General features: G+C 47.4%; 1 protein-coding gene across 1 annotated transcript; it reads left to right on the plus strand.

The window, feature by feature from the left end:
- Nucleotides 1-180,552: 180,552 nt before the first annotated feature.
- RPRD2 (regulation of nuclear pre-mRNA domain containing 2) lies at nt 180,553-888,772 on the plus strand. Its single transcript, XM_069649727.1, has 11 exons — nt 180,553-181,175; nt 343,558-343,687; nt 467,105-467,205; nt 469,127-469,195; nt 510,463-510,518; nt 557,424-557,550; nt 558,795-558,970; nt 559,294-560,098; nt 630,658-631,092; nt 746,588-746,785; nt 883,343-888,772. Exons 1-11 carry the CDS (start codon nt 180,986-180,988, stop codon nt 886,024-886,026), a joined length of 4,971 nt encoding a protein of 1,656 aa, XP_069505828.1. The 5' UTR covers nt 180,553-180,985; the 3' UTR covers nt 886,027-888,772.
- The last annotated feature ends 150,920 nt before the right edge of the window (nt 888,773-1,039,692 follow it).

Here is a 1,039,692-nt window from a genome sequence, read left to right on the forward strand (position 1 = left end):
ACTAAAGACCTGTTCTGGGCGGTCAAACATAGTTTTTAGTACTTGAATTAATCTATCATAATCATCCAAAAGAGAATCTCCGGTGTTAACTAATGGTGTGGCCCAGGCTAAGGCATTCCCGGAGAGGTGAGAAATAATAAAGCCCACTTTAGCCCTGGGGGTGGAAAGATAATAAGGTTTAAAGGTAAAGTGGACCAAACAAGAATCCAGGAATCCTCAGAGGGTTTTTGCACAGCCGTCATATTTGTCAACAATGCCGCCCAATAGCACGCTGTCCTTTGAGGCAGAGTCGCGTGAGAGTACCAATTGTTTCAGCGCGGCGTTCTCCGCTTTCAAGTTCTGTACTTCGGTCGATAGTTCTTGCATGCCATGCATAAGATCCTGGATGGCCGCCTCCATGTCTTTATCGACTTCGGTCAGGTGGCGTCTCAATCTGTCACAGGTTTCCCCCCTTCTCACCTGTCTATGTTGCCTGATGTCCTCCTTTGGTGGAGTCTTCTTTCGTATGGTTTGGGACTTAAATAAGCCCGCTCGGCCGTCCTCGGCTTCCAGATTATGTTCAACTTCGATGTCCAGGATCACGGGAAACTCCAGGAGTATTCAAGAAGGTGTTGGATGCGCGCGGAAGCGGCACAGAGATTCCAGGAAGTAGAAAAGAGGGAAGAAGTCGAAAGAAGGGAATCCAGGGGCCAGGGGATAGCAAGTAGCACTAGAGAAGGTTCGGAACACACGTCCGATCACAGCTAGTAGCAGCGTTGAGACACGCAGGGCCGCAGGGGTGTGGCTTCTTTATAGAGGACGCTGCGTAGAACATGAAGACTGGCGAGCAGCGTGCTGAGCTTGCCGCCATGTTGGTAGTATTATGGAGTGTAAGGCCCAACGTGATAGGGACCAGGAAGCCCAGAAGGGGCGAGTTCGATGGTTCATGACACATTCTAGTCCTTGTCAGCCAAAATAATTGCCTCAACATTTAAATACCGATGATACATCAGACGAGACGTCATCTGGGGGCTCATCCTTTGTGGATCACCCATTCCCTAAAATCAGGAGAGCCCTTACTGCCACGGGCCATGCGGCACGTGCAACTGATGTGCCAAGGAACGATAAGGGTGCCCGTGTGGCCCCTTGTGTGCATGTGCCCATAAATGACTTACAAGTGTCCTTGACTTCTGCGATGGCAATCTCACTGGCACCCTTTACTAAACTTTATGAGGCGATTAATGACAACATGAAGGATGTAACAACATTAGTAGCCCTAATGAATTCAAAACTACTGCATTTAGAGGAACTGCAAAGTGTGCATAGCTATAAACAAGATGAAGTAACACACAAACTGTTGGCAGCCCTCTGTGATGCTGGAAATGCATCGGAGGGAAAGGGCCTCCGTATCCTTGTCCTTTACTGCTTTTTATCGTGTGTTCTGTCGTGTTTTCCGCGCAGGAGTTCATGTGGGACTCCTGGCGGTGCAGCTCGCTTTCTTTTGGTTTGGTGAACGGACGCGTGGGATATCCTTATGGCACCCATGGGTGCGGGTACAACCCTGTGCCCCTAGTGTATGTTTTTGGGCACCTGTGGGTGGCCCACAGAGCAGGGTATGGGCTGGTGGCAGCTCCATGCTGAATTTGACAGGTATTCTCCATTTTGGGATACCCCGGCCCTGCCATTGGGATCAGTTGATTCCTGATGGAAAACAAGATGGCCCCGGTGGCCTCTTGCTTCTATTACCCATTACCTTGTTTTCCCAAAGTCCTGGGAAGCCCTGACTCTGTCCCTTCCCCCTGACTGGCTGTTGGATGGAAGTGCCATATATGGTGTTGTTGTGAAGGCCCAGTCAGACTAGCTGGAGCCTTCCCGGTGATGTATGTTGCGGTTACCTCCTGTGGGTGGGACCTGGGTGAATAGAGTGTGTGACGAATATGCATTCTGTGTTGTGGGTGTCTAGTATCTGGTGGTTGACACAATGACCGAGACAACCCTGCCCCAAACCGGTATGAATGCAGCTTGGAGTGTTGAATGGCTTGGTACTTGTCCCAATACACATAACTTGTTGTGAGTGTCTGGAGAGAAGTGAATGGCCTGAATACCTCGTGTGCCTGATTGGCTGCCTGCCTGCATGAATGCCCGTAGTCGTGATTGGATGCTTGAGTGTGACCCAGCGGAATGAATGGGAGATCAACAGTATATCTGGGGACCTCTCACTGCTAGGAATCGTGTTCAGAAGCTGAAGTCTCCACTACGGCGAGTAACTGGATTAACTGACGCTTGACCTTGAAGCCCTGCTGGACGAGAAGAATTGCTGTTGCTCTCCTTCACAATCTGAAAGCTGCTGTGCCTCCAAGGACTGACCCACAGAGGTCCTGGTAAGGCGCCCTCTTCCCGATCTACGAGGGACCATCATGCACAGCTGATCTTTGCCAAAGCTCCCTGGTAGACAGACCTTCGACAGGCTGCCGACCCGATACGGGGACTGCTGCGGAACTCCAAGGAGAAACACCCGGACTGTTGTCCGCCACTGTCGACGACCGCCGTCGGCGACCGGAGCCGCCGTGCTCCCGTTTGCCTAAGAACTTCCCTTGATCATCGGACGCTCTCGTCTGCATCGTCATCCGCTTGTCTCCCGCTGGAGAAGGCCTGACTGTCGACGCGCCGAGGAGCATCCACCGGTGGGTTTCCCGCCACCTACAGACCGCAGAGACGACGACGACTCGACGCCCTTGCTGGGCCACAGTTCTTCATCATCTCTTTGCGGTCCAGAACTATTGTCACGAGGTGCCCTGCACGCCTCTTCCTTGCAGGACGCCAACGCTCTGTCGTCGACGAGCACCGCTAGGAACGAAGCTGCCACTTCCCTGCCATAGTTCACCCTGTTCACCGTCGGACGTTCGACGACCCGTGACTCCCGCACTCAAGAAGGGCCGTCGATTCCCCGACACCGAACGCCAAGTTCCCCGACACCTCTCGACGATCCGTGGCTCCCGCCTGAAAGGGAGGCACTCAAGAAGGATCGGTCGGTGCATTGTCAGAGAACTCTACTCCACCAGGTACATTGGGGGGTAAAAGGTTAACAGGAAGAAGTAAGACTATGGAACATTTGGACTGGGCTTGTGCTATATATCTTTATTTACAGGTTGCCCAGGTGGGGGGGATCTCCACACAGAACTGTGTCTAGGTAACGGGGCCAGTATTCTGCCTATTGTTTCAACCATCTTACGTTTCGTTCCCATCTCTATTGCTGGCTTACTCGTTATTGATCTGTGTGACATTTTAACCGTACAGTTGATGCACTTCAATGAGATTTGATAACATTAGTGGTACCACTCTAGACGTGTATATATTTATCATTATTGACTTCCAAGTACAAAGTGCGTTATTGTGATCGTGTACATACCTTTGAATATTAATTATATAAAGACTGTGTTTTCAGTAATACAGTGTGTGGACATTCCTTCGTGGGGGTTCGGGGACTACACTGTACTTAAGAACCAGCCTGCATCACCTCCTGAGAAGCTAGGCCTTGATTGCTCGTCCATTGCTACCGTAATAGAGAATCTTGGCTGGGGTCTGCTGTGCTGTACAGACACCCCCCCCCGGTCCTTTACACCCTCGCCTCGGCAAATGACCTAAAACTCAATGACACGATCGACAAAAAACTTTTTGCTGAAGTGACAAAGGAGGCACTGGCCCTCTTCCGCAAGTCCCATATGGGCATAGGAGGATTTGAGCAGCCCGGTTTGTTAAACGCTCCTCACACACTATCATCAGAGCCTCTGTTGCAGCCGATGGTATCGTCGCTCTTGCCAACTAGTGCAGCGGTATCGGAGGATGAAGTAGTAAAACATCAGCTAACTCCACCCGAATGCAAACTTGGCCAGACGTCCAGTGGCCCGGAAAGCGCTCTGTTGACACCCACACGTCCTATTGAGCCTGAAGTAGATGTACAAACCGGACCCTCGAAAGTCGATTTGTCAGGACCCCTAAGCACCAGTGACTTAGCCTGTGAGAACATTATCCTGGAACCCCTAGCAGAAACTTCATTTAATGCAACTTTTCTTCAATCGAGAAGCTTAGCAAACCTTGCACAGCTTGATGTTCAAATTGCGGCTGGCTCTGCCCCCCTAACAACAGCTCCCAAACTTGCTATTGACAATAAAGCTGTGGCTGTTGACGTTGTAAAGTCAGCAGGTATGTTTCCCATTTTTAGTGGCCCTGAAGTTGCCCAACTAAAAAATGCGGAAACGAAGAAACCACAATCACTGCAAGGAAAGAAGCAAAAAAACCTGCCAGGGCGAAAGAACCACCATCTAAGAGGTGCCTGTACATTTCTAAGAAATATTAACGTGATACAGATTGTAGTCAATGCAATCAATACACAGTCGCAATCACGTTTATCAACAAAGGAAAGCAACAAGCTGCCAGTTGCCCCAACGGTCATCTCACTTCGAGAGGGAGTGAGCCAGATTGACGATGCCTCAAAGAAAGACCAAGATGTGCTTATGGAACTGTCTGTATATGAGGACTTCAACTGCGGAGACAGTGTGCCACCTATGCCACAAGCAAATGAGATTAACTTGACAGGAGCAACGGCTTTGCCTAAAATACAGCGTGAGGTTAGCCCTGCAAGAGGTTCAAAAGACATTTGGGTGAATGTCAGAAGGAATCAGCCCCTTTCTCCACGAGATCAACAAAACAGATCTGCAGCCCCTAAAGGGGGCAGAACCTGTTTAATAATCTCGAATGCTGCCATAATAGCTAAAAGGGACCTTGCGCCTGCAAGCCCTGTGTTTTCTACCTTGCAGGAAAAAAGAGACCCTTTTAATGGCTCATCTGTAAATGAAGCAACCAGAGGGTTTGAAGTTAAGCGACTTGCCCACTAACTCTGTCAGCTTGGAAATAGATAGTACCGCTCCAGGTTTTTCAATTCTGTCAACGGTTTCATCTGACTCACAGAAAAAGGAGAGTCAACTGCTGAAAGTAATGGATAAGATACAGAAAAGTAGTAAAGGGCACGATGCAGACCGACATCTGGATCATACCTTGATGGTCAAACTTATGTTGCAGAGGTTAGAGTCAGGCGATAAGCTAATCCTGAATCGAACAAATTTATTAAGATTACTTCATCATATTCCACGTCTATGTGCACTGGGTTCCCAGGACATCAAAATTGTCCAGTTCCCTGATGAATCTCGTAATGCCAAGGTTGTACTGCACGTTGAATCCATAATAATTGCAAATACAATCCTTGAAGCCGGGGAAGACATTCTGTCTTTGGGATTTGACATCTTTAAAATAATGGATACTGCAAGCATAAAAATTCCAGAGAACTCGTCTGCAATGCTGGCAGTTTCAGATACACAGGAGACCAAATCAGTCACTCCGGCGACGAAACAGCTAATTTCTCTGGTTGTCCAAGCGCCAACAATCCAAAACTTAATGAGTGAGCTTGTACAACAAGCTGGGCCAACCTCATTTGACCCACATAAGGTCACGTTTGTTGAGCCGGCTTCTGCTCTGAGATCCAGTCCAATGGACAAAATTTGTATCACCATAAACAGTCTCAGATCAGTGGACGACAGTGCGACTGTTTTGTTTAGCAGTCCAATACCGAAAGAACATAGTCGCGTCTGGAACGGGCTCGCGAAAGCGCTGAATGACAAACCCTGAAGCTAATGCCCGACGGATAGAGCCGCGCAAGTCAGCACCTTTGCCTTATGGAACACGCGTGGCTTTCTCCACTTGTTAAATAATGACTGGCTACAAGGTACTTAGCTAGTTAGGCTCCAGGAAACATGGATGAGTGAGATTCCTGTCACCTCGGAATTTGAATGCGCCCTGAATCCGGCAATTAAGGCAGAGAAGGGCCAGCCTACGGCTGGCCTTTTAACCTTGATCAAGTGTTCTTCAGGTTATCGCCTAATAAACTCTACCAACTACACGCCGTACATTCAAGTTTCTGAGCTAGGTAAGATCAATCTCCTGAAGAACGAAGTGGATGCAATTCAGGTGATAAACCTGTATTGGAATCACGGTCATGCAGGGTCTTAGCCTTTCATTGACCAAGTAACAATGATTATCGATAATTTGCTTGAATCAAAACAAAGGGCCGGAATAATAGTATGCAGTGACTTGAATATCGATCTTTTCAAGTCCCAGACTCCAGATAAAGAACAACTAGCAAAAGACTGGTTGGAAGAACTAAATGCATGAGGGCTATCGATGTTAAATGGTTGTACTCAAGGCGACATCCCTGCAAAGTCAACGTGGCAACGTGCCGACCAATCTTCAACAATTGACTATATCTTTACATTTGATACATTGCATGCACGCGTAAAATCCTTCAAAGTCCTTGCCATGAAGAACAGCGATCACGAAATGTTGCAATTGAAATTTCTAGCATCCGAACCTGACTCAGGACGAAAATGGTCAACGAAGGTTCAGGTCGAAGCGAACCGTCTAAGACTAAGGCTGGATTAACATGAGGTGTTTCATTTCTGCAAGCAATTTAAGACCGAACCTAAGGAGGTTGAATATGCCTCATTACTGTCCCAATTTAAATAAAAAAAGATTGGTTTAAAACAATAGTCGTTTCGAAAGACTCTTTGTTTCGATCTGAAGGTGATGCAGCGCAAGAGAGTGATGCATGCTGAGATTCGTAGAAACAATCAAGGGTCACCAGGCAAAAGATTGTCAAGAAACCGAAGAGCCACAAATATCTTCTACATCAGCAAGACACTGAGGCTATGTTGAAGACCCTAAAAAATAAGAACAGTGGGGAGTTTTGGCGAATTATAAATAACATGGAAACGCCGCAGAGTGCTTTGCAAGATTGCCTCGTGACAGAGCTGGAGTGGGTGTCTCATTTCAAGACATTATATAGTAAAAACAAGGTCAGCACTTTATCATCAGTGCAGGAGGTAACACCGTGGGACCTATCTTGATCTCGAGAGAGAGAGAAGAAATTTGAGATATCATAATGAAAGCTAAAAACTCCAGGGCACCCGGACCTGATGGGCTAACGAATTTCACCATCAAAGAGTTCCCTGATCTGTGGGCGGATCTGTGTTTCGATCTATTTGAACAAATTAATCTCCACCAACAGACCCCCTCTTCATGGGATAATTGTCCCAATTTTTAAGAAAGGCGACAGAACCTCCCCTAAAAATTATCGACCGGTGACATTACTGGATGTTTTGGGAAAGATTTATGCCTCTGTGCTACAAAACAAATTGACAAAATGGGCCCAATTAGCAAATCGAGTTGATGAAAGACAAGCGGGTTTTGTGAAAAACGTCAGATGCTCCTTGAACTTGCTAATCTTGAATCTCCTGAAGATGGAAGCATTACGCACGAACACTAAAGTATATCTTGCTTTTGTTGATTTTTCATGTGCATTTGACAGTTACTCTGGCAAAAGCTGAACATGTGGGGTTGCCCGGCTGGTTTGTTAGAGGCCATCAAGGAATTGCACACGGATACTTCAATCACAATCCGCTTAGATCAAATAGGTAACCTGTCTGCTCCGATCAAGACCCACAAGGGGGTGAAACAGGGATGCCCGTTGGCAGCTGCAATCTTCAGTCTTTCTATTTCAGACATTGGTGCTGCAATAAATTTGGTGCGAGCATTTCCACCTAAACTCCATCTGTCACATGTTAGCTGGGTACTTTATGCAGACGATCTGGTCATTTTGGATGTAACCCCGATTGGCTTACAACGAAAACTCGAGGCAGTCCAAAATTATGTGACCTGGAATAAACTGAAGATCAATGCAGCTAAAAGTGAAATCTTGGTGTTCAACAACCTAAGTGCTTTACAACATGCAAAAGTTTCAAAGTTTGTATGGAAGTTAGACCACGACCCATTACGCATCTCGAAAAGTGTAAAGTATCTTGGCATGATGCTGAATTCCAGCATTTACGATGACCCATGGATTCTAGAGTCTAAGAGGAAATGCGGTCAATTGGCATGTCAGGCTCTACTTTTACACAGAAGGTTCGGAAAGTTCTCAATGAGACCATTGAGAAATTTTTACGAACAAAAGGTGTCGCCTATTCTAACGGACGGAGCAGAGAACACTCTGGGCTGCTCGTACAATCACTGGGCATTGTTAGAGAACACTTGGACTAAAGCTTTAAGCTTCCCTAGCGGCATACCGACTATGTGTATAAGATATGAATTGGCTCTAATTTCTTTGCACGCCCGGATCAGTTGGAATCTGTTGGCCCTATTTCGAAAATCACAAGCTAGTGAGAAAATCTTTCAATTCCAAATTCTTCATGATGCCCCCTCAAACAGAACGGACATTGTCTCTCTGTGGGTAAAACGCTGCGAAAAGCTATTACTTGAGTATGACATCAGCGTGGAAACTCTTCACTCTAACCCCACGGCGGCGAAATTGAAGATCTGGCGAGCAGATTGGGAGTTCACGTGTGCTGAGAGATCTGCGGCTAGAGTGATGGGAAATTCACCTGTTGAGGCAAGAGGCTTCAATGTTCTACAAAAATATTTACATCTGTTCCCGAATCCCAAAGCGCGAAGACTTTTCATGCTGTTTCGCTTAAATGCTCTGAAAACTAAAGAGCAGACAAGTACATGGGCGTGTAATGTAGGCTTGAACCTTTCTTGCTGACTTTGTGACAGCGAAATCAAGTCACTTAAACACTTGGTGTTGTTCTGCCCTAAACTGAAAGACGCACGATCAATTCATTTGGGAAGATGGAGCGGGGAACATCCTTCTTTGTGTGCGGAAGAATGGTGGTTGAGAATGTGTAACGGTATTGACATGAAATTAATAATGCCTCTGACATCCTTTTTAGCTGTAATTGAAGCCAGGTTAAACCCACGAGAGTAATTTCAGTGTGATTCAATTTAAGTGGAGATAAGACAGACGTTAATCATTGGGAGGCTGTTTTGCCATTTAACGAGGGGATGGGAGGGATGTGTGTGTTTATGTTTTGTGTTTTGTGTAATATTTTAAAGGTTTGTATTGAAAACAATAAAATTATAAATAAATCATTTTAAAAATAAATCTTACGGGGTACGGGTATTGGTTAATGATGGTTACTACATATACACTCTGTAGGGGTTAAACTTCTAATTGGGTAATGCTTGTCTGATGGCTCCTCCTGAGACCACATCTAAATTGATAAAAAAGACATAGGGCCTCATTAGGAGTGTGCCGCTCCGGTAACAACGGTGCCGGTAAGCTACCGGCACCGTTGTTACCGGACCGGCACACTCCAAGGTCTGCAGGCGGGTGTCGTCCCACCTACCAGACTTTGACGGAAAGCACCGGCACCGTCATTAACGGTGCCGGTGCTTCCGTCCTCCCCATTCCCATTGAGTCCTATGGGATCAAATGGGAATGAGGGGTTACATTTTCCGGCGCCTGGCTTCAGGGACCGCCAGGGCTGTAATGCCCTGGTTATTCCCTAAAGCCAGGCGCCGGAAAAAATACACGACTCCGGTGGCAGCCTGCAGTTTTTACTGGGATGGCTACCGCCGGGGTCGTAATGAGGCCCATAATTTCTACAATAAACTAATAATGCGTAATGATCAGCATAACATTAGGGCTTTTCATTGGTTGGCTTCGTATTACCCAACTTTGGACAACTGATAGGTCGTCAAGACATGAGCTAGACAAGAGTAGGGGGAGAGAGGTCCACAGACTGCTTTCTTTTCAATTAAAAAAGATACCATCCCTCATTTCTAGGCCATCAGCCAGAGGGATCTCTTAGTAATTGGCCTTGTGTGGCATCTGGTGTCTGGGGATATGTGTAAGGAGAAAGGCGGGTGTCTTATCTGTATTTGTTGCTAATGAATATGCAGTGTTCTTCCATTATGTGCCACGTATGATGGGACCGTGTCTTTTACCACTCGGGGCATTCATGAGCTATTGCCCATGGAGTCTTTGGTCGTATAGTTGTAATGCACCTGGCCAACAAAGGCAGGATGTTCTCTTATAAAACTTTAATTTGGGAGTATCCTTCTTACATCCTGGGAATTGCTATATCATGCTTTCACTGGAATATTCTGACCCTCCCTTAATTCACGGTTACCTTGGCTGTGGTTGTCAGGTCCTGTCTGAGCTCTACATGGATATGTATTTTGTTATTTCAGCATTTTAAGTTCTCGTTAAGCCTTTAGGCCTTTCGTTTACTTGGAGTCTTGTTGCTGCTTCCATTCTGGAAAAGCTGACTGCCCATTACTGTTGCATTTCTATGTTAGTAAACTATATTTCACAAATCGTTCATATTGCATTCAGATAAAACATTACTTATGTTACTATTCTTCATGTCTTGTGGATGCTATGTAAATATTTTTCATGTATAAACGCACGTGTTACCTAGTGTTTGTGCTCTAAATGTTGAATGCATATTTCCTTTGTGTCTAGTGCATGCACTTGTATTGTCATAACGTTGGTTTGGTCTACTCGTGCATCTTCAGCTTTAGATTGTGTCCATCGCCTGCTGTTCCTGCCTGGTATAAGGGCGGTACGGCTGCCTTAGTGAGTAACGTTTCTCACCTGTGCAATATTGGACTGGGGGCAGGCAGAAGCTATGGATGACATATTCATCTGCCTCTTAACATTTCCCCCTCTGGTCAAGTCTTCGACCATACTCTTCCTTCTGCTCTCGCCCACAGGGTTCTTTGGGTATCCATATCTTAGTCACTCCCCTCAAGCAGCCTGTATGTCTAACATGTTCGTCCACTCTCCAGGTCATATAGCAGCATTCCTGTTTTTGTTTTATGTTTTGTTTTATTTATTTATATCTGTCACGCTCACCTGGTCTCCCTCCACGGGGGCGTGCTCGTGTTCGAAGAATGATGTCTGCACTGGTGTTGATCTGCTTAATGGAGGGTGCTAGCTCGCGTCTTCCCTTCGTTCTTGCCTCAGGAGATGTTCGTCTGCAAGTCGAAACAAGATTTTAGCCAATTGAATGGAGCTGGTTTTGGTTTTCCCCTCCTTCCGATTTTCCCTTCTCTTCCTCTGGCTCACGGTGGTTTTTTAATGGGCGAGCTCTCCGTCCTGCACACTCTGACAGGGGCGCGGTTTCACAGTCTTTCCAGGATCTAGTTACTTCACTGATCCGATGGAGATTGCTGAAGTGGAAAGACCGGCGTAAGCAGGTAAGTCTCTATTCCAATAACTCCTTGAAATAGCTGTCTTAAGTCTTTGCCCAAAATATCTAATGTTCGTTCTTGTCTTTCAGGTGCGGCTTTAAGTGGTTTTCGGATGATGGATGACTCTCCTGACGATGATGAGCAGGATTCCAGCTGGTAAGTATAGCGCTGTGCGGGGCGCGCTAATTGTTCTCTGTATTTAGCTTTCCTTGCTGTATACGACTAACCTGCTTTGTCAGTTCTGTTCGGCAGGTGCGGCGCAGTTCCAGGAAGATGATGGAAGAGCCGCTCGACGGGTTGAGTTGTGGCGCGATGCTCGAATGATGAAGAACTGCTCGATGGAGTTTCTAGAAGTGGCTGCTTTCAGGTGAGTAGCTACCCGAGAGGGTACCTTCAGTTCTGCTCTTCTTTAGATGTGGCGGTCCGTGGGTAAGCAGAAGGCGGGATGAGGATGTTCTGCAGGTAAGGCCTTTAATGCTTTTCTAACTCCTGTTCTTCTTTTTTTCTCAGGTGCCAATGGAAGGAAGACTCAGGACGGGCGTGGCAGAAGGGAAGCAAGAGCTGAGCTGACACGGTGAGCGTTACGCTGCAGGAGTGCAGAATAACGCGAAGCGTGTTCAGTTTGCTGGGTGCGGTTTAAATAGCCTTGCAAGTAGTGCCTGGAAAATAGTTCCCCTTAACCGTATCCTGTCTCCAGGTAAAGTAGTCCCAAGCCACACCCTGTACTGAATGGCTCAGCCTCTCAGAGCCAAGTATATGGCCCATGTATTTAGCACCTACCATGAGCCTGGCGCCAGGGCCGCAGGACTGTGTCCAGGTGAGCCTAGCTGGGGCCTGGGAAGTCCCCAAGGAAGCCAAAGTCCGGGATGGGCTCACCAGTTTCGGGGTTTTAGAAGCATGCACCGTGACAGCACTCCCTCCCAAAGCCCCCCTAATGGCAGACTCACCCATTGGTCCTGGTTTGTTTGGGTGATTACGATGGAATCTTTTTAATAACCGTGGAGCATGTACATTCTTGCTAGGTTTCCATGATCTTTCATGTGGTCCGTATCCTTTCCAGTCTATCAAGTAAAATAGTTTTGATTTGGTGATTTTTGAGTCAAGAATTTCTTTAACCTCGAACTCAGGTTACCCGTTTACTGTGACCGGTTTTGGTGGTTTCACAACTCGTGTTCCAGGTTGCACTGGTTTCAAAAGTGAGACCTGAAACACAGGATCAATTTTCATGTGCGGGGGTAAGTCCAGTTTCATAGCCACCGGATTGATAATGGCCTTAATGGTATATGGAACTAAATATCTGGGGTTGAAGGTACGAGGCCCTTTCACTGGTATGCGCTTTGTCGCCAACCAGACTTCATCCCCAACCTGATATCTTGGAACTTCACTTCTATGCACTTCGGCTGATTTCTTGTACCTTTCCTTAGCTTGCTTCAGATGATCTGTCGCTTGTTTGAAGGCTTGGGAGATGGTAGAATGCAAACTTTTCACAGCTGGCATTTCCAGAAGTTGCGGCGGGTCAAAATTGGAAGTTTGTGGGTGTAATCCGTAGATTGTATAGAACGGACTTTGACCCGTACTGGAATGTAGGGACATACTCGGTGATCCATAGAATATCCTTCCAGCTGCCTTCAGTTTGGTATAACATGCACCTGAATATTGCTCCTAGGTCTGGTTTGTTCTCTCTGTCTGGCCATCAGTTTGGGGATGGTGACTGGTGGAAAGTCTTACGTCGATTTGAGCTTATTCGCAACATTACTTCCAGAATCGTGATATAAACTGGCTGCCACGGTCTGAAATCAGGATGGATGGAAATCCGTGAATTCTAACGATCTGCTCCAGAAATTCTTTAGCCAGAATTGAAGCTGAGGGCAATCCTTTTAGTGGGACGTAAGGGGCCATTTTCAAAAATAAATCCACCACTACTAAAATTGTGTTGAACCCGTTACAAGGAGGAAGGTCCGTTATAAAATCAAGAGATAGGGTATGCCAAGGTGTAGGTGGGATGTCTAATGGCTGAAGCAGGCCTGGTGATTTCTTTTTCTGGACCTTGTTTTGAGCGCAAACTCCACAGGATAGTACAAACTGTTTGATGTCTTTACGCCATGTTGGCCACCAAAAATGCCGTTTGACCTTGGCCTCAGTTTTTGCAATTCCAGGATTGACTTCTACTAATGAATCATGGTAATGTGAGACGACCTTTTCCTGAAGTTCTCTGCTGGGTAGATAGAGACGTCCCCGAAAATAGGGTAATTGGTTTGTAACTGAATGGTGAGGACCTTTGGTTGGCCAATTCTTTAGGGTGTTGGAATCCATGAGATTAGAGATTCCCTCTTGAATGTCTTCTAGCGTTAGAGACGTAGTAATTCCAAGAATCCTTTTACCAGGGATGATGGGCATGTCATGATGCCTACCCCCAGGCATCCGGATCGAGTCCATCAGCCCCGGGAGCAGGCATTCAGATACTCATTAAAACCCCAACAGCCCCGGCTGGGGGCTGTTTGGATTCAGTCCTGGCGCCTTAGGCGCCAGGTTCATCATAGAAATCAGTCCTGGCGCCATAGGCTTTACTTACCTTATGCAGACCATGCTGCAAATGAGTCCAAGCCAACGTGAGGCCTGGATGGGACTATTTTATTACAGGGACTATTTTTCACTCGGGTGTGGTTCTGGGGAACTTCTTACCTGGGACTACTTTGCAGGCTATTTAAACCACGCCCGAACAGCAGCCCATGCTTCGCGTTATTCTGCATCCAGCAGCGTGACGTTCACTGTGTCTGCAAGTCAGCATCCAGTCTTCTGCCACGCCCGCCTCGAAGCCGGAGCTCCTAGACAAAAGGAAAAGAAAGGAGAAGAGGTTAGATCACGGACATTGTTTGATTCCTTACCTGATTCCGGACCCAGCACATCTCTGAGCCTGGAAAGGACATTATTTCAGCACGCGTCGCTTTGCCAGCAGCAGCGCCGCGTTATATTGACCAGTCCACCGCATCTTTCGACTCGGCGCTGCCTCCATCATTTTCTTCATCGAAACCCAGCACCTGGGGGGAAAACAAAAGGAATAACAAGGTGAGCCGAGAAAACCGACAAAGACAATCTCTTTGCCACCATAGACTTACCTCCTTTACCACCGGAGGTATTATTCTTTAATTCGCTGCATCTTCCTATGCCGCACCTTTAAAGGGAGAGAACACAGCAAGTTAAACTCATGCAACTTTTACCGGACAGTGTTTGGTAATACGGACTCTTACCTGAACGCCATCAGCTGCCTCCAGGCAATATTATTTTGGACCCAGCTGCAACCTAACAAGGGAATGGAACAAGAGTGAACATCGGACATATTGAACTCTTTGAACTTTATAGACACTGGAGTCAATATTCCTCCGGAACTCCTCCAGCACCTTCAACCCAGTGAAGTAACTGGTATCTACGCGCCCCTGCATGCCATGCAGGATGGAGAGCTCATCATTTAAAAACATAAGGTGAGGTTACCAAAAGGGGATATCGGAGGTGATTAGTGGGGAGAACAAGAACTGTTGGGGGGCCATCACTAAAGTCCACGGGTGGCTAAATCCCTTTCTCCACTTGCAGGAGAATACTTCTACAAGTCCAGCAGACAAGATTAGGCGGGCCAGTCCAGACTGTCATCTCTTCACTACGCATCACGTTGGTGGAGACTGCAGCTGTCCGGGTCCGATAGACGCCCCTGTGGGAACCAGGTGAGCGTATACGGGACAGTGCATCTGTCTTGTCATTTCGACAGCCAGGTCGGTAAGTAATTGCAAAGTCAAACTCAGCAAAAAACAATGCCCATCGGAGTTGGCGAGATGATTGAGCTTTTGCCACCTTCAGGTACTGTAAATTGCGATGGTCAGTGATTACTGTGATGGTGTGCCTAGCTCCTAAGAGGTAATGCCGCCAGGCTTTGAAAGCCGCCTTGATGGCTAACAGTTCCTTGTCCGTAATAGCATAATTCAACTCGGGAGCCGTAAACGTCCGTGACCAAAAGGCTACTGGGTGCAGTTGACCAGTTTCGGGGTCCCTTTGTGACAGGACTGCTCCCATTGCCAGACTCCAAGCATCCGTTTCGACCACGTACGGTAGATCTGGACAAGGGTGTTTCAGGATTGGTGCTGAGATGAATCTTTGTTTTAGCTCCTGGAAGGCTTTCTCAGCCTCTTCGGACCATTGAAAACGCTTGTTTTTGCGCAGCAGAGTGGTGATGGGATGCACTAGATGCCAAAATCCAGGAATGAAACGACGATAGACGTTTGCAAACCCGAGCATACTTTGAAATCCTTTAATCGAAGTTGGCAACGGCCAGTTGAGAATGGCATCAACTTTTTGTGTGTCCATGCACACACCATGAGGGGTTAGGACAAATCCAAGGAACTCGACCTCAGTAACATGGAAAAAACATTTTTCCAGCTTTGCAAATAGTTTGTGTTGTCGAAGGTTGTCCAAAACTGCCCGGACATGTTTTACGTGTTCTTGCTCTGAACGGGAGTATACCAGAATGTCATCGATGTATACTACGACGCACACATCAATAATTTCTTGTAAAACATTGTTCATGAAATACTGGAACGCCGCTGGGGCGTTGCAAAGGCCAAAAGGCATCACCTGATATTCAAATAGCCCGTATTTGGTGCGGAAAGCGGTCTTCCATTCGTCCCCTTTTCTGATCCGCACCAGGTGGTATGCTCTGCGGAGATCTAACTTGGTGTAAATTCGGGCATCTTTAACTTGATCCAATACGTCAGGAATCAGTGGCAACGGGTAACAGTTTTTAACAGTGACCTGATTCAATGCGCGGTAGTCGATGCAAGTCCTAAGATCACCTTCCTTTTTTAGGCACGAAGAATAAGGATGATGCCGCCGGGGACTTGGATGGGCGAATGAAACCATTAGCCAGGTACTGGTCTAGATATTTTCTGAAATGCAGGTTCTCGGGTTCTGTGAGTGCATAGATTCGACCGCACGGAATCTGTGCTCCTGGTACAAGGTCGATCTGGCAGTCATACGACCTATGAGGGGGCAATGTGTTGGCTTGATCCTTTTGGAATACATCCTGATAGTCTTGATATACCAGCGGTAGAGAGTTGGTTGGTTTCATGATCGTGGCCGCTCCAGTGACCAAAGGTCCTTTAGTCGGATAACAAGTTTGGGCACAGTTGACTGAGAAGGTCAGCCTCTTGGCACACCAGTTTATGCAAGGATTGTGTGATTCTAACCATGGCATTCCCAGAATTATTTGGAATTGTGGAGCCTTGATTATATCAAACACTATGGTTTCCCGATGGCCGTCTTGGCACAAAAGAGTCATCTCTGTTGTAGAGTGCGTTACTGGACCTGAAGCAATTTCAGTTCCATCGACTGTGTTGACTAAGTCTGTTGTTGCCTTTCGCAAAGGGAAAGGTTCATCCTCGAAGCCAATTCTTGATCCATATAATTTCCGATGGCTCCACTGTCAATGTATGCTCTGACTGCATGCATTCGAGACAGTTGTCAGTGGTTTATAAGGACCATAGGCAAAACTAGGTGCAAGGTCTGGGAGTCCTTCTTTTCGCTCGGCAAGCAGACCTCTACACCTGCCAGGCGGAGAGGTTTTCTGGTTCAGACTCTGTTTCAATCTTACCAGCGACTCCTACTCCCTTTTTAGGTGGCTTCACTGTGCACTTTCGAGGAAATACCTGGCCGACCCGCAATACAAACACAGCTGTTGTTGTCTTCTCCTATCCCTTTCAGCCTTGGACAACGGCCCTCGCACTCCTCCGATTTGCATGGGTTCTGACACGTCAGTGGTCTTGGAGGCGTTTTCCTTTGGGCGTACAAATACTCTAGAATCGATTCTAGCTCGATCTGCCTTGCGGTTCTGCGGTCTGTGGTCAAGCTGGACCACTAAGTCTATATACTCAGCACAGTCTCTGGGCGGGTTAACCACTTGAGCTAAAATGTCCTTTAACTCCCCTCTCAGACTGCAGTAAAATAGCGTTGTTCTTTTGTCATCCGGCCAATCAGTTTCCACAACCAGTCTGTTGAAGTTTGCAATGTATGTTAGCAGATCCTGGTTGCCTTGACGCAAAGACAAAAGTTCATTGTCCAATGCTTGACCTTGGCAGCGTCGGGCAAACAGCTTCTCCATATCCAATTGGAATCTTTGGAAGTCTCGCAAGATGGGGTCATCCCGACTGACCAGCATTACCGACCAGTCAACAGCACTGCCACTGAGATATGAAAGTACAAAAGCCACTTTGGACTGGTCGTTTGGAAAAGCCCCTGGCCTACATAGGAAATGTAGACGGCACTGATTCATAAACACTGCATACTGTCACGGAATTCCCCCCTTCTCACTTGAGATCGCTCCTTGCAGGATTTCTTGGAGGAAGTCTTCTTGCGCACGGATCGGGTTTTGTACAAGCCCGCGCGAGTCTCCTCTGACTCCAGCGTGCGTTCAGCGTTCCAGGATACTCGGATGCTCAGGACGTCCAGGAGGCAAGGAAGTGTACACGAAGGAGGTACACGAAATCCAGGAAACAAGGTAAGAGATGAGGGAGGAATGAATTGGGAAATTAGATGGTCAGGGAACCAAGGACAGGAGAATAGTTCAGCGAACTACAGAGCACACGTCTAGTCACTACCAGCGATAGCATTGAGACGCGCGGGGCCGCGGGGCGTGGTCTACTTGTAGAATGTGCTACGTCCGACGTGGAAGCTGGTGCAAGGTACCAAGTTAGACGGCCATGTTGGGAGTATCAAAGAGTGCAAGCCCCGTTGTGACAAGGACCAGGAAGTCCAAAAGGGGCGCGTTCTGTGGATCATGATACATACCTCTTTGGATCCCCAGCGAATCGTTCAGGGGGTGCCAAGGGTACAGCTCCTGGGAGGACCACCTGAACTGGATTGCTTGATGCGGTGGGTACCATTGACCCCACCCCAGGTAGCAGCACTTGCCCCGCTTGTGTCTGGAGCAACTGTCTGGCGAGATCGTCGGTGCGCTCCTTGGCTACAATCAGTTCTCTTCGTAAGGCATTTGTTTCCTGTCTAGCCGAATGTACCTCGGCCCTGAGTTCCCCCAAAAGCTGAGCTAGTTGATCCGTTTCCGAGGTTTTCATGGCGCCCAGGCAGAGAATTTGTGTAAGGCTTTGCGTTCTGTCATGCTCACCTGGTCTCCACGGGGGCGTGCTTGTGTTCGAAGGATGATGTCTGCACTGGTGTTGCTCTGCTTAACGGAGAGTGCTAGCTCGCGTCTTCCCTTCGTTCTTGCCTCAGGAGATGTTCGTCTGCAAGTCGAAACAAGATTTTAGCCAATTGAATGGAGCTGGTTTTGGTTTTCCCCTCCTTCTGATTTTCCCTTCTCTTCCTCTGGCTCACCTTGGTTTTTTAATGGGCGAGCTCTCCGTCCTGCACACTCTGGCAGGGGCGCGGTTTCACAGTCTTTCAAGGATCTAGTTACTTCACTGATCCGATGGAGATTGCTGAAGTGAAAAGACTGGCGTAAGCAGGTAAATCTCTAGTCCAATAACTCCTTGAAATAGCTATCTTAAGTCTTTGCCCGAAATATCTAATGTTCGTTCTTGTCTTTCAGGTGTGGCTTTCACCAGCTTTCGGATGATGGATGACTCTCCTGACGATGATGAGCAGGATTCCAGCTGTTAAGTATAGCGCTGTGCGGGGCGCGCTAATTGTTCGCTGTATTTAGCTTTCCTTGCTGTATTTGACTAACCTGCTTTGTCTGTTCTGTTCGGCAGGTGCGGCGCAGTTCCAGGAAGATGATGGAAGAGCCACTCGACGGGTTGAGTTGCGGCGCGATGCTCGAATGATGAAGAACTGCTCGATGGAGTTTCTAGAAGTGCCCGCTTTCAGGTGAGTAGCTACCCGGGAGGGTACCTTCAGTTTTGCTCTTCTATAGATGCGGCGGTCCGTGGGTAAGCAGAAGGCGAGATGAGGTTGTTTGCTTTTCTAACTCCTGTTTTTCTTTTTTCTCAGGCGCCGATGGAAGGAAGACTCGGGACAGGCGTGGCAGAAGGGAAGCAAGAGCTGAGCTGACACAGTGAGCGTTACTCTGCAGGAGTGCAGAATAACGCGAAGCGTGTTCAGTTTGCTGGGTGCAGTTTAAATAGCCTTGCAAGTAGTCCCAGGAACATAGTCCCCCTTAACCATATCCTGTCTCCAGGTAAAGTAGTCCCAAGCCACACCCTGTACTGAATGGCTCAGCCTATCAGAGCCAAGTATATGGCCCATGTATTTAGCACCTACCATGAGCCTGGCGCCAGCGGCGCCAGGACTGAGTCCAGGTGAGCCTAGCTGGGGCCTGGGAAGTCCCCAAGGAAGCCAAAGTCCGGGATGGGCTCACCAGTTTCGGGGTTTTAGGAGCATCCACCATGACAATAACGTGCTGAAACAGAGCCCTTAGGCATAGAAAGTGCAGACAAACAAATACAACAGGTAAAAGAAAAGGCTTCCCATCAGGGATAAATTATATGAGAAAACAATTCATTAAGAAGAAAGAAACTATGATCTGACTGTAAAAGACACAAAATAACTATTAACCAGAATTAATTAAGCACAATTCTTACATTCGAATTAATTGGAACATTGGTCAAATTATTACATAGACTCAAAAATGTAGGAAGGCTGCTCTGGCCACAGCCAATTACAATAGTTAGTGTTGGTCTTGGTGCACCTTTCTTTAATATGTGTCCTTCGTAGAAGTCTGAAATCTCGACCTCTTACACAACCAGGGACCACTTTAGAGTTAAGCCAAAACAAAATCTTGTTCCTGAGTGCCTCTGTGGATTCCACTCTCTCTGGCCTTTCAACATTGGTGATGATAATATTCCTACAGTCCATAGCCAGAACTCTATGAGAGACAGCCGATATTGCAGACATACCTGCTTTCCTGACTCAAATATCTCTCCCAGGAGCAGCCATGCTCATTCTTGGTGGAGGCTGGTACTGATTTTTAGTCTTATTTGGGGGTGCAAAAAACCTTCATGCCCCTACCACATCTGTAGGGTCCATATCATGGGACTTGCTATTAATCTGAGGTATTTTGATCTCGTTTACTGGATTTTCCTCATTAATAATCCTGGACATAGGGGTTTGGCAAGCTGTATCCATCCTATTAACCTCTGGCTCTCTCAAATCACATTGCCATGCTTTGTCACTCTTATTCGAGGGGACGTGTGGGATAATCTCCTCAAATTAACCACCCAGTTACCAAAATCCTGATAAGATGTACATTGGTTCAGATCTTGATTTTCCATTGAAATCACAATATACCCATTGCTCAGTGTAATTGTGAGGGTCCTGGGGACAAATATTTTTTGATCCTGGAGGGGCAATAGGGCTTTCCATTGCTTGGGCACGGGGAGGTCATCCATTTGGGTGTACTCGTGTATGTGAGTATTCAAGTTTATTGAACAGTCTTTTTGAACAGCCTTTGCATAGGCTTATTGCAATTCTTAAAACACAGAACGTAAATAATACTAGTACTAAAATGGCCACCAGAACCTTGAATGCATTAGCTAACCAAGAAGGGATCCATGAGAACAGGTAATTAAACCAGTCATCATCAGCAATATTGTCTACCTCCTCCACCATTCTTGTGTGTATTTCAGTTAAGGTCGTTATGGCCTCTGTGAGGGTTCCATTCTTCTCATAGTGGGCGGTTAAGTATGTGCTGCAAGAAGGCCCAATTTCTGCGCACACCCCCCTCTATGTCCATTATCAGATCAAGAACTTACCTGTTCTGGAGGGTCATTCGTCTTATTGGCCTCAGCTCCCTTTTATGGCATTGAAGCCTTTTCTTGTTGTTTTTGTCATCTGTAACGGCTCCCAGCAGGTTATCTGCAGCCATTTTGTATTCGTGTTGGCTTGTAACCTGGCAGTAAAGAGAGCTGTAAAGAACATCTCAATTCTACCAAACAATTTATGCTAGTCTGGTATGGCGTCATATGCCTCTTCCATCTTCATTAAGTTATACCTGTTCATCTTCATGCGTACCAGTGTGAGGGACCTCTTATTTCATTTGTGTGTGTGTGTGTGTGTTCATTTTGGGGAAATCACCAATGTGCACCTCACTCTGGGGTACTACCAAGGCTGGTGCACTTATAATCACCAAGCAGCATAGGCCTCCCCAATTTGGGGGCAAGTTGCATGTAGGCTTTGGCATCACAAGCCTAATAGTGGGCCCTTATGATGGCTGTCTCTACTTACATGCCTGGTATGTCAAAAATACACTTACACTTTGGGTGTGTTCCAACACGCACTGTGCCATTATTTCTGAAGCACAAGGTGGCATATTTCAAGGGTATTATTGGTATTATGGGTACTGGTCCTCTTTCATCTTCTACCCAGCTAAGCAATTTGGTGTATTTGGGCCATTCCACAAGGTATACTTTATTAGAATTTTGCACAACGTCTTCAGGCTGCTCTAGGAGTGCTTTGCAACCTGTTTATCCTTCCCCCCATCCTTCTGTCCTGAGTATGTATCCTTTTATTTATAATTGTCCTCTGTCCCAACGCACAGGTATTTATTTTCCTTGTGCATCATTACATTGTAGCATTTTATGTTTTTCTATTTCGATCCCTCCCTCATTTTATTTATTTATTGTGCATTTGTAAGGCACTCATACATCAAGTAAATTGGGTTTCAAAGCGCCCACAGGGCAACGTGGAGGGAACATGGGAATGAAAGGCAAATATAATAACAATGAAGAGAAACAAAGAGGAGATCCTAGTAGCCCTTGTGAGCATTCAGAATGTGCAAGTGCAGAGAGAGAGAAGGGACGGGGCCGGGGTTAAGTGCTAGAAGTTCCACAGAGGGAAGCGCTAGGGAGTAAGTTGCAAGCAGCTGTTAAGTGCCTGGCAGAGATCACTTGGTAAGAGTGGTCAACTGCCAATACAATAAGTGCAGTCCTGTGAGACAGCACAGGCCAGTGGGCGCCCAAAGGCAAGTGCTGGGAGTGGGCGGAGGCTGAAGGTGATTGTGGGGGGAAGGCCAGGACCTAGAAGGACACATAAGGGCCCTGGTCACCAATCTCAGCGTCTGTGGGGTTTATCAAAGGAGTGAGAGTGGGAAGGAGGAGGTAAAAAGGAAAGTCTTGCGGAGCGTCTGGAATTTGAGGAGATCCAGCTCAAGACGGAGAGGAAGGGGAAGGCTGTTCCAGAGAAGGGAGCCAGCCGAGGAAAGAGATTGACCACCAGTCACTGTTTAGAGAAGCGCATGACACGCAAAGAGTTGGCACTGGAGGAGCTTAAAGATCTGGAGGGAGAGTATTTGGTGAGAGCCAGTTGTAGAAAGCATGGTCCCTGGCCCCAGGCAGCCTTATGGATGATGCAGATGGATTTGAATTCGATCCTTGCAGCAACCGGGGGCCAGTGGAGAGATTTTAGGGCTGGAGAGATGTGTCCCATGGGCTTGAGGCCAAGGATAAGTCTCGTAGCCCTATTCTGGATGGGGGATGAAGAGAGGAAGAGGGTAGATTAAGGAAGAGGCTGTTGCAGTGGGGCAGCCTAGAGAGTACCAGAGCTCTAGAGACATTGAGCTTCTGGGGGAAAGTGAGGAAAGGAAGGATTCCTTTGAGGAGGTGGAGTTGAAAGTGGGCCTTCTTGGCAAGGTCCTGGATGAGAGGGAGGAAGGAAAGAGAGTCGAAGATGACGCCAAGGTTTCTGGCTTCAGATGAAGGCAAAGGGGGAGAACCCATAGAGGGTAGCTAGAGTGAAGGGAAGAAAGAGGGAGCAGGAGTCCCAATGGGAAGGATCTCAGTCTTGCTGGCATTGAGGCAGAGATCCGTGTAGGCACACCAGGACTGGATGGCAGATAGGCAGTCGGGAATGATGGAGGAAGTAAGGAGAGGATCAGAAGGAAGTTTGAATAAGAGTTGTGTGTCATCTGCATAACACTGGAAGTAAGGGGAGAAAGTGGAAATGAGGTGTGGAAGCAGAGCAGGATAGGTGTTAAAGATCCGGCGAGAATGTTTGGAGCCCTGGGGAGTGTCATAGGTGGAGATAGAGGTGGGAGAGGAGAAAGAGCCCAGGATAACCTGGGAGGGACGGTCAGTGAGGAAGGAGGTCAGCCAGTTCAGTGCCTGCTCTGAGATACCAAGAGTATCGTGGAGACGCTTTATAAGAATGGAGTGGTTGACCGTATCCAATGCAGAGGACAGACCAAGTACAATGAGAACAGCTGGAGAGTTGGAGTCAAGAAATGCAAGCAGTTCTTCACGGGTGTTCAGGAGAGCAGTTTCCGCGTGTCATTATCCCTGCACAAACACCTGTTGACACTATGACCGAACCGCAGGCACACACAGTAGGCAGGATCTGGACCCAACATTTGGCTGGCTGGTGAAGGCAGCAGTGTATGGACACTGCAACCTGCACCAAGATGGCTGCCAGATCAGGATGCCATATAGGACCCAAGATGGCCCCCAGATATCCATGCTCCAAGATCCATGGTGGTTTAGTGGTGCTGGGTGGAGCCCAGGGCTATTTAAAACCCGCCCTGGGCCACACCCAGCACTTTGCGTTTTTCCTGGCTGCCAACCAGTCAGCGTAAAGCTTATCCTTGCATTCCAACCTCTCTGCATGCCTTGGTTCAGCACATGATCTGGACCTGATTCCCAGCTGGGCAGCCCCAGCTGCATCCCCGCGCCGGAGTTACCTGACCTGCATCACAGCAAAAAGCTCTGGCTGCATCACGCTGTCCGATTAGACCCGTCCTGCATCGGAGGTCATCCGGAGCTCCCGCAGGCTCATCCTCTTTACCGCGGCCCGGGGAACGCCTCAAACCCATGGCGAACGGGTGACTGCAACGAGAATTGAGAAATACAGTGAGCATTTGTCTGCTACCCCGACCACCTGCATACTTCCGCTACCAAGACCATCTGCATACCTACCTCTGCTACCACGACCCGCTTACCGGCAAGGCTCATCATGGGTCTTTGTTCACAGAACACAGCATCATCACATGTGTTCCATTCCGCCACACCTGCTCCCGCGCCTGCAAAGGAACAAAGGCAACCATTAGTACCAGACACGTGTTGCAGTAGACAGCACAGTAAGACATTGCCACTGCAGCAGGCAACACAGAAAGACATTGCTGCTATGGAAGACAATCACTAAATGACTATGCAAAAGGACATACTTACAGCAGGACTTGCTGCTTAACAAGGACAATAAGAATACTTACCTTCAACACTGCGGGCCTCATTACGACCCTGGCGGAACGGGTTAAACGGCGCCGTAAAAGGCTGCGGCGCCGTTCAACCCGTTCCGCCACATTACGAGGTCCCCTCGCGGGACACGTTAAGCACGCCTGGGAAAACCAGGCGTGCATACCGGGTCCCGCGAGGGGAAGAGGGAGCAAACAACGGGCCATCTCGTAATGGCCCGTTGTTTACTCCCTCTCCCATTCAGCCCTATGGGGGCTGAAATGGGAATGGGGATGAACCGTGTCCGTGTCCTCGAGTGAGGAATTACCGGGCCATCCGAACTCGGAATGGTCCGTTAAGTCCTCATTCTTAGGACACGGACACAGATGCGGTTTTGCCGGCAGCCATGCCGCAAATTGCGGCATGGCTACCGGCATAACTTGTAATGAGGGCCTGCATCTCAATACAGCATCCTGTGTGCCGCAGCAGGCCTGGGCCACCCCCAGTGACGCAACTGGAACCGGATGCCGATCTTCAGTGCTCGAGCTTAACCCAGCTATAAGGTGAGTCTGAGCCAGTTCCCAGCCAGTCAACTAGTGCACCCTGGGAACCACAGGGAGGTGGGGGGACAGTGTACATTGTGCATACTCAAGTCCTCCTCTTGCAGACCCACGGTCACCCAGCAGAGACACAGTGAGGCTCTCACCAAATCACTGTTTGTTTGCTTGTTTGTTTGTTTATTTGATAATGCGCACCAAACCCTTAGGTAGCTGGGCGCAACAGAACAAGTAGACTTAAGGCTTGGTTACAACAAATACAGTAAGTACAGCATACAAATATAGATTTTGTAGCCACTTGCGGGTTACAATACAGCAGTGGTACTGGGGTCACATATTGCGTAGAGTGGGTCACATAGATACAGTGATTGTGGTAGAGCCCTGGGCCGACTCTACCGGAGATGACAACAATCAATAGTGGAGAAGAAGCTGCAGTCACATTTCAGGTGGCAGTCTTGGTAGGGGCAAAGTAGATGTTAGTGATCATTGGTGCATAGCCAGGTTAGCATATTACATCTGAAATGTGGGTATGGTTGTTCAATTCTTAATGCTGTGGGGAGGGCATTCCAGGCTAGGGCTGCTTTGACCGGGAAGGTGGAGCCTCCGGCTTTGGTAAGTTTGAGTCTAGGGATCTCTAGAAGGTGGGCATTGGCAGATCTGGTTGGGCGGGTTGAGGTTCTCCTATTTATTCTTTCTGAGAGATAGGGTGGAGCTATGTTATTCAAGCATTTGGAGGCGAGTGTCAGGATTCGCCCATGGAGATTATGGAATAACTGGTGACTCAAACGATTCCTTGAGAACTTGACACAGCTGTCTAGTCCTCATCCAACATGGCGGCTTAGACTATAAATATTAGCCACGCCCCCTGCTCTGCATGTTGTATCTGTTTCTCAACGCTTCAACGCTGTGTACACTCCGAGTATATCTCTTTCTGTGTTTCCTTGCTTCTTAGGGAAATCTACCCCTTCGGTTCCGTACTCCGTACGGTTCATCTCTCCTGTATTTTTTCCCTCTTCTGCTGACTCTAGCTCTGCTTCTGTTATTTCATTCCCTCTTTCGGTCTCTTGTGGCTGGTTGCTTACCCTTTACTTCCTTATTCTGTTTCTCCTCCCTTGCTTCTTGTTTCTTTCCGCTTGTTGTTATTATCTTATGTACTTATCCATTTGCTTTCTTTTCGGCTCCGTTTCCATCCTTTCCTTACGGAACTACTTCGCCGGCTCTGCGGCACTCCTTTAGGCATTGAACTGTATCACCTGCTGTTCACGGATCGGTCAGGTACGGTTCTTCATTCTTTCTTTCTTCCTTTCTGACTGGTGTTCGGTAATTCTTATCCTTCATCTTACCTTTCTCTGGTAACACGACCTTCCTTACGTTTTCGGTGGTAGCAATCCTGCCCTACTTACCGTTCCAGTTCTTACCTCCTTGTTCTATCTTAAAACGCTTCCTCCTTTGTTCAGTGCTGTTCATTCCTCTGTGCTAGCAGTACTCTGTGTTCTGGATCCGGATCACTGTTCTGTTTCTACTGATCTGCTGTTAACCGTAGCACTTCATCTGAGGACTTGTCATTGCCACCAAATTGCGGTCTTGCCTCTGTACGGAACATTTATCATAGTCATTTTGAAGACTCTCAGGTTTTTTTGTGGCCAAGGCTTTTTTTCCTGTTCTTTGGGGGTCTAGCTCAGGGTTCCCCTATAGCAGGTCTCACTTCCTGCCAAGGTGGCATCTGAGGGAGCTAGACCCTATTTACATGATAAGAAGAAGAAACCAGTCAAGGAAAGACTAACACCTGACATACGAAAGGCTCGGAAGCATACCACCACCGAAACCAAGGATTGTTCTTCTGAAGGCCCAGGTGAGGAGGAGGTTGGGGAGGCCCGATTAATATCTGACAGTGAGTGAGGTTGTCTTGAGAAGAATCCTGTTTTTTATTTTTAGCCAGCGGACATCTCTTCTGAATATGGAGATGTGCTCTCTATTGGGAATTTTCAGAGCTGCTCTTAAGGCGTTGTTTTGTAACCTTTGAATTTTATCGAGGCTGTATTTATTAGCGCCCACACAAAAGGCATTGCAATAGTCCAATCTGGACATTATAAGTGCATTAGCCAAGGTGATGCAGCTAGTTTCGGTAAGAAATGGTCTGCAAGCTCGGATGAGTTTGCATGTGTATGTGGTTGACGATGCCAGTGAGTTAACTTGTTTCTTGAGGGTTAAGATGGAATCAAGGGAGAAGCCTAATATTTTAACTACTTGCATCACCTTAATTGTGTTGTTGTTGATGTTGAAAGCGGCATAGTTAGGGCTGAGTTTTTTTAGATTCGCCTCTGAGCCCAAGATCAGAAGCTCTGTTTTATCTTCATTTTGAGGCATGTGTCCTCAAGAGAGTTGCCGAACGGGGAATGAGGATCTGGGTGTCATCTACATAATTTGTGTAGATGACACCCAGTCTGTCCAACTTATCAAACAGGGGCTTGGTAAAGATGTTATACATCGTGGGACAGACACAGGAGCCCTGTGGCATGGCGCAGGATGTTTGGGTAGGGTCGGCGGAGGCTGAGGGGGAGAAGACTCTCACAGTGCGGTTTGCTAGAAAGGACTGAACCCAGGTTATGGCATCACTTGAGAAATGGGCAGCCGACCTGAGGTGTTTGCATAAAACTGCATGGTCCACCAAGTCGAAAGCTGCCGATAGGTCAAGGAGGAGTAGCATAGCTGTTTTCCCATTGTCCTTCAGTTCATCAATTTGGGTCTTGAGGGCTATTAAAGCCATTTCCGTACCATGTAGTGGGCGGATGCCAGACTGACGGGCGCCTAGTAGATGGTTGGCTTCAAGGCACTCCTGAATTTGAAAGTAGGCTACTCTATTGATTATTTTGAGTAGGAAGGGGACTGTGGTGATGGGTCTGTAATTAGTCGGGATAGCGGGGTCTAGAGTTTGCTTTTTTAACAGTGGGAGAACCCAGGATTCTTTGAGGTTGTTGGGCACTATGTTAGTCTTGAAAGAGGCATTAATAAGCTTCAAGATGAAAGATCTCTTGCTGCATCCTTTATAATTTGTGCCGGGCAGCTGTCTCTCTGACATTTTGATGGTTTAAGGGATAGAATGATTTTCTCAGTCTCTAGGATAGAGATTTGAGTGAATCTTAAGTGGTGGTAGTTGTGTCTGGTGTAGATTGCAGCAGGGGTTGCTGCTCAGATGGTATCAGCAATGCCTTTTTATTTGCTGTTTTGAGTTGGAGGGATGCAATTTTATTAGACAGTGCGTTTTGTATGTCTGTGCACCATGCTTGTCTTTAGGGATATTATCAGAAGGAGCGATAGGTGCTTCCATTTCACGGAGTATGGTGAATAGTTCTTTGGTATTGGAACTGACCTTGGAGATTCAGTCGTTAAATATATATTTTTTTGTGCTAATTATTTCTTTTTTGTAGAATTTGGCATGGTCGGTTAGCTTAGCTTTATTCTCATCCATGGGGGCATGACGCCAAGCAGATTGAAGCTTTCTTTTTGGAGTCTTAATTCTTTGAGGTGTGGTGTAAACCAGGCATTAAGATGTGATTTCTGTTTGCCTTTACGGAGTTTAACAGGTGCAATAATGTCCAGTGCCTTAGACATAGAGTTGTTAAAGATCTTCACTAGGTGGTTAGGGTCTGAGTTGCCGGCAGGGTTGTTAATAGAGGGGAGGAGGTGAGGGAGTAGTTTCTCAGCAGTAATGTCCTTTTTGCTTCTAGTTGGGAGTGGAGGTGCCATGACAGTAGTTTTGGGTCTAAGGAGTTCGAGTGTGGATGAGAATGTGATCAGATAGTGGTCAGTCCATAACTGTGGATCAGTAGATCTGTGAGGAGTCTTTGGTGTTGTTGGCTAAAAGGCTAGTTAGGTCTTCCTCGAAGGTTCCCAATGGGCCAGGAGGTCTATATACTGAGGTTACACATCCAGCACCCAGGGACCCATTTCCGACAATATGGAATTGGCACTCCTGCAGGGCACCAGAGGTAAGCGTTACAGACTCTGGATGCTCCGAATCCAGATTGATGGTCGCGTAGGCAACCGACAAGCTCAGTATGCTGGGTCAGTTGGCAGATAACAAAAGTCATGAACACTAATCAATCATGCTTGATACCCTTAATCAACCTATCAGGGTAATTTTTAAAACACGCTGGTAGTTTTCTCTGCAGCAGCAATTCGTCTCCTGCAGGGCTATCCAATCAATTTGGCAAAAATCATTTCAATTGTTTTATAAGGATGGCTTGTTTCTGTTCTTTTATGATTCATGTATATATTGTGTCTGTTATGTCTTTTCTTTCCTCAATATCGTTATCAAATTTATGTTAAAAAAAGATTTGTATTTTCGAAGAATCTAAACAAAATAACACTTTTTTTCTTTGTATTAAATTTAGCTTGCACTCTACAGACTTATTTCTTTGGTTTTTATGTGACTCTTGAAGCACAATTTTTCTTTCCCTTTGATAATAATTGAAATTAATGGCAAGAGTGGTGTTTGTCATAAACGTGGGTACCTCTTTGTTTGAATATTGAGTATAATTTTGCCCCACCTCACGTCTGCACATAGGGGCACCTCTATTGTTTGTATAATGGGTCAGTTGGGGGAAGACCAGCTTCTCCAACAGTTTCCCAAGAAAGGGGGTGATAGAGATGGGGTGGTAGTTAGCCGGACACAAGGGGTCGTGGCCACTGGTGGGTATTTTACTACTTTTTATTGTGTATCAGCTTTTATCATTCATGGTGTTATTTTGCTTTATGAAACTATCCTCCCATGGAGACTTTGCTTTTGTACACACTTTATGGAGGCTGTCACCCCTTAGAATTGCCTTCATGTCATACATAGTGCAAGGTGTGTTATACAATGTGTTGTATTCACAGGTACTTCTGTGGCTATGAACATCCCAGAAGCGCTCACAGAGTAGGGAGTGAGCGAACACACAAAACAACTCTCATCAGACATCTCTCTTCCCACTTTACTCATGTGATTATTTATTTATTTTATTTATTGCATTTGTTACACGCCCAAACCCTTAATGCCACAGCGAGGTTACAGACAGCTTGATAAAGACATTTGGTCGCAGACCCTTACAAGGAAGATAGTGTTACAGATACATAATATTTACATAATATTTACAAAAATAGTGTTACAGGATATACACAAATAAGAATGGAAGCGAGTACAATTAGTGCAAGAAATTTTTGCAACTTCTGGGCACCCTATGCTATTTTATTATTGTTTAAATAGCCAGGTTTTTAGCACTTTTTTGTGGCCTGAGAGGGTTACCTCTTGTTTGATGTTTAGTGGGAGGGAGTTCCAGTGTTTGGATGCTACGTATTGGAAACTGCTGCCTCCTGCTCTAGCACATATTGTTGGTGACTTGGGCAGACACTTCAATATATTTGGTCATGTGGATTGAGTCATCTAGCACACTTCTTTTTAATCTTGTAATCTGTGTGTTAACTACGGGGAGTTCTTATGATGTCATTTCTTTCATTGTTCATTGTTAGTGCTTATACTCATGTTTACTGGTCTAGCAGTATTATAAATGACAATTTCTATTGCTGCAATAAAAATAATTATATAAACACTACAAAATGTAAAAAGCATTGCTATTAATATTATTGCTAGGGTATTGTGAGGAATCCTGCAGAGTCATCACCAAAACTCAGCCCAATGTCTCCTCCTATGTGGCCATGGGAAGGCAGACGCTACCTGATTCTAACCCTGCGGGTGGTATCAGGAGGGAGGATCACATGGGAGGAGACTGCTATCAGGGGGAAGTGGTGACTCTGCTGGAAGAGATGCAGTATTCATCCTCTTCTGAGCATGAATCATATAATTCCCAAATACATAATGGTGTGTTGTCCATGTGCAGGTCCCTCCCACACAACTCCTCAAAGAACCTGTTGTGAACAAAATTATCTAGACAGAATAAGGTTGGTGCCGTGGGGGTTCAAGAACTAAATGTGAAATCCTTTAATTGCCATAATTCTGCCTCCGGTAAAAGTCTTCACTTTTACCTCAACTCACAAAACATTCTCACAACCTCCCTTCACTCTGATAAATCTCAGTAATTAAAGCAGTCACTAAAAATGGAGTATAAAAAGATCAATACCTCTATGTACTTCAATACCCATGATGCTTGGGGTACTGGGACAAGGATTTGGAGGCAGTGAAGATTAAAGGTGCAGTCTAGTTGTTACAGGGCAGGGCACCTGAGCGGGACATTTAAATCCCGAAATAAGTTACAGCTGAAAGAAGGAGATGGGGAAAGCTTTACGAAAGAAGTAGCTAAAGCAGAGGTTGTCCAGGGTGCAGGAACGGCTTCAGAGAATAGAACGCCACTTGATGCCATGGCTAAGAGTGAAGGCGAGCAGCATTGAAGAGAACGTGCAACAGGAAGCAGCGTGTGGAGAAAATGTCCAGCTGATGGGGAAAACATGCTCCCAACTCAGCACACTGCGTGCCGGTGAACGAGAAGCCGTGGAAGATTTCCAGAGCTGTCAGAGCTCCAGGGGAGAGACACGCAGCCCACCGAAGATATGAGGAAGCTGCAGAGAGAAGCGGGCACGACACAGGAAGTCTGCCGCAACAGATGCCAGCAAAAAGGAGAAGCCGTAGAGAGATGGTGAGTTGGCCAGATGCTAATGCTGACTGCAGGGCACTCCGAATATGATAATTGTTGAAACCCAATCATTTTGAATACCGAACAGGTAAAGAAACCGAGCAGAAGTGGCACGGATGTACGTTTTCTGACATGCGACTTCAATTTGTTATAAATCGCACTGCCAACAACCAAGAGGATGTGAGAAAAACACATTAAAGAGTCAAGGACATAATTCCCCTTATAGGAGATATGAATTGGGAAAAACCTATAACTTGCATTGCCAGCAGCCAAGAGACTGTGAAACCATACAGAGGCAGCAAGGGCGCAATTCCCCATTTGTCACGCCTAGAGGTCGCCACTTACCCTATGGGGCCTGGTGCGTGTACCCACATTGGTGTGCCACTTTCTGATCCAATTAGGCGATTCAGGGTTGGCGAGGCAATTGTGGTGGGCGCTTCATCACACGTCACGCTGTGCACTATGTGCCTCTGGGACGTTCACTGTGCTCCTGTGACGTTGCCATGGAATCCAAAGACAATACCACGGAGCTCCATAAAAGCTTCACACGCCTGGAATACGGCGCATCTTAACGCACCATTCAGGTCACTCCTTATAGTTCCTGGCCGTGCCTTCAGCCCATTTCTGCCTCCCCCTTCCTGCCTTTACCTTGTATTTCTCTTTCCTGACAGTTCTGATTTTCTACTCCTGCCTTGTCTTCCCTGTATCCTGGTTCCTTCCTTTTTTTGTTCACCTTCCCTGCTGGTTTCCTTCAGCAGCCCTTTCTTCTTGCTTGGCCTACCGTTACTTTATTGGCCTATTGATTCTCGTTTCTTGCTCTGGCCCTTTTTGCCTCCTGTGTATTCTTTCTTTGCTCCATTGAATACATGCCAGGGTCCTTTTACCTTCCGGTGGAGTGTTTGCACTGTCTTCACACCACGGGAATACCAGAAGGCAAGCCTGTGGTGTGGGGAGCCTGTGTCCAGTCACTCCTGAGTACCAACATCTCAGGGTGGCATGGGGTTGCTTTCTCCTGCTGCACAGTCATCTTTTCAAAACCTGACTTCACGACACACCCGCTCAACGGTCAAGATCCTACGCACCCGACGACCAAGTGATCGGAAAAGGGTCTGCAACAGAAGACCCCACACCCTTATCAGCCTCCCCCAATATCTATCAGAAATCAGCACCTCCAGCTCTGCACGTGAAGACCACCTACCCACAATCAGCCCTGGCCACCCACTTCAGATCCACCCACAATCCAATCCAGAAACAATCTCCTCTGTTTGTGCACCTGGACCTCTACCCCCCACACCCACCCCCAAAACATTGCATTCGCTCACCCTCAGCGGCCTCTCCTAACAAGCTACTCAAATGCACCCTGATCAATGCCAGATCAGTTCCTGTGCACGCCCCCGAGATCCACAACCTCCTTACCTCCAATGATCTCGACCTGCTTGCCGTATGCGGGCCTTGGCTCCACCCTGCAGCAGGCCCTGCTCTTTCCGTTGCTATCCCCCAGGATACACCATCATGCGCAATGACAGAACCCAAAGCAGAGGCGGCGGAGTCGCTCTTATCTACAAAAACACTATCACCATGAGGGCCACCAACTCCAGCCCAATCCCAAACTGCAAAATGCTGTCCACCAAACTCACTGGGCCTCATTATGAGGAAGGCGGTAGAGGGTTAACGGCGCCGGTAGAGCTGCCGGCGCCGTTAACCCTCTACCGCCTCATTATAAGGTCTGCTCGTGGGTCCCGCTAAGGACGTCTGGTAAAACAAGGCGTCCTTAGCGGGACCCGCTAGCAGACCAGGATGCTAACAATGGGCCCGTCATTAACGGGCCCGTTGTTGGCATCCTCCCCATTCCCATTGAGCCCCATAGGGGCTCAATGGGAATGGGGATGTACCGGGTCCGGGTTCCTGGAATGGGGAAATACTGGGCCCTCCAAGGTTGGAATGGCCCAGTATTTCCCCATTCCAGGAACCCGGACCCGTTACCCGGTATGGGGGTAGCCATGCCACTAAAAGCGGCATGGCTACCTCCATACTGGTAATGAGGCCAACTGTCTCATCCACCAACACGATCAACCTCCATCTCATCTACCGCCCACTAGGCCCATCACCTCCTTTGAGGAAGACCTCATGTTTATTGTTAGGAAAGATTTCACTTATGTGCAATTTTCCCTCCATTTATGGACCCTCGAAACATTTTGCTCTTGTTTGGCTATCCTAACCTGACTTTTTCCAGTGGAGCCCAGCCTTCAGCTCCCCTGGGCTTTTGCTCACTTGTTATGGGGAAACTGACACGTCCTTCAGACTGTCAGTACTGGGAAACATTGTTTCCCTTAGTCTTTGACTAAGTTGCCATTTCTTGGTAACTTTTTAACAGTGCACAATGTACTTTACGGTACCCTGCGCTGGGTTCCCTTTTTTTTTTATGACCCTAGACCTCCTCAAAGGATTTTTTGGTGATTGTACGAGTGTGCCTGGAACCAACTGGTGGAAGTAGTTACTTTTCATAATGTTTTACTTCTTTTGACTGAGTTAAACTGCGTTTACTGCATTTGGCTCAAGACTGTGGCCAGGCCCCAGGCCCGAAAATGGCCGAACCACAGTCTTTTCTTCTGTCCCATGGCCATTTTGTCCCTTGCCTTCACCAAGGTCGAGTAACCCGGGTTTTCCTTATTTGGGCATGCAGCCTCCCGCAAAAACAGATCTCTTTTGCAGGCTTCTGCCTGGCATGTATTTGTGCTGAGGAAGTGGGCTGGGACTCTCGAGTCCCAATCCACACTACTGGTGCCAGGATGTCTGGAGTTCCTGAATGACTGAGACCACCGTGGGCCATGATTGGTCCATGTCTGGGATGCCTGCAAGAGAGCAGATCTTCTATTGGAAGTCCTTGATTTTGGCACAAAGCTAATCTTGTATAAGAGAAGGGGCTCTGCAGCCACTCCAGGTCGATCACCTGTGTTCTCACAGAACTACAGAAGGAGCCAAGTCTCCTACACGAAGAAACAGACTTGTGAAACCAGCAGAGATGCTTTGGAAGATTTTGGCACCCTTTGCTCTCTGATGTCCCGTCGGACCCCTGCTTTCTTCTTCTATCAAGAAGGCCTACCAAGGCGCTTCACCCCTTTGGAGTAGTGGGAACAACTACTCTTTGCGCCCCCAGCTTACCCACCGAACAAGCCCCTCCGGAAGTTTCCCTGGGCCATCCAGCGAACTGTGCAGCTCTACCTCAGGGTAATTTGCAGCCCTGCCGGCGTCTCAAGTGCAGACCTGAGACTTGGGAAATCGCTTTCTTCTGGTCCCGTGCATTCTCCTGCCAAAGTTTGCAGGCCTCGCTCTGCTGGGTCCCGAATAAGGAGAGTGCGTAACGCTGCCTGCATCCACGATTCCTGTGTCACTGCCTGGTGGTGACGGTCGCTATAGTTCCCCTGCTATTCTGCCCTCCTGTGCCCTGAAGCCAGCTGCACCAGAAATGTCTTCATAACTCCTTTGGAAGCTGAGAAAAGGAAACTGTCCCATCATGGATGATCGATCTCCATCGCAGCCGCTGAGAGCCGGCGTGCCATGAAACTGCAGGACTCGAACGTACTAGCGACCTCGACTAAACTGGTGAAGTTTGGTCTGGACTGTGCTGAGGGTCGGTGCGTACTTGTATAACTTACGGGTGACCCCCTGCCACAGCCGAGTGTTTTTATGCACGAGTATCCCTTAAAGGTATTCGAACTTGGCTGGGATAGCCTCTGCTCCCTAGCTATTCTCACCATTTAAACACTGCTTCAGCTCCAAGGGTAGGGCCTACTCGTACAGTGGGAACCAATTCTTCATGTCCTCAAGCCACTTCCTGACTTGCTTCAGCCCCTACAAGAAGACCCGCGTTTTGTTCATCTGCGCGATCCTGCTTTTTTACGCACAACTGTACAGTTGAGTATAAGGCTCCTCACTTCTTAGGGTTGGAGTTGGAAGTTAGGGAACGAACCCTGAACAATTACCTTATGACATTTGTGTGCTAACTTAACCCTCTCTTCACAGGTTGTGGTTATTTCTTCTATCTGAAATTGCATTAGGAAATGTGTTGTGTATATATTGCATGGTTAAGGTTTTGTGTGATAGCTGTTTGTCTAATTACCAAAGTGACTGGTGTCTATTTGGTCCGGCCGACAATAAATGTGTAGATATTTTTCATATACACTTGTCCAAGAGAAATGTGTGGTTCGTTGCTGTGTGTGCTGCTTTCACGCCTCCTGAGACTTAGTCTTGACCGCCTGCCAAGCTACCTAGATTGGTCTGGCTTGTCCAGAAGGTTCCCATGTTTCACTAAACCGAGGGTGGTCTCCTAAACTTCTGCCCACCAGGTCAGAGCATAGAAATCCATCTTAATATTTATCATCAACTACACCATCAACCCCAGCTCATAGATCCTAATCCTGGGAGACCTCAATCTTGTCCTCAATGACCCCACAGACCCACATGCTAAAAGCCTAGCCACTACCCTCAATCACATTGGTTGTGCCCAGTGAACCACTGAACCCACCCACATCCATGGCCGCCCCCCTGAATGGATCACCAACCTTAACTGCAAAGTGTCAAGCCTCACCACCACCATGGTCTGACCACCACACCATCACATTCAACCTCCCCATCAATAAGAGGCCTGTTAGGCAGAATTACATGCAGTACCCTTTGGGAACACTACACACAATTAAGACTACAGGTGTAAGCACAATCTCACCTTTGGTATAAGTCTATATTACATAGTTTTGTGGTAGATGGGCTGTGCAGCCAGGTTTATCTCAAGAGGGATGTGAGCAGTACAAGGGGTTACACAAAGGACTTGCAATCACAGTGGTTCAAAGCAACACTTAATCAAGATTTCTTGGTAAAATAATATTAATTTATTTACACAGTTAGTTAGAAAACATTCCACTAGTAATTAGCTGCTCAATATCACACTGTAATACACTCCAGTACCAAACCAATACGTTTCTGAACAAGTTAGGCTCCCCTGAAGTGGGAGCAAAATAGCACTTCAGTAACTTTCAAAAGGGGTAAAAAGACACAGGTTATAAGAATTAAACACAAATACTTTTCTCAGGCAGGGCAAATAGTTTCAGTTCACTACAAGAGGCAATTCAATTCAATAGCTCTGGGCCAAAGTCAATGGATCAGTGGCTTGGATAGGATAGCACAGTTCTGGTAGTAAACAGTGAAGTCTTTGCCAATGTTCTTAGAAGTAGTTTACACGAAAAAGAGTTGTGTCGGATTAGGAGCGAACAAGACTCCAAAGTTGGGAAAGTTTCACAAACTTTCACTGCGGCAGAGAGGATTTCTCAAACGCATTTGCACAGTACCTTTGTAATGAAGAAAAGCTGTAGCTGAGGCAATTGTTCCTGGCAGTTCCTGCAGATCTTGCTGTTCCTGAGCCTCAGTCGTGGGGACAAGAGGGAGGATGTTGGGAGGTTCCTGCACTGCACAGGGACGGATTCACAAGCTTGGCAAAATGTCGGTTTAAGGTGTCGGTGAATTGAAGTCCACAAGCTGGTATCCTTCTCACTGGCTATCCGGTTTTCAACAGCACTCTGAAGAAAATTCGACCAGTATGGAGACGGTTTCCAGGTGGCTTGCGAGTTGATTGTTCCCACCAGCTCAAGAGAAGAAGTCGTCATTGAAGGGGCTTCTCTGTCGAGGGAGTTTCAGGCAATTTGGCCCTGCAGCAGGGCTTCACCGGGCAAACCAACGGTCCAGGAGTTGCAGCAGTCGTTTTCCTTCAGCTCGTCTTTGGTTTTTTCATTCCAGTGGTCGACTCTGCCTTCCAAGTCCCAGAGACCTGCTTTTAAACAGTTTTCTCCCATTCATTCCAGCCTAGCTGTCACTCACCCAGCAGGGTGGCTGTCCTTGCCGGACAGTCAGCCAGCCAATCACGCCATAGTGCATTCAGGTCTCCTAGGAGGCTAAGCATAGGAGTTTCGGGCACCTCCCTCACATCCTGTCCACCCCAGACACTCAGGCGCCAGAGATGGGACTTCAGTACTGAAGCCCGCCAAAGGCAAACGAACAAAGGGACCAAACCTGGTTTGGCACGCAGAGACAAACACTAGAAGGACTTTTCCAAAAAGAAATGGAGGCAAAAGTCGATCAGAACCTGTTTTTACAGAGGGGGCTCAGACGCCATCTTGAAAAACATGGCTCCGGTTGATTTCAGCTACCGGAGCGTTTGAACTGGTCGCAGTCGGGAAAAATCATGGTAATACCACTTCCACCAGCCATTCTGAGAGGAAAGGGTAGCTTTTGAGGGCTACATGCATGTTCTAGGCAAAGGGAATACTAGGTAGGCAGTGTGTGCTGGGTCTGGCAAATTAAAAAGACTAGCAAAGTCAATTTAACTTTACATTCACTGGGATACAGTAGTCAGTCCCAGAGAAGGTATTTAAACCTTGCGACGTCTGAAAGACATCCCTGTGCCACTGCACTGAGGGTGCTGTGTGACACACAAGAAAAAGATGATGCCTATGGCGTTGTCTAAAACTCCATATCCAAAGAACATAAAAGTAAAACACACATCAAATCCAGCAAAGTTGCTGGGGGTCTCAAAAGGAAAGGGAAATTAGCACATTTAGGAGAATTCTCCCTAGCAAGGCCCAGCCCCCATCACCTAATTTAACTGAAGTCTTAGCCTGTTGTACCAAAAACCTTAACAAGGACCACCTCACTCCCCTCCTCTCAGCCCTCAAAAACCCGTCCAACACAGACAAGAACCCAGAGTCCCTCGTCAAATTATACAACAACACCATTGCTCTAGCTGTCAACACTCTAGCCCTGATTAAAAAGCGCAAAGCCAAACAAACTTGAAAAAAGAATGCCTAGTTCACCCCCAAACTCCTTGCCTTCCGTGCCAAGAAACGTGGTGCAGAATTGGCGTGGAGAAAAGACCCTTCCTCCATTTCTAAATCCCTGTATACCTCCCTAGCCAAAGAGTACAAAAGAGCAATTCACAATGCCAAAGCCTGCACCTACAATATCAGAATAAATAACGCACACTCCAACACCTGCAAACTCTTCTCGATCCTACGCGAACTTGAGTCACCAGTCTCCCCTCCCTCAGACATCATAGATGACACCTGGTGTACCAAGGTACAAGAAGCCCTCACAGGGAAAATTGCCTCTCTCCAGGCAAAAATCTGTGCTAAGCAACTGGCCATCCTCGCCAAATCAACCCCAGCTAGCCTCTCGCCCCCACTCCTCCTACCATATGACCCATCCCCCAATTTGACTTTCGCCCAGTATCGGAACCCGAAGTCACTAACAATCAAAGGCCTCAAACCCTCCCAATGCAAAGGAGATGCCTGTCCGGCCCCTATCATTAAAGACTGCTCTGAGACGCTTACAGAAACCAAAAAGGTGATGGGTGGAAGGTTTTCAATTCATCTGAACCACTGGCGTTGCTCTGGACAACCTTCCACACCACTGTTTTTTAGTCCGTCTGTGCCATTGCAAAAGGGGTCCAGCCATATGCAAATCAGTCAGGTACTGCCACCAATGGGAGCAGCCCTGCCCGAACTGCTAGGCTAGATCCCTTCTGCACGGAAACACAAGCAACCCCAGACATGTTTCGGCCTTGTTGGGCCTCCTCAGTGAGGTGCACCTTGGTTCCCTATGGCGCAGCGAACAAGGGACCCACGTCTGGGCATACCCTCTCTCACATAGGGAGACAAACTGAAACCAAAAAATTGATGGGTGGAAGGTTTTGAATTGATATGAACCACTGGCGTTGCTCTGGGCAACCTTCCACACCACAATTTTTTAGCCCATCTGTGCCATTGCAAAAGGGGTCCAGCCATATACAAATCAGTCAGGTACTGCCACCAATGGGAGCAGCCCTGCCCGAATTGCTAGGCCAGGTCCCCTCTGCACGGAAACACAAGCAACCCCAGACATGTTTCGGCCTTGTTGGGCCTCCTCAGTGAGGTGCAGCTAGGTTCCCTATGACGCAGCGAGCAAGGGACCCACGTCTGAGCATACCCTCTCTCACATAGGGAGACAAACTGAAACCAAAAAAGTGATGGGTGGAAGGTTTTGAATTAATCTGAACCACTGGCGTTGCTCTGGGTAACCTTCCACACCACAGTTTTTTAGCCCATCTGCGCCATTGCAAAAGGGGTCCAACCATATGCAAATCAGTCAAGTATTGCCACCAATGGGAGCAGCCCTGCCCGAACTGCTAGGCCAGGTCCCCTCTGCACGGAAACACAAGCAACCCCAGACATGTTTCGGCCTTGTTAGGCCTCCTCAGTGAGGTGCAGCGAGCAAGGGACCCACGTCTGGGCATACCCTCTCTCACATAGGGAGACAAACTGAAACCAAAAAAGTGATGGGTGGAATGTTTTGAATTAATCTGAACCACTGGCGTTGCTCTGGGCAACCTTCCACACCACGGTTTTTTAGCCCGTTTGCGCCATTGCAAAAGCAGTCCAGCCATATGAAAATCAGTCAGGTACTGCCACCAATGGGAGCAGCCCTGCCCGAACAGCTAGGCCAGGTCCCCTCTGCACGGAAACACAACCAATCCCAGACATGTTTCGGCCTTGTTGGGCCTCCTCAGTGAAGTGCAGCTTGGTTCCCTATGGCGCAGCGAGCAAGGGACCCACGTCTGGCCATACCCTTTCTCACATAGGGAGACAAACTGAAACCAAAAAAGTGATGGGTGGAAGGTTTTGAATTAATCTGAACCACTGGCGTTGCTCCGGGCAGCCTTCCTCACCACCGTTTTTTAGCCCGTCTACGCCATTGCAAAATGGGTCCAGCCATATGCAAATCAGTCAGATACTGCCACCAATGGGAGCAGCCCTGCCCGAACTGCTAAGCCAGATCCCCTCTGCACAGAAACACAAGCAACCCCAGACATGTTTCGGCCTTGTTGGACCTCCTCAGTGAGGTGCAGCTTGGTTCTCTATGGCGCAGCGAGCAAGGGACCCATGTCTGGGCATACCCTCTCTCACATAGGGAGACAAACTGAAACCAAAAAAGTGATGGGTGGAAGGATTTGAATTAATCTGAACCACTGGCATTGCTCTGGGCAACCTTCCACACCACCGTTTTTTAGCCTGTCTGCGCCATTGCAAAAGGGGTCCAGCCATATGCAATGGGGGTAGGATAGGACCAAGCCTGATTTGCAAATGGTTTTTCTCCTTTTGTAATGGCTTGGCAGGCTGAGAAACGATGGTCTGGAGGGTTGCCCAGAGCTTTGCCGTGGTTATGATTAATTCAAAACCTTCCAGCCATCACCTTTCTGTTTTGCTAAAGTCACCACGAGTGGGACGGGTATGGCCCAGACGTGGGTCCCGAGTCTGCCTGGCCTAGAGACCCAAGCTACTCCTCACTGATGATGCCCAACAAGGCTGAAACATGTCTGGGGATGCTTGTGGTCTAGTGCAGAAGGGATGTGACCTAGCAGTTCGGGCTGGACTGCCCCTTTTGGGGTGGGACCAATCCTGATTTGCATATGGCTTTTCCCCTTTTGTAATGGCTTGGCAGGCTAAAAAACAATGGTCTGGAGGGTTGCCCAGAGCTTTGCCCGTGGTTATGATTAATTCAAAACCTTCCAGCCATCACCTTTCTGTTTTGCTAAAGTCATCCGTGTGGGACCGGTATGCCCAGACGTGGGTTCCGAGTCTGCCGGGCCTAGAGACCCAAGCTACTCCTCACTGATGACGCCCAATAAGGCTGAAACATGTCTGGGGATGCTTGTGGTCTCATGCAGAAGGGATGTGACCTAGCAGTTCGGGCTGGACTGCCCCTATTGGGGTAGGACCAAGCCTGATTTGCATATGGCTTTTCCCCTTTTGTAATAGCTTGGCAGGCTGAAAAACGATGGTCTGGAGGGTTGCCCAGAGATTTGCCTGTGGTTATGATTAATTCAAAACCTTCCAGGCATCACCTTTCTGTTTTGCTAAAGTCACCCTGAGTGGAACGGGTATGCCCAGACGTGGGTCCCGAGTCTGCCGGCCCTAGAGACCCAAGCGACTCCTCACTGAGGATGCCCAACAAGGCTGAAACATGTCTGGGGATGCTTGTGGTCTCGTGCAGAAGGGATGTGAGCTAGCAGTTCGGGCTGGACTGCCCCTTTTGGGGTAGGACCAAGCCTGATTTGCATATGGTTTTTCCCCTTTTGTAATGGCTTGGCAGGCTGAAAAACGATGGTCTGGAGGGTTGCCCAGAGATTTGCCTGTGGTTATGATTAATTCAAAACCTTCCAGCCATCACCTTTCTGTTTTGCGAAAGTCACCGCGAGTGGGACCGGTATGCCCAGACGTGGATCCCGAGTCTGCCGGGCCTAGAGACCCAAGCTACTCCTCACTGATGACGCCCAACAAGGCTGAAACATGTCTGGGGATGCTTGTGGTCTCGTGCAGAAGGGATGTGACCTAGCAGTTCGGGCTGGACTGTCCCTTTTGGGGTAGGATCAAGCCTGATTTGCATATGGTTTTTCCCCTTTTGTAATGGCTTGGCAGGCTGAAAAACCATGGTCTGGAGGGTTGCCCAGAGCTTTGCCCGTGGTTATGATTAATTCAAAACCTTCCAGCCATCACCTTTCTGTTTTGCTAAAGTCTCCCCGAGACGCTTACATCCATCATCACATCTGTCATCAATTCCTCCTTTGCAACAACTACTGTGCCAAATTTCCTGAAAGAATCCTGGATCTTCCTGATTCTAAGAAAACACTCCCTTTACCCCTTCATCCCCATTAACTACCACCCCATCACCACCGTCCGCTTCATCCTTAAAATCCTCCACTGTGCACCATATATCCAGGTCTAACAACACCTCGAGGACAACCACATCCGGGGCATCTGCCAATCAGGCTTCCGTCCAAGGCACGGAACCGAAACCGCCTTACTGCATTTAAAAAAAACAGCTAGACGATATCAAAGGCTCAGGCAAACTCGTCCTGCTCCTCATGCTAGACTTATCAGTAGCATTCGACCTCGTCAACCACCAGACACTTTGCAACCACCTCATCACAACAGCTAACTTCTCCCCAGCAGCAACAGACTGGATCCGATCCTTTCTAGCAGACAGATCCTCCTGTGTCTTTATGGACGGCCATGCTGCCCTACCGACACCAGTAACACGTGGAGTCCCCCAAGGGTCCTGCATCTACCCAACCCTATACAACATTTATACCAAACCCCTCTTTGATCATCCAGATGCCCTTGGCATATCCTACACAAATTATGCCGATGATGCCCAAATCCTCCTCTCGTCTGTGGTTTCTATCACCTTGATGCCACAACCATCAACTCAGTTTGCCATTTTCCAAAACTGGATGGCAACCCATCAGTTATGCCTCAATGATGACAAAACGGAGATCCTCATTGTAGGCTCGCACTCCACCCTATGAAGCATTCACCCAGCTTAGAATGCTTTTGTCATTGACGAAAACCGGATCCAAACATCTTCTGCAGCCAAATCCCTAGGCATCTACATAGACGCCACCCTTGACCTCTCTCGCCAGGTCAACGCCATTGCTTCCTCCACTGCCTACACTGCAAAACTGTTGAGAGCCAGCAAGCCATTCCTCACTACAACTAACCGACTCACCATAGCCAGAGCCAAATTGCATTACTGCAACGCTATCTTTGTAGGAACCTCCGAATGCAACTTGTGCATGCTGCAAACCATCCAAAACAATGCCCTCCGAGCAGCTCTAGATTTGCCCAAACACGACCACGTTGTAGAGGCTAGGAAAGACACCCACTGGCTCCCGATCCGTGAAAGGATTACATTCAAAACCCTCTCAATCATACACACGTGCACCACGAACATTGCACCAGCCTACTCAACGGGTGGAGAAATACTCCCCCCCTCGGCCTCTAAAATCCGTGAACAGCCATCTCCACAGAGTGCCCACCTTCACCCAGAAGACCGCAGGAGGACAGAGTTTTTTTTGTCACAGCCGCCAAGATCTGGCACAGTCTCCCCATCACCCTGCGAAAGGAACCCTCTGACTGGACCTTCAGAAAAAAACGTACTAAGACTCTCAGATACCTGTCTCCCCTCCTCCACCCCTGCTCCTCGAACCAAGACTTTTAAGACACCATGAAACCCCTCCCTCTCTGTCGTGTTTTCTAGTTTGTTTCTTGCATTCACTGTATTCTGTATTTAATTTTTTGTCTCACAATGTAACTAGCGCCTAGATACCCAAGGGTTCGGTGCGCTGCAACAAATGCAAAAATAAATAAATGAATGGTCATGTATTTCACAGGCTTGACACCATTCAAGGGTTACCGATCTGGGGAAACTCGCATTGCCACCAGTCAAAAGGTTGTTTAAGAGAAGTAAAAAGACAGCAAGGGTACAATCACCCTTTCAAGGGATACCTAGCTGGGGAAACTTGTAACCCGCATTGTCACCAGCTAAGAGGTTCTGATCAAGAAGATACAAGAAAGGCAACATGGGTGCAATCCTCCTTTTTTGGGACACCAGTTTGGTAGAACCTGTAACTCACCTTGTCATGAATCCAGCGACTATCAGAAGAGGTTACCAGTGTGCAGCCTTCCTCACAAGGGATACTGGTGGGAAGAACTCTGGAACAGTTATTGTCACTGAAATTGTTTGTAGTTGTAGGAATTTATCGTCCTAGCAGGAGAGTGAACCAGCAAAGGGATCATTACTAGTTAGTCCTGGCAGGTGAGTATACCAGGAAAGAAGAAGATACTTTTTGAAGAATTGTTGTTGTGACAAAAAGATGTTGTTGAAAGAAGTTATTACTTGTGTTATCATTTAACAAACTGGTACATTACCAAAGGCAGCAGTGTGCTATCCTGACAAGAATATTTCAAGTGAAGAATAAGTGTGATGTGCTAAGAAGTGCCCTGAACTTGAAAGAAAACAATAGCATTGGTTTGAGAACGCATGTTTTGTCGAAGAGACACTTTGTCTTATCAAGAAGGATGCTGTGAATGGGAACCAGTGTTTGATTTTTGAATAAGAGTTTGTGAAAGAGACACTTTGCATCATTCACTGGAAGGACGTAGTTGAAAGAAAAAGACGTGTGTGTACTAAATTGAATCCAACTTGGTTGAATCTGAACTGTGTCTAGGATATTCCTGAATTTACCCAGGGGAAGGAAGTAAACCCTGCTCACAAGGAGTACTTGCTCAAATGTATAAGTTTGAACTTTCATTCTGTTTTGTGGAACTAAAGATGTCCAACCATTCCTTGTTTGTTTTGATGTATGTATTAGTGTGAGGGTCAGAGACTTTTTGGACATTAGGTCTTCATTTTTTAGTTTAGTTTGTTAGGTAGGGAACTTCTCATTAGGATAGGGAAATATAGGAGCGTATCCCAGATCTTTCTATTTGAATAAATGGTGAAATTTGAAAACGGTGAACCTTTGTGTCTGTCTCGCATTTCTGACCCCTCACAGTATTTACTTTCTGCAACTTTCTGCGAGTAAAGACTCTTGTAGGTGCTAAAAGACTGTATCTCATCTCAATGAAGGTACACATATTTCTTTTTTTCGTTGGAAACCAAGTGTTCACAAGAAACACTTTGCCAAAATTGAGAGAACATTTCTTTCCAACACTGTGTAAACCTTTAGAATGAATAGTAATATTTTTATGCACAGGTTCTAAGCTCCTAAAAGGGATAAGTGTTCATAAAAAAGGATAAAATCAAGAAAAATATAACTGTTATAGGAAACATCTGTTATTTTTCTTTTACTCTAGAGGTGTCAGACATTGTTTCGGGCAAGCATAGTTGAAAGAACGTTGAACTGTCTTGTCTGTCCATCTATGAGGACAATTGTTTTTTTAATTCTTCTTTCTGCTGATTGATTATCGTCATAGACCTTGTGTGGACTTTTCTCACATCCTCTTCATCATCGTGCTCAATGTTGGCAGACAGGGGGTCTCTCTGTCAAGACGTGAACTTCCATTTGAATTAAGTACCTCCATCCCCATGCACCAGTCAGAGAAGCGCAAACCAGTACCTGACCAGGTATTAGGGCCACAGGTGGACTGGAACCACAGCACTAGAATCCCAAGTAGCTGGAAAGAAAAGAATGGCGTTAGCTCAATGATATGTGGTATCAGGTAAATGTATGGAGACAGGTAATGTGACCTACCTAATATAGTGCCAAAGGATGAACCATGAAGTAAATGGAGGAAAAACCCCAAAAAGAGGAAAACACTTTTCCCAGGGGAACAAGTGTGCAGCAGTTGAAAGGTTCCAGTCGATGTTCCAGAAGAAAGTTCCATAATAAGCATCCAACAGAAGCAAAACTAAGTCCAAAGTACTTGTAAAGTTCAAGAGTGTATCCAGGTCATCAAGGCAGAAGTTAAATTCAGTAGCAGTCCAGAGTAGAAAAAGCCAATATCAAAAAGCACACCAGTTCAAACAGTAAACTAAGGGTAATCCAAATAGCAATCCAGAGGTACAAAGAGCCAAGGCCGTAAGCACAAAACACAGGTAAGCAGATTTCCAAGAAAAACTTCACTCGACACAACAGCTGAGAAGCTCCGAATTAAGGGTAGCTGTAGCTTTTATGGAGCACTTCCTGGTCGTGTAACATCACGTGACCCAGCGGCGGTCATGTGAGCGAGTCGTGCCGTGCTCTCGCTGTGCATCCAGAAGCCGCCATGGCAACTGCCAGCAGAGACGTAGCAGACGTAGAAATACTGTGAGGGGGAACCGTGGCATCTCAGAGTCCCTTGCAAAAGTGTAGACGGAGCAGCAGAGTGGCCCCAGAGTCAGTGCCAGAATGAGAGCCTGCAAGGCGCCCAACTATGAGAACGCAAATGCGGTAAGTGTGTTACACTCTCCTTTGTACGATTTGACATCAGCGAGGTGCAGCCAGGCACGCATTCCTATGAGCTTTACCGCTGCCTGTGTCACTGCTTCCACTATAAACGGTCCCTCGAAATGGGGTTTATGTCACTGTTTCGTAAAATTCTTGCACAGGACCTTATCCCCTGAAAACAGTACTAGTGGTCTTAGTAAGGTGTCAGGATCAACTTGTTAATTTGCTTCATCAGTCTTTTTTTTGAAACCCCACTGGCGCAATCACGTCTGTCGAGACATACATTTCAGAGATTCCGTCATAGCTGTCAAATAATTCAGCATTTCTTGCCCTAATACAGTGGCAGCATTTTCTGCATCAGTGCAAGCTTCAGTGGGAGGAGCAAGGGGCATATGCATGCAGCGTCCCATCACCAGCTCAAGTGGAGGTGATGGTCAGAGCCAGGCTGATTGCGTAATGCAGAAAAGGGCTAAAGGAAGAAAATGGATCCAACTTTTTTTCAGTGTCTTTTAGTTTGGAAATTGGGGGCCATTGAGGCGCTCACAAATGCCATTTGCTTGTAGGTGGTAGGGTAATGAGAACTTATGCTTAATACCCAACAGGATAGTGATGTGCTCAAATACCTCATTTACAAAATGGGGTCCATTGTCAGAACAGAGCACTTTGCGCACTCTCCATCTTAGAAATACCTCTCGTATGAGAAACTTTGCAGCACATGTGGCATCAGGATGTATGCATGGTGTGAGAAACCAGAAGGTGTCATACCCACTAGTGCCCTGTGATCGGTCATCCAGGTGGCCAGGACATGGCCATATCTTTTGGATCCAGTTCCTGGGGGTGGACCAGTGCGGGAGGATCACATCGGTGAGGGGTCTTCGGGCAGTGGGACACTGGATGGTGAGACGCGGTATCCCCTTCCTTGTAACACCTTTACCCCATCCTACCCAGTAGAATATTTAGGATCTCCACACTCCCCCTTTTACAATACAAACACTTTCTCACTGACCACCCACTCTAAGGGAAAACAGACTAACACCAGAGCCATGTACCTGACATGCCCCAATACTATGGTCAGGCAAGGTCAGGCAATTATCGACAATCACTCACACCTGACTTTCATTACACTTACCCCACATGGACAAAAGGCGCAGTATGAGAGCACACTCTGAGCGAAGCAAAACACATGAGGAAACAGCAGTTTTAAGATGGCAGTTTAATGAGAGAAGAAAGATGGTGAAACAGAAAGGGATCCCAAGGACGGAGGTTCCCTTGACTTTCGAACAGGAATCATTGCTTTCATGAGTCCTCGAAATTGGAAAGCATAAGGCCAGGAAACCAGACTGAAGAATCCTGCATTGTGTGTCGGAGATACCCGCGGCCCTCCCGCATCAATAATCAAGACAGGGAGAATCACCGGCCACCGTGGTGGTGTCTTTGACTTCAAGAACAAAGCTGCTTCAGTGAAAACAACACAGCCGGTGAGTTCGGGAGACCAACACAATACCGGTCTGTGTTGAAATCAAGGTTGCAAGAAGCAACATTGTATGGCAAGCGCTGGAACGAACATTGTTAAAACGTGTGTGATAAGAGACGCGAGTGAAGTTAAACTGCTGATGAGTGATTGAACTTTAATGTAAGCTATAATACCTTTGACAGAGTGGTCCGGCACCGTGTGGATGCTCAGTCAATGGTCTCTGTGATGTATCCAGCTGAGGAGTAATGAAAGTAGATAGATTTGACCAGAGTCCGGCAGAGGGAGATCATTTAATAGTGAATGAATAAATGCAAATTGAAGTGGTGATGCGGCAGGTCAAGCAAAATCCTGTGCGGAGTCGAAGGTCTTCCATTTTCATGAAATAGAGAAAGTTTGGAAAAATACACGAATCTGGTAAGAGCCTGGCAGAGCGAGACCAATTGAAGATTTTGTGTTAAAGTGGGTCTGAGCCTGGCAGAGGGGGACCCAGGGTGAATCAGAAATCACCCAAGAAGTTGTACATGAGAATCCCGAGGAGAAAGGAAATATTGAATGTTTGTTGGATCAGGCCCTCTGAAGTGAGAGATGTTGGGCCTCATTACAGGTATGGCGGTCTGGAAATAGAGGTATCGGTCACACCATACCGGTACCCTATTCTGGACCAGCATGCTAATAGTTGCGATGCCGCAAACGCTGTCACCGCAAGTGACATCCACATTGTTACCGTATTCGGCAGCACTGTGAACAGAATCTGCAGCATGACCTGTAGGCCGGGCCTGAAACACAGGCACAGTGGTAGTATGGGCACATTCTGAGTACCGACTTCACGTAAATACCACCATAAAAGTGGTGGTGGCACTGTGATCACCGCACCGGAAACACTGGCATCGCAGACCAGATGTTAAACAGTGTCAGGTGTGCAGGAACAGGCCACAGGTGGCCAAAATCAGCCCAGCTGCACACCATGCGCACTGTAAATGCACAAAAGGACCACTCCATCACCCCTTTCAACACAACCATGCTGGCAGCTGCAGTAGCACTAATGGAGCTGGAGGCTCTGTTTGCACGGATACAACTGGAAGATGCAGAGGGGCAGAGAAGGCGGCAGAGGCACAGTAGGAGGAGGAGGATCATCATGGCCATGCAGAATAGCAATGGCCAGAAGGTAGCACCCCACAGGCAGCCACCCATACCCTGCATAAGGGCCACACCCTTCAACCTCACCCAAACACAGATCCACACCCTCTACAGGCTGGAAAGGGACACCATCACCTACATAGTCAACCTGATCCCTGACGACATTGCAAGCCTCATCCACATCCATACTGCCACCCCCCCTTGCTCAAGGTAGTGTCTGTGCTACATTTCCTGGCAACCAGCACCTACCAACACACTGTGGGTGAGCTGCACGGGCTATCCCAACCCTGTTTTTCAAGGGTCATTTTTCAGGTCCTGGATGCCCTCCTATGGCACGTGTCCGACCACATTGCCCTACCCAGAACACTTGCCCAGGTTAATGCCACCAAAGTTGCGATCCATTCCCTGGCAGGCATACCAACGGGATTGGTGTGTTGGACTGCATACATGTGGAGCTAGTGGCCAGACATGCCATTGAGGCAGCCTACAGGAACTGGAAACTGTACCACTCCCTCAATGTGCAGATGGTGTGTGATGCACACCACCTCATCAGCCAATCCTGTGCAAAATTTCCAGGATTGACACACAATGCCATGGTGCTGAGGAACTCCACGCTGCCAGGGTACATGGCACGTCACAGTGGAGAGCGTACCTGGCTGTTGGGTGAGTTGAATTACCAATGCATGTGCACTGTGGAATGGGGGGCTAACTGTCACCAGTGTATGAGCGTAATGCAATGCCATACACACAAATTACATGCATGAGTTGAAGGGCATGACTCATATGTGTGAAATGGCCAGATGGAGCACACCCAATCATTATTACTGCATAGCTTTCCAGGCACATCAAATGCACTACAGGTACCAGAATGCATTACACCAATGCTACGTACCCCTGCCAAAACAAACTGAGCACAACCCACACCGCCGGCAGCACAGACAAGTTATACCAATGCAACCCACCTCCACACCACCAGTGTACCCTATAGCATGTAGCCTGTTCACCTGCCTGTTACAAGTGCACATACCCATATGGATGTGACATGAATGCAACCAAAAATGTAGCACATATGAATGAATCATTGAGATGACCATTGTACGACATGCAAACGGAACCCGAATTGGCACACGCAATGGGCAAAGTAGAAGGTGGTGTAAGTATAGGGCAAGGTGGGTGTGAATTGGCAACGGAAAAGTGATTGCAAACCAATGCATAGGGACCAAGGCATTGCCTACAATACCAATCATTATCCTGCCATCTCCTTCACAATAAAACGAAAACCATGATACATACTTTTCTGTGTATCCATCCACATTAATAAGTTTGCATGAATCATAGATAATTTGCAACCTCTCCCATGCTCCATTTCAAGCTTTAGAAAATGCAAGTATGACAGCACGCATGTAGCCATTACCTGAATAAATGCTAGTTAAAATGGATGCTCATTAACAAATGATTGGTCCTGTGACTGCTGCTGGCCAAAGAAACATGTCAGCAATCTCAAGTACTAGGATGCTATTTCAATGCAAGCGTCACACCCACCATGCATGAAATTTGCAATTATGTTGGCCAGCAATGAATGAGAGACATTAAGGGGAACCCGAACAAGGGCCTCATCACAAAGTTGGTGGTAACCTGCCAGTGATACTAGTGGTGTGATGTCAAACACATGATACTGTTTCTGGCACCTGGCTTCACAGTGCCACTGGGACATAACAAATCCCGGCGGCACGCGAAGGCATGCGCCTGACAATGTAAGTCACCATTCCTGTGGAGTCGCATTGGATTCCATGCGAATGTGGACTCAGAATCACTGTCACTGCCAACAACGGTGCCTGTGCTTCTGTGACAAGTCTGCCTACCAGGTCTGCTGTGCACGACAGGTTCAGACCTGGCAGCCGCAGCGGCAGGCCCAATTTTAGTTTGCGAGCCCGGAAACAAGGCTTCTGGTAAACCCACCGGCACCCTTGTATCCGGACCGTCAAAATTACCAGTTCCACCATTTCATTCCATTTATATGTATGTATGCAGACAGAAAGCAGGCAGATCACAGAATCAACGTCTAACCATCTGTAGAAATTGGAAACTGCAATTATCATTGACAATGCGCTGACTAATAGGGTCATCTGTGCCATTTGCTATGTCTTGTGCCAATCCCATGTGACAACAACCTACATACTAACTTAACTAACATGACACTGGCACCATAATGATTCTGCCCCCTTTCTGTCTCTCCCATGCAGGTGATGCCGGATACCCCTTGATGCCACCATGGCTGATGACCCCCGTTAGGCAATCACATGGCCAGCACGAGCAGGGATACGGTTGCTCACATCAGGACACGGTTGTTAAAGGAAATGTTCCGCTGCCTGAGCAGATCGGGGGTGCACTCATGTACAGCCCAGTGAAGGTGGGCAAGATAGTCCTGGGCTGTGCCATGTTGCACAACATGTGTACCAGGCGCAACATACCACTTCCCCCGGATGTGTGCACCCAGCAGAGGCAGAGGATGAGAATGACAGTGATGACGAACTGCCATTGCCACATCGCAGGGATGCCATGGATGGCCGTGATGCACGCGATGCACTTATTCGCCAACATTTCTGAGCACATCACACAAGCACATGGCCTAGGCCAGCAAACACAATCTGCACTGTACAGGGAATAAAACATTCACTCACACTAAAAATGAATGTCCAATCAGGATTTCTATGCAACACCAAGTGTAATGTAATGAATATGATGCAATAACAGATGGACCAACATCCCCTGCCCCAACTACCCCTCCCCACAACCCCTCCCCGAGTATCCCTCCCCACTACCCCACCCCAACTAACCCTCCCCACTCACCCTTCCTAACTATCCCTCCCCACTCCCCCTTTCCAACAATTCCTCCCCACTCACCCTCCCTAACTTGTGTGACGTTGTCCATGTAGCCCCTGCCAAAGACACATCCAGGGCCAGGGATCAAGTCCTAAAAATTAAAGTGGGGGGACTTGTCAACAAATGCAATGGGGTGTGACGTCACCAGAAATTAGCATATCAAGGTGAAATATGCACATTTCATTACATTTGTTTTGCATAACCACCCAAATTGCACAGGACGAATGTCATTTGTCTTTCATAAAAACAACACACACACAAAGCCCACAGAGGATTTTATCTTCTAATAGTGTTTTTGAAAACGTTAAAATATGTGCATGTTTTAAACTCCAAGAACCAATAAAAATGCTTTCCCTGGGAATTGGAGTATATTTTACATTTTGAGACATTTTACCTTTAGTTGTTTGTTATTTTTCATCAGATTATATAATGCAGTGGTGAAGTGTCAGGCCTACAAATCTGACGACTGTGGTTCGATCCCTGTGGTTGGCTTTAATGCATAAATTCAAAGAGGACATGCACTGTTTATCATTTTAGCTGGGGGGACTGAGTCCACCCTCTGAAAAAAGTGGGTGGACTCCGCCTCCCCGCGTATACCCTCGACTTGAGCACATATTTATCCTTGGCCTATTTACGGGCCCGCTTGCCACCAGGCGTGCCACTGTGTGGTATGGCTGACAGGCGCATCGACCTCCACCTTGGGCTGCTATGGACAGAACTTGCAGGCATGGAGCTTGTGGAAGCTCTGTGTGTTGCTCACTGGCCCGTCTATCCAGGGACACCTGAAGGGACATTGCCATGGTCTCTGCAATGGAGGACATTATGCTGTTCCCCTCGTGGACCCTCCTGGCCAACAATACAATGGCAGTTGTAGCATGTCCAAGGGCACGTGTATTGTGACGGCAACCAGCCGGCACACTTTCCCAAATCAACTGGACCTCTTCAAGGTGCTGCTGCACTAGGGCAGTTAAGGCATCCTCCCATTCCTCAATATGGCACAGACGTCTGTCCATTTCACTGACACTGGGGAAGGGCGGGCGTTGTGGGCTTATGAGGTCGATTGGGCTGAATTCAGCCCGCTCATAGCTAGTGTGGTCGCTGGTGTCCCCTGTGGTGTCTCCAGCATTGTCAGCAGCAGCCGCTGCACTGGAATCCTGGCCACGTGCATTTTGCTGCTGTGATGGGGGTAGTGACCTTCCTCGTGCTGCTTGCCTTGTGGGCAATATCAGCACTGCAGGTAGTGCTGCCTGGATGAGTGCAGCAGTAGTGGTGACCACAGCAGGTGGTGTTGCCTGGATTGGTGCAGCAGCAGTGGTGATCTCAGCAGGTGGTGCTGCCTGGCTGGGTGCAGCGGCAGTGGTGACCACAGCAGGTGGTGCTGCCTGGATGGGTGCAGCGGCAGTGGCGACCACAGCAGGTGGTGCTGATGGATGGGTGGGGCAGTTGTGTCGGAGGCAGTGGTCGCTGCGGTGTCCTGGGTGGTGGTGGTCCATGCAGTATTGTGCCAGCATCGTCTGGTGCCCCTTGAGGTGCATGGTTGGCCTCCTACACTGGCAGATGATATTCCTGAGGTATTTAGAAAGGCATGATGTTAGGGACCGGTGTGGATTCAAGAAGCACTGATACATGCATTATGCTGGTTGTTGCCATGCTGTAGTGGGTAAATGGCATGGTACGGTGCACACATGCTTCTTTTGTGCATACTCATTTGCAGAATGTGGGATGTTTGTACATGGTCGACTGCTGTACTGGGGCTACTGGCGTGTCCTGGCACTTGATGTGTACAGTGTTAGGGGGGTAGCCTGTCAGGCTGCGGGGTGTTGGGATGGGGAGGGGGTTGGCATGGATGGGGCAAGCCTGGGCTTGATGGCTGACCCAGTTGCAGGGCCAGTATGTGCATTAGGGAGCTGGGATCGGCCTGTCAGGGACATGGGTGACACATGTCATTGCCATTGCGTGTGAGGGTGGTCATCTGTGGTTGTCGATGAGGGTCAGCATTGCTGTGTTCTAGTGGCAGCACGGCGGGCACACATGCAGTACGCTATGTGGCATTGTGATGTGTGTCTGTGTGGGGCAGATGCTTGTACACTTGGCAGTTCAGGGTGCTGGTGCGGAGTTCAAAATGTATTTCAGGCATGGGTCCTTGTTAGGGTGCCAAGGTGTATGTCCACAAATGTAACCTGGGTGTTGGTTACGGTGCGGGGGTGTGTGCATGCAGAGTGTTTGGGGGGGTTGTGTATGGTGAAATTCCCATTTCAGTGATATGTTGGTACAGTGGTATGAGCAGGGTGGCCAGGGCTGATGTTCATTACATTGGGGTTACGTGTACTCACCAGCCTCTTCGGTTGTCCCGGCTCCGGCCTCCACAGCATCAATCCCTTCTATCGACTCCATGTGCAGCACACTGCTGCACTTCTCCTCCCAGGGCATCAGACGTATTGGCGAGGAGGTACCACCACCTGTTGCCATGCTCTGTCGACCGTGTGCAGAGAGGAGGTTCTGGACCCTCTGGCGGAGGTCTTCCCAGCACTTGTGGCAATCTCTCACCGTGTGTGGTGTTGTCCCCACTGCCGACACCTTCTGGGCCACCTCTTCCCATATTGTCTTCTTGAGCAGCTGGGTTTGGCAGCGCTGATCAATGGAGAATAACTCCCCTGCATGCAGGGCAATGGTATCCGCAAGCATCTTCAGCTCTGCCTCCGAAAAGCCCGGCTTACACTGGCAGGTCTCACGGACACGAGATGACATTGTCCTTGTGCTATTTCTTCACTCAGGAGTGGTGGATGTCACCTGGGAGTTGCAGATTTCAATGGATTGTGTTTTAGTAATGGCCGCTGGCCTGTTTCTTATTCCTGCGATCACTTTGTTTCCGTTCATGGTAATTGCATCACCACAGTTTCTGGCGATGATGGGTCCGGCATCGCAATGCCGGATCAGTGGGCACCAGCACCACGGTCAATTGTGTTGTCAGTTTTGGTGACTTTTCACAGTGTTTCTGTTGATTCCGGAACCATTGGTTACCGGAAACGGTGGCACCAGCATCATGGATGCCCTTTGAATGGCAAAGAGACTTTGGTACAGAAGGCCCTGATACTGAGATTTGAACTGAATCCTTGTGATAGAGAAGCCAGAAACTGTGCTAAACTCGAGTGTGCCGCCTTGTCCGGTGCTGAAAACGTGGGGAGGGGAAGCCAACGGCTTGAATATACTGTCATATCATTCCTTGAACACTTTTCTTTTGCCTAACATTGTTTCCCACACTATTTGTATTTAGAAGTAAGGATTGGCTATAGGTTTATTAGTACAGGCCCTTCAGACACCACTAGGACTGCGTTATTATTATTTGATTACCGTAGCTTGCTCACATCTTTAGATTAGATAGGCAGTTTTCAAGCCCAGTTGAAGTTCAATAAACACCCTTGAACTTTGATCACTTTGATTACCATGCCTTCCTTACAATGGACCTGCTTCGATCCCTCAGGAAAAGGGACACATAACTACTAGCATATACCTGTAGCCGTTACAAACTTGGAGCATATCTACATAGTATATGTGCAAATGCTGAAATGGTCCAGTTGGAAGGGGTATTGCTCCTCTCAATGTTCGCAGAGTATATCCAGCAGTAAACCTCTGGCATGTTAAACAATTTACAGCAAAATTTGCAACATGTTCTGGCAAATTCGGGGAACCCAATCTTCCGAAATCAGTACCACAAGACACTCTATTGATATGTGTCCTAGGTAATGCATGATTGGAATCCCAGTGCTGTCCTGCCGCCACATTGCATCTGTGGGGGACAATGAGCACCCCCTCTGTTTCCATAATTCTTGCTCTTCTTGTGGTGCCCTTCCCTGCAGTTCAGTTACTTGTGCAATGGGTAGTGTATTCAAACCCTCCTTCATCACTATGTTGCGTGCACGTGTGTATTTGTTTGGTGCGATCGCAATGTCAGATATTTTAGGAAAATATGCTGCTCTTTTTGCTTCCAGGAGAGTGGTCTTGTTGCCGTGAGAAATCAAATCTGCCCGTTTGGTATGCGCTGTACACTTCACCACGACTGCTGTTCCGTCTGCATGTAGGATGCCACGCCTCTTCCAACGTAACAGTCCTGCATGTACTGCTGACGTCACGTAGGCACAGTTGGTATACACTGCTACCGCCTTTTCTTCATGTGCTTCAAGGGCCAAAATCAATGCTACCAATTCTGCTGCTTGTGCTGAGAAATGCGCTTGCAATCTCGCACTTGTCACTTTCTCAAAGCTATCATTCTCCTTTGCCTTCACTACTGCTGTGCCACTGTGCCTTTCGCCAGTGCTCTTATCTATTGACGATGACCCATCAATGAAGACAATTATCCCACCTCCTTGGTCATTTTCTTTGAAATATGGTATTTCATCATAGTACTCAGTGTACTTAGTGCAATCATGCACGTTGTCTCCTTTCTTTACTGGTTCTGCTATAAATCTGGCTGGATTTACCATTTGGCACCTGACAATTTTGATCAATTGATTGGATATAATTACTTCATAACCAGAGGCTCCCTGTGTGGTAAATGTGCTTTTGGGTTTTTAAAGTATGGCAAATAAGGCATGCTCAACATATAATGTAACTATACATCCCATTGTTATACTGACAAATTTCTCAATTGCAAAGGCTGCTCCCCCCAATTCTTGTTCACATGGGTAATGGCCTCTCATTACGGGATCTAAAATCACACTGTAGAATGCTAATGTTTTGTGTACCATCACTACTCCATTTGTGTGGGAGAATAAAAATGATTATTCGGTGTAATCAGGGATCCCTAACACGGGAGATCTGCTAATTGCTTGCTTCAATTCATCAAAGGCATCTATCATCTTGCCTGTCCAGGCTACATTACTGTTTTCTTTCTCGCCTCTTTCACTCCTTTTGAAAGTGCCCTTACATATGTGCTTTAGTCAAAAGCCAATGCCCTGCAATAGTGGCAAAGACCTAGAAATTGCTGTAACCCTTTCACTGTCTCTGGTTTGGGTGTCTTCATGATTGCTTTGGCTCTTTCAGGTGTCACCTTCCTTCCTTCTTTTGATATTAGCTGCCTATACATAGTACTTGTTCATGGCAATATGGCATTTTCACTTTGTCAACTTTGTGCCTGTTTTCAGCCATTACTGTCATCAGCTTTACTGAATCTCTCCTTCACTCTTCCTCCATGTTGCTGCATACTAAAATGTCATCTAAATATCGTATTACATTGCTGTCAAGTTGAATGTTTCCCATGTCCATCTGCAGCTCTCGATTAAAGACTGAGGGAGATTCACAGTACCCCTAGGGTTACAGAGTATGTTTTAATTTAATCCTGTGCGAAGTGAACAAAGTCAAATACTGGGATTCATCAAGCAAGGGGATGGAAAAGAAAGCATTCTTTAAATCAATCACTGTAAAATCTTTAACTTTGGATGGGATGTTACATAATATTGTGGCTGGGTTTGGATCCAATAGAAACTCTGCATCAACAATATTGTTCAAGGGGCGTAAATCCTGAATAAATCTCCATCACCCTCCTGTTGCTTTTTTCACTGGGTACACAGCCGTGTTACATGGGGATTTTGAAGGCACTAATATCCCTTGTTGCTCTAAGGCGGCAATAGTGTCATAGATACCCTTGTCAGTTTCTTTTGACATGGGATATTGTCTTACTTGAGGTAAAATAGCCCCTTGCTTCAATTTGCTTTTGACTGCCCCCACACCTTTCAATTGATGAACGTAATATGGAGTGCTGGTCCACAACGTGCTTGGTACATATGCAAAATCCTGCTGGAGAAAGGACGGTAGCTTTTTTATTAGTGACATTCTCTGAGGCATCTCCCTATTTTCAATTTTTAACTGATATTTAAGACTTATATTGACCATCACTTCGTCATCTGAGTCATTCTCTGTAAACAAGTTTTCATCTGTTAAGTCATTCAATCTGTGCTCTTTGTCAAGATCTATCACTGTTCTCCAGTTTACCCCTTCCTCCTCAACCCCATGTAAAATGACTCCCCTCACTATTGCTGCTTCTAACTCAATTGTAATTATCTTACCTTCTTCCATGTCCGTGATTACTTCTGGTTGAAACAAAAAATGTTGTGGGTAAATGCAATAGTCGTTCCTGTATTCTTGAAAGCCTTGCTAACAATATGTGTACCACGTAAAGGAATAATTCTGGGTCCAATGGCACTCCTCTTTGTGCTTACTGACCATAAAATGTTGTTATGAATTCTTGTGCATTCACATAGTGAATCCCTCGGGAAGAACATGTCCCCAGGTCAGTAAATGAGACTGTAATGTTTAATTTGCTCATCAAATCTCTCCCCAATATGTTAACTGGTATCTTGCAGGAATATAATAATGGCATGGTAATGTTGTGTTCTCCTATGCTAATGAGTAAAGCGTCTGTAAAAGGTACCGTAGTTGTACCCCCAGAAAATCCTTGTGCATTCATGGCAATGCCTGATATTGGGAACCATCCCTCTTTAACACAAGATAGAGTCGCGCCGATTCCACTTGTGGGTCTGATGTAATCGATAGCATGGATCACATCACGTTTTTCTGTAGGTTGTCATATTGTGCATATATGTCCAATCCTATGGTGGTGAAAGGGTGAACCTGCACTACTGTGTCACCTCATATTCTAGGTGTATGTACCTGTGGCAATATATTTGCATTCTATGGTGTCACTGCATTCTGTTGTACTAGCGCCTGTGTCTGCATTGGTGCTGGCTGTATCTGCATTGGAGCTTGTTGTATTTGCATCAGTACTTGCTATGTTTGGGGTGGCATCCCTTGTTGCGTCTGTTGTATCGATGGCTCTTGTGCCTGATACTGCGTGTGATCCTGGGCATAATATTCAGGTGGCTCTGCACTCTATGGTGGGCGTATGCTGTCCCCCCTCTTGGACCAGTTGTTTGCCAATTCTGTTGCATCCCTCACCAGTTTCTGCATATGGGTGAAATGTGCCCCATCTTCCCACATGTCCGACATTGCTGTATCTGTGCCCCAAATTCAGGTTGCCCTCCATTAAACCCTTCTTAAAAGTTCCTGTTGGCTGCTGGCTGTACCTGCTGTGTCCCTTGTGCATTAAATCCTCCCCCTGTGAACAAACACTGCCTACAGTCTCCTCCCAGGCGGACATGGAAAGGCAAACACTTTGTGATCCGGACCCGGGGGGAGGGGTGGTTTTCTGTGGGAGGATGACCTGGGAGGAGAAAAGGCAAAGGCAGGTGAGTGGAATCTGTGGGGTGAGACGCAGTATTTGCCTTCCTCTAGGGAAGAAATATCACAAATGCCACAGTATATAATCGCTTGTTATCACAACAATCCAGTTGTTCCACATGTTGAACATCTTAATGTTGGAGAAATCAGTCAAAATGGTATAAAAAGGGATAAAATCAATCCTCAAACCCATAAGAGCTCAAAGCTGCCTTAACCCAAAAGGCGGAAATGGAAGGAAATTTGGAAATAATAATCGCTGCAAGTCCAGAAAGCTGTATTCCTCTTTCCAAACAAAACTAATGAACAAATTGTGCAATACTTCAATATTGTAGAAAGTGGAGACCAAATCAGCAACGTGGAAAAGATTAAGAGAACTAACTTTGTTGAACGGGACTTCAAATCCCATAATTCCCTCAGTACTGGGACGAGGAAGAGGGATGCAGAGGAATACCACTGTAGGAGCGGTCAACTAATTAGTGTAGATGACCTACACCTCAGGGAGGCATAAAAATCCCCCTCAGTTGCAGGCAAGGAGATTAGCAGGAGAGGAGAAAGCAGTGCAGGCCGTGTATGCAGCTCAAGGGGAAGCTACAGATGAGAAAAGGCTCCAGGACCATGGAGAAGCCAGAAGCTGTGGTGGGTCCTGAGAGGGTCTTTGCCTCAAGTTGCACTTGTTTCTGATGTTGCGCAGCAGGAAGCATGAGAAGAGAACTCTTCCCTATGCCAATTCGTTGCGCAGAGAACGCTCAGCAGGAAGCAGAAGCAGCGCGAGAAGTGTGCCCTCACTAGAGGTTCCAGGTGGTTGGGTTGCAACTGAACCTCCACAAGCAGCAGAAGCTCCAAGTTCAAGTGGGGTGAGCAGAGAAGGGCCAGAAGAGGCTATTCGCCTGACCGCGGGAAGCCACAACAACACAAGAAGACCTGTGAACAACAAGTGGAGCTAGAGCGGGCAACTTAACTGGTTATGTGGGAAACCCAAAGGTGTCTCACTTACTATTCCCCAGGGATCTGTCATCCAGGTGGCCAGGACACGGTATCGCTATTGGATCCAGTTCCTGAGGGTGGACCAGTGGGGGAGGATCACTTGGATAGGGGGTCTTCGGGGAGTGTAAGTGGGACACTGACAGGTGAGACGCAGTACCCCATTCCCTGTAACACCTTTTTCCCATGCAACCCTGTAGGATACTTAAAAACTCTACCACCTCCTTTTCAGACACGAACACTTTCTTACACTGTAACAGACAACTGACCAACACCAGAGCTGTTTACCTGCCATGTCCCAACACACAGGTCAGGCAGAGTCAGGCAATTGACAATAACCACACACACCTGATGGCCCTTTACCTTCCACACAGGGGTAAAAGGCAGATCATGAAAGCACACTTCGAGCAAGGCCGAACACACGAGGAGTCAGCTACACCGAACCAGCAGTTCAAACGAAGGAGAAAGGCGCGAGACCTGGAAGGACGACGAAGGGGGATATACCCTTGCCCTTTTCAATTCAAATCCACAAAGCCTCCAAAAGGGAAACCATAAGAACGGGAGTTACAGCTGGTGTGTGGAGGAGCAGATGTCAACGGTACATGCTGGCTACTGGGGTACCGCCTTAACTCCAGTGGTAAGACCAGACAGTGGGTTCAACACAGCTGGTGTGTCTGAGGAAGCTGATGGCAAACCGACGTGTGTTGAGCCCAAGGTTGCAAGTGGAAACATTTGATGAATGCAGGAACCTGAAACAAAGAACTTGTGTGTATGCACATTTTTGTGGAAGCACAGAGAAGGGCCACCGGCAGAGTGGTCAGATGCCATAGGAGTGCTCAGTCGAAGGACTCTCGCTGGCCCCTTGATTGTTGAAAACTGCAAGTACCAAAAGGCCCTAGGAAAGGGTGATGTGATATGTCAAAGTGGTTTTACAAAGGTCACAACAAATCCTTTGTACAATCGAAAGTCTCTGACTCAAAGTTGAGAGAAAGCTAGGGGAAGAGAACCCCGCGTTCTGAGAAGATTGTGAGCTATGAAATAAGGCAAGTGTGAACCCGACAGAGGGATGCCGAAAGAAAGCTAGGAAAGGGGAACCTGCGCTTTCTGACGAGAATAAGCAAATCATGAACTGTGTTGAAATTACATGAACTGTGTTAAAGAAGGACATAGTGAACTCAGCAGAGGGAGGCCGAACCTGCAAGAAGGATCCAAGCCCGGCAGAGGGAGAACCCAGGGGCCGAAGAGCAATCGCCCAAGGAACTTTTGTTTGTTTGCCATTTTACGAGGAGGGGTGAAGAATAATACACCCGGGAATAGTGTGTCGACACGAGTGAACATTGTTGTTTGATTAAACGGATATTAAAGTTCCTCAAGATTATGAGCGACATCTGAGAGGCCATAGTGAACCCGATGGAGGGAGTCCCATTTGGCAAAGAGGATCCGAACCCGGTGGAGGGAGGTCCTAGCGGCGAAGAGCAATCGCCCAAAGATACAAGATTATCATAGGAACTTTTGTTTGTTTGTTTTGGTCCATCAGACCTTCTAATCAAGAGACCTTAGCAGGAAGAGTCTTGACCTTTGAAGGTTTTGATATAGTGGAACTGGAACTGTAAGCCTCGTGCTGGAGAGGCCCAGGAGCGGGCTGTGCTCAGGAGTTCCGCCTTGTCCTGTCCGTGAAACGCGGGGAAAGCAGACACAGCCATACCATCCTAACTTATCATTTTGTGAACACTTTCTTTTCTGGTGAACACTATTCCACTCTTTTTGTAACTTAGTGGTAAGGATTGTCAATAGTTTTCTTTTTAGTATAAACCCTTTTTATTTGACAAGACGCCACAAGGACTGCCTTATTATTATTTGAAGGTTGTAGCTTTCTCCCATCTTAGCTTTAGGTTTAGTTTAGGTGTTTTTCTCACACGATATAAAGTTCAATAAACACCCTTGAACTGTGATCACTTGTGTCTGTATTTACTGTTGCCACCATGAGTTCCTTGTGTGAGCGACTCTGGAGCGCTCTGACACTGTCTGTGTGCTCAAAGCAGGCAGATTTGTTTGTGTGTGAGTGAAAGAAGTACTAGTTATAATCCTAAACACTGACCTTTCGCAAAAGAATGAAAGTTGCTTTTGTTGAAGCAGAATGAATATGCAAGCAAGCATGTGAGTTGGTGGAAGACCAAAAAAAACATTTGGAAAGCTTAATTTAAACCAAAAGCCTACCAGCAATACCCAAGCTAAGAGGATTTAAAATCTAAACAATACAATACAATAAACATTGTTTAGGGCGAGAGGGGAACATTGGGGGACCAAAAACTGTAAGTCTTGCTACTCATATATTGTGAAGTACAAATCACCAATTGACACAAATACCCATTGCCAAAGCCAAGACAGAAGCAATGTGATACGATATCCTAGTCACTATTTGATTGTTGGTGTAGATGACAAAGAAAGGTGGCACATAGGCTTCCCGTCTGGAGAAGAGTATCCAGAGGGAGAGAAGCATAGTTGCCAGAGAATCCTAAAGAACATTGATGTTATTTCTTGTTTGCCCGAAATTGCTTTAAAAGATTAATGCCACAGAAACCTTGTAAAGGTGGAAGTTACCACTGAAGCACACTGTTATGTTGTGAAGCTTTGGCCAGGCAGGCAAATATACCCGCATTACAAAGTTGTGAAAGTAGAATACCTGAACTGTGGTTTTTACAAAGGCAACTAATTTAACTTGATGTAGAGAAGACACTGTTTATTTTGAATCTAAAATTGTGGCAAGGCAATTGTTGTTGTGCAAACCTGTTCTTACTCCAGGAGGAGTTTGAACACACTATTCCTTTGGAAATCCAAGTTGTGGCAAGTCACCCTGACAAAGACAACTGTTGGTGTTTAAACCTGTTCTTACTCCAGGAGGAGTTGGAATATACTTATGCTATTGAAATCAAAGTTGTAGCAAATCATCCTTAGCTCCTCCTAACTCCACACCACACTGGCCAATGCGTTAGTCAACACTCGGGATCTGGGCCCCCGCGCTCCACTCGACCCCTCCATCCGCCAACCCTGATATGACATTACGTGCATGCATGGCTGACACATCTTAGCAGCGCCATACCTCCACCTACGTATATACTCCATTGTGTTTTTTAAATAACTCTTGCCCCCCCAGGTGACTCTTTATCCTACAGGGCATATCCCACCCCCACCCAGATGGGCCACCATGACTTCCTGGGCACTCTTCATGCCTAATACAATGCCTCTTGTCAGGTGCCTCACGCCCTGCGCCCACCCCCACCACATGTGCCATACCAACTAGCACCCCCATGTGACAACCTGCACCTCACAGTTCAGGCATTTCCCTCCACACGCTCACCCTTAATGAAAGTCTCCACTCTGTCACAAAAATCTCCACCGTGCCACGGCAACAACCATGCCCATTACGGTACACCACACCTCCTTGCTTCTGCGCTACGCATCAGCTACATAGCACCACTAAATCCTAGTAGCACTCCTCATTATGCATTATCCGCCCATATGGCTGCTAGCCAGCCCCCTAACCCAGCAATATCACTGCTGCTTCAACACCCTTCACATCCGCTTGTTATTAGTCTTCTCCCTAGTTGCTACTCAGCTTCCTTAACTAAGGATTAACAATCTACAATACCCATTCCAGTCAGAACCACCACATCCCTTAAAATTATTCCCGGCATTGAGCACTATCCAGTCTAACCTCACTTTTCTCTTTTCTTCCCGTTCTCTGATGCAACCTGTTATATTATCATATGTACCCAACTGGGTCAATTATAATACAACTATTACCTATGTATAATCCTTGAAACTGTACATGTACTTATCTGTCACACCACATTCACCTTGCATGACCATACTGTACATATGACAAATGTATGTCTGCATGTCACCTGGCAATGTATTCTTTTACAAATCACATCACAACTCACGGCCACTCACCACTCACCACATCATCAAATGGCACTCTTATCTTGCCACAACATCACAGCCTTGATAAAGACCCTTTGGTCGAAACACATGTTGGCTTTCTCCATGTGAATGGCACTACAGGTGCTCTTAAAACTGTGGCAACTATATGCCAATTAAAATACCATTACACGCATAAACAAGTTTCAAGACTCATCATTTGCCTGTGCTAGACACACCAACGTATATAGTGAAAACTATTGGTATTCAGCGCCAACACAGACGGGGCTCCCTTCCACTTTCTATACCTCACCATATGGGACCTTGGAGCAGTGTCCCGCATGAACCCTGGACTTGGCAACAGGATGCACTATAGAGCTCGGACAAAAGACCAGCGCAGGGATCCGTGTTTCCTTTAATTCTCTCACCATTACCTTCCATACATACCCAGGAATAGGATTTATGCTGCTATAGATCTACACAGTGCAACATGACAGACTACCTACTATCTAGAAAATATGATATTAAAAGCCTCTTTACACCGAGAGGCCCAACAGTGCATGCTTTCCCAACAAGACCAAATGCCCAGGAGAATCTCTGACGAAAACCCAAACCACCGAGTGACCAACCGAAATTCATACAGCCAGTACGAATATTAATAGAACCAAAGGATACAACTCTTTAGATCAGGTAAAGAGATACAAAAAAGGAACAAGAACACCAAACCCCAAATGTGTACACTTCCAGTACCCTTTAGTAGAAAATACACCAGCAAGAAGAGAAATGTGAGGCAGGAGAGGCGGATATCAGAAACACGACATCAGAGTACGAAAACGCTTTAAAGATCACAAGATCACAAACGCAATTACAACAAAGGGAACCAAGATGCTAAACTTGGTTCTCAAACTATCATGTTATCCTCTTAACTCCACGAAAACCAGTATGCTCAATAAGGATAAGGGATTCTCCTTTGCACCAACTGCAAAAGCTGATCTTACAGAAGCACATATCGACCTGTTTAAATACACCAGGAAACAGAAACTGAAGAAATTCTTCGCCAAGAAGTTTGCATGGAATCCGGAAAGGAAGACCAAGCCAATAATCAGCAACATCAATATGGAAAATATAGAATTCACGCACCTCCTCGTCAATTTGGAGAATGGCGAAGTCAGTGTTACGCTCACCTGGCTCCCACAGAGGCGTCGATCTGGACTGGACTACTGTGGTCTCCACCAATGTTATGCGTAGGGCCGAGATGACGGACTGGACTGGCCCACCTAGCTTCGTTTGCTTGGCCCGTAGGAATATTCTTCTGCAAATGGAGAAAGGGAATTAACCACCCGTGGAGTTGAGCGTAAATCCCCCCACCCCGCTGTTCTCCCCACTGATCACCTTGGATGACCCCTCTTATAGTCTCACCTAATGATTTGAAAAGATGAGCTCTCCATCCTGCATTGAGCGCAGGGGTGTGTAGATAACCAGTTGCTTCACTGGCTCGAAGGAATTGGTGAGTTCCAGGACAATATTGACTCCGATATTCCCGGCAAGACGCCGTAAGTATATAGTTCGTAAGAGTTCAAATGCCTGACTTTCACTCTTGTCCGATTCCTTGCATGTTGCAGCTTGACCCTACTGAAGAGTTCTTCGTGGCAACCGGTAATGTTCTGGTAAGGATTTGTATTATCCAACACAGTTTGATAAAATAATGTCCATATGTAACCCTTTTTGCTTTCTCCCTTATTCAGGCGCTGAGAGAAAGTATGAAGTCTCGGGGAATAATGCCTCCGGCGGTAAAATCAGGTAAGGCTTTTGTGGTGAGGGGGGTTCCCCTTGTTAGTCCCTTGTTTCACCTTGCTGACCTTTTGTTTCCCCTTAGGGGCCGGGGTTCAGCTAGGATGCAGTGGAAGCTGCGCCGACCCGTGAAGAAGAATAGTACCCCCGGTGGTAAAATCGGGTAAGTCTATGGGGGGTATTCCTCTGTGTATTCTCTTGGCTCACCTTGCTGTTCTTGTCTTCTCCTTAGGTGCCGGAGTGCGGCGGGAACATGCAGGAGGATGCGGTGAAATGTGAAGATGCTGCGAAGGCCGGTGAGTACAGCGCGACGCTGCAGCAGGCGAGGCAACGCGCATAAAATAACTTCTTTCTTCCAGCTCGAAGGCGCGATGGATCGGGAATTCAGGTAAGGATCAAAGGTATTGCTCTTGTTGTAACCTTTTCTCCTTCTTTCTCCCTTTTTCTAGGAGCTCCAAACTCGAGGCGGGCGTGGCAGAAGACTGGATGCAGACTTGCAGGCACGGTGAGCGTTACACTGCTGGATGCAGAATAACGCGAAGCGTGTGCTGCTCTTCGGGCGTGGTTTAAATAGCCTGCCAAAGTAGTCCCAGGTAAGTATTCCTCCCCAGCCCCACCCGTGTATAAAAATAGTCCGTAGGTAAAATAGTCCCTTCCAAGCCTCGTTTGGCTTGGAGCTCTTGCAGCATGGTCTGCATCAGGTAAGTTTGCAGCATGGTCTGCATCAGGTAAGTTTTAATCTATGAGCCTGGCGCCTATGTTGCCAGGACTGACTCTCCATATGAGCCTGGCGCCATAGGCGCCAGGACTGCACCCAAATATCCCCTAGCGGGGGTTGTTGGGCTTGTTTGGGGTAACTTGATGCCTGCTTCCGGGGTTGCTGGACTTGGTCTGGGTCCCCGGGGGTAGGCATCATGACAGTCGGTCTGACCCATACTAAAAGAGACATTTTAAAAGACCTAGATATTGAAGAACATAACCTGAACATACCAGAACTAAAGCAAAAATCCAGATTTACGCCAAACATACAAGCAGACAACGCGATTTATATCTTCCAACAAGCAGTCACCCACGACCTCCACAACCTGGAGGACAAGATGAGACGTAAACATGAAACGAAACACAGTTAACCTTACCTCAGAGGAACTACAAGCATTAAAAACTCTGAGGCAGAACAGATCAATAATAATCAAAGAAGCAGGCAAGGGTGGAAACATAGCAATCCTTGACAGATCAGACTAAATCAAGATGGCCACAACACATCTCTCAACTCCCGGATGCCAGGAACAACTACCAGTCAACCCAAGCACCACCATTGTAAGACAAGCCAAATAGCTCTTCACCAAATGGCACAAACGTGGACTACTAACAGATGATAAACATAAATAACTCAAAATAGACCATCCAAGAATGCCAACTATGTACTTCCTCCCAAAAGTGCACAAGAAATTCACGACAATACCAGAAGGAAGGGCTATCCTTAGCGCCATTGCTTGGGTAACTGAACCTATCGCCAAGTATATTAATGATATACTTGCCCCTGAGGTCCCTAAAATACCCACCTACCTGAGAGACACGATGCACACACTACTTAACCTTCAAGATGTGATCTGGAAAGCTCACTACTTATTGGTCACTTTGGATGTCAAGGCACTATACACTGCAATCGATCATTCCTTGGCTCTCAAAGCAATTGATTTCATGTACGCCAAAGCGTCGGCATCCTTCTATTCCAACTTGTTAACTGACAAAGGAATTCTTGGAATTCTCACTAACGAACAATGTGTTCATCTTCCATGGAGCTTACTACAAACAGACCAAGGGAATCGCTATGGGAGCTACATATGCACCAGCGATGGCCAACCTTTTTATGAACCAATATGAACAAGTCCATGCTCTTTCCAACTCAGACTTCAACCACCTGATTACAAAATGGTACTGATAGATGGATGATGTCTTGATGATATGGTCAGGCACAACAGACCAACATGACGCCTACAAAGAACACCTGAACAATAATCAGTTTGGGATCCAACTAACAGGGTCACACAGTGATCATTCGATTGACTTCCTAGACATCAATATCACTATGAATGACAGAGAACTGAAAACCACCACCTACAGAAAACCTACTGACGTTAATTTGGTTCTGTATGCAACATGTTGCCACCGCAGAACTGTGATGGATAATGTCCTCAATGGGGAATTCATTAGAGCGAAGAGAAATTGCAGCACTAAGGAGGCGTTCCAAGCGGAATGCAACTAATTACAGTAAAGATTCTCAAGAGGATACACTGAAAAGGTGATTGAAACAGCAGTCACCATGGCAACCAACAGGGCTCACGAAACGCTACTAACTCCAAAAACCAAAACCGAACCACAGGAAGATGTAATTCGATATGTGGGCAGGTTTCACCAGGAGAGTCACCAGGTGTAGAAAATACTCAGCAAACACTGGCACCTCCTAAGTATCGACACAAACATCCAACCATGGATACCGGCCAGGCTCCAACTGTCATACACCAAAGGACCCTCGCTGCGTACCATGCTCAGCCCATCATTTATGGCACCCCCGGTAACAAAGAACCTTAACTGGCTCTCATCAACAAAAGCTGCAGGTTTCCATAAATGTGGCCCTCATGCGTTGAATGCCAAGTCAATAAACTTTAGTGAAACTCACAGCCACAAAGTCACCCAATTCATACACTGGAAATCTAAATTTGTCATATATGTTATTATTTGTACCTGTAATCAGAAATATATTGGTAGCACTATCAGGGAACTGAGAACCAGGATCAGAGAACACCTGGGTCTACTGAACTCACAGGACGCAAGATATCCCTTGTCGTTGCACTGGCAGGAAAAGCATCAATTGGACAAAAAAGAGGATATCCGATTTGTGGGTTTTGAACGAATCAAATGCGATCTGAGAGGCGGTGACAGGGAACTCAGACTACGACAGCGGGAGGCCAAGCTCATCTGTAATTACAGAAGTGTCAGCTTAGGCCTTAACTCTGATCACCTGCTCAATGTTTTTCTCTGAAACCACTACTGTTGCAACGGCCTGTGACTAACCTCTGGTTCCCTAATACTAGACAGACACACCCCACAAACCTACCTCGGAAACTCTACACGAACCTAGCTTTTGTCTCCCCCCTTACATTTGCCATTACATTACCGCGCTAGCCCACTTTTGACGCTGGCATGACAGCCACACCACTCAGGTCAGCACGCTAGTCAATTTCCCTACTACCAACTTGTCCCCTCCCCCCCAGACACCCTCCACAGTGATAGGTGCCCTCCATGGCTCAACACCCTGCACCTGCATTCATGCGTGCCGAGTTGTGCTCACATGATCCGTCATCGACAATCTGGCTACTCTGAATACCATGAGGTCATCACCCAGTCCCCCACTTAAATCAATCACCACCCCCTTCCTGCCTTCAGGATCCATAAGTCTTGGTCACAGCCCAAGCCCTGAGCACACATTGTGGTTTATAATTGTAATTACGCAATACTGCACAATAACTTTGCCAGCACTGTTTTTGTTTCTTCCTCAGAAACCCGGCGGCCATTCAATTTCCACCTGCCTTCCGGCATCTTAGTCTTGGTCATAGCTCAAACCCTAAGCATCACACTGTGTTCTATAATGCAATTACTTAATACTGCACCACACCTCTGCCAGCATTGTTGTCCCTATTTTTCAATGGAAACCCTGGCGGGCCAATCAGATTCGACCTTACATCTGCTGGCTGGCAAACCGGCACCCGGATAGTGTATATCTAGGGAAACAACATGGCAGTTGGGATCGATAGATTGCTGTGACCGCTCATCTCGTTTCCGGAGGCCTCTGTGGCCACAGAGTCAAGTCCCTACTCCACAGACATGCTCCCGTAATTTAGCAGCCCGATTGTAATTGTTGTAATTGTTTATTCATTTATATAGACATCCGGACGCAGGGCAGGTTACAAAGTTACATATGAAATGATATAAATATACAGAATATATACAATGTGCAGATATATACAGGTTAAAGTGGCATGAATGTACATATATACAATAGATAGATTTCTTAGTTACTGTTTCTTATTTAGGTGAAGTCTGTAGAGAGAGGTACCAGAGAACAGGCCAGGGGGTCAACGGTCTAAGGAGTGCAACCACATCTTGACGTTAGTCTTAAAGCAGTGGAAGGGAGATATGGCTCTTAATGAGTCAGGGATAGAGTTCCATAATTGTGCAGCCAGGACTGGAAAGCTAGCACCTCCTGTTTTTTTAAGCTTGAACTTGGGTATTCTGAGACTGTTTGGATTGTGCTACTCTGTGCTACTCTGATAGGTCGTGTAGAGGTGTGTTTGGTAAATCTGTCCGTGAGGTATAGGGGAGCCTTGTTGGACAGACATTTATGAGTAAGGTTGCGTGTTGGCAGCCAGTTGGTATCACGTCTCACGTGAGAGATGTGCTGAGTTTTGGGTATGCCTAGAGCCGCTCTTAGGGCATTGTTCTGGATTGTCTGTAGTTTAGTGGTGTTGCATTTGCTGGTGCCTAGGTATAAGGCATTGGAGTAGTCCACTTTGGAAAGGATTAAGGCCCTTGCAATTGTAATAAAGCTTACTATGGACACGAATGGTTTGCATGCATAAATCAGTTTGCATGTATAGTTGATGGCCGACGCTGTGGCGTTGATTTGTTTATTGAGGTTGAGAGCCGAGTCTAAGTAGAAACCTAGGGTCTTGACCTCCTTAGAGACTTTGATCTTACTCCATCGATGAGGATGGAGTTATACAGGGTAGGTCATTTAGTCAGTTTTTTTGGCGACCCAACGATTAGGAGCTCTGTTTTTTCGTCACTGAGACATAGGCCGTGGGTGGCCATCCATGTTTGTATAATTAGATACATTTTGTTGATCATGGTTACGTCTTCGTCATAGTCGCCTAGGATAGGGATGAGAATCTGGGTGTTGTCTGCATAGTTGGTATATGAGACACCCAGATTGTCAAGTATGTCAAACAGGGGCTTTGTAAATATATTATACAGGGTTGGGGGGACGCAGGAACCGTGTGATACTCCACATGTAATAGGTACTGGGTCTGCTGCTGCGGAGGGTGAGAAGACTCACATGGATCTGTTGTCCAAGAATGAACTTATCCAGGTGGTGGCTTCTTTAGAAAAATGGGCGGCTGATTTAAGGTGATTGCACAGGACATTATGGTTGACAAGGTCATACGCGGTGGACAGGTCTAGCAGGAGAAGGATGGAAGCTTCACCTTTGTCTTTCTGGTCGTCTAGTTGATTCTTAAGGTCAATGAGAGCTGTCTCGGTCCCATGTCTAGGCCTGAAGCCTGATCGGTGAGTGCCCAGTAGGTTGTTGATCTCCAGATAAGCTTGAATCTGGAGATAGGCAGCTTTATCAAGGATTTTGAGAAAAAAGGCTATGGTTGTGATTGGCCTATAGTTGGTGGGAATGTTAGGGTCTAGGTTAGTTTTTTTTTTAGTAAGGGTAGTACCAAGGTATCTTTGAGATGGGTGGGTACTGAGCAAGATTTGAAGGAGGTGTTCATAAATGTGGAGATGAATGGAGCAAGGTTTTTAGCGGCTGTGTCCGCTAGGCATTTAGACGGTTTTAGGAACTAAATGATTTTTTCAGCCTTATCGGTTGAGATATAGTTGAATTTAAATTGGGGACTGGAGGAAGTTTCTTGCAAAATTGCTTCTTGAGTTTCTAAGGCAATCTTATGTAGGGTGGCTTTTTTGGCATTCATTCTTTCTTGGAGCAAGGTTATTTTGTTGCAGAGGGCATTTTGGATGTCTCTACACCAGGATTTATTTTTGATGCAGGAGTCCCTGGAAGTGACCGGGGTTTCTAATTCTCTTAGGATAGTGAAGTTTGAGCTGGCTTTTTCTATTCTATCATTAAAGGAGTCTTTTTTGTGTGGATGATTTCCTTTTTGTACTTAGCGGCCAGGGAGTTGAGAAGGAGCTTGTTCTGAGCTGTCGGGTTGTTTTCCCATCTAGTCTCAGTAAGTCTTTTCTCGATACGTAGGGCTTTTAGGCTGGGAGTAAACAATGTGTTTAGGTAAGCTATGGGTTTTTCTTTGCTGAGTTTTAGTGGTGCAATGGTATCAATAGCTGAGTTAATGGTATTATTGTACAGGTCAACCAGATACGTAGGATTGGAGGGTAGGTTCAGAAATGGATTAGTAGCATGGTAGATATTGTCCTTTTCGAAGGCATCTACATAAAGATTAGCCAAACTGGGGGCTTAAGGTTGCCCCCATGGCAGTGCCTGAGATCTGTTGATAAAAGGTGTCATTGCAGGTGAAGAAATGTTTAGTGAGAGCTATCTCAGCTAATTCTATGATGAATGTTAATGGTACTTGGTAGAGTTCAATACCAGAGTCAAGACGTTTTTTGACAATCGAAAGAGTGGCTGTCTGCAGGATTTTAGTTCAGAGAGACTCTATATCCATTGTTCCCATCCATTCTTCTGCTGTATTAAACAGCAACAGTACTAGCATTGCGGTGGAATCTTTTATATGCGATTGCATCTTGGGGACTTCTTCTTTAATGAAAAAGTCCATGTATTGTAAAAGGGGTTCTAGCAAAGATTGTATGCCGGAAACTATGGGCCTTCCTGGCGGGGGCTGGATGCCCTTGTCTATTTTTGGTGTCGCATAGAACGCTGGAATCCTCGGGTGGCTGGGACAGAGGAAAGCTGCCTCTTTAGTGCTCAGAAACCCTTCTGCTGCTGCTTCTTCAACAAGCGTATTGATCATGTTCCTAAGTATCTGCGTCGGGTCTTCTGGTAGAATACGGTAACTGGTTCTGTCTGAAAGAAGGTTGTCCACCATAGAGTTATATCCATCAAGACTACGCACCGCCTTTGTCTGCGGGTTTTATGGTTATTGTATGATCTTTTGCCAGAGCAGTTTGTGCATGGAGTTCAGCCTTTGTGCAGTTAGAATGTATGAAAGGTATATTTTCTTCCATTTTTGCCAGACTCTTCAAGAGGGCTTGTTCGAATTTGGCAGATTCGACCGTGTTGGTATGTATAGGTGGAAAGAATTTAGACTTCTCCCTTAGTCCTGTGATGTCTGGTTCTTTTTCTGTGGCATCTTGCAAAAATTGTTTAAGGCGTATCTTCCGCATGAGTTGGCATATTTCATTTCTAGTTTGGAAGGGATCGTAGGTCGTGGTGGGTACGAACGACAGCCCCTTTTGAAGAAACAGATCTCTATCTGGCATCGGTACATTGAGGATTTTTTTATGATCTTTAAAGGCATGAAACAAGAACTGTCTCAATTTCACACCTGGATCAACAAACGATAAATACACCTGCATTTTACCATCAAACCCAGTAAAGAAACCATCAATTTTCTGGACTTGTCCATTACCAGTGAGAATGGCAGATTGATTTCCAAGGTGTACAAAAAAGACACCGACAGAAACTCTCTTCTCTCGTTCTCAAGTTATCATCCAAGGGCCCTTAGAGACAACTTGCCATTTGGGCAATTTCTCTGGTACAGACGGACTATGTTAGATAAGCAAAGGAACTCAAAACACAACTGACCAACAGAGTATACCCCAAACAGATTGTTAATACCAGATACAGACGGGCACGGAACATCCCCAAAGCTATCACCTTGCAACAACATCCTAAGCCTCCAGCACGAGAGACCATCACGGCAGTCTTCAGTTATTCACCCCTCCTTAATCAAATCAAGCGCAAAATCAAAACACTTTGGCCCATCCTTAACACAGGAGAACAACCTGTACAGCAGCCCTCCTTTGCCTTGAAGCACAGAACGAATGTCCGTGACAAACTGGTTAAAACCCTACCAGAACCACAGAATAGGAATTCCACACAAACAACACTCTGGAATACCGATCCTCCAACAGGGCATTCCCCATGTGGAAACTGCACTGTATGTTTACAAACATGTTGGAGTACACAGATTGATGTAGGGTTAAAAACTCATTGGATTCAAAAGACGCTCACCAACTGTAACACTTCGTTAGTCATCTACCTTATCACCTGCCCCTCTAATTTACGGTATGTAGGTATGACACTAAGGAAGGTCAAGACCAGGATGATAGAACACAAATGCTGTATATGAACCAAAAAAACTTCGGCCCCCCCTTGTGAATCATTTTTTACAAGCCGGACACAGCGCAGACCAGTTCAGATGGACAGTGAACAAATACAATGGAATGAACTGGCCGTGATGGATGGAAAAGTACCCTGCTCTAGGGCATGGTCATATTTCTAAGTAAGTACAGGTAATATGAGTAACCTAGGGACATCAACTTCTTCTCCATGACCCGGAACATCACCATTTTTATCCCTATGCAGGCACCCTACTTCACGGGCATCTCCACGCACATCAATGAGATCTTCCCGTAGCAGTTCACTTATGCCACATATCTGAGATGCTTTGATCTGTGGGCAGCTTTGGATGTCCCACAAGGCACCCTCACATGCCTGTCCTTCCCACAGTGGCGCAGCTTCACCACTCTTCGTGAGGGCAAACTATAGATATCAGGCAATTTCAGTCAGTCCAGGTGGCCCTCAGCCACCTCAGGAGCCTATCCTACAGCTAGGCAGAACTCTGGCCTCTCCTCCTTATAGGTCAGTCCCTCATACCCGGACTTGGGCCACCTAGCCCTTATCGCCCCTACAGGGGATTCAGCTGACATAAGGACAAATAAACGACCCATGCTGTATCCCGGTATTCGTTCTAACTAAGTATTTTTTGCACAGTTTTATTCCAATTTTTTCTCATTTTACACACCTTTAATCTTTACTACGATGCGCACGTGCACAAAACTCTAGATATTACACTGACAGTATGTAGACTGAAGCAACATCGCTCAAGATGTAGACTGAAGCAACACCGCTCAAGATGACGGCCGGGCAATGCGGCACATAGCGCAGGATGCATTTCTCGTGCACTCTGCATCATTGCATTTGCTGGCTCGGGCTCAGGCTCGAGTTGACACTCATCCAAGATGGCGGTCGGGAGCACGAGGAGGAATTCTAGGTTTCATATGCTCTATGCTTCCCTCACCGCGCACGGCACAGGAAGATATCAGATCGCCCCACCCCTGATGGGACACACGCAGTGCCAGACCTCACGCTGACTTTGAAGTGACAGGTAAGATTAACACAGAACCGCGGGCTCACTGGGCACTCGCTGCGGGTCCGTGAGACATTCCTGAGACACCCACAGAGGGAGTTCACTCCCCACTCTGTCCCTGTCTGTTTGTTTGTCACCCCACAGGAGCATCTGTAGACGTGCTTCCTAAGCAGGCAGCACAGACGCTTGGCTGAAATTAAGACTAGCCAGTTACCTCACCTCCACTGCACTTGCCATCAAGGTAATTCAAGCAGCATAACAGGGCGGGATTGAGTTGCAGCGACTTTGGCCATAAACTTATATTGGATTGGCTCTCCTATTTTTACTATTTTTTAGGAGGCAAGCACTGCTGACATTTCACCACTCATTTGGGCATCGGCACCCTGATACTTTCGGCCAAGCAACTGAGTGATGTGGCCCATCTAGCCACCAGGTAACACATTCTCTGAGTCCTAGATTTGATACTGGCAGCATGCTACACACCGGCCGTAGTAGTAACACCTGACACCATCACAGCACAGTCCAGTTCACTTACCTGGTGTTGAGCGTGTTCTCTAGCTGCACGCACCCCTTCTCCCACCCCCCCCCCCCCGGGTCCCTTTGTTTGTAAGTGCATGAACGTGGTGCCCATTGGTGGGTCCCGGTGGCTTCATAGCACATTGTCTATCTTTTTATAAGAAGCACAAAAATTTGAATTACACTACCATACCCGTCACCATGTTAGCTTCGGGAACTTGGTCAGAGGGCTATCTACTACTTCTGAAACCCTGCTTTTGTGCCTTTACCCTTAGGTAACAGAAGTGCTCCAGAGACGAGTGTCTCTTTAAGGAATTCATCCACCTCAAACAACAGGTCCTGAAGAAGATGATCAAAGTTACGAGAATCATTAAAACCGGTCGACCACACAGGGCATGAGCGACCTCATTCTGTAGACAATATTCCACCGATTTGGACACGGATATGTCTCACAATTGAATGACATTGTTTTTTAAATCTTGTAAACTTACTACAGCCTATTTAGGCATGCTCTCTAGCAAGGGCATTTGTATAGCGCTGATTACCCAGGATGGGATTATAATGGCTGTGTCTGCCTCTCAACAAATGGTCAATTAAAATACAGCACAAATTCTTGAAGCGATGACAGCACATCATCATTTGATTAGAGATATATATAATGTACATTATGTCTCTAGAGTATTAGCTGCCAACAGCCCATACTGGTGTAACGTCTTATTACTAGTTGAATGGTTTAGCATCTGACTTGGTGTATTGACAAGAAATGGTATGAAAGAAGTTTAGATAGGGTCAGCCTCTCTCCTATCCCTGTTAGATCGGCGTTACAACACTCAGACCCTACGGATAGAGGGCACTACATAGGCAGGGATAGGGTGTTCTTCCGACAGGGAGAGCAGTCTAGTGTGAATGAAGACGTGGTACCTAGATACCACATGGATGAGAGCTCTCTGTTCTAAATAATCCTTCTCCAGTGACCGTTCCCCTGTGATACAAAATATTGGCATTAACGGTTGGACAATGTTTCTGGGACTATGAGTCCCCCCACTTATGAGCTCTTGGTGTTTTTGAGCCACTTCAAGTTCCTCAATCAATACTACTATACCCCGGCCCAGCCAAAGTATTATTTTCCCCAGAACACCGGGAATTGTATCAGATGCAGGCAGGCCGTGCAGGGTTTCTCCATGTGGCATGGGACTGCGACGGAATCAGGCAAATTTGGGGTCAAGTTTACAAAGTAATTGGGGATATCGTGGGAAGGGTGATTACACCAGACCCCGTACAGGCTTTGTTGGGATACACTAAATCGATACCAAGAAGCACTAGGAAACTAGTAGGACTCCTCCTGATCCTGGTCAAGCGGAGAGTGGCAATGGGCTGGGGAGGGAAACGATGCCCCACGATTACCAATTGGTCTGCGGACATTTCGTATTGCAATGACATGGAGACTAGATGGGGCAAAATGCAGGGTAACAGATGGGGGGGACAGACAAATGCGGGACGCATACACACTTTATCTGCTTAAGCAATCTGAAGCTGAAGACATCAAGCCTCCTACGCCATCTAAGGCATCCCAGCAATCTTAAGAAGGGGGATAGTGATCATCGGGACACCACCATCCCACTCAAGGAGATGTATGAACTTGGGCTCCAAGATCTTCACGTATCCGGGATCCCCTGAGGCGCATATAAACTCTTTCGAATTCCAGGTGGACCTCGGACTATAATCTGCAGGCTCCACATATGTGTCATCCTATACTGTGCATCGAGGCTCGTCATTGAAGCCACACTATTCGAGACTATGAACCAAAATCTCCACAATAGTGCCTTTTTTCAATGTTTGTACCAGGGGAGGGCAGCGAGGGGCAAGAAAGTTATGTGATTGGTTGATGGCTATTATGTAAAAAGCCAATAAATAATTGTTTTTAAAAAAAAAAAACAGTATCGAAACCAGAAGTCCCTTGACGTCACCCACTGCCAGCATGTGACCCTTCGTCAGTTTTTCCATCTCATAAATCAATTTCCCAGCCCCCGCACTTAGTGATGGTAATCTGCACTTAACATTTTCCTTATCTGTATGCTTCCAAGGCACATACTGGGGTCTTGTTGCTCCCCTTTCTAATAGTGGCATCTGTGAATACACTGCCCTCTCTTCTGGCATCCTTCGATACTGTCTGATTTGAATAGGCCCTCTCTCGTCCCCAATGTCTGTGCATATATTCACTGGTTCCAGGCTAGGAACTCGTTTGCTTTTGTCATAAGTTCTGGACTGTCGCCCTTGTGAGTGAGCTATTGCTGTTTCCTCCCTTCTCCACCCTGGGAGGTCTCTGAGTCTGTTAACATATGTGTTGTGTGCCTTGCATCTGTCGTTCATTTGCTGCACTTGAGCTCCTTCCTCGGCCCCTCCTTCTTCCTGTCTCTGCAACCTACTCTCCCATGACACCTTATCGTCCGCTCCCGTGGAATGGAGTCTGCCCTGCTCCCCGCTCTCGCCATCACTGCCTGTGTCATCATTGTCAGAACCCATGTCCATGTTGCTACAGAAGTCATCCGCAAAGCTTAGTCTTCTCGATGTTAAGTCTGTGTTGGGGTTTGTGCTAAGATCGAGGTCTATTAGATCATACTTGCTGCCTCCGGCCCAGCCCCTAGGCCTGCTCCGTTGCCCGCTGCTGTACTTCTGCCCCGCGTATTTGTGCTATCTGGTTCCACTAGTCTCTCTTCCTCATGTTTGTTTCTCTCCCAGTCTAATGCTACCTGCCTTTTTATCTCCCTTATTGCTCGCTCCTCTTCCTTTTGCACGCTCATTCTCTTGCCAATCTATCCAATTGCAACTTCCTCTGTTCCCACTCTGCTAACTTATGTTTTTCTTGCTCTGCTATCTCTCTCCGTCTCTCTCTGCCTTCTATTTCTGTCTCCCTTTTCTCTCGCCAGTCCCTACTCACAACTACTACACTAAAACATACTAGGGTACACTGAAAAACAATACTTTGTTACTATTTAACAATACCCACCGCTATACCCCACAACATTCAATACCCTCCCTTACCATTACAATTGCTATTAGCCTGGGCCAATACTTACGTTCCGTGCTGCACTGGTGCTGCTCGGCTGCCGGCTCCCCCGTCCTGGTCTGTGTAGACAACTCACCGATTCCGGGAGGGATGATTTCCAACGTGCTCCCGACAGCCTTTTCAACGGGTACACGTTTCCCGTTCTTCTTGAAATACGTCCAAGGGTCCCACAGCCTTTCAGGTTCAGCGGTGAAGGGGTCGGATTGGCGCCGGGCTGGCGCAGGCAACCATCCTCTGCCCACCAACTTGTTAGGGCAAAACTCCCCGGCAGGTCGAGAGTTACTAGGCGTTTGCGGACTCAGAAATCATGGAAGGCCTAACTCCTTTCCTTCCCCAAAAGGAACGCAGGCCCAGACAGACAGCAATTCAAACTGCAGTTTATTACAGCAAAAACCAACAGGGATCTGTACATGGAAGGAAAAATCCAGGCACGTCTTCAGCGATCACTGGCTCGCAGGCCAGTTTTGGAGCACTGTTGCATCTCACTGACATCATAACCTGGCCCCTCTCCAGAAAACCAATCGTACCCTGTGATTAGGCGTTGACTGATAGTCCACCTATAGCGGACCTTATGTCTGTTAGTTCACTGGCTCTCCCATGTCAGGTGGCTGGCGTGGCTCTTCCCCGATTACCTAATACTCTACAATGTTGCAGTGTGAGGGTCTCACCCATTGCCACTCACCCCTAGGGTCCTGAGCTGTGATTGGCTAGAGCTGACATTCCACAGGCCTAAAATGGTTCTCAGCTCGAGATGTACCTTTTCAAGGTAATAAGAACAATTATGTGTCTGCATTGTAACCTGTGTGCACCACCAAACACTATGAGAGCGCCCGTTCTCATCATGCAACACTCCGCTTCTTCAGTAACGATTTTGTTGCAACCTCTGCCTGGATGTGTAAGACTGCTCCTCTTTCCCAGCGCTAGTTTTTGTTCATTACCAGCTCAGCTGGGTCACGTGCTCAGAGACCGTGTTTCGGAGCTCTGCAGCTCTGAATTAGTCCGATATTATGAAGAATTATTGAAGAATTGTCCACGTCTACTACGCTGGTGTTACTGCAGTTCAGGGAGTGGAATGTCACTCGTATCTTGGTGGCCTTGGCATCCGGCCCCTGTCCCACACGGTTGCTCTCCTGTTTGCGCTGAATTCAGTTTAGCTCAGCCTTTACTGAGACGGTCGTGGCCTGTTGTAATTTTTCTACGCCAGACACGGCTTCTAACATGCGTGCTGCACTATATAGTATCCATAGGTTAGTTGTTGTTGTTTATGGCACTGTCAGGTCCCTCGGGTGCTCCTGCAGTCCCAAGGGGTTAGTTGCATATAAGTATCTGCAAGCATTTGCACAGGATCTCTTGCTTCTTGCGGTTTCTGTGTTGCTGCGATCAAGCTAATGACAAAACAATAAAAGCAATGACTGTATGTATATGTATCGGTCCTCTAACTCATAGAACTGATGCCTGGTTTCTTTGTGCATTCGGGTGCGTTATTGTGTCCCAATGTGCGGATGGCACGTGTGCTTCATGTCTAATGCTGCTATGTCGTGGTGTCTCTAACGACATTGAGCATGCCTTTTTGGCGCTTTAGTCGAGACTGTCAATGGAAGTATTCTCAATTGCATCCTGGTGCTCCTCATCCACTCTGGGCAGCGGTTGTACTGCTCCTGAGCTGTGGGGCTGGCTGAGTGGGTATCTTTCAATATATTTCTCTAACATCGGTGCACTGGGATTGGTCCAAAATGGTAAGAGCGGTCATGGTTCCTTCGGTGGTTCTTCCGGCTGGTATGCCTGGTAGGAGGGGAAGCGGGGGAAGAATCCGGGCGCTCCTCTTCAATAGAGATCTACCCCTTTCATGTCTGTGTCAGCACAAGCCTTACCTCTTCTTACCATTTCTGCAGTGCTCTCCTGTCCACCTGACATGGTTGTTCCACCTGCTTGGGTCAGGGGAAGGTTAGTAGAGAATACAGTGGTATAACTAGCAACAAACAAAATCCTCCACAATATAAATGCAACAACTCCACTTGGAATAATGAGACACAGCATTATAATCACATTCTTTATTATTTCACTCATCTTTACTTGTGATGCTTGATCCTTGTGCAGCCTGAAGCTATAGTTGCCCGCCTGAAATGCGCGAAGGTGAGCGTTATTTGTTAGTATCTAGTCAATTCTTTAAGCCTCACGAACTAGATAGTTGTTGATAGCAAAGATGAACACTTGCTCCCACACTGCCCTTACTGCTGGGTCTCTCAGTATGGCCAGAATAGGAGTGTTGCCTTGTTCGAGTTGTGGGTAAGCTTGGGCCAAATGTTCTACAAAGGCGAGATAATACACTCTGGGTGTTCGGGCTTGAAAACTACTAGACCTTCTCACATAGTGGACAAATTGGTTCGAGAAAGTATCAGGGTGATAGTCAGCAGGTAACATGAAGAAACATCAATTATTGCAGTTGACTTTCATGAAGAATGTTTGTAGAGATTAAAATAAGAAACAGACAGTGGGCCTCATTCCGAGTCCGGCGGGTTGCCGCCAGACTCGGAATGAACTACCGGCACCTGACTTTCCGGTGCCACCGGGCTATTCCAAGTCCGGGGGCCTGGAAGTCCGGCGCCAGCAATTTTGTGAATCCCAATTCCCATAGGGTCCTATGGGAATGGGGACACAGGAGCACCGGCACCGTTAACAACTATCACTCAACGCCAAATTACAGGGTGTGATAGGTTTTCTGGAGAGGGGCCAGGTTATGATGTCAGTGTGATACAACAGTGTTACAAAACTACCAGTGATCGCTGAAGACGTTCCTGGATTCTTCCTTCCATGTACCGATCCCTGTTGGTTTAGGTTGTAATAAACAGCAGTTTGAACTTGCTGCCTGCCTGGGCCTGCCTTCCTTTTGGGGAAGGGAAGGAGTTACGCCTTCCATGAGTTCTGAGTCCGTGAACAATTAGCAACTCTCGACCTGCCGGGGAGTTTTGCCCTAACAAGTTGGTAGGCAGAGGATGGTTGCCTGCGCCAGCCCGCCGCCACGCTGATCCCTTCACCACTGAACCTGAAAGGCTGTGGGACCCTTGCACGTATTTCGAGAAGAACGGGAAACGCGTACCCGTTGAAAAGGCTGTCGGGAGTCGGTTGGAAATCATCCCTCCCGAAATCGGCGAGTTGTCCACACAAACCAGGACGGGGGAGCCGGCAACCGAGCAGCACCAGTGCAGGCACGGAACGTAAGTATTGGCCCAGGCTAACAGTAATTGTAATGGTAAGGGAGGGTATTGAATGTTGTGGGCTATAGCTGTGGGTATTGTTAAATAGTAGTGAAGTATTGTTTTCCAGTGTACCCTTGTATGTTTTAGTGTAGTAGTTGTGAGTAGGCACTGGCACGGAGGTAGAAGTACCCTTTTCTATGTTTGGTCACTTTCGTTCTTTGAGGGCTTTAGATAGTGAGAATCTATGAATAAAGGTAATCCTGTGAATTGAGTGTTTTAGCCTGGATCATAGATGATGGTGCTCCCGTGATAAGTCTGCCTACCGTGGCCATGACGCCCGGCAGGGTCAGACCTGTTGGGCACAGCGGCTCCGGCAGGCAGACTTGTAGTTTGCCGGTCCAGAAACAACAGTACTGGTAGGCTTACTGGCACCGTTGTTTCCAGACCGGCAAACTTATAATGAGCCCAGTGTATCCTCACTCTAAGTCAATCAAATGTTCAGTCCCTAACTCTGCTGCCCTTGAGCGAGTAACCAATGGGGGCCCTCCACTCAGCAGTATAAGTTCAAAATCGTTTGGTTGCTCTCCTTGGTGCTGGTCGTTGGCCCTGTTGAACTCGTTGCCAGGCGAGGCTGCTGCTTCGTAGGGCTTGATGTCAGACAAGTGATTCCATACAGTCTTTCCTTCGAGTCGGACAGCCTTATCTGCTACTGCTGCGATGGTGTGGGGGCCTGTGAATCTGGGTGAATCCCACTTCCATATAAAATTATATAGCAGGACCGTATCTCCAACGTCAATCTGTCCATTTTACTCCATAGTTTTTTTGTTAGTTGTCACCGTTGCTTTCTCTATGTCCTTCTGGGCCTGCCCGGATTCGTTGTATCTGGCGAGAGATAAAGAAAGGCTCTAGCAATCAAGGAAGTGATGTATTCATACATTTTCTTACCTAACGCATCTGCGCTACTCTCAGCATCTTTCAAAGCCCCAGTGGAAATAGCCAGTGGGAGTTGCATGTGCCGTCCTGTTACCACTTCATGGGTTGTTAAATGGTGGTCAGACACAGGCTTGTTGCGCAATGCAATTAATGTGAGTGGTAGGCAATGCAGACAGTTTTTCTTGTTGCTCTGCTTTGTTTTAGCTGTTGCCTCCTTCAGGAGGCCATTCAGGCATTCACACACTCCATTTGCTTGTGGGTACGCACAGGAGAACTTGTGTTGAATGCCCAGCAACGTGCTTGGTGATGTGCTTGAACATCACATTGGCAAAGTGAGGGCCGTTATCAGACCACAGGACCTCACATACACCCCATCGTGGGAACACTTCGCGGATCAAAAACTTGCTGCCTTGAGGGCATCAGAATGAGAGCTGGGGCCGTCTTTGATCCACAGAGAGAATGGGTATACAAACACTATCATGTAGCGGTACCCTTGGCACACTTGGATCATGTCAAAGTAGTCCACATGTGGATGCTGAAATAGACATGCTGGATGTGGTATGGCTCCTCTCACAACTCTCAATGTATGTCCTGCTGTAAACTGTATACAAGACAATTGTCAACAAATTCAGCCATGTGTTCCGCCAAATTAGGACAGATCCATGTTTCGCCAATATGGGCGGCAATTACCTCTTTTCCTGTGTGTGTGGGATAGTGTAACTGTGTTAATGCTGTGTTCAATAGTGCCAGAGGCATCGCCACCTTCCCTGTGTTCTTTTCCCACCATAGGGCATCTTCTTGTCCATAAATCCTTCTCTTCCCTGGGTGCAGCTCCCTTCAACTCCATTATATGTGCTTCTTGCAGTACATTGTACCCTACATTGGGGCGTGAGGTGCAGGGTAGCCGATCGCAGAGAGTGGAATGAACAATGAGACGCAGAAGGGTGAAAAGGAGGGGCTAGGGGGAATAGTCACGGGCGAATGGATAGGAGGAAAGATCCTCCTAAAGCTATATGGGGAAGGGAGATGGGGAAGAGAAAATATTCTCCTCACAGTAGCTACACTTGCTGTGTTTGGCTTGCTGAGATCGGCTCTTCTTTCTCACCGTGGGTGTCTGTCCATTGTCTTGCTTGGCTGCATCACGTGTTCAGAGACCACAAATTTGAGCTCTGCAGCTCCTAATTAGGAGGATTTATTCTGACTTTCTGCAGCTGGTCTATTTGTCGTCTGGGGATTGGAATGTGTCTTCATATCTCTGACCTTGGCTGTGGGCCCGTCTGATGGGTTGTTTTACTGTGGATGTAATGTTCGCAATGGAAATTACTGCAAGAAAAATGTCCTTTGTACAAAATTGTTCGGACATTTCCAGTTCGTACATCCACGGTAAAACAACCTCAAATCTATAGAAACACAAACCCCCACCCACACACCCGTCCACCCATCTCCCCACCCCCACCCACCCCCTACTTACCTTTCATTCTGACACGCTGTGTCCCTGCAACGCTGGATCCCTTTCACTTTCGTGATCGGGAACCAGCGCCACAGGGTCCTTTACTTTTTTAAAAATTGTTTTTCTTTTTTTCCGTGATTGTGGGGCAGCTGCGGGGGACACCCCTGCAGCCCCCAAAGCCCTTTTTTTCTTTTTTGGGACAGCTGCAGGCAGGTCCCCTGTATTCCCCGCTCACTATAGCTGGGGTTGTGGGGGACACCACTGCAGCCCTTTTTTTTGGGGTGGCGGGACGACTGCGGGACAGCTGCAGGGGACACCCTGCAACCCCTGCTCACATTATAGTAAGCAGTGGTTAGGGGGACACCCCTGCAGCCCCCGGAGCCCTAGACCGAATCCAAATGACCTACCCAACCAAAGGTCGAACCTTTGCTAGGTAGAACATTTGGTGGTACCTATTTTCGAACTGTTAGATGGTTCGGTCATTTGGATTCTGTCTTTTTGGCCGAAACCAGCCCATCTCTTGCTTCTTGCCCTCTGTGCAGCCTTAGTCAGCTCTGTTCGTCTCCTGCTCAGTGGCTTCAGGCTGGCTGTAATTTTCCTAAACCGGTTTCTTCATTGTCCATGTTATACCATGTTCCCTATGGGTTAACTATATGTGGTTCGATCAGGTTCCATATATACTCCTGTATGTCCGTGCGACCATTGGCTTTAAGCATCAGCAAGCTTCCTCAGGATCTCTTGTGCCTTGTGGTTCTTCGTTACTGCATTTGGCTAATGGCAAAATAATAAAAGCATTGACAGTATGTATGTCTGTCCTCTAGCTATAGAACTGTGCGCTCATGTTTTTCATGAGTGTGTGTTTATGTGGTGCAGTGCAGACTGCATGTGTGCTTCATGTCTAACACTGCTTTGTCGAGGTATCACTAATGACGTCAGTACCATGGCTTCTTGGTGCTTAGTCGAGGCTGTCCATATAGGTGTCTCTGTCCACGATCACTGGCTCTTCTCCCACACTCAGGAAGACTTGCATTGTATTCGGCCTGTATTGCTGGCTGAGAGGATATTGTTCAGTGTACTTGTCAATCATTGGTGCACTCAGGATTCGTGCAACATAAGATGAATGGTGGCAAGCATTTCTACCTTTTCGTCCTGGCGAGAACTTGGGGGCATGGAGGGAGGGTCTCGGGACTCACCTCTCCAGTAGGGTCACCAATCACGAACATAGCAGAATCAGATACTCCAGTTACAAGCAGCTGAGGGTTATAACCCCAGGTTCTCCAGATCATTGGGTCGAGGTTTTACTTGAAAACAGGAAATTGGCAGCGGTAGCAAAACAGAGGTATATCACATTTAACTGACTCATTAAACATCTACTGAGACATATAAACTTATAGCTGGTAGAGCATTACCCAAACCACAGGCGATTCTGCTTTTGGCACTGTACATTCGTCCAACTACTAACCTGCTCTTTGAGCCATACAGATGACAGCTTGACCCAATGCAGTGGACTACATCAAACCAACCTGATCACCAGTTCTTCTCTCACAAAGCAACTGACTCAGCACTGATGTGAGATTTGCTGGTTACCTCTCACTCACCCTCTCACACCAACTCAAATCCACTGAAACATTGTTTTGCTGCTGACTCAACTGCCGAATCAATCCTTTGCAAGCCATCGACTTGATCTTCTCAACGCCAACTTAGAAGCCTGGATTGATGCTATTGAGCCCTTAAGTCAAGATACAAAAGGTATTCTATTTGAAGTGTCCCTCTACTCCTGGTCCAACTTAAAGGACCATAGTTACGTTAAAGCCCCCTTCTATTGCCTTTTTAAAGACAGAGGGCCTGATCACGACTTCGGCAGTAATGCGGCGGATTATCCGCCGGACGTAAATAGCACTAACGCCAAGGCCCCCGGCAGACAATCCGCCAGATCACGAGTTATCGTGCACGCGCCCCGGTCCATGGCGTTATCGCGAATAGCGCAAACCTTTAAATCTGGCGCACCGTGCACTACCACCATATCGCGCTCATAGCGCGCGCTATGAGCGCGCAGGAAACGCGTCACCACAGGAACGGGAAATAAAGCAGCGGCCATCTTGGAAATCACAATCCGTCGGATATCACAGCCCCTGGAAGCCATCCAAGCCCAAAACATGTCTCAGGAGCGGACTAGGGGCAAGACCGCCCTGGACAGGGTGAGAAAGCCCAAATTCAGTGACCAGGAGCTAGCAGTACTGGTCGAGGAGGCCGAGATACACCACGAGGAGCTGCAGCAGCGCAAAACAAGTGGCCAGCACAGAGCACAAATATGGTGAACCATCAGCCAAAGGGTCAGTGCTGTGGGGCGCATGCCCCGGGATGGGGAGGATTGCCGCAAGCGCCTGAACAACCTGAGCGTGCGAGTCTGTGGCATCCTGTCAAAGCACAGGAGTGCAAGTAGGGCCCCTGGAGGAGGTCCAACCCAATCCAAATTCACACATTGGGAGGAGAAAATGATAGCCCTGATAGATGTTGGCACCATCAAGGGCATTGGTGGAGCGGAGGCAGGCACTGGCATCGACCCAACTGCAGGTGAGTCCCACCCCCAAATACATACAGCTGAAAGTACCACACATGCAGACCCTGAGTGAATGAATGCGAAGAAATGTGTGTGTGGTACTGCATACACCCATAAGTGAGGCCTACATCCATTGAACCGTAGTGCTGCCTAGACGACCCTGCACGTGCAGTGCATGAATGACAGGGCCAGGGGATAGACATCCATAGCCATAGGACAGCTACGTAGAGTTTGAGTGTGCATGAATACACCCCCAAAACCCAGAGCGCAGTGCACCCCAACCACGCATGCAATCTTGTCACTCCGACATTCCCATGCAGTGTACCTCCATACACACTCACAACAAGCACCACATGGCGACTGAACAGAATGCAAGTTGAATGCGTCATTGTTACTGTCTTCAATCACACTTGTTGGCATGGCCTGCATCACACAAATATATGTAGCATTGAACTCAAACCACACCCTATGTACCCCACAGGCACATGTCGATCCCAACGGGAAGAAGATGATGGGGAGGAGGCCACACCAACAGAGCGCCCACGGCAGCGTGCCTCCACCAGCACCAGCACCCCACAAAGAGGCCGCACGGAAGGGAGACGACCCAGGCCAACACCCACTTCACCCCAAGGCAGCACGACCACACAGCAGCAGCAGCAACATGGCCGCAGGGAGGCGACCGCCAGCTCGCCCCAAGCCACCAGTCACAGCCCCGATGCTGAGGGACACAGGTCTGGATCGGAGCCCGACGTGGGAGCAACACCTCCACGTGGCCATCATGCCGGAGGACAACAATCTCCTGGAAGCAGTGAGGCCGAAGGGATGATCACACCCCAGGGAAGCCCAAGCCCAGGCACACAGCATGCACAAAGGCGACATGTGCCTATGCGTCGTGTCCGCACACCGCAGCCGGACGTGGACACGGCATCATATGGCAGCCCAGAAGACCGGCACTCTGAGCCAGGCAGCCCATTGCAAGCTGGCGCCATGTCGCCATGCAGCCCCCCCCCCCCGACAGCACACAAGTCGCAGGCCACCACATGACACACCAGGGGTGCCCTTTGTCACTGGGGCAGCAGTGATGGGCCGACTTGACATTATTGAGGCCAAACAGGCCAGGGTGGAATCGATGGCCAAGGTGCAGAGCCGGCACATCAAGGCTGTGAGTGCATCTGTACGGCATGGGTGCAAATACATAGCGCAGGACAATGCGCGCACACGCCGTGTCATTGAACAATGTACCGCTGCCCTGACAGGCTTTGGCCAACGAGTGAGGGAGTTGACGGAGGCAGTCTCAGCACTTGCTGAGCAGACAAGGGAGGGAAACAACCTCATGCGACAGTACATGATGGCCACTGCTTCAGTCCCTTCGACATCGACCACACCCACAGAGGGTTCCCTAGAGCCATCTCCTAGGTGCCACCTAAGGGCACGCACACCAGAGGGGCCCAGAAAAGGAAAGCGCCCGCGACCATCCTAGTGGTGCATGGCATCGTTGTTGGTGCCCTGATGAGACACATGTGCCTATCTTCACAGTTGGGGGTAGTTCACTGAGGGGAGGGGGGATTGTGTGCTGGTTGTTTACTGGGGGGAGGGGGGATTGTGTGCTGGGTGTTTACTGGGGGGAGGGGAGGATTGTGTGCTGGGTGTTTACTGGGGGGAGGGGGGATTGTGTGCTGGTGTTCACTGGAGGGAGGGGGGTTTGTTGTACGGAAAATAAATCACGTTGGAATAATCACAATGCATGGACAGTAGTGATTGTTACTAATGCTATTTAATGTTGAAGTGACATATTTCCAATTTACCCATTACCCATTTCTAAAAGAATCCATCAATCAATCCCTGTCTGGCCAACCTCCCCTCCCTCAGCCCATTCCTTCGTGCATGTGCAACATTTTCTGGCACTTTATCGCCCTCACTACCATCCTCATGTGGCTGCATTTCTGCGACAGCAGATGTTGTGCAGCATGGCACATGTCAGTACAATTTAGCCAACTTTTTCTGGTGCATACATCATTGTCCCTCCCGTGCGGTGTAGGCACCGGAAGCGTACCTTCAGCAGTCCAAATGCCCTATCCACGCAGATCCGTGTACGGGCATGGCCAAGGTTGTATGCCCGCTCCACCGCCGTGTGTGGGTGACGCACAGGGGTCTTGAGCCACGTGTACTGGGGATATCCAGAATCACCTGCAGGGGAGAGAAAGCCGGTATGGGGACAAGTTAAGTCCAGTGGGTGTACAGAGCTCTGTCATCAGTGTCATTTTGCCATTTTTATCATTTGGCCTATAACGTTGTGGAGTGTGCTGTCCTACGGGCACGATTGAATCAATGGGGTACTCTCCACTTGGTACCCCTATGTATCTGTATGTAACAGTGCTCATTCACTTGTCGTAGGATGAGGGGGCCCTTCCATCTACTTCTGCATGACAGAAGTGGCTGCCTCACGTTTCATTGCAAATCCATTTGGCTAATGTTGCATTTGCTGGTCGTCACTATTCTGTACTGTTCTCCATTCATTTCCCTGGCCATTTTGGGGACAGTGTTCGTGGGATGTACATTGTCATTACTCGGCCTACTTATGTGTGGTGCGTTTGTGGATGTGCCAGCTTATGGTTTGGAATTTCATTACTGTCGGGTGGGCAGGGTGGGATTTCTGTACTGTGTCAGTGTTTTCGGAGCCATGGTGCTACGCACACAGGAGGCTTTATTGTGGTGGGGCTTCCATATGTCAGTGTGCCGCCACATGTCTTACATCCTGCATGGGTGTGTTCTGCTGTGTTGGACATGTCCAAGGTTTATTGTGCAAGGTGCTGTAATGTGAATGCTGCAGTAATGCTGCTGCCTATTGGGAATAATGGATTCTGTGACAGGCACCATCTGTTGTGGATTGACATGCTTTATGGTATACATTGGTACTCACCCAGTAGCCATGTGTTTTGGCCTCGATGCCTTTCCATGTATGCCGGCAGGGTACTGTTGCGCAGGACCATGGAGTCGTGGGTGGATCCTGAGTAGCAGGCACAGCAGTGGATGAAGGTGTGGTCGGGACCACATTTCATCTGCACGTTGAGGGAATGGTACTTTTTCCGGTTTCTGTAGGCAGCCTCATGTGCCTGGGGTGGTATGAGTGCCACATGTGTGCAGTCCAGGGCTGCTATTACATTCGGGACTTGGGCAATGGCATAGAATTGACCCTTCAGCTGGTGCAGCTGTGCCTGTCTGGCTGGCAATGCAATGTGTTCGTTCACATGATTCAACAGTGCATCAAGCACCTGTCCCACCTCGGCACTGAATGTGGACTGGGCCATTCCATGCATCATGGCAACAGTATGTTGGTAGCTGCCAGTCTCAAGAAATTGAAGCACAGACACGAGCTTCACTAGGGGAGGTACTGCCGTGCTGGTGGCTATGCGGCTGCCAATGTCACCCTGGATTGTGTCCAGCAACTGGGTGATGGTTGCCCTGTCCAGCCGATATTCTGTCACCAACTGACCATCAGTCAGGGCCCAGGGTGTTTGCCTGACCCTGGGGATGGCTGGCTGCCTTGCTGGTGCTGCTCTCCTCCTCCTTCTCCTCATCCCCACTGCCCCCTGCACTCCCAGGGCCCTGGCCTGGTTGGCTGGCCTCTGTAGCTCCAGACGCAGCAGGTAGAAGTCAACATCAAGGCTCCCGGCTCCAAATGGCAGCATGGTGTTGGGGAGGGTGTGTTGTGCATGGGTGGGTCCTTTGTAGGCCTCTGATTTGCAGTGGTTCCACCTGGGTCCTTATTGCTGTCTCCTCCCTGCTCCTGCTGGTGTAATGGTGTTGGGGAGGGTGCGTTGTGCATGGGTGGGTCCTTTGTAGGCCTCTGATCTGCAGTGGTTCCACCTGGGTCCTTATTGCTGTCTCCTTTCTGCTCCTGCTGGTGTAATGGTGTTGGGGAGGGTGTGTTGTGCATGGGTGGGTCCTTTGTAGGCCTCTGATTTGCAGTGGTTCCACCTGGGCCCTTATTGCTGTGGCCTGTGTTCTGTTACCTCCAGCTTTTTGCTGGAGGTATTTTTGTCGGATTGTCCGCTGCTTTTCTGGCGCTAATAGTGCCTACGCCGGACTCGTGATTGCTGATGTTTTAGCGCAAATGGTTCCTGGCGCTGTTATGGCCGGCGCTTGTACAACCGGCTGTACTTGCGTCGGCTGTAATGGCGCCGGCGGTATTTGGACTCATGATCCGACCGACCCTTAAAATCGGCGCTAATAGCGTTACCGCCGATTTTAAGGGTTACCGCCAAAGTCGTGATGAGGCCCATATTCTGGAACATTGTCATTGCTGCTGAATTCCTTTTGCCTGAACACCCCTGCTTATCAACCCAGAATTTCCTTTCAAATCAAAGTCTGCATTCTATGAGTTTCTCTTACAGGGGTGGGCCTTTAGTGTTTTTAATTATTTGATTGCATAGATTGTTTTATAAAAGTCCCTGTTTTTATAGAACCTTGGTTGGACATTGTTTTATTTTAGAACTATTGTGCTAACGCTCTACGAATTGCTACTGTTATGAGCTCACATCCCTCCTGAAGATATAGCATTCCCTTGGCCTGTGCTACCAAAAGAGGCAAAGGAGATATACCCGTCACGCTGTTCCTGTTTCCCCTTCATCTTCATGATTGGGATCTCTGCTGGTTTAGTAGTAGTGTTGGGCTGAGTAGGCGGTTTAGCCATTGCCCATCCCTGTTTTCCTGCAGAACAGTAGTCATTTATTCATACCCATGACTGTGGAAACTCAGAGAGTTGCAGAGTTTCATTGGCTTCTTTAATTATTATTATTAGTGCCTTGGCTTGCCGCAATAGCATGGCCACTCACCGGGCTCACCAAAAGCTCCCCTGAAGTGCAGAAGAAGGCCCCTTGTCAAAGAACAGCTAATAGGCACTCTACCACCCACAAGAGCCCTTTGGTCTGCAATGAACCCCAGGGTGGCCAAGCCTTTGCCCACTTCAGAAACAAACTCTATGGTACTGGCCTATACTGACCCCCAGCTGCCCTACAGCCTCAAAGTACATGCCAGTCTGGACGTCCTAGGTGTAGTACTGTACAGGGAGGTTGATGGTGCCACAAAACCAGTTGCCGGCTCCATGCATCGGAAAGAACCTATGTGGCACACAGCTCGAATTCCTGGCGATCAAGTGGGCAGTAACAGAAAAACATGACTACGTTCATGGGGCAAGCTTCATTGAGTTGACGGATAAATCTGCTTTCCTACATCTTGAGGTCCACCAAACAGGATACCACTGCACATCGCTGGCTATCTGCCTTATGTCATAGATGGCTTCAGAAGCGTGAGGAGACAGATATGGGGTTTAGGTGTTTTTACTGTTTACGCTTTTATTTATTGAATTGTCAGGGTTATGAGGTACCTCCCAGCACTCCTCCTCACCTGGATCTTCAACAGAACTCTCCTGTGTCTCAGATTCCTTCTTTCGTCGGTTCTTCCTCTGTTCCGTATGCCTTCTTTCCTTCTTCTGATGAAGGTAGGGGGGAGCCCCCTCGCAGGCCACCTTGACCTGATGAGGTTCCAGGTCCAGGGGACCTCCAAGGAGCAAGCTCCCGAAAAAATCAGGGAAAAAGCCTCGTAGGTGTAAAAAACCCTGGAAGATGTAGTGCTGACAAGACTGTTTTTGTTGTTGTTGTTGTTGTTAAGTATAGCTGTATTGAATAGTCTGAGCGATGCTTGGCTGTGCAGTCTCTAAGATAGATCAAATAAGTCTGTGAGGTGTCTTAAAGTACAGGTATAAATATGAAAGGAAGTCCTCCAACTGGAAGGTAGTAGGCGGCAATGGTTACCAAAAATACTGTCTCCAAGCAGATAGATGGAATGAGCCAGTACACAAATGTGAACAGAAAGAGGGTAAGAGACAGGCTCTCAGGAAAAAAGGAGAACTACACAGAACCAGAAGACACTGCTGAGAGAAAAGAAAACCAGAACTGGAACACTACAAAGAGGAGGAGTATAAGGAAGAAATTAGAAAGGCAAAGAGCCCCGGAAGGAAGATAAAAATAAGGCAGCATTCTTGTAATTTAAGGAGATGGGAAAAGAAAGAATGCACACGAAGTTACTTGAAACAGAACTTACACTGGAAGCAAGTGAACAAGCAGGTAAGGTGCGGCAGTTGCCGTAAAACGGAAGTAAACAGAAAAGTAACGAAGGATGCAAACACAGAGGAAACGGAGCCCCGCTGCAAGATAAGAGCGAAAAGGAATACAAAAGGCAGAAGCTGAAAAGGGTAAATGAAAAAAGGGAAACAGACAGGCAGAGAGCCCCGAACGAAACCTGATAGATCAAAACTCACCCGAAAGTGCAGCAAACAGGAAAGGAAGTAAGAATGGAGCGAGGCAGAATGAACAATAGATAAGTAGCTGGCAACACTGAAAATAACAGGCGCAAGCAGCATGAAGTCTGAAAGACGATACAACACAAGGAGGAATAAGCTACGCCTATCCTTATAGTGAAGCTAGCCATGTTGGAAAAAAAAGACTAGACCGTAACATTGAGATCAGGACTCCATGTTACGAGAACCTCCACCTCTGCCAGCACTTCCAAGGGCGATTCATGACAGTATGCCCCCTTCTCTACATCGCTCCTCTGGGTTTCCCCGGGTACAATTTGTGAAAACGTTGCACCAATCTGGGAGCGTGTATATTTGATCTTGGTTCCCATGTTCTCTCAGATTCGGGAAAACCCTTCCAATGAATCAAATACTGTAAAGTACTGCTTCTGTACCAGGAATCCACCAGTCTGGAAACCTCATATTCCTACTGGTACGGTCGAGGTGGTCTTCCGGATTCTTCTACCAAAAGGATCCACCACGTAAGGCTTGAGTCGAGAGGAGTGGAACACAGGATGTATTCTTCTTAAGTGATGAGGTAGCTGCAATCTAAAGGCTACCCGGTTGATCTTGGATAAGATACGATAAGTACCAATGTACCTTGGAGAAAACATGCCCAGATGAGTCCAGCGTGGTAGGTATCGTGTCGATAGCCAGACCTGCATACCTGGCTGCCATTGAGGGTTGGCACCTCTCTTATCATCAGCATACCTCTTGTAGATTTTATGGCTTTCTACCAAGGATCTTAGAGCATCCTTGTGTACTCGACTAAGTTTTGAGAGTAGGCTGTCTACTGCTGGAGTCTTGGATGTAGACTGACCAATCTTAGGGAGATGATGAGGATTATAACCATAGGTACATCGAAATGGACTCATCTTAATGGCTGTGTGGTAGGTGTTGTTGTAAGCGAACTCAGCTATGGGAAGTACCTCAGACCAGTTATCTTGCTCCCGATTGCAGAAACAGCAGAGATGCTGCTCGAGGTTGGCATTCAGACGTTCCGTCTGACCATTAGTCTGAGGGTGGTACCCTGAAGAAAGAGCCCTCTGAATGCCCAACTGCTCACATAAGGATGACCAGAATTTGGAGGTAAATTGGCTCCCTCGGTCTGTCACAATGGTTTGGGGTATACGATGTAATCTTATTACATCCTTGGGAAACACCTCAGCAGTTTCAGAAGCCGAAGGTAATCCAGGTAAGGCTGAAAAGTGAGCTAACTTGGAGTATGAGTCAACAGTTACCAATATAGTGGTCTTCTTGCTGGAGTGAGGCAGGTCTAGCACAAAGTCCATAGACACATGCTCCCATAATCTGGAGGACAATTCTGTCTGTTGAAGAAGTCCCAAGGGCTTTTGTCTGGATGTCTTGCTGGCCGCACACACAGGACAAGAAGTAACATATGGCTTTACATCTTGTCGAACTGAAGGCCAGCAAAAATTACTCAGGGTGAGCTCAAGGGTCGCCTTCTGACCCTTGTGCCCTGCTAGGGGCAGGTCATGACAGAACTGTAAGGCATTGGTCTGTAAGGACTTAGAAGGCAGGTATAGGGAAGCCCCGTTGAATAGAAACTGTCCCTTATGGATGAGATTGTAACGCCTATGATCAATAAGTTTGCAAGTTCTCATGTCTGCCTCTACCTCCTTAAGGAAGGTGTTGACTACTGCCAAGAACTTCTTCTTGGGTAGTAAAAACTCTGTACTAGGACAGACACTAGGATACTCTGTCCAACGGCGCGAAAGGGCATCAGCAACGGTGTTCTGTGATCCTGGTATGTAGGTGATATGAAAGTCAAAGCCCATCTATCGTGCCTAGAGTTACGACATTCCATCTGTTGTAGAACCTTGAGGTTCCGATGGTCAGTGCGTACAATGAAGGGGTGAGAGGCCCCTGAAGAAGATGTCTCCATTCCTCGCATGCTTGTCTGATAGCCAACAACTCTCTCTAGGACGGAGTAGTTCTTTTCACTAGAGGTTAGGGTGCGAGAGTAATAGACCACCGGTTAGTCTGCATTATTCTGGTCCTCCTGTAACAAAACTGCCCCAATTGCCCCTTCTGACGCATCACTCTCGGGGTAGAAAGGTTTAGACTGATCAGGTTGGATCAGAATGGGTGCTGTTGTGAAAAGTTCCTTAAGTAGTGTGAAGGCAGCCTAAGCCTCAGTGATCCATTTAAAGGTTACTCCCTTTTTGAGAAGGGAGGTGATTTTCAATACTACATCAGAAAAATTGGAAATTAAATGGCAGTAAAAATGTGCCAGTCCTAAGAATCATTGCACCTCCTTCACAGAGGATGGTTCTGGCCAACGTATTATTGCCTTAACACTCTCTGGGTCCATTCTCACTCCACCAGAAGATAGGATAAACCCCAAATATGAGACCTCTGATGCTTCAAAGATACATTTTTCAGGTTTGACGAATAAATGATTGTCCTTGAGATGCTGGAGAACATTGGAGACATGGATGCGGTGTTCACCCAGGGTACATGAAAAGACCAAAATGTCATCTATATATACTACTACAGAGACATAAAGTAGGTCCGAATTTTTTTTATCTATGAACCTCTGGAACACTGCCGGGGCATTGACCAAACCAAAAGGCATCACTCTGTATTCAAACAACCCCAACGGTGTCCTAAATGCTGTCTTCCACTCGTCACCCCTCTGGATTCTCAATAGATGATATGCACCCCGTAAATCCACCTTGGTGAAAACTCTAGCGCCTTGGACAGCTTCAAGAATGTCTCGGATTAGTGGCATGGGGTATCTATCACGTATAGTAATCTCATTAAGACCCCTGTAATCTATGCAAGGACGTAGTTCGGAAGAGCCCTTCTTGGAAACAAAAAACAAGGATGCCCCTCCTGAGGATTTAGATTCCCTTATGAGTCTATTCTTCAGATTGGCTTCAGGGTATTCTTTAAGGGCTTGTCTTTCCGGAAGGGAGAGAGGATACATTCTGCCAAAAGGAAGAGGTGCATCAGTCTTAAGGTCAGTGTTACAATCTTTAGGCCGGTGAGGTGGGAGGAGTCTGGGTACAACATCTTCAAACACACTGGCAAAGTGTTGGTAGTGTACCGGAACAGATGAAACAATGGGTACAGGCAAAGTGACAGAACCCTCTGTTTGGATTTCGGCTACAGAGTCCTTGATACAATGTATGCAACAAAATCAGAGTCAAAATTTAGTTTGTTGGCACCCCAGTCAATACGAGTGTTGTGTAACCTTAGCCAGGATATTCCCAGTATAACAGGGAAATGCGCGGCCCTGATGACATCAAAAATAAGTGTTTCTGTGTGGCTTTCCATTGATATCTGAACTGGACCGGTCCTGAGGAGAGCGGTCTACCATCAACTCCTTCAACCGGTATGGCTCTTTCCTTCTGCTGAAGGTATATATTGTTCTTCTTAGCCCAGGTTGCATCAATGAAATTGCCAGCGGCTCCACAGTCTAGCATGGCGAGAACCTGTAGAACGGTACCTGGGGAAGAGGTAAAATAAATCTGAAAAACCATCAAGTGGTTGTCTCCTTGGTCTTCTGGTCTGGTGCTGTTGCAAGGGCTTGGACTGCCTTCCCCGTTGATTCCCTTGGGTAAGTATGGGGCGCGGCGTTTCACTGGAATCGTGGAGGTACATCGGGACAATTTCTCAAAACATGATTAGAAGAACCGTAATACATACAAAGATTGAGCTGTCGACGTCCCTTCGTTTTCTCAGAAGTCAAGGGGCCTCTTGTTGCACCAATCTGCATTGGTTCCTCAGTTGCTATTCGCTCCTTAGAGACCGTTGCTTGGCTAAACAAAGGGGTATCACCCCTACCTCTCTTCTTCTCGTGACGTCTCTCTGCCAATCTGAATTCATTTTGTAGAGCCAACGTAACCAGCTCCTGAAAAGTATTAGGTCGAGTAACCCGGGCAAGCTCATCTTTAATCTCTCCCTGCAGAACTCTGCGAAAAATTGTTTTTTTGCACCGTGTCTGGCCATCCTGCACTTAGAGAAAGTCTCTGGAACTGCGTTACATAAGACTGTTACATAAGACTGTACATCCTGAGATCCTTGTTTGATGTCGAGCATGGCTTCATATGTGGAAAACTGTACCTCAGGACATTCAAAGCGAGCCTTAAAGTTCTAAACAAACCGGTCGTAATCATTTACAGACGGATCTGAGTTTGTAACAAACGGAGTGGCCCAGGGTAATGCACTCCCAACCAAATTAGAAATCAAGAATCCAACCTTAGAACAACCAGTTTCAAAAGTCTTTGGTCTAAATGAAAAATACACAGAACAGGCATCAAGAAATCCCTTCATCTGCTTAGGACTACCATCATACTTGCCAAATGTGAATGGCATGGCGGGGAGATATCCTCTTCCTTCATCCCATGTAGCCACCTGTTGGCGAAGGGTGAGATTCTCTGCGTGAAGAGTTTGTACTTCAACCTTTAATCCTTGTATGGCATTGTACAGTTCCTGAAATTGCTCCAGGGATGCCATTTTATTCTCTTGGCGTTGTATACTGTCAGGGTTATGAGGTACCGCCCAGTGCTCCTCCTCACCTGGATCTTCAGCAGTACTCTCCTGTGTCTCAGATTCCTTCTTTCGTCGGTTCATCCTCTGTAATGTAGGCCTTCTTTCCTTCTTAAGATGAAGGAAGGGGCGAGCCCCTTCGGAGACCACCTTGACCTGACGAGGTTCCAGGTCCAGGGGATCTCCAAGGAGCAAGCTCCCGAAAAAATCAGGGGAAAAGCCTCCTTGGTGTAAAAAACCCTGGAAGATGTAGCGCTGACAAGACTGTTCTTCTTGTTGCTAAGTATAGCTGTATTGAATAGTCTGAGCGATGCTTGGCTGTGCAGTCTCTAAGATAGATCAAATAAGTCTGTGAGGTGTCTTAAAGTAGGTGTGCAGTTATAATGTCGACTGCAAAAAGTCGAATGACAAAAATGCCGAAAAAAATGTCCGAATATGTCATTTTTTATTTTACATGTTTTTTTTGCTTTCGTGCGTTTAAAAAAAGGGGGGGTTAGAGGGGAACCCCACCCATTTCTAACAGAAAATTTTAAAAAGGACATTCGAAAAAAACAATTTCGGACATTTTTTTTCAACATTTTGACTTTCAACATTTTGTAATTCGACATTATCGCTATAAACCCTTAAAGTACAGGTTTACATATGAAAGGAGGTACTCCAACTGGAAGGTAGTAGGCTGCAATTGTTACCAAAAATACTGTCGCCAAGCAGATAGATGGAACGAGCCAGTACATAAATGTGAACAGAAAGAGAGTAAGAGACAGGCTCTCAAGAAAAAAGGAGAACTACACAGAACCAGAAGACACTGTGGAGAGAAAGAAAACCAGAACTGGAACACTACAAAGAGGAAGAGTATAAGGAAGAAATTAGAAAGGCAAAGAGCCCCGGAAGGAAGAGAAAAATAAGGCAGTATTCTTGTAATGTAAGGAGATGGGAAAAGGAAGGAGCACAGTGGGGAAAAGAAAGAATGCACAACAGTTACTTGAAACGGAATTTACAGAGGAAGCAAGTGAACGAGCAGATAAGGTACGGCAGTCAACCTAAAACGGCCCTCCACCACTGCCAGCACTTCCAAGGGCGATTCATGACATGAATAATTAATGACTTAGGAAGGCCCGAATCTTGCCCTCAACCTTCTCTCTCTGTCCTAGCCCAGGCATCCCTACTTCCTAAGTGGATGTCTTACTGAAACGCTAGATACAGCTACCTCCTGCTGTGTAGTTCTAGCCTAGTCTTCACTGTAGCCTTTTCTATCTGGCCCCCTCATGGTCTTTCTAAACATTCCTTACTCTGACGTTTCTCTGATGTTTCTCCAGTGTCTGCGTCAATGATTGTAGGTTGTTGTCTCCACACTCTCACCCACTCTTTCGCCCTCTACCTGATCTCTCTCTTCTCCTAGACTCCGTTCCCCTCTCTGACCCTGACTCACTCCCTCATCTATCTCTCCTTCCTCTTCTCCCCTCTGATCTATCTAGATCCACTGTCTTCCTCTCCCCTCTTTCACACCTGTCTCCCTATATTTCTTCTCCTTCCTCGGCCTTTCGTTACTCTCTCTCCTTTTCTCTCTCGATGACCTCCTTTAGGTCTATTCACACTCATTTCTTGCTTCTCTCTCGGCTCCTTCCTACTCCCTGCTAAACTCGAACCTCCCCTACTAGGCCTACCTCTTGTCTCATACTGCCCTCCTCTCTCTGTGACATGCTCTCTCTCTTTCACTCTTTCCTTATCCCAGCTACCTTTACTCCCTACACTTCTTTCACACTGTCCTCTCCACCTTTCCCCTCTCTACTCACACATACACTAAACATTATTTTCTCAATCCTTGGTGCCACTCTCTCATCCAACGCACCCACAGCACTCTCCTCCACTCTCTGCTCTCTGTCGCTAGGTCTCCCATTTCGCCCACTCATCTCTTCTCTTTCCTGGTTCTCACCACTGTTTAAATCCACCGTTCAAGCACTGGTCCTATACCACCTGGATGGGGGCAATGCACTCCTCGAAGGCCTCCTGTCCTCGGATGTGCCCCTGAGAACTGTCATACACGCGGATGCATGCCTCATCAAGGATCTACGCAGATACAACCACGTCACCCCGGCCCTCATCGACCTTCACTGGCTCCCACTGCACCATGAATCACCTTCAAGTATTGCTGCATCATCTATAAGGCAGTCCCCCTCAAGTTACCCAGCTACCTCACGGAGTAACTCAGCATCTTTGCGGACAGCGCACCACCTGAAGCCAGCACACGTGCAGACTTGAAATCTGCCGTTGCAAAAAGGAAAGAACCAGAAAACAAGCCTTCTCTGCCTATGCCCAAAACTATTAAACCTCATCCCCGTCCACATCAGACTCGCCTCCATGCTCCTACAATTCAGAAAAGTACTCAAGACCCACCTCTTCAAAGAGTCTCTCCTCCTCAAAACCTCGGCCATCACATTGCCCCTCATGCCACCTGACTTGCTAGATTCCGCCTGTCCCTCCCCTACCCACAACTCGGTACAGCTGTACCCCTCCTCTGTGCTCCTCTGTATCCTACCCCCACTCTATATCTGTTCTGTTGTTACCTCTGAAATGTGCTCCGTTATACAACTATACTGTTGTATACCTCTGTAAAGTGCTACGTTATGTATCTGTATTGTTGCATGCCTCTGTAAAGCGCTCCGTTGCTTCTCGAAGCTAGGTCTGCGCTCAATAAATACCATAATAACAATGCAAATAATCATCTCACCCTGTGCTTTTCCCTGGGAATTGGCTTCCCGCCACTGAGGTGTCAAAATATGTATTAGCCCCTGCCCCCTCCCTGCTCACCAGTGTCTGCTCTCTATCAGCTCGTGAATGTTTGACGTTGGCGGGTTTGCCTCCTTACCACAATGCTGTAAAGTTGGATTCTCAGCAGGCGGTCTGATTACTGCCGTGACTTGGTTCTCGCACCAGGGAATTTACAGCTTTCGCCCGGCTCACTCTGGACTCGATTTGGAGGTTCCTGGGTTCTGAAGTCCTGTAGAAGAACGAAAGGAACTAGTGGGAGGACAGTGGTAGCAGTGGACTGGGACATGACGAGGGAAGTTCAGGCATCCCTACCTGCTCTGCCGATGGCAGAAGTGCTGGAACTGGAGACAGCAGTCTGCCCCGGCACAGGAGAGTTTCACACAGTGAGGCTGAGTAGGTAAGTGCTGCGCGGCTCCACAGAAGTGAAGCAGAGCCGCCTAACACAGGACGAACATAGACAAGAGCCAAGGAGAGCAGCCTGAAGACGTAAAGGGACCCGAGAAGGAGGCTAATCACCGGGAGCCATGAGAGAAGGTGCGGGGCTGCCCGGGGACCTCTGGGTCTTGAGGGAAACCAATGTAAAGGGTTCTGGAACCCACATCTGAGAATACAATATAAAGGGGGTTGGGACCCGTATCTGAGAAGCCAATGTAAAGGGCTCTCCAACGCACATATAAGAAGCCAATACGAATGGGTGTGTGACCCATGTGTGCAAAACCATTGTGAAGGGGTCTGGGAACCAAGGCAATCCCTGGCAGGAGAGTAAACCAGGGTTGCCAGCTGAATGGTTGTAAGCAAACCTAAACAAGGCCTGGCGAATTGAGACATTCCCCCAACCAAATGAGGACGTACCTGGCAGGAGAGTATACCAGGGCTGTCTGTTGAACTGTTAAAGTAAGCATGGGGAAGGGAGACATTCCCCCATCTTTGTTAACACCCCCCCCACCACCACCACATTGAACTGAGAGAAGCCTGAGAAAGGTCTGAGGAAGTGAGACGTTTCCCCAACTGCATGTAACTGCCAAGAGAAGCCTGAGAAAGGCCAGGGGAAGGGAGACATTCCGCCAACCACATTGCACTGCCAAGAGAAGCCTAAGAAAGGCATGAGGAAGGGAGATATCCCTCCAACCACAGTGCACTGCCAAGAGAAGCATGAGAAAGGCCAGGGAAAGGGAGATATTCCCCTAACCACATTGAGCTTCCAAGAGAATCCCAAGAAAGGCCAGGAGAAGGGAGATATTCCCCTAACCACATTGAACCGCCATGAAAAGCCTGAGAAAGGTCAGGGAAAGGGAGACATTCTCCCTACTTTGTGAACCATTCACGTCCAGAAGAAGGGAGTCATTCTTCTGGACCCAGAAGAGACAAATCTAGTTTAGTTTGGTTGCAAGTGTAAGGGACAGAAGTAGGATTTTGACGCTGTGCACTTTATCTTTGGACATTCCGACATTTCCTTGGTGTTTGGTTGAGGCTGGGAAATCCCTCTTAGAGTTCAGGATAACTAGGTTTCTTTCTTTCTTTCTTTTGGTATAAATAAAAGTATTTGCCTAAAGCATGCACCTGTGTGTCTGTCTCCTCCTTTGGCACCCTTACAGTAGCGAATTTCAATACATACACAGTTGTTTCCCTTCCTTGAGGATATTTGTCAAATATGTGTTTGATCCAGCATCCTTGCTGGTTTGGCTCATAATAATTTTGCATATACAGATTCTCAGTTGTGCTCTTTTGAACGTTCAGTGGGAATCAGGCTTTTTTATTTTCAGGTTGATTTACAATGGGGGTTTGGTGCTTTGGAAGCCAGGGATCCCTTACTCAGGTGGCCAGGGCATGGCCATTGCCTTTGGATCCAGACCCTGGGGGTGGACAAGTCCAGGAGGATCACCTGGGGGAGGGACCCTTGGGGAGTGGGGAACGTCTAATGGCGAGTCATGGTATCCCCTTTACAAATACCCTGTCCCATCCTATGTTACTTCCCAGATTCCGCCCCCCTTTTTCTACACAATCACTGAGCCGTAGAAAAGGAGGTCTAGGCTAAAAGGAGTACCACCCATGTAATACATTGGACATGTCCCACTAATAAGATCAGGCAGGGTCAGGCACTTGATCCTAATTACATACACATGGGACTTTTTAGCTCTGCCCACATGGTTAAAAGGTGGAACACTGAGACACACTCTGAGCAAGGTGATGCACGAGAAGGAGCAGTTCATCCAGGGCGACGGCAAACCAATTGGAGCAGAGCGACAGGCCGAGGGACAGAACCGAGGTACGGAGAAACCGTGGACACCCCGGCAAGAGATCGTTCCCTCCAAAGGGCCTTGAAAGTTGCACAAGGAAGCTGAGCTAGAGAGAAGAAACAAACCTTGTTTGTGTTTCAAGGATACCAGTCACCCTCCTGAGTGAACCGCAGAGTAGGGGAGGTGCAGCGGCAGTTGTGGATCAGCCTTGACTTCAAGATCAAAGCTCCAAAAGACGAAAAAGAATTAACACAGCCGGTGAGTTGATGAAAGCAATGAAAGTCTGGTCTGTGTTAAATGAAACTTGACGGCAACAGTTTCTCACAAATGAAGGTTATTCATGTGCTGATAAGACGCGATAGAAAGCAAAGCCGTGTAAAGAACTGTAAATTAAAGATACAAAGTAACAGAGTGGTCTGGCGAACGAAGATTGCCCAATCGAAAGTCTCTGTGAAATGTCTGATGCCATAGAAGCGGCAGGAAGAGAAAGAAACTGAGATACAAGATTTTAACTGTTGTTAGGTTTGATCCCAGCAGAGGGAAACCTAGATGTGTGAGATGTCTTTGAACTGTTAGGTTTGATCCCGGCAGAGGGAAAACTGGATGTGAGAGATATCTTTGAACTTTGAAATAAGTACTGTACTCAAAACTACAATTACCAAGAGGCCTTGGTGTAGGAGAGAAAAAGTGACATTTGAGGAAAAAAGGTCGAAGTGGTCATGCTGAGGGAAAAAAAAGCAAAAGCCTTGCAGTTTCGAAAGTCTTTGTCAGCTGAAGAAAAGTGAAAAGAGGCTTGAGCCCGATGGAGGGAAGCCTATCAAGGTGTCATTGAAGCTTGGGGAAAGGAACCCCACAAATTGTGATTGAAAGACTTGAGCCCGAATGAAGGGAGCCTATGTGAACTGTTGCAGGCTTGGGCCCGACGGAGGGAATCCTGTGAGAACTTGTGATTTAAAGAGGACATTTTGCAGGCCCAAGCTCAACTGAGAAACTAGTGACTTTTCATGGAAGGTCAAGCGGGCCCTGGTCCATGAAACAAACTGCATCCTTATGTCCAAAGTTAGAGTGTGTTGCAAGGTCCAAGTGTGCCAAAATACAAATACAAATACCTTACCCCGTGCTACAAAACGTGGGGAAGGGAGTTTACTCAGCCATACTGACATTTCATTTGAACACAGATTTTCCTTTTTGCATTACACATTCCCTTTACACATGTATTGTATTAGACAGAGGGCAGGCATTAGGTTTATTAGTATGGGCCATTTTATTTTGACTAAGGACTGACTAGGACTGTATTTTCTTTTTGTTTGATGGTCGAGAATACTCCCATCTTAGTTATAGGGCAAGATAGGAGTTTTCCAACCTCTTTAAACCATCAATAAAGGTTTTGAAACTTGCAGCTCTTGTCAGTTTCTACTTGTGATACTATGCCTCCCTCACAGAAGTCAGCTTTACTGACAAAATCGTACTACTATAACTTTTGAAAGACAACTATGCAAAAAGCATTGAACGTGGATGATGAGGGAGATCTAGGGAGTCATTACGAGTATGGCAATATTTCCTGGAAAAATACTGCCATACTCATTTACAGTTACTGCCACTCTGTAAGTACGAGGGCCCAGACAGCACAGGAAACACCAGCAGCTGGCAGAGGAAGGGTTTATGAGCCTGGAGGGGGTGGGACCCAGGAAGTCGGTATGCCTGTTGGGTGCTTTTCTTTTTTGTTGGAGGAATTAACGGCGTTCGTGTGTGTGCTTTGATCCCCTCAGGAGCTGTGTGAGGGAAAGGAGGAACCACTAACATGGTCGTACTGAGACGCCAGAAGAAGGAGAAGAAGCCGCGAGTTGACAGCCGTGTAGAAGGCTGAAGTTGCCGTATTATACAAGTTTTCACTGAGAGACACCCTGGTCTCCCGTGACATTCTAAAGATAACCAACATTGCGCAGAGCTTCAGAGAGACGCCCCGGTCTCCTGTGACATTCTAAAGATAACAAACATTGCACAAAGCTTCAGAGAGACGCCCCGGTCTCCGATGACATTCTACAGTTAACCAACATTGAAAGAAGCTTCAGAGAGGCGCCCCAGTCTCCCTTGACTCCCCCTCTACTACCTGTATGTGCAACTCTGAAAAAATAAAACAAGGAACAGCCTTACCTGTTATAAACCTACTGCTCCTTAAGAGTAACCTGTAAAGAAATAAAGTGGGTGTGCTTACCATTAAAGTTGGTCTGGCATTATTATTGGCAACAAGTGCTGTGACAATTGGTGGCAAGCGGTGGGATACGAAAAGAACACCATGGAAGCCCTATTAAAGTCACTAAGTGAAGGGCAACTCAGCTACAACAGGTGTTGCAGATGTAAAATCAACAGGCCCAAACCGATAGACACATTTTCCAGCAAGCCATACAGCTTCAACAAACCCAATTGGTGGAAGCGGTTAATTTGAGAAGGCACACGGAAGTGCCAGCCACAGTACTGCAAAAATATATGCCAGGGGAGGACCCAGCCCATTTTTTGGTGAACTTTGAAAAGGTGGCAAGCAGTGCACTATGGCCAGTGGACAGGTGGAGTCACTTCATTACCCCTCTCATGATGAGGGAAATGCAAAGTGCATACCAGGCAGCAAACCCGACAGTGGATACACCCTACGTAGATGTAGAAAGGGTGGTACTAGAGCGGCTGCAACATGGTGAAGAGGCATACCGAGTGAAATTCTGAGAAACCAGGTTGAGGCCAGAGGAAACACCCAGGCAGTTATTCTATTGGGTAAAAGAACTAGCTGAAAATGGCTTCAAAAACCCACTACCACAACACATGAGATGGCTGAAAGAATTGTGTTGGAACAGTTTGTCGAAGCCCTATCCCCACTGATACAGCGCTGGGTACGGCAGCACCATAGACCCAGTCTATGAAGGCTGTCAATATTGCATCAGCTTATCAGAAGGCGGGACAAGGAAGATTGATGACATTTGGTTCGTCGAGGAGAATACTGGGGGAGTTGAGACCGGTCTCACCTGTAGCACGAGTCAATGGAGGACGATGGTTGAACCCCATGAACAGAAGAATGGAGGCAGAGGGCCTAAAAACTTGAACAGGAAGTGAAGGAGGAATACTGAACCGACCTAGCCGTATGATGTCTAGGAGGCCCCAGTGTTTCGAATGCAGGGAATGGGGCCATGTCGCCTAATATGCCCAAAAAAAATAAGGTGGAGCCGATGGACTTTGGGGTCATTGATGCCCTAAGAGAAGGGGACTAGCCAGTTCCTGAAGGTCCCCAACGACCTTCATATGATATGATATGGTATTTATAATGCGCCTATGCACAAGTGTTTCAAGGCGCGACGAGGCACGGGAGGGGGAACAGAGGGAAGACAGAGCCAACGATCTTACTAGACCAAGTGATATTGAGATCGTGCAAGTGCAGGGGAGGGAGCTAGGGGAAACGTGCAGGGGCAAGTGGGAGGGGGCAGTGCAATACATTGAAACAACAGTAAAAAATAATAATAGAATAAATATATATTTTTTTTAAACCAATAAATAAAAGTGCGGCCAACTGGTGGCAAGTATACCAGTGAGGCAGAGTTGGATGGCCAGCCCTCTCGAGCCATGATAGACTCGGGAAGTCTGCAGACGGCCGTCAGCACCGATTTGGTAGGTGATATGTGTGAGAGCAATCCAGGCATTCCTATCAGGGGCGTGCATTGGACTGTGATGAGATATTTGTCGAAAGATATACACATTAAGCTGGCGGGGGAGCGAATAGACTTGAGAGCGGCTGTATTACCTGTGTTACAAGAACTCCTACTTATTGGCTCTGATGTTACAAATATGTCCCAAATATGTCCTGCATCATTAAAAAAATCAAACAAGAGTGGCTAGAGAGCGGCCCATTTTATGACACCAAGATTTACCATCTGCCTACTACCAAGATACCTAGAAGCCGGATGGAGAAAAGGAACCTACAACGGAAATGGCATGAGCAAGCTATACTCCAAATAGCTGTGGACTGGAAAATAGATGAGCAAGGTGATAGTTTCAGGTGTTCAGGAGTTAGACCCAACGCTGAGGTATGCCCAGACAGCCACACATGCAACTCAGAAAGAAGAAGGTCCCTACTTTGAGAAAATTAATGCACTGTACTATAGGGCCATGAACAAACCAGAAGGGGGGATCGTCGGGCAACTGTTGGGGCCCGCTAAATATCGAGCCACTGTGTTGGAGGTAGCTCACCTACAAGTGGGAGAGGGACACTTGGGAGCCGAGAAAACTATACAGGAGATCCTGGGAAGGTTCCTCTGGCCAGGGTTCCACGGACAGGCGACTAATTTTTGCCAACAGTGTGCAGAGTGCCAAAAGAAAAACAAAGCCAATACATGTGAGTTATGTCTGCAATATAGTGATGGGGATATTAGTAGATTCCCCCCTAAAGAAAATACGTACCCTGCCACAATATTTGGTGAAAGCACCAGCAGTGTTCTATCGATTGGGAATACTACGCTTGCGCTTTAATTTATGGCCCACAAAGGATATTAAAGCTAGTCGCGAGTTACTATTGCCCCATCTGAATTTCTGTCGCTATTGCATGCAGGTGGATACACGGGAAACACTGGCCCACTTGATTACAGAATGTGTCATATTGCGAGGGCCGAGACAGATTAATTTCATTCGGCACTGTAAGTATTTGGGAGGGCTAACAAGTGATCAAAGTTGGCCGTTGATTCTTTCATCATCGCATATGCCTATTCAAATAGCCACCATCAATTTTCTGACAACCTTGCAATTAGAGGATACATGAAGTGAAACAATCTGTAAATGTGGCCATTTCAAATGCACTTATTTCACCCAAACTAACCTATTTTAATTTCAATTGCTCCGTATTTGATGACCCAAAATCTCAGCTTCTTTCTTATCAACTCCAACATCAGTTCATTAATTTTTATTCTTATACTTTTATATTTTTTACCATATGAATGTGTATTGCCTGATGTTGTATATTTTGTATTTTGTGTTGCTTTCTTATTGCAGTGTATGTTTACTTGGAAGTTATCAAGTCTGTGAAACCCTACACATAGAACAGTTGGGAATGGCTATTTATCATCCACAGACCAATGTGCTGGTGGAACGGTATAACAGACAATTAAACAGATGTTGAGGAAGACCCTGAAACCAGAGGAAAGACATTGGGATCGACTGGTTCCGTGGATACTCATGACCCTTCAGAACACACCGCAGTCCTCCACGGGGTTTGCCCCTTTCGAACTATTTGGAAGACCAGTAAGATCCTTCTTGGACTTATTGAAAGAAAGCTGGGAAGAGCAACCTCAACAAGAGATCAACCTGACTGAATATGCGGCCCAGTTGAGTGAGAGAGTGGAGAACTACAGACAATTGCACAAACCCACCTCCAACAAGCTCAACAGGGACAAGCGAAACAATATAACAAGGGCACCCGAATGCAAATGTTTCAAGCGGGCGAAAAGGTGTTAGTACTCCTACCCACCTCCGAGAACAAGACGCTAGACGCATGGAGAGGTCCGTACACAATAGAACAAGTAATCGGACCGGTCACATACAGAGTACGCCAAGAAGACAGGAAGGTTCCCATACAGACATATCATGTCAACCTCCTGAAGAAATGGGTCAAGCCACCTCTCTCTGTAGCCATGATGAATACTGAGAAAAATGATTTGGAGTAGATGCAACAAGGTGAGATCACATCGGAAAGGAGGCCCTAAACATTAATCTGTAGCTACAAACCTCTGAGCAGAAAGAGCTAGATCAGGTTATCAATGAATTTGCCACAGTCTTCTCCTCATTGCCAGGGCATACTAACAGGGCCTACCACAGCATCAAAACGACTCCGGGGAACACAGTCAGGTTACGACCCTACAGGATCCCGGAAGCCAGAATCCAAGCTGTCAAGCCGGAAATCCAGTCGATGCTATGGATGGGAGTGGTAGAGCCATCCCGTAGCCAATGGTGCTCCCACATTGTATTAGTCCCCAAACGTGACGGCAGTGTCCGGTTTTGCATGGACTTTCGCAAGCTCAATGAAATCTCCAAATTTGATGCCTATTCCGTGCCCCGAATTGAAGACCTTTTAGACAAATTAGGAGGAGCCAGGTTCATCACCACCATAGACCAGTCAAAGCGATACTGGCAGATTACATTACAACAGGAAGACAGGGCAAAGACCGTCTTTGCAACCCCTTCTGGGTTGTATCAGTTTACGGTGCTGCCATTTGGCCCACATGGAGCCCCGGAAATGTTTCAATGACTAATGAATACCCTGTTGAGAACACATCACCAGTATGCAGGAGCCTACCTGCATGACATAATCTTCTATGCACTTCCTACGGTAGTCGTCTGTCTGTTTCCATTTCCTTCCCTCTCTCCCCCTACCTTATCTATATCTTAGCTCTTGCACTATCTGAAATGTCAGGCCGAGTACGATAGTTAATTTCACATCCTTACTGTTTATGGCCTGTAAGAATGTCATTGTATTTTCCCTTGTTCCCTACCTTGTCTTGAAGCGCTTTGAAACACATTGTGTATAGGCGCTATATAAATAAACTATCATATATAATATTGTATACAGTCCAAACTGGGAAGAACACGTGTGTAAAAGAGCAGCTGCATACCTCTGCACGAAACGCTGCCCCCCTACCGCCCATATGTTGGGGACCTGAAATTGTGCCGTTTTTTACACCTGCTGTTGTGCCAATACCCCAGTGTGGGTCTAAAAGAAGATACCCGTTGAGACAACCCTACTGAATGTATCACTGAAGTGATGACATCCTAAGGGAGGAACTCCATGAAGGAATATGAAAAAGAGCAAAAAAAGAAGCTAGTGACGCCACAAAAGACATAACACGACGTCCCGAGATACGGGCTGAAGATGATGTATGGATCCTGTAGAAACTAATGACGAAGTAAAGAACTAAGTGAACTTTTTAAATGAGAAGAAAAAGATTATACGTGCATTAAGTGTTGTAGAAAAATAACCGTTCAACAATTGTACAGATGCCTAAACGCAAGTAGACTAAGTCATCATAGAAGCTGGCTACTTAGTAAATAGAATGCAGGCAAAGCCGTCATTGTATAGGAGCTGGACATCGGTATCATGAATTCAGTAAGCCAAGACCTATGTAGAAGGAAGGGAAAAACTGTGTTGCAGCAAGAATAATCTGAATCGTGGAGCTGCATGGCGATGTTGTCTGGCCTGAAGTCCAAATTGAAGCAGCCAAGGTGAGCTATCTATTCTGGAAAGGAGCGAACGTGCAAAGGATGAATCATCCATTGTTAAGGTGCAAAGAATGAACACTACGAGTGCCAAGTTTTATTCATTTAGAGCATTTAAAAACCTGCAAAATTGACCAAATCGTGGTCTCTAGTTACGTGAGACAAGGATGAAAATAGTGTTCGGACTTGAGGTCCTAGGTCAGAATAGTGGGAGCTCTCCCATGTATTCTAAAGACAAGGATACTTTTTCAAGGCCAAGTTCAAAGACAATCTTCATGGCAGACAGCATGGGTGATGAGAGATGTTGGGCTAATTGGGTGGGGAGGTAGAGTCATGCCCCATCTCCTTGCACCTGGGTCTGGGCTTACGTGCTGCTAAAGAAACCAAATGTTTCAGACATGGCACAAGCATGCCAACCAATTGTAGTGGTCCATATAATGAAGGACCTTATAGTTTGAAAAACCAATGAGAAATCGTGTATCTAATGTTTCTGAAGATTACATGTTTTAGAGGTAGGCATATGTTGTCCACCTGATAGACAGCCAGTCACAATCCTAGTTCCTATAGAAGATATACTTAGATGTTGTCCTTGAGCCAATGCCGATCCCTAGTAGGGTTTTCATTATTTGCCACGTAGTATGACGTCACCTCTGATGTATTTTTAAGTATAAAGTCTATGTTGTGTGAAAAGATCGGTGAGAGAAATCGACACCCCTGATGTATTTTTAAGTATAAAGTCTATGTTGTGTGAAAAGATCGGTGAGAGAAATCCAGCGTACGTCTGTTGATGTTCCTTGTAACTCCCTGTTTTAGATAATTGTGAATAAAAACAGTACTTTGCCATCTTCCTGAGTTGGTTCGGTTATTTGGACTTAGTTATTCTGGCCGATCCCATCCATTGCATGCCCTAAGCTCATGTGGTAGCAGTGCGGATGGTTCAAAGATCCAAACTAATTCAGCTCCAGATTTTCGGACGGTAGGGCATCCTCCACCATTAGATGGAAGATCGCAGAGTTTGCTGTGGAGAGCGGCCGAATAGAAGTAACCTTGCAAGAAGCACTGAGACGGTGAGCAGGTCCCCCTTTGAAGAAATCCCAGCTCGGTTTCCACGTGTGCTCTGCGGACAGAAGGCGAAGTGGTCGGATTGGAGACGAGCCGATACAGAAGGCCTTGAGTCGATTAACAAATTAAGGGGAATGCCAAAATAAAGGAACGGGATTGTGATAATTTTGAGAAACAGGAAATAATTGTAGCGATAAGAGAGGCCTAAGAATCCTAATTGAAGGGAATTAGAAGGGGGCATTTCAAACTACAGTAGGAGTAGGGTGAAATATAAAATGCGCAGTCAGGACTGCATAAGGTAATATCTCAAACCCTGGTAAAAAGTAAAGGCGAGGAAAGAAGTGATCACAGTGTTTATAATGTGTAAATGTCTGACTAGTCTAGATGTTGTTTGTTGAATAAAGTATCGAGGAGCGATAGAAATTGTGAAGAGCTGAGATGGTAACAGTGATTAAAGATAGTATAATAAGATTGATTGGCGCCAATCAAGAGAATAGATAGGGCATTGAAACAAAAGGATTGAGCAGCTATTGATGGTGCTTTGTGGGATGTATTGACCCACTGTGCTGTGCTATGTGGAATCACCCTGCTAGTTATGGCACAAGAAACTGTAACAATGGTGGCAAAACTCTTGTGCGTGCCAAAAACCTACAAAAACCGCGTTCTCAAGCACACAAAAGGATGGATGCACAACCAGCCACCCATGATGCATGTGTGGTGGAATAGATCACACCCTACAGAAAATGTGCCAGTGAGCTCCATGACCAGCAAACAGAGTGCAGAGAGAGAAGCAGCACTTTGCAAGTGAAACCCCAAAATGCGCCTATAAATGACATTTGCTTTGTTGCTAAAAACTCCAAAATGCCTATAACACAACACTTCTTAACATTCCAAATCTTGCTTGGCGCCAAAATTCATGTAATCTAATGAAGCATTGCGAACATACAAAGTCCTAATGTGAAGAGCAAAACATTCATCAGACAAACTGGATTGTCTGTAAACTGACTGCCCCTGCCAAAACCTGGGTGCAGCACCTTGGGCTACCTGAATGACAGCTGTCAGATGAGTAACTGATGAAACTTTAAAGTGATCTAAACTAAAATGTCTGCTGCATTAACAAACATAAAAAGGATTGTGGTTAAAAAGGAATACAGATCTCAGTTGCTTTTTATCCCACAAAGTAAAGCTAAGAAAGTAATGTATTTATGTTTGATGCAACAATTTTGTTTTTTCCTGGATTTTTAATTAAGAATAAATTTAGCTTGGCTGAGCTGCCACCCTTTGGAAGTGGACAAACAGATTTTTCCGAGGGGGAGGGATATCCTCTCAGCTGTAACTCACAGGGAGGTCCTAATTGTGGGTTGCCCCAGACTTTTGTCTATAGAAAGAGAATGAACAATATCAGGCCCTTCAGCCCAGGAAATGGAGGTGTGAGAGGGTCATAAATGGCTCCTGGAATGAACTTCCCCAAGGAGGGGGATGCTACTGGACTCCCAGGAGAGACAAAGGGGTCGAGCCAAGCGACCATCTGCTGTTAAACTTCAACAAAGAACAATTTTTAAAGACCCATAACTTGGGGTTCAAAGTGGTGAAAAATATACCAAGGACAGAGTTGTTAATCTAATTTTTGTGACATGTTCTGGACAGGAATGGCAATATATGTGGTTTTATGTGAAATGTATAAATCCTAGAATTGTGAAATGTACACACACACCCCTATGTTAAACACACACATTTGTGGAAATTTGCATAAAGTTTGGAAATCGTGTTCATAGCAAAAAGGACAACATTCTGTAGAAAGTTGAAACAAGATCCTACAGCTGCGAGATTTTGGCATATTTGTGTGTGATTTGTGTAAAGGTGACCAATGTAGAAATGGGTATTTAGTAGAAAATCCGATTTTGAGACCAGTAGCTAAAAGGAGGTCTCTGAGAACTGTAAAGCAAACCATAAAATGTGAATCATCCGGCCTTGATCCAATCACTCAAAGGCAAGGCGGAGATTAATTTTTGATCCAATCCCAGCTCACAAGGGCAAGTTTAGCTAAGCCGGCCCATACACCCACTTTGTGATGTCATTTTGAAGCATAAATAGAGACAGCTGACAACACATAGGGACTTACTGATCTAATCACTTTCCTGATTCCGGTGAAGCACTCTGATCCAGCATTCTACATCCAGCTTTAACATCCTACCAGATCCAGATTCCAAGACTCTTGCAAGCAGTAGAGAACTATTGACTTTTTGCATGGCCTAAATCTTCAAACTTATTCTTGCCACCCAGTGGAGCGCTGTGATGTAAAAAGGCCTTTTGAATCAGTATCCTGAAATTCTCTGGCTTGCTACCACTAGGGGTTGCCTGAGGAATTCGCCATCCAGCTGATTGAAATATCCACAAATAAGAAGGATAGATCCTGTGCAAATTCGGTGACCGGCATAGCTGATCCAGTACCGTGCCTGATGTGCTGTTCTTCCTAGACCAGATCCAATCCATGACCAGAACTGACGGTCCAATTTAATAACTTATTTTGTGAGTATTAATAGGAAGAAAAGTGACCCTAATATATCTGCATTGGATGATCCAAATCTCAAATCCATCCCATCTGTAATTCAGAACCATCGTATTGCAAGAACTATCTTTGCGCTGACTCTTCTCTCATCTGTGTTCCTAAACCCTAACTTCGAAGGGATTGTGTCCTCCGACGTATTCCTTATCTTAGATATCTCTTTCCAGCTTTGCTGGCCTCGGAAATTTTTTCTCTCTAGAGGGCGCTGCACGTCGACGTCCGCCGAGTCGATGTCCCTCGACAGCCGCCGTATCGACGTCGACGTCATCCTGCCTATAAAGGCTGCGCGTAGCATCCGTTGCTCAGTTCCGTTTTTCCGCGCATACTCAGTGCCTCGGAATATCGTTGCTCAGTTTCGTAGAGAATTATTCCTATTTCCTCGAGATATTCGATCCATACTCGATGGCTTCCTCGTCTGAACCGACGACCCCTCGGTCCGGCTTCAAAAAATGCCGAGACTGTGGAAAAAAGATGTCGCTGACTGACCCTCACAGAGTCTGTCTGTGGTGTTTGGGAGCTGAACACCATTGTTCGGAGTGCGAGGACTGTATGTCCATGACAGCTAAGGCCCTGAAGGAGCGTAGGGGGAAGCTGGAAAAAGGTAAGACTTCTAAAGCTTCTTCTTCCTCGACGAAGTCGAGACATTCGTCTCCTCGTCACCATTCGCGCTCCAGGTCTCGAAGCGGGTCCCATCACTCCTCGAGATCGAAGCACTCGAAAAGGAGACGCCGGAGACCCCCGGGCTGAATGGGAGGAATTCCGAAAAAATATGATGAGCGTCTTCGAGAAAGCGCCCTCGACCCCCTCGAAGACTGCCGAGAGCGATGCTCTGGCCGAAAGACCCGAAGGTCCAAAACGCTGCGAGTCGCAGTACCCGGCGAAGGAAGCTTCTCGAGCGCGTCACGAACCCTCGAGTAAAGCAAAGATCTCGAATCCTTCTTCGAAGGTTCCGTCGACGCTGTCGACAAAGGTTCCGTCAACGCCGAGGTCGGTGTCTTCGACGACGTTGTCGAAGGGACCTTCGACACACGGGTCTGTCGACTCAACGCCATCCTCAACACCGGCGTCGACGCCAAGGAAAGTCACGGTTGCGGCGCACCCAGTGGCTATTCCCAGGTCTTCGATGACGATGTCGTCGAGATTGTCGACATCCTCAAGCAGAATTCCAATTCTATCGAGGACCTCGAGGCCTCCGCCTTTGTTTTCGACGCCACGTTCGAAGCCTTCGGCGTCGACGACATCGACGTTTTCGAGGTCAATTACAACAAGTTTGGCACCCTCTGCCTGGGAGATGGGTTTCACACCCTTTGTGAGTTCAGACCAATTGAGAACAATGTCCTCAATTATGGAAGAGGGAGAACTATCTGACCAAGAAGAGACATTTGAGTTGCAGGGATCTGCAACCCCAGTTCAAGAGGAGTTATCCTCAGAGGAACGCAGATTGAAGGAAATCCATGATTCCTTACATGAGGCAAGTGGTTTAGACACTTCCCCAGAGGTGGAGTTCGCTAGGCCAGACCCGGGGGAGCATGCTGAAACCTGTTATAGAGCCTTAATGGCCAGGATCACAGAATTTATGGGGTGGTCAACACCTTCACAGGCTTTCCAACAGGATGACCTCACGAATATTCTTGACAAAGGTCCACAGGAGGATCCTGTAGTACCTTTTCATAAAGCTCTTCAAAGGAAAATCATGACGAACTGGGAACCCCCAGATGTCATCCCGGCAGTAAATAAAAAACTGTCTACTAAATACATCTTCTGCAGACCCGGAGTTTTTGTCCAAACACCCATCCCCAGAACGTCTGGTGGTACAGGCAGCATCTTCTACTGACATCAAGACTGCTTACCCTACCGTCCCACAGGACAGGGACGATAACAAATATGATGCTATGGCTAAGAAAGTCTTTTCGGCATGTAGCATGGCGTTAAAATCTATTAATGCTACTTGCACCCTTGCTAGATTTAGCCATACACTTTGGGAGTGTGCTTCTACAGCGGCTGACTGCAACCCAGAGGGAGAAGAAAGGGAGGCGTTCCTAAATATCATAAAGGACGGTAAAGACGCTATGTGCGAATCCCTCCAGACGGGCATTGATTCGGCTGACAGTATCAGCAGAGCAATGGCGGCAAGTACAACAACCAGGAGATTTGCTTGGTTGAGAAAGTCTGGTTTTGCCCCAGATGTGCAAGCCAGGCTCTTGAACATGCCATTTGATGGCTCTTCTTTGTTTGGGAAAAAGGTGGATGACAGTTTAGAAAAACTGCAAACATCAAAGGCAGCAGCAAAATCCCTAGGCGCTGCAATCCGTCAGACACCTTTTCGTCCCACAGGAACCTCTGCGAGAGGCAAGTCCTTTTGCTTCTACTCCGCATTCGGAAGAGGTAGAGGACGACCGGCTCAAAGGGGACAAAGAAGAACTACACGAGGTGGACGGGGTAGATATTCAAAAGCCGCAGCAACAGCAGGTGCCTCTTTACCATCGGCATCTGCCGCCCCAAGACCACTCTGAGGACTTCCCTCACAAGACACCTGTAGGAGGCAGGTTAACTCAACATCTGGCGGAATGGCAGGCTATCACGTCAGATGCTTGGGCATTGGAGACAGTTGCACAAGGCTACTGCCTGCCTCTCCTACGCAGACCTCAGAGTCATCCACCGGGGATCAGCTCTCAAAAAGCTCCAGATCCGCTCCTCTTGCAGGAAATTTTAGACCTGCTAGAGAAAGGTGCCATAGAACCGGTACCTGTAGCGGAGAGGAACAAGGGCTGGTACTCCCCTTACTTTCTCATTCCATAGAAAGACGGAGGACTGAGACCCATCTTGGACTTGCGAGAATTGAACAAATTCCTCAGGAAAGACAAATTCAAGATGGTAACTCTTTCTCAGATCCTTCAGGCCCTTCAGTTCCAGGACTGGTTGGTATCTCTGGACCTTCAGGACGCTTATTTCCATGTGCCAATCCATCTCAAACACAGGAAATACCTGAGGTTCGCAATTGCCAACTCTCATTATCAATTTCGAGTGCTGCCATTTGGGCTGACCTCCGCCCCGAGGGTCTTCACCAAGTTAATGTCGGTAGTGGCTGCAAGTCTAAGGAGGGAAGGGATTCACGTCTACCCCTACCTGGACGATTGGTTGATCAGAGCTGTATCTTCGGAACAAGCTCAGATCCAGCTAGATCATGTTTGCCACTCCCTTCACAGACTGGGCTTCTCCCTCAATTTAAAGAAGTCCCAAATGATACCATCGCAGAGACTCCAGTTCATCGGAGTGATCCTGGACACTTCCCTGGGAAAAGCCTCGCCACCAGAGGTGAGGGCTCAAGATATTCTACAGATGGTTACCAAGTTTCAAAATGCCCAACGTCTCCCAGCCTTCGACTTTTTGAGGTTGCTAGGCCTCATGGCATCCTGCATTTTCCTAGTGCCAGAGGCTCGCCTGAGAATGAGATCCCTCCAGTGGGCACTGAGAACTCAGTGGTCACAATTCTCAGGTTCCTGACAGGGTGGCTCGAGACCTTCAGTGGTGGGCCTGTCAGGAGAACATTCTGAAAGGAGAGCAGTTTTGGCAACCCTGGCCGGAGATAACAGTAGTCAAGGATGCCGCACTCACGGGGTGGGGAGCCCACGCCAACGACTTGACCATCAGCGGTCGTTGGTCTCCATCGGAGTCCAGACTACATATCAACCTGTTAGAGCTGAGGGCCATCAGACTTGCGCTGAAGGCTTTTCTGCCATCTGTACAAGGAAAGAATGTCCTGATAATGACGGACAACACAGTGGCCATGCATTACCTCAACAAAAGAGGAGGCGTAGGATCACTACCTCTGTGCAGAGAGGCGATGCAGCTCTGGTTTTGGCCAATCCAAGAAGGAATCTCTCTATCGGCAGTTCACCTAGCCGGAGAGAAGAACTTGACAGCGGACGCTCTGAGCAGGCAGAGCACAGTCTCCCACGAGTGGGAACTAGCTCAGGAAGTCCTTCAAGAGATCTTCGCCCTTTGGGGAACCCCTCAGGTGGATCTGTTCACCACCAGTGTCAACAGGAAGTGCGATCTGTTCTGTTCAAGGGAATTTCCCCCGAGAGGAGCTCTAGGAGACGCGTTCATAGTGGACTAGGAGTTTCCGCTCCTGTACGCGTTTCCACCGGTCCCTGTCATTCCTCAAATGATCAGGAGGTTGAGAAGATTCCGGAAAACCATGATCCTAAGTGCCCCAGATTGGGCCAGGAGAACGTGGTACCCGGACCTTCTAGACTTGTCCATCTGCCCGCCAATTCGACTTCCACTCAGAGAGAATCTGCTCTTACAGAAGGGAGGTCATGTTCTCCATCCAGACATCAAAACCCTCAACCTTCACGCTTGGCTTCTGAAAGGCTGAGGTACAAGGTTTGGGACCTCCCTGATGATGTTATGGAGGTGTTGCTTTCGGCAAGAAGGCCAGCAACAAAATCTTTATACCGCTGCCGTTGGAACAGATTTTGCAGCTGGTGTAGGGATAAGAATATCGATCCCTTTTCATGTGGTACACCAATGGTTTTGTCCTTCCTACTTTATTTAGCGAATTCAGGCCTTCAAGTTGGCACCATCAAGGGCTATCTCGCAGCGCTATCCATCTTTAAGTGCACTGCGGAAGAACCATCCTATTTCAAGTTACCCTTGGTAATACAGTTTCTAAAGGGGTTAACTAACGTTTATCCCCCAATGGGATTTAAATTTAGTCCTAACTTTCCTGATGGGCACACCTTTCGAACCACTCCACTCTTGTTCGTTAAGATTTCTTACCCTTAAGACTGTTTTATTAGTAGCACTTACATTTGCTAGAAGGGTGAGCGAGTTACAAGCTCTTTCTTGTAAACCCCCTCATACAATCTTTCACAAAGATAAAGTTGTTCTGCAAGTGAAGCCTAATTTCCTCCCAAAGTTGGTTTCTGAATTTCATATCACACAGAATATTACCCTTCCATCTTTCTATCCTCCTCCCCATCCGGGGAAAGAGGAAGAGAGGTTACACAGGCTGGACCCAAGAAGGGCTTTAAGTTTTTACATTAGTAGACTGGCTAGGATAAGACAAGCAGACCAGCTGTTTGTAGGCTACGCAGGTCACAAGCTGGGGTTACCGATAACTAAGCAGACCATTTCCAGATGGATCATTTTAGCCATTTTGGAATGTTATAAACTGGCAGGAAAAGAGCCCCCTCAAAATCTTAGGGCTCATTCGACCAGAGGTATCGCAGCTTCATCGGCCCTCAAAAGAGGAGTGCCGGTTAGAGACATATGTGCGGCTGCCACATGGTCGTCCGTCCATACCTTTACACGGTTTTACAATTTGGATTCCTCCTCCAGTCAAGAGATTAGGTTTGGAAGGGCAGTATTGCACTCTATTCATCAATAAGAGGAAGCATGAAGTCAGTACTCCCACCTCCAATAACAGAATACTGCTATGGTAGCCTATCTAAGATAAGGAATACGTCGGAGGACACAATCCCTTCGAAGAACAAGTTACTTCTTACCTTGTAACGTTCTTTCGATGGGATGTTCCTCCGACGTATTCCTTATCGACCCTCCCATCCATCCCCGCAGTACTACTTCCCTTGTTGTTGCAGTTTACGCTCCTTCAGGGTGATTAGTCTAGTCCGGAAAGAATTATTGTGGGCTACAAAACGGAACTGAGCAACGGACGCTGCGCGCGGCCTTTATAGGCAGGATGACGTCGACGTCGATATGGCGGCTGTCGAGGAACATCGACTCGGCGGACGTCGACGCGCAGCGCCCTCTAGAGAGAAAACATTTCCGAGGCCAGCAAAGCTGGAAAGAGATATCTAAGATAAGGAATACGTCGGAGGAACATCCCATCGAAAGAACGTTACAAGGTAAGAAGTAACTTGTTCTTCTTATTGATTGATTAAGAAAAGTAATTCCCAAACCAAACGGAAACTAGAGTATCACACATGAATTGTTATGATCGGCCGTGAATGACCTTCCTGGGTGGCATTCTCCTTTTTGTAGTCCTTAATATAGCATAAGAAAACCTACCTGTTATTTCTAAACCCGAATTCTGTTTCCCATTCTCGCGCCTATTTTATAAAAACGACCTTCACTAAAACCTCTATAACTCCCTCAGTGTTTATGATAGAAACGAAATGTCAACTCCTACTTGTACCTAACATTCTTAGCTATCCATAGAACCGCAGTAAAACAGTGTGATTCTCCAGTTATAGTGAATATCGCGTAAGGAAAAGTTTGCCACATTTTTTATTCTGAGACATTTTACACGTGTGAAATAGCTTTAATGTATTTCCTACTTGGACTTTGAGATTTCAAAAGTGTTCTTCTGACTAAAGGCCTCATCACGAGTTTGGCGGTAATGCAGCAGTTTTCCGTCGAGCGTAAATAGCGCTAACGCCAACGCCCCCGCGGATAGTCCGCCAGATCACGGGTTTTCGTGCACGCACACAGAGACATGGTGGTAGCGCAAATAGCACTCGACGGGTAGTCCCGTAATTCCGGCGCACCGTGCGCTACCGCCATACTGCGCTAATAGCGCGCCATGAGTGTGCGCTATTAGCGCGTGGGAAACGCGTCATCGCCGGAACGGGAAACAAAGCGGCGGCCATCTTGGAAATCACAATCCGTCAGATATCACAGCCCCTGGAAGCCATCCACTCCTGGGAACACCGAATCATGTCACAGGAGCGCATTAGGGGCAAGTCTGCCCTGGACAGGGTGAGGAAGCCCAAATTTAGTGACCAGGAGCTGGCCGTACTGGTGGAGGAGGCTGAGATCCACCATGAAGAGCTGCAGCAGCGCAAAACTAGTGGCCAGCGCTGAGCACAGATTTGGCGCAACGTCAGAGTGTGAGTGTTAGGTTTGGAAGGGCAGTATTCTGGGTGTCCTGGGATGGCGAGGATTGCCCCAAGTGCCTCAACAACCTGCATGTGAGAGTCTGCAGCATCCTCTCACAGCACAGGAGTGCAAGCAGGGGCACTGGAGGGGGGCCACCACCACCCCCACTTAAACTCACACCCTGGGAGGAGAAGATGACTGCCCTGATTGACATCGGCACCATCGAGGGAATTGGTGGAGCGGAGGTAGGCACTGGCATTGATCCGACTGCAGATGAGTCCCACCCCAAATGCATGCAACTGAAATACCACACATGCAGACCCTGAGTGAATGAATGTGAAGAAATGCGTGTGAGGCACTGCAGACACCCATAAGTGACCCCTTGATCCATTGAACCGTCGTGCTGCCTAGACTACCCTGCACGTACAGTGCATCAATAGAAGGGGCAGGGGACAGACCTCCATAGCCATGGGACAGTTATGTAGAGTGTGAGTGTGCAAGAATACACCCCCAGGACCCTGAGCGCAGTCCACCCCAACCCCGCATGTGATCTTGTCACACAAACATTTCTATGCAGTGTACCTCCACACTCACACATCACACCAAGCACCAAATGGTGACTGAACAAAATGCAAGTTGAATGCATAATTGATACTGTCTACAATCCCACTTGATGGCATGAACTGCTTGATACTTATGTAGGTTGCCTTGAACTCAATCCACACCCTATGTACCCCACAGGCACACGGCAAACCCCACGGGATTGATATGATGGGGAGGAGGCCACACCATCAGGGCGCCCGAGGCAGCGTGCCTCGACCAGCACCACCACCCCACAAAGGGGCCGCACGGAAGGGAACCGACGCAGGCCACATCCCACATCACCAAAACACAGCCCAACCAGACCGATGCAGCACCCATATGTCCGCAGGGAGTCCACGGCCAGCTCGCCCCAAGCCACCAGGCATAGCCCCGATGCAGAGGGAGTCACCTGTGGATCGGAGCCTGACGTGGGAGTGACACCTCCACGTGCGCATCAGGCAGGACGTCTGCATTCACCCAGAAGCAGTGACGCTGAAGGGATGGTCACACCACAGGGGACCCCAGTGCCAGGCACAAAGCTAACACAAACCCCACCTGTGCATGTGCATCGTGTCGGCACACCACAGCCAGACGAAGACACGCCACCATATGGCAGCCCTGAAGACCGGCACTCAGAGCCCGGCAGCCCAATCCCAGCCGGCAACATGTCCCCATGCAGCCCTCCCCCCAACAGCGCACATGTGGCAGGCTGGTACCTTCCACACCAGGGGTACCCTTTATCACGGGGGCAGCAGTGATGGGACGACTTGACGTGATTGAGGCCAAACAGGCCAAAGTTGAATCCATGGCCAAGGTGCACAGCCGGCACATCAAGGCCATCAGTGCATCCATACACCATTGATGCAAGTACATTGTGCAAGACAATGCGCGCACACACAGAGTGGTGGAGCAATGCACCGCAGCCCTGACTGGGTTTGGACAAAGGGTGAGGGAGTTGTGTGAGGCAGTATCGGCACTTGCTGAGCAGACAAGGGAGGGGAACAACCTTCTCCGTCAGCACATGCAAGGAACCCGGTCAGTCCCATCAACCTCCACTACACCCACGGAGGGATCCCTTGAGCCGTCTCCTAGGCGCCGTTCAATGCGCCACCTGAGGTCACACACACCAGAGGGGCCTGGACATGGAAAGCGCCCACGACCATCGTAGCCCTGATAACAAACATGCACCTACCTGCACTGTTGTGGGGAGTTCACTGGGGGGTGGGGGGATTGTGTGCTGGGTGTTCACTGGGGGGAGGGGGGGCAATGTTGTATGCCCGCTCTGCTGCAGTGCGTGGATGACGTACAGGGGTCATGAGCCATGTGTACTGGGGATATCCAGAATCACCTGCAGGGGAGAGAAAGCAGGTTTGGGACAAGGTAAGTTCAGTGGGTGTACAGGGCTCAGTCATCAGTGTCATTTTGCCATACTTGTCATTTGGTCACTAACATTGTGGAGTGTGCTGTGCTACGAGCAGCATTGAATCAATGAGGTACTCACAACTTGGTACGCCAAGTATGTAACAGTACTCATTCACTTGTCACTGGGGAAGGGGGCCCTTCCATCTGCTTGTGCATGCGAGAAGTGGCTACCTCATGTGTCATTGCCATTCCCTTTGGCTGCTGTTGCATTTGCTGGTTGTCACTATTGTGCACTGTTCTCCAGGCATTTCATTGGCCATTCAGGGGACAGCGTTTGTGGGATGTACATTGGCATTACTCAGACTACTTATGTGTGGTACATTTGTGGATGTGGCGACTTTTGTGTTACATTTGCATGACTGTCGGGTGGGCAGGGTGGGATGTCTGTACTGTGTCAGTGTGTGAAGCCATAGTGCTACTCACCCAGGAGGCTTTGTGGTGTAGGCCTTCTATATGTCACTGTGCTGCCACATGTCTTTTACATCCTGAATGGGTGTCTTTTGCTGTGTTGGACATGTCCAAGGTTTCTCGTGCAAGGTGCTTGATTGGAAATGCTGCACTGATGGTGCTGCCTATTGACATTCAGGGATTTCATTGTGTGTGACCAGCCCCATCAGTTGTGGATTAACATGCATTACGGTATACATTTGTACTCACCCAGCAGCCATGTGTTTTGCCCTCGGTGCCTTTCCATGTATGCTGGCAGGGTACTATTGCGCAGGACCATGGAGTCGTGGGTGGATCCTGGGTAGCGGGCACAGCAGTGGCTGAAGGTGAGGTCAGGGCCACATGTCATCTGCACATTCAGGGAATGGTAATGTTTCCGGTTTCTGTAGGCTGCCTCATGTGCCTGGGGTGGTACGAGTGCTACATGTGTGCAGTCCAGGGCTGCTATTACATTCGGGACTTGGGCAATGGCATGGAATTGACCCTTCAGCTGGTTCACCTGTGCCTGTGTGGCTGGCAATGCAATGTGCTCATTCACATGATTCAACAGTGCATCCAGCACCTGTCCCAGCATGGCAATGAATGTGAACTGGGCCATGCCATGCATCATGGCAACGGTGTGTTGGTAGCTGCCAGTCCCGAGGAATTGTAGCACAGACACGAGCTTCACTAGCGGAGGTACTGCTGTGCTGATGGCTATACGGCTGCCGATGTCAGCCTGGATTGTGTCCAGTAACTGGGTGATAGTGGCCCTGTCCAGCCGATATTCAGTCACCAACTGCCCATCAGTCAGGGCCCAGGGTGTTGGCCTGACCCTGGGGAGGGCTGGCCACCTTGCTGGTCTGCTCTCCTCCTCCTTCTCCTCATCCCCACCACCCCCGCTGCTCCCAGGGCCCTGGCCTGGTTGGCTGGCCTCTGTATCTCCAGGCGCAGCAGGGAGAAGTCCACATCAAGGCTCCCGGCTCCAAATGGCAGCATGGTGTTTGGAAGTGTGTGTTGTGCATGGGTGGGTCCTTTGTAGGCCTCTGATTTGCATTGGTTTCACCTGGGCCCTTATTGCTGTGGCCTGTGTTCTTTTACCTCCAGCATTTTGCTGGTGGTATTTTCGGCAGATTGTCTGCCGCTTTTCTGGCGCTAATTGCGCCTACGCCGGACTCGTGATTGCAATGTTTTAGCGCGAATGGTTACTGGTGCTTTTACAGCCAACGCTTGTACAGCCGGCTGTACTTGCGCCAGCTGTAATGGCGCCGGCGGTATTTGGACTCGGGATCCGACGGACCCTTAAAATTGGCGCTGATAGCGTTACCGACGATTTTAAGGGTTACCACCCAACTTGTGATGAGGCCCTCATTGCTGGTGATTGTTTGCAACTGTTCCAAGCGGCTCCCATAGGAAGTTATGACAATTTAAGTATTTTTGACCACATTTGGTGTTTTTGCTCAGCCAATTCCAATGACAATTCAAAGCCCTACTGACAGCTGAAAAGTCAATTCCGTTTTTCTCTTGTGTTTGAAGGGGGAAGGTGTGACTGAAATTCTGTTTGATTTGTGCTATTCCTGAATACCTGCTCTCTCCTCCCATCTCTTTACATTGCCTATCGGGGGGTTGAGGGGTGTTGCAGGGGGAACCGCTAACCATAGTGCTATCTGTCCAAACCAACACAAAAGTATTCTGTTCTGTGCAGCATTTGTTTTTGTGCTCATTACTTGATTCATAGTGTATTAAAGATATCATTCAGTGTTCTGTCACCCCACTGGTGATTGTTGTTTACCTATTAAAAGATATTGTGATTACATTTTAAATGCATAAATAAATATTCACCCTTGCAAACTAGCCTGATTCCTGGTTCAGTGTGACCGGGGGGGGTTCCAGGAGAAGGGTATGATATGAGTGGTATATCGTTCAGAATATTGAACTTATAGATAAAAATAAATAAGGGTTTCAATTGTGTACTACACGCTGGGCGTGACTTGGGTGTATGCCGGATTGAAATCACTTATAGCTTGCTCATATTTGTTGTTTTAAAACATTGGAAATAGTGATTTAAGTCAAGGCAAAGGGTTTATTTTATGATCTGGTAAGTATTGACAGTCAATTGAGACTTGTCATTATGGGGGATACTCCTCTCATGCACCTATGCAAGACACTGGCAAAAAAACTTGCCCAAGCTCAAACAGTACAGTGCAGAATGGGTAAAAGGCAACGCAGATAACATTTTCATGCCGTGGCCACAAGGGGGATCATTGTCAAGAGTGCTATTGGAACACATGACCACATACTTGCACGCTGAGTACACAGGGGAGAAATTAGAGAAAACCTAGCGAATCTAGAGCTTTGGAAGATGTAGCAAGAAGAAAGGGAAGACCCGCCACTTGAGGAATGGATACTTAATCAGCATAAGGGGGAAGGCGTTGAGCCCTCAGCTCCCTTTACCTTGCCTGAAGTAAAGTGTGTTGCTACAGAAGAGATAGGAGTGTATCCTTTAAAGGAACTAAGAGCAGCAACATGTTACAGTAATCCGATATATGAACCCCCTGCTTACAGTAGTGACGATAGTCTGGAAGAGAATAAAAGAAAGGAAGATATGTATAAGTTCATACAAGACAAGGAAGAAAAAGGTGAGCGGTTGAATTTATCAATGGATATAGACAGAGAAATCAAGAGATGAAAAGGAGAAATATATAAAGCTGACGAAATAGCGTTCGTGCAAAACGAATGGATGGGAGGACAGATCTTACTCAAAATAGATGGGGAAAGTATTGAGGAAGTTAGGCAAAGAGAAGATAAGGACGAACAAGAAAGGGAGGATAAGAAAAGATTGAAAGAGGATGAGTAAAGAAGGAAAAGCAGGGAACGACAAAAGCAGATATAGCAGGAGGAACAAGAGAAAATTGAAGAACAGGCAGAGTAACAGAGAAAGTACGACAGTAGGCAAAGAGCGATAGAAGAAAGGGACAGAAAGGAAACAAAGACAGAGGAGGAAGAAGCACAAAGACTAAGAGACAAAAGATTACAGATACGAAGAGATGAAGAGGAAAGAAGGGAAGGAGTAAGGAGAGGAGAAGAAGAAAGGCAAGAGGAAGAAAGAATTAGAAGGGATGCAAGAAAGTGAAGGGAAATAGATAATGAAATAGAGCGAAAGAGGAGGCAGCTAAGTTCGGATGCCGGTCTCATTCGTAAGGAACAAATGACACAGAGGCCAGAAATACAATGGGACAGAGTGGAAGAGATTGTTCCGATAAAGGAAGTAACACCAGCAGTATCTCGAGTAGCGCTAGGAGAAGAAACGTTCAATGAGGAAAGCATTGGAGAAAGAATCAATAAGGTCTATCAACAGTTAAGACAAGATAGTGAGTACGGAGCTCAAGGGAACGATGATCAATCCCCAGTATTTCAATCACAAAGTGATGATGAACGTCAAGCATTGTCTTTGAGCAGATTGAACTTAGACAAATGTGAGGAGGATGTTAGCCATACTAGCTGGGACCTAGACATGTTAGACGAGGAAAGAGAGCATGATCTCGGGGCCGAAGGAGGGAGCGCGTGCTCCCTGAAGGAAGCCTGCAAATGGATAAGGAAGAGAGATGGTCAGATCTGGAACAGCCTAAAGATGGAACGCCAGATCCCATAGCATATCCTGAGCATCCCAGAGGACGATCACACAGTGAGAGTCTTCACTATATGCCATGGATAGACTAATAGTAGAATGTGATTATGAGATGAGGTTTACACAGTTTCCCTTGTTAGAATAAAGAGGAGCAAGACCGCAATACATTTCATGGCCACAGATGGATAAGGATAACTTAAAGTGTAAGCTCCATAGTTTGACTTCGGGGGCTGGGAAATGTATATATGAATTAGAAAAAAATGACAGGAGTAAATACGTTGCCTGCACAAAACACAGCGCATGATGGAGCGCCGTTTAATAATTGTAGAGCAGATGTTTGGGGGGCTGTAAGGGTACAGTATCCTGATACATCAGATATGGGTGCAATTATGACATGCAAAATGAAGGAAGATAAAGACCCTATTGCTTACATTCAAGATATTCAGGAGAAATGGCAGCTTGATACTTGCGAGCTGTGGGAAAAGACAGTGGCATTATTTTACCATATTTAATGTCTGGGGTTGCCTGAGCCAGTACAGAGGCATATGAAAAAACAAGTGGGGATGGAAGCGTAGCCTTGGGCTGGGATAGAGTTGACAGTAGTACACCATTGTTGGTTATTTCAAGAAACAAACAAGAAGAAAGAGGAGAACATAAAGATTGAGGAACCCAAGTTAGTTCAGAAAAAGTTGTCAAAATGTGCCATACAAGGTGCAGTGTTTTACAAGCGGAGAAGGAATAGGAATGCAGTAAGCAATGGGTACATCACAGGCAAATAATCTGCACCGAAGGACCAAGGTGGGTATGGATTTATGCCACAAGTTAGAGGTATAGGTTATAGGGAAAGAGGAGGCGGATTTCTGTGGGTGCGATTTCTCGCCGTCACCATAACCAGTACAATGAGGGACCCTGCAATAACTCAGACAGAAAAGAGCCGAGTAAACATTACTTTATTAATGCACAAGCATTCGCGAATGGGCCGCAAGTTCAAACGTCTCGCTAAGCAAGTCGTCGAAGTGCCGCGCCTTCCTCTACACATCGTGCTCTTTTATACTTTTCTGTTTACATTGCCTTGCACATAGCACACGTCCACCCCAGGGCGGATCTCCAGTTGGAGTTTATCTGAAGTATCCAGTTGGAGTTTAACGAACAACCATTGCACATTTGCTATCGTGGTTTCCTGTTATCCCGGTCTTAGCATTCTTTCGTGCCCCTTTGTGCCCGTATCTCTGTGCTCGAGGCCATGCTTACTCATTCCTTCCCCCCACCCGTATTCTGCAGATAGTTTTAGCAGGCTCAGCATGCTTCGACATACAGTGGCCAAACACAATTCTTCTGTTAAAAACAAGTTCTTGCCGGGTCAGCAGGTCTTAAACGCCGCCGTATAAAAGAGAAGGCCTCTTCTTTTAGCAAAAAGTACATTCATTTAACGCATATGGTGATTAGTACAAACTCCAAGTGTGAGCACAACGTTACATATGCATGCATACCTTCAATCCACCCTTTGCTCACACTTGAGCATCAATCTAAGCAGTCCTAGCATAAGCAGATGGCAGGAAAGCAACATCATTACATAATGTATGTACCATAATCTTCTCCAGGCCTCCCATGTCAAAAAATTCCTGTTGTACATGGCTTTTATCCATTGGATTTAGGCGCGTTATGCTGGAAGAACACATGGAAACACAGCACGACACACATACCGGGAAGCATTGGATGCAGAGACAAATTCCTACAACTATTGCCGCTAGAACCAGTATGGGCGTAAGGAGCTGCCACCCGATTTCTTTTAGGAGCTTCATCTACCAGCTATCTCCTGACCCTTCCTCCTGGTGGATACTATCCGCTATTTTATGTAGTTTGTTTATTCCATCTAAGATTCCTGTACTTTCTTCTGGTATGTAAACACAACATTGGGACCCCACCATGAAACAGACCCCGCCCCTTTCTGCAGTGAGTATGTCTAAGACATACCTATTCTGGAGAGCCACTAGCCGAATTGCTTTCATTTCATAAGTGATGTTTTCCATTAGGTCTGCGGATTCTTCGATTACGAACTCAAGGGCCCTGCTTAGCTTTTGGATTTCTTGACTGTTCATAAAGATGCCTGCTGGAGGAACCAGGGCCCCCATCAGATCTATAAACGTTTCCCATCCTGTAGGTTGATACGTAGGAATTTTTGGGTTTACTGCTCGTTTATTTCTGCTGTGTATTTCTTTATGCAGAGTAGACGGGGCATATACCATCACAGCCGGCATTATTCTGGCTATGTAACATACCCCAACAAAATCTTTCGCTAACCACAAATAAGCCCTCTTGTTACAGACGTAGGCATGTCCTTCTATCTGTAACAATCCCTTCGTGTAGTTATTTAGATTCACCATTTGACTGCACCCTGAGATCATTCTTTGATTACCTCTTGCGCTTCTCTTAAAACATATATTCTTTGGCCTAAACTCTTGTGTGATGGTGATAGGGGGAGGAGGTTCTCTTACTATCTGTACCATAGCAGGTGCAAGCCCGATTCCCTCAGTTTTGATTTTATAGCGTATCTTTTCCATTAGAAGGGTTTTGTTCTCTCCTCTAACATAGCAAGCGGTATTCGGTATCATGTATTGCTGTGCTGACACTATTCTCATGTAAATTAATGTACACCCGGCATCCTCAGTAACTGGCGACGCGTACACTGGGATGCCTTCACTGCTATGTCGGGGCATGTGGGTGCAGATCCAGCAATCAGTTTTATTCACTACCCCATATGTTGTGTTTATTATCTTCACGTATTCATTTTTAGCATAGTCTTCCGGGTCGTGTTGGTCATAGGCATCTCGATTCCTGCTCTTGACCCGATCTATTCTCCCTGTTCCGTTTGACACGGGTAACAAGTTCTTTAATTCATATCTAGATGGATGTTCCAAATACCAGAATAATATGGCGAACGCTATGAATACTACTATCGAGCATACAAAAAATAAGATTTTGTTCCTTGTGGTGCAAAGTGGTGTTTTTCTCTTACCTTCTGTGTTTGGGGAGCATACATTTATCTGCTCAGGGATTAAACCAGCATATACGGGTGCAGACATAATTCAGTATGTGGCTCAATTATAGGTACGTATGCGTATCAGATGCAACCTAGCGATATAGCTGTATTCCCTATTTAAAGCACCAGTGTCCTTATTACTCTAATAGTGGTAGGTCTCACTGAAAACCTTCATCCGATCTGTCCCATGCCTCGTAGTGCCTGTCCCATGAGGGGAACGCCGGAGGCCCTTCAGGCTACAAGCCCGTTGTCTTCAGTAAGGCACAATCCTGCTAAAACCAACAAGAGAGTCCAAATGTTCATCTCCCTAATGATCAAAGTTCAAAACAGTGTCCTTACACGTTGCTTGGCACATACACGTCACGGGATTGGAGACGATGGGCACACCTACTAATGGCGTCTGGCAGTACAGTTGCAACCTGGGGTTGGTTGGTTCCCTTTTCTGGAGGAATCAGTAGTGGAAGCGTCTTCTTGACGTGATTCACGTGGTACCAGTGCGATTTGCCATCAACTTTTACCGCAGTTTGTGTCGCGAGGAGCACTTGAAACGGGCCCTTCCATCTGGCTTGCAGTCCGCTGGTGCGATCGAAGGCTTTTATAACAACCCAGTCACCGGGCTGCACGTCGTGACCTTCTCCTATCAGAGGAGATGAAGCTACTGCGTTCACCTGTGCATTAATAGAAATCAGTCTATTAGTTAACCCAATACAGTACTGTTGTAATGCAGGCCATGCTTGCTCAGACAATCTCTTAGGTGATATGGGGGTCCCAATACTTGGTGGACGCCCCATAACAATTTCGAAAGGAGATAAACCTTGTGTACGCTTAGGCATAGTACGCATACTCAATAATGCAATAGGCAATGCATCCGGCCATTTCCGTCCCGTTTCAGCACAAGCCTTTGCCAGTTTGTTCTTCAGTACCTTATTTGTGCCCTCTATAATCCCAGCTGATTGAGGATGAAAAACTGCATGGAAGCGTTGATCAATACCAAGGGCCTTGCAAACTTTGCGTACTACTTCACCAGTAAAATGAGTCCCATTGTCAGACCATAGATCTGGGGACCGTATACAAGGGCACCCAGTGTTTCAATATGCATTGTGCTGTGGAGGTGGCACTATTGTCCCGCAGGGGATATGCTTCCACCCATCCTGAGAACCCACATCTCATCACCAAACAGTAGGAATGTTTATTTACAGGCTCCAGCTGTATGAAGTCCATATACACCACCTCAAAAGGGCAGGTGGGTAACTTACTGTGGCCCGCCGGGGCTGGTACACCTTTCCCCACATTGTATAGAACACATATTTCACATTGTTTTGCCCATTGACGACAATACATTCCCAATCTTTTGTTGTACCACACAGCACTCAAAACTTCTTCCATAGTCCTTGCGTTAACGTGAGTTGGACCATGAGCCACACTCACTATCACAGGTAAGTATGCATCAGGTAGTACCCAAGTATTCGTATTGGTATGTGCCCATAGCCCATCTACCGTCTCCTCGTATTGATCATCCTTGTGCCAAGATAGTCTTTCTTCAATGGTTGCATCTGCTTGGATTTCCTTTACGCGCTCCTTCGTCCCTTCCATAGTCACATCCCTCCCCACTATGAGTTGTCGGGCCTCCCACCGTGTATCCCTTGTGGCAGCTAGTTTAGCCATCTGGTCGGCTAAGGAGTTTCCTTGCGTGACATAATCTAGAGTCCTTTTATGCGCTGGGCATTTCACTATGGCCACCATCTTGGGCAATGTAAGGGCTTGTAATAATTCAGCAATCAATTGGGCATGTTTAATAGTATCACCTTGGGAGGTTAAAAACCCACGCTCTCCCCGGAGTTTACCAAAACTGGAAACCACCCCATGAGCGTAGGCTGAATCAGTATAAATTGTCACTTTCATACCGCTGCTTAACACTAATGCTCTCGTTAGCGCAATCAATTCTGCTGCCTGGGCCGATTTTTCACACACTTTCCCACTCTCAATCAACCGCTCCCCTGTGGTTACAGCATACCCTGCTGTTGTCTCCCCATTTGGCAGTTTGAAACAGGAACCATCACAGAATAATATACCCTCATTATCAACCAGCGGGGTGTCTTGCAGGTCTGCTCTACCCTTAGTGTGTTCTTCCATTTGGATCACACAATCATGCCTAATGTCATTAGGTGAGACGGGCAAAGGAAGCAGTGTCGCTGGATTCAAAGTGTTACATCGTTCGATTTTTACATTACTGGCAAACAGAATCATCTCATACTGTGTGAGTCTAGCTGTGGTCAAATGCTGTGTATGCACTCTATTCAGGAGAACGTCCACCGCATGTGGGACTTTTACTGTCACTTCGCTCCCTAGGATGATACCTGCACTTTGTTTTAGGGCTGCCGCTGCTGCGGCCACTGCTCTCATGCATGGGGGTAGGCCTCGAGCTACTGAGTCCAGAGCACTGGAGAAATATGCACATGGTCTCTGTTTACCCCCTTGTTCCTGCGTTAAGACTGACACAGCGCAACCTTCCTGTTCATCAACGAAAAGGCAAAATCTCTTGGTATAATCAGGTGTGCCTAAGGCCGGTGCGTGGCATAGAACATCTTTCATAGCTGTCAGGGCTTTTTCCATCTCAGGTGTCCATTCTAATGGTCCGTTTTCTTGTACTTCTTTTAAGGCTTTTAGCATGGGCTGGATCAATACAGAGAATTCAGGAATCCAGTGCCTACAATAGGATAAAACACCAATTATCCTTCGGAGACCTTTTGCCGTGTCGGGGCCTTTTATGGACTGTATCAAAGCAATGCGATCAGTAGACAGAGTTCGCCCCTCTTCGGACAACTCAAAGCCTAAATAATGGACCTTTTGTTTTACATACTGCATTTTGGCTAGGGCTACCTTGTGCTTATTCTCTGCTAAGTGCATTAGCACCAATCTGGTCACATAATGGCATTCCTCTTCGGTGGCTGCACATAAAAGCAAATCATCAACATATTGTATCAGAGCAGTGTTAGCGGGTAGGGCTAGGTTATCCATCTGTGTTTTTAGTGCTTGGCTGAATATGGCGGGACTTTCTGTATATCCCTGCGGGGCTCTAGTAAATTGGTACTGTCTATCTCGAAGAGTGAAACTAAACAGGTACCTGCTTTCTTCGGCAATAGGAATGCTGAAGAAGGCATTTTTCAAATCAATTACCGTAAACCATTTTGCTGTTTTGGGAATTAAAGTGAGTACACTTGCAATATTAGGGACAACTGGATATCTGGGTTCTACTATTTTGTTTATCTCCCTCAAATCAATAATGAAACGATAGGGTACTGCTTCATCACCTTTCTTGTGTACTGGAAGGATCGGAGAGTTACAAGGGCTATCATTTGTTGGCTCTACCACCCCTAACCGTATCATATCCTGTACTATTTGATATAGTGCCTGCTCTCCCTCGTGTGATATGCAATATTGTTTTATCCTGGGCAACCTGGCACCGGGCTTTAGTTTGATTACTACTGGGGAAACATCCAACACCCCTACATCATTCCCATGAGTGGCCCATAGTTCATTCGGGATGTCTTGGAGTTCCGGGGGCAGGGTTTGCGTTACTCCTATCATACCCATAGGTTTGCTTATAGTCATTCTCACCCCCTGAGGGGAGCAATATATTGTGGCCCCTAGTGTCTTTAATGCATCAATACCTAACAAGTTTTCTGGGCAATGATTGGTCAATAGCCACCCATTCTCCCATTTTACCCCATGAAGTTCCGCTTCTACTATTTCACTTACAGGAGTCTTTATTGGATTTCCCCCAAATCCAACTGATACCTTGCTTTTATCCGATAATGGGACAGCGGGGACGGCTCTGATATTCACGGAACTGTTTCCAGCTCCCGTGTCTACCAGACATCTCAAGTTTCGGTGGGGGCCGATCCTAATGGAGGCATAAGGCCCCCTCTGATCTATAGGTACTTGTACCACTCCCGCTGTCTCATTTCGGCCTCCTCAGGACATATCACTTGTGTTATCCTGGAAGTCGTCATTATAGTATACCCCTTCCCCACATCCTTCGCCCCGGCATACACCTTGTACTTGTGTTGTTTGTCATGGCTGATACAGTAGATTGGGGGGAGGCGGGGCCGGCCAGGGAACATCCCCTCTTGCTTGTCCGTCAAAGGCATTGGGTTGAGGGGGTTTAAACATTCTATTGTCTTGGTTGCCGTACCCACCAGTCCTATTTCCTGGGGCAAATGTTGTCTGTGAAGGGGGCCGTACGCCCCTTCCTCTCCCACCACTCTGGGGACACTGGGATTTCCAGTGTCCGGGTCTCTTGCAGAAGGCACATACATCTTGGGGTAGCCCATCCCTCCTCCCATATAGCGCACCTCCTTGCACTGTACCTCTACCTGTCCCTTGGCCCCCTATCATGTTGCTACTATAGCCCTGTGACGGGCCATTATTATTGTAGTTATACCTGCCTTGGGGCCCTTGATGCAACTGTTGCATCAACACTTTGGTTTTTAGATCCTTCTCTTGTCGTGCCTTTTGTTGTCCCTTTACTCTTTCCCCTCTTTCATAATACCTGGCCATTTCGAGGAGATCCCGGGGGTTTCTAGTCATCCACGTACTTTCTGCCTTCCTAATGTTCTCCTGGATTGGCCCGTGGAGCCCTTCTATAAAGTTTGTGGCAAAGTACCGTTGGCCCGTCTCAGACCCTATCTCTAGCCCACTGTGTGCTTTAAATGCTGCTTCGTAACGCAGGAAGTACTGTGCTACTTCCTCACTTGCGCCCTGTATCACAGCAGACAGTTTCTCCACATTCACATCAAATGGGGGTAATACCTTTTCTAGAGCCCTCAGGACTGCCATGCCATGCCCCCTTAGGGGTTCGGGATATTCCTCATGCAGTTTCCTATTTTTACTCGCCTCCATTACATCTTTCCATTTTATTGTATCATTGTCTTTGGCACGAAAGGGGGTCCATATTTCCTCTGGGACAATAGCTAACAATATGTTATCTACATCCTCTACAGTAAATAACCCGGGTCTGAATAGCTTTCCTACTTCTTTGTAGAATCCTGCCGGGTCTATACGGGGGTCGGGGATGGACTTGGTGATATGCATCAATTCTATTCGAGATAAGGGGACATACACATAGGTGCGCATCATGTTACCAGTAACTGCATCTATGGTGGGTTGAAACTCTCTCATTGGCATTGATAGTAACTTTTCCGTGTTTGTTTGTTCACTTACAAGGGCCTCCACTGGTGATGAAGCAGAGGACTGGTGACTAAGGTTTTTCTCTTTTATTTTTTTATAATCTTTTAACAGTTTCTCCACCTTAGCCATTCTCCATTCTTCCGCCCCAGAATCATCCACTCTTATATTAGGTAGCAGTTTCTTATCCAATTCCGTCTTAATCCTATTCCACTGGGACACATATCTAGGCTCCTTTTCCTCTTCTATATCATCCACCCTAATAAGATATTTAATTACGTTTACTTGTATAGGCCAGCCAAGGCCCTCCATCAGACTCACCAGGGTGGACATGGACTGCGAGTGTATGGATGCTATCATACGATTAGCTACGTTATGGCCCGCCTGGTCTGCATCTTTGAGTTTAGCCTCTCTTTCCCTCACCTCTCTTTCCCATGCCCTCTTTTCCTTCTCCCATTCAACACCGCCCCTTATGACTTCCGCTATTATGTTGGACATACATCCCCATAACTGAACACTGGACGCAGTCACTGGTAGTAACGCGATAGCGTCCTGATATGCTGAGGGCAGATCCGCAGTACTCTGTCCTCTCAATTTACAGTTACCCTCATGAAAGGTATATAGTTTAGTGGCCACTGTCCTAAATTCCAAAGGTGTCAAACGCCCCAATTGGTCCCGTAGGCTGTCATTGAGGGGTGTGCCATACAGCCCGGTCATAAGGATTTGCAAGTCTCCATCTCTATCCTTTTCTACAGTAGTCGTTCTCCTATGGTCTATCAACCTATCTGGGTCTCCATACTTCATTGGGAATTCCGCCCTCTCACCCTCACCTTCTCTCGGAGGAGCCATAGCCCCTGGAAATAACAATTCAGTCGTTGTTTGTTCTGCTTCTAGTCCTATCACATCTTCATACCGAGGCGCGGGCAAGGCAGGATACATACCCCCGCTATTCTTAATCATCATACGTCTATCCAACTGGTCTAGTTTCTCATCCTTCTCTTTTATCTCTAGGTCACGTAATTTTTGATTTACTGTTCTCTTCTGCCCCTTTGCCTTTTGTTTGTTCTGAGCATTGCGCCTGCGCATTGCTTCTACCCTCCATAGTCGTATAGCCTCAAACTGTGCGGGTCTGACCCGTCTTTTTACTAATTCTATTTCCACTTTGGATATGCGGTCCACATCAAAGGACCCGGTGTCTGGCCATTTATGCTCAATCAAATCTTTTGTATATTCAGACCACTCCCTTAAGAACAATGTTGAATTCAATCCATGTTTAATCAACATATCAAATGCAGGGGTTCCTTCAAGAGGGGCATAGTGTCTCTTGCCTATACCACTCTTGCTGGAAGCCGCTTGACCCATTTTGTTGGTATACCGCAATTGCCTAAAAAAACACTCACCTTTCCCAAATGTGCATTAATAGGCTAACATTAACAGTACATCCTCCTGACATATATCGCCATACCAATATCAATACATCACCGTTTCATCATTATTATTACATAGACGGACATACCACCGTCCTCTTCATAAACCCTAAATCGTTATTTCCTTATTCCATCATGCATCCATCCATACCACTTACCTTAAGGGTCCCGCCAGAGTGTTCCGGACCCGAAGGGCGACACCCTGCTGTTCCACCGCCGACGGAGCCGGAAAAACAAGGATGACGCGTTGGTTGCAATCAAAGGTGCGGATTCAGTTGTTGGGGCCCCGTGATCAATTCCTTCTCCCGTTCCGCGGCGGCGTTCCTCACCCAGTGACGGACTGTCGCTCCTTCGCATCCCACTTCTGACACCAAAATTGTGGGTGCGATTTCTCGCCGTCACCATAACCAGTACAATGAGGGACCCTGCAATAACTCAGACAGAAAAGAGCCAAGTAAACATTACTTTATTAATGCACAAGCATTCGCGAATGGGCCGCAAGTTCAAACGTCTCGCTAAGCAAGTCGTCGAAGTGCCGCGCCTTCCTCTACACATCGTGCTCTTTTATACTTTTCTGTTTACATTGCCCTGCACATAGCACACGTCCACCCCAGGGCCGATCTCCAGTTGGAGTTTATCTGAAGTATCCAGTTGGAGTTTAACGAACAACCATTGCACATTTGCTATCGTGGTCTATCGTGGTTTCCTGTTATCCCGGTCTTCACATTCTTTCGTGCCCCTTTGTGCCCGTATCTCTGTGCTCGAGGCCATGCTTACTCATTCCTTCCCCCCACCCGTATTCTGCAGATAGTTTTAGCAGGCTCAGCATGCTTCGACATACAGTGACCAAACACAATTCTTCTGTTAAAAACAAGTTCTTGCCGGGTCAGCAGGTCTTAAACGCCGCCGTATAAAAGAGAAGGCCTCTTCTTTTAGCAAAAAGTACATTCATTTAACGCATATGGTGATTAGTACAAACTCCAAGTGTGAGCACAACGTTACATATGCATGCGTACCTTCATTTCAGAATAATCAAGATGGGTTTCAAAATACGCAGAAAGAGAACCAGAGCGCTCAGGGAGGATATAACCAAAGAGGGATTAACAGAAGGATTCCTCCAGTATGTTGGAATTGTGGAATTACAGGACATATTGCGCACGTGTGCGAGAGCCAAGGGAATGTACAAAATGGGCAGTTTTCCAGAGGGGGGACAACTTATCCTCCTCCATACAGCACACAGACCAGAGAGGGCTTTCCCCAAGATCACACATCTTATCAGGCACAAGCACCTCAAGTACAGTAGGTGCAACAACAGGGACAAACACAAATGAATCCACCACAAGGGCAGTCACAACAAGCCCCTATGCAGACAAAGCAGTATGCTAATACAGGACAAGTATTGACAGCCAGAATAGGAGGTGTCACTGTGGTAGGAGGAAATCCTTTCACAGGGACAGGGATGATCTTGTACTCACAATAGGACAGCTCACAGGGTGACTTGATGTGTTCAGTACTATCTGTGACACCAGACCCCCAAGTGGAACGAAGGGTCGATGTGACGATAGGAGGAAAATCCTTTTCTTGTAGACACTGGAGCAACCCGTTCGTGTATACGTGAGGGAAAATATCCAATGTCAGGTATTGCCATGAATGCTCAAGGGTTTTCTGGAGCTACAAGTCGAGTTCCTTTTACTGATAAATTACCAGTCTCCATAGAAGAATGTGACATATCTGTTCCCCTGTTTTATTCACGACAGACACCGGTTAACATTTTAGGAAGAGATTTAATGACAAACCTTAACATGACGATTTTATTTACTGATCAAGGAATAGTGTGCTCCACTCCAGGAACACATAATGTAAATGTAGGAGAGTTCATAATGGCTTTCACAGGGCAAGTGGCTCTATGAGGCATTCCAGTAGATCCAGAAATGTTTCTATATGGGGTAAGCATTTTACTGACATGGCTACCTAGCCTGGTAGTAAAGGTTGTGAGGATACCTGATGCGTTTTTATTTAGACCGCAAATACCTATGGATGAGGAAGGTGGACATACTATTCCTATAGAGTTGGAAGCAGCTATAGTACAAAAAGAGATGGCAATGCTTTAAGGTGTAGATGATGAGGGTAGACTATGGATAACAGTGATAGCTCTTGAGGAGGGGTGTAGATTGTAACTGAATTCTGATAGTGACATAACTGATAATGACATGTTCGGGGAGGACCGAACAGATGATGAAGTGGTGTTCTTTATGAGCATCACATAATGGATAAAAATAGAAAAAAGGGAATTTCCACAAAGAATGGCGATAATGCGGCAGCGAACACCATTTTTTCAGGAGGATCTTGAAAAGGTGCTGAGTGCCCTATGGACCACACGCCATTATAACATAGGTTAACTGATGGGGATAGGGGAGGTTAAAATAAAGCTCAAGCCAGGAGCAATGTTACCACAAACAAAACAGTACCCTATGTCTCGAGAGGCAGATGAAGGTATATTTCAGACTATTTCAGCACTGATGAATCAGGGGATACTGGTGCCATCAGATTCATCGTTTAATACCGCAGTGTATCCGATTAAAAAATCTAAGGGAGGATTGTGGAAATGTATCCAGGCTTTGAGACCTCTTCACTAGATTGTAGATGCTGAGTTTTCTTCCTATTCCGGCGACAACATTGTGTAGTATCCCAGTAGAAGCTCAATACTTCACGTGATCGATTTGAAAAATGCATTTTTCCCAATCCCATTATATAAGGGCTCCCAAAACTTGACTTCACTTACATTTCGCCAAAAGAACTAAAACATACTCGGCTGCTCCAAGGGTACTGTGAATCCCCAGCAATCTTTAACAGAGTCCTGCAGATGAATCTAGGAAATATCGATCTTAAAAGCATGGTGATACAGTACGTAGATGACATGTTGATTTATAGCACCACAGAGGATGAGTGTAGGCAAGATTCTGTTCCACTAATTAATATTTTAGCAGATAAAAGATATAACGTAGACAAGGAGAGCTTGCAGTACTGTCAAGAAGAAGTGTTATACATAGGTCCGTTGATTTTGCATGAAGGAAAGAAAGTGGTACCTGGGATAGCTGAGGCAATCATGAAAACATCAAAACCAAACACAGTGAGACAAATGAAGCAGTTTCTGGGTTTGTTCAATTACGTTGGAGCCTGGGTGTTTGATTATAGCACGTACACAAAGCCACTTGTGCGAGCATTAAAGAAAGCCAAGCTGGTAAGATAAAAATAGAATGGACTGAAGAGATGGAGAAGGGATTTGAGGAGGTGAAACAAGCAGTTTGTACAGACCCATTTTTAGGGATTCCCAATTATGGTGAGGAATTTTATGTTTTCACACACAAATGAAACAGTCATGACAGCAGTACTTACACAAAGAACCACATTGGGGTACAAACCTTTGGCATATTCCAATGGGATTTTAGACCCAGTCATGAGAGGACGCTTTCCTTGTGAACAATCTTTGGCAGCCGCCACGTTTGCAATGGGGAAGTCCACAAGTATTGTCATGGGCTGCTCTATTAACCTTTACGTGGAGCATGCTCCATTTGCCATTTTAGAAAATCCAAGGGCACATTGATGTCCCAAAGAGCTTTGGCTTATGAGGTAATGATTTCCAACCCAACTATTAAATTGTAAGATGTTAAATAGTGAACCCAGCCACATTCATAGTTGAGCCAGTAGAAGAAGGTGATCATGTGCATGACTGTGCCAATTATGTTGAATTTTATGATGATACACCCTGTGTGAAGAAGAATGCTTTAGCCAGAGGGGAGATTATTTTTATTGATGGTTCTTTGAAAATGTATCAGACTAGTGGGGAAAGGCATTCTGGCGATGAAGTTGTGAGACACTGATTAAATGGAGGATTTGAAGTAGTGGTGAGTGCAAGACTACCGTCTCACTTTTCAGTGCAAGCAGCAGAATTAGTAGCGCTTATTGTCGCACTTTAGAAACATGAAGGGGAAGAAGTGAAGGTGTACAGTGACTCCGCCTATGTGACGTCAACCGTAAATGAAGGGTTGTCAAGTTGGAAAAGGAGGAGCTACCTCCCCGCAGATGGCTCACCAGTGCAGCATGCGTCCTTATTGGATAGGCTCATTAATTCACTACAACTCCCAGTAGCTATAGCAGTTGTTAAATGCGCAGCGCATACTAAACAAACAGATTGTATCTCTTGCGGGAACGAAGCCGCAGATGTAGAAGGCAAAAGAGTTGCATATACTCCAGAACTTTCGAGTTTTGATACTGAGAGTATTGAAGAGAATTCAGTTACAACTATGTTGTTACAAGAGCGGTTTAATAAGTTGTCAATAACCCAATTAATAGAGATTCAAGGAGGGGCACCACAGGAAGAGCAGGAACTGTGGAAACGAAAGGGGTGTTCTCTATCCCCCATGGAAGATGTATGGTGACAGGACAGCACTGGAAGTCAGTGATGCCAGTAACTTTATTGAAAGTTGCGCGCACTACCCTGCGCATGTAACTAGCGAAAGTCTAGCTGTCAATATTACAGAAGACTGGTTCATTCCTAATTTGTTGGAACACATTGCACTATTTATGGTGAATTGCATTGTGTGTCAAAGGGTTACTGCTGGGCATACACTGAGAACGATTAGAGAAGTGATACTTCGATCGAATGGTCTGTTTCAGCATTTACATATCGACTATATCTATATGCTGCAGACATGTAATGGATATAGGTATCTACTCGTGGTGGTGTGTCCCTTTTCTAGGTGGACCGAGGCAGGTCTGTGTGCACACCCTGATGCCACTTGGGCAGAAAAGTTTTTAGCATGCGAGGTATTCCCGAGGTGGGGTGTTTGTCAAGTACTAAGATCCAATAATGGACCACATTTTGTCAATGAGTTATTTTAACAGATAGGGCTTCTATCAAGCATAAAACACAAGTTTTCTTCTGTTTATCACCCACAAGCGAATGGTATATGTGAGAGACTCAACGGCCTCCTCAAAGAGAGGATTGCCAAGATTAAATTGACTTTGAAAAAGGGATGGCTGTATTACCTACCCCTAGCCCTACAAGCCCTTCAGAATCAGCCAGGGTCGGACCACCACCTCACCTTGCATGAACTAGTGACAGGGCTTCAAATGAGAACACCCCTTAAACCTCCATCTAGGATTAGGAGTGATGCCCAAAGTGTAGCCAAAACTTTAGGTGATGAGATGCATGATTATTTAACATGTATGACTACCAGTATTTCTTTCATTTCAGATCAAGTCAAGCATCGGGGGGGTCGGTCTAAGAACAGAGAAGAAGATAATTCGGCAACCAATCCAAGTGAACTATTACCACCCCCCCTAAGTTATATGTTGGGGACATAGCATTAATTAAACATTTCACCAGGAAGTGGCATGAGCCATGTTTCAATGGCCCTTTTGTTGTTGAGGGAGTGTCTGCAGTTAAGGTACAAGGAAGACAAGCTTGGTTGCACCTAAACGACATGAAAGTTTATAAAGGCGAGACCTTCCCTCCCACCGTTGCTGATCCAGAAAGCAAGACATCAAGGAGAATTTCTGCGCGTGCAGACCCAATCGATGACTAAGAAGAAGGACGATAAAGCAACGAGTGATTAACATACTTTATTTGGACTGGAATTCAATAGACACTCCCTATATGTATTTTAGCAGAGAGTGCGAGGACTTGCCTAGAATTCCAGAATTCGAAATGAACATTTAGAAATAAATTGAAGTGGTGACCAATGCATCAGAGTTATGCCTAAGCGTCCGCTTTTGATTAGAAATTGGAAGAGGGATCAGAATCCAGATTCATTTCATGGAGAGTATCTGTTTTAAAAGTGATAAAAACACATGGTACATGTCAATAGCGACGTTCATTGGCTTGTGGTAGCTGTTGTTTTGTGTGTACTTCAATCCTACCCTGCTCTTGTCAGCAGACATGTTAATAGTCACACTTTTTTACAGGATCCAAAAAATGGTCCAGTGATAAGAAGACTTCTTATTGCTATAATTGAACACATTTTACAGTTGCAAATATAAAAGAACTTGATGATTGTATTAAAAATGATGAATTAAGAAAATGGCATGATCACAGAGAATGAACAAGTTCAGCAAGCAGTAGGATGGTGCGAGAAATGGTTGCCCAGATTTCTATGCACGATATATATTTGCATGATTGTTCCCGTTGTCTTTTTGTTCCTTATTTTTCACAGTCTCTGTCATCTCAGTACTTCTGCTGAAGAAAGGGTTCCTATGGTTCTCCCCACTATGAAAACAAATAATGACAAATGCAAGAAAAGAGCCAAAAAGGTAGTGGGAATGAATGTCATGGTTGATGTCAAAATCGAACCAAATGCCAAAGAGCTGACTGATGATGCCTTCATGAAATACATAGAGGCCTGCATCGTAGCACCAGAGGGAACGAAGTTTCTGTACCCAAGGAATCATAAGGTGTACGTGGGACAATGGGTGTAGTGTACCCCGAATGGACACTACATGACCTGGAGTGTAGATGAACATATTAAATCAGCACGCACCCTGAGGGGGGTGATGAAAATATGGATGCCGTAGAAATATTTCTTTAAGAGAAAATACCAGGATGTGGAAACAATTGAGGAGGTGGTCGAGGACTCGGCCAGAGGGGGGGGGAATGTAGAGGAGGAGATGCATGCCTCTGCGGGAAACTCTGCCCCCCTACCTCCCATATGTTGGAGAACTGAAATTGTGCCTTGTTTGACCCCTGCCATTGTGCCAATACCGCAGCGTGTATTCGAAAGAAGATACCCGTTGAGACAACTCTATCGAATGTATCCCCAAAGTGATGACAACGTAAGGGAGGAACTCTCTGAAGGAATATGAAAAAGAGCACCAGAAAAAGCTAGTGACATCACAAAAGACATAACACGACATGCCAAGATACTGCCTGAAGAAGATGTATGGATCCTGCAGAAACTAATGATGAAGTAAAGAGCTAAGTGAACTTTAAAATGCTAAGAAGATTATATGTGCATGAAGTGTTGTAGAAAATTAACTGTTCAACAATTGTACAGATGCCGAAACGCAAGTAGACTAAGTCATCATAGAAGCTGGCTATACTTAGTAAATAGAATGCAGGCGAAGCCGCTATTGTATAGGCGCTGGACATCGGTATCATGAATTTAGTAAGCCAGGACCTATGAAGAAGGAAGAGAAAAACTGTGTCGCAGCAAGAATAAGCTGAATCGTGGAGCTGCATGGTGATGTTGTCTGGCCTGGAGTCCAGATTGAAGCAGCTAAGGTCAGCTATCTGTTCTTGTGCCTGGGTCTGGTCTTACGTTTGCTGCTAAAGGAACCGAATGTTCCAGACATTGCACAAGCACGCCAACCAATTGTAGTGATCCATACAATGAAGGACCTTATAGTTTGAAAAACCAATGAGAAATCGTGTATCTACTGTTTCTGAAGATGACGTGTTTTAGACGTGTTTTAGAGGTAGGCATATGTTGTCCACAAGACAGTGGACAGCCAGTCACAATCCTAGTTCTTATAGAAGATATACTTAGATGTTCCCCTTAAGCCAATCCTGATGTCTAGTAGGTTTTTCATTATTTGCCACGTAGTATGATGTCACCTCTGACGTATTTTTAAGTATAAAGTCTATGTTGTTTGAAAAGATTGGTGAGAGAAATCGAGCGTACGTCTGTTGATGTTCGTTGTAACTTCCTGTTTTAGATAATTGTCAATAAAACAGTACTTTGCCATCTTCCTGAGTTGGTTCGGTTATTTGGCCTTGGAGTTATTCTGTGCGATCCCATCCATTGCATGCACATTACTAAAGGGCCTTAAGCTCACTTGAAACATCTGAGAGCCATCCTAAGGACATTGCTCCAAGCTGGGCTACAAGACAACCCTCAAAAGACACAGATGGCATGTTTTCACACACAATACTTGGGATACTTTGTGTGTGAAGGTACAATTCGACCCCCAAAAGGAGAAGATGGAAGCAATTCGAAAACTTTGGTTCCCCACCAATTCTAGACAAGTGCGAGCCTTCAGGGCTTTGTCGCATACTACCGACGCTTCATTTCTCATTTCTCCACTCTCACCCCCCCTCTTACAGACTTGTTGAAGGCGACCAAGACAAAAGACCGAGCCTGGCGAACAGAGGAGAAAGAAGCCGCCTTCTTGGCCTTGAAGAATGCACTAACCGATCAGGCAGTGCTACAATGCCCAGACTACACAGCCCCCTTCTACTCACACACCAATGCCTCTGGGTCCAGGATAGGAGCAGTCCTGTTTCAGAACAAAGGAGAAGTGGAAAGACCCATTGTGTTCATAAGTAGAAAACTCCTACCACACGAACTGGGCTATGCTACCATTGAGAAGGAGGGCTTGGCTATCAAATGGGCGGTCGAATCCCTGTGTTACTACCTGCTAGGATGGCAGTTCACCTTAGTAACTGACCACGCACCCTTGGTCTGGTTGGGCCGAAACAAAGATACGAATCAGAGGATTCTGAGATGCTTTCTATCCCTCCAACCATATTCTTTTCGAACATTCCACCGCCCAGGGAAAGCGATGTCTGTAAGGACGAGGGCCCAGACAGCACAGGAAACACCAGCAGCTGGCAGAGGAGGGGTTAATGAGCCGGGAGGGGGCGTGACCTAGGAAGTCCATGTGCCTGTTGGGTGCTTTTCTTTTTGTCGGAGGAATTAACAGCATTTGTGTGTGTGTGTGTGTGCTTAAACCCCTCAGGAGGTGTGTGAGGGAAAGAGAACCGCTAACGTGGGCGTACTGAGATGCCAGAAGAAGGAGAAAAAGCCACGAGTTGACAGCCGTGTTGAAGGCTGAAGTTAATGTTGCAGAGGAACAGAAGCTGCAAGTTGACAGCACTGTAGAAGGCTGTAGTTGAAGTTGCCGTATTATACAAGTTCTCACTCAGAGAGACACCTGGTCTCCAGTGACATTCTAGAGATAACAAACATTGCACAGAGCTTCAGAGAGATGCCCTGGTCTCCCGTGATATTCTAAAGATAACGGACATTGCGCAAAGCTTCAAAGAGATGCCCCGGTCTCCAGTGACATTCTAAAGATAACAAACCTTGCGCTGGGCTTCCGAGAGACGCCCCCGGTCTCCTGTGACATTCTAAAGTTAACAAACATTGAAAGAAGCTTCAGAGAGGATCCCCCGTCTCCCTTGACTCCCCCTCCACTACTCATATGTGCAACTCTGGAGGACTAAAACAAGGAACAGCCTTGCCTGTTATAATCCTATTGGTCCTTAAGAGTAACCTGTGAAGAAATAAAGTTGGTGTGCTTACCATTAAAGGTGGTCTGGCATTACAATTGGCAATGAGTGCTGTGACACACTCCTACCAGCTGTGAATTTGCCTGATAAGGAGTGGTGGTAATGTGGCGTGTGTCTCCATTCAATGACTTCATTGGGAAGTTAGAAGAATTACATTAGGTGGTAATAACACCTGCAGTAATTCCTCCAGCAGTTTTTGGAGGCAATATAAGACCTCCTGCCAAGTGCTTGGTGCATTTTCTCCCCTTTACCTCCAAACTCTTAGTATGGTGGTGTGGTAAAAGTGGGAAAGATCCAGGGAGGCAAGCAAGCTCCACATCACTCTAAGGGGCTAGAAGAGGGTGGTGCTCCCCAGCCTGCCGCCTTCAGCATGTACAACTCAGCACAAGGACAAGACACTCCGCCTGCACCCGCACCTGCGCCCCAAGGGAGAGATGTATTCCCACTGCCATCCCTGCTTCCTTTTTACACCACTGATACCACCAGCCTAGGACCAAGATGGAATAGGTGGATGAAGGAATTTGATGCTGTCTGCCTACAAGACAAGCACATCATAGGACTGCTTACTGTCACAGCTGTCCCGGAAGTACAGGACAACATCTTTGGGCTTTGAGCTCTCCTGCTGTCCCCTCTCCCCTTTCCTTTACTACCTTGCCTCCCCCTTCTGCTTCCTCCTTGGCTTCCTTCCCCCCCCTTCCCTCTCAGGCTCCTTCTACACCTCTGCAGGGCGTACCTCTGATCTGTACCCCTCCCTGGAAGTCCTTCAAGGATGGCAACCTTCTCCAAATTGCCACACTAAACTCTTGCTCTGCTGTCAAACACTCCTCTGATATCTGCCGCCTTCTGGATGAACTTGACCTTGATGTCCTCGGTCTCACTGAGACATGGTTCACAGGCCAGCTCTTTCACAAGCTTTGATACACACCCCCTACCTGGTGGCTACAAGATCCTCTCCGCTCCCAGGGCCAACCGCGCTGGGGGTGGTGTAGCCCTGATCTTCCCTGAGTGGATTCCTGCCACTGTCACTCCTACGCAGGCCTACTCCTCTTTTGAATGCCTCGTCTGCAGGCTCTCTCTCTCCCCTAGCCGTTCCCTTACTGTGGCTACTATCTATCGGCCACCTGGTCAGATTTCCTCCTTCCTTTCAGAGTGGGCGGACCTCTCCTCTTCCCTCCTGGTCACAACCACTCACCTCCTCCTTCTTGGAGACTTCAACATCCACCTGGATGCCTCCTGTCCACCCTCTGGACTCTTTTGTGACCTCTCCGTCTCTCTCTCACTCACTATTCTCCCCTCTGGCCCGACTCATTCTGCAGGGCACACTCCTGATGTTCTGATCTCCTCAGACCTCCCCCTCTCTGTTCCTCTCACCACTCCTCTCTCCTGGAGTGATCACTTTCTCCTCTCCTCCCACCTCACCCTCCATACCCCTCAGGCCAAGCCACTTCCATCACTGCCATCCACCTTCTCGGTCATCCGACCCATGAAGCATGTGTTAGCTGGGGCCTTTGCTGCCACCTTCTCACCCCCCGCACCCCACTTTGGCTGACTCTTATCCTGACACAGCCCTTTCCACGCTCCACTCTGCTATATCTGATACTCTATATATCCTTGCCCCTGTCATGAGAATCCGCCTGAAGCCCAAAGCCAAGTGCAACTCCTGGTACGACTCCGACCTCGTCCCCCTAAAACGCAAGTGTAAGGTGGCCGAGAGGAAACAGCATGCTTCATATACATCCTCCGACAAACTGGCCTGCCGCCTGCTGCAAAGGCAATACCGGCTCTCTGCCCTAACGAAGAAGAGAGCGCATATCCAAGCCCGCGTCTCTGCGATGTCTAACAACTCGGCAAACTCTTTAAGATCTGCAAGGAACTGGCCAATCCTGCCACATTCTTTACCTCTCCAGTCCCCTCTCAGGCCCTCTGTACGGCACTGGCTTCTCACTTCATCTCTAAAACTCAGGACATCCTGTCCTCTCTCTCCTCCTTTCCCCTCCCTCCCCCCACTCTCTGCTCTTCCTGTAGCCTCTTTGCAGCCACCTCTCCTCCCTCCTTCTCTGCTTTTCCCCTGTTTTCCACAGACGAGGTTGCTAGACAAGTCCGATCTATGAAAGTCTTGTCAAAACAGGTTCACCCCTGTTCCTCCAAAGCTATCAAGGACCACATAGACTCCTTGGCTCCTGCCCTGGCTGATTTCCGCAACCACTCCTTCGCCACTGGAGTCTTCCCATCCCCCCTGAAGAACTCCCTTGTGCACCCTCTTCTTAAGAAACCCACTGCTGGCACCTCCTGCCCAGCCAACTACCGCCCAATCTCCATCACTCCCTTCCTGGGCAAGCTCCTGGAGAAACTGGCCATCTCCCATCTTAATCTCCACTCTGAATCTTCATGACCATTAGTCTGGCTTCAGAGCTGCCAGAAGCACGGAAACTGCTCTCCTGAACATCCGTGAACACCTGCTCTCCAACCTTGACTCTAACACCCCCTGCGTCCTCATCCTGCTTGATCTCTCTTCTGCCTTTGACGCTGTCAACCATGCCATCCTGCTCAACCGTCTCTGTGATAACCTGGGTATCACTGGTCAGGCTCTGGCGTGGCTGACTTCTTTCCTCTCCGACCGACCCTCCCAGGTCCAACTTGGGTTCTTCCTCTCTGCTATCTTTTTCTATACCTGTGGTGTCCCCCAGGGGTCTAACCTCTCTCCCTGGCTGTTCAACCATTACCTGGCACTCCTGGCCTACCGCATCGCCACTCTCTGCCCCAACTTTAAGTGCTATGCGGACGACACCCAGTTCATCTTCAGGCTACCCTCGGCCTCCTCCACTTCCCTCATCTCTGACTGTCTGTCTGCTATCCAGGAGTGGTGTGCTGCCAATGACCTCTGCCTTAATGCCAGTAAGACTGAGACCCTCCTCATCGGCACACCCGCTCCCGCTCCCTCCTTTCCTGTAGCTCTCTGGCCGGCCTCCCTTGGCCCTCTTCCTGTTCCCACCTGTAAGGCTAAAAACCTAGGGGTCATCTTCGACTCTACACTCTCCTTCTCTCCTCACATCTCTGACATCTCTAAGAAGTCACACTACCAGCTGCACCTCCTCAGAGGTATTTTTCCTTTCCTCTCCTTCCCCCAGAAGCTCACGGTCTCTAGAGCTCTGGTTCTCTCTAGGCTGGACAATTGCAATAGCCTCTTTCTAAATCTGCCTGCTTCTACTCTCCGCCCCCTGCAACTTATCCAGAACAGGACCACAAGACTTATCCTTGGCCTCAAGCCCGGGGATCGTATCTCTCCAGGACTGAAATCTCTGCACTGGCTCCCAGTGGTTGCGAGGATTAAGTTCAAAACCCTCTGCATCGTCCACAAGGCCTTCTGGGTCCTGGGGCCTCAATACCTTCAACTCTCTCTCTCCCCAAATGCCTTCCTTCTCGAGCTCTTCGCTCATCTACCTCAAACTCCCTCAGGGTCAGTCGCTTCTCCAAGCAACGAGTTGGTGGCAGTTCTCTTTCTTCGGCTGGGGCCTCCCTCTGGAACAGCCTCCCTGTCTCCCTGAAACTTGAGGAGAATCATCTTCGGTTCCGGAAGCACCTCAAAACCTTTGTCTTTGCTTCTGATTTTTCTCCACCTCTCCTTTGCTGACTTCCTGGCTGACACTGAATTTGCACTGGTTACCTGGTCACCCTCTGATCTCGGGCCCAGGTCCCCTCCCCTGCCAATCGCACTCCTGCACTGCCCTCCTGGCAACCCCCGCACTTGGGGACTGTTTTTGTATCCCTACAGTCCCACTACCAGCACTTGGTGTCAGCACTTATCCTTGCACTTGCCACCTGCTGGCTGTACTTTTACTTACTGTTTAATTTAGTTTTTTTCCTTACCCCATGTACTGCACTGCCCTCTCCCCTTTCTCCCTCGCACTTCTCTTCCTTCCCCTTCCCATGCACTTATGTTATCTGAATGACACCTGGCCTAGTAGGATCGTTGTCTGTCGTCCCTCTGTTCCCCCTTCCTTGCCTCGTCGCGCCTTGAAACACTTGTGTATAGGCGCGTTATAAATGCCATATCATATCATATCATACCAGAGGACGTTGAATACAAATACCTAGAGCTCAAACAGATACTGAACGAACACTTTGCAATACATAGGAACGTAGACTATGAGAAACACGTGTTCCACACTACGATGCACCTTCCCAGCGAGAGCATGAACAAGTTTGTCACATGCCTCAAATCCAAAGTGAAGCATTACGAGTTCCATCTATATAACAATGAAGAGGCCATCAATTTGCAAGTAATAGCGTGGTGTGAATCACTACCCTTAAAAAGGAAACTATTGCAAGTGCCACACTCGCTAGCAGAAATCCTCATGCTAGCAAGGACGACATTGGCGCTAGACTTACAAATATCCACCCTAAGTAAAACCAACATCTCTTCAACATAAAAAAGAAGCTGTGAAGAAACTCATGGTACACCAGCATTCATCCCAAGACATAAGAGTGGAGAAACAACAATGTATCCGGTGTGGCTATGATCTGCCACATAATGGCTCATGTCCATCTATCAGCCAAATATGCTCGGCTTTTGGGGAGAAGACCACTTCCGAGTGATCTACCGAAACCCCAAGGTCTCCAGATCTAACCATTTTGACCAAAAACAACAGTGATACAAATCCCCTCCCCGCCAGCGTAGGGAAAAGAGACCCAGATTATCTGAGAGAAGATATCACAAAGGGAGGAGTCACACTCCGACAAAGAACTCCCCGTTACCAGACGACCGTCGCAAAGGGAGGAGGCGGATCCATCACCTACACACGAACACACCGTCCACAAGTGAGTCTGAGTCCCAATCCAGCACGGAACAGAGGAAAAGAGGGTATCTATATGCCATTGGCAACCCCACTGCTTCCGAACAGAGCCCCACACTACCAGTGACGATCCAGGGAAAGGACTTTGATTTCCTTGTCGACTCAGGTGCCACGATCAGCGCAATGCCTGAATGCGAATACCGCAAACTCACTCAAAGCACCAAACTGAAGAAAGCATGTGTTGCCATCTACGTGTATGGAGCGAAAGAACCACTTCCATGCCTCGGAGCCTTCACAACCTTGTTCAGACACAAAGACAAACAGGGCCGCATACTCATACACACCCGCACCACTGAGGTCACCAGCGGGTTTGTAGTGCATGTGCGAAAAAGGAGCAAAAAAGAACATGGCGCTGATGGGTGGCCATTTTTGGACACTCACTTCCATTACTGCAATTAAAGTCTATATTCTCGTGGACCCAGTGAGTAGACGTGCATTTCTGCAGCTGAGGCAAGGTCACATAATAGTGTTAGTTGAACTGATTATGGAGAATAGTTGTTGTATTATCTGCTGAAGGACGAGCCAGAAAGGGAGTTGCAGCATTCTACAGGTGCAGTGATAAGGGGACTGGGAAAGAAAGAAGGGGACGAGAAGCCGGGTTTTTCCACTTCTAGCTGGAAATTTCCACTCTGGGCATCTCATGCTTATTGACTGCTATTCGGCCGAGGGCAGTCTGGTAACCATTGAGGGCCAGGGATCTACCCATAAAGAGGAGAGGTATTCCTTTGGGAAGACAGATAGATTTGGACTCCCGGGAGATGCAGCCTCACTGAGAGGAAGGACGTTCCGCTCCAGACACCCTTTAGTACGAGTGATCGAGTGATATCTCTGCCTACTTGCTCTGGGACTAAGCAGTGTTGTGTGGGCCGAGATGAAGGTGTCTCCTGCAACTATTATAACAGTGATGCTCTTTTTCTATGTTTACATCTAATAGAAGATATGTTATATGTTATGTGTGTATGTATTAAGCGTGAATAAAGGGCCTATATCAAGCCATTTTATATTCATATAACCAGTGATTTATGTGGGTGTTGTTTGCCTATTTGAGTACAATAACTTGTCATGTTGGGTTATGGGAGGGGGCGGGCCGTAATTTGGAGGCACCTACACGTGCCCAAAAAAAGCCAAAAGAAAGACATTTTGGCGCAGTGAGCAGGGCGTTTGTGCTGAAATTGATGCCAAAGCATCCTGCTAACTTGAGAACTTTATAGTTTGGGATTCAGAAAAGCAATAACTTGAACGGTGAAAAGGTGTTTTGTGAAGTATTGATAATAGGGACGTGGGATATCTATTTGATACCATGAGTTCCCTATTTAGGAAAAAATGTAGCTCTGCAGGCGGAGACTGTCCTAAAGTAACCACTCCAGGATGGACTATGGGCCAGTATGACAAAGTCGCGCAGACCTGGGCGTGTGGTCAGGGTGTAAGTGAATCTTGGGACACTAGTATAGGCGAGGCGAGTCTAGCTGAAATGGTGAGCTGCCTGCAGCAGGTGCCTGTAGAAAAAGGAAAGGAGGCTTCGGCCCTAGGTAGAAGGGGCTGGATTCTGTTGCATGCTTTCTGAAAGGTGCACCAACAAGATGTGGAATTACAGGTGAGTGTCCTGCGATTGGAAAAAGAGCTGGCGGCTGAGAAGCAGATTGCGTTAATGCAGCAATTCCAATTGAAATTTTATCATGACAAGGCTGATAAATATGAAGCAGGAGCTGAGCGAGCTGCTGTGAGGGTTGCACGTTACAAATATTGAAAGAGAAGAGGGAGAGGGAATTCTAGTGATGTGGCAACTGTAATTGCTTCTGCAGGGGTTGATTGGGATCCCGATCAGTTGGATGGAGATTAATTTGACAGTACTAGCTCAGGTAGCGGGTCGGAGAGAGAGGCACCATCAGAACCCGAACCTGATAGGAAAAGAGTGACCGCGAATCCGATTTTACATCGGAGAGAGGGAACGCATCTGAATAATCCTGGAGGCGGCATGGTGGTTATGACCAGGCTGGAGGACTATACTCAACAAGAAATTGGGGAAATAATGAATGGGTTGAAACAGCGAAATGGTGAACCGTTGCTTACGTGGATGGTCAGGCTATTGGATGGAGGAGCTGCGGGTTTAATGGTAGACAAGACGGATGCCTCTCGGTTCCTGCCTTTGTCCCATGAAACCCACATACAGGAAGCATTGCGTGAAGGACCCTCAGCCGATGGTCAAGGTGTGGATCAACAAGTTTCGATATTACACTTAGCGGCTCAAGGATGTAATCGAAAGTACCCAGTAATATTGGATTGGCCGAGTGAGGAGAAAAATAGTATACGTTAAGGGAGGCAGTCCAAGGGTTAAGGGAACACGCCCTGAAGGAGGCCATTTATATTGATGCTCCCAATCATATGGGGGTTGTTCAACTGTCAGTGTTAGCCAGAAATGGCACCTCCGGCATATGAAAACATCACCATGACGTTGTTAGTTGATATGGCTGGAAAGATGACCGAGAAGGTGGTGGAGGCCATTAGGCAGCTGTCAGAAAGGGCATTACAAACAAGTGAAGCGACAGGAGGTACATAAGGCGAGGAGGGACAGGTTTTTTCTGCGCCCCCTCCAGTGGAAGGCGAGGATGAGTCTTTGGGAGCGCCTCCCCTATCCCAACCGAGCGTGATGGTGGAGATGGAATCTAAACACATGCACTCAAAGTATGAATAGGTCAAACTATTGGTCAACCTCCGGTAACAACTGCCCATATTAAGGTAGACAGACAACCTCATATTGTGAAGTGAAGTTATTTTGCCAGTCAGGGAACATACAGGAGGTATGCGCTTTAATTGAAAAGCGGGGTGGAGGCCTCATTAATACATGGAAATCCTTGAGGTTTAAGGGAGACATTTTATGATCACAGGTTTGGGGGCAAAAGAGACCTCTGCAGTTCAGATTAAACTTGACATGAAGATCGTAAAATATAAAAAGGGACACCTGTCAGGTATTGGTGGTTCCTATTCCCGAATATATCATTGGATTTGACATCCTAGAGGGATTAACACTCGGGTTGGGAGGAAAACTTTATCAGTTTGGGGTGAGTGCTTTAATTGGTACTGCTGTGATGGTAGGAACATTTAAAATGCCCCCAGTGCAGGTTCCAATAGCCACTAAATGAGTATCCCTGAAACAATATCAAATTCCTGGGTGGCAGAAGGAAATTACGGACACCCTTAGAGTGTATGTAGAAGCTGGTGTATTACGCCCCGTAACCATGGCTTGGAACAACTCAATCTGGCCTGTCAAAAAACCGGACGGAAGTTACCATATGACTGTTGATTATCGCGACTTGAATGAATATACTCCTCTCTTAATACCTGCAGTACCTGATGCAGTGACTTTAATTGAAAATGTACAGAGGTTTGAGGGAGCTTGGTATGCAGTGTTAGATTTGGCTAATGCCTTCTTTACCTTACCAATTTCTGATGAATGTCAAGAACAGTTTGCATTTTCCTGGAATAGGAGGCAGTATACGTTCCAATGCCTGCCTATGGGATATATGCATAGCCCGACAATCTGTCACCGGCTGGTGGCAGAACACTTGGATAAAATTCCATGGAAGCCGGATGTGTAAATTTTGCATTACATTGATGATATTCTGATACAGGGCAAGGATGAGAATAGTGTAGGAGTGCACTTAAATCTTATCATGGAAGGATTATGGAAGGAAGGGTGGGAAATGAATGAGGCCAAAACCCAAGGTCTGGCAGAGACTGTTATCTTTCTGGGAATTCAGTGGCATAACGTACATCGCAAAATGGTGCCAAAAGATAAACAAAAAATACATGAGTTTCTAACCCCGAGAACGAAAAAATAAGCTCAGCAGTTGTTTGGATTTTGGAGACAACATATACCACATTTGTGACAGGTTTTGGCACCTCTTTACAAAGTGACACGCAAAACATTTGAATTTGATTGGGGTGAGGAGCAAGACAGAGCATTCCAACTAGCAAAAGACACTATACAGAAAGTGCTTGATTTATGGCCATTGAGAAACGGGGAGGTGGAACTGAATGTATCTGTACAAGATACATATGCAAATTGGAGTTTGTGGCAAAAGCAAGACAGGAAACAGGTGCCTTAGGATTTTAGAGTCGGAAGTTGCCTGATGCAGGTGACAGATATACTCCTTTTGAGAAACAATTGTTAGCTTGCTATTGGGCACTTGTGGATACAGAACAGATGACAGTGGGCCATGATGTATTGATCCGACCAGAAATACCAATTATACAGTGGGTACTGAGCTCCCCTAATACACATCAAATGGGCATGCACAAGAAGCCAGTATTATCAAGTGGAAATGGTACATTTGTTACCGCGCCAAAACAGGGAAAGCTGGAGCGGCGAAATTACATGAGCAGATGGCGGGGGTTCCATTAATGGATCTGTAGCCCGGGGAGAGTAAAAATACTTATGAATCTCCAATGAAATGGGGAATTCCCTATGGAGAATTAACGAGTGAGCAAGTTGAACATGCCTGGTTCACTGATGGTTCGGCTAAATATGTAGGAATTGAGCGACACTGGCAAGGGGAAAAGTAGCCAATTCGCTGAACTGCATGCCGTTTACCAGGCTTTAAAGCAAGAGTCACCTGGGTGTTGTTACATCTATACAGACTCATGGTCCGTTGCAAATGGGTTGGTTGTTTGGCTGCCTACTTGGCAAAAGAATGGATGGAAAATTCATACCAAAGAAATTTGGGTCCACTGCCCATTAGCCGAGGATGTCACTATGCATGTACGATTGTGGACACATATTCCAGCTATTTAATGGTGTTGCCATGCAAAAGAGCCACGCAATTGAATATGATCAAATTTTTGGATCAAGTTCCTATGGGGTACCTTTGCAGATTCAGAGTGACAATGGGTCACATTTTCAGGGAAAATTGGTACTGGATTACTGTCAGGAAAAAGGTATCGAATGGATCTTCCATGTCCCCTACCATCCTGAGGCTTCATGGTTAATTGATAGAATGAATGGATTGTTGAAAGAACAGTTGCAAAAAACTGGTGAGGGCTCCCTGAAAGGGTGGCGAGAGCGTTTGTTGAAAGTGGTTCAGATTCTCAACAACCGCCCTATTGCAAATGGTGAGACTCCATTTATGCGCATGTTAATACCAGCCTTACAAGTCAAACCTAATAAAGTCATAGAGACCCTGTTTTATTGGGAAATGTCCCCTGGGGCATTTGCTCCTTAACGAGCCACCCCTGAATCTGCTAGGGTGTATTTGCATGCAAGGGAAGAGATCCGACTTGAACCCAGGGTCATTATTGTGTTTGAAATGGGGATTGGGATACAAATTCTACCTAATCATATGGGATTAATTGCCCCCAGATCTGAACTAGCCAGGAGAGGTATTCAAGTACTGCGAGGGATTGTGGATGCAGATTATCAAGGAGAAATCAAGGTATTTCTCATGAATAGTGAAGAAAATCTGCTGCCGATCCATAAGGGAGATAGGGTGGCACAGTTGATATTGATACCTGTGAAATTGTCCAGGGTGAAGAAGGGAGAGCCGCCCACTGGAATGACAACTCGGTGGGACAAAGGTTTTGGCTCATCAGATACAATGATTCTGGGTGCTAAAGTGTGGGTAGAGAAGCCCACCGGTCTGCCTGTCCCGGCGGATGTGATTGCATCAGGGAAGGATCAAGTGGTTCTTGTGATGGAACCTTGAAAAAGAAAATGGACCAATGTTCCCACTGACAAATGTTATTTAAGTGAGTGATGTACTCCACTGATATCTTGTTTTTGAATTCTGATTTTTTAGATCCTGAGCATGCTCATTGTTTGTTTGGATCGAGGTGGACTGTCTTCGGGAGGGTCCGTGGACATGTTTGACGAGGTGGCAAATGTCTCCATTCTGCAAATGAAATCGGAATTTGGATGAAGACTGATTTGCTACCACCTTTGCACCAGAGGACGCATCCGTTGCAGCGTATCGAGGTGCTTTGAGGAAACGACGGGGGCGTAGATGTAATGCTTCACCCCCATCTGCAGTTTCTATGTCATTTGTGCAACAAGGCTATTCAGCCATTGTAGGGCAACCTGAGAATATTTTGATTTATTTGGCCCGATAAGTATTAAACATTTCTGTTTAGCGGATGTACACGATTCCGCAAATCTGATCTCCACCTGCCTTGTGGCTGTACCAACACCTACCCCGGTATTGTGACACTTGTTCGGGGTATTGTATGAGGATTCTCTAGTGGAGAATTCCGACATACAAAGCTCTTTTTCCATCTATGAGTATTGTAAATTGTGTGTGGACACTGACCGCAAATGGAAGAACATGACTCATATTATCACTCATGACATTGCTCCTGCTGATGTCTTTTATTACATGACTTGTAATCCAATTAATATTGGTAAATGCCAACAATTAGATTTGAACAAACTTGATAGAAAAACAAATTCTGAGCAGCACCTATGTGCGAGATCTACAAGGGTGTGTTTGGATGTATCTAATAAAATGCTGTGTAATCATACTGTTTTAACTGCTAGTCACCTGAATCACGTGAAACTTCCTATGGGTCCTTTGTTCTCCTGTGGGAGCTATACTTATTCATATAACCCTGCTTATATTTCGGGTGGCCCCTGTGCTTTAACACGTCTTGGTTTAATGATTTTTCCCTTGCAGCCTGCTGTTCGGCGGTCTACGCAAGCCATTCATTATACGTCCTATCACCTGATTGTAATTCTGAGGTGCATTTGTTATCTGAAGCTGAAGTGTTGGTGTTGGCCATTTCACTAGTAGGGATTTGGGGCCTAGCAGCTGGGGGATAAAAAACAATGATTAAACTTGCTGGCTTGGTAGAGAAGGGGTTTAATGAGACTTTGCAGGCTTTAGCTGAATTATTATTAGATAATAGACATTTTAGAAAAGCTATTTTGCAGAATAGAGCTGCCATTGATTATTTGTTTTTGAAGCATAATTTGGGTTGCAATTGCAATGCAATGCAATGCAATATGTGTTGTTTTAATATGGAGGATCACTCCCGTTCTATTGAAAAACATATTGGTGCATTAAAAGACCTTATTACCCTAGTAACTCAAGATAGAGACAGGGGTTGGTGGAGTCAGTTGTTTGCATGGATTCTCAGAGCATTGCGTTCTGCCTTTATTTGGATTGTGGGGGTTTCAGTTATTTTGGTCTGTTGTTGTTGTATTTCCTGTATTCCAAACTTATGGAGGATGTTTCATAAGTTTTGGAAACCATCTTTTCGCCCATTGGGTTATGGTAGTTGATTGTCCAAAGGGTGTAGTGTAGTGCGTGTGCGAAAAAGGTGCAGAAAAGAACATGGCGCCGAGACGCAGCCATTTTTGGACACTCACTTCCATTACCGCAATGAAAGTCTATGTTCTCGTGGGCCAGTGAGTAGACGTGAATTTCTGCAGCGGAGGCAAGGTCACATAATAATGTTAGTTGAACTAATTATGGAGAATAGTTGCTGTATTGTCTGCTGAAGGACGAGCCAGAAAGGGAGTCGGAGCATTCTGCAGTTAAGGGGACTGGGAAAGAAGGAAAGGGACGAGAAGCCAGGTTTTTCCACTTCTAGCTGGAAATTTCCACTCTGGGCACCTCATGCTTATTGTCTGCTCTTCGGCCGAGGGCAGTCTAGCAACCATTAAGGGGCGAGGGATCTACCCATGAAGAGAAGAGGTATTCCTCTTGGGAAGACAGATAGATTTGGACCCCCGGGTGATGCAGTCTCGCTGAGAGGGAGGATGCTCCGCTCCAGACCCTGTTAGTACGAGTGATTTCTCTGCCTACCTGCTCTGGGACTAAGCAGTGTTGTGCGGGTCGAGATGAAGGTGTCTATTATAACGGTGATGCTCTTTTTCTATGTTTACATGTAATAGAAGATATGTTATGTGCGTATGTGTTAAGCGTGAATAAAGGGCCTCTATCGAGCCATTTTGTATTCAAATAACCAGTGATTTATGTGTGTGTTGTTTGCCTATTTGAGTCCAATACCTTGGCCCTCATTACAACCTTGGCGGAGGACCATGGTGCTATTAGCACCATGGTCCATGCCGCTAAGGTTACAATTCCGCCATGGTGGATAGCGGAATTACCGCCCCATTACAAGGTGAGTGGGGCGGTAATTCCCCATTCACCAATGGCCCCTTCCCCATTCTTGCCCCATAGTGCATAATGGGAATGGGGAAGGCGATAATAATGGCACCGTAAATTACGGTTGCCGTAATTATCGCCAAGGTCCCTTAGCGGGTTGGTTTTTAACACCTGCAAAAAGCAGGCGTTAAAGTCACCATCCCGCTAAGGGACCTTGTAATCAGGCGGTAAGTGTTTAACAGCGCCGACGCTCTTTACGGCGCCGTTAAACACTTACCGCCTGGGTTGTAATGAGGGCCCTTGTCTTGTTAGGTTATGGGAGGGGGAGGGGTGTAATTTGGAAGCCCCTACACTTGCACAAAAAATGTCAAAAGCAAGACAGGGTGTATACTAATTTTCAAGTCAGTTGGACGGATGGGACTCACTACTATACCCAGTAATGGCGGACAGATACATATCTCCCGCCGCCAAGATAGTGGCAAGATGCCCGAGACTCTTTAAAGGAATAGGAAAACTAAAGGGACGGAATATCCAGCTGTACATAGACAAGACGGTGAAACCAATGGCGTAGCATTTCTGAAATACAACACCTCATGGAAAAAGAACTTCTAGCCCTCTTGGAAGCCGACATAATAGAACCAGCATCAGGCCCGACCCCATGGGTTTCACCGGTGGTACCAGTACTGAATAAGGGACCAGAAGGACAAATAAGACTGTGCATGGACATGTGTGTGCCCAACCAGGGTATACTCAGAGAAGACCACCAATCACCACGCATCACTTACATGATGCACCTACTCAACTGTGTAAAGGTCTTCTCATGTTTGGATTTCAACAAAGGCTACCACCAAATAGAACTCTGTGAAGAATAGCGGTACATTACTACCTTCACCACCCATTTTTCCGGTATAAACGCCTTAACTTTGGAATATCTTCGGCCGCAGAGATATTCTAAGAAGAGATTTGCAAGATCATCCCCCATATACGGCACTGCATTAACTACCATGACGATATCCTCGGCCAATCCCAGGAGGCCCACGACACGACACTAATGAAGGTTTGCTCAGCACTCAACAACGCAAACCTAACGCTCAACAAGGACAAGAGAGCCTTCAACAAAGCCACTCTCAAATGTTTTGGACACATCTTTAACAGAAGCACCTCGCCCGACAAACATTGCACAGGTGAGGTCCTTCCTGTGCCTGGTAAGCTAGTCTACTCAATATTTGCCAGACTTTGCCTCCACTAGTGCTTCTTTGTGCTCCTTAACCAAGCAAATCCAAACATTTGAATGGGGATTGACACAACAGAAGGCTTTTGAGACGATCTGGAGAGACATTGCAGCGGCCGTCTGCATGTCCTACTTCGATCCTAACATGCACACAGAGATGACAGTGGATGTGAGCCCCGTGGGCATCTGAGCCATTCTTGCCCAACATACAGGCAGCAAGCATGCACAGAAACACATAGTGTTGTATTCCTTTGGAATCCCCTGATGTCTGGAGGGGCAGAAGCCCACTCCCTCCACTACCACCGCCAGCCCTGGAGCTCCGCACCGAGCGAGGAATTCAGACACTACAGATGTTAGGGTAAGCAGACTCACTGCTCTCACCCTATACCCTGAGCTTGAACCAACTACAACTTGACTGCTTCCACATTATTTTGGCCCCTCATCACGCTATAAGCAGGCCCGACACGAGAAGCCATTAGAAAATGGCTGCCGCTCATTTCGCATCATGGTTGCCTAGCAACCAGGCCCGCTGCTAACGTCTCACGATTGGTGACTGCTGCTACTTCCGGATCCACAGAGCGCTGGAAGGCGAGAGCCGGCACAACACCCAAGGATCCCTTAAATAGCACGATTCTGTCCGCACCCACATCCTTTGGAATCCCCTGATGTCTGGAGCGGCAGGAGCCCATTCCCTCCACTACCACCGCCAGCCCTGGAGCCCCGCGACGAGCAAGGAATTCAGGCACTGCAGATGTTAGGTTAAGCAGACTCACTGCTCTCACCCTATACCCTGAGCTTGAATCAACTACAACTCGACTGCTTGCACGTTATTTTGGTCCCTCATCATGCTATAAGCAGGCCCAACACGAGAAGCCATTAGAAAATGGCCGCCGCTCATTTCGCATCATGGTTGCCTAGCAACCAGGCCTGCTGCTAACGTCTCACGATTGGTGGCTGCTGCTACTTCCGGATCCACAGAGCGCGGGAAGGCGAGAGCCGGCACAACACCCAAGGATACCTTAAATAGCATGATTCTGTCCGCGCCCACATCCTTTGGAATCCCTTGATGTCTGGAGGGGCAGGAGCCCACTCCCTCCACTACCACCGCCAGCCCTGGAGCCCTGCGACGAGCGAGGAATTCAGGCACTGCAGATGTTAGGGTAAGCAGACTGCTCTCACCATATACCCTGAGCTTGAATCAACTACAACTCGACTGCCTGCACATTATTTTGGCCCCTCATCACGCTATAAGCAGGCCTGACACGAGAAGCCGTTAGAAAATTACCGCTGCTCATTTCGCATCATGGTTGCCTAGCAACCAGGCCCGCTGCTAACGTCTCACGATTGGCGGCTGCTGCTACTTCCGGATTCACCGAGCACCGGAAGGCGAGAGCCGGCACAACATCCTAAGGTCCACATTACAACACACGATCCTGTCTGTGCCTGTCGTTGCCTACGGAGCCAAGGGGCCAGCCATGTTGCCCGCTCGCCAATCTCCCCAAGAAGGTAAGCGTTTGGCAAATTGATAATAGGCATCCACGTACATAAAATGCTCAATTCAACTTACTGAACACCGGTGCTATTTCAACTAAGCGCAACGCTAAATCCACATTTCCGATCCCTCCCACTTTGGGCCACCTTTGTCCGCCGCCTGCACGCCTTGAACGAACCTACTACGGTAAATAGTATGGCATCTACACAGACTTCCACCTTAACTTTGATTCTGAACACTAATGGCACAGTACCCTATTGCCAGTTTACAACGGAATAATATATTGTTGCATAAGTGTTTACTCTGATTTTGCCTGTTATGACAAACTGCATTAAAGCCCATTGCCAGTCTATTTCAGCATACCTTACTACTGTGTGCGTGCATATTTGGCCCACTACACTGCATAATTGGAACTAGCCTACTACTAGATATTGAGTGCATAGTTTGAACTAGCCTACTGCTAGATACTGAGTGCATAGTTTGAACTAGCCTACTACTAGATACCGAATGCATAATTTGAACTAGCCTACTGCTACAGACTGAATGCGTAGTTTGAACTAGCCTACAGCTAGATACTGAATGTATAGTTTGAACTAGCCTACTGCTAGATACTGAGTGCATAGTTTGAACTAGCCTACTACTACACACTGAATGCATAATTTGAACTAGCCTACTGCTAGATACTGAATGCATAATTCGAACTAGCCTACTGCTAGATACTGAATGCATAATTTCAACTAGCCTACTGCTATATATTGCATTGCACCCCGCCGCCAGATCATATCAGAATAGCCTACTGCTGCACTGCATGCGTGCATAATCTGAACCAGCAGCCCACCTGCCCCATGCACCTGTTTTCACCCTCTATATCCAACTAGCATAGCCTACCTATCCTTTAACCTCCCACACCATACCATACCCCAGCACATCTTACTTAATTGCCTAGCTTCCAAACATGGCCTCACTAAGAAGAGTGACACTCACTATGGCCACCGCCCTCCCTCTATTCCACAACATATCACCCTCCGACCTCCCACCTAACACATGGGACAAAGCACGTCCTACTATACCTACTGGAGCCTCACCCCGCCTACAACCACTTCTTTCACCTGCAGAATGGATCTCCAAATTTGCCACCCCACATACACCCCTTATCCCTTGTCCCACGCATCTGAGAAACGCAAGACTAGGCTCTCGCTCTAACACGCCCAACTTCACTAATCTCGATGTCGCATGTCCCTTGCATTTGAGAAATGCTAAACTAAGCTCCTGCACGAGGCTCAAGCCTATGCCCCTGAGAACTCCCACCTTACACTCAGGGGACATCAAATCGCTGCCCCTCACTCCACCAGCTACTTATACTGACAAGATCAACGACCACAGCCCCTCCAAGTCACGTGATCTCACGCTTGATGATCTAGCGGCTCCTGACGCCACCTCAATCAAGGGCGCCCTCATCAATGCACACTCATTAGTATCTCATACTATTGATATCGCAGACGTGATCGCATCTAACAACCTGGACTTCCTCACAGTAACAGAAACTTGGCTACACCCCGCTGCCGGACCCTCACTCTCAATTGCCATCCCAGAGAACTACTCTATCATCCGAGCAGACAGAACATCCGGGATAGGGGGTGGGGTAGCCGTCATTGCAAAGTCCAACCTAAACATTAGAGAAGCCACCAAGCCATATCTTTTAAACTCCCACTACCTAACTCCCGAACTATACTTTTTCACCTCATATACAGACTCCCAGGTGCAGTCACCTCCTTTGAGGAGGACATCTCCCGCCTACTGACTTTCAAAACAAAACCAGGCTCCCAAATTATCCTAATGGGCTACTTTAACCTTGGCCTTCAGGACCCTAATGCTGCAAACCCCTCCTTGATTAATGACACTATCATTCAATTAGGTCTGTCACAACGCATCAACAAGCCTACACATGCCAAAGGTAGAACTCTGGACTGACTAGCCGACGCCAACTGTCACATCTCCTTGACTGCCATCATACCATGCACCTGGTCAGACCACTACCTTATCACCTTCACTATACCCAAAGCTACTCAAAAAGGTGATCCTACTACGCTGCATTGCAAACCCTAGCCAGGAACAATCGCAATATTACCATTGAGAATCTCAGACCCCTACTACATCCTATCACCTTGGTTGATCATGCTATAACCAATTCAAACCCTACGTCCCTAGTCAAACTCTACAACGACACATTGGAACAAGCTGTCAGGAATCGTGGGTAGAAGCTGTGGCATTACTGGAGACATTAGGCATCTTTCTCCTTCCCCGCTCTAGTCCTCATTCAAGATGGCGGACTCGCGTATTTAAACAGACTCCGCCCCCTACTCTGGGCATTGTATCTGTTTTTCCGCTTACAGTGCTCCGCTGTGTACTCTGTAGTTTTCTACCTGCGCCTTCCGTCGGTTCGTCCTAATTTTTCCTTCTGCAGTACTGAGTTTGTTCCTGTTCTTGTTCTTCTCTACTTTCTCTGTCTATAGTGTTCGTAAGCTTACTGTCTTTCTCGGTTATTCTATCCCTTGGTGTTCTACCGCCATTCCACTCTTACCTGATCCACTTCTCGGATTCTGGCTCCTCTACACGGCATTCCGTGATTCCTTCTGATGCAAGGGTAAGCGTTCGGCACATCTCTCTCTGTTCAGATGCTGCCCGATTTCTCTTATTTTTTCCGGTTTTCACCGACCTAGCTTCTTAGCCCTCCTCCCTTCTTCTATACCTCTCTAGACTCTATCTCTCTTAGATTTCTCATGCTTCCATTCTGAGGAGTCGACATTCTACTTTACTTTTTCTGTTAAGTTCTGTAGTCACTTGTTACCTCCTTTTGCTTTTGCTCAGATTCTCGTGTTCCTCTTACTTTGTAAATACTATTTGGACCAGTTGCCACTTAGATATTTCAGATCCAAACTCCGGTTAGTTCTTGATCACACCCTTCACTGGCTACCGCCACCCCAGACCACGGACTCACCACTTATTTCTGCATCTGCTTAAAAACACGGACTTCCGCCTTCTATTCTGTGAGGTTGGACATCAGGGTTTTTTCAGCCTCTCTGCTTTTTCCCTGAATTTGGGGTTGGCCCCCCGGGGCCCCCAAGGGCAGGTACCAAATCCTGCCAAGGTGGCCTCCGGGGGAGCCAGACCCTAATTATACGATCGGAGGGACCGAAAGCCTAAGGAGAAACCGTCACCAGACAAGAGGAAATCCCGCAAGAAGTCTTCTTCAGTTACCAAGAACAAATCATCAGAAGAATCATGTGAGGAGGAGATTTGGGAAGTAAGGCAGAGGCCTGACACAAGCTCTGAACCAAATAGCACCACTTAAATTAAGAAAAATGAAATCAACTGCCCATGTGAACAAATGGTTTCTGGCAGAATTAAAAGCACTTTGTAATCTCAAAAGAACAGCTGAAACTAGTTGGAGAAAAGCCCCCTCTATCTCCACTAAAGAAAAGTTCTCATCGGTAGCATCCACATACAAAGCTGCTATTGTGAATGCTAAAAAAGAGATTTTCAATACTAGAATCCACAACGCCAACTCCGCCACGAAAGAGCTATTCTCTATCCTAAGAGAAATGGAATCACCTGTGCCCCCAACTGATGACTGCGTCAAGGACAAAGTTTGGTGCAACAACATCCAACAAGCTTTTTCTAATAAAATAGCTCTCCTCAAAGCCAAAATATAGTCTAAAAAAGCTAACCTCGCCGCCAAAGGTCCCACTAGCTACACACATAGCTCTCCCCATCCTGACTGCCACCTCTTCTACTTCTCACCAGTCACAGAGGACGAAGTAATCAACATAATTGCCAGCCTAAAACCATATAATTGTCTAGGCGACCTATGTCCTGCCTCAGTTATCAAGGATGGGGCTAAAGACCTAGCACCCTTAATCACCACCTTGATCAACTCCTCGTTCAAGAACTCTGAAGTCCCGAATAACCTCAAAGAGGCATGGGTCCTACCTCGTCTCAAAAAACCCAACCTAGACCCTAACTCACCAACGAACTATAGGCCCATCACGACCGTCCCCTTTCTTTTAAAAATACTAGACAGAGTAGCATACCTCCAAATATGACATTTGGAAGACGAAAACCTTCTAGGTCTGCGACAATCTGGCTTTAGACCCAGGCATCCAAATGGATGAAACCAAAGGCAAGGGCCATCTGGCCATCCTGCTCTTGTTAGACCTGTCTGCAGCCTTCGACCTAGTTGACCACCAAATACTCACCAAACACCTCTCTTTGGCTGCTGCATTCTCCCAGAATGCCACCAATTGGATTCGGTCCTTCCTATTAGACAGAACAACCAGGGTCTTCGCCCCTTCAGGCGGCGCTGCGGCGAACCCTGTCCCAATCTAATGTGGAGTCCCCCAAGGATATTGTATCTCACCTACGCTTTACAATATCTTCACTGAGCTCCTCTTCGACCGCCTTGATGATCTGGGTGTCACATATACAAGCTATGCTAATGACACCCAGGTCCTCATCGCACTCACCGGGAGCTATGAGGACGATGTTGCAAAACTAAACGAGATATACCTTGAAATCCAAGCATGGATGGCCACCCGTAGCCTCTGCTTAAACGATTACAAGACAAAACTACTTATCGTTAGTTCCCAGGCTCGTCTCAACAAACTCGACACTAGATACAAATCCTTACCATTGATGGCAATATCATAAGTGTCAAAAGAAGTCAAAATGCTGGGTGTGTATCTTGACTCCACTCTCTCACTCAAAAAACATGTTAACGTCACCATCTCATCCACGGCCCATACTAATAAACTTATTAATGCCTGTAAACCATTCTTATCCACCAACAGTTGTCTCACACTGGCTAGGGCCCTCATATTGTCCAAATTGGACTACTGTAACACACTCTTCCTTGGCTCCACTAACCACAACCTGAACAGACTTCAGATACTCCAAAACAACACCCTCAGATGTGCCCTTAATCTCCTCTGCAAGGCCCACATCACCACCTTCTGAAAGGAGTCTCACTGGCTCCCTATCCGTGAGAGAATTAAATTACGAGCACTTGTCATCACACACAAATGCCTTTATTTGACAGGCCAACATTACTTACCAGACAAATTTACTAGACAAACTCTACCAGACCAACTAGATCCCCATACTTACACCAATTTAACATCCGAAGTTCAACCTGAAAACGGCAGGGGGAGCAGGTTTCCCTGTGTTAGGAGCAAAATGCTGGAATGCGCTACCAATGATAATCAGAGCTGACACCTCGTTCTGGTCATTCAGAGCCAAGGTGAAGGAACTGCTCATAACCCAGCAATAGACTGTTACCTGCTCTTAGCTAAATCTTGCATCCTTGTATTCTTGCATCAAATGTGTGCCACCACTGCGACGGACCAACCTGTAACCTGGTCCCGCTACAAATTGACTATGCCCTTTTTATCATGGACCATTCTGTAACCTGGTCCTTCATGCTATTCATTGTACTGTATCATCTTCTGCTGTCTCTTGTATGTGCAACTTTCTGTAACCAATGTCGTTCCTTAAGGCTAAAGCGCCCAGTTACCCTAGGGTTTGGCTGCGCTATACAAATAAACAAACTAAACTAAACTAAACTAAACTAAACTGCCAGCAAGAGCTCCACTGAGGCGGAACAGCATTACTTGCAGGCTGAAAAAGAGGCCCTGCTGGTCGTCTGGGCCTGTGAACATTTTCATCTATTTCTGTATGGCAAGCCTTTCACCGTCATCACAGACCACCAGGCCCTCATCACCATTTACGGGAAACCGACCGCCCAGATGCCACCCAGGATAGCAAGGTGGGGGCTCCATCTCCAGGAGTACAAGTTCATCATTATTCACAAGCCTGGAAAGGACGAAAACCCGGCAGACTTCCTTTCCCGCCACCCACTTGCCAGACCTCAAGTGCCCAACAACCGGGCAGACGGATACATCAACTATGTCATCCATCACGTGGTGCCCCAGGCCATCGACACAGAGGAAAGTACGAGGTGCACCACAGAAGACGCAACGCTGGCTCTAGCAACCGCCTGCATCCTGAATGGACGCTGGAACTCGGGGGAGGCGTCCATCAAGAACAACCAGCCACTAGACGGCCAGCTCTTCACAGCTCTCGCAATGTCAAAAGATTAACTGTCACTGTCCCCCCTTCATTAATACTCAAAGAGAGCCGGAACGTACTGCCCTCTTCTCTCCACCACCGGGTGATCGACATCGCGCATGAAAACCACAGAGGCATAGTGTCAACAAAACATGCTCTGGAGAAAAGGGGGGCCCCCTCCATAGACATAATGATTGAGTCGACACTGAAGTCATGTCATATATGCCTCAGCCTGCATTCTCCATTGTTCCCCGAACTGTTGAACATGACAACGCTCCCGGAGGGTGTATGGGAAGAGGTTGCGATTGACTTTTATGGCCCGCTAAAATCCGGCAACTATATACTAGTAGTGCTTGACGTATGGAGTCCACAAGGCGGTCAAGTCTGACAATGGCCCACCATTCACCAGTAAAGACTTCCATAATTTTGCCCACTACATCGGGTCCCACCACAGGAAGGTTACGCCACTATGGCCCCAGGTGAACAGGGTGGTGGAACGCTTCATGGCCAATGTCAAGAGGGCCATCAGGATAGCCAACATCACTCATATGATTATCAAGCAATCACTGTACCAGCTCCTGCGGGACTACCGGAACACGTCCAATGACTCCAACGGAGTATGCCCAGCAGAGTTTATGTTTGGCCGACCCGTGCGCTCTCGATTACCCCAGGAGGACCAGTGGGAGGAGAGAGCCCACAAGAGCAGGACGCGAGGAGCAGGGATGACAAGGCCAAAGACAAGATGAAGGAGTACGCAGACCAAATGAACCATGCTCAGCAAATGAATTTAAGGGTCTGCGATTATGTCCTTGTGCGACAGGCTCAAGCTCACAAGGACACACTGCCATTTGACCCCCTACCACTGACCATCACCAACATGAAAGGATCTATGGTCACTGCAGAGAGAGCCGTTTGCACAGTGACGAGGAACAGCTCATTCTTCAGGAAGACATGTCACAGCGCTCCAGAGGTTGATCAGTTCGGAAGTGAAGACGAAGTATGGGCGAGGGAAGTATCTGGATACTCAGGTGATGGAGGAATCGTATATAGAGGGACAAGCACCTCTCGAAGGAGGACGAGGTGAGGAAGATGCACAACCCCGAGCAGATAACAGACCATGCCGCACAATCTTGAAGCCGAGACGGTGGATCAACGAAATGGGGTAGGACCATGTTATTTTGGGGGATGGTGTAGCATTGTGTGTGGTCACCTGACCCCAGGGACACGCAGCGATGCATCTGGTTGATCAGCTGACCGATGGCAATGTAAGCATGCAAATTGCGCCAATAAAGTACTTTTATGTTTGATGCCATCCAGTGTGGACGTGTCTTCATCACGCCGGCGCGTATGTGTGTGCACCGAGGTCTGGGATCGGACAGCCCCCTCCCTCAAACTCCACCCCGGCCATAGTGGAATCCCTCCTTCAATGTTTTCCATTTCCACCACTGGTTAGTCATCTGCATGCAATAATTGACAGACGCGTCTTGACACTCCGGGGTCCCAGCCACAACTGCCCGCATGGACTTCCCATTTATTAAACACGCATGCGCGAGCCCGAACGAGGCTCGCGCATTCGTACAACTGCGCATATCACTTCGTAACATTCCCTCTTTTCTTCAAAGAACAAACAGAGGATAAACAGTATGTTCTCATAGGGCCCAACAGGGGCAACCACGTGCAATACACTCATACAATTAACAGTTGGACCCAACGTGGGCCATTACCATCGTCCCTGCGATTCAGGGACCAGTGTCCATTATAAAGTCTTGAAACCGGGCCGGACATCGGCACCTTTCCCGACTTGGGTACCTCCGACTGCCGCACAGAGACTGACCGGGAGGGTCTGTTGGTGGTTGTTCCCTTCCGCCCCCGCAGTCTCGAGCTGCCGAACTGGCACTCGGGATCGTTGGATCACTGCCTATCTGACTCCTGTCGGATGGGCCGGTTTCAAACTTTTTGAAGGAGCAGGCATTCTGCGTCACGGCCCCTCGTGCATCAGCGGCTGGCACCATTGATCCGTTGACGAGGGTTACATCCATGGGCTTCGGTTCATAGGTGAGGGACAACTTCCCTTCAGGGTGTCGATTGCGCACTATCACTGTGTCCCCCACCGAAATGTCAGGTTGTTGGAGGTTCCTTCTGGCGCTCTGTCGCTCATTGCGTCCCTGCCGCTCGACCCGTACTTTCTGGTCGTCAATAATCCCCGGCTCTTGCCCTTCCAGCTCTGGTAGGAGGCCCATCGGGCACCGCTTGACGAGGGCCTGCGCGGGCGCTACACCAGTGGTTTAGTGAAGGGTTGCTCTGTATTCCCGGAGGTTTCTCCTTAATTCCCCTCCCTGATTCTGAGATATCTTGAACACCTTATTTAGAGTGCACATGAACCTCTCTGCCTCACTGTGATGCTGGAAATGCATCGGAGGGACAGGGCCTCTGTATCCTTGACCTTCACTGTTTTTTATCGTGTGTTCTGTCGTGTTTTCTACGCAGGAGTTCATGTGGGACTCCTGGCGGTGCAGCTCTCTCTTTTGGTTTGGTGTACAGACCCATGGGATACCCTTTTGGCACCCATGGGTTGGGGTAGAACCCTGTGCCTCCAGTGTATGTTTTTGGGCACCTTTGTGTGGCCCACAGAGCAAGGTCTGGGCTGGTGGCAGCTCCATTCTGAATTTGACAGGTGCTCTGAGTATCCTCCATTTTGGGATACGCAGGCCCTGGCATTGGAATCAGTTGATTCCTGATAGGAAACAAGATGGCCCCTGTGGCCTCTTGCTTTCTATTGCCTGTTACCTTGTTTTTCCAAAGTCCTGGGAAGCCCTGTATCTGTCCCTTCCCCCTGACTGGCAGTTGGGTGGAAGTTCCATATATGGTGTTGTTGTGAAGTCTAGGTCAGACTGGCTTGAGCCTTCCCAGTGACTATATGTTGTGGGTACACCCTCTGGGTGGGACCTGGGTGAATGGAGTGTGTGACGAATATGCACTTCTTGTTGTGGATGTCTAGTTTCTGGTGTTTGACACAATGACTGAGACAGCCCTGCCAGAAACTGGTATGAATGCAGTGTGGAGTGTTGAATAGCTGGGTACTTGTCCCAATACACATAACTTGTTGTCAGTGTCTGGAGAGAAGTGAATAGCCTGAATGCACTGTGCACCTGATTGGCTGCCTGCCTGCATGAATGCCCTTCTGACCGATTGGTTGCCCGAGTGTGACCCAGCAGAATGAATGGGAGATCAACTAGTATATCTGGGGGCCTCTCACTGCTAGAATTCATGTTCAGAAGCTGAAGAGAAACTGGAGTTGAAACTGAAGCTTAACCTTGAAACCCTGCTGGAAGAGAAGTCTTGCTGCTGCTCTACTTTGTCAATCTGAAAGCAGCTGTGTCTCCAAGGACTGACCCAAAGAGGACCTAGTTAGGCGCCCTCTTCTCGAGCTACTAGGAACCATCGTGCACCAGCTGATCTTTGCCAAAGCTCCCTGGTAGACAGACCTATGACAGGCTGCCGACCAGAGACGGGGACCGTCGCGGAGTCACAAGGGGAAGCGCCCAGACACTGTTGTCCATCACCGTCGCCGACTGCCGTCACCGACCGGTGCCGCTTTTGCCTAAGTAACATTTGATCCAAGGACGCTCTCGCCTTCACCGTCGACTGATTTGTCCCTCCGGAGAAAGTCGAGGCCGCCAACGCGCCGAGGAGCATCCGCCGGTGGGTTTCCACCACCTGACGACCGTAGAGACGCCGGACGACTCGACGCCCTTGCTGGGCCACAGTTCTTCACAATCTCTTTGCGGTCCTGAACTATCGTCACTGAGGTGCCCCGCATGCCTCTTCCTTGCAGGACGCCAACGCTCTGTCGTCTACGAGCACTGCTAGGAACGAAGCTGTCAACTCACCGTCGTCGTTCAACCCTTTTTCCTCGTGGGATCTCGATGATCCGTGGCTCCTGCCTTAAAGGGAGCCTCTCAAGAAGGATCCGTCGACGAAGGCACCACCTGTAAATCGGGAACTGCTACTGATGCAGAGGTCAACGCAGAGAGCGTTTGATGCTTCCTAAGGGGATGGACAAACTAGGATTCTTCGGTATTGCTGAAGCTCAGGTCCGTCACAAGGTGTGATGACCATCCTGGGGCAAAACATTTGATTCTTAACTGTGGACTGGAATGTTCTATAGTTGGCTCTTGAAGAAGAGAATGGATTCTCGAAACGCGTCAGCCAGCTTAATTGTTTATTTACCTACAAAATCCATTGTTCCTTTGTGTTGATCTTCTGCATCCATGAAACTAATGTGATAGAAATCAAATAAATAATTGCCTTGTTTTATGAAGATAATGTTTTGAAGGTCATATGTTCAAAATATGCTTATTCATTGATTAACATACACTTTGATATGAATAATTATTGAACCGTTTCATTTACGGACTAGCAATAGTGTGCAGGAGACGAGAGGGCCCCAGAATTTTGGACCTTCTTTTCACCCTCTTAGCATTAACCCTTCTTCCGAGATTGATAGTTCATTTCGGGCTCGCCACAGCGCCTGCAGATCTAGTTGCACGCTCCTCTTTCTCCGGGTATTGTTCGCTAGCACTCCCTTCCAGTCTCTGCTGGCCATTGCGGACCTGATGAGCTAGAAAACCCTGTCTGCTTCAGACACTTCCACCAGCTCCGGTATGGTCAGCGCTATGGGCATGGCAGTTTCCAATACTTGACGGATCGCCTCTGCACCGTCTTCCTCATCTGGTCTCTCCTGCGTCTGGCCCGGACCTGGATATCGGGACAAATAGTCTGCCGGATTGTTTGTGCCTGGCTTGTAATTGAGTTTCATCCCATATTCCATCAGCGAGAGCATCCACCTCTCGATTCGCAGGGAGGTTTGGAGGACCCGCCCGCCATGATGGGGATCAGTGGTTTGTGGTCGGTAATGACTGTCACTGGTTTGCCTAATATGTACAAGCGAAAATGCTTGCAACCCCACAGAATGGCAAGCGCCTCTCTCTCCATCTGCGAGTACCTCCTCTCGGTGTCCGTCAGGGCCTTGCTGGTGTATGCTATCGGGTGCATCTGGCCCTGTGTGTCTGGCTGTAGCAACACGCTCCTAGCCCCACGGGGCTGGCATCGACTATTAGTCCCGACTCCCATTTGGGACCAAAGTATGCCATGGTTTCTTCCCCAGTCAGGGCCTCCTTGATGGCGCCGAATGCTTTTTGTTCCCGCATTGACCATTCCCATGTGGCATAATTTCTAGTGAGGGCCCTCAGTGGTTCTGATAGCAGGGCCAAGACTCAGATAAAACAACCACAATAGTTGACCATCGGCAGAAAGCTTTGAATGTCTGACAGGGATTCTGGGGGGCTGCCTCTCGGATATCACTTATTTTCTTGGGGTCCGGGCAAATGCCGCCAGCATGGAAAACAAATCCGAAGAATACTATCTTGTCTCGGAAGAACTTGCACTTCCCTTTATGAAGTGTCAGGCCTAGGTCTCGGATTCTCTCAAGGGCCTTATCCAGTCTTTGCATATGTTCTGCCTCGGAGGATGCGAACACAAGAATGTCATTACTCAAGTTTATAACCCCTTTTAGGCCTGCCAGTGCACCTTGGATTACATTCTGAAAAACCTCTGCGGCCGACGAGATACAAAAACTTAACCTCTTGTATTAGTATAAGCCCTCATGCGTCATAAAGGTGGTTATATAGCGGGATTCGGGATGCAGCTCCAATTGATGATAGCCTGATCAGAGGTCAAGATTGGAAAATACCTTGGCACCCTGGAGTTCCCCTATGATATCGTCAAGCGTTGGTGTTATGTGACGCTCACGCCTGATAGCCAAATTGCACAGCCTCATGTCCACGCAAATGCGCACTGCCCCTGGTTGCTTGGGTTTTTCAGCCACTACAATCGGGGAAACCCAGGGGCTAGGACCTTCAACCCTCTCAATTATGTCCATGTCTATCAGTGTTTGTAGTTCCTGCTCCACCTGGGCCCTCAGGTGAAAAGGGATTTGTCTATGCTTTAGGGCCGTCGGCCTTACAGATTTGTCGATGTGAAGACGTATCGGGTCGCCCTTCAACTTGCCTATGCCCTGGAATATGCCAGCATACTTCTCTGTGATGTTGTGTATGTTGGTCAAATACACAGACATGGCAAAGTGTACAATATTCAGGGCCTCGTACGACGCACAGCCTAATAGGGAGTGCGGGCTAACCTCTGTCACAAAGAATTTGGCCTTGATGGTGTTCTGGCCAAGAGTGACAGACGTAACTAATCCCCCTCCTAGAGGTATGGGGGTGTCATCTCCAAACGTGTAGATTCTGGCCTTGGTCCCTTCCGAGTGTCGGTGGGCCCGGTAGGGCCTTGTAGTGACCTGTCGCCAGGACACACACGGACGCTCCAGTGTCTATCAGCAAGGGTGTTGGTGTATTTTCAATGTTCACCACGCAAGTTGGTTGACGTCGCTTTCGTGGATCGGATTCAATGTTGGAAATGAAGAACACTTCCTCGTCCTCCTCCTCCTCGATGTCCAGCTCCTGAATCCCTTGTTCTACTGTGGCAACACTTTTTTGTCTCCTCGGGCCGCTGCTGACTCTTGCTGGGCCCCTCGATACAGCAAAAGGGATTGCTGCCCTGCACACTCTCGCATAGTATCCCGACACCCCACAGCGTCCACACACTCACAGCTTCGCAGGGCACTCACCAGTATGTGGAAGGTCGCAGCCGCAGTATTGACAGGGATGTGGTTGCTCAGATCTTTGAGGTTTAGGTCTTTTCGGATTCCACTGTGAGTTCTGAGCATTGTTCATCACCGAGTGACCAATGGCAAACACTTCCTCACTCTTACTGGGGTGGACAGCAGCGTCCATTCTGACGCCTCTGCTTTCTGCAAGCTCATAGGCCCTTCCCATTTCCAAGATCTGGGCCAGCGTCAGGCCAGGCTTGCGTAACAACTGCCGTCTGAGTTTTCCAGAGCTACACCCCTGGAGGGGCTGATTCCACACCATTCCCTCTTCGTTCTCCCATCTGCACGTGCTCGCCAATTGTCTCAGCCTCCCACAAAATTGGTCCAAAGTCTCTTCCCCAGATTGTCTCTCGGCACACATGACAAACCTGTCGAAGTCCTGGTATACAAGAGGTAGAAAATATTCTTGGAAGGTATTCTTGACGTCAGCATACGTAGTTGCTTGGGAGTTTAGCGACTGGAATATTCGATGTACCTCTGACCCTGTCGAGTATAGCAAGGTCGCCACCTTGGCATCATCTTCAGTTTCTCCGGTAGCACGAAAAAACATCTCCAACTTTTTGACCCACAAGAGCCACTTGGGGCCAAGTTTGGACGGGGGTCCTGATAGGTCAAATTCAGGCATGGGTGCCAAAGTCCCTTGCTGTCTCCTTGGAGGCTGCGGTTGGGCTGCAGCGTCAACTGGATCATCCATGTTCTCAGACCACACAAGCACCTCACCTTAGCTTCGAAGCCGCAAGTCTGTCCCTCTTGTGGGAGATGTTGCAGGTTAGGTTATGCAGACAGTCGTAGACCAACATCCAGGGTGTGTACCACAGTCCAGGATGATGTGGAGAAGATCTTTCCAAACAGCACTCGTGTGGAGGGCCTTGTAGTGATCAAAATGAGCTTGAGGCCACAGCCATCCTTTAAGGTACAGCTGTAGAAGTTCCAAAAATTTGCCCGTTAAATAACACGAACGGCGCACGAGAACCCTCTCGAGCCGCAACCGTTGTGTAATTTATGAAAAACAAAATGGCGGCCGCGAGTGCCACGTAAGAGTCGGCTTCTAGTGGGCGTTGTGAAAGTAGCCTCCAATTTTTAAGAATACTTCCCCCCCCACTCAGGGCCTCCTCGTCGCCAATGTTAGCTGTTGAATCATGTCCCAGGCCGCCCAGTAGTCCTCGTATGCATCTGCACGCAATAATGGACAGACGCGTCTTGACACTCCAGGGTCCCGGCGGCAACTGCCCGCACAGACTTCCCATTTATTAAACACGAATGCGCGAGCCCGAACGAGGCTCGCGCATGCGTACAACTGCGCATATCACTTTGTAACAGTAATGTGGGCACAGGATGGCTAGGGTGGTGATTTGAAAGATCAAATGAGTTTGTGTCAGAGACATGAAGGGACATGGCTGTGACGTCCCAGTTGTGTTTAGGGCGCATGCGCGGGCCTCGTTATGGTCCCGCGCATGCGTAGTTGAATAAAGTGCGCCCGTGTGGCAGTTCCCGCCGGGACGCGGAGCAAGCAGCATCGCGTCCCGCGTATTCTTGTGTGGTCTGTGTTTGCGTGTGTGCGTGGGCCCCGCGGCCATATACAACATCTGGCGACGAGGCGGGATCGGCCCCACAGCGCTCGCCCCACGAATGGGGGCGTGTGACACACGTCACCGGCACGAGAACGCAGGACGAAAACATTTGTTTGCTTCGAGGCAGTAGCGGCCTGCACAGGTGCTCGTGCGCTGCCACGGAAAAAAAAAAAAAAACAATTTTTGGAACTTTTGTTGTTCCCAGCAACCTGGGGACAACCCGAAAAAAAAAAGAACCGGACACGCGGCCAGTGACGGAACACAGCGGAAGGTGTGCGGAACAGCGCGTCAACCAGGTTAGCGGCCTCTATTACACCGAGAGGTGCCTGTGCGACCTGTGATAATGTCAGGCAGTGAGGATGAAGCAGAAGTGGCGACAAGAGTGGTGAGGACACAACGGGGTTCGCTGCTGCCCATGCAGGAGTTAGACATGTCGGGGCCCCCGTCCAAGTTGGGTCCCAGGTGGCTCCTGTGGGTCAAGAAGTTGGAAATGTACTTTACTGCGACGGGGACGTCGAATGACGACGCAAAAAGGGCGACCCTTCTGTATTCAGCTGGCCTGGACGTTATGCGAATCTATGAATCATTTGCCCTACCGGTGGTCACGTATGACACGGTCAAGACCGCGCTGGAGAACCATTTCATCCCACAGTCAAACGTCGACTACGAAAGGTTCCTCTTCTGCAGGGAACAGCAGAGGGAGGAAGAATCTCTCGATCAGTTCTGCGCCAGACTGAGAGTGATTGCCAGCACGTGCCGCTGGGACAACGACGAGCTGATGATAAGGAACCAGGTGCTCCAGGGCTGCAGTTCGGGCAAATTGCGACGTCAAGTACTGAGGGAGCCAGGATGGTCACTGCAACAGATACTTGACAGTGGGAGGACGTACGAGCTAGCAGAGTCCAGAGGTGCGAGCATGGACGCAGCGGTCAGGCCAAATGTGAGGGAGGAGGCCTTTGCCGTGTCCAAGAGAACAAAGCAGAAAGAGAAGTGGGCCTCGAAGGCATCGGAGACCAAGCATCCGTCCGTGCCTGGGACGATTTGTCCGGACTGCGGATATGACGTACCTCACGTGGAGGAGTGCCCCGCCAAGACGAGGTCGTGCGGGCGATGCAATGGTCTGGGGCACTATGCTCGAATGTGCCGCGCACCGGCCCCTGTCCCCACACAGAGAGGTCCCGCGAGAGCGAGAGGCGGTGGATTCAGAAGGCAGCGCAACCTTGCTGCCCTCGAACAGGAGATACGGAAACTGCAGCTCGCGGAGGAAGAGGAAGAAGAGGACGGGGACGAAGAAGAGGTTTTCTTCATCTCTAACATTGCCTCGGGGAGCAAAAGGAGGAGGCAGCCCAAGTGCGTGGTGGACATATTGGGTGTGCCGACCCAGATACTGATAGATACAGGCGCGTCGGTGTGTGTGCTGGCAGAGGAGGACTATCAGAAACTTCCAGGCCCGCCGCCACTGGACATGTCCACGGCGAAGATATTTACTTTTGGAGGGGACACCCCGCTACCACTCAAGGGTGTGTTCGTGTCACCGGTGTCAAAAGGGGGCAGGAGCATCAAGGCCAAATTCTTTGTTACTGACGTGAGTCCCCACTCACTTCTCAGCTGCGCGGCGTCAGAAGCCCTTAACCTGGTTCACTTTGCATATGGTGTATACCAGATCGACATTGAGACACTGCTGGACAGGTTCTCGAGCATTTTCGAAGGCATTGGGAAACTCAAAGCACCCCCCGTGCGCCTCCACATCGACGAGTCGATCAGACCGACGGCCCTCAAGCACCGCAGGATCCCGTGTCACCTGCGGGAGAAAGTGGAGGAGGAGCTCCGATCACTAGTGGAGATGGACATCATTGAGAGAGTGGAGGGGCCTACGCCCTGGGTGTCCCCGATTGTGGTGGCCCCCAAGCCAAAGCAACCAGGGGCCGTGAGGATCTGCGTGGACATGCGCCTCCCAAACGCCGCCATTAAGAGGGAGAGGCACCTTACTCCCACTCTGGATGACATCATCGGAGAGCTTCAGGGGGCGAGAGTGTTCTCGAAGTTGGACCTAAGAGCGGGCTACCACCAGCTCGAACTACACCCGGACTCTCGGTTCATAACTACGTTTACGACGCATGACGGCCTCTTCCAGTTCAAACGTTTGAGCTTCGGCATCTCATCAGCCGCCGAAGTTTTCCAGAACACCATCAGAGGAGCGTTGGCTGGTCTCAAAGGGGTGCTGAACATGAGCGACGACATTTTAGTCTTCGCGGACTCGGAACGGGAACACATGAAGAGGTTGGAGGACACGCTCCTGAGGTTGAAGAACTTGGGGCTCACCCTCCATCGGCAAAAATGTGAGTTCTTCAAAGACCGCATTGGGTTTTTCGGGTTCATATTCCACGCAGCTGGTGTGTCGCCCGACCCAGCCAAAGTGAAGGACATTAAGGAAGCCCCCGCCCCCCAGTCCCCTACGGAAGTGAGGAGCTTCCTGGGGATGGTAACTTATTGCGGGCGCTTCATCAAGGGGCTGGCGTCGCTGGCGGAGCCACTCAGAGTGCTAACAAGGAACGACGCTGAGTGGAAATGGGGGGCCAATGAGCAGGAGGCGTTCCAGACTCTGAAGGATGCCCTGTCGGATGGAGACACCATGGCCTACTTCAACCCCAAAGTAGAATCCGAGGTGGTGGTTGACGCTAGTCCGGTGGGAGTGGGGGCGGTGCTAATGCAACCTGACGCACGTGGAGACATGCGCCCCATCGCGTATGCGAGTAAGGCCTTTTCGGACACGGAAACAAGATACTCACAGATTGAACGGGAAGCGCTAGCCATCCTGTGGGGCTGTCGCCATTTCCGTTTGTACATACTGGGCAAACCCGTAGTGGTGGTGACGGATCACAAGCCACTCCTGCCCATTCTGGCAGGGGGAGCCTCCAAAACCCCCCCCAGGATCGAGAGGTGGATGCTTGCCCTGATGGAGTACGGGGTGAATCTCATATACCGACCAGGCACGAACAACCCGGCCGACTACCTGTCGCGCCATCCCAACAAGGAGAGCGCTGTCACCGACATCGGTGCGAATGAATGCCACGGGCTGTTGTGTCAGGTGGTGGAAGGGTCCCTTCCGATGGCAATATCAAGGCTAGAGATGGCAACGGAATGCTCCAAGGACGAAGTGTTCACCATCGTCAAGAATGCTGTGAGAAGCGGCGAGTGGAGGGAAGTGCTGCAGGACAACTCCCGCCGGCAAGCGGAGGCGCAGAGTGACCTTCGAGCGCTCTGGAGGGTCAAGGATGAGCTCTCAGTCGCGGACGATGGACTCATTCTTCGAGGGCGGCAAATTGTAATCCCACGGGCACTGCGGTCAAGGATCCTCGAACTTGCCCACATTGGACATCAGGGGATTGTCAGAATGAAGGCTCGGCTGAGAAACAAAGTCTGGTTTCCGGACCTGGAGGGGCGAGTGGAGAGTTTCGTGAGAAGGTGCATCGAATGTCAAGCGGCGGCCCCGGGTGATAGAGCTCCGCCGATAAGGTCGATGGAGCGCAGTTGCCGTCCGTGGGAAACCGTCCATGTGGATTTTGGCTCGACTGGTCGGGGAATGTACTTTCTGGTGGCAGTGGACCAATGGTCCAGGTATCCCGAGGTGGAGGTGGTACACTCGACGGCGACAGAGTTTACAACGAAAGCACTGGACAAAATGTTTGCCACCCATGGATTCCCAGACCTCCTGTGCTCGGACAATGGACCACCTTTCACTGGCAGCCAATTCGCGACCTACCTCCGTGAAAGGGGGATCCGGCATCGCAGGGTGTCCCCGCTCTGGCCGCGGGCCAACGGGGAGGCCGAAAGAATGATGAGGACTCTCAACAAGGTCCTGAGGATCTCCGCCTGCGGCGGTGAAGACCTGGAGAGGAAGCTCGTGGAGTTTCTGAGGGAATACCGCACGACGCCCCACCAGTCCACGAGAGTGGCCCCAGCTGAGGCACTATTTGGGCGATGCCCAAGGGGAATGTTGCCGGAGGAGGATGGCCGGCTGCCCCGAGTAATAGACGACGATGGTGTCCGGGACGTACGGGCCAGGCGCAATGATAAAGAAAGTGAAAGGAGGGGCCTGCAAGAAAAGGAGGTGCGAGTGGGTGACGCAGTCTTGGTCCGGAACAGGCACCCCGAGGGGAAGTTGTCCTTGCCCTTCGAGCCGCGCCCGTGGAAGGTAACGCACGTCAAAGGCACCATGGTGACGGCAGCCTGCGACCGAGGGACAGTCACGCGCAACCGGTCGTTCTTCAAACGCATTGAAAGACCGGCAGAGAATGGACCAACAGAGGAAGGCGCAGGGCAGGCTGGTCCGCCAGAAGATCTGGAGAGCGGGCAGGCGGGCCAGCCAGGTGGTCCGAAGAGGGGGCAAGGCGAGGAAACATCGAGGCGGGAACATGACGATTCTCCTCCGCCTCCTGCCTCACCTAGGTACCCTACCCGCCGTGAAAGGCGATTGCCCGGGCATCTCAAGGACTATGTCCTGGACTCACGTGACTGAACTGAATGAGGCAAGGTGAGACTCAGGTGGTCATACGGCCGTCCGGAATACCTGGAGTGCAAGGTGATGCGCGTTGAACTGTTTACGTTTGTTTTGGTTGAAGTTAAAAAGGGATGTGATGTCCCAGTTGTGTTTAGTGCGCATGCGCGGGCCTCGTTATGGTCCCGCGAATGCGTAGTTGAATAAAGTGCGCCCGTGTGGCAGTTCCCGCCGGGACGCGGAGCAAGCAGCATCGCGTCCCGCGTATTCTTGTGTGGTCTGTGTTTGCGTGTGTGCGTGGGCCCCGCGGCCATATACAACAATGGCTAAGATTGACATACATCCTGCAAATGTAGTGCAATACAACAAAAGATCCAAAGACACAGCAATCGCCTTGATATAAAGCTATTGTTTCTATTAAAATGACTTACTAAAGTAAAAGTTACCATCTTCACTTTTTAGTTGAGTACACTGCATAGCTTGTTGAGTAAACCCCAGCCCTCCTCCTCCCCAAATTACTAACTATCCTAAGCCCCTGGTATTGCAGAGATCTATCTGTAGGGAGAAGGACGACTTTAAAATAGTAACCTACTAACTAGATATGTTGTGTTGGCAAGTGTACGAAAGGCCTTTGGCTGTCTATCCCAACACATTTTTATTTACACTGATTTTCATTGACAGTGAGTGATTTTATACGTTTGCTTTACGATTTGAAGTGGACCACTAAGCAATGACATAGGATCCCACATAATGGTTTGGCCCACTCGTCGGACGCATGCGCAGTAACCCAAACTGTCCTTGTCCGTTCTGTTAGGTGGTACGGTCACTGAGCGTGCGCAGTGCTCGCCGCACATTGGTGGAGGTGGTCAGTCACGAGAGAGACAGCGGGTCCGACGTAAACATAGGCCGTACAAACGCACACGGCACTAGTTTTAGAACCTGTTATCCATGGACGCCTGGAGAAGGCGTGTCTGGCAGGGGGCGGGGCACGTAACGAAGGCGGTGCTTGTTGGCTAAAGGACAGTGAATGAGAGGGAATAGTGGACTCAAAGTGGGACCATGCTAACTGCCTCATGGCACCCCAGGGGTGGGGTATGAATAGGGGCGTTGCCAGCCGTGTGTAGCTTCCTCTGCCAGTCCCAGTTGCGCAGGTGGCTGAAGCTCAGTCGCCTGTCGAGCACTGTAACTAGACTTGAGTTTCACGTCAGGTGGCGTGCGCGCTTCGGGTTTCAATCAACGTGCGCGTTTCCGCTAGTGCGGTGGAAGATGGCGGCGGGGAGCAGTTCTTACACCAAGGGCCGGGCCCTGTCCGGGGCCCTAGAGATCGCTCTTGACCGTAAAATGCAAACCGTGACAAACACCATGGAGTCTATTCAGAGCTTAAGCGCCTGGTGCTTGGAGAACCGAAAGCATCACAGCATGATAGTGCACTACTGGATTAAGTGGGTTCGGCGCTGTGAGTATTAACAACATAGCGATAGAAACAAGTAACTAGTCCTGTACCTGATCGCTGTCTGAGGATGCTCTGTGTGCAACCCTGTATTTCATTATTGTTATACCAGCATGGACCGGGCCCATATGTGTATTTGGTCTTGCAAGTGACAGTATCTGTCAAAGGGCTTCATCGCTCGTTCTCTGGTGGCTTCACTACAGAGGGACTCTTATCTATTGGGAACTATATTTTTCCGCCTGCACGTTTTATGTAGTAGTTTATCATAACCTCATAACGTGTTTTTCTGGCACTACATAAGTATCTCAGTAAATTACCATTACCTTATTTAGTTTCTGCAAATGTAGCTACAGTAATGTGTGATGTGCATTACTGTTTGTGGCGTGGGTCAGTCCCTGTCAATATCCACTAATGTCTGTGTACATCCACCCTGCAGAAAATATTTAACTAGTGACCACCTGTCAATGTAGGAACCGTATTTTTTCATGTTCATCTTGTGGACATCAAACCCAACACCACCTTCTTGCACTTATGTTTTATGAATGTCGTGCTCTGACTGCTCTGTTAATGAGATGTCGTGCACAGTTGGTAGCTCATATGAGCTCTCGGTTATTGGGTCTACCCCAACCTCTAATTTTATGTGTGTGCTATATTAAATATCACACGAAGACACAATTCACGAATGCATTGAAATGGTCTTTTAACTCTACTTTGACACAACTCTGACATCCGAATGTTATTTGGTTACAAAGCATTTCCTTTCCATATTGCTCTCTGATTTGTTAGATGATCTAATCTAGTGTGATCTCAATCGCATTCCTGTGTTTTAAGTACGCACGTGTAGTATTGTGTTGCAGAAACTTCTTGATGTGCTTGCCACTTCTCGTCCCTTAACACTTCCCTTTGCTGATGCATAATTCCTTTGTAGCTTGATCACAATGTGATGTTTCAGATCGTTGAAATGGCATGCGATAGCAAAGATACGACCTTTAGCCCAAACGTGTGCATTTTGAATGATTTGTGAACCAACAATTCCAGAAAGATAGGTTATTTAACCTTTGCTGAATGCAACGAAATGTAGGCCTACATATTTTAGTTGAATTATATATTTTGAAGCACATTTGTTTTCTCCTTAAATATATTCGCAATTCCTGTTTTGTATATAATTTGCTTTCCATCTTGTAGGGTCGTGTATATATCTGTTTGGATAACAATGCTTGCTTTTTTGAATTTCTGACTCCTTACAGAGTTTAGCTTGCCCATTCAGTGTTTTTTTTTTTATTTTTTTAAATGATCCACAATACTTGTTTCCATACTTTCTGTTTCATTATTTCAAGTTTAACAATATCATCACGTTTTAGCTAGTTTTCATGGTGGATACCTCCCTCGTCCAAGTGTTACTGCCTAAATAATGATATTGTAATATAATGTAAAGTGGTCTTGTGTAGCACATCACTGGAATTTGTGTTGGCCTTGTGGCATGTGGATTTACTAAAACAAAAGAAGGGATGTTTATAAGGGAGATGCACCTACTAGACACGCGATGTTCTTGAGTGCAAGAACGAAAGTACCATAGTGCTTGTTTGGCTTTATGTGGATTGTGGCATTGGTACTTGGGTATAGTAGGGCCAGGCGATATGGATCAAAAGTCATATCTTGATATTTTTGGGCTGATTGGCGATAGACGATATATATCTTGATATTGTTTATGTGGGTTAAATGCTCAGTAGTAAGCCAACAACTACATGTGAGATGTCACAATCACCTTTTTAATTATAAGACATTGGTCAAAATAAATTGCAAATACAGGGTTCCTCTTCCTGTTTGAGAATATACACAGCTGTGTAAATAACTTGTAGTATATGTAATGTACTTGTCTAGATGTAAACTATATTGTCTCATCGCAAGGCATAAAATAAGCGGTGTTGCGTAGCAATTTGCTGTCCAATTTTGTAGGTTTTCTAATCAAATGGACACTTGTGTAGCAAAGTTAGCTATTTAAGTTGCCCTCCTCAATGAAAGCACCGCTCACCCTTCATTCCATTTTTCTCTGTTCACTTCAAGTGCTAATGGAGAGAGAGTGCAGCAGTAATAGTCTCCTCCACTCTTAAGTGCCAAAGGCATGTGTGGGCGTACTAGACAAAAATGTCCTTTTCAAATAATTGCAATCCAGAAATAATTGGGATGATGCTTTCTATATTCTGTCTGGCAAAGACCAGTATGTGTCAATTTTATATATCTTTTAAAAGACTGTCATCCAATTTCATTCCTAAAATGTAATTTGTTACATAATGCATAATTGCAATATTACACTGCATCTTCTCCATGCTTTACAATAAAGTTCAGGTTAGTATATCTACATTTAATGGCGTTAACTATATTTTATTTTGTTGGGCAAAGATGCATCATACTGACGAGTGAACACTTTTGAAAATGCACATGATCGCATGATCAAATGCTTTTGATGGCATGCCTAATTCTGTAACCTACAGTTCGCATAAATCTTGCAACTGGTGCTGAACCTATGAGCGAACTCCAACTTATTGACATTCTATATTATCACCATGTTGCTTTATACCAGGTACCCTGAAAGTGAGATGACCATAAACTACAAAATTCCACCTTGTTTGCCCAGTTCTCTGCCTGCTATAAAGCGAACTAAATGCTTACGCAAAGTAGTGATCAATAGTTCCATCCAGTCTGTACATCTACAGATCTACTGCAATACCAAACACTGTAGTTAGGCTCCACAGCTCGCTTTGCATTATGATTGTATTATATATTACCACCTGCAGGAAACAACTGGCCAAACTGTTATCATATCTATTTGTGTCCATTCATGCAGCTAACCTTTTACATTTTACGGACCCTCATCTATGGCTTGCAAAGTCTTTTCGCCTCACTTGCATAGTCGAGTACATTTTATGAAGGGCGAGTAGCATTTACAAGAGATATTTGAAACTTTCATTTAACATTTACTTAATTTATTTTTTACATTTGTCTAGCGCACATATAGCCCAAAGGCATTATGGCACTGTTACTTGTGGCAGACTTAGTTGCGCAAGGTTACATACATAGGGATACAGGGTTATATACATAGGTTACATGTCAGATGACGGGTATATGTTAACATTGTTGTACATTGAGAATTTGTTACACAGTATTTGTTACCCAATTATTCAAGACTATTTTATGTTTAGGGCACCTTGAAGCGTTCCAGTGAAGGTGGGGTGCAGGCTAGATTTAGTTGAAGAGCATGGTTTTCATAGATTTTTGGAATGCTAGGTGAGAGACTTCTGCTCGCAGTGGTGGTGGTAGGGCATTCCAGTGTAGTGCAGCTAGGTATGGGAAGCTGGCCCCACCTGCTCTGGCTCTCTTGACTCTGGGGGTCGTGAGCATGTTTGTGTATGGGGTTCTGGTAGGCCTACGTTGTTTGCACTATATGTGAGATACATGTTTCACTGTCCATGGCTGGGCTCTGGATGGCAGCAGTGTGCCAAAGTGGTTTTGTAGTGGCATGCACCATTTTACAGAAATAGCATTTTAAATGTGTTGTCTGCCGTTAATATGGGTTGAGTGCATTTATCTTAGTTTTAATAGGTAAACTAGGTTACCTGACCTGCAGGTCAGGCTGAAGTTTAAAGAATTTGCAAGGTTTGACTCCTCTCACTAATGTCTTATTCCAGTGGTTTGCAAAACTGCTGTATTGTTGCTCATTTCATGTATTCAGTACAAACATCTAGTGACATTAACAATATTGGAGCAAAATTGCTAATCAAATGAGTCTGTTTGCTAATCAAAAAAACTTTAATTAGCAAACTCTGCTATCAATTTTTTAAAAGTAATTTATGCCTTGCATCCTATATTGATTTGGAAAATATATTGATATAGCGCCCAGCCCAAGGTATATGTTATGTCTAGAAGATGACCCCACTGGGGGAGCCCCTGGCAGAGCGCATCATATGATGGAGCTAAAGATGTAGACAGCTATGCGATAAGCTCATGTTGATTCCCAGGATTCCCGTGGTTGTGATGGTGCAATCCGGCATAAATCTGCATGTTACATTGCTTGTGTTTAGTTTAAAGTGGAAGGTTGAGAAAGCAGGAGGTGATTTGGCTCTCCTGAGCTGCCTTGTTAGAATTTTAGGGTTACACTGAATCAATAGAGTTTAAGCTGTCATCCACCTGGATGAGGTGGTGGTGTTATTAATCCAATAAACACTATGGAGTGACCCGAATTGAATAGGAAAGAGGATGCATCGGGTAGAGCACACCTTTTATATAACCAAACCCTCCTTTTCCTATAATTAGTTATGCTTACAAAGTCACAACCAATTATTTACTACCAGCCAAAGACACATTATTTTGTTTTCATCTAAATATATAGTTTGATTCGTATTTTTAGAGATTACTATAAAGACTTGGTCTCTCGCATACAAATCGCCACAACAATACACTATACGCACAGAAAACCTATATGTAGAATGTAAAAAATGAACAACAATGCCACTAATCCATCACAAGGTGACTTATGTGCAAAAATGCTCCTAGTATGCATCTCAACCATCCCAATTTAAACAAAAGGCAGGACTATACATAACCCACACATAACTTCAAATACAATTTCACTAGAATGAATCTCAAATTCTAAAAGAGTAGCACGGTTAATACACAATAGATGCCGTTCAACTAGCCCAACATGTTTCTGTTCTTTATTTGTTGTGGAACAAGGGCAGATGATATAAAATATTAATTTTTCCATGACTAAAGTCTGTGGCGAACTCCTCAGTGTTCTGCAACGTAGTGAAAATGTATGCTTGTTTTTCTTAAGCTTTGTTTTGAAGCTGGCAGTATATTGGAAGAACAGTCTTCCACATATGTATGGATTATACATTTTCATTTTCTCCCAATAAACTTTCCAGGCAATGCCTGGAATGTTCCTGGATGAGCTAGGCCCAGTCCCTCCACAAGTATAGCTATGCCTCTCCTTTAGCCCAGGCCTCTCTCAACATGTCAACCAAGGCGCAAGCTGAGGCCCTGGATGCACAGGAGGTTAAAAACACGACTGCTTTACTGGAAGAGATCCAGGCAGACATCAGCAAAAGGCTGGTTTCTTTGGTTAAAAAAGTGGATTCCGTTGATGAGCGTTTCCAGGCCCTGGAAGCGAACCAGTCCTCAGTTGACCTTATGGAAACTCAGACATGCACTTGTCGGAGCCGGAGAGAAGGGAGGAGAAGTGCGCTCTTAAGCTGGACGATTTGGAAAATAGGGAGCAGTGGAGCAATCTGAGATTCCTCGGGGGTCCCGGAAACTGGAAGGGAAGACCCAGACAAACATTCCCAGTGATCAGTAAACTGTTTAATGAGGGCAACACCGATGAACCAACGATTGACAGGGCTCATAGAGCGCGTGTCCCCAACAGAGGGCTTAGATCGATCCAAGTGAAGTTTCACTACTATTCGGAGAAGACTAAGATTCTCGATCTGGCAAGGGAAATGGGCCCCATCACTTGGGAAGATACCAAAGTCACGATATATCAAGACCTCTCAGCTTTTACTTTGGACCGCCGACGCCTGTGTGGTCCCCCAACGAGATGGCTTCAGTCTAAAGGAATGAGATACAGATGGTGCCACCCTTTCTCCCTTTCATTTAAATTTGACGGTTTTAAATACTCCTTGGTCACTGAAGATGATATTCAGCGAGATTCTGGGTGATTCCCAAGCCGGGGGACAACCAGGAAGGCGAAGGAATAGACTTGTCCCAGTCCCGAGCCCCCAGCGGGCCTTCTGAAAAGCTTCGAGTGCTGGGTCATAGGAAATATAGGATGGTGCCCCAGATCTCGCCTGGCGCGTCTAAAGTCTGACCTTATCTGGCCTTCTGCTCGCACTCAGATCAGTTTTGTGGGGGCCATGGCCTTGTTAAGGTTCTTGAAGGTTATGTAGCCGCCATTGCTCCTTTTTGTTTGAAGGGATGGTATTGCTGGGATGCTTTTTGCATCTCCTAGGGATCTGGGTGTGGGAGGCGAGAGCGTAGTCTTCTGGGTTGATGCTTTGGAGAGCGGGAGGGGGAGCTCAATTTTTGTGTCATGTGCATTCACTCCTCGGAGGTGGACGCTGGTGGTCTGGCTTGGTGACAGCCACAATGTCACGTGTAATCCATGCGCTTGGGGAGGGGGAGGTTGTTGGGGGTTATTCAATTGATGTCTTTGGAGTTGAAGCTTATTTTATTTCCGAGTTGGAATCCACTTCCTTTGGAAACTTTTTTTGGTTCTTTTAGAGATCGGAGGATAGGGAGTTGTCTGGGGAGCACGGCTCATGTGCGTCTCCCTGAGGGAATGTTGAGGATCGATTGTCTCCCTAATGGCTGACTCCAACCAATAACTGACCCTGGGTTCACTAAATGTCAGAGGTTTGAATTCCCCTCCTCCCCCATAAAAGATCCTTGGTGGTTAGGGAATTTAAGAGGTTGAAACTTCATGTGCTATTCCTAGGAAACTCACTGGGCGAGGGGTAGGGAATTGCCTCCTTAGAGCCAACCTTGTACAGTGGGGGTCTTTCACGCTTCTTGCCGGACTAAAGAAAGGGGAGTAGTGATAGTTATTTCCTCGAAAGCTCAATTTGTCCCACAAACACAGCGAAAACATCGAGGGCCGTTTTTTGATGGTTAAGGGGGAAATCGGAGATAACAAGGTGACACTGGTTTTAGTCTATGCCCCGAATGAAGCCCAAGATCAGTTTTGGGAAGTGACTAAGTCGAAATATCATGGAATTTACAGAGGGGTTTCTCTTGGTGGGAGGTGATTTTTTAACATGGTTCTCGATCCCGATGTGGACAGAAAAACTGAACATCCGTGCACTATCTCTCGCAAGCTGAGGAAGATTTCAGCCTCATTTCATAACACAAATTCTGCCCTGGGCATCTCTGACTCCCACTTTACACGGAAGGGATGCGCTCCCCTCTTCACCAGAGACATGCCACTTCACCCTCCATTCAATTAATCACTCACAGATGGTTCACGCAGCCCATCTTTTTGACAGAATCTTTTTGTCAGAACCTTTGTTTAAACTTTACGCATCCGTCGTTGTCCGGATTACTCACTTATGTACTTTACCAACATCCGTGCTCTCCACCTGAGTTCTAGTCATGGCAGCCCACTGTACACAGGTTTTTCAGCCTTCGCATAGTCGGTCATTCCTTCCTTTTTCAAGCATGACCAATCACCACTTGTTTTCTCAACCTTACTAGTCATTCGTTGACTCCTTTTACTTAGATTTGGGCTTCTAACTCCTGCAGAATGCCGGCCCAGTCGAATTTCTAGCAGCTGCAAATAGCAAGACCTCAGCCATGGCATCAACCAATTTCAACATGGTATGTCCTTAGCTTTACTTTTTTCACCATTAGTGGAAACCACCCAGTTCAGTTTTTAACGCAGTCTCCTCTCTTATTATAGGATGACCCCCTTCCCAAGTAACTCAGTCTGACTATGACCTTTATGTCCTGAAGACAGTTCGGTACCTACCCTGCAGCGCTGCTCCACTTCTATCAGCCACTGCTCTTTGCCATCCATTCACCGAACCAGACACCAACCTAAGTGTCGACAATGTTAATGTATTGTGATATCAAACAATACATGAAATGGACTGTCACTACGATGTACTAACTCACTATTATGCAGACTACAAATGTTCTTTGGTATGCATATGTGTTGTGCTACGGCGCACGAACACTCTGGAAACATGTCTTTCTGTTAAAATAAATCTGTTTTTTTGTACCTCAGTTATTTCTTTTCTGAGCTAACAGTTTTCTAGCTCTCTTGCAAGGCCTTGTTGACCCCCTGTCATGCCTTTGGCCAGGGAAGCTTTTGACTCTTCCCACCCCCCCCCTATAATTCTGTACTTCTCAACCCTCTAAGTCAGGCCCCCGAAAAAAGAGGGTTCCGCCCATATATTTTTCCTTGAAGATCAATCTGACAAAATTATGTTGAATGCCAGTGGGATCGGGCTCCCGGGGCGTTGAGAGAGGGGATATAGTGCGGGACATTAAAGTAGTACATAACACCATTCTACACCTCAAGGTCCACATCCCTAGAGACATGGGGTCCCTCTTTGAATAAAATTTCCCACGATCCTTTCCAAAATAAAGTCGGATCTAGCTAGGTGGGCTCCCCTGACCCTCTTGTGGTTCGGCCGAATGATGTCCGTCAAAATGAACATCCTCCCCCCGCCTTCTCTATCTCTTCACTTCCCTCCCCACTAGGATTCCAGAGTCTTATTTTAAGTCCATGCACTTCATGATTCAGCGTTTTATTTGGAATGGTAAGAAACCCAGGGTTAGACATGACTCCTTGACTCTCACAAGGTCCTTTGGGGGGTTCCGTTTAAGATTTTGCTTATATTATAAGGCGGCCCAGTTTAGGGTCATGTTGGAGCATATGAGAGATGAGATGCGCACCTTTAGGTCTTACATCGAAGATACCCACACGCACCCTACAAAAAAGTTAGAGACTTGTTGTGGTCCCCTAGCAGTGAGCTCCCCCTCAGGGTGAAGGCACATCCCACACTCATGGTTTTATGGGAACTCAGGAGGCCCTCCAGGGAGAATCTTGCCCTTTCCTCCTGGCCTTCCCTTCTTTCTTCCATATGGGGTCCCTCCCTCGACCTAGGTAAAAGGGGTCTAAGAAACATGCAGAAGTGGTCAGACATGGGCCTGGAAAGGGCTCCCCAGCTGTTCCGACAGAATACCTTCATAGAGTAGAACAGCCTGGTTGAGGTGATTGGGGGGGATAGCCTGATGACAATATTTGATTATCTATGCATAAAAGGAAACCTTAACCCCCCCCCTGCCCCCGAGCAAGGTACTAGCACATCCTCTCGCGCCCTTCGAGAAGGTGATTGTAGAGTCCTTCTCACGGAGGGGGTCTCAAGAATTAATGGGGCTTTGATTACGGCCCAGCTGCAAGGTAGACAACGTTTTAAACATTTCTGGGATGAAAAACCTGGGTTTGTACTAGAGGACTCTACTTGGTCTAGAATATATGAGGCTCTTTTTTCGGGTAATTTGTACACTGCAGCGATGGAACACAATTTTAAGATCCTTTATGCATGGCATCTGTCCCCCGGACATGCTGTCAAATGTTTCCGGGGCTCTCCCCCTGTGCTTTAGGGAATGTGAGGAATGAGGTACATGGTTTTATAGGATATAATGGGTTTCTCTGTGGCCAAGAGTCCCCTTGAAATACTTTTTGGTGTTCCTACCTCGGAATAGGACTCGAGTGGCTTCCCGCAGGTAGTTCAGGGCATGTTGAGTGCGGGGAGGTTAGCTCTGGGGCAGAACTGGAAAGGCAAACTAACGCCATCCAAATCAGAGTGGTTATCAACATTTTGGGCGATATTCACATGAGAAATTGTCAGCGTTGGTGCATGACAAAAATTGTTCTTGCTGGATTGGACTCCGGTTCTGTTACATGAAGACTGTGAAGCACTGAGACTTTGGGCGTTTTTCAGATGCATGGTTCTTCCCTCTGCTCCCCGTTGACTTTGAACAGAAACATGTTGGGCTAGTTGAAAGCCATCTACTGTGGAGTATCCGTGCTAACTGTTTTGAGAATTTGAGATTCATTCTAGCAGAATTTTATATGAAGCTATATGTGGTTTGTGTATAATTTTGTCTTTTTCCATATATATATAATTTTCTTTTTTTTGGGATTGTTGTGATGCGTACTAAGAGCATTTTTGCACATAGGCCACTTGGTGAAGGGTTAGTGGTGATTGTTGTTCATTGGTTCACACTACATATAGGTTTTCTGTGAATGCTGACATATTTTGGTACAGCCAGCATGAAATGTTTTTTATTATGGAATATATTGTGGGAAAGGAATCCAGAAACTTTTGTGTTGGGGGGGAAATGCTCATGTGTGCTGTTAATGGATTGCATCTGTTGGATTTTTTTTCATGCGAAACGGTCTGGCTTTTTAGCCACATGTTTCACAAAGTTTGCTGTACAATGCACCATTTCAACCCGAAAACATTCTCTGGTGGGGATGGAATCCCTCCCCGTCCGTGTGTCCCCTTTCATTGTTTTCAACTACTCAATTGACTGAAATTGCAGACCAACGAAGACCACGCAATCGGTCATATCTGGCTGTTTGAGATAAATAACGTTAGAAAAGTAACTATATAAGAGTAACTTAAGATTAAACAGAAAATCAAGATTAAGTCATTATAGAAAAGTTTATACATTGAAAAACACGATTGACCAAATAGGCCTTGAAAAAGACGCTGAGGTCGAAAACATGTGTTGGCTATATTTGGCAAATAGACATTGAATACTTTTCCAGCAGGAACAGGTATCAATTTGTCACCCCGCCTCCCCTACATTAACTTGCCCACAAAGGCATAACAGTCTATAGAATGCCCCACAAGTGGATCTGGATCCATTCCATCCTGGCACATCATCCCCATCCGCCTACTCGACCACTATTGTACTGTTCACACCGCCCTGCACATCAGTACCACCCAACTGACCACATGCACAGAGGGGTTGAGAGAGGAGAGAATGGAAAATAAGCCTAATGGATAAGCTCCCAACTTGGTAACCAGAAGAAGCTATTTCCCCGCAAGTCAGGATTTTGTGATCTTGGACAAATCGCTCTTTCCCCAGTAACAATTGAGCACCAATAGAGAGCACCTTACTAAATAAGGGTGGCCAAGAAAGGAGGGATATGATCTTTTGGCTAAACTGTAGACATTGAGCCAATAGAGCTTGGGTGGGTAGATGTAGAATGCCCAGTCGCTAAAACTGTTGCTTGCCTGTCATCTTGTTTTTGTTGGGTTGCGTTACTTTGATGTGACTTGCTACTTACATTGTTTTAATGTTTGTATATTGTATTTGGTTAAAAACAAAATATGATCCTTTTACAAATGACATACACACACACTAATCAGTACATACAATAGGAATTCATTGGAAACGTGATTAAGGAATTATTTTAATCATTGAATATTTAAAAGCTTTAAACCAAAGAAAAGTACAATTAAAGCAATGGATACCTGTTCCCCATACAATATTTGCTGGCATACATTTTCAACATCAATAAAATCCATTCTATGGACCAATTGTTTAAAGTGCCTCGTGCAAGAATGGCATGACATTTCATGACCAAATGCTTCAAATTCTCTCTTTCTGTCATATTATTACAAAAGCGACAGTAGGCTAACTCTTTAAGAAGCTGGTTACAAATGCAAAATATTCATCTGGTAGGCAGTAAGTTAAATCTAAAGCTCATGAAGTTGCCATCCTATGAGCATATAGGCTATAAGTACGAATATCCGGACAAGAATCAATCCAATCCTTACGTGTTCCAGCCAATTCCACCCCACATGGATTCTGTATGAGTGTTTTGCATTAAATCTCTTAATTCCTGCAATAAATGCATACAATTTGTGGCGTATGCCTTAACCGGGTTACCTTTTGCGTTCTAAAGCCATAACAGGAAGATCAATTAAAGGAGTCCCATGATGGCTCTAAAAATGCACGATAAAAGAGCAATGGCTTCTAGGCTTCATGAGCTCTTAGAGATAAGAGACCCGCTTCGTAAAGGATTACCACTACAAGTTCACAAAGAAGATTGCCCAGGCTTTGATTATATGAAAGACAAAGAGGGGAGCATTATGCTTCTCTCTTTTTTTTTTTTTTCTGCCATATCGGCACTTCAAAACACTCCAGAAAAGGGGTAAATGAAATAATCTCCCCTTCTGTTATTACGAGTCCCGTCAGCCTCCTAGTCTCTGCTAGTCCTGCGGCTCCTCTCCTCCACCTGTCAAGTGCTTGTCTGGGGTATAAGAGCCTCCTGCCCTAGGTTCTTTCCTCTTTCTTTGCCCAACCAACAATTCTTTTTGAACGTCCAACTTGCTTCAAGCAAACTAGTCCAGCACCAAGAACTCTCAACATGTCCCTCGAAACGTCGGCTTCACTGGTCCAACGGGGCAACGTGGCTTCATCAAGATCCAAGAATTAATTCCATCAGCTTCCTCAAGACGCTTTCTGATAGTCTCCTACAAGGAATGAAAAAGACACCATGAGGGTAGGAATGCGCCAAATGTCTTGTACAGTGCACACTTGCATGAAATCCATCAAGACTTTTGCGATTCTGGTTGGGATATAATGCTCACCTCTGTGTCTTTAATAGAATCAAGACTACCCTGCGCTGTAAGCCTGGGCAATCTTCATTCTATGTCAAGACAGGAGGCGAGCATTATGCTTGTTCAAAGCTAGCTACCACCCTATTTATGTCTGATACAGGCTTGAAATAAAATGTCTTAAAAGTCGACTCCGAAGACCAATCAGCTGACTTCACAATGTCTTGAAATGAAACACCAGCTGTGAAAGCTCTAGACGCCATTGCTCCCCTAACTGAATGTGCGCCAAACAAAGACAAGTCAATACCAGCCCATTGCATCACCTCTTTAACCCATCTAGCAATAGTCACTGTGGCTACGGCGTGATGGGGCTTTCTACGCGATATAAACGCGTTGCATTACCCTGTGTGATCTAAGATGCGCTGTCGCCTCCTCATAATTCTTTATACATTGCGCTATGCATATTTTCTCATTCTCTGCAAAATAAGTGTAGGAAATGATTCTCAAATTGCTCTTCGTTCGCTTCGCTATGCTAAAAGCTACCCCTTCCGGATAAAATATCTTCTAGTCTATGGCTATGTAAAAAAAAAAAAAAAAAAAATTGTTGAAAAAATGTTTATTTTAAACCAAGTTTGGGTGAGCACGATGCCACTTAAACAAGACATATAAAGCAAATCCACAAAATCAAAACAATACCCTCCAATCCTCCAGGCGCCTAGTCCAGGGGCGCCTCGCGTTAGTCTGTGTTTTCTGTGTCTGCTTCTGCCAGGGCCCACCGGTTGTTGATAGGCTTATATGTCAAAGCTGGAAATTTCAAGTCCTACTCCAGTACTGGGGCCCAAATGTTCTGAAAGTGGTGGAGGATTCCGGCCCTTGCTGCTGTTACCTTTTCAGCAATCAGAATGTCCCATATTTTCCCCCACCATTGAGACATGAAGGGGCTGTCCGGGGTTTTCCAGTAACGGGCTATCACTATTTTCCCTGCCAGAAGGCATTGGGTCAGCAGTTTGGCTCTGCTTCCGGAGCGCGGATAGATCCCGGGTATCGGGTCCCCCAGGAGGACGGGCTCAGGCTCCAGAGGGAGGGTCGTCTGGGTGATCTGTTCGATAATGGCTGAACATAGCCTGCAGAATTGTTGGGTCTTTGGGCATGTCCACCACATGTGGAAAAAAGAACCCGATCTGCCGCACCCTCTCCAACAGAAGTGGTCGAGGGATTGGTTCATATGATGAAGCCTGAAGGGGGCGTAGTATTAACGTAGCAACATTTTGTACGCACATTCTCTGTTGGTGACACAGTAGAAGATGTATGTGCTCGGGTCCAGATAGCCTCCCAGGCCTGGTCCTCAACCGGGTGTCCCAGATCAGCCTCCCATTGGGCCATACATTGAGTTTTTGAAACAAGGAAGTCCCCCTCCAGAAATTGTCTGTATAGGTTGGAAATTCTGCCTCGGGCTGGAAGGTCCTTGAGAGTTAGCTTGAGGGGAGTGAGAGGGCGCGTGGCAGTTTGGGGATGGGAGTACCAGTGACAAAGCTGAATGTACGTGAATCTGTCTCTTTCTTGGAGTTGAAACTTTTCCTTACATTGTTCAAAAGTGCAAGGTATGCCTCCCGTATACAGTCGGTACAAGGTTTCGAGGCCTCCCGCTATCCAGTTCTGGAAATTTCAGGGGTTTGCCCCGTGCGACATCGGGTTGCAACAGATTGGGGATAGCGGGCACAGTCCCCTCAGGATTTCCTTATGCTTCAGCGCCCAGTCCCAGGAGTTCAGGGTGTGCTTAGACAGCAGCAAGAGTCCTCCCCATCGTTCCCTGAGAGAGGGCGAGATGTGTGGAAGAAACCGTAGGGGGAGCGGCAGCGGTGATTGTTCTATTTCCACCCATCTGGGTCGATCAGTGGATATTTGCCATGCGAGAATAAGCGCTAGTTGCGCTGCCACCCTATAGGATTGCAGGTCGGGGACCCCCAGTCCCCATAGTCTTGCGTTGCTCAGCATTGTTTTTTGGTGGGGTCTTGGCCTTCTTTCCCCTCCAGATAAATCGGAGCATTTTTCTCTGCAAGTCATAGAGGGCAGGGGCTGGGATTGCGACAGGGAGGGAAGAGCAGGCGTTAGGAATCTTGGGAGTAAGTTCATTTTACAGGCAGTTATGCGTCCCATCAGGGAGATTTCTTGGGTCGCCCAACGCTTCATATCTCCTAGTTCTTTAAAGAGCTGTGGAAAGTTGGCCTGATGTGTCCTTCGGATTTGCGGGTAAATGGACCCCCAAGTATGGAATAGCCTTCACCTTCCATGCAATTGGACACATCGGGCCAGTGCCTCCAGATCCTCCGGGGAGAGGCCCACACCCAGGGCTACCGATTTGTTGAAATTGAGGAGCGGGCCTCCGAGATCGTGAGCAACACGTCATCTGCGTATAGGGCAATTTTTGTGCTGAGATGGGCTGACCCGGGGGCCCTTGATCTGGTTATTGCTTCTGATCTTATGAAGGGTTCCATGATGAGGGCAAATAGCAGTGGGGATAGCGGCCAGCCCTGTCTGGTACCACTGGTCAGCGGGATTGGGGCAGAGAGTGAGCCATTGATCCTGAGGAAGGTCTTTGGTGATTTATAATTGTCCAGAACCATTGCTTGGAACGCCGGGCCGAACCCAAAGGCCTCCAGCATAAGGCTCAGTCCACCCTATCGAATGCCTTGGTAGCGTCTAGGGCCATCAACACCAACCCCTTGGAGTCTCGAGAAGTGAGGTCCACCAGGTCCAGGGCTCTGCGGATGTTATCTCCTGCCGGTCTATTCAAAATAAAGCCTGCTTGGTCGGGGTGAATTATGTCGGGTAGTATGCGTGCCAGGCGGTTAGCGAGAACTTTGAAGTATAAGTTAGCATCAATATTCAGCAGGGATATTGGCCTATAGGAAGCCGCGTCTCTCGGGTCTTTTCCTGGTTTGGGCAGGGGGATGGTGATCGATTGTTGCATTGAGGGGGTCACCGTGCCCGTTTCCTTAAAGGAGTTGAAGAGCGCCACCAGGGAGAGGGGGGGAACCAGCTGGGGTTTAAACATTTTGTAGAACCCAGAGGAAAATCCGTCATGCCTAGGATGTGAGAGACTTGATGGCTTCCTCGACCTCCTCACCTGTGATCGGAGCCCCCAGGCTTTCCCTAGATGAGTTGTGTAGGCGGGGGAGGGCCGCTTCCTGTAGGTATTCTTTTTGTTTAGTCAGGTCCTGCGGTGGTGCCGTCATTACCTGGACCAAGTGGCCCGCCACTAGTTGTTTTTTTCAATTCCGCATGTTGCCACTCCATGTGGGTCTCGTAGTTCAATAATGGTGCTGCTGCGCTTTGCTTTAGGCAGTTTAGCCACCAGCAACTTGTTCGCCTTGTTCTTGACATAATCAAATTGTTTGGTTTTAGCCAAAAGCTGTGCTTTGTGTTCAGTGTAGTGGGCCTCTAGCTTCTTTCTGGCGGTGCGGGTGCCCGCTGTGTCTTGGGGGGACCAGCCTTTTTCCTTGCGAGTCTCCCCCGCTGCTTTAAGTTCGTCTTCAAGGAATAAACAAGCCTGTCACCTACTACGGTGAAATGTCACTCGCTGTGCGATCAGTTCTCCCCTGATCACCGCTTTCAATGCATCCCAGTTGATTACCGGGGAGGTGTCTTCGACCGGGATTTCCCTGAGAAAGTTTTTAATTGATGTTGCGATCTTGTCCCTGAGTGGCATTTCGTTAAGAATTGGATCATAAAGAGTTCCATCTACACAGAGAGTTAGGTTTGGGTTCATATGCTCGGATCTCCAGGGTTACTGGAGCGTGATCAGACAGGATTCGCAGGCCGATCGATACATCATTGGCGTAGGCGAGCATCTGGGGAGATGTCAGAAGGAGGTCAATCCTTGAAAATGTTCGGTGAACGTAGGAAAAGAAGGAAAAATCTTTTTCGGAGGGATGGAGCACCCGCCACGAGTCCACTACTTCTAGCGATCCAAAACAGGCGCAGAAGACTAAGCGCCTGAGTGTAGTATCCGGGGCTGTGGGGGTGAGATTTGTCTTTTGCGGGATCTGGTACACCATTGAAGTCTTCCCTAATTATTACTTGGCCTTCTGTGAAGGGAGCAAGCGAGGAGCCCAGTGAATCATAGAAAGCTGCTTGCCCAGAATTGGGGGTGTATACTGAGACAAGTGTATAGGTCTCCCAGCAATAGGCATTTGACTGCAACAAATCGTCCTTACAGGCATGTTTTTGTTTCCAGGACCTGAGGGTTCAGGCCTTTCCTGAAGAGGACTGCGGTGCCTCCCTTCTTAGAGCCGCCTGAGGCAAAAAGCTGAAGTGGGTAGGCTCAGGAGTGAAGAGGCCCGAAGTCCATCGGTAGTAAGTGAGTCTCCTGAAGCAGAGCCACCATTGCGACCTCATACTGAAGCTTGTGTAGAATCGATTTACATTTGGCGGGGGTGTTCAGTCCGTTGACATTGAGGGTAAGAAATTTAGGGTTTGCTGCTCCTGTGTTGGGTCCCTCTCCGTTGCGCATCTGGGGGGCGAGGGGTGTGAGTTAGTCGCCATCTTGGGAGAATGCTGGAAATATGTCACCCTGCACTTGGGGTTTTAACACAAGACCCCAACGGCGGGCCGTAGCTTTAACTGGTGGGGGGGCCGACATTGTGAGTACATCCCTTCCCATGGCCAACCGGGCCAATCGAGTAGGTAAGAGTAACATGGGATTCCAAGGACTCATAGGTGGGATGTGCCTTGGAAATGGGCATAGGCCGTGAGTGCGGCCCCGCTGCATTAGTAATAGTTGTTCTTAAGTTGGGTCAGAATCGGTGAAGTTCCTTTGAGATAGTTGAAGAAAGGCTGTGGGTTCGCAAGTACGGTCTGTGCGCTAGTAATCACTGATTGAAATAAAAGTATTATCAAAAGAATTAATAAAATATCAGCAGCATTACCACCTACACAGCCAGACCACCCTGGCTGGAACTAAAAATTGGTAGAGGATAGGGTGAGGTGGAGATGCGCTAGATATTGCAACAATAAGGCACACAAATAATATAGTTGATGTTTAATAGTAGCAGAAACAGCCGACACGTGTTTCGACACGCTGGTCGTTCTCAAGGCGTACGCAGAATGATTGTGTTGATAAATCGTGAATGGGGGATCCCTCAATATGACTCGTAAATCGAGCGGACAATTAACACGGAGAACTATATTATTTGTGTGCCTTATTGTTGCAATATCTAGCGCATCTCCACCTCACCCTATCCTCTACCAATTCCTTTGAGATAGAGCTGGGGGGGGGCGGCGGTGGAAGTGTGAAATAGAGTTCCGCAAGTTACGGTTCTGCACCAGCCTACCTCTGCCTGCTGTTCCGTGGCACCTTCGACCAGGAGGACCGCCTAGGTTTCGGGAGGGAGACGGGTCCCACATCAGTAGTGTCCTCCGATCTTGGTGATGTGGCTTCTTCGGGTGAAGATGGGTGCATGATTTTGTTGGTGTCTTCAAGGGGACTAGTTCTACGTAGGGTGCGGTTCTAGGAAAACTGCAGGGCAGTCGGGAATAGCCATCTGTAGCGGATCTGATGCTCCTGCAGGAAGGGAGTCAGAGGCCGGAGAGATTTCCTCTTCTGGAGTGTAAGTAGCGAGAGGTCTTGGTAGACCTGAAGAGGTGAACCCTGGAAGGAAAGTTCGTCTTGAGAGCGGCTGATTGCAGAGATGGCCTCCTTTTGTAGTGGAAAAAATGCACTCTAGTTATGACATCAGGGGGGAGATCTGAGTCAACTCCCCGGCGTGGGTGCAACCTGTGAGTGTGATCCAGAAGGAGTTGAGATTTATCCAGTTTTGGGAGCAGGGATTGGAAGAAGTCACCTACATATTCTGCCAGGTTTTTATCCGGGACTGAGGTTGGTGCCCCTCGAATTCGGAGGTTGGTGTGTCGGGCCCTATTTTCAAGATCATCTTGTTTAAATTTGCTGATTTCACATTTATCCTGCAAAGTTCTGAGCAAGCATTGGATTTCCTCCAATGTGGTTGCGTGGTCCTGGGAGCGGTTGTCTATCCCCTCCCGTCACCCCCCACTCCCCCCCAGCCTTTGCTCTACCTCGGTCACCCTTTGATCAGTGTGTTCCAGCTTGGTGGTGAGCTCCGTCATGCAGGATCGAAATTCAGACTTAATATCGGCCATAAAAGTCTGTATGTCTTTGGTGGCCAGGGCATGTGTAACCTCTTGGGATTTCTGTGGGGTAAGCTTAAAGGGGGGGGGGTGCTGTTTTTACCCTTGTCGGTCAACGTGAACATGGCAGTGATATCTGAGTTCTTGCCAGCTTTTAATTGCTTTGTCATTGTGGCAGATGTAGTGTAAAGTGGGGGAAACTAATGGCTTAGGTCCGAGTCTATAGATTATTGGAGTGAGGGTACCGATTCCTTAGTTGATATTTGTGGGGGTAGGTGCTTGCGTAGCCAGAGGCCTCGCAGAGCGAGAAGGGGAGAAGTGGGGGACTCTGGCTTCTCCAGTGAGGTGTAGGCTTATCCATGCTTAAATTGCAGCAATTGCAACAATGTGATCAAAGGAGGATTAGTCCCACATCCTTACACTGGAGAAAAAATAACAATCAGATGTTACGCAACTTGCAACACAGAAAATTGCATCTACTGCATACGTTGCCCATGTGGACTTTACTACGTGGGGGAAACAGGACGTAAACTGAGAATTCGAATAAGTGAACATCAATCCTGTATACGCAATAGCAACACCAACTCTGCGGTCGCAAGACACTTTTGTGAAAAGAAACACAACATCCCTCAGGTGAAATTTCAGGTTTTAGAAACCATTGAAGCACAGGGTTCGCACTCAGATGTGAAGAAAAGAAGACAACACAGAGAAGCATACTGGATAGATCGCTTAGAGGCACTTTCCCCACGAGGACTCAACAAAGAATTTGATCTTAATTGTTTTCTGTAAATAGTATTGCTATTTTTGTTTATGCTAAACATGTGTTGATGTTACAAATACAAGATGATTGAAGAAGTGTATATATGGATTCACACCACATGAACAACCTGTAAATGGGCACTACGTGACATATAACACAACCATGATTTACACCATATAAGAAGTGTAGTATCTTTGCTTCATATACAAGCACTGCGAGAGATTCCATGATCGCGAATATGTAATTTACAATTGAAACACTAATAATAATCAATTTTTATTGCAATTAGAGCGTACTATAAATTCTTTCCAATTAATATTTTGGTTTTTGGATAACTGCATTAGTAAGTCATAAACACACGAGCATAAGCGTGCCCCTTCCAACATGGCCGATGTGTTCACACACGCGCGCCCATTTTGATACTAAGCGTAGTCTTAGCAACGCGTCCACAGACGCGCTGGCATTTTGGGAACAAATGTAGCTATAGTAACGCTGCGTGTAGCAACCAGGTTTACTGATCGCGGTTGCAGGAGCAAGACCGAGCTCCCTCCACCCGAAGGTAAGATCATCAGCAAGATAGATGGAGCGCACTTAAACTGTTACAAAGTAAAGAATAGTCAATAGAAGGAGTACTGAAATTAAGCATCTGTTATTTAGCATTGCATCTCGATCAACATAACACGGAACTTAGTGTGCAAGCTACCAAATACGGCAAATGGGTCAGTCACTCCGGGTGCATAGAAACATGCACCATCACGAATTCTTTAACACACAGAGTGGATCAGTTCACTAATGGAGTAATTGATTACAATAATGGGGCGCACGGCATGCCACATCCACTAAAGCTAGGGAACACAGTGGAGACAATATTAAGCCAATGCTAAATTGCTAAAACTTTTAAAACACAGAACTGTGAAAACACAGAATTGCATGTATATAAGACATGGAATCATGCACGCTTATTTGAACGGTTGAAGGATATATCTAAATTGGACATTGGTGATCTCATGAAGAATGTGGACGAATCAAGCCTATTTTACACTCCAACCAATTTGTTTACTCTTTTCTGTTCCAAGTTATTCATTGACTTATTTTTTTGTGCTTGTGGGGGCCCTGTGTAATTTTGAAATATTGCTACGCACACTGTTATGTTACATTTAAATATGGAATTATTATTTGGATTTGGTGCATCGCACTATTGACATGATATTCTGAATATTACTTTGTTAGAATTCATAAACGGGCTCTGAAGAAGGAATTACTTCGAAAATGCATTAGCCCAACAAGTTACTGTTTGCTCCAGTCACTGTGCTAGCCTAATTGAAGAAATTAACAGGCCGATTCATGGAATTAATGTGCGCTGAAAATTTCTGCGCAAGCGTGCGAAACGCAGCACAAGTGCCAAAATCGCAGCGAAACCCGCGCACAGCGATTCATGGAAGTCGGTTCACATGTAAATCCATGGATGTGCGCTAAAATCCTGCGTGGCGCACACGTCTTCAAACAGTGTGCGCTACGCGCACACAACAAAAGTAGGCGTAACATAGGGCGTAACACGCGGAATGGGGAACAATGTGTGAAAATGTGGGCGTCACGGGGGAAGTACAGGAGGCAAATGCGCAGAACACCCACACGTGTGCCTACAACACGTATTCATGGACTCGAACGGGGCTAACGTGTGTGCCAAAAAAAGATGCGCTAATACGGAAACACGTCCACCTGCAGGAAGCAGGTGTACGTGGACCCACGCAGCATAAAAGTGCACGCAAACAACAAACAAGCTCAGACGAATATACCGTTCCTTGCAGTGGTTGGGGGATGGGGATGGGGATGGGGATGAGGAGGAGGAGGAGGAGGAGGAGGAGGAGGAGGAGGAGCCATTGGCTGCACCCATGTGGCTCTACGTCCTCCCAGGGCAACTGAGCACATCTACAGAATCCGCAAGCACTGGCACTCCATCAACGTGCAGGTAGCATGTGATGACAAGGGAATCATCACCTCAGTATATGCCAACTATCCAGGGTCCACCCATGACAGTTTCATTTACAGAATGTCAACCCTAAACTGGGACCTAGAAGCTGGGCGGCATGGCGATACATGGCTACTTGGTGAGTATAAATGCCCCTGCACATGCATGCATGTCAGATACTGAGTAATGATACCCATCATCACCTCCCCAGGGGACAGTGCCTACCCTCAGAGCACCCACATGATGACGCCAATTCGGAACCCCCCACACCGCCCGATGTAAGATCCAACACAGCCCATATTGCAACCCGGAGCATAGTTCGGAGTGCTCAAGTCACGCTTTCGCTCCCTTGACAGCTCTGGTGGGCAGCTGCTATACGCGCCCCCAGTAGTGTGCAGGATCATAGAGGCAGCATGTGTCCTGCACAACGTTGCAACACGCCGGGGCCTGCCGGTGGACATGGTGATGCCCCCACATCCCCAACCACAAGCATGGCCGCTGCACATGGGAGGGGAAAGGGCACGTGGTGAGGCAGCCCGTATGCAGCTGGTGGCTAATTACGTCTCCTAAAATCACACCCCTGTGGAGGGCACACAGCCCTGGCACATACCAGCTGACAATGATAATGACATAAGGGACAGTCAACTGTCACAACCATACCAGCCTGAGATTGGTCACCTGGAAGTGTTACATTGTGTGCATCCCTACCTACCCAAAGACAACCAATGCTGTGTCACAAAAAGACACACATTTATGCTGCATGAATGACTACCCCCTTGCAAAATACGACATTAAAATAGCGCCATGTCACCCAACCCCTCCCCATCTCCGCCACCCAACACACCATGGCATGTCCTGCAATGTGAAAGCAAACAAAGGAATGCACAACACATGACACAAGTGTCACAAAGTGCACTGTCCCAAATGGAAACAGGCCACAGACAATATGCTCCCAGTAATCAATAACAAACGGCACACATAACCAAATACTTACCAGCAACACAATACAGCATGAAACATTGCCAAAATGACAGTACAAACTCAAAGTAATGTAAGTCATACAACCTCAATAAGCCAGCACATCGACCCCTTCCAACTCCAGAGTGTTGTTGTCAGGCAAATGTGTCAGTGTACTGCATACAACATGAACTGCATCTGCAAAGGAGACGGCCTTGTGAAGACATGAAGAAGGTACCTGCGGATAAGGAGGAAGACATGGATCCACAAGCACATATCAATACACCATGCAGTGTTCAATACAAAAACAAACCCCACTAGGGATGTCCGATGTCCACACAGTTATGACTACAGACTGCCCACACAGCTCATGGGAGCCCAATGTCACTGTCACTTGGTCACACCCTTTGCGAGCCCATGGAAACGGGAAGCGGGAGGTGTGTGTGTGTGTGTGTGTGTGGAACCCAAGCATCTAACCCAAACACAGGACAAGCCTACATGTGCCCAACCGGAATACACAGTGGATGCCCACGGGAGCCACACAAGACAACACACTGTATTAAAAAAAAATAAGAAAAAATCAAAAATGGGCATGTGGGGGTCGGGGGGGCACCCAGGAGGTCCGAGGACAAGGGTGCACACCAACACCCACCTGTGTGGATGTTGCAAGAAAAAATAACACCTCCATGGGCTCATGGCCTACACGGCTACGCTACTGTGGGAGAAGTGCTGCTGTTGCTCTCATCACCCTCTGCTGCTGCATCAGGAGGTGGTGGTGCTATGGGAGGCAGCCCACGCAAAGCCCTGGTATGGTCCTCCATGGCAGCAAGCATGCGGGTGTGGAAGGTCTTATTCTGGAGGATGATAGTACGGAGATCCCCATGCAGCACCGGACGGGTTGCCTGCATTTCTGCACGTATGGCCTCCGTGATGCCCGGATCGCCTCCCGAGTTGCCTGCAGCTCAGCTGAGCGCGAACGTGTGAGCCGCTCCAGCTGCTGTTCTGTCCTCAAATTTGTGGAAGCCTCAAGTTCAACAAGAGTCTCCCTGAGGTTATGGAGTTCTACCCTCAAGGCTTCCGTGTGGCCCTGTGACTCTATAGAAATGGCTTCCCGCAGAGTCTCCAGTGCCGCCCGTCGGTCCCTGTTGGATGCCAACATGTCTTCCCTGTGTGATTGGTAAATGGAGTCTGTTGCCTGTTGTTGCTCCGTCTGTCTTTCAGGGGGGATAATGGAAGTGGCCACCCTTTCCATTGCCTGAGCCATCATTTCAACTGATGTTGCCTGTTGGGTTGCCATACCGTACATAGAGTTTTCCCATACAGTATTGTCTGGTGGCGTACGGCCACCTCGTCGGCGGGCACCACACCTGTTCGGGGCAAGGCGATCTGCACCTTGCTGTGCTGACACTGCCTGAGGCTGCAGGACTGCATTCCCCCTCTGATCTGCTGGCCCAGGAACAGGATCAGATGTTGTGGAGTGTGGCATCCGTAACCGCCAAAGGCGGACTTACTAACACTGACATCCCCATAGAGGGTTCTACCCCCTGGTGCAGGTGGGTTGGACGGAACAGAATCCCTGCCAGAAACACTCCCCTGCGACGGGAAAAAGTCTCATCATCCGATTCAGCACCTGAATAGAGGTCTGGTGAGGTGTACCCTGAGGCACCCCTGGACAGTATGGTCTGCAGTAAGATTGGGTTTTCACCCACCACCACACCACGTCCTCCACTGGTGCCCGGTCGTGCCTGAGATACCTACTGGGTCTGCACCATCTCCTCAACCTCAACAGAATCAAGTGCGTCATCACCTGCAAAAAACATGAAAGACAAAAAATGGAAACGGTATTGGCACCATAGCGCACACATAGACCTGAGAAGCTAGAGATCCAGTACATGATTTACACATGTCCCACTTGACTATAACCCTGGCCTGCATGCACTGTCACTGAGTTGGAAGGGGAGGCAAAAAGCAGACAATGATGACACCAAGATGGAAAAGCAACACATTCGCTGCATGCTGGGTAGCACTGGCATCACATATTAGCCTGTGAGTGGCATGTCCAATACACATACATGACCCATGCCAGCACACAGATGGCATGTAGCATAGCCATGGTACATTTCACAAGTACAGCCATATGTCAGTGAATGAGTACTGTCAGCCATCCATGTGAGATGGACATGATGAGCTGGAAAATGCTACATAGTGTGACAAAATACGCATGTGCCACTCACTGCAACACATCCAGTGTACAAGAATACAGTGATTGCAGGCAGATGTACACATCAATGGTTGGTCACTTAAACTTCACAGGAAACAACTATCATGTACCACATACAAACGGGCACCAAAAACCAATGTGAGCAGGCCAATACTCAATCAGCCTGAATGGTCTAATCATTCACATAACAAGGTAACAAATGTGGGCCAATGTGGGGTGTAATCAGTGACAGAAGCATGTCACATATGTGACAATAGGGCTGAAAAATGCGTTGCAAAAGTGGAAGAATTAAAACAATCAGCCTGAATGAACACTGAAAAATTCTGAACAATGTTGTTGCAAGATGACAGTTCAAGGGCAACTGCAGTAATGTGGAGCTAAATGGCTACTGTGGGCAGAAGGGATACTGTCATACCCAAATCCAAGGCCAGTGAACGTTTTGGAGGAAGCACATGGGTGACCCATACCACTCAGGTGCACACACCCTCACCTGGCACTCAATCAGAACCTCTCACCCACACAACATACACATGGATTACACGCACATGCATGGGCACTCACCGGACAATGTGTCGTAATCTGGTAGGTCTCCCACGCCTTGGATCTGTTCCTCTGTGACGAAGGTTCCAGCAACAGACTCATATTCAGTGAGTTGGTTGTCCTCTTGTGGAGACCCACCGCCAGTCACCAGAGTAGAAGCATGATTTGAGGCCAGCTTGTTCTTTGCTCTGCGTTTCAGGTCATTCCTCCGCTTGTAGCAATCATCAGCTGAGCGCCTCACAAATCCAAGGGCACTAATGATGTCCGCGATGGTCTGCCAGTGTGCCTTACGTTGGCCAGGTGTGGTCTTGCACCCTGCAGTCACCACCATTTCGCGGCTATGTGCCGACACATAGGCCACTAGTGCATCAAGTTCGGCGTCATTAAAGCTAGGCTTCCTTGACGTGCCGGAGTGTGTAGCCGTGTCTGGGTTCTCAGCCTGTAGTGCAAGAGCACCCTTCTTCCTCTTTTTCAAAGGTCGTGCAGATCCTGAGTGGACTGGGTACTAGGAGTGTGCGAATGCACAATGACCATAGGTCTTGGTGCAGGCATTGGCTGCAGGGTGATGTTGGCAGGGGCAACGTCTGTTTGATGGACCGGGACAACACTGTACCAGCTGGGAGACTCGGAGCTGGGGTGGATAGAGCTGCAGCTGCCCCTGCAGCCTCCCCGCCCTGCCTACTTGGGGCAGCAGATGACATAGCTGCTCCAGATCCACCTGGCCTGGTGACACCAATTTGCACCGCCACACGTGGCGTAGACTTGCTGACCTGGAAGTCATCCTGTGCCGGTTCAGGTGCCACAATGGGCTGGTCCAACAAGGGCTGAGCTGGGATTGTGCCAGCTACGTTTCCCACAACCCTGGGGGCGGGGGGGGATATGGGTGTCCCTGATTGCTCCTCCACACATGGGGGTCTAGGGGCACCCTGCAAATCCTGGCCACGTCCCCTACCACGCCCACCTTTTGGAGGACGGCCACCTTTGCCCCCCTTACCGCTTGGTCGCCTCCCAACCATGGCACTGATGTTGTTGTGCGTATGGGAGTAGCAGTAAACGATTGTCCTGGGCAATTGAGGATGAAAGGGGTAGGGTATTGGATGGAATTCATACACTAGTGCTCTAGCAAGGCTGTCTGTGACCCCTGGGGGAAGATGACGGGTCACGCAACGCACAGGCACCCCAAAAACAAAAAATAACGTGCACGCAACCCCTTGTAGACCACGTGCGTGGAAAAATGAACCCGCACTACGCTGTGGCACGCAGAAACACAAAAATAAGCGTACGCGTTTTGCACGCAGTGTACAATGACCTCTGAAGGGGTACGCGACACACGGGGCAAGCACAGTTGGTAAATATGTGCGTGACTCACCGTCTGCCTGGAAAAAGAACGTGAAAAAGACTAGCGTGTGCGCGTTGGCAACACCCCCGCCAAAAGAATTGTACGCTGTCTGAGGAGACAGGACAAAAGAAGTGAGCGCTGTTGTAAGAAACCGGCCCAACAAAAAAAATGACCGCTGTCAGAGGTAACGGGGAGTACGGACTTGAAACGCTGTGAAGTAATCGCGTGTGAACCGACAAGTACAGAATTCTCCCACTCGCTCTCCACGAAAAGCACGTACAAGGAAATGGCGTCCTACATGTACTAAACGGGCCCACAAGTACAACGTCACTTACGCGTGTATGCGCTAAGGCCCTTTCCTCCAATTACACGAGCTGACACTCGGACGTGCAGTTTTTGCACGTGTACGATCAACATAAACCCGTGTTGATGGAAACGTCCTTGCGTGTCACGTCACAGACGTGTAGGCCCTTTCCTCGGATTACACGCATTCACGCAATTTTTTCACGCACCCTGAACCACTAGGCCCACGTCACGAGGGAAATGCCCGTGCGTGTAACGTCACAGACATGCTTACACGCTAAGGGCCTTTCCTCGAATTACATGCAGATTTTTTAAAAAAAGTTTTTATTAAATTTTACAAACTAACAATAAAAACCAAATAGTGCATGTTCCAAAAGTTTCATTACACTTTTCTTAATTCCTAACCACTACTCCCTCTAACCCACCCTCCTTGCGAGTCTATTGCGTTAAACCTTCAGTTTCCGCATCCTGTGGTTCGGTCTCCTCCTCCACAGGCTCAGCCAGGTCGGCTAATGACCCAAACAGTTCGGCTATCGGTGATTTCCAGGCCATCAGGGACTCCTTCTTCCCCCCCCCCATTGCTACACGCTTCTTGCAATGCCATGGTTTCAGCTTCTGGCCATTTTTGCAAGTCTTTCCACCACACCTCTATCTTCGGCACATGGCATGACTTCCATCCCATGGCAATCCTTCTTTTTGCAAGCACATAAGCCAGGTCCCTCAGCTTGCTTACATGTCTGAGCTTCCGCCGTCTGGGCAACCCCCCCAGCAGACAGGCCCACACCGTATCCACTACTATCTTGACCCCTCTTTCTTCTAGTTTCTCTTTTACTCCCCTCCAGAACCTCTCTATGATCGGGCATGACCAGAACATATGCACCATGCCCGCGTTCTTAGTCACACTTAGGGCATGCTTGCCGTCCTGCATTTTCAAGCCTCAATATCCTCCAAGGCGTCATATAAGCCCTGTGTGTTATGTACAGCTGTATCTGTTTCAGCCTCGCGTATCTAGACACCTTCTTATGATACCCTTGCACCCGTTCCCACATCCCATCTCCCATTGGGGCCCCAACCTCCATTTCCCAGTCTAGTCTCAACTGCGTGACCTCCTTCCCCACTTTAGACATCAACATCTCATACAGTCTGGAAATCTCGTGACCCCCCCCCCCTCAGCTATGTCATATATCACGTCTATGGTGGCGTCTAATTCTTCCTCCAACACAGTTTCAGGCCATGTTCTCTTGAGCCTCTGTACCACTCTGTGATACGTAATGTACTGGCCTTCGTGAAACCCAGCTTCTTCCCGCAGCCCCTCAAAAGTAACACTTGAGCCCCCCTGCCAAATATCATCCATCGTTGCCACCCCAGCCGGTTCCCAGTGGGTCTGGAGTATCATTCGCAGCTGAGCGTCTGCCCCCGTCAATACAACCAATGGTATCAGCGGTGAGCATGGGGACGGGTCCCCCATCATTTGACATGCCCTGGGCCACACCTTCCACCCCAGTAGCATCATTTTAGGGCGCCCCATCATTTCCGCCCTGGGTGCCCACATCACCTCTTTCAAATAAAAAGGTGCACAATCACGCCCAAACAGCCTAAGTTCAGAGGTCTCTTCATCAGAGAGCCATTTGGCAACATACTGCAGCTGGCTTGCCTCATAGTTAGGCAGCTTTATTCCCCCTTTGTCATGGAAGTTCTGAAGCTTCCATAACGCCACTCTGTTTTGCGTGCCATGCCACAAAAAAGTCCCCACACATGCTATTCAGTTTGGTGAAGAACCCCTTAGGAATCAGGTACGGTATATTCCCGAAGTAATGTAGGAGCCTCGGCAGGACCACCATCTTTAGCATCGCTTCCCGCCCCATCATCGCCAAAGGCAGCTTTGCCCAAAACCGCATGCACTTATCAATTTTTTTGATAGCTACTTCTGTATTACACCTATGCTCCTCCTCCACGGTGTGATATATGTCTATCCCCAGGTACCGAAAAGTACTAACCGCCCACGGTACCTGCAATACCGGTAACCTCTCCGCTGGAATCCCTATGGAACCCCCTCTCCCCCCAACGGGAACAGGCTAGACTTCTGGGGGTTCATCGCTATGCCAGACAGCACAGCGTATCTCCCGAGCACTTCCAAAATGTACTGGAGGTTTTCCTCTGGGAACCGCACGTACAGCAGCATGTCATCTGCATATAGGGAGATCAAATGCCGCTCCCCTTTCACCTCGATGCCTATGATGTCATATTGCTGCCTCAGATAAATCGCGAGAGGTTCCAGGGCCAGTATGTAGAGCATAGGAGACCACGGGCATCCTTGTCGAATACCCCTGCTAAGCTGCCACCTCTCTGATATCACAGATCCTGTCTTAACTCTAGCCAGCGGTTCGCTATACAAAATCTTCACCCACCTTACACAGCCAGGCCCTAACCCGTAGTGTTTCAGGGCCGCCAGCAGCCATGGCCACTTGACGGAGTCGAAGGCCTTGATCGCATCCAAGGACACAATTGCCATTTCCTCATCACTTTCTCTGCCAAACTTAATGATTCTCTGGAGTCGCCTATGATTATTGGTAATGTTTCTATGGGGGACATAGCCCGTTTGATCCGGATGTATTAATTTGCTAATGACCCTCTTCAGTCTATTCGCCAAGACAGCAGTTAATATCTTGCCGTCTTGGTTCAGCATTGACACGGGTCCAAAGGAACCACAGCTGCGCCCAGGTTTATTAGGTTTAGGGAGAGGTACTATGACAGCCTCTCTCAGTGACTCCGGTAAGCGTCCCATCTCGAACGCTTCGTTTATCATTTCTAGCAGCGGGGGGGAGGACCTCTTCTATATATACTTTGTAAAATTCGCTTGGGAGCCCATCTGTCCCCAGGGTCTTACTAGTAGGCAGCTGCCTCACCACCTCCCCCAGTTCTTCCAGGGTAATCGGGGTGTCCAATTCCTCTTTCTTCCTCGCTTATCTTGGGCAGCCCCATATCATCAAGCGTTTCTTCCATCATTACACGGCTACTTTCCCCATCTTCTCTGCATAACACTTTATAATAATCCACAAACGCTTGATTAACTCCCTCCTGGGTGTCCTCTACGCTACCGTCTTCGCTCTCTATAGTTCTAATTGTGGCTCTGGGGGGGTCTCGCTCTTATATAACCACGCCAAAAGTCTCCCCGGTTTATCACCTCCCGCATGCTGTCTCTCTGTGCATTTTTTATAGTTACACAACCTCTGCACATTTTTGCTGTAGCCTAAGTATCAATTCTAGCTTCTCCGCTGTATCGTCTCCGGCTTTTAAGGCCTCTTCCAACTTCCGTCTCCCGCAGTTCAGCCGAAAACCCACCCTGTATGCCCTTGGATTTCGATATGACTGCACCCCTCATGACAACTTTAAAGGCCTCCCATAGTGTTCCCGCCGAGTCCACACTCCCAGTATTTGTTTCAAAATAGTTTACAAAATCCTCCCTCAAATCCTCTCTAAAGAAGGGGTCTCGCAACGCCTCCGCTCGTAGGCGCCATGTCGGGATCCTCGCCCTCGGGGGGCAGTATTGCCACGCAATAATCAGGGGCTAGTGGTCCGAGAGGACCCTGGCCCTATACTCTATGTGCAATCTCCGCTATCATTTCAGGTGATGCAAAGACATAGTCCAGCCTCGTTGATAACTGCTGTGCGGCAGAATAATGTGACTATTGGAGGGTGCCACACTCTCCATGCATCTTCCAACCCAAAGTCATCAAGCAGTGTCTGTAGCGCCCTGGCTGCAGGGGCCGGTCTATCCATTTTCCCATCCGATCTATCCACCCTCGGGTTCAATACGCAGTTGAAGTCCCCTCCCCAGATCACCGCGCTTCCCACACATACGCTCAGGTTCGCACTCAATGTCCTAATGTACGCCGCTGTGTTCTGGTTCGGGGCGTACGTGTTAACAATACTTATCTCCCTGTTCTCTACCAGTCCCCTCAGCATAACCATCCTCCCGTCTGTCTCAGCCACCACTTGCAATCGCTGAAACGGGACATGTGGCGCCACCCATATAAGTACTCCTCTTGCGTAGGCCGAGTACGATGAGCCCGCCAACACCCCCTTCCACTTTCCCGCAATCATGTCCATCCTCTCACGTGTAAGGTGGGTTTCCTGCAGCAATGCAGTATTTATTTTCTGCCTACGCAGATAAAGCATAACCTTGTTCCTTTTCAAATAGCTATTAAGCCCCTGCACATTCCATGTGAGTATTTTAAGGTCCCCCATGGCCTGATATAATCCCATTCCCTCCCCTCCAGGTGCAGTTTAACTTTGAGTTCCAATCCAATCTGTATAGGCTCGCAACCCATTCTAAATCCCCCTTTAACCAAAAACACACCAAACTCCCCGCTCCCCCCCCCCCCCACCTCCCATCCCTTCCCCAACACCCCCCACACCCCCAACTGTTGCCCAGCTCCATCCCTGGATCTCAGGCTCCCCCGCATCTAGCTCTTTCCGGCTCTCGCCTGTACTCGAAGCTCTGCAGGGTGAGGCCGCCCTAGTGGCCAACCTACTACAACTATAATTCGGGGGGGTAGGGTGCTTTCGCCCTGCCGCTCCCATAGCACATCGGATAACTACACATTGTCATACAATTTATATATATATATATATATATGTACCCGCCACTATATTCCAGTCCATCAAGTCTCTCACAATCGGCGCTATTTTATTGAATATCAGCCTCCTACAGCCAGGCCCAATGTTCTTAGCCTTCGCCTAGGCACCCTTGGGATGTTCACACGCCGCCATAACAGTATGCATACCGTATCTTAGTCACTTATCGCGTCCATCTTGGGTCTCTTCCGTGTCTTGTTCCGGGCAGCCCTGCAGATCCAGCCATGTTGTTGCTTCCTCCGGAGTGTCAAAAAAATGCATTTTGCTCTTATGCACCACCTTCAATTTTGCAGGGTACAGCAACATATATTTTATCCCAGCCGCCCGCATCCTCCTTTTGATGGTTACATAGCTGTACCGCTGCCTTTGGACCAGCATAGTATAATCCGGGTATGCCGTGATAGTGCTCGAGGCCCTCTCGATTGTTCCGCCTTTTCGAAAGTACTCCAGTATTTTCTCGCAGTCTTTGTAGTTCAGTATTTTGGCGATTATCGCTCGTGGACGGGCCCCTGGTCTCGTCTTCCGCATGAGGGCTCTGTGTGCGCTCTCCACTACAAATCCCTGCGAGTGTGCCGGCCCCAATTCCTTGTAGGAATAAGTTCTCAATGTAATCAGTCGGGTCCTGGCCCTCCTCACCCTCCGGCAAACCCACCACGCGGATATTGTTTCTCCTCGCTCTCCCTTCTGCTTCTTCTGCTCGAGACTCCAAGTTGGCCACCTGTTGCTTAAGGACATGGATCTCCTTTGCATTGTTGGTGCTGGTGTCCGTGTTAGTTTTCACCACAACTTCCAGGCTGGTTGTGCGTTCTGCCAGCCCCCTGACATCTTGTCTCAGCAGGGAGACTTCAATGCCCACTGCTTAAATTTTAGCCTCCAGGGAAGTGCGCAGATCCAACATCGCAACCCCCCCAAGATTCTTTCAGCTCCGCAATGGCTTCCAAAATCTAATGATTATCGGCCGCTGTGATGCCCTCAGCTTGTGCCATCGGGCCTTTGGGTGCGATGGCCGCAGGCGACTGTTGTGTTTTCGCAAAAATATCCATTGTCGGTTGTTTGTTCTTATTCATGCCCACGGCCCCTCGCACCGCCATTTTCCAGCCTTCGTTGGGCCTCCCATTACGATTCACCGTCCGCGTGTCTCCCCAACCGTCTTTTCCGCTCTTATCGGCTGTTGTGGTTATTTTCAGGCAGTCGCGACATCCACCTCCTCTCACCACTGCTAGTTGCTCATCAATGCTGAGCGAGCGCTTCTCGTGCCTGTCGTGGTGCGGCCTGCCTTTTCACACCTCTGCTGCCCTCGGGCTCCTGCCGTCCGGGCCAGCACCCAAGCCTTCGCGACCCAAGGCCCACCGCCCCAGGGGTTTTGATCCGTCTTCACTTCGCCATCGTCATTCTTTCCCCGTGGCCGCCGCCTCTATTCGTCCTCTTCGGGTGCCCTAGTTTCGTTCCCTTTGTTGTCGGCCATCTTGTGTGACAATGGACCGACCAGCCGCCGTCGTTCGTTGAGCAATTCCTCCAGAATTCCGCTTACGATTCTCTCGATCTTTATACAATGAGCAGAGCATACATTCCCGTGCGTGTATGATCAATTCTGGAACCAATGGCGCACTTTCAAAGGTAGTTTTCACGGATCATCTGTCGGATCCTCCGGAGCTACACGGGAAGCCCGTCCTACTCCATGGCTGCTCAAGCCACGCCCCCTTACACGCAGATGTGCAAGATTTTCACGTGCCAGATCACTCCGGATCAAGCTGGCCACGCAACAACACAGGGAAGACCACGCTCCTGCCCAGAAGGCCGAATTACTGCTCCCCAGGCTCCCGAGCACGCTCCCACCTGCCATCTGCTGCTGCCTACGTGCCATGCTATTTGGTGCCTGCACGTCAGCCAGGGTTCCAGTTGCTGTGTGCACCCCTGTTGGAACAGAAGACTCCCGACTGGGATACCATCGCTGCCCAGCCCCAGGACCCAGTTGCCCACCCACGCCTGCCTCGGGTGTCGCCATGTCGGGGCAAACACCATCTGAGACCACTGGCGACCCCCAGGCAGAGGGCCACCCGCTTCAGTGTGAAGGAAGTTGGTGTCCTGGTGGAGCATGTCCTGGGGCATTTTGATGCCCTTTTCGGAACATCACACGCCAACAAGGAAGGACGGGAGAGGATCTGGGACGATGTAGTGGTTGCCATCAACGCGGAGGGGGTGGCAACCCGCGACATCAAGCACGTCAAGAAGCGCTGGGAGGACTTCAGGTCCAGGACCCTCTACAAGGTCTGGCGCCTCACGGAGGGGGGGCCGGGTCAGCATGAGTGACATCCAGATGAGGGTCCTGGAACGCGTATGCCCAGCGCTCCGCGCCAAGATCCTTCTGAGGAAGACCCGTCTGGAGTTGAGCGTAAGTGGCCAAGCATTGGTGTGTGAGACAGGGCATGTTGCAGTGTACTGATGGTCTGATACTTGCCTGTATGCGTGACATAGGCCATGTATGGATGTGTGTGTGCAGGGACATCATGGTCATGCATGTGAGACCAGTAATGTGTGAACCACATGGTTGGTGCATGTGTTACAATGCAACATGGGGAGCTGTATGCCAAATGCACACCTGAAAGCATGCCAGTCTCTGTTATTGGACATGGAGGGGGTGTGAGGGATGGGTGCTGCTGTCATGTACATGTATGGTGCACGTGTGTGTGTGTCTGAGAAGTGTGTGTGTGTGACTTTGAAACGCCATAGATGCATGACACATGTCCGTGATGTGTACATTCACTCATGCAGTGCGGTCACCTTGTATGCACTGTGTCTGTGGTGTACAAGCCATGATGCATGACCCTCCGGTGATGTGTGTGCATGGGATCAGTGTGAGCCATGATGCACATGCAACATTTTGGTTAATAGAGGCCTTTGTACATGGATGCTGATGTTGATTACAGGCGCCGTGCCTGTTTCTGCATGTGTTGTATGCATTCACCCATGTGTCGTGGAGGGACAGGATGGACAGGATGGAAGTGACGTTTGACAGTGCCACTCATGTTATTGCTTCCTGTCTAGTACTGTACCCTGATGCTTGTGTTCTATGTCTCCCTCTACGCAGCGTCAAGTGAAGAGGGCGGACGGCGCTGTGGAGCCAAGCGGCGGGGATGCCTCCACCGGGCGGCGACGCAAGGCCCAGCCACCCTCCTAGGACTTGCCATCATCCGGGAGTGAGGGGGCTGGTGCCGCGTCTGCCACTACGGCTGTGGCGGAAGGGCTGGGTGAGCCCCCACAGGGGCTTGCAATGGCGGAAGACGGTGTGGTGACATCCAGGTTTGTGGTCTCCACAGAGGAGGAGCCCGCTACTGAGCCGAACATGGGGCCTGGTGGGGGTAGTACCACTGGTGCAGTCCAGGGCCAGGGTCAGGAGGCAGCACAGGTCTTCACGGTGGGGCCTCTGCATGTTGCTGTCCTTGACCCTGTGACTGCACCACCATGCACCAGCAGTGATGCCCCATCCCAGGCCCGTCCGCAGGTAGGGGAGAGTGCCATGTCATCTGCCTCTCCACTACCTGCGGACGAGGGGTCCCATGAATGTATGGGCTCCGTCCTGATTGGTGTCGCGTTGCGCACGCGTGACATTCGTGATGACGTGCGTGCTTCCTGGGCGGAGAACGCACGCCATCGCGATCAGCAGCGTTGCGACGTGGCACTGTTGGGAGGGGCCCTGGTCGGTGGGTTCCTACATGTGACGGGCACTCTGGCGGACCTCTCCTCCTCTGTGGAGACTATGCGCCAGTCCTTCTCCCTGCCGTCTTCCGGCCCAGTTTCCACCAGGGCCCCCTGTGGACCTGGCCTGACCAACACAGCCAGCTTGGTGGCGATCCCATCCCTGCCACAGTCGGGAGTCGGCGGTCCAGCAGGTGTGGACACCGCAACTGGAGACCAGCTGATGGAGGATGTGCAGGCATCATCGGACATGGCACATGGGCAGCAGCAGCAGCAGGAGCAGGCTCTAGGTGGGAGCAATGATGGCTCGGGCCATCGACATCGGGGGGGCAGGCATCGGCCAGAGGGCAGGAGGACCCCGGAATGGGTGTGTCTTCTGTGTGGCTGCCGTTGGGCCAGCAATATAGCTGCGGAGCGGCGGGTGGAAGAGGCGTGGCTCACCATGGTCAGGGCGGAGTTCTCCATGCGAGGCGGGCAGAGTGCCTCGAGACGACTCGCAGGGAGTTGGAACAGGCCATGAGTGCCTCCCTGCGAGACCTCGGGGCCAGGACAGAGACCCGCCTCCAGCAAATAGACATGGAGTTTGATGATGCCCTGGCCGAAAACATCACTGAGTGAGCCACATTGCAATTAGTTTATAGTGTTGGGTTTCCTTATTTTTTTTATTTTGGGGCTTTTGGACTATGCCCCACATTTTTGTATATAGTTTTTTTGTTAGGCAAGTTATTAGATAGGTTTCGTTGGGCTCATGGACCCTTGAAAATTGGATTGTACATAGTTGGACGTTGGATTTATTTGGACATTTTAATTTAATTTCACCATGGATCAATGGATTTACCTTTTTGCGTTTCATTTGGATTTGGTTTGGTGGACAGAGTTTTGGCCATTTTTCATTTGGATTACTTGGGTTTTTTTGAGGAATATTTTTTTTTATTTGGACATGCATTTCATTTTTACCATTATTTTATGCTTTAAGTACTTTCAATTGGTTTTCTTGTTAATACATTTTGATCTTTTACTTCAATGTGTGGGATTCGCTCATTGGGTTCATGCATTGGGTTCATGCATGTTGACATGTGGGTTGTGTGTGTGACGGACATGTGTTGATGTACATAGTTGACTTTTGGTTTGTGTCATGAGATGGGCATGTCACTGTTGGGTCGGTGAGTAGGTGGGGGGACATGAGTGGGGGCCTGCTGGCAGGTGCCCCCTCACTGATGGGGGGGGGGGGGTGGTGGTGCAGGGGGACATGAGTGGGGGCCTGCTGGCAGGTGACCCTCACTGCTGGGGGTGGGCGTGCTGGGGGGGGCATGAGTTGGGGGTCACTAGTGCAAGGTGACATGTGGCCTGGCTGGGGGCATGCTCATGGTGGATGGACTGCCTGCGGGACATGACCAGGGGTGCTGGGTAGTCCCCTGTGGTGTGGTGTGGTTTGCCTGCAGGGTCCGTGGAGGGGGTAGAGGGCACACCTGTGAGAACCCACACTGCCAATTGACGTGTGGGACTCCCCGCGCACCCCCCTGGATACACGTACCCCGCTCGCAAAGGGCCTATCGCGCAGCGGGGTACGTGTATTCGGAGGGGTGCGCAGCGAGTTTTACAGGCGTTTTTGAGGTTGTGAGCCTGTGCACCATGTACGGGATTTGTGCGCTGTACATGGCACACGGGGAGGGGTTGGGGGTGTAACTGGCGCTGCTGCAGGGTCGCTGCGCTACGGCTGGTTTTGGATGTTAAAATCCATGAATAGGCTGTGCGCGGAAATGGATTTTAGTGCAGGAAGTTGCACGCGCACACTGTGCGCCAGCCGCGTGCGCCACTTGTGCGCAGAATTCTATGAATTACCCCCTGAATACTTAATTTATGATCTGACAACCCAGATCATTATCTTTCAAAAATAAAACCAGATTTGAATGGTTACAGTGATTTTGAAGTGTATATTTACGCACAAAACAAATGTTTAAACCCTTAGTGGGTAGAAAGGGTGTGCGGCCCACATGGAAGGCTATTGAGCCTAGGTCTCTCTTTTTTGTTTCAGTGTAGGCTTGAAGTGTCATCCCTGGTTTCTTAGCGTGGACCTAGGAAGGGGGGAGGTAGAAGAGTGGGCTGGGGCACCCCAGGAAGGAAGTTGAGGGAAACAGAGCAGCCTCAGGCTCACCCCTGTTCAGTGAAGCCTTGTCAGCGTGGAGTGCGAGAGCCCGATTTGTTTCGGGTTATGAGGAATCCCTGGTGGCAGTGAGGGTCTCCTCCAATATCCCTGCCTTGTGTTGGCTTGAGTGTAAGGCTGGAGGAGCTGGAGAGGCAGGGTGCCCTGTGCAGAAAGCTGGAGTTGAGGTACGTCACAGCCCGCTGGTCGTGTGCCGTGATCAGGAGCTGGGCAGTTGCTGGGGGGGGGAAGAAAGCCCCCCCCCCCACTCCCCTTGGTGTGCAGCATCGCGGACTGGGTCCGTTTTGGGGATGCCAGGGGTTTTGCCCCTAAGATATAGCCTGGGCTGGGTGCACGCCCGCAGCCGTGCCGCACTGCGAAGCTCGGTTCGATTCCTCCTTCCCTTAAGTGGGGGGAAGTAGGGAGCCGGTATGTGAAGCCGGCTCGATGCTGGGCTGGCGCTCTGTGGGGAGCGCGGAACGTTACTGTTCCTTTACAGCTGGTGGCGCAGACTTGCGGGGCCTAGGGCAGGGGAGGGTGTGGGGGGGCGGAGAAACTTCGACTCGGCTCCTCGGTATCTTCATGTGCCCCCTATGGTCCAGATACCTAGTGCTGCTGGAGGGCTCCTCTTCTACATCGCGACGGCACAGCCCAGGCCGAGGCTCTCCCCAAAAGCCTATGTGTTGCGTTGGGTGCCCGATGCAGGAGGGCTCGACGCTGTCAACGTGTCCGGCGGCAGACTGGGTCCCCAGACGGGGGTCGTGGTTCTTCCAGAGGCTTGGAGCGCTCACTACCTCGTGATGTTGCAGGCTCTATCAGCTCCGCCTGCCATCTTGGAAGGAGGCGGCGGTGGGGCCGCAGGGTTTGGAAGTTTGTAAAAAGCCTTCCTGTAGGCCGCCAGCCCCGATTTATGCTTCTTTATATGCTGTAGAGCTTCCGACATCCTAGGTAGGGTTTTAGCATTAGTTTAATCGCTGGAACTTCACCCCCATTGCATGTGCAGCGGCCCCATCACGGAGGCCTCTAGGAGAGAATCCGCAGCGCTAAAGATCCAGGCCACGCCCCCCTCTTCTTGTCGATTTCTAACGCCCTGACATCTGACACTCTCTGACATACCGCTAAACTTAGCAGCATCGCCGGCTTTTCCCTGAAAGTTGTCAGGGAGAAAGGCTATCGTTCTCTGGCCACCTGAGAAAGAGGCGAAATACTAACATCTGATAACACTGCATATTTAAGCTATGGCGGTCTCTTCAGCTTTATTCCTTTGAGCAGTCGCACGACTACAGGGTGTTCCCCTATCGGTCCCTTTTCTACTTTGTCGTGACCTGCTGACACTGCTGACCTGTAGACTCCTAGTATTGTATAAGCGCAGCCGTCTTGAAACCTATTTATGAGAAAGTTAGAAAGTTGAGGACGTGGACTACAGGTGCTGAAACAGGATCCAGACCAGGTTCTGTGCATCATTGGGCCAAACGGTCCCAAGCAGCGCCATAGCTCTGAATGGTGGAAGCCGCCCAGGAGTCTAATACAGTCTGCACCGCGTTGTGAAATGCCTGGTAACTCCCATCTCTTTCTGAAACCCTGCAGGCAATCAAGTGTAGCGTGCCCGCTTCTTTCAACGGTTGAGGTAGGTCGGTTGGACCAAGCAGAAGGTCCTGCCGAAGAGGAACTATCCTCAGAAAAAACTGAAGAAAGTTCCATCTACTGGAAACCAGGCCTAGGATTTCCCAAATGGTAGCATCATCACCAACTCTGCTTCCTCTCGGCGGACTTTCGCTAGGGTTCTCGTGAGCATGATCAATGACGGGAAGGCATAGTTACTGCCCCGCTCCACGGGTGCAGAAAGGCGCATATGTCCCCGCTGCTCCTGGGGTCTATCCTCCAACTAAAGTACTTGCGCGTCTAGTCTGGATGCAAATAGATCGGTATCTAGGGGACCCCAAATCTCCTGCAACTGTCTGAATACTTGTGGATGTAGCTTCCATAGCTGGAGTCTACAAGATACTGTGATTTCCAGTCCGCCACTCTGTTCTTAGTCCCTGGTAGGTACTCTGCTGCTACTGCAATCTGGTGTTGAAGGCAATGGTGCTCCACTAGCATATTGGATCTGGTTCCTCACTAGCTTGTTTATGTAACATACGGCTGAAATGTTGTTCATCTTGAGCAAGACGCAACATATGACCTTGTCTTTGGTGAAGGCTTGTACTGTGAATGAACCCTCTACGAGTTTCAAGACAGCTTATATGTAATTTTAATTCCTCTGACCATTTCCCTCTTCGGCTCGGTTGCATCTGGCTCTCCAGCCTGACCTGCTTTCGCCGGACTCTATCCCTCTGGGACATCGCTGGCTGTTCCAGGCTTCCATATTCTGAAGCCACCAATGCAGTTCGGTAAGCGCCTCTTGGTCTCCAGTCACTAACTGATGGTAACCTACTCCGCCCTGCAGATGTCTGATTTGGAGCCACTGCAGGACTTTGTAATGGAGAGGCCTGGTAAAAAATCATCTGAATCAAGACTGTGAGCAGTCACACTATCCTGCAAATTCTAATTGTAGCCCTGCTGTCGCTTGGAGCACCCACGCACCGTTTGATAGTGCTCCACACTCGCTCAAAAAGTGCAGGGTTGGCCCCTCCCTTAAATCCCCTCCCCCCTGCTTCTGGTGGGAAAGAAGGTGCTTTCCCTCCCGATATTGGGTGCACGGGCCTTGGGGTCTGCGTTGGAAGTTGTAGCAACTGGATGACCATCATACCAACCCCCCGCCCCCCCCACCCCCCCCGTACCAGCCCCCTCCCCAAGTGGCGTCAGGTCCGGCAGAAATTCACCCCAGAAATGTCTTCCTAATGGAGCTCTGTGCTATTTCCAGTGCTGAGTAAATCCAGACAAACCGCCATCTCTTTTGCAAATGTTTCTCCAAATAGCAGCCCTTAAGCATTTTACCCTGCCTCGTAGGAGGCTAGATCGCCGAGCTTTCCGTCAATTTTCAATAACACCCCTCTCCTTCTCTGAGGAGAGGGCACAGTTGGCATTGCCTGAGAGGCATACTGTGTGCTGAGCCCAGTATTTGGGCATCTACTGGCGTTTGTGTCTTTGGCCTTTTCCGCAAAGTCCATTATTTTGGCCAAAGGTCTGGCTAGATCCAGGACCTTATATTGACACCCCCCTCCAGGCACCGTCCACACCCTTCCTGATGTCTCTTGCCGCTTTAGTCACGAAGGGGACTTTCTTTGGGTTGAGGTCCGCTGTCTCTGCCAGCTTTCCAGGCAACTCTGGCCGTGGACATTCTGTCCTCATCCAAGAGCGCACCTCCCTGTCCAGGGGCTTTCTGATGTGCTGTGCCATATATCGAGCGACTCTAGGCGATGGCACCCATTCCGAAGACTTAGGGTGTCTGATGGGTTCAGGGTAAAAGATGTCCCCTGTGTCGTCTTCTTCCTCTGGGGCAGCGCTCTTTGATGGGCTCTTTGAGGATGTCCTTCTCGTCTCCACCTTCATTATCAGGCGAATAGCCCGCATTGTCCCCTGCATTATTCAACCCTGGGGCAGGGGGTCTGTCATGGTGTTCTGCCGTTTTAGCTAGGAAGGCTTTCTTCAATCTGGCGATGGGCTTGTCTTCTTGGGGAACATAGTTTACCCTCTTCGCTTTGCTCGGGGGTGGGGGGGGGTCAAAAAGTCTTTGCTCTTCCCAGCCATTTTACACCCCTTCTTTTCAACCCCTCCCGGGGGGTGTCCAGCTGACATGCCTTCTCCAGGGCTTTCTGCCTGTCTTTTACTTGAGGCTAGTTGCTCTCTTTGCTCAGCCATCAATGTTTCAAGTATGTCTAGCCTCTGTGCTAGGGTTGCACCCCTTGGGAGACTGCCTGACATAGTGAGTCACCCAGCACCTTTTTAAAACTGAGTGACAAATCGGTCTCTTACTGGAAGGGCTCTTCCACCCATTCTTCCTCACTCCACTCTGGAGTTGATGATTGGGACCTTCTTGGATCTTCATAATGAGCCATGCTCTCCTGTGGTTGGCAGGGCCAACTTCTCACTGTCGGCTGTAAAAAATTAGGCTCTCCTGTAGAGAGTAGAAGTCAACTGACCACACTCTAAGCCTTCTGTGTACACTTCGTAAAGAAATGCGGTTTATATTTTTTAAATTTTTATTTTTTATTTATTTTTTTAAATTTTTTTTTTAACATTTATTTTGAGCTCTGAAACTGTTCTTTGTTGCACGCGTGCTGTGGTGTCTGCGCACTAGGCAGCAGTTGGAACTGACTCGTTGTTCGTTCTTCTCAGCATGGTACATTAATACAATTGAGTAATCCCTCACGCAGCTAACTGCTGCCCAGTCAATATCTTGAAGCGTGCTAACATTAAGCTAATAAACCAGCAAGAAAGTTCTATGTACATGTATTAATGTTTTGCCCACAGTTTAATAACTCATAAGTGATTCCATGTTTAAGAATAGTTTATCTCTTCGGCAGCAAAAAGAAAGAGGAAAGAACCTAGGGCAGGAAGCTCTTATACCCCAGGCAAGCACCTGATAGGTGGAGGAGAGGGGCCTCAGGATTACCAGGGACCAGGTGGCACATGGGACTCTTAGTAACAGAAGTGAAGATTAAGGAACTTTTAAACATTTAATTTACCCCTTTTCTCAGGGTCCTACACAGTTTAAGTGTTTTGAAGTGCTGATATGGCAGTAATAAAGAAAGATGAGCATAATGCTTGCTTCCTGTCTTGATAAAGAATTAGGCAGGATTAATGTTTTACGCCTATATCAAGGCTTCAATATGATCTTTATCGACTCCATACATTAATTTGGGCACTACCATGCACACATTGAATTTGATTAAAGGAATTGAGAACTTTCCGTGTTGCCTATTAACATTTCCCATTTGGGCAGCTAATAATGTGGCTTTATGATGTAAACACTCCGCAATGTAGGTTTTATTCGATATGAAATGGCATTTATAACGCGCCTATACACAAGTGTTTCGAGGCACGAGGAGGCAAGGGAGGGGGAACAGAGGGAAGACGGAGAAAACTATCTTACTAGGCCAGGTGTCGTTCAGATCGCGCAAGTGCATGGGAACGGAAAAAGTGCAGGTGGGAAGGGACAGTGCAGTACATGGGATAAATAGAATACATAAAATAATAGTAAAGAATTACGACCAGTTGGTGGTAAGTGCAAGGGTAAGTGCTGACATTTGGTGTAAAGTGCTGGTAGGGGGGACTGTAGGGATACGGGAAAACAGTCCCCAAGTGTGTGGGTTGCCAGGGTGGCAGTGCAGGTGTGAAACTGGCTGGAGAGGTGACCTGGGCCAGTGCAGTTTCAGTATCAGCCAGGAATTCAGCTGGGGAGAGAAAGCCGAAGCAAAGAGGAAGGTTTTGAGGTGCTTCCAGAACCGAAGATCGTTCTCCTCAAGTCAGGGAGACTGTTCCAGAGGGAGGCCCCCAGCCGAAGAAGGAAATCTACGGCCAAATCGTTGCTTGGAGAAGTGACTAACCCTGAGGAAGTTGGAGGCAGATTAGCAAAGAGCTTGTGAAGGAATATATTTAGGAAGAGAGAGTTGAAGGTATTGAGGCCCCAGGCTCCAAAAGACCTTGTAGACAATGCAGAATGTTTTGAACTTTATCCTCGCATCCACTGGGAGCCAGTGCAGAGATTTCAGTCCTGGAGAGATGCAATTCGTGGGCTTGTGGCCAAGGACAAGGCTTGCAGTCCTGTTATAGATGAGTTGCAGGGGGCAAAGAGTAGAAGCAGGCAGATTTAGCAAGAGTTTAAATCAAAGTAAACCAAAATGCCAGACAAAAAATGGAGTGGGGAATAGGGAGGAATGTCAAGGGGTCAATAGGTAGACAAAACCACATTTTTGTTAGTCAATGTTACTTGTAGTGTCACATCGAAAATCAAGGAGAGTTGGATTCAAGTTGTCTTTTACCTTATTTTCATCTACTGCCCCTTATGGGTTAAAGCAAATGGTAGTCTCTCTTCGATTCTCGGGTTGGATCCCTTCGAAAAAATACAAATCAAAGATGTCGCCTCCAATTGTGTGTGATGGCTCACCATAGTTATCACCTAATATTGCAAGATAGTAATTCTGTAACTACCAAGGTAAATGTGTTTCTTTTAATTCTTAAGCGTTAAAATATTGTGAATCCTGTGCGTTATCAATTTCATACATACATTTTCAAGAAAATAATGCCCTTTCATTGCCTTTCCCTATCTTGTGCACTCGATAGCGCCACGCATGGCAAGACAATAGTAGTGCTGCCGAGCATTTACAACTTGGTCCCGAAGGGACGGCAGGCATTTCTATCAAGCGCAGCGTGTGCTGCACTTGCAGGACCGCCTCTTACCTGACAGCCTTATTCTCGCGTCTAATCGCATGCCGTAGATTCTCCTGAGGGGGCAGCGACCGGCGCCTAATCCCTCATTATTGTGTTCATGTTGTCATGGAAACGGATCCTAGCCCTGGTCCGTTTTCTAATTGAATGACAGCACTTCTCCTATGTTCTCGTGGCGGCCATTTTAAGCTAGTGTTTATAACGTTACTTTGGTGTATTTCGGACATGTTTCGTGTTAAATTTCATTCGCCGTATCTTTTTAATGTTTTCTGAAATTACTAAAACTTACTATGCCATGTACTGCATCATTCCGAAGATAGATTAACAATGTTAAATACTCACAAACTTTTTAAGAAGCCCGTATTCTTTACAATTACGTAATGGTTGCATGCTTGTCAATGAATCAAATAAAAAGATACAAGAAAGGTAATAGGAACTTTCCAACCAAACAGGTCAGTTTTCAGTTACCTGGGAATACAGGAGCAACCATCAGTATACCAGGAGGGGGGGGGGGGGCACAAGATCCAACAATTCCAGGATTACAAGGAAACGCAAACAAAAGGCTTACCAGTGCGAACGCAAAAGAACTAAACAGAACCAAATATCACCAAATCTTGTCCTGAACCTATCCAGAAGAGAGATTAACACCTGAAGAAAAACAGTTACTCAATAAAGGATTGTCATTCGCCCCTAAGGTGAAACGTAATGAAACAGACTTACGTATAGACCTATTCAAGTTTGTACGTAAATTGAAATTGAAGAAATTCTTTGCCACCAAAGCACCAGGGAATTACCAATCACAACCTAAGATACAATGGAGCGATTTGAGTAGTAAGGAAATAGAGGAGATACACCTACTCGGATCCATTGCAGAGCCCACGAACTATGATATTAATGAAGTACTAAGAGACCTTAAAGGATAGTTCCGGGACTTTTTTTTTATTGTCCCTACGGTTCGGCCATGTGTTTTTAAGCATAACTCGGTAGATTGTAGAAAACTTTCCTATGGACCTTACCCGACTTTTCGTCCATTAACGCACTCGAAATCAGCCGCCATTTTCTGATAATCCTATCATTTCCCCCCATCGACCTGGCTCACCTGCTTTTGCGGCACTAAATCAAATCCCCCGCCCCTGAAACAGACTTTATCAAAACATTCATATTCCCCGCCTCTATCCGTGACGTGACTGTGCTGCGTAGGCAAACGTGCCCAGGCGTCTTCTACGCGACTCCACACAGAACCCGGAAATCAACACAGATCAGCTCACAACACAGCGCGCCACAATTGGGAATATGAAACTGTACTTTTAAATCAAACCGCAAGATTGTAAATTTGGTAAAGTACATTTATTTGACATCAAATGTTTTGAGAATATTCGGCGATTTTCATTTTATTTGCTCACGTTCCAAAAAGTTCGTTTTGAGGCACGCGATGTTCCTTTGCTGTACACAGGGTCTTAGATCATCTCACAATACAGCGCCACAATTCGGAATATGAAACTGTGGTTTAAAAGCAAACGGCAAGATTGTACATTTGGCAAAGTACATTTATTGGACATCAAATGTTTAGAAAATATTCAGCGATTTGCATTTTTCTTTGCTCTCGATCCAAAATAGTTCGTCTTGAGGCAAGCGATGTTCGTGTTCAGTACACCGGGTGTTGGTTTACGATAAAATAAGCTCTTCGGTCGCACTGATAATCGCATGGCTGTTCCAACAACGAGGCACTAGGCCACCACAACGGTCTGTATGTTGCATCTAGCCGTTAGTACCGCGTAAGGGCATACTTGTACTTGGCGATCGTCCCATAAAATGGTCAGGGTGGTAACGTTGTTCACGCGGAGAAGCAACTGGCGGTTATAAAAGCCATCCGCCGGTGTCTGGTACTCGTGACACATACAATAATGAAGGATGTACCTGTTTTAAAAACATAAAAAATGAAATTAGTCTCACCATCAGATCTTTATTAAAATTATTCATTTTATATATTAGGTCGGGAAATTATTTCATAGCTAGGACAGTGCAACTGGGTATTATACGTCATTTGCAGTAACCCACCCCCTCTCCTCTGCCTTTTTCAGAGCCGCCTGAGCGCCAGTGGACCACTTCGTCACTGATATGATATAATATGGCATTTGCAACGGGTTGACAGGGAGGCAGTGCAGGTGGAGAGTGGAAGGGCCCAGGACCGAGGTCGCAGACAGTGGACCAGTTGTAGCAGGGGAGAGGGAGACCGAAAGCAGAAGCAAAGAGGAAGGTTTTGAGGTGCTTCCGTAAAAGGAGATGGTTCTCCTCAAGATAGTGCGCGGTACAAAACAATATGCCACATAGAACGTACAAGTACAACTTAACCCGTCTTTAAAGCTACTGTATAGTAATTAAATTGCGGTATAAACTCATCTAAAGAGTTACTTACATTATATTTGCATTTTCCATTGTGTCTGTGCGTAGGGCAGCCCTGAAATACCACTCCTTCTATGCCGACGTTATTTCTTCTAATGAACGAACATTAAATGGCTATCGTTTCTGAAATTTTATTCATTATCGTTTCTTACGTTATTGCACCACACCCCCAAAAAGTCTTTCGGGATGGCCCGGCCTGTCAAGGTCAAATAACAATAGAACCTTATACTGAGTCGTGGGCCATTCCGGCACCCGAGCAAAAAATCAAAGCAGCTGACCTTCACTTTGAACGAGCACACATTCCTAGTTAGCTACATTCAGTGTAAGGCCATCTCACAGGACTTGAAATTTACACTCCATCTTTGCATTTTGTCTGCGTGCTTTGCAGCCCCAGAGAACCATAAATACGAAGACATTCTATATTTTTTGAAAAATGATTTATATTACTGTTTGGTTTAATTTAATGCGCAAATGAACAAGGTTGGATAGACACATTGCATGTACACTGAGCAATCACTTTTATTTACACAATACATAGCTACACATATTCAATGGGCCTGCGACATGAGGAGACTCGAGAGCAGAGTCACAGGTGACACCCGGGTGGTTCGGACTACTGCACGGTGAAGGGAGGGGCAAGGGTGGAGAGACACATTGCATGTACACTGAGCAATCACTTTTATTTACACATTACATAGATACACATATTCAATGGGCCTGCAACATGAGGAGACTCGAGAGAACAGACAATCAAATTACAATCATTTAAACCGTGATGTGTATTTCTCAATGAGCTCTGCTTTAGGTGGACATGGAACAGAGGCAATGTTGGGTGGCAATGCAGTTGTCCCCTGCACAGGTTTGTTCACAACTCCATGTATGTGCCTATCTAGGACATCAACAATAAGTCTCTCAATAAACCCATATTGCATATCCTCAAACACTGGTTTGATCACCCATTGTTTACTTCTTTTAGTGAAGGCCTTATTGTAGCGAAGCGTCCCTAAAGTTCCGGTCGTCCTACTTTGTTGACGGCCAACATTATGGTTATGTGCCAAGACCGCTAGAAGAGTCCGATTTATCATGCCCTCCATGCCAAAATGCAATCGTTTTGGCCTGTACTTTAGGCACATATTGTGGAACACCTCCAAATCTCCTGTGTGGCAGAATTCCGTGAGTCCCCTCAAATCTCTATTTATAGTTTTATCAAATACAATCTTTTCAATGGCTTTGTGAGTGGGTGATGAAGGAATCAACCACTTCTTCTTCCGTGCCTCTTCTGTGGACAAATGGCCATGTTCACAATTGTGGAAATGTTGGTTTGTGGTCCAGCGGTGAACGTTGCTACAGTGTAGCATTACTGACCGCCATTTTTCCAGTAGAATTTCCAACGACCCTCCACATGTTTTTGAGCTCCACCAAAGATGGTTGCTGATTGACTTGGACCACTGTGAAATACCTTGCATATCTTTTTTTTTACCTGCAGCCGACATTTTTTTATTGATTGTTTTTTGCAAGATGCCAAACGTCAAATTGGTGATTTATATTTTTGTACTCTTCTCTCATTGTCTTGGCAATTGAAACGTGTCTGTCCGTGGCTATCAGGTCGATCACCATTCCCCGCGATTGTAGTTCTTGCAATGATGCTACAAAGCCAACTTTCTCCATGGCCACTGAGGATGTACTTTGTGACACCTGCACGACCACCGAACTCACAATTTTCTTACTTTCCATGTCCTGAAAGTGGTAGGTGCAGTACTTGGCTGAAAATCCTGGGCTGTCGCACTGTCCATCACCGGCTAGCCTGAACCGTTTGCCCGCGAATGTACTATCAATAGACATTTTTTCCATTCTCCAAGCTTCGCTAATGGCTGGAAATAGATAATCGGTTTGGTATTTGTAGAACTGAGTTTTCGCAATGAAATGGATTCCCACAAACTGAAAGAAAGACTCTAACTTTTTAAAACTTGAACCACTAAAAAGTGCAGCCGCTGCACAAAGTAGATTGCCTGCTGGCAGTTGCCCCAGCATGGGTTGTGCAGACCATGAGAAAGGATGATATTTTGTACAGGTGGCATGTATTTTAAGGTTAGTGCCTCGAATTGCACGAGTCACATTAATCAATGGCTCCCCACATACTTCCCCACCAACCGAATGCCCACATTTCATCCGAATAATAATATCAATCAAACAACTATCGAATACAATGAATTTGGCCTCTTTCCTTATACTGTCACTCTGCATCCCAGCTGGTTCGGCCTGTAACGTTGAGGACATGTCACTCACATGAAAGGTAGAATCTCTGATATCGTCTTCCGCTATGTTCAGTGATATTGATGGTGTTTCATTGTCGTCCACTTCATTCTCTTCCATTGCAACATCTGTTCCTTCTCCGGCGATGGGTGAATAAAACAATTTCTTCAACTTTCTCGCGGTCTTAGTTTTTGCGGGTGTGGATTCTGTAAATTGATCTCCGACTGCATCCGAACTACCAGGAGGACATTCACTATCAATGGCTGGTGGTGGTATAGCTCCGTTGTCAATCACTTCATATTCTTCCCATTGGCACGATGCATCTCCAGTCTCAAGTCCCTGCCAAAAGGTTTGACAAGCAACATCTCTCGTTCGCTTCACTGTCTGTGTAGATCTAGTTCGTACACCCACTCGCAACTAGAGGACAGATTGGAAAAGGGATGTTCAGTTTAAACACAACTTACAGTATTGAACTATTAACAGTGAAAAACAACATAATATAGTGACCAGGACACTAACCTTCTTTTGCTTTCTTTTCTTTGAAACTTTCTTGCCTCGAACTTCAACATCAGGACGCTGTTGCTCCGACTCGTGTGTGCATGTCTCCACTTCCTCTTGCGCTGCAACGACTATATTTTCATGATAAGCACATCCATCACGCATTGACGCTCCATCGACTCCCTGAAACATAGAACTTTCATTAGTATGTATAATAATATTGAAAACACAAAATGTACTTGGGGACCAATACCCACGTACATCTCAATAGAAAAACACGAATGAACGCTTTGTGTAGAACATTCAAACGACAATTATTCACGCATAGTTGATCTAGTTAGATGGAACTGTCAAGATCCATACCTCGGGCTCCTCATAGACTTCCATTGATGATATTATTGAAGATGATGCTTCAGTAACTCCCTGAAACACAGTAATTGCATTAGTATGGTTTTCTATTTTGTTAAAAAGAACATAAACTTTGTGCAGGCGTCAACGGCTCATCTAAATAGACCTGCACAAATGATCAGTTGTCTAAAATAAATAATGGATATGTAAATATGATTCGATTTTCTCGATCGTTGGAAGTGTCACCACCCAGAGATCTGCATCAACTACTAGGGGTGATGTTCTTGTAGAAGAAGCTCCGTCATCTCCCTGAAACATAGTACTTGCGTTAATAAAGAAGGAAGTATAGCGGATGTAATCACGTCATATGATTTCGCTTGATCGAACTGTCAGTATCCATACCTCGAAATGCATAAGAACATCAAGGGACGATGTAACTGCGATGCACACTTCTGCAAGCTGTTGCGCCGACCCGTAACTGCATGCTCCCCCTTCTTCTTGGACTAATGCTCCATCGACTCCCTGAAACATAGGACTTTCATTAGTAATGAACACAATATTGAAAAAAGAAGACACATAGGAGGGCGACGACAGAAGGACATATCAATGGCTAAAAACGAAAGAAACATTGTGTGTAACAATCACGCTACAAGAATGCAAGATCTGATGATCTCCATCGATGGAACTGTCCGGAAACGTACCTCGAGCACCTGAGTGACATCAACGGTTGTCGTCAATACGTTGGACTCCTCAGCATCTCCCTGAAAGACAGTACTTGCATTATTTTGGATAACAATAATTATAACTGAAAACAAAGACTAGAGGACGAGTACAAGGGTGTACCATTAGGTAAAATAATTACACGATAAATTAAAACTATTAATTTACATGCCTAAAACAAGTCAGTGGCAGTATAGCCAAGTAAGATTACCCGACAGGCGCTTGAAGTGGCTGATGACTGCAATAACGACACGGATGGAGAATCTTCCGCCTTCATATTGAGTGGATACATAAATGGGGAAATTATTGTTAGCTAATGCTACACACTACCGCAAGGACGAGAGATAAATACGTAAACTTGACTCACCAGTGGAGGGATGTGGACAAATAGAGTGGGAATAGCGGTTGAGAGCAATTTTCGCCTCGCTCGCGGTGTGTTCTTCTTTATTAACAATGATGTGGAGTACATGTCTGAGCTAAAGTGCCTGCTGCAGATGCGGTATCGATCACCCCTCTTGTCCGCAAAGACTTCTAGGACTCTACTTTCAAGCTCAGACGGTGGATATCCGCAATATCGGACCCATTCTCTTATCTGATCTATTGTCTTAGGGAAAACATGCATTATAGTACCTTCCGATTTATTATGGGTCTTCGAAGGGCAACCGCCAATGGAACAGGCAGGCATTGTGGAAAGTTCTGAAAAGTAAAGATCAACAATTCTCTATGAATACCAATGTGTTAAAAAATTAAATGACACATAAAAGGTTCAATGCAAGGTTCGTTTTGGTTCTTGGAACTATACACGTTATTCACATGCCGAGAAGTATTTGAATAACTTTAAAAAAATATAAAAATAATTTGACTAAACTCAGAACATGTGACTAGTTCCTTGCATGTACTGTCTTGAACGAAAAGAAAACATGGATGCAATTTGATGACTACTAGCAAATAGATATAAATTAAAAAATTGGACGCAAAATGATTATGGTACATGGCCTTACCTTGACGAACAAACAGTTAGATGCAGGGATCAGAGTAGTTTCTTGTCGTAGAACAGGGAGCAGTTCACAGGTTGCAAACTGACGAGTTTGCTCGAAGTGGTCACGGAAGTTCACAGAGACGAAGAGCAGATAACCAGCACCTTCACGGGTTGACTAGCAAAGCGCAAAGAAGTTCTCATTAGAAATATGAAGTGGGTTATAAAGAATTCGAAACAGGGGTGTGTTTGTGAATGAATGACGTGTATATGTCGTGGCATTATGCGGTTTGCAGGGGGCCGTCCAGCGTGAGGGGGGATGCTTGGCAGGAGACACGGGGTCTGGAGGTAGACATGGGAACAACCCATGCTCTATAGACCACTTTGAAGTGTACATGGTCTTTGGCACCTCTTGGCCTTTATCGCTCCCTGACAGCTCCACTTGCCAGCACAAGTACCCCGGTGCGAACTGCCTTTGATAGGGCGGGGGGGGGGTGGATTGGGGCGGTGGTCGTGCAGACAAGACTCGTTTGCCGCAGGGCCTCACCAAGGAGAGGCCATCTAACTGCATGTAAGAGGCAGGCTGCAGGATCTAGTACATGGAAGGCAGGGGGGTGAGTTTATAAATACCTCACCCTCCCAGGAGAATATATGGGTGCAGTTCACCCTGGAGACCCTGGATGCCTAGGCAGTTAGTCAGCAGCAGGCTGGCCTGTGGTGGCAAGGCGGCACGGGCCAGAGGGGGTCATCTCTGTACCCGGTGCCCAAAAGGATGATTTATTATGATCAACCATATTGATTATTTACCTATAACCATGTTTTGTATCAATAAAATCCAACGGCCTTTTATTGCCAACGCTTGAACAAAGTGGTGTGGTAAGTATTTTTGGGGGAGGAGGCAAGGCCGGGAGGCTTGATGCCAACCCGCAAAATAACATATGTATGTCTGCTGCATATGGGTTCAACGGTTATGTGGATTGAAGGTGGGCGGCCAGCGTGAGGGAGGATGCTGGCCGGAGACATGTGGTGTGACAAGACAAGGCACAGGAAGACTATTCAATGGAGACACACTAGATTCATTTAAAAAATCAACCATTGTTAAAATATAAGTTGGGTTTTATTTTAGATCTTAATTTCAATTGAACATAAATAATAAACATTACACATTGTAAAGTTCCGGTTGCAGCACATCCAGGGAAAATCCGCGGTATTGTCCACTGTCGCTGGGGAAATGTTGTCTAATGGCAAGTACCGCACAGGCAGGTATTACTCTCCGAACGCGGTGTCCGAGCCTCCCGTGAAGCCACCAAGTGAAGCAACGATAGGCCACCAGCCTGTACCACCTGTGAAAATGAAAGATGCAAACTGTATTAAAATGACAAAACTTTCTTATCACTGTCGATTCAGGTAAAAAATGTCATTCTGCTTTGAAAAAAATTCGATCTAGAAAATGCACAATATGGAACCAATTTACATGCATTCGAATGATATGTAGATGTAATTTTATATGTGGGAGACGACCATGAAATAGTAGTGGCATCACTTACATCACAACCAGAGTATATTTACTCGTTACTCGGATTACGCGGACGAACAGTGCCGCGCAGTTCGTGCATAAGCACCATCATCATCCTCAACACAGTCCGTGAGAGGCAGGCTTCCCTGAACTCTGGCAGCTCGGTGATGCATTGCGGACTTGGCTCGCCTTCCGAAATGTAGGCCAAGCACCCGGAATTTTCACGGCAGCAGCAGTTCTCCTCAGTTGGCATTAGCTCGCACCGATTGCACGTGCACCAGGTGGAGACGCCGTCCATGCGACATGGTCCGGACCTTCATCCGTTGACTGGTCCTCCCAACTGCCGTCCGAATCCCCATCGTTTTCGCGTGCTTGCCTTTCCAGTAGTTCTTCCTCGGTGTACTCGGGCTCGTACATATACGGCATTATTGTAGCCATTGTGTGGTAAAGAAAGTAAAATAATTTACAGAGATGGTACAGGTGTTGACAAGGCCTAGAAGCGGCGAAGGTAGCTGACCAGAGCACAGAAACGAGTCACAGAATACTCAAAGTAACACAGAGAGAGTAATGGAATCGAAAATCTGCTGCTGTGTGTTGTGAAACGGTGTGTTTATACTTATTGAGGAAAGAGGCGTCCTGCCATTTCCATGGCGACACTTCATTAGCTGAGGCGCAGCGATTGTTGACACGAAACGTGCTTTGGCGTTGGGAAATGGGCGGTACGCGTCTGCTGATGTCAGGCTCAGGGGCGGGGGATTTGATTTAGTGCCGCAAACGCAGGTGAGCCAGGTCGATGGGGGGAAATGATAGGATTATCAGAAAATGGCGGCTGATTTCGAGTGCGTTAATGGACGAAAAGTCGGGTAAGGTCCATAGGAAAGTTTTCTACGATCTACCGAGTTATGCTTAAAAACACATGGCCGAACCGTAGGGACAATAAAAAAAAAAGTCCCGGAACTATCCTTTAATGTGGAATCAGACACGCTATAAACTAAAAAGCTTAAACCTGTCTCCAAATTTGTACCACAATTTGCAGCGGATAACATCATAGACACCTTCTACAAGGCGGTATCACAATTGTATCAGACGGATTGGAAAAGGCAACAAACGAGAACCAAACATAACTTGACCACACAGGAACAAGAAGCTCTTCAGACTTTAGAGACTGACCGCTCAATTGTGATAAAAGAAGCAGACAAGGGGGGAAACATTGTCATTATGAATAGAGAAGACTACTTTGAAATGGCAAGAAAGCATTTGAGTACCCCAGATTGTTATGAAGTTCTACTTTCTATACAACGAAACAAATAGTACTTAACTTGGAGCAACAAATTAAGATCTAGCACCACAAAGGTCTACTTACGGATGATGAAAGGAGCTATCTCACAATTAAAGAACCCACAATACCAATCATGTATTTTTTGCCCAAGATACATAAGAGATAAGAACATATACCAGAAGGATGACCTATCCTGGGCGGAATAGGCTGGGCAACAGAGAACCTCTCTCAATATTTGGATAACATCCTAAGACCAAGAGCAATGAGATTGAAGTCATATATAAAGGACACTACTGATGTCATCCTAAAGTTGAGAAGCATAAATTGGGAAAGCAATTATCAACTTGCGACTTTGGATGTATGTGCACTTTACACATCGATCCAGCATACATGGGCCTTTAAAGCAATTGATCACACCTTTTAAGGAGGATTCTGCATCGATGTACCTACAAATCCAAATGGTGAAAGAAACGTTGGAATTGCCCTTTAAAAGTAATACCTTCAACTTCGGCAATAACTTTTTTAGACAAACAAAGGGCGTAGCTATGGCACTAAATATGCCCCGGCCCTAGCTAATATCTTCATGGGCCTGTTTGAAGATACAATCATCTACAAAGACAATGCATATGAGAGAGAACTTGTGCATTGGATGAGATACATTGACGATGTATTAATAATATGGAAAGTTACAACCTCAGACTTCATAGACTTTAAAGACAGAATCAATCAAAATCAAATGGGAATACAATTTATGGGCAACTGCAATGAGACGAGCATAGATTTTCTCGATCTCACAATATACATTGACCACAATCAGATCAGAACCTGTACATACCGGAAACCAACGGAAGTGAATTCAACTCTCCACGCAGGGAGCTGCCACTATAGACCAACAATCTTGGACATACCTACAGGTGAATTTATAAGAGCAAGAAGAAATTGCCAACAAATGAACACTTCGAGAAGGAATGCACTCTATTAACATCCAGGTTTCTGGAAAGAGGTTATTCAGAACAATGTGTCAAAATTGCATTAGAAAAAAGCTTAACACTAATTCAAGAGCATACACTAACACTAATGAAGACTAAAGGGATGGAGCAACCAATGATAGGCTTTATCACCAGATACCGTAGTGACCACAGAAATTTGTACAAAATACTAGCAAAACAATGGCACCTTCTTAAACTGGACGAGATCGCCACAAATAATGTGGACGACAAACCAAGGATTATATACAAGAAGGCACCAACCATAAAGAATAAATTGAGTCCATCAAATCTACCAGACCTGACTAGGGAAGAACCAACAAACTGGCTTAAAACATCTACAAATGGCTTTAGAAAGTGTGGTACATGCACAATGTGCAAATTTGCACACAACAAAACTGACACATTTACTGGCACCAATAATAAAACACTGAAGATTTTACAACCAATCAACTGCAGATCAAACTTTGCAGTGTATGGAATTGTGTGTTTACAATTTGGTCTACATTGGTAGCACAATCAGATAACTTGGGATACGAGTCAGAGAACATCTAGCCAAAATTGGCTGCCAAGATCCGAGACTACCATTGGCCTGCCATTGGCAGGAAAAACATCAGATGGCTAACAAAGCTGAATTACGATTTATTGGCCTTGAGAAGATCTCAATAGGCAAAAGAGGTGGAAATAAAGAAAAGAAACTAAGACAAGCAGACTGTCATGATCTCTGCTTCCAAAAGGTCAGGGTTTTCCCAACTCCCTTGGAAGCAGATCCATAACCCAGGTTCCGAGTGCCAACGAGTCCCAATTGGGACCTTTTGGACCCAGTCCTGGCGCCAGTGGCACCAGGCTCATAAATATGCCCAGTCCCAGCGCTGGAAGCGCCGGGCTCATAATGCTTGGGTGGACTTACCTGCAGCAGACCATGCTGCTTACTTGCCTGCCAGTTGAGCCTCTGATCCTCTTCTGTTTGGAACTACCTTTCCTGTTGGGTGGGGCAGGAGCCACTCCCTAGATTTAGAACACTGGAACTCTTCTGGAAAGCAGGAACTCTTTTCTTACCTAGGCATGGCTGTGGAAGGAGACACCTAAGCACTACAGGAGGCTATTTAAACCACACCCGATGGATGAATCTTGCTTTGCGTTATTCTGCATTCTCTGCAGCAGAACGCTCATCGTGTCTTCTGCATCTGATCCTGGGCCTAAGGAAAAAGGCTTACCATCCTGAATCCAGTCTTCAGCAACACCTATAAAGACAAGAAAGAACAGGTTAGCATTACGGTCTTCAGTGACAGCTCTTCACTTACCTGGTCCATCGGCTGTCACCAACGCCTCGCGCTGCATTCCGGCATCTGAAAGACAAAGGCTTACCAACTCTTCGCACGCTCCGGAGGTCTTCACACTGCATTCCGGCATCTGAAAGACAAAAGCTTACCAACTCTTCGCACGCTCCGGAGGCCTTCGGCGCTGCATCCCGCATCTGAAAGACAAAACAAGGTGCGTTTAAAGACATTGGGGAACTCTAATACTCACGTGCCATTACTCCTTTCCACATCTAACCCAGTGGGTATTCCGGCACCCTGCAGCCGCTCCGAACTTGTACCTGCAAAATAAAAAGACAGTTGGAGCGCATCGTGAAGCAGGCAACAAGCGCTTACTTACGTGCTTCCAGGCGCTTCTATTCATCACACGGGCTCCATCTTCAACTCACTTCAGCCCGTCATCCGCCATCGCCGGAACCCTGCAAAACAAGAGACATCATTACTAAAGACTTTAAAGACATTAGGATTACTCGAAACTTACCGTTCGTGCAGTAAACGAGAAAGAGAAAGGGAAGAAGAGAGAGACATTCAATAACCCAGTTCCTTAATCCCATATTTTCTATCTGCAGACATCTTACCCTTCGAGTCAGACATACAGTGCACAGAGGTCCAGCCCAAAGAGCCAGCCGTGTGTTACACATCACCTTTGGAGATACGGTATACGCCCAGTCAAGACAGGCGCCTCTACGGGAATCAGGTGAGCGTTACACAGAAGCGAGAATAATTTGCAAACTGAACTCTACAGTACTTGGATTAAACACTGACAATGAAATGGTGTCCTTTCTTTAGAGGACCCATTTCTCTTGCATAACTTTATTTGTCCCAATGAACTATCATGAACATTTTGTAATGTGTATACTTGTACTTATCTCTCTGGACAGGTTTCAGTACGGCATTCTAGCAATATATTTTCATATGAGAATTGTAATGCTCCTACTGGCAGTCATAGGAAATGATAACAGTTAATATAATATTACACAACTGACCTTAAGCGTTTACTTGTGTAAATAATAACCCATATAATGAGACTAGAACCCATTATTGACAAGCATGCAACCATTACGTAATTGTAAAGAATACGGGCTTCTTAAAAAGTTTTGTGAGTGTTTAACATTGTTAATCTATCTTCGGAATGATGCAGTACATGGCATAGTAAGTTTTAGTAATTTCAGAAAACATATTAAAAGATATGGCGAATGTTAAAGGTCATTTGTACCGCGCACTATCACCACCGGAGTGGTCCCCTGGCGCTCTGGCGGCTCTGAAAGAGGGAGGGAGGGGTGGGTTAGTGGGTGGAGGCTGGAAAAGTGCAAGAGAGCAGTGATGTGCTGTTGGCAGCCTCGGCCCGGTGGTTCCGTCGGCTGGGCCTGGGGTGTATGCGCCCGGTAGTCGTCGTGTGCTGATGTGCGAGTCTGTGTGTGTTTTGTTGTTGCAGTGTAGTGAAGTTGCGGTTTGCTGCGCTAGAGGTTTGTGGTTGTGTTTGATTTGGAGTTTGAGAGGTGTATGCAGAGAAGGAAATTGTTAGTGGTATTGGTTAGTTGGTATCTCTATCCTGGATTGAGCCAGTTGGGCTCGTGTAATCTTACACGGCGGAATGCTTGTACGTCCTGTGCCTCAGGAGGTATGTGCCCGTTTTTGCATTCGAGGCCGTTTGAGGGTTTAGCAGTCCCCTCCGCCCGCTCCCTTAATAACTTTGGATGCTCCTCACCCCCCTACATGATTAGCGCAGCTGCTAGTGTGCATACTTCCGATTGTGGGGTCATTGGTGGTATCTCGTCCGTTCCACAGCCCTGTGGTACCTAGTTGTGGCTGTACGGGCGGTGGGGGGTGGTACGGGTTGGCTGGAGTTGTTGCCTCCGTCTCCCTGGGTCTCGTGGGTGGACCCTTGTGTCCAGCGTCAGCCCTACTGGTGCTTGGAGTACTTCTGTCGTTCTATGGGTTTGTCAGTGTCCTTTTTTGAGTCGTTTGTTTTATTGTTGTTTCGGTTTTAGTCTCTGGTGTTGAAGAGGTAGGTTTTTAGTAGTTTTCTGAATTTAAGGTGATCTTTGGTGTTCCTTATTACTTTTGGGGTGGTGTTCCAGGTTTTCACGGCTAAGTGGTAGAAAGCGGTGCCTCCGAGTTTCTTTTTGATGTAAGGTTTTTGTTCCAGTCGGATTTCGTTGGTTGATCTGAGCGGTCTCGTAGGCTTGTAGATTATTTTTTTTTGTAGGAATTCTGCTCCTTGTCCGCTGATTGCCCTGTGCGTTATGCACATTGTTTTGAAGATGATACGCTGTTTTACTGGGAGCCACTGTAGTGTTTTTAGGGCCGAGGTGATGTGGTCTCTTCTGGATAGTTTGAGGAGTAGTCTGGCTGCTGTGTTTTGGATCCGTTGTAATTTCTTCAGTAGGTATTCCGGTATACCGAGGTAGAGGCTGTTTGCATAGTCGATACTTGACATGATGATGCCGACGATGGTGAGTGTTTTGTGTGTGAAGGAGAGGAAAGGTAGTATTTTTCTTGCCGTGTGGAGGAGGAAGAAGCATTTCTTGACTGTTGCGTTTATTTGCGGTTCTAAGGTTAGGGTGTTGTCCATCAGGACTTCCAGATTTTTTACTACCTTAGATGGTGATGGTGCAGATCCCATTTCCGTTGGCCACGGGATGGCGGTTCCCTTCTCTTGGTCTTTGGATATGATCATGATTTCGGTTTTTCCTGGGTTGATTTTCAGGTTGTTGGCATTCATCCAGTTGAAGACTTCTTTTAGACAGTCGGTTAAGTTTGAATGATCGGCTTGGGTGTCTTCGATCTTGTAGATGATTTGAATGTCGTCTGCGTAGTTGTAGCATTTGATGTTGTGTTTCTTGAAGATTCTGATTACTGGGGTTTGGTAGATGTTGAAGTACAGTGGTGATGGTGAGGATCCTTGTGGTACTCCACAGTCGTTGACTCGTGGGGTGGATTTGAAGGGTTTGATCCAGACGGTTTCAGTTCTGTCTGCTAGGAATGATTTAGTCCAGCGTAGCGCTGTCTGTTATGCCTATGTCTTCTAGTCTTTTGGTTAGGGTGTCATGGCTAACTGTCGAAGGCTGCAGAGAGGTCGAGCAGGATAAGGGCAGATGTTATGTTGGAGTCTGCGTTTGTTTTTAGGTCGTCCCAGATGGATAGTAGAGCTGTTTCTGTACCTCTTATGGGTCTGAAGCCGACTTGAGCTTGGTCTAGCAGGTGGTGTTCTTCAACGTATTCTTGGGTTAGTTTGTATACGTAGGTTTCGAGGAGTTTGGCCGGGTACAGGATGTTGGAGATTGGTCTGTAGTTGGAGAGGTCATCTACGTCCCCCGCTTGTGTTTTTCAGAAGTGGTTTGATGTAAGCCGATTTGAAGATCCTTGGTACTGTTCCTGTTGCCAGTGATAGATTTAGAAGGTTTCTGAAGTATTCTGCTGGTGTTCCTTGTCCGAGGATTGATTTGTAGATGTCCGGGGGGGCAGGGATCCATCGGTGAGCCCGCTTTCTTGCTGTGTTTTATCAGCATTGCGAATGCCTCTGCTGATATTTCTGGGTAGTTATTGAGTTTGTGCAGCGGTTCTGATTTAGGTTCGTTTGGTTGTAAGTCGCTGCTGATTGGTCTCTGTTGGATGGTTTGTCGGATGTCATTGATTTTCTTTTTGAAGTGGTGTGCAAGGTTGTTGCATAGTTTCTCCGAGGGGTTTGGGGTGTTGTCACAGCCTGGTGGGTTTCTCATTTCTTTAATAATATGGAACATTTCTTTTTGTGTGTTGGTGGCATTTGGGATTCTGTCATCATAATGCCTTCTCTTTGCCTTTTGAATTTCCTTTTTGTATGCGCAAATTTGCTTCTGGAACGTTGTTTTTATGTTTGGGTTGTAATCTTTCCTCCATTCCATTTCCATCTTTTTGTTTTCTTTTTTCATGGTGCTTAGTAGTGGGGTAAACCATTTTGCCATTGCTCTTTTTTTGATGGTGTGAATGGTTTTTCTGGGGCCATCTTGTCAATTGTATCTGCAACCCATTTGTGTAGTATCTCAGCTTTCCCGTCTAGGTCAGCTAGGTCTAGTTCTGTTGTTGAGGGCTTGGTTAACTCCAGTTGTTCGAATAGGTTGCCTTTTTTGACATCTTTCCAGTTTCTTTTTGTGGTGGCTGTGAGTTTGGGAGGTTGGATGTAGGCTTGAGTAGGCAGAGTGATTACGAATGAATGAAATTTAATACGAAACATGTCCGAAATACACCAGAGTAACGTTATAAACACTAACTTAAAATGGCCTCCACGAGAACATAGGAGAAGGGCTGTCATTCAATTAGAAAACGGACCAGGGCTAGGATCCGTTTCCATGACAACACAATAATGAGGGATTAGGTGCCGGTCGCTGCCCCCTCAGGAGAATCTACGGCACGCGATTAGACGCGAGAATAAGGCTGTCAGGTAAGAGACCGTCCTGAAAGTGCAGCACATGCTGCGCTTGATAAAAATGCCTGCCGTCCCTTCGGGACTAAGTTATAAACGCTCGGCAGCTCTACTATTGTCTTGCTGTGCGCGGTGCTATCGCGCGCACAAGATGGAAAGGCAATGAAAGGGCATTATTTTCTCCAATGTATGTATGAAATTGATGGATAACGCACAGGATTCACAATATTTTAACGCTTAAGAATTAAAAGAAACACATTTACCTTGGGGAGTTACAGAATTACTATCTTGCAATATTAGGTGATAACTATGGTGAGCCAGCACACACAATTGGAGGTGACCTCTTTGATTTGTATTTTTTTCGAAGGGATCTAACCTGAGACTCGAAGAGAGACTACTATTTGCTTTAACCCATAAGGGGCAGTAGATGAAAATAAGGTAAAAGACAACTTGAATCCAACGCTCCTTGATTTTCGATGTGACACTACATGTAACATTGACTAACAAAAATGTGATTTTGTCTACCTCTTGACCCCCGACATTCCTCCCTATTCCCCACTCCATTTTCATTTTTTGTCTGGCATTTTTGTTTACTTTGATTTTAATAACTGATGTTATTTATTATGGTTTGCTTTAACCCATCAAATACTGTAATAATTGGTTAAACATGTGAATGAACACTTCTATTTTCTTTTAATTTGGCTTTCATATTATTTTGTAAATATCTGTTTCATTTTGTGACCTTCTCTTTTGATTGATATATAAAATTAGCCCTGATTTGAGAAAGGTCCAAGAGGGACCGAAATACGTGTCATCACAAAGGGCATCAATATAATAAAACACTTGTTTAAAAACACGGGGCGCAGTCTCAACTTGGGATCTTTTCTCTTTACTTAACCATTTATATGTGGTTTTCACTTGGCTAAACCACCACGCAAGGGGACGCGACCGCAGGGAATCTGTTGCAGAGAAAAGAGCATTTTACTCATTAAAGATGTCACCATGTTAGACCTGACCAAGATAGCTAAGCTCTTCTAAAACTAGATTTAGCTAGAGGCTGTTGCATTAGTCCAGCCTAGAGAGAACCAGAGCTCTGAAGAAAGTGAGCCGCTCGGGGAAGGAGCGGAAAGGAAGAATACCTCTGAGGAGGTGCAGCTGGTGTGATTTCTTTAGAGATGTCATAAATGTGAGGAGAGTGTGGAGTCTAAGATGACCCCAAGGATTTTAGCCTTGCAAGAGGAGGGCCAAGAGAGGCCGGCCAGAGATTGACAGGAAAGGAGGGAGCAGGTGTGCTGATGAGAATGTTTCACTGGCATTAAGGCAGAGATCATTGGCGGCACACCACTCCTGGATAGCAGACTGATAGTCATAGATGAGTGAAGGAGAAGCAGTGGCTGAAAGTAGCCTGAAAATAAGCAGTGTCATCCGCATAGCACTGGAAGTTGGGACAGAGAGCCGCAATGCAGTGGGCAAGAAGTGCCAGGTATTGGTTGAACAGCTAGGGAGAGAGGTTAGACCCCTGGGGAACACCACTGGTAGAAACGGAGATAGAGGAGAGGAAGGAACCAAGTTGTACCTGGAAGGGTTGATCAGAGACGAAAGAAGTCAGCCATGCCAGGGGCTGACCGGTGATACTCTGGTTATCACAGAGACGGTTGAGCAGGTTGGCATGGTTGACTGTGTCAAAGGCAGAAGAGAGATCAAGTAAGATGAGGACATGGGGTGTTGGAATCAAGGTTGGAGAGCAGGTCTTCACGGATTTTCAGGAGAGCAGTTTCCATGCTTCTGGCGGCTCTGGACGTCGAGGGGCGCCACATTCTCTCTTCCTGTCCACTTGTGCAAAGTCACCTTTCAATGGGCGTCTTCCCACTTTTACCATACTTTCTGCGCCTTGGCCGCACATCCTCTGGCCGTGTATACCCTGCGCTCCATTGTAACACAGATGTCTACGTCTGTCATCCATTGTCCATAACTCAGTCATCTCCAACCCCCATTTTTGAGAGATGCTTCTTTTGATAAGTGCGGTAGTGGTGAACACAAACAACTTTTCATATCTTGTCAGGTCAACTTCGTCTATTCCCAGCAGTAGTAACTTAGGTTCTCTAGGAATCTCTTTGCCTATGACTCTAGATAATTTGTTACAACATGCGCCCCATAATTGTTGAATACATGCACTTGTTGCATCGCAGACAAGTTGGGTCGTTTATCCTTCCCCATTTATAGAGGGCTACTCTAGGATAGTATACTCTGTGCAGTATCTTTAACTGAATCAGCCTAAGCCTTGACGATATGGCTACCTCCCTAGGGAACATCAATGCCATGACCCATTCTTCCGGTAGTATTGTACCCACATCAGTCTCCCATTTGGTCTGTAGTGCTAGCAATTCTGTCGTGCCAAAGGAGGTTATGACACTATATAGGACCGACGTCACTTTTGGGTGATTCGCTCCGGGAAAAGGTTCCTTTCTATTGGGGTAAATTCCGGCACTGCGGTCATATCAGGGAGGTTGCCCTGTAGTGCGTGTTGCAATTGAGTGTAATGGTAATGTTTGGTTTGGGGAAGTGCAAGACGGAGAGCCAGCTCCGTGAATGGGATTACGGTGCCTTCTCTCATGACGTCACCCAATGTAAGTGTTCCATGTTGAGACCAATGCGGCCGTTTGGGAAGATTGTATTCACCCGGGAGGTTTCTGTTATTCCACAATGGCTGGGCTTGTGACAGCTTATTGCCCCATCCCACAAATTTGTGTGTGTCCGTCCAAATTTGGGTTATATGTGTCCGCATATTGGATGTATTTGGTTGGGCCCTTTCAGGATATCCTTTTTAAGCTTCTTCCTACCAGATTTAGTGAGGAGCGCAGCAAAGTCGATAGTGAAGCAGTTGGAAAAGATGGTAGAGATGGAGGGCTCCATAGAGAAGGGTGGGGCAGGAGAGTTGAGGAAGGGGGGAATGGCTGCGAGAAGAACACTAGGGAAGGACGCAGGGAGGGTTGCAAGCGGACAAAGGGAGGTATGGGACAAGTGGAGAAGACTCAAGGCGCTCGGATGCTAGAAGAATGCTTTGTTTAGAAATAACCACGGAATGGCACTTTCAGTGTCGTTTAGATACTGGGGGTAACGCACACAGTCTGAGAGTCTTGAATATGGGGAAAGGCCTAGGTTTCACAAAGCAATTTTAAATACTTTCACAGAGCAATTTTGAAAACCTGGGAAAACGCACCGAAGTATGTGCTATTAGGCAGGGTTGTCGGGGTAGAGTGTGCATTTATAGAGCAGTACAAATAGATTGGGTTATTCATAATTTCAAGTTTTATGTTGTCAATAAACCATGCAAGCCGTGCACTCTTTTCCATGTTAGATAATTGTAGTATTTTTGTCTTTGTAGGATTTTATTGTGAGATAGTCCTCCTTGAAAAATACACATAGGGAATCGAGCGCTATAATCCGATTTGTGCACAAATGGAGGAAATTGTATATGCCAGCGAGATGAATTTAGATACAGCTAGCCTTGGAGAGACGAAGCAGCACTCTCAAGATAATCTTTTAATGTCTGACACGTAAAGATAAAAAATGCAGGGGGCCAAGACACACACTGCCTTAAACCAGTATATGTAGGGATATTTTGGCAATTTTGGCCTGCCTGATTTAGCCCAACCTGTTTGTTCGAGCCCTTATGAAGATGAATTATTTTCGATATCCCCCCGCACCCGCACAAACCAATTGAAACTAGATCAGATCTGTTAACTAGATTGAATTCAGGCGATAGAGATCTATTGACGTGGTTCCATGTGTAAAAATTGCGGCAAAAAATGCTTGTGGACAAAAAATATTGTGGCAAAAAGGCTGTGGTTTTGTGAAGTGCAATCTGCCCCTGTGCTGGATAGGCAAACGTGCAGGGAAATGTATTGCGTTGACCTTTCTCTCAGTAGCTTTTTTTACCCCCATGAAAGATCCTGGCTTCAGTTGCACTACATAGAAATGTTGGGGTAGATGTGCACTATACCCAACTAGAAGCGCAGCAGGCTACTTTCATTCGCCAGCAGTAGTATGACAGTTAAGCAGTCTCACAGTGACTGGCCTGAGGAGAGCCCCTGGATTTGGCCTTGACTTTGGTGTTCTATAAGGACGTTCCACCACAAATAAGAAAGTCTGCTTTCTAAGCAGCTCCTTATGAAGGGCCTCTAGTTTGGTTTCCATGGGACCATGGGCAAGTTGTTCTGGAACTCCTACAATACGGATGTTATTTCTCCTGGAACGGGATTCCGGGTCGTCGCACTTGTGTTTAAACGACTGTAGGTAGTCTTCTGTTGTTCCAATGCGGGTCTCTCCTTCCATCACCCTGGTATACACGCATTCCATTTTAGTGTTGTGATATTTGATGTTATGCCATCTAGTTTTCGTTCATGGATGCAAATTGTGTTAGCATGCTCTCTAATATCTGACGGTCTGGAGTGTCCTGTTCCTGAAGCCAAGCCTAGGCCTTACACTGGGTCCAGGGTTTGATTCCGACCATGATTTGCTATTTTGGCAGGTAAATGCATCCATATTGCTTTTCTTTTAGTGTTGCCACTACCCTTCATGGTAGTTGCTAATGGTATAGGCACAAGGGAGGGGTTCCATGCACATCCTGGGTTGTAGGGCTTCACTGTCAGGACTAGGAACAGGGTGAATGTGAGCCGTGTAGTAGTGGTGGCGCTGCAGCTTACTTGGCCAGGTGGTATCTGGCAGGAGTCTGGACAACCACAACCACTGGTGTACTTGCAAAAAGAGCTGTGGTCTACAATTCCAACTCGCTTATTAGCACACACCCATCTGTGTGCCAGGCCATACACGTTCACTGTAAGAATGGCCTCCCTCCAAGTTCTTACCGCTCCAAAATGACTCCGGCTTCCTGCGCATGTGCCCCTCTCTAGACTCCCGACCACAGTACTTTGCTTCAGGTACTCAACACTAAAGCCAAAGCATCCTACTACTCCCATACCCTAGAAGCCGCCTTTAACAAGAGCAAAGCTCTCCTTGCTGTAGTCAAACACTGCACCAACCCCTACCTGACACAGAAATATCAGAATCCTTGAAGAAATGCAACTGAATCATTTCTTTATCACGAAAAATGTACATAATTGGACAACACATCGATACATCTAAATCGGTCATACTGTACATAACTAACAATGCCACCTCAATAATCGCAAACCTCGGTTACCTTGAACCACCCCCACATCCCTCCTAAGGCTCTTGACAAAACTCTCGATTCGCTATAGCAACCTAGCATGCTCTTCTCAAAACAATGAATGCTTCGGTCAAGGCATCCCAAATTGCTTAACAAGAGGACTAATCCACCCCGTCAAAAGTTGATCTATCCAGATACCTTGGTGTTTAGCTGGGATGATTTGGTACTAACAAATGATTGCAGTCTACATGCAAAAACCTACAGGCCATGTGCTTAAATTATGACCTGGAACATTTCAGCGTTTTATCCATTCAAATGTCTGCTTCACGATCAGATGGATACCTGTGCTATTTGTTTTCATTGACTTTTATGATATCTCATATAAATGTTTTGTTTCTGCTTTATTTCGGTAATTTCTAACAAAAGGGCCAACATATATAAAACCGAATATCTCATCAGATCTGAAGGACACAACTATAATCTAAATCAAAGAAAATCGCAAGGCTCTGCAGTATAAGGGATCATAATCTAAACTCTTTTCTTTTTTGCCCTCTCAGATAACATTTGGTCAGCAACAGTCTTTGAAAGTTGCTAATGTGCATTGTATTTTGCAGGATACATGTAAATGCTCCATGTACAAAACATCTTCCAACAAATGTGCAACAGGCAAAGCATCACATAAATGCTACCCATTCAGTTGCAGCAGTGGCCCGGTTTAAAATCCACTAATGTGCATGAATGAGATTCTGTATCACGGGATCCAATTAAAAGATCGATGTATTGGTCAAATTCATACAATTCGAAGTGGAAGATGCCTTCAATAGGGAATGGTTCATATAGGCACTGGGCTAACCCTTGCAGACCCCCTAGTTTCCTGTGGGTATTTCACAAATGTGGCTCTTCTTGGTCAATCCCTGATCAAATGCATCCCCGTTGTAAAAGTAACAAGTCTATCTTTAGCTGCTAGTTAGTGTTATAGCCTCAGTGGAGGTAGTGACTTGAGCACAGGACGAAGATAGCTTTTTAATTTTCCTTTCCTCGGGTTACCATAATTGGGGCACAGCAGTAGGAAGTGGACCATGTCTCCACTTGTATTTAAGCAGAAAGGGCAAAACGGGCTGACATTAATAATCCACCCTGACCTCAAGGCGGCTATAGGGAGTATACCCAAGTGAGCTTTGAGGAAAAGAGATCTCACCTGCTTTGGGTACTTTATGTCCCGGTAGTCTTCATAGCCCTGGTTCTGCTTCAAGGACCAATATCTGTGGAACTGAGACGACGTCTGCAGTCTCCTTCAAATGTCTCCTTCTCTTGCAGCCAGAAGGGCACGCCGGACATTATCCTTGGATTTACCTTTGATGGTACTCGGGTTCACTCAATGGTCGGAGAGGGCAAGTGCTTGAAATTCCTTCTTAGAAATAACTATGGCAATCTCATTGCACCTTCCTGCGTTATTAAATTCCCTCCCACCCACAGTATTTATGTAAATTCCTGTTAGTCCACATCCATAGCCAGTAAAAGAGTGGTTTTGTCATGCACGCTTTTTCAATCGGCTGTAGGTCTACCTCAGGGGTTTGGGGGGAGTCTGACAATCTGGTGTTGGGTTGGGTAAAGACTGGAGTTTCTTCTGGAGTTCATTTTCACCTCTGTATCTGGCTAGGGACAGGCCCATCTTTACCAACTGATTTGCCTGACCCCCCCCCCCCCCCCCGGTACAGTCTTCGTTAACTTGCACCAAGGTAATCCTAAATTATAACCTGCTCAAGTCACGCTTCTCCCAGAGCAAGGTTAATTCTAGCTATTTCTCTCCCCCTAATTTCCTCTGAAGACCATGGCTTTGTTTTTCTAAATGTTAATTGGTAGTCCTTTTCCCAGCAGAAATCCTCAAAACATCCGGCTAGTGACGTAGTCTGATGGGCGTCGATGATAATAGGACTGCGTCATGGGCAAATATCAGGATCCCATCTACTGCCACCAAAGGAGCATCAGTGGGAGTTTTAAAAAGATTGACATTTGCACCTTTTTATAAATGGAAGAGTAGATGGGCCAGGATGCAGCCCTGGCGCACCCCCATCTCGATTTTAACCGTTCTGGACAGTGCCACATCGGAACCTTGCACCATTACCCAGGTTTAATGTCCCAATGGCTTTTAATAGGTTCTTGGGATACCCAATTCCATCAGGATCAGCCATAACCTTGCCCTCGAGACAGTGTCAAAAGCCATCTTTGAATCTATAAAGACAGCGTTAATGGCCATTTTTCTATGAGTGACGTACGTGGCACAAAACGGACGTAGCTTCAGTCACTGGTCCACCATACTGGTGCCCTTTTGAAACCATGCCTGCAGATGGTTTAAGACTCCAGCCTCCCGGACCGAGGCCTCCAGATGTCTCAGCACAGCCTTTGCAAAAACCTTGAGCCCAAAATACAGGGGCCATGCCTGACAACAAGACTACATTAAAGAGTCTGGTCAAATATGGTACCCAGAACATTGGTTCATTAGCAAAAAAGTTAACCAGGCACTTTTCTGGGCCTGGCTCCTTCCTGTTCTTTTGGCTTTCCAGGGCCAGCTTAACCTCCTTCCCCGAAAACGAAGTGCAAGTCAACTTGCTCAAAGGCATTCAGGTCGACTACTTCACAAGCTCTACTCTGGCTCTCAAAATGAACTGCCCCAAGTATCATCGGGAATGGCTCCCTGGATTAAATTGTGCCCTATGGGACGTCCCTTGCTTACCAGCTCCCAGAACTTGTTCATGTTCCCGGTTATTATTATTATTTTTTTTGCATTAAGCATTGGTATACAAAACAAGGATAAAGTAATGAAGACAGATTACGATGTTATGATTATTCAGAATTGTTTAAGTGGCCTATTAACTGATAAATACACCAAGTAGGAAGTGCGCACCACGAGAGCCCACTGGGGGAATAAGGGGCTCCCACCTGAGCCAGCCCCCCCCCTAGTTTCTCTAAACGCCTAAAGAATGCCCAATTTAATGTGGATAACATTCCCATAATTCAGCAAAGCATTGCATCATTTCATGTACAAATATTTTTTTATATTGTCTACAGTCAGCATGAGGGTGAAACAGTACAACGGAATCAATATGAAGTAAACCAATGCCAGAATTCACATGCAAAATAGACATTTCCGGGTAAACATTTCAAGTTGCAAGCTTCTAGGCAACCATGAAACGTAGGCCACCACCTCAATTCTAAACATACACGCACAACGCACCATTTCTGGTCAATTATCAGTAGCCAATGGCTAGTGGAGAATGGACATTGTAAACCCTGGAAATAGTATCTGCGCTGCTGTCTATCCAGTTTGTTACATGAGGAAATCCCTCGCAGCTTCACGAGACCACTACTGCTTGTCTATCACTGATGAGTTGACAGATTTCGGGTTTGCAATGACCTTAAAGTCCCTTGCAACTAGAGGTCCTTTTGAAAAAAAAATGCATTTTTGTAGTAGCTGGTGTCGACTGTTTCCTTTTGGTTCTGTTAAGCTCTGAGGCAGCGTACTGCTTGGTATGTCTTCAGTAAAGTAAGGCCTGTGGCAAGGAGTGGGGGACAAGAGGTATTGGCCCGATTACGTACAGTAATCCTCATTATTTCTGGTCCTCCCAACTAATCACAGTCCTTATGTTCCACTCTCCCCTCCCTGACTGTCGGTCTTCACTGCTGAAGTCATTAAAAACACAGGGAAGAGGGAGAGATGTGCCTTGTAGGCTTAATAAGGTACTATAGGTTTGTTCCCTCCCAGCCCCCTTTTTTCCAGTTCATTGTAAAGATTTTTAATGTGGGGTATTTATTTTTTTTTTTTTTTTTTTTTTTTTTTTTTTTATTTTCATTTAGTTTATACAAACTTTAGAAAATCTTTTTGTATCGAAACTTATGTGTTTCTACAGTATGCAATATCCAATTGCTCCCTCAGCTCTATCCAGGGCTCGAGTTTCCCTTAAAATTTCTCTATTTCTAATTCTTCTCTTCATTTCTCAATGTCAATGTGGGGTATTTATATTATCATATGTTAATCCTAACTGTACGAATGTTTGTTTTTCCGCAAGTGATATCCTCTAGCAGTGTGTGCTTGTCCAGAATATGGCACAGTTCGCATACCAAAAATGCTGACAGGTTTGCGGCCATGCCCAGAGGACACTATTTTTAGGGATAATACAAACTGCGCCCACTGACGTCCCTCCGGCACATGGCACATACCAAGAGGGCCTATTAGACATAGCTTGTGCCTGTGCACAGTGAATACTAGCTTTGAACACCACAAGACTGCCCACTGGGCATGACTCATGACCACTGATCCAGACACAGACAACAGTGCCCAGATGACATTGTACTTGGTCAATGGTCTTCGGCCATGCCCTGGCCACTGTGTAAAACATGTTGGATGGATGGATGGGCAAGGCCTGCAGCCGTGCCCAGGCAGTGCACATAGTGTCTAGTGGGCATGTCATGTGGCCACATGAGTTTAGTCTTCAGTAATGCATTGTACACATACAGCGTTCACTGGTCATGGCTTGCATCCATGCACATTTTGTACTCTAGATATGTACACTGGGCCTTGCCATGTCATTTGGTAATGTCCCAGTAAATTATAAATGGGCATAGTTCCCAGTGCATGTGGCGAACGGTCATGCTCGGGGACTCTGCATGCGGGATGGCCTTCAGTAATGCTGTGGGCACAGTGAGTTGTATATCCATCCAGGCCTGGTGTTCTATTTGTGCACTCCATATACAAAATCGCACAATGGGAAATGTTCTATTGTGGCCTTCTCGCCAGCTTAACTTCATGCAACCTCAAATCAAACATTGGGCCGAGTATGCAGTATGGGATCTTGCATTTGGTTTATTCATTGTGGGTGCACATTTAAAATGGAAATTCGTGGCAGCTTGAAACTGTTATAAGCTGCCACAAATTGCCTTTTTTTAAATTGGTAGATGGCACAGAGTTTTTCATGAGAAGCAAATAGCGTAGCCCTGACATTCATGCCTGCAAATCTCCTGGGGGCTGCTTCCCTATTTCAGATTAGTTTTTCAGTGCAGCATTTGGATCCAAGATGGCATCCAGTCACATGTTTTGTTTCTGGTGGGCAGCAGCCAATGCATTAAAGATTCTTATTAATTTCTTGGACTCATTGTCTGCTGCTCTTCAGCATTTGAGTGCCATTTTCTTTTTTTTTCCTGCAATGTTTGTAATGTTGAAAATGCGTGATTGTATGTTCTGAGGCAAACGTCAAGGGTAAGTTCCCTATGTATGTCTGTTACTAGTTTTGGCTCCAAAGCCATGTTATAGATCGCCACAAACTCGCAATTCTGATAGCAGTTTCAACAGTTTTTATTAACGAGAATTGCTTCACCTTGTCGTGATGGGTTTGAGACTGCAAGGGCTTGTCTAGCTAGTCTCAGCCTTCTGTGGTCTTCCCTCCAACATAACACAGGCTTCTCTATTGCCCCAGATCACGGTGAACACTACAAGTTGATAACCCTAAGATAGTTTCTCTACTATGGAAGGGCCTACAGGCCCTGGCCTTATCCGTCTCATTCCATCAGGGACCTGCTAGTGATTCCCTGCTCTGGTCTTACCCAAATCTTACTAGACCAGTGACATTTAAGAAAGCGCAAGCGCATGGTAAAGGGAAAAAGGAGAAAGTGCATGGAAGGGGGGTACTGGAGAGTGCGGAACAGAGGAGAGAACAGAATACTTAATAAAGTAGATAAATGAATAAAGGGCAATAAGCCATGGTAGTGTGGCCAGCAAGTGGCAGGTGAAAGTTAGTCCGATAAGGGATACCTGATAAGTGCAGGAGAAAAGTGGGAGGGTGACTTTATGCATACAGATACAGTACCCCAGTGAAAGGGGTGGCCCGGAGGCAGGGAAGGAGGGTGGCAGGGTGAGCAGGTACCTGGGCCCAGGTAACGGAGGGTGGCGAAGTGCACGATGCCAGGAGAAGAAACGTATCAACAGGTTGAGAAGGGGGGAGGGCAGAGGCAAAGAGGAAGGTCTTGAGGTGCTTCCAGAACCAGAGATGGTTTTCCTCAAGTTTCAAGGTGGCCGGGAGGCTGTTCGAGGGAGGCCCCAGCCCAAGAAAGAGATCTATCCCAGCTTGTTTTTTTGCAAACCGACTAACCCGGACGGAGTTGGAGGAGCAAAGGGCTCGAGAGAGGAGGTATTTGCAGAGGGATAGTTGAAGCTATTTTGGACCCTGGCCCCAGAAAGCCTTTTGGACAATGCAGAGGGTTTTAAATGTAATCCTTGCATCCACTGGGAGCCCTTGAAGGGATTTCAGGGCTGGAGAGATACGATCCCAGGTCTTGAGGCAAAGGACAAGTCTCGCAGTCCTGTTCTGGATTAGTTGTAGAGGGTGGAGAGTGGAGGCAGGAAAACTCAGAAAGAGGCTGTTAACAGTTATCCAGTCTGGAGAGAACCAAAGCTTGGTAGACAGTGAGCTTTTGAGGGAAGGACAGGAAAGGCAGAGTGCCTCTGAGGAGGTGCAATAAGAAGTTTGACTTTTTGGAAACTTCAGAGATGTGAGAGAAGGAAAGTGTGGAGTCAAAGATAACCCTGAGGTTCTTAGCCACACAAGTGGGGGGTAGGAGGAGGGCCAAGGGAGGCCGGCCATAGAGTGAGGGGGAAGGATGGAGATGGTGTACCAATGAGGAGGATCTCAGTCTTTTTGGCATTTAGGCAAAGATCGTTGGCGGCACACCAATTTTGAATGGCGTGTAGACCATCAAAGATGAGGGGAGGAAGCTGAAGGAAGCCTGAAAATGAGTTTGGTGCATAGCACTGGAAAGTTGAGCAGAAAATAGAGATGCAGTAGGCAAGAGTTGCCAGGTATTGGTTGAAAAGCCATGGCGAGAGGTTAGACCCCTGGGGGACACCACGGGTGGAGAGGGAGATAGAAGATAGGAAGGACCCAAGTTGTACCTGGGAGGGTCGATCAGTAAGAAAAGAGGCCGGCCAGGCCAGAGCCTGATCAGTGATATCCAGGTCGTCTCTGAGACGATTGAGCAGGGTGGTATGGTTGACTGTGTCAAACGCAGAGGAGAGATCAAGTAGGATGAGGACAAGGGGAATGCTGGAGTCGAGGTTGGAGAGCAGGTCTTCACGGATGTTCAGGAGAGCAGGTTCCGTGCTTCTGGCAGTTCTGAAGCCTTATTGATGGTCATAGAGGAAGCCAATAGTCGGAATGAAGCTTTAGCTGGTAGATGGCCAGCTTTTCCAGACACTTACCCAAAAAGGGAGTAATGGAAATTGGACGATAGTTTGCCGGACATGAAGGATCAGCAATTGATTTCTTGAGGAGAGGATGCACAAGGGAGTGCGTAAGCGGGGAGGGGAAAGAGCCAGAAGCAAAGGAGAGGTTACAGAAGTCGGCAAGGACCGGAGCAAGGGTGTCTGTGGTCGTTGATGGACCTGTTTTGATGAGGTTTTTATAGATCTGACTTGTCTAAATACCTCATCGGGTGACAAAAGGAGGAGAAAAGGAGTGGGGGGGACTTGATAAAGGGGGGGGGGTCAGCCAGCCGAGAAGGAGAGGAAGGAGTGGGAGAGGAGAGGGAGGACCGGATGTCCTGGGTTTTAGAGATAAAGTGAGAGGCAAGGGCATTGCAAAGAGCCTGGGAGGCGGGGTGGAGACTGTAGCAGGGTTGGCCAGCTCCTTGCAGATTTGAGTTCGGCCGAATTGTTAGATGCCGCCGAGACGTGGGTTTGTACGTGGGCTTGCTTCTTAGTGCAGACAGCGAGTCTGTATTGGTTTTGGAGCAGGCGGCAGGCCAGTTTGTCGGAGGATGAGCAAGAAGCCCTCCATTTCCGCTCAGCCGCCCTACACTTACGTTTAAGTGTAGCTAGGTCAGTGTCGTACCAAGAATTGCACTTGGCTTTGGACTTTAAACGGATCCTCATGACAGGGGCCAGAGTGTCAAGAGTAGCAGAAATAGAGGAGAAGAGAAGAGAGAGAGGGCTGTGTCACAGTGTGAATCAGCCAGGGATGGAGAGGGGGCGGGGGGAAGTTTGCAGCGAAGGGCTCGACTGACGCACATTTCATGGGCCGGATATCCGAGAAGGTGGGTGACCGTCTTGGAGAGGGCTTGGCTTGGGGGGTGGGGGGGAAGAGAGGGAGAGATGAGGGGAGAGGAGGCAGTGATCACTCCAGGAGAGGAGGTTGGTAAGGGGGGGAGGTGGAGAGGGGGAGGTCAGAGGGGATCAATACATAAAGTGTATGACCAGCAGAGAGGGTCGGGCCGGAGGGAAGGATAGAGAGGGAGAGTGAATCGCAGAGGTCGCAAAAGAGTGCAGATGAGGGACTGGTGGAATCCAGACGGATGTTGAGGTCACCCAGGAGGAGTTGTTGAGTGGTTGGGGCCAAGAGGGAGGAGGAGAGGTTAGCCCACTTTGAGAGAAGTGGTGATTTGACCAGGGGCCCGGTGAAGAGTAGCAACAGTAAGATAGTGGCTCGGCGAGAGAGAGAGCCTGCAGACTAGGCATTCAAAAGAGTAAGCCGGAGTGGAAATGAGAGGCAGGAATCCACTCGGGGAAGATCAGGGCTACACCCCCTCCAGGTCGGTTGGATCTGGGAGCTGAGAGGATCTTGTAGCCGTCGGGGAGGAGAGTGTCGAGCTTGTGACAGAACTGCCCGAGAACCAGGTCTCGGTGAGACCGAGGACATCAAGGTCCAGCTCTTCTAGGAGGTGACGGATGTCGGAGGAGTGTTTAACAGCCAAGCAAGAGTTGAGAGTGGCAAGAAGGAGAAGGTTACCAGCCTTAAAGACCATCCGGGGAGGGGTACAAATCAGGTTCGCCCAGCGGAGGTGTGGAAGGAGCTTGAAATGGGGAAGAGGAGGAAGTCGGGGTAGCCAGAGAAAGAGAGTAGGGGACAGCTGGAGTTGATAGGAAGTTGTTGAGGTGAGGGACCCGCCTATCGAAGAGGAGATTAGACTGAGGGTCCTTGCACCATGACAGTGCAATTTAGATGGACCTTAATGAAGACTCTGGAGGAGTCCAAGAGATCCATACAGACTTCCCAAAGGGTGCCACCTTTAAGGGGAGAGTAGGAGACCGGACAGAGCAAAGAGATCATATGAGGGGGTCCAGAGATCTGGTGAGGGAACCAAAAAAAGAATGTCAATGGGGGTTTTTCTGGCAGAGGCGCTGGAATGGGTATCAGCAATGGGGAGACCTGGTTGGAAACCAAGATAACCTTTTCGAATTTCGTCTTACCAGACTTGGTGATAAGGGAAGGCTAGATGATGGAGAAACAGTTGGAGTAGATGGGAGTGACAGATAACGCAATGGGCAAGTAGAGCGAGGAGGTTATAGGAGAAATGTAAAGAACAAAGGTATTGAGCAGTCACTGGGCTAGCAAGTTATAATTAAGAGCCAAGTAAAAATGTAAAACGCAACCAAAAAATTAATTACAGTAACGAACCCAAATTTGACTTTACCGAACACACCCAAATTGACTTTCCCAAACGCCCCAAGAGGTGAAGGAATTGAGTAGGATTATAGGGGAGTGCGGAGACGAGCGTATAGAGGGAAGACCAGCAGGAGCAGGAAGAAGGTAGAGTGGAGGACAATGAAGGGAAATCAAAAGGGTGGGCAGAAGGGGGTAACTAAACCAATAGGAAGGGAAGGGAGAGAGTCCTGGTAGTCCGCTTTCATAGCTGAGTTTGCTGGCAGCCCCAGGGAGTGGGGGGGGAGGGGTCAGGCTGTGGTATCATCCTGTAGCTTCACAGTAAGCAGATAGGGAAGCTGATGGGGTCCTTAGAAGTGGGCCTTAGAACATAAGTGCGGCTCCCAACTCCCGGCCCAGATTGGGAGTTATTGCACAGGCAGCCAATTAGCAAGGGGCTAGGGAAGGCTGCACAGGTAGAGCTGCAGAATCAGGCAGCCATCTTGGATGTGGTGGTCTGGCAAGATGAAGATGGCCAAAGTTCATGCAAATGGTCACAAAGCCACACAGCAAAACACTGGCTGAAAGCACAAAGAATTAAAGACGTGCTTTCCTGAAAATACTGAGATTGATATGTGCAGCTGAAAGATTTTCTAAACGTTTTCTTTTTCTTATTTTTCACCTTGAATCCTGAGGCAAAAAGAGTTGGCTCACAATTTACTCATTAAGAATTCCAAGGGGAGTCTGTTCCAGGGAGCAGGGACAACGAGGCTTACTGAATTTGCAATGCGGGCGTCGATGTTGGAGGTAGTGCTGGAAGCAGCTGATCGATGTTTTCAGCAGCGTGAAGATCGAAGGGTGGAAGAGTTGTGGCAACAGCTTATTGAAGAAATTGTGAAAGCTTGTGGTGAGCACGAGGTCTGCAGGCTCAGCTGAAGCAGCAACTGATGTAAAAGAAAGTTTCACAACAAAGTTTCAAGCAGCTGATATTAACTTGGAAAAAGCCCACGGAGAGCGCGAGGCCTGCGGCAAGCAGTAGGAAACCAGTTGTTGGAGAATAACTTAGTTTACCTCCTAACCTAACAGAAAAGCACTTGACCGACTACAACCATCCATACAGATAAGGGGAGGAACAGCTACTTTTACTTGCAAAAAATATAAATAGTGAATAAAAATATTCCCAACAAAAAATGGGGAACAGACGCATAGGACCTTGTGCCCCTGCTTTCACTCGTACAGCACCACGGATGATATTGGACCAGCAGTGCACGTAGTACCTCGGGAAGAAACTGATATTACTGCTTGAACGGAAGAAGTAAACTTGTTTCTGATGCTTGTTAATCTGCTTATATTCACATGCTGTGCATATAGTCCGACATCCAGTGGTCACCGCAGAGTATTGCATCTTGTCTTTCGACAATCGAAAGGGGACATCGACATGAGCGTGCCTGTAATACTATCCCTATCGTGACGTGTAGTGTACCCAAAATCCCTCACGTGTCGAGGTCCCTCAGATATTCTTTCTTTCCGCCCAGCATACTGGTCGCCTTAAGCGGAGCTTGTTCAGAGACATTGCAAATTGTTCGATTGACATTTTGGTCGTATATATTTTAATAATATTTAAGATCACTCTTATCGTCCTTCCGTTCGACTGCTGTTCCGGATCTCAGCCTAAACCTTCGACGGACGGTGATCCAGTCGGCGCTGCCGACCACGTGGATGGGCCTTCCATCCGGCCTACACAGTAGGGAGAGCGGGGTCGTGGTGGAAATTTCTGTAAAATCTGAGAATGCCTTTTTCTTTCCTCTTTGGTCTTTGTCACTTTCCCTATCCTCAGCTATGGAGAGGACTCCGGTTTAGGTTTTGCCCCATTTACAAGGGCAAATTTCCTTGGAGAGATGAGCATCAATGGTGTAACCGTTGCTTGCCCCTCGATCACAACAAAGAAGGTTATGCAGCTTGTAAGCTCCTCCGTCCTAAAACATTGAAGGAGCGCCATATCAAGCGGTGGGCGGCCTACAGGATGTCGAAGGCCGAGTCATCTGCTGCCGCAGAGTGAGACGAGGGCAATAGTGACTAGCATACTTTCGACAAAGTGCTCCCGTTCATGTCGTCTGTCCCCGGGCCCGCCATGCACGGTTCAGGCACTGCTATGGGGAATATACAGCCCAGCAACAAAGACGAAAATTTGCAAATCACTAAACGCACCACCCCCGGCCAGTCTTCATCTAAGTCGAAGAAGACCACAGTGCCAACAGGCACACGGAAGGTTCCGGCCGTGTCCGCTGACCGTCACTATCGGCAGCCCTCCCCGCAGCCGCATATGTGCCTAGCGACTGGCCACTCGAAACTGAAGGGCGCTACTCCTAATATTCCCAAAACTGACAAGTCCCGGCTCTGCTGAAGAAGGCGTCCACTGACGTCAAGGACCCGGCTCTGCCGAAAACTACACAACCACAGACCGAGGCTACCCACCTCCCTACTGCAGAGGAGGTTGCTGAAAGCATTGCCAAAATGTTTCGCCGGACGCTCGAGCAGCATTCAAAGGATTCGCAGAGGCCTACAGAAAAGGCTAAGGACCTGTCGAAATCCAAAGATAGACTAAAGGGAATACCGGAACCCTCGGCCAAGCCTAAGGAGAAGCACAGGGACACGCCACCTCTGTCGGTTCCCAGAGAAGAGTTTTCGAAGGGCGAAGAAGGTATTTCTTCAGCATTGAGACAAAAATCTCAACGGCTGGCGGCAGAGGATCGTTTACAAGAGCCCTTTCCATATCTAGACCCCTCTAGGTCTTCCGTTTGAACTAGTGAAACATTTGAAAATTGTATGGAGAGGCTTGACAGGTTTGTAACCCTCTCGGAGCAATCCACCCCAAAAGACCACGGGAAGAGGCTCTTTCAACCCTGTGGCTAAATTCCCAAGACTCTTTGATCCCTCTGTGGAGGAGGATGTGTACACTTACGACCTCACTGAAGAGGAAGTTCCTGCAGACACTTGGGATGATGATCATTTCATCGATCCTAAGGATATGCATGACCCCTTGGAGGGGTGAGGGGGGGAAAACTCTGATATGGGTGACCCTCAGCCCTGTCAGTCTCTGAATCCTTCGCCAGATCCTGATGCCCTGTGTTTGGATTGCCCCCAGACTACACCCACTAGACAACTCTCTCCAGTGGACGATCAAATGACGTTTAACGCCATGTTGAGCAAAGCAGCAGAACATTTTAAGATCACCACCGATGAAGCTGTTCCCGAGGCTGACTTTGTGGAGGGTATTCTTAAAGAGAAGCCACCGGCCAGCCAGGCTATTCATCTTCTAAATTCAATTAAAAAGTGTCTGGCTCCATCGTTGGCAACACCTGCACTCAAGAGCAATTAATCCGAGGATGGAAAGCTATTTTGGCCTTCTCCCTCTGATCCCCTTTATATCAGAGGTCACTCCACCCCAGACTCACTGGTGGTGACCACTACAAGGAAAAGGGCAGGGGTTCCTCTGTCAACCGGGAGGCTCCCCTTGACAAAGAATGTAAAAGACTATACGCCCTAGGAAAGAGGGTCACGGCCGCAGCTGCTTTTTCTACACGCATCGCTAACAATGCTACCTTGTTAGCCAGCTACGCGGACGTTCAATGAGCCATGTTACAGGAAGGCCTGCAGAAGATTCCTGGACCATTACGGACTCGTCTTCTGTCCACGGTAACCGAGGGCAGACAAGTAAACCAAAGTATACTCGAAAACTTTGGATTCCGCGGAGACAGCGGGTCGATCTTTGGCTCAGGGCACCCTCCTAAAGAGACAGGTGTGGCTAAGAAACTCTGGGTTCAAGCCAGAAATGCAAGCGTCACTTAATAGACCCGTGGAAGAATCCATCCTATTTGGAAGAGCGGTCGACAAACCTCTCGAGACCGCAAATAAGGAGCACGACACCCTGAAGACGCTACATCAAATCACACAAAGACCCTCCACAAGGCGAGGATCTGGAACCAGAAGTCTTTTTCGTGGCCAACGCTTCCCTCAACATCAGTACACCTTGGGAAACAATTGGTTCCCTCCACAGGGAACCAGCGGATACACCACCCTGTATCCCCAAAGGGGTTAGCGTCGTGGGAAAGGAAGGGGCTGGAACTCTACCCCTAGAGGCTCCCCAGCCTCAGGTTCAAAATGACACAAGATCTGGGTCCCCCTCCGTGCCTCCCCGGTCGGCGGGCCGGCAAACATCTTTCATTCAAGCATGGGAGGGGATACCTACAGACCAGTGGGTGCTGAAGACCATAGCCAACGGGTACTGTATAGAGTTCTGCCGGTCCCCAATGTTCAGACCTCCACGCGCAAGACTGACGCCAGACCATCTGCGTATCCTTTAGGAAGTAGAAACACTACAAGGAAAGGGAGCCATAGAAGTCGTACCTCTTTCACAGGTAAACCAAGATATTTATTCAGTGTACTTCCTTGTACCCAAAAAGGATCTCGCCATGGCCCTGTATTAGACGTGCGCCCAGCAAACAAGTTTGTAAAGCCACAAAAGTTCTGCATGGTCACTCTGCAGGAAGTCATTCCCCTGCTCTCAGAGGGGGATTACATGGCAACATTGTACATGAAAGATGCATAATTTAATATTTCAATGTTGCCGGCGCACAGAAAATACCTCATTCATGATACAAGACGAACACGATCAATTCAAGGTACTACCACTCGGCATAGCATCCGCACCAAGGGTATTTACAAAGATACTAGCAGTGGCAGCAGCACACTTGCGCAGACAATCCATCCCGGTTTATCCTTCCCTCGATGACTGGCTCATAACACGGGACTCTTACGAAACCTGTCTGTCAAATACCCCAAAAACTATCTATTATTCACTCTGGGATTATCCATCAACGAGAAGAAATCCAGCCTAGACCCCAGTCAAGTCAAACATGTTCCTAGGGGCTCTAATTCAAAAAAAAGGACGGCCTAGTCTTCCCCTTCAACGAGAGGGTCCAAACATGCTGTTTAAAATCCCTCAACATGTAGCCAGTCGAGAGGTGATGGTACGCAGGGCTATGCGACTGTTAGGAATGATGGCATCTGTATTTATTTGGTTCCTAACGCGTACTTGTGTCCAATGCGGGAGTTGCTCAACAGCCAGTGGTGTCATACCAGCGGACAATGGGACGATCTAGTGGTTGTCTCACCAGTCCTCGTCCTCTCGCTGCTATGTTGGTCGAGGGGAAAACCTCTCGAAAAGGAAATCCTTCAACACCCCCACAGTGCAGGCCCCTCTAACTACAGACGCATCTCTCACAGGGTGGGGAGCTCACCTGCTTCGACAGTGCAGAGAGTCTGGTCGTCAGACATGGCATCCAACCACATAAACCTGTTGGAACTATTGGCAGTATTCAAAGAACTGAAAGCTTTCCAGACACAACTGCAGGGAAAGACTGTCCTGTTCCTCGCAGACAGCACCACGGCCGTGTACTATCTGGACAAACAACGGGGCACTCACTCTCCAGGGCTGTCCAAACTTTCCCAGAACATTTGGAAGTGGGCTCTCGAACACATGTTTCCTGTTGTTCCAGGGGAACTCAATCTCGTACTCGGCAGAGATTTCTCACTACCCATGGAGTACGAGTGGCGATTACACGAAGCGTCTCCAACGTTTTCGCAGAATGGGGCTTCGCAGAGATCGACTTGTTCGCAACTCTGGAGAACGCTCAATTCCAAGATAAAGCCTCCAGGTACCCCAGAACCGTTCCAAGGGGAGCGGACGCTGGATAACATGGTCAGGGGAAATTTGTTTACGCTCCCCACCACCCCTCTACTCCCCTTCTCAACAAGATAGTGCACCAGGAACCAGTCACAATGTTATTGGTAGCCACTATGTGGGCCCACCAACCCTGGTTCGCTCATCTGATGGAGATGTCTCTATATCCTCCGTTGAAACTGCCTTGCCCTTACAACATGTTACAAGATTAAGGGGAAACGCTTCACCCATGCTCGCAGACATTGAATTTAGCAGCCTGGCTCTTGAAGTCATAGCGTTTGGGCACCTACAGCTCCCTCAAAGATGTATTGACATACTCAGGGAGGCAAGAAAACCTAACACTCGATATTGCTATTCCAGTAAGTGGAAGCGGTTTGTCATCTGGTGCAACTCTAAAAGCATCAACCCTTTTGACTGCTCTCCCACACATTGTTTTGTACCTGATTCGGGCCTGGTCTTTAACTCTCTAAAGGTTCACTTAGCTACACTTTCAGCCTACACTACATCACAACAGAAGTTGTGTTGTGTTGTGGTAGAAGAAGATACCAGTTATTAAGGCTTTCAGTAAAGAGTAATTCACCTCCTCCCGGAATTGACCTAAACGTGGCGTTGACTAGACTTATGGGGTCTCCTTTCGAGCCCATGCATATTGCGAGTTTCAAAGATCTCACCTACAAAACTGCCTTTTTAATAGCTATTACTTACATTAGGAGAGTAAGTGAACTACAAGCGCATTACAAGCGCTCTGTTTTAGACACCTTTTGTAACAGTTCAGAGGTAAGGTGGTGTTGCGCACTCACCATAGGTTTGCGTCTAAATTCATGTCAAAGTTCCATGTGAACTAATCCATAGAACTGCCAATGTTCTTTCAAAACCCAACGAACATGAGAGAAAGAAGCCTGCACACAATTGATGTACGCAGAGCAGCCACGTTTTACATGGAAAGAACTCGACCACTAAGAAAGACAAATCAGTTTTTCGTTTCAGTGGCAGCAGGTAGAGAGGGAGACCCCGTCTCCAAATCTACTATCTCTAAATGGATTGTCCAATGCATCACACTCTGTTACACCCTTGCTAAAAGAGAGCTGCCCTTCAAGCCTAGAGCACATTCTACTCGAGGCACTGGGGCTTCCATTGCATTAATTGCAAATGTTCCCCTCGAGTCCATTTGCAAAGCGGCAACCTGGAGTTCTGTACACACCTTTTACAAGACACTATTGCATAGACACTCATTCTAGGTCTGATTCTCAGGTGGGACAAGCGGTACTAAGACATCTTTTCACTACTGTTCCCTCTCGCAACCAACCTCCAACACCGGGTACTGCTCGCTAGTCTATGCATAGCACGTGACTCTAAGCAGATTAACAAGCATCATAAGACCTGCATTACTTACCATAAAGCATTTCTGATGATTGTATCTGCTTAGATTCACATGCGCCCACCCTCCCCGCTCGGATAGAAGGAACATAGACGTCTTACTACTTCTCTCTTTCTGTATTCACTCACGATGGTCATTGGCTCCCTCACGGCAGAAAAAAATACATTCGAAGGGACCTCGAGGGATTTTGGGTACACTACACGTCATGATAGGGATAGTGTTACAGGCACGCCCATGTCAACGTCCCCTTTTGATTCTCGAAAGACAAGATGCAATACTCTGCGGTGACCACTGGATGTCGAACTATATGCACAGCATGTGAATATAATTGGATACCATAATCAGAAATGCTTTTACGGTAAGTAATGCATGTCCTTTTAATCTGTATGCATAACTAAGTGCAAAGAAATAATAATTATAAAAACATGTCTGTTTCCCAAATGTGTACTCCCAAAGGGAGTTGGACTTCCATTTTTACTCCCTAAAAAAAAAAAAAAAAAAAAAAAATCATTTTACTACCAACTTTGAAAAATGGTGAGTAAAATATTCCCACTTCAAAATCTTGTCAGGAGGTCTGACAACAAATTTAAATGCGCTTTCTGTAAAGTGGTGCATGTCACTTCAAACCCACGTTGTTTGTCTCGCTGCTGCCACCCAGAGGCCAGCCATGCACAATGAAACTTGTATTGGACGTTTACTGCAAAAAAAGTAAATGTTAGAAGTTTCAAACGTCCACTGCAAATGATACTCGCTCTTCATAAAATCTATTTGACTAATCTAGTGTGCGAAAATACTTTGCGAGCCTTGGAAGAGTGTCTATCAAATGTAAAAGGTCAGCTTTATGAATGGACACAAATATATAGATATGATGAAGGCTCTGAAAAGTTTGTCCAGTTTTCACCCACAGGTGCTGATATATAATACAATCCTAGAGCAAAGCGATCTCTGAAGACTAGCTACAGTTTATGGTCGTGCAGTAGATCTGTAAATGCACACACTGGATGGAACGATTGAGTAAGAGACTCAGCTGGGTGGCTGGCGTAGCAGGCATAAAAATGGGCAAACTAGATGGAATATTGTAGTTTGCAGCCATCTCATTTTCAGGATGGCTAACCTAAAGCAACACGATGGAATGTCAAGGAGTATGGGATCGGACCATGGGTTGAGCACCAGTTTCATAGATGTATGCAACCAGCAGGTTACAACACTAGGTTTGCCGTCAAGCACGTTTGACTGTGTGATCATGTACTTTTTCAAAAGTGTTAACTCGTCAAGATGATATATAGTTGTCACTATGAGATTTAGATCCACTAACCTAAACTTTACTGAAAAATTTGAGAATTAAGTGTTTTACAGTAGCAATACTGTAATTATGCACTATAACTAACAGCTTACATTTTTGGGAATGGAATTGCATGACTGTCTTTTATAAAATTAAGTTAACATATATGGGTCTTTGCCAGACAGGATATATTAAGCTTAATAAAAGTATCATCCTGATTAGTTCTGGTTTGCAATTATTTGAAAAGGAAACGGAAATCTTGCCTAGCACTCCACACAGGCCTTTGAAAGTGGAGAAGATGATTACTTTTACAGTCTCTCTCCATTAGCCCATTTTGAACTTGCAGCGTAAAGAGAGCGGAGAGTGCCCTGAAGGCAAGAAAAACAAATAAGGGCGAGCTATGCTTTCACCACTTAAATAGCCAACTTTGCTGCACAAGTGGCCATTTAATTAACAAACCTGCATAAATGCATAGTAGATTGCTATGTGACACTGCTTATTTTATGCCCTGTAAGTTGATTTTATATAGCATTGTTAAAAACGCAGGCAATTGGAGCTTGCAGTACAGGTGGGATCCCTGTACACTGTTCATCTTTTTAGGGGGTTCCAAACATAATGCATTGCCAATTCACAACAACCAGGGTACCCCTACTGTCTGCTCTATATTCCTGTGCTGGGGATGAGCCAAAGGCTGTGGCCTTATCTTGGACTGCCTAGATTACCCCTTAGATTACCCCTTAGCCTAGTCTGGCTGTCTGGCATCCTTTTCCTCCAAATGACTGTGTCTTTACCACTCTCCTCAACCATTATCTGTGTGTGTCTCTCGCTACACTCAGTTCCTGGTTTTACTTCTCTCTTCCCTTTTCTCCTGTCTCTATCTCCTTATCACCACCTCTCATTACACTCCAAATATCCCTTACTGCAACATTACCCCAACCCCTAAACTAGCTGAAGTCACTGTCCCAACCTTTCCCCTACTCCCTCCAAATAATCCAAGGTCTCCCATCTGCTGCACCATCCTTTCTGGTCTCCTTTTCTGTTTCCAGCTCCACTGACCTCACCCAAGCACCTCTTACCGTTAGCCGACTGCTGACTTTCTATACTCCTCTGCCCCTCTTTGCTCCAATTTTTTTCTCGTTTTTTTTTTTTTTTTTTTTTTTCCTGGGTAGATCTCGAAGTTATCCCTTTGAGTGACGTGCCTTCTTCATAAGCACCTCCAACCCGCCTCCTTTTCAGCCCCCAACCATTTTTTTTTCTTTTTTTCCTTCGCTGCATCAAGTTAGTTTATGTACTAGGTCTGTGTTGGGCTCTGTTGCTTCCAGCTCTGCCCAAGTATTTATTTGTTTTTTTATAACACGCCTAATACCATACCTGAGTTCGGTTTCTAAGAGCGAATCCTCTTGTTTCTGTTTGGTTCTTGGGCGTTGGCCTATCTGCATTTTGCTACTTGTAGTCCCAGTTCCTCTCTGGATGTTGCTGCCTCCTGGGAATAACCTAAAACATAAGACCTGGCCAGGGCAGAGGTTGACCGGCATCAGGCCCAAGGCCGATTCACCAATGTACATGCACAGCTGCATGCATACTGTGGGGTCTGTTGAAACTCTGTCCTGCCTCCTCACTCCAAAATCCTCCTACCCATGACACGGTCTCAACAAGCACTGGACAACCTTTGCTGTGCAACGACTTGTGCACAAGCATTTTGTCCTGCCACGGTAATGGGTGCTAGTGTGCAGTCAACCTGCTTTAACAGAAGTGATTATTTTTACCTGATCTGCCTTTGTCTATCATCTCATCCCTGAGAGATCAAAGTAGCATGTTAGGGAGAATGTTCCTACCTGTGCTAATTCCCTTAAACCTTAGAGACCCCAAGCTCTTTTGCTGGATTTATGACTTTTACATTTTAACTCCTGAGTGAGTGGGACCTTCTTCTCACTGTTTTTTTACCGAGTTGGTTTATGTGTTTTCACAGTTTTTGGAGTCTGACAAACTCCATAGGCATCTGTTTTTGGTATGGTGATGCACAGCTCCTTCAGTGCAGTGTCACCCATAAGGTTTAAATACCTTTTTTTTTTTTCTTCTTGAGAACTACAGTTCCCAAGAATAATAAAGTGAAGTTGTAGGTCCAGCGCGCACCATCTTATGTTGAGTACTGGGGGGTTACTTAGTAGCCCCTTATCCTACTTTCACATGTAACATTTTTGTTTCCCTCACTACTTTAAATGGCTGGTGGCAGTGGTTTAATTTGTCCTATCACTGTGCTTTTCTACCGCAGGCTGAACCCTCGGCTGCAGTACAGCACCCATGGGTGACCATTTTGTCAGCAGGGCCCGTCTTCTTTTTTTTGCCATTTTCTGTTTGTGAAGTCTTTCTTGGCCCTTTGTTTGTCTTGCCTTTGGTGGGCTTCAGCCCTGAAGGCTGCCCCTGGCTCCAGTGTGTCTGGAAGGACAGAATGTGAGGGATGGTCCCGAAACTCCCCTGTCCTTTGTCTCTAGGAGTGCCTGAACAAAACTAGTCCTGGCTGGCTGGCTGGCTGGCTGGCTGGCTTGCTTGAAAGGACAGCCACCCTGCGATGTGAATGATGGCCTAGGCTGTGCATGAATGGCGAGAAACCTGCTTAAAAGGTGAGGGTTTTGGGACTCCAGGCAGAGTCGACCAATGGAAGAACATTTGAAGAACAAACCGTGAACGAAGCTTGGTGCAACCTCCTGGACCTTCAATTGCCTGTAAAGCACTGCTGCTGTGCTGACCTCCTTTTTCACCTCGACGGAGAAGCTCCGGACAGTACGACTTCTCCCCTTGGGTTAGTGGGACCAACTAACCCTTAGAGAACCCCACTTGGTGCCATCGCCGACTTGCTGTGCCTCTGTGTTGCTGCAGAAGCCCAATGCCAGCGGTCGAGTGTCCATAGTGGAGTGCAACGTCGACCGTGGAATGTATCTGGCCAAAAGCTCCAGGAATCTCCTAAGTACCTTCCAGAAGCAGTAAATCCCGATCCAGTGCAGGACTGAGGGAGCACGGAAAGTTCAACCATTGTCCAACGTTCTTCATCAGTGCTGTTTACAAAGTGCTGAAACCGCAAAGTGCAGCTGAAACAAAAAGAGACCATAGCTGCTGTCGACCTTCCCGGGTACTGCCGCAGGAGCCCTCCCGACATCCTCCCTCTTGCCCCCACAACTGAGGCTCAGGAACCAGGGTCTGCTTGGCTGTAGCAAAACGGAATCCAGCTGGACCACCTTTTCTAAAGAAAAAGAGCATGTTCCCCGTTGGGGAACTCCCCTCCCTGCACACTGTCTTGTGGCCTAGAAAAGCCAAATAGTTTCTAGTAAGTTGCAAGCGGTTCCTAATGAGGAACAAAACTTGCTACTTATCAATTAGATTAAATAAAGTGATTTGATATGCAAATTTTGAGAAGTTCAGATTCCAATGCTAAAACAATATTTGAATAACAATTCAATTGTAAATGAATTCATGTATTTAATGTACATAGTCCTCAACGTGTTTTGAGTAAACTCTTCATCAGGGGCTTCTAATCGCAAGATTTCTACAAAAAATTCAAACGGATAACAAGTCACATTAATGTTTGTAACATGTTAAAGTACAAAAAATAATATATTGCATGGATTGTTTAAAATTACTTCATATTTGGAAAATAATAATTATTACAATAATTGTGTATGCAAAAATTATTACTAAAATTCACAGGTTTATCACATCAATAGTCACTCATGGACCTAAAGGGTATATCATTTTCAATGCCTTTTTTTTTTTTAAAGCCGAGGTTCTAAGGTCCTAAATATATGGCTGATTCACATATTTGTCTGCCTGTATTCTGATGGCACATGTTAAATGGGTTCTGAAACACCTAATTATCTAGTAGTGGTAAATGTTAGCAGAAAAGTACCTGAACATCTATTGGAAAGCAAGAAAATATTCAAACCTTGAGTTATGTCCACATTGCTCCATGGAATTTTGTGCGTTATTGCAACAAATTCACCATACAGACTGCTTTCATGGAAATCAAATGTGCTATATATATATATATATATATATATATATATATATATATATAATTCCTGAGGCTTGTGGAATCTGCTTAGATCACATGCTGTGCATAGGCTGACATCTAGTGGAAGCTGCAGAGTATTAGTTTGTTTTTCGAAACTCGAAAATTGGCGTCGACACAGGGCGTGCCAGTAATACTATCCCTAGTGTGACGTCCACTGTACCCATGATCCCTCACATGTGTAGGACCCTCAGATTGTTTTTTTCCGCCATACTTGACGGAAGCATTCCGTGGAGTTCCCTGGCTTTCAGCCATATTTTGCAAAATATCAATATTTCCCCGTTTCTTCCACTCCCACGTCGAGTCATTGAGGTTTGAAGTTCGACGCCGGCCCGGAGAAGAAACAACTGTCGAGAGCTGCACGACAGACTTTGGGCCTTGGAAGGCTGCTGGCCTCGGCCCGTGCCTGGGAAGGCCTCTGGCCTCGGCCCGGGCCTGGGAAGGCCTCTGGCCTCGGCCCGGGCCTGGGAAGGCCTCTGGCCTCGACCCTGCAAGTAGGGAGAGTGGGGGGTGGAAAATACTCTACACTAATTATATATTTTCCTACACACGCTAGCCCGCTGCCACAGGGTGCGTATGGAGGTTACCCCTTTCAAATCCTGCCCCAAGTGCAACCACAAGTATCCTTGGGTTGACAAACACGCCACCTGTAACCCCTGCTTGCCGAGGGACCATCCCGAGGCGAACTGTAGAGTGTGCAGCCGGTTCAAGGCTAAGACACTAAAGGACTGTTCGACCAAACGTTGGGCCCAACACGCCAGGCAACACGAGGCCATGGAAGCGGAGGGCACCTTCAGTGATGGCAGCGACGCCGTACTTTCGAACGGCGAGGGCTACGAGGCGTCGAAAGATGCCCAAGCGCAAGTCCCCGACCTCGGAAGGCTGTCCGGCAGGGCAGTTATGGGAAACACACCCGGTGACGCGAGCGCTACCCACACCACTTCCACACCTAAACACTCGAAGCCCAACCGAGACTCGGCGCGCATGTCGAGTTCTCAGAAAGAGGCACACAAAGAGCGGTCCACCGAATTGGTGTCCTCTGGGCGTTCGGTCAAGATCGTCTCACGACACCAGGCAACCATCCACAGTTGTCAAAAGTGCCTCATTCACCAAAGTCATGGAGGTACGCTCGTCAGACGAAGCCGACCACCAGCCCCAGGCCCCTCACCAGGAGTCGGCTACAGCAGACCGTTCGGCGCCTGCTTCTGAATCCCGACGTCCTCGCTCTAAGGAAAGGGACACTACCCCCGAATCTTGATGCCAGGCGTCGAAAAGCACTGAGAGGGTGAAAACACCAGGGAAACACTCTTCCACTCATGGGCACTCAAACGGCAGAAGAAACCATCTCACCCTTCTTCTGCACCACAGCTACAGAAAGACAGTTCTGAGTCTTCTGATTACCAACTAGCCAAGACGCCTGCACAGGCCCATGGGTCCAGTCAGGTCCTAGAAGGGGGACCCCTCTCAAGAAAGGGTCTTTCCCAGCTCCAGGAAATGGACCAGTGAGGATATAGATAGGGTTATGACTAGAATGTCCTCCCTAGCAGACCTCTACTCCAAGAACCCCGAACACTTCCTCGCCTATACCCCTGACGGTGCTACTACCTCAGGATCTAGGGACCCGCAGCCCCCTGGTAAGAAACTGCGGTTTGAGACCCCAACGCAAGGTCTGTCTTCAGACCCTTTTTACATCCAGCCTTACACCCAGTATAGTGAGGATCCACTACAGGATGAGGATCCAGACTTGGTAACGTTGGACGACCAAACTGGGGTGGACTATTATGGGGATGACGAGGACCAAGAGGAGGAGGAGGAAGATGACCCAGAAGTCTACAGAATAGACTCCCCTGTAGGCAAAGAAAGAACCTCAAGTTACTGACTCTCCAGTCGACAACCAGCCCCTCCTAAATGAGGTCTTAACTAGAGCGGCAGACCACTTCTGCATAGACACTCAGGGAGCACAGGAGGAGAGGGACTTTGCTGAGGAACTAGTAGGGGGAAAAGAAACCCATTCCCCAAACCATTCCAATTCTCAAGTCCATACAATGGAGAATTGATCCTTCCCTTCTCAATCCTAACCTCACCAGGGCAGTAAACCCAGAATCGCGCCCAATCAGACCTGCTTTACATAAGGGGTCAACTGAAGCCCGACTCCCTGTTAGTTACTAAACCCGGAAGAGGGCGGGAAGACCTCTCATCTGAGCCCCCCCCCCCCCCCCCCCCCGACAAGGAGAGCAAGAAAATCTACGGGTTGGGAAGGAATGTAGCTTCCACTTCCGCTTACCAGGCAAGGATTGCCAACTCGACCACTCTGCTGGTTAGTTACAACTGCCACCAGTGGGAGCAGGTAGCTGCCCTCATCGACTTCGCACCACAACCTTTAAAGGGCCAGTTGGCCCATGTCGCGTCGGAGGGGAGAACCGTGTCCGGTTGCATCCTTAAGGCAACCTTTGATGCCGCAGATAACGCCGGCAGGGTAATAGCAGAGGGCAATGTCATTAAGAGGCAGGCTTGGTTAAGACAGTCAGGGTTTAAACCCGAGACACAAGCATCCTTAATCGACATGCCAGTGGAACCTAATCTACTGTTTGGCAAAGTGGTAGAGGACGCATTAAAGAATGCCAAAGACGAGTATGATACTCTGAAATCCCTGGGACAGTTGACCAACAAGCCCCCTAATCAAAGAGGCAATAGTAATTTTCGTCGCCCACGGGGCCAAAATTCACAAAGAGGCTCCAATTATTCACAGGGGCAGGGTACATCATGGGGTAACAACCAACAGTCTACCCAAACTTGCAGCAGAGGAAACAAGAGGGGCCGTGGTAAGGGTAGAGGCAGCCCCAGCAGAGGCGGCACGCCTCCTGCAAAACAGTGACGACGCGCTCAGGGTCCCTTATCACGCATCTCCAGTAGGGGGGGCGCATTGCCAACTTCACCCAAGCTTGAGAAGGGATCACTTCAGACAGATGGGTGCTGTCCACAGTGTCCGCAGGATACTGCATAGAACTGTTCGAGCGTCCCCCGAAACCACCCTCAACGTCAAAAGATACATTCCTCAGACCACCAGAAGATCCTCCTCTTCTAGCAAAGGACGCGATAGAACTCTTTCTGGGCAACCAGGTAAACAAGGGTATTTATTCAACTTACTTCCTTGTGCCAAAAAAATGTGACAATGCGCCCAGTATTGGACTTACCCCCTGCAAACAAGTATGTCAAGCCCCAAAGGTTTTGCATGACTACTCTCCCAAGAGGTAATCCCCCTCCTAAAAAAAAAAAAAGGATTACATGACAATATTGGATATGAAAGATGCTTATTTTCATATTTCCATGTTCCCAGCGCACAGAAGATTCTTGCGCTTCAAGGTGGACAGTCAGCACTACCAGTTCAAGGTGCTGCCCTTCGGTATAGCCTCGGCTCCAAGGGTATTAACCAAGGTACTGGCGGTGGCGGCGGCACACCTGCGCAGGGAGGCAATCCCGGTGTACCCTTACATGGACGACTGGCTCATCACGGGGGAGACCCCAGTAATTTGCAGGTCAAACATTCAAAGAACGATTCACCTCCTCTCCGAATTGGGTTTCTCCATAAATGAGAAAAAATCAAGTCTGGTGCCAAGCACCTCCAAACAGTTCTTAGGAGCTGTCTTAGAGGGGTTGGCCTTTCCATCAGAGGAAAGAATTCGGAATCTACTACTGCAAATTCCTTTTTACAAGCCCAGTCGCCAGATAAGGGTGCGCAAAGCGATGCGTTTGCTAGGCATGATGGCGTCATGTATTTACCTGGTCCCCCACGCGCGCCTGCGCATGCGACCCATGCAAAAATGGTTGGCGAAACAGTGGTCTCAAGCAAATGGTCAGTGGGACGATCTAGTGGTCGTTTCGCCAACACTTGTTCAAAGTCTTCACTGATGAACAAGAGAGAACCTGTCAAAGGGGAAACCCTTCCACGATCCAGAAGTATAGGCTGTAGTCAATACAGATGCATCCCTGTCAGGGTGGGGAGCACACCTCCTCCACCACACAGCTCAGGGTCTCTGGTTTCACACAGTAGCCAAGAATTATATCAATCTGCTAGAGCTTCTGGCAGTATTCTGAGCGCTTCAGGCATTCGACCCCACCTGTTGATCCTGACGGACAGCACAACGGTGATGTTTTACCTAAACAATCAGGGAGGGACTCGTTTGCTAAATCTGTCCAAGCTTGCCCAGAAAATTTGGAGATGGGCACTCGGACGGAACATTTACTTGTCATCTCAACATGTTCCAGGGGATCTCAATTCGCTAGCCGATGCTTTGAGCAGAGATCCCCTCCCAAGAGAACACGAATGGTGTCTACTCGGAGAAGTCGTAGAAGACATCTTCTCACCGTGGGGTTTCCCCACTACAGACCTAGTTGTCACAAGCGAAAACAGGCAAGGCCCAGAATTTGCATCCAGGTTCCCCCAGCCAGACTACAAGGGGAACGCCCTGTGGATGAAATGGTAAGGAATGTTAGCCTATGCTTTTCCACCAACCCCTCTCATGAGGAATGTGGTCAACAAGATGCACAGGGAATCGATGACGCTCATCATAGTTGCTCCCATGCTTGCGAGGCACCGTGGTTCCCACACCTACGCAGACTAGCGGTGTGCGAACCCATCAGGCTCCTGTGCTGGTACAACCTACTGTCCCTGCACCAAGGTTAAACAGTGCATCCTCAACCCAACTCAATGAACCTGGCAGCATGGCTCCTGAAGTCCTAGTGTTTGGACATCTCAACTTACCACAGAGATGTATGGACATCCTAAAGGAATCTAGGAAACCTAACACAAGGCATTGTTACTTTGATAAATGGAAAAAAATTGTTATCTGGTGCCGGAATAAGCAAATCAACCCGGTTGATTGCACTCCTTCCAATATTGTCCCTTACATACTCCACCTGCTGGATGCAGGGCTGGTAATTTACTCACTCAAGGTACACCTGGCAGCGCTGTCAGCCTACACCACTTCCCACAACAAGGTTTTGTGGTGAAAAGTACCAGTGGTTAAAGACTTCATGGAAGGGGTAAAGAGACGCCACCCTCCAATTTCTAACCCAACACCTGGTTGGGACCTTAATGTGGTGCTCGCTAAGCTCATGGGCCCACCCTTTGACACTGGCTTTATGCATGGGTTCAAACACCTGACCTATAAAACTGCCTTCTTAGTAGCCATTACATCCATAAAAAGGCTCAGTGAAATTCAGGCTCTGTTAGTGCAGGATCCTTTCTTTACTGTCCATAAAGATAGACTGGCTCTACGAACACACCCTAGGTTCTCACCATTTATTTCTAAATTCCACGTTAACCAGTCCATCGAGCTTCTGGCCTTCTTCCAAGAACCCAAAAGCTCTGCTGAGGTGAAACTACACACACTAGATGTGCGAAGAGCGGTCCTCTACTATGTAGACAAGACCAGACCGCTAAGGAAAACAGACCAACTGTTTGTCTCCGTAGCTACAGGCAGAGAAGGAGATTGCGTCTCTAAACGTTCCATCTCCAAATGGATAGTCCATTGTATCCAACTATGTTACTCCTTTCTGAAAAGTCTCTGCCCTTTACGCCAAGAGCCCACTCTACAAGAGGCATTGGGGCCACTCTGGCTTTCATTGCAAATGTACCCCTTGACACCATTTGCAAAGCAGCTACATGGAGCTCTATTCACACTTTTACTCAGCACTACTGCATTGACACTCATTCCAAGACAGATACTCAAGTGGGACAAGCGGTTCTAAGACATCTATTTGGTCATGACCCTTATCACATCCCACCTCCTAACACTGCTCGTTAATCGATGCACAGCATGTGATCTGATCAGATTCCACAAGCCTCAGAAGGTATACATTACTCACCGTAATTGTATTTCTGATGCTTGTATCTGCTTAGATTCACATGCGACCCACCCTTCCTCCCCTCTGAGAGAAGGCGCATGGATGGTTGTAGTTTTATCTTTCTTTCTATCGGCTTGGATAATCTGTACTCGCGCTACTCCTCATGCTACGTCATGTTAGAAAAAATACAATCTGAGGGTCCTACACACGTGAGGGATCATGGGTACAGTGGACGTCACACTAGGGATAGTATTATTGGCACGCCCTGTGTTGATGCCCATTTTTGAGTTTCGGAAAACAAACTGTAATACTCCGCAGCTTCCCCTAGATGTCAGCCTATGCACAGCATGTGAATCTAAGCAGATACAAGCATCAGAAATATGATTACAGTGATATATATATATATATATATATATATCAATTATATTTCTGATGTTTGTTAATCTGCTTAGACTCACATGCTGTGCATAGGTCCGACATCCAGTGGTCACTGCGGAGTATTGCATTTTGTTTTTCGTAGTCGAAAAGGGGACGTCGACAAGGCGTGTCTGTAACACTATCCCTATAGTGACGTGCGGTGTACCCACAATCCCTCACGCGTCGAGGTCCCTCAGATTGTTTTTTTCCGCCCAGCTTTTGGTCGCCTTTACGCGGAGCTCCTCAAGAGACATTGCAAAACATATATTTCCTGGACCTTGGTCCTTACTTATTACAGTAACACATAGATCCCTCCCCTCGACGTAGCTGCAAAGCTGTTTATCCGCCGAACAAGATCTTCGACGGAGGAGACGAGACGGAGGAGATCCTTCGGCGCTGCCGAACACGTGGCCTGGCCTCGCCGGCCAACATACAGTAGAGAGAGTGGGGGTGGAACTATCTTGTTTCTCTTCGAGAATGCCTTTCCCTTTCCCTTCCCCTCGGGGTTGTTATCACCACAAATTATTGCCTCAGCTATGGAGAGGGCACCCTTTAGGTTTTGCCCGTGCTGCAAGGGCAAGTACACCTGGAAGGACAAGCATAAACGCTGTAATCGTTGCTTGCCTCTCGATCATAAAGAAGACGGCTGCGCGGCTTGTCAACTTTTAAAACCCAAAACTCTAAAAGAACGTAGAGTCGAAGTGGGCGGCCTACGCCATGTCGAAGTCCGATTCCTCACCCGCCGTTCGCGGAAAGTGGCGAAGGTGATAACACGACCTCCGTTGCGGAAGTCTTAAACCTCTCGAGGGAGCACTCGAGCTCCTCGACGTCCATCCCCGGCCCCGCCTGCTTATGGGGATGAACACCCCGGCGACAAGGACGCACAAAAGACTCACTCCCATAAGCACACGGCTCTTTGTCGAAGACGAAGAATCCATCAGCGCCGAAGGAGACGCAGGGCACCCTGGCGTCTACCTCAGACCGTAAGAGTCTAAAGCCCCACTCGCAAACGCAGCCGCGACCAGAGACTGGGCTTTCCACAGATAAAGGCGCTACCCCAAAACCATCCGACGTAACGCTCCATGTAAGAGCGCCCGTCGCAGTACAACACTCAACGCCCGTAACGTCGAGACGAGAAACCTCCACAGACCATTTACTTGTCGAGAGCCTAGCGAGGATTGTTTCCGCCGATACCCATAAGCGGACGACGAAAGACACATCGAATACCGCGCAAAGGGTTAAAGACACACCGAAAAAGCCGAAGGGGAGCCAGGAACTGCCCCCTTCATCTAGAGGGACTCCTGGCATACCAGAAGGCTTTTCAGACGGCGACAGAAACCTTTCTTAGACGTTGTGGGAGAGGTCAAACCGTTTCCAGGCAGAAAACACTAATCCCCCCCCCCCCCCCCCCCCACATAGACTACTCAGGGGTACCCCATGAAACTCTGGAGAGACTCAATTTCTGTATGGAGAAAATGGAAAGGTTTATGGAAAACCAAAACCTACCAACACCCAAAAGACCAAGAGAAGGACCCCAGGGTCAAATTTCCTAGGCTGTTTAATCCTTCACATGAGGAATTGGATGTGTATGACCTCACTGAAGAGGAACAACATTTACAGGAAGAGGATGAATTTTTGGGTGTAGAGGAAGAACGAAACCTAGAGGAGGAGGGTTTTCAAGAAGATCCAGATACAGGTGCATGGGGCTTCGGAGAAGAACTAGAGATAGTTGCCTCACACCCCTGGCTGTCCCCATCAGCGTACTCTGACCCTGATGCCATAACACTATCTCCTCCCAAAGACTCGCCTATTAGGAACACATCTCCTATAGATGACCAGCCTACGTTTAATGCACTGTTGTGCAAAGCAGCAGCGCATTTCGAATTAGACACAGGGGAGACCTCTCCTGACATTGACTTTGCGGAAAAAGTAATTAAGGAGAAACCCCCTGTCAGTCAAACCATTCCACTCCTTGCTTCAGTAAAAAGAAGAATCGCCCCTTCTCTATCCACTCCTGCGTTGGTCAGAGGGGTCAACCCTCGAATGGAAAAACTCTTCAGTCCATCTCCTTCTGACCCTTTATACGTCAGGGGCCACTGCATACCAGACTCCCTTGTAGTAACTAATACAAGGAAGAGGGCAGGGGTGCCACTGTCACCAGCGAGGCACCTCCAGACAAGGAGGGGAAAAAGCTGTATGTCCTGGGGAAAAGAATCACAGCTTCCGCCGCTTTCTCAGCAAGGATCGCTAATAACAACTCTTTACTAGCAAGCTACGCAGACGCACAGTGGAGCAAGCTACGTAGCGTCGCTGAAGAGGCACCAGAACCCCTGCGTACACACCTTCTGGCCACAATCGCAGAAGGGACACTAGTGAACCAAAGCATTGTTAAAAACACTTTAGATGCTGCAGAGACTGCTGGGCGTTCCCTAGTCCAAGGGACACTCCTCAAACGCCATGTCTGGCTGCGCAATTCTGGGTTTAAACCTGAATCGCAGGCTTCCCTGATCAACAGACTTATAGAGGATACCTATCTCTTTGGTAAGGCAGTTGATGAGGCCCTAGAAAATGCTAAAAAGGAGTTTGACACTATCAAGACCCTTGACCAGATTTCTAGGCCCCCTAACAGACGCGGCTATGCCAATAAGCGCTTTTTTCGTGGCCAACGCCAGCAGCAGAATCAACAACAATACTCTGCCAACAACTGGTCCTCTAACCAGGTAATAGTGGCCAGTACAATCGGAGAGGCCAACGCTGTGGCAAGGGGAGAGGTCGGGCCTCTACCCCTAGAGGCTCCCAGGCCAATAACAGCAAATGACCCGAAGATTCGGGTCCCCTCCCATGCATCGCCGGTCGGGGGCCGGTTAACATCGTTTCTTCCAGCATGGGAGGGAATAACATCAGACCGTTGGGTACTATCAACTATAGCCCGCGGCTCCTGTATAGAATTCAACAGTTCCCCAACATACAAACCCCCACGGGGGACGACGCATGACACCAGAACACCTCGCCATCATTCTACAGGAAGTGGAACAGCTACTGGAAAAAGGAGCTATAGAGTTTGTGCCTCTATCTCAGGTAACGGAAGGTATTTATTCAGTGTACTTCCTTGTACCCAAAAAGGACCTAACCATGCGCCCTGTATTAGATCTGCGCCCAGCGAACAAATTTGTCAAACCCCAAATGTTTCGCATGGTAACCTTACAGGAAGTAATCCCCTTGCTATCACAAGGGGATTACATGATAACACTGGACATGAAAGATGCATACTTTCATATTTTAATGTTGCCAGCGCACAGAAAATACCTCAGGTTCATGATAGAGAACAAACACTAGCAGTTCAGAGTGCTACCCTTCGGGATAGCATCAGCACCAAGGGTATTCACGAAAGTACTGGCAGTGGTAGCGGCCCATCTGCGCAGGTTGTCCATCCCAGTATACCCTTACCTCGACGATTGGCTCATAACAGGGGATTCTTACAAAACATGCTTCTCCAATACCCAAAAGACTGTAGACCTTTTGTTCCAACTGGGCTTCTCCATCAACGAGAAGAAGTCCAGCTTAGACCCCAGCCAGATCAAACAATTCCTAGGGGCTCTAATTCGAACAAAGGACGGCCTCGTCTTCCCCTCCAACGAGAGGGTCCAGAACATGCTGTTTCAGATCCCCCAATATGTGGCAGGTCGAGAGGTGACGGTACGCAAAGCAATGCGCTTGCTAGGAATGATGGCGTCATGTATTTATTTGGTACCTCACGCGCGCATGCGCCCAATGCAAGAGTGGCTCAACAGCCAGTGGTGTCAGTCCAGCGGACAATGGGACGATCTAGTGGTGGTCTCGCAGGCCTTGGTTCTCTCGCTACGGTGGTGGACAAAGGAAAACCTGCTAATAGGGAAACCTTTTGCCACACCCGCAGTGGAAGCCACTCTAACCACAGACGCAGCCCTCACAGGATGGAGGGCTCGCCTATCCCATCAGACTGCTCACGGAGTATGGACTCCGAGCGTAGCATCCAAGCACATAAATCTACTGGAGTTACTGGCGGTGTTCAAGGCACTGAAAGCCTTCCAGGAACACCTACAAGGAAAGACGGTGATGGTCCTCACGGACAGCACCACAGCCATGTACTACCTCAACGAGCAAGGGGGAACCCACTCTCCAGGACTGTCCAAGCTGTCCCAGAACATCTGGAAGTGGGCTCTCAGACACATGTTCCTACTGTCACAACATGTACCAGGGGAACTCAATCTGCTAGCAGACGAACTCAGCAGAGATTTCCCCCTGCCCGCAGAGTACGAATGGCGGTTACACGAAGACATCGTCTTCGACGTCTTCACACAGTGGGGTTTCCCAGAAATAGACCTGTTCGCAACTCTGGAGAACTCACAATGCCAAGATTACGCCTCCAGGTACCCTCAGAACCAGTCCAAGGGGAACGGTCTATCGATTCCATGGTCAGGGAAATTTGTTTACGCTCCCCCCCCCCCCCCCCCCTGACTCCCCTTCTCAAAAAGATTGTGCACAAGAGGCACCGGGAACAAGCCACCATGATACTTGTGGCCCCTATGTGGGCCCGGCAACCATGGTTCGCTCATCTGATGGAGATCTGTCTCCACCAGTGAAACTGCCATGCCCGTACAACATGCTGTCACAGGACAAGGGCAGGACACTGCATCCATGCCCTAAAAACCTTGAATTTAGCAGCCTGGCTCCTGAGGTCATAGAATTTGGACATTTACAACTTCCGCAAAGGTGCATGGACATCCTCAGGGAAGCTAGAAAGCCTAACACTCGTCACTGTTATTCTAGCAAATGGAAGAGATTTGTGGTGTAGAGGAAGAAGCATCAACCCCGTTGACTGCTCTCCCACACAAGTTGTCCTGTACCTGACCCATTTGCTGGACTCAGGTCTAGTATTCAATTCTATTAAAGTCCACCTAGCGGCACTTTCTGCATACACCACTTCCCAACTCAAAGTGTCATGGTGGAAAGTCCCAGTTATCAAAGCCTTCATGGAAGGGGTAAAAAGGATACACCCTCCAATTGCAAACCCAGCTCCCGGCTGGGACCTAAATGTGGTACTCGCCAGGCTCATGGGTTCACCCTTTGAACCCATGCACAAGGCAACTCTTAAAGACCTCACTCTTAAGACTGCTTTTCTAATAGCTATCACCTCCATTAGGAGAGTAAGTGAACTACAGGCTCTTTCTGTTCTAGACCCCTTTGTAACGGTTCACAGAGATAAGGTGGTTCTACGCACACACGCAAGGTTTGCACCGAAATTCATCTCGAAATTCCATGTCAACCAGTCAATAGAACTACCAACGTTCTTTCAAAATCCTTCAAATCTAGGAGAAAAGAGCCTGCATACACTTGATGTGCGCAGAGCTGGTCATGTTTTATATGGAAAGAACCTGACCACTGAGAAAGACTAATCAGTTCTTTGTCTCAGTGGCTGCAGGAAGAGAAGGAGATGCAGTATCAAAGTCCACTATATCTAGATGGATTGTTCAATGCATCACTCTGTTATACTCTTGCTAAGAGAGAACTACCCTTCAAGCCAAGAGCACACTCTACTCGTGGCACTGGGGCATCCATAGCATTCATCGCAAATGTTCCCCTTGAGTCCATCTGCAAAGCGGCAACCTGGAGTTCTGTACACACGTTTACAAAACATTACTGTCTAGATGCCCACTCTAGAGCTGATTCCCAGGTGGGACAAGCAGTATTAAGACACCTTTTCTCTACTGTTCCTTCTCACAGCCCACCTCCAACTCCGGGTACTGCTCGCTAGTCTATGCACAGCATGTGATTCTAAGCAGATTAACAAACATCAGAAGACAATGCATTACTTACCGTAAAAGCATTTCTGATGGTTGTATCTGCTTAGATTCACATGCGCCCACTCTTCCTCCCCGCTCGGATGGAAGGAACACAGACATCCTTTTATATCTCTTTTCTGTACTCACTTACGTCTAGAAGGATCCCTCAAGGCAGAAAAAAATACAAACAGAGGGACCTCGACGCGTGAGGGATTGTGGGTACACCGCACGTCACTATAGGGATAGTGTTACAGACACGCCTTGTCGACGTCCCCTTTACGACTATGAAAAACAAAATGCTCCGCAGTGACCACTGGATGTCCGACCTATGCACAGCATGTGAATCTAAGCAGATACAACCATCAGAAATGCTTTTACGGTAAGTAATGCATTTATATATATATATATTTTAAAAAAAGCTGGTCCTTAACTTAATGGACTACTTATAAAGACCAGAGTCTTACCATAAAACTCTTTGCTAATGGTACAGAATCCTGGTAATGTGTAGTGCAGAATATCTTCGGATAAGTATGGCAAATAGAGCGCCCAGGGCCTCTGTTGAAGCCAAGAAAAGGTGTCTGTCAAGAAAAGGTATTCTTAGTACAAGCTCTCATGGAAATAACTTGACTGCTAACGTTGTATGGAAGTAAAAAGAACTACTTACAGGATATAGTACGTCAAGTAGTGTAGTCACGGTGAAACTGCAGTCAGATAGTCTTCGCTTCAATTTATGGTGCTCGTGCGCGAGGCGCATGTGCAACGAAAAAATGAGGACTGTCAATAAATGAAAGTTTTCCCTGGAGGTGTGGGAATGTCCTAGTTGTCAAAAAGCTTTATCGCGAAGCAGATGGAAACAATGTAGCTACTTATTAGGCAGTTTGTGTTGAAAAATGATGCAGGGAGAATGCGAGCTGCATACTGTTAAATTATTCAAAATGGCAGCACATTTCTAACATCGTGTAATCGTGACGTCATCCCGCACGGACGCATGTGACTTCATATGTCAACATGGTTGATTTTTATCCAATCTTTATTAGTATTAGTTGTGTGATCGTAATTCATGTCCAGGTAGGTTTACTTGTGTGCCTTGGTATTGAAAAGGATCATGAACATGCTCAGCCATACAAATGAGGCAGTTATGGAAAGAGATCTATAAGTGAGTGCATGAGCCATGCTTTAATAAATAATTAAATAAATCACTTCAAACATTGACAGTAAGTGTGTTGGTTTATAAAAGTCAACAGCGCCAATGGGACCAGTAGAGGTCGTCTGATGGAGCTATTATTTGTGATGTTGGACCTGTACTTAGCCCATATTTTCAATATCTAAGGATCACTACTGTGAGTGGCAATGTATCGACCCATTCGTAAGACGGGGAAATCCTTGTCAAAACCTAATAATGAAAGTGGAATTTTAGAAGCCTCTCACGTTAATAGGGATATGGAGCTAGAGGTGACCCTGAGGTGTTATACATTTCTAGTGTAATTCGACTCCGTTGTTAGATGATGTGTAAGGGTTCAGAGTAACTAACCTAAAATCAAAATGGTGGATTTCCCTGTGATACCAAGCTAAATTAGTTAAGAACAAGCTTATGGATTAAAACAAATGGACTATTCAATTTTACCAACAGTCCGTGTTAGATCATATCTTGCTGGATGATCATATGGTGAAGTGACTAAGTGAAATTAAGATGTCACACGATCAAAGGTTTGATAATTTCATCCAGGATAGGTGGTCCTGAAGTGGACACTATAGTGTAACAACCTATCATAATAGAGTTCACATAAAATATTACAAATCACATTCATAAATTATTACAATTTCACCTGATCTCGTAATGGTGTACCTTTTAAATACCTCTAGGAAATAACACTGTTATGAGAATACTAGGCTACTAGCATCCTATGAGCCAAATACTTTAATTTGATTGTCTCTACTGAGTTCACATTGTTATGGTCTAATGTCTGCTGTAACAGCCTAATATATTAGAGTGTATCGATGAGATTCCGAATTTGATGACATTAGGATGAGCATGGCTGACTCTTTTAGAGTTCACACTCTAAAAACCTCACAGGAATATACATGTATCAAGTTGTTTCTTCATCACCAAGTCTAGTTAAAGATAGGGACCCAGAAAGTACTCTTCATTGATCCCTAGTGGTGTCCTGGCATCTAACTTGTGGATCCAGTAAAGCTCACGTTGTGAGTCTTTTAGACAAGTCACCTCCTCTTGGAAGGGGGTGTAAGGCCTCTAGCATTATACATCTTAACTGTGCGATAGTATGTCGATTTTCTTTAAAGTGTCTAAATACAGGTGATTAGTTATTGGCAGTTTTAATGCTGGATTAGTGCTCCGTCCATCCCTCTTTGGCCCTTCTGGTTGTTTTACCAACATGGTACTTCCTTCATGGACACTGCGATGCATAAATGTTTTTCCTGTTGCAGGTAGTGTAGTCTTTGAGAGGGATTTTCTTGCCGGTGCTAGGGTATCATATGTAGTCAACGTTTATAATACTAGTGCAATGCTGACAATTGAGGCAGGCACAAGTGTGACATTTAGGCTTACTCAAGGTGATTTGTCCAGTTTTCTTGGGTCTTTCTGCTCTGATCGGAGTGTCAAGTTTTTACCCCTTTTGTATCCGAGCATGGGAGGTTCAGGAACGAGCCGATTTAAGAATGGAGTCTCCCTTGATAAGATTCCAATTTTTTTTTGAATGCTTCATTTGATTTGGTAGCTTTGACTTGAGTATCTGAGTTTGCATCTCCTTGTAGGAGTGTTTCACGTCTTAGTGGTTGTGTTCTGATGTTGATGATGGCTTTGTTGAGAATGTCTTCTGGAAATCGTCTCTCAGTGAATTTCAACTTCATAGTATCATATTCCCTTTTTAGATTTGCAGAATCTTAAGTAATCCTCTGGAGTGGCTGGCTTTCTTGTTCTGGTTTATTTATTTGTTAAGACGCCTGGTGTTCCACAAGTCTAACACTTTCAGCACCGAGCCTAAATAAGAAAGAATAGGAATACCAAATAATGTGTCTTTCTGGAATTCTATACAATAATTGCTAGACTGTTAAAAGGTTTATTTAAGGCACACTTCAGGGGGTGAGTCACTGGTTTAGTCTGGTCTTTAAACAATTCAACTCAACCTTTCATCCTTCTGGGGTTGATAAATGAGTACCAACACAAGTTTGGTGATATTGGGTGTATATTTTTTCTTTATAAATCGCTTACGTGTAAGTGCTATATAATAACACATCATTATCATTTGGCCATGGACTTCTGCTTACATTCATAGTAATTTGGTAATATGGGTCTATACACAGTGATTCTTACAATACATATGGCGATCCATTCTTGTATGAAATGTACATCACATTATAGTGATATCCTGATCATATATTTCGTAGTGTACTGGGGGGGGGAGGGTGAGGGCGGGGGTGGGGGTGAATGTTATGTGATGCCATTTCCTGTTTTGTCAAGGGGTGAAAGGTTGTTTTCTATTGCTTTCTGTGATATCACTTCGGGGTGAGGTCAAATGACATCACTTCCTGTGTTATCAGAGGTCAAGGGTCATGTGATGTCACTTCTGCTACCCCTGGCATTTTAGTGAAATGACGTCCCTGCCTGTATGCTTCCTGCCCTTCCACTAGACTCTTTCTATTACTTTCCCCCGCAGCCCCCCTCGACTCACTCTGCAGGGCACACTCTGGATGTTCTGATCTCTTCAGACCTTCCCCTTTCGATCCCTCTCACCACTCATTTCTCCTGGAGTGCTCACTTTCTTCTTTCCTCCCAGCTCACCCTCGCTACTAGCCAACTCCAGCACTGCCACCTACCTTCTCGGTTATCCGACCCATGAAGCGTGTCTCAGTTGAGACCTTCTCACCCATCCCCCTTGGCTCACTCGCACCCTGACACAGCCCTTTCCATGCTCCACTCTGCTATATCTGATACGCTCGATGTTCTTGCCCCTGTCATGAGGATCTGCTTGAAGCCCAAAGCCAAGTGCAACTCTTGGTACGACACAGATCACGTCACCCTTAAACGCATGTACGGGGTGGCTGAGAGGAAATGGTGTGCTTCCTGTTAATCCTCCGACAAACTGACCTGCCGCCTGCTCCAGAGGCAATACTGGCTCTCCGCCCGCACCAAGAAGAGAGCCCATACCCAAGCCTGCAGCTGCGCTGCATTTAACTACTCGGCCAAACTCATTACAATCCACAAGGAGCTGGCCACTCCTGCTGCAGTCTCTACCTCTCCTGTCCCTTCGCAGGCCCTCTGCACGCCCCTGGCTTCTCATTTCATCTCTAAAACCAAGGACATCCTATTCCCTCTCTCGCCGCCCCACTTTTCTCTGGTTCTTCTGAGTTTTGTAGACCAGTCCGGTCTATGAACGTAGTGTCAAAACAGGTACACTGCTGTTCCTCCAAAACCACCAAGGACCACATTGACACCCTGGCTCCTGCTGTGGCTGATTTCTGTAACCACTCCTTCACCACTGGAGTCTTTCCCTCGCCCCTGAAACACTCCCTTGTGCACCCTCTTCTTAAGAAACCCTCTGCCTGCCCTTCCAGCCCAGCTAACAAACATCCAATCTCCATCACTCTTTTCCTGGGCAAACTCTTGAAAAAGCTGGCCATCTCCCAGCTTAATCTTCACTCTTAATCTGTTGGACTGACCATCAGTCTGGCTTCAGAGCTGCCAGAAGCATGGAAACTGCTCCCCTGAACATCCGTGAAGACCTTCTCTCTAACCTTGACTCTTACACCCCATGTGTCCTCATCTTACTTGATCTCTCTTCTGCCTTTAACACGGTCAACCATGCCATCCTGCTCAACCGTCTCTGTGATAACCTGGGTATCACCGATAAGGCCCTAGCTTGGCTGACCGCTCTCTTCGATCGGCCCTCCCAGGTCCAACTTGGGTCCTTCCTCTCCTCTATCGCTACCTGTGGTGTTCCCCAGGGGTCTAACCTTGCTCCCTGGCTGTTCAACCAATACCTGGCACTTCTTGCCCACTGCATTGCAGCTTTCTGCCCCAACTTTCAGTGCTATGCGGATGACACTCAACTCATTTTCAGGCTCCCTTCTGCAACCTAGTCTCCTTCTCTCATCTCTGACTCTGTCTGCCATCCAGGAGTGGTGTGTCGCCAATGGTCTCTGCCTTAATGCTAGTAAGACTGAGATTCTCCTCATCGGCACACCTGCTCCCTCCTTTCCTGTCATCTCTGGCCGGCCTCTCTTGGCCCTCTTCCTGCTGCCACCTGAGGCTAAAAACCTTGGTCATCTTCGACTCCGCACTTTACTTCTCTCCTCACATCTCTGACGTCTCTAAGAAGTCAACTACCAGCTTCACCTTCTCTGAGGTATTCTTCCTCTCCTTCCCCCAAAAGCTCACTCTGGTTCTCTCTAGGATGGACTACTGCAACAGCCTCTTTCTGAATCTGCCTGTCTCTACTCTATGCCCTCTGCAACTCATCCAAAACAGGTCTGCGAGACCTGTCCTTGGCCTCAAGCCCAGGGATCGTATCTCTCCGGGACTGAAATCTCTGCACTGGGGCTCCCAGTGGCGGCGAAGATTAAGTTCAAAACCCTCTGCATTATCCTCAATACCTTCAACTTTCTCTTCCTAAATATCCTCCTTCTCGAGCTCTTTGCTCATCCGCCTCCAACTCCCTCAGGGTTACTCACTTCTCCAAGCAGCGAGTTGGTGGTAGATCTTTCTTTTGCTGTGGCTCCCCCTGGAACAGCCTCCCTGCCTCTCTGAAACTTGAGGTGGTGCTTCCGGAACCGGAGATGGTTCTCCTCAAGACCTTCCTCTTTGCTTCTGCTTTCTCGCCTCCTCTTGCCTGCTGATCTCCTGGCTGAATCTGAATTTGCACTGGTTACCTGGCTACCCTCTGATCTCGGGCTCAGCTCTCCTCCCCATCAGTTGCACACCTGCACTGACCCCCTGGCAACCCTTGCACATGGGGGGGGGGGGCGGCTGTTTCTGTATCCCTACAACCCCCTGCCAGCACCTGACACCTGATGTCGACACTTACCCTTGCCACCAGCTGTTCACACTTTTGTCTTTATTTTACTGTTATCCTATGCACTGTACTGCCCTGTCCCCTTCCCCCTACCACCCCACCTACACTTGCGCGATCTCGATGTCACCTAGCTTAGATGGATCATTCTCTGTTCTCCGTTTTGTTTCCCCTCCCTTGCCTCGTCTCGCCTTGAAACACTTGTGTATGCTCTATCATAGCTTATCAAAACAACTCTAAGAAACTGGTGGGCACTCATGCACCCTAAAAACCATCTGCCTGTTGGTACACCCCGAGCTCACCTCCAACAAATGCTCAATAAGAGCCCCAGAGGAAACGGTGGCACAAGAAACGTAGACCTGAAGATCTTGCCAACCTCCAAACTCCCTGCGCCAACCATAGGACTCTGATTACCGAGACCAAAACTGCTTACTACTACACCATCGCGGCAGCCTCTAACAGGAGCAAAGCCCTCTTTGAGGTAGTAGAGCATTGTACTAAAACTTCACCCAACCCGAGGTGCCAGCAACTCAGCAAAAATGTAACGGAATCAACAACTTAAAACAAACCAAAGACAATATCTGACAGATTGAATCAAACTCCCACAGCATTAGCCGCCCCCACCCCCTGTACCGCAGCCCTGCTCCTTTGCAATGAATACTCTCATTTCTCCCCCTCCCCCCACCCCACACACGGACCTCTTAAAAACAATTGCCTCCCTCAAACCTATTTTCTGCTCTGAAGTTATCCTCTCAGCTCCATCATTAACCAATTGATGGCCTGGCGCTCAACGCACTCCTCTGCATCATTAATACCTCCTCACAAAAGGCTAATTAAAAGATACTGTAAGGTTGAACTGGAGGCAGCTTCAAGGTTCATCTAAGATCTTTATTCAGGATGGAACAGGCCGATAGTAATGCTGAGGGACTAGGCCCCAAAGGGGTCAGTTCCCCAGGAGAGCACCTCACCAACACTCACCACCCACCCAGGCAGGCTGGCTTCAACTGACAAGGGAACCTTCACTCATACCTAAATATTCCATGCACACTGCAACATTCCTACTCTGATCTCCCTCACGCAGGGAACACCAGGCAGACACTGGGATGCAGAGATAAGATACCCTCAAGAATGGTCTTGTATGACCGCTTTTGAAAAGAATAACCCTAGAGCTAGATAACGTGGCCATCTACCGGCCAATTTAAGAACCTACGTTTATTGGTAAAATCTTAGAAAAAGTAGTCTCTACACAACTACTCGTCAGAATCTAACTACACTTAAATTACTATAAGTCGGGTTCCACCCCAAGCGTAGCACCAAGACAGCCACTATGTTTGTGGTGGATGATGCCCTCCAAATCATGGATAAGCGCGACAGGCCTCCTCCTCAACCTACACCGCCCGGCTGCATTCAACACTGTTAACCCACTGCATCATCATCATCTTCCTTGCCAAAAGGATGTGATTCTCTGGAACTGTCCTGAATTGGTTTAGCTCCCAACTCATGGGCAGTCACAAGGCCATCCAGATGAACATGTTGAATTCTAACCAACTCCCATTCTCCTGTGGAGTCCCCAAGGCTCAATTCCCCTCACCAATCCTGTTCAACCTTTACATGGAGCCCCTGGGCATGCTTTTCAAAGATCCCGATATAGCCATACACCAATACGTGGACGATACTTTGTTTTCTCCGCTATAACCTAGCTGTCATCCAGTCCTGGATGCCAATTGCCTACCTCCAAATTAACACATCCAAGACTCAAATAGTCTTAATTGGTTACCCTCTAAGCAACAATTTATCCAACAATGGCTCATTGATATTTGCCTCGAATTATTTGCTCTGCAGCCCTCTGATTCAGCAAATTCATTAGGCTTAATTATTGACAGCAGCCTGTCCTTCCCGCAACACATAGCCAAGAAAGCTCAAAGGGCCTGGCTCCAAATCTCCACACTTCACCAAATCAAACCCTTCATCCCACCACAGGATTCCGGACCGTAGTGCAAGCACTTCTGTTCTCGAACATCAATGCGGGGGAAATGCCCTCCTGATGGGGCTCCCAGCTGGTCACTTGGCGCTCCCCTAAAAGCAGTACACCACGCTGCAGCATGTCTTATTAAGAGTGCGTGAAAATGACTAAATCGCCCCTGTCCTAAGCAAACTACATTGGCTTTTTAGCCAGGCCAGGATACTGTTCACGACTGCATGTATCATCTGCAAAGCAGTCGAGAGTAGCACCCCAGCGTATCCGGTATCTTAGCTCACATATATCAGGTGGCACGCAGTCTTCTTGCGGCAAATCGACCAAACAGCTCAAATGACAACTCATCTTCCCTCTATCCAGAAATCACGCTTCTAGGTGTCTTGTTTTCTACTGTTTGCTGAAACCTAGGCCTTTTCCCTTTATCCTGGACACTTGATTCTAGATTGTTACATTGCTGTGTGTTGTAGTTCGGTTTTCGGCACTGCAGTTTTTCCCCCTCTCACCTTGCCTCCACAGCCCCTTCCATTTCTATGCACCCTACCTACCTCCATGGTGCTTTCAATCTGCCCTATATTCTCTAACTTCTATTCTATCACCTATACTTTCTTTTTCAAAGTTGGGAAGGAAAATGTTCAAGAAGGATCTCCTAGTCTCCAATCCAGGCCTGCCCATCGCTTACACCTATGTCAACGCTTCTTCCAGGCAGACTGTCACCGACATCCTCTTTGTCATTCCCTCGCTGGACCTTTGGATTTCCCATATGGTCTCAGTGCTCTGCCTTTTCTCTTCCTCTCCCATTAATGGCAGCACCTGCTGGGAAGTACTCTTCCTTTCCTCTAGGGCCATTATTAATAGCTACCGGAATGGCACTGTCATGGTCCAGGGCTCTCGGCCCAAGCTCCTCCTCCTTGATAGGGGTTTTCCGTATCTTCTCTTCCTTCCTTCTCCTGCCACTCCTCCTCACTGATGGGTGTACTACATTCCGTTACCCCTCCTCGGAAGACCTTCAAAAGTGGCAACCAGCTTCACTTAGCTAGCCTTGACTCTCGCTCTGCCGTCAAACACACATCTGTCACCTCCTTGAAGACCTTGACCTCGACGTCCTAGCCCTCACTGAGACGTGGCTCACGGTTAGCTCGGTAAAAAGTTGTAACACGCTCCTCCCAGATGGGCTGCAAGATCCTCTTTAAGCCCATCCCTAACCGGTCCATGGGTGGAGTGGCACTGATCTTCCCTGAATGGGTTTCTGCTACTATCATACCCACTCGGTCTTATTCCTCCTTCAAATGACTCGTCTGCAGGATTGGTGTCTCTCCTATCCTCTTGCTGACTCTGGCCACCATCTACAGGTCCCCTGACCCGGTCTCCCTCTTCATCTCAGAGTGCTCTGACCTCACCTTCTCTCCTGGCCTCCACCTTCAAGCTTCTCCTCCTCGGAGACTTCAATATTCACTTTGACTCTCCTGATGTGGCCTCTGGACTCTAATGCGTCCTTTGTGACTCATTCCGTCTCCATTCTTCCCTCCGGTCTGATGCACTCAGCCGCATACACCTTGGATGCTCTCATCTCTGCACACATCCCCATCTCCAACCCGCTCACTACACCTCTCTCCTGGTGGATTATGCTCTCCTGTCCTCTCACCTTGGCCTCCTGGGTCCGCCAGCCGCACTACCAGTCTCCTCCGTCATTCGAAGCGAGTCAGCTGCTGCTTTTGCACCCACCTTCATTCCCCCTCCAACTCCTGCCATTGACTCTCACTTCGACACAGCCCTCACTAACCTTCAACTCTCCATCTCCAACACCCTGGAAATACTTGCTGCTGTCATCAGGATACGCATGAGGCCTGTCTCCAAGTGCAACTCCTGGTATGACTCTGACCTGGCCTCTCTGAAATGCAAGTGCAGAGCTGCTGAGCAGAAGTGGCAGACTTCGAGTACAGCCTCTGACAAACTGGCCTGCTGCTCCTCCAAAGGCAATAGAAACATTCCATCTGCTCGAAGAAGAGGGCATATATCCAACCCTGCATCTCTGGGGCCACTAACAACATGGCTTAGCTTTTCAAAATCTGCAAGGAACTCGCCAATCCTACCAGTCTTCATTTCTCCTCTGCCTTCCCTGGCCCTCTGCACTGACCTCTCAATTTGTTACTAAAACTCACTCTTCTCTACACCGCGCCCTTCCACTTGACCCCCGCTCGGTTCTCCATTGGCTCCCCTAACCCCTTCCCTCCTATTCTCCTCTCTCCCATATCACCTGATGAGGTTTCTAGACCAGTCCGCTCTATGAAAGTCTCATCCAAACAGGTGCTCCTCTAGCACTATCAACAGCCATGCCCCAGCCATGGCTGTTTTCTACAGTCACTCCTTCGCCACTGGATCCTTCCCGTCACTTCTCAAGCACTCTTGAGCACCCTCCCCTCAAAAAGTCGTCTGCCAACCCTTCCTGTCTGGCTAACTACCGCCCTATCTCCATTACCCCCTTCTTCGGTAAACTCTTTGAGAAGCTGGCCATCTCCCAGCTGATCCACCACACTGAATCTGTTGGTTGTGTTCACGATCACAAGTCTGGCTTCAGAGCTGCCAGAGGCACGGAAACTGCACTCCTGAACACCCCTGAAGACTTGCTCTCTTTTGATAACAACTCTCCTTCTGTTCTCACCCCTTTTGACCTTTCCTCTGCCTTTGATACAGTCAATCAGGCCACCCTTATAAACCAGTTCTGATATACCCTTGGCATCAGGGACCTGGCTCTGGACTGGTTGACCTCTTCCCTCTGGCCGACCTAATTCTCAGAAATGTGCTAATTCCTCTGTACCTTAGAGACCCCCAGCAACTTTGCTGGGTTTTGAGGACTTTAATTTTTAACCTTGAGAGAGTGAGACCTTTTTTTCCCCACTCATGTATTTTAATGTGATTTTTGAACAGCGTTTATTTGGTTTTGGATTCTGACAGACGCCATAGGCATCATCTTTTACACTGTCACACTTCACCTTCAGTGCAGTGGCACAGGGCAGTCTTTCAGATTTCTCCATGGTTTAAATACCTTCTCTTGAATAAACTACGTTTCCAAGAGCAGTAAAGTGAAATTGACTTTACTTTCATTTGTAACTTTCTAGACCCAGCACACACCATCTTAAAATAGGGTGCTGGAGGGGTTACTTGGTATCTGTGTTCGCAGCTGCAGTAAAGCACCCAAGGGTGCCATTTTTGTCAAAATGGCCCGGTCTTCTTTTTTCGCCATTTCTTTGTGGAAAGGTCCTCTTTGAGATTTACTCTGCACACCAAACCAGTCTTGGCCCCTTTGTTCGTTTTGTCTTTGGCGGGATTCACGGATGAAGACTGCCTCTGGCTCCAGGGTGTCCGGCAGGGCAGGAAGCGAGGCAGGTGCCCGAAACTACCTGTGCTTAGTCTCCGGCAAGGACAGCCACCCTCCTGGGTGACTGACAGCTGGGCTGGAATGACTGGAAGAAACCTGCATAAAAGTTGATGCTTTTTGGCTTGGAGGGCAGAGTCGACCAATGGACGAAGGAATCCGAAGAACAACTTGGGAAAGAGACGGCTGCTGCAACTCCTGGACTGTTGGTTTGCCCAGTGAAGCCCTGCTGCTGTGCTGAAGCTCTGAATTCGTTACAACTAGAGAAGCCCTTCAAGGACGACGTCTCCCCTTGAGTTAGTGGACCAATCAACTCCAAAGTAAGCCACCTGCACATCCTCTCGAAGCTGGTTGAATTTACACTGCAGTCCCTGCTGGAACCGAATAGCCAGGGAGTGGAACACCAGATCGTGTGCGTTGCTTTTAAGCTGGCCAAGAGCTCCAGGATGATCCTCCGGACTCCCAGGAAGCAGGAGTGACCGAACCGGAGCCACCCAACAGTGCTGGACCCCAGATGCAAGGAAAGCCCATCTCGACAGCCAGGAACAGCAGTGTTGCTATTTGCGGTAACACCGAAGTGCCACTTGTTTGAAGATCGCTGGTTGCGGTCGGTGACCGTCACATTGCAGTGCAGGAGTCCCCAGAAGTCCTCCCACTTGTCCTCACGACTGAGGCACAGGAACACCAGGATCTGCAGAGCTGCACAGGAACAGAAGCCATCTGCTGCAGTTTTCTTCAACCTAAAGGTACTGTACAGTTTTAGAGAACTTACCTCTCGTGTCACCTTGCATGAACTCAGTTGAGACTTGTCTCGGTTGCTCTTCTAGAGTTGCTTGCATCTTCTACTACTCACAGGCCTAACGGCTTGTGACCCTTCTTTGATATCTTTTTATTCTACAAAGACTTCTAAAACATTGCGCAAGACTTTTACTCACCTAGTAAAGTGCTCCAGTTCACCTTGACTTTTGCTAACTTAACATTGGCTGGCCTGGCTTTCTGAATGACTCTTCTCTGCTTATGTTTTGCCTTCCCTCCAGGAAAGGGTTAACTGACTTTGCATTGGGTGGTTATTGAAAGGACTTACCTGATTAAGAATAATTGTGTGAACACTTGTCTTATTCTGAAACCTCCTTTTCTTGGACACGCCTCTTGTACATTCTAAATGCAACATTGATATATTGATGTCCACACCACCCTTTTTATTGAAGTTACCTCAGGGTGTAGGTAGAGCCATCCCGAAAGGGTATTTGCTGATTTTGAAAACTTGTATTTTTGAAGTGTATTTGTATGTTGCTCCCTTCTGAAGAAGGCTTATTCAAACTGACTGTTAAATTAATATTTTGTTTAATCAAGAAACCTTGTGTCTAAAAGTTTATTTGAATTCTTGTCACTGTGAATCTATGTATAACTCCCCTACAGCGCCCATTGTCCCCTCTTGAGATGAGCCTGGATACTCAACCACATTACCAACCTGTGTAGTACAGACTTATAACAAAGGTTGGGTTCCTATTGCCAGGAGGTCAGGGTTATTGTAGTGCACCCAAAGGGTGCTGCATACAGTCTTGCCTAACAAGGTTCAACTGTGCACTTTTCTCTCCTCCATCTCACTCTCCATTTGTGGTGTCCTTCAGGGCTCAATCTTCTCGCCTTGACTTTGCAACATCTACCCTGCTCCTCTAGCCCATTTGATCGCTGCCTTCTCTCCTAACTTCCAGTATTATGCGGACGAGACACAGCTCTCCTTCAAGCTGCCCTCCTCTTCGACTATTCAGGCATGGTGCACTGCTAACAATTTCTGCCTTTTAATGCCAGTAAGACTGAGTTCTTTCTCATTGGGACCCCAGCTCCATCCTACTACACTTGGCTCTCCTCCATGGGCCCTCTCCCCTCATCCTCCCGTGAGGCAAAAATCCTTGGTGTCCTCTTTGGCCCCTCTCTCTCTCTCCCCCTTCTCGACTCAAATCAGACCTTGCCAACAAGGCCCACTTTCAGCTGCACCTCCTCGGAGGCATTTTCCCTTTCCTCACCTTCCCCCAGAAACTCAATGTCTCCAGAGCTCTGGTCCTCTTCAGGCTGGACTACTACAAAAGCCTCTTACTGAATCTGCTTAACTCCTCCCTTCGCCCCCTTCATCTAATCCAGAATGGGACTGCAAGACTTATTCTTGGCCTCAAGCCCAGGGATGGCGTCTCTCCAGCCTTAAAATCTCTCCACTGGCTCCCGGTTGTTGCAAGGATCAGGTTCAATACCCTCTGCATTATCCACAAGGCTTTCTGAGACCCTGATGCATCCAACTCTCTCCCCCTAAACACCTCCCTGCTAGAGCCCTTCGGTCTTCTAGTTCCAACTCTCTGCAGATCGCACGCTTTTCCAAATTGAGTGTGTGGGTAGATCGCTCTCCTCCACAGGTGCCTCGCACTGCAATGGCCTTCCTACCCCTCTGACTTGAGCCAGATCTCCTTAAATTGCAGAAGTGTCTCAAGACCTTCCTTTGCTCTTCCCCCTCCCCTGCGAATGTCCTCCTCTGCATCTTGACTGGCTGCCTGGTTCCTTCAGATTCTTACAGGGCACCAGGCCTGCCTCGACCAGTCTACCCCTGCACTTGGTCTCACCTGACCTCAATCCCCTGCCCGCCCTCTCCCTCCTGCAATTGTCCTTCTGGGACCACTCCCCCAGCACTGGCCTGGCTGGGCCTGCACCCCTTGACCCCTTCCAGCCACGTTCCTCGCACTTTACTCGTGGACCTCCATTCCTCTGCACTTTCTGCACTCCCCTGGCTCTGGCCTTCCCTGCACTCTCCTACTCCCAGCCCCCCTGCGCTTCTCGTTACTGCACTTTCACAATCTGAATGTCACAAGGCCTAGTAGAACCTTTTTGTCTTGTTATCCTGTCCCCCCCACCCCCCTTGCCTTGCTGCGCCTTGAAAACGCATGTATAGGTGCATTATGAATAAATAACCTCTGCAAACAATCCTTTGAATGGATTGTGTCCTCCCCAGTATTCCTCATCTATGATATATTCATATCTCGCCAGCTTTGCTGCTTTGGGAAAAAAAAAAACATTCGGCAGAGGGTGCTGTGCACGAGGTTGTCTCGTCGATGTCCCTCGAGGGCTGCCGTGGCGTGTCGACATCGCCAGTAGTATAAATAGCTCGAGCTGCGTCCGTTGGCTTCAGTTCCGTTTTAACAATCGCTTCGAGATAACGGCACGCTTCGTTTTTTCCCTCAAGGTAAAATGTTTTCATCTTCAACCCATTTTACCCCTAAGTCAGGGTTTAAGAAAAGTCACAACTGTGGGGCAGAAATGTCCATCACAGACCCTGACCTTGATTGCCTTTGTTGTTTGGGGCCCGACCAACGACTGCGGCTCCTGTCAATCTGACTGAAAAAGCTTTACGCAAATGAAAAGGTAAATTGGAGGTGGGGCGGGAAGCTTCGAAGGGCTCTAGGAAGAAATATTTAAAAAACATTGATTCCAAAGAGACTACTTGCCATAAACAATCGAAGCGGTCTCAATCGAGGAATCGGTCGAGACAATCTTTGTCGTTTTCTAGTAAGAAGGTGAAGAAGAGACGCCGCAGGTCTCCCCTTCTTCAGACACCTCCGGAGGTTATATGATGCCAGACTATGTTGGATTCCCCCAGCAATTGGAATGCTTTTAGGGTGGAAATTATGCGAATGTTTGAGAACGCGGCCAGGACCACCACAAAAAAGCACCGCAAGACTCAGACCCTGGTTGCTCCCTGGACGACTCTGGGAAGGTCAAACTACTTGGCAAGTAGTAAATTGGATCATCATTCTCGACCCGACTCTAAAGGTTCAGCGGTTTCGACCCGAGAGTCGAGTCGGTTTGCATATGGGTGGCGTAAAAATAGAACTGAAGCCAACGTGTGGTGCGCGTCGTATTTGTACTCGACAATGATGCCAACCAAAATGGAGGCCCTCGTGGGACAGCGGGTCCACAGTATTGATGCACAGCACCCTCGGCGGAGAATAAAAAATTCTGAAGAAGCTGGATACAAATGTCAGAAGATGAATACGTGGGAGGAACATCTAATCGAAAGACAGTTAACCAGGGTTAAGTAACTTGTTCTTTTGAGAGATTGGCACACACCACCTTATGTGGAGTGCCAAGGGGATACTTGGTATCCCCCTTCTCTGCTCATGTGCTATTTTAGTCACGTAGACAACTCTCTCGTTATGGCTGGTGGCAGTGGATGTGTTCTACCAACTATTGTGGTGTTTATTACTGCAGACTGTGTTCAGTTTGTTATGCACAGTAGGGTCACTTAAGTAATAACTTGGTGGCTTCTTTTTCTAAATTTTTTTTCTTGCCATTTCTAGCGTTGTTTTCCTTTGTTGGCTCTTCTCCCATTCTGGGCGGGGACTGCCTATTCTGTGTTTTTGCTTTTGGCGGGAACCCTTGGGTGTCCCTGCTTGGGCTCCAGTGTGTCTGGGCAGGCAGGAAGTGGGCGAGTTTTACACTCCCTTGCCCTGTGCCTGAATGGAACCAGCTACCACTGGGGGTCTGGCTGTCCTGATTGGACAGCCTCTTGCCCCTTTCGGTGAACTATTGAGATTGATTATAGAGGATTGTGTGCTGAAACTGAATAAAAGGTGAGGCTTCTAAGGGGAAAGGCAAGTTAACCACTGAAAACTGAAGAAAATTACCAGAGGCACCTGTAGACCCTTTGCAACACTGTGAAGCGACCACTACTGTTCTGATGCCCTTTTCTATGCGACAGAGGATCTCCGAATAGAGGACGACTCCTTCCCTTTGACTGGTGAGGAAAAACCAGTCCCTAGCCAAACACAATCTGAGCCATCTTCCGAGGTGCTTTGCCACTCCAGAGCTGCGGACCGCATATACCAGGACACCTCTGACCCAATTGAAGTGCATAGTCTATGAAAGGCTGAGTCTGTCCAAGTTTTTGCTGAGCTCCAGGTGAACCTCCAGAGACTGAATCTGACTCTCCTAGATCCCCTAACCAGAGGGCTGGACTTTAGGAATCGAAGAAGATTGACTGAGCGACTCGTGTCCTTTGTTGGTGCTGAAGAAAAGTTGCCAAAACCCCAGCCTGACCAGAGAAGCTGACATTTTTGCTAGGGGTCCTTCCTCGCGGTTGCTGTTGAGATCACGTCCATTTCCCTGCCTTTCGTCAGCAGACCATGGAATACGGAGGTTGGGTCCACCGTTGCCACATTGAGAATTCAGCCACAAACCTTTCTTCAAACCTAAGGTTCTGTGGGGAAAAAGGAATCACTTACCTTAATCCGAAAGGTCGCTCCATAGTGTTGTAGTGCATGTACAGATGTCCAAGGTGCCCCCCCTCTTACCTCTGACCCAAGCTGCTGCTTGTGTTCCTTTTGCAAGTCCTTTAACAGGGTCTCCGTTGTTAATCTTCCAGCATCTTAAAGACTATACACTAGAAAGTATCCACAGGAACTTTGTTATTCTGCTTCTCGACAAGACTTTGAGCCTGTCCGAACTGCCTTTTAGCTAGGGTTGTGAATTGGACCTTGAAAGCCTTAGTGTGTGAAGAAACGGCCTCTAGAACCTTAAGATCTGCTTCTGTTTGACTAACCAACTGTTTTCCTTCCATAAGGACTGCATCTTATGTGGTTTTGCTAACTAAATGTAATTATCGTATTTCTTTTGTCTTATGAGATTGCGCGGTAGATTGCGCGGTATTACCGATATGGTAGAACCGTCGGTGTCAAATACTGTAACAATTGTAACCGCGAGAAACTACAAACTAAGTAGTTGCCTTTGAAAAGTATCAACAAGTAATCTTATGTGTCTTGGTTTAATGTGCAGAGAATATTAAAACAACTCTTGTGTAAATGTAGTAAATGGATATTTTAATAGGTTTGTGTTTCTTTGAATTGTATTACTAACTGGGTTCAGTGTACTTGCGTATAGCTCACATCTTCCTCTTACGATGCGCCTGTCTGCTCTGCCTCTCTACCAAGGTTCCATGAGTGGAACAGACGGATACTAAGAGTTGAGGGTTCTAAAAACCACTGGGATAGTTTTGTAAAGTCTTACTTCACAGTGGACTTTAGCTAAACTCCCCTAACGGGGACAAGAGGGAGACGGCCAGTTAATGGTGGGACAGCCCATGAAAGGAATCGAATACAAGAACAAACAATTTGAAGAAGGCTCAATATTGTATGATGCGCTAACCAATGTTCAGATGGTGGAGGAGTGATGGAGGTTGTTGAGTGAGTGAGTTGCAAAGTTTGTACTTTTTTGGCGTTAAGAGTAGAGAAAAAAGCCTAAACTGAGGCAGACGCTGTACTCAAGGCAGTGAGCTTTTGACAGAGGGTGAAAGGTGGTGGTAATGTGTGATTGCGGGGAGGGTGCGGGGTGGTGGTTCGGTGCTTTGAGGATGGTGTAAATCATTATGGAGTTATACCTACTGCTGGACATTTGCGGAGACCACAAGTTTGCAGCAGTTTAAGCTCAGTGAAATTGCTTGCTTGAAAGTCTTATGCAGACAGCTAGTTTCTTTTATATTAAAGTCCCTGTGTATTTCTTAGGTTTATTTTTACATTTTATTTATTTGAATTTATAAAGCGCACAACAGCCCGGGGGCATGGCAGCGCTGTTATAATGAGCTTGCTTGGTTATAGTTACATGGTACATGAGAAGAAAAACTTGTGGCATTACATTTAGATAAATACAGTGGAGCCTTTCAGACAGACATTTAACGAACATGATTTAGGCAAGTCTTGGGGTTACAGTAGGACCACGAGATCTTTGTCAGCAGGCTAGTTAAAGAGCTTGGTTTCAAGTGCTTTCCTGAAGGCTGTGAGGGATGTCCATTTCCTGGACGAGGTGGGCAGATCAATCCAGCTTTTAGGTGTTGGGAATGGGAAGCTCGCATCCCCTCCCCCCATTTTGGCTCTTAACAGTCGAGACGAGGAGCTGGTTGGAGTTGACTGGGACTGCAGAACTTACTACGCGTTTCCCGATCACTGTGTGCTTTGGAGTCTTTTTGCAGTGTCTACAACAGTGAGGGCGGGACATTTGCTTAAAAACCCTCTTTCCTGCGGAGCGGCCGCAGAGTGGCAGTCTCTGCAGTCTATGGCAGCTAGGGCAGCAAAACCTGCTAGCAGAAAAGCCTGCACTTTTTCAACTTTTGCCTCCGCCAAAAAGACACTAGCATCTGATTCAACCCATCCTGCTCCCGCCCCTACTCAGCTTGAGACGAAGGGCCCCCGACTACGGAGAGCAAAAACAAGTATGGCCCTTTCGGGGCTATCACCATCTCTGTTGGATCAAGAGGTGGATCCCCCCGCGGTGAGGCTGGCAACCATTGAACCTGGACGTGATTTCAGATCGGAACCCAAAGCCCGCCAGCTGGACGTCCCGGGGACTCACCCCACCATTCTTCAGTCTACTACGGCTGAGCTCCTCCCTTCCGCTTGCCGTCTCTTGCCATGTGAAGCGAACGCAGTGTCGCCCCTCAGAGGAGAGGAAACGCTGCCAGCAAAAGGTGAGGAGGGGCAGGAGGCCGGGGACGGGGGGAGAGGGGACCCTGACTTGATTAAACTGCCTGATCGTTTGCCTCCCGGGCCTGCGGCTTGGGAGCCCGCACCCTTAACCCCCCCACCAACCACCGCCCCCCCCCCTGTTGCGGAGGGGCTTAAAGAGCGAGGTGGGGAGGTGAACTCCAAAACTCCAGAACTGTGCTGCAAGTCCGAACCACTGTATAACGGTTCCTATTCTACACCACTCTTCCCGAGTCCCGGGAGGCTCAGACGGTGGGGGTTCTACCCCTGTCCGACTCGGTCGAGGGTGAGCCGCATATAGCACCAGTTGAGGCTGAACAACCTGAACCTTCTTCGCCTGAAACCCCCACAGGAGCCACTTCAAAGGACAGCTATACCAAACCCTCACACGCTTCTGCAAACTCCCTTCACCAAAAGAAGGGAGTGCCGGCGCGTAGGAAACGATGCGCCCACCAACAACAAGTCGGGGCTTAAAGCTCAGCAGACTAAGCGCCAAACACTCCCAAATGCGCTTGACAGGCTCCAGAACCCATCCCAGAAGGAGGACACGACTCGGATGTCTGGAAACAGGTTCTTCGCAAACGTCTCAAAAAAGAAATCAACAGTCTTGGAAGAACTCTCCGACTCTGAGATCCTGAAAGTGGTCTCGGACCAAACTCCTACAGTTAAGAGCCTCGGAGGGGCTACCGGCGCGGGACCAGTATTTTCGTTAGAACCAGCACGCTTCTCATTTACTAGCATGGTCCCTGATGCTAAAATCAGATGGCACTTTGGTTCACTGAGACCCAGTGACCCCCCCTACCTAGTCGGTCCACCACCACTTCAAATGACACGGAGGAGGTCACAAACCCCCCCCCCGTTTTCAAAGCGCCTCGAGGTGACCCCAAAGGCCTCTTCAATTTTGCAACTTTGGGACTTCATTCAGGGGAGTTTGCTGCTTTGTCTCTCACCCCCGTGGCTACACTGCCCACATCTAAGCCTTTACTGCAGAACTGGGGGTCTCGGCGACCTACGGTGAAAGCCATCGTCGAACTAAGTGCCATCGAGTATCATTCGCCTGGCTCGCCCTCGCTTGTACGAGAGGCTTACGCAGAAGAATTGGAAACTATTGACCTTACACGAACTACCCCTCACCCAGGAGTGTCTGTGGGGGAACCCCGGGCGAGAACCGAGGACCCCCCAACATCCTCGACAGCTCAAGCTACAGATACTAGAGAACTCTCAAGGCCAGGTGGGGGACCGGTCCTTGTTGCTTCAGCGAGCCCTGCGACTGGCAGAGCTTCAGCTGGGACCCAGAACTTTAGCTCCCAAACTGCATTCAGTCCAACAAGAACCCGACGCTCTAGTGAGATAACAGGAAATCCATTGAAAGACTCCTCGCCAAAGAAGCAAAGAAGACAGACCTAAGGGTAATCATGTCCACGGTAACTCTGGCTATGGCTCTGTTTTGCAAACTGTATGAGTCGATAAACGACTCGCTGAAAGATCATACCCCCATCATAGCAATGATGAACAGTCGCCTGATCTTCTTGGAAGGTTACATAAATGCACTTAACAACAAAATGGAAAAATGCCAAATGGACGAGGAGTCTGTGAAACCCCAAAATGCTGCACCATCCACGCGAGTCTCACTTCTTGACTCAAGCTCTCAGACCCTAGAGCTGTGGTCGACCCCCTACCCCGAGGAGCACACGGAAGACCATGGCCCAGATCCCCCGTCTAGGGGCCCCACGAAGATGAAAGCCAAGCCGGCTACCGCAAATGCAAACGGAGCAATCTTTAACAAAATCATCTCCATCTTACCTGACTGTGAGCCGACTCACGACTCAAATGTAAAGGTAAATGTACCTGCAACGAAAGGTCTCGCTACCCATCAAAATCTCCCCCAAACCTAACAGCAGTAAAGAGGTGCCCTCCAAAGAGAATGGGGGGCCCCGCATATGGACTGAGAAACTCTTGTACGCGGAATCTCTGAGAACCCTCGTCGAGCAGAAATACCCAAAACAGAAGAGTGGCGACACCGCCGTGGGCAGCCTACCAGTAACTAAGGAGAACATTTTAGAAGTGGATGAGGACCTACTAAACCTTAGCGTTTATACGCTACCTGACGATCAGGAGGAAACCAGTAAACCCCTCTATACGGAAGAGGAGACCTCTCCTTTCGAAACCTTAAAAAATCTCTGTAAGAAGCTTATAAAGAAGTCCAGTTGGGGGCGGGACCTCCGAAGTTTCGGAGTCAAGAACCACATCGAAACCCGCACAAAGGAGCTGAAAATGATCAGTCCAGCTTACAGTACTCCCCCCTTCCCCCCCCCCCCCTCAAGAAGGAGGACTGAAAAAATCGCCTCTCCGCCAGGACAGAGAACTATTCCAACGACTAGATGGGTGCATGCTACACGGTCCAAATGGCTACCAGAAATGCGAAATCACTCTGAAACCAATAACAAGGGAGAGAAAAAGAGGAACAGCCTTAAACCTAGTCCAAATCAAGTTCCTAGGAGTTTGGCCCTTGGCCTTAAAACAGAATGCAACTTTAAGATCGAACAACTGCCGGATAACAAAAAAATACGTGCTACTGAACCGAGGTTTCCTACTACAACTTTTCAAATGTGTGCCGACGCTCCGTAGAGTTGAAACAAAAGACCTAGCCCGGGTCGAACCGTTTCACAAAGGTAACATCGCCTGTGCCTACCTGCATGTGCATACAAACTGGGCAAAAGTTAGGATCTCTGAGGCAGCAGAACACTTACTAAAGCTGGGATTTGACCTGTTCGAACTCGAAGAGAGTGCACTACCCGCCTCACCACGAAAATCATCCGAGACGGCCGGGTCTAAGAAATTTTCCCACGCAACAAACCTCAGCAGTAAACCAAAATTGTCTGGGGAAACATCGGATTTGAAGGGCCCTGAACAGATAGTCCAATTCAACGAACCACCTTCACAGGATTTCTATACACAGGGTTTGTCCCCGAGTTCTCACCGTGAAGCAGAGGCTCGTCAACCCACGAAAGATGCCACAAGAAACAAAACTGCCTATAAAGATCCCCTAGGAATAGGCAGACGCCCTGCCGGTCCTATGGCAAAAATTCAACGGACTGTAAACCAATCCCTTGATTCAAAGGATCTAGGCTCTGAACAAACTCTCAAACAAGCCCCACTATCGCAACTATGGGCCTGGCTACCGAAGGCCCTCACGCTCAGTAAGAACAAATAGCAACTCTCCGTACCCCTCTCTGTACCCCTTTCCATCAGACAAACCCCTGGAAAAGCAGAGCTGTCTTTGGGGTCCTGGAACACCCGCGGAGTCTACACCTGACCAAGAAAGGGGACCTAAATCTTGGGTGCTTCGATATAATCTGCTTACAAGAGTCCTGGATGATTGAACGTCCCTCCATGGACGGATACGACATGGCATGTGCTCCAGCAACTAAAGGGATTTTTGGCCGCCCCTCGTCCGGCCTCATAATGGCCATTCGGTGTGGCTGTGGACTACAGCTCAAGAAAACTCTGAGATCTACTACATACCTGCTTGCCATGGAAGTAAGCTGGGACAGTTTTGAGGAGGAAAAGGGCAAGTTCAAACCGCAGCCCTTAATCATCATCACCATCATCAACGTTTACTGGAACCCTGTAGCCATGAATGATTCGACTAGAGAGACTATTGATGAAGCTCTTGTGAATTGTCCAGAGGCCCTGTTGATCATTTGCGTCGACTTGTTCCCCACAAGAAACGACTGGTATCCCGCCTCCTTCATCACCCAGAAGCAAACGTGTAGGAACGTGGCTGTCCCTGATGTCGTCCAGAGACTTGCTCTGTGCTGACGACCTATTCCCTAGAGAAAAGAGGCCACCAACCTGGGAAAGAGGCAACTCTCATGCGGACATTGATCACATTTTCATCAGCAGATATCTGGCACCTTTAACCATCTCGTTTGAAGTACTGAAGTCCACCGAGAGCGATCACAACTTGCTGGTCCTGAAATGGAAGACTAGTCCGACTCACAATTCATACTTGCCTGCGCAAGTGGAGCCAAATGACCAACAAAATCGCCTAAAACTATCGGCAGCTTCAATTCTGAAGATAAAGTACCATTACTTAAGTAAAGGAAGCGAGCCTGGTCAACAGAACAACCTGCAACTACCAGACTATCAACCTCTCCTGGTGCCATTCAGTTCTCAATCCAATGGCTCCAGACGGAGAAACAAACCCGCTACACATGAGTACAGCAAAGAATTAGCGTAAAAAGGCGCCTAGTGAGGAAAGCGAGAAGAAAACTGCGCGTTTTTTCCCTTGGCAGAAAACCAAGCAAGCTTCAATCCGGTCCAGCGAATCTACAAATCTTGGATCAGGCAACATCGGATTCACCTATACCAACAAGACGCGGAAGCCATGCTGAAGTTGGTCTGCGGTCATCATCCGCGAGAGTTCTGGTCCCTCCTCAGATCAACATCTGCTCCCTTAGAGGAATCGACAATAAACCCGATCTGTGAAACAGACTGGATGAACTTCTATTCAAACCTGTTCCAGACGCCCGCAGCCTCAAGTCCTCCGGCGACCAGTACTAAACAGGAGCCCTGGGTAGACCTGAGCAACGAAGCAGAAATCACCAAAGTTCTCGAAAGACTTAAACCTTCGAGAGCCCCTGGCCCGGATGGAATCACTAACCTTGACCTCAAAAAACATCCAACAGAATGGGCCACGCTGATTAGTGAAATTTTCAAATGATGTGAAAAGGCCAGGCAAATTCCGTCTTCATGGACCACATTAATTGTAGTGCCCATATTTTAAAAAGGGCGCAAAGTAGACCCAAAGAATTACCGTCCTATAGCACTTCTGGACACTGTCGGCAAGGTCTTTGGCTCACTCCTACTGCAACAGTTTCAGCGATGGGCAAGAAATGCAGAGTGTGCCGACCCATTTCAAACGTGATTTACTAAAAACAACGGCACAACGACAAACCTCATGTTCCCCAGCGCCTTAAAAAGCAAAGTCCTCGGCGGAGGCCCGAGAGTGTTCCTGGCATTCATAGATCTGGCGCAAGCTTTTGATCAAGTAAATAGAGAGAAACTTTGGGCAAAACTGAGTCTTTGGAAATGCCCTACAGAATTTCTTCAACCGATTCAAGCACTACATCAAGACACCAAACTGCGTGTGAGGCTAAATCAAACCGGCTTATCGGCAGAAATTCCAGTTGGTAGAGGAGTGAAACAGGGCTGCCCATTAGCCCCGGCCCTCTTTATTGCTTATCTACGCGATTTCAAGGACTCCGAACTACCTATTCGCTCCTTTCCACCGTCAATGGGGAAGCAAAAAACCACAAGGCTACTATACGCGGATGATTTAATTCTAATGGACATGAAACCGATTGGCCTCCAGCGCCAGCTTGACAACTTGGCCGCTTATACCCAAGCAAATGACTTAACCATCAATGTTTCCAAAACTAAGATAATGATCATGGAAAAAAACAAATGACCACAAGAAAAACTACCCTGGTACCTGGAGGTGGTCGCAATAGAAAGTCTTGAGCTTCAAATACTTGAGAGTAACACTGGACTGTTCCAGTATAAACGCAACCCTCCAGAGCTGCTTAATGAACAAAGTAAAGAAACTAGTGGCACAAGCCCGCGCTCTGGATAAGAAATTTGGACGTTTCTCCTTGCTACCAATGATCAAATTTTACCATGTGAAGGTGGTTCCGTCACTCAATTACGCAGCAGAAGCTCTTCTTCACACGCCAGTGCATTGGTGGCTGAAGTTAGAGGGCTATTTCTGGCGCACGGTACTAGGCCTCCCGAAGTCAACATCTGCCCCACTCATCAGAAGAGAGCTAGGCCTGCTCTCCCTGGAAGGGACTACGGAGATAAAATCCATGATGCTTTATAGGAAAACGCTGCTCCCGGACTGCCCGCACCTGTTGGCCATCATACGTACTGAAACCCTGGCCGCACGCTGTAGTGTGTTAAAATCTTGGGAAACGGCGTGCAAAGCGAAACTACTGGAAATTCACTCCTCAGAGCAAGACCTAATCTGTAATCCGACGAAAATAAAAAGAAAAATGGGCGAGCTCGACTGGATTAAAACCTTGGACAATGCAGCAAAAGCAAAATCAGTCGGTCATCTTCCGCCCCATCAAAGTAAATTGAACACTGTTCCAAACTATCTGAGCAAGTTCCCCAGCAAAACAGCCAGAAACTTGTTCTTGAAAGCACATCTAAATTTACTAGAAACCAACGAGATCTTAAAACTCAGCGGACAGAGTAATTCAGACACGTGCCGCTTTTGTATGAATGACACAAAGGTGGAAACCATACGCCACTTGCTCTTAAACTGTCCAGGAACGAGAGAAATAGGCGAGAAATTCCTGCTACCACACCTTTCGGCATCATATACTAAGAAAGAGGAACTGTGGTGGAGCCGCTAATGAGCGGAGAAAGGAACACTTGGACAATCGCCACAACACAGACTCTTAAGATTATTCTATCTTTATGAAATCTAAACCACTACTCAAACTACAAACTTAGCCACTAGAGCGCTGTTGCTGACACAACTTCTGCAAAAACGTTTTTCTTCTTGATTTCCTTGGTCTTCTTCTGTTACATTTTGAAAACACTGATCGTCCTTCACATGAATCTCTTCCTTTGTTATGCAGCTTCTTTTTTTTTTTCGATAAAGTTTTGATAGTTTCTTCTACAATGTTTTGTAAAAATCATTAATTTGATTAAATCAACTAAAATAAATAAAATTAGCCATCAGTGCTACTACATAAGTAAGGATTGTTTAACAGTGTCTCATAAAAATGTTGTTGTGTACGTATACCTGGTATAGATATGCATGCGTTTTCTATTAATACACACACCCTATTTGCAGTGATGATCTCCCGCCAAATAGTGTGCACAAATATTCATAACTCCAACGTATTTGAATGATGTTGTTTTGCTGTACGTGTCGAAACGACTTTCCATAAACCTTCCTTTAACTTTATGAAGGGAGCTCAACAAGTTAGTAAATACTAGCCACAATAGTGCAGAATAAAATGGGAATCACCACATTAATTTTCTGACACAAAATAGCCATCCTCTCCTCAATAAAGAAAGCGGACTCTTCGTTTGGCCTCAACATATTCCTCGACCAATCCTCCTGCCCGCTGCTGAAGTGTGCTGGACACTTACCAGGCAGAGATCAGCTCAGCACAGCATTGACTGCAATATGTTCACGACAAACGGTACACTGCTTGCGTTTCTTTGTTCCCTAAGTTGAAGTCCTTACGGGTAGCCCCTGTTTTTTGTTTATTTTTTGGTCATCCATACACTGTTAAACCCAAGCAATGGCTGTTCAAGTATTTACTGACATTGAAGCACGTTACTTCCTCCAGGCCTTGCAACGCACCTGCTGATCCAATCCCAGGCACAATGGAGTGTCCACTAAACTGTGCCTGCATAACGCTCCCCTGACCATGCACACCCTACTGCCTCCGTCCAGTACACACTTTAAAGTAAACACTTTTTGAAACGCACAGGCAGGATTTTGGGCACAGGCCCATTTTGCTAATCTCATTCCAGGCGCACATGCATGATTCTCCTCTGGTAGTTCGTTCATGCATCTACTTGCTTCCATTGCAAATGTAAAGCTGTGCTTTTAGCAATGTCCGAGGGAGAGCATAAGAACCTCGACAACAGAAGTCGCACAACAGACTTGAAGGAAGCGGGTGCATTAGGAGGGAGCAAGAAAGGGGGCGGGGGTCTTCTCCCTCCCACCCCCCCCCCCCCATCCCTAGTGCTCATATCTCTCGGGAACAACTCCCCAAGATAAGTCAACTTCAGTGTATTGTCGCCGTGTCAGCAAACAAGGCTTCGACCTGTTGCTTGTTAAACTGCAGTGCCACCTAAAGGAAAAAATAGGAACTTAACAAGAAACTGCTGTATGCTGCCTGCGTAAAAGATACGCAAGAAAAGGAATGAATTGAGTGTATAGTCATGATTTCATTGATTAAAAAGGCACAGCACGCCCCTTATCTCGAGGGCTGATTACATGTGTGCGCAGTGAAAAAGGGGTCGGTCCTTCGACTAGTTACTGTTTGATGGGGTGGGGAGAATCCATAACCCTTGCATTTGTCCATTTGTACCTATAAGTCACATTTTCGCTCATTCGTCCGTTCCTTTCCCCTTAGTAACTTGCAGGATGAGACTGTTCTTCAAAATGGCAAACTTGGCCGCAGATTTATTTTTACAACATAAAGAATCACTGCACACATTAGTGAAAATAGTCAAAGTGTGGAGCCTGCACCGTGTCCAACACCTGCTTCCCCCTGTTCCTGTTCACCAAGTCCATAGTAGGCCCAACTCTTCCAACCCCTTGTGCCTGAGCCCCGCCTGCCCTTGCAGGTGTTTGTGGGCGGGGAGAGCGCTGTTTCTTTGTTACCACCAGACACCCCTGCTGTTCAGCTCCCAAGAGGCGCTGGTCCGAGAAGAGCGAAGACCCTTCCAGCTTCCTCATGGCTCATTCGGAGTCTCTCTTGTGCTTGATCGCCCAAGCACCGCCACGCCACAGGTGGGTTACCGTCCACCGTGGCTCCCTCCTTTCGCTTATCCTACAATTCCAGGAGCTTTGTACACAAATTCCAGTAAAAGAGTTCCATCCCCATTCCCGATAAATTAACTCCATCTTTCAGGTAATATTCCGGGGACTTCAAGTTAATCAAGTCATGTCTGATTTGCTGGAAGCCTCCGTCCCTGCAGAATTTAGACCTAGCGCAATTCAATTTCTTCCTCGATCTTTCCACCGCAGTGTGGTTCTCTGCTCCCCTCCGTTCCGGCCTGGGAATTATCTCCGACCACAGGATCTCTGTCTCCCATAGCTGTGCCGACAGTTCCTGCAATAAGAGCATCATGTCCCTCAACAAAGCCCCCTTCCCCAAGCTAGTCAGGTCATTCCCGCCCAGGTGGGTCACCAACACTTATGGCTTCTGCTGCTTACCCAGCAATTTGCGAACAAGCCCTTGCAGCTGGGCCCAGTTCATCCCTGGCACCCCATGCCACCATATCCGGTACTCGCCGGCCGTCCGCTCCTCCTGCTGTGGTGTCCAGCTTGCCCCGGCCCTTGAAACAAAGGAATGCCCCACTCCCAAACAGAACGCCTCTTCCTCCTTTGCGAAGCTGGTAATTGGAAGGAGACGAGAAGGTGGCATGTTACTTTACATTTTTTCCAGCCTGATGTATCTTTTAAAACGCCCAGATGACCACCTCCCTATTTGCTTGATTTCCTCGGCCCCTCAGCCCCTAGAATCCCCAGCCGCTGCAGAGGTGGCAGCCCTAATCCTGAAAGAATGGGTCCCGAACACCCTGTCTGTCAACCCCATCTTTCCTAATGCCAAGTCCATAACCTTTCTGAACTGGAAGCGGCTCAGTGCGGACCCATCCCCGTGCAGCAGCAGTGGAACCCCTGGTTCAGACGGCGTCCTTTGATGGAGGTAGTTAACCATGGCCGTCACCAGGCATACTATACTTCCTTGGATGGCCTGGTGTCACCACCATCACCCCCCTATCCCCTTTTGGTCGGTTTTTGACTTGCGTATGTAAATTATCCCCTGCCCTCCTTGTTCTGGGGGACTAGCTCGCTCACCCTGAATGCCCCCCAAGAACGCTACTGTGAAGGCTGCTGTGAATAGCACCCTCTCCGACTCATTTCTGCATACTACATTCAGACTTTTAATTAAACCATGTAATTTCACCACGTCAATGGGCTGCCTCTCATCAGGCTTCTTTACTGTTTGCTTTGCCCAACCTCTCATGGCCATTGTAATATAATGCTCTTTAGTGGGGTCCCTTTCACCCTGTAGTTTAGCATAATGGGCTATTGCTGCCAAGTGGTATGTCATCCATGCTCTGGTTTTCCCAGTCCGCCAGCACCAACCCACAAAGGCCCGTACTGGTAACTCTTTCTGCCCTTCTGGCAGAATGTCCCTTTGAAATACCGTGAATCGCTCCCAGCAGGCCCTGTACCTTTTTTGCTGTGCCTGGTGCTAGGGTTGTGTCTATCAGGGAACTCGGATCACCCCAATCATCCCCCACCAGTGTTCCTTGAACCGGGACATCACCTTCCTTGCTTCTGGACAGTTGCCTCGAAACTTTTCCCACTTTAAACGAGATAGAGAATCAGCGGCTGTGGTTTTTACGCCGGGGATATGCCGTGCCCTGACCTCTGTTTAATGCCACTAGGCTCTTTGTAAGTTCCCTAAGTAGTTTCAACACTCTTACACTGTTGGATGACCCCAGATTGATGATCTGCACCACCGCCAGGTTGTCTGACCACAACGACACCTTTTTGTTTTTCAGCTGAGTCCCCCACAGTTTAAACGCTAACACAATGGAAAATAGCTCAAGCAACGTGATGTCCCTGGTGATCCCCTTCAGATGCCACTCTGTTGGCCATGCCTTACTGCACCACCTGTCCCCCAAGATCGCCCTGAAACCGGGGGACCCCGAAGAATCGGTGAATAGTTTGAGCCTTTCGCTGCTGGCCCATTCTCCCCTCCAGAGTAGCACACCATTGAACTCATCCAAAAACTTTTCCCACATCCGGAGATCCTCTTTTACCTCGGATCCTAACCGGACATGCTGGGAAGCATGCTGCAGTCGCACTGTTTTTAGCTCTATACCTGTCATGATCTCTGCTTCCAAAAGTTCAGGGTTTTCCCAACTCCCTTGGAAGCAGATCCATAACCCAGGTTCCGAGTGCCAACCAGTCCCAATTGGGACCTTTTGGACCCAGTCCTGGCGCCAGTGGCACCAGGCTCATAAATATGCCCAGTCCCAGCGCTGGAAGCGCCGGGCTCATAATGCTTGGGTGGACTTACCTTCAGCAGACCATGCTGCTTACTTGCCTGCCAGTTGAGCCTCTGATCCTCTTCTGTTTGGAACTACTTTTCCTGTTGGGTGGGGCTGGAGCCACTCCCTAGATTCAGAACACTGGAACTCTTCTGGAAGGCAGGAACTCTTTTCTTACCAGGAACTCTTTTCTTACTTAGGCGTGGCTGTGGAAGGAGACACCTAAGCACTACAGGAGGCTATTTAAACCACACCCGGTGGATGAATCTTGCTTTGCGTTATTCTGCAACCTCTGCAGCAGAACGCTCATCGTGTCTTCTGCATCCGGTCCTGGGCCTAAGGAAAAAGGCTTACCATCCTGAATCCAGTCTTCAGCAACACCTCTAAAGACAAGAAAGAACAGGTTAGCATTCCGACATCTGAAAGGCAAAGGCTTACCATCCTGAATCCAGTCTTCAGCAACACCTATAAAGACAAGAAAGAACAGGTTAGCATTCCGGCATCTGAAAGGCAAAGGCTTACCTACTCTTCGTGCGCTCCGGAGGTCTTCACACTGCATTCCGGCATCTGAAAGACAAATGTTTACCAACTCTTCGCACGCTCCGGAGGCCTTCGGCGCTGCATCCCGCATCTGAAAGACAAAACAAGGTGCGTTTAAAGACATTGGGGAACTTTAATACTCACGTGCCATTACTCCTTTCCACATCTAATCCAGTGGGTATTCCGGCACCCTGCAGCCGCTCCGAACTCGTACCTGCAAAATAAAAAGACAGTTAGAGCGCATAGTGAAGCAGGCAACAAGCGCTTACTTACGTGCTTCCAGGCGCTTCTATTCATCACACAGGCTCCATCTTCAACTCACTTCAGCCCGTCATCCGCCATCGCCGGAACCCTGCAAAACAAGAGACATCATTACTAAAGACCTTAAAGACATTTGAATGACTCGAAACTTACCGTTCGTGCAGTAAACGACGGACAGCAGTCCTCTGAAGTCAAGAGGCCTGCGCTACCTATCCAGTGAAGAAACTGGTTACAGCACCCTGCCCCGAGGCAGATGGAGAGCTCGGCATTCACTTACCTAAGGTGAGAGCGTTAACCTTTGGGGGTCTACAGGAGAGGAGAAGAGGAAAGAGATAGGGACACCCCAATAACCCCAGTTCATTAACCCCATATTTTCTATCTGCAGACATCTTACTCTACACGTCAGGCATACAGTGCACAGAGGTCCAGCCCAAAGAGCCAACCGGGTGCTACACATCACCTTTGAAGATACGGTAGTCGCCCAGTCAAGACCGGCGCCTCTGCGAGAATCAGGTGAGCGTTACAATACCTCTGGCAAACACTCTCCCAGCAAAATTGAGGTTTCCTGCCAGCGACTGCAACTCCCTCAAGGTTGCTTTGTTCTTACCCTTCAACACCTTCATTGTTTCCTTCAATCTCTGCACTTTATCCTGCGGGAGCCTGCATTCACCTTTTGAGTCAATTCAATCCCCAGAAATGTCAATGTTGTGGCTGGGCCTACTGTCTTCCCCTCTGCTAATGGGACCCCCATGGTCCCCATCAAGCCCTAAAATGCGGTCCTGAGTGTCACGCACTCCTCAGTCCCCTCCTTACCAATGAACAAAAAGTCGTCAAGATGGTGCAAGACCCCGCCCTTCAGCACCTTTTCCTTCAATGCAAACTCCAGAAAGGAGCTGAATGCTTCAAAGTAAGAACATGAAATGGCACAGCCTATTGGCAGACATTTATCATAGAAATACTTGTCCTCCACCTTGAAACCCAGCAAGTGATGAATTTCCTTGTGGATCGGCAACAGCCTGAAGGCTCTGACTTTCCCATTAGAGCCCCCCTCCCTGCAGCTCTCACAATCTGTATCGCATCATCCAAGGAAGAATAATGTACCCTACATAACTCCTCTGGTATCCCATCATTCACGGATTCTCCCTCCAGGAAGGAGAGGTGATGGATCAAACAGAATTGGCCCCCTCCTTCTTGGGCACCAGCCCCAATGGTGACACAACATTTTCCATAGGGGGAGAGGGAAAAGGGCCTGCAACTGTACTCAGCTTGATTATTATTTTATTCCTCCTCCTTTTTGTGCCACTACCTCCAGCCTTTCCAATGTCGACCATAAGTTGGTGGCTTCCCTGCCACACACGTTTCCCGTAAAGGGGATCTTGAATCCCCACCTGAACCCTTGCCACAGCAATTTCGCATCAGCCCTGTTGTGATGCATATTAAGTGAAGGAATCCTAGCGAGGAGATTAACTGGCTTGGGTAAATGTTGTTTTAATCACATTCTTGCCTCTCAATGGTTTGTCAAACTGAATCACGCATGGCAGTTCCTCAATCTCGCTTTGACTTTTCTTTTGACTTGGCACTGCTCTCATACTTTGCTTTGCCTGAGGAGGAGCTGCACGCCCCTGAGCTGCCACCCTTTGGGTGCTTGAATCGCATGTTTTACCAAAGGGGCAGTCCCCTTCTGCAAACCACCAGCTCCTCCAAAGTTTCTCCTTGGTGACACATGGGATGTGCCACACCAGTGAGTTCACTGCCACTTGCCCTTGTGCAAACCCTGGCATTGGTCTTCCATACTGGGTTACCTGCCCCCAAACTCCTCCCAACCCAAGGTTGGGGTGGGACTGCTGTAGTTGGCTGCGCACCTTGGTTCTCCCCACTGACATTGTGGACCCCGGGCCCTTGCCCCCACCATGCCTTCCCTTGTTGCGTTCCCACTGGAGAGTTTGACACAACTGGCTCACCCCTCCCACCCCAGTACTGGGCAAACCAACTGACTGAAATCCGCCTGCCGGGATTGTCCGCACTTGGGATACCTGGCTAGCCCCCCCTATTGGAGAAAAGGCATGATAACTTCCCCTTCCAGGCCCCCCTGTACCCTGGTTCAGCACCTGATAGTTAATCATCCCCATATCATTTACCACATTTCTAACCACATTGTCATTACCACACAATGTCTGCCCATGCCCACTTTCCCCCATGCCTGCATGCACATACCTTTGACCATCTCAAGGGATGTGGGTCCATCCGCAGCTACTTCCACCAGTCTGGTTAAAGGAGTGCTGGGCGTGCCACCACGGTTCCCTGGAGCCTCAGCAGGTGTAGGTTCCGGTAAGGCTACATCCTCCTGCGCCTTCCCTTTTCCTCTTGGTTTCTTGTTGGTCCCGGCTTGTTTGCTCGCCTTGGCCTTCTCAATCATGGTCCTTTTTTCCTTTTTCCTTTTGGCTGTCTGCACCTCCTCTTCCTCAGTGTTCCTCTGCTCCTTCATCACCTTCCTCCCGCAACTCCACCTCAGCCAGCGCCTCATCGCTGGCACTGTCCATAAACGTTAGCGGGGAGCCCCTTCCTTGACTGGGACCAGCTGTTTGCTGTTCTGGTTGGCGCACCATTGTGTCAATCCAATTGGGCCCATGTGTTGCTGCCGTCAACCTTGGCATTTGTTAGGAGTTCTTCCAACTCCATCCCTTCTGTTGTGGCAAATTACCCCTTGCCTGTTGTTGCGTCACATCTTTCTACTTCACTCCTTTGTCCCTGCAGTACTGCCTGTGCTGCATCTGTTTTAACACCTTTCAGATGTCCGGTGCACAAAAATCCTTGTACCTGCTTTGGAAGGGGGGGGAGTAGGCCAAACTCGCGCTGCGCTCTCTTCCCCTGTTCCTCGTTTCACCGCAGCACCCTGTGGCCGAAAGTGTACAATCCCTTCACCCGAGTCGTCTTGGCTTTGGCCTGTTCAGTGTTTTCCCCCGACAGGCCTCTCCCCCTTCCTCTTGTTACTTCCGCGTGTTTGGGGCTGAGCCAAATCCCTTGCAAATTGTTCACTCGCTCCCTTCTTGAAGCGAGGTTTCACCCGGGCGGGCCGTTCCCTCCAGATGACCGTCCTAATGCAAGAAGATAGTCTGAAAGTGTGGCGGTTTTCATCCAGGCGGCCTGGTTCAGGCCAACAGTTTCTCAGTCTTTGACCCTTAGCAAACCCGGGTCTCCGGTCCGGTAAGTGCACGGCCTCCTTATGCTCCCTGCCGCTCCTTATCTGCAACCGTGTCTGTTCCCGCCTGCTCTGTCAACCGCTCGCTTCCCTGCCGCCGTTCCCCTCCTTCCGGGTCCACTTCAGTTCAGTGACGCCTCTCGGGTACTTCTGTGCTGCTTCTCGGTCCTCCAACGCCTTCCCTGTTCACTAAATGTAGACGCCTGCTCTGCTGGGTCTTGGGCTCCAGCCCTCTCTTCCTCGACTGCTCTGACAAAGTCCCGCCTTCCTGCTGGCTTGGTGCAAGTGGTGCTTGCGTCCACCTGACTTCGATCCTTAGTATTTCTCCGGGCAGCACTTTGAGACGAAAACAGTCGTCAAACGAAATCCTTTTCTCCTCCACGACGGGCGTCCTACTGCAGGGGCTGGATGCTTCCTGGTGTAGGACTCCCGTCAGTTATAAAGAGGGTTACCAAGCCCCTTTCCTTTGTTGGCCCTTCGCGTGCTTTGGCAACTTTGCAGCTTCTTTTTGGCCTGCATCCTCCCCCTTACCCAGGGTGAGGGGAGGTAGAGGAGTACCCTGCCAGGGTTATCGGGCCGCCTGCTCCATTATCCGAGCTTTTTTTCCGTCATCTTCAGAATGCCTTGAGGTTTCTAGGAGTTTGGAGAACGGTTACATATAGACTTGTATGTCGACACAGCCGTGCAGGGATCTTTTGGAATTGTGGTGGCATTTTGAAGATACTGAGGGTTTGGACAACCATTCCAGTGTACAGAGCCGCAGATGGACACCAGTCTCTCTGGAATGCCAAGTCTTTTAAGAGGATGAATAACCAGGACCAGAAGAGGCGAACATGGGATCGTTAGCCAGCTCTCCTAGCAGTCCAGCGTGGAGAGAGTAAGATAGAACAGGAGCTGCTCCCTGCAAAGCACTGCCCCAAGGGAGGTGTAAAGGAGTGAGCCCCGATTTTAGTTTGCCAGGCAAGGACCTTAAGAAAGTAGATGGAGTATTCGGGTGTTGAAGCCCCAGGCATGAGGAGTGCAGAGCCCTTGAGCTATCCTCCTGATACAAGTTGTGATAAACCCAGGGATTGTTTTCCCCCCTCTCCCATCCCCTTATATAGATGGGTATGCCCATTAAGCATAACACCCCCTAAGGGACAGGGAAAGTGGGATCCTACTAGGAGTGACCATCCCCACCTCGTAGAGGACAGGGCATCCCTTAACTGGGCATCCCTTAACTTGGGATATGTATCTTCCACCACCCACTTGCGCAATCCCCACATAACCCATAAAAACATGATCTGCCTGGGACAAGACCATTCTGTGAAGCTTCATACTGAAGTAGCGGGTGAGGTCTGGCATGAAGACTATGACCAATGGAATGCTGCTTTCCCTCGCATAGATGGAACAAAAACGACCTGTCAGGCCGATATGTGGTAGTAGAGCATGAGAGCAAGTACGGGTTCCATGTAGAGGATGCCCGGTCCCTTCTTCGAGGCAGAGCCATGAAGGAGTGTCACTGAGAAGGCATGCTGCATGGAGGAGCGAGAAAGCCAGTGGAGCGCTGCTGCCTGGAAGGAGCCCGGGAGCGGGAAAAGCCCAGGCCCTCTGCCAAGAGAAGAGACACTAAAACTGCTATTCTCTTAGTTTATCACACAGGCTCGTTAACGAGTTCCTGTTCAGAACTTTCTCTCCAATGAAAGCTTCTGCCCCTGCGTGGGAGCTGAATGTGGTACTCTCGGACCTAATGGGGGGGGGGGGCGAGGGGGACACGGTTTGAACCTATGCATCGGGGCCTCCTTGAAGTTTCGATCTTGGAAGACCTTCCTGGTGGCTATTACTTCTGCCAGTCTGGTTGGGGGGAAATGCAGGCTCACTCATGTAAGCCTCCATATTTGTTCCACTCTGCTAAATTGGTTCTATGGACACATCCTTCCTTTATGCCAAAGGTTCCGTCGGACTTTATTTGAACAAACCTTTAGTTCTGTCCGTTTTCTTTACTAACCCTTCACCTGCTGAACAATCTTTGCATTTACCAGACGTTATGGGTGCCTTGAAGTTTTATGTGGCGCGCACAAAGGACTTTCCAAAGACTTCTGAGCTTTTCGACAATTTTGGACCTATGGGGGCATGATGTTTTGTAGGTATTGGTGCAATCCAACTGGTGAGGGACTACACAAGACTTCTCTTGGTATTAGGTAACCCACCTTTTTATATTGGCCTGTACTGCACAAGTTGGTAGTGTGACTGAGCAGCCAGGCTTATCTTTAGAGTAATGTGAGCTGTACAATGAAATCAGTAATTCTGATGCTTTTTAATCTGCTTAGAATCACATGCTGTGCATATGGTCCGACATCCAGTGGTAACCGCAGAGTATTGCATCTTGTCTTTCGGGGACCGAAAGGGGACATCGGCATAATCGTGTCTGTAACACTATCCCTATCGTGACTTGTAGTGTACCCAAACTCCCTCAAGTGCCGAGGTCCCTCAGATTGTTTTTTTCCGACCAGATACTAGTCGCCCCATTGTGGAGCTCTTCATAAGAGATATTGTTTATACTCCTACGTCCCGTCCCCTTTCCTCCATACTTATGGGACATCTCTCCGTCCTGTGGGACGGGACCGGAGCACTTTGTAAAAAGCATCAACATTTTTTTCAAAAATGTGTGTCCCCCCCCCCCTCTCTTTCCTGTGCGGGCCCCGGCACGCGGCCGTTAACCCCGCCCACCTTGGCTCCGGGGTTCGCCCTGAGGTGCCTGTCGGGCCTAATAATTCTACCGGAGTTTTCTCCGAGGGTCTCCATAAGGGCCCGGAGTTCACCGGAGTACGCTCAAGGCTGTTTGTAGACCCAATTCTACTGAGTCGTGGGGTACCGGAGCTTGCTCTGAGGCCGCTTTTTCGGCTTCCCTCAAAAACAAAACCGGGGTGCGCCCCGAGGTCTTGGCTGGGCTTGAGGTTACCAAACGGATGTTCGAGGCCCGTGCCGATCAGGCTTCAACCGGGCCTAGGTCCGAGGTCCCTCGTACAGAGGCTAAGGATACCAACACTTCTGAGGGGCCGGGCAAGGCCCTGTCGGTGAAAGCGGTTGCTCACCATTCCCGCTCTTGTGGTGACACCAGATCTGTTGAGGGGGGCAAAGAAGAAAGTTTCTTCTTTTACCGGCAGTGCCGAGGCCCTTCCTTTGAAGGCTGTTGGCGGTTAGTATGTTGCAGAAACATTCCAGGCCTCATAGTACCGGCTCTGCCGAGGTTCCTCACGTTGAGGCTAAAGTTAAGACCCCTGACCCATCGACGGGGACCCCTGACTCACTTCCTCACGTGCTGCAGTTCCCCTCAGATGAGGACAAAATGGCAGCCGTTCACGCCACGACCACGGCGGCCATTTTAGGTACTACCCCTACAACTATGCCATCGGCCCCTGGTGTAGGGTTCGGTCCTTCGGGTGAACCTAAGGTCCCTTGTGCGCATCCTTACCGGCCGGTTTATGATTGTGTGGAAGAGGCATCCGGGCATTCCAATGTTTTGTTGCCCACGGGGGCGGCTCCCTTGATTTATGTGGATACGTCGGTGGAGGGGCTGGTGTGGCACCCTTCCCCGTTACGTCCCTGGATTTGTCCACCTCATGAGAGGCCTCCTCAGGTTCCGAAACAATATTCTGAGGATGCCTTTTTCGGTAAATTTCAAGCGCTTATGCGCACCGACCCCATGAGAAAATATTTCAAAGGGCTTTTCATGTAGATATGTCCACCTGCGCCTCCGGCTCCACCCGTTCCGCCGGTGGTCCCGCCGGCGCCTCCCTTGCCCGTGGTGCCTTCCCCTGCGTTTCCGCCTTTGCCACCATTGTCCCCAGTGGACAAGGCGGTGCCTGACACGGCTCAGCAGGATCCTGACCTGTCAGATGACACTCAAGGCGATCAGGACAACGAGGAGTTTTCCATGACCGGGTGCTGGACATGATGAGTTTCTTAGATGTTCCGGTGCCCGAGGCACCCGCTCCGCTGGGGCGTTCACCTTGTCTCCTTTGAAGCGTACCGGCCTGTTCTTGCAGAATGACGTTCTGGCCGAGGTCCGAAGAGTTTGGGAAAAGCCACACTCGAGACTTTTTGTCAATAAAATGATTGACGCGAGGTACAGGCTGCATTCTTCGGAAGAAGTGGCCTTGTCGTCTTGTCTGCCTCCCCCCTCCACAGTGGTGGCTGCAGCTACGTTGCAATCCAGGCCTGCAGCATCCTCCTCCGCGACGGCTACTCAGGTCTTGGGAAAGGAGGACAAGCTCCTGGACTCCCTAGCGAGGAAAATCTTTGTCAATTCGGCCTTACAGCTCAGGCAGGCCAATGCAGAATTGATTTTGGCGGGAGCTAACATGCGAATGTGGAGAGGTCTGTCGGAGTTTGAGGAGCACATGCCGGTCGAGAAGTTGGAAGATTTCAGAGGGGGCCTTTCCGATGCTAGGGTCTTGGCCCAGGATCTCCTGGAGGCTGCGGCTCATCACGTAGACACCTCGGCTCGGGGTCTGATGCTTGGGGTTGATACCTCGCGGCAAGCGTGGCTGCATGCCGCTAAGTTTTCGAGTGCAAGACAAGGTTCTGGACCTTCCATTCGATGGTAAGGAGCTTTTTCACTCTTCTACTGATGTAGAGCTCACCAAAACCAAAGATAGCACTCGGACGGCTAAATCATTGTCTGTTCTGGTTAAAGCTCCCTTCAAGTCTCAAAGACTGTTGTCGCAAAGTCGACCTTCCTCTGGTTTTAGGGGCTTCGTCGACCGCAAATCTCGCAGAATGGATACTCCTGCGGGGAATAACCGCCGTAGACAACAGCGTACGTGGTTTTTCTCCCGCTCCTCAGCCTCCTCATCAGGTTCAGGTGGCACTGCCACTGATGAACCTGCCAAATGAGGGTTTTCCGCGCTCGCACGAGACCCCGGTGGGAGGACGCATTGCGTCTCATTGGGAGGCGTGGCAGACCATCACAGAAGACGGATGGGTCTGGTCAGTCGCTCGAGCGGGCTTCCGCTTACCTTTACCCCCTACCCCACCCCTCAACCCTCCTTTTCAGCTGTCGGGCTCACCCTCCCTCAAGGCTGAGGTTCAGAAACTTTTGCACCTCAGAGCTGTGGAACCCGTTCCCCTTGGGGAGCGAGGGGAGGGTTTTTACTCCCGGCTGTTTACGGTGCCCAAACCCAACCAGGCTGGCCTGCACACCATCCTAGACCTTTCCCAGTTCAATCTTTTCCTACCCCAAGAGAAATTCAAGATCACGCCCGGCCAGATTCGCTCCTCTTTGCAGATGGGCGATTGGCTCAGCGTGGTGGATCTTCAGGATGCGTACATGCATATCCTGATTTGGAATCCACACAGGAGATACCTCTGCTTCTCTTTGGGAGAGGAGCACTTCCAGTTTCGGGTGCTTCCTTTTGGCCTCAGTTCGGCGTTGTGTGTTTTCACGAAGATGATGTCGGTGATTGCAGCCTATCTTCGTCTCCAGGGTATCCATGTGTATCCCTATTTGGACGACTGGCTCCTACGCAGCCCTTGTCCGTTGGCAGCAGCGGGCAACCTCCAGTCTCTCCTTCAGCTCCTGTTCCATCTTGGGCTGTCGGTGAACTGGCAGAAATCCTCCATGACAGTCTCACAGGACCTGACTTTCCTGGGTTTTCGTTGGAACACGATCGACTGCAGGGTGTATCTGACCGGGGACAGAATGGCGGATCTGTTGGCCACGTGTCAGATGTTTACGCAGTCAGAGAGCATGTCGGCCTGGTGGTTCCAGAGGCTTCTGGGCCTCATGGCCTCGTTTGTACTGGCTCTTCCTCTTTCTCGTCTCAAAATGAGACGTACCCAGATGGCTCTTCGGAGTTCCTGGCGTCAGGCTGTGGACCGGGATTCCAAGCGGATGATGATGATTCCGGATTCCATGAGAATGGACTTGGACTGGTGGTCATCTCTCAGCAACCTGTCGGTGGGCGCGGGGGTTTCAAGACCCAGCCCCATGGTGACGATCACGACAGACTCCTCCCTTTTGGGGTGGGGTGCAACGTTAGATCTTCTTCAGGTCTCAGACCTCTGGTCGCCTCAGGACAAGCTCCTGCACACAAATCATTTGGAGCTTCTGGCGATCTTTCTGGCGCTCAAGGCGTTCAGGCCGCTCATTGTCAACAAGGTGGCCCGCATAAGAACGGCAATGTGGTATCAATGAATTACATAAACAAGCAAGGGGGAACGAAGTCTCCCCCTCTCGTGGACCTGTCCATCCAGATTTGGGAGTGGGCCGTGCTTCATGGGGTCTGGCTGCTTGCAGTGCACATCCCGGGCCAGCTGAATGTCAACGCGGATGCCCTCAGCCGGCGGACAGTGGTCAGCTACGAGTGGGAGTTGAAGGCGGAGATCCTCTCATGGATTTTCTCACGTTGGGGCACACCAGAGGTGGACCTCTTCGCCACGGCGGTAAACAAGAAGCTTCTTCAGTACGCCTCCAGAGGGGGGCTGGGAGCCTCCTCTCTGGGGGACGCTCTCGAGATTCCATGGCACAACATGAGAGCTTGCGCCTTCCCGCCTCTTCCCCTAGTTCATCGAGCAATTTGGAAGTTGAAGAGCTCGGTCAACTGTTCTCTTCTACAGATAGCTCTGTGGTGGCTGGCCAGGTTTTGGTTTTCAGAACTTCAACACCTGTCGGTGTGTCCGCCGATCAGTTTACCAGTAACTCCCGATCTTTTTCACCAAGGGGAACAGCAGTTGTGGCACCCCTCCCCACAATCGCTCAACTTGGCGGCATGGTGCCTGAGTTCATGTCTCTAGAGCGTTTGGATTTGTCTGCGGATAACATGCGCATTATCCAGGCAGCCAGGAAACCCTCGACCAGATCCCAATACAAGAGTAAATGGCTCTGGTTCTGTCATTGGTGTTTGGAGAAAGAATTGGACTCGAGGGTGGCAACGATTGACACGGTACTGTCCTTTGTATCCTCCCTAGCAGAGTCAGGGGTTCATGTTCTGTCTTGCAGGACTTATCTCTCAGCGGTTTCCACTTACCTCTCTAGAGACCGGTGTTCTTATTCTTTAACTAACCCGGTGGTGAAGAGACATTTTGCTGGCTTGACACGCATCTACCCTCTGGTTTGTAGTCCGCACCCACCTTGGGACCTAAATGTAGTCCTGATGGCGCTGTGCCATAAACACTTTGAGCCAATGGCTTCGGTTGACCTCAATTACGTGTCCTGGAAAGTGTCCTTTCTGGTCGCTGTTACGTCAGCGAGGAGAGTGTGTGAGCTCCAGGCATTGTCGGTGGAGCGTCCTTTCTTGGTCTTTCACAAGGACAAGGTAGTCCTTCGGACGAACCCAGCTTTCTTACCAAAGATAGTGACCGAATTCCATCTGAATCAGTCGAATTCCCTTCCGGTCTTTTTTCCGAACCCTGCCTCGGAGGCGGAAAGGGTTCTACAATGCCTGGATGTCCGAAGAGCTCTTAAATTCTACCTGGACAGGACTTCCGAGCTTCGGAGTTCTTCCCAACTTTTTGTGACCTTCGGTAACCCTCAGGGCAGGCCGGCGTCTAAGGCATCTATTTCCAGATGGATTGCCGCCTGTATTGCGGAATCTTTCACCGTCCAAAAGCTGAAACCTCCTGAAGGTATCCATGCACACCTGGTGCGGGGCAAGGCAGCCGCGGTTGCTTTTCAGAAGTATGTTCCGTGGGAGTCCATCGCTAAAGCGGCTACTTGGGCCTCCCCATCTGCTTTCTGTAAGCATTACTGCCTCGATATGAGTTATAGAGCGGACGCTCAGTTTGGCCAGGCTGTGCTGAAGAAACTGTTTCAGTAAGGGGTATTGCCATCCACCCATAGTTCCTGTAAGGAGTGCTTGGGAATCTCCCATAAGTATGGAGGAAGGGGGACGGGACGTAGGAGTATTACCAGGTTACTCACCGTAGTGACCACCTTACTCCTAGTCCATAGTCCCCTTTCCTCCATACGCCCGCCGTCCCCTCTAATAAGGTTCCTCTGTTATTGCTAATGGGTCTTTGACCCTGCGATAGAAAAGGACTGATGGGCGATGCGCGGGGCGGAGCCAAGTTGGGCGGGGTTATGGCCGCGTGCCGGGCCCCGTGCAGGAAAGAGAGGAAGGACACATTTTTGAAAAATTTGGATGCTTTTTACAAAGTGCTCCGGTCCCGTCCCACAGGACAGAGAGATGTCCCTTAAGTATGGAGGAAAGGGGACTATGGACTAGGAGTAAGTTGGTCACTAGGGTGAGTAACCTGGTAATCCTTGTTTATCGACTTTGTTGGTTATTTCCCCTAAAGTGTTAAGTAATTCTGGCTATAAACTCAGTTGAGCTAGCACACTACCATCTCCACATATGGTACACAAGTATAAAAATACGAAATTCTACCTGGTCTTCAACGGTCAATTGTGCACAGGAGTGATTCTCCTGGCGTCTTTCCACAGTGCCGGTAAAGTGAGCACAGTGTGAAAACACCAGGGAAACCTTTGAGGGGAAGAAAACCCTTGATGATGGTGTTTGTGGTAAGTAGGACGCGGGGTGTCTCAGGTGGATGTCTTCTGGGGAAGGCTAGTCACCGTCGAGTCATAATGAAGAGGTGAAAGAGTGTTCCCGGTCCCAGAACTGTCTACAAAGAGAGGGGATAGTTAACTTTGGTGCAAGGAAACAGGTAAGTTCAAATGTTGCATATAAATACTACCCTTGATGTTTTAGTTGTAGTCGGAGCTACTGTTGGTTGAACCCTCAAAGGATGGTGAGAACGAGGAGCTAAATGGAAACACAAACACTTAAACACATTCAGAGAGGACAAAGGAAGAGGAAAAGAATGAAGGGGGTATTTTCGTACCAAAATCCTGAATGGAGGATGAAAGGAATGTTTCGGAGAAAAGTTCCGTGATTAGGTCGAAGTGGCGACCGGGAGTTGTAGTTCGAACTTTCCCGAATCGGGTGATGTGCATTACTGTGTTCGATGCCGGAAGTACTTTCGCGTTGTGGATGGGAGGAGCCAATTCTACTGCTTTCAGAACCTCTGTACCTTCACCCTGTGGTATAGCGGCCATCTTGGGAGTAGGGATTTGGTTGCTCGAAATACGACGCCAAAGGCACCACAAGGAATACTGTTGAGAAACCCCATGAGGGATCGTAACAAAGTCACTTCGGTGCTTCAAATAATACAACGAAGACTGTGGGAACTATCGACGGCAGTGGCCCTCGACGCCCAAGATCTGGCAGCAGTCATCCACGTGGCCGGGTCTTCTGGCTGGCCTACACAGTAGGGAGAGTGGGGTCGGGGTGTACTTATCTTTCGCTATGTCTCCTCTTTCCCCCCTAGGTCTGGTCATCATTTTCATTACATTTCACTATGGAAAGGATACCATTTAGGTTTTGCCCCTCTTGCAGGGTCAGATACCCGTTGAAAGGACGAGCACGATAAGTGCAATAATTGTCTGCCCCTTGACCACGACGAAGCACAATGCGTGGCTTGTAGACTCCGACCTAAAACACTTAAGGAGCACAGCGTTAAGCGGTGTGTCGCCTAATGCATGTCGTGGGCTGGATCTTCTTCCCCCACCGCCGCACCTGCTGAAAATGACGGGGGCACTAGTGATGACCAAGCATCCGTATCGGATGCCAGCGACCTTAAGACAGACACTTCTAGGTCTGCCACGCCCGTCCCTGACCCCTCTAGTCCTGACGGAAGTCGCGCTACGGGGACCACTCCCGGCGACAGGGGGGTACAAAAAGCACACACAAAATGCACAACCCTTTACCAGGTTTCGAAGGTTCAGTCGAAACAGGTGAAAGCGCCAACAGGACCGCCGAAAATTTCGACAGAATCCTCTGATCTTGAAGATCAACAGCCTTCCCTTCATCCGCAGCAGCGGCTTTTGACTGACTGGGCCTTTGAAAATTAAGGGTGCTATCTCAATCACATTTGGCCGGCGAAGCTCGCTCAGCTTACACTCCAATGCCCCCTAAGGCCCCGGTAGGACAAAAATCTACCGCTCAGCCTCCTAGTCAATTGGTAGGCCCCAATTCGCCGGACAGCGGCGAAAGCATTGCGAGGATTACTTCGGCAGTAGGTCTGAATTTGTGGTTTATCTAAATTGACCAGGGAAAAATTTGAAGGGTGCATTAACCTCTTGGAAAGGATTGTTGCTTTCAGAGCACCCTACACCCAAGAGGCCTCGGGAGGATCCTCTTTCTGTGTCAACCTTAAGGTTTCCTGGATATTTAGAATCTTCTCAGGACCATTTCACTTCTCTGCACCCTGAAGATGAAATTCAAATGGACACACATCATAACATTTATGATGAGGGAGAAGATACTACCTTCCTAAAGGACTACACTGCAGATGACCAGGCGGATGCCACGGACAACTGGGAGGATACTCATCAAGTTGAGACGGAGCCATGGGCACTCTATACTCACAATCAGGACACAGATGTCCTGTGTTTGGACTCCCCTCCTTCTACCCTGGCCCACCAGGCTTCACCAGTAGACGATCAGATGGCCTTTAATGCCATCTTAAGGAAGGCAGCCGATTACTTTCAGATCGCCACCCAAGAAGCCATACCTGAACAAGATTTTGTGGAGGACATTCTTAAAGAAAGAACCCATCCAGTCAGGGCATTCCTCTCCTAAACTCCATTAAAAGGAGATTGTATCCTTCTCACGCCACACCAGCCCAGACCAGGGCAGTAAATTCAAGGGTGGAGAAATTATTTCGGCCATCGTCTACTGCCCCTCAATATATTCAAAGCCACGCCACCCCCCGATTCCCTTGTGGTTACCACCATCCGAAAAAGGGCAGGGTACCCCTTGCTACGGGAGAGGCACCTCCCGATAAGGAGTCAAAAAGATTATATGCCTTGGGTAAACTTATTACTGTGGCAGCTGCCTTTACAACGCACATAGCAAACACCACGTTGCTTGCCAGTTTTGCTGATGCGCAATGGAACCTTACACAAGAAGGTCTCCAGGAGGTCCCTGAACCCGCAAAAACCAAATTACTCTCCATCGTGGCCGAGGGCAGGCAAGTCAACCAAAATGTTTTAAAGAACACTCTGGATACTGCAGCGACGGCAGGAAGATCTTTGGCTCAGGGTACACTGCATAAACGGCATGCTTGGCTCAGAAACTCGGGCTTCAAGCCGGAGACCCAAGTAGCCCTTACTTACAAACCTATCTAAGAGTTGCATCTTTTTAGTAAAGCAGTCAACGAGGCTCTGGAACCTGCCAAAAAAGTGCATGAGACTCTAAAGTCCCTGCAACAGATCACACAAAAACCCTCTACCCGAGAAGGGAAGCGGTTCCCGCCAGTCCTTTTGAGGCCAATCCCGTTCCGCCCAAAACATGTGTAACACGGGAAACAACTGGAACGCGGGTCAAGCATCCAGCACCCCCGCCAACTATCCACCTAGGTTGTCAGTGACGCAGGAAAGGCAAAGGCCCCAACCCCAGGGGTGCCACAGCCTCTGGTCAGAAATGACCTACGGATCCAGGTCCCCTCCCATGTCACCCCGTTCGGAGGGCACTTATCTTTCCTCTCGGCATGGGAGGGGATAACATCAGACCAGTGGGTTCTAAAAACGGTCACCCACGGGTACTGCGTGGAATTTGCCAGGCCACCACAGTTCAGACCGCCCAAGACAAAGACGCCTGCCGCCAGACCATCTGCGAATCCTGAAACAAAAGGTGGAAGCACTTCTGGAAAAGACGCCATAGAAGCCATCCCTATTCTTCAGGTAAACAAGGGTATTTATTCAGTGTTCTTCTTTGTACCCAAAAAGGACCTCACCATGCGCCCTGTACTAGACTTGCGCCCAGCGAGCGAGTTTGTCAGACCTCAAAGGTTTTGTATGGTAACTCTGCAGGAAGTAATCCCACTGTTGAAACAGGGGAATTACATGGCAACTTTGGACATGAAAGATGCATACTTTCATTTTTCAATGTGGCCGGCGCACAGAAAATACCGAAGGTTCATGATAGAGGACAAGCACTATCAGTTCAAAGTACTTCCCTTTGGCATTCCCTCAGCGCCAAGGGTGTTTACGAAAGTCGTGGCAGTGGCACACCTGCGCAGACTATCCATCCCTGTATACTCTTAACTCGACGACTGACTCATAACAGGGGACTCTTACGAGACATGCCTAGGAAATGCACAGAAGACAATATACCGCCTATTCAGTCTGGGATTCTCCATCAACGAGAAGAAATCCAGCTTAGACCCCAGTCAAGCCAAACAATTCCTAGGTGCTCTGATTTAGACAAAGGAGGGTCTCGTCTTCCCCTCCGAGAGGGTTCAAAACACGCTTTCTCAGATCTCTCAATAGGTAGCTAGTCGGGAAGTGAGGGTACGCAAGGCAATGCGCTTGCTGGGTATGATGGCGTCCTGCTTTTATTTAGTTCCCCACGCGCGGCTGCGCATGCGTCCCATGCAAGAGTGGCTCAACAGCCAGTGGTGTCAGACCAGCAGACAGTGGGAAGATCTGGTAGTTGTCTCGTTAGCCCTTGTGTTCTTTGCAGTGGTGGTCGAGGGAAAACCTCTTGACTGGGAAGACCTTCACCACCCCCGCAGTGGAAGCCACTCTCACGACAGATGCATCTCTCACAGGGTAGGGGGCGCACCTGCTTCAGCAGACAGCGCATGGAGTGTGGTCCCCACAAGTAGAATCCAACTATATAAATCTGTTAGAGCTGTTAGCGGTATTCAAGGCACTAAAGGCCTTTCAGATACAACTACAATGGAAGACAGTTCTGGTCCTGACATCACCACAGCCATGTATTAGCTAAACAAATAGGGGGGCAGACACACTCCAGGGCTATCCAAGCTGTCCCAAAATATTTGGATGTGGGCTCAAACACAAGATGTTCCTGTTGTTCCAAAACATTACAGGGGAACTCAATCTTCTAGCGGATGGGCTCAGCAGAGATTTCCCACTGCCCTTAGAATACGAATGGCGTCTGCATGAAGACATTGTCTTCAACGTCTTCGCAGAATGGGGCTTCCCAGAGTTAGACTTGTTCCCTACTCAGGAGGATGCCCAATGCCAAGACTATGCCTCCAGGTACGCCCAGAACCGCTCCAAGGGGAACGGACTCTGGATAGCATGGTCAGGGAAATTTGTCTACACTCCCCCTTGCCTCCCCCCCCCCCCGCCGACTCCCCTTCTGAACAACATAGTGCACAAGATGCACCAGGAACCAGTTACCATGATACGGTTGGCCCCGATGTGGGCCCGCCAACCCTGGTTTGCTCATCTAATGGAGATGTTCCTCGCCCCCCTGTGAAACTACCCTGCCTGTACAACATGTCTCAGGACGAGGGGGAGACACTACACCCATGCCCACAAAGTCTGAATTTAGCGGCCTGGCTCCTGAGGTCATAGAGTTTGGACACCTTCAACTCCCTCAGAGATGGATGGACATACTCAGGGAGGCTAGAAAACCTAACACTTGTTGTTGCTATTCCAGGAAGTGGAAACGTTTTGTCATCTGGTAAAACTAAGGGCGTCAATCCCATTGACTGCTCGCCTACCCACATTGTCTTGTACCTAACTCATTTCTTAGACTCGGGTTTGGCTTTTAATTCCCTAAAGGTTCATCTAGCTGCGCTATCATCCTACACTACGTCGCAACAGAAAGTGTTGTGGTGGGGGTTAAGAGAATTCACCCCCCCATTTCAAACCCAGCTCCCAGATGGCATGTGGTTTTGACCAGACTCATGGGGTCTCCCTTTGAACCAATGCATAAAGCAAGTCTAAAAGATGTTACTTATATGATAGCCTTCCTAGTGGCTATCACTTCTATTAGAAGGGTTAGCAAACTACAGGCCATTTCAGTTCTAGACCCTTTTGTTACAGTCCACAGGGATAGGTAGTTCTGCGCACTCAAACCAGATTTGCGCCTAAATTCATTTTGAAGTTCCTTGTGAACCAATCAAACTACCCATTTTCCTGTTTTACCTGGAAAGAACAAAACCACTGAAGACAAACTAGTTTTTCGTTTCAGTGGCAGCTGGTAGAGGAGGGGATCCTGTCTCTAAATCGGCTATCTCAAGGTGGATTGTCAAATGCATCACACTGTTATACTCTTGCTAAGAGAGAACTGACCTTCGAGCCTAGAGCACTTTCTATTCGGGGCACTGGGGCTTCCATAGCGTTCATTGCAAATGTTCCCCTTGAATCTATTTGCAAAGCGGCAACCTGAAGTTCTGTACACACCTTTACAAAACACTATTGCCTAGACACTCATAGATCTCATTCTCAGGTGGGACAAGCAGTATAAGAAATCTTTTCACTACTGTTCCTTCTCAAAACCCAACTCCAACTCCGGGAACTGCTTGCTAGTCTATGCACAGCATGTGATGCTAAACAGATTAACAAGCATCAGAAAACCTGCATTACTCACCATAGTAGCATTTCTGATGGTTGTATCTGCTTAGATTCACATGCGCCCTCCCTTCCTCCCTGCTCGGGGTGGAGGGAACATAGACGTCTTACTACTTTCTCTTTATGTACTCACTCACAATAGCTTGGGGCTCCCTCATCGCAGAAAAAATAGAATGTGAGGGATTTTGGGTACACTATACGTCACGATAGGGATAGTGTTACAGACACGCCTATGCCGACGTCCCCTTTCGGTCCCTGAAAGACAATATGCAATACTCTGCGGTTACCAGTCGACAAAGCGTTGGGCCCACCACGCCAGGCGACAAGAGGCCATGGCCGCGGAGGGTGCCTTCAGCGATGGCAGCAACGCCGTACTCGTACTTTCGGAGGGCAATGTGGCGTCGATGGACAGCCAAGCGCAAGTCCCCGACCTCGGAAGGTTGTCCGGCAGGGCAGCTATGGGGAAGACCCCCGGCGACACGAGTGCTACCCACACCACTTCCAGCAAACAAAAGTCCAACCGAGACTCGACGCACACGTCGAGTTCTCGGAAAGAGGCACGTAGAGAACGGTCCACCGAGTCAGTGTCCTCTGGGCGTTCGCGATCGCCTCATGTCACCAAGCAACCCTCCACTGTTGCTAAAAGTGCCTCGCTCCCCTTGGTGACTGAGGTTCGGTCGTCGGAGGACGACGCCGACCTCTACCCCCAAGCCGCACTCCAGGAGTCGGCGTCTGCAGGCAGCGGTAAGGCTGCTACCGAATCCCTTACACTCTCCAGAGACAGGGACTCTACCCCTGAATTTCGACGCCAGGCATCGAAAAGCTCTGATGGGGCCCAAAAGTCGGGGAAACACTCTTCCACCCACTGGGAGGGGGGAAAACAACGAAGTAAGCAGTCCCAGCCTACTCCACCTAAACAGACGGACAAGCCTCAGTCCCCTGTCCCTAAGGCCCCTGTTCAGACCAGTAGGTCTAGCCTGGACAAATCTCAATCTGTTGTCCCTAAGACGCCTGTTCAAACCAGTAGGTCTAGTCAGCATAAAACAGAGAAAGCACTCCAGGAAAGAGTTATTCCCAGTTCAAGGGAATGGTCCAGTGATGACATAGACAGAGTAATGTCAAGGATGTCATCATTGGCATATTTCTATGCCAAGAACCCGGAACACTTTCTCTCTTATACCCCAGAAGGGTCAACTCCCTCAGGCTCGAAGGATCCAATACCCCCAAGTAGGAAGTCCCGGGGTGAAGCACAATCTTCAGACCCCTTCTATAGACCGCCCTATTCTCAATACGAGGAAGATCCATCCTTTGTTGAGGATCCAGACGTGGGCATGTTCGAAGAACAAACTGGGACAGGCTATTATGGGGATGAGGAGGATGATGAGGAGGATGATGAGGAGGAGGAGGAGGAGGACGAGGAGGAGGACGAGGAGGAGGACGAGGAGGAGGACGAGGAGGAGGAGGAGGAGGACGAGGAGGAGGACGAGGAGGAGGAGGAGGATACATACAGGGTAGATTCCCCGGTAGAGAAAGAGCCCGCGGTTACCGACTCCCCTGTCGACAACCAACCTCTCCTGAATGAGGTCCTGTCCAGAGCGGCACAGCACTACCACATTGACACCCAGGGTGCTCAGGAGAGAGGGACTTTGCAGAGGAACTGGTGGGAGAAAGGAGACCTGTTGCTCAGGCCATCCCTATCCTTAAGTCAATACAAAGGAGGATAGACCCTTCCCTTGTTAACCCCAATCTCACTAGGGCAGTAAACCCCAGAATTGAAAAGCTTTTCAGGGCAGCCCAATCTGACCCACTATACACAAGGGGACATCTCAAACCGGACTCCCTGGTTGTTACAAACACCCGTAAGAGGGCGGGAACACCCTTGTCATCGTCCGAAGCTCCCCCCGACAAGGAGAGCAAGAAGATTTATGGCTTGGGCATGAAAGTAGCCTCCACTTCCGCCTACCAGGCAAGGATTACAAACTCCACCAAAGAAGTCGCGGCTCTCATAGACTCCGCCCCAGAACCCTTAAAGAGCCAATTGGCACGAGTTTCGGCAGAGGGGAGAGCCGTGTCAGGTTGCATTTTAAAATCAACCTTTGATGCCGCGGATAACGCCGGCAGATTAATTGCTGAAAGCACGGTCATCAAGAGGCATGCTTGGCTACGGCAGTCTGGTTTCAAGGCCGAGACCCAAGCATCATTGATAGATAAGCCGGTGGAGCCGGATCTATTGTTTGGAAAGGCGGTCGAGGACGCGCCAAAGAATGCCAAGGACGAGTACGAGACACTCGTCCCTAGGGCAACTAACCAACAAACCCCCTAACCAGAGAGGGAATGGCAATTTTCGTCGGCCCCGCGGACAAAACTCACAAAGAGGCTCAAACTATTCCCAAGGCCAGGGTACTACATGGAACACTAACCAGCAGTCTACCCAGAGTTAAGGCAGGGGTAACAAAAGAGGTCGTGGTAGGGGTGGAGGCAGTCCCAATAAAGGAGGGGGCACGCCTCCACCAAAACAGTGACGCTCCGTTCAGGGTCCCTTCTCACGCATCCCCAGTAGGGGGACGCATTTCCATCTTCACCCAAGCTTGGGAAGGGATCACATCAGACAGATGGGTGCTGTCCAGTGTCCGCAGGATTCTGCATAGAACTCCTAGAGCATCCCCGAAACCACCCTCCACGACAACGAATACACTCCTTAGACCACCAGAAGATCGTACTCGAAGAGATCGAAATTCTTCTCGCAAAGGACGCGATGGAACTCGTCCCGGGACACCAGGTAAACAAGGGTATTTATTCAACTTACTTCCTTGTGCCAAAAAAAATTTGGCAATGCGCCCAGTATGTCAAGCCCCAAAAATTTCGCATGACTACTCTCCAAGAGGTAATTCCCCTCCTAAAAAAGGGGGTTTACATGGCAACATTGGATATGAAAGATGCCTATTTTCATATTACCATGTTCCCAGCGCACAGAAAATATCTGCGCTTCAAGGTGGACAGTCAGCACTACCAGTTCAAGGTACTGCCCTTCGGGATAGCCTCTGCTCCAAGGGTATTCACCAATGTACTGGCGGTGGCACACCTACGCAGGGAGGCAATCCCAGTGTACCCTGATCTGGACGACTGGTTCATCACGGGGGAGACCCCAGTAATTTGCAGGACAAACATTCAAAGAACTTTTGACCTCCTCTTCGAATTAGGTCTCAAGTTTATGGAGAAGCCCATCTCAAACATCTCCTACCCAGCAAAACTACTAGAAACGAACACAGGAACATGTAGAAAAACACCAGATGCTGGACCAGACAGAAGTCTGCTTTAGACCCATGAGAGGAACAGAAACGGCACTCCTATCCATCTTGGATGACCTAAAGACCAACGCAGACACCAACACAAACTCTGCCCTAATACTACTCGACCTTTCTGCAGCATTCGACACAGTCAGCCATGACATCCTCATCAAGAGAATAGAAGAAATGGGAATAACCGACTTGCCCCTACTCTGTATAAAATAATTCTTAACAAATAAAACGGAAACTGTTTGGATAAAACCCTTCAAATCCGCTCCACGGGACACCGACTGTCGAGTACCACAAGGATCATCCATATCTCCACCGTTCAACATCTACCTGGCTCTGCTAATCAAGATCATCCAACACAACCTTACCCGCTACAGCTACGCAGACAAATCGTCTATAAAATCGAAGAAAGACCTGAAGAGAACACAATGCTCGGAGATTGTCTCAAAGAACTCTACGACTGGATGAACACACACAGCCTAAAGCTCAACGAAGCCAAGAAAAAAATCATGATTGTATCCAAAAACCAGGAAAATAACATTTATATCCCATGGCCCACAGAACTAGGAACAGCACCCAAACCATCAAATAGTCAAAAACCTAGGAATCCTAATGGACAACACGCTTACATTAGAACCACAAGTAAATGCTATAATAAAGAAATATTCTTTCCTCCTACACTCGGTAAAAAGAATCCTACCATTCCTGTCATTCACCCATAAAACACTGACCATCATCGCCAACAGCCTCTACCACGGAATGCCAGAACACCTAATGCGTATGCAAAACGCAGTCGCCTGACTCCTCAAACTATCACGAAGAGATCACATCCCCCCCAGCGTTGAAAATGTTACACTGGCTTCCAATCGAATATGAATCGCATTCAAAGCAATGTGCATAACACACAGAGCAATCTACTACCAAGAAGCAGAATTCCTACAAAAGAAAATGATTTACCAAACGACAAGAACACTCAGATCAAGCAGCGACATCCGCCTAGAAACAGAACCTTACACGAGGAAAAAACTGGGGGATCCTCATTCTCTCACCTGGCTGCAAGAACTTGGCGCGCCCTCCTGAAAGATATACGACAAAAGACCGCCTAAAAATCAGAACACCATTCAAAACCTGGCTCTTCACCACAGAACCAGAATAAATCCGGCACCTCCAAAGCCAAACCCCCCTAGCTACCTTAAAACCAAGGGACAGAGACCGTTGCTAGCGAAGGAGCTGTAAAGATTAGCTTGCGTCGCTTTTAGACAGAATTGTGAATGTCGGCTTGCACCACGCCTAGACAGGATTGTAGAGATTAGCTTGTGTTTGGCTACTTACTGTGGCTAATGTCCAAACGTGGCCGTGCTGCATGGTTTTTCGCTTGTCCTTTGGCCTGTGAACTGTGAAGATAATGTTGCATCACATCTAGATAGAATTGTGGGGATTTGCACGACTCGCATCCAGACAAAATTTTTGGAGACTAGCATACGTCGTGTCTAGATAGAACTGTGAAGATTAGCAAGAGTCGCATCTAGCTAGAATTAGGAAGTTCAGCATGTCCCACATCTAGATGGTGATGCCATAAACCAACCTTACTAAAACTCTCACCCATCTGCATACTCCTCTAATACTCAAACCAAACATAACCATTCCTCCAAGCACAACCAACCGCACGCACTTTACTACACCGCAACAACAAAACAAACACACCGTCTCGCACAACAGCACATGACGGCAACCAACCGAAAAGCACACTTAAGCTCAGCGAACGTTGTTAACCGAACTGATGCTGCCAAAAGCACATCAAAGCTCTCTTGCTTTTATCCTGCTCATTCCTACTAGCCAACCCCACCTTCTTTCAGATGCGACAGAGCTCCAGGGGACCACTCCGGAGGTGATAGTGCGCGGTATAGATATCCTTTAACATAACATGGTTTGATCGCCATTGAGGCATTGTGTGCAGCTAACAATCTCTGCATCCATGCTAGTAAAACAGATCTTTCTTATTGTGATACCTGTGCCCTGTTTTTCTCCCATCCTCTGCCTGCTGTCTTTGGGTCCTCTACTCTAACCATCCTGTGAGGCCAAAAACCTTGGTAATCTTTAAGTACTTTTCCCTCCTTTACTACTTACATTTTGGAGCGTGTAAAAAAAAAAAAGCCCATGCTTTTAGCTTGCTCTCCTTGCTGGCATTGTACCGTTCCTCACCTTCCCCAGAATCTGAAGGTATGTAGAACCCTGGTCTTGTGTAGGCTGAACTACTGCAACAGCCTTTTCCTCAACCTCCCCTTTAGTTGTCTATTCTCCCTTCGGCTAATTTAGAATAGGGCTGCAAGACTTAACCTTGGTCTAAAGCCCAGCGATCGTATTGCTGCAGCCCTACAATGTGTACATTGGATCCTGCTAATTGCAAGGACTACAATATGTCCAACTTAGTTTCCCTAAATGCTGCTACCTCCCATACTGTGATTGTCAAATGCTTTTTGAAACCTAGCGGGAGGCATGTCTTTGTCTTCGGCTGGTGCCTCTCTTTCAAACCGCTTTCCTGCTCCTCTTCTACTTGAGCTGGACTTCCTTAAATTCCGGAAACTTGTGAAAACTGCTTTTATGTTCCTGTTTTACTTAATCCCTTCCCTGGTAACTCATACCACTGAGATTTGTGGCCTGGTCCATCATGAACCTTTCTGGTTCCAGGCCGTATGTCTATTTGACACCAGTAGATTCCCCTCCACCCCGCCCCCCTTTCAGCACTGCCCTTGTGGGTCTACCACCTGGCGGCTGTGTAGCACGCCTTTGGGAAACCTTTGCCCCAGCAGGTAGCTAGTAACCTCTCACCTTGGCATCCCTTGGCACTTTACTTCTGGGCTCCTTGGCAATCCCCACTCCTTTCAATTCATGCACTTCATCTTTTACTGCACAATGCATATGTGCATTTATAGCAGCAGTGTATACAATTATTTTTGGATAAGCAAGGCATATGCAAAAGATTTGTAGAACATTTTTAGGTGGCAGTTGTGTGCAACTTTAATATATTAATAGGGTTATACGTAGAGTTTTTCAAACTTATTGGTGTATATATGTGTGACTGTTTCAAAGCAGGCAATGAGGGAGTGCTACAAACATAACAGCTTTCGGCGGGAGCTCCATTGGTTGCCCGTTAAGGCTACATGTCAATTTAAATCAGCAACCCTTCATAAATGCCTGTATGGGATGGCACCTGGCTACTTGAAATTAGCAACTTCATGGTTTGCCCCTTTACCCTAACTGAGATCAACTAATACTAACCTTGTCTCCAGTCCTCACTGTAAGAAATCGAAGGGACTGGGTAGATAATTTGCCAACTGTGCCTCCAAGATATGGAATAATCTCTCTCCAGCCTTGCGATTTGTCCATACCCTATTGTCTTTTAAGAAGTCCCTGAAAACTGTTCTCTTTGCCTAAGATTATATTAATCAGGCTTCATCTGCTTTGTCCTATCTTTGTTGTTGTCAAGCATGTCTGTATGCTCTGATCCCTGCAGGTTTTCAGAACATAAACAAAAATACAATACAACAGTAAAAATGGTAGAAAGGCTGTTTGTGCTTTGGTGTGCATGTGCAATCCCGGTTTTTTAATAATGCATGGCCTAGAAGGGGGACTGCAGAGACAGCGGACAGTCCTGAAGGGCCATGGATTATGGTCTTTATTGTATGCTAGAGAAGTATTTGAGACAGAAAATCTAGTATACAATTGTCTATTATTTCCATTTGCATAGTATAACATGCTAATGGAAATTATGGAGAATCTTATTGATTCTAACTACTGAAAAATGTAAAGTAGATGGACTCTCGAAGCATATTTCATATATATATATATGTGTATGTATATATATATATATATGTTTTTTTTACTTCGATTTCTAAACTGAAAGGTGGTTCCTTTTTTGATTTTTGCAGGAGGGGTTGGGAAGCGTTTCTCATGCTCCGCCCCCCCCTGCAGAGTGATATTGCAGTATATACACAATACTAATGTCTTGGAAAGATGGATCAATGGCTGGTGGGCATGTGCTCTGTACTAGATTGCAAATGGATAATGAGTAAAAATGGGTCTAGGAGATGTGCAAGGGTACATTTTCAGCTTGAAATTTCCTAGATCAGCTATAAATGCAGTTTCGAACTGTTTGTGAAGCGCTGAGCCGTTAGCGAACACGTCGTCGTACCATGCACAGTCATGTGACACTGTCCGGAAAGTCTGCTGACGTTGCATTGTGACGTTGCAACAGCTGCATTGTTGCGTGGTAGGGAGAGGCGGGCACCCATGAAACAAAGCAGTCACTTACTCAAGGCCAACCTGATCCTACCTTGCAACTGGTTGAGCACCAGTGTCCAGTCTATTTTCCTCTAAAATTAAGGTTCCAGGTGAGAGTGGATTTTAAGTGCTCAAAGTACAAAGGCTGTGTGTTTATAGATGGAAAGGAATGGCATATGAGGAGGGTCGCATATCCTGTAGGTGTTGATTGGTTATTTGCCCACCCATTAACTGCCCATAGCTATGCTAATCCCTATGGCAATTCCCACCCAGTTCCTACCCCTCTCGCCCCAAAACAGCTCACATTTTGGAACTGAGTGCAAAGTTTGATGGTAAGGCTTAATTAAAGCGAACCCAAAGTGCCTGCCAGTGTTTTTTCAAAGCAGCAGTCCTAGTTAATGACTTCATTGGAGCTGTAAACCTGCTACTGGTGTAGTAAAAATGTCTTACCAGGTCCTATTAAAAACACGCATTGTCAAAGCCAACAGTTCTCGCTTGTGTAGAAGTATTAGGCATTTGCCTGGCACTATTATCAGATCCCCAGGTACTCGCACCTTTTTGCACCTGCTACTATCAATGGTCCGTTAATATCACTACGGCTGTGCCTGAAGTGCTTTTCACATGCCTACACAAAAGCCCAAACTGCTGGCCTTGCCAATGCTGGTTTGACTTGCGACTGGATATCTCATTGCAATCTTACTGGGGTTTTGGCAAACCACCTCTGCTCACCTTTACCCCTTGTCTCTATTCTCTCCCCTCTCCTAGGGAGGATCTGCAATTCGGACTATATTAGCTATTGGCATCCCCTGACACCAATTACCTCTCCCTGACCCTCATTTCCCCCAGTTGCTATCAGGCTCGAGTTCAGACTTCTGGTTTTGCTGTGACTGACACCCTTTCCTCCTTCACTGAGCTTTGAAAAGCTATATTGTAATGTATTGTCGCAATATAGCAATGAAACCAAATATGCTATTTGTTACCTATTTGTTGTCTCCTGTACAGTTGATTGATTGCAAGTGTAGCCAATTTGTACAAAGGTTCACTTGTTAGGTGGCTGCCAAAACACTGTTTAAGAAATGTTATGTTAAAGGTACTTGTATAGCGCACTGTCACCAATGGAATTGGTCCCCAAGCGCTCTGGCGGATCTGTGAACAAGAAGGGCGGTTGGGTTAGTCGGGAGGAGGAGAGTGGGAGAAGTGGTGTGCTGTTGGCAGCTTCAGCTTGGTATACACCGAGTGCTGGGCTTTGGTGCTAGTAGCGGATCAGGCGAGGCCTCGAGTGCTGTGGGGGATTGTGTTGATGATGCGGTGTTAAAGTGCGTGCGGATTGCTGGGAGAGAGATGGTTGTGTAGCTTTGTGTGGGCTAAGTATGCAGAGAATTGAAGTTTGGGGTTAGTGGGGTCTGTATCCTGGTTCAGATATTTATGGTTCCATTAGAGATGTATATCTGTGGGTTGGGTTGTTGCTGGTTCCTCGTCGGCCGATTCGCTTTGTTGGTGCTGCGCTGATCCAGCTTTATCATAGTGAGTATTGTTTCGATTGGTAGGTGCGTCAGAACCGTCGGGTGTGGGACTGTGTAGGTAATACCTATTCTCAGGTTATGAAGTGTGACACTGGTCGGTCTAGACTTAGGACGGTTCAGGGTCAGAGTGGTGTTGATGTGGCGTCCTAGTGCATCCGTCTTGGTGAGCTTGTGTATTCAGTTGTTTGTTTCCTTCTGTCCTGTCTATCTTTCCGTTGGTTCTTTGTTTTCCGTGGGGTGAACATCCTTGGGGCTGTTTAGTTGTAGTTTTTTTTTGTGTGGTGGGGCTTTGTGCTTTCTGCTGTGTATTGGTGGACAGTGTGTAGTGATAAACAATCTGTTTCTCAACCATTGAATTGGGGCTCGTGGTGCAGTGCTCCCTTTCCCTCTCTGTTTTGTTCTTAGCGCTGTTGGGGATGGTTAAAATTTAGGTCGTGGTCCTCTTGATGATTCGTCGTAGTGTTTCTGTCTTTGTCTTGCTATGTTTACAGTCTTTGGTGGTATTGCGGCTGTCTCCCGTTCGGTCGTTTAGAATGTCTTGGGATATTTACCTTAGCTTTTTCCCATTGATTGATCGGTGTGTATCAGGGTCTCTATGTTCATTGAAGTTTAAGTTGTGTGTGCCCCTGTAGCCGGTCTTTCTAGTTATGACGTGAAGAGCCAGGTCTTGAGTAATTTCCAGAATAATAGGTGGTTTCTTGTTACGTATGTATTTTGGAAGGTCATTCCAGGTTTTCGGAGCTTGGTGAGAGAAGGAGGAGCCTCCAAGTTTTCTTTTGTTGTAGGGTTTCGGTTCCAGGTGGATGTCCATGCTTGATCTGAGCGTTCTTGTTGGATGATGTAGGCGCAGTTTGTCTCTTAGGAACTCGGCGCCTTCGTTGTGTAATGCACATTGTTTTGAATTTTATTCATTGTTTTATTGGTAGCCAGTGTAGTGTTTTCAGCGCTGGTGCAGTGTGTTCCCTGCGGGGTAGTTTCAGGAGTAGTCTGGCTGCGGTGTTTTGAATGCGTTACAGTATTTTTTGAGAGTCGGTCAGGCATGCCTAGGTATAGGCTATTGGCATAGTCTACTTTGGACATGACGAGGGCGATATTGATGATGGTTGTTTTGTTGGCGAATGATAGGAACGGTAGGATCCTCTTTGCCGCTCGCAGGAGGAAGAAGCATTTCTTGAGGAGAGGGTTTACTTGTGGCTCTAGCATGAGATTATTGTCCATCAGGACCCCCAGGTTTTTTTACAATCAGCGATGGTGCTGGGGTTGCCCCGAGTTCCCTTGGCCAAGGGATAAATTGGTTTTCACCTCCATTTTTTGTGACTATCATTATTTCAGTTTTGCCTGGGTTGATTTTGAGGGAGTTGGAGTTCACCCAGAAGAATACATCGCGGAGGCAGTTTTCTAGTGTTGAGTTTATTTCCGGGTTGTCTTGTATTTAGAAGATTTGTGTATCGTCAACGTAGTTGTAGCAGATGAGGCCGTGGCTTTTGATGATTCTGATGAGCAGATAGAGGTAGATGTTAAATAGTAGCAGGGAGAAGGATGATCCTTGTGGTACTCCACAGGTGGAATCTGTCGGGCTGGATTTAAAGGGTTTCATCTATACGGTTTACGTTCTGTTTGTTAGGAAAGATTTGATCTTGTCTCTTATTCCGAGTCCTTCTAATCTCGTTATGAGGGTGTCATGGTTGACTGTGTCAAATTCTGCCGATAAGCCTAGCAGTATCAAGGCAGTGCTGTTGTCTGAGTCTGCGTTGATTTTTAGATCGTCCCATATTGAGAGTAGAGCTGATTCCGTTCCTCTCAGTGGTCTGAAGCCAACTTGTGCCTAGTCTAGTAGGCCATGCTCTTCTCTCTTGGGTTGTTTTTATATGTACGTTTCGAGCAGCTTGGCTGTATACGGGATGTTGGAGATGGGTGTGTAGTTGGAGAGGTCCTCTACATTTCACGATGTATCTTTCAGTAGTGGCCTGATGTATGCAGTTTTGAAGGCTTGTGGCACTTTCCCAGTTGCGATGGAATGGTTGAGGATGTTCCTGTGAAATTCCATGGACTTTCCTTGTTGAAGAATCAATTTGTATATGTCTGGTGGGCAGGGGTCTTCGGGGGACCCTGAGTTATTGCTTTAATTCACCAGTTTGACTAATGTCTCCACTGATATTTCAGGAAAACTTCATAGTTTGTTAGGGTGTTCCTCCTGGGTGTAGGTATGGGTCGTGGTCTGATCAGACGGTCTGCTTTGTATGGTTTGTTGGATGTTGGGGATTTTGTTTTTGAAGTAGTCTGCCAAGTCATTGCAAAGTTTCGAGGACGGAGTTGGTAAGTTACATCCTGGGGGGTTTTGATTTCGTTTATGATTTTGAAGAGTTCTTTTTGGGTGTTTGGTGCTTCGAAGATTCGGTTGTCGTAGTGTTTCTTCTTTGCTTTTTGTATTTCCTTTTTGTATGCCTGGTTGTGTTGTAGGAATTTAAGTTTGTTCGCTGCGTCGTTTTGTCTTCTCCAATCATGTTCTAGTCTTCGGTTTTTTCTTTTCGTGGTGCTAGGTAGTGGGGTGAACCATTTTGCTTTTGCCCGTTTATGGGAAGAAGTAAAGTGTTTTTCTTTGCTAATGTTGTCTATAGTTGTCGTAATCCAGGAGTGCAGCAGGGTTACTTTTTTGTCCAGGTCATCTTCCATGAATGTTGGGTTTGGTTTGCTTACCTCCAAGAGTTCACTCAGGTTGGAGTTTTCGATGGTTCTCCGATTTCTTTTCATGGTGTTCGTTGTTTTGTCCGGTTGACTGTTTGTTGAGGTGGACATTTTGATTACAAAGGGGATGATGTGGTCACTCCAGGGTATTTGTATTGGGGGTGGCATGGTAAGGAGTAGTTTGTTCGCGAAGATTGCGTCAAGTGTATGCCCCGCCGAATGACTAGTTGTTGTAGGTTCATTGCTGCTTTTTGGCTGTTTAGCGATTTTTGTATGGTCGTGGTTTCTCCTTCGAACCAGATGTTGAAGTTTCCGAGAACTATCCGGTGATTGTTTGATGGCTAGGACGGTGATTGCTTCTGTGAAGGCGTCTACGAAGGTTGCATCGTAGGTTGGTGGTCTATATATTAGTATGAATTTCAAGGTTTTTTTGGGGCTTGCTGCTAGACGTATGATTAGGGATTCGCATTTATCGATGTTTAGTGGCTTTTCTACTTTGATATCCAGGTGTTCCTTGTGAATGATTGCCAGTCCTCCCCCTCTTTTGCTGTTTCTGTTTGCTAGGATGCATTTGAAGTATTCGGGTAGGCAGTTGTTGAGGGTGATCTTGTAGTTGTCGTCCAGCCAAGTTTCTGTTACAAAAAGGATGTCGATCCCTCCATCACAGAGCAGATCGTATAATCACGGTGGCATGTTTGGACATTGACCTTGCGTTGATGAGGTTGTAGTGGATCTTTTGGGTGTGGTTTTGCTTGTTAGTTGTTCCTTGTTTTGGTTTGTGGTTGTTTAGTTGCGGTGCATCGCTATTGGCATTGATTGGGGGTGGATGAGGATCAGCGAAAGCTGCATCTTCGTTGTGGGAGGGCGTATGGGGATCAGCGAAGGCTGCAACTTCATTGAGGCGGTCTGCTAGATTGAAAGCTTGGCTGTTGATTGGTGTTGCTTCTCCGTTTGTGCTGGTTAGGTGGAGGTCTGTGGAGTCTTCTTCGTTGAATTGGTCATTTATGTTGATCTTTGGGTTGCTGTTTGAGATCTTCGCCGCCGTTATGTCTGGTGTGACACGGGTGTTGAGGGTGTCCTTCTGTTCTTGTGATGTAAGCAGTGATGGGGTCGGACTCAATCCACGTTCTTCTTGGGTGCTCCCTTCTTTTTCCTGGTGGTCTTGGGCTGTTCTTTGTGTGTCTTGATGTCTGTGTGTCATATGGGCATTCTTGTTCCGGGGTTGTTGCTAGGTATGGTGTGAGACATAATGATGTTTCCCTTTGGAGGTTTGTTCTGGTCGTTTTGGTTTTTGGTGTTTCCTCGATTTGCGGTTGTTGCTTCGGTGATGGGTTGGATTTGTGTGTCTGTGACCAGTGCGGCCTTGTCTTGTGCCCTTTCTCTGCGTCCCTTCCTGGTCCGGGGCATTTTGGTGCTGGGTGCGGAGGTGCCGGTTGAGTGATTGGCTGCTGTGTCTTGTGATGGGAGTGGTGGTATTTCTTCTTGTATTGGTAGGCTTGGGAGCTTTTTTTTTTGTTGTGCTGTCTGTTCTTCGGGTGGGTTGGTTTGTGTATCTTCAGAGTGCTGTCTGATGGGGTTGTGGTATTGGGCCAACAGTTGTCGGGGGTGTAGCTCAAAGCTCAGTGCCATCTACATAGGTCTCTCGGAAAAAAAAGGTCAGGGCGGTAGGACTACATTATCACGGCTGGTCCTCACTTGGAGTATGTTATGGTGGGTAAGCTAGGTTTGTGCTTGAGATTGTGTCTAGCTATGTTCTAGAGTCTCGTATGGTAGGAGGGACTCTAGGAATATTATAATCCTTGCAATCCAAATTTTGGGAGCGGAACCCCTGTTAAATTTGGGAGACCTGAATAGTGGGAGAAAGGCCTATTAATGCAATCTGAATATCACACAATACAGTTTGGGAACCGAGCTCCTGCTAAATTTGGGAGACCTGTATAGTGGGAGAGAGGCCTTTCAATGCAATCTGGATATCATACAATACAATTTAGGAGCAGGGCCCCTGCTAAATATGAGACCTCAGCAGAACCCCTGCCAAATTTTGGAGACCTGTATAGTGGGAGAGAGGCCTATCAATGCGATCTGGATCGCACACAATGCAATTTGGGAGCAGAAGCCCTGCTAAATTTGGGAGACCTGTATAGTGGGAGAGAGGCCTATCGGTGCAATCTGAATAACACACAATGCAGTTTGGGAGCAGAACCCCTGCTAAATTTGGGAGACCTGTATAGAGGGGGGGGGCCTGTCAATGCAATATTGATATCCTACTGTACAATTTGGGAACAGAACCCCTGCTGAATTTGGGAGACCTGTATAGTGGGAGAGAGGCCTATCGGTGCAATCTGAATAGCATCCAATGCAATTTGGGAGCAGAACCCCTGCTAAATTTGGGAGACCTGTATATTGGGAGAGGCCTATCAATGCAATCCGAATATCACACAATATAGTTTGGGATCAGAACCCCTAATACATTTGGTTGGCCTGTATATTGCAAGAGAAGCCTATGAATGCTGGCTGAATATCCTACAATACAGTTTGGCAACATAACCCCTGCTAAATTTGGGGGACCTGTATAGAGGGAGAGGCCTATCAATGCAATCTGAATATCATACAATACACATTTGGAAACTGAACCCCTGCTAAATTTGAGAGACCTTATAGTCGGCCAGCGGGTCAGATGAGTACCGTATTTCTTCAGGGTGTGGGAGAGAGAGAGAGAGGCAATGGGAGTTAATAACACTGTTTTATGTCCGTTTAAGTGGCTAGGATTTTAGGGTAGAGTGTTGGATCTACTGCACACCCAGGCCACTCCTACCTTACTGGTCCTTGTAGTTGATGGTTGGCTGCTGGCTCCTCCTGCAGACCCTTCCTGGAGCCGTGTCTGTTGGAGCTGCCCTTGGCCTTGTGCCCTTAGCCGCAGGGCTGCACGGGCAGACTGCTTCCCTGGGAAGTCCAGTGATGAAGGCAGAGCCCAGTAAATTCAACCTATATCACCCGGTGTAGTGGAGGGTTGGGGCAGGCCTCGGGGGCTCTTACCTGGTCTCCGGCAGGGATCGAGTGCTGGGGAGCAGCCGAGACACGGCGCTAGGCCCTGAAGGAAAAGCACCAATCAGCTGCAGGGTCGGTCTCGGGAGGTGGGAGGAGGCGGGGAGCGAAGCGGTAGGAGAGGGAGAGAGGGAGAGAGTGAGAGAGGGCAATCCACGGGCAGGGGCCCAGTAAATTCAACCTGTATTCCCCCGGTGCAGTGGAGGGTGGGGGCAGGCCTCGGGGGCTCTTACCTGGTCTCCGGCAGGGATTGAGTGCTGGGCAGCAGCCGGGACACTTCGCTAGGCCCTGAGGGAAAAGCACCAATCAGGCTGCAGGGGAGGTTTCGGGAGGTGGGAGGAGGCAGGGAAAAATATGCATATTTAAAATCATCTACGCGGGATATAAATACTGTGACTTTTTCTAAGCTCCACAAGCACTTTTTTCACAGATCTGTTTGGTTTTCTTTTGTTTGTAGCTGGTGTTCCCCATCGATTGAACCTTTTCTACCTGGCAAATGACGTCATACAGAACTGCAAACGAAAAAATGCAATTGTTTATCGGGAGTCATTCGCAGAGGTGCTTACGGAAGCAGCAGCACTGGTAAAGTAAGTGAAAGGTTCCGCTGTTCGTTCTCTTGATATGTCACACTTGTTAACCTCTTTACCCTTACGTCCCCTCCCCTTTCCTCCATAATTGTGGGACATTCCGTTCGTCCAACGGGACAGGATCGGAGCACTTTTTAAAAGAATCAAAAAATTAACTTTTTTGTCCTTTTTTATTTTCATGCTGGGCCACCGCACGTGACCGGAGCTCCGCCGCGCACAACGCCCTTCAGTCCTTCTCTCTGCACGGCCGAGGTCGGATGCACTTGCATCACATGGAATACTTTTCTTTTTGTTCCCTTGTCCTTCTTTCCTGCTCCAGTTCCATGGTCCTCTTTTCCTCCGTCTATGTCGGCTTGTCAGGTGGGAGGAAGTGTTCAAATGCATTCCTCCAACACATCTTACAGCTCTTCATTGAAGAAGAAAAAAGGAGACTGCTGGTAAGTTTGTTCCTTTTCAGGGCACCCGGGGCCAGGGAACTCCTTCCTGGGTTTTCTGGGTCCAGGAAGGACTCAAGCGGCTCTACCAGGGATATCCCTGAGGTGTCCTGAAAGGGACCTAACAGGTGCAGCAGAGTTTCCTCCGAGGACCCTTGTAAGGGGGCTGCCAAGACCGGATCTTCATCCGATGTTCCCCACCTGGGGGCTAAAGTTAGGCCCAGTTCTTCTGGCGCTGGTTTCATTGGGGTCAGCCCTGAGGTTTCCACATCTGGAACTAAGTGTACCGAGTCTCGACTCGAGGTCCCTTTCAAAGTGGCTAAACGTACCAGAGTTGACCCAGAGCTTCCCCTTCCTGGGGCTGTATCCAAGACCAGCAGGATTTAGGAGCCTCTTATGGGGGTTCTGGCTTCAGTGGGTGACTCTAAGCCTTCCCACAGTCAGACCTGTGGTAGAAACGATCCTGCTGAGGCGGCAGAGAAGCCGGCAAAACACCAGGTCTTCCAGTACATGCTCCGCTGAGGTTCCCCTTCTTGGGGCTAGTTCGTCAGCAGTTGCTAAGGTGTCTCATAAACACTCTAGATCTGCTGGCACCGGCTTTGCTGAGGTTCCTTGTCACAAGGCTAAAAAGGAACATAAGACCCCTGATTCCCCTGTGAGGACTACGGCCCCACTCGCACCTGTGACGCAGTTCGCCTCAGGCGTTGACAAAATGGTGGTCACACCCCCGCGGTCCACAGGGGCCATTTTGACTAACTCTCTTACACTAAAGTTCACCATTGCTGGTGCTGAGGGATCTGTTTTTGGGGCAGAGCAGACTTTTCCATGCTTTGCAGATAATAAGAACCCGTTCAGTGCTCGGACTGTGCTGCCGCATAAATTCTCGCTTCCTCCTACGTCCGCGCCATTGATCTACATGGATCTAGTTGGTGGGGGACCATCCTGGCAGCCATTCTCTTTGCGATCCTGGGCTTATGCCCCTTCCGAGCGGCCTCTGCCCACTCCAGTGCCTAGACCTTCGTTTGAGGATGCGTTTTTTGGCAAGTTTCAGACGCTTATGCATTCTGATCCTATGAAGGCGTACTTTAAGGATTTATTTAAGCACATTTATCTTAAACTGCCTGAACTGATCCCTGCTCCGGCAATCCCTATGCAGGTGCCGGTAGTACCGCCTCCTCCACCACTCCCTGTGGGGTCTCCAACTCCACTACCTCCTCTTTCCCCTGCGAAAAAGACTCTGGTTGCTCTATCAACAATGCCTTCGGGCTCTGAGGCTCCACGTGCGGTGGATCAATCTTCTGCTCCCACCTCATTAACTGAGTACGAGGCGGACCAGGACATGACCTGCCCTGCTTTTATTATTTGAAACTTTCACGACCAGTTGCAGGATATGATCGTGCTGCTAGACCTCACAATACCTGAGCCCCTAGCTCCACAAGAGGGGGTACTTCCTGGAGCCTTCACTCTTTAGAAGGATCTTCTGGCCGAGGCCCATAAGGTCTGGGAGAAACCTCATTCTGGGCAGCACCTAAACAAGAAAATTGATGCTCGCTACAAGCTTCATGCATCTGAGGAGATATCCTTGTGGGCATGCCTGCTCCCCTCTTCAACGGTGGTGGCAGCAGCGACGCTCCAGACAAAGCCGGTCTCTATATCCTCCAAAGCAGCGTCTCAGATCCTTTCGAAGGAGGACAAGCTCCTTGACGCCATTGGGGGGTGGGGAGGAGAAGGAGTTTTTCCAATTTGGCTCTTCAGCTGCGTCAAGCTAATACTGAGCTTACCCTGGCGGCTGCTAATGTTAAACTGTGGAAGGAGCTTGCCGAGTTTCAGGAATGTATTCCTACTGATAGGCTCGAAGACTTTAAGGGTGGCCTATCTGATGCCACAATTATGGTGCAGGATCTACTGGAGGCTCCCCATCATGTAGACACTTCGAGGCCTTATGGTCTGAGTAGACATCTCCCGCCAGGCGTAACTAGGGGCTATATTTAAAAACAGCAATATCGAGGGGCCTCCTCTGAGGGCACCGGCTACGGGGGTGACCCTAGCCTTCCCACAAACAGTCTTGTGGTCGACCTGATCCTGCTGAAGGAGCAAAGGGGGGCAAAAGCCCCAAGTCTTCAAGTACCGTCCTGCGAGGTTCCCTCACTGAGGGCTAATTCTTCTGCAGTATCCCAAGGAGCGCAAAATCGCCAAGGTTCCTGGTCGCATGGATAAAATTGATTAAAAAAGCCCCTGAAACAAGTTCCTTCCTACTTGGGGTACCCCGGCCCGGGGACGCCTTTCTGGGGTCTTCTGGTTCCGGGAAGGGGCCCAAGTGGCTCTGGTACCAGGATTCTCCCTGATGTGTATCTCGAAAAAGGATCTAACCTGTATTCCGGAGTTCGCTCTGAGGTCCCCCTGTCAAGGGGCTGTCAAGATCGTATATTCATCCGAGGTTTCCCATCTGGGGGCTAAGGTTAAGCCAAACTTTTCTGGGGCTGTTTTGACTGAGGTTTCCAAGTCTGGAACTAAACGTACCGAGTCAGGTCTCGGTTTCCTGTACAGTGACTAAAGGCACCTGGGTTATCTCAGAGGATGGGGGGAGGGGGGGCGGGGGGTTGACCCTCAACCTCCCCACAAAGTCTTGTGGTCGACCTGATCCTGCTGAAGGGGCAAAGGAGGAGGGCAAAGGCCCCAGGTCTTCAAGTACCGTCCTGCCGAGATTCCCTCATTGAGGAATAATTCTTTGTCAGAATACAAAGGAGCCCAAAAGCGCTCTAGATCTGCCAGTACTGGCTCTGCCGAGGATCACTTTCACAAGGCTCAAATGGATTTTTAAAAAAAGCCCCTGATACTCCTGTGGTGACAGTGGCCTCACTGATACCTGTGACGCAATTCACCTTGGGCAGTGACAAAATGGCAGTTCAACCCACGCGGTCTGAGGCATTTTGATGAGCTCTTTCACACCAACATTCTCAACGGCTAGTGAGGAGGGGCCTATATTTGGGGGCGAGCAGCATTTTCCACAGAATGTGGACAATGGGAATCCTTTCTGCACTCCTATGAATTAGCATGCTCGGTTTCCGCTGCCACAGTCTTGTCATCCTTGCAGTAGCAAATCTCAAGCTGTGGAAGGAGCTCCCGATTTTTCAGGAATGTATCCCTCGGGACAGGCTGCAAGATATTAAAGAAGGCCTATCCGATGCCAGAGTTTTGTCTCAGGACCGGCTAGAGGCCGCGGTGCAACATGTTATGGTTGTAGACATCTCCCGCCAAGCGTGGTTGCATGCTACAAAGTTCTCGAAGGAGGTTTGGAATAAAGTATTTGATCTTCCCTTTGAAGCTAAAGAGCTGTTTCACTCCCCCACCAATGAGGAACTCAATAAAACCAAGGCAAGTAGGCAAACCACTAAATCTTTCTGTCCTTGCCAAACCCCCAGCTAAAGCGACCTATAAGCAGAGGACCGCGGCCCACACAAGGTCCTTCTCAGGTTTCAGAGGGTCCCATGAGTGTCCAGCACGCTGGGCCGGTGGCTCCTCTGGTGCACCTCTGCGCAAGCAGCAAAGGCAAAGTGTCTGGTTTTTCTCTCGATCAGCCTCCTCTTCGGCAACAGGTGGTCCCGCCCCCAATAAGTCATCCAAGTTATGATTTCCATTGGTCACACAAGACTCCGGTGGGAGGACGGATATCGTCTCATCTGGAGGCATGGCAGACCGTCACAGAAGATCAAATGGGACCACAAACACAGGTTTTTCCTCTAAGGTTCCCCATCTATGGGCTAAATCTAAGCCCAACTCTTCTGGGGCTGCTTCAACCGGGGTGATTCCTGAGGTTGCTCAGTCTGGGACTAAACGTACCGAGCCTAGTCTCAAGGTTTCCTGTCAAGTGACTAAAGTACTGGGATAAAACCCAGAGGATCCCCAATCAGGGGCTCTTTAAAAGACCAATAGGATCAAGGAGCTCCCTTTAAGAGCTGTGGCTACCTGGAGTGCCCCTAAGCTTTACCACAAAATAACTTGTGGTGGTACTGGTCCTGCTAAGGGGGCAAAGAAAGGGGGCCAAGGCCCTAAGTTTTCAAGCACCGTCCCAGCCGAGGTTCCCTCACTAAGTGCTAATTCCTCTGCAGAAACCAAAAGGGCTGAAAGGTTCTCCAGTCTGCTAGTACCGGCTCTGCCGAGGTTCCATGTCAGAGTACTAAAACCTATCCAAAAGCCCCTACAATCCCTCTAGACGTCGGACGTGCTCTGAAGTTTTACCTCGACGGAACAAGCGTACTTGGAAATTCTCCACAACTCTGTTACGTTTGGTGACCCAAAAGGGAAACCAGCCTTGACAGCGTCCATCTCTTGTTGGATTCAAGGCTGAAGGCCTTGAATATTGTAGGCCTTGGACAGGCATGTCCAAGGCCTACAATATTCAAGGCCTTCAGCCCCCAAAAGGCATTCATGCACATCTGTTTGGTGGAAAAGCGGCTGCTGTTGCCTTCCAAAAATACTTCCCTTCGGGGTCCATAGCCAAGGCTGCTACGTGAGCTTCCCCATGGTTTTTTTGCAGACATTGTCTTGATCTGAGCTCCCGGGCTAATGCCCAATTTGGCCAGGCAGTTCTTAAGAATTTGTTCCAATAGGGGATTTTCCATCCACCCACATTTCCTATGGTCAGTGCTTCAGTATGGAGGAAAGGGGATGGGATGTAGGGGTATGACAAAGTTACTCACTGTTGTGACCACCTTACTGCTAGTCCATAGTACCCTTTCCTCCATACGTCCGCCCGCCGTCCCCTCTGGTAAGTATCCTCCATTGTTGCTGAATGGTCCTGGACCTGGCGATAGAAAAGGACTGAAGGGCGATGTGTGGGGCAGAGCTTTGCAGGCGGCTTTACGGTCACGTGCGGTGGCCCCGCGTATGTTTTTTAATGCTGTTAAAGTGTTCCCGTCCCGTTGGACGGATGTAATGTCCCACAAGTAGGAGGAAAGGAGACTATGGACTAGGAGTAAGGTAGTCACTATGGTGAGTAACTTTGTCATTTCAATCTTTAAAGAAGCCTTTTATTTCCCAAAGCTCTGCAAAAACAGGAAAAAAGAGTGCCATTGTGACTTGTTTGCTGATGTGTCTATTCTGTGAAACTTCTTGGTTCTATAGGTTTAGAAAAATAGCTTTAAGGCAGGACTGTGCCCTGAATTTATCACATGATATGCGGTTCTCAACAAAACATACAAGTAATAGTTGAAATTGATTGCTTGGTTACTCAGTGCTCCTATGTCCCTACCCCCATCCTCCATACTTGGAGTGCAAACTGCTCCAGAGTCATTTTTCCTAGTAATAAATGATTTACATTAATTTGATTGTAGCATGCAGTGGTTTGTTTACAATCACACCCGTCCTCCCCTCCCCCCAGTGCCACCACTGGCTTCATCCTACCAGTCTTCATTTCAGCACTAGTCATACTGAAAACACTGCATAGCATGCCTGTTTCCCCTTGAGTTTCTTTTTGATTGTCTGTTTTTGGTCTTTATCTCAGATCCCTTGGTTTAGAAAAAAGGTTTGCTTTTGCTTATGCTGGAATCCTCATTTTACTAGCTGCGGGCAGCAGCTGCTAGCATTCTTAGACGGGTACAGTTTTCCAGTGTCTTCAAGGTTTCCTGTGTACTTTCCATAGTGTCACCCTCACTTGAGAACGTCCACAGAATGTCAGGTGTTTGAGGAAAAATTAGAGAAGTGGGGATGCTGGAACCCTTGGGTCCTTCTGGTTTGGTAGAAGTGCAGGAATTGCATGACTTCCCTCGCTAGTTCTTCTTAAGGCAGGCACCTTTTTGTGCCCAGGTGGTTCCTGCTACCCCAGACTCTGCTGGGCGCCATTTTACACAAACCTCTGGCTTTTGAGTTCAAGCGACCACCCCGACTGCATGTTTCAGCCACTTCAAGGGCCAGATCACCACCTCTTATCCCACAACCCTTGTCCAAACCCTTATTTTCCTCATTCAAACTTCAGGCCTTCATGGTAGTGCCCTATCCATTAATGGGTACTTGTAAATGTCTAATTGAAGCAATACTACAGTAACCCTGGCACACCGCTGTCCCTGTGTTACTGTGCCTGTAGTTGGTGGTGGTGCTCCCTCCTGTGGTTAAAGGGTGTCATCGTCCTCCCTTGATACCTTCAACCAGACCAGGGCCTGTGGCTCCTCCCATCTCCCTATCTTGATTGCCTATGATTTAGGCGTGACCATGAGCCTTTTATCTCCCACCTTGTTTGAGTCTGTGAAAACAGACCCCTAGTCAGCAGTCATTCATGTCAAAACCCACCCTAGGCTAAAAGACAGGCATGCCTAGGTTTGCTTATCAACATGATTAAATATATACAGCCAGGAACTGTAAAATTCTTGGACTCAAGAGATACCAATCTGACTCATTACTCTGAACTATACACTTGACACAGGAGTTACCATGTTAATGCATGAAAGCAGATAAAACCTAGCCTCACCTCTATGCACAAGATTGCCATGTGTGCAAAGGGCATGTTTGAATAGTTGAATAATAGAACAAGTGGTGGTTTTAGTTTAACCCCTTAACTGCCATGCCCCCCGTCCACCCGCCAAAAACCCCAGTGCCAAGGCCTTTTTTTGGTGATTTCGGTATGTCATTCAAAGCCTTGTAACTTTTGTTACAATGAGATATCTCGGCCAAATTTGGCCCCTTTATTCCCCACATCTAGGCGGTTGTAACGCCACCGCCTAGAACTTTTTTTTTTTATTAAATGCAAATAAAATGATTTACAAAGAATCCTGTGGGTTTTTTTTTTCCTTGTAAGAGCTAGGAACAAATGGTTTTCTGTGCTGAATTTCCCAATTTCTTGGCTTTCAAGAACAGGTTGATTTGAAAAATTATTTTGATGTGGTTATCAACCGTTTTGTGAGAGGTAGGCGATTTTGGCATTTTTTTTTCCAATAGGACGAGCGTGGACGGAATGGAAGAAAAGGATAGGAAAGCTGAATGGGAGGACAGAAAGGCATACATTTCTGAAAAGTAGACAACATTCCAGGTTTAGGAAGGGGTGATTTGCGTAGGTCGGGCAACAACTATGTAGGGAAAAATTCCATAGTTTGGGGGGAAAAAAAGCGGGAAAATGACAGAAAAAAAGGTATGTGGTGGACATGGTTGGCCTGGTACGGCAATGGCTTGTATGAATTTTGAGAAAAACAATGCTCTGCTGCATTCCCCCTGACTCTTGCAGTTAGGAAATCGCACATTTTTTGTAATGTTTCACAAAAAAAGCAAAATACCACAAGCCAAAAACTGAGTGTATGCTTACGGCCTGAACCAGACGTACTTGGCATGTGTAAATGAGGACAACAAATGCAGTGAGGAAGGGCAGGCATAGATTTTTTTTGTTGTTGAAAGAAGGCAGGCAGATTTATTGAAGGGTAGGTGGGACAATAGCGCAATCATTGCCATGAGCCACTTTATCAAATTATTGTAACTCGCTATTGATTGGAGCCTCAACTCTCAATCTAAAGGTCTGCTGTACGCATTGTTAAGAAACTAACTAGACGAGAACACATCTCTAACCATGGACAGGATTTACACTGGCTGCCAATCCAGGAATGTATCAACTTGAAAGTAGGAACTCTGGTCCATAAATGTAGAACTGGTTGCACATGGTGGACTGTTTGGGATGCCCACTACCATCGAGGTGCCCTCCTCTTCTACCGGCGACCATGGTTTCCTACACAATATCACAAAAGGAGGCGCTAATAACCAACACACCATGAGCCAATACTGCAAATCTACTCCTAAACCATCGACCACTGGCGGGGCGACCCCTGACATGGAATCTGAATCCGTCCTGATGGAACGCGGTGAAACTCGGTGCATGATGGCATGCATGCAGGAAGGATTTGCTAAAGTGCATAGCAAGTTCAATGACCTGACCAGCATCGTTGACGCCAGTAAGAGGCGTATCGATCAGACAGACCAACGCTTACTGGAGGCTGAGACAAGAGTAGGTTTGGTGGAAGACAATCTGTCCACCATGAGAGTTGAACTGGCTACACTCACCTGGCGAGTACTTCAGGTGGAAAAGAACGACTTGGAATCAAGATCCCGCCGCAATAATATTAGCATCATAGGAGTCCCCGGGTGTAACACTGAATCCTCCCTGGAATTATGGATAGACTCCACCCTATTGCCGCTTCTGGGAAAACCAATATTATTGATGCGGTTTGCTATTGGGTGAGCCCACAGATCATTTGGTCCTAAACCCAGAGCCTCTCCACGGCTGCTTCTTCTTTCTCTTTCTTCATACCCTCTTGCCAACATGCGAGGGGTTTGGTGGGAACCGCTTCTATACTTCATATTCCATTCCGGTGCAAACATGCAATGGTAGACCCTTTAGGTAGATAATGTCCTGGTGTACCAGTCTCTTGCGAGGAGGGAAATGTTACTGATGAATGTCTATGGCCCTAATATGGACGACCCCCAGTTTTATACTGATGTGTTGAATGACCTTGCCCGATAGCCACGGATCCCTATATTGAGTATAGTATATCCCTATACTATTCTAGACCTGAAACTAGACCGATCCACCCACACCCAGAGGGCTCACAATAGCTAGGGCTGGTAGATGCGTGGAGAACGCTAAATGCTGATGACCGCTCCAACTTGGAAGAGGTTAAAGAAATGCACATGCTCCCATACATCTATTCAGATCCTTCCCCAGTTAGCATCTCCTTGACATTACCAACACTTTCCAGGCCATGTTACAACTGGCGATTTAAACCACTGGCATTACAGGATGCTGTTTTTGCATCCTCTATTGACGATCATGTGCAATTGTTTTTTGAGAAAAATGTCAGTCCTGTACCCTTGTCCGGCACACTGTGGGGAAACCTTCAAGGTCTACATTCGAGCAATCCCACACAGTATAGTGGTATGAGTGCAAACTGAGGGAACTGGAACAAGGGGTGGCCACCTTAGCACAGATCAGAGGCCATCAACACCTTTTAGAATGCATCCTGAGCAGCAAGTTAAAACATTTTCCACGCCCCATTGTGAGGCAAAGTTTTGTATGGAATACCCTTTGGGTGCACTACATACAACTCTGACTACAGGTATAGAAAACCCAACCTTTGGTATAAGCTTGTACTACGCAGTTTTGGTAGCATGTTGAGCAGCCAGGCTTATCTCAAGAGGGGTCAATGTGAGGTGTAGGGGAGTTGCACAGAGATTCATAGTGACAAGTATTCAAATACATTTACACACAAGGTTTCTTGAACAAACAATAATCGGTCAGTTAGAATAAGCCTTCTTCAGAAGGGAGCAATATAAAAAGTAACACAGACATTCACCAATACTGTACACTATTAGTTTCTAAATGAGTAAAGACCCTTTTAGGAAGGCCCACAGACACAACCTACAACTTCAGGTGACTTCAATAGCTAGGGTGCTGGGGACATTAAAATCTTACTGTATATTCGGAACACTGTTAAATGTTTGATAAAGGGTAAAGGTTATTAGAACAACAAGAGACCACAAATATTCTTAAGCAGGCAAATACATTTGGATCCCCACAGCAGTCATTCATTCTAACAGGCTAAGCCAAAGTCAATGGGCAAAAGTCTTACATCGGATGAAGTACTTCTGGTAGTTAAGTAGAAAAAGTCTTTGCACAATGAAGTCTTTGAAGAAAAGAAGAATCAAATGTAGGGCCACATGTTGATTAGACTTGTGAGTAGTAGAGGATGCAAACAACTCTATAATATCAGCTAAATTCTCTCAAACTTTACAGTACCTTTGCATTGAAGAAAAAGTGCAGCAGATGACTTCTGTTCCTGTGCAGCCCTGCAGATCTTACTGTTCCTGAGCCTCCGTCGTGGGGACAAGAGGGAGGACTGCTGGGGACTCCTGCACTGCAATGGGACGGTCACTGCTCGCAACTGGCAATCTTTCCAACAAATGGCACTACAGTGTTTCAGATCCTCATGACAACCGCAAATGGCAACACCGTGGTTCCTGGCTGGTGGACTTTCCTTGCTTCTGGGGTCCCGCACTCTGAGGGGGCTTGGGGTTGGTCAGTCCTACTTCCTCGGTGTCCGGAGGATCTTCCTGGTGCTCTTGGCCAACTTAAAAGCAGTGCACACAAACTGGTGTTCCCCTCCCTGGCTATTTGGTTTCCAGCAGCAACTCTGTGGAAATTCATCCATCTCCGAGACGTATGTCCAGGTGGCTTACTTTGGGGTTGATTGGTCCCAGCAACTCAAGTGGAGACATTGTCCTTAGTTTAGTTTGTTTATTTATAGAGCACGGCCAAACCCTCGGGTAGCTGGGCGCATAATCATGTGGACAACATAGTTACATATCGTTGCGTGAAATCATAAGAAATAGGTACATACATTCAGTGTTGCACAGACAGGTACAATGAGAGTAGCAAATGCAGTGGATCGTGAGGACCTGGTTACAATATGGTCCATTTCAGGATACGGTTAAATCATACGGTAGGAATTGGCAGAGACAGGCAAGTGCGTAGAGGAGTGGCAGCGTGTTAGGTAGAGAGCCAGGATTTCACCATGGCTCTGAATGGCCAGAAGGAGGCTTCCGCTCTGTAGCAAGAGGGAGTGTATTCCAGCATTGTGTTGCAAGAACAGGGAAGCTGGAGCCTCCTTACAGGGGCTTCTCTGTCGATACGAATTAGGAGTTTCAGCACAGCAGCAGGGCTTCACTGGGCAAACCAACGGTCCAGGAGTTGCAGCAGCTGTCCTGTTAAAGTTCTTCTTTGGTTCCTTCGTCTAGTGGTTGACTCTGCCTTCCAAGCCCAAAGCCTCGCCTTTTATTCAGTTTTCTCCCATTCATTACAGCCTAGCCATCAGTCACCCAGCAGGGGGGCTGTCCTTGCCGGACAGTCAGCCGGCCAATCACCAGAAAGTGCATTTGGGTCTCCTAGGAGACTAAGCACAGGGAGTTTCGAGCACCTCCCTCACTTCCTGCCCACCCCAGACACCCTGGAGCCAGAGGTAGGCTTAACTCGTGAATCCTGCCAAAGGCAAAGCGAGCAATTGGACCAAAACTACTTTGGCGTGCAGAATAAATCTCAAGAACCTTTCCACAAAGAAATGGTGAAAAAAGAAGACCCGGGCCATTTTGACAAAAATGGCACCCTTGGGTGCTTTACTGCAGCTGCAAACGCAGCTCGCGGTAAAGGCACACCACGGTAGTTAAACAAAACCACTGCCACCAGCCATTCAGTGAGAAAAGGGTAACATAAAAATGTTACATGAGAGGCTAGACAAAAGGTGATACTAGGTAACCCCTCCAGCACCCTATTGTAAGATAATGTGTGCTGGGTCTAGAAAGTTACAAATGTAAGTGAAGTCAATTCACTTTACTGCTCGTGGAAACAGTAGTTAATCCAAGAGAAGGTATTTAAACCTTTGGGAAATCTGAAAGACTTCCCTGTGCCACTGCACTGAAGGTGCTGTGTGACACGATGTAAAAGATGCCTATGGAGTTTGTCAGCCTCCACAACCAAAAGAAACAGATTTGAAAGTCACATTAAAATACATGAGAGTGGGAAAAAGGTAAAAAAAATCAAGTCCTCAAAATCCAGCAAAGTTGCTGGGGGTCTCGAAGGTGGAGGGAATTAGCACATTTCAGAGAATTCTCCCTAATACCCATTGTCCACTAGGAAATACGGTTGTAACTCCCTCTCCTTAATATAGATGTGAAGGTGTTCGCAAAAATACTGGCCAATCGACTGCTGGCCATCGTGCCATACTTTATTCACCTGGATCAGTCGGGGTTCATCCCGGGAAGGTGCACAGCACTGAATCTGCAACACCTCTTTAATATACTGGCACAGATATACTCGGGAGTCCAGGCGGTGGCTGCTACACTAGATATTCAAAATGGGTTTCATTCTGTGTCTTGGTGTTTGTGTTGTCAAAGTGCGGGTTTGGCCAGGGGTTTCTCGAAGCTTTATGCCCCCTTTATGCATCACCAGTGGCCAGGGTTAATACAAATTGGTTGCTTTCCTCGCAATTCGAGATAGGCAGTGGCACCCGTCTGGGATGCCCCTTGTCTCCCCTGATATTTGCTATTGTTATTGAACCATTGGCAGACTTAATACAACTCAAGCATAGACACCAGGGGAATTAGAATGGCGGGAGAGCTGCATATGTTTTACCTTTTATGCAGATGATGCATTGTTATATATACTGAACTCCCAAGCACACCTAATGCCTATTCTGGACTTTGGAGATGTTTCAGGTCTCTGAGTAAATTTTAGCAAGTCGGAGCTCCCCACCCCCCCAGGCCCCCCCAGCCCCCTACAAACGTTACCACCCACCTCAAGAGCTACAGGGTTTCAAGTGGGCCCCTGAGACCATGCGCTTCATCCAGATCTCTGACATACCCGGGCTTTTGCGTGGTACGACCTCACAATGGTTGCAGTATGCCGGCCTATGCAAGGCATATAAGAAACCAACTGTTTCCCAGTTGAGCCTGGAAATTATGCACTGCTGGAGTTTGCTCTGATGGCATGTGACAACCAAAGCCGTGTGTCGTCCTTCTACCACCCGATTCAAGCTCATTCGGACATACCACACTAATGCATGGTCTAAATGGACTGGGGATCTCCAACTACATGTCACTGATGATCTCTGATCTGATGTGTGCACAAACACGCAAGGTGTCGTATAATTCTCGATTTCCGCTGATACAGCCAAAAGTGCTGCACCCGTATCTCTACACCCCAGATAGGCTACGTTTGGTTTCTAACGAGGGGACTGGCCATGCCCACACTGTAAATTTGCTAATGCTAAATACTTTCCAAGGCATAAATTAGTTTTAAAAATTTGATTAGCAGGTTTTGCTAGTTACTTTTTCTTGACTAGCAACCAAACTCATTTGATTAGCAATTTTGTACCAATATTTTTAATGTTGCCAGAAGATATTTGTATCGGGGACATAAAATGAGCAACAATACAGCAGTTTTGTGTACTGTTGAAATAAAACATTAGCGAGATGAGGGGCTGTAAAATGTAATGTTTAGCTGCATAAATGGACATGATAAAAAGTCTCTGAAAGGGTTTTCAGTGCAAGGCTCTATGCAGTTGGGTCCAGTTGGTGTTGTACAGGGAAGTGTTTCCTAAATTATAGGATCCACGTGCTTGACCCATCATTTGCTCTGCAAGGAGAAGTTCAGATGTTTCATAAAACAAACAGTCTCCGGCTATGACTTTCCTTTAACTTTGTGTACTAAGTAGGTAGTTTGGTGTTGTGGAAGGCAGGGTCATTGTCAACTTCAGGTGAACAAGATGGCCCTTGCCTGTCATTGTTAGGATTTTTCAATATTGCATTAAATACAACTTTTGGGGCAAGGCAGGGCTGCTATTAACATCAACCCCAAGCCAGGTAGGCCAAAGTACATATGGGATTGTGTCCTCCGACGTATTCCTTATCTTTGATATGTTTCCAGCTTGCTGGCCTCGGAAATTTTTTCTGTAGAGGGCGCTGCGCGTCGACGTCCGCCGAGTCGATGTCCCTCGACGGCCACCGTATCGGCGCCGACGTCACCATGCCCATAAATAGCCACGCGCTGCGCCCGTTGCTCTGTTCCGTTTTTCTGCACTTCGTGGGGCCTCAGAACGTCGTTGCTCAGTTCAGTCAGGATAATTATCTATTTCTACTCGAATATACCTTATAGTTCTCGATGGCTTCTTCATCAGAACCGACGACGCCGCGATCCGGCTTCAAGAAAAGTCAAGACTGCGGTAAAAAAATGTCAATAACGGATCCACACAGGATCTGCTTGTGGTGCTTGGGATCCAAGCACCATTTTTCGGAGTGTGAGGACTGCATGTCCATGACGGTGAAAGCCTTGAAGGAGCGCAAGGGGAAACTCGAGAGAGGTAAGTCAGCCAAAACCTCCTCGAAAGTTTTGTCGGCTGAGTCGAGGCATTCGTCTCCTCGCCGTCAAAAATTCCCATTCTAGATCTCGAAGTAGCTCCCACCATTCGCCGAGATCAAGACACTCAAAAAGACGTCGAAGGTGTCATTCCTCGTCTACTGTGTCCCCAGAAAGAGTCTCCTGTCCCACCAAACACAGTTATCAAGCTGAGTGGGAGGAATTCAGAAAGAAAATTTTAAGCGTCTTCGAGAACGTGGCCTCAACCCCCTCGAAGACAGCTGAGGGTGATACCCTGGGTGAAAAACCCAAAAAATCAAAACGCCGTGGGTCGCAGCACCCGGCGAAACATTCCACCCGAGAGTGGCATGAGCCATCGGGTAGGAAGGCACGGTCTTCGACACCGTCATCGAAGATTCCTTCGACGCACGGATCGGCGCCATCAACTCCGTTGTCGAAGGGTTCCTAGACGCATCGGTCGATCGACTCGACATCGACGCAAGAGAGGACAAAGGCCACCCCACAGCCAACGGTGATTTCAAGGGCCTCCGGCACGACGCCGAGACCGTCGTCGATGCCCTCGAGTAGGGTCCTGATCCTCTCGAGTTCTTCGAGACCCCTTCCAATTTTTTTCGGCGCCTTCGAAGCCTGTTACATCAGCATCTACAACATCGACGTTTTCTCGTCCAATAACGACGAGTTTGGCTCCTTCTGCCTTAGAAATGGGTTTTACTCTATTTCAGAGGTCAGAATACCATGGACTTTCTTCAATTTATGAAGAAGGGAAAGATTCTGACCAGGAAACATTTGGGTTACAGAGGACCACACTGCCTACTGCAGAGGATTTCACCTCTGAGGAAAGAAGGCTAAAGGAACTACAGGAGTCGCTACATGAGGCAAGTGGGCTGGACACTTCCCCAGAAGTGGAATTTGTTAAGCCAGACCCAGGGGAACGTGCCGAAACACCATATAGAACCCTGATGCAAAGAATAATTGAGTTTATGGGTTGGTCTGCGCCTTCACCTGTTTGTCCAATATATCCGTTAGATCATCCTGTTGGCAAAGGCCCATAGGAGGACCCGGTGGTCCCCTTCCATGCAGCCTTACAAAGGAAAATTGCATCTAATTGGGAAACTCCCGAAGTTATCCCTGCAGTCAATAAAAGACCGTCAACCAAGTATAGTGTAGCGGCTGGTGACCCTGAATACCTGTCAAAACACCCGACCCCAGAGAGCCTGGTGGTTCAAGCGGCAACTATATCTAGCAGTAGGACCGCTTACCCTACTGTCCCACAGGATAGAGATGACAAGCGGTACGACTCTATGGCAAAGAAAGTCTTCTCTGCCTCTAGTATGGCGTTGGAAGTCCATCAACGCCACCTGTACGCTCGCCAGGTTCAGTCACACACTATGGGAGTGTGCTTCATCAGCAGCTGACTGCATACCCGAAGGAGAGGAAAAGGAAGCCTTCCTTAACATTATTAAAGATGGCAAAGATGCCATGTGCGAATCACTTCAAACTGGCATCGATTCCGCTGACAGTATCAGCAGGACCATGGCGGCAAGTACAACAATCCGCAGGCATGCGTGGTTGCGAAAGCCGGGCTTTGCCCCTGATGTACAGGCCAGACTTTTGAATATGCCCTTTGATGGCTCTTCATTATTCGGGAAAAAGGCTGATGACAGTCTGGAAAAGTTACAGACTTCTAAAGCAGCAGCAAAATCTTTAGGAGCTGCTATCCGCCCCAGCTCCTTTTCGCCCCTCAGGAACCTCTGGGAGAGGAAAGTCCTTTCGCTATTCCGCATTCGGGAAAGGCAGAGGACAGCCGGCTCAAAGAGGCCAAAGGAGATCCACCCGAGGTGGATGGGTCAAAAGTACTAAGACTGCAGCAGCAGCAGGTGCCTCTTTACCCTCGGCACCTGCATCAGCCGCCCCCAAACCACTCTGAGGCCTTCCCACACAATACACCTGTAGGGGGCAGGTTAACTCACCATCTGACGGAATGGCAGGCTATAACGTCAGATGCTTGGGCATTGGAGACAGTTGCCCAAGGTTACTGCCTACCCTTTCTACACATTCCTCAGTCATCCACCGGGGAACAGCTCTCTAAAAGTTCCAGATCAGCTCCTCTTGAAGGAAATTATAGACCTGCTAGAGAAAGGTGCCATAGAACCGGTACCTGTAGCGGACAGGAACAAGGGCTGGTACTCCCCTCTACTTTCTTATACCAAAGAAGGACGGAGGACTGAGACCCATCCTGGACTTACGAGAATTGAACAAGTTCCTCAGGAAGGACAAGTTCAAGATGGTAACTCTCTCTCAGATCCTTCAGGCCCTCCAGCTCCAGGATTGGCTGGTATCTCTGGACCTTCAGGATGCTTATTTCCATGTGCCAATCCATCTCAAACACAGGAAATACCTGAGGTTCGCAATTGGCGACTCTCGTTACCAATTTCGAGTTCTGCCATTTGGGCTGACCTCCGCCCCGAGGGGCTTCACCAAGCTGATGTCGGTAGTGGCGGCGAGTCTAAGGAGGGAAGGGATCCACGTCAACCTCTACCTGGACGATTGGCTGATCAGGGCCGTATCTTCGGAACAGGCCCAGGCCCAGCTAGATTATGTCTGCCACTTCCTTCAGACTGGGCTTCTCCCTCAATTTAAAGAAGTCGCACATGATACCATCACAGAGACTCCAGTTCATTGGAGCGGTCCTGGACACTTCCCTTGGAAAAGCCTTGCCACCAGAGGTGAGGGCTCAAGATATTCTACAGATGGTCACCAAGTTTCAAAATGCCCAACGTCTCCCAGCCTTCGACTTTTTGAGGTTGGTAGGCCTCATGGCATCCTGCATCTTCCTTGTGCCACAGGCTCGCCTGAGAATGAGATCTCTTCAGTGGGCACTGAAGTCCGTGGTCGCAATTCTCAGGGAGAATGACAGATCTCCTCTGGATTCCGGACAAGGTAGCCTGCGACCTCCAATGGTGGGCCTATCCAGAGAACATCTTGAAAGAAGAACTGTTTTGGCAACCATGGCCGGAGATAACCGTAGTCGCAGACGCCTCGCTCACGGGGTGGGGAGCCCATGCCAACGACTTGACCATCAGCGGTCGTTGGTCTCCATCGGAGTCCAGACTACACATCAACCTATTAGAGCTGAGAGCGATCAGACTAGCGCTGAAAGCTTTCCTGCCATCAGTACAAGGGAGAAATGTCCTGATAATGACAGACAACACGGTGGCCATGCACTACCTCAACAAAAGAGGAGGCGTAGGATCACTGCCACTGTGCAGAGAGGCGATGCAGCTCTGGTTTTGGGCAATCCAAGAAGGAATCTCTCTATCGGCAGTCCACCTAACTGGAGAGAAGAACTTGAGAGCGGACGCTCTGAGCAGGCAGAGCACAGTCTCCCACGAGTGAGAGCTAGCTCAGGAAGTCCTTCAAGAGATCTTCGCCCTTTGGGGAACCCCTCAGGTGGATCTGTTCGCCACAAGCACCAACAGGAAGTGCGATCTGTTCTGGTCAAGGGAATTTCCCCCGAGAGGAGCTCTAGGAGATGCGTTCGTAGTGGACTGGGAGTTTCCACTCCTTTACGTGTTCCCACCAGTCCCTGTTATTCCTCAAGTGATCAGGAGGTTGAGAAGATTCCGGAAAACCATGATCCTAATTGCCCCGGATTGGGCCAGGAGAACGTGGTACCCGGACCTTCTAGATATGTCCAGCTGTCCTCCAATCCGTCTTCCACTCAAAGAGAATCTTCTCTCGCAGAAGGGAGGTCAGGTTCTCCATCCAAACACCAGAACCCTCAATCTTCACGCTTGGCTTCTGAAAGGTTGAGGTACAAGGATTGGGATCTCCCTGATGACGTCATGGAGGTGTTGCTTTCGGCCAGAAGACCAGCAACAAAGTCTTTATACCGCTGCCGTTGGAACAAATCTTGCAGCTGGTGTAGGGAACAGAATATCGACCCTTTTTCATGTGGTACACCAACAGTGATATCGTTTCTACTCTACTTGGCAAACTCAGGCCTTCAAGTGGGCACTGTAAAAGGCTATCTTGCAGCGCTTTCTATCTTCAAGCGCACTGCGGAGGAACCATCGTATTTCAAAATTCCTCTAGTGGTACAATTTCTCAAGGGACTAACTAATGTTTACCCTCCAAAACCATTCCAGGTTCTCTTATGGGTCTTAAATTTAGTCTTAAACTTCTTAATGGGCACTCCATTCGAACCACTTCACTCTTGCGCGCTGAGATTTCTCAAGCTTAAAACTGTCCTATTGGTAGCACTAACATCTGCTAGGAGGGGTGACTGAGATACAAGCTCTCTCCTGTAAACTCCCACATGCAATCTTCCACAAGGACAAAATTGTCCTACAAGTGAAGCCTAATTTCCTCCCAACGGTGGTTTCTGAATTTCATATTACTCAAAAAATGACCTTGCCTTCGTTCTACCCTCCTCCCCATCCGGGGAAAGAGGAGGAAAGGTTACATAGGCTGGACCCTAGGCGAGCTCTCAGCTTTTACATCAGCAGAATGGCTAGGATCAGGCAAGCAGACCAACTGTTTGTAGGATACTCGGGTCACAAGTTGGGACTACCCATAACAAAACAAACCATCTCCAGGTGGATTATTTTGGCCATCCTGGAATGTTATAGACTAGCAGGGAAAGAGCCACCCCAAAATCTCAGGGCTCATTCAACCAGGGGTATCGCAGCCTCTTCGGCTCTCCAAAGAGGGGTACCGGTCCGGGACATATGTGCGGCTGCCACATGGTCGTCCGCACATACATTCACAATTTTACAATCTGGATTCCTCCACTGCTCAAAAGACCAGATTTGGCAAGGCCGTATTACATTCGGTCCTTCCCTAAAGGGATACATAACACTATCACTCCCACCTCCAATTACATGCCACTGCTACAGGAGTCTATCAAAGATAAGGAATACGTCGGAGGACACAATCCCTTCGAAGGACAAGTTACTTCTTACCTGGTAACGTTCTTTCGACGGGATGTTCCTCCGACGTATTCCTTATCGCCCCTCTCAACCATCCCCGCAGTGATAACTTCCCTTGTGGTTGCAGCTTACGCTCCTTCAAGGTCACTAACCAATTCAGGCATGACTTTTCTTATGCTACAAAATGGAACTGAGCAACAGACGCAGCGCGTGGCTATTTATGGGCATGGTGATGTCGGCGCTGATACGGTGGCCATCGAGGAACATCGACTCGGCGGACGTCGACGCGCAGCGCCCTCTACAGAAAAAATTCCGAGGCCAGCAAGCTGGAAACGTATTATCAAAGATGAGGAATACGTCGGAGGAACATCCCGTCGAAAGAACGTTACCAGGTAAGAAGTAACTTGTTCGTTCCAGCCATATACAGCCATGAATGTGATATTCATCAACATTAGTACTCAGCGCCACTATCTGTGATACTGTTTTTTTTTTTTTTTTTTTTTTTTTTAATTACAGGCTTTGGCACTTTTTTCCTAAATTTCTTTTAATTGAAATTGAATACAAATCAAAGTACCAACAATAAGAATATATGTGAGACAAAATAGCCAGAATAGTCATTAGTAACCTGCGTCCTGAGCAAAATTTGCACCCAATTCCTAAAGAATAAGCCGTGACAAGACCGAATGTAGAAGCTCCTACGATTCAACCATTAGCAACTTACTTTTCCCATATTTCTGGAGGGAGACGGGGAGGGAGAGAGGGAAGGAGAGAGAGAGAGGGGGAAGGAGAGAGAGGGGGAAGGAGAGAGAGGGGGAAGGAGAGAGAGGGAGAGAGAGAGAGAGAGAGAGAGGGAGAGAGGGAGAGAGGGAGAGAGGGAGAGAGGGAGAGAGGGAGAGAGGGAGAGAGGGAGAGAGGGAGAGAGGGAGAGAGGGAGAGAGGGAGAGAGGGAGAGAGGGAGAGAGGGAGAGAGGGAGAGAGGGAGAGAGGGAGAGAGGGAGAGAGGGAGAGAGAGAGGGAGAGAGGGAGGGAGAGGGAGGGGGAGAGGGGGACCCATTAGCATGCAGTTATCCATATCGTGTTTCCCATTTGGGCAGTGTGGCGGGTGTGCGTGCTCCCCATAATATTGCACTTTGCCTGGGCTCATGCAGTAGATAGAGGTTTGTTGTAACGAGTGTGAACAAAATACCCCACAAATGCCAAACAGAGACAAGTTTGGATCAATGGCCAGTTCCTGCCTGAGTATCATTGACAAATGATTAAAAAGAGCACTCCAGAAGTTTTGGATTAATGGGCATTGCAAAAGCATATGGCAAAAAGTGCCCCTGAAGGCTTGACCGCGTAAGTAGTCTGGCAGCATGGCCCAACCATATTTAAAGAGGAAATTGCATGCATAATAATAAACCATGACATTTTTCAGTTGGGGACATCAAGGCTTCCTGATTTTCCGGTTCCAGTATACCCACATCTTCCGATTTCTTCTTAGGTTTTAAGAAGGATTGAGGCTTGAAGTTGAGGACAACCTTATAGTGACGAGGTTGTCCTCTTACGGATCAGCTCATTGTGGATGTTGGCCTCTATCGGGGACTGTGCCTGGAGAGCATACTCACTCCGGTGCATGACGATAGCACGTTTGTACTGTGTATTCAAGAAAAACAATCCTATGTTGATTATGAAAACCGTTGTTGAAGTTCAAAGGACATTGAGCCTTTCTCAAAGATCACATCGTTCAGCAAGAAAATGCATGAGTGGCCATCATCTAGCAAAGCTCATCTTACGAATTTTGGGGAGAGCTTTATTGCCCCCTAGGGGGGGCATTCAAAGTTACCACTACTGGCCATCCCAGAATCCCGGTGGATGCTCTAGGCTTTGGCACTTTTAAGAGTGGAGGAGATTACTACTGGTGCACTCACTTTCCATTAGCCTCTTTTGAACTTGCAGGGCACAGGGAAAAGAGGGCGGAGAGACACCGGAGGGCAAGAGATGAATGCAGGGTGAAGTGTCCTTTCATTGAACAGGTGCCTTGCTATGGGACTGCTCACAACTTGCGCCCTTTTGGAGTGATGTATGCTCAACATTGTCAAAAATGACTGTGAAACTGTTGATCCCGCTACTACTGCTCTGCTTGTTCCATATCTCTGGCCTATCTTTGAATAGCATGAGCACAATTGTACGACTGTGCCTCCTCTTAGCCAAACACTGTATTCTACTAAGCTGGACGAGTGTGCACGCTCCCAACAGAGATCATTGGCTGAAGGATGTGGTGTGGGCTAATATGAAATAATAGGCACACATGCAACCACATGAATCTCGCCCAGGCGATGTATGAACCTAGTTAGGATGTACCTTCTTCGTACAATGTCAACGTCCAATGAGATCTCCTGAAAATTTGAAGACCACTGATCGAATATGTGGGCAGGGAAATTAATATATGTATTTAGGTAACTCAATAAAAAACGGTATATACCTAGATATTTATGGGTCCAATTCAATAATTTATTTTTAGTTTTATTGATTACTAGTGGTTTTTCTCTTATGTTTAATTTATGTAGACTGATCAGTTTGTTGTTGATCCAACGAAGTGCCATGCAGTTTCAGATAATTTGCTTAATTGTGGATCAACAAGTACATAATGTTTACTCTTAAAGATTTGACGTGTGCATTAACTGCATAGCTCTTGATTTAGTAGATCTAAGACCTAGTTCTGCTCTTATGTATTCTGGCAGAATAGATGTGGGCATGTTGAGCAGTTTTTTAGACACATTGCCTCAATTCTTTTGATTTTTTTCCAGTTCTTATGGGCCTAGAATTCACTGCTATAATAGTATATCGAATGTTAATTGGGCATTCTAGCTTTCCATCAGTGGATGTAAGCTATAAACTGTTTCGAGGGGATTGGGTCCTCCGACGTATTCCATATCTATGACATGTAATCACCAAAGCTGTGCTGCTTCAGAATCTTTTTCGGCGTCTGCGTCCTGCGTCGATGACGTCGATGCGCCGTTGTCGAGGACCTCGTCCGAAGTCATCCGATGTGATAAGTAGGACGCACGACGCCCATAGCCTCAGTTCCGTTTTTTCCGCGAACGTGTTGCTTCGTGTTTCTCGGTTCTAAGCCTCGACTCTTTGGAGTTCTGTTCTTTCTGGTTCTTCGAACCTGTTCGTTTGTGAATTTCCTTCGGCGATGTCTTCCACTTCGTCTTCAACCCCGCGTCCGGGCTTTAAGAAGTGCGGGGAGTGTGGGTCCAAGATGTCGGTGACTGACTCGCACGACGCCTGCCTCTGGTGCCTCGGGGAGGCCCACGACACGGATGACTGTATCGACTGCCAGTCGCTCACGTCCAAAGCCTTACGCGAACGTAAGAAGAAGTTGTCGGTAGGTCGGGTGTCCAAGCCCCGGAAGTCGAAGTCGGCGGGGCTTTCGACGGATGATTCGAGGGGTGACTCTCCGCGTCATCGTCGGAAGTCTCGTCGGTCTTCTTCTAGGAGTGGGTCTCGCCACTCCTCAGCCTCTTCGAGGCATTCTCGGAAGCGCCGTCACCGGTCGCCTTCCAGGTCCTCTTCCGAAGATTCTGCACGGCACGTCGGTTACCCCACCAGCCGTGCGACGCCGGAGGAATGGGCTTCCTTCGGGAAGAAAATGTTGGCGATTCTTGAGTCGCAGGGTACTCGGCCGTCCGCGCCCCCGAGTGGGGTCGGCCGTGTGAGGTCGAGAGACGCCGCTCGCAAGAGTGGTCGGCACGAGTCACGGGAGCGGTCCCGTTCGGACAAGGAGGCTCGTTCTCGCCGTACCCGTTCCAGGTCCCGGTCCTCGACGCGTTCGAGACCGTGTGCTCCTGTGAAGTCTTCGAGGAAGACATCGACGTCTGAGGCGTCGAGGGCGTCGACAGGCTTTCTCGAGGCTCCGGCTTCGAGGACGTCGTCGAAGCCGTCGACGATCAGGTCGTCGAGGGACACGCTCGGAGCTCCGGCTTCGAGGGCTGTGTCGACGCCGCCGATACTGGAGGCGCTGCATCTGACGTCGACGCCGATTTCCTCGACGTCGACGCCGATCCTCTCGGCACCGTTGCCGGTTTTCTCGGCGTCGGCGCCGATTCGCTCGACGCCATCGACGCCTTTCGTGTCGGAGGTGCCCCGTGTCACGGGTGTACCCCCTAGGAAGGCTCTGGTTAAGAGCAAGCACTCTCGGGTGCCTTTTCGCCACCTGGAATATATTTCGGAGGCGGATGAGGATTCTGATGGCCTGGTTCCTAGTCAGGTGCCAGATGAAATTGTCTCGGGCCATAGTCAGTTTGACGATTTGAGGCAGTCACTGCATGATGCCAGTAGACTGGACACCTCTCCGGAGGTGGAATTTTGTAGGCCTGAGCCTGGCTCCCATGCCGATTCCTCGTACCGGCGCCTTATGGCTAGGGTGTCTGAGTATCTGGGATGGTCTGCTCCCCCAGGGGAGTTTGTGCAGGATGATCTGACGGACATCCTTGATGTTGGTCCCCCAACTGACCCGGTACTGCCGTTCCATATGGCTTTACAGAGAAGGGTGGCGGCGGCTTGGACTGCTCCAGAGAGTCTCCCGGCGGTGGGCAGATCCTTGTCGCGTAAATACCGTCCAGCCAGTAGCGACCCCTGCTACTTGACCAGGCACCCCACTCCGGAAAGTTTGGTGGTGCAGGCGGCCACGGCCCCGGCAAAGCAGGCGTCGTACCCTACCATCCCTCCTGATAGGGACGACAAACGTTTTGATGGCTGGGCGAAGAAAGTGTTTTCTTCTGGTGGTATGGCGCTTCAGGCGGCCAACTCCATTTGTGCCTTGCCACGTTTCACGCACACTCTGTGGAACTGTGTTGCGTTAGCGGCTGAACATATTCCCGAAGGGGATGAACGGGATGGTTTCCTTGCTATGGTCCAGGATGGTAAGGATGCCATGTGTGAGTCAGTTCAGTCGGGTCTGGACTTGGCTGAATGCGTCAGTAGGTCCATGGCGGCGAGCACCGTGATACGCAGGTTTGCGTGGTTGCGGAAGTCGGGGTTTGCTCCTGATGTGCAGTCCCGGCTCCTCAACATGCCCTTTGATGGTGAACACCTTTTTGGCAGCAAGGCTGACGAGAGCCTTGTGAGGTTGCAGACCTCAAAAGCTGCAGCAAAGTCGTTGGGCGCTGCGGTTCGCCAACCTCCGCCTTTTCGTCCTAGGGGACAGCAGTGGAGGGGTGGTTCCTTTCGCTATTACTCATCCTTCAGTAAAGCGAGAGGAGCTGGCAGTCAGAGGCCAACGCAGGGGTACCAGAGGTGGACGACAGGGTACCCGTGGTGCCAAGGCCGCTCGGGCAGTTGCCTCTTTGCCCTCAGGTAACGCCGCAGCCGCTCCCACTCAGTCGTGAGGCCATGTCCCATGGTTCGCCGGTTGGGGGAAGGCTGGCGCAGCATCTTGTAGAGTGGCAAGCCATTACTTCAGATGTGTGGGTTCTGGAGATCATGACCCACGGCTACTGTCTTCCTTTTCGGCACAGGCCTCGCAACAATCCACCGGGGAACCTCTCTTTGCAGAGTCCGGATTCGCTCCTTGCGTAGGAAATTCAAGCCCTGCTGGAGAAAGGCGCCATAGAACTGGTGCCTGTAGCGGAGAGGAACAAGGGATGGTATTCCCCTTATTTTTTGGTTTCGAAGAAAGACGGGGGATTGAGACCCATCATGGACTTGCGCGGTTTGAACAAACTCCTCAGGAAGGACAAGTTCAAGATGGTTACTCTCTCTCAAGTCCTCCAGGCCCTTCAGCTTCAGGACTGGTTGGTGTCACTCGACCTCAAGGATGCTTACTTCCATGTGCCGATCCATCCCAAGCACAAGAAGTACCTGAGGTTCGCGGTTGGCGACTCGCACTTTCAGTTTCGGGTCCTGCCGTTCGGATTGACCTCCGCCCCAAAGGTTTTCACCAAGCTCATGGTGGTGGTGGCAGCGCATCTCAGGCAAGGGGGGATTCACGTCTACCCCTACCTGGACGATTGGTTGATCAGGGGGAGCTCTCCCGAGCAAGTCCTGGATCATCTATCGATCACCTGTCGCTCCCTTCACAGGCTGGGCTTCTCCCTCAATTTAAAGAAGTCCCATTTGACGCCAACACAGCGGCTCCAGTACATCGGAGCAGTGCTCGACACTTCCCTGGGGCAGTGTTTTCCTCCCCAGGTGAGGGCTCTTCACATTCAGCAGATGGTGCACAAGTTTCAGCATGCCCAGACGCTCCCAGCGTTCGAGTTCTTGAGGTTGCTCGGCCTCATGGCATCCTGCATTCTTCTGGTGCCAGAGGCTCGCCTGCGGATGTGATCTTTGCAGTGGGCACTCAAGACGCAATGGTCGCAGTCCTCCGGCAGGATGTCGGACTCGATTCAGGTGCCGTCCTCGGTCGCCCGGGACCTTCTGTGGTGGGCCGTCGAAGGCAACTTGATGAAGGGGGCTCCATTTTGGCTTCCCTGGCCGGAGGTGACGATCGTGACGGATGCATCCCTCACGGGATGGGGAGCTCATGCCAACGGGCTGACAGTCAGCGGTCGTTGGTCTCCGTAGGAGTCCAGACTCCATATCAATCTGTTGGAGCTGAGGGCCGTCAGGCTAGCCCTGAAGGCTTTTCTGCCGACTGTGCGAGGAAAGAATGTCCTGATCCTGACGGACAACACAGTGGCCATGCACTACCTCAACAAAAAGGGGGGGGGCAGGGTCACTTCCTCTGTGCAGAGAGGCTATGCAGCTCGAGTTCTGGGCCATCCAGCAGGAAGTTTCGATCTCGGCAGTTCATCTGGCCGGAGCCGAAAACGTGACGGCGGACGCTCTGAGCAGGCAGAGCGCGATCTCTCACGAGTGGGAGTTGGCTCAGGAGATTCTCCTGGAGATCTTCGCCCTTTGGGGGACCCCTCAAGTGGATCTCTTCGCCTCCAGTGTCAACCGGAAGTGCGAAAGGTTTTGCTCGCGGGAATTTCCCCCAGAAGGAGCCTTAGGAGACGCGTTCGTGGTGGAGTGGTCATTCCCGCTGCTGTACGCGTTTCCTCCAGTCCCCGTCATCCCGCAAGTGCTGCGGAGGTTACGGAAGTTCGGTTCCCGGATGGTCCTCATTGCCCCGACGTGGGCTCGGAGGACGTGGTACCCGGACCTTCTCGACTTATCCATCTGCCCTCCACGTCGTCTTCCCTACCGAGACGATCTGCTCTCACGGGAGGGGGGTCAGGTTCTCCATCCAGAGGTCAGATCCCTCAACCTTCACGCTTGGCTTCTGAAAGGTTGAGGTATAAGGATTGGGACCTCCCTGAGGACGTGATGGAGGTGTTGCTTTCGGCCCGAAGGCCGGCAACAAAGTCTCTGTACCGTTGCCGTTGGCGTAAGTTCTGCGACTGGTGCAGAGTTCAGAATGTGGATCCTTTTGCATGTGACATCCCCATGGTTCTGTCCTTTTTACTTTCTTTGGCCCACAGGGGCTTGCAAGTGGGTACCGTTAAGGGTTACCTGGCGGCGCTGTCCATCTTTAAGCGCTCGTCTGAAGAGTGTTCTTACTTTAAAATCCCTTTGATTTCACAGTTCCTGAAAGGGCTCACTAATGTGTTCCCTCCGTCACCTTTCCTGGTGCCCGGTTGGGATTTAAACCTGGTTCTTAAGTTTCTTATGGGTGCTCCGTTTGAGCCTTTACATTCTTGCCCTTTGAGGCTGTTAACTCTGAAAACTGTGTTTTTAGTTGCGGTTACTTCCGCTCGCAGAGTGAGTGAGTTACAGGCACTTTCAGTTAAGCCTCCCTTCACTGTATTTCACAAGGACAGGGTTGTCCTTGGAGTTCGTCCTTCTTTTCTTCCGAAGGTAGTGACGGAATTTCATTTGGCCCAGAAGGTTGTTCTTCCGGCATTCTATCCTCCTCCGCATCCTGGTAAGGAAGAGGAGAGGCTCCATAGGCTTGATCCTAGGAGAGCTTTAAGCTTTTATGTTTCACGCATGTCCCGGGTCAGAGTGGATGATCAACTCTTTATTGGTTACGCTGGAAAGCGTTTGGGGCAAGCTGTGACGAAACAGACTTTGTCTCGCTGGATTATTTTGGCCATCTCGGAGTGCTACCGTTTGGCGGGTAAGGACCCACCGGCTGGCTTGCGGGCCCATTCTACCAGGGGTATGGCTGCGTCTACTGCCCTGCAGAGGGGTGTTCCTATTCGCAACATCTGTGATGCAGCCACCTGGGCTTCAGTACATACATTTGTACGTCACTATTCCCTTGATTCCATCCGAGCACAGGATCTGGCCTTTGGCAAGGCGGTCCTTTGCTCTGCTATTTGATTGGCTATTCTACATTTTGATTCTAAATTCTTTCCCTCCTCCTTGCTTTGGTACTGCTTTGGGAGTCTGTCATAGATATGGAATACGTCGGAGGACCCAATCCCCTCGAAGAACAAGTTACTTTCTTACCTGGTAACGTTCTTTCGATGGGATGGTCCGACGACGTATTCCATATCGCTCCCGCCCGGCCTTCCCCGCTGCAGAATTTCTTTTGCGATTGCAGCTTACGTTCCGCAAGGCTTTGTGTCTGACTGGCAGTTGACTTATGTCACACGTTCTGGGGGAAAAAACTACAACTGAGGCTATGGGCGTCGTGCGTCCTACTTATCACATCGGATGACGTCGGACGTCGGAGGAGGTCCTCGACGACGGCGCATCGACGTCATCGACGCAGGACGCAGACGCTGAAAAAGTTTCTGAAGCAGCACAGCTGTGGTGATTACATGTCATAGATATGTAATACGTCGTCGGACCATCCCATCGAAAGAACGTTACCAGGTAAGAAAGTAACTTGTTCTTCTCCAGCATGGGGTCTGGCATGGATTCACATGCTCATGAATATTCCCTGTCGTCAGGCTGGGAATCCTCGGTAAAGAAAAAATCAGTATCAGTTTCGTTTCTGATCTCTTTCTTAGTAGTAACCAATCATTGGTCTCTGGGTCATACTGTGCCCAGCCAATGACTGCCCTCTCCCTAAGCCCCGCCCCTGGCAGCCATCCTCAGAATTTTACCACACGTTCAAGTGTTGGGTGTCCTTGTGCTATAGCTCTCGAGCTTTTACTGCGTTTTGTGCTTTTTCAAAGAGCTTTATCATTTTTCGGTTTAATCGAGCCTCAAGCTCCACCGTTTCTACTTCCGATCAACGGGGACCTGTTTCGGATTTATCTACGCCCCTCAAGGGTCAAGATTTCGTCGAGTTACGCTTCTTTGAGGATTCCAGAAGTTTGAGGCCTACCTCGGACGAGAAGAACCTGGCCCAGGAGAAGGGAAGTTCGACTCCCGGCAAACTGTTCAGACTCTGCCCTGGATGCAACCTACAAAATGTGTTTAAGGAGGACGAGCATTTGAAATGCCTTTACTGCCTCCAAGAGGACAAAACGCACGTGGAGAAGGACTGTGCGTTTTGCATGAACATGTCGGATCATACTATGAGGGATCGTCGGACCAGTCTCTCCAACTGTCTGGAAGGCAAGAGCCCAGCAGGTGAGAAGAATTCGTCTGAGCGGTCTTCTAAGTCCTGTGAGGGCGCTCCAGTGACGGGGGCCCAACAGAAGGCAAAGCGCCGCAAGTCCGGGGGCCCCGGGAGCGCCAAATAGTCAGGCTCCTTGACTGCCAGGCAGTGCGCACCTTCAACGATGCCATCAACCACGAGCCAACGCTCTGGCAAGAGAAAATCCAAGAACCCGGCTAAGCTTCTGGAGAGGCCCCGGTAGATCTCGAAGGAACCGGCCGAGGGGGAGCGAGGCAGTGACCTTCCCCCTAAGGCGGAGGCCTCAAGCGCTCCCAAGGTGGTGAAGGCCTTGATTCACCCGGCTAAGGCCTCTATCGAGCGAGTCGCTGCGGCCCTGGCGAAGCCTGTGGAGGCTATCCCAGTGGAGGGCACCTCGGGCCCAGAGTTTCCCTGCCTCCGTGGAGGGAATCCTTTTAAGCCCATCAAGAAGACCCCTGTGAAGACCCCGGTGGAAAAAGAGGGGGGGCTGGGGGCGGTGGCCCTTACGGACACAACCTCCGAGGAGGAACAGACCGAGAACTTGGAAGAGGCCCGGTCCCACGGGGGGAATCTGGACTAGGGAAGACGACGAAAGCGAGGGTGGCAATGACGACTAGTTTGTCGTGGATGAGGAGCAACCGTCGCAGCCCGAGCCGCAGGACAACTCGGCCATTTTGACGGCAATCCAAGCCTTATGCACAGAGATAAGGGCGAGACTGCCCCTACCCCCGACGGATGACCCAGCTGAACCGGGTCCGTCGGGAAGCCCTCCAAACAAGAGGAGAAGAATTCATCCAGTGCCCCTTCAGCCCTCACAGCCTTCTTGGCCTTTGTTGCCTTCCCCGGTCCCGAGGGACGACACGGGAACAGACACGGCCACGACGGGGACGGATGACTATGGCGGTGACGACGGGACTGACCTCCCGTCTCCGATTCCTCGCCCCCCCCCCCCCCCGACGAGATTGGCTCCTTCCACGCCATGATTACCAGGGCATCCAAGCTTTTTCAGCTCTGCCCCGAAGAGAAGGAAGGCTTCCTCTACCAACAGCATGAGGCCAAGAGGAAGACTGTCCTCGCGGTGCTGTTGCTGGATGACATCTGGGACGAGGGACTTGCCCTCCTCAAGAGCCCGTCCACGACACCTGCCAAGAGGGACCGGTACGAGAAGTACCGGGTCCCCGATGCCGCTCCGTTGTGGGCACAGCTGACCCCGGATTCGGTCGTCTCAGCAGCGGCCAAGAAGAAAGTGGGGGGGGGGGGGGGGCGGGGCATCGGTTTCAACTTCCCCACCAGACGGCGAGGGAAAGAAGCTGCACGCCATGGGACGACGAGTCATTTAGGCAGCCAACGCCCTAGCGATTGTGGCCCGCTACGACAGGGAATTGTGGTACAAGTTTGCACCCCTGTTGGACTTCCTCCTCGACGACAAGAGGGCAGAGGCCCTGGCGATCCTACAGGAGGGTGGGGTGGCGTCGGACCACGCCATAACTGTGGCCACGGACATTGCCGACACCGGTTTCCGCCAGTTGGGCAACAGTGTTTGCCTTCGATGGCGGGGGTGGCTCAAGGTGACGGATTTCCGCCAGGACAAATCTGTTTGGAAAGACTGTGGATGAGTCGCTGCAGGCCATCAAGACCGACATGGAGATTGCTTGGGCCTTGGGAGTTCTGCAGCAACGGCGGCTGCCCTTCCAGAACTCCGGAGGCAAGCAAGGTGCCTCCAAAGGTTACAGCGGCGGCTCCTTGACCTACTGTCAGGCGGCCCGCTCCTCGTCGCAAGAAGCCTACAGGGGACGAGGCAAGTCAGGTGGATCTCGTCGTCGTCGCCAGGGAGGCCAAGGAGGCAAGGCCGTTGCGTCGGGCCCCAACAGAAGCACCCCGGTGGGAGGTCGGTTGGCGAAGTTCGTCAGCATGTGGGAGTCAATCTCCACCGACCGTTGGGTGCTGGTTGCCCGGGCCCACGGGCACACTCTGGAATTTCTAAAGTGCCCCCGAATTCCTCCAGTGGCCAGGAAGGAAAACCACATCCCTCAACTGCTGTTAGAGGGAAGGGCGATGCTCAAGAAAGGAGCCATCAAGCTTGTCCCAAAGAGGCTCTGGGGCTCTGGAGTGTACTCAAGATACTTCCTCGTCAGGAAGAAGATGGGAGGTTGGCGTCCCATCCTGGACTTGCGTCGGCTAAACAAATACATCCAGGCACAGAATTTCTGGATGGTCACCCTCCAGCAGCACGTGCTGGACCAGCTTGAGGAAGGCGACTTCCTATCGTTGTTGGATTTGGAGGATGCGTACTTTCACATCCCCATCCTAAAAGGACACCAAATGTTTCTCAGGTTCGTAGTCCAAGGGCGGCACTACCAGTTCAAGGCCCTCCCATTCGGATTGAAGTCGGCGCCCAGGGTGTTCACCAAGTGCCTAGCACAAGTGGTGGCGCGGCTGCGCCTGCAGGGGATCCACGTCTACCCCTACCTGGACGACGGGCTCATCCGAGCAGGGACAAGGGAACTCACGGACCTGGGATTCTCCAACAACTTCCCCAAATCCCACCTGATTTGGTCGCAGATCGCGCTGTTTCTGGGAGCCACGCTCGAGACAGTGGCGCGATTGGCCTCGCCGTGGGAGGAAAGAATGCAGGCCATCCTGGGCAAGGTACAGTGGCCAGAGTGAGGTCCATCAAGTCCCTTCTCGGGATGATGGCCAATTGCATCTATTTGGTGCACCTGTGCAGGAGCTTCTTGATGCCCGTTGGATGCAAGCGACGGGCAGCTTCGAGGACAAGATCTTGCTCAACGAAGTATTCCGCCAAGCAATTCGATGGTGGGGCACCCGTGCGCATCTCGCAGCGTGCAGACTTTCAGACCCCAGCAGGTGACGGTGATGATGGATGCCTCCCTGGAGGGGTGGGGAGCGCACACCAGAGACCTTCACGCAAGAGGCCTGTGGCTCCCGGAGGAGAGGCCGCTCCACATCAACATACTGGAGCTCTGAGCAGTGTTCTGGGCCCTCAAGTCATTCCTCCTGTCCCTCAAGGGCAAGGTGGTGAGGATCTTCACCGACCACACCACCACGATGTTCTACATCCGGAAGCAGGGAAGAACCAGATCCCCAGCCCTGTCCAAGGAGGCCCAGGATCTGTGGGACTGGGCCGTTGCCCAGGGGTTGTTTCGAGTACCGTTTCATCTAGCAGGGATAAAAAACACCATCGCCGACTCATTCAGCAGGGAGCTGCGCTCGTGCCACTAGTGGGAACTACGCCAGGATCAAGTGGATCAACTCTTGGCGATGGGGCAAACCCCAAATCGACCTGTTCGCGACGGAGACGAACTCCAAGTGCCAGAGGTTTTCCAGCAAGTTCCCCCAGCCGAGGAGCATGGGCAATGCTTTCTCATTCCCCTGGGACGGCCTATTCCTGTATGCGTTCCCTCCGTTGCTGTTGCTGCTCAGGCTAATCGACCAACTCAAGAGGTCCCGGTGCAGGATGATCCTCGTCGCACCAAGGTGGCCGAGACAGATATGGTGCCCGGACCTGCTGGACTTGTCAGCGTCCCCACCAGTCAAACTGTCAACAGACGCAGATCTTCTCTCCAGAGAAGGAGGCGCCATTCTTCATCACGACCCAGAGTCGCTGAACTTGCAGGCCTGGCTCCTGCAGCACTAGAATTTGGAGGGTACTATATCCCGGCTGACTGCAGAGAGGTTCTTGCAAAGGCCAGGGCGTCCTCAACTGTCAAGTGCTACGGAAGAGGTTATCTGTCTGGTGCCGTGCACTGAAGATTAACCCTCTACGGATTACAGCCCCTCAAGTGCTACCATACTTACTGTTGCTGGCCAAAGCTGGACTAGCTCCTGCTTCCATCAAGATACATCTGGCAGCGATTTCCCGTTACACCCGAACTGCAGGACGGTCGTCCCTGTGGTCTCATCGCCTGGTGAAGGAGTTGATGAAAGGACTGTTTCGATCGTTCTCGCTGGTGAAGTCTCCAGCCCCGGCGTGGGAGCTCAATGTGGTGCTGACCAGGCTCATGGGCCCGCCATTTGAGCCCTTACATTCGGCTCGGTTGAAGTTCCTGTCGTGGAAGACAGTGTTCCTTGTGGCCATCACCTCTGCACGACACGTGGGAGAGATTCAGGCCCTAATCTGCAAGCCTCCATACTTGACTTTCCACGAGACGAGGGTAGTGCTGAGGACGCACCCCTCCTTCATGCCCAAGGTGCCGTCGGACTTCCATCTCAACAAGCCCTTGGTGTTACCAGTCTTTTTCCCGTCGCATTTGTCGCCGGCCGAGAGGACTTTGCACTTGCTGGATGTAGCTAGAGCGCTGAAGTTCTACGTGGACCGAACGAAGAGTTTTCGGAAGACATCACAGCTGTTTGTGAACTTTGGACCTGTGAACCAAGGGAAGGCGCTCTCGAAGGCTTCCATTTCCAGATGGCTCTCCGGCTGCATCATGCACTGTCATCGGTTGGCAAACCGGCCGTCGGAGAGCCCATTCGACCAGAGCGATCGCTGCCACCACGGCGTTCATGTCTGGTGTGCCCCTGCTGGACATCTGCAGGGCTGCTACATGGAGGTCGACTCACACCTTCACGAGATTCTACTGCGTCGATTCCAGGGAGGAGTCCAGAGTCGCCCAGGCAGTGCTGCGCAACCTGTTTGCTTAAGGTGAGCCTGGTGAGGAGGTAAGAGATGCTTAATGTTGAGTTTTATGTAATGCTTAATGTTGAGCCTTGCCACCTCCCATGGTTGTGCATGTGTGTACTGCTATGTATTCTTAGATTCATGAGCATGTGAATCCATGCCAGACCCCATGCTGGAGAAGGAACAAGTTACTAACCTATAACTGTTGTTCTCCAGCATGGGTCTGGCATGGATTCACATGTGAACCCTCCCTCCTACCCCTCTGCGGCTATTCACTTGGTCATACTGACGCTTTACATGCTACCAAATCTGAGGATGGCTGCCAGGAGCGGGGCTTGAGAGAGAGGGCAGTCATTGGCTGGGGGCAGTATGACCCAGAGACCAGTGATTGGTTACTACTAAGAAAGACAGATCAGAAACTAAACTGATACTGATTTTTTTCTTTACCGAGGATTCCCAGCCTGACGGGGAATATTCATGAGCATGTGAATCCATGCCAGACCCATGCTGGAGAACAACAGTTACAGGTAAGTAACTTGTTCCTTTTGTATTACTTTATTAGATTGTAGACTAGTTGGCTGCATTTGCTTTTTAGCATATTGATGCGTGAGCTCCATGTTAGGCGTTGATCTATTTAGATCCCTACGTATATTTTTTAATTTTATTTTTATATCTATGTGCATTCAGTGACTTGTTAGATTCCGTTCCTGTTGACGTGCCATTTATAGCATTGTTTTTTCTTTATATTAAATGGCATGGTTTTGGTTACATTTATTATGAGGGCATTGGTGTTTGAACATTCATATACTGCATTGAGTCCAGCAGGTGTCGAGTCAATACTAAATCGTCGGCATAACCAAGCCAGCATATTTTGCTCTGCCCGAACCAGGGACGTGCAGACTTATCAATATTTAAATGTTTAACGCTCCACACACCCGTAGTCCTTAAGGTGCACAAATAACAGAAACGGAGAGACAACGAAACAAAGCAGGGTGGATCATTGGGGAGTACGGAGGGGAAATCCGCGCCGCCAAGATGAGGAAATAGCCTGGTGTGAGGTTGAACAGGTGGGTCTTGATTATTTTCTAAAATTCTTTGACTGACTTAGTCGTTCTCATTCCCACGGGGAGAGCATTCCAGGCTAAAGGGGCATGGGTATCAAAACAGGTACTGCTAAATCTAACCAGCTTAAACCTAGGTTGTAGTAGCCTGGGCAGGTTTTGGGACTGTAGGGCGCGTGTGGGCTGGAGTGCCTTTAGGCGGTCCATGAGGTATCTGGGTGCCTCAAGATTCCAGCATTTGTGGCCTAGTGTCAAAAGCTTGTGTGTGATGCAATGTTTTATGGGAATCCAGTGACGGTCCCTCCTGGCGTTGGTGATATGGTGTCAACCAGTCCAGCCATGAATTGCGCGAACAGCACAATTTTGGAACATTTGCAAATCTGATATTGGCTTGCGAGGTGCCAAGCAGCAAGCTGTTGCTGTAGTCCAAACAGGAATTCAGCAATGCCGAGGCAAGCAGGGACCTGTTGCTGAGAGATGTAGGGACGGATATGGTTAAGTATTTTGTTGTTGTAACCGCAAGATGCCACAGTTTGTGCAACTTGATGTTTCAGCATGAGCTCAGCGTCTTCAGACCTGCTCTCAAACCTCGACACCAACACTCCTCTGTCCTCATTCTCCTTGACCCCGCCTCTGTCTTCGACACGGTATCCCATTCTGATCGCACGTTTCTGTGACAGCCTGGGAATCACAGGTGAGGCTCTGGTATAGTTAAGCACCTTTTTCTCTGCCCCCCCCCCACCCCATCCCAGGTGGAACTCTGAGCATTTCACTCGACTATTGCTCTCTACCTGTGGCGTTCTCAAGGGATCTAAGCTATCCCCCTGGTTCTTCAAGGTCTATATGGCTGCCGTGGCTCGTGTGATTGCCACTTTCACCTCTAACTTCCAGTGTTACGCAGATGACAAATCTATCCTTCATGCTACCGTCAGCCGCCGCCGCTGCTGCCGCTGTCATGATCTCTGCTTCCAAAAGGTCAGGGTTTTCCCAACTCCCTTGGAAGCAGATCCATAACCCAGGTTCCGAGTGCCAACCAGTCCCAATTGGGACCTTTTGGACCCAGTCCTGGTGCCAGTGGCACCAGGCTCATAAATATGCCCAGTCCCAGCGCTGGAAGCGCCGGGCTCATAATGCTTGGGTGGACTTAGCTGCAGCAGACCATGCTGCTTACTTGCCTGCCAGTTGAGCCTCTGATCCTCTTCTGTTTGGAACTACTTTTCCTGTTGGGTGGGGCAGGAGCCACTCCCTAGATTCAGAACACTGGAACTCTTCTGGAAAGCAGGAACTCTTTTCTTACCTAGGCGTGGCTGTGGAAGGAGACACCTAAGCACTACAGGAGGCTATTTAAACCACACCCGATGGATGAATCTTGCTTTGCGTTATTCTGCATCCTCTGCAGCAGAACGCTCATCGTGTCTTCTGCATCTGATCCTGGGCCTAAGGAAAAAGGCTTACCATCCTGAATCCAGTCTTCAGCAACACCTATAAAGACAAGAAAGAACAGGTTAGCATTACGGTCTTCAGTGACAGCTCTTCACTTACCTGGTCCATCGGCTGTCACCAACGCCTCGCGCTGCATTCCGGCATCTGAAAGACCAAGGCTTACCAACTCCTCGTGCGCTCCGGAGGTCTTCACACTGCATTCCGGCATCTGAAAGACAAAAGCTTACCAACTCTTCGCACGCTCCGGAGGCCTTCGGCGCTGCATCCCGCATCTGAAAGACAAAACAAGGTGCGTTTAAAGACATTGGAACTTTAATACTCACATGCCATTGCTCCTTTCCACATCTAACCCAGTGGGTATTCCGGCACCCTGCAGCCGCTCCGAACTTGTACCTGCAAAATAAAAAGACAGAGCGCATCGTGAAGCAGGCAACAAGCGCTTACTTACGTGCTTCTAGGCGCTTCTATTCATCACACGGGCTCCATCTTCAACTCACTTCAGCCCGTCATCCGCCATCGCCGGAACCCTGCAAAACAAGAGACATCATTACTAAAGACTTTTAAAGACATTAGAATTACTCGAAACTTACCGTTCGTGCAGTAAACGACGGACAGCAGTCCTCTGAAGTCAAGAGGCCTGCTCCCCTTATCCAGTGAAGAAACTGGTTACAGCACCCTGCTCCGAGGCAGATGGAGAGCACGGCGTTCACTTACCTAAGGTGAGAGCGTTAACCTTTGGGGTTCTACAGGAGACGAGAAAGGGAAGAAGAGAGAGACATTCAATAACCCAGTTCATTAATCCCATATTTTCTATCTGCAGACATCTTACCCTTCGAGTCAGACATACAGTGCACAGAGGTCCAGTCCAAAGAGCCAGCCGTGTGTTACACATCACCTTTGAAGATACGGTATACGCCCAGTCAAGACCGGCGCCTCTACGGGAATCAGGTGAGCGTTACAGCCGCCTCCTCCTCCTCCTCTTCCTCCTCCTCCTCACTCATATCGACTGTCTGTTATTCAGACATAGTGTGCCGCAAACAACCTCCGCCTCAACGCCATTAAGACTGAGATTGTTCGCATTGGGATCCCTGCTCCCACTTTCCCTCTGGTTGACCTCCCTTGGCTCTATGCCTTCACCCACCTGCGAGGCAAAAAGCCTTGGTCATCTTCGACTCCACTCTCTTTCACCTCTCGCATTTCGGACATCTCTAGAAATTCTATTATCTACACCTCCACAGAGGTACTGTACCTTTTCTCACTTCCCCCAGTTGCTCACTGTCTCCAGAGCCTTGGTTCTCTCTAGGCTGGACTACTGCAACAGCCTCTTCCTCAACCTCCCTGCTTCTGCCCTCTACAACTCATCCAGAACAGAATCGTGAGACTTCTCCTTGGCCTCAAGCCCAGGGACTGCATCTCTCCGGCGGTGAAATACCTTCATTGACTCCCCGGGGCTGCAAGGATCATTTTCAAGACCCTCCGCTCTTCAACCTCCAACCTTCAGCCAGTGAGCCGTTTCTCCAAGCAGAGATTTTGAGAGCGATCCTTATCCTTTGCAGGTGCTTCCCTCTTCATTAGCTTCCGCCTTGAGCCTGATCTTCTTAAGTTCTGGAAACTCCTCAAGACCATCCTCTTCTCCTCTTCCTTCTCTCTCCCTTTACCCTGCCAACCTAGCTCTCTGCTCTTTCCCGCTCTCCCTCTTCCTTACAGTTTGCTGACTGGCCACCTGGTGTACCTCTGTCTCACATGTCCCTGGTACCCCCGCCAGTCCTTTCTCGGACCACCAGGGCCCTGCACCCAACCCATCCTCACTGCACTTGAGAAATAAAGCAAGAAAGTAGCTTTCTCTGCACTTACCCCAGTCTCCACCGACTGGGTGCACTTGGACCTCGTACCCACCCCACCACCCCCCACCGTCTGTTCACTTGCCTGATCCAATTGCACCGTGCCTGATGATGATCTGCCTGTATCCGGTAAAACTGCAGAATCCTCATAAGGCCTATTTGCTGTGTCTCAACTGTTAAATGTATAATATGCACTTACTCTGCCTGTGCAGACTATTATCTCAGAATTTCAAGGGTTCTGAGCGACGGTTGTTTTTTTCCCCTTGTTCCCACCCTCCTTGAGTGCTTTGAAACACTTGTCTGTGTATAGTCGCTTTATATTTAAACCTTACCATTACTAGTCATGACTCGGTGACAACAAGGAGGTCTGGAGATGTATCTGTCAAAAGATCTTCAAATTTCCACTCCGTGCTGCAGGAAGGGACGTGTGTTCAGCAGAGAGGGGTGCTGGGGGAGAGGGGCTTTGGTGGGGGCGTTGCACCCTGGTAGATTGAGTCGCGGCCAATATGTGGCATTGTCTGAGAGGTGGCAGATGTAGAATTTGACACGGGAGCAGAGCTAGTCGGGGACATCTTATTTGTTCCCTGATGGCCTGAGCCGCCCGCAGCATGGCATCAGTCGGCATAAAAGGGACATCACTAACCCAAACGTCCCTGCTCCCATGACCCAAGGAGGTCTCAGTAATTTGTTTGGAAGTTGGGCAGACGGGCGCACAATGAGCCGGGGGAATAGAGCTGGCCTCTGGCCTGCTATATTTTACCACAATCTTGGCAAGTCTCAGCTGATAAGACGTGAGGTTATGTGTGGGGGACGTCACACTAGCACAGCGTAGCTTCCCAATACGTTTGTGTATCGTGCATGTCCACGGACAGTAATGATATTGGGTATGTTTTTCTAAAGTCCATTTGGTGTGGACTTCATAAAACTGCTCTTGGTTTTGGGGACCCAACACTTAAGGTGCCTTAACAGCAAGAAAACTGAGCTTCTACTCATCGGTTCACCAACCATTCTGGGTAGCCTGGACAAGAACTACTGTTCCTTCACTATTGATAATATATCCATCTCACTATCCCAAACAGTCAAGACCTTGGGAGTCTACCTCAACGCTAATCTCCCTATGAACAATCAGGTCAATGCCATTGCCTCCTCCTCGGACTACTACTCCAAACTGCTCAATGCAGCAAGACATTTCTTAACCTCACAGAACTGCCTTACCATTGCTAGGGCTACGATTGGCTCAAGACTGGATTACTGCAATGCTCTCCTTGGTGGGACCTCTAGCAAAAATATTGCCAAACTCCAACTAGTACAGAATCACGCCCTCGGGGCTGCCACTGGATTCTCTAAAAATGATCACATTTCCGACCTGAGAAGGCAGGTCCACTGGCTACCCGTTAAGGAGAGAATCAACTTCAAAATCCTCTCCCTCACGCACAAATGCCTCCATGATCTTGCACCCCCCCTACTTGGGGCAGTGCATAACCATGCCATCATCCTCTAGGCCATCCACACTTGCCTCTACCAACCTGATCTCCATGCCCAAAACCCGTAGAGTGCATGCAGGTGGCTCCAGCTTACCAGGCATGGCTGCCACACACTGGAATGCCTTACCACGCACCTCGGGAGAATCGATTCTCGTCTAGCCTTCTGCAAAGCCATCAAAACCAGGCTATTTGTTTGACCTGTTTAACCTTAGCACACACTGTAATTCACCTAACTGTATTGTGTATTTTGTAACTGAGCACCTCTGATCCTCCACATTGTTACCAAGTAACCACATATTGTAACCGTAATCTTGACTATGCACACTTTCTTGAAAAAGCGCCTCAATGCCTTGGGCTGTAGTGCGCTATACAAATGTAAAAATAAAATGAATTAATATAGGCTTGTACTACACAAGTCAGAGTGGCTGTGCCGCCAGGCTTATTTTAGGAGGGGCAATGTGAGCTGTAGAACAGTACACTGAAACCAGTAGACGGAGGGATCCAAGTAAACCCTTACTCCGTTATATTAAAATATATTTATATATACACAAGCAAATCTAAAATGCAGCAACTACTAACATTCAATGTGAAATTGAATCAATTTATATCCAAAACAATAATGCAGGAGAGTAACTTATTCTGTGCTTTACATATACAGCACAAAGTGACGTCAATTAAGGTCAGTATCAGCACTTGCATCACCTTTGAAAAATTGGTGGGAGGGAAAGTTTCGGTTGGGCAGAACACACTTTAGCAACTGTTACTAAGAAGTATACTCTCACAGAGGGATACATACAGTCTGTTTCCTAGCAATAAGTGTTCACAATTAAAACCTATGGGGGAACCAGCACTGCCAAAGCCAGTAGGATCAAGAAGATGGACCTTTGGGAAACCAGAACAGCCAAAGTCAAATGGACAGTTCCAGTTCTGATGAAGATCTTCAGAGGAAAAGTTAGTTAACCAGTCAGTGCTTCTTGAGGAAACACTGGAGCTATAGGGGAGCCTACCCGATAGGGCACCAACTGCAAGGCTTACACAGTGGAGTTGATGTCCACTTTTGAAGAAAACAGCATTTCCGAAGCACTGAAAATGGCAGAAGGTAATTGCATCCCATGCTGCACAGTACCTTTTGAAAATGAAGAAATTGTAGCGGGCTTCCTTCTAGATGCAGCGATGCAGACCTGGATTCCTGCTCCTTGGTTGTTGTGACGAAAGGGGGGGACCCTCTGGCGGTCTTCAGCTGAGGCACTCGGGTGAAGGGGTCGGAGGCAATGGATTCAGCCCACTTAAGTGGATTTGTGGTTTTGGCACCTTTTTCTTAGCGCCAAGCAGAAACTAATATCGCTGGGTGGATTATCTTTGATTACTCGGTCCTGCACTCTGTTGGGAGTTTTGGTGATGAATTCTTGCCTCTGGAGGGCCACACGGGTGCCTGCAAAGTTTCAGCCAGATTTGATCTTCGGAAGACTATGCGCTCGGTAATGGTCCAGGTATCCCAGGTATTGGGATTCTGCAGCTCAGGAAAGTCACAGCAAGTTGGGGGATGGCCCTAAATGAAAAAGGTCTTGAGGCTAGTTGTTCCCACCAGCCTAAGGGAGGAAGTTGTCCTTGGTGGATCTTCCCCGTCGATGTGAAAACAGGTTCAGCACACGTGCAAGTCTTCACCGGTGCTTCTGCGCCCCTGGGAGGTGCTGCTGGCATCTCTGCTAGTCTTCTGCTTCGTATTCCTTGTTCCAGTGGTCGACTCTGCCTGTAGTCACAAAATCCTCACCTTGTATGCTGCATCCCATTCATCCACCGTCGTGGAGCTGTCAATCACCTGGGGGGTGGCTGTCCTCCAGGACAGGAAGCGGCCCAGTTGGAACTGGTTTCATCCAGGCACATCTAAAGATAAAGGACAGTAAAGCTTTAGGCTCCACCCTCAGTTCCTGCCTTCCCAGACACCCTGGAGCATGGGCGCGCTTCAGGGCTGGAGCCCGTCAAAGGCAAAACTCACGAAGGACCTATTGGTGCTGTACTGCAGCTGAGAAATCAGCCTGCTAGTAACCTGCACAAAAGGTAGTAAAAAGTAACCACTGCCACGAGCCATTTAAGTTTAGTCAGTGTAATTTAGTTATGTGAGAACTGGGAAAAGGAGGTACAATGTTAACCCCCCCAGCACCCAATATAAGTCGGTGTGTGCTGGACCCACAAAATTAAAGATAAGTAAGATCAAAGTTATCCTCCTATTCTTGGGAACTGTATTTCTTGCAAGAAAATGTATTTAAACATTAAGAGAAGTCCAACTGACTCTTCAGTGACACTGCACAGAGGGCGCTGTGTCAAAGCAGATTCCTATGGAGTTTACCAAAATCCATTAAACAGTAAGAATCAAGAATCCCAGTCTGAGAAAAATGAGTGAGTGGTAAAAAGTTCCACTCACTCAGGAGATTAAAATGTAAAAAAAGTCCAGAGTCCCGCAAAAGTGCCAGGGTTCTCTCAGGTTAAAGGGAATTAGCACAAACTGAAAATTCACCCTAACAAATAAAGGCAGTACTGAGCGCAAACCGACGACAACCAGCCTCTCCAAACACGCTGGTGCTAATGCGCCGCCGACGTGTATTGGAGCCGGTGGTGCTGGGAAATAGTTGGTCAGAACTATAGTGCTCACGCGCTGCTGAGTGTGGGGCGAACTGCAATTAATGCATCAAGGCACGCGGTACAATAAGAAGCGAGCAAAAACACCAGTGCATACAAAGTAAAATCTAGATGTGCCTGCAAGTTGAATAGACGAGAAAATGTTCTATAATGCAGCGATTGTGCAGTCCTTATTGCTTGGAGGAAATGGAGACAAATGGGCAATTTTAGAAGTACTCAAAAAAAAATCATGCAAACAGAGGGATCACACTGTACTCATGTGTTATCTAAGAAACTCATAGTGGCAACAGTAAAGACATACACAAGTGATCACAGTTCAAGGGTTTTTATTGAGCTTTACAATGGGTGAGATAAACGCCTGATCTAAACCTAAATCTAAGATGGGAGCAAGCTATGACCATCAAATAATAAGGCAGTTCTTGTTCGGGAGAATTCTCATTCTATGGCTAATTTCCCTTACCTAGTGAGTCCCTCAGCAGCTTTGCTGGATTTCTGGAGTTTATTTTTTCCACTGGCTAAGAGTGAGCTTTTTCCCCACTCTTACCTGTGTGTTGCCATGTGTATTTCATCTGTTTTTGTGATTGTGGGCTCTGGAGTACACCACTTCAGTAGCCCCACTCTTTTGTGTGTTACACAGCACCTTCAGTGCAGTGACACAGGGTTGTCTTTTAGACTTCCCACCGACTCCATTTCTGTCCCCCAGAAAAGGGTAAAGTTGCCATTAACTTTACATAGTCATTTAACCACAGATCCAGTACCCCCCAATCTTACATGGAGTATTGGAAAGGGTTAATCCTTAGCCCTTTTTATCTGTACCTCTTGGAGCATTGTTTCGTTCCCTTACCACTAAGACTTTGCTGGTGGCAGTGGTATCTACCCGAATTTTCCTACCGCGATTATATTACATAACATGGTATTGTTTTAGGCTATTTTAGTAGCCTCGAACTTTAAACCCGCTAGCCCAAATACTTTTTATTTCGGCTCCGGTTGGGTTTAATCGCCATTTCTTTTTATTAACATCCTTCTTGGGTCTTTCTTTGCGCGGCAAACCAGGTTTGCCTCCTTTGTTCGCCGACCTTTGGTGGGCTTCTGACCAGAAGCCCTCCTTTGGCATCTGGGTGTCTAGGTGGGCTGAATGTGAGGGAGGGGTGTAGTCGCCCCCTGCACAGGGTCTCCTTGGAAACCCAAGTCGCACTTTGTGTTGATTGGCCGAGGTGGTTGTCCGGGCTGGACAGTCCCCCTGCTGAGTGATTGACAGCCAGGCTGAGTGAATGGGGAATTTTGGCATAAAAGGCAGGACTCTTGGGCTAGAAGGCAGAGTTGCCACTGGAACTGCAAGGAACCGAAGAGAAGCAGAGAAGAAGACTGCTGCAACCCCGAGCTCCGGTGAAGCCCTGCTGCAGTCCTGAGCTATCTACCCTTCAACGACAAGAGAAGATCCAGTCCGGAGTCTTCTTCCCTTGAGCCTGGTGGGATCAACCAGCTCGCCTTTTCTTCAGCCAGGGAATCCTCTCCTGGGTCGAAGTCACTGCTGTGCTGTAGTGGTCCGGATAGCCATCGGAAGAGCCCTCTCCTGATTTTAAAGGAGCGCACCTTTTATTCATTGTTGTCCTTTTCGCTGCTGCTGGCCTCATCCCTGGGTGTAGTGTCGATCGCTCCAGACATAGTCCTTCTTGTCCCTGAAGCCACAGGAACCTTGAGTCTACAGGAACTACCAGGAACAACTGCCGTGGCACCAGCGTTTCTCCAACGGAATAAGGTACTGTGCACACTTGGTCATTCTCTCCGTCTGACCAGCCGAAATCGGGGTGAACCCTTTTCCTCCGCGAAGATTTGCTCTTCCTTCCCTCCCTCTTATAACTTTTCCTTCCATTTGACAATCTTTACAAACGCCTTGCATCTCAAACTGTTCAATGTGTGATCCTCGACAACTGAGCCTCTGCTCCATTGACACTGGCGCAGGCCTATTGACTTTAATCTGTATCTTTGAATAAGTCCTCGAGTCTCCTTGCCTTGAAAAAGTATTGCCTATGATTTTTATTCACTTTTCCCTTGTTTGAAATTCTAAAGTACAAAGTGTATTAACTTTGTGAGCATTTCTATTCGCGGGTACGCGTTAGTATCGCAACACCGGTCTGTCAAATCCCAATGTACTTACCTTGAATTTACTGGAACAGGTGGAATTGGTTGTGTAGTGTATTTTACGTGTGGTTTCGAATTTATAGAAGTGAAGTGTTTTATAACAGATGGTTTAAAAATAAATGCACTTATATTGTTTACCTAAAACCTTGAGTCAGTTTTTGCTTGCGTCACAGTAATTGTGGTCCTTTGTTTAATCTCTACTACTGCTCATTTACTCTTGAGATAAGTCTGGCTACTCCGCTACTGCTACCACTTTAACATAGTACAGGCTTGTACCAAAGGTGAACTTGTAGTCTTAATTGTGTGTAGTGATCCCTAAGGGCACTGCACAGGTTTCTGCTTAACAGTCCTAGTGGGGTCTTGTCAAGATAAAAGGGCCTACAAAAAAAAAAAATTGCCAAATCCTTACTACTAAATTACAAAATAGTGTGGGATAATGTTCACCAGAAAAGAGGTGTTCACAAATAAGTCAGTATGGTATGGCGGCTGGGTCTCCCTTCCCCACGTTTGAAGCACACGAACACAGCACATTGCTTGGCCTCGTCAGCACGAGGTTCACAGTTCAGTTCAAATATATAAAAAAACCTTCAGAAGCGAAGTCTCCTCCTTGCAAAAGTCTCTTGTCTTAGAAGGCTCGCTGATTCAAAGAAAGTGACTAATAAAAAGTTCCTTCAGTAATCTTGTACCTTGGGCGATTGCTCTTTGCCCCTTGGATTTCCCCCTGCTGGGCTCAGATCCCTCCTGTAACTGGGTCTTCTCTCTGTTGGGTTCACCACAGCCTTTCAAATGTTGCCTGTATGAGTCAATTGTCCTTTTAAACATTTACCCACTGCGGACAACCTTAAAACCGGGTTTACCCTTGTCGACACAATGTTCACGGGTGTCTGACTCTTGATGCCAAATAATCAAATAAACCAAGTTTCTCTTGGTGATCTTGCACCTTGGGCGGTTACCTCTCGCCCCTAGGATCAGCCTCTGTTGTTCTCGGATCCTTCTCGCAGTTTGGGCCTCTCTCCTTCGGGTTCACTACGGCCTTTAACACAGTTCATGTATTTTAACACAGTTCATGCATTGCAAATTTTCATCAGATAGCAAGGTTTTCCCTTCTCCTAGCTTTCTTTCGGTATCTCTGTCGGGTTCACACGTGCCTATTACCATAGTTCACTATCGTAGTGGAAAGCAGGGTTGGTTCCCTCCCCTAGCTTGCCTCTGGCCACGGGTCTGACTTTCAATTGTGTAAGGGATTTGACCTATCCCTTATAAGACCACTGACTCCTCACTCCACCCTTTCCTAGGGCTTCTGGTTCTTGTAGTTTCAAAGAATAGATCCTGGTCAGAGTATTTTCGAATGAGCACCCACGTGGTGCCGGACCCCTCTGCACCTGGAACTCAACTGAGCTTTCTTTGAAGTTCATTCATATACACAAGTTCTTTGACTTGCAGAGTCCTTGCGTTAAAAAATGTTGCCTTTTGTAACCTTGGGCTCAACACGGTTCGGTTTACTATCCGCTTCCTCCGACACACTGGCTGTGCTGAAACTGTTGGTGTCTTTGTTCTCTGTAGTCAAGGATAGTACCACGGTAGCCAGCTTGCCTCTCCGCCTACGTTATCAAAGCGGAAGGCCCCTGTATACCATTGACGTCTGCTGCTTTGCGCGCCGGCTGCAGCTCCCGGTCTCATAACTTCCCTTTCGGAGGCTTTCCGGGGTCTGAGATGAAAAGGGTATGGGCAACTCCCCCTTCGTCCTTCCAGGTTTCACTGCTTTCCATCTCCGTTTGGTGTAGCTGTCTCCTTGTGCGCTCGCCCTTGCTCAAAGTGTGCTTTCGTGGTTCTTCTTTTATCCCTGTGGGGAAGGTAAAGGGCCGTCAGGTGTACATGATTGCCAATTGCCTGACCAGTGTGTTGGGACATGTCCGGTAAACGGATCTGGTGTTGGTCTGTTGTCCTATTCCAGTTTAAGAAAGTGTTTGTGTGGGAAATGGGGGGTGGGGGGGATTGGGAGGCGTTTGAGCTTCTTAATATTTTACAGGGCAGGATGGGGGGAAAAGGTGTTACAGGGAAGGGAATGCTGCGTCTCAACCCTTGGTGTCCCACTTCACTCCCCGAAGACCTCTTGCCCAGGTGATCCTCCCCTACTGGTCCACCCCCATGAACTGGGTCCAATAGTGATGGCCATATCATGGCCACCTGGACGACAGATCCCCGGGGACTAGTAGGTGAGACACTCTGGTTTCTCACAGTACATATTCAAAGCACTTGCGATGGCTGCCAAATAAAGATTAAATGAGCTAGGTTGCATTCCTGTTTTAGTCCATTGATTGTTTTAATGGTTATAATGAAGCATCCTTTCACTGCCATTCATACTAAAATAGATGTGTTGTCATGTAATGTGATTATCATTTTCAACAGGCCGCCTTGTATGCCCTGACTATGTAATAGGTAACACAGCCATTGTCTCTTTACCATGTCAAAGTCTGCAGTAAAATTGATAAATGCACAATATATGGGGTGAGAGTAGCTGCTCTGAGAAAGGGGAGGATCATTAAGTTAAATATAGTAGATATACCTTGCCTAAATCCAGTTTGGCTAAAAAGAAGTAAGTTTGAAGAATGAACCCATTCATTGAGTTGCGTAGTTATTACCTGTGCATTCTTTTTTGGAGTGGAGGGGCGTATAAAATAGCTGGTAATCTATATTGGTTCCAGTATATAAAAAAGGCCCAAAAACAATGTACTTTCTGAAAGAATTGGGTAGTTGCCCAGTGTTATTTATTGCTGCAAATAAAAATGCAAAATGTTAGCCTATGAATTGATTGATTCACCAAGTGTGCAAGCCAATTTACTACAATGGCAGCCCAATGTACCTTTTTGGTAGCCATTGGGGTACCAATGATTTTTTGAAATCCCACTCTTGGCCATTTTGTGTTTTTGTGTTTTTGGGTTTTCCTTTCTCTAAGTGACCATGAGATATGCTAAAAATGACTGTTTGGGCTTTGACAAATTGGGCTTTGTTAGCCTATAATGGCATCCTCCGTATTGGTCTTAACTGATTTAGGCCAGTACAGGTCCCTGGACTATCCCTCACACTTCCTGTGGGGGTATATAAGGCTGAGTTTTAGTCCTTCACCAACCAGTATGGTTGGTCATCTGACCCTCCATCCCTAGCCCCATTTAGCAAGGGTATTTAGTCTTCTGCACCAAGGACAAAAGTGGGTCTGCTCACTTGCTAAAGGGGATTTATTTACTGTATATCCTGCTGTATTTTGCTGCTTTTAACCCTTACCTGATCATACTGATTGGGTACAGTGGTTTGGGCATATGCCTGTTTGGGTTGCTGCACAGGTCCAGAAGGTGGCCGATGTCTTATACTCAAGGTTGTCCAAGCGTGCCACCAGCTGTTCTCAGTCTTGTGACCATTTGCTGCAGTGCTGTATCCTTATTACTCCTACGTCCCGTCCCCTTTCCTCCATACTTGTGGGACATTCCGTCCTTTGGGACGGGAAAAGCACTTTTTTACAAAAAGCCTCAAAATTTAAAATGTTTCATCTCTTTTTACACGGGGTACTGCACGCGGCTGTAACCCCCGCCCTCCTGAGCTCTGCATCGCTTTTAATTCCTTTTCTCTGCGTGGTCGGGACTGGACGCATTTGCAGCTTCTGAGTTTTTTTGTTCCAGTTGTCCTTCTCTACGACTCCGGTTCTGCAGTCGCGAAGTCCTCCGTCTATGCCGAAGCGTCTTGGATTTGTGTCCTGTTCTTTGTGCAAACGTCTCTTCGCTAGGGCGGATCCCCATTCTCTCTGTTTGGAGTGTCTGTCATGATGCCTACCCCCGGGCAGCTGGACCAAGCCCATTCACCCCGGAAGAGGGCATCCGACATCTGTTTAAACCTCAGAAGCCCCGGCTAGGGGCTATCTGGGTTCAGTCCTGGCGCCTAAGGCGCCAGGCTCATAGTCATCACTTACCTCAGGCAGACCATGCTGCACATGCATGCAGGCGCACGTGAGACCTGGAGGGACTATTTTTCCACAAGGACTACTTTTCACTCGGGTGTGGTTCTAGGGACTTCTTGCCTGGGACTACTTTCAAAGCTATTTAAACCACGCCCGATCTTCAACACACGCTTCGCGTTATTCTGCATTTAGCAGTGTAACGCTCACCGCGTCAGCAAACCTGCATCCAGCCTTCTGCCACGCCCGCCTCGAACACGGAGCCCCTAGGAGAGAAAGGAAAATAGAAGAGGTTAGATTACAGAATTTAATCTGATTCCTCACTTGATTTCGGATCCTGCATCACTCCGAGCCTGAAGGGACATTCTTCTGGCACGCGTTGCATCCCAGCTACAGCGCCACTCCATTTTCACCAGCCCACAGCATCTCCGACTCGGCGCTGCCTCCGTCACTTTTTCGGTGATTTTCAACACCTGGGGAAAAGACAAGAAAAGGCAAGGTGAGCCTAAAGAGACTAAAAAGACAATCACTTATATTACAAGACTTACCTGATTATCACCGGAGGCTTTATCCTTCAATACGCCGCATCTAGGGAAAAAGGAAAAGACAGTGAGCAATTCTCACGCACCTTTACAGGACAGTTTGGGTAATACAGACTCTTACCTGAACGCCGCGAGCAACCTCCAGACAGAATTTGCCGCTGCAAATCAACAGGGGAGTGCAAGAGTGAACTTTGGACATTTTGAACTCTTTAAAAACTTGGCAAACTCAGGACTCAATAATCGTCCAGAACCCCAACACCGAAAACCAGTGAAGTAACTGTTATCTACGCGCCCCTGCATGCCACGCAGGATGGAGAGCTCACCAATCAAAAATATAAGGTGAGGACACTGACTAGGAATATCAGAGGTGGCAAGTGGGGAGAACGGGAGCAGGGAGGAGGTCTGCATTCACACCCACGGGGCTAAATGCCTTTCTCCATCTACAGGAGAATATTTCTACGAGTCAAGCCTACAAGACTGAGGGGGTCCGTCCAGACAGTCATCTTTGCCCTACGCTTCACGCTGGTGGAGGCCGCAGCTGTCCGGGTTCGATCTACGCCCCTGTGGTAGCCAGGTGAATGTAACGGTGTCTCGGGCCAGACCACCGCTGGGATTCGTGCTTCTACTGCGATTCCCTCTCCTTCCGGGCACTCCAGCGCTGTCTTTTTCATTGACGAAAAGAAGACACCCAGTAAGTTCCTTACTTACTTTTTAGGGCGCCCTGGCCGGGGGGGACTCCTTTCTAGTAGCTCTACCACCAGGATTTCTCCTGAGGTGCCTCGCAGCCCTAATAGGCGTACCAGAGTTTTCTCTGACGGACCTGCCAAGACTGGAACACGTTCTGAGTTCCACCTGTCGGGTGCTGAAGGTTGGTCCAGTTCGTCTGAGGCTTTGGACACCAGGGTTCGCTCCGAGGTCTCAGTTTCTGGAGCTTTCTGTACCAAGCCATGGCTTGAGGCCCCTCACGAGGGAGCTATACATACTGGGACAAAGCCCGAGGTTCCTCATCTTGAGGCTAAGGTCTTGACCGATAAAACCGAGAGACCTGCTCCTAAGGTCTTGTCTGTGTCATTCCTCAGTATTCCCACGCTCATCGCGGTGATACCAGTTCTGTTTAGGGGGCAAAGAGAGCGGTCATGCACCAGAACTCCTATGTTACTGGCTCTGCCGAGGTTCCACCCTTGGAGGCTAATGTTGGAGCCACTTTTAAGATGTCAAGCAAACATCTGAGACCCCCCAGTACTGGCTCGGGCGAGGATCCTTGTGTCAAGGCTAAATTTGTTATTTAATTCCCCTGACCAAACTGTGTAGACGATTGCCTCAGGTGTACATGTGATGCAGTTCTCTTCAGGCATCGACAAAATTGCGGCCGACCCCTCCTGGTCCACGGCGGCCATTTTGGATCCTTCCCTTACACCTACACTCTCGACGGCAAGTGCTGGGAATCTTAGTTTTGGGGCTGAGCAGCCTGTTTCATCTCAGGTGGAATGTAAAAACCTGTTCCGCCCCTTCTTATGACTGGCGCGCTCTGATGCCGCTGCCACATACCGTCTCGCTTCCTCCTACCTCTGCTCCGCTGATATTTGCGACCCGATTGGTGGTGGGCCTTCCTGGCAACCATCCTCATTGCGTGTGTGGGAGTACACCACTTATGAGAGGCCTCTACCTACCCCAGCGCCTAAGCCGTCATCGTAGGATGTGTTTTCCGGGAAATTTCAGAGGCTCATGCATTCTGACCCTATGAAAGAGTACTTTAAGGGTCTTCTCAAGGAAATCTACCCTGAAACTCCAGTGCCATCTTCCACTTCTGTGGCTCTGCCGGTTGTACCACCTCTCCCTGTCGGTCTGCCTCCAGCGCTTCCTCCCCTACCCCGTTGTCTTCCGTAGAGAAGACCCGGGTAGGGCGGGATAGCACTTTGAAACCTGTGGCTGCCCAGCTGTCTGCCACAGATCCGTTGGATGACCCTCAGGCAGATCAGGATAGCAATGAGCAGCCCCGCTCTGTCAGAGCATTCCATGACTGGGTTCCGGATATGATGGCCCTCCTCGACATTCCAGTACCTGAGGCCCCTGCTCTGCAGGATGGGATGCTCTAGGAGTGTTCACCTTGTCACCACAAGAGCACACCGGCCTGTTCCTCCAGAAGGACGTTTTGGCTGAGGCCTATAAGGTCTGTTATAAACCCCACACAGGGCTGCATATTAATAAGGGAATCGACTCCCGTTACAGGCTTCACACCTTCGAGGAGATAGCCTTGGCGTCTTGCCTGCTCCCTTCCTCGACAGTGGTAGCTGCGGCCACGCTTCAATCCAGGCCGGCCTCTGCAACCTCTACAGCTGCGGCTCAGATTCTCTCCAAGGAAGACGAAATTCTGGACTCCTTGGGCAGGAAAGTCTTTGCTAACTCAGCACTGCAACTTCGCCAAGCAAATACCGAGCTGATCTTGGCAGCAGCTAACATGAAGCTGTGGAGGGAGTTGACTGACTTCCAGGAGTGCATTCCTTTGGATAGGCTACACTACGTCAAGGATGGTTTGTCAGACACTAGGGTGTTGGCACAGGATATCCTGGAGGCTGCGGCACACCATGTGGATACTACAGCTCGAGGCCTGATGGTGGGAATTGACACCTCCCGCCAGGCATGGCTCCATGCAACGAAGTTTTCGAAGGAGGTGCAAGATAAAGGACCTGTCCTATCGAAGGATCTTCCCTTCGATAGAACAGAGTTGTTTAATTCTTCTACGGGTGTCGAACTCACAAGGCGAGTACCCAAACAGCCAAATCCTTGTCAGTCCTGGCAAGGGTCCCAGCTAAGGCCCCTTATACCCAGAGGTCGTGGTCTCAGTTTCGATCCTTTACTGGCTTCAAAGGGTTTCAGGACCGCCAGGCGCGCAAAACTGACCCTCCCGGTTGGTGGCACCCGTCAAACCACGTGGTCTGTTTTTCTCTCGGCCTTCAGCCTCCTCTCCAGTAGCAGATAGTCGCCCGGCTGGCAAATTTGCAAAATTATATTTTTTGTCAGTCGCACGAGACTCCGGTGGGAGGACGAATTTCGTCTATCTGGAGGCGTGGCAGACCATCACTGACGATCGGTGGGTTTTGTCCATTGCTCGGGCGTGCTTTCGCTTGCCCCTCCCCTCTGCCCCACCCTTCAATCCTCCCTTCCAACAGATCGGGACACCCTCCCTCAGAGCCGAGGTTCAGAAGCTTCTAGACCACAGGACGGTCAAACCTGTTCCCCCTCGGGGAGCAAGGGGAGGGCTTCTACTCTCGGCTGTTCACGGTGCCCAAACCCAACCAGGCTGGCCTGTGCACCAACCTCAACTTTTCCCAGTTCAATCGTTCTCTTCCCCAAGAAAAATTCAAGATGATCACACCCTGCCAAATAAAGTTTTCTCTTTCGGAAGGGTGACTGGCTCAGTGTTTTGGACCTTCAGGACGCATATAGGCACATCCTGATTTGGAGGCCGCATCGAAAGTATCTTTGGTTCTCCCTGGGAGGGGAGCACTTCCAGTTCCGTGTGCTCCCGTTTGGTCTCAGCTCAGCGCCGCGTGTCTTTACGAAGATTATGGCGGTCATAGCAGCATACCTTCGGCTACAGGGTGTTCATGTATATCCGTATTTGGCCGATTGGCTCCTACGCAGCGCTTGTCCACAGGCGGCATTGAGCAATCTCCAGCCTCCTTCAACTCATGTTCCACCTCAGGCTTTCGGTGAACTGGCGGAAATCTTCCATGACGGTCTACCAAGACCAGATCTTCCTGGGTTTTCGTTGGTACACGATCGACTTAGGACGTATTTGACGGCAGACGGGATTGCTGATCTGTTTGCCACGTGTCGGCTTTTCATCCAGTCAAAGCACATACTGGCTTGGTGGTTCCAGAGACTTCTGGGTCTCATGGCTTCGTGCGTACTTGCTCTTCCTCTTGCCATCTCAAAATGAGGCGTACTCGGCTGGCTCTTCAGAGATCTTGATATCCGGCTTCGGACTTGCATTCCTAGATGATCCAAGTTCCTTCCTGCATGATGGCGGACTTTCTATGGTGGTCCTTGACCAGCAATCTCACGGTGGGGGCCTCCTTTCAGTAGCCCTCCCCACAAGTGACGATTACCACAGACTCCTTCCTACTAGGTGTGGAGAGCAACTCTGGAGCATCTCCAGGTTTTCGATCTATGGACACCGCAGGACAGGCAATTTCATATACATTATTTGGAACTCCTGGCTGGTTTTTCTGGCGCTGAAAGCGTTCCATCCATCATGAACCGCGGACAACTCTGTATCCATGTTTTACATCAACAAGCAGGGTGGTATTTGTATTTTATTGAATTTATATAGCGTTTTAATCCAAAACGCTTTAGAAGAGGAACAAACAAGATACAGCAAGCATTACATAACACTTGAATTAAACCTGAAAACCATACAAAAACAATTTAGATTATGGAAGGGGAAGAAGAGTAGGGAGGGGCCAAGATGTGAGAAGAGGTATGAGCAAAGGTGAGAGCAGAAGTAAGCGAGGAGGCAGAGGGAGTAAGGGAGAAGGAAGGAAGGAAGGAAGGAAGAGACGAGGATTAGTAAAGTACAGGACATGGGATAGGAGGGAGTAGAGTGAAAGGAGAGACGGAGGTCGAAGGGAAGTAGGAAAAGGAGTAGGAGGTGTGGGTCGGAGTACTAGTAGAAGTAAGAGGAAGCAAAGGGGTATAAGGAGGTGAATGGAAGAGATAAGATTTTAGAGAGGTACGAAAGTGAAGGAGGAAGTAGAGCGGATGAAGAGGAAGGCGGTTTCAGTGGTAAGGGGCAAGCAGTTGGAAAGAGAGGAAGCGGGAAGGGGCACAGGGTGGTGGTGGAGAAAAGAATAGGAAGAGATCGGCAGAGCGGAGAGAACGAGAAGGAGTGTAGAAAGTGAGAGAGGAGAGGTAGGGGGGGGCAAGACCATGGAGGGATTTGAATACTAGACAGAGGAAATTAAATTTGAGCCGGGTGTGACATGGGAGCCAACCTAGAGAGGTGAGGGAAGAGGAGATTGAGTCATGAGGAGAGAGAAGGCAGAGGGAGCGGATGGCAGAGTGGTAAATAGATTTGAGTGGGGAGAGATGAGCGGAGGGGAGTCCAAAGAGAAGAGTAGAACAGTTGGAAGAGTCTAGAGAAGATGAGGGAGGAGATTAGGAGTTTAGCTGCATGAAAGGTTAGGAAGGATCATATTTTACGGATGTTGTACAGGTGAAAGCGACAAGATCTGTCAGTAAGAGAAATATGGTGAGATGGAGAGGTGGGGGTCGATATAAAGACCAAGGTTACATGCGTGGGGAGAGAAAGAGTTTGGAGGGGGGAAAAGAGAATGAAAGGGGGAGGAGAGGGAGGAGGGAGAGTGCTAGCAGAGAAGAAAAGGACTTCAGTTTTGTCTGTATTCAGAGTAAGGAAGTGAGAGGACATCCACGATTTAATAGCAGAGAGGCAAGAAGAAAGCTTCTGGTGGATGTCAGGAGAGAGGAGAAGAAGAGTTGGGTATCATCCGCATAGAAATGATGTGAAACACCGAAGGAGGAAATTATGTGGGCCAAGAAGGAAGTGTAGAGCGAGAAGAGAAAGGGTCCAAGGACAGAACCTTGGGGGACGTCATGGTTGAGAGGAAGGGTGGGAGAGGTGGAGCCACCCCGGGAGACGACAAAGGTGCGGTTAGAGAGATAAGAGGAGAACCATAGAAGGACAGGGTCTTTGAGGCCAAATGAGGATAGAGAATTAAGGAGAAGAGTATGGTCAACCGTACCAAAAGAAGCAGTGAGGTCGATAAGAATAGAGGAATGTTTAGTTTAGCGTGAGGAAAGGAGAGTTGAGAACAGAGGTAAGGGCAGTTTCGGTGGAGTGTAGGGGGCGGAAACCAGATTTGGTAGCAGGGAGGAGAGAGTGGTTGGAGATGAAGGAGGAAAGTTGAGAATAGACAATGCGTTTGAGAAGTTTAGAGAGAAAGGGTAGGAGAGAGATGCGACGATAGGTGGACGCCAGGCGGGGGTTAGTAGAAGGTTTTTTTGAGTATAGGAATGATAGTCACATGCTTGAAAGGAGTAGGAAATGGGGAAGACATTAGACAGATATTGAAGAAAGATGTAAGATCGGGTATGAGGAGGGGGTAGATTTTAGGAATGGGGTTAGGAATAGGATCGGTGGGAGAAGCAGTAGGATGAGTTTTGGAGTAGTAGGGTAACTTCAGATTGAGTGACTGGAAGAAATGATGCCAGGGAGGATGAGGGGGAGGAGGTGGGGGGGGGGGAGTAGAGTAAGAAGGAGAGGAGAGGATAGTTTGGCAGAGATTGGGGACTTTGTTAGAGAAGGAGGCAAGATCAGAAGCAGTAAGAGGAGAGGCCATAGAAGGATCAAGAGTGGCAGGAGAGAGAAGTCTGAATAAGGTTTGAAAGATGCGGCGTGGGTGAGAAGATTGAGAATGGAGAAGGTCCGAGAAATAGGAGCGTTTAGCGGAGTTGGGGCACGAGTCAGAGAGTTTGATGGGAGAAGTATGCAGTTTGGTTGGAGGGGGTGGGGTGTTTGAGCCATAGTCATTCAAGGCGCCTGAGAAAGCGGCGCATGGAGGAGAGGTGAGGAGAAAGCCAAGGTTGTGCAGGTCGGCGAGAAGGGCGGAACAGGGAGAGAGGGTAAAGAAGATCAAGAATAGAAGTGAGGGAGGAGGAGAGGGTGGAAGAGGCTTCGGAGGCTGAGCGAAGAGAATTGGGAGGGGAGTGGGGAGGGAAGAAGAGCAGGATGCGAAGAATAACGAAGGGTTGAAGTTGCATAGATCACGCTGGAAAAAGAGGGTTGGTGGGAGCCAGATTGATGATTGGGGGGGAAAAGCTAAGAGTCCAGGATGGATAAGAGAGGAGAGGTGTGAGAGATAGAAGAGAGATGGAGATTGAAGTCGCCAAGCACAAGTAAAGGAGTAGTGCTCGCAGTAATGAGACGAAGGAGATGATCAAGATCCTCATAGAAGGAGCTGACAGTGCCATGGGGGCGATAAATGATAAGGAAAGAAATAGAATGAGGAGAATTAAAGATTTTATACATAAATTCAAAGGAAGGAAAAGTAGGTAGAGAAGCAGGAGAGGGAGAAGAGCTAAAGTGAGGATGAAAAAGAAGGCCTAAGCCACCTCTGTGGCCAGAGGAACGAGGAACCTGTTCAAATGAAGAAGAGGGTGAGGTGAGAGAAGCAGGAACAGAGGTGTTGTGGGGCGGGATCCATGTTTCAGTGATACAGTGAAATTAATGGTTGAGGCGTAGAAAAAGATCAAGAACTGCTGTGGTTTTGTTGCATATCGATCTGGTGTTCCAAAGGGCAACATCATAGGTGTTGGAAGTGTGAGTGATTTGAGGGTAGATGAGGTTGGGACGTTGGGTCGAGGTGTTTGGAAGAGGGGCAGAGTGGGAATGGTGGTAGGTGGGAGGGTGGAGAGAGGAGATGGCCATGAAGAAGAGGCAGAGAATTCAGAGGGAGGAGGAGTGGGATAGGGGCGGGACTGAAAGGAGGAACCAAACATAACAAGGAGCAGCAGGCAGGTAGTCGGTGAGTAGGGAGGCTGCGTATGGAAGTGTGCTTGAGAAGACAGAGTATTAGGATAGGAGATGGTTGAAAACACCAGGAGCACACCTAATAATGGCAGGAGGCAGGTGATGGTGTAGCACATCTCATCAGTAGGCACAGTGATGCAATGTGGGTGGACCAAGCCTCTGTAGTGGAGCTGGCTGGTGTAAGGAGGGGGAAGGAACCTGAGGTCAGTATGAAGGGTGGGGCAGTGGAGCAAACAAGATAGGCAGGAGTGCATTGGATGGAGGTTACATCACTGGCAGGAGCCGTGCAGAAGGCAGAGGTCACAGTATGGAGTCCGCAATGGACAAAAGTGGAGAGTGGAGGCAGGACCACTGGAGAACATCCAAAGGGAAGATGCAGGGACGAGAGCACAGAACCAGTCGTAACCACAAAGGGCGGTCGGAGAAGAGATGCATCCACAGGAGGAGCAGTGTTGATGGTAGCAGCAGTAGGAGTGGCAGTGATGGCAGCAAAGGCAGGAAGCTGAGCCACCCTTAGTTGTGCAGGGCAAGCGCAGTGATGGAGGGTTGTGCTCCGTAGTAGCTGTCTGAAGAAGGGCTACCCCTGCAGGAGTAGCGGGCAAAGTCACTCCTCTTGTGGACCTTGCCATTCCTATTTGGGAATGGGCCATCCAGCACAGCATTTGGCTGCTGGCGGTACACATACCGGGGCAACTCAATGTGATGGCAGACAGCGGCCAGCTACGAGTGGGAACTGAACTTGGAAGTCCTCTCCAACATCTTTAGCCAATGGGCCACTCCAGAAGTGGAACTTTTTGCGACTGCCACAAACAGGAAACTTCCTCTTTATGCATCCAGGAACTGTCTCGGGCCCTGCCCTCGAGATTCCGTGGCACAACATGAAGGCCTATGCCTTCCTGCCTCTTGCTCTGATTCATCGGTCACTCTGCAAACTCAGGAAACCATTGAATTGCACTCTCCTGTTCATAGCTCCTTGGTGGCCAGCCAGATTCTGGTTTTCGGAACTTCAGCATCTGTCCATCTGTCCTCCGATCAGACTGCCGTTAATTCCCAACCTGCTTCACCAGTGCGATCAGCAGATGTGGCACCCCTCCCCACAATCATTCAGCTTGGCGGCCTAGTGCCTGCGTTATAATCCCTAGTGCAGTTTAACCTGTCTGATGACAAAATGCGCATTATCCAAGCGGCCAGGAAGCCTTCTACAAGGTCTCTGTATAGTAGCAAGTGGCTCCGGTTTTGTCACTGGTGTATAGCTAAGCAACTAGACCCCATGCATGCTACGAGTGACACTGTTATTTCGTTCATTTCTTATCTGGCTGCTTCGGGCATCCATGTCCTATCCTGTAGGACTTACTTGTCGGCTATTGCTGCCTTCCTATCAACTGATGCCTGTTACTTTTCTTTGACGAATCCAGTCATTAAAAGACATTCCGCAGGTTTATTCCATCTTTTTCCACCTGTATGCAAACCTCACCCAAAGTGGGATTTAAATGTGGTTTTGACCGCCTTATGCCATAAACCATTTGAGCCTATGGCCACGACGGATCTGAAGTACATTTCTTGGAAGGTTGCCTTTTTGATTGCAGTGACTTCGGCAAGGCGTGTATGCGAGCTTCAAGCCCTGTCTGTGGAACATCCGTTCCTTACCTTTCATAAGGATAAGGTTGCGCTCCTCACTCCTTCTTTCCTTCCTAAGGTAGTGACAGATTTTCATTTGAATCAGTCTATATCATTACCTTTCTTTTTCCCGAACCCAGCCTCCGATGCCTAGAGTATTACACAATCTAGATGTCAGACAAGCTTTGAAGTTCTATCTGGACAGAACTGAACTCTGGGGCTCCTCCCAACTCTGTTACGTTCGGACACGCGAAAGGGAAACCCGCTTCAAAAGCTACTATTTCCTGATGTATTGCCTCATGTATCTCAGAGGCCTATACCATTCAGGCCTTCAACCTCCAAAGGGCATTCATGCCCATCTTGTACGCGGCTGCTGTTGCCTTCAAAAAGTATGTTCCCTGGGAGATCATTGCCAAGGCGGTTATGTGAGCCTCCCCATCAGCTTTTTGTCAGCATTACTGCTTGGACCTGAGCTCCAGGGCCGATGCTCAATTAGGTCAGGCTGTTCTTAAAAACCTTTTTCAGTAATGAGTTTCCATCCACCCGTATTTACTGTGAGCAGTTCTTTGGAATCTCCCACAAGTATGGAGGAAAGGGGACAGGACGTAGGAGTATAACAAAGTTACTCACCGTAGTGATTACATTATTCCTATTTCAAAGTCCCCTTTCCTCCATCCGCTCGCTGTCCCCTCTAATAAATATCCTCTATTATTGCTTAATTGGTCACAGACCTGGCGATGGAAAAGGACTGAAGAGTGATGCGCGGGACGGAGCTCAGGAGGGCGGGGCTACGGCCACATGCAGTACCCCGTGTAAAAAGAGAAGGACACACATTTTCCATTTTTTAATGCTTTTTGTAAAAAAGTGCTCTGGTCCCGTCCCAAATGACGGAATGTCACACGTATGGAGGAAAGGGGAATATGGACTAGCAGTAGTCACTACGGTGAGTAACTTTATTTTTTCACCCGGCTGCTCAGCGCAGTTTCCTCTGACTCTCTGCCTGAAGATTTGTCACTGCAGTTTCCCTCCTGGCTTGGGGGAAGATGTGGTGGGAAGGTCCTTAGTTTATTTTCACTGAAGCCACTGACGTGAGTACTTACCTTTGGGGTCCTGTGATAGGATGATTATTCAGTGTACGCCCAGGGGTTACCCTGTTCTGTGGTAAATTCCTTGGAGTGGAGTGTCTGCTGCATTTACCATACTTTTCTGCTGGATTCCTTCTATTCTGCTAGATTCCTTCTATTCTGCTACGGCCTTGGTCATCTTCCAATCTCTAACATTTCTGTGGTGTATCCTGTGGCTTCCCTGGGTTTGCCAGTTGCAGAACCCACACCTGTGGTCTCAAACAGAATATCATCAATTAAAGCAGCTAGTCCAGTAATATTCACCATTTTATTCCTGTGGCACTGTGAACTTTCATGGAGCTCTCCTTAAAATTGACTAGAGGGATCTTACCTTACCCTGGGTAGTTTTCCTGGTTTGCTTAGGGGTTCATTGAACCATGGACCAAGTTTGGTATTTTTGGTACTTTTTATTTTTAAATCTTCATTTGCATTTCTTTCATGGTACTGTAAGTGTAACATTGTGACTATTTCTAGTAATTGTATTTAATTTTCCTTGAAATGTGCACAAACAATGTATCGACCAATACCAGATTCATACATTCTTTGAAGCCTTTGTCTGGGGTTTACAACTGTTTCCATTCTTTCTGCCTATGAGATATTTGTGTTTTAGCATTAATACCTGTGTAATGGTCTACAGATTCTCACACAAATACGGAGTACTGTTTCAGGGCTTGGGGATTTATTACATAGGTTTCCTGTTAGTAGAATGTTTCCCTTTTTCACATACCAATGTGTTAGGTTCTGACCATTAAGTCTAGGACATTCCACATATGCCAGGGTTGGGATGGGTCTATAGGAAAATGTACTGTATGGTGCAGTCACATAGGGGGCTTACTGCTTGCTAGGTAATGTGTTTCCTCCCCTCCCCACCCCTCACATTTTGGTTACTTTGTTGGGTGCTCCCCTCTGATCAAGGGCACTCTTATAAGATTGACGTTTGGAGAATCATTGTGTAGGAATTACTATAATTTTCACGCCCCGGAGGACATGGCGTTTAATGGCCCGTCAGCCTGAGCTTTGGGCCGTTAAATGCCATGTCCGCTGGGGCGTGAAAGTATCCTAATATTGATACTAGGGGATTACTTGGCATTAGTACGGACTCTACATCTAGTAAGCAGGGCAGTCTCAGTACGGTGGGGGGACTCCAGGAGTTTGAGGGAGATTGAGGAGTATCCCAGGGACTGAAATGAGCCTGGGCCTCCTGCAAACCGTTTCAATCCAATTGTGATCCTTCACAATAAATCCTTGAACTTATCGGAACGAGTTGTGCAGTTTTTGAGGCAGAGGAGAGCCTATGGTGCGGGAAATGCAGGCAGAGAGCAGCGGAGTAAGTGTAAGCAGTGGGCTGAATTGAGATGGGGATTAAAAAGCGGACCGAGCAGAAAAGGCTATTGGCACAAGAGTAAACGTGGGGGGGGGAAGCTCAGGGGACCAGGTAAAAGTAGTAGAACTGCAGAAACGTAAAATCGTCCAATCCACAAGGTATACTGAAACTGGAAAAACAGTCCCTAAGTGAAAAGATCTGTTTTATAAAGATCTCTTCCAAAGAAAATAAGATTTAGAAAGACCGCTCCGTGACTACCATGGAGCAGTCTTTCTAAATGGAACTGTCACGCCCCTGCCGCACACGACTGCATGCAGGGGCTGACCGTCTTAGCGGGACCCGGAAGTGCAGGACGAGGAGAACGGGTAAGTGTGTGGGTAGGTGCGTGTGTTTTGCATTACGGGAGTCTTGGGGGGAGGCAGGGGCTGAGATGGAGTTTTCGGTAGCAAATTTTAATATTGAAGGATATTTATACCATGCACAATCACCAATGGAGTGGTCCCCTGGCGCTCTGGCAAAAAAAGGGGGTTTGTTGGGGTATGACAACGTTTGGAGAAGAAGCAAGGGAGCTGTGATGTGCTGTTGGCAGCTTCAGTTCGGTTAACACTGTTCACTGAACTTTTTTGGTGTGGTATCCGTCGTGTGCTGTTGTGTAAGGCTAAGTTTGGTTTGTTGTTGCAGTGTAGTAAGGTGCGTGAGGTTTACTGTGGTTTTAGAGGTATGGTTGTGTTTAGTGTTTGAGAGGTGTATGCAGAGGGGAGAGGTTTTAGTAGGGTTGGTTATTAGCATTGTTGTCTGAAGAGACGCATTCATTGGCCATTTTCAAAAGTATGTAATAATTCCTTTTTAAGAATCTTAGATGCAGAATCTAGCCATGCCACAGTCTCCCTTAAAACCCTTGTTCACAATTCTAATGAATAAATGTCCACATATTTTAAATAAATAATCAAAAGCTATTAGCGGATCAGCCAGCCGTCTCTCCTTCCAGATGGTCCTTAATTTCTGGGGCAGCTGCATATACCAATTCAGCATGAAGAGAAACTACCTGCAATGTCAATCGAATCTTCCTATGGTTAGTAGCTCATTCAAAGGTGGCAAAAACGGACTTCTGTAAATCAAGAGCAACAATTGGGGGACCCGTGTCTTGGCATAGCTCCACAGCAACATGTATGGGGTTGCTTGTTCCTTGGATCCAGATTGTTTCTCATGCTCAAGGAATGCAGTCTAGAGGTTTGAGCTGCACCACCACCACTGCATATGGTTGGTCCCGGGTGCAGTGGTACAGAAAACCTACATGGTAATGTAAAGCTGCTCTTTTAAAGAATAAGCAAGTTCTATTAGCTGCTTTTTGGAGTAGAAAGCATATCTCAACATATTTAAGGTGTCATTCAAGGAATACTTTATGGAACTTTGCAACTGTAGGCCACAGATTCCAATACAAAAGCTTAAAGTGCCTTCCACAGGGATTTAAATGTAATCTACATATCAGTATCGCACCTGGGTGGGCATGATATATTCACAATTGGGCGCTCTTCATCAAATCACAATGTTAGCATCCTTGGAAATTTACTTGGGAATGTTAACAAACCAGGTAAAATGCTGGAAATCCGTGTGAAATGAAAGGCCCATAAATTGGACGGCGAACACACGCTACCCCATTTCAAACAAGTCACACTGGTTCCAAGCTTAACATGTTTCTTATCAAAGTGAGTGTTATAAAAATTCACAAATCATGCTCAGCAGACAAGCATTAGTAAAACCAGTAAGTCAGCTTTACATATTGACAAATATTTATTACTTTTGTATTCGTGTTTTTGCCCATCAACTGGCAGTGATCATGCAGATTTAATTTCAGATTCTAAAAGAACACAGATTCAGTAAACTAATTCACCAACCTACCCAATGTGGATTAAAACACGGTAATCCAAAACTGCGACTGGTGATAGGTTTGGATAATAAATTACTAGTGACCACGTTCAACATTTTAAGACCAAGCAACTACGATCCTCAATGGAAAGAGTACCAGTAGTAGCAGTTCATGTATAGCCACTTTGTGTCCCAAATTAGAGGTCTGCCAGTCACTGAACGTTTGCATAAAAGTATTATAACTGCCACTCGGTTCCAGTGAGGTAGTACACACTTGTGTCAGACGGAGTGCAAGTGCGTGCTCGTGTCAGTTTAGGCTTCCTGCAGTTATGCCATTTATGCATGTCCTGCAGCACTGTTAAGGCGCTTCCTTTCAGCAAGCCCCCACTTGAAATGACTCCCTGCTGTCACTCAGATTCACCATCAACAGTACCATTATGGTGACATGTGACCTGGAGTGCGCTCAGTGAGAGCTTTCTCCTGTCAAGAAATGGAAGCAAGGAAATTCTCTGCACCACATAAAGACAGCAAAAGTAAGGTGTGCATTCTGGGTGAATCTGTGTGGCCCTGTGTGGGTCGGGCGATTTATTTTATGGCAGATTTTTTACTTAATGGATATAGCCCACCAATTTGATGTCTGGTTTTTCGGTTCTATGTAGAAAGACCTCATGTTAAAGCTCTCCAGAGAAAAAGACCGATTTACAATGACCAATTTTTCCCGATCACAAAACCAGTCAACGGTCTCCCTGGAGAGCTTTAAAATGTTTTTTAAATGTTTTTTTAAACATTCGTGGGGGGATTCACCCCCCCCCCCCGAACCCACCATTGCTACACAGATAGCCACCCTTCCCTGCCATACCATATTCCCTCCAAATCGTCCTTGGCCTGCGGGGTCAGAGGCCTGGATTCTTATTCTCTGGGAGTCGGAGTAGTGGCTTCAGACGGTGTCAGCAGTGGAGGCCAGTGGCCAGCAGTGCACCAGCAGCGACCATCAAGGTAGGTGTTGCCTGGGTGGGAAGTAGAGCAATCACTTTACTTCAGAAGCCCTTCCACTCAAACTTACCCGTAGAACATAGCATACCAGGCTGTTGGTACTAACCAGCTTCGCAACTAGTGAGGATTGTGAATACTGACAGGTGCCACATCCAGGATAGAACTGTGAATATTGGCATAAAGGATTGTGAATGTTGCCTTGAGTCTAATCTAGAGAGGACTGTGATCGTTAACCTGTGCCACACTAAGACAGAACTGTAGATAATAGCCTGTGTAACACTAAGGGAGAACTGTGAATATTAGCCTACGCCACACTAGGAGAACTGATTACCCTGTGCCACACTATGATACAGCTTTGAATATTTTCCTGTGCCACACTAAAATGGAACTGTGAATATTGGCCGAGGCCTCACTACGAGAGAACTGTGATTATTGGCCTGTGCCACACTAGGATAGAGTTGTGAATATTAGCCCGTGCCTAAAGACGAGGCTCAGAGGGTACTGCACTGTCTAGATGTCAGGCGCGCTCTAACCTTCTACCTGAACAGAACTAAGAGCTTCCACAAATCAGAGATCCCTCTTCGTCACCTTTGGTGGGTCAAAGCCCCGCTATCGGGTTTCCCAGGTCCCCATAGGAAGGTGTATGGTTGCGGCCATCAAAGAACCATACGAGGGCCAGCACAAACCTCTTGCAGCAAATATGCATGCCCATGCCATCTGAGCTAAGTCCAAAGCAGTTGCTTGCCAGTGCCACGTTCCATGGCAGGTCATCAGCAAGGCGGCTACATGGGCTACGCCCTTGGCCTTCTGCAAGCACTACTGCTTGGATGTCAGCTCCAGGTCGGACGCTGCGTTTGGTCAGGAAGTATTAAGGAACTTGTTTTCCTAAATGTGGCAGCGCTCCACCCTGGGGCTACATTCAGTTGTAATCGCCCATACAGTATGGAGGAAAGGGGACGAGACGTAGGAGTAGTTATAGTTACTGTAGTGACTAACCTACTCCTAGTCTCCTCCATACAGCCCACCATCCTCTCACCCTAATAAAACTGGTGTAACTAGGCAGTAGTAATATTGTTGATGCGTCAAAGGTGACTGAGGAGTGGCGCTAGTGGGTGTAGTCAGAGGAGCCCCTCACACATCTAAATTTAAAGGGAAGATGTTTTTTCTGGTGAACAAGGTTCCGTCTTCCGTCACTAGGAAGGGACGCCCATACAATATAGAGGAAAGGGGACTATGGACTAGGGGTAGTTAGTCACTACAGTGAGTAAATTACAGTTTATTACAGGTTGCCCAGGTGAGGGGGATCCTCATTCAGAACTGTCTTAGTAGCAAGAGAACCATTCTGCCATTGTTTAAACCAACTTGTCTTCCTTCCTATGATCTATGTTGATACCCATTGCTGTATGATTTTGTATGCCATAACTGCCAGCAGTTGATGCATTTTAAAGGCGTCAATAGCGAAGTGTGGTACCACATAGACATTGTATATATTTGCCATGTTATAATTACCAGAGTATAGTGTTACTAATTGATGTATATAAGACCGAGCTGTCAAAAAGTGATCGCATATGTGTCCCCGGTAACGTCTTTTGTTTCACAACACCGGTCCGGCAAAACATAAGGTACTTAACTTGATCTTTTCTGTGCCAAGAGAATTGTTTGTAGTGTATTTTACGTGTGGTTTTGAATTTATAGAAGTGTGTTTTACAGATGGTTAAAAAATAAATGTACTTATATTTTTTACCTGAAACCTTGAGTCAGTGTTTTCTTGAGTCACAGTAATTGTGGTCTCTGTGTAATCTGTGCTCATATACTCTTGAGATAAGCCTGGCTTCTCCGCTACTGCTACCACTTTAACATAGTAGTACAGGCTTGTACCAAAGGTGAACTTGCATTACCACTTGTAGTCTTAATTGTGTGTAGTGGTCCCTAAAGGCACTGCACCAGATTCTGCCTAACAGAGTAATGGATAAGGGTGACCCTGAACAGTCGTGGGTCAGAAGCAACCGCATTTATATTTGCTTTGACTGTTAAATTTATAGGAATATTTTGGGATTTGTGGACCATGAATCTAAATTTCGAAGGGATTGTGTCCTCTGACGTATTCCACATATATGACAGTTGTGTCCCACAGCTGTGCACTTCGGAAAGTTTTCAGCAGAGGATGTCCTGCGTTGATGACGTCAATCCGATGTCCCTCGAGGGTTGACTTCACCAGATGTTATATATAGAACGCACGGCACCCGTTGCCTCAGTTCTGTTTTTCCGACAGCGAACGTGTTAGCTTTGTAAAACTAGGCGCACCTCGTGGATTCTTCGAATCTCTTATGATGTCTATTTCTTCGACCCCTTCGACTCCAGGATCCGGGTTCAAGACTTGCCGGGACTGTAAGTCCAAGATATCGTTGACCGACCCACACTATATTTGCTTATGGTGCCTGGGTGAGTTGCACGACACGACGACTGCTCCAAATGCCAGTCTCTTACAGCCAAGGCCTTGCATGAAAGGAAGGGGAAGCTATGTGCAGGTGACCCATCGAAAAAGTCCTGTAAGACCGGATGGAAGTCTAGGGTTTCCACCGATGACTCAAGGGGCGACTATCCGCGTCGGGAGGAAGCTCGAGGTTCTCGGTCCCGGAGTGGTTCCTGCCATTCCTCGTCTTGGCGGCACTCTCAGAAGCGCCGATACCGGTCTTCTTCGGAGGATGGTTCCGTGCGTACGGTCGCCTGTGCCGGGGACTCCTCGACGCCGGAGGAGTGGGCGGCGTTTAAAGAGCAAATGATGATTTTCCAGTCGCAAGGCACAGTTCCTGTCGCGCTTTCTCACGAAGCCGGCAGAGAACGCTCTCGATCCGCGGCTCGCCTGCCTTCGGGCTTGGGCTCGCATTGCGATTCGCACTGGCAGCCCTCATGGTCCTGTGCGGACAAGAGCAGTCGCAAGAACCGTGCGTCCACGTCTCGGTCCTTGTCCCCAGTGAGACCGGTGCAGCCTGTGGAGGTACCGGTGTCAACTCGTTTGGCACCGGTCCAGTCAGACTCGGACAATGCTTCTGTCCCATCAGCCCACACCTGCAGCGGCGTTGACGCCGAAGGTCTATGCGTCAATTCCATCTGGGCGGCGGATTCCGGCGTCGAAGCCTTCAGCGGTCTCGACGTCTGTTCTCGATGCCCTCTGCGTCGAGGCTCTCTGCGCCTTTGGCGTTTTTTGGTTGTACTGTGTCTGAGGAGTTTCCTGGCGCTTCCTCTGCGTCTGGAAGGCCGGTGGAGCCTTTGCCTGACATTTTTGAAGAGGAGGAAATATCAGACATTGGAGATCGTTTCTCAGGATGAGGCTCCAGGATTGTTGGGTGACAGTCCATTGGAGGAATTGAGGCAGTCCCTACATGATGCCAGTGGCCTGGATACTTCGCCGTAGGTTGAGTTTGGTAGGCCTGAGCCAGGGGCTCATGCAGATTCTTCCTACAGGCAGCTCATGTCCAGGGTTTGCGAATACCTGGGGTGGTCCAGTCCTCCTGAGGATTTTATTCAGGATGACCTTACTGACTTCTTGGACAAGGTCCCCCCTCTTTTTTTTATTATTTTAATTTTTTGTAACTTTTTTTTTATCGGCAGAGGCATATAGCCACCACATACATCAGAGCAATCCGTGGGTTCAGTACATACACGCAAGAAACACAGTAGCTGAAAAAGACAATGGATTAACAGGTGGTGGAACAGCACAACAAGATGCACTATAATGCGTAAACATGTCACTGAGAGGCCCAGGAGGAGCCGCTCTAGGAGGAGTTCCCATCCAGGCTGTGAAGGTAGCTGTTAAAGGCAGTCCAAATGTTTTTAGGGCGAGAACGAGCTGGGATCATGTTAAGGTGGTACTCTTCACAATTACGAGACCAGGTGAGCATATTTAACTACTTCTGAAATATAGGGGGAGAGGCGCTCTTCCAGCTTTGAAGAACATTTGAAGAACACACTTCTTGGCCACTATACAGCTCATACTCTGGAACTTAGCCATATGTTTTGCCCCTTCAGCCTGCCACACGCCAAACAAAACTCCCAACGGGTCATGATCGATAAGTGTCATTAATTTCAGATAATGTCTCTAAAATCTTTCCCCAGCATTCCGCCAGCTTCGGGCACTCCCAGAACATATGTAGATTATCGGCGCCCTCTGCACCACAGCGAGGGCAGGATTGCGGAGTGGTTCGAGCAAACTTGGAGATCCTGAGAGGGGTATAGTACAGTTTATATTGTATGGTTCGGTAGCGAAAATTGAGGGAGACTCTGCTTGTATGTGAACACATTTTCCCCCATAAATGGTCAGACCTCCACGTTCAGCTCACCCGCCCACATCGCGCACTCTACAGGGTTGTGCCGGGGCACCAGTCAACCACAGCTTGTATAATGAAGAAACAACCCCACGGGCACCACCCGAGTTATGTATGCAATCCCTTAGGAGTCTGGGGGTTCCTTAGGGAAACCCGGCCATGCAGCCCGGAAGGCAGCGCGGAGCCTATAGAACTGCAAATATTCCATTGCCGATCCTGAATGGCCCGGCCTCCATGTCTGTGGATCTATGAACTGCCCATTAGGATCGTAGTCCGTTAGTGCGAGGTACCCCAGGGCCTCCCAATGTCGTACCAGGGTTATGTCATGTGTGGGCTCAAGCCCGGGAAATCTCCAGACAGGGAGCCACTTATAGTAGGGGTGCTGTTCAGCCCTGACGCCAAATATTCAACCCCAGGCATGCATATACTGCGTCTGTGGGTGAATCCGGTATATACTGCTAGTGTAATATTAGTGACATTATATTTGTGTCTGCTGCCGCCAAGACTTCCAGCTTGACATGGGGGCGAGGAGGGGGCCCGGGGTACCAATAGGAGACGAATTGAGCCTGTGCCGCCAACCAGTACAGCATAAGGTCAGGGGCGGTAAACCCTCCTCTATCGTAAGGGAGGGTCATGTCTGACCATTTTTTGCGCACAGCGCCAAAATGCCACAGGAATTGCGCACACAATTTGTGCAAACTCGTAAAGTAGACTACCCCTCCCCCACCCCCGGCCAGATGGGCACATTGCTGAATATGTACAATAGCTTGGCAGGCAATACCATCTTGACGAGTGAAAGCCTCCCAGCCAAGTGATAATGGATGGGAGCGCCATCGCGTCATTTTGGCCTCAGCCTGCAGTGCCGCAGCCAGGCAGTTGTCTGCTAGCAGTGTCTCTTTGGTCAAGGACACCTGGACCCCCAGGTACTTAATCCCGCCAGGCGACCAACGGAGTGGATACTCGGTGGCAGGTTGTTGAGTTGAGCTAGTGAGGGGAAAGAGCTCAGACTTGGAGTAATTGATAGTGAATCCGGAATGGGTGCCTATGCGAGTAATGTCACGCAGAATTCGATCGAGGTGGGTAGCGCGGTGTTGGATAAAGAACGCATCATCACATGAAGTGGATATAATCTCAGGAGTGTCTTTTAGTCGTATCCCCCTGCGCGAGTGGCGTGCTCTGATGTGATCTGCCATTGGCTCTATCGCCATGGCGAAGAGAATCAGGGAGAATGGGCAGACCTGTTGGGTGCCTCTGAGGAGTGGAATCACAGCGGATGTCAATGAGTTGACACAGACCCTGGCCACAGGAGCGGTATATAGTAATTTAATGTATCTAATCCTGTTAGGGCCAATGCCCATCGCCTCCAGTACCAGCCACATGTACTTCCAGGATACCATATCAAACGCTTTCTGAGCGTCAAGTGTGACCGCAACTGCATTCGCGCCCTGGTCGATACGTGCCATGACGTTGAGTAGCCTCCTGATATTGTGGGAAGTGGACCTCCCGGTTACAAAACCTGATTGGTCCTCATTTAACTGATTTGTGAATAATTGTCAGCACGCCTCTGTCCCGAGTGGAGTAGGAAGTAGAATACCTGTTGGGACCCCATGCTGGTGCCATACACTTTGTTAGCGGTCTTTTACAGTGCGTTTCTTGTAAGAATAATATTTTGTAACCGTGTCTATGAGCATAGGCCATGATTTTACAGGCCTTAGTGTAATTACTCAAACCCCGGACATTCCAGGACATCACAGTAGTAGGCATTCCAGGGGTCTAGGGAACATCCCAGCTCTGTTGTCGTTGGGTATGTTTACCACAGGGCCTGTCACTCTGCGGGCACCCCGATGCAGTGTGATTTGCCAGTCTGCCTCCACCTTTTCCATTATAACGTCCCAGCCATTTCCCACCCACCACCCCTTCCTGGTAGGTAGTGTCCACCCTCCACCCCCACAAAACTAGAGCTCCCCAAAAAACAGGGGTCAGCGGGCGAGTATCAACATGACTCCACCTGGCTACTGGCCCAGCCGGGGCTAGCACCCAACAATAACCCTACAAAATTGAACATTGCAATTGCAGAGGGGCGCACTGTTGCCAATGTCAAAGGAGGGCAGGGTAGAGTGAGGAGCAGTTAATAGCCTCCGGTATGGGGCCAACCAAGTGCTACTGCTCCAGGTGTCAAATGCGTATGCATAATTGAGCCAATAAAACGCTGTTACCAGCATCACATTAGGAAGTAAACAACAATGACCAGATTACATATCATCTAGGTAGCGGGAACTCAGTCATTGTCCATGGGGTTCCCTATCGGATTGTGAGGTGGTATCTGGGAATCTATGAACTTCACAGCTTCCTCCGGGATGGTGAAAAAGTACAGTTTTTCCTTATAGGTAATCTTGAGCCGGGCCAGGAACAGGATTGCATAGGGGACGTTGCGCTCTCTTGTTTTTTAACTCCCAGGAACTGGCGCCTCTCCTGTTGCACGCCAACAGAGAAGTCGGGGAATAGCCGGATGGTGTGTGTGTGTCGAGGCGCAGGTCACCCTTCTCGCGCCACAGGCGGAGGATAAGGTCACTGTCTCTATAGTTGAGAATTCAAGCAATGATAGACCTGGGAAAATCTCCTGGTTTGGGACGCGGTGATGGTGCCCGGTGAGCATGTTCGACTGTGAAGTGTGGGGACAGGCAGGGTTGCCCAGTGGGTCTTTGAGTAAGTTCTCAACTGCCATCTCCATCCGGCCCTTAAGGGCATTCTCTGGGACCCCGATGATGCGTAGGTTATTCCTTTGCAAGCGGGACTCCAAGTCATCACACTTCGCCGTAACGGCCTTCATGTCTCGGGTTAGAGTGGCCACCGTGTCCTGGAGGGTGTGCAATCCGTCCTCATTCACGCAAATTCTATTTTCTTCCTCAGTGATCCTAGTCCAGCCTGATCAACCCGTGATTGAGTGATGCAACGTTGGCGTTAATATCGTCCAACTTCTCATGGAAAGAGGCAAAGTTCTTGGCCATTGATTCCATCATTGCCGTGAGGTTCGGGTTCCTCCTGGGCAGATGTTGCAGATCCCGGCTCAGCTCGTGGGGTCACGTTCGCAAACTTGTCCATGGCACCCACCTTATTGGCCCCTCGGGCTCTGTTAGACATTTCAGGCGAAGTGCGCGGTGCTTAGGTGTCCCAGCCGGTCAAGCCTGATGTAGCGTGGAGAACAGGGGTATAGCACAGTGTGGCAGTGGCCAGCAGGCGTAGGGCCCGATAGGGGTGCGTCAGGTGGGGCGGCCAGCGGCAACAGCGACCGTCCCCGGGGTTAATGCGATGATGTAGCTGAAGCGAAGACACAATGGGGCCTGCGGCTTACTCTGATAATATAGTTGCAACGAAGCCTCAGTGGGTCCAGCGGTTCACTCAGCCCTCCAACTCTAGGCCCGCCTGGGCAGCGATGAGTTGTGCTGTCCCGCCGCTGGGGATAATGACCAGTGTTAATGACAGAGAAATTATGCCTATTAGTTCAGCAGTTCATTGTTGAGGCAGTGAGATTGTGGGGCCACCCGGCAGTCACGTGCAGCAGTAAGCTGGGGCTGTGGCACCGCCAGTCCCATCAAGCCTTAGTTATTATTGGGGCCCGTGTAGCCAGGTGTGGCCAGACCTCCACCGCCCAGTCCAGTTGGCGGGGCGAGGTGTTGGCGGAATGGGCCCAGTCCCCCCGCAGCCCGCACACCCCAGGCGACGCCAGGCAGGGAGCACCAGTGTGCAGAGGGCAAAGCGGCAGTCACCGGCAGGAGCCACCCCCCCCCCCCCAGCTCCTCACCTGCCCCGCGAGCGCGATGTCCAGCTAGTGGGGTGTAGCCGATGGGTCCTGCCGCCGCTACAAATGAGATGAGATGGCTCCGGGTGGGTGAGGTCCCAGCACCAGCCCGGACCGCCGGGTGCGCCACCACGGAGGCGGCTCCCGGCCCAGTAGAGGAACACAGTCTCGCAGGCGACAGAGCCGGTCCGCCGCGCCACTAGATGGAAAGGCGGGGGCAGCTGCCGGTGCCGGTCCAGGCGCGGTCCCAATCCCTGGTGCAGCGCGGCCAGCCGATCAGATCACCGCAGCACTCTGGGGGGGGGGGGACGCGGCCGCACTTGAAGGCACGATGTGGGGCGCAGGTGAGCAAGGTCCAGATGCGCCGCAGGCAGTGGGTGCAGCTCCCCGCCGCGGCAGCAGAGACGGCTCCAAGGTAGCACTGGGGTCCGGCCAGGCCCCGAGCGGCCGCCAGTCGCCGCAGACCACGCGCAATTCGGATTCAGCTGAAATCAAAGCTGGATATTCAGCAGGGTATCAGTGGCAATCTGGTCAAATTTGGGATGATGAAAACAGCGCGATCTGCTGATGTCGCCGGATTCGCACCTTGCGCAGGAAATCCTATCCCTGCTGGAGAAAGGTGCCATAGAACTGGTGCCTGTAGCGGAGAGGAACAAGGGATGGTATTCCCCTTATTTTTTTATCCCAAAGAAAGACTGGGGATTGAGACCTATCATGGACTTGCGTTGGTTGAACAAGCTTCTCAGGAAGGACAAGTTCAAGATAGTCACTCTTTTCTCAAGTCCTCCAGGCCCTTCAACTTCAGGATTGGTTGGTGTCGCTGGACCTCAAGGATGCTTACTTTCATGTGCCGATTCATCCCAAGCACAGGAAGTACCTGAAGTTCGCGGCTGGCGTCTCGCACTTTCAGCTTTGGGTCCTGCCGTTCGGATTGACCTCTGCCCGAGGGTCTTCACCAAGCTGATGGTGGTGGTGACAGCATACGTCAGGAGAGGGGGGATTCACGTCTACCCCTACCTGGACGATTGGTTGATCAGGGCGCGCTCTCCAGAGCAAGCCCTGGATCATCTCTCCGTCAACTGCCATGCCCTTCACAAGCTGGGCATCTCCCTAAATTTAAAGAAGTAACATTTGGCACCTTCCCAGCAGCTCCAATACATCGGAGCAGTGCTCGACACGTCCCTGGGGCAGTGTTTGCCTCCCCAGGTGAGGGCCCATCACATTCTGCAGATGGTCGACAAGTTTCAACGTGCCCAGAGTCTCCTGGCTTTCGAATTCTTAAGGTTGCTCGGCCTCATGGCATCCTGCATTTTTCTGGTGCCAGAGGCCAGACTGCGGATGAGATCCCTGCAGTGGGCTTTCAAGATGCAGTGGTTGCAGTTCTCCGGCAAGATGTTGGATCCCGTTCTGATTCCGATCTCGGTTGCCCAGGATCTTCTGTGGTGGGCCGACAAAGGCAATCTGATGAAGGGGGCACTGTTTTGGCAACCACGGGCAGAGGTGACGATCGTGACGGATGCCTCCCTCAAAGGATGGGGCGCTCATGCCAACGAGTTGACAGCCAGCGGCTGTTGGCCTCTGTCGGAGTACAGACTCCACATCAATCTGTTAGAGCTGAGAGCCATCAGGCTGGCCCTGAAGGCTTTTCTGCCGTCTGTGCAGGGGAAGACTGTCATGGCCATGCATTACTTCAACAAAAAGGGGGGGGGCAGGGTCACTCCCGTTGTGCAGGGAGGTGATGCAGCTCTGGTTCTGGGCCATACAACAGGAAATCTCAATCTCGGCAGTTCATCTGGCTGGAAACGTAAACGTGGCGGAAGCTCTGAGCAGGCAGAGCATGATCTCTCACGAGTGGGAGCTGGCTCAGGAAGTCATTTTGGAGATCTTCGCCCTTTGGGGAACCCCACAAGTGGCTCTCTTCACCACCAGTGTCAACCGGAAGTGCGAGAGATTTTGCTCGCAGGAATTTCCCCCCAAGAGGAGCCTTAGGGGATGCGTTCGTAGTGGAGTGGTTCTTCCCACTGCTGTACGCGTTTCCTCTAGTCTGTCCTCCATGCAGTCTTCCCTACCGAGACGATCTGCTCTCACGTGATGGGGGTCAGGTTCTCCAGAGGTCAGATCGCTCAACTTTCATGCTTGGTTTCTGAAAGGTTGAGATGCAAGGATTGGACCTCCCGGATGACGTGATGGAGGTGTTGCTTTTGGCCAGGCGGCCCGCAGCAAAATCCCTGTATGGTTGGCGGAAGTTCTGCGACTGGTGCACGGGTCAGAATGTGGATGCTTTTCAATGTTTCATTCCTATGGTGTTGTCTTTTCTGCTTTCTTTAGCCCACAGGGGCCTTCAAGTGGGTACCATTAAGGGTTACCTGGTAGCGCTGTCTATATTTAAGCGCTCGTCTGAAGAGTGTTCTTACTTTAAGATTCCTTTGATTTCACAGTTTCTGAAAGGACTGTCTAATGTGTTTCCACCGTCCCCTTTCCAGGTGCCGGGTTGGGATTTGAATTTGGTTTTAAAGTTCCTGATGTGAGCTCCGTTTGAGCCCCTACACTCTTGTCCGCTGAGACTGTTGTCTTTTAAAACTGTTATTAGTTGCGGTTACTTCCGCACGCAGAGTGAATGAATTGCAGGCATTTTCTGCTAAGCCACCCTTTACTGTTTTCCTGAAGGACAGGGTTGTCCTGCGGTTGTGACCTACTTTTCTTCCGAAGGTTGTGTCTGAATTTCATTTGAGCTGGAAGGTGGTTCTTCCAGCTTTTTATTCTCCTGCGCATCCTGGTAAGGAAGAGGAGAGGCTCCATACGTTGGATCCTAGGAGAGCTTTGAGCTTTTCTTTCATGGATGTCCCGGGTCAGAGTGGACGATCAGCTCTTTGTAGGTTATGCTGGACACCGCTTGGGTCAGGCTGTTTCCAAACAGACCATGTCCAGATGGATTGTTTTGATGATCACTGAAGGCTACCGTTTGGCGGGGAAGGACCCTCCTGCAGGCTTAAGGGCTCACTCTACTAGGGGTGTGGCTGCCTCCACTGCTCCACAAAGGGGTGTTCCTTGTCGCAATATTTGTTAAGCAGCCACATGGGCCTCTGTCCATACTTTTGTTAAGCACTATTCCCTGGACTCCATCCATGGGCAGGATTTGACCTTTGGTAAGGCAGTCCACTATTCAGCCATGTCATTGGGTACTCTAAATTTCACTTTCTAAATTCTTTCCCTCCATAGTGTGGTACTGCTTTGGGAGTCTGTCATAGATGTGGAATACGTCGGAGGACACAATCCCTACGAAGAACAAGTTACTTACCAAACTGGTAATGTTCTTTCAATGGGATGTTCCTCTGTATTCCACATCGCCCTCTCAGCCTGCCCCTCTGGAGAATTTCCCCTGTGATTACAGCTTCCATTCCGCAAGGCTGTAGGCTGTTCTACTCGCAGGAGACTGGTGTCACACGTTCTGAGGTAAAAAACTAAACGGAGGCAATGGGCGCTGTGCATCCTATATATAACATATGGTGACGTCGTCCCTCAACAGAGGCTCTCGAGGGACATTGGATCGACGCAGGACACCCTCTGCTGAAAAGATTCTGAAGTGCACATCTGTGGGCACACAACTGTCATAGATGTGGAATATGTCGGAGGAACATCCCATCCTAAGAATGTTACCAGTTTGGTAAGTAACTTGTTCTTCTGCTGTTTGAGGTACTGTTTCACAGTAAGTCCTACCTTGTATTTAAAGTGTAATTTATGTAAAGGTTACTTATAAACACACAGATGTTGTTCTCCAGCAGCCTTCAATGGCTTTTGGGTTTCATTTCCCAGGCTTCTTGATACACTTGCACATTTACATTTCATTTTCACTTGTGTACATTCTGTAAAATCTATTTTAATGCTTGCACTTTTTAGATGGCCACAGACCTCTGAAATGTGGCACCGGGGAGGGAAAGTAATGCTTGCTTCTGAAAATCATTTTAGTGCCCACCTGCATAGGAATGCAATTAATATTGTGAATGTATGCATCATATTTAGCCTTTCACTTTTCTGGAGGGAAATCCTTTATCTTTGTAATGGTTTGAAAAATGTCATGTCGTTTTTAATGTAAATGTGATTGCTTAACAGTGTATGTGTATGCTGAATAGAAAACTCCAGTGATAATGGGTAGTGGCAGCAAGATAATCAATGGGGTCCTGGCTATTTTGTATATTAAGGAGCATTTTGGGAACATAAGAATGGCCAAAGAGCTTCATATCTCCTATATGTCTGTGAGTTGTTTGATGTAATCTTAAATACCTAATACAAGATGTGTTTCATCACATTTCCTTGTTTAATAGAAAAAATTAAAAAGTCACCCTAACAATATAAAATTTAGTAAATATCAAGCATATATAAAAGTTTGGCCAGAAAAGCTTTTATGGGACGGAGTGCAATGACTGCTTTCAGCTCTTACACTTGCACTATGTTGTGGATCAACCAAACTTGGAGAAACAAAATTAACTTCAGAAGCTGACAACTAGATAATTGAAATAAACTGCTACAAAAATGTGTCTCTAATGGCAATCTGCTGCCCCAGGCCAGGCCCTAGTTGGCATTGTTTTAACTAAGTCACTGGTGCCATGCAACAGTATTTGCATGCATATCTAATCAAAATTTAGTGTCCAATATAAACGTACATCGAGGGTATCACCCACTGAGATTACATGTAGCTGAGACACGCTATAGCTGAAAAAGTCGGCGCACCCAACCTTCCTAGTGCATACGGCAACATAAATGTATTTTAATGTGGAGGGTACCATTCTTCTAAAACTGATGCACCAGCGCATGCACGCTTTATAAAAAAGACCTATGTGCAAAATTGAGGATTACTTGAAACGAATATAACCGTTTAGGAAGAATATCCATGTTGGTCACTGGTATCTTTCAGATTAGCGATGAAAGACCTGCCCAGAAGTCGATTGCGTTTGGCTTTGTAATATATAAAGCTTCATGATCTATTCTCCTTAAATCAATATGTACCAGTAACCCTAATTAATGAAGGGCTTAGTAGTCCCTTTTCATGGTAAAATGCACAACACCTTAATGGGATAATCCGTCCGATGGTAGTTTATTTTAAGTCTTAACACCAATCCATACTCCTCACGAGCCAGTACACCTAGATGTATGAAGATGCTGTTGTCCAGAAGGGTTTTTGGACCCCACTGCCTCACCTGTGCTGTTTGTCTGGCTGTCCTGGATTTCCTCCACTATCCTATTTGAGGGGAGTCTATTGAGAAGGGAAACTTTAACTGTGAAGAAAGGTGCTATGTGGAGCTTCATATGCACCATGTTACAGATAATTAGCGCTCTTCTCTGAGGAAGATTGGTTCTGAATATGCTCTCTTGAAGCTTTACATCCTTTGATGTGGAGCATGAATTGGAAAGTGAGGTCTTGTTAATTGTGCATTGTTTTCTGTTTAGGAGGTCATCTTTGTTTGCAAAGTAAGTTGCTGTAAAGGCACACCAAACTTCACTGGGGTTTGGAAATCCAATGTTTGAAGATGTGACCGGATGATGCCACTGTAGTGGCAGTTTTGAACAATAGTATGGCAGCATTGCGTTGTACATCTCTTGTTGAGGTCTGTCAGGGTGGCATTACCAAAGCCCAGTCTGGACATTAAATTCAAAACTGCGAAAAGGTCTGAGATGTATTGTGTTTTGGTTACTAGTATGGGTTGATCCGATTGAGAGCAGTATTTTTGACCTTACAACAGAAGGGAAGAGGCCACAGTTAATACGTTCGGGGATGGGGTTAAACTCTTTAGGATTAGAAGTTGCCATATTGCACCCAGTATTGTGTAGTTGACAGGGACGTAGGAGTGTAATGTTCCTTTGAGCTGCAACTTTATAGTACAGCCAAGGGTCATCTGCATATTGTTTTTTTGAGCAACCCACCAAGGTTTACATATTTCTTGTATAACGTGGAGCCTGGGGGAATGATTGAACCATGGGAATGCATGAGCAAGTCTTGGTCAGAAATGAGACCAATATTTTTTTACATCACGGGGTTCATATATTTTTGGTTTGCAGCAGTGAAAAATGTGAGTCTTTTTAACGAAGCTAGGTGACTTTGTGCCCTTAGACCACCCCACCACCTAATCTTCCCCCTGGCTACGGACTGCAGTCATTTTCTCTGTGGTGGGGACTATATACATGTGGGCCCACATGTTTTCCCACTTAATTTTCTTCTTCCCTTGCTCATGTTTTGAAATCTTTCCACCCACTGCCTATGCTAGGGGAAATGTTTTGGTGTAGTGGTAGATCAGAACCATGATAATGTCAGGGTAGCATTGCTTCCAAACTTGGACCTAGTCTAAAAAGATAAATGTAAAAAGGGTGCTTGTCAGGATGTCCGTTACACATAGTTCTCAATCAGGAATCCTATCCAACTGCAATCTGTCCCTTTTACTTGAAGTACATAAACGTACCAAAAATAATGTTGGGCTTAGGCCCTAAGCATAAGTGACTGGTGGTTGCCTTCTAACCACCTCCCCCAGCCCTCTAACATTGTGTCAATTTTAATAGAGGTTCCTTGCCCCTGTGAAAAGGATGAGCCAGAAGCTGGACTGTTTCTTAACCTGCCTAATAGTCTTTCACCTTGTCTTTTAGCCTGGTTTATCTTGCCCTGCTTTGGGGTCTCGTCTCTCACCGTCTTGTGGGTTTGTTTTTTACCCCTGCTTGGGGTCTCCAATAGCTCTACTTCATTGGGGTTTTGAATCTCTCAATGTCTTGGGCTTTCGTCTCTTCTTCCCTACCCTGAGGTCTTTGGTTTTTCACCCTCCCCTGGAATTTTGTTACTTCTACTCCACCCTGGGTTTACTGGTTTCTCACCCTGCTTTGGGGATTTGTGGGGCCAGTCCTCCCCTTTAGCGATCCCTTGCTTACCTCTGTTCCTGTGTCTGTGCTCACCGAGAGAGTTTGGGAGGTCTGCTGCTGCGGTATGTCCTGGTCAGGCCGCACCAGGCAGGACTTGCTCCTTTCTCCCATTAGGCCTCTGGCAGGGCCCTGGGTTGGCCTTCTCTTTACACGGTTTCTCTGCGGTCACTGTCATGTTGCTCCTTTGCATGGAGCCTCTTCAGCTTCTGGACCAGTAGAATGGTATGCATACCTGACCACACCTGGTGTATGTCCTTGTCGTCTGGCCACACCTCCCAGGAGTAGGACCCCGACCTTCTCGGGTTCCTCTGGCTTCTCTCTCCAGCTTAAATGTGATTTGCCTCTTAATCTCGCGCTCTATGCAAGATGGTGGATAGCTCCAGCCTCTTCTCGCTCCAAGCGTGTATTCCTCACCCTGAGGGTCAGAAACCACATCAGGAAGTCCAAAAGGCAGTTTCAAATCATTGCACAAACTCAAACATGTAGACAACAAAGGTGTTGGTACTTTGGGAATAGCGGGAGCATCAGGGAATAGCGGGAGCATCAGGGATAGCCCTATCAGAGAATCTGCTAACCCAGGGTTGGGAGTGGGGACAGTGGGGGAGGTGGTCATGCCCAGTGGGATCATATCTTGTCCTGTCCCCTAAAGGATGTTGAGCTTAGTGGGCTACCCTCCCTTGTCACAAAGGGGGATGTCTCCACTTTGAGGGGAGGGGAGGAATACCCTGGATGTGTCCGTGAGCTTCATGCCGCCGACCATTTTGCCAACACTAACCTGCTAACACACACTTGTCTTTCTTGAGTGCTTCGGGTCAGACCATCAGTGGCGCATGTGGCCATTGCCAATCCCTCTATCGCAACACTGTGGGTAACTCCTGTGCTGGGAGGTGGTGTTCCAGTTTCCATCTCATTTTAAATTTAGCAAGTGATTAGATTTTTTTTGCACCCTAGGCTATCAACTTCTTCCCTGGGTCATTAAGTTCTGGAGACACTAATGCTCCTAGCAGTACAAGGGAATCGGAGGTTCCTCATCAAGTAAATGTGGACACCAAGGGCTCCTCTCGGGATCCCTGTTGCAGAGCCATTACTGGGTTCATGCCGGAGATTTCCAGTCTCTGGGATAACATTTCTACTGGCCCTGCGGATATTCAGTCTTCTGAGGCTAAATCTTCCAGCTACATACAGGCTTCACAAAACCTTTATTTCGAATGTATTGTGTCCTCCCACATATTCCTCATATTTGATATTCGATATCCAGCTTCAGCTGCATCAGAATTTTATTTTTTGGCAGAGGGCTCTGTGCGTCGATGCAGTCGACTGTCGCTTGAGGGCCTCCATCTCGAGGGCGATGTAATCTTGGGTATTTAGCATGCGCAGTGCCCGTTGGCTTCAGCTCCATTTTTCAGAGTAAGCTCATGCTTCGAGGAAACTATGGCACACTTCTTTTGTTCTATTCGGGATGTCTTCTTCCTCGACACCTACTACCCTCAAGACCGGGTTCAAGAAGTGTCAGGACTACGGCTCCAAGATGTCAATTGACCCACATTGAGTATGTTTGTGGTGTCTCGGTGTGGAGCACAAAACCTCTGCCTGCTCCAAATGCCAGACGATGACCGGAAAGGCTCTGAAGGAGCGAAAGGGGAAATTGGAGCTAGGTAGAAATCTGCAAAAATCACCATCGACTACTCAGTCGAAACTTTCTACGGACGAGCCGAGAGGCAACTCTCCTCAAAGGAAGAAAGTTGAAAGATCCATGTCGAGGAGTGGCTCCACCACTCATCGTTGAGTAAATCGGTCGCCTTTTTTGACTTCGTCATCAGACACCTCCCCTGAGAGGGTATCTTGTCCCTCAAAGGCCTCCTCTACTGCCGAATGGGAAGCATTTAGGTCAGAAATGCTAAAAATATTTGAAACAAAAACCATTGACAAGCCATGCTCATTCGGCACCCTCCAAAGCCGGTAAGGAAAGGGCTTGAGCCAAATCATGCGCGCTCTCGAGCCCAGGACGAAGGCCAGATCCTCATTGAGAGCCGCAGCGGCCTTGACGCGATGAGAAATCATTGAAGGATACTTGGAGCTGCAAGTCGATGCATAAGTCGAGATCGAGGTTGTCAGTGCCAGCTGCACCAGCGATTGAACTGCGCCATCTACACCTATTGCACCTACTCCTACGTCCTGTCACCTTTCCTCCATACTTATGGGACATTACTCCGTCCTGTGGGACGGGACCGGAGCACTTTGTAAAAAGCATCACATGTCCTTCCTCTTTTTTTACGCGGGGGTACTGCACACGGCTGTAGATCCACCCTCCTTAGCTCCGACCAGCGCATCGCCCATCTGTCCTTTTCTCTGCTCGTTCGGGACTGGACGCACTTGCATCTTCGGAAGATTTCTTTCCGTCCAGTTTCTTCCTCCTTTTGCTTGCATGGTAGTCAGTCTATGCCGCTTCAGCTAGACTTTCCAAATTTTTCTGCTTGTCAGCGATGCTTCGCTAGAGTGGATCCCCATTCTCATTGTTTAGAGTGTTTGAGTCCGGACCACCAGTGGGACTCAAGTTTTTATTGCGACTCCCTTTCGGTCCGGGCCCTTCAACGTTGTTTAGAACGGTGGGAGGTGTTTCACCATTCTCCCTCGGCGCACTTTCAAAAAAAGTGTACCAGAGTTTTCTCCGTAAGGGGCTGTAACGCTCACCTGATTGCCGTAGAGGCGCCGGTCTTGACTGGGCGTATACCTTATCTTCAAAGGTGATGTGTAACACACGGCTGGCTCTTTGGGCTGGACCTCTGTGCACTGTATGTCTGACTCGAAGGGTAAGATGTCTGCAGATAGAAAATATGGGATTAAGGAACTGGGTTATTGAATGTCTCTCTCTTCTTCCCTTTCTCTTCTCCTGTAGAACCCCAAAGGTTAACGCTCTCACCTTAGGTAAGTGAACGCCGTGCTCTCCATCTGCCTCGGGGCAGGGTGCTGTAACCAGTTTCTTCACTGGATAAGGGGAGCAGGCCTCTTGACTTCAGAGGACTGCTGTCCGTCGTTTACTGCACGAACGGTAAGTTTCGAGTAATTCTAATGTCTTTAAAGTCTTTAGTAATGATGTTTCTGATGTTTGTTAATCTGCTTAGAATCACATGCTGTGCATAGGTCCGACATCCAGTGGTCACTGCGGAGTATTGCATTTTGTTTTTCGTAGTCGAAAAGGGGGCGTCGACAAGGCGTGTCTGTAACACTATCCCTATAGTGACGTGCATTGTACCCACAATCCCTCACGCGTCGAGGTCCCTCAGATTGTTTTTTTCCGCCCAGTTTCTGGTCGCCTTTCGCGGAGCTCCTAGAGAGACATTGCTAATACTTGCCACGGACCTCGGTCCTTTGTTATACTTAATATATTATTAACGATCCCTCCCCTCGACGTTAGCTGTGAAGCTGTTTCTCCGCCGAACAGATTTTCGACGGAGAGGAAGAGCGGAGGAGATCCTTCGGCGCTGCCGAACACGTGGCCTGGCCTCGACGGCCAACGTACAGTAGGGAGAGTGGGGGTTCGAACTTTTATCTTCTCTTTGAGAATGTCTTTCTTTCTCCCCTTTCTTTCCCTTGGGGTTGTTATCGCCAGCTATTATTGCCTCAGCTATGGAGAGGACACCTTTTAAGTTCTGCCCACGCTGCAGGGGCAAATATACTTGGAAGGATAAGCACAAGCTCTGTAATCGTTGCTTGCCCCTCGATCACAAAGAGGACAGCTGCGCAGCCTGCAAGCTCTTGAAACCTAGAACCCTTAAGGAACGAAGGGTTAAAAGGTGGGCGGACTACGCGATGTCGAAGTCAGTTTCCTCACCCGCTGCCGCTGTTACTGAAAGTGACGAGGAGGGCGATAACTCGACGTCCGTTACGGAAGTCATGAACCCCCAGAAGGAGCGTTCCCGCTCCTCGACGTCCGTCCCCGGCCCCGACGGGCTCGGCTCACGCCCTGCTTATGGGGATGAACACCCCGGCGACAAGGACGCACATAAACCCCATAAGGCTAAACATACAACCCACGGCTCTTCTTCGTCGAGAACGAAGGATCCATCAGCGCCGAAGGGGACGCAGGGCACTCCGGCGTCTACCGCAGACCGTAGAGGTCTCAAGCCCCACCCGCAAACGCAGCCGCGACCAGCGATTGGGCTTTCATCTAACACGGGCGCTACCCCAAAAACATCCGACGTAACGCTCCATAGAGCGGCCGTCGAGGTACAACGCGCAACGCACACAACGTCGACACCAGAGCCCTCGACTGACAAACTCATTGTCGAGAGCCTAGCGAGAATTGTCTCCGAAGACAAACGTGCGCGGACGACGAAACAAACGTCGAATACCGCGACGAAAAAGCACAAAGGTAGCCAAGAACTGCCCCTTTCATCTAAGGACGCTTCTGAACTACCGGAGGGCTTTTCAGAAGGAGACGGTAACCTCTCGTCGACGTTGTGGGAGCGTTCGAAGCGGTTCGAAGGTGAAAACACAGATTTCCCCCCTCTAGACTATTCAGGGGTACCCCATGAGACCCTTGAAAGACTCCATTCTTGCATGGAGAAAATGGAAAGGTTTCTAGGAAACTAAGACCCACCCACTCACAAAAGACAAAGAGAATGGCCCCAGGATGACCCTAGAGTCAAGATTCCTAGGCTGGTTCCCCCTTCCACAGATGTATATGACCTCACTGAGGAGGAGCAATACCTTCAGGAAGATGAGGAGTGTTTGGGTGGGCAAGAAGAAGAACTTGAGGAAGAGGGGTTCGAAGAAGATCCTTACACTAATTTCGAAGAGGATACAGCTACATCGCAGCCCTGGCAATCCCCGTCAGTGCAGCCGTGGCAATCCCCATCAGTGCAGCCGTGGCAATCCCCATCAGTGCACTCAGACCCTGATGCCTTTCACCCTTCTCCTCTCAAGGATTCACATATTGGGAACTCCTCTCCCATAGATGACCAACCTTCCCTCAATGCACTATTGCGCAAGGCAGCAGCGCATTTTGAGCTTGACACAGGGGAAGCTCTTCCAGACATAGACTTTGTAGAAAGAGTTATTAAAGAAAAAGCCCCTGTTAGCCAGTCTATTCCACTCCTGGCTTCTATTAAGAGAAGAATTTCTCCTTCCCTTTCTAATCCAGCTTTAGTAAGAGGGGTCAACCCTAGAATAGAAAAGCTCTTCAGCCCTTCATCCTCTGACCCTTTATACATCAGAGGACACTCTATTCCGGACTCCCTTGTAGTTACCAACACAAGGAAAAGAGCAGGGGTACCACTATCCACTAGTGAAGCACCACCTGACAAAGAAGGCAAGAAGCTGTACGCACTTGGGAAGAGAATCACGACCTCCGCCGCCTTCTCTACTAGAATTGCTAATAACAACTCCCTATTAGCTAGCTACGCAGATGCACAGTGGAGCAAGCTGCGCAGCGAGGCAGAGGACGCACCTGAACCCCTGCGGTCACGTCTGCTAACTGTAATATCAGAGGGAACACTTGTAAACCAGGGCATCGTTAAGAACTCCCTGGATGCCGCTGAAACTGCTGGCCGATCCCTGGTTCAGGGAATACTTCTCAAACGACATGTTTGGCTACGCAATTCAGGTTTTAAACCCGAAACCCAAGCCTCCCTCATAAATAAACCCATAGAACAGACGCATCTGTTTGGGAAGGCAGTTGATGAGGCACTAGAACATGCTAAGAAAGAGTTTGATACCATCAAGACTCTTGATCAAATATCTAGACCCCCTAACAGGCGAGGCTATGGTAATAGACGCTCCTTTCGTGGCCAAAGACAGCAGCAAAACCAACAACAATGTTACTCTGCTACCAACTGGCCCTCTAACCAGGGTAACACCCAGTTCAGTCAAAGAGGCCAACGGCGTGGCAGAGGAAGAGGTCGTGGCTCCAGCCCCAGAGGTTCCACGCCCAATACCAGCAAATGACCCGAAGATTCGGGTCCCCTCCCATGCATCACCGGTCGGGGGCCGCCTAACATCGTTCTTATCAGCATGGGAGGGAATATCGTCAGACCGATGGGTATTATCAACCATAACCCACGGATACTGCATAGAATTCAACGGTTACCCGAAGTACAAACCCCCACAAAACCAACCCAGATCACCGGAGCACCTCACCATTCTTTTACAAGAAGTAAAAGAACTGCTGAAAAAAGAAGCAATAGAACCTGTCCCCCTATCTCAGGTAACAGAAGGTATTTATTCAGTGTACTTCCTTGTACCCAAAAAGGACTTAACCATGCGCCCTGTATTAGATCTGCGCCCAGCGAACAACTTTGTCAAACCACAGAAGTTCCGTATGGTGACCTTGCAGGAAGTAATCCCACTGTTATCACAGGGGGATTACATGACAACGCTAGACATGAAAGATGCATACTTTCATATTTTAATGTTGCCAGCACACAGAAAATACCTCAGGTTCAAGATAGAGAACAAACACTACCAATTCAGAGTACTACCCTTCGGGATAGCTTCTGCTCCAAGAGTATTCACAAAAGTACTGGCAGTAGCAGCGGCCCACCTGCGAAGGCTATCCATCCCAATATACCCTTACCTCGACGACTGGCTCATAACCGGGGATTCTTACGAAACATGCTTCTCCAATACCCAAAAGACCGTAAACCTTTTGTACCAACTGGGCTTCTCCATCAACGAAAAGAAGTCCAGCTTAGAACCCAGCCAAACCAAACAATTTTTAGGGGCTCTAATTCAAACAAAGGACGGCCTCGTCTTCCCCTCCAACGAGAGGGTCCAAAACATGCTGTTTCAGATCCCCCATTATGTAACAGGTCGGGAGGTGACGGTACGCAAAGCTATGCGCTTGCTAGGGATGATGGCGTCATGTATTTATTTGGTACCTCACGCGCGTCTGCGCATGCGCCCAATGCAGGAGTGGCTCAACAGCCAGTGGTGTCAGGCCAGCGGACAATGGGACGATCTAGTGGTGGTCCCGCAGGCCTTAGTACTTTCGCTGAGGTGGTGGACAAAAGAAAACCTGCTAATAGGGAAGACTTTTGCCACACCCGCGGTAGAAGCCACTCTAACCACAGACACATCCCTCACAGGATGGGGGGCTCACCTATCCCATCAGACTGCTCACGGAGCGTGGACTCCGAGCTTAGCATCCAAACATATAAACCTGCTGGAACTTCTAGCAGTGTTCAAGGCACTGAAAGCCTTTCAGAAACACCTGCAAGGAAAGACAGTGATGGTCCTCACAGACAGCACCACAGCCATGTACTACCTCAACAAACAAGGGGGCACTCACTCTCCAGGACTGTCCAAACTGTCCCAGAATATATGGAAGTGGGCTCTCAGACACAACATGTTTCTACTATCGCAACATGTACCAGGGGAACTCAATCTGCTAGCAGACAAGCTCAGCAGAGACTTCCCACTGCCCGAAGAGTACGAATGGCAATTGCACGAAAACATCGTCTTAGACGTCTTCACGCAATGGGGTTTTCCGGAAATAGACCTGTTCGCAACTATGGAAAACTCACAATGCCAAAGTTACGCCTCCAGGTACCCCCAGAACCAATCCAAGGGGAACGGTCTGTCGATTCAATGGTCAGGGAAATTTGTTTACGCCTTTCCCCCGACTCCCCTTCTCAACAAAGTGGTGCACAAGATGCACCAGGAGCAGGTTACCATGATACTAGTGGCCCCAATGTGGGCCCGGCAACCTTGGTTCGCTCACTTGATGGAGATGTCCCTATCTCCCCCAGTGAAACTTCCCTGCCCATACAACATGCTGTCACAAGACAAGGGCAAGACACTGCACCCATGCCCTCAGACCATGAACTTAGCAGCCTGGCTCCTGAGATCGTAGAATTTGGCCATTTACAACTCCCTCAGAGATGTATGGACATCCTCAGGGAAGCCAGAAAACCAAATACTCGCCACTGCTATGCTAGCAAATGGAAAAGATTTGTCATCTGGTGTACAAATAGGAGCATCAACCCAATTGACTGCTCTCCTACTGACATTGTCCTATACTTGGCCCATTTACTGGATTCAGGTCTAGTGTTCAATTCTATTAAAGTCCACCTAGCGGCACTTTCTGCATACACCACTTCCCAACTTAGTGTCGTGGTGGAAGATACCAGTTATCAAAGCCTTCATGGAAGGGGTAAAAAGAATACACCCTCCAATAGCTAACCCAGCTCCCGGATGGGACTTAAATGTGGTACTTTCTAGACTCATGGGCCCCCCCTTTCGAACCCATGCACAAAGCAACTCTTAAAGACCTCACTCTTAAGACTGCTTTCCTAATAGCTATCACCTCCATTAGGAGAGTAAGTGAACTACAGGCTCTTTCTGTACTAGACCCCTTCGTAACAGTTCACAAAGATAAAGTGGTTCTACGCACACACCCAAGGTTTGCACCAAAATTCATCTCAAAATTTCATGTAAACCAGTCTATAGAACTACCAACGTTCTTTCAAAACCCTTCCAGCTTGGGAGAAAAAAGTCTGCATACACTAGATGTATGCAGAGCAGTCATGTTCTACATGGAAAGAACCAGACCACTGAGAAAGACTAATCAGTTCTTTGTCTCTGTGGCAGCAGGAAGAGAAGGAGATGCAGTTTCAAAGTCCACTATATCTAGATGGATTGTTCTATGCATCACTCTCTGTTACACTCTTGCTAAGAGAGAACTACCCTTCAAGCCAAGAGCACATTCCACTCGAGGCACTGGGGCTTCCATAGCATTCATTGCAAATGTTCCCCTTGAGTCCATCTGCAAAGCGGCTACCTGGAGTTCTGTGCACACCTTTACAAAACACTACTGTCTAGATACACACTCTAGATCTGACTCCCAGGTGGGACAGGCAGTATTAAGACATCTTTTCTCTACTGTTCCTTCTCATAACCCACCGCCAACTCCGGGTACTGCTCGCTAGTCTATGCACAGCATGTGATTCTAAGCAGATTAACAAACATCAGAAGACAATGCATTACTTACCGTAAAAGCATTTCTGATGGTTGTATCTGCTTAGATTCACATGCGCCCACCCTTCCTCCCCGCTCGGATGGAAGGAACATAGACACCTTTTTTTATATATTCTCTCTTTTCTGTACTCACTCACGTCTAGAAGGCTCCCTCCGGGCAGAAAAATACAAACAGAGGGACCTCGACGCGTGAGGGATTGTGGGTACAATGCACGTCACTATAGGGATAGTGTTACAGATACGCCTTGTCGACGCCCCCTTTTCGACTACGAAAAACAAAATGCAATACTCCGCAGTGACCACTGGATGTCGGACCTATGCACAGCATGTGAATCTAAGCAGATACAACCATCAGAAATGCTTTTACGGTAAGTAATGCATTGTCGTCTTGTTTTGCAGGGTTCCGGCGATGGCGGATGACGGGCTAAAGTGAGTTGAAGATGGAGCCCGTGTGATGAATAGAAGCGCCTGGAAGCACGTAAGTAAGCGCTTGTTGCCTGCTTCACGATGCGCTCTAACTGTCTTTTTATTTTGCAGGTACAAGTTCGGAGCGGCTGCAGGGTGCCGGAATACCCACTGGGTTAGATGTGGAAAGGAGTAATGGCACGTGAGTATTAAAGTTCCCCAATGTCTTTAAACGCACCTTGTTTTGTCTTTCAGATGCGGGATGCAGCGCCGAAGGCCTCCGGAGCGTGCGAAGAGTTGGTAAGCTTTTGTCTTTCAGATGCCGGAATGCAGTGTGAAGACCTCCGGAGCGCACGAAGAGTAGGTAAGCCTTTGTCTTTCAGATGCCGGAATGCAGCGCGAGGCGTTGGTGACAGCCGATGGACCAGGTAAGTGAAGAGCTGTCACTGAAGACCGTAATGCTAACCTGTTCTTACTTGTCTTTATAGGTGTTGCTGAAGACTGGATTCAGGATGGTAAGCCTTTTTCCTTAGGCCCAGGATCAGATGCAGAAAACACGATGAGCGTTCTGCTGCAGAGGATGCAGAATAATGCAAAGCAAGATTCATCCATCGGGTGTGGTTTAAATAGCCTCCTGTAGTGCTTAGGTGTCTCCTTCCACAGCCACGCCTAGGTAAGAAAAGAGTTCCTGCTTTCCAGAAGAGTTCCAGTGTTCTGAATCTAGGGAGTGGCTCCTGCCCCACCCAACAGGAAAAGTAGTTCCAAACAGAAGAGGATCAGAGGCTCAACTGGCAGGCAAGTAAGCAGCATGGTCTGCTGCAGGTAAGTCCACCCAAGCATTATGAGCCCGGCGCTTCCAGCGCTGGGACTGGGCATATTTATGAGCCTGGTGCCACTGGCGCCAGGACTGGGTCCAAAAGGTCCCAATTGGGACTGGTTGGCACTCGGAACCTGGGTTATGGATCTGCTTCCAAGGGAGTTGGGAAAACCCTGACCTTTTGGAAGCAGAGATCATGACAGGGGCCTATTGACACTGGATTACAATTTGAGGCCCCTCCTGTGGGGGCCATTTGTGGGCCCAGTTCTACTGAGGCGTCTGGTACCGGAGCTTGCTTCGAGGTCTCCTTGACTGGAGCTTCCCGTAAAAGCACTGGGGTATGCCCTGAGGCTTTAGTTGAGGCTGTTGATACCGAGCGGAAGTTCAAGGCCTGTCGTGAAGGGGCTTTTACCGGACTCTGGTCCGAGGTACCTCGTTTAGAGGCTAAGGTGACCAACAGTTCTGAGAGGCCTGTTAAGGTCTTGCGGTGAGGTGTGATCCTCATTGTTCCCGCTCTAGCGGTGACTCCAGATCTGTTGAGGGGGCACGGAGTGAGGTCTTGGACTGTAATCCCTCCGTTAACGGCAATGCCGAGGTCCTTCCTTTGAAGGCTAGTTTGGGTGATAGCATGTCACAGAAACATCCTAGACCGCACAGTACCGGCTCGGCCGATGTTCCTTATGTTAAGGCTAAGATGAAGACCCCTGATCCACCTGTGGGGACCCCTGCCTCACTTCCACACGTGTCACAGTTCTCCTCAGGTGCCGACAAAATGGCGGCCGTTCCCGCCAAGTCCACAACGGCTATTTTGGATACCTCCCTTACAACTACGTCATCGGCCCTAGGTGTAGTGAGTGGTTTTTCAGGTGAACATCGGTTTCCTTGTGCACATCCATTTCGTCCAGTTCATGACGAACGCTCGGATGACCCTACCGCACAATGTCTTGCTTCCTGCGGCATCGGCACCCTTGATTTATGTGGACACCAGTGGGGAATGGCCCTCTTGGCAACCCTCTCCTTTGCATCCCTGGAATTACTCTGCCCATGAGGCCTCCTCTAATCGCGTCTAAATCCTCGGCGTAGGACGTCTTTTTCGGGCAAGTTTCAAAGACTTAAGCTTTCCCATGAAGGAGTACTTTCGAGGCTTGTTTAGGGAGATATGCCTGCCTGCACCAATGTTCCCAGCTGCGGTTCCCGTGGTTCTGCCGGCACCGCCTTTACCGGCTGGGCCTCCCCCCAACTCTTCCGCCCCTGCCTCCGGTGTCCCCAGTGGACAAGTCTATTGTGGTGCCTGATGCGACTCAGCCTGATCCGGACCGGTCGGACGACGCACAGGGCGATCAGGACAGCGAAGACCAGCCCCGCTCTGTTAGAGCCTTTCACGACCCTGTGCTGGACATGTCTGTTAGATGTTCCAGTACCCAAGGCACCCGCTCGACAGGAGGGTGTGCTTTCGGGTGTGTTCACCTTCTCTCCTTCGGAGCGTACCAGCTTGTTCTTGCAGAATGACATTTTGGCCGAGGTCCGTAAAGTCTGGGAGAAACCACACTTTGGACTGTTTGTCAACAAGAAAATTGACACGCGCTACATGCTCCTTTCTTTGGAAGAGGTGGTCTTGGTGTCGTGTCTGCCCCCCCTCCTCCACAGTAGTGGCTGCGGCCACTTTGCAATCCAGACCTGCAGCATCTTCTTCTACGATGGCTACACAGGTTCTGGCCAAAGGGGACAAGCTTCTTGACTCCCTTGGGAGGAAGATTTTTGCAAATTCAGCCCTGCAGCTGCGTCAAGCTAATGCAGAAATGGTGTTAGCGGGGGCAAATATGAAAATGTGTAAAGGTCTGTTGGAGTTTGAGGAGTTTATTTCCGCTGAAAAGCTAGAAGATTTCGAAGCGGGGTTGTCGGATGCCAGGGTCCTGGCGCAGGATTTGCTGGAGGCAGCTGCGCATCATGTTGACACCTTGTCCCGGGCCTTATGCTTGGCATGGATACCTCTTGTCAGGCTTGGCTGCACGCCACCAAGTTCTCTAAGGAGGTGCAGGATTAGGTTTTGGACCTGCCTTTTGATGCCAAGGAGCTCTTTTTTTTCATTCTACAACAGACGTGGAGCTGACCAAAACTAAGGACAGCACTCGGACTGCCAAGTCCTTGTCTGTCCTGGTAAAACCACCTTTCAGGACAGATTGTTGTCGCAGCCTCGGCCTTCCTCTTGTTTCAGGGGTTTTTTAGATTGAAAATCCTGCAGGGTTGACACCCCTTCGGGAAATTCCCACTAACGGCAGCAACAGTTGGTTTTTCTCCCGCTCCTCAGCCTCCTCCTCAGGTTCAGGTGGTGCCGCCACCGAGAACCCAGGTAAATGAGGGTTTTCTGCGCTCGCACGAGACCCCAGTGGGAGGATGCATTGCGTCTCATTGGGAGGCGTGGCAGTCCATCACCGAGGACCGGTGGGTTTTGTCAGTCGCTCGGGCGGGTTTCCGCTTCCCCTTACCCCACCCATCAATCCTCCCTTACAGCAGTCAGGGTCGCCCTCCCTCAAAGCTGAAATTACTGTATCTCGGAGTGGTGGAACCCGTTCCTATAGGGAAGCGAGGGGAGGGCTTCTACTTCCGGCTGTTTACGGTGCCCAAACCCAACCAGGCTGGCCTGCGCACCATCCTAGACCTTTCCCAGTTCAATCTTTCTCTACCCCAAGAGAAATTCAAGATGATCACACCTTGTCAAATAAAGTCCTCTTTGCAGAAGGGCGATTGGCTCAGCGTGGTGGACCTTCAGGATGCATATATGCATATTCTGATCTGGAATCCACAGTGGAGATACCTACGGTTTTCTGTAGGGGAGGAGCACTTCCAGTTCCGAGTGCTCCACTTTGGCCTCAGCTCGGCACCACGTGTCTTTACGAAGATGTCGGTTATCGCAGCTTATCTTCGGCTTCAGGGTATCCATGTGTATCCGTATTTGGACGGTTGGCTGTTGCACAGTCCTTGCCCGCTGAAAGCCCCGAGCCATCTTTAGTCTCTCTTCCAGCTCCTGTTCCACCTTGGGCTGTCGGTGAACTGGCGGAAATCTTCCATGGCGTTCTCTCAGGACTTGACTTTCCTGGGTTTTCATTGGTACACTATCTACTGCAGCGTTTACCTGACCGGGCACAGAGTGGCGGGTCTGTTGGCCACATGTCTGCCTGGTGGTTCCAGAGACTTCTGGGCCTCATGGCCTCGTGCGTATTGGCTCTTCCTCTTGCTCGGCTCAAGATGAGGCGGACGCAGATGGTTCTTTGGAGTTCTTGACGTCAGGCTGTGGATCTGGACTCTAAGATAATATTGATTCGGCTTTCATGAGAATGGACCATGTGTGGTGGTCGTCTCTCAGCAATCTGTCGGTGGGCGCAGGTTTTCAAGTCCCCGCTCCGATGGTGACAACCACGATGGACTCCTCCCTTCTGGGTGGGGTGCAACGTTGGATCTTCATCAGGTCTCTGACCTCTGCTCGCCCCAAGACAAGTTCCTTCATATAAATCATCTGGAGCTTCTGGCGATCTTCCTGGCGCTCAAGGCATTCAGGCCGGTCATTGCCAACAAAATGGTTTGTGTCCGCACGGACAATGTGGTGTCCATGTTTTACATCAACAAGCAGGGGGGCACCAAGTCCCCATCTCTTGTGGATCTTGCTATTCAGATTTGGGAATGGGCGGTTCAGCATGGCATCTGGCTGGTTGCAGTACACATCCCGGGCCAGCTGAACTTTACGGCAGATGCCCTCAGCCGACAAATAATGGTCAGCTACGAGTGGGAATTGAAAGCTGAGGTCCTCTTACAGATATTCCCGTGTTGGGACACTCCGAAAGTGGACCTCTTCGCAACATCGCCAAACAAACTTCCTCTGTATGCCTCCAGAAATGGGCTGGGAGCCTCCTCTCTGGGAGATGCTGTCGAGATTCCCGGCACAAACATGAGGGCCTTTGCTTTTCCGCCTCTGCCTCTGATTCATCGGACGATTTGCAAGCTGAAGGACACGGTGAACTGTTCTCTTCTGCTCATAGCTCCGTGGTGGCAGGCCAGGTTCTGGTTTTCAGAGCTTCAACATCTGTCGGCGTGTGCACCGATCAGGCTTCCGTTGGTTCCCGATCTGCTTCACCAGAGAGATCGGCAGCTGTGGCACCCCTCCCCACAATCGTTCAGCTTGACGGCATGGTGCCTGAGTTCAGATCTTAAGAACATCTCAACCTGTCTGCTGACAACATGCACATTATTCAGGCAGCCAGGAAGCCCTCGACGAGGTCACAGTACAGAAGCAAATGGCTTTGGTTCTGTCACTGGTGTTTAGCCAAACAGCAGGACCCCAAGGTGGCTACGATTGACACTGTGCTTTTCCTTCGTCTCTCATCTAGCAGTCAGGCATTCATGTCCTGTCATGCAGGACTTATCTTTCGGCTGTGGCCTCCTGCCTGTCCACAGACCAGTGCTCTTTTTAACTGTCAAATCCTGGTTCCTTTCGCTATTACTCGTCCTTCAGTAAAGCGAGAGGAGCTGGCAGTCAAAGAGGCCAACGCAGGGGTACCAGAGGTGGACGACAGGGTACCCGTGGTGCCAAGGCCGCTCGGGCAGTTGCCTCTTTGCCCTCCGGTAACGCCGCAGCCGCTCCCACTCAGTCATGAGGCCATGTCCCATGGTTCGCCGGTTGGGGGAAGGCTGGCGCAGCATCTTGTAGAGTGGCAAGCCATTACTTCAGATGTGTGGGTTCTGGAGATCATAACCCACGGCTACTGTCTTCCCTTTCGGCACAGGCCTCGTGACAATCCACCGGGGAACCTCTCTTTGCAGAGTCCGGATCCGCTCCTTGCGCAGGAAATTCAAGCCCTGCTGGAGAAAGGCGCCATAGAACTGTTGCCTGTAGCAGAGAGGAACAAGGGATGGTATTCCCCTTATTTTTTGATTTCGAAGAAAGACGGGGGATTGAGACCCATCATGGACTTGTGCGGTTTGAACAAACTCCTCAGGAAGGACAAGTTCAAGATGGTTACTCTCTCTCAAGTCCTCCAGGCCCTTCAGCTTCAGGACTGGTTGGTGTCACTCGACCTCAAGGATGCTTACTTCCATGTGCCGATCCATCCCAAGCACAAGAAGTACCTGAGGTTCGCGGTTGGCGACTCGCACTTTCAGTTTCGGGTCCTGCCGTTAGGATTGACCTCCGCCCCGAGGGTTTTCACCAAGCTCATGGTGGTGGTGGCAGCGCATCTCAGGCAAGGGGGGGATTCACGTCTACCCCTACCTGGACGATTGGTTGATCAGGGGGAGCTCTCCCGAGCAAGTCCTGGATCATCTGTCCGTCACCTGCCACTCCCTTCACAGGCTGGGCTTCTCCCTCAATTTAAAGAAGTCCCATTTGACGCCAACACAGCGGGTCCAGTACATCGTAGCAGTGCTCGACACTTCCCTGGGGCAGTGTTTTCCTCCCCAGGTGAGGGCTCTTCACATTCAGCAGATGGTGCACAAGTTTCAGCATGCCAGACGCTCCCAGTTTTCGACTTCTTGAGGTTGCTCGGCCTCATGGCATCCTGCATTCTTCTGGTGCCAGAGGCTCGCCTGCGGATGAGATCTTTGCAGTGGGCACTCAAGACGCAATGGTCGCAGTCCTCCGGCAGGATGTCGGACCCGGTTCAGGTGCCGCCCTCGGTCGCCCGGGACCTTCTGTGGTGGGCCGTCGAAGGCAACTTGATGAAGGGGGCTCCATTTTGGCTTCCCTGGCCGAAGGTGACGATCGTGACGGATGCATCCCTCACGGGATGGGGAGCTCATGCCAACGGGCTGACAGTCAGCGGTCGTTGGTCTCCGTCGGAGTCCAGACTTCATATCAATCTGTTGGAGCTGAGGGCCGTCAGGCTAGCCCTGAAGGCTTTTCTGCCGACTGTGCGAGGAAAGAATGTCCTGATCCTGACGGACAACACAGTGGCCATGCACTACCTCAACAAAAAGGGGGGGGCAGGGTCACTTCCTCTGTGCAGGGAGGCGATGCAGCTCGAGTTCTGGGCCATCCAGCAGGAAGTTTCGATCTCGGCAGTTCATCTGGCCGGAGACGAAAACGTGACGGCGGACGCTCTGAGCAGGCAGAGCGCGATCTCTCACGAGTGGGAGTTGGCTCAGGAGATTCTCCTGGAGATCTTCGCCCTTTGGGGGACCCCTCAAGTGGATCTCTTCGCCTCCAGTGTCAACCCGAAGTGCGAAAGGTTTTGCTTGCGGGAATTTCCCCCAAAAGGAGCCTTAGGAGACGCATTTGTGGTGGATTGGTCATTCCCGCTGCTGTACGCGTTTCCTCCAGTCCCCGTCATCCCGCAAGTGCTGTGGAGGTTACGGAAGTTCGGTTCCCGGATGATCCTCATTGCTCCGGCGTGGGCTCTGAGGACGTGGTACCCGGACCTTCTCGACTTGTCCATCAGGTGTTCCCGGATCCTGAAGCGTACTTCTCTAATCGTACTCCCAATATACACTTTCTTACAAACACATATAATAGCATAAACAACAAATTTCGTTCTACAATTGATGAAGTCAAATATTTTGGTTTGGAGGCCATTGTGACAACTAAAAGTTTGGGTTGGTGCTAGGGCATGATAACAAAAATTGCAAGAGCCGCATTTATAGAAGCCTATTGGTTTGGACTTGGTAGAAAGCCAGCTTGGTTCGTGAGCCTTAGCAACCAGGTCAGGTGACTACGTCACCTGACTGACCCTGCAGAGGTTACTATAGTAACCCCTCGTAACTGCGATTGCATTCAGCGTTTGAGAAACTGCCTGCCACTGAGCACGTCTAATTCACAAGCCGGTAAGCATTTATTTTCGCATTTAGCAACTTACACTGCTCGCATTTAAATCCATCTCACATAAACACGGTGTTATATTCATCTTACAGATTACGGCCAGATATCCGGAATCAGCACACCCAACACGAACCTGTTTACTGCATTATTGCCACACCAACGGCATTTCTGCCGAGCAATATATCACGACCTGTCTAGAAGTAAAGGTAATAACTTTTTGCCTTTCATTTTTTGCACATGATACTAACAATAGGTGATTATATTATCTACCTAAGCAAGCTTTTCTCAATAGACTAAATACGCTCCATTTGCTTTATATTTCATAGTACACTGAACTGACCGGTAACATGCTTTTGGAACCGTCCGTTGCTCCATTTTTTTCTATAGTTTGACAGAGAACAATTACAATAAGGTATGCTTCATTTTTCATAGCCTATATACTTACCTTTAGAGTCATGTTATGCACGCAGTAATTTAAACAGTATGTTTTTTTCTTTTCTTCTTTTCTCTCCCACTTCCAATTGCTCCTTGCTTTGACACCTTTACCCCCCCACCCCCCCCCCGGCAGGTTTCTAGAATGAATACAGTTCAGGATTTAGCATCAGCAGTATAGCCCAATGTACTATATGTATCTATATGCCCTGATGACGACCTCATAGGTTGAAACACGTGTTGGCATTTTTTCGCATTTCCTGACGGCATTTTCTGTATTTCTTGATATCTGTGGCATTTTCTGCATGTTTTGGCATTTGTTTGGCATTTTCTGTATTTTTGGCATTATATGCATGGACTTTGTTTTGGACACTGCCCGGCAGGACACTGCCCGGTATTTATCTGTTTTTAGTATCAAGCTTCTCACATGAAATGTGTACCCATGTGTACCAAGAATGTATCATTTGTTTTTGGGGCACTTTACATCAATATGTCCTAGTATTGACTTGAGGAATTAAAGCTGGGCTCTTTGATTCACTAAGCAATTGCACCATAAATCAGTTGTGTCTTTTTGTGAACACTCCTCATCCACTCTGTTCAAACTTATCACACCTAGTGAGCATACAACAGGTAACAAGCGCAGCCTGTGCAGATGGTTACCCCTTACAATTTACCATTAAAGGTTACCTTGCGGCGCTGTCTATCTTTAAGCGCTCGTCTGAAGAGTGTTCTTACTTTAAAATCCCTTTAATTTCACAGTTTCTGAAAGGGCTCACTAATGTGTTCCCTCCGTCACCTTTCCTGGTGCCCGGTTGGGATTTAAACCTTGTTCTTAAGTTTCTTATGGGTGCTCCGTTTGAGCCTTTACATTCTTGCCCTTTGAGGCTGTTAACTCTGAAAACTGTGTTTTTAGTTGCGGTTACTTCCGCTCACAGAGTGAGTGAGTCACAGGCACTTTCAGTTAAGCCACCCTTCACTGTATTTCACAAGGACAGGGTTGTCCTTAGACTGCGTCCTTCTTTTCTTCCGAAGGTAGTGACGGAATTTCATTTGGCCCAGAAGGTTGTTCTTCCGGCATTCTATCCTCCTCCGCATCCTGGTAAGGAAGAGGAGAGGCTCCATAGGCTTGATCCTAGGAGAGCTTTAAGCTTTTATGTTTCACGCATGTCCCGGGTCAGAGTGGACGATCAACTCTTTATTGGTTACGCTGGAAAGCGTTTGGGGCAAGCTGTGACGAAACAGACTTTGTCTCGCTGGATTATTTTGGCCATCTCGGAGTGTTACCGCTTGGCGGGTAAGGACCCACCGGCTGGCTTGCGGGCCCATTCTACCAGGGGTATGGCTGCATCTACTGCCCTGCAGAGGGGTGTTCCTATTCGCAACATCTATGATGCAGCCACCTGGGCTTCAGTACATACATTTGTACGTCACTATTCCCTCGATTCCATCTGAGGACAGGATCTGGCCTTTGGCAAGGCGGTCCTTTGCTCTGCTATTTGATTGGCTATTCTAAATTTTGATTCTAAATTCTTTCCCTCCTCCTTGCTCTGGTACTGCTTTGGGAGTCTGTCATAGATATGGAATACGTCGGAGGACCCAATCCCCTCGAAGAACAAGTTACTTTCTTACCTGGTAACGTTCTTTCGATGGGATGGTCCGACGACGTATTCCATATCGCTCCCGCCCTGCCTTCCCTGCTGCAGAATTTCTTTTGCGATTGCAGCTTACGTTCCGCAAGGCTTTGTGTCTGACTGGCAGTTGACTAATGTCACACGTTCTGGGGGAAAAAACTACAACTGAGGCTAAGGGGCGTTGTGTGTCCTACTTATCACATCGGGTGACGTCGGAGGAGGTCCTCGACGACGCATCGACGTCATCGATGCAGGACGCAGACGCCGAAAAAAGTTTCAGAAGCAGCACAGCTGTGGTGATTACATGTCATAGATATGTAATACGTCGTCGGACCATCCCATCGAAAGAACGTTACCAGGTAAGAAAGTAACTTGTTCTTTACCCGCATTATATCCTCCACCTCATCCTAGTAAGGAGGAAAGATTACATAGGTTGGATCCAAAAAGAGCTTTAAGCTTTTACATCTCTAGACTTTCCAAGCTTAGAGTGGACAATCAAGTGTTTATTGGCTACACAGGAAGGAAATTGGGTCAATCGGTGACAAAGCAAACAATATCACGCTGGATTGTGCTTTGCATTTCAGAATGCTACAGATTAGCACAAAAAGACCCACCAGAAGGTCTAAGGGCTCATTCCACCAGAGGCATTGCCTCTTCGACAGCCCTACAAAGAGGTGTTCCTATAAGGTCCATTTGTGAAGCAGCAACTTGGTCTTCACTGCATACTTTTTCAAAATTCTATAGTCTGGATGCTTCCCAGTCTAAGGAGCTGAATTTTGGTAAAGCAGTACTATATTCGGCCATCTAAGGGTATCGAAAAAATCGAACCCCTCCTCCAGAGAAATTGTCCGTACTGCTTTGGGAGTCTATCTAAGATGAGGAATACATTGGAGGACACAATCCACTCGAAGAACAAGTTACTTACCAACTAGTAACGTTCTTTCGATTGGATGTTCCTCCAACCTATTCATCATTGCCCTCCCAACCTACCCCTCTGTAGATTTTTCCGGGTAATTGCCACTTCAACTCTCGCAAGGCGAATACCTGTCTGCCGGCACAATCTACACAGTGCAAAATCAATAATACAAGGGGAAAAACAGAACTGAGGCCAACGAAGTGCTGCACGTGCTACTTATAACATCCGACGATGTCACCCTTGACGGAGGCCTTCGAGGGACCATCGCCACGGCGCCCTCTGCCGAAATATTTTTTCCAAAGCAGCTAAAGCTGGATGGAATACATCTAAGATGAGGAATACGTTGGAGGAACATCCAATCGAAAGAACGTTACCAGTTGGTAAGTAACTTGTTCTTCTAAAGGGACTCACCAATGTGCTCCTGCTTCTCCTTCCCTGGTTTGGGACCTTAATCTGGTATTAAAATTTCCTGTGTGCACCTTTTTGAACCTCTACATTCATGCCCATTAAGTTGCTACTAATTTAAAACCATTCTATTAGTAGCCTTAACTTCAGCCCGTAGAGGGAGTGAATTGCAGGCACTATCACCCAGGCCACCCTTTACTGTTTTCCACAAAGATAAGGTTGTTCTGAGGGTTAAACCTTCATTTTTACCTAAAATCATTTCAGATTTTCATGTAGGACAGAAAATTGTATTGCCCACTTTCTATCCTCCACCTCATCCTGGCAAAGAGGAGAGATTAGACGGATTGGATCCATGTAGAGCTATAAACTTCTACATATCTAGATTATTCAAACTTCATATAGATGATCAGCTTTTTATAGGCTATACAAGTCACAACTGGGCAGGCTTTGACAAAGCAGACCTTATCCAGATGGATCATTGTGGCAATCTCAGAATTTTACAGGCTGGCAGTCGAGGATCTTCCAGAAGGCTTAAGGGCCCATTCCACCACTGGCATGCCCACCTCTGCCTCTGCAAAGGGGTGTCCAGATCAAAAACATTTCTGAGGCAGCTACGTAGTCTACTGTGCACACTCTCACAAAGCATTACTGCCTTATGTCTTCCCTCGGTCAGGATGGAAGCTTTGTAAAGGCTGTCCTCCATTTGCTTCATGGAAACCATTCATAGCTACATTTTTCCACTAAAACAAAACCTTGCTTGCTTTGGGAGTCTATCAAAGATGAGGAATATGTAGGAAAACACAATCCATTCGAAGAACAAGTTTCTTACCCCTGGTAACGTTCTTTCAACTGGATGTTCCTCCCACGTATTCCTCATCGCCCTCCCAGCCTACCCCACAGTAGAATTTCCCATGCTATTACAGCTTTCGCTCCTTCAAGGCTTGGTGCGTTCAAACTCGTGGTTATGCGGGAAGTAGCTGAAGCTGGATATCTAATATCAAAGATGAGGAATACGTGGGAGGAACATCCAGTCGAAAGAACATTACCAGCGGTAAGTAACTTGTTCCTCTCATCCCCCACTGAGGTTCCTTACAGACAGGTTAAATCCACCTGGTTAAGCACAAACTCCTCATCCAGGGTCTCTACTGCATAGTTTTGGTAGGTTCTACTGCTTTGGACAAGCGTGCCTTTGTACCTGGACTTTCACGATCCATTCTTGTGAGGCAGGTCGAATTGTCTTGCCACTGAGTTGGCCATTTGGACTTTGCCTCTTTGGTAGACTCAGGATCCTCATGTGGACAGATAATATTCTATGTAAAGCGTATCATTAGGAACAACCCCTTTTGCCCTTTAGTATCAAATGGTTGGTGCCCACCAGGTGCGTCTTCCCTTTTGCTTCTGCCTACCTAGTCACCACTTAAGTATGTGGACCCTGGTTTGGGTGGGTGTTCACCTTTCCTGACAGCCTAGTTTGGTGGATTGTTGAGTTCGGTTTACACCTCAGCAGCCTCCAGACGCTCCACAGCCACCTCCTGGTTTCAAATCCCCATGCATTCTGAACCAATAAATTGTTTTAAGGACCCCCTTAAAGAAACACTATTGTCCCATCTGCCTGTCCTAACACGTACCATCTGGCACGTCACAACCTCTGGTCCCTCTGACAGAGATCCCACCATTGCCCTGATCACTTCCGCTGCCAATGGCAGATGAGGTGTCCTCTTCTGTTCACTCGTTCCACGAGTGCGTAATGGGTTTAAAGGAGTTCTTTGACATTAGTCTCCCATTCCTCTCCCAGGGATGCCTCTGATTGAGCTGGAGTCCACTCTGGAGCGTTATGAGTCGTCTGCAGCGAGCACTGGGATCTCCTTTCAGAAAAACTATTTAGCTGAAGCTGATGATGTCTGTGCTAAGCCACTCACTATCCTATTAGCCAACAGGAACATTAACCTGCGGTACTGGTCTGTGAACTCTGAGGAGGTGTGCTTGAGCATATGTCCACAGCCTCCTTTGTCAGTAGTGGTTGTAGTCGCCCTATATTCAAAGCCCTTTTCCTCATCTTCTGTCATTTTAAAGTCAGATAGTACAAGTGTTAGGGTTTGATGGGAACTAGCTGAATTTGGAAATGTCTTGCCTGCTGATAAGTTTGACCTTTTCAAAGCATGGCATGCAGATGCAAGTCCTAGTTTAGGATGTGTTGAAATCAGTGTCACATTATGTCGATACTGTGTTCAGGAGCATGGCTCAGGGCACTAAGGTTAGTAGATGAGCATGGTTTCACGCTATCCTGTTCACAAAAGCACTTCAGGACAAGGTACTCTACCTCCCTCAATGGAGTGGTTAATTTTCACAGTGACACAGATGAAAAACCTGCATGGGTAAGGACTAGCATCCCGAGAAGCCTTTATCTGTACTACCCAAGCCAAAGCGCTTTTTAGGCGCCCTTGGCAGGTGTTAAATTCACAGTCCTATGTTACATGTTTCAGATGCCAGGACTGTAAGGCCAAGTAGCCCGAGGTCTCTTAAGTCAGCCACAGAAAGAACAATATACGAGGGGGCAAGAAGATGCATCTCACCCCTCCCCATCTTCCAGATCAGCCCTGGCCCTTGTTCACAAATGAGTAACTTATGGGTAGGGTCCCATGTTACTTTACCTGTAGCAAGTCTGGGATTTCTCCTACCTATGTCGCCAACAGTCTGCTCTTCTTTCCTTAGTACAGATAAGGTCTCCATTTGTCTTCGGGATTTAGAAGCTTCTTTAGATCATAGGGTTTGTTCTTCCATCAGAGCGGTTCAGCTACTTTCTCAATCTGTTTTTGATGGTCAAACAAAACCAAACTCAAATCTCGGGCCGGGGGATTGGACGTGCAAGGTGCATCTGAAGGCTGCATAGCTTCACATTCCGTCTGCCGCAACATCGTATGTTTTGTTTTTTTTCTGTGGGGAATCACTTTTATCAGAACAGAATATACTGCTGTTTTGTGTGAGCTCTTTTCCATGTGTTTTTTGCAAAGTGATGGCTGTTAGTGGGTCATGCTTGCATTTGCGGAGTCCACATAGCTCCATACCTGGATCACTGGTTGTTCATAGCTCAGTCTCCTCAGACAGCCAAACATTCCAATGCCGCTTCTGCTGGATTTCCTCTTTAAGCTTGATTTTTTTTTTTTGTTATTTTCTAGAGCTCATCGTTGACATTCACTGGGTTCTGATTTTTGTAGTGTGAAAAGGCAAGATATCTCCCCTTGTCAAGCGGAGTAGTGCGAGAGGAGTAGTGCTCCATTAGAGGCATTCCCAAACACAGATAATTTCACAAAGGGATTCTTACGACACTAGTCCTGGCGAAACAGAAAAAACTGTAAGCTAATTAGGCTCTCCGAGGCTATACGCAAGAGCTAAATCGCTCCCAGCTTCTGGCAATTTTGAACCCATTTAACAATACTAGCGAATTCCGGAGCAGTTTCCTCGGGACCTCATGTAGTGCTCTTGAAGGAACAGTCGAATTTGGGGCGAGAGATGAGAAGAGAGGACAGGAAGTGCCCTCTTGCTAGGAAGCTTTTGTGGTGACTATTACTACAGATTATTCCCTGCTGGGAAGGGGAGCAACTCTTGGAGACCTGGGAGATCTCCAAATCCACAAACTTTGGATCCTGGGGGAGTGTAAGGGAAACCGCCTGTAGAAAGATCTTCAACTGGTATGGGATAATATTAGCCCCATAAATAATGTCACCATACATATAGTCGCCGGGAAACGGCATATGCAACATTATTTATGGGGGTAATTTATGGGTTAAATGGGAGTGGGGATGTACCTCGCTCCCCATAAAAAAATGTGGAGGTTGCGGGGGTATCCCCTGCAGATTCCATAGGGTAATATCGGCACACAAAAGGCACCATTCTTGTATGGCGACATTTTTGCAGGGATATTATCACATGGAACCCTTAAACGGTCCCATTGATAGTCGGGCATTTACTAATGATCACTCGCACCTGACTCCAATTGACTGTTTACACAACTATAAAAGGTGTGGTCTTTTTTCAAGAGAAGTAACGAGCTAGAGATGTTGTCTGGACCAGAGAAGGCAAGGAGCAGAGCACAGCAGGATCTACGGCCCAGAGGAGAATGGCGTGCCGAAACGCTGGCCTGGTGTTTGTGAGGAGCTGCAGCGTGGCTAGGGAGTTGTCTCCAGAGAGCCGGAGCGAAGCACCCTGCAGGCTGCTATTGGCGGCCGGAACATTGCTCGTTCCCTTGAGACCTGTGCCGGCCCCACAGGTGTCTTGAGGGGCAGGTGGTGAGACCCTGACCTCAGGCCTGCACAACCAGAAGGGACCACTTGTCAATGCGCTGCTGCCCGTGTGAGTCTCATGAAAGTAAGGGAGAGGGAGAGACTCTGCAGCATGCAGCTGACTGAAGCGGAGCGGGTGAAAAGAATGCATAAAGCGGCACGGAGTGGAAAAGAGCAAAGAAATTAAAGCAATATAGAATGAAAGGTTGACTAGATCAAGACAAAGTAAGAGAAGGCATGAAAAGCAGAGTGCACACGGGGCGCAAAGTGAAAGAACTGTAATAAAGGGGGCACAAGCGACCTGAAACTATAGAAATTAGATGTTTAGCACTGATCAAATTCCAATGAAGAAAACTCTGGCTGTTGTCCATCACACGCCAATGACTGAGGCTTTTTCCTCACCAAATGCTGTACACCAAGTTTGTAAATTCTGGACAGATGGTCGGAAATGTACTGTTAGGATTGAACACGTTTTTTAAAAACGATTGATTCTCTAATAAACGTCGGGGCACTGGAAACGTGGATACACTGGACTGTGGAGAACTCTTACAGCTGTTCCATTAGCAAGGGCACATGGTGAAACTACAGCGCTTAGTAATTACTCTTGTTCGTTCCCTCCGAATTTTCTCAATGCTCTTGCTTTAGATATGGAAGCAGATTTTATTAATTGCACGTTTCATCCACTGGTGAAAGGTACTCCAAAATGGAATATGGAGGAAAGCCACATCGAAATTGAAGGGCCCTCACAAATTGGCTCTGACGCCACTTCGCTGGCTTTGGATTTTGTCCTGAGTTTGTTGCTAAATGTCTTTGAACTGTTAAAAGCTGAGGTGCAAGTTCACTCAGGAATTCTTCTGGAAGTATCGAAAGATGTGAGAGCCTGTGATTTGACTCTTACAGGTTTATGGTCGGCTATAAATAAAGGCATTTTGAAGAAAATGCTGGAACTGAAGAATGGAGTTAAAAATTAGGAGAAAAACTTGATGTAATTCCAGGCACTAATGGTAGCCTCCATGAACCGAATTGACATTGATTATAGCTAAGGTGGTGGAGAGGGCTCCTCTGTTACTCTTGTGCTGGGGGAAAAATAATGGGGAGTTCTCCTATTGATAATAAAACTGACTCCATCTTTGATGATCCACCACTGTCGGAATTCAGAAGATTGGCTAACATAGTGGATGACCAAGTTATACAAGTAATCTATTTGGCTGGAACACCTCTGGTGGAGGGTGAAACTCCATTAGCTCACCCTCCACCCAATGCTTGTACAATATGGAAGCTGAAAAGAAAACCTGCACAAAAGGGTGACGCTATAATTATGGAAACTGCAGAACTGATGTCTAAAAATAAAGCGCAACAAATTAATAACTTGGTTTCGGTTAAATCGAGTTTTGTATGTGCTCTAAATCTTCCAGTTAATTCTGTGGCAAAATCACCTAAACTGCAGATGAAGAGAAAGAAGTCTGTGTTCAAAAAGGCAGTGCAACAAATGACTGCATTAACCTCTTTAGGGAAGGGCCTATGTGCAATTGTCAACTGGTAAACCGGTGGGCAATCAATGTCTGGATAAGATTTGGATTGTTTCCCAGACAAAGTACAGGATCTTAAGAATCTAGAGCCAATTTTATATAGATGTTAGAAGTATCAAGTAGGTCCTGCAAATCTGATTCAGCACAAGGCGCTATATTGGCAAAAGGGGCAGTTCCTGCGGTGCCGTCAAGGTCTGAGACTCTGTCAAAGAATAGCAATGTGATAACATAATGGAACTAATCTTTTTACACTGCCAACAAAGTTAGTGGAAATGAATGTCTAAAGTCTGCATCTTCAAATCAAGCAGTCATCAATTCCCTCATATAGGGATTCAATCTGAGGGAATTGCATCGAAATCTGAAGCACTTTTGGGACCCCTATTGGGTACCCAGCTTCTTCCAACGGATCAGTGGACTTATTAACAGTTAAAACTGGGAAGTCTGCACCTAACTTTCCTCCATTTGCAAATCCGAGGCTGTGGCTTCACAAGTTTAAAAGGGGCAAAGATTTCAGAGCTCTCAATTGTACCTCCATTTTGTTACTTCTGAGGAAGATCCAAAATCTTTGTTTTCGTTTAGTTGTTAGGCACAGTTTGCATGCAGTACCCTCTGGGACCAATACACACAACTATGACTACAGGTGTAAGCAAAACCAACCTTTGGTAGAAGTCTGTACCACACAGTTTTTGGTAGCGAGCTGAGCAGCCAGGCTTATCTCAAGGAATGTGAGCTGTAAGGATGTTACAGAGGTCTAGAATGGCAAATATTCCCCAAAAAACTTTTTCTTGGTAAAACACGTCTTTATTACACAGTCAGTTAGAAAACTTTCACTAAAAGGAGGCAATCAATATCATACAATACTCCTACGTCCCGTCCCCTTTCCTCCATACTTATGGGACATCTCTCCGTCCTGTGGGACGGGACCGGAGCACTTGGTAAAAAGCATCAAAATTTTTTTCAAAAATGTGTCCCCCCCTCTTTCCTGCGCGGGGCCCGGCACGCGGTCGTAACTACGCCCACCTTGGCTCCGCATCGCCCATCAGTCCTTTTCTCTGCACGATCGGGGCCGGATGCACTTGCATCCTTGGAAGTTGTTCTTCCGTTTTTCCCCTCTCTGGCTCTCGCTAGTGTTCGTTTACTAGTCTGTCCGTCTTTTAAACTAGATTTTCCAGACTGTTCATTGTGTCACCGTCGCTTCGCGAGGGCGGATCCCCATCTTCTTTGTTTGGAGTGTTTGGGTCCGAAACACCGTTGGGATTCCTGTTTTTACTGTGACTCCCTTTCGGTCCGGGCTCTTCAACGTCGGTTGGAGCGGTGGGAGGAAGTGTTCGGTCGGACTCCTCCTTCGCATTTTCAGGCGTTCGACGAGAAGAAAAAACGCCCAGTAAGTTCTTTGATTTTCAGAGCTACCCGGCCGGGGGATACCTTCCCGGGTTCCTCTCGAGCCGGGAGGGGCGTCGATCGCTCGGTTACCGGGGTTCGCCCTGAGGTGCCTGTCAGGCCTAATAATTCTACCAGAGTTTTCTCCGAGGGTCTCCGTAAGGGGCCTGTGTTCACCGGAGTACACTCCGAGGCCCCTCCTGTGGGGGCTGTGTGTAGACCCAGTTCTACTGAGTCGTGGGGGTACTGGAGCTTGCTCTGAGGCCGTTCTTTCGGCTTCCCTCAAAAACGAAACTGGGGTACGCCCCGATGTCTTGGCTGGGCTTGAGGTTACCGAACGCATGTTGTAGGGTTCGGACCTTCGGGTGAACCTAAGGTCCCTTGTGCGCATCCTTACCGGCCAGTTTTTGATTGGCACGCCCGGATGCCTCTTCTGCACAATGTTTCGGTGCCCGTGGGGGCGGCTCCCTTGATTTATGTGGATACGTCGGCGGAGGGGCCGGTGTGGCACCCGTCCCTGTTGCGTCCCTGGATTTGTGCACCTCATGAGAGGCCTCCTCAGGTTCCGTAACAATCTCCTGAGGATGCTTTTTTCGGATAGTTTCGAGCGCTTATGCGCACCGACCCCATGAGGGAATATTTCAAGGGGCTTTTCAAGGAGATATGTCCACCCGCACCTCCGGCTCCAACCGTCCCGTCGGTGGTTCCGCCGGCGCCTCCCTTACCCGTGGTGCCTCCCCCTGCGCTTCCGCCTGTGCCGCCATTGTCCCCAGTGGACAAGGCAGTGCCTGATTCTGCTCAGCAGGAGCCGGATCTGTCGGATGACCCTCAAGGTGATCAGGACAACGAGTACCTGCCCCGCTCTACCAGAGCTTTCCATGACTGGGTACTGGACATGATGAGCTTCTTGGATGTCCGCATGAGGGTGTGCTTTCTGGGGCGTTCACCTTGTCTCCTTTGGAGCATACCGGCCTGTTTTTGCAGAAGGACGTTCTGGCCGAGGTCCGAAGAGTTTGGGAAAAGCCACACACTGGACTTTTTGTCAATAAAAAGATTGACGCAAGGTACAGGCTACATTCCTTGGAAGAAGTGGCCTTGTCATCTTGTCCGCCTACCTCCTCCACAGTGGTGGCTGCGGCCACGTTGCAATCCAGACCTGCAGCTTCCTCCTCCGCGACGGCGACTCAAGTCTTGGGAAAGGAGGACAAGCTCCTGGACTCCCTAGGGAGGAAATCTTTGCCAATTCGGCCTTGCAGCTCAGGCAGGCCAATTTAGAATTGATTTTGGCAGGAGCTAACATGCAGATGTGGAGAGGTCTGTCGGAGTTTGAGGAGCATATCCCGGTCGAGAAGCTGGAGGATTTCAGAGGAGGCCTTTCCGATGCCAGGGTCTTGGCCCAGGATCTCCTGGAGGCTGCGGCTCATCGCGTAGACACCTCGGCTCGGGGTCTGATGTTAGGGGTTGATACCTCGCGGCAAGCATGGCTGCAAGTTCACGAAGGAGGTGCAAGACAAGGTCCTGGACTTTCCATTTGATGGTAAGGAGCTTTTTCACTCTTCTACTGACGTAGAGCTCACCAAAACCAAAGATAGCACTCAGACGGCTAAATCTTTGTCTGTTCCGGTTAAACCTCCCTTCAAGGCTCAAAGGCCGTTGTCGCAAGGTCGACCTTCCTCTGGTTTTAGGGGCTTCCTCGACTGCAAAAATCGCAGAGTGGCTACTCCTGCGGGGAATAACCGCCGTAGACAAGTGTACGCGTTATTTCTCCCGCTCCTCAGCCTCCTCATCAGGTTCAGGTGGCACCGCCACCGATAAACCTGCCAAATGAGGGTTTTCCGTGCTCGCACGAGACCCCGGTGGGAGGACGTATTGCATCTCATTGGGAGGCGTGGCAGACCATCACAGAAGACAGATGGGTTATGTCAGTCGCTCGAGCGGGCTTCCGCTAACCTTTACCCCCCCTACCCCACCCCTCAACCCTCCTTTTCAGCTGTCAGGCTCACCCTCCCTCAAGGCCGAGGTTCAGAAACTTCTGCTCCTCAGAGCTGTGGAACCCGTTGCCCTTGGGGAGCGAGAGGAGGGCTTCTACTCCCGGCTGTTTACGGTGCCCAAACCCAACCAGGCTGGCCTGCGCACCATCCTAGACCTTTCCTAGTTCAATCTTTCCCTACCACAAGAGAAATTCAAGATGATCACGCCCGGCCAAATTTGCTCCTCTTTGCAGGCGGGCGATTGGCTCAGCGTGGTGGACCTTCAGGATGCGTACATGCATATCCTGATTTGGAACCCGCACAGGAGATATCTCCGTTTCTCTCTGGGAGAGGAGCACTTCCAGTTTCGGGTGCTTCCTTTTGGCATCAGTTCGGCGCTGCGTGTCTTCACGATGATGATGTCGGTGATCGCGGCCCATCTTCGTCTCCAGGGTATCCATGTGTATCCCTATTTGGACAACTGGCTTCTACGCAGCCCTTGCCCGTTGGCAGCAGTGGGCAACCTCCAGTCTCTCCTTCAGCTCCTGTTCCATCTTGGGCTGTCGGTGAACTGGCGGAAATCCTCCATGGCGGTCTCACAGGACCTGACTTTCCTGGGTTTTTGTTGGAACGCGATCGACTGCTGTGTGTATCTGACCGGGGACAGAATGGCAGATCTGTTGGCCATGTGTCAGATGTTAACGCAGTCGGAGAGCATGTCTGCCTGGTGGTTCCAGAGGCTTCTGGGCCTCATGGCCTCGTGTGTGCTGGCTCTTCCTCTTGCTCGTCTCAAAATGAGGCGGACCCAGATGGCTCTTCGGAGTTCTTGGCGTCAGGCTGTGGACCCGGATTCCAAACTGATAATGATTTCGGATTCCATGAGAGTGAACCTGGACTGGTGGTCTTCTCTCAGCAACCTGTCAGTGGCCGTCGGGTTCCAGGACCCAAGCCCCATGGTGACGATCACAACAGACTCCTCCCTTTTCGGGTGGGGTGCTGTAACGCTCACCTGATTCCCGTAGAGGCGCCGGTCTTGACTGGGCGTATACCGTATCTGCAAAGGTGATGTGTAACACACGGCTGGCTCTTTGGGCTGGACCTCTGTGCACTGTATGGCTGACTTGAAGGGTAAGATGTCTGCAGATAGAAAATATGGGATTAAGGAACTGGGTTATTGAATGTCTCTCTCTTCTTCCCTTTCTCTTCTCCTGTAGAACCCCAAAGGTTAACGCTCTCACCTTAGGTAAGTGAACGCCGTGCTCTCCATCTGCCTCGGGGCAGGGTGCTGTAACCAGTTTCTTCACTGGATAAGGGAAGCAGGCCTCTTGACTTCAGAGGACTGCTGTCCGTCGTTTACTGCACGAACGGTAAGTTTCAAGTAATTCTAATGTCTTTAAAGTCTTTAGTAATGATGTTTCTTGTTTTGCAGGGTTCCGGCGATGGCGGATGACGGGCTGAAGTGAGTTAAAGATGGAGCCCGTGTGATGAATAGAAGCGCCTGGAAGCACGTAAGTAAGCGCTTGTTGCCTGCTTCACGATGCGCTCTAACTGTCTTTTTATTTTGCAGGTATAAGTTCGGAGCGGCTGCAGGGTGCCGGAATACCCACTGGGTTAGATGTGGAAAGGAGTAATGGCACGTGAGTATTAAAGTTCCCCAATGTCTTTAAACGCACCTTGTTTTGTCTTTCAGATGCGGGATGCAGCGCCGAAGGCCTCCGGAGCGCACGAAGAGTAGGTAAGCCTTTGTCGTTCAGATGCCGGAATGCAGCGCGAGGCGTTGGTGACAGCCGATGGACCAGGTAAGTGAAGAGCTGTCACTGAAGACCGTAATGCTAACCTGTTCTTTCTTGTCTTTATAGGTGTTGCTGAAGACTGGATTCAGGATGGTAAGCCTTTTTCCTTAGGCCCAGGATCAGATGCAGAAGACATGATGAACGTTCTGCTGCAGAGGATGCAGAATAACGCAAAGCAAGATTCATCCATTGGGTGTGGTTTAAATAGCCTCCTGTAGTGCTTAGGTGTCTCCTTCCACAACCACGCCTAGGTAAGAAAAGAGTTCCTGCTTTCCAGAAGAGTTCCAGTGTTCTGAATCTAGGGAGTGGCTCCTGCCCCACCCAACAGGAAAAGTAGTTCCAAACAGAAGAGGATCAGAGGCTCAACTGGCAGGCAAGTAAGCAGCATGGTCTGCTGCAGGTAAGTCCACCCAAGCATTATGAGCCCGGCGCTTCCAGCGCTGGGACTGGGCATATTTATGAGCCTGGTGCCACTGGTGCCAGGACTGGGTCCAAAAGGTCCCAATTGGGACTGGTTGGCACTCGGAACCTGGGTTATGGATCTGCTTCCAAGGGAGTTGGGAAAACCCTGACCTTTTGGAAGCAGAGATCATGACATGTGCAACGTTAAATCTTTTTCAGGTCTCGGACCTCTGGTCACCTCAGGACAAGCTCCTGCACATAAATCAATTGGAGCTTCTGGCGATTTTACTGGCGCTCAAGGCGTTCAGACCTCTGTCAACAAGGTGGTCCGCATAAGAACGGACAATGTGGTGTCAATGTACTACATAAAGAAGCAGGGGGAACGAAGTCTCCCCCTCTCGTGGATCTGGCCATTCAGATTTGGGAGTGGGCCGTGCTTCATGGGTTCTGGCTGCTTGCAGTGCACATTCCGGGCTGGCTGAATGTCACCGCGGATGCCCTCAGCCGGCGGACAGTGGTCAGCTACGAGTGGGAGTTGAAGGTGGAGATCCTATCATGGATTTTCTCGCATTGGGGCACACCGTAGGTGGACCACTTTGCCACGGCGATGACCAAGAAGCTTCCTCAGTATGCCTCCAGAGGGGGGCTGGGAGCCTCCTCTCTGAGGGACGCACTCGAGATCCCGTGGCACAACATGAGAGTTTACGCCTTCCCGCCTCTTCCTCTGGTTCATCGAGCAATTTGGAAGTTGAAAAGTTCTGTCAACTGTTCTCTTCTACTGATACCTCCGTGGTGGCCGGCCAGGTTTTGGTTCTCAGAACTTCAACACCTGTCGGCATGTCCGCCGATCAGGTTACCAGTAACTCCCGATCTTCTTCACCAAGGGGAACAGCAGATGTGGCACCCCTCCCCAACTTGGCGCTCAACTTGGCGGCATGGTGCCTGAGTTCATGGCGCTAGAGCCTTTGGGTTTGTCTGCGGATAACATGCGCATTATCCAGGCAGCCAGGAAACCCTCGACCAGATCCCAATACAAGAGTAAATGGCTCTGGTTCTGTCATTGGTGTTTGGAGAACGAATTGGACCCGAGGGTGGCGACGATTGACACGGTGCTGTCCTTTGTCTCCTCCCTAGCAGAGTCAGGGGTTCATGTCTTGTCCTGCAGTACTTATCTCTCGGCGATTTCCGCCTACCTCTCTACAGACCGGTGTTCTTATTCGTTAACTAACCCGGTGGTGAAGAGACATTTTGCTGGTTTGACACGCATCTACCCTCCAGTTCGTACTCTGCACCCGCCCTGGGACTTAAACGTAGTCCTGACAGCGCTGTGCCATAAACCTTTCGAGCCAATGGCTACAGTTGACCTCAAGTACGTGTCCTGGAAAGTGTCCTTTCTGGTAGCAGTTACGTCAGCAAGGAGAGTGGGTGAGCTCCAGGCATTGTCGGTGGAGCATCCTTTCTTGGTTTTTCACAAGGACAAGGTAGTCCTTCGGACAAACCCAGCTTTCCTACCAAAGGTAGTGACCGAAATTCCATCTGAATCAGTCGATTTCCCTTCCGGTCTTTTTTCCGAACCCTGCCTCGGAGGCGGAAAGGGTTCTACACTGCCTGGATGTCCGAAGAGCTCTTAAGTTCTACCTGGACAGGACTGGCGAGTTTGAGCTCTTCCCAACTGTTTGTGACCTTCGGTAAACCCCAGGGCAGGCCGGTGTCTAAGGCATCAATTTCCAGATGGATTGCTGCATGTATCACGGAATCTTTCACCGTCCAAAAGCTGAAACCTCCTAAGGGTATTCGTGTGCATCGGGTGCGGGGCAAGGCAGCTGCGGTTGCTTTTCAGAAGTATGTTCCCTGGGAGTCCATCGCTAGAGCGGCTAACTGGGCCTCCCCATCTGCTTTCTGTAAGCATTACTGCCTCATATGAGCTCTAGGGCCGACGCTCAGTTCGGCCAGGCTGTGCTGAAGAACCTTTTTCAGTAAGGGGTATTTTCATCCACCCATAGTTCCTGTAAGGGGTGCTTGGGAATCTCCCATAAGTATGGAGGAAAGGGGACGGGACGTAGGAGTTATTACCAGGTTACTCACCGTAGTGACCACCTTACTCCTAGTCCATAGTCCCCTTTTTTCCATACGCCCGCCGTCCCCTCTTATAAGGTTCCCCTGTTATTGCTAATGGGTCTTGTACCCTGCAATAGAAAAGGACTGATGGGTGGTGCACGGGGCGGAGCCAAGGTGGGCGGGGTTACGGCCGGTGCCGGGCCCCAATCAGGAAAGAGAGGAGGGACACATTTTTGAAAAAAATGTGGATGCTTTTTACAAAGTGCTCCGGTCCCGTCCCACAGGACGGAGAGATGTCCCATAAGTATGGAGGAAAGGGGACTATGGACTAGGAGTAAAGTGGTCACTACGGTGAGTAACCTGATAAAAATATACTACAGTATTTCACACCATCAGGTTCTGAGGCATTTAAACTACTTTGTAGGAGGAACAAAATGGCATTGAGAGCATTTGAAGTAGGAGCAAAAAGGCATAAGATAATAAAACGAATATTAGTTACTTTAAACAGTGCAAATAATTGGAGTTTACCAGAGGAGTTAATTCGATGCATTAGGCAGGCCATAGTCAATGGACTAGAGTCATGTATAGAGAAAAACGGTTCTGGTAGTTAAACGGAAAAGTCTTTGCCACGGTTCTTCGTTTATAGAAGAAAGATTCATATGTCGGGTCACAAGCTGACTAGGCCTGCAAGTTGCCAAAGTTTCATACACTTTTGTAGTACCTATTTTGAAGAAAAAGATGCAGCTGAAGACTTCTGTTCCTGGCAGTTCCTGGCAGTTCCTGCAGATCTCGCTGTTTCTGAACCTCAGTCGTGGGGACAAGAGGGAGGACGTCGGGGGACTCATGCACTGAGACTGGTCATAGAGCTGGCAATCTGGCAAATCTTCGGTTCCGGTCGCTGTCTTCAAGCACAAAAACTGGTGTCCTTCTACCTGGTTATTCGGTTTCCTGCAGCCCTCTGAGTAAAATACAACCAGCTCTGAGAATGGTGTCCAGGTGGCTTACGAGTTGATTGGTCCCACCAACACAAAGGGAGAAGTCGTCCTTGAAGGGTTTCTCTGTTGAGATGAACTTTGCGATTCGGACCTGCAGCAGGGCTTCACTGGGCAAAGCAACGGTCCAGGAGCTGCAGAAGCCGCCCTCTTCCAGCTCGTCTTAGGTTCTTTCGTTCCAGTCGTCGACTCTGCCTTCCAAGCCAAGAGATTCGCCTTTTATCCAGTTTCCTCCCCTTCATTGCAGCTTAGCTGCCACTCATCCAGCAGGGTGGCTGTCCTTGCCGGACAGTCAGCCAGCCAATCACACCAGAGTGCATTTGGGTCTCCTAGGAGACTAAGCACAGGGAGTTTTGCTCACCTCCCTCACTTCCTGCCCACCCCAGACACTCTGGTGCCAGAGGTGGTCTTCAGTCCTGAAGCCCACCAAAGGCATAGGAACAAAGGGACCAAACCTGGTTTGGCACGCGGAGACAAACTCTAGTAGGACCTTTCCAAAAAGAAATGGCGAAAAAAGTCCGGGACCTGTTTAAACAAAGGGGGCTCAGGCGCCATCTTGAAAAACATGGCCCCCGCGATTTTTAGCTACCGGTGTTCACGGTTGGGAAAAATCCACTGCCACCAGCCATTTTGATAGGAAAGGGTAGCATTTGAGTTTCTAGACATATGGGATACTCGGTAACCCCTCCAGCTCTCTATTGTAAGATGGCGTGTGCTGGGTCTAGGAATTTGAAAAGACTAGTGAAGTCAATTTCACGTTACTTTCTCTGGGAAACAGTAGTTCATCCCAGAGAAGGTATTTAAACATTGGGACAGCCTAAAAGGCTTCCCTGTGTCACTGCACGAGGCAGCCGGCGTGAGGTGTGTGCGCCCATTGACGTTACTTTTTTTAAAAAAAAGAACCCCAGGCCCACGCAGCACCCCTCGCCTTCCTGCTGCCCACCCTACACCCTCTTCCTTGTCTCTCGTCCCTCCCGACCCGCCCTCGCTCGCTTTGATTGGGCTTGCAGCCCTTGTTACCCAAGCCATAACTGACCCTCCCAGGGCAGCACTCTGCCCGGCAGCCCCTGCGGCTAAGGGCCCCTTGGCAAAGGGCGGCTCCAACAGAGCCGGCTCCAAGAAGTGTCAGCTGGTGTCTGCAGGGGAAGCCAGTGGCCAACCGTTAACCAGCAACGGCCAAGGGCCTGTAAGGTAAGAGTGGCCTAGGTGGGGAATAGAGCAATAACTCTACCCTGGAAGCCTAACCCACTTACAAAATCTATCCTAAAACACCTTAGTAATAAAAAACAACCCTTCAGCCTTCCTAACTGCACACTATTAAGCACAGCGATGTCTAGCATAGCATGGGCCTCTCTCCCACTATGCAGGCTTTTCAAACCTAGCTGTGTTTTAGATTTGGCATCTTTCACCGGTTAGGCATAGGCCTCTTTCCCACTATACAGGACTTTCAAACCTAGCTGGGCTTAGAATTGTAACTCATCCCCTGTGTTTAGCATTGTAATCCCTCCACCGAAACGCTGTGGTGCCTTTCGCCCACAGTGCAAGGCTCTCGAATCTAGCTGTTGGCATTGAAATCATTAGTCCACTTGTATAGCAACTAGCTACCCTCCAAACCCCACATAGTCGGCCCACCGCAGTGAACCTCTTCAAGGGAGACCCATATTAAGGGCAGCCAACGTTAACCCTACAATACTAACTTCCCAACCTTACTCAAAACGCTGACTAAAACAAGTCTGCAATACCAGGTCTTGACCACCAACAGACAGTACCTAAACCTATAGCTAATTCTTCCACCCAGTACTACACACACCACATGACCGCCAGACCAAAACAAAATAAACAGACCAAAACAATCTACGAGCCAAAATGCCACGCAAATGACCTGTACCAAGTGGGAGAAAAAGAGCAGAAGGAACAAACGCATCGGAACAGCAACTGCAGAAAACACTCCGAATCACAGGAATGACACTCGAACCGACGCTGAGAAAAGAGAAAAATCCCTCTACTTAACTCCATACCTCGCAAACAACCAATCACCAGAACAAACCAACCCAACGCAAAAAATCGGCAACAGCAGACAACCAAACACAACTGCGCATAATATCGTACAACGCTAAAAATAACAAACCTAATGGACGTAATAGCACCCTACATTACCAAATCAAGAGCAACTTCCACTCGACAGCCACATCTTTGGAAGAAGAACCTGAGGAAAACAAAAACCTAAGACTAAACCTAGAAGAACTCTTCGAAGACACAGACGCACATACACCTCAAATAGTGATCGACACTAAAGGAAACACCAACACTGATCATAAAACGACCCAACAATAAAGACCAAACCACACCTCTAAACTCCACTGCAATCTATTAAACGCAAGATCCATGTCAAAACACTCAACAGAAATCTTTGGCCTCCTCGATGACCATGGCATAGACCTCCTATTCATTACAGAAACATGGCTAGGCAACTATAAAATCCCACTCCAAAGCTGCCTCCCAGCCAACTTCAAATGCCTTCAAATAAACGGGAAACACAAAAAAGGAGGAGGCCTCGCGATAGCAATCAAAGAACACCTAAAAATACAAACGGACGACCCTCTCATCATCAACTTAAAAACCATGGTGTCGCACCTATCAGCGAACCCAAAATCCAACGTCTCATTCATCCTAGTGTACAGACCACTGTCATACGATGCAACCTTCATCGATAACTTCATGAAGCCATCACCAACATAGCCATCAAGCATGAACATCTAATTATACTGGGGGATTTCAACATCTGGTTTGAAGCAAGTCACGCCAACTCCCAAAACTCACTGACCGTACAACTGACAACCATGAAACTACAACAGCTGGTCAAAGGAGCAACACACTCGGCAGGGCACACTCGACGCAATCTTCGCCCAGGAAAAACTAATCGCCACTGATACAAGTATTGTGGAGCGACCATCTCATCATACCTTTCATCATCAGACTACCAACTCTACTCCATCCAAGAAACTGGAAAACCGTCAAAACAAGCAACCTGTTCGAACAACTGGAGACAACCAAACCCTCAATTAGAACTAGAGCTGGCTGACCTAGACTGGAAAGCTGAGTTGCTACACAAATGGATAGCTGATACAATCGAAAAGATCGCCCCAGAAAAACCATTCACCCCATCAAAAAAAAAGAGCAATGGCAAAATGGTTCGCACCATGAAAAAGGACAACAAGAAAATGGAACTGGAATGGAGGAAAGAATACAACTTAGGAAAAAAAACTGTTCCAGAAGAAGAAAATACAAAAGGCAAAGAGAAGGCGTTATGACGACAGAATCACCAACGCGACAAACTCACAAAAAGAAATGTTCAACATTAAAGAAATGAGAAACCCACCAGGCTGCGACAACACCCCAAACCCCTGAGAGAAACTTTGCAAAGACCTGGCAGACCACTTCAAGAACAAAATCAATGACATCCGACAAATCGTACAAAACAGACCAACCATAACATCCAACCAACCGAATCCGACATAGAACCACAGCATAAACTCCAAAACGACCCCGAAGTATCAGCAGAGGCTTTCGTCTTGCTGGTGAAACAAAATAAGAAATCAGGTTCACCCATGGATCCATGCCTGCCTGACATCTACAAATCAATACTCGCACAAGGAACACCATCAGAATATTAGATACCTCCTAAGTCTCACTAGCAACAGGAACCGTACCAAGATCCTTCAAATCGGCATATATCAAACTACTCTAAAACACAAGTGGAGACGTGGAAGACCTCTCAAACATTCCCTACGCAGCAAAACTCCTGGCAACCTACGTATACAAATTAACCCAAGAACACGTAGAAAACCACCACCTGTTGGACCAAGCCCAGGTCGGCTTCACACCCGCAAGAGGAACAATCAGCTCTACCATCTATCTCGGACAACCTAAAAACAAATGCAGACTGACACAACCTCAGCCCTGATTCTGCTTGACCTCTCAGCAGCCTTTGACACAGTTGGCCATGACACCCTAACCAAAAGACCAGAAGACCTAGGCATAACAGACACAGCACTACTCTGGACTAAATCTTTCCTAGCAGACAGAACAGAAACTGTTTGGTTAAAGCCCTTCAAAACCACATCATGCGTCGACTGGAGTACCACAAGGGTCCTTATTATCACCACTGTACTTCAAAATCTACCAAACTGCACTAATCGGAATCTTCAAAAAATACATTACATGCTACAACTATGCAGATGACACTCAAATCATCTTCAAAATCAAAGACAATCAAGGGGATCACTCAACCCTAATCGAGTGTCTAAAAGAAGTTTTCAATTGAATGAATGCCAATAGCTTAAAAATCAACCCAGAAAAGACACATGATTGCAACCAAAAATCCAGAGACCACCTATATTCCATGGTCAATGGAAATGGGAACCGCACCAACTCCATCTAAGGTAGTAAAAAATCTGGCAGTCCTGATGGACAACACCTTAACCTTAGAACCACAAATGCAATAATCAAGAAATGCTTCTTCCTCCTTCACACGGCAAGAAGAATCTTACCGTTCCTCTCCTTCACCCACAAAACACACAATCGTTGCCCTAATCATGTCAAGAATCGACTATGCAAATAGCCTCTATCTCGGGCCACCAGAATACCTCCTGAAGAAACTACAACAGATCCAAAATACAGCAGCCGGACTATCCAGAAGAGACCACATCACTCCAGCCCTAAAAACACTGCACTGACTCCCAGTCAAACATTGCATCACCTTCAAAACAATGCATAACACACAGGGCAATCAGCGGACAAAGAGCGGAATTCCTGCAAAGGAAACAATCTACAAGCCGACAAGACTCCTCAGATCAAGCAACAAAATCCGTCGAAGAAAAACCATACCGTAAGAAGAATCTTGGGGGCTCCTCCTTCTCCCACTTAGCCGCAAAAACCTGGAACATTCCGAAAGAAATAAAACACCAAAGACCACCTACAATTCAGAAAACTAATAAAAACCTGGCGCTTCAACATAACGGACACAAACTGAGAAACAAAACAGGAAAAACAATGAAATGGTTGACAATCTAAGACTAGAATGACAACATCCAAAACCGAATGAAGAAACTCTTACTACAACAAGAGAGACTACACTAAGTCTAATAGGACACAAACGACACCCATGAGGACAGAACCCAACATCCGTAGCCAACTCCCAGCAAACAACCATCACCCACGTGATAAATGCTACTATAGTTCCCACCTGTATAAAGTTGGGTGAGCGTTAGCGCCTGCCACACCAACTAAGCTGTGGATATTGGTAGGGCCATGGATGAAGAGAGTTGTGAATGAAGGCAGACGCCGCACATAGAGTTCATTGCAAGCGCTAGCATTGCCGCATTCCAAAGTGGGTAGTAGCAGTAACATGAATGAGCGACCGAGTAAGAGGGTGAAGCCGAGGAGACCAAACTCATGGAGGGAGCAAACCCGGGCTTACCAATGCCACCCTACTACTAGACTAGATTGGGAATGCTCTCTGGGCTAGGACGCACAAACACCTGACAGCCCCACACACAAACAGGGGCCACGTAGATGGTCGGTACACAACTTGGGCAAGGTTATGCATATGAACGGATGTCATATGGTAAAAGGTCTGTGAGCGTCGCACAACCCTGTTCTGGATGCAGACACGGTGACGCTTGCATACCCTACCGAATTAGTAATGGGGAAATGTAGCGCCCCACTTCTAGATAGCAATGCCAATTAACCAACCCACTAACAACTTCACCCTCTGCATACACCTCTCAAACTCTAACCAAACACAACCACAAACCTACAACACAAACTTCACTACACTGCAACAACAAAACAAAGCACACATGAACCACCACAACAGAACACAACGTCTCCCAACAGTATAACACCCCAAGCCCAGCCAACGGAATTCTGGGCCGAGGCCGCCAACAGCACATCACTGCTCTCTTGCATTTCTCCAGCTCATCCCACTACCTCCCCCAACCCTCCCTTTTTCTTTCAGAGCCGCCAGGGGACCTCTCCGGTGGTGATAGTGCGCGGTACAAATATCCTTTAACATTAACATAACAAAAGAGAATGCCTATGGATTTGTCTACAACCCCATAATACAAGAGTAAAACGCAGATCAAAATACATGTGTGGGAAAAAAGGCTCACACACACTCCAGGTAAAAAAATCAAGTCCTCAAAATCCAGCAAAGTTGCTGGTGGTTTCTAAGGTGAAGGGAATTAATTCTCCCTAACACTAGTGATATTGAATTTGTTGGTTTTCCAGACCATAAACTGGACATATATTGTGGAGATGGGTTTGAAAGCAAAAATGAGAACTGGTGCCTTAATGGCTGCAGTGCCTGAATTGTACAGTATGGATTTGGAGATCTCTTCGGAAGTAATTCCCCAACAAGATCAGACTTTGAGGAAAAGAGGACAGTTCTGCTCGTAATGTGTTAGGGATTGGGGCAGCTCCTAATCCCGCGGTGGAGCATTTTTCCAAGAAGTGCCTGCCTATTGGTAGTCTGGTTCCTGGTGACTCTAAATCACCTATGTGGGAATTGTTGCCAGCTACAATTACCCAAGTTTGCGAGAAACTGAGGGAAAATGAATATTTACTTTTGTAAGCAATCTTAGAATTTTGAGTTGGAACACATGGGGCTCCAGTTAAGTTCAATTGAAATTGAGTAAGAAAGAGATTTTGGATGATTTTTACCTTCTTTTCTTTCAAGAAACCTGTCTGGTCAATTCACTAAAGCTGGATGTTTTTATAGTTGTCGATCAAGCAGCCACTGGGGTTGGGTGTGGTCTGCCGTCTAGTGGCGTTGCGATCTTAGTGCGCACATCTGTGTGCGCATCATTGGAATAGTTCTCTATCAATCGTGAAGGCCTTCTTTGTGTTCTATTAACATTTGAAGACCACAGAATCTACTCTGCTGATAGTACTTGTTAATTCCAACCAAATAGATTTCTTGGAACTTTTGTCTGAAATTCTATCGAAGGTGAAAATTGAATATGGTTTGGCAGGGATAATCTTAACTGGGGTTTGAACTTCCATTGTATTCCTCTGAAGCAAGCCGCCACTTTGAACCAAAAGGGAAAATCAATATCAAATGGTTAGATTTCTTTGAAAATTGGAATGGAAGCTTTGTTAACGGCAGTGTGAAGGGTGACATTCCTCCTGCAACCACATGGATGAGAGGCGCTTCTTGTTCAATTCTGGATTATTTCTTTCTGTCTGAGCTGTTTTCGTTCTGTTCTGCCTTACAGGTTTTGGACAGTGGCGCAAGTGACCATAATAAACTGTCATTGAAGCTGACCATTGAGCATAGATATCTTGTTCCTTCTATTGATATGTATTTGATCCTAAATAAAGGTAAAATAGAGTGGTCAAGTATAAATGTTTCTGTTTTGAATAAGCTATTCCGACTAAACATACCACATGAAGATTTTGTTTGTCTATGTAATCCCCTTGGTTTGGTGACCTTTTTGTGGGCTTTGAATCAACCGCAACCCCAGTTTGTTCTCTTCCCCCAAAATTTATGCACATGCCTTTGATGAAGAAACTTGGGCCAGAAAGAAAGATTTAAGAAGGGTTATTAGATCTAAAGCACAAAGTAAGTACTCATTTAGAGTATAGAAAGGAATTAAAACTACTCCGAAATAATTATAGGAACTGGTCACATGCACACGCTTCTGTCATCAGCAAGACTGGAAAGTTATGTTGAAGTCTCTCCATTTGAAAAATTCACGTAACCTTTGAGCCTGATCAATAATTCAATTTGGTACCGATGTTATTGCCAATGTAACATTATTTGTGATATATGGTGCAATTATTTCTCGCTTATTTATATGCGGAAAGGTGCACTTGAGTTGAATCAGGAATGCTTGTTACCATGGCAATTGTGTCTTGATGGAGAATTGCTTGTAGATCTCATTGTGAAATATTCTGGCTCTAGAGCCCCTGTGTACCTAATGGTTTTACTAATTCAATTTTAAAATCATCTAATATTGATTTATGGGCCTCTGTCCTCCTGATTGTTTTTGAGCAAATTCTGAAGACTTCCAGAATCCCCCCCCCCCTTGTGGAGGACAGCAACTGTTAATCCCATCTATAAGAAGGGCGGTCAGGCAGATCCAGTAAATTATCAGCCAATCGCCTTCATAGACACAGATGGCAAGATTTTTGCAGCAGTAGTGCTCAGAAATTTGGAGGCGTGGATAGAGACGAATATTCTCTGCAAGGCTCAAACAGGATTTCATAAGGGTCACTAGACTTCTCTTAATGAGTTGGTAATGTCGATGGCGGCTAACACGTCTGGGCAAAAAATGGCAGAATATTATATGGTGCTTGGCTGGATTTATCTAAGGCGTTTGACACAATCGGTAACAAACGTCTGTGGACCAAGCTCCGTCTTTGGGGGATTCCATAGTGGCTATGCATGAAGACTCGAATTTTTGAGTTAGATTGAATGCTCTGGGTGATCTGTCCAGTGAAGCTTTAATTGAAAGGGGTGTGAGGCAGGGGTGCATTTTAGCCCCCTTTCTCTTTAACCTCTACTTGGCAAATTTGGGCCTAGTTTTGGCTGGTCAATCATTGTCTGAAGATTAGAAATAAATCTTTGTTGTATAGTCTATGCGTCCAATATGGTCCTCTTGGACTATTGTCCTAGAGGACTGCAACGTCTTGTGTCTGCCATTGGGCAATATGCTGAGCTGAACGAACTTCAGGTTAACCCAGCGAAATCTAAAATACTAGTCTTAAAAACCCTTGCAAGTCCAGACTCTGTTAGATAAAAGGTCGCTTTCTGGCCAGTTTATTCCTCCCGTAAATGAACAGACTTATCTAGGCTTCACATTTCGCTCATTTCAAACAAAGTGCCTTGGAAAGGGACTTGAATTTTAAAATGATTGCACAAATGAAGACAATACATAATACTTGTACATTTTCAATTTGTCGGTTGATAGATTTTTATAGAGCAAAGGTAATTCCCTCCTTATTGTATGGCTTGGAAAAATTCTATCACTCAAACGTTAAATTGGGGCAGTATTGAAGGGAACATTTGGAAACAGGTCTTGCATCTACCCTCAAGCAGCCCTATAGTCCGCTTGAGGCTGAAGACGTGCATTGATTGGAAAAAGTTAACTCTGTTTAGAGCGGTATTGGTTCCTTGTAGGGGTTCCATTCATGATGACCTTCTGATAGAGTTAAACTGTCATATTAATTGGATTCTTACCAAATTGCATGAATACACGATTTCCCTGTTGGACCAATGTGATCGCTCCATACAGGATTGTTGGTGAACCCGGTTGGGATTAAGCAGATACCATCCAGGGTGGACTGGATATTAACTATCTTGCGAATACATGGTTTGAAGATTTCGGTTTCCCTATCGATTTTTGCCAAGCCCAGGGCAAATGGCAAATTGTTTGACCTGTTTTCCAAATCAAATACTAAGATCTGAATTTTTAAGGTTGAGGTTCAATTTGATTAAAACAAGGGAGGTTCAGTCAATTCGAAATAAATGTCCAGCGAAACTGTCCAGATGTTGTGTGTGGGTATGATGTGGTACAAACTTTACATTTTCTGAGTGTAGGGGTACAAGAGATCTTCGCACTGATTTGCTGTGCACCTTTGTTACAAATCTGGACTGGTTATCGACTTTTTTCTGGGAAATGAGACTCCTTATTATATTGAACTTTTAAAGGTTTTACAATCGTTGGGTTTTATTCCTTTCAAGTAACTGACAGCGTTTTATTTTTTTTTAACCCATATGCAATTTTTTTCTTATGCTGTATGGTCTAAGTATTTTAATTTGACTGTCGCTTTTTCTTTTGTTTTTTTTTAATGGATTATGAATGAGTTGTCTTATCCTGTTCCTGATCAGAATAATTAAATAAGTAAAATGGCAGAGGTGTTCTTGATAATTCACACCAAATGTAACATTTCTCATTCTATCCTTCTTTATAAAGCAAAAAAAATGGCTTTTAAAGAACAAAACATTAATTTAAAAAGGCGGGCATCACGTTTTTTTTAAACAATTTTAGTTGACGTGTTAATGTGTTTAAAAGCGTTACAAGATCAAGCTGCTATTCAGACTTTTTCAGTGTCTGCATTTAAGGATACCCATGATGGCGAACTTAAAAAAGATCAGTAATTGCCTTCATGGAAATTCTTGGAGTATAATAAAACTGAAAAAATCTAATGGTGAATTTCTAGTAAATAAGATCCTAAAAAGTAGTGTTTGCAGGTTATTAAATAGTCAACAATAAAGTAACATACATGAGGAAAATGTTGCAATATTTCTCAGCAAACTAGCTTAAAACTAATTTTACTTTTCTAATTTATATTGTATGAAATCTTGCTAAATTGACTGTTGGTGTTTTGCTAGAGACTTAATCGAAAAAGTATGAATCATTGAGACATTTCCTTCAAATTAAATAGTTTTGGCCAATTTTCCTGGCATAATTTGATTTTCTTGCTTTTGACTAAAATGTGTGCACATACAGTTAAGAAGGCCCGCTTGTAGATGGTTCGTTCTGCAAATCAGTGTGTGGCAGAGACTGCTATGACCTGTTCATTTACATTTTTATATTTTACTCTTTTCCAGGGATCCATCAATTTCCAAGTCGATCGAGCGGATCTTCAAAATATGGGAAGAAAGAGGTGTCTACCCTGAGGAGACTATTACAGCATTTAAGAGTGCTTTGAGTAGGTTTTCTGGAATCTCTCCGCTTCATATTGACATTTAAATGAGTCTCTCAATAGTTAGGGAACATTGGATGTTGAGATACATGTATTAGCGCAGATACACAACAGATGTGTTGGAACATCACATTGTTTTTTAAATACTTGCCTTGCAAGTGGTTGGAGTACTTATGTGGATTTCTGGTGTTGTATGTTAAAGCTGTGAATGTGAGAGTAAGTGTTCTTGTTTAGACTTCCAGCAGATGTTTTGCCTCCTCGGTGCACCGCCTGGGTTTTGACATTACTGAAAGCATTTAGGCTCCTAGGCTATCCTTATTAACTTTCTGGTATCTCACTGGGCCTTGTTTAAGGAAGTGCCCTGTGTAGTGTACAATTGCTTTAAAATGATTTTGGGATTAGTGAGATAAATGATATAACCAATTTATTTATACTAAACCACGGCAAGTGTACAGTCTGGTCAGTTTGTTCTGGATTGCATGACTAATTAGTAAACAGTGCACAACTTTTCCACCTCTCGTTTCTTAATGAAATCCATCATCTACTCTTGCCTTGTGCAATTTCAGTTTGTGTTCAATAAGCCTTTTTTTCAACCAGCCAACAACCACCATTGCAATTGTCCCCTCATTTTCTGTACCTTTACGGATGCTAGTTTGTGGATGTCCACTGATAACCACCTTTCGTATGATTTAATCAGGGCAGTTTTACATAACAAAGTTTGCAATTCTGCCGAAATGTGCTTCATCTCCATTCACTTCCATGAGTGGTAGATGCCAATACAATTAAAAACATTTTGTTACAGTAACAATAGTAATCCAAGATCTGACCAGACAGTACTTTTAGAGGGCATGGTGGTGCTAACTTTTGGACCACCAAAAAGTACCTTTTTGTTTCTTCACTTTAAAAAGATGATTTTGGAAAGCAAAAACACTAGATTTACCAAAAGCTGGGTGAACAAGGGCCAGGCGTGTTATACAATGGCAGTGTGCTGCACCCGGCATAGAAGTTCTTGGCATATTGCTGGAAACTACACACATTATTCTTTGATTCTATAGTATGCTCCTCTAAGCGGATTAAACCACAGTGCTGATGGCAGAGGTTTTCACCCAACAGTGTTTCTTTGTTTTGTGGGTTGAAAAGTCTAATTTTGCTGGGCCATGTATCAAACTTGTAACTTTCAAATCTTAAACTGCTCTGCAGTTGGTTCTTGAACAATTGAACTATGCTATTAACCGTAGCAAATGGGCAAATTAACAAATGCGGGCAAAATGTCCTTTTAAGTGTTAAAACGTTTCAGGAAAAAGCATATAAGTAATTATTACCAAACTCAATGGTAGAACATTACTAGTAAATAGACTGAAGAAGGGCTGGTGTAAAATATTTTAAATGCTGGCTGAGAAAACACTGCCTGCATTCATTCATTTATCTGTTCCGAATTATTGATCTGCTGCTTCCACTTTGAATTTTACTTTGACGGTTGTCAGGTAAGGTTGTTGTCTGGGTAATTAATTCAAAAAGGGATACTTTTTTTCCTGATCGCACCACAGATGTTACCTGTCCCTGTTATCCTCCCTTTGTCGCACTAATTAATTTGTAAGCATCTTCGAGCCATCCCATTTGTATTAGTTGTGTAATATCCACATTTTATTTTGACCTTGCAACTCCTTTCTTGACCATAGTTGTAGGGGTCTGACCACTTTGTGAATGTCCAATATTAAAATATAATAGATTACCAGTTTGAGAATGAATTTCCAAATGCTTTTCTGCCACAGACCAAGATGCTTTCCCAAATGTCAGATGGATTATCAAACACACTGCTGTTCTTTACTGTTAGGCCTCTACGTGGCCAGTTAATCTTCAGGGTTGTTGTTTGCCCTCAATATGGGTTTGAAGGTTTTGTTGCTTTTAATTTGTTTCTTTTTATAAGACACGGGATGGGGGAAACGCGAAAGAAGCAAGAGTGTCCGGACCAAGGTAGCAGAGAAAGTTGTTGAAGGTGAGATAAAGGACGGTGATGCTCTCTGATTCTTGAAATTTGTTTTTTCAATCCTAATTTGCATACCAATATATCAAGTACTTGTTTTTTTGTGGTTCCTTCCAGTTATGACTTTTGGGGGGCAGGAACTGATATTCTGCAGTTTTATTTGTAAACTGAGCAGACGTTTCACTAGCTATACATGTTGCACTTCAGTAAGGTCCATGATTTGAGGCCTATACATTTGACTCCTAATTTAAAGACTATTTTTGTCAGTGACTAACATGTATTCAAGTTCATTAATTTCTTCCGACCGTTGTATTCAATTCCATTTTAATGAAATAGTTTTGAAGATGTTAATTTCTGAGGCGTCGTAATGTAATTTTCCTACAGTGTTTTCTCTCGCATTACCCAATGCGCTTTAGGATTTTCCCTTCACATGCACTGACGGTAATAACAAATGTGTGAATGCTGAATTTTGATCTAGATCCTCAATGATGTTTTAACCTAGTTAAGAATATAATTTCGAAGGGATTGTGTCCTCCGACGTATTCCTTATCTTTGATAATTTGTCTCCAGCTTGCTTGTCTTGTTTTCTCTGTAGAGGGTGCTGCGCGTCGACGTCCGCCGAGTAGATGTCCCTCTACAGCCACTGTATCTGCGCCGACGTCACCATGCCCATAAATAGCCACGTGCGGCGTCCGTTGCTCAGTTCCGTTTTTCCGCGCTTCGTGGGGCCTCGGAATATCGTTTCTCAGTTCAGTCAGATAAAACCTCTTATATTTACTCGAAATACCAACTTCTTCTCGATGGCTTCTTCATCGGAACCGACGACCTAGCGGTCCGGCTTCAAAAAATGTCAAGACTGCGTAAAGAAAATGTCGATAACGGATCCACACAGGATCTGCTTGTGGTGCTTGGGAGTCGATCACCATTGTTCAGAGTGTGAGGACTGCATATCCATGACGGCGAAAGCCTTGAAGGAGCGCAAGGGGAAGCTCGAGAGAGGTAAGTCAGTCAGAACCTCCTCGAAAGTTTCTTTGGCCGGGTCGAGGCATTCGTCTCCTCGCCGTCGAAAGCATTCCCATTCTAGGTCTCGAAGTAGCTCCCACCATTCGTCGAGATCTAGACACTCAAAGAAGAGACGTTGAAGATCCCCTTCCTCGTCATCTTCCGTTTCCCCAGAAAGAGTCTCCTGCCCCACAAAACACAGCTCTCAGGCTGAGTGGGAGGAATTCAGGAAGAAAATGCTAAGCGTCTTCAAGAAAGCGGCCTCGACCCCCTCGAAGACATCTGAGGGTGATGCCCCCAAAAAATCAAAACGCTGCGAGTCGCTGCACCCGGTGAAAGAGTCCACCCGAGAGCGCCACGGGCCAGAAGGCACCATCTTCGCTGTCGTCGAAGATCCCTTTGACGCATGGATCGGCGCCATCGACGCTGTTGTCGAAGGGTTCTTAGATGCGTCGATCGAATCGACGCCATCGCCGACTCCGACATCGACGCCGATAAAAGAGAAAACCACGGCTACTTCACAGCCAACGGTGATACCAAGAGCCTCCGGCACGACGTCGAGACCGTCGTCGACATCCTCGAGTAGGATCCCGATCCTCTCGAGTTCTTCGAGGCCTCTTCCAGTTTTGTAGATGCCTTTCTCGGCGCCTTCGAAGCCTGTCACATCGGCGTCGACGACATCAACGTTTTCTCGCCCAATAATGAGTTTGGCTCCTTCTGCCTTAGGAAGGGGTTTTACACCATTTCCGAGGTCAGAGTACCCCGGATTATCTTCATCTATGAAGGGGAGGGTTCTGACCAGGAAACCTTCGGGTTGCAGAAGACCACACTACCTGTTTCAGAGGATTTTACCTCTGAGGAAAGAAGGTTGAAAGAGCTACAGGAATCATTACATGAGGCAAGTGGGCTGGACACTTCCCAAGAAGTGGAATTTGTCAAACCAGACCCAGGGGAACATGCTGAAACACCCTGTAGAACCCTGATGGCAAGGATTATTGAATTTATGGGTTGGTCTGCGCCTTCACCTGTTTCAACAGGATGACCTGACAGACATAAAAGACAAAGGTCCACAGGAGGATCCTGTGGTCCCCTTCCATGCAGCCTTGCAAAGGAAGATTTCATCAAATTGGGAAACTCCTGAGGTTATCCCTGCAGTCAATAAAAGATTTTCAGCCAAGTATAGGGTAGCTGCGGCTGACCCTGAATTTTAGCAAAACACCCGACTCCAGAGAGCCTGGTGGTTCAAGCGGCAACTTCATCAAGCAGCAGATCCGCTTACCCTACTGTCCCACAGAATAGAGATGACAAAAGGTACGATTCTATGGCAAAAAAGTATTTTCTGCTTGTAGTATGGCGTTGAAGTCCATCAACGCCACCTGTACGCTCGCCAGGTTCAGTCACACACTGTGGGAGTGTGCTTAATCAGCGCTGACTGCATACCGGAAGGAGAGGAAAGGGAAGCCTTCTTAACATCATTAAAGATGGCAAAGATGCCATGTGCGAGTCACTTCAAACTTGCATCAATTCTGCTGACAGTATCAGCAGGGCCATGGCGGCAAGTACGACAATCCGCAGGCATGCGTGGTTGCGAAAGTCTGGCTTTGCTCCAGATGTACAGGCCAGACTTTTGAATATGCCCTTTGACGGCTCTTCTTTATTCGGTAAAAAGGCTGATGACAGTCTGGAAAAGTTGCAAACATCTAAAGCAGCGGCAAAATCTTTAGGAGCTGCAATCCGCCAAACTTCTTTTCGCCCCTCAGGAACCTCTGGGAGAGGAAAGTCCTTTCGCTATTATTCCGCATTCGGGAAAGGCAGAGGACAGCCGGCTCAAAGGGGCCAAAGGAGATCCACCCGAGGTGGACTGGTTAAAAGTACTAAAGCCTCAGCAGGTGCCTCTTTACCCTCGGCATCTGCATCAGCCGCCCCCAAACCACTCTGAGGTCTTTCCACACAAAACACCTGCAGGGGGCAGGTTAACTCACCATCTGACAGAATGGCAGGCTATTACGTCAGATGCTTGGGCATTGGAGACAGTTGCCCAGGGTTACTGCCTACCCTTTCTACACATCCCTCATAGTCATCCACCGGGGCACAGATCTCTAAAAGTTCCAGATCCGCTCCTCTTGCAGGAAATTATAGACATGCTAGAGAAAGGTGCCATAGAACCGGTACCTGTAGCGGACAGCAACAAGGGCTGGCACTCCCCCCTACTTTCTCATACCAAAGAAGGACGGAGGACTGAGACCCATCCTGGACTTGGGAGAATTGAACAAGTTCCTCAGGAAGGACAAGTTCAAGATGGTAACTCTCTCTCAGATCCTTCAGGCCCTCCAGCTCCAGGACTGGCTGGTATCTCTGGACCTTCAGGATGCTTATTTCCATGTGCCAATCCATCTCAAACACAGGAAATACCTGAGTTTCGCAATTGGCAGCTCTCATTATCAATTTTGAGTTCTGCCATTTGGGCTGACCTCCGCCCCGAGGGTCTTCACCAAGCTAATGTCGGGAAGTCTGAGGGAAGGGATCCACGTCTACCCCTACCTGGACGATTGGCTGATCAGAGCTGTATCTTCGGAACAAGCTCAGATCCAGCTAGATTATGTCTTCCACTTCCCTCAAAAACTGGGCTTCTCCCTCAATTTAAAGAAGTCACAGATGATACCATCACAGAGACTCCAGTTCATTGGAGCGGTCCTGGACACTTCGCTGGGAAAAGCCTCACCACCAGAGGCGAGGGCTCAAGATATTCTGCAGATGGTCAACAAGTTTCAAAATGCCCAACGTCTCCCAGCCTTCGACTTTTTGAGGTTGCTAGGCCTCATGGCATCCTGCATCTTCCTTGTGCCAGAGGCTCGCCTGAGAATGAGATCTCTTCAGTGGGCACTGAGAATTCAGTGGTCGCAATTCTCAGGGAGAATGACAGATGCCCTCCGGATTCCGGACAAGGTAGCCCACGACCTTCAATGGTGGGCCTATCCAGAGAACATCTTGAAAGGAGAACTGTTTTGGCAATCATGGCCGGAGATAACAGTAGTTACAGACGCCTCACTCACGGGGTGGGGAGCCCATGCCAACGACTTGACCATCAGCGGTCGTTGTTCTCCATCAGAGTCCAGACTACACATCAACCTATTAGAGCTGAGAGCGATCAGACTAGCGCTGAAAGCTTTCCTGCCATCAGTACAGGGGAGAAATGTCCTGATAATGACAGACAACACGGTGGCCATGCACTACCTCAACAAAAGAGGAGGTGTAGGGTCACTGCCACTGTGCAGAGAGGCAATGCAGCTCTGGTTTTGGGCAATTCAGGAAGGAATCTCTATTGGCAGTCCACCTAGCCGGAGAGAAGAACTTGACAGCGGACGCTCTGAGCAGGCGCAGAGCACAGTCTCTCACGAGTGGGAGCTAGCTCAGGAAGTCCTTCGAGAGATCTTCGCCCTTTGGGGAACCCCTCAGGTGGATCTGTTCGCCACAAGCACCAACAGGAAGTGTGATCTGTTCTGTTCAAGGGAATTTCCCCCGAGAGGAGCTCTAGGGGACGCATTCGTAGTGGACTGGGAGTTCCCACTCCTTTACGCTTTTCCACCAGTCCCTGTTATTCCTCAAATGATCAGGAGGTTGAGAATATTCTGGAAAACCATGATCCTAATTGCCCCGGACTGGGCCAGGAGAACGTGGTACCCGGACCTTCTAGATATGTCCATCTGTCCTCCAATCCGTCTTCCACTCAAAGAGAGTCTTCTCTCACAGAAGGGAGGTCAGGTTCTCCATCCAGACATCAGAACCCTCAACCTTCACGCTTGGCTTCTGAAAGGGTGAGGTACAAGGATTGGGACCTCCCTGATGACGTCATGGAGGTGTTGCTTTCGGCCAGAAGGCCAGCAACAAAGTTTTTATACCGTTGCCGTTGGAACTAATTTTGCAGCTGAAGTAGAGAAGAGAATATCGACCCTTTTTCATGTGGTACACCAACGGTGTTATCGTTTCTACTCTACTTGGCAAACTCAGGCCTTCAAGTTGCCACTGTAAAAGGTTATCTCGCAGCGCTTTCAGTCTTCAAGTGCACTGCAGAGGAACCATCATATTTCAAACTACCTCTAGTAATACAATTTCTCAAGGATTAACTAATGTTTATCCTCCAAGACCATTCCAAGTTCCCTTATGGGACTTAAATTTAGTCTTAAATTTCCTAATGGGTACTCCATTCGAACCACTTAACTCTTGTTCGCTGAGATTTCTCACTTTTGAAACTGTCCTATTGGTAGCACTAACATCTGCTAGGAGGGTGAGCGAATTACAAGCTCTTTCTTGTAACCCCCCCCATACAATTTTCCATAAGGACAAAGTTGTCCTACAGGTGAAGCCTAATTTCCTCCCAAAGGTGGTTTCTGAATTTCACATCACTCAGAAAATTACCTTACCTTAGTTCTACCCTCCTCCCCATCCAGGGAAAGAGGATGAAAGGCTACATAGGCTGGACACAAGGCGAGCTCTGAGCTTTTACATCAGCAGACTGGCTAGGATTAGGCAAGCAGACCAACTGTTTGTAGGATACTCGGGTCACAAGTTGGTACTACCCATAACAAAACAGACCATTTCCAGGTGGATTATTTTGGCCATTCTGGAATGTTACAAACTGGCTGGGAAAGAGCCACCCCAAAATCTTAGGGCTCATTCAACCAGGGCTATCGCAGCCTTTTCAGCCCTCCAAAGAGGGGTACCGGTTCGAGACACATGTGCGGCTGCCACATGGTCGTCCGCACATACATTCACAACATTTTACAACCTGGATTCCTCCACTAGTCAAGAGACCAGATTTGGCAAAGCCGTATTATTCGGTTCATTCCTAAAAGGGATACATGACATTATCACTCCCACCTCCAATTACATGCCACTGCTATGGGAGTTTATCAAAGATGAGGGATATGTCCGAGGACACAATCCCATCGAAGAACAAGTTACTTCTTACCTTGTAACGTTCTTTTGATGGGATGTTCCTCCGACGTATTCCTTATCGACCCTCCCATCCATTCCCGCAGTAATATTTCCCTTGTGGTGGCAGCTTACGCTCCTTCAAGGTCAATAACCAATTCAGGCATGACTTATCTTATGCTACAAAACGGAACTGAGCAACGGACTATTTATGGGCATGGTGACATCGGTGCCGATACGGGGCTGTCGAGGGACATTGACTCGGCGGACGTCGACATGCAGCGCCCTCTACAGAGAAAACATTTCCGAGGCCAGCAAGCTGGAGACGAATTATCAAAGATAAGGAATACGTCGGAGGAACATCCGATCGAAAGAACGTTACAAGGTAAGACATAACTTGTTCTTTTTATTGCCTTACTTGAGATGAACATTCTGCACAACACTAAACATACATGGTGGACAGTGGTTGCCCGTCTGCATCCTAAACTCTAACTTGGATAGCTTTCTATTCTCAGTTTTCACTGCTGAATGCCTCACTTGCCTTTCCCTTGTGATTGGCCTCTCTATTAGTAAAGTGCTTATCATAATGAGTGGCATAAAAAGAGGTAATTGTATAAATAACATATCCATGATTTTAGAATGAGAAAGATGTGAGGAACAAGAGCAAAAAGCAGTTCATTGGTATCTAGCATGCCCCAGTAAACAGGAGCTACCACCGGGGAATAACAGTACTTAAGATTCTGCAAATTTAACTTCCACATTAGGTGCATCCTTTACATTTTTGGCCATTTGTATAGATGTCCCACCGTGTTTTAAACACCTTGGTGATGTGTTCTAATGCTCACTGACAGTTTTTCACGTTGGAGGTAATGCTACATTGGTGTGTGTATAACAGTTGGCCTGGCAAGTCAGGCGTATGTCCAAGTTGTTGAGCTAACTAGGCTCTTCTAGGCTGCAAGCAGAAGCTAAAGTGAGCCTGGGGATTTAAACCTCTGGGGGGTTATTCTACTAGGTAATTGCTACGAATGCATTCCAGTCTGCAGGTTTCCAATTTGTATCTAGACGACTAAGTGGCACCACATAATTGCACAATCAAAACAAATAGTCCTCCATATGAAACCTGAAAATGGGAAAATACATTATCACAAATTATAGGAAAACTGGTGAGTGTAAAGGATAATACATAAGTGGAAAAGCAAGTGATGTTTGGCCAGAGGGGGTAAGAAAAGTGCAGGGAGAGGGAACGAGAGAAAGGGGTGAAAGGCGAGTTGAAGAAAAAACACATGGATAAATGGAGGGAATGCAATAGAAGGAAATGAAATGGGGGTGAGAGGAGAAACTAAACACAGATGTCTCAAAAAAACAAATCTTAAGTTAATGTACAGTGTAAAAGAACTGACTGGGACAAGCAATTGGGGCGTTTGTTACATTGCTCAGCTCAGCAAAGAGGTCTAATTGGCCCTATGTAGTAAACCACAAATGCAGACCGGGAGACTACAAAATCAATGAGTATATCACTGAAAACAGATCAGACGTCCGAGGGAACAAATTCATTTAACCGTATGCACACCACTGGTTATAGGAAAAACATTGGTTAGGTTAGATTAATATGTCTAGACTATTTAGCTAGACACACAGGTGCAAACTGAACAAAGGTGTTTTAAATTGTTAAACCTGACCAATCTATGTACAAGTGTATTAGAGGTACTGTAATTCTATATAACCTTTTTTTGGCTGACTCTTAGACAAGCAACATGCTTGCTTCATTATGTGTTTATCTTCAATCGGCAGCCACTAATTGTCACTTGTGCATCAAAGAAATTCTGCACATCTTTGCACTACTATGCACTCTGCACTTTTGTATTCACTTTTTATAGTCAATTTTTAACGTGTATGTACATGTTTTTATGAGTATTTTTAATTCAATGTTTGTAAATGTTTTGTTTAAACCAAACACAAATAAAAACAATATGGCACAGTAACTCTAATAAAAAAGAAAGAAAACCTGACCAATCCAGCATGTAATAATTTACTGTTCTACTATTGGCCTTAATTTAATTTCTTTGGGGTTTAAGCTGGACAATCAATAGATGCACTGCATGGGTCGGCGTAGGGAAGCAGACTGGCCCAGACAGCCAGCAAGAAAATAGTCCCATGAGGAAAACTACTAGAGGCGTATCAAGCCATTCCACATTTCAGACAAAGCAGCTAGAAGCCATTTGGATGTCCACGACAACAAATGGAAGACCCCTACCTTTAGGTACTCGAGCCAAAAGGATGTTACCTAGGGTACAGCAAATAAAGGCGAAGAAGAGTCCAGGGCAGCCAGTCAAACCAGCAAGGAAAATGGGAAGAAGTAAATGAGGAGCCCATTAAGGAATTCCACCAGCTCAGGGAAGCAAGAACAGCGGGCCGTGGCCACCGGCAGTTAGGCCAAAGGCCACACCAGGACCCTCAACAGCAGCCTATCACAACTGCAGTCTTCAGGTGAGTTCAGGAATGGACCTGAAAAACTTGTATGTACTTGCCCAAGGTATATCCCAAGTATGAAGCCTCTGCCCTTGCATTTGTACCATTTTAGTATTCTCTTTTTTCTTAATTATGCCCCATATCACTGTGACTGTCTTCTGCCCTTCGGAGTACAAGGGTGAATAGAGGCCAAAGCGCCCAATCAGCTCTCACACTTAAACAAACCAAGAGCCCAATCAATCCTAAAAGTAAAACCGGCACAGTTAAGAGATCTCCTTCGCCATTTGTGTTAACGGGGGCTGAGGAAAGATTATACACTCAAGATAGGTGTGAATGTGGTCCAGTAGCAACCCAAACAGCAAAATATAACAGTCCAAAATAAAGGCATTTCCAATCAAGTTAGTGCTGTAAAAGCCCACCCATGTAGAAAGAACACACAATATGCAAAGAGACAACAATGTTAAAAAATTATGTTTCTTGAAGTTGCAAAGGGGCTTAAAATGGCTTGGCCAGTCTCTAGGTCTCAAAGATGGACCTGATTGAGAGGGAAGGTTAGCCATCAATAGTACCTTATTGCAGTTCCTGCTGATCCTGCATGGCCAAACCAGACTACTTGGCTGCTGGGTGAAGATCGGAAGAGTGCAAAAGGCAGCAACGGAAGGTTCTAATGCATTGTGTCCTCCAAAGTATTCCTCTTTGATATTCATTATCCAGCTTGAGCTGCTTTGGCAAAACGTTTTCGGCAGAGGGCGCTGTGCGTCGATGCAGTTGACCCGATGTCCCTCGAGGGCCTCCGTTTCGAGGATGTCATCGAAGGTACATATAGCACGCGCAGCGCCTGTTGGCTTCAGTTCTGTTTTTCTGAGTAAGCTTTCGTTTGGAAGAACTACAGTGTGCTTCAATAGTTAATTCGTGAAAGTCTTCATCTTCGACACCTACTACCCCAAACACTGGGTTTAAAAAGTGCCAGGACTGTGGTTCCAAGATGTCAATAAATATCCACATTGTGTATGCTTGTGGTGCCTCGAGCCCTGATAGCCCAATGGGAGCAACCGGGAGGCGGGAGCTGGCACATCCACTAAGGCCCTCGACAAAGGCCCTGTCTACCCCTGTCCACCACGGTACGCAGCTTTGCTGCCTCATGACTTTGTTTGTGACCCTCACCCACCACCATGCCCCTGTCAGTGTTTGTGCCCCCATGGCCCCCTGTGATTTTGTTTGTGCCCCCCACCCTGTGACCGTGTGCCCCATGCCCCTGTGTCAGTGTTTATGCCCCATGCCCCTGTGAGTGTTTATGCCCCCTTTGTCAGTGTTTGTACCCCTTGTCAGTGTTTGTACCCCATGCCCCCATGACAGTGTTTGTAAGACCCACCCCCATTCCCCCTGTGATGGTTCTAGGCTGCCCCCTACCCTCCCGATGACCTTCCCTCCACCTGTTAATTCCAGGCACTACCCCAATTGCCGTCTGGCATAATGATCATAGCCGCCTGTCTTTCATAGCCCCTTCCCCCTCCCCCTTTCTTGTTGAATTCTAACGTTACTTCAATTGCCGTCAGGCATAGTAATCGTAGCTGCCTGTCTTTCGCAGCCACCTGACCTCTCTCCCCCCCCCCCTCTACTTTCCCCTCTGCCAGTCTTTGCAGCCTCCTTTCCCCTCTCCTCCCCCCTTTTTGTGTCCATTTGCACTTACTCTTATCAGTTGTCCTGTGACCTGATAGCAGCTTGTCTGTCTCACCCTTCCCTCCTCGTCTTCTCCTCCCACTCCCCCAGCACTATTCTGAATTGTCTGACCTATTTTGATAGTCGCTTGATTTGTTCCTCCCATCCTCCCCTTTTCGACACCCTCTTCCTCTTGTTACTCATGCACTACATCAATTGTCGCCAGGCATAGTAATGTTACTCCTGGTTTTGTCTCACTCTTCCTCTTCTCCTTAATTGTTCCTTTCACTATCTGAAATGTCGCAAGGCTGATTATGATGGTTATTTTTCACATTCTGATTTGTTTCAAGGACTTGTAAGAATGTAATTGTATTCTCCCATGTTCCCTCCCTCCTTAAAGTGCTTTGAAACACATTCTGTATAGGCGCTATACAAATATTCAATTTGGCGTGGAGCACAAGACCTCGGCCTACTCGAAATGCCAGTCAATGACCGGAAAAGCTCTGAAGGAGCGAAAAGGGAAATTGGTAGAAACTCCAAGAAATCCCATCGACTACCTTGTCAAAGAAACCTTCTGATGATGCGAGAGGCGACTCTCCTCGAAGCAAGAAGGTGAAAAGGTCCAGGCCGAGGAGTGGCTCCCACCACGCCTCATTGTCGTTGTCAAGGAAGTCTAATAAGAGGCATCACAGGTCGCCTACTTCGACTTCTTCCTCGGACTCCTCTCCTGAGAGCGCTATATCCTGTCCCACAAAGGCCTCCACTCTGGCCGAATGGGAAGCATTTAGGTTAGAAATGCGAAAAATATTTGAGAATCAAAAACTCTCGACAAGCCATGCTCCTACCGCGCCTTCTAAAGCCAGTAAGGAAAGGACTTGAGCCAAATCCTGCGTGCCCTTCAGCCCGGGAATGAAGGCCAGATCCACATCCAGAGCCATCGAGGCCTCAACGCAATGAGAAATCCTCTAAGGATCCTTTGAGCCGTAAATTGTAGAATAAGTCTAGGTCATCAACGCCAGCTGCGCTTTTGCCATCGACACCAATGGCACCTTCGACGCCATCAGTGCCATCAAAGCCTTTGGTGGCGTCAAACGAATTCATTGAAAATATCAATGATTCCTCAAGCGTCTAATTCAAATTTTTTGACGCCTTCTACGCCCATCCCAGATAACACGTATACTCTATGTAGAAAGGATTATTTCAAATCACTAACCTCGATTTATGAGGGAAATGAGCCATTGGATAATGTGTCATTTGGGCTACATTATGGTACACCAAATGTCCCTGATAGCTTTTTATCAGAGGTCAAGGCTTAAAGATTTTTGACAACTTGCAAACAGCCAGTAGAGTGGACACTTCACCAGAGCTAGAATTTAGTAAACTTGAATCTGATGAACATGCAGATGCATCATATAGACAGTTAATGTCTAAGGTTGTAGACTACTTGGGATTGAGTAGACCTACCCTCCCCTTTGAGCAGGATGATCTGACAGACATCCCTGATAAGGGTCTGCAAATGGATCCCATTTTACCTTTCCATATGGCGCTTGAAAAAAGGGTGTCTGCCAGTTGGGAGATGCCAGAGTCAAGTCAGACAGTAAACAAAAACTTGGCAAGAAAATGCTGACCATCCAGTAGTGGCCCCAACTACTCATATAAACACCCCACCCCAGAAAGTCTGGTGGTGCAGGCAGCTATGACAACCTCAAAACAGTCTGCTTATCCAACCATCCCGCCAGATATGGAATGACGAGAGTAGATGTATGGGCAAGGAAAGTATTTTCTGCGGGGAGCATGGCTCTTAAGTCAGCCAACTCCATCTGTGCCTTAGCAAAGTTTTCATTCACTGTATGGGACTGTCTCAATGGCGGCTGAGCATATTCTTGAGGGGGAAGAAAGACCTTGTCTTGGCTATTAGAGTTGGCAAAGAAGCCATGTGCGAGTCTCTTCAGTCGGGTCTGTATTCTGCTGACCGCATCAGCAGAGCCATGGCAACATGCACCTTCATTTGCAGATTTGCATGGTTGAGGAAATCTGGATTTGCACCGGATGTGCAATCCAGACTCCTTAACATACCTTTTGACGGGTCTCACCTTTTTGGCAGCAAGGCTGACAAAAGTCTTGAAGTTGCAGACCTCGAAGATGGCAGCCACATTTTTAGGTGCTGCTATTAGGCAGCCCCAGCCTTTTCGCCCCAGTGGACAGACTTTGAGAGGTAGAATTTTTTTTCTATTACTCCTCAGTTGGAAGAGGAAGAGGAATGGCTGGTCAAAGAGGCCAAAGAAGATTCCCTCTGGGTGGACGAGGGAGAGGTGCAAAACCCGCTCAAGCAGGGGTATCCTTACGCAACAGCCACTGCCTCAGCCGCCTCAAAACCTCTAAGGTCTTGAGTCGTGAAACCCCAGTGTGAGGCAGACTGTCTCACTGTCTCAGCATCTGAAAGAATGGCGAGACAAGACCTCAGAACCTTCCACTGGGGATCCATTTTTTGAGGGTTCCAGATCCACTCCTTGTGCAGGAAATGTTGACCCTGTTAGAGATGGGTGCTATAGAACCAGTCCCTGTAGTGGAAAGGAACAAAGTATGGTACTCTCCATATTTCCTAATACCCAAGAAGGACACAAGACTGAGACCCACCTTGGACTTCAGATATTTGAACAACTTCCTCAGGAACGACAAGTTCAAGATGGTACAACTTTCTCAGATCCTTCAGGCACTCCATCTCCAGGATTGGGTGGTGTCATTGGACCTTCAGGATGCTTAGTTTCATGTGCCAATCCATCTCAAGCAAAGAAAGTACCTGAGGTTCGTCATTGACGGCTCTCATCAGTTTCGAGTTCTGCCTTTCGGGCTGTCCTCCGCCTTAGCGTTTTCACCAAGCTGATGGCAGTGGTGTCAGCGAGTCTCAGGAGAGCGGGGGTTTCACGTCTGCTCGTACCTGGGCGATTGGCTGATCAGGGAACGTTTTTTTGAAAAAAATCACTGGATCATCTCAACGTCACCTGCCACTCTCTTCACAGACTGGGCTTCTCCCTCAATTTCAAGTCACATATGAAACCATCTGAGCTCCAATTCATCAATGCCTTACTGGAAACATCTTTGGGGAAAGAGCTCACCACCCGAGATGAGGGCTCAAGACATTCTGCAGATGGTCTCCCAAGTTTCAGAGTGCCCAGCGTCTTCCGGCTTTTCACTTTTTTGAGGTTGCTCGGCCTCATGGCATCTTGGATTTTTCCAGTGCCAGAGGCTTGCCTGTGCATAAGATCCCTTCAATGGGCTCTCGGAACACAATGGTCTCAATTCTCGGGCAACATGTCGGACCTACGTCAGATTCGGAGCAAGGTCACACAGGATCTCCTGTGGTGGGCCTTCGAGGACAACATTCTGAAGGGAGAACCTTTTTGGCAACCGGGGCCGCAGATAACACTAGTGACTAACGCCTCACTCATGGGGTGGGGAACCCATGACAGCGATCTGACAATCAGCGGTCGTTGGTCTCATCAGAGTCCAAACTACACATCAATCTTTTGGAGCGGAGGGCAATCAGACTTGCACTGAAGGCCTTTTTGCACTTTGTACGGGGATATAATGTCCTGATAATGACGGACAACACAGTGACCATGTACTACCTGAACAAGAGAAAACATTTAGGGTCACTACCACTGTGCAGAGGCAATGCAGCTCTGGTACTGGACAATTCAAGAAGGAATTTCCCTATCTGCAGTTCACCTAGCGGGAGAGAAGAACACTGCGGCGGAAGCCCTGAGCAGGCAGAGCTCAGTTTCCCACAAGTGTGAACTACCTCAGGAAGTCCTTCAAGAGATTGTCACCCTTTGGGGAACCCCACAAATGGATCTGTTACCAGTGTCGACCGGAAGTGCGAACTGTACTGCTCCATGAAATTTCCTCTAAGAGGAGCTATAGGTGACGCGTTTGTGGTGGACTGGGAGTTTTCACTCCTGTACGCGTTTCCTCCAGTCCCCGTCATTCCTCCCTTGATCAGGAGGTTGAGAGTTTGGGAAACTCATGATCCTAGTTGCACCGTATTGGGCCAGGAGGACATGGTACCCGGACCTTCTGCATATGTCAATCTGCCCTCCAATGCATCTTCCACAAAGAGAGGACCTTCTCTCGCGAGAGTGTCCATCCAGAGGTCAAGACTTTTGGCCTTGGTGCATGGTTTTCTGACAGGCTGAGATGCAAGGATTGGGACCTCCCGAAGTCCTTGTACCGCTGCTGTTGGAAAAAAGGTCTGCAGCTAGTGCAGGGACAAGAATATAGACCCTTTACTATGCAAAACACCAGAGGTGGTATTTTATATATTGGACCTAGCCAATCTGGGGCTGCAGGTTGGAACAATTAAAGGCTATTTGGTGGTGCTATCCATCTTTAAGTGCTCATCCGAAGAATCTTCATATTTTAAGATCCCACTGGTGACACAATTTCTGAAGGGCCTCACCAATGTGTTCACTCCCCAACCCCCTCCCAACCCCTGAGAAAAATCTCCTTTCCAGGTTCTAGTTTGGGACCTTAATCTGGTGTTTTCTTATGTGTACACCATTTGAACCTCTAGATTAATTTAAGGTTGCTAACGTTGAAGACAGTTTTGTTGGTAGCACTAACTTCAGCCCGTATAGTCAGTGAATTGCAGGCAACTATCATCTAAACCACCCGTTACGATTTTCTACAAGGGCATCCTGAGGGTTAAGCCTTCATTTTTGCCTAGGATAGTTTCAGATTTTCACGTAGGACAGAAAATTGTATTACCCACCTTTCTGCCCTCCACCTCACCTGGGCAAGGAGGAAAGAGGTGCACAGATTAGATCCACGTATGCCAAGCTTCTAAATTTCTAGATTATCCAAACTTCATTTAGATGATCCGTTTTTTATAGGCTATACAGGTCACAAACTGGGTCATGCTGTGACAAAGCAGACCATATCCAGATGGATCGTTCTAGCAATTTTAGAAAGCTACAGGCTGGCGGGCAAAGATCCTCCAGAAGGCTTGAGGGCCCATTGCAACAGGGCCATGGCTACATTCTCAGCTCTGCAGAGAGGTGTTCCTATCCAAAAGATGTGCGAGGCAGCTACGTGGTCTACTATACACACGTTCATGAAGCATTACTGCCTTGATTCTTCCCTCAGTCAGGATGGAAGCTTTGGAAAAACTGTCCTCCATTCGGTTCATAGAAACCATTGAGAAAATTCTTACGCCCTCCACTAAAACAAACACTGCTTTGGGAGTCTATCAAAGATGAGTAATACATGGGAGGACACAATCCACTCTAAGGACCAGTTACTTACGACTGGTAACCTTCTTTATACTTGCTGTTCCTCTCACATTCCTCATCGCCCTCCCAGCCTACCCCAGAGTAGAATTTCCCATACTATTACAGCATTTGCTCCTTCAATGCTTAGTACGGTCAAACCCGTGGTTATGCTGGTAGTTCTACTGAAAGAAAAAACAGAACTGAATCCAAGAGGCGCTGCGCATGCTATATATACCTGCAATGACCTCATCCTCGAGACAGCAGCCCTCGAGGGACATCGAGTTGATAGCATCGGCGCACAGCGCCTGCTGCCGAAATTATTTTTCTGATGAAGCTGAAGCTGGATATCGAATATCAAAGATGAGGAATACGTGGGAGGAACAGCCAGTCGAAAGAACAATGCCGGGGGTAAGTAACTTGTTCTTCTGGTGGTACAAATGTGTGAAGATTGGAAGAGAGCAAAAGGCAGCAGTGGAGGGTCCTAGTGGTTCAAATGTGTCAGAGTTCTGGAGAAACGGCTCCAAGCAGTACAATGGTGAATCACAATAAGATGCCAGCTTTCTTTGCTCTCAAGTTGCTGGGAGTCCAAATCCAGGGGCTCTGGGACAAGAGGAGTCCTTCTCACATGTTTCCAAACATGGGGGAGGCTAGCACACAACTGCAGGGGCCCTTCAACACAGCGAGGGCCTGGTTACTGCTGTGGCTGACAGGGGCAGCAAGGTAAACTTGATTCTTGAACATTTTAGTATCTTTAAAGCACAGATCCAAAGGCAGGCGTTTTACCTCGGCTGTTCTTTTTCTGCCATCAATTGTCTGTTGCCCTTCATTTAGCGCAATCATTGACTGGCCGTGTTTTTGTGGAAGATTATGAAATGTAAATGTTTTTATGAGTTGGTTATCTTTTGTATTCGTATACAGTCTGTAATATTGTACAACACAGGAAATCATTTTTTTATGTCCACGCTTAAATGCAAACAACATTAATTAAATGTAGAAGTTAATGGTGGTGTACATGTGGCATTTCTCCAGGAAGCACTTGCTTTTGTGAGGCTGGTCATAAGTGAGTAGAAGCATGCCACTACCATGATCCACGGCTGGCATATATGTCCACGCTTAAATGCAAACAACATTAATTAAATGTAGAAGTTAATGGTGGTGTACATGTGGCATTTCTTCAGGAAGCACTTGCTTTTGTGAGGCTGGTCATAAGTGAGTCGAAGCATGCCACTACCATGATCCACGGCTGGTATACGACCCACCCCCCGCCTACTACACTACTTCAAGCCTGCAAACAAACATTCAGCTAATGTCCACAGTTTTCTTGAAGACTTTATGAAGGACTTCTTGACCATGACCGAAACTTTGTTTTCTGACAGATGTACATCTCTAGTTGGCACTCTTATCCACCTACTTTAAGGTTCTACTTAATCACAGGAGGACCAAGTCCGCTTGGTGTACCCCTTACATACCCTACACTTGTTTCTGTAACTAGGGTTCCTCTGTTTGGGACCTCTTCTTTCCAATGCATCACCTTTAAATGTTTCATTTATAGACTTCCATATGACTTTTCCCTTTTTCAAGAAGAATGTCCAGACTGCACATGGAACCTGCAAATAGTTTCTAATTCCGTCCTAGGTGATATTAACAATTGGTTTGACTGCCACCGGAATCCCTTAGCCATGTTTTTGCCTCACAAGTGACAAATGGAAATGGGACCATCAACCTCTACCCATTCTGGAGCCCACACTCCATAGTTTTTTCTTTCCAGCTATGGCTGGCAGATGACCGAAGTTGCATCCTTTTCATGGACTGATTACAATCTAGTTGTCATCAAACTAACAAAGCTTCAAAAGCTTCTTAACCATAGCCCAGTTGTGGTTGAAATCGGGGCCTTGGAAGAGGGTTGTTACTGAAAATGTTGCTGAAACCTTCAAAAGCTCTTTTGTGATCACTGGCTCCCGTGAGTTTTTTTTGGAAAACCTCCAGAGTTCACCTGGATCTTAACCTTTTAAGTGCTTAGGTAGAGTATGCTTGTCCTATTTGCATAGACATATACCCTGGCCCTCACTATCAACAGGAAAGTAGTCCCTATACAAAATTAACCAATTGTCAATTCCAAACTTGCGTTACTCGGAACTACAAATGGGGCAATTGCTCAAAACCAGGAAAATGGAAGACCAAGATGCCGGCCTCAAATAGCTGAAAGCATCTGCTCCCACCCTTGCAAGCAGCAAGAAATCATTCCTTCACAACTGCGTTGCATAAGTGACCAACCCAGCAGCAGAACTTTTTAGAAGCTACAGGAAGAGCTCCCTCTAGTGCACCCTTATCCCCTGTAACGTCTCAAAGCATAGGCGATAACTTGGCCATTTTTCGTGAACCGTTTAAAACCATTCGAGCCACCTTTGTCAATCAAGCAAGATCTTTGACTGCTTGCGCTGCTTTAGGAAAAAAAGGCTGTTGCTCCTTTTTAAATTAATTTCTCAAATGGATGTTCACTACAGTAAGCCTGTTCCACCTTACCTGCAAAGTACCCCACGGATCCACACACTCCTCCATCTACTTTTCAACATCTACAGGATATACCAGATTTATTGATGTCAAGTAGGGGTATCTCCTGCTACAACTACACGGATGAGACACAAAATACAAATTTGTGAAACGCCTATCTCCAAACACACCAGACATTAAACTGCTTTGCACAGGATGCATGGATGACGGCAAAACGACTAAAACTCAACCCTAACAAAACAGAACTGATGCTCTGTAATCCTACAGGTTCTAACTCAACCACAATACATTGGCCTGATGAGATGAACTCTTGCACAAACCAGTCAACCACAGTAAGGAATTTTGGAACATCGTCACTCTTGATTCACAGGCCAAAGCTATAGTCTAAGCCTGTTTCTACTAGCTGTGCATGCTATGTTGCATCTTACCGTACAACATTCACCCACAACGGCCATGGCCATAATTTCACTTAATACTATGCAAACAGCCTCTATCTCAGACTCCCATTTTACCTAATGGGGAAACTTCAAAGTGTTCAAAATGCAGCTGCAAGACTACTCAGAATGAGGCGATTTGAGCATTTTTATTTGTACATTTATTAAGAAGCGTGTGTAATGCCTATGCAAAAATGAGCCAAAAAATATGGCACCGGTGCGCAGCTATTTTTGGACATTCACTTTCAAACCACAATGAAAGTCTACGTTTCTGTGAGCTAGGTTAGAAGGCAGACATAAATTCTGCAGTGGTTGCAAGATGATATGCTGAAACAGATGCGCTCACTATGAAGGATAATTGTTATATTGTTCGCTCTAGGACGAGCCAAGAATGAAGTTGAGTTGTGCAGGTGCATTGATAAGGGGTGCTGGGAGCGAGAGCGTGGGAGACAAACTGGGTTTTTCCACTACTGACTGGATTTTTCCTCTCTATACCTCACATGCTGGATGTCTGTCCTTCGACCAGGGATGGTTGGAAACCTAGGAGGGGCGGGGATAGGTATCCTGATGGAAGACCGAGAATTGGAACCCTGGGTGATGAAATTGCACTGAGAGGGAGGATGCTCCGCTCCGGATCGTTAGCACTTGTGATCTTTGCCTACCTTCCTTGGGACTGAGTAGTGTTGTCGTGGCTGAGATGAAGGTTTCTTCTGCAACTACACATAACGTTGATATACCTCCTTGTATAATCCATCTTGCTTGTGTTTATGTATAACCGATTGCATTTATTCCAATATCTAGCTGTATACTTCTGTTTGTGAATAAATGGCCTGTAAAGAGCCAATTATATTCTAAGAGTTGGTCCAAGTGTGTATTACTGCCTTCCTGAGTCCAAGAACTTTTTGGTTCGTGCAATAGGGTAAGTGGTTCAGGAAGTCCTTACACTTATCAGAAAAGCAAAACAGCATGAAAAGCCCATGGGCATCTAGGCGCTGGTTACAAAGGAGTAGAAACGTTTATAGTTGAAATGAGATGAGGGAAGGACAAAGGTGGGGTGGTGTCAGTTGAAAAGGTGGATTTTGAGATTCTGAAGGACTTGTAGGAGGGATCGTCTCGCAGCTAGGGTGGGAGTTTTTTACATCATTAGTAGAAATGCATCGGCAGGTGATGGACAAAATCTTGAACTTGATGCTATCCTTGTCTGGTGTTAGGACTGTTTTCTGAAGTTCAACCAAGGGCTTAGTAAAACCATTCAACTGAGACAGTACAAGGCTCCACTCTTAGTATAAGGCTGTACGACCTGAATATATGGTAGCGTAGACTGAGCAGACAGGCTTATTTCAAATACAAGTAGGCCAAGTTAAGTCTTGGTAAGTACTGGTAATAGTCATGAACACATTTATAAAAACACACCCCAATGCTTGAAGGTACACCGACCAATACCTAAAACCTTATTCAGAATACCAAACAGTAATTCTAGGAAAGTCAAACCTTATCATACACATTCATTATAGGTCACACCTATTCTTGAGGAGTAAAAACCATTAGTTACTTTAAGATGACTTTCTGTAATACAAGGGCAGTAGACCCTGTCAGTTATGCAGTGACGCTCAACAAAGCAATCGCATAGTAAACCAACTTGCAAATGGACTTTTCTGAATAATGGAACACTCCTTCAAGGGTCAATAAAAACATAGTGTTTTATTTAGGATAACGTACAGTTATTCTGGGGGAGTAAAACCTTTTGGTGTAATATATAATTACAGTTGCTTTTCAGATCAGTGCAACACAGATTAGGGTAAGCAATAACTCTGACTTGTTTTAGGATGGCTCACAGCTAACTCGAGGTCTGTAAAACCTATATACTTTTTAAAGGAGCCATCAGCAACTTAAAGGCAAGTATAACCTAAGGCAGACTTATTCTGGATATGCTAACAGCAAGTCAGGGGAAGCAAGATCCAAATGGGGACACTCATACATTGATATACTAACAGGAATAGTAAAGTGAAGCCAACAGCTTTACTTTTGGGATGAGGGTGACCCACTTCACATGTTTGTAAATTAACCTACTTAACCTACTTTCTGTTGAATCGCGTAACAGTTCCTAAGGAAAGTGAGAAAGTGAGGAAAGTGAGACTTTCAGTTAACTTATTCTGAATGGCACACTGCTTATTCAAGGTATGTAAAACATATATATACTTTTCAGAAATGGCAAAACATATCCAAGGTCGGTAAAACCTTTTGTTATAGTCAGCAACTAACTCTTTCATAAGAAATTACTTTTCAACACTTGTTCTACTTTTCAAGGCAGACCCCTTTAATTATCCAGCACGTCCCAATTCTGACACAAGTTCTCTGAGGCAGAAGTGGGGCCCTAGTGGTCTACGAGCCAGCTGTAGGCAGGGTGAGATGGGGCTCAGTTGAAGGCAAAGTCTGAGTTCCTGAGGAAGACTGTTTAAACAAGTAAGTATTTCACTTTTAAGTTAGTTAGGGTCCAGGGACGTCTGATAAGACACTCTAGGAGGATTCCAGCAGTGTGCCTGGGTGAACTGGATGAGAGGACTCCCAATCACAAGAACATCCCAAAACTTCACAGAAATAACAAAGGCTTAATGTAAGTACATTCCCCAGCCAGCACAGTATCTTAGCACGAGAGTTCCAGCAAGAAGACTTCAGGGTCTGCAGCCAAAAACCCAGTCGTTGAATTCCTTTATCATGAAGAAAGAAGAAAGGACACTGGAAGGACTTTTGCAGCAGGGATCACTGGGAAGCTTCTAGGCAAGAGGATTGTTGCATGGTTTACTGACCACAGAAGAAGAGGTTGCAAAGGCAGGAGACTTAAGGATCCGCAGCCAACAATCTGGTCACTGAATTCCTTGTAATGAAGACAGAAGACCGCACCCTGGAAGGACTTTTGAAGCAAGGATCAATGGGGTAGGCTCTAGGCAAGAGTTTTTTCGCAGCTGAATGCGGTACTGTGGCTATGATGCCCTTTTCAGGAGCCAGAAGAAGACTGAATATTGCTGGTCTGATTTTCGTCGTTTGCAAGGTCCATCACTCTGGTGTGGGGAATTTTCCGGACTCTTCACGTTTCTGGAGGTCAGCATAATGCCCACAATGTTTCAGCACGATTCGGAAGACCGTGCACCACACAATGGCTCTGGTTACCAGGGTATTGGGGTATTGCACGCCTGCAATGTCTCAGCATGACGTTGGATGGCTCACAATGCAGGTCTTCTCGAGTCTAGTGGGTCTCGCCAGGCTCTGGGTTGTCATTTTCAGCGTCCCCAGGTTGATTGGAAGGTTAACAGGCTCGCCGGTCGCTGGAAATAGTCTCAGCCATGTTTTCTTCATCTGCATCGTCTTCTGTTTCGGTTCCAGTGGTCAACTATCTCTTCAGCGTCCAGGATCAGACTTTTATGTAGGAATCCAGCCAGTCAAAAGAGCCATATAACATTCAAACATGGAGGGGAGCTGCGGGGGTGGGGGTTGGCAGTCCTTCCAGGACAGCCAGCCTCCCAGTTTGAACTGGATTCTCGCAGTCAGGCAAGAAGACAAAGGGCTGCAGAGTTTTGGACTCCTCCCTTGCTTCCTGCCTTCAGACAATCTGGAGCTTATGCGAAGAATCCACAGGATTCCCGCCGAGGATGAGGATAGAAATCACACTCTGGAGGTCCAGGGAAGGGTCAAGAGAGGCCAAGGAACACTGAAATGGCAATAAAAGATGACGAGAGGCATTTTGGTAAAATGAGCATCCATGGGTGCCTTTATCAGAGCTGTGGAAACACTGAATTAGTAAAAAGTTTCACTGCCACCAGCTGTTACAGGACAGCTTGTCCCTGTAGATAAATGTTCTAATGTATCCCCTTTCTCCTTTTAACTGGATCTCCCCAGCACGCCACATAAGGTGGGCTGTGCTGGTTTCACCTAATAAAATGTAAAAGGGATCCAAATATCCTTTCGAAGGGATTGTGTCCTCCGACGTATTCCTTATCTTTGATCATCTCCAGCTTGCTGGCCTCGGAATTTTTTTTCAGTAGAGGGCGCTGCGCGTCGACGTCCCTCGAGCCGATGTCCCTCTGCAGCCTCCGTATCTGCGCCGATGTCATCACGCGTATAAATAGACTCGCGCAGCGTCCGTTGCTCAGTTCAGTTTTTCCGCGCTGCCTCGGAATATCGTTGCTCAGTTCTTCAGTCAAATATACTTCATTATTCCTCGAATACCGACTCGTACTCGATGGCTTCCTCAAACGAACTGACGACTCCATCGTCCGGCTTAAAAAAATGTTGAGACTGTGGAAAGAAAATGTCGTTGACGGATCCTCACAGGATCTGTTTGTGGTGCCTGGGAGTCGAGCACCATTGTTCGGAGTGCGAGGACTGCATGTCCACGACGGCGAAAGCCTTGAAGGAGCGTAAGGGGAAGCTCGAGAGAGGTAAGGCAGTTAAAACTTCTTCGAAAGTTTCCTCGGCGGATTCGAGACATTCGTCTCCTCGCCATCACAAAAGACATTCTCGTTCTAGGTCTCGAAGCAGTTCCCATCACTCTTCGAGATATAAGCATTCAAAAAAGAGACGTCGAAGATCCCCTTCCTCGTCTTCTTCAGTTTCCCCGAAAAGGGTCTCCTGCCCCACAAAACATAGCTCTCAGGCTGAGTGGGAGGAATTCAGGAAAAAGATGCTTAGCGTCTTCGAGAAAGCGGCCTCGACCCCCTTGAAGACTGCTGAGGGTGATGCCCTGGCTGAAAGACCCGAAAAATCAAAACTCTGCGAGTCGCAGCACCCGGCGAAAGAAGCTACTCGAGAGCGTCACAAACCCTCGAGTAAAGGCAAAGTCACTTCTTCGACGCTGTCTAAAATCCCTTCGGCGCATAGATCGGCGTCTTCGACGCCATTATCGAAGGGTTCTTCGACGCACAGGTCAGTCGATTCGACGCCGTCTTCGACACCGACATCGACGCCGAGAAAGGACAAACCCACGGCCACCCCACAGCCAGTGGCCATACCCAGAGCCTCGATCACGAGAATGTCGTTGACAACCTCGAGTAGAATTCCGATACTCTCGAGTTCCTCGAGGCCTCTACCAACTTTCTCGACCCCTTTTTCGATGGCTTCGAAGCCTTTAACGTCCGCGTCGACGTTTTCTCAGCCAATTATGACGAATTTGGCCCCTTCTGCTCTGGAAATTTGGATTTATACCATTTCCAAGATCTGATCATTCCAGAGCCTTAGCATCTATTTATGAAGAAGGGGAGAATTCAGATCAGGAGAGACCTTTTGAGTTGCAGGGATCTGCAACTCCTGTAACAGAGGAATTTACCTCTGAGGAAAGTAGGTTTAAGGGCCTCCAAGAATCCTTACATGAAGCAAGTGGGTTGGACACTTCCCCAGAAGTGGAATTTGCCAAACCAGACCCAGGGGAACATGCCGAAACCCCTTATAGAATCTTGATGGCAAGGATAATAGAGTTTATGGGGTGGTCTACACCCTCGCCTGCTTTTCAGCAAGACGACCTCAAACACATTTTGGTTGACTGTCCACAGGAGGATCCTGTGGTGCCATTTCATGCGGCATTACATAGGAAAATATTGGCAAACTGGGAAACCCCTGAGGTTATCCCGGCGGTTAACAAAAAATGATCAGCCAAGTATAGTATAGGGTATCTACTGCTGACCCTGAATATGTATCTAGACACCCAACTCCGGAGAGTCTGGTTGTGCAGGCAGCAACTTTATCAGGTAGTAAATCGGCTTACCCTACTGTTCCACAGGACAGGGATGACAAGACCGACGACTCTATGGCCAAAAAAGTATTTTCTGCATGTAGCATGGCGTTGAAATCCATCAATGCTACTTGTACGCTCGCAAGGTTCAGCCACACACTTTGGGAGTGTGCTTCATCAGCGACTGACTGCCTTCCGGAGGGAGAAGAAAGGGAAGCGTTTCTAAACATCATTAAGGATGGTAAAGACACAATGTGCAAATCCCTTCAAACTGGCATCGATTCTGCTGACAGCATCAGCAGGGCCATGGCGGCAAGTACAACAACCAGGAGATTTGCTTGGTTGCGGAAGTCTGGTTTTGCTCCAGATGTGCAAAGCAGACTCTTGAATATGCCCTTTGACGGCTCTTCCTTGTTTGGTAAGAAGGCGGATGACAGTTTAGAAAAGCTTCAAACATCAAAGGCAGCAGCAAAATCCCTGGGAGCTGCAATCTGTCAGACACCCTATCGCCCCTCAGGAACCTCTTGGAGAGGTAAGTCCTTTCGCTTCTATTCCGCATTCGGAAGAGGCAGAGGACAGCCGGTTCAAAGGGGTCAGAAAAAATTCACCCGAGGTGGACGGGTTAAAAATACAAAAGCCGCAGCAGCAGCAGGTGCCTCTTTACCCTCGGCATCTGCATCAGCCGCCTCCAAACCGCTCTGAGGACTCTCCTCACAAGACACCAGGTTAAATCAACATCTGACGGAATGGCAGGCTATTACGTCAGATGCTTGGGCATTGGAGACAGTTGCCCAAGGTTTACTGCCTGCCTTTTCTACGCATCCCTCAGTCATCCACCAGGGAACAGCTCTCTGAAAGTTCCAGATCCGCTCCTCTTGCAGAAAATTGTAGACCTGCTAGAGAAAGGTGCCATTGAACCGGTACCTTTACCTGTAGCGGAGAGGAACAAGGGCTGGTGCTCCCCCCCCCCTTACTTTCTCATACCGAAGAAAGATTGAGGACTGAGACCTATCTTGGATTTACGAGAATTGAACAAGTTCCTCAGGAAGGACAAGTTCAAGATGGTAACTCTCTCTCAGATCCTTCAGGCCCTCCAGCTCCAGGACTGGCTGGTATCTCTGGACGTCCAGGATGCTTATTTCCATGTGCCAATCCATCTCAAACACAGGAAATACCCGAGGTTCGCAATTGGCGGCTCTCATTATCAATTTCAAGTTCTGCCATTTGGGCTGACCTCCGCCCCGAGGGGCTTCACCAAGCTAATGTCGGTAGTGGCTGCAAGTCTAAGGAGGGAAGGGATTCACATCTACCCTTACCTGGACGATTGGCTGATCAGAGCTGTATATCCGGAGCAAGCTCAGATTCAGCTAGATTGTCTGCCACTTCCTTCACAAACTGGGCTTCTCCCTCAATTTGAAGAAGTCACAGATGATACCATCACTGAGACTCCAGTTCATTGGAGCGGTCCTGGACACTTCCCTGGGGAAAAGCCTCGCCACCAGAGGTGAGGGCTCAAGATATTTTGCAGATGGTCAGCAAGTTTCAAAATGCTCAACGTCTCCCAGCCTTCGACTTTTTGAGGTTGCTAGGTCTCATGGCATCCTGCATCTTTCTTGTGCCAGAGGCTCGTCTTAGAATGAGATCTCTTCAGTGGGCACTGAACTCAGTGGTCGCAATTCTCAGGGAGAATGACAGACCACCTTCAGGTTCCGGTTCCGGACAAGGTGGCTCGAGACCTTCAGTGGTGGGCCTGCCAGAAAAACATCTTGAAGGGAGAACTGTTTTGGCAACCATGGCCGGAGATAACAGTAGTCGGATGCCTCACTCACGGGGTGGGGAGCCCATACCAACAACTTGACCATCAGCGGTAGTTGGTCTCCATCGGAGTCCAGACTACATATCAACGTGTTAGAGCCGAGAGCAATCAGACTAGCGCTGAAGGCTTTTCTGCCATCTGTACAGGGGAAAAATGTCCTGATAATGACAGACAACACAGTGGCCATGCACTACCTTAACAAAAGAGGAGGCGTAAGATCACTGCCACTGTGCAGAGAGTCAATGCAGCTTTGGTTTTGGGCAATTCAAGAAGGAATCGCTCTATCGGCAGCTCACCTAGCCAGAGAGAAGAACTTGACGGCGGACGCTCTGAGTAGGCAGGGCACAGTCTCCCACGAGTGCGAACTAGCTCAGGAAGTCCTTCAAGAGATCTTCGCACTTTGGGGAACCCCTCCAGTGGATCTGTTCGCCAACAGGAAGTGCGATCTGTTTTGTTCAAAGGAATTTCCCCCCAGAGGAGCTCTAGGGGACGCCTTCGTAGTGGACTGGGAGTTTCCACTCCTGTATGCGTTTCCACCAGTCCCTGTCATTCCTCAAATGATCAGGAGGTTGAGAAGATTCCGGAGGACCATGATCCTAATTGCCCCAGACTGGGCCAGGAGAATGTGGTACCCGGACCTTCTGGACATGTCCATCTGCCCTCCAATTCGTCTTCCACTCAAGGAGAATCTTCTCTCTCAGAAGGGAGGTCAGGTTCTCCATCCAGACATCAGAACCCTCAACCTTCACGCCTGGCTTCTGAAAGGTTGAGATACAAAGATTGGAACCTCCCTGATGATTTCATGGAGGTGTTGCTTTTGGCCAGAAGGCCAGCAACCGCTGCCGTTGGAACAAATTTTGCAGCTGGTGTAGAGAAGAGAATATCGACCCCTTTTCATGTGGTACACCAACGGTGTTATCCTTTCTACTCTACCTGGCAAATTCAGGCCTTCAAGTTCGCACTATCAAAGGCTATCTCGCAGCGCTATCGATCTTCAAGCGCACTGCTGAGGAGCCATCGGATTTCAAATTACCCTTAGTAATACAATTTCTAAAGGGATTAACTAATGTCTACCCTCCAGACCGTGCCAGGTTCCTTTATGGGACTTAAATTCAGTCTTAAATTTCCTGGTGGGTACTCCTTTCGAACCACTCCAGTCTTGTTCGCTAAGATTTCTCACCCTTAAAACTGTCTTGTTAGTGGCATGAACATCTGCTAGAAGGGTGAGCGAATTACAAGCTCTATCTTGTAAACCCCCTCGTACAATTTTTCATAAAGACAAAGTTGTCCTACAGGTGAAGCCTAATTTCCTCCCAAAGGTGGTTTCTGAATTCCACATCACTCAGATAATGACCTTACCTTCATTCTATCCTCCTCCCCATCCGGGGAAAGAGGAAAAAAGGCTACATAGGCTGGACCCAAGGCGGGCTTTAAGCTTTTACATCAGCAGACTTGGTAGGATTAGGCAAGCAGACCAACTGTTCGTAGGTTACTCAGGGCACAAATTGGGACTACCGATAACTAAACAGACCATTTCCAGATGGATTATTTTGGCCATTCTGGAATGTTACAAACTAGCAGGGAAAGAGCCTCCTCAAAATCTTGGGGCTCATTCAACCAGGGGTATCGCAGCTTCTTCGGCCCTCCAAAGAGGGGTTCCGGTTCGAGACATACGTGCGGCTGCCACATGGTCGTCCGCACATACATTCACAAGATTTTCCAACCTGGATTCCTCCTCTAGTCAAGAGGCTAGGCTTGGCAAAGCCGTATTACATTCTGTTTATTCCTAAAGGGAAACATGGCTTTTTACTCCCACCTCCAATTACACACCACTGCTATGGGAGTCTATCAAAGATGAGGAATACGTCGAAAGACACAATCCCTTCGAAGAACAAGTTACTTCTTACCTAGTAACGTTCTTTCGATGGGCTGTTCCTCCGACGTATTCCTTATCGCTCCTCCCATCCATCCCCACAGTAATACTTCCCTTGTGGTTGCAGTTTACGCTCCTTCAAGGTCAATAACCAATTAATGTTAAAACAACTGTTAACGTCAAAACGGAACTGAGCAACGGACGCTCTGCGAATCTATTTATACGCGTGATGACGTCGGCGCCGATACGGAGGCTGTCGAGGGACATCGGCTCGAGGGACGTCGACGCGCATGCCCTCTACTGAAAAAATGTTCCGAGGCCAGCAAGCTGGAGATGATCCATCAAAGATAAGGAATACGTCGGAGGACTAGCCCATCAAAAGAACGTTACCAGGTAAGAAGTAACTTGTTCTTCTTCCCTTGGGAATTGTAGTCATCGCAAGGTTAGCCAGAAAAAGTTAAAATGGGAACCCCAAGGGCGTCCCAGAAACAATGGGCAGTATGTGCCACAAGTTGTCGGAGGATAAAATTTAAAAGACACTATGCAGAGTCTTAAAAATGACACCCATAAAAAGAATAAACCGCTGTGAGTGTGGAAAAAGGTTCCCACTCTCTTAAAAGGAAAAATAGTGCACCAGTAAAAGCAAAACCTTTTGGGGCTAATTCAGGTCAGGAAGATTTATCATTGCCATGAAAATCTTACCCAACTACTGACAGCCAGTGGGCAGATTTTCTAGCCTCTGAGATATGATTGTGCTCCTCAATGTCTAGTGCCACCCGGAGGGCATTGTTTTGTATTTGTGATTTATGTATGTTTCTTCGGTGGTGCAGCACAGTAGTGAGTTACAGTAATGAAGCTTAGATCCTATGAGGGCAGGGCCAACTTCTAACCGGTTCTTGTCCGTCAGGAAGGGTTTACTGGCGTTGATGTGCTTGGTAGCGTAGCACGATGACTAGGCAATCTGGTTGACCCTGCGAGTCCTGCTTATTGAGGAGTCCTGGTACACACCCACAGTCTTGACGTAGGCAGCAACAGAAACTGTGAGACCGTGTAGGCCTTTGTATAATTTTGCCATGCGGACCGATGAGAAGCTGTTTTTTCTTCGTTGAGACAGAGGCTGTGTGCGGCTATCCAGGATTGGATTGTTTCGTAGATAGGTTATTCTGAGTGTGTCCTTGGAATTGTCGCCATGCTGTCACATTATGCAAATGTTTTTTTTTTTCCTTAGACTCCTAAATTATACTATAAGATAAGCCTTCTCTCCTAACTACCTTTTTTTTTTAACTGCCACCCACATTGTCTCACAGCCTGGTTTCTACAACTGCATATTTACTGCTTTAAGATTATCCAACATCCTCTTAATACAATATATCCAAGGTTCAGAAATCAAACTACTGCCCTATTGTGCTCTAACTTTAGGTAGATGCATGTAACCATATTCAATTCCTCAGTAGGTGTGTAAGCCCCATAGTTTTTGAGCCAACCAGGAACTTGGAAGAACGAACTACAGTTTATCATTAATAAATAGTGGTAACATCTGTTCACTTACACTGGGTTCTAACCAGACATCTGTGGATCTATGGATGGAGAATACATATTCCCCTGTTCTACGCTCACTCTTGTAGCTTGATTTTTAACACACGTTTTATTACACTTTCTGAAACATTGTCCTCTATCCCCAGCCATCCAGACTACCCTATTATGTCTGACTGCCCCATGGTACAAGTGGACTATAGAGCTTCTGCCTCCTAAAACAGCACCTTAGGAAGCACTGCCGAGACAGATGTTTCTATATCCAGGTCCATGGCATGCATAATTTGCTCTACGCTCCAATAAGGCCCATATAAATGCAGATTTACATTGTGAAAGAAGAAATTGCTTTTCAAGCTTATTGTTTGTAGTGCTTGTTAAGTAAGATTTGCATGTCTATGATCAATCTTCCTGACCTGTGTCAACCCCAGAACCTTTTGCTTTGACTAGGTAACTATTTTACCTTGTTCCTAGGTGAAGGGGAATCTTTTTCTCCTCACCTAGTTTTTTACTATTTTTAAGGGTGACCTTTTTATGTCTCTCCATAGTGTGTATGGTTGAAATTAGTTTCCTACAACTTCTGAGCTTACTCGGTTGCCCCTATGGGCTCCCCTGTTAATTTCTCTTTCATGTACTTGGATGAATTACAGTTCCCAAACAGTAAAGAGGGATTTTCATCCCCCTTTCATTTTATATAGTGAGTCAGCACACTCCACCTTATGTGGAGTGCTGGGGGGATACAATGTATCCCCTTTCTTACTGACATGGTAACATTTTGTTAGAATTACGGGTTTTACATGAATGGCTGGTGGCAGTGGTTTTACCTTTGACGTTTAGTCTTTATTACTCGTAGGCTGTTAATTCAACTTCGGTAATGCACAAAAGGGGCACCTAAAATGGTGGGCTCCTTTTTATTCGGCATTCCTTGTGTGCTTGTTGTTTCTGAGGTGTTCCTCTGCCATTCTAGACAGGAACGAACTCCAGTGGCTGTTTTCCCTTCAGCTGGAATTCTGTGGATTCCCTACCCAGGCTACAGAGTGTCTGGAAAGGCAGGACGTGAGGGAGCAGTCCAAAACTCTGCAGCCCTTTGTCTTCCACCTTGCCTCAAAGGGAACCACTCGTAGTGGAAGGCTAGCTGTCCTGACTGGACAGCTAGACCGTCCCTTTCTGTAAAATGAGGGGAGATAATGCAGAGGTTGTGCTGTAGTTCCTTATTAGAAACTCTGAACCAGGAAGCTGCTGACAAGTTGACCACTGGACCAAAACCAAAGAGGATGATTAAGAAAACTCAGCTGAGAGGACTTCCAGCGACCAGAGAGCCTGCTGGTAACCAGAGCCTGCTGTTACCCTTCCTTCCAATCAACCTGGGGACTCCGAAAACAACAAACCCATCCCAGAGCCCTGTGAGACCCACTAGACTCAATACCTGCATTTTGAGGCATCCCATGTTGTGCTGAGACCTTGTAGGCTGCAATACACCAATATCCTGGGACCTTAAGCTATTGTGTGGTCCACGGTCTTCCAAATTCTGAATCTCGCTGACTTTGTGGGCATCCTGCTGGACCTCTAGAGACCTGGATCGAGTCCGTCCCCTCACCAGAGTTTTGGACTTTCCAAACAACGAGAATACCGACTGGCGATATTCTGACTACTTATGTGCTCCTGAAAAAGGTGCCAAATCCCCACAGCCGCATCCAGCAGTGAGGAAAACCTTGCCTAGAACCAACCCTGTGATACTTGCTGCAAAAGTCCCTGCAGTGTCCTGTCCTGTCTTCTTGATGAAGGAATTCAACGACTGGGTTTTTGGCTGAAGATCCTGAAATCTTCCTGCTGCAAAATCATCTCTGTGCTGAGGTACTGTGCCCGCTTGGGTATTTCCTTACCTTGAGTGTCTTATGACTCCTGTGTAGTTTTGGGGTATTTTCTGTGATTGGGAGTCCACCCGTCCAGAGCACCCAGGCCTCTCCTGGAATCCTCCTATGGTGTCTTCTCTGAAGTCCCTGAACCCTCAACTAACTCTGAAGTAAAATACTCACTTGTTTGAACAGTCTTCCTCTGGAACTCTGCATTTTTCCTGCAACTGAGCCCTATCTCACCCTGCCTACAACTGGCTTCTAGACCACTAGGGTCCCTCTTCTGCACCTGAGAAAACACATGTACTAGAATTGGAAGGGCTGGATAATTTAAGGGGTCTGCCTTGAAAAGAAAACCAAGTGTTGAAAAGTTACTTACTTGTAAATGAATCATTTGGTAACTGTAGCTCAGACTGTATAGTTAAAACAAGTTATTATTTACCTTAGAGATGTTCTGCCATTCTGAAAAGTATATATATAGGATTTACTTATCTTGAATAAACTGTGTGCCTTCTTAAATAAGTAATCTCCAAGTCTTGCTTTCCTTAGAAACTGCCTCGCCATTCTAACTGAAAGTAGACTGAAGGTTACCACCTGTGAATTGGGTTCCCAAAAGTAATGCTGTTGGTTTCACTGTATTATCCATGTTGGGATCATTGTATGGGTGTCCCAAATTGGGTCTTGCTTTCCCTGATTTGCTGTTAGCCTGTCCAGAATAAGTCTGCAAAGGTCATACTTACCTTTTAGGATGCTTGTAGCTCCTTACAAAAGTATATAGGTTTTACTTACCTTGTGTATAACGGTTACCCTAAAATAAGTAAGAGTTATTGCTTCCCTTAGTCTGTGAATTGAAAAGTAACTGCAATTGAATATTACAGCCCAAGGTCAAACTCCCCCAAATAACTGTTATCCTGAATCAGAGGTATGGGTTTTTACTGTTCCTAGAGTAAGTGTCCCACTATTCAGAAAATTATATTGTCCAGTTGATTTACTATGTTATTTCTTGCTGAGCTGCACGGTTTAACTGATAGGGTCTACTACCCTGGTATTATTGAAAGTAATCTCAAAGTACATATTGGTTTTGACTTCACTAGAACTACTGTTAGGTGTTCCAAATAAGGTTATATGCTTTGGTCTATGTACCTTCAAGCATAGTGTTGTGGTTGTATATAATGTACTTATTTCCCCCATGATTTATTAAATAAACAGTTTATTTTTACAATACATAGCGTTTCAGTGTTTCTTTGGAACATTTGTATTACAATGTCTTTGTACTGATGCTACAGCCCTCTCTCCCACCTAAGATAAGCCTGGCTGCTCGGTCTACGCTTCCCTGAACTCGGGTGTACAGCCTATTGGGTAAGAATTGATGCATTAACCCTGTGGGAGACTACAACTGTCTTGTCTTGGTATTAGATAACCCACCTATTGGTATAGGCCTGTACTACACAAGTTGTTAGTGTGACTGAGCAGCCAGGCTCATTTCAAGAGGGGTAAATGTGAGCTGTAGCAATGAAATCCACCAATACAAGTACCGAAGTTACACTTATAACCTTAACAGTTTTTAAATAAGCATTCTTCAAAAAGGGCAATTTATGTAGCAATCAAATACATATTAAATACTTTCACAGAATTAACACAAAGTTAGTAGATACTCTTTAGAGATGCTTCTTACACGCTTCCTACACCCTGAGGTGACTTCACTAACTAGGACAGTAATTGCATTTATATGTCACTAGTAAACTTTGTAGATTCTGAGGTTTGCAGAAAGGAAAGGTTAAGGGAAGGAAAAAGATTAAACAGGTTCTCTGAGCATGTGAGCACTTTAAATCTTCCAACAAAGCCTAGATAAAAACCTTTTGCAGCAATATTAGTTTAAAAAACAATATTTCTGATGTTTGTTAATCTGCTTAGAATCACATGCTGTGCATAGGTCCGACATCCAGTGGTCACTGCAGAGTATTGCATTTTTTTTTTCGTAGTCGAAAAGGGGACGTCGACAAGGCGTGTCTGTAACACTATCCCTATAGTGACTTGCGTTGTACCCACAATCCCTCACGCGTCGAGGTCCCTCAGATTGTTTTTTTCCGCCCAGCTTATGGTCACCTTACGCGGAGCTCCTAGAGAGACATTGCTAAACAAGTACTACGGACCTCGGTCCTTAATATATACTTACTGTTAAAAGATCCCTCCCCTCGACGTTAGCTGTGAAGCTGTTTCTCCGCCGAGCAAGTTTTCGACGGAGAGGAAGAGACGGAGGAGATCCTTCGGCGCTGCCGAACACGTGGCCAGGCCTCGCCGGCCAACATACAGTAGGGAGAGTGGGGGTTCGAACTTTTCTCTTCTCGTCGAGAAGGTCTTTCTTTCTCCCCTATCTTTCCCTTGGGGTTGTTATCACCAGTTTTTATTGCCTCAGCTATGGAGAGGACACCTTTTAAGTTTTGCCCACGCTGTAGGGGCAAATACACTTGGAAGGACAAACACAAGCTCTGTAATCGTTGCTTGCCCCTCGATCATAAAGAGGACAGCTGCGCGGCCTGTAAGCTCTTAAAACCAAGAACCCTTAAAGAACGGAAAGTTAAGAGGTGGGCGGACTACGCTATGTCGAAGTCAGTTTCCTCACCCGCTGCCGCTGTTACAGAAAGTGATGAGGAGGGTGATAACTCGACGTCCGTTACGGAAGTCATTAACCCCCAGAAGGAGCGCTCGCGCTCCTCGACGTCCGTCCCCGGCCCCGACGGGCTCGGCTCACGCCCTGCTTATGGGGATGAACACCCCGGCGACAAGGACGCACACAGACCCCATAGGCCTAAGCACACAACCCACGGCTCTTCTTCGTCGAGGACGAAGGATCCACCAGCGCCGAAGGGGACGCAGGGCACTCCGGCGTCGACCTTAGACCGTAAGGGTCTCAAGCCCCACCCGCAAACGCAGCCGCGACCAGCGATTGGGCTTTCATCTAACACGGGCGCTACCTCAAAGACACCCGACGTAACGCTACATAGAGCGGCCGTCGAGAAACAGCGCGTAACGCAGACAACGCCGACTCCAGAACCCTCTACCGACGAACTCGTCGAGAGCCTGGCGAGAATTGTTTCCGAGGACAAACGCAAGCGGACGACGAAACAGACGTCGAATACCGCACCCAAGGAAATAGAAACGCCGAAAAAGCACAAGAGTAGCCAGGAACTGCCCCATTCATCTAAAGGCACTTCTGAACTACCGGAGGGCTTTTCTGAGGGCGACGGAAACCTTTCGTCGACGTTCTGGGAGCGTTCGAAGCGTTTTGAAGGTGACAACACTGATTTCCCCCCTCTAGACTATTCAGGGGTTCCCCATGAGACCATGGAAAGACTCCATTCTTGTATGGAAAAGATGGAGAGGTTTTTGGGTAGCCAAAACCCACCCACACACAAAAGACCAAGAGAATGGACCCAGGATGACCCTAGGGTCAAGATTCCTAGGCTGTTTCCCCCTTCTACAGATGCATATGACCTCACTGAAGAGGAGCAATACCTCCAGAAAGATGAGTGTTTAGGTGGAGAGGAAGAACATGAGGAGGAGAGGTTTGAGGAAGACCCTTACACTAGCACAGGAGCTTTTGAGGAAGATACAGCTACCTCACAACCCTGGCACTCCCCATCAGTGCAGCCTTGGCAATCCCCATCAGTGCACTCAGACCCTGATGTCTTTCACCCTTCTCCTCCCAAGGACTCACCTATTGGCAACACCTCCCCCATAGATGACCAGCCCTCACTTAATGCACTATTGCACAAGGCAGCAGCGCATTTTGAAATAGACACAGGGGAGACTCTTCCGGACATAGACTTTGTAGAAAAAGTTATTAAAGAAAAAGCCCCAGTCAGTCCATTCCGCTCCTGGCTTCTATAAAGAGAAGAATAACTCCTTCCCTTTCCAATCCGGCCTTAGTCAGAGGGGTCAACCCTCGGATAGAAAAGCTCTTCAGCCCTTCGTCTTCTGACCCTTTGTACATCAGGGGACATTCTATCCCGGACTCTCTGGTAGTTACTAACGCAAGGAAGAGAGCGGGGGTACCACTATCTACTAGTGAGGCACCACCTGACAAAGAGGGCAAGAAACTCTATGCACTTGGGAAGAGAATCACAACCTCTGCCGCCTTCTCAACTAGGATTGCGAATAACAATTCCCTATTAGCTAGCTACGCAGATGCACAGTGGAGCAAGCTGCGCAGCGAAGCAGAGGACGCACCAGAACCCCTGCGTTCACGCCTGTTGGCTACTATATCAGAGGGAACTCTTGTAAACCAGGGCATCGTAAAGAACTCCCTGGATGCCGCAGAGACAGCTGGACGTTCCCTGGTTCAGGGAATACTTCTCAAACGCCATGTCTGGCTGCGCAATTCGGGATTTAAGCCAGAAACCCAGGCTTCCCTAATAAATAAGCCCATAGAGCAAACACATCTGTTTGGGAAAGCAGTTGATGAGGCCCTAGAACATGCGAAGAAGGAGTTTGATACCATCAAAACTCTTGACCAAATTTCTAGGCCACCTAACAGACGCAGCTATGGCAATAGACGCTCCTTTCGTGGCCAACGCCAGCAGCAAAGCCAACAACAATTTTACTCTGCTACCAACTGGCCCTCTAACCAAAGCACCCAGTTCAGTCAAAGAGGCCAACGTCGTGGCAAAGGAAGAGGGCGCGGCTCCAGTCCAAAAGGCCCCACGCCCAATACCAACAAATGACCCAAAGATTCGGGTCCCCTCCCATGCATCACCGGTCGGGGGCCGGCTAACATCGTTCCTTTGAGCATGGGAGGGAATAATGTCAGACCGCTGGGTATTATCCACCATAGCCCACGGATACTGCATCGAATTCAACGGTTCCCCAAAATACAGACCCCCACGGAACTGGCGCATGACACCGGAACACCTCACTATTCTTCTTCAAGAAGTAGAAGAGCTACTGAAAAAAGAAGCTATAGAGGCTGTCCCCCTATCGCAGGTAACAGAAGGTATTTATTCTGTGTACTTCCTTGTACCCAAAAAGGATTTAACCATGCGCCCTGTATTAGATCTGCGTCCAGCGAACAATTTTGTCAAACCCCAAAAGTTTCGTATGGTAACCTTGCAGGATGTAATCCCACTGTTATCACAGGGGGATTACATGACAACACTAGACATGAAAGATGCATACTTTCATATTTTAATGTTGCCAGCGCACAAAATACCTCAGGTTCAAGATAGGGAACAAACACTACCAGTTCAGAGTACTACCCTTCGGGATAGCATCTGCACCAAGGGTATTTACGAAAGTACTGGCAGTGGCAGCGGCCCACCTGCGCAGATTATCCATCCCGGTTTACCTGTACCTCGACGACTGGCTCATAACAGGGGATTCTTACGAAACATGCTTCTCCAATACCCAAAAGACCGTAGACCTTTTGTCCCGACTTGGCTTCTCCATCAACGAAAAGAAGTCCAGCTTAGACCCCAGCCAAATCAAACAATTCCTAGGGGCTCTAATTCGAACAAAGGACGGCCTCGTCTTCCCCTCCAACGAGAGGGTCCAAAACATGCTGTTTCAGATCCCCCATTATGTGGCAGGTCGAGAGGTGACGGTACGCAAAGCAATGCGTTTGCTAGGGATGATGGCGTCATGTATTTATTTGGTACCTCACACGCGCCTGCGCATGCGCCCAATGCAAGAGTGGCTCTATTGCCAGTGGTGTCAGGCCAGCGGACAATGGGACGACCTAGTGGTGGTCTCGCAGGCCTTGGTTCTCTCGCTACGGTGGTGGACAAAGGAAAACCTGTTATTAGGGAAAACTTTTGCCACACCCGCAGTGGAAGCCACTCTAACCACAGACGCATCCCTTACAGGATGGGGGGCTCACCTATCCCATCAGACTGCTCACGGAGTGTGGACTCCGAGCTTAGCTTCCAAACATATAAACCTGCTGGAACTATTAGCAGTGTTCAAAGCACTGAAAGCCTTTCAGGAACACTTACAAGGAAAGACAGTGATGGTCCTCACAGACAGCACCACAGCCATGTACTATCTCAACAAGCAAGGGGGCACTCACTCTCCAGGACTGTCCAAGCTGTCCCAGAATATATGGAAGTGGGCTCTCAAACACAACATGTTCCTACTAGCACAACATGTACCAGGGGAACTCAATCTGCTAGCAGACAAACTCAGCAGAGACTTCCCCCTGCCCGAAGAGTACGAATGGCAATTGCAAGAAGACATCGTCTTAAACGTCTTCACGCAATGGGGTTTCCCGGAAATAGACCTGTTCGCAACCCTGGAGAACTCACAATGCCAAAGTTACGCCTCCAGGTACCCCCAGAACCAGTCCAAGGGGAACGGTCTGTTGATTCAATGGTCAGGGAAATTTGTTTACGCCTTTCCCCCGACTCCCCTCCTCAACAAGGTGGTGCACAAGATGCACCAAGAGCAGGTAACCATGATACTAGTGGCCCCAATGTGGGCCCGGCAGCCATGGTTCGCTCACTTGATGGAGATGTCCCTATCCCCCCCAATCAAACTTCCTTGCCCGTACAACATGCTGTCACAAGACAAGGGCAAGACACTGCATCCATGCCCTCAGACCATGAACTTAGCAGCCTGGCTCCTGAGATCATAGAATTTGGACATTTACATCTCCCTCAGAGATGTATGGACATCCTCAGGGAAGCCAGAAAACCTAATACTCGCCACTGCTATTCTAGCAAGTGGAAAAGATTTGTCATCTGGTGTAGAAGTAAGAACATCAACCCGGTTGACTGCTCTGCCACTAACATTATTCTGTACTTGACCCATTTACTGGATTCAGGTCTAGTGTTTAATTCCATTAAAGTCCACCTAGCGGCACTTTCTGCATACACCACTTCCCAACTTAAAGTGTCATGGTGGAAGATACCAGTTATAAAGGCCTTCATGGAAGGGGTAAAGAGAATACACCCCCCAATAGCTAGCCCAGCTCCCGGATGGGACTTAAACGTGGTACTTTCTAGACTCATGGGCACTCCTTTCGAACCCATGCACAAGGCAACTCTTAAATACCTCACTCTTAAGACTGCTTTCCTAATAGCTATCACCTCCATTAGGAGAGTAAGTGAACTACAGGCTCTTTCTGTATTAGACCCCTTCGTATCAGTTCACAAAGATAAGGTGGTTCTTCGCACACACCCAAGGTTTGCACCAAAATTCATCTCTAAATTTCATGTAAACCAATCTATAGAACTACCAACGTTCTTTCAAAAGCCTTCCAACTTGGGAGAAAAAAGTCTGCATACACTAGATGTACGCAGAGCTGTCATGTTCTACATGGAAAGAACCAGATCACTGAGAAAGACTAATCAGTTCTTTGTCTCGGTGGCAGCAGGAAGAGAAGGAGATGCAGTCTCTAAGTCCACTATATCTAGATGGATTGTACAATGCATCACTCTCTGTTACACTCTTGCTAAGAGAGAACTACCCTTCAAGCCAAGAGCACATTCCACTCGAGGCACTGGGGCATCCATAGCATTCATTGCAAATGTTCCCCTTGAGTCCATCTGCAAAGCGGCTACCTGGAGTTCTGTGCACACCTTTACAAAACACTACTGTCTAGATGCACACTCGAGATCTGACTCCCAGGTGGGACAGGCAGTATCAAGACATCTTTTCTCTACTGTTCCTTCTCATAACCCACCGCCAACTCCGGGTACTGCTCGCTAGTCTATGCACAGCATGTGATTCTAAGCAGATTAACAAACATCAGAAGACAATGCATTACTTACCGTAAAAGCATTTCTGATGGTTGTATCTGCTTAGATTCACATGCGCCCACCCTTCCTCCCTGCTCGGATGGAAGGAACATAGACTTCCTTTTATATCTCTTTTCTGTACTCACTCACGTCTAGAAGGCTCCCTCAGGGCAGAAAAATACAAACAGAGGGACCTCGACGCGTGAGGGATTGTGGGTACAACGCACGTCACTATAGGGATAGTGTTACAGACACGCCTTGTCGACGTCCCCTTTTCGACTACGAAAAACAAAATGCAATACTCCGCAGTGACCACTGGATGTCGGACCTATGCACAGCATGTGAATCTAAGCAGATACAACCATCAGAAATGCTTTTACGGTAAGTAATGCATTGTCATCTTACAGTAAGACTCAGTCAAGTGGATTCGAAGAGTCTGCAGGGAGCCAGGACAGCCAAAGTCAATTGGAGCAAAGTCTATGGAGCACTTCTTAGATAGTAAACGTCTTGCACAACGTTGAAGAATTTATTGAAGAAAAATCCCTGTAGGGTCACAAGCTGTTACACTTGTGAAGGGTAGCGCTGAAATCGACTCTAGCAAGGGAGCTACTGCAAGTCTCAACTGAGAAAAGCAAGCTACAGACACTGAGGTAAGTCAGAACAATACATTTGGTTAGAAGAAGAGGGTCCAGCTGGCTTCTGTCTGGTTGCAGCGATGCAGATCCTGTGTTCCGGGCCTCCATCGTGGGGACATGGGGCAGGACGTCTGGGGACTCCGGCAGCAAATCTGAAGTCGGCGGCATCTGCAAGCTCTTTTCGGATCAGCAGCACTTTGTGGTTTCAGCGCTCGTAAACAGCACCACTGCGGATCTTGGATACTGGTTGGGCTTCCGTCACTCCTTGAGTCCTGCACTCTGGTGAGGGGACTAGAGCTCTGGTCGTCCTCCTTCTGGAGGGTCTTGGGGAAACTCCTGAAGCTTCTGGCCGGATCACAGATGTTGCACTCTACTGCGGATTTCTCAACCCCTGGCATTCTGTTCCTGCAGAAGCAAAGTAGTACAGCCAGTCGAGGGTGTTCCAGCAGAGTTGGTCTCGGGGTTAGTTGGTCCCACTAACCCAAGGAAAGAAGTTGTCCCTTCCGGAGCTTCTCTTGTCGATCAGAAAAAGCTGTCTCAGCACAGCAGCAGGGCTCCACCAGGCAATTCAACAGTCTAAGAGAATGCTGCAGGCTTTGTTAACGGTTTCTTCATCGGGATGTTCTTCCCAGTGGTTGACTCTGTCTTCAGTCCCAAAACCCTCGCCTTTTAATCGTGCACAGCCTAGCTGTCACTCAAACAGCAGGGCGGTTGTCCTTCAAGGACAGCCAGACAGTCAGGACTGGGTGCATTCAGGCATTCCTAAAGACAAAGGACAGGGGGGTTTCGGGAACCTCCCTTACTTCCTGCCCTTCCAGACACACTGGAGACAGAGGCAGGTTTCAGTACTGAAGCCTGCCAAAGGCAAAAAAAGGGCACAAACCTGGCTTGGCGCGCAGAGTAAACCGCAAGAAGGTCCTCACAAACAGAAAATGGCTAAAAAAGAAGACTGAGCCATTTTGACCAAATTTTCACTTATGGGTGCGATACTGCAGCTGAGGATTCAGCCTGCGGTAGAAAAGCACAATGGTAGGAAAATTAAACCACTGCCACTAGCCATTTAAAGTCTTGAGGGTAATATTTTTTACATGAGTAGGTAGGTAAGGGGGCTACTAAGTTACCCCTGCCACACTCAACATAAGATGGGGGTGTGCTGGACCTACAAAGAGAAAAGGTAAGTAAAGTCAATTTCACTTTACTATTCTTGGGAACAGTAGTTCACACAAGAAAGGTATTTAAATCTTATGAGAAATCTAAAGGATTTCTCTGTTACATTGCACTTGAAGGTGCTGTGTGTCACCATACAAAAAGTAGATGCCTATGGAGTTTGTCAGACCCCAAAAACAAAGAAAACATATAATCAAAATCAGGTCAAAACACATGAGAATGAGAAAAAGGGCTCACTCACTCCAGGGTTAAAATTACAAAGTCCTAAAGCCAGCAAAAGAGCTGTGGGTCTCTAAAGTTGAAGGGAATTTACGCACAAATAAGCATTCTCTGCAAAGAGTGGAGTCTTGTACTGCCTTAGTTGAATGGTTTTACTAAGCTCGACTTAAGAAAAACTATCCTAACAATGCCTTCAAACTCTTTGTTTTGTTTTGCGTGACCAAATTCCCTCTTCTCCCTGTTTCCTGAGTCAGACTTAATTGTATTGTGAAATGTAATGTTGTATTGCGTTTAAACGTAATGCATTTTGACACCTATAGAACATTTCGATTTAAAAGAAGTAAAATGAAGATTATGGGCAAGAATTACTGTGACCCATTGATTGAAGTTAACAATTTTGTATAAATCCAACCATTTTCATGTTTTGTTTCTTTTTGTGTACATTGTATTTCAGTGGCCACCATAAATCCGAAAGCTGCTCTGAAATCAAAGATTGTTGCAGAATTCAGAGTAAGTGCCAACATGAATAAAGTAAGGCGTGGGTTTATGGAGAACTGGTCTGTTTGTTCAAATTTTAGTTTTAGATTTTAAAGCATGGTTTTGGTTAGTGAGGAACAAGAGTTGGTACTCTGTTGGCATTGATCTTTAATAGGCTGTTTGAGTGAATGGCCTGTACTTGGGCATACAAATATCAGAATGATCACTGCAGCCCCTGTGGCAACCCCTACAGCCCCACTGGCAATAGTGGTTTCTCTGTGCAATGCTTAGTGGGGTATTGGATATTGTAAGGATGTAGAAGGAGGAGACTGACACACAGGTGGCATGGTGATAGCTATAGACTTTTATTAGTCTAGAAAATAGAGAGCCTAACTTTCGCTACCTCGAAGAGGTTTTTTTTGGACTAAACTAAAACACCAAGGTGTCGGTCAGAATGTCCATTTAAATCAAATGTCCTGTGTCAAAAACCCTACTTCTGTCCCTTACGCTTAAAACTAGAGATAAAGTAGACCACCTTGGTCCAGAAGAATGACTCTGGACTGGAAGTAGAAGTTAGTTCCCCTGGCCTATGTTTTAAGTCGCTTCAAAAGCACAGTTCAAATGTTAAAAGGGTCCACAACCTCGGCTTCTTTTTTTTCTTTGGTGGGACTCAGTTGGTATCCTTCTCTACCAAGTACTGTGATGAGGAAGATGACTTGTTTTTTTCTGATTTTGGGTCCCAGGTCGTAGCTTCTAGTTCGACCTCCTCTGGACTTCCACAGCTACACACCTGCGCCCACCGCTTCTCCTGGCTCTTCTTTGGACGTGATTTGAAACTCCCAGGTTCGTTGCGGGCTGAAGACAAGTACTCCTTGGCACAGACTCCTCCCTGGCGCAGCGTCCACACCGGTATCTTTAGTTGTCATGTCAGTCCCTATTCCTCCTACGGGCCTCCTTGTCCCAGTACTTGGGTCATGCATACCCTATGGGTTCTCAAAGATCTTCAGAGTTTGTGATGGAAGTGGTGTTTGAGTGAAGGGGTGTATAGGGATTTGGTGGAGCGTGGGTATACCGCATCATACCAAGATGTTCTCATTGGACCCAGCGGGCAGGTCTCCTCCCACGAGTTCCTCATGGAGCAGGCCAACACTGTTTTAGACCATGTCTGCTCACATCAGTTCTATGTCGTTTATTTTTTATTTTTGTAGGTCGCCTAACCAAAAGACAGATTCATCCCAAAAAAAAAGATTTTAGGTGGCTGACAAAAAATAGAAAAAAGGACATTTCTTCACCCACCCCCCTCCCTCTTTCCCCATTTATTAAGTTATGGGGTTTCATCTCCCAACCCCCCTCCTTCAGCCCCCTGCTGCTTCCCTCCCCACCCCAGAGACCCCCACGATTACACACAAAAACACACGCACACATGAAGTTACCTGTTCTCCTCCTTTGCGGCTGCTTCCGGATCCTGGCGTGCCTGTCAGCTGCTGCGTGCACTCATGTGCAGTGCAGGGCTGACAGTTTGATTTATAAAGACTGCTCTGTGCGGGGTCAGAGCAGTTTTTCTAAATCATTTTATCTACTGTTTTATCGCTTTTTTGAAAAAGGTCATTTGACCGAATAACCCCACATCACCTAACCCCCTGTTGAATGACAACTGGCTGGGGTTGAAATGCCTGCAGAATGGATAAGATGATTACATGTTCTCCATCAAGGGATCATCATCCATATTAATGAACACTGAATCTCTGTGGGTGTGAGATATTCAGTAACATGTTTTAAACACGAATAGCTCTCCTTTCAGTACACTTAACAAATGCCTGTCTGGGGTTTTTGCTTTATTTGCCAAATTAAAACTAATAAAATCTCCAGGAAAGCACTTTGGTACAGCAATTCATCTAAACTAGATTTTCCATTTTTCATAAGAAAATGAAAACAAGAAGCCAGACAATCCAAGTAGGCCAGAAGAAACCACACTTTCATTTTAAGCCAGGATGGACCTTTAACTTCTTTTGACGTCTTTTACTGGCACTGAAGGTTTTTATGGGCCATAGAGGCTTTTTCGAGGGGATTGGGTCCTCCGACGTATTCCATATCTAAGACATGTAATCACCACAGCTGTGCTGCTTCGGAAACTTTTTTCGGCTCCTGCGTCGATGCGCCGTCGTCGAGGACCTCGTCCGACGTCATCCGATGTGATAAGTAGGGCGCACGACGCCCGTAGCCTCAGTTCCGTTTTTTCCGCGAACGTGTTGCTTCGTGAATCTCGGTTAACGCCTCCACTCTTTGGAGTTCTGTTTCCTTCGTGTGAAGTTGTCTTCTACTTCGTCTTCGACCCCGCGTCCGGGCTTCAAGACGTGCGGGGAGTGTGGGTCCAAGATGTTGGTGACGGATTCGCACAACGCCTGCCTCTGGTGCCTCGGGGAGCCCCACGACACGGATGACTGTATCGACTGCCAGTCGCTCACGTCCAAAGCCTTACGCGAACGTAAGAAGTTGTTGTCGGTAGGTCGGGTGTCCAAGCCCCGGAAGTCGAAGTCTGCGGGGCTTTCGACAGATGATTCGAGAGGTGATTCTCCGCGTCATCGTCGGAAGTCTCGTGGGTCTCCTTCTAGGAGTCGGTCTCGCCACTCCTCAGCCTCTTCGAGGCATTCTCGGAAGCGCCAACACCGGTCGTCTTCCAGGTCCTCTTCGGAGGACTCTGCCCGGCACGTCGCTTACCCCACCAGCCATGCGACGCTGGAGGAATGGGCTTCCTTTGGGAAGAAAATGCTGGTGATTCTCGAGTCGCAGGGTACTAAGCCGTCTGCGCCCCCGAGTGGGGACGGTCGAGAGACACCGCTCGCAAGAGTGGTCGGCACGAGTCACGGGAGAGGTCCCGTTCCAGGTCCCGGTCCTCGACGCGTTCGAGTCCGTGTGCACCTGTGAGGTCTTCGAGGAAGATATCGACGTCTGAGGCGTCGAGGGCGTCGACAGGCTTTCTCGAGGCTCCGGCTCCGAGGAAGTCGTCAAAGCCGTCGACACTCAGGTCGTCGAAGGACATGCTCGGAGCTCCGGCTTCGAGGACTGTGTCGATGCCGACGCTGCTGATGCTGGCGGTGCTGCATCTGCCGTCGACGCTGATTTCCTCGACGTTGATCCTCTCGCCGCCGATGCCTGTTCTCTCGACGCCGGCGCCGATTCGCTCGACGCCTTTCGTGTCGGAGGTACCCCGTGGCACGGGGGAAGGCCCTAGGAAGGCTCTGGTTAAGAGCAAGCACTCTCGGGTGCCTTCTTTTCGCCACCTGGAATATATTTCAGAGAAGGGTGGCGGCGGCTTGGACTGTTCCGGAGAGTCTCCCGGCGGTGGGCAGATCCTTGTCGCGAAAATACCGTCCAGCCAGTAGCGACTCCTGCTACTTGACCAGGCACCCCACTCCGGAGAGTTTGGTGGTGCAGGCGGCCATGGCCCCGGCAAAGCAGGCGTCGTACCCTACCATCCCTCCTGATAGGGACAACAAACGTTTTGATGGCTGGGCGAAGAAAGTGTTTTCTTCTGGTGGTATGGCGCTTCAGGCGGCCAACTCCATTTGTGCCTTGTCTCGTTTCTCACACACACTCTGTGGAACTGTGTTGCGTTAGCGGCTGAACATATTCCCGAAGGGGACGAACGGGATGGTTTCCTTGCTATGGTCCAGGATGGGAAGGATGCCATGTGTGAGTCCGTTCAGTTGGGTTTGGACTTAGCTGAATGCGTCAGTAGGTCCATGGCGGCGAGCACCGTGATACGCAGGTTTGCGTGGTTGCGGAAGTCGGGGTTTGCTCCTGATGTGCAGTCCCGGCTCCTCAACATGCCCTTTGATGGTGAACACCTTTTTGGCAGCAAGGCTGACGAGAGCCTTGAGAGGTTGCAGACCTCAAAAGCTGCAGCGAAGTCGTTGGGCGCTGCAGTTCGCCAACCTCTGCCTTTTCGTCCTAGGGGACAGCAGTGGAGGGGTGGTTCCTTTTGCTATTACTCGTCCTTCAGTAAAGCGAGAGGAGCTGGCAGTCAAAGAGGCCAACGCAGGGGTACCAGAGGTGGACGACAGGGTACCCGTGGTGCCAAGGCCGCTCGGGCAGTTGCCTCTTTGCCCTCAGGTAACGCCGCAGCCGCTCCCACTCAGTCATGAGGCCATGTCCCATGGTTCGCCGGTGGGGGGAAGGCTGGCGCAGCATCTTGTAGAGTGGCAAGCCATTACTTCAGATGTGTGGGTTCTGGAGATCATCATAACCCACGGCTACTGTCTTCCCTTTCGGCACAGGCCTCGCAACCATCCACCGGGTAACCTCTCTTTGCAGAGTCCGGATTCGCTCCTTGCGCAGGAAATTCAAGCCCTGCTGGAGAAAGGCGCCATAGAACTGGTGCCTGTAGCAGAGAGGAACAAGGGATGGTATTCCCCTTATTTTTTGATTTCGAAGAAAGACGGGGGATTGAGACCCATCATGGACTTGCGCGGTTTGAACAAACTCCTCAGGAACGACAAGTTCAAGATGGTTACTCTCTCTCAAGTCCTCCAGGCCCTTCAGCTTCAGGACTGGTTGGTGTCACTCGACCTCAAGGATGCTTACTTCCATGTGCCGATCCATCCCAAGCACAGGAAGTAACTGAGGTTCGCGGTTGGCGACTCGCACTTTCAGTTTCGGGTCCTGCCGTTCGGATTGACCTCTGCCCCGAGGGTTTTCACCTAGCTCATGGTGGTGGTGGTGGCAGCGCATCTCAGGCAAGGGGGGATTCACGTCTACCCCTACCTGGACGATTGGTTGATCAGGGGGAGCTCTCCCGAGCAAGTCCTGGATCATCTGTCCGTCACCTGCCACTCACTTCACAGGCTGGGCTTCTCCCTCAATTTAAAGTCCCATTTGACGCCAACACAGCGGCTCCAGTACATCGGAGCAGTGCTTGACACTTCCCTGGGGCAGTGTTTTCCTCCCCAGGTGAGGGCTCTTCACATTCAGCAGATGGTGCACAAGTTTCAGCATGCCCAGACGCTCCCAGCGTTCGAGTTCTTGAGGTTGCTCGGCCTCATGGCATCCTGCATTCTTCTGGTGCCAGAGGCTCGCCTGCGGATGAGATCTTTGCAGTGGGCACTCAAGACGCTATGGTCGCAGTCCTCCGGCAGGATGTCGGACCCGGTTCAGGTGCCGCCCTCGGTCGCCCGGGACCTTCTGTGGTGGGCCGTCGAAGGCAACTTGATGAAGGGGGCTCCATTTTGGCTTCCCTGGCCGGAGGGGACGATCGTGACGGATGCATCCCTCACGGGATGGGGAGCTCATGCCAACGGGCTGACAGCGGTCGTTGGTCTCCGTCGGAGTCCAGACTCCATATCAATCTGTTGGAGCTGAGGGCCGTCAGGCTAGCCCTGAAGGCTTTTCTGCCGACTGTGTGAGGAAAGTGTCCTGATCCTGACGGACAAAACAGTGGCCATGCACTACCTCAACAAAAAAGAGGGGGCAGGGTCACTTCGTCTGTGAATGGAGGCGAGGCAGCTCGAGCTCTGGGCTATCTAGCAGGAAGTTTCGATCTCGGCAGTTCATCTGGCCGGAGGCGAAAACGTGACGGCGGACGCTCTGAGCAGGCAGAGCGCGATCTCTCACGAGTTGGAGTTGGCTCAGGAGATTCTCCTGGAGATCTTCGCCCTTTGGGGGACCCCTCAATTTGATCTCTTCGCCTCCAGTGTCAACCGGAAGTGCGAAAGGTTTTGCTCGCGGGAATTTTCTCCAAAAGGAGCCTTAGGAGACGCGTTCGTGGTGGAGTGGTCATTCCCGCTGCTGTATGCGTTTCCTCCAGTCCCCGTCAATCCCGCAAGTGCTGCGGAGGTTACGGAAGTTCGGGTCCCGGATGATCCTCATTTCTCCGGCGTGGGCTCGGAGGATGTGGTACCCGGGCCTTCTCGACTTATCCATCTGCCCTCCACGTCGTCTTCCCTACCGAGACAATCTGCTCTCACGGGAGGGGGGGGGTCAGGTTCTCCATCCAGAGGTCAGATCCCTAAACCTTCACGCTTGGCTTCTGAAAGGTTGAGGTAGAAGGATTGGGACCTCCCTGAAGACGTGATGGAGGTGTTGCTTTCGGCCCGAAGGCCAGCAACAAAGTCTCTGTACCGTTGGCGTAAGTTCTGCGACTGGTGCAGAGTTCAGAATGTGGATCCTTTTGCATGTGACATCCCCATGGTTCTGTCCTTTTTACTTTCTTTGGCCCACAGGAGCTTGCAAGTGGGTACCATTAAAGGTTACCTGGCGGCGCTGTCCATCTTTAAGCGCTCGTCTGAAGAGTGTTCTTACTTTAAAATCCCTTTAATTTCACAGTTTCTGAAAGGGCTCACTAATGTGTTCCCTCCGTCACCTTTCCTGGTGCCCGGTTGGGATTTAAACCTTGTTCTTAAGTTTCTTATGGGTGCTCCGTTTTAGCCTTTACATTCTTGCCCTTTGAGGCTGTTAACTCTGAAAACTGTGTTTTTAGTTGCGGTTACTTCCGCTCGCAGAGTGAGTGAGTTACAGGCACTTTCAGTTAAGCCACCCTTCACTGTATTTCACAAGGACAGGGTTGTCCTTAGACTGCGTCCTCCTTTTCTTCCGAAGGTAGTGACGGAATTTCATTTGGCCCAGAAGGTTGTTCTTCCGGCATTCTATCCTCCTCCGCATCCTGGTAAGGAAGAGGAGAGGCTCCATAGGCTTGATCCTAGGAGAGCTTTAAGCTTTTATGTTTCACGCATGTCTCAGAGTGGACGATCAACTCTTTATTGGTTATGCTGGAAAGCGTTTGGGGCTAGCTGTGACGAAACAGACTTTGTCTCGCTGGATTATTTTGGCCATCTCGGAGTGTTACCGCTTGGCGGGTAAGGACCCACCGGCTGGCTTGCGGGCCCATTCTACCAGGGGTATGGCTGCATCTACTGCCCTGCAGAGGGGTGTTCCTATTCGCAACATCTATGATGCAGCCACCTGGGCTTCAGTACATACATTTGTACGTCACTATTCCCTCGATTGCATCCAAGGACAGGATCTGGCCTTTGGCAAGACGGTCCTTTGTTCTGCTATTTGATTGGCTATTCTAAATTTTGATTCTAAATTCTTTCCCTCCTCCTTGCTCTGGTACTGCTTTGGGAGTCTGTCATAGATATGGAATACGTCAGAGGACCCAATCCCCTCGAAGAACAAGTTACTTTCTTACCTGGTAACGTTCTTTCGATGGGATGGTCCGACGACTTATTCCATATCGCTCCCGCCCTGCCTTCCCCGATGCAGAATTTCTTTTGCGATTGCAGCTTACGTTCCGCAAGGCTTTGTGTCTGACTGGCAGTTGACTAATGTCACACGTTCTGGGGGAAAAAACTACAACTGAGGCTACGGGCGTCGTGCGTCCTACTTATCGCATCGGATGACGTCGGACGAGGTCCTCGACGACGGCTCATCGACGTCATCGACGCAGCCGCCGAAAAAAGTTTCCGAAGCAGCACAGCTGTGGTGATTACATGTCATAGATATGGAATACGTCGTCGGACCATCCCATCGAAAGAACGTTACCAGGTAAGAAAGTAACTTGTTCTTTTCTCTGCAGCACGGATCCACCCCTTTTAACTCTGTGAGCATGCCGGCTCTCCAACAAACAAGCCTCCTGTGGTATGAACATGTCTAGGAAATATTGTTTTCTTTGTCTGATCCCTGGACACCTCCTTTCCCCCAATAGAAACATTCACGAATGCCCATTTTGTGAGGCACCAGAGTTGCACCTCCAACCAACTGGACAGCAGCACTAGACCCACACTCCAGCATTTTTGTCTTTTCTTCGGCACTTCAATTTTAAAAGTGGCTTTACAGTGGTCCTTGCTTGAAGGGCCTCTTCAGATTCACCAGACCCACCTCTAGACCAACAGAACACAAACTGCTGCTATTGGCCTCTCGCCTTGTGTGAAAACAGTGTCGACTACCAGCAGGCGTTATTGCTGCTGCTATCAGACTGTGAAGTTCCTTTAATTAGGCTTGCATTTGGAAAGGCAGCTGAGTGATCCCAATGAAGAGACCTAGCTTTAGTATGGGACCTGTATTTGAGATTGGGTCTTGTACTAAACACTGGGGCTGCGCAGCATCATGACATAATTAGCCAGACCATCTTACATACAAGGCCACTTGCTGTCGTATAGTTAACAAGTGTAGTAATCACTAAGGCTCGGAGGATAGCACGGGGGCAACGTGTTGGTCTTGGCACCAAGACCATGCAGAGCAACAGAGGTTCGAATCTCGGAACCACGCATGGAAACCGAACTCTGGTATTGTTAGACAAGATTGTATGCATTACCCTCTGGAAGACTACACCAATCTTGTCGTCCTGGCAATAGGTAACCCGATCTTTGTTGTAAGTCTGTACTGCACATGTTGGTAGTGTGGCTGAGCAGTCAGGCTTATCTCAAGAGGGGTCATTGAGCAGTAGGGTTTTTAGAGATGCACAGTGACAAGGATAAAAATAAAAACTTATACTCAAGGTTTCTTGATTAAACAGTTATTTATTAATTTAAGTCAGTTGAATAAGCCGCCTTCAGAAGGGTACAATTATATATGTAACACAACAATGTACTTCAAAATACACACTCCTTTTCAGTAAATCAGTAGGCACAGAGATGCTTCCTACACCCTGGGGTGACTTAAATAACTAGGACACTGTGGACATTGATATATCACTGGTACATTCGACTACCATTCAGCATCGCCAGGTGAGCAGTGTAGGCTCCTTGAACCCCTGTGGGCCCGAAAAAATCTTTGGCCGTGTTGAAGGTTGCCCCCAGGTCCTGCGTGTTACCTCACTTCCCCGGCTCCTTTTCGTCGCTTTTCCCTCCCTCTGCTCGCCTCCCAACCCTCCCTCCACCTGTGATTTGTGGTGTGCCTTACTGTGGGGTCCGTTGAACTGCTGCATCGCGGGAGAACGCCACTTCCATTCGACTTCAGCAGTTGAGCAGTGTAGGATCCTTTGACCCCTGTGAGCCAAAGAAAATCTTTGGCCGTGTTGAAGGTAGCTCCCAATCCCCACGTGTTACCTCACTTTCCTGGTTCCTTTTCTCCCCTTTCCCCTCCCTTCACCTGTGATGGACTTTTTGCCTTCCTTGTGTGCTCCTCCATCCGTGATTGGTTAGTTCTCTGGCCTTAACGGGCCCTCCCAGGGCAGCCCTCTTCTCGGCTGCCCCTGCGGCAAAGGGCGGCTCCGACATGTGCGGCTCAGACATGGGCGGCTCCAAAAAGTGTCTGCAGGTGAAGCCAGCCGCCAACAGACACAAAAAATAAGTGGCATGGGTGGGGTGTAAATAAATCGCTTTACTCCAAAAGCCCTGCCACTCTACATTACCTTACCAAAACATAGATCGCCAGGCAAACATAACTTAAAACGCTCTTACATGGATAGAATTGTGACCATCTGCCTATGTCTATCTGAGACAGGATTGTAATTTTGCCTTGCGCCACATCTAGTATGATAGCAAATCCCACTCTTACATAGAATTTTGAGGGTTAGTAAGTACCACATTACACAGAATTGTGAACATTGGCCGGTGCTGGACCCGGACTGAATTGTGTATGTTAGCAAATGCAACACTTAGATGTAATTGTGAACATTAGCCTGCGTCGCATCTAGATAGAAATGTGAATGTTAGCAAATGGCACATTTACATAAGACTGTGAACAATAGCCTGAATCACAATTAGATAGGAATAGTGAATATCAGCCAGTGCCACATTTACCCCTCTGCATATATACCTCTCAAACTCTAAACAACCACAACCCTATAACACAAACTGCACAAACATCACTACACCGCAACAACAAAACACACACAGATTCGCACAACAGCACACGACGGCTACCGAACGGAAAGTACCCCAAGCCCTGCGAACAGTGTTAACCGGGCTGAGGCTGCCAACGGCACATCACTGCTCTTTTCCCACTAACTCATCCCCTTCCCTTTTCAGAACCGCCAGGGGACCACTCCGGTGGTGATAGCGTGCAGTACAAATATCCTTTAACATTAGCATTTAGAGCAATACTGAGTTTGGTGTCAAAGAAAAGTTTTTAGGGAATAAAACAAAAGTTAAGCAAATATTCTTAAGCAGGTAAGTACTTTTTGAAAACCCCCAATGCAAAGAAAGTTAACCCTTTTGCAGACCCAAAAGTTGTCTAATGTGCCATTTGTTGAGGGATAGTTGAAGCACAAAGTCAGAAAATAGTCTTTTAGGGAGCCAGGACAGCCAATGTTAATTGAGCAAAAAGTTTAGGAGAACTGAAGCACTTCTTGTAGGCAAGTCTTGCACAATGTTTTGGAAGTCTTTGAAGAAAATGAAATATCTGTAGGGCCACAAGCTGGGAGGCTTGTGAGTGGCAAAGCTGCTAGCCACTTTACAAAAGCAACCAGGACAAGTCTCAACTGAGAGCTAGTCGGGCTACACAACAGGAGGTAAGTCCCCTACTTTTACAGTACCTTTGGTTAGAAGGTGGTTCCAGCTGGCTTCTGTTCCTGTGTAGGTCTGCAAATCCTTTGTTCCTGGGCCTCAGTCATGTGGACAAGAGGGAGGACATCTAGGGACTCCTGAACTACGAATGGAAGGTCAGCGGCAGCAATGGGCAAACTTCAGATCAGTACTTTGCGGTGACTGCTTCTTGCAACCCTTGCAAGTAGCACCACCGCTGGTTCTCTGATACCACTCTGGACTTTCCTTGAATCTGGTGTTCAACACTCTGTTGAGGTGGCTCAGGCTTTCAGTCCTGCTTCAAGGGAGTCCGGAGCTCGGGTACGGCTGAAAGACACACTATTCTGGTGTTCCTTTCCCTGGCACTTTGGTTCCTGTAGCAGCAATGGAAGTACAGCCAGCTCCGAGAGGATTTCCAGATGAGCTTGTATTTGGGTCGATCAGTCCCACCAACCCAAGGGGAGAAGTCCTTTGCAGGGTTTCTCTAGTCAAGGCGAATTCGGAGCTTCAGCACTGCAGCAGGGCTTCTCCGGGCAAACCAACGGTCTGGGAGTTGCAGCAGCAGCCTCTTCCAAGTTCTTCTTCGGATTCCTTCGTCCAGTGGTCGACTCTGCCTTCCAAGCAAAATGCCTCGCCTTTTTATGAAGGCTTCTCCCATTCATTCCAGCCTGGCTGTCAATCACACAGCAGGGTGGCTGTTCTCCAAGGACAGCCACCCGGCAAATCACCTTTGGGTGCATTCCTGTAACCAAGGGGATTAAGCACAGGGAGCTTTGAGCACCTCCCTCACTTTGTGCCCCTGTCAGACATGCTGGAGCCAGAGGCCTTCTTCACTAGTGAATCCTGCCAAAGACAAAAAGAACAAAGGGACCAAACCTGGTTTGGTGTGCAGAGTATATCTCATGAAGGAACTTTCTAACAAGAAATGGCTAATAAAAGAAGACAGGGCCATTTTGACAAAATGGGTGCCTTACTGCAGCTGTGAATGCAGCCCGCAGTAAAACAGATAATGGTCGGAAAAAGTAAACCACTGCCACCAGCCATTAATTGTAGAAAGGGTAACATAAAAATTTTACATGAAAAACTAGACAAAGACAATACAGAGTAACCCCTCCAGCACCCTATTACAAGATAGTGTGTGTGCTGAGTATAGAAAGTTACACATGTAAGTAAAGTCAATTTCACTTCACTGCTCTTGGAAACAGTAGTTCTGCAAGAGAAGGTATTTAAACCTTTGGGAAATCTGGAAGACTTCCTGTGTCACTGCACTGAGGGTGCTGTGTGCCACAATGTAAAAAATATGATGCCTATGGAATTTGTCAGACTCCAAAGACAAAAGAAACAGAGTCCAAATCACAGAAAAATGCATGAGTGTGTAAAAAGTATTTCTCTCCAGTTTAGATTAAAAGTCCTAATGTCCAGCAAAAGAGGTAGGGGTCTCTAAGGTAGAAGGGAAATTAGCACATTTCTGAGAATTCTCCCTAACGCAACAAACCTTTGCTCAAATCTATAAACCGAAAGACAGAAACGTGCAGCTGCAGTCCGCTAGTTTTCACTCCTGTGGCCTCCACGATAATCTGCCAGTTGGTCAATGTGACAGAATTAGGTGGAATTGTTTGTCAATCAATGAGTACAATCTGTTTGCTGTTGAATTAGATCAACCTCTTACCACCCAGTGCTATCCACGCAAGCTAGTCGAAACTTAAGAGCAAAATATTTGCATGAGGACGTTTTGCTCAATCCAGCAGAAAATGCTAGTAAATCTGCAACCAAGTTTGCATGACCACGTTTAATAATCATAGCAATAAAATCTGCCATTTGGAGACTGGAATTGAAAAATCGACCACAGTTGGTCATGCTTCACTGTTGGGGTGAATTTTCATTTCTGTGCCAATTCCCTTTAACCTTTTTTTTATTTATTTAATTTATTTGTAACGCTCTGGGAAAAAGCCCATAGGCATAGAAGCGCAGGGACAAGAACATCAACACAACCACACAAGTCGCGCCTTGAAACACTTGGGTATAGGCACGTTATAAATGCCATATCATATCATCATATCATAATGAATTAAACATTTCACTCAACCAAGCCAGAGATTACAGGGTTGAGTGAATAAGCAAAATGGCTAAGTTTATTCGAATAGAAGGGTCTGCAGCCTGCCCCAAAACATTGAAATTGCCCCACCAACTCTAAGATCCGGTGGGAGGGCAATCCGAAGCTGGGGAGCGGCCACTGAGAAACCGCCATTCTGAACATGGGAGAGCTTGGCAGCAGGGGTGTTGGGGAGAATTCTAATTTCTGTGCTAATTCCCCTCTACCTTAGAGACCCCCAGCTGTTTTGCTGGACTTTAGGACTTTACATTTTTATCCTGGAGTGAGCAAGCCCCTTTTTCTCGCTCTCATGTATTTTTGATCGTATTTTAAACTCGGTTTCTTTGGTTTTGTAGTCTGACAAATTCCATAGGCATGTACCTTTTTGTATTGTGACGCACAGCACCTTCAGTGCAGTGTCGCAGAGAAGTCCTCTGGATTTCTCAGAATGTTTGAATACCTTCTCTTGGGTAAACTACTCTTCCCAAGAGTAGTAAAGTGAAATTGACTTTACGTACCTGGTTTCCTATGTAGGTCCAGTACACCTCATCTTATGTGAAAGTACCGGGGTTACTTAGTAGCCTTTTGTCTTTACTTACTCATGTAACATTTTTGTTACCCTCACTAATTTTAATGGCTGGTGGCAGTGGTTCAATTTTCTTCCCATTGTGCGTTTTAACTGCAGGCTGAATCTTCAGCTGCATTAATGCACCCATGGGTGCCTGTTTTGTAAAAATGGCCCCGGTTTTCATTTTACGCCATTTCTTACTTGTGTGGTCTTTCTTGGGTTTTACTCTGCACGCCAAAACCAGGTTTAACCCTTTTGTTCGTTTTGCCTTTGGCTGGCTTCAGTGCTGAAACCTACCTCTGGCTCCAGTGTGGCTGGCAGGGCAGGAAGTGAGGGAGGTGCCAGAAACTCCCTGTCCTTAGTCTCCTTGGTTACCTGAAAGCACCCAGTGCTAATTGGCTGGCTGGCTGGCTGTCCTTGCAGGACAGCCACCATGCTGTGTGACACAGCTACGCTGCGCATGAATGGGAGAAACCTGTATGAAAGGTGAGGTCTCTTGAACAGAAGGCAGTCTAGACCACTCGGCGAAACATCCTAAGAAAGAAACTGGAAGAGAAGCTTGCTGCACCCTCCTGGACTGTTGGTTTGCCTGGTGATGCCCTGCTGAATGCTGAAGCTACAATTTTCTTATCTACTAGAGAAGACCGGAACAAACGACTTCTTCCCTTGGGTTGGTGGGACCAACTGACCCCAAGACTAACTTGACTAGATCCCCCTCTCCCTGCTGGCTGTACTTCTTTGCTGCTGCTGGAACCGAGTGCCAGGGGTAATGAACACCAGAATAGAGTGCATTGTCTCAAAGCTGGACCAGACCTTCAGGAAGCTCTAGAGGACCGACCTGAAGCAGGACGACCCAAGCCTGAGCCACCTCAGGGTTCTGGGCCCCAGAAGCAAGGGAAGCCCATAAAGTGTCCAAGAACCGCGGTGGGGCAATTGACCGGTTGCTGAAACCGCAAAGTGCTGCTGATCAGAAGAGAGCCTGAGCCTTCAAACTGAAGTGCAGGAATCCTATAGACTTCCTCCCTCTAGTCCCCACAACTGAGGCCCAGGAACCAGGATCTGCAGGACTGCAACCAGAACAGAAGCCAGCTGGATCCTCTTCAAACCTAAGGTATTGTCTTGACTAAAGGGGTACTTGCCTCTTTTGTCTGTAGCTTGCAGGCTTGCTCTTACTGGAGACTTGCAGTAGGTGATTTTTGCAGAGCTGATTCCAGCTCTGCCCTTCACAAGCCTTACAGCTTGTGGCCCAACAGTGATTCTTTTTTTTTACTACATACTCTCTAATAGCACAAAAGTCTTGAACAATGTTAAAGTGCTACAGCGCCATAGACTTTTTCAAAGTGGCTTTGGCTGTCTTGGCTCCATGCAGACTCTTCTGACCCGTTGACTTTAGGGCAGCTTTTAGTTCAGCTACTTTTTAGGATTGCAGACTGCTTCCTTTAGGAACATTCTTTTCATAATTTGTATACATTGTCCCAAAATGCCTCTCAACATTACTCTTTCGTTTCCCACTGCAACTTTGGCACTGCAGATTAAACACAAACACACACTTCCCTTTTGCGCTTGCGAAAAGGAATTTGGTCTCCCACTCTTGAAAATCGCAATTCCTGAAAATATTAACTTTGTGGTATGCACCTATGCCAAGTCACAGAATTTAGCAAAGGATGATGTAGGTCAAAGCCTACTTTGTTGAATGCCCTTAAGTCCTAAAGTCAGAATAATTGATTTAAAAAAATTATCATAGCAGAAAAGTTATGTTGGCCCTGCTACAGTCAGTGCTCTATGCAAAAATCTCTGGTATGAATGGATGGTGAGACTATCTGCCTGTCAAATCAAGTGATATGGACTACATGAGGGCCAGTGCAAAATAAAGAAATTGTAGGTGACAGCATGGGGCCATGAACAGGCGCATTAGAACACACCATGCTGTTCTCATATGAAGCCCCACTTGGGGACTGCTGTGAGAATGATCCATCTCCTATCCCCTACCCTGGGAATTACTTCTGACGCTGCTGGTTTGCATGGGTACAGGGGCACCAATTCCCATAGTGAGGGAAGCAAGGGGCCATCCCCATGTCAAAACCAGGCCATGGTGGAAAACAACGAGCAGCAAAAATAGTGAAAAAAAGCAAAAGTATTTACATGCAGGTCTAAACATGACAATGACATAGGCAGATGGGGAGCAGGTGCAAGTGGATCTAGGTCACCTGGCCTAATCCCCGCCCACCTGGTGCCTTCCGGTTTGCTGCTCTTTTTCACCACTTAGCAAGCCACGCCCACCTGGTGCCTTCTTGTTTGCTGCTCTTTTTTACCACTTAGCAAGCACCACCCACCTTCTTAGCCCTGCTTTTTCCTTGCTGCTCCTAACTATTAGATCAAGGGCCTGTCTCGCCTGGGCGTCCTAAGCGAAGGGCAGACAAAGAAAAGGGGAATTCCTGTTTGGACCAGGAGGCCCCAGGGCCCGACCCCCTGCTCAGACAGCAGGTAGGCATGCACCAACATATGTTACTCCCTATGGACCCCCGTGATGTTCCCTTGTGCCCCCCCATTCTCGCACACAGGTGTTGCCTGTTTTGCTTGATTCTTCTACCCTGCTCCCCCCTCAAGCCTATTTCTGCAGGAGTCTGTCCTGATGCATTCTGGTTTTACCATCACCGTCTTGTGGACAATGCTGGATTTGACTTTTATGGACTTCATTCATTCATGGTGCGTCACCCTTTGTCAACTCTCATGCTGAACTTCTTTTGCATCTTGTACTCATGGTGGCCCTGAATCATGCTGTTCCCATCTTCATCTTGTATCCTGGCTTGCAACATTGTGTTACTACTGACTTCTGCAATTGTATTCTCTCCCCTCTTGCTTCTCCACTCTTTTGACTGCTAACTCTCTGTTCTCTCCTCCTTTCCCTTTTACCTTTTCCTATTTCCTCCCCTTACTTTCTTCTATGCACTTTATCAGAATTGTCCCTGGACCTAGTATGATAGCAACCTCGTCTGTCTCCTCCTCCCTCCCCTTACTGTTTTTTTCCTCCCCAACCCCCCTCCAGCACTATCTGAAATGTCGTCAGGCCTAATATGATAGTCGCTTGTTTTGTTCCTCCCCTACCTTTCTGCACCCCTCTCCCTCCCCTCTTGTTTTTTTTCCAGCTCTACCAGAAATGTCGTCAGATCTAGTACGGTAGTCGCCCGTCTGTTTCCCTTTCCTTCCCACTCTCCCCCTCCCTTCCTTATCTATGTTTTAGCTCTTGCACTATCTGAAATGTCGTCAGGCCGAGTATGATAGTTAATTTCACATCCTTACTGTTCATGGCCTGTAAGAATGTAATTGTTTTTTCCCTTCTTCCCTCCTTTGCCTTGAAGCGCTTTGAAACACATTGTGTAGAGGCGCTATATAAATAAACTATCATATCAATGTAGCAACAGTCACCTAATCTGCTGAGTTGTCTTTCCTCAGCATTCTGCTTTGGAACTCTGCCTCTCAGTTCACTACTTCTACGCCTGCCAAACAGCTTTGGCCTGTCCAGCTCTCTTTCGACCATGCACTTAAGCTTCAATTGCCATATTGATGAAGCAGCCTTCCCACTGTTAATTGAGCAGCACTTGCTAATTTTGCAAGATGCATGATAACACTTCACTCAATCTCAGCCCAGCAAGAGATGAGAGGGGGTACACCAGCCCTGTTCCACCAAGTAAATTAAAAGCAGAGCACCCACACCTTTTTTTGTTTTCATTTTTGGTGAAAAACATGCAGAATATCCACAGGGGCAAAATGACGCTCCCGCCCAGGCTGAGACAGGCCTATAGGGCAATGGCCGAACCACAAACAGAATCAGTGTGTGCCAGTTTGATAAGTTACTTCACCATGCGACAAATGGTTTTGATCAGTTTTGTTGAACAGTAGGAACAGAGTATAGCAACAGTGAAACTTAAAAATAAAAGTATGGGACCACCGCTCCCGACCACCCCGACCTCTGGTCAGCGATCTCTCCTTTGTGTCATCGATTGCAAGTACAGTCTTGACAAGAATGAAAAAAAAAAACACTGCTTAAGGAATCCCACCTCCACCCTTTTCTTGCCCAAGAAACATCCCAAACACACACATTCCCCTTCCCCTGCTAAAAGCAAGAATAGTCCACGAAGTACGCCATGCATATATTCATTTGTAAAGGTTGAAAAAGCTGCTAGAAGCATTTGCATTCACATTTTCATAAAGAATGGTAGCCTGTTAGAGTAAATTCGAACGCAGATTCAAGTTTGGCCAATACCGGCATATCATTTGCCCCCATTAAAACTTGTAAATATTAACTCTGTGGTCCACCAAAACACATGAATGTACCAAGCAGCATGGAACACAAGCTCTTAAAAGCAACATTCAACAGCTCCCTTCTCCAACTTTAACATTAACACTTGCTTAGATCAGTGCCCTGCCATTTTCAAATATAGCCCCTGTGGCAGATAATGAGCCCAGGGCGAAACGGAGGCATTTAGCTATCATCCTGAATGTCTCTGATCGCCCTGGGCTCATTTTAGTCATATAAGCTACTCTTAGAAACGGCAGGGCTCCGGTGAGAAAGTCCCGAAAGGGCTTGCTTGCCGGAGCCCTGCAGCCATCTAAAAGTAGCTTATATGATTGCAAAGGAACCCAGGACGAAGCGGAGACATTAAGCATGATAGCTAAATGCATAGCTCTCAACCATTTGTGTCACAAAGGCGGGTGAAAACACCCGATTTTATTTTTGGCGGGTGAGAGGCCCATTGAAATGAATGGGCATGCAGGAGGCTTGGCGGGTGAGTCAGCTGTTTAGAAGGCGGGTGACACCCGCCAAAAGCGTGTGAGTTGAGAGCTATGGCTAAATGCCTGTTTCGCCCTGAGCTCCTTTCTGCAGAGTTGCTGCCAAGCTGCCCGCCCCTCCTCCGACAGCACAAACAGCTGTGCGCACATGAAAGGAGGAGGGGCCGCAGGAGCTTGGCACACAAAAAAAAGAAAATGATCACAATCCACCTCACCCGACCTCGCTTACCTCGTATGCCTCTAATCCAAACCCCAGCGCAGCTCCAAGATACAAAAACTGTCCACCATGGTGCTATTAAAAGCGAAAGCACAGGCTAACCGCCAGAGCACAAACAGAAACCACTGTGGCCAATGGGAGCACAACATTCAGCAAGGAACTTGCTCAGGCCAATCACAGGACACATTCTATATGCTTTAGAGGTTTGCAGGCCTGTGATTGGTCAGAGCACTTAATTGCATAATTTTTTCTTTCTGAAAGTCGCTAGCGACTTCAAAGGCTCAGCGAGCTACTGGTCGCTCGCGATCGACCGTTTGGCGACCCCTGATTCTAGAGAGTACTGCCTTTGGGGGTGTAGTCCTTTGTATATGTTCCTTTTTCCTCTCTCCTCCCATCTTGACAGCAACTGGCTGAGGGAGTTGGGGTGCCTGTCCTTTGTTAGTGATTTCCCTGGCTTGCTGTTAGTAATCCAATCTTGCTTTTCACTCCCTCTGATTGCCTTGGTCATATGACCAGGAAAACCCTTTTTTGCCAGCCCTCCCAGGGGGCAGTCTTGCCCAGACAGTCATCGGCTAAGGGCCTGAGATGCAGGGCAGCTCCTGCCTAAGCAGTTCCACTCCGTGTTCGCTTGAGACGCCGGACTGTCAACCTACTGCAACAGATAAGGTAAGCATGGTGCTGGCGGGGAGTAGAGCCGTTACTGCACTCCAGTAAAACCCCTCCACTCATTACTTAGCACCATATAGCTACATGCATTTAGCCTAATTGTGTAAGGTAGCCACATTCTGTATTGGGCCTAGTTGTGTGAGGGTCACCATATTCTGCATTTGCCTAGTTTTCTGGTGTAGCCTTATTCTGCGTTTTGGCCTAATTGTGTAAGGTAGCCACATACTACGTTAAGGTGTGTTAGGCAAGTTCGGAGCAGTAATCTTTGGGTGCACTACAACAACCTTGACCTGGCAATAGGAACCTAACCTTTGGTATGAGTCTGTACTACGCAGGTTGGTAGTGTGGCTGAGCAGCCAGGCTTATCTCAAGGGGGGTCAATGTGAGCAGTAGGGTGGTTAGAGATTCACAGTGACAAGTATGCAAATAGACAAGTATACAATTAACACTTAAACTCAAGGTTTCTTGATTAAACAATTATTAATGTATCTAAGTCAGTTTGAATAAGTCTACTTCAGAAGGGTTAATATAATAGTAACACACAAATGCGCTCCAAAATACACACTTTTAGTTTTTCTAAATCAGCAAATACCTATTTGGGATGGCACACACACTTCCTACACCCTCAGGTGACTTAAATAGCTAGGACATTGTGAACATTAATATAGCACTGGTATATTTAGAGCAATACTGAGATGAGTGTTAGAGTAAAGAGGTTTCAGAATAAAACAAGAGCTCACACAAATATTTTGAAGCAGATAAGTACCTTTGAACCCCCAATGCAAAGTAAATTAACCCTTTCCTGGAGGGAAGGTAAGACCCAAGCAGAGGAGAGAAGAGTCCTTCAGGTAGCCAGGCCAGCCAATGTCAATTGGGCAAAAGTCAAGGTGAGCTGAAGAACTTCTTGCAGGTAAGTAAGTCTTGCACAATGTTTTAGAAGTCTTTGTAGAAAAAGTAGAATCAAAGTAGGGTCACAAGCTGGGAGGCTTGCGGAAGGTAAAAGATGCAAGCAACTCTACAGAAGCAACCAAGAGAAGTCTCAACTGAGATCAAGTAAGGTTACAACAACAAGAGGTAAGTTCTCTTAGACTGTACAGTACCTTTGGTTAAAATAAATGGTTCCAGCTGGCTTCTGTTCCTGTGTGGCTCTGCAGATCCTTTTGTTCCTGTGCCGCAGTCGTGGGGGCAAGATAGAGAACTTGTGGTGACTCCTGCATCGGGACGGTCGGCGACAGAAGACCAACTGCTCTTCAGCGCACTTCAGTTTCAGCTTCTCGCGTCTCAGCAAATAGCACCACAGCGGTCTCGCGGATAGCATTCTGGACTTTCCTTGCATCTGGAGTCCAGCACTCTGTTGCGGTGGCTCAGGCTTGAACAGTCCTGCTTACTGGGAGTCCAGGGGATCTTCCAGCAGCTCAGGTCCATCTTAAAAGTGATGCACTCCGTTTCTTGTTCCTCTCCCTGGCATTTCGGTTCCAGCAGCGGAAGTGCAGCCAGCTCCGAAAGGATGTCCAAACGAGTTTACTTTGGAGTTCATTGGTCCCACCAACTCAAGGGAAGAAGTCCTTACAGCGCTTCTCTAGTCGAGGCGAATTCAGAGCTTCAGCACAGCAGCAGGGCTTCACTGGGCAAACCAACAGTCCAGGAGTTGGCAGCAGGCGTCTCTTCCAAGTTCTTCTTCGGAATCCTTCGTCCAGTGGTCGACTCTGCCTTCCAAGCCAAAAAGCCTTGCTTTTTATGCAGGATTCTCCCCTTCATTCCAGCCTAGCTGTCAATCACACAGCAGGGTGGCTGTCCTTGCCGGACAGCCAGCCGGCCAATCACCTTTGGGTGCATTCCTGTCACCAGGAGGATTAATCACAGGGTGTTTCGGGCACCTCCCTCACTTTCCGTCCCTGCCAGACATGCTGTAGCCAGAGGGGGGCTCCACTCGTGAATCCCGCCAAAGACCAAATGAACAAAGGGACCAAACCTGGTTTGGCACGCAGAGTAAAAAGGACCTTTCCAGCAAGAAATGGCCAAAAAAGACGACCTGGGGCATTTTGACAAAATGTGCACCCATAGGTGCTTTACTGCAGCTGCAGTGTTTTCCTAACTCTGGTCTCAGTCTTCATATGCATTGTAGGCCCTGCTCTGCCTTTGCATTTAGGTGATACATAGAGCTGCTCTTTGTACATAGACTGAACCCAGGATGTAAACATTGTTTGTACAGCTAACCCATATCTCACTTCGCACACTGTACCTTCGTAATTTAGCAGAAGGCACAGGCTCATTCCACACAACCTGCACTCACATATGACACAAACACTATTGCACAACACCTCTGCCTTAAGAAGGAAGCTACCTCTTAATGACTAGCATGCCCACATTATTCTCTATCTCCTTAAACACAGTCCACCCTGTTTAGTTCATAGTTTACCTCTGCTGCGCCCATCTATATGCCATTCAGACATGGGTGACACAGGGTCTTGGCCACTCTCACATAACTTTAATGGCTGAAATGTGCACACGCATAATAACACCACCCAAATTTGGACTCTGGTCCCTCCAATGGCATTCAGCAAGCTCGTTGGGCCCTTAATTATGGTGAAAGGCGCTATACCAATGACCAAGTGAATGAATGAACAGGGGGAACTACCAGGTTGGTCATCTTTACCTGGACTGAAGTGTCTCGTGAATGCGGTTAAGCCGAGGTCTCTGGGTGTATGGGAGAAAAAGCTTGCTCTAACCCATGAGTCTGAATTGATGGAGCATATGAATTAGATGTAATTGCAAAGCGATTCCCCGTCGTGCACTTGTTGGGTTGTGGGGCCCACTGCCCCTCCCGGCAACCACAGATTTCCCCCACCCCAAAATCTGTTCATTGCAAGTACAGTACATACCCAGACTGGACCCTTGTCATAAAATCCCTCCCCTGTGTGACAAATTAGTATCCATGTTAACTTGTGTAGGTTGCACATCACAAAAAATGCCTAGGTATACCTATACTACACCTAGTAGGAGAGGGGGGGTACACATGCTCCTGATGGATCATATGCTTCTAGACTTCAACAAATATTAAAACTCCAGGTTAATACTTTGCGATTCGAAGAGGCAAAGTAGGTTCTTATTAGCGCCAGTCTCATTTTTGTCCTTCCCGTTGGGTTGTAGATGTTGTAGGTTGTCTTGTGCTGAGTGGCGGATCTTAAAATTGTGATTTTGTGGTAGATCTGTTGGTTGCCTGTTTGGCCAAATGTGAGTTTAAAAGGCTTCGATTTCTTTTGTTTCTCGGTTTAAGGATTCAATTTGAGGTTTTATAGATGTGTCGTGGTTGTTTGACTTGTGGCTGCTTCAGGAGATGAAGGTTTTTAAAGTTCTTATAACAGAAAGAAGTGGGATTCCACTAGGGTCTGGTTGACCGTTCTGAAGGAGTGGCAAGATTTCATTTTTTTGTTTCTGCTGTTTTGAATCTGCTGGCTTTGTGGTCTCTTGGCATAATTCTTTGGTTCTTGGACCACTGTGGGATATGATGAGGTTTCATGGGAAGAGAGGTGTGGTAAACCAGGGTTTGAGTCTAAGGGCAATACATATATTCCTGTTTATTTTGCAGAATTGGAGCTGTGATGAGTTAAATTCAAGGACTGCCTTTGACAGTGAAAATTGTGTAATTAATGAGTGCTATCTAATAACGAATTGATATTCCCTTGAGCTAGCCTATCATTTTAATGCTTTCACTATCCGTGAACTAGTTAACAATTCTGGCAGAGATTTTTGCATGTAGCCACATTCATAGAATCGTGACATTAGCAGTCTATGTAATCAATTATCAAGAAGTGGAGTGATGAAGCAGAGATACTGACATGTATTAAATATTGAATCTATACAATGTTTGTTTTTAGCATGAGGTTACTCTCACTAGGACAGTGACCTTAGTATAACACAATCTAGACATTTAACCTAGGTCTCTAAGACTATATTGGGGGCATTGTGTGCTGGGCTGACTAGCAGCGCAGTCGAAGAGGGGCGGGGGGGTGGAATTATTGGAATTTGTGAATATGCACATAGATATCATAGCAAGCTGATCTAGCTATGCAGTAGGTGCACAGTTGACCAAATTAGTTTCTGTGTCGCAGGCATGTCGGTATCCCAGCTCAAGTTGATCAGCCTTTGCTGTGTAGTAGGTTTGAGGATAACTGAGTTAATGACTGTGCAGAAGGTTAAATCTAGCTATGCAAAAAGGTATGTAGATTGCACCTTGGGTTAATCTAGCTGTGGAAATGATATACAGACAAAGTCTGAGAAACAGTCTTTGCTATGCAGCCATCATTCAGGTACACACACCAAGTTGCATCTAGTTCTGCGAATTGCAAGTCAGGTAACAGATTGGGTTAATCTAGCTATGGAAAAGGTAAGCCAGACTACTCAAACTATCGAGAAGAGACCACATCACTCCTGCCCTAAAAACACTACACCGGCTCCCAGTAAAACATTGCATCACCTTGAAAACAATGTGCATAACGCAAAGGGCAATCGGTGGACAAGGAGCAGAATTCCTACAAAAGAAAATAACAATCTACAGGTCAACAAGACTCCTCAGGTCAAGCAACAAAATCCGCCTGGAACTAAAACCATACCATAAGAAAAAACTTGGAGGCACCTTGTTCTACTACTTAGCAGCAAAAACCTGGAACAACATCCCAAAAGAAATAAAACACCAAAGCTCGCCTAAAATTGAGGAAATTACAAAAAACCTGGCTCTTCAACACCACAGACTCAGACTGAAAACCGAAACAAAAATGACTAAACTGGAGAGGACACCGACAGCCCCAGTACCGACGGGAAAGACCCCATGGCACCTGGACAGGTGATGCCAGGTAGAGTGTAACACAGGCAGCACCCATAGAAACGGAATCCACAACCTCTGCCAATCCCACCCACATCCTCACTCGCCCCTTAGGTGCTACTAGGTACCACAGTGTTGTGGAATTGTCAGGATATCGGCATTCACCACACTAGCTGAGTTGTGGACATGGGCAGGTCCACTGGACTTATAAGTGGGAAGGGAGGACAGATGGGTTGTGAGGGAGGCTGGTGGAGGTTGGGGCCAGTAGTGAAAGGGACCTTGAATGCCAAATGGGCCCAGATCAGGACAGAGGCGCAGGGTTGCCCCCACACATCACCTGGGAGACTACACAAGCTCAGCGGCTCAATTCAGGATAAAGAGGCCAACTAACTGCTTCCACTAACAATTTCCCCCTTCTGCATACACCCCTCAAACCCCAAACCAAACACAACCACAGACCTACAGCACAACAAACCGCACAAACTTCACTAATTGCAACAACAAAACAAAAAACACACTCACAACAGCACACGACTACCGGCCGCAAACACCCCATGCCCAGCCAACAGACCCACCAGGCTGAGGCTACCAACAGCACATCACTGCGCTCTGCACTTTTCCAGCTTCCTCCCACTAACTCACACCCCACCCCCTTCCTCTTTCAGATCCGCCAGGGGACCATCCGGTGGTGATAGTGCGCAGTACAAATGTCATTTAACATTAACAAATACGTAACCCTTTGCCAAATGAAGAATGATTTGTAAAAAGCAAGGTTTGCGGATGATCAGGAAGGGGCTTCGATTAGCGTGATTTGAGGAGAGTACGGTCACCAAAGGCAAACATACCACCAGTCATATGTCTCAGTATCAAATACAAATATTAGAAAAGCAAGGGTACAGTAGATACCTGCTGAAGCAGGAAATATTCTTTCCCCTCGAATTGCATTTTTCTCTGAAGTGGGTAAGCCAGTGATGAAGGTGAGTGAGCATGTTCAGCAACTTCCCAACTTTGCAGCACCTTGAAAGGTAATATATCGTTTGCTATATATTGTAAGTACATGTTTATGCTAACATTCAGCATTTATCCTCCAAGCATTCCACCAGCAAAATCATAATCTCCAGCATCAGGACCAGAAGGTTCATGAACTGCAGAACTTGCAGTACAGTAGAGAAGATGACTCCAGTCCAACAAGGCAAAGAGATGTACTTCTGTTGCTTCCTGGTGCAAAGAGGTAAACCAGTTCAAACTCCTCCTAGATTGAAACCATCAAACAAATGATTCATGAAAAAGAAATGCTGGGGGTGCTATTGAACAGAAAGCAAGATGGCTACACCTTGAAAGTTCTCAAGGGACGACAGCTGAAATCCTTAAAAAAAATATCCTGTACTCTGCACAAGAAGTCCCAGAGGCGCAGAAAGCAGGCAAGTAAAATACTGAAGAGATCAACAATCCCTGAAGTGGAGGAAGAATATAAAGTCTGAATGAGGATTTGAAAAGGGAGGCCTGAGTGACGGACGGAGGAGCCAAGAATCCAGAATATGTGGGGAATCTGTGACTGGCCTCTGAAAAGAAGGCATGAAAGGCCTGAGCCGACGGACAATTAAGCTACTTGGATGTACTCTCCATCCACTGTGGACCGACCCTGTGCACGGAGGGCAGGAGAAACATTCCACAATACCAGAGCCGCCGAAGTGGTGAGTTACGGACGGTTCTGCTCATATTATTCAGGCTTAAGTGTAGACCCAGGCAGTCTGGCCCTGTAATCTCACTGGCGACCACCCCGGTGAACAGTGATTTCAGGGCTGGGTGACTGCTGGAAAGCCCGGAAATGTCCTGGCTGCTGGGGTGAGGGGAGACTGGTGGTGCCGCTGAGGTCCGTGAGTAGATCTGCAAGCTCGAGTTAAGGCCAATACGATACAGCATGTGTCCGAGTCCAAAATAGCAATGGCTGCAATCATGGAAACAAAACTGAGGTAAAAGGAAGGGCTAATATGTTGTCCTAATTATATACCACAAGGAAAGCCAGAAATACTGAGATTAGAAGATTTGTGTCTGGTGAGCGGAAACTAAATGGTAGTGATTCTCCCCAGTATATCATTACTAATGGGGAATCCATGGAATCAAGTGACAATTGTTACCTCTGCGCAACAAGGAGGGAGGAAAGTCAGAATAGTACTCAAAGCGAAGCAACTCTTTTACGCTCCCCCAAGGGGAGCTTGGAGCAGAGCCCAGCAACCAACATCAAATGAGGCAAATATGTATTTTTGTCATTTATAAAGCACTCTAAACCTATAGGCATCAATGCCCTGGTTACACAAAAGAATACAACATGCAGGCAAGGCAGTAAATCAATATTTGCTTGTTACATGTGAGTTTGTTAGCGAAAGAGGCAAGGACAAGCTAGCAGTAAACTCTAGTTTTGCGATCTTCACAAATGAGCCAAGTTTTTAGGTCCTCACGGAATGCTCAGTAAGAGTTCATATCTTTGTGATGATGCCATTCCGGTTCTTAGCCACAATCACCGGGAAGCTGAGACCTCCCGATCTTTGAATTTGAATCTTGGAGTGGTGAAGTGACATGTGTAGGTCTAGTAGATTCAGTTTTGGTAAACATTTGAGACAAATATTTTGGGGCCATGCTAGCGGGGCACTTGTGGGTGATAGCACAAATTTATTATTATTATTATTATTTTTTTTTAACTTTTATTTATTTGGCTTGTTAACAGGTGAGCAGCATACAAGACAAGTACAAACGAAACAGTGCAGCTAATACAGACATATAGAATAAACTCAAAACCAGTTTGTACACATGGGGGGGGACATCAGAAGTGGGTGTGGGGCAGAGGGGGAGCAGTTCAGGAGGCGGAAGGGGAATGGTAGGGGGAGAGGGCTGGAGATAGTGTCTGAAGCAGTGTCAGTGGGAGACATGTATGACCGAAACTTTGACCAGACATCTCTGGGTCTTGAGTGGACTGGCTGTTGAACAGCTCAGGATTGTTCAGTATCTGAGGCCCATGTAACCGCCCTGAGCCATTGTGCGTGGGTAGGTGTGGTAGGCCGAAGCCAACAGAGTAAAATAGCATGTACTGCAATTAGCATGCAAAGGCCAGCCAGTTTTTTTGGAGTCCCTGCGGAGTCCAGGGAAGTCATGGAAGAGACCTCTCATTGGGGATGGAGTGATAGGGTGTTTGAGAATAGCTGACATAGTAGAGCATACTGCACTCCAGAATTGGGTGAGGCGGGGGCAGGACCAGATCATGTGGTCATAACTTCGTTATTGCAGCCGCACCTAGGGCAGCCAGGGGAGAGGTCAATCGAGATATGGTGCAGTCTGTTCGGGGTGTAGTGGTATCTGTGAAGCATCCTGAATTGGATCAGCTTAAAACGGGAGTTGAAGGATACCCCGTGAATGCAAGCACACATATGGGCCCACTGTTCTGTCATTTGCAGCCCGAGGTCGTCCTCCCCAAGCATGTCTTAATTTGGTGAGTACCAGGGCAGATATGGCCTGTACCAGGGTGTAGAGTCTGTAAACTTTGCCACTCATGGGAGTGGGAGAGGTTAGTTCCGTAACTGCAAGCTCATCTGGTGGTATTGCTGGGAAGCTGGGGTATTCGTGTTTAAGGGTTTTCCGGAGGGATGAATACTGAAGCCAGATGGATGGCCTCCGCCTCAGGGACAGTGGGAGGTACGGCCACTCTATGAAGTTGCCCTGTTCAAAGACATCGCGGAGCATTCAAAACCAGCCTGCGCCCACCAGTGAACGATAAGAGGAGGAACTTGCAGGACCTCCGGGAGGAAGTTCCAAAGTGGTAGGTTGCCATGAAAGGGATGGGCGATGTCTAGTAATTTCCAGGTTTTTGACAGGGCCAAAGACGTGCAGGCCACTGGGTCGAGTGACTCAATACCATCAGCGTGGGTGTGACAATCGGGGAGCGAATATCACGGTCGCTGACCGACAGCCTTTCGAGTCTGACGTGGGGTGGGGGGGTCCGATGTGTTAAACCAATACGAAGTGTATTGGAGTTGTGCCACTAGCCAGTATTTGAGGAAATCGGGAGCGCCGAAGCTGCCAACCTCCATTGCGGTGGCCAAGGTCTTGAGTTTAAGGCAGACCGCGCCTGAGAGCCATAGAAAGTTGTTAAGGGTACGAGTCAATGCCTGGAAGAACCCGTTGCCTGGCCACTGGGGGATGATGGTGAACCTGTACAGAAGCTGGGGTAACACTACCATCTTCAGTATCCCTATCCTGCCTGCAAGTGAAATCGGGAGTTTGCTCCAGCCCATTGACTTTGCTGTGAGGCTTGTGAGGTAATTTTGGTAGTTCTCTTCAAAAACCCGTTCGAAGTGACGAGACACTACTATGCCTAGATAAGTGAAATTTGACTGGGCCCATGTGAATCCCAGGGTGTCGGGCAGGGGGGAGGAGGGAGAACACGTGCAGGCAGTAAGCGGGAATAGGGTGGATTTAGAGCAATTCACTTTGAGACCAGAAATACGTCCAAAAAGGATAATATCTTCCAGTATCGGAGCCAAATTGGTGTCGGGGAATGGATGAAAAGAAGGGCATCATCAGCATATAGGGACACTATATCCGAGTGACCAGCGGTTCGCAGGTCTCTGTGTGCATGGGATTAGCTCAGCATGTCTGCAAATGGTTCCATCGCTATGGCAAATACTAGTGGGGAGAAGGGGACAGCCCTGTCTCGCCGCCCTAGCTATCTGGAAAAGGGGGGGGAAAGCATAGGTCTTCAGTGTGGACCCTAGCTACTGGATTGGCGTACAGTAGCCTGACCCAAGAAAGGAAATGGGGGGCCGAATTTTCATTTTTTGAGAACCCGCCAGAGATACTTCCACGAGACAGTCAAAAGCTTTTTGCGTATCAAGTGTTGTGGCTACTGCGTGAACATTTGGGTTAATTCTGATTATAATGTTGACGAGGCGCCTCAAGTTGAGGCAGGTGGAGCATCCCGGAATAAATCCCGCTTGATCAGGATGAATAATGTGTGGCATGTAAGGGACAAGGCGTAGGGCTAGTAGTTTGGCATAAATATTGACGTCCCTGTTAATTAGCCAGCGTGGACGGTAGAAGCCGCATTGTGTGGGGGGTTTACCGGGTTTCAGCAAAACGGTTATCGTGGCTTCACGGAGCGAAGGGGGGGGGGAACTGGCCTGTCTCCACTGATTCTTCCCAAAGGGCCATCAAACGAGGGAGTAGGAAAGTTTTGAAGTGTTTGTAGAATTCAACGCGGATGCCGTCCGAACCTGGGGATTTGTCTGATGAGAGTGAGTCTATGGCATCCGAGAATTCCTCGAGGGTGAATGGATTCTCCAGAGAGCTGATGGTCTCAGGGGAGAGAACCGAGGGGGGAAGATTATCCAGGTAGGAGTCAATCTCCGATGTCGAAACGCTGTCCGCGTTGGCATACAGGGATTCGTAGAAAGAAAGAAATTCAGAGTTGATATCTTGTGGTGACGTGGCCAGGGAACCATCCGGTATCTCCACTGCAGGGATGGGTGGGGTGCCGAACTCTCGGCAGAGAAGCCTGGCCAGAAAGCGGCTTGGGCGTTCGCCTTCACAGTATTTCCTTGCAAGGCCCGGGCTGTCCAGGAACCTCAGTTCACGGTCCGCCAACGAGCGGAATGTGTCAAGTTCTGCACTGATTGATGCCAGGAGTTCCGGAGTTTGGCGTAGCGAGCATTGGGTCTCCAGTGTGGACAGCGTGGCTTCGCTTTCAGCAGTATCCCTGCTTATTTTTTTAAGGATGCAGTTTTCCTTGGACAGGGTGATACCTTTAATGTAAGCTTTAAATATTCCCAGAGGGTGGCCTGTGAGGACACCGTGTTGGTGTTAATTTCGAAAAACTCATCGATAGCAGTCTCCAACTCGGAGCTAAAGACAGGGTCGAGGAGAGAGTGAGGTTTCATTCTCCAGTGTCTGACCCAGTCGCGGTCTGGGCCCCAACAGAGGGTAATGGTCACTGGTGAATAATCAGAGGGTTCTGGGAAGGATAGTTTGGCAAGACACATTACTTATAAGTATCTCAGACACTAGCCATCTATCGATTCAGGAGTATGGGTCATGTACCGAAGAATAGAAGGAGTAGGAACGGGAGTCGGGGTAAAGTAGTCTCCATGCATCCACCAGGGCGAGACGGGGCAGGGATGACGGTGTAGTGTAGGCTGCTTTAGAAAGTTGGCGGGGTCTGGAGCCAGATCTATCTAGGTCTACGTCGAATATTGTATTAAAATCACCTCCTCAGAGGATTGATGTTAGCGGAAAGCTGTCCAGGAGGGACGTGAGATGTAAGTAGAATTCCGGATCGTCGATGTTGGGACCATAGATATTTCACAGCACCACCTCCTTATTCTGCAGGATACCATGGAGTAGCACATATCTACCCTGGGGGTCGATCTGTGTAGATATGGAATTGAACTTGAGGCTCCTGTGAATTAGGGTCATGACCCGACAGCTTTGGGTGGAGTAGTTAGTAAAGTACCTTTGAGGCCCCCATAGTTTGGCAAATTTTTCTCAGTGCAGGCGTGTGTTTCTTGTAGAAACAGGATTCTGACCCCATGTCGTTCGGCCTGAAGCTGTAATTGTCTCATTTTCTTAGTTTCCCAGACCCCGCACATTCCAACTCATGAATATCAAGTTATCCTCGGTCAACAGTTCAGAGGTATTTGTTAGACATTAGGGGATAACAGAGTGGTGACCCCCAAGGTCGGTGCACTGTTTGCTCAGGTTTGCGACATCGGATCAATATTGCCCCATGCTCTAACTTCCTCGTGGATACCAAGCCTTTTTTAACATAAAACCCAACATCGCCCAACCCCTCCCACATTCCTCCCTCAAACAGAGGAATGATGACCTCAGCGTAACAGATTGTTGACTTAATCTTCTTACAAGCACCCAGCTCCCTTCCCCAGCTTTATTCACACCTTCTGTATTGTCACACTTCCAGCTTTGGATAACAATGTCGCACTTTTATAAGAGTGTACTGGACCTTTAACAACCTCATCATTCTGGTAGGATAGATTTCAACAGGGCTGGGTTGACTATATAAAGGGTGTTGGGTAAGATTTTCATCTTTGTGATACATTTGCCTGACCTGTGTCAACCCCAAAACATTTTGCTTGGACATGGGGAATATTTTACCTTGTCCCTAGCTGAAGGTGAATCTTTTTCCCCTCTCGCCTAGTCATTTGCTCTTTTTATGGGTGACCTTTTTGTGTCCCTCCATAGTATATGGATGGAGTTAGTTTCCTTTAGCTTTTGGGCTTAGGCGGGGTTGCCCCTTTGGGCTTCCCTGTTTCTCTTTAATGTAATTCGGTGAACTACTGTTCCCAAGGGGTAAAGAGGGATTTTCATCCCCTTTACTTTTTATATAATGAGGCAGCACACACCCCACCTTATGCGTAGTGCTCGGGGGGGGGGGGGGTGGGGTGGAGGGGGGAATACAATGTATTCCCTTTCTTACTTACCTGGTAGCATTTTTGTTACAATTGCAAGTTTACTTGAATGGCTGGTGGCAGTGATTTTATCTTTTTAGTTTTATTACTCGCAGGCTGTTAAATCAGCCTCGGTACTGCACAGAACGACAACGATTCCGCTAGAATGAAGGGCTCCTTCTTTTTTGCTTGTTTTTTCTGACGTCTTCCACTACTATTCTAGACGGGAATTACCTCAGTGGAAGTTTTGTCTTTGGCGGGGATCCTTTGTATTCCCCGCCCAGGCTCCCCAGTGTCTGAGAAGTCAGGAAGCGAGTAGGGAGTACAAAACTCTGCAGCCCTTTGTCTTTCACCTTGCCTGAAAGGAACCAACTCCCAGTGGGGTGGGGTGGGGACTGGCTGTCCTGATTGGACAGCCAGGCAGCCCTTTTCTGTAAACTGCAGCCATTGATTGCAGAAGTTGTGCTGTAGTTCCTGATAAATACTGCGAACCTGCTGAGAAGTCGACCATAGGACCTGAAACCGAAGAGGACGATGAAGAAAGGGATGTCTGTTGCAATTTCCAGCGAGTGCCTGCTGTGTAACCAGAGCCTGATGTAACCCTGCAGCCTTTTATGCCTCTTAGGTGGGGCAATGGATGTCAGGTGCTTGTTAAATGCAGTGCCTCCCCAGGAATCAATTAATTAATGAAAATACAGGACTCTGCGCCAACAACTCAAGTTGAGTTAAATCTTAGATTATGCTTTATTGATCATCCATGACCATTGAGCCCATAATTGATAACATGTTTCGGCTCCACTGAGCCTTTTTCAAATCCGGGCCGAAATTTGATGTAACCAGTTCTTATGACTATTTGTCCATGTAGTAGTAACGGGGTACAATCCCCAATATCAATCTGAATTTACAGTCTTTTCGCGCGAGCCTCTGCGTCCGACTAGTCACGAACCGACACACACCGGCTTGTCCCTGATGCGCCATCATATTGGGGATTGTACCCCGTTACTACTACATGGACAAATAGTCATAAGAACTGGTTACATCAAATTTCGGCCCGGATTTGAAAAAGGCTCAGTGGAGCCGAAACATGTTATCAATTATGGGCTCAATGGTCATGGATGATCAATAAAGCATAATCTAAGATTTAACTCAACTTGAGTTGTTGGCGCAGAGTCCTGTATTTTCATTAATTAATTTCTTCAACGTATGGGACGGTTAGGCTTTTTACCGTCCTTATACAGTTGACCTGCGACTTCATTGACCGGATTTTGAAACTTTTAATCTTGCACGTATAACTATCGGGATTGTAAGGAGTCGCCCTGGTGGAGCAAGGTTTTTCAAAGCCACAGTTTTTCAAAACCTCCCCAGGAATCCTCTGCTCTATGCACACATGCCTCCTCTAGCTTCCTGTAAGTGGACTCTTTTTGTCCACACCAGCACCAGCACCAGTTCTGATAACAATCTTCAGAGTGAAGTTAACTAATCAGTCAGTTGCTCATGTAGAAAGCGCAGGCGCTCAAGGGGAGCCTTCCTGTAGGTAGTCAGGCTGCAAGACTTGTACAGTAGAGTTGAGGTCAACTCCCAAACATGGAAAACCGCACTCCCAAAGCAACGGAGCTTGTGGTGATGAAAGGGGGGACGACGACGTTTGGTGCGCTTCTGCACCTGCACTCGAGAGAAGGGGTCGGCAACAAAGGATTCAGCTCCCTCCAATGGCGATTTGTGGTTTTGGCACCTTTTTTCTTAGCGCCAAGCGGCAACAGATATCACTAGTCACATTCTCTTCGGTTTCTTCATCCTGAACTCTGGTGAGGCACTTTCGGAAGAGAATTGCAGCTTCTGGAGGTCTACAAGGTTGCCTGAAGTTTCAGCGAGATTCGTTGATTGCAAGACAATGCACTCAAACGGTCCAGGTAGCCCCGGAAATTGGTGTTCTGCAGCCCGGGAAAGTTGCAGGACGTCAGGGGGATGGCCCAATTTGAAAGTCTTCAGGCTGATTGTTGCCACCATCCCAAAGGAGGAAGTCGTTCTTGGAGGAGCTTCCCTGTCTAGTTGAAAACAGGTTCAGGACCGCATCAGGGCTTCACCAGTACTACTTTGGTTCTTGAAGGTGCTGCAGGCGTTTCTGCTAGTCTTCTGATTCGGATTTCCAGTTTGTGGTGGAATCTGCTTGTGGTCCAAAAATCCTCGCCTTCTATGCTGGAACCCATTCATTCACTCCCTCCAGTGGAGCTGTCAATCCCCTGGGGGCTGGCTGTCCTGCAAGACGGGCAGCTTCCCAGTTTAAACTGGTTTCAGCCAGACACGGCATTAAACAAAAGACTGAATTTTCTGGACCCTCCCTCACTTCCTGCCTTTCCAGACACAGTGGAGCCTGGGAGGGCTTCACACAAGAGGCCCGCCAAAGGCAAAACTCACAAAGGACCCACCCCCACCTGGAATGATAGGAAAGCCCAGAAGGAACTTGCAAATTAAAAATTGCGAAAATAGAAGACTGTGCCATTTTGAGAAAATGGTCACCCATGGGTGCTGTCTGCAGCTGAGAAATCAACCAGCAAGTAACCTGCACAAAAGGTAGAAAAACTATCCACCAGCCGTTTAGGTTTATTAGTTACTGTAACTAGAAAGTTACATGAGTAGTGGGAAAGGAGTTACAATGTAACCCCCCAACACTCCACATAAGGTGGTGTGTGTGCTAGTCGCACAAAAAAGGTAAGATAACTTTCATCTTACTACTCTTGTGAACATTTCACATGAGAGAACCAAATAAAAAGTGAAGTCCAAGGGACTGCATATAGGGTGCTGTGTGTTACAAAGGTCAATAACCAATGCCTGTATTGAAATACATGGAGGAAAGCATAACTAAAGAGAACACAAAAGCAGTAACATGGATTACCAGCCAGAGCAAGAGAGTCCAGCAAAAGGTGCCGGGGGTCTCCAAGGTTAAAGGGAATTAGCCCAGAAGTTTAAAATTCTCCTTTACACTCCTACATGCCTTTTCAGCCCTCTTCTTAGTCTCCGTCTTAAGGGGGTTCTGGGACATGTAGTTCATTTTCGAAAAGTTAGTTTTTCTCACTTCTAGTAGATCTTTAAGGGTAGATGTAATTCTCTTACGATTTTTAAAAGGAGGATTGTAGGTTTCAATCTTACTAGAGGACGAAGATGTGGAGAAGGTAACATTTCCGCCATTCCTTGTAGTATACCTTTTGGTATTGAGGAGGGCTTGTGGTGTTAGGGATAGAAAAGATTTGTTCTTTTGGTATATTATGTTTAGATGTTTTAACCTTGGGATTTTCCCCCTTTGTTTTAAAAAGAGGTTTAGAGATATTCAAATGACAAGCCATAACCTCTTCTGGCATAGTGGTAGAAATATCCCTTTCAGAGGAAAAATACTGTCTCGTCCCACTTAATCTCTTCAGTACCCTGGACCCTGTCTCCTCTGCAGTACACCATCCCCCAAGGTTGGGATCAGAAAGCGTCTGCCCTCCCCTGGTCACCCGAGAGGAGACTATAGGCAGGGCTTTAGTGAGCGTTCCACAGGATTCTTCACACGGTGCACAGGAATCGGTTTCAGACAGGTTCCAGTAGAAGATTCAAACAAGGAAAAATGAAGACTTCTGTGGGGCAGACCACCTTAGGACACCTCACGCAATTGAAGGGGTGTTGCAACGGGCGTCACCACAATCAGGCAGCGACAAGTGTTCGTCAGGCGGTGACCACATGTGCAGGCCCAGCACAGTTTCCCTTGGAGTGAGACGGCTGAAAATGCCAGAGCATATGACTTCTGGCAGAAGATCTGCAAAGTTCTAAGGCTTTGCTCAGAACAGCGGCAGTGAGGTAGCCCAAGAAGAGAGCTGGTCGGTCCACTTGTTCGTCCAGGGACTCTTCCAAAGGCTCAGCAGGCACAGGTCCTTGAGCAGGTGTCATGACTGGTTGTTCCACAGGTACAGCGCTTGAAGCACCAACAAAGGCCTTATTGAAAGGAGTTTTCCTAAAGTCCTACTGGTAGTAAGACTTTTTAGTAAGCTATCCCAGTGGTTTGTATACTCCAACTTAGTATCAGTCTGTACTAACTCAGGACCTGGGTAGCATGTTAGAACAGTCGGGCTCATCTTAAGAGGAAGATGTGAACCTGTAGGTAAGTACACTGAACATTAGACATGCACACCAAAGAAACACTTGCTTATACATTATATAAAATGTTATACTTTTATTATATGTAAACCAGAATCACTTTAAATACTTCAGGCATTTACACTAGAACACTTCAGAAAACTTGAGAATACAATTCAAAGGACACTTTCGTGTTTGTTTGTGGTTACATTTGTAGCAACGTTGGAAAGGGAAAAGACAAATGGTATCGTATTATCAGTTATTATGTGCACCTGTGGTTTCTAACATTTCATACGGTAATACATTTACTCTGCAAACACATAGTAAAGTTACTTTAAGGAAGGAAAATGGTTAGTGTAACATTAGCCTGGTTCAAGGTTCTAGAGAGCGTTTCCTCTCACCGCAATTCTTTTAAGTCCAAAAACACAACCCTCCCTAAAGGCAGTTCGGAGAGGGCTCGAAGTCTTGACAAGCAGCAGAATAGGGAGAGTGTCAGAGGATTTCTTCCAGTCTAGTTGTGAATATTTCCCCATCGTCGGTTTGGGAAACCTCGATAACTTTAACTTAGCGTTTTCCTATAGAAAACTTTGATACTTTAGTGCCCCATCAACGTCATCTTTGGGTGCTTTAGGCCCCACCAATAGGACTCCTGGTATGAATAGCCCCACCCCCTCGGCTTCCCTTCAGATTTCAACAGTCGCCAAACTGTTGGGATCACTGTGTTCATGTTTTTGCACATGAGTTTTGTCCGTGGGCTATGATGTCTGTAGCCCAGGAGTCTTTCAGCATGTGCTACCTGCGTTATGAAGGTGTATGAAGGGGATGGTCATATGGACTCTTTACGGTCTTTACCCTCATCACTCGGCGGATACCTGCGAGATTTGTCAGGGGTTTTCGCAGAAGACCTTGAAGGGATGTAATCAACAGCTCATATGTTGGCTTAATGAGGGCACATACCCGGCTTAAGAGGTGGGTTCGGCCCGGGAGAGTCAGTCTTCCGGAAGGACGGAGAAATCCACGGAGCATTGCCGAGCTGCATCGGCAGAACCCCCTTCTAAGAAGCATCGACCCACAGTGCCTGCGTCGGTGGTGGGGAGTGGCAGCAAGTCTTCGAGGCTGCATCAGTCGAAGGGGGCAAGTGGCTCTTCGTTGTCCAAGCATGGTCGGCCAGACAAGTTCAAGGGGTCTGGTGGTAGGCCTGAGAAGTCTACGGTGTTGGAGAAAGACCTGGTGAAGCCGAGGGAGTCTTCGTCGATCACTCGTCATCCAGGGACCATCACAAGTCTTCGTCCAGCCGGGAGTCTTCGAAGCATCGTTCTGGTTCTTCCAAGAAATCCGGGTCTCTGTTAAAATCGAGGCCAGGGGACGTGGTTCCGAAGAGGGTAGTGCTGCAGTCTACGGTCCCATCGTCGATGGTGGTGTCATCAACGCCGTCCACAACTTACAGATAGTGGTCTGCTGCTGTTGTCACAGATGGAATCTGAAGGGTTGACGACGACGGGTGGGGCGTGACAGTCCGCTGCCTTTGAGTCAGTCCTTCCTTAGAACATTTTGCAGTAATATCCTGCTACGTTTTCTGTTCGGGAATGGAGGAGGAACAGGAGCTGATGTTTGTTTGACCCTTCAGCCTTGGGTCTGCAGAGTGTGATGCCTTCAATGTCGAGTGGGGTAGGGGCTGGGCTGCCCCTTTATCCATTGGTTAACCCGCAGTCTCTTCTGCCGCTGCAAGTACTGTCTACATGTCAATCATTGCTGGGGCAGCTAGTTGCAAGGTTACCTCCTCCTCCGAGTCAGACGGTGCCGGTGTTCAAGGGGTTGCCTGGTGAGGTGCCTAGGAAGTCTCCTTCGGGACAGTTGCCCTTGCCGGTGGGGTAGGGTCGTCCGCGGTCTCATCCTGAAGAAGGCGAGCTACCTGATTCGGACTCGGAGTGTTCCGCGGGACACTTCGTCTACTGTGTTGTCGCCGACGAGGGATGGCGCGTGGGACATGGAGGTGGAGCAGCCCCGTAGTCTCTCAGCCATCGCCTCAGGATAATATTGGGGCGTTCCATGCCATGTTGAAAGCATGTCTGGAGTTTGGGCTGGTGCCTGAAGAGGAACGTAAGGACTGCTTCCTCTTTGACCATCTGGGAAAGCGGAGGAAGGCGGTCTTCTCGGTGCCGATACTCGACCACATGTGGCAGGCGGGCCTGCGCATGATGCGCCACCTCTTTTAAGAGCTGGCTGTGAAAGGTCGCCTTGAAAAGAAGTTCAATGCTCCGGAGTCTACCCCAAGATGCCTGGTGTCAGAGCCCAAGTCTGTGGTGTCGACGGCGCCAGCCATAAGGCCATGAGCCAACATAAATGTGTGAGGCCAGGAAGCAGTACGTTTTTGGTGAAATGGTCTTAATGGTAGGAGCTACGAGTGTGAAGGCTGCAAATTCCTTGGCGATTATGGCCAGATATGATCGTGAAATGTGGCATTGGCTGGCCACGATTCTGGAACATCGGCCCGAGCAACACCGAAAGGAAGAAATGCTGTTGGTTCGAGAGGGGGAGGAGGCCTCCAACCACAGCATCAATTTTGCTGTGGACCTGGCAGAGTCTGATTTTAAACAGATTAATAAGTAGTGCTCCGGCGGCAGACCTGGTTGAAGTGCACAGACTTTCGCCCGGAGGTCCAATATAAAGTCATCGACATGCCCTGTGAAGGCGAACAGTAGTTCAGCGAAAAAATTGATGAGGCCCTGAAGGGGATGAAGTAGGATATGGAAACCGCTAAATCCTTGGGTTCCTTACGAAGTGGTTGCTCTTTTCGCTCCTTTCAAGCTTTCCATGGAGCCTCTGAGAATGCCTGGTTTGCTTCTCCAGAGATCGGGGGTACGGGCGCTCCAGCTACTCTTCTCAAGGGTATCAGCGTTCTGTCCAGTCCGCACAGAAGCGCCGGGACTTCCACACTTGGCGAAAGAAGGGTTTGCAGTCCACGGCGTCCAAGGGGCGACAAACCAAAACTCAACAATGACTGCCATATGGACAGTCTGCTGAGGGACAGGGTCGCCATCCACGTCGACGAATATCAGAAGATAACATCAGATCGCTGGGTGCTAGACACGGTCCGTCTTGGCCACTGGGAGGTCTGGCGTCCTCCGGTTCCTATTATGCTGGTTTATGGGCTGCAGCCGCATCTTCAGATCCTGCGGCAGGTGGTGCTCATGCTAGAAAAAGGGGCGATAGAACCAGTTCCGGTTGCAGAGCTGGACCAAGGGGGTATGCTCCCGGTACTTTGTCATGAAAAAGCCCAAAGGCAAGTGGAGGCCTATTCTAGATCTTCAGGCGTTGAACAAGAATCTGCAGCGCCTGAAGTTCAAGATGCTCACGCTTCAAGATGTCATCCGGTCGGTGCAGCCGGGCAAGTTCCTGGCGTCGTTGGATCTGTGCGCCGCCTATTTTCACATCCCTATGCTGCGGAAGCACTGCAGGTTCCTGCGTTTTGTGGTCGGAGAGGAACACTATCAGTTTCAGGTCCTCCCGTTTGGATTGAAGTCGTCCCCCAGGATGTTCAGTGTCTGGCTCCAGTGGCGGCCTTCCTCTGGAACGAAGGTCATCATGTGTACCCCTACCTAGATGATTGGTTGGTGAGGGGGTTGTCGCAGGGAAGGGCACAAGAGTCTCTCATGGCGACCATGCAGCTTTTGCAACGGCTGGGATTTGTCGTCAACTTAGAAAAATCAGATTTGACGCCGTCCAGAGAGTTGGTGTTTCTCGGGGCGCAGTTTCTTAACCTGCAAAATCTAGTGAGGCCGTCCAGCGAGCATGTGGAAAAAATGCGGGCCAAGGCAACAAGTGGATAAAGGGCAAGGTGATCTCGGTCCGAGGTTACATGTCGCTGTTGGTGGCCATGGCATTTTGTATCCCTCTTCGAATGGATTGTGTCCTACCATGTAGTCATCATTTTATGATAATTGTATCCCAGCTTCAGCTACTTCGGAAATTATTTTCACCAGGGGGCGTTGTGTTCAAGACTGCAGAGTTGATGTCCCTCGAGGGCTGCCATCGGGCATCAACGTCATCTGCTGTATAAATGGCTCGAGCAACGCCCGTTGCCTCAGTTCTGTTTTTCAGATGCAACTGCTTCGTGTTATGAACGGCGCATCAAGAATTTCTTCGACGTCTTCAACTCCCTCCACACCCAAGATAGGATTCAAAAAATGTCTTAAGTGTGGCAGAAAGATGTCTATAACCGACCCCAATGGAATTGCTTCTGGCGCCTCAGCCCAGGCCATCGGGCTGATGAGTGCGGGTCCTGTCAGGCCATGTCAAATAAGGCTCCTAGGGAACGCAGAGGTAAGCTGGCGGTGGGGGAGGAAAAATTCGAAAAAAACAAAAGGATTCGGATGAATCCGGTAGAAAATCTTGTCGCAAGTCGAGGAGGTCAAGATCGGAAAGTCGATTGAGGAAGTCGAGAGTCTTTGCGGGAAAGTTTCCCGATGCCTCACATGGTCTAAGCCCCTGGTGCACATAATTTGGGCTAACGGAATCGGCGTCGACGTCGAAGTCTAAACCAAAACTCGACTTGACACCGTCGACCACAACGTCGAGACCGATGACAAAGCCTCCTTCAACAGCATCGAAGCCTCCTTCGACACCGTCAAAGCCAGCGTCTACCCTATCGACGCCTTCAAGGCCTTCTTTGATACCAAGACCCAAGTCGACGCCATTATCCATACTTAGGCAAATTCCACCTTCTTTGCCTGAAAAAACTTTCCACCCACAACCTAGACAGGAATTTTTTAGATCCATGTCTTCTATATATGAAGAACATTCCTCTGAAGAGGCTGTCCCTCCAGCTGGAGTTAGATTTGGAGCCAGGGAAGTTCCTGAAGAACTAGTGGACCCACAGTCTAAAATAACAGACCTTTATGACTGTCTCCAAAATGCAAGTGGCTTAGACACATCAACTGAAATGGATTTTGAAAGGCCAGATCCTACACATCATGCTGATCCCAGTTATAGAAATCTTACGGCAAGGGTCATTGATTTTATGGGTTGGAAAGGAGCTTTCCCGGTTTTTGACCAGGATGACATGACTGACATCCTTAGTGAGGGTCCTTTTTAAAAGACCCTGTTCTCCCATTCCACAAGGCACTACAAAAATAAGAGTAATGGCAAATTGGAATACTCCAGATTCGATTGCAGCAGTAAATAAGAAACTGGTACCAAAATATAGACCAGCCTTGTCGGATGCAGAATATTTATCCAAACATACATCTCCTGAAAATCTAGTGGTGCAAGCTGCAACCTCCACTAGGCAATCAGCTTACCCATCAATACCACCAGACAGGGACGATAAAGTTGTTGCTTGGGCCCGGAAAGCTTTTACTTCGGCAGCATGGCCCTAAAATCTACTAATGTCACTTGCACATTAGCAAGATTTACCTATACTCTGTGGGACTGCATGTCATCAGTGGCTGAACGCATTCCGGAAGGTGAAGAGCGGGATGGTTTCCTGGCTATAGTGAAGGATGGTAAAGAGGCTATGGAGGCATGCCTTCAGTCTGGATTGGACACTGCGGATAGTATAAGCAGGTCCATGGCATCTAGCACAGTCTTGCGCAGATTTGTATGGCTAAGGAAGTCTGGCTTTGCACCTGATGTGCAGTCTATATTACTTAATGTGCCTTTTGATGGCTTGAGGTTGTTTGGCAGCAAGGCCAACAAGAGCTTGGAGACGCTGCAGACCTCGGAAGCGGCATCGAAATCACTCGGCACCGCTATAAAACAACCTCAGCAACACTCTTACGCAGGCTCCTCTTCCTGGAAGAGTCGCCCTTTTCGCTTCTATTCCTCTTTTGGAAAAGGGAGAGGGCAGGCCAGTCAGAGAGGCCAACAGAAAAAAAACCTTTTGTGGTGGAAAAGGGAGAGGTGCTAGATCAGCCACAGCAGCGGCTACTACATCCTCAGCAACTGCTGCAGCCACTGCAAAGCCACTTTGTGGTATTAACCCACAAAACCCTGGTGGGAGGCAGAATCACTCAGTATCTGGACGAATGGCAAGGCATTACGTCTGATACCTGGGCACTAGAGATAGTGACCCACGGTTACTGTCTTCCTTTTCTTCAAAGACCTCAAAATCATCCACCGGGAGCCAACTCTGTAAAGACTCAAGACCCCGCTCCTTGTGCAGGAGATTTTAATCCTGCTAGAGAAAGGTGCGATAGAACATGTATCTGTAGCAGAGAGGAACAAGGGCTGGTACTCCCCCGTGTCCCCCCCCCTATTTTCCCATCCCCAAAAAGGACGGAGGATTGAGACCCATCTTGGACTTGAGAAGCTTGAGCAAGTTCCCCAGGAAGGACAAGTTCAAGATGGTGACCCTTTCTCAGATCCTTCAGGCTCTTCAACTTCAGGATTGGCTGGTTTCATTGGACCTTCAGGATGCTTAATTTCATGTGCTAATCCATCTCAGAGTACCTGAGGTTCGCAATTGGTGGTTCTCATCAGTTTTGGGTTCTACCATTTGGGCTAACCTCCGTCCTGAGGGTTTTCACCAAACTGATGGCGGTGGTAGCAGCGAGTATCAGAAGAAGGGGTTTCGCGTCTACCCTTATCTGTACGATTGGCTAATCAGGGCGAGTTCATCAGAACATCTGGCCTTGACCTGCCACTTCCTACAGTCTGGGCTTCTCCCTCAATTAAGAGAAGTCACAAATGATTCCAAGCCAAAAACTCCAATTCATCGGAGTGATCCTGGACACTTCCTCAGGCAAAGCCTCGCCTCCCGATCAGAGAGCTCACCACATTCTGCAGATGGTAATGAAATTTCAAAATGCCCAACATCTACCGGCATTCGACTTTCTAAGGTTGCTAGGCCTCATGGCGTCCTGCATTTATCTGGTGCCAGAGGTCAGATTGAGGATGAGATCTCTTCAGTGAGCCCTCAGGACTGAATGGACATTCTACAAGTCCCGACCAAAGTTGCTCAAGATCTCCTATGGTGGGCTTGCAAGGAGAATATCCTCCAGGTGGAACCTTTTTGGCAACCATGGCGGGAGATAACTGTAATGACGGACGCCTCACTCACGGGGTTGGGAGCCCACACCACAATCTGACAATCAGCGTTTGTTGGTATCCATCGGAGTCTAAACTACACATCAACCTTCTGGAGCTGAGGGCAATCAAACTAGCGCTGAAGGCTTTTCTGCCCTCAGTACAAGGAAAGAATGTCCTGATAATGACGGACACCACAGTGGCCATGTACTACTCAACAAAAGAGGCGGCGTGGGATCACTTCCACTGTGCAGAGAGGCAATGCAGCTCTGGTTCTGGGCAATCCAAGAAGGAATCTCTATCAGCAGTTCACCTCGCCGGAGAGGTAAACACGGCGGCAGACGCTCTGAGCAGGCAGAGCACAGTATCCCACGAATGGGAGCTAGCTCAGGAAGTCCTTCAAGAGATCTTTGCCCTTTGGGGAACCCCTCAAGTGGATCTGTTCGCGACCAGGGCCAACCGGAAGTGCAAACTGTATTGCTCAAGGGAATTTCCCTCAAGTGGAGCTCTAGGGGACGCGTTCGCAGTGGACTGGATATTTCCAATCCTTTACGCATTTCCTCCAGTCCCTGTGATTCCTCATGTAATCAGGAGGTTGAATAAGTTCAGGAAAACCATGATTCTAATTGCCCCGGATTGGGCCAGGAGGACGTGGTACCCAGACCTTCTGGACATGTCCATCTGCCCTCCAATATGTTTTCCACAAAGAGAGGATCTTCTTTCGCAAGAGGAAGGTCGGGTTCACCATCCAGAGGTCAAGACACTCAGCCTTCGCTCATAGTTTCTGAGAGGCTAAGATATTAGGATTGGGACCTCCCGGATGACCTAATGGAGATTTTGCTTTCGGTTAGAAGGCCAGCAACAAAATCCCTGTATCGGTGTCGTTGGAACAAGTTCAGTAACTGGTGCAGGGATAAGAATGTGGATCCATTTCCTTGTACTATTCCAACAGTAATTTCTTTTCTCTTACACTTAGCCAATTTGGGGCTCCAGGTTGGAACGATAAAAGGTTACTTGGCAGCGCTATCTATCTTTAAGTGATCCTCGGAAGAGGTGTCCTATTTTAAAATGCCTTTTAGTCATTCAATTCTTGAAAGGGTTGCCAAATGTATACCCTCGACACCTTTTCAGGTGCCCATCTGGGATTTAAATCTAGTCTTAAAATTTCTCATTTTTGCTCCTTTCGAGCCTTTACATTCTTGTCCATTAAGACTGCTTACTCTCAAAAACAATTAAGTTAGTGGCTATAACATCAGCCCGCAGGGTAATTGAGTTGCAGGCACTGTCTTGTAAGCCTCCTCACCCTATTTTCCATAGGGACAACGTTTTTAAAAGTCAAGCCATCATTCTTGCCTAAAATAGTGTCTGATTTTCATCTGTCACAAAAGATTCTCATCTTCCTTTTATCCTCCACCTCACGCTAGTAAGGAAGAGGAAAGATTACATAGACTGGACCCAAAAAGGGTTCTCAATTTCTATATTTCCAGATTGGCAAATCTCTGACAATGTGACCAACTATTTGTTGGATATACTGGGCACAAGTTGGGCCTTGCAGTATCTAAACAAACTCTATCCAGAGGGATAATTCTAGCAATCTCGAAATGCTATAAACTAGCTGGGAAAGAGCCCCCAGATGGATTAAGGGCTAATTCAACCAGAGGCTTGGCAACTTCCACGGCCCTTTAGAGGGGTGTCCCGGTGCAGGATATTTGTGCTGCGGCCACCTAGTCGTCAATGCACACCTTTGTAAAACATTTCTGCTTGGACTCTACTTCATACCAAGGAGGACTATTTGCAAAAACTGTCCTTAATTCAGTCCATAATTAAAATTCCTAGTATTCTCACCTCCAAAATTACCACTGCTATAGCAGTCTATCATTAGATGAGGAATATGTGTGAGGACACAAATCATTTGAAGAACAAGTTACTCACCAACTGTAACGTTCTTTCGATTGGATGTTCCTCCCACGTATTCTTATATTTTCTGAAGGGGTTATTTCGGACATTTCCTCTGGTGAAGTTTGCGCGGGTGTGGAGCCTTAATGTGGTATTTTCGGCTTTGATGAGGCCTCCTTTTGAGCCCATGTCGACGGCTCCTTTGAAGTTCCTCTCATGTAAGGTGGCTTTTCTAGTGGCAATTAACTTGGCCACGCGGGTGTCTGAGGTTTCTGAAAGACAAGGTTCTCCTGGCCACTAACCCGCACTTTATTCTGCGCATTCCACAAACTTGCCTCTGTTGCATTACCCACGTTCTTTGCTAATGCATCCACGCCAGCGAAAAAAGCCCTGCATTCGCTGGACGTTAAGAGGGCACTAAAGTTTTATCTGACTCGCACACAGGACTTCAGGAAGTTGAAGCAGCTGTTTGTGGCATTTGGGCCCTCCAACAAGGGCCAGTCCATCTCCAAACAAGGACTTTTCCCCGCTGGGTTTCCTCTACAATCTCGTTTTGTCACGCAGAAGCCGGCACGCCTTTGAGGGGGACTCCGAAAGCTCATTCTATGCAGTCCACAGCGGAGTTGTGGTCTGGGATACCGCTGGTGGACATTTGCCAGGCAGCCTCCTGGGCGGTGCCGCATACCTTCACCAGGCATTACTGTCTGGGGCACCAACATGTAGATGTGCAAGTGGGGCGTGCAGTCCTCCGTCTGTTACAGTAAGGTAGGCCCCGCAGCTTTGGGGTTTTTTCTATGTGCTATATCACTTACTGGGTTTGTTGTCTAATGGATGTGATTAAGTACTGTTTTTGGTTTGCCTGTGACACACCGCCACACATTGGTTGTACTGCTATGTAATCTATTCACAGCATGTGAATCCATGAAAAATCCAATGCTGGAGAAGGAAGTAGTTTCTTACCCGTAACTCTATTTCTTCAGCATTTGTATCTTTCATGGATTCACATGCGTCTGCCAGCCTCCCCTGCAGGCAAACCTGATTTCGGGTTCGCTCAGGTTAAAATCTGATGGCAAGCCGTGGGGGCGGTACTATTTATACCATGCGTCCTATTGGTGGGAGTCTAAAGCACCCAAAGAAGACATTGATAGGACGCCAAAGTGTTGAAGTTAGAGGTTTCCAGGCCTGACAGGGAAATATTCACAGCATATGAATCCATGAAAGATACCAAGGCTGGCGAAATGGAGTTACAGGTAAGAAACTACCCCCTCCCCAAACGCCCACCCTTCCAACTGTACCTTAGGTTAGAAGAAAATGTTTGTGCTAGATGCTACGCGATGTTGCAGCTCTGGACCCGACCTCGGGATTCCTTGGTCTGATGACTGAAGGCAGGACAATATACGGGATTTCTCAGCAACAGTCTTGAGGGAGGACCTGTGGCATTGCTTTCAGCAACTTCTTGGTACACTCTGCGATTCTGGCGCCTTTGCTTCCTGCAGTCCCGCACTCTGAAGGGGTTAGGGCAAGTTGGATCGGATCGCTGGAGGGTCCTTACAGGTTCAGCAAAGATTTGGACAGATTCGGCCTTTCCACAACGATTCACTTGAAATGGGCAGTATCTCTCCGGGTATTTGGGTTCTGCAGCGCTGGAAACTCCTAGGATCTCGGGAGATGGCTCAATTCAAGGTTCGTCTTGGGACAGGTTGTTCCCACCAGCCAAAGGGAAGGTGTCCTCCTCTTTGGAGCTCCTCTGTCACATAGAAAACGGGGTCAGGACAGCAGTGGTTGCTTCAGTGTTGCAAAGGATCTGCAGGTGTCTCTGGTTGTCTTCTTCGTTACTTCAGCTTCCAGTGGCCGACGGGATTTCCATATAAGTTATCTCTTGACCTGAGAGGGCAGGAAGAAGACGGAAAAATAAATACTGCCAAAGAACAAGCGAAAACCCTTGTGGCATGGCCATCTTGGGGTGCTCACCACCTTCAGTAGCCATTTGTTATTTTACCCTTGCATTTTAGCATTTAAAACAAACAGTAAAAATATTACAGCTGCCACCAGCTTGTCTTGGGCACATTGAAAAATTACCAGAAAGCTATTATATAAAAAGATATAAGAATACGAAGTATCCACTTTGCACAGTAAAGCACAGGCCTCCTAAAAGTCAAGATATAAGACTAAACAAGCCAAAACAAAGGGTGTCCCATGGAAATCTATGGAGAAAAAGGTGCAAAAAGATAATCTTTCATAATCGCTGCTTGCAATCCTGGTTCTCAATCGTGGGCATCTTCTTTAAATGCATGCAATCTGCCTGCTTCTTCAGTGAAAGTAGAGCAAATCCATAACACGAGGGGGGAAACAAATCTATCCCTTAACTATTGTTTGGTTTTTGTCGTCCTTGATAGGCCTAGCTGTGTTCTTCTTTTTTGTTTTTGTTTTAAGGAAAGGTGAAGTTGAGAACTAAAATAGCATGGGTGTGCTTTCGGGATGCTAAAATGCTTTTGATTGTCAAACATAAACGCAAGGCACATTTTATTCATTGTTTTCTAAGGTATGTTTTATTTCTATTTGAAAGTGTTCTGCGATCCTTGACAGACTAAGACCTATTTTTTTACTAGACATTGGCTTTTCCCTTTTTGTAATTTTTTTTTTGTTTTGTTTAATATCTTACATTTATTTTCCTTAATGTAAGAAGTAAACCAGCTCTGGTTATTTGAGAAGCCATGGCGTCTCAGTGCAGTTTTGGGCGATTTGCAGCAGTGGTGGGTTTCCACCTCTGGGTTAATCTCAAGCATTCATGGACATCTTCAGCTAAAGTGTCCCAACCATTGGTCTTATTTTTCAGCCACAGGCCCTTATTGAAGAGTTGTTAGCCTACAAGTTATCCGTGGACCAGATTGATCTGAAGGAAAAGCAACTTTCCACGATGCGAGTAGATGTCTGCAGCAGTGACACTCTAAAACGTTTGAAAGGTAAAGACGCCTTGTGATTTATTATCCTTATTTTGTTTGTTGCATTGACCAGTAAAACACGCTTTTGCACACTGTTAAACTGAGTGCATTTCTATGTTGCTCACATGTTTTAGAAGGTACATGGGCAAGCCCCTTTCCACTCATTCGTTTGCGCAGAGGACAGAAAAGTGTGATGACAATCATGGTGGCTGGGTGTATATTGCGAAAGATGGGGGTAGATACAAATGTTCCACTTGGAACACAAGGTGGGTACCTGGAGAATCATGCATCTTGAGGTTTGGAGATGTGGTAATTGGCATGAGGAAGTAGGGGGGTAGTCAATGGTTTAGACAGCTAGTTGTGAGGGATTGTTTGTTGAGGTGACATTGCAGTGTTGGTTGTAGGATATAACCATAGGAGCAATGGCTGAAAGTGTGTAGTAATGTTGCCTGCAGTGACTAGTGTATGACTCCTGAATGGTGTAGGTATACTGGCTGGAGGGGTGGTATAGGAGCCAGAAGCCTCTTGGTTTGGCACTGGTGGCAAGGGGTAGAAGCTCTGGGAGGTGTGGCTGTGGTTGATGGTGTGAGACTGCTGGCTTACAGTCTCCTAAACCACTTCTTGCTCCAAGCGCCCCCTGCATCCTTCCACTGACCCTCTCCTCCTCCCCACCAAAGCCAAACTATTGACTATTGTCAATGCTTCTCATTCTGTTGGCCCAAGAAACATTGAATTTCTTTAGTCACAATGATGTTTTAACTTTTTCCTTCTTAATTTTGTTTGGGTTTACGACTGACTGAAACGAGTGCCCCATACTATCATGTCCTTCAGTTTCTAATCCGAAGGGTGTCCGGGTACACTCTCCTGTTTGTCAATAACAAAAGTTGGTAATAAAGGACTTGTGCCCTAAATGTACCAGAGTTGTCACACATGTCACTTTTTCCTAGTAGAAATGTAATGAATCGTTGCATGGACCAATCCAACTCATGACCAATAAAACCTCCTATAGCCCCATTCAATTGTGCTTCTGGGACCATAATAAAATGAGGCCATATATAGGTTTAGGCTGGTCTTTTTGTCGCCATATATGCTTTACAGATCAGTAAGCTTACCAAAGATTTTCCCTTTACAATTGTGAAAAGTATATGTGGCTATTTTCCTGAAATGGCATGGAGTTAAAGGATCGACCACTCCTACTTTAGTGGTATATTACCACATTTGTGTAGTGTTTTATAATGAGCTCTCTTTGACTGGCTTATTTTCAGATAAAGCTGGAGGGAAGAAATTCTCCAAAGATTTTGAGGAAGCAAGTACGAAGCTGGAGGAGTTTGTGGCCATCTTAGACAAGCAAGTGAAAGCAGGTCCTGCGGTGACTGAGGCGCTTGAGAATGCAGGTGTTTTTTATGAAGCCCAGTACAAAGAGGTGAAAGTTGTAGCCAACGTAAGTGCCTGATTTTTTATTGTCGTCCTCAATTTTATGACCCCTTGGTTGATGTATTAAAGTGCTTATTACGACAGTTGTATTAGTGATCTTTCGTTATAGTAGTTAATCCACACTGCATGATTCCCGTTAAGATACGATCTTGCCTCTCGAGTTTTATTATTGCTTTTCATGATTGACGATGTCTATCTCATGCACAGTATAGTTTCCCTGTGTTTGAATAAAAAATGTATTATTGCGAATTCCCAATATACATTTTAATTATTTGTTTGAATTATGGGATTCTTTTGGTTACAACTGAATGCAATATTTATTTCTGATAGGCCTACACAGCATTTGCTAACAGAGTTAGCAATCTGAAGAAGAAACTTGATCAGTTAAAAGCAAATCTTCCAGATCCAGAAGAATCGCCTGTCCCTTCTCCAACAATGGATGCACCTTCCCCGACAGGGTCCGACTCTCCTTTTCCAGAAATCGAGGATGATTCTCTTTCTCCAATGTTGGAAATCCAGAAGCCTATTGCTAAACCAGTGATAGACACTCGTTCAAAACCTGCGATGGAAAATCATAACAAGCCTGCCACTGTTCGTGCTGAGCCCTTGGCAGCACATGCTGCACCTGTTGCAGCCTCTGCCGAAGCTATTGTAGTAGGTACCGATCTTTCTGCAGTTCGTGCTGAGCCTGCTCCTGTACATTTAGAATCTACCACAGTGCGTGTTGAACCAGCCACCGTTCATTCCAAGCCTGCTGTAGTTCATGCTGAGCCTGCTTCACCTCACGTGGACCCCGCTAGAGTTCATACCCAACCAGTCAAAGTTCATACAGCCCCACCTGCAGTTTGTACGGAACCCGCTCCAGTTCGTACTGAACCACCCACATTTCATACTTCTAAGCCTGCTGTTAATAGTTCCAGGCCAGCAAAAGAACATGTTGCTTTACCGACTGCAACTTGTGTTGAGCCTGCATCAGTTCATCACACAGGTCTTGCTTCGTTACATCAAACAGAATTTGCCACAGTTCATCAACCTGAGCCACCCATGGATTACTGCAGCGAGCCTGAAGCAGATAATCGTAATGTAGAGGATATGGAACTGTCTGATGTCGATGAAGACTCTGCAGAAATCATTGGTATGTTCTTGAGCATGATTATTTAACCCATACATTGCTTGTGTTTGAAATCTGAAATGCACTCCAATGTGCTGTATAAGGCATTTTCTTTGTTTTCACATTTGACTTGTTTTACAAAGCCAGCCACCTAGGATTTTCATGAATCCATAACCAAAGATACAATTCTGCACACTTTCTTCATAAAAAAATGTTTGTCTTAAGATTTCGGACATCGCTTTAAAACCCTATTCCTTTATATGGTCAACTTTGTTTATGGCGTTTTGTGTTGCATCATGAAGAATTTCCACTACCTTGTTGGAAGAAATTCCAGTTTTTATTAACATTGAGGCTCATGCATTTCTTTGTTCAACCATTCCAATCTAGAATCATTGAATCGTCTCTTTTCTGCCTCATACTATCCCAGCACACCCATTCATTTTCTTTCAGCCACCTCCCTTTATTGGCCTGAAGCAAAGCATGTCAGCTCATTCAAAATTGTGTTTCTATGAATTGCCTTCAATGGTGTGAATCGGATGCGTTTATAGCAGACTGATATCTTACTGTGGAATAATTGCTGCTTATTCCTTCTACCTTTTGGGGCCAGGGGCCCCCACCTGCTATGTGATGTAGGCCATATAGGAAATACAGGTTGATTTCCCCCCCTCCCCCGCCTCCAGTTCTCCACCTGAGAATACTGGCCTGAAACGACATCAGCAAGATGAGAACAAATGTGATACTACACCACTAATTGGAATCTAACTAGAAACATAGCTGGGCCACCCACTAAATGTGGATTTGTTCAGGGATTCAAATATGTGAGTGTTGCTCTCAGTGGCGTTAATGTTATGTCACGTGGCCAGAGCCAAAAATCATTCCCGCTGATGAAGGAAGAGGGAAGCTCATTCGGGCAGCTGATAATGAAACAGTCGAAGATCTAGAATGGCAGACTAGGCTAAAATACCCTCTAGTCTAGGAGCTGCTAGTTCCACTTTTGCCCGATTAGTTAAAGCTGGCAAGCTTATTGTTCCAATGCATTTCCCCAAATCCCTGGGTGAGTTTTTGTTAAGCATTCCTGAAGGCGCTCACCCCACGAATACGTGACAGACTGCTGCTGATGGGGAATTGTTAGGACAGTTTTTCTGAAGTCCAACTAAGGGCTTAGTAAAACCCTTCATCTGAGACAGTACATGGCTCCACTCTTAGCATAAGACTATACCACCTGAGTTCATGGTAGCGTAAACGGAACCACCAGCCTTAACTTAGGATGGAGAGTGTGCTGTAGAATCGGTACAAATGAAATTGTAATACAAATGGTCCAAAGAAACACAAACACTATGTATATAAAAATAAATGTATTTAAATACAAGTAGGCCCAGATAAATCTAGGGGTAAATAAGTACTATCACACATTATATGTAATCACAATTATTCAAAACACTTATTCTCTTTTCTAGGCAAAAGGCCCAATCCCTTAAAAGTGTTTCCCTTATTCTTGGAGCATGTGTGTTCTCAGTGGCAGAAGGCAGGCGGCGTACCCTACCATCCCTCCTGATAGGGACGACAATTGCTTCTACGGTTGGGCTCGGAAGGTATTTTCTGCGGGGAGCATGGCATTGAAATCGGCCAACTCCACTTGTGCCTTATCAAGGTTCTCACACACGCTGTGGAACTGTTTCTTTAGCGGCTGAGCATATTCCTGAGGGGGAAGAAAGGGGTGGCTTCCTGGCTCTCGTGCAGGACGGCAAGGATGCCATGTGCGAATCCCTTCAGTCGGGTTTGGATACGGCAGACAGTGTTATACGCAGATTTGCGTGGTTGCGGAAGTCTGGTTTTGCTCCGGATGTGCAAAGCCGTTTCTGATCATGCTCTTTGATGGCACACATTTGTTTGGCAACAAGGCTGACAAGAGCCTTAAGAGGTTGCAGACCTCAAAAGCTGCGGCATATTCTTTAAGCGTACCTGTGCGTCAACCTCCACCTTTTCGTCCTAGGGGATAGCAGTGGAGGGGAGGTTCTTTTCGTTACTGCACATCCTTTGGTAGAACAAGAGGAGCCGCCAGTAAAAGGGGCCCGCCTTAAAGTACCCGTGCTGGTCTGGGAAATAGAGGTTTCAAAGCCGCTCAGGCAGCTGCCTCTTTGCCTTCAGGCACTGCCGCAGCCACTTCCAAACCGTCATGAGGCCATGTCCCATGGTTCGCTGGTTGGGGGCAGATTGTCGCAGCATCTTGACGAGTGGCGAGCCATTACTTAAGATGCGTGGGCTCTGGATGCCATAGCCCACGGCTACTGCCTTCCCTTCATACAGCGGCCCTGCGACAATCCACCAGGGAAACTCTTTGAAGTTTCCGGATCTGCTCCTTGTGCAGGAAATCTTAATCCTGCTGGAGAAAGGCGCTATAGGGCTGGTGCCTGTAGCGGAGAGGAACAAGGGATGGTATTCCCCTTATTCTTTGATCCCCAAGAAAGACCCGGGATTGAGACCCAACCTGGACTTGCGTTGGTTGAAAAAACTTCTCAGGAAGGACAGGTTCAAGATGGTTACTCTTTCTCCAGTCCTCCAGGCCCTTCAACTTCAGGATTGGTTGGTGTCTCTGGACCTACAGGATGTTAACTTTCATGTGCCGATTCATCCCAAGCACAGAAAGTACCTGAGGTTTGCGGCTGGAGACTCGTACTTTCAGTTTCGGGTTCTGCCATTTGGATTGACCTCCGTCCGAGGATCTTCACCAAGCTAATGGTGGTGCTTACAGCATACCTCAGGCGAGGGGGTTGGGGGGGGGAATTCACGTCTACCCCTACCTGGACGACTGGCTGATCCGGGCGCGCTCTCCCGAGCAAGCATTGGATCACCTTGGTCACACCTGCCGCTCCCTCCACAGGCCGGGCTTCTCCCTCAATTTCAAGAAGTCGCACCTGATGCCTTCCCAACAGCTCCAGTACATCGGGGCTGTGTTAAACATGTCCTTGGGGATGTGCTTGTCTCCCAAGGTGAGCGCTCATCACATTGTGCAGATGGTGGACACATTTCAACAGGCCCAGAGTCTCCCGGCTTTTGAATTCTTAAGGTTGCTCGGCCTCATGGCATCCTGCATTTTTCTGGTGCCAGAGGCCATGCTGAGGATGAGAGCCCTTCAGTGGTCAGTTTTCAGGCAAGATGTCAGATCCCTTTCAGATTCCACTCTCGGTCTCCCAGGATCTTCTGTGGTGGGCCAACGAAGGGAACCTGATGAAGGGGGAGCTGTTTTGGCAACCGTTGGACTTTAGTGACGGATGCTTCCTCACAGGATGGGGCGCTTGTGCCGACGACTTGACCGCCAGCGGTCGTTCGTCTCCAGAGTCCAAACTCCAGATCAACCTGTTAAAGCTGAGGGCCATCAGGCTAGCCAGAAGGCTTTTCTGACGGCTGTACGGGGGAAAGAGTGTCCTGACCATTGCGGACAACACAGTGGCCATGCATTACCTCAACAAAAAAGGGGTGGTAGGGTCACTCCCGTTGTGCAGAAAGGCAATGTATCTCTGGTTCTGGGCCATCCAGCAGGGAATTTCGATCTCTGCTGTTCATCTGGCCGGAGAAGAAAATGCGCCTGCGGACGCTCTGAGCAGGCAGAGCACGATCCCTCACGAGTGGGAGTTGGAGTTGGCTCAGGAAGTCATTCAGGAGATCTTCGCCCTTTGGGGAACCCCGCAAGTGGATCTCTTTGCCACCTGTGTCAACTGAAATTGCAAGAGATTCTGCTCAAGGGAATATCCTCCAAGACGAGCCTTAGGAGACGCATTCGTAGTGGATCGGTTATTCCCACTGCTGTACGCGTTTCCTCCAGTCCCTGTCATTCCTCAAGTGTTGCAGAGGTTACGGAGGTTCGGTTCCCACATGATCCTCATTGCTCTAGATTGGGCCAGGAGAGCGTGGTACCCGGACCTTCTAGAAATGTCCATCTGCCCTCCACGCGGTCTTCCTTACCGAACGGATCTGCTCTTTTGCTGAGGGGGCTGGGAGGGTTGGGTCAGAGGGGGGGGGGGGTTGGTGGGCGTGTCAGGTTCTCCTTCCAGAGGTCAAGGATCTCAACCTTCACGCTTGGTATCTGAAAGGTTGATGTATAAGGATTGGGACCTCCCGGATGACGTGATGGAGGTGTTGCGTTCGGCCAGGCGGCCTGCAACAAAATCCCTGTACCGTTGGCATAAGTTCTGCGACTGGTGCTAAGTTCACAATGTGGATCCTTTTCAGTGCTCCATTCCTATGGTTTTATTTATTTATTTCGATTGCGCCGGTAACTCACAAGTTTTGTGGCGCAGAGACAAACAATAAACAATATATGAGACGAAAGCAGTGTGCCTACTGGGGAGACTCTTGGGGAGGGGGGGGGAAATTAGTTGAAGATATGTGTCTTCAATAGTTTGCGAAAGCGTAGATGGTTGACTTCCTTTCTTATGTTGATGGGGAGGTTGTTCCAAAGCCCAACTGTAATAATGGGGAAGGATTTTCCCAGGCCTAGTTTACACTTGCGAGTAGCCACTGTGATCATGCTTTCTTTGGCCCACGGGGGCCTTCAAGTTGGTACCCTTAAGGGTTACCTGGCGGCACTCTATATATTTAAGCGCTCGTCTAAAGAATGTTCTTTAATATTCCTTTGATTTCTCAATTTCTTAAAGGACTGACTAATGTGTTTCTGCTGTCTCCTTTCCAGGTGCCGGTTTGGGATTTAAATTTGGTTTTGAAATTTCTCATGGGTGCTCCATTTGAACCTTTGCACTCTTGTCCTTTGAGATTATTATCCTTCAAGATGGTGTTCTTGGTTGTGGTTACTTCTGCTCGGAGAGTGAGTGAATTGCAGGCACTTTCCTCTAAGGCACCCTTTACTGTGTTCTACAAGGACAGGGTAGTACTTGGGGTACGTCTGTCCTTCTACCTAAGGTAGTTTCTGAATTTCATTTGAGACAGGTGGTTCTTCCTTTGTTCTATCCTCCATCTCCTCCTCATCCTGATGAGAATGAGGAGCAACTCCATAGGTTGGATCCTAGGAGAGCTTTGAGCTTTTACATTTCTAGGATGTCCAGGGTCAGAGTGAACAATCAACTCTTTGTAGGATATGCGGGACACAGATTGGGCCAGGCTGTTACCAATCAGACCTTCTCCAGGTAGATTATCCTCACCATTACAGAGTGTTACCATTTGGCGGGTAAGGACCCTCCTGAAGGGTTGCAAGCTCATTCCATTAGGGGCTTGGCTACTTCCACTGCCCTTCAGCGGGGTGTTCCTATTTGGAATATTTGTGGTGATTCTACATGGGCTTCGCTTCACACCTTTGTTAAGCATTACTCCCTGGATACAGTCCATGGTCAGGATATGGCCTTTGGTAAGGCGGGTCTTTATTCTGCCATCTGATTGGGTACTCTAAATTCTTTTCCCTCCTCCATTTACTCCACCCAGCCTGCCCCTCTGGAGAATTTCCTATGCGATTGCAGCTTGCGTTTCCACAAGGCTATGTACTGTCAAGCAGGCATGAGACTGGTGCCGCACATTCTGAGGGAAAAAACTTAAACTGAGGCTACGGGTGCCGTGCGTCCTATTTATAACATCCGGTGATGTCGCCCTTGACGGAGGCCTTCAAGGGATATCGACCCAACGTTGACGCAGGACGCCCTCTGCTGAAAAAGTTTCCGAAGTGCACAGCTGTGGACATTACATGTCAAAGATGTGGAATACGTTGGACGAACATCCAGTTGAAAGAATGTTACCAGTTGGTAAGTAACTTGTTCTTTCTAATCACTTGTAGTATTCCATCTGAATAAGTCTGTCTGTGTTATGTAAATGTGTGTGTGTGTGTGTGTGTGTGTGTGTGTGTGTGTGTGTGTGTGTGTGTGTGTGTCTGTGTGTATTTTCATTTCTGTGCTAATTCTCTACAACCTTAGACCCCCAGCCTTTTTGCTGCACTCAGGACTTTTTAATTTTAACCCTGGAATGAGTGAGACCTTTTTCTCACTAATACGTTTTTACACGATTTGAATTTTGTTTTCATTGTTTTTGGAGTCTGACAAACTCCATAGGCATCTGCTTTTTGTATGGTGATTCACAGCACCTTCAGTGCAGTGTCAGAGAAATCCTTTAGATTTCTCAAGGTTTAAATCTTTTCTTGGGTGAACTACAGTCCCCAAGAAGGGTAAAGTGAAATTGACTTTACTTTTTCTCTGTGGGTCCAGCGCGCCCACAATCTTATGTGGAGTGCTGGGGGGTGACTTAGTAGCCCCTTACCCTACATTCCCATGTAAAATGTTTGTTACCCTCACTACTTTAAATGGCTGGTGGCAGTGGTTTGCTTTTTTCTACCATTGTGCTTTTCTACCGCAGGCTGAACCCTCAGCTGCAGTACAGCATCCATGGGTAACCATTTTGTCAACATGGCCCCCTATCTTCTTTTTTCGCCATTTTCTGTTTGTGAGGTCCTTCTTGGCTTTTACTCGGTGCATTGAGACAGGATTGAGCCCTTTGTTTGTCTTGCCTTTGGCGGGCTTCAGCCCTGAAGCCTGCCTGTGGCTCCAGTGTGTTGGAAGGACAGGATGTGAGGGAGGGTCCCCGAAACTCCCCTGTCTTTTTTTTTTTGTCTCTAGGAAGGCTTGAATGTAACTAGTCCTGATTGGCCGGCTGTCCGTTTAGCTGTCTGATTGACAGCCTAGGCTGTGCATGAATGGGAGAAACCTGCCTAAAAGGCGAGGGTTTTGGACTACAGGCAGAGTCGACCACTGGGAGAAACACCCAACGAAGAAGCCGTGAATGAAGCTTGCTTGCAACCTCCTGGACCTTTGAATTGGCCCTGCTGCTGTGCTGACCTTTTTCACTTCGACGGAGAAGCTCCGGGCAGAACCTCTTCTCCCCCTAGGATAGTGGAACCAACTCCACTGGACCACCATCCCTGACTTGCTGTGCCTCTCCATTGCTGCGGGAGCCCAGTGCCAGGGGTCAAGTGTCCATAGTCTAGTGCAACATCTGCTGCTGAACAAATCCAGCTAGAAGATCCAGGAGCCTCCTAAGGACTCTACAGAAGCCGTACCTCCAGATCAAGTGTCACCTCACCAGAGTGCAGCACTGAGTGAGTGAAGGAAGACCAACCTCTGTCCGAGATCCGCATCAGTGCTGTTTGCTAAGCGCTGAAACCGTGAAGTGCTGCTGAACCAAAAAGAGTGCGTACGCAAGATGGAATCCAGCTGGACCACTCTTCTTCTAACCAGAGGTACTGTTTAGGCTTGGGGTACTTTATTGCCTTTAGCTGCACTTTTCTCCCTGGGGAGCTGTATTGGCTACGTTTTTCAAATTGATTTGAACTCCCTTCCCACAAGTTCCCACGGTAACCTCCGGGTCTGGTGCGAATTACAAGTGATTAAAACAAACAAACAGAAACAAAAGTTAAACAGCTTGTGACCCTACAAGTGATTTTTCTGAGCTCTCTGACTTTGTGCAAGACTTTTTTGTCCAAGAAGTGCATCAGATTTGTAGACTGTTTCCAAATGTCTTTGGTGGTTGTGGCTAAAGGCACTCTTCTAAGTCAATTGACTTTGATACGGTTTGTTTCTCATAGGTGGTAGCTTGTTGTATACTGCTATTGCTGGGAAAGGCTGATCTATACTTCATAGGAGGGTTCAGCTGTCCTCACAATTGCTGAGAAATTGTTCACATTTTTTTTTCCATGGCTCTTTCCTTTCTGAAACTTACTCTCTACAAAAAATATATTAGTGATATATTTAAATGCAAATACTATACTTGTGATTGAAGCTTTATTTGACTCAAGTAATTTTAGAGTGTATTTGAATTGTTACAACAAATTGCCTTTTTAAAGAATGCTATTTTGAAACTGACTTTAAATATTTAGAACTGAAACATTGCGTGTAAGTCTTACTTTGCTACTTGTATTTCCGAAATTTCAATTGTACAGCTCACGTTTACCCCTCTTGAGATGGGCATGGTTGCTCAATCACACTACCAACTTGTATAGTACAGACCTATACCAAAAGTTGGGTTACCTAATACAAAGTAAACAAGTGTTGTGTAGTCTCACACAGTGTAACTGCACCAATTCTTAACCAACAGTGCATAACTACTTTACAACAAGCTCCTGATTGCTTTAGTCTGAGTCGTTTTTTACCAAGTGAGGGTTTATTAGAATCTTTTGTTAAACCTTTACAGGTTCATTAAGATTACTCCACTTAACCTTACACCAGTAGTGGTTCTAAAAACTGAAAGATATACAGCAAGTTGCACAGCACTGGAGGCTGTTAGGACAGTTTTTCTGAAGTTCAACTAAGGGGGTTAGTAAAACCATTCAACTGAGGCAGTACAAGAATCCACTCTTAGTATAAGGCTGTACCATCTAAGTTCAGGGTAGCGTAGACAGAACAGCTAGGCTTCTCTTAGGAAGGAGAGAGGGCGGTGTAGAATCAGTACAATGACATTTTAATACATGGCACGAAGAAACACTGAAACACTATGTATTGTAAAAATAAATGGTTTATTTAAATACAAGTAGGCCGAGATAAATCTTGGGGGACCATAAGTACCATCACAGATCATATAAACACAGTATAGAAACGCACACTTTCCTTGAAGGTACACAGACAAAACATATAACCTAATTTGTAACACCTAGTAGAGTTCTACAGAGGCCAAACCAATCGTTACTTTTTAGCTTACTTTCAGTGATCTAAGGGTAGTAGACCTAGCAGTTGTACCATGAGGCTCAGCAAGAAATCACTTAGTAACCCAAGCGGACAATATACTTTTGATGAATAGTGGAACACTTATTCTAGGAACAGTAAAAAACCTATAACTCTGATTCGGCATACGTTCTTTGAATGGATTGTGTCCTTTCACGTATTCCTCATCTTTGACACTTGTCGTCCAGCTTCAGCTGCTTCGGAAACATTTTTGGCAGAGGGCACTGTGCGTCTCTGACGTCGAGTCGATGTCCCTCGAAGGCCTCCGTCGAGGGTGATGTCATCGAAGGCATATATAGCATGCGCAGCGCCTGTTAACCTCAGTTCTGTTTTTCCGCGATAGCTTAGACGGAATTCGATGCACCTCACATCTTGTGACATCTTTGTTTCAAATCCTCAAATGTCTTCATCATAGACACCGGCGACTCCAAAGTCTGGTTTTAATAAATGTTAGGATTGTGGATCTAAAATGTCCCTGACGGATCCGCACTGTATCTGGTTGTGGTGCCTCGGTGCAGGCCATGACACCAGTGCCAGTCCCTTGACTTTAAAGGCCTCGAGGGAACATAAGACGAAGCCAAAGGTAGGAAAACACAAAAAAAATCCCTGACGTAAGGCCTTTGACTGACGAGTTGAGAGGCGACTCTCCTCAGAGGAAGAAGGCCAAGCGGTCTAGGTCAAGGAGTGGTTCACACCACTCTGCTCCAGCATGGGATCTTTCATGGATTCACATGCTGTGAATATTCCTGGTCAGCCTGGGAAACCCTGGTAACTTTAATATAGTAGTTTTCCTATGGAAAAAACTTGGATACCTTGAGTGTCCTATCAATGTAGTTTTGGGCGCTTCTGGCAGCACTAATGGGACGTCAAGTGCATATTTCTGCCCCAGCAGCTTCCCCTCAGATTTCAACGGTATTACAAACCATTGGGATTCCTCACACGTCTCTCCTGAGAGAATTTCTACATTTACTTGAGAATTTTTTTTCTTCGGCATTCGTTTTTTCTGGTCTTTCGACACCAGAAAAACTCAGTTCCAGCTCTTTCATCAAATCTTAAGGACCGAAAAAGTCCTTGTACAGGCCATGTGAGACCTGTGGCCTTAAAGTGTATGTGGGAGACAGGCACTCGGAGTGCCTTTATTGTCTGTACCCGAACCATTCGGCTGACGGATGTGACACCTTCCAAGGGTTCTTGCAAAAGACCATTGGAGACAGAAATAGACTCCTAATTTGTTGGCTCAATAAAGGGGTCTACCCGGCGTTGGAGGTCGGCTTGTCGCGGAGGGGTAAGGCAAACACTCCCTCAGACAAGAGATCGATGTCACGCCGGAGATCTAAATCTGAGGAACCGGTGACAAAAAAGCAGAGGACATGAGGCTAAACACTCTGTCTCCCCTAAGAAACCTCTTTCAAGTGGTGAAAAATCCCAAGTAGTCCAAGCACTCTTCTCAGGGTATTACGTCGAAGTCGATGTTGGAGACACCAAAAGAAAAGAGCTCACACCTGTCTCCGAAACCTGCAGAATCGTCCCTGAAATCTCCATTGTTGACAGATAAGCATAACTCGAGGCCGTCAACCTATTCAACCTCGTTGACGAAAAAGTCATTATCGAGCACCAAGAAACACCACTCGTCATCAAGACGATCTTCTTCCGCACACAAGTCTTCCTTTAAAATATAATTCGACAACCAAATCGTCGTCAAAACTGTAGTCTACTTCATCCACGACAAAACCTTCGACTACGTCAATCATGACAATGATGCGGACTACGACAATCTTGACTCCATCGTCTCAACTTAGTTGACGACGACTACCTCGTCGACTACACCACTCCCTACCACCTCGACGACAACTATTCCGTTGACGACCACCTCATTGACGATTAAGAAAAAATCCCTGGCAGAAAAGCAGACATGTACATGGTACCGGAGTATTCAGGAATGGAGACTGAGGCTGTATCCCCGAGAGGTATATTAAAAGCACCATCTGGGCCCACAATGCTCAACCAGCCTCTTTTGGAAATGTCTCCAATGATATTACCTGAAGAAATTCTGCTGCACAAAATCGCATCAGATTTCGAGCCCCTCTGCCCAGCCCAGACCCCCCCCCCCCCACCTTATGAATGTCAAGCGGTATTCAAATCAGATCCTGAGGGAGGGAATTTAGTGGCCCATTCACGATCTACCTACGCCATTGGGTCTACAGCAGTAATCTCAAACACCTTCTTTACCGTTGATGTCAGTAGACATGGGAGGTATTCCATCTCAGCATCCTCTCTTAAACCCTCAGTCTCTGCTATCCATGCCAGTCCTTTCCACACTTCAAGGTTTGCTTGGCTAGCTGGACGCCAGACTTCCTCTACCTCAGGCTCCAGTAATCCTGTAGTTTGGAGACCCACAAGTCATGCCTCGACAAAAACAGGCCTCTTAATCCTTTCAAGACTAGGGCACACACCCTAGAAGACAATCCCCTCCCCCCAGACCTCTTCCTCCACCTCCTCGGGGATTTAGTCCACGACGTAGAGAACCGGAAGAGGGTGAGCTGATGGACACTGATCAGCACACTGACCCACAGGATACGCTTTCCACTAGCTCCTCTTCATGGAAGAGAACGGAGACATGGGACACGGACCAGGATGCACCAGGTAGCCCGCCTCAACCTTCTACACCCACACCCACCTCCCCGGACGACATCGGAGTTTTGCACTTCATGATGGTGAAAGCCTGCCTTTTTTGCTTCCGGAAGAAGAGAAAAAAAGATTGCTTCCTCTTTGATCATATGGGGAAAAGAAGGAAAGCAATTCCATTCCAATACTTGATCATGTGTGGCAGGAAGGTCTCCAGACCATGAAGCATCCCTTTACAGTGAAAGAGCGATTGGAGAAAAACTTTAAGGCTCCGAATTACTCCCCAAAATGCCTTAATTCGCAACCAATGCCAGAGTCGGGCGTCTCAGCTGCAGCTAGCAGGAAAGCGTGCACACAGCTTAAGTGTGCCACTGCACCGGACAATGACAATCGCAAGTTAGATGCCTTTGGTAAGACGGTACTTACCATTGAAGCTACAACAGTGAAAGCAGCAAACTTCCTGGCCATTGTTGCACGATACGACCGTGAAATGTGGCATCGGTTAGCCCCTCTTTTAGACCACGTGCCAGAACAGCAAAGAAAGAAAGCTATGCTATTGGTGCGAGGGGGGGGTGGGGGGGACATGTGTCCAATCGCAGCATCAGACCTAGCCGAAACCAGTTTTAAACAGATCGGCAATGGAGTGGTTCTCTGGGACGCCTAGCTTGGCTTTGCTGTATGGACTTTCGCCAGGAGGTGCAGCATAAAGTGGTGGATATGCCGTGCGAGGGTGAAAATCATTTTAGTGAGAAGATAGATGATGACCATGAAAGTTGATTTAGAAACAGCAAAATCCCTTACTACTCTGCAAAGCAGAAGATCCTTTCGAGTGGCGTAAAACTACGGACAGATGGGTACTAATGCTATCCAGTACGGCCACTTGTTGGAGTTCAAATGTCCACAATTTACAATTCCTCCCATTAAGGCTCCTCGATCACACCGTCACGTCTTGCTGCGCGAGGTACGTCGCATGATTTTAAAAAAAAGGGCCGTCGAGAAAGTACCTCTCTCAGAAAAAGGAAAGGGTGTGCATTCAAGTTTCTTTGTAGTCAATAAACCAGATGCAAAGTGGCACACTATTTTAGATCTTCAGGTACTAAACAAAAACATAGGAAAACAAAAATTCAATATGGTAACGCTGCAAGAGGTGATGAGCAGTGAAGCCACAAGAATTCCTTGCGTCCCTAGACCTCATGGATTCGTATTTTCATATTCTGATTCACCCAAAGCACCGGAAATAGCTCAGGTTTACAGTGGGTGACAGCCATTTCCAATTTTGGGTTCTCCCGTTCAGCTTAGTCAGCACCCAGAACATTCACCAAGTGCCTGGCGCAGATAGACTTCCTCCATAGGCAAGGCCGTCACGTTCACCCATACTTGGACGATTGGCTGGTGGGCATCAACTTACCAACAGGCTTTATTGTCTCTCAACAACACAAAGATTCTGCTCCAGCAATTGGGCTTTACCATCAACTACAACAAATATTGCTCAATTCCCTCAAAGAGCTTGGTCTTCCTGGGAGCGCAATTCCTGACAAACCACAATCTGGTAAATACTCAGCTGAAAGAATAAAAAACGTGGCTCTTCTGGGAACTGTCATCTTGCATCCCTCCGATTCCCAACTGTTGCCTACACATGCGCCCAGCGCAGAAACTCCTCGCAACCAGATGGTTCCAGATCCAGAGCTCCTGGTCGGACCTGGTAATCCTCTCCCAGCCATTCGCAGACACTCTGAAATGGTGGACTTACCCCTTCAACATCACAAGAGGAATGCCACTGGTAGAGCCTAACTACCAATGCACCATTGTCACTGATGCCTCCCTAATGGGATGGGATGCTCCTTTAGACCAGCACCAGGTCATGGGCCTCTGGTCACCTACAGAAACCTTACTGCATATCAATGTCCTAGATTTGCCAGCGTTGCACTGTGCTCTCAGATCCCTGCTCACTCCTCATCAAGAACTCAGTGGTGTGCATCCTCACCGACAAAACACAATGTTCTACCTATGGAAGCAAGGGGGGTGGGAGAGACACGTTCACACGTCTTATCGCAGGAAGCACAAGCCCTCAGGCAGTGGGCCATCCACCACAACATTCAGATCCAAGCCTTCCACCTACCGGGAATGCAGAACAAGCAGACAGATACCCTAGCAGAGACTCTTCCCAGCCACACGAGTGGAAACTGCACAGCACCAAGGTAGCAAGGATATTCGCGAGATGGGGCCTTCCCTCTCTGGACCTTTTCGCCAGCCCCGAAAACAAACAAAGCCAGCAGTTCGCCAGCCGAATACCACATCCGAGCTCCCGGGGAGATGCATTCTCCCTCCCTTGCAACGGGATGTTTGCTTACGCATTTTCCCCCCATTTCCGCTCATTAGGAAGACCATACGAATGAGTGTTAGGCAGAAACCAGTGCAGTTCCCTTAGGGACCACTGCAAAAGGCTTAAGACTACAGGTGTTGGCAGTAAACCCAATTGGTAGCAGTCTGTACCACCCAGATTTACCTGGTAGCTGTGGCTGAGCAGCCAGACTTCTCTCAAGAAGAGTTAGACAGTATATAGAGTATACAAGATAGGTACCAAAATACAGTAGCACAAGCAAACACTGACCAGAGCTTTGGTATCAAAGTATATAATGATTTATTTAAAGACACACTTATAGAAACACTCCAGCACTATTATTGTAAGCAAGTTCAAAACAGTCACGATTAATATATATACATCCCTTATTCCTTATTAGACAAGTCTTAGTTAACACCATTTATTTTCAGACAGAGGTGAGCCTTAACTGAAGATGGCACTCCAATAAGTTATCAAAGAAGGGAGGGAAAAGGCAGAAATTAGAAAGCACACAACACTAATACTTTAGATGCACCCAGCAAGGCAGGAAAGTCAGTCTACTTGTGAGCAAAAAGTTCAGAGGCCAGGCTCCCTCTTAGAGAGAGCAGAGCACCAATGCGCCCAAGATCACACAGTTTAAGAGGCTCGAAAAAGTCTTGCAGGGAGTTCAAAAAGGAATTAGTTCAGCTCAGGAAAGTTCAGTTAGCCAGCCTAGGGTCAGCCAAGGTAGTAAGTCGAGGATTTAATAGACACCTCGTACAGACGATTGCAAGGGATGCTAGGCGGACACAGTACCTTTTTAAAATGGAGAGGATCCTCCAGTGGGGGCAGTTGTTCCTGGCAGCGGGTGCAAGTTGCGGCGTCGTCCAGAGGAAGAGAAGATCTCGACGTGGAGGAAAGCTGAAGGTCGTTGCACTGCCAGGGAAGATACCAGCCATGGAGTTCTCCGGTTAAAAGGTACTATCGCGGTAGTGGTAAAACGTGGTATCCCGGTTGCCGGGGTGCTTAGCACAGGCAAGGCGGCCATGAGATGATCCGGGAAGGCGAAAAGGCGGGCAAACTGGTTATCACCACCAGTCAAAGGAAGAAGACTCCTCGGAATGTAGATCTTCTCTGTCGTCGGGAAAAGTGGTGAGATGGTTCAGCAGGGCTCCACCGGTGGTGGCGTCGTTGCAGGTCGGCTCAGCTTCTCCCTCCTTGGATTCTTTAGGTCCTGTGGCGACGTCTGAAGTTCCAGTCCCCAAAGCCCTGCTTTTATGCAGAAAACCCCCATTCATCAGTCCTAGCTGTCACCAAACATGCTAAGTGGTGAGCTGGGCGGTTCACCACTGGGCCAATCACACAAGAGTGCGACTTGAGTTGCCGAGGCAACTCAGTCCAGGGTGCCTAACCCCCCCCCCCCCTCTCGCACACATCCTGTAGACCCAGACAGAGTGGCACCACTTTTGGAGGCTTCTGTGCAGAAGCCCGCCAAAAAGTGGAACAAAGGGCTCGACTTGGGTTGGAGTTACAGACGTGAACACAAACGCCATTTTAAAACAGAGTTCTGGCAAAAAGACCCAACCGGGGAATAAATATTAAATAAATAACCCGGCGGCATCTTTTAACATTGCACAAAAAAGTGGTGCGTTTAAAATGAATGGGAAAATCCCATAGAAAATATTCTGGTGGATTATTTCGCGTGGTAACCACTGCCACCACAATATGATGGTTTGTACTGATTCTGTTCCCAATTTAAGACTAGTAAAATCAATGGTGACTTTACATGCCCTGGGAGACAGTAGTCAGTCCCAGGGTATGGAGTCTGTTTGGGGGTCACTATGACACCCCAGTGTTACTGCACTGAGGGTGCTGTGTAACACACTAACAAAAAACCACATGAAACCCTATGGAGTAAAAAGACCCCACAGCCCATTAAACACATTACAAAGTCAAAGGATATCTCAAATCGTGTCTAATAGTGGGAAAAGAGTCTCACTCTTAGCAGGAGAAAAAATAAACCCCAAAAATCCAGCAAAGCTGCTGGGGGACTCACTAGGTTTGGGAAATTAGCCTTAACAGAGCCTTCTCCCTAACAATGATTTGCAAGGCCCCTTGCAAGATAATCCTGGTGGCCCCGTTCTGGCCCAGGCAGACCTGCTTCGGCTGGCAGTGGACGATCCAATTCACCTAGGATCCCAGCCAAATCTCTTGTCCCAGTACAACGGAATGATCTTAAATCACAACCCGGAGTCCCTCAAATTGGCGGAATGGCTCCTGACCACTTTGAATTCGGAAATCTACGTTTCTGATGCTTGTTAATCTGCTTAGAATCACGTGCTGTGCATATGGTCCGGCATCCAGTGGTAACCGCGGAGTATTGTATCTTGTCTTTCGGGGGACCGAAAGGGGACGTCTGCATAGGTGTGTCTGAAACACTATCCCTATCGTGACGTGTAGTACCCAAAATCCCTCATGCGCCAAGGTCCCTCAGATTGTTTTTTTCCGCCCAGATAACTGGTTGCCCTATAGCGGAGCTCTTCATGAGACATTGTTTATCATGCCAAATTGTCGGTTTAATCCCCGTTAAGTCACTTCGCCCATGCTTCCCCGGTGGATGATCAAATGGCTTTCAACAACATGTTGAAAAAAGCAGCGGAATTCTTTAAAATTGCCACGCTGGAAGCCTTGCCCGAACAAGATTTCGTGGAGGACAATATTAATGAAAAGCCTCCGGCAAGCCAGTCTATCCCTCTCTTGAGCTCTATAAAGAGACGGCTGGCCCCTTCCTTACTCACACCCGCTCAGACTAGGGCTGTGAACCCAAGGGTCGAAAAACTTTTCCGACCCTCCCCCACCGACCCGCTTTATATCAAAGGACACGCAATCTCAGACTCGCTGGTGGTGACAACACTCGCAAGAGAGCAGGGGGTTCCCCTTGCCACGGTAGAGTCACCCCCGGACAAGGAGTCCAAAAGGTTGTATGCCTTAGGCAAACAGGTCACGTCGGCGGTGGCCTATACCGTCCGGATTGCCAATAACACGACGTTACTGGCAAGCTACGTCGACTCCCAATGGAACCTACTCCAGGAGGGCCTTGAAGAGGTTCCGGAACCAACCAGAGCCAAGCTTCTCGCCATTGTCTCGGAAGGCAAACTTGCCAATCAGAATGTTGTAAAAAATACCCTGGACACCGCAGAGACAGCAGGCAGGTCTCTCGCACAGGGTTCTCTCCTAAAGAGGCACGTGTGGCTGCACACGTTGGGCTTCAGGCCTGAGACCCAGGCATCCATTATCAACAAACCCATCGAAGAGGCCAACCTCTTCGGGAAGGCGGTAGACGATGCGTTGGAGACAGCCAAGAAGGAGTACGAGACTATTAAGTCTCTGCACCAAATTTCCCAGAAACCCTCTTCACAGAGGGGCAGTAATTCTCGGCGGTCCTTTCGAGGACCAGCCAGCGCCGCTCAAAACAATTTCGACACGGGCAACTTCAACACAAGTCAACCTGCTGCAAGCCCCACTTACTACCCCCAGAGGGGTCAGAAGCGCGGTAAGAGTAGAGGCAGAGGCTCCAATTCCAGAGGAGCATCAACTTCGGGTCAGAAATGACCACCAAGTCCAGGTCCCCTCCCATGTCTCCCCGGTCGGGGGGCGATTAACATCTTTCCTCAAGGCATGGGAGGGGATAACTTAAGACCAGTGGTTCTTAAAGACGGTCGCCCACGGTTACTGCGTGGAATTCGTCCAACCTCCACAGTTCAGAAACATCGACGCCTTTCACCAGAACATCTGCAGATCCTGATCCAAGAGGTGGAAGTGCTGCTGGGAAAGGACGCCATAGAAGCTGTCCCTATTCTTCAGGTAAACAAGGGTATCTATTCAGTGTACTTCCTTGTACCCAAAAAGGATCTCACTATGCATCCTGTTCTAGACCTGCACCCAGCGAACAAGTTCATAAAGCCCCAAGTTTTGCATGGTAACACTGCAAGAGGTGATCCCATTGCTAAAACAGGGGGACTTCATGACAACATTGGATATGAAAGATGCATACTTTCATATTTCAATGCTGCCAGCGCACAGAAAATTCCTATGGTTCGTGATTCAGGACAAACACTACCAGTTCAAGGTACTCCCCTTCGGCATAGCCTCGGCGCCAAGGGTGTTTACCAAGGTCCTGGCAGTGGCAGTGGCACACCTGCGCAGACTTTCAGTTCCAGTTTACCCTTACCTCGACGATTGGCTCATCACGGTGGACTCGTTCAATGTTTGTTTTTCGAACACCCAAAGAACAGCAGACCGACTGTTCAGCCTGGGATTTTCTATCAACGAAAAGAAATCCAGCTTAGTCCCCAGCCAAGTAAAACAGTTCCTGGGGGCTCTAATTCGTACAGAAGACGGTCTAGTCTTCCCTTCCAGCGAGAGGGTTCAGAACATGCTCTCTCAGGTTCCTCAGTATGTAGCCACTCGAGAGGTGACGGTACGCAAATCTATGCGTTTGCTAGGAATGATGGTGTCATGCATATACTTGGTTCCCCACGCGCGGCTGCGCATGCGTCCCATGCAAGAGTGGCTCAACAGCTAGTGGTGTCAGGCCAGCGGACAATGGGAAGATCTGTTGGTTGTCTCGCCAGCCCTCGTTCTCTCTCTGCACTGGTGGTCGAGGGAGAACCTCTTGAAGGGGAAAACCTTCACCACCCCTGCAGTGGAAGCCACTCTCACAACAGACGCATCTCACGGGGTGGGGGGGGCTCACCTGCTTCAACAGACTGTGGTCCCTTCAGGTAGCGTCCAACCAGATAAACCTACTGGAGCTGCTAGCAATATTCAAAGCATTGAAGGCCTGTCAGCTGCAACTGCAAGGGACGTCGGTGCTGGTCTTAACCAACAACACAACAGCAATGTATTACCTGAACAAACAGGGGGGGGGCACTCACTCTCCAGGGCTATCCAAACTGTCCCAGAACATTTGGATATAGGCTCTCAAACACAAGATGTTCCTGATATCCCAACATGTTCCAGGGGAACTCAATCTTCTGGCAGACTTACTCGGCAGAGATTTTCCTCTGCCAGAAGAGTACGAATGGCGACTGCACAAAGACATTGTATCCAACGTCTTCGCAGAATGGGGGTTTCCAGAGATCGACCTGTTCGCTACTCAGGAGAACGCCCAATGCCAAGATTGCGCCTCCAGGTACCCCCAGGAACGATCCAAAGGGAACGGTCTCTGGATAACTTGGTCGGGGAAATTTGTCTACGCTTCCTCCCCCCCCCCCCGACTCCCCTTCTGAACAAGATAGTACACAAGATGCACCAGGAACCAGTCGCCATGATTCCGGTGGCTCCCATGTGGGTCCGCCAACCTTGGTTCGCGCACCTGATGGAAATGTCCCTCTCCCCACCAGTCAAGCTGCCCTGCCTGTACAACATGTTGTCTCAGGACAGGGGGGAGACTCTGCACCCATGCCCACAAACTCTGAACTTAGCAGCCTGGCTCCTGAGGTCTTCGAGTTTGGACATCTGCAACTCCCTCAAAGATGCATGGACATATTGAGGGAGGCAAGAAAGCCTAACGCACGTTATTGCTATGCCAGCAAATGGAAACGTTTTGTCTTCTGGTGCAGTTCCAAAGGCGTCAATCCCACCGATTGCTTGCCTTCACACATTGTATTATATCTAACCCATTTGTTGGACACTGGGTTAGTTTTCAATTCCTTAAATGTTCGACTAGCTGCGTTGTCAGCCTACACCACGTCACAGCAGAAGGTGTTGTGGTGGAAAATACCTCCGATTAAAGCCTTTATGGAAGAGGTTAAAAGAATGTATCCCCCCCATTACTCACCCAGCCCCTGGGTGGGACCTAAATGTGGTTTTAACTAGGCTCATGGGACCCCCTTTTGAGCCTATGCATAAAGCTAGTCTGAAAGACCTGACCTACAAGACAGCCTTTCTGGTAGCTATCACTTCTATCAGAAGAGTTAGCGAACTACAGGCCCTCCCGGTTTTTGACCCCTTTGTTATAGTCCACAAAGATGAGGTAGTTCTGCGCGCACATCCTAGATTTGTGCCGAAATTTATTTCGAAGTTCCATGTGAACCCGTCAATCGAGCTACCCACGTTCTTCCAGAGACCTACTTACATGGCCGAAAGAAGCCTTCACACACTAGATGTGCGCAGGGCAGTCATGTTCTACATGGAGAGAACTAAACCACTGAGGAAAACTAAACAATTCTTTGTTTCAGTGGCAGCTGGTAGAGAAGTGGACCCTGTCTCTAAATCAGCAATATCAAGGTGGATTGTCAAATGCATCACACTATGTTTCTCTCTTGCAAGGAGAGAACTGCCCTTCAAGCCTAGAGCACATTCTACTCGAGGCACTGGGGCATCCATAGCATTCATTGCAAATGTTCCCCTAGAGTCCATTTGCAAAGCGGCAACCTGGAGTTCTGTACACACCTTTACAAAACACTATTGCCTAGACACTCATTCTAGTGCTGATTCTCAGGTGGGACAAGCAGTACTAAGACATCTTTTTTCTACTGTTCCTGCTCACAACCCACCTCCAACTCCAGGTACTGCTCGCTAGTCTATGCACAGCATGTGATTCTAAGCAGATTCAAAAGCATCAGAAGACATGCATTTCTTACCGTAAAAGCATTTCTGATGATTGTATCTGCTTAGATTCACATGCGCCCTTCCTGCCTCCCCGCTCGGGGTGGAAGGAACATAGACTTCTTACTACTTTCTCTCTTCATGTACTCACTCACTATAGCCTTTGGCTCCCTCATGGCAGAAAAAATACAATCGGAGGGACCTCGGCGCGTAAGATTTTCGGTACTACACACGTCAAGATAGGGATAGTGTTTCAGACACGCCTATGCCGATGTCCCCTTTCGGTCCCCCGGAAGACAAGATGCAATACTCCGCGGTTACCACTGGATGTCGGACCATATGCACAGCATGTGAATCTAAGCAGATACAATCATCAGAAATGCTTTTACGGTAAGTAATGCATGTCATCCCTCAGGACTGCTGTCGTATCCTCGCGGCAGCAAGAGCACCATCCACCAACATCTCATATGGCCGAAAGTGGAAGAGATGTTGTGCATGATGTGCACAACACCCTGATCTACAGCCACTAAATAAAACACCTCAACAACTCCTTCCTTTTGTTATTGGCGAAAGAAGGGCTGGTGGTGTCTTCCATCAGGGTGCATTTGTCAACGATATCCTGATTCACACGTAAAAGAGAATCTGGCCCGCTCTATAGTGACAGACTACTCAATCATTTCTTGAAGGGCCTCTTTCGAATCTTTCCTCTAAGGAAAAGGAGTCCACCCGTATGGAGCCTTAACCTGGTTTTAGCAGCCCTTATGAAAACCCCTTTCAAACACTTGTCATCTGCCGACATCAAGTTTCTTACCTGGAAAGTGGCTTTTCCGGTGGCCATTACGTATTCTACTTGGCCGCAAAAACCTGGAACAACATCCCGAAAGAAATGAGAAACACCAAAGACCAGCTACAATTCAGAAAACTACTAAAAACATGGCTATTCAACACTGCAGATCAAATTGAAACAACGAAACAATCGAACATGAAACATAAAGAATAGGTTGATGGAGTTTAGGATGACACAGACAACACCCAGAACCGACCAAGAGAGACAACGCTAGGTGGAATAGAAAGCAAGCGACAACCCCATGAGGACAGAATTTGCATCCCTGCCCAACCCCATCTAACAACCTCACCCACTCTATGAACGCTACCTAGTGCCATACTTGGATGGAATGGTGAATGTTAGCGGCTGCCGCATTTGGATGGAGTTATGGACTTTGGCGTGCGCCGGGCCCAGACGGAGTTGTGAATGATCGCAAGTGCCGCGCTTGGACATAATTGCCAGTATTGCCATGTTCCGCGCTTGGATAAGATTGTGAACGGTGGCCTGTGTGAGCAACTGAATAGGATTGTGAATATCGATCATTGCCACATCTGGATGGAGTAGCGATTGTTGACCGATGCCGCGTCTGGACTACATGGGGAATGATATGGAGGCCAAACTTGCATGGTATTGCCAACATTTGCTTGCCACACGTATAAACCTATTTCAAGGGGGCCAGGGCCCGAGCTTGGGCACAGTTGTGAATATGGATGGCTGTCATATATGGAAGGGATTTTGAATATCGGCTGGAAATTCTGCACATCACTTCTAGACAGCGATGCCAATAACCAACTCACTAACAATCTCGCCCCTCTGCATACACCTCTCAAACACTAAACAAACACAACCACAACCCTATAGCACAGCAAACCGCACAAACTTCACTACACCACCACAACAACAAAACAAACCACATATAGATTTGCACAACAGCACACGCCGGCCACCGACCGTAAAAAAAAAAAGCCCAGCGAACAGTGTTAACAGGGCTGAGGCTGACAACGGCACATCACTGATCTCTTGCACTTTTTTCCGCTTATTTCCACTAACTGACCCCCTTCCTTTTCAGAGCCGCCAGAGCGCCAAGGGACCACTCTGGTGGTGGTAGTGACGGTAGTCGGAGCTCCAGGCCTTGGTCATTGATCCACCATATCTTTGTTTCATGAGGGACAAAGTGGTTCTCTCTACGAACATTCCTAAAATACCATCAGAATTTCATAAAAATGCAACAACGACTCTTCCAACCTTTTTTCCAAATGCGTCTTCACCAGCTGAAAAGACACTGCATTCTCTTGAAGTAAAGAGAGCATTGAAGTACTACTTGGATTGCACAAGATTGTTTAGATCCTCTAATCAGCTCTTAGTGGCTTTTGGCCCTTCCAATAATGGGAGGTCAATTTCGAAAAAAGATTTCTGTTGCTTGTTAATCTGCTTAGAATCACATGCTGTGCGTATAGTCCGACATCCAGTGGTCACCGCAGAGTATTGCATCTTGTCTTTCGAGAATTGAAAGGGGACGTCGACATGGGCGTGCCTGTAACACTATCCCTCATGTGACGCGTAGTGTAACCAAAATACCTTGTGCGTCGAGGTCCCTCAGATTTTTTTTCCACCCAGCATACTGGTCGCCTTATGCAGAGCTCGTCCAGAGAAATTACTTTTGTTCTCTTCGACCTTTAGGTCGTTATAACTATTAAGGTTATTGATAATAGCCTACTGTCCCTTCCATCGACGATGGCTGTTCCAGTTCCCTGCTGAAGACGGTCCACAGATCTTCGACGGATGGAGCACGGTTGGCGCTGCCGACCATGTGGCCGGGCCTTCTGGCCAGCCTACACCGTAGGGAGAGTGGGGTCGGGGCGGACATTTCCCTTTCTGAGAATGCCTTTCCCTTTCCTCTTTGTTCCCTGGGTCTATTCGTCAGTTTATTTCCTCAGCTATGGAGAGGACTCCATTTAGGTTTTGTCCTGTTTGCAGGGCCAAATTCCCTTGGAAAGATGAGCACCGTAAGTGTAACCAGTGTTTACCTCTCACTCGCGATGAGCCGGTTTGTGCGGCTTGCAAGCTCTTGCACCCAAAAACCTTCAAGGAGCGATGTGTTAAGCGGTGGGCGGCCCACGGAATGTTGCAGGCCGAGTCTGGTTCTCCCGCTGCCACAACAGCTGATTGTGACGAGGGGTTGAGTGACGAACTAGCCTCCGATTCGGAGGCGATTGACCTCTTGGCGGAGCACTCACTCTGTCCCCGGCCCCGCTAGGCAAGACCTAGGTCCTGTTATGGGGAATGTACACCCCGGCGACACAGGCACACATGTTTTCCCCACACTAAGAACCCCAGGGACGTCTTCGACTAAACAGTCGAAACGATCCATAGCGCCAATGGGAAAGCTTCGGCCCTGCCCGCTGACCGTCTGGGTCGGCAGCCCTCCCTGCAAACACGCCTCGCGACTGGGCCTGCTAACTCAAAGGGAGCTGACCCCAGTATCCACCATCCCGTCCAGACACATCGGAAGGAAGTGTCCACGGCCGAAAAGACCCTGGTTCTGCCGAATGTAGTCGCACAACCAGAGGCCCGTACTTCTGAACTTCCAGATGAGGAAGTAATTACCGAGAGCTTCGCCAGAATCATTTCGGCAATGATTCGTTGAAACCCAAGGGCAAGCACAATGATTTGTCGAAGCACAAGGATAGGCCGAAAAATGGAGCGGAACCTTGAGGAAAGGCCTACAGACAGAGGGGAAGACGCACGTCAACCGCCGGAAAACCGGAAAAAACTTTTTGGAAGCTCCTGAAGGGATTTCTTTGGCGTTGAAGAAAAAAATCTCGACGTTAGCAAACAGCAGATCCACTAGTTGAGCCCTTTCCACACTTGGACCACTCTGGTTCATCTGTTTGGACCAGAGAACAATTTGAAGGATGTATTGACAGGCTAGAGAGGTCTGAAAAGTCTATACCTAAGAGGTCTATGGAGGACCCCCCTCTCCCTGTGGCTAAGCTGCAAAAGGATCTTTGACCCTACTCAAGATGAAGAAGAGGAGGAATACATTTATGACCTCACTGGAGAGGAGGCTCAAAATGAAGATCCCTTTATTGACTCTGAGGAGGTCCATTTAGACCGCACTGAGGGTTGGGCGGGTGAGGGGGGGGTAAACCCAGACTCCATTGATCCTTCCCTTGGCAGTCACCTACTCCAGATCTGGAACCTGATGCCTTGTGCCTGGACTCCCCTCCAACCACCGCCACTAGACAGGCCTCCCCTGTAGACTATGAAATGGCTTTCAATGCTATATTGAGGAAAGCATTGGAACACTTCAATATTGCTACTCAAGAAGCTGTTCCAGAGGCTGATTTTTGTGGAGGACATTTTGAAAGAAAAATGCCCTGCCAGCCAGACTATTCCTATACAAAATTTAATTAAAAAGAGGTTGGCCCCTTCTCTGTATTGATAGGTTATTTATAACGCGCTTAATACCCAGAGGTTTCTAAGCGCGGACTCGGGGATCGAACCTCTGGTGCTACGTGTCATCTTGCTTCCGAAGCGAGCACGATGCCCCTGAGCTATCCTCCCGAGATTCCTGCACTTACTAGAGCATTGAATCCGAGGATGCAGAAGTTTTTTCGACCCTCCCCCTCTACATCAGGGGTCATTCTACTCCAGATTCATTGGTTGTTACAACTACCAGAAAAAGAGGCGTTCCCTTGTCCACTGGGGAGGCACCCCCTGACAAGGAATTTAAAAGACTTTAGGCTTTGGGGAAAAGGATCACTGCGGCAGCGGCCTACTCAACTCACATCGCAACAATACAACATTGGTGGCAAGCTATGCTGATACGCAATGGGCCAAGCTAGAGGAAGGCCTTCTAGAAGTCCCTGAGCCACTGCGAGCCTGTTTGGTTAACTTGCCTGCCCTCTGTCACTGTTGAGAGGCAAAGTATGCTTAAAAATACTTTGGATGCAGCAGGAACGGCCGGAAAGTCTTTGGCTCAAGGTACCCTCCTGAGAAGGCATGCATGGCTAAGAAACTCTGGGTTCAAGCCAGAAACATAAGCTTCACTTATAAATAAACCCGTAAAGGATACTAAATTATTCGGAAAGGCTGTGGATGAAGCCCTCGAAACTGCAAAAAAGGAACATGACAACCATAAAATTCAGGATCAAATCACCCAGAGACCTTCACAAAGAAGGGGTAGTGGGAATAGACGTTCTTTTCATGGGCAACGATTCTCTCAAAATCAGTACAGCTCGGGGAATAACTGTTCCTCTTCCCAAAGAACCAGCAGGTACAATACCCCATACCCAACAAGGGGGAAATGACGCAGTAAAGGAAGGGGCTGAAACTACCCATTGAGGCCCCCGGCCTCAGGCCAGAAAAGACCCAAAGTTCCGGGTCCCTTCCCATGCATCCCTGGTCATGAGCCGGTTAACATTTTGTTTTTTCGAGCATGGGATGAAATAACTACAGACCAGTGGGTGCTAAAGACTGTCGCCCACGGGTACTGTATAGAGTTTTGCCGGACCCCACCGCCACGAGCAAGACGCCAGAACATCTGCGAATCCTGCTACAAGAAGTCGAAACCCTGCAAGAAAGGGGCGCCATAGAGGTTGTACCTCTTCTAGAGGTAAACAAGGGTATTTATTCAGTGTACTCAAAAAGTATCTCACCATGCGCCCTGTAGTAGATCTGCGCCAGAGCGAACAAATTTGTGAAGCCCCAAAAGTTTTGTATGGTCACTTTGCAAGAAGTAATTCCCCTGCTCACACAGGGGGATTACTTGACAACATTGGACATCAAAGATGCATACTTTCATTTCTCCAGCATGGGGTCTGGCATGGATTCACATGCTCATGAATATTCCCCGTCGTCAGGCTGGGAATCCTCGGTAAAGAAAAAATCAGTATCAGTTTCGTTTCTGATCTGTCTATCTTAGTAGTAACCAATCACTGATCTCTGGGTCATATGTCCCCAGCCAATGACTGCCCTCTCCCTAAGCCCTGCCTCTGGCAGCAATCCTCAGATTTTTACCGCACGCTCAAGTGTTGGGAGTCCTCGTGCTTTAGCTCTCGAGTTTTTTGCTGCGTTTTCGCGCTTTTCAGGAGATTTTCTATTTTTTCGGTTTAATCGAGCCTCAAGCTCCACCGTTTCTACTTCTGATAACTGGGACCCGTTTCAGAATTCTTCTACGCCCCTCAAGGGTGAGGTTTTCATTGAGTTTACGCTTCTTGGAGGATTCTGGATGATCCGCGGCCTACCTCAACGGACATGGTCCAGGACAAGGGAAGCTCGACACCCGGATCCAAGCTGTTCAGGTGCTGCCCTGGATGTGGATTACAAAACGTTTTCATGGAGGACGAGCATTGGCCATGTCTACTGCCTTCATGAGGACAAGACGCACGTGGAGAAGGGCTGTGCGTTCTGCAAGAACCTTTCGGAACGGACTAAACAAGATCGTCGTTCCCGCCTCGCCGCCTGGCTGGAAAAAGGCACAGCAGGTGAGAAGGCGAAGAAAAAGGCCCCAGCGACGGGGGCCCAACAGAAGGCCAAGCACCGCGAGTCCGCGGGCACCGGGAGCTCTGAAAGGTCGGGCTCTTCGGCTGCCAGGCAGGGCACGACTTACCCGACACGTTCAACCGCGAGCTAGCACTCTGGTTCAGAGAAGAGGAAGTCCGAGAACCCGGGTAAGCTGCTGGAGCGGCCCCGGTCGATCTCGAAGGGGGCGCGAGGCGCTGACCCCCGCCACCCAAGGCAAAGGCCCAGGACGCACCTAAGGTGGTGAGGGCTTTGATCCAGCCGGCAAAAGCCTCTATTGAAGTGGTAGCTGCGACCCTGGCAAAGCCGGCTGAGACTACACCAGTGGAATCGGCCTCTGGGCCCAGAGTATCCCTGCCACCGCGGAGGGAATCCTATTTCCAGCCCATCGTTGAGACCCCCGTGAAGTCCCCGGCGGAAAAAGAGGGGCGGGGGGGGGGGGGGGGGCGGTGGCCATTACAGACTCGGAATCAGCCTCTGAGGAGGAGCTGGTGGAAACCGAGAAGGGCCTCAACGAGAGGTTCGTAGGCCTCAACGAGAGGTTTGAGAAGGTTCGATCCCAGGGGACTGTCCCCGCTGACGTGATCGAAGAGGGCCCAGTGGAGCGGCCATCCCGTCCATCGCAGCCATTACCCGAGCCCCAGGATAGCTCGGCGGCCATTTTGTTGGCGATCCAATCCTTATGTACCGAAATAAGGACGAGATTACCACGGACCCCGATGGAGGATCCAGAACCGGGCCCGCCTGGAAACCCTCCGAACAAGCGGAGGAGAGTCCACCCCTCTCCGCACTTCATGCCCGCGAGGCCTGTGGACCCCTCATCCCCCTTGCTGGACCCTAGAGAGGATACCGCGACGGATACCGCGACAGATACAGCGACGGGGGACGGACGACGACGACACAGCGGACATCCCGTCATCACCCCCCTCCCCCTCGGTCTTCTCCAGCTGACAAAATTGGCTCCTTTCACGCCATAACCAGGGCATCCGAGCTCTTCCATCTCTGCCCTGAAGAACAAAAAAAGGAAGGGTTTCTTTACCAACGACGAGAGGCTAAGAGGAAGACGGTCCTCGCGGTGCCTTTGCTCGACGACATCTGGGACGAGGGGCTTTCTGTCCTCAAGAACCCTTCCACGACACCCGCCAAGAGGGACAGGTACGAGAAGAAGTACCAAGTCCCCGATGCCGCCCCCTTGTGCCTCAGGGCCCAGCCCACACCGGACTCTCATCTCGGCAGTGGCTAAGAAGAAAGCAGCGGGTGCGGCAGCTTCAACTTCCACTTCCACTTCCACTTCCCCACCGGACAGCGAGGGCAAGAAGTTGGACTCCATGGGACGACGAGTCATCTCATCGGCGGCGACGACGATTAAGGCGGCCAATGCCTTAGCGATCGTGGCCCGCTGCGACAGGTAGCTCTGGTTCAAGATAGCTCCCCTGCTAGACTTTCTACCTGACAAGAGGGCGGAGGCCCTACAAATTCTGCAGGAAGGCGAGGTGGCGTCGGATCACGCCGTAACGGTGGCAACGGACATTGCCGATACCGGATTTCGCCAATTGGGCAACAGTTTGCCTCCGACGATGAGGATGGCTCAAGGCGACAGACTTTCGCCAGGACGTCCAGACCAGAGTGTTGGCTATGCCGTTCGACGGCAACAACCTTTTTGGTAAGGCGGTGGACGAGTCGCTCCAGGCCATCAAGACCAACTCGGAGACGGCCGGGCCCTAGGGATACTTGAACGACGACGGCCCTTTCGGAGCTCCGGAGGCAGACAGAGTGCCTCCAAAGGATCCAGCGGTGGCTCTTCCACTTACCCCCAAGTTGGTCCGCTCCTCTTTCCATGAGACCTACAGAGGTCGCGGCAAGCAAGGGGGATCCCGCCGCCCTCGGCGGCAAGGCCGCCTCCAAGCACAACTGACCCGGCCATATCGTCGGGCCCCCACCGAAGCACCCGGTGGGAGGCCTGTTGACTAAGTTCGTCAGCGTATGGGAGTCCATCTCCACCGACAGTTGGGTGCTGGACACCCTAGCCAACGGGCACTCGCTGGAATTCCAAAAGAAGTGCCCTCGCATTCCTCCTGTGGCCAGGAAGGAGAATCTCGTCCCTCAACTGCTGTTGGAGTTAAGGGCGATGCTCAACAAAGTTGCCATCGAGTTTGTCCCCAGGAGGCTCCGGGGCTCCGGAGTGTACTCAAGGTACTTCCTCGTCAGAAAGAAGACAGGCGGTTGGCGCCCCATCCTGGACCTGCGTCGGTTAAACAAATACATCAAGGCGCAGAAATTCAGGATGGTCGCCCTCCAGCACATGCTGGGACAGCTGGAGGAGGGCGACTTCCTATTGTCGTTGGACCTGGAGGATGCTTACTTCCACATCCCCATTCTAAAAGGCACAGGAAGTTTCTCAGGTTCGTGGTTCAGGGACGCCACTACCAATTCAGAGCCCTATCCTTCGGATTAAAGTCGGCACCCTGGGTATTCACCAAGTGCCTGGCAACAGTGGCTGCGCCTGCAGGGGATCCACGTCTACCCCTACCTGGACGACTGGCTAATCCGTGCAAGGACAAGAGAACTCGCCGTCGAACACACAGCGAGGACCGTCCGGCTGCTCACGGAACTGGGGGTCGCCATCAACTACCCCAAATCCCACCTGGTTCCGTCGCAAGTAGCACTGTTTCTGGGAGCGAAGCTCGATACAGTGGGGCAATTGGCCTCCCCATCAGAGGAGAGGACGAAGACCATCCTGGGCAAGGTGCGACGTCTGCTAGCCACAGACGTGGCCAGGGTGAGGTCCATCAAATCCTTCCTCGGGATGATGTCCTCATGCATCTATCCGATACCCCTTTGCAGACTTCGGATGCGTCCGCTACAGGAGTTCCTCGACGCCCGCTGGTTTCAGGCGACGGGCTGCTTCGAGGACAGGATCTCTCTCGATGAGGAGTTCTGTCGGGCGATCCTATGGTGGGGTACCCGTGCTCACCCCACTACAGGCACGGACTTTCAAACCCTGGCGTTTAAGGAGACGGTGACGACGGACGCCTTCTGGAGGGTTGGGGGGGGGGGGAGCCCACACCGGAGATCTCCACGGAAGAGGCCTTTGGCTCCCGGAGGAGAGGTCTCTCCACATCAACATTCTGGAGCTCCGAGCAGTGTTCTGGGCGCTCAAGTCGTTCCTTCCGTCCCTCAAGGACAAAGTGGTGAGGATCTTCACCGACAACACCACCACGATGTTCTACATACGGAAGCAGGGGGGCACCAGATCCCCAGCCCTATCCAAGGAGGTTCAGGATCTGTGGCACTGGGCCGTGCCCAGGGGATGTTTCTGGTTCCCTTCCACTTGGCAGGAATAAAAAACACCATCGCCGACTCACTCAGCAGGGAGCTGCGCTCGTGCCACGAGTGGGAACTACATCAGGGCCAGGTGGATCGGATATTTCGACGATGGGGCAAACCCCGGATCGACCTTTTTGCGACGGCGACGAACTCCAAGTGCCAGAGGTTCGCCAGCAGGTTCCCGCAGCCGAGGAGCATGGGCGATGCTTTCTCGTTCCCTTGGGACGGCCTGTTTCTATACGCGTTCCCTCCGTTGCCGTTGCTGCTCCGCCTCATCAACCAGCTCAAGAAGTCCAGGTGCAGAATGATCCTCGTCGCACCGGCGTGGCCGAGGCAGATCTGGTTCCTGGACCTTCTGGACTTGTCAACGTCCCCACCAGTCAAGCTGCCGGTGGACGCAGATTTTCTCTCCAGAGAAGGAGGCACCATTCTCCATCACGACCCCCAGTCGCTGAACTTGCAGGCCTGGCTCCTGCAGCACTAGAGTTTGGAGGGTACGATATCCCTGCTGACCTCAGAGAGGTTCTTGCAAAAGCCAGGGCGTCCTCGACTCTCAAGTGTTACGGTCATAAGTGGAAGAGGTTCTCTGTCTGGTGCCGTGCACAGAAGATTAACCCTCTGCGGATTACGGCCCCTCAAGTACTGCCGTACCTACTGTCGCTGGCCAAAGCTTGTCTGGCTCACGCCTCCCCTCAAAATACATCTGGCTGCCATCTCCCGATATACCAGGACTACGGGACGGGGGTCCTTGTGGTCTCATCGCCTGGTGAAGGAATTTATGAAGGGACTATTCCGATCGTTCCCGCCGGTGAAGGCTCCTGCCCCGGCGTGGGAGCTTAATGTGGTGCTGACCAGGCTCATGGGGGGCCCCATTCGAGCCTATGCATTCGGCGCCTTTGAAGTTCCTGTCATGGAAGACAGTGTTCCTCGTGGCCATCACCTCCGCACGACGAGTGGGTGAGATCCAGGCCCCATCTTGCAAGCCTCCATACTTGACTTTTCATGACACGAGGGTGGTGCTGAGGACGCACCCCTCCTTCATGCCCAAGGTGCCGTCGGACTTCCACCTCAACGAGCCCTTGGTGTTACCAGTTTTCTTCCCGTCGCCTTCGACGCCGGCCGAGAGGACTTTGCACTCGCTGGATGTAGCTAGAGCGCTGAAGTTCTACGTGGACCGCACAAAGAGTTTTCGGAAGACGTGTCAACTGTTTGTGAACTTTGGGACTGTGAATCAAGGGAAGGCTCTCTCGAAGACTTCCATTTCCAGATGGCTCTCTGGCTGCATCATGCACTGTCACCGGTTGGCAAACCGACCGCTGCCCGACCGTCCGAGAGCCCATTCGACCAGAGCGATCGCTGCTACCACGGCGTTCCTGTCTGGTGTGCCCCTGCTGGACATCTGCAGGGCTGCTACGTGGAGGTCGACTTACACCTTCACTAGATTCTACTGCGTCGATCGGGACTCCAGGGAGGAGTCCAGGGTCGGCCAAGCAGTGCTGCGCAACCTGTTTGCCCAAGGTGAGCCTGGTGAGGCGGTAAGAATTGCTTAATGTTGAGTTTTGGATGTAATGCTTAATGTTGAGCCTTTGCCACCTCCCGTGGCTGTGCATGTGTATACTGCTATGTATTCTTTTATTCATGAGCATGTGAATCCATGCCAGACCCCATGCTGGAGAAGGAACAAGTTACTTACCTGTAACTGTTGTTCTCCAGCATGGGTCTGGCATGGATTCACGTGCAAACCCTCCCACCTACCCCTCTGCGGCTCTTCACTTGGTCATACTGCCACTTTGCGTGCTGCCAAATCTGAGGATGGCTGCCAGAGGCGGGGCTTAGGGAGAGGGCAGTCATTGGCCGGGGGCAGTATGACCCAGAGATCAGTGATTGGTTACTACTAAGAAAGACAGATCAGAAACGAAACTGATACTGATTTTTTTTTTCTTTACCGAGGATTCCCAGCCTGACGACGGGGAATATTCATGAGCATGTGAATCCATGCCAGACCCATGCTGGAGGACAACAGTTACAGTTAAGTAACTTGTTCCATTTCAATGTTGCCGGCGCAAAGAAAATACAAAGGTACTGGCAGTGGCAGCAACACACCTGCGTAGGCAATCCATTCCAGATGACTGACTCATAACAGGGGATTCCTACGAAAACTGCCTGTGAAATACTGAAGACTATAGATCTTCTATTAAGTCTAGGATTCTCTATCAACGAGACGAAATCCAGCCTAGATCCCAGCCAGGTCAAACAGTTCCTACGGGCTCTAATTCGAACAAAGGACGTCCTCGTCTTCCCCTCCAACGAGAGAGTCCAAAACATGCTGTTTAAAATCCCTCAAAATGTAGCCAGTCGAGAGGTGATGGTACGCAAAGCTATGCCACTGTTGGGAATGATGGCGTCATGCATTTATTTGTTTCCTCACGCACGCTTGCGCATGCGTCCAATGCTGGAGTGGCTCAAGAGCCAGTGTTGTCAGGCCAGCAGACAATGGGAGGATTTAGTGGTTGTCTCGCCAGCCCTCGTTCTCTCGCTACGGTGGTGGTCGAGGGGAAAACCTCTTGAAGGGGAAATTCTTCACCACCCCCGCAGTGGAGGCCACTCTATCTACCGATGCATCTCTCACAGGGTGGGGAGCTCACCTGCTTCAACAGACAGCGCCAAGCGTTTGGTCGTCAGACATGGCATCCAACCACATAAACCTGTTGGAACTATTAGCAGTATTCAAACCACTGAAAGCTTTCCGAACACAACTGCAGGGAAAGACTGTCTACTATTTGAAAAAAACAGTGGGGTACTCGCTCTCCAGGGCTGTCCAAACTGTCCCAGAACATTCGGAAGTGGGCTCTCAAACACATGTTCCTGTTGTCACAACATGTTCCAGGGGAACTCCATCTTCTGGCATACGTACTCAGCAGAGATTTCCCACTACCCATGGAGTACGAATGGCGGTTAAACAAAAACAAACCTAGTCTCCAACGTTTTCGCGAAATGGGGTTTTCCAGAGATCAACTTGCTTGCCAAGATTACGCCTCCAGGTACCCCCAGAACCGTTCCAAGGGGAACGGGCTCTGGATAACATGGTCAGGGAAATGTTTTTACGCTCCACCCCCCCGACTACCCTACTCAACAAGATAGTGCGCAAGATGCACCAAGAACCAGTCACAATGATATTGGTGGCCCCCATGTGTGCCCGCCAACCCTGGTTCGATCATCTGATGGAGATGTCCCCATCTCCTTCAATGAAACTACCTTGCCTAAACAAGATGTCGCAAGACAAGGGGGAGACACTTCACCCGTGCCCGCAAACATTGAACTTAGTGGCCTGGCTCCCGAGGTCATAGAGTTCGGGCACCTACAACTCCCTCAAAGGTGTATGGACAGACTCAGGGAGGCAAGAAAAGCTAACACAGTATTTGTATTTATTGATTTTATAAAGCGCCTTACACCAAAGCGCTGTACAATGGAACAACATAATACATAAAACAATCAATCTAACGGTTGAAGCAATTCCAGCAAGTGGAAACGTTTTACCTGGTGCAACTCTAAGAGCATCAATCCCATTGACTGCTCTCCCACTCATATCGTTTTGTACCTGACTCATTTACTTGACTCAGGACTAGTCTTTAACTCGCTAAAAGTTTACTCAGCCTACACTACATCACAACTAAAGGTGTTGTGGTGGAAGATCCCCGTTATTAAGGCTTTTCTGGAGGGAGTAAAGGGAATTCACCCTCCCATTTCTACCTCAGCTCCCGGATGGGACCTAAACGTGGTGTTAACAAGATTTATGGGGCCTCCTTTTGAGCCCATGCATAAGGCAAGTCTTAAAGATCTCACCTACAAAACTGCCTTTTTAAAACCCATTACTTCCATTAGGAGAGTCAGTGAATTAAAAGCGCTCTGTCCTAGACCCCTTTGTAACAGTTCACAAAGATGAGGTGGTTCTGCGCACTTGCTCTAGGTTTGCACCTAAATTCATTTCAAAGTTCCATGTGAACCAATCCATAGAACTACCAACTTTCTTTCAGAACCCCTCAAACATGGGAGAAAGAAACCTACACACACTGGATCTACGCGGCAAGTCATGTTTTACATGGAAAGAACTCTACCACTAAGATAGACAAATCAGTTTTTTGTTTGTGGCAGCAGATAGAGGGAGACGCTGCCTCCAAATATACTATCTCTAAATGGATTGTCAAATGCATCACACGGTTTCTCTCTTGCTAAGAGAGACCTGCCCTTCAAGCCTAGAGCACATTCTACTCCAGGCACTGGGGCTTCCATAGCATTCATTGCAAATGTTCCCCTATAGTCCATTTGCAAAGGGGCAATCTGGAGTTCTGTACACACCTTTGCAAAACACTATTGCCTAGACACTCATTCTAGGTCTGATTCTCAGGTAGGTCAAGCATTACTAAGACATCTTTTCTCTACTCTTCCTTCTCAAATTTAACCTCCAACTCCGGGTACTGCTCGCTAGTCTGCACAGGATGTGATTCTAAGCAGATTAACTTAAAAGCATTTCTGATGATTTTATCTGCTTACATTCAAATGCGCCCACCCTTCCTTGCCGCTCCGATGGAAGGAACATAGACGTCTTAATACTTTCTCTTTTCTGTACTCGCTCAAGTTAGTCATAGGCTCCCTCACAGCAGAAAAAATACAATCAGAGGGACCTCGACGTGTGAGGGATTTTGGGGAGGGACCTCGAAGCGTGAGGGATTTTTTGTAAACTACACGTCACGTTAGGGATAGTGTTACAGGCATGCCCATGTCGACGTCCCCTTTCGATTCTCGAAAGACAAGATGCAATACTCTGTGGTGATCACTGGATGTCGGATTATATGTACAGCATGTGAATCTAAGCAGATACAATCAGAAATGCTGTTACGGTAAGTAAGTGGATTCACATGTGCCCTCCAGCCTTCCCCCTTCAGCAAACCTCCTTTTTAGGACATACTCCATTTGGAGAGGTTAAAATCTGAGGGTAAGCTGCTCAAAGTCCCATTGGTGCTGCCAGAAGCACCCAAAACGACGTTGATGGACACTCAAAACATTTTTCCATTGGGAAACGGCTATATTAAAGGTACTGGGTTTTCCCAGCCTGACTGGGAATATTCACAGCATGTGAATCCTGGAAAGATACCAACGCTGGAGAAATGGATTTGCAGGTAAGAAACTACTCCCTTCATTCTCGAAGTCGAAAAGGCATCGTAAGTTGCCTTAGTCAACTTTGTCGTCGGACGCTTGCCTGACCAAAAATTCCACTCCGGCCGAGTGGGAAGCCTTCTAGGCTGAAATGCTTAAGATTTTTGAAAAACAAAAACCTAGCCATGCTCCTACAGAGCCTCGAAAGAAGCCGGAAAGGAAAGGTCTTGAGCAAAATGTTGCACGCACTCGAACCTGGGAAAAAAAGCCTGATCCACATCATGAGCATTCTAGGCCTTAATTCAATGTTTTATTGAAGGATCCTCTGGTCCCACCAAGTACAATTAGGACTGCAGGTGCAAGCAAAACCAACCTTTGGTATAAGTCTGTACTACAGTTTTTGATAGCGAGCTGAGCAGCCAGGCTTATCTCAAGAGAGAATGTGAGCAGTAAAGGGATGTTACACAGAGGTCTTACAATCACAGTGGTTCGGGTAGACTTACACTCAAGGTTTCTTGGTAAAACACTTATTAATGTATTAGTCATTTAGGAAACATTCACTAGAAGGAGGCAACTTAATATCATACACAAATACACTTCAATACCAAAACAATATGTTTGTGAGTAAATTAAGCTCCCTTGAAATCAAAGAGCAAAACGGCATTTCAGTCACTTTAAATAGGAGCACAAAGGCACAAGTTAATACAATGGATCACAAATACTTTCTTGGGCAGTGCAAATAGTTTTAGTTCACTAGAGAACTCTATTCAGTTCAATAGGCCTAGGCCAAAGTCAATGGGCTAGTGTCTTCGATAGGAAAGAGCAGTTCTTGTAGTAAACTGTAAAGTCTTTGCCAAAGTTCTCAGAAGTAGTTTGTACGAAAAAGAATCATATGTTGGGTCACCAGCTGATTAGGCCTGCAAGTTGGGAAAGATTCACAAACTTTCACCACGAGAGGCAAGTTCTCTCAATCGGATTGGCACAGTCCTTTAATATGAAGAAAAGATGCAGCTGAAGACGTTGGTTCCTGGCAGTTCCTGCAGATCTCACTGTTACTGAGCCTCAGTCATGGGGACAAGAGGGAGGACATCAGGGGACTCCTGCACTGCACGGGGACTGGTCAAACAAGCTGGCAAATGGAAGATCTTCTGTTTGAGTAGCTATGTAGTCAAGCACACAAGCTGGTGTCCTTCCCCCTGGTTAAACCTAACCAGCTCCAAGAATGGTATCCAGGTGGCTTACGAGTTGATTGGTCCCAGCAACTCAAAGGAAGAAGTCGGCCTTGAAGGGTGTCAGGGAGAATTCTCTGTTTAGGCTGAATTTCCTAACCTAGTGAGTCCCCCAGCACCTTTGCTGGATTTCTGGAGTTTGTTTTTTCTCCTGCCAAGAGTGAGTCTCTTTTCTACACACTCTTGGACATGATTTGAGGGGTTCCTTTGACTGTTAATGTGTTTTATGGGCTATGGGGTCTTTTACTCCATAGGGTCTCATGTGGTTTTACTATGTGTGTTACACAGCACCCTCAGTGCAGTGACACAGGGGTGTCAGTGACACCCCACCATAGACTCCATACCCTGGGACTGACTACTGTCTCCCATGGCATGTGAAGTCACCATTGGCTTTACTAGTCCCAAATTATGAACAGAAACCAGTACAAAACATCTTATTGTGGACGTACTGGTCGGGGCAATTCGATTGCCCCGGGGTCTGTTATTCGAGGGGACACGTCTCCGCCCCCCCTGATCGAGTTTTGGCTGGTGGCAGTGGATACTACTTTTTATATTCGACCGCGAATATATCTCTGAGATTTTCCCATTGTTCGAGGCTACCAACTTTAATTATTTAATTCTCATAGCCTCGAACATACTGCCGGTTTATTTAATATTAATTCGCCGGTTGGTATTTTTTGCCAGAACTCGATTCTAAAATGGCGTTTGTGTTCTCTTCTGTGACTCCAACCCAAGTCGAGCCCTTTGTTCCACTTTTTGGTGGGCTTCTCCACAGAAGCCTCCAAAAGTGGTGCCACTCTGTCTGGGTACCACATGGGGTGTGGGAGGGGCTTTAGGCACCCTGGACTGAGTTACCTTGGTAACTCAAGTTGCACTACCACTTAGCATGTTTGACAGCTAGGCTGAGTGAATGGAGATGTGCTGCATAAAAGCAGGGCTTTTGGGACTGGAACTTCAGAAGTCGCCACAGGACCTAAAAATCCGACTAGGGAGAAGCTGAGCCGACCTGCTACGACGACATCACCGGTGGAGCCCTGTGGAACCGTCTCGCCACTTCCCAACGACAGAGAAGATCTCCCGGCTGGAGAGTCGTCTTCCCCTGACTGGTGGGCACAACCAGTTTACCTTCTTTTTCTCGCATCCCAGGACGTCTTGTGGTCGAATGCCAAGCACCCCGGCAACCGGATAGCCACTTACCACTGGACCGCGAATAAAAGGACCACTCCTTTTAACTGAGAACTCCGTGGCTGGTTTCTTCCCTGGCAGTGCAACGGACTCCTGTCTTCCTCCCCGACGAGATCCTCTCTTCCCCCGGATGAAGCACCGACTTGCATCCGCTGCCAGGAACTGCCCCCGCTGGAGTATTCTCACCACTTTAAGGTACCGTGTCCGCCAGGCCTCCCATTCTAAGGATTGCTCCAAGGTCATAATAATCCCTTAACCTTCTGGACTGGGCTGGCCGCCTTGACCATCTAACTGGTCCCTTTCTTTTGGTCCAACTCTTTCTGAACTGATTGCGAGACTTTTGGGCACTTTGAACCGTGTGACCTTGGACACATTTCGACCGGAGCCTCTTAAAGTGGGTCCGGCCTTGTTAACTTTGACTTTGCGGTTTTAACCTGCCTTCTTCTCCTACTGTGTTCTTCTGAAAGTGTTGGGATCAGTTTCTATCTTTGCTCTGCCCTTCTCTCCCTTTTAAACCGATTGATTAGAGTGCCATCTTCGCTAAGCGCTCACCGCTGTCTGAAAATAAGTGTTGCTTTACTTAACACTTGTCTAACTAATCTTTGAAGGGAGTGTATATCTTTTAGTGACTGTGTTTCTGAACTGCTTGATATTAGTGCCAGTGTGTTTGAATCTGTGTGGTACAGACTGCTACCAAGTGGGTTTACTGCCAAACACCTGTAGTCTTAAATCTTTTGCAATGGTCCCAGAGGGAACTGCACAGGTTTCTGCCTAACAAAGGGGCTTGTCTGTCGAGATAAATTTGGCAATTCGGACCTGCAGCAGGGCTTCACCGGGCAAAGCAACGGTCCAGGAGTTGCAGCAGCCGTCCTCTTCCAGTTCGTCTTCGGTTCTTTTGTTCCAGTGGTTGACTGCCTTCCAAGCCAAGAGGCTCTCCTTTTAACCAGCTTTCTCCCTTTAATTCCAGCCTAGCTGTTGCTCATCCAGCAGGATGGCTGTCCTTGCCGGACAGTTAGCCAGCCAATCACGCCAGAGTGCATTTGGCTCTCCTTGGAGACTAAGCACAGGGAGTTTTGGGCACCTCCCTCACTTCCTGCCCACCCCAGACACTCGGGCGCAAGAGGCAGTCTTCAGTCCTGAAGCCAGCCAAAGGCGTAAGAACCAAGGCACCAAACCTGGTTTGGCTTGCAGAGAAACTCTAGAAGGACCTTTCCAAAAAGAAATGGCGAAAACAGACCGGGAACTGTTTAAACAAAGGGGCTTAAGGCGCCATTTTGAAAAACATGGCTCCTGCGATTTTTAGCTAGCGGTGTTCGTGGTTGGGAAAAATCATGGTAGTTGGTTGTAAAACCACTGCCACCAGCCATTTCGATAGGAAAGGGTAGCATTTGACTGCTACATGAGACATAGGGGATACTTGGTAACCCCTCCAGCACTCTATAGGAAGATAGGGTGTGCTGGTCTAGGAAGTTAAAGTGTAGTAAAGTCAAATTCACTTGATTCACTCTGGGAAACAGTAGTTTATCCCAGAGAAGGTATTTAAACCATTGGGACAGCCTAATAAGGCTTCCCTGTGCCACTGCACGGAGAGTGCTGTGCGACACAAATGAAAAGATGCCTATGGAGTTGGTTAGACTCTCCATAACCAAAGAAAACACAAGAGTAAAACACATAAAAATACGTAGTGGGAAAAAGGGTCACACTCTCTCCAGGTAAAAAAAATCAAGCCCTCAAAATCCAGCAAAGTTGCTGGTGGTCTTTAAGGTGAAGGGAATTATCACATGTATGAGAATTCTCCCTAACACACAGTTAGGCTCAAGGTAAGTAAAACCTATACGCTCTTTACAGCCACTTAAAGGCAGTTGTAAACCTAATACCCTTTTGTGTCTTTCTAAAACAGACAAGGGAAAGCAAAACCCAATGTTACTCTTTACGAATAACTCTGTTATTTTAGGTGGACCTAAGGCAGACATATTCTGGACAGGCTAACAGCAAGTCAGGGGAAGCAAGACCCAGTTGAGGACACTCATACATTTATCCTGAGGGGAATAGTGAAATGAAACCGCATTATTTTGGGAAGAGGCACAACCAAATCCCAGGTGAGTAACTTGCATCTACTTTCTGTTAGAATGGCGAAACAATTTCTGAGGAAAGAAGAGGTTACAAATACTTTTCAGAATGGCAGAACATTTCTAAGGTAAGTAATAACTTTTTTGTAACTGTAACCAACCAACTTCTTTTGCAAGTAAGTAACTTTTAAACACTTATTCTCTTTTCTATGCAAAAGGCTCTTTTCTATGCAAAAGGCCCAATCCTTAAAAGTATTTTCCTTATTCTTGGAGCATGAGTTTTCTCAGTGGCAGAAGGCGGGGGGTTGGGGGGGGGGGTCACTAGGGTCTAGTGTCCAACAGGCAGGTCAGGATAGGTTCTTAAGTAGCAAACATCTGAGTTCCTAATGAAGACTGTTAGAGCTAGTAAGTACTTTTACTTTAGAGGTAGCTGAGGGTCCAGCGGCTTCAGAGAAGAGACCCTCGGACGATTCCAGCAGGGGCCTGGGTGCCCTGGACAAGAGTACTCCCAATCACAGAAAACACCCCAAAACTACACAGGAATCACAAGAGACTTAAGGTAAGTAACTATCCAAGCCTGCACAGTACATCCACATAGAAGATTTTGCAGCAGGAGGACTTCAGGATTTGCAGCCAAAAACATGGTCGTTGAATTCATTAATCAAGAAGAAGGAAGACAAACACCGGAAAGACTTCTGCAGCAAGTATCACAGGGAAGGCTCTAGGCAAGGTTTTCCTCACGGAGCACAGAAAAAGACTGAATATCGCTGGTCGGATTCTCGTAGTTTGCAAGGTCCAGCACTCTGGTGAGGGGAATTCTTGGACTGCAATCGTGCCTCTGGAGATCCAGCAGTATGCCCAGGAAGTTTCAGCAAGATTCGGATTTCAGAAGACCGTGCACTGCACAATGGCTCGAGGTCCCAGGGTATTGGGGTATTGCATCCCCGCAAGGTCGCAGCACACGGCGTGGGATGGCTCAAAATGCAGGTGGTATTCAGTTTAGTGTGTCTCACATGCTAGATTAATCGTTTTCGGAGTCCCCAGGTTGATTGGAAGGAAGGGCTGCACAAGGCTCCGGTTACACAGCATGCTCTCCGGTCGCTGGAAATAATTTCAGCTGTGATTTCTTCACCTTCATCTTACTCTTTGGTTTTGGTTCCAGTGGTCGACTACCTATTCAGCTTCCAGATTCGGACTATTATGCAGGAACCCAGCCAATCAAACAGCCTTGCAACATTCAAACTTGTGGGGGGTGGTTAGCAATCCTTCCAGGACTGCAAGCCTCCCAGTTGAATCTGGCACTCAAACTGGAAGACGGGGACTGTAGAGTTTGGGACTCCTCCCTCCGAAGATAAAAATCACGCAAAGGACTTTCCCACCCTGAATGTCAGGGGAAGGAACAAGAAAGGACAAGGAATACTAAAATGGCGAAGAAACAAGACTGTACCATTTTGGTAAAATGAGCACCCATGGGTGCCTTTACCGAGGCTGTGCAAACAGCCCGCGGTAAAGGAGCACCGAATTAATAAAAAGTTTCACTGCCAGCAGCCATTAAAGGTACTTTTGTCCTTGTAACATAAATGTTACATTTAAAATGAGAAAGGGGATGCTCTGTATCTCCCCACTATTCCACATAAGTTGGGGGGGGTGCTGGTCTCACTTAATAAAATGTAAAAGGGATCAAACGATCCTTTCTACCCTTGGGAACTGTTATTTCAAGGTTAGCCAGAGAAAGTTAAAAGGGAGTCCCTAGTGCAACCTAGCAACACTAGGCACTTATTGCCAAAAAGTTGTCAGAGGATAACTTTTAAAAGGCATGATGGAGAGTCTTACACCCATAAAAAGAGTAAAGGATTCTGTGAGTGTGGAAAAAGGTTCCCACTCAGAGGTATATAAGCCACAAGTAAAATCAAAAAATTTCTGGCGTTGACAGAGGCTGCAGAAAGTCCCAACCCAAAGGAGATCCACCCTCAGGATAATTCAGGCCAGCTGCAGACCCACGGCTCCACAAGCTTGGAAAGGACGTGAACTAACTGCGATTACTTGTTAAATGGAGTGACGCACTCTGCTGGCCAGCCTTGCTTGATAAAGAGCAGTGCTTTGTCACCCAGGAGCATGCTTTGGCAGTACCTGTCGCAGCATCAGATCCCTAGTCTGCGCCTGTGGACTATGCTTCACAGTCCTAGTTCCAGTGGTTAACCTTGGTGAATTGATCCGGATCGCTTAATGATATAAAATACCCACCTATTGAAGGCCATAAAACATTCTCACACTTTAGTGGCTAGCCAGTCTTGGATAGCTTGTTCAGCCACAGTCATGATGACATTCAGGACATCCTCATTACACCTACGTGATGTCCCCTTTCCTCCACACTTAGGTGTCCCTCCAAGGGCACGAGATCAGAGCATGGAAAGAATGATTCACCTTTAAAACCATTTTGTGTTGAGCAGTGAGGCGCATGGGAGAGACTAGCGTTCTGACACAGACGACCCTCGTTAGTCATTTTCTCTGCGTCGACTGGACTAGCTGGTCTGTGCAGAGCATGGTTGTTTTTTTGCCACTCAATTTGCCCCTCATTTCTTCTTATGTCTTCTTGCCTTCCGCAACAACTGTATGATCCTTTTGTGAGTGACGTAACAGGGTCCGTAGTGTTTGCCACTCTGTCTGCCGCATGATGGATTCCCATAGACTTTCTCGAGTGCCTGGTCCCCAAGTACAGGTGGGTGGACTGCATGTTCTGCCACGCTTTTTCACTGCAGCCCCTTCATTGACAGTTTTTCACAGGACCCCTCTGCCTCACATCACGCGTTTCATGAGCTCCAAGAATACACGGTTGTGCCTAGGTTCACTGGCACCTCACACAAGTGAGCGACGGTCATGCCTTGGTTAGCTCTACCAGAGATCGCCCCAATGCCTCAAAGTCTTCCACCAGTGTTCTCACCGAGGACCCCTCGGAACTGGGGCTGTTGGGCGCTTCGGTATCAGAATCCTACCGGGCTCTGAGAGCCTAAAGGTCTCTGACTTGCCAGAGTCTGCTATGAGGGTTTCAGTGATCATACCAAAGCATGCACTGATGGCCCATCGGGGTCTCTGACACAGATCTGTGCTTAGCAAGCCTCCCTGCATCTCGCATAAGGTGCACAGGTAGGCTCTTAGCTCGCAACAAAAGGCTGCCACGGGTACCACAGGTAGATCAAATGAACAGCGTCACAACTCCCTCCAAAATGGCAGCAAGACATCAGGAATCATAGAGCGTCTTAGGTCTCAGTGTCTCTTGGGACTGATTTGCTATACTCTGCCCTGGTGGACAGATGTATAGAGGGCTAACCCATATAGTAACCGGGGCAACTCTGATAGCTGTAACCAAACCAGTTCAATGTAGGTAGATGAGTGGTCTAGGCCAAGTCTCAAGAAGTGGTGAGTTTGTAAGAGGTCCCCAATGATCAGACAGATTGAAAAGTCAGGGAACACTCTTAGACAATCGGTTATAAAAATATGCATTTATTTATGGCTGTATAACAGAGAAAAATTACTACTGCCATGTAATATTGGCACACAACACCAATTAAAAGATACATATATACAGTCACTGGAGTAAGGCAACATGCATACAAAAACCCTGCAAAAGAAGTATTAGTATGCGGCACTACAGGTCCACAGAATTCCAATGCTAACTTTAGAAGTCCAACCCTTATATGTATGGAGTATTGTGCCCAAAGGTTCACCAAAGTTCCATATAGTTTGTGATTAGTGTAGGGGTTTCTGTGGATCAATTGAGAGTTCCAAGTGGTAGAGTCCAAGTTGTTCTAACAAGTGTCCCTAGCGTTCGGAGTGCTTGCGCGAACAAGCAGTGGCGAGGCCAAACTGTTAAAGTTTCTAAAAATTACCAAACTTGTAAAGAGGAGTTAGGGGTTCACGGAAGTATTGATACAACTCACCCTCCGTACTCTAATTCTTCTTAGGCCTTGTAAGGTCTATAGAAGGAGGGTCCGGGGTCACTTTTCCAGCTGTCCGCTTCAGCCCTTGATGCCCAGGGACTGCAGGTTCGAGCACTTCTGCGGTCGGTGACAAATGCTGGTGCAAGGTGGTCTTGTTGGAGAGCGCAGAAAAATTCTATGCAGGGCCCGTCTCCACACTGGACTGGTCGCAGGAAAGCTATTTCGGACGACAACGGCCGCCGAAGCACGGTGACACAAAGGGGTTCACTTGTTGCAGTCACTCTACATCCTATCGCGGGTCCCTTTGATGCTGGAACCACGAAACTTCACAGAGACTAGTCTTCGAGCACAAACTGAGAATTCCCCAAGTGAAACTCCTCTCCTGGTTCTTCCCTTCGCAGACACACTGCAGCCTAGGCACAGACACCCCAGGGTTCCAGCCAAAGGCAAAACTCACACCTTCCCCTCCCAGAATGGTAGAAGGTCTAACATAGGACAACCACACAAGAAATGGAAAAAAAGAAAGGAGCCACCATTTTGGAAGTTAGTTGACCCTATTGTGCATAACTGAGATTGTTAACAGTCTGCGGTAAAAAAAATAGCACACTAGTTTGGGTTTGGACAGTTTTTCTGAAGTCAAACTAAGGGCTTAGCAAAACCATTAAACTGAGGCAGTGCAGGAATCCACTCTTAGTATAAGGATGTAACACCGGCGTATATGGTAGCATAGACGTATCAGTCAGGCTTATCTTAGGAGGGAGAGAGGGCTGTAGAATCAGTACAAAGAAATTGTAATACACCTATGTTCCAAAGAAACACTGAAACACTATGTATTGTAAATAATAAATGGTTTACTTAAATGCAAGTAGGCCCAGATAAATCTTGGGGGAAATGTGTACTATCACAGATCATATAAAAACCACAACACTATGCTTTAAAGTACACAGACCAAAGCATAGACTGTATTTAGAAAACGAACAGTAGTCTAGGTAAGTTAAACATTTCCATGCACATTCAGTATAGGTCACACCTATTCTTGGGGACTAAAGACCAATAATTACTTTTACATCACCTTCAGTAATACAAGGGTAGTAGACCCTGTTAGGCAAAATGATGTGCAGTACCTTTTGGGGGCACTACAGCAATCTTCACTTCCTGGCAATAGGAACATAAGCTTTGGTATAAGTCTGTACTACACAGGTTGGTAGTGTGACTGAGCAAAAAGAGCGGTCAATGGGGGCAGTAGTGTTTTTACATAGAGGTTCAACGTGACATGTGCTCAAATAAACGTTTACACTCAAGGTTTCTTGATTAAAAAATTAATTTATTTTACAGTCCGTTGAATAAGCCTTTTTTTAGAAGGGGCAATATATAAGTAACACAAAAATACACTTCAAAATACACTCTGTTTCTCTAAATCAGCAAGTACCCATTTGGGATGGCACATAGATGATGCCTACACCCTGAGGTGACTTAAATAACTAGGACACTGTGTGGACATTAATATATCACTGGTACATTTAGTGCACTAATGAGATTGGTGTCCAAGAAAAGGTTTCCAGAATAAAACAATTTACACAAATATTCTGAAGCAGCCAAGTACTTTTTAACCCTCGAATGCAAAGTAAAGTAACCCTTTCCTGGAGGAAAGGAAAAGCACACAGTCGGAGGTAAGAAGAGTCTTTCAGGGGGCCAGGCCAGCCAATGCTAAGTTAGCAAAAGTCTAGGTGAGCTGAAGCACTTCTTGTAGGTAAATAAAAGTATTTCACAATGTTTTAGAACTCTTTGTAGAAAAAGTAGAATCAATGTAGGGTCACAAGCTGGGAGGCTTGTGGGGTGCAAAAGCTACAAGCAACTCTGCAAGAGCAACCAAGACAAGTCTCAACTGAGATCAAGTAAGGCTATACAACAAGAGGCAAGTCCACTTAGTTGTACAATACCTTGTAACTGGAACCAGTTGAACCTTGTAACTGTACCTGGAACCAGTTGTTTTAAATGTATATTTTGTAAACCTTGTATATTAGTCATTTTAAAGTAATATGTATTTTACCCATTGTAGTTTTGCATTGAAAAATTGTTTGTGCTTTTATCTGGTCAACCCCACCAAGTTTGTGAAGTCAGGTAATCTTATTTGCAGCTCAAACTACCGACGTGATTTAAATCCGAGAAGTCTTTTCTCTGCACACGTCCAGCTAGGTAAGAAACTACAATCCCCAGCAGTATTGTAGTTTCCAGACCCTCTTCCATTGAAACCCGAAGTGAACGTGCCGGCGCGCTCAGGCTGGCACAGTCTGCTGCAGTCTGTGCAAGGAGGTGGAAGGAGTGTCCTGAGGTGAGCAAGTTCGTATTCCCTTACTCATTTATTCGTTCTTACATGCTGAGTAGTTTGTAGATCTCAGCAGAGAAAACCACAGTTCGATTTGACATTAGAACCATCAATATCCCATTAGGCACGTCGAGATGGCGCCTTTGCACGGGGAAATGAGTAAACGGGAAGGGGGCAGCCACCCACAGCGGTCAAACAGCCGCCCAACAGAATTGTATGTGAAAGGCAGCAAGGTCTTAAAGGAGAGGCTCACAAAACAGCCAGACAGGGAGGCAGGTCAGTCAATAGCCTGCAAATGCGACACAGTAACCCTGAAAGTGGGCCTGTTGAACACACGCTCACTAAGTAAACATGCACACAGCGTCCATGACCTTATCACAGACGGGGCCCTAGACCTCATGTGCATTACTGAAACATGGCTAAAGGACCCCATAGGCTCAGTAGGTATAAATGCAGTCCCAGAAGGATACACATTATATAATAAAAATAGAGATCATGGACAGGGTGGAGGAGTGGCAGTAATAGCCAAGGAAGCATTACACTTCTTCAAAGCTAACTTTGAATGCATGGGGTGCGAGATCATCCAACTAAAGCTGACCCACACACCCAATGATTGTCTGAACATTATTGTGGTATACAGACCCCCTTTTTAACTTCTGACTTTGATAATGAAGTATTTTTGCAAATAGGCAAACTGGTTTCAGACAACTCATCCACCCTACTAGTAGGGGATATGAACAGGTGGAGAGGGAACCCGGAAGATAAAGATGCCATGGCCTTGGAATGTACCATGAACAACCTGGGCTTCCAAATAATAAACAATGAACCCACCACCCCGCAGGGAAATCAGTTGGACTGGATTTGCACCAATAATTTGCAATCAGCACAGGTAATGACAGAGCCTTGTATCTGGTCTGACCATAGTGTGGTGACTTTCGAGATACTTCTAACCCCCTCATCTAAACAGCAAGAGAACCCGCACGTGTTAGTTTGGAGCAGAAATATTAAGGACATTGGGACGGAGCAACTGAAACCATGCTTACTGCAGATCCTCGAGTCCTTTACAGACGATGACTGCGAACATATGTTACTGAAATACACTAAACATATGCAGGCGATGGTAGACAAGAATGCTCCATTGAAAAGTAAGTTAGTTAGAAAAAAACAACAATAAATGTAAATGGTACAATGAGCATACCAACAAACTCAAACAAGTAAAACATGCCAAGGAACGAATATGGCGGCGGAATCAAACCCAGGAAAACAGGGAGGACTGGAAACGCTCTGACCAAGCATACAGAAAGGCAGTTAGAAGCAAAATGTAACTATTACAACAAAGAAATAGAGGCAGCCCCTAGCTCGACCAGTAGACTTTTTGAAATACTTAAGGATATGGAAAAAACCAAGATGCTCTCACCACCATATATCCCATACAAGGAAGACTGTGACAGGGTACAAGAAGGCTTTGCTGCTAAAATCTTAAAAGATAGGAATATCATAACAGCCAGAGCTTCTACTAGCACAGAAACCTCCCCTACCCCCGGAAGAAAACCGCACATTTAAAGAGTTTTCATTTTCTCAGCTGTTACTGAAGAACTATGCTTGGTGATGTCCAAAATGAAGCCAACTTCTTGCGCGGAAAATATCCTTCCCACCAAGATCATATTGGACCACAAAGAACTTTTCGCACCCACCCTGACTAGAATAGTTAATGCATCGTTTATTGAGGGATCAGTTCCCAACTCCATTAAGAATGTTACGATAACTCTAGTAAAGAAGGCAGGTCTGGATCCAAAGGATCCTAGCAATCTACGCCCCATCTCTAATTCAAACTTTATTTTGAAAATCTTAGACAAAATAACTACAAACCAGCTACAAAAACATGTGGAAGCATCTGATGCACTACACGAACAGCAATTGGGTTTTCTGGCGGCTCACAGTACAGAGTCAGCCATGCTGGATTTACAGACTCACATGATGGAGCTGATGCTGATGGAGATGGATGGAGAAAGCCAAACGCGGGTTACTTGTGCTGCTGGATCTCAGCGCAGCGTTTTACCTTGTAGACCACCAGTTACTTCAATCAGCACTGGATGAAATAGCTGGGTGTTCATCTACAGCACTGGCATGGCTAGCTTCCTTCCTGAAGGACAGGAAGGTGAGAATACATTGGGGAGATACATTTTCAGAAGCAGCCCCGATATTGTTTGGAGTCCCCGTTGCTTTTTAACCTATACATGAGAAGCCTCTGTAACCTGCTGGAAAACATCAGTGTTTTCTTTACTAATTACGCCAGTGATACGCAGCTTATTTTTGAACTGACAGGAGACTATGCCACAGTGCAAAAATAGAGGAAATCTATAACATCATTGATATTTGGATGCAAAGACACTGGATGTGTCTAAACAATACTAAGACTGAACTAATGGTTTTCAGATCATGGCAGGCCAGATCCAAACTTGACACCCAGTTTAAAGCCTTCCTATCAAAGAAGCCATCATAATAGTAGTGCCCCAAGTAAAAACTCTGGGGATGATGGTTGAAGCATCAGTAGGCTCTGAAGCACAGGTTAATTATCTGTGCAAAAATATGTACCTGCGTCTTCTAAGAGCTATCAGACCCTTTATAAATGAGACAAACACAGCTACCATCGCAAGAGCAATTCTGTTGTCTCGCTTAGATTCTGGATATGCCCTGCTGTTGGGAGCCTCTAAGAGAGAGTTAATAAGGTGCCAAGTGATGCAAAATGATGCAGTTCGCATCATTAAGAAAAAGAAATACAGAGACCACATATCAGAAGGAAGAAAGGAATTGCACTGGCTCAGAATAGAGGACAGAGTTAAGTTTAAGGCAATGACTAGTCCATAGATGCCTCTTTGGAGAGGCGCTGTCCTATTTTAAAAACCATTTATCACTGTATGTGCCCAAAGATGCCGAAGATCAGCAAACACAGGTCTCCTAAACGTACCAGATGGCAAACGGGCTCCGGGACGTGGTAGATCTTTTCCTTTCAAGGCGGCGAACTATTGGAATGGGTTACCTGCAGCCTGAGACAGAATGGAAACTATCCTAGTTTCAGGAAAGCACTGACAACGTTCTTATTCCAATAGTTTTAAAGCACATATGACTTTCTCAGTTCTGCCAGGACACGAAGAATCCCGAAAGCCTTATTATCCGTGAATTTAACACCACTGGTTTTTCTCCACGCCCTGATGCCTGCGGGTTTATGGCACGTTACAAGCTCATAGACATAGACCTTTGGTTAGAAGAAATGGTTCCAGCTGGCTTCTGTTACTGTACAGCTCTGCAGATCCTGTTGTTCTTGAGCCTCAGTCATGGGGACGAGGGAGGATGTCTGGGCAAACTTCAGATCAGCGGCACTTCGGTGTTTCAGCTTCTCGCACCTCTCGCAAATAGCACCACCGCGGTTATCAGATACCAATATGGGCTTTACTCTGCATCTGGGGTCCAGCACTCTGTTGAGGTGGCTCAGGCTTGGTCATTCCTGATTCCTGGGAGTCTGGAGGATCTTCCTGGAGCTCGGGTCCGACAGACTCACTCGATTCTGGTGTTCCTCTCCCTGACAATCTGTTCCTGAAGCAGCAATGGTAGTACATCCCGCATCCGAGAGGATTTCCAGATGAGCTTGTCTTGGGGTTGATTGGTCCCACCAACCCAAGGGGAGAAGTCGTCCTTTGCAGGGCTTCTCTAGTCGAGGCGAATTCAGAGCTTCAGCGTTGCAGCAGGGCTTCACACGGCAAACCAACAGTCCAGGAGTTGCAGCAGGCATCTCTTCCAAGTTCTTCTTCAGATTCCTTCGTTCAGTGGTCAAATCTGACGTCCAAGTGAAAGACCTCCCCTTTTATACAAGTTTCTCCCATTCATTTGCAAGCTAGCTGTCAATCTCACAGCAGGGTAGCTATCCTCCAAGGACATCCATCCGGCCAATCACCTTTTGGTTACATTCCTGTAACCAAGGGGATTAAGCAATGGAAGTTTCGGATACTTTCTCAAGGAGGACCTGTCCAACAAGAAATGGCAAAAAAAAGGTCCTTGGCCATTTCGACAAAATGGGAACCCATGGGTGCAATACTGCAGCTGCAAATGCAGCCAGTGGTAAAAGCACACATTGGTAGCACAAAGTTAACCACTGCCACCAGCCATTTATTGTAGAAAAGGGTAACATAAAAATGTTACATGAGAACCTAGACAAAGGGGATACCAAGTAACCCCTCCAGCACCCTATTGTTAGATAGTGTGTGCTGGGTCTACAAAGTTACAAAAATGTAAGTAAAGTCAATTTCACTTCACTGCTTTTGGAAACAGTAGTTTATCCAAGAGAAGGTACTTAAACCTTTGGGAAATCTGAAAAACTTCCCTGTGCCACTGCTGTGTGCCACAATGTAAAAGATGATGCCTATGGAGTTTGTCAGGCTCCAAAGTCAAGATACGGAGTTCAAATTAAACAAAAATGCATGAGAGTGGGAAAAGGTCTCACTCTCTTAAGGCTAACAATCAAAAGTCCTAAAGTCCAACAAAAGTGCTGGGGGGGTTTCTTAAGGTAGAAGGGAATTAGCACATTTCTGAGTTCTCCCTAACGGGCACAATGCAGGAGGCGGTAGAAGAAACTCGGTGTAAAGAGAGGGGGAAATGGAATGTTAACAATACTGCGCCTAGGGAGTATGCTGGACGAGGTGCCCACGAGAACACTGTTAGGGAGAATTTTCATTTCTGTGCCAATTCCCTTCAACCTTAGAGACCACCAGCTCTTTTGCTGGACTTGGTATTTTTAAATTTTAACTCCTGAGTGAGTGGGACCTTTTTATCACTCTAGTGCAGTGGTCTTAAAACTTTTTTGGCCTGGGCTCCCTGAGCAAAATTTGGGCATGCCGGGCCCCCCCAAAAATCCCAAATGCACTGTATGTATTGGCGCCGTCACCACACCCTACACCCAGTATAGTCCCTGGGCTCCCCCACCTGCTCCCATCAAAGTCGCTGGGCTCCCTCATCCCACTCCTACCCAGTCCCTGGGCTCTCCCAACCCCATCACACACCCTGGCTCTCCCCACCCTGCTCCTACCACTATCCCATGGTTCCCGCCCATCCTACTCCCACCAGAGTCTATGGGCTCCCCCCATCCTGTTCCAAACACAGTCCCAGCGCCAGTGGCGTCTGGTAAATTTTTTAAGTGGAGGGGCATAACTATTTCCCCTAAAAATGCCATAGCGACTGAGTGCAGCGAGGGAGTCCAAACCAATCAAGGGGAGGTTTGGGGGTTCCCCCTGTGTTTTTTTTGTTTTTTAAATAGATTAAAATGTTGCATTGTAGAGCATACTTAAAAAAGAAATGGGTAAATAGCCAAACAGTTTGCAATTGGTGCTGGGGGGCCCATGGGGCAGGAATAACATTTTTTTACTGGACATCCATGATGTCCAGTAAAAAAGATGCCATCCCTGTCCCCTGGGCTCTAACACAAACATGATTGTGTGTATGCAAGGTGCTGGGATGCCAAGGGGGGAGGCATGGTATTTTTGACCGGACGTCTATGATAGAAATCCAGTAAAAAAAAAAAATCCCTGGGCTCCACAGCGCCTCGGAAGGAGAGCTGATTTTGGCAGGTGGATAGGGGGGGATTGTGTAACAAAGACATTTAGTCATTTTTAAAATGCCTTTTGTTGTACAACCCAACTCTCCCTCCCCCCCCCCCCCCCGTGCATCACTTGCCAAAGTCAGCTGAACGGACCAAAACACACACAAGCACGCCCACACACCACTAACATTCACACGAGCATCCATTACCATATACTCACACATAACACAAGCATACACGCATCCATACACGTTTAAATTTAAAAAAATGAAGACCTTCTGCATTGGCCTGCGTGTGGGTGCTGAAACGTACTGCTCCAGGCTGCGCTGTCTGTGCGATGAGGTGCAGGAGCTCCTCCTCGCACATACGTGGCATGCAGTGCCCCAGCCAGCATTTCCAATGAGCTATGCAATGCTGGCGAAGCAAAATGCCCCAGCCTTGCATGGCTCAGGGAGCATGTGCAGCTGGGGAACTGAACCGAACGGTCAAAGGGAAATAGTGTTTCCCTTTGACAGTTCTGCCAGCCCAGGAGCACTCCCTCAGCTGGAAAAACCATCTGAGGGAGTGCTCATTGTTTCACTGGGCTGGCTCATGAGCTACTCCATAATGGGTGAGGGGGCCACTGCGTGGGCGCGCCCACGCCATTATGGATGAGCCGCCAGGCTCGGACTGGCCTATAGGGCAATGGCTGCACCAAAATGCTAACTGCTAGTGTGGGCCAGTCAAAATGGGCCACTTTTCTGGCCAATGTCGGACAGTTTGATGAGTTACTTCACTATGCAGTTAGTAATTTTGACCATTGTTGCTGAATAAATACTATTTAAATATCACAATTTACTTATATTCTAACATAAAGCACCCCCTTGGGTACTATTCAAACAGTCTGTGACTAAAGGAATGAATATTCATTTACGACCGCGGGCCACTTTCCATTGGTGCCTGAGATAGTTTCATGCTTCACCCCGACCATGTGAGCCGCCCCTGCCAATTTCTTCCAATCTAAAAAAGAAAAAAAACTTTCGTTTTTATTTGCATTTTTTTTACATTTTTTGCTGGGCTCTCATGGCCCCCCAGGGAATGTGGCTGTGGCCCCCTGCAGGGGCACGCCCCACAGTTTGAATACCACTGCTCTAGTGTGTTTTTCCCTGATTTGGATTTTGTTTTCAGTGTTTTTGGAGTAGGACAAACTCCATAGGCATCTGATTTTTGTATAGTGACCATAGCATCTTCAGTGCAGTGTCACTGAGAAGTCCTTTGGATTTCTCTTAAGGTTTAAACACCTTTATCTTGGGTGAACTACCGTTCCCAAGAATAGTAAGGTTATCTTACTTATCTTTTCCTTTTGTAGGTCCAGCACACACCATCTTATGAGGAGTGCTGGGATGGGGGGTACCTATTAGCCCCTTATGCTACTTTGTCATGTAACATTTTTGATCACCCTCCCTACTTGAAATGGTTGGTGGCAGTGGTTTACTTTTTACTGCCATTGTGCTTTTCTACCGCAGGCTAAACCCTCCGCTGCAGTATAGCAACCATGGGTGACCATTTTGTCAAAATGGCCCCTGTCTTCTTTTTTCGCCATTTTCTGTTTGAGGTCTTTCTTGGCTTTTACTCTGTGCATGGAAACAGATTTGAGCCCTTTGTGTGTTTCGCCTTTGGCAGGCTTCAGCCCTGAAAGAAAAGCCGCCCTGCTGTGTTGACAGCCTAGGCTGGGCATGAACGGGAAAATGTGCTTAAAAGGCGAGGGTTTTGGGACTAGTCAGTTGACCACTGGAAGAAACATCCGAAGCAGAAATCGCGAAGAGAAGCCCGCTGCAACCTCATGGGCCTCGAAGTACCGGTAAAGCCTTGCTGCTGTGCTGACCACCTTTTTTGAATCGACAAGATGCTCCGGAAGGGAAGACTTCTTCCCTTGGGATAGTGGGACCAACTAATCCCGAGACGAACTCCACTTTGGTGCAATCCCCGACTTGCTGTGCCTCTCGGTTGATGCAGAAGCCCAATGCCAGGGATCGAGTGCCCATAAACAAGTGGAACGTCTGCCAGGGTAACCAATCTGGCCAAAAGCTCCAGGAGCTTTCTAGGGGGACCCTCCAGAAGCAGGAAATCGTGATCCAAAGCCCCCTCACCAGAGTGCCATGACCGAGGGAGCAAGGAAAGTCCAACCAGAGATTTGTTCTGTGCCGCTGAATCGAGGAGAGCCCATAGCTGTCGACGACCATCCTGAGTACTGCCGCAGGAGCCCTCCAGACGTCCTGCCTCTTGTCTCCACGACTGAGGCTCAGGAACCAGGGTCTGCATAGCTGTATCAAGACACCATCCAGCTGGACCGCTCTTCTAACCAGTGGCACTGTTTGGGTTTGGGGGTACTTAGCTTCTTCCCTTAGGTCCTGCTCTCTCACTTGAGATTTGAACTTGCTTAACTTTGAGTTGATTTCAACTCCTTTGCACAGGCCTAACAGCTGGTGTGTCTTCAGTGATTTCCTTTGAACAATCGGACTTTGTGAAATACTTTTATATAAGAAGTGCATGAAAACTATTTACTTTGTCCAAATGACTTTGGCTGTCCTGGCTCCCTAAAGGCACTCTTCGAAATCCATTGACTTTGGTATTGCTTCTCCCTCCATAATGTTGTAGCTTGTTGAATACTGTTACTGCTGGGAAAGCTTTGCCGAGACTTCATAGGAGGGTTCATTTGTCCTCACCTTTTTAAGAAACTGTTCCAACCTTTTAATTTTCCTTAACCCTTCCTTTGTGCAACCCAGTCTGCAAAGTATATTGGTGTGATACATAAATGCAAATACTATCCTTGTAATTGTGGTCACTTCAGGGTGTAGGGCAAGTGTATTGCGCATATCCAATGAATAGTCACCAGCTTTATCGATTCTGTAAAGTATTTCCAAAGTTTACTTGAACCTTTACAAAGAATTGCCTTTTTAAAGAATGCTTATTTTTTCTTTTATTACGAGTTTTAAGCACCAAAGTGATTTTTACAAGATAGACATAGAAGCAGAAGCAAATGGAGATGATGAAACTAAAACGAAGCGAACATAAAAAGCAAGAAGAAGAAAAGTGGAAAATTAAGTAGTTTCAGCACGATAATCGGAAGAGAGAAAGAACAGCCCCTTCGAAAAAGTTTATGCAGACTCTAAATTCTGGTAGCTGCTATCGTCCATGAAGGTCGAGGCCCCCTATTAGTAGTTCCCACCAGAGAGCTTCATCTGTCGGGTAGGCTTTCTCCAAGTGATGAAGCAAGTAGGGAGTACTGTATGGAAAAGTCCCTGGACATGATAGGAGAAGATGCCAGAGCGTTTCGATGGTTTTAGATTTGCAAAGGCGGCAGCTGTTAGTCGCGGAGAGGCATCTTATGTGCAGGATCTCATTTGTGGGCAATAGATTCAGCCACGCGCGAAGAAGTGTCGATAGTGTTTTTCTGTTCGGGTGCCTTATGAGAAATGGTTGGACTTGGTTCAATTTTCTGGCCGTTGGGGGCAGATGCTGGGTCAATTTATAAACAGCTGCCTTCTCTAACGTATTTATCCAGTCCATTTCATCTAAGCGTTTTTGGTTTTGTCGGATTACACTCCAGTTCTTCAGTGGAGCTGCCTCAGACTTATAGATGTAGTTTGCATTTAGTTTCCAAGGTGGTCAGCAATTTACATTTGCCTGTGTTGATCTGCTCTTGTACCATGGAGAAAATCATAGTAAAGGGTGGGTCCTTGATCTTCCGGTATGGCATAATAGAAGCTCTCATTACTATTGACACCAAGGACGAGAGTGAGAGTTCCCGTCTGATCATTGCTAAAGGTGTAGAAGTCGGAAGGTTCAGGACTGAACGCCAGAAAAGGCTCCCCAGTCTGGGCCATAAGTTCCATAGGTGATTGTTGGAATCAATTCCCCTGACAGAATTTGAGTAGGGGCATCAGAGAGAAACGGCCATATTTCCTGTCTAAGACTTTGGCCTGTGAGAAGATTTCTCATTTTAGCGTGGAGATGTAATTGCATTGCTAAATCTTTGCTTTTAGAGTCGATCAGCACCCCGAGATATTTGAATTCTGAGACTGGTTCCACTTTTTCTCCAGCCAAGAACCATGAGGAATTGCATCTTTTCTACTCCTTTTTTCAAAGACCATGATCTTCGTTTTTTGTTAACTTCCAGATCGTTGTCTTAATTGTATTTAGTTAAGGAGGCGAGCTGGCATTATAAATCAATTGGGGTCTGGTCAAGTTGTATGAGATCATCCGCGTACAGGAGTCTTGGAACTTTTATGTTGCCCATTACTGGGGGAAAAGATAGTGTCACAGCATTTGTTTCCTTATAGTCCCCAAAATATGCCAGGAATAGGGCCGGGGCGAGAGGGCAGCCCTGTTTGACCCCTCGGGAGGTTGGTATCACTGCGGAAAGCAGCCCCCTTGAGTTGAGCCGAACCTGGACGGTGGTGGAGGCATGTAAGGCTTGTAGCGGGCCCAGAATCTCCGGTGGACAATTCCAGTCGCTTAATTTTTCCCAAAGTTTTCTTCTGTTAACTAAGTCAAAAGCCTGGGTAAGGTCTATGAATGCCAGGTATAGTTTCTGATTGCCTACCAGGACTTTTGATTTTAGTATGCTCAATAGGAAGATATTGATGCTGGTTCCTATTCCCTTTTTAAACCCGGATTGTTAAGGGTCGTTGCAGGGTGATTTTTTTGCCCATGAATTGAAGTGTTCCAGGAGTAAGGACCCATAAACCTTCTCTCTGACATCAAGTAGAACGACCGGGCGAATTCCTTGGGTCGTCTTTTCTTCCTTTTTTGAATATCGGAATGATCACTGCAGCGGTCCAAGTGGGTGGGATCCTGCTGTGTGTCGACCATCTTTTGAAGATCAAACTTGGTAGGTTTGCCCAGTCTTCTGGAGCAGATTTTAAGTTTGCGTTGGAGAGACCGTCAGGCCCTGGTGCCCTTGAATTCTTCAGCTTGGTTATTGAATGTAATATGTCCGTTTTCTCATGGAGGTCGACCCAGGTAACAGATGCTGGTGGCGGAGCAGCTAGAGGAAGCGCGTCTGTGGAGCTAAACAGTGTTGAATAAACATGTATCCATGTTGACTCCGGAATACTGTTTGACAGCGTTGACTCTGTGGCTTTGCTCTGTGAGTTGATCAGCTTCCAGAAGTCTCTAGAGTGGCTGTTCTTGATTTGCTCCAACATGGCCTCGGAATCTTTTTGGTAGAGAGCAAGCCGATATGATCTTAACCAGTCTTTGTAAGATATTGTTGCCTCGTTTGCATAGGTTCTGTTGGTAGCCATGTTGTATCGTGCAGCAGTTCTTTTGGCTCTGCGGAGCATGTTGCGCTTCGCCGCCAGCAAGGCGTCGAATGTGTGTGTGTGTATGACAGAGGTTCCGAGTTGGAATCATTTGCACTGGTAATGATGGATCTGTAGGGTTCCAGGAGCGGTCTATAGTCCACTTCGAGGTAGTTTCCACTGCTTCCATAAGACTGTGATATCTCGGATATTCGCCCGGGTGACCCTTACCCGGTTTCCTTTGCATTCCGGTTCGACTGCTCCCAGGTAGTGGGTGTTCGGTGGTTTTACTGATGACCATTTTATAAGCAGAAGATTGTGGTCGCTTTGAGTTGTCTGAACACTGAATTCAGTCCACCGAGCAAGAAGTTGCGAGGCGAAGATGTAATCAATGGTGGAGTAAGCCAGGCCACACTTCCACATTGGTGTATTGGTAGTATCGGGTAGCGTAGTTGCTGTATTGTAAAGTTGTCTTGATGTTATTAGTATGGACCACTCCTTTCCCCATAGGCAAGCTTGGTAAGGTGAAGACTCTGCAGATTCTGGAAGATACATAGGGCATTTGATGTTAAGGTCTCCACAAATAATGACCTCACAAGATCCCAGCTCTAACTATACAGAGTCCAGCGTGCTTGTTACTAGGTCGAACAGTAAGTCACTTTGGATTGCCTTGGGGTTCCAGTAGATTGTCAGAACCAGCAGGTATGTGTGCGTAAAGGATTCTGCGCCAACCTCTTTGTGAAGCCATGAGATGAGGACTGCTAGGACGAATGGGGACTTCAAGATGGTCTTAACTATTTGTAAGCCGCTGCCCATCCGAACTGCGATTATCAATCCCGAAGGCGGCCTGCCCTTTTTCCCCCCCGTCAGTGCCTCTGAGAAAGCAATTTCAAATCCGTCAAGCGTTGGTTTTGCTTTCAGCCACAGGTCTTGTAAACATAAAATGTTGTATCCCCCTAGGTTGATGTCACCTGGGGATGTTAGGTGAAGGAACCCTCTTGTATTCCAGCTGGCTAAGGAAAGTAACTGAGGATCTTTAAAAGTGGTGGCATGCGATAGTGCTATTTGTTAATGCGAGTTGAAAGGGCTTTCGGGAGACACAACCATGTTTGGGACTGAAGATCTGGTCTGCAGGGGGCCACCTTCTTTTCCTCCCCTGGTACCCTGATAGGTTTTGGATGATTTTTTGAATGGGGGTGTTGAATCTTCCCTTTGGGAAGATGACTGAGCTGCGTCCGATCTATAGCCTGATGAGGATCCTGAGTATGGCCCTTCTCTTGGCAGCAATTCAAGATTTTGTGAGGCGGTTTGCGTAGACTCAATGCCTCGGTCCTTAAGGATTGTGTGCTCATTTCTGTCTGGTTTGAGACGTGTTAGTTCGAATCCTTGTTTGTACATCACATCCGTTGCCTTTGCCAGCAGAGTGTCCACTCCGTCAGATGTAGTGTAGAGAAAACAGGAGGCCTTTTGCCCTTCGTGGGATGGTTCCACTGTTTTGAAGTCTTCTGATTTAATTTCTCTTCAAGCTGAGATGCTATGAATCAAGTTCATCACTGTGCGTCTAATTAGCACTAAGTATTTTTGGTTGCCTGTGCGTTGGCGCAATTAGAAGGAAGGGCTCAGCCTGTGCTTATGATGCTCTTCGTTAAAGGGCTTCTGCTGTTGAGTTTTATAAGAGGATCTCAATTGTGCGTAATTATCATGGTGAGGTTGTCTGTGCTGAATATGGGTGTTATTGGCAGCCTTGTCCGAGAGTTCTGTTTGTCTTTGCGTGTGGACCCTCGAAGTGTATTTGGTCAATGGCCGTCGAGCTGATGGGTCTGGCAGAGGGCCATGTTGTGTGCGATCTTCGTTATGCTTGATGGGTTGAGACCCTGGGTTATTCCGCAAGTCTTTGAAGCGGTCGCTCAACAAACAGAAGCTTGAGAGATCTCGGGTGACAGTTTGGAGGAAGGGCGTCTCGCTAGGTGAGTGGAGGACAACCGCTTCTGGCTGACGGTCATCGCTGGCGTCAAGATGTTGGCTTAGATCCATCAGCTCCTTGTGATTGAGAAAGTCATTTATCGATTTGGGAGAATGGGGATTAAGTTCAGATGGTTTCTGCTGCCTTAAGGGTTCTTTTGGATCTGTGACTTCCGCACCAGGTATTAGATTTTTGTATTGAGGAGCACCCTCAGATGATTTTTCGGGTTTCTGTGGAGGTGCAATTGGCTTGAACATAGGGGCAGTTTTGAGGCGCACCTGTAGATAAGAGGCCTGAGTCTTGCTTTCCGTAGTGAAGATGTTGCTATTGGCCACCACCGGAGCCGTGTGTGCTATTTATTTCTCCCGAGTTAGCTTTGCTCCTTTGTTTTCTTTAGGCGAGGGTGTATCGTCCAAGCACAACACGTCGTTATCCCTGGGATTGTTAGACGGTGGGTGAGGTCTGCTTAACGATGAACTGGCATAGCCCGCAGAGGGATTGGAGGAGGGTTTTAGTCTTGTTCCGCAATCCGTCTGGGCGGCCTCCGACCAGAGCATTTCTTGTGCTTCTGTTTGAGAGCTTGAGTCCACCGTTGTTCCTTGATTCATGGTTTTCCTGATGTCACTGGAGATCTCTGAGGAATCAGGTCGGCACGTGTGGGGCATGGTGCCTGGATCGTTTCTCCATCTCTCCAGGGCATTGATGTAGCCTTCCAAATAAATGAGTTTTGAGTTCATCATCGCACAGATGGATGTACGATCGTTTAAAGTTGTTGATCGTCTCATATAACTTGCAAAATGGTGATAATGCAATAGTCACGGAAGACATGATGGACATGATGTCGATTTTCTTGGAAGGAGTGTCCCTCGGGTTGTTATAAGATGAGTCGCTTAATCTTCTGTTGGCAGAGAATCTTGGTGGTGATGTTGGCGGGCAAGGAATTTGTTGGGAATTGTGATGAGGTACAGCAGACAAGGGAGGTGTTCCCACAAGAGCTTCTCGGTCTTTCTCCTTCCTTTTAGTTGGCCCTTGGATGAAACTAGAAGCATGAGCCATAGTACAGATGGGGAGATTATCAATCTTCCTCTGGTTATGATTTTGAGTCGGTGAGGTTGAGGTGCCCTGAGGTCGAAAGTTGCTTTTGTGTGACCAGTAGGTATTGTTGACAGACCTATGGGGCCAGTCTGTGCTTGAGGTACCGGGCTTCCAGATGGATATCGGCTGGCTTGGTCAGTATGATGGGACGGTGAGTCTGCAAGAGAGCACTCTGGTTGTGAGGCCAGTTTTGACAGTGGAGGAGTTAGCTGGACCCGGCCCCCCTGTGTCCCAGCGATGGGTAGTAAAACCGCTGGCATGAGGGTTAGTAGCTTCTCTTCCTTGCTCTTTTGCCATTGGTGGAGGGACTTGATCCGAAGTGCTAGGTACACTCTTTGCATGAGGTATTGAGGAGTGAACAAGGGTTCGAGAAGTGCTTCCAATAGGTCAGCGTCTGAAATTTCACCTAGCGCATTTTGTTTTCTTTTAGCTTGCCTTTGAAAGAGATGTTTCAAGGAGTTTTCTCGCATGTGCTTGTAGATGGGTTTGCGAGGGGCCCTTTTTATTAGATGATCTCTTGTTGGCCATCGGGAGATCACATATTTTAGTAATCGGGTGGAAAGGAATGCCATGCGTGTGGCGAGTTGGAGGGCCTTGCCTGGCTCGCTCTTTCATTTCTCCATTCTTCATTCGAAGTATGGAGAACTTCTAGGTCCTCCTGAAGTTGATGAAGACTCATAAGTGGCTGGAATATGGCAGTGTGGCCGAGCTTGGTTCTTGGGGCCCTCCTCTGGAACTGGCGCTTCGCTTGAGCCAGTATGTGCGGTCGAAGCAGGCTGGCCCTGCTGTGTGGCAGGTGTGGCTGCTGGTGGATCATGAATCTGTGCACTTGTAATAACAAGTGCCGTTGCATTAACTTCAGCGGCTGCCAGATGGCGCTGTGGGGCAGCTGCACCAGTTTCCAGGAAGTTTAAGGTCGTAGCCTCCCCAGAGTCGCTGGTTTGCATGTCGGGGATCTGATGGCTGGTAGCTTTGGTCCGGGTCAGCTCCTCTACCGACTCTCGCCCTTCCAAGGCAGAGGCTTGAGTGCTGGTGTTGCCGGCCCACAGGGCCCCCGAGCCCCTGGCATGGGTGCCCCCCCCTTCGAGGGACGGCTCCTCCATGCCTTCCACGAGGAGGGGCAAGGGCAAGGATGCCACAGGTCCACGTTCTCCTGGTGCCTCGCGCATTCCGGCGTCTCTCTAGGGCCCCCCGCCATCTGGTCCGTGGTGCAAGCAGCGTCAGATGGCAAGGTAAGTCCAGACTTGGGCTGAAACCAGCCCGTTGGCAGTTTTTGTTTTTGGGTATGCGGCTGCAATGTTTGTTTAGCAAATCTTTTTGACGGAAGATTCTGTAACGTGCCTCCCGGCCGCTTTAGGGAGCCTGCGATGGCTAAGATGCCAACTTGGGGTATAGGGGGCTTGTTTGTGGGAGGTGTCACTGTGGAAGAGTTTAAAGGGATGTTGTCAGAGCGAGAGCTTTTCAGCCTGTGTGGCTCCTCATCAAAGCAAGATGTATCAAGTTGGGAGTCCAGGGGTTCGCTGCCGTCCGCCCCAGCTGCCATTAGACTGCCACAGACTGCCCACTCTCACACCACTCCTCTCCGCTCCAAAAAGTAGTCTTTGTAGAAAAAGGCGCCACTACAGTAGTAGTCACAGTAGGAAGACTGCAGGACTGAGAGGGACATGCTTATTTAAAACTGATGTTGAATAAATAAACATTTATAACTGAAACCTTGAGTGAAAAGTGTTGGTTACTTACATTGACAAATTTCATTTGTACAGCTCTACAGCTCACATTTGCCGCTCTTGGGGTAGGCCTGGCTGCTCAGTCACGCTACCAACTTGTGTAGTACAGATATATACCAAAAGGTGGCTTACCTAATACCAAGCAGATACGTTGTGTGTAGTCTCACACAGTGTGACTGCACCAGTTCTTAGCTAACCAGCACAGCGCAAAGTATATGCGATCCTAATTATGGCAAGGGCTTTGATGGTGGCAGAAAAATGGAAATGAAAGGATCTGCCTACAGAGCACAAACGGGTGGGAAATTGTGGCACCTTCGCAGCACTCGAATGGGTCACTTATTCGATACAAGGTGACCATCGAGGATTTTTGGCTGATTGTGAATCTAGTGCTGAGTTTCTTAGAGCAAGGAGCCAGGGGAGCCAGGTGCCGGAGGCGAATGAGACTTTTGTGACTAATGTAAACTGATTTTGACGCACTCCTTGACGGGCCTGAATACACGGTTCCTAAAGAGATGGGACCTCAACACTCATTTGTGGGCCAAGCCGAAGAGGACGACTCAGTACTCAGGCTTGTGAAAAGGGGGTGGTAAAGATCATGGCTGGACTAAGCGGTGGGGGGCTCAAAGAGGAAGGGTACTTTGTTCTTTGTTCATTGTTCTTTGAAAATGTCAAAGTTGTATGGAAAAAAATGACACCCAGAAATGAGTTAAAGATTATGCGAAAAAGGTTCCCACTCACTGAGGTATAGTGAAAAATAATCCACCAGTAAAGCAAAAAGTTCTGGGGTTGACGCAGGTCAGGAAGATTTTGCATTGCTATGAACATCTTACCTAACAGCTCCCTAACAACCACCTTTAGCCATTCACAGTAAATGTTAAAGTGCATGAGTAAAAAGTTTAAAAAAGGTTAACAATATCACTGCTGCCACTAGTTTGTCTTTGGCACATTGACAACGTAACTAAAAAGCCATTCAATGTAAAGAAATACAGGATACAAAGTATTCTAACTGCACTTCACTCTATGGTGATGTATGCAATTGTAAAAATACAGGAAATTCACAACAGGACTTTGGGCCTGATTCACAGAAGCGTTTTATAATGCAGCAATCCCATTGGAAAACGTTTTGTGAAGTAGGCCCTTTGTCTCTCAGTATTGATAGTCTTCGGGACTCATCAGTTTCCCCATAAGAATGAGCAAATAGGTATGGGAAGTAAAGCCAGAAGGCTGTCCTTACCTCTAAAAAGTCAAGACTGGGTTCAACACTAAGCAAAACAAATGTGTCCCATAGTCTGTGGGAGGAAAGCAGCAAAAAGAAAATCTTTCCTAACGCACAGTGACCCTGTTGACTGGACAATTGTAGGGCTCTCTATTTACTAACCCACTCGCATTGGTGAGGTTTTATGAAGCAGGAGTACAATTTGCATGGTACTTTAACTTTCTGCAGCGTATGGGGGTGTTTTAAAATTTGATTTGACATTTACTGCAAGTCAACTTTGTTTGCTGTAAATGACAACTGTTTCATTGTGCATGGCTGTCCTTTGGCTGGCAGGATTACACCAAGTGTTTAAATGTGCTTATGGTGACATGCACCATACTCCTACGTCCCGTCCCCTTTCCTCCATACTTGTGACATTTCTCCGTCCTGTGGGACGGGACCGGAGCACTTTGTAAAAAAAGCATCACATTTTTCAAAAATGTGTCCTTCCCCTCTTTTTATGCGGGGTACCGCACGCGGCCGTAACCCTTCCCTGCTTAGCTCCGCCCAGTGCATCCCCATCAGTCCTTTTCTCTGCACTATCGGGACTGGACGCACTTGCATCTTTGCGAGATTTTTCCTTCCAGTGTACTTCTCTCTCTTCGCTCTGGCTTAGTGGTCGCGTTGTAGTCCGTCTATGCTGTTTCAGTTAGATTTCCCCCATTGTTTCTCCTGTGAACAATGCTTTGCTAGGGCAGATCCCCATCCTCTTTGTTTAGAGTGTTTGGGTCCGGGACACTGTTGGGACTCGTGCTTCTACTGTGATTCCCTTTCGGTCTGGGCGCTTCAACGTCCTCTGGAGCAGTGGGAGGAGGTGTTTCAGCGCGCTCCTCCTCCGCAGCTTCGACGAGAAGAAGAGATGGCCAGTAAGTTCTTTCGTTTTTAGAGCACCCTGGCCGGGGGACTCCTTTCTGGTCCGGGAGGATCTTCAAAAGCTCTGTTAGCAGGGTTTCCCCTGAGGTGCCTTATAGGCCTAAAAAGTGTACCGGAGTTATCTCCGAGGGTCTCCGTAAGGGGCCTGTCGACACCGGATTACAATCTGAGGCCCCTCCTGTGGGGGCTGTTTGTAGGCCCAGTCGGTGGGTACCGGAGCTTGCTTCGAGGTCTCCTTGTCTGGAGCTTCTCATACAGACACTGTGGTACGCCCTGAGGGCTCTGTTGAGGTTGTCTGTAACGAACTAAGGTTCGAGGCCCCTTGTGAGGGAGCTTTTACCAGACTCTGTACCGAAGTTCTTCTGTTTGAGGCTAAGGTGACCGACAGTTCCGAGCGACCTGTAAAGGTCATGTCGGTGAGGTGTACTCTTCATCGTCCTGCTCTGGTAGTGACACCAGTTCTGTCGAGGGGGCACAGAGTGAGGTCTCTGACCATAATTCCTCTGTTACCGGCGTGGGCGAGGGCAGATCCCTCCCTTGGAGGCTAATTTGGCTGATAGCATGTCTCAAACATCCTAGGCTACACAGTACCGGCTCTGCCGAGGTTCCTTGTGTCAAGGCTAAAATGAAGACCCTGACCTGCCTGTGGCGATCCCTGCCTCACTCCCACATGTGTCGCAGTTCTCCTCGGGAGCTGACAAAATGGCGGCCGTTCCCGCCTAGACTACAGTGGCCATTTTGGATTCCTCCCTTACACCTACGCCATCGGCTTTAGGTGCTGGGAGCGGTTTTTCAGGTGAACATCATTTTCATTGTGCGCATCCTTTTCGTCTAGTGTATGACTGGAACGCTCGGGTGCCTTTAGCGCAGTCTCGCTCCCTGCGGCATCTGTGCCCTTCTATGTTGATTCGAGTGTAGAAGGACCTTCTTGGCAGCCCTCTCCCTTACACCCCTGGAGCTACTCTGCTCACGAGAGGCCCCCTCCTGCTACGCATAAACAGTCGGCAGAGGACGCCTTTTTCAGAAAATGTCAAAGGCTTATGCACTTCTACCCCATGACAGAGTATTTCTGAGGTTTGTTTAGGGAAATCTGCCCTCCAGTGGCTCCTGTGCCATCGGTTCCAGCCGCGGCACCGGTGGTTTCGGCAGCTCTGCCTCTACCGGCCGGCCCGCCTCCAGTTCTTCCTCCCTTGCCTCCAGTGGACAAATCTTCAGCAGGGCCAGATGCAACGCAGCTTGACCCGGATGCGTCGGATGACACAGAGGGGGATCAGGACAGAGAGGATCAGCCCGCTCTGTTCGAGCCTTCCACGACTGGGTGCTGGACATGATGCATCTTCTGGATGTTCCAGTACCCGAGGCACTCGCTCCACAGGAAGGGGTGCTTGCTGGGGCGTTCACCTCTTCAGCTTACCGGCTTGTTTTTCCAGAAGGACGTTTTGGCCGAGGTCTGTAAGGTCTGGGAGAAACCACACTCTAGACTGATTGTTAACAAAAAGATTGACGCTCGTTATAGGCTTCATTCTTCGGAAGAGGTAGCCTTAGCGTCTTGTCCGCCCCCTTCCGCCACGGCGGTGGCGGCTGCCACGTTACAATCCAGACCGCTTCAGCGTCCTCTAAAGCGGCAGCCCAGGTTCTGGCCAAAGAGGACAAGCTTCTTGACTCTTTGGGGAGGAAGATCTTTGCTAATTCAGCCCTGCAGTTGCATCAAGTGAACGCGGAGCTTGCGTTACCGGGGGCGAATATGAAAATGTGGAAAGGTCTGTCGGAGTTCAAGGAATTCATCCCCGCGGATAAACTACACGATTTTTAAAGCAGGTTTGTCAGATGCCAGGGTCCTGGCGCAGGATATGCTTTAGGCTGCGACGCATCATGTCGACACCATGGCCCGGGGCCTCATGCTTGGCATGGACACCTCCCGTCAAGCTTGGCTTCATGCCACAAAGCTTTCCAAAGAGGTGCAGGATAATGTTCTGGACCTGCCTTTTGACGGCAAAGAGCTTTTTCATTCGTCGACAGACGTTGAACTGACCAAGACCAGCACTCAGACCGCCAAGTTCCTGTCCGTTTTGGTGAAACCGCCTTTCAGGGCACAGCAGACATCTTCGCAGCCTCGGCCTTCCTCTGGTTTACGGGGGTTTCTGAATCGGAAGACTCGTAGAGTCGATACTCCACCAGGAAACTCCCGTTGGCGTCGGCAACGAGGCCGGTTTTTCTCTCGATCCTCGGCCTTCTCAGGATATGGTGGTCCAGCCACCAAGAAACCAGCAAAATTAGGGTTTTCTGCACTTGCACAAGACCCTGGTGGGAGGGCGCATTGCGTCTCACTGAGAGGTGTAGCAGACAATTACCAAGGACCGGTGGGTCTTGTCAGTTGCTCGGGCAGGCTTCCGCATTGCCCCTTCCCCACCCTTCAATCCTCACTTCCAGCAGTCGGGGACGCCCTCCCTCAGAGCCGAGGTCCAGAAGCTTCTGGATCTCGGCAGTGGAACTTCGCCTAAGGGAGCGAGGGGGGGGGGCTCCTACTCTCTGTTCACGGTGCCCAAACCAAACGATGCTGGCCTGCGCACCATCCTAGACCTTTCCCAGTTCAATCTCTCTCTTCCCCAAGAGAAATTCAACATGATCACGCCCCTTTCAGATAAAGTCCTCTTTGCAGAAGGGCGACTGGCTCAGTGTGGTGGACCTTGAGGATGCTTATATGCATATCCTTATTTGGAGTCCGCAGCAGAAATACCTAGTTCTCCATGGGGGAGGAGCATTTCCAGTTTCGGGTGCTCCCGTTTGGCCTCAGCTTGGCACCACGTGTCTTTACGAAGATGTCAGTCATTGCAGCTTATCTTCGGCTACAGGGTAATCCATGTGTATCCGTATTTGGACGATTGGCTGCTACGCAGTCCTTGTCCGCTGTCAGCCTCGAACAACCTTCAGTCTCTCCTCCAGCTCCTGTTCCACCTTGGGCTGTCGGTGAACTGGTGGAAATCCTCCACGACGGTCTCTCAGGACTTAATTTTCCTGGGCTTTCGTTGGAACACGATCGACTGCAGAGTATACCTGACCGGGGACAGAATGGCGGATCTGTTGACCACGTGTCAGGTGTTGATGCGGTCGAAGAGCATGTCAGCCTGGTGGTTCCAGAGGCTTCTGGGCCTCATGGACTCGGGTGTACTGGCTCTTCCTCTTGCTCGTCTCAAGATGAGGACGACGCCGATGGCTCTTCAGAGCTCCTGGCGCCAAGCAGTGTATCCAGACTCCAAAATGATTTTGGTTCCATCCTTCATGAGGATAGACCTCCTGTGGTGGTTTTCTTTCAGCAATCTGTCGGCGGGCGCTGCTTTTCAAGACCCCTGCCCACTATTAAGTCACAACGGATTCCTCCCTTCTGGGTTGGGGTGCAACGTTGCATCTTGTTCCGGTTTCCGATCTCTGGTCGCTGCAGGACGGACAGCTTCATATAAATCACCTGGCGATATTCCTGGCGCTGAAAGCGTTCAAGCCTGTCATTGTCAACAAAGTGGTCCGTGTCCACACGGACAATGTGGTGTCCATGTTTTATATCAACAAGCAGGGGGGGTACAAAGTCCCCTCCTCTTGTGGATCTTGTCATTCAGATTTGGGAATGGGCTGTTCAGCATGGTATCTGGCTGGTGGCAGTACACATCCCGGGCCAGCTGAATGTTACTGCAGATGCTCTCAGCCGACGAACAATGGTCAGCTACGAGTGGGAACTGAACACTGAGGTCCTCTTACAGATTTTCTGTTGTTGGGGCACTCCAGAAGTGGACCGCTTTGTGACGTCGACAAACGGGACGCTTCCCCTGTATGCCTCCAGAAAGGGACTGGGAGCCTCCTCTCTGGTACATGCTCTCGAAATTTCCTGGCACAACATGAGGGCCTACGCTTCTCCGCCTCTGCCGCTGATTCATCAGGCGCTTTGCAAGCTGAGGGGCACAGTGAATTGTTATCTTCTGTTCATAGCACCGTGGTGGCTGGCCAGGTTTTGGTTTTCAGAGCTTCAGCATCTGTTGGTGTGTGCGCTGATCAGGCTTCCGATGGTTCCCAACTTGCTTCACCAGCGCAATCGGTAGTTGTGGCACCCCTCCCCACAATCGTTCAACTTGGCGGCCTGGTGCCTGAGTTCAGATCCTTAGAGCACCTCAATTTGTCTGCAAATAACATGCGCATTATTCAGGCGGCCAGGAAACCCTCGACGAGATCTCAGTAGAAAAGTAAATTAAATGGCTATGGTTCTAACACTAGTGTTTGGCTAGGCAGCTGGACCCCAGGGAGGCTACTATTAGCGCTGTTCTGTCCTTTGTCTCACATCTGGCAGAGACTGGCATTCATGTCTTTGTCATGCAAGACTTATCTGTCGGCTATTGCCGCTCATCTCTCCACAGATCAGTGCTCTTTTTCGTTGTCAAATCCAGTCATTAAAAGACCCTTTGCAGGCCTCATGCACCTTTACCCTCTTGTTCGCAAACCGCATCCAACGTGCGATCTGAATGTGGTCCTTACGGCCTTGTGCCATAAGCCTTTTGAGCCCCTGGCTACGGTCGACCTTAAGTACCTTTTGCGGAAAGTGTCCTTCGTTGCTGTGACTTCAGCAAGGCGTGTGAGTGAGCTCCAGGCCTTGTCCGTGGAGCATCCCTTCCTGGTTTTTCATAAGGACAAGGTTGTCCTGAGGACAAATCCTTCCTTCCAAAAGTGGTCTCTGATTTTTATCTGAATCAGTAAATCTCCTTGCCGGTCTTCTTCCCAAACCCAGCCCCACAGGCTGAAAGGGTTTTTCATTTCCTGGACGTTAGAAGAGCTCTTAAGTTGTGGACAGAACTTTTGAGCTTAGGAACTCTTCTCAGCTATTGGTGACTTTCGGTAATCCGCAAGTTAGGCCGGCCTCGAAAGCGACCATCTCCAGATGGTTTGCTGCCTGTATTGCAGAGGCTTACACTGTTCAGGGTCTTCAACCTCCAAGAGGGATTCATGCTCTTGTGCGGGGCAAGGCGGCTGCCATTGCCTTTCAAAAGTATGTTCCCTGGGAGACCATTTGCGAAAGCGGCTACTTGGGCCTCCCCATCGGCTTTTTGTAGGCATTACTGTCTAGACCTGAGCTCCAGAGCTGATGCTCAGTTCAGTCAAGCTGTGATTAAACCTGAAAACCTGTTTCAATAAGGAGTTTCCATCCACCCATAATTCCTGTGAGGAGTGCTTGGGAATCTCCGATAAGTATGGAGGAAAGGGGACGGGACGTAGGAGTATAATAAAGTTACTCACCGTAGTGACTACCTTACTCCTAGTCCATAGTCCCCGTTCCTCCATACGCCTGCCAGCTGTCCCCTCTAAGGTTTCTCTGTTATTGCTTAAAGGTCTCGGACCTGGCAATAGAAAAGGACTGATGGGCGATGCGCTGGGTGGAGCTAAGGAGGGCTGTGTTACGGTCGCGTGCAGTACCCCGCTTAAAAGAGAGGAAGAACACATTTTGGAAAAATGTGATGCTTTTTACAAAGTGCTCTGGTCCCGTCCCACAGGACGGAGGAAAAGAAGTATGGAGGAAAGGGGACTATGGACTTAGGAGTAAGGTAGTCACTACAGTGAGTAACTTTATTATTTTACAAGAAGCATTGATAAATGTCTCCCGTTACCATGGGTTGGGTGCATTTCTGTTGGGCGAGTATGTAAAATAAGGAACCCACCCTGCGGGTCTAGTAGGATTTTAAAGAATTTGCCAGGTTTGATTTGCAGTTATCCCTGACAATTACGCTCAAGACCAATAATGATCATAAAGACTTACTGAACCAAAACTATTTGCCTATAATCGTTACACCTTTCTTACCTTGTTGAATTAATCATGCGTTTTCCTCATAACTGTTTAAACATGGTTATCTTTTCCTGTGTTGCCCACCTTCTGCCTAAGCACTGACCTTGTTTGGTCAACTACACCTTACTTTTAGCAGAGCAAAGGAAAGATAGCATATTGCTTATTTGCCATGTAACTCCCAAACCCGTAAAACAGCTATGAGATTCCTGGTAACATGGAGGTGTGCACATTCTACATTTAACACGTGTTTGGGAAGTGAAGGTTAACTTTCCATTTGGATACAAATCTGGCTGCACAGCAGTGTGTGAATAGGGGCACCCAGCACGGTCAAAAACTCAGTAGTATAGAAGTGGCCTGCAAATAACTAACTTGGCCATCCATAAATTCCTCGGCTCCTTTTGGGGAAATTCAACAAGATTAAGACTAGCTGGTGGCTCGACCTCTCAGTTCACATTTAAAAACAACCAGTGTTGTTCCCCTTACCTTTGTACATTTCATATATAATCCAATTTGCATCCCCTGTGAGGACAGAATCATGTTGATTTGATCCTTTGTTACAACAAGGCATGTTTATTATAGCCCACTGAGTTCTGGCCTGCCAGTTATCCCTGTGAGTAAGTTCTAAATTTCTTGTGCCAATAAGAGACATGGCCACAATCACTGGTGGTTGTCTTCCTGGGGACCAGTAGGGTCAACTCTTAAGAATCTCTTTGCAATTCAGTTATAGCCATATGGAACTACCCACTTTCAGAAAGTCCATAGTAGATAAGGGACCTTTCAGAGTGCAACCCCATTATTCTAACACCTTAATAGACACCCTAAATCAGGTGCAAAACTAATGTAAAGTTTTCTTTTTGACTGTTTTCTTATAGAAAGACATTCATCCTAGTCCGCCTGAAGATTCTTCTTTTTTTACAACACCATCCACATCTGCCTTTCATCATAGTAGAATGGTGAAAGTGCACTGTATTGTATTCTGGTTTAAGATGCAAGTTATTTTGTGAGATATATGATTAAATGTAAAACTTTAAAAATCAGTTAAATGTTTTGTTTAACATTGCTAGTCTACATGAATTAGCTTTCATTTAATTTTAAATTGCGTTTTCTTGTCTACCTTTTTCAATGTCCCTAGTGGAGGATGGTGCGAAGGTGAAAGAGGTGGTCTCCGTGTCGCCTCCTGCAAGAACAGACATTTTCCTGAATATGACTCCACCGATTTCTGTTGCAACGCCACCACTGCCAAAGAGTCTCCGTTCTCAGAGCCTCACTCCCCCGAGCCCTCCCCCAAGTCCTTCGCCGAGCCCTCCGCCAAGCCCTCCTTTAGACAGTCCACCCCTTTCTCCTACAGAATGTATAGTGACTCCACCTGCTGCTCCAAGTACACCTACTCCTCCCATCTCTGCTCCTCCACCTTCATCTGTAGCGGCTCCCATCACTCCTGGAAGAGCATTCACTGCTGCTACTGTGTCCTCCTCGCCATCGGTTTCTTTGCCAAACCTGGCTAATGTTGACTTGGCAAAAATCAGCTCCATTCTCAGCAGTTTAACTTCTGTGATGAAACATACAGGTCAGTGGTTTGCCTCAAATTGTGCCCTGTTATAATATCAGTTGCTTTAAGCCTTTGCTCTGCAAAACATTATTTGGATAGATGTCTGTATTACTTTTATTGGTTATTACTGTCTAATCTCAGGCTATTCCCTCCCCTGAACTAGTCTGGTCAGCGGTGCCCACTATTTTGTGCTTGTTTTGCACAAGATATTAATTAAATTTTCTGTTTTTTTATGAAGCCAGCAAACCAAGCATACGCAATATTCTTGCATAAAACTCAAGAACCATATATTACAAGGAAGCATTAATTTGGGCATAAGGTAGGGATTCTGTCTCAAAATTACTTGCGTCACTAACAAACGGCTTTGCATGGTTGCTGCACTCTCCAGGTTGTCGGTTTTATATATTATTTTGGAATCCCAATTTGAAGTCTAATGCTACATTTTTTCTGTTTGATAGCAGATGGTTTGTCACTGGCTGCCAAGGCATCAATACACAGTATTGAAAGTCCAAGCCACGTATAACCACCCACAGATACAGATGATTTATTCTCCATTTTTGGTTGTACTGGTTCTGAAAAAGTAAGCTGATTATATGAAAGTAAAAATGTTGTACTTTTTCTTTTTTTCTTCCTATTGCTAGACATTCCATAGCATGTCTACATGAAATGTTGCTTAGTAAACAATCCACAACCTTTTTTTTCTTCTTAAATGATCGTGAAGAAAATACGCAGCATTAGGATGGATTTGTAGAATCTGGCCTGGTGGACACATTTTAGGAGGCCATCCTAGTTGTAATGAACAGGGAACTCGGAGATTAGCCAAAACACTATCAAAGTAAATGTGGAGAGCAGTCGAGGCTATTCTCAGGCGAGTGGGGTTAGGGGTCCTCAATGTGTCCACACAATATAATAAACAGTAATTCACAGGCATGTTTTAAAAATACAATTATTTATTCTAGGCCTTCTACACACACTGAAAAATTAAACTAGCAGGTGATCCCATTGTGCAATACTGGATAATAACATACATACATTCACCATAGGTTCATAAACGCATTAAGATGATGTTTTCAACACGGGAGCAAAGTAAAATAATGCAGTATATAATGGAACCAATTCACAAGTGATTACCCTAGCTTAAGCTGCCCAATCCCTTAGAAGAATGGGGCCTTGTACCTGTTTGGGAGAATTCTCAGAAATGTGTTAATTCTATTCTATCTTGGAGACCCCCAGCTCTTTTGCTGGACTTTAGGACTTTTGATTTTTAGAGACACCTTTTTCCCACTCTCTAATCCTATTATTTTTTTTTAACACCGTTTCCTTTGGTTTTGGAGTCTGACAAACTCTGTAGGTATAATTTTGAAGTATTGTGACACCCAGCACCCTCAGTGCAGTGTCACAGAGCAGTCCTTTGGATTTCTGCTAAGGTTTAATACCTTATCTTGGATAACTACTGTTCTGATGCTTGTTAATCTGCTTAGATTCACATGCTGTGCATATGGTCCGACATCCAGTGGTAACCGCAGAGTATTGCATCTTGTCTTTCGGGGACCGAAAGGGGACGTCGACATAGGCGTGTCCGTAACACTATCCCTATCATGACGTGTAGTGTACCCAAAATCCCTCACGCGCTGATGTCCCTCAGATTGTTTTTTTCTGCCCAGATAACTGGTCGCCCTATAGCAGAGCTCTTACTAGAGACATTGTTTATCTCACCAAATTGTTGGTCAGACTGAACCAGTATGAAATGAGCGACATCTTGTGCAGAAGGCTATTATTACCAAGAGAGCAAAATTGTCGTTTTTGCTTAATCAGGGAACAGAGGGAAACTCTACAACATCTATTAATCGAGTGCACTGCATTAGATGACATAAGGGTGAAATGCTTTGGAAAGAAACTTACTGTACAGAATCATGTTGACAATGATCAAATATGGAACATGTTGCTCTCCAATCCGAGATTAACTGTTCAGATTGCAATTGTGCAATTTTTAGATATATTATTACCTGGAACTTGAAAGTGTATAGTAAGAGCAATGTTCTCCCATTGTGTATGAAAAATGCTATTACTAGTTTATTATGAATTTTAAGATAATTCTGATGGATATTATTTTTGCAGTTTGTTGATGTGTTGTATTAAGTTGGTGTATATGTATATATTGTATTTATGAAGATCTATTTGAAAAGTTGGTTTACCAACTGTATCAAATTAATAATAAAAAAAATGGTTGATTATTCCCCGTTAAGTCACTCCAACTACAAGAACATCTTCGAAGTCTATGGGGGATTCGTCTACGGCTGTGGATTTCGGCACCTAAGATCCGGCAGCCGTATTTTCCACGTGGTCGGGCCTTCTTGCCGACCTATACAGTAGGGAGAGAGGGGTTGGGGTGGCCCTATTGTTGGTATGTCTTTCCTCCTTTCCCCTCTTTTCCCTTTTGGTCTGGTCATCCTTCCCTTTAGCTATGGAAAGGACTCCTTTTAGATTCTGCCCTAAGTGTAGGGTTAGAGATCCTTGGAAGGACGAACACAGGACGTGTAACGCCTGTCTCCCCCCTAGAGCACGACGAAAAGCGTTGTGCGGACTGCAAACTCTTTCGGCCTAAAACCCTTAAGGAGTGCTGTGTAAAGCGGTGGGCCGCATACGGTATGTCGCGGGTGGAACCAGTTTCCCCCACCACCACACCCGCTGAGAGTGAAGGGGGTATTTCGGATGACCAAACATCCATTGCGGATGTTATAGACCTTGAGGCGGATGCTTCTAGGTCCGCCACGCCCGTCCCCGACCCTTTAAGGCCGGACTCTGGTCTCTCTACAGGGACAATACCCAGCGACAGGGGCGTACAAGAGCATCGCACTAAGCGCACAGCCCCTATACCAATTTTGACATCTTTGTCGAAAAAGGTGCAAGCGCCAACAGGGCCGCCGAAAACTTCGCCGGTTTCCTCGTATCGTTCGGATCCAAATCGGCTGGGGAAGATTATCGGGTTTTCTGAAAAATGGCTCGAATGGACCCTAATCTCCAGAATGAATACCAGTCTCATGCCTTCCAGCAGGAAAACGTCCACTTGGACACATATAGGGACATTTATAATGAAGAAGAGGAAGCTTCATTTCTTCAAAGTTATGAGGAAGAACAGGATACTACAGACAACTGGGAGGAAACCCTGCAGAAAAATCTAGACAAATAGACACAGCAAGACCAGGACTCTGATGTTTTGTGCCTGGATTCTCCTCCGTCCACCCCGGCTCGCCAGGCCTCTCCTGTGGATGACCAAATGGCATTCAACTCCATCTTGAAAAAAGCAGCTGAATACTTCAAAATTTCCACTCAGGAGGCGGTGCCTGAGCAGGATTTTGTAGAGGATATCCTTAAGGAGAAATCTCCATCTAGCCAGGCCATACCCCTCAACTCTGTGAAGAGTGGCTCCCTCATTGGTATCACCAGCTCAAACCCTGGCAGTGAACTCAAGAGTCGAAAATTGACCCTTATACATCAGAAGGCATGCCATCCCAGATTCATTGGTAGTGACTACCACTCGGAAAAGGGCAGGGGTACCCCTTGCCACGGGGGAGTCACCGCCGGACAAGGAATCTAAGCGACTGTATGCCCTTGGCAAACTGGTCACGTCAGCAGCCGCATACACTAAGCGGATTGCTAATAATACTACAGTATTGGCAAGCTATGCTGACACCCAATGGAACTTGTTCCAGGAAGGCCTCCAAGAAGTTCCTGAACCCGCAAAATCAAAGCTTCTCTCCATTGTAATGGAGGGAAGACAAGTTAGCCAGCGTGTGATCAAGAACACTCGACACTGCGGAAACTGCAGGCAGGTCTCTGGCCCAAGGGACCCTGCTTAAGAGACGCTTGGCTGTGTACGTCTGGTTTTAAACCGGAAACACAAGCCTCACTCATCAACAAGCCCATTGATGACATTTCTGATGATTGTATCTGCTTAGGTTCACATGCGCCCTCCCTACATCCCCGCTCAGGCTGGAAGGAACATAGACGTCTTACTATATTCTCTCTTTATGTACTCACTCACTCACTATAGCCTTTGGCTCCCTCATGGCAGAAAAAATACAATATGATGGACCTCGGCGCGTGAGGGATTTTTGGTACACTACACGTCAGGATAGGGATAGTGTTACGGACACGCCTATGCCGACGTCCCCTTTGGTCCCCGAAAGACAAGATGCAATACTCCGTGGTTACCACTGGATGTCGGACCATATGCACAGCATGTGAATCTAAGCAGATCCAATCATCAGAAATGCTATTACAGTGAGTAATGCATGTCTTTCCAAGAGGAGTGAAGTGAAATTGACTTTACTTAGTTTTCGCTTTATTGAACAGCCACACAATATCTTACAGTACGGTGCTGGCGGGGCTCCATAGTATCACCTTTGTCTATCTTCTCATTTAACATTTTTATGTTACCCTTTCTACAATTAATGGCTGGTGGCAGTGGTTTACTTTTTCCTACCATTGTGTGTTTTTACTGCATGCTGCGTTCACAGCTGTAGTATAGCACCCATGGATGCCCATTTTGTCAAAATAGCTGCAGTCTTCTTTTTTTGCCATTTCTTGTTGGAAAGGTCCTTCTTGAGATTTACTCTGCGTGCCAAAGTCCCTTTGTTCGTTTTGTCTTTGGCAGGATTCACTGGTGAAGTCCCCCTCTGGCTCCAGCATGTCTGGCAGGGCCGGAATCAAGGGAGGTTCCCAAAACTCCCTGTGCTTAGTCTCCTTGGTTACAGGAATGCACCCAAAGGTGATTGGCTGGCTGGCTGTCATTGGAGGACAGCCACCTTGCTGTGATTGACAGCTAGGCTGCAAATAATGAGAGAGAATTGCATGAAAGGCAAGGTCTTTTGCAAGGAAGGCAAAGTCGAACCATTGGACAAAGGAATCAAAGAAAAACTGGAAGAGAAACTTGCTGCTCCTCCTGGACTGTAGGTTTGCCCGGTGAAGCCCTGCTACAGTGCTGAAGCTCCAATTTCGACATAGACTAGAGAAGCCCGGAAAGAACGTCTTCTCTTGGGTTGATGGGACCAATCGACCCTAAGACAAACTCGACTGAAACCCCTCTCTGCTGGCTGTACTTTCCTTTCTGCTGCAGGAACCGAGTGCCAGGGGATAGAAACCCCAGAATCAAGTGCATAGTTTTTAAGCCGGACACGAGCTCTAGGAAGATCTTCAAGATTCCCTTGAAGCAGAACTAACCAAGCCTGAGCCACCTTAGAGTGCTGTACCCCAGAAGCCAGGAAAGTTCACAGGGTGACCAAGAACTGCAGTGTTGTTATTTGTGAGGAGCTGAAACTGCGAAGTGCTGCTAATCTGAAGTGTGCCCATTGCTGCCGCTGACCTTCAAAACATAGCGCAGGATTCCCTAGACGTCCTCCCTCTTGTCTCCATGACTGAGGCCCAGGAACAATAGGATCTGCAGGAAATACAACATGAACATAAGTCAGCTGGAACCTATTTCTTCAGACTCCAGGTACTGTAACTAGGGGTACTTGCCCCTTGTGTGTAGCTTGCTTGTTCTCATTGGGGAATTGGCTGGCCTTTGCTGAGTTGCTTGCAGCTTTGCCCTTCACAAGCCTTGCAGCTTGTGGCCCAACATTGATACTTTTTGCAACAAAACTCTCTTTAACATTGTGCAAGACTTTTGCCTATCTTCAAGGGGTGCCCTGCTCCCCTAGCCTTTGTTCAATTGACATTTGCTGTCCTGGCTCCCTGTAGACTCTTCGTACGCTCTGACTTTGTGTTTAACTAGCCCTCCAAAAAGTCATACATACCTTACTTGTATAGCTGGGAAAGGGTTAACCTACATTGTAGTGGGGGATTCTAAAGTGCTTACCTGTTTGGGAAACTTGTTAACCATTGTTTCCTTCCCTAACCTTTTCATTTTTACCACAACTTCAGTATTACCATTTAAGTGTGAAAAGTGATATATTACTGTCCACAATGTCCTAACTATTGAAGTCACCTGAGGGTGTAGGAAATTGTCTGCCATCCCAAAAAGGTATCTACTTTATTGAACTGAAGGAGTGTATTTTGAAGTGTTTTTTAAGTGTTGCATATTGCTCCCTTATAAATGAGCCTTATTTTAACACTGTTTTTAATAAATAATTAATCAAGAAACCTTGAGTATAAGTGTTATTTCAATACTTGTCACTGTCAAACTGTTACAACCCTAAAGCTCACATTAACTCCCCTCTTGAGGTAAGCCTAGCTGCTCAATCTACTGACTTGTGTAGTACAGGCCTATACCAGAGGTTGGGTTACCTATTGCCAAGAGGACAAGGCTGGTGTAGTCTATCACAGGGTTACTACATACAATCTTGCCTAACGGTGCCCAAATGACACAGGAGCCACAATGCTTCTCACCAGAAGGAGTCTTTGCAGGTAAGTTATAATTTACTTGTGTTGGTAAGGGAATGAAAAACTAGGCCGACATCTAGTGGAAGCTGCAGAGTATTAGTTGTTTTCGAAACCTAAAAAGGGATGTCGACTAGGCCGCGCCAGTAATACTATTCCTAGTGTGACGTCCCCTGTACCCATGATCCCTCACGCGTGTAGGTCCCTCAGATCGTTTTTTTCTGCCATACCAGTCGGACATGTGTGCAGAGTTCCTTTTGGCGTACAGACTGATCTCTATTTCAATTACTGTTAGATCTCTTCCTGTCTTTTATTCACGAATGCCGACGAACGACGCCGGTGACGCTCGGAGAGACTTCTGTTGAAGACTGCTGTAACGGACCCCAGGTATATATATTCCCCTTTTCCTACATATATTTGCCCCGCTGCCATAACTTGACCTTATGGAGAGTACTCGTTTAAATTCTGCCCCAAATATAACAAAAAGTTCCGCTGGGTGGATAAACATACTATTTGCAATTTGTCTCCCTCGGGACCACTTTGAGGCATCTTGTCGGGCCTGCCAACTATTTAAGCCTAAAACCCTAAAGGACCGCTCCACTAAGCGCTGGGCCCACTACGCCAGGCAGCTCGAGGCCATGGACGTAGAGGAGCATTCAGCGATGGCAGCAACGCCACCTAATTGGACGGCGACGGCAACAGGGCAGCTTCAGCTACCCAGACACAGACCCCTGGCCCCTTAGGACTGGCCGGGAAGCCATGTTGTGGGGACCACACCTGGCGGCAAAAGCGCAACACGTAAATTCACCACCAAGCACATTAGCCCCAGCCGAGACTCGACACATGTGTCGAGAGATCGGCAACGGTCGGCACCTAGATAGCGGTCCAATGAATCCTTGTCCTCTGGGCGTTCCCGATTGCGGTAGCCTCACGACAAGGCCCATCCATCCTCGGATGGAAAAGTTTTCGTCCATGAAACCGCCACGAGACCCGGTCGTCTGCTGACACCGTGTCTCAACCCACTAAAGAAAATGGATGCTCCGCCTCTAACCCTACACCCGAAATTCGACGCTCCTCGTCAGATCACGTCTCCGAGATTCGACGAGATGCGTCGGACCAAGCGGAAGGCCCCAAAAGGTCTGGTAAGTCCACTTCTAGCCATGGGGGAGGGGGGGTAAACACCTCAAAAAGGAATCTAAAGATACCCACACTTCTAAAGAGAAGCATAGGGAGGACAAGGCTGCTAAAAAATCAAAAGAACCTCAGTCAGCCCCCAAGACCAAAGTTACACCTCCCACAAAAATGAGGACATGGGCCTCACACCGTTATTATACCAAGCTCCAAAGAATGGAGCTCTCAGGCCATAGAAAGGGTAATGAAAAGGATGACCTTTATGGCAGATTTGTATGAAAAAGATCCTATTTTCAGATTTTTAGAAACACCTCTCCCACCTCAGCTACTTCTGGTTGAAGGACCGCTCCTGTGTCTCCCCAACCTCTTCCTAAGAGGGCTTGCTCTGATACTCCCTTTCAGGACTTAGTTATAGACCCCTTTGTTGTGGAGCCTTATGACCCAAATTCTTACCATAAAGAACATGACCCTCAGTTTGAGGAGGAACAGGCTGCAGGCCCTTACTACGACGAGGATGATGATGAGGAGCAGGAGGCTGAAGATGAGGCTGAAACTTACACCTTAAACTCCCCAAATCCTAAGGACCCGCCCGTTAATGATTCTCCAGTTGATAACCAGCCTCTCCTTAATGAGGTGTTGGCTAAGGATGCTGTACACTTCCAGATAGATCACAGGAAGTTCAAGAGGACAGTGATTTTGCAGAGCAAATCCTGGGAGACAAAGGGGCACAGAAAGTTGCCTTCTTTGCAGACCCCTAACCTCACACGTGCAGTAAATCCACGTGTTGAAAAGTTATTTTGCGCTGCTCCCTCTGACCCTTTATATATCAGGGGACAACTAAAACCAGATTCCCTGATCGTTACCACCACTAGAGGGAGAGCAGGAACCCCACTTGCTTTCTCGGAGGCTCCTCCGGATAAGGAAAGCAAAAGAATCTATGGTGTAGGGAGAAAAGTCGCTTCATCTACGGCTTATCAGACTAGGATAGCCAACAGTGCCACCCTCTTAGCAAATTATAATTGCCATAAGTGGAAGAAGTATCTGCTTTGCTTTCCTCCGCACCTGAACCTTTTAAAGACCCAGTTAGTGCAAGTGGCAGCTGAGGGGAGGGGAGTGTCGGGCTGCCTCCTGAAAACTAACTCCGACATGGCTGATAATGCTGGTAGAATAATTGAAGTACGATCATCAAGAGGCATGCATGGTTAAGACAATCGTGACTCAAGCCAGAAACTCTGGTGACATTGATAGACCTGCTGGTCGAGCCGAACGTATTTGGCAAAGCCGTCGACGATGCACTCAAAACGGCAAAAGGAGTACGACACCTTAAAATCCATTGGTCAACTCGCCAACAAACCACCTGGACAGAGGGGAAATCGTAATTTTCACCGCTTTCGAGGACAAAATTCGCAGAGGGTCAAATTCTAACCAAAACCAGGGCTCATCGTGGTGGAATTACCAGTCAGTCTTCCCAGGGCTACCCAAGAGGGCAGCACAGAGGTCGTGGAAGAGGCAGCCCCACTAGAGGTGGTACACCACCTTCCAAACAGTGACGTTCCGCTTCAGTTCCCCCTCCCATGCATCCCCAGTAGGGCGGCACATTACCGACTTCACCCACGCATAGGAGGGGATCACCTCGGGTGCTGGCCACAGTGTCCGGAGGCTACTGCATTGAGTTACTACAGCGCCCCCACGACCATACTCCATGACAGAGTACACTTGCAGGAACATCAGAAAATCCTCCTCAAGGAGATTGCAACTTTATCAAAGGACGCTATAGAGGTTTTCCCAGCAAAGCAGGTAAACTCTGGTATTTATTAACATACTTCCTTGCGCCAAAGAAAGATCTCACAATGCGCCCAGTATTAGATTTGCGCCCAAATATGTCAAGCCACAAAAGTTCTGCATGTCTACACTACAAGACACTACACTACAAGACATGTCTTGAGCCTGAGCCCCTTCCAGTCCCCACAAGCGGAGCTCTGAGGCACAGGGCCTCTGACCACTGCAGGAGCAGTGCCCCCCCTCCCCAAGGGAGGCTTTGATATGCAACGGCGTGTTGCAGTGATCGCCGCACCATCGTGGACCTTCGCCATCAAATTCTGAATTGATCCCAGCACTGCGCTCCATAATTGCACATGAGCTGCAGTAAATCTACGTTTCTGGGAAATAACTTGGCAGTGCTTGCCAAACACCGCCCCCTTCTCCCAGACGCCATTGGCCTCTACGAGGCAGCCGCCGCTTCATCATGGCCGCCCAAAAATCTACTTGTGTTGCCACAGCCCTCTGCAGGATGCAGCCGATGTGATTGAGTCTCTGATTCAATATCGGCCAATCACGCTCGCCGGCAGGCGAACGCCGGCACACCCACTAAGGCAGCCCTGTCTTGAGCCTGTCCGGAGCCAAAGGAGCCTGGGGCCCAGAACTCTGCCCACCGCTCAGCCCTAGGTAAGCACACCTTCTACAGTGCTCTCTGTAAACTAACTCTCACAGGTTCACACCATAACAATGAACCATGCATAGACTCATAAAACACATGCTTTTTATAAGGGATCTCTGCCACTCTGTACCCACATGCCGGCAAGCCCTCTGTAATGCAACAAACACATACCTCCTTATGTTTTATCGCACAGTCTGTAGCATATTGCTTAACTGCCTTAGTGAACACATATATAACATAGGCATAGTCACTGTGTACGTCGTCTCTTGCCTTGTGTAATCAGTTACAGCGTCTGGAACTGCAGACGGGTTACCATGCTAGACTCCTACTGCGCCAAACATTCTTGTTTACTAGCCAAGCTTTGCTCCAACATCCCCAGTACTGCCACTATTGCTCCATAGCTTATAGTAAACACCTTGTTCCTTAGCCAGTATTGACTGCACTGCTAGTATTGATCCTTATTCTCTAGTAACTGCATTGCCACTATTGTCTCCAGCTTGTATTGACTGCACTGCTAGTATTGATCCTTATTCTCTAGTAATTGCATTGCCACTATTGTCTCCAGCTTGTATTGACTGCACTGCTAGTATTGATCCTTATTCTCTAGTAATTGCATATTGCCCATAGTGCTAACAGCCGCTCCAGGTTATCACTGCCCTAAGGAATAAACGCCAGATAGACTGACAAGTCTTGACTGCCACCCCACTCCAACATGCACATCCTGCCACTACTCATATGCATGCTAGGCACCCTGCTCACACGCGATTGCAGGCCAGGTCAAGATACCCACGTGCACAACAGCAGCCTTAACTCCAACACCATAGTCTTCCTGCCTAGGCCCTCCCAACACACCACGCTCGCAGCCATGCACCCCACTACACTGCACTCTAGACTATTCAGACTTACGAACCGCACTCAGCCTATGAACCTTGCCACCATACCCCCCTCTATCTCACTCAGAAATAAGCATCTAGGACCACCCGCAAAGCTAACGCCAATCACCTCTGCCCAACTAACTCCAGCACTAGCAGCACCAAGGTGCGCCACCAGACTCCCTCCCACAAGAATACTAAACAATCCTCTTCATCTCTTAAATCAGAAATCAAAGAACCTAATGAAACTAACCACCAACACCTTCGCTACAAATGCGCCCTAATCAATGTTCACTCGCTCAATGCCCATGCGCTAGAATTAAATGATCTTATCACAAACCAAGATCTAGACATAATTGCCATCACGGAAACCTGGCTCCACGAAGCCTCCGGCCCAGCTATCACAATCGCACTTCCCAAAGGTTACTCTATCCTCAGACAGGACAGGCTAGCCAAAACAGGAGGAGTAGCCCTAATTTTCAAAGAAAGCATATCTATCAGACCTATACCCCACCAGGGAGAAGGAAAGGTAGACATCCTATCCGCCAAAATAGCCTCATCTCCTAATAGTACCATAAATATACATGTGGTTTACCGCCCTCCAGGAACTCTGTCAGACTTCATAGGACAAGTCACCCACCTCCTAGGAAAGCATATAAAAAAAATCCACCAAAACAAAGCTACTCCTAGGCGACCTCACTCTAGGTTTCAACGACGTCAATGACAAAACCGCCACATCCTTCACGAAGGACCTTGGTGACCTTGGCTTCTCTCAGTCACTTCTCACACACATGCAAAAGGTTGCATCTTAGATTGGATTATAGACCACAACTGCGACACAAACATGGTTTCCAATACTGCCCTCCCATGGACAGACCATAACTGCCTGCTATTGACCATCCCCATAACGCCATGCGCCAAGCCCACCACTACAGCACCGGCCACAGTAGCCAGAAGCGCAAAAAAACTCACTGCAGAGAACATCAGTGCCTATCTCAACCTCCCCTGCCTAGCACCACCATTCTCTCCCGACCCTGTCATACTAGCGGAATTATTCAGAGACACATTGACCAACGCCATCAACACAGTCGTCCAGCTAGAAAACAAAAAAGAAAATAAATCCTTCCACTCTAACTCGTGGTTCACTGAAGAGCTCCTTAACCTGCGCAACTCCAAACGGCAAGCGCTAAAAACTTTGCTGGCTAACCCCTGTGACGCCACTAAAGATATCTTCCGAACCATCGCAAAAAATACAAAGAATCTATATTCAAAGCCAATTCAGAATCCTACAACAATAGAATCTCCTCGGCCAACTCGCAGTCCAAAGAGCCATTTACCATCTTTAAAGAATTAACAGTACCTCCCACCTGCACTGACAAAATCGTTAAAGATGCAGCCTGGTGCTCCAGCATACAAGCTGCCATGCAAGAAAAAATAGACCTCCTCCAGAACAAAATCTCTGACCATTACAAAGCACTACCTAAACAGAAGCGCCAGACGCAAACCCACCACAAGCATTCAGGCAACATCTATCCCAATTTCTCCTCCTCTGAAATATCTGAGACAGCTGTCCTAGACATCCTAAAACATCTGAAACAATCGCTATGCAAGGGCGATGTATGCCCCCCAAGAATTATCAAAAAATGCGCGGAGCAGCTCGCTCCACTAATCACCGCCTTCATAAACGCCTCATTCAAAACAGGTATAGTCCCCAACTGCCTCAGAGGCGTGGGTACGTCCACTCCTAAAAAAAAAACAACACATTTCACCCCTTCCAACCTAATAATTATAAACCAATTACTACTTTCCCATTTCTTCTTAAAATATTAGATGAGGCTGCCCACAGGCAAATCCAACTGTACCTCGAATCCAACTCTATCCTTGGTAAGAGACAATCCGGGTTCCGCAAAGGACACGGAACGGAAACCGCATTACTAGATCTGAAAAACCAAATCACTTCCATCCTTGACCTGGGTAAGCCTGCCTTACTCCTGCTCCTAGACCTCTCAGCAGCGTTTGATCTCGTTGATCATAACACCCTCACCAACCACCTAACGCATGCTGCGCATTTCTCCAATCAGACAGCAACATGGATCACGTCCTTCCTATAAGGCAGAGCCATGAAAGTGTTCTCCAACATAGCAAACGCTGAACCCACTATCATACACTGTGGTGTTCCCCAGGGATCCTGTACTGCCCCTACGCTTTACAATCTATTTACAAAGCCACTCTTTGATAAACTGGATGCACTTGGGATCACATACACAAACTATGCTGATGATACCCAGGTGCTCCTTCCCCTCACTGGAGGCTATATCAAAGACGCTTCTACCCTTCAACAAATTTACTCCACAATCCAAGCCTGGATGGCCACCAATGGATTATGCCTAAACGGGGATAAAACTGAAATCTTTATTCTCGGTCAAAAATCCACGCTAGCCAAACTGGTCCATCCTATCAAAACTTCTGCATTGACAACTGTATCATCCCAGTCCTATCGTCAGTCAAAACGCTCGGAGTCCACATTGATGCTACTCTATCGATGGATAAACAAGTTGACACCATTGTATCAGCCTCCGCTCTGAGTACCAAACTAATCAATGCCATAAAGCCGTTTCTAACAAAAAACAATTGCCTCTCCATTGCGAGAGCCACAATAGGAGCTAAATTGATATTCCTGCAATTCCCTCCTAGCAGGGACATAAAAAAAAAAAAAAACTTAGCCAGACTCCAAACCACTCAAAACAACTCTCTCAGAGCAGCTCGAAGTATTCCTAAAAGAGAGCACATCTCCCAAGCAAGAAAAAAGGCTCAATGGCTACCAGTTAAAGACAAATCTCTTTCAAAATTCTCTCCACCGCACACAAATGCATCAACCTAACAGCACCATCTTACTTATCGGATTCTTTAGTCGGAACACAATCCACTAGACCCATCAGACTCGAGTACACCAACCAACTCACAGAGCCACGTATCACCAGAGCCAAGGCAGGAGGTCTAGGATTCCCCTATCTGGCACCTAAACTCTGGAACACGCTACCCACAGCCCTCAGAGTGGAAACCTCTCTTCAGGCCTTCCGAAAAAATCTAAAAACCACTCTTCAACTAGTTGCTAGCTCACTGTATTTACTTGCACACTACTATGCTCTCTGCATCTATGCGCTATAAGCCACAATGCCATCTCATGCTGTATGTATTTATGTGACTACTGTAACTAAGATATGAACATCTACTGTAACCAGCACCACAATGCCCTCGGGCTGCTGTGCGCTTAACAAATGTGAATATATAAATAGGAGGTAATCCCCCTACTAACAAAGGGGATTACATGGCAACACTGACACTCCATTGACACTCATTCCAAGACAGATACACAAGTGGGACAAGCAGTTCTAAGACAATTATTCGCTCATGAACCTTCTTACATCCCACCTCCTTCTTTCACTGCTTGCTTATCTATGCACAGCATGTGATCTAAGCAGATTCCAAAAGACTCACCTTAATCATATTTCTGATGCTTGTATCTGCTTAGATTCCCATGCTACCCACCCTTTCTCCACTCGGAGAGAAGGCACATGGATGCTTATGAGCTGGTCTGATACGTATCTGCTTGTATACAACTACTCCCGCTACACCTCATGTCAGAAAAATACAATCTGAGGGACCTACACGCGTGAGGGATCATGGGTACAGGGGACGTCACACTAGGGTTAGTATTACTGGCATGCCCTATTCAATGTCCCTTTTCGAGTTTCGAAAACTGTAATACTCTGCAGCTTCCACTAGATGTCGGCCTGTGCACAGCATGTGAATCTAAGCTGATACAAGCATCAGAAATATGATTATGATGAGTAATGTATCCCATATATCTCTATATAGATATATCTCTATCTCTATATAGAGATATATCCATATATATCTCTTCCAACTATGCCCCGAAGAGCCGAAGCAGGAGGGATTCCTTTATCAATGACGAAAGGCCAAGAGGAAGACTGTACGCTCAGTCCCGCTGTTGGACGACATCTGGGATGAGGGACTGTCCCTTCTGAAGAACCCGTCCACGGCCCCTGCGAAGAGAGACCAGTATGAGAAGTACCGGGTCCCAGATTCCACCCCTATGTGCCTCAGGGCCCAGCCGTCCCTGGACTCAGTCTCTGCGGCGACCAAGGAGAAATCGGCAGGAGCGATGGCATTGACTTCCACTTTCCCGCTGGACGGCGAGGGGAAGAAACTGAACGCCGGGTCATCTCGTCGACCGAGACGAGCATTAAGGCGACCAACGCTCTCGGTGTTGTGGCCCGCTACTATAGGGAGCTGTGGTTTAAAATCGCCCCCCTCCTGGACTTACTCCTGGACAGCAAGAAAGCGGAGGCCCTCGAAATCCAGCAGGAGGGTGAGGTGGCTTCTGACCACACCATCACGGTAGCCACGGAAATCGCAGACACCGGTTTTCACCAGATGGGCAACAGCGTTTGCCGTTGCGGCGCGGTTGGCTCAGGGCCAGCGATTTCTTTCTGGACGTACAGACCAGGGTACTAGACATGCCCTTCGACGGGTACAACCTGTTCGGCAAGGCAGTGGACGAGTCACTGCAGGCCATCAAGGTCAGACACTGAGACGGCCTGTGCCTTAGGCACGCTCCATCAGCGACGGGTGTCCTTTCAGACACACCAGAGGCAAGTCTCAAGGTGCCTCCAAAGGATTCGGCGACAGCTCTTCGTCATACTGTCAGGCGGCCCGTTCTTCATCGCAGGAAGCCTACAGAGGCTGCAGGAAGGCCGGTGGATATCGTCATCAAGGGGTCCAAGGTGACAAGGCCTCAGCGAAGCAGGACTGAACCGGTGAGAGGCCGGCTGACGAACTTCGTTGGCGTGTGGAAATCCATCTCCACCGACCGTTGGGTGCTGGATGCCCTGGCCCACGGACACACTCTGGAGTTCCAAAGGAAATGTCCCCACTTTCCACCGGTGGCCAGGAAAGAAAAACACATTCCACAGCAACTTCTAGAGGTAGGAGCAATGCTCAAAAAGGGCGCGATAGAGCTTGTCCCGAAGAGGCTCCGGAATATACTCGTGGTACTCCCTCATCCGAAAGAAGCCTGGCGGCTGGCGGCCCATCATAGATCTCTGCCGCCTCAAGCCATACATAAAATCCCAGAAATTCTGGATGGCCACCCTTCAGCACGTGCCGGGACAGCTGGAAGAAGGGGACTTCCTGTCGTCACTGGACCTGGAGGAGCATACTTCCACATCCCCATATGCAAGGGACACCGAAAATGTGTGCGCTTTGTGTTCCAAGGGCGGCACTATCGGTTGAAGGCACTGTCCTTCGGTTTTGAAGTCTGCATCTAGGGTCTGCCTGGTGCCGGTGGCGGCGTGCCTGCAGGGGATCCATGTCTACCCCTATCTGGACGATTGGCTCAAGTCAAGAGAACTCGCCGTCGACCACACAGCGAGGACCGTCCGCCTGCTCACGGAACTGGGGTTCTTGATAAACTATGCGAAGTCCTGCTTGGTGCCATCGCAGGACGCCCTGTTCCTGGGAGCCAGGCTAAACACAGTGGTGCGGCTGGCTTTGCCGTCGGAGGAGAGGATAAAGGCCATCCTGGGCAAGGTACAACGGCTGTTGACCATGGAAGTTGCCAGGGTGAGATTCCTCAAGTCCCTGCTCGGCATGATGTCGTCATGCATATACCTCGTACGGCTGTGCAGGTTGCGGATGCAGCCGCTGCAGGAGTTCCTCGATGCCCGTTGGATACAAGTGGCGGGAAGCTTCGAGGACAAGATCTCCATCAAAGATACTTTCCGACAAGTTATCCGGTGGTGGGGCACCCGCGCCCATCTCACAGCAGGCATGGACTTCCAGGCCCCAGCGCATCAGGAAACTGTGGCAACAGAGGCCTCCCTGGAGGGATGGGGGGCGCACTCCGGAGATCTCCATGCAAGAGGCCTTTGGCTCCCGGAGGAGAGGGAGCTGCACATAAACGTCCTGGAGCTCTGCGCCATATTCTGGGCTCTCGGGTCCTTCCGTCCCTCAAGGACAAGGTGGTAGGGGTCTTCCCTGACAACACCACCACCACAATGTTCTACATCCGGAAGCAGGGGGGCACCATATTCCCGGCTCTCTCCAAGGAAGCGCAAGATCTGTGGCACTCTGCTGTCGCCCAAGGGATGTTAATGGTACCCTTTCACCTGGCAGGAGTGAAGAACACTGTCGCCGACTCAGTCAGCAGGGAGCTGCGCTCTTGCCACGAGTGGGAGCTTTGGCCGGATGAGGTAGATCTCCTATTCCGACGGTGGGGCAATCCCCAGATCAATCTGTTCGCGACGGCAGCGAACACCAAGTGCCGGAAGTTTGCCAGCAGGTTTCCCCATCCGGGGAGCATGGGGGATGTATGCTCCTGCCCCCTGGGACAGCCTGTTCCTTTATGCGTTCCCACCATTGCCATTGCTTCTGCGACTCATCAGTCAACTCAGACGGTCCAGGTGCAGGATGATCCTCGTCGCACCGGTGTGGCCGAGACATATGGTTCCCGGACCTTCTGGACATGTCCGCGTCCCCTCCAGTCAAGCTGTCGACGGACACAGATTTTCTCGCCAGGGAAAGAGGCGCGATCCTGCATCACGACCCAGGATCGCTGAACCTGCAGGCCTGACTCCTGCAGCACTAGATTTCGGAGGCTTCGATATCCCGGCGGACTGCAAGGAAGTATTTGCAAAGGCCCGGGCTTCCTCGATTCTCAAGTGCTGTGGCATAAATGGAAGAGGTGCTCTGTCTGGTGCACAGAAGATCAACCCTCTACGGATTACGGCCCCTCAAGTGCTGCCGTATTTGCTGTCGCTGGCCAAGGCGGGCTGTCGCATGCCTCCATCAAAATTCATCTGGCAGCTATTCCCGCTACACCAGAACTCGGGGCGGTCATCGCTGTGGTCCCACAGCCTGGTGAAGGAGTTCATGAAAGGACTGTTCTGCTCGTTCCCGCCGGTGAAGGCTTCGGCCCCAGCGTGGGAGCTCAACGTGGTGCTGACCAGGCTCATGGGTCCGCCATTCGAGCCTTTGCATCCGGCGCCGCTGAAATTTCTATCGTGGAAGACTAAGTTTCTTGTGGCCATCATCTCCACACGACGAGTGGGATAGATTCAGGCCCTGTAAGCCCCTGTATCTGACATTCCACAAGACGAGGCTAGTGCTGAGGATGCACCCCTCCTTCATGCCAAAGTTGCCGTCGGACTTCCATCCCAACAAGCCCTTGGTGTTGCCTGTTTTCTTCTCGTCGCCGGCTGAGAGGACTTTGCACTCGCTGGATGTGGCAAGAGCGCATAAGCTCTATGTGGACCGCACAGATTTTTCGGAAGGCATCACAGCTGTTTGAACTTTTGCCCTGTGAACCAAGGGAAGGCCCTCTCAAAGGCTTCCATTTCCAGATGGCTCTCGGGCTGCATCATGAACTTTCACCGGTTGGCAAACCGGCTGTTGCCTGGCCGTCCGAGAGCCCATTCGACAGAGCAATTGCTGCTACTACGGCGTTCCTGTCTGGTGTGCCCCTGCTGGCCATCTGCAGAGCTGCTACGTGGAGGATGATGCACCCCTTCACGAGATTCTACTGCGTCGACCGGGATTCCAGAGTCGCCCAAGCAGTGCTGTGCAAACTGTTCGCTTGAAGGTGAGCCTGGTGAGGAGGTAAGAGATGCTTAATGTTGAGCCTTGCCACCTCCCCTGGTTGTGCGTGTGTACTGCTATGTATTCTTGTATTCATGAGCATGTGAATCCATGCCAGACCCCATGCTGGAGAAGGAACAAGTTACTTACCTGTAACTGTTGTTCTCCAGCATGGGTCTGGCATGGATTCATATGCGGACCCTCCTGCCTACCCCTCTGCGGCTTTTCTCTTGGTCCTACTGCCACTTTACGTGCTACCAAATCTGAAGAAGGCTGCCAGAGGAGGGGCTTAGGTAGAGGGCAGTCATTAGCTGGGGGCAGTATGACCCAGAGATTGGTTATTAGGAGAAAGACAGTTCAAAAACAAAACTGAAACTGATTTTTTTTTTCTTTTACTGAGGATTCCCAGCCTGACGACGGTGAATATTCATGAGCATCTAGTAAAACGTCAGGCCCCAAAAAGTCTGTTACACACTCCTCTGGGCCCCAGGGTGGGGGAAAAACACCAGAACAAATCATCTAAGACCCCTCATAGGGACAAGAGTCCTACTAGTGCAGGTCTTCACAAAAGGGAATTTTATCCAAGCCCATAGAGAAACCTAAAGACTCTAGGCCAAAGCGTATACCCCCTACTAATGAAGATATGGGCATTCCCAACACTGTAATCCCAAGTTCAAAGCAATGGTCTTCGCATGATATTGACAGGTATGCGTATAAAGATGGCGAATTTCTTTGAAAAAATATGCAGGTTACCTTCAAAGTTTTCAGTCCACCCCTTTCACCTCAGCCCCTTCTGGCTCTCAACCCTCTGCCTTTCAACCCCCTACTAAGAGGGCTCGCTCTGATGTCCATGCACAGGGCAGAATTATAGATCTACATGACCCTGAAATGGTTCCAGAAGACCAGGACGATCTTTCATTTGTGGAAACATCTGACCCTCAATTTATTGATGAGGACACAGACAAACTTTTTTATGGGGACGATGAGGACCCAGACCAGGAGGCGAACATGTATTCCATAGATTCTCCTATTAATCAGGACCCTCCAGTGGTAGATTCCCCTGTAGACAATCAACCCCTCCTCAATGACGTCTTAACCAAAGCGGCAGAACACTTCCGCATTGACACACAGGAGGTACAGGAAGACCGGGACTTTGCTGAACAATTATTGGGAGACAAAAAGACAGTATGGCAGTTTATCCCACTGCTAAAATCTGTGCTAAGTAGAATCCAACCTTCTTTGGAGGCACCTAATCTCACATAGCATGTTAACCTGCGTGTGGAAAAACTGTTCAGACCTGCACCATCAGACCCCTTATACATAAGAGGCCAGTTAAAAACAGACTCTTCGGTGGTTACCACCACACGAAAGAGCAGGCTCACCCCTTGCTTCCTCTGAGGCTCCTCCGGATAAGGAGAGCAAGAAGATATATGCAATTGCCAGAAAAGTCGCCTCTTCTGCAGCCTACCAGGCAAGAATTGCTAATAATGCTACACGTTTGGCAAGTTACAACTGCCATAAGTGGGAGGATGTTTTTGCGTTACTCATCTGCACCTGAGCCACTTAAATCGCCACTAGCTCAGGTGGCAGCAGACGGAAGAGCTGTGTCTACTTGTCTGCTCAAGTTAAATTTTGACGCGGCTGAAAATGCAGGGAGAGTCATCGCAGAGGACACCATTATAAAAAGGCACGCATGGCTTCGCCAATCAGGCTTCAGACCAGAAACGCAGGCCACCCTAATAAATATGCCAGTGGAACCTGATGTGCTCTTCGGCAAAGCTATAGAAGACGCACTTAAGACAGCAAAGGATGAGTATGAAACTTTAAAGTCCTTAGGTCAGCTAACGAACAAACCCACGGGGCAAAGAGGGTAACGGCAAACATTCTCAGAGGGGATCAGGATACAACCAAGGCCAAGGTTCCTATGGCAACAACCAAGGACAAGCCTTTCAGAGCTATCCACAAGGACAACATCGAGGTTGTGGTAATCGAGGCATGGGCCCAGCTCGAGGTGGCACCCCACCTCGGAGCAAGTGACATTCCGCTCCAGGTACCCTCTCATGCATCTCCAGTAGGAGGATGCATTTCCAACTTCACCCACGCATAGGAGGGTATCACCTCGGACAGATGTGTGCTGTCCACGGTAGCAGGAGGCTAGTGCATAGAACTTCAACGTCCTTGCGACCACCCCCCCCGAGACAAAAGGTCCACTCGAAGGAACATCGGCGGATCCTTCTAGAAGAAATGACAGCGCTTCTATTAAAGGACGCCACAGAAGTGGTCTCCGCCAACCAGGTAAACAGCAGTATTTATTCAACTTACTTCCTTGTGCCAAGAAAAGCTCTAACTATGTGCCCAGTATTAGATTTGCGGCCTGCGAACAAGTATGTCAAGCCACAAAAGTTCTGCATGACTGCGCTACAAGAGGTAATCCCGCTTCTACAAAAGGGATTACATGGCAACACTGGATATGAAAGATGCCTATTTTCATATTTCAATGTTCCCAGCGCACAGAAGATGCTTGCGTTTCAAGATAGCAAACCAGCACTACCAATTCAAGGTGATGCCCTTCGGTATAGCCTCGGCTCCAAGGGTATTCACCAAGGTACTGGCAGCGCACCTGCGTGTGGAGGCAATCCCAGTGTACCCTTACTTGGACGACTGGCTCATAACGGGGGAATCGCCTCTGATTTGCAGACAAAACATCCAGAAAACTATCAACCTCCTCTTTCAATTGGGCTTCTCAATCAACAAGAAAAAATCAAGCCTAGTGCCAAACACTTCCTAGGAGCTATCCTAAACACAGAGGAAGGATTGGTCTTTCCCTCAGAGGAGAGAATAAGGAATTTGTTACTGCAAATACCACATTATCAGGCCGCCTGCCAGATAAGGGTGCGCAAAGCAATGCGTTTAATAGGCATGATGGCATCTTGCATATAGCTGGTTCCCCACGCGCGCCTGCGCTTGCCTCCCATACAGGAGTGGTTGGCGAAACAATGGTCTCAGGCAAGCGGTCAGTGGGACGATCTAGTGATCGTTTCAGCAACACTGGTACAAAATCTTTGCTGGTGGACGAGCGAAAACCTGACGAAGGGGAAACCCTTCTACGACCCACAGATACAAGCAGTGGTCACAACAGACGCCTCACTGGTAGGGTGGGGGGGGGGGCTCACTACCATCACCACACAGCCCAGGATCTGTGGTCTCACACTGCAGCTCAGAGCCACATCAATGTGCTGGAACTTCTGGTAGTATTAAAATCCCTCCAGGCGTTCCAGCTCCATTTGAGGAACCTGACGGTGCAGATCCTGATGGACAGCACCACAGCAATGTTTTTTTTTATCAACAAACGGGGGTACACGCTCTCCAAATCTATCCAGACTTGCACAGAAAATCTGGAAATGGACACTCAGACGGAAAATGCTCCTGTCATCACAACATGTTCATGGGGAACTCCACGCTCTAGCAGACTCATTGAGCAGAGATCCCCTACCAGAGGACCACGAGTGGCGTCCACATGAAGAGGTAGAACACCTCTTCTCTCTATGGGGTTTTCCAACTATAGACTTATTCACCACAAGTGAAAAAAGTCGATGCCCAGACTTTGCGTCCAAGTTCCCTCTGACAGGATCCAAGAGGAACACCTTAGGATGAACTGATCAGGGAAGTTTGCTTACGCTTTCCAAACCTTAATGTGGTACTCTCTAAGCTCATGGGACCACCCTTGGCCCCTATGCACAAGTCTAGTTTCAAACACCTGATTTATAAGACTGCCTTCTTAGTAGCCATCACTTCCATAAGAAGGGTCAGTGAAATCCACGCTCTGTCAGTGCAGGATCCTTTCTTTACTATACATAAGGATAAACTGGTTTTACACACTCACCCTAGGTTCTCACCTAAATTCATTTTTAAATTCCATGTAAACCAGTCTATTGAGCCAACGGCTTTCTTCCAGGAACCCAAAATTTGTGTCGTCATGTTTGATGTCCTGGGTGTTAGTCTTAGCAATGCACGTAGATGGTAGGAGTTATGGTTGCTAAGCTTAACATAATGGGGGAATGTGCAGTGTTGTTGGGTAGCACTGTGAAGTATAACATCCCTTTAACAAAGTTTTTTACCGAATGTACATAATTATATATGGCAGGGAACAAAAACAAAGGGGCTAAACATGTAATGCCGTCAGTGATGTCATGAGTGACATTTGAGATGACATCTTTCATGTTCTGGGTGTTAGAGTTAGCAGTGCACAGTGGTGTTGGTAAGTAAGGGGGCTCAGTCTGCCATAACTGGTGAATTTCAGGTTTTTTTGGTTTTTAATGTGAAAGGGGAGGGCGAACATTCTTTTTTTGTTTTGTGTAGTGAAGTGCACAGGTATTTGTTACGGCAACTTAACCATAACGTCCCCTCAACAAAGTTTTTTTTGTAGTGAATTTTACAGGTTTTCGGGAGTGCAACATAATCATAACGTCCCTGTAGTTTTTTTTTTATCTGAATGCCATACGTTTTTAGTAGTGTAAATGCATCATAATAGTACTTTAACAAAAATGTTGTACTACACTTATCAGAGTTCTAATAGTAACACATAAGCATAGTACTGTAAAAGAATATTTGAAGTAACTGGCCACCTTGCAAAGAAATGTATATTATCCTATGCTGGCGCACCGCATGGGGCTGTGTTCGAAAAATCATACACACTTCACAATGACAAGTGTAACTGGTTGATAGTGGTAAAGTACATTGGGTGTTGTGGTTGGAACTGGTAATTCCAAATTTTCCGGCGCAGAATTCCACAATGCAAGTGTTGAACACAATACAAGCACGAGTGCATACCGCCATATCTGGATCATTAAACCCCATTCCCTTCCAAAGAGTGTGGAATGAATGCCATTAGCAATCGAGTTTTGCAGCAGTAATGCGTGGTATCAAAAAAGAGGATTTTTTCTCTTCAACCGGAACGCCTCTGGCGTTCCCGGCTGAAGAAAAGAAATCCTTTCTCAAGATGGCCACCATAGAAAGGGAAAAGGGGTGTCGGATGGAAAGCCTCCTTCGCTTTCCATTGCAGGCTGCAGAAAGCAAAAATTAAACAGTGTGCCCGTAATGGGAGCACCACATTTGTGTTCCTTGACAAATTTGTGGCTATGAGCAAGATCTTTACCGCAAAGACAGTGCCTGGTGGACATGGCGACCTGAATGCCATGTTTTGTCCCTTCCAGTAAAGACCAGTAGCCACATCCCCGACATTGTGGCCATGAACCATACATAGAGGCTCCCCCTCAGAGTCGGAAGCTGTACCGTTGATTTGTTATGTACATGATGACACTCGTTAAAAATGAGAACACAATCACATGCACAATACAGAGCTTTTCGGTTGTTGTCAATGACCTTTACAGAAATGTGTTGTACATGTAGTAGTTTATTTTCTATAAAAAGGAGTGTAAAAAACGCAAAGGAGTACTGTACTTAAGTAAACATAAAATCCCAAAGAAACTGTGTGATGTGAAGCAAAATGACGTCAGAAATATTGGCAGCAACACCATTACCACTCACCTTTCCACATATTTCGTAAGTGGAACAAGTCGAAAGGTGTGCAGATATGTGTGTTTGGAGGGGGTAACCATGTATTTTTTCACTAACATTTCTGGCCATAGGGCTTCTCCGTGACAGAAATTGGCCTGATGGTCACAGAAAATGGGTGGACGTCACTAAAGCATATGACATGGGCCTGACCCTCCCGCACCCAATGGTAGTGGTGTGCAGTACCTTTGTCAATAATGCTCCTTGGCTGCTTAAACAAATGCGTCCATGTGGATGGACGGGTTGTGATGTAGCAACTGTAAAAGAAAACATTATGTCCTGAAACATAGCATACTACATTGTAAAAACAGAGTAAATTTGTAAAGAAAACACGAACATATAAGAATTAGTGCATACGTTTTATTTCACAATACACTGAGCGAAATCATCGCCCTATGCAATTAGTAAAGTTGTTTGGTTGCAAAATGACCTCTGCGAAATGATCGCCCTATTCACATTTCCATACAAGTGGAAAGGTCTCTTTGGGTTACAATGAAAATTTGAAAGACCACGTTGTTTTTTCAGACAAAGTAAGCGGTGCTGCCAAAGTAGTCGTTTTCCTCCCACATTGATTTGCAAGAAGACGTCAGCCGTTCTGATCTACACCAGCGGAAAGGATGAAATGTTTTGACGACAGATGCGTATGGTCACAGAGGGCCGACACGATCATTCCAGTGAATAATGACTCTCAAAATTCTGGAGATAAGCAATTGGAGTTGACGATTGCAAAATCCGTCACTCGGTAGCTCTAATCCGTGACAATGACAATAGGGAAGAAAATATCTAACGGGAAAAATGGGAAAAAAAGATGTATGAATACGCAACTTTTGGATAAACCAAAGTTATGACCTAGCTTTTTTATTCTAAATATAATTCAATAGGACGAAATGCAGTGAGAACCTATGGAAGGCGACTATGTACAATGCAAACACTGAAAAGAGCAGGGTAACTCTAGCCTCCGGACCAGAGTATTATAATAACATCAAGAAACAGAAAAGATATGTCCAGAGCAAAGTATATTTAGAAAAAATGTATCCAAATTTATTAAAGATGATACAAAAATTGAAAACTGGTGAATAAATCACACAGTTATTGTACACTAATCATTTTAACATAACAAAACAGCAGCAACAATATGCCGAAAATCGGCTAAAACTACATCACTCATACTCAACATACCAAGTTCATTCATACACACACAACTCATCATACCGTGGCATACATCCAAAGTACTACAAAACACCAAAAAACATGCTAAAAACCAATAGATTGTTTGTGAATTATTTCTATTGTTTGCAAACACCGCAATAATGTGTGTTATTATGGGGACTAGTTATGAATTCCTCTTCCCCATTGGTTTTTAGCATGTTTTTTGGTGTTTTGTAGTACTTTGGATGTATGCCACGGTATGATGAGTTGTGTGTGTATAAATGAACTTGGTATGTTGAGTATGAGTGATGTAGTTTTAGCCGATTTTCGGCATATTGTTGCTGCTGTTTTGTTATGTTAAAATGATTAGTGTACAATAACTTTGTGTGATTTATTCACCAGTTTTCAATTTTTGTATCATCTTTAATAAATTTGGATACATTTTTTCTAAATATACTTTGCTCTGGACTATGTACAATGACCATATGTGGGTTAGAAAATGGAACGCCACTGAAAGCTGGAATGTCCTTATTAATAATAAAATTGTTTGGAGGTAGCAGCGCGATGGAATGGCAAACAAAACTTGTATCACCACCCAACCTTTCTACAAAACAAAATTTTAACACATACTTTTTTTATTAAATATTATTAGAAGTTGGGAAAATGTAGTGGTATCGTACAAACGGCGACAATGTGCAATGTCCATAATGGGCAAAAAAATTGCACCTGAGCATTAATCTTGTAAATCACTAAGGAAAACATTTTTTTTTTATATGGGCAAAGTGATGAAATAACATGAAAGTAGTATATAGTCGGCAGAAAAACACTTACATAATTTGGACGGCCTCCATTTGGGTGTTAACAAATATGCAGCCGTACTGAGCCCATATTGAAAACAGAAAACGCAGTGGCCTTCACTCTGAATGGAAATACATTTTCAGTTTTGCAACAACATATCAGTGGCTATTCATGAGAACGGCTAATCTTCTGCACATGCAAGAAGGGCTGTTTGTATGAAATAGTGCAGGGGGCAGTCTCACATTTCAAACAGTAGGATGCCAGCCTGACCGCAGTAATGTGTATGTGTTGTACAATGAACGCAGTAAGTTCATTTCGTACAATTAGTATGGCGCACCGTACCGTATGACAGTGCTATCAATAATTCTTCCATGTTTGTTTTTCTACTACCAAGTCTCTTTAATGCTCAGCTTTCCAAACAGTGTTCCATAAGTGCAACAAGTGCATTGGTGTCTTCTTCGGTTAGGTTTGTTAGAGCCGATGTTTGCGTTGAACAGAAAACGAGGTAAACATGGCTGCCGTATGGAAAGATTACGACGCACTTCACGCTGTGCCACAACCAATCGGTGAAAGCACAACATGGTCGCGGCCAGCACGCCATGGAATAACCAATTGCAATCTTGTCCACGGAGCAAACAGGGAAGTGTGTCCGCAGAGTGGACATAGATATCACAAATTTTTACAGACATACTTTTTGTTGGTTTTTCAGGGAAACACTGAATGGATTGTCACAAAATTTATGTGGGATCTTTTTACCCATGCATCCAAGCCCTACCATAAAACTGTGCATTACTGGCATTGAAAACATCATGATGGCCAGAACTCCCCAGAGAGTGCACAGGGAAAACATGAAGAATAGGCTGCCACCCATTTTTGCCTATGTTGTGAGCACAGGAGGGCAATGCCTAAAACCACCATTGGGCTACACACACAGTAGCCTGAAACCATTGGGAATGGCAATGTTGATTGCCAAAAGCAACCCAGAACTGTGGGGAATTCATTTTCTTAATGTCAAAAATGGATGCAATACTGGTGCTCACCTCTATCAGAAAGCCGGTGTTTTAAAACCACCAGACTTTTGTGTAAAACTGAACAAATGAACCCAAACCAGGCCAAGGAAAGACTTGCTAAGAGGTGGATACAGTGTAAAACTATATTCTGAAATGACTTGAAGGAAGTAATTATTTAATGTATATATAAAAATAGCTGGGGATGTCAGCAGCTTAAGTGAATTTGGGTTTAAAGCCACTAAAACCGAAATGTTTAGAATAAATGAGTGACCTACTTGTGAGTGTCACATAGGTTGCAATTGTTTAAATGTCATAGTTTGAACTTAGAATCAGCATTCTAGCTGCATGTGCAAAAATGGTCAGTGTGATTTGAATGTAGAAAACTGGGAACTAAAGTGACATTTAGCTGAAGCCTGGCTGGAAGAGAGTAAATTCTGCCCGGCAACTACCCCCAACAGGAGTGAAACCTGCTCAGCCACTCTTCCCAGGCCTGGCTGCATCCTGCTGCCCCCACCAAAAGGAGGTGACACCTCTCTGATTGAATTAGGGGAGTGGTACCTGCAGACTGCAGGAAGTTAAACAAAGCACTGTCCCTGGCTCAGGCAAATGTTATATTGGGGTGGGGGGGTCGTAAAATGGTTTCCTCTTGGGAGAAACTGGGAGGGCCAGTGCCTGTGAGAGCTAGCTGAGCTTGGGGGAAGTGGATAAACCAGAAATTCCACCATGTGCTTTGGAAAACCACACCTCTTTGGGGCCAGAGCATGATTTTAAAAAGATGGATAATTCACAGTGCGGACTTGTCAAAATTATATAAATAACTTCACCATTCTTGGGATTTTTCTGTGCACATTTTAAGAGGTGTTGGGACCCTGTGGGATGTTCTTGGGGATAGTAGCGGAAAAAAAGGTTGTTACTCCAAATGTATGCATGTTAAAAATCTGACACTTTATCATCTGAAACCCATATCCCTGGTGCACATTTGTGTAAAATCTGGAAAGGTTTAGAGGTCATTATCTGGATGAAAAGGGGAGAATTCTGTCATAAGTGGACACAACATCGTACAAAAACAGGGATCGGATGGTTTAGTGCTACAGAAAATGTTAACTGGACCTATAATATTAGAAAAATGGTACATAGATAAATATGTATGTGTGTCAGAAATAGATTTGTCTGCAATTTGACATGGGGAGGTTCCTCTGACCATAAAACCTACAGCATCACTCAAACTCCATTTCTTTCCCCCAATCAAGGGAGAGAGGAAAGCTTGGCCTATGATAAGTGAGAGGGGCAGGCTTAGCTAGGCCCAGGCACACACCCATTTTCTAAACACATAAAAAGGAACATTGAAACCCAGGTAGGGACATTCACTTTCCACTTTCTTGCGGGACACTTTGCCGGGAGACTTCAGACTTCACATCCAGAGATCCAGACTTCAAATCCATCAATCTCCAGAGACCAGAAATTAACTCCAGAATTTGTAGCAGAGAGGCCTGAATCCACAAGCTGAATCCTCTTCAGCAGGCCTCAAAACCAACCAAACTATTCAACAGCCGGGCGAGCTGTTTGAATTCTTTGCCAAGAACTTTTGCAAGAACCTGTAGCAGTATCCAGAAAGCAGTGCTGTATCCGGAACCAGAGAGAACCAGAGACCAGACCCGCCAGAAGTCCCGTTCAACCTGTTGACCAGATCCGTGACGAGGCCCATTCCTGTCCAAAATCTAGTGAGTACCTAGCTAGCACTGTGCCAAAACCAATCTCTTAGTTTAAAATAATCTAATCCAACTATTTTAGCCTATTAGAACTGCCTCCTAGAATCGTGTCATTCTGTCATCCTTAAACCTGAAAACTGTCATCTGTCATTCTGAGCTTTAAAATTTCAAATCCGAAAAACTACCTTTACTAAATCGGCTGTATCTCCATAACCGTTTGTGCTAGGAGCGGGTTTTAACTGTCATCTTAAAGCTAAGATTCTAGGCTTTCCAACGAACCTAGAACCGACTTCCTACTCCTTATAGTGCCTCCGTAATTGCGCTCGACGCACGCAACTAAATTTGTGCAATTTGACATTTAGCTTAATTTCTGCCACGTGTAAAAATATTTGTCCTTGCTTTCCTTTGCTAAAATTCGTTTGCAACCTGACAATCATTCATAGAGCATTGCTAAAGTGATCCTGAACTAATACAAAGTAGCTGTCACCCACCCTGAACCTCTAGAGGGAATTAAAATCATTTTAGCATATTTTTCACTTCTTTGCATACCACTGTAACGCTCACCTGATTCCCGTAGAGGCGCCGGTCTTGACTGGGCGTATACCGTATCTTCAAAGGTGATGTGTAACACACGGCTGGCTCTTTGGGCTGGACCTCTGTGCACTGTATGTCTGACTCGAAGGGTAAGATGTCTGCAGATAGAAAATATGGGATTAATGAACTGGGTTATTGAATGTCTCTCTCTTCTTCCCTTTCTCTTCTCCTGTAGAACCCCAAAGGTTAACGCTCTCACCTTAGGTAAGTGAACGCCGTGCTCTCCATCTGCCTCGGGGCAGGGTGCTGTAACCAGTTTCTTCACTGGATAAGGGGAGCAGGCCTCTTGACTTCAGAGGACTGCTGTCCGTCGTTTACTGCACGAACGGTAAGTTTCGAGTAATTCTAATGTCTTTAAAAGTCTTTAGTAATGATGTCTCTTGTTTTGCAGGGTTCCGGCGATGGCGGATGACGGGCTGAAGTGAGTTGAAGATGGAGCCCGTGTGATGAATAGAAGCGCCTGGAAGCACGTAAGTAAGCGCTTGTTGCCTGCTTCACGATGCGCTGTAACTGTCTTTTTATTTTGCAGGTACAAGTTCGGAGCGGCTGCAGGGTGCCGGAATACCCACTGGGTTAGATGTGGAAAGGAGTAATGGCACGTGAGTATTAAAGTTCCCCAATGTCTTTAAACGCACCTTGTTTTGTCTTTCAGATGCGTGATGCAGCGCTGAAGGCCTCCGGAGCGTGCGAAGAGTTGTTAAGCTTTTGTCTTTCAGATGCTGGAATGCAGTGCGAAGACCTCCGGAGCGCACAAAGAGTAGGTAAGCCTTTGTCTTTCAGATGCCGGAATGCAGTGCGAGGCGTTGGTGACAGCCGATGGACCAGGTAAGTGAAGCGCTGTCACTGAAGACCGTAATGCTAACCTCTTCTTTCTTGTCTTTATAGGTGTTGCTGAAGACTGGATTCAGGATGGTAAGCCTTTTTCCTTAGGCCCAGGATCAGATGCAGAAGACACGATGAGCTTTCTGCTGCAGAGGATGCAGAATAACGCAAAGCAAGATTCATCCATCGGGTGTGGTTTAAATAGCCTCCTGTAGTGCTTAGGTGTCTCCTTCCACAGCCACGCCTAGGTAAGAAAAGAGTTCCTGCTTTCCAGAAGAGTTCCAGTGTTCTGAACCTAGGGAGTGGCTCCTGCCCCACCCAACAGGAAAAGTAGTTCCAAACAGAAGAGGAACAGAGGCTCAACTGGCAAGCAAGTAAGCAGCATGGTCTGCTGCAGGTAAGTCCACCCAAGCATTATGAGCCCGGCGCTTCCAGCGCTGGGACTGGGCATATTTATGAGCCTGGTGCCACTGGCGCCAGGACTGGGTCCAAAATGTCCCAATTGGGACTGGTTGGCACTCGGAACCTGGGTTATGGATCTGCTTCCAAAGGAGTTGGGAAAACCCTGACCTTTTGGAAGCAGAGATCATGACAACCACCTTTAAAGTACTTTGCCTGTGTTAAAATCATCCCTTTTCCTCTAAGCTTGCTAGGGGGGAACTGAATTAAATTTGATTGCGTTCCAGAGAACTGTGTGCTTTCCTCCCATCTCTTTACCTTGCATAGAGGGAAGTGGGGGGGTGAATTGTCAAAGAAAAGTGATTGCATTGTTTTGGTTGAAATCATATCCAGTTTATTTTCTGTACTGCATTTTCATTCATCATTGCATTGTCCTTGAAGCCATAAAAGCATTCTCAGCTACTTTATCCTCTCTATATCAACTTCTAAGCCATTAAAGAGTGTACCACTATAACATTATCCATTGTTGATCAACATCATATTCTCAAGTGTGCTATCAAATATTAATTTACTATAAAAGTGTGATAGATATATATTGTTTAATTTTCAGATAAACCTTTTAAATTTGCAAAACAAACCTACTTCTTGGCTCAGCAGGGTCGGGGAGATTCTGAGAGAGGGGTGTTATATAAGGGTTGTTTTTTCTTCTTCTTCCATAGATTGAATGGGCAAAAACTTTGCGAACAGCAGCTTGGTTCAGAAAGCATGCTTTTGTGTGTTTGGTGGGAATCCAATCAGTCAGTGACACAATACTTTGTGAATGAAAGTGGGTATGGCTGTAGTATGTGAATGAAAGTGCACAGGGTTGCAGGAGACTGTGTTTTATTTCTACATTATGTTAACTGTTGCAATTTTTTCCTGTGTAGCTCCATGGTGGTGCGCAGGTTGGGTAGGAGTGGTGGTGGCAGTGGTGTGTATGTGGATTGTCGTACTTGGTGACATGCATGGTGGCATTACGTTGCGGTGGGTGTGTTCAAGGCCTAGACTATTGGGTGCATGGCCATAGCCTAGGACTTGAGCACACCCACGGCAATAATGCATTTTTGAGTCTGCATCAGTTAGAGGGTGGTGACCTGCTGTTAGAATATGGTAGTTTCGAGGGGATTGGGTCCTCCAACGTATTCCATATCTGACAGTAATCACCACAGCTGTGCTGCTTCGCAAAATCTTTCGGCGTCCTGCGTCGATGACGTCGATACGCTGTCTCGAGGGCCTCAGTCGAGCCGACGTCACCGGATGTTATAATTGGGACGCACGACGCCCGTGGCCTGAGTTCTGTTTTTTCCGCAAACGCGTTCGCTTTGGAGATCTCGGCGCGCCTCGATTCTACTGAATCCTGTTCTTTCGGTTCTTCGAACCTGTTTCTTCATTGCTATTGTATGATGTCTTTGGCTTCTTCCACCCCGCGGTCTGGGTTTAAGAAGTGTCGGGTGTGCGGGTCCAAGATGTCACTGACTGATACGCACAATGCTTGCCTCTGGTGCCTCGGGGAGGACCATGATACGGACGACTGTGTCGATTGCCAATCGCTCACATCGAAGGCCTTGCGGAAGCGTAAGAAGAAGCTGTCAGTTGGTAAGGTGGCCAAGCCCCTGAAGTCGCGTTCCACTGGTCTTTCGACGGACGATTCAAGGGGCGACTCTCTGCATCATCGTGAGTCTGGGGGTTCTCGGTCTGGGAGTCGGTCCCGCCATTCTTCTGCCACTTCGAGGCACTCCAGGAAGATCTGTCACAGGTTGCCTTCCCCGTCTTCTTCCGTGGACTCCGCTCGTCGGCGGGTTGCTTGTCCCAACAAGCATTCCACTCCTGAAGAATGGGATTCCTTCCGAAAGGAGATGTTGGTGATTTTTCAATCGCAGGGCTCCGGTCCGTCCGCGCCTTCTGACGATGCCGGTCAGGGCCATGCTTGAGACAACGCTTGTACGCCTTCGGGCTCGAGCAGTTGTCACGACCACTGGGCGCCTTTGATGTCCCAGGTGGACAAGGATGGTTGCTCTAGACATGCCCGTTCCAGGTCCCGGTCCTCGACGCCCTCGAGACCGCGAGAACCTGTGACGTCTTCGAGGAAGACGTCGGCGGCGCCGAGGTCGACACTCTCTCGAGGCCCCACCTCTGAGGAAGTCGTCGATGCCATCGGCACCCAGGCTGTCGAGAGACACGCTCGGGGCTCCGCCCTCGAGGCCTGTGTCGAAGCTGTCGGCGCCACGCTCGACGCCAATTCCCTCGACGCCTTTCGAGGTGGCCTGGTCGGAGGTTCGCCGCAGCACCCCCCAGAAAGGTGCTGGCGAAGGCTAAACATGTCTTTGTGCCTTTTTCTGTACCCTCCTTCCAGCCTCTGGATTATATTTCTGAGGTGGATGAGGGGTCTGAGGAAGGTGAGGTTCCTGCAGGGGTTCCTGATGACATTGTTTCTGGTCATGGTCAACTTGAGGACCTGCGTCAATCGCTGCACGACGCCAGTGGTCTGGACACCTCTCCGGAGGTGGAGTTCGGTAGGCCGGAGCCTGGCACGCATGCTGAATCCTCATACCGGTGCCTCATATAGAGGGTCACGGACTACCTGGGGTGGTCTGCCCCCCTCCCACCCCCCTGGGGATTTTCAGCAGGATGACCTGACTTATATCCTGGGCCAAGGTCCTCCAACTGACCCGGTGCTGCCATTCCATATGGCCTTGCAGAGAAGGGTGGCTGCGGCTTGGACTGCTCCAGTGAGTCTCCCGGCAGTGAGCAAGTCCTTGCCGAGAAAATATCACCCAGCCAGTGGCGACCCCTTCTACTTGACCACGCACCCTACTCCAGAGAGTTTGAAGGTGCAGGCGGCTACGGCCCCGGCAAAGCAGGCGTCGTACCCTACCATCCCTCCTGATAGGGACGATAAACGTTTTGACGGTTGGGTGAAGAAGGTATTTTCTTCTGGGGGTATGGCGCTTCAGGCTGCCAACTCTGTTTGTGCTTTGTCTCGTTTCACGCACACTCTGTGGAACTGTATTTCCCTAACGGCTGATCATATTCCCGAAGGGGAGGAACGGGATGGTTTCCTTGCTATCGTGCAGGATGGCAAGGATGCAATGTGTGAATCCGTTCAGTCGGGTTTAGACATGGTTGATTGCGTCCGCCGGTCCATGGCGGCGAGCACCGTAATACGCAGGTTTGCGTGGTTGCGGAAGTCGGGTTTTGCTCCTGATGTGCAAGCCCGGGTCCTCAACATGCCCTTTGATGGTGCCCATCTTTTTGGCCCCAAGGCTGATGAGTGTCTTGAGATGTTACAGACCTCCAAAGCTGCAGCGAAGTCGTTGGGCGCTGCAGTTCGCCAACCTCAGCCTTTTCGTCCTAGGGGACAGCAATGGAGGGGAGGTTCCCTTCGATATTACTCGTCCTTTAGTAAATCGAGAGGAGCTGCAAGTCAAAGGGGCAACCGTAGGAGTGCCAGAGGTGGAAAACAGGGTACTCGAGGTGCCAAGGCCAAGCGAGCAGTTGCCTCTTTGCCCTCAGGCACTGCCGCGGCCGCTTCAGCTCAGTCATGAGGCCCATGCTTCTCCGGTTGGGGGAAGGCTGACGCAGCATCTTGTAGAATGGCGTGCCATTATTTCAGATGTGTGGGTTCTGGAGATCATAGCCCACGGCTACTGTCTTAGTTTCTGGCAGAGGCCTCACGACAATCCACCAGGGAACCTCTCTTTGAAGAGTCCGGATCCGCTCCTTGCGCAGGAAATTCAATTCCTGCTGGAGAAAGGTGCCATAGAACTGGTGCCTGTAGCGGAGAGGAACAAGGGATGGTATTCCCCATATTTTTTGATTTCGAAGAAAGACGGGGGATTGAGACCCATCATGGACTTGCGCGGTTTGAACAAACTCCTCAGAAAGGACAAGTTCAAGATGGTTACTCTCTCTCAAGTCCTCCAGGCCCTTCAACTTCAGGACTGGTTGGTGTCTCTCGACCCCAAGGACGCTTTCTTTCATGTGCCGATCCATCCCAAGCACAAGAAGTACCTGAGGTTCGCGGTTGGCGACTCGCACTTGTAGTTTCTGGTCCTGCCGTTCGGATTGACCTCTGCCCCGAGGGTTTTCACCAAGCTCATGGTGGTGGTGGTAGCAGCGCGTATCGGCAAAGTGGGGATTCATGTCTACCCCTACCTGGACGATTGGTTGATCAGAGCGCGCTCTCCCGAGCAAGTCCTGGATCATCTGTTTGTCACCTGCCACTCCCTTCACAAGCTGGGCTTCTCCCTCAACTTAAAGAAGTCTCACTTGACGCCAACTCAGCGGCTCCAGTACATCGGAGCAGTGCTCGACACGTCCCTGGGGCAGTGTTTTCCTCCCCAGGTGAGGGCTCACCACATTAAGCAGATGGTGCACAAGTTTCAACATGCCCAGAGTCTCACAGCGTTCGAGTTCTTGAGGTTGCTCGGCCTCGTGGCATCCTGCATTCTTCTGGTGCCAGAGGCCAGGTTGCGGATGAGATCTTTACAATGAGTTCTCAAGCTCCAGTGGTCACAGTCCTCCGACAGGATGTCGAACCCCGTTCAAGTGCCGCCCTCGGTCACCCAGGACCTTCTGTGGTGGGCTGTCGAAGGCAATCTGATGAGGGGGGCTCCGTTTTGGCTGCCCTGGCCGGAGGTGACGATCGTGACGGACGCGTCCCTCACGGGATGGGGAGCTCATTCCAATGAGCTGACAGTCACCGGTCGTTGGTCTCCATCTGAGTCCAGACTCCATATCAATCTGTTGGAGCTGAGGGCCGCCAGGCTTGCCCTGAAGGCTTTTCTGCCGACTGTGCGAGGACAGAATGTCCTGATTCTGACGGACAACACAGTGGCCATGCACTACCTCAACAAAAGGGGGGGGGCAAGGTCACTGCCTCTGTGCAGGGAGGCAATGCAGCTCTGATTCTGGGCCATCTAGCACGAAATTTCAGTCTCGGCGGGAGACTAAAACCAGACGGTGGACGCTCTGAGCATGCAGAGCGCAATCTCTCACTCGTGGGAGTTGGCTCAGGAGATTCTCCTGGAGATTTTCGCCCTTTGGGGGACCCCTCAAGTGGATCTCTTCGCCTTCAGTGTCAACCGGAAGTGCAAAAGACTCTGCTCGCTGGAATTTCCTCCGTGAGGAGCCTTGGGAGATGCGTTTGTGGTCCTTCCCACTGCTGTATGCGTTTCCTCCAGTCCCCGTCATCCCGCAAGTGCTGCGGAGGTTACGGAGGTTCGGTTCCCGGATGATCCTCATTGCTCCGGCATGGTCCCGTAGGACGTGGTACCCGGACCTTCTGCACTTGCCCATCTGCCCTCCACGTCGTCTTCCCTACCGAGACGATCTGCTCTCATGGGAAGGGGGGGGGTCAGGTTCTCCATCCAGAGGTCAGATCCCTCAACCTTCACGCTTGGCTTCTGAAAGGTTGAGGTATAAGGATTCGGACCTCCCTGAAGACGTGATGGAGGTGTTGCTTTCGGCCCGACGACCGGCAACAAAGTCCCTGTACCGTTGCCGTTGGAGAAAGTTCTGCGACTGGTGCAGGGTTAAGAATGTGGATCCTTTTTTCATGTGACATTCCTGTGGTTGTCTTTTTTGCTTTCTTTGGCCCACAGGAGCTTGCAAGTGGGCACCATTAAAGGTTACCTGGCGGCGCTGTCCATATTTAAGCACTCGTCTGAGGAATGTTCTTATATTAAAATCCCTTTAATTTCTCAGTTTCTGAAAGGGCTCAATAATGTTTTCCCTCGTCACCTTTCCAGGTGCCCGGGTGGCATTTGAACCTTGTTCTCAAGTTTATAATGGGTGCTCCATTTGAGCCTTTACATACTTGTCCTTAGCGACTGTTAACCCTGAAAACTGTTTTTAGTTGTGGTTACTTCCGCTCGCAGAGTGAGTGAGTTGCAGGCACTGTCTGTTAAGCCAGCCTTCACTGTGTTTCATAAGGACATGGTTGTCCTTAGAGTTTGTCCTTTTCTTCCGAAAGTTGTCGGATTTTCATTTGAGCCAGAATGTCATTCTTACGGCATTTTATCCTCCTCCGCATCCTGTTAAGGATGAGGAGAGGCTCCATAGGTTAGATCCTAGGAGAGCTTTAAGTTTCTACATTTCACGCATGTCCCGGGTCAGAGTGGACGATCAGCTCTTTATTGGTTACGCTGGAAGGCGTTTGGGACAAGCTGTTACTAAGCAGACTTTCTAGATGGATTATCTTGGCAATTTCTGAATGTTACCGCCTGCCGGGTAAGGATCCTCCAGTTGGCTTACCGGCCCATTCAACTAGGGGTATGGCTGCCTCTTCTGCCCTGCAGAGGGGTGTTCCTATTCGTAACATCTGTGAAGCAGCCACTTGGGCTTCGGTCCATACTTTTGTACATCACTACTCCCTAGATTCTATCCATGGGCAGGATCTGGCCTTTGGCAAGGCGGTCCTTTACTCTGCAATTTGATTGGGCATTGTAAATGTGTATATTCTAAATTCTTTTCCCACCTCCTTACGTTGCTACTGCTTTGGGAGTCTGCCATAGATATGGAATACGTCAGAGGACCCAATCCCCTCGAAGAACAAGTTACTCTTACCTGGTAACGTTCTTTCGATGGGATGGTCCGATGACGTATTCCATATCGCTCCCTCCGTGCCTTCCCAGCTACAGAATGTCTTATGCGATTGCAGCTTACGTTTCCGCAAGGCTTTCTGTGGTCATACTGGCAGAAGATTGGTGCCACACGTTCTGGGGAAAAAACTACAACTGAGGCTACGGGCGTCGTGCGTCCTACATATAACATCCGGTGATGTCTGCTCAACGGAGGCCCACGAGGCCTACGTATCGACGTCATCGACGCAGGACGCAGACGCCGAAAGATTTTCCGAAGCAGCACAGCTGTGGTGATTACTGTCATAGATATGAAATACGTCGTCGGACCATCCCATCGAAAGAACGTTACCAGGTAAGAGTAACTTGTTTGTTGTATGGTTGCAGATGGTGAAAAGTCAAGCAGTGTGGGCACTGGGTGCAGTGTTTGCATACTGTCAGTATTGAAATGAGTATGGTTGAAGTGCAGCTTGTATGTCCTTGCATAGTCTGCTGTGTGCAGATTGGTTGGAGTAGGGGCAATGTAAACTTTTTGTGGTTAGGTTGGCAGTGACACAATACTTCGAGGGCATTGTGTCCTCCGACGTATTCCACATCTTTGACATTGATTACCACAGCTGTGTAAGCAAGGTAAGGGGCAGGCATCCATGGTGTATGCATGAACTGTATGTATTTGTTTTCAGTTAGTAACATGGAAGCTGTGCTACGTGTGCGCAATATTTTTTTTTTAAAGTGTACAGTAAGTGGGGTACTGAGGAAAACAAAGAACTTTGCAGTGTACACGGTAAGCGACAGGCATCCTAATGTGTGCATGCTTTGTGTGTGTATATCATATGATATGCAATTGTATGCTATGGCATTCGTAATGCGCCTAGACACACGTCTAGCAAAGCACAACGAGGCAAGGTAAGGGAAACAGAAGACAGACAATAACCCTACTAGGCCAGGTGTGACTTGGATCGCCCAAGTGCATGGGTGAAGGGAGGGGAAGGTACAGTACATGGGAAGAACAAATGACAAGTAAAAATACGGGCCAAATGTGCCAAGTGCACGGATAAGTACACACAAGAGGTGGTGGATGCACTGTTAGCATGCAGAAAACAGTCCTCAAGTGCAGAGTTTGCTAGAAAGCCAGAGGAGGGGTTTGCCTGGCGGGGGGAGGTAACATGGGTCCGACATCAGTCACCAGGTAAGTAGTGTAGAATCAGTTAACGTCAGGCAGGTAGCCGGGGAGAGGAGGAAAAACAACAGACACTAAGAGAAAGGCTTTGAGGTGCTTCCGGAACCGGCGATGGTTCCCCTCAAGTGGCAGGGAGGCTGTTGCAGAGGGAGGCCCCATGCGAAAAAGCACAACTACCACCAACTGGTTTTTTGCAGAAGCGCCTGACCCTGAGGGAGTTGGAGACGGATGAGGGAAGAGCACGCGCACGCAGCTATATAGGGAATTAGAGTTGAAAGTATTGAGGTCCCATGGGCCAGAAGGCCTTCTGCATAATGCAGTCTTCACACTTTATTCCTCGCAGTCACTGGGAGCTATTGGCGACATTTCAGTGCAGGAGAGATACCATCCCAAGTCGCACATTCCTCTTTTGGGTGCGTTCCAGAGGGCGGAGAGTAGAAGGGGGCAGATTTAAAAAGAGCCTGTGCAATAGTGCAGCCTACACAGTACAGCTGTGCAGACAATCATCTTTTGGAAAGTTGCTTTCGCTTTGTACGATACATTCAATGCTGCTATTGATGCCATTTTTTTACGTTTTATGTAGGAGGTGGGTTAGTGAGGAAAACATTTTGTAGCATTGTCGGAAGCAAAGCAGGGAGTTCTTGTGCCGATATTACACTGTATAATATGGGTAAATGAGTGTTGCTAGCACATATCACTGAAGTGCCACTTCATGGTAGCGGATGGGGAAAAAACAGTATGCTTTTAAAGAACGTAGTGGCCGCTCAGTGGCAGATACCGTGGGCAGAGGCACTTATAACAGTCATTCACATATTGCAGAAAACATTTCCGTACCTCAATTTTGTGGTGAGGGGTGCGCAAAGGATGAATGTGGATGCACAAATCGTGCATTTTTACTGAACTTTCTACTTGACGTGCCGTCAAGTGACCGTACACTAGCAGGTTCATTTGTAACGTTACCTATGAAGTGTTGTGCATAACTGACAGTGTTAGATGGTTACGTCTTGGATGGCATTGTGGAATTGTGTGCTCATTTCCCCGTACCCATTGAGGTTGTGCTGGACAAAAGGTAGTGGAAAGGGAAGGACTGCTCCTGCTTTACTGGGATGCGGCTCTCGAGGTACTTTGGACACTGCACGTGCCGCAATCTGCGCTTCTTACGTTGCTGTCGAATGGACATGGGACTTTCGGGATTATCCAATTGAGTACTGTGGGTGTGGTTCACAGGAAGGGGCGGTCAAACTGCTGTACATTATACTCTGCGTAGTGAGGCTGGCTGACATGACAAAACCCATTGTGTTGCCTATAGGTGATGCCTTTCTACTAGATCTGCACAAGTATGCCCTGGAAAGAAAATGTGATGGCAATTTCAGGTTGGAAGGAGTGGTCGCATTGTGGAAGAGTGTCTACGAGCGCAGTTTCGCTGACATGAATGCACTTTGCAAAGACCTGGCTACTTTTGCTAGAGCCGCTGTTATCGTCATTCACTACGGCGGCATGGATATGGGTTACAGGTCTTGTTTAGGCTTGTTCAGTCGACTGAAGAGGTTGCTAAATTTAGTGAAGGAGCATGTTTACTATTTTGTTCGCTGCTGGGCTATTCTTCTGCAACAATGTTCTCATTAGTTGTGGAAATGCAGAATTTTTCCAAGCAAATGGCATTTCTTTGTTGTCCATTGGTAATGCTGTTGTGTTTGCCCGTCTACAAGATGCGGTGAAGTTTACTGTAACAATGTCCGCACAAGAAAACGCAAAATCAAGCATTTTCAAAGCATCTAAAAAAAAAAAAAAAAAGCTCTTAAGAGCTGCCCCTTTTAACAAACTCCCCCTACCCTGGTTGCAAGTTATTCCCCCACACTCGCACGAAAGCTACATCTGGGGATTTTCAGGATGGCAGCGAAGGAAATGGGACTGTGGAGCCACAGGGATTGCGCAATAACGTTTCTGGGCAGGGTGTGTACGCAGAGGACTGTAGTACAGAACGGATATTGTTACATGGGGAGCTCTTCAATGTTATTGGTGGAAGCGTGTGGAACTTTTTAACAGTACGGAATGACGGCATGCTGCAAAGAATAAACTGGAAAGGGAAGAAGGAATGTTTCAGCTTCATTGGGGAAACGCACGTGTGTTTACTCCCCTTTGCCGCTAGCTACCTATGAGATTGGGGACAATGGGAACTATCGCGGGTGTGGGTCACAGCAAGGTCTGTTCATAATTTTCTACATTACTGTGCGTACTCAGCCGCACTGACATGGTTATTAGTTGCAGACGCACTGTAGCAAAGCAGATTTGGTGCACCATTACTTACAGGGCAAACCTATGTGGCCTGCTACTCTGTTCTGAAAAGCTGCAAACAGATTGCACAGCACTTCTGGTGTGTGCCCTTTTGTAGGGCTGCTGTGGACAACTTTGTTCCAAAACATACATACACGTGCAACACGGCACATTGTGGTGGTGTTTGTAAGCGTGTACTTTCCAAAAAACACTCCGTACATTGCTGAACCCTGCACTTGCCCGCTGTTTGAGGGTCTGGCTCCTGTCCCCGAAATAAGGGCTCAAGCATAGCGTTGGTGCAGTCGCATGGTGACGTTGCCGCTGTTTTCCTTAGGTACAGCTGTCTGCTGGTTGCGTTTTGGCCAGAATACATTGTGCGCACATGCATGGGTGTGCTATGCACACCTTTGCCTGTTCTCTGACTAAAAGTGTGCCATATGTGTGCCAACCTTTTAGGGAGATGCTGCATATTTATAGGGTACAGCAGGTGGGATGTTTATCTGTATATCTGTCACAAGTCTGGGCGGAGAGCACAGGGTAGAGGCTATCTTTCACGGTATGCATGTAGATTATGGGAGATTCCAGAGGCAATGCGAGCATATAAAAGAAAAAAGTTATATACCAAGCTGTTAGTTGAAATGGGTATTCACAGAAACTGCAGGAGCAGAAGCAGGCTGTAAACAAAGACAGAGAAAAAGCAAAGACAAGCAAGTACACTGGGCAACTCGGATTGATCAGAAATAAGGGTGTACTGGAATATGATAAGGGGTCTCCAGGGATTAAGGAAAGCCCTTGGGATAGGTACCAACAGATTACTCTTAACAATCATACAGAAGCGTCATGACTTAGGCGTGCCGAGGAAACTGTTGTACTCTGTGCAAGGGTAAAACTGAAGAGCATATACTAATGCAGATACGACTTCAACGGACTAGGTGCAGGCAACAGCAGTCTTTCCCTTATCTGAACGGAGACCAACCCATCGTCACACTGTAAAACAGATTCAAGTGGAGACACCACAGTGGACCAAGATGTAATACAAGTAGAAAGCGGTGTTGAAAGAAATAACCAGGTACAGGACAAGATAGGATTCAGACACTAGAACTAAGGACTGAAGTCGGCAAATGTAGGCGAGGAACAAACAGGAAAACTTCAACAGACTGGGTTTGAACAAGGAAGAGAGAAAAGCAAGACAAAGATATCTGAAGCTAGAACAGGCAGGTTGCAAGGCAAGGAGCCCAGAGGAGCAGGGCAGAAGGCAGCGTAGTGCGGCAGGGCCGCCAGTCGGGAAGCCCAGAGGAGCAGGGCAGAAGGCAACAGAGTTGTAAGTGATTTCAATTCAGCACTCCAACTAAGTCAATGCTTAGTATGGGATGCCCAATGGAAGTCCTTATTTATATATTTTTATGTCAAAGTTCTTTAAATCTGGATGATGAACCCTTATATAACGCTCCTCTCTTTTGGATCTCCCCGACCTCACTGAGCCAAAGTTTGTTTTGCAAAATAAAAGGTTTATTTGAGGAATTGAAATGTGTGTACATATGTGTTTTTGGGCGGCATATATATATTTATATTTCTGATGTTTGTTAATCTGCTTAGAATCACATGCTGTGCATAGGTCCGACATCCAGTGGTCACTGCGGAGTATTGCATTTTGTTTTTCGTAGTCGAAAAGGGGACGTCGACAAGGCGTGTCTGAAACACTATCCCTATAGTGACATGCGTTGTACCCACAATCCCTCACGCGTCGAGGTCCCTCAGATTGTTTTTTTCCGCCCAGCTTCTGGTCGCCTTCACGCGGAGCTCCTCGAGAGACATTGCAACTCCTCGACCTTTGGTCGTTTTTTCTCTAATATTAATAATCCCTCCCTCGACGCAGTTGTAAGCTGTTCTCCGCCGAAAAGAATCTTCGACGGAGGGTCGAGCGGAAGAAATCCTTCGGCGCTGCCGAACACGTGGCCTGGCCTCGCAGGCCATATACAGTAGGGAGAGTGGGGTCGTGGGACATCTCTGGGTCTTTTCTGAGAATGCCTTTCCCTTTCCCCTTCCTTTCCCTTGGGGTGTTTATCGCGATTTATTGCCTCGGCTATGGAGAGGACACCGTTTAGGTTTTGCCCACTTTGTAAAGGCAAATTCACTTGGAAGGACAAGCACTCACGGTGTAACCGCTGCTTGCCCCTCGATCACAGGGAGGAAAGGTGCGCGGCTTGTCGGCTTCTTAAGCCTAAAACTCTAAAAGACCGAAGGGTTAAAAGGTGGGCGGCCTACGCGATGTCGAAGGCCGAAGGTTCACCCGCCGCTGCTACCACCGACAGTGACGAGGAACGCGATAACACGACCTCCGCTACGGAAGTCGAAACCCCCTCTAAGGAGCGCTTACGCGCTTCGTCGTCTGTCCCCGGCCCCGACGGGCTCGGCTCACGCCCTGCTTATGGGGATGAACACCCCGGCGACACAGACGCACACAAAGATCCACATAAACACACAACCCACGGCTCTTCTTCGACGAAGTCGAAAAGACCTTCGGCGCCCAAGGAGACGCAGGTTCCACCGGCGGCCTCCTCGGACCGTTCGGGTTCGAAGCCCCTCTCGCAACCGCAGCCGCGACCTGCGACTGGGCTTTCGGCAAACAAGGGCGCTGCCACCAAACCATCGGCCGGTGCGCATCAACAGAAAGCGCAGACCGCCGTAGAGCGTTCGATACCCATAGCGTCGAAAACTCAAGCTTCCGCCGACAAACGAGTCGCCGACAAGCGAGTCGCCGATAGCTTAGCAAGGATCGCTGTAGCCGACGCCCAAAAGCGTACACCGAAAATTTCGTCGAGCGTTACGCATAAGTTAAAGGATACGCCGAAAAAGCCTGATGGGAAGCAGGGACTACCCCCTTCAGGCAGGGAGTCTCCCGACACACCAGAAGGTTTTTCGGAGGGCGACGGGACACTTTCCTCGACGCTTTGGGAGAGGTCGAGCCATTTCGAGTTAGATAACCCTATGTTTCCGCCGCCAGACCGCTCTGGGGTACCCCATGAAACTATGGAAAGACTCCACCTCTGTATGGAGAGGATGGAAAAGTTCATGAGCACCCAGGCCTCTCAAACACACAAGAGGACCAGAGAAGGGCCTCAGGAGGACCCCAGGGCCAAAAATCCGAGGCTAGTCGATCCCCAGCAGGACACAGCCTCAGACTTCCAAGATGTATATGACCTCACTGGGGAGGAGCAAGACTTCGAGGAAGAAGATGATTTCATGGACAATGAAGAACAGAACCAAGAGGAATGTCTGGAAGACAGAACAGACATTATAGAAGAAGGCTTCGGGGTTAACCCAGAAGAGGGACCTTCACACCCCTGGCAATCACCATCAGTGTATTCCGACACTGATGTCCTAAACCTAACTCCTCCGGACAATTCTCCAGTTAGGAACACGTCTCCAATTGACGATCAGCCGACGTTCAATGCACTGTTGCGCAGAGCAGCAGCGCATTTCGAACTCGACACCGGGGAACTCTCTCCAGAATTGGACTTTGTAGAAAGAGTGATTAAGGAAAAACCCCCGGTCAGCCAGACCATTCCACTCCTCGCTTCAGTAAAGAGAAGGATCATACCTTCGCTGTCCACTCCCGCTATGATCAGAGGGTTCAATCCACGGATTGAAAAACTTTTCACTCCTTCACCCTCAGACCCCCTCTACATTAGGGGACATTCCATTCCTGATTCCCTAGTGGTTTCTAATACTAGAAAGAGGGCAGGGGTACCACTTTCCACCAGTGAGGCACCCCCTGACAAGGAGGGCAAGAGGCTATATGCCCTTGCAAAAAGAGTTACTTCCTCGGCTGCCTTCTCAGCAAGAATTGCCAACAACAATTCCTTGCTTGCAAGCTACGCAGACGCGCAGTGGGCCAAACTGCGAAAAGACGCCGAGGAAGCACCGGAGCCTTTACGTACGCGCCTACTGTCAACTATTGGCGAAGGAACCCAAGTGAACCAGAGCATTGTTAAAAACTCTCTGGACGCGGCGGAAACAGCAGGACGTTCCTTGGTACAAGGAATACTCCTAAAGCGCCATGTATGGCTGCGCAACTCGGGCTTTAAACCAGAGACACAGGCGTCTTTGATAAATAAACCTGTCGAGGACGCTAACCTCTTCGGAAAAGCGGTAGATGAAGCCCTAGAGATGGCTAAAAAAGAGTTCGACACTATCAAGACTCTCGACCAGATCTCTAAGCCCACTACCAGGCGCGGCTATGGCAACAAACGCTTTTTTCGTGGCCAACGCCAACACCAACAACAAAATCAACATCAGCAATACCCTGCCACCAATTACCAAACCAATAGTGGGCAGTACAGCCAAAGAGGCCAACGCCGAGGCAAAGGGAGGGTCGGGGATCCACCCCCAGAGGCTCCCAAGCCCCCAACAACTCCAAGTGACGCGAAGATTCGCGTCCCCTCCCATGCAACACCGGTCGGGGGCCGGATAACATCCTTTCTTCCTGCATGGGAGGAGATAACGTCAGACCGTTGGGTACTGTCCACCGTAGCCCACGGATACTGTATCGAATTCAACAGTTCCCCATCCTACAGACCCCCGAGGGGACGTCGCATGACACCGGAACATCTTGCCATCCTTCTCCAAGAAGTACAACTACTACTGGAAAAAGGAGCCATAGAGGTCGTGCCTCTATCTCAGGTAACGGAAGGTATTTATTCAGTGTACTTCCTTGTACCCAAAAAGGATCTAACCATGCGCCCTGTATTAGATCTGCGCCCAGCGAACAACTTTATCAAACCCCAAAAGTTTCATATGGTAACCTTACAGGAAGTAATCCCACTGCTTTCTCAGGGAGATTACATGACAACATTGGACATGAAAGATGCATACTTTCATATTTTAATGTTGCCAGCGCACAGAAAATACCTCAGGTTCATGATAGAGGGCAAACACTACCAGTTCAAAGTGCTACCCTTCGGCATAGCATCAGCACCAAGGGTATTCACGAAGGTGCTGGCAGTGGCAGCGGCCCACCTGCGCAGGTTGTCCATCCCAGTTTACCCTTACCTCGACGACTGGCTCATAACAGGGGATTCTTACGAAACATGCTTCTCCAATACCCAAAAGACAGTAGACCTTTTGTTCCAGTTGGGCTTCTCCATCAACGAAAAGAAGTCCAGTTTAGACCCCAGTCAAATCAAACAATTCCTAGGGGCTCTAATTCAAACAAGGGACGGCCTCGTCTTCCCCTCCAAAGAGAGGGTCCAAAACATGCTGTTTCAAATCCCTCAATATGTAACCGGTCGAGAGGTGACGGTACGCAAAGCAATGCGCTTGCTAGGAATGATGGCGTCGTGTATTTATTTGGTACCTCACGCGCGCCTGCGCATGCGCCCAATGCAAGAGTGGCTCAACAGCCAGTGGTGTCAGGCCAGCGGACTATGGGAGGATCTAGTTGTGGTCTCGCAGGCCTTAGTTCTCTCGCTACGGTGGTGGACAAAGGAAAACATGGAAAAAGGGAAACCCTTTGCCACACCCGCGGCGGAAGCCACTCTAACCACAGACGCATCCCTCACAGGATGGGGGGCGCACCTATCCCATCAGACTGCTCACGGAGTGTGGACTCCGAACGTAGCATCCAAACACATAAATCTACTGGAGCTACTAGCTGTGTTCAAGGCGCTAAGAGCCTTCCAGGAACACCTACAAGGCAAAACAGTAATGGTCCTTACAGACAGCACCACAGCCATGTACTACATCAACAAGCAAGGGGGCACCCACTCTCCAGGCCTGTCCAAGCTGGCCCAGAATATATGGAAGTGGGCTCTCAAACAGGACATGTTCCTACTATCACTACATGTACCCGGGGAACTCAATCTGCTAGCAGACAGTCTCAGCAGAGATTTCCCCCTGCCCAAAGAGTACGAATAGCGCCTGCACGAAGACATCGTCTTCGGCGTCTTCACACAATGGGGATTCCCAGAAATAGACCTGTTCGCAACCCTGGAAAACTCACAATGCCTAAGTTACGCCTCCAGGTACCCCCAGAACCAATCCAAGGGGAACGGTCTGTCGATGCAATGGTCAGGGAAATTTGTTTACGCTTTTCCCCCGACTCCCCTTCTCAACAAAGTGGTGCACAAGATGCACCAGGAACAAGTGACCATGATACTAGTGGCCCCAATGTGGGCACGACAACCATGGTTCGCTCACTTGATGGAGATGTCTCTATCCCCCCCAGTAAAACTCCCCTGCCCGTACAACATGCTGTCTCAGGACAAAGGCAGGACTCTGCATCCATGCCCCCAGAACATGAACTTAGCAGCTTGGCTCCTGAGATCATAGAGTTCGGACATCTACAACTCCCGCAAAGATGCATGGACATCCTCAAGGAAGCCCGAAAACCGAACACTCGCCACTGCTATTCTAGCAAGTGGAAAAGATTTGTCATCTGGTGCAGGAGTAAAAGCATCAACCCTATTGACTGCTCTCCCACACATGTGGTCCTATACCTGACCCACCTATTGGATTCAGGTCTAGTGTTTAACTCCATTAAAGTCCACCTAGCTGCACTTTCTGCATACACCACTTCCCAACTCAAAGTGTCGTGGTGGAGGATCCCTGTTATAAAGGCCTTCATGGAGGGAGTAAAGAGAATACACCCCCCGATAGCTGACCCAGCTCCCGGATGGGACCTTAATGTGGTACTTACCAGACTCATGGGCTCTCCATTCGAACCCATGCACAAAGCATCTCTTAAACACCTCACGCTTAAAACTGCTTTTTTAATAGCTATCACCTCCATCAGGAGAGTAAGTGAACTTCAGGCTCTTTCTATTCTAGACCCCTTCGTTACAGTTCACAAAGATAAAGTGGTTCTACGCACTCACCCTAGGTTTGCTCCGAAATTTATTTCTAAATTCCACGTAAACCAATCTATAGAACTACCAACGTTCTTTCAAAATCCTTCCAATTTGGGAGAAAGGACTCTGCACACTCTAGATGTACGCAGAGCTGTCATGTTCTACATGGAAAGAACCAGACCACTGAGGAAGACTAATCAGTTCTTCGTCTCGGTGGCAGCAGGAAGAGAAGGAGATGCAGTTTCAAAATCCACTATTTCTAGATGGATTGTTCAATGCATCACTCTCTGCTATACTCTTGCTAAGAGAGAACTGCACTTTAGGCCAAGAGCACACTCTACTCGAGGCACGGGGGCATCCATAGCATTCATTGCAAATGTTCCCCTTGAGTCCATCTGCAAAGCGGCTACCTGGAGTTCTGTGCACACCTTTACAAAACACTACTGTCTAGATACACACTCTAGATCTGACTCCCAGGTGGGACAGGTAGTATTACGACACCTTTTCTCTACTGTTCCTTCTCATAACCCACCGCCAACTCCGGGTACTGCTCGCTAGTCTATGCACAGCATGTGATTCTAAGCAGATTAACAAACATCAGAAGAGAATGCATTACTTACCGTAAAAGCATTTCTGATGATTGTATCTGCTTAGATTCACATGCGCCCGCCCTTCCTCCCCGCTCGGATGGAAGGAACATAGACTTCCTTTATGTATCTCTCTCTTTTCTGTACTCACTCACGTCTAGAAGGCTCCCTCAGGGCAGAAAAATACAAACAGAGGGACCTCGACGCGTGAGGGATTGTGGGTACAACGCACGTCACTATAGGGATAGTGTTTCAGACACGCCTTGTCGACGTCCCCTTTTCGACTACGAAAAACAAAATGCAATACTCCGCAGTGACCACTGGATGTCGGACCTATGCACAGCATGTGAATCTAAGCAGATACAATCATCAGAAATGCTTTTACGGTAAGTAATGCATTCTCATATATATCACACTTTTATGAACAAAATATCTAAATGGCACACTTATGAATATGGACGGTAATCAACAATGGTTAATATTACAAAATGAACAATCTCTTTAATCACTTAGGAGTATGAATAGGAAGGATACTGTAGCAGAGAATACTTTATATGATTCAAGGAAATGCAATGATGGGAAAAAGGCAACACAGAAATAAACTTGATGTGGTTTCAATCAAGACAATATAATCACTTTTTCCCCTGTGACTACTCGCTTCCCCCACTATGCAATATGAAGAGATGGAAATGAGGGCACACAGGTTTCAGAAATACAATCAATAATGCAGTTCAATCCCAGTTCCCCCAGCAAGCTTGGAGAGACACGGGAATGATTTTAAAATAGGCAAAAATACTTTTGAATGTTATGGTCATGAAAGGGAAAATATACTAAAATGATATAATTTCACTAAAGGAGATTCAGGATAAGTGAGAGTTACTTTGGATTGGTTCAGGTCAACACTAGCAATGATTGATGAATGATTATCAAATTGAAAACGAAATTCAGCAGTTGCAAACAAGAAACAGCTATTCTTGTGTTGAAATTGAGCTAAATTGCAATTCGCAGCACTTTTTCTGCGTGCGTAAATCGTGATTACAGAAAAACTAGAATGAATTGGAATGTCGTTTTGGGTGTGTTAGAAAGCTTAGGATCTTAGCTTTAAAATGACAGAGGTTTTTGTGAAGGTAGATTTTCAGAAATGTCAAGATTTCAAATGACAGATTGCGCTTTACAGATTTGGAATCTACAGGATGAACACAGGATTCTATAATGCAGTTCTGGATAAGTTAAAATGGTTGGAGTAAGATTACTTTAAACTAAGACATTATGCACAGTTCTAGACTAGATACTCACTCCTAGGCTTTGGAATGGAATGGGCCCCATCAAGATCTGGTCATGGGTTTGGACTTCACTCGCCACCGGACGGTCTCAGGCACTAGTTCTGCTCACAGCATGGCCTCTTGTCTGCTCGGTCTCTCGGACTGGATCTGATGGGTTCTGGGTTACCGCACTGCTCTTTGGGTCTGGATCTTGGTTCTAGCACAGGGTTCTTAGCTAGAAGCAAACCGCACCGCCCGGCTGTTGAAAGGTTTGATTAGGCCCTGTGGAAGTTTAGGGGTTAGAATCAGGTTTGCAAAAGATTCTGATGCCTGCTGAAAAGAGTTCAGCTTTTCGGATTGAGCCTTTCTCCTTCAAAGTTCTGGAGTCTGGTTCTAGAGTCTGGTCTCTGGATCGATCTGGATTCTAGAGTCTTCCTGCAGAGAGCTTTGCAAGAAATTGGTTGAAGAGTGGGGAGTGTGTCCCTCATCTGTCCTAGCAGTGCTTATTTATGTGTTTCCAAAGTGGGTGGGTAGGCTTATTGTCTATGCCCAACCCTCTAAGGATTTGATAGGTTAGAGGATTCCCTGTCCCCTGACTGGAGAAAGGATCAGCATATCAGAATGAGTCAGAGTGATGCTGCGTTTATGGCTTAACTGAAATCCCTCCCCTTTGCTTTTACAGAGGAAATCAATTTTTCCCAAACATATTTCCCAGATACACAAGTTGTTCATAATACATATACACATCACAGATTAATTAAGGCATGTCCCTGTTCAAGTCCCATGTTCCTACGAGCTTGGGTTCAGAAAGGACCACTTATTCGTGCTTTTGGTGGGTTTCCCAATATTGTTTCTGCACCAAATTTGATGCATGAATGCATATCCGCTCTGAGGATATTACTGTAATTTTCTATGTTCATAGCAAAAACACTGCAGCTGCAATATTAATAATTCCGGGGTTTAGTCTCAGAACATCACACAGCGTCCAGCTTAGTCTTAAATTGTGAGTGAATTTTTCCTTTAACTGTCAACGTTTTACATTTTTGCCAGCTTGGAACACTTTGTTATAAGCATTTTTATAAAACATATATTTGCTTTCAATTCACACAATGGTTTGTCTCAGCCCCCAGAGCTGGCTCGACTCAGAGGACACATGTCCCAGAGCAGTTGTTGACCAGTTACACCCAAATCAGCATATTCCTATGCATCCTAAAGCCCCCATTGTTCCTTCCTCCGGGCTGCAGAGAAAATCTCCTCTCCTGATTTACATGTCAATGCGATATCCTCTCCTGTTGGTGGGAAGGCCCAAGGTGTGAAGGGTTCTCATGAAAAGAAGGCCTCTTGAAGTTTTAACTAAATCAGATTACCTTCTGGTCAATTGCAACATAGTTCCTTGTAAAAAAAATACATTTATAAACTGACAATAAGCAACATATCTTTAAATCAAGTCTTTTTCAACAATGAAATCACTGTGTGGCACTCTATATGGCATTTTGATGGAATTCTCTTCTTTGGCATAGTTTGAGGTTCCATGTTCAACTTTACTCAAAATAGTTTTAAAACGCTGGCTTTCTGGTAGAGGTGAGCAACGGTATTACACCCATTTTTGACAGCTGTCTTTCCATCAGTATCCTTAAAAGGGATCTTGTTCTGAGAACATATGATTTTTTCTGACATTGTATTTGTGTGGATTCTTGCAGTAAATGATGTGGAACACCCAACAAAGAGGTTGGATCTTTTAGGGTGGTTTGTGAGCCATGTTTGTAGCACTTTGACACCCAAGAAAACAGATTTTTGAAACTAGCTCTGTTTCTTTTGCAATCAGCATTATTATTTCAAAGTGGTTTCAGGCTGCTTGGTGGATAGCTCAATGGTGGTTTTGGCAGTGATCTCCTGTGTTCACTAAGATAGGCAAAAGTGGATGGCGACCTGTTTTACAGGTTTTCACTGCACATTTTCTGGTGATTTTGAGCGAGCAGCATGCTTTCCAGTGGCCATTCTGATGTTTCTGCTGCCAGCAATGCACAGTGATGTTGCAGGGCTTGGATGAGTGGGTTGCTACATCCCATAAGTCCCCCTCTTGCGATGGCTGTTGAACTTTCATCAATGGATCTTCACAAGACTGGGATGTCCGCCTCATCTCTCCGGATTCCACAAATGGCACAGTTCATCGTCCTTTTCCTCCATCAGGGGTGGATCGCTGTCACGACCCACTTCCTGAAACCCCCCTGGCAGGCCCATGTCATGATGCCTACCCCCGGAGCACCAGGCCAGGCCCAGCACCCCATGGGAGCAGGCATCATGCCCCCGGGTAAAAGCCCAGCGGCCCCTTATAGGGGCTCTTTGGACTCTGTACTGGCGCCTTTGGCGCCAGGCTCATGTTGGACATCAGTCCTGGCGCCATAGGCGCCAGGCTCATAAAGGAAGGTGTTTTGTGCACTTACCTGATGTAGACCATGCTGCAAGATTCAGGCCTCCCTGAGACCTGAAAGGGACTATTTTTTCATTGGGACTATTTTGCCACTCGGGCGTGGCCAGGGAAGGATACTTACCTGGAACTACTTTGGGGGCTATTTAAGCCACGCCCAGACAGTAGCTCACGCTTCGCGTTCTGCATCCAAGCAGCTGAACGCTCACCGTGTCTGCTCCTGCATCTGGTCTCCAGCCACGTCCGCCTCGATCCTGGAAAACCTGTAAGGAAAGAAAAGAAGAGAAAGGTGAAAACCAAGAATTTTATCAAACTTCTTACCTGCATCCGGGCCCCCTTCACGCCAGCGTTCCTGAGAAAAGACTTTCATTTAAAAGCACTGCGTTGCTCGCTGCAGCGCCGCGCTTCACTCACCTGTCCTCGGGAGTTCTTCTGGCTCCACCGCGACTGTCTGCACCGGTCGCCACATCTCTGCGCCTAGGGGAGAGAAGAAGAGACAAAAGGTGAGCAGAAGGAACATATGAGGAAAGCCTAATTTTCCGCCATAACACTTACCGGTCTTCTGTTGGTGGATCATTCCTCATTTCGGGTCGGCACCGCTACGTTGGCAGGTACCGCACCCCGGCCCCTATGGGGAAAGGACAAAAGACATTACTGGAGGAATATAAAGACATTAAGAGGGATCGCCCCCATCGCTAACTCACCTGAGTTTACCATCGGCAAGTCAATCCCTCAACGCATCGCCTTCATTCTGCACCTGAAATAAAGGACAGATCACAGGTTAGGAAGGCAACAGAAAAGGAGGCTCAACACTTGAACTTTTGTAATCTTCATACTTGCGGCATTCCGCTCGGAAAATTCAAGTGGATTTTGCCAGCGCCATTCTGAAAACCAGTGAAGTAACTGGACAAACACGCGCCCCTGCACCAGAAGCAGGATGGAGAGTTCATCCTTTCAAACCATAAGGTGAGCTTCAACCGGGGATTTCGGAGGAAGTTAGAGAAGAACGAAGGGGGAAGGGGGGAGCAAGCACACTATTCTGCAGACTGTTAATCCCCTTTCTCATCTGCAGAAGGATATTCCTACAGGCCAGACAAGCAAGATTTAAGGGTCTTGTTCAGTCGGTGTTCCGAGTTCTGCGCATCACGCTCGAAGAGGCCACAGCAACCCAGACTAGACCAGCGCCTCCGTGGGAGTCAGGTGAGCGTTACAGCCCATGGGCCAGGAGGGGTCTCGGCTCGGACCCCCAACAAGCTTAGGCATCCTTTGCCTAGGCCCTCTTGGGGCCAGGCCTGGCGCCTTTGGCGCCAGGCTCATACTTAATGAAGACTTGTGCTTGGGAACTACTTTATTTCAATGCCAGTCAACATGGAGGCATCCACATAGCTTGGCTCCTTGGAACCAAGCTATGCAGTATAGTGTTTTGGGTGTGGTAGCCTAGGGACTATTTTACCCGGACTACTTTCTTGATGCTATTTAAACCACACCCGACTTGGAGAACACGCTTTGCATTACTTTGCAATCCTGCAACGTGACGCTTATCGTGTTCAGCAGCATCTGTGAACCTCGGAAGAACAGCACCTGAAAAACAAAAGGGACATAGTTATTAGCAGCAGCTTACCTGTGATTCCACCGCTAGCTGCCCTCTGCTCCTGCAAACAGCATCCAAGGAACAGCGAGCCTCCCGGACCGTCGGATCTGCAAAAGGAGAGAAACAAGACATTAGACATTTACAATTGTGCCGGCACCTTACCTCTCAAGTCGCCCATCGACCAGCACCTCCTTGGGACTTCTTGCTCTGGATGAGCACCGCAACCTACGGGAACAAAAGACAACAGGTTAGCAAAGGCAAGGCATCATAGCGCAGCGCATAGCGCCTACTTACCGCATCAAGGTGCTCTCGAAACACCATCACCTGCCGGTGAGTCCAAATTCAGCCAACGTTCCCACAGCGAACTTCCGCGCACCTAAGGAGAGAGAAAAGACATTATTGAATCCAAGAAAGGCTTACAGTATAACAGTAATAAAACCTCCCTGAAAGACTCTAAAGGGCAGCATCAGTGAAGTAACTAGATCGCACTCGCCCACAAAGGACAACGCGCCCCTGCCAAGAAGGCAAGACTGAGAGCACGCCAAAACCCATAACAAGGTGAGGAAAGGTCCGGGGAGGGGCTGCGGGCATACGGGGTGTTGGGAGGCTCTTATCCCAGTTGCCCAGTTTTGAACATTGCCCACCTGTTTTCCAGGCAGAACTTCCCTGCTGATTATACCAGGGAGCGGCTGTGAAGGGCACCAGAGTCCCCGCAGCTGGGTGGCGTCCCCGTGGATACCAGGTGAGCGTAACAATCGCTTGGTTCTCCTCGCCAGTCCTGATGGGAGTATTGAGTGATACCCCGGGCCCCCTCGGATCTTTGCTCCCGGTCCCCGGGTCATCCTCCGTGGTCAGTCTCCATGGTTTCTCTCTCCTAGGATGACAAAGCAAAAAGGCCAAAACATATTCGTAGACATTTCACCCCTACTATTAAATGTAGTGGGGCGGGCATATACATTTTATAAATCAGGAGACATTTGTATTCTCATAATTGTATTTTATAACCTATATGTGGAATATTTTAGGGTGGAAATTTTATGGATCTGTAGTGGCCCCCTCTGGGGTTCCAGAGGACTCCTTCAGTTGCTGCAGAGTGTGCTTGGGATGGCAACACTTTAGCTGATTAATATGGACCCACTTATCTTCCCCCTCTGCCAAACTGCCTTTGGGGATGCAGATCTTGTAGGCGACTGGTGAGATCTTGTCTACAATTTCAAAAGGTCCCTTCCAGGTAGGCAGAAATTTCCGCTATTTGGCCTGGTTCCTTTAGAAATTGTATAGATAGACCTGGTCTCCTACATTGTATTCTTTCCTGGTGGTCTTTAAGTCATAGTGGGTCTTCATGCTATCGGCTGATCTTTCTAGATTTCGCTGAGCATAGGCAAAATCATGTTGAAGGTGTTTTCTTAAATTTTCAACATACTTGTTGTGGAGGCATTGATCTCTGTCTGCTCTTAGGTCCTGTAAAGCAGATGCTGGGGAAGCACCATCCTGCGTCCAGTCATCAACTCAAACGGTGACATTTTAGTTGGAGATGAAGGGGTAGACCTGATGGCCATTAGGACAAGAGGTAATTGGATATCCCAACTTGGCCCAGAATCTGCCACAAACCTTTTTAAGATGCTCACAATCGTTTTGTTCTAACGTTCTACTGCACCACTAGAGGCTGGCCGGTAAGCAATATGTAGCTTCCTTTTAACCCCAAGTATCTCCCACATCTTTGTCATTACTTCTCTGGTGAAATGGCTACCTCTGTCTGACTCAATCCTTTGGGGTAGTCTAAAACGTGAAAAGATGTTGTTGATCATCAGGGCAGCTGCTGTTTCTGCCTTGCAGTTTGGGGCCGGGAGACATTCCACCCATTTAGTAAATAAGCATGTCAGTCAACATGTGCTTATTCCCCCTAGAGGAGCGAATCACAGGCCCAATAAAATCGACTTGCAAATCTGACCATAGCAGTGTCATCCCCCTCTTTTGGAGAGGCGCACGGTGTGTGAGGGATGTTGGCTGAAATTGTGCACACACAAGACACCCTTTCATGTATTGGTCAAGGTCTTGCCCCATGTGTGGCCAGTATTCAAACTCTCTTAAGATTTCCAGTTTTGTATGAAACCCCCTATGACCGGCTGTGGCTGCATCATGGGGCGTGACTTATCAGGCTTCGGAATGAGGTAGGAACCACCCACTGATCATGGCCAGCTAGGGATTTCCTTACCAACAAAAACCGTCTTGGATTCGGAACGTTTTTGGACATTTCATCAACACTCTGAGGTCTTCTTTCCCTATGTAATCGGTATCCGTCAGGGGAAAGTTCTCAGGGTCCTTAATGTGTTGATAAAACTTAGCAATTATTGGATCCCCTTTCTGAGCCGTAATCAAATCAGTATCTGGGATCTCCTTACTCCATTGTGCAGTTGAAAGATAATTGTGAGCATTTGTCTGGTACCTAGTGATAGCAGTGACCTGGATTTCCCCAACAGGGACTCGATCTCTATTAGATCCCCTTGGATGGCTCCGGTTTTGGCCAGCTGATCAGCTAAGTAATTTACAGTTCTGTCTGGTCCCTCTACTTTGGAAGGACCCTTCATCTTTTTCCAATAGATGGTCATCCCATTCGAGGTGACCAGATCATCAATATTTCATATTAACTTCCCATGTTTCAAGGGTTCGTTATTAGCACATAACATGCCTCTGGTTTTCCAGTTAACCAGGTGCTCCACAAACTCGTTCCGTACATAATCCGAATCTGTGATTATGACCAGTTTGTGGAGTTAATGTTGGACAGCAGTGAGGATGGCCTGATGCACAGCCATCAACTCTGCCACTTGACTACTTCGGGACCAATCTTGTACCCAGCGGACGGTTCTGGGGACTCATCCATGCATTCCCTACACCGGCCACAAGTTCTTTTTCCCCGTTGTCAACATAAGAGCATCCATCAACATAGACAGTGGGCATTCCCTCACACACTTGTCTTCTTCAAAGACTTTGGATAAACGGGTGGTAATTCTTCAATGCCACACAGTTGCCAGGAGTGCCTTCTCACAATCGTGTAATTTTATAAAGTTTTACTCGCATAGGAGCTTACTTTATTGACCTTGTCATGCTTTTGGTATAATACTGCAGTCAAGCATGTATTGGAGAACCCTGTCTCCAAGAAGAACTTGTTTCTGACAGGGTTAGCTAGGCAAGGCACTTGAGAGGCTTCTTTTGAGCTGTCTTACTTCCTCGGCTTGTTCTGGACCCCATTCCCACTTGACCCACCCCCCCTTCAAAAGATGAATCAGGGGTCTGGTGATCTCTGCGTAGCCCTTAATGAACTTTCTACTGTAATTAGTCAGTCCAAGGAGGCTCCTTAGTTCCTGCAGAGTTGTGGGGTCCTTCAGTTTCTGAAGTGCTTCCACTTTCATTTCCTGGGGACAGAGACCCTGAGGAGTAATCTCATGCCCCAAGAAATTAACACGGGTTCTACACCACTGTGCTTTCTGAAAGGAAAGTTTTGCACCTGCGGCCCTCAACTGTTTCAGAACAGAATGGATCTCCGCTATGTGTTCCTCCACAGTTGAGCTCTTGATGAGGACATCATCTACATAGGCCAGGTTACCCCTCTCACCCAGGTCGGGCATGGCCTTATGCAGAAAAATGTTGAACTCATTACCGGAGTTGAGGTATCCGAAGGGAGTCCGGGTCCATGTGTACTGCTGGCCCCCAAAGGTAAAAGCCAGTTTGTATTGGTCCTCCCTACTGACAGGCACAGTCCAGTATCCATTGGTCAGGTCTATTGCAGTGAATACCTGTGACCCCTGGATCTGAGCCAGCCCTTGGTCAATGTAGGGAAGAGGCCATCGGGAAGTATGGACCAGTTTGTTGAGCTCCCTAAGGTCGGCGCAGAGTCTCCACTGGCCGTTTGGCTTCAATATCCCCAGCACCGGATTATTGAAAATGCTGTGGACTGGACAGATTATCCCACGGGACTCAAGGTTCTTAATAATTTCAGTCAGGGACTCCATTGATGTGAGAGGCAAGCGATATTGCTTCACAAACACTGGAGTCATGCCAGGGTCTTTGGGAATTGTTGTGTGGATGTTGGTGCGACCACAGTCATGAGTCCACCGCAAAGAGATCTTGAAAATCCAAGAAAACTTGTTTCAACTTTTGCTTCTGCTCCAGAGTCACAGAGGCATCAGCTAGGTTGACGCTCTCTTCCACCATCTGCCTGAAGCCTGGAAAGACTTCTGGTTTCGCTATCTCAGCGGCCTCCTCCAACTGGGTGGAGAAGTCCCTGGTCAGAGTGCTGATTTGGACTGGTGGCTTCAGGTGGGAAAGGCAGCCCTCATGGACCTGGAAAATCACCTCATCCCTTCTGAAGTCACAAGTCACATTTTCCTTACCATAAGGGCAGGAAGTGTACACCAGGAAGTTCCCCCCCCCCATGCCGGGTAAAGATCCTGCCTGGTGGTGTATTGTCATCACTGTCAAAACAGTCCTTGGGGATCGGTCCTAACAGTTCATTCCCTAAATCAATAGAAAAATGTCGGTCCACCTCTATTGTAATGGTGTCATGTTCTATATTCACTAATGGTGTTGGGTTTACCCCCAACCCTTGCTGTTGGAGAGAAGCATTTAGATGAACATAAGCATCAGGGTTTTTCAATTTCTGTCCTCTTAACTTTCACTTCCAGGTGGAATTGTCGGGTCCTTTCTGGGATGGTGACTTCCTCTCCAATCTGAATTTCGACTGCATAAGGTAGAAATTGAGCGGACCTAAATGCTTTCTCTGGATCATCAAAGCCCATGGGACTAACCGCTAATCGGGACCAAGCTTTGAAGTTTATTAGGCCCAAACTAATGGCAAAGCGATTGAGAATGTCACTGCCTAAGTAAAAGGCGGCGGTGAAGTCTCGCACAACCCAATAATTATGGACTATGCTCTTGTTGCCTGTGGAGATTTGGAGCATACACCTGCTTTTCAGGAGATGTTTGGAATTGGGCGTTTCCTGATCCATTTCCCATTTGTCTATCAGTTTGAATGTTGATCTTTTGGGAGTTGGCGGAACATGGCTTCGCTGATGAAGCTCTTACCGTTGTTCACACACACTCGTGCGAGAACAGAGTCCTTCCCTTCATTTAACTGAACAGGGATGAACAACTGCTCTCCAATTTGCTGAATATCAGCCAGGCTCTGAGCTGATTTCACATCTTTCTGGACTATTGGAGAGGGAATGTCTGATTGTGGATTGGTAAAGAATTTGAGTATTTCCTTCCAGTGTGGAATAGCACCTTAAACTGGAAGGAAGGTTGATTTTCAGAAATAGAGGACCCCCCATCACCAGTCTGTTGTCCTACTGCTATTACTGTCACGTCTGGAATTTGGTTGTTCTGAAAGTGAAATTCTACTTGGTCAGATTTTTGTTCAACCATGTGGCAGGTGCGTTCAAACTAACATGGTTGACACGGTTTCAATTTTATGGGTCGGCTAGTCTGGGTCCAGAGGACCTTGTTTACGCAATCTATTAGTGGTGACGGCCTTCTCAGGAGGTCATTCCCTAGTAAACAAGGGGTGCCCTCTGGAGTCACAACTATGCTTTATGCTCGCCGACGTGAAACTGGAGGTATTCCAGCCCCCTGGCAGTGAGGAGGGACCTCCCCCTCACATAGCCCAGGGGTTGGATTACTGTTTTGAGCGATCCCTGCTTTGCAAGGATCGCTCAAAACAAGGTGCCAAAAAGGACGAGCTATCTCGTCCTTGGCACTGTGTACGTAATGTCAAGGGCGAAATACCTCGCCCTTGGCACTTAAGGGGTTAATCAAGATCACCCTGACCGTCCTTCCTATCGACTGCTGTTCCGGATCTCCGCCGAAACCCTCAGGCATTTGATGGATGGTGATCCAGTTGACGTTGACAACCACGTGGCCGGACCTTCCAGCTGGCCTACACAGTAGGGCGAGTGGGGTCGGGTTGGACATTTCTGTAAAATCTGAGAATGCCTTTTCTCCCTCTTTCCTCTCTGGTTTTTGTTACTTTCTCTATCCTCAGCTATGGAAAGGACATTTAGGTTTTGCTCCATTTGCAAGGGAAAATTTCATTGGAGAGATAAGCATCGACAGTGTAACCGTTGCTTGCCCCTTGAGTATGACGAAAAAGGTTGTGCGGATTGCAAGCTCCTCCGTCCGAAGACATTGAAGGAGCTCCGTGTCAAGCGGTGGGCGGCCTACGGGATGTCGAAGGCCGAGTCAAGTTCTCCCGCGTGCGACGAGGGCATCAGTGACGAGCAGGCCTCCGACTCGAAGGTCGTTGACATTTCTGCGGAGGGCTCCCGCTCTGTCGCCTGTCCCCGGCCCTGCTAGGCACGGCTCAGGTACTGCTATGGGGACGGTACACCCAGGCGAGAAAGACAAACACTCTCAACTCACTAAACGCACAACGCCCGGCCAGTCTTCGACAAAGTTCAAGAAGACCACAGAGCCACGGGCACACTGGATGTTTCGGCCATGCCCGCCGACTGTCATGATCGGCAGCCCTCCCCGCAGCCGCGCCTAGCGACCGAGCACTCTAAATTGAAGGGCGCTACCCCCAATATTCCAAGAATGTCCAGACACATCATAAGAAGGCGCCCGCTGACAAGGCCCCGGCTCTGCCGAAGACTGTACGACCGCAGGCCCAGGCTTCGCGTCTCCCTACTGCAGAGGACGTTCCCAAAAGCATTGCAGGAATTGTTTCGGCGGATGCTCAAAAGCGTCAGTCAAGGAATTCGCCGACCCCCACGAGAAAGCCCAAGCATTCTTCGAAATCCAAAGATAGGCTTAAGGAAATACTGGAACTCAGGCAAGCCTAAGGAGAAGCACAGGCACACGCAACCTCTGTCTGTCCCCCGTGAAGAGTTTTCAGAAAGGCGAAGAAAGTATTTCTTCGGTGTTGAGAAAATAATCTCGCTGTTTGGCGTCAGAGGATCATATACAATAGCCCTTTCCACCTCTAGACCCCTCTAGTTCTTCTGTTTGGACTAGGGAAAAATTTGAGAATTGTATGGAGAGGCTTGACAGGTTTACAACCCTCTCAGAGCAATCCACCCCCAAAAGACCACAGGAAGAAAGCCTTTTGAACCCTGTGGCTAAATTTCTCTTTTGATCCCTCTCAGGAGGAGGATGTGTACACTTAAGACCTCACTGAGGAGCAGGTTCCTGCAGACACTCGGGATGATGATCATTTAATTGACCCTGAGGGTATGCATGACCCCATAGAGGGGTGGGGGGGGGGACCTGGATATGGGTGACCCTCAGACTTGTCAGTCTCCAAATCCTGATGCCCTGTGTTTAGATTCCCCCCGAACCACTCCCACTAGACGGCCCTCTCCAGCGGACGATCAAATGACGTTTAACGCCATATTGCTCAAAGCAGCATAACATTTCAAGATCGCCTCTGGTGAAGGTTTTCCTGAGGCTGACTTTGTGGAGGACCTTCTTAAAAAGAAACCGCCGGCCATCCATGCTATTCCTCTCCTAAGCACAATTTAAAAAGCATCTGGCTCCCTCGTTATCAACACCTGCACTTACAAGAGCAGTTAATCAAGGATAGAAAAGCTATTTTGGCCTTCCTCATCTGATCCCCTTTACATCAGAGGTCACTCCACCCCAGACTCACTGGTGGTGACCACTACAAGAAAAAGGGCAGGGGTTCCCCTATCAACCGGGGAGGCACCCCCTGACAAAGAGTGTGAAAGACTCTACGCCCTGGGAAAGAGTCACGGCTGCCGCAGCTTTTTCTACGTGTATCGCTAACAATACTACTTTGTTAGCCAGCTACACGGACACTCGGTGGGCCATGTTACAGGAAGGCTTGCAGGAGGTTCCTGAACCGCTACAGACTTGTCTTCTGTCCACGGTAACCGTAAACCAAAGTATACTCAAAACCACTTTGGATTCCGTTGAGACAGCGGGTCGATCTTTGGCTCAGGGCACCCTCCTAAAGAGACACCCGTGGCTAACATTTTCTGGGTTCCTACCAGAAACTCAAGCAAAGCGTATTAATAAACCATTGGAAGATTCCAACCTATTAGGAAGAGCAGACTGCAAAAAAGGAGCATGACGCCCTTAAGACGCTAGATCATATCACACACAAGCCCTCCTGAAGGCGAGGAACTGGGTCCAGGAGCCTTTTTCATGGCCAACGCTTCCCTCAAAACCAGTACACCTCGGGAAATAATTGGTCCTCTCCACAAGGAACCAGCAGATATGCCACCCCGTATCCCCAAAGGTGTCCGCGTCGTGGGAAAGGAAGCGGCCGGAACTCTACCCGCAGAGGCTCCCCGGCTTCGGGTTCAAAATTACCCTAATATCCGGGGCCCCTCTCATGCCTCCCCAGTCGGGGGCTGGCTAACATCATTCCTTCAGGCATGGAAGGGGATAACTACAGACCAGTGGGTACTGAAGACCGTGGCCCACGGGTACTGTATAGAGTTCTGTCAGTCCCCACAGTTCAGACCTCCACACGCAAGACGACTGACGCCAGACCATCTGCGTATCCTTCTTCAGGAAGTAGAGACACTACAAGAAAAGGGAGCCATAGCGGTCATACCTCTTTCACAGGTAAACAAAGGTATTTATTCAGTGTACTTCCTTGTACCCAAAAAGGATCTCACCATGTGCCCTATATTAGATCTACGCCCAGTGAACAAATTTGTAAAGCCACAAGTTCTGTATGGTCACTCTGCAGGAAGTAATTTCCCTGCTCTCACAGGGGTATTACATGGCAACACTGGACATGAAAGATGCATACTTTCATATTTCGATGTTGCCGGCGCACAGAAAATACCTCAGATTCATGATACAAGACAAATACCATCAATTAAAGGTACTACCCTTCGGCATAGCCTCTGCACCAAGAGTATTTACAAAGGTACTTGTTAAAAAGCAGGTTCAAGGCTCTTTAAGATTTCTTCAGGTAAGTTTATTTCCAAGTTCTTAGTTACATATCCACATGAAGACATAAAGGACATAAGCTGTGACAACACCGGCTCCCATCACCCAGGGCCAGCCAGCTGTAACCGCCTCTACACAGAAGACTCACTCAGAATATTCCATCATCCACACATAAACATTCCACATGACATCTCAAGCTACCTCACCTCAGACAGGCACAATACAACACACCTCCCTCCTTTACTAAACCATACATGCACAGAACAAGTCACATACCAGAACAACACAACGATCACCTTCCAAGATATACGCACACGTAACACTCAACTGGCAGGCACACTTCCACGGCCAAACCCACTTCCAGTTGATTGTTTGTGGCAGGAACAGGCAGATGGATGACAGTATTTTTGTTATTGGTACATGGAATGTAGTTTGTCAGGGTGTGATGTTCTGATGGTTGGGTTTGGCCATGGAAGTGTCTGTCTGCCAGTTGAGTGTTACGTGTGCGTATATCTTGGAAGGTGGTAGTTGTGGTGTTCTGGTATGTGACTTGTTCTGTGCATGTATGGTTTAGTAAAGGAGGGAGGATTGTTAAAAAGCAGGTTCCAGGCTCTTTAAGATTTCTTCAGGTAAGTTTATTTCCAAGTTCTTAGTTACATATCCACATAAAGACATAAAGTACATAAGCTGTGACAACACCGGCTCCCATCACCCAGGGCCAGCCAGCTGTAACCGCCTCTACACAGAACACTCACTCAGAATATTCCATCATCCACACATAAACATTCCACATGACATCTCAAGCTACCTCACCTCAGACGGGCACAATACAACACAACTAGCAGTGACAGCAGCACACCTGCACAGGCAATCCATCCCGGTTTATCCTTCCCTCCAAGACTGGCTCATAACAGAGGACACCTACGAAACTTGTCTGTCAAATACCCAAAGAACAATAGATATTTTACTCAGTCTGGGATTCTCCATCAATGAAAAGATATCCAGCCTGGATGTCAGTCAGGTCAAGCAGTTCCTAGGGGCTCTAATTTGAACAAAGGACGGCCTTGTCTTCCTCCAACAAGAGGGTCCAAAACATGCTGTTTCAAATCCCTCGATATGTAGTCAGCCGAGAGGTGACGGTATGCAAAACTATATGACTGTTGAGAATGATTGCGTCATGTATTTATTTGGTTCCTCACGAGCGCTTGCGCATGCGTCCAATGCAGGAGTGGCTCAACAGCCAGTGGTCAGTCCAGCGGACAATGGGACAATCTAGTGGTTGTCTCGACAGGCCTCGTTCTCTCGCTGCGGTGGTGGTCGAGGGAGAACCTCTTGAAGGGGAAATCCTTCACCAACCCCGCAGTGGAGGCCTACAGACTCATCTCTCACAGGATGGGGAGCTCACCTGCTTCAACAAACAGCGCACAGTTTCGTCGTCGGACATAACCTCCAACCACATAACCTGTTGGAACTGTTAGCAGTATTCCCAGCGCTGAAAGCTTTTCATACTGAACTGCAGGGATAGACTGTCCTGATCCTCACAGACAGCACTACGGCCATGTACTATCTAAACAAAGAAGGGGGCACTCACTCTCCAGGGCTGTCCAAACTGTGCCAGAACGTTTGGAAGTGGGCTCTCAAACACATGTTTCTACTGTCTCAACATGTTCCTACTGTCTCAACATGTTCCAGGGAACTCAATCTTCTGGCAGACGTACTCCGCAGAGATGTCCTACTACCAATAGAGTACGAATGGCGATTACACGAACACATGGTTTCCGACTTTTTCACAGAATGGGGTTTTCCAGAGCTCGACTCCTTTGCAACTCTGGAGAACGCTCAATGACAAGATTACGCCTCCAGGTACCCCCAGAACCGTTCCAAGGGGAACGGACTCTGGATAACATGGTCAGGGAAATTTGTCTATGCTCCCTCCCCCCCCCCCCCCTTCCACCTCCTCTCAACAAGAGAGTGCACAAGATGCACCAGGAACCAGTCACATGTGGGCCCGTCAACCCTGGTTCGCTCATCTGATGGAGATGTCTCTTATCTCCGATGAAACTTCCTTGCCCGTACAACATGTTGCAAGACAAAGTGAAGGCACTTCACCCATGCCCACAGACATTGAATTTAGCAGTTCCATGTGAACAAATCCATAAAACTACCAACGTTCTTTCAGAACCCCTCAAACATGGGAGAAAGAAGCCTGCACACACTGGATGTACGCAGAGCAGTCATGTTTTACATGGAAAGACCTCGACCACTAAGAGAGACCAATCGGTTTTTCGTTTCAGTGGCAGCAGGTAGAGAAAGAGACCCGGTCTCCAAATTTACTATCTCTATGTGGATTGTCAAATGCATCACACTTTGTTATGCTCTTGCTAAGACAGAACTGCCCTTCAAGCCTAGAGCGCATTCTACTCGAGGCACTGGGGCTTCCATAGCATTCATTGCAAATGTTCCCCTAGAGTACATTTGCAAAGCAGCAATCTGGAGTTCTGTACATACCTTTACAAAACACTATTGCCTAGACACTCATTCTAGGTCTGATTCCCAGGTGGGACAAGCAGTACTAAGACATCTTTTCACTACTGTTCCTTCTCCCATCCCACCTCCAACTTCAAGTACTGCTTGCTAGTCTATACACAGTATGTGATTCAAAGCAGATTAACAAGCATCAGAAGACATGCATTACTTACCGTAAAAGCATTTCTGATGTTTGTATCTGCTTATATTCACAAGCGCCCACCCTTCCTTTCATCCGAGCGGGGAGGAACATAGACATCTTACTACTTTCTTTCTTTATGTACTCACTCACGATGGTCATTGGCTCCCTCACGGCAGGCAGAAAAAATACAATCGAAGGACCTAGATGCGTGAGGGATTTTGGTTACACTACACATCACGTTGGGGATAGTGTTACAGGCACGCCCATGTCGACGCCCCCTTTCGATTCTCGAAAGACAAGATGCAATACTCTGCAGTGACCACTGGATGTCAGACTATATGCAAAGCATGTGAACCTAAGCAGATACAATCATCAAATGCTTTTACAGTAAGTAATGCCTGTCATTCAAATTCAGATAAATGCCCAACAATAAAATGAGGCATACATAGATGGGATACCACTAGCGGGGATCTCGGAGGAGGCCTGAATAGCCATTAATCAGCCACTGACCGCTGACATCATCAAAGCCATTAAATCACTCCCCTCTGGTAAGGCGCCATGCCCTTATGGCCTAGGGATTGAACTTCACAAACTAAGCTCCATCCTTGCTCCCAATTTGATGCGAATATGGGAGGAGTCACTCCAATCTGGTAGACTCCCTCCTTCGTTGTCGGAAGCAGAGTTCCCAGTATTGCTGAAACCTAATAGACCTGCCTCATATATGGGCTCATATAGGCCTTTGTCCCGAATTAACTCAGACACTAAGATTTCTGCCACATTACTAGCCACCAGACTTCTCCCACACATGACACACTAGTGCACTCTGACCAATCAGGGTTTATTCCCAGGAGATTGGCAGTATTCAACTTGCGTAGGCTTTTTGGCATCATCTCACAACTCAAGCCGAAGGCACAAGCGGTGGCGGCTTCCTTGGACACCGAGAAGGCTTTCGACTGTCTCCTGGCAGTTCCTGGTCTCGGTGCTGAGCCGCATGGGACTGGGCGAATTCTTTCAGTGTGTCCACCTGCTATATTCCTCCCCGGCGGCGAGGGTCAGAACTGGATCAACCCTATCCCCGATGTTCCTGCTCAAACGCGAGACTGGGCTGACCGCTATCCCCGTTGCTGTTCGCTCTCACTATAGAGCCTTTGGCATGCATCATGTGCCTCAGACACATACATCGAGGCTTACGCATGACAGGTCCGACACACATTATTTCACTTAACGTGGACGATTCATTACTATACATTATAGACCCTGCTACGAACACAGGCCCGATCCTGGACGAGGTCCGCAAATTTGCTATTTATTGGGGATACCGTGTTGATGAAACCAAGTCAGAACTGTTTCCTTTGAATGAGGCCACCAGCTCCCCGGGCCCCTAACCTGGTAGGATTTCGATGGACTCGGGGTAAATTAAAGTATTTGGGAATAGTAGTTACACGCCAATACCGTACACTGCAACTTTAGAACCACGAAAAATATAAGCACATACTCAAAGACGAATTGAACCTATGGGCTAGGCTTGCGATCTCACTGTACGATAGATTGTCCCTTCTAAAGATGATTGTAGTCCCCAAATTATTATACTACTTCACCAATATTCTGGGGTGCATGTATTTTGATAAGCTGCGGTCGCTGGCAGTGGGATTCACGTGGGGAACTGATACACCACAGATGGGATGGGAGGCCATGACCAGACCGTATGAACCGGGTGGGCTCCAGGCACCAGACTATTAGTTATACTATGAAGTGGCACAGGCACATTTTGCTGGGAACTGGTATTTTTCAAACGACCGACCGCTATACACGGGCCTAGAGGAGTATAGCGCGTCCCAGGCTAGGCACAGACGCATGCAATTTAAGATACTCAACAGACTGTATTATACCCCCGCAAACATTGCTAGGTTTGCCCCAACGATGAGCAGTGGCTGTATTAAATGTAATGCAGAAGTGGCTGATGCATACCACATGTAATGGGGATGCCCCTGGGTATCCCAGTTCTGGCAGGAGGTTGCTGATGTATTGCAGGAATGTACGGGAGTACCCCCCCTTGTTTGACACTACCTAAATACTTGTTTGGAGATATAGGAAAGGTAACAGTTAAGCTAAGAGTTAAACAGGAGCTTGGCTATGCTGGTCAGGTCTAACATGGCAACACATTTCTTCTGATGAATAGGTGATGTGAGTTTTTCTCCCTAATGAATTTCACCTTTGGTCGCGTCTCCTTGGGTAGTGGTTAAGCCAAGTGAAAACCACACGTAAAGTTTTTAAGGCAAAAAGGAAAAGTCCCAGTTTTGAGACTGCGCCCAATTTTTTAAACAATTAATTGAATGCCCTTTAGGATGACACGTGTTTCGGTCCTCTAAGGACCCTTTTCAAATTGGGGCTTAATATGTAAACAAAAAACATTATAATAGATGTTTTCCAAACAAAATAACGATACATTTAGATATAAGTGAAAACAAATGTTCATTCACATAATTAAAGACAGTGATATAATGAGAAAAATGGTTGTTAACAAAGCATTTTTTAAATAATAATCGATAAGTCAGAGAAAGCAAAAAGCCAGACAAAAATGTGGTAGGGGATAAGGAAGGATGTTTAAGGGTCAAGAGATAAATAAAAAACACGTTTTCATTAATTGCTGCTAGATGTATTGGCAAATTGTACTTGGAAATGTATCAAATTGTTATAGTTTTACCTTATTTTCCCTCAATAGGTTAAAGCAAATGGTAGTCAATCATCCAATCTCGGGTTCGATCCCTTTAATAAAGACGTAAATTAGACATAATGTCACCTCTAACTACGTTGGCAAAAACACCACATATGTTACATAAAAGTGCGGGATGGTCATTTTATATATCGGTGTCTCTGGATTCCTTGTAAGTTATAAAGAGTGCTCATTCAAGTGATTCAAAACGGACTGTAATGACAGAGCGTTGCAGCTTTTGTAATAATTCTAAGCATTGGTCCGTGCGCGCGAATGTAGCCGCGCACGGCAAAGTAGTAATAGAGCCTACGAGCGTTCGAACATGGACTCGAGACAGGCATTTGTACAAAACGCAGCGTGTGCTGCACTTGAATGATGGTCTGTTACCTAGGAACTATCTCCAGAACGGCCGTAGAATGGCATTATTCCCCTCATTAGTGTATTCGGGTTGTCATGGAAACGGATTCTAGCTCAAGTCCGTTTTCTAGTCTAATGCCAACTATTCTCCTATGTTTCTTTGGCGGCCATTTTAAAACAGTGTTAGTAACCTTAATCTAATGCTAATTGGACATGTTAAAGGTTCCAAATCATGTTAAATGATTAATATGGAGGTGTTTATAAATTACTAATGTCACTTCGACATGTTTACAGTTATAACTCAGTTAATGGTTTTTATAATAAACATTATCATGTACTGTATTCATTCTATTGAAAGAAATGAGTGAATGCTTAGAATGCACTGTCAGATGATAGTTTTTATGACCAATGTGAGACTTATAGTTCTTAAACATGAAAGAAAACGATATTCCAAAAAACACAAGTCCTGTCGCATGTCCAGAATAATAAACGATATATAGATTATATTATATTCAAGGTAATTAATTTAGACCAAAAGGGTTAAGAGGCGGAAACAGGTCCCCTAAAGGAAGGAGACCATTTCATTATCCGTGTTCAATCCGAGTACTATAGAGTTTAGTTTACAAATTATTTTCGCTTCCGCTTGTCTCAGTTTCTTTTCCTTATTGCCACCTCCTTTTTCATAGTGAGATCTTCTCAAAACCGATAAATCGTAATTCTGCTTTATTAGCCATCTGATGTTTTTCCTTCCAGTGGTAGTCTCGGACCTTGGCTACCAATTTTGGCTATATGTTCTCTGACACGTGTCCTTAGTTCTCTGATTGTGCTACCAATGTAGACCAAATTGCAAAAGCATACGATTCCATATACAACGTAGGTTGACCTGCAATTGTTTGTAGTATTTTCAATGTTTTATGGTTAGTGCCGGTAAATGTATCAGTTTTAACGTGTGCAAATTTGCACATTGTGCATGTACCGCACTTTCTAAAACCATTTGTAGATGCTTTTAGCCATCTTGTTGGTTCTTCTGCAATCAGATCCGGTAATTTCGATGGGCTTACTTTATTCTTTATGGTTTGTGCCTTTTTGTATATAATCCTGGGTTTGTCATCCACATTATTTGCGATATTCTCATCCAGTGTGAGCAGGTACCAATGTTTGGCTAGAATTTTGTACAGATTCCTGTGATCACTAGTGTATTTAGTGATGAAGCCAATCGTTGATTGCTCCGTCTCTTTGATCTTTGGTGTCAGTATATCTTCTTGAGTTAGTAGTGAGCTTTTCCCTAATGCTCTTTTGATACATTGTTCTGTGTAGCCCCTTGCCAAAAACCGTGATGTTAATAAGGTACATTCCTCCTCAAAGTGTTTGATTGTTTGACAGTTTCTTCTAGCTCGTATGAATTCCCCTGAGGGTATGTTCTGAATGGTTGGTCTGTAGTGGCAGCTCCCAGCGTGTAAGGTCGAATTAACTTCTGTGGGTTTCCGGTATGTTCGGGTTCTGATCTGATTATGGTCAATATATATTGTAAGATCCAGAAAATCAATACTAGTCTCATTGCAGTTGCCTGTAAATTGTATTCCCATCTCATTTTGATTAATCCTGTCTTTGAAGTCTGTAAAATCTGAAGTTGTACCTTTTCCATATTATCAATACATCGTCAATGTATCTCATCCAATGAACCAGTTCTGTCGTATGCGTTGTCTTTATAAATGATTGTGTCTTCAAAGAGGCCCATAAAAATATTAGCTAGGGCCGGGGCATATTTGGTGCCCATTGCTACGCCCTCAGTTTGTCTGTAGTAGTTGTCGAAATTGAAGATATTCCTTTTAAAAGTCAGTTCCAACATTTCCTTCACCATTTGAATTTGCAGGTACATCGATGCAGAATCCTCCTTGAAGGTGTGATCAATTGCTCTCGAGGCCCATGTGTGTTGGTTCGATGTATAAAGTGCGCATACATCCAAGGTTGCAAGTTGATAGTTGCTTTCCTAATTCATGTTTTTCAACTTTAGGATAACATCAGTAATATCTTTTATGTACGCCTTCAATCTCATAGCTCTTGGTCTTAGGATATTGTCCAAATATTGTGAAATATTCTCTGTTGCCCAGCCAATTCCACTGAGGATTGGTCGTCCTTCTGGTTAAGCGAAGACATCTTTTTAACTATGGATATTTGTTGGCCAAAAAAAAAGTATATTACTCAAGAAATGATGTACGCCAACAAATGTGAAGAGGCCTATGCTGTAGGACATTTGGGATCCTTTCCGAGAACTGTATAGTAACAACCAAGAAAAACGTAAATGTGTTAAATTATGTGACTTAAATTACACCTACATGTGCAGGCATTAAACCCCCTGGTTGATGTAAATGCTATAATTCTGCTGTAGATTGTACTTGAGGATGTATGTCTTTCACTGCGCTGAAAATAAAGTAAAAAAAAAAAAAGAATTAGCAATGCTTCATCAGCTCCTTGGAACTGTGGTCGCCGCCTCCCCCCCCCCCCCCCCCAGACAGTAGACCGCACCCCCTCCAAAAGTCCAAGACGCCCTAACTGCAAAGATCAACTCTCTCAAAAAAGAAATTGCTGCCAAACAAATTACCATGCTCACAAAACCACCACCGCCCACAGTACGACCCATCACGATCCCATTGGAGCACCCTGTTCAGCTTCCACCCCGTCTCAGACATGGACGTCGCCAGGATCCTCAAGAGCCTCAAACCATCACGCTGTAAAGGCGACTTCTGTCCAGCAGCGCCGATCATCAAAGATTGTGCCGAAATACTCCTTCCCCTCTTCACAGCCATTATCAATGCATCATTCTCCACCAACTCAGTGCCATCTTCCTTGAAGGAAGCATGGGTGTTGGGCACTCGCCAATCAGGATTCTGCCCCAAGCACGGAACTGAAACTGCCCTACTAGATCTGAAAATACAAATCGATGCCATCAAAGACACTGCCATACCGGCCCTCCTCATGATGCTGTACCTCTGTTAGGGAGAATTCTCATGTATGTGCTAATTCCCTTCAACCTTAGTGACCCCCAGCTCTTTTGCTGGACTTTAGGACTTTTTAATTTTAACCTTGGCGTAAGTGACCTTTTTCTGACTTACTTATGTTTTTGACCTGTTTTGGATTTTGTTTCCTTTGTTTTTGGAGTCTGACAAAGTCCACAGGCATCTACTCTTTTGTATGGTGACACAGCACTTTCAGTGCATTGTCACAGAGAAATCCTTTAGATTTCTCAAGGTTTAAGTACCTTTTCTTTTGTGAACTACTGTTCCCAAGAATAGTAAAGTGAAATCGATTTTTACTTACCTTTTCTCTTTGTGGGTCCAGCACACACCATCTTATGTGGAGTGCTGGGGGTGTTACCTAGCAGCCCCTTAACCTACATTCTCATGTAACATTTTTTGTTACCCTCACTACTTTAAATGGCTGTTGGCAGTGGTTTTATTTTCCTACCATTGTGCGTTTCTACCGCAGGCTGAATCCTCAGCTACAGTATAGCCTCCATGGGTGAACATTTTGTCAAAATGCTCCAGTCTTCTTTTTTCGCCATTTTCTGTTTGTGAGGTCTTCCTTGGGACTCTGTGCACCAAACCAGGTTTGAGCCATTTTTTTGGTTTGCCTTTGGCGGGCTTCATTCCTGAAACCCGCTTATGGCTCCAGTGTGTCTGGAAAGGCAGGATGTGAGGGAGGTTCCCGAAACTCCTGTCCTTTGTCTCTAGGAGTGCATGAATGCAACCAGTCCTGGCTGGCTGTCCTTTTAGGCAAGGGGGGCACAAGACAATCTTACTAGTCCCAGTGACATTGAGATCGCGCAAGTGCAGGGTAGAGGAAGAGAAGTACCATGGGAAGGGGGAGGAGGAGCAAGTGCAGGACATAGGATATAAACAAAGGATACAAAAAGTACGGCCAGCAGGTGGCAGTGCAGGGTTAAGTGCAGAACAGTAATTGATGGATAGTGCAGGTAGGAGGGCTGTAGGGTTACAGATGCAGCCCCAGGTGCAGGGTTTCTAGGAGGCAGTGCAGGTGTGCAACTGGGAGGGCAGGGACCTGGGCCTGTGGTTAAGAGGGTGGCCAGGTATTCAGAGCAGTACAGACAGGAGATCAGCAGGGAAGAGGAAGAGAGAAGGCAAAAGCAAAGAGGAAAGTCTTGAGCTGCTTCCGGAACAGTAGATCGTTCTGCTCAAGTTTCAGAGAGGCAGGGAGGCTGTCCAGAGGGAGGTGCCCTCAGCTTGTTGCTTGGAAAACTGCCCGACCCTCAAGGAGTTGGAGGCGGAGGAGCGAAGGGCTCGGGGAGGAAGATACTTCAGAAGAGAAAGCTGGAGATATTTTGGTCCCAGGCCCTAGAAGGCCTTGTGGACAATGCAAAGGCTCTTGAATTTGATCCTAGCAGCCACTGGGAGCCAATGGAGGGATTTCAGTGCTTGAGAGAGATGGTTCCTGGGCTTGAAGCCAAGGACAAGTCTTTCAGTCCTGTTCTGGATGAGTTGCAAAGGACGGAGAGTAGAGGCAGGCAGATTTTAGAAGAGGCTGTTACAGTAGTCCAGTCTAGAGAGAACTAAAGCTTGAGAGACGGTGAGCTTCTGGGGGAAGGAGAGGAAAGGGAAGAGTACCTCTGAGGAGGTGCAGTTGGTAGTTTGACTTCTTAGAGACATCAGAGATGTGAGGAGGGAAGGAGCGTGTGGAATCGAAGATCACCCTGAGGTTCTTGGCCTCGTAGGTAGGTGGAAGAAGGGCCAAGGGAGGCTGGCCTGAGGGTTAGGTGAAAGAGGGGTGCAGGGGGTGCCAATGAGGAGTATCTCCATCTTGCTGGCTTTCAGGCAGAGATTGTTGGCGGCGCACCACTCTTGGATTCCAGGGAGACAGTCCAGAAGGAGAGGAGAGCCTAAAAGTGAACTTGGCGTCATCCGCATAGCACTGGAAGTTGGAGCAGAGTGCAGCAATGCATTGGGTGCGAGAGGTGCCAGGTAATGGTTGAACAACCAGGGAAAAAAGGTTAGACTCCTGGGGAAAACACGCAGGTGGGAGAGGAGAGGAGAAAGGACCCAAGTTGGGAGGGTCGATCAGAGAGAATAGAGGTTAACCATGCCAGAGTCTGATCAGTGATGCCCAGATTATCACGGAGCATGGTTAACCATGTCGAAGGCAGAGGAGAGATCAGGTAGGATGAGGACAGTGGGGAGATTAGAATCCAGGTTAGAGAGCAGGTCTTCACGGATGTTCAGGAGAGCAGTTTTCTGGCTTCTCTGAAACCTGACCGATGGTCATGTAGACAGCCAACCGATTCAGCGTGAAGATTAAGCTGGGCGATGGACAGCTTTTCCAGGAATTTGCCCAGGAAAGGAGTGATAGAGATAGGGCGATAGGTAGAAGGAAGGGAGGGGTCGGCTTAGGGCTTCTTGAGAAGAGGGTGCACGAGAGTGCTTCAGGGGGATGACAAGCTGCCGGAGGCGAAGGAGTGGTCTCATAATTCAGCCAAGGCTGGGGCAAGGGGGTCAATGTGGTCCTTGATGGTTTTGGAAGAACAGGGGGAAGAACCTGTTAAGATGAGGTTTTCATAGATCAAACTTGTCTTGAAACTGCAAATGGGGAGAAGAGTGGAAATGCGGTGGAGGAGTTGGGGGTGGCCGCAGAGGGGCTGGTGGGAGATGAGAGAGTGGGGGGGAGAAGCAGGAGAGGGTGGACAGGATGCCCTGAGTTTTAGAGATGAAGTGAGAAGCCAGGGCCGTACAGAGGGCCTGGGAAGGGACAGGAGAGGTAGAGACTGTGGCGGGACAGGAAGCATCCAGGTGGCTGGTAGATAGCTACTTTGAGAGAGTGGCCAGGAGAGAGCCTACAGACCAGGCATTCAAAGGAGGAGTAGGTGTCAAGTTCCTGGCCTTGCGCGGAGGTAGCATATACAGCTGCCTCCCCGTTGGGTTTTGGGGCGTGGACAATTAGCACCACAGGCTTCCGTAACCCGCCGGGGAAAGAGGGTTGTGGGTCCGCTGGATTGGATGGGTAGGGGGATTTAGGGTAATCGGGTTGAGGGTTAGGGAATGGTAATGGGTGGGTTGGGGATTATAGGAAAGGCTTGCCTTTTGCCTCCCTCCTGGGTGCCTGTAGTTCCCTGTCTCCGACCAACTCACTCTTGCATGCACTTGGCTTAAAACCTAGTACTGGTCCTTGGATAACATTAATTCTCTGATTGGTTCATAGAAAAGCATTAGCACATACCCTTCAGCTAGTCTCTATTGCCTTCAATACCTTAGAGTTTACACCACTCAAACATGTCATGTGCTTCAAACCGAGTTTAGACATTAGGTCACAGTAGTTGTTCAAGAGGCACAACCACACATGCAAAACAAACCCAAGTTAGAGAAATTAGCTTCGTATTGTGCTGCAGTAGCGGTGGATTCTGCTACACGCTTTGGTCTTCTGTTCGTAGTGAAACGACTAATGCCGCTACAAGAAAGCACAAGCACATGTGAGTTTGCGTAACCGTACAATGTTGCAGTTACATTTCCTGAGTCCGCTACATGCGGATGCGGGCTAATAACAGTGCTGGTGCCCCGACACACACTCACCATGCGTTGCTGTGGTGGGTTCTAGCCCCAAAACCCCTCTATAGTTGCCACACAACAATGAGCGCCTAAGCGCTCCATGCACGCTTGATTGTGCTCCTTTCAAGTCTGTTTGAACGACAAGTGTTTGTTCGCAAGTGCCCCAAACACAATCTCCCTTCCCAAGATGACCGCGTTCTAACTGCAGCTAGGACGTTTAAATAACTTATCTTTTGGGTTGTGCTGGGCCTGCAGGATTAGCAGGCGGGGAATGGCCCCGCGGATCGTAGCCTACAGGAGCCCTCAATGTACGCGTCTTGCCTCTCCAGTGTCCATGAGCACAAGCAGGGATTTTCGGGCGTAGTGCGCATATGCAGAAGCATGGGCGTCGTCCTGAGCGTTGCGCGCATGCGCGGGTGGCGTCCTGATGATTACCAGAGGCTCGTAACCACGCAAGTCTCCTGGGTAATGTAGTTCCTGGGTCCCTTTAGCCCTCCATAGGGCGCCTGTGTCCAAATTTAGCCTGCCTCCTGCACATAATACAAAGTAAGGGTTTATAATAGACTTCTTTCTTTTCTTGTACCCATACATATGTGATACATGGCTTTTCACTACTTGATGCTTTACACTTAAGCCAATGACCTGTGAGCCACTGACAGTAGGCCTGCATAGGAATGATGGAGGCAGGGATCCATTCTGAGAAGATCAAGGCTACACCCCCACCGGAACAGGTGGGTCTTGGTGCGGAGAGGATCTTGTTGCCATCAGGAAGGAGTGTCAAAGCTTGTGACAGAGCTGGCCGTGAACCATGTCTCGGTGAGACCAAGGACTTCAACGTCGAGTTCTTCCAGGAGGCGGCAGATGTCAGTGTTTGACTGCTCAGTGAGAGTTAAGAGTGGCGAGGTGGAGAAGGTTGCCATCCTTGAAAGACTTCCGGGGAGGCGTACAAATCAGGGGTACGCCCTATTGATGTTTAGAAGGAGCCCGACGGAAGGCAGAGAAGGCAGAGAAGGTAGGAGGAGAGGGCAAGATAGCCAAGGAGATGGAAGAGTGCACCAAAGTAGTAGTAGAGGGAGGAGGCATGGGAGCTGAAGAAGGTAGAGCAGGGACAGCAGGAAAGGAGAGGAAATTGATGAGGCGCGCGAAGCATTGATCAAAGAGGAGGGGGAGGTTGGCCTGAGAACCTTGGACCATGACAGTGCCATGGAGGTAAACATTGATGTCCTTGGAGGAGAGGAAGGAAGCCAGGAGGGCCTCCTACCGGGTGCCAGCATTAATGGGAGAGGAGGAGGAGTAAGGAGAGTGCACAGAAACCATATGAGGAGGCCATAGATCTGGCGAAGGAACGACAGAGGAAGTCAGTGAGGGTCTGCCTGGAAGGAGTTCTGTTGTAGGCAACGGCTATAGGGAGGCCTCGGTTGGAGACCAGGATATCCTTTTTGAACTTCTTCCTACCAGACTTGGTGAGAAGGCTAGGATAGTCGATAGAGAAACAGTTGGAGAAGATAGTAGAGACAGAGAGCACCATGGAAGATGTGGAAGAGAGGGAAGAGGAGAGAGGGTGGGTGGGGAATGAAGGAAGAATGGAAGGGGGTGTGGGGACACTAGGGAAGAACACAGAGTGCAAGTGGACGAGAAGGAGCAATACAGGAACAGCATGACGGATGAAAGCACAGTACAGCCACTGGGCACAGCTCAATGCAAAAAGAGCAATGCAGATGACATACAGTACAGCCACTGGGCACAGCAAGAAGTGATGAGAGAGTGGGAGTCCAGTAGAGAAGGAAGAGAGTGGGAAAGTCAGATAGGAGGAAGTAGCGTTTAGTATTGGCATTAACCAACAAGGAGGTGCAGTGTCACAATGTTCTCAGTGGGCATAGAGAAAGCAGGGTCACGTCCAGCCACCATGCGATAATGTGGGGTGTAGGGCCAGTCCAGGCAGCAGACGGGGCCTTAGAAGGTGGACCTTTGGGGGTGGGCCACCATAGGCCAGATTTGTTGTGCAACCGGCCAATGGCCGGCTGAAGGCTGTATATGAATGGGAGGGTTTTGGGACTAGTCAGTAGGCCACTGGGAGAAACACCTGACAAACTGTGAACGAAGCTTGCTGCATCCTCCTGGACCTTTGAATTGCCTGCTGAAGCCCTGCTGCTGTGCTGAAACTTTTTTCAGATCGACAAGAGAAGCTCCGGACAGGACTTCTTCTTCCATTGGGTTAGTGGAACCAACTAACCCTGAGACGAACTATACTAGACCATCTTCCCTGATTGGCTGTACTACTTCGCTGCTGCAAGAACCGAGTACCAGGGGTCGAGAAATTTGTGATCTAGTGAAACGTCTGCAATCAGGCCAGAAGCTCCAGGAGTCTCCTAAGGACCCTCCAGAAGCAGGACAACCAGAGCTAGAGTCCCCTCACCAGAGTGCAGGACTCAAGGAGTGAAGGAAGCCCAACTGGTATCCGAGATCCGCAGAAGTGCTGTTTACCCCATGCTGAAACCGCAAAGTGCTGCTGATCCAAAAAGATCCCGTAGCTGCCGACGACCTCAAAATTGCTACTGCAGGAGTCCTCCCTCTTGTCCCCACGACTGAGGCTCGGGAACCGCATTGCTGCAACAGGACGGAATCCAGCTGGACCCCTCTTCTTCAAACCAGAGGTACTGTTTAGACTTCGGGTACTTACCTCACTGTCTTTATCTGTGCTCTTCTCAGTTGAGACTTGCATTGGCTACTTTTGTTAGTTGATTCCTACTCTGCATCTCACATGACAGCTTGTGACCCTACGAGTGATTTCTACAAAACTCTAACTTTGTGCAAGACTTTAACTATCGAAGAAGTGCCTCAGCTCCATAGACTGTGCTCCAATTGATTTTGTCTGTCCTGGCTCCCTGCAGACTCTTCTAGTCCATTGACTTTGATTTTTCTGTCCCTCAGAGGTGGTAACTTGTTTTAGATGTTATTGCTGGGAAAGGCTTGTCTAGATCTCATTGGAAGATGAATTGTCCTTACCTATACTGAGAACCAGTTTTAACCTTTTTCCTGCCTTTAACCTTTCCTTTCTGCAACCTCTAAATCTGCAAAATATAACTAATGATATATATATATTCCATTAATGTCCTTGTGAATGAAGTCACCTCCCGGTGTAGGAAGTATGTAAGCAGCATCTCTAAAGAGTATCTACTAACTCGTACTGATTCTGGAAAAGTATTTTAAAGTATATTTGATTGTTATGTATCTTGCCCTTTTTAAAGAACATTTATTTTAAAATGGATGTTAAATTGAGTGGAAGTGTTAATTGGCTACTTGTATTTGCGAATTTCATTGCTACAGCTCTACAGCGAACATTTACCCCTCTTAAGATGAGCCTGGCTGCTCGGTCACACTACCAACTTGTGTAGTATAGTCCTATACCAAAAGGTGGGTTACCTAATACCAAGTAGATAAGTGTTGTGTAGTCTCACACAGTGTGACTAGATCAATTCTTACATAACACTCGGCAGCATTGGATTTGGAAGAACACCAAATCCTCTATTCTCGACTCACTTCAACAGCCAACTTCTCATCAGCCTCTGACTGGGTGAGATCCTTCTTAGCCGACAGATCCTTCTGTGTTTTTATGAACGACTTCTCCGTCGAACCCACTCATGCCACTTGTGGAGTACCCCAAGGTTCTTGTCTCTCCCCTACTCTCTACCACATTTACACTAACCCCCTATTTGATCACCTTGACCTTCTACGCATCTCATACGCAAACAATGCTTATAATCTGCTCCTTATCCCACTCTCCGGATCCTACGCCCAGGACTCTGCAACCATAAGCGCTGTATATGAGCTCATTAAAAAATGGATGGCCTCCCACCAACTTTGTCTCAACGACGTAAAAACGGAAATCCTCATTGACTGCTCAATCCCACCACTACGTAACATTGATCCAGCCTACAAAGAATTCACCATTGATGGTAACTGCATCACCACCTCCACCACTGCCAAAACCGTGGGGGTTTACCTGGATGCCAACTTCAACTTCTCATGGCACATGAACTCAATCGCGTCAGCGGCGGCCTACACAGCCAAACCTCTTCATGCCAGCAGGCAATTCCTCTCAACACCTAACCGCCTCACAATAGCAAGAGCCATCACTGGAGCCAAGCTCGATTTATTGCAATGCCTTATTTACCAGCACATCCGAACGCAACCTAAATAAACTCAAGACGATCCAGAATAACGCCCTCCGAGTGGCCATTGGCCTCTCCAAATCGGACCATATTGCGGAAGCCCGGAGTGCTGCACACTGGTTGCCCATCCAAGAACGGATTCAATTCAAAACATTTTCCCTGGTCCACGATTGTTTCTTTAACACTGCCCCGACCTACATGTCACGGCGTGTAGAGAAATGCACCTCTACCCACCCTGAGGTCATCCAACTCTCACCTCCTGAAAGACCCCCAAGTTCAACCGCCTCAGCAGGGGGGCAAGAGCTTCCCAGTTATGGCAGCCAGAGTTTGGAACAATCTGCCACTTCATCTCAGAAAAGAACAGGCTTCTTGGACCTTCTGCGGAAACCTGAAGATGTGGCTGTTGAACTGACTATACCCCCACTAAGACTATTCATCCACTTCTGCCTTGCCCCACACACCCACCTTTAACTTCTCCATTGTAAAATGTAACTTTCATGCACCTCTTCAAGTAATGTAACTAATGTACCCAACTAATGCACCCCAATGAAACTAGCTCTGAGCTATCCAAGGGTTTTGTGCGCTGTAACAAATGCATAAATAAATGGAGCAGCCAGGCTTTTTTTAAGAGGGTGTGGGGGGCTGTAGCTTGGTACAAAGAAATTGTAGTATACATATGGTCCAAAGAAACACTGAAACACTATGTATTGTAACAAATTGTTTAAATACAAGTAGGCCAAGATGTAAACCCCGAAAAGGTTTGTAAATACTGTAAACATTTTTGACCGAAAACCTTAAAGTATTGGCGGCCCAAACTCTGGGTTGCTTACGTCATGCAGGCCGAGGCTTCCGTCGACGTGACGGAAAACTCCAGTGAGGGCAGTATTGGGGTCATGAGTGATCCCGAAGGCGAGCTGGGTTCATCGGAACCCCATATGTGGGCCCGACTCCAAGAAGTAGGCAAACGGCTCTGTGATGGAGAAGACACCCGGCGGCCAGGGCGCACACAAGCAGACACCAAGAACATACCCCAGGGCTGACTCTCGGCAGGAGCGTCAAAGTCCATGCGGTGTCCAAGGAGAGAGCCTCAGGTTCTTCACTGTCCTCTGGGCCATCGCATACACTTTAGCCCCGCAAAAGCGAAACCAAAAGTCTGTTCCAACACCGCACATAAAATGGCCCTCCTTTTGCTTGCCGAAGAACAGGCGGCGAAAGGTGTTTCGGCATCCCCCAATTAAATGCAGAAAATGCAGGAGCTCATTAAGAAACAGGTCGGTGCTTCCCAACTTAAAGCAAGATCGCCGAAAAAAATCACAAATTTTGACTCCTTTGGCCTTGGGGGGGAAAAAAACAGGCTGCATTTCTCTTACCATCTCCTGCCCCTCTTTAACATTGTGCAAGACTTTTGTCTATCTTCTTTCTCCAGCATGGGGTCTGGCATGGATTCACATGCTCATGAATATTCCCCGTCGTCAGGCTGGGAATCCTCGGTAAAGAAAAAACCAGTATCAGTTTCGTTTCTGATCTGTCTTTCGTAGTAATAACCAATCACTGGTCTCTGCGTCATACTGACCACAGCCAATGACTGCCCTCTACCTAAGCACCGCCTCTGGCAGCCATCTTCAGATTTTTACCGCACGTTCATGTGTTGGGATCCTCGTGCTATTGCTCTCGAGCGTTAGTGCTATTTTTTCGCGCTTTTTACAAAAACTTCGATTCTTTCGGTCAAAAGAGCCTCAAGCTCCACCGATCCTACATCCGATCAACGGGGACCCGTGTCGGATTCATCTGTGCCCCTCAAGGGTGAAGATTTCGTCGAGCTACACTTCGGAGGACTCCAGAAGCTTCTCAGGCCCTGTCTCGGAGATGGCCCAGGAGAAGGGAAGCTCGACGCCCGGAAAGCTGTTCAGGGTCTGCCCTGGATGCCAGCTGCAGAACGTCTTCAAGGAGGACGAACACTCTTTCTGCCTTTACTGCCTTCATGAGGACAAGACGCACGTGGAGAAGGACTGTGCGTTTTGCGGCAACATGTCGGAACGGACCATGAAGGACCGCCATCAACGTCTCGCCAACTGGCTGGAGGGTAAGAGCCCGTCTGGCGAGAAGAAGAAGAAATCCGAGCGGTCTTCTAAGACCTTTGAGGGCGCGACGGGGGCCCAACATAAGGCCAAGCACCGCGAGTCCGCTGGCACCGGGAGCGCCGAACGGTCGGGCTCTGCGGGCGCCAGGCAGGGCGCACCCTCCCCGGCACCATCAACCACGAGCCAACGCTCTGGGTCGGGTAAGAGGAAGGCCGAGCACCCGGCGAAGCTCCTGGAGAGGCCCCGGTCGAGCTCTAAGGCAGAGGAGGAGCGTGGCAGTGCCCCCTCCCTCAAGGATAAGGCGGTGAGCGCACCTAAGGTGGTGAAGGCCTTGATCCATCCGACCAAGCCCTCTATCGAAACGGTCGCGGCGGCCCTGGCTCAGCCTGTGGTGGCTGCACCAGTGGTGGCGGCCTCAGGGCCCAGAATCTCCCTGCCTCCTCGGAGGGAGTCTTCCTTTGTGCCCATCGATAGGACCCCCGTGAAACCCTCCGTGGGGAAGAAGAAGGGGGGGCAGGGCGTCGTCGTAGAGTCGGCCTCAACCTCAGAAGAAGAACTGATCGAGGTCTTAAGCCACGGCCTAGGCGTGGAAGAAGGCCAGCCCGTCGGAATGTACCCCGACGCAGGTGACGACGACGACATCGTCGAGGATACCGACGGGGCCCCTGCTCGCCCGTCGGATTCCCCTCTGCCAGCGCCGCAAGACAACTCGGCGGCCATTTTGTTGGCCATACAGTCCTTATGCTCCGAGATAAGGACGAGGCTACCGTTACCGACGGAGGAACCTCTCCCGTCGGGGGATCCAGAACCGGGACCTTCTGGTGTTCCCCCTACCAAGAAAAGAAGGATCCATCCACCACCTCCTTTTCAACCGTCGCGCCCCTTCCAGCCCTCCTCCCCGTCCACCCGAGGGGATGATACGGGGACTGACACGGCAGCGACGGGTACGGACGACGAGGCATACGACGAGGATTTTCCGTCGTCGCCTCCCACCAGGGCCTCTCCGCCCGACGAGATCGGATCTTTCCACTCCATGATCTCCAGGGCTTCCGAGCTTTTCCAACTCTGCCCTGAGGAGAAGAAAAAGGAAGGCTTCCTTTATCAGCGGCGCGAGGCCAAGAGGAAGACGGTCCTCGCAGTGCCTCTGTTGGACGACATTTGGGATGAGGGCCTTTCCCTCCTCAAGAACCCTTCCACGACGCCAGCTAGAAGAGACCGGTACGAGAAAAAGTACCGGGTCCCGGACACGGCCCCCCTATGCCTCCGGGCGCAGCCTACCCCGGACTCCGTCGTCTCCGCGGCAGCCAGGAAGAAAGCGGGGGGGGGGTGCGGCCTCCACATCGACTTCCCCGCCGGACGGCGAGGGAAAGAAATTGGATACTATGGGGCGTAGAGTCATCTCGTCGGCAGCGACGACGATTAAAGCGGCCAACGCCTTGGCTATCGTGGCCCGCTACGACAGGGAGCTCTGGTACAAGATGGCTCCTCTGCTGGATTTTCTGCCGGACGACAAGAGGGCGGAGGCCCTTGAGATCCTGCAGGAAGGTGAGGTGGCCTCGGACCACGCCATCACCGTGGCGACGGACATCGCCGACACTGGATTCCGCCAGCTGGGCAACGGTGTTTGCCTTCGACGTCGTGGATGGCTCAAAGCTACGGACTTCCGGCAGGACGTCCAGACCAGAGTCCTGGACATGCCCTTCGACGGGAACAACCTGTTTGGGAAGACAGTGGACGATTCCCTTCAGGCCATCAAGGCGGATACTGAGACGGCCCGGGCCCTTGGAGTCCTGCAACGACGGACGCCCTTTCGGAGCGGCGGAGGCAAGGGCGCCTCCAAAGGTTCCGGCGGCGGTTTCGCTTCCTACCGTCAAGCGGCCCGCTCGTCGTCGCAAGAGGCCTACAGAGGACGAGGCAAGTCTAGCGGACCCCGCCGTCGTCTCCAAGGAGGTCAAGGCGGCAAGGCCGCGTCCAAGCAGGATTGAACCGGCCTTGGGGTCGGGCCCCCACCGAAGCACCCCGGTGGGAGGCCGGCTGGCGGGCTTCGTCAGCGTGTGGGAGTCCATCTCCACCGACCGTTGGGTGCTGGACGCCCTGGCCCGGGGCCACGCGCTCGAGTTTCAAAGAAGGTGCCCGCGCGTCCCCCCCGTGGCCAGAAAAGAACTTCACGTCCCTCAACTTCTCCTGGAGGTAAAGGCGATGCTCAGAAAGGGCGCCATCGAACTCGTCCCAAAGAGGCTTCGGGGCTCCGGAGTCTACTCGAGATACTTCCTCGTGAAGAAGAAGACGGGAGGATGGCGCCCCATCCTGGACCTGCGACGTCTGAACAAGTTCATCAAGGCGCAGAAGTTCCGGATGGTCACCCTCCAGCACGTCCTGGGTCAGCTGGAGGAAGGAGACTTCCTATCGTCATTGGATTTGGAGGATGCCTACTTCCACATTCCCATCCTAAAGGGGCACCGAAAATTCCTCAGATTCGTGGTCCAAGGGCGTCATTACCAGTTCAAAGCCCTTCCCTTCGGACTACGGTCGGCACCCAGGGTATTCACCAAGTGCCTCGCACCGGTGGCGGCGCAGCTGCGCCGCGAGGGGATTCACGTCTACCCCTACCTGGACGACTGGCTCATCCGCGCCAAGACGAGGGAGCTCGCCGTGGTCCACACGGCAAGGACCGTCCAACTCCTCACGGACCTGGGATTCTCCGTGAACTACGCCAAATCCCACCTGGTGCCCGCGCAAGTCGCACTGTTTCTGGGAGCGAGGCTCGACACAGTGTCTCTTCTGGCCTCCCCGTCGGAGGAGAGGACCAGGACCATCTTGGGCAAGGTGCAACGGATGTTGGTGGCCGACGCGGCCAAAGTGAGGTCCATCAAGTCCCTCCTCGGGATGATGTCTTCCTGCATCTACCTCATTCCCATGTGCAGGCTCCGGATGCGCCCGTTGCAAGAATTCCTGGATGCGCGCTGGATCCAGACGACGGGCAGCTTCGAGGAAAGGATCAAGCTCGACGAGAGTTTCCGACGAGCGATACGGTGGTGGGGCACCCGCGCGCATCTGACGGCGGGCATGGACTTCCAGACCCCAGCCCACCAGGAGACTGTGACCACGGATGCCTCCCTGGAAGGGTGGGGAGCGCACACCGAAAATTTGCACGCAAGGGGACTATGGCTCCCGACGGAGAAGTCCCTGCATATCAACGTCCTGGAGCTCCGTGCAGTGTTTTGGGCCCTCAGGTCCTTCCTTCCGTCCCTCAAGGGCAAGGTGGTGAGGATCTTCACCGACAACACCACCACCATGTTTTACATCAGGAAACAGGGCGGAACCAGGTCCCCAGCGCTGTCCAAGGAGGCTCAGGACCTGTGGCATTGGGCCGTCGCCCAAGGGATTTTTCTGGTGCCGTTTCATCTGGCAGGGATAAAAAACACCATCGCCGACTCACTCAGCAGGGAGCTACGCTCGTGCCACGAGTGGGAACTACGGCAGGATCTGGTGGATCGCCTCTTCCGACGGTGGGGCACACCCCAGATCGACCTGTTCGCGACGGCGACGAACACCAAGTGCCGGAGGTTCGCCAGCAGGTTTCCCCAGACGAGGAGCATGGGCGATGCTTTCTCGTTCCCCTGGGAGGGCCTGTTCCTCTACGCGTTCCCTCCATTGCCTCTGCTAATCCGGCTCGTCAACCAGCTCAAGAGGTCACGGTGCAGGATGATCCTCGTCGCACCTGCGTGGCCGAGGCAGATATGGTTCCCGGACCTTCTGGACTTGTCAGCGTCCCCGCCGATCAAGCTGCCGGCGGACGCGGATCTACTCTCCAGGGTAGGAGGCGCCATCCTCCACCACGACCCGAAGTCGCTGAACTTGCAGGCCTGGCTCCTGCAGCGCTAGAGTTTGGAGGATACGACATACCGGCCGATTGCAGAGAGGTTCTTGCAAAGGCCAGGGCGTCCTCGACTCTTAAATGCTACGGACACAAATGGAAGAGGTTCTCTGTCTGGTGCCACGCACAGAAGATTAACCCTCTACGGATTACGGCTCCCCAAGTACTGCCGTACCTGCTGACGCTGGCCAAGGCTGGTCTGGCACACGCGTCCATCAAGATTCATCTTGCTGCGATCTCCCGATACACCAGAACCACGGGGCGGACGTCCTTGTGGTCTCATCGTCTGGTGAAAGAGTTCATGAAGGGACTGTTCAGATCGTTCCCGCCGGTGAAGGCTCCGGCCCCGGCGTGGGAGCTCAACGTGGTGCTGACCAAGCTCATGGGACCTCCGTTCGAGCCTCTGCACTCGGCCCCGTTGAAGTTTCTATCGTGGAAAACAGCTTTTCTTGTGGCCATCACCTCCGCACGACGAGTGGGAGAGATCCAGGCCCTTTCCTGCAAGGCCCCGTACTTGACTTTCCACGACACGAGGGTAGTGCTCAGGACGCACCCCTCCTTCATGCCCAAGGTACCGTCGGACTTCCATCTCAACGAACCCTTGGTGTTACCTGTGTTCTTCCCGTCGCCTTCGTCGCCGGCTGAGAGGACTTTGCACTCGCTGGATGTAGCTAGAGCGCTGAAGTTCTACGTGGACCGCACGAAGGGTTTTCGGAAGACGTCACAACTCTTTGTGAACTTTGGACCTGTCAATCAGGGGAAGGCTCTCTCGAAGGCTTCCATCTCCAGATGGCTCTCCGGCTGTATCATGTACTGTCACCGGTTGGCAAACCGACCGCTGCCTGGCCGTCCGAGAGCCCATTCCACCAGAGCGATCGCAGCTACCACGGCGTTCCTATCTGGTGTGCCCCTGCTGGACATATGCAGGGCTGCTACGTGGAGGTCGACGCACACCTTCACGAAATTCTACTGCCTCGACCGGGATTCCAGGGAGGAGTCCAGGGTCGGCCAAGCAGTGCTGCGCAACCTGTTCGCCTGAGGTGAGCCTGGTGAGGAGGTAAGATGCTTAATGTTGAGTTGATGTGATGCTTAATGTTGAGCCTTTGCCACCTCCCGTGGTTGTGCATGTGTGTACTGCTATGTATTCTTTATTCATGAGCATGTGAATCCATGCCAGACCCCATGCTGGAGAAGGAACAAGTTACTTACCTGTAACTGTTGTTCTCCAGCATGGGTCTGGCATGGATTCACATGCGAACCCTCCCGCCTACCCCTCTGCGGCTCTTCACTTGGTCATACTGCCACTTCACGTGCTTCCAAATCTGAAGATGGCTGCCAGAGGCGGTGCTTAGGTAGAGGGCAGTCATTGGCTGTGGTCAGTATGACGCAGAGACCAGTGATTGGTTATTACTACGAAAGACAGATCAGAAACGAAACTGATACTGGTTTTTTCTTTACCGAGGATTCCCAGCCTGACGACGGGGAATATTCATGAGCATGTGAATCCATGCCAGACCCATGCTGGAGAACAACAGTTACAGGTAAGTAACTTGTTCCTTATTATTATTCAAGAAGTGTCTCAGCTCCCCTAGACTTTGCTCAATTGGCATTGGATGGCCTAGTTCCCTGCAGACTCTTCTTACCCTCTGGCTTTGTGTTTATCTGTCCCTCAAAAAGTCTTACATAAGTTACTTATATAGGTGGAAAAGGGTTAGCCTATATTCCATTGGGGGATTGTAAAGTATTTACCTGTTTGGAGAAACTTGTTAACCATTGTTTCCTTCCCTAACCTGTTTCCCTTTTCAGTAACTCAAGTATTGCATTTGTGTGTTAAAGTGATATATCAATATCCACAGTGTCATAGCAATTTAAGTCACCTTAGGGTGTAGGGTGTGTGAAACTGAAGAAGTGTATTTTTATGGTTGCATAAGAAGGCTTATTTTAAAACTGACTGTTAAATTAATCAACTTCTGCAGTGCAGACTGTTAGGCAAGATTGTATGTATTACCCTTATGGTTCACTACAACCACCCTGACCTCCTGGCAATAGGAACCCAACCTTTGGTAGAAGTCTGACTACACAGGTTGGTAGTGTGGACGAGTAGCCAGGCTTATTTCAAGAGGGGTCAATGTGAGCTGTAGGTGAGTTACACAGAGGTTCACAGTGACAAGTATTCAAGCAAACACTTACAAACTGGGTTTCTTGATAAAAACAATTATTAATGTATTTACCAGTCAGTTAATCTAAGCCTTCTTCAGAAGGGAGCACTGTAAAACACCACACAAATATATGTCAAAATTATACTCTTGTTCAGAATCAGTAAATACCAATTGGGGATGGCATACAGCAGAGACCTACACCCACAGGTGACTTCAATTGCTAGGGTGCTGTTGACATTAATGTATTACTGTTGGCGAGTGGAGTGAGAGTGGGCAGTCTTGTGGCAGTCTGGCGGATAGGGTGGCTGGAGGCGAGCCCCCTGAGTCCTTGCCCGACATCCCAAGTCAGAACGAAGAGTGGCGAAGACTTCGTAGTTTTCAACCTGTCCCAGTCCCAACAGGTACTTTGGGCTCTATAACACGAACACTTTATCTCTAACACAACCAGGTCTCTCGCCGTCTCCTAAATTCCATGCGGGTTCGCTCCAAAATATGAAGCAGTCTGCCCCTCTGGAACCCGAGAAACACAGAACAAAGCCTAAACAACCTTCAAGCAAAGGCTTACACAACGGCCAACAACGCGGCTTACAGTGCACGTCTGCTTACGAGGCAGAAGGGGGTGCTTTGCCCCCTGCCTGCTCCTGTGAGCCACTTACCTCACAAACGCCTAGGAAGCAGATCTGGAGCTGGTGGAGATCGGGTCTCCGGAGTCCGTTGCCGTCTCCCCACTCGCGGGCGGCGTGGTGCAGCCTTCACTCGGAGGAGAACAGGTTGCCCACACGACAGTGCGGTGTGGGTTGTGGACGGATGAATGCGGAGCGACCGGCGCGGACCCCCACAAAGCCCCCGAGGACGTGGTGCAAACAAAGGCTGGAGGTGAGCGTCGCCCTTCGTAGCCCCCAGCTGAATTCGAACCCATGACTCCGTATCTCTTACCCGACTTTGTGGAACGGGCTGGCAAGTCGACGGGAGCCTCCCGCTCCGAAGTTTCTCCACAGCGCCCCAGTGTGGGCTTGAAAGAAACTGAGGGAGCACCAACTGGTGCAAGCATTGATTCACAACCAAGCCCCATCAACACACAAGGAAGGCGTCAGCTACACCCAGGTCCACTGCCCCCCACCCCCACCCACATTGGGGCAGGGTCCTAGTGATCCAAATTTGGATATTCACTTTTCTCTACCACGAGCGGTGTCCTCGGCGAGAACATCCAGCCAGACCTTGAATCTCAATGTGGGAACAAAATATTGCGGCCCAGTCCACAATTTACAAGCCTCGCTCAAGGGCCCCTCCCACAAAAGGAAAGAGACTCTCAATCAAAATAAAAGACCTTACACTAAAAAAACCTTACAAGAAAGGTCTACTGTAAAAAACCACAACTAGTGCTGTCTTCGAGAACTCTCTTAACTTCTTTCTAAGACAGTCTAAATGCAAGCAAAATGGCCCTGTGGAGATCAGACGCAGACTTATTGGAGCCACTCCTAGCGCCTCTTGTGGCTATTACATCCCCTCAACCTGCAAATGACCGACCAAGCCTCATTGGAGATCAACCCAGTGCTACAGCTTTTCAACCATCTTCCCCTGCATGTGTAACCAGGGATTTTGGAGCCATCACGGACACAAAACAAGAAGTTGGAACCAGCAAAGCAGATGCTGGCCTTCGACGTGCCTGCAGGAGTTACTCCTCTACCTATACCATCTTCTTCTTTAAGGACTCCTGCTGCAATGTCAGGACCAACAATCCATCTTGAAACCTCAAAGGTCTGTTCCTCTCCTGGCAAGGAGCAGTCTTTGGCATGCCAACCCCTGACTTTGGACCCCTCACGCTTACCAACTTCAAGCCCGGTGAACAGGGAGGTCTCTCACGCTCAGATGGACGGTCTCACTTTTCCTGCCTCACCAGTCTGACCACCTTCAACAAATCTACACTCAGTTCATAACGAACCTTCGGACTCTGCACCTTTACTAGGTCATCCACGACTCAAACTTCCTCAAACTCAATGGCCAGTCCCCCTACCTTCGACTCCTCACACTTCCAACCCCAGAAGGATGAGTGACTTTTTAATATGCCACTTCCAAAGATACTCCAACAAAGAAACCGTATCTTCTCACAATTATGTCATCAGTCGCCATAGCCTTGCCGCCATTCTGTAAGCTCTATGAAGCCACCAATGACACTCTTAAGGACCATACTTCAATTTTTGCAATGATGAACTCCAAGCTCATCTACTTGGAAGGCTATATCGAATGTCGAAGAAATGATGTGTTACTTGCCGCACATGAACCAGCCTAATGCTGTTGGTGAAAACTTTCTGAAAGCAAATCCATTTAGGTCTGCTATCAACCACAGACCTATACTCAAACAGAACCCTGGGATCCAAATCCGCAAGCAAATCTTTCCATCCTGAGTAGAGTGCAGGCAAACAACTCAACACCTCGCCCCTCTGGTTCAGAATGGCTTTTAGGAATCAAAACAAAGCAAATGTTACCTACACCAACGGACAACAAGGTGACGTGCTTGAACGACTCTCCTCTTCTCTTAAAAAAAAAAAAAAAAAAAAAAAAACTAAGACAAGTTAAGTTGAAAAAAACATTGGCAGTAAGGCAGCCATTAAACGGCAGTGTAAGTGCAACATCCTCCAGTATAACTCAAGTCAATGTTTCTCAAGTCTGTTTAAAAACTGCTAATATGACAAAACTGCCTCCACCGGGGCAAAAGAAGCCCAAGGTGAATCCATGTGTGATCAGCCAAGAGGAGTTTCAAGTGGTGCCATTGGCGTGAATTTAAATGAAGCTTCACACCTCTGTGACTGACATCCCAAATGTCAGTCTAACATGGGCCGAAGCTCAAATTCCAAGTCTTGTACCACCAAAGCTTCAAACCGTCAGTCGATCCGCAGTCTATCACTAAGTGACCGATTTAAATACTTAACGGACTCTTCCACGTCAGCTCTCGGGCTGCACCGACAAGAAAGTAAGAAAGATCTCTGGGCCCCAAAACAACAAATCATACATCCTCCAAATATACTATGAGGGTCCACACGACTAGAACTAGGGATGGCAACGCTTATGGCCCTCTAAGCCTGTACAAATCTCATGTACGAAACCACCGCTCTAGCCCAGACCAAAGGAGCCCTCTACAAAACAAACCTAAAAGCCAACCGGATTTCAACGAGCGCTATAAAAGGAAGGTGGGTCCTACCTTCACCCTGCGCCAACGATCTGGAAACCAAAAATACATGGTGCTGAACAGACACAGGTATTGAACCTGTTGCACAGTCTCTCATCGCTCAGATCCATCAAGTCTGACGACTTTAAGACAGTTGAACCGTCCCATGAAGGGAAAAAAGCCTCCTGCCTTCTCTACACAATGTCGAAGGGGGTGGATAACTTGTTAAGCAAGGCTTCTGACATGCTGTACAAACAAGGCTTTGAGTTGACTTACTTAAAGAACGACAGCCCGCCATTAGCTCAGGATCAACATCCGTCCTTACCGCATGATAGAAGAGTACGACGCCAATCAGGCGATGAGTCCTGAGCTTCATTTCAAGAAAGCAGGGTGGTTCGGCAACTAAGTGTCTCACATTCATCAGAGACGCCTTCTACTCGGGAGGGACCCAGTCTAAATTCGCTTCCATGCCGTACACTGGATAAAGTCTGCTTCTCGCCAACAAATGCTGACTCTTCTCGGCAGCCAAAAGGTCATCATAAAACCACAAAAGACAGAGGCGCCAGTCCGAGAAGCTCCAGTAAAAGTTGATGCTCAGTCCAAATTTACAGCAGCAGTCGTGGTCGTGGCTCCCAAAAGTACTAACATCAAGACTGCACAAATAGCCACTAACACATGTCCTTAACATCTCTCCCGCCACCACTCTTTCTTTAGCCTTCTGGAACACCAGGGGATTTCTCCATTTAACAGCCCCTTGTGAGATTAACTTGGGAGCGTACGATATCCTCTGTCTTCAGGAGCTGTGGCTTAAAGAAAAACCTATCTTGGACAGCTTCGAAAAATAGCCTTTTGACCAGCCTTGTCAGGAGACGAAGGTCGCCCAACTTCTGGCTTGATGATAGCAGTCCGCCTGGGAAATGGCTTACAGCTTGAAAAGGTCATCCTGGAAATACAGTTTGTTTTAGCGGTTCTTCTCTCGTGGTCCTGTACAGCCACTGACACAGATATTCACCTCTCCTCGTCGCTCTTGATTACCAATATTTATTGGAATCCGAGAGGAATTCTAACAGAAGTGCTATTTGAGTTGGTGACATCGATAATGGACTTTTCATCCTGTGATTTGAAGGGCGCTGATCTACTGATCTGTGGGGACCTCAACATAAATTGTTCTCCGACCTTGCTTGAGTCAAAGGAGACCGCAGCTGCTCAGTCGATTTTACGAGGGGCGCAGTGGTTAAAGCAAATGTCAGCAAGAAATCTTTTCAACACGGCTATGTTCTTGGCTGAAAACCACAAGACTCCAACATGGAAGAGAGGGTTGTCTAACTCCATTATCGACTACATCTTTGCATCTCAACCATTTCTTTTCAACTTGACTGAAACAAGTGTCGTACAAACAGCTCAAAGTGACCATAACTTGCTGTACATAAAATGGGCATCCACAAACTCACAATTCTCATTATTTGGTGGTCGTGGAACCAGCAGGCAATGGAAACCGCCTACGGTTGTCCCAGAATAACATCAAAACCTTAACAAAATCCTACAAAAACTAGAAAGATCTCACTACAGTAGACTACAGAGCATACTTGGAACCATTTAGAAACGCCAAAGCTTTCCTCAAGAACACCGACAAAGAGAAGTCCATCCACACCTTCGATGCTCTTTTAGTATCCAAACGCAACATGGTCCGTAAAGCCAAAAGGACCGCAACGACACAACACAAACTAAATAGAGCACGAACGGTTGAGTCGTTAAAGAGCTACAAGTTTTAGCTTCGATCTTACTGCCAGGCCCTCTACCAACAGGACTCAGAGGTCATGCTAAAACAAGTCAATAACAGCAACTCCAGAGACTTTTGGAAGTTGGTAAGACCTCTGGGAAAAGCCAGTGCTATAAACCTAACCAACGGTTTCTCGGAATCAACTTGGACAAAATTCTACTCTACCTTGTTCAAATGCCCAGTGTCTAACTCAACACCTTTACCAGTGCTGGCAAATGCCCCCTGGGTGGATCTACACAACATCGATATATTGCGATCTATAACTAACTTGAAAAACTCAAGGGCTCTGGGGCCTGACGGCCTAACCAACGAGAATTTAAAATCTTCTCCAGCGAAATGGGCCAAATTGCTGATTCTAATCTTTGAAAGATGTACAACCCTAAAAAGAATTCCGACGACATGAACCACGTCGGTGATCATGCCCATCTACAAAAAAGGCTGTAAAGACGAACCCAAGAACTTCCGCCCTGTCGCACTGTTGGATGTCATAGGAGTTCCATATGTTAAAATCACGGCAAAAATGGCCGTGAACACAAAATATCGCGGCAAAAGGGCTGTGGTTTTGCTGCCGCAATCCATGTTAAGGATGTGGGGGACACCCCCGCAACCCCCTGACCCATTATACCATTTAAGGGGGCGGGGGACACCCCCACAAACCCTGCTCCCCTTAAATGGTGTAATGGGGTATACCTTTAACACGGCAAACGACTGCATTTTTGCCGCGATTTTATCACTGCATACCGTCATAGGCAAAGTATATGGAAGCTTTCGTTTGAAACACTTCCAATCCTGGGCAAAAAATGCCCACTGTGACAACCCTTTACAATCTGGGTTTAAGAAGGGGATAGGTACAAGCACCAACATCCTGCTTCTCAGCATTCTGAAAGAAAGTCTTGGAAGGCACCCCGAAAATATACTTGGGCTTCATAGACCTTACTCAGGCCTTTGATCTCTTCAATAGATCAAACCTCTGGCAGAAACTAGCAGGCTGGAAGTGCCCATTGGCGATCTTGGGCCCTTTGCAAGCACTACATACAGGCACCAGTATCCAAGTCCGGATGAACTCCAGAGGTCTGCTTTCTTCCACGATTCCAGCAGCCAGCGGGGTCAAACAGGGCTGCCCCCTTGCCCGGCCCTTTTCTTGGCGTATTTCGGGGACTACAAGGAAGCTGTCATGATCACGGGTAAAGTACCACGTTTAGCCTCCAAAAGGACTTGGACATCTGTTATCACTCTTGGTTCATACATAGATGACACAGTTCAATGGGTCCTCAATGAGGAAAGTAATACTTCCTGATTACCTAACATGGCCACCTAGTGAACACCCTGTAATTCATTTCCTGCTCCTTATTTTGAAATTCCTCTATAGCAGTCAGCGTTCCAGCACATGCATCGTTGCAGTCTTGTGCAACATAATAGCAAGTATCTTCATTCAGTTTCGTCAGGAATATGCAGTAGAAATCATCATTTAATTCAAAAGCCTTCGCTTTTCTATATGGAAATGTTATTTGGGAAGATTTTTTCTTCAAGGTTCATTGTAATTGGTTAATTCCGTGTTCGGTAGTGTCATACGGCCCTGCCGTTCATTGAACTTAAAAGTAAATCTTCCGCTTCACTGAATGCAGCGTTCGGCCTCCGCTGAACTCTAGAAATCAGTTTTTGTTCCGCTTCACAGAAGTTAATTTACAGCCTCCACCATCATGAACTGCACAGAACGTTCAGTCAGCTTGCGGTCTTTGATATTACCGCTCCCGTCAGCTATAGTTGAAGAAGCTAATTATTTCAGCGCAGCTCTAGCCTATTCCTCTCAAGATTCCACTTCTAACTGCCGTTAAAGTTCTCTGTCATCGCCTATTTGAATTTCCTCATTATCTTAATAACAATATCCAACATTTAAGGTACACGCCCTGTGTGTGGGTTTACACTCTTCAGAAGTTCAATTGTTGAATTTTCCTCGCATGCATTACTTATTTAATTTCCGAATCCTCAGTACTACGTTGTGTAAATATTCCTGCTTCTACAACTCATTGTTCTCTGCAATCTCCACAGTACAGAGTTTCTTCACTCCACGCCAGTTAAAAACAAAAACATTTTGCTGCCTTCTTGTGAGTTCTTATCCTTTCTTCTCAAATTCATAGACCCTTCCTCACTGTGTAGGCATTGAGGGGTTCCATCAATCCTAGTTCCACATTAATGAGTTCCATCTACTCAACACCAACTCTTCAGAACAAGCGCCCCTGCACAGATGCAGGATGGAGAGCTCACCATTCATATCCTACAGGTAAAGAGTATAGTTCTTCCATATTTAAAAGCAACCAGTTAATCATGTATTGCAATTGTGACTATTATTGGCATTGAGTTTCTTCAGAGGGAAATTATTGTTACATCATTTATAGGGGTATTGCCACAGCACCTAAGAAGAACCCTCGGAGGACGTCACATAGCACCGCACCTGTTAGAAGAACTCCCAGTGAACGCCACAGATATTGAGTGTGTCCGCAGAGTTCAGGTAAGCGTTACAGAAGCAAACATCGCAATCGGATCCTTTCCACCAACACTTGGCCAAGTAAAAGTCCCCAGGATCTTATATGCAGACAATCTAATTCAACTAGATCAAACGCGATAGGTCTGCAGCAACAGCTGGACTCACTCTATAAATACTGTGCTGCTAATGATCTGGAAATAAATTCAAAACAAAGATTTTGGTATTAGAGAAAAGTGCCAGAAACGTGAAAATTCGTCCTGGTACCTAGGAGTCGAAGTGGAACAGGTCTCGGACTTCAAATATCTTGGGGTCTTGATTGACTCCTCCAAAAAAGAAAACGGCATGCAATTACATCTCCATGCAAAGATCCGTAATCTTATCTCCCAAGGAAAAACTTTTGGACAAAAAATGTCCGCTTTTTGTTACTCCCGATAATAAAGTTCTACCGGGCCAAAGTGATCCCTGCAATCACATACGGCGCAGACGCCTTGCTGTTTCTCCTGAAATCAATTTGGATCACTCTGGAAAATTTGTTCTGGCACTCCATTCTGAACTTACCGAAATCCACGCCAATGGTTTTGATCAGACGTGAACTGTCTTTAACATGTCTCGAGGCAATTGTGATGCGAAACAGCACAACGTTATACAGAAAAATTATGGATCCATCCAGCCCACCAATCTTTAAAATGACAAAAGCGGAAATGACCTTTCGCCATAGCAAAATGCTGACCCTTTGGGGAAAATGGATGTAAAGCAAACTTGACGGAATACGGCAGCTCAATTGAAGAACTGCTCCATAATCCAACAAAAACGAAAAATCGGCTAGATGAAACCAATTGGATTGCAACTCGAGAAAAAGCTTCAAATTATAAATTAACAGCGCAATTGCCACCAGCCGTCAGAAAGCTTAACGACCTACAACCATTTCTAACGAAGGACCCGAACAGAAAACTGCAAACTACTCTGCTCGTCTTAATCTATTGCCATCCAACGAGATATTAAACATAAGAGGAATTTCAGCAACTAATAATTGTCGCTTTTGTGAATCTGTCGACTGTGGAAACAATTTGGCATCTCTTATCCTTCCCTGGAACAAGGCACTGCAGAACACCTTACTTGGCACATCATTTGGCTAAAGGCCACATAGTAGAACAACTTTGGTGGCCCCGTTAAATAGGTGGAGCCAGACCATCGTGGGCAATAGCCGCGGCTAAAATTCTGGACCTGATCTTCACTGGTAATCAAGGAAGTTCTTAGAGGTTGACCCACACAGAGAACAATATGATCACGGACCCACTTCTTTATTTTAAAAGGAAAAATGTTTGTTTCAAAACCTGTTTTTGTCTCCAACTCTTTTTTTTCTTCTTTCAAACTCTACTGCCAGACACCTGTAAAAATCACCACAGTGATTATAATCTCATAAAATAATTTTTTACAAAAATACTGTTGGCGTTCACAATTAGTTAGGAGCAAGGAAAAAGGTAAAGATTATAGCATACAAGATACCACAAATATTTCTTAAGCAGGCAATTACTTTCAGATCCCCCAGTAAGAGTCATTCAGTTAAAACAGCTAAGCCAGAGTCAATAGGCAAGAGTCTATATGGGCTGAAGCACTTCTTTGAAGGTAAGTAGAAAAGTCTTTGCACAATGTTTCAGAAGTCTTTGAATAAAAAGATGAATCAATGTAGGGCCACAAGCTGTTATACTTGGGAGTAGCAGAAGATGCAAGCAACTCTACAGCAAGAGGTAAGTTCTCTTAGACTTTGTAAAGTACCTTTGAAATGAAGAAAAGATGCAGCAAATGACTCCTGTTCCTGTGCAGCTCTGCAGACCTCACTGTTTCTGGGCCTCAGTCGTGGGGACAAGAGGAAGGACGCCGGGGAACTCCTGCACTGCACTTGGACGGTCAAAACTTCACTTTCAGTGGCTGTTCAGTGTTTCAGCTCCTTCTGTCTACCGCAAAGAGCAATACTGCGGTTTCTGGCTGTCGAGATGGACTCTCCTTGCTTCTTGGGTCTCGCGCTCTGCTGAGGGGGCCCAGGCTCGGTCAGTCCTGCTTCCTGGGAGTCCGGAGGATCTTCCTGGAGCTCTTGGCCACCTTAAAAGCAACGCACACAAACTGGTGTTCCTCTCTCTGGCTCTACGGTTTCCAGCAGCAACTCTGTGGAAGATCAACCAGCTCGGAGAAGGATGTCCAGGTGGCTTACTTTGGCGTTGATTGGTCCCACCAACTCAAGGGGAGAAGTCTTTGCAGGGGCTTTTCTGTCGATGCGAACTTGGCATTTTGGCACTGTAGCAGGGCTTCACCGGGCAAACCAAAGGTCCAGGAGTTGCAGCCGGTGTCCTCTTCAAGTGCTGCTTCGGTTCCTTCGTCCAGTGGTCGACTCTTCCTTCCAAGCCAAAAGACTCCTTTTATACAATTGTCTCCCTTTCATTCCAGCCTGGCTGTCAGTCACCCAGCAGGGTGGCTGCCCTTGCCAGCCAGACAGTCAGCCAGCCACCATCACAAAGTGCATTTGGGTCCCCTAGGAGACTAAGCACTGGGAGTTGTGGGCACCTCCCTCACTTCCTGTCTACCCCAGCCACTCTAGAGGCAGAGGCGGTCTTCACTTGTGAATTCCGCCAAAGACAAAACGAACAAAGGGACCAAACCTGGTTTGGCGCACAGAGTAAATCTCAAGAAGGAACTTTCCACAAAGAAATGGGGGGGGGGGGGAGAAGACCGGGCCATTTTGACAAATGGGTGCTTTACTGCAGCTGCGAACGCAGCCCATGGTAAATGCACACAACGGTAGTAAAAACAAAACCACTGCCACAAGCCATTCAGTGCGGAAAGGGTAACATAAAAAAATGTTACATGAAAAGCTAGACAAAGGGGATACTAAGTAACCCCTCCGGCAAACCTATGGTGTGTGCTGGATCTAGAAAGTTACCAATGTAAGTAATGTCAGTTTCACTTTACTGCTCTGGAAAACAGTACTTTATTGCAGAGAAGGTATTTAAACCTTGGGGAAATCTAAGCGACTTCCCTGTGACACTGCACTGAAGGTGCTGTGTGCCACAATGTAAAAGATGATGCCTATGGAGTTTGTCAGACTCCACAACCAAAAGAAACGCAGAGTTCAGAAATCACATTAAGATGCATGAGAGAGTGGGGAAAAAGGGTCTCAATCTCTCCAGGTTTAAAAAAAGTCAAGCCCTCAAAATCCAGCAAAGTTGCCGGGGGTCTCGAAGGTAGAGGGAATTAGCACATTTCTGAGAATTCTCCCTAACACTTGTCCCCCCCAGACTAAGGGACAGGAGGATTTATTCCACCCGTGGATGAATCGCCTTACTCCAGTCGGTCGTACTTTCTGGAGAGAACATCAGCATTTTGGTGATTATACCCTGACCTGTGTTCTATGGTAAAATGAAACCCCTGTAGACTGACCATCTTAACAATTTACGATTCTCCCCCTTCATCTGCATTAACCATCTCAAGAGTTGGTGGTCTGTTTAATTTACAAAAGTAGATCCATACAAGTATGGTCCAAACTTCAATGACAAAACACTCACGTTCTATGGTTGCCCACCTTGTTTCAGGGTCCTTCCGTTTCCTACTAATAAAGCAGATTGCGTATTCCCTGCCTTTCTCATCCAGGTGACTCAGAACTGCACCTATACCTGTATTTGAAGCATTTGTTTGAACAATAAAGGATTGGGTGTAGTCAGGAGTTCTTAAGACTGGAGCTTGACAAAGGGCTTTAAGTCCTTCTAATGCCTTGGTGCATTCCTCATTCCACCTGACCTTCTTGGGGAATTTGGGTGAGGAGATCACATTCAAGGAGATCACATAAAAGGCTCTCATTTGGGTTTGAGTAGTAGGGGTAGGCCAGTCTTGTACAGTTTGTACCTTGCTAGCCAATAGCCTTATTTCACCTCCTTCTACATCATGTCCAAGGTAAACCACTTTACTCTGACCAATTTGACATTTGCTTGCCTTTATGGTCAGATTGGCCTGCTCAAGAGCCTGCAACACATATCCTAGATGATCAATATGTTCCTTCCAAGTAGGGCTGCACACTGCATGGCATACTTGGATCACATTGTAGAAGTCCTCCATCCCATTCAGAACATGATTGACCATCCATTGGAATGCGGCAGGTGCATTCTTTAGTCCAAAGGGCATCGCCTTAAACTGGTAGCAACCTCCTGTGGTTGGAAATGCAGTTTTCTCCTCGACATGGTCTGTCAGAGCTATTTGTCAATAGCCTGATGTTAGGTCAAATGTACTGAGGTACTTGGCTGAACCCAGATTGTCCACCATCTCATCTGTCCTAGGTAAAGGATGGGCATCAGTCATAGTGACTGCATTAAGAGCTCTATAGTCCACACAGAATCTCAACTCTTTGGATCCTGCCTTTGGTACTGGCACAACTGGACTAGCCCATGGACTGGTAGAGGGTTCTATTACCCCAAGATCAAGCATCTTCTTGACTTCTTCCTTTTTGTGGGTTCTTACATGGTCTGACATCCTGTAACCTCTGCTTTTAACAGGTAAACAGCCACCCGTGAGAATCTTTTTCTGACCCCAAGGGTCAAACCTGGTGTCAGTGAAAACAGGGAGGCAAACTGATTTAACAGTGATTTGCACTCTACCTGCTGTTCCAGTGTCAAATCAGAAAAGAGATTGATTCCCATCTTCCCATCTAAAGGTTGTCCCCTGAGATGATCACCTCCTTAGGAAAACCTACTCTGGCAGAAATACCAAGTAGGGCCTTAGCCATGGCCTGAGCTGTGACAGTTTTCATAGGTATGGCTTCAGGATGCCTAGTAGCATGGTCTACCACAACCAATATAAATTGGTTGCCTGAAGATGTGGGAGGGTGCAAGGGACCAACAATGTCGATTCCCACCCTCTCAACAGGGACTCCCACCACTGGGAGAGGCACTAAAGGTGCCACATTCTTGGCGCCACTCTTGCCAGATGTCTGACAAGTGTGCCAGCTCCTACAGAATGTATCTACATCAGACCCCATCTTGGGCCAGTAGAAATAAAGCGAAATCCTCTTTGGTCTTCTGAAAGCTTAAGTGACCAGCTAAAGGAATCTCATAGGCTAACTGTAGGAACTGGGGTCTTGCCTCTTGTGGCACTACCAAGTCTCCTGTAGTCCCTTGGAGTAGACTCAGTAGGTTAAGTGTAGAGGCCATCCTCCCAGTATAACCTGTGCTTCCCTGGCTCTTGCCCTTCCAGCTGGGAAGCTGCCTGTTGGTGAAGACCTTCAGGGGTAGGACACTCTGTGACCTCTGCTGGAGTCTGCCCTACAGGGGCCACCTTCTGCAAGTAAAGTCTGCAGCTCAGGATGGTCTTTAGGATCCAGATCTCCAACAGGAGGAAGATCTTCTACCAGCTCTGTATCATCAGTAGCTGATTCATCATCTTCTGGAGGTTTCTCACACTCTGGGGTAGGAGTCACAGATGTGACTTGGGACTGTCCTCTCGGGGATGTCCTGGTTTTGTGCACAGGAGTGCTACTCTTCTTGTTTTCTGAGACTTTAGGTTTCCCCTTTGTCCACTTCTTCCTGGAAGTAGAAGTTTGTCCTTCCTGTGAACTGGGTGTTATAGGTTCTTCTGTAGCAACCACTGAGTCATCCAAGGTGAGCTCTCTGGCCTTCTTAGTTTGGTCCGTTTTGAAAAAGGTTTCACCCACCACTGTGATGGTGGCCTCAGTATCTCTAATGGCAGGGGTCTCCTGACCATTTACAATTACATTGTACTTGTAGTATTTTGTGGTATCTGGTATAGATATATACACATCTAAATGATGTTGTTCCCACAGACCCAGGGATACTAAAGAAACACTGGCTGAGATCCCAATGCAGTGTGCAGTCAATAGATGAAAGTTTCCACATGCCATATGTACTTCGCCCTCAGGGATGAAGGATAAAGGAGGCATTGTGGACACCTGAAGGTTTACCCTTGCAGCTGGGATCTCCTTTCACATGGTCAGTAGACCCACAAGCATGATTATCAAATGTTTTCTGGAATGGGGGTTTCTGCTGACCTCCCTCTGGTTTGGCACCAAAGGTATCTCAAAACTGACCTGATTCCCGTGGGGTTTACCCTCATGTTTGTGGACCTCTTTTGAATGGGAGGCTTTAGAATTCTCTTTGTCATATTTCTTGTGCTGATACCCCTCATCCTTTTTATGAGTGGCCCCAGACTCCTTGTGAGTAGCCCTGTTGGCCACCCACAAGTCAGCAGCTTTTGTCAGCTTCTTGGGATCAATCTCTTGAGTCAACAAAGTGCTGTCTCAGCTCAGGAGAGCAGGCATCAAAAATAGATTCCAACAAAAACACACTTCTCATACCTTCAAAAGTAGTTAGTCTGTAACCCTTAACCCAACCATCTAAGTTCTTCAAACATTCACACACCCAGGTAGGGGTACCATCCGTCTTTTTGAGTGTCCTAAACCTCTTAAGGTACTGGGAAGGAGTTTTCCCAAATCTAGCTATTAAAGCTAGCCTAACACTTTCATATTCCTTTCTTTCAAGTTCCTCCATCACATCATCAGTTGCAACCTGGGGGAGCCTAGACAGAAGCCAAGGAATCAGCTGATTCCCTGTGTAACCCTGAATCCCATAGTTATACTCAAAAGCACCCAACCAATCCAAAATATCAAAGTTTGCATCATACATACTCGCTGCTTCTTTAGGCATGCAAGGCCTCTTTTGACTGGAAGACCTAGAAGACTCTGGGATGGAAACATTTTCAACAGACAATTTCTTCATCTCAAAAGCATGCTACATTTCCAATTCCCTTAATTTGACGTCTTGATGTTTGGCTTCAGCTTGGATTTGTAATCTTTTGAACTCTAACTCAAGTCTCATACTCTGGACTCAGTACTGGACCTGGTAGGGTCCCAGTGGCTAAAGGTTGAGGTTGAAGGGCTGGTTGAGGACAAGAGGGGCTCTCTTCTTCCTCTTCTGACTCTTCTAAGAAATTAGAGTTAGACTCTGAATTATCTCCTCAATATTATTATTCACATTTCCTAGGTTAGTAGGTGTAACAGGCCTACTACCCAGACTTTGATTCAACAATCTTGGAATAAGTTCATTTTTATTGCCTTTTAACAGAGAGACTCCTGACCTTAGCCACTTTTTCAGTTGTTCTACTGTCAAAATGAGCAGGGCTTCCTGACTGAAGTTGTCCATATTTGGCATGTTTATACAATTGCTATTCCAGTGGAGCTTAGACTTGTGAAGGTTTAGTTGAACAAAAGCAAAACAAATCTTAGTGTAACAACTCTACAATATATCCTCACCGCCTGCCACCAGCGTTAGGCAAGATTGTGTGGAGTGACCTCCTGGCAATAGTAACCCAACCTTTGATATAAGTCTGTACTACACAGGTTGGTAGTGTGGATGAGTAGCCAGGCTTATCTCAAGAGGGGTCAATTTGAGCTGTAGGGGAGTTAATCAGAGGTTCACAGTGACAAGTATTCAAGCAAACACTTACACACAGGTTTTCTTGATAAAATAATGTACTTTCCAGTCAGTTAATATAAGCCTTCTTCAGAAGGGAGCACTGTAAAACACCACACAAATATACTTCAAAATACTCTTGCGTCCCATCCCATTTCCTCCATACCGGGAGACAACCTTTTTCACCAGAAAAAACCTTCCCCTTTAAATTTCGAGGCACGCTGGGGTGCGGCCTGGGGAGCATGCGCTGCCCTGACTCCGCCTTCCGGTGCCACACCCAGGCCCCTTTTCTGCACCAATGGGAACGGGCCGAATTCACCAGCGCTCCTGGGTTTGGCTTTGGCCATGTAATTCCAGGCGCGGATGATACTTTGTCTTTTTTTGTCTTTTTAATATTCAGGTACTCGGTCCTCGGGTGCCATGCTCCTCCCCGGTGCATGGCGACTTCCACAGGGTTCAGCTCTTCCAGAAGTCTCCTCCAGAGTACCTCAAGAACTTTGTGAAACAACGAACCAGTCCCAAGGTAGGGCCGCTATTTTCCATCGTACCCTGCAAAGGAGACTCCGGCCCAAAGACTCTCCCGCGCGGGAGGGGACCGTTCAGGTCCTGGTACCAGCACGTGCACAGAGGCTGCTGCAGCTACTGGCCTTTGGGCCGAGAGATCCTTGGATCCTCCCGGTGGCAGTGTTGAGAGACCGGAAGGTTATTGTACCGGTCTGTCATCCGAGGGGCCCCACCCTTGTACCGGCAATATGGCCGAGGGACTACGCCCTAGTACCGGCAATAGGTCTGAGTGGGTGCCTAAACGCAGCTCTACCGACCCCTGGGTCAAGGGTGTTGCACCTACCGGACCTACGCCCGAGGAGCAGGGTAGACCTTGTGATCCACACGCCAGAGTCTTGGAGGAGGCTGGTGTTGGCGACAATTGTCACAAATGTGCTAATTCCCTTCACCTTAGAGACCCCCAGCAACTTTGATGGATTTTGAGGTCTTGATTTTTTACCTGGAGGAAGTGTGAGCCTTTTTTTTCCCACTCTCTCTCATGTATTTTGATGTGTGTTTTACTCGTGTTCTTTGATTATGGAGTTTTAGACAACTCCATAGGCATCATCTTTTCATGTGTCACACAGCACCCTCAGTGCAGTGACACAGGGAAGCCTTTTAGGCTGTCCCAAGGTTTAAATACCTTCTCTCGGATAAACTACTGTTTCCCAGAGAATGTAAAGTTAAATTGACTTTACTAGTCTTTTTAAATTCCTAGAACCAGCACACACTATCTTCCCATGGAGTGCTGGAGGGGTTGCATAGTATCCCCTATGTCTAGAAACTCATGTAGCAGTCAAATGCTACCCTTTCCTATCGAAATGGCTGTTGGCAGTGGTTTTACAATGAACTACCATGATTTTTCCTGACCGCGAACACTGGTAGCCAAAAATCGCGGGAGCCATGTTTTTCAAGATGGCACCTGAGCCCCCTTTGTTTAAACCGGTTCCAGTCTTCTTGTTTTCGCCATTTCTTTTTGGAAAGGTCCTTCTAGAGTTTGTCTCTGCGTGCCAAACCAGGTTTGGTCCCTTTGTTCCTACGCCTTTGACAGGCTTCAGCACTGAAGTCCGCCTCTGGTGCCCGAGTGTCTGGGGTGGGCAGGAAGTGACGGAGGTGCCCGAAACTCCCTGTGCTTAGTCTTCTTGGAGACCCTAGTGCACTCTGCCGTGATTGGCTGGCTGACTGTCCGGGAAGGACAGCCACCCTGCTGGGTGAGTGGCAACTAGGCTGGAACGAATGGGAGAAAACTGTTTAAAAAGCGATTCTCTTGTACTGGAAAGCAGAGTCGACCACTGCAACGAAAGAACCGAAGACTAGCTGGAAGAGGACGGCTGCTGCAACTCCTGGACCGTTGGTTTGCCCGGTGAAGCCCTGCTGCAGGACCGAATTGCCAGGTTCTTCTCGACAGAGAAGCCCTTCAAGGACGACTTCTCCCTTTTGAGTTGGTGAGACCAATCAACTCGTAAGCCACCTGGACACCATTCTCTGAGTTGGTTGTACTTTACTCCGAGTGCTGCGGAAAACCGAATAACCAGGAAGAAGGACACCAGTTTGTGTGCTTGAAGACCACTACCGGAATCGAAGATTTGCCAGTTTGCCAGCTTTGTGACCAGTTCCCGTGCAGTGCAGAAGTCCTCCGACATCCTCCCTCTTGTCGCCACAACGGAGACTCAGGAACAGCGAGATCTGCAGGAACTGCCAGGAACCAGAAGTCTTCAGCTGCATCTTTTTCTTCAATACAAGGTACTGTGAAAACCCGACGGAGAGAACTTCCCTCTCACTGCGAAAGTGCGTGAAACTTTGGCAACTTGCAGGCCTCAGCTTGTGACTCGACATATGAACCTTTCTTCTATGAACTACTTCTGAAACCCGTGGTAAAGACTTTACCATTTTAAATACCAGAACCGTTTTTACTTATACAAGACACTAGCCCATTGACTTTGGCCTACCTATTGCATTGAATCAGCTCTTCTGGTGAACTATTTGCACTGTTTAAAAGTAACTGAAATATTCGTTTTATTATCTTATGCCTTTTTGCTCCTACTTCAAATGCTCTGAATGCCATTTTGCTCCTCCTTCAAAGTAGTTTAAATGCCTCAGAACCTGATAGTGTGTAAGTACTGTAGTATATTTGTGTATGATATTGATTGCCTTCTTTTAGTCAATGTTTTCGAACTGACTGTGTAATAAATTTAAGAAGTGTTTTAGCAAGAAACCTCGAGTATAGGTGTCTATCTGAATACTTGTAATTATAGACCTCTGTGTAACACCCTTACAAGCTCACATTCCCTCTTGAGATAAGTGTGGCTGCTCAGCTCGCTACCAAAAACTGTGTGGTACAGACTTATACCAAAGGTTGGTTTTGCTTACAACTGTATTCATAAATGTGCCCTTTTCAATCAGGGATATTAACAGATATGTTTACATAATAGTGATTCCAGAGAATTGGGAGGGGGCGGGGTGTATGATAGGGTAAAAAGAATGCACAAATGTATAAAGTCACAAATAGGGGAGAGAAATTAAAAAAGGGGTAAGAAACTATAAGGGTCACCATTAGTTCTAATATGATTTTATATGCAGTGCCCTTTTTAGGGAGCCATGTCTTATCACATCATTAATGCAGGTTAGTTCCTTACCAATAGTGGCTTTCAGTTTTTGTTTTGGATCGTGCAGACCTGTCATCAAAAATCATATAATGGTCACGGGTTAAATCCCTCCTAAGGGTAATATAGTACAACTCAGATTTCGTCTATGTACAGCATTAATATTCTTTTCACATTGAGTTTATGATTTTGATTTAATTTAATAATTTCTCTTAGTCAAAAACAAGTTATGTCCCCATATGCATTATTTTTCTGTTTGGTTCCCTTTTATATCGCAATTCTAATATAGTACGATCCAATATAATTCTTATATATTAACTCTGCTCATTGTTTTAGTCATGCGCTCTGCATGTGAATGCAAAATCATATCATTTGTAACCCTGCGGTTGCCGCATATTGGCGTGCGAACGGTATAATCCATTATCTTTTATTTACGAGCTATCCCCATTTTGTGCATTAGCGAGCCCAATACTAAATGTGTGGAATCCTCACGTCTTTCTCTCTGTTCGTAAGGGCTTGCCTACAAACTCTCCGGACAGTCTTCTTGCGTCGGCAACTGCGCGTTCAAACCCAGTGTTCCTTTTGGTCTCCCAAAGGACTAGCATTCCCATGGCAACGTTAGTCCTTTCTCGGTTTGGACTACCTGACCTTTCTGTGCGCCATGTTTTGGGCTCAGAATGCTGTGTCTAGTATCAAAGCTGCTCTGATTTTTCCCAAGCCTTTGATACTTGAGTTCTGATGACATATGCATTTTGTTCCTAATAAATGTATTGCACATTATTGTTCCAGTGTGTAAAATTCACGCATGTTTATTTACTCGCTTTCTGTGATTCCCTCGGCTTTGATTACTTGGTCACATTTTTAGAGCATAGGAATAACGTGTTAGGATTTAAACAAGCACTACAACGCAACAATAGGTATGACTGTCCATATATCTTTCGGTGCTGTAGTAGCCATTTCAAAGTGTGGTCTATGCATCTTGCAATGGTATGTTTAGTATCATTTTTCATTTATATTGAGTCTTTTCGATCATGTCTTTTGCAGGAAACCGTCAAACGCATTGCTATGTTTAACAATTATTATATTGTGTGAAGCTTGTGCACACTCTGACCCATACTTGCAAATTTTGTTTTTCTAGTAGTTACTGAATCTACATATAAGGTTTATTGTGTGCCATATGCTAATGTCATATCATTTAAACTTCGGTTTATCCTGCTGAGAAGTGACACATACTTATTCATTGTTGTTGAATGACAAAAAATGTAGCCAGGAGTAATAAGCATTGGTTTGTGGCATTTGCCGATGTCATATACTTTAAACATTGGTTTATCTTACTGTACAATAGCACATATTTCTTTATGTTAATGACAAAAAATGTCAAGGATGGAATTGAGTTATACAAACCTGTCTTTTTGCAATGTTTTACAAAAGTCTGAAGGATCCTGTGTCCTTTGGTTGGTAGTTATTACAGAAATACCGCCATCTCATTGTCGGTGTTGAGTCCCACCTCTACAGATCGGAATCTGCAAATTATGCGTGCTTCTTGTCTCAGGAGTTTTTCTATGTCACCTTCTTCCTAAAACAACCTTCTTTAGTCCTATGAATTTAATGTCTCGTTTGTCACTCATTTGGTGATGTCTTTGCCAGTGTAAAGCCAGAGGTAGTGTTCCATCTTGGCTTCCTATTGAGGACAGGTGTTCTCGTACTCATGTCCTCAGCTCTCGGATCGTACTCCCTATGTAAATCTTACAGCAGGTGCAGATTATGACATAGATCATAAATTTAGATTTGCAATTTATGCTTTCCTTAATCGTGATGTTGTACCTTTGTTGTCTTTGAATTGGTTTGTATATTCATGAGCATATTTGCACATTATGCACATGCCAAACTTTCTAAAACCTGTCGTCGTTGTTTGCAACCATGTGGTATCTGATTCCTTCTTGTCTTCTGGTAATAGTATTTATTTATTTATTTTGCATTTGTTAAGCGCACTTGCAGCCCATGAGGCATCGAGGCGCTGTTACAGAGGAAACACAGATTAAGATTAGATTTTTTTTTCTTTGTCTTAGTTACGTATTTATAACGCGCTTAAACACTCGGAGGTTTCTAAGCGCGGACCCGGGGATCGAACCTGTTGTTGCTTTGTGTCGTCTTGCTTCCAAGACGCGCACGCTGCCGCTGTGCTATCCTGTGCTGTCCTAGTGAAGGACTTATGTTCATTTTAAGGGTTCTGGCTCTTCTGTAGGTAACTTTGGGGTAATTATCTATGAATTTGCTGATATGTGAGTCCAGCTTGAGTAAATACCACGACGCGAGAGGACTGTCCGGAGAGTTTGTAGGAGGGATTTAACCCGTGACCATTATACAATTTTTGATGACAGATCAGCACAATCCCATGCCATTATTGCCCTGATTGAAAAAGGCACAAGTATGTGCCGAAAAACTGTCAACGAAGGGCCACCATGCTAAAATAAAAAACGAAATATTTGCACACAGCAACTACTACAGCAGTTTCGTTTTTCTAAAGTGGCACGGCCAATGTGTGAAAGAACCTTCTGATCTATTTGATTACAACGGAGCAAGGGCAACTCTCTGTACTTTTGCAGCAATGCGACACATTTCTCATTGGGCTCAGGGAAACTTAAGTTGATATCTCAAGACCCACTCCCACAAAGTTATAATTTATACGCTTTAAGTTCAGAATCAGTAAATACCCATTTGGATGGCATACAGCAGGGACCTACACCCACAGGTGACTTCAATTGCTAGGGTGCTGTTGACATTCATGGACTACTGTTGGCATTCAGTATTAAGTAAGAGTAAGTAAAAAGGGAAAAATTATTAGAGCAAACAAGATACCACAGATCTTTCTTAAGCAGGCAAATACTTTCAGATCCCCCAATAATCAGTCATTCAGTTAAAACGGCTAAGCCAAATAGGCAAGAGTCTATATGGGCTGAAGCACTTCTTTGAAGGTAAGTAGAAAAGTCTTTGCACAATGTTTCAGAAGTATTTGAAGAAAAAGATGAATCAATGTAGGGCCACAAGCTGTTAGACTTGTGAGTGTTAGAAGATGCAAGCAACTCTACAGCAAGAGGTAAGTTATCTTAGACCTTTGTACAGTACCTTTGAAATGAAGAAAAGATGCAGCAGATGACTCCAGTTTCTGTGCAGCTCTGCAGATCTCACTGTTCCTGGGCTCAGTTGTGGGGACAAGAGGGAGGACGTCAGGGGGGCTCCTGCACTGCACTGGGACGGTCAAAATTTGCAACGGGCAAACTTCACTTTCAGTGGCCGTTCAGTGTTTCAGCTCCCCGCATCTAACGCAAATAATAACACTGCGGTTCCTGCCTGTCGAGATGGACTTTCCTTGCTTCTGGGGTCATGCACTCTGAGGGGGCTCAAGCTCGGTCAGTCCTGCTTCCTGGGAGTCCGGAGGATCTTCCTGGAGCTCTTGGCCTTAAAAGCAACGCACACAAACTGGTGTTCCTCTCCCTGGCTATACGGTTTCCAACAGCAACTCTGTGGATGTTCAACCAGTTCCGAGAAGGATGTCCAGTTGGCTTACTTTGGCGTTGATTGGTCCCACCAACTCAAGGGGAGAAGTAGTCCTTGCAGGTGCTTCTGTCGATGCGAGCTTGGCATTTCGGCACTGCAGCAGGGTTTCACCAGGCAAACCAACGGTGCAGGAGTTGCAGCAGGCGTCCTCTTCAAACTCTTCTTCGGTTCCTTCGCCCAGTGGTCGACTCTTCCTTCCAAGCCAAAGACCCGCATTTTATACAGTTATCTCCCTTTCATTCCTGCGTAGCTGTCTGTCACGCAGCAGGGTGGCTGTCCTTGCCAGACAGTCAGCCAGCACAGCCAGCTAATCATCACAGAGGTCATTTGGGTCTCCTAGAAGACTGAGCACAGGGAGTTTCGGGCACCTCCCTCACTTCCTGCCTACCCCAGACACCCTTGAGCCAGAGACTGGATTCGCTTGTGAATCCCGCCAAAGACAAAACTAACAGAGACCAAACCTGGTTTGGCGCGTAGAGTAAATCTCAAGAAGGACCTTTCCACGAAGAAATGGCAAAAAAAGACTGGTCATTTTGACAGAAATGGCACCCTGGGGTGCTTTACTGCAACTGCAAACGCAGCCTGCAGTAAATGCACATCACGGTAGTAAAAACAAAACCACTGCCACCAGCCATTCAGTGAGGAAAAGGTAACATAAAAAAAGTTACATGAGAAGCTAGACAAAGGGGATACTAAGTAACCCCTTCAGCAGCCTATTGTAAGTTAGTGTGGGCTGGGTCTAGAAAGTTACCAATATACGTAAAGTCTATTTCACTTTACTGCTCTGGAAAACAGTTTATTCCAGAGAAGGTATTTAAACTTTGGGGAAATCTAAGAGACTTCACTGTTTCACTGCACTGAAGGTGCTGTGTGCCACAATGTAAAAGATGATGCCTATGGAGTTTGCCAGACTCCACAACCAAAAGAAACACAGAGTTCAGAAATCACATTAAAATACATGATAGAGTGGGGGAAAAGGGTCTCGCTCTCTCCAGTTTTAAAAATATCAAGCCCTCAAAATACAGCAAAGTTGCTGGGGGTCTCTAAGGTAGAGGGAATTGGCACATTTCTGAGACTTCTCCCTAACACAGACCTATACCAAAGGTTGGGTTCCCTATTACCAAGAGGACTAAGCTGGTGTATTCTCCCACAGGGTTACTACATACAATCTTGCCTAACACTGGGTTCCTTTCAGGCAAGGTGTAAGACAAAGGGCTGCAGAGTTTCGGACTCCTCTCTGCTGTATGCCTTCTCAGACACTCTGGTGCCTGGGTGAGGAATCCATAGGATTCCCACATAAGACATTTCCTTTGAGGTCACTCCCGCCTAGAATGGCACGGGAATACCTCAAACAGCAAGCACACAAGAAATAGCGAAAAGAGGACCCTGCCATTTTAGCAAAATGGGGGCCCTTCTGCGCATTACCGAGGCTGAATTTAACAGCCGGCGAGGAATAGTGACTAAGACATAAAAGTAGTTAAACTGCCACCAGCCATTCAAGTAAACTTGCAGTTTTAACAAAATGTTACCAGATAAGTAAGAATGTATCCCCTCAGCACTCCACATAAGGTGGGATGTGCTGGCTTACTTATACAAAATGTAAAGGGGATGAAAATCCCCCTTTACTACTTGGGAACAGTTGTTTACCCAAATATATGAAAGAAATTAACAGGGGAGCCCAGAGGGGAAACCCAGCCTAAGCCCAAAAGTTGTAGGAAACTCTAACTTCAACTATACACTATGGAGAGACATTAAAAAGCGTAAAAGACTGAGTGGGGAAAAATATTCCCTTTCACGTAGGGAAAAGGTAAAATAGTTACCAAGTCCAAGAAAAAGGTTCTGGGGTTGACACAGGTCAGGAAGATTTTTCCTAAATATGAACCTCTAGTCCTTTGTGTTCTTTGGCTCTCCCACCTCTCTGACGGAGAGCTTTGCATTCACTGGACATTGCCCGTGCATTGAATTTTTATATTGTACGCATTAAGGATTTTAACAAGACTATGCAATTCTTTGTGAAATTTGGACCTGTTCATCAAGGGAAAGCCTAGTCGAAGGCTTCCGTTTTCAGGTGGCTATCTGGCTACATTTCCCATTGTCATCGGGTCACAAACGGGCCGGTGCCAGGTAGACCTAAAGCACATTCCACCAGGGCTGTGGCCTCTACGACGACGTTCCTGTCTGGGGTTCCCTTGCTCGTCATCGCAAGGCAGCTACCTGGAGGTCTACCCACACCTTCATGAGATTATACTGCGTTGACAGGGATTCCGGGGAGAAGTCCTGCATCGGTCAAACAGTGCTCTGCAATGTATGCATTTGAGGTGAGTGTTCCAGATGTTAGTTCTGTAGAGCTGTCCTGCCTCCCATTGCTTGTGTTCATGTAATGCTGTGCATTCATGAGCATGTGAATCTATGAATCTATGAAAGAGCCTATGCTGGAGAAGGAACAAGTTGCCTATCCATGCTGGAGAACAGGAGTTACAGGTATCTTTCATGGATTCACGTGCAACCCTACATCCAACCCCTCTGACTCTTCTTGGTTTCTACTGCCACATTACGTGTGCTTCCAAATCGGAAGATGGCCTCCAGGGGAGGAGCTAAGAAAATCTGGTGCCATTGGCTGGGGGGGGCAGTATGACCCGAAGGGAAAGTAATAGGCTATAGCACTAGGGCCCAGCTTTTCTTTTCTAGCTAGTGATGGTCTTTTTAAGGTTTGAATGTTCATTTTAAGATGTGTATCCTTGCTTGATTACTTCCATTTCATATTTACCTGCTTTACTACACTTAAATTGAAAAGTTTGTGTTCAAAAGTGAAGTGTTAGTGCTCTTAGCAGAGCACACCAAAGTGAATGTGTCTGTGTGTATATATTACGAATATATATATATATATATGTATAATATTATATTCTTATGTTTTTTAGTGTTACTTACCTGTGGTTTTTAATTGATCAGTTGTCTAAGGCATAAATAACTGCATTTTTATACATTCTGCCCAACCTGTATTATTCAGAGTGATCTGTGAGTGTACTTAACTGAACCCTTCACCGCTTTCGTGCCCTCTTAAGTATAAGCCCTGCTGTTGTCACACTACCCACATAGATTTTGGCTAGACATTAGTGTTTCTCCCTGTTAATCAGAATAGGGTGGCCTCGCAGAATCTATCCACAGGGCTGTTTCTGAAAAGCCATCTTAACCTCCATGAAAAAAGCAATGTGAAACTTGGGAAGTGACGGTTCATAACTCACAAGTGTGGCAGGAGCATGGCGCCGGGAGGGAGGCTTGTGCGTAATGGCCTCATTTTGAAATCTTAATGACAGCGTTTTGCTATGCACTTATTCTCATACAGCCTGTGGTACAGCAAGGACCAAGAGTACCAGAATCACCATGAAGGTTATGTTTTCTAGTTATGTTGTAAGAGAGAAGATTGGATGTTGGAGGTTGAGTTGCCAAATTTTACCCAATATTACCTCTTCTCTTTTTTTTCCTGCCTTTTCTTTATTTTGTAATTATGAGGTTAAAATAAAGTGGCTATTATGCTGTATGATAGAGGTGAACAACTTTATTATTTTTTTTACTCTTCTTGTTACCAAAAACTGAGCGTGGTCATGCTAGATGTAAAATGAAGGATCATAACAAATTTGAAGACAACAACTTAGAAATAGTAGTTCTTGTAAAATATACTTTTAAGAATGCATTTTATTTTTGGGAATCCTGTAGGTTTTATTTAAGGACCCTTTGACTTTTTTTCTTTTAACCCTTCTCTCTGACCTTTTTCTGTGGCTAGAGAGACTTCTGAAGTCCCCCTACCACTTCCATCCTTTGACTCTCTTAGAGTATATATTATTCCAAGCACCTTTGACAGGGTACTTTCTAAGCACCAGATATGTGCTTATATCATCCTACATTGGTTTTATGGCATAAACTAGTGGCAACGTTAACTTAGTTTTTGCTTCACCAGAGATGCACTCCGATTTACTACATTGGTAGTTAAATGTACCTTTTTTTGTAGATGTTGGGGTACTTATGCATTTTTAAGTCCTGCTCTCTTTGCCATTTTATTTTTCGGGTGTCCGTTCAGGAAAACCTGAAGCAGGCCTAAAACGGCTTGTGCACACATGGGCTCTTTATGGACCATGTATGCTCTATAGGCCAAATTACCTTCAACTATCCCTCCGTAAATACCTCCCCTCCTCTCCCTCAGGGTCAGTTGTTTTTCAAAGAAACAAGCTTGTGGTAGATCTTTGTCTTCTGCGGGGGCCTCCCTCTGGAACTGCCTACCTGCCACCTTGAAACTTGAGGAGAACCACCTACGTTTCCGGAAGCTCCTCAAGACCTTCCTCTTCGCCTCTGCCTTTCCCTCTCCTCTCCCTTGGTGATCTGCTTTCTCTCTCAGCAATGCTGCACCCGGCCACCGTCTGCCCTTTGTGCCCAGGTCCCTGCCCACCCAGTCGCCTCCTGCACTGCCACCTGGCCACCCCTTGCACTGGGGCCTGGATCTGTACCCATACAGGCCCCCCCAATCTTCGTCTGCACTGATTAGATACTCCCTATCTGACTAACCTTGCACTTGGCCCGCACAGGCTTGCCCTACCACTGTTTCTGATCACCGTATTTATTTATTTACTTATTATTTATCTTGTCCTCTCTTATGCTTCTGCACTTTCCAATTTCTCCCCCCTCCCATGCACTTCCCCTTTTTTCCCTTCCCCATGCACTTGCACGTTCTCAATGTTACTGGGCCTAGTAAGATTGTTTGTTCTCCACTGTTCCCCTCCCTTTGCCTGGTCGTGCTCTGAAACACCTGTGTATGAGCGCGATATAAATATAATATCATATCATATAGTCGTTTGAACTTGTGTAGACCAGTTTCGGGACCTGTACCAGCCATTTCACATCCTGCAGCGTGATTGGCGGTGAAGTACCGTCTTGGTTGTCCTGCCTTGAGGTTGGAAACTGCCGTAACCTGGAAGGGTATTGAGACTGTAGTTTCTCAAAAAGCACCATAACACATAGCTTACGAGTAATCAGAGGCTGAAGGAAGAGTTGTGGTTATTAAACTGAAATAAAACCATTGGTATCAACTTGGCATGTCAGTTCAGCCTGTTGGTGTGCAGAATAAACTATTTCTTAGGATTTCTTTTTTTTAACATCATTATTTAAACATAGAATTTCCACTTTAAACTTCATGTTTGATGCATTGCAGCATCCAACCTAAATCTTAAAGTAAATCAATTTTAATTTGAATGTACTTAATCTATTCCCAAAATATTTTTGAAGTGCTGCCTCTTCTAGGAGACCCAAATGACCTGCATCAAGTGTTGTAACCAGAAAGTATCCCATTAAATCCTGTTTCACAATATTTAAATTGCAACATAACAGTATTGCAGATGGCCTTAACACACCAAATCTCAGACAGTTCAAGGGTTTTTATTTGATTTGTAGTCTAAGCACTCTCTAATGGCAATCCCTCTCTATATAGCCTAGGAATGGGTTGGTTCCTCCCTAACCTAGGCGTTCCTGTATCCCCGGGTGCTCAATAGACATTTGTAACCCCTACCTATCTAATAACTGTCTAAGATGGCCTAAAAGCAAATGCCTTATCTCTTAACTTTCTCAGGGACCAATTGAGGTGGTCTCTGACCTTAAATCCACAAGAATAGTCTGCAATGATAGGTGCCTTTCAGATGCGCAGGCCCCTTGTGGTCTTTTACTTCCTATCCCTCTGTCTGTCTCTTGCCCTGTTCTCTCCTCTCTCCCGCTTGCTCTTCCTACTCTTTCCGATGTTCCTCACTTTCCTTTCTGCATCCTACCCCACCCTCCGATCTTACCCTCTTACTACACTCCATTCCAATACTACTCTCTCTTCCATACTACTTCTGCTACCACCCTTCAACTCTACTGCTGTTTCCTTCTCCGCACTACTACCCCTCTCTGCGCTGCTCCTTTCTCCACACTACTACAGTCCTCCCACAACTTCTTTCCCAATCAGCCGCCTTTCACTTTTCCACTCACATTACCATACACACTCTACTTTATCACTCTCCAACCTTCCAAGCACACTCGCAACTAAATATTGCCTTCTCTCAACTGCCATTAAGACACCTTGCACACTCCTTCATCAACTCTCCTCCATGCTCTTCTTCACCATCCTTCCTCCTCCTGGTCTCTTGGTCCTCCTCCTTCCTCAACCTTATCCAAATAACCCACACTTTCTTGCTTCCTGTCTCCCCGCCCAATCCCTCTCCTGTCTTGCTTTTCCCCTTTGTAGGTGTTAAGGTGAGTGAAAACATAAGAGGGAGCTAAAACCTGCCCCTTCTGATGCACAGTCTGCCGGTTCTCACTACTGAAAGCCCTCTCCAGCAACAGTCTGTCTGTGTCCCAGTTCTTTTGAGGGCTTCCCGGCATATGTGGGATGCCGGATTGGCAACTGGCCGACTCTACAGCTTGGTAAACAGTAATAATGTAGTCCTTGTTGTCTGCTTTGCACTGTGGTTCGGAATGCGCTATGGTGTACCTGCCGGTGGTGCCTGGGCGGCAGAAATTGCTGGCTTTGGTAGCTGAGGTTTTCTGCCGCCTGGAGGTCTCTGCTTGTTTCTCCCCTGGTTGGGCTGGATGCTCATCGTTCTCCTACCGTGTCTTCCTGGACTTAGTGAAACAGAAAGACTAGCATTGCGCAATCTTGATATTGGGCAAGAAAGTCAATGTATTGCTTGTACCCCACACCTCCTCAATTTCCATACCCTGCCTCTGGGGCAGGACTGGCACTGGGAATCTCTGGTAGGTGTCCCACCACAGGATGCAAGGGGGGGGTCCCCATTCCCTCTTGCCTCTTGACCGGGGTCAGATGGCTTAGCCTCTCATAGGTGGATTGGAACATAAAGCCAATTTTCATGTACAGTGGCTCCTTGTAGCCTTGCACCAGTTCACCATTTGCCTATTCCTAATGCCGGCATAACAGTGCAGTACTGCTGTCACGCATGTTTTTGTTTGTAAAAGCTTTGCTTAGGTTTAATTTTTTTGGGGGACGAGGGAAATTTTCGGTTTGCTTTGAAAAGCCTTGTAATTTACATTTCCATGTTTTTTTTACCACTAGGGGTAAGTCCTGCTGCAAGACCATCACCTGGAACACCAACAACCCCTACCACAAGTGGGCTTAAGAACCAACCACAGGGAAGCGCACCAGTTGCCCAGGTGCCACTCGGAAACACACTCTCCAAAGTCGAAATAACACAAGAAAAAATCCTCTCTGCCATCTCCAAAACCCACCCCTCTCCTCAGTCTGGTTTACAAGGTAACCATAGTGGGACCCAAGTTTTTTCAAAAGATTATTTCAACACTAACATCCATTTCTCTTTGGTTACATTTTTCTTGTTAAAAATGGTAATTACATTTTAATATAATTGTTCTAACACATTCATTATGTATTTTCCATGCACTGTATGGATGCCATTTTCCACTCGATGCTTGCTGTATTGTTTCTCTCTGTTGCCTCCTGGGAGTGATATTGCAGGTATTTGTACCCGTGGCAATGATATGGTTTGTTCAGATTGCCTTCTCTGCCTTTTTATGGAAAACCTTTTTGTTATTCTATTTCTCTAGTTTATCACTTAATGGTCTCTGCATTCTCTTCTTTGCGGAGGTCTAATTTAAAAAAAAAATGTTTTTGGATCTTTTTTGAGTATTTTGTTTAAGCGTTTCCTGCATAGGTTTGTTTTGTTGACTGCTTATAACGTTCATTCTTCAAAATTAATATCCTCTCGGCCGGACTCCCAAGCTAGCACCGCAAATGGGTGGGAACAGGTAATTCTGAGGAATACGAGAGAGAACATTGGGTAATATTAAAAGTGGAGTTGGAGATGTAGCATTGGCGTGCAGCTACAGTGTTTGATGACTTTCCTGGTCATTTTTAAGCAATTTGTGCTCTTTTGACCTGTCAGTCTGAGGTTGACTGTGGTATTGCAAACGTGTGGTTTCTTACATAGCGTTAACAGATTTGCAACCTATTTCGCTATTGTCCTGCAAATCTTATACATTTGAAAGACATCAATTCCCCAATCACATTTTTATTGTCTGGTGTCATTGCTGGTTTGTGCGTTAGGCAAGGTTGTCTGCAGTATCCTGTGGGAGACTGCACCAGCCTTGTCCTCTTGAGAATAGTTAACCCAACCTTTGGTTGGTATAAGCATGTACTACACAAGTTGGTAGAGCAACTGAGCAGCCAGGCTTATCTCAAGAGGGGTCAATGTGAGTTCTAGGGTTATAACATAGAGATTCACAGTGACAATTATCCAAATAAACATACACTCAAGGTATCTTGATTAAACAATTTTTTAAGTCAGTTTGAATAAGCCTTCATTAGAAGGGAGCAATATATGTAACACAAAAATATACTATTTCAGTAAACCAGTAGATACCCATTTGGGATGACACAAACACCTCCGACACCCTGAGATGACTTAAATAACTAGGACACTATGGACATTGATATATCACAGTTACATTTAGAGCAATACCGAGTTTGGTGTTCAAAGGAGGTGGTTAGGGAATGCAACAAAGGTTAACAAATATTCTTCAGCAGGTCAGTACTTTTGAACCCCCAATGCAAAGTAAATGAACCCTTTGCCAGCTACACAAGTTATATAATGTGACTTTTGTTGAGGGATAGTTAAAGCAGAAAGCCAGAGGTAAGAAGAGTCTTTCAGGGAGCCAGGATAGCCAATGTTAATTGAGCAGAGTCTAGGAGAGCTGAAGCACTTCTTGAAGGTAAGTAAAGTCTTGCACAATGTTTTAGAAGTCTTTGTAGAAAATGAAATCACTGTAGGGGCCACAAGCTGGGAAGCTTGTGAGGGGCAAAGCTGCAAAAGTAACCAAGTCAAGTCTCAACTGAGAGCTAGTAAGGCTACACAACAAGAGGTAAGCAACCCTTAGTTTAGGGTAGCTTAGTGTTAGGGAGAATTCTCAGAAATGTGCTAAATAATAAGTATACCAACTCCCCCTGCCCCCCGTTCTCAGAGGCCCAGGCCCCCAAAACTCTGTATCCATTCGCACCCCTAGAATTCTCTGTTCCTCCCCTCTAGCGTACTTTGTTTCTTGCAAAAGGAGGCTATAAAGTCTTGCCCTGCGGAATTCCCGGCATACCAGGGACCTTTTGGTTGGAAGGTTGAGACCCTTGACATTTGGTGTTCCTTGTCTGTGGGTCAGTATTGACCGCCATTTATAATAGCGTATATCAAGTGACCCCTCAACTGGGATCGACAACCTAGCAAACCATGAAACAACTTCACACGCACCAATCTGCGACCTCATGAGGATTCTGTTCCTACAACACCACCCTCCCACCCTGCTTCCCCCCAAGCCCTCCTCCCGCCTCCATTCCCGGTTGGTGGCATCTGACCAAATACAGTTAAAGACACCTGATTCAGTATCGGATCACCAGTGGAGACCGTTGCTTCAGTCTATCTACATAAGACCATCACAATAACGTTTGAACCCCCACTTCACGCCTCCCTCCCGCTCTTCTCAAAACAAAGCTTTAACATATTGATCTTACAAGGCCAGTCTCATAAACTCACTAATCTTTCCTCAGCAAGGGATGTCCAGGCAGGTGGGGTCTTCTCTACTCCCGGGCCGTGCGGGGTCCAGGTTGTGGAAGTCCCGCCCAACAGTCCGCAGCTGCACCGCATTCCCCTGGTGTCTTACGTATGTGAAATTCTTTGTTCAGCATAATCCAGGCGGAGGGGGAGGTGCGTTCAAATGGGACCCACATACCAGACTTCCCTCCATGAGGAAGCTTTTCTACGAGCGTCTAGGGTATTCTGACTTTGAGTGGCAGAAGACTTCAGGAGATATGCTGGAGCATCAACCAGGATCAGTTTTCTCCTTCTGGTGAAATGTTACCCCTTCGGAACTTCCTTGGTCCCTGGATGCTCCACTGTCTTCCACTTTGTCCCGCTTCGTTTTGACCTCTTCCCTCTTCACCGGTATCTAGCAGTTCTGAAATACAGGTCCTAATTTCTCTTTCGGACGTTATCCGCTCTTTCTTGCCTTCGTGTTCAAAGGAGAGGGAGAAGAGGTAGCCCATCTGTATCGTATCCCGCGTTCCTTCAGCCATTTTGTAAGAGGACCGCACCTTTGCCTCAGGGACGATCGGTCCTGAAAGATTGTGATTTGCGCTTCTCCAAGGGTGATCGGTCCGCTATGTTTGGCCTTTATTCTGGCCTTGTATTGGTAGTTATGGAAGCGGGCAAGGACTGACCTCGGTCCGCCTGTTGGACCACCCGCTCTGTGTATTCTCTCCGTCCTTAGCTCATCGAACACTTCTTCGGCAATTAGCTTGATTATATCACAGAGCGTCTTCCTGAGGTCTCCTTCACCATCATGCTCCGGAATGCCAAAGAAGCGCAGATTATTTCGCCTCTCGCGATTTTCCAAATCGTCCATTTTAAGACTGAACTCTTCCTCTCTTTGCTCTAGCTCCACAATTCTGTGTTCCATTTGAGTCTAGAGCGTGTCTATGGAGGTTTGGTTATTCTAAACTCCGAGTCTCTCTTCAATCTTGTCCATCCGTTGCGTGTTCTTATCAATTTTCCCACCTATGTTGGCCCCCATGTTCTTGATTTCGTTCAGTAGTGCCGCGACATCCCCTTTGGTGGCTGCCAATTCAGTTCCGGAGACTTCCATAGTCTGGACTTGGGAGCTCACAAGAGCAAGAGAAAACTGGGAATAGGTGAACTTGGCTAGTTTCAGTTGTATGGCCATATACGAACAAACAAGTCCCCCACTGCACCCTTAAGTCCACTTCTGTGTGGGGAGGAGAGCTATTCTTGGGCAGTGCAGTGAAAATAGATCGGAGACAGGAGGTCTGCTATTGCGTGGGGGTGGTGATCAGAATCTCTGAGAGGTGCACCGAGGGACAGGTTGGTAGGCCAGTTGGGTATCCTTCAGGTCTGGAGTCCGCCGTCAGCCTGCTGGGCTCAATGAGGGCTATTAAGCGGATTCCAATATTGCTGGTCAGCCGAAGGAGGTTGTGCACAAGCCTCGTTTTCGGGGGCCCACCCCTTCGGGAAGTCTTCACCCCTCCCCCACGCTGATATCTAAATGCGGGGGGGTATCCCAGTGATTGGGATTCATATCCAGTGGTATTCAGGGATCGGAGGGTTCCATAACAATTTCAAGAACAAAACCTCAGTCTGCGTTTCTCTTGTAAGCAATATTTTTTAAATCTGGCAGATGGCCCAGGACACTAAGGGTGACCAGTAAATCTGCTTCGTCAAGCAACTGGATATTATATGGAAGGGGACCCTGATGGGGCTCGACACCGCTCATTAGTAGTTGCTCATCAGCGTCCAAGAGTGACCTGATGTGTGGGAGGAGGCACACACCCCGATATCGGGGGCCAAATTCTCTGGATGGTATTTTTGAGGCTGTTGTCTAGGCACCAGATATGTCACCTCCTGAACTTGTTGTCCGTCGTATGGATAAAGCGTGATATCAACCTTGATGCCTTATATTCAGGTTGGACCCGTTCTTCTGATGAAGAGAGAATCCAGATTTCCTTGTCTTTGTGATGCGGGGATAGGGTCTGGTAGGGAGAATTCTCATAAATGTGCTAATTCCCTTTACCTTAGAGACCGCAGCAACTTTGCTGGATTTTGAGGACTTGTTTTTTTTGCCTGGAGAGTATGAGCCTTTTTTCCTCACTCTTATGTATTTTGATGTGTTTTTTACTCTTGTGTTCTTTGATTATGGGGTTTTAGATAACTCCATAGGCATCATCGTTTCATATGTGTCACACAGCACCCTCAGTGCAGTGACACAGGGAAGCTGTCCCAAGGTTTAAATACCTTCTTTAGGATAAACTGTTTCCCAGAGAATGTAAGGTTAAATTGACTTTACTAGTCTTTTTAAATTCCTAGACCCAGCACACACTATCTCACAATAGAGTGCTGGAGGGGTGAACTAGTATCCCCAATGTCTAGAAACTCATGTAGCTGTGAAATGCTACCCTTTCCTATCAAAATGGCTGGTGGCAGTGGTTTTACAATTAACTATCATGATTTTTCCCGAATGCGAACACTGATAGCTAAAAATCGTGGAAGCCCTGTTTTCCAAGATGGAGCCTGAGCCCCCTTTGTTTAAAACAGTCCCGGTCTTCTTTTTTCGCCATCTCTTTTTGGAAAGGTCCTCCTAGAGTTTGTCCCTGCGGTTTGGTCCCTTTGTTTCCATGCCTTTGGCGCCCAAGTGTCTGAGGTGGGCAGGAAGTGAGGGAGTTGCGTGAAACCCCCTATGCTTAGTCTCCTAGGAGACCCAAATGCACTCTAGCGTGATTGGCTGGCTGACTGTCTGGCAAGTACAGCCACCCTGCTTGATGAGTGGCAGCTAGGCTGGAATGAATGGGAGTAAACTGTTTTAAAGGCGAGTCTCTTAGACTGGAAAGCAGAGTCGACCACGGGAACGAAAGAACCGAAGACGAGCTGGAAGAGGATGGCTGCTGCAACTACTGGGTTTGCCCGGTGGAGACCTGCTGCAGGTCCGAATCGCCAAGTTCATCTCGACAGAGAAGCCCCTTCAAGGACGACTTCTCCCTTTGAGTTGGTACGACCAATCAACTCATAAGCCACCTGGATACCCTTCTCTGAGCTGGTTAGGATTAACCAGGGGGAAGGACACCAGCTTGTGTGCTTGAACAGCAACCGGAATCGAAGATTTGCCAATTTGCCAGCTTTTGTGACCAGTCCCTGTGCAGTGCAGGAGTCCCCTGACGTCATCCCTCTTGTCCCCACGACCCAGTCTCAGGAACAGAGGGATCTGCAGGAACTGCCTGAAACAGAAGTCTTCAGCTGCATCTTTTTCTTCAATATAAGGTTCTGTGCAAACCCGACCGAGAGAACTTATCTCTCACCGCAAAAGTTCATGGAACTTGGGCAACTTGCAGGCCTAGACAGCTTGTGACCCAACATATGAACCTTTCTTCCGTGAACTACTACTAAGAGCCGTGGCAAAGACTTTTCCGTTTTAAATAACAGAACCGTTTTTACTTATACAAGACACTAGCCCATTGACTTTGGCCTACCTATTGCATTGAATCAATTCCTCTGATGAACTCTAACTATTTGCACTATTTAAGAGTAACTGAAATATTCGTTTCTATTAACCTATGCCTTTTTGCTCCTACTGCAATGCTATCTGGCTCCTACTTCAAAGTAGCTCAACTGCTTTAGTAATCAGTATTGTATTATAATTTTGTGATATTGGTTGCCTCATTTAGTGAATGCTTTATAAATGATTGTGTAATAAATTACTAAGTGTTTTTACCAAGAAACTTTGAGTATAGGTGTCTATCTGAATACTTGCCATTGTAGACTTTTGTCTAACACCCTTACAAGCTCACATTCCCACTTGAGATAAGCCTTGCTGCTTGGCTCGCTACCAAAAACTGTGGGGTGCGGACTTATACCAAAGGTTGGTTTTGCCTACACCTGTAGTCATAGTTGTGTGTAGTGGTCCCAGAGGGTACTGCATGCAAACTCTGCCTAACAGTCTGCACCATCGGAGGGAGGGTTTAGGGTATCCAGGCTGCCCACCATTGTGTTCCCTGTTGTGTCTTGGGGAGACCTGTAATAGCCCTTGTGCTATCCTCCTTTCTTCTCAGGTTGTGATCAGGTTAACCCCCTGGTGATTGGTCCCATCGGCATCCGATTCGGACGGCCTCAGAATGATTCCGGGAGCTCAATAAAGTTAAACAAACGCACTAATGCATGCAGGGTTATGTTTCAGCTTTCCGGCCCCTCTCTGCATTACTTATTCCTGTTCAGTTCTCAGACTAAGGGGGGGTGGGGGAGGATGTGTTCCCCTTTCTGGTGCGCCAGTCTCACACTTAACATGCCTTGTAGGGGAACATATGCGTTAACTTCTTATTGCATATAGGTCCTTGATCCAGGCAAATAACGCTTGCAACCTAGTATTTTGCGCATCTAGTGCCTAAAGGAGAGCGATATCGGCGCCCAACAGCCTCCGGTGCATGTGGCTCCTTCATTGGCTTGTGGTGGATAAGATGTGTGTCTGGGAGTGTTCCCTGAAGGATCTGGGCTCCGGGACGTGGCTGAGTCTGGGTGTTGCCTCTTAAGGGAGTTTTCAATCCGCTCTGGGTCTCATGCGGTCGAGGGCACTGGGCCAGCACTTACCATGAAGTGCACGAAAATCCATATGTAGTGAAAGAGCCATTCGGGATATACTGCAGCGGCATGAACTGCGGGCGAGTCAGCGGGACGTTTTGTCCCCTCCCAGGGCGCCAAAGCTTATACTACAATACGCGGGTGTCTGCGTTCTAACTCGGGACACTGCGAGTAGTATTATATCCGGCTGGGTTGCAGTTCTGTGACTGGAGTGTCGCTGGCCTCTCGATGCCCTGCAGGAGAAGGGCCCAGACCGCAGTGCTGAACGGAGGGGAGAAGGCTGCTGGCGGACTTACCGTCAATGTCCCGCGTGTTGTGGCTCCTTTCACTCGCCTCCGCCACAGCGTCTTCTCTCTGTGTGTGGAACCGGAGGGGAGGGGAGGCGGAGGCCGCCCAGGTCGCTGGTCACGAACAGGATGCCTCTCACGAAAGGACGCCCGCAGCAAACTTGGGGTGGGGGCAGGTGTCCGCTTTGAGGTTCTTCTCCATGGGAGCGCCTTCTGTAGGTACATCCAAACGTTTTCGGCTGCTCACACAAGTTTCATTTACTTTCGCTTTCGGGCGCGCGAGGCCTGATCGAGCCACAGGCTTGGCAGCATATTTTAAAAAGGTGGTTTTTCAGGACCGCCAGCACCGATTCTCTCAATTTACACCAGAATCCAAGGGGGCTTATTCCCATTGCGGTTTCACCAGTATTCTGCAGGGTGGAGGGTCACCTAGTGGGTGCTTGGTCCACTTTTGGGACCATAGGGCTCGGAGTTCAAACGGAGGTGGAGCTCATCTGTGCGCCCGCCCCCTGGTGGGCAGTAGGACTTTTAATTTTTAACCTGGAGCGAGTGCGACATTTTTCTCACACTTATGTGTTTTGACCTGAATTGAATTATGTTTCACTGTTTTGGAGTCTGACAAACGCCATAGGCATCTACTTTTTGTATGGTGAGACACAACACCTTCAGTGCAGTGTCACAGAGAAATCCTTTTGATTTCTCATAAGGTTTAAATACCTTTTCTTGTGTGAACTACTGTTCCCAAGAATAGTAAAGTGAAATTGACTTTTCTTACCTTTTCTCTTAAGTCCAGCACACACCATCTTATGTGGAGTGCTGGGTGGGGGGTTACTTGCCCCCTTATCTTCTCTCATGTAAAAAAAATGTATTACCCTCACTACTTTAAAGTGCTGCTGGCAATGGTTTAATTTTCCTACCATTGAGCTTTACTACCACAGGCTGAATCCTCAGCTGCAGTATAGCACCCATGGGTGACCATTTTGTCAACATGGCCCTGGTTTTCTTTTTTTTCACTAATTTTCTGTTTGAGAGGTCTTTCTTGGGTTTTACTCTGCGCGCCAAAACAAGTTTGAGCCCTTTGTTCGTTTTGCCTTTGGCCGGCTCCAGTACTGAAACCCGCCTCTGGCAGGGCAGGAAGTGAGGGAGGTGCCTGAAACTCCCCTGTCCTTAGTCTCCAGGGAAACCTGAATACACTCAATCCTGATTGGCTGGCTGTCCTTCTATGTGAGTGACAGCTAGGCGGTGCGTGAATGGGAGGCACCTGCTTAAAAGGCAAGTGTTTTGGGACTGAAGACAGTCGACCACTGGGAAGAACAACCCGACGAAACCATGAACGAAGCTTGCAGCATCCTCCTGGACTGTTGAAACGCCCGGTGAAGCCCTGCTGCTATGCTGAAACTCCTTTTTCTGTTTGCCAAGAGAAGCTCCGGAAGGGACGACTTCTTCCCCTGGGTTAGTGGGAGGAACTTTGCTGAAAGACCTTCCCCATCGGACTGTACTTATTTGCTGCTGCAGGAACCGAGTGTCAGGGGTCGAGAACTCCACAGTCTAGTGCAACTTCTGTAAGCTGGCCTAAAGCTCCAGAGGACCCTCCAGAAGCAGGACGACCCCAGCTCGAGTCACCTCACCAGAGTGCAGGTCTCAAGGAGTGAAGAAAGCCCAACCGGTGTCCAAGTCTGTGTGGTGCTATTTACTGAGTGCTGAAACCGCAGTGCCGCTGATCCAAAAAGAGCCTGTAGCTACCGACGACCATCGAATTGCTGCCGCAGGGGTCCCTAGACAACCTCCCTCTTGTCCCCATGACTGAGGCCCAGGAACACAGGATCTGCATTGCTGCAACCAGACATGAGCTAAATGGACCCTCTTCTTTTAACCAAAGGTACTGTTCTGACTTGGGGTACTTACCTCAGTGTCTGTAACTTGCTCTTCTCAGTTGAGACTTGCAGTAGCTGCTTTTTCTAGAGTTAATCTCAGCTCTAACTTTCACATCTGTGACAGCTTGTGTAAGATTTCTGGGAAAGGTTTTTTTCTAGACTTCATTGGAAGATTTTAAGTACTCAGATGCATTGAGGACCTGTTTAACCTTTTTTCTTCCTTTCCTTTCTACAAGCCTCAGAATTTGCAAAGTATACAACTGATCTATAAATGCCATTACAGTCCTGGTCAGTGAAGTCAACTCAGGGTGTAGGAAGTGTGTGTGTGCGTGTGTGTGTGTCCGTGTGCGTGTGCGTGTGTGTGTGTGAAGCATCTACTTGATCTAAAAACTCTGTTAATATTCGTGTAAAAGCGCTTCGATGTCTCTGGGCTGCAAGTGCACTATAAAAATGCAAATAAAGATTATCTACTCGCTTTGTGTCGATTCTGAGAAAGTATTTTGAAGTGTATTTCATTGCTACATATATTGCCCTTTTTAAAGAATGCTTATTTGAAATTATTTTATTAGAAAACCTTGAGTGTAAGTGTTATTGAATACATTGCCTGTCACTCACACAGAAGGTGCATTCAGGTTTCCCTGGAGACTAAGGACAAGGAATTTTCAGGCACCTCCCTCACTTCCTGCCCTTGCAGATACACTGGGGCCAGAGCCGGGTTTCAGTACTGAAGCCCTTCAATGGCAAAACGAACAAAGGTGTCAGTCAAACCTGGTTTGGCGCTGTTGGGCAAGTTTTGGTGCAGTACCCTTTGGGTGCACTACAACAACCTTGACCTCCTAGCAATAGGAACCCAACCTTTTGGTCCAAGTCTGTACTACACCGGTTGGTAGTGTGGCGGAGCAGCCAGGCTTGGCTCAAGAGGGGTCCATGTGTGCAGTATGGTTAGAGATTCAGTGGCCAGTTTCTTAATTAAACAATTAATAATTTAACAGTCAGTTTGTATAAGCCTTCTTCAGAAGGGACAATATGATGGTAACACACAAGTGCACCACTCCAAAATACACATTCTTAGTTTCTCTAAATCAGCAAGTATCCATTTGGATGGCACACAGGCACTTCCTGCACCTTCAGGTGACTTAAATATCTAGGGCACTGGGGACATTATTATATCACTGGTACATTTGGAGCAATACTGAGGTGTGTTAAAGTAAAGAGGTTTCAGACTAAATCAAGAGATCACACAAATATTCTGAAGCAGGTAATTACGTTTGAACCCCCAATGCAAAGCAAGTTAACCCTTCCTGGAAGGAAAGGTAAAGCACAATGTCAGAGGGAAGAAGAGTCCTTCAGGGAGCCAGGCCAGCCAATGTCTATTGGGCAAAAGTCTAGGTGAGCTGAAGCACTTCTTGCACAATGTTTTAGAAGTCTTAGTAGAAACATTGGAATCGATCTAAGGCCACAAGCTGTTAGGCTTGTAAGGGGTAGAAGATGCAAGCAACTTTACAGAAGCAACCAAGACAAGTCTCAACTGAGAACAAGTAAGGCTACACAACAAGAGGTAAGTTCTCTTAAACTGTGCAGTACCTTTGGTTAGAAGAAATGGTTCCAGCTGGCTTCTGTTCCTATGCAGCTCTGCAGATCTTGTTGTTCGTGGGGACAAGAGGGAGGACTTCTGGGGACTCCTGCACTGCAATGGGACGGTCAGCAACAGCAAAGGGTAAACTTCATTCATCGGCACTTTGTGGTTTCAGCTCCTCTGCACTCAGCAAATAACACCACTGCGCTTCTCGGCTACCACTTCAGAATTTCCTCACATCTGCGGTCCAGCACTCTGTTGAGGTGGCTCAGGCTTGGACATGTCCTGTTCTGAGGATCTTCCAACAGCTCGGGTCTGACTTAAAAGTGATGCACTCCAATCTGGTGTTCTTCTTGCTGGCACTTCAGTTCCAGCAGAAGTACAGCCAGCTCCGACAGGATGTCCAGAAGAGTTCATCATTTGGTCCCACCAACTCAAAGGGAGAAGTCGTCCTTGCAGGTCTTCTCTAGTCGAGGCGAATTCGGAGATTCAACACAGCAGCAGGGCTTCACCGGGCAAACCAACGGGACAGGAGTTGCAGCAGGCATCTCTTCTAAGTTCTTTTTTGGATTCCTTCGTCCACTCTGCCTTCCAAGCCAAAAAGCCTTGCCTTTCATGCACGTTTCTCCCATTTATTCCAGCCAAGCTGTCAATCACACAGCAGGGTGGCTGTCCTTGATGGACAGCCAGCCAGCCGGCCAATCGCCTTTTGGGTGCATTCCTGTAACCAAGGGTATTATGCACAGGGAGTTTCGGGCACCTCCCTCACTTCCTGCCCCCGCCAGAGGCGGGCGTCCATTGGGAATCCTGCCAAAGACAAAGTGAAAAAAACGGGCCAAACCTGGTTTGGCACACAGATTAAATCTCAAGAAGGACCTTTCCAGCGGAAAAGATCGGGCCATTTGGACAAAAATGGCACCCAATTGTGCTCTACTGCAGCTGCGAATGCAGCCCGCAGTAAAAAACACAACACAGTAGTTAAAAGTAAACCACAGCCACCAGCCATTAATTGCAGAAAAGGTAACATTAAAATGTTACATGAGGAACTAGACAAAGGGGATACTAAGTATCCCTCCAGCACCCTATTGTAAGATAGTGTGTGCTGGGTCTTGAAAGTTACAAAATAAAGTCAATTTCAGTTCACTGTTCTTGGAAACAGAAGTTTATCCAGGAGAAGGTATTTAAACCTTTGGGAAATCTGAGAGACTTCCCTGTGCCACTGCACTGAAGGTGCTGTGTGCCACAGTGTAAAAATATGATGCCTCTGGAATTTGTCACAACCAAAAGAAACACTGATTCCAAATCACAGAAAAAATACATGTGTGAAAAATCAAAAGTCATAAAGTACAGTAAAAGAGCTGGGGGTCTTTAAGGTAGAGAGGAGTTTGCACATTTCTGAGAATTCTCCCTAACAGGCGTGCAGAGTAAAACCCAAGACAGACCTCACAAACAAATGGCGAGAAAAGACCAGGGCCATTTTGACATAATGGTCACCCCTGGGTGCTATACTGCAGCTGAGGATTCAGCCTGCAGTAGAAAAGCACAATAGTAGAAAAATTAAATCACTGCCACCAGCCATTAAAAGTAGTGAGGTAACATAAAAAGTTACATGAGTAAGTACGAAAAAGGGGCTACTAAGTAAAGTCAATTATTCTTGAACTGTAGTTCACCCAAGAAAAGTTATTTAAACCTCGACAGCCGTCTAAAGGATTTCTGTCACACTGCTCTGAGGGTGCTGTGTGTCACAATACAAAACGTAAATGTCTATGGAGTTTCAGGCTCCAAAAACAAAGGAAATGCATAATCCAAATCTGATCAAATTACATGAGTGCGAAAAAGGTCTCACTCACTCCAGGATAGAAATTGAGAAGTCCTAAAGTCCAACAACAGAGCTGGGGGTCTCTAAGGTTGAAGAGAATTGGCACAGAAATGCGAATTCTCCCTAACACTCGATTTGCAGGGGTTGCAGGCTCGAGCTGATCTCTGGTTGGTGTCTTTCACTGTTGCAGGGCCTCTTGATTGATGAATGCAGCACAACTCGATGCAGGACCACTCGCGGGGCTGGACTCTGGTCAGGTAAGCGATTTTGGACGGTGGACACCGCAGCACGGTGACGGAAAAGGACTTTGCAGCAGAGGTCAGAATTTCCCTCTGATCTCTGGTCCCCTCGATACTAGGATGCTGACATTTTGCAGAGGTTATGCCCATAGGGCCAGCTGAGGATCCCCAAGTTTCAAGCTGAAACTTGTAATGGTGACGCCAGCAGCATGGCAGCCCAAACTCGAAGCTGGTCAGCCACAGGACGGTTCCAGGGCACTTCAGAAGTCTTCCTTTGGCAGGGCACTAAGCAGACATCAGGAATGGATGCTTTTGCAGGACTGTTAAAGATCATGAGCAAGACAGAGCTCCTCCAGGACAGCAGCAGAAGTTGTTTGCCAGGCCTCCTTCATTCAGGTCTCTGATTTCTTTGCAGGTCTCACAGCTGGACAGGATACTTTGCTCCTTCAGGTTTCTCCAGAATCTCTGAAGAATGGGTGCAGGGGTCCTCTTATCCTAAAAGACACACGCACACTCGCACACACTCTCTCACTTTAGGACCAGACAGTCCCTGCCCACATCCTGCCAGCAAACACACAGCCCTCCAGTAGCCTGCCATAAACTCCTGCTTTCCCGGGCACTGGATGTCCTTGTAAGGATTTTCCTGGCCTCTAAGGCCAGGAAGAGGCTAAAGAACAAGATGCCAAAAGCACAGGCGAAAAACCATGTGGCACGGCCGTGTTTGGACACTAGCCATAGTTAGTAGCCAAACGCGGTAAAGCTAAAATGAAAAGTCCCAAAAAGTGGGGAAATGTCACTGCTGCCACCAGCTTATCCTTTTAGCACACCTAGAGTAACAATCGTTTGAGTGTTAGTCTAGGGCAAAACAAATGTACACCCTTGTACTGCAGTGTAAGCAGCATTGTACAATGATAAAAAGTTACCACAAGTGAAACAAGTAGTAACACACCTAAGGGAAACCATGTTTCCCAGCACTGACAGCCTGAAGGACATGTCAGTTTCCCCATGGCAAATGAGCAAAAGCCAGTGTAGTGAAGCTTAAGGCTTCACTGTGCAGGCAGAGTTTGCACGCGGTACCCTCTGGGACCACTACACACATCTATGACTACAGGTGTAAGCAAAACCAACCTTTGGTAGAGGTCTGTACCACACAGTTCCTGGTAGCGAGCTGAGCAGCGAGGCTCATCTCAAGAGGGAATGTGAGCTATAAGGATGTTGCACAGAGGTCTAGAATTACAAGTATTCAAATAGTCTTATGCTCAAGGTTTCTTGGTAAAACGCTTCTTAATTAATTTATTACACAGTCAGAAAACATTCACTAAAAGGAGGCAATCAATATCACACAAAAATATACAACAGTACGTCACACCATTGGGTTCTGAGGCATTTAAACTACTTTGGAGGAGCTAAATGGCATATGGTTCTGGTAGTTAAACAGAAAAGTCTTCGCCACGGTTATCAGAAGTAGTTCATAGAAGAAAGATTCATATGTCGGGTCACAAGCTGACTAGGCCTGCAAGTTGCCAAAGCTTTCACGCGCTTTCACAGTGAGAGGGAATTTCTCTCGGTCAGGTTTTCCCAGTACCTTACTTTGACGAAAAAGATGCAGCTGAAAACTTCTGTTTTTTGGCAGTTCCTCCAGATCTCGCTGTTCCTGAGCCTCAGTCGTGGGGAGAAAAGGGAGGACGTCGGGGGACTCCTGCACTGCTCGAGGACTGGTCACAAAGCTGGCAATCTGGCACATCTTCGATTCAGTTAGCTGTAGTCCAGCACACAACCTGGTGTCCTCCCTGGTGATTCGGTTTCCTGCAGCACTCTGAGGAAAATACAACCAGCTCTGAGAATGGTATCCAGGTGGCTTACGAGTTGATTGGTCCCACCAACTCAAAGGGAGAAGTCGTCCTTGAAGAGCTTCTCTGTCAAGATGAAATTGGTGATTCGGACCTGCAGCAGGGCTTCACCAGGCAAACCAACTGTCCAGGAGTTGGGAGCAGCCGTCCTCTTAAAGTTCTTCGGTTATTTAGTTGCAGTGGTCGACTCTGCCTTCCAAGCCAAGAGACTCGCCTTTTAGTTTTGGGGTCCTCACGCTACGTCCCGCAGCGAGAATAGGGATCCTGATGCAGAAGGACGTAGTCACCTTGGCCAAAAAGGGCTGGCTCAAGTGACCCCCATCCCCACCTCCCCACCCCCTCACACCAGTCCATCTGGGCAATCGACACCAAGTACGGGCAGATGGGATGGAGGGGGATACACTCTTGCTATCAGCCCACCCTCAGCCGCACTCTTCGGTGATCACTGCGGCATCACTGTACTCCAAGACTGCCGTCCTCAGCCTCTTCCTCCGTGGCGCTGCTAGGCAAGGAAGAGAAGATCTTGGAGGCGTACGGGAAGAAGCTGTATTCCAATGCGTCCTTGCATCTTCGTCAAGCCAATGCAGATGCCATGCTGGCAGCCATTAACCAGAGGCTTTGGCAGGAAATTGCCGATTTCCTCAGAGCTTCCGGCACACAGCCAATCACGATTCAAGGCGGGACTGGCAGAGGCCAAGATGGTTGCACAAGACAACATGGAGTCCACCGTGGCCCACATTGACACCTCTGGCCGGGCCATCTGCATTGCCACGGAAATGAGAACAGCAGCCTGGCTCTGTGCTACTAAATTCAACCCGGATGTCCAGAAACACATATTAGACTTTCAGTTCGAAGGGGGCTACCTCTTCCACTCCACCACAGACCAGGAGCTGGACAAAAAGAAAAACAGCTCACAAACGGCCAAGTCTTTATCCATCCTTACAAAGACTAAGCCCAAAACGTACACCCAGTTACAGCAGCGCTCGGACAAGGGGTGTACATACGGAGGGCTCTGCGGCTTCCAAGAGTGGAGGTCCAGGCACCCTGATCGTTCATCAGCTCAAACAACAAAAAGTGGGGTTGATGGCTTTTTCCAGCAACAGCCTCTGAAGGAAAGAAGGCATGGCATACCCCTCTAGGTCCACGTATCTCCAGTTGGGGACAGGCTTGCTCTCCATGCACAGTTCTGGTGTCAGAATTTTGCAGACCCCTGGATCCTCTCGGTAGTATCTACGGGGTACCGCCTAATCATCCCAGCCTCTCCTAAATCTTCCCTTCAACTCCAACAGGTTGGGACAGCAACTCTTGGCGGATATCCTGTCTATCGTCGAGAGCCAGGCAGTGGAGGAAGTCCCAGCGAGGCTTGGGCTTCTACTCCAGGATTTTCACCATTCCGAAAAAGAACCAGGTGGGCCTGAGAGTTGTGCTGGACCTTTCCACCCTCAACCTCTCCCTACCTCTAAAAAATGTAAGATGGTTACGCCAGCTTTGATAGCGAAGACATTGTGCAGGGGAGACTGGATGGCTCCCTGGATCTGAAGGACGTGTACTTACACGTCACAATTTGGCAGCCTCATTGTTCTTTTCTATGATTCCGGATCATGGGCTAGCATTTCCAATACAAGGGGCTTCCCTTTGGCCTCAACTCAGCCCCATGGTCTTTACCAGGCTTATGAATACTGTGGTGGCCCTCCTCAGCGCTCAGGACCACCACATCTGTCCGTACCTCGACGACTGGCTCGTCGGGGGTTCATCTCCAGAAGCAGTGCGCTGCACCTCATGCCCTCGTGAACACACTTCATGATCTGGGCTTTTTGGTCAATCTCAAGAAGTCGCATCTGCAGCCTACGCAGACTGACCTTGGGGCTCATCTGGGACACAGGCCCTGAGATTTTTTCCTTCGGAGGACAAGTTCACAGCCATCAAGAGGGCTACTGTGCACTTCCTCAGCAGAGAAGTGACATCGGTCTGGTGGTACCAACACCTACTGGGTCTCATGGCAGCGGTCCTATTGGTTGTCCCCCTAACGAGACCCAGGATGAGGAGGATACAGCTGCACTTCGCAGCATCATGGAACCAGGAACGGGGCTCTCAGGCGGAGATGGTCATCGTTCCTCCTTCTCTTCACCCGGACCTCACAGGATGGTCCAGGGACTGCAACCTGTGGACGGGCAAGCCCTTCCGGCAACATACCCCGCAGGTCGTCATCACCACAGACTACTCTCTCGAGAGATGGGGGGGCCATCCTGGACATCCATGGCACCTGGACCCAGCTGGAGCAGGAGTGCCACATCAATTGGCTGGAACTGAAAGCGATCTGGCTAGCGCTCAGCCTTCCTTCCGGTTATCGAGGGCAAGGTCGTCCTCATTCAGACGGACTACTCGACCAGCATGTTCTATGTCAACAAGCAGGGAGGTACCAGGTCCCCTCTACAGTGCAGACTTGCAGTCAGCATGTGGGAATGGACCCCGCAGAACAACATCTACCTCACGGCCGACCACCTTCCGGCAAAGTCCATCCTGGAGGCGGAAAGGCTCAGTAGACTGGGAGCAGACAATTACGAGTGGCAGCTAAAAGACCTCGTACTGCAGGAGATTGTCTGCAGATGGGGACACCCCCAGGTGGACATCTTTGACTCCTGGGACAACAGGAAGTGCCAACAGTTGGCCTCCTGGCAGGGGCAGGGCCCCGGCTCCCGAGGAACTTATGAAGACTAAGACCAGTACACAAACGGTCAAGTTGTTGTCTCTCTTTGCGAAGACACCTGCAAAGGAACCTTTCACTCAGAGGTCGGGTGCAGGGTGCCCGGTTTTTCTCTCGGCCAGCAGCCTCCTCCGCAGCAATGGGTGTTTTCTCTGCCGATTAAACAACTAATTGATATTTTCAATCAGTCGCATGAGACTCCGGTGGGAGGACAGATTTCGTCTCATCTGCAGGCGTGGCAGACCATCACCCAAGACCGATGGGTTTGATCAGTCGTGCAGGCTTTTGCTTGCCCCTACCCCACCATACCACCCTCCTCTCCAGCAGACTGGGTCACCCTCCCTCAGAACCGAGGTTCAGAAGCTTCTAGACCTCGGGGCACTGGAACCTGTTCCCCTCGGGGTGCAAGGGGAGGGGTTTTACTCCGGTCTGTTTAGTGCCCAAACCCAACCATGTTGGCCTGTGCACTATCCTCGACCTCCAAGTTCAATCTCTTCCTACCCCAAGAGAAATTCAGGATGATTGTGCACTGCCAGATAAGGTCCTCTCTCCGGAAGGGCGATTGGCTCAGCGTAGTAGACCTTCAGGATGCTTACATGCATATCCTGATCGGGAGCCCAAACTGAAAATATATGCGGTTCTCTGTGGAAATGGACCACTTCCAGTATTGTGTGCTACTGTTTGGTTCAGCACTGCCTGTCAGACTGCAGGGGATTCATGTGTAGCCACATTTGGACAATTGACTTCTGCACATACCTGCCCACAAGCCTCTTCGACCAATCTTCAGTCTCTTATTCAGCTCTTGTTCCATCTTGGGCCGTTAGTGAAATGGCGGAAATCTTCGATGACAGTCTCTCAAGACCTGATCTTTCTGGGTCTCCGCTGGGACACCTTTCAGCCACGTGCCAGCTCTTCCTGCAGTCCTCCCACATGTGGGCCTGGTGGTTCCAGAGACTTTTGTGCCTCATGGACTCTTGTGTGTTGACTCTGCCTCTCGCACGCTTGACAATGAGACGCACCCAGGCTACGGTCCCGGATTCCAAGATGATTCCAATTCCGTCCTGCTTGAAGCGGATCTTCAGTGGTGGTCATCCGACGACAACCTCTCAGTGGAGACATCCTTCCAGGAGCTCTGCCCACAAATAATGGTTACCACAGACTCGCTCTCCCTCTTTGGGTGGGGTGCTACTCTGATCCACCTCAAGGTGTTCGATTTGTGAACGCCCCAAGAAAGGTACGCCATATCAATTACCTGGAGCTCCTGGCAGTTTTTTTTCTGGCGCTCAAAGGTTTTCAGCCCTCGATCACCAAAAGAGTGGTGCATACACGCACGGACAATTCTGTTTTACATCAACAAACAGTGGGTCACCAAGTCTCCCCTCCTGGTAACCTGGCTATCCAAATCTGGGATTGGGCCATCCAGCACAATGTCTGGCTCCAAGCTGTGCACATCCTGGCCCACACCAATATGACTGCAGACTCACTCAGCCGTTAATCTACGGCGAGTTACGAATGGGAGTTGAACACGGTTGTTTCTCAACAAGATCTTCCAGCAATGGGGCACCCCGGAGGTACTGGAAGGGTACTGTTAGGGAGAGTTCTCATACATGTGCTAATTCCCTTCACCTTAGAGACCTCCAGCAACTTTGCTGGATTTTGAGTACTTGATTTTTTTCCATGAAGTGCGAGCCTTTTTTCCCCACTCTCTTCGTGCATTTTGATGTTTTACTTTTGTGTTTTATTTGGTTATGGAGTTTTAGACAACTCCATAGGCGGCATCTTTTCATGTCACACAGCACCCTCGGTGCAGTGACACAGGGAAGCCTTTTAGGCTGTCCCAAGGTTTAAATACCTTCTCTGGAATAAACTTTTTCCCAGAGAAAGTAGAGGGAAATTGACTTTACTAGTCTTTCCAAATTCCTAGACCCAGCACACCCTATCTTACAATAGAGTGCTGGAGGGGTTATTTAGGGTTACCTGTGTCTAGAAACTCATGTAGCAGTCCAATGCTACCCTTTCCTCTCGAAATGGCTGGTGGCAGTGGTTTTACAACAAACTACCAAGATTTTTCATGACAGCCAACAATCGCTACTGGAACCGAAAAGCCAGGGAGAGGAACACCAGATCGTGTGCATTGCTTTTAAGCTGGCAAAGAGCTCCAGAAAGATCCTCTGGACTCCCAAGAAGCAGTACTGACCGAGCCTGAGCCACCTCAACAGAGTGCTGGACCCCAGATGCAAGGAAAGCCCTTCTCGACAGCCAGGAACCCCGGTGTTGCTATTTGCAGTAGACGCGAGGAGCTGGAACACCGAAGTGCTACTTGTTTGAAGATTGCCGGTTGCGGTCAGTGACCATCCCATTGCAGTGCAGGAGTCCCCAGAAGTCCTCCCTCTTGTCCCTACGACTGAGCCACAGGAACACCAGGATCAGCAGAGCTGCACAGGAACAGAAGCCATCTGCTGCACTTTTCTTCAACCTAAAGGTACAGTCCAGTCTAAGGGAACTTATCTCCTTGTTGTACCACCTTCCTTGATCTCAGTTAAGACTTGTCTCAGTTGCTCTTGTAGAGTTGCTAGCTTCTTTTACTACTCACAGATCTAACAGCTTGTTACCCTACATTTGATTCTACTTTTGCTACAAAGATTTCTAAAACGTTGTGCAAGACTTTTACTTACCTGCAAGAAGTGCTTCAGTTCACCTTGACTTTTGCTTACTTAACATCGGCTGCCCTGGCTCCCTGAATTACTCTTCTCTCCTCTGCTGGTGTATTGCCTTCCTTCCAGGGAAGGGTTAACTGCCATTGCATTGTGTATTATTTTTAAGTACTTACCTGGTTAAGAATAATTGTGTGAATACTGGTCTTATTCTGAAACCTCTTTTCTTTGGCACTTTTCGCCAGTATATTCTGAATGCAACCGTGATATATTAATGTCCACAACACCCTAGCTATTGAAGTCATCTGAGGGTGTAGTTAGTGTCTGTGGGCCATCCCAAATGGGTATATGCTGATTTAGAAAACTAAGATTGTGTATTTTTTAAGTGTATTTGTGTATTGCTTTATATTGCTCCCTTCTGAAGAAGGCTTACTCAAACTGACTGGTAAATAAATTAATATTGTTTAATCAGGAAACCGTGTGTGTAAGAGTTTATTTGAATACTTGTCACTGTGAATCTCTGTGTAACTCCCCTTCAGCTCACATTGGCCCCTCTTGAGATGAGCCTGGCTACTCAACCACACTACCAACCTGTGTAGTACACTTGTACTAAAGGTTGGGTTCCTTTTGCCAGGAGCTTAGGGTTGTTGTGCACCCAAAGGGTACTGCATACAATTTTGCCTAACAGACGCCCTTGAGATCTCATGGGACAATGAGAGCGTATGCATTCCCTCCTCAGCCACTAATACATTGGTCGCTCTGGAAGCTCAGGAGTGCATCCAACTTCACTCTCCTCTTCATAGCGCTGTGGTGGCCAGCCAGGTTCTGGTTTCCTGACCTGAAGCACCTGTCGCGATCCTCTCTGATCTGGCTTCTCCAGATTCCCAACCTCCTTCACCAGAGCAATCACTAGTTGTGGCACTCCTCTCCATAATCTCTCAGCTTGGCGGCCTGGTGCCTGATTTCCAATCTTTAGCGCAGTTCAACCTCTCCGAGGACAACATGCGAACAATCAAGTGGCGCGAAAGCCCTCTGCGAGAGCTCAGTACAGGAGCAAATAGCTCTGTTTTTGTCACTGGTGTTTGGCCAAGAGCCTTGACCCCAGGCAGGTCTGTCAATACTGTTTTGTCTTTCAAATCGGACTTGGCGGCCTCTGGTATACACGTTTTGTCTTGCAGGACTTATTTGTCCTCCATTGCAGCTTACCTGTCCACGGACAGCTGCTCTTTTTCACTGACTAACCCAGTCATCAACAGACAAATTGCGGGCCTCCTAGATCTTTTCCCCCTGGTTCAGACTCCTCATCCCAAATGGGATCCGAATGTAGACCTCACCACTTTATGCCATAAACCTTTTGAACCCATGGCCACTACCGATCTCAAGTATGTTTCTTGGAAGGTTGATTTTCTGATTGCAGTTACATCGGCAAGGCGAGTAAGCAAGCTCTCCTAGCTCTTTTCTGTGGAACCTCTGTTCCTCACTTTCCACAAGGATAAAGTTGTGCTTCGCACTCATCCTTCTTTTCTTCTTAAGGTGGTTACTGATTTTCATTTAAAGCAGTCAATCTCTTTACCGGTCATCTTCCCAAACCCAGCCCCTGATGCTGAGTGTTCTGCATAATTTAGACGTTGGGAGAGCTCTGAAGTTCTACCTTGATGGAAGGAACTAGTGAACTCAGAAGTTCCTCACAACTCTTTGTCACTTTCTGCCACCCGAAAGGGAAACCAGCATCCAAAGCTTCCATTTCCCGCTGGATTGCGTGATGTATTTCTGAGCTCTACAACATTCAGGGCCTCCAGCCACTGAAGCACATCCATGCACATCTGGTCTGTGGCAAAGCGTTTGCTGTTGCCTTCCAAAAGTATGTCACTTGGGAGTCCATCGCCACGGCAGCTACGTGGGCCTCCACATCAGCTTTTTGCAAACATTACTGTCTCGATGCGAGCTCCCGGGCTGATGCCCAATTTGGCAGTTCTCAAGAATTTTATTTCATTAAGAGGATTTTCCATCCACCCGTAATACCTAATGTCAGTGCTTGGGAATCTCCCACAAGTATGGAGAAAAGGGGACGGAACGTAGGAGTATGAAAGTTGCTCACCGTAGTGAATACCTTACTCCTAGTCCATACTCCCCTTTCCTGCATACGCCCGCCTTCCTCTCTAATAAGCATCCTCAATTATTGCTAAATTGTCACGGACCTGGCGATAGAAAAGAACTGAAGGGTGATGAGCGAGGTGGGGCTATGGTCCGGTGTGGTAGCCCCGCGTAAAAAATATATGGACAACATTTTTATTTTTGATGCTTTAAAAGTGCTTTGGTGCCGTCCCACAACTATGGAGGAAAGGGGACTATGGACTAGGAGTAAAGTAGTCACTACAGTGAGTAACTTTGGCATTATCAAACCTATATACAGTCCCCTTTAGGGTTGTAAGAATGCATACAATACATTATTTGAATTTGATATTTTATTTCTATCACGCTCATACACCAGTGTTTCAGAGCGCGACAACGCAAGGGAGGGGAACAGGGGAGAACAAAACGATCTTACTAGGCCCAGTGACATTGAGAATGCGCAAGTGCAAGGGGGAGGGCTGGGGGGGTGCAAGGAAGGGGGGAGAAGTGGAAAGTGCACAACAAAAAGAACAGAATAAATAATAATAAATAATAAAAGCAACAAGTGGTAGTGCAGCCGGCAAGTGCTGAATATAAGGCAGCAGACAGGGTAGGTCAGATAAGTGCAGGAAAAACAGGGGGGGGGGCTGTATGGGTACAGATGCAGACCCCTGTGCGGGAGGGTGGCAGGGTGAGCAGGAACCTGGGCCTGGAGGAGACAGGGTGGCCAGGTGCACAGTGCCAGAAGAGAACAGATCAGCAGGGGAGAGGGGGGGCGAAGGCAGAATCAAAGGGGAAGGTATTGAGGACCTTCCAGAGATGGTTCTCCTCAAGTTTTAGAGTGGCAGGGAGGCTGTTCTAGAGGGAGGCCCCAGCCGAAGACCGAGATCTACCCCGAGCTTGTTTCTTTGAGAAACTACTGACCCTGAGGGAGTTGGAGGTAGAGCAGCGAAGAGCTCGTGAAGGGAGGTATTTGCGGAAGGTTAGCTGAAGGTATTTTGGACACAGGCCCCAGAAAGCCTTGTGGACAATGCAGTGGGTTTTGAATGTAATCCTTGCATCCACTGGGAGCCAATGGAGAGATTTCAGAGCTGGAGAGATTTGATCCCAGGACTTGAGGCCAAGGACAAGTCTCGCAGTCCTGTTCTGGATTAGTTGCAGAGGACGGAGAGTAGAGGCAGGTAGGTTTTGAAAGAGGCTGTTCAAATAGTCCAACCTAAAGAGAACCAGAGCCTGGGAGACAGTGAGCTTCTGGGGGGGGGGGGGGAGAGGAAGGGCAGATTACCTCTGAGGAGGTGCAGTAGGAAGTATGACTTTTTAGCGACATCAGAGATGTGGGCGGAGAAGGAAAGGGTGGAATCAAAGATGACTCTCTTAAACTCAAGGTTTCTTAAATAAACAATTATTAATTTATCAGTCAGTTAGAAGGGAGCATTATAATAGTAACACAAATACACTTCAATAATTTACACTTAGTTTCTAAATCAGTGAAGACCCTTTTGGGATGGCCCACAGACACAACCTACACCCACAGGTGACTTCAATAACTAGGGTGCTGGGGACATTAATATCTTACTGTTGGCATTTAGAATACTTTCAGAAGTTGGTAAAAGGCAAACATTATTAGAACAACAAGAATCTTTGATGAAAAGAAGAATCAAATGTAGGGCCACAAGCTGATTAGACTTGAGTTGCATAAGTGGCAAGCACTCTACAGTAAGAGGGAAGTTCTCTCAGACTTTTTACAGTACCTTTAGAAATTAAGAAAAAGATGCAGCTGATGACCTCTGTTCTTTTGCAGATCTCGCTGTTCCTGGGCCTCCGTCGTCAGGACAAGATGGAAGACGTCGGGACTCCTGCAATGCACTGGGACGATCAAAACTCTCAACCAGCAAACTTCACTTTGTGTTTCAGCTCCTCCTGTCTACCGCAAATAGCAACTCCACGGTTCTGGACTATCAAGATGGACTTTCTTTGCTCCTGGCGTCCCGCACCCTGTTGAGGGGGCTCATGCTCGGTCAGTCCTGCTTCTTGAGAGTCCGGAGGATCTTCCAAAAGCTCTAGGCCAGCTGAAAAACAACGCACACAATCTGGTGTTCCTCTCCCTGGCTATAAGGTTTCCAGCAGCACTCTGTAGAAATTCAACCAGCTCCGAGTTGGATGTCCAGGTGGCTTACTTTGGAGTCGATTGGTCCCACCACCTCAATGGGAGAAGTGGTCCTTGCGGGGGCTTCTCTGGCGATGCAAACTTGGCGTTTCGGCACTGCAACAGGGCTTCACCGGGCAAACCAACGGTCCAGGAGTTGCAGCAGGCGTCCTCTTCAAGTTCTTCTTTGGTTCCTTCGTCCAGTGGTCGACTCTGCCTTCCAAGCCAAAAGACTTGCCTTTTATTCAGTTCTCTCCCTTTCATTCCAGCCTGGCTGTCAGTCACCCAGCAGGGTGGCTGTCATTGCCGGACAGTCAGCCGGCCAATTATTAGAGTGCATTTGGGTCTCCTAGGAGACTAAGCACAGGGAGTTTCGGACACCTCCCTCGCTTCCTGCCTACCCCAGACACTCTGGAGCCAGAGGCGGGCTTCACTCGTGAATCCCACCAAAGGCAAAATGAAAAAAGAAAACAAACCTGGTTTGGCACGCAGAGCAAATCTCAAAAAGGACCTTTCCACAAAGAAATGGTGAAAAAAGACTGGGGGTCATTTTGACAAAGATGGCTCCCGTTGGGGCTTTACGGTAGCTGTGAACACAGCCCGCAGTAAAGGCACACCATCATAGTTCAAATGCAACCACTGCCACCAGCTATTCAGTGCGAAAAGGGTAACATAAAAAAGTTACATGAGAAACTAGACAAAGGGGATACTAGGTAACCCCTCCAGCACTCTTATTGTAAGATAGGGTGTGCTGGGTCTAGAAAGTTCCAATGGTAAGTAAAGTCAATTTCACTTTACTGTTTCCAAGAGCAGTAGTTTATCCAAGAGAAGGTATTTAAACCTTTGGGAAATCTGAATGACTTCCCTGCGTCACTGCACTGAGGGTGCTGTGTGAGACAATGTAAAAGATGATGCCTATGGAGTTTGTCAGACTCCACAACCAAAAGAAACAAAGTTCGAAATCACATTAAAATACGTGAAAGAGTGGGAAAAAGTTTTAAAAAATCAAGTCCTCAAAATCCAGCAAAGTTGCTGGGGGTCTCTAAGGTGGAGGGAATTAGCACACTCGTGAGAATTCTCCCTAGCAAAGGTGTGCCGATGAGGAGGATCTCAGTCTTGCTGGCATTCAGACAATGATCATTAGACAACTAAAAGAAGGTAAGTAGTTATGCTGTAGAATTAAACCATTTCACAAGAAAGATACCCTAACTTTAAGTCTAATCCCTATGATGTATGGGGACTTGTTTATTTATATATATAGCGCTCCAGACCCAGGAGTAAAAGGGCACTTAAGGACAGGTTACACAAGTACAATATATATGGAATTTGCAGTTATACATTTTAGAGAGTTAATATACAATATATACAGTCTGAGGTAGAGCGTACAATTAAACATTTGAATGGTATGTACAGAATATACAGTAGTCGTGGTCTTAGTCCAACTTGGGATTGGTTTTATCCAATAGCCAACCAATGACTAGTTTCCTGTCATTGGTTGTAGCCAAACGTCACAAAGCGCCTTTTGAAAATGTTCCAGAAGATATTTAATCAATGTTATAGGTCTGTAAAATTATATTTCTATCTTTTAGATGCAAGATTTTAGATCCGACTATCAAAAAGCAATGGATTGGAATAACCAAAGTTTATTCTAAGGAGAACAGGGGGAGGGGAAATGCATTGCAATTACTCAGATTTTCCCAGGTGACAGATTTTCCAGAAATACCAAGAAGAGGCCCTATAGATCACCTTCCTCTTCATCTTCCAATTCACCTGAAAGGGTCACCTGCCCCACAAAACACAGCTCTCCATCTAAGTGGGAGGAATTTCGCAAAAAAATGCTAAGGGTGTTCGACAACGCGGCCTTGTCCCCCTCGGAGATGCCTAGAGGTGATAACCCGGGTGAAAGACCCGAAAAAGAAAAACACTGCGAGTCGTCGACCTCTGCGAATTAAAACCCTTGAGCATCAAGAACCCTCAAGTAGAGACAAGGGCCCTTTGCACAACACTGCGTCCTCAACGGCACATAAGACAGCGCCATAGACTCCATCGTTGGCCCTGATGAAGTCATCGAAACCTCATGCCCTGACGCACCATCTGCAACCGAGGCCTCGAAGGATCCTTTGAAGGCGTCAAAAAGGGCTTCAGCCTAATCAATGCCATCGAGTAGAATTCAGATTCTCTCGGCAACATCAAGGCCATCCTAGAGTATGTCGATGCCCTTTGTGAGTTTGTGGAGACCTATGACGTCTACAACTTCTTCTCAAGTAGTCATGACCAATTTGGTTCCTTCACTTGAAATGTGTTTTACACCGCTCCCACGCTCTGATTACTTCAGAACTTTGTCCTCTATGAGGAAGGGGAAGACTCTGATTCTGAAAGGCCTTTTGGTTTACAATCTACAATACTTCCTATACTAGAAGAACTAATATCGGAGGAAGTCAGGTTGAAATAGCTTCAGGAGTCTTTACAGGAGGCCAGTGGCATAGATGACTCCCTAGAGGCACACTTAAGAAAGCCAGACCCTGGTGAGCACTCAGAGGTGTCTTATAGATCTCTAATGGCTAGGATTATGGAGTTCATGGGGTGGTCAACACCTGCACCCTCTTTTCACCAGGATGACTTAACAGACATCTTAAATAAGGGACTTCAAGAAGACCCTATAGTTCCTTTTTCATGCAGCATTACAGAGAAAAATAGCTACAAATCGGGAAACACCGGAGGTTATCCCTGCAATAAACAAAACGCTCTCTGCGAAATACAGAGGGTCGGTTGCAGACCCTCAGTACTTGTCAAAGCACCCGACCACAGAGAGCTCAGTGGTTCAGGCTGCAACTTCAACAGGCAGGCAATCGGCGTACCCCACAATACCACAGGATCGTGATGACGAGAAATTTAACGCCATGGCCAAAAAGGTATTTTCGGCATGCAGCATGGCACTTAAGTCAGCTAACGCCACTTGCACGCTAGCGAGATTCAGCCACACCCTTTGGGAGTGCGCTCCAACCACGCCTGACTGTCTTCTGGAAGGGGAAGAACGAGACGCATTCTTGAATATCAAGTACAGGAAGGATGTGATGTGAGTGTCCCTCCAAACAGGTCTAGACTCTGCTGACAGTATCAGCAGAGCCATGGTGGCCAGTACCACAATCCGCAGATTTGTGTGATTGCAGAAGTCTGGTTTTTGGCAAAAAAGCTGATGACCGTTTGGAGAAATTGCAAACTTCCAAAGCGGCGGCCAAAAACCTAGGAGCTGCAATTCGTCAAACTCCAAACCGCCCCACAGGTACGTCCTGGAGGGGAAAGCCCTTTTGTTCTTACTCCGCATTCGGAAAAGGCAGATGGCAACGGGCTCAATGGGGCCGGAGAAGATTTACCCATGGTGGATGGGTCAAAGGTACCAAGTCTGCACCAGCAGGTGCTGACTTACCCTTAGCACCTGCGTCAGCCGCTCCAAAACCCCTCTGAGGTCTCTCCACACAAAACACCAGTAGGAGGCAGGTTAACTCCACATCTGACAGAATGGCAGGCTATTACGTCAGATGCTTGGGCATTGGAGACAATTGCCCAAGGCTACTGCCTGCCTTTCCTACACACTCCTCAGAGTCCTCCACTGGGGAGATACACTTTGAAGTTTCCAGACCCGCTCCTTATGCAAGAGATTTTAGACCTGCTAGAGAAAGTTGCCATAGAACTGGTACCTGTAGCGGAGAGAAACAAGGGTTGCTACTACCCATACTTCCTAATACCGAAAGATGGAGGATTGAGACCCATCTTGGACTCTTGGAGAGAATTGAACAAATTCCTCAGGAAGGACAAGTTCAAGATGGTAACCTTTTCTCAGATCCTTCAGGCTTCCAGTTTCAGGATTGGTTGGTATCTCTAGACCTTCAGGATGCTTACTTTCATGTGCCTATACATCTCAAGCACCGAAAGTACCTGAGGTTCGCCATTGGCAGCTATCAATTCCGCATTCTGCCATTTGGGCTGACCTCTGCCCTGATGGTCTTCAACAAGTTATGGTGGTCATGGCAGAAAGTCTAAGGAGGGAAGGGATTCATGTTTACCCCTCTGATCAACGACTGGTTAATCAGAGCAGTATCCCCAGAACAAGCTCCGATCCATATAGATTATGTTCGCCACTTCCTCCACAAGCTGGGCTTCTTCCTCAACTTAAAGAAGTCACATATCATACATCACAGAAACTCCAGTTCATTGGAGCAGTCCTGGACACATCCCTGGGAAAAGCCTTGCCACCAGAGGTAACGGCTCAAGATATTCTACAGATGGTGACCAGATTTCAAAATGCCCAGCGTCTACCAGCCTTTTATTTATTTATTTTTGGGGGTAGCTCGGCCTCATGTCATCCTGTATTTTTCTAGTGCCAGAGGCTCACCTGAGAGTGAGCTCTCTCCAGTGGGTGCTAAGGACCCAGTGGTCGCAATTATCAGGAAAGATATCAGATCTCCTACAAATCCGGAACAGAGTAACACGAGACCTCCAGTGGTGGGCCTATCGGGAGAACATTCTGAAAGGAGAACCATTTTGGCAACCATGGCCGGAAATAACAGTAGTAACGGATGCCTCACTCATGGGGTGGGGTGTCATACCAACGACTTAACCATCAGCAGTCGCTGGTCTCCTTCAGAGTCCAGACTACACATCAGCCTATTAGAGCGAAGTGCAATCAGGCTAGCGCTGAAAGCTTTTCTGCCATCAGTACAGGGAAAAAATGTTCTGATGACGGACAACACAATGGCCATGCACTACCTCAACAAAAGAGGAGTAGGGTCACTGCCACTGTGCAGAGAGGCAATGCAGCTCTAGTTCTGGGCAATTCAGGAAGGAATTTCTCGATCAGCAGCTCACCTAGCCGGAGAGAGGAACACGGCAGCGGACCCTCTGAGCAGGGAGACCTCAGTCTCCCACGAGTGGGAACTAGCTCAGGAAGTCCTTCAAGAGATCTTCACCCTTTGGGGAACCCCTCAGGTGGATCTGTTCGCAACGAGTGTCAACAGGAAATGCGAACGATACTGCTCAAGGGAATTTCCCCTGAGAGGTGCTCTAGGAGATGCGTTTGTGGTGGACTTTGGATTTTCCACTTCTGTGCGCGTTTCCGCCAGTCCCTGTCATTCCTCACGTAATGAGGCTGAGAAGACTCTGGAATCCCATGATTCTAATTGCCCCAGATTGGGCCAGGAGAAAGTGGTACTAGACATGTCCATCTCAACTCCGATTCGTCTTCCACAAAGAGAGGATCTTCTCTCGCAAGAGGACGGTCAAGTTCTCCATCTGGATATCAGGACTCAAAACCTTCACACTGGGTTTCTGAAAGGTTGAGATACAAAGATTGGGATCTCCCGGATGACGTAATGGAGGTGTTGCTTTCGGCTAGAAGACCAGCAACTAAATCTTTATACTGCTGCTGTTGGAACACATTCTGCAGCTGGTGTAGCGATAAGGATATTGACCCTTTTACATGCAGTTATCTTTCCTGCTATACTTAGCAAATTCAGGACTTCAAGTTGGCACAATCAAGGGTTACCTCGCTGCGCTATCAATTTTTAAACGCACGGCTGAGGAACCTTCATATTTCAAAATGCCTCTAGTCATTCAATTTCTGAAAGGGTTGACTAATGTCCCTCTCCCCCCTGCCCCCTCCCCAAATCCTTTTCAGGTTCCGCTGTGCGATTTAAATCTAGTCTTAAGTTTTCTAATGGGCACTCCTTTAGAACCTCTTCATTCCTGTGCATTAAGGTATCTCACTCTCAAAACAGTTTTCCTAGTGGCATTAACTTCTGCAGAAGAGTGAGCGAACTAGAAGCTTTGTCTTGCAAACCTCCACATACTATTTTTCACAAAGATCAGTGAAGCCTAATTTCCTCCCAAAGGTTGTCTCAGAATTCCATATCGCACAAAAAATAGCGTTGCCTTCATTTTACCTTCCTCCTCACCCAGGTAAAGAGGAAGAGAGATTACACAGGCTGGATCCAAAGCGTGCCTTGTGTTTTTACATCAACAGATTTGCAACGATTAGGCAAGCAGACCCAGCTGTTTGTGCGGTATGCATGACATAACTATGTTTACCCATCACGAAACAGACCATGTCAACATGGATAATTCTAACTATCATAGAGTGCTATAAATTGGCAGGAAAGGACGATCCTCAACACCTCAGGGCTCATTCAAGCAGTCGTATCGCAGCCTCATCCGCTCTCCAAAGAGGAGTTCCAATAAAAGAAATCTATGCGGCTGCCACATAGTCGTCTGCACATACTTTCACCAAATTCTACAGCTTAGATTCCTCCACTAACCAGGAGACTAGATTTGGAAAAGCTGTATTGCACTCTGTGCACTCTTAAAACCTTTCTAAATTTTACTCCCCCTCCTGTACACATTACTGCTTTGGGAGTCTTATCAAAGATGAGGAATACGTGGGAGGACACAATCCATTCGAAGAACAAGTTACTTGCCAACTGTAACATTCTTTTGACTGTATGTTCCTCCCACGTATTCCTTATCGCCCCTCCCATCCTTCCCGCAGTAAAACTTCCCTTGTAGTTGCAGTCTACGCTCCTTCAAGGATACTAACCATCTCATACTGGACAAATACAGCACCTCAAAATGGAACTGAGCAACGGACGCTGCGCGAGACTTTTTATACCTATGGTGACGTCGGCGCCGATATGGAGGTGTTCGAGGGACGTCGACTCGCAGCGCCCTTTACTGGGAAAAGGGTTTCCGAGGCCAGCAAGCTGGAAGTGGATTTATCAAAGATAAGGAATACGTGGGAGGAACATCCAATCGAAAGAACGTTACAGTTGGTAAGTAACTTGTTATTCTGTGCTAATTCCCTTCAACCTTGGAGACCTCCAGCTCTTTTTCTGGACTTTAGGACTTTTTAATTTAAACCCTGGAGTGAGTGAGCCCTTTTTCTCACTCTCTCATGTTTTGACCTGATTTGGATCCAGTGTTTCCTTTTGTTTATATGTTTATTTTTTATAACGCGCTTAACAGTTTGGTTTCTAAGCGCGGATCCGGTATTCAAACCTCTGTTGCTCTGCGTGGTCTTTCTTCCAAGACCAGCACGTTGCCCCTGGGCTATCCTCCGTTCACTTGGTTTTTGGAGTCTGACAAACTCCATAGGCATCTACGTTTTCTATGTTGACACACAACACCGTCAGTGCAGTTTCACAGAGAAATCCTTTAGATTTTCTTAAGGTTTTTAAATTCCCAAGAATAGTACATTGACTTTACTTACCTTTCCTCTTTGTAGGTCCAGCACACCCCATCTTATGTGGAGTACTGGGTGGTTACTTAGTAGCCCCTTTTCCTATTTACTCATGTAACAATTTTTATGTTACCCTCACTCTGGTGGCAGTGGTTTAATTTTCCTACCTGCTATGCAAGATTGGTTGTAGTAACCCTGTGGGAGACCACACCAGCCTTGTCCTCTTGGTAATAGGTGTTCGGGAGAATTCTCAGAAATTTGCTAATTCCCTCCACCTTAGAGACCCCCAGCAACTTTGCTGAATTTTGAGGACTTGATTTTTTTTTTTAACCTGGAGAAAGAGAGACCCTTTTTCCCACTCTCTCGTATTTTAATGATTTTTGAACACTGTTGCTTTTGGTTGTGGAGTCTGACAAACTCCATAGGCATCATCTTTTACATTGTGTCACACAGCACCTTCATTGCAGTGGCACAGGGAAGTCTTTCAGATTCCCAAGGGTTTAAATACCTTCTCTTGCCTAAACTACCGTTTCCAAGAGTAGTAAAGTGAAATTGACTTTACTTTCATTTGTAACTTTCTAGACCCAGCACACACTATTTTACAATAGGGTGCTGGAGGGGTTACCTAGCATCCCCTTTGTCTAGCTTCTCATGTAAAATATTTGTTTCCCTTTCCTCACCAAATGTCTGTTGGCAATGGTTTCATTTTAAGTACCGTGGTGTGCATTTACCGCGGGCTGCGTTTGCAGCTGCAGTAAAGCACCAAAGGGTGCCCTTTTTGTCAAAATGTCCCCGGTCTTCTTTTTTCACCAATTCTTTGTGGAATGGTCCTTCTTGAGGTTTGGTCCCATTGTTCGATTTGTCTTTGGCAGGATTCACGAGTGAAGCCCGCCTCTTGCTCCAGGTTGTCAGGGGTGGGCAGGAAGGGAGTGAGGTGCCCGAAACTCCCTGTGCTTCTTCTCCTTGGAGACCCAAATGCACTCTGTAGTGATTGGCCGGCTGACTGTCTGGCAAGGACAGCCACCCTGCTGGTTGACTGACAGCTAGGCTAGAATTAATGGTAGAGAACTGTATAAAAGGCAAGGCTTTTGGCTTGGAAGGCAGTCGACCACTGGACGAAGGAACAGAATAAGAACTTGGAGGACATGCCTGCTGCAACTCCTGGAACGTTGGCTCGCCCGGTGAAGCCCTGCTGCTGTGCTGAAACTCCAAATTCCTATTGACAGAGAAGCCCCTGCAAGGACGCCTTGAGTTGGTGGGACCAATCAACTCCAAAGTAAGCCACCTGGACCTTCTCTCAGAGCTGGTTGCATTTCCACAGAGTTGCTGCTGGAAACCAAACCGCCAGGGAGAGGAACACCAGATTCTGTGCGTTGCTTTTAAGTTGGCCAAGAGCTCCAGGAATATCCACCGGACTCCCAGGAAACAGGACTGACCGAGTCTGAGCCCCCCTCAACAGAGTGCGGGACCCCTAAAGCAAGGAAAGTCCATCTCGACAGCCAGAAACCACAGTGTTGCTATTTGCGGTAGTCGTGAGGCGCTAAAACACCAAAGTGCCACTTGTTGGAAAGAGCGGTGACCGTCCCATTGCAGTGCAGGAGTCCCCAGAAGTCCTCCCTCATGTCCCCACGACTGAGGCCCAGGAACAGTGAGATCTGCAGAGCTGCACTGGAACAGAAGTCATCTGCTGCAGTTTTTCTTCAATACAAAGGTACTGTAAAGTCTGAGAAAACTTACCTCTCGTAGAGTTGCTTGCATCTTCTACTCCCAAGTCGAATCAGCTGGTGGCCCTACATTTGATTATTCTTTTATTCAAAGACTTCTAAAACATTGTGCAAATACTTTTCTACTTACCAGAAGTGCTTCAGGCCATATAAGACTTTTGCCCATTGACTTTGGCTTAACCTCTTATACTGAATGACTGGGGATCCAAATTTATTTGCCTGCTTAAGAATATTTGTGGTCTCTTGTTTGTTCTAATAATCTGTTCCTTTAACCAATTTCTAAGAGTATTCTAAATGTAATAGTAAGATATTAATGTCCCCAGCACCCTAGCTATTGACGTCACCTGGGGGTGTAGGTTGTGACTGTGAGCCCTCTCAAAAGGGTGTTTACTGATTTAAGAATATTAAGGGTGTGTGCTTTGAAGTGTATTTGAGTGTTACTTTCATATTGCTCCCTTCTGAAGAAGGCTTATTGTAACTGACAAATTAATAGTTTATTCAAGAAACCTTGTGTGTAAATGTTTATTTGAACACTAGGCACTGTGAATCTGTGTGTAACTCCCCTACAGCTCACATTGACCCCTCTTGAGATAAGCCTGGCTGCTCAGCCACACTACCACGCTGTGTAGTACAGACTTATACGGAAGGTTGGGTTCCTCTTGCCAGGAGGTCAAGGTTATTGTAGTGCACCCTAAAGGTATACTGCATACAATCTTGCCTAACAATAGGTAACTGACAAGATCTCACCGGACACAGGTAACTGGTATCGTAAGCACTTTATTTACTGGACACCACAAGCGCAGGCTCCTGCCTTCAGCGTCCTTAGCTCAACCGCCACTGTGGAATGTTGATAGCTGAACATGCATCAACATTCCACAGATGCCGCGCGCGTGCACATTACAACATATCCTCTTCTCTTACATAACAAAATTTTAACACCCTGTAACAGGATTAAGTGAAAACATGAATTGAACAATGAAAACATAAACAGAATCTTACATGAACTATCATATATATAAAATTAATTTCAAACGTGACGAGCTTGCCCTCATGGGAGCAACCCACCATAAAATTTTATATAACATACCATATTTAACAAACATAGTCTCTAAACCTTATGGGAGGACCACACCTCCTGGCTAGCCGACCCCCTTCTTGTCCCACATCATGTTGCAGATCAGAAGCATTTTGACATTCCACATTCACCTCTGCGCCCGACGGGCCTGGAAGTGGAACAACCTCTTCCTGTTCTAACCTGATCGCTTGTGAACCAACAGGCTCATAATCCAACACTGTTTCCTGAGACTCCGGATCATACTCGACATTGGACCCATCAGCACGTTTGCAGCCATCCACCACCACTCGTCTCTTACTCCAGACAGAGCCATCCTCCAGTTGTACATGACCTTTACCCACCTTGACAACTCTCCTTGAAGGCAAAAACGTGCTGTAGCCTTTGTGAACCATCCTGGGATTTTTTATGTACACATCATCCCCACATTAACACTCAATTCCTTCCTGAACTTTTGTGAAAACACTGTGGCCTCCTGACGTGCTAGAATACTGCGATGAATAGCCTGCAGATCCATATTACATGGCCCACCCATGGCCAGGCTTCTCAACATTGTACCTGCTTTCCTGCCCCTCATGAGCTCAAATGGAGATCTCCCCGTAACCACGGCAGGGGTTCTCCGATATGCAGCAAGGTATTGTGACACCACTTCCTGCCAATCCAAACCATTGGCCAAAGCCAACTGTATAGCTGACTTAATTGTACCATTGGCCCTCTGAACTAATCCATTTGCAGAGGGATTATACAGAGCTGTCTTACAATGGGAAATGGCATGCTGTTCCAAAAACTCTTATAGATCTGGATGTGAACTGCACACCATTATCAGTAACTAAACAGGCAGGCAATCCCTCACGATCAAATACTTTCCTCAAGAAAGCAATAACAGAATCGGTAGTGACACTGGAACATGCTGCTACTTCAATCCACCTGGACGTATAGTCCACCAACAAGTATCTAGACTCGGGCTGTAAACAATCAAACTGACCCATGATGTCCAAAGCCAATTTTGACCATACTTGCTCAGGAACCTCTACGGGATGTACAGGTTGAGGATGCAGAACTTTGCTCTTATCGCTGACAGCACATGCCTGACAGTCTTTCACCACCTGTTCAACATCCTTGTCCATGGACGGCCACCAGTATTCCTCCCTAAGTCTCCTCTTGGTCAAAGATCGACCCAAATGACCAACATGTGCAAATTCCACCATTCTACCTCTCAGACTTACAGGGGGAATCAACCTACCTCCCCTAGACACACCCCAGGGACCCTCGACTAATTCATGCAGAACCTGGGCGTAACCTTTCCCTTCAGGCCTATCCTTGACGGTATGCCAACCTTTGACTTAAACCTTCCCTAATCCACTTTAACTAAAGATCATCCTCGGACTCCACATCCCACAACGACTTGTCCACAGCAGAAGCCACCAAAGCAACCTGACACCCCTGCAAATCCTCCTCTTTCACCAGCCCTGCCTGACTGTCCACCTCCACAACAGGTAAACGAGACAAGCAGTCCGCCACAACATTAAACTTCCCAGGAAAATACTGCAAAGAGAAATTGTAATCCTGTAGCTGCACTGACCATTTCGCAATCCTCAGGGATACTGCCATGACGCCTTTGGTAGAAAACACTTGCACCAACGGTTTATGGTCCGTCCTGACAATATACGGTATGCCCCACAAAAATGTCCTGAAATGTTTTAAAGCCCATAACATAACCAAAGTGTCTCTCTCAATTACCGAGTAACCGGTTTCCACATCTCTCAATGTCCTCGAGGCAAAAGCCACTGGCATCCATTCACCATTTATCCATTGTTCCAGCACTGCCCCCAACCCCACCTCACTTGCATCCACAGTCAGAGCAGTTTTGTTTTTCGGGTCAAATGACTTCAGGCAAGGAGCATTCTCCACATCCTTCTTGACCAACTCAAATTCTGCCGCACACTGCTCAGACCACACAAACCTTACACACTTCCTCATGAGGGCTCTCATGGCCACCGTTTTTTCAGCATAATTAGACACAAATTTAACATAGTACTCCGCAAGGCCTAGAAAAGCCCTGAACTGATCCTTATTGACGGGAGCCGGTGTGTCCCTCAACACCTGTACCAACTCCCATTTGGGGCTCACACCTTGCGAACTCCATGTATATCCCAAGTATGTGACCTCCTCCACACCCACCTGACACTTGGTTAACTTTACGGTCAGACCGCTCTCCTTAAGAATCTGCATGACCCTCCTAACCCTGCCATCATGTTCCTCCCTGCTACTGCCCCAAACCAAAATATCATCTTGAAAATAACTGACTCCCAACACCCCGCCAAACATCTGCTGCATCAACCGCTGGAACACAGCAGAAGCCGACGCAAGGCCAAAGGGCATGCAACAAAATCTGAATGCCCCAAACGGAGTCACAAATGAAGTGAGGGGTCTAGAATCCACGTGCAGGTCAATTTGATGATACGCCGATGACAGATCAAAGGTGGAAAAATATCTAGCATCTCCCAATGTCAACAACAACTCATTGATATTCGGCAAAGGATGCTGATCCACCCATATGCTAGAATTCAGCTCCCAGAGGTCTACACACATTCTGATGTTCCCGTCGCCCTTCTTAACTAAAACCACAGGAAACAACCACTCCGAGAACTTGATAGGCTCAATTATCCCCGCTGACTGCAACTTAGCCAATTCCGCTTTCAATGCTTCCCTTGCCGCAACTGGCACTCCCCTGACTTTATGCACTTTAGGAACTGCACCCTTCTTCAGGACAATGCGATGGGTAAAACCTCTGAGCTTGCCAAGGGTGTCAGAAAATACCTCCGTAAACTCACTCATGAGCACTGTAGGAGTCACCATGATGTCATTCTCCCCCGCACCCTCCATGACACTGAGAACCGGCACCTTCTCACCCGGATGAATCTGTATCTTTAGTGCAGCCTGCTCATCCCAACCCAACACACTTGTGCCCTTTGAAGCCACATACAGCTTACCCAAGGTTTGCCTGCCTTTGAAAGAAAAGTTTGACCAATTGTATCCCAGTAGGTCAATGGGACTTTGCCCATATGCACATGGTTTGATGTCCGGAGCCAGCAAACCAGAAACCTGTTTACCCAAAACTTCTTGATACACTTCCGGAGACACCAGTGTATAAGGTGACCCCGAATCCACAAGCATATCCATGGGGTGCTAATCCACCAATACCGACACCCATGGACCCTTCCGCCCACCTCCCTCCACATGCAATATGACACCTTGATTAGATCTGCCTCCTGATGCACCTTCTAGCAACATGGCGGAGTCATCTGGAGCCACACTAGAAACCATCTGCCCCTTACACATGCGTGCAAAGTAGCCCAAACGCTTACATTTCCTGCATTCCACATTGCAAGCTGGACAGGACTTGGAATCAGCAGTATGACTAGACCAACCACAATTCTTGCACCCCTCCTTGCTCTTAGATCCCCTACTCCCTTGCACCACAGCTTTATCCAAACCTTTCTTGTTCCTCGACACTACAGCATGCACCATGTCCCTAGACATATCCCTTTCAGTAACAATTTGTACACTCGTCCTAGAAGCTTCAATTGCTCTGGCAATCTCCAACACCTTATCAAGTGATGTATGGCTCTCAATCCACAACCTTTCTCTGATTTTCTGATTGGAAGTCTTCATCATAATTTGATCCCTAATGTGCTCATCCCCATTGCCAGGAAATCCGCCTGTAGCCATGAGTGCACGTAATGCCATAACGTAAGTATCTATGCTCTCCGTGGAACCTTGCGCCCTAGAAAAAAACTTGTACCGCTCTAAAACCACATTAACTCTTTTACCAAAACGCATTTGCAATTTCCTTAAAGCAGTCTCATAAGCACTTATCACCATTTCTCCCTCACCTCCCCCTTGAAACATTACATTCTCTCCAGGCAGGTGACGAAAAACCCTCAACCCCTCAGTACCAATACAATTTAGTAATGCAGCCTCCTTTTCATCGTCGTTGAACTTTGCCCCACCAGCAGCCCTCAAGTACACTTTGAAGGCATCCACCACTGCTCCCAAGGAGCAACAGGCTCCCCAGGGTTTGGCAAAAAGGCAGGCGGAGGCCTGGCAGCCGTATGCAACATGGCTGGATAGGATGCCTTGTTCACTAGGCCCCCAGCCCCAAGAATCCTTGCTTTCTTGAAATGGGAGGGTGTCCCCTCACTGTCACCTTGATCACATTCACCCACACGTTAAATGCAGTACAGCAGTTCATTTAGCACCGGGTGAGTCAAAATAATCCAAACTTATCCAAAAGCGAGCCTTGAAACGATCACAGCGCAGCCAACATGCACCAATCCCCACCTGGCAACAGTCGTGTGCCCCAACCTTACCACAGTGGCCCCTTCAGGTGGCGCAGCAGAGATGTTATGTACTTAGTGGCAAGTCAAGCCTCCGAGTTGTCCGTAAGGACAATGGTCGTCCAACCGCTATCCTCGATTGGTTTCCTCCTGCCTCCTCCCGATAGACGAGCAGCGGTCAGCTGACCCGTGATCCGTGCAGCACCACTGCAGCCCCTCCTCCTTCCCTCGGAGACAAGCGGTGAGCAGCTGGGTGCGCAGACGCTACAGGGGGTGGGGCTGCTCAGTGGCCTATTCAGGACACACGGCAGGCATGCACGCCTCCGTGTCCCGGGGCGGCTGCTCCTCCAAAGCCCCGACTGGGCTCCAAGACAGCTGAGCTCTGGGCAATGACCACCACTGCCCTCGGAAGACACAGGGTCATGGGGTAGGCGGCACGCAGCACCAATCCTCCAGCGCCCGCCGCGCCCGCAGCAGCCGCCAACGGATCGTCGTCCCCTCCTTCAACGCCCTGTCTGGGCTCCTGAGCAGCCGCGCACCGTGGGAGAACCGCTGGCCCACAAGCGGAGCCCACCTGCAACCACCGCTGCCCCCGACGATGAGCGGGGTGCACGGCAAGCGGCTCTGAAGCAATCCACGTCCCCGCAACAGCGATGCCGGAGATAGGCCGGCGGCACCAGGACAGCCGGCCGGCGCACACGTGGGACCGGGGTCCAGCAAAATCCTCGTCGCCAATGACAAGATCTCACCGGACACAGGTAACTGGTATCGTAAGCACTTTATTTACTGGACCCCACAAGCGCAGGCTCCTTCCTTCAGCGTCCTTAGGTCAACCGCCACTGTGAAATGTTGATAGCTGAACATGCATCAACATTACACAGATGCCGCGCGCGTGCACATTACAACAGTAACCCACCTATTGGTATAGGTCTGTTCTACACACGTTGGTAGAGTGACTGAGCAGCCAGACTTCTCAAGAAGGGTAAATGTGAGCTGTAGGGATGTAACACTGAGATTCACAATTACAAGTATCCAAATAACACTTATACTCAAGGTTTTCTAGTAAAATAAGTATTTAACGGTCCGTTTTAAATAAGCCTTCTTTAGAAAGGGCAATATGCAACAATAAAAATACACTTCATAACACGTTCTCAGATATGCAAGTAGATACCCTTTTGGGATTCCTCACACACTTCCTAAACCCTGAGGTGACTTCAATTGCTAGGACAATGTTTGGCATTAATATATCACTGTTGATACTTAAAGCAATTCTGAGATTGTGGAAAAGGGTAGGCAAGGAAAAAGGTTTACAGTTTTGCAGAGCATGTGAATACTTTGCAATCTCCCACTGAAGTCTAGGTTGGACCTTTCCCAGCAATACAAGGTAAACTTATGCAACACCTATGAGGGACAGTTAAAACCAAAGTCAATTGGTCATTAGAGTCTGCAGGGAGTCAGAACAGACCAAGTCAATTTGAGCAATGTCTAGGGATCTGAGGCATTTTTTTTAGATGGCACAAAATTCTTGCACATTTTATTATTGAGTTTTTAGTAAGAAGAATCACTTTCGGGCCACAAGCTGTAAGGCTTGTGAAGGATAGAGCTGGAATCAACTCTGCAAAAAGCAGCTACTGCAAGTCTCCAGTAAGAACAAGCAAGCTACAGACAAGAGGCAAGTACCCTTTCAGTCAAGACAGTAACTTTAGGTTTGAAGATGATGATCCAGCTGGCTTCTGTTCTGGTTGCATTCCTGCAGATCCTGGTTCCTGGGCCTCAGTCGTGGGGACAAGAGGGAGGACGTCTTTAGGACTCCTGCACTGCAGTTTGAAGGTTGGCAGCGGCTATGGGCTCTCTTTAGATCAGCTGCACTTTGTGGTTTCAGCTACCGGTCAATAGCACCACTGCGGTTCTTGGATACTTGATGGGCTTCCCTCGCTTCTGGGGTCCAGCACTCTGTTGTGGCTCAAGCTTGGGTCGTCCTGCTTCGGTATGGCCCTATGGCGCTTCCTGAAGTTCTGGTCTGGCTTAAATACAATGCACTCGATTCTGCTTTTCTTGACCCCTGGCACTCGGTTCCAGCAGCAGCAAAGAAGTACAGCCAGATGGGAGAAGTTTTCCAGCAAAGTATGTCTTTGGTTAGTTGGTCCACCAACCCAAGGGAAGAAGTTGTCCGTTCTTTGCTTCTCTAGTCAATATGAAAATTGGAGCTTAAGAACTGCAGCAGGGCTTCGCCGGGCAAACCAATGGTACAGGAGGGTGCAGCAAGCTTCTCTTGCAGTTTCTTTTTCTGGATGTTTCGTCCAGTGGTCGACTCTGCCTTGTGTTCAAGAGATGTGGCCTTTTATGTAGGTTTCTCCCATTCATCTATAGCCTAGCTGTCACTCACACAGCAGGTTGGTTGTCCTACAAGAACAGCCAGCCATCCAATCGGCACTGGGTGCATTCAGGTAAACAAGGAGACTAAGGCCAGGGAGTTTCGGGCACCTCCCTCACTTCCTGCCCTGCCAGACACACTGGAGCCAGAGGCGGGTTTCAGCACTGAAGCCCACCAAAAGAAACAAAAGGGTGAAACCTAGTTCGGCGCACAGAGCAAACCCCAAGAAAGACCTCACAAGCAGGAAATGGCAAAAAAAAAGACGACCGGGGCCATTTTGACAAAATGGGCCCCCATGGATGCATTATTTCAGCGGAAGATTCAGCCTATGGTAAAAAGGCACAATGGTAGGAAAATTGAACTGCCACCAGCCATTAAATGTAGTGAGCGCGCATTTGAGAAGTGCATGGTAGGTGCTGTTGGCTTGCCTGCTGTGTCCTGCTGCCCTCCTCCACATCTTTGTCCAGATATATTTGAGAGAACAAGGAAGCCCTGCCCATTTAACCACACACCCTATAAAGCACTGGCTTATATGCATTTGAGAAGTGCATGATAACTGCTGTTGGCTGTTTTGCTGTTTTATGGGTGAGTGGGGGATCCCAAATGTATACATTTGTATTGTCAAATATCGTATCTTTTATTGTAAAAGCCTTCACCCGTTTGCATTTACTTCATGACCCAAATTGTCTGCTGCCTATACGTTATCAGGCATGCCTTTTTAATAAAAACGGGCCAGCCGCGTGTATGAATGAATTAGAAATCACCCCCAAATGAACAACAAATTCAATGAAATTATCGAAAAGCAGGAACTCGGCTAACCGAGCCCGCTCAATCTCGCTGACCGACAAAGTGAAACCGGCGCTTTGCAAACAGTCTATCTTTGCACGCCCTCTGATTCGCTGGTCGCTGCTGGATTCCTCCTAGTAGAGGACGAGACTGGCGATGTTGCTAGTGTAATAGAATTTGCAGAAGAAATACAAATAAAGGCTGAAGTTCACAGTACATCAACCTTACCAGTCCTTACCATAGCCTTGAAATCTCACTCGACTGTTCATTCAGAAACGTACACATTTCCATTAGCTGATGTTGGATTCACCTGTCACCAGCAATTCTCGAATTCCAAAGACGTTAATCAGTCCCAATTCAAGGAAACAGAAACTGTGACTGGGAATCAGGCACCGCCACTGTTTTTGCTTGCAGATGAACAATCGCAGTCTCCAGTAATGTTTTCTGACTCTGTACGAGAGTCCTCTATTTTGTCAATATCATTTTTCGCTCCAACGCTGAGAAAAACTAATCCAGTAAACCAGACAGCACCTGACTCAAATGCTGAAAGCTCTTCTGTTGCCATCGAGATCACCCTGCAGACGATGAATACTGCTTTGTATTCACTCGCAAAATGTTACGAGAACCTAGATAACAAACTTGATGATCAGACAGGTATTCTAATGCACTTGCCCCGAGTAGTTAATGCAACCGTTGCCACAACTGATCCGCCAACGTTAATGGCTGCGATAGAATGCAATAAAGAAAAACAAACCACGCAAGCACAGCTAATGGGATAGATTCTACCCAGCCACATACGGTTGTTGAGTGCACAGACCAGCTTGAGCCCTTGCAAGCAGCATTGTTCTTGGCTGCTCCAAGGTCAATTCAGAAGGAGGAAAACAACAAAAACAAAAAATAGAGCAAACGAGTCTCACAACAAACACTCTAACAAATGAACAAACTCAGTTGAATCAAACTCCAATAAGCAGAGAGGACACTGAATAGACCTTCTATACAATATTTGCAACAAAAAAAAACAATTTGAGGTAATGAACAAAAGCTTTTTTTTAAAACCGGAGGACACTAATAAAGAAAACTGTAAATATTAAGCTACCAAGTTCTGCTAAATGCTCAAATTCATGTCAGTCAATTCGCCCTCTGACTACCAAAAAATACACCTAGCTAGTGCAGCTGTCAAAAAAAGTATGCCAATTTAAGCCGCAATAATACTGAATTAAAAATGCACTCATCGCAAGCAAAACCACACCTAGCGTATGAACAGTTATATAACCTTTGAAATGAAGTTGAAATTACACAGAATAAGAAACTTGATACCCTGCCGTCACAACCATTTAGCAATGCTGTGGCGTATGCATCCCGCTCTCATATGTGCTAAATATATCACACATTGGAGCAAAGACGAGAGGAGATCGGCAAGTCAATCGCCTTACTCTTGGCTCACCCCTCTCCGAGACCCCTTACCATCTAATGAATCAAATCATCTAGCTGGAAACCCTTTTGTGGGTCAAACAACTTCGATGTAAAAGTAAACGATACCATTCCAGTACAAAATATGGCCATCCCACTAGTACGTGGAGCGGCTGTCCCTAAGAAACTAACCACAACCTGCACCACTCGCACTCATCATTGCTTGATGTTGCAATGTAGAGTAGGGATGTTTCCGATATACGATTTAAACAGGACCAGTGTTCTGAATTTGTTAGGAGACATCCCATTCCTAGAAAATCTTTGCTGGAGCGATATCGAGCAAATCAAATTTGTGAATGATCACGATTCTTCCATCGTGAAATTATAGATGCAGTCTGGGATTGTCAGGAATATATGATTTGGCAGGGCTGAGAAGATATCTACAAATTGGGATTTGTACGGAGTCAACATATAATCATCCAACCCATATTGCTCCCACTCATGAAGACATCAGCTTCCTGAAATCACAATCTATAAAGACCAACTTTAAACTTACCTGCTCGCAGTTACCAGCACTGCCCGCGAGACAGGAAAATGTGGCCCTCTAGTAAGCGCCTACAATATTCGAAGTAACAACGCTCCACCCAGAAAGTAATCGGATGGACCCTAGCATCATGGACCACCAGGGGCTAGAAACACTTGACGCTCACAGAACAAAACCCTCTAAATATATACGATATAGTGGCTTGTCAAGAAACGTGGCTTGCATCCCTTGCAGTGTGGGACAATCTCATCCTTTCCCTGGTACCAGCTAAAACACAAAAGAGAGGTAGACCGATGGCTGGCTTCTTTATTGCTGTAAAAGCTTAATCAGGCTTATCAATCATTCTGTGGGCGTCTCCAAATATGTTTATTCAGTTGGTAAAAATTAAAACCTCGTGCCACATCATCACACTTGTAAACATATATTGGAATCATGCGGCTATATCGGACAAAGAATTTCTTGAAGATCTAGAATATACAATGAATTTGATCATTAGTGACCCCACAATTAACTATACTATCTTAGTAGGAGATCTTAAATGCGATGTATTCCAGATTCATCCACCAGATTAACTAACATAGCTTAGTAGTGGTCCATTATCATGAAGGAAAGGCAACTAGTAATGCTTAACGGGTCAGTACCTGGAAATATACCGGCAGCCGATACTTGGCATAGGGAAGCCCTTATCGACTACATTTATGTTGTTCGAATTTTTTTTTTGTAATAGTTGAAAACTTACAAATGAATCCTCAAACATATAGTGGTCATGACCTGCTGTTACTAACTTGGTCTGGGGTAACATCATCTAATAGCCTGATTGAACACGGCATCAAAGATTTGGCGGTATCGAATGATAAAAATCGCATTAAGTGGGCACTGCTCCTATTACAGAAGCTTTATATGCAGCTTTTAGGCAAGATTGTATGCAGTACCCATAAGGTGCACTACAACAGCCCTGACCACCTGGCAGAAGTAACCCAACCTTTGGTGTAAGTCTGTACTACACATGTTGGTAGTGTGGACGAGTAGACAGGCTTATCTCATGAGGGCTCAATGTGAGCTGTAGGGGAGTTGCACAGAGGTTCACAGTGACAAGTATCCAAGCAAACACTTATACACAGGGTTTCTTAATAAATCAATTATTAATTTACCAGTCAGTTAATGTAAGCCTTCTTTAGAAGGGAGCACTGTAAAACGCCACACAAATATACTTTAAAATTACACAATCTTAGTTCAGAATCAGTAAATACCCATTTGGGATGACATGCAACAGAGACCTACACCTACAGGTGACTTCAATTGCTAGGGTACTGTTGACATTAATGTAGTACTGTTGGCATTCAGAATTACTTAAGAGGAAGTAAAAAGGAAAAGATTACTAAAGCAAAGAAAATACCACAAATATTTCAGTCTCATTCAGTTAAAACAGGCTAAGCCAAAGTCAAAAGTCTAGATAGGCTGAAGCACTTCTTTGAAGGTAAGTAGAAAAGTTTTTGCACAATATTTCAGAAGTCTTTGAAGAAAAAGATGAATTGATGTAGGGGCACAAGCTGTTAGACTTGAGTGGTAGAAGATGCAAGAGGTAAGTTCTCTTGAACGTTGTACAGTACCTTTAAAGTAAAGATCCAGCAGATGACTCTTGTTCCTGTGCAGCTCTGCAGATCTCACTGTTCCTGGGCCTCAGTCGTGGGTACAAGAGGGAGGATGTTGGGGAACGCCTGCACTTGTACAGTCAAAATTCGCAACCGCCAAACTTCACTTTCAGTGGCTGTTCAGTGTTTCAGCTCCTTGCGTCTACCGCAAATAGCAGCACTGCAGATCCTGTCGAGATGGACTTTCCTTGCTTCTGGGGTCCCGCACTCTTTTGAGGGGGCTCAGGCTTGGTCAGTCCTACTTCCTGGGAGTCCGGAGGATCTGCCCTGAAGCTCTTTGCCAACTTAAAAGCAACACACAAACTGGTGTTCCTCTCCCTGGCTCTACGGTTTCCAGCAGCAACTCTGTGGAAATTCAACCAGCACCGAGATGGATGTACAGGTGGCTTACGTTGGAGTTGATTGGTCCCACCAACCAAGGGGAGAAGTCGTCCCCTCTGTTGATGCAAACTTGGCATTTCGGCACTTCAGCAGGGCTTCACCGGGCAAACCAAACTGTCCAGGAGTTGCAGCAGGCATCCTCTTAAAGTTCTTCGGTTCCTTCGTCCAGTGGTTGACTCTGCCTTCCAAGCCAAAAGACTCTCTTTATACGGTTCTCCCTTTCATTCCAGCCTAGCTGTCACTCACCCAGCAGGGTGGCTGTCCTTGCCAGCCAGCCAGCCAATCATCACAGAGTGCATTTGGGTCTCCTATGAGAATAAGCACAGGGAATTTGGGCACCTCCCTCACATCCTGCCTACCCCAGACACCCTGGAGCCAGAGGCGGGCTTCACTCGTGAATCCCGCCAAAGGCAAAGCGAACAATGGGACCAAACCTGGTTTGGCTCGCAGAGTAAATCTCAAGAAGGACCTTTCCACAAAGAAATGGCGAAAAAAGACGACCAGGCCCATTTTGACAAACATGGCACCCTTGGGTGCTTTACTGCAGCTGCGAACACAGCCAGCGGTAAATGCACACCACGGTAGTAAAAGCAAAACCACTGCCACCAGCCATTCAGTGAGGAAAGGATAACATAAAAGTTTTTACATGAGACGCTAGACAAAGGGGATACTAAGTAACCCCTCCAGCACCCTATTGTAAGATGGTGTGTGCTGGGTCTAGAAAGTTACAAATGTAAGTAAAGTCAATTTCACTTTACTGCTCTGGGAAACAGTAGTTCATCCCAGAGAAGGTAGTTAAACCTTGTGAAATCTAAGACTTCCCTGTGTCATTGCACTAAAGGTGCTGTATGACACAATATAAAAGATGATGCCTATGGAATCTGTTAGACTCCCCAACCAAAATAAACCGTGTACAAAAATCACATTAAAATACATTTTTGTTTAATTTTATTTTATTTGGAGCGCGCACCAGACCTGAAGGCATCAGGGCGCGGGAACGCGAATACTTTAGGCTTACAAGTTACTTATAGTTACATAAGTTACAAAGGCAAAAATGCAGATTAGTACATATGCATTACAGATGAATATTCAATACAATAGATAGTCGAAGTTCGGTGCGGATCGCGCACGAAGATCAAAAAGTCCAATTTGTTTGCTAGGTCAACTAGGTTGTGTGGCTGGGCTATCGGTCATTTTCTTTAAGCCACTTAATCACATTTGTTCTAAAATGTGGGTGTGATTGGTCTGTCCTTAATGAGGGTGGGAGGGAGTTCCACAACTGAGCAGCTTTGACGGGGAAGCTGTTTCCTCCAGTTGTGGTCATTTTGAACAGGGGAAGGCAGTTTGTATAGGCAGATCTCGTGGGTCTAAATGTAACTCTTCTTTTAAATCTGTTAGGTAGCTTGGTGCTAGGTTGTTGAGACACGTGAAAGTTAGAGAAGCAGTTTTTAATTTGATTTTGTCGACTGTGGAAAGCTAGATTGTCTTCTAATCAATGATATGAGCTCTCTTGGAGATTCCTAGTGCTGCTCTAAGGGCATTGTTTTGCAGTATTTGGATTTTTTGCGTGATGTATTTATTAGACCCCAAATAGAGGGTGTTGCAATAATCCAGTTTGGACAACACAAGTTCTCTTGCCAACGTGGTGCAACTATTTGTAGAGGGGTAAGATCCAGCTGATCTGATTAATTTACAAGTATAAGCTGTGGAGGATGCCCTAGCGTTTACTTGCTTAGCCAAGGTGAGACAGGAGTCGAGGTAAAAACCTAGTGTTCTTACCTCCTTGGCAACTTTCATTGTATGGCCATCTATGACAAAAGTTGTGTAATCTTGGCTAAGTTTCCTGATGTTCCGTGTAGTCCCCAGAATGATGAGTTCCGTTTTATCATCGTTCAGGCATAGACCATGACGTGCCATCTGTGAGGGACCGGAGGGGGGGTCTGTACTTCCGCTCTCTATTTGGTAGAGGTGAGGCACAGAGGACCCCTGCCAAGATTCTCAATATTGGTACGTGGTCGCGCAATTGAGTCCTAGCTTCTCGGGAAGGTGATGCAGGCTGATTCTTAAGTACAGTATAGTCCCCAAGCACCCACAAAAGAATGTCCACGCACTGTATCGGTTAAAACAGTCTTTCTATAATTAATAGTCAAGGTTATATATAATATCACGATAACGCACTTTGTACTCTGTTATTTATCATGGCAAATATAGACAGTTCTACGTGGTACCACAATTACTATTAGATCTCTTTAAACTGCATCAACTGTCCGGTTCAATGGCACACAAATCAAGTCGTAAAGGAAACCAACAGTAGAGAAAAGAGGAAAGCAGTTGATAAGAACAATTGGCAGAAATACTGTTCACTACTGTTAAACAGCTCTGTGTGGAGATCCCCCCCCCCCCCCCCTCACCTGGGCAACCTGTAGAATAAAGATACAAGTCCAGTCCATATATTGTTCACAATAGACTTCCAAATAGTTCTGCAACCCCAAAGTACCTGCTGTTGTAGCGTTCCTCATCAGGGAATCGACGGCCCTTCTTGAGTGCTCTCCCTTTAAGGCAGGAGTCACGGGTCGTCGAACGGCCGATGCAGAACAGGGTGAGCTACGACGGTGAGGTGGCAGCTTCGTTCCTTGCGGTGCTCATTGACGGGGAAGCGTAAACGTCATGCAAGGAAGAAGTGTGTGGGGCACCCCGGTGTCGATAGTTCTGGACCGCAAAGAGTTTGAAGAACTGTGGCCCAGCAAGCGCGTTGAGTCGTCCGCGTCTCCGTGGTCTTTGGAGGCGAGAAACCCACCAGCGGAGGCTCCTCGGCGCATCGACGGTCAGGCCCTCTCCAGCAGGATACAGCGGCGACGATGCAGACGAGAGCGTCCTTGGATATGAAAGTTCCTAGGCAAATGGGAGCACATCGGCGACGGTGGTCGTCGACAGTGGCGGGCACCAGTCCGGGCACTTCTTTGGGATTCCGCGGCACTCCCCGTCTCGGGTCGGCAGCCTGTCGAAGGTCTGTCTACCTGGGAGCTTTGTAAAAGATCTGCTGGTGCACCATGGTCCCTCGTAGCTCGGGAAGAGGGCGCCTTACCAGATCCTCTCTGGGTCTGTCCTTGGAGAGACAGCAGCTTTCAGATTGTGAAGGAGAGCAACAGCAATTCTTCTCGTCCAGCAGGGCTTCAAGGTCAAGCTCCAGTTACTCGACCTAGTGGACTTCAGCTTCTGAACACGATTTTGACTACTTGGATTTCCTTTCCCCCTGTTTCCTTGTGCCTGCCAGGCCCTACCTTCAGTTGCATATCCCTCCACCACCAACCTGTATCCTTGCACCTGTCTGCCTCCCACTCCTCCCCACCACCCCACATCTCCCTCTCCCTTCCCCGTGGCTTGCTGAGTTAAGCACTCCGCTCCCGTCAAACTTGGCTACTGCCGGTCCCTTGTGGATTTCCAGCCGGCCTACCAGCCTGGAGCACCATGTACCTCCACCGCGACAATCCTGCAGAAAATTCAAACACATTAATACAATTCATCAATTTACATTTCCTGTGCCTATCTGTCGGGTGGATCCTTCCTTGCTCCGTGGTGTTGGGGATTGAGGCTGCATCCCCCTTTTTCCTGTCCCAGCTGTGCAAAAGGGTGTGTCCTGGCTCAACCACCCCCCCTTACCCACCTATTCCTCACACCATTAATTCCGCTGGGTCATAATCAAGCATCCAATCACGGCGAAGGGCATTCATGCAGGCAGGAGGCCGATCAAGCACACAGTGCATTCAGGCCATTCACTTCTCTCAAGACCTCGCAGCAAGTTGTGTATTGGGACAAGTACCCAGCCATTCAACACTCCACACTGCATTCATACCGGTTTCGGGCAGGGCTGTCTCAGTCATTGTGTCAAACACCAGATACTAGACACCCACAACATAGAATGCGTATTCGTCACACACTCCATTCACCCAGGTCCCACCCACAGGCGTACCCACAACATATGGTCGTTGAGAAGGCTCCAGCCAGTCGGGTCAGCACTACCCCCACACTATCATATATGGAACTTCCACCCAACAGCCAGTCAGGGGGAAGGGACAGAGTCAGGGCTTCCCGGGACTTCGGGAAGATCAAGGTAACAGGCGATGGAAGGCAAGCAGCCACGGGGTCCATCTCGTCTCCATCAGGAATCTACCGATTCCACTGACGGGGCCTTGGCATCCCAAAATGGAGAATGCTCAGGGCACCAGTCAATTCAGCACGGAGCTGCCACCAGCCCGTACCCTGCTCTGTGGGCCACCCACAGGTGCCCAAAAACATACACTAGGAGCACAGGTTTGCACCCCTACCCTTGGGTGCCATAAGGGTATCCCATGGGTCTGTTCACCAAAACCAAAAGAGAGTTGCACCGGCAGTAGTCCCACATGAACTCCTGCATGGAAAACGCAACAGCACACCAAATAAAAAGCAGTAAAGGACAAGGATACGAAGGCCCTATCCCTGTCCCTCCGATGCATTTCCAGCATCACACCATCCATGCCTGGATGATGAGGTATATCTTATTCACCAAGGCCAAATCCTGTTTGTAATCCCCAGAAAGTGGGATGTGAATCTGGGTGTCATGTGCATAGATAGTGTAGGTGACACCTAGAAGGTCCAAATCAACAAACGATTGCTTCTTGAGGAGGGGGAAGACCCAAGATTGCTTAAGATTACTTGGTATAATAGCTGATGAGAATAAGGAGTTGATGAGTTTTGAGATAAATCGTGATAGGTCTCTAGCAGCATCTTTTATTATTTGTGCCGGGCAGTTATCCCCTCAGCAGTTTGATGGTTTAAGTGATGGGATAATTTTTCCAACCTCCAGTATGGACACTTTGGTGAAGTTGAATCTTAGTTCAGGTTTGGCCATAGTGCAAGGTGTGTTCGTTTGGGTGGTTGTGGGAGGTAAGTTTAGTTTTTTCTTGTCAATGAGTGTGGCGATTTTGTGCCCAGGGCTTTCTGTATGTTAGAGCACCATACCTTGTTTTAGACGCAGTTATCAGGTACCAGGATAGGGTTCTCCATTTCCATTAGGATTGTAAAGAGCTCCTTGGTTCCTGATTTGGCTTGCATTATTCTAGTGTCAAAGCGCTCTCTTTTAGTTCGCTTGATTTCAGATTTGTATTTTGTAGATATTTCGGTAAGGGTAGCTTTATTCGCTTCTGAGGGGGCTAGTCTCCAGGAGGATTCGCACTTGCATTTTTCTAGCCTTAGTGATTTCAAATAGGGAGTAAACCAGGCATTTAGGTGTGCTCTAGGTTTGCTGTTTCCCATTTTTAGCGGGGCAATATTGTCAAGGGCATTGCCCATAATTGTGTTGAATTAGTTGACTAGCGATGAGGTATCAAGATCGTCGGGCAGTGAGTTTAGGGTAGGTAGAATTAGCGGTAATAACCTATCTGTGGTTATGTTTTTTTTTTTTTGTTCCTTGTTAGCATTGGAGGGGCTATACTGTTCTGTTGGGGGATTTTAACGTCTATAGAGAAGGCTATAAGAGTGTGGTCTGTCCAAGCTTGTGGACTGATGGAAGTAATAGTTGTGTTGCATTTATGGTCCGCCACCCAGTCAAGTGTTCGCCTTTTCCCATGAGTAGGCTGTGTCACTCTTTGGGTATAGCCGAGCTCTCATAGGACATTGGCAATGTTTGTGGCTTGTTTGTCTTTGGGATCATTGAAGCCCAGGTTAAGGTCTCCTAATAGAATGGTTTGAGAAGTATTTTTTAAATTATCAGAGTATCGTAGAGATGTCCTCTTCGAAAGAACCAATGGGTCCTTGTGGCCTATAGATCAGGTGCATGTTAATGGTTTGTGAGTTGGAAGTTAGAAGCTTGACAGTTAGGGACTCACAGGATTTGGTGTGCAGGGGTGTTTCTATTCTGATTGACAAATCAGTTTTGGCAATGAGTGCTAGGCCTCCTCCACAGGAATTAGTTCTGTATTCCCTGAAAATTGTATAATTGTTGGGCACAGCGAGCCTTAGGGCTGGGCCGGCTGCTTGGTGTAACCAAGATTCGGTAATGGCTAAGAAGTCTTAGTTACCTATTTTTAGAATGTCGGCAATTTCTGTGGCATGGGCTATTAATCACCTGGCATTAATGAGTGCTCCTTTGAGGGTGGGGCTGGGTAAGGCAGATCTATTATGTTTGGATAGGCTGGTGTGTTGTTTGTAGTGTTTGTCTGTTTTATCTTTGTAGTTGGTAGTAGTATTTACAGAGGAGTAGTTTAATTTAGCAATATCCATGTGAATATTTTTGTGTGAGGTCACATGGAATGTTCGTTATAATAAGTTTAGGAGTAACTTCCTTTCCTATGGTCTATTTCATGCTTAGGGAGGTCACGTCTAGTCTTAAGAGTACATTTGGGGATTTCTGTCAGCATATTTAGGGCGTGTGTTCATAGGAGACATCAACCTAAGGGCAGTCAGGTGAAGGAAGGTAATAAACATTGTGAACATGGACCAAATGAGTAAATCAGCCATGCACGCTGGTACAAAATAGGTTAAGTCAATGGGCTGAGCAAACTAAACAGAAACTTGAACAGTATATAGGCAGTTGCAATTGAGTTAAAGGAACTCTAGGGCAGCAGGGTATAGTAATCATAAAAAACATTGTAGTAGCGCTTGATAATGTAGGTAAAGATTGCCAGTATTAATGAGTCAGATATAACTATAGGTAATAGTATTGATGATCAACAAAGGCGATTTGTAAATGCAGGCATTCAATAACAGTAGATAGACAGCAGGTTATGGATGTCATACATGTGCTAATCGTATAAGCATTGTGGTGAGCACATTTTCACAGGCTAATGTGTAAAAGCTAAGCGTGGAGGTCAGTCACCAATGTGTGCTAAATTAGGCATAGAGAGGACATTTGTTATCAATGTCCATAACGCAGCGCATTAGCATAATTTAGTGTAACTATCTTAATTAACCATGTCTTTCTAAATGGAGTAGAGGAACCAAGGACTCCATTGTTACCTGAGTTGATGCGACCTGAAAAATCAGATTGTGCAAAATCAATACAGAGGGCGCAGAGCTCTAACAATCAGGTATGTCGAAATAGGTTCCTCACAACCCCAGTATATTACCTCCAAGACATCTGAAGGAAAATGAAAACAGCGACTGCACGTGCTCGAATACTATTAGCAAGATATGGGAAGTTTTCCTTATTACCAGTCTTCATCTTCTATAAACAGAAGGTGATACCGACAATCATCTATGGCGCAGAAACTAGGACATGGCGCTCAAACTTTCTAGCTACGCTTGAAGGGTAGTTTCTGGAAGAATGTATTAAATCTACCTCGGAGCGTCTCAATGCGTGTCTTGAGACATGAATTAGGACTATCACCCATGAAAATTCAAAACCATGTGCATCGCGCACAGAGCAGTACACAACCAAGGCGCTGAGTTCCTGAAAGACAAACTGCGTCTACATCAACCAACAAGAACACTCCGATCAAGCAATGACATCTGCCTGGAACCGAAACCCTACAGCAACAAAAAACTTTGAGGATCTTCTTCTCTCACCAAGCGCCGAAAACCTGGAACGACCTCCCAAAGTACATACGTAACACAAGGAACCACCTACTATTCAGGAAACTACTCAAAACATGGCTCTTCACATCATAACAAGAAGACTGGCCACAGGGGCGCACACAACTAAAACATCGATGAACGAAGAGACGGACCCTGATCCACACCAAGCAATCGATGGGAGAAAAAAGCCTAAGGAAAATATTCCACGACATACCAAACGACTCAGAGACAGCCGTAATAGGACCGAATACATAGAAAGATGAAGACCGAAACACCAGGACTCGTCAATAGGAACCTGACCCATAGCCATCCCCAACAGACCTAATCACAGCAGATAGCAAGGGAATAGGGAACTCCGTACCATTAGCTCCAAACCAGAGGTTGAGAAACGGAAATAAGCACCCACATTACACAATGCTCATCAAGATACAGCAGGAAGCACAATGCACCATCACACACAAACTACAACCAAACAATAGCTCTTAAGGAAGTCACCCCACGGAAAACCAAAGAACTAATTGAAAGATAGTCATGATAGGAGGAAACTACTCAATACACAGGCTGACCATGACGGAAGCAATAGGACGCTTCATCAACAAAGCTCCAGCAAACCACTGTCACATTAAATAACAAGAGAATAGATAGTACCAACCCAGTTCCACACCCGAAGGAAAGGTTCAGACACACCTATCACTCCATATAATACTCACTAGGATACAGCTAGATCCGCGTGGCACCATCGCACACCACAGCCAGTTGGCCTATAAGGAACCAGCAACAACCCCACCCACAGGGATACAGCTCAAACTGAACCAGAAGTTTCTGAATCGGGATACAGACCCCAATAACCCAACCTCAATTTTCTGCATACTCATCCCACATAAAACTTGCACAACCATTTCTCTCCGAGCAATCCGCACTCACTTTACCACACTGCATCAAAAACACATAAACAACACCTACAGCACACAAGGTCTCACCCGATCTGACACTTGCACCAAAGCCCAGCACTCTGTGTATACTGAGCTGAAGCCGCCAACAGCACACCACCACTCCCACTCTCCTGCTCCCCTCCTCCCGACTAACCCTACCCGCCCTCCTTCCTGTTTACAGATCCGCCAGAGCGCTTGGGGACCAATTCCGTTGGTGATGGTGCGCTATAGAAGTACCTTTAACTTAACATGAATATACTGGATGTGTTCATTCTATAGAAAGTGTCTACTACCTCAGAAGGAAGGGACATTCATGAATTCGCTATCCAATTATATCAATGCTGCACCACATATGATAATGAATGCATGGAAAATGCATGGAAGACGAAAGTACAAGAAATCATGAATAGGGCTGATATTACTGAACTACTAAAAGCGGACCCAGTCAAAGCAAAAAAGAAAATGTGGCAAATGGACTGGCTAAGCGCAAGGGAACAATGTATGACACAAAACTTACTCCGAGAACTTACTTTTCTGCCGAAAAAACTAAATGTTGTGGAACCCTGTCTTGTTACATTTCCAGCTCCTAAACATAGAGATAGATCCTTGAGATTCAGGTTGAACTTGTGGCATACTAAATATGCATTAACATAATGTAAAATCTTGAGTAAGGAAAAAAATATTTATAGATTTTGCAAGAAATGTGACCATCCAGCGACCATAAGGCATTTGACTGGTTGTGTGAACCTGGTAACAAGGCAACAAATATATTTTCTACTTTTTATTTGGCGACAACAGCATGTTGACAGCTGAAATACTGTGGAGTCTCCTTTTTAACTGTCAACAAACGTTTCTCAAACTAGCAATTGCAAATTACTTAGATTCCCTAAAATTGACAGACCATTTCAAATGTTTAAGAATGATCGGAAAAAAACTGATTGACATCTTTTATGAAACCAAAGATTTAAGCAGAGAATCTATCGACTGTATTAGATGCATTAATATTATTGCAAGCATTTTAAATGACTAATTTGACTAACTCTAGGTACTAGAAATCTTAAATGGGAATTGTGATTCTCCAGCATTGGATCTTTCATTGATTCACATGCTGTGAATATTCCCCATCGTCAGGCTGGGGAACCTTGGTCACTTTAACCTAGAATTTTCCTATGGAAAACTTTGACACTTTAGTGTCCTATCAACGTCCTTTTTGGGTGTTTAAGTCCCCACCAATAGGACGTAGGGTATAAATAGCCCCGTTCCCACGGCTGGCCTTCCTATTTCAACCGTCTTCAAACTGTTGGGATCACCTTGTGGTGTTCGTGTTTTTGCACGTGCGTTTTGGTACTCGAGAGCTACGATGTCTTCAGGGGCTCAGAAGAAGTCTCTTTCGGCCCTGTGCTACTTGTAGCTTGAAGGTGTACGAAGGTGACGGCCATATGGATTGCCTCTACTGCCTTTATGCCCATCACTCCACAGACGCCTGCGAGATTTGTCAGGGGTTCTCGCAGAAGACTCTTAAGGACCGTAATCGGCGGGTTATCTGTTGGCTCAATGTGGGCACGCACCCAGGTTCAGTGGTGGGGTCAGTCCGGAATATGTCCTCGGAGCAGGCTGTGAAGTCTGCGAACCTCGCTGTGCGGCGTCGGCCGAGCCTCCATCGAAGAAACATCGACCGACTTTGCCAGCGTCTGAGGTGGGGGAAGAGCAGTAAATCTTCGAGTAAGCAGCTGTCAAAGGGTACCTCTTCGTCCAAGCATGGTCGGTCGGACCATTCCTGGGGGTCTGGTAGTAGGCCCGAGAAGTCGACGGCGCAGGAGAACGACTTGTCCAAGCCGAAGGAATAGTCATCGAAGCGCACGTCTTCTTGGGACCATCACATATAGTCGTCCAGCCGGGAATCTTCTAAACACCGGTCCAGTGCTTCCAGGAAAGCTGGGTCTCCGGTGAAGGCAATGCCGATGACCTAGTCGACGGACCCGTCGTCGACGGACCCGTCGTCGACGGTTGCAGTGCAGTCTATAATTCCGTCGACGGTGGTGTCGTCAGCTCCAGTGACGACAATGATTTTCAGTGGACCGATGCTGTTCTCGTCCACGCGAGTGGAAACGAACGGATTGTTGTCGACGAGTGGGGGGTGGCAGTCTTCCGCCTTTGATTCTCTTCTTCCCAACAACATTCTAAATCGAGATCCGGTGACTGTTTCAATGTCATCGGAGGTTGATGACCAGGATCATGTGCTGGGCCTGTCTGCTTTGGGGCTACAAAGTGTTGGGCCTTCGACGTCGAGTGGAATGGGAGCTGGTCCAGCAGGTTATCCGCTGGTTAACCCAGAGTGTCTCTTGTCGCTCCAAGTGCTGTCCACACTGCAGTCGTTGTTGGGCCAGCTGGTTGCAAGGTTGCCTCCTCCGAATGTGAACCCGGCGGTGCCGGTGGTCAAGGTTCCTGGTGTACCTCAGAGGAAGTCTCCTCTGGCAGGGTTGCCAGTGCCGTTGCCGGTGAGGGAAGGCCATCTGTCGTATCCAGAAGGCGAGCTGCCACAGTCTGAGCCAGAGAGTGTTCCGCGGGACACTGTTTACTGTTTCGTCTTCGCCGACGAGGGACGACACGTGGTATACGGACGTGGAGGTTGAACCGCCTCAGAGTCCGACACAACCATCCCCACCAGATGATATTGGGGCGTTCCAAAAGTGGTATATAGTTTGGATTGGCACCAGTAGAGCAGAAGGATTGCTTCCTGTTCGATCATATGGGCACGAAACGGAAGGCTGTTTTTTCCGTGCCTATTCTTGACCATGTGTGGCAGGAAGGCCTGCGCACGATGCGCCATCCATTTTCTGAGCCAGCTGTCAAAGGTCTGCTTGAGAAGAAGTTCAAGACCCTGGAGTCTACCCCAAAATGCTTGGTGTTACAGCCCACGCCTGAGTCAGTGGTGTCGGCAGCGGCCAGCCGGAAGGCCAGAAGTCAACTTAAGTGTGTTACTCCTCCGGACAGTGAGGCCAGGATGCAGGATGCCTTCAGGAAGGTTTTGACTGTTGGGGTGACGACGGTCAAGGCAGCAGATTCCATGATGAAATGTGGCATAGGCTGGCTCCTATTCTGGAACATCTGCCGGAGCAGCACTGCAAGGACGCCATGCTGTTGGTGCGTGAGGGTGAAGAGGCCTCCAACCACAGCATAAATATTGCTGTGGACCTGGTGAAGTCGGGGTTTAAGCAGATTAATAATGGGGTGGTGCTTCGACGACAGGCCTGGCTAAAATGCACCGACTTTCGGCCAGAAGTACATTACAAAGTTATCGACATGCCCTGTGAAGGGTAGCACTTGTTTGGTGAAAAGATTGATGAAGCCCTGAAAGGGATGAAGGAGGACAAACAGTTAAGTCCTTAGGTTTCTTACAGAGTGGGTGCTCTGTTCGCCCGTTCCAGGGTGCTTCAGGTAATGCCCGGTATGCTTCCACCAGGGACTGTGGTTACAGTCGATCCAGTTATTCCTCGCAAGGGTATCGACGGTCGGCGCAGAAGAGTTGAGACTTCCAGGCTCAGCCGAAAAGGGGTTCACAGTCCTCGGCCTCTAAAGGGAGGCAAGCTAAACCGCAACAATGACTGCCTTCAGGACAATCCACCGGGGAGGGCGCAGGGGGACATGGTGGCTATGCACGTGAACGAGTGGAGAAAAATAACATTGGATCGTCAGGTGTTGGACACTCATTGGAGTGTCCCCCGGTTCCCATTCCACCGGTGTATGTCTTACAGCTGCATCTTCCAATACTGCGGTAGGAGGTGGTTCTTATGCTGGAGAAAGGGGCTATCGAACCGGTGCCGGTGCGGGGCCAAGGGTTTTATTCCCGCTACTTTGTGCTGAAGAAGCCCAACGGCAAGTGGCTGCCCATTCTGGATCTTCGGGCGTTGAACAAAACTATGCAATGCCTGAAGTTCAAGATGCTCACTCTTCAGGAGGTCATCCGGTCGGTGCAGCCAGACGAATTTCTGGCGATGTTGGATCTACGGGATGCATATTTTCACATTCCTATGCGGTGACGCCACCACAAGTTTCTGCGGTTTGTAGTCTGCGAGGAACACTACCAGTTTCGGGTTATCCTGTTTGCTTTTTGGCACCGTCCAAGGAGTTGGTGTTTCTGGGGGTGGAGTTTCTCACCCGGCACAATCTGGTGAAGCCCTTCAGCGAGCATGTCAAGAAGTTGCTGCAAAGTGCAGGCGAGTGGAAGTTAGGCACAAGGGTGTCAGACCGAAGCTACATGTCGATGCTGGGGGCCATGCCTTTGTGTATTCCGCAGCTGCCAAACTGTAGTCTATACATGAGGCTGATGCAAGAGTTCCGCGCGGACCGGTGGGCGCAGAGTCGTGGGACTTGGTCCTACAAGTTGGTGGTCAACAGCAGTCTGGTGGATGCTCTTCACTGGTGGACATGCACGGCCAATCTGGTACGGGATATGCCGTTGCTGGAGTTCCAATTTACGATTGTGGTAGACGCCTCTCAGACAGGATGGGGGGGGCTCATCTCAGCAATTCACAGGTGCATGGCCTGTGGTCTCGGGAGGAATCTCTGTTCCACATCAATGGGCTCGAGTTGAGAGCCGTACACTGGGCCCTTAAGTTGTTTCTGCCGTGCATACGCTGTTCGGTGGTGAGGTGTTGACGGACAATACCACCACAATGTTTTATCTAAGGAAACAGGGGGACACACATTCCAGGGCCTGTCGAAGGAGGCGCAGGACGTTTGGCATTGGGCACTGGCTCACGAGATCAGAATTGTGGCCGATCATCTTCCGGGAGTGTTGAATGTGCAGGCAGACGCGTTCGGCACGGACTACACCAGCTGCACAAGTGGAAGCTGAAGGAGCAACAGGTTTCAATGATCTTCCGGAAATTGAGGCATTCTCCCGTTGGATCTTTTTGTAACTTTTTGTAACTGTGGAAAACAAGCATTGCCGGGAGTTCGCCAGCAGAAGGGCTCATCCAGAGTCTCTGGGGGATGCGTTCTCGTTCCTGTGGACGGGCCGGTTCGCGTATACATTTCCTCCATTTCTGCTCATTCGGCAGACGCTACTGGCCCAGGCAGATGTGGTTCTCCGATCTCCTTCATTTGTCGATGGAGAGAGCCGATTTAGTTGGGGGCGGTTCTGGATCTCCTGTCTCAGAGTGTGCCATCACGATACAGGGATCTCTCACCCTGACAGCTTGGCTCCTGACTACTCAGAGTTTGGCCATTTAGGTATTTTCCGGGACTGACGACGAATTTTGGAGGCAGCGAAGGCACCGTCCACAAATCTCATACGGATGTAAATGGAAAAGGTTTTGCGTGTGGTGTAAGGCCCAGCCTGGGGTTGACCCTTTGAACATTAATCCGGAGCAGGTTCTCCCGTACCTGTTGCATTTGGCGGAAGAGGGCCTGCCATTGTCCTCCATTAAAGTACATTTGGCTGCGATATCCAGGTTTACTCAATGGCATCGTGCGGTTCCTCTGTTTAGTGATCGGTTAGTGTAGCACTTTTTGAAGGGGTTGTTTCTAACTTTTTCTGCTATGAAGAAGTTTGCCCCTTGTATGGAGCCTTAATGTGATACTTTCGGTTCTGATGAAACCGCCTTTTAGGCCAATGTCGACGACTCCTTTGAAGTTTGTCATGGAAGTTGGCTTTTCCGGTGGCAATTACTTCGGCCAGGCGGATATCTGAGTTGCAGGCATTGGTCGTCGACCCTCCATACTTGAAAGTCCTGAAGGACAAGGTTGTTCTGGCCACTAACCTGCCCTTTGGGGATAAAGTGCCAACGGCATTTCACAAACTCTCTTCTATTGTTTTGCCCTCGTTTTTTGCTTCGACATCCATGCCAGCAGAACAGGCTCGGCATTCCCTGGACGTTAAGAGGGCGTTAAAGTTTTATTTGAATCGTACTCAAGACTTCAGGAAGTCAAAGCAGCTGTTTGTGGCTTATGGTCCGTCCAACAAGGGACAGGCTATCTCCAAACAAGGACTCTCACGTTGGGTGTCCTCTTCCATTTCATTGTACCACTCTAAAGCTGGGAAGCCTTTGAGGAGGGATCCTAAGGCTTTGTCGGCGGTGTTATGGTCGGGTATTCCGCTGGTGGACATTTGCCAGGTGGCCTCCTGGGCGTTGTCGCATACCTTAACCCTGCATTACTGTCTGGGGCAGCAATATGGTGATGTACAGGTGGGATGCGCGGTCCTGCAACGCCTGTTCCAATAAGGTAAGCCCCGCAGCTTCGGGGTGTTTATTTTGAACTTTGTCACTTGATGGGTTTGTTGTCTTATATATGTGATTACATTTTGTACATTAGTTTGCCTTTTACACTGCGCCATGTATGGTTAGTACTGCTATTTAATCTATTCACAGCATGTAAATCCATGAAAGATCCAATGCTGGAGAAGGGAGTAGTTTCTTACCTGTAACTCCATTTCGAAGGGATTGTGTCCTCCGACTTATTCCTCATCTTTGATGTTATCCATTCCAGCTTGCTGGCCTCAGAATTTTTTTTCAGTAGAGGGCCCTGCGCGTCAACGTCCCTCAAGTCGGTGTCCCTCGACAGCCTCCGTATCGGCGCCGACGTCATCATGAGTGTAAATAGACTTGCGCACTGTCCGTTGCTCAGTTCCGGTTTTCCGCGCTTCGTGGGCCTTGGAAACGTAACGCTCAGTTCCTTTCTTCAGAAAAACCTTCGTATTCTTCGAAGATGATTACCTTTACACGATGGCTTTTTCATCCGAACCATCAACTCCACGGTCCGGTTTCAAGAAAGGTCATGACTGTGGGGAAGAAAATGTCTTTAACGGATCCTCACTGGATCTCTTTGTGGTGCCTAGGATCGGAGCATCACTGTTCGGAATGTGAGGACTCTATGTTCATGACGGCGAAAGCCTTGAAGGAGCATAAGGGGAAGTTGGAAAGAGGTAAGGACTTTAAAACTTCTACTCCCTCGAAAGTTTCTATGGCTGAGTCGAGACATTCGTCTCGTCGTCAACAAAAGAAACATTACCGTTCAAGATCTCAAAGCGGTTCTCATCAGGCTTTGAGTTCAAAACACTCTAAGAAGAAGCGTCATAGATCTCCCTCTTCTTCCTCTACTTCCCCAGAAAGGGTCACCTGCCCCATGAAACACAGCTCTCCGGCTAAGTGGGAGGAATTCCGTAAAAAAATGCATAGCGTCTTCCAGAAAGCGGCCTCGACCCCCTCAGAGACGTCTAAAGGTGATACCCTGGGTGAAAGACCCAAAAAATCAAAACCCCGCGAGTCGTTGAACCCGGCGAGAGAAAGTACTCGAGGGCGTCATGAACCCTCGAGTAAAAGCAATAAGACTGCTTCATCGACGAAGATTCCCTCGACTCACAAATCTGCGTCATCGACGCCTTTGTCGAAGGACCCTTCAATGCATAAATCTGTTTCATCGACCCACTGTCAACCCCGATGAAAGACAGACCTACAACTGCCACTACGTCACATGCAAAGCCCCGACCATGACGTCCAGGGTGCCATCAACAATCTCGACGATGCGGAGTAGGATTACGATCCTCTCGAGTGCATCAAGGTCTTTTCAAACTGTCGAAGCCTATGACATCCACGTCGACAACCTCGACGTTTTCTCAGGCAGTAACGATTCGAGGGGATTGGGTCCTCTGACGTATTCCATATCTATGACCGGTAATGTCCGCAGCTGTGCTGCTTCGGAAAATCTTTTGCGTCCTGCGTCGATGACGTCGATGCACCGTCCCCGAGGACCTCCTCTGACGGCCAACGTCACCCGATGTGATAAGTAGGACGCACGACGGCCATAGCCTCAGTTCTGTTTTTTCTGCGAACGTGTTCGCTTTGTGAATCTCGGTACGCCTCGACTCTTAGGAGATTGTTGTTTTCAATTCTCGGTTCATTGAACCTGTTCGTTTTTTGTGAAGAACTGTTCGTGGCGATGTCTACTTCGTCTTCAACCCCACGTCCGGGCTTCAAGAAATGCGGGGAATGTGGGTCCAAGATGTCGGTCACGGACTCGCACGACGCCTGCCTCTGGTGCCTCGGGGAGGCCCACGTACTCTGCATTCGGAAAAGGCAGAGGACAGCCAGCTCAAAGGGGCCAGAAACGATTCACCCGTGGTGGACTGGTCAAAGGTACAAAAGCCGCAGCGGCAGGTGCTACTTTACCCTCGGCATCTGCATCAGCCGCTTCTAAACCCCTCTGAGGTCTCCCCTCACAAGACACCAGTAGGGGGCAGGTTAACATCTGGCAGAATGGCAGGCTATTACGGCAGATGCTTGGGCATTGGAGACAGTTGCCCAAGATTACTGCCTACCCTTCCTACACACTCCTGAGAGTCATCCACCCGGGAACAACTCTTTGAAGCTTCCAGACCTGCTCCTTATGCAGTAGATTTTAGACCACCTAGAGAAGGGTGCCATAGAGCCGGTACCCGTAGCGGAGAGGAACAAGGGTTGGTATTCCCCCTACTTCCAAGTACCAAAGAAGGACAGAGGACTGAGACCCATCTTGGACTTGCGAGAATTGAACAAATTCCTCAGAAAAGACAAGTTCGAGATGGTAACCCTTTCTCAGATCCTTCAGGCCCTCCAGCTTCAGGAGTAGTTGGTATCTCTAGACCTTCAGGATGCTTATTTCCATGTGCCAATCCATCTCAAACACAGGAAATAACTGAGGTTCGCAATTGGCAACTCTCATTATCAATTTAGAGTTCTGGCATTTGGGCTGACCTGTGCCCCGAGGATCTTTACCAAGATAATGTCGGTGGTGGCTGCAAGTCTGAGGGAAGGGATCCACGTCTACCCCCACCTGGACTACTGGTTGATCAGAGCAGTATCTCTGGAACAAGCTCAGATCCATCTAGATTATATCTGCCACTTCCTTCACAGGCTGGGCTTCTCTCTCAACGTAAAGAAGTCAGATGATACCATCACAGAGACTCCAGTTCATTGGAGCAGTCCTGGACACTTCCCTGGGAAAAGCCTTGCCACCAGAGGTGAGGGCTCAAGATATTCTACAGATGTTCACCAAGTTTCAAAATGTCCAACGTCTACCAGCCTTCGACTTTTTGAGGTTGCTAGGCCCCATGGCATCCTGCATCTTCCTAGTGCCAGAGGCTCGCCTGAGAATGAGATCCCTCTAGTGGGCACTAAGAACCCAGTGGTCGCAATTCTCAGGAAGAATGTCAGATCTCCTACAAGTCCCTGACAGAGTAGCTCGAGACGTTCAGTGGTCGGCCTGTCGGGAGAACCTCTTGAAAGGAGTAAAGTTTTGGCAAACATGGCCGGAGATAACAGTAGTCACGGATGACTCACTCATGGGGTGGGAATGCCAACGACTAAACCATCAGCGGTCGTTTGTCTCCATCGGAGTCCAGACTACACATCAACCTGTTGGAGCTGAGAGCGATCAGACTAGTGCTGAGTAGCGCAGGGAAAGATTTTCCTGATAATGACGGACAACACAGTGGCCATGCACTACCTCAACAAAAGACGTAGGATCACTGCCAATGTGCAGAGAGGCAATGCAGCTCTGGTTTTGGGCAATTCAAGAAGTAATCTCTCTATCGGCAGTTCACCTAGCCGGAGAGAAGAACTTGACGGCAGACACTCTGAGCAGGCAGAGCAGTCTCCCACGAGTGGGAGCTAGCTCAGGAAGTCCAAGAGATCTTCACCCTTTGGGGAACCCCTCAAGTGGATCTGTTCGCAACCAGCATCAACAAAAAGTGCGATCAGTTTTGTTCAAGGGAATTTCCCCCGAGAGGAGCTCTAGAGGATGCGTTCATAGTGGACTAGGAGTTTCCACTCCTGTACGCGTTTCCTCCAGTCCCCGTCATTCCTCAAATGATCAAGAGGTTGAGAAGATTTCGGAAAGCCATGATCTTAATTGCCCCTGATTGGGCCAGGAGAACGTGGTACCAGGACCTTCTAGACATGTCCATCTGTCCTCCGCTTCATCTTCCGCAAAGACATGATATTCTCACGCACAAGGGGGGGTCAGGTTCTCCATCTAGACATCCGAACCCTCAACCTTCAAGCTTGGTTTCTGAAAGGTTGAGATACAAGGATTGGGATCTCCCGGATGACGTCATGGAGGTGTTGCTTTCAACTAGAAGGCCAGCAACAAAGACTTTATACCGCTGCCGTTGGAACAAATTTTGCAGCTGGTGTAGAGAAAAGAATATTGAACCCTTTTCATGTAATACACCGATAGTGTTATCTTTTTTGCTTTACTTAGCAAATTCAGGTCTCCAAACTGGTACGATCAAGGGCTACCTCGCAGCGCTGTCAATCTTTAAGTGTACTGCTGAGGAGCCTTCATATTTCAAACTACCCGTAGTAATCCCATTTCTGAAAGGATTAACAAATGTCTATCCACCAAAACCTTTTCAGGTTCCTTTGTGGGGCCTAAATCTAGTCTTAAAGTTTCTGATGGGTACTCCTTTTGAACCACTTATTTCTTGTTCACTAAAGTTTCTCACTTTTAAAACAGTCTTTCTAGTGGCCTTAACTTCTGCTAGAAGAGTGAACGAATTACAAGCTCTGTCTTGCAAACCTCCTCATACAATATTTCATAAAGACAAGGTTGCCTTACAAGTCAAGCCCAATTTTCTCCCAAAGGTGGTCTCTGAATTCCACATTACTCAGAAAATAACCTTACCTTTTGTTCTATCCTCCTCCCTATCCAGGGAAAGAGGAAGAGAGATTACACAGGCTGGATCCAAGGCGTGCCTTGAGTTTTTACATCAGCAGACTTGCTAGGATAAGGCAAGCAGACCAATTGTTTGTAGGATATGCAGGGCACAAATTAGGATTGCCAATCACAAAACAGACCATTTCAAGATGGATCATTTTAACCATTTTAGAATGCTACAAATTGGCAGGAAAAGAACCCCCTCAACATATTAGGGCTCATTCAACCAGGGGTATCGCAGCCTCTTCGGTTCTCCAAAGAGAGGTCCCAATTAAAGATATATGGGCGGCTGACACATGGTCGTCCGCACATACTTTTACCAAATTTTACAGCCTGGCTTCCATCTCTAGCCAGGGGACAAGATTTGGGAAAGCTGTGTTGCATTCTGTACATCTTTAAAGGGAAATATTTCATCTTTACTCCCACCTCCTCTTTATACTACTGCTATGGGAGTCTATCAAAGAAAAGGAATACGTCTGAGGACAAAATCCCTTAGAAGAACAAGTTACTTATGAAACTGGTAACGTTCTTTTGAAGGGATGTTCCTCCGACGTATTCCGTATCGCCCCTCCCATCCATCCCCGCAGTAAAACTTCCCTTGTAGTTGCAGTTTACGCTCCTTCAAGGTCACTAACCAATTCATGCAAAGCAAATCTGAACTTCAAAACGGAACTGAGCAACCGACGCGGCGCAAGTCTATTTATACTCATGATGACGTCGGCGCTGATATGGAACCTGATGAGGGACACCGACTCGAGGGACAGTACTGAAAAAAAAAATCCGAGGCTAGCAAGCTGGAATGGGTAACATCAAATATAAGGAATACGTCTGAGGAACATCCCATCGAAAGAACGTTACCAGTTTGGTAAGTAACTTGTTCTCCAGTGTTGGTATCTTTCATGGATTCACATGCGCCCGCCTCTGTAGGCAAACCTGGTTCGGGTTCCCTCTACTTTGGAGATTAAAATCTGAAGGGAAGCCGTGGGGGCGGGGCTATTTATACCCTACGTCCTATTGGTGGGGGTTAAAGCACCCAAAAAGGACATTGATAGGACACTAAAGTGTCGAAGTTTTCCATAGGAAAACGCTAGGTTAAAGTGACAGAGGTTCCCCAGCCTGACGACTGGGTATATTCACAGCATGTGAATCCATGAAAGATACCAACGCTGGAGAAATGGAGTTACAGGTAAGAAACTACTCCCATATCTCTTAACTAACATTGGTGTGTATAATTGTTTTAAACTTTGATTCATATATGTCTAACATGTATGTAAAGTGAATATTGATGTATTCAACTATATCAACAAAAAAAGTGAGGGTAACAAACATGTTACATGAGTAAATAGAAAAAGGGGCTGCTAAGTAACCCCCTCTCCCCCAAAGTACCTCCACATAAGATGGTGTGTACTGGACATGCATAGGAAAAACAGGTAGGTAGTCAATTTCACGTTACTACTCTTGGGAACAGTAGTTTACCCAAGAGATGGTCTTCAAACCTTATGAGAAACCCAAAGGACTTCTCTGACACTGCACTGAAGTCTGTCACAATACAAAAGGTACATGCCTATGGAGTTTGTCAGACTCCAAAAACAAAGAAACCGAGTCCAAATCAGATCAAAAATACATGAGCGAGAAAAAGGTCTTGTTCACTCCAGGGTAGAAATTAAAAGTCCTAAAGTACAGCAAAAGAGCTGGGGGGGTCTCTAAAGTTGAAGGGAATTAGCACAGAAATGAGAATTCTCCTTAACACTACCATTGTACTTTTCTACTACAGGCTGAATCCTCAGCTGCAGTATAGCACCCATGGGTGACCAAATTGCCCCAGCCTTCTTTTTTTGCTATTGTCTGTTTCTGAGCTCTTACTTGGGGTTTGCTCTGCTCGCCAAGCCAGGTTTTTGAGCCCTTTGTTCGGTTTGTCTTTGTCAGGCTTCAGTACTGAAACCCGCCTCTGGCTCCAGTGTGGAAGTGAGGGAGGTGCCAGACTTTCCTTCGTCTCTAGGGAAACCTGAATGCACCCAGTCCTGATTGGCTGGCTGTCCTTGCAGGATAGCCACTCTGCTGTTTGAGTGACAGCTAGGCTGTGTATGAATGGGATAAATCTGCTTAAAAGGCAAGGGGTTTGGGACTAGAGGCAAAGTCGACCACTTGAAAAAACAACCTGACGAAGAAACCGTGAACGAAGCTTGCTGCATTCTCCTGGACCATTGAACTGTCCGTAGAAGCCCTGCTGCTGTGCTGAAACTCCTTTTTCTGATCGTCAAGAGAAGCTCCGGAAGGGACGACTTCTTCCCTTGGGTTAGTGGGACCCACTAACTCCGAGTCGAATTCTGCCGGAACACCTTCCCCAACCGGCTGTACTTCTTTGCTGCTGCAGGAAACGAGTGCCAAGGGTCGAGAAATCTGTAGTCTAGTGCAACGTCTCCGATCCTGACAAAAGCTCCAGGAGTCTCCCTGGGACACTCAAGAAGCAGGACGACCAAGCTTGAGTCAACTCACCAGAGTGCAGGACTCAAGGAGTGAAGGTAGCCCAACCGGTATCCAAGTTCCACAGTGGTGCTATTTACCGAGCACTGAAACCGTAAAGTGCCGCTGATCCGAAAAGTGCCCGTAGCTACCGCCGGACTTCAAATTGTTGCCGCCGGAGTCTCCAGACATCCTCCCTCTTGTCTCCACGACTGAGGCCCAGGAACACAGGATCTGCATCACTGCAACCAGACAGAAGCCAGCTGGACCCTCTTCTAACCAAAGGTACTGTTCTGACTTGGGGTACTTACCTCAGTGTCTGTAGCTTGCTCTTCTCAGTTGAATCTTGCAGTAGCTCTTTTCTAGAGTTGATGTCCGCTCTAACCTTCACAAGTGTAACAGCTTGTGACCCTGTAGTGATTTTTCTTCAACAAACTCTCTAACTTTGTGCAAGACTTTTTCTACCTAGGAAGTGCCTCAGCTCCATAGATTTTGCTCCAATTGACTTCTGGCTGTCCCAGCTCCCTGCAGACTCTGCTATTCCATTTGACTTTGATTCTTACTGTCCCTCATAGGTGACACATTGGTTTTGAACTAATATTGCTGGGGAAGGTTTTTATCGAGGCTTCATTGGAAGCGCTGAAATGCTCACATGCTTTGAGAACTTGTTTAACCTTTTTTCTTCCTTTTTAACCTTTCCTTTCTACCAACTTCAGAATTTACAAAGTGTACTAGTGATAAATGCAATTACTCTCCTAGTTGGTGAAGTCACCTCAGGGTTTAGGAAGTGTGTAAGAAGCATTTCTAAAGAGCTTTGTGTTCTGTGAAAGTTTTTAAAGTATATTTGATTATTGCATACATTGAGCTTTTTAAAGAATGCTTATTTAAAAATGACCTTTAAATAAATAATTATTTTAACTATAAACCTTGAGTGTAAGTGTTATTTGGATACTGGTATTTGTGGATTTCACTGCTACAGCTCTACATCTCACATTTACCCCTCGAGACCTATACAAATAGGTGGGTTACCTAATACTTATAGGACAAGTGTTGTGTAATCTCCCACAGGGTGGGAATTCTCGGTAGAAGAAAAACAGTTTCACTTACAAACTGTATTTCTCCTTTAAACCAATCGCTGTCCTCTGGGTCATGCTGCCCCGATCCAGTGACAGTCCTCTCTAAGTACCTCCTCTGGCAGCTGTATTCTGATATTTTCTGCACACTTCAGTGTTGGGAGTCCTCGAGTTTGCTCTGCGGGCTACTTCTATGTTTATTTTGTGTTTGTGATGGAGAAAGGTTCTATCTTTGTTCCGAAAGGACATGTGCTCTTTTTTCGATCTGCTGACAGCGGGCACCCGTGGTCGGTGAATCTCAGTGCCCCTCAAGGGCAAAGAGCGACGAAGATTCCAGAAGGCCATCTAGCCTCCTTCGGGCCCTCAGACCATGACTGAGGAGAAGGAGGGAAGGTCCCTCTTCAAACCCTGCACCAAGTGCGGGTTACGAAACGTGTTTGTGGAAGATAAGCACCTACAATGCCTCTACTCCCTGCACCCAGACCATAAGGAAATGCAGTGCGAGATATGCCTCTGTTTCTTTAAGAAGATGACGGACAGGCACAGTAGACCGGCGGCGTGGCTTAACGCCAAGGCCTCTGCTCTGTTCCCCGAGCAGGCGCATGCTTCAACCCGGATGGGCCGGTCCTCGAAGTCCCTTGAGTGCGCCTCATCCTTGGGGTCCCAAGACAAGTCCAAGTACCGCAAGTCAGAGTCCAGCTGGGTCGCCGCAGAAGAGGGTCCCAAGGTGGATAGGGCAATATCGACATCACCCTCTGCCTCCATTGCCAGACGTGGACAGAGGAGAAGGCCAAACTACCCAAGCAGGCACAATCAGCACAGGCTAAGACTTTGTGGACGTTAGAGTTGGTGGCAGCGTCTCTCTTGACGGCTAAAGGAACTGACCCTGTGAGGGTAGCTACCGCAGCACAAAGTATTCTTGCCCCATAAGCGCGAGACCGCCGCAGTAACTTTGGCCAAGTCTGCTGGCAAGCCAGAAAGGGGAAACCGGCTCAGACCCCGGTTCAAGCCATACAGGGGGGCACAAAGGTGGGGGGGCACAAGGAGGCCCCTAAACAGCCCTGCCAGGCAGTGGCTCAAGCCATGGAGGTCTCGTCCACAGTCGAGGACCCAGGAGTCCTTGTACACGATGCAGGAGGACAGGGAAGAAAAGGGCAATGGGGAGGATAGACTGTGTGGTGCCTAGTTTTCCGATCCTGCCAGCTCAGCCGAGAGATGTGCCTGGACATTCTGTCGACCCTTCATACCTTGGTGTCAGAGATCAAGAAGAGGATGCCGCTGGGCCCAGTTCCAGTGGTCCCCAAGGCCCACGTGCAGCCTCCAACAAAGAGGAAGCGTCATCTGCACCTCGTTGGACCCCATCTCCACCAGTAGACCCAGACTTGGGTATAGGGACGGATACAGCCACGGCGAGGATATTGTCGCAGCGAGCGGTGGGTCTACTCATTTGCCTGGAGCATCTGCACCGAATGAGGTGGGGTCATTCCACTCCATGATCGGCAGTGCCTCCAAGCTTTTTCAGCTTGTGCCTGAAGAGACCAGGAAAGAGGCTTTCTTGTACCAGAGGTGCGAGGCCAGGAGGAAGACCATCATGGCGGTGCCACTTCTAGATGACATGTGGGAAGAGGGCCTGACCCTCATGAAGAACTGTTACACGGCTCCAGCTAAATGGGATAAACTGGAGAACAAGTATCGGGTGCCAGACTCTTTACCCAAGTGCCTGAGGTCGCAACAATTGCCGGATTCGGTGGGGACGGCCGCAAGGAAGCAGTCGACTAACCTGTCCTAGTCTTCGGTCCCTCTGGACAGCGAGGGGGAAGAAGTTGGACACTGGGAAGGAGGGTGATCTACACCACAGCGTCCACTATCAAGGCGGCCAACACACTGGCCAGGTAGGACAGGGAGAAGTGGTACAAGCTGGGCCCTATTCTGGAGTTCCTCCCGGACGATAAGGAGATGGAGAGGGAATTTGCATCTGATCACGCCATTACAGTGGTGTTGGCCTTGGCCGACAGGGGTTTCCGGCAGATACCCTTTAATGGAGAGAACTTGTTTGGGAAGGGCGACGATTCCCTCCAGGCGATCAAGGTGCATACGGAGACGGCTCGTTCCTTGGGCACTCCAACAGCAGCAATCTAGTTTTCGCTCCTCCAGGGGAAAGTCAGGCAGGTCTTCCAAAGGTTTCTCCTCTTCGTATCACCAGCCTACAAAGGACATTCCCAGGCCTACGGTCACGGAAGACGGCGTCACCCACAGGGCAGAATGCTGGCTCCGAAACGGGCATGAACCAGCCGGGACGTCAGGCCTGCACACGTGCACCCCGGTGGGCGGCCGGCCGGCTGACAAGGTTCATCTGCAAGTGGAAGATCATCACCGACAGGTGGGTGCTGGATGCTCTAGCTCAAGGACACACTCTGGAGTTTCAAAGCAGGTGTCCGCAGAGCAGCACATTTCTATGCTCCTGGAAGAGGGGCGGGCCATGCTGCGGAAAGGGGCGATGGAGCTAGTTCGCCAACGGCCCCGGAGTCTATTCCAGATACTTTCTCCTCAGAAAGACTGTTGGGCAAAGTTTGTATGCAGTACCCTTTGTGTGCACTACAACAACTCTGACTACAGGTATAGGAAACCCAACCTTTGGTATAAGCTTGTACTACACAGTTCTGGTAGCGTGTTGAGCAGCCAGGCTTATCTCAAGAGGGGCCAACGTGAGCTGTAGGGGAGTTAGACATTCACAATGACAAGTATTCAAATAAACACTTACACACAAGGTTGTTAAATAAATTAATAATTATTTATCATTTAGAATAAGCCTTCTTCAGAAGGCAGCAATATAATAGTAACACACAAATACACTTCAATACTGTACACACTTAGTTTCTAAATCAGTAAAGACCCTTTGGGGATGGCCCACAACCTACACCCTCAGGTACCATCAATAGCTAGATTGCTGGGGACATTAATATCTTTTTGTTTTTATTTAAACACTTTATTTTTGGATCAAAGGCATACAAGTATATCGACCAGTTCAGAAACAGTAAATTAACGTTCTTATTCAACCTCCCTCTTTTTCTGGAGTTGTCCAACAATGAACAAGGGCTCTCAGCCTTTGACTGTTCCCATTTTCATTTTGCGATTCCCAAACCTCTTATCCCCTCCGTCCCCCCCCCTCCCTTTCCCATCCCCCTCCCTGCTTTAACAAACACTTCAGAATAATATAAAACAGTACAGAGAGATACATATGTGAAGGCTCCAGTTAGGGTTAGTCCTGAGTTCATTCCTTTTTGCGTTGATGGCATTTATGACATGTATACTCCTGAGAATACGGGGTTTAAAGAAGTGAGCTTTTCTGTCGCGGATGCACTCATGGAATGGGGTCCAGGTCGTCAGGAATTTTTGGTATTTTCCGGAAGTGAGGGTGCACATTTTCTCCATGGCCATCACTCCCCAGATCTTGACCCACCACCATGCCACTAGGGGGCCCTCCTCCTTTTTCCAGTTTTGCGCTAAGGTCATCCTAGCCGCCGATAGCAAGTGATTGATAAGGTGGCCATCGCTCCTGACATTGCATATTTGCCATCTATCGGGACACCTAATAGGATAGTTTTCGGGGACAACAGGAGTTCGACACCAGTGATATCTTTAATTTGGCCTAGAATCTCCTTCCAATAAACCACTGCCTTGGGGCATGTCCACCACATGTGAATTAAGTCACTTCTTTCTCCACAATTTCTCCGGCAGTATGGCGAATAGGTCTTGGTGATCTTATGCAGACGGTGTGAGGGCATATACCACCTAAGACAAATCTTGTAGGCGGATTCTTTAATCGTGGTCCATCTGGAGGTCCCATGCGCACGTGACCATATTTTGCACCATTCTTCTTCCGTTAGGGATTCTTGCAGGTCACTTTCCCAGTTCAGTTGATATGGGAGGCGATCTGTCGTTTGGGAATTTGAAAGGAGTTTATAGAGTCTGGTGATCCCTTTTTGGGTCTGGCCCTCTTGCAAGGTTAGTTCTAGGCCGGACGGTGATCGTGTGCCTGCTCTTTTCACCAACGGATGGGGTATCCAATGTCTTGCACATATCTGTATTGCTCCCTTTCCCCTATGCCAAACTTCTGCTGACAGTCTGTGAATTGTAGTGGGGAGCCATCTCTGTACATCTCCACCAAGGTCAGGGTCTCCGTTCCATCCCTCCCAGTCTTTGCCCTGAAGGCCCGGGGTGAAATCCGGGTTATGTAGTGTAGATGAGTATGGGCCCAGGCCTTGTGGGATATGCTTCTGTTTCCTCGCTATTTCCCAGCTCTGTAGTGACCCCTTTGTGGATTCCAGGAGAGCACCACGACTTCCTCTGTGTTCAGCTTTCAGACTCAGGAGTGAGATCAGCGGGATTGTCGTGACTGATTGTTCTATTCTGCACCATCCTTTGTGATGTTCGACCTAGGCCCATCTCAGCATAGGAGCTAGGCGTGCTGCTAATATGTATCTGTCCACATCTGGTACTCCAAGGCCTCCCAGGAGTGGGGGTCGCATTAGGATACCCTTCTGGATCCTAGGCTTTTTCCCTTGCCATATGAATTTAAGAATTGCGTTTTGCAGTTCTTTGATCTTGATTGGCGGGATGGGCACCGGAATTGAGTTTACCACATAGAGAAGACATGGGAGAGTGGTCATTTTAACTGCTGTGATGCGGGCAAACCACGATAATTCCTGGGATTCCCATTTGAGCATGTCGTCTTGTAGTTGCTTCCATAAGGGAGTGATGTTCGCCTGGAATAGTTTGCTTGGTTCTGTGGTGAGTCGTATTCCCAGGTAGTCGAGAGAGTCTTTCACCCCGGTCAATGGGTATGATTGCTCTAGCCTTTCTATTGTTACCCTCTTTGCCGTAATGTTCATTGCTTTTGATTTGGGGAAATTTATAGAGAACCCAGAGACCTGCCTGAATTCCTCTAGCCTAGCCATAGCACTGGGCATTGTGCTACCTGGATCTCCCAAGTAGAGAATGTCATCCGCATATAATGCGATTTTGAGAGTTTCGAAACCTAGGGTCACTCCCTTGATGTTGGCCTCTAATCTGAACAGCGTAGCACACGGTTCCATTGCGGATATTAAAGGGGAGAGGGAGCACCCCTGTCTCGTGCCTCTTCTGACCTTTACCCAGTCCGTTTTCTGGCCGTTAATCATGAGAGTTGTCGATGGGGTTTGGTAGTTAGCTGGCACCATCCTGGTGAACTCTGGGCCACAACCAAAGCGCTCCAGGATTAGTCAGATAGTTCCAGTCCATACTATCAAATGCCCGGGAGGCGTCCAGGGCTGCTACTGCAAACTCTTGTTGCATCCTTCGCCCAGCGTCTATAACGTCTATTGACCTTCTGATATTATCCTGTGTGTGGCGGTCCGTGATAAATCCCGCTTGATCATCATGTATTATATATGGGAGTACTTTCATCAGACGGGTAGCCAATAACTTCGCATAGATCTTTGCATCAGTGTTCAATAGCGTAATAGGGCGGTAGCTTGCACAGTTCCAGGGATCTCTTCCGGGCTTCAAAGGCAGTATAGTTGTGGACTTTTCCATGTCAGACATCACTCTCCCTTCTCCTCTGATAGTGTTATATAGTTTTGTCAAAGGGCCGAGTAATTGGGTATGGAAGGTTTTATAGTATCCTTTGCTGAGGCCATCAGGGCCCGAAGTTTTGTTTGCTGGCAAGGCTGAGATGGCGTCACTAACCTCTTGCGCCAGGATCGGACTTCCGAGGCCGATTCTGTCTTGTTCTGTTATTTGGGGCAGGGGTAAAGAGTTTATTTAGGTGATTTGCTGTGTGAGGTCAAGTTTTTCGTTGCTTAAGAATGTCTCATGAAAGTGTTTCATTATCTTAATTTTATCTGACTCAGCTGTGTGCGGTTTCTCAAGCTCATCATTCAATTGTACTATGAAATTGCGGGTTTTACGTTTCCTCAGTTTTGCCGCCAGGAATCTATTTGCCTTGCCCCGTGGATGTAGTAGGACTGTTTCGTGCGGAGCTGTGATAGGGCCATCTGGTCCGCTGTATAGTGCTCAAGCTGAGCTCTGATCTTCCGAAGTGCCCGCAGAGATTTCCTTGAGCGGCAAGCTTTGTGTTGCATTTCTGCATCTTTCACCTCAGTTTCTAACCGGTGAGTTACTCTTGCTCTTTCCCGGTAATATGCAGCTGCCTGTGACATGAGTTCACCTCTGATAACCGCCTTCCCTGCATCCCAAATTGTCCCCCAGCTTGTTTCCCCATTGTCATTTTCTTTAAAATAATTATTTATGGAGGTCTCAATATGTGTTCTAAGTGCTATGTCTCTCAGTAGAATTTCATTTTGTCTCCAGGGAGGTTTACTTTTGTGGTCTCCCTCCAGGTTACACCCACTATCACTGGCGCATGGTCTGAGTGATATTCCACCCCAATTTCCACCCCAGTTATTTGCGGGATTAGCGTAGTAGAGACATAGATCATATCTATTCTAGAATAACCCAGATGAACCGCCGAACAGTGGGTGTACTCCCTACCATCACCTTGAAAGAATCGCCAGGTCTCGCTGACTCCCATTTCCCTAAAGAACTGTCCCAGTGCCTGTCTATTTCTTTGATCTGCATTCGTGGAGGGGGGGGCGTTTTATCCAGGACTGGATCCATAACACAGTTGAAGTCTCCAACAATTAGTTGGCCCTCACACCAGTTGCCCAGTTTAACCCAGTAAGTTCGTTATAAACACATCTTGGCGTTCATTGGGGGCGTATAAGGCCAGGATTGTGTGCATTCTACCTTTGATCAGCCCCTTCAAACCCAGGTAACAACCCTCTTTGTCTCTGCAGAGTTGGATTTTCTGAAAAGCTAGGGCCCTACCTATTAGTATGGCCACCCCTCTCTTTTTCTCCCTGCTGGAAGCAAAGTATTCTTGCGGGAAAGCTCGATGTGCCATACGCTTTTCATCTTGAGAGAAGGTGTGTGTCTTGCAGTATCCCTATTTCCGTCTGCATCTTTACAAGCCTATTGAGGATAACCCAACGTTTAATTGGAGAGTTCAATCCCTGAACATTCAGGGAGACTATATTTGATTCAGCCATGTATATTTAGAAGGAGAATATTTGCACTTTTGCCTTGTGTTAGGTTGCGGTGATGTCACCCTTCTACCCATTAGGACCTTTCTGGAGACTTTTGTTTCACCTCCTTGTGTCGATCTCTGATAACTTTCCCCACCCCCTCCTTGTCCCTCCCCCCCCCCCCGCTTCCCCCTTTTCCTCCTCCCCCCCCCCCCCTCTCCCTCCCTTGCGTTCCCAACAACCCGGATTCCATAGAATCCTCCCCACTAACTACTTGGGGCGTCAGGTCGGTCAACAATTCACAAGGGACGAGAAGTTGTCGGGTCTCGTATTGGATTCCATAAATTGGCATTGCCTGCCTCCGCACCGACTGCTTATAAAAGCTTGTATATATTACAGCGTATAGATCTACAGATCTCAGTCGGAGAATGTACACGGCTATAGTGTGGTACTACTAGTGCTTCTGGTGGTCTTGGTACTTTTGTGGATCTCCTAATGTTGATTCTCTCCTCGATCTGCCTCTGCGCGCCGTGGACCACTCCCACGGGTTAAGTCCTGTGTCCTGTGACTTTCGTGCCATGTCTTTATCCGGGCAGTTCGGGGTTTCTTCCAAGTTTAGCAAAGCTTGGCCCTCCTCACATGTACTTATTTGCCTCTGTTTGCCCTCCCAGTTGAACATTAGGCCAAAAGGGTACGCCCATCGATAGGGGATTTGCTTCTCGTGTAGGGTTTTAGTCACCGGGCGCATGAGTCCTTGCTTGTGGAGTGTAGAGAGGGCCAGATCCTGGAACAATTTAACCTCATGGCCATTGATGGTCGGGCCAGTGCTAGATCTGGCAGCCTTCAGGATGCATTCTTTTGTTATGAATGAGGTGAGAGCCACCAGAACATCCCGTGGGCGGGCAACGGGGGTCACTCCTTTTAGGTCAAACTCTGTGTATTCTATCGAATCCGATTGATTCGGGCGCTGGATCTCTTAGTATGTTACTGAAGGCTAGTTGAAGTGTCTCTCGGAGTTCGCCGTCAGGGATCGATTCGGGTAGGCCTTTAAACCCGTATGTTAGATCGTCTCGACCTATTTTCGAGGTCTTCTGCCTGTAGTTCCAGATTGTTCGTAGCAGTGGCTGTTTGGACCAGCAGGAGGCTTGACTGCTTGGACTCTTCAGATAAGTTAGAGAGGCCGTTTTCCACTGTGTCAACTCGATCACCGAGTTCGTTTACCTCCTTTCGGATTTCCTGCAGGAAGGCTTTTATGTCTTCCCTCAGTTGACCTATTTGGACCTGAAATGCTGTTGTCATTCTGGCCTCAACACCTTTCAAACAAGTCAGCAATTCTTCTTTATCTGTGTCCATAGCTCTCTGAGGCGTTTCCGGGGGTAGCTCAGGTGATTCCGGGTGTGTTTGCTGGGGAGTCTGATCTTGCTGCTACGTCTGTCCCCAGTATTTGGCTAGTTGGTGTTCCTGTCTCCTTGGCGAAGCTTTTGTCCTAGGCGGGGTGCTTTTGGTTCTGGTGCCCGGCATCTGAATTGGGGACCTGTCCCAGGTGAGTCGCTTTCATCTTCTGGGTGTGCCCTGTTGGAGGGGAGCCCGATGACTTATACTTTTGAGGTGCCAGGCTAATGGAAGTTAGTCAATGTGGTCCCGGCTCTGTGTTCATGTGTTCATATCAGGTCCCTATTCTCTGTGTCCGACAGGAGGGTGCATTAGGGGCAGACTTATTGCATCTGTTCCGTCAGACACTTGGCTCGTGTAGGCTTCTGTTGGGCGCATAGATTAGGATCAATTGTCATCGGTCCGAGATGGGCAATGCAAGTTTTACCTTGCTTGTTATGCCCGTTAGTTCGCCTATTCCCCTTGACCCCTCAAGCAAAGGAATTCACTGGAGTGAGTGGGGCTAGCTTAGTGTCTCAGCCAAGTGGGTCATGACGCTTTTGGGGTTGATTGATCTCTCTTCATACCCACCCTTCCCCCCGCCGTCTATTGTGTTTAGTGTCAGCACTGACAGTTTCTCCTCTTCATGGGGGTAAATATGTGCAGACAGATTACTCTGGGTTAGCAGCTTCATCTATGGAGGCCTCTGAAGTGGGACAGGGGGAGGCAGGGAGAGCAGCTCTCACCTTGACGGATTAGGTTCAGTTTACAGGCCTCTGATGGCAGTGAGTCTCGGCTCCTGTGTTCGTGTGCTATGTGACATGCAGTTCTACTGCTACGTTGTTCTTCGAGGCTCCAGGAGAGACCAGCTTCTGTTCCAGTGCGCTTATTCCTCCAACCCCGGCATTAGAGCCTCCAGCCTCCGCAATCCAAGGGCGGAAGGAGGCCCGCGTCTCAGTGCCGCGGGATTCAGTTATCTCCGACTGCCAGGGGGAGTGACAAGGGGAGGGGGGGACAGTGTATGGGCCCTGTCCCCGTAACGCTGCTATTGCGGCCCAGTGGGCTTGGTCCCAGCCGAGACCGCTTTACTTGTTGGCAGCTGTTGTGTAAGCCGCACAGCTCTGCAGCTTTCATTAGTCGCGCTTGGCGTAGGGTGCACTTTTCAGCCATGCCTCGAGCGTGGAGGGGGCCGCCGTCCGTCACCATAGTCTTTGCTGTGGGGTGCCCGCAGTCCGGCACTTTGGTCTCTGCAGTGGGGGGGGGGGGGCGGGAAGCTGCGTGTGATTGCCCAGTAGCAGACAGTGCCCACCAGAAATCCGCCAGGAAGAGGGAGAGTCAGCCGAACTCTGCAACTATGAGCAAATCAGCTTTGTTGCAGGTCGTAATGTATTTTTGAATTGCACCCTCTGTCTCACGCACTTTCACCCCCCACGCGTGAAGGGGCCCGCAGTCCTGCACCTTAGTCTCCGCGGTGAGGGGTCCCGCAGTCCGGCATTTCGGTCTCCGCTGTGGGGTGGGGCGGCATGCTCTGTGTGATTGCCCGACAGTAGACGGAGCTCGCCAGGGATCCGCCAGGAAGGGGGAGAGGCGGCCACTCTACGTCTGCTTCGTTGCGGGTCGCAATGTATTTTTGACTTGCACTCGCTGCCTCATGTACTCCCACCTTTCCGCTTTACCTCAAGCATGTAGGGGCCCGCAGTCCAGCATCTTAGTCTCCACTGTGGGGGGCCCGCAGTCAGGCACTTTGGTCTACACTGTGGGGGAGGCGGGAAGCTCCGTGTGATTACCCGGCGGCAGACGGGGCCCACCAGAGATCCACCATGGAGGGGGAGGGGCGGCCGCTTTCCACAATTATGATCAGATCAGCTCCGTTGCGAGTCGTAGTATATTTTCAGGTTGCCCCAGCTGTCTAACGCTTTCTCTGACGCCGTTACTTGCGGTTGCTGCAGTTAATATAAACCTTTTTAAGCTTTAGTTTTATCCGCCGGTGCGGAGCGCAGGGGACGTGCGTCTACTTCAGCAGGCGGCCATCTTGGAATCATGGGACATTAATATCTTACTGTTAGCATTTAGAATAGTCGTAGAAGTTGGTCAAAAGAAAGATTAATAGAACAAACGAGACCACAAATATCCTTAAGCAGGCAAATACCTTTGGATCCCTTAAGAATGGGCAAACGTCTTATATAGGATGAAGCACCTCTGGTAGGTAAGTAGAAAGTCTTTGCACAATGTTTTAGAAGTCTTTGAAGAAAAGAAGAATCACATGTGGGCCCCAAACTGAATAAACTTGTGAGTGGTAGAACATGCAAGCAACTCTGTGAGAGGTAAGTTCTCCCAGACTTTACAGTACCTTTTGTAATAAAGAAAAAGTGCAGCAGATGACTTCTGTTCCTGTGCTGCTCTGCAGATCGCACTATTCCTAGGCCTCGGTCGTGGGGACAAGAGGAAGGACTTCTGGGGACTCATGCACTGCAAGGGGACAGTCACCACTCACAACCGGAAATCTTTCAAACAAGTGGTACTTCGGTGTTTCAGCTCCTCGGGACTACTGCAAATAGCAACAGCGCGGTTCCTGACTGTCGAGATGGACTTTCCTTGCTTTTGGGGTCCCACACTCTGAGGGGCCTCAGGCTCGGTCAGTCCTGCTTCCTGGGAGTCAAGAGGATCTTCCTGGAGCTCTTGTCCAACTTAGAAGCAACACACACAATCTGGTGTTCCTCTCCCTGGCTATTCGGTTTGCAGCAGCAACTCTGTGGACATTCAACCAGCTCCAAAAAGGATGTCCAGGTGGCTTACTTTGAAGTTGATTGGTCCCACCAACTCAAGGGGAGAAGTAGTCCTTGCAGCAGCTTCTCTGTCGATACGAATTTGGAGTTTCAGCACAGCAGCAGGGCTTCACCGGGCAAACCAACGGTCCAGGAGTTGCAGCAGACACGTCCTCTTCAAGTTAGTATTCGGTTTCTTCGTCCAGTGGTCGACTCAGCCTTCCAAGCCAAAAGACTTGCCTTTTATTCAGTTCTCTCCCATTCATTCCAGCCTAGCTGTCATTCACACAGCAGGGGGGCTGTCCTTGCTGGACAGTCAGCCGTCCGATCACCACAGAGTGCATTTGGGTCTCCTAGGAGAATGAGCACGGGAAGTTTCAGGCACCTCCCTCACTTCCTGCCTACCCCAGACACCCTGGAGCTAGAGGCAGGCTTCACTCGTGAATCCCGCCAAAGGCAAAGCGAACAATGGTACCAAACCTGGTTTGGCGTGCAGAGTAAATCGCAAGAAGGACCTTTCCACAAAGAAATTGCGAAAAAAAGACGGGGCATTTTGACAAAAATGGCACTCTTGGGTGCTTTACTGCAGCTGCGAACGCTGCCCGCAGTAAATGCATACCACAGTAGTTAAAACGAAACCACTGCCACCAGCCATTCAGTGAGAAAAGGGTAACATAAAAATGTTACATGAGAAACTAGACAGGGGATACTAAGTCCCCTCCAGCACCCTATTGGAAGATGGTGTGTGCTGGGTCTAGAAAGTTACAAATGAAAGTAAAGTCAATTTAACTTTTCTGCTCTGGGAAACAGTAGTTTATCCCAGAGAAGATATTTAAACCTTTGGAAATTTGAAAAGACTTCTGTTTGTCACTGCACTGAAGATGCTGTGTGAACCAATGTAAAAGATGATGCCTGTGGAGTTTGTCGAACTCCACAACCAAAAGAAAGTGTTCAAAACCACATTAAAATACATGAGAGAGTGGGCAAAAAGGGTCTCGCTCTCTCCAGTTTAAAACAATCAGGTCCTCAAAATCCAGCAAAGTTGTTGGGGTGGCTCTAAGGTGGAGGGAATTAGCACATTTCTGAGAATTCTCCCTAACAAAGATGGTGCCTGGAGGCCCATCCTAAAACCTGCAATGTCTCAACAAATATTCAAAGTCCAAAAAGTTCAGGATGGTCGCGTTTCAGCATGTGCTCGGCCAGCTAGAGGAAGATTTCTTGACATTGCTGCACCTGGAGGATGCCTATTTCCACATCCCCAAGAAACATCAAACGTTTCTGCATTTTGTAGTGCAGGCCAGCACTTCCAGTTCAAAGCCCTACCTTTGGGATTGAAGTCGGCCCCCCAGAGTGTTCACAAAATGCCTGGCACCGGTGGCAGCCCATCTACATCTGCGGGGTATACACATAGACTCAGACCTCGACGTCTGGCTCATTCGTGCCCGCTCGCGGGAGCTGGCCGCCAGACACTCGTAGACGACTGTCCAGGTAATAACGGATCTGGGATTCTCCATCTACCCGAAGTCCTGCTTGACACCATCGCATAACACGCTGTTCCTAGGAGCCAGACTCCATATGGTGTCCTACCTGGTGTCCCCTTCGGAGAAGAGGGTAGCGGCCATCCAAGGGAAGGTGCAGCGGCTGTTTACGATGAAGACGCCCATGGTGCGAACCTTCAAGTTGTTGCTCGGCATGATGTCATCTTGCATCTACCTCATATGGCTCTGCAGGTTGCAAATGTGACCTCTTCAGGAGTTCCTGGTCGCTGGCTGGGTACAGGTGTCCGGAAGCTTTTGGACAGGACCCTGTTCAACAAGGAGTTCTGTTGGGCGATAAGGTGGTGGGGTGTCCGCTCCAGTATCGCCCAGGCCACAGGGTTTCAAAACCCTCCATACCAGGAGAGTCACCACGGACACCCCTCTGGAAGGCTCGGGAGCCCACACCGGTTGGCTGCATGCCAGAGGCATGTGGCTGCTGGGGGAGAAGGATCTCCATATCAACATCATAGAGCTACGGGCAGTGTTCTGCGCCCTCAAGTCGTACCTTCAGTCTCTGAAGGGCAAGGTGGTGAGGATCTTCACGGACATCACCACTACTGTGTTTTACATCAGGAAACAGGGAGGGCACTCGATCCCCAGCGCTCTCCAAGGAGGTGCAGGGCTTGTGGCATTGGGCTGTCGGACAAGTGATGTTCCTCCTCCCTCTTAAACTAGCGGGAGGCAGTAACACCATTGCAGACTCTCTCAGCTGAATTGCGCTCCTGCCACGAGTGGGAACTTCGGCAGGACCAGATGGGCTGCATCTTCACCAAATGAGGCAGGCCCCAGATTAATCAGTTTGCGATGGTGGTGAACTCCAAATGCCAGAAGTTGGCCAGCAGATTCCACCAACCGAGCCGCGTTCTCTTTCCTGTGGGAAGGGATGTCTCTGTACACATTTCCTCTGTTGCCTGTCCTGCTACGAGTCATCAACACACTCAGTGCCCATGCATGATGATACTCATCACCCCGGCGTGGCCGAGGCAGATTTGGTATCCGGACCTTCTGAGCCTGTCGTCCTCGCCTCTGGTCAAGCTGCCGGTAGTTCTGGATCTTCCCACCAGAGAAGGAGGCGCACTCCTGCATCATGACCCAGGATCGCTGAAACTGAGGGCTTGACTCCTGCAGCCCTAGAGTTTGGAGAATATGATTTGCCTGCGGACTGCAGAGGTCCTCGCCAAGGCCAGGGCGTCGAAGTGCTACGGTCACAAGCGGAAGTTTTTCGCTACATGGTGCCGGTCGCAGAAGATTACCCCTCTGAGGGTTACGGCCTTGCAGATCCTTGCATACTTGCTATCCTTGGCCAAGGTTGGGCTGGCGAAGCCTCTATCAAAGTACATCTGGTGGCGATATCCTGCTACACCAGGTCTCCAGGACGATCTTCACTTTGGTCCCACTGACTCATCAAGGAATTTCTCCAGCAACTTTTTCGGTCTTTCCAGCTGTTGAAGGCTCCTGCCCCGGCATGGGAACTCAATGTGGTTCTGACGAGGCTCATGGGTACCCCCTTTGAGCCTATGCATCTGGCCCCTCTCATTCCTTTCGTGGAAAACAACTGTCCTTGTGGCCATCAATCACGCCAGGAGGGCAGGGGCGATCCAGGCCCTATTCTGCAAGCAACCGTACCTGACTTTCCACGCTTAGAGGGTGGTGCTGCATACGCACCACTCTTTTATGCTGAAGGTTCCGTCGGAATTCCACCTCAACAAGCCTTTAGTGGTGCCTGTTTTTTTTTCCCCTGAGGCCTCTGTCACCAGCTGAAACATCCTTTCAGTCGCTTGACGTTGCTCGTGCCCTGAAGGTTCGGAAGACTTCACAACTGTTTGTGAATTTCGGACCTGTGAGCCATGGCAAGGCCTTGTCCAAGGCTTCCATCTCGAGGTGGCTCTCTGGCTGCATCATGCACTGTCATAGGTTGGTGAACCAACCGCTGCCTGGCTGTCAGAGAGCCCACTCCAACAGGGTGATTGCTGCAACGACCACATTCCTCTGGTCTGCCCCTGCTGGACATCTGCAGGGCAGCTACATGGAGATCCACGCACACCTTCCCAAAGTTCTACTGCATCGAGAGGTGTTGGGGAGAATTCTCAAAAATGTGTTCATTCCCTCCACCTTGGAGAGCCCCAGCAACTTTGCTCGATTTTGAGGGCTTAATTTTTTTAACCTGAAGAGACCCTTTTTCCCACTCATGTATTTTAATGTGATTTTATACACTTTCTTTTTGGTTATGGAGTCTAATCAACTCCATAGGCATCATCTTTTACAATTGTCACAAAGCACCTTCAGTGCAGTGCTATGCCACAGGGAAGTCTTCCAGATTTCCCAAGGTTTAAATACCTTCTCTGGGATCAACTACTGTTTCCCAAAGCAGTAAAGTGAAATTGACTTTACTTAGCATTGTACTTGCTAGACCCAGCACACCCTATCTCACAATAGAGTTCAGCAGGGGTTACTTAGTATCCCCTGTGTCTAAATGCTCATGGAACATTTTTTGTTACCCTTTTCTCAATTGACTGGCTGGTGGCAGTGGTTTTGTTTTGAATTATCTTGGTTTGCATTTACCGCGACCGTTCGCGGCTCCAGTAAAGTAACTGCGGGAGCCATCTTTTTCAAAATGGCATACAGCCATCTTTGCTAAAATGGTGCCCGGTCTTCTCTTTTCGTCAGGTCTTTGTAAGAGTTTCTCTGCGCGCCAAACTAGGTTTGGTAGCTTTATTCATTTCGCCTTTGACAGGGTTTCTGAGAGAAACCCGCCTCGGTCTCCAGAGTGTCTGGGGTAGGCATGAAGTGAGGGAGGTGCCCGAAACTCCCTGTGCTTAGTCTCCTAGGAGACTCAAATGCACTCTGTGGTGATTGGCTGGCTGGCTGACTGTCCGGCAAGGACAGCCACCCTGCTGGATGAGTGACAGCTAGGCTGGAATGAATGGGAGAGAACTGAATAAAAGGCAAGTCTTTTGGCTTGTAAGGCAGAGTCGACCACTGGATGAAGGAACCGAAGAAGAGCTTGAAGAGGACGCCTGATGCAACTCCTGGACCGTTGGTTTGCCCGGGGAAGCCCTGCTGCAGTGACTACTTGCCAAGTTTGCATCGACAGAGAAGCTACTGCAAGGACGACTTCTCCCTTTGTGTTGGTGGGACCAATCAACTCCAAAGTAAGCCACCTGGACACCCATCTCGGAGCTGGTTGAATTTCCTCAGAGTTGCTGCAGGAACCGTATAGCCAGGGAGAGGGACACCAGATTGTGTGTTACTATTAAGCTGGCCTAAAGCTTTTGGAAGATTTCTCCGGACTCTAACAAAGCAGGACTGACCAAGCCTGAGTGTGGGACCCCAGAAGTAAGGACAGTCCACCTTGACAGCCAGGAACCGCTCTTATTGCTATTTGCTGTACCGCAAGGAGCTGAAACACGAAACAGCCACTGAAAGTATAGTTTGCCGTTTGCCAATTTTGACAGTGCATGTTCAGTGCAGGGGTCCCCAGAGGTCCTCCCTCTTGTCCCCACGACTGTGGCCCCTGAACAGTGAGATCTGCAGAGCGGCACAGCAACAGAAGTCATCAGCTGCATCTTTTCTTCTTTACCAAGGTACTGTAAAACAAGTCTAAGAACTTACCATTTACTGTGGAAGTGCTTGTAACTTCTGCAACTCACAAGTCTAATCAGCTTGTGGCTCTACATTTAGTTCTTCTTTTTATCAAAGACTCCTAAGAACTTGTGCAAAGATGTTTCCATTTACTTACCTGAAGTGATGCATCCTATACAAAGACTTTTGCCCATTGACTTTGGCTTAGCCCATTTGAATTGAATGACTCAAAGTGCTATCTGAAATTATTTGCTCTGCTTAAGAATATTTGTAATTTCTTGTGTTCTTTTAACCTTTGCCTTTTACCAACTTTTTCAGTGTTCTGAATGCCAACAGTAAGATATTAATGTCCCGACCATCCTTGTTACTGAAGTAACTGCGGGTGAAGGTTGTCTGTGGGCTATGCCAAAAGGGTCTTGCTTGTTTCAGAAACTCAGAGTGTACATTATTGAAGTGTATTTGTAGGTTACTGATTTTTTGCATTTGGTTATACACCCAAACCCTTGGGTATCAGGGCGTAGTTAACATATATCTTCGTTTTCATGTCAGGGTTACATACATTTTGAGTTACAAAAACAGAACAGGCATATATACATATAGGCTATCCTATTGCGTAGCAGTAATCTAGTGGTACTAGGAGGGTTACAGGCTTCTAGGGAGAAGCTTGTGAAGGAGTTTTAGTACTTGATGAACAACCAAGTTTAACTTTGGTAGAGAGGTTTCATTGGACAGGTGGGGTGGAAGAGAGTTCCAGATGCGGGGGGCTGCAATGGAGAAGCTGCCATTGCCTGCTCTTGTGGTAGCGAAGCGTGGGATGTGCAGCTGGGTATTTGCATTGGATCTGAGAGGCGAGGCTTTGCGTACAATGCATCTACTGAGCAAGGTAGGAGCAGTGTCAGATAAACATTTGTGGGTGGTGGTAAGTGTTTTATGGAGGTTTCTAGCATGGACTGGGAGCCAATGTGCATCTCTTCTGTGTTGTGTGATGTGCTCGCTTCTCTTAATGCCCAAAGCTGCTCTGAGGGCTTTGTTTTGTAGGAGTTGGAGGTTAGTTAAAACAAAATCTTTGAGGTACCTAGCAGTAGAAGGTTGCAATAGTCTATTTTTGTTAGGATGAGGGCTCTAGCAAGTGTCAGGTAATTGACAGATGATAGAGAGGCCTACTTAGTGTGAAGAGTTTAGCAGTATAGGCCGTTGAAGAGGCGAGGGCGCTGATGGATTGTTCATGGTGAGATTTGAGTCAAGGTGTACTCAAAGTGTTTTAACTTTGTGGGAAATGTTGATGGGTTTACCATCAATCACTGTGGTGGTGTAATCTGGTTGGAGTTTGCTGAGTCTATTTGGGGAGCCAACTATGAGAATCTCAGTTTTATTCTCCATTAAGACAGATGCTGTTATATGCCATCCAGTTTTGGATGTGGGAGTATGTTGTTGATAGTGGCCGTGTCCTGATCCATGTTGCCTGTGATGGGGATAAGGATCGGTGTGTCGTCAGCAATGTTTGTGTAAATTACTCCCATGGCATCTAGTGCTGCGAAAAGTAACTTAGTGTAGGCGTTGTATAGGGTAGGAGAGAGGCAGGATCCTTGGGGTACTCCTAGTGGTACCGGGATGGGGTCGGCTGCAACTTCCCCTAGGGATACTCTTGAAGTGCGATCAGAGGAAGGATTTTATCCATGAGGTGGCCTTTCGTGAAAAGTGGAAGTTGGTGGATAGGGTTTGGCATAGTTTGTCATGGTCGACCAAATCAAATGCTGCTGACAGGTCTAGGATTAGTAGGATACACAGTTTGCCAGAGTCCCTGATAGCGTCCATCTGGTTTTTAGGTCCAGTAGGGCGGTCTCTGTACTGTAATTGGGGCGGAAGCCCGATTGTCTTTCCCCTAGTAGGTGATTTTGTTCAAGATGGGATTGTACTTTGGGATAGGCTATTTTTTTTCGATGATTTTGAGGAGGGAGGGTACCGTTGTAATTGGCTTATAATTGGTGGGGATTGTAGGGTCTAAGGTTTTTTAAGTAGGGGTGTGACCCAAGCTACTTTAATGGATGCTGTTATTTCGCTGGAATTGGAGGATTAGTTCACAAAACTAGTGATGGTGGGTGCTAGCATGGTGGCACAGTCTGACTACTTTAGCTGGGGTGCTGTCGCCGTTGTAATTAGAAGGCTTGAGTAAAGCTATTGTTTTGAGGACCTGATCGGTGGTGACTTGTGTAAAGTGGAATTCCGGTACCTCTGAGCTGGTGGTAATGGTGAAAGGGTGGGGGGGGTGTGGTGGTAAGATCTAGTAGTTTTGTTTGTGCGGCTATTTTGTTTTGGAGTGTGGTCACTGTGGAGGCTAGAGCATCCTGAATGGTGGTACACCAGGCTTTGCTAGGAACTATAGGGCTGGTGGGAAGAATAGGTGATTCTAGTTCTCTGATGATGGTAAATAGCTTTTTAGTGTTAGAGGCTGCAGCGGCTATACGGTCATTGAGAGATTCTGCTTTGTGGGAGACTACACAGTGTTTGTAGGCTTTAGGTAATTGTTGTAGTTTGGTTTGAAGTTCTGGGGAGTTATTTTTCCTGGTTAGGTGGTCTAGCGTTCTTTTTGCTCTTCTAAGTTCTAGGAGTTCAATGTTGAACCAGGGGGGTGCTGTGTTTAGCTTTGGCACTTTGGTTTTGAGGAGGCTCTTCATCAACTGCTGATTTTAGACATTGGTGGTAATGCTTTACAATACTCTGAACTAGTACTAACGAGTGGTTTGGATTTCAGTAGGTTAGGTTCTCTGGGGTAAGCTTACGTGCATTTCTGACCTGGATGGGTAGTGGTTTGCAAGTTGTTTTTTTGTGGTCGGTGCCTAGCTTTATTTTGAATTTAATTGGGCAGTGTTCAGACTATTGTAATTGGAAGACATCTGTTATGGTTACTGCAGTATTAAGGGTGAGTATCCAGTCGAGGATTCTATCTTTATAGTGGTTAGGGGTGTGCACTATTTGGGAAAATTTCATCTCCTGGAAAGCCTTTTGGCAGGCTACAGCTTTGATGTCCGCAGGGTCATCATAACCTAAGTTAAAGTCTCCTAGGAGGATGTCTTTTTTTTTGGGTTTAAGTAGTGGTGTGATTAGTAGGGTAGGTCTGTCTGGCTTACTTGGTGCGCTGGGTGTTCGGTAAACTATTAGGAAGTTGATGGTTTCTTGATGGTTAATGGCTAATTTAAGGGAGAGATCCACTGAGTTTCCATTTTACATTCCCTAAAATGTAGTGAGGTTTTGTGGATGATGGCCACTCTACCACCTATGGCGTCAGAGCGATCTGCTCTGAGGAGGGTCTAGTCGGCAGGGATGGCAAGTGTAATCTGAGGACCTGATGCAGAATGTAGCCAGGTTTCAGTAAGCACTAGGAAATCAGGTTTAAGCTCTAATATGCAGTCGTATGTCTCGATTACATGTGTTCCAAGGGATCTGACCTTTAGTAGGGCTCCCAGGAGAGGTTTTCTGGTGTTGGTAGAGATAGGGGGTTGGTTCGGGTGGGCTTGGCTGATGGTTGCTTTGGTGTTAGGCTGGTTGAGGGAGGTTTCTTTGGGGATGGTCTGTTGAGTGGTGACAGTATTTTCATGGGTTTCATGGATTTTGGGTGTCCTAATGGTATTGAGGTAGCGAGGGGGGTGAAGGTTGTGGCGGGTGCGCCCTGAGTCTGGAGTTTCTTTTAGAGGCAGTGGTGTTGGTGGGCATGATTTGATGGGATGTGGTTCTGTATGGGAGAGGAGGATGAGAGAGTTGAGGATGGTGAAGCTCAGGGAAGGGGCTCTCGTAGGTTTGTGGCCACCGCTGTTGTGCGGATGTTTGAGAGTCTGGAGGTGGTGGTTGCCAGCATGTGGTGATGCATGAGTTTGCATTGGGGCGGACGTAGGGCAGAGGAACTGGTGGTGTTAGTCCTGCGCTGCGCTAGTGGTCCTGTGAGTTTGGCTGGTGTATGGCTACTATGAGATATTGCCAAAGTATTGGTGTCGTGAGTGATGGAGCAAGCCTAGTGTTAGGTAATACTTTAGAGTTTGGGGTCATTCTGCATGCAATACATTTGTTAACAGTACATTCGCCAAGCAGTGCAGTTGTAAATGCATTTGGCAATTGCATTAAACTTTACACAGTGTAAAATCAACTTTGTATGACTCCTTATGCTGTGAACATGCTTAGCCGCTATTTATGGATGCAGGTCAAGACAGTCTGGCTAATCTGCGAGAGTGACCGTAAATCAGAGCGGGAGGGTTTGTCTGAAACTAGTTATGCACTGGTGTAGGCAATCACTGCTTTCACTACAATGCTGAGTGGATTTGTAGTTTGATCCTATGCCATGTTGCAGACAATTTGAGGACATGACCCAACTTGCAACACGGTAAACACAAAAGAGAATTCCTCCCTCAGTAAACCGGCTCAGTACTGGAACGCAATTAAAAGCGTACGTTTAAAAACCTTTCTCTTTAAAACACGGTTTAAAATGACAAACTAAAATGCTAGCAGTAAATCAACTTTCTGCAAAGTAGGACTCAGTAAAATACATGTTCTAAAATGCTAGCAGCAATTCATTCAGGTTGTGTAAGAAGAGCACAATTAAGGGGCAGGTCTCGTTCAAATAGGCAAGGCTGTTAGCAATAAGTCACAGATTACACGTGACCATGGTACGGCCGGTAGTTTCACTTCGTGGGGAAAAGTGGATTGTTTCAGTTGCTATTTGGATAGTCCACGTGTGAGGGGCAATGTCGATCAGCTTAGGTGTTGAACTCAGCTGGTTGTATGGGCGGTGCAGGTTAATAGTCAATCGTTTGAGGCCTGTATTATTTTAGGGTTTGTCTTTATATAAGTAAAGTGAGCAAGTGTCTTCAAGGTGTTTAAATGACACGCTGTGCCTTATTTACGAGCATAGGCAGGTGAACATGAACGATGGGTGCTTGAAGCGTTAATGCTATAGCGGCTGGCTACACAATAGGTATGTAGACTAGTAGAGGCTTTCGGTAACCTCGGATCTCGGCAGGGGCACAGAGGAAAAGCAATTGGTTGGTAGTGTTCTGGGCGTACCTGTTATGAGTATCGTAGCAGCGCTGGGATTTCTCACGGCGAGAAATTTGGAATGAACGGTCTTTGCAGCCTTGCAACGTTTACACAGGAGTGGGACTAGAGTGTCTGGCTAACGACGTGCACGGTAGGGGACAGGCTTGGGACAGGAAATGGCCTTGGTTCCTGGGCCTTCGTGGCGGTGGGCAGTTTGCGCTTGCTGGCTCGTGATAGGTGCATAAATTGCACACAGTAGCCAATCGGGTGCCTGCCTGGGTAGGAATTAGGCTGCAGCTGTGAGGAACTGATGCGGGGTGGCCATCTTAGAATGTCCACGCTCGTGGTGCCCAATGGGGGGTGCAAGGGTGCAGGTCTCTGCACAATCAAGGAAACTAAAAGGGTTCCAATGGTTAAGGGTGAATAAAATGCTCCCTTCTAAAGAAGGCTTTATAACTGACTGATAAATAAATTAATAATTGTTTATGCAAGAAACCTTGAGTGTAAGAGTTTATATGAATACCTGTTACTGTGAATCTTTGCAACTCCACTGCAGCTCACATTTCCCCTCGAGATAAGCCTGGCTGCTCAGCACGCTACCAAAACTGTGTAGTACAAACTTTTACCAAAGGTTGGGTTGCCTATACCTGTAGTCATAGTTGTGTGTAGTGTTCCCAGAGGTTACTGCATTCAAGTTTTGCCTAACAAGGGTTTCCAGGGAGGAGTCAAGAGTCAGCCAAGCAGTGCTGCGCAACCTGTTTGTTAATTGCTCTGTTGAGCCTCGCCACCTCCCGTGGTTGTGTAATGTGGTACTGCTATGTATTCGTTATTCATGAGCATGTGAATCCATGCCAGACCCCATGCTGGAGTAGGAACATGTTACCTCCAACTGTTCTCCAGCATGGGTCTGGCATGGATTTGCATGTAAACCCTCCTTCCGACCCCTCTGCGGCTCTTCTTGGTCATACTGCCACTTTACTTGCTTACCAAATCTGAAGATGGCTGGCAGAGGAGGGCTTAGGGAGAGGACTGTCATTGGACGGGGGCAGTATCACCCAGATAACAGTGATTGGTTCAAAGGAGACAGTTTGAAAGTGAAGCTGTTTTTTTTAAAAAAAAAAAATTTTTACCAAGGATTCCCAGCCTGACAACAGGGAATATTCATGAGCATGTGAATCCTTGCCAGACCCATGCTGGAGAACAATAGTTACAGGTAAGTAACTTGTTCCTTACCTTTAAGTTACTTGTGGCTCCTTTAGAAAGTATAGAAGTTATTTTACTAGCTTCGTATTGTTTCACGCTTCTAAAAAGTAATCGTGTTGGCAGTGTTTTATCATTTCTAAAATGAATGTGTAAAAGTTTACCAATAGTATTTGCCCACCTTGAAATACATTGTCTTTCTAAATGGGTAGTGTTGGGTTTTGCTTTCCCTGATCTGCTTTAGTGCATTTCTAAAATGGTTTTGGAGTTAATACTTGCATTTGAGTTGCATGTAGTCCCTTCTTAAAGCACGAGTTCGTACTTAACTGTGGATTGCTGAATACCATTCTTAAAAGTATAATAAGGCCACTTACCTAGAAATACATTCTTTCTTAAAGTGTGTAATTGGGTATGCTGTCCCTGAACTGCTTCAGAGCACTTCTAAAATAGTCATAAAGTTCCTACTCATTTTAGAATTGTATATTACCCTTCTGAAAAGTATCCTTGGTTAAACTACCTTTTCAGTGGTCAGAAATAGTGTAAGAGTTTAAATACCAATAGGTTATAATGACCTTGAATAGCTGCTACTCTTCTTAAAATAATTTAATTCAAATAAGTACTTTTACTTGCCTGGCTGAAGTCACTCAGTGTGTCGTTCGAAGAGTACATTGTAAATTACTGACCTGTTGGGTTGTGCTTGCCCTGAATTATGTTAGTGCACTTATAAAATTGTGGTACAACGTCATTTCGTCGACAGTCGTTATTTCGCAGTTTTTTTTTTTTAAAACAAATATTTTGTAATGAAAAAACGAATCGCTAAATATGAAGGGGTGGGAAACTGTATATAGGGACTGGAGGGGTTCGGGAATAGTGAAAAAACAATAGGAGATGGCTCACCTTGTTGGGGGGATGGGGCCAAAAATGTAAAAAAATCATTTTCAATACGTTTTTTCCTTAGGATATTCATATCAAAAACCATTGAAATAACGACTGTCGATGAAATTACATCGAACCAAACTAGTTTACAGTGTTTATACTTATCTTTGAGTATATTAAGCCCCCTCTAGGTAGTATACAAGTTAAGTTACTCCCTCTGAACTGTGTTCTAAAAAGTAACATTGGTGTGTAACTGTATCCATTCAAAATAGAAGAAAGTTACATATGTTGGAAGATATACATGTAACCGTGTTGGTCTAATTAAGTGAATCTATAACTGGATTACAATGTGTATTATGACCAATAGGGTCTACTGCTCTTGAATTACTCATTGTATTCTGAAAATATACCTGACCTAGTTTTACCCCCCAAGAATAGCTTAATGCCATTCTGAATGTGTTATAGGTTTGACTCACCTTGTAATCTAAATAAGGTTATACTTTGGTTTGTCTACCATAAGTATTGAGTTGATTTTTATAATTGTGTTTATATGATATGCGATAGTACTTATCTTTCCAAAGATTTATCTTGGCTATAATTGTGTTTATATGATATGCAATAGTACTTACCTTTCCAAAGATTTATCTTGGCCTACTTGTATTTAACTAAACCCTTTACTTTTACATTACATAGTGTTTGTGTTTCTTTGGACCATATGTATACTACAATTTCTTTGTACCAAGCTACAGCCTCTCTCCTTCCTAAGGTAAGCCTAGCTGCTCTGTCTGCGCTACCAAATGTTCTCAGGTGGTTCAGGCTTCTACTAAGGGTGGGGTTTTGTGCTTCTGCGGTCCTGGAAGGTGCTGCTGGCATCTCTGCTCATCCTCTTCGTCGGATATGATGATCCAGTGGTCGACTCTGCCTGTAGTCCCAAAAGCTCACCTTTTAAGCAAAATCCCATTCATTCACAGCCCTACAGCGGTCAATCACACAGGGGGTGTGGGGGGGGGTCGTCCTCTATGACTGCCTACTGCCTAGTTGCAACTAATTTCGGTCAGGCATGCCTACTAACAAAGGACTGTGAAGTTTCAGACTCCTGCCTCACTGCCTGCCTTCCCAGACGCACTGGAGCCTAGGGGGGCTTCAGGGCAGAAGCCTGCCAAAGGCAAAATGCACGATGGACTCAAACCTGATCTAAACAGATTAAAAGGCCAGAAGGAACTAACAAACCAGAAATGGCGAAAAAAGACCAGGGCCATTTTGGTAAAAAATGGTTACCCTTGGGTGCTGCACTGCAGCTGAGAAATCCACTTGCAGGTACATAGCACAAAAGGTAGTAAAAAGAAACCACTGCCATAACACACATGGAGCTGCGGATCAGTGGTCCCCCTACCCGATTCACACTCATGGCTTCCAAGATGGCTGTTGCTCCGAGGCCCCCTTTTTGTCTACCTTGGGTTGCTTAGCAACAGACCCAAGCATGCCTATAGGCCACAAAGGTAGCCGGAAGGCGAAAGACGCCCCCCTCACCTAAGACCCCATTGCACAAGGCCCCTGTCTGCCTGTCCAGGCTGTTAGTGCCGCGGGGCGAGCCCCTCCACTTCCTATGCCTCATCTACTCATGCACTGGCGTCTAACAATTCCCAATACCATGGCTAACTAAGTGGCCCCATGCCAACTTTCTGAACACGTTTGAATGACTACTCGTAATTGTAACCGCCATTGCCTGCCGACCGTTAAATGCCACGTGGTAAGCTTAAAAAAAAATGTATAATTGTGTACCCTCTTTTTAACATACTGATCATAAGAGTACTACAATTGTCCATAACGCACTCGGCCAGCTGTGATCCTGATTCCTGCTCTCTCTATGTACCGTTTTTCCACATGTGCTGATTATAACTGTTCCTAACCACAGCCTCTCACCAGTCATTGCCTTTATGTATGTAGAGTGTCTCAACTTATTCTTATGTATGCCACATTCTACATTACCACTGCCTCCCTTGCGCCATGTTCCAACATATGTTGACAACTTGCCTTCTCGTGTTGCTTACCCAGTACAATAGTTACTCACTGACAAATTGTTGCCCAATTGGCAGTGCACATACTTCACTAACTGCTGGTATTACCCATGGCGCGGCGCCCACTTGCACCAGGCTGTATAATGCCTGCCAGTAACCATCCTATAACACTGTATTGTTGAACTGCTGTTCAGTGGTATTTCGGGATTGTTTAACTGCTTAATTTTGATAGCTAACAGCCGACCCTTAACATTGCTCCGCTTAACCTTTGAATTTTGGTGTCACTTATTGATGGTAACTAATTCCGCACACTGCCTACCGAAAACACTGTCTGATCATCTGCCACTTATCCTAGTTACTCCAGCAGGCTTAACCTCATCACTCACCAACATGTGACTAGATTCATACGAACTACCTTCTATAAAACCTCATCCGTATCCTCTTATGAAAGCTTGCATGTCACTGTCTTCCAACAGAATCCTCATGTCACCTCATACACCCAGTTGTACTGATCAAGCCATGCACCGTTTCATGACCTTTATCGCATGCATAGTCCCACTGCCTAGCTCTTGCATCACACTCACTTCCTTTACTCACTACTACCACCGTGGCGAACCCCCAACCACATATCAAGTTGGTTCCAGCTGTCACAAGTGGCTCATCACATAAATATCTGCTCCCGCTCATTATGACGACTCCTCTTCCTTAATCAGATCGTATCACAGCTACTATATGCTTGCCACCGTTCTAACCTGTTCCTGACATTCCCATCACCGTGGACAAGTTAGCCGCCTGCCCCAATTGCCCATTATCACCACTTCATTGGATACAACCATACGCCACTAGACCAACACCAAACCAACCATGCCCTACTTACATCAGAAATCTCAGACTAGGATCTAGATTACAAATGGCATATCAACCACTAACCAATGACCGTGACAGACCACTCAATACTCCTATTTTGCCTAAAAAGAGAACTAAACAAAAGGCCAATACCTTTACTCCTACTGATAGACTAACACTACAAGAGACCACGTGCCATCCACCTAACCTTACCGATATTGACACTCCTCATATCAAAGACTCCCTAGACATTGCTGACATAATCGTCTCTAACCAATTAGACTTTTTAGCCGTAGCTGAAACCTGGCTTCATACAGCTGCAGGCCCCACGCTCTCTAGCTATATCAGAAAATGTTGCCATATTAAAACAAGATAGAGAAAATGCTTGTGGAGGCGGTATTGCCTTTATCGCTAAAACTCATCTGGGATTAAGGGTCCTTCCTCACCTTCCCTTCTCTTCAGGTGAGCTGCTGTCAATTAAACTACCTCTCACATCTTCTCGTACTATCCCCATGCACCTTATCTATAGACCACCCGGGCCTATTTCAACATTTGAGGAAGATATCACTTCAATACCTAACATAAATACAAACCTACCTCTCAAATTATAGTACTAGGTGACTTTAATCTAGGTCTCAATTACTTAGAAGACGACAATGCTACCTCACTAGCTAATACCATCACTGAACTAGGTCTTACCCACCGCATCAACTCTCCAACTCGTACTAAAGGTAGAACATTAAACTGGCTTGCCAACCTTAATTGCGATATCAAAATAATCTCCAGAGAACCCTGTGCCTAGACTGACCACCACCTTATATCCTTCACCCCACAAGACTGCCCACAACGCAATCTGATGAGCCCTAAATCTCCCCCGGCACTTACCAGAAACAAACTTAATAGAACAGTGGAGAATCTACTACCGTTACTCCAACCTATTACCAACTTCACAGCTACTTACGTTGACCCTACAGTTCACGTAGATCTCTACAACCACACAGTCAACCAAGCCATTGACAAAATGGCTCTGCTAAAATTGTGCAAAGGTAAGCCACGTGCTCACTTAAAATTCTGTTTCACCCCTAACCTCAAACCATTACAGAATTAAAAAAGTGTGGAATCCGCCTGGAAAAACAACCCTACAGTGGAAAACAAGGATAAACTCTAAAATCTCCTCCAGATATAAATCCGAGATACTAACTAAATATATTTATAACAATAGAATTAAGAAAGCCAACTCCAACACAAGAGAAATCTTTATTTTAACAGAATTAGAATCCCCATCTCCTCCATTGAACACTTGCACCAAAGTGTCATGATGCCTACCTCCAAGGAGCCAGGTCCGACCCAGCAACCCCAGAGGCAGGCATCATTTCCCCCAGGGAAGTGCCAGCGGGCCCAAGCTGGGGCCCTTTGGACACAGTCCTGGCGCCTTAGGCGCCAGGCTCATGTTGGACCCCTGTCCTGGCACCTTAGGCGCCAGGCTCATAAAGCTAGACATGTGTTCAAGTGTTTTAATGTGCACTTACCTGATGCAGATCATGCTCCTACATCCAGGCCCTCTTGAGGCCTGAATGGAACTACTTTACCTGTGGGACTACTTTCCACCTGGGTGTGGTCGGGGAAGGATACATACCTGATCGGTGGAAGGATACATGCCTGGAACTTCTTCCAAAGCTATTTAAACCACGCCCGATCAGCAACTCACGCTTCGCGTTGTTCTGCTCCTCGCAGCTGGACGCTCACCGTGTCAGCTCCTGCATCTGGACTTCAGCCACGCCTGTCAGCATCCTGGGTTGCCTGCAAAGGGAGATAGAGAGAATTGGAGAGAAAGACCTTACCTGCTAAAGCTGCATCACGGGGACATCACACCGACGATCCTGAAAGGGAAGACATCATTTTAAAAGCATTTCGCTTCGATCGCTGCAGCGCTGCATTTCACTCACCTTTCCTGGGCGCCTCCATCTTCAGCAGCGATCATCCGGATCCGCACCCACTTCCCAGAGCCTAGAGAGAAAAGACAAGAAAACAAGGTGAGAGAAGGAAGGGAAATAGGAAAAGCTCAGTTTCCTTCTAAGACTTACCTGTTGGGTCATTCCCATTTCATTTCGGGTCCTGCCGCTTCCTGGCATTCCGGACCCCGGCCCCAATGGGGAAAAAAGACAAAGACATTGAATGAGCGAATGCAAAGACATTACCTGAACGCTCATCCAGAACTTACACTTCGGGTCGGCGCCATATCTCCGGCATTCCGAACCCCGGCCCCTGAGGGGAAAAAGACATAAGCATTAGCGCTTGCTGCAATAAGACAATGAACATTATTATTAAGCTTGAACTTTTGAACTTGCAACAGAACTCTTACAGCGCCTCACCTGAATAGTCAAGCTTATTTTGAACTCCCATCAAACCTCAATCCAGTGAAGTAACTGGGTTTCAACGCGCCGCTGCATCAGAAGCAGGATGGAGAACTCATCCTTCCAGACCCTAAGGTGAGACTTCACAGGGAATCGTGGAAGGGTATCGAGGAGGGTTGGAAGGGAGTGGGAGGCTTGAGCATTATTCCGTCAGTAGGTAATACTCCCTTTTCACGCACAGGGGAATATTCCTGCGAGCCAGAAAAGCCAGAGTAGAGGGGCCCTTCCTGTCCATCATCAGAGTCCTGCGCTTCACCATTGAAGAAGCATCAGCACTCGAAGCCAGACCTGCGCCTCCGTGGGAATCAGGTGAGCGTGACACAAAGACAAGTCCTGGTGTTCAGATATTCAAGCGGCGCTCTTGAAATAAAATTGAGCTCCAACAAAAGAAAATTTAAAATAAAAAACTCAACCTCTGTGAACTCCACCATACTGGAGCCATAAACAACCTTGACAACACCTTGTCACTGCTTCAAATTCTCCCCCTTTACTAGTCATGATGTGGAGAACATAATTGCCTCCCTCGAACCATCTAGGTGCCAGGGGGATACCTGCCCAGCGCCAACAATTAAAGAGGCAGCTAGAGCATTAGCACCATTTATTAGACCACTAATAAACTCCTCCTTCAATACTTGCAAGGTTACAAGCAACTTAAGACGCCTGGGTCCTCCCTTTATTAAAAAAGAAATATATCGACCCAACTAACTATAGCCCTATAACGACTGTGCCATTTCTGCTAAAGCTACTAGATACGGTGGTTTACCTACAAATACAGTCCTACCTTGAAGCTAACCCCCTCCTTGGTGTGTTTTAGACACAGGAATTAGTCCTAATCATGGAACAGAAACAGCCTTAATAGATTTGAAAAACCAAATGGTGGACATTAGGGTCAAAGGAAAACTATCCCTCCTTCTCCTCTTGGATCTCTCAGCAGCTTTTGATTTAGTGAATCACAAAGTCCTATGTAATCATTTTTTCTGCTGAAACTACTGCTTGTATCCATTCATTTGTGGACAATCGCACAACAAGGGTCTTCTCCCCAACTGCATCAGCAAAGCCTGCACCTATCACCTGCAGAGTACCACAGGGGTCGTGTATCTCCCCCCGCGATGTACAACATCTTCACCAAGACCGTATTTGACAACCTTGACAATCTGGGTGTCATCTACACCAACTACGCCAATGACACCCAGATTCTCATCCATATTACTGGTGATTACGATACGAGACTGACTCAACTCTGCTTACCAAAATCTATCTCATTCAGGCATGGATGGCCACTCATGGCCTCTGCCTCATTGATGAGAACAGAGTTCCTGCTCGTTGGCTCTTCATCTAGACTAAACAAATTAAGTAATCTATTTAAATCATATAGCATTGACGGTAACAACATCAAAGTATCCAAAGAGTTAAAATCTGTGCTTTTATCTTGACTCCGCCTTAAACCTGAAAAGACAAGTCAATGCCACAGCCTCAGCTACTGCATACACCTGTAAACTAATCAATGCTTGCAAACCATTCCTCTCTACATCAAGCTGCCCCTTGGCCAGAGTATTAATCAAGTCACTAACCCTCACCCACAAATGCCTCGCCAATTCTGCCCTAAAATACTTAGCAGATAATTTCTCCAACACATCTGACCAACCCACCAGAACCATACACTCTCATTGCCTTAGGGTTCCCAGCTACAAGCTTAGGAAAGCAGGGCAAAGTAGCTTCCCTATTCTGGTATCTAAACTTTGGAATTCTCTGCCTGTATCATTGAGATCTTAACCATCCCTCTATTGTTTCAGAAGAAATGCAAAAACCTGACTTCTCTCTGGATGTCTAAACCTGATAGTATCACGATATAACTGCACATCTCTGTAATATCTTGTCATTCATTTTTTTTTTATTACTCGATTTACAATTTTTACAAGTATTCTTATCAGGGTATATCTCCAAATCCAATTCCAAGTTCCAGTTTTGAATATTCAGAGGAAGAGATTCCTTAAAATAGTCATAACCATAATCTGGTCTGCTTCAATCTTATCCTACGTTTTTCATTTCCTTAATATTTATTCATGTTCTTATTTAGTAGTTCTCTTTGTGCATTCTTAGTCTTTATGTGAGCACTTCTTCTGTGTATCCACTTGTTCTTCTGAGTCCTTTTCTAGATTGATATTGCTAAGAAACTGCTATTGCGATTACTCATGATGTCTTCTTACCACTCATCAGACAGGGCCACCAAGTTTCTTCATCATAAGTTCTTGAATTAGCGAAGAGGTGTCTCATATGGATATTTCTTGCTACGTTTGTTCCTGTGCAAGACCGTAGAAGGGGTCTGATTATTTCCACCTGACTTTGTTTGCAGTAGCAACATTTGTTGGTACTTTATTTGCCTCTTTTTGCCAAGATTTCATTGGTTTTTAGGAGGTTTAAACGTGCCCGCATGAAGGTGTTCCGCAGTCCTTGGTTTGGGAATTTCTCCAAGTATCTCAAGACTTGGTTTATCTTCTTTACGTTTACCGGGAGACTCGGTTCACTTACTACTGGCCGCTACTTCCAAAGTGATTGTCCATTCACATTCGTCTAGTTTCTTTTTGACTTTATTTGGGTTGTTCCCAAGTTGTTCTTCTGAGCTTCCAATCCTTTCGAGGTGATTTTTGTTCATCGACCAATTTCTTAGTATTTTATTTTTGCCTCCCTCAATCTCTATATGGGTAATCTCTGGGATTTTTGGACAGGAGGGAAATAGTCTTTCTATGTAGCATTAGGGCATTGTGATCAATTATCGTTTTTAATGCACTACGCTCAGTTCTCGTCGAATGGAGGCTATAGGTGGGGATGATGGCAAATTCAATACTTTACGCCAAAAATAGCCCTCCAGTTTTTGCCATATTTTGGCCGGTATCAATGGCATTGCCTCAGTTCCATAGGACACTGATGGAATCACTTTAGCTTTATAGAATTTCAAAATTGGACTTGGAGCGAATCGACCGAAATTCCTGTCGATTGCTTTAGTCTGAGGGACTAGAGTTTTGATCTTCTGCCAGTGTTTCATGCATTTTCTTTTCCAGAGGGCTGTTGTTTAGTGTTTACGCCCATTTATTTGAAGTTTTTTACCTTTTTGAGCTGTGCGCTGTCCAGGTACCATTTTGTTCTTTTCTACTGTCTTAAATGATTTTTCAAAGGACATGATTTTTTTTTTTTCGTTAAGTTGCAGGTTGTCTTTTATGTATTCTGACAAATTATTCAATTGGCGTTGAAGGCCTATCGCTGTCCGATGTATTAGAATGTCATCAGCGTATAGGAGGCGCAAGGCTTTTGTGTCTACAATTCTCCAGTTGTTGGTGGAAAGGATCTTATTCTGTGTCCGTATTCCTTGAAATCGCCCATGTATGAGTTATACAATACTGGTGCTAATGGGCACCCCTGTTTTACTCCTCTTTCTGTCGTAATCTCCTTGGACAATTGGCCTGTGTTACGGAGTCTCACTCTCATAGATATTTTACAGTATAGGGCTTTTATAGGCTCCAAGATTGAGTTTGGGGCAATTCCACCCTTTCAGTTTTCTCCACAAGGTTTCCTGATTGACCTGGTTGAAAGCCTGGACCAGGTCAACGAATGCCATGTAGACTTTTGGACTGCCTACTAGAATCTGTCTTCAACGTACTCAGTAGTAGAATGTTTGATATTGTGCCAAGATTTTTGACAAGACCCATCTGGAAGGAGTCTGTACAGCCATCCTGCTTTGTCCATTCTTGAAATGATTCTAGTATTAAGGCCCCGAAAACTTTGCCAATGACATCCAGCCAATGCTATTGGGTGGTAATTCTTTGGATTTTCTTTGGTGCCCTTTTTGAAAATTGGTATCACATTTGCAGTTTTCCAAGATGATGGTGTAGTTTTTGTTCTTACGCATCTTTTAAGTACTCTGCTGATGAAACGAGGCCATTTGTCCGGATGAGTTTTCAGATCTGTTTGTGATCCCGAGGCTCCCGAGCAGTTTAATTTGGAAATCTTCCTTTGAATTGATTCCACGTCATAGGGAACATCCCAGATTATTGGTTGCTTCAAACTGCATTGGTGGATGCTCGCAAGTTTTTTGAAAAGGTCAGAGAAGTGGTCTACCCATCTCTGTTCTCCAACGTTGTTTTGCAAGTAGTTGTTTGTTCCTTGTGTGGATTTTAATAAAGACCAGAATTCTCTTGGTTTTCTGCCGCCGACCAAACAGAGCATCGCTTCTGAGTCCTCCTTATGCATCTGGGATCGATAATTTCGAAGCCAATGTTTATAAGCCTTGGTTGCTTTTTTTTTTTTAGTTTTTCCAAGTTTTCAAATGAAGGGCTCTTCGCGGCTATACGCCATACTTGTCGCAAAGTTCTTCTTTTTTCTACAATGAGTATGTTGTATGTGTGGATGTATGGTCTTGTGGTGTTTTTTTCCCTTTCATCCTTTTTAATTTGTAAGCGGTTAGGAGCGGCTGGTATTCCACTTCTGGTAAGCTCTCGCTGTTGTCTTTAGATTTCCCATTTTCTCTTAACAATTTTGTTACCTTTTGGATTGCTTCTTTTCTCAATCTTAAACGTGAACCACTGTTGCAGTCTTCCACACAAATTCCCATTGACGGTTGAGAGAGGTTTGTGCCTTTCCACCCTGTGATCAGCATGTAGTGATCACTGTTATGTTCTTTTTACCTTGAATGTGGTAATGAGGGGCAGTAAATCTCTAGACAGATATACGCAAAGTATTGTTGCGCTTCTCCCTTCATGGTCCCATGTAGGCACTTTTGGATTATTTTTCTCATATCAAGTGGAGATTGTGGAAATTAGTGCTGTCGATTGATTCCCTCTCTTCCGAAGCTGTATGCTTTCGGTATTGGGATTTCTGGTCATCAATTGTTGGACATCTCGCATTCAAATCTCTTCAGATTATTGCATAGTTTATATGATGAGCTAGGTTTGCCTCGTCAATAACTTTCGTTATCGTGCCTAGGAAGGTCTCATTTGTTATTGCTCGAGGATTCCAATAGCAATTTACTACGAGCATAGTGCTAATCGATTCCTCTTTTGCGGAGCTCTTCGGCTGTCGCCAGTTGATTACAGAAGCTTGTATAAATGTGGTTGCAGTTAAGATTGTTTTAAGACTTGATTACTGCCAGAACGTAAAGCTGTTATCAGCCCTGAAGTTTGTCGTCCTTTCTATCCTTTGTGGGCTGGTGAGAAAATTATGTTGAAACCGTCCAAGTTTGCACTTGCAGTGAGCCAGGTCTCTTGGAGACACAGAGCATCAAATTTACCCAAGTTAACATCACTAGGAATTGTCAGGTGGCTCAAGCCTCGGTGTAAAGAAGACCGGTGGGGGGGTCTGTACTTCTGCTCTCTATATGGTAGAGGGGAGGCACAGAGGACCCCAGCCAAGATTCTCTAATACGGTAGCGATGGACGAGCAATCAAGGCCTAGCTTCTCAGGAGGTGATGCAGGCTGGTTCTTAAGTACAGTGTATCCCCAAGCCCCCACAAAGGAATGTCCACACACTGTATTACTGAAAACACAGTCTTTATATAATTAATATTCAAGGGTTATGTACACTTATCACAATAACGCACTTTGTGCTCAGGAAAATCAGCAATGGTAAATATCTACAATTCTAAAGTGGTACCACTAATATTAGACCTCATTAAAGTGCATTCACAATACTGTAGAAATGGCACACAGATCAATAAGAAGGAAACCAGCAATAGAGAGAGGAGAGATAACAGAGGGTTGAAACAATAGGCAGAATACTGGCCCTTGCTACTGGACACAGTTCTGTGTGGAGATCCCCCCACCTGGGCAACCTGCAAAATAAAGAGATATAACCCCAGCCCAGTCCAGATATTGTTCAATAGTCTATTTTTCTCCTATAATGTTTTTACCCCCCCAATGTACCTGGTGGAGTCGAGTTCCTCGAAAAGGCGTCGACAAGCGTCGAGGGACTCGCTGTTCGGCGACGGGGAATCGACGGCCCTTCTTGAATGCCTTCCTTTTCAGGCGGGAGGCACGGGGCGTCGAACGTCCGTCGACGAACGAGGCCGAACGTTGTCGAAGAGGCGGCAGCTCCGTCCGAGCGGTGCTCGTCGGCGTCGGGGCGTCGGCGTCCTGCAAGGCGGAGGTGTGCGGGGCACCTCGATGACAATAGTTCTGGACCGCAAAGATTGTAGAGACGGGAGCCCAGCAAGGGCGTCGAGTCGTCCGAGTCTTTGGGGTCGTCGGGTGGCGGGAAACCCACCGGCAGGTTTCTCCTCGGCGCGTTGGTCGTCCTCGACTTTCTCCGGCAGGATAAGCGGTCGACGATGCGGTCGAGAGAGTCCTTCGATTGAATGTTCTTAGGCAATGGAGCGGACGGCTCCGATCGTCGGCGGCACGGCGTCAAGTGGTTCCCACGGCTGGGCAACACAACTTCGACGGGCCTCCAGCGGTTACACAGACCTGCGAACCCTGGTCGACGGCAATGGACTTCGACAGCGTCGATGTCCGGGTGCTTCACTTCGATCTCCTCGGCGGTCCCGTCTCGGGTCGGCAGCCTTTCGAGGGTCTGACTTCCAGGGCGCTTCGGCGAAGATTCAGCGGTGCTCGATGGTCCCTCGGAGCACGGGAAGAGGGCGCCTTACCAGGTCCTCTCTCGGGTCAGTCCTCGACGATTTCGACAACCTTCAGTTCCGTCGAAGCAAATGCCACAGCAAGTCTTCTTCTTCCAGCTGGACGTCGAGGATCAGCAAATCCAGTTACTCTTGAGTGGAGACTCAGCTTCTGAATGCTTCTGAACAATTTCCAGTGGTGAGAGGTCCCCAGATATACTATTCTGTCTCTCATCCACACTGCTGGCACACACACAGCAGCCAATCACACAGAAGGGCATTCATGCAGTCAGTCAGCCAATCAGGCACACAGTGCATTCAGGCCACACTCCTCCCTTTCAGACACTCACAACAAGGAATGTGGATTGGGACAAGTACCCAGCCATTCAACACTACACACTGCATTCAGGCCAGTTTCGGGCAGGGCTGTCTCAGTCTTTGTCTCTCATGCCAGAAACCAGACAACCACAACAAGGAGTGTATATTGGTCACACACTCCATTCACCCAGGTCCCACCCACAGGAGGTACCCACAACATACAGTCACTGGGAAGGCTCCAGTCAGTCTAGCTGGGCCTTCACAACAACACCATATATGGAACTTCCACCCAACAGCCAGTCAGGGGGAAGGGACAGAGTCAGGGCATCCCAGGACTTTGGGAAAACAAGACAACAGGCAATAGAAAGCAAGAGGCCACAGGGGCCATCTTGTTTCTATCAGGAATCAACTGATCCCAATGGCAGGGCCTGGGTATCCCAAAATGGAGGACACCCAGAGCACCTGTCCAATTCAGCATGGAGCTGCCACCAGCCCATACCCTGCTCTGTGGGCCACCCACAGGTGCCCAAAAACATACACTAGGGGCACAGGGTTGTACCCCCCCACCCATGGGTGCCATAAGGGTATCCCAGGGGTCTGTTCACCAAACCAAAAGAGAGAGCTGCACTGCCAGGAGTCCCAAATGGATTCCTGGGCAGAAAACATAACAGAACACACGATAAAAGGCAGAAGAGGACAAGGATTCAGAGGCCCTGTCCCTCTGATACATTTCCAGCATCACAGTCGCCCCCCCCAGACTGAGGTGGAGGGTGCCTAATCTCCCACGGGATAGACACCCTCATCCAGACGGTCAACATACCTTCTGGAAAGGCCATCTGCATTATCGTGACTCTTCCCTGGTCTGTGCTCTATGGTGAAGTCTAGCCCTTGTAGGCTAATCGACCACCTGAGCAATTTCGGATTCTCACCCTTCATCTGCATAAGCCACTTCAGGGGCTTATGATCTGTTTGGACCTTGAAGGTGGACCCCGTAAGGTAGGGCCTAAAACGCCTAAGGCTCCAAACTATACTAAAACATTCCTTTTCAACAGTAGCCCACCTAAGTTCTCTACCCTTGAGTTGTCTACTGATGAATATGATAGGATGTTCTCTCCCTTTGTCATCTAACTGGGACAAGACAGCTCCAATTCCGGTGTCGCAGGCATCCGTCTGGACGATAAAGGGTCGGCTGTAGTCAGGCGCACTCAACACAGGTGCCCTACACAGACTTTCTTTCAAGCCATCAAAGGCCCTCTGACAGTCTTCAGTCCAATTAACCTTCCTAGGCTGTTTGGGTGAAGTTAGAGCTGTCAGGGGTGCAGCTATGGTTCCATAGTCTGCCATGAAATTGCGATAGTACCCAGTGAGGCCCAAAAAGGCTCTCACCTGGGTTTGAGTAGTGGGAGTCTCCCAGTTCTGTACGTCCTGTACTTTACTGGAGAGAGGTTGGATTTGACCCCCTCCTACCTCATGACCAAGATAGGTAACTTTCCCCTGAGCTATCTGGCACTTGGTGGCCTTGATAGTGAGGTTAGCCCTTTTCAAGGCCTGCAACACCTTATCCAGATGTGTCAAATGCTCTTCCCAGGTGGAACTGTAGACGGCAATGTCGTCTAAGTAAGCCACACAAAAGGCTTCCAGCCCACTGAGCGCATGGTTGACCAATCTCTGGAAGGTGGCAGGGGCATTCTTCAACCCAAAGGGCATGACCCTAAACTGGTAGAGTCCCTCAGGTGTGGAGAATGCCGTCTTTTCCTTGGCATGGTCCGTCAGAGCTATTTGCCAATAGCCTGAGGTAAGGTCAAAGGTGCTCACAAATTTGGCAGCACCTATAGTGTCCACGAGCTCATCAGCCCTGGGCAATGGGTGCGCGTCAGTTTTGGTGACGGCATTGACTCCTCGGTAGTCCACACAGAACCTCCAATCCTTGGTACCCGCCGGGGAACTTGCCTTGGGGACAAGGACCACTGGACTGGACCAGGGACTGGTGGAGGGTTCAATAACACCCAGATCCAACATCTTGGCGACCTCAGCCTGGATGTGGTTTTTGACGGTATCTGACATACGATAGCTCCTGCTTTTGACAGGCACACTGTCACCAGTGTCAATTTCGTGCTTACACCACGGTGTAAGGCCCGGTGTCAGTGAAAACAGAGGGGCATACTGCTGGAGCAAAGCCCGGCAGGCCCTCTGCTGCTCTGTTGTCAAATCGGGAGAGAGTTGTACTCCCTCCACTGAGCCATCCTGAGGGTTGCTATGCAGCAAATCAGGAAGGGGCTCACTCTCATCCTCTTCTTGCCCTGAAGCTAGCAAGAGACATGAGACTTCTGCTCGCCTGTGGAAAGGCTTGAGCCTGTTGACATGGAATACCTGGGGGGCTACCCCAGAGGCTCCCATGTCCACCAGATAATTGACTTCGCCCATCTTGGAGATGATCCTGAAGGGTCCAGTCCACTTGTCTGCCAAAGCTCTAGGCTTGGTAGGCTCCATCACAAGGATTTCCTGTCCCGGAGTCCAATCCACTTGCGAAGCTTTCAGGTCATGCCAGTACTTATTCAATTCCTGGCTGGCCTTGAGATTTGCTGTTGCCTGACCCATCATTTGTGTCATCCTCCGCCTGAGGCCTAACACATAGTCCCCCACTTGCTTGGCGGGACCTGGAGGGGTGGCTTCCAAGCCTTCTCGGATCAAGGCGAGGGGCCCCCTCACGGGATGTCCAAAGAGTAACTCAAAGGGGCTGAAACCAACACCCTCTTGAGGTACCTCTCTGTAAGCAAACAGCAGGCATGGCAGGAGGAGATCCCATTTCCTCCTTAGGGGCTCTTCCAAAGCACCTAGCATGCCCTTGAGAGTTTTGTTAAATCTCTCAACCAGACCATTGGTCTGGGGGTGGTAAGAGGTGGAGAACTTGTAGGTTACCCCGCACTCTTTCCACATGGTTTTCATGTAACTAGACATGAAGTTGGATCCTCGGTCAGAGACAACCTCCTTGGGGAATCCAACACGGGTGAAAATGCCCAGGAGAGCCCTGGCAACCACCTTGGCAGTAACAGTCCGAAGGGGTATTGCCTCAGGGTACCTGGTGGCATGATCTACCAAGACCAGGATGAACCGATGTCCACCTGAAGTGGGAGGGTCAAGGGGACCGACGATGTCGATGCCCACCCTCTCAAATGGGGTGCCAACCACTGGTAATGGCTGCAGTGGGGCAATGACCCTGCCTCCAGTCTTGCCAGACAACTGACAAGTTGGGCAGGTCCTGCAGTGGGACTCCACCTCTACTCCCATCCGTGGCCAGTAGAAATGGGCAGAGAGCCTCTGCTTAGTCTTCTTGGTCCCAAGATGACCAGCCAAGGGCACCTCATGCGCCAACTGCAGTAGGAAGGGCCTGTAAACCTGGGGTACCACCAACCTCTTGCGGGCACCAGGTTCGGGCTTAGTGGGCTCACTAACAAGGAGCTCACCCTCCCAATAAATCTTGAATGTCCTAGGCACTTCACCTTGTGCCTGGGACAGGGCCTGTTTCCTCAGGCCCTCGAGAGAGTGGCACTCTCTCTGTCCCTTACAGAAGTCTGCCCGGGAGGGTCCCCCTTCAGCTAACAAGCATTGAAGGTCGGGATGATCCTCCGGGTTGAGAACCTCTCCCACAGGAGAGTCTTCTGTCTCTTCTCCCACAGGAGTTGAGTTTGGGTTTTCCGCTGGACCCAGCCCGTCCGGAGCATGGATCCCATTGGGTGCTGTCGGAACAGCAGGAAGAGAAGGTGTTCCCTCCACAGAGGTGGCCTTCTTGGTCTTCCTTCTTCTTGCCTTAGGCCTCGCCTTTGGCTCGGATACCTGACTCACAGCCAGACCCGGTGTCACCTGTGACCTAGTGACTGCAGCAGCAGTCATGGGAAGACCATCCGAGATCAACCCCAACTCTACTAGATCGTTTCCTAACAGAATGTTAGCAGGGACATTGTCCTGAACCAGGACAGGAAGCTTTGCTGTCTTGTCTCCAATCATGAGTGTGACTAGGGTTACAGGCGATACTTTGGGAGGCCCACCAGCTAACCTGGTGGTTCTCAGAGGAGCACCTACATAGTCCTCTGGCTTGAGCAGGGTCCTGTCCACCACTGTCATGCTTGCCCCAGTGTCTCTCAAACCAGTAGAAGGCTGGCCATTCAAGAGGACACTTCTCAAAAACCTACGGGTGTTCTGCGGGATAGTCGCCAGTACTTCTGCGTACTGGTCCCAGGCCCCAAGGGACACTAAGGAAATCTCTACTGGAGCACCAAATGTGATTCCTGTAGAGGAGGGGAGGACAGTGGCCTCCACCTCAGACACGGGGTAAGGGTAGGTCAGGCTGACAGCCTGTACTCCAAGTGCCTTACCTTTACACTTGGGGTCACCCCTTTTGTGATCCAGAGCCCCACAATCCCAACAAGTGCCAGGAGTGCGGGGTACGGTACTGGAACCACTGGGAGCCTGCTTTGCAGCAGGTGGACCACTACTCTTATTCCCACCCACAGAGGACTTATCCCCACTAGATTTTTGGGTCTTAGGAGAGGAAGGTTTTGGTTTACCCGACTGTGACTGCTTTTGGGACTCCTCAGCTTTCTGAGAGGCCCCCTTTTCTTTGTCCTTGTCCTTCCCACTGGAGTCCTTAGGGGACACCCGGTGGGAGACCCACTTGTCAGCCAACCTAGCCAGCTTAAAGGGGTCCAAAATGTTCTGGTCAGCCACATACTGACGCAGCTCTGGTGAACAGGCTTCAGAAAAATGCTCAAAAAACAAGAGGTGGGACAACTCAACAAAAGTTTTCACCTTGTATCCATCAATCCACCCCATCATGTTCATGTGCGCAGTACTCACCCAGTCAACCCAAGACACATTCTCTCTTTTCTTAAATTCCCTGAACCTTTTAAGGTATTGGGCAGGTGTCTTGCCAAACTTGGCAATCAAAGCAGACTTCATACACTCATACTGACCCCTTTCTTCCACACTCAGCTTCAGAATACAGTCATATCCAGTTTGAGGCACTCTGCTTAACAAACACTTAGCCCAATCTCTTTTATCTACATCATGAATTGCACAAGCCATTTCAAACGCTTCAATCCATTGGAGGATATCTGAACCCTCCACAAACACACCAACCAAATCTTTCATAAACTTGGTGGCTGGGGACCTGACACTCTCACTGGATCTAGCTGAAGTCTCCACTCTGGCTTTCTCTAGCTGGATTCTCTGACATTCAGTGTCCTGGCTTTTGAGTTCAAGGTCCTTATTTCTGAGTTCAAGATCCCTATTCTTGAGTTCCACTTGCTGTGCCAGCTCCTCTTTCTTAAGCTCAGCTTCTATTTCCAACTTGCGATATTCAAAGGCTAACTTCATCCTCAATAACTCAAGTTCCATGGAATTGCTGGGGTTTGGAACAGAGGCAGCAGGAATGGTGGCATTCCCAGAAACAGATTCAGCGACAACCCCAGGGGCAGAGTCCTCACTGGTTGCATCCCCCCCTTCCTCAAGAGTTTCACCATCAGTCTGGTAATCCACCAGGGCAGCTATCAGCTCAGCCCTAGACTTATCCACAAAGTCTAACTCCCTGGCTTCACAAGCACTCTGGAGAGCCTCTAAGCTCATCCGAGTCAATTTACCATTTGCAATGGCCTCCATTGCTTGTAATGCAGTTATTTGGTACACACCCAAACCTTAATCTAATAAAAGTGCGGATATTTTGTAAGTGGCACGGTTATACACTGAGTCTTAAAACCATAAGCATCCCACCGCTGCCACCAGCTTTGTAAAGAAGACCGGTGGGGGGGTCTGTACTTCTGCTCTCTATATGGTAGAGGGGAGGCACAGAGGACCCCAGCCAAGATTCTCTAATACGGTAGCGATGGACGAGCAATCAAGGCCTAGCTTCTCAGGAGGTGATGCAGGCTGGTTCTTAAGTACAGTGTATCCCCAAGCCCCCACAAAGGAATGTCCACACACTGTATTACTGAAAACACAGTCTTTATATAATTAATATTCAAGGGTTATGTACACTTATCACAATAACGCACTTTGTGCTCAGGAAAATCAGCAATGGTAAATATCTACAATTCTAAAGTGGTACCACTAATATTAGACCTCATTAAAGTGCATTCACAATACTGTAGAAATGGCACACAGATCAATAAGAAGGAAACCAGCAATAGAGAGAGGAGAGATAACAGAGGGTTGAAACAATAGGCAGAATACTGGCCCTTGCTACTGGACACAGTTCTGTGTGGAGATCCCCCCACCTGGGCAACCTGCAAAATAAAGAGATATAACCCCAGCCCAGTCCAGATATTGTTCAATAGTCTATTTTTCTCCTATAATGTTTTTACCCCCCCAATGTACCTGGTGGAGTCGAGTTCCTCGAAAAGGCGTCGACAAGCGTCGAGGGACTCGCTGTTCGGCGACGGGGAATCGACGGCCCTTCTTGAATGCCTTCCTTTTCAGGCGGGAGGCACGGGGCGTCGAACGTCCGTCGACGAACGAGGCCGAACGTTGTCGAAGAGGCGGCAGCTCCGTCCGAGCGGTGCTCGTCGGCGTCGGGGCGTCGGCGTCCTGCAAGGCGGAGGTGTGCGGGGCACCTCGATGACAATAGTTCTGGACCGCAAAGATTGTAGAGACGGGAGCCCAGCAAGGGCGTCGAGTCGTCCGAGTCTTTGGGGTCGTCGGGTGGCGGGAAACCCACCGGCAGGTTTCTCCTCGGCGCGTTGGTCGTCCTCGACTTTCTCCGGCAGGATAAGCGGTCGACGATGCGGTCGAGAGAGTCCTTCGATTGAATGTTCTTAGGCAATGGAGCGGACGGCTCCGATCGTCGGCGGCACGGCGTCAAGTGGTTCCCACGGCTGGGCAACACAACTTCGACGGGCCTCCAGCGGTTACACAGACCTGCGAACCCTGGTCGACGGCAATGGACTTCGACAGCGTCGATGTCCGGGTGCTTCACTTCGATCTCCTCGGCGGTCCCGTCTCGGGTCGGCAGCCTTTCGAGGGTCTGACTTCCAGGGCGCTTCGGCGAAGATTCAGCGGTGCTCGATGGTCCCTCGGAGCACGGGAAGAGGGCGCCTTACCAGGTCCTCTCTCGGGTCAGTCCTCGACGATTTCGACAACCTTCAGTTCCGTCGAAGCAAATGCCACAGCAAGTCTTCTTCTTCCAGCTGGACGTCGAGGATCAGCAAATCCAGTTACTCTTGAGTGGAGACTCAGCTTCTGAATGCTTCTGAACAATTTCCAGTGGTGAGAGGTCCCCAGATATACTATTCTGTCTCTCATCCACACTGCTGGCACACACACAGCGGCCAATCACACAGAAGGGCATTCATGCAGTCAGTCAGCCAATCAGGCACACAGTGCATTCAGGCCACACTCCTCCCTTTCAGACACTCACAACAAGGAATGTGGATTGGGACAAGTACCCAGCCATTCAACACTACACACTGCATTCAGGCCAGTTTCGGGCAGGGCTGTCTCAGTCTTTGTCTCTCATGCCAGAAACCAGACAACCACAACAAGGAGTGTATATTGGTCACACACTCCATTCACCCAGGTCCCACCCACAGGAGGTACCCACAACATACAGTCACTGGGAAGGCTCCAGTCAGTCTAGCTGGGCCTTCACAACAACACCATATATGGAACTTCCACCCAACAGCCAGTCAGGGGGAAGGGACAGAGTCAGGGCATCCCAGGACTTTGGGAAAACAAGACAACAGGCAATAGAAAGCAAGAGGCCACAGGGGCCATCTTGTTTCTATCAGGAATCAACTGATCCCAATGGCAGGGCCTGGGTATCCCAAAATGGAGGACACCCAGAGCACCTGTCCAATTCAGCATGGAGCTGCCACCAGCCCATACCCTGCTCTGTGGGCCACCCACAGGTGCCCAAAAACATACACTAGGGGCACAGGGTTGTACCCCCCCACCCATGGGTGCCATAAGGGTATCCCAGGGGTCTGTTCACCAAACCAAAAGAGAGAGCTGCACTGCCAGGAGTCCCAAATGGATTCCTGGGCAGAAAACATAACAGAACACACGATAAAAGGCAGAAGAGGACAAGGATTCAGAGGCCCTGTCCCTCTGATACATTTCCAGCATCACACTCGGGTGTTCCAAGAGCCCATTGACCATGGCAATAGTGTTTCTTGGGTCACAAGTTGTTTTTTCCTTGGTAAACGGCAGAAGTTGGTACATGTGTTTAGATGGCTAATTATGCAATTGTCTTTCTAAGATCTCCGGAATCCAATCCCACTTTTTGTTGTCTACTTCGTTTCTAGCCCTAGTAGTTGTTGTTTTCGTTATTTCTTCCGTGTGATGGCGAGAGATCTTGTTCAAATGTCATTTTTAATTCGGGCCAAGGGCCTACAGGTACTCGACAGATGTTCAGAGGGTCAAGATATATATATTTTTTGGTTACTGGAGTACGTGTGTGGAAAGTTTCATGCTCTTCTCTTTTATTACGGCTGGTGACCGGGGAGAGTTTCTGTTCACGATTTCTTCTGATCTTCATTTCTGGTCTTAATGTGTTATCTGTCGCATGTTTTGAATTATTTTGATTCGATTGCCTCTGTTTCGCCCACTTCCTAGAGGCCGAAGAAAGTTGTTCTGAATGTACTGATTTGTAGGAATGTTTTTTTCCTACTGAGGTCACGAAGTTTGTCACTTCCTGTTTTATTTCCGTCAGGTCGTACGTAACCCAGCATTTGGAGGCTCTCAATTACTTGTCGCAACATTCTTTTTACCACTGATGAAACTATGTGAAGGTATATGCTATCCGTGTGTCCTTTTTCACCAAATTCTACAATCTTCAAGTAGTCGGATACCAATTGTCTTAAAGTTTTGAATGTCTGGACAGACTAATAGTTGTTTTTCTTTTTAATATCATGTTATCCTCCTTAGCCAGTATACGTTCTAACTTAAATGATCGGCTGCTTTGCTCATTCTAGCATTTTGTCTTGTTTCCTGGGTGCCGAAGGCACGATCTTGCAGTCTAGAGTGTGTCTCGTGTGTATCCCCCCCCCCAACCCCTTATCTGTTGTCCAATGGTGAAGACAGCTTGCGATGGGTCAACTCTCTTCCTCTGCTACTGGCTTCTCGCTCTGACCTTCCATTTCTTTGCAAAGCTCTGCTTTCTAGATTTTTAAAACTGGTTCTGTGCTTGGGTTCCTTGGTCTCGCCCCAGTCTTTCATCATCTCTTGCTGGGTTTAATTTTTGGTGTTTCTCATCCAGTGTCAGAAAGGTTGGGGAGACCTGGTCTCTTATGATCTTTTTTCTTTGTTTCTGGAGGCAGAGTTCTGCTTATCAGGTGCTGCTTTCCTCTTCTGTGGTTTATTAGAAAGTTCTGGTTGAGTCTTCCACTGTATATTGACTAAGGTCCATTAGATCTCTGGATATCTGTGGGTCATCTATTACAATTGGTAATGTGTTTGGTCTGTCTTTGTCGCCAGTTATTAGAGGGGTTGGTTTTTCCTTTAAGCGTGTTGCACGTAGGTAGTTCCTCTCGATCTCTAAAGATGCTTTGCACGCATCTTTCATATTTTTTCTACTAGGTATCAAAATTGTGTTTTTTCCTAGCGTCTCCTTCCTGGGTTGCGTATTCTTTGTGAAAAGATGCAGAACTTTTTTGGTTGCATGTCTTTCAGTTGTTGGATTGTTCTTGTTAACAGCTTGGTTAGATGATGTTGATTTTGTTGTCTCCAAATTTATTTCCTTAGTTATGCACCCATTTCTTCTGCTTTTCCTGGAAATTTCTTTTAATTTTGTAGTTATCGACTTTGCCAATTTGATGGGTGAATTAGTTTGTGTTCTCTGCGCCGATGGATTAGGCAACCCTGTGACTGGTTTTGACTTACCTTGTTGAATTGGTGAGTTGGACCTGGACACCTCGTTTTCGGCATCCTTTATTACTTTAGGGGGGTCTGTCTTGTTCTTTTACTTCTGTTTGGGTATCTATTGAGCATGAGCTTTTTTTTTTCTTTAATGATTGTCGATTGTTCCGTGTGTTGGTCGTTGTCCTCTTGCATTGGGGTGCTCGTGCCCTGGTCTCTCGTGTTCAACTTCTTTGCCTCCAATGCCATGATGTATCCTTCCAAGTATGATAGCTTGGTAATTAATTTTATTTTGCGGCCTTCACAATAATGTAATTGGCTCTATCTGTATCTCTGTTCCTCATTCCTATATGTAACCTTGTAAACGTGCCCAGATACCTACGGGTGACTGCCACCAGCCTTTCAAGTTTGTTAGTGTAACAATATGTTACATGAAAAGTGGGATAAGAAATTACTATGTAACCCCCCAGCAGTCTACAGATACGTGGGGGTAGAGTCAAAGGCTTCCCAAGCCAATAGCGTGACAGGAGGTCGCTATAGCCTTGCAAAAGGAGCTAGATGACTGCTAGCTCAGAACAAAGAATCACCGTGGATGAATAAAACATTATAAATTTATTAAACAGGAAGACATTTTTGTGCCATAATCTGGCATATATGCATACATTAAATCTGCATTGTGAAGGATTAGTATACAGTGGTGACAGTCTATTTTCTGTGTTGTTTTTTATCACAACACATTGACGTTGTCGACACTTGAGTTTGTGTTTCTGGTTCGGTTGATAGCTGACAAGGGCAGAAGCTGATAGAGATGGAAAAGCGCTGCACTGAAAATACCGAACTGTCTTCAGGACTTGGAGGTCGAGTTCAGACCAGATGAATGAGTGAGGTGTCGTCCTATGGTAAAAGAAGCTATGTTAAAAACGGTGAGAATAGAGTGTCCACTAATGGTGAGAAGGGCAAGGCAAAAGGACCTACCGTGTGGACGTTGATAGGCGCCATGGCTGTTTGAGTAAATCGCGGCTGCTGGAGTTAGCGGCCGGGGGGGGACGATCTGCAAAAGTCAGAGGCCCCAGTCTGAGTGAAAGAAGGTCAAAATATTTTTACTAATACGAATTAATCTGTGCATGAGGCAGTGGCTACAACAAGGACTAACTCGTGCTGCTATGTCCAGTGAGCGGCCGTGACTCAGAGTTTGTAGATGAGGAGTGCTCGAGTCAAAAAGTAAGTGGGAGTTGCAGTACTGGTAAATAGTGGGGAGTCCGTTCCTGCGTGGTGCTGGGATATGCAGGTAGTGTACAGAGGTGCCTAGCCTAAGTACGGAGGACAAAACCGCGAGTGAAACGTTGGGATATGATTGTGACCAGAAACGGTGGTAACAGCAGCGCGGGGTATTACGGATCTTACCTGTACGAAGGACAGGAAAAAGAGCTGTGTCACTGCTGTCGGTTGCGCTGGACTGACTGCGCATGGCAGGAGTTTAAAACGAGGCCGTAGTGCCTGCAGGGGATGCGCATGCGTCTGGGGATAGTGTGAGGGGTGGGAGCAGTCGCACTGAATGCGTCGGTATGCACGTATATTTTGGTCATGTGTATATTGGTGCGTGCACTAAATGAGTCATGAATTGATCATGGGCGAAAAAAATTAATAATGGCACCATTTGCAACATGCATTGTTATTCCATGAAACATCCATGAGGAAATCAAGTTAAAGGCTATTGAGCGAATATTGTCGAGTCGCTAGGTACATGTTACATGCAATACTGGCACTGCAAAATTACAAAACATGTGTTGCAGTAAGGCGACGTGAGTCATCAATAACATAGTTCCCAGAAAAAACAGTTCAAAATTTCCGTGTCGTTTCTGTGCTGGTAAATTAAGGACATGACTACACAATAGTAATGAAAGGAGTCATGGGTTGCAGTTGATCACAGACAAGTGCCAGAAATCGCTAGTCGCTAGGTACATGTTACATGCAATACTGGCACTGCAAAATTACAAAACATGTGTTGCAGTAAAGCGACGTGAGTCATCAATAACATAGTTCCCAGAAAAAACAGTTCAAAATTTCCGTGTCGTTTCTGTGCTGGTAAATTAAGGACATGACTACACAACAGTAATGAAAGGAGTCATGGGTTGCAGTTGATCACAGACAAGTGCCAGAAATAGATGAATCACGAAAAAAGGAATAAGAAATATTGGTGGTGCTTTGTATTGTAGCGCTAGGAAATTGTTACAGGTGTGACCAGAACATAATGAATACATTTTCTGGTCACAATCATATCCCAACGTTTCACTCGCGGTTTTGTCCTCCGTACTTAGGCTAGGCACCTCTGTACACTACCTGCATATCCCAGCACCACGCAGGAACGGACTCCCCACTATTTACCAGTACTGCAACTCCCACTTACTTTTTGACTCGAGCACTCCTCATCTACAAACTCTGAGTCACGGCCGCTCACTGGACATAGCAGCACGAGTTAGTCCTTGTTGTAGCCACTGCCTCATGCACAGATTAATTCGTATTAGTAAAAATATTTTGACCTTCTTTCACTCAGACTGGGGCCTCTGACTTTTGCAGATCGTCCCCCCCCCGGCCGCTAACTCCAGCAGCCGCGATTTACTCAAACAGCCATGGCGCCTATCAACGTCCACACGGTAGGTCCTTTTGCCTTGCCCTTCTCACCATTAGTGGACACTCTATTCTCACCGTTTTTAACATAGCTTCTTTTACCATAGGACGACACCTCACTCATTCATCTGGTCTGAACTCGACCTCCAAGTCCTGAAGACAGTTCGGTATTTTCAGTGCAGCGCTTTTCCATCTCTATCAGCTTCTGCCCTTGTCAGCTATCAACCGAACCAGAAACACAAACTCAAGTGTCGACAACGTCAATGTGTTGTGATAAAAAACAACACAGAAAATAGACTGTCACCACTGTATACTAATCCTTCACAATGCAGATTTAATGTATGCATATATGCCAGATTATGGCACAAAAATGTCTTCCTGTTTAATAAATTTATAATGTTTTATTCATCCACGGTGATTCTTTGTTCTGAGCTAGCAGTCATCTAGCTCCTTTTGCAAGGCTATAGCGACCTCCTGTCACGCTATTGGCTTGGGAAGCCTTTGACTCTACCCCCACGTATCTGTATACTTCTTAACCCTCTCGAGTCAGGCCCCCTAAAAAAGAGGGTTCGCCCATTTTCTTTCTCTACCCCCCAGCAGTCTACATAAGATGGTGTGTGCTGGACCCACAAAGGGAAAAAGCTAAGTAAGACAAAAGTTGTATTTAAACATTTAGGAGTCCATGGGACTCTGAAGTGGCACTGCACAACGGGTGCTGTGCATCATTATATAATAAGCAGATGCTTATGGAGTTTTCCGGATGCCATTAAAACATTAGGAACACAATCTTAGTTGGAGGGAAAAGGCATGAGTGGGTGGCAAAAAGGCACACTCAGTCAGGAAGTTAATATTAAAAAGGTCACAGATTCCAGCAAAGAGCTGGGGGTCTCTAAGGTTAAAGGGAATTGGCACAGAAATTGAAAATTCTCCTTAACAGGAAGGCAAGTTCCAGCGATGACTACTGCACATGGGCAACAGTAAGTATCTTTCCAGTCGTGGTTGAAAACCTTCCAGAGCAGGATCCCTTTATGGTGGGAAGCTGAAACCTTTCAGGAAGGTGACTTATCCCACAAGATGTCAACCACCAAAGCTCCGGCGACGAATGCAGAACAGTGACGATTCTACTGAGGTAGCCTACTGGAGAGCTGGTCAGTCCAGCGGGTTGTCCAGGGACACTTTTGAAGGGTCAGGATGGTTGAATCCTCAAATGAGCCGAGACTGGTTGGTCCCACGAGTCCAAGGGTTAAAACACTGCAGAGGGTCTTCACAGATCAGGTAGTCCAACAGGGCTTCATTGGGCCAAACGCAAGAAGGGATGCCAGTCCTCTTTGGAAGTTGTCCACAGGTCTTCAGTTGGCTGCTCTTCTTCACAGGATACTTGGCTCCAACGCTGATGTGATGGAATGGCAGAAGGAATGGCTGCAGAACTCTTCTAAAACTAAATCTTGTCTGGGAGCAAGTCCAAGCCCACCTGTGGTAAGGATCTGCACCGTTGACAGTCAGCAGTGGTCCAATTTATGCCTCACAACTAGACTGTCAAGTGCCCCAGATGTGGAATGGGACCAGACATCCCACCCACATCCTGGGTCCCCACACACCATACCAGCAGTAGCCCGCAAAAGCAGCAGCAGCAGCTTTCCCAGGCAAATTAATCACCATATAAGGGAATTCAATATAAAGAATTTCCTGATCTGAGAAGGCAGGAAGAAGATAGACAAATGAAAAGAATCTCGTGGCATCGCCATTTTAGGGCACTAGCCACCCTTAGTAGCCAAACAAGGTACATGCAAATGTGCACACTAAATAAATACTTCAAAAATTGCAAAAAATGTATCTGCTGCCACCAGCTTGTCTTTAGGCACTGTGGTGGGTCAGAAGGTGTCGAACACTTTGGGTACTCTATATCAAACTAAAAGAATGCCTATCTCTCCCTTTGACTTAAGGGAATACCCTACCTGTCTAAAGAACCTAAAGGTGCTTGTAAATCCAAAGTAAATGATTGGAGCGATACAAAAGTGTTAGAGGAGTTTTCCTAAAGTCCTACTGGTAGTAAGACTTTAAGCTATCCCAGTGGTTTGTAGATCGCCAAATCTTATTATCAGTCTATAGTAACTCAGGACCTTGGTAGAGTGGCTGAGCAGTCGGGCTTATTTTAAGAGGAAGATGTGAGCTTTAGGTAAGTACACTAAACCTTAGTTGCACATGAACATCCAAGAAACTCTTGCACTTATAATTCATATAAAATTATATATTTATTATATATATCCACCAGAATCACTTTAAATACTTTAGACGTTTACACTAGAACACTTCGGGAAAACTTGAATACACTTCAAAGGACACTTTCACTTTTGTGTTTGTTTACGGTTACATTTGTATAAAAGTTCAAAAGGGACACCTAGTGGCAGTTCAGAGACTCGGGACTCAAGGAGTGAAGTAAGCCCAACCGGCATCCAAGATCTGTGGTGGTGCTGTTTACTGAGTGCTAAAACCGCGAAGTGCTGCTGATCTGAAAAGAGCCCATAGCCGCTGCTGACCTCCAAATTGCTGAATGGTACTGTTCTGCCTTGGGGGTACTTACCTCGGTGTCTATAACTTGCTCTTCTCAGTTGAGACTTGCAGTACCTACCTTGCTAGAGTTGATTTCAGCTCTAACCTTCACAAGTGTAACGTAACCCTACAGTGATTTTTCTTCAGCAAACTCTCTGCAAGACTTTTACTATCTTGAAAGTGCCTCAGCTCCAATTGATTTTGGCTGTCTTGGCTCCCTGCAGACCCTTCTAATCCATTTGACATTGATTCTTACTGTCCCTCATAGGTGATGTGCTGGTTTTTAAACTAATATTGCTGGGAAAGGTTTTTATCTAGATTTCATTGACGATCTGAAGTAGAAAGCTGATTTAAAAACTGCTGGTAAATAAATACATTATTTTAACTAAAACCTTGAGTGTAAGTATTACTTGGCTACTTGTATTGGTGGATTTCATTGCTACAGCTCACATTTACCCCACCTGAGAAAAGCCTGGTTGCTCAGTCACACAACTAACTTGTGTAGGTGGGTTACCTAATACCAAGAAGACAAGCGTTGTGTGGTCTCCCACAGGGTTACTACATTAATTCTTGCCTAACAGTGACCCTGGTCACCTCAAGGTGCACTCCAATGCTCTGGAGCGACTTCTTGGAATCAGATAAGCAGTATCTTTTTCCCCACATTACCTTGGGTTAGAAGAAAATGTTTTTGCTGGATGCTCTGTGATGATGCAGTTCTGGACCTGACCTCTGAATTCTTTGGTCTAATGACGGAAGGCAGGAAACTGTATGGATGGGATCTCTTAGGAGCAGTTTCTAGGGAGAACCTGTGACACGACTTTCAGCAACTTCTTGGTTCACTGCTGTTTTGGCACCCTTTCTGCAGCACCAACAAAGGACACGGATCATCCAGTCAATCTTCTTCTCTTCCTGCAGTTGCACACTCTGGTGAAGGGATCTGGGTGAATTGGATGGGATCTCTGGAGTGTCCTTACGGGTGCATCAAAGATTTGTACGAATACAGGATTTCCACAACGATGTACTGGAAATGCAGCAGGTCTCCGGGTATTGGGGTTTTTCGCAGCTCTGGAAACTCCTAGGACCTAGGGAGATGGCTAAATTCAAAGTGCGTCTTGGGACTAGTTCCCACCAGCTAAAGGGAAGGAATCGTCCTCTTCAGAGCTCCTTTGTCGCATAGAAAACAGGGTTAGGACAGCAGTGGTCGTTTCAAGGTGTTGCTAAGGGTCTGCAGGCGTCCCTGGCCGCCTTCTTCTTCGGTTACTTCAGCTTCAAGTGGTCGACTTGCTTTTCTCTCCAGAAGCCTTACCTTTTACGCAGTTCCAGCACACACTCCTCTGCAATCTCTCTCTGCATTTTACAGAAATTGACGTTTGGCTGTCCAATCAAGTCAGACAGACCGCATGTGGGAGATGGTCCTATTCAGGCAGACAAAGGACAGGGGGGGTGAAAGACTTTCTCTGCTTCCTGCCTACACACTCTGGAGCCTAGGCGAGGATACCCAAGGGTTACCGTCAAAGGCAAAACACTCACACACTGACCTCCCTCTCCCAGAATGGTAGAAGAAGGGCTAGCGAACAACAACCTTTTGGAATAGCCTCCCCCTGCCCCTTGAGCAGGATCTTTTCAAATTCCAGAAGCTCCTTAAGACTTTGCTTTCTTCCTCCTCCTTCCCTCCTCCTCTCCTCTGCTAATCCCACAGTTTCTGAATCAGTGTCCTTGGCCCTTATGCATTTTCAGGGCCTTGACCTCCCACACCAATTCTTCTCAGCTCCTGTCTTTCCACAGCACTTTGCATCTGCAAACCCTTTGCTGTGGAGACTCGCATTTGCACCTTCTGCGGCCCAGGCCGTGTAGCACTCTCCAAATTCTTTATCCATGGGTCACTCAAAGCCTCGGACTCCCCAGCATTTACCGCCTCTTCCCCCCTCTTCCTTTCTGTACTTGCACGTTCTGAAGGCATAGTAGGTTCGTCCCCCTCCCTACGCCCCCTCTGCTCTTAAATATTATGTTTTAATGTATTTCCCACTCTCCCTCCCTCCCTGCAGGTGCTTTGAAACAGTATTTCTGATGCTTGTTAATCTGCTTAGAATCACATGCTGTGCATATGGTCCGACATCCAGTGGTAACCGCAGAGTATTGCATCTTGTCTTTCGGGGACCGAAAGGGAACGTCGGCATAGGCGTGTCCGTAACACTATCCCTATCGTGACGTGTAGTGTACCCAAAATCCCGCGCTGGGGTCCCTCATATTGTTTTTTTCCGCCCACATAACTGGTCGCCTTATAGCAGAGCTCTTACTAGAGAATTGTCGGTTATTCCCCGTTAAGTCACTTCAACTACAAGAACATCTTCGACGAAGTCTACGGGGGATTCGTCTACGGCTGTGAATTTCGGCGCCTAAGATCCGGCGGCCGGATTTTCCACGTGGTTGGGCCTTGTGGCCGACCTATACAGTAGGGAGAGTGTGGTTGGGGTGGCCATATTGTTGGTATGCCTTTCCTCCTTTCCCCTCTTTTCCCTTTTGGTCTGGTCATCCTTCCCTTTAACTATGGAAAGGACTCCTTTTAGATTCTGCCGTGTGATATCCTTGGAAGGACGAATATGGGACGTGTAACGCCTGTCTCCCCCTAGAGCACGACGAAAAGCGGTGTGCGGCCTGCAAACTCCTTCGGCCTAAAACCCTTAAGGAGTGCCGTGTAAAGCGGTGGGCGCGTACGGTATGTCGCGGGTGGAACTCCCTTCCCCCACCGCCACACCCGCTGAGAGTGACGGGGGTATTTCGGATGACCAAACATCTGTTGAGGATGTTATAGACCTTGAGGCGGACGATTCTAGGTCCGCCACACCCGTCCCCGACCCTTTAAGGCCTGACTCTGGTCTCGCTACACGGACAACACCCGGTGACGGGGGCGTACAAGCGCATCGCACTAAGCACACAACCCCTATACCGATTTCGACATCTTCATCGAAAAAGGTGACAGCGCCAACAGGGCCGCCGAAAAATTTGCCCGTTTCCTCGGATAGTTCTGATCCAAAGCCTTCCCCGCATCCGCAGCAGCGTCTTGCGACTGGGCAGTCCAATTCAAACAGGGGCGCTACTCCAAAAACTGCAAACGTTGAAGCGTGGAAGTCCGACGCTTCGACAGTCTCAAAGGCCGCAGTAGGCCTGAAAACTACAGCTAGGCCTCTATCCAAACAACTGACCGCTAGGCCCTGTAGTGCCGCGCAGGGTAGTTTACCTGCCGGTAAACCATCGGAGCCTTTGTCTCACGCTGATTCGGAGACTATCGAAGACGGTATCGAAAGAATTACAGCGGCGGTGGGTCTTACCCCGGTACCACCCAAAGTTATGGGACAAGCCGCAGAAAGAGTTTCAGATGCGGATTGGATTGGGAGTTTCAGATGCGGATTGGGATCCCAATTCTTACAACGCTTACAAAGATAGCCAGGAGCCTCTCTCCGACACATTTCAACGCCGTAGGTTGGAAAAGGTCGTTTCTCCACCCGCAGGCCCGTTTCGGTCCTCTAAATGGACTACAGAGAAGTTTGAAGGGTGTATGGATCGGCTGGGGAGAATTATCGGGTTTTCTGACCATCCTCCACCGAAAAGGGCTCGAATGGACCCTAATCACCAGATTGAAGACCAGTCTCATGCCTTCTAGCAGGAAGATATTGTCTACATGGACACATATAGGGACATCTAAAATGAAGAAGAGGAAGCTTCATTTCTTCAAAGTTATGAGGAAGAACAGGATACTACGGACAACTGGGAGGAAACCCAGCAGGAAGGTCTAGACCCATGGACACAGAAAGATCAGCACTCTGATGTTTTGTGCCTGGATTTAACTCGGTCACCCCGGCTCGCCAGGCCTCTCCTGTGGATGACCAAATGGCATTCAACTCCATGTTGAAAAAAGCAGCTGCATACTTCAAAATGACCACTCAGGAGGCGGTGCCTGAGCAGGATTTTGTGGAGGATATCCTTAAGGAGAAACCTCCATCTAGCCAGGCCATACCCCTCCTCAACTCTGTGAAGAGAAGGGTGGCTCCCTCAATCCTGGGCTGTGAACCCAAGAGTAAAAAAATTATTTTGGCCTTCCCCTTCCGACCCTCTATACATCAGAGGACACGCCATTCCAGATTCATTGGTAGTGGCTACCACTCGGAAAAGGGCAGGAGTACCCCTTGCCACGGGGGAGTCACCGGCGGACAAGGAATCTAAGCGACTTTATGCCCTTGGCAAACGTGTTACGTCATACACTACGCGGATTGCTAATAATACTACAATATTGGCAAGCTATGCTGACGCCCAATGGAACTTGCTCCAGGAAGGCCTCCAAGAGGTTCCTGAACCCACAAAATCAAAGCTTCTCTCCATTGTAATGGAGGGAAGACAAGTTAACCAGCTGTGATCAAGAACACTCTCGACACTGCGGAAACTGCAGGCAGGTCTCTGGTCCAAGGGACCCTGCTGACAAGACACACTTGGCTGCATACGTCTGGTGTTAAACCGGAAACTCAAGCCTCCCTCATCAACAAGCCCATTGAGGACTCGAACCTCTTCGGGAAGGCGGTGGAAGAGGCTTTGGAAACAGCCAAGAAGGAGCATGAGACTCTGAAGTCTCTGTAACAGATCGCACAGAGGGGTACTAACTCTTGGCGTTCCTTTCGAGGGCAAGCCCGTGCTGGTCAAAACAACTACGGCACGGGAAACTTCAACTCCGTTCCTTTCGAGGGCAAGCCCGTGCTGGTCAAAACAACTACGGCACGGGAATCTTCAACTCAGCACAGACTTCTGGAAACGCTGCATGCTACGCAGCATGGGGTCAGAATCGCAGCAGAGGCCCCAATCCCAAAGGAGCCACAGCCTCTGGTCAGAAATGACTACCAAATCCAGGTCCCCTACCATGTCACCCCGGTCGGGGGGGGCGATTTAACATCTTTCCTCATGGCATGGGAGGGAATAACTTCAGACCAGTGGGTTATAAAGACGGTCACCCACAGTTACTGCGTGGAATTCGCCCGACCTCCACAATTCAGACCGCCACGCTCACGGCGCCTTTCACCAGACCATCTGGAGATCCTGAACCAAGAGGCGGAAGCGCTGCTGGCAAAGGACGCCATAGAAGCCATCCCTATTCTTCAGGTAAACAAGGGTATTTATTCTGTGTACTTCCTTGTACCCAAAAAGGATCTCACCATGCGCCCTGTTCTAGATCTGCGTCCAGCGAACAAGTTTATAAAACCCTAGAAGTTTTGCATGGAAACACTGCAGGAGGTGATTCCATTGCTGAAACAAGGGGATTACATGGCAACATTGGACATGAAAGATGCATACTTTCATATTTCAATGTTGCCGGCGCACAGAAAATACCTGAGGTTCATGATCCTGGACAGACATTACCAGTTCAAGGTACTCCCCTTCGGCATCGCCTCGGTGCCAAGGGTGTTTACCAAAGTCCTAGCAGTGGCGGCGGCACACCTTCGCAGACTATCAGTCCCAGTTTACCCTTACCTTGACGACTGGCTCATTAGGGGGGAATCATTGGACGTTTGTTTTTCGAATACCCAAAAAACAGTAGATCTACTGTTCAGTCTGGGTTCTCAATCGACAAAAAGAAATCCAGTTTAGTCCCCAGTCTCGTCTTCCCCTCCAACGAGAGGGTTCAGAACATGTTTTTTCAGATCCCTCAATATGTAGCCATGCGGGAGGTGACGGTGCGCAAAGCCATGCGCTTGCTAGGAATGATGGCGTCATGTATATACTTGGTTCCCCACGCGCGGTTGCGCATGCATCCCATGCAAGAGTGGCTCAACAGCCATTGGTGTCAGGCCATAGGACAATGAGAAGATCTGGTAGTTGTCTTGCCAGCCCTCGTTCTCTCTCTGCAGTGGTGGTCAAGAGAAAACCTCTTGAAGGGGAAGACCTTCACCACCCCTGCAGTGGAAGCCACTCTCACAACAGACGCATCTCTCACGGGGTGCGGGGGGGGCTCACCTGCTTCAGCAGACATCGCACGGAGTGTGGTCCCCTCAAGTAGCGTCCAACCATATAAACTTACTGGAGCTATAAAGGTGTTCAAAGCACTGATAGCCTTTCAGATGCAACTGCAAGGGAAGACGGTGCTGATCCTAACGCACAGCACTATTGCAATGTATTACCTGAACAAACGGGGGGGGCACTCACTCTCCAGGGCTATCCAAGCTGTCCCAAAACATTTGGATATGGGCTCTCAAACACAAGATGTTTTTGTTGTCCCAACATGTTCCAGGGGAACTCAATCTTCTGGTAGACATACTCAGCAGAGATTTTCCTCTGCCAGAAGAATACGAATGGCGGCTACACGAAGACATTTTATCCAACATCTTTGCAGAATGGGGCTTCCCAGAGATCGACTTGTTCGCAACTCAGGAGGGAAATTTGTCTACGCTTGACCCCTCCCCCACCCCCCTCCCACCCCACGACTCCCCTGCTCAACAAGATAGTGCACAAGATACACCAGGAACCAGTTACCATGATACTGGTGGCCCCCATGTGGGCCCGCCAACCCTGGTTCGCTCACCTGATGGAAATGTCCCTCTCCTCACCAGTAAAACTACCCTGCCCGTACAACATGTTGCCTCACGACAGGGGGGGGGGGGGAGAGCCTACACCCATGCCCACAAACCCTAAATTTAGCAGCTTGGTTCCTGAGATCATAGTTTGGACACCTGCAACTCCCTCTGAGGTGCATGGACATACTCAGGGAAGCGAGAATATCGAATACACGTTATTGCTATGCCAGAAAATGGAAACGTTTTGTCATTTGGTGCTCACCCACACACATTGTGCTGTATCTAACCCATCTGTTGGATACTGGGTTAGTTTTCAGTTCCCTAAAGGTTCATCTGGCTGCTCTGTCAGCCTACACCACTTCACAACAAAAGGTGTTGTGGTGGAAAATACTGGTGATGAAAGCCTTTATGGAAGGGGTTAAGAGGATTTATCCTCCCATTTCTCACCCAGCCCCTGGATGGGATCTATATGTGGTTTTGACCAGGCTCATGGGAGCTCCCTTTGAGCCTATGCATAAAGCAAGTCTGAAAGACCTGACTTATAAAACAGCCTTCCTAGTGGCTATCACTTCTATCAGAAGGGTTAGCGAACTATAGGCTCTTTCTGTTCTAGACCCCTTTGTTACAGTCCACAAAGATAAGGTAGTTCTGCGCACACAACCCAGATTTGCGCCTAAATTCATCTCAAAGTTCCATGTGAACCAATCAATCGAACTACCCACTTTCTTCCAGAACCCTTCTAACATGGTTGAAAGAAGCCTACACATACTGGATGTGCGCAGGGCAGTCATGTTTTACCTGGAAAGAACTAAACCACTGAGGAAGACTAAACAGTTCTTCATTTCAGTGGCAGCTGGTAGAAAAGGGGATCCTGTCTCTAAATCAGCCATCTCAAGGTGGATTGTCAAATGCATCACACTATGTTTCTCTCTTGCTAAGAGAGAACTGCCCTTCAAGCCTGGAGCACATTCTACTCGAGACACCGGGGCATACATAGCATTCATTGCAAATGTTCCTCTCGAGTCCATTTGCAAAGCGACAACCTGGAATTCTGTATACACCTTTACAAAACACTATTGCCTAGACACTCTTTCTAGGTCTGATTCTCAGGTGGGACAAGCCATCTAGGACATATTTTCTCTACTGTTCCTTCTCACAACCCACCTCCAACTCTGGGTACTGCTCGCTAGTCTATGCACAGCATGTGATTCTAAGCAGATTAACAAGCATCAGAAGACATGCATTACTCACTGTAAAAGCATTTCTGATGATTGTATCTGCTTAGATTCACATGCACCCTCCCTACCTCCCCGCTCGGGGTGGCAGGAACATAGACGTCTTACTACTTTCTCTCTTTATATACTCACTCACTATAGCGCCTTGGGCTCCCTCATGGCAGAAAATACAATCGGAGGGACCTTGGCGTGTGAGGGATTTGGGTACACTACACGTCACGATAGGGATAGTGTTACGGACACGCCTATGCCGACGTCCCATTTCAGTCCCTGAAAACAAGATGCAATACTCCGCGGTTACCACTGGATGTCGGACCATATGCACAGCATGTGATTCTAAGCAGATACAATCATCAGAAATGCTATTACGGTGAGTAATGCATGTCATTCTTGTATAAGCACCTAACAACAAGCAAACAATAAATAACCACAATAGTGAATGAGTGGAAAAAGGCTCCACTCATTCAGGATTGTAAGAAAAAGGTTCAGAAGGCCAGCAGAAAGTGCCGAGGGTCTCACTAGGAGAGGGGATTGTTAGGCAAAATTTGTATCCAGTACCCTCTGGGAACACTACAAACAACTCTGAGTACAAGTAATGGAAACCCAACCTTTGTTCTAAGGTTGTACTACACAGTTTTGGTAGCGTGTTGAGCAGCCAGGCTTATCTCAAGAGGGGTCAATGTGAGCTATAGTGAAGTTACACAGAGATTTACAGTTACAAGTATTCAAATAAACTGTTATACTCAAGGTTTCTTGAATAAACAATTATTAATTTATCAGTCAGTTAGAATAAACCTTCAGAAGGGAGCAATATAATAGTAACACTCAAATACACTTCATGAAATACACACTCTTAATATCTCTAAATCAATAGATCCCTTTCGAATGGATTGTCCTCCAACGCATTCCACATAGTGACATGTAATGTCCACAGCTGTGCACTTCGGAAACTTTTTCGGCAGAGGGCGTCCTGCGTCGGGTCCATGTCCCTCGAGGGCCTCCGTCGACAGGATGTTATAAATAGGACGCATGGCGCCCTTAGCCTCAGTTCCGTTTTTTCCGCGAACGTGTTACCTTCGTGAGACTCTGCGCGCCTTGTGTATTTTCTTCATTGAAGATGTCTTTCTCTTCGACCCCTCCGACTCTGCGGTCCGGTTACAAGACCTGCCGGTACTGCAAGTCCAAGATGTTGCTCACTGACCCCCACCGCATTTGTTTGTGGTGCCTCAGCGAGTCGCACGACACTGACGACTGCTCGAAATGCCAGTCGCTGACTGCAAAGGCCTTGCAGGAGCGGAAGTGGAAGCTCCACTTAGGTAGGGGTTTGAAGCCTGTTAAGTCCCGGACTTCCAAGTCCAAGGGGGTTTCCACTGATGACTCGAGGGGCGACTCTCCGCGTCGGAAGGACTCCCGGGGTTCTCGGTCCCAGAGTGGTTCCCGCCACTAGTCTTCCTCGTCCCGGCACTCTCGGGAGCACAGTCACCAGTCGCCTTCCCCGTCGTCCTCCTCGGATGGTGCTTCGAGGAAGGTTACGTGCCTTCGGGCTAGGGTTCACAACGCGACACATCTGGAGCAGTCGAGGTCCCGTACGGACAAGGTTTCGAAAGGTCGCAAGAGACGGGTCTCTAGGTCTCGGTCCTCGTCCCCAGCGAGACCGCAGCAACCTATTGAGGGCTTTTTTTTTAGGAATAGAAGAATAAAACAAAGGCTAACAAATAAGTCCTTAACATTTAAATACTTTTAGAAACCTTCCAATGTATAGTAAGTTAACCCTTTCCTGGGGGAAAGGCCAAGGCATGAAGTCGGAGGTAAAGACGAGTCACTAAGGGAGCAAGGACAGCCAATGTTAATTGCACAATGTCAAGGGGAACTGAATATCTTCTTTTGCAGGTAGCTAAAAAGTCTTGCACAATTTTTGTAGAAATGTTTGTTGAAAATAGAACACTTGAAGGGCCACAAGCTGAGTATTGTGAAGGGCAAAGCTTTAGCAACTCTGCAAGGTAACCAAGACAGGTCTAAACTGTGAGCAAGTCAGGCTACACACCAAGAGGTAAATTATCCCAGACTTTACAGTACCTCTGGTTAGAAGAAATTATTTCAGCTGGCTTCTGTTTCTGTACAGCTCTGCAGATCCTGTTGTTCCTGGGCCTCAGTCGTGGGGACAAGAGGGAGGATGTCTGGGAACTCCTGCGCTGCAATGGGACGGTCAGCGGCAGCAATGGGCAAACTTCAATTCAGCAGTCCTTTGTTGTTTCAGCTCCTCGCGTCCGACAGCAAATAGCAACACTGCGGTTCTCGGATACCACTTCAGAGTTTCCTTGCTTCTGGGGTCCAGCACTCTGTTGAGTTTGCTCAGGCTTGGCCAGTCCTGCATCAGGGAAGTCCAGAGGATCTTCCTGGCGCTCGGGTCTGACTGCAACGCACACAATCTGGTGTTACTCTCCCTGGCTCTTCGGTTCCAGCAGCAACTACAGTGGAAATACGAGCTTCGAGAGGATGCCCAGACGGGTTTACTTTGGAGTTGATTGGTCCCACCAACTCAAAGGGAGAAGATGTCCTTGCAGGGCTTCTCTGGTCGAGGTGAATTGAGCTTCAGTGCAGCAGCAGAGCTTCACCGGGCAAACCAACGGTCCAGGAGTTGCAGCATGCATCTCTTCCAAGTTCTTCTTCGGATTCCTTCGTCCAGTGGTCGACCCTGCCTTCCAAGCCAAAAAGCATCACCTTTTTATGCAGGTTTGTGATTCATTCCAGCCTAGCTGCCAATCACACAGCAGGGTGGCTGTTCTTGCCGGACAGCCAGCCAATCACCTTTTGGGTGCATTCCTGTAAGCACAGGGATCTTTGTGCACCTCCCTCACTTCTTTCCCCTGCCAGACATACTGGAGCCAGAGGTGGGTTTCACTCGTGAAGCCTGCCAAAGACCAAACGAACGAAGGGACCAAATCTGGTTTGGCGCGCCGAGTAAATCTCAAGAAGGACCTTCCTGACAAGAAATGGCAAAAAAGATGACCAGGGCCCTTTTGAAGAAATGGGCACACATGGGTGGTTTATAGTCATAATGTCGACAACAAAAATGTCGGAAAAAAAGTCGACTTTTTTTTTCAATGCATTTTTTTTTTTAAATGGGGGGGTTCCCCCCCCAACCCCCCTTTTTTAATTTTTTTTTTAATTTTTCCCTTTTTTTTTACTCCCGAACCCCTAAAATAAATATATAATTAAAAAAAACGAAAGTCGACATTTTTGTCTGTCGACATTTTTTTTTCGATATTATGACTGTCCACCCCCATGGGATCCGTACCGTGGCTGAGAACACAGCCCACAGTAAAAACACACAATGGTAGTAAAAGTAGGCCACTACCACCAGCCAGTAATTGTAGAAAGGGTAACAAAAAATGCTGATTGTTACCTCATGTATGCCGACGACATTGTACTTCTAGATAAAACGCCATCTAGATTACAGGAGAATCTACGCATGACAGACATATATGAGCAAGAATGAACTTCAGATTAACAACAAAAAAAACAAAATTATGGAACTAACAAACCATCATAAGGCTTCTAAGCGATACAAACCAACACATTTCATTTAAAAAAAAACGCTGGATGAAGTTACCTCATTCAAATACCTTGGTGTATTATTAAATCAACAAAAAGAAGAAACTGCCTGGGTGACCTGGATGGAAGGTAAAATCCAAATGCTGGCACGACAAGGCGTGATGCTACATAGACGTTATGGAAAATTTTCAATGAAACCGATCATAGCATTTTATCGCCAAAAGGTAATTCCCATCATTACTTATGGAAGTGACGCGATGATTATTGCAACCAACATAAACTGGCAAAGCTTGAAGCACAATCCTGGCAGAAAATCTTGCAGCTCCCAAAGAGCTTTCCCATGCCCAGAATACGTTTTGAGCTAGCCCTTCAATCACTAGCCTCAATAGTGCGGTGGAAGCAGTTGGACCTCCTGCGTAAGGTCATAAAGGAAGATCCAATCCCAGCCATGCAAATCCTCAAAATAAGGCCACATACAATGCATAATACCATCTTGAAAACATGGAGAATTAAACTGCTGAATCTAATGGCAAAGGGACACATTACGTAAGAAATGCTCATAAATCGCCCACAACGGGCCAAGATCAAGCTACAGCAGAATGACTTGTCCAAAACAATCACGGAGAAAGCATCCTACTCAATGAATCTACAATGCCTGATGGACATAAGGGCATTGAATGAACTTCCACATTATCTGGAACTTTTTCCGGACCCAAGTATACGAAGAATCTTTCTGAAAATTCAACTGAATATTTTACCCACCAAACAAAGACTCTCTCAAATTTGATCCATACCAAAAGAGGAGCATTTTTGCCGTTTTTGCAACAAAGAAACACCGTAGTGTCTCAACCATCTCATCATGATTTGCCCTGCACTAACTGACAAGACTCCTATTTGGAGCCTTGTTTAAGATCTATCAAAATCAAGAACATGGTGACTCCAGATGGCTAAAACATCTACACGGTCAAAATAATAAGCTGATATATACAGTCGCACAATTTCTAGATAATATTTTAGAACTTACTCAAGCTATTTAACTTGCGCCTTTTCTTTTTTTTTTTTTCTTTTCCTTTTCTCTTCTTTCTCTCTTATTGCTTTGCGGCTCTTTGTATTTTGTAATTTGTAAATAACGAGAAATGTTAATCAAAAATGAAAAGTTTATATATAAACTATATCATTTTAAATAAAAAAAATAATAAACACAGGAGACTCAGCAAGACAAAGATTTTGTCGAAGATACCCTGGGAGACAACCAAAAGAAAGTGTTCAAATACGAGAGTGTGGGGGGAAAAAAGGGTCTCTCTCTCCCGGTCAAAAATTCAAGTACTCAGCATCTAGCAAAGTTGCTGGGGGTCTCTAAGGTAGAGAGGAATTAGCACATTTCTCAGAATTCTCCCTAACACAGAGGAACTTGAGTGGCAACTAGACCCAAGTGTCATAGACGACATCTTTTCTCAGTGGGGTTACCCCACTCTAGACTTGTTTGCTACAAGAGTAAATGAGCAATGCCCAGACTTCGCATCCAGGTTCCCCCCAGCCAGATTCCAAGCGGAACGCCCTATGGATGAACTGGTCAGGGAAATGTGCTTACGCTACACCCCCCACGCCCTCCCTCCCGGCTCCATTAATGAGCAGGATAGTGAAAAAGATACAGAACAGATGACGCTCATCCTAGTGGTTCCCATGTGGGCGAGACAACCGTGGTATCCGCATCTGTGCAAGCTGGAGAAGTGCGATACCATCAAACTCCTGTGTCAAACCAACCTGTTAACCAAACACTGGGGGGACAATGGTGCACCCTCAACCACACCATGAACTTGGCAGCATGGCTCCTGAAGTCATAGAGTTTGGACAACTTAATCTACCACAGCGGTGTATGGATATCCTCAAGGAGGCACAAAAACTAAACACTAGACACTGTTATTTTGACCAGTGGAGGAGATTTGTAATTTGGTGCCAGTCTAAACAAACCCCATAGAATGGACTCCTTCACACATTTTAAATGATATGTTCCACTTGTTAGATTCGGGGTTAGTATTCAACTCCATAAAGGTCCACCTAGCGGCTTTATCGGCATATACCACCTCTCAGAGTAAGGTATTGTGGTGGAAAATTCCAGTCATTAAAGCGTTCATGGAGGGAGTAAAAAGATTCCACCCTCCCATTTCGAACCCACTGCCAGGATGGGATCTCATTTTAGTACTCGCAAAGCTCATGGGGCCCCCATTCGAGCCTATGCATAAGTGAAGTCTTAAACACCTGGCATACAAGACTGCCTTCTTAGTGGCTATTACTTCCATGAGAAGAGTTAGTGAATTGCAAACATTGTCGGTGCAGGACCCTTTCTTCATCATCCATAAAGATAAATTGGTTTTACATATTCAACCTAGGTTCTCCCCTAAATTCATTTCCAAATTCCACGTGAACCAATCCATTGAGCCTCCAGCTTTCTTTCAGAATCCAACTAGCTTAGCTGAGGTAAAACTCCACACACTGGATGTGAGGAGAGCAGTCCTTTACTATGCAAATAAGACCAGGCCGCTTAGGCAAACAGACCAACTGTTTGTCTCTGTGGCACCAGGCAGAGAAGGAGACTGCATTTCCAAGAATGCCATTTCCAGATGAATAGTCGGATGTATACAATTATGCTATTCATTATCAAACAAGACACTGCCTTTTACACCATAAGCTCACTCTACACTGAGTACATGAGCTACTCTCTTTTATAATAATGTCCCCTTAGACAGCATTTGCACAGCAACTGCATGGAGCTCAGTACACCCTTTCGCTCAGCACTACTGCATTGACACCCATTCCAAAGCAGATACACAGGTGGGCCAAGTGGTTCAATGACCTCTTTTTGCCGTTGCTCCTTCTCACGACCCACCACCTTCTCCTAACACTGCTTGCTAATCTATGCATAGCATGTGATCTAAGCAGATTCCACATCCCTCAGAAAGGGATACATTACTCACCATAATCGTATTTGACGCTTGTATCTGCTTAGATTCACATGTGCCCACCCTTCCTGCCTTGAGAGAAGGTGCATAGATGTTATGAGCGTTTGTTATCTATCTGCTTGGATACACCTGTACTCACGCTTCACTTCATGCAACCTCATGTCTGAACAAAACAATCTGAGGGACCTCGACGCGTGAAGGACCATGGGTACAGTGGACATCACACTTGGGATAGTGTTACTGGCACGCCCTATCAACGTCTCTTTTTGAGTTTCGAAAACAACTGTAATCCTCTGCAGCTTCCACTACATGTCAGCCTATGCATAGCATGTGAATCTAAGCAGATACAAGCATCAGAAATAAGTTTACGCTGAGTAATGTATCCCTTATGTTACCCGCACTACTTCAAATGGCAGGTGGCAGTGGTTTAATATCCCTACCATTGTGCTTTTCTACCGCATGCTGAATCCTCAGCTGCAGTATAGCACCCATGGGTGACCATTGTGTCAAAATGGCCCCAGTTTCCTTTAAAAGAACATTTTTTGTGCCATTTCCTGTTTGTGAGGTCGGTCTTGGATTTTACTCTACACACCAAACCGGATTTGAGCCCTTTGTTAATTTTGCCTTTGGCAAGCTTTAGTACTGAAATCCACCTTTGGCTCCAGTGTGTGTGCAAAGGCAGGAAGTGAGGGAGGTGCCCGAAACTCCCCTATCCTTAGTCTCCAGGGGAACCTGAATGCACCCATTTCTGATTGGCTTGCCAACTAGGCTGTGCATGAATGGGAGAAGCCTGTTTAAAAGGCGAGGCTTCTTGGACTGAAGAACTGAAGACAGTCGACCACTGGGAAGAACAACCTGACAAAGAAACTGTGAATGAAACTTGCTGCATCCTTCTAGACTGTTGAACTGCCTGGTGAAGCCCTGCTGCTGTGCTTAAACTCCTTTTTCTGATCGACTAGAGAAGCTCCGGGAAGGACAACTTCTTCCCTTGGGTTAGTGGGACCATCTAACCCCAAGACTAACTTTGCTGGAAGACCTTTCCCAACTGGCTGTACTACTTTGCTGCTGCAGAAATCGGGTCCCAGGGGTTGAGAAATCTATAGTCGAGTGCAGCGTCTGTAAGCTGGCCAAATGCTCCAGGAATCTCCAGAGGACCCTCCCAAGCAGGACGACCAAAGCTCAAGTCACCTCAGAGTGCTGCACTCAAGGAGTGAAGGAAGCCCAATTGGTGTCCAAGATCCGCTCTGGTGCTATTTACCGATCGCTGAAACCACCAAGTCCTGCTGATCTGAAAAAAACCTGTAGTTGCTGCCGACTATCGAATTGCTGCCGCAGGAGTCCCCAGACGTCCTCCCTCTTGTTCCCACGACTGAGGGCCAGGAACACAGGATCTGCATCGCTGTAACCAGACAGGAGCCAGCTGCAACATCCTCTTCTAACCAGGTACTGTTCTGACTTTGAGGTACTTACTTCATAGTCTGTAGCTTGCTCTTCTCACTTGAGACTTGCAGTAGCGGCTTTTCTAGAGTTGATTTCAGCTCTAACTTTCGCTAGTATAACAGCTTGTGACCGCAGAGATTTGTCTACAACAAACTCTCTAACCTTGTGAAAGACTTTGACTGTCTCAGCTCCAAAGACTTTGCTCCAATTGACTTTGGCTGTCCTGGATCCCTGCAGACTCTTCTACTCCATTTGATTTTGATTCTAAGTATCCCTCATAAGTGATGCATTGGTTTTAAACTAATCTTGCTGGGAAAGGCTTTTATCTATTGATATTTTATTTCTATCACGCTCGTACACAAGTGTTTCAGAGTGCGACAAGGCAAGGGAGGGGAACAAGGGAGTACAAAACGGCGATCTTACTAGGCCCAGTGACATTGGGAACGCGCAAGTGCATGGGAGAGGGGGAGAAGTGGAAATTGTGAAGCAGAGGAGAAACAGATGAAGAACAATAAATAAATAATAAAGGCAACAAACAGTGGTAGTGCAGCCAGCAATTTGCAAGTGCTAGGTTTAAGGCAGCACACAGGGTAGGTCTCATAAGTGCAGGAAGAAAATGGGGGCGGGGCTGTATGGGTACAGATACAGACCTCAGTGCAAGGGGTGGCCTGGAGGCAGTGCAGGAGGGTGGCAGAATGAGCAGGTACCTGGGTCCGGAGGACAGAGGGTGGCCAGGTGCACGGTGCCAAGAGAACAGATCAGCAGGGGAGAGGGGGAGCAAAGGCAGAAGAAAAGAGGAAGGTCTTGAGGTGCTTCTGAAACTGGATATGGTTCTCCTCAACCTAGACTTCATTAGAAGATTTAAAGTGCTCACCTGCTTTGAGAACATTTTTAACCTTGTTCCTTCCCTTAACCTTTCCTCTCTAGAAACATCAGAACTTTACAAAGTATACCAGTGATCTATAAATGCCATTACTATCCTAGTTGGTGAAGTAACCTCAGGGTGTAGGAGGTGTGTATGAAGCATCTCTAAAGAGTATCTACTAACTTTGTGTTAATTCTGAGACAGTATTTTGAAGTGTAATTGATTGCTACATACATTGGCATTTTTAAAGAATTCCTATTTAATACTGACCATTATTTAATTATTTTACTAGAAAACCTTGAGTGGAAGTGTTATTTGGATACTTGTATTGGCGGGTTACCTTGCTACAACTCTACAGCTCACATTTAACCCTCTTGAGATAAGTCTGGCTGCTCAGTCGCACTACCAAAAGGTGGGTTACCTAATACCAAGAGGACAAGGCTGGTGTAGTCTACCACAGGGTTTCTACATCAATTCTTGCCTAACATGGATATGTTCCCACTCATGGGGGATGTCTACAGGCACGTTTTAGCTCTCACAGATGAGGTGTTCATTTCCATATCAGTCTGGTTCCACCTTCAAGGGCTGTCCAACACTGAAATGCTAGGCAATTCTTCTCGCAACAAGAGCGCCCTCAGCGGATGTTTGCTTTTCTTCCTCTTAACGAATGGTGAAATGCGTGTTGAGAATTATGAAAGCAATGTTTGTGTGAGTGCTTGTTAAAAATGTGTAGTCACTTACAGGTGATCTACTTTATCTGAAAAACAACTTCATGTCTAGCTTTTCTAATACTTTTCAAAGAACACATTGTTCCAAATGTCTTTGTAATGTGTGATTTACATCTAGACAAATGGGTGTCTTAACCCTGTTCTTGGCCAACAAATAAGAGTATGTTTTATGCTGAACTCTAATTTGAAATCTGCTCTTTTTCAGGTTCATCTTCCTCTTTTAATAATGTTCCTGGAAGTACTACTTTATCAAGCATAGCCCCATCACAGAGCTCTTCATCTCCTACCAACACCACTGTCTCCAGTATGAAGGATAAAAGTGTTCCATCCAATACTCAACCGTTTTTGCCCAAAGGTTTTGGTTTCTCTCCTAACTCTTCCACTTCTGAAGTCTCTTCTACTTCTGTCAGCAAAGCATCCGTTGAGCATAGTCCAGCTTTGCTAAGCTCTAATTGCAAACCTTCCAGTAATACTGTTGAATTTGCTAGCATACCACCTTCTTCTACGGAGAACACTATGAGCCAGTCATCAGAACAATCTGCAACCAAGATTGAATCTGCACCTTCTTCCCCAACCAGTCTTGAAATGAAGATTCACAATTTTCTCAAAGGAAATCCGAGTTTCAGCGGCTTAAATTTAAATATTCCAATATTGGGCAACTTGCCTCCTGGTAATGCTGCACCTGAAAGTCAATCTAATGATTTTCTTACTGGTCCAACAAGTACTTCAATAGACAATGTGGATGGAACTCCAGTCCGTGATGAAAGAAGTGGGACTCCTACCCAGGATGAGATGATGGACAAGCCAACTTCAAGCAATGTCGATACCATGTCGCTATTATCTAAAATAATGAGCCCTGGTTCTTCTGCTAGCAGTACAAGGTCCCCTCTTCCAATCCGAGATGAAGACTATCGCGAGCTTTCCAATTCTTTAGCATCCTACAGATCATTCAGTCTTGGAGTGTCTTCACCTACTGTGTATCGGCCACCTCTGGACAACATGGAGCTGCCTTCATCAATACTAGGCTCCCCTGCTGAACATTTTTATCCGGATACGTCTTTTCAGGAGGATGAAGATTACCGGGACTATGAATATTCTGGCCCACCACCCTCTGTTACGCTTAGTTTAGAGAATCCGCCTCCAGCCTCCATTTTAACATCAAGTAAACTCTTGGATTCTGAGGAATATCAGCCAATTCAAACAAGTTACAGTCATCGATCTCAGGAGTTTGGTATGCAGTCCGTTTTTCCTCCATCTGTAAGGTCCATTGTTGATCAAGGAGACAGCTGTAGTCGATTGTCTGCTTCCCCCGAGTTATATGGCAATTACAGCATGGGAGGAAATGAAGGCGGGTCAGGTGGGTCTCCATCTCCTAGTAGCAAGGACCCATTTTTCACACCAGATTCAAATCATAACAGTTTTCCACAGTCCATCTTAAATTCTGTTTTGCCTCAAACCCAATTCCCAGACTCTGCTCATTCAGTGCCTCCCAGGCAGCATTTCTCCTCTCTAAGCACTCATGCCACAACTACTAGTATACCACCCGTGTCTGGTGTTGAGAGCCCTTTAGTCTCATCTATTTCTGCTACGTCAACAATTGAGTTTAAAAACATGCTTAAGAATGCATCTCGTAAATCCTCTGATGACAAACAGTTTGTTCAGAATTCTAAAAGCAGCCCAAATGAAGGGCAGAATCTTCTCAGCCAAACTGGAATGTCTCCCGAAAAGCAGCAGCTACAGGAAGAACATTACCGAATAGAGACAAGAGTTTCATCATCTTGTTTAGACTTACCCGACAGCACTGAAGACAAAGGGGCTCCCATACAAACCCTGGGGTACCCCACCTCTAATAGATTGTCAGGAGAGCCAATTCAAACTGTAGAATCTATCAGAGTGCTTGGTAAAGGAAACCGAGGTTCTGAGAGAGACGGAGGTAGAGTAGGTTGGTTTGAAATGAATAGCACAGGTAGTTCATTCGATAATGGCCCATCAGCTGATCTAGAGCAGACCTCATTGGGTGGGAACATTGGGGTCTCAGCCTTTAGCACCCAGTATAAAGAGCATGTCCCAGAATTCCAGGATAATGTAAACAATTTTAGAACAAATAATTTCAATCCATTGTTTGAGCCTCGTATACCACCACCCATTGCTCCTCTCTTTGAAAAGGATCTTCACAGTCTAAGAGAACAAGCTGGCCCTCCTGGACCACCACCTGGCCCTTCTGTTGATCATGGAAGCCTTTTCCCTAGAGACCACCCTATTTCACTCTTGCCACCGATGGAACATTCAAATCTCTTTACAAAAGAAAACTCTGCTCCACTACCTATGACTCATGGTGCGCCTCCTCTTCCCCCAGATCATGGCGGATGCCCTTTTCCTGTACCTCCTCCACTACCTCCTCTTCCAGAACTTGGAGGTATTCCATTTCCTGCACCGCCACCTCCACCACCACTACCTGTGGAACATGGAGGCCTTCCATTTTCCCCTCCGTTGCTATTAGATCGAGGGGGAGTTCCATTTCCAAAGGATCATGGTTCGGTTCCTCATGGAGCAATGAAAGAACATTATAATATTAATGTAGGACCACCAAGGGACCTTATGGCTATGCCTCAACGAGACCACAATGGTCCACCTAGAACACGGGAAAACCTAGGCATGCCTATTCACTCACGAGAACATCATGGACCTCCACCTTGTAATTATCCGCCCCCACTTCTGGGCCCACCACATAGAGACAATCTTCACCAAAACAGGATGATGATGAGGGACCCACGACAAGACTTCAGGCCCAGGGACCCGTTTCACAGCTTAAAAAGGCCACGACCACCTTTCCCAAGGGGTCCTCCATTTTTCGCACCAAAACGCCCATTCTATCCTCCCAGATACTGAAACAAAGAGCTAATCATATTTGAACATATTGTGGACAATCTAGAGAACTGAAGTAGCTTTTTTTTCTGATGGGCCTGTAAAAAAAAACTCTGAATTCATTTTTTTACTACATCATTTAGTTGGCATAGATCTAGGAAGTGATTAATCACTCATAGCCAGCATATTGCCACAATATAAATATTTAAATAATTTAACAATAAATGAATGGTGCGTTTTGATGCTGGGGGTACTCTTCTGGCAGATCTCAAGCTCTGTGCTAATTAGATTTGTCATTATAAAAAGAACACAGCCCCTACTTTGTCATTAAAAGAAGATAATGGGTCCAAGAATGTGCAGCTGGCGTGTCTGTGGAGTGAAGAATAGCCCTCCGTGTGCCTTTTGATGGTTCAATTTAACTGGCTTCCTCTTCGCTGATGTCTGCTAAGAATGCTCTCTTCCTGCGGTGCCTTGGGTCATGTCCTGATCAGCATGGTGTTTACAGTTGTCCAGCTAGGTGAGTCACAGGAGTAGGGAGGTCAACATTCTATATTATCAGTTTTTTTTTTCTTCACATGTTCTAACTACATGCTGCCCTTCATTACCTACTAATCTTTGCATTGATGATCACCATGTGTTTACTAGTGTTGCCCTTCTGTCCTATGTAAATTGAATACCACTTCTCAAGTCTCGGAGTGTCAACAACCACCTTTTGATACCCAAGCAAGAAGGAGGAGAATGAACAAGTCTTCAACTTGGCTTTCCAGTTTGCATACCTACTGCCTGGCTCATGCCGACCTGTGCTGCATGTAGGCCCATTTTCACTCATCGGAGAGGCAACAGGCATTCCAGGATTTGATGGATGCATACACATTAGCAGTTTATGTATTTTCGTAAAAGTTTGTATTTGTTTGCATACTGATTTGCATATGTGTGTTAACCTTTGCAAACGTGTTCTTTATTTAGTTTTAAAGATGAATCTCCTTGCAACCTAACAGTTTTTAAATTGGCTGCAGGACATGTACATGTTGACGAACCGTTGGTTAATTGTTTTGTTCAAAGGGGCAAAGATTTGGGCAAGGATAAAAGTATGCAGCCAAATACACGCACCATGCCAAATGTCCCACTTCTCCGTCCTACTAGCCTATTCCTGTGGCCACTCCCATAAAGCAATGGTTGTCCTCTGTGTAGAAGTGGTCTTCCCCTTGGTGTATAAATCTGTCCATTGAAACTAAATGTTTGACCTAATGGAGAGTAATGACCATTCAAAACAATTAAAACAAAATCCTTTTTGGTTGAGCATGCCTTTGCCTGGGGTTTCTTTGCTTGATGTTTATATGAATACAGAGTAATTCATAATTCAAGTATGTAAAGCTGTGAAATGTTGCCGATTTCGAAAACACTTAGAATTACAATACATTAGATTCTAAATCATGGATTGGTGTGCCACTAAACTGCATATATGCAGCATCAAAACCTAATCTGAATAACATGACCTTTAGTTCTCATTCGTGCACAAAGCTTTTTACTATTGTGTGCTGTGCTTTTGCAGTGACCCAGGGCAAATGAATGCAGATTCCCTCCACTTTACCATATTCCTACAGAAGATTATTCACCAAATTCTAAAAACCTTTAAAATGTGTTAGGAGAGGTCTCTGCATGCACAGAAAGGGCATACAATTGTTAGTCAAGATTGTGTGTGTTCTCCTCCACAGTATCACCACAAGCTATGTTGGTTACTTAATGTATTGTATATTGTTTGATGACCATCTTCACTTGCTTGGCCTAGCTGTTCTCTTCTGTATTGCTTTAAAAAAAAAAGCCCACTTTGAACTAGTTCAATGCGCTATTATCTTTCTCCTGTACATTAATGTTTGAAATGTTATTTGTTAGAGAATTCATAAGAATAACATCTTAAAGGCCTGTAGTTGAGCAACCATAGACATCTTTCAGTTGTTAAATTACTGTAGACTAAGCTATTACTCCATGGAACTTCATTGATATTTCGCCACGAGTTTTAAAGTCATTTTTTTTTTTTTTGTGAGAAATGCTGCCTGAAAGATTTAAAGCACTGATGCCAAATGGTAAATATTCCCATGTGGCAAACATTTTTCAAGTGGTTGAAATTATAAACTTTAGGATTAAACAATACGTTTAGTCTCCCCTTTTTTGTTTTACAGAAAATGTGCAGTACCCTTTCTCACACAATGTGAATATTTCTTTGTGTTTAAAAGCTCTGCCTTAAATGGTTTGCATTGGCAGCCCCCGGTATGTGAATGCTATTTGTGGATTAGAGGAAGTCCCTGCTATGTGTCCAGGCATGAAACAGTATGCACCTGCCCCTAAGTGTGGAACTTTTCTACTTCTTTACATTGTTCTTCAAACGCACACAAGATACTAATTGCACTGGTACAAAAGGTTAATGACTGGCATGACAGTCATTGCCTTAGGCTGGCGTTTTATCAGAGTACTGCCGTCATAGTTTAAAAATATACAGCAGGATTTACTAGCGAATTGCCATTCAGGTTTTGCCAACCTTATTAGATAATGTGAACATGTTCATTTATCCAAGCTAAAGAACCCATGACCATATTCATTTGATCACTTTTTGACATAAGGTGGTTTAGAATATTGCTGTAAATAAAAACGCTTCTTTTCTTTTGTTACGATGCATTTGCGACATTGAATTGCTGCTCATTTCAACTGTAGTGTAAGATAATGCTGTTTGCATTAGAGGCAGAATTAATAAAACAAGTTTATTTGACGTGCATTAATACCTTTTTATGAAATAACTTGATTACATAAAGCAGTAGTTAAGATGTGTAAGCTAGCCACCATACTTAAAAGCAGACCTATTTTATTATTGTGGTAAGGTCAAAAATGTGTATTTAAATGTTTTCAAAAGTCAAAAGATTTCTTTTGATTTATTATGATAAAATGTAAGTTTTAAATGAAGGCTGGTTTTGGCACAATTCAGAAAATAAAATATTTGTTACCTTATGTTAAATGAGAGCTATGCATTGGCTAATGCTCCTGCATTGGGATCTATTTGAAAAATGGTCCGATAACCGGTTTCTTAGATCATACATTATAATATGTATCTACCACTTCATTTAAAGTGACAGTGCGTAAGGGTACAAGAAAGACTAGCGCACAAGTATCCATCCTTGATTGGAATTCAAAAATTAGTTAATGCACCAAGCATGAAAAGCTTGTAGGTGATTGAAAGTTTTCTTGTAAAACTCTTGAAAGATGTACTGATTGCTGAATTTTGCCTGCAGTGTTAAGTTCTTGCTTTAAGGCATTTCCGACTATAAAGCATAATATAATTTTTGGGTGCAGGCTTGCTATGCTTTTAGAAAACCCTTAAATCACTGTATGGGTATTTAAGAACTTGAGCAAAATATACATGTTCATGAAAATAAAACTATCGCCATTTCTTTATGAATTTAGGAGTAAGGGGGTGAACTTGTGTTGCAATATAAGGAGTGTTTCTTGGTGTGCATTCCTTTCAAGGAATAACCCAAGATTACATGAGCTAATGCTTGACATGGAGTGTGTAGCACACAAAACAATGTCGCTTTGAGTCAAATTGCTGATAAAATGTTTGCATGCAGTCAAACACTTTTAATAACCTTAAATGAAGCACTTTAACTATTGGTACGTTTTCCAATGTACTGCTTTCTTAACTATGGAATAGGCTTGTAAACTAGCAGCAAGCATAAACGTATGACTAAGTTGCAGAATTTTTGTTAAATCGTTTTGTTTGCCGTTTCTGAAAACAAATGATTAGTTGTCACAATCTTTTCTGAATTGTAAATTTACTGTAGTGCTTTGTTGGCTATTTATTGGATTTAATTGGCATTTTCTGTAGAGCTTTGAGTTATATATTCATTCTATTTAATGCACCTAGAGTGTCTCACAGAGTGAACCACTTGTTCTCAACCACAGGATCTTCATTGTGTTCATGAGCACCAAATCTATCTCGGTTTTTGTAGTATTTACTCGCTTTTCTTTTTATAACAGTTGCCCTCCAGGAACCACATTGGCAGGTTGTATACAAATTGTTCGAGTCACAATTGCTCGAATGACAATTGACCTTTTCACAATTGACCGAATTGTGAAGGTCAATTGTTACATATGAGCGTGGGGAAACACCCTGCAACCCCCCACCAACGCAAATCCCCCCCCCCGACCCCCCCACCAAAACACCTTTTTTTTTAGAGTCAATTTGGACCCTTAAAATTATGTCAAGTGTTCATTCGAACAATTGTGTTCGAACAATTTGGGTAATACCCATTGGCGTGCCTTTAAAGTAATCTGTTTCCCTCTACTTTTAACAATTAAAACAATAGGCAACATTGAGACACTTAAGCCAGCATGTAAAAACGAGTGTAGGACAGAAAACATAATTGCTAATGTGCTGCCTCTAGAGCAACTCAAGAGAAGATTTATGCAGGAACTCCTTACCCTACCAACATTTTGCTTTTAATAGAGTAAGGAGCTAAAACTTGAAAAATCCTTCTAGAGGAAATATTAAGCTGAAAAGGTTGCAAAGGTGAATCGCAGGTCATGGCAATGCATTCATAAATATGAATTGAGCTTCAACTGCTACTCCTGGGATGCAGCAACATTTTGGCTATTTTAAAGTTGAATTGATTGACTTTCTCACAGCTTTTCCATAGAAGAATGTGACTTTTAACAAACAAATGAGAATTACTCAGGATAAAAGGGTAAAGGGACAGTGAAGGAACGAGGCTTAGGGTAAAACTGAATCTCTCCAGAGATGTGTAGCATCAGCTTTGGAGCATAGCTAGCAAACAAAACTTAAGATGGAGGATACCCATTCCTCCCGAGGCTCATGTCACAGATGGCCTCAAGAAACACAAACTCTCAAAGATAGTTCAAGAGTCTTTGACTTGTAGTCAAGGGACTCTCTAAGGCCTGTCCCTCTCTATCTCTAACTTGGGGATGGGCTGCCCCTCCCTATCACAGGTGTGTCTCAAGCCCAGGACTGCCACTTGAGATTGATAATCCAAACTATCTAACAGTTGCTGTACCTGGCGGTGTTGTCCTATAGATAAATACCTTATCTCACAAACTCCCTCTGGCACCAATCAGCGTGGCCCCTGACTGAAGGTCCACAAAGGTAGTTTTCAATAATTGGTGCATTTCAGACACACAGGCCTGCTTGATCTTACTGCCACACCCTCCTGCACTGCTCTCTGGTCTCCTTCCTTGTCCCTTCTTTTCCACCCACCGTCTCTTCTTTCACTTCCTACTCTCCTTTTATCCCTACTGTCCACGTCCACCCTTTGATCTTACTATCTCCTCCTCCCTCCCACACTCTACCACACTGCTACTCCTGCCCCTCACTTCTACCATCATCCCTCACTGCACTCCACTCTCCACTCTACACTCTATTAATCCCACCCCACCATACTACTTGCCCCACATCCTTCCACAGTCGCCCTCCTTTCACCCTTCCACTCACCGTACCATGCACTTACTGCTCTATCTGGCTCACTCACACCTTCCATGCACACACTGAACCAAGTACAAGTTTTCTATCGCTAACCAACACCTAACCTTTGACACACCTTCAGAAATTCTCCTTTATGCCCTTCTCCACCGTTCTTGTTCTGCCTGGTCTTCCTTAGCCTCACCCAAATGACCCACACTGTTCTGTTGCTCCTTGTGTCCTTCTGCCTCCTCCCCGTATATTGGCTACCTCCCTCAGCTGGCTGCCTTTACAACCTTGGTGTTTTTACAGGAAATTAAAGACCCAACTGTGAGCTTAAACCCAACCCCTTTCTGATGTTTGGGTCTGCTGGGTCTGAGTTTCTGGCTTGCTATAGCAACAAACTGTCTGTGTCCCAGTTCATGTAACTGCTTCCTGGTGCACACGGAATGCCGGATTCCCAACCTGTCTGTTCTGCAGCCTGATGGCAGGTAACAGTGTTGTCCTTCTGGGTTGCTCTTCGATGCAGTTGCTGGTCAGACTTTGTTCCTGTAAGCAGCTTGGATTGTCATTCTGCTAGTGGAGGGTTTCTGCTGCCTGGAGGTCTGGCTCGCTCTCTCCTGGTCAGGCCGCTTGCTCGCTCTTCTCCCACAATGGTTTTTATTTTCCATGGGAAGACGGGCTGACTAGCGTTGTGCAATTTCAGGTTTGCGCAATGTAAGTTGCTACTAGGCCTCTTTTTTTTGTGTGCTTTTTTTGTTAAGTTAGAGGTCACTTAAACAGAAGGGGGCAAATCTGCATCAGACTTCTGGGCGTGAAGGGGTGCATGGCAATGGGGGGGGTTTGGGGAAAATGCTCCTAGAGCACCTGACTCCTGTCCATCAATAGTCTCCCCAAGTGATTAAATACTCACTTTTGCAGCTCTATCACAAAGCTCTGTAACCAAGCCTAATATTGCCTCATTTTTCTCTCAACCTAAAATGTTGTCAATTTACAAGGCCATGGTCCCTCTTATACCAGTGTTATTGGAGCCAGTTCTGGAAACTTTGATTACTACATCCTCCAGATGTCATAAAATCAGGCAGGATGTGTGCTGAGCCCCAGGAAGAGACCACCTTTTCCTGAGAAGATCCTCTGCCGATCCGTTCATTGTTCACTGACGGGAAAGAAAAGTAACCTACTTCTACCGCCTCTTCCCCTTTAAGACCAGGAAAGCAAAAGATTGAACTTGCTTGAAGAATTCTGCCACTTCTACTGCTTGAGTGAGAGGAGCAAGTTCTTCCTCCAACACTAAAGCTGTGATATAACTTTTTGGGTCTAGGTTCAATGATTTGCAGCATTTCTTCTAGCAGGCAAGCAGCATAGGCAGAAAATAGTCAGACTGTTGCATGGCGTCTAAACACATTGGTACATCAAGAAATGTAGCTCAATTGTCGGCATATACATTTCCTTGTCTCTGTGTACCAGGTGATATTAATGTCAAAGCTTTGTGGCACACAGCTGCTACTAGGATATCAAATCCTCCTCGTTTCTGAATGACCAGCTGAAACAGACCCTCTGCTGATGGAAAATAGCATTTTTTTAACATGTCTCCCAATGCGGATAACTAAGGTAAAATCCTGATCACCAAAGCTGAAGCCTTTGAAATTTGGCTTGGCCCATAAGAAAACGAAATCCCGACAGTACATTCGTCCTTAAGGAAATATTTCCCAATTGCCAGGCATGTTGTGGGTTACTGCTCCATCAATCCCACTGAGCATTCAAATCCACGATACAAGGAGGCTCTTTTTGCGATGATGAAAGCATCCTCTGCAAGAAAGCAGCATGCTCCTAGTGCTACCCCTCCCAAAAGCAAAATGGTGAGGGAGGAATGTGACAGTTTGGGGATGTCCTTCCAATTAAGAAAGTGGGTTATTTTGGCTAATGGTATTTGCAACATGGTTAGAATCTTTATTTTCCTAGCTCTCGTCCAGAAAGTAGATGTGACCGAACGGCCACATGGGACCTGGTCCGTAATGTAAAAGCTCAAGAAATGGAAGGGTTACCATATCACAGCATGATGCATTTATTTGCGGTACTTTCTAATTGGAAAAATAAAGCAGTAACCAACTGATTTTTAGGCCACAAGAAAGAAAACAATTGAGTGTTTAAAAAGACATTCAAATTGCTCCCCATCATAAGGTTTTTCTTCTCTTTTGTTGAGTGACTGGATGTGCTCCATTGGTTTTCAGGGACCATGATTTCCAATCCCCATTGCCAGGAAGCATTGAACAGTTCTAAAGTTGGTAGTGAACAGGCATCTCTGCCAATATGAGATTCTGCCAGACTTCATCACCAAGAGTATTTTCTATGTTCATAGAAGACGTAGCAGCTCATCTCAGGCAAGAGAAGCAAATCTTGGTACTCCTGAGTCCCATGTACTCTTCCGACGTTTCACAGGACTGAAGCGTGTTGCAAAGCAGCATGGAATTTGAGCTTATTGGTAGGTGACTGAATGGGTGTGCCCTATACATGCGACCGCGTGGCAGTGCCCATGCACGCCTCATCCCAACCATCTGTCCCTTTCTCAATGTGGGATGGGACCAAGCTTCTCAATGTAGATGTGCCTTGTTCCCAAAAGGCCTTTTCTGTTCATGGCACATGCCCAAAGGGTTTCAACTCTCTGCTGGGTACCTATCGAGCTTCTCCTGCGTGAAACAGAACAGTTAATGTTTGACCTGTTTTGGTAGGTCGCATGTGTGAAAATCTTGCGACACATGGAGCTCCCTCTCTTTTTGGGTCCTCCTGGGCATTCAAGCTCGCTGAGAGGTCGTCTTTGGTGAGCCACTACCAAAGGAAAACTAAGAGTTAATTGTAATAACAGGCCAGAATAAAGTAAGGGGCATTTTTATGTACAAGGGTGACTTGCTGTCACCTGAGGGACTAGCGATACACCCCCTTCCGGTGCGCCACTGACTCAAGAAAATGGGTGGGATGGGGGAGGCTTTCAGCTTACACCAATCACTAGCACCCTGTGCCCTTTCCGAGGACCATGGGAGGCAGATCTGCTCCTATCCAAGAAAAACAAATTACCGGTAACCTCTGCCCATGCAGAAGTCCGGGGTGGAAGGGAGAAAGCTCTTGAGCTGGCACATCAGCTCGTCAAATCAAACCCTGTGCCTGCTCGGTGGCGCATTGGCAAGGGAGGGCCTGCTAAAAGAGCGCACTCTTCCTCTGCCCCATGTCCGACAAGTACTACAAGCACCAGAGAGATGGAAGGAGCAAGCAATACCCTGTGCATACATGGAACAAGTTGCAAGAAAGACCACCATTGTTACTGCCCCTGTCCTCATTTAGCACAGACGTTGGTACAGGATTTTACTGGCCTACAGCTACCATCGATAAAGCTAGGACATGAATCCAACCCCCCCCCCCCCCGTAAGCACAAGCATGTGCTTAGCGGTAACTAAAATGGGGGGAACCATGAAGGAGACCTCCCCCACGACCATACCGTACTCCATGCCCCCAACTGACACCACACAGCCTCCTGTATTTGAGCACTGTGGACGGCCCGGGTCAAGGAACCATGCATGGGTGCCCAGTTCTGGCCAATGATGCGCACACACCCGCCCTTTTGAGGCAGGGGGAGAGCACACAGGCTCTGCCACAGCAACCTCTTTGCTCCACTGGCATGGCAGGAGGCCCCAGTCAGACGTAAGAGCACCTTATGAGCACATTTATGCACTTATTGACCAGACAGATCTGGGGCAGCACAAAGATGATGGGTATGAGCAGGTAGAAACACCTTCTTTTAGACTGATTCATGAATGAATGATGTGGATATCTTTAAATTCCTACAACTCTCCCTGCCTAATGGGCCACTGATCGACACAACAGTCCTATCCGAGGTACTCTCTAAACTCTACAACACAGGACAGGAATACTGTTATTAACTTAATTTCTGAAGCCAGCTACAAAGGATTTGTGTCAGTACCAATCCACCAGCCTACTCCGCAGTGGTCTCAGCCGCATTGGCAAATGGTAAAGCGCCCTTTATCCGAATCCACCTTGGTGCCATCAAGCAGAGAGGAAAATGTTGCTGAATGCGATGGTGCTGCGGAGGAGCATGTATACCTGAACACCACACCACACTAAACATAAGGCAAGATTACTCTGATACAATCCTCACAGCCTGCAAACACAAATCGTGTTACGAGATAAGAGGTTGCTAAGGAGACTGAAAAAAGCAGTTCCTAGCAGGCCTACAAGAGTCACGGATGATCTCACATGACATGCTAGAAGCAGCTGCTGAGAATATGACACTGCTGCAAGGGACATGTGGATAATGATATTTGTGTGGACCTAGATTCAGGAAGAAACAATGCTTAACAATCATGGGGGAAGAACTCTGGGAAGCAGAGGAAAAACGGGAGGGTGGGCAATTGCAGTAAAGGATCTCCAATCGACCAGTGGAGGAAACGGGAGCTGGTTCTGGAGTCTCTGGTAGGGTGTAGCGTGGAGGGTGTGTGGACCTAGTTGTGTGCGAGGAGCCATTCCTTGAAGAAGAAAGTCTTGAGCTCTTTACTGAAGTAGAGTAATGGGGCAAGTCTGTTGGCGGATAGGAGGTTCTAGAGTATTGGGGTTTGATTTAGAAGTCCTGTCTTCTGGATCTTTCCTTTGGTAGATTGCAGGCCTCCAGAGATGCTGCGTTTCTCAGTGATCTAGCTTGGGAACGTTGAAGTGGCAGCCTCATAGGTGATGCAACATGATTTGTAGATATGGGCTTGCAGCGGTAGCCAGTGCAGTTAGATGAGGGTTGGGTGGTGTGGTTGAATTTGCGGAGTCCTTTGAGTTGTGCTGCTGCATGAATAGCAGGGGGGCCTCCTCCAGGTGGGAAAAGACCAAGTCTTGAACAGCAGATCTGAAGTTGTTTTCTCGGTTAAGGGCTCGATTTTTCTGCTAGAGACAGCTGGTACCAAGCTGTTCGTGTCTTCCTTGCTATTTATTTTTCAGAGGTGAATCCTCCTCCTCTAATCCTCCCCCGTGGTTTAGGGGACAAGTACTCACCAGTGAACAAGTCTACACCATCTCACTTAGTACCAAAGTCCCAAGTGTTTTCAGACTATATGGGGAATGATAATGTAGTGGGACCTTTAACTGTGCCTGGTTGTGTCGCTGACCCCTCATGGAGGCTTGACCCACAGGACCAATGGTGGTGTCTCTTGTTGCAGGCAGGGGCCAAAAAGGGCCAGACCCTTACCAGGGGAGGCGGAAACACGGAAAAGCAAAGCCGTGGCATGGAGAGGGCTAGCCCGAGCCACACTGTGCACAGCTGGAACCTAGGCTGCAGCATAGAGCCAGGAGGTGGGTGGGCAGAGAGCCCGCAGGACGCCGCCGAGCCGAGGAGGACTGAGTCCCGCAAGCTCTGAGGTCTCCAGTGGAGGGGCACTGAACCATCCATCAACGTAGCACCCAGGAGTGTTTGACTCACGGCTCCTGATTAGAATAGAAGAAACCGGAATGAACCGATGACCCTAGAAGAATGGTTCTAATGTTATTGGAGCAGCTGCCTCCCCCGACGAACACGGGGACACAAGTATCTGGTTTATGCCAGGGAGATGGAAGAGGATGGCTGAGCTCTGGAGTGTTCCTACAGGGAAAGAAAAGATAAAGTCAAAGAAAGTAACCAAAGGTCCAGCTGGAGAATACCTGAGGCAAATGGACATACTCAAAGGCAATGAACAAGGATGAAATGTCCTGCGAGAGGTTAAGAGAAAGTGGAAATTAATAACATATCTAAAAGGGGGGGTCATAGAGTCCCATACCTTTTTAAAAAGGGCTTACCAGAAACCCAAAGATAAACGAATTACCCAAAGGGGGTGAACTGCCACCATAAGAGGGCTCACTATGAGCTGGAGAGAAACAATGACCCAGAGTGTTGTAAGTGAGAAAAAGATACCACAAGAGTGAAAACCCCAGCTGAGAGTGAAGAGCCCAATCTGGGCTGAGAACCAAAGATTCTCAGGGGGCAGAAAACGAGAGCAAATCAGACCCTCCATGCTGGACCAAAAAAAAGGATCACCTGCAAGAAGCTGCAACAACCTGGAGGGGTGAGCAGGAGACATCAGCTGGACTCGTGAAAAGCGTTCAAAAACAAGTAATACATTTAAGCTTTTTAACTGTTCAATTTAATCCATACATTGTGGAGGGACGCGGGAGTACACTCATTTGGTTTATATTAAAAACCAAGGAACTTGTTGGTTGAGAACTGTATGAACAGGCAAAAGCCTGGGAACTCTCGGAACATTTCAGGACACTTTGAGGAAGGGTCATGCATCAGCCAGCACACACCAACGAAGCAGAGGAAATAACACTGCTCTAGGTTGATTGTTGTTTTCCTTTATTAGTGGTAGATTCAGTTAGTGCCATAGCATAGGTCTGGACGGAGAAGCCATATTGATTTGTATAAGACATCCTGATGGGCACCCTTTTTCATAATTTTCTAGAATAGGGAACCTCTGTCGTAGCAATAGGGCTAGGTGGGCATTTTCTTTACTTAAATAAAGTGAAACACTTTGAACCATGTCTAGTTGTCAGTCTCCTGTGTCTGACCCACCACAAAGATTAACGCAATGTCTGTACTGGCCGGTTGCAACTTGCAAAACTGGGAAACTTAGGAAAGGTTTAGAGGTGTGCTTCCTGCTGATGCTCAGTAATAACTTTTTTTGGTTGCTGGAAAGCTTTAAAGCAATAATGACCTTACCAACACTACATCCAGAGATATGAACTCTTGTTTGTATGAGGGAGCATGCTGGCCTTAAAATCTTTACTTTTCATACTGATATCTAGGTGAAGGGGATGCTTTTACCTTTTGTTGGGTACAGTTTTCCCCCCTTCCACAGATGAGGTATTACAAACTTGCAACACTGTTATCACTGCAAAGTAATTAATTGCCCTTTTTCGTACGAGCGAGGTCAAGTTTACAACCCTCCGGAGCTTTTATAGCTTTTAAAGTAAAGCAGTGTATAAAAGGAAACTCTTCTGCGTCCTCTTATTCATTTTCTACATTTGCCAAAAAGAAGAGTAGAATTCATTCAAGCCCCATACTAGCAGTCTCCACCACGACCAGCAGGATTCTGCTCCACTATCTGCTTCACTCCAAAGTGCGGTACATGCACTTCCATTTTTTCCCAGACATCATGCATCTACAGTAGGAGGAAGGCTTTCCACTTTTACGAAGCCTGGTTGAAAACCACACATGATCCATGGGTACTCGCCATCAACACGGAAGGTCTGGGCTTAAACATTCTACCTCTGCCTCATCGTCTTCACCAACATTTCAGAAGTCTTCTCTGTGCTTGTGCAGGAGATTCAAAATCTTCTCAAAGTAATAGTTGGATCGAGAGTACGAAAAAGGCCAGGAGTTCTACTCTTGTTAATTCACAGTGCTGAAAAAGACTGGTGGAATAGGACCAATTCTAGACCTCTAAGAGATAGAGTTCTACCCCTGGAGATCACAGAAATGTGTGCCACGTGATCACTCTGGCACACATTTTGGAGGTTCTCGAGTGAAGGAAATGAGTAAGATCAGTTGGTCTTCAGAATACCTGTTTCCACATCATCAGGAAGGAACAGTACTTCGGGTTCACTGTGGATGATCAACACTGCCAATGCATGTGCCTTCCATTCGGTCTGAATGTGGCCCTTCGGGTGTACATGAAAATATACTTTTGTGGTGGCTGCTCATTTCGGCTCCTGAACGTCCACATGTAGGCTCCCTCTCAGTAGGAAAATCTGAACAGCTTCGTAGGCGTGTGGAACACTCTACATTTATTTATTTATTTATTTAGATTTATATAGCGCGCAAGCAGCCCACGGGCATTGAGGCGCTGTTACTTGTGAGAGCTTAGTTACAGAGGTACAGGAATAGTAGCAGTTGTTGGTACATTATAAGTATTACAGACATAATACAATACTTACAGCTTCTGCGATTGGTCATTACATTCCAGCTTATGCAGTGGGTCAAAATGTATAGTATTCATGCTGATGTGAGGGACCTTATGTGAAGAGGATGGTTTTCATAGCTTTACGGAAGGCGATGAGGGAGGCCTCACCTCGGATAGTGGGGGGTAGGGCATTCCAGTGTATGGGTGCAAGATATGGGAAGCTGGAACCCCCCGCTCTGGCTCTTTTTACTAGTGGCACATAGAGCATGTTGGTATAGGGTGATCTGGTTGGCCTTGTGGAGGAGACAGGGTGGATCCTTTCGGAGAGGTAAGCGGGAGCAGTGAGGTGAATGCACTTGTGGGTCAGTGTAAGAGCTTTGAAGACGATTCTTTCCTTGACATGATCTTGGGTTTTCGATCAACATAACATTCTTTTGTCCCAGCCCATAAGAGCAGGTACGTCTTTCTCGCTGGCTGACAGAATTGCGGCTCTCAAAACAAAATTTCTGATGTTTGTTAATCTGCTTAGAATCACATGCTGTGCATAGGTCCGACATCCAGTGGTCACTGCGGAGTATTGCATTTTGTTTTTCGTAGTCGAAAAGGGGACGTCGACAAGGCTTCTCTGTAACACTATCCCTATAGTGACGTGCGTTGTACCCACAATCCCTCACGCGTCGAGGTCCCTCAGATTGTTTTTTTCCGCCCAGCTTATGGTCGCCTTACGCGGAGCTCCTAGAGAGACATTGCTAAACACTTAATACGGACCTCGGTCCTTTATATATACTTATTGTTAAAGATCCCTCCCCTCGACGTTAGCTGTGAAGCTGTTTCTCTGCCGAGCAAGTTTTCGACGGAGGGGAAGAGACGGAGGAGATCCTTCGGCGCTGCCGAACACGTGGCCAGGCCTCGCTGGCCAACACACAGTAGGGAGAGTGGGGGTTCGAAATTTTATCTTCTCGTCGAGAATGTCTTTCTTTCTCCCCTATCTTTCCCTTGGGGTTGTTATCACCAGTTTTTATTGCCTCAGCTATGGAGAGGACACCTTTTAAGTTTTTCCCACGCTGTAGGGGCAAATACACTTGGAAGGACAAACACAAGCTCTGTAATCGTTGCTTGCCCCTCGATCATAAAGAGGACAGCTGCGCGGCCTGTAAGCTCTTGAAACCAAGAACTCTTAAAGAACGGAAAGTTAAGAGGTGGGCAGACTACGCTATGTCGAAGTCAGTTTCCTCACCCGCCGCCGCTGTTACAGAAAGTGACGAGGAGGGTGATAACTCGACCTCAGTTACGGAAGTCATTAACCCCCAGAAGGAGCGCTCGCGCTCCTCGACGTCCGTCCCCGGCGGGCTCGGCTCACGCCCTGCTTATGGGGATGAACACCCCGGCGACAAGGACGCACACAGACCCCATAGGCCTAAGCACACAACCCACGGCTCTTCGTCGAGGACGAAGGATCCATCAGCGCCGAAGGGGACGCAGGGCACTCCGGCGTCTACCTCAGACCGTAAGGGCTTCAAGCACCACCCGCAAACACAGCCGCGACCAGCGATTGGGCTTTCATCTAACACGGGCGCTACCTCAAAAACATCCGACGTAACGCTCCATAGAGCGGCCGTCGAGAAACAACGCGTAACGCAGGCAACGTTGACTCCAGAACCCTCTACTGACGAACTCGTTGTCGAGAGCCTGGCGAGAATTGTTTCCGAGGACAAACATAAGCGGACGACGAAACAGACGTCGAATACCGCACCAAAAGATAGAGAAACGCCGAAAAAGCACAAAAGTAGCCAGGAACTGCCCCCTTCATCTAAGGGCACTTCTGAACTACCGGAGGGCTTTTCTGAGGGCGACGGAAACCTTTCGTCGACGTTGTGGGAGAGTTCTAAGCGTTTTGAAGGTGAAAACACTGATTTCCCCCCTCTAGACTATTCAGGGGTTCCCCATGAGACCCTTGAAAGACTCCATTCTTGTATGGAAAAGATGGAAAGGTTTTTGGGTAGCCAAAACCCACCCACACCCAAAAGACCAAGAGAATGGACCCAGGATGACCCTAGGGTCAAGATTCCTAGGCTGTTTCCCCCTTCTACAGACTCATATGACCTCACTGAAGAGGAGCAATACCTCCAGGAAGATGAGGAGTGTTTGGGTGGAGAGGAAGAACATGAGGAAGAGAGGTTTGAAGAAGACCCTTACACTAGTGCAGGAGCTTTTGAAGAGGATACAGCTACTTCACAGCCCTGGCACTCCCCATCAGTGCAGCCTTGGAAATCCCCATCAGTGCACTCAGACCCTGATGTCTTTCAGCCTTCTCCTCCCAAGGACTCACCGATTGGAAACACCTCCCCCATAGATGACCAACCTTCACTTAATGCACTGTTGCGCAAGGCAGCAGCGCATTTTGAGATAGACACAGGGGAGACTCTTCCGGACATAGACTTTGTAGAAAGAGTTATTAAAGAAAAAGCCCCGGTCAGTCAGTCTATTCCACTCCTGGCTTCTATAAGGAGAAGAATAACTCCTTCCCTTTCCAATCCGGCCTTAGTCAGAGGGGTCAACCCTCGGATAGAAAAGCTCTTCAGCCCTTCGTCCTCTGACCCTTTGTACATCAGGGGACATTCTATTCCGGACTCCCTTGTAGTGACTAATACAAGAAAAAGAGCGGGGGTACCACTATCTACTAGTGAGGCACCACCTGACAAAGAGGGCAAGAAGCTCTATGCACTTGGGAACAGAATCACGACCTCCGCCGCCTTCTCAACCAGGATTGCAAATAACAATTCCCTACTAGCTAGCTACGCAGATGCACAGTGGAGCAAGCTGCGCAGTGAAGCAGAGGACGCACCAGAACCCCTGCGTTCACGCCTGCTAGCTATAATATCAGAGGGAACTCTTGTAAACCAGGGCATCGTAAAGAACTCCTTAGATGCCGCAGAAACAGCTGGCCGTTCCCTGGTTCAGGGAATACTTCTCAAACGCCATGTCTGGTTGCGCAATTCGGGTTTTAAGCTGGAAACACAGGCTTCCCTGATAAATAAACCCATAGAACAAACACATCTGTTTGGAAAAGCAGTTGATGAGGCCCTAGAACATGCAAAGGAGTTTGATACCATCAAGACTCTTGACCAAATTGCTAGGCCACCTAACAGACGCAGCTATGGCAATAGACGCTCCTTTCGTGGCCAACGCCAGCAACAAAGCCAACAGCAATTTTACTCTGCTACCAACTGGCCCTCTAACCAAAGCACCCAGTTCAGTCAAAGAGGCCAACGTCGTGGCAAAGGAAGAGGGCGCGGCTCCAGTCCAAAAGGCCCCACGCCCAATACCAACAAATGACCCGAAGATTCGGGTCCCCTCCCATGCATCACCGGTCGGGGGCCGGCTAACATCGTTCCTTTCAGCATGGGAGGGAATAACGTCAGACCGCTGGGTATTATCCACCATAGCCCACGGATACTGCATCGAATTCAACGGTTCCCCGAAATACAGACCCCCACGGAACCGACGCATGACACCGGAACACCTCACTATTCTTCTTCAAGAAGTAGAAGAGCTACTGAAAAAAGAAGCTATAGAGGCTGTCCCCCTATCTCAGGTAACAGAAGGTATTTATTCAGTTTACTTCCTTGTACCCAAAAAGGATTTAACCATGCGCCCTGTATTAGATCTGCGTCTAGCGAACAAGTTTGTCAAACCCCAAAGGTTTCGTATGGTGACCTTGCAGGAAGTAATCCCACTGTTATCACAGGGGGATTACATGACAACACTAGACATGAAAGATGCATACTTTCATATTTTAATGTTGCCAGCGCACAGAATATACCTCAGGTTCAAGATAGAGAACAAACACTACCAGTTCAGAGTACTACCCTTCGGGATAGCATCTGCACCAAGGGTATTTACGAAAGTACTGGCAGTGGCAGCGGCCCACCTGCGTAGGTTATCCATCCCGGTATACCCTTACCTCGACGACTGGCTAATAACAGGGGATTCTTACGAAACATGCTTCTCCAATACCCAAAACACTGTAGACCTTTTGTCCCAACTGGGCTTCTCCATCAACGAAAAGAAGTCCAGCTTAGACCCCAGCCAAATCAAACAATTCCTAGGGGCTCTAATTCGAACAAGGGACGGCCTCGTCTTCCCCTCCAACGAGAGGGTCCAAAACATGCTGTTTCAGATCCCCTGTTATGTGGCAGGTCGAGAGGTGACGGTACGCAAAGCAATGCGCTTGCTAGGGATGATGGCGTCATGTATTTATTTGGTACCTCACGCGCGCTTGCGCATGCGCCCAATGCAAGAGTGGCTTTACAGCCAGTGGTGTCAGGCCAGCGGACAATGGGACGATCTGGTGGTGGTCTCGCAGGCCTTGGTTCTCTCGCTACGGTGGTGGACAAAGGAAAACCTGTTATTAGGGAAGACTTTTGCCACACCCGCAGTGGAAGCCACTCTAACCACAGACGCATCCCTTACAGGATGGGGGGCTCACCTATCCGATCAGACTGCTCACGGAGTGTGGACTCCGAGTTTAGCATCCAAGCATATAAACCTGCTGGAACTACTAGCGGTGTTCAAAGCACTGAAAGCCTTTCAGGAACACTTACAAGGAAAGACAGTGATGGTCCTCACAGACAGCACCACAGCCATGTACTACCTCAACAAGCAAGGGGGCACTCACTCTCCAGGACTGTCCAAGCTGTCCCAGAATATATGGAAGTGGGCTCTCAAACACAACATGTTCCTACTATCACAACATGTACCAGGGGAACGCAATCTGCTAGCAGACAAACTCAGCAGAGACTTCCCACTGCCCAAAGAGTACGAATGGCAATTGCACGAAGACATCGTCTTAGACGTCTTCACGCAATGGGGTTTCCCGGAAATAGACCTGTTCGCAACCCTGGAGAACTCACAATGCCAAAGTTACGCCTCCAGGTACCCCCAAAACCAATCCAGGGGGAACGGTCTGTCGATGCAATGGTCAGGGAAATTTGTTTACGCTTTTCCCCCGACTCCCCTCCTCAACAAAGTGGTGCACAAGATGCACCAAGAGCAGGTTACCATGATACTAGTGGCCCCAATGTGGGCCCGGCAGCCATGGTTCGCTCACTTGATGGAGATGTCCCTATCTCCCCCAATGAAACTTCCCTGCCCGTACAACATGCTGTCACAAGACAAGGGCAGGACACTGCATCCATACCCTCAGACCATGAACTTAGCAGCCTGGCTCCTGAGATCATAGAATTTGGACATTTACATCTCCCTCAAAGATGTATGGACATCCTCAGGGAAGCCAGAAAACCTAATACTCGCCACTGCTATTCTAGCAAGTGGAAAAGATTTGTCATCTGGTGTAGAAGTAAAAACATCAACCCGGTTGACTGCTCTGCCACTAACATTATTCTGTACTTGACCCATTTACTGGATTCAGGTCTAGTGTTTAATTCCATTAAAGTCCACCTAGCAGCACTTTCTGCATACACCACTTCCCAACTTAAAGTGTCGTGGTGGAAGATACCAGTTATCAAGGCCTTCATGGAAGGGGTAAAGAGAATACACCCCCCCGATAGCTAACCCAGCTCCCAGATGGGACTTAAACGTGGTACTTTCCAGACTCATGGGCACTCCTTTCGAACCCATGCACAAGGCAACTCTTAAAAACCTCACTCTTAAGACTGCTTTCCTAATAGCTATCACCTCCATTAGGAGAGTAAGTGAACTACAGGCTCTTTCTGTACTAGACCCCTTCGTAACAGTTCACAAGGATAAGGTGGTTCTTCGCACACACCCAAGGTTTGCACCAAAATTCATCTCGAAATTTCATGTAAACCAATCTATAGAACTACCAACGTTCTTTCAAAACCCTTCCAGCTTGGGAGAAAAAAGTCTGCATACACTAGATGTACGCAGAGCTGTCATGTTCTACATGGAAAGAACCAGAACACTGAGAAAGACTAATCAGTTCTTTGTCTCGGTGGCAGCAGGAAGAGAAGGAGATGCAGTCTCTAAGTCCACTATATCTAGATGGATTGTACAATGCATCACTCTCTGTTACACTCTTGCTAAGAGAGAACTACCCTTCAAGCCAAGAGCACATTCCACTCGAGGCACTGGGGCTTCCATAGCATTCATTGCAAATGTTCCCCTTGAGTCCATCTGCAAAGCGGCAACCTGGAGTTCTGTACACACCTTTACAAAACACTACTGTCTAGATGCACACTCTAGATCTGACTCCCAGGTGGGACAGGCAGTATTAAGACATCTTTTCTCTACTGTTCCTTCTCATAACCCACCGCCAACTCCGGGTACTGCTCGCTAGTCTATGCACAGCATGTGATTCTAAGCAGATTAACAAACATCAGAAGACAATGCATTACTTACCGTAAAAGCATTTCTGATGGTTGTATCTGCTTAGATTCACATGCGCCCACCCTTCCTCCCCGCTCGGATGGAAGGAACATAGACATCCTTTCCTATATTTCTCTCTTTTCTGAACTCACTCACGTATAGAAGGCTCCCTCAGGGCAGAAAAATACAAACAGAGGGACCTCGACGCGTGAGGGATTGTGGGTACAACGCACGTCACTATAGGGATAGTGTTACAGACACGCCTTGTCGACGTCCCCTTTTTGACTACGAAAAACAAAATGCAATACTCCGCAGTGACAACTGGATGTCGGACCTATGCACAGCATGTGAATCTAAGCAGATACAACCATCAGAAATGCTTTTACGGTAAGTAATGCATTGTCATCCACCATTTCGCTATGAAGACTCAAACATCTGCATGGTGGTTACAGAGGCTTCTGTGACTGATTGCCTTGTGCATTCTAATTCTACCTCTACCAAAACTCAAATGAGGCCCTTACAGTCATATTTACTAGAAATCTGGGGCTAATTGATGGACCATCAGCCCATGAAGATTACTCTTACACACGAAACAGTTTTCCCTCAAGTAGGTGACTTTGGACGATGATCTTCTCCATTTTCTCCTTCCTCAAATGTCTCCTCCCACGTTGGGGAGGTCACTGAGAAAATCACCAAACTTCTGGTTGAAATCCATTATGCTGTGGGCACAGAGCAAAGCACAGACAAGCTCTGACAGCCAGGGTATGACAGTAATTAATTCCCTGTCCCACAAATTATGAAAGCCGTCCACCATTAACATGAAGCAGCGACAGTGTAAACACTGTGATGGACAGCTTAGTCTCTTGCTGAAAGGCCCAGGTCGTGGGATGATGTTGATAGAAGATAGACGTGCAAAAGGGGAAGGACAGGAAGCAAGGAGCGGGCTGAACAGTCACAGTAGCCAGGAATTGAATAAGCAAGGGCAGGAAACGGAGCATACATGGTAAGGCAGAGTCGGGCAGGGCAAACTCCAAGCGTCACTTCATGCACAGAACAGGGTTGAGATGGAAGGTGCATCTCTTCCAGTGCCTCAGAAATAGCCACCATGGAAATGAGGCTCACATGCAATGCCAGGTGCACTGCGCATGCTCTGAGTCGGAGCACAGACTCCCTGCACATGCGTGGAGCAGGCAATATGGTGGCACCCATGCCACCGCGTTGGCCAGCAGCACATCCCTGATCCAGCTAACCGGTAAGTGCTGCCATGCAGGGAGAACACTGACGTCGTACAGCATGCCAATGGGGGTCCAGGCCCCAGGTAGGTGCCCCACAGGGACCGATGTGACACAGGAGATGAGGACCTGCATAAATTACTTGGAACTGAGACATTTACTTGAGCATCAAGTCCGCTCTCCCTCAGTTCCATGTAATATGGTTCAGGTATTCACGGACAACACTTTGTCAATGTTCTACCTGAACAAACAGAAACGAAATCCCCTCTTCAGACAGTTGCATGATATTCGCGAATGGGAGCTCAACTGGTCGGACATCATTCCATTTATTTTTTTCTGGACATTTGCACATACCTTTATTGGACTGGTTTGCGACAGAGAGCAACCATCTGTTTCTGGAGCATGCCTCATCATGGGTTGGGCATCCGCTCCCTGGGAGACGTCTTGGGTCTGGATTGATCAGGGATGTTTCTCTATGCTTTCACCGCCTTTGCTCTAATTTGTCGAACTCTATGCACCTTCATGGAGGTGCACATTTGCAGCCTAATGCTGGTGGCTTAATAATGGCACTTGCAGGCATGGGTCTCGGACGACCTCCTGCACTAGAGGAGATTGTTTATCTCCTCCCTAGGACCTGAGATTATCTAGTACAGCAGGGACGGAGTGGCAGTTCCTCATCCTTGCCTACCATTTCTAAGCTTGAGCGTTTGATTCTTTCAAAAATACTCTAGGCTAATGGTGGAATCTCTATCGCAAACCTCTTATTAGTGCGAAATGCAAGGAGAAGCCAATATAAAAAGCAAATGGCTACGTTTCGGTTACTGGTCTTTATCGAAAGATATAAAGCTTCATTTTTATGACCTATTTAGCAGACACAGGCATGCGGGTCCAACTGGGAAGACATTTGTTTGCCATGGTTGCATTCTTTAGTTCTCACATTATTTATTTTTAAATAAATTATATTGGGTGACATTTTAAGGGGCTTATTCACTGTCATCCCCTTTCAAGGACCTGCTCCTTCGTGGGACATTAATGTTGTTCTGGCTGCCATTATGCATAGGCCCTTTGAACCTCTAAATTATTGCACCTTGGAACTTCTCTCGTGGAAAACAGCCATTTTGGTGCCCATTACGTCTGCAAGAAGGGTAAGCGAGGGCTGGGCTCTTCAAAACACTGTTACCTTGCCCTCCCACTGTGCTCTTCTGGCATCACTAATTCTGTGGTTGGTGAAAGAGAAGTCATGCCACATCCTTAAGTTTGAGTTACAGGCAAATATAGCTAGCCCATAGGGCTTTTCTCCTGTCAATCAAGTTCTCAATTCTGACACAAAATGACTTTAACTGCAAAGTAGTAGCTCAACAAGCTGACAGGAGCAAAGTCCTGCCCCCCCTCGTAACCCCTTCCGAGGAAGCCCAAACTATCGGGAATTGGCTACTGCAAAGAAATATGACAATGGCAGCTGTGCAAGTTCCAGGAGTAGATACCATTAAGGAATTTAACTTAAGTGTGGCATGCATGGAAAATCACTAATAGGTCCTAAAAGGTTTAAATTAATACTTCAATCAATGGGGAAAGCGGTGTCTGGATTATTTTGCAGTGGTAGAAAAGGCAAAATACCAAAACTTTACCACCCAAATATTAAGAACTTCTGTCCAAGGGCACCTTTTTGATCGACTGGTCGGAAGTGTTTTATGCTTTTCTTCTGATCCCCAAGATCTAGAAATTGAAGCCATTCCAAATAACAGTGATATTGATAGTACCTGTTTGGCCTTGTCAGTGGTCTTCAGTTCTTCCTTAATTGCTAATTCAACCACATTAGCAATTTTCATCCAGGGCAGCTATCTTATCCATGATGAACCTCTGTGTGTTCCACCACAACCCATTTACTCAACTTTACCACAGTGATCCCACCGGAACCTTCCTCAGGACTGCCAAGACATCCGAAAAGAATATAGTAGATTTTCCATTCGAATATTGCCCCATAGATCCCATTTTTTCCATTATTTTCTCAAACCAGCAAGGAGGGTCTTTTCACACCCAAGATGTGAAGCAGGTTCTCTGTTAATACCTGGAAAGGATGAAGGCCATTAGACAAAGTTATGTTTGTCATTTATGGTGTGGTAACATGGTTCCCAACTAATGAACACTCCTTTGCTAGATTTCAGTAATTTGTTGCAAGGTACGCCTTGCGTTCACACTGTTGGAGAAACGGCTGCTATTGTAGCCCTCTTGACGGACATCCTGATTTCTGATTGGCATATGCAAATCCTGGTGTTAATTCCTTTCATTTGTCATAATTTTGGTGCCCAAGTCGGGCAAGCATCCCTTAAGAATTTGATAAAATAATTATCTTTCTATTGTATGCTTTTTTCTTCTTTCCTGCTTTTTCCGCCCCACCCCCCACAGACTTTACAGTAGAGATGGGCTTGCTATTCGATTAATTGTCCAGAAATACTAATGATATGGCGTGATGGGCAAAAAATGATATAAGTAATCCTAGTCCTCCATCATGGGTATCTTTTTTTAAACTTGAAAGCAAAGTGAGAGGGCTCATGAAGGAATGCAATGGATAAATGGAGATGTTTCATCTGTAATGATGTGAAATCAACTGAGTGTGAACTACATTTTGGGTGCATCATGGAATTCTGGAGCAGTGTGTTTTTTTTACTTTAATTTTTATATGACAGCCTAACGGCCGCATTGGTTACTTTTTTCGTTGTTACAATGGATGGAAATAACATTTGAAAACTCACATTTTCCTGAAGGTTAATTGATTTATGTTTTAAAGTAAAAAAAAAAAAGCTAGATTGTCTTTCTAAATGTTATAATTGGATATTTGCGAAGGGTTTCTCTCTGTGTCCTGAGATCCATCACGCAGGCAATGTATTCAAGAGACCCTCAAGGGACTATTTTGCCAACTAAATAAATTAAAAAAAATGTTCCTGTTCAAATGTTACAATTCTTTAGGACTCTGCTTGAACATCATATTTTTGTCCAATTTCTAGCCCGTTCTGTTTAGTCATATTTCAAAAACATTTCAGGTGGTAGTAGATGGACAAAACAGCTTAATACTGATTGTGTGCGCGCGCTAAACGAGTGCTAGTGGGCCAGTTATTGTACACTGAATTCCCCTACCACACATTTTCTGTTCTACGACCACCTACTACAGTGTAAATCTTCTCGACTGTTTCTTTTACAAGTGAAACACGTATAAATCCTCCTAATTAAGTTTTCCATAAGTGAAGTACACGTAGAAGGCTACATGACTGTTCCGAAAGTAATAGTTCTTAATTTCAATCCAAAGAATTAAATTAAAAATGCAACTGTCATGCAATGAACAATTGTTTAACAGCCAGCACCTGCCAGTCGTTCTCTCTTTTTCAAATGCTGCTGTAATTAAGAATTTATTTGTTAGTGACCCCTAGCAACAACCAAAAGACAGTAGTGTAATAAATGGGTCTGGTATTTTTACAAAGGTGTGAGGCTTAGGACCTTTGCTAATGAATTGACTCGGGTCTGCTCTCACAGATCACTGCATCCTCACCCACATGTAATCATGAAACTGAAACGTAAAATAAGTGGATTACTATACACATGTAAACCTATGTTTCCGAGCATGGTGAGGTGGGTATTCGTGTTTTAAACTTAACAGCAGTTTGAGCTTGTGCTAGCTCATTTGTCACTGCTGGCTAAAGGGCAGGAATGTCGGACTAAACGTACTGAAATATAATTCTAAAAGAATTTCCGAAGTATGTAGTATTTCCTGAATGCTTGTACTATTTGACCAGCAAACATTTTTCCTAAGAAATTGCTTTTGGACTATTGCATTTGCCCGTGGCTAACTAAATTACCAACATGCATATAGCATGTGTAATTTTGTGTTAAAATGCGGTGTGAGAGATGGCGAGTGTGAACTGATTGCTTGTTTCCCATTAACTGGTGATGTGAATGTCTGGTTTCTGGACAGAGGCCTTACAGCTGCTGCCCTTCAGTTGCTGTACACACATTTGTACACTGGTTTTTAAATTGACTCGCTTTGGGAATACTAGTTCCCTTACTTTTAACATTCATAACACTAACGTCATGCTTAAATATGCTTTAGGAAAAATAATTCAACATAGCCAACATTGGTAGAAATCCATGTTAAATATTTGTTTTGTGATGTGTAAATGCTTTGCAGCAGAAAGAGGATAATGGTGCTCATTACGAGGTGGGCGGTAAGCTGTAAATATGGCGGGAACGAAATTACAACCACTTATCACACTGCCCAATTATGGGAACCTGGAAATGGGTGCTAATTCTTCCGGCAAATGGTGGAATTGGCTCTGGGGCCAATGCCAACAGTGGAATTACGGCCAAGATGCAAAATGCTTTTTTCGCTGTATTACTCATAGAAATACTGCCCAAAATGGCGGTAATTTCGCCAAAAACAGTGCAGTTTATTTTAGGTGAAGGTACATGCATAGGGATGATGAAATTCAAGTCACAGGTGCACTCGTTCCACTCAAAGGGTACATAAGGGCCACACTTTCCAACACCATCAGAACTGTCTTAAACCCCGCTGAAGTTTCTGAAGCACTCCTGTGCCATGCACCCTATCGCCTCTTTCTGTCCACCACCGTGGCACAGATAAATGCCACTAAGGCACGCTTTTACTTGGCAGCCCACCTGCCCAACGTAATTGCTGCTCTGGACTGCATCCAAGGGGCGTTGGTCATCCACCCCCACCCTGTTAGCAGAAGAGGTATACTGAAGCCTGCAACAGGAAGCAGTATCGTTCTTTGAATGTGCCATTGTCCTGTAGAACAGGACGCTACCTGCGTACATGGAGAGCCACAGAGGGCAACGGATATGGATAATGGGCAAGTACAAGGGCCAACACATAATCTTGTATCACAAGTGAAATGCTATGTGATTGCGGGGAGTCATTGCAAATACTAATCGGTGTGCCCTGTCACAGCCCTGTGCACATGCAGGACCTGCCCTCTCACCCCACACATGACCACACCCTGCAGGACAATGCAGTATCATATTGCTAACGCATGTTGCTCCAACAAATAAAATAAATCCACAAACCGAGGATAGAGAGCACATACCTACACAGCCACTAGCACAGTTCAACAATGATAATGCAACACTAGCAGACATTTAAGCTGCAAACCATGTATGTGAATCCTTTAGAGCCGGAATGCAGAAACCTCTAACGTGCACAACAAACACCCATCAGGGCACAGGCATGGAAGCACTGCACAGGGCCAACATGGACATTGCAAATCCTAGCACAGACCTTGTACTTAAATGGTGGGTGTGCGCTGCGTTTCTCAATTCATATGGACCCCAGTATAATAATTTCTGGGATAGAAAAGCATGTTGTACAACAAGGTGCCATAACTGCATCGAGTGTCCATCAACATGCCATGCATCCTCAATGCACTGTGACTAATGCATGTGACCTTTGCCCTTGCAGGTGACTCTGGATACCCTCCGCTCCCATGGCCGGTGAAATCTGTGTGCAATCCACGTACACCACAGGATGTGGCCTACAATGAGGCACACGTCGGGACCAGGCTCTGCATAGAGCAGACCTTTAGCCTACTGAAGGGACATTTCTGGTGTCTCCACTGAACCGGAGGGTCCCGACGTACAGGCTAGGTTGGGCAAATCTTTGTCTGTGCCACGCTGCACAACATCTGCCTCAGGTGACATGTCCCTACCCCAGAAGATAACTACCCACTTTCTGCAGGTGAAGTGTGGCCACACAGTGAGCGTGAAGAAGGCAGGGTTGGCCGTCTGGTGCGACAAGATCGAATTGACAATTTGTTTTAGACCAATTTCTTTTCACCTGCAGCACACTTTGGTACATAGCAACGTATAAAATATTTTACTTTCACACAATAAGCATTATCCTTGCATGTGTACATGTATTTTATTGAGAACTGTGCAAAACACCCATTCCCACCTACCGCCCTTGTGCCCGGTGTAATAGTATTGGCAAAAATGAAGTAATTTCTGCAACTGCTTGCCCTTGCCACGTCAATCTGACAGTGAACATGCCACATTTTGCAGGGTGCTCTGACATGGGCTCGTAAACAATGACCCTTCCGTGGGGGTGACCAAGGTGGATAAGTCAGACTGCTGGGCCCGGATGTGCTGGACATGCTGCCGTGCATTGATTTAGCGAATGCTGAAATGCCAACCGTAGGCTCCCTCGCACTCTGGCCCTCAACAGTTATAGCAGTAGTTGCCGCAAGGACTTGGAAATCTGTCGTGATGAGCCCTGCATCGAGGCCCTAATGGCCTGCAGATACTGCACCTGCATTTCTGCAATGTTCGCCATACATACCTGTCTCTGTTTAATGGTGTACAGCCTTCTCCATATTGCATCGAGGGAATGCTGAGGCACGCACTGTGGGTTATGGAGAGGGCTGGGGCTGAAGAAGGGGGACCTGAGGACCTGGACAACCGTCACCTGCGTCAAGTGGTCCACTGGCATCATTGTCACTCACCTATATGCATGCCACGCTGCAAATGTGATTGAATATCTGCCTCCGGTGAGGAGGGGGGGGTCACAGGGCACATGGGTGGGTGTGGGTGATGGGGTAGTGGCTGCATGTGGCTGTTGAGAAACCACCACAGTTGCTAGTTTGGTGTGGCAGTTGCAGCTGCTGGGGATGCAGCAGCTGTGTGTGGTGTACTACCAGCATTGGCATGTGCACTGCTGGTGGAGGGGCCCCTTGGGAGGACTTTGGCAGTGTTTCCACTTGGCACCGCTGTCATGGCGCTGCTGTGCCCTGTCCCTGTTGCATCACTCCTGCTCTTCCTCCTGGTTTCCCCGTGGCTGGGCAGTACAGGGGTGGAGGTTGATGTGCTTGCACCAGTGAACGTTCCCTGGGATGTTGAGGACGTGCCTAATCGCCCTGAGATGACTGTGAACCTGTTGGGTGGACCTCAGTCCTCATGCATGCCTGTATGTGGGCTAGCAACGCACTCATGCAACATTTTGAATGTTCATCCTAAACGCGTGGTCTAAAGGGCAGGGTCAGTTGCAGGCCAATGAGAATGACTAATGCAAGGTGAGAGTACTGTCTGAGGAGGGTGCAAACACCATACATGCATGGGCTCGTTGCCTGTAGGGGGCTGGCAATATGGCTTGTACATGTGGTGGTGCAGGGAGCTCACTTTGCCACTTGGATTTTCACAACGCACATAGGTGCTTCTCATGGTTGCATGGACTACCATGCACATTTTGCCTACATTGCAGGTGCATTTTGGACAGTCACCCACCTTCCCTTTCACACGCATATGATAGCAGTGCCTTTGTACACATTGGCATGTGGTTGGCCATTTTCCTGCCCTTTGGGCCCATCTGTGCTGGGGATTGCATGCATGGGATGTGCATTTGACCAGTGCATTGATATATTTTATTTATATTGCGCCTATACACAAGTGTTTCAGAGCGCTGGGAGAGTGAACATTCACATTCTCATGGGAGAGAACATTTATATTCACCAGCATCGCCTTGACTGCTGCCTCCGACGTCTGCACTCCCAACACCCTCAATCCCTTCTATATGGAGGTTGCCGTTTGCTTTCTCCTGCCATGGGTTCAGGACAAGGGGCTCCACTGTGCTGCCTCCTGTGGGAGATGTCTCACGCCAGTGTTTCTCCAGATGGCTGCGGACCAAGGCCTTCAAGTCGCTGCAGCACATGCTGCATTCCTCTGTCCCGTGGGACCCTGCCTACTGCTGCAACCTTGTCCGTTATGCTGACCCAGATGGCAGCCTTACTCTGCCCAGATGCCTTTCTGTGCCTTGTCCTATATAGCTCTTCGGCATGAGCCACAATCCTGTCCTGTATGTGAGGGTAAACCGCTCGGCCTCACTAAACTTCTGCTTACGGAGCCACGTGTCTGGCACCTTAGCTTTGCACTTCTCCTGTGACATCTTCCCAAGTGCTCCTGTGTTTGGATGGCAACAGAGGGTAACAGGAAATGGGAGATTCTGGGCGGATTGGATTTTTAAAGATGGCCACAACCTGACTTCCCATTTCTGGCATTGTGCCAATTGCGCTGGAATTGCCATCTAGTTACTGGGCAGTAACTATAATTCGAAGGGATTGTGTCCTCCGACGTATTCCTCATCTTAGATATCTCCTTCCAGCTCTGCTGGCCTCGGAAAAATGTTTCTCTAGAGGGCGCTGCGCGTCGACGTCCTTCGAGTCGATGTCCATCGACAGCCGCCGTATCGACGTTCGACGTCATCCTGCCTATAAAGGCCGCGCGCAGCGTCCGTTGCTCAGTTCCGTTTTTCCGCGCTTACTCGGTGCCTCGGAATACCGTTGCTCAGTTCTTAGTAAGATTAATCCTGTTTACCTCGAGTTATTCGATCCGTACTCGATGGCTTCCTCGTCGGAACCGACAACTCCTCGATCCGGCTTCAAAAAATGTCGAGATTGTGGGAAAAATGTCGTTGACCGATCCCCACAGAATTTGTCTGTGGTGCTTGGGAGCTAAACACCATTGTTCGGAATGCGAGGACTGTATGTCCATGACAGCTAAGGCCCTGAAGGAGCGTAGGGGGAAGCTGGAGAAAGGTAAGACTTTTAAAGCTTCTTCTTCGTCGACGAAGTCGAGACATTCGTCTCCTCGTCACCATTCGCGCTCCAGGTCTCGGAGTGGGTCTCATCACTCCTCGAGATCGAAGCACTCGAAGAGGAGACGTCGAAGATCCCCTTCTCCGTCTTCCTCTTCCTCTGTTTCGCCAAAAAGAATCCCTTGCCCCACGAAACATAGTTCCCGGGCTGAATGGGAGGAATTCCGAAAGAATATGATGAGCGTCTTCGAGAAAGCGGCCTCGACCCCCTCGAAGACTGCCGAGAGCGATGCCCTGGTCGAAAGACCCGAAGGTCAAAAACGCTGCGAGTCGCAGTACCCGGCGAAAGAAACCTCTAGAGCGCGTTTCGAACCCTCGAGCAGGACTATGACCTCCAAACCTTCCTCGAAGGTTCCGAGGACGAAGGTCCCGTCGAGGTCGATGTCTTAGACGCCGTTGTCGAGGGGACCTTCGACACACGGGTCTGTCGACTCGACGCCGGCCTCGGTGCCAAGAAAAGTCACGGTTACCACACATCCAGTGACTATCCCCAGGCCCTCGACGTCGATGGCTTCGATATTGTCGAGTAGAATTCCAATTCTGTCGAGGTCCTCGAGGCCTCCACCTCTGTTTTCGACGCCACGCTCGAAGCCTTCGGCGTCGACGACATCGACGCTTTCGAGGCCAATAATGACAAGTTCGGCACCCTCTGCCTTGGAAATGGGATTTACTCCCTTTATGAGTTCAGAACAATTGAGAACTATATCCTCAATTTTAGAAGAGGGTGAATTGTCTAAACAAGACACATTTGAGTTACAGGGACCTGTAACCCCAGTTAGAGAGGAATTTTCCTCTGTAGAGCGCAGATTAAAGGATCTTCATGATTCTTTACATGAGGCAAGTGGGTTAGACACTTCCCCTGAGGTGGAGTTTGCTAAGCCAGACCCGGGGGAGCATGCTGAAACCCCCTACAGAGCCTTAATGGCCAGGATTACAGAGTTCATGGGGTGGTCTGCACCTTCACAATCTTTCCAACAAGATGACCTCACGGATATTCTTGACAAAGGCCCACAAGAGGATCCTGTGGTGCCCTTTCATAAAGCTCTTCAGAGAAAGATCATGACAAACTGGGAAACCCCAGATGTAATACCAGCAGTAAATAAAAAACTGTCTACAAAGTACAGGGTATCTTCCACAGACCCAGAGTTTTTGTCTAAACACCCATACCCAGAAAGTCTGGTGGTACAAGCAGCATCCTCTACCGATGTCAAGACGGCTTATCCTACAGTCCCACAGGACAGGGACGATAAAAAATATGATGCTATGGCAAAGAAAGTCTTTTCAGCATGTAGCATGGCGTTAAAGTCTGTTAATGCTACTTGCACCCTTGCTAGGTTCAGCCATACACTTTGGGAGTGTGCTTCTACAGCGGCTGACTGCATCCCGGAGGGAGAAGAAAGGGATGCGTTCCTGAATATTATACAGGACGGTAAAGACGCTATGTGCGAATCCCTCCAGACGGGCATTGATTCGGCTGACAGTATCAGCAGAGCAATGGCGGCAAGTACATCAACCAGGAGATTCGCTTGGTTGAGAAAGTCGGGTTTTGCCCCAGATGTGCAAGCCAGGCTCTTGAACATGCCATTCGATGGCTCTTCTTTGTTCGGGAAAAAGGCGGATGACAGTTTAAAGAAACTGCAAACTTCAAAAGCTGCAGCAAAATCCCTAGGAGCTGCAATCCGTCAGACTCCTTTTCGTCCCACAGGAACCTCTGCGAGGGGCAAGTCCTTTCGCTTCTACTCCGCATTCGGAAGAGGTAGAGGACGACCGGCTCAAAGGGGTCAAAGAAGAACTACCCGAGGTGGACGGGGTAGATATTCTAAAGCCGCAGCAACAGCAGGTGCCTCTTTACCATCGGCATCTGCATCAGCCGCCCCAAAACCACTCTGAGGACTTCCCTCACAAGACACCTGTAGGAGGCAGGTTAACTCAACATCTGACGGTATGGCAGGCTATCACGTCAGATGCTTGGGCATTGGAAACAGTCGCCCAAGGTTACTGCCTGCCTTTCCTACGTATACCTCAGAGTCATCCACCGGGGATCAGCTCTCAGAAAGCTCCAGATACGCTCCTCTTGCAGGAAATTTTGGACCTGCTAGAGAAAGGTGCCATAGAACCGGTACCTGTAGCGGAGAGGAACAAGGGCTGGAACTCCCCTTAATTTCTCATTCCGAAGAAAGACGGAGGACTGAGACCCATCTTGGACTTGCGAGAATTGAACAAATTCCTCAGAAAAGACAAATTCAAGATGGTCACTCATTCTCAGATCCTCCAGGCCCTTCAGTTCCAAGACTGGTTGGTATCTCTGGACCTTCAGGACGCTTATTTCCATGTGCCTATCCATCTCAAACGCAGGAAATACCTGAGGTTCGCAATTGGCAACTCTCACTATCAATTTCGAGTGCTGCCATTTGGGCTGACCTCCGCCCGAGGGTCTTCACCAAGTTAATGTCGGTAGTGGTTGCAAGTCTAAGGAGGGAAGGGATTCACGTCTACCCCTACCTGGACGATTGGATGATCAGGGCTGTTTCTCCGGAGCAAGCTCAGATCCAGCTAAATCACGTGTGCCACTTCCTTCACAGACTGGGCTTCTCCCTCAATTTAAAGAAGTCACAAATGATACCATCGCAGAGACTCCAGTTCATAGGAGCGATCCTGGATACTTCCCTGGGAAAAGCCTCGCCACCAGAGGTGAGGGCTCAAGATATTCTACAGATGGTTACCAAGTTCCAGCATGCCCAACGTCTCCCAGCCTTCGACTTTTTGAGGTTGCTAGGCCTCATGGCATCCTGCATTTTCCTTGTGCCAGAGGCTCGCCTGAGAATGAGATCCCTCCAGTGGGCACTGAGGACTCAGTGGTCACAATTCTCAGGGAGAATGACAGATCTTCTTCAGGTTCCCGGCAGGGTGGCTCGAGACCTTCAGTGGTGGGCCTGTCAGGAGAACATTCTGAAAGGAGAACAGTTTTGGCAACCCTGGCCGGAGATAACAGTAGTCACGGATGCCTCACTCACGGGGTGGGGAGCCCACGCCAACGACTTGACCATCAGCGGTAGTTGGTCTCCATCGGAGTCCAGACTACACATCAACCTGTTAGAGCTGAGAGCCATCAGACTTGCGCTGAAGGCTTTCCTGCCAGCTGTACAAGGGAAGAACGTCCTGATAATGACGGACAACACGGTGGCCATGCATCACCTCAACAAAAGAGGAGGCGTAGGATCACTACCCCTGTGCAGAGAGGCGATGCAGCTCTGGTTTTGGGCAATCCAAGAAGGAATCTCTCTATCGGCAGTACACCTAGCCGGAGAGAAGAACTTGACAGCGGACGCTCTGAGAGGCAGAACACAGTCTCCCACGAGTGGGAGCTAGCTCAGGAAGTCCTTCAAAAGATCTTCGCCCTTTGGGGAACCCCTCAGGTAGATCTGTTCGCCACCAGCCTAAACAGGAAATGCGACCTGTTCTGCTCAAGGGAATTTCCTCCGAGAGGAGCTCTGGGAGACGCGTCATAGTGGACTGGGAGTTTCCGCTTCTGTACGCGTTCCCACCGGTCCCTGTCATTCCTCAAATGATCAGGAGGTTGAGAAGATTCCGGCGAACCATGATCCTAATTGCCCCGGATTGGGCCAGGAGAACGTGGTACCCGGACCTTCTAGACTTGTCCATCTGCCCTCCAATTCGACTTCCACTCAGAGAGAACCTACTCTCACAGAAGGGAGGTCAGGTTCTCCATCCAGACATCAAAACCCTCAACCTTCACGCTTGGCTTCTGAACGGCTGAGGTACAAGGATTGGGACCTCCCTGATGATGTTATGGAGGTGTTGCTTTCGGCAAGGAGGCCAGCAACAAAGTCTTTATACCGCTGCCGTTGGAACAGATTTTGCAGCTGGTGTAGAGAACAGAATATCGACCCATTTTCATGTGGTACACCAATGGTTTTGTCCTTCCTACTATATTTGGCAAATTCAGGCCTTCAAGTTGGCACCATTAAGGGCTATCTCGCAGCGCTATCCATCTTTAAGCGTACTGCGGAAGAACCATCCTATTTCAAATTACCCTTGGTAATACAGTTTCTAAAGGGGTTAACCAATGTTTATCCCCCAAGACCATTCCAAGTTCCCCTATGGGATTTAAACTTGGTACTAACTTTCCTGATGGGTACACCTTTCGAACCTCTCCATTCTTGTTCGTTAAGATTCCTTACCCTTAAAACTGTTTTATTAATAGCACTTACATCTGCTAGAAGGGTGAGCGAATTACAAGCTCTTTCTTGTAAACCCCCTCATACAATCTTTCACAAAGACAAAGTTGTCCTGCAAGTGAAGCCTAATTTCCTCCCAAAGGTGGTTTCTGAATTCCATATCACTCAGAAGATTACCCTACCATCTTTCTATCCTCCTCACCCGCGGAAAGAGGAAGAGAGGTTACACAGACTAGACCCTAGGAGGGCTTTAAGTTTTTACATTAGTAGACTAGCCAGGATAAGACAGGCAGACCAGCTGTTTGTAGGTTACACAGGTCACAAGCTGGGGTTACCAATAACTAAGCAGACCATTTCCAGATGGATCATTCTAGCCATTCTGGAATGTTATAAACTGGCAGGGAAAGAGCCCCCTCAAAACCTTAGGGCTCATTCGACCAGAGGTATTGCAGCTTCATCGGCCCTCAAAAGAGGCGTGCCGGTTAAAGACATATGTGCGGCCGCTACATGGTCGTCTGTCCATACCTTTACACGTTTTTACAATCTGGATTCCTCCTCCAGTCAAGAGACTAGGTTTGGAAGGGCTGTACTGCATTCTATTCATCAATAGACGACAGCGTGAAGTCAGTACTCCCTCCTCCGAATATAGAATACTGCTATGGGAGCCTATCTAAGATGAGGAATACGTCGGAGGACACAATCCCTTCGAAGAACAAGTTACTTCTTACCTTGTAACGTTCTTTCGACGGGATGTTCCTCCGACGTATTCCTCATCGACCCTCCCATCCATCCCCGCAGTTCTACTTCCCTTGTTGTTGCAGCGTACGCTCCTTCAGGGTGATTAGTCTAGTCCAGACAGTAATACTGTGGGCTACAAAACGGAACTGAGCAACGGACGCTGCGCGCGGCCTTTATAGGCAGGATGACGTCGAACGTCGATACGGCGGCTGTCGAGGGACATCGACTCGAAGGACGTCGACGCGCAGCGATCTCTAGAGAACATTTTTTCCGAGGCCAGCAGAGCTGGAAGGAGATATCTAAGATGAGGAATACGTCGGAGGAACATCCCGTCGAAAGAACATTACAAGGTAAGAAGTAACTTGTTCTTCTGCCAATGAAAGGTAGAATTACTGTCAGAAATGTATTTTCGGCGTTAATTCCACCAGATGAAATTACTGTTACCGCTGATGGTCTGTGAGTGCTCCCACAACTTTTAATGCAGCAGTAATTTCGTCAGACACAGCAACGGTAATGTCATACATATCACAACCCGTTTGTAAATTGGGCCACTCAAACCTTGATTTTTTTCGGTTCCATTCGATGTACCACATAGTTTTGTCTCACTCCACCCAGTCTGTCAACATTACAACCAGTAGCCTCTACTAGCCTAGACTCGCAAATATATTCGTTAGGTGAAATCCCTCGGGTGTAACACACCAATTGGAAGGTATTTTCGGAACCCGAGGAAATTCCACTCCCTCCTCGTCGCTGGTCTGCAACATTAACCTGCTTCCTGAGAAACCAGTATCCCATGGCCTCATGGATGTATATACTCTGTCCCCTAAGGGACTCGTGGAACTCCAGCTGTATATTGTTGACAGACTTCTCGAAGGGTACAACGTGCCCTCTTGATCTCGTGCAAGGACAGCCTGGTTTCAAAAAAGAGAAAGCACACTGCGACCCTGCATTGACTATTGTAGTCTCAACGACATCACACACGAGGACCATTATCCTTTTCCCTTAATCAGGGACATTTTGGAATCACTCAAGAACACCAGAATATTTCCCATATTGGACTTACGGGGTGCATACCAGCATACCCACATCAGAATAGAAAATGAATAGAAGATGTTTGAGACACCACTGGGGCATTACAAATATCGGGTAACCCCTTTCAGTTTATGTAATGCCCCATCAGACTTAAAACATGTCATGGACCATGTATTATTTCCGATCTCATTGGCCTGGCGTTTTGGGTCTATTTAGATAGCATTTTTATTTTCTCTGACACCCTAAGGAACAGCAACGTGTATCGGAGGTTCTAGCTAGACTTGAAAAAATACTTGTGTACGTAAAAGTGGAAAAAGTTATCTTCCATCAATTCTGCATGGAATTCTTAGGCCATAGCCATATAATCAGCGACACTGGTATCCAGATGGATCCGGTCATGGTACAAGCTATACGTGACTGGCAGAGTCCACAAGATGGAAAGGCTACGCAAGGTTTCCTTGGTTTTGCAAACTATTATCACAAATTCATTGCAAACTTATTACAGTTACCTGTACGCATCACTCGTCGGTTACAAGCCAATCAGCCCTTACAGTGGGACAAGGCAGCCGAGAAAGCCTTTCAAGTCCTTTTAAAAAGGCCTTCATGACAGCACCAATAGTTTGCAACCCAGATGACACCTTGCTTTTCGTCATTGAAGCCGATGCTTCTGATAGCGCCATATGGGCCATCCGGTTACAAGCAGACCCTGTCTGTTGAACACCCAGTGGCTTATTAGTCACTCAAGTTAACACACAGTGAGGTAAACTATAGCTTTTGGCTGTTTGAACAATGGTGACACCACATACGGGGGCGTTACCCAGTGACCGTGTGCACCGACCACCGCAACCTGCCGCGTTTAAGAACACTGCAATGCCATAACCGCTGTCAAGCTCAGTGTGTTTTCTTTTTCGTATATTATGACTTCCTCCTTACCTACATCCCAGGGATCTCCAATCCGACGCCCTGTCACTGTCTAAAGACACCACACCAGGTCGATATCTCTTGACAATGCTTCATGCCCAGTATTTCAGTGGGACAATTCAAACCTACTTATAACAAATTTGACAAACTACCACTTTTGACCCCATGGACTAGTTTGTCGCTCGCCAGGAGGTGAATCGCAAAGATGGGTTGTTCTATGCCAATAGGCTATACATTCTCACTCCCGAGTCCTGTCATTGGCTTTCCTGGACTTAACGATTCCAGCATTGCTGGCCCCAGAGGCATCAGGACTGCTTTGCCCTATTATCACACTATACTCCTACGTCCCATCCCCTTTCCTCCATACTTATGGGACATCTCTCCGTCCTGTGGGACGAGACCGGAGCACTTTGTAAAAAGCATCCAAAAAATGTTTTTAAAAATGTGTCCTTCCTCTCTTTCTTGTGCGGGGCCCGGCACGTGGCCGTAACCCCGCCCACCGTGCTCCGCATCGCCCATCGGTCCTTTTCTCCGCTTGTTCGGGACTGGACGCACTTGCATCCTCAGAAGATTTTCTTCCCTTTTTCCTCTCTGGCTCTCGCTAGCGATCGTGTACTAGTCTGTCATTCAAACTAGACTTTCCAGATTGTTCATCGTGCCACCGTCGTTTCGCGAGGGCGGATCCCCATCCTCTTTGCTTAGAGTGTTTGGGTCCAGATCACCGTTGGGACTCCTGTTTTTACTGCGACTCCCTTTCGGTCCGGGCACTTCAACGTCAGTTGGAGCGGTGGGAAGAGGTGTTCCGACGAACTCCTCCTTCACATTTAAAGGCGTTCATCAACGAGAAGAAACAACGCCTGGTAAGTTCTTTACTTTTCAGAGCACCCCGGCCGTGGGATACCTTTCCAGGTTCCTCTCGGGCCGGGAGGAGCGTTGATCGCTCTGTCACCGGGTTCGCCCTGAGGTGCCCGTTGGGCCTAATAATTGTACCAGAGTTTTCTCCGAAGGTCTCCGTAAGGGGCCTGTGGATACCGGAGCACGCTCCGAGGCCCCTCCTGTGGGGCTCTTTGTAGACCCAGTTCTACTGAATCGTGGGATACCGGAGCTCGCTCTGAGGCCTCTGTCGGCTTCCCTCAAAAATAAGACCAGGGTGCGCCCTGAGGCTTTGGTGGGGCTTGCTGTCACCGAACGGATGTTCGAGGCCTGCGCAGATAAGGCTGTCACCGGACGTGGGTCCGAGGTCCCTCTTTCAGGGGCTATGGCTACCAACATTTCTGAGAGGCCTGACAAGGCCTTGCTGGTGAAGGCTGTTTCTCACAGTTCCCGCTCTTGCAACGACACCAGATCTGTTGAGGGTCAAAGAAGAAAAGCTTTTTTTTTTTAACGGTAGTGCTGAGGTCCTTCCTGGGAAGGCTAATTTGGCGGTTGGTATGTCGCAGAAACATTCCAGGCCTCATAGTACCAGCTCTGCAGAGGTTCCTTATGTTAAGGCTAACGTTAAGACCCCTGATCCATCGACGGGGACCCCTGCCTCACTTCCTCACATGCCGCAGTTCCCCTCAGATGATGACAAAATGGCACCCGTTCCCGCCGCGGCCGCCATTTTGGTTGATATCCCTACCACTACGCCATCGGCCTCAGGTGTAGGGCTTGGTTCCTTGGGTGAACATAGTCCCTTGTGCACATCCTTATCGCCCAGTTTATGATTGGAACGGACGGATGCCTCTTCCGCACAATGTTTCGTTGCCTCTGGGGTCGGCGCCTTTGACTTATGTGGACACGTCGGTGGAGGGGCCTGTTTGGCACCCGTCCCCGTTACATCCCTGGACTTGTCCACCTCATGAGAGGCCTCCTCAGGTTCCAAAGCAGTCCCCGGAGGATGCCTTTTTCGGTAAATTTCAAACGCTCATGCGTACCAACCCCATGAGGGAATATTTCAAAGGGCTTTTTAGGGAGATATGTCCGCCCGTGCCTCCGGCCCCACCCGTCCTCCGGTGATTCAGCCAGCGCCTCCCTTGCCTACGGTGCCTTCCCCGACTCTTCAGCCTTTGCCCCCATTGTCCTCTGTGGACAAGGCAGCGCCTGACACGGCTCATCAGGATCCTGACCAGTTGGATGACGTGCAAGGCGATCAGTACAACGAGGACCTGCCCCGCTCTATTAGAGCTTTTCATGACCGGGTACTGGACATGATGTGCTTCTCAGATGTTCCGGTGCCCGAAGCACCTGCTCCGCAGGAGGGCGTGCTTTCTAGGGCATTCACCCTGTTCTTGCAGAAGGACGTTCTGGCCGAAGCCACACTCTGGACTTGTGGTCAATAAGAAAATTGACGCGAGATACAGGCTGCATTCTTAGGAAGAAGTGGCCCTGTCATCTTGTCTGCCCCCTTCCTCCACGGTAGTGGCGGCGGCCACTTTGCAGTCCAGGCCTGCAGCATCCTCTTCCACGACGGCTACTCAGGTTCTGGTAAAGGAGGACAAGCTCTTTGACTCCCTTGGGAGAAAAATCTTCGGCAACTCGTCCTTGCAGCTCATGCAGGCCAACGCCAAACTGGTGTTAGTGGGAGCTAATATGCGGATGTGGAAAGGTCTGTCGGAGTTTGAGTAGACACCTCAGCTCAGGGCCTCATGCTGGGGGTTGATACCTCACGGCAGCGTGGTTCCATGCCACTAAATTCTCAAAAGAAGTGCAGGACAAGGTGTTGGACCTTCCGTTCGATGGTAAGGAGCTCTTTCATTCTACAACAGATCTAGAGCTCACCAAGACGAAGGATAGCACCCAGACAGCTAAGTTCTTGTCGGTCCTTGTTAAGACCTGTTTCAAAATCCAGAGACCGTTGTCCCAAAGCCGACCCTCCTCTTGCTTTAGGGGCTTCCTCGACCGGAAATCTCGCAGAGTGGCTACCCCTTCGTGGAATAACCGCTGTGGGCAACAACGGACTCGGTTTTTCTCCCGCTCCTCAGCCTCCTCCTCAGGTTCAGGTGGTGACACCACCGAAAAACCTACTAAATGAGGGTTCTCCGCGCTCGCACGAGACCCCGGTGGGAGGACGCATTGCATCTCATTGGGAGGCGTGGCAGACCATCACCGAAGACAGATGGGTCTTGTCAGTCGCTCGGGCGGGCTTCCGCTTACCCCTACCCCCCCCTTCAACCGTCCTTTTCAGCTGTCGGGCTCGTCCTCCCTCAAAGCCGAGGTTCAGAAACTGTGGAACCCGTTCCCCTCGGGGAACGAGGGGGGGGGGTTTCTACTCCCAGCTGTTTACAGTGCCCAAACCCAACCAGACTGGCCTGCGCACCATCCTAGGCCTTTCCCACTTCAATCTTTTCCTACCCCAAGAGAAATTCAAGATGATCACGCCGAGCCAGATACGGTCCTCCTTGCAGATGGGCGATTGGCTCAGTGTGGTGGATCTTCAGGATGCGTACATGCACATTCTGATCTGGAATCCACACAGGAGGTATCTCCGTTTCTCTTTGGGAGAGGAGCACTTCCAGTTTCGAGTGCTTCCTTTTGGCCTCAGCCCGGCGCTTCACGAAGATGATGTCGGTGATTGCGGCCTATCTTAGTCTGCAGGGTATCCATGTGTATCCGTATTTGGACGACTGGCTCTTACGCAGCCCTTGTCCGTTGAAAGCAGCGGGCCATCTTCAGTCTCTCCTTCAGCTCCTGTTCCATCTTGGGCTGTCGGTGAACTGGCGGAAATCTTCCATGACGGTCTCGCAGGACTCGATTTTCCTGGGTTTCTGCTGGAACATGATCGACTGCAGAGTGTACCTGACCGGGGACAGGATGGCGGATCTGTTAGCCACGTGTCAGATGTTTGCGCAGTCAGAGAGCATGTTGGCCTGGTGGTTCCAGAGGCTTCTGGGCCTCATGGCCTCGTGCGTGTTAGCTCTTCCTTGTCTCAAGACGGACGTTAGATCTTCTTCAGGTCTCGGATCTCTGGTCGCCTCAGGACAAGCTCCTCCACATAAATCATTTCGAGCTTCTGGCAATCTTCCTAGCGCTCAGGGTGTTCAGACCGATCATTGCCAACAAGATTGTCCGCATACGCACGGACAATGTGGTGTCGATGTATTACATCAACAAGCAAGGGGGAACAAAGTCTTCCCCCCCACACCCCCTGTGGACCTGTCCATCCAGATTTGGGAGTGGGCTGTGCTTCATGCTGTTTGGCTGCTTGCAGTGCACATCCCGGGCCAGCTGAATGTCACAGCGGATGCCCTCAGCCGGCGGACAGTGGTCAGCTGCGAGTGGGAGTTGAAGGCGGAGGTCCTCTCATGGATTTTCTTGCGTTGGGGCACACCAGAAGTGGACCTCTTCGCTACGGCGGTAAACAAGAAGCTTCCTCAGTATGCCTCCAGAGGGGGGCTGGGAGCCTCCTCTTTTGGGGATGCCCTCGAGATTCCATGGCACAACATGAGAGCTTACGCCTTCCCGCCTCTGCCTCTAGTTCATCGAGCAATCTGGAAGCTGAAGAACTCTGTGAACTGTTCCTTTCTACTCATAGCCCCGTGGTGGCCGGCCAGGTTTTGTTTCTCAGAACTTCAACACCTGTCGATGTATCCACCGATCTGGTTACCAGTGACCCCCCGATCTTCATCATCAGGGGGAACGGCAGATGTGGCACCCCTCACCACAATCGCTCAGCTTGGCGGCATGGTGCCTGAGTTCAAGTCTTTAGAAAATCTTAACTTGTCGGCGGATAACATGCATTTTAGCCAGGCAGCCAGGAAACCCTCGACTAGATCCCAATACAGAAGTAAATGGCTCAGGTTCTGTCATTGGTGTTTTGGAAAGCAGTTGGATCCAAGGGAGACTACGATTGACACAGTGCCGTCCTTTGTATCCTTCCTAGCAGAGTCGGGTGTTCACGTTCTGTCATGCAGAACTTACCTTTCAGAGGCAGAAGGGGTTCTGCATTGTCTCGATGTTAGAAGGTTTCTTAAGTTCTATCTTGACAGGACGTCCGAGCTTAGGAGTTCTCAACTATTTGTGACTTTTGGTAACCCTCAGGGTAAGCAGGCGTCTAAGGTGACTAGTTCTCGGTGGATCGCCTCCTGCATTACGGAGTCTTTCACCGTCCAAGGGCTGAAACCTCCTAAGGGTATTAATGCACACCTGGTGCGGGGCAAGGCAGCCGCAGTTGCTTTTCAGAAATGTCCCCTGGGAGTCCATCGCTAGGGCAGCTACTTGGGGCCTCCCCATCTGCTTTTTGTAAGCATTATTGCCTTGATATGAGCTCGAGAGCTGATGCTCAGTTTGGTCAGGCTGTGCTGAAGAACTTTTTTCAGTAAGGGGTATTTCCATCCACCCGTAGATCCCGTTAGGAGTGCTTGGAAATCTCCCATAAGTATGAGGAAAGGGGACGGGACGTAGGAGTATAACCAGGTTACTCACCGTAGTGACCACCTTATTCCTAGTCCCCTTTCCTCCATACGCCTGCCCGCCGTCCCCTCTAATAAGGTTCCTCTGTTATTGCTAATAGGTCTCTGACCTGGCGATAGAAAAGTACTGATGGGTGATACGTGGGGCGGAGCCAAGGTGGGCGGGGTTACGGCCTCGTGCCGGGCCCCACGCAAGTAAGAGAGGAAGGACAAACTTTTGAAAACATTTTTTGGATGCTTTTTACAAAGTGCTTCGGTCCCTTCCCACAGGACGGAGAGATGTCCCATAAGTATGGAGGAAAGGGAACTATGGACTAGGAGTAAGGTGGTCACTACAGTGAGTAACCTGGTTATTTTGTGCTGCCAGATTTGCCCAAACAAGTTGTTTTTTATGTGGCCTCATGTCCAGTGTGTGCTCATACTAAAACCTCCAGACAGAACAGTGGGGCTACTTCATCCCACCAAACAACCTCCCTACGCTAAGCATACCATTGTCACTGACTTCCCAAATCAGATGGTAAAACCTGTATAATGAATGTAGTGGATTGTTCCTCTAAATAGGCGCACTTCACACCACTCCCCGCATTCCCCACGTTCACCCAAATGGCTAATGTCTTCTCTAGCATGGGGTCTGGCATGGATTCACATGCTCATGAATATTCCCCGTTGTCAGGCCGGGAATCCTCGGTATAGAAATAAGTTTCGTTTCTGATCTGTCTTTCTTAGTAGTAACCAATCCCTTGTCTCTGGGTCATACTGCCCCCAGCCAATGACTGCCCTCTCCCTAAGCCCCGCCTCTGGCAGCCATCCTCAGATTTTTACCGCACGTTCAAAGTGTTGGGAGTCCTCGTGCTGTAGCTCTCGAGCTTTTGCTGCGTTTTCGCACTTTTTCAGGAGATTTTTTCTCATTTTTTGGTTAAATAGAGCCTCCAGCTCCACCGTTTCTACATCCGATCAACAGGGATCCGTTTCGGAATTTTCTACGCTCCTCAAGGGTGAAGATTTCGTCGAGTTACGCTTTTGGAGAATTCCAGAAGTTCCGAGGACTACCCCGGACATGGCCCAGGAGAAAGGAAGCTCGACGCCCGGGAAGCTGTTCAGGACCTGCCCTGGATGCCAGCTTCAGAATGTTTTGAAGGAGGACAAGCTTTCGTTATGCCTCTGTCTCCATGAGGACAAGACGCACACGGAGAAGGACTGTGTGTTTTGTGGGAACATGTCGAAGCGGACCATGAAGGATCGCCATCTCCGTCTCGCCAACTGGCTGGAAGGGAAGAGCTCGTCAGGCGAGAAGAAGAAAAAGAAGTCTGAGCGGTCTTCTAAGTCCTGTGAGGGCGCCCTGGCGACGGGGGCCCATCAAAAGGCCAAGCACCGCGGGAATCGGGAGCGCCGAACGGTCGGGCTCTTTGGCTGCCAGGCAGGGCGCATCCTCCCCGGCGCCATCAACCACGAGCCAACGCTCTGGCTCGGGTAAGAGGAAGTCCGAGAACCCGGGAAAGCTTCTGGAGAGGCCCCGGTCAATCTCGAAGATTCCGGCAGAGAGGGAGCGAGGCTCGGACCCCCCCCCCAAGGTGAAGGCCCCAGGAGTACAGAAGGTGACGATGGCCTTAATTCACCTGCTAAGACCTCGATTGAGGATGTCGCAGCGGCCCTGGCTCAGCCTGTGGAGGCTACGCCAGTGGAGGTGACCTCAGGACCAAGAGTCTCCCTGCCACCGCGGAGGGAGTTGTCATGATCACTGCTTCCAAGGAGTCAGGAACAGCCCAACGTCCTTGGAAGCAGGCCCCTAACCGTTATCTTGGGCACCAGCCGGTCCCCACTGGGACCTTTTGGACCTTGTCCTGGTGCCGGTGGCACCAGGCTCATCAAAGCCATCGGTCCCGGCACTGGAAGCGCCGGGCTCATAATATGTATGAAGATGCTTGGGTGGACTTACCTGCAGCAGACCATGCTGCTTACTTACCAGCCACATAGGAATTCTCTGTGAACAGGAACTACTTTCTTACCTGGGTGGGGCAAGCTCCACTGGATACAACACGGGAACTCTTCTGGAACTGGAACTCTTTTCTTACCTAGGCGGGGCCGTGGAGGAAGACGCCTCATCACTCCAAGGCTATTTAAACCACACCCGATTGAACAAACGTGCTTCGCGTTATTCTGCATCTGCAGCAGAACGCTCACCGAGTCTGTTCCAGCCTTTCTTCCTTCCGATCCTGAACCTGCAAGAACAATACTTACCACTCCTGTATCTAGTATTCAGCAGCACCTGCAAAGACAAGAAACAGGTTAGCACTGCAACCTTTACACGCAGCGCTTTCCTCACCTGATCCATCGGCAGCGAACATTTCTTCACGCCTGTGAAGACAAAAGCATTGTTATTACTTACCGGCACTCCGCGAATTCCGGATTTCTTCAACGCTGCAACCCAGCATCTGAAAGACAAACGAAGAGACAGACAGGTATTTACTCACGTCCATCGCGCTCGCCACAGTAGAACGCCTGCAAATACTCCGGCGTTTTCCAGCATCTCTTCAGCACGAACTCACAGCTGCAAGGGAAAAGAGACAGTTAGAGCGCTTGCATTTACTTACGCATTTCCAAGCGCTTTATTCCAAGGCTCTGGCTCCAACTTCGGCTCTCTTCACACCATCTCCTATCTCAAGAGCCCTGCAAGACAAATAGGAAAAAGCATTATACAGAGTCCTGTTCTATATTAACGTGCCCGCGCACCTAAAGACTAAAAGGACTAAAAAGGTGTCCAGAAACTCACCGCTCATGCAGTTAACGACGGTAGCGATCCTCTGATGTCAAGAGGCCTATGTTTCATCAGTGAAGGAACTGGCAACGGCACCCTGCACCAGACGCAGATGGAGAGTCCAGCATTCACCTATCTAAGGTGAGCACGTTGACCTGGGGGCTCTACGGAGAAGCTAAGAAGAGAGAGAGAGAGGGACATACAACAACCCAGATCATTAACCCCCATATTCTTTCACCTGCAGAAATCTCACTCTTCGAGTTCGACACACAGTGCGAAGAGGTTCGGCCCCAGAAGCAAATCGAGTCATGCACATCACTTTTCGGGTCGCAGACACCTTCCTGCCAAGACCAGCGCCTCCGTGGGAATCAGGTGAGCGTTACAGGAGTCGTCTTTCAGGCCCATTGAGAAGACCCCTATGAAGTCCTCGTTGGAAAAGGTGGGGGAGGGGCAGGTGGCCATCGTGGATACGGACACGACCTCTGAGGAAGAGCTCAGCTCATCGAAGTCGTGGAAGAGGCCCAGCCCATCGGGAGGGATCCCGACGAGGGCGACAGTGTCGCCGACGAGGTTCCTCAAGAGCCCTTGCGCCCGTTGTTTCCGGTGCCGCAGGACACTTCGGCGGCCATTTTGTCAGCGATTCAGTCCTTATGCTCGGAGATGAGGACAAGGTTGCCCCTCCCCCCGACGAAGGTACCTGAGCCAGACCCGACGGGGGAACCGGAGCCGGGACCTTCGGAAAATCCACCGCATAAGAAGAGGACGACGCATCCTACGCCACCACTCCCACCTCTGCGGCCTGCTCTGCCTTCTCCCCGGTCTACTACCCATGGGGATGATACAGGCACGGACACGGCTACGACAGGTACAGATGACGACGGAGGCGACGATGGGACGTGTCCCCCATCGCCCCCTGCTCGGGCGTCCCCGCCCGACGAGATTGGATCCTTTCATGCCATGATTTCTAGGGCATCCAAGCTCTTCCAGCTCTGCCCAGAAGAGAAGAAGAAACGGTTCCTTTACCAACGGCGCGAGGCTAAAAGGAAGACGGTCCTCGCCGTACCACTTCTTGATGACATCTGGGATGAGGGTCTCGCCCTCCTCAAGAACCCTGCCACGGCGCCGGCAAAAAGGGACCAGTACGAGAAGTAGTACCGGGTCCCCGACGCTGCCCCCTGTGCCTTCGGGCGCAACCTACCCCTGATTTGGTCGTCTCGGCAGTGGCAAAGAAGAAGGCTGGGGGGGCATCGGCCTCGACATCAACTTCCCCGCCGGACGGCGAGGGCAGGAAGCTGGACACGATGGGACGACGGGTCATCTCATCCGCAGCAACGACTATCGAGGCGGCCAACGCCCTGGCTATTGTAGCCCGCTACGACAGGGAGTTGTGGTTCAAAATCGCCCCTCTGTTGGACTTCCTTCTGGACACCAAAAGGGCTGAGGCCCTTGAAATCCTACTGGAAGGTGAGATTGCTTCGGACCACGCCATCACGGTGGCAACGGACATCGCCGACACCGGTTTCCGTCAGCTGGGCAACAGCGTTTGCCTGAGATGACGAGGATGGCTCAAGGCGACGGATTTCCGCCAGGCCGTACAAACCAAGGTTTTGGACAGTCCCTTCAGGCCATCAAGACAGACACAGAGACTGCCCGAGCACTGGGAGTGCTCCAACAATGACGGCCGTCCTTTCGGAGCTCCGGAGGCAGACAAGGTGCCTCCAAGGGATCCGGAAGTGGCTCCTCCACGTACCACCAAGCGGCAAGTTCTTCGTCCCAGGAAGCCTACAGGGGACGCGGCAAGTCAGGTGGTGCCTGTCGTCGACAGGGAGGTCAAGGAGGCAAGGCGGCCTCCAAACAAGATTGAACCAACCGTGAGGTCGGCCCCCCGCCGAAGCACCCCGGTGGGAGGCCGGCTGGCGAGGTTCGTCAGCGTGTGGGAGTCCTTCTCCACCGACCGTTGGGTGCTGGACGCCCTGGCCCAAGGGCACGCCCTCGAGTTTCAGAAGTGCCCTCGCGTTCCTCCCGTGGCCAGGAACTTCGCCTATCACTAGCACAGTTCTCACTCAAGCCCCCTTACACTCCTATCGACCTGCTGGCTCTCAAAGAAAGTCTGTCAGCATCAGTAATCTGCGTGTTGGTAAATCTGCTGATTTTCTAAAGATAATCTGGCAGTATTGATAATCTGTCTATTTATAAATCATTTAAGCCTGTGATTGATGGTAAGCGTTTTAGGGACTTTGTCCTGGATAACAGAAATATTATAATTACCAACGTAGGGAACCCGGTTGGGCATGAACCAAAGGAAGACCTGAGGAATAAAGTACTGGCATAGTTACGCCATAGGACTGGGCCGGGAATTATTACAACGTCAGACCTTGATGTTCTTCGCCGAATTAACATAGACGGGCGGTGCTCTGGGAAAGATAGTGTATATGCTTGTGGGCTGTGGTGGCAGCAATCTTCCTTGTTTCCTGAGTAGGTGTCATGATATAGTAAATGGTCCTACTAAATTGAATCTGGTAATCTATTTGGTATAGGTTTTCTCTGGGGGGTTATGGATAGCTCCTTTTGTAATTCTTATGGATGTCTTGTTTTATTTACTTAACAGTTAAATATGTGCAGTCAATGTTTTTTGTATTTTGTGTTTTCATCCATTATTGAGTTTATTGGTTTTTGATCAGCGCCCTGATGCCTACGGGCTATGTATCGGCGCTATACAAATAATACAAATGAAACTAAACTTGCCCATTTCACCATCACTGATGTGGGTTCAGTAGCCTGATCACGCTTCCCATGACTGATCTCAGCGGTCACATGATCCCACGTGACAGCTATATCTGGAAGTGCCTCAGGAGTAGCATTGTCGCTCCAGCAACCTGCAGTCTACTGTGTGAGCACGCCGCCAACCTGCTGCTGTTCCATCTGCTGCCTGTGCCCCTGTCTGGGATTGGAGCTGCCATCCTCCTTTGCCATTTCATAGCTGCAACCCCTTACCTGTGTTTTATTTTGGCCTATTAAATGCTCATTTAATGTGCAATAAATTCCATTCTATTCTCGACTACTGCAATCTACACTTCCTCTGTCTAACAAACTGGGATTAACCCAGGAAATTCCTTTACTCCAGCATCATTTCACACCTCTACCCAGTTCTCGCATTGCTCTTGCTTGTCTAGACATGGCAGAGGTATTGGGATTTTTTTAATTACTCCTGCTCTCTTTTACGTTCTCCTGGCCTTCCAACCTTCACATCCTTTAAGTATCATTTTTCTTCCTTCTCTAATCCTTTTCCTGTTTAGTTTCTTATTGTTTACTGCCCTATGGGCTCGGCTGCTGACTTCATTGATCATCTCTTATCCTCTCTTCTTCAGGACTTTGATCTCTCTTTTACCACCCCCTCTTATTCTTTGCTGGTTTCACCCACTGAGTCTCATTTTTTTCTACACTTCCTTCTTCTGAACCTGTCTTCTCTCGCCCTTTCTACTCCTCTGACCATTTTCTATTTTCCTTTTCACTCACTTCTCCCTCTACCCATTCTTCCCCTTCCTCACCAACCTTCACTCGTAACTGTCATTCCTTGAACTCTGCTTCATTTCTTTGTTACATTATTCTCTTCCACCCATCTCTACCTTTTCCTCTCTCTCCCCTTATCCGGCTACTCTTATTCTGCATTCTATTGTTATCTGCACTTGACTGTTTCTCCTCTTTACTCTTTCTCACCTACTCGTAAATCTCCCCAACCATGGCTCACTTCTGATCTTACTTCCCTAAATCGCCGTCTATGTAAAGTGGAACACTGCTACAAAAAATCTTGTTGTCTCACTATACAGTCTTCCCCTCATTCCTCGTATGATTCTGCCTTACTTGCTGCATAAAAAACCTATTTCTCTGAGCTCACTCTTTCCCAGCATCTTTGTCCCCTTCAACTCCTTCATACTATTGTCTCCCAAACCTCCTGATCCATCTCTCCTTTCTTCCTCTGATTTTGCTACGTATTTTACATCTAAAGTTGCCATTCTTTGTTCCTCCTTTATCTCTCCTATAAGTCCACCTTTACATTTGTTATCTCTAGTATCTTCTCTCTGACACCTCTGCTCTACTTACTCGTCCTCATCCAACTGCCTCTTCGCTCCAATCCCTTTCCCTCTACTCTCATTCCCCAGGTCTATCCCTATCATTTTCCTTCAATCATTAATTCTTTATTTCTCTTATTCCAGTTTGCCTCTGTTCAACCATGCACTTATTCTTCCGATCTTAAAAGCTCTCTAGATCCATCTGTTCCTGCTAGCTTCTGTCCTATCTCGCTTCTTCTTTCTAAACTCCTTGAGCGTGCTGCCTATGTTCAGGTTTCTACCTACCTGAATCTTCATTCTCTCCTACCACCGCTCCTATCTGGGTTCTAACCTTCTCACTCTACAGAGACTGCTCTGACACGTTTCCAACACACTTCTTTTGGCTTGTCATTCTAAACTTTCTATTCTTATTCTCCTAGACCTTTCTGCAGCCTTTGGTACTGTGGATCATGCTTGCCTTATTTCTTCTCTTTCCACTAGGATTTCTGGTTCTGTTCTTCAATGGTTTCTTTCTTATCTTTCCCAGCGATCCTACTTTGTGACCTGGACCAGACACGCCTCACAGCTTCCTTTTCATTACAGGTTTCCTTTAATGGTCTGTTCTCGGTCCTCTCCTTTTCTCCCTCTATGCTGCCCTCCTCTCTGCTCTTATTTCCTCCTTTAATCTTTTCATCTGTATGCAGTTGATTCTCAAATCGTTTTCCTCTTTTGATTCCTCCTTACATTGTCTCCAAATGTCTTTCTGCTGTTCAAAATTTGATGCCTCATTTTCTTCACCTAAATCTCTTCTACCCTCCCTTTTACACAGCTTCTCTATTTTCTTCTTCACGTAAACTGGGTGTCATCACCGCCCCCCTCTTTTTCTTTGTCTTTGCATATCTCTTCCACTGCTCGCGCCTGTTATAATGCTCTCTTTAATATTTGCTGTGCCTCCCCAATCTCTAATTTTATGCTACCAAACTTTTTTTTTGTTTGGTTTCCTGTATTGACTACAGTACTCTTGTTGATCTTTCTGCTTCACGTCTTTATCCTCTTTGTTCTGTCTAACTCCTCGATTCGTCTTTTTTTCTGTCTCCTCGGTCCTCTATTACACCATCTTTATTTTCAATGTTGCTTCTCCCTTTTGAAGCTTGTCTCCTTTATTATTTTCTCTCAATCATCTTTAAATGTAGTCATGGCCTGGCTCCTCCTTACCAGCTCCTTGCTGGTTTCATTCTAGTCTCCTACCCTGTCTCTTTTCCTAGAATCTGTTTGTTCTTACTGTTCCTAAGCCCCCATGTGCATAGTCTCATTTCTGCTCCTTCCCTCTTCTCGCTCCTAAGCTCTGGACCACTCTCCTTTCTGTCCGCTCTTCTACTTTTCGCATTTTCCAGTTTCATCTCAACACCTATCTTCTTTCCCTTCTCTCAACTAATTGAATTTCTTGTCTCTCCCCTTCTGTCTTAATTGGTCTGTATTACTCATTTATTGTACTGTTGTTTTTAATTCTGTTTGTATCATTGCTTATGGTGAAGAGAGCTATATAATTTTAATAAAATTTCAAAATGTATCAAAATATTGGGGTCCACCAATTACGATTGTTCTTTTATAACGCGCTTAATACGAGTGAGAGGTCTCTAAGCAGGTTATCTGTATTCAAACCTGCTGCTCTGCGTTATCTTGCTTCCAAGACAAGTGTTGCCCCTGGGCTATCCTTCCTCCCCTAAGACTCAGTTCTGGTTACCACCCCCAGACCAATGGACAAACCGAGAGGACTAATCAGACCCTCGACATACCTCTTTTGCTATGCCAACGCCACACAAGCTAATTGGGCCTCTTTTTTAGACACTGCAGAAGTGGCTTACAACAATACCCTTCACACATCCATTAAGCTTGTGCCTTTCTACCTCACTTTCGGTCAGCCTCCCAAGCTTCTGCCCATGCATACCATCACTACAAGTTCTGTTCCACCTGCTGACGAAATGGGGAAAACAAGCTACACCACATATATCAACCAGTAGAAAATCTTCTCCAAGACACCAAGGACTCTCAAAAACCACACGCCGACAAGCATCTGACTCATGAATGAAGCTACCAAGTAGGTTGACAAGTGTGGCCGTCTTCCAAGAACCTGCCTCTCTGGAACCTACCGGCAAACTCGCACAGAGATGCTGTGGCCTGTTTTCTCGTTATGTGGATAACTTACTGCCTTTGGCTACAGGGTGCCTGGCACATTCATCGTGTCTTCCATGTTTCTCACTTGAAGCTTTTTGTACCAGACCCCTATGAAAGAGTGCCACCTTGACCAGTCTCGGTGGATGTTGAAAGGAGACATGAATAAGTGCAGGCCCTCTGCGGTTTGTTTTTCTGCAGAGGCTGGTTGCATTACCTGATCGATTGGGAAGGATATGCTGCATCAGACTGCACCTGGCTAGTCCAGTACATGCCTCACGACTTTTCTATCGGCTGCACCATTGGAAGCCAGGAGTACCAGGGAGCCTGGAGGGGAGTAGTGCCATGCACTGCTTGCGCAGAAAACGCACTGGTTGCATTCCGGCCAATGGCAGATGGGACACAGCCAGAACAGTCGGGATCTGCACAGAATCTGCGTGCACCGCCATTACGCTTATGCATGCACAGTGAACAATGTATGGCTACACATTGTTGTTGCGTATTGTCAATGCAACATGCCATGGCCGGACAGCTTTGTTGCAACTGCAGCATCATACAAAAGAGCATCACAACCAGGACAATGGCACATCTTCATGCTCCTTGTGCCTGCTTGTCCCCTTGCCAGTTGAGTAACGTTCTGTTTCTGTGTTCTACCTTCCTGGCCTTCCTGCCTGGATCTTGCCTTTCTTTAATTGCTTTTATCCTTGGCTGCCTTACCATCCTCTCCTTTTTCTGGCTGCCCTGCCCAATCTGCCTTAAGCCTTCTACCATTTGCTCAGGATCTGCTGCCATCCTAGGTACCCCTTTACCTGGCTCTGCTTGCGTACCATTTACTATTGGCTGTCACCTTGCTGCAGTGCCTTCCAGACCAGTGTCCACAAAGTCTCCATGCCACGCATATTCTGGAATGTGCCCAGTTCTTTTTTTTTTTTCCACATGTCTTTTTTTTTTCTTTCTTTTCAGTGGTTTATTTCTGCTTTTAATGTTTAGATGTTTAACTTGAAATGTTGCTCACCTCAATTCTTGTACATTGCTTTCGCCATTTCAGCTGGAATAGTTCCTTTTTGACTATGATCATCTGGGTGCTGCATTTATCCAAGCTGTGTGAGAAATTGTCTTTGTACTTGTTTTGATTTGAGGTATGAACCTCTATTCATAAATTGTACTGGGGGATTTTAAAGATGGTACTTTTAGTGCAGTTTTGAACTGCCTTTCATAGTAACCAGTGTGCAATGTTCAATCTGGTTTGGTTTTGTGCACATTTGCATAGACACATTATTCTTGATGACCCCGCCTCTGTTCTGGTTTCCAAGTTGCATGCCGACAGAAAAAAAGACCATAAGGCACTCTATATATCCTGATGGTGGCAAATGGCTCTGTCACAGGAGACTGCACGCGGCTGCAGCAAGTCGTGTACTACATTTCCCAGAAGGATGTGCCTTTGCACAGCGAAACATGGCCATGCTGGGTGATGCGCCTTGACGTTATTGCCTGCGACCATGAAACAGACCGATCTGGAGGGTTATGCTCCACAATGAGTTCCAGTCTGGTATTCGCCACAGTGAGCCTTCGTAGTCCTCTCCTCCTGGATATCTTCTGTTTCCTTGTTGGATTGTTCTTGTTCTTTTGTCCTATTTTTGACTAATGGTTCGCTATTTCCCTGGATTGTACATGTGTGTTTTCAATTTGGACTTCCTTGACTTTATCAATGGCCCGGATTGGTTTTCCTCCAGTCTTTTGTTTTTGGCTGGAATTGTCTGTGCTACATTCTTGGGCTTTTTCTTTTCTTTTACTTTTCATGACTTGATGATTTCTCCTTGGTTCAAACCTCTTACCTCCCCACCCCAGTCTCAAGATTTCTCTGCATCAGTCTTTCAGTGACTTTTTCAGGAAATCCGGGATAGTGCCTTTACGTGGTGTGCGAAGGTGGTTTTCCGTATTACAATTTCGGTGATTTAACCTGTTGTATATTTTTGTTTGCATCTCCTTGGGACAGTGCAGGCGCTGGATATCCTCCCCATTTTAGGGGGTCCTTTCTAGACTGTGTTGTTTTTTCCATTCCAGTCTTTAGCGCCCTACTAGGGTTTGTGGGAAATTGCGGCAGCCCAATCCAACCATAACAAATTGAGGGGCCTTACCCACATCCCTATGGAATAAACTCCTGACCCAGTAGTCGCAATATTGCAGGCTTTGGCTGCCCTGTGTGCAGATGTTAATGCACTGCATACATGTCTTGATCAGATGCAGGTGCTTTCGGATTCCCTTGCCCGATGCCGCCCCTGAGTTAGATGGCAGGGTGGCAGCTGCTGCTGCTCCTGTTAACCCACCTCCGTTCGGAGTTGGTGTTTTTTTCCCCTTACCACTCATGAACGGTTCTTGCGAATCCAAAATCTTTTTGAATCCGTGCAAACTGCACTTTCTGTCGTCTGGCTGCCTTCCCAGATTCTGTGTCAAAGGCAGTGTCTTTGATATCCTATCTGAGAGGTGTGGCTGCAGCCTGGGCTAATCCCCTACTTGAAGGGAATGACCCTGTGTTGTATGACTTTGACGCCCTTACTAAAACCCTTGCTTGAGTGTTTGATGCACATAATCTGCACCAAGCGAGTATGGAACTGCTGAAGTTAAAACAAAGAGCTAGACTGCTACCAGTGTCAACCATTTATCCGCAACAACGAGTTGGCCGGAGAATAAGAAAACCATTGCATTTTACCATGGAGTAAAAGAAGAATTGAAGGAGGCATTGTCCACGGTTCCTTCGCTGCACAAGGATTTTGCCCCATGTTTTGTATCTAGTCATCCAAATAAATTAACGACTGGCTGACAGATGTGGATAATGCTGAACCGGAATTCAGGGCAGCACAAACTATGCATAATCAAGGGTTAGGGGAGGGACGAGGCAGCAAAACGCAATACCAAAGAACCTATGCAAATATGAGTTGTTCGTGAGACTCTCAAATCCGGTTTGTGTTTATACTGTGGTAAAGTGGGTCATTTTATTCGGGAATGCCCAAACCAGTTTCTGAGGAAGTCAGGGAAATGCATGTGCATGCCCCTAAAGTGGCCCCAGGAAGCAAGCGTGTCTTTTGGCTTTTCCTGGTCTACCGTTAACACCCTCCAAGCCTCAGTTCCTCATTTTAATTTAGAAATTGCCTTATCCTGGCCTGGATCTCGTCCCATTGAAACATCCACGCCTATAGACTGAGGTGAAAGGCAATTATATGGACATTGCTTGAACCAGAACCTTACATGTACCCACCATACAGAAATAGGCACCAGAGCCCATACAGGCTATCAATGGTGGTACTTTATCTCCCAGTCCAGTGGTCTAAAACACAATAGACATGTCTTGTACTGGCAGTCATTCAGAAAAGATTTCCTTTGGTGCCTTTGTTCGGGATTATATTCGGTACGCCTTGGCCGAACTTCCATAACCCTATCATCAATTGGGTACATAGAACTGTTTCTTTCGAGTTCGGTTGCAGGTGTACTCTTATTCCGGTAGAAAAAGAAATTGAGAATTTACCAGAAGGGGTATGCAAAACGGCAGCAGTCAATGCTGCCTCACAATTTATTCAGCACAATCCGATGTACTCATCAATGTTTTCCCAGCGATGACCACCTCCCATGTGGTCAGCTGCTACCTGATCCTGTCCCTGGGGATGGCTGTATGAGTGAGGATCACATGGGGGAGACAGCTTCCCAGGAGATAACCCGAGCCCAACTGTTGAGACTTAGTTTCCCCCTTTCAGGATGAATCCGCCATTTGTAACAATCTAATGGCCCATTGTCATAACTTCCCTCTTTCCCACCTAGAGAATAATGGAAAAAACACTAGTCACATCCCAAACTAACTGGCCTTGTACAATTATGAAAGACACCTTTCCCAGCTCCTCATACTCTTCTTCCAAACATAGTTTGACTTTAAAACCCATGGCAAAAAGGTATACAACTTTCTCAAAAGGTACTTCTATGCCCACAATCCCCACAACACTGGGACGAAGGAGAGGAGTAATGATTATCAATTCCCACTGTCGGCAGTTTAGTCCTTCCCCAAATCCTATTGGCCAGAGCCGATATAAGAAGGCGGTAGACTCACAAAGTGTGAGGGGTCCCTGGAGAACCTGGCTGCAGGAATCTTGTGCTGGAGAAGGAAGTGCTGAAAACTGCTCTGCCAAGAGAATAAAGGGGAATCCTTTGCCTCCCAACTGCCTGTGGGGATCTGAAAAGCACTGGAGGTGTGTCAAGGAAGCCAGTCTACCTTCTCCAGGAGGAAGGGGAACCGATGGAAATCAACAGAGTGCCCCAGCCTCGAAGAGACTGCAGTATCCCTCACTGAGGGGGAGACCAGGGAAAGTTTGTTGTCTTACCCAGCTGGGGTGAGACCCATTGAAGTTGATGATAACGAGATTAAAGAACTTAGCCGGCGAGAGAGGGTTTGTCCTCTCGATTGGATAAGAAGCAGCTTAAGAGAAGACTTGGCATCTCCAATGCAGCTGGTGTACGGAAGCTGGAGGCTCAAGCAGAGAAGTTTGCTGATACAGAAGAAAGTAATGAGGTGCAAGCCCAGCGTGCTGTGGAGATGCCAGGAATCGCAAGAGCGTACCTGGGCATCCGGCAACCAGAAGAAGCAGCATTGTCCTTCCCGGGAGCAGGAGAGAAACCAGCCTGCAGGACCAAAGACGCTACACAGAGCTGTGAGTCAGTCAGGCAGAGTGGAAACCCTGGGGAGTTTCAGCGACCACGCCAAACACAGTTTGAACATTGCAAAGCTGTAATTGGGAAGCAAAGCCAAGGAGAGGTGAAAGGTGGAAGAAAGGAAAACCCTCACCTTGTGAACCTTTGGAAATACATAAGTCTGCAAGCATATGTTAGAAGCCCTGGCAGGAAAGACCAGGCTATTGCAAAAGTGGAACAAGAGAAGTCCTGGCAGGAGAGTACACCAGGCAGCTGAAAAATGTATAAAGATTCCTGGCAGGCCAGTACACCAGGTAATCTGTCGAGATACAATAACATTTGCGGAATGACTGGTACAGAACATTTTGCTTGACCAGAACTTTTTAGTTGAACAAGAACTTTGTGAGTCCATTGAAGACACCCTTGCTATTCGGTTTAAGAATCCAGGGTAAGGGGACCACCTTCTGGATCCAAATATCTTTACCTTGGAGAACATTTTGTTGAAGACATTGTTACACTTTTGGTTCTGAACACTTTTTCAAGTTAGAGGCATTTCCTTGCACCTTTGGTTGTTTATTTATAAGTGTGAGGGTCAGGATAGGTTGTTTTGGACACGTACATCCTTTCAGTTACTGACATCGACAGATCCTTCGTTTTACTTTCTTAGCAGGGAAGTTCCTTTTTAGAATAAGGGTGGAGTTATGTTTTTTCAACCTATTTTTATTTCATAAAAATGTCTTTTCTTAAGAATACAACAACGTTGTGTCTGTCTCATTTCTGATTCCTCACATACCCCTGATCCCTCCTTCCTATCAGTAATACCAACAGGTGTTCTGCAAACAAGTAGTAGTATTGCCACCCCCTCCCAAACAGGGAATACGATTGCACCATTGATTTAACACCTTGAGCTAAAATATCACGTGGTCGCATATGCGCCCTTTCCAAGAAGGAGGATGCCTGTTTACGGAAATATTTGGATGATTGCCTGGAGAACCGATGTATCCATCATTTCAGGTCTCCCGCAACGTTTCCTTTATTTTTTGTCTCTAAGAACATGTCAGAGGAATGAGGACCATGTATTGATTTTCATGCCTTGAGCAATATCACTGTAAAAAAATCAGTACCCACTCTCACTTATTTTGCGCCTTCTCAATCAAGTCTCACATGCACAAGTCTATACCAAACTTGACTTAGGCGGTGCATACAATTTGTTACATATCCGTGAAGAGGACAAGTGGAAAGCGGTACAGACTTCTCTAATGTCAAGTAATGCTGTTTGGGCTGTGCCTCGCACCCACAACCTATCAGCATTTTGTAAGCAATCTCTTTCTTTGTAGTTCTCAATTTAGGCAATATTATAGTATATATTCCTTGATCAGTGCTATGGTTAGCATATGACAAATTGGAATTGGAGAACTAAGCAATTGAGATATAGCCACAGATTATGAGAAATCCATGGTTGGTGAAATTGCTGTGAATAACAATATTGCTAAATGGGATTAGAAACATTTCTTTGAATTGTGCTGATAGCCAACAATGTGATGTTTTAGTTTGATTGTACATATTGGGTTTATTGTATGTCAACAAAGGTCTGATATTGTGATGTGCATTTCTTGTGTGATTAATTCGGTGATAATCGTACTTTGTGGCATTCATACAAATGAGGAATTGATTATGACATTTTTTAAAGATGTATTATAAGAAATACATTTTGTACTAGGAAGTACAGCATTAGTGAATGGGTCTGTTGTGTATACATTACTTTAATTTTACAAACCTCGATCTGTTAGGGGCAACTTCCGCCTCCATTGATGTCAATGAAACCCCCAGTTTATCTGTATGTTTTGGTATTCTGGCTCCTTTTTGGGTCAGTGAGGTCTCTTTAACCTCGCTTGCTTAAATCACTTGATGGGGACACCGGTCAGTCCCTAAGGAGAACAGTGCATAGAGCATTTTTTCTAATTTGTGTTTTTTTAACTTTGCAATACAAACTCTCTTGCATGGAGTCATACAGGGACACTTTTGTTTTTGCCTGGAAATATTTTCTGTGCCCTTAATGATGCGCACAGGTTGGTGGCATTGAACAGTGTTTTTTACGAATTTCCAGTGCTCTACCATGCACAATCTTTGTTTTAACATGCGTTTTTCAGTACCATATACCATAAAAGGGCTGCTCCTCAAGTTTTAAGTCCTGTCATTAGGCTATTAAGCTTTTTTGGCATCCTGTCGGGCCGGAACCCACTCTTCCCCCTGCCCCCCACAACAAGGGCATGCACCTTTGTGAGATCCAGTCACCGATCAGTGCTTGGTGTGACTTAGATTTGTTGAAGCTTGGAGTGGGAGTGAATGGTCCCAAACCAAATTTCTCCTGGGGCATTTCTGTTTGGCAGATGTAAGGTAGCTGGCTGTCGATGATTGGGCAGTCACTGCCTGTTGTGTGTAGATCCTTCCCATAGCTGGCATCGGGCAACCCCAAGGCCTGATTTGGATAAGCGAAGAGGGGCTGGCGACAATCTTGAAGTAAGATTCAGAAGAGCGAATACAGTGCTGAGAACACCTGGAGCACTGCAGTTGGAGGAACTAGTATTGCCCAATCCATCCACTAAGGATGCTTCATCTGCAGCAACCAAGGACACCTTTTCTCCCCTAGACTAGTGAGCCTAATCATTTTCCTGTCCTGCTTGGTTGTCCTTCGGAAGTGTCCTTGGATTTCCTGGGGGCTGACCATCCTTAGTAGACGCACCATCTCCACAGCAGACATTCCCCTCAGTTGGAACTTGAGACTTGGCAGATCCTCAACTTGTGTGCCAGGATTTTCGCCACCTGCAGCAGTGACTCTGTGAAGAAGGTGCCTCTCTGGAGCCTGCGTTTTACTGCTGCAAACGTCTGGGCCTCCCTACCCATGACGAGGTTTTCTTAGCTGATTCGCCACACCTTCAGTGTCCTGGGATTTGTCATTTGTCTTGGGAGTTACAGTGATTCTCATCTAATGGCTTCTGTTCTTTGGCATGTCTGGAACTGCATCTGATCTGCTACAACCACTGAAAATGCGCCCCCTGGACCACCTGTAAATGGGCCAGTTGTGCAAGTAGTCTGCCCCAACGATTCTTACTTTCCTGGATCTTTCCTACTTAATTTTTAGAATTAGACTTCAGGGGCCAAGTGTATAGCCCACTGCTATTGCCCTCTCCATCCCATGGGGATGGCGTGGGCATAAAGTCCTCTACTGAACACTAAACTTACCTGTCTATGTGTGAAGGAGTTCTGGCCTAGGATTCCTCCTTGGGAACCATTGGTGTGCAGGAATAGGGAGTGACCCCCTTTCATGTCACAAACCTATTTTTCCCCAATTTGTGCTTTTATCTTTAAAAATAAGTTACCTGTTGGCTTTGGCAAAGTCTTGTGCGGTGGAGTTGGAGGAAGTGTGACTTCCTAAATCACTTTCCGGGTACTTACTTGTGGTCTGAGCTCACTTGAGAGACTGGAACTTTACTTATCTGGTTAGGAAAAAACTGCTTAATTTAAGAAAACTGCCTCCTATTTATAAGGCAGGTTGTTTTTATATCCGTTTAACAGTTCTGCTATTGTTTTTATTTATTGCTTATAACTGTGTGTAAGAGTAAAGTGTTTTTTAGTTCACCCTAAGGACTACACCTTGTGTTCATACAAGTGTAGATATGTGTGTAGTGTATAGTGTTCCTAATTTGTACATTCCTGGCTTACTAAAGTATGTTTATACATATGTGTGGATCTAGATTACTTGGCTAGCTCTATGGGCCTCACCTGGGGTTGGGCGGCGGCCCTTAAATGCGACCATAACGCTAGTGCTGCATTAATGGGCTGGCCCAATCACGAGTTGGGTGGAATGTTTGGAGTCTTTTTGCTGGAGGCAGAAATCTCCACATGCTGGCCGTTTTTGGTGCTAATAGCGCTGAAAAAGACAATTGAGTCAAATGGACTCAATGAGGAATGTGAACTTACCGCTACTCGTGCTCCGACGCTAATAACGCTGGACTGAGTAGCAGTAACGCTATTTGCATCAGCGGTATCCCTGTGGTATTACAGACAGGTTAGGACTGTCCTATACGGAACTCGGGCGATTTCCCAGTAGGCCTCTGCACCCTGGGCATCTTTTGTCTGGTATTTTCCAATTTTTCCATAGGAAAAGGTTTGGGCCATCTGAAAATTTGTAATATGGGGCCACTTTGAGAATTATATCCAGGGCCATTTTTTGGTTCCCATTCCACCCCTGATTACTGCCGGGATACCACCAAGGACCTGATGAAGCCCTAAGTGGTTTTAACTGCACCTACATATCAACCCCCTGATTTCCTAACTCTGCCTTACTGCTCATTCAATGCAGGCTTTGACAGGGAGCCAATGGGCTTCGCGTCTGATTTGGTAGATGTGTTCTGAGCGTTTGAGGCCTCGAAATGCTCGAAGGGCATTGTTCTGTGTTGTAATCTTTTTTTTTTTTTAGATTTTTGGTGCCATTGCAGTAGTCCAGTTTGCTGCCGATGGTTGCTCTGGTTAGAATGAGGCAGTTGCTTGGAGTGAGTAACTTTCTAGAGAGATTGATGATTTTAGTAGAATATGCTGCAGAAGAAGCCACAGCCTTCACATGTTTATTCAGATTGAGTTCAGCGTCTAGGTAGACTCTGTGTTTTGACATGAGGAGAGACAGAGATGCTGTTCCTCTTCGATGACAAAGGAGGAGTAGGCAGGGTCAAGGTGTTTGAGATGGTAAGAAGAACCACCAAGGAGCAGCTACGTTTTGTCATCATTTAGGCAAAGGTGGTGGTTTGCCATCCAGGCCTGAATGGGGTTTTAGATGTGGTGGAATGAGCCTGAGAGTTTGAGGAGAATCTGGGTGTCGTCTGCAAAATTAGTGTAAGGAATATTGAGGTGGTCAAGGCGGTCGAAGAGGTCTTTGGTGTACGTGGTATAGAGCGTGGGGGAGATGCAGGAGCTTTGCGGGACCCCATAGGGGACAGGAATGGGATCTGCTGCTTCAGTGCCAGCAAAGACCCTAGAGATTCGGTCGCTCAGGAAGAATTTAACCCAATTGGCAGCTTCTGGTGAGAAGTTGAAGGATGTGATGAGGCGGTGGTAGAGGATATCGTGGTCTACGAGATCGAATGCTGCTGATGTCGAGCAGCATAAGGATGGCGAGGTCTCCCTTGTCACAGATGTGATCAAGTTGTATCTTGAGGTCGAGGAGGGCAGATTCAGTGCTATGTCTAGGTCTAAAACCAGATTGGCGTAGGCTGAGTAGGGAGTGGGTCTCGAGGTGTGTTTGGAGTTGCAGGTAGGCGGTGCAGCCGAGAATTTTCAAGAGGAAGGGGACTGTAGTAATGGGGCGGTAGAGTGCGCAGGGTGGAATCTAGGGAGGTTTTATTCAGCAGGGGTGTGACCCTGGCTTCTTTGATGGAGCTGGGTTTGGTGAAGGTGCTGAAGGAGGCATTGATACATTTGGCAAAAGTGGGGGCCAGAGACTCAGCACAGGGCTTGATGATGTGGGCGGGGCAGAGGTCGCCAGTGCAGTTGGATGCTTTGAGGTGCTGGATGATGGCATGCGTTTCTGCTGGGGTGACAGGGGTGAATTGGAAGGGAGGAATGTTTGGTGTGGTGGGGGGGTCAGGTTTGACTTGAGGGATCTGTGATTTCTTGACAGTGGTTTTTCTGAGGTTCTGGATTTTGCTGGCTAGGGTGGATTGTACCCAGGAGCCACCAGGCTTTGTCCTTGGAAAGGTTGAGATGGCCGGGATGGGGGTTTCCAATTATTTGAGTATTTTGACCAACTCTCTAGTGCTGGAACATGCTTCCGCAATGCAGATTTTATAGATGCTAGCTTTGATGTTGATAGCCACCTTGTAGGAGGCGGCGCAAATCCTGAATGCATCTTTGTTGGAGGGAGAGGGGTTCTTGCACCAGATGTGTTCTTTAGAGCGCTTGACTTTACTTTGCGGAGTGTAGCTAATTCTTCAGTGAACCAGTTGTGATGGTCTTTTTCCGAGTGGTTGTTTTGAGTGGGGCGTGGAGATCCAGGGTGTAACTCGGGGCAGAGTTATAAAATGAAAGGTCAGCATCAGGGTGGTTGTTGTCTGGACATGCCTCGAGGGAGGCCATGATGGTTGGCTCTAGAAGTTCCTTTGAGTTTTTTTGTGTCTAGCTGTGATAGGTTGGTGGGTGGAGGGCAGTTTTTTGGTGGCGATATTGAGGTCTAGGGCAAATAGAATCAGAGTGCTCTGTCCAGGGTACAGCGTTTATGGCTAGGATTTGGGTGGAGCTGTTGAGGGATAGGACCCAGTCGAGCATCTGGCCTTTGATGTGGATGACTAGCGTAAAATTCTTCTCTTGGAGGGTTGTGACGAGGGCGGAAGCCCAGTGATTGGTGAGGTCCATGAATTTGAGATTGAAGTCGCCTAGAAGCAGAACAGTCATGAGTCTTTTCTGTGGTGGTCCAAAACAATTGCTGTCGCACATCCTGTTTGTGTAGATATTGGTAAGGGTTTAACCTCTAAAAGACTTCCTGGAGCAGTGATGTAGGGCTCTGAGAACTTCATAACACCCTGTTATAAATTGTTTCAGTTTCATACTTTTGACAAGGTTATGTAAATCTCATTTTAAATTATGTTGCCTCAGTGGATTATAAATTGAACAAAATATTCTAGAAGCACTTTTTCTCTTTGAAACATCACTACATTATTCTCGTTCACCACATAATACAAATAATGTATTCTTGGCGGAACACCTAGCTCTACTCGATGTTGACAAGAACTTTGTCCGCATAAATAGTTGTAGAAATCTGGCAATGAGCACTGAGATCCGCCTAGGGTTCCACATTTGCCACTGATATGGTATCTGGCCACCTATAAATGCCTTACCCTTCAGCATTGGCTTTAGGTACTGTTATTCATGAAGGTGGTAATTGGCACAAACGTTTGTTGTATGCTTCATGTGCAGAAAATGTTTCTTTATTCAACAAGTTAATTTGCATACTTTCATGATTATCACTAGGACTTCTTAAAATCTCATCTTGAATTTGAATCTTAAGCTGTGCCAGAAAACAGTGAATTGCATTGAAAATGCCGCGTTTGGAGAAATATCTACCTTTTACATTTTTCAAGTGCATGCAAATCTGTATTCAACTTTTTGCAACTACCAGTTATTTGGCTCTCTTCATATTGCTATGGTTAGCATTGGGCTACATTGTATTTTTCTCCTTTTATTTTGCCGTTTTGTCCTTTGATGGTTAGTGCAAATAGTCTGGCATTAGGAACTGTTGGGAAGTGTTAACTGCAGATATCTGAGCTTTTATCGAGCTGTTCGGTATGACCAGTTTTAGAAATTCCCCTTAATCGTAATCTGGTCCATGTCTCTGCCCGTCATGTTAGAATTGACTTCTCACACACACGATTCTCAGTTATGCGTCAATCCATACGACTAGCATCCAGATCATTTCACTGTTTGTCAAATAAAGAACTATAGCCTAGACCTAAAAAGGAAGACTTACCAGATCTCGAACGGAGTAGTATTTTCCTTCCCCATGTTGCAGAGCAGTATCTACATCCTCAGCCTGTTTTAAAAGGAACTTAAATCCTCCTTTAAAAATGTGCTGAAGCTCCAGGCTTCCAAGTGCTATCAAACACCAAATATGTCCTCATCTTGGTCTTGAAATGGACTGTTGCATAATAGTTCTTAATTTCTCCCTTAAGTCTCACCCCTGCTTTAGATTGCTAAAAGCAGGTCATTCTCTAAAGTTAATGGTGTTTCCACTAAGATCCCAAAATTAAATGAGACCTCCCCGTTGAAGTACATTAACTGGAATAGAGTTGGTCCTAACATATGTCCTTATCTTGGTCTTGAAATGGACTGTTGCATAATAGTTCTTAATTTCTCCCTTAAGTCTCACCCCTGCTTTAGATTGCTAAAAGCAGGTCATTCTCTAAAGTTAATGGTGTTTCCACTAAGATCCCAAAATTAAATGAGACCTCCCCGTTGAAGTACATTAACTGGAATAGAGTTGGTCCTGACATGTTCAATGTGTCTGCAAGTTTAGAGGAACACTTTTAATTGCATGACTCTTAACAAAGGGTTGTAGGTTTCTTCTTGTCGCAGTATGCCATGTTTATTTTAGCCATAGGTCTACACTCATCCGCCGGTTACACTGGCTCTTTCGAAGTATTGTTTTTCTCCAAAATGTATGGTAAATGTATGGTGCTCTCCAGTTGAAACCTGTCATTAAGATGTTGGGTTGCCACCATTTACCCATGCTCTCAACTTTCTGCTAAATTATCATTTTTCATAATGTTTCCCTTCAGCCTTTTTTGAAGGCCCTCAACACCTGGCTCTTTCCATTCCCCTCTTGAAAGCTCTCACACACTATACTGTTGATAAGCGCACAGAAGCACTGGCCCAAACCCGACAACACACCTATCTACCCAAACCACCACGGATGCCGGCAGCGTTCGCAGCGGCACACTGACAAACGTGGGCCCAAGACGATCATACATCATTCCCCATCCCTCCAGGCCCCTCTCCCACTGCTCCGGCTCTCAATATAAGGAGACCACAACTGGTGGGACCAGCTAATCACTTGTACCTTGGAAAATGACATTGTTGATGAACTCCGTCCGAGTTTAAGGTATGTAATCCTTGCACCACGTCTGTGGACACAGGCCGCAGGCACAGACACACATCCATGCACTATAGAATGCACCGGTTTATAGGGAATAAGTCGAATTCAAAAAAGTCAAATGCAAAAATGTCGAAAAAAAAAAGATCATGTGTGTCATATGGCTATGCAAATCTGGTCTAGCAGTTCATAGCTGTCCACACTGAAACCCCTGATGTACCTCAACCCCTCTGCCATTAGTATACAGCGACAACCTACAAAACAGTTTTGGTCTAGCTAGACACAAATCGAGTCCGACGGCATCACTCTATCCTAAACCACCAACAGCACCTGACCTCCAGGCTGCTTACTGGAGCCCAGCCAGCCCACTTAAGTACTACCCTGGCAAAATGCACACGCATATCTTAAAGTTAACCCTTAGAATCTCCCACATATGGACTTCGCTCCTCGAGGGCGTTTCCTCATTTGTATGGCCTCAATGCGCTTTGTGGCTGAAAGGGTGCTATGTAAATGACCAATACAATATAAAATAGGGTTCTTTGGTCCCATTGTTCTTCCATTTCAATCTTTAATCCCAGACCTCGTTCATACTAGTACTTTAGTAATGGCTGTGTAGTTTCCTTGGTTTGTGCTCTTCTTCTGTGCTATGCCTTCCAACACTGGAATCTACCTTCTGAAACTAAGGATTTATATTGTTGCAGTTTTATCCCACCACTTTGTTTGCTATGCCATTGAGTAATGCAATCTTTCTTCCAAGTCCAGTAAATCTATGGGCTAAGATGTCCTAGTATGGATGTGGTTGATGGGACTTTAAAACAGGAGAGTTAAGTCTTGTTCACCTACCTCTGGTCTTCGTTCTGGCTTTATCTGAGCCATCACTGATAATTCTCGAAAAAGGCCTCATTACTCCTGTGGTGATTTACAGGATTCATAATGAGTGACATCATTGATATGTGACCCCCTCACATCTTGCTGGTCATTCCTCCATGGTGTCAGTTTCAGAGAGCATTGGCTAAAACCTTGTGTAGTATTTTTTTTTATACCTAAGCAATGTTCACAGGGTATGCTCAGCTGTCCACTAAGATTGCTGCTAAATCCATAGCTCTGTAACATCTTCAGAAAAGATGCAGTATAAGACCCCTAGAGATCGGTGATAGTGGTTTTCCACCACTGCCCAGATTGTGAGCAACAATCCTGAGCAAACTGTTACCTGCTTTAAGATGATCTTGTGGCTGCTTAAGGGGCACCACTGACCGGGACAAGACCCTCGCCACCACATTTCTGTGGGGGCATGGGAAACCTGGACAACCTGCCTTACGTTGAGGGGATGTTTTGCTGTGGGACCCAGCAGCGCAGTGCTGGCTCATCCCCCAGAAAAATCAGAGTGAGCTGAGGAGAGCGCTGTGGGTGCTCATCAGTGGTACTGCACAAGTGATACAAATGAGTGGGGGAGTTGTACTCTTGCTAGGAGCAGTCTTGCAGAGGATGGGCTGATTCTGCTTAAGCGATTTGTTGGCTGCTTGGTGTCTGCTTGCAGCAAACCCAGTGTACGCTGGAAGGTCTGTGAAGTGGCGATGTTCTTCTTAGTCTGGTTCTAACATTACACACACAGTCCATGGGTTTGGATAGTGTGTCCTAGTGACACTCGCTGGAAGGACAACGTTCATTTATAAAGCAGAGCGTTCTCTCAGGGAGAGGCTGTGGAATCAATGTGGCATTTTGGGTACGGAGCTAATGTTTTATGGCCGTGGGGGATGCTATTAGGATGGGTATGTATCAGTTGAACACTTGCATCTAAGAGTAAAAATTGTAAGGCGGGGCTAGCAATTTTATTTTTAGCTCCAAATCCTCTTGCCCACAATAAAATAGTTTTAAGTGGCAATTTCTGTTTCACTACAAAAATAGAATTAGAATCTGAAAAGATAATTGTAATAAACTGCTATAATGTGACAGCAAACTCAAAAAGAGGAACATTGAGATTCTTCACTGATATACTGTCAGTAACTAATAATGTGATGTTGGATGGAACCATTAACACTAAAAAGGGAGATGGAACAGTTGATATGTTTTACAATCTTGGCAAATACATAGGAAATACCTAACTATCCTAGATAGCTGCATGGAGTCTCAGTGCCTCCTTTTGAACCAACTTATGGTTATGGGTTACAGGCTGTACATTGGTGATGTAATAATATACCTTGTCAGGTCATGTTCTTTACTAATAGCAACACAACTATTATACTGGCTTATGCCGATTGGCATAGAATCAAGTGCTTTGAAGTCATAAACATTGAAGAAAGCAATCATGTTGTATTGTCTTTGTTTAATTATGACATTGTGAAAAATAGTGGATGGCCCTAAGGTTGCTGAAGGCACAATAACTTCTAACGGGCGCTCTGAGATGGGCTGTGATTGATGAAGCCCGAACAATTGATCATTGTAAATTATATTTTGATGGCATCTCAAGCGGTCTTGATGCAGCTGTTTCATCTGAATAGATTCTAATTGACTTAATGCACTTATTAGATGGTATACAACTGGAAACTACTCAGGGATTTCTAATAGGAAGAGTATGTTGGAGAGAAGTTGGATGGCCCCCCCTCAACCCACTCATGCAGAGGATGTTAAAGCTGCACTTCTTTCAGCTATCAAGTCTGACTAGGAATTTTAAACTGATTACTCATTCAAGGAAATGTTATTCTGACTAAAAAAAAGGAAAGCCAAATTAGTACAAATTGTTTTGAAGAAGTCCGTTATGGAAGCTGGAGAAAGACATTCTGAAGATCCTAGGGATTGTCCATCGGGGGCCAGATTTCATGGATAAGAGACCATAGAGACTAACCTTTCCCCATCCATTATGGTAAGTCTCTTTGCAAGCTTGGGTAGCTCTAAGGAAGGTACAGATGTGATGTTGTTTCTCATTGGTTGACCCTACCTTCTAGCAAGTATGCGAGTAGCTTGAAGTTGCACTTTAAGTGAAGCAGATTTGGCTTTAATGGGGTTGGTGCCAGCAAGGCTCATAGCTTGGACGGTGTCTCAATTGATGAATTCAAGGCAAGTCTTGAACTATGGCCACCACTTTTATCCAATATCCGCTAATGTAATCTCTTTAAATACATTTCAACCCTTGTGGGATGTTGCAGTTAGAATTCCAATTTTTAAAAGGGCAGACAGGTTGTCCCCTATTTGTTATAGGCCTATCTTCATTTTAGAAGGCACTTTAAAAAGCAAAATGAGAACGTTGTACTGTCCAAACTGCAAGACTGGGTTGAAGAGAATTACCTAATGGCCCCAATCCAATTAGGCTTCAGAGATGGCAAAGGTGCAGATATGCAGACCCTTTTTATGTATGTTATTTTAGCTAGCACAGTGCATATTCGAAAATACATATTCTATTAGTATGAACACTGCTTGGACTACAAAAACAAATGAGCACCTATCCTATATATCTTGCTCATTTGGGCCTCAAAATAAGCGTGTAGAAATATGCTACTATGCCGTCCACCAGAAGGTTAAATAGGTACTCTAACTTTAAATTTAAGATTAGATAAGATGATTGTGTGGGTAAATAGCTTTTTCTATTTGAGTGGGATGTTTCATGAAACACTTATTTTAGGACAACATTTAAAAAGAACAGAAAACAAAATGGGCTAAAACATAAGTTATATTTATAAATTCTGCAATATGTATAAATCCCAGCAAGTCCATTATATGCTACGTATTTCAGGCCAAAGTGGTTTCAGTTGCAATTTCTAGGGCAGCAGTTTGGGGTATTGTGAATTAAACAGGTCCACAAATCCAGGCAAATACATTTTTTGTGGGGTCTTGGGGCTCCCATTATCTGTGACCACGGAACTGGGTTAACATTTAGACGATCATATTAGAGTGCACATTTTCTCTTGGTTACTGCATATGAGTCGCTCCTAATGCTTCTCTTACCAGATGTATTCTGAGGCAGACCAAGGCAAAAGCAACAGCATGGATTGATCGTGTGACCACACGGTTTCACAAACCCAGTGGAGGAATCGGGCAACTGAGATAATACCATCTGTGTAAGGATGAAAATAGCACTGTCTGGGTTGTTCAAGAACTCCAGAGAATATTCTAAGCTCATGAAGGAGGCAAACCGGGCACTGAAAATATCAATCTCTGCTGATCTAAAATCATATTTAAATATGACCATTTATCCATCATCTGATATGGATTACACATATTTACTTTAATCGACTAGAGCTAGATACTGTGTTAGCTAAAAGGTCTAGAAGTTAATGCTTTTGGTTATTTCTGCAAAACGGAACTGAAAACAATGCATTTTTTGTTGTAAGAAATGTAATTAAATTAGGACTGCCGCAATTCCCTTTCTGAAATTATATGGTTTTAGGCTATGTAGGCTGTCCCTTCTGCTTCTTTTGATTACCATGCACAACTTTGCACTGAATAATCAGTCAAACGTTTAGTAAAGATTACAAAATCTGGAATATATACATTTCATAATTTTTCATCTTTAATCAAATATTTTCTGTAGTGCTTCAAAGAATGTAAGGGTCCAATCTTGACACATTTCTTTAGTTGATTTATTCCGAAAGAAATTCTCTCTTCCTTTCGGGAATCAAGGTTCCATTTATCAGGAGACAATCTTATTAATCTGCTAATTTAATAAGAACTAATTCAGTTCTAAATAATGAAATGCAAAAACTTTATAGAATCAATAAGAGGCCACAATCCAATGCCAAAAATGGATTATGCCTCAGAAACTCATAATTTAAGTCTGGACAATTCTAAGGTTTCTGTTAACGTTCTTTCATGTTAGACGAAAATATAAAATCCCGAAAGTATCAATTGAGGTTACCAATCTGAACATTTTAAAATGTGTGTTTATATTTCCTTATTTTGTATATAGAAGTAATTCTAATTAATAGCCAAAATGAGGTGTGAGTTTAAATCAGTACCTGTAAATGAGCTTTGGGCAAGTAGGTATTTACAAAGCGAAAAATACAAGAACCAATTCATATCACCTCTCTAAAAAATGCAATGAGTGAGTTAAAATAACCTCAAGGTAAAGTGAGAAAACTATGCAGTATCCTTTGCATTGAAAGATTGGATGTTCAAGATATCAAAACGCACCCAAGTCCCATTCACCTAGAAGATAAATAACAGACTATCTAATTACTTACACACCATGTCCAATAAAATCTCAGATGCCTAAACAGATAAAAACCGATCATTCACTGGACGTGATATCTTACCCGTGAATTAGGAGCCACAAGTGATGTATCCATCCAACTGCAATTCAAGAAGAGTGCCCACTACAGCTTGTGATAATTTAAGATGGCTGCTAAGGCTGAGTGATACGACATGATATAATAGGTTATTTATAACTCGCTTAATACCCAGAGGTTTCTAAGCGCGGACCCGGGGATCGAACCTGTATCGCTCCATGTCGTCTTGCTTCCAAGTCGAGCACGTTGCCGCTGAGCTATCCTCTCAGGATGTCATCACGTATTGTCACATGTCATCACGTAAAAACATGGTGACGTCATAATATTAACAAAGCTGAAACTTATAAACAAAAAGATGGTGCACCTCACGTGGTGCCCACTAAATTTAGATGTTACCCCGTGAAATCATTTCTTTGCATTTAACAATGATTTATATTGACTTTTTTTATTATGTAACCAATGTACGTTTTTTACACAAACTTTCTTACATAAAATTAATTCATCATTCAATTCAACCGTTTCAATACAGTTTTTCTTTTAAATAAGAAAAGAAAGCAAAGTAAAGTAGGGAAGTAAGAAAAGAAGACATAACAGAAATTAACCAAGTTAAAAATAACAGGAGTACTCCCTTCCTTTAACCGCAGAGTAAATTACCAGAATTCCTGTGGAATGAATCCTGTGTATTGCAACACTTATAACATTCAATGTCAATTTGATCTCCTAGCAGGCAGTCATTCTTTCCCAGAAAGCACTTGATGCTAGTCGATCAATTGTCCTAACTGAGTTACCCAGGTATTCAACCGTAGTATCCCAGGTTCTCCTGCAGAATCTCAATAAATGCTCAATCATTTGTTCGCTCGGGTCTGTACATTCGGGGCACAGAGTCCGAGCCCCTTCTGTGAGTCCCCATTTGGCCAAGACGAGCCCGTTTTAATCAGGTTCAGACGTACTCTCAAGAAATTCTGCCTTCCTTTTATGTCTGGAAACTTCATTAAATACCTTGGAACATAGCCCTGCTTTTGGCCATACTTAAAGAAAGATGCAGGGATTGAAGAGGCCCTCACCATGTCTGATGTGATCCAATCTCTTTGTGCTTGCTTTCTTGACCTTCAAAGGGTTTGTGATCATTGTGTGATTATCTTGTTCACAGTAGACCAATAAGTCTTCTGCAACCTTCTTAAGTTCCCCCCAAGGTTAAGGAAGAATCTAAGTTCAGATGGTCCAAGAGGTCTTCATACAGCGTGTTCGTCATTGATGCCAAGATGGAACTATACAAAGAAAGCAGTTTCGACTCCACTAGGGCCTTAAGGGATTTTAAGCCTAACTCATACCTTAGTGTGGCCATCTGGAGGCTTTTGGGCAAGCCAATACTTGTTTTCAGGTGGTGCTTTCTACTTTTTGCCAATCCATGGACCATAAAAGAGGTTTAGCCTCGATTCTATAGAGTAGTACTGGAATCGCTTTTACCGTATAGAACTTTATTATTGGCAAAATGGAGAATTTCCAGTAAAGGCTCAAGATCATCTTCATTTGAACTGTGTACATTTGGACAATAATTCTGCGTACTGCATTCCAATTGTAGGAACCGCATGCAGAGTAAATCCAAGGTATACTACTTCCTTGACCACTGGGATCGATCCACCGCCTATTGTCCAAGGAAACCTGACTCCTCTAGCGCCCTTTTCTCCAAAGACTACAACCCTTGATTTCTCTGGGTTAACCACCAGGTAATTTCCTTTCATGTGTAAGTCTAGCGCTCTCAGAAGTCTTTGCAGACTACTGGAGTCCTGTCTAACAGGCCAATGTCATCTGCATACATAAGCCACCTAATAGCGAGGGAACCCACCTTAGTACTTGCTAGTGCGGAGGACTCAATAAACTGGCCTAAGTCTCCCAGGTAGAATTTAAAGAGAAATGGGGCCACCATACAGCCCTGTCTGACTCCCCTATTTACATTTATATAGTCTGATAGATGACCCGATAGATTAAGTCTGACTCTGGCTGTATTACCTTCGTGAAGACTTGCAAGAATATTAGTGGTTTCGGCGCCCCTTTCTGCTCCAGCTTAGACCAAAGCTTGTCACGGTTTACTATATTGGAAGCGCTCAAAAAGTCAAACGCTCCATAAAGTCTGCCTGCATTATTTTTATGTTTATTATTGGTTAGTGAGGCAAGTATTATACCCTTCAAAGATGTTGAGTGGCCTCTTCTGAAACCTTTCTGCTTGGGAAGTATGTTATTTTCTTTTTCCCAGGTTTCGAGCTCTCTTATACTAGACTGGTGAACAACTTACTCTCCGCATCCAGTAACTTAATTGGCCTGTAGCTAGTCGGATTTTTACGATCCCCCTTCTTGAAAATCGGGGGTATAATCGCCGACTTCCAAGAAGAGGGAATCGATCTATTGTTTATAACTCCCCTAAACAATGTATAGAGGATTTGCATCTGCAGGGCTCCATTTCCTTTGAGGACTCGATAGGTGAGACGCTTTGGTCCGGCAAATATAGATGAAGATTTATTAATCAGATCTAGGATGTCCACCCCCCTACCAATCAAAGCTTAACCCCCATTTTCCTCCACCCCCTTTGAAGGTCGGCTTTCCTTGTGTTTTGATATTTTTCTCCAAAGTTGTTCAGCCAACTCAACTCTGGTACATTATTCATTTGGGCAATCTTTTCATCAGTTTTGAGAGTATTGATAAGTGTCCAGAAATTACGCGTAGATTTGTTACTCAAGGCTTGCAGCATTTCTTCCCAATCTTTCTGCCATAGCTCCTCTCTATGATGTCTGGACCAACTCCTATAACTATTTTTGATTGTTTTTGTCACTGCGACAAGATCCGATTTATTTCTTGCTTCCTTCCTTGCTGTTCTTAGTTGTCTACGTGTTTCACACTTTTTTGCCCATATTGCTTCGTCAAAATTGTGTTCATGCACACACTGACGACCCTTCTGGGTGTTCTGTGGGCGATCTATTGACCATATAAAATCATGGAAGGTGAGCGGATTACAATTTTTATATAGGACTTCGGGAAGTACCCAATCGTAGAGTTTGTCCAGACCATCATTAAGACGAGCTCCATCTCTCTAGTATTTAACTAGACGTTTTTTCTGGGCATTTACAACTCCTGGGTTGTCCCATACCTCTGTTGTATTGCTGGAGTACCAAGAGTTTCCAGTCACTTGTGGTCACTTGTACCCCCATCCTTTACTGAGAAATGTGTACATTTCTCAAACCAATTTGCAGATAGGAAAACATAGTCCAATGTTGATTCTATGTTCCCCCTCCCCATGTAGTGTCTGGTGGAACATCCCCTTCTATCGACCCACTCAGAAGCTTTAGGTCCCAATCGTCAAAAAAGCCTAACCACCTTCTACCATTTGTTATTTCCTTCATTCTTCCTTCAGCACCTCTATGGTTGATTCGAATACATTGTGAATTTAGATCCCCCGATACAACAATAAATGCTCCTGGGTGGGTAACCCTGACTTCACTAAGGACAACTGACACTGAATCGAGGTATTCCAGCAGTTTTTTCCTGGCCGGGTTCCAATATAAGTTTATGATAATCTTTTTGGATGATGGGCCGCTTGGGGGAGTGACTGCTTTCACCACAAAAATTCCTTCTTGTCTGCAGGGAATTACTGTTATTTCTTTAAAAAGAACCCGTCTACAGGCTATTAATAGACCCCCCCACCCCCCATCGGTCTACCCTTGGCTTTACTGTATGCTAGTTGTATTACCAAATTAAAGCCCTTGATTTCTGGTGTGTTGACTAACCAAGTTTCCTGTAGTAAAATCAGGTCACTCTCCCCAAACAGCAAAGCTCTCATCTCATTGTGTCTGAAGGAACTGGAACCTTGTGTGTTCCAGCTGGTGATTCTTAAATTTTCGCTACTAAAGAGAAGCCTGTGATACTCCCAGCTTCTGACAAACTTGCATGATTATTTCTGGTAACATCGGCCAATGTAGTAATTGTGTTCCCTCTTTAGGCTGGCTATCTTTCGTCATTTGCTGCTTAGTTTGTGCTAGTGGATCTTTTCGCTGAGCGCCCCCGTTTTGTTCGGCCCCTTCAGCTCTTGTGCCATAAAATGATATAATTTCATGGACTTCCAAACCCAAGCGACACAGCTTTTCTGCCACATTTCAGAACGCTTTGACCCCCCCGTTTTGGAAACAAAACCAACTTCCACTAGACTTTTTCGACCCGATTCTGGTAATCGGATGTATTCAGTATCTCGAGTTGAGAATAAATATGGTTCTGGGATCTTCTTTACTAGTGTAAGAATCGCTCCCCTGTTCAGTGGTTTGCCAGACTGCCTATTTGCTTCACTTGTGAGCGATTTTCTTTTTTTTTTTTTTGTTTTTTTTGTTTTTGTTGCTGTGGTAGAAATACTGGTGCCAATTTGAGCAATTTCCCTGTTGTCTTTGATCTGGCGGCATCCTGTTGGTGTAGGTTTTTTCCGCTTTTTCTGGACACCTTTTTTCTTCCGTCTGTGTACCCGTAGCTGCTTTGTCCATTTGTACCCCTCCTGTTCTTAATTGGTACAGTCCCTTTTCTGTATTTATTTTATTTTTGTGGTCCTGCTGCGTCCTGGGCTTTCTGACCAGGGGATACAATCTCTGGTCTGGCACATTTGTTTTCTCCTCAATGGAGCTTTCAGACTGTTTTCCTTGACCCATGGTCCCCTTAACAAAATTGTTAACGTTAGATTTCTTTGTTTTTGGCCCCTTCATAATTTGTTTCTTATCTTATCTGCACCTAGACTTAGGTGTTTGGTTAGGCTTTTGATTTTTACGCCTTTCTCTTCTCCGTCTTTTGTATGATTGCTGTGCGCTCCTCTTCCAAGGTGTCATATTATCATTCTCTTCCTGTGCTGATAGCTCAATTATTTCATCTTGGTTTTCAGGTGGCAGTTCCATTGTTTGGTCTGCGACCTGTGCCAAGCGACAGAATTCTTCCATCACAGACTCAGATAGGGGGGTGTCATCGACAGATGTACCCTGGGCAAGGTGGAACTTCATCACTTTTAGTTTCCATTTCCTGAAGTTTAGTTAAGTCTGTTATTAGTCTGGAGTTGAGATTGGACAGGGAATCCCTAATCTCCCCCCCCCCTTATCTTCCTTCAGCAGTGAAGCTAATAAACCTTTAATCTCCATCAGTTCTCCACTTTGTTTGGAAAATCCATCTTCCATCTTTGTCAACATGGGCAGTACTGAACAGTTTATTACGTTGCTTTGTCCCACAACTGTGAATTCAAATTGCTCAATATCTTTGGTCATTTCCATTAGGATCCCTGTGTGAGTCTGCACGTCCCTTTTTTAATAGTTCAAACACCTTCAAGGTTGGTAAAGTTAAATCCCCACCCCTTGAATCTTGACTCTCACCCCCTAAGGCGTCCCTTGACCTGTAGGCTGGTTGACTCACTTTTAATTCTTCAGAGGCAGCTGACTCCCTTCTGAATGCCTCTGTTGGATTTAGCCTGTCTCCTTGATACAACGGGTTTTGAATTGGATTTGACAGGTGGTTGGGGGTCCTTGAGAGATCCATAACCGACCCCGATAGTTCTGGTTGTTTGTTTTCAATCGTCCTATTTGGCTCCTGATATGGAGGCCTAGGAGAGCTTAAAGTGAGATCATTCGTACTGTTATGTCTGCGTCTTTGAAAGAAACGATCAATAGTGCCTTTTATGTTTGTAGATGACAAAGTGAAGTCTTGTAGTATTGTAGATGGGAAGTTTTTCGTCGTCTCTCTCCGGATCTCTTCGATTGGAATCATGTCAACGTGAGGCTCGTGATGGATTTGAACCTCCACTAGGTTGGGACCACTTGATGAAGTAATGGGATTTGGCGGACCAAAGTTGTTTGTCTCTGCTTGTATGCATTTATCCATATAAGAGCCGTCCCATTGGGGAGTCCTTAAGTCATTGACAAATGGGCCGCTCCTTAGATTATAGCGATTTGACATTATGTAAATGTATAGAGTTTCTATGCCAAATGTCGTAACGTGTACACAAAATGGACCTAATGTTGCTTGCTTTGCTTAAATTTGCTGTGTTGGTTTTGACTCTGTAAATCTTTTCGCCCTTTGTATTTATTCGTATATGCACAGTGACCGGGGGTAGAGCGGGATCAAAGGAGTAAGATCTCCAACAGTCTCCCTAACCTTGTCTCTTTTGTCTTTGAAAGTGCTGTGAATAAATGTAGTCTTAACGCCAGATACACACCCTCTTTAAACTCTTGGCTTTGTACTCAGCATTTGGATCTGCGGACGTCTGCCGTGCACTCCTTACCGCAGTTTAGGTAGCGTGTGCATTCAATTTAGTGAACAAGAGGGTTTACCGTAGTTAAACAGCTTAGCTTACCCGGGTCACTGAAGTCATGGATGATGTCCCAATATTTACGTTCTCCGGCGCCCCCAGAGCCAAACTGCAGCAAAACCGTACACAGGATTCACAGAAAGCGCCGTCCTTAACTCCGCGGGCGGGCTTCACGCCGCAAGGGCCATGATTGCCGTTTTGAACTTCCTACTTTGTGTGGGGGGGGGGGGCGTGGCTTGAGCCTCCCGATTCCTTAAAGACACAATGCACACTGCTGTCCGTGCATGCTCAGGATTCACCATGTTTCACTTTCCAATGTTCCTCTTCCTTCCGTATGTAACAGTCCTCAATGTGCACTCTAATTCCACTGGGACCTGTACCAGCAGCAAAACAGCACACGGGATTCACAGAAAGCGCCACCCTTAACTCCACGGCGGGGCTTCACCATTTATATTTGCAGAGAAAAGGGATAGGGAAGGCCTTCGCCCCCAGATTGGCGAATATTTGTCACATTTTGAAGAGAGTAACATATATCGGAATAATCAGTTTGTGACAGGAATAACTCAGTAGGTCCATTGCATCGACATTTTCTTTATCTGGACTGATTCTAATGATGAACTAAAATAATTACTAATTTGGTTGAATCTTTGGAATACAAATTGGAAGTTTACATGTCATGCTGATCAGGAATCCATTTCATTTTTGGATCTGGTCATTGCCCATTATGATGGCAACTTATACACAAATCTGTATAGGAAGAGTACAGAGCGCAATACACTTTTCTTGTATTGCAGCCAACACTCTGAGGTGCTCGGAACAATCTTCCATATGGGCAATTATTACGGTTAAGGAGAACATTTTATTGAAGATTTTGAGAGCCAATCACTAATACTGGCCAATAGACTTTCAGAGAGGGGCTATCCCCATAAGATTGTAAAACATGTAGCCAAATAAGCAAGATTCACTAGCAGGGAGGTCCTTCTGACTGAGAGAAGAGACAATCAGAATTCTGAATGGCTAGAATTGCGTCACTACTTTTGGGAGACACAGGAACACAATTAAAAAGCTAGTGAACAAATATTGGGGCTTGGTACCAGCCACTGGGTGTACCAACAGACTGCTCCTGTTTGCATTAAGGAAAGGCAAAAACCTTAAAAACAGATTGGTTCACTCTGTTTTCTTCTGAGCAGACTAGTTTAGCTCAGAATACCATTGAGGCATCTTGGGAGTCGCAGAGAAATCCTATCAGATGACATAATTCCTGTGGGAATTGTAATGTCTGCGGTCTGAGAACTACAGAATTTTGCAAGGGCTACTTCAGGTGGAGTATTAAGAATTTCACGAATTACAACTCAACCAATGTAATTTATGTGATTAAGTGCAGCTGCACTATTATTGGGGAGGAGTACGACCTCCGTATATAGCATGGAAGCATGCATACAAGGAGAATGTGAAGTGTAGACAGCCATCGTTGAGTGCAGGGGCTGGGAAGTGGATTTATGAAATGGAGAAAATGACAGCGGGAAATAGGTTAGCTGTGGAGACGTAAAGGAACTACTAGTGTCGACCTTGGGGGACGCCGGTGATGACGTGTGGAAGAAGACACAAAACACAGCACACAATAGTTCACCGTTTTCTAACTGCAGAACTGCCGTATGGCGAACACTAAGGACACAATACCCAGACACATCAGACATTGGGGCGATTACATCCCGGAAAATGAGGCAAGATGAATACCCCATGCAGTACATTCAGGAGATGAGCTTTGGTACCTTGAAACTCGAGAGCTGGGGGACAAAACGGTAGCTTTATTCTGTTACATACTAGTATAGGGGCTACCAGAACCTGTCTAGAAAAGTTTAAGGAAGTTGGTAGGGATGGAATCAAAAGGATGGCCAGAAATGCAACTCAAGATAGTTCATCATTGTAGGTTATGGCAGGAGAAGATTAAGAAAACGGCGCAAGACCGCAAGATAGCTGAAGCGAAATTGGTGCAGAAAAAACGATCGAAGTATGCAATGGAAGGGGCGGTATTAACCAGCCCCACCCCACAGGGACAGCAGCAGCAGCAGCAACCACAGCAGTTAGCACTGCCCATAGGGGGAGCGTTCATGGGCTGGGGTGGCACACAGCAAGGATTCCGAGGAAGAGTGGGCCAACAGAGGGTGTGGGTTCAGACCACAGATGCATCTTAACCAAGGGGGGGTTCGGGCATATGGCCAGCAGATGCAGCAGGGCCCAGGGGATTGCTTGGGGGCGGGGGGGTTCCAAGGGCAAGGGATGGAGCCACCACAGTGTTAGACGTGCAGGCAGTTAGGACACATTTCAAGAGTGTGTAGGAGCAGGGGGATGCAGCAGAATTGGGAAGCACAGGGCCAGCAGCCCTATCAAGGGAACCAGGACAATTACTATATACAGGGCCAACAACAGCAAGGACAGATGCAGGGCACACATCAGCAGATGCCACAAGCACCACAAACACAAAAGCAGGTACCACAGATGCAAGCACTGGTACCACAATATTTGCAAGCACCACAGATTCGAGGGAACATAAAGCAGTTGGCACAGATGCAGAACAATGACGCAGCAGCACACGTGTACTCCATGGCAACGGTTCCCGTCAGACAACTGTGAGGAGTTACTATGGTAGAGAACAACCCCTTTACAGGTAATGGGATGTCCTTATATCCTCAATAGGACAGCCCACAGACAAACTTGATGTGTCCTATCCTGTCGATCACACCCAACCCTGTAGAAGAACTTCGCATAGGGGTGGTAATAGGTGACAAAATGTTTTCCTTTCTTGTTGACACAGGGATGACTAGGTCCTGCATTAGGGAAGGAGCAATTAAGTTGTCAGGCAATGCCATGAACACTCAAGGATTCTCTGGGGTTCGGGAAGTGGTTCCTTTCGCAGATATTTCGCTTTATATAGGAGATCACGATCTATCACTGCCTTTTCTTTACTCTCAACAGACCACTATAAACACACTGGGATGAGACATTATGAGCAGACTGAACTTGAAGATTTCATTTGCAGACGAGGGAATAGTGTGCTCTACACCAGGAATACACATGCTCAATATAAGACTGATTGTTCAATCCTATTGTGGATGCACGGTACAGAGGGGGAGTGCCAGTGGATGCAGATATGTTCCAGTATGGAACTGATGTTGCTATTGCAGATTTGCAGGGAAGGTGAGGCGGGTTTCAAACAAATACATATTCAGGCATGAGCTACTATTGGAGGAGGAGGGAACCATAGTGCCAATAGAAATGGAGGCAGGGGACACAAGAGAGGACTGGATAGCGGTGCATGGGATGCATGACACAGGACGAGCATGGAAAGCAGTGATTGTGGTGGCAGATAGGGTGCAGGTTGGGCACTGTGACAGACGAAGAGTTATTCGGGGAAGAGAGACTATAAATAGAAATGGTATTTGAGATGAATGTGACTTACTAGTTAAGGGTACACTACAGGGAGGTACCACAGAGGATGGCAATGGTGCTGTAGGCGCCACCCCCATTCTGGGAGGAGGACATGGCCACAGTACACAGCAGCCTATGGACAACATGTCCCTATGATGTGGGTCACATGAAGAGCATAGGGGGAGTGAAGATCAAGCTGAAGCCAGGAGAAATTTTACTAAGGGTGAAACAGTACCCTCTAAGGAGGCAGATGAGGGCATTTATGAGACAACTGCAGCACTGATTGAGAGAGGCCTTCTTGTACAATCAGAGTCCCCATGCAACAACACAGTGTACTCAGTTCGGAAGTTAAAGGGGGGGGGGCGTCATGGCATTTCATACAGGATTTAAGGCCTCTCAACCACATTGTAGAAGCAGAGTATCCTTTAGTTGCAAACACAGCCAAAATTTTGTGCAGCATTCTGACGGAAGCTGCCAACTTCACGGTCATTGACTTGAAGAATGCATTTGTCACAGTACCACTACACCCAGACTCACAAGACTTGACCAGCTTTATGTATAGAAACCAGAAGTGGAAACCTAAAAGACTTACTCAGGGGTACTGTGAGCCACCATCTATCTTTAACAGAGTGATACAGATGGACTTGAGTAACATACAGATGGAAAGCACAGTTTTACAATAGTAGATGACATTTTGATTTGCAGCAAGATAAGCTCAGTGTAGACTGGATTCTGTGCACATGCTGACTGTACTAGCTGACAAGGTGGACAAGGCCAAGTTACAGTACTGTCAGAAGGAGGTGTTATAAATTGGACAGACAATATCCCAAAATGGCTGACAGATCACCCCAGAGTGAGCTGAGACAGTACGCAAAACACCTAAGCCCATGACAGTGAGGGAAATGCAACAGTTCTTAGGGTTATGCAACTACTACAGAGCATGGCTCTTTGACTACAGCACATACACAAAGTCCCTACTGGGTGCTCTGAAGGAGGTGCAGAAAGGGAACAAAACACTAACGTGGACTGCAGAAATGACTGAGGCATTTGACATGCTGAAAGAAGAATTTTGCACAGCACCAGTGCTAGTGATCCCAGGCTACAAAAGGGAATTTTTCCTGTTCTCACACACAGTGTAGTGATGAAGGCAGTACTGACGCAAAGAACGAGCATGGGACACAAGCCAATAGCCTTCTACAGTGGGAAACTCGACCCAGTAATGAGAGGATACTATCGGTGTGAACAAGTTTTGGCAGCTGTTGCCTTTGCAGTGGAGAAGTCTGCAGCAATAAACATGGGGTGCACTACTACTCTTTATGTGGAGCACGCCCTCTTTGCAATACTGCAGAAGCCAAAGAGCACACTGACAACACAAAGGGCATCAGGGTATGAGGTGATACTATTGAATGCAGAACTTAAGCTAGTGAGGTGCACACTTGTCTGTCCTACAGGTGGGATGCTATGCACACAACTGCACAGCAAACAGATGTTCAGTGACACTCAAGGTAGAGGAGGATGCACTTGAGGGGGAAGGCATGCTCTACATTGACGGGTCATTAACAATTGACCAGACAGATGCAGTCAGACATACAGGAACAGTAGTAGTAAGACTGAAGGAAGATGGGACAAGCGAGGTAGTAACCAGTGCGCGACTACCATCCCATTACTCAGCACAGGCAGCAGAGCTAGTGGCCCTAATACTAGCACTGGAACAGAGCAGAGAGAAGGAGGTGACCGTATACTCTGACTCCACCTATGTGACGTCCACAGTACACTCAGGACTGTCTCGATGGCTCAGGAGAGGATTCAGGAGGGCGGGCAGGACTCCAGTACAGCATGCACTACTATTGGGCTTGATTGATCGACGTGATTGCTTATCCAGCACAGACCGCAATAGTGAAGTGCCAAGCACACACTAAAGAGTAAGATCCCATCTCAAGAGCGAACAAAGCAGCAGACTTTGAGACAAAGTGTGCAGCATATTTTGGCGAGCTATGGAAATTGAGGGAGCTCCACACCCTCGAGAGTGCACCAGAAATATGGTACTAAAGGAAGGGTACAATGTACTGCCAGAAGCACAAATTATGGAACTGCAGGGAGCTGCACCCAGGGAAGAGAAGGAGTTGTGGACAAAAAGAGGATGCACAATGTCTCGGCCAGATTCGCTATGACGGCAGAATAACACAGGAAAAGTGGTTATGCCACTAGCATTACTGAACACTGTACTAGCACAATTGCACTATCCAGCACACACAGGGAAAGGTCATTGCTGCCTGCATTGGAAAAACATGGTTCTGTCCTAATTTGGCAGAACACGTGGCTGAATTTGTTAGCAGCTGCTTGATGTGCAAACAGTTTACAGCAGGCCATACATTGAGAGTTGTGAGAGGAGCCATACCTCAACCAGTAGGTCCATTCCAGCATTTACATGTTGACTACGTTAATAGGATCCAAGTGTGCCAAGGGTACCGCTACATGATGGCGATTGTGTGCCCATTCTCCAGGTGAATTGAGGCAGGCCCCTGTTCACATGCTGACGCTCTCAGAGCAGCCAAATCCTTGGTCCGGGAAGTGTTCCCAAGATGGGGGCGTGTGTGAGGTCCTACGGTCTGACAATGACACTCACTTTGCCAATAAGATATTCCAGCACATCACAGCGTTGTTGGGCATTCAACACAAGTTTGCCTGTGTGTACTACCCACAAGCAAATGGATGTGAATGCCTGAACTGCCTCCTCAAGGAGTCCATAGCCAAAACGCAGCGGAGCATGAAAAAGAATTGGCTTCACTGCTTGCTTCTCACTTTGTTTGCATTGTGCAATAAGCATGGGTGCAACCACCATTTAACGCCCCATTAGGATGTGACGGGACAGCGCATGCATCTCCCACTGGCACCTCCCATAAGATCATTGAAAGACTGTGAGAATAGTGCAGATGTGTTAGGACAAGAAATGCATGAGTACATTACTTCCTTGATTGCTAGCGCCTCTTTTATCTCGCGCCAGATACAACTCCGGGGAGGCCCAGAAGACGGCGAAGAGAACTGCATCGGAGCACTACATGATTCTGGATTAAAAAACCCAGTGAATGTAGGGGGCATTGTACTTCTGATGAACTTTGTGCGGTGCTGGAATGTGCCACGATTTAAAGGGCCACACATGGTTGAACGAGTGGCAAACTGTGCTGTCAAACTAGAGGGGAAGTAGGTCTAAAACCACCTGGCAGACATCAAGCCCTACAAAGCAGCAACCTCACCTGGCAACGTGATCGAAAGGGCCAACGTTCAGCAGCTAGAAGAGATGCAAGTGAACTTTGAACATACACGACAGAGTCCAAGACACCCAATGCTTACTCGTTCATGTACAGCAGAGATAGAGACAGAACTTTTGATCAACTTAGAGTGAGGAGACACTGTCTGTTTGTTGTTTTATCCACTACACACTTTCAACGAGTAAGCCTATGTATTTTATGATTGTTCATGTTGCCCTCTGCCCATCACCCAGATACTTTCTCAAACCAATTTGTCCATACTGTGAGAAGACCCAGTAGATTTCGGGCACAATCCCCCGGAGTATATTACCTTGCCTTTATATAGAATACTCCCCTATACTTGCCACACTGAGACCCCTCTGTATGAAAAGTGTGGGAAGAAGTGTTGGCATTCGCGATAAGCGTTTATGTGGGCCGTGGGGCTAAAGAGTTACTTACAATACTAAAATACTAATGCCTTTCTTCGTGCATTTCAGACGGGCAATTATATCTCCAGGCTGCAGGAGGATCTGCAGCACAGGTAAAAATGAACAACATATTAAAAAATGTAATGGTTCTGTTGGTCTTATTCCTAGCAGTGTTATTGTGTTTGTATTTTAAGAAAATTACTTGTGTTGCTAGTGCTACTGCTGTACCCGCCACTAACATTCCCCCAACCCAAGCAGGTGGAACGACCATGTCAGGCGGCTAGTAGAGCACTGCAGTAACAGTCAGGAGAGGTAAGCGCATTGTTGACACAGACATGAAGGGGGTAGACTTGCATCTCACTGACACTGCTCGAGTGTCTAATAACATGTGGTACAAACACATGACAAAGGTAGGTAAGGAAACCACCAGGGAGAGCTGTGATATCTGCTCATTAATCCCCTATGCCATGAGTGCCTCCATAATGTTCATAGCAACTGAAATATCAGCAGCAATTGAACAATGCTTAATGTATATCTCAATGGTATAACTAGAGGAAGGTTTCAAGGGAAGATGGCGACATTAAGATGGATGGCCAGGGCAATATTCCTGTAAGAAGATAATTACATAAAAACAGTAGACATAATGAACAATTATTGGCAGCTAGAGGAAGCTATAGGGTACATAACGGACAGGCCTGACAAAGGAGAAATCAAGACTATCACACAGAAGGAATTGCCATGTCCCTGGACGAGAGTGAAAGAGACAGGAGGAGAATCTGACTGCTGGGAGAGACGGCAGATACTTGTGTATGGGCAAGTATACACTGAAGATGGATGGAAGGATGGAGTGGTGGGGAGCAAAGTACTGACACTAGTACAATCGCCAGTGAACAAGGTACAAGAAGAAAACGACAAGTACCTGAAAGAATGGGAGGCTATTGCAAAGTTACTGACACGGGTGGAGAATGAAGCTGGACAAATGCTGTGTCAATCTGGAAAAGTGAATACCCTTCATTTGAATGACGGACGTAACTTGATGGCCGTAGGCCAACCGTCTTATGCACCGAATTATAGAAATACAGACTGCTATGCTTGACCAACAAGCGGCCATTTTAAACGTAGGAAGAATCGCCATTTTGCTTGTTAACCATTGCTCATTGCTTTCTGTCTAAAACTGCTTTGCAGCTTGCAATTCTTGCGAATTCTGCTTACTCTGCTCAACTGTTAACATTGTTGTCTGAATATGAAAGGGCAAGGTCGCAGGACTGAGGAGTTCGTTGAAACTCCTCATGAGTAGCCCAGAAAGGAATGCCCACGCTCCCTCTCTGTAGCCTTGAGGGAGAGCTACAGGGCATTTAATCATTTCACAGCTGCCAGCCAGTCTCGTACTGTGGTAGAATATGTTAGAATGAAGCAGCTAAAGGCTTGCATTATGCTCTTCTTACGGCCTCCCTTCGCAAAACCCTTTAGAGCGTGTCAGCTCCCAGGACACGAATAGTACCTCATAGATAGCAAAGCTTGGAATGTGACTCTTCCCCCCCGTGTGCAGCTTGCTTCCAAGAACAGAACCACCGTGTTCTGTTCAACAACTAGAAGATGCCTCCGCACTTTCTAATTGCACATTGTTACTAGAATAGACATCGAAAGTGTCATAATTGTCATACCCATCGGAAATGTCCATCGTCATCCCGAGTTCAAAGAAACTTAATAAAGGGGGGTGTTAAACATGACATAGCTGATTGTATGATATGCATTTTGTATATCTGTAACTGATGTACATAATTCGTCCTCTTTCGTCCCTCGAGGTCTAGGAAACTCGCATCGCGGGGCGTGAGACCACAGTTGGCCAATTGGGACTATTCTTGCTTGCAATAAACCCTAGCATTGGGAATTTGAGCCTCGTGTCTGGCGCATCCTTTCGTATATGGTTTTTGCCTTGTTTCCATATTGTGAGGGACCCCTAGGGGCCCCTTTCAAGATGGCGCCCGAATAGGGACCCTCCCCCACTTGCCCCATCGTATACGTTGTAACGGAGTAAAGGCGGAAGAACGGCGAGGACGGGACGATCGAGCCGGGATCAAGAGGTGTACGGGGCGCCCTGTAGAAGTGAGGAGAGATTCCTTCGCAGATCTGCACATATCTGATCCCTGATCGACGTACCGGGCCAGAGGGCAAAGGAGGCGAGGGTCCCGAAACGAGGCAGAAGCCAGAGAAGCACAGACACGACGTTGGGAGAGGTTGCGTCAGGACAGGCGACTTGTTTTATCAGGTGAGTCATTCCCCGATTCAAACGAAAACCTGATTTTTGGTAGAGTGTTGATTTTGCAAATTCAAACGTCCAGGTAAAGGTTAGTTAACCAAAGGGGAACGTTAAAAAACATGCCTGGAGTACTGTCCACTTTAGCGGGGCTTTTCCACTGCGGTAGACAGTCCTTGGAATATGGCCAAAGTGCACCGCCTGGGGGAACGCCGGCTTATGACATGTATGCAAAATATGGTGTGGATACGATAATATTTTGTGAAATTTGGCATAGGCAAACTAGAAAGCAACAGGACCATCATTGGCCGATTAATGATAGCTTTGAGATTGCGAGGATAGATAACCTAGAAAGGGTGTTGATAAGGGAAAAAGCGTGACCCGCAGCTTTTGAGACTATCAAAGATTGGAGGAGGGAAGCAATGCTCCAACTTAGGAGTAGAGAGAAGCATGCGCGTAGGCACAAATCGAAGCTTGAGGTAGCAGATGAAAAGGAGGAGGAGGAGTGGACGGCGAGTCTAAGACGGGAAGGGAGACGTGAGCAAATGAAAATAGAAGGAATATACCCGCAGCGGGAACTACACATAGCAGATGAATTAATGGAACATTTGCTAAATAATACGGGTCGAGGCCCAAAACCAGAATCGAAACCAAACACGCCAGTAGTAACTGCGCAGGCCCAACCAGTAGCTCTCATATCCCCTCCCAAAGCCCAAGCACTTCCCCTCACGCAAGCATTAACCCACGCCCCAACCACAGCTTGAGCCCTCCCACAAGCGCCGACCGCAGACGCACAATTTCCCAGCACCCAGGAAGGCCCTTCACAGATGCCACCTGTGTCACTTGTCCCATCCGCACCTCCCGCTCCAGAAACAGATTCAGCACCATCCGCCCCTCCCGAAGTCGAAATTGAGACCGGGGAGGCGAGAGGCGGGGCTGAAGGAACAGGACTTGGACGGGTAACTCGCAGCGCGATCAGCAAAGAAAGAAAGATTGAATTACAGCAAGAGGCAGAAATGTACATAAAAGGAAATGATGGGACGGCAGCATTGGCCTCATTGTATGGGTACCGAAGAAGCAACGAGAGACAGGTAGTGTTGGAATGCATGGGAGAATTTTTGGTGGGAGAATGGAAAAAGATACTTGGAAATTTACCGCCACAACGATTGTTAGATTTTAATAAGTTAGCACGCAGTGAGCAAAGAGATGAGGATGTAAGAAAACATGTGTACAAACTCATTGAACTGAAAAATGAAATGGAAGATAGATGTGCTGAAATGTTTGCTACACCTGAATATAGTAAGGAGAGTATTAAGAAAGGTAGGAAGGAGGCGTCGAGGTTGTATATGCAAAAATCGTGGCCGACAGTTTTTTCAGGTGGTGCAAAGCATTTGCCGGCACCGGGACAAATAGGTGATAAACAAAGATTGCAGGCATGGGTGGGGGAAACAATGCGATGGATGTCAAACAAAAGAACGTCCGTGAAGGAAGTAAGTGAGATATGTAATGGGTACCCATTGGAGATGAGAAAAGAAGCGATGCGAACGATAGGAGTGTTACTGCAGCAGGTAATTGGATACAATAGAGGTAGAGGAAATGCAAAAGGCAGGGGAAATTTGAATAATATGCACGGGGTGTCATTGGGATTAAATCAATGTGCGTACTGTAAGGAAGAAGGACACTGGCGAACGCAATGCCCGCACCTACAGAATAGAGGTGGGTTTGGCCAGTGAAGGCGTCATAGAGGACATCAGGGGTCAAATGGCCCAAGTAGAAATAGCATGCAGCAGCAACAGGGATATACCAATGGAGGTAATCAAAACCAATCCTATGGTCAAAACCAAGCTCAACAGAACCAGGCATTGAACCAAAGTGTTCCGAACCAAAATCAGGGCGGGCAGGGCCAACCGAGAAATGATCAGAGTGAGGACACCGAGGGGGAAATGGGAATATTTTTGATACACAGCCAAACACGTATTATGGCAGCAGCAGTGACTACACGTCGGACGATGTGTTATTTTCGCAATAGGACAGCCCATGGCAGAGGTCGGAACCAGTGTCTATTCCCGTGAATCAGAGAGGACCCTACGTAGAAATGAGAGTCGGGAATAAGGAGCACCGTTTCCTTGTAGATACAGGGGAACAGAAGTGTTCGATAGACCACCACTTGGTTCCGGAGATCCCACTGTTGGGGCAAAAGAATGTTTCTGTAGGGTTCGCAGGTAAACCAGTAATTAACCCCATGTCCGAAGCTGTCCCAATTACAATAGGACCATTTACGGAACAGTGTCCATTTCTTCTGACAGAAAATTGTGGGGAGAACTTGCTAGGATTAAATTTGTTGAGAAAATTGGGGGCAGTTATACATTGTACGGCAGATGGGGTGTCCCTCACAATTTGGCCTCACGGTGCACCGGTGACGGAATGTATGTCAAAAGTGTTACCAGAAGAGCTAAGTAGAGTACCAACCTGTCTGTGGGCAATGCATGATAACGATGTAGGATGCTTGAAAATAGAGCCAGCAAAAATAACTTTGAAAGAAGGTGTTAAATTACCACGAATTCCCCAGTATAAAATTTCTGTTGAAGGTGAGAAGGGATTAAAGAGTATTGTTACTGACCTGGTGAGATTGAGGGTGGTTGAAGAAATTGCAGGTAGCACGTGCAACAGCCCGCTTCTTCCAGTTTACAAGAAAGGAGGCAATGAAGTACCATATCGTTTCATAATTGATATGCGCGCATTGAACAAAGTGGTAGACCCACAATTCCCTTTGGTCCCAGATGTCACAACAATACTGACAATGATACCGGCCACTGCAGAATACTTTAGTGTAGTTGATTTGAAGAACGAGTTCTTTAGCATTCCAGTGGATAAAAGCAGTAGATATCTCTTCGCTTTCACTCTAGGAGGTCGATCATTCACATTCACACGCATTCCACAAGGATACACAGAAAGCCTGAGTATTTACAGCAGAGCGCTAAAAGAGCAACTAGACATGTTAGAATCACCCAAAGGTTGCGTACTCTTGCATTACATAGATGACGTATTACTAGCTGCTGACACAAAAGATATATGCAAAGAAAGTACTATATTACTATTGACACACCTAGCGACCCATGGTCACAAGGCGAGTTTGAAGAAATTCCAGTATAATCAGAAGGAGGTGTCTTATTTGGGTTACCTACTTTCGAAAGAAGGGAGAAGATTAACACCAGAACACATTGAAAGTATTTCTAGTATGCCTATTCCAAAAACTCAAAAAGGAGTGAAAGCTGTAATAGGCATGGCCTCTTATTGTCGGCAGTGGATCAGTAATTTTGTGTTGATTGTGAAGCCGATGATAAAATTAACTAAAAAGGATGCAGTGATGCCTTTACAGTGGGATGAGGAATGTCAGAAAGCGTTTGAGCAATTGAAAGCTGCATTGTGTGCTGCGCCAGTTTTAGGCACTCCTAACTATAAAAAGATCTTCAGACTATTTGTGAGTGAGAGTGAAGGATGTGCATTGGCGGTTTTGACACAGGAACAAGGTGGAAGAAATAGCTGTGCGGCTATTCTTCCGCGCTGGACCCTGTAGCGCGCGCACTACCACGATGTTTGCGATCCGTCGCAGCGGCTGCTGCGTCAGTGAAACATACGGAAGGAATGGTATTGGGGCACACTTTAATTCTGATGGTGCCACATGTTATAGACGTTCTATTAAATAGAACACAGACGCAACACCTCACTTCTGCCAGACTAACAAGATATGAGCTCATCTTGTTTGCACCCCACATCCAAATTATGAGGTGTAGTGCATTGAATCCTGCAGAATTAATGCTACTGCCCATAGCAGAAATTGGTGACAACGAATCGCCACCCCATGATTGTTTAATGGTCACTGAAGAAGAAACAAAGGGAAGAGTTGACTTGAGCGACATCCCACAGAAAGAGCTAGATGGGGAGTTGTTTTGTGACGGCTCTTGTTTTAAATTACCTGATGGCACATCAATGGCCGCATATGCAATTACTACCCTAGAGAGTGTTGTAGAAAGCAGAAGAATCACCTACAATTCGGCACAAGCCGCAGAAATAATAGCACTGACCCGAGCCTGTGAACTCTCTGAGAATTTGAACGTGAATATTTATACTGACAGCCAGTACGCCTTTGGCGTGGTTCATAACGTTGGCCGACTCTGGGCTGAGAGGGGTTTCTTGACATCACATGGGGCCAGAATTCAGCATGGGACTTTGATTGTGTGATTGTTGTCTGCACTCACGTTTCCAAAGCGCTTAGCTATAGTGAAATGCGAAGCGCATAAAAAAGTAACATGTAAAATGGGAGAGGGAAACGCATTTGCAGACAGGATTGCAAAACAAACAGCCACAGATTTGGGAAATAAAATGATGACAGTACAGACTGAGGAAGTACCTTGTATGATAGAGAATGGAGTTGCCACAGTCAAAGAAATGCAGGCTGAGGCCACGACCGAAGAGATTCAGGGGTGAGCTGAGGGCTCTGCTGAGTTAGATTTGGAAGGATGTTGGGTGGACAAAGAGACCAAGAACTGGATGTTGCCAAATTGTTACGTAACCGCAATGGTTACAATGGCGCATAGCCCTACCCACATTTGCGCGAAGAAGATGGTACAGCATTTATCCACAGTATGGAAAAATGAGCACATAAAAAAGAATGCAGAAAGGCTAGTGCAGAATTGTATTACGTGCCTGCAACACAATGTAGGGAAGGGAACCGTGACTCCAGTAGGTAGTTTTGGCCCACCCTCCATGCCATTTGAGGTGATCCATTTTGATTTCATAGAAATGGAAAGGTGCCAGAATTACAAGTATGTGTTAGTGGTGATTTGTGCATTTAGTATGTGGGTGGAGGCATATCCTTTAAAAGACTGCACTGCCATGTCAACGGCAAAAGTAATGTTGAAAGATTATTTCTCCCGGTGTGGGCTGCCCCGTGTCCTGTGGTCAGACAACGGCCCACACTTTGTGAGCGCAGTAGTACTACAGATCTGTGCAGGACTGCAGATAGAGAAACGATTCCACAGTTCCAGGCATCCCAGTTCTGCCGGGCTTGTTGAGAGACATAACAGTATCTTAAAGTCAAAGATAGCTAAAATCTGTGCTGGGAGCAAGTTGAGTTGGGTGGATGCATTACCCCTAGCGCTATTGTGCATGCGCACGTCTGTGCAGGCTAAAACTGGGCTCTATTCCTATGAAATTATAATGGGGAGACCGGCAAATGTATGGTGCGCACCGCAGCCCAAAAGATTGTGAGGTCGAGCATCCTGTGTTAAGCACGTACTGTGGCCTTTTAATGCAGAAGTTGCGTTTAATTCATCAGCAGGTGCAGGAGGCGTTACCAGTGCGATACACCGGACCGGGGCACTCGCTGGAGCCTGGAAGCTGGGGCCTGATTAAGAACTTTGAGCGGAAGACAGCATTAGCACCCAGGTGGCGCGGCCCCTACCAAGTACTTTTGGCGACGCAAACGGCCATTCGAGTGGACGGACGCAAGGCATGGATCCATGCGAAACATGCCAAAAGATTCCCAGGACTGCTGACAACTTCCGGCGACCAGAGAAAGGAAACGGTCTCGGAAACGAAAGAAACTGTTGCCAGTCCACTGCCACAGCATCAGCCTGAGCGAGAAGTGAAACTCAAAACAGAGCTTGAGGAGCCTGCCAGAAAGGGGAAAGGGCGAAAAGTGCCCCAATGTTGCTCAGCAGAAACAACATCACTGCCGAGCGACACAAACTCTGCGTTGCAAACACCAGCAGAAACAACGCGTGTAACCCTTTGGCGCCCGCCAGTTTCTGCAAACGCACCAAGGCCAGAGAAAGAAACTACATCATTGCCACGGCACTCATCGCTACCCATCATTGTGCCGCAGGCTGACACTGAGCCTGATACTAGAAGTGCAACGCCACTATTCACGGATCATACAATACCAGGAGTGAAACAGTATAATTTGTGGCCTCGACAGGCAAAGTGATCCACAGATCTTTAGTGCTTTTCTTTTGCTTTTGGTTCCACTCACGGACGGAGTAGGAGCCAGGGGCGTAGAGGAGAGAAGTGCGAGAGTTGTGCAAGTCGGACAATTCAAGACTCACGGCTCCTTGGTGCGCTTATAAAAAGTACATGTGTCGGGAGCCAGAGCAGGACAAGCTGGATGCACGTAGTACTCTATCAATAAAGAACTGTTCAGAAATCGTCTGAGCAGTGGGAGAAAGAACAAACTAATCTTGCTCGGAGTGGATAAGTGATCTAGGCTGTGAAAGGGCTGTCAGAATTGAACTGTGACATTTTCGTTGAACTTTTCTGGCATCAAGAACGAGAGACATTTGCAACGAACTTTGCCAGCAAGAAGGACGATGAAGAACAAATCAAGACCAGTTTCAGCCTCCTCCTGCACCTCTGCTGAAAGGTTGATAGTTTTAGAGACTGTACATTTAGGGAAAAAGCATGGTAAAAGTAATAAGGTACTGATTTGGACATTGGTCCTGTGTTTCTTAAGTATGGTAGTACCAACAATAACCGCTATTACACTATGGTTCCTGGAGTCCGCGCACCCATTAGAAACACTTTTGCCAAAAGCAGCTACTGAAAGCTCGGTTCATGTAATCACTGGTACTTTGTCCCCAATGGAAGAAAGTCATAGAGAAGGATACGGCAACAATACATTGTTGCTCATTATGAACATGACCCATGCAGTTTTAAAGAAAAAAAGATTGCTGGGTTTGTGCCCATTTACCACAGCACTGTGGGAAAGGGATAGGCTGGTATGTACAACCGTTACCATTGGTTTATTCATGTGAAGTATCGTTGAGCGCAATGTTCTTTGGGAAATGGAACAAGAGTAATACGGGTCAGCTAGATGAGACCAATATGAATGAATTTGAGGAAGTTATCATGAGACATGTGGGTTGTTCCATATTCCACAAAGCTTGCGTGTTTTCACCAGATCCCATGAGGAAGAATACACGAAAGACAACAAGACTAGATAGATTACATAGGCAGAATAGACCGACCCCGCCAGCAGAAGAAACATCAGTAATGACATTTTGAATGAGGGATGAATGGAATAAAGATGCTGTGCCCCCTGCCTATACAGTGGATCACAGCCCCGAAACTGCTCCCCTATATTTACAGAAAAAAGGTTCCTATAAAGTAGGAACGTTTAGCAGCTGCCTGAACACAGTGGTTTTAAAGCACAAAATAGAACCTGTGTACGTAGGGGACCCTCTTTACTTCATATGTGGGGAAAAAGCATATCCATGGTTACCTAGGAATTGGGGAGGTACATGCTACCTAGGTCTACTGTTTCCAGGAGTGTTCTCCTTGGAGACAGCAGAAGTAGCGAGACGAACAAAAGGTAGAACTCAAAAGAGTAGCGAGGATGGAATGATAGCAATAGATATAGCCAAATCATTTATACCATTCTTGGCCCAAATAGAAAATTCCTATAATATAAGAAAACTGTCTAGAATATTAAAAAATACAATAGATTCAACAACGGATATTTTATTGAATATGACGTTAGAAGAGAAAGGAATAAGACTAATGGCACTACAAAACAGGATGGCTCTCGATATAATATTAGTTGATCGTGGGGGAGTTTGCAAACTCGTAAAAACTGCATGCTGTGTGTATATAGATGATTACTCCCCTACGATATTTAAAGCAATCAGGAAATTACATGTCTTAAGTTCCACACTCTCTACTAAAGAAGGGGGTTGGGGGATAGGATCCTGGTTGTGGGGACTATTGCGGTCCTGGGGATGGAAGTTAATTTCGATACCAATGGTGGTACTTGGTATATTCATAACATGTTGCTGTTGCATACAATGCCCACCAATAGTTTGCACTGAAACAACTAAGGGATGTATGCACATGGTGTCGAGAGGAAAACAAACGCATGAGCGAAATAACAGAGACACTGATGAAACAAAAACAGTAACACAATTCATGGCTATAGACCTTAATTATGAAGATGATGCTCATGATAGCATGAGAGGTTCCGACATGGATACCCCAGACTTATCCTCATCGGAGGAGGATACAATGAATGAATAAGACATTTGGCCTATGGCCAAAAGGAGGGTTTATCAATCTGGAAAAGTGAATACCCTTCATTTGAATGATGGACTTAACTTGATGGCCGTAGGCCCAGCCGTCTTATGCACCGAATTATAGAAATACAGACTGCTATGCTTGACCAACAAGCAGCCATTTTAAACGTAGCAAGAATCGCCATTTTGCTTGTTAACCATTGCTCATTGCTTTCTGTCTAAAACTGCTTTGCAGCTTGCAATTCTTGCGAATTCTGCTTACTCTGCTCAACTGTTAACATTGTTGTCTGAATATGAAAGGGCAAGGTCGCGCGACTGAGGAGTTTGTTGAAACTCCTCATGAGTAGCCCAGAAAGGAATGCCCACGCTCCCTCTCTGTAGCCTTGAGGGAGAGCTACAGGGCATTTAATCATTTCACAGCTGCCAGCCAGTCTCGTACTGTGGTAGAATATGTTAGAATAAAGCAGCTAAAGGCTTGAATTATGCTCTCACGGCCCCCCTTCGCAAAACCCTTTAGAGCGTTTCGGCTCCCAGGACACGAATAGTACCTCATAGATAGCAAAGCTTGGAATGTGACTCTTCCCCCGTGTGCAGCTTGCTTCCAAGAACAGAACCACCGTGTTGTGTTCAACAACTAGAAGATGCCTCTGCACTTTCTAATTGCACATTGTTACTAGAATAGACATCGAAAGTATCATAATTGTCATACCCATCGGAAATGTCCATCGTCATCCTGAGTTCAAAGAAACTTAATAAAGGGGGGTGTTAAACATGACATAGCTGATTATATGATATGCATTTTGTATAAATGTAACTGATGTACGTAATTTGTCCTCTTGCGTCCCTCGAGGTCTAGGAAACTCACGTCGCGGGGCGTGAGACCACAGTTGGCCAATTGGGACTATTCTTGCTTGCAATAAACCCGAGCATTGGGAATTTGAACCTCGTGTCTGGCGCATCCTTTCGTGTATGGTTATTGCCTTGTTTCCATATCGCGAGGGACCCCTAGGGGCCCCTTTCAGCTGATAATACCCCTGAAGAAGAAATGAGACCTTGGCCGCGAGGCCAGCGGTGTGGGCTGCACACCCTGATTACCACTGTGAAGTGGTATAACTTTTTTGGTTTGCGTACTGGTGTAGTGATATCTTGTTTAGTTCTAAGAGAGTTACTTCAAAAAAAACCTTATAAAACAATTCTTCCAATTCAATTTATTGTAAATAAATTTTAGATTGGCAGATGTATCACATAGTAGGCCTATGCATTTCAGACATGGATGTCCTTCCTCAGGGCCTGTGATAATATATATTCTTTTGCCAAACTTTGGTCACAAATCATAATTGTATCCGTACGTCATCCAAATAGCAACAAAGGGATAAATGCAATCGTAATGTCCCATCATAATCGTACAAATCAATGCCACATGTGCCATTATATGGTAAAACAATACATATTGTCAATGTCACAGTGATGCATAATTCACATAAGTAAGCAGATTGAGATTCGCCATCAGCATCCACGGCAAAATTAGTTAATATGCATGTATGTACATACTTGTGCAAATCGTCCAATCATGTATAATTATGTAGATCTACGTTACCATCATACGTGCCCAGTTTGAGAAATATAACCAGATGACAAATTGCAGAAAGAAAAAAGAAAACGGGAGAAAAAAATAAAAAGAAACAAAACAGTCTGTCACAATCTTTAGAAGAATCCAATGAATGCATTTTCACCAATGTTTTTAGGTATTACAACTCGTGTGTCACACTAACCTGTTATCAAAAAATCGCCACAGTAGATTCTGTAAAAAAGAGGAGCATGCGGGTTTATGAGAGGGTTTGTCTCTATATCTATTTCTGAAATGTTTAACTTAGTCAGAAAGTTCTTACCTAGGACACCCACAGATGAAACTTCCGCGTATTCAAATTATTAAGTCCCAGCTTCTATTCACCAACGTGGTTGTCTAAAGGAATACGCCGCGTAGGAGAGACCCTAAGTGTACATGTATGATAATGTTAATGAAAATAAACAAAGTGGTTTGTATCCACTTGTTACCTGATCAGCAGCATCAGGCTCGGCTGCTCTAAACGCCATCAAGCGTGTGCACAGCCATTTCGTTGGTTTTGTGTATATCGCTGCCTTGGTAACCACTACCGCTTCACAGCAGCCATTTTTGTTGGTTTTGTGTATATTGTTGCCTTGGTAACCGCTACCGTTTTGCGGCGGCCCTTTTGGATTGATGAATGTACATAGATGAATAATACATCTATCATAGTGAACTCCTTGCTACGATTTCTACAATGATAGAGAATCTCTAATATGCCAAACATAGTAGAACTAAATTAATGTAATTACCAGAATCGTTTGCCAAAACAAAAGGTAATAAATACCTAACTGGTCTACACAATGAATGTTCTACAGGTATCCAATTCTGCCTGCAAAAACGTATGTTTTCCACATTCGATGTGCATAAATCGCTACTTACAGTTCTCTACGTTTGTGTATTACTTCTAATGGGTGCATGGAACATATAGAAGGTATAGAATGGTGTAGTTTCCTACTGGTAACGTACCTCATGACTAGACATTCTGTTTACTTATTGTCATTAGGGATCGATTAGTGGAGAGAAAATTTAAGATGTAACCAATATAAAAAAATACGAAAAATACTATACATGGAATTGGAAAATAGGATTGAGAAGACAAAAGCGAGAAAATACCATTATGACAAATACAAATTAGAAATTCATAAAAAATGAATATAAATAACAGACAATTGATTGTAATAGATCAAGAATGAAAAATAAAAAATTCAAATATTGAAAGATCAAAGTATCAGAAAAAATACAAAGTTCCACAATTGGTTGCATGTATCCAGCTTTTTCATAGGAAGCAACTTAAATCAAACTCTTCGTTCATTCCTTCTGGTGCTAGGGCACCTAGTCTTTCAATCCAGTGTGCTTCTTTCTGTGCTCTTAATCTCTTCATGTCGATGCTCTGTCCTCTTGTTGGTATAACCTCCAATACTGCAAACCTTAGTTGCGCAACTGTATGTCCATTCTCTTGGAAATGCCTAGCCACTGCCGATGTTTGGTTGTTCAGTTGGATGCATGATTTGTGTTCATTCATACGGACTCGAACTTTGCGTGCAGTTTCTCCCATGTAGTACTTCGCACACAGATGTTTGATCGTGTAAATAACATTTTCTGATAAACAGGTGGCATGTTGCTCGAGTTTTATCTTCTCTCCAGTCCTGGGGTGTGATATTATGGAACCTTTCATCATGTTGTTGCAATTTCCACAACTCATGCATGGGTACGTGCCAGGATGTTTATCCGGTAATTTCTCTTTACTTTGACTGTGTGTGTTTACCAGTAGATTCCACAGATTGTTACTTTTATGATAGGCAAACACAGGTGGATTAGCAAAGAGATCTTTAGTTCTGTTATCATTCTTCAAGATATTCCATCTTTTGAGGATGCTATCTTTTATTTGATGACTTTGTATTGAATATTTAGTTACGAAAACTAAATAGGGATTATTTCGTTCCCCTGAAGAAACGAGAACTGTGCTATCAGAACAACGGTGAAATTGAAGTTGGCGAGAATGTTGGGGGCAGAAGCATTGAAAGACACACAGCCATGAAAAAGGGAACATCAGTACTGATGGACCACTACTGGGCGTGCAGATCGAAGGCATATGAGAAGCTGCCGACCAACTGGGGAGGAGTTTGATCTGCTCCTTGGTACACGTCAACATGCCCTCTTGGTCGTGCCACAGAAAGATGTGAAGCTCGATGAATTCCTGAAAATGGACACCAACAAAAGGAAGAAGAGGTCACTGAAGGAGGAACAAATAGACAAGAAAGACAAGCCAGTTGAACTGAGCAGAGTAAAGAGAGGTGGAAATTACTTCTCTGAAGCATCAAACAGCAATAGATGAAGTGCCAGCAGAACAGACTGTTAAGCAGAACGCAGATGTTCTTTGCATCATTAATACCATCCGTACACAGGTACACAAATGCGAAATGGCTACAGATTACCTGCTGGGAGCTGATGGTGATGAACTCCACAGTGAATGGGTTCAACGCAATATAAATAGAGCTCAAAGCAGTACCGTTGGTGGCACTCCAGAATAGATACGTTCTGGATCGCTCACAGCTATGGAAAGAGGAGTTTGCGCAATAATTGGGAGTTCCTGTTGCATGTTCATACCTGCCCACGACGAAGACAATGGTACCGTGTCGGAAGCGGTACTCCAACAATTGCAGATGCATGCCAAAATGGAAGAAGCAGCAAAGGGGACTGGAAAGGACCAGAGCTGGATAGCATACATTTGGTTATGGATGCCGTCATGGCTGTCAGACGGACTAAAGGTGATAATGTGCGCATCAATACTAGCAGCAATTTCAATGTGTGGGATACAAATCGGTATGGCAAGGTGCAAGAAAACAGCAGAGGACGGTATTGGGATGCAGGTCCTGATGGATGTAAATATAGGAGGAGCAAAGGATGAGATTGTGGAAGAAAGGAACAAGATCAGTGAGAATTGCGCAATGCGAACTGTTCCCACTTAGAGCAGTTAAGCCGGACAACCCATTCGATGAAAAGTACTCTGGAGGAAAGTTAGTATGGTGTAACCCCGAAGGAGTCTGCTGTTAGATGAACTGTTCGTTTAATGATCATAGAAACCACTATTGGCCCCTTGGAGGAATAACTAAGATATGGCAGCCAAGAGCAAAAGGACTGTTGTATGAGGATGTGGTCGACAGGTCGACCAGAGGGGGGACTGAAGGGGGTGTCGGGATCCTGCCACCACCCCCACTCCTGTCAAGTTCATGTCAGGACGGAAGGTCAGAAAACACTGCATTCACCCATTCTATTTCGGAAGAATCCCAAGTGCACCAATGATTGATAAATAGGTTAAGAGGTATCCCCTCAGTCAGCCATACAGAGATGCGGTACATATCTATCCATGTGTGGATGAAGAGCACCAAGAAGCTATGTTGCTGACATCGTTGGAGACCCCATGACATAGCAACGTTAGACATGACGCATCTGTGCTATCCACACACTCGAATACATGAACACGAGCGTACTGTTCTATAGTTGGAGGACAGATACATATTCATACTGTTAATGCTTTTATTATTTTTGCCATTAGCCAAGTGCAGCAACACAAACTGCAAGGCACAAGAGATCCTGAGCAAAGCTTGCAGATGTTTAAAGTCTATTACTGTTATGGGACTGCAGGAGCACCTATGGGACGTGACGGAGTCATGTGTGACTAACCTATGGAAAATGTAGTATAGCGTGGACAATGTAGAAACCGCAATACAAGGTTTAGGAAAATTACAGCAGGCCTCAGACCACTGAGCAAGGGACGAGCTGAGTTGATTCAGGCTGGGCAGAGAGCAAGACGTGTGAAACAGGACCCGTAGCAATGGTCAAGAGGTACGGATGACATTCCAATACCCCATGACAAAGGGACCAGCTGCAGGAAAAGGGAATAAATCCTCACAATTCGAAGCTGCAGAGCTCAATTTCGTGGCATCCAAACACATGATACAGCTGAAACAGAAAATGGACAGTGATCGGTGGTGAGAAAGGAGTGCCGATCGCAGGCAGCCAGACACGGACTGCAACAAGTTTGCAACAGAATGCAACAAGTATTGCGCCGACAGGAGAGTATTCTCATAAGGCAAAGGTGGTGCACACAAGTTACAATACAGACACATAATCGTTCTCATCACCTTGAAAAGGTACACAGTGAGCTGAGAAACGTTTTGGATCCCAGGCCTGGGGACGTCCGCTCTAGCCAATCAGTTTAGTACCCTAGGGGTGGGTAGCAAATGGCAAGAACCAGTGGCAGGTCCACAACACTGCAGCAATGTTATAGTTAGTGAATTGGAGATGGAACAGGCCAGCCACCTGGCATGGAAGAACCAGTAGAATAACATATAGATGTACCTGTATAGGTTATTATTCTCCTGACAGCCAATCCCATGCCGCAATAGGTTTTTGGAGAGAGGCCCAGGTGATGATGGAGCAGTGACATGTTTCTTAGACAAAAGTGGCCTGTGCGCTGTTTACTGTGTGACATGCTGGAATTTTTCTGAGTTCTTGTATCGATCCCTGTTGGCTTTGGCTATGATAAATACAACTTGCCATTGACTGAGACCTCCGTGTATTCTGGGGGAGTGTGTTGGGCCTTCCAAGTCCGCGGACTTCCAGTATTGCACTGTCATACCTGGGAGTTCTCTCCAACAGAGTAAGGCCATATCCTTGTCACTATTTGGTTGTTGGTGCAGAGGGGAAAGTAAGGTGGCAAACAGGCTGCCCTTCTGGAGAGGATTATCCAGAGGGAGAGAAGCATAGTTGCAGAGAAATCCTGAAGAGCACTAATGTTATTCATTGTTTCCCTGAAAGCGGCTTAAAGTCTGGTGTTAAAGAAACATTGTGAAGTTGTTGTTCTAAGTTGGAACTTGCCACCAAAGAACACTTTGTTCTTTTGTGAAGTATTGCACGGGCAGGAGAATATACCCAAATGGCAAGTTGTTGAGGTAGAGGACTGGCATGGGAGTAAACCAGATAGTAGTTGATGAAAGTGCTGAACTGTGATTCTAACAAAGACCACTTATATTAAGTGTGACATTGAAGGAAGAATTGTGAAAACCTGCTGTGGAGGATTTGCATTTCTTCAGAAATCAGAGTTTGTGGCAAACCATTCTGACAAAGACAGTTGTTTGCTTGAAGAAAACAAAGGTGAAACTTGCTCCTACTCCAGGAGGAGCTGGAACATGTTATTTCTTTTGGTACATTATTGAGACAACAGAACTTTGTGTTTTCAAGTTTAAACCCTTAAGAACTGTGTTGCAACCAGGATTTCCTTATTTATTTTGAACTGTGGAGCTAAACCTGGCTCAGATCTGGGGAGGGGGAATTCACCCAAGTCATGATATTGAATCTACAAGTATGAGGGACATAAATCCTTTTTTTAGTGTTTCCTTTAGGATTTCCCTGCCTAAAATAAACTAGTCAGGGTAGGCAGAGTGAGGCATTTATCCAACCTTTTGATTTAATAAAATGGCTACTCTTAAACTCTTTACAAAGTTGTCTGCCTCACATGTCTGACCCCTCACACGTTCAGCTAGTGTCTGTGACAGGCCCCAGAATGTACAAGACCCAGTTACAGTTGGTCTCCCATTGGCAATAGGAAAACCATCCTTACCTGCCCACATCTCTTCTCAACCTCAACTTTCACTTGCTATTATGTGAACCTGGATCTCTCATCATGAATTCAACACTATGGATCTCCACACTGACTATACTACAATCTCCCTCTTTCCCCAACTTGTTAGAAATGGTAGTGGTGTGGCTTTCCTTATCGAGGAGCTTCCTCACTGCTGCCCCTCCCCGGGCATCTCTTCCTCTTGAATATGCCAATATTTAAATCCTCCCTTCCATTTCTCACACTGCTTTTGTCTCTTTCAACCCCAAGTCCTCAACTCCTTCCCTAACCTGAACTTTCTTGAGTCACTTCCCACAGAAATGACCCCATCCCCTTGTAATGCTGTGGGCCTTTAACCTTCCCAAACCTTCAACTGCCATCCGCCTTGAAATTAACTCCCTACTACTTGGCCACCCGCTGTACCACCTCCAAGATCAGCTTACCATCTCTAGTGGAAACTCGCTTAACCTGGTTTTTCTCTCTACTTTGCTCTCCTCCAATTCTCACTACACACGTATGACTCATTTTGTCCAACACACTCCTGCACACACATTGACACCTTCCCATTGTCAGCCCTGTTTCACTTCAGAGATCCAGAACCTCTAAACCAAAACATCATGACTTACGATGCTTGTGGAAGTCACGGACTCCCCACTCTACTCCTAACCTACAAAACGTGCTGCGCTTATCTTTGCACTGGACATTGGCAAATCCTCCACAAACCTCATCACCTTCCTTTGCAATCACCCCTGAAAACATTACCCTCAAAGATGTGCTCACACATCCCAAGCCACTATCCATTGATTCCTCCATCTCTGCTAAGGATTTTGCTCACTACCTTTCCTCTAAAATGTGTTACTTACAGCCCTATTCTCACCCTTACTCACGTTCCTTTCCACCACCTCTCCCCATTTCCCCTTCTACTCTGAACTAATCTTCTAACTCTCCTACAGAATTGGTACCAATCCTTGTCAGCGCCAACACATCTTGTGCTCTATTTGACCACTTTTCTCCTCAAACAGTCAAACACTTCGTCTCCATAACCTGCCCATATCTCTCTGAGCTCCTTAACTTCTTTCCCCTACTGGACTCTTCCCATTCCTGGTGAACTATTGCCCAGTTTCCTTATTTCTTCAGCATTCAAAGGTCCTTGTGTGGGTGGTGTAAGGGTGCAGAAGTAAGGCCCAAACACAATGGTGGCATGTTTTTTGGGTATACACTTTTATTATTTAAAAATGCCTATATCTCTAAAGCCAAGAGGGGTTTCCCTACCTCAAAGAAAACTAGTGGAATTGTCAGGAAGTCCGAAACTAAAATGTCTATCACTGTCATGCCCAAAAACTACTTCTGTCCATAACACTAATAATCTAACAAAACTGTGCAAGGAGGATCAAGTGTTCTTTGTGTTTTCAACCAACAGAAAAAGTTCCCAGTCTCTCTATTAATAAATCTGATGAAATAAACACTGTTCAAAAACGTAAGACTTCAAAGCTAGGGTTAGCTTCCTTTCCCCTAGATGTCCCACTTTTCATTTCCTTTTGGGCTTTTGAGCCCCTTTTTTCTCTTGGGCAAATGCCATTGGACATGTTTCTTGGATTCATCCTGCTACAAGTGGGACTTTCGTCAGGATCAGGTGGACTGTCTGCTCGCCAAGTGGGGCAGGCCCCAAATAGATCTGTTTGCAACGGCGGCAAATTCCAAGTGCCAGAGGTTTGCCAGCAGCCGAGGTGCATGGGGGACGTGTTCTCCTTCCCGTGGGAAAGGCTGTTCTGTACGCATTCCCCCGCCCCTATGCCCTCTTCTGCTACGAGTCATCAACACACTCAGACAGTGTCTGTGCAAGATGATACTCATTGCCCCAGGGTGGCCGAAGCAGATTTAGTATCCAGACCTTCTCAGCCTGTAAGCGTTGCCTCCAGTCAAGCTGCCAGTGTTTCTGAATCTTCTCACCTGAGAAGGAGGTGCAATCCTTTATCACAACCCAGGATCGCTGAACCTGAGGGCTTGGCTCTTGCAGCCCTAGATTTTGGATGATAGGAGTTGCCGGCGGACTGTAGGGATGTCCTTGCCAATGCCTGAGCGTTATCGAATTTGAATTACTACAGCCACAAGTGGAAGCATTTCGCTACATGGTGCAGGTCTCTGAAGATTACCCCTTTGAGGGTCACGGTCCCACAGGTCCTTCCATACTTGCTATCCTTGGCCAAGGCCGGTATGGTGCACCCCTCTATCAAGGTACATCTGGCAGCTATCTCCCGCTACACCAGGTCTCCAGGAATATCTTCACTTTGGTCTCATCGACTCGTCAAGGAGTTCTTTCCCGCCAGTGAAGGCTCCTACCCCAGCTTGGGAACTCAACGTGGTTCTGACGAGGCTTATGAGGGCTCCCTTCGAGCCTATGCATCGGGCCCCTCTCAAGTTCCTCTCGTGGAAAACGGCTTTCCTTGTGGCCATCACCCATGCCAAGAGGGTAGGTAAGATCCAGGCCCTATCCTGCAAGCAACTATAACGGACTTTCCACGAATCGAGGGTGGTTATGTGTGTACGCACCCCTCTTTCATGCCGAAGGTTCCATCGGAATTCCACCTCAATGAGACTTTGGTGTTACCGGTTTTTTTTCCCAAAGCCTTCATCACCGGCTGGAAGGCCCTTGCACTCGCTGGACGTTGCTCGTGCCCTGAAGTTTTACGTGACACGCACAAAGAGTTTTGAGAAGACTTTGGTCCTGTGAACCATGGCAAGGCCTTGTCCAAGGCTTCTATTTCAAGGTGGCTCTCAGGCTGCATCGCGTACTGTCATTGGTTTTCGAACCAACCACTGCCCGGCTGTCAGAACCCACTTCTACAGAGCGATCGCTGCTACATCGGCGTTCCTGTCTGGTGTGCCCCTGCTGGACATCTGCGAGGCTGCTATGTGGAGGTCCATGTGCACCTTCACGAAATCCTACTGCGTCGACAGGGACTAGTCGGGCAAGCAGTGCTACGGAACCTGTTCGCTTGAGGCGAGTGTTCGAAAGGTAAGAGTTATTGCTTCTGTTGAGCCTTGCCACCTCCCGTGGTTGCGTAATGTTTTATTCCTATATATTTGTTATTCATGAGCATGTGAATCCATGCCAGACCGCATGCTGGACAAGGTTTACTTACCTGTAACTATAGTTCTCCAGAATGGGTCTGGCATGGATTCACATGCGAACCCTCCCTCCGATTCCTCTGCGGCTCTCCTTGGTCATACTGCCACTTTATGTGTTTAACAAATCTGAAGATGGCTGCCAGAGGAGGGGTTTAGCGAGAGGATTGTCATTGGATGGGGGCAGTATGACCCAGAGGACAGTGAGTGATTTTTAAGTGAAAGTGAAACTGTTTGTTCTATTACCAAGGATTCCCAGCCTGACGACGGGGAATATTAGTTATTCATGAGCATGTTAATCAATGCCAGACCCATGCTGGAGAACAATAGTTACAGGTAAGTAACTTAAACCTTACCTACCCAAGGAAATGTTAGAGGTGGCCGGCCTGGCTCAGATCTTATTAGCGCTGAACCACAGTGATTTACTGTCTCTAAAGATCATCAAGATTCATGCTTGTACCTTCTCGTTTGGTGGTCTCATTGTTTCCTCAGGCTTGCAACTACAAGCCGGATTTTAGTTCAAGGTGCTTCCAGAGTATTTATGTAGGCAATAACTGCTGTAATGGCCAATGTATGTCAAAGGGGCATTCATATTTATTCATAGCTGGACAACTGGATAGTCAGAGCATCAAGTTGAGAAGGTTTCCCCAGCGATACTGGCAACTGTGGCGTTGTTCCTGCCACCCACCGCCCTGCCCTGATCGTCTAATTTACAAGAATCCTCATGAACACTGACTCAACGTCTTTAGTACATAAGCTATTTGTCAGACGATATCCTTGGCAGAGTTTCCATAATGGAGGATTTCTGCTGTTTACAACCCGATATGAGTTGCTCAGTTAATCTCTGTTCCAGAGGGTTCTGGGGCTTCTGCGTTCATGCATGCACATTGTTCCCTTCATCAGACTTTATTTAAAGGAAAGATGCATCTGGTGACCAATTGGACCCATTCTCAGTCAGTACTCCTGGGATGACAGCAGTCTGTCAAGAGTGACGTGGTGTGGATGAATGCCTCTAACCTTACACTGAGGATCTCCTTTTATGACCCAGACATTTGTGTATCCATCACCATGGATTCTTCCCCTTTCAGGTGCAAAGCCACCATGAACGACCTGCAGTTGCAGGACTTGTGAAGTGTGTTGGATCGGGAATACAAGGTCAATATTTGGGAAATTAAGGCAATTTTCTTGGCCTTACAGGCAGTCCTACCTTACATTGATGACCAGAGAATACTTTGACACATAAACCCAATGCCCAGTCGATTCGCACAGCAGAAGCACATCTGTTCCTCACAGGTCAACTCTCAAGAACTAGAAAGCCAGATCTTAGCTTGTTATGGTGATCCCTTGCTGATCCCCTTCACACTCAGGCGAACAGCATCTATCACTTGGTCACCTCATCAAGGGATTTGGCATTGATTTAATGGGAGATGCTTTCCTTCATCCTTGATGAGGGGCAGTCTCATGCATCAATCCTGCCCCCATACACAATTCATTACAAAGTTTGTCCACAAGCTGGGGTGCAACAGGAATGGTCACCTGGTCCTGAGCGCAGACTGACATAGATGGATGACCTAGCTCTTCAAACATCCTCTGAATTTTTTTCCTTAGCAGCCTGGTCCCTAATGGATTTTCCTACAGCAACTTGGATCACGTTGACTTAAATTTGGGGGTGGGATGGGTCCTGAAGCCAGCACAGGAAATCCACACAGCAGTATACAAGCAAGTATTGTACCATAATCCCCTATAGCGGGCTAGGAGGGTTGGCCGAGGTGCTACAACTTGCAGTATCGGGCATATTTAAAAAAAATAAAAGGTTTTATATATTTTTTTTGAAAGATCTCCAATTTATGCACTTCAAGTGGTAAGTGGTTCCAAAGTTGAATTGGTTGCACTGTACTTGATCTGCCATATCCTCTGGATTTGTGTGCGCCAGGGGCAATCATAGAATATGTATAGGAAGTTCGATATTGGCACCAGTTGTATGTTTTAGATAAATGGGGACATTTCCATATAGAGCTTTGTGGGCAATGGTAATGGTAAGCAATTTAAAAGATATTCAATATTTTGAGGAAGCCAATGAAGAGTTTTGAGAGCTGGAGAAATGTGGGCATCCTTAGGGAGGTTCCTTACTATCTGAGCCGCTGTGTTTTGAAGCAACTACGGAATGTGTAGATGATCCGGTTGCTACGGCAAAGAGGGCATTGCAGTAATTCAATCTGACGCCCACAATTGCTCTAGCGATAGTTGCACAGCGGTGCTCCGATCAAGAACTCCTCTGTCTTAGTAGCATAAGATAAACATTGGTTGATGGCAGGATATGAGAAACCTATGGAGAACTCGGAATCAAGGAGGACTCTGAGGGTCTTAAAAGCTTTTGCAGGTTTAATCTTGTCTGCCTAAACTGAATTCTGGATAACATTCCAATATTTTGGTATAGCTTTTAGGTGTGCTGACAATCCGGATCTCTTGTGTTTTTTTTTAGACTAAGTTTGTTTTCAAACATCCATGTTTCAATGCTTTCAAAGATGTGTTTGGTTTTAGTTTGATTAGATTGGAGGTCTCCTTCCGGCTTGATAATGATCTGAGTGTCCTCTGCATAATTTTGGAATTCGACACCTAATTCTGATAGAATGTCACATAACGGTCTAAGATAAAAGGTTAAATAAAATTGGAGAAATACAGGCTCCTTGTCGGATGCCAAACTCAACCATAATTTGGTTAGAGGATGTATTATCCATTTTTATCTGATATTTTCTGTTGCTTAGAAAGGAAGCTATCCAAGAGATGGCTTTATTTCAGGCACCTGTGATGTTTGGAACCCACTGTAAAAGAATGGAGTGGTCTAGGTTCTGCCATATATGCAGATTGATGACCTTCATCAGGCACCCAAAGCACTTTTCAGAAGGTACCTAATTCGTTGTGAACGTAGCAGGTTCAGGAGTCAAGCTCTATTCTTGATCTCAACTGTTGACCATGGGTACCCTCTTGAGCTCGGACCAGAATCTTTTCTCTTTATCGAAACCAGTGTTCTCCCGAAACTCTACCACATCTGATCTGGGGCCTAAATATCCTGTTTGCGCTGATTCATACAGCCTTTGACCCCATGACATCAGATCTGAACATTGTCAATTTGGAAACCAGTTTTAGAGTTGAGATGACTTGGGCACATATGGTTGGTGATGATACAGGTCCTGTGCTCCAAGGAATTCTTTCTTATTTTCCAGAGAGCAAAGGTTGTTTTACAAATACACCAATCCTTTTATAACCAAAGTTGTGGCAGGAGTTCTGAATCTGTCAAACATGCCTTCCAGTGTTTTACCTGCACTGTGAGTCACTGAGGACTTTACATAATCTGCTGTGATCAGGTCTATCCGTTTCTAGCTGAATTATACAGAGAAAATGAGGTCCCTAAATCCTTTTGTCACTCAATTAAGCTTAACCCAAGGAATGAAAGCCTCAAAGGCAACCATAGCAAACTGTCTGGTTACATGTGTTTTGGTGCCTTACAAACTCAGTAAAGTCCTGACGCTAAAAGGAATTGATGCCTACCTTGTGAGGATAAAAGCAGCCCCATGTCGGCTTTTCAGTGATCTTCGCTTAGAGGGCATTTGCAAGGTGGCTACAAGGGCAATGCCACATGCTTTCTGCAAACGTTCATTGAAACCCACTTCTAGGTCAGATGCCCAGCCTTGGATAAGATTCTCATAAATGTTTGGTTAACTACCTGTGCACTCCATTCTGTGGATATCTGCCAACCCTCCTTTTCTGTTCAGCGCTTCGTAATCTTAAGTGCGGACGAAACGGGCCATCATTTAAGAGTAAGTATTTCCAGTGATTACTGTATCTTTAGTCCCCTTTCCTCCGTATGTTTCTATCTAATAAGAAGTTAATGAGTCCATTGTGTGCATATGGTGGTAAAATAACTGACAGCTGGGGCTGGTAGCATCTGTGAGGGAGGTCCTCTGTGGGGATGATGCACAATCATCAGCTGTGGTGCATCCCTCACGTGCTGCGCCTAACCTATTCCCGGAGCCAACACCCCATAGGTATGGAGGAAATGGGACTATGGACAAAGAATACCGTAGTCAATATAGGGAGTAACTTTCCATGCAGATTTCCTTTGGTGTGCTTAATTCCAGCCTCTTATCTACGGTGAGGGGTTAGGTCAAGAAAACTGGCCCTGGAAATGTTCATTTGCTAAGCAAAGAACACATATAGTCAATATAAATTCTAAAAGACACATTTTTTTACATAACTAGATAGGGCCAGTTTTCTTGACCTATCCCCTCACCCTAGATAAGTGGGCCATCAGCGCAACTTAGGGGTAGTTATTCTACGAGGGTTTAGTTAAATCTGTTGGAGGGCAAGTCAGATGAATGTTACACGTTTGGTAAAAATTTAAAATAATTGTGAAGTGTAAACCTGAGATTGTAATATCGCTCTGGGCAACCCTCCAGACCATTGTTCTTCACCTGCCAAGCCATTCCAGAAAGAGCTGTGCCAGAGGTTGAGATTAATTCTAAACCTTCCAGTCATCACCTTTTGATTTGCTTTAAGTTGTTTCTGCCATTATCTCCTAGGCTTCCAAGGTCTCATTAAGAAGCCCTCCATGATGTAAGTTAACCTTATTTCTTTTTTTATTGTTATGGTTTTGCTTCCAAAAAGAGAACATTTCTTACAGTAAGTAAAAATCCATTAGTCAACCAGAATATACTAAGATCGTATACATCATTTCAATTCCTTAAAACATTATCTATGAAATTCATTTTCGCTATGCACAAAGATATCTTGTTCCTACTCGTAATTCTTTCAGATATCCGGCACCTCCACATTTTAAAAAAATAACTAAAAATCTTACAAAGTGCATTGTGTGTTTGGGCTGAAGGTACGGACAGCTCATGAAGAGATGTTCTAAAGTTCAATGTGCTGTTTCGTGACAGTAATATCTGCAGATCTTGGGAGCCGCCCTATAATTATATCTAATATTGCTTATTTCCGGAGTTGGAAATAAGTTTGGTTTTAATCTTAGGAATTTGTATCCAATTCTAAGATTTCCTGAGATAAGTTTGTATAAAACCCAAACATTTCTCAAAAATATGTAAGAAACAAAACTGCTTCAATTGTATTGCTGCCTCCCTTGTCTCGATCCAATCTCTCTGCTGAAGCTTCTTCTTTGTCTGGTTGCCGAAATGTAGATATTGCATTCACACTTGGTTCAATGTTAGTTAAGGTCATCTGCATTTTTTCCAGCCATTGATTTAACACTTTACATGTCTGCTTGACCATAACCTCGCATAATCTGCTGTACAGTGAATCTTATGTGAGGGTCAACCTTTTTGCTACACAAAAGAAGCGATGTGCATGTACCACAAGCTTCTAAAGCTTTTAGGCCCAGTTCATATTGCCGAAATTGAATCGGAACCTTATTAGTGACAGGATGACTGCAGGTCCACAGAAACAGATTCTCCTGCATTATGACACACTGGCCTCAAGCTATTTTTACTGCTGATGCAAGAAAAAGAGGCAGCGATTTGTATCACATCAAACACTTCTATGAACATATTGGAAAGGCATTGGTACCCTCTGTTGAAATTTTCGTTATTGAGTTTAATATTGCACAACTGCTGCTTTTTGCAGTGTCTTTTGGTGTTTTAGGACCTGCAAGAAAATGGATTGGGTATGATTAGGAGTTGAGCAATATTGCTTTGTTGTTGTATGGGTGCATGCAGTAATCCAATGGGTCCCGTGTGTGTGTTATCTGGGTGGTTTTGGCATGTAGTCCATTGGGGGTGTGAAGTGATGTGGGTATGAATGTTCTGGGTCAGATCGATGTTATGATACTCCCGAGCATTATGGATCTGTGGATTAGTGTGTTTACTTCAAGCATGTGTTAGTGTGTGGCTTAAGTCCGTGCAGGTCATGTCTAAATTTAGGGAGCTGATGTCTGTTTTGTCTGGAGAAACAAACCGGATTGTAATGTGCACATTAGATACCATAATGCAGGCTGTAGTAAGGTGTCAGTAGATTATGGCGCAAGGAGCTTGAATTGGGAGCACGGAAACACTGGCTGCAGTTTTGAGAAGCGTTTTAAGGGTGAGACATCCTTGGTAGCATGTTATTGAATTTGGGGCTGTGGGCTGGGTGGAGGCAGTATTGGTGCAACGTGAGTTACTAACTACAATTTTGTGAATAGCCAGGACGTCATTGATTTCCAGAATGTTGGATGGTTCTGAAGTGTGTGAATTCGCTTTGAGAATGAATTCTGTAGTTTGGCAATCATGTTTGTAAATATGGAGCCAACATGTGGATTTTGGATGTAGGATGCAACCTTTAATTTAACTGCCATGAGTTTTCGCCCCCCAGTGCCAAGGCCTTTTTTGGTGATTTCGGTATTTCACCATTCAAAGCCTTCGAACATTTTCTCCTTCATTAACCCCTTAAGTGCCAAGGAAGAGATACCTCGCCCTTGGCACTTAAGGGGTTTTAAGAGTATGTCACTGCTGGTCCTTAGCGGTCTGTTTGGGTGTGATTTTCCTCTGCAAAAATTCTGCTCTATGTCCCTGAAAGAGACCGTGGTTGATACCAAGGACTTGTAAATGTAAACTTTTCCTGACCAGTAGTACAGTTCAATGTACATGCGTGATGTTGCCTCTTCAGTCATTTCCATCGAAGTTGGAATCGTTTGTTCAGTGACTTGATTTTGTAACCTTTCCCGTGTCCTAGTATAGTATCACTTTTGACTGTTTCTAGTTTGGCAACCGCCTTACCAAATCCTTTTGATACTTAATTGAATGGTTAAAGCGGAACCAGAAACTTGTTGAGTGGTGCCACTTGGAAGAGTTCCAGATCTATATTTTAAAGTTTTATTTGAAAAGTCTTCCTGTTGGATTAGGTGGCAAGTCCTGCTGTCGTCCTGCTGTCAAATAGTCTAGGAACAGAACCAGATGCAAGCATGTCTGCCTTCTTTAATCGTGCTGAGCAGGTCTTGCTAGTTTTTTTCCTTTTTGCATTTCTTGCCTGCCCTTTTGACATGGAGTTTAAAAAAGCAGGACCTCGTGTTGTCTTTAAGCATGGTGAGGTGCTCTTACTGTAATTCCTACATTGGCTTTCTACTGTTCCATAAATGCTTACACATTCCATCTGGGTAGTTGGGAAGCATGCCACGCAGAATGTATGTAGAGGAAATCTTTTCAGGTTCTGATGTCAGCCATCAATTGGGCAAACCTTTTAATAATAATGTGTTCTTTACAAAAACAACCCTGCTAGGCTTCCTTGCAATCCTCCCCCTTTTCATCACATGCTTGCCTGAACAAAGACTCTCATTAAAGATGTAGGCTGGCTCTGCACAGAAGAGATTTCCACTTAAGCAAAATAAAACCTTGCTCTTTACCTTTTGACTGTGAAGCATTTTGGCTTCTTTAACAAACATTGATTTGTAGCTTAACATTGTTTTAAGGTATGGGTCTCATTGTTTGTATCTCCAAGAAGATGATCGCCCAAGGCACTGAATTATCAGACCTAGGAAAGCCAGCACCAAACATTACAAGCTTGCCTTTAACTAGAGACTTTGTTCTAGGTAGAGGTCTGCAACCTTTGGCTCTTCAGATGTTTTGGTCTACAACTCCCATTGGCCTTATCCAGCGCATTCAGTGGTGAGCGATCATGGAAGCTGTAGTCCACAACATCTGGAGAGATGCAGTTTGCACACCTCTGTTCTAGGGTGATCCTCCACAAACTCCCCGGGTATGTAGAGCATCAGATGGTTGACCGGGAAGGTTGACAGAGGTAGCTCTCCTATCCTTGTGCAGAACTTTATTTAGTTGCAATGGAAAATACCCAGCAATGCACATCATTCAATATTGATGACAGCAAAGGCTGTCTAGACTCGAAAACCTCATTTTTTTTACCCAAAATCTTTTCAGAATATAAAGTAAATGTAGCCTTTACTCCTTCACCTAATTTTCCTAGGTCACTTTCAAGGGATTCCAGTTATTTATAGACACGTTCCTTTAAACGTCCTTGTAAATGGATGCTTTCACCAATCGGGGTACTTGTCAAAAGGGGCGGAAGATTCCATTCCTGATGCAGCAAATCTCCTCGAACAAGTATAGTTAATCCAGAGGTTGTATTGTCCAGTTAGTTGATGACCAGATAGTAAGTAAATAGTTGTCGTATGTAAACTAACCAACTAACCTATTGGACTTGTACCTATGGAGAGAGGGTGGCTTTAATAACTCGAATCAGATTATCTGTGCACTTCTTGCTGTGTGATCTCAGTTTGGTGAAGTTTGTGGGATGTGGTGAACCAGAGGAAGGAATCGGACTAGAGCTTAACATTTCAAGGGTGTTTATTTGAAATAAAGACAAACTGCTTACCTGCCCCTATTGCTATTAGGAATTTTCCCTGCCTAAAAAACTAAACTAAGGGTGCTCCTCCATTGTCCAAATCAAAAATAATCTGCAGTCTGAAACCGAACTCCTATCTGGCCCTACCACTTTTAGAAAAAAACTTAACGAAACAATTAGCCAGAGCAGTACCCTTTCCACTCTGGCTTCTTCTGGCTAAAGCTACTTGTTTTGCTCCAAAGTAATGTTAATCAGTCTAATGTGGGATTTCAATATTTTATCAAAGTAAGGTTTTCAGTCCTCTCTTCAGGTTCCTAATAGCAAGTTTTAAATATTTACACACATCCAATGGTTCCAGTTCCGTAAAAGGAAAAATGATTCTCTCATTGTGATTCCACCAATTTGGACATGGTCTTTCAAATTGTTGTCGAGTTAGGATTCAGTAATTGAACCTTCCAAGTTCCCTGTTTTCCAAGTGTTGAAAAATGTTACTTCTCTTTCATGGACTCTTCAAAGTCTTCTGGCCCTCCTCATTTGCTGCGCAACTCAGAAGGGTCTCTCTTGGGCAAATGGCCATGTCCAGCCTTTGGTTTTCTCGGGCTCCCATAACTCTTTTGGTTTCTCCTACTTCTTAACTCGCTCTTTACTTAAGCTCCTTTTGGCTTTCGGTTTTGCTTAACTCGGGGACGTAACTGTTCCCCTCCCTGGCTTTGCCCTCTCTGGAGCCCTCCTCGCTTCCCTTTGACTGCCTGGCTCGGCCATCCTATGGAGATTGGGGGATTTGGTTTCTCTGTTGAGGCCTGGTCCCTTCATTGGTTAATGGGCCCCAGGCACACCATGTGTGCTGTGTGGTCATGCCACCAGGCGAGACAGTCTATCTACAATTTCTGTCTCCGTTTTGGCGTTGTCGCCCTTCACAATGCCAGCTTTCCGACATCTGTCTGCTCTCTCTCCACGCTAAAGCTGGTTCTGGGGTGTGGGATGGCTCTGCCCGCTAACATCAGAGGATCGCCTATGCGTAGGATTCTTCTTCCTCAATCCCAGCTTCCTCGTCTCATTTGTGATGAAACCTGCAGACTCCTCACAAAGACCCTGCCTAAAGTCTCCTCCGAGGTGACTAGGGAAAGGCAGTTGCTTCCTGGTTCTGCCCCTGGGGGTGTTATTAGCCAAGAGGTTCACCTGGGAGGAGAAGGGCCCCAGAAGAACAGGAGGACTCTGTTTGGTGAGAAGCTGTATTTATCTTCCTCAAGAGCAAAATATCAGTGAGCCTTTAACTTCCCAAGTTTATCATCTTAAGGTGGGTGAAAACATTCCTAACCTTTTATGCATTGAGCAAAATGTTTAAAAACAAAGGATACTCCTAGAGGTGAAAGCGCCTATGACTCCCTGAGCAATAGTAAAGATAAATCGTTAAATATTCCCAATTTAGGAATTGAAGATCTCTATTCCTCGTTAAGGCCTAATCTTTCATTAAATAATTGATACTCCTTTAGGGAATATAATTACAAAAAGAAATGAAAGTGGTGTTAACATTCCCATAAGAAAAGTGCAGTAAATTAGTGAAGATGACCCACACTTCAGGGAAACTGCGAGGCTTAAAAGGCCCCGTCAGGTGCAGAGAAGGAGAAGAGTAACAGCAGGAGGTGGAGTAGCCATGGTCTCTCCACGTTGCAGCCAAAGCAGAAACGGGAAGAGAGCAGAGAGGCTGGGACCACTTCGGAGGTCGACCAATTGCTGCTCCTGAGAGGGTCTCTTTGTCTACAGAATCTAATTGCAGTGCTTGTGTGGCAGGAAGCGTAGATTTTGAAAACTTTCCCCCCGTTTAGGCAGTCTCTAGTGGCAGGCAAGTACCAAAGAGCCTCTGGAGCAGAGAACGCTCCATTTGTGAGTGGAACGGGCCGCAGGAAGCCAAAGAAAAGGCAGTTGCCGGGCTACATAAAGAAGCAGAAGACCTGGAGGCAGCGGAGCGAGCGGACGCTCATCCCAGACCTGATGAGTTCACTCTGGTATTGTGACCCTGGAGCTCTGCGTTGTCTCCCGATTGCTGATCCAGGGTGCCCTAAGCCTGTTGTGAAGGAAGTGCAAGTGCAAAATCAAACACATTTTAAATAATGAACTAAAGTAAAGCTAACCACTAAAGCATTTAAAAACCAAGCTGATGTAAAGAGGAGGAGGAGGCAGAATTTGACAAACAGACCTGCAAGGAAGGCATGGTATCAACAGTAGACCGACACAAGTGATGCAAGTTTCAAAAACCTTTATTGTGGTATTGAAAAGAGTTGTGAGAAGTCGTAACTGGCCCTAACGCTATAATGGGAGTAATCTCGACCATCAAAGAAAACCAAATAGTCCAAGTCAGTCCGTCAAATCAAAAGAATAGTCTGTATCATAAACCTATGCTTGCCCTCACGCTTTACAACAACTAAGTGTAGGGACATGTAGGTAAAGCAAAATGTGTGTATTCAAATTGTCAGAATGGCTTAGGAAGTGGAGCTGGTTCATAACTCCCTTCCCCAAGTTTGGATCTCTTTGGATCATCAAAGTTCCATAGATTTGAAAAGTTCATCAAAAGCTTTCCAAAGTTTACTTTCATAGACTTCGTCAAAAAGATTCTCCTTCTCAGGATTCATAAAGTACAGTTCCAAAACAAGTTCCACAACGTTCACTTCAACAATGGGTCCACCATCTTTGCTTTCACAATATTTGAGGGGTTTCCTTCCCCAACCTTCTTAATCTTTAGTTTCAAAATAGAGGGCCTAATTGTGAAAAAACAGTTTTGAAGCTGGGAAAGAAAGTTATATTGTGAAACCAAGAAGAAAGAGAAAAGAAACCGAACTTCGAGGTTGCCAAAAGGCACGCTTACAGGAAAGTAAGCAAGAGTGCAAGAGGCATAATCAAGAGGAAGCCAAAGTGTCAGAGTGGTCATGCAAAGAGGTGAATGAATACTAGGCGGTTGCGAGTGTCTCTGACAAGAAGAATTATTGAAAGCTAAAAAGGATCTGGCCTCAGGTGAGGCCAGCCTGAGAGATCCACTCTATCGCATTGTTGAAACAGGCTTATGTTATGTTGAAAGAATAAGAACTCTGTTGTGAGAAAAGATAGTGACTCAGACAAGGGAAGCCAGAGAGACCCGTTCTGAAAATCTGATTGAAAGTACTGCATTGTAAACTAAAGCACATTGTAAACTAAAGCACAAGAAGATTAATTGTTGAAACTGAAGAATGGATCCTGCCATGGTGAAATCGATCTGTCAATAGACGCAACCATACCACCGTCCTGACTCGACTCACCAGTACCAGGTTGCTGTATGTTTGGGATTCCGATGCTAAAGAAGCATTCGGGGAATTGAAGAAAGCTTTCGTTTCCACACCCATCTTACGACATCCGTCTGAGGACTTACCCTTTATCGTTGAAGCCGATGCTTCTGCTTTTTGCTATCGAGTCGGTCCTTCTGCAGAAGGAGACAACCTCTGGAATTGAGCATCCTGTCGCCCATTTGTCTCAAACTGACACTGAGTGAACGGAATTATACTGTCATTTAGAATTAACTGCTGGCGATCAAGAGCGTTTTTGAAGAATGGAGGCATCATCTCCTGGGTAGTCGGTACTGTGGAAGTCTATACCGATCACAGAAACCTCCAGTTTTTGCGCTCCCTTCTTCAATGCCGGAAAACCAGACCGGCTCTTTGGGCCTTTTTTCTTTTCTCATTTTGATTTTACCATCTCTCATGTTCCGGGTGTCTAGAACTGGAAAGCAGGTGCATTGTCTCGGTCTTTGGAACATAAGAAGACGCCCAAAAATGTGGACACACCCGTTATCGCTCAGAAACGCATCCGATCAGCTTTGCGGCCACATCTGCTGGGAACCCTGCTGCGCGATACCTTATCTGATCCTGCTAGAACTACTTTGTTGGGGAGCAATGGCATCAGCGAGAGTGATGGTCTCCTATTCTACTTGGAATGTTTGTATGTACCAGCGGCTGACCTTTGTTTGGCAATAATGCAAGGGTTTAATAATTCAAAAATCGGAGGACACTGTGGTGTGAAAGCGACCCAGGAACGGATTGCACAACAATTCTGGTGGCCGGGATAGGCTTGTCAAATCCAGGACTATGCAAAGATGTGCCATGTCTGTACTCAAACCGAGACCAGATGCAGGAAACCCTTGGGGTTGTTACAACCCACTGAATTGCTTACTTTTCCTTGGCATACCACAGCCATGGATTTCTTTGTAGAGGCTCCACCCTCGGCGTGCCACGCATGTATAATGGTTGTGGTCGACTGTTTCACAAAGATGGCACACTTCGTTCCTTTTCCCAAGATACCCTCGGCTATTCAAATGGCACAGGCTTTTCTTCATGACATATATCGGCTACACGGCCTTCCTGAGAAGATTCTTTCAGATCGCGGGTCTCTGTTCCTTTCCTTTTTCTGATCCCAAATCTATAAGCATTTGAGGATACAACATGCTCTAAGCTCTGGCTATCACCCGAAGACCAACGGCCAAACAGAGAGGACAAATTAAACACTTCAACATTACCTGCAATGTTATGCCAGCGCTTCCCAGGACGACTAGTATCCGTATCTGGATGTGGCGGAGGTGGCCTATAACAACTCCTTGCATTCAACTATCGGTTATAGGCCTTTCTATTGTACCTACAGGAAACATCCCAAAGTGGTCCCTTTCTGACCAGTACTGCCTAGTGCAATTCCGTCTGCAGATGGCTTGGTTGCCAGGTGTCAACATCGGCGAGCCATGGAAACCCTAGAGAGGGCAAAGAATCGTATGAAGGACCAGGCTGACTGACCTCGCACTTCGGAAACTGAACTCGCTGTTGGAGGTATGGTGGGGTTGTCATCTAAGAATCAGCCTCTCTGCAACTTACCCACAAAGTTAGCGCCCCATTTCTTGGGTCCATTCAAGGTCACCAAGCGGCTGTCCTCTGTGGCTTAATGGCTTCAGCTGCCTCCTTCCTGGCATGTACATCCTGTTTTTTTTAATGTCTCTTCTGAAGCCCTATGTACTCGATTCCTTTGGGAGGGCCTGTCCTTGCCCGGCTCCTTTATTGCTTCATGGTCCTCCGGAGTATGAGGTGCGGGACATTTGTGAGACTTGTATCAGGAGTGGGGTTCTCCAGTTTCTGGTGGATCGGAAGTGCTACCGGGCTAGCGATCGCACTTGGGAACCTCGCTCGCATCTTCCTGCCCCATGTCTGGTGCAGGAGTTCTTTCTTTGACATCCATGGAAACCTGGTGTGCCTGACCTTCCTAGGAGGGGGCATAGTGTAAGATTGCTCACTGTGTGAGGTGCCTCCCACCCAGGTCCACTTACCTTTAAGGGGGTCTTCCTTATCGTGCTTTCCAGTGCCTTCACTTCCCGACTGGATTGTGGTGCCTCTACCCACGTTGGCGCTTTTCCAGACTTCGCATTCCTTGGGTGCAGCCATTATGGTCTCACTGCGCATGCAGGACTGCCGTGTTCCTCGCTTGGTGCATGCGCGATGTACAGAGCACCTGGCAACAATGGCTTGCGGTCCAAGCCTCATTGTGGTGCCGGTGCTATAAGAACTTCCTGCAATGCCCGGTTCCTCACGTTTTAACACATTTGGTTCTTGACCCTGTGTTGCGCTCCAGGAATCTTACGTGCCTTGCCTTGTTCTCCTTGTCTTTCTTGTGAGATCCTGCCTTCCTTCCCCTAGTCCTCGCTGTGGGCCCCTTTGTTTCCTTTGCCCTATGCATCTGCCCTGCTCCCTCCTGCCTCCTTCTGTTCTTATGTTCAACTTTTTCAGCTCTAACCTGTTCCTTACCAGCATCTCATTACTCGTCTCTGAAAGACCTTGATGGTTTCCTCTCGTTATCTTCAGAGACCTCCATTTGGACTTCTGCATTCTCTCGAAGTCACTGCCGTCAATCTACATTTCTCTGAGACATAGAAATGAGGCCTCCCCAGTCAGTGCTTGCTATGAGAAACTTGATGGTGTCTCCCTGGCTGATCCCCAGGGATCTGTCATCCAGGCGGCCAGGACACGGCCATCACTATTGGATCCAGTTCCTGGGGGTGGACCACTGAGGGAGGATCACCTGGATTGGGGGTCCTTTGGGAGTGAGAGTGGAACACCGATGGGTGAGACGCGGTATGCCCCTTCTTTCAACACCTTTTCCCCGTCCTACCACGTAGGATATTCTAAAACACTGCCCCCTTCTCATCATGAACACTTTTGCACAACACAAAAGACAACTGACTTGCACAAGAGCCCTGGCATGTCCCAATACAAGGGTCATGCAAAGTCAGGCAATAGACCAGAATTACACACACACCTGATGGCCCTTTCCCTTCCCCACAGGGATAAAAGGTGGAGCACAAGAGCACAGGACGAGCAAGGCAGACCGCACAACATGAGAGCTAACTCAGAATGGCAGTTCAAGAGGAGGAGAAAGACGGTGCATACCGAGAGGGTGACGAGGAGAGAAGCAACCTTAAACTTTGCCACCAAGACCTGTGAAATTTCTGCAAAATGGATCGTAAGACCGTGAACAATAGCCAGCGTGTGTTGCAGCAGATGTCAACGGTATACAAGACCTTCCTCTGCTGATAACCAAGCCGGGGAGAGACACTGGTCTCCAACAGAGTACCAATCTTAACTCCAAAAAGAAAGAAAGCCAACCAGTTCATCACAGCCACTGAGTCGAGGGGAGAGTCGATAAGAAACTGAACTGTTGAACGAAAAGTAGCCAATGGCTAATTTGAACTTTGAATGGTTTAAAGAAACTATTGATGAAAGAGGGTGAAAACCAGCAACAGAGGAGTCCGGCACCACGTGGGTGCTCACGCAGGAAACTCTGGCCGGTTACCCGATGGTCGAAACTACCATAACTAGAAGGCCTTGGGAAAAGGTGAAAAGAGGTCAAGGTGGTCATGCAGGGGTCTTGTAAAATCCTCTGTACCGTCGAAAGTCTTTAACCGACAGATGATTGTGAAGCGAAAGGAAATGAATCCAGCTTGGTGAAATTGGCGAATGAATTGTGTGTTACAGAAGTTTGCAAGAGTGAACCCGGCAGAGGGATGCTGACCAAAAGAGGCAAAGCCTGAAGTCCCTATGAACAGTGTGTTGACAGGAGTGAACCTGACGGAGGGATGTCCACAGTGAATTGTTTGAAACGACATTTAAAACTCGTGAAAGTTAGAACAGCCATAGTGAACCCGAAGGAGGGAGCATGGCTTTTGAAAGGGGTCCGAATCCGGGGAGAGGGAGATTCATCACCCAAAGTTCATTGAGAAAGGAACTGTTTAGTTGCTTTGTTGAATACGACGTTGATGGGTCTGTGCCCAGAAGAGGGCCACCCAGGGGTTAAGCCATCACCCAAAGTAAATGTGGAACAGAACTTTGGGTTTGTTGAAATCATCAGGCCCTCAAAGGCAAGAGACTTTTGTTAAGAGACTTAACCATCGAATAACCTGATAGCTGTATGGAACTGTTGGCTCGTGCCCCACCTTGTCCCGTGCTGAAAATGTGGGTAAGGGAAACGTCAAGTACCGCATCCTGACTTATTATTTGTGAACACTTCTTTCTTTCTTGAGAACATTATCCCACACTTCTTTTTGTATTTAGAGTGAGGATTGGCAATAGGTTTTTCTTAGTATAGGCCCTTTTATTTTGACACAATGCCACTAGGACTGCCTTAACTTTCATTTGATGGTCGAAGCTCGCTCCCATCTTAGATTGAGGTTTAGATTAGGAGTTTTTCCAACCTACCTTTGCAGTTTAATAAACACTCTTGAACTGTGATAACTTGTCTGTCTTTACTGTTGACACCATGAGTTCCTTACATTGCACTGTTCCTGCGCCGCGTAAATCTGGGAAGAGCTGTCCCATGGGGTGGGGTGCTGATTCGGGACTCCCCAGTCTCACCCTGGTGGCCCCTGTGTTGGTTTCTCGCATTACACTAACTTCACTACACAAGACAGTCTGGCGTCAACAGCACAACTGGCGGGAAAATCAGGTATGCAGCGCCAGCGAAACGCATTGCTTAAAACTGATCCTGACAAGGACCAGGAGGAATCTCCCCTGTGTACTGTACACAGACACACGCATCTCACAGATGCAACACGCAGCACGCTGACTAACTAATGATCGTACGTGTGCTTCCTATTTCACGCAGCACTTGTACACTACACTGATGCGTATATGCACAACTTGAGTAGTGTGCTCGCAACTATCAGGACTGAAAGCCGAATCAGCATGCATGTGCCAGAAGAGAATAGTGTCCATCTGACGAAAACCACAATGACTTGCAAATCAGCATTGCGCACATGCGCGAAAAGAAAGTGTCTGTGATCAGACAGACTCCTAGCCAACAAACGGGCTCAAATGGAGCCAGGACCAGTAGTAACAAGCGGAGTCAACAAGGCAGACAGGGCTACAGGACACCACCAACAGGCCAACCGGCCAGGTAAGCGATACAGGGGAGGCTGTTAAGAAAACTCCCCCTTCACTGATTATGACTGACCCTGTGATCACTCCCCTAACTGAACCCAGTGACCACTCCACAGGCCCCTTAATGCCTCAAGCCAATATGTTAATGCTATGCACGCTAGACAGCTCATTCTCACCACCCACCTTCACCATGGGCTCTGCTTCCATACTAAAGCTGACCTGCAACTCTTTCATTTCCAGATGCCCACTGTCCACCAGGGCTTAGGTCTATTTGAGGAAGTAGGAACTGAAGTGAACCCACCATCCACACCCAGAATAGATGGTGCCAACTTATATAGATCTGCCAACGTGGACATTGAAAACCCATCACTTTAGGTAAGGCTGTCCGTGTCTGGCCAGCAACTCTCCAGGCACCATAAGGCAGCATAAGTATAAAAATAACACAACCAATACTGACTAAAAATGTTTCCTTCTCTCTTCCCTCTTCACTTCTCCTTCTCCACCTTTCAAAAATGATGCATATAATTACTTTTCCCATGTAAATGTATGGAAATGTAATCTCACCAAAACCTTTATCACACATAACTGCCCACCGCCAATCTGTTTTCTTTGTTAACAAACGTCTATATGATTATGCTCAAAATATAATTAACAGTGAATGAACTACTAACCACTGACCTGATGCATCACACTATGTTGCACCAATTACCGCAAATGTCTTCAGCCTTGATAAAGACCCTTGGAGGTCGAAACACGTGTCGGTTGACCACCTTTATCACTGAAATGAAGAACACAAAACTCACTGGAATCCAGAATTTTAATAGTATTTCTTTGAGCGCAAGGATCCGGGCTAAATTACATTCAAGTCAATACACAAGGTGTGCGCAACACCTCCTCCTCACCCCCCTGTGACCTTGCAGCAAAATTATAACAGCATGTCAGAATTATCCCAGTGCTGCACAAATTGATTCAAAACCTGGTGCCCAAACCTTTCTACGTCAAGTTATGTTTAAAGTCATCCCTATTCCTGCTTCACGTTCTGCCATTTCTTTAAGGACTTTGAACATGTGATTCAGCTTGCCTGTCTTCTCAGCAGAGTGCTGCATACCCCCTTAAAAAGGATTACACGAAAGTGTCTTGTTGTGAATAGATTCTACTGTGACTCCTTTCCCTGCATGAGTACTTAACTGCCGAGTCAGTGTGCAGTTGCCGCAAGCCTCTGAATATGGGTTCAAATGAGAGTTTTCTGGCATTTACCTGCATCAGAAGTGTAATGCAAAAACTCCACAACACTTCTTTGAGGTTTCCCATGCAAAGTGTCAGTGTAACTAATGCTTATTTGCCATTCTGTGGAGTGGGTGCTGGATCTGTTGGTTTCTGGTGCTTGAAGACCCCCTCTACCTCTCGTTTCTCACAAGTGTTGTCTGTTAGTAGGAAATTATAGTCCCATGCTTTATCTCAAAATAAGCGTTACTAATGCATCCAGCCATGTGCCCGATGTGGTACTTTTGTGGACTCCATTAAGGGAATTGCAGACAACGTGAACACACTAGGAAACTCATTCGCCAAGCAGATTTAAAAGATGATTGTCAAATTGAGTGTCAACACTTACAAGGATTTCCGCACATTCTTGCTATGATCATCTCAAACTGTTTTACAAAAATAAGGTTTGCAAAGGATTCCCACAATATTCCAGATTTAAGGGGCTCCTTTTCAAAAGGCAAACACTTAACCAACATGAAATGTTAGGAACATGAAATATGTTACTAGTCGCATTTTGTTGTGGCCCACAAGTAACAACAAAAGTTATGTTTTAATCTAAATTGAAAATGTGACAAATGCAGTCTTTCCTGAACCACCTGGAGTGAGTGAGGCATGGGCTGACCTTTATTTTATTGTATTTATTGTACAAAAGATATGCCTTACACAACATAAAAATTAAGAATAAGTTCAATTAAACATTCAAAAACACCAAGATTCATTAAATTACAGAATACTAAATTTCATGCAAACATTACAATCACAAATTCAATAAGATCATATCAATGCCTTATTCTAAAACACTTCAAATTCATTTAATAACTTTGATTTATATTAGTACCATATAGAAAACACTGAACACCATTCATAAAACCTGAGCAAGAAGTGCCTCACCTTGCTCCAAAATTGTGGATAATTCATCAAATTAAACATTTCAGCAATGCAAGAGATAGAGATTTGATTACCCGTCATTAATCTATTCTACAAATCATTGCTAATCACAGCCGAAGTAGAATGAACAAAAGGAGCCCGAAATTTTAGCCTATTATGTGACACAGCACCATCTATTTCAATTTCCTTAAAAAAATTCTTAAATTTCTTTTCAAAGTTACCACGAAAAGAGTTAGAATTCAGACTCAACATATTGCCCACATGTGGAAATGTGTCACCCTCAGCAGCATTTTTGTAAATAAAATTAGATATATGCACATATTGGAGGCACCAAGATTGTTGACCCAACTCGAGTCTAATAATACTGATAGGTACTGATGTAGGAGTTCTTACAACTTCTTTCAGAATACAACCCTCGAGTTTGTCCAGACATTTCCCATGTTTTAGATGGAGTAGTTCTATTCCATACAAAACTATAGGTGACCCCTTCATTCTGTAGAACTCAATCATCGGGGTAAGAGAAAAGGCACAAAACCTCCTCTTAACCAATTTCATCCGGGAGAAACAAGTTTTTGCTTTTGCCTCTATTTTACTTTTCTTCCTTTCTGAAGTCTTTTGGCAGAGAACAAATAACCTAAATGGCAAAACGTGTCAACTTCCTCCACATGTATATCATTAATTGTCCATGCGTGTCTTTCTCATATGTTTATTTGAAATTGTCATTACCCTAGATTTTGCTGGATTCATTAAGTTTATTTTGTTCCAAGTAATGAGCTATTACATCCAAGGAACGTTTTAGTTTAAAATCTGTGCTGATGCACTGCTTTAATCCTTCTTGACCTATCCACTGCCTTTGACACAATCAACCACTCAATCCTCCTCGACCGCCTCCACTCCCTAGGAATCAGTGGAAACGCTCTCAGATGGATAGCATCCTTCCTCAACAATAGGAACCAAATAAGCCAACTCTCCTCCTAGCCTTCCCCCGCCCGACCAGTCAATACGGGAGTTCCACAAGGAGCATGCCTATCAGCCCTACTGTTCAACCTCTATATGTCCACCCTCCCACGTATAATCCGCTTGCACAACATCCTATGCTACAACTACGCCGACGACACCCAACTAATCCTAAAACTCCTTAATTCAAAACCCAACTGTCAACCCAATCTTGCTGCCTGCCTCCTTGACATAGATCACTGGATGACCACAAACCACCTCCTGTTAAACCCCTCCAAAACTGAAATCATGGTATGTGACAACACCAAACTTTATTCCGCACCCCCTTCCCTGGCCATCTGCCATGGGCAATTCACCGACAACTTCAAACTCAGTAAAAAACCTTGGATGCACTCTCGACTCTGACCTAACCCCCTCGCTCCAAGTCAACAACGTCCCTAAATCCTGCCACTACCACCTCAAAATTGTTAGGCGCATTTTTCCATACCTCTCCTTTCCCAACAGACTCTCTGCGGTCCAATCTATTATGTCAAGACTGGACTATGCTAACCCCCTCTACCTCCTACCTCAGAGTCCATGCGCACCACCTGACTAAACTACAAAGAGTACAAAATGCTGCGGCCAAACTGCTACTTGCACTTGGCCCAAGAGATCACATCTCCCCAGCTCTCAAAACTCTGCACTGGCTTCCGGTTGCCCGAAGGGTGACCTTCAAAACTTTATGCATCTCTCAATGAGAGATGCATAAAACCGGACCTCAATATCTTCAGGACAAACTAAAACCCTACCATCCACCACGCACTCTAAGATCAAGCTCTGCCCGCCTCCTAGTGATACCAAAAAACAATTCAGTCAGATTAGGTGGATCATCATTCTCAGCCCTGGCTCCGACACACTGAGGACCTCATGTGTTTCCGCAAATCATTGAAAACGTGGGTCTTCCCCTAAAAATCGACCCTTAACACAGACAGTATAACCGCAACAACAATCAGTAGCCCAATGGTTGCTGTATCAAAAATTAACAACTCAGCATCTAGACCCGATCGAAAAGAAATGAAAACTAAAACTGCTAAAGTAAATAAAAATGGATAAACTGAACAGAATGAATGAAGTGGATGAAAGGAATGAAGTAGATGCAGTGGGTGAATCAGATGAAATGGATGCAGCGTATAAAACAGATGAAACAGATCAATCGAATGCAGTAGGTGTAACGGATGAAGTGGACGGAACGGATGAAGTGGACGGAACGATGAAGTAGATGGAACGGACGGATCGGATGAAGTGGACGGATCGGATGAAGTGGATGGAACAGATAAAGTGGAAGGAACAGAACATGTGGATGGAATGGAAGAGCAGAAGGAATGGAACAAGTGGATGGAACAGGAGAAGTGGACAGAACGGAAGAATGAATTGGATAGAATGGGATTAAAAGAAGTATCCTGAATAGATGAAATGTAACGAAGGGATGAAGTATAAAGTATTGACCAAGTATACAAAACAGAAAAGCAGATCGAACCCGTGGAAAGGATGGAGTGACAGATAAAATGGACAAAAGAATGAAATGGATAAAAAGGCGAATGCATACATATGAATGCATAGAATGTATGGAATGCATAGAACGTATGGAGTGCATGGAACGGATGGAGTGCACGGAACGGATGGAGTGACGGGACGGGCGAAGTCCAAGAAAAGGACGAAATCCATAGAACGGAGGGAGTGGATGGAACGGACAGAACGGATGGAGTGCATGGAACGGAGGGAGTGGATGGAACGGACAGAACAAATGAAACGCATAGAATGGATGGAATGCATAGAATGGATGGACTGGATGGAACAGATGGAGTGGATGGAACGGAGAGTACGGATGAGGCGGATGGAACTAAGGGAGTAAAACACATGGAACAGATCGAATGAACAAAAAGGATAGAACAGACGGGACACACTAAACAGATGGGAAGGATGAAATGGATCAACAGATTGGATGAAGTAGTTGATCTGGATGAAGGATCGAACAATGCAATGAATCGAAAGACCAGTAAACTAAATGATGAACCAGACTAAATGTACGAACGGACGAAGCTGAATGAACGGACAGAGTGAATAAAACAAATAGAATAGATGGTAAGGATGAGCGCTCGATCTCAAGCACCTTACTGAAATCCACCATATCGCACCACCACGCTTACTCTCTCCTATACACCACCACTCAACTAGAACACAGCGATGCTATGACAAATTCGGGATAGCTGTTCCCATACTCACTCCTGCCTCATACTCCTCGTCAGCCTAATTAAACACAGCTAGCTGAGCTCACACCGCTAGCCTAAGCATCTCCTCTGGCCTAATGCAGCCAGAAAGCAGTCTGGGTATCAACCCACCAGAATGAACACATATTCCTGACCTCCCAACCACCACACCTACCGCTAAGAAACCGCTATCACGAAAGTACCACACCAGTTGCACACATCTGGTGCACCCACGCACCTTATGACTCTCCCTCTCTACTGACTTGAACTACGGTTCCCGAGGGCGTTCAACCTACCAGCGCTTTGAGATCTTACCAATGATGCATAAGGAATATATATAAATGCAAAATAACATAACAAATTAAATCATAAGCGTAAGCAATACAAATGATCTTTAAAGTGCTGTACTTGGGAGGGTAGCCCAGCCATTCTTTACTTTTGTCTCACTGATCCAAAACATATAGGTCACAAATGTTGGAGTGAGCACACAACCTTGATGTACTCCTTTATTCACCTCAATGCTCCTTGAGAGATCACCAACAATATTTACCTCACATTATTGTTGGAATAAAAGATTAATAACATACTTAAACCGTAGGGAATTCCCCACTTGGACAATTTTTCCTGTAAAATGTTGAGGTCCTGAAGTACCACGTTTGCTAAAATCTTAGACGAAACATCAATTAGCGAGGTAGGCCTATAACTCAGCAGATTGTTTCCAATACCCATTTAAAAAAAATTGGAACAACAATTGCTTGTTGCCATGAAGGGGGACAAATTCCTGAGAAAAAAAAAACACCTGAGTAAACCGATTAAGAATATGGGACCAGAAAATGGGATTATTTTTTAACAGAGTTCAACATGCCATCAGGTCCGCTAGCTCTACAATTTTTTCGTTTTCCAATCATGAATAATTAATCTTTGTCAGATTTGTAATACCACCGACAACCTTTATGCAAAGGAGTGGGGATCTATTGATGACGCCTTCACATTGTCCCCCAAAAATAAATGAAGTGTTCGACCCACTCATTTTCTGCAATACAAAGACTGCAAATTCACTTGACTCACATGTTTAGAATTTAATTTCCACCACACAGCCCTAGTGTTATTTCTTATATCCTCAAGTACTTCTTGATTTGTCTTAATGTATTTGAGTAGTTTATGATTTCTTAACCACGATTTATACTCACATTTGTGTGTATTATTTCCAACTTCCCAAACATTTAATTACTTTCTTCACTTTGGCTTTCATCATATATTTCTTCTCACTAATGGCCTTATCATAAAGAAAAGTCTTAGGTTAAACAAGATTTTACTTCTTCCATATATCAGTAGTAGGTCTTCATTTTACCCAAGGTCTGTAAGAACTTATTTGGGGAATAACACTAATTCCCTTCATCCTCAAATGGTGTTCCACTATGTACATAGCTTCTTATTTATCTTTTCACTGTTCTTACCAGATTGTTACACCCTATTGTCAGTCGCGTTGTTTAATAAGTTAACACATTTAGTTATGACAGCTTCAGGAACCTTGTCAGCCATTAGAAAATAGTTAGTCAGGATGGCATGATGACTCCTTTCTGTTTTAGTAACACTATAGTTAATGATATTTTAATTTTTTGTTCGTCATAAAAATATTATGCAGAGTACAATTTGAAGCAGTACCAAACCAGGTAGGATGGGGATTAATCTCTGAATCAAAAAGGAGTTTAATTGACAGAAACCCCAACTAGCCAAAAAGCTACCCCAACTTAATCCATAATTTCCTTTCGTCCCATGGATGTTTTTTATTTTGCTCCAAATGAAATCCAAAATTATCATCCAATTCATCGAGACGTCTCCCTATTCAAGGACATATACTGTTGAAATTACCAGCAATTATCAGTTGTTGATCTCCATGTTGAGTCCAATCCATTGGCAGCAAAATCTCTATTTCACTAATAACCTGATCAACATTTACACAAATAGAATTAAAATATATATTTATCAAGAGAAACTCTTGGGACACTAAATTAGAAGTAACTATTATGGCTAAGGATACCCTCTGATGTAGTTCTTATTCTCTTACTTGTGCGTCCGCTAATGTGCTTTACTGCAGTTAGAATCCCACCAAAAAGCCTACCTCGCAACCCTTTCATAGCGCATTTGTCATGAACAATAAAACCATCTAAAACTGGTGATTCACACAACCATGCTTCCTGTAGTAATAAAATATCATATTCTGAAATGCCTTACTCATAGGCAATTTTGAAAACTATTATGGCCTTGAGAATTCCAACACAAAGCTTTCCATTAATTATTTGCTGAAACCTGGATGACTGGTCGAGGTGGATTTAAATGAAGAGGCAAGCCAGGCTCAATTAGCATGTTCCTGATCAAACGTAACTTGCTTACTTCCATTCTTAATTACCATACATTTTAAATGGGATATTTTAATTCATACTCCCTACAATTTAAGATTTGTATCCATCACCCTTGTCCCTACTTATATAGCAATCCACACCCCTATTTAGGAGTTCTGTTTGACACTTCTAGACACTTTTTTTAAAATCAATTTGGAGTAAATATGTACTACACATTTACCCTTCAGATGTTTATCAAACAGATGTACAAATTTAATATCAGTAGTGGAGATGGCAGTCAATTCTGGTATAATAGAGAAGACAGATAACATTTTAGAACGATTCAAGAAGGCATTTTCTCTCCTTGTATAATTGATAAAATAATGAGCCCCAATATATCCGACTCTTCACATACCACACTCTCCGAACCCTGACTTAGCACCCTCATTAAGTATTACTTTCCTGCAATCAATTGAAATCTCATTTGTTCTAGAAGCATTGCCTGCTGGTTTTTGAGATTTTTCTATAACCTTATTACCAGTATTTAACAACTTTGTTATCATTTGTGAGATGCCTACAGATAAAAAATAATTTCAATAATTTCACATGTTACCGCTTAAGCAATAAGCCCTGAGCAAGGGGGCATTACCACTTCAGGTAATGCCCTGAGGCCCATAGTTATAGGCCCAAACAAAGCGAGGGCCTTAAAGAAGGCCCCAGGGCATTACATGCAGTAGTAATGCCCCCCTGTGAGAGGCTTATTGCTATTAGTAACCCGTCCCATAAGACCAGGCATTTCGGAACAGAAAAGAAAATGTCCGCCGTGGAAGGGAAAACAGTCAGTTTTCCCTTTCCATGGCAGCCATTGTAAACGAAAAAGTAAGAAAATGACCACTATGGAAAGGGAGAAGGGACTACACGTAGTCCCTTCTTCCTTTCCAGGGTGACCATTAAAAAAAATGGAAAATATGTAAACAAAAGAAATTGCCGCTATGGAAAGGAAGAATGTAGTCCCTTCTTCCTTTCTGTGGTGGCGTGTCACAGATCGGGAGCGGACACACTGGAGACAAGTGTTTCCAGCGCTTCCGAAGAGAAGCAAAAAAAACGGTAAGTGGAGGGAAGGGGGAGGGAGTGGGGGAGGAGGGTGGAGCACGTACCTCATTCCCCGGCAGGCGAAGATGGCAGCCTCCATCCACGAGGCGGCTCGGAGCAGGGGGATTACTGCTTGTAATTCCCTCCCACGTTCCGAGCTGCCTCATTGGCTGTGAGGCTGCCACACACCCTCACCGGGTACTAATTGGTTATTCTTTTGACAAGATGTGTTTGCCTCAGTCTCTTTCATCGAGACAGGTTGAACCAACTTCAATCTCCTTATTCAGTACATCATCTTCTACTGCAGCACAAAACCATTGTTTCAACCTTTTCTTTCCAAACCATTTTCTTCCAAGTATTTTGCCCTCATGCACATCCTTTGTACCACTTGAATCATTCAAATTTCTGTCAGCTATTTGTACTTTATCATCCCTTTGTCTTTTTAATGCATCACTAATACTTAGACGCTTCCTGAGTTTTCCTAGTGTTAGACTTAATAGATTTCTGTGTATCATTACCAACAATGACTTCAGGCATCGGGTGACCCCCGGGCGATATTTCCATATTTTCTGTCATTCACAACATTGAAAATATTCAACATTTTCTTGACCCTCTATTACTCTCTCGCTTGATTTTTCATGTTTTTAGTCTTTTTCACAGCTTTCTCACTAATTTGTTTCTCACTTTCAGATTCTATTCCAGTGTTCAACAACTTCTTTCTTCCCTTCCAGGTCGTCACTCTGAATTACAAACACACCCACTTTCTCCTCAACTGTTTCTAGCTTAGTACAATTAGCAACAGCTATGCTCGTCAATAGTAATGTTTTTAACCCATGTAGGGTAGAATTATTTGCTCTTCTAGTGCTACTGTTATTTTTATTATTTATTTGCATTTTTAAAGCGCTCACACAGCCCACGGGCATCGAGGCGCTGTTACAGGAATTGTTTTTTTTGTTGCGTACTTGTTTTTTGTGTTTTTTATGTCTTATTTGCGTATTCATAACGTGCTTAAGTACCCAGAGGTTTCTAAGCGCGGACCCGGGGATACAACCTGTGTTGCTTCCTGTCGTCTTGCTTCCAAGGCGAACACGTTGCCGCTGAGCTATCCTCCCGGGACTGTGTCCTATAATCTAATGAATGACTGCAACACCATTTAAGGCAATAAGGGGACTGCTGCCCTCTTCCATGGAGGTAGTTGCACATGTAATATTTCCCTGAAGGGAAAGAGCAGACCTGTTACCAACATTCGTATGAGAGGTGTCATCTAATGTTGACAGAATTTCATCTGTCGTATTGGAGTGATACGTCTCTCCTCCAGAATGTGACTCCTGGCTCCCTTGATCATCAGGAGACTCAAATAAATTTGAGGTAACACTTAATCTGGTAGAAGGACATTCTAATGCTTGTATTTCATCCTCTAGGCTGATACACATGTCCATCATAGATATGCTAAACACAGAGTTGAAGCAGTTGGCCGCAGAGAACCGTGGCGAACGGGTGATGGCAGAGGCTCGAGGAGTCGGAGCTGAAGCTGTAGTCGTAGTAGGAGTGTTTGCCTTGGACGACAATCACCACAGTGTTATAAGGCCTGAGCGCAGCATTGAAAAGCGGGATGTCACTAGCCTACACAAGATTCAAGCAGCGGCGGAGGTGAGTGACATTGCATTAAGCAACCTCAAAATACCAAGGAATCTGAAAAACTTGTATTGGTGGATGAATTAATGGACTTGGTCAAGCGAGCAGGAAGATTGTAATCTGGGGTTTTTAAATTTCATGGACATTACCTGGCCACTGCTTCTATCATGGCGAAGGTGTTGGTGACGGCATCCACAGCATCTTATATAGAAAAATACGGTGCCCAAAAACTCCCCTCATGGTCTCCACTGGGCATAGGGCAGCCAGAAGTAGAAGGTGCTTCAGATCTAGATGAGCAGTTATTAAGGGGAGAATTGGTGATTTATGAGACTAGCAGGGTTGCTTTTGATCCGCCGGCTGATGAATCCATCTTGACTAACACCCCCAAATGCCTAGGCAAAAGCCCTCCAGAAACCAGTAAGCTATGACAGTCATGTATTGGGGAGACCTGAAAGGGGGCAGGTGGGACAGAGGTGAAATCAGCAAACGTGTCCCTTACACTGGCGTGCTCCCGACTCGCTCTTTGAACCCAGACTTTAAAATCCTGGATGTAAGGGTGGTCATTGTAATATCCCAATCCCGTTTGAAGTACTAATTGGAAAATTAGAAGGTCCGGGGGGAAATAGTCACATCCTAAACCACTGACTCCCTGACAGAGAGTAACAAAGTGGGCGGGTTGCTAGATCGGAACACCCCCCCCCCTCCTGCTTTAAAAAAAAAAAAAAATCATTGGAAACCTTCTGGGTTGGACATTAAAAGGTGTGGCATGGAACGAAGATTCCATTAGAGGTTTACCACAATGAGCTCAAGCACTCCATCTCAAACAAGGAAAGTGGAGGACTCCATTCTCTTGGAAAGCTAGAATTTATTAGAACATTGAGTGGGGGAAAGTCAAGCCCAGGGAATGATTGCCCTTCGAAGGGAAAAACATCAGAGGAGAAGTTGCGCAGCTCACCCCCGGAAACAAGATGGGGGATGTCAGATGGCAAGGCGTTGAGTCAACTAGACTAGATTCGGTTCCTTCACTGCCATCCAAGGGAAGGACCATCAAGATAGGACAAAGGAGAGGAGTACTCAACAAAACATGAAATTAATGGAATCCATCCCAGTAATTAAGGACACCTACTCCCCAAAACTGCCAAATGATGGGCCTAATACAATTAAACCATCCATGGGCCAAGGTGTAACTGAGGGGAGGAAAAGGCAACTAATTGATAAGAGTGTGGACTCCAATTCGAGAGTGGTGCCCCTTGCTGGGGCTGACATCTCCCCTGTAAAAAGGGGGAGCCCTATGATAAGATCAAAGTATGTGATCGGGGGATTCATGGAAGCACTGTCAATAACCATTTGTAAAGTTATACGAGTCAATATATGACCAACTAAGAGACCAAACCCCTTTATTGGCCATGCTGCATTCAAAAATGATCTTTGTGGAAGGCTTTGTGATGGAAGTTCAAGAGAAACTTGATAAGAACAGAGAAAAAATGGCAGGCATTTTGCACCCTATGATCGAGGGGAACAAAAGGCAAGAAGATCAAGAGCTTGCTGTGACATTAGAACCCAAAGCACGACCGGCCTCCACTTAAAAAGAGAAAAAAGCCTGAACAAGGTGTTTAGTGAGTTGCATTTGCCCCAACCGGTAGTGCTGAATGACACTCGGAGACAATCCCCCGATACAACATTCAAAGATGGCTTAATGGAAAATGAGGCCTTTGCTTCAGAGAAGACCACCACTGAGGACTGATCAAAAGTCCCTAAATGATATTGAAGCTCTGGAGGGGCCGAAAGCCACAGGGAGGGAGAAACAGGGAAAAATATAGACTAAGCCAAGAGAGTTTCATACCCACCCCTCGCTAAAAATAATAAAGAATACCCGATATGTACGGGGAATAAACATAAAAACTGAGAAGTCAACTTTGCAACATGAAACTCAGAAAAAGCCTCAAAAGTATTTCAAACAACCAATGACTCAAATTATTTTTAAGAACCTAAGGCTACCCACAAGCCCGTTTGTAATCAAGGACAAAAAACAGGAAAAAAATTGAGAAAGCCCAAAGATGTGGGGGGTGGAAAGAACGAGAATCTCATCAAGATCAGTGGAGATTAGAATATCAGATAAAGACTCAATTGAGCAACTGACAGAGCTTACAATTTACCCCTGCAGGACAAAGTTAAAGAGAACCAGGAAATCGATAGCCTCTCAATGAGTGAATATCAAGATGATGAACTGAGGAGTTTGGTAAGCCCTAAGGAAGTGGATTCCCAGATTTGTCTTGGGGGAAAGACTTGCCAGTGTTTAAAACAATAGAAGAAAAATGGTTGCAACTAGTATGTAACATGAACATACACCAACCCTCAGTCTTAAAGGAGTGGTACTCTGAAATTAAGCAGAAGAGGCCCCAGATTCTATGTTAAATGTGATAAAAAGTAAGATCAAGCGGAATGTGCCGTAAGACCCAGGAGAAAACAAGAATGGTGTTTCTATCTGGTGGAAAAGTGGCGACGGAAAGGACTGCCAGTATCCCAGAGAAACAATGGTTTACAAAAGTAGTGGTGATACATCTGAATGCTAACTTAGTCAAACGGGCGATCTTGGAGGAGGCTTCCCTTTTCCTGCCATTGGGATTTGATTTAAAGGTTAAAACAGGTAACCGTACGGAAGGAACAGAAAGGGTTTGGCGGAGGGCAAGATGTGTTTGAAAAGCTCCTTCGCTCCCTTGGCAAGCCTGAAGAGATCAAGACGAAGTAAGTAATTGTAGAAGAATTGATTTTGGGGATGGCCAGATACCATCTCTAAGAAAAGCTGTGGGACAATCTAACAAGGATAAGAGAGACGTACTAATACAGCCGGAAAATAAGATGAAGAAATGACCAGTGTTAACCTGGGGGTGGTGACCGTAGCTTTGATAACCAAAAAGAGAGAAAGTTAGCTAGGCCTTCAAAAGAAAGAGGGCAACTGAGTTATAGGCAGTTGGAACTCAAGAGAGTTTGCCCACCTTTTTACTCGGGAGGAATTATCATGGGACGATTATGACATAATTTGCCTACAAGAGACATGGTTGAAGACTCACCCATTACTGGATGGTTTTACTGCCTTGTTAAACCCAGCTACTAAAGGCCACAGGGGTAGACCAGCATCTGGCTTACTGACACTGGTAAAAATCGGAAGAGCATTTAAAATCACTAAGGTATGGAACAAAAATCCCTACATTCAGGTGGTAAAAATTAAAACCGTTAAATTACGTAGTGAATCAACCAATTGGTTGCTTATATTTAATATATACTGGAATTCAGCAGGCCTGACACAAATTTCATAAATTGAGTTATGGACCTGGTGGAGGAATTCCAGGAGATTCTGGAGGATTCATTAATAATACTATGTGGGGATTTTAACATGACCAACTTGAGCCAAACTACCTTGCAGGTACAAAGGCAGAAAGGGGATTTATGGAATGAGGAAGCTGCCTTGCGAGATCTACAACGGCTCAATGGACAAGCAAGGGGTGACATCCCGGCAAGCCCGACTTGGTCGCATGGAAGCTGTAAAAAAGATCTTGGATTATTTTTATGTTTCAGAGAATGTCCAGTTGTGGATATCGACCTTGAAGTAATACAGACGACATACAGCGATCACAATATATTAAAACCTGCCTGTATTGCAGGTTCTGAAGCAGTGCAAGAAATGTATTCCTTTCAGGTTGATATTGTACGAGGCTGAAACCGACTAAGAATTAATTTCACAATAATCTTACTCCTGACGTATTGGTTCAAAGACCTTATATCATCGAAAAAACAGAACAAGGTCAAGGCTTTGGATTATCTGAAACTCCTTACTACTTTTATAGAAATCAGGAAAATGGGCACTAAACCACAGTTTGCCTAGAAGCACTGTTATGACATTGAGTTGGTCATGCAAAGAAAGAAGTTACGATCAGATCTAAGGAGGCTAAAAGTGGAGAATTGCCTTCCAAGGGCAACTATGGTCAGAAAAAAAAAACCGCAGTACAGGAACTGGATAAAAGCCAGCAAAGATCTGATTCAGGAAGATGCTAAGCTAATGTTGCAAGAAATGACGAGTAAGAAGACTGGTGAAATTTGGAAACTATTAAATTCCATAAATGCCCCTTCTGTGGCCTGCATTCCAACATAGTTGCAGAATCTGCATGGATAGATCACTTTACAAGGTTCTTCAATACGGAAAGTGGTGTACCAAAGCAGGAATAGATGAAGCCGTGGAGCATATGAGCATTCCCTACCGAGGAAGAAGATATACTATGGCATATCAACAAAGCTTGTACCTCAAGGGCACCTGGCCCTGATGGGATAAATGTCCTAAAGGAGGAGCCAGAACTATGGTCTACTTTTCTGGCTGTATTGTTCAACCAGATTAAAAAAGTTAATGCAGGTGCCAGCATCCTGGAGAAATTCTATAGTGGTTCCTATATTCAAGAAGGGCGACGGGACCGATCCGAGGAATTATCGACTTATTGCCCTTCTTAATCTTATGGGAAAAATATTTGCAAAACTGGTCCCGGCTGTCCTTGAGGAATGGATAACTGAATCTAGCCACTTTGATCTATGGCAATCAGGGTTTGTTAAGGAGATGGGTACATCCTTGAATGTCTTCCTGATTAATCTTCTTAAAACATGATCCATAAAATCTAAGAGCAACATCTTCTTAGCCTTCGTTGACTTGGCCCAGGCTTTTGAATCCATAGATAGAAATTTGCTCTGAGCCAAACTGGACAACTGGCAGTGCCCTCGAGATATTCTGGATGCTATTAAGGCAATGCATACAGAAACAACATTGCAAATAAAGCTCTATCAAAGTGGTCGCCTATCGGGCCCGATTGGAACATGTAGAGGGCTAAAACAAGGATGCTGTCTGGCCCCGGCCTTATTTAATCGCTTTATTTCGGACCTGCTTGAAGCACTGACGAAAGCTAGGAGTTTTCCACCCAACATTGATGGCCAGCCGCTGGACCATTTAATGTACGCAGATGACCTGGTCTTAATTGACAAAACCCTGGTGTGCCTTCAATGTCCGCTAAACGCCCTACAAGCTTCTGTGTTGGCAAACGGATACAAAATTAACGTTGATAAATCTAATATCCCTATTCTACAACCAGCTAAAGGAATGAAGCTGAATAAATGGTCTTGACACTTGAGTAACAAAATATTAATCAGAGAGAATTCAATCAACTACTTAGGAATGTGCATTAACACCACCTTAAGAGCTGCTCCTCACGAGGCAATACGGCAAAACAAAGCTAAAGTACTTGCATCCCAAGCCAGACGGATTCCAAAAAGATGCAGCAAATTCTCTGCGGCTCCGGTGGTAATGTCCTATAAAATGAATGTGGCACCAGTTTTAATTTATGGGGGCCAAAATATTGCAGGAGATCTTAATTTTGAGGGGTGGGGGGTTTAACCCATGACTTTGATATTTTGGCAACCACAGCAGAATATTCACGTACACAAACCAAGGATATGCCCGGATTTGAGAAAGGCACAGAAAGTTGCTGAAACATGTGTTATCACATAGGGTCAAGAATAAAGAATCACTGAGCACTGTACAATCAGTCTTTGTGGACTCCTTGATTAATGGAATGGTTCGGTCAGAAATATTATTGTCCCTATGTTTCGGCCATGTGTTTTTAACCATAAGTTGATCGATCGTACAAACATTTCTTATGCACCGTACAAGAGTTTTCGTCTTTTGAACACAAGTGAAATCAGGCAGCAGGGTGTGGCCATCTTGTGATGATCTTATCACTTGCCGCATCGCCCTGGGTTAACTGCCTTTGCGGTTCTAAATCATATCCCCCGCCCCTGAGCCTGACATCACCAAATCATTGATATTCTCCGCCTCTCTTTGTAACGTTACTGAGCAGCGTAGCAAAAACGCACCCAGTCCTCACCTACGCAACTTGACGCAGAACCCGGAAAACAACATACATCGTCTCACAACACAGCGCGTCACAATTCGTAATATGAAACTGTACTTTAAAAGGAAACAGCAAGACTGTACAATTGGTAAAGTACATTTATTTCACATTAAATGTTTCGAGAACATTCGGCGATTGACATATTCAATCAAAATGGAACTTTTTTTCTTTGCTCTCGATCCGCAAATGTTTATCGTGAGTCACGCGCTGCTCCTTTTTGGTACACAGGGTGTTTGTTTTGGGTAAATGGAGCACTTTGGTCGCGCAGTGAATTGCAAGGCTGGTGCATCAACTTGGCACTATACCACCGTAAAGGTTATGTTGCTCCTAATCAATGGTACAGCATAAGGGCATATTGGCCCTTAGCGATCGTCCCAAAAAAGAGTCAAATAAATCCAGTGATTGACATGTAGCTGCAGCTGGTGGTTGAAGAAACCGTCGGGTGGGATCTGGAATAGATGACAATCGCAGAATGGCCGGATGTACCTGTTTGCAGAACATAAAAATCGAAATGTGTCTAAGTATCTGATCTTTATTACAATTAATCATTTTGTTTATTAGCGCAGAGGTGACACAATGTGAACCGAGAGAACACAACGTGGAATATCAAAGTACTCCGCTATTTGCTTCCGAGGATAGTGCAATGGAGTATGTTCAGCTCTAAACGTAATGCGTAAAATGAAGCAACAATTCGAGGTGCACAATGTAATAATTTATTAGCGTTGAAACAAGGGGAAACGAGTGGTGGTCTACATGCGTGTGGATGCTGGACTGCACATGTGCCCGGTAGAAAGACCAGCACATAAAGGTTGTATGTGCACTTCATTGCAATATGCCACACAGAACGAACAAGTACAATGTAACCCAGCAATAACGGTCAGCTATTCGTATTTGAACTAGTTCTGGTATAAAATCGTCTAAACAGAAACTTGCATTATATTCAGCATTTCCGTTCTCTTGGCGTAATGCAGACCATAATGCAGTCTCCGTTCGTGTCAACGATTTTTCATAAACTGAACTTATATGTAACTAGGTCCAGTTTCGGAATAGACAACCTTATCATATTTTACGTTATTACACCCCTCCTTCAATTCAATCCCTTTCGGAATGGTCCCTGTCTCTCAAGGTAATAAAACAATAGAACCTTATACTGTGTGTGCGACGAGTGGGCCTCCCCAGCTCCCAAGCAAACATTCAAAGCTGGTGACCTTCACTCACAATGAACATACATTCTTAGTTTGCAACATCCCGTGTCAACTCCTCCATGAGAACTGGAATTTTGAAGCACGGGCACTGGAGGAAAACATTGGGGGCTGTCACTGCTCGCTGTTCGTGGCGCTGCTGAGGGGTAGGGGAAACTTGCCAATGACAGAATGCACCCTACTCCATAATTGTAGTCAATGAAACACAAAAACAGAGTCCAAGTGTGTCTAGTAATAGCCCCACCTCTGCTTATCTCACGGCCTCCTACCCCATGGCATGTTTTCACAGTCGGTACTTCTTGCGTGCCTATTATCTTATGTAGCCTAGGTCTCATCCCTTCTGTGTGACGAGCAGATATTCAGCTGTTTGGGGAACTGTATGGCAAGAAAACTGCCAAAACCCAAATATTCTTACACACTGTTATCCGTCGGGCACTAACACGATAAATGAAGGTCCCACAGTAGCTTGACTAAACTGTGAAATGTGAAAGCAGTGTTACATTGTATGTCAATCGTAATAATTGGACAATTTTTTTTAAAAAAAGGACTAAGAGGACAGATTTGAAAAGAAAAATTGCATACTTTATTTGGACACTTTATAAAAACATTTTTGGCAAAAATAAAAACAGATGTTAATCATTTGTACCGGCATTTGAACTGTTAAACAAGCTCTGCTTTGGGTGGACATGGCATGTTGGCAATGTTTTTTGGCAGTGTATGTGTGCTCTGAACAGATACGCGCACAATTCCATGAGTATGCATCTCTACGACATTAATAATGAGATATTTAACAATCGAATTCCATTTCATCATATACTGGTTTGACCACCCATTTTTTGCTTCTTTTCGTAAAGGCCATAGTGTAGCGAAGCATCCCTAAGTTTCCTGCAGTCCTAGATTGTTCACGCCTACATTCTCGTTATGTGCTAATACCGCTAGTAATGTCCTATATTTCCTCCCTCCGATGCCGAAATGCAATCTCTTTGGCCTGTACTTTAGGCACATATTGTGGAACACCTCCAAATCTCCTGTGTGACAGAATTCTGTGAGTCCCTTCAGATCTCTTGATAGAGTTTTATCAAACACAATCTTCTCAAGGGTTTTGTGTGGAGGTGAAGATGGAATCAACCACTTCTTCTGTGCCTGCTCAGGGGACACAGGGCCATGTTCACATTGGGGGAAATGTTGGTTTTCTGTCCAGTGGTGAACGTTGGAGCAGTGGTGCATTAGTGACCGCCATTTTTCCAGTAGAATTTCCACAGAGCCATCACATGTTTTGGAGCTCCACCAAAGATGGTTGCTGAAAGACAGGGACCTCTGTGAAATACTTTCCAAACCTTTTTTTTCCCTGCAGCAGATTTTTTTTATTGATTGATTTGGCAACATGCCATACATCAAATTGATGTTTAATATTTGGAAACTGCTCTCTCATTGTCTTTGCTATTGAAACGTGTCTGTCCGTGGCTATGAGGTTGATTTGCATTCCCCTCGATTGTAGATCTTCCAGTGATTTTATAAGGCCAAGTTTCTCCATGGCCACTGAGGATTTACATTCGGACACCTGCACGACCAACAAACTCACAATTTTCTTACTTTCCATGTCCTGAAAGTGGTATGTGCAGTACTTAGCAGAAAATCCGTGGCTGTCGCACTGTCCATCACCGGCTAGCCTGAACCGTTTGTCGGAGAATGTATTTTCAATAGACAATAGTTCAATTTTCCAAGCTTCACTAATGGCAGAGAATAGATAATCACGTTGATATTTGTAGTACTGCGTTTTAGAAATGAAATGGATTCCCACAAACTGACAGAAAATGGATAACTTCCTGAAATTAGAGCCACTGAAAAGTAAAGCTGCTGCACACAGTAGATTGCCAGCTGGCAGTTTCCCCAGCATCGGTTGAGCGGACCTTTTGATAGGTGGCATGTATTTTGAAGTTACTGCCTTGTGTTCGACGAGTCACATTCACCAATGGCTTCCCACATACTTCCCCTCTCACTGAATGCACACATTTCAGCATCTTTATAATCTTCATCAAGCTGCTGTCGAATACTATGTATTTGGCCTCCTTTATTAGACTGTCATCCTGCATCACTGTTTCGGACTGAACTGTTGTGGCCATATCAGCCAAACTGGACATACTATAGTTGAGATCTTTGTCTAGTTCGTCGGTCAATTGTGTTGATGCTTCAGTCTCTGTCATTTCAACATCTGTTACTTCACCGTGGATAGGAGAAAACATCAATGTCGACTGCTTTTTGGGTGTCTTTTTTTGGTGGGTGTCAATTGTCTCAAGTGCTCTGCGACTAATGTAAAACTATCTTCTAGACATTCAGTTTCATGTTCATCTGGCGGAGCAGTCGCATTGTAACAATTGTCCAAAAACACATTGCTGGATTTGCCGGTCACATTAAATTCTATTTCTGGCCATTGGACAAAGGCATCTCGAGTCTGAACACGCCGCGCCTCAATTAATAGTTCCTCCATGGTGAAAACAGTTTGGCAAGCAGCACCTCTCATTTGTGTCGCTGTCTGTGTCAGCATAGTCCATACTCCATCGGGCAACTACAGGACAGATAGGAAAAAGGATGTTCAGTGTAAATCCAACATACAGTATTGTACAATTTACATAAAGCATATAAACTGTTTATAAATATTTTTCTGTCTTTTCTTTGAAACCTTCTTTACTCTAACATCACCATCATGCTGCACCGACTCAGATCCGTATGCCTCCCGTTCAATATACAGATCTTGTATACATCCCTAGCAAAGAGTATCCATTTAAAGTAAGTCATTTGCATTAAACATAAAAGTAGACCAACTTTCTTTCATTAGAGGGTACTGTCAGTATGCATACCTCTGGCTCCGGATCGACTACAAGGTCTGGCTCCGGATCGACTACAAGGGATAATGCAATTGTAGAGGACACTCCAGCAACTCCCTGAAACACAGCACATGCATTAGTATGGATTAAAATATTGGAAACTGAACACACACACTTTGGAAAGACGACAAAGGTACATATAAATAGCAAACCACAAATGAACCATTGTGTAAAAGAATTACACGATATCTAAATATGATCAGATGATCTCATTCAATGGAACTGTCAGTACCCATACCTCTAGCACCGGATCAACTACAAGGGATGTTGTAATTGTAGTAGACGCTTCAGCATCTCCCTGAAACACAGTACTTTCATTAATATGGATGAAAATATTGGAAATTGAACACACTTTGGAAAGACGACAAATGTACATATCAATAGCAAACCACGTATGAAATATTCGGTAAAAGAATGACATGATACGTAAATATGATTACATTATCTCCAATTCCATGCATAAAACAAGCCTGGAACAGAATAGCTAAGTAAGATCACCTGATCCGCGCTCGAAGTGGTTGATGACTCCAGGCAAGACATGGATGTTGAATATTGTTGCGTCATATTCGGTGGATAGACATGGAGTTGTAAAGGGAAAGTATTATTTGATTTAGAAATGCTAATATTAAAAATTGGCATGTAAGTAGACTGAATACGAGAACATTATGCTTATGTAAATGCATGATATAGCATAGTTATCTGTGCCCATAAATCAATTTTCTATGAGGGTTCTAAAAACAAGGACTGATGTTTAGCAAAATGGTCATTATTTAAAAAGCTATACAATCCTATAAATATCTAAAGTATTATAAGAGAAATTTACACCTAAAATACCAATCAATCCATATGGTTACCTGCACACTACCGCAAGGCCTAAAGCTAAATCCGGAAGCGTGACTCACCTGTGGCGGCATGTGAACGAATAAAGCTCGGAATAGCGCTTGGAACAATTTTCAAGTTATTCTCAGTTGATTCTTCTTTGTGTACAAGGATGTGACGTACATATTCGGGTTAAAGTGCAGGCTGCAGATGCGATATCGATCACCCCTCTTGTCCTCCAAGACGTTTTTGACTCTACTTTCAAGCTCTGCCGGTGCATATCCGCAATATCTGACCCATTCTCTAATTCGATCTACAGTCTTGGGGAATACATGCATTGTAGTGCCTTCAGATTTGTCATGGGTCTTCGAAGGGCAACCGAAAATTGAACATGCAGGCATTGTTGTAAATTCTGCAAAAAAATCAACATTATTCGAAATTTACTTTGCATAAAAATGTGAGAAAGAAGGAATTAGACCATAGATTCTTCAATGCAAGCTTTGTTTTGGTCACCACAGCAAAACCAGTGCAGCGTGGGCGGCTGTATTATAGGATAACTTTCACAAACAATTCATTGATTTGACGAAAATCAGAACATGTTACTCGTCCCTTGAATGTACTATCGTGCATGAAAAGGAAACATGCTTATATTATAGACACGGTCCGCGAAGGATGCAATTCGATGGCAATTGACACTGATCAAAATTGATATATTCATAACATAACAAATGAATCTCAAGTCAACAGCAATGAGCCCAATGAACATAGCACTACTGAGTATGTTACTTCACAATAGATAGAAATTTACAGATGAAGGAGATATGATTAGGATACATGCCCTTACCTTGCCCAACAAACAGTTAGATTCAGCAAGCAGAGTAGTTAGTGGCAGGAGAACAGGGAGATGTTCACACTGATGAGTTGACTCGCAGCAGTCACAGAAGTTCACAGATAGCACGACGTTGAGCAGATTAGCATCGGTCACCGGGGTTCTCAGGTAGCATGTTCACGCGTTGACTTGCAGTGCTCAAAGATGATCTCATAATAAATATCAAGTGGTTTATAAAGAATTACAAAAAGGGGTGTGTTTGTGAATGAATGACGTGTATATGTCGTGGTATTATGTGGATTGCAGGGGCGCGGCCTGCTTCAAGGGGAGCCTGCATGAAACACAGGGTCTGAGGAGGCCATGTGAACAATGACCCCTATGCGAAAGATAGCTTTGAAGTGTACATGGTCTTTGGCACCTTGGCCGTTCACGCCCCTGACAGCACCCCATGGCAGCGCACATCCACTGGTGCGAACTGCCTTTGATAGTGGAGGGGGGATGGATGGGCCTGGGGCATGCAGACAAGGCACTGTAACACTGCTGAATGGAGACACACTTGAATCACTCAAAAACTGAAACAACCATTGATAAAAAATATGTTGTGTTTTATTTTGTTTCTTATTTTGATGGCATAAAACTACTACACATTGTAAAGGTCTGGTTGCAGCACAGCGAGGGAAAATCCCCTGTACTGACCGTTGTCGCTGGGGAAAGTTTCTCTAATGGCACTAACGACACAGGCAGGTATTACTCGTCGAACACGGTGTCCAAGCCTCCCATGAAACCACCATGTAAAAGAACGATAGGCTACCAGCCGGTAGCACCTGTGAAAGAGAAAGATACTAACTGTTTTTAAATGACCAAGATAAGTGTATTAAACCTTAGTTGTCAATGACAATTCTTGTATCCAATGGCATTTTTGCCAGGACAACTAACCAGACACTGCACAATATTGAACGACTTTCATATGACTATTACTAGTGAATTGCAAGACTAAATTGATATGACAATGATATATTGAAGTTACGAGAATATAGTTGACAACCATGAAATAGTAGTGGCCTAACTGACATCACAACCAGAGTACACTTACTCATTACTTGGATTACGAGGGCGAACTGTTGCGCGAAGTTCGTGCATAAGCACCATCAAAATCCTCAACACGGACTGTGAGACAGGCCGCCCTGAAGTCTGGCACCTTGGTAACGCATTGCGGCCGTGGCTCGCCTTGCGATATGTAGGACAAGCATCCAGAGTTTTCTCGGCAGCAGCAGTTCTCCTCCTCGGTTGGCATTAGCGCGCACCAATTGCAGGTACACCAGGTGGAAACACTGTTCATGCGACTAGGCCCAGGCTCTTCATCTGTTGAATCTTTGCCCAGAGTATCTAGATACATGGAGCACAGGCTCAGGAAAGCATTGGACAAGGAGGCAAGGCAGCGCATGAGAGCGGAATGCCCCCGTCCAGACTTGCCAAGCAAGGTAGCGGAAGCACCGGAGTTGTATCCAAAGATGCTAGCTTTCGTCACCAAGATGAATAGTGATCCCCGCGAGGGGATAGACCCATCCTGGAGAAGCTGTCAAGAAAAGGTCCTGGAGAATAGTAGGGATTCTTGCCTCATCCATCCAAGCCATCTTCCCAGGTCCCCTGCACAATCGAGCTCTGCAGAGACTGAAGATAAAACGTCTTCAGAAGGGTCTAAGATATCACCAATCAGTCCCACTAGACCCCGAATCCATCACAGAACTGGAATGGTGGTTGTAGGACATGGACGCCTGGAAGGGGCGAGCCATCTTCGGAGACCAGCCGGATCTAATCATAGAATCAAACGGCAGCAGAGCAGGATGGGGAGCTTGTTGCGGCATGCTAGAGACCGGAGGAAAATGGAGCGCAGAAGAACTGCAGCGTCACATAAATTATTTGGAGCTACTTGCAGGATCCTTCGCGGTCAAAGCATTTATGAAGGGAAAGCCAATTCGTGCATTTTGCTGAAGATGGACAACATCTCAGCCGTGAAATATATCAATCACCTAGGAGGGACCAGATCCAGGCTCCTGGCGGAACTAGCGAAGAATCTTTGGCTTTTTTGCATACAGCAGAATACCTACCATGCGCGCTCAATGTAGTAGCAAACTCCTGACAGATTCCAGTGACTAGAAACTAGACCCAAAGATATTCCGGCAGCTAGAGTGATTATGGGGACCAATACACATAGACCTATTTGCATCGTAACTGAACGCACAGAAAGACAGCTATTATAGCTGGAGATTAGACCCGTCAGCTCTAGGAGTAAATGCATTTCTGCAAGATTGGAGAGGGATATTGCACTATGCGTTTACCCCCTTCCTAATGATGAGCAGGGTTTTAGCGAAGGCGAGACGAGAGAGAGCATATCTAGTGCGCATTGCTCCTATGTGGAAGGCCCAAGCATGGTTTCCCACTTTGATTGAAATAGTCAGACCTTCCGTGAATTCTAGCAGACAGGGAACGCTTGCTCACGGACCCAGCTTGGTCATGTGTCCTCTGAGAGTGAAAGCGGCTCTCCCATTGATAGTGTGCAGGATATCCGGAGACGCTGGGCTTTACCAGGCATTTCGAAGGAGGCAGCGAAACTCATCGCGAAGCCATAGGCTCCTTCCACGTGGAGGAGCTACAGCGCGGCTTGGAACAAATGGTCGACCGGGTGAAGAGGGAAGACATTGTCATCCTGTTTCTGCCCCTATAGTAGCCGTCCTAAATTTTCTGGCTTCCCTGTTGCAAGATGGTAAGGCATTCAGGACTATCGGAGTGTATAGAGGGGATTCCAGTAGGGGGGGAACCCTGCAGTAGTGAGGCCCATAAAAGAGGCCCGCTTCAAAGCCCCACAGGAACCAATGTATGTGCAGCTGTGGGACGTGACGATAGTGATGCGCCTCTTAGCGAGCTTGCCGACAAATAAGTACCTATCCTTAAAACAATTATCAGGTAAGCTAGCCATATTACTACGCCTAGTGTCATGCAGTAGAGCAGCAGATGTCGGAGCAGTAGAAGTGAACACCCGAAGGGGTGACTTTTACACTAGGTAAGAAAACAAAGACGAACTCCACGTCGACCTCATATCTGTTTGTATCGGACCAACCCAAATGGTGCGTTGCAGCATGCATAGGAGACTACAAATGTAGGACAGCCGAGTATAGACCAGCAGGGTTTACACAGCTATCAATTGCGCGCAGGAAGCCCTATGAAGCGATGGCGACGGCCACCATTGCCAGATGGATACGAGAAGTAATGCAGGTAGCAGGTATCGACCTGAATAGGTTTGGCGCACACTCAGTAAAGGTGGGGCTATTGCCCCGAAAGCATTCATAGCGGGATCACACTGCAAGATATTATGCAAGCAGCAGACTGGGCTAGCGATGGCGCATTCAAGACCTTCTACTTTAAGCTGATTGAGAAAATGGCGACGACAGTAATGGAAAGCTTTGAACAAGCATAATGCTCACCTGTTGTCTGGACATAGAATTAAGATTACCCCTGCATACTGCGCAGGGAGTCTTGATTCTATTAAAGACAAGGAGACAAACATTCATTTCCCGCCCAGCACATGTAAGATATGGTTTATAAGGTGTGATTATTCTTTAAGATGACAGTCCTATTACATGGACACCACCCTCATTGCTTGCCTTGTATGCCCTACAGGAGTCGATCAGAAGGTAAACTGAGCATCAGGGAGTGAGGATGACGCAAGCTAGAGGGAGCAATGAAGTGCAGCAGACATGCAGTGGATTTAAGGTAGTAGAAGGCCCAAAACTTGTTGAGACTTTCGTTTGAGTTAAGTTACAGCGATGAATCAGTTCAGAGCATCCAAAGAGGAGGAGGAGCTAGGAGACAGGAAGTGACGAATGGACTGGGCAAACACTGCCAGGTACTACAAGTGGCAGAGGGAAATGTAGTTCTAAAACGAGAGAAAAAAGGAAAATGAGTGGTTCAAGAAATGTTTACTATTTTTTGTTATTTGGTTAAAACTGCTGAAGAGCGTTATTAAAGAAGTTTGAGCATAATGCTCTCCTCCTTCCTTGTCTTTATCCCTGCACAGTGTGCAGGGGTAATCTTCATTATTCCACTACGTGCCGCACACCCATCTACTTCAGATGAAACTCGGCCTTCAGAGTGTTCGTCCGAGTCTGCCCACGGACTGCAGACTGTAATCACTTGTCGGTACACTTCACAGACTTTCTTTATGAAATGGATCGCAGGCACAGGATTTAGGACACCTCTGTGGCTGCTCTGTTTTCTGGGTGCAGGGTGTTAGATGCTCATGCTGCAATGCACAAGTGCAGTGAGGAGCTGCATCAAGCCCTTGCACACATGGGGCCTCTGATTTAGAGGAAACCACTGGGGGACTCTGGTAAAACCGCTTGCTGCTGAAAAATACAAATAAAAGCCACGAAAACTGGGAATATGCCCAGCCCAGGCCAGAGCAAAGGAAACAAAACAGTTTGATGGCGGAAATGACTTGAAGGAAACAAAACAGTTTGATGGCGGAAGTTACTTTCAGGCCCCCTCCCAGTTTCTTTTTGAAATGCGTTTACTCAATTTTACTTATAAATATGCCGGGTGCACACAGTTAATATTTCCGCATATGCATTAATACTCGTCTTGATTTGTTGTTCTACGACCAGATAGTACAGTGATGTTCAGGTCTTCGAGATCAGATCGTTTTTTGTCAATGTGCCACTGGTACAAAAATCCCGGTTGTCAACTGCTTGTTTAGCTAATGATCATATGCAGATGCCTAAATACATAGAGATGTAGGATTATATTGTGAACATAATCACAGCTTGAATCAGCAACTTTCAATGTCTCTTTTTCCAAGAAAGAATTGACCTTGCTGATAATAGTCGAAGGTTTAATGTTTGCAAATCGGTCAAATACCACAATGAGCTAAGCGCTCTCCCCTAATATTTGTGCACAGCCTTCTGTGGCAGGTTCGAATCCCAGCAGGCTCAATTTAGCCTTTCATCCTTCAGAGGTCGATAAATTGAGTACCACTCTGTGGGGTAATAATGCCTTCTGTTATTTCAGCGCTCTGAGACCTATGGGTGTGTAACGCTATATAAGAAATACATTATTATTTGAAGAACCATTTGTCATAGAAAAATATTTAGAAATGTCCAGCTTAAGTATCAAGCACAACAAATAGACTTGTGCCTTGTCATATTGGTCTAAAATAATGTGGGCGTTTTCTTCCATACCCACATTCTCCTTGGCCCCATCTTGTGTGATATGGTTCCCCCTTTTGGTGATATTTTTTTTTCTAATGGTGATATGAACTGCCTTTGTTGTTATGTTTCTCCAGCATTGGATCCATCATAGATTCACATGCTGTGAATATTCCCCATAGTCAGGCTGTGAATCCTAGGTAAAATAGAGTAGTTTGAATTAAAATGATACTTCAGTCACTTTAGTGCTCCATCATATTGTTTTTGGGTCATACTGCCCACAACCAATAGGGAATACTCCCTTAACTCCTCCCCTGTCGGCCATCTTCAGATTTTTTACCGCACGTTAGTGTTGGGAGTCCTCAAAAATCTTCAACAATTTTCTTTGAATTATATAGCATAATTTTTGTATTTCAACGAGAAAGTAATTTTTTCTTTGTTGCTCGACAACCAGTAACGCAGTACCGAGACCTCTGTCAAACGTTCCCGTCGCCGGATATCGTCGGACATGAGTCAACTACGCAGTTGGGCCTACCTCATGGTGGAATCCACAAGTAAGTGCCTGTTCACGTCGTGTGCCCGGTGTGGTCTGAAGAACGTCTATGTGGAGGATCACCACGAGGAATGCCTCTATTGCCTTCACCTTCGCCCGCAACTTGTCATCAAGGACTGCAAGATCTGCCAGTGAAGGTCAATCACCGCTGTCTGGTCGCATGGCTGGAAGATGCCGGCGAGGCCTCTGACTCTGCTTCGGTACAAAGTCATGCTTCGTTACGGCAGGACGGCCCAGCGAACCACCTCAAGTAAGAGGTACAGATTGCACAACGACCAGGCCATAAGGGAAGCCTCTGGCAACGTCTCGAGGACATCTCAAAGACTGACCATCCTCGAAGGTCGGTACCCAAGGAGAGGCAGGGCGGGAATAGGACCGAAGCCCTTTCCATCGACCCAAGGAGGCATCTGCTTCAAGGTCAAGTCTGGTGAGCATTCCTCTCCGACCTTATTACAGTCAGCTACAAAGTCACCTTCACCAAACTCCAGGGCGTCTACGCCAAAGTCATTGTTGGCAGCTTCCTCCTTGGCGAAGCCGGCAAAATCAGATGACTTGTCCTCGTCATCAGCATCGATGACAACATTGTCAACGACGAAATAGTCTATGAAACAGTTGACACCAGCACCATCATCGAGCAAAATGACAAAGCCATCATCGACCTCAACCTCGATGACTACAACCACGAGCGCATCAACCACAAGCACTTAGTCGACCATACCGTCAACAGCACCGTCAACGAGTCAAAAATCTTGCCAATCCATTGTCACCACAGCTGTTGGCCTTGAGACCAGCACAGCAGAAGCACGGCCAGAATGTCCAAGAACTGTTTCCAAACCTGGGGGTGGCTCTATTACCAGGTGGCCTCGTAGTCCCAGAACCAGGCCTTTCACAGTCAGAAGAGGAGGAAGCTGGTGTCACAGCAGTCATCTCCCCCTAGGGCATTGCCACAGAGAAGTCCACTTCTGTGTGTAGCAAGCCTTATTAGACCACCACCTTTGAACCCCTTGCCATCAGCAGGGGTGGTATAGCCTCTACAACCTTTGCCCCAATGGAATCCTATGCTGTTGAAAGCAGTCCAGCATCAGTAGCCATGTCCTCAAAGGAACGTTTCATTGGACCTTTTGTCCACACTGACAACATTGGTAGCAACCTTGCATGCACTTCCTTTGAGACCACCGGTGGCTGACATTAACGGGCACATACCGTCTGAGGCCCCAGAACCCTCCAGAGAGGGATACAAGATTCTTCGTCCCCCTAAACCACAAAGACGCCGGTCAGTGCCGGAGGTACGGACGGATGAGGGAGCGGAAACTGAGCCGGAAGTGGTCACGTCCCCCACCCATTCCGATACAGATGAGTTCAAAGACTTCACTGCGGATGGTGAGCCAGGTGAGGTGCCCCTCAGGGATTCTCCCCCGGATGAAGTAGGAGCTTTCCATGCGCTCATGCTCAGGGCGTCCACGATCTTCGGCTTAGCACCGGAGGAGCAAAGGAAAGGGAGCGTTTTATATCAAAGCAGAGAACCGCACAGGAAGTCCATCATGGCAATACCTCCACTGGAAGACATCTGGGAAGACAGTTTGGTTGCCATGGCACACCCTGCAACTGCAACTCCAAAGAAGGATGGCTGTGACAAAAAGTACAGGGCTCCAGAGAGCGCTGCTGCCTGACTCTACACACAGCCTATCCCAGTTTCTGCAGCGGCCAGGAAGAGATCAGCCAACCCATCTTCATCCTGCTCAGTGCCCCCAGACAAGGAGGGAAAATGCCCAGACTCCTTTGGCAAGAGAGTCATCATGACAGCTGCCACCACTATCAAGGCAGCTAACACTATGACCATACTCGCAGGCTATGATTGCGAGTTATGGTACAAGTTAGGGCCCCTATTGGAATTCGTGCCGGAGGACAAGCAGCAAGAGGCACTGGACTTTCTCCATTAGTGTGAGCTTGCAACTGACCACGGCATCACTGTTTCCGTCGATATCGCAGACACTGGCTATCGCCAGATGGGTAATGGAGTGGTCCTACGACGATGTGGTTGGCTTAATGTCCATTCCTGGGTTACACACATGCCTTTGGATGGCACAGCCCTGTTCAGGAAAAAGGTAGATGAGTCCCTAAAGGCCATAAAAACAGACACTGAAACTGCCCACTACCTGGACACATTACAACACGAGCGGCAGTCCTTTCATCCAGGAAAAGGATGTTAGAACAGAATTTCATGGGACAACCGCAATACGTACCGGTCGTCGTCGTCCTACAAGAGCCTTTACTCATCAGGGGATCAGTACAGGAAGAGAACCCAGCCCTGCAAGGGTTCCCAGTGACGCTGAATATCCTCTCAGCCTAGGTGCCAGTCTGGCAAGCAAGCATGGCCAGCCCAGAGCCAGAGCCACCCACTTCAGCACCCTAGTGGGGGTCGTCTATCAAACTTCGTCGACGAATGGACTCGAGTAACATCCGAAGCATGGGTGCTGTCCCTCCTCCATCAGGGGCATTCGTTGGAGTTCGTAAAGTACCCTCTAGACATTCCTCCTTTGCGAAGACCAAAAAATTGACAGCTCCTCCTGATTCAGGAAGTGCAGTCTCTGCCAGGGAAGTGCACTGTAGAAAAGGTCCCCAGGAATGAGATACAGAAAGGCGTGTATTCCTGCTACTTCCTGGTAAGGAAAAGGGTTTGCTGAACGAACCAGGAGGTTGGAGATCCATTCTAGACCTAACGGTACTCAACATGTTTCTCAAAGCTCAACCCTTTCGCATGGTAACACTGCAACAATACTCTTCAAGCTGCAGCAGGGGGATTTCCTAGCGTCCCTCGATCTCGAAGACACATACTTCCACATTCCTATTCGCCCTTCACACTGGCCTTACCTTCATTTCGTGGTGGCAGGAGAGCACTTTCAGTTCAAGGCTCTTTCCTTCGGCATCAGATTTGCCCCTCTGGTGTTGACCAAATGCCTCGCACCAGTAGTGGCTCAACTGCGACGGAAAGGAGTCCATGTCTATCCATACTTACACTGGTTAATAAGAGCCCCCTCCTGCTCTCTTGCACAGTTCAACACCGCTGGCGCTATCTAATGTCTTCAACGACTGGGTTTCTCCATCAATTTCCCGAAGTCTCAACTGGCCCCCTCTCGGAGGGCACTGTACCTTGGAGCACTGCTAGACATCAGCACATGCAGAGCCAGGCCCTCAGACGAGAGAGTGACTGCCCTTCTGCAGAAGGTGCACTGCCTCAGCAAAACCCAGATGACCACAGTCCGCAACTACAAGTATTTGCTGGGGATGTTTTCTTCATGCATCCCACTGATCCCCATCTGCAGACTATGCATGAGACAAGTGCAGGAGTTCTTGGATGCCAGATGGGTAAAAGCTTCAGGCTCCTGGGAGGACTGCATTACGCTGACTCCAATCTTCTCTGACTGGCCACCAGAGCAGGCCCTTCCTGAACACATCTTGCAAGGTGCCCCCTTCAGGCTTCCAGTCTATCAAATTACCGAAAACCAGCTACACCTGGTGTTTCAGGAGTGGGGCACCCCAGAAAACGACCTATTTGCCACATGCAACAACAGCCGCGTGTAAGACCTTTGCTAGCCGGTTTCCTCAACCGGACAGTTTGGGGGACGCCTTTGCATTCCCATGGGAGGGGACATTTCTGAATGCTTTTCCCCCAATTCTTCTGGTGCCGCAAGTCCTACACATGTTCAAACAGTTTTGGTGCAGACTGATATTAGTGGCCCCTGCGTGGCCGAGGCATTATTGGTACATGAAGCACCTGGCTCTCTCGGCGACAACTCAAATCAGGCTGCCCCTGCACCAGTCTATCCTGTCCAGGAACCAGGGAAAGTTTCTGCACCACGACCCAGCCTCTCTCAACCTGACTGCCTGTTTTCTGTGTTCCTAGAATTTGGGACCCTTTTCCCTCCTGCAGACTTGCCAGGAAGTGTTCACTTAAGCAAGGACCCCGGTCACCAAATGCTACAAGAGCAGGTGGAAACGTTTCCAGGTGTGGTGCAGAAGACATCACCTGCAGCCACAGACCATCAACCCAGAGAAATTGCTGCCATACCTCTTGTCGCTAGCGGAGTTGGGGTTGACACCCTCCACCATTAAAGTGCACCTGGCCGAAATATCCAAATATAAATATTTCCAGCCCTCTGGAAAGCCTTCCCTCTGGTCTCATTGGCTAGTCAAAGAATTCCTATGAGTTCATTTGCCGCCCTGCACCAGCCTGGGAATTCAACGTACTGCTTACAGGGCTTATGAGTCCCCCCTTTTGAGCCCATGCACCAGGCATCCATCAAGCACCTGTCGTGGAAGATGGCTTTTTTGCTGGAAAATACTTCGGCAAGGCGGGTGGGAGAGATGCAGGCATTTTCTTCAAAACCGCCTTATTTGACTTTCCACAAGTACAAGGCGATTAATTGCGGATTAATCCAAAGTTTATACCTAAGGCCCTTTCATCCTTCAGGTGGTGCTGCCAGTGTTTTTTGCTCACCCACATCGCAGGCAGAACGCACCCTGCACATAATGGATTTGGTGCATGCCCTCAAGTACTATGTGGCCCGCACAAAGTCATTCCGTTTAACAGATCAACTGTTTGTTGCATTTGGACCTACAAGGCCAGACAAGGCTGTCTCAATCTTCAATTGTGAAATGGGTTTCGTCTTGCATCTCATTCTGCCACCAGCAGGCGGGCAGACAGCTCCCGGGCAGACCCTGGGAGCATTCCACTAGGGCAGTGCTTGCTCTCCGGGATCCCACTGCCAGACATCTGCCGCACATCTACCTAGAGATCGGTGCACACATTGATCAGATTCTACTGCGTCGACAGGGATTCCACAGAGGAGTCTAGAGTCGGCCAGCCAGTTCTACGAAACCTGTTTGCATAAGATTGGTAAGTCTCCTTTGGTAAGTGATGCACAAAGCTCCTCATCCCTTGTATATTGGTTATTGTTTTTACTGCTTTATAATCTGTTCACAGAATGTGAATCTATGAAAGATCCAATAGATTCATAGGTTCACATGCAACCCTCCCTCCTTCCCCTCATGGCTCGTCATTTGGCTCTTAATGCCACTTCACGTGCGCTTGCCAAATCTGAAGATGGCCAACAGGGGAGGAATTAAGGGATTATTCCCTATTGGCTGTGGGCAGTGTGACCCAAAAAAGACGACTAAAGTGACTGAAGGTTCAGTTTAATTTAAACTGCTCTTTTTTTACTGAGGATTCCCAGCCTGACGAAAGGGGAATATTCACAGCATGGTGTTAGAGAGATTTCTCACACAAGTGCTAAATTCCCTCTACCTTAGAGCCCTCTAACTCTTTTGCTATATTTTGGGGCTTTGAACTTTTCATTTTTCAATGTGTTTTAATTTTGTGTTCTTTGGTTATGGAGTTTTAAAACAACTCCATAGGCATCATCGTTTTCTGTGTGTCACATAGCACCTTCAGTGCAGTGACCCAGGGGGTTTAAATACCTTCTCTGGGACAGACTACTGTCTCCCAGAGCATGTAAAGTTAAATTGACTTTACTAGTCACTTTA

Source organism: Ambystoma mexicanum, chromosome 1p (assembly GCF_040938575.1).
Source record: "Ambystoma mexicanum isolate Mex_15411 chromosome 1p, UKY_AmexF1_1, whole genome shotgun sequence".
Lineage (NCBI taxonomy): Eukaryota > Metazoa > Chordata > Amphibia > Caudata > Ambystomatidae > Ambystoma > Ambystoma mexicanum.

What these genes read in the sequence shown, in the direction of transcription:
- RPRD2 (XM_069649727.1), top strand. Translation starts at nt 180,986, where the DNA reads ATGGCGGCGGGGAGCAGTTCTTACACCAAGGGCCGGGCCCTGTCCGGG. An exon ending in CACTCTAAAACGTTTGAAAG is followed by an intron (nt 557,551 to 558,794) that starts GTAAAGACGCCT and finishes GCTTATTTTCAG; the next exon opens with ATAAAGCTGGAGGGAAGAAA. An exon ending in AGACTCTGCAGAAATCATTG is followed by an intron (nt 560,099 to 630,657) that starts GTATGTTCTTGA and finishes CAATGTCCCTAG; the next exon opens with TGGAGGATGGTGCGAAGGTG.